General features: G+C 35.2%; 7 protein-coding genes and 1 non-coding gene across 10 annotated transcripts; 5 read left to right on the top strand and 3 right to left on the bottom strand.

Annotated features, from left to right (window-relative positions):
* The first annotated feature begins 36,889 nt into the window (after positions 1-36,889).
* Positions 36,890-127,040, top strand: stai (stathmin). 2 transcript variants are annotated; one of them, XM_081743724.1, is made up of 8 exons: positions 36,890-37,062; positions 41,049-41,110; positions 86,246-86,412; positions 104,363-104,554; positions 108,158-108,298; positions 113,558-113,698; positions 120,131-120,286; positions 125,681-127,040. In XM_081743724.1, exons 2-8 carry the CDS (start codon positions 41,089-41,091, stop codon positions 125,759-125,761), a joined length of 900 nt encoding a protein of 299 aa, XP_081599850.1. In that variant the 5' UTR covers positions 36,890-37,062; positions 41,049-41,088; the 3' UTR covers positions 125,762-127,040. The 2 variants fall into 2 exon arrangements, with proteins under 2 accessions (XP_081599850.1, XP_081599842.1); XM_081743716.1 differs by lacking the exons at positions 36,890-37,062; positions 41,049-41,110 and adding exons at positions 68,509-68,661; positions 69,031-69,102.
* Positions 127,041-184,111: 57,071 nt separating this feature from the next.
* LOC145679096 (uncharacterized) lies at positions 184,112-184,678 on the top strand. Its single transcript, XM_081749690.1, has one exon. It carries the CDS (start codon positions 184,112-184,114, stop codon positions 184,676-184,678), a length of 567 nt encoding a protein of 188 aa, XP_081605816.1.
* A 51,444-nt stretch (positions 184,679-236,122) lies between these two features.
* Positions 236,123-346,241, top strand: NFAT (nuclear factor of activated T cells 3). Of its 2 annotated transcripts, none has more exons than XM_081743686.1 (13): positions 236,123-236,406; positions 276,899-277,003; positions 283,769-283,884; positions 284,370-284,512; positions 291,768-292,068; positions 293,048-293,238; positions 294,723-294,904; positions 298,080-298,264; positions 310,313-310,448; positions 323,491-323,547; positions 325,917-326,057; positions 331,010-332,995; positions 345,289-346,241. In XM_081743686.1, exons 1-13 carry the CDS (start codon positions 236,334-236,336, stop codon positions 345,291-345,293), a joined length of 3,621 nt encoding a protein of 1,206 aa, XP_081599812.1. In that variant the 5' UTR covers positions 236,123-236,333; the 3' UTR covers positions 345,294-346,241. The 2 variants fall into 2 exon arrangements, with proteins under 2 accessions (XP_081599812.1, XP_081599820.1); XM_081743694.1 differs by lacking the exon at positions 236,123-236,406 and adding an exon at positions 236,574-236,594.
* A 20,584-nt stretch (positions 346,242-366,825) lies between these two features.
* On the bottom strand, positions 366,826-410,025 carry LOC145673881 (BTB/POZ domain-containing protein 3). Its single transcript, XM_081743673.1, has 5 exons — positions 409,875-410,025; positions 404,992-405,115; positions 397,991-398,127; positions 395,207-395,411; positions 366,826-375,877 (listed from the first exon to the last, which is right to left on the bottom strand). Exons 2-5 carry the CDS (start codon positions 405,112-405,114, stop codon positions 374,918-374,920), a joined length of 1,425 nt encoding a protein of 474 aa, XP_081599799.1. The 5' UTR covers position 405,115; positions 409,875-410,025; the 3' UTR covers positions 366,826-374,917.
* Positions 410,026-410,385: 360 nt separating this feature from the next.
* PGAP5 (Per1-like protein PGAP5) lies at positions 410,386-464,156 on the top strand. The gene is made up of 10 exons (XM_081743660.1): positions 410,386-410,532; positions 418,850-418,978; positions 420,616-420,758; positions 425,553-425,623; positions 430,673-430,814; positions 432,225-432,391; positions 433,080-433,162; positions 443,573-443,695; positions 449,225-449,365; positions 457,490-464,156. The coding sequence occupies exons 1-10, from the start codon at positions 410,530-410,532 to the stop codon at positions 457,649-457,651; spliced, it is 1,164 nt and encodes a 387-aa protein (XP_081599786.1). The 5' UTR covers positions 410,386-410,529; the 3' UTR covers positions 457,652-464,156.
* Positions 464,157-476,217: 12,061 nt separating this feature from the next.
* On the bottom strand, positions 476,218-504,379 carry LOC145673868 (cytochrome b5-like). Its single transcript, XM_081743648.1, has 4 exons — positions 503,957-504,379; positions 502,392-502,454; positions 492,588-492,746; positions 476,218-479,793 (listed from the first exon to the last, which is right to left on the bottom strand). Exons 2-4 carry the CDS (start codon positions 502,440-502,442, stop codon positions 479,635-479,637), a joined length of 369 nt encoding a protein of 122 aa, XP_081599774.1. The 5' UTR covers positions 502,443-502,454; positions 503,957-504,379; the 3' UTR covers positions 476,218-479,634.
* A 91,006-nt stretch (positions 504,380-595,385) lies between these two features.
* On the top strand, positions 595,386-1,101,932 carry jp (junctophilin). Its single transcript, XM_081743641.1, has 9 exons — positions 595,386-595,750; positions 777,288-777,499; positions 948,619-948,902; positions 958,343-958,510; positions 964,755-965,089; positions 986,206-986,324; positions 997,757-998,604; positions 1,088,965-1,089,165; positions 1,099,649-1,101,932. The coding sequence occupies exons 1-9, from the start codon at positions 595,545-595,547 to the stop codon at positions 1,099,733-1,099,735; spliced, it is 2,460 nt and encodes an 819-aa protein (XP_081599767.1). The 5' UTR covers positions 595,386-595,544; the 3' UTR covers positions 1,099,736-1,101,932.
* TRNAQ-UUG (transfer RNA glutamine (anticodon UUG)) lies at positions 889,261-889,334 on the bottom strand. Its single transcript has one exon. It is a non-coding gene; the product is annotated as a tRNA-Gln (tRNA).
* Positions 1,101,933-1,153,433: the final 51,501 nt, after the last annotated feature.

Here is a 1,153,433-nt window from a genome sequence, read left to right as displayed (position 1 = left end):
GAGAATTGTGGCTTCGGTTTTTACAAATTGTGCATCTCTTTTCAACGATGTTGTAAAAAAACATGGAAGGGGATAAAGTATCAGCAACGGATGCAGCACGTGAATATTTAATTTTATATAAGAACTTGATTGACAGAAAACAGTCCTCATTTCTACCGACGAAAGTTAAAGACCTTCAAACAAAGAATTTTGCTGCAAGATAAGGCTGTGACTTACAACAGGTGAAGGAGTCTGTGTCTTCTTTTTATGGCCATTGCATAACCTATTTAGATCTTTGGAAATCAAATGTAGACAGCTTGAGTCAACTGTCTTGGATAGATTTAAAGAGGGAGCTAAAATGGGAAGAAGTACAAGAAAGTTGGATTCTTTTTAAAGATTGTATTGCGCCTATTTCATTTGACAGTTTGTTTGACGAACTAAGTGTGCTGAACTCATATCTTAAACAGACTGTTTTGTCAGAGTGGACGAACCAGAAGCTTTCATCAGAACAAAGATGGTTAACCAGATTCCAGGACTTGAAGAAAGATGATGTAAATGTTCTTAATCTTAAGATGTTTGTTGAGTTTGTTCTTTGATTGTCGGGAACAAATGCTTCGGTCGAGCGGGCATTTTCAATGATAACTTTTGCAGTGCTGAAAAGTTCGTGATGTCCATTGATTATGTAAAATCAACTTTAGTAATACAGATGAACTGTTCACAAATGTGTACAGAAATGTACGAGAACATTAAAAAAAAAAATCTTGTAATAGCTCTCTCTGGTCTCATCAGAGAAATATGACTGGAAAGAGCTCAAACCGTCTTACTCTATGAACGCTGAAAAAGAGTAGTACAGTGAACATATGAATTAATCTAATATGCATTTCTTTTTCTTTTACTCTGTTCATCAGTTATTGCACCGTTCGTTCTTTAGAATAATTAGCACTAGGAATAATGTCATTGTTTAATAGAATAATGTAAATAAACATAGCAAATAAATTACAAACTACTACTACCATGTGAAAGGTTTGGATTTTAGCTTAATAATAATAATAATAATAATAATAATAATAATAATAATAATAATAATAATAATAATAATAATAATAATAATAATGTTTCATGGCAAAAGAGGGTTCGGAGTTTAATCGATAAGGACGGTGGCTGGGGCACGGGCGGGGGGAGGGTCGGGGGACGCGTCCCCCAAATGTTAGTCAAATGTCTTAAAACATGTGGCACTTATATATATATATATATATACTTTGGCGGAAAGAGAATTTTGATTTTGATTCATCTGAACCCCTCCTGCAGAATTAAAAAGGTAACGACTCCAGTGGCTGAGGAGACTGACTTAAAAATGTCCCTATTTTCACTAACAAAAATATGGTCACCGTAGTCATATCTAACCAAATTTTTTTTTCTAGTTTTGCAAACGGAGATTTCGGATTGATGGGCACGTAGGGATGGGCACGAGCGAGTTCGAGCGAGTTTTTTTTGAAACTCGATTCGACTAGAAACAGATATCTTTGAGCTCGACGCGAGAACTCGGCTCGAGAATTTTCCTCCAACTCATTCGAATTCGGGTCGAGTTTCGAGTCGAGTCGAGCCAAATCCGGTGTGTAGTTTCGAGTAGTCTCTTCAAGTATCTTACATAGACAATATAATTGTTATCAATGATACTACTACTACTAAATTTTATATTATTATTATTATTATTAATTATAACAACACTGTGTATAACCATGACTAATAGGCTGTTTGTATTTAAATACTAAAAAACTAGTTGATTGCTAACCTCGGTAGTCGTGAAGTCTAGGAGTCAAGTAGGGATGCGCACGAGACAAGATTTGTGGCTGTCTCGTCTCGAAAATGTGCTGTAAAAGTGATGACTCGAAAAATGTATATTTTACTATTGGAAGAGACGTGTCTCGACTCGAATTTTGTCAGGAAAATCCTGTCTCGACTCGTCTCGTGCGCATCCCTAGAGTCAAGGACATTTGTTCACGAGCTTCTGAATTTGGGTTGAGGGTCTAGGTTGAGTATTCGAGCTCGAGCCAGTCATTGTTAAAAGTTATAGGACACTGGCCAAATATCTTCAACACTGCTCGGCCCGGGTTTAGAATTGTCAACGACTCGAGCAGCTCGGCTCACAACTCATTCACTATCGAAACGAGCTGAAAAGTGAGCCGAGCCAACAGCTCACCCAACCGAGTCGGCTAGATTCCTCGGCTCAGTGGAGCCGAACCGAGCAGATGTCTCATCCCAACCAAGCCAGCTTGAGCCGATGATTCACCCCAAGCGAGCCGTCTCAAGCCATCAGCTCAGTTGAGCCGAGCCGAGCTGAGCTTGTTATAAAGAATCTCTTGTGGTCTCACTATCGAAACGAGACGGGTCTAGGTCAAAACCCCCACAGCCAAAACCCCCACACTCAAGAAATGTCAAAACACCCACACAAACGGTCATAACCCCCACACAAATGGACAAATCTCCCAAACGCACGAACGGTCAAAACCCCCACAGCCAAAACCCCCACACTCAAGAAATGTCAAAACACCCACACAAACGGTCATAACCCCCACACAAATGGACAAATCTCCCAAATACACGAACGGTCATAACCCCCACAGCCAAAACCCCCACACTGGTAGTCGGTCATAACCTCCAACGGTCATAACTCCCACACAAATGGACAAAACAGCCACACATAGCAACGGTCATAATCCCCACATAAATGGACAAAACTCCCACAAAATCGGACAAATCCCCCACACTCTGAAATGATCGTCATTTCACGTCTTTGTTGCGGCTCTTTATGACGCCCAAGAAGAATAGTTGCAACATCAGTTTAAGTGGAATAAAAAATGTTATTAAAAAGTACAAGGGCAATACATGAGTATGGGGGTTTTGTCAATTTGTGTGGCAGTTGTGACTATTTCTGCATGTGGGAGTTTTGTCCATTTGTGTGGGGGTTTTGTCCATTTATGTGGGGATTGTGACCGTTGCTATGTGTGGCTGTTTTGTCCATTTGTGTGGGAGTTATGACCGTTGGAGGTTATGACCGACTACCAGTGTGGGGGTTTTGGCTGTGGGGGTTATGACCGTTCGTGTATTTGGGAGATTTGTCCATTTGTGTGGGGGTTATGACCGATCGTGTGGGCGTTTTGACATTTCTTGAGTGTGGGGGTTTTGGCTGTGGGGGTTTTGACCGTTCGTGCGTTTGGGAGATTTGTCCATTTGTGTGGGGGTTATGACCGTTTGTGTGGGCGTTTTGACATTTCTTGAGTGTGGGGGTTTTGGCTGTGGGGGTTTTGACCGGTTCCCAACGAAGACGAGATGCGAGCAGTGTCCCCTCTCGTAAGCAATACTAGAAGTATTCTATGCTACTGCTTAGCTTACACTTCACATGGCTTTCGCTTTCCAGTGTAATCAGGCCATGATTTCAAAGCGAGCTAAAACGAGTGAGCCATTTATCAAACTTGACACCAAAAACAGTGAATCGGCTCTGAACTCGACTCGAGAATATTACCTTTGACTCGACTCGAAACTTGACTTGAATTCGATCTCCTCGTTCGAAAGACGGACATTTCAGCTAGGTTAACCAATAAAATACAAACCAGGGACATTCACAGGTGATAGGTTCTGGTGGTCCGGACTCCCCTCCCCCCAAAAAAAATGTTTTTCTGTAAATTTAGTCTAATTTTAGGGTCGATTTTACAAATTTTAAAATTCTTTATCCTCAAATTGAAATTGGACCTCCTCTAGAAAGAAATTGCTGCGTATGAGCCTGATACAAACAGTAGAGGGAAAGTGGGTTGGATTGATTGTAACTACCGTTTTAAGAGTGATTCGTGCAATTAAATAGTGATATTCATTGGCGAAGCTCAATTTAGATGAATCATTTTCTCCGCTGCATCGATCGGCATCAGAGTCGATAAATTTCGAAATAAATTCCAGCGAAAATTTCTATGGGTGCTGAATGCGTATCATTCTTGGAAATATGTGTCAGTGTTAAGAGAAATCAAGCAACAAAAGGTACAATCCGATTGTTAACAGTTAATATTTTTCACTTTAGGAATCTGTTATGAGGATGACAAAATTATTTTATGCACTAAGCATACAAGTTACAAAACACTCGTTACTAATGTGTATTTACTAATAGATGCAAAGTGAACTCAATCATACTAATTTTCCTTTTATATCAAATAATTTTGGATCATACTTAATCCACATGAAACGTATTAACTACATAAAGAGAAACGCTCTGAAAATTATTTGTTGACTATCCAATAATGACAACAAACATTAGTCTTTTCGGGTTCGATTCCCAGTGAGAGGGCATTAAAATTCAAACGCGTTACGTCACGTCTCATATAACCTAAGTACAGCAATGGACTACTAAACTCCAACAAACAACATCAGTAAACATTCATTTTGAAACATAATTGCGAATTTATAAAGAGGTAGGATGAAAGAGGTGTCTCGTCTCGGAAATTATATATCTTTTTCTATTGGAAGAACTCTTGTTTTGTCTCGGAAATGTATCTATTTAAATTGGAAGAACTTTTGTCTCGTCACACTTGTCCATAAGATTAAAAAAAAAAAAAAAAAAAAAAAAAAAAAAAAAAAAAAACTAATTTATTAAAATATCCACAGTGATGAACAGATATGTACATTAATTTCCGTGGTAAGTAAAAGTACCACATCAAACTCTAGTTGCTTAATTGTTTATTCGTATCTATAATAACGTTATCGCTATTATTATTATTATTATTATTATTATTATTATTATTATTATTATTATTATTATTATTATTATTATTATTTTGACTTTTCTTGCCTATCAGTGCACAATGTGAGCACTTGACACTATTTGATATACATGATCACTGTAAGCTTCGGTCTAGAAGACCAGAGAACGGCAGAGGACTCACCGACACCATATCGTCCACCTAAAAGTTATACATGGCTGGCCGTGGTCCTTCATCACGGAAGTTTACTTTTAGACTGAAATTGGTGTTTGTTATGCTACGGTATGTAGAAAAACAAATAGGTGTTAGTGAAATGTTGGCGTGAATAAACCGTGTGTGTCATATTTCACATTGTACGTTTGACGCAACGCAATTACACTTCTCTGGTTAGACTTAATTTATCCAAAATGTTATGCATTAAATCACAACAAAAACACTACATGAAAGACACCGTAATTGAATTATCATTCAGTTAAGGTCGGTTTCGTTTTTCTTTTTAAAGCAAGAATACTTAATTAAGAAGTTGTAATAATTTAAATAGAACGCATGGTATGTTTCTTTTTAGTCATTATGAGTATATATATATACATCGTTAAAAAAACATTCATAGTATATACTAGCACCAAAGTGTTGTGTGCTATCTTTTTACAATACAGTGTATCCGAATTCCAGTCATACGGATCGTCAAATATCCGGAAATAAACACTCCATTAATATTGTTACACACACACACACACACACATGTATATAAAGAGGAAACGAGAGAACGGAAATCCTCGGCAGCACAGGATCGGAATCCATGTTTAAGAGTACAGATTAACGATCAAAACATCCGATTCTCATTAATATTATTTATGATATTCAATTTCTCAGTTTACTTTGCCTCTCTTCAGTAATGAGTTTGCAGAGATGCAGGAAATACATCTCAAGTTTGTATGCGATTTATTTGTTAGAACTAGCGAACGACGCTTTGAGTTAGTGCTGCTAGATTTCGAATAATTCATTATTCGAGTATTAAAATAAATTCAAATTCGTTTCTCGAACAATGATTCGGATGACAAATAATACGGGTAACCAATAATTGTTCGACAAATATTTGAATATTTGAATAATTTTAACAGTACTAGTTCGAACTGGTAGGATATGAATAATGATAATATAGGCCTATATACAAATCAGTACTTTCTTATGTAATGTTAAGTTGTCAAGGATTTCCATCGACTCTACCAGGTAAATAATTAGATTGTTCGTGATAATGTATAATAATAATAATAATAATAATGAGTAGTAATAATAATGAGTAATAATGAAGTTTTATGAGAAGATTCTCTGTGATTGAAAGTGTTATTTTTAACTACTGAAAGATAAAACATAATGAATGCAAACATGTGCTTGTGTAGTAACGAACTTATAAACTTCCTGAGGGCGTGTGCATTCCATGTAAACAAGTTTATTCCTTTTTTTTATTCCTTTGTCTGAGAGTATGAATGCAGGTTAGAAGAAAACCTTGCTAAGATCAACAACAGCTTGGGCCTAGTTGCTCCGCGGATGACAGTTTATCCGTAGGAGTGTGAAAGCCGTTAACAACGGTCACAAAGGTTCCAAATCGGGTGAAGGAACGGTTTAACTTCTGCCTACATTCGTACATATTTGGGAAAGCAAGTTTCATCCCAGTCTACGGCTACGAAATGAATATGTTTTTAAAAAGAGAAATATAAAGGTGGCTACTTCGTTCGAAGAAAATCTCTAGACTCAGCCTTTAGCTGTAAAATTTCCAACTTCTAAGTAGATTACTTTCTGGTGTTCTTTAACCTTTTAGCTTGTTATATACTAGTAATTACTGTTAAAATAAAGATTTATGTTAAAGACCATTTCTTAATTCTTGTAGCATTACACTATACAGGGTGTTTCAAAACAACACCTACAACGTTTGGGATGTGATTCCTGGCCAAGATAAGACAAAAAATATAGACCAACCTGGGTGCACAAATGCTTCCTTCCGGAGTTATAGAAAGGCTGTCGAAAACATGAAAAAAATGGACTTTAAACATCCATAACTCCAAAACTATAGGACCTGTCGTAGTCGGACCAAGGCTTTACTTAGGAACTAATATATGCCCTATCCAAAAATCCATGTTTCAGAATCCTAAGGTACTCGTGCAACAATTTTTATAGAGGGAGTTTGGCTACGGGCATATAATTTGAAGTGCTCTTCAACTACCACTATAAAAATTGTTGCGGAAGTACCTCAGGATTCTGAAACAGATATTTGGATAGGGTACATACTAGTTCCTAAGTAAAGTCTTGATCCGACTACAGTAGGTCCCATAGTTTTGGAGTTAGGGACCTTTAAAGTTCATTTTTCATGTTTTCGACAGCTATAACTCTGAAATGAAGCATTTGTGAACCGAGGTTGGTCTATACTTTGTGTCTTATCTTGGTGTCAGGAATCACCTCCCAAACGTTGTCGGTATTGCTTTGAAACATCCTCTATATTTCTTCCAAATATTTAACACAGACACACACACACATATACAGGGTGGCCCATTTTAATCTTTCCACGGAAATATCTCAAAAACAGTTGAATATAAATGAACCAAACAAAAGCTCAAATAGAAAATACCATGGGGCAAATCGAATGGTGATGTTGCGATGCCAACCATTATCGCCCTTCATAGAGCCCGGGGCCCAACTTTAAAATTTTAAGTGGAAACAGGGGTGAGTGATACCTCGTTCGATAGATCCTTAAAAACTAAAAAGCGTTGTGGCAAGAGATTTTTCATATCGGTCACCGTATTCAAAATAGCCGCTAAGATATGTTGCCTGCATCAGACAAAACGTTCAGTACCACTAATATGAAAACGGTTGAACAGAAATGAACCGAACAAAAACTCAAATAGGAAATATAATGGGGCAAATCGAATGGTATTGTCACGGTGCCCTCCAGGGCTGCCCTTCATGGAGGCCCAGGGCCCAACTTTAAAATTTTAAATGGAAACATGAGGCAAGTGATAACCTTGTTCAACAGATGTTTAAAAACTAAAAAGCGTTGTGGCAAAAGATTTTTCATATCGGTCACTGTAATCAAAATGGCCGCCAAGAAATGGTCCCTGTACCAGTTAAAACGTCCAGTACCCTAATATGAAAACGGTTGAACATAAATGAACCAAACAAAAACTCAAACAGAAAATGTCATGGGGCACATCGATTGGTATTGTCGCGGTGGTTTCCAGGGCCACCCTTCATGGGCGCCCAGGACCCAACTTCAAAATTGTATCTAGAAACAAGGGGTGAGTGATACCTCGTTCGACATATATTTAAAAATTAAATAGCGATATGCAAATGATTGTTCATATGGGTCACTGTTTTCAAAACGACCACCAAGACATGGTACCTGTATCAGACAAAACGTTCAGTATCACTAATATGAAAACGGTTAAAGATAAATGAACCGAACAAAAATTCGAATAGGAAATCACATGGGGTATTTATCATTCCATGACTCGGGAATGTTGCAGCAGAGGAAAAGATGATTAGAGTGAAAGTTCTATAATGGAAAGGAGGAATTAGTTTTTGCAAATTGTATCTATGAAACAAAGTTACCTTAAGCAGTGGCGGCGTAAGGCAAATTGGGGCCCGGGGCCAGTGAAGTAGGTTGGGGCCCCTTTTCAAACAATCGTGATTTATACACTTCTGGTTTTTGACATTCATTTACATAATCATTTGCTCCTCCCCCTTTCCCGTTGATGTGTGTTTAGATCATTATAATCTGGGATATATTAAACAAATGCGGCTGACATTCAGCATCCCTGTCTACTTTTTAAATACTTAGGACCGCCTTCAGGCTGGTATCTACAAATAAAAGTGGACCACGATTACCATTGCACATTTTTCTTTTTTATTCATTTTTAAACAAAGGACACGATAGAAAAAGGATTAGGGATACAAGTGTAACGGAAACTACAACCCACATCAGAAATAACAATCTTAAGGGGACAAACTACTAAATACTTTTCAAAAGCTAAAAATTTTTCTTTTGCCAGTTTTTCGTAAGAGAAAAGTGATAATGAAATGTTACTTACCACAGTAATAGATAATGTTATTCTACACCCGAAAATACGAATCAGAAGAATTTTCAGTATTGCCATCCATAGAAATTACAATGTGACCAGAATTTGAATTACCCAAAAATCTAGGTTGTGGCAGCGACTAGAAAAATGAACTCAACGGCAATTGATGACTTGTCATGCTGTCTGTGTTCCTTGTTAACTACTTTTCAAATAATATTTGTTTTTATTTTGTAATAAAGAGTACAAAATAAATAATTTTTAATAAACAGTAGAATTAAAATACAAATATTGGTGAAAAACCTTTCACATGATGCGACAAATACGTACAGTGTTATCAAAATCTGAAGAGCGGTTGCCAAACTTTAGTAAATTTCAAGCCCCATTGAACATACATATTTCAGGATACCTTGTGGTGAAAAATCAAGTTGTTCTTTAGCTTTTGAGCACACCTTAGTGAACGGATTATATCCTTACAATCCTGAAATAATTCTACGCCATCTAGTCCATTCGGGTAGAACAAAGCCAAATTAGAGCAACATTCTTTTAGCCTTTCCCCGCTCTCATCATCTAGCTGCTGCACAAAGTTGGCCATAGAACACAGGAATCCAAATCTGTCGTTCAGGTCATGCATCTGAGTAAAATGATCATTTGTTGTCTCATCTCATCTAGAATGTCATTGATAGAGCGCTTCACTTCGGCCTGTGCAGTCAGGTTTCATTCTTTGCTTCCCCAAGCATGCATCTCCTTCTACTGTGTGTACCCACAGTTATGTTCCATGCCCAGCAACTTCTTTCAGCTGTGGATATGATTTCCTTGTCCAGCTCAAGTCTCCAGATATTAATGGTGTTAACCAGGCTCTGTAACTGAATAAGAGTTTGATTGAAACTCATATCCTGAGATTGAAGGCATTTTTAGATCCGATCAATATATGACAGATCTGCAGACCAGAAATATAGTAAAGCGATGAAGTTAAATGACTGGATGCTTGCAAGAAGAAGACCAGCATCTCCTGTAGTATCAAGCGTTTCAATCGAAGTGTTACGCAGATCTTCCAACGGATCAATTACTTCATCCAATTGACTAGAAAGCTTCTGCTTTTGATCTCCATCTAGTGTCATTTTCACGTTTCAGACCAATTTTTACGTGATTTTGCAGCACATTCCATCGGTGAGTAGATCTAGAGAATAATACCAACAAACGTTCCATTGCTCCCAACAAAGTCACCGCCAGAACGTTAACGTGCGCAGCATGTAAGCCACAAGGTTCAATGAATTATTGTTACAAGGAACGAAAATGGCCAAATGACTTATATTCCGTATGAAAGTTTGAACTCCAGAATATTGGCCGGCCATTGCGTAGCCTGATTATCACAAGACTGGCCTCTGGAATCTTAATACCAAGCCTATCACATTGAAGTTTCTTCAGTATTTCAGCAGAAATACTCTCAGCAGTCTTTCCTTCTATAGAGATGAAATCAATAAATGCTTCCCGAACTTGAACAGAAACACGTTGTATGTCAACGAATCGAATGATTTGTGACAAGTGTTCCATATGAGAACAATCAGGAGTTGAATTAAATATAATGCTGAAGTATTTTGATTATTTGAACAGTTGTTTTCTTATTGAACATTTTCTTCACTCTAAATTTGTGGGCTGAAATGTAAATTCATACGCGAAAAAACAAGAGCAGAAATGGGGAAACCAGCTAAGCAAAAGGGTTTCACTCGCTGAAAATTCGACTTGTAAAGGACAAAAGAATAAAGACAGAAGGAAAACAAGTGAATCAGCGATAGCGTCTGCACCAAAGAGCTTTTAATTAGGAACAGAATGCTAGTACCCTAATAAACCATTATATACGTTGATCCCTTCTTTCTACCCTTCTCTTAAACTGATATATGAATAAATAAATAAATAAACAGTGATAGTTTAGGAAGCAGGCTAGCAGAGAGGCCCCATTACTTGCATCATAATATCTTAGAATGTAAATAACACAATATACTTTACTTTCATTATATTTTAATCTACACTCAGCTTTTCCTTTAAATTTCTCTGAGGTTATTGAACAAAGTAAAACTTTTATTTTATTCATATTTTAATCCACATACATTTTTTTCCTTTAAATTTCTTTGGGGACTTTTATTTTATTTATTTTTCACCTACATTTAACTTTTTTTTAAAATTTTTTTGGGGGTCCCAAGAAAGTGAAACGTCTGTTTTATTTTTTCGCCTGCATTCAGCCTTTTCCTTTAAAATTCTTTGGAGGGCCCCAAGAGTATGAAACATTTACTTTATTTTTCACCTATATTCAGAGCTTTTTCCTTTAAATTTCTTTGGGAGCCTCCAAGATAATGAAACTTTTATTTTATTTATTTTTAATCTACATTCAGTTTTTCTTTAATTTTTTTTTGGGTCCTCAAGAGAGTGAGGCCCGAAGCTTATAGTTTCTTTAGCTTGTACGGAAATCCAGCACTGATTAGCTTTATTAGACAGATATTTCTGTTGTTTCATCCGTTATTTGGTGTAATATTGATTGACAATTGACATTTAGGGAAGGTGTGGATTATAAACCTTGACGGTCCTTGTACGGCTCATGCTAACAAGGTTCCTTAGTAATTATTTTTTACCTACCGTCGGGGGCCCCCTTAAAGTGGGGCCCGGGGCGGAGGCACCTCTCGCCCCGCCCTTACGCCGTCACTGACCTTAAATGTGTTTTTATAAGAGATAGGTGTCTCTGTAATTTGATAAAGTGTGTAAAAATTTTTGTTAAATGGTACTTCCATTTTGATTGTAGGCAATGATTTGATGCAAAAATGTATCAACTGAAATGCGAAACAAATTTGTCGAACAATGCAATTTTAGAATAATGTGTACAAACGTTGGTTTTGTTCAACAGTCGTCTGCATGATATTGGTTGGGCTCTTTTCCTTCTATGTTTTCTCTCATGTGATAGAATATGAGCTTCACTGAAATGTTGTCCACAGTTACATTCTGAATAACTTTCATCGGTAATCTCAGTTGTGGTCCGCAATAGCGAAACGGTACATACTGATACAGATGCCTCCCAAACATCTTGCACAAATTTCGTTAAATTATCAAGGGCGAAGGGGCGGACAAAATGTTTGCAAGTTCTAAAAAATGTATTACTGAAACCTTTGCTCCTCATTTCAGTTGCTTCTTTTTTCCCATCCAATCACACTTTGCAATACAAATGGGTGTTAAACTTGAATTTTACATTATTTTTATTTATTACAGTACCAGTCACTTGTACACACAAGTGTTTCAGACAAACCATACCTACTGCAAGTAAAAGTAGGGTTCTCATTTGAGATTTTACCATTCATTTCCGCTTCACCCACTTACGGAGGGAGATCGGAAAGATATTTTTTTAAGAATTACATTTCCTCTTTTGCGTTATGTCAATTATACTTCAATAATCTTTTTCTCCGCTTAATTGTTCTCGAGCCGTGGAATGATAAATGCCCTCTGTGATTTCCTATTCGAATTTTTGTTCGGTTCATTTATCTTTAACCGTTTTCATGTTAGTGATACTGGACGTTTTGTCTGATAGGTACCATGTCTTGGTGTTCGTTTTGAAAACGGTGACCCATATGAACAATCTTTTGCATATCGCTACCCTAGTTTCTATATAGAATTTTGAAGTTGGGCCCTGGGCGCCCATGAAGGGTGGCCCTGGTAGCCACCGCTACAATACCAATCGATGTGCCCCATGACATTTTCTATTTGAGTTTTTGTTTGGTTCATTTATGTTCAACCGTTTTCATATTAGGGTACTGGACGTTTTATTTGATACAGGCACCATCTTTTGGCGGCCATCTTGAATACTATGACCGATATGAAAAATCTTTTGTCATAACGCTTTTTAGTTTTTAAGGAACTATCGAACGAAGTATCACTCACCCCTTGTTTGCACTTAAAATTTTAAAGTTGGGCCCCGGGTCCCCACAAAGGGCGGCTCTGGGAGGCATCATGATAACACCAAAGTGCAATAAATTTGAGGTACGTACATATATTACGTTATTCATACATAAAAAATACATTTTCTGTTTGTATAAAGCAAATAATTTTACTCACACTTTCACAAAGTAATATATGTGTGCATGCTTAACTGCATGCATGTGGCTGATTCATGGAATTATCCTTCAGATGTAAATCCCATTTCTTCTACCTGATTTGAGTCCCCCCCCCCCTCTTTGAATTTAATTTTAGTTAACGTCGAAAAGCCCAGTTCACACAAATATGTAATTGAAAATGAACTCGGTGACTGATTGTGCCGGCAAACAGAGAAATGTTTAAAATTTCATTAGCAGCTTCTGAACAGAGGATTATTTTCACTATCTCTTTACAAGCAGGCATTAACAACGTTTCAGCTCTTATGCGTGATTTCTTGATCTTTACGATAAGTTCGGCTATATTACGAAATGAAAATGTAATATTTTTAGTTTTACGTCTCAGGATATGGCCTTAAGACTATAGAAGACAGATGATTAATGTAAGTGAATTATTATGAAATAATTTTTTTAAAAAAAGGAGGAAAATGTAGAAGATAACCAGAGAATTTGCAGGAAATCCATGGACACGACATTATACGTCAAAAATTTTGCGTGCCCGAAGATCAAACTAGACCCTCCCCACCAGTGATGTAAATTTTCCGGAAAATTTTGAAGCGGAAAATTTTCCGATTCATAAAAACATACTCCACTTATCTCTACATCGTTGTTTAGCCGTAAAATGTATTTCTAATAAATATTGTTTGGAAAACGTTTCATGAAGTGATACTCTAATGATTCTTCTTTTCTGCAAAAATGTTTCAAAAACTTCAATGTATTCTTCCCTCAGAATTCACTTTTGATCTCGCAAAATCACGTTTCATTAATTTAATATGCGTAAGACGATGTTTTCTCATAGCTTTAAACACAATAAAATTAAAGCATTTTTTTCTTATTTTCTGTTACAAGAATAATAGTAGTAAGGAACTGGAATTTTATGTTTTATGTAGTTATTTCATTACATAGGCAGGCGTATATGTGAACAAATAGTTGAATTTTCTGTTTTTGAAATAATTCACTAATTCACAAAAGTTTCTGTTTTTGCTTTGTTGTTACATTTTAAACAATGCTATGATATATTTGTATTCTACGAACTCGATTCATATTCCCTGCACTTTACACACACACTCATATATATATATATATATATATATATATATATATATATATATATATATATATATATAGATAGATAGATAGATAGATAGATAGATAGATAGATAGATAGATAGATAGATAGAGAGAGAGAGAGAGAGAGAGAGAGAGAGAGAGAGAGAGAAACACTATATAAGTTTTTACTTGCCAACTCGAAATATTAAAAAAAAATCCGTTTCTCGAAAGCTAATTGGAAAATTATTTGTTGCTGTCTAACTTTCCTCTACAGGAATTCAATTCTATAGCTCAATGCGCTGTTAAATATAGTGGAAAATTTTCCATCAACCATCACTATACACAATATTCAAAATTGTCCTGGTTATGAAAAGTTTTCCCATATGTTTCCACATAGTAATGAAAATTTTTCGGTCCATGAAAATTCTTTTCATTTGTTTCTACAGAGAAATAAAAGTTTCCGATTCATAAAATGTTTTACTTTTTGCTTCAAAATGATGAAAATTTTCCGACTTATAAAAACTTTTTTTTTTTTAATTTTTCCATTCACGACAGAAAATTTTTCGATCATGAAAAATTGTTTCACTTGTTCCTACATAGTGCCGGAAATTTTCTGAGCCATGAAAATTTTAAGACTCTTTAAACGATCTTCCACTTTTTAACAATGGTTGTGATAAATTGTTACTTGAACACCGATATTTGTTTAGAACGGAAAATTTTCCGAAAAAAATATAGGGGAAAATTTTCTGAAATGGAAAATTTTCGCCCTCACATCACTACTCTCCCCCCCCCCCCCACACACACACCAGAAATGAGTGCTCTACCACTGAGCCACCATGTATTCCGTCTATTTTATAACTAGCTTCCTCTACATTTCTCCGTAACATGATGTTGAAGCGGTACTGAATGTTCTTTGTTTATTTTGTTCCAACAACCGATGAATATATTGTACAGTGTATAAAAGGCGGCAGAGAATGAAATACTTTTCAGGAATATGGAACACAGGAACTGGAGTAAAATAATAATAAACAATTACACTGAGAAAAACCCGTTATCTGGGCAGCGGTATATTGTACAAATATACGGAATCCTTATGTTTACTATGGAAATCTGTACGGAGCATACGTTATCCATACGCTACATACGTACTGCCCTTAGATGTTACATAATCTTGCTGCAGGATATTTGACATCAATCTTCGTATATTACATACGTCAGCTATATGTTATATACGTCCATCTGTGTGTGATATCCTGACCACCTATATACAGTTCTTTCTTTCCTAAGGACAGTACTAGGGGTGGCCGATTCCGGAAAACAAATTTTCTGGAATCTGGAAAATTTTGGCCATCCCTAGACAGTGCGTTTATTAGGAACACTTGTACGGAAAGTACATATAAAACGTACATTTTCAGTTAATACATTTGCTGCAAGATATTACATGGGGTTGTACGTTAAGTTCAAAAACTACAGGATTTACGCATGTAACCTACGATTTTATGTATGCCACATACGTTTTTTTCACAATGTACTTTCTCACAATAGTCAAAAGTTCGAATACATCTCTTACGTTGGCGGGGCACACCGGTTGGTAAATACTGATACATAACACACTATAAACTTTTACTGATCTCACGATTGAGTTATTATTATTTGGTTGGAGATAGTGCTGCTTCAAATACCATACCATGCATAGGGACTTTGAAGTAAATAATTTCCATAATATTTTCATTATTATAATAGTTTGTCAAATTTATATGTATACAAATAGTTGTGCCTAATCCTTTAGCCAACTGTACACTATAGGTTAAAATCATGTTTTATCACGTGTTAAAACTTTAATTATTTATCCCGTACTCAGGGGCAGATCCAGAGCGGGTCGATCGGGGCAATTGTCCCCTCCCCAGAGGAGAAAACTTCCTTATTTTATATATAAATAAAACCCTCTGGCTCTAAGTAGCAGTATTACAACCCACCAGAAGTCCGTCCTGGATCCGCCCCTGCCCGAACTCCATACTAGGCTTATATTTTTATGCAGTTATTCAAGGTATTTGTTATACATTACTATCTCGCAGGTAGAGACATCTATTAGCATCAGATAGATAAGTGATAGTGTATGTACTTTCATTTGTTAGCGTGACGCACAAAAAACCTTTGCCATTTATAATAAAAATAATAATCATTGTTTCCCTTGTATGTCGGCAATTAACTTAACAAATCTCTTAAGCACGGTTGTATAACATCTTAGGATTCGTTCTGGGATAGCAGGGGCGGATCCAGGCCGGACTTCTGAGGGGGGGGCGGTCGGTAGTAATACTGCTACTTTTAAGAGCTCCAAACTTTTTATGAATGGGTTTATTTATATATAAAATAAGAAAGTTTCCTCTTCTGGGGGGGGGGCGATCGCCCCGATCGCCCCCCTCTGGATCCGCCCCTGTGGGATAGTAACTCGTACGATTTCTTCGTTCTTTCAGTAAAATAATAATCAACTTCCATTTTAAAACAACATTTTTTCTTCGTTAGTTGTATATTTTTGACAAAGGTTTTGACATAAACTACTCCGAAATTTGGTTGAATACTCAAGTTTTGCTTTAACAATTGAAGAGTCCATGGAGAAGGCCGTGAAAGTTCAGAAGTGATGAAGCAGAAAATAAAATTATAATATTAACAGCCCGTTTCTGTGTATTAACTAAAGTAATTTTTATTCAAATACCTATCTGCACACAAGTACGAATATTGCATCCGTTGTCAACTATCCTGGAATGAAAGTAAATTTGTTCTATCTTATTTTGGTCTCTTTCCTCAATCTTGCTTCTATCATCTTTCCCAGAGCTTCATTGCATGGCTCAAACGTTATGCTTCCATGTTAATGCCATATCTTGCACTCTCCTTTCTTTTTGGAAACCGACACAACGTAGCTGCGTATAACACAGTAAGAACTTCCACAAACGGTTAAACGAATATATTTAGGATCAATTCAATATGTTTTTGGGCATATCTTGTATATCCATGGACCATTGTATGAAATAAAAAATTTTTCTAATATTCTTCTAATACGTATAAAAAGCGCTCTATCTGTTTTGTGACGGGAATTTGATCATTGTATTGTATCACATGACACACATACCTCATTGTATAACACAACGTAGCTACGTATCGGTCTTTTTTTTCTAAATTTCAGTTCCCTATTTAATAGGTGACTAAACTACTGCTTTCTTTGTCAACATTTTTCGATGCTTCGGATAGGGAAATTATCCGGTTCTGGTCTTCATATTTTTCATTTTCTAAGGATATTTTATATCTTCCACCTTAGACATATGCTGAAGTCACTGGTTCATGGGTAAATTTCCCTAAATTTCACTCGGAATATTCTTCATTCAGAAGTTATTGGAAATACTCCTTTCACCGCTTCTTTACCTTCTCCTCACTTGACGTTACCTCGTTAACTGTAGTCTAAGATTATTATCCAATATATATGACGCCTGGTTTCGAGAATGTTTAAACTTAATAATATAAGTTGCTACAAAAAATTATAACATATTAAATATTTTGCTTTAAAATTTTAAACGGAAAACCGTTTCTTAAATTATATGCCAAATATTTTTCACTCGTAAACACACGATTAATTCTGTGGTCGAGCGTAGCGAAGTCGCTATCGCTGTCGCTTTTGGTGCGAGCGGTCCTGGGTTCGATTCCCGTGGAGACACTCGTTCAAAAAGGTAAAAAAAACTCTTTCAGGCCAGCCATCCTGAATAAGATTTTTCTGGGGTTTCTTCATTCACCAGGCAAATGCCGGTGTGGCACCTAAGATAATGGTCCCAGGCCATTTCCTTCCTTCTCCATTCCTTTCTTCCCCATTTCTTCCACCGAAAAACCAGGAATTAGATTTAACGATTAGTTCTACTAGTCTTCTGTGTGTAATGCTATTAGTATCCCATTAGCTTAAACTTCTATTAGTCATTTAATGTTAATCATAATATATTATTCTTGTAGCAGTTTAAAATACTCCGTCGCCATCATATAAGGAGTTTTAAAAAAATCATCAAATTTAAAATGTAAATATTATACATACTATAGATCATGGACTCTTCAGATAAATTTTATATTGCAAAGCCAATCATGAGGATCTTTTTTTATACCAAATCGTAAGTGCTCGTAGTCGTTCCCTTGTTATGCAAGGCATTTGTGCAGTGGTAGTCAAATTCGTCCCAAACTGTTTCGATCATTTCCATTTCTAGATCCACTGCTTCCCCGGCTGCTGTTATGAGTTCCTGATTGCTCGACTACTTTAGTTGGAAGGGGAGGCACATAAATGGAATCTTTTATGAGCTCCCACAAGAAAAATCTCACACAATGAGGTACAACGATCTGGGAGGCCAATTGTTTGGTAAAGAACAATACGACTGTTGTATTCTGGCCAATCTACTCGCCTGATCTAGCATCTATAGACTTCCTTTTATTTCTAAAGTTGAAATATGCTCTGAAAGGTAGCCTTTTCCAATCCATAACAGAGATAATTAAAAAATCACCACGAGAGCTGAAGGCTATTCTAATGGTGAGTTTCATGATGCATTTTAACAGTGAAAGACGTGCTGAGAACGCCGTATTAATAGTGGATGAAACTATTGTGAAGAAGATAAACTGAAGAACTTCCACAAACGGTTAAACGAATATATTTAGGAACAATTCAATTTGTTTTTGGAGATACCTTGTATATCCATGGACCATTGTATGAAATAAAACATTTTTCTGATATTCTTCTAATACGTAAAAAAGCACTCTATCTGTTTTATGATGGGAATTTGATCATTGTATAACAAAACTCACGTGCGTAACGGTAAATGCCATTTGTCGCTGGGTTTCTAGGCAACAATAATAATCACGTAAAATATATAATACAACTAAACGTTGTTTAATTTTTATAAAAATTGCAAACTATCATAGGACAAATTGATGAAGTTGAAAGGAAGAGAGCACCAAGGGCGCCGATCCTAAGGGGTGCTTGCGGGGGGCCCGCCCCCCAAAGCTCATGCGGCCCCCTATTGTATTTATGAATATACAATATTTGGCATAATTTGAATGCAATTTGTCTTAAAATCCCCATATATATACCTTCTGCATCTGAATGGGCCCCCCAAATTTATAGAGAAATTGGCACCCTTGGAGAGCAGCCGAAAGAAAAGAGCAGGGGCATCACTTGGGGAGAACAGAGGAGGCAATTATCATCCTGAGTTTGTGAATCACATGCTTTTTAATTAATTCTACTAGCTGAACCTGCGCTCTCTACACAGCGATCACTTGCATATGAGCATAAATCTCTTTCTCATTCCTCACAACATATGTACATGTTCCTTTACAGACACAAGTGAAAGACGTCTTGATTTTAAAAAGAATCGGCAAGGGGTATCATAAAGGGGAGATTTTTTCGATTATTTTTTTCAATATCTCGCAACGTTTGCAAGATTTGAGCCTACTTCCGGTTGGAGATTCTAATTCATGTATGACCAGAGTTTTCTTTCTTCTTGTATGCAGTATGTAATAAGCAAATACATTACATATACAATTAATTATAATGTCAGTTATATATGGTGTTTTCTTTGGGCAAAACACTCAAAAAATAAAGATTTATCTTAGTCTCGAGAAATGGTTATCCTTCCTTTTTCAATATTATTTAGCCATGGAACAAACGCCTTATGCATATACAACCCCAATATACAACATTGTGGTGTTGGAATGTATAACGCATAGGATGTGATGCTTTAGCTTTTTTTTTTTTTTAATTTCAAAGTACCCTAAAAGTACCCTAAAAGTACCCTTCCAGTGTACCCTTAAAAATGTAATAATGACCATGTTTTTTTTTTTTTTTAATATTCAATTAGAACTGGACATTCTACGCAAAATTTCCACTCGATCAGTGAAAACGTTATCTTTCTAGAGCCTGTAGTTTCCGAGATCTCATTGTCGAAAGGATTGACCACAAACATATAAGCATAGTTTAAAAGAACTCGGAAGATGGAAGCACAACTCACATGCATTGATTTTAGAGAAGGCTTATTAAAATACAAAGGCTTTGAACAATAATTTTATATCATAAACTTTATGAAAAAGATATAGTTAACTAATTTAGACTATTTAAAGTACAAATACTCAAAACGTTTGTCTCTGGTAAACGTGAAATCACACATAACCGTAAATGAAAGATTTAAAAGCGAAAGTTATAGGTTGGAGCTCAGGCGCTTTTAATTGCTAATGTAGCATTTTAATAGATAGGTAGAATAGATACTAATATACTGATAGAAAAAGAAATACTTTTATGTCATTGGACATTCTTGCCCTTCCCTTCTGGTAAAATCTGAAATGGCGCTACTGGAGATAAATACCAACGCTACGGGTCGAACTTACGACCGCATTGTCCTCTAAAATCATAATATCGATAAATGAAATAATTGTAAAAACTAATAAAGTATTTTGATTTGCGTTATCTTATTTGCATGAAACACACGCGAACGCTGAATATACGGCTTCACAGGAAACATTTATGCTTCCTTCGCGCGGAACAAAGCTAATTGTTATCGCTAAAATCATCTACGTATAAGAGTCACGCATTATAAATACTTGAAAACAAAATCTTTTAAGTTCATGCAATTATTTATTGCATACGGGAAACTCCCAGTACACAGGCATTGACCATAATAATGTGAACATCACCTCAAGTTACCTAATTACCTAATTAATTGTCACCCCGAAGTACAAATATTATGCAACACGTTTTTTTATTTATTTTTTTATTTGCGTATTCTAAACAGCGTGTTGGCTCAGTGGTAGAACGTTCACCTCTGGTGCTTGCGGTCCCGGGTTCGATCCCAGCCCCCGCCAAGTGAACTTTGTGGTGGACAAACACCGTGTACGTGGGTTTTCTCGGGTTCTCCCGTTTCCTCCCACTTTCTTCATTCCACCATTTCATTCATTACTCACCATCACCGTCTCCTTTAGCCTAACCGGCATAACCGTGGGACGTAAAACTCAAAGATTTCATTTCATTTCTAAACAGAGTGAACCCTATTCAATACTGCAGCCACCACAAAGCCTACGGACCTATACCTTACATTTCATGTTGAAGCTTATAGACTTTCAAGAAAGCTACCGACAAGAAACTGTCGGTACAATCTGCAATAAAATATCGCTGTAACGAATGCCAGTATAACGAAATGTTCAGAAATGCGGAATTACTTTTAGGTCCCTTCCCACTTCTCTACTTAATGTGTATTAAAGTTACGAATTTCGAACTTCCAGTATAACGAATGAAAGTTTTCTCTTTTTGCCTATGTTTATTTATTCAAAATACAATTAAAATTAATCTTATTTTGTGCTATAAGCATTTTCCCTATTACATTATTTTAATACACAGATGATATGCTAGCGATTATTTTATCCATGTGTTTTATCGGTAGAGCAGGACTGCAATTTAAAAGTAACCAATGAGCATTACTCTATTAAACAAGCTTTGCGTAGTTCGAACACAAGAAGTAACACTATTGGCTAATAACACTATGTACAATGTACTGGTATATGTATATAATACTGTACTAATTTTCTTCTCATCTAACAAATATTAAGTTTCTTTTATGTGTAAATTCCTGTTGAAATAATGTAGATGCTGAAGTGGAGATAACATTAAGTGAGTTCTTGAGAATTTGCTTAATTCAATATATAACAAAATTTGACCATAACAAAACAATTTCGTTATACTGCTACTTCCCTGTACTTGAATTTGACTATATGAAATTCAACGTAATACTTGTATATAGTAGCTTGAACCTTTAAGAGAATATAAGTTCCGAACCACATGCGTTTTAATCTCTAATCCCAACGGGTAGTGTAGGCGCCTGCTACGGTCCCATGTGCACTGAAAGTTTCCCTCTGATTTCAGATCGTGTTTGGAGTGGTCTACTTTTTTTTAGAAAAAGAATTGGTAACATGATTTAGGTGTGGTCGGCAAGGCTGCCATCTTGGATTCTAATATGGTGAGCACGTGTTAAATCCATTCATGCTTATATGGTAATATCTCATTACAAAATTGAGATAAAAACATAATGCTGGGGCCAAATTAAAGATAATTCATGTTTCAAGTGATTTGAATTAAAATCGTTCCTCTATTGAAAATATTTTTAAATATGGATATTACTGTAAAAAAAATAACTTTCACAGTTTCATTATAAGGTACCTGCAGGTATATACGCCAGTGCAGCTAAATACGCCAAGTGTTCAGTGCTTGGACGTTTCCGATGAAATCTGCTAAAATGTGCCTCCAATATGTGCCACGGTCTTGGACAAGTTCGATTTGACGAATACTAAGGGAGACACCGCTGAGATCGCCACTCCATGCAGTGTTGTTTACTTCGGGAAGTTTCCGTGAAAGGACGTTATTATTTCAATAGTGGTAAGAATCCGTTAGTAGTACCGAACTAAATCAGAACATTCACAATTGTTTACAGCAATGTACGCCTTATTTCGTGTCCATCTAGGAACACTTTGTGTTGTAAGTGTAATTTCAGTATTTGTGATTCCATGACTACTGAATCAATACCAAGCATGGTACAGCGAAATACGTCAGGGCTTGTGCAGGACTGACTGCAGAAAACAAAGATGTTTTCATTTGCTCCACATGTTCCATGTAATATCAGTGTAGTTTTTTAAGTCACAGTTTGTTGTCATATGACTGTTTGTTTATCTTCTTATGGACTAAAACTTTTCAGTTTGGAACTTCATTTCAACTTTCGAGATTATCGTTTTTACATTTCATCTTCATCTTGCACTTAAGTTATTCTATTTTTTGCTTCAGCCATGTTGTGTAATATTTGAGTTCCTATAAAAGAGACGATGTAAGCAGTTGCAAGATTTATTACATGTTTCTAATAGTACCCTAGGCTTGGTGTAATTACCTGTACGTGTTGGTAAATACGCCACTTCGTAACACTTTTTTACCTTGGGTATAAAATAGAAGTGAGTTGCATCATTGCTACATTTACTTCTACGCGCGGAAAAGGCTACTCTGCAACGCACAATCTTGTTCTTTGTGTTTCATGAAAATTAAGTCCATAAAAAATACGATACCCTTAACATGGCGTATTTACCTGAACCTACCTTATTCGTTTCTTAACGGATTACTATGAAGTTGTCAGAGATACGGAAAAACACCTTGAAGTAAACGTTATTGAGTAGAATATCAACTTTCAAACGGCACTTATATTATTCCTATATGTTAAAAACTGAGGGACGTTTTCCATTTTATGTAGCCTAAGGTGTTGGATTTTGAGAGCTTATATTGCGCTTAATAAAGTGGCAAGCGGAAGTTCTCTTACAAATAAAGATGAAAAACATTTGGGAAGGTAATTAATATTGTAATACGTTATTTTAGAAATCCTGCGCCTCTTAAGGAAATAGAATTTGGACATTGACTTACAATGACATCATCAATATGGCGGTCAAACGGTAGGGTGCTCTGGTCCCTTGTGTACTGAAAGGTATTCTCTGTTTGACTTCTGTTTCATGTTCCGGGTGGTTTACTTTTTTTCAAAAAAATGATCACATGATTTGGGTGTGGTCTATAAGTGCTCCCTCTTGGATTCCAATATGGCCGCTCTGATGCCCTGTATATTTTCATTTATGTCTATACTTTGTCGCAAAATTTCGCGTTCGACGAAAATTTATCATCTGAACAAAATTGAAGAAAATTAAGTTTATACAAATGTTTTCCGGTTTCGAGATTGAAAGAATATTTATAAACTGAAACTAAAGTTATTTGTTCTTTCCCTTGAGTTTTCCACCTTTTTCTGCGGGAAATTTGACATCGTCTGCAATTAAGACGATAAAAATCTGAAGCTCCGAGTCTATATGACAAGCAAACAAATGTTTGAACACTACAAGAAGTATTTTATGCGATGTGTCCAAAACATACAAAAATACATTACTTAAATATGAAAAATAAATGCCGTACGTTATTTGTGAGGATTCTGGCATAAAGAATCACCTTCTCATTCACAGTTTGTGCAACAGATTCATTCGAGAACCCGAAATAGGCATACAATTTCTCTAAAGCATTTTCTCCATGAACATGGATTTGGCGGCATTATTGCTACCTCGTTGATTTTGGGGATTAAAAGCATGGGTGGCGATTAGGGGGGCAAAGGAAGGCAGTTGCCCCCCACTTTTCTGAAATGGCCTATTAATGTTTATAGTATCAACCAGGGAAATTTGTATATTAACATTGATATACAAATATTCAGATCATGTCTTGCCCCCCCCCCACTTTTAACGTCCAATCGCCGCCACTGATTAAAAGTGTCTAACTCTGCTGTATCCATACTGTCGTTGAAAGTATGCTCTTCTAATATGGAAGTGGAAGATGTGGTCGGAGAAACTAGAACTGTGAACGTCGTTTGGAGACACTTATGATTGAACTGATATCAACGTAACTATTCGAATGTAGTCAACTGTGAACCAAGAGTTCACGCTTGGAATGTTTCAGTGGTGTTTAACATGTCATCAGATCGTTCTGTTCTACCAAATCTTTCGAGAAAGTGTAGTCCACAGTCTTTACCAGCTATCGGTACTGTCTGTTTTGTCCCGACTTTGGAAGTCGTACCACAGCCACTTAACGCATAAATTGCTGGAAGAATGAAAATAGCATACACAGGTAAGAAATTCGTTAATTAGTGGAGTTGAACAGCCCTCACAATCTTATCCGACCCGCACAAAAAACACAACTTCTGACTCCAAGGATTTTCTAACTGTTTTGAAAATAGTACAGCGTGTCTACAAATACATCTGTGCCTGGAGAGGAAACAGTTTTGTGAATGGTTGATTTTACTGTTGCTACATGATGAATTTACACTAGAATCTGGTCATCCGCTCTCCGTGAGCACAATGTAGGAGTGTTTCGTCTTTATTTTCTGCAGTATGAAGGAAGCTGCATTTTTCATGGTCGTCAGTATGAGTATCCCCAAGGTAGATGAGTACATGTTCTGGAATGACAACTGCTGTCTGAACCCAACCGATGAAAAAGTGCTGAAATTTCATCTCATTGCTAAAAGTAGACCAATATTGTTCCATCTTCATTTTCAGTTTTTTAACGCTGATCAAAACCATGACATTTATAACAGCAGTGAAAGACCCGTGGATACAGGGTACTTCGTCTGGAACTGGTTAAAGAAATTTCTTCGTCATTTCGTGGAAAAACTTGGATTTAACAGGCTTTCTCCAGAACCCGTTCTTTATAAGAAAAAAAATTATGTTGGTGTGATTTCTAACTTAAAGAGTCTGTTAATGTCATGTTTCGTGGTTCCCACAATGTTAATACATCGAAAGACAATGGAACTTCCCTTCGCCACGTTCAGTGCGACTTCTGTCTTTTATTTTACTTCCTACACTTGCTTTTCTTAACTAGATTCATTAATGCCTTTGATTTTATTATGACTTGTTCCTGGATGAAATCACTTCATTTGAAACGAGGTTGTATCTTGATCCATCACCTATAGAGTAACGGTGTTTCTTATTTTGAAGTTTTCCCTATTATTTTCATCAAACAAAAATATATTTCCTCTTTTCGGAATGAATTCCACAATGGCAGTAATACGTTTCTAATCTCTTGATTTTGCAGCTCATGAAAATTCATGGTGTAGAGAACATTCGTCTTCGTTCATACAATCACACATTTTGCGCAAAAAGTAAGTATTTTTTTATGCTTAATTATACCTATCATGGTGAGCAACTGCTTCTTCTCTTTGCCTCCATCTCTTCCATGTCCTTTGGCTTGCTTGCTGTAATGCTGCTCCCACCCCTGATCAATTGGAATAGAAATGAATTTGCGAGAAGAGCCTTTCACTGAAAAACCTGCCAGTAACAAAGTCATCGTGTATTGTAGGGAAATGGTTTTGCAACATCAGACAGGCCTCTAGAAACACTACTCCCCACCGGGAATAGTTGATTTTATCAAACGCAAATGACAAGGAGGCTGCTTTGGTCACTGTGTTAACAAACAGCTTCCCTGAATGCACGAGTTAAGTTTCGAAACACTAGATAAAGTTAAGACACCAACTGATACCAGTATTTTTTTTAGTTTTACGTCCCACGATTATGCCAGCTAGGCTAAAGGAGACGGTGAAGATGGGAAATGAATGAAATGGTGGAATGAAGAAAGTGGGAGGGAAAGGGAGAACGTCTGGATTATTTTAATTTCAGAACAGCAATTTAGCAAATAACCTTTTGTTTGTTTTCTGAATACAACACAAAAATTTGTTTCCATGATAATTATTTTATTTATTTTTTAATATCAGTTCTACAAGTAGTCCAATCTTCGACTATAACACTTTCTCGGAAGTTTACTGAGAAGCATTTAAACAATACAATATAGGGGAGGAGAAAGAGACAAAATAAATTGTAGACCTGTTGTAGCAACGAGAAATCAAAATATTCACATGGGAAGAAAATAGTCTTCTGAATGGGGAGCACTTTTGACAATTTTTTTCCTCTGGCAGATTTTTTTTACAATGAAAATAATATATGTTTAAAACAAGTCTTTAAAAATACACATGTTTAAAACAAAATGTTTACAACGTATACAAAATTTGTTTTAAAGAAAATCAATTGTTTAAAACAAGTTTTAATCATTTGTTTTAAACATTTTGTTTTAAACAAAACAACTCTGGTATGTACATTATGTATATGGAAAGGGAAATTGGAGACATTTGAGGGATTTCCTCTGCAGAAACCTCTTTCTGAAGTTCAGCGCCCTCTAAAGAGGCTCCGAGTAAAAGTATAAGCAATTCGTGATTCGATATATTTAATAGTTACGAGGGGAAAATATTTCCCCCGGACTTAACATAAATAGGACACAAATAAGTCATTAGGTAATATAAAAACTTTCATGTACCCTATGCGAGTTTGTTGATCAGCGCCCCCCAGTATACTCCATCCCTTATGCACATTGCTTTCTTGTACTTCTACTCCCAATCTGTGGTATTCTTTTTCCTTCTTCTGCGTAACGTACCTTACAATACATTCTCTCCTGGAATCCTGCAATTTCACAGGAGTGTGTTTAGCAACATGAGGGAGCTGACTAATTGATGCACTTCCCTGTAACGGACCTACATTCCAAGCCTTCCCAAACGCCTTTTACTCTTTCAATAGCATTTCTCGAAAGTGAGTATTGAATTCAGCTTGTTTTTCATCGCGTTGATCATGACAAATCAATTGATCACTTTGTCGAGCAAATGGAAGAAGAATTTGGTTGTCCATTTGACCGTCTCAAAGATGCTTGCCCTTTGATCATCTTTAACATATCCCATACACCTCTTATAGTCCATAACTAACTGAAGCTTGGGACAGTAACCAGATTGATTACGACAGTTCTCAGTGGGACGGAAGATGAATATTTGAGAGTATATAGACTTCCCTTATATTTCTCCAACATATGGAGTCATATCATCTTTCTGAAAAAAAAAAAAAAACGCAATGTCACCCTCTTCAGCTTCAATTGCTGAAACTGAAGTTAGATGGCATCCTGTTTCTCCGAGGGTTCACTGCCTCACGTACGCGAATCCCCCATAACGCTAGTTCATCATAGAGGACAGTTCATCTGAAAAAAGTAGTCCATATGGAACTTATGGCCAAATATTTCAACTCATTTGTCAATCTCAGAACCGGACCATAGGTAACTGTGTGTTGCTCCGGAGTCATTCCACCTAATTTTCCAAGGTACACCTCCTTTTATAAGTATGCCCATTAGCATCTGTACTTTGGAAGACCTTGATTCCAAATCGCGTATCCTTCTTTGGGACATACGTATTATTTGAATGCCAGTCTTCTTTTGAATAAGACAATAACCTCATCTACAGATACACATTCAGTCGGGTGGTATTCTTAGATGAGTTGGTTATTTATCATTTAAAAGGAAAATTTGAATTTCCACAGCTGGTCCTACGTTGAGGAAAGTGTATTTGGACTCTTCGTTTTATCTTTGAATTGCAAACGTCTTAGAATAAAAAAAGAATGTTTTGCACACCATTGTATTATGCTGCCGGGGGGTGTAATGTATTGCTCTCATATTTCAATGATCTTGGGCCTGTTGCGCCTACACGGGCCCATTGACATGTATAACCCGAGGAAGACACACAGTCTCTCTAAGCAGATAGGATCTCATGCTTACTTGGACAACGGCCAGTATTCTTTTAAAAACTCGATGTAAAAGTTTTACTAAACTATTACCAGCATGAAAACATCTGTGGTAAAAAGCAAGAAGAACAAATCACGCAAACATACATTCACCTGAGAGAGCAGTTTACCATCCCAAGTGTTTCCATAAAGGAAGGCACTTGAGGGCTCACGTTATTTTTACGACGCCAATGATCAATCTTCACCCAAGCTGCAGGCTGAACCTGCGTGCTGCTGGCTGAGGGTTGAGCAAACGAATGTGAAAAGAATCATCACTGCCTTCTCCCTTGGACATATGTACTTCAGCATTACCATAATCATCATCCAATATATATTCCCCTTCCTCATCAACATCCAATGCTTAGCCCTCTCCAACATTTTCACCTGTCAGAATCAAATAACGATTCCATTTCCTTTTCGTCTGTGTCAAATCCTACCAGAGCTTCACGAATTTCGAGTTCGGAAAGAGAGTCATAATCGCTTTCGAAAATATATTATCGGATTCTCGAACCAATGAACAAAAGTCTCATTCCCTCTTACAACACCACACACTACCATCCAAAAACCGACAAATTTAACTTTTTCACACATAAAACCATTACAAATATTTCACAAAACAATCATCCAGCACAGTGAGATACTTTTCTTTATGAAGCACATCAGCGTGGGCAAATAAAATATTGAAAAATAAAGGTGGGCGATAAGCTACATGTTCGTTTTCCAATATTTGTGCATGTTTGATAAACCTGAATAAATAATAAACAATGCACACAAAGCTTTCTGTCACCTATTTTGAGAAGAAAGATATAAAAATTCTGCCACTCCGTTTACAAAACACGTAACAACGTTCCAAGGCCAAACATGATATGTTGTCATAACCCCCAACGGTCTCTGTACGGGGAGCAAAAATATATTATTTTTAACATCTCCTAGAAGTGAGAGGAAAAATCACTTTCAAGGAATAACTTAGCTTCTAGGGATAGTTAGTTGATGGAGTCTGTGGTGTAACAGGGTATTTAGGAGGATTTTAAATAATTTTCGTCTACAGTTTTAGCTCATAGTTCAACAGAGGTAACACTGAAGGAATAATCTACCACGAAAACTACCACTATATGGACATTTTAATATGCCCTTCCTAGGAAGAAGTTTTCTATTCCTGTTGTTACTGTAGTACTATAAATATAAAGCGTACCCAGTTTGTCGCTATAAAAAATGCTGATGAATAATCATGTATTATTATTTATTCAGATCTCCATAGAAACAAATCATGGGTTTAATAAAACACTTTAAAACGGCTATATTTCACAACAGTTATTTCAACTCCTCAGTACCAAATTGAATGAAATAATCTCGGCCATGATAGGCATCTTCATCCGAACAATTACTCAATCAAATAAACACATCATGGCTAATGTAACCAAAAGTTTTTTAAAGCATACTCGAAATTTTTAATTTACGATTCTAAAGTCCAAATTGTTTTCATACGCGCAACGGTTATTTATTCAAATTTATAAACGAATATTCCAGGAACTTGCGGTAGTTCCACTCCGAACAAGAAACCTCAGCGCATCTTACTTACTATAACATTAAAGAAACACAATTATATTATTATATATATGTTATTCTATCTAGCTTATATTATTCTTCATTTAAATAAAAATAAAACATATCTTCGAAAATCTATGAATTTTGGTGTTTATTGTTTTCAAGTGCATGATTCAGCTCATAACCTAACGAAATTAATTAGCAAATTTACAAAATCATGGATAATTTATATCCATATTTAAAGATTGTATTACATAGTTTTACGATGAATCATGGTAACAATTTATATTAATTTTCAGTTATGTAACTAATATGTTTAATAAAGACTTTCTGTTTTCAACGCACGCTTATTTATTTAATTTATAAATATCTAAATGTCATATGCTGGAATCTATGCCTGGTTTTCCATGTTTAGTTTTTTATTTTTATTTTTTTTATTTATTTATTTTTTTTTTGTTTTACTGAACAATCAGGAACATCCCTTGTCAGTTTATGACAACAGCACAAAATACAATTTATATTACTCTCTTTTTAAATCATAAAGATTTAAAATAATGAGAGCTCAGCAACACAGGAATGTCCATTCCTTTAAAATGAGAATAACTTACTCACATTGCTTCCAACATAAAGTTATTAGCATCATTCGCCAGAAACAATGGGCGGTATTCAGAGAGAATTCGTTAATCTAAAGTTAGTCACAGACTAGTTAGTAAGCACACTAACTCTTTACTAAGGAAGGAGCACATTTTGGTATTCAGAGTCTACTTTTAGTACAACTAAAATGATAATTTCGGTATGATTAACTTATGGAACCCCAATGCATCGGTGAGTAAAATAAATGTGGCAACTACGGAAAAGTAGATGGAAAAAAAATGATAAGTTTTATGCGTAGTCTGTAAAAATGAAAATACATGAATTACGAAATACAAAATGTTATGTCGCACGCTAAACCACGGGTAAAAGATTAGTCTTTGCTCTAGATTAATTAGTCACATGTGATTAACTTCGTCCAATACTACGTCCTAATCAGAGACTCTGAATACAATTTTGATAACCATCTATTAGTCAACCTCGTAGTAAGGTGTTAATCAGACGTCAAAACGACTCTGCATAAGGCCCAATATGTGCACACTCTCGACAGAAACAATATAGGCACATTCACTTTTGATTATCATTACATTTCTTTCTGTCTCAACTTTACTTATTTTCCAAATTATTATCCCAATTCATATCTCAGTAATACAAGCTTTCAATCTCGTCATCCTTTTAGTATATAAGATTAACACAAAAGTAACACAATTAATAACTAACCTCCCTAGTCTAAAACGCTATACATATACTATACCTAACCTAGCTAACTTAACCTATTTATCATTGATAAAAGAAATCCCGACTCGATTTATTAAAATCTTATCATCCCTTAACAATTAATTCTAGGTTGGAGAACCAGTGCATAGATCCTATGAATCACCCTCGTATACATATCATTAAAGATCAAATAAGAAGATGTGATATTTTCTTAGTTTCATGTTAAAACTCGATTTCATACTGATTAACAACACTTACGTTGAAAACATTCTTGGTCTTGCTAGATAGTATACCGCCTCCAACTTCAACCATGATGATTTCTCATCCTGGAATATAGCCCTTCCGGAAGTATGCCTAAAAGTAATGCAGCCCTAAGCAGGAACTGAACCTGGTACCAGACGCACAAAAGGCAACGGCGCGAACAATTCAACTATTAATTCATTATAAACACCAAACGAGGTAGCTGACATCCAAAAAAGATATCCACATATGGAACACACGTTGAAGGAACAAGGAAAATGATCTAATCTAACGGGTAAGTATCCTACCAAAGATCCTCTTTTTCAAATTACAAGTTTCAATATACGACTTTTTTCTTTTATTTTCTTTCGAATTGAAGTATTATACCGGTTTCGCCTGTCACTGTGGTACACAGGATTTATTATTTTTTTTCGGAGAGGGTTGGATTTATAAAGTGCTTAATCAAATACTTTATCGTAATTCGCTAAACATTTTCACCTAGCTAACATTGTAAGACAAGCTGTCTGAGCAAGAGAATATTTTGTATATTTGGACAATTTATTAAATCAATCCTGACAGTACAACTTTTAAATAAAACATATGTCCGTCAAGTTGGTCCGCACAAATTTCAATTTTGAATGAAAACCTTAACAAAAATTTGTACCCAATATGTACCAATTTGTACCACCAAAATTAGAATTTGTACCCCACCAATTTCAAAAAAATTTAACTTTTGATGGAGGGCCAGCTTGACGTCACAATTTATTTTTCTTTCCAATTCGAAATAAAAGTTCCAAAAATTTGTACCCAATATGTACCAATTTGTACCACCAAAATTAGAATTTGTACCCCCACCAATTTCGAAATTTTGAAGTTTTGGTGGCAAGCTGGACCGCACAATTTGTTTTTCTTTCCAATTCGAACGAAAACGGCACAAAAAAATTTGTACCCAATATATACCAATTTGTACTAAAAAAAATAGAGTTTGTACCCCACCAATTTCGAAAAATTTGAAGTTTTGGTGGCAAGCTGGACCGCAGAATTTATTTTTTTTCCAATTCAAAATAAAACAGTTCCAAAAATTTGTACCCAATATGTACCTTTTTGTACCGCCAAAATTAGAATTTGTACCCCAACCAATTTCGAAAAAATTGAATTTTCGTTGGCAAGCTGGACCGCACAATTTGTTTCTCTTTCCAATTCGAACCAAAACGGCACCAACAATTTGTACTCAATATGTACCAATATGTACGACCAAAATCAGAATTAGAATCCCCACCAATTTCGAAAACTTTGAACTTTTGTTGGCAAGCTGGCCCGCACAATTTACTTTTCGTTCCAATTCTAAGAAAAATAGTACCAAAAATTTATACCCAACATGTACCAATTTGTACCACGAAATTTAGAATTTGTACCCCCACCAATTTAGAAAAATTTGAATTTTTGATGGCGGTTCAGCTGGCCCGGCCAACATATTGTTCTTTCCAATTTGAATCAAAACGGTACCAAAAATTTTCATTGAATATGTATCAATATGTACCACTAAAATTAGAATTTATACCCACCAATTTCGAGAAATTTAAATTTTTGATGGCGGGTCAATCTGGTCGGCACAACTTATATTTCTTTCCAATTCGCATCAAAACGTTACTAAAAATTTGTACCCAATATTTACCGATTTGTACCACAAAAACTAGAATTTGTAACTCATCAATTTCGATAAATTTTAACTTTTGATGGTCACTTAGCTTGAAGTACCACCAAAATTAAATTTATAGCCCCCAATAATTCAGCGAAATTTAAGTTTTCCTTGCCCAGGATAACTTGATGTCAAAACTTGGCTCCCGCGACATATTTGTTTTACAAATTAGAATCTAAATTTTACCAAGAATTTGTGCCAAATATGTACCAATTTGTACTATCAAAATTAGAATTTATACCCCCACCAGTTTCCAAAAAAATAAATTTTCTTTGCGGTTTGGGAGGGCACGCCAATCTTTTTTTTTTTTTTCGCATTCGAATCGAACAAGCACGCATAACTAAATTTCCCCTCAATTCATAAAGCGGTACCAAAAATTTGTGTATATCTTGCATCAGGAAAATCATGTACGAATAAAGATTAGAAATTGTTATTCAACGAACAGCCAATTTGTTACCAAGTCAAATCCTCCAATGCAAGGGTTTGTATAGAATTCAAATAAAAATTGTAACAAAAAAGTGGAAATTGTACCTGCACTAATTCAATAAGTTTGAATTGTTTACTCAAATATGTGGATCAGTTTGATGTCAAGGTAGTCAGCACACTCGAATTTTTTTGTTTTAACTTCGACGTCAGTACTTGCAGTGTGTAAATTGAAGCACTTCGAGGTGGAGGGGAAGTTTGTGTGTGCCTACAATATACTTGTAGAGTACTCTTGCAGACTAAGTGTTAATTTGTCAACGCATTCTAAAAGAAACTTTTACCCGTAGAGATACCCCTGTACGAAATGGAAAAGGTTATGATTTCTCATTCACAGTATTTTTCTCACAAAAGACTTGAGAAATCAATTTATCTAATGCACATAGCGTATAAAGTTGCTTGGGCACTCTCTGTGAGAGCGTCTGCAGGGACGTACGCAAGGGGTGGGTCCTGGGGATCCGGACCCCTTCCGAAATTTCGACTTTTGTGTAAATTTAGTCTAATTTTAGGGGCAATTTTAGTAATTTTAATATAAAATTCCCTCATATTGAATTCGGACCCCTCCCGAAATAAATTCCTGCGTACGCTACTGCCATAAAGTATGGTCATAATTGCAATTTGTGTAATCACTAAAAAAAAAAAAAAAAAACATTAAATTTAAGTTACAAATATGCATAACTGCAATTATTATGAATATTTATTCAAAGTAGTTTACCTTCTAGTTTAAAAAAGCAGTATTGTCCATAAAAGGTAGAACAGATAATTGTTAAAAAGTAGGTACAAGTTGAATAACATAAATTAGTAATACAAGTATATATTTTCAAGTGTAGGGCCTACATGAAAAACTGATGATTTCTTATTTGTTTATAAATTTAATTTTTGTACTTACACATGAAAGTTTGATGTCATAACCAAGTTTCCCCCTTAGAAAGCACAAAGGGAACGAGGTTTCGGGGAATTGTTCAGAGGTACCTGGAAATTCCCCCTTTTCCCCTTACCCCACTGAGTACTTGCAAACGAATTTTTGACTGGTCTCGTTGAACATTTTTCCTCTGGTGCTTATTATTGATGATGATTGAATTTGTACCAATTTCTATCAACAAAATTAGCATTTAGACTCTGTTATCGAAATGGAGATATGAGTGGATGGTGATAACTTCACAGCAAACTGATCCTCTGAACGATTTCCATAATAAAAATTAATATTCTCCATGAACACTGACCTCTGGAGAAAAGAATCACCACCCATAAAATATTTTGGGGTCCTCAATATGTGTACATATTTGACCCTCTGTCCTCCAACCAAGTTGTACAAAAGCCAATGCTATTTATTTAATCTACCGCCTCCCTAACGAATTGTTTTGTCATAATGGTTTCCTTTATTCTTTCTAGCACTGTCGAACGAATACCGCCTGCCAGCTTGATCCACGATGAAAGATTTAAATTTCTCGAAATTGGTAGGGGTACAAATTCTAATTCTGGTGGTACATATTGGTATATATTGAGTACAAATGTTTAGTACCGATTTAATTCGAATTCGTCGAAAGAAAAATAAGTTGTATGAATCAGCTTGACCCGCCATCAAAAATTCAAATTTTTCGAAATTGATGGGGATTCAAATTCTAATTTGGGTGGTACAAATTGGTACATATTTTGTACAAATTTTTGAAACTGTTTTGGTTCGAATTGGAAAGAAAATTAAATCGTACGGGCCAGCTTGACGTCAAGTTGGCCCTGCATCAAAAATTCAAAATTTTCGAAATTGGTGGGGGTAAAAATTCTAATTTAGGTGGTACAAATTGGTACGTATTGGGCACAAATTTTTGGAACTGTTTTGGTTTGAATTGGAAAGAAAAATAATTGTACGGGCCAGCTTGATGTCAAGCTGGCCCTCCATCAAAAATTCAAAATTTTCGAAATTGGTGGGGGCAAAAATTCTAATTTTGGTGGTACAAATTTTTGGTACCGTTTTGGTTTGAATTTGAAATTTGTGCAGGCCAGTTTGACGGACATATAAAACACTGATACCTACGAGTATCTATAGAAAGTAATTTTGTACAAACTGTACTTTTTAAAATCAACTTTTTTCCCTTACAGAATAAATATTCTTATATTTGAAAGTTATATAACTTCACTTTAGTACTGAAGTTTTACCTATATTTAAAGAATGGACAACAAGGACTTTATTTTCCTGGCGAAATAATAGGTACGACTTTCAAAGAAACTCCTATTTTCTTCAATTATGTGTGTGTGAGAAAGTTTTTTTTTCTAGCTTCAGAAGTTAATTCTTTGGGAAGAGGTCAAAGAGCGAACTAAATGTTCAATATTCGAGCATACATTTACATGCATTTTGTCATTTGGTGTACGTAATGCGGTAGGAAATTTTCTTTCAAACTCTGTTGGGTATGACTGCATTTTTCGACTACCGACGACTAGGACTTCTTGAAAATCCTGATTTTATAAATATTTCGGAAGGGCTGAAGCCCCACCAGCTCCTCTTCTATATACGCCACTATCGCCTCCAATCTAATTCCAATCTAATTCCAATCTATCCAAAACACTGATACCTACGAGTATCTATAGAAAGTAATTTTGTACAAACTGTACTTTTTAAAATCAACTTTTTTCCCTTACAGAATAAATATTCTTATATTTGAAAGTTATATAACTTCACTTTAGTACTGAAGTTTTACCTATATTTAAAGAATGGACAACAAGGACTTTATTTTCCTGGCGAAATAATAGGTACGACTTTCAAAGAAACTCCTATTTTCTTCAATTATGTGTGTGTGAGAAAGTTTTTTTTTCTAGCTTCAGAAGTTAATTCTTTGGGAAGAGGTCAAAGAGCGAACTAAATGTTCAATATTCGAGCATACATTTACATGCATTTTGTCATTTGGTGTACGTAATGCGGTAGGAAATTTTCTTTCAAACTCTGTTGGGTATGACTGCATTTTTCGACTACCGACGACTAGGACTTCTTGAAAATCCTGATTTTATAAATATTTCGGAAGGGCTGAAGCCCCACCAGCTCCTCTTCTATATACGCCACTATCGCCTCCAATCTAATTCCAATGTTTATGTACACCCGTAATTAACACGCTAAAACGGAAAATTTTTAATTATTTGGAAACCCTTATTTTCTAAGAATTTCGGGAGGTCCTGAAACTTCATCAGCTACTCCTTTTCGTACGCTACTATCGCCTGTATAATTCTGTTGTTCTCTTACGCCTAATAATCGATAATATGCTGAAACGGAGTTTTCCACTTTGTAAAAGTTTAGCTACTGTATAAAGCAATTTCCACGCTTCTGATCCTCTGGTAATTATTTTCCCGAGCTGGTAACACTAACTTCCCTTTGTCAACATTTCTCCCGCCTGTGATTGCAGCTTCATCCAACCAGGGAACTGCTTACTTCGTTTCGTTCAAATCCTCCAATCGGTTTCTCAGTATCAGAAGAGCTGAGAAATTTCTAATGGTGGATAATATAAATACAAGGTTGTTGTAGTGGCATTAATAAGTTTTGATATTTGAAGCTACATTAAGCTTATAAAGCAGTGAGTCTTGGTAGTATAATCTGAGTGATTCTCTTCAAAATTTGTGACCAGGTTAGTAATGTAGAAGAGTTCTTTTTATAATTATAATGCGAAGAAAGTGAATTCATTACATGGGCATTCTTTTGTTAGTACCGATTTCATACAGTGAACTTCATTTGAATATTTCATGTATATTATTCATTCTCCTATGTTTGTGTAAAATACGAAATTACGTATGAGCTTTGATTTGCTAAGTGATACTTTAAAAGTGTATAAAGATAATGTTTGGAAGCTTACTACATTAAATATAGCTAATGTAACAAGTTTGAACGTGGTCATATTCATACGAATTGAGTAGTATGAAAAAAAAAAAAAAGTTAATAAAGGTAGAATAAACGAAATCTCAATTGTAATGTAAACTCAAATTTCAATACTGGTAACAGTTTATGTAAAGTTTCCAAATTGGTTGCTTGATTTTATAATCTTGATTTGAAACAACTGTAAGAATGTGCTCTCATTTTCAAATTTGATTTAAAAGAAAATGTTTTAGGTCTGCCAACTGTTCGATGAATACTAATAATGCGGTGTTGAATAAAACACAATGATCCTCCCGATCCAGTAACAAGTAATAAATCAATTATGGTAAATAATTAATGGCATGAAAATTAAGAGGATTAGAGAAAAAACACAAATGTGATGATGTCTAGCACTCACATGTTCTTAGTTGGAATCAGGAGCGACATCTAATTTTCAAAATTTTCTTAAACTCTTGGTTATGTGTGCGGTAGATTAAAAGTTCTTGGTTTGTATCCAACTAATGGCCCATATTTATTGGATGTGCGTGATCGAAGCATCGGCTCTTAGCACCATTGTAGTTTCTTTTTATATCACATTTCATTTTTCGTGCATGTTTACAGACGCCACGAAAATTAATTATCCATAAATTAAAGTGGCATATGTTTAGCAGAAGGGGTCCAGCTCTTTCTTCTAAAAAAAAAAAAATTACGAATTGGTAATTTCTGTTCACATTAGGTTAGGTTAGTTTGTTAGTGTTGGGGTGCAGCATAATTTTCCAAAAGATGATAATTTCGCTTATTTCAACTAATATTAGGTTAGCTTAGGTGAGTTTAAGTTGGGTTAAATTAGATTTGGTTACGTCTAAGTACTTGCATCATTTTTTTTTTATAACTTGCTTCTAGACTTTCTGCTAAACATACCCCATTAAAGTTTCCATTGATCATTCCCCTGCAAAACCTTTACAGCGAGCAACATATCGTTACTCCTTTGCTTCAGGTAAAGTTGAAGGGGGCAACACAAGTAGCTTTTTTATTTTCCTTTTGCGAGAATTATCACTTAATGTTTTACGAACTCCTTCGGCTAATTTCCATGAAGCCCCACCACAGTTACTTACGTTACGGTAAACGGACCAGAATCCAATCTAATCGAAACTAAACTTTATGAGCTGGTAGGGGTTAACAGAAGTTATGCCAATTTTTTTCTCATCAGAAGCTTTCCATTTGTAGGAGGAATAAATGAAATGGAAAGTCACCACAAATATGATTCTAAATAATTTTTGGGTATTTAATTTCTCCCCCAAATCACTTGGAGTGACTCTGGCACACTTGATTACGTTTGTAAGTTATTTCTAGTAATCGTTTAAAGCGGGTCACTATAAGTCACAATACCGGCACAGCACCGTAGATGGATTTCAGGGGTGGGATACTAAATACTATCCATAGTTTTTTGGGAAGACGTCACGTAATGGCTTAAAAACTTATATTCTATTAGTTAAAATTCAATTCCATTACAATTTCTGCGTGCTTAATTTATACTAAACCTGAAATGTCGCTAAAGCAGAATAATTTTGCAAATTATAATATGTATTTCTAGGCAGGTTTGTTCCGGCATCCTTTAAATTCACCTACAGGTAATTAACCCAATTTCTCTTTAAGTGAAATTTATCTTCATTTTTCATATTTTATTAGTTACAAAAATTTTGTATAATCACTCAAAATCTACCTTCTGTATCAGAACCCTTTTCGGTATAATGACTGGTCATCGCTAGCTAAAGGTCCTCGTCATACCTGGGTTTTCAAAACTTAAAGTATGTTTTTTTTTTTTTTTTTTTTTTTTTTTTTTTTTTTTTTTAAACCACTAAGTAGGCTTATATAGCTATGGTATTTGTTACATAGAAACTTGATATGCAATACATCCGCAAGCTTGGGGTTTAGTTTTTCAGCCGTTGATTCTTTCATATTTTTAGATACGTATGTCAATTTCAAGCCTGACTTCGATTCGCGTGCAGGCCGTGTGTTCTGTGGTGGATAACAGCTGATTTTTTTTCTTTCTTAATATTGCTTCTTCTTTCCGACTTACCTTTCAATCACTAGTTGTATTTACTATTGCTTTATGTAGTCGTACGTGTGTGATCTCGGTGGGACATATACTTTTCGGTGTTGACTCAGCATTGTGAGACAGTTGGGGAACTGGTAATTAACAAATAGCAAATTCCGATGTTTCCGAAGCATAACTAAAATTTTTAAGACCGGTGTTAGCCGTTCACGCGTTGTTTAGTTCAGGTATGTGCAAGTTGGAACAGGGGGTGAACCATCACAGAGGACTTAAACTGGCGTCGAGGGCTGTATGAGAGACAATGTGTAACATGTTCATAACAATCGAATGACCATATTTAATGGAGAACACCAACATAATAGGAATACAAAAACTGTTATAAATGTAACCAAAATACTTAATAAAGAAAAGAAAAAAATCATTTTAGTGGAGAATTAAGTTCATGTTCCGAACTAGGCTCTGTCCTGTGGTACGCTGTATGTTCCAATTGTGGATGATATTTTGCAAGGGACATCAGTTATCCAGGAAATATGTTAATTTCAGTGTAACATTATGTGAGAAGTATATTTTCAGTAAGGGGTCAGGGGGCCGGATGTGAAAGGGTTCGGTGGGCTGGGACTGGTCCGGAGGCCGGCTGTTGCACATGACTGGTTTAGTTTAAAAATATGCCACCAATTTTTTTGTTTTATTAGGGCATCTGAAATTATTTGGATATCGGATAATCAGGTCCTGAGAGTATTCGAATAACTACTATAGAACTTACTTTTAATTCAGATGGGCATACATCGGTTTCAGTACCACATTGAATGGTAGATTTGTTCCGAAATTAATAAACTTACTGAAAATCCATGTAGACTGTTTGAGTGATTTCATTATTGCTGAGATTTCTTTTCAAATGCTTTTGTACATTTAGAATTCTTGTACAACAGACAAATCATTAAATACTAACTAATTATAACTGACACTCCTATATTACGTGTTAAGCACAGAAGGAAATAATCAAGGGTTACTTAACGCAAATAATAAATAAATGAAGCCAAAGAATGCTATGAATAAAATCTTTAAATATTGTAATAGTTAACCCCACTTGAAGATGCACAAAGTGCGAAACCTTTGAATCCAGAGTAAATTTCAGTAAAAGTTGAGAAAGTTTTGGACTGAAGATAACGTTAATTATATAGATAGAATTAAATAACTACCGCACTTTTTCCATTGGGTTACCTAATATTCCATGTGGTATTCTAACGATTGGTCTTTGGATTGCAATTTTCTCCGATTTCTTATTCTTCTGTGTTTTTAGTAAATGACTGCATTCTGAGTGCAAGTCAAGATTTGCTAATAATGCTATAAAAAGTTCACACAAACTTTTATTAATTTCAACGCAACTATGCAACATAGAAGTTGCTTTAATGAAGTTCCGCAGCGGCGTGACTTTATTTTGTATGTTTCTTTATTTTTATTTATTTTTTTTACTGTAAAATTCATATTTGATTAGATCATAAGTTTATATCCAAAGATAACAATTGTCATTTAAGAAAATAATAAGTACCGGGTTAAATAGCAGCTGTAATAAACGAAGCATGAAGTATAACGGAAGGTACACAATATGCTGTCTGCTCTGCTGCACATGACGTAGTTGGCCACGCCCCTTTCTCTTGTCCCGTCTGAGGAGCTCCACGTTCAAATTGATTTTTCTCTCTTTACAGAGCACGACCTGATAGGTTGTACGAAAGGACGTCTGAAACCATGGCCAACGTGGATTCTGAAGGTAAGCAAACTGGGATTTTTGGAGGTCATTTTAGATATTAAATAATAATACTAATAATTGGTGTGTTCACTAAAATCTGTTTAAAGATTGCCAATCGATGCGTGAGCGCTTCGTCAAAGCAGGTGCGTGTGCTGCGTAGATGCGTATGCGCTTGTCAGAATTGACGTTTTGACAGGGTCAAAATAATGCGTGTTATTAAATGAAAGCAAGAATATATATTTTTTCGCATAGTAAATAGGTATAAATAAAATGGTCAATTTCTCTCGTATGGTAGTATGAAAGAGCATCATACTTATGATATACATAAACTTGAAGCTTACATCTATTGAAGTAAACTTCCTTCAGTGTTTGTTCCTTAAGAGTACTATTTATTGTGTTATTCACGGGCCATATTTTTATTATTTATTTTTTTAAAAAATTAAGAGCTCAGTGTTTGTATTCTCAAAATTTCCGGTGTAGGTTCTCACAATTATGCCCTGTAGCCTATATAAAAAATCATTGAAATTAGCCTGACATTTCTATGTAGGACTGTATTTAAATTTGTTCAATCCGTTTTGCTTTCATGTTAGCTATTAGATATATTTGGATTATATGGAATTGTAAGAAAGAAAATTCTGCATTTTTCCAAAGAAGTGCTTGCCGTACAATATGGGTAGAGAGATTTATATTCACGCATGTTTTTAGTAATTTGAGTGTCCTTTGATTTTTTTTTTTTTTTTTATATTAGCTCTCGGCAGCTGAGAGCACGAAACAGGTTGCTGCAGTTGTCTAGGTTAGTTCATTGAACTGACCGCACTCGTCTCGTCTCTGCACACTATTTGTAGGTTGTTTCTGATGTTCCACACGATGAATGTTTGATTGATGTGATGAGAGTTTAATTTCGTATTGGATGACGACTCTCATTGTGGTTGTTGAAGCATAAGGGATTTATTCATTTTTCTCTGATCTTAAGTGTGGAGCATGCTGTTAGACTTACAGGAATTCGTAGGTGTTGTTCGTTGGGTTCAATCAAACTTAAGTTTATTCTGCCTTATTTGGTTTCCAATAAATTGATAATTATATACAGATTGTTTATGACATTGATACTAAGCTTAAAAACAGTGGAAGAGGTAAAAAGGAATAAAGATGATAGTTACTGTTAGCAAAGTAAAATTTGATAAATATTCAATAAGGCTAACACTGCTCAATGCTAGAACGAGTTATACTGGTTATCCTTTTCTTTCATGTTTGGATGTAATCTAATCTTAAATATATAGTTACAAGTAACATTATCAACATAATGACAAAACATCGTCGTGGATAAGTAAGAAATTACATCTGTGTAACAAAATCACGTTTGTAAGCAGCATTGTTATTAACCAAAGATGCTTCAGTGGTAAAGCGCTCACCTTTGGTGCGATGAGTTCCAGGTTCGATTCCCGGACGCGCGAGTTTATAGTAGACATAATGTCTGTGGACTTTCTCGGGGTTCCCATTCAATCATTTCCTTTTTCTTTGAGCTCAGTCATGGCTAAGCGGTTAGCGTATGCGCCTTTGCTGTGGGAGACAAGAGTTCGGTTTCTGGCAGTGGCTCATGTAGTTCGGATCTCATATTAAGCTGTATGTCTACGTCTGATATAGCCTTGCTGCTGAAAGGTACGCTGAACTCGAAATCAAATCAAATCCTTTATTTCTTGGAAGAAGACTTAAAATGCCACATTTGTTCTCATTGATTCCTCCTTCCTTCGTTTCTTTATAAGATTATATCCTGTTTATAAACGAAGTTCCGATTTAAGGCACACAATTATGACATGTAGGATAAAGTAGACCAATTATAGTTATGTGAATTATCATCGGGTGAAAAGATACAGGACTAGTGTGACACGATATTTGCGACTGTACACGAGAAGTAAGAAATTTTGACAATAGTGATGACTGAAAATTGTCGCACCTCCTCTACAAAAGATTAAACTATTGTTTTCATAATGGATGCCATATTTATGCGGTTCTCCCTCATAGTTCCTTTAGCGTTCTTGTCTTTTGGGAGACCTGAGTCAAATTCTTGACAGGAGCTCGCGTGGTTTTGGTTCTACATTTAACTTATAGCTTGATTGTTGTTATAACTTAGTGGTGCAAAGGGATGGAATACTCCAAAACAATATACTACAAAGCGAACTTGTAGTTATAATTATCAGAGCTGAATATGAGCCATTAATCTCCCCAATCAGGCATAGTCCGTAACAATAGCTATTAACAAGGCTTAAGAGTCTGTTTAGATCACAAAGATTAAAATATATATATATATATAATTGAGGGAGGAAGAGAAAAATTCAGTAGTGCTTCGAAATTTGATTGCAAGAATTTTTGTCTTTTCAATGATTATCAACAGTTCTATCTGCCAAGAAAATAAGAGCTCCTTCATGGCTAGGCAGTTAGCGTACGCGCCTTTGGCGTGCGAGACCCGGGTTCGATTCCCGGCGGGAGCTAATGTTCGGATTCCACGTTAATCAGTAGGTCCACGTCTCATATAGCCTCGCTGCTGAAAGGGATGCTAAACTAAAATCAACTCAAGAAAATAAAAGTATATCTACAAATAGCTATATTGATGCGGATATCCATATCCGCGCAGTATTTCGTTAATATTATTTTACTATAGGTGGGGGGAGGGTGGTATGTGTATATAGTTTAATTCTATGTATACATCCAGGTTATATCGTTGATCAGTTAATCCAGTATTGCTTCTAAAGAATCCCAAATGCAGCAGAAATACGTTGAATTTCGATGTGATAGATTATATTTTCATTAGACCTATGTTATTATTTCCGAGTTGAATCTCTCAAAGAAATTTTATGCAATGTAAGTAACACCTCTGAACTTTTTAATAGGCAGTAGTAATACCGGATTAATATAATTCTTACCTATTTGTAAAATATATCTAAGAGGTTGAGTACTTATTTATCTTGGGGTTTCAGATTACTGATTTTTCTTGCAAAGTAATCCTTTTCGTGATAAAAAGTTTTAATTTTAGTTTTAATATTTTAATTTTATTCGGTTTCAAATCAAATCTTTTCCTTCGCAAAATTTTCCTTTATTATATAATATGATGGACCATTTATCCTTATTTGCCCTTCTAATTTTTAACCTAATTGACAAAATACGCTGAAATTTTTTACAATGCAAATATCAGTAAGGTGACATTTTTTACCATATATTATGATACAACCAGGCTAAAAGTGTTGCCAGCTCATCAAAAAGTTATATTTTTTCAAATGGTACGTCAAATGACTACACATTTCCAATCTACATATTAATTGAAAACTTACAATACTAAACTTGTTATTCAGTGTTGAAAATCAAGCACGCTACAGAATCACAAACATCCAAATGTTGGTAGCCTCTATAGCAATAATAACGCAAGTAACATGGACGGGCTAATGCACATTCAAAGAACTTTTGTGTCGAATACTACGGTCATTATGTGACCTTTGAACAGGTAGGAAGAAAGTTACATGGAATTGAAAATTTGACTTTTTTCAAAGGACTTTATTTCGAAAAATGCTTAGATAATTATCACATCCAATTTCGTAGATGGTTTTCAATACACAGAAATTACTGTTTACAGGAATTTTATATTTCAAACCATTCCAGAGATATGAAAAAATAGTTAAATTTGATATATTGCTTAAAATGGCGTACTAATAAGAACTTCTTAAAACAGTTTTTGATTTACTTTGCTTCTATAACATTACAGCAATCCTTTTTGGTAGGTATAATTACAAGATGTTCTTCAGAACGGTTTGATGTATCAAATTGCTCTAATCTGAATTGCTCTAATCCTTTATCTTTACATATATTGAAAACAATCTATGCATTTGGATAGGTACTTACAGGGTAACAATTAATGAACTATATGAAATAAAACGGAAATTAGTGACAAACTAAGTAGTACACAAACTGTGTTGCACATGTAAGGGTCCCTACAGAGATTCGGATTTAGGTTATGGCATGTTCGATATGTCTGCCATCTCTGGGGATAATGTGACGCAAACGAACAGCAAAATTCTGCATTACCCGCTGAAGTGTCGGAACATCGATGCTGTCGATGACCTAAAGAAAAGTGTAGTAGTTTTCAGCTCGGCAATGGTTTTAGGGTTATTGCTGTAAACCGTGACCTTAACATAGCCCCACAAAAATGAGTCACGTGGGTGCAAGGCCGGATAATATGGCAGCCAAGCGAGTCCCCTTCCAGTGGCCTCTGGGTACCCCAGAGCCAGAAGGCCGTCCCAAAAATACACCTCCAGGAGTCAAATAATCTCATGGTCCGATGGGGTCAAGCTCCGTCTCGCATGAACCACATATTGTCGAAATCAGGGTCACTTTGTATAATGGATATAAAATCATTTTCCAAAACAGTCACGTATCGTGCAGTAGTCACAGTGCCGTCAAAGAATATCGCACTGATTATTCCATGACTGGACATTGCACACCAGAGTATCACCCGTTCAGGGTGGAGAGGCTTCTCCATTGCGAAATGCGGATTCTCAGTCCTCCAAATGCTCCAATTATGTTTATTGACGAACCCATCCAAATGAAAGTGGGCTTCATCACTAAACCAAACTATATTCACATCAAATTCCTGGTCGTCAGTTCTCTGGACAATAATGTTAGCGAAAAACAACCGCTGTTCCATGGCCATGGGGCTTAATAGCTGGTGGGTTTCAATTTTGTATGAGGAGAGATGTAAGTCTTCAACAACAATTTGTCGCAGATTTTCCCGGTTGATTCCCACCTGTTCTGCAGCTCGTCTGATCGATGTCCGTGGTTTGGTTTGAAACATAGCGCGTGTCTTCGAGTTTTCAGGCGTTTTCTCGACCGACGTTGCCGACACTGTCATCACAAACAGCCGTGTTCTCTCAAACTTGCGAATCAAATTCTTGATTGTTAGTACACTTGGACTGTTTGTCTTTAGCTTGTACTCGGTCGCAAACTTCCTTTGTGCCGCAGTCGGACTGTCATTGCTCGTATAAAAGGCCTTCACAAGTGCTATATGCTCCTGCACAATATACCGTGACATTTTCACTTGCAAATGGCCGACATCAACACGTTGCGTGCGCATGGGCATACGAATTCCCATCATACCCTGTAGTCAGCCACGCAGTTTGGACGTCATCACGCGAACAGTTCAGAAATTGACGGTTTTATTTCTGATATAGTTCATTGTCACCCTGTATCTAAGCAGTTCTTCGAAACGGAGGTTTTAAAAAAAGTAAAATTTAATTTTTTGTATGTTTGTTTCTATTCATTCGAAATCTGTTCTGTCATGGCTGTAGTATTGGACCTGAAGTACTTCGGATATGCATCGCCTCATTTGTATTATTACTGTTTCATATATTGGATACCAAAATGTGGAAGTTTGCAATACTAAATAACAAGTGTGGTATTGTATGGTTTCGTTTGACATGTAGATTTGAAATGTGGAATAACCTGACGTAGTGCTATTTAAAAAATATATATATAATTGTTGGTTTGGCACCACTGTTAACCTGGTGGTACCGCAGAGTATGCCAAACAATGTCCCACTGCCGATATTTGCATGGTACACTTCTGCTCATAGAAACCTAGACTTTCTTCCGCAGTTTATAGCATTTGTGTGTTCTTGACTCTATTCAACTGGTTGACTCGAATGAAAAAGTAAAATCGCATGTCATAGATTTACATCCAATTTTGCCCGCTTTTACGACTCTATTCAATAGCGCATGCACAGCTATTCGTTAAAGTAAAGAGAGAGCCGCGGTGGCTCAGTGGTAGAGCGTTCACCTCTGGTGTTTGGGGTCCCGGGTTCGATCCCAACCCCCGCCAAGTAAACTTTGTGGTGGACAAACACCGTGTGCGTGGATTTCCTCGGGGATCTCCCATTTCCTCCTTTCTTCATTCTACCATTTCATTCATTTCTCATAATCATAGTCTCCTTTAGCCTAGCCGGCATAACCGTGGAACATTAAGACTAAAAGATTTCATTTCATTTTTAGGTGTTGAAAGCGAACAACAATTTATCAAAGCGTGACGTTAGTTGTCTGTTCATTAGTTGCTTGTTTATTGCCAACCAGCTTTCCTCAATAAATTTGTCTCGATGTCAACACCACCATGAATTTTCGTATCCTTTTATGAACAGAGTTGTTGATTTTGAAAAAAAAAAGTACAATAATCGTGGTTTTGGTTGGACACAATGTCTTTCATTTGGAAAATTTTGAAAAATGCATACTTTGGTAAGACTTTTGACAATGACTATATATACAGGGGTGCCCACAAGGGGGGGCTATGACGCAAACTGCGTCATTGAAATTTTGAGGGGGGGTTAAAAATCTATATAAATATGTTTGATGGGGGGGGGTAAAATTAATCGAAAAGAAGATTTTTCTCATGGAAGAACACCTACGGATAGACAATTGGGGGGGTGCGTCATGGACATAAGGGGGGGTGGGCACCACTGATATATATATATATATATATATATATATATAATATATATCACTGGATTTTTCAGAATATATAGTTAGTAAAACTTGCGGGACAGAACTCCATCCCAATACACCTGCATTTTTTTCGCGCAAATATATATATATAGGGTGGACAATATATTGAAACACCCTTGTAACAATATATTTAATGAAAACTACGATGTAAATATGGACACGGATATATTGACACCTAGCAATACCACAGGATTGGTAGGGATGTACCGATATATCGGTATTGATATCTTCCACTTTTGGGAGTATCGGTATATGGACACCCGATATTTACCAATACATTTTCCGAACTATTTTCAATTTGTTTAATATTAACAGTGACACACATTTCATCAGTTTCTTTTATACTTAAAGTTGATCTAAATCAGCGTTTCCCAACCTTTTTCAACTTGCGGCACACTACAGGTATAACTTGAATTCTCGCGGCACACTCATATAGATATTATTATTATTATTATTATTATTATTATTATTATTATTATTATTATTTGTAAACATAAACCACCTTGGTATTTTTTTCTATTATTACTGATATATTTTTCACAGACAAGAAGGTTCGATCACTGGTTTCAATCCGTGGTAAATCATTATGCTTATTTTTCATTCTAATTTAAAAATAGAAAACAATTACAATGAAATATAAGACTCGGGTTTATAAAAATACACTTTCTCTTTAGAAAATTGTATCCAACCTTTCACTAAGAAGGAAGATTACTAAATAACGAACGAACAAACAAATCTCTTGTACTTTTAAAACAAAAATTAGGGTAATTTGTATGCAGGTTTGCTTTCTCGAAATGATTGAATAATATTTTAAAATTTCAAGTTACGAAAGTCTGCAACAATAAAGAAGCAATAATGGTGATAACAATTATAACAAATACCTTTTTAACATTAAAAATGTACAGAATAGTAACACAGTATGGAACTTAAAATTGTAGATTCATAGTAGACGCTCAAAGTAATGTGAAACACAAATATACATTTTTCCTCACAAATATAATGTGACACACAATGTCTTGCAATTTGATTGCAATAGAATTAATAATTATGTTTCGATTTCCTCGCGGCACACCAGCGGCCTATTCGCGGCACACCGGTTGGGAAACGCTGATCTAAATTATTATCAGTTGTACAATCGATTTGTTTATGCATATATATTATGCATGTCTAGGCCTTTGATTTGCACTACTCGTACTCAATTGATATTTTTAGTCCCTCGATGCCAAATTAGCGGTGAAGGAAAGTCAAAGGTCCTCACCTAGGATCATGGGCGTCCGTAAGAAAATTTTCTAGGGGGCCCATTCGATTGTTGCTATATTACATATGGTATTTAATATACGTGGTTTGCTATATTAGGTATACATTTTCGTGAGCCAGGGGGTTCCCTCCCTGCTCTCCCCCTTCGGGCCCCTATGGACTTGTAATCCCAAACGAGACAGGTTTCGATTCAGAAGAAAATGCTATGGAAGAAACCCACAAGACGCTCACTGTCATTTTCTCCTATAAAGGTAACCAAGAAGGTCCTGTCGTTTTTTCACCCACCGCCTTTGAACATCGATGACACTTAAGACGTACCTGGAAGATCAAGAATAGTTCCCCTCAGCATCGACCTTCTGCCAACGTTCTGGAAGGCCATGGATTCCATCGCGGTAGAGCTTGGTGGGCCGTGAAGCGAAGAAGGTATCAAGTGCGTTTTGCACCTCTACTAGGGATTTGAACTGCCATCCTCTAAGGTGATTGTCCAAGAAATGGAACAAGCGAAAATCGGGCGGTGCAATGTCCGGGGAGTATAGCGGATACAATAGTGTTTCCCATCCAAGGGTAGGATTGTGTCCCGGGTCATCCTAGCCACGTGGGGCTTAGCGTTGTCCTCTAACAGGAGGACTCCTTTGCGATTCAGAAGTGCTGGCTCTAGTTTTGGCTTTTTCTTAAAACGATTCAACTGCTGACAGTATACAGTTGCGTTGATGCTCTGACCAGCTGGTAGCAGTTCCTGATCCACGATGCCACGAGCAGTCCATCAAACATACAGGAGGACCTTCTTCTGGTGCAGTGCTGGTTTCGGCTGTTTTGCAACCGATTCATGGGATGCTAACCAATCATGATGGCGCCGTGGAGCTTCGTACAGGACCCACTTCTCATCACATGTCAACACCCTGTACAGAAATGCTCCTTCTGACAAGACCTCAAAGAAACACAGATGTCTGCTCGTGCTGCCTTCTGGCCCGTAGTCAGATAACGTGGAACAGATCGACCCAACTTGTAGTGCTTCCAAAGTTGGAGGTGCTGCCGAATGGTTTCTTCACTGATACTGAATTGTAGTCCCAGTTCCTCTCATACCTGGCGTCTGTTCGCCTCAATTGCTGCCCGAAGATCTTCATTTTGTACAGGTCTTCCGGCACATAGTTCGTCTTCCAGTGTTTGGTCACCGTCCTTAAACTTGTTTAAGCACCGCTGCATTGTCCGCGTAGTCACGACACTCTCAACAAGGGCCTCGCATATCTTCTGCCCCGCTGCAGCGGCGTTTGACCCCAGTTTTAACTCTTAGAGCATATACGGCCGTATGAGTGGGTGGGAGGTCCATTCCCACTCTGTCCTTACACAAGTTCACGGTGTAACTGAGCTGCCACAACCAGGTAGTATGTTGGATATGCCTGCACCAATTCGCATTCAACTCAACGGTGTGAGGGACAGTTGAACATAGTTCCACAAAAAGCGACATAACTTCATGGTTACTTTTATACTGACAGGTTAAAAACAATTAGTTCTAAAGTTAATACGTGCATAGTTTTATCGTTTTCGACTTCGCTTAAATAACCCTCTTTTTTTTTTATGGTATAAATAAGACCTGGTTCAGCATGCAAAATTTTGTAAACAACAAAAATTTGTAACGGTAGTATCAGTTTGCATTATATGTATGTAATAGAGACTAGTAAATACAATGTAACTAGCAAAGTACATTATCACTCTAAATATCAGTCACTGACTCTTAGAATTAAGTTTACACTATATAAGTATTTGCTGCTTTTTAGTTTATGTGAGCTGGATTAAATTTAGAGAAAATAATTTCTTGTGTGGAACTTCATATGAAATTCTGCTTTTTGTCTCTATATGACTAATTTTGCCCTTATATCTAATATATCTTATTACAATGTTGATCATTTTATTATTCTGAAAATTCGTGGTAATATATAAGAAATGTGTCCAAAAGTATCGGTATCGGGTATCGGTGAAAAAGTGGTGTCGGTACATCCCTAAGTATTAGTAAGGTTGTCAGCCCAATATAAAGTTGTGTTTTTATTAAGTGACATTACGTCAGATTGTTACATATTCCAAATCTACATGTTAAACGAAAACTTAAAATATCATAATAAATGTATAGTGTTACAAACTAAGGATCAGTCATTCGAATTTGGAAGGCTACTTCAACAGTAATAACTTAAATTAGGCGGATGGGGCAATGCATATCCAAAGTACCTTAGTGTGAAATAACATAATCATACAGTGCTCACCTATGGTGCACTAGGTCTCTAATTCAATCCCAGCTCTCGGCAAATGGGTTTCATAATGAATAGACAGCTGTGTGCATTAGTTTTTTCGGGGTTCTCCTGTTTCCTTCTACTCTCTTCATTACACCATGTCGTTCATTACAATCACCACCCGTCTCTTAATTTTAAGCGAATATATGTGGGTCTTTAAACATTAAAGAAAAGAGCAATGATCATATTATGTATATTGAATAAATAGGGACAAACTTATAAAGGATTGAAAATGTGACTTTTTTTCAAAAGTTTTTATTTCGAAAAAAATCTTAAAATATAATAACCAGTCACATATATACTTTTCAATAGACGTAAAGATAGTGCCATTTACAGCAATTTGGTATCTTAAAACTTCCCGAATATATGAAAAAAACATAGGTAGAGACGATGCTTAAAATTATATATGACCGATTCCATTTCAAATCGTCCAGGCAAACCACAATTGGTCCCCATCATAGTCTCAGATTTCATTTTTTTAATATGGGATTATATGCAATATTATTAGACCCATATTTTTTCTTTTTGCTGAAAAATAAAATCCTTCGATATACAGCCTTCCAAAATGGCTGCCCTCCTCTCGGATTGCTCGAAAAAACTGAAAAACATGTCAAATTAAGTTTTGTTGTAGAGAAACGAGTGTACTTAGTAACATAATCGCAATAGCAGGAAGAGTATAAAGTTGTATGTTTCGGTGGAGGGCCAAAATTCGTCTATTGGTCCAATAGGAATCGCGCAATGTTGCCAACTTTGGTGAAATTTTTGCTAACTTCAAACATTTTTTTTTGTCCTCACGAGCAATACCAACCATCTGCTTCTAGCATCGAAATCTACTCCATAAGGTCTCTTGAAAATGTAAAGGACTTACGTTTCTGATTATTACATCCCACGTTATAGCATGATGAAAAGCTGTAAATTTCATTAAGACGCCATGTTTGTACGCCATTTTCTCAAAAACTCCATCTTTTAAAAATCTGATTTTTTTTCACATGTTCATGCTGCTGCAACCCCTAACATTCGCAATTAATCATTGAAATTTCGAATTTTGTACTTGGAATATAAATATTTCCTATGGGCATTTAGGTCCTATACACAAGGCGATTTGAAAGGGAGTATGAAAATTTTGCGAGATGAATCCTGACATCAAATCCAGTAGAAAAATTCCGTTAAACCTGAGTCGAATTCCGCTTCGTTTTCGAGTTACAGGGTTTCCAACTCGGAACCCCAAATCGGCTCGCGACAATGAAAAATAAAATATACATTTCGCGTTAAATCAGAACTGTGTGTTAAAGTTATGATGAAGTTCAGAAAGTTGATTTGTATCAATATGATAATTTTTTACGTGCGTTGCAATTCGGTTGGCAGTGTTACCAACTTGGTAGAACTTTTATTTATTTCCAAATGACACTACGTGGTTTTTATTTGATATTACTGTGGTGATGTGAGGAAAAGTTCTACCAAGTTGGCAACACTGCCAACCGAATTGCAACGCACGTAGAAATTATTATATTGATACAAATCAACTTCCTGAACTTTATCAAAGCTTTAACACACAGTTTCTGATTTAACGCGAAATATATATTTTCCATTGTCCCGAGCCGATTTTGGGTCCCGAGTTCGAAACCCTATAACTCGAAAACGAAGCGGAATTGGACTCATGTTTATAGGAACTTTTCTACCGGATTTGATGTCAGGATTCATCTCTCAAAATTTTCATAATCCCTTTCAATTCGTCTTGTGAATAGGATCTAAATGCCCATAGGAAATATTTATATTTCAAATACAAAAATCGAAATTTCAATAATTAATTGCGAATGTTAGGGGCTACAGCCACATAAATGGTTAGCGGATATTAAATACTTAGATACTTCTCCAATACATGTAAAAAAAAAAAAAAAAAAAAATCAGATTTTTAAAAGGTGGAGTTTTTGAGAAAATGGCGTGTTAATGAAATTTTCAGCTTTTTATGATGCTATAACGTGGTATGTAATAATCAGAAACGTAAGTCCTTTACATTATCAAGAGACCTTACATTGCGAGTGAATTGCGCAATTCCTATTGCACCAATAGACGAATTTTGGCCCTCCACCGAAACATACAATTTTATACTCTTCCTGCTATTGCGTTTATGTTATAAAGTATACGTTACGTTACTAAGTATATTCTCTACAATAAAATTTTTAATTTGACACGTTTTTCAGTATTTCGAGCAATCCGAGAGCAGGGTAGCCATTTTGGAAGGCTGTGTATCGAATATTTTTTTTTTCAGCAAAAAGAAAAAAATGTGGGTCTAATAATTTTGTATGTAGTTTCTTATTTTAAAAAATAAACTAAATCTGAGACAGTCGTGTGAACCACCCTGGACGTTTTCAAATGGAATCACTCATATAGGAAATTCTAAACATGATTTTGCTTCTATAAGGTAATTTATAGTTTTTGGTAGTTGTTATTACAAGTTCTTCCAGTAACATTAATTTAAGCGAACTTTATCAGTGTTTCCTGTCTCTGGAACGGTTTAAAATATTAAATTGCTATAAACGATGTTATAATATTTGTCCATTGAAAACCATCTACGTGATGGGATATTACTTAACCTGGACACTTTTTCGGAATAGTCTTGAAAATTTTCAGTCCTCTATATTTTTACCTACTTGAAATACTCCATATCGTGATTATACTGTTCGACACTATGAATCTACATTGCCTCTTCTGACACACTTGTGTTATTACCATTGGAGAGGCTTCCAAAATTTGGATTTATGTGATAGTGGTGTAATAAATGTGGTATACGAACACTGTCGTGGTGTTAAACGTAGTTACGTGTAATAAGTACTCTGACGTAGTGCTACTAAAAAAAAAAGAACTTCGGTTGGTACACTGTTAATGTTCTATTGGAGAGCGTTAAGTAATTTCCCCATGTCGATATTTGCAAGGTATTATTATTATTATTATTATTATTATTATTATTATTATTATTATTATTATTATTATTATTATAGTCAACTATAGGCGTTACAAGGTGTTTCAAGATAAACGAATCATGCTGTATTAAAGAAGACAACTTACTTAGGAACCAGAATGCACCTAGTTTTACCTGTTATAAAACCCCGGAGCCGTGGTAGATAAAAAGTCACATTCTTTAGATAAAGAATAATTGGGGATGACTAAATTAGACATAAAGTATATTTAAGCCGAATAAATAATAATAATAATAAAAAAAAACACATTTTGTCTAGTACCAACAAGAAAGTATATTTATGACGAAAGTTTGAGACCTACAAAAACTTCCGACTGTACAAACTCCATTGTGAAAATTGTTCGCGTTCGAAGAAAATCCATACTAGCATATGACAAAATACAGGCATTTTCAGGAAAACTACATTTTGGGCAGATATCTACCCGCCCAATTTCATATTAATTGTGTGAGTGCTGGATCTAAAGTGAATATTGAAAATGTGAAATGCAAGTATTCTCAAATCACGGGATTGAATAATAAGGAAAGCATTGGCTGTGTTGATAATGCTAGAATTTATCAACTGAGAGTGAGTTTTACAGTTATAAGCTTTTATTCAACGAAGCGTGTCTATTCATTTGCTGTGTTGTATTTCCCCGTGCATGCAAAAATTTAATCGATCTTCGCACGGTCTGACTGGGTTATTTTTATAAATACTCATCTGAGTAGTACACGGTACTGAATCAATATTCGAGATACGATAGTGTGTTATTTAGAATCATTCATTTATTGGCACTTAGATATTACCATTAATGTATTTTAGTGGAAACCTGCATAACTTGATAAAATATTTAAAAGAAATAAAGAAGATAGTCTTAAGCATAATCGGTCAATAATTTTGTTGATTTTTAATTACTATTAATAATTAGGAGAGTCGTAAAGATACTCGGTCGAAATTGATTCGTAGGGTTGAGGAAAAATCTGAAACTCCGTAAGCAGGTAGAGTAATAATAATAATAATAATAATAATAATAATAGAATATGGTATGCATAGAATGATCTTATTGTGATTTAATTCACTACAGTGAGTTTATTCATCAGATATGGAAAATTTGTATTCTACGTCATGAGGTTCTATGCAGCGTTTCTATATATCAGCAGCATATATTTCATTGCATTAAACTACAAGGAACGTACAATTGCTTTTGACATAGCAGCAACCAAGTAATTACAAATGTGACACGTGGGATGATTAATGGCTTGTATTACCGGATATTGCATTTCCAGATCTTTGCTTTCGTTGTTAGGGACACTTCAAGCTATATATATATATATATATATATATATATATATATATATATATATATATATATATATATATATATATATATATATATATATATATATATATATATATACCGTGTACACCATTTATAATATCCCACCTTTATAACAGAGGAACCAAGAGAGGGAGAGAAGCGAAACTTTGCACAAAGCAACTATAGGAAGGGGGAAATCCATCCATATATTGGGTAACATAACCAGGTGAATAGTGTTGCTAATCCAATATAAAGTTACGATTTTTTAAATGGAATGGCCTAAATTTAATTTCATAATTCGAATCACCAATGTGAAAACAGACGAAAGAGATGACACTCTCAGATCAGTGTTGCATACTTTTTGAGAAATAACGTTAAACATGTCAAATTTAAACGCCTTTAACACACACAAGGAATGAAGTAGTAACTATTTGGGCATATTAAATTAAATACTGGGAAGAACTCTTTAAGATGACTTCAAGTTCAGAAGGATCAATTAAACAGTGTTGCCAAACAAAAGAGAGAGAAAGTGAGTTTGGAAATATTGCAATAACTTGGAAAAGGTCCCTAGTACAGTATGGTTTAAAATTCATAGAGCAAATCAGTATGTCATAAGAAGCATTGTCACGTTTGAGATCGATAAGTCAAGTACTTACCTAGATATTCGGTACTTTGTAAAAGCTGAGAATTTTGTGCTGTACAAGATAGTAACGCTGTTTCAAAATTCCGTGTTTTTCCTCTGCGTTGGAGTAATGATAAAGTAGTAATTTGTGACAGATGTTATTCTGTGACATGCCGAACTAAGCATACCATTTAAAATAAGAAAACACACTATTTTTTCTGTTTCATGAATTTTGTAATGTATGCTACGAATGATTGTTTCTTGGTCATCATAACATAGATTTCTTTAATTTAATGTCTTTCTCCTGAATATGTTAGAAAAGACAATAAAACATAGATATTAATAGTTGACAACTTTTAATTGAAAATACATAGGCTGAGTTCTGTTAAATGGTAGCAAAATTTTTGAGATCATCCAATATCTATACGTACTGACCAATTTTAGGGGAACATACAGAACTTATTTGAGGAATGTTCTAGATTACTGGTCCCCCTATATTTTTCATAAATAGAAGTATTTGCTTAACTGATAAATGCTCCTTCTTCTTCTTGCTTGCGATGATGTTTCTTTAGTTGCTGTGAACACTATTATTGATTATACTAATAAGAATATGTTAGTTTTTTGGGTTAGAGGGTTTTGCGCTATGTGTGTAGAAATGTTTATTGTTGTCGGGGGGTTAGGGGGGCTTTCCCCCTATGCTTTGAAGAAGTATTTAACATATTGTCAAATAGTGATACTTTAGCTTTTTTTAAATAGTCGAAGGTTGTCCTGGTATACTTTTATAGAAAATTGTTGTCGGGGTGGGTAGGGGGTTAGTGAGATGCGGATCAGTGGTATAGGTGACCCGGAAGATCCAAAAAAGTGTATTATTTTCTTCTGGTCATTTAATAATACAGTTTTTCGGCTTTTCTGGATCATCTATATCACTGACCCGCATCCAGGGAAAGGGGGACCAGTAATCTAGAACCTTGCCCTTATTTGTATTTCATTCACCACGAAATTAGCTACAAATAATTTACAAATTGTTTTTTAAGAAGCTAGTTGCATTTATGGATTTATAGGTGCCGATTCACTTATGAGGTCTCTAACGTAATGGGTAAAAATACAGCACGTACATATATGCCATAAAAGCTATAGTGGAACAAACACCATACAACCTGTGTTAAGTGGTCACAACAAAACGAGAAATGTATCTGATCGGTCAAGAAACGAAGAACCTTTTGGGTCCATGAACGGTTGGACCCGTAGTAAGTTGGCAAGTAAACGAATACAGTGTGAAAAAACATGATCAAACCTGTACTGGATGGTCACAAAAGGGTGGAAGTATTTAACGAAGTCAGGGCAGGGCGAAACTAGTGAAAACTCAAGGTGTCTATAGGGACGAGGCGCGTTAGCAAGGGTGGGTTTCCTTGTAAGCAAAATCGTGTGAACATACTGTGTAAAGAGTATTCCATAGTTCTGCAAATTACATGCGACATCTTAATCCTTAGAGCAGCTTAACTTTCTGTATAACGTCCTACGTTTATGCCATTTAGGCTAAGGGGGACAATGGTTAAGGCAAGTGACTGATGATGGAAGAATTAGTGAGATGAGAATGCGAGAGTACGAGACAACCCCATGGACAGATTGCTATCCACCACAAACTTACTATACCGGAAATCGTATCAGGGACCCCACGCACCAGAGGTAAGCGCTCTACCACTGAGCCACCGTGCCCTTGCAGCTTAACTTTAAGAAGGCATAACAACACAATTTTCCTATTATAATTCAATCAAAACTTTTTGCTTTTTGTACAATGCTTCACAATAATTGAATAGATTTATGATATACTGCAAAATAATATTAGGCCAGTCAATAAAGGATGATTTAGGGTCGAATAAGGAATAAAAATGGAAACCTGGAACAAATTTTATTTTCTTTATATAAGTATCCGTAACATCATACTAATTTTGCACCAGTCTACCACCCCGGATTTAGCCGCCATCTTGGAAAAATGACGCCAAAAATTAGTTTTTTGTACATATCTCGCATGGAAAGCATTTTAGAGCAAAACATGTTATTACAAAAAATAATCTACATTAAATTCTCTACAAGAGACGTTCTCTTCGTTTTTTTTTTTTTTTTTTTTTCTCTAGGATGCATCGTTTAGATGTTATATGCGTGGCAAAAACTCATTTTTCTTTCAGCATCGCTTTATAGCAGAACCTTAACGAAAATTTTCTGATACTATTTTGTTTTAATGATTTTGTTTTGTTTGTTGATATAAAAATATCTTCTGAGTAATTTTCTTTCAGTTTAGTTCTTATTGCTTTTTCAGTTGGCAGTGTATGATTATAATCTTGAAAAATTTCAGTGAATGAAAATTGGCACTTTTTCTTGTTAGCTTCAAGGTAGTTGAAAAGATAAGCCATGGCATCTGAAACATTATCTTTCGGATGACTACGTTTCATTCGAAATCTTCTAGGACATTTTCATGCATGAGGAATGGTATCTGGCTTCACCAGCAACTAAATCATGAATATTGGCAATCCTAATACTAGCTTTTCTGCCCCAGTAGTCATTTCTTCTATCGGCTGCTTCCATAATAGAATCTTTAACTTGAATGGTTTCAACACGATGTACACTTTTACGCTCGCTCACAATTTTTTTTTTTACTCTCTCTCTTTAAAAAATAATCTGATGTACATTGTCTAAAAACAGACAGGCTTCTTGAAAATTAAATCTTAGTACTTCTGACCTAAGGGTTATCGGCGTAGGTGATGAAGTACGTTGTGATAGCAATGCTGTGCTACTTCTTGCTTTTCTGTAAACTTTTCTACTCTTTTCCTGAAGTATAACACTTCTCAGTCCCTTAAGTTGATATTCGTTTCCATCTTTCACTTTAATACTGCAGTCTACTAATGTTTTCAGTACCTTTTCTTTTACTATACATGTATCAAGGAGCAGTTTCTCACAGATGAAACATTTTTCAGCTGGCATCTTAAACATAGATGATCTAATAGACCTGATTACTTATCCTTAGTCACACTTGCAATGAATGAAAAATATATTAATTTATATATAAAAAAAATTACTAAAACAAAATAGTATCAGAAAATTTTCGTTAAGGTTCTGCTACCAAAAGATGGTGAAAAAAGAATGCGTAATTTGCCACGCTTATAACATCTAAACCGTGCATCCTAGAAAAAAAACGTAGAGAACATTTCTTGTAGAGAATCTAATGTAGATTATTTTTTGTAATAACGTGTTTTGCTCTAAAATGCTTTCCATGCGAGATAATTACAAAAAACTAATTTTTGGCGCCATTTTTCCAAGATGGCGGCCAAATCCGGGATGGTAGTGGTGTAAAATTAGTATGTTGTTCCGGACACTTACATAAAGAAAATAAAATTTGTTCCAGCTTTCCACCATTTTTTTCCCTATTCGACCCTTCATTGACTGGCCTATATGTGTCTGAAAAGCGATTATTCTCGGAAAAATACGTACAAACCTCTGCATGGTGGTCACTAAAAACTACAATTTCATATGTTTGAACAGAACGAAGTTGCAAATACAAAAGCTTGTGTCCGTATGGAGGAGGCATGTCAACGACAGTGTGTATTCGCGTAAAGGAAGACAAGGGCGAAAAACGAGCACCAACCTGTGCTACGTGGTCATTATGATGTAACACATTCTTAGATTTCAGCCTAAACAAACGTGGGACTGAGTCCGTAGAAAACAAACACGTCAGTACGTGAAAGTAAAACAGAAAGGCCTATTTTCATTTTGTGTTGACGCAAACTGTTATAAAATGAGAGGGTCTAGCTAAAAGCAGGAGGGTTATTTTAAAAGTCTTGAACATAGCCTATGCACGACCGTTTTAGATGTTTGAGTGGTTTGATCAAGTTCATTTTTAGGTTAGTTGTGGGACAGAGTTTGGGCTTGACGATTGTTTCTGTTTGGTTTGCGTAGCTGTGTTGTGAGAAATTCAGTGGTGAACCCGACTGAGGTTGGGTTACACATAAGCGTTCCTATGTGATAATCGAAACTCAATGTGGAAAGAATCCAACTGAAATTTACAATGCTTTGCGAGAGATTTGTGGAAATAGTGTAGTGGATCATACGGTGCTCAGCTCGTTTAAGCACTACGGACACCCCTGCAACAGACTATACCGTTGAGATTATTGTGAATGACATTTTGAGAGAGGATCGATGAAAACATGTAAGAAAATTGCATATGAGGGCAAAATGTCTGTCACTTCACTTTACAGAATCATTACTGAGAAGATGAAGATGAGATGGGTTCCGCATGATCTGAATAAAGAGCAGAAAGTATATCGCAAAGTAATCGCCGAACAATTACTTCAACTTTATCAAACAGGAGGAAATCAGTTTTTACAAAAGACTATTGCAATTGAAACCTGGATACGAGATTTTGACCCAGAACTGAAGCCTCAGTCGTCACAATAAAACACTCTCCACGCCCGAAGAAATTCCGCCGGCAACACTCAAAGGTTAAACTTTCAATGATCTTCGCGTATGATACGATTGGAGAGATGGCTACAATACAGTGCCACAGGGGACGTCTGTACCAGCCGTATACTACAAGCTGTTTCTGCGAAATGTTTTCCGCCCGAAAATTCGTGAAAGCCAGCATACTGCTCTACAAGTAAGGGCAACACTCGACAAGTATGGATGGGAAATACTTCCCTTTCCCAATATAGTTCTGATTAGAGCCCACCAGACCTTGATTTGTTTCCCACATTGATAGAACCACTGTGGGAAACGCTTTGATTCAATAGATAGTTTTCAGTGAGGTGAGCCGAGTGATCAGACACCTCAACAATGAAGGTGCCCTATCCAGAATACAGAATTTATCAAATGTTGGGAAGCTGTCATAAACAAGTATGGAGATTATATTGAATGTTTGTAAAGGTATTTTGTACAATAAATTATTTACTTCCATAACATCTTTGAGTTTGCAGAACTTTTGAAATGACTGTTGTACAGTATATTGTATAACATATTCGGAACAATCACTAGGACATAACATTGTACGTAAGGGTGCATAGAATTGATTTTAACTCTTCTTTTTGAACAGTAACCTTCTCCGTACATGAAAAGACTAAATGCAAACTATTTTGAGCGCCGAAAATGGAATAAAAAATTGACCAACGCTCGTAGCACCATGTTTTATCTCGGGGTCGTACTCGTAGTACCATGTTTCATCACCACTGATCACACTGTCTAATAACTCTTCGTCGGCTTCCACACAGTCCAGCACTTCACGACTCATTTTCACTCGCAGTTCTTTTTGCTCCTCGGTCAACACCTTGGGGACCAATTTGGCGCACACCTTCCGCATGTTCAATTCTTCAGTCACAATTTTTTGCACTGCATAGTATGTCAAATTAAGTTCTTCGCTGATCTCCGGGAGGGTTGTCCGACAGTCCAGGTTCAGATATTCGCGAACTCGGTCGACGTTTTCATCGGTTTTCGACGTTGACGGCCTCCCAGAGCGTGGTTCGTCATCGACGTCCTCCCGGATTCCCTGAAGGCCTTGTGCCACTCAAAGATCCGAGTACGGGACATCACATCTTCCCCAAAGGCTTCCTTGAGCAGGTCCTGGGTCTCGGTGAACGTCTTTTTTAGTTTGACACAAAACTTGATGGCGTACGTTGGTCAATCTTTGACTCCATTTTCGGCGATCAAAAAACGCGACCGACGACCAAAACGATGTTCGCGCGGACAGCGATGCTTTCTCAACTGCTGCTCGCAGCGCACTGGGCCAAGTTCCGCTTGAAAGAGGAAGGTCCCGCGCACATTTTCCCCTACCCCTCACATTTTTCGAACGTTAGGGAGCCGCGCGGCGGAAAAGTTCCGGTACTTTTCAATCACACCCTGTATATTAAACGACTTTTTCTATGTCCTGTGTGAATTCAATGAAAATTCAGTGAAAAATACGGGACTGAGTTGGGATCCAACACGGGTGTCAGTTTACCGCACTATATGCTAACCACTACGCCATCCAATTCGTTCGTTCCCGGAGACTGCATTCTTCGCACGGAGATAAAATAGGTTTATGGAAAGTATTTAAACCCCTTTGTCCCGCTAGGATGCTTGGATAATGACTTAAAATTCCATCGGAAGTATTACTATTCATTTCAACGACCCTGAAAAGTATGGATTTGGTACTAATATCGGTAGTTTTCGATTATTTTTACATGTCCCCGTTCCCATCCTAACCTCACCCCCATTCCGATGGGGGATGAATCTGGACTCAAACGGTAAGGGAATGTCACTGTTTATCTCAGTGATCCTGAAAACTATTGATTGACATTATCGCTAGTTTTTTTTTTTTATTTTTATTTATTTTTTTTTATTGCCAGTTTGCCTTTCCTCATGTCGATGCGGGATGAATTTAGATTTAAACTACATCTAGTGTGTCACTATTAATATGTGACTTCGAGGGCTATATACTGGACACCAATAGCGGTGGGTTTCGATTTTTTTTTTTTTATACATATAACCCTTTCTTCACTCCTTGGCGAAAATGTGCTTAAGAGGCCTCATCCCGGCGAAATTAAAATACCTCTAATTTTACAGTAATTATGTGATATCTTCAAATAGATAAAAGATAATTGAAATGCGGAACAAGAGCGCCCTAGACAATATTATTTTGTGTGAGGTACCGTTATCACAAGTCACCTAGTGGCTTTCCGTTTCCAGCCGTTTAGAAACGCGAAAATAAATGCCGATTTTAAATAGCCAGAAATCGAAAGCAGATAAGTGGGTCGTGATAACGATATCTCATGTAAAATGGTATTGTCTAGGGCCAGGTCCGTAGCCAGCCCAAAAATTTAGGGGGGGCGGTAGAAGTTAGGGGGGCCTGACCCAATCATATTATACAGGGTGCGGCACGTAAAACCGGCCCGTCCTAATATTCTGGTATATTGTTTTTGGCAACACTTAAATAATCTACCTTCCTACCAAGAGATGGCGTGTCGAGGTCGGGTCGACTTACGTGACCTGCAGCAGTCACGTGCAGCCGCAGCCAGTGAAACTTGTCGAAACCAGTTGAGAAAAAGGCCTCGTTGTTTTAAGCCGGGTGAGTGTCAGTGTGTGATAATGCTGTATTCGATACCCGAGCGTGTTGCCATTGTTGAAGGGTTCATTCTCACTGGATCTTTTGTGGAAACAAAGAATTTGTCTCGGGAGAAATTTCCAGGACGTTCTGTGCCAGCAAAAAGCACCATTCAGGAATTGATTGAAAAATGGCGGCGTACAGGATCGGTTCAAAATGCTCCCAGGAACAGACGACCATCTGTCTGCACACCTGAATTAAAGATGCAGGTGGAGGAGATAATGACAAGAAGTCCTCGAAAGTCAACCAGGAGATTGAGTCAACAGGTTCATGCGAGTGAGAGAAGTTTCAGACGTGTTTTAAGGGAACTGAAGTTAAAACCGTACCAGAGAGGACAATCAGCAAAGGCTTGAGGCCTCCGGTCACCAGACTTGTCCACGTGTGACTTTTACTTATGAGGACTGTTAAAGGAAAGAGTATACGAAACAAATCCACACACAATTGAAGAACTCAAGACCAGGATCCAGGATGTCACCAATAGCATTACAACACAAGAACTGACAAAGGTATATAAGAATCTCCTCAATCGTGCTCACATGTGTGTTGAAGTGGGCGGAGGACACTTTCAGCACCTACTGTGAAGGCTGCTGTGAAGGTGAGTAGTCATATTCAATACATTACATTTCATTTATGTGTTGTAGTTAATCATATTCAATACATTACATTTCATTTTATGTGTTCACTTTACGGGCCGGTTTTACGTGCCGCACCCTGTACTTCATCACCATATTATAGTTCATTTCCAAGCCTACCGTGAAATTTTATGGGGGCCAGCCAAAATTTAGGGGGGGCGGCCCCCTCTTGCCTCCCCGTGGATACGGGCCTGTCTAGGGCGCTCTTGTTCCACATTTCTATTATCTTTTATCTATTTGAAGATAGCACATAATTACTGTAAAATTAGCGGTGTTTTAATTTCGCTGGGATGAAGCCTCTTAACACTTTTGAGACTTCCACTTTTTAAATGTAAATTTTAGACTTTGTCAAGCAGCTGTTGCGTCGAGACTATTTATCGTAGGATATTGGTTCATACCTCGTTTTGTACGGAATGAAGCATTGTTTCCAACTGTACTAATCAAATTTCCCTATTATGTAGCAAAAGCTGGAAATTCCCGTCCAAAGTGGGGGGGAGAAACGAAAATGGGAGAAAAAAGTGTTCTAGTTTATCGCGAATATCTCCCCTCAGGTACACGACACGAACATGCGAATGGTACCAAAAGAAATGCTTCATTGTGAAGAGAATGAGGTACGAAGAATGGTCCGGAGAAAAATAGTCTGTGTTCTAGCCGATTTACCAATTTTCTCCGAAAATACATTTTCAATCCATTTTTATTCAATCAGCTTCAGCATAAAGATTACTCATTGTAGGAACATGAATCGTACCTAGTCTTCTTTGGAATGAATCAGTCTTTCGAACAGTACCACTCGCATGTTGGTACCATGTACCCGAGGAGAGAAAAATTTCCTAAAAGAGAAATTAAAAAAAAAATCCCTGTTTTTAAAAGTTCGGGCTCCTCTGAGCGCCCCCTGTGTGAACGTTCGTATCTCAATCAGGGAAATATGTAGAACCCTGTGATTTGTTATCATTTAGGTGAAAGTGGGGTATTCGTTATACATGGGTAAATACAGGGTTTGTCCGGAAAGTAATAGGACTGATTTTATTCCGCCTGACTGTACTTCGGAGCGTGCGCGCACCGACTGGATCCGGTAGAGGGCGTTCCTAGCTAACGAACGAGCGGCTGGTCAGTTGTCTCCGAGCACACGGAGAGAAAGGACAGGCTTTTTCGCGAGACGTGTTTCTGTGAGTGGTGCAAGCCGAAAATGCAGCGTTCGTTAGAGCAGAGGTACGCGATTAAATTCTGTGTTAAACTCGTTAAATCTGCGACAGAGACGTTTGATATGATAAAGCAGGCTTACCTAGATGATGTTTTAGCAAGAAGTGGTGTGTTTCGGTGGCACAAGGCCTTTTCGGAGGGCCGGGAAGAGATCGCCGATGAAGACCGTGCTGGAAGACCTTCGACTTCGACAAACACCGACAATATGACTCGTGTGCGCGAAGTTTTGAACTCAGACCGTCGACTAAGTATTCGTTTAATTGCCCAGATTTTAAATTTACCAAAAACTGTGGTTCATGAAATTGTGACGGAGCATTTGAACATGCGCAAGGTGTGCGCGAAGATTGTCCCAAAAGTGCTCACTGACGACCAGAAATTGCGGCGAGTGGAATTGTGCCAAGAAAATTTGTACATGTGTGAAAGTGACCCCAATTTTTGAATAACGTAATCACAGGTGACGAATCATGGATCTTTGAGTATGATCCCGAGACAGAGGCAGTCTTCCGAGTGGCACACGCCGGCGTCTCCTCGCCCAAAAAAGGGAAGAATGAGCAAATCCAAAGTGAAAACGATGCTCATTGTCTCTTTTGACATCAAAGGCATCGTCCACCATGAATTTGTTCCTCCTGGACAAACCGTCAACGCCAAGTTTTACGTGGAAGTGCTCAAGAGACTCAAACGAAGGGTCAATCGGGTCCGACCAGACATCGGAGCCGACTGGAAGCTGCACCACGACAACGCCCCGGCTCACACCGCCTTTCTTGTGAACAGCTACCTGACCAAGGCCGGCATCCCAACGCTTCCGCAGCCGCCCTACAGCCCAGATGGGGCCCCCCGGACTTCTTTTTGTTTCCTCGCCTGAAACGCCCGATGAAAGGCAAGCATTTTGAGACGACAGAGGGGGACCAAGTAGCTTGCACCGCGGCTCTCAAGGCTATTCCGGAGAATGACTTCCGTGACGCCTTCAATGTTTGGAAATCGCGCTGGCAGCGCTGCATCGACGCAGAAGGAGCCTATTTTGAAAGTTTTTAAAGAATTGTAACGATTGGCTCAATATTTTTTTTTTTTTTAAATAGACTCAGTCCTATTACTTTCCGGACAAACCCTGCATTTCTTCCGCCCTCAGTTGTAAAGATATGAGATTGATATTTTGTACAGATATTACACACACACTATGTAGTATGTTTTAAGCTATTTTGAGATACAAGCCTTAACGCAAAATGCGCTCAGAGAGGCCCAAACTTTGAAAAAGATATTTTTCTTACAAAATTTCCCGTTGGAGGGAATTTTCTCACAGGTACGTGATATCGATATGGGTGGTACCGTTATTCATTTCAAAGAGAACGAGGTAAGATTTATGATTTTGGGATAAAATACTGTAGATACTTTACTAAACTAATTTTCTAAAAATGTGTAAATAGGGGATACATTTAAAAATTCGATTTTCTTTTGGCACATCCCCATTATCCTAAAATTATGAATTGTACCTAGTTCTCTTCGGAATGATTCAAGCTTTCAAGCAGTACCACTCACATTGTCCCTATCGTGTACCTGATGGGAGAAATTTCCCCAAATAAGAAATTTTTCCTGAAAAAACTTTCTCCAATTTGGACGCTATTTTTTCGCTTCTGGCACACAATAGGGAAATTTGAATAGTACAGTTGGGAACCTTGCATTACAAACACAACGAAATTACCAACCGTGATCCTAGGATAAATAGGGATGTCAGGATTTTCTTTTTTTAAAGGATCTAAAATTTACCATTTTTTCCTTCTTCGATGTTTGTTATATCACTACCCCCAAGGTATCGCACGCGTGACTGCAAAATGCCCATGAAACATGTTCTTTGATGTCTCCAAGCTTGAATGACTGCAGAAAACCCGGTGTGGAAAGCTTTACTAGAGATTTATAAAGCAAATTCCGAAGGTCGACGCCATGGTACAGATTTGTACCAAAAGTCCCCCAAAGGGTTAAAAAAAAAAAAAAAAAAGCTTGAGTCCACTCATATACCATAAATCAAAATCAGTGCAGCGGTCTAGGAGGACCTGAATATCATTGTTAAACTCATTTTTATACATAGATAACTCTTAAGTTTTTTTTTTAAAAAAGTTCGCCTAGTGACTTGGTATTTTCTGCGTTTATGACTTTTTTTTTTAGAAGTTTGTTAATTTTTTTGTTAGATAATCTTAGTGTCATATTTCGTTAACTGGGATAGTTACATTGCTAACAGTAACAATAATAATAACCTTAGCTGATGGGATAAGTACTAAAATTAAAAAGCATTGATGAGTGTACCCTTGGAATCCGAAAGATTCTCGTATATGGTGTCTTCTTGAGTTTGTAAGAGCATGCATTGATGTGTCAAGCTTCCAGTGTGATACTCCTAAAGCGATATCTCAAGAAAGCTACTTATCTTTTGTATACCATATTTTTGTCAGCGAATGATTTTTTCTAACTTCGTTGTACGTATTCTAGCTGTACAGGTTTTGTAGCTGTTTTGAGAGTTAAAAAGTTTGTGAAAAGCTTTATAACAACTGTTAGGTGCCTTCGAATATTTTTCCTTTTCTTTTTTTCTACGAACATAAAATCTTACAATGGATCGCAAGAACTTAGTTGCTTGTAGAGTGTAAGGAACATATGTTAATGTTGTAATCTAGTTTACGTACCACATAATTATCTTATGATGACCGAAACTTCTGAAATGATCTTAAATATTCGAATAAAAGTTAAATAAAATCTTTGTTTTATGTCCAACTTTATACCGGCTAATCTAAAGGAGACTGTGATGATGAGAAATGAATGAAATGGTGGAATGAAAAAAGTGGGAGAAAACGAGAGAACTCCAAGAAAACCCACGCACACTGTGTTTCTTCATTACAAAGCTCACTTGGCTCTAGCTGGGATCGAACCAAGGACCCCATGCACCACAGGTGAGCGTTCTACCCGACAATATATCAGACTGTAAGTACAAACAGTAGGCAGTTCTTAATCAAGAACAAATATTACTAATTAAGCATAACAATCGAATTTACATACCTACATTTAAGGGTATTGATTAAATCTTAAAAAAAAAAAAATATCAAGGACACACCGACAAGAAGATACTTCCTGCGCTAGACAATACTCGCTTGAGATTTAATAGTCTTTTACTTCAACAACCAAATTTTAACGAGAAAAAGTATGTTAATAATTAACATAAGCGAAGCTTCAGAAATTTTCTATTAGGTTTCCACATAAAATGTTTTAATGTAAGTATATACTTGGGAAAAATGAAAATGTTTATTTGCCATAATCCATAAGTTTGTCACCGCCGGAGAATATTACTTGAAACATTATCCTGAGAGTTATGCAGGCATGTGTACCTTCGTAGAGCATCCAAGGATGAATGGCCTGTGACTGTGTATTAAAATCGAAAGAGAAGGGATCCTGACCTGCCTGGCGGCGTTGCCGCTTCTTGTATTGACTGGTCAGTATCGATCTGTCGCCTCCTTCGCCAGCGTTTCTCAGCCGTCGTCATTGTGTGCCGCCTTTGCTCAGGGGTCGGAGGTTCGGAACAGAGCGGAGTGGGTCAGGACACCATGTTGATAGGCTTGGTGAAGAATTCGGTATTGCAGTGCTTCTGCCACTCGTGTCGCGCACCTTTGAGACCAGGTAAACGTAGATTCTGCATGCGATAACAAATGAGTTGCAACTTCCTCGGGGTTGTATTTCAGGGTGGGGCAAACTTTTAATGCAAATTGGCAACCATGTGCTATACTTAAAAAAAAAAAAAAAAAAAAAAAAAATGTAGTAAATGGGTTCGCTGTAATTAAAATGAGAAACTGTGAATGATACTTTTTTGTTTTTAACTTTTTCTTAAATTACTTTAGCATTTATATCACAAGAAATTTTGTTCGCGCTTTAGTTGGAATATAGTAAAATATCGTATGATTGAAAGGCGTGGCGGAAATTTGGAATTAAACGGGATGAGAGATTGTCGTATAGGTGAATCCTGACCCACTCGGCACTTTGATATTTCAGATCGACATAATGCTCCTATGAAGAAGAAGACGAAGGCGAAATCGAAGCAGGGAAAGAAAGTGAAATTTATTAGTAAGTATAATTTAGGAAATCTATATTCGAATTAGGATTTTGTCATAATGATTTTTTTTTTGTGTGTGTGTTTTTTCCCTCCCACATTGCGTGTATTATTCAGGTGGGTGAATGAATTCCGAGAAGTAATGTACTCCCATATTACTTAACACTAGCATGAAAGTTGTACTATACACGGTGCTAAAATCGGTCATGTATTCGACTTCGTCTACTACATACTTCAGTGCTTTAAAATGCACACTTGATCATCCACTATGAATGATATGCACACAGTATGAAGTTAATGAAGTTACGAGTCGTTGCGTTTTGTCGTACTGTATATGGAGAGAGAAGTTAGTTCAGACTAGAGGACATGAACATTCGTTAAACTTCTATAGAAAAGTACTGACTTCTAAAGTAGGCAATATATCAGTCTGAAGATGCAAAAGATAAGATGAGCGGAATGTGAATATCATAATTAAATCGTTGTATGGTGGCTATTTGGGCACATGGGAAAATTGTCACGAGCTGAGCAAAAGCAGCGTCAAAGTATTTGTCTTAGTATCTCAGCGATTGGAAATTAGCTCTCCAGAAACTTTTTTTTTTTTTTTTTTTTAAACGAGCTTTTGACGATTAGGAGCTCATCTACAAAAGGTAAAACTGAAATGCTTTGAAAGAGGAGAATCTGAAATGTGCTAACCTATTGTAAGATTTGACGATTACACAAACTCTTCCGACCTTACACGTGTCAAATATTTCGAAAACATATACGAGTATTGGCATTATAGATAATGAGTGCGTATTCCTTATATAGTGATTCTTTTCTGGTGGTTGTAAATGTTGCTGTTTGTGTGAATAGAACGGGAGTGCCTCGGACTTAAGAAAACTTATTATGACAATTTCTAAAACTAGTTTTCTTGTGTGTCGTACAGATAATGAATTATATAACAATTTGTCAAGCTACTTGTCACATAGTTTTTGTAGGGAATTTCTGTGTTTTGCAGCTGTTCATACTTTGCGCTTAACGTTTGCGTACCTAAGGATAGCGCTCTTTAAATCCTTTTCCAAGTTCTCTTGGCAAAATGTGAAGATCCCTTCAAGTTCCCAATTTGAAGCACTTTTTCGAATTCTGTTGGGGATTTACTTGCATTGTGCATTAGATGAAACTCCTTCACAATGGACGTGATAATTTTCTTTTTCCCCCTACTTACCTTTAACGTTATGTTGATAGGTTGGTAATTACCATTAGGAATTAATTTCTGGGCGGTCGGCATCGAAGGCCATTTAGCCCGTCACGTAAGAAGGATGACGTCGCTCGGCGAGCACACGATCCGATGAAGGGAAGGAAGAAAACTGCCTGGGACCATTATGATAGGTACCATCCCGGCATGTGCCTGGTGTGAATGAAGAAAACTCAGGAAAACCTCACTCAAGATGGCTGGCCTGAAAAAAAATCTTACATCTTTTCGACCGCGTGTCCCCGCCGGGAATTAAACCCGGAGTCGCTCGCTATGAACTACACCACGTGGGGTCACGGTCACGGTAATTACCATAGCCCAGCAACTGAGTCAGGTTGAACGTACGGTCAACTGTAATCAGTTTTTAATTTATGAATTTTAAGAAGGGGGAGATTAAGGCCAATGTTGAAGAAAGGGATCTGTCTCTTGGCAGAAGTAACACATATATACAGGGTGAGTGAAAAGTTAACTGCACACTTTCAATTCAGTTGATAGTTAACAAATACATTGTGCAATATTCACGAATACATACGTGCTATAATAAATAATTTAATGCCCTTCATATGCACACGCCGTATTTTAAAAGTTGTAGCTGCCTGATCTTGATACATTTTTTCCGATGTGTTTCAAAATTTATCGGTCTACCCCACGCTGGATTAGACGTGGTGAATCTGTCAGAAAACCTTTCCATAACTGTTTCGTGTATTCATAATACATTTTCCGTGTATTTACCTTCATGTTGAAAAATAAATTCGCACAGAAACTATTCTCGGGTTACAAAACTACTGTTAATGGAGTTTAATATAGTTAATTTTAGAATCTTTACAAGAAATTCAAGTATGTACATGATCACCTACATCGTTGTCATTATTTCCAAATTTCGTTCTTTGGCTTCAGTTGCTGTCTGTACCAAAAGTGCTCTCCTCTCTGGTCTAATGGATAGCAAAGGCTACCTGGTCCCAAATTCAGTTCTCGGTAGGTGAGCATTAAAAATTGAAACGCATTACGGCGGTTTGCATTCCACCTTAAACTGTAGGTGCACGTTCATATAACCTCGATGTTGAAAACGGACGCTAAGCTTCAACAAACAAATAAACGAAGTTACCTCGTGCTCATCAAATACTTCGCTCGCTCTGTATTTCTATACACTGCATGTAATTGGAACATTCATTTAGGGGCAAGTGGTTTCATTGGGCAGAGCATAGAGTAAATCATAGCTTTAGTCAGTGATCTAGTAACGAACAGTTCGGTGACTAATATGATGAGCTGTCTAAGGCTGGCGATATCAGGTCGGGGTGTAAATCCCGCTGAGGAAATGGATGTCATGTATTGTTTCGCCGTTGATTTCGTTACCGTAATTTTTCTTAATCCTTTCCTTTAGCCTAAAGCAATAGCCTAGGTACGTAAATTCAAATTATTTGCTATCTCTGGTACAGTGTTCATTGTTTGCTTCAAAGGGTTAAGAGTACCTAAACAGGCTTTGTATTTAAAAGTACAATCTCGCCATTCGCGTGCTGGGACTAATGAAAACTGGGGAATTGCGGAATTCGAAACTAGGGTCCCCTGATTGCGAAGTAAGAATGGTGATAGCTAATTAGTGCCCTCTTGATATGTATATCGAACTAAAATACTTGGCTTCTGGTGCAGTTTCATCTATAGTTTGACATCGAGTATGTATGCTGTCCTAAAACTGTTAAATTGACGATATGCTAGAACACAAGCTAACGGTTCGTCAATACTCCTAGTAAAACTAGTATAATCATTACATATTACACAGTGCTGCATATTTCACGTTTCTATTAACTGTTTTAATATTTGAAATTTGTAGGCAGCCATACCGTCAGTAATATACTATCGCTCATCTAGTAAAATCATGTCTCATATATACTGTATTCAAAATATAGATGCGAGTAATCATTGTTTTATCACGCGTGTGTTATTACGAGGATTGATTAGTTTGGTTTGTGCTGAGGAGTAAACTATTTGTCAAAAGTTGACTGATGTAAACGTGGCATAACTGATTTTATAAGATTTATCCTCTTTCGTTTCGTTTCTTTTCTTTTCATAAATATATTTTCATTTGCTCATTCTTGTATTGCTTTTATACCAGTAAGAAAGTGCTGACAGTACAGTATTGAAAAAATAAGAAAAAATATTACGTAAAATAAGATGTCTTGTCAAAACAAGGCGACGATTGTGTGCATATCCTGATTTCTTCAGATTCAACAGTAATGTTACTAAGCATTTTCATTAATACGTTCGACTTTGCTCGTACTACTTGCCCAAGTCGATCTGTAAAGGAGGAAATTAATTTTGAGAAATACTAGGAACAATTAGTATTCTCGTTTACCGCTTGTCTGCAAACTTCCTACTTGCTGGCGATATCTAGCATTGGCAAGAAGCAGTGTAGCTGGCGAGAACTGTTAGCCTTACTGTAAACAAGTAGAAATTAGTGTGATTGAGGGGTCTTGCTATAAGGAATTAAGAAATATCTTAATATTTCCCCCAAATGTTTATGCAGCTCGCGACTTCTATATTTTGAGGTATGGTCCCTACAAAAATTTGCAAAATATCGGAAACCGGTAAAAAAATATCATTGGTTCTAGAGAGGCAATAGCTTGGAAATAATTGTTCATTGATGATTGTTATTTCATCTTTTTCATCTACTTTTCGATGAAGAATTTTTATTCCACGCCAGCGAGCAATTTGCAGTGTTGCTCGTTATAAACTGATTGTAATCTCATTTCATTCTCTCTCTCTCTCTCTCTCTCTCTCTCTCTCTCTCTCTGTGTGTGTGTGTGTGTGTGTGAGAGAGAGAGAGAGAGAGAGAGAGAGAGAGGAAGGAAGGAAGGAAGGAAGATGTTCTGTGATGCTGTAAAATGAGAATATTAGCGAACGCAATGAATTTACGTTTAGTAGACTTCTATATTTCTGATAAAGAATAAGTAGTTCCTAATGCAATACTTTATTTCTACGCAATTCAGTGGTTTCGCAGGATAACTTGGCGTTACGTTTACAATATGCCTGGGTTTTCTTGAGCTTCTCTCGTTTCCTCGCACTCTGTCCATTCCATCTTTTTATTATCATCATCCCTAGACTCGGATTTAATTATACGAGAATTGAAATGGCAATGTAAGAGAGATTAAATATACAATTAAGTACCCATTCAGTGAAGTGACCGAGTTTATAGTTATTTTTTTCTGATCAATAAAAGCAACATTCGTTAATAAGGTTGAAGAAATTGTGCGAAACTCACATTCCCTACAATATGCATAATAGTTGACACAATTAAGATTTGGGAGAAACCACTCAGACAGTGGGGAAATTTCTAAGATAAATTCAAATATTTTCAAACTGTATTTATGAAATACATAAAAAAAAAAATTAGTAACTTAATTACACACTATAAAGACTCTGTAAAGACATAATCATCAATCCTGTAGTAGAGCGTTGCCAACTTTTTTTTTTTAAATGGTACTACATTATTTGTTTGGTATATAAGATGACTGTATAATGGTAAACAAAAATGTCTAATACGTAGCAGTGTTGCAAACTTTAGTTATTCGATAAGCATGATTGTTACAGCTATGAGTCATACATTACAAAATACATGAACAATAACGGCTTATGACTAAAGTAGTTACAAAGACAGTACAAAAACTACAAGAATGATGAACTGACCAGTATGACAAGCAAACATCAGGTATCGCAAGAGAATCTTGGACAGATACCACTGCTTACAGTGTTTATCCGTGTAAGGTAATAGATTTATTAACTTTTAATATCGCACCATTCATTTATAAATACACCATATAGATCAAGGCTGCAGCACTGAGCCTCCAGGAAAACAGTTACTTATATAGCAAGCTAAGGAAGCCATTATTTCAACGCTATTTGTTTCATGTTAATATGTGATAATATCTCGAATGTTTATGGAGATTTCTACTGTTCTCCAGTGTTTTTCCCGAAAGGATAGTATTTGAACACTGATCTGCCATGTTAAAGAAATAAATCTCAATGGGTAATTTGTTCCAAATATATTGATTCTAATACGTATATTTTTAATATTAGCGAGTCTTCGTTTAGCGGGGTACTTCGTCCCTCAGGCTCCCGCGTTTGTTCGGCCTCACGCCTCTTTTTTTTCAGTTTTTGAAACATTAATACCGAATTTCGTGTCTCTAACCTTAAGAAATTTTGAGATATGGCTGTCCCACTTTAACAATTGCAAATCCCTACTTTTTTCTTCCCCTGTAGGAGAAATATCAAATGCTAAAACGTGTCTTTAATTATTTAAATGAAAAGGGTAAATACTAACTTTCATATCTGATTTTAAAAAGGATTTAGAGATAAGTATATCGTGTTAAACAGTTGTATCTATATCATTTTTTTCTTCCTATTTAGGGCAAATAAAAAAAAAACTGGAACACGTGCTAAAATCCTTCCCTAGTGGTACCTTACGTCACAAATCCTATCCACTGTCAATATTTCAAGTTTCTAGCTTAACCAAGAATCAGATTACTAGGTACCGAGAACCGCAGTAACCTATTGTTTCCTTCCTTCCTGTTCCTTTGATATAGAGCACGTCCCTATCGTTGTTCTCTTCAACGTGTATCATCCCATGTCAAGTTTTCGAACAAGATAATTTTCTGCTATTCACCCAATCCAACAACTCTTACCAAAATACCGTTTTCCCTATGTAGATCCTCCTCCACTTCCTTTAGATAGGTCGATGGGGGAAAAGATCCCTGTCGTACGCATTCCAATTGGTTTCCTCTATCGTTTGTTCCCATTTTTAACCCTTCTTGGTTCGACCCAACCCTTAAAGCTTCCACCAACACTTCTCAATTCACTCGAACAATAATAATAGTTTCTAAATTAATAAAAATTATATGCATTTCATTTACTACTTTCTATAAATATTTCACCTATTAATATTAAACCAATACCATATCTTGTACACTTGCCTTCCTAAACCCAAATCCTACTTCTGCACATCCCGCTGGTCTAGTGGCTAGCGCGCACCTTTGCACGGGGTTCCAGGTTCGATTCCTGGGGAAGAGCTCTACACAATTTGAACGCTTGTTTTAGATTCTACCTTAACCTGTAGGTCGACTTCTATATAGCCTTGATGCTGAAAAGGGAATCTTAACTCCAATCCAACCTACCTACCAAAATCCTTTGTCGTCAGGTTCTTCATTTGTTACGCCTCTTCTGTGTTTCAACGATGGTTTTTGCAGCATACGAAATGGGACAGAAGGTCGTGTACCTTTAGGAATTCTGTTTTCTCTACCAACGGTATAATTAGTGGCAGTATAAAGCCTTTTAGCTATTGTGCTGTTTCATACATTTAATTTGTGAAACTGTCAGCGTATTATCTATACCTTTTACTTTTCCATTCATCCCAGATATAACTTTAAACTCATCCCGAAGTTTCGTAGGCGACATAGTGATTTAGTGATATTACGCTCATTTCTAGTGCAAGATAATCCTTGGTTTGATTCTAGGTAGAGTGAGTTCGTGGTGGACAATATCATGTCCATGGTTTTGTTTCCTCCCATATTCCGTCAGCTAATTCCTGATCTTTCTGTTACTCATCTCATTTAGGCTAAAAGTCATAATAGTGCAATATTAAAGATTTCATTTAATTTTCTGAAGTCTCTTTAACCTTTCGTTTTCCGTCTTCGCTTTCTTGTTTTTACTTTAACATCTGACTAAGTTGTCTATTCCTATTTTGTGTATGTAATATAGTTTTCCTAAAACTTGATTCATTGCATTGTCCTCCCACTCTTTTATTTGATGCGCCTAGTATCAAAAGCTGCCAAATCCAGCAAATTGTTATATATCGCTTGTTATGTTTGATCTAAAGGAATTCCATGGAAACAGAATTTTGTTTTAAAAGCTTAATATTTCATACTAAAGAACTAGTTCAAATATGGGACTTCATACGCGTGTATATGGAGCTTCACTGCACGTTTTGCGAGATTACTCGAAACTAAGCGAAATGGATGTCGCGGATTTTGATACTAGGCGCCTTATTTCCTAATGTTATCGTATTCTCCCTACGTTTCCTCTGAATATCGTTAATTGCACTTCGTTGTACTTTCTTCGTAGTTCACTCTCCTAATTCTTCTGTTTTCTCATTTTAATAGGATTTTTCCGTTGCCTGTACGCTTCCCATTGTGGTTCGTCATTAACTTCTTTTGTGTCTTAATCGGTATAGTTTAGTTTCCAGATCATTCTTTCCCTCATTTCCTACAACAGCTCTTCCATTATCCATGGTTTCATAGCAGTTTTCTGTTCACGATACTCTTATTTTTTTGTAGAAAGCTTTAAAATTTTCATCACGGACCGATTTACCTTCATTTTATTTATTTTTCAATGCCCAGATTCGTTTCCTACTTTTCATTGACTACATTTTTCACTTGGATACCCACTTTGGCCAGCAAAAGTTAATGATCAAAATGTCAGCCCCAATGGAAGTCTTCACTCTTTTTTGAGCAACTCGGAAATATTTCCTGAATCATCATTTCCATATAGTTCTTTGTTGGTGGTCTTTTGAACTACTGTCCATTTCATCTGTTGAGACTCATGAGTTCAGGATTAATCGTTGATAATTAACTTTTTTAATAAAGGGTACTTTGTTTTCGTGATATTATTGGAAAGATGTAAATAATTATTATTCGTTACATTTTTGTTTTGACGCTTAGATAGATAATTTTCCAATTAAAAGTTAATTTTGTGTATAGAAATTTATTTCCTCTCTTTTTAATTTCGTGTCCTAACCGTGTTTACATACTTCACTATCTTCCTGTTCATCATCAACATTTTCTATTACTATTATGCATGCACCCTCTTCTCATGTCTATAATTTCTCTCTTTTTTTTTTTTTTTTTTGGTCTACTGGAGTTGTTTGTCTAGGAATGTATTCGTACGTCTGTATCAGTACATGATTCTTTCTGTTTATTTTAGTCGTAATGTCATATCCCCTATCAGCGAATTCTGTATTTGTTACCAAAGTGAAACGGTATAACTAAATTTTACTGTAGTAGGCAGTCCATGTTACTTGATAAAGATGGTGTTTGTCGGGAAAATGCCGAAAATCAGAATTTGAAATTTGTTTGGACTTCCAAACCAGAAATTTCAAATATCTGACACACTACACAAAGTGAAATAAATTCCCTCTTTCTTTCTCTCATATATATATATATATATATATATATATATATATATATATATATATATATAAGGCGTCGGTAAGGTAGCTATTTCCTGTAACTAATCCATATGCACCTGTGATATTGTAGTCTAGTTGGGTTAGACATTTAATATGGATGTCGAAAGAAGAGCTTTTAGTTTCAGGTAGACAATACCAAAAACGTCGTAGGTCCACCTGATTCAGGAATGGGTCAAAGAAGCAAGAAATGGTTATATGATTCGATACGCTGACTACATATTAATCAATTAAATATGCTCATTTTGACGACGGGTCAACTTTTTCTTGAGCTGAGTGAAGTACCATGCTACAGTTTCTTTTAACGAATGTGTAAATATATATAAGCCCCAAACTTCTGTTTAAAAATGAGAAATGCGAAACGTGGTTCTAAAATTTATCGCAGATCTACCTTGTATGTGTGGTATTGTATTAGTCTAGTCGTGTTACAAGGTTCGAAATGTAGTTAGTGACTGAAGATTTTCTTCTTCTGAGATGGAAATACCTCAAAACATCTGTAAGTGTAAGAAAAAGTTACTATAAAGAAAAGAGTATTGAAACATACATATTTGAAATTCATTAGGGAATCCTTAATACTGTAAGGAGTTTGTAAGAAGTGGTTGAGCGTAATTACCAGTTACTCTTACTGGTTGTTTTTATTTATAGTAATTGCATTCTGTACCGCAGGAACTTAGAAATAATAAAAAAAAGCACATTTTGTTTCTTATGAACTCAGCAGCTATAAAGTACAGAATTTAATATTTCTGTGGCTTTGGAAATGCGGCAGTGTTAAAGTATGTACGATAGTTCTTAGTTAATGTTCACCCTGCCCTTTCCTCCTCCTCTTTTTATTACGGTTAGACCTCTCACGGTGCCATCGTAACACTGCAGCATGTTCTATACGGAGGGACTCCCCTTCTGCAGGCCGATGACGTCAATTCTGAGGCAGACATAGCGGCGCCGCCCTACAGATCGATAACGCGTCTGACTTTAGACGCCTTTCCTTGCATTTTTATACTTAAGCTCATGATCGGATTTGTACTATTAGATAATCAGAAAGGATAGAAAATTGTCGAAGTTCATGGACTAAATACCTACTAATTTTAACTTCAAAGTAAGTGAAAGTATTTTCATTGAGTACATATTCTAATTACTAGTGTCGTCGGACTTTTCATAAGTGTATAGAGAGTTGTAAGAGAAGGCCAATGGATTCACAATCTCTTTTATCAGTTTCAATAATAATAATTAAAAAAAGAGATGAAAGTTTCGTATATAAATATGCAATTTAAAGATGCATTAAAGATTTATCGTTAATGATAAAACGAGTGTTCAGGGTCCTGCTTTTTGCAGTTGACTTCGTGATACTCAGATACTATAGAAAGTAATAAATTAGAGAATGTTATATTTGATGAGTCCAGAAACGGTTAATATCTTTTGCTTTGAGCTAAAATTGGAAACTTATAATAAAACAGTAGTATCTTAAACTAAATTATTAATCAATATAAATGAATAACTGCCTCATTGGAGGAGAGTTCGTGATAAGAGCCCTTGTCTGTAAACTTCTGTAAGTTTCTCAGGCCATGTGAGCTTGTGGAAATCCTGTCTGTTTTCTCATGGTTTTCCAATCCCTACATCGTAATATACTTGCACTCATCGCCTCAGTTATCCGAATGTTTGTAATGGAAAGACGTAAAAGATTTAAAGTTCCGTTTACAAAATACTGTTAATCAAAATATTTTAAAAAGTATTTTTTGTTAATTACTACACGTTTTGTGATTATTGTTAATTATTCATCGACTCTTTTGATTATTAACGTACTCTCGAATTATTAATGTACTCTCTTTTGAAGTACTGTTGAGATTTGAAGACAGAAGTTTTGTTAGCATCTTATAGGAAATGCAGACCTAATAAGAAAATTAGAACTAATTTAAACTATACGTTTGTGGGCATTTATATGTTTGTGGTCAATCCTTTCGACATTGTGATCTCGGAAACTACAGTCTCTAGAAAGATGAAGTTTTCACTGATCGATTGCAAATTTTACGTAGATTGTCCAGTTCTAATTGGATATTTAAAAACATGGCCATTATTTCTTTATTACATTTTTACGGGTACATTGGAAGTGTTGAAATTAAAAAAAAAAAAAAACAAACTCTAAAGCATCACATTATACATTCCAACACCACAATTGTATACAGGGGCTGCATACGTCACAGGCGTTTGTTTCATGGCCAAATTATAATGAAAAACTAAGATAGCCATTTCTCCAGTCTAACCGTAAGATAAATCTTTATTTTTTCAGTGTTTTGCCCAATGAACACCATATATAACTGACATTATAATTAATTGTATATGTACCGTAATGAATTTGCTTATTACATACTGCATGCAAGAAAGAAAACACTGGTCATACATAAATTAGAGATTTCAACCGGAAGTAGGCCCAAATCTTGCAAACGGTTGAGATATTGAGAAAAAATAATCGAAAAAATCTCCCTTTTATGATACTCCTTATCGATTTTTTTTTTTTTTCGTGACTTCTTTCACTTGTGTCTGTAAAGGGACATTGTAGAGATGTTGCGAAAAATGAAGAGATTTATGAGCATTGAAATATTCAAAAGCCTAAAAATTTCCCAGGCAGAGAAGTTGTGGATTAGGGGGGGGGGGACTTTTTCCCTCAAGGCTAACATACACTAGCATATTTTCGGTCCGTAAAATGATGTAAATTTCGGTCCGTAAGTTGGCCCATACACCTAGCTTAAAAATAGGCGCGTAAAAGAAGAAAAAGAAGCAGTCATTTTTCGCTCTTCCTCTTGCCTGTTGTTTGAGCACGTGGTCGTTTTCCAGTTTACTCAAGTTGCTTGAACAAGATGGATCTATCTGAGGGCATGGTTTTAAGTGCAGGTGCTATAAACATTGTGTTATTAAGGGTCTTCACTACAGCGAAATTAAACTACCGCTAATTTTAGTTTTTTTCTGTAATATCTTCGAAACAAATAAAAATATTCGAAAAGCAGAAACGTAATGAACTAGACAATGCGATTTTGCATGTGATACCGTTATCACAACTCATCTATCTGCTTTCGATTTGCAACTGTAGATAGATTTAGCATTTTTTTGCGGGTTCTGTATATAGCGGCATACGAAAAACAGATAGGTAAATTGTGGTAAAGGTATCGCATGCGAAATCGCATTGTCTAGTTCACTACGTTTCTGCTTTTCGAATATTTTTTGTTTCGAAGATATTACCGAAAACCTCTAAAATTAGCGGTAGTTTAATTTCGCTGTAGTGAAGACCCTTAAGTAAAAGAATAAAAAGAAAGCATAGAAGAAACAGACTGGGAGCCACGCCGAAGAGGATTAAAAATTCACATTTATCTATATTACGTCCAAGCAGCTCAATCCATTTGGCCTATTTTTGATACAATCTTAGATCATTGTACTTAGTGATCTGAGATCACTAAATATTTATATAAATCGTACTTCGAACGAGGAGGACACAGGACAAGGAAAAAGTTATATTCAATTTTTTACGATGTAGATTGCAAACATTTAAATTTCTAAACAGACACAATGATGATTTTAATACAATCTGAACGAGCTTGATGTGTGGTTTCCTCTTACCTTTCGAAATAAGCCTATTGTTTGGAGCTGCAGCTTACAAAGAATAAGGGAGTGTTCCGTTAGTTGAATAATTGATTTTTTGTTATACAATGTTTTAGACTGTTGACTTTGGTCGTTAAAAAGTGGGCTACTGAATGATAAATTCAATTTAAAGAAAATATGATTTATTAATGGTTGCAGCTTTCTTTTTTTTTTTTTTTCTTTCTTACAAAATTAACGAAGAATATAGTAGTAACAAATAGAATAAATTATCCCCTCACGGGATACCAATTTTTACTACTTTATCCACAGCTCAAAAGCAGGCCAGAAAGGAAAAACAAGACTTATACAACTACCTCCAGCCCCATTCTTTAGAAATAGTTTGATCCTTGTTAGCTCGGTTGTTGTAAGTTGAAGGGATCCTCCCCGCTGCTTCCACCTACCTTTTTTATTTCAAAGTTTATCTTGCCATTTAGTTTTATCTAGTTGTTAAAAATCATTTAAATATTTATTTATTGAAAGGTTGGATGTTAGCGGACTTAGGTAATTTTGTCACCAAAATATTAGCATGTAGGTTATTTCGTCACTTGTAATTTTGTCACCAAAATATTAGCATGCAGGAAATTTTGTCATGGTCATTTTTTCACCTTTGTTGAACTAAGTAGAGACAAAGTAAAGGAGTAAAAAGTAAAGACATCAGGTTCGATAAGTTTAGCGAGCCTATATGAGAAGTAGAACCCGAACCGCATGAGCTCCCGCCTAGAATCGAACAGGACGCCCCGCACCGAGGACGCGTACGCTGACTATAGCCACGGAGGAGCTCTCATAATTTGCGAATTCAGATTAGGAAGTATTGTATTTAAATATCGTTTTCTCTGTGCACTCAAAATTATGAATTTTAATTAGGAAATAATGTCTCGTTTTGTGCATTAGGAAATATTAGTTTAGCCGAAATAGTCGAACCTGTTGCGTGTTAGACACGGAGTACCTCAGGGATCTATTCTTGGTCCGATTCTTTTTATTTATATTAATGACCTTCCATACAACGTCGCTTCACCCTTCGTTAATAGTTATTTATTTGCTGATGATCTCAATATTTGTGTTAACTCGCGACAAAAAGACTCAGTTCAGTCTATATTAAACATCATCTCAGATATTAAAGACTGGTGTACTTCCAACTTGCTTTATATTAACTCTGATAAGATCAAAGACTTGGTGCTTACCTACAATAACAAAAATTCGAATGCAGAACTTAAAAAATATTCCGCTCCTTTTTTGGGGTTTTTAATTGATAATCATTTGAACTGGGACGACCATATCCTTAAGGTGGAATCTAGAGCTAGTAAAGGAGTTTATCTAATACGTAGATTAAGATTGTGCGTAAGTTTAAAGGTTCTTAAAACTGTTTATTATGCGCAAATTCAGTCATTTAAGTTATGGCACTATACTTTGGGGTCATCAGTCCTTCATCAAAGCCTATTGAAAATACAAAAGATATGTGTAAGATTGATGCTCCATCTCCCTAGTCGTGCACACTGTACGCCAAGCTTCGTTAAATTACTAATTATGACAGTACCTGCAGTTTTCATATACCAATGTTTGCTTTACATCAAGGAAAACGATCATATTTACAATGAATTAGGGTACACTCATGAAATTAGGAACAGGAACTGTTTAGGATTATTTAGATATAAATATAGTAAGACTCAAAAGACCTTGTACTATATGTCAGTTAAATTTTATAATTTTCTTCCTATATTTTTAAGAACTTCCATTTCTGGCTTTTAAGAAACAAGTACAGAAATTGCTTATTAATAATTGTATATATAGTGTTGAAGAATTTTTTGAACTCAAAATTGATAGTTAAAATATTTGCGTCTGTTATGCAGTGATCTTTGTTTATATAATGGTATGTTATATGTAACCGTAAAATTTTCAACTTCTATCTATTTCTGACGATTGTAATACATCTGATGTTCTCAGATGTTTCTGCAATAAAATTTCGGGAAAAAAAAAAAAACCTTTCACAATCAGTATTCGTTATCGGAAGCCATATTGCAGACAGGCACAAGTTACTGAAATTTAAATTTTCCTCTTTTTTAAATTATAAACTTTCTTTTAGCGTATGTATTCCACAAAAACACCGAAGAGAGGATTTCTGCTCTGTTATCACGACGCTGAATGTTCCACACAAGCCTGTATCCACGGGGTTCTAGGGAACCGGCCCTCCTAAATTTTTACTGCGCCCCCTAAAATTTTCATGGTAGGCTTGTAAATGAACTATAATATGGTTGGATCGGGCCCCCTGACTTCTACCGCCGCTCCCCCCTCCCCTCACATTTTTTCGGCTGGTTACGGGCCTGGTTCCACATTCCACAACTACCAGCTATGAACTTGTAACGTAAGTTAGTAGTAATCAGCGTTGCCAGTTGCAAAAGGAAAACGTTGCTTGGAAAATCGTACTTTTTATTCTCGTATTTTAACTGAAATTGACATTTTAATTTCGCAATTTGTTGCGTTTTGCTTTATATTTCGCTCAAAATGTCAGTTACCGCATTTTGTCGTGACTTCAAAATACCTATTTCCTAACTTAATTTGATGTAGCTCGTTGAAAAACCAACTCCCAGCTTTATCGGGAAACTTTCGCGATTTCGCAACTTCCTAAAAACTCTTGCCCCAAGGAATGACTAAATACCCAATACGAAAGCAATCAGCTTATCAGTTTGCGAAATTTTAACATGGCTGGAGCGAGTTGACTGGAAAATAACCCATTTTATAAAGATTAATTTTCTTATCTTTGTTTTCCTCAGAATCTAATATAGTGGTGTATTACTGTATGCAGAAGTTTTTGTATTTCTTCAAAACAAGTTAACAATAAGTCCTGTTTTCATTATGATGTAAGGTAAATATTTAAAAGTTGCACTAAATCCCAGTAATTCTACAAATAGTTTTCATACTGATGTTAATGTTAAATGTAACTTAAGGACTACATCTTCAATGAGAATGCACAGTCTTTTTTATAAATTAGGTTAACTTTTCGTCAGCTTCCTTCCTGTTTAAGATAAGATTAGGAAATAGCAGTGTTGCTAACTTACTGCAACTAACGAAAAATCGACCTTTATAAAAAAGGATAGAGCTTTCTTATTGGTAAAGTAGCTCTTAATTTATATCAAAATTAATATTGTTCACCTTATAGCTAATAATCAGTACGTGAAAGTTACTTAAAAAAAGGCAGAGCAGCCGCAAAACTTAACTAGACTGAGTGATACTCTACATATTTTGATTTTTGTGTCAGAAATAAAATGTACTAGAGAATTTTGACAATATCCTATTTAGTATGTATTTTGGATTGTACTTCAACTTTACAAAACTCCGATTTTTTACAGGATTTTAGATTGGAAACACTGTTTACATCTTATATCAGGATGATGATAATGTGGTACAAAACTTTTAGTCAATCCTAACTTACCTGCAAAAAATCACTGCAATTGCGTGAGTAGTAAGTGAATTACGATAGCAAGTATGAATTGTTCATAAGAAAAATGATGCGCAGTCGCCATATTGAAAAGGTGACGTAAATCGAAATGCCCAACAATGCCGAGCCGGCGTTTTCCGAATTTCGATTCTATGGACTTTGAAATATCAGGGAAAAAAAAACCTTGGGCATACCTCCATGCTAGACTATTATCTGATACCTATCTAAGACTACTTCAGACACTTCAGTTAGCGTAGTTTGGAAGCCAAATAACGTAAATTATATTATACAAATTATAATAGTTTATATAGATGTACTATTCTTAATGGCCTTCAATTATAAAATAAAATTGTAAACTAATATGTATTTTCTATTAATAGCAATATAAATTTATAAGAATTTTTATAGTATAAAACATTTTTAAAACGTTTGCTTTCGAAGGGGAGATCCGTAGAACCATTGACTTAAGTAACTTTCTCCTGAACAAAATGTTTGAGAAGTCTGATTTAGAGCTTCCAGGTAACATAATAGTTTCATTGTGTTCAGTAGCTTTAGAATTAATCAAACATTCACTCATACTTGCCACAATTCGAAGTTTTATAATATAATATTCTTTTGGCATTCTTGTTTTAATGTTACCTATAATTTGGAAGTTAAACATACGAGGGTATCTAAAATTCACTTAGTGATTCTCAAATTTTAAACAGTTGTACGCCAGTTATCCCGTCATGGTCAGTATATTTTATAGGCTGGTAGAAATTCTTTGGAGGAAACAGAAACTGTGTCCAGATCATTAGGCGATTTTAAACGTTTTTCGCGTTATTTGAACCAAAAAATATTTCCTGTAATAAATCCATATCTGAGGTCCCTGCACTATTCGATGTTCTATTCTTTCGAGACACGTAAACAGTAATTATTAATTTGATTTTTTGAAATTATTTTTAAATTACTCCAATCCATGGAATTTGGAACTGCATTATCATTTGGTCAAAGTTGTTAATTTAGTCAGAACTTTGACATAAATATGAATGCAATTTGTCTGATCCAGCGATTATACCGGCATGGACTTCCTTCGTGGCTACAGGATTTTATGAATACAACCAAGAGCAAATTCTGTTGGAGTTTCTCTTTAAATCTGGTTCGCCATACGGTTATTTATTATTATTATTATTATTATTATTTAGAAAAAGGTAAATGTGTTTTAATTAATTGTGCCTGATGTAGGTTAGACCTCACATTGACAACTATGCCTAAATTTCATAATCCTATTGTTGACTTGTTCAGGTTTTACTGTGCTAACTGTGTATTAACTATTAATTTTAGTATTGTGTACTCTATCGATATCATATACTATTCATATTCGTCACACTTCGCTTCATACTTACGTTATAACCACAATGGCAAAATTGTAAACATAATTTAGTTTTCTAGGTACATTTTGAGTTTTTTTTTCTTTCTTTTTCAGTTTTACTTCTTTCTACACATATCTGAAAAACATTCTTATGATTACAGTATCAAACAGGACTTACTTCTATATTTCTGGTAGTACATATCTTAGAAAGATTATTGATGTTTTCATTTGGATGGTATGAGTTTTCCAAATTGGATCTAACTAAATAATTTTATTCTTTGTTCTAGCTACAGAGATCAGGTGTCAGGAGAAATCAAAGGGTGGTTTGAGCTATGAGGTGATATTAGCGGAACCTGTGTGCGAAACCCCTCCTAAAAGACCTCCATCACCTTCAAAATGTTTATCAGCGGAAAATATTGAGGAGAAACTTAAAGCTGCTGAAGAAAGGCGACAGGTAGGTAGAATTTCTTACTTGGAAGGAACAAAATACACCTATTCGTTAGGATATGCCTATTCTTTTGATATTATTTTCTCACATTTCTAATAGAATCATAAGCAAAACTAGGTATTGGTCATACGTATCGCATTTGAGGTGAGCGCGTCGTTAAACATGTTCAGCATTTGTAAAAGTCTCCTATTTTTCAAATCTAAATTACGATACCGCAGACAATAGGAACATAATAAGATCTGAAAGTCACTGAAACACCATCAAAATGCTTCTAAATAATTTTACTTCATTAAATTGCCTTCTCTCATTCGAAAATGATTGATCACTTCGTTTAGTAAAAATCATTCTTTTCTCCTTTCATGGTTAAATGTATTATCTAGTTTGCTTTTTTAAATAGATACGTATTGTTTGTTCTTTGTTGCAACCAATTATTCTTTATCATACCTTGAATAGCTAGATTTTTTCTTTGTTCTTCGAAGTCTGTAGAATGCATGTTTCTTCTATGAAAACAGTTTTGCCATTTTCTTGATGTTACTTGCCCCTTTTTTCTTTTCTTCCTTTCTTCATGAATTATCTGCTTACCTTTATAGTTTTAAGTTTCTCATGCAAATGTACTAGTACTTTTCGTAGATCATCCTTCTTTTCTACATTCGATGGCAGGTGCAAATCTTAATTGCACAGAAACTCATTTATTTTGATTTGCATTCCTAATTACGATTTAAGGATAGAGAGCTGGTAGGTGAAAAATTTACGAGCATCTCTTCAAGACAATTCTATTATTGAGTATTCAGTTGAAGTAAATAAATGGTTATTCTAGGTCCGTATTTGAATTTTGAAAAATATACATTGTGATAATGGATAAAACGAAGGTGGCATTGAATGCGCTACTTAGTGAAGAAAATTATATAAAATGACATTCAATAGTAGAGAATTACGAGGAAAACAAATTTTAATTTTTTGAAAACCTATCCACTTCTAATTGTCAGCATTACATGATTGTAGATTACTTAAATGTATGAGAGGAGCTAATTCTTAATTTTCCAAAATTAAGATGCCAAGTACGGAAAAAGCATTGAATATAGGTCACCTCGAAAGTGATGCCTCCTCTTCTGTGAATATTTTATGTGAAGGAGGAAGAATTAGAAGATTCGTGTGAAAATAGGTACTTTTGTCGGGCACATTGTTCTTTGTTTTCAGTTCATTTCTGCAACCGTTCAACCCAGTGTTAAAATCAGCTCTGGAAAAATTTTGTAGATTCTGTTTTGACTTTGCAGACAGTGATATTTGATGCAGTTTACATTCTGGAAATACTGTCCACGAAGATTGTTTAAATAAGGACAGACAAATGGAAATCGGAAGGGATAAATAAATCTGGATAAAAAAGAGAACTAGGTCATTTTAACAGTAACCTGTGCCATTTCCATTTACATGTGGAGACGGGTGTTACTGTTTAAGCACCCTGAGTAATTACTCCCCTTATTGGTACTCATTACCGTAGTCTTAAGTTCTGTTTGGGGCAGGAAAATGTAACATCTTTGATTTTTAAGATGTTGGTATTATTAATTTATTTGGGTTTCCATGTAATAATTCTTTGTTTCATAGTTGTCTGATTGTGAGGGAGGAAGATCTGCTCGGGCTTTCTGAATCAGCTTTGTCTTTACGCCATTGTGTTCAAGTTTGTGTTCTATATGGATTTAATCCCTTACTGAAGCTGCTAATAATTGTTAACGTGTTTGAAGACTGCCACTTACCTGGCTTTTAAATAATTAATTACATAGGGTGCCTTCCATTTCAACTCAGGGAAATAATAATAATAACAACAACAATAATAAATAATACATAAATTTTAAAAAAATGAAATTGTACCATCACCATCTCAGATATTGTTGAAACTTTTTTTTTAATGGCAATTAGACTTTTTTTTGTCGAGAAAGATTTTCCCGCCAAGTAATGGGCCATGAAAGACGAAGTACAATTTATGAATTGTAGAAAATATGGAAAATGGTCAACTTCGGAGCCCCACCGTTCAGCTATGGAGACAGTTATAATTCTTGTTGTGGTAAGTACACTCATGTCCAAAATGATTGTCGCATATCTATAACTGTCTTCTTGTAAGAATATAATTTGATAATGATGTTGTATTATTTTTAATACTGATACTATGTGTATAATCAGGAAATGTATATTTGTGGTAAATTTCATAGGAAAAGAATTATAAATACGAAAATTAGAATGACTAAAATAAAATGTTGCTGAATGGACAAGAAAGTTTTATTTTCGTTTTATTGTTCTTATTTACTGCTTGCCACATACATGTCTTTGCCTATTATTACACCTACTAACATTATAAGAAATACCAGGTGAATTCATTATCAAATTATATTCCTACAACATCCGACAATAATTTTGGACATGAATGTACATAGGGATATAAATAAACTATTTTATTATAGTTTGGTTTGCGCATACGTATCTTTTTGTACATAAATTAACAAAGGAATGTCAGTTTATCTGAAAAGTCGAAGTTTGCGAATTTTTTTGAGCACTTCCGGTTCGAATTTTAAAATTGTTTTCACGGTTGGTAAGACCTAGTTACCTGCTTTCTGAAATTTGTATCGCTTCTGTAACCAACCATTTCGTTACAAAAAATTCGAGGAATTGTCAAATATGCAAAAATCGCCATTTTTGAGCTCAATATTCTCGAAAACCCCATATTTTAAAATTCTGAAATTTTGTCAAATAGTTCAACTTTACATGAATAATAAACATACCAAATAACATTCTCGACCAATGCTTCATGAATTAACTACAGCCTTTTGAAGTTAGTGAAGTTTTGTTAACTTTGATGTCACATTTGATAACACTGGAAACAATAAAAGTGCAACAATTTGATGATGTTTGTGGTTCACTTTCATTAAATAACGAACAGAAAATGTATCTTAGCTGCTTTTTATTTTGATCAAAAAGGCTCTGTAATATTTTAGTAAAATGAACCTCCCCTTACTCCTCAGTTTCCTTAAACCGAAGTAATCTGAGATGGAAATTACGATTATTACGAAACACACAAATTTTAAGTTCACTACTTAAAATGGTCTTAGGAAACAAAATTTCACTGTGTATTTTTTTTCCATGAAGCAATCATTTGCTTGCTTGGTGTCTTCTTCGCTAAAAGCATGTAATCGTGTGCAGATGCTTCAGTAGGTGTTGGTGCACTCACAACTCGTAGCACATTGTTGATAGTCACAAAATATTTATTTTCACTTTTCGTACGCTCTTCTGGAATCCTGTATCCTGCTGAAGGTCCATGCGGAAGCATAAACAGCACTTCAACTTCACGTAATTCATGATTTATTCATAATATTTAGTCTACCCACCACTGGATATCATGTACCTTACCAACTGGCGCTACAGCTCTTTGTAAGCCGTGGCCTCCCTAACAATGTTTCTCCATGCTTTTCTATCCTTGGCGATCTCTCACCATATCTTCACTTTCAATCATTTAGGTCTTCCATTACGTCGTCTATCCACCTTGTCATTGGTCTTCCTTTCCTTCTTACAGAATATATTTGCTCTTCCATTATTTTCCTTTGTATTTTCTCGATTCTGACATTCTCTGTACGTGGCCTAGCCATCTTATTCTTTGAGATTTAAGAAACTTTATAATATCTTCATTTTTTAATATATTGTTTACTTCTTCATTGCTCCTTATCCCCCATATATCGTCTTCTTTCATTGGGCCGTATATCTTGCATATTATTCTTTCGAATCTTCGTAGAGCTTCCTCTTCTGCCTTGTTCATGACAAGTATTTCTGCTCCGTACGTTACGGTTGGCCTGATTAATGTTTTGTAGATAGTAACCTTGGTTTTCCTGTTTGAGTTTGCTTCTGATTAGTTGCATGTTTGCGTAGTAAGCCTTGTTTCCCATGTGTATCCTTTCTCTTATCTTTCCCTCTTTTTTGTTTTGTTCGTTGATTGAAATACCTAAATATTTAAACGAGCTCACTCTTCCGAATTCTTTCCCATGTATAACTATGCTTTTCTTCTTAAATTTCTCTGGTTTCCTAGTGACAGTCATGTATTTTGTTTTGACGTTTGTTTCTAATCCAAGTTTATATGCATCTTCTAATCTTGGATATGTTTCCGTCAGATCTTTTTCTGTTTTAGCCACTATTGCAATATCATCTGCGTATGCGCATATCTAGGTGCTTTTGGTGAAAATTAAGCCTCTTTTGTCTATTTCCTGTACAGCTGCGTGCAATGCTATAATAAAGAGCGTGGTGGATAGCCCGTCTCCTTGCTTGACTCCTTTGTAATACTGAAATTCTCGACTTACAGCATTTCCTATTCTTTCTTTAGCGCTTGTTTGGCGCATTATCATTTGCGTTAAATTAATCAGCTTATTGGGAATGTCCATTTGCTGCATCACTTTAATGATTTGGTTTCTATTTACACTTTCAAAGGCTCTGCGATAGTCAACAAATAGAATTATAAGGTCAAGTCAGTATTCGTAATGTTTTTTCTATAATTTGCTGTAGAACGAATAGCTGATCAGTCGTGCTTCTTCCAGGTCAAAATCCACACTGGTATTCTCCGATTATTGTTTCTGTGTATTTTTTCATTTTGTCAATAATGTTCGTTAATATTTTGTACACCATTCTCAGTAACATTATCGGCCTATAATTGCTGCATTCTGTGCGGTCTCCTTTCTTGTGTATTGGACAGATAATTCCTCCTTGCCAATCCTTAGGCATTCGTTCTTCTTCCCAGATGCGCCTAAAGAGTTCGTGAATTTCTCCCTCCATTGTAACGCCTGCCATCTTCATTAATTCTATTGTTATCTCATCTTCTCCTGGGGTCTTATTGTTCTTCATTTGGTTTAAGATTGTTTCCACTTCTTCATATGTTGGCTGCTTTTCTGTGTGGTCCCTTGTATTCTTCCCTATGTTTGCAGTGGTAGTGAGTTCCAGCTCTTGCGTCTCCTCCTTTCCTAATTGTTCCTGGTAATATTCAGCCCACCTTTCTAGTATGCTATGTGTGTATCCTAATATTTCTCCATTTTTGTCTTTGTAGCCAATTTCTTTGGGTTGATAGCCTTTATTTATCTTTTTGATGGCTGCGTACATCTTACTTGTCTCGTTCTTTTGTTCGCTCAGATTATTTATCTCCATTATCTGCTCCATAATCATGTGTTGTGTTGTGTTCGATATTCTTCTCTTCTCTTTATAGTTATCAACGTTTCCTCTTTCCTTTTGTAGCATTTTCATCCTTGCTTCATTTCTCTTTTATCGCTCTCGCACTCTTCATCGAACCATCTGTTTCTCTTTATAGTCTGTATCTGTTCCCCTATTATTTCTTTAGCCGATTTCTGCAGTTTCTTTAATTTTTCCCCAATGTGTGTGTATTGTTTCTCTTTCCGTTTCCGTCCATCCTTCTATTTCTTGCTTTATACTTTCTTGATATCGTTGTCTATTTTCTGTTTCTTCTGTTTTACCTTTTGTGTTCCACTTTGTTCTACCACGTCTGTTTCCCGTATGTGTTCTTATCTTTTCTCGTAGCTTTACTTTCAGTAGAAAGTGATCGGAATCACAGTTTGGTCCTCTGGAGCTTTTGGCGTCTATTATTGCTGATGCGTGCCTTTGATAGATCGGTGCATGGTCAATTTGGCTGACTGAGTTCCCGCTTGGATTATTCCAGGTTCCTAGATGTATACGTTTATGTGGAAAGCATCTACTTTTTATTATAAATTTCAGTCTGATTGCCAGCTGGCATAACAGATCACCATTAATGTTACTTTCTTCGTGTGTTGTATAATTTCCACTTACTCCTTTTATGCTGTCGTTCTCACCTATCTGGGCATTGAAATCTCCCTATGATTATCTTTGTCGTATTTAGGTGTTCTGTCCAGAGCTTCTAACTTATCGTAGAATTTTTCCTTTTCATAGTCTTCCTTCTCTTCTGTCGGGGCGTGGACTGTTAAAATAGTTATGTTTCTCTATTTACCTTTTAAACTGAGTGAGCTGATTCTTTCGTTGATTGGTTTATATTGTAGGACACTTCCTCTCACTTCTCTTGAAACGATGAATCCTGTTCCGTATTGGCCAGTTCTTTGCTCCGTTCCACAGTAGAATATTGTGAAGTCCTTATCCTCTATTTTTCCCGTGCCTTGCCATCTTATTTCTTGTAAGGTCGCCACTTGTATTCCATACTTCAGTACTTCCTGCGCTACTTCATGCATCTTGCCTGGTCCTAACATACTTTTCACATTCCAGATTGCCAGAATCATGTCCTTATTCAGTTTCGCCGATCCATTTCCTATTGTCCCATCCTTCCGAGGCACACTTTCGGGTTTCTGAACGGTTTTTTTTTTTTTTTTTTTTTTTCGGTGTGAGGTTGTTAGCCTCACGCCCAATCCCCAACCTGGAGGACCGTTTTTTTTTTGTCAGGGTTGTCTTCCCTTAGCCTTTATGGATCCCTCCACGAACTGCAAGGCAGCAGTGCTGGTTTTGGTCCACCCCGGTTGACTCCAGTGCCTATTATATCTAGTAGACGTTCCTGGGGAGGCACCTGGTAGGGGTTCAGCAACCCCTTGCCCGTTGGGCCCAGGGGTCATCATGTAACAAAAGTTTCTTTTTGCAGACTTCTTAAGTCTACACTTTGAATTTGCAGAAGGTCGATTTTGGGGGAAGCATAAAGTTAGTTCATGGTGACCTATTACTGCCATAAAAACTTCGCCATTTTGCGAAAGCCGAAGGTGACTTCGTTGAATACAAGTTACGGGTCGCACACTTTCTCATTCTTGCATATATTTTTTTTCCCTCAAATTGTCGAATTCAGTTCCTGGCAACAAAATAAGAGTAATATCGGGAGTTTGTACTATACTCACGAATTCTTCTGCAGTTTTAATACTGTGTATCTGTTTTTGCCTAAGGTTATGTCGCGTATCACATTCTTTACAATCCCCAATACCGTCGCGGAGACCTTTGTGTGGCCGGTTTCACTGAAAATCCACTGCTTTATTGGACCTGTCTGCATCTCGGACATCTGAAAGCGATATTTAAAGTGGAATGCAACACCATCAGAAATCACTGACACGGTTTAGGAAATTGGAGACACTTATTTTCACGTACTCAAACCTTTTTCTATAACCTATATTTTAGTTTTTCTTGGGAGTATTTTTAGAATCTAGTCTATGGCTATGAGTACATGAGCCGAATCTTGTGTTTTGTCGTCGCTTATTACAGCAAAACTGTCAGTTGTTTCATAATAATATACCACTTCCGTAAAGATAGAACTTTGCTCGTTTTTTCCGGTGATAACTGAATTTCACTTTGCAAAAAAACAGTCCAGTTTTCAGACGAGTCCACATGAAGTAAAATAGAATTTGTACCTTGAAATTTTATACGATACTTTTTGGTAGCAGTTAATTCTCTTTGGATTTTCGTGATGAAGTCATGAATTACAATTCTTACAGTTAAACCAGCAACGTACGGTACGAAAACAGAAAGTGGCACAGTCTTTTAACGAGATCATTCTTTTCCCATATGGCATACGTAACACTTTCATCTTCATCAGGAGCAATAATTAGACTCCACACTTATTCCTTCAACTCCCGAACATTCACCACATTCTTGACAGCTGTCATTTTCTACGGATCATACTACTGAACAAAATAGGTCACTTATGACTACACTTCGGATCGATATGCACTAAAAACCAGTAAAATATGCATGCAAACATGCGCTAAAAATGACGAAAATATGCAAATATGCACTAAAAATTGTAAATATGCACCATTCAAAAGCTAAAGTTAAATGAGGAATTTAACTGTAGAGGAAAAGGGTGTATTACATGAACTAATATACTTGGTGTATAACTATGATGCATTCACGCTACAATACCAGCTATGTAGTTTTCGGTGTTTTCTGGCAAAAACATGCATTTATCAGTCAAAACATTACTGTACATGGAAAATGTTCCTTCTGTGTCACGGATCGTTAAGAGACAGTATTTCAAAGAAGCAGTGTTACTTGCCGATAAATCTGAAATTCGTGCATCGTTGTTCCCAGGAACTTTATTTACATTAGACAAGAATTTTTCGCGTCTATTGACTATGCGTTTCAAAGAAATGCTTGTCCGATTGGTCTTGGTGTCGTCTATTTCGTTATTGAATCAAACTGCTCAAGTGCACTATAAAGTCCTAATCATCGCTCTTCTAATCTCTCTATGATCTTCGAAATTGAACTGCAATGAGTTGTGGTCGCTTTTAATGCTTTTAGCTCCGCAAGTGTCCTAGGCTTCTTGAATACATTTGGTTTCTTTGGGTTTAAACAGCTCAGTCAGTATGTGATAGGCCTACCACATTCAATTACAGTATTTATTTGTGCTACGAATTAATACACACAAAACTTGCAGTGAACAAAAAAGAAAGAAAAAAAACCTACCTACGGTTTGAAAGGCCAAGACAAAAATTAGATGCTATGCCCTTTTCAGCGCTTCTCCCTCTACTGTTGGCTCCCTTTTGAACTATTATGTATATTATGCTCCTTGTTCAATGTCTGTAAACCAGCTAGAAAACGAGTTATTGGTATCTGGAAATTACTATGCAAATTGCACTTCGTTCAAAAAGTCGCACGGTATCTAGGGTCTTATATGGCGGTGGACTAAAGGTTACATACGTAGGGTAACAAGTAAACGAAGTCCTTTGCAGACAACGTAGTTCATATATCTAATCTCTTACAAACTGTCGAAAAATTTTCTAAGTGCTACATTCCGCAACTTGAAAATTTCCGTGAAAATATATATTTTAACATTCGTTCTTCGCAACACAGATTCCGTCTAATCAAGAGAATTTAACCATGTTCTTTCACCTTTAAATTCATGGGACCGTAAAATATTTGTTTTAAAATAAATTTCCGTTTAATAAGAGACCTGTTGAAGACAGTTTCTTACTGTACTAAAAGCCTGTATTCAAAAACCTTATGTTCTTGTTTAAAAGAAAATAATCCCTTTGAAATTACTTTTTCTATCCAATTATGTGTAAATCCTGGAATATTTTCTTCTAGCGTAACATTGTCCGTTTCAAACAGTAATAATTTACAATGTATAATATTGATACTTTAAAATGGAATAAAGTGATTTGAGCGAGATGTGAAGCATGAATGGGAAGAAGGTAAGGTTCGAAAACATAACAGAAGACTTAGTAGGAAAGCTACTTTTCGAAAAACCGAGCTGTGTACCAAAGCAACACAAGCTTATATTTAAATACTCTCATTAACTCCTTAAAAGAAAACTTGGGAACTTATCTCAGAAAGTAACTGCTGTGAGAAGTTTTAGGTTTTGTAAAGCAAATATTTTAATTTAAAGCTCATTCCCAAAGTGTTGACATTTCTTCCCGAAATACATTCTTGAACTGTTTCTTTGGGATGAACTCTATCGAGTATGAAGAAAGAAAGAAGAAGAAAAAAAAAGCCACATCTGGGTTGTTTCACAGTTATTAAACGTGAAACTGCTATGAAAATATAAGAAAGCCAAACAATTGAACGCTGCTGAAGTTTGAGCTTTTGCTGTTGAAAAAAATATCGCCTGAAAACCAAGCTTGCTTACTTTGAAAATATTACTTGTTTAGTATACACTTTGCATAATGTATTTTCTTCTTCATTGTTAATGTCTCTCAACTTCAATCCATTGTTTCAGAAAATAACTTTTAGAAGACTCTTCGGGTTGTAGTGCGACATCTTTGTCTAATTTTTGTCCATCTAAGGAAAAAAATGTGTACCATCAAGTTAACAAAGGAGGGCCATTTAAAACTTGCGGCCACTTCGATTACCTGTAGTGCGACATCTTCAAATCTGAATTTTACCTAGCTCAGAATTTTACCACTTTCTTGTCCATTTTTGTCCACCCCAGAAAAAATTGTACCTTCAAATAAACGAGGGAGGGTCAATTCAAAATTTGGCCACTTAACTAGCTTAGAATTTTCCTTTTTTTTTTTTTCAGATTTTTGTGCCAAGATAGTTTAAATTCGAATTTGAAAATGTCTCAGTACATATGATAAAATTGGTCAAATGACCGTCCCTGGTTTATTTCAATAGTACAGAATTTATTCTTCGTGGTACAAAAATGAACAAAAAATCGGATAAGATTCTGAGCTAGTTAAAATTCAAGTTTGAAGATGTCGTACTACAGGTAATCGATGTGGACAAATTTTGAAATGGTCCTCCCTCGTTTATTTAAATGGTACAAATTTCTTTGTTGGGTGGACAAAAATGGACAAAATTCTGAGCTAGTTAAAACTCTAATTTGAAGATGTCGCACTAACTAAATAGACCCAGATTTTTCTTTTGGTATTCTTATACTGCCACATGACCACACAACAGTAGCAACTACCGAGATGAGTGACGTGGAAATTTTGTTATAGGTGATTTGACATAGTTCCAAAAAGTTGACTTATAAGGAAAGCTGTTGGACGTTAAAAATTATCAATTTGGTCGTCCTTGAAATATGCATTTATATGCAATAACGACATAAACATGCACTAAGCTCTGAAATATGCAAATATATGAACTATAAAACTTGCTTTTTTACCCCAAAACACCTGAAACGAATTTCTGTTTAAAGAGCATGTCAATATCACTGTTTTGTCTCTTGATGAATAAATGTTCACAAAATAACTTAATTGTGATAAATGAATAAATGTTTATTTGCACTAACTACACAACAACTGAAACACTTACAACTCACTGTTATATTGTTTTTTTACGAATTCCGGAGGACCGTCTTGTATGGATCTCTTGGTGCTCAACTTGCTTACACACACACACACAAACTAACTGGTAAAAACAAAACAGAAACGTTATGCAAATATAATGACAATGATACAAACTCACAATAAAAGTCTCTACATTCTCCCCTCTCTTGATTGAACCAAGTCAATCAACTTACACACAATCCACATGATCATTTTTTGGTAAAGGTACAATTTTAGTAATTGGTCTCTTAACAGTCCCTGTCTTACACTTTACACTCACTACTCTCACTAGTCCATCTTTTCCCGGAAACACTTGTTGAATAACACCTAATTTCCATGACAATGGAGGAGTATTGTCTTCTTTGATTAGAACCACATCTCCAATAGAAATATTAGGTTGTTTTGTTGTCCATTTCCTTCTCTGCTGTAGTTCATGTAGATAATCCTGAGACCATCTTTTCCAAAAATGCTGCTTCATCTTCTGAAGATGATTCCATCTTGATAATCGGTTGGTCGGAATGTCCATTAGATCTGGTTCAGGAATGCTCATCAAAGGTTCACCAATAAGGAAATGTCCTGGCGACAAAAATGAAGGATCATCGGGATCATTGGATAGAACGGTGATTGGTCTTGAATTCAAACAGGCTTCTATTTGTGTTATGACTGTGTTGAGTTCTTCAAATGTCAAAATCGTGCAACCTACTATTCTTCTTAAATGAAACTTAAATGACTTCACTGCACTTTCCCAAATGCCTGCAAAATGACTTGCTCTGGGTGGAATGAAATGCCATGTAAATCCTTCTTGCACTGCAACATCTTGAATTGAGTTTTGAAATTGTTGTGAACTGAGTAGTTGTTGAAGCTCCTTAAGTTCTCGCTGAGCTCCAATGAAATTGGTTCCGTTGTCACTATAGATGTTCGAAAATTTGCCTCTTCTGGATACAAATCTTCGAAGAGCTGCTAAAAATGCTTGGCTACTCAAATCACTCACTAACTCCATATGAATCGCTTTGGTTGCTAAGCACACGAATATTGCAACATACGCCTTTGTCACTTTACGAGATCTAGTTCCTTGCTTAATCATTAGGGGACCGGCGAAATCCACCCCTACGTGAATAAAAGCTCGAGCTGGCTGTACTCGTGCTGATGGTAATTGACCCATGAGTTGTTCTGAGGCTGACGCTTTCAATTTAAAACAAACTAGACACTGATGAATGATAGATCGAACGACTTGTTTAGCTCGTGGGATCCAATATTTTTGCCTCAATGATGAAATCAATAACTGCGGTCCAGCATGTAACAATCTTCTATGTTCCGCTTCAATTATCAATTTGGTGAGATGCTCTTTAGGTGGTAAGATGATCTGATGTCGGCTATCATACGGTAAGTCGGAGTTTTTTAGTCGTCCTCCCACTCGTAGCAACTGTTCATTATCTATAAATGGATACAAAGATTTAAGTTCACTTTGGGATGAAACTTGGCCTGATGAAGCTAAGTCCTTGAATTCTTGCGAATAACTGATCTGTTGAATTAACTTAATGCATTGTTGTAAAGTATCACCAATTTCAGTAGTGGAAATAGTTCCTACTTTCTTCTCGTTGTGATTTTTACAATTGTAAATAAAACGACGACACAAACAAATAACTCGCAATAGTTTCCACAATGATGAAAATTTTTCCAGAAAGCTTATGTCACCTTCACAACTAACTAAAGATATGCTCGTTACTTTCCTTTCTTCTGGAACATCTTCGTCTACCACTTCTGATTGTTCGGGCCATGCAGATGATTCAAGCCATGCGGGTCCATGCCACCAAATATCTGCTTCCTTCAACTGTTTCGGATCCATTCCCCGTGTAATAATGTCGGCTGGATTGTCCATTGACGACACATGATGCCAGTGGTTGACTGATGTGATCTCCTGTATCTCTGCAACCCTGTTTGCCACGAACTCCTTCCATCTGGCAGCTGGAGATGATATCCATGCAAGCACTATTTTTGAATCGGTCCAGAAGTAAGTACTATTCACTGAAATGTTTAATATCGGAATTATTTTCCGATACAGCCTGCTCAAAAGTACTGCCGCACAAAGTTCAAGTCTTGGTAACGTTACCTTTTTAATAGGAGCTATTCTCGATTTAGAACCCAAAAGTTTAACAGTAGTTTTGCCTGAAATGTCCACAGTTTTAACATATATGCAACAGCCGTAAGCAAGTTGACTGCTGTCAGCAAACCCATGTATCTCGACATGAACATAATTCTTCAATACTACACATCTATCAATTTGTATTTCGTTAACACTTGGAAGATGATGACACAGGTCTAACCATTGCTGATAGAGCTCTGATGGTATTTGGTCATCCCAATTGATCTTATGGATCCACATTTGTTGTAAGAAAATCTTGAACGGAGTAACTACAGGGCTTATAAGTCCTAAAGGATCAAATATTTTTGCTATGGTCGAAGTCACTTGACGTTTGGTTGGTATGTTGGTCGTGAGACATTCTTTAACTGACTTGTTGGTGATGAGAAGCTTATCTGATGCAGGATTCCACGATAAACCCAATGTTGAAACACCTGACTCGGACTCAAATTCAAACGGTAAGTGAATTTCCCTATGTTCTTCTGGAACTGCTTCCAACAATACTGGCTCGTTCGAACACCATTTTCTTAAAGTAAACCCACCGCTTTGCAATAATTGAATAAGTTCTTTCTGAAGCTTTAACGCCTGTTCAACATTATGGCATCCTGAGCTTACATCATCCATATAAAAATCACGTTCCAATACTGTCGCTGCTTGAGGATATTTACTTCTTTCTTCTTCCGCCAACTTTCGAAGACACGCCGTCGCCAAATATGGTGATGATGCTTCACCATATGTGACCCGCTGCAACTCATAAATCTTGACTGGTTCCACTGATGAATATCTCCACAGAATTCTTTGAAGTCCAATGTCATCTTCATGAACTTTAATCATTCGATACATTGACTGAATATCCGCCGTAAAAGCAATAGGAAAGGTTCGAAATCTCGTGACAATTGAATGTAAATCTTGCTGGATTGTTGGTCCTGTCATAAGTATGTCGTTTAATGAAACCCCCGTTGAAGTCTTTGCAGAAGCGTCGAAAACCACTCTTAGCTTTGTTGTGGTACTGGATGGTTTCAATACTGCATGATGTGGCAGATAACATTTCATACCATTATCTTCATGTTCTTCTTTCACTGGTTTCATATGATCTAATTCTTCATATTCCCTCATAAAGTTACGGTACTGCTCGTTAATTTCTGGACACTGCTGCAACCGTCTTTCTAGCTGGTAAAATCTACGAAGAGCTAAATTATATGATTCTCCTAATGGTTTATGGCTTGGCTTAATTGGCAGACGTACAACGAATCGACCACTGCTATCTCTGGTAGTGTTTTCCTCAAAGTGTCGTTCACATTGCTTTTCTTCTTGAGTCATAACTATTGAATGTATCGTTTCGAGCTCCCAAAATGTCTGTAACTGTCTATCAAGGTTACTTTCTTGCACAAAAAATGACACTTGTGGTATATTAGAATCTCTTGTTGTAGGAACTTTACCCGCCAAAATGTACCCAAATTCAGTCTCTTGTACTACTGGATAATTCCCTGGTCTAGTTAGTTTATGCGATCGCAAAATGTCCAAAAACACTTCCGCGCCTAACAAAATATCAATAGTATCTGGTTGGTGAAAGTTAGGATCTGCATACACTATGTCTGTCGGCAAGTTCCAATCAGTATGATCTATTGGCCTACTTGGAATGTTATCTGTTATTTTGAGCAAAACTAAACAGTTTACATCAATTGCAAATTCACGAATTCTTGATTCTATATGTACATCTACACAATGCTTTGTTTCACTAATCACACTATTAATACCTTGAATTGGAACTCGGTGTTTATTTTTGGGTAGACGCAACCTTTGAACTAAATCTTCAGTTACAAAATTACTTTGACTGGCAGAATCTAATAATACTCTACATGGATGTAATTTACCATTTGCATCTCGTACATTTACTATAGCAGTAGATAACATAACAGTAACATTTGGTTTTCCCTTGAAAATGCAATAAGAACCTTGTGTTATATTTTCCCTATTCGTATTAGAATGACTCGAAAAATTTCTTGATTGTGAATTAGCAACACTGGATTTCTCATCTGCTTTTGACATTACATCATAATGCAGCAAGGTGTTATGCCTTTTGGAACAGCGTTTACAGCCACCTGATCTGCACGTCTTTACTTTACATTCTTTTTTGAGACAGTTGAAACACAATAAATTATCTCGAACATAGTCTTGTCTTTCTTTTGCTTCAGCGTTTAAAAATGCAGGACATTTAAACAACTGATGTATTAGGTTTTGTTTACAAAAGTTACAGAAAGACTGAGTTGTTGTCACGTATGATTTGGTTGTTTTTTCTTTTTGTTTTGGTTCAGCACTCTGTCTATTTTTATCGCCCCTTGACCTTGACACTACTTCCTGCGATGGTGTATTTTTTATAGTTTCAAATGCTTGACACCTACGTTCCAAGAAAGCAAAGAACTCTGATAAGGGAGGGAAAGAATGATCTGTGATTTGTAACTCCCACGCACGCCTAGTGTTACTGTCTAATTGAGAAACGAAATGTTGAACTAACAAAACCTCTTCTAGTGGTGTCTGCAAATCTAAAGCTCGTAAAGCATTCAAGTTACTAGTAGCTGTATTAATAAATTCTCTTAATTCTGATGTAGTTTCCTTTGTGATACATTTAATATGTAACAAATTACGGACATGAGTAGCTGCAATCAAACGCTTATTTTCATACCTGTCTTTCAATAATTGCCATGCAATTTTATAATTAGCTTCTGTAACTTGCAGATTCGCTATTAAATCATACGCCTCCCCCCTCAATGCACTCCTTAGGTAATGGAACTTTTGCAACACTGACACGTTATCGTTATTATGAATCATAACTTTAAAATTGTCTGAAAATGAAAGCCAGTTTTCGTATCGTCCTTCAAATGATGGCAATTCAACACGAGGCAATTGTAATTGATCATTTGACACCTGATTCTCATTTCTCGAGGAATTGTTTGAATGAGATTCCTGGCTACGCTGAATAATACAATCCTCTAGTTGCGCTAATACATCATAGTAACTGGTTTCAAATTCCTCCCTATATGCATCGTCCTCTACTTGTTCGTAATTTATTTCTAACTGTGATTGTACTTCATCGAACTTTTTATACAACTCAATCATTGCAGTCTTACGTACTTTCACCTGACTAATTGTAGTTGTTGAATTAATATTACTTACGTAGTTTTGAATTCTTGTCAGCTGACTTTTGCACACACCACGTTGTTTCACTAACTTGCTTCTGTCTGAGTCCTCCATCTTGAAAAATATTGTAAGTCCACACTAATTAATAAACACAAGTCCACACACAAGTCCACACTGATGAACGTGTTCTCACTTATGTCTATTCACATAGTTTCCAGAAGAATTAATAAACGTCACTGCACACATGAACAGAACTACACAAAGAGCAGTGTAACAATTGTTCACATACACATTCACAGTTTGTATCACACGCTAGTTCACTGTCATCCGGTCGGAGCTGACCAATGTTTTGTCTCTTGATGAATAAATGTTCACAAAATAACTTAATTGTGATAAATGAATAAATGTTTATTTGCACTAACTACACAACAACTGAAACACTTACAACTCACTGTTATATTGTTTTTTTACGAATTCCGGAGGACCGTCTTGTATGGATCTCTTGGTGCTCAACTTGCTTACACACACACACACAAACTAACTGGTAAAAACAAAACAGAAACGTTATGCAAATATAATGACAATGATACAAACTCACAATAAAAGTCTCTACAATCACATCAGGAAAAAAGCATTCAAATGTGCAAAAATCCGAAGTCTACTCATGACAGCTTCAATACAGGCTGCACTTTTGATTTGTTGCAATGCATTAGCAGCTAATTTAAAATTTGCACAATACACACACTTCCCTCGCAGGTTGCGGACTGCCCAATTTGGTCGAATACTATAAAATTTCGAGTGACCCATTCTTATGCTGGGATCATTCTGTTTAAAAAGTCCTTTGATGGAACGCGTAAGAAAACATTTCGATTTTTTTTTAACATTATTGGGACTTTGTCTGGAGCATTCCAAATCATCACTGAGGTAACAGTTCAGGCTTTTTATAGAACATCAGAATTTATTGGTTTCAAGTAAACTTAAAATTATTTCGTAATCGTAATTTCCACCTCAGATTACTTCGGTTTAAGAAAACGGAGAAGCTCATTTCACTACTTCAGAGAGCCTTTTTGACCAAAATAATAAAAAGCAGCCAAGAAAGATCTTTTGTTCTTTATTTAATGAGTGTGAGCCATAAACATCAAATTGTTGCACTTATATTGTTTCCAGTATTGCCAACTGTGATATCAAAGTTAACGAAACTTCGCTAACTTCAAAAGGCTGTAGTTAACGCATAAAGCATTGGTCGAGAATGGTATTTGGCGTGTTTATTATTCATGTAAAGTTGAACCATCTGACGAAATTTTGGAATTTTAAAATATGGTGTTTTCGAGAATATTGAGCCCAAAAATGGCAATTTTTGAAAATTTGACAATTTCTCGAATTTTTGGCGACGAAGCGGTTGGTCACAGAAGCGATACAAATGTTTTTTCGGAAAGCTGGTAACTAGGTCTTAACTAACCGTGAAAACAGAATTTTAAAATTCGAACTGGAAGTGCTCAAAAAAATCTCAAACTTCAACTTTTCAGATAAACTAACGTTCAATTGTTAATTTATGTACCAAAAAATACGCATGCGCAAACCAAACAATAATAAAATATAGTTTGTTTATATCCCTATATACATACCACAACAAGAATTATAACTCTATCTGTCTCCATAGCTGAATGGTGGGGCTCCGAATTTGACCATTTTCCATGTCTTACAATTCATAAATTGTATTTGGCGGGATTTTTTCAACTATCTATCTATCTATCTTTCTATCTATTTATATATATATATATATATATATAATTTTCTTTTCTGGATAGTGATTTATTGAGATAGTGTTACCTATTGGGGTTAGAAAAATGCGAAAGGTATATTCCTGAGCAATGCTTTACCGTGTTTAGTGTATTAAAAATAAATAGTTACTTTAGTTCTTATGTTTCAGTCCTTAGAAGCAAACAAAATGGCAGCATTGGCGGCAAAATTGTCACGAATTGAAGAAGCCTCGAAGAAGAAGGATGAACAAACGACCACCTTTATCTCCCAAACTCGTGAAGCATTGGAGCAGAAGATGGAGACTCATACGGGCAAGCGAGAAGCGTACCTCAGTGATCTGAAAGCTAAACTAAAGGATCATGTACGTTTGTATATATTTTTAAATAGTCAAGTGTTCCATCGGTTTGTGAAATTTATTTGTTGCAATAAAATATCGTGGTTGAATTTTTAATCACAAACACACTTAATGGGTTTGTTCACGGCGGTATTCGTATTCAATACTGTTACCAATTTCGAGGTACTGACTTCATATTTCACATTTGCATTTGTTTGTTTTTTCTTATGTAAGTGGTAATCAGAACAATTAAAAAGAAAGCAACTATAAAGGTTCTACTGATTTCCCATGATGGCGTCAGAATTTGTACACAATTATATGCTATGATTCCCCGGTAACCGCATAACTTAAGTGGCATGAAGATCTAAGTCTTCTCGTCACAGACTTGGAATACCTGGAGAAATTAGGGAATTGCACAAAGCTTTTTTAAAAAAAATGAAAAATCAAGGAATTTTAAGAACTGACTTTCTCTTCCCAGAACTACCTGGCTATTTGATAGGGGGATATTTTATGAAATATATTAGTTAGATTTGCAGAACTTCTTTACCTACACTCACATACGTGTACATGCATAGTAGAGTGTCAAAAAATGCAAGATACGTAATTCGTTTTCTGCTCCATTTTGGAATCTAGTTTTGGTTTCGACCGCGCGCACTACACCTTCACTCTATAATGTGCTGCCGCTTGGGAACTTGTTCAGACATGTGACCTGTCCGGCATGGGATGCGAAGGTGGCGCACTCTTAACGACCGTGAGCAATATAATGTTATTCACGAGCTTTCTGGACAGAGATTGTAGTTAGCAGCTTCCTATTGTCAGAGGGAGCATAAAATAATGCTACTCTTTTTAAATCTTGACGCTTTAGGAATAAGTGATTTTTGTTTATATGACGTTGTGTATGTATTTGGTTACGTGTTGAACTTAAAATCATATTTAGACAAGATGAAAGGAAATGTTATAATAAGAGACCTTATAAGGTTTTAAAATCAAAATTTTGGTACGCTTATCAATCTTTTTAAAGATGGTGACGATAAAGTACAAGGTTTTATATTTATAGGAAACTAAGTGGAAAGACATAAAGTTACCAGAATTTATAGCTATACATTAGGTTGGCCTGGAGAACGAGTGAAAAAAATAGCACGAAGTTTGTCTTCCCTTCTTTTCAATATATAAACAACTCTGTTGTTCCTCCTTTCACATAACAATCAGAATCGAAATTTACAGTTTTATCTGCGTTAGCTTCAGAGTATAATCATGGGATGTTATACTCTGAAGCGTGGTGATTCAGGGTAGATAAATCTGGATTAAATTTGTATTCCGATAGTTACCTGAAAGGTAGAATAATCAAGTTGTTAAAAGAAAGAAACCTCGTTATTTTTTTTCACATGTTCATCAGAAAGACAATATATGACTATATAAAGTCTGGCTACTTTATGGAAGATCTGTGGGTCTTTATCATTACTTTTAGATATCCAAATTATTAATTTCATATTTTACTTGAAGTATTGAAAAAGGCTTCTTACATGTTCGAAATAAAAAGCCGGTGCCCCAAAGTTGGTTACTCAGTGGTCATTACTTTATTTTTGCTGTATACCGCTCCAGCCACTATATATAACGATCTGTGACAGAAGTATTACTAAAAGTAGAAGGGACATTTTAGACTGGATCCTAAATTCGTTGGACATTCACAATAATATATATAATATAAAATTGTGTCTGTGTGTGCTATAAAATACATATTAAACGCTTAATCTTACACCCAATCCAGCTTTCTTTAGTTTAAAATTTAATTATACACAAAATATCGTAATTTCGTGCTCTGCTGTATTGTAAACCAGAAAATCTCGTTATAGTTTAACTTGTCTGTAAAAGAAAAATAGCTCCGAGTATTCTGGAAAACACTCGTTTATGTCAATTATTCTTCTTATGATTTATTTGTTCAGTGCTTTTAGGGAAACAGTTGTAATTCCTAAGACAGTGAACAGGCAAATAAGTCTTTAAGGTGTAGAATTGACAAATGATATACATATCAATACTCAGGGCTCTTTTTTCCTTTGACAAAACAAGGAGCTAAAGAATAATGAGGTGGATCATTAGTGGTATTCTGGCTTACAACATAACACGAGCTCATGACCACATAGTTTCCCTAAGTATTGTGTATAATTAAATTCTAAACCAACGAAGACTGGATTGGTACAATCCGCGGCAAAAAACCTGCAACATGAGCATATAAGTTTATTGTGAAATGACGAAGTCTTTTGCTCCAAAATAAGTGTGCACGGGAGGAGGCCGAGGTTTATCCTGGCGTGATTCGTTCCACTTAGACGTTATGTTCATTCCCTGTGCTATTAGGCGTAGTTTCACAATAAACTTACATCCTCATGTTGCAGGTTTTTTGCCGCGGATTGTACAAGATATTTAATTCTAGGCATACACAAGTTTGGAAACACCTAACCTATGTTTAATTATTACACATGGTTCAGAAACATGTAGGATGAAAGAATTCATTCGAAGAAAGCATGAAAAAAAGTGTCAAGATAGTAGAGTGAAATTGCAGTATGTAATTGTGCACACTAGCAGACAGATGGTTTCCTCGTTGCTTGAATAGAACATATCAATAGTATCAGATGAAAGACCAAGGTGAAAGAAAATTTATTATGCATATAATCAGTGAATTCAAAAGTTCTGTTGAAATATGTAGTATTGTTAATTTTTGTATGTATTGTTCAAGAGTTGGGTTTCTTGAATACGCATGAAAAGAATAGAACTTCACCAGGCTAGTCTTAAATTTCTTCTTAGATGTCATAGAAGGAAGTAAACTTTTGGAGCCGATAATATCCAGAAAGTTGGGCGAGAATTTGTTCAAAGCTATCTGTAATACTCCCTCGATTGAACTTTAGAAAATAAAATGGTTAGTTTCTCGAAGGAAGGGGAAGGGGAAAGTATAGGTATATATCAATAAAAATAGTTACCTCGAGGGTGGAAAGTAATAATGTAGAAGGGATTAGTGTATTGGAATTTTTGATTTTCAGCAGCGTAATGAACATCGGCGTTGCTTCCCTTCCTACAAAGACGTAAGAGGAGTTAAAACTAATTGGTTTCGTGGCGTAGTGCGTTCTGTAAAACATAGGAAAGTAAGATGGATTGAAATTAAAAAAAAAAAAAAAAAAATCCCTTATAATATGGGTTTGGCGATTAATTTATGAATGATTTATAATATGGTTTTGATAATTGGTTCATGAATAATTCGTAAGCAAATTCACATGGCTTCGGCGTGGTTGGTGGTGGTTCTATACTTCATTGCTGGAGTGAATTTTAACTTTATTGTTCAGTGGGTTTTGTTATTAAAATACTGCTGCTATTTCGTTGGAGACAGTAGCATATTTCAACAAGGTGAGTAGTATTTCGTAATTTTTAAATGTGACGCTTTTTATACTTATTCGATATATTGCACGAGCTATAAAAAGTCAGCTTTTTGAGACACACATTAGTGGTTTTTGATAGTGCAAGATATGAAGGAAATTTTATTTCGCTGATAATGCATGCTTGTTTTGTATGTGTTATTTTGTTTATGTTAGTTGTGATGTACCTGTAGTTCTTAAGTTGACACTGACTTTAATACTTTGAAAGATCGAAGGTGTGGAGAGAGTAAAGAAGACACTTGATCAACAAACAGAGGAAATCAGAACGGCTTTGGAAGAAAAACTGAAAACTGCTGCTACACAGAGAGACGAAAACTTGAAGAAGATGCTAGATAGATTACAAAAACATGTAAGTGTTTCATTGATATTTTTTAACAGAGGAGTTGTTTATTTTCCTTGATCTTTATTTTCTTTATGTATATTTTTCATACATAATTTCCATGTATTAGGATTTTTACGGGCAGTTTTAGTGCAAAAGGAGTAAAATTTTCAGTGTTTTGTTGGTTTGAGATTTTAACGGCCTCTATACTAGGAGACCCAAACTCATTTTGAGCCAGAACTTAGTTGCTTCCGTATGCAATTTTAGCTGTTCTTTATACATATTAAATTGATCTGAAATTATAGAGTATGATCTGTTCCTCTTTCGTTATGGATAAATAGTTAATGTATTTTCCTTGTTCATACCTGCGACAGATTCAGAAATGTCAGTAATGGAGTTAAAACAGTAGTAATGGTTAGTGATTCATTAATGAAAATCTTTAGCAGTTATGGCTCATAGGTCATAAACTTCTGAGAACTTTGATTCATTATTATAAAAAGAAAGCAATAATAATAATAGTAATTTAATATTGGAATTAGATAACGAAAGGTGAAACAATGTATAAAATATGAAACTACTAACTTTTATGAACGGCTGTGAAATTTTTAATTAGATACACTGAGATCAATTTATATTCATGATAATGCATACCTAGTAGTTCAAGCTGAGTTTAGAGAACTTATTTTAATGCCTTTCATGAAACCAAACTTGACATAAGTCAAAATACTGCAGACTGGATTCGAAGGCGTTTGCTTCAGAACAGCCTATTTGGTTGGATATAAAATTTGAAATAAATTAGTGCTGGCAGTATTTCTACCAGATATTAATGTGTAATACATGTATGGGTGAAGTTGCTTACCGTGTGGGTGCTTGTGTTTCGAAGAATGTCAATTTCTGTTCGCTGTACTTTCGCACATAATCATTTTTGTTTGTATATTTGGATTAATTTTGCATGGTCTACCATATTCTTTTCCCTAATCTTATTTGTTATAATCCGAGTACGTTTTACTGTATTTGGATGTGTACTAATTAAGAATTTTAAAATTTTCGTTGATTTGATTTTTTTTGAGTTTTGTATTTTGTGTAACTCCTCTGTTATGTGGTATCAGTGAAATATGTGATTAAGAGTCTCTTGCACTTTTGTTCTGCTCTATTTATAAATCTTGAGTGTTCGATACTACATTATAACCAGAAAAGTGTGTACGAATTACATTAAATATTCCTTTAACGTATATGTATATACAGTGTGTTCGGATGAAAATATATCAGTAAGAAATTTGAATAACTTGAGAACCAACAGTGAGGTTCGTCCGGTTTAGTTTTTCGGAAAATGAAATTCTAGAAGTTTATGCCCAGCAGATAATTGAACGCAAAAGGACTTCACACATGCGCATTGCTCGTGAGCAAAATGTCATCCTTTACTGTTCGTCAGAAAGTGGAGTGCTGTTTTTTGTTCTCAGATCACAAGTCCTCTTTAACAGTACAAAGATGATTTACACAACAATACGGACAAAACCCACCAGACCATCATTGCATTGTTAGATGATACAAGCAATTGTGGCTATGTATTGAGGAAGAAAAACTGAGAAACTCATGAATGAAGAAATGGAGACGGTTCGGGAAGCCTTTCAGTTAAGTCCACGCAATTCGATAAAACACGTGAGTACAAAACTGCGAATCCCACATTCGACTGTACATAATAACTGCATAAAAAGACAACAGCATTCAAATACCTCAGTTTAATGACAAGCCTTGCAGATGTGAATTCGCTTTTGAAATGCTAAAGCACATTGATGAGGACAATGTTTCCTTAAAAGAGTAGCTTATTCTGACGAAGCAATCTTCCATAGTTTGGTAAGGTGCATATGGGTGAGAAAAATCCACATCAGTTTGTGGAACATGAGTGCAATAGTCTAAAATTAAACGAGTGATGTGTGTTGACTGAAAATTGTGAAGAGTTAAATTACAGGGGCAACGTACCTTGACAATGTTGGAAAATTATGCTATACTTCGCATACCACAGGAATACATGTTCAAACTAGACAAGACTCCTCCTCATATGCCCGTTGCATGAGAGAAATTCTGGATAACCATTTCCAGAAGATTTGGATTGGAAGGGGAAGTCCCATTTAGTGGCCCTCGAGGTCTCCCGGCTTGGCTTCCCTGGATTTTTTTTCTTTGAAAGCACGTGAAGACACCTTCTAAGACAAAGAATTATCGATGCTTGTGGATTTGTGACACCGTAAGTGTTACAACACCTGAAGGGAGGTTTTAGTACCGCCTTGATATTTCCTGAACAACAAATACACAAGTGTACTGAAGTGAGTTGTGTTTTTTGCTGAATATAAAATACTGTTCTTTCCTTTTTCCGGAAGAAAAGAAAGAAAGAAAAAAAAAAACGGAAGATTCTATCACTATTGGTTCTCTAGTTATTCAAATTTTTATTGTTATATTTTCATCCAGACACACTGTGTGTGTATATATAGTCATGCTACTAATTTTATTTCTTCGTTCATTCTCCCTATCTTACCATTCCATTAAAATTGACTTTTTTAAAAATCAAAATGAATAGCAACCTTGAATTTCCTACTAATATTACTTACATTGATCTGTTTCTACCAAAATATGTAGATTTCAGTTCATGTATATCCAGTAAATGTCCGACAATAATCCATTCCTTCTTTCGTGCAGTTTGCGTAGCTGTTCCCTTCTTCCGGGGCCTGAAGTGAAAAATATTGATTCGTATTTACGGTTTGAATAACAAGCAGCATGAATATTACTATAGGATTTCTCTCATGCCATGAGCATAGTTGTGGACAACTCATCTTCGGTTCGTAGGATGATTGATTGCATACAGACTTTGTAATTTATTATTAAGTATTCTGTCTTTCGGCAGATCTGGGACTTTTTTTTTTTTCTCCAATTTTAGATTGGGCCTGGAAATGTTCTTACTTTTCTCAATCTCAATCCTCTTGTAATTCCCAATATTTTCTTCTTTTAAATCATCAATCAGCTGTGTTCTTCTTCTTTCTATTCCTCGCTCTCCCCTTCCATTTTTCCTTCTATGGCGGTGTGAAGAAGATAATTTCTTCGCAAGATATGTACAATCCAGTTGACCTTTCTACAAACGATGGTGGCTAGAAGTGTCCCCTTCTCTTCTATCCGTTTTAAAACATCTTCATTCAAGCACAACTTCACCCGTTGTCCTATGTACAGGTTTTGAATGAGTCATCTATCGCTCTAGTTGACTGATTTCTTTAAGTATTTTCAGAAGTTTTGTCCAATTGACACGGTCGAAAGCTTTTCGCCAGTCGATGAAGCACAAACACAAAACTCTTCCTTTACATCAAGAATTCATTCTGATATAATTCTCATCAATCCAATAGCATCTCTGGTGCCTTTTCCTTTCCGAAATCTAAATTGATCTTCTAACCTCTCATCTATCTTACTTTCCAGCCGCCTGTTCAGTATGTATGCAATGATCTTTCCAGTATGGGGAAATCAGGTTCTGTGATCGCTGCACTTCTTTGCTTTCTTTACCTTGGCCAATGCAGTCATTGTAACATCAAGAAAATACTTTGGCCATTCTCCACTCAGGTAGATCTTGTTAATAAGAGAATCCAGTACTTTCATTGCGTTGTTTCCTAATCCCTTGAACAAATCTACTGGTATGTCGTAGTCTCCAGTGGTCTTTCTCCTTCGCATGTCTTTGATTGCTTGTACTACTACACTTTTCAATATACTGGGTCCTTTTTCATCATCATCCACCTCTTCCTTTGCTTCGATCGCAATATCTTTGAGGCGGTTCTTCTGATCATACAGATCTTTTATGTATTCCTCCCAAATTCTAAGGATTCTTTGATGGTAAGTGGTTACATTACCATGTTGATCTTCGATGCCGAACGTTCGTATACTTTTGTTAGCTTTCCCTTCTAATTCTTGTGCTTTCTGGTACATCAGATGATATCTGCCGCGCCGTTGAAGTTCCATTATTTCTTCACGTATTTGCTCCATGCACTTTTGTTTGCCTTTGTCCGTTTCTCTTCTCAATTCATTGTTCAGCCTTCTGTATTCATTGATGTCCGTGTTTTTTGTTCTGCGTTCAGTCAAGTATAATCTAAGTGTGCTTCAGCGTCTATTTTCCTGCCATACTATTCGGTATTCTACTGATTCTGGCATTCAGTAAAAAACAGGGTTGGCAATTTGGTTTAAACCTGTTTCACACTAGGTTCTTTTGGTTTAAATAATTTGCTCTATGTATTTATATCGCATATGGACAGAAAAAAGTTTGTTTCGCCGTGGTGTTATTATGCAACAACCGGGTTATGCTGGAAGGGTCACATAAGCTTAAAGCGGAATTCAAACCGCTTCTCGGCTTACATCCGAGAGAAATTGTCCTTTATTTGAACTCGAAGCCGGGAATAATTGGCCACAAATGCGATATGTCTGCCGACTCACTCACGAAGGACTTCTGATAAAAATACGTTGTACTGATCTTTATATACTTGTTAATATAATTGTCAAGAGTTATTTCAGAAGGACAAAAAGATAAACAGTTGCACAAGTGAAACCATTATACAGAATTGCATATGGACAATTTCAAAATACTGCAGAGTACAGAAGACCTAATTTAGTACAGGTTAGTTCACTACGACTTTTATTAGTCCAAGTTAAAGAAATAGAACGACTTAATTTGCATATCAGTAAGAAAAGTGAATACAGATATGAATTATTTGAGTCCACTTTGGCTCTGACCCATTTATACATAATATACCAAAGATACTTACGATTTCAATAAATGCCTCTCGTGGTGTTTGTATGACTCCCCAAAAAGGACGGCATTTCGATGTATTTTATTAATAGTAAACATTATTAAAACGAAACCATATTTAGAATTTCCTTTGATTGCAATTGCATAACAATAACAACAAACTATATATATATATATATATATATATATACCAAAAGGAACATTCACAAACTTATAAAAACCAAAGTTGCTTTTATAGTATAATCTCTTTGAGTAATGATTGGGGAATTTAGGTCTCAATATAATACGAATATACGAAAGTAAAAGGTGATAAGCCACAAATGTGTGTTCATCAAGACTTTACGAACACTTACACATTTACGAACATTTTTTCTTTCTTTTTTTTTCTTTCTTTTCTTTTTAAACCAGCCAACCCTGGTAAAGTTACAACGGAGTAATTACAGAATAAAAGTGCAAGAGCTTGTACTAGTAGCTTTTTTACATAACATGAATGTAAATTTGTACATGTACATGCACAGGAGGATTACTGTCATCAGGTGAGGCAGTCCATGCAAGATAGGATTACTCAGTTGGAAGAACAAATCCAGAAGAAGCTGGAACAAGCAGAAGATCGTCGCAAGCAAGTTGAGATTGAGCAAATCGAAAAGCTTAAAATACATGTAAGTATTTTCATATATTAAGTAAGTAGTTACATTGTCAGCATTGTAGCATCTGTACATAGTTCTGAAACAATAGGATACTATTCGAGCACTAACAGAACAAAAATTGTCAAAGAAATTGTATAGGAAGTATAATAAAGACCGTCTAAATATTCATATTTTACAGTCAAGAAGTATCTGCGAAAGGAAAGTTGCATTGAAACTGTATTTCAAGCAAACTAAATTGTAATAATATTCGCGAATAAACTCTTAACATTGCTTTATAAGGCTGCAGAAAAGTACATCTTTACCAAAACTTAGGAAGGTGATGTTTATATTAAATGTAGGGGCATTCAAGTCAGAAAACTTCTTTCAGAGCTTGCAAGTTGTCGAAAATGTAAAAAAATACAGCTAACACATAGTAGTAGTAATAAATGTTTGCTTTAATCAGATTTATTTTTGTTTAAGTTGTAAAAAGTTCTTACTTAATATGTAGAGACTCGAAAGGTCAGTTTTTTTTTTAGAGATTTTTTTTTAAAAATAAATAATTATTTATTCAACTACCAGTCTGCTTTCCCGGAATAGATTCTAGAATTAACAGACTTACGTACGATATACAATACTCGTGAGTCCCAGGTTCGTTCCGGGGCTAGCTATCTTGATTACTTTCAAATGCATTGGCTATTTGACTGCAAAATTTAGTTACGGAATCTAAGATTACTAGCATTATAAGGGTTGCGAAACCATAACCAGGGCCTAAAAAGTTAAATTTTCGTACATTTGTCCTTAATTTTGTTTGTTTGACTGTTTTAAATTTAAACTTGCTGGCTAGAAAAATACAATAGAACGTTGAACAATAAACAGAAAGTAATTCACCCCAAGAAAGTAAGGGACCCCAAGAACTAATCTCTGTTAGTTCCAGATATTCTTTGAAGAGCCAGACGTAAGTTAACGAAATTAAACATGGGGGCCGCGATGGCTCAGTGTAGAGCGTTCACCTCTTGTGCTTGGGGTCCCTGGTTCGATCCCATCTCGCCCCAAGTGAACTTTGTGGTGGACAAACACGGTGTGCGTGGGTTTCCTAGGGATTCTCTCGTTTCCTCCCACTTTCTTCATTCTATCATTTCATTCATTTCTCATCACCGTCTGCTCTAGCCCAGCCGGCATAATCGTGGGATGTAAAACTGAAATGAAATGAAACGTAAGATTTCATTTCATTTCATTTCAAAATTAAACGTGACCTTATTTTAGATAAATATGTAGTAAATCTAGCACGGTAGGGAAAGTTAATTTATTCACAATACATTTACTTTCTTTGCTGGTTTATTGTTCTAGCAAATGCTTGGAAATAATGTTTTTGAAACCCCCTTGAGTTTTAAATACTTCTATAAATGCAATATTAACACTTGTTTGACCTATGCTTCCAGATAAAATGTATCTTTGTATCTTGAAACCTGTGACTGATTGAGGTATTAGTTTATACATAAACTGAAAATGGTAATCCCGGAATTATACTAACCACTATATTTTCAAAATCTCGATTAAACTTACTATTAATCTTCTGACTAAACTATTTCTGCCTTAGAATATTGTTCTAATATTTCTACAAACCATTTGTTGAAGATTGAGAATTCACCGCACCCATGCTTTGCCTCTTTTGTATCTGATATAACGAATTTTCTTCGATTTTATATTTTTATGTATTTAATTTTCGATGGGAAGAGAAATTTATAGCTAACTTAAGATGCGGGTAGAGAATCTGTTGGTTTCCAGCAGTTTTTCCAAGTTATGTAGCAGGTTAGACACGTTCGGACACATGGATATTTTAAATGGAACTTTTACTACATCGTCTACCGATTCTCGAACCGAGGTAAATCTACTTTTCTACGACGAGTTTAAGCTAGTGCTTTTAAATATTCGTATATTCGTCAGCTTAGATCTCCGAAAGAACTTTTTGTTTCAGCTGACATACATAATCATATTCCGAAGTTCAGTGTTCCTTGAAATCTATATAATGCCTCAGTGTTAGCTTTCCTTTATTTTAAGGAATATTTCGAAGTTCAGTTTGTTTATCACTCTCCCAACATTTGTTACCTAATAGTTCAATTATTGAGTTAGAAGTATTGTTTTTGGTTCGAAATTAGAATGTTCCATCAGCTCATCCCATAAGTAATGTTTTTTCAATCTTCGCTGCAATGACCCCATCTAACGAGCCAATAGTGAAATAGGCGGCATGTGTCATAGCTGTCATATAGGACACTTCATTGTGTAGCAGTGTGTAGAAAAACGGTCTATTTAAATTGTAGTTTGTTTGATCATGGGAATGCCGGAGGTCTACGTAACGACATGTCATGCTGTATGAAATTCACCAGGGACATCCAGCCATCACAGCGGCACAAAACATCAATGCTGTATATGGTCAAGGTACTGTGAATGTTTGGAAGCCTTATCGATAAGCTACGAGAATAGATCTGTGTAGCTGGACAACAATCTCCTGCGAGCATCGATGGAAACAAATCCAATGCAAACTCGAAGTGATCAGCAAACTCCATGTCACCCATTCGACGGTTCAACGTCATCTGCAGGAACTCGGGTACGTGTCGAAATTCGGTAAATGGTGCCCTATGCATTAACGCCTCAGCATAAGCAGTAACGATGGAACATCAGTTTCCTTGCTTACACTTCACAGATGTGAGCCATTTTTGGACAGAATGATGACAGGGAATGAAAAGGGAGTCATTTACCATAACATTACACGTAAACATGAATGGGTACCTAAAGGATTGGGGAGAGAGGATCAGGAGCTTTGCCGTAATAGGACCTCCAATCCTGTTAAGTAATGTTGAGTATTTGGTGGGATATCCGTGGGGTAATTTCATGAGCTCTTTGCACGTAACCGGATAATCAGTGCAGATGCCTCCTGTCAGCAGCTTGAATGCGTATGTATTACAGTGTTGGAGAAACGCTCTGTTCATCCACGGCGATAATGTGCTCCAACAAACTCCAAGAAGGGCCTGTACTAAGATCAAGGAATGTGGCTGGGAGATATCCCCCATCCAGCGTTTTCAATACCAGTTCTTGCACTAAAAGACTACTGTCTTTCGGAGCCTGCAAACCTACCTTTCTGGGAAAACCCTCTAAAACTAGGAATGCAATGGATATACCCGATTGCAATGAAATGAGCTGAGCGAGCTTAAACTACGTAATCATGACTTTTTCCCCATGTTAAGTCTATGGAAGCGTTTTTCGGTGATTATTCCTCGATGGTACATCGGATTTTTGATTTCGACCTATGTTCTCACTCAGCACGACATACTCGATCAGCGTGCTAAGTTTGGTTGAGATCGCCCAAACGGTCTAGGAGGAGTTCGCGGACAACCAAACGGCTAACCCGAGTATAAGAGCTTCGCTTCGCTCAGCTCAACTAGTGACGTACGACGAAGAGTGACAGTTTTGCTTCCAAAATCGGTGACTTCTTTTAGCTGGGGATGCAACAACTGGTTAAAAGGAAGCAATGTATTGTGGAATCCTGTGGAAACTGTTTTCTTAATTAACGGTAGTTTTCTTTTATGAGTTATTGTTCTTTCCTTCACGATGACCGAATGGTAGAGCGTTTTGATGAGAAGGTCGCTAGTTCAGTGCCAGCCCATATGGGCTTGTGGTGGACAGCATCGTGTCTGAGTTTTTCGAAATTTTTTCGTTTGATTCCACATTCACATTCCACGAATTATTTCAGAATCATTTACTTTCAATAATCACCTAAACGTAGGCATAAAACTGAAAAGATCTAATTTTTTATAGATCTTGGGTTGGAAATTTAGGATGTTTTATAATATGAAGAACTTAGTGTTTCCCTTTGTTGTGTCACTTCAACTGTCAACATTTTTCATTCCTCCCTTCCCTGTGTTAGCAGTTATGTTAAATTTATGAAAGTGATAAAGGTCTGTACGGGCTTGGACCAAGCCCACGGGCTGGACTAGAGCCTACAAAGCAGATATCATATCGGGCCTAACTTTGTAAATATACTATACAACGATATTTATTGGACCGTTCTTTTGAGAGAACTTTTAAAGCACAGCTACAAAATTAAACTTCTGATTGCTGTAAATGAAAATACAATTTTGCATTAATTATTAAATTTCTGTAAGTCGGGCTCATTTATCACACGAACTCGGGCCTAAATGACAAAACATATTTCGGGCCCGGGCTAAAAAAAATTCCGGCCCGTGCAGACCTCTAGAAAGTAACATATTCCTATTTTCTGCAGAATGTTATTACAATTTCGAGATGATATATTTCGTGCCGTTACGTCAAACATATAATTGAAGCATGTGACAATAAAATTTTGCACCATCCTCGCTTTGTTCTTTTACAAATTTGTTACGGTTATAACTTGATTCAGCCGCCGACTAATTACACCTAAAATAATAGTGACAACAAAATAATTTTCCGCTTAATGATGATGAGTCTACAAAATGATATGTACATTTCAAAAATATATCTTTGATGCAATATAACTTAACTACAAAATACTTCTGAAAATTGTTCTTAAACACATGGCTACAATGTTGACATTTTGAGTATTTCTATGTTCTTTTCTTGAAATAGATTTTTTTTCTTCGAAATACATTATGCACGAAGTGGTGAATGTAGTTATTTTACCTTTGTTTTAGTATTTGAGTTACTTTAGTATTAAGTTTTCTTTACGTAGTGTTTTATTTGACTAGAGAAGAGGAGAAAATCTTGAATTAATATTAAGTTTTCATGCTGTAATTTTATAATTAAACAACAACAACAACAACAACAAAAAAAAAAAAAAAAAAAAAAAAAAATTGAGTAAGGATACAATTTCTTTGTAATTGGTCGATTCGTAGTAACGAACATACGAATACTGCATGCTTAATCGTAGTTTAATAACGAGTTTGAGGAAAAAATCCTTATCTAGATTTTCAATTGAGAGCTTTCTGAACCAGATATTACCAGTTGTTTCCTTGAAGCCTTCGACTTGTCTGCAAATTGCTTGCACGCTCGTGACATTCTTTAGTGCCAGGTAGGAGGCAGCGCAGCTAGCGACTATTAGCCTCAATATAAACTATTAGGAGTGTGACTTAACAGACTAAGGCGTCTTGGTTTTATGAGCTTACAGGAATATTTTTCCTTTATTGTAAAATACTACGATAGTAAGACTATTCATGGCTTTGGCATGACTGCGATATGTCATATATAGGAGAGACAGGAAAGAGAATGAAAGAAAGGATAAAACAACATGAAGATGATGTTAGGAAGAAAAAAGATACAAATGCCATATACAAACATGTTAAGGAGACGAATCACGCAATTAATTGGGATAAGACGGAAGTATTGGAGATGGAGAAAAGAATGATAATAAGGAAGTGGAAAGAAGCGGATTGGATAAAGAAGGTAGGAAGAGATAAACTGATGAACTGGACAGGGGGCTTACCAATTAATGAATCATGGCAAGGAAGTTTGAATAACATAGAGAGGAAAAAAAAAAAGAAAAAAAATAAATAAATAAAAATAAAAGGCCCTTGTAAGAACCAAAAATAAAGGAAGTGATTAATTGGAAAGTGAACACGAAGACTTATAGGATGGGCTGAAGGCCTCGGCAAATAAGAAAAAAAATAAAATAAAAAGTACAACAATTACTCTATATATGACTGTTAAAAGAATTTAAAATTTTTTATAACAATGAATATATATATGACGGTTAAAGAATTTAAACTCTGTTATAACAACATTTATATATATGTCTGTATTTTCATTAATTTCGATCGTGTCTGAAGAAGGATATGCTAGATATCCGAAACAGTTACAAATTATAATTTAAAATAAGCTTTGGTCAGTGTCTCTTTTGTTAAAAAAAAATACTACGGTGTAAACAATACTGACATTCCTTGTATCCACATTTCTCAAAAATAGTTTATGGATAGAATGTAGTATTATAAATTAACAGTTTCATACGGATAGACAATATGTTGCTTACGTGTATTTAATAATATATACTAACTTTGAGGAAAGATTTGGAAATTATTCAAATACTATTTTGCGTATTTGGAAGAAAGTAGGGAAACTATCTTCCTGTTCCAGATATTCCAAAGTTAATTTCTGAATTTTGAATGTAGAAAATAACCCTATTTAGCTTGATTTTAACGCATTGCTTCGGTAAGCCTGATCTTGATCTACGATTTAGTCGTGGCGTTCTTTCACTTTTCGTGTATTATTCCAAATCCCTGTCTGCTATTTCAGTCTCTCACATTTCAAGTTCACACCAGCTTGAATTTAAAGATCAAGTAAACAAACATCCTAATGTCTTGTAAAAAGTACCGAATTTTATAGTTTTTCTCTTCTTTTCTTGCTTATATTTATTTTATTTATATTTGGCATGGTTCCATATTTTTGTATCAGTTCATTGTGCATGAGTGTTGATTGCAGAATACAGCTAAAATACAAGAAGTGAGGCAGACAGGTGAGAGTCTAGTGAAAGCGCTTGAAGAAAAGGTCGAGAAGGAACTCCAAGAAAAACTGGAAGCAGCAGAGCTAAAACGTGAGCAAGAGATGAAGAAAAAGCTTGAAATATTGAAGAAACACGTAAGTTATTGAATTTGGTTTTGGTACTCGTTACTCCAGCAATTTCTCTCCCTTTACTTCATTTTGATTTTAATTTGGATCACCATGACTAAAACTTCTTTATACCTATTTTGCGAAATAAGGTATGTAATCAATCAGTAAGAAAACTACTACTATATTTAAGGTATTTCAAAGACTTCTAGGCTTCTAAATACATTGTAAGCTTAAGCTAGTAATGAAGGAATTTAGTTATTTAAACTTCTGACAATAATAATGAGGAAGTATCTAGATTTTCGTCAATGTTGCCCAATATGTTATATTAAGCTTTAGTGGCTTTTTATCTAGCAGAGCTTCTATTATCAGCTTGTAATGTATCAGTGATAATTGAAGCTCCGAAATATGACTATACATAATTCTACGTGCCTAATTTTCCAGTTTTTTGGTGTTAAACTAAGGTAGGTAGATTTGAAAACATGCTAAATGGTTTTCCATGGTTAATCCATAAAGGTATATATCTTCATTATATGCAAGATCAGGTATAATCCTCAAGAAAAAAATGCTTTCTCTATATTCTTTTTCTCAATAACTACAGAAGGAATAGATAATTTAAATGTAGTTACTGTATCTGTGGCATGAAATGTACTGTAATTTTCTGTAAATGTAAATGTGAAAAGGGGAGTAAGTATTTTTGTGATCATATTTACCACCTAAGCAATACGCTTTTTATGTATCAAAGCGACAGCATTGCGGATTTGTAACGTGTCATACTACTAATAGGTTAGTTCGATCATATAAAAGTAGTACCGTATATCCTAAGAATAGATTTTTAGATTAGGTGAGTTTGAGATGAACAAGCTTAGTCAACCCTTCCCGCCACCGTTATCCGGATACGCTTGGTTTGCGGAAGACAAATGTCTTCCTACCATTATACCAGTTAATGTTTAAAACTATTTACCATGGGTTCCATTATAATTGCTCATAAACTTCCCGTCATTTCTATAGAGTTGTTAAATATCCTGCCGAGGAGGGATAATGTGGTAAGCCCATTTTACGATGGACGGAAGTCATTTCTGTTATACTTACTAGTTCATTGAGCTTCAGTCTATCGGTAGTGAACCATTTAAGGAAACTTTCTTCTCAGCTGTTAGAAAGCGTCGGAACACCGCCAGATAATAAATCCCACGGTTTGATCACAACATGGTAGTCCAACTCAATCCAGGAGCTTCTTAAGACTAGGAAGAGCAGAGGCGAACTCACTAACACATTCAATTTCCCCATTTGGGAGTGGAACGAACCTGTCCTCCCCATCTTTCAATCTATGCAATTATAATTTCGCAGTTAATTTATTACGTATTCTTCTTACTATTATTATTTACATCGTCATTTTTTGTTTAGCAAGACTTCAAATAAAAATTTTAAAAACTCAATTTCCTAAAGCAGCTATCGAGCCCAAATCTTTACTATACACTTGTTAATTCAACCAATCAGTTAATGCTACTTCTGCTACGTCTATCAGTTTACTCCTCGTGTCAGATAGATAGGAGCTTTCAGATCGTACCAAATGTTCTTCCGCTTGTTTTAGTATTGGCAATGCAAAAGTGATAAATGCTTGTGCGCAGGTCAATTTATCAGCAACCGTTCCTTACCCGCCTATACTTGATTTGAGTCTAATATTACTGTTGACTGATTTCATTTCAGAACCAATAATAATACAATTCATTCCACCTAAACCCTCCTGTTCCTTCTCCTTTTGTCATTGCAAAACGAAAATGTAAGTTCCTGAACTTGCCAGGGAAGAAAACTTTTTGTAAATCGTTCGTGTGAAATCGAAATCTCTACTCCAGTTCTCCCGCACTTGATGGCCCTGAGAAAATATTGGTTCCGTCAGATGGGGTGAATAGAAACACATTTTTGGCTATATGAGAATATAAGTCTGGTAATGTTAAAGATTTCGCTTATCAGATTATTCCAAAAGAAAGGTCTTAATATGCTAATGAATTTCAGTAAACGTCATATTAATTTATCAACTCCACTTTTCTTCACCTTGATTTTTCTTAATGTTTCTATTCACCCCTACCCATGGGGTGAATAGAAACAATTACTTTATTTTCATTGTTGTTTCTTTTATACTATTGGAAAGGTAAAACAGAAACAGCGTATTTGTTGAAACGAACTATTTATTTGATACCTGCAAGATATTAGTTCAATAAGACCAGTATTACATAAGTTACAAACTTATAAAACAATACAATGCACAATATAGGTATAAACGACCATATAGTTTTGATGATATTTGAATAAGATTTAAACCACTGAAATCATCAGGGAAACTTATCATGAGTTGAGTTGATTTTGAGGTTTACGTCCCGTTCAGCAGCGAGGCTATATGAGACGTGGACCTACTGTTTAACGTAGAATCAGAACTACATGAGCTCCCGCCGGGAATCGAACCCGGGTCTCTCACACCAAAGGCGCGTACGCTAACCGCTTAGCCACGAAGGGGCCCGAAAGTTATCATATACTTAAAGCGTGCTGACGAATTCTAATAAAACCCAACAGTTTCGTTCTGAAAATTTCATTGTTTATGTGCTCTCTTATAAAACACTCCCACATATGCATCATGTTCCCATTTTCGCACTTGGGTGCTGAATAGTCCCATCGAGTATTAGCTTCTCATTTTACCACAGCAAAATCACCAGCTTTAGAAAACCATCATCTAGTTCGTGATTGTCTGGAATGTTGTCTTCTGGAGTGTTGTCTTTCTCCTCTTCCGACAATACAAAGGTAGGTTGAGTTTCGTTGTGATTTGATGAAAATGTATCATTTTCAGAAAACAAACCAAAACTCTTACCAGAAACATCTATTCGTACTCTCTTCTTCCCTTATTTAATTTTTTCATCTTCTCTCATGCTCCTGAGAAGATCCATAAGGGAACGGTTTACAGTCTGAGATGACTTTTGCTGTTCTGTTTCTTCTCGTTCATTGTCTTTTCTTGGCAACATCCTCAGTATTTGGTCTCGACAAAGGGGAAAAATTCCACACTTTTCAAATCCAGCCCTGATATTTTCCTCCTTCAGTTTCACACTTTTTTTTCAGAAGACTTGGAAATTTGTTCTTAGAGATGGTTGATACATTCCTATCAGGTCCTTTTTTCTGCTCCTCAAGAATTTTCCACTCCTTGAGGAATTTCAAGAATTTCCCAAGAAGTGTTTCTATTCACCCCACTAATTAAAAATCATAACAATAACCCAGTAAAGTTAAATTTTGATTAAAAGTAATTTACAAAAGGAAAACTTTTACTATGAACGTCAGTAAATGAAACAACAAACTACAAAATAGGCATATGTTCAAATGCAACAAATATGAAAATGTCATACTTACGAAGAAAGTTTAAGGAGCGCTAAAATACCGTGTAAGATTTCAGTAACACATTAATGCTACTGCCGTCTACCTCAGTGTTCCCAACTCAGTAAAACATTTTGTCTCTGCCCTGGACACTTTAGCCGTATAAGACTATGTTAAGAAATTTCAGTTTTCTTGATTAATTTATCGTCCAGATAAATCCAAAACTAATCTGGGAGTTTTGTTTCTATTCACCCCCATGTTTCTATTCACCCCATTTGACGGTTCTGTTTTAGCCACGATTAACCCATACTGAAAATAACTATTTCCTTTTCGCCTTTGAAAAGTATTGATTATTGTTTGCCAAAAACTACTACATTTGAATATCTCCTCACATGAATCAGCGAAGTCAAACAATGCCGGGTTTAGTCAGAGGAAAGATGGGTAACCTTCGTACTGGCTAGATTGTGTTGGAAGTACAGCATCGTGAGGACAACTGGGGAGCAACGTGAAAGGATCTTGTGATCGCATCACGGGGAAATAACGTTCGAAATTAATTTTTGGATGTAGTTACCACGTACCCTCTAACTGGGTTTTATCGTGTTAATTTGATTATATAGTTTCATTTTAGAGGAGGAGCCGAGGGTCAAAATCGGTGGGAAAAAAATCTCACGATCCTGTGGAGTTAGGAAGATGAAACTTGACATTATAAACTCCTCATTAAAAATACATAGACTCGCGTTCTAGCGTTTTTGAAGGTTTCGTTTCGCTTTAAGGGTAAGGGTAGTTTTCTATAATTCCTTTCTTCATATTGAAAATTATGTTTTGATGTGATCGCATCAGTAGGTGAACAGTTTGAAATGAACTTTGGAATAGTTATTACCTACGTTGAGCTGGGTTTTTATTACTTTGATTAAAGGGTGCATCCTAATGGAAGTAGAGGAGGGGTTCAAAATTTCAGCCAAAAATACAGGATCTCATGAATCCGTCAAGTTAGGAAGATGAAACTTGGTATATAAATTCATCATTAAAATTAAGAGGAAACGTCTCCCAGTTTTTGAAAATTTCAGTTTTAAGGGCAGGGAGCATTGTTTAAAATTTATTGCTTCACGTTTAAATCACTTTACCTTTTGTTTGTGATCGCGTCATGAGGAAACTGTTTGAAATGAGTTTTTGAACATAGTACCTACCTCAAGCTTGAATTTTATGTAACAGTTTAAAAGGCTAAGGGAGAAAGCGTTCAAAATTTATGCCAAAAATGTAATATCTCATGGAGTTTTTATTGTTATACTTTCATTGATATGCGTATCGTAAGGGGAAAAAGAGGCTCAAATAATTTCTATGAACCTAATTCTTCTCATGCAAAGAGCGGGAACTTCCCCTAATCTAGAATAAGAAGTAGTATGATTACATTCCCCTTGTTTTCGAAGAATATACTCGCGTATTGGTACAAGCGAATAAGTATTGGCGTATTATATAAACCAAAATTAAGCATCAAGGGGCATATTCAGAGACTATTTTACGTGTAAATAGCATTGTACTAAGCTTTTTGATTAAAACGTGATTATATTTCCATACTGAACAACATTTTGACGGTTATCCACGACTTATATCGAAGAAAGCAAGCCAATTTTTTGCAGGGTTGTCCAAACAGATTAGAAGAAAAGATAGGACTGAATATAAAACAACACTCTCTTACATTACATTTTTCATAATGTATTTGGACATTCCTGCCGAAAAGTCGGGGTTTGCATCTTTCGATTTAAGTCGTAAATATTAACAGCAATTGTAAGCAACTATTTATAAAAGTTCATTGAATTGTAACCATTTGAACTTTTTTTTAGAGTAATCAATTTACTAATAAAATAGTAATTATTTCTCTAGAAGTACTGTGTATTTGATAACAATCTTCACTTCATGGAAATATATGAAATTTAAGAACACAACAACTGTAATGAATTGAGTTGATTAGTATGCACACATTTCGTGAAGCACTCAAATGGACAGTTAAGATACAAATAATTACAATGTTTTAATTTCTTAGTCAATTTATTCGTGTAATGTTTATTACAGGAACGCCGAGTCGAGGTAGTCCGCCAAAACAAGGAACGTTTAGCTCTTCAGACAGATGAACAGACAGCCTCATCTGGGTAGACCGACGACCACTGCCAAAAGTTCCATGGCAACACTGCCAAATTCAAGCTGAAGCTTTGATCTTGTCATGTGCTTTCTCAATTCAATCAGGATTCATTTCTCTAAATCCAGTTCCATGTATCTTGTTGTTCTCAGTGTTTCAAGTTGCTCTTTGTAGTGTGGTTGTCCGGAGTTGTAGGACTCCTGCTCTGCAGACTGCAGTGGCTTTGTATGCAGTTATTGTGATAATGCTTTCTGTAAGAAATTGGTCAAGAGTAATGGCTAAAAAGAAAAAAGAAGAAAATTTCAGTAAATATCACTGGTATTTCGAATGTTTTGTACGGAATATACATGTTTAGGTATTATCTAAATGTGAATGACAAATCATTCTTGCATTTTGGTAGTTTTGTAAGATATTAGCAGTGCTTGAAGGATTTGTAATCTCAAGAAAATATTACGATAAGAGAGTTAAAGAGAAATAATCAGAAAAAAATTAACGCAACTATGTTTGGCAGTGTTAAATGTCTGTTGAGCGACATACAATGATGGCATTGTGCTTGAGTAAATGGGCGTGTTTGTATTTCTGAGCAGGTATATACATATATTTATGAAAACTTGTGTTCATATGCGTACACACACTATAGGGTTCCGGTTGGTACCAGCTAAGCTTTGTTAATATTTTGGAGTGTGCAAACCGTTAGTTGATGCATATTGTATGATAACGCCGTCATACGATGTGGCACCAAATACGCTTCACTAGTTTTTGTTTTTACTTTTGTTGAAGTAATGAATGAAAAGAGTTGCACATGTTTCACCAAATGTAGGAACGTAATGTTAAAAGAAAATTTAAGTGCCATTATGAGAGGCCTCCATCTTGAATAGTTGTAGATAAGTTGTTTCACAAGTTTTTGCCTCTAAATTCTTCGTGCTGTGAATTATGTGATGATATAATTCACAAAAGTTAATCTCTTGTAAGTTGCTGTCTCCCATTGTTGTACAATGTGACCCTTAACCTATCATTCAGAAAGGTCTTAAACCAATCCTTTCCGTGTTCTAGTTGCCTTGGGAATTCTGTCCCTTTCTAATGAGTAAGGGGGAGGTCATTCTCGTGGAGTTGATTTTCTGTGTGTTTTCTTCAAATGTCTATTTTTGCATACTGTTTTGTAATTTTGCCTATTTTTTAAATTTTGGTTTCATTGTGCAAATTCTTGGTATAAAGAAAATGCTTAGTCTAGAAGAAAAGCAGGCAAATGTAGAAATAACGCTAGTTTATAATCAACAAATAAAATATTCCAATACATGTTAAGCGATTTCATTTCCTTCAAAGTATTTCCATATTTTAATACTAGTACTAATACATACACTACTTAAAATATAAACTCGATACAAATTTTATCTTCACGTAAAACTGGGATTCATAGATTTACTTGACATTTGTAATTTTAATGTGTAATTAGAAAGCGTTATACAGTATATAAATTATGAAAATGAATTTCACACATACAGATCTGTAGTTGTTTTTGTTATCGATTACACCATATCTTCATAATTGGTTTACGGTAGTTGAAAGTATCGTCACAGTTAAAATAATTAACTTTTTTTTAACGAATTTAATGTGCTTACCTTTAAGAGTTTACTTCAAAAATAATAAAATCAAACTGCTATTAGAATTACATGTTATTAAACTGTTAGTTTGAGAATATGTTTAACGGAAGATTTTCTGCTTTAAACTAGAAGTAGCGGTGTCATCCTGTCTGGTTAACATTATTTTGGGCGTTCAAATAGTCTGTTTCTAGCTCAATGGATGGCGCCACCATCACCAGTGTTACTATATGGAAAAAGTTATATATAGCGAACAAATAAAGAACTTGTTCAAAACAAACTAAGCAAAGTGAACGTAACAATACCTAAGGATTATTTGTTAACTATATTGGCGATGCTGTTTGGCGGTAACAGTTGTTTATGAAATAATCAATTATTTGATTTTTCTCATTCAGAAGTCAACTAAACTGTGTAGCAAATATCTAGGGATGCACAGTTTACTTGAGAGCATTGTTGGAAGCTGCTCATTGTTGCCAAACAATTATTTTGGATGTTCAAGCAAGTTATTTCTACCTGAACGGATGGCGTCACAGCTACCAATGTTACTAGTCATAAATATAGTTAACAAAAGAAATTCAGTCTAAACCAACTAAGCAAAATGAACATAACCGTACATAGGAAACGGTATTTTGTCTATTTTCCATATTGTTAATTTTGCCATTGTTGGTGACAACAATTATGAAATATTTAACTATTATTCGACTTTTCTCTTTTAGAAGTCAACTAAACCTTGTAGAACTCACTACAAACATACCTAGGAACATAATAAATAGATGGTTGGAATTTTACTTGTGATCATTATTACAAGTAGGTCATTATTGCGAAACTATCAAAATACTAGTAATTTTCTAATGAAAAAAGTTCGAATATTTTAGAGTAACTAGTTGAAGAGTTCACAAAGAGTTTCTAATTTGTATACACTTCTACTAAAGCATATACACTTTTCGTAACAATTATCGAAAAGCCATTGTTGCAAAACGCTAAACCAAACGACATAAAAGTTAAACGGGATATGGTGTATCGCCCATTTTCTCGTAGAAAACTAAATATTTTATTCCTAGTAAATATGTCTAGGGAAGAATTATACACCATTTTGCGTGAGAGCATTGTCGAAAGCTGCTCATTGTTGACAAACTATTTTGAATGTTCAATGGCGTCACAGTCACAAATGCTATTATAGCGGAAAGTTACATAAAAAACAGTCATAGAAATGATGAACAAATAAATAATTCAGCTAAAACAACTCGAAAGGAACATAATAGTACCTAGAGAATGGTATTTGTCAATTTTCCGTATTGTTGATTCTGGCTTTGTTGAAGACTTTTTTTTTTTTTTTTTTTTTTTTTTTAACAGTCAATTCTAAATAGTTTGTTCTCATTCAGAAGTCAACTATACTTTGTAGTAGAACTCACTTCAAAAATACCTAAGGAACTGAATAGATGGAATTCCGGTGTTTTGGTTGTGACCATTGTTACAAGCAGGTCATTGTTGCGAAACGGGATCCAACTCAGATCTAGTTTACAATGAAAAAGGCTCCAGTACTACAGAGCAATGAATTGAGAAGAGTTTCTAATCATTATGCATTTCCCGTAACTATTATCGAAAAACCATTGTCACAAAATAAAGAAAAAGCAAAAAAATGGAACTACGTAAAAACATTCTAACTGGGATGCGAATTTCTCGTAAAAACGGGTGAAGGCTTTCAGTACTATTACCAGTATAGGATCTAAATATATGGGCAGTAGCATATTTAAGGATGCGTGAAAAAAAAAAAAAAACTGTTTCCCTCTTTCCATGTTCATAAAAACACTTGGAATTACACAGATTGTGTGTTTCGAATGACAAGCAGCATGGTCTTGAGTTGGCTTCACGCGGTGTCCAATTGGCTTTGAGCGGTGTTGACAATTCGCGACAAGCAATTCTGCACGCTGACTTCTCGCGCTACCGCGAATCTTGACAATACCAGAGGCGCTTATTAAAAATATTGTATTAGCACATCAACTGCTCACGTTACGAAGTAGAGAAAAAAAAAAAATCGAGCACATGCATGAAAACTACATCTTTCTATGTCAACTGGTTGTCATGATACACCCTTTGAAAGGTTTCCATATAAAACAATTAGTAAAACGAGCGTTGAGTCCCGCGTCAAATTTCCAGTGGATTTTTCTTCAATTTGGAAAAAGAACTCAACTTTTATTACAGGATAATCAGGAGTGTAACCAGCAGGTTGTTCTAGGGGAACATTACTTTCAGGGAAAGGAAAGCTTTTCACACATTAAAAACAGAACAAATGATCTCTTTCGGAATATGAAAGCATTTTAATTTACCATACATACTATATACACATTATATTTTCACGATGCTACCGTATCAAAAGACGGATCTTGACAGTACTAAAGTTGAAAACCGGATTGTAAGAGATGAATCAATAAGCTATTCATAAGAAAACAAATGCTGTTTATAGCAGTCTGTTTATCTGACTGTGAAAATAGTAAAGAAAAAAACTCAAATATCAACTCAGATATTATTATGCAATAATATAGTAGAGAGTTTATACGGTGTGCGCCCGGTTAGGGAAATGAGAATATAAAGCATATGATTAGTTTTGTTTGTTTTAATTAAGTACAGAAATCGTATTTATGATGATCGATTTTTTTTAATTTTCATATTTTATTATAAACATCCCTCATTTGCATTAACTATTAAAAAAGTTTATTAAACATATACCAGACGAACCTCATTTTGGAGTTTGGAAAGACAGGGCCCCGTTTTCCGCCGTGGCTTTGCAATCGAATTATCGTAACCAAAAACAAACTCGAGCATATCGAGTTGCTTAGGAATCAGGCGGATTGCTTTTGTGACACCTACACTAAACCCAAGCGTGTTATTATGAAAACTGATAAGGAAACAAAGGGGCTAGTTGTGTAGGAACGTAACTTCTCTTCTAGCATAAACAGAATTCATCAGTATGTGGGTTGCTTTCTTACGAAGTCAAGCTCGAAGGAATATTTGTTGTGTTTACAATGTTTTTAACTCATGATAATAAATTTACAAGACACAGATTCAGACAATGACGAAATATTAACTGACATAGACGATAGTGAAAGAAGTTGAAGACGAGTGTTTAGCTCTTCCACTGGAAAAGTTAATAGGTAAGTAATTTAGTTGCTATATATACTTCTAGGATGCACAGTCAAAATTCTTGAGTTTGCTGGAATAGAATATTTACAATGTGAAATATGTCAATGTACGTGTCATAATCTCAACTGTAGGAAGAGTGAGAAGGGAAAGGGGAGTCCGCAATCCGGCAACACCGCGCGGAATATCGCGCACCATTGGCTACTGCCCTTGATGCTTTACATCTGAAACACACAGTAAAGCAATATATATATTTATATATATATATTTGGATGTTTCATCTAGTCAGTCACCAGTTTCTCACATACAGAAATTACTATTATATTATGAAGCAATTACATGCAACTAAAGAAGTTTGGCAGAAACAATTTCTTCCTGAGTAAATTACTACGTAAAATGTTCACAATTAGTATTTGAAAACTCACCAAAACTACTGGACTTTGCTCACAACTTTCCAAACTGATGATCCTTTAGGGAGGAATTAGTCACTACTTTGTAATTATCAATATGGCGACTTTCAATGCTTAGGATTCCCAAAGAGTTCACCATCTATGACATTGTGCTACGAATATGTCTTGATGGGTTTTTTAGTTCACTGAATCATCGCTCAGGTAAAGTGAGATATAGTAGCAAAAGATTACAATGACAGTTATCTACGATTAAAAATTCTGTTAATTCATTCACGGTTGATATTTCATTCCTTCATTATTTGGAAACTTAATGTGTGAAATAAGAATAGCAAGTGCTTTATATATATATATATATATATATATATATATATATATATATATATATATATATTGAACATTCCAGCCCATTTTTCCAAAGTGACACAACTGTTTAACGATTCTTCAAGAAAGATGAAAAATAGTTGTAAGTTGGCAACGCATGGCAGTTAATTCTTCCATAGTCCACAACAGATGCAATGTATTCTGGTAATTAATGTATTGTTAACGCATGCTAAGAATATTTCGGACCCAAGTAAAAGCTCTCTGTATGTAATCGAAATCTTGAGCCAAAATTTAAGAGAAAACTTACAACCAATGACAAAATACGTAGAGTACGTGCCACTACTAAAAGAAGTTGCCCAAATAAGGAGGCAGATTGCCAGCTGCTCTGAGTTATTCTGATAAACATAAGGCAAAAAGTGCAAGAGAAAATCAAATAGGTTATCCAGCTATAATCAATGTTTGTTCTATCGAAGAAAATTAAATAGCTAATTTTCATGTGCTCATAGAATAGAATGTGTAGGTTGCTTATTTATTTTCTTATTTCATACGAGTCCAGTTACTATTTGTTCGCACGCTACACAAAGTGAGAAAGTACATGAAGAAATACAACTAATGGGGAAAAGGTATAGGCTGTATCCACGAATTTACTGAATTATTTAATACCCATGGATGAAAAACAAAAATTTTCATACGGATAAATATACACTCTGTTTCAAAAAGAATATACGTATTACGAAGAATTATTTCGTCCAAACTATCGATCACTGCGCCTCGGCTCGGCTATTGGAGAAACGAATACATAGTCTAGTTTATATTAATAGCCACTAGATGTCACTTGCCTTCTGTTTTGCTTGGTTAACAGTCATATGTTTAAAATGGCTACTCCGCAACAGAAATCATTTTGTGTTCTCGAGTTTGCGAAGTGCAATTCCGTGATTACAGTGCAAAGACGTTTCAGGTTGAGGTACCAAATTGATCCTCCGAATGGGTGGAACATTCGCAGATGGTATCGACAGTTTGTAGATACAGAATGTTTATGTAAAGGAAAGAGTTCTGGTCGCCCTCGTGTTCCTGAAGAAAATGTTGCACGAATTCAAACTGCTTTCCAACATAGTCCTTCAAAAGCAACTCGTCGTGCCAGTCAGGAGTTACAAGTCCCGACAACAACAATTTGGCGTGCTTTGAGACGTCGGTTGGTTATGAAGCCGTACACGTTACAGCTGTTACAAGCTCTGCGTCCTGATGACAAACGCAAACGTGTGACGAGATTCTGGATGTTATTGACAATGATAACATTTGCACAGCGCAGTGTTCAGTGATGAAGCGACTTTCCGTGTTAGTGGTCAGGTAAACAAAATGTTCGAATTTGGGGCCTACAGAACCCACATGCAGTCATTGAACATGTACGAGATTCGCCCAAAGTCAATGTGTTTTGTGCGATATCCCGATCATCTGTTTACGGCCCATTCTTCTTTAATGGAAACATGGTTAACAGTCAGCAGTATCTCGCCATGTTACAAAACTCGTTGTTTCCGAGGCTGCACGAAGACAACTTCATTTTTCAACAAGACGGGGCATCCCCTCACTGGAGTCGCCAAGTGCGTGAATATCTGAACGAAACTCTACCGAACGGTTGGATTGGTCGTCAAGGAGCTGGCGACTTAACATGTCACAGCTGGCCTCCACGGTCACCAGATTTCACACCCTGTGACTTCTTCCTGTGGGGCTTCGTTAAAGACAACGTTTATGTACCACCACTCCCACAGAACCTGGAAGAGTTGAAGAACCGGATCCGTACTGCCATAACATCAATGACGCAAGACATGCTTGCCCGAGTATGGGAGGAATTTGAGTATCGATGTGATATTGTTCGTGTCGCTGATGGAGGACATATTGAGCATCTGTAATTTGAATTTTGAACTGTAATTTCAACTTGAGAGGTTCGTAAATATGTGTGTAAAATTTCATATTCGTATGACTTGAAGTTTAATAAATATATGTATTCGATATACGTATATTCTTTTTGAAACAGGGTGTACTTGCTGTTACATATCAGTGCCATCACTCAGTTAATAATATTGTCATTACTTTTGATTTGAGCTGTAATTATGGCTTGGAAAAATAAGTGTTCGGTTCCTCTTAAGAAAAGGGCGAGATTGTTGAGCATTGGTTATTTTGTTCCACGTGAGGGCGGTAGTGTGAGAGTGAGATGAAAAACCCACGTCGGAATGACAGAAATATAATCACATGCTGCAGCAGAAATATTGCGGGAAACAGACGAAATAGCTTTCGTCTTTACTAATCGTTAAACACTTGCGCTCAGTAATACATCAAGTTACGCGGTTTGTTTTTAAAAGCTGCAAAGGTGTACAAAATTCCTTTAGGATATTAAGTTTGTCATCACGGTAGACTTTCACTGAAAAACACACACATGTGCTGTACAAATGCATAAAAGCTACAGATTTCTGAGATGTCAGTAACCGAATCGCTCAACACTAAGTTCAAATTGTGCACCGCGCAATGTACTCTCATGTCCAAAATGATAGTCGCATATCTATAACTGTCTTCTTGTAAGAATATAATTTGATAATGATTTTGCAGGGTACTTTTAATACTGATACTATGTGTACAATCGGGAAATGTATATTTGTGGTAAATTTCATAGGAAAATAATTATCAATACGAAAATTAGAATGAGTAAAACAAAATGTTGCTAAATGAACAAGAAAGTTTCTTTTCGTTTTATTGTTATTTACTGCTCTTCTGACAAAATTTGCCACATACATGTCTTTGCCGATTATACACATGCTAACATTATAAGAAATACCGGGCGAATTCGTTATCAATTATATTCCTACAACAACATATTTATAGACATGCGACAATAATTTTGGATATGAGTGTACATAACAGCAGTAGGCACTTTCTAATTAACGCTTGAAAACTACGATACTTCCCACTTCGCAGTTCATCCACGGCACTTGTTTATATCTCGTTCATAGGGTTCCAGAATATTCACAATTTTACGTTCGAAAACTTTCCCAGTTTGCTCTTCCAAATCATAAAAGCCAACAAGAGATTCATGCACAGTTATTGACTTGACTTATTCTATTTTAACATAACGAACAACCATACTCAGTTTATCGATTTCGTTTATGTACTGAGTTGTATCAAGTAAATAGGAAAAAAACAACTTTTTAAATTTTCTCCACAGTTAATCTTAGTACAGAATTCCGCATTAGGAATATCAATTTATTGTGTACTCTAGGATGTAAGTTTTTTTTTTTTATTTATTTATTGTTAATATGCGCTTTCAGTAGAGGGTCATAAACAGCAATCAGATATCAATAATGCATAAAAATTTATTCTATTGAAATTAGATCCTTTATTATGGCCATGGAAAACAACGCACTCGATTAAAACATTTAAAATGCGTGAGGGTATAATCTTTACCTTGTTTTCTTCCGTTAGTCTATTACAGCTAGTTTATTTTTCGTCCAATTTTCATGTTAAACATGATGTGAAATGAATGGTCGGTGTTTTATTCTTTATTATTATTATTTCCGTAAGACCTTTCCAGTCCCTAATTAAATCATTACACCGGGCATCTGTGAAATTATTATGTTTCGATCGGCAAAGAACCAACATTCATGACAATACACTGCATTTGATATTAAGTAGCAAAGCCAGAACCCATGTATAGATTGTACTGTTTTTTGTTTTCACGCAATAATAATAATCTGAGCTAAAAGGTATTTAACTTTTTTAAAACGTTAAAATTTTTGGCAATTTCTGAATTGTTTGTTCCCGTTCTTGAGCTAATTGGTGTTTCTGAGCACCACTTAAACACTTAGGCTTTGACGAACTGTTTATTTAAAGCATCTAACTGGACTGTTACAACAATCAAGCTAAAACAAATATAGTGACGCAGAAAAAAGATTAAAGTTTACGCCCCCTATGTAAGGATAGATGAATTGCACAATAGAACGCAGGGCTGCGAAATTCGATATTACTGACACTTCCAGCAGAATTTTTCACTCGGCTGTGAAGACTTAAATGGTGACAATCTTATATCTAAATTTCCTTCTAGAAATTACAATTCATAAAAACGAAAAGAATCCAAGTGATGAATGAATCTGCTTTCTTTCACTCAGTAGTGTAACTATAATATTTTTAAGGGAGCATTAAAATTTCGTGGGGGCCATTCATGTTTGACATGCTTTGAAAGACACTGCTATATCTAAGTTGGCCGTGGTTAGGGTTTCCAGGTAAACTGTACAACGAGATACTTTGTATAAATTGATAATTACTTGTATTTTTGGGCAGAAAGTGCTTCTACATAAGCACTATACCAGATATAATGTTAATTTAAAAATAACAAAAGAAGAATGTTTTCAAAATATATAAGATATATACATTATTGTATATTTAGTTGCTATGTAGTTGTTTATATATACCTAACAAACATGTACGATTGCAAGACATTCTGTGTGCATATTCGTTCAAAGAGAATCAACGAATAAAATTGTTTAATACGTATCATCGTTTTGTAATTTCAGTATAAAAGGTGAGAATACTAGTAAATGTAATCACGGAAGATATTTTAAGGTGTGAATAATTATACTACCACTAAAAATCTACTTATATTAGTAGCCGAACCAGGGTTAACGATTACCTTTGGTGAATCGTAAAAATTTTGGTGTACCTCACCCGGGACTTTTGTAAATTCATATCCCGAAGTAAAGTAAGGGTGAATTTACTTCTGTAATAAGGTTAATGACTACGAACTTGACAAGACTTAGAAGTGGTAGAATAATCACAAGAAAAATGAACGGTGAGGCAATGGAGAAAGAAACCAGTGACAGTGATAACGGTGAACAAAGTGCAGCACCAGGAATGACATTAGAAGATCGAATCTTACTAGTCTTACAGCGGCAAGAACAAAGCCGAAAGGACGATATGGAAGCCATGAAACAAAATTTGGTTCAGATGTCCAACGAATCCAGCAGACAATATGAGGAATTAAAGCAGACGATGGAGCAGAAGTCCGAGGAATCCAACAAACAATATCAGGAATTAAGTAGACGACTGGAGCAGAAGTCAGAAGAGACGAAACAATCCATTATCCAGGCGATGAATGACATCACCTCGCAGTTCGACGAAAAGTTAAAAAGAATATCTGAGGATTGCCAGGATAATCACAACCATTTAATCCAAGAAGTCAGTGGTGTAAAAAGGGATTTGGAAGGAATAGAATCTTCTGTACGTCAACAAAAGATCCAGGTCACGGATAATTCCAACAAAATTCGTGCCAATACTCAGTTGAAAGCTACCTTACAAGAGGAAATTAGAATGCTACAGATTAAGGACAACGTATACCCCAACAATAGGGTTAATGATCGTGTGGAGTTTCCTTGTTCCCAAGAGATGACTTCGCCTCCACCCGTAGCCGATCAACGTGGACCTCACATTATCTCATCTGCAAGCAATACATCCGATGAGGACATTATTTTGGAAGAAATTCATCCGAGGAGTACAGATGGGCGGAAAAGAGATGGTGCAACTACACATCACGCCATAGGTAGGAATTGTCACTCAACAAGAACACGGAATGATAAAAGGAAGGTAAAGTTAAGCGTAAAGATGAGTGAAATACGTGCTATGAGTAAGTTCAGTGGTAAATGTAATGAGAATGCTACTTCTTTCCTAGAAAAATTTCAGGACGAGTGCAATATAATGTGTATAGATAGATCACAATATATGAAACTAATCCCTCATTTATTACTCCCACCATGTTCTTTATGGTTTAAAGCAGTACGAGATCACGTTAGTACGTATGAGGAGTTCAAAGCAGCGCTAATCGCAAATTACGAAAATGACTTTTTGCTTGCAAATAGAGATGCCACGATTAGAAACCAACATTTCAATCCTCGTTTGCACAAATCCGTTGTCGAGTTTGTTGTAAATACATACAACGAATTAAAAGTCGTAAATCCATTGCAATCGGAATCTAGAATCATAGCATCAATTCGAAATTTGCTACCGTTTAAGTTACAACAGATCCTGTTTTCTATACAGTGTATGAGTTTTAACCACTTATTAATGCTTGTTCAATGTTATGAAACTCAATACCATGCTCTGAATCAACAAGCAGGAGTAGGTAAAAGTAAAAATAATTCAGATCATTTTGTACCTGTTCGAAATCTAAATATCCGTAGTGTGAACGATACGGAACACAACCTAAACCGAGTAAATTCAAGCAATCAGAACGAGCAAAATAGGCAAAGCTATGTTGGGAATCGACCTAACCTAACCAATCGTGACAATAATTATGTCAGATCACTCAACCGAAGTAGACACAAAAACAATCGAAATACATGGCGAAATTCTAGAAATGCTACAAATCCTATGTATAGACATAATCGTTGTTCAAGAGATGACACTTCGTATCAAAATCAGAATCACGACGCAATACATGTACAAAATAGTACGGAACCTAATCATGATTGTGCAGTACAATGTACTTTATTAGAATCATATGCAAGTACAAATTTAAACTGACTCTAGTTAATGAGGTAAGGGTTAAACCCATACCAGCTATAGATTCTTATGAATATTTATTTTTAAGTTTATGTGTTAATATCAATAATGAAAACAATTCTTATGACTTTGAAGTACAACACATTAAAGGAGTAGTTAAATATTTTATCACATTTGTTTCAACAAATGATAATTTTCAAATGATTTTAATTCTTTCTTGTTAATATGAAGAATTATAGTTCGATTCATTAAAAGCAAAGGTTATTTATAGTATATTTGATTTGTGTTGAAACTTAATTGTCAAAGATTATGTTAAGTATATGGTTCATTATATTAAGCTAATTATCCGACAACTGTCTTCATGCACCATCTTATATGTTACTTGAATAAGATTCTTCTATATTCTGACGCCTAATTAATACAATGCATACTGTAAAATACCATTTAAAGTAATTACTATATAATGCGCCCTTGATCATGGTGACTCATGTTTTAAAATGTAATTGCTTCTTACTATTTTGAATTCGTACCCTTCGTTAATTATATAAATAAGCGACGACGTTTTAATAATAATAAAATATATATATTAATGTAATAAAAGATAAATGATAATGAAATGAAAGATTTATTATAAATATATTTATATGAATGAAAATAAATAATGTTATATACATGCGAGGGTCGATCAAAATGTATAGGACATAATTAATGGAATATTGTTATTATAAACGGACCAGTGGTTCTTAAATATAAAAGTCAAGCTCCCTTGTAACTTTTATATTCAGTCCCATCGTCGAGCGACATTTTATACAACGAGATACTTTGTATAAATTGATAATTACTTGTATTTTTGGGCAGAAAGTGCTTCTACATAAGCACTATACCAGATATAATGTTAATTTAAAAATAACAAAAGAAGAATGTTTTCAAAATATATAAGATATATACATTATTGTATATTTAGTTGCTATGTAGTTGTTTATAGATACCTAACAAACATGTACGATTGCAAGACAGTCTGTGTGCATATTCGTTCAAAGAGAATCAACGAATAAAATTGTTTAATACGTATCATCGTTTTGTAATTTCAGTATAAAAGGTGAGAATACTAGTAAATGTAATCACGGAAGATATTTTAAGGTGTGAATAATTATACTACCACTAAAAATCTACTTATATTAGTAGCCGAACCAGGGTTAACGATTACCTTTGGTGAATCGTTGTAACTGGTGACGGAGTTCCACTATACGTATATAATCAGTTTGTTTTTCTTCAAACCAAATATCAAAATTTCACAAAAAATAAATTGTTGACCTCAAAGTTGAGCAGTTCAGAGAGACCGTAAAATATTGCCTCGTCAAATGTCCGTTCACCGTCAGTCTTGTCCGATTGTCAGTACATTCTGGCATAACTTGGAAATTTGCAACATGGACCAAATTTTACAACACTAAATTTTATTACATATTTTTATGTGTTATTTTAGTCTTGCCTGAAAATTCGAGACAAGATAAGAACCCTTCTAAGTCTCGTGTCAGTTTTTTGCAGATGGCAACAGTTGTCAGTTATTTTGCAATTTGTATTTAACAAATCTCTTTGGACATGGTTGTTTATAATAGGCTAATCCCATATTATTTTACGCTGCACTTCATTAATCGAGTTTCTGGATTGAGATGTCTAATATCGCCGCGTTACTCATATGGAAAGGATATGTGTAGTTAAGAAATGTTCGGGGGGGGGGACTTGTAAACGAGAAATAGTCACATATAGATAGATGTCGCGGAGAACAGATTATGATCATTATCAAATATATTGGTTTTATGTAGAACAAAACTAACTCATAAGGTTTTGTTTCTGCGGCGATAATCCTTCGAGACTTTAATATTATATATCATCATCATAGGAATCCTGCCACTATTGACAGGTTATTTATTACAACCGAGAAGCTTTCATGCATCACGATCGTCAGCTTGCTTCTTTGTCTTTACATGAGATTTTTGTGTTTTAATTTCGCCCACCAACTTTAACCTCTCGTCATTTCCCTATTTTTCCTGCCACCATACACTATGTGATCAAAAGTATCCGGACACCTGGCTGAAAATGACTTAAAAGTTCGTGGCGCCCTCCATCGGTTTCTAACTGGAAAAGTACTGTAGGTATAAACAAACTCTCTACAACATTGGTGTCATAATCTTTCCGTGAGTGATTGTTATTACTTCCATGTTATACTACGTATAACAAGGAAGTATTGTATTATGAACAAAATGCCTAATGTAAATCTAGATACGACCAGATTTTGGCGAAGATCTATCATACCCTATTTACGTCTGTGTGTCTGTATGTATGTACGTTCAGAAAACATTTCGTCAACAATAAATCACGTAAAAGATCACATATACAAACGAGGCACTGCACAACTTTTTAATGGTTGAATTTGTGAAGTGCCTCACATTTAACATGCAATACCTTGCAAATGGTGCAAGCAACCGTAAAACACTACACCAATGAATTTCCGAGAAAATTTTGTATAAATTTGATGTATCACATGCACCTATTCCTATTTGAAAAACCGAAAGTTGAATCCAAGATGGCGGCTGGTGTGGATAACACATGCCAGATAAGCAGTACTTCATCCAATTTGTTTTGCATATGCTCACATTCATGTTCAGTTACATCTAAAGAAACTAAGAGCAATTTTGTGGCCAAGCGTTATAGTAGAGTATGAATTCCAGATATATGAAGGCCCATAAATATGCAAATTACCCTTATGGGCCGCTAAAATTAGTACAATACACCTTGGGCCGGGGAGAACTTTGCATTTAAATCAATTTTAGACGAATCCCGAGGGAACACTTCGCGAATGTACCTTGTAAGTCATTGGTGAAAACATAGTATAGGACACTCAGTATAATATATTGCTCGATTGTAACAAAATTTGCACCACCAGATCTAAATATTGCGTGTTGATCTTAGTGTGAAAATCCTATCACACCGGCCACCGTGAACGAGAGGATGAGCGTAGTGTCTGTGGAGAGCACATGCTGCTAATACCATGAAGATTGTCATTCAACAAGATTAGTACAGTTAAGTGTGGATCATATTGTTTGTCTCCAGTTGCAGGCCAACACCAACGAACCCCTATTATATTTGGTCTAGGAATTAATTCGTGCGGGTGGACAAGAGATGGCGCAACGAACGGAGCGTCCCACAGTTCCGTGTATCCACACATGTGTTGCAAGCCCCTGTCATCGCGTATCGTTCGCAGTATAGGGCAGTGGATTAAAGCGTCAACAACACCAGTTTGTAGTTAAGTGAACATGGCGCAATTTGTGCCTGATAAAGTGTTTTTGCGGGGTGTCCTGCTGCATTACTTTAACATGCAGAAAAGTGCGACTCAAAGTCATCGTATTTTGGTGGAAGTGTATGGTGACCATGCTCTAGCTGAGCGAACGTGTCAGAAGTGGTTTGCACGGTTTAGAAGTGGTGATTTCGGCTTGGCAGACCAAGAGCGAGCTGGACAGCCAAAAAAATTTCAAGACGAAGATTTGACAGCATTGCTCGAGCAGGATTCGTGTCAAACGCAGGAACAACTTGCAGCAGCATTAGGCGTTGATCAAACAACAGTCTCCAAACGCTTGAAAGCCATAGGAATGATTCAAAAGATGTCACATTGGGTTCCACATGAATTGAAAGACAGAGACGTTGAAAGACGAAAAACCATTTGCGAATTGCTGCTTCAACGACAGAGCAGAAAGGGGTTTCTGCATCGAATTATTACGGGTGATGAGAAGTGGATCCATTACGAGAACCCTAAACGAAAAAAGGCCTGGGTGAAACCAGGTGAACCAGGTCCATCACAACCAAAACGAGATATTCACTGTGCAAAGGTTATGCTGTGCATATGGTGGGATATGAAAGGTGTGGTGTACTATGAGCTGCTGCAACCGGGTGAAACTATGAATGGAGAACGTTATCGACGACAATTAATGCGTTTGAAGCAAGCTCTGGCCAGAACACGACCAGAATGGGAGAACAGACATGATAAACTTATTGTTCAACATGATAACGCTCGCCCACATGTCGCAAAACCGGTCAAAACCTATTTAGAAAATGTCGGATGGGAAGTTTTACCCCACCCGCCGTATTCACCAGACGTTGCTCCTTCGGACTACTACTTGTTCGATTGCATGAACAACGATTTGATTGGACAGCGGTTTACTTCTTCAGAATATATCGAAACATGGGTCTCTGACTGGATCGCTTCCAAGGATGAGGACTTCTTTCGCCACGGAATCCGTACATTGCCTGACAGATGGGCGAAAGTGGTGGCTAGCGATGGACAATATTTTTCTTAAGGTATTTATGTATTTTGTGTTTGTACTACAGCTTCAATGTGTGCGTACCAACCGCACGAATTAATTCCTAGACCAAATACAAGTAAGTATCTTTAAAGTTACCGTATACTTAAGCAAAGGTCGTTTTTTGCACTACCTTTCGCATGTCATATTAGTCATCCATCGGTGGTATACACGAGAGACAGTGTTCTTGTACCTGATGTGCTCTCTTCAGTACCTCCGCGACATACCTACGAGTTTCTGGACAGAAGGATAATTCGGGTGCCCTAACTGATGACGATGACCATCAGCATAATCAGTGCCATCATAGTTCACCAAACTCAAAACGCAGTGAGCTCACCACAAAAATAATAATAATAATAATAAAATGATTGTTGAAGATAATCAACAATCCATTGTTTCTTCACGATTACTCCTGTCATCTTCTCATCACCAAGAATGTTTATGTTTGTGTCGGGAGAGATTGCAGTGAGAAGTCAAATGAAGGGTACAGTCTTTCACTGTCTTGCCCTTCGTCAGCTGTTGTCTCATACTTCATGTTGTAGACGTCTTACAAATGTCATTTCTATCCTAGTTCATGGTACATGCACAAAACAGCTTCCGGCAGGTTTCATAAGGATAGTTGACAACGCACAACCCCATTTCATGACCAGATTCAGATTTCTATACCACCTCTCCTGGGAGAGAAACGGATCCTGAATCTAGTTTGGCCCAGTAAAAATCGTCGTCACAACAGTGACTTGCCACGGAAAGAAAAGCAATTTCCAGTACTTAGTGGACCCAAAGCAAAAACAAACGAATAGGAATCACATCGCATGCCCTTTTTCCATGACGAACTCAATTTGCACTAAGAATTCTCATTAAAACAAACAATAAATTAATTTTGCAAAACGTACATGCATAACAAATTGTATTGAGAACTATTTCTAATTTAAGAAAAGTAACATACTGCAATTGAACGTAATGTACTAGATCAACATCAATCATAAACTGTTCAGAATGCTTTGCAAATCTCTTTTAGTTATTACACGAGGTAAGTACCCACATATTTCCACTTACCAGCTTTACACAAAATCAATAAACGCGTACAACAATTTTGGTACGTTTTCAAAATATATTCTGCATTAAGAATAGTTCTCACACGCTACAAGAAATAGGATTTTAGAAATTTTCTTACATAATCCAATCTTAGCTGTACTACCATCTATGATACCGCACCCCTATTTGCAGGCATATGGACAGAAATTTATTTCGGTGAGATCCAAAGTTTCTCCGGGGGGTCCAATTTCAATACGAGAATAAATTATATTAAAATTTGTAAAATTATACTAAATTTACAGAATAGTAGGGAATTTGGGAGATCCGGACCCGCAAGACCCACGCCCTGGATACGTTCTAAGCTACTTGGTAAGTTCAAAATGCTCCCAAATTAGTTTTCTGTTCAGATCTAGAATGTTCTTCGAAATTTCAGACGAATCTATTTTTGCTTCTTCACCTTTAAACTTCGCAGCATCTAACTCGTCTCCTGTTGATAAATTCCAATATTATTATGGAATGAGGCCCGTATTATGCGGCCTAGGAACCAACAGAACATTCATTTCCCGTTATATATGCTTAGTTAGCACAAGATTGTGCTCTGAGTTTTTTTTCTTTTAATATAACCATTGGGGTTCATCATAGCCTACTGCTAAAAATTTAGAAGTTTCTATTCATATTGATAATGGAATAGCCTCTTTGTCTTGGTATAGCAATTACTTTAGTAGTATCATTAATTGTAGTCTTTCTCTAACTCTCTTGTTTCCTTCCACCATACCACGGCACTTAGAAGACAACTTTTGTATAAGTAACTGAATATGACCCGTCTTAACCGAGCTGGTAACACACTTTTCACACTTGGTACGCATGGTTCCGATCAAGATTTTTCGGTGCTGAGGCAAGTTAGGATTATTTACAAAAAGAATTAACGAATTCCAGTTCAGAATGCTAGAAAATAACGGCACATTTAGTAAGAACTCGATTTTATTCATATAAAAATATTTTCCAAAGGAACTGTACTTTCACAATCTCCTGAATAGATTGCCTGCTGCATGATTCTTCGGGCCTTAAAACCTGTTGTGATGATGAACTAAGAAAAACATTAAATAATATTTAATATTTGCACATATCTGACCGATATTTTTACATTTAAAATTCTTGTTTCTATTTCTGCATCAGTGAAAGTTGATTTCTGATTATTCGCTTGGCAAAAGAACGGAAAGATCAAAGAGGCTGGCAAGGTGATTAAAGTTTTGATTGTCTTTGAAGCTTAAAATAGTAATTGAATGCTTGAACTATAAACCAGGGTCCTCAAGCCTTCGAACCAGAAAGCTTTTCGACAAACATGAAATGTGCCCTGAGATACCAAAATAGAATGAAATTTAATCAAGTTATCTGTAAACGTAAACGATTAATGCAAACATTAACTAATCTCCTTACAAGTTAGGTTTGTTTTGTCTTCATGTCTCTTGTATTGTTACACTCACATGTTTGCTGAAAACATATTTAGAGATTGACAGGATGGTGGAGAAGCGTTGATGCTAAAGGAGTTGTAGAGTGGGCGACAATTTTTGCTTCTTCCCTAGTGTAGAGCACGAACTTTGACGCCACGAGAGTATGCATCATAGAAAGAAACTCAAAAGGCGAAGGTGACACAATACAGGAGTTAAAATATGGATTTTAAGATGACAGCTTCACAAGTTTAAACCTAAAGTATTCAATTTGAGGGCCTGATAAACTCTCCCTATGATAATTTAGTTTCTATGGTATCTTTTCTTCTTTTGATAGGTATGGAATACAATAATTGCTTCGGACACGACAATTATAGGACAAATTCGTAGTGCCTAAGCTCACTCTAAAGAAAAGATTTATTACGTATTTTTAAAGCTGAGAAATAAAGAGAGTAGAGAGTACTTTATTAATAATCAACAGAAATAGATAAAAATTCTATACATGTTAATCTATGATTGTTTCGAAAAACTATCGAAAAGATGCTATATGTTCGGCAAATAAAAAAAGTAGCCCGAGTCGTAAGTGGGACAAGTTCCCCCTTGGCTACGGCATTGCATTTGTTTTCCTGCTTATTTACTTCTTCCATATAAGTACTTTCAGCCTTGACTCTTTTTTTTTTCTTACACAACTTATTTGAGGGGATGCGTTCTGTTTGCTCCTCTGCTAGCGACGTCCGTGTTTCAAATTAATCCCTTAGAGTTAACACCCTTCTTTAGTACCGAGACTAAATGAAGAATGAAGTGTGAACCTACAGCTCAGAATGTGATTCGGGCCACGAAGCGAAGCAGGGTACCCTGCGTCGGGGGCGCGTGTGATAACCGTATAGCCAGGAAGGAACCTTGGAAAAGGTAAGATATTTCAACTATGTTAATTACCATTTTAAAACTGTTTAGTTTGATATAAGATGGAAGACGATCAGTGCATGAACTATTGGAAAAATGGTTGAGAAAATCCTTTTATATTACAGATAATAATTTATTTCAACCCATACTCAATGTTACAAGTTATACAACTCATATATATATATATATATATATATATATATATATATATATATATATATATATATATATATATATATATATATATATATATATATATCAATTTATTGACTAAACCAGTGATGAACAACCTACGGTCCCCTGAAAGGATTTGATTTCAAGTCCGGTGAATGAAAAGAATAGGGTTACTAGACGTCCTTTTCTAACCGGATCTCCTGTTTTTCGGGGCCTAAAAATGGTCTGTTTTTTTTTGGGGGGGGGGGCAGGGGTACAGACTACTGCTCCAACTTGTACCATTGTTACCTTTTATAAATTACATTAATCCACTTAAAGTTTTATTTTCCTTCTCTTGGGTCATTTTTTCCTTCTTCCCTTGGGCCACTCCTAAAAAAGGTTTGCCCATCACTTAATTTAAACTATAAAAAATTGAAATTAGAAATGCAGGTAAACTAGATTTATATGAAGATTTCTAAACATTATAGGCTCTATTTGCTAATAGAAGCACTGATGCATGTAATTATGTAAATACTGTACGTTAAAAACCGGAAATTAATGAACTAATTAATGTCTTGTAAGTACAACTCGTTTCGCAACGTTTGTTTGCAATTTGTCTTATATGGATGGATAAAAAAAAAAAAAAAAAACTGTTCCTACTATGTTATCAATTTATTTTACAATCACATTGACTCTTGAACTTACGCGGCATTACGTTCAATACTATTATCACGTGTTGTTCGTTTGGCTGTGATAAATTTATGATTTAACATGTAGAGAGCGTTTTCTTCTCAACTAAGAAATAGCAAACTCATTAGCCTATTATGCAGGAACTAAACCAGTCTTCGTTTTTTTTTTTTTTTTTTCATTTTCCAACATTTAAATATTCCAAGTTTCGAAATTATTCATGTTTCTCCTTTATAATAATAATAATAATAATAATAATAAAGTAAAGAGAAGAAAGAAGATGCTAAGAATTTGTTAAAAATATCATGCGAAAGTACTAATGAATTTAAGTTTTCAAGTTAACATCAAAGATTTTTAATTGGACTTGCCTCAAAGTAACCAACAAAGGAAATCCTCTCCTCAATCCCAATGGAGGTATTAATTTTAATTGGTCCAATATTTTTGTCTTTCTCATCATATTTAATAGTAATCTATATACTAAGAACATTGTGTACAAAGAAATTTTTAGGTATATGAGCGTTATTTATCGCATTTAAACTGGATTTATATTCCAGTTACGATTTAAAAATGGCTGCACTATTTTGTGTCCGCAGACCAGAAGTGCACAAACAAGAGGTTGTGTGTACTCGTTATATATATATATATATTGAACAAACTCCATGGCTCTGGATAAGTAGAGTAACAAATAAAACACAGTTCTGACCAGAGCAAAATGAAATATATTAAAAACTATACTTACAATGTGTTACAGTTTCAAGGACCTAACGTACTCTTCATCAGACACAAACACTCAGACGTTAGGTCCTTGAAACTGTAACACATTGTAAGTATAGTTTTTAATATATTTCATTCTGCTCTGGTCAGAACTGTGTTTTATATATATCGCGAGCGCACAAACTCCATTGCGTTGGTGCCACATTGTGTCAAGCAGTTTTTAGCGTTAATTGAGGGGTGTTTCATTACGAAAGCACCATCAACCATTATATGACAAAATATTACGTTATCCCACATGTGTAGTGTTTCGTTGTAAATTGCAAACAGAATAAATAATGCAAATCAGAGATGAAAACTAATTTTATGTAAGGAAAGAGAAGACTGAAACCAAGACTAACATATTCAGCGAAGGATGTGCGGATGTGCCGTCCATTATACTCGCTCGGAACAAGTTCTGTTAATTTCATCCCACCCCCCAAATGAAACCTTAACTTGGAGGTGAATTAACATAATTATTACGTTTTGTCTCTTTGCTTTTATATTTTTGACAGATACTTTAAAAATAAATGTTATTGGCTCTGTGCTTTATTCAGAGATTCCATACTCTTTAGAAGCTTAGGCATTATCTATTCTTTTAAAGTAATAAATGCTGGTAGCCGAATGGTTCCAAGACAGTTATCTCTTATTGAGCAAATACTTCTTTCGAAATAATTTTAAAAGTTAGACTATAGCTTTTTAAGACATTGGAGGCGAAACGATACATTCCCAGAGCAGTCTTTTGTCTCGTCTTGAATTCTAGAAAGAACGTGTCTTTTCGTTTCTGAGACGAGATAACTTGTCTCGTAAAAATCCCTACAAAAAGTTTCTATCCAAAGACGTAATTAGAATGAGGGAAGGGGAAATTATCTCCGAAGGAAGGAATTCATCCAGGGACCCTTGGATTAGTGTTGTAAATAGAAAAAAAACCGTTCGTATTTTTTCAGAAATGTACGTTTTTTTTAGAAAAAAAAACATCGCCTCTCGTTTTTTTTCTAAATTTCGTTTTTTTTCAAATAGTCATTTGTAATGCATCTTACGTCTATTTAAGTATTAAATATTTGTATGTAGGTATAATCACCGTAAAATGCAACATAAATTAAATGCTAGATACTGATACGCTACAAATATTTTACAATTTACATGAATACCATATCTATTAACAATTCGGGTTTCAGCAGTTTTCATCAATATCAACTAAGAAATAAAAGTAGAAATGAAATTTTGTTTTTTCGTGAAAGCAGGCCTTTAATAAGTACGAAAATAATGTCACGAATAGCAGTGGTGCCCACCCCTCCTCAGGTCCATGACGCACCCCCTGAATTGTCTATCCGTAGGTGTTCTTCCATGAAAAAAACATCTTATCGATTAATTTTTACACCCCCTCAAACATATTTATATAGATTTAGCCCCCCCAAATATTTCAATGACGCAGTTTGCGTCATAGTCTCCCCTTGTGGGCACCCCTGCGAACAGTATAAAATTCAAATAACTTGTCAAAAGATAAAAACTAATACTAATTTGCCTAATAGTATTTTTCTAAATGTCATATATAAATAATTTGTCGACAAGATATATATGATATGCAGAGCCGGCTCTACCATATATGCAACACGTGCATTTGCGTGGAGCGGCAAGTTTGGATGGTCCGGCAAAATCTGTCATAAGTATATTATTGAAATTAAATATTTCTTGTTGGAAACAGACTTCATGATGATGGTAGTTACATTTACTAAGCTGACCTTCTATTTGAATACTACATTCATAAATTATGTTTAGGTTGCATTAGTTCAAGGCCACATGGACAATGCTAAAGCAAATGGTCGAATAAATCCGAGCACAAATTGCTTGATTGTTGCCAAATGCAAGAATTCAACTCTCGAATAGTAGTGAATATCTGTTCCATTTAGTAAGTTATCACAGTTTTGATATGACAACTAGTCGTGTTTTTGTCAGAAACAAGTTCCTTATCATTGAAGATAGAAACAAGTTCTTTAAAAAATGTTAACAGATATAAAAGAGAAATCAAGAAATAAAGATAAAAGAGCTAGTTGCACTGGAATTGCAAACTGATACATTGAGATTGAAGCTCGATAGTGAATTCTATAAAAAGAATTACCATCTTTCTTCTGCAGGTGTGTTTGCTTTATCTTTCACTAACATAATAGATTAATATTTAAAGAAAAAAACAGACACAAGGGGATTGCATTTTTAGTAAGTATTTAAGCCTTTCTGAGTGCAACTGCACTTACCCTCCCCTTCTTGCTGGAGTAGCATAATTAAAATCATGACTTTTAAGATTTATTCTTTCTATAGAAGGGGGAGGCGGCAAATTATGCCATTGCACGGGGCGACAAATTGCCTAGGGCCAGCCCTGATGATATGTATATACAAGACATGAATATAGGATGACACAATTTGAAGTAATGCAGGATGTTTCAAAATTAATATTAGGGTTTTGAAACTTTGTAGTATCTATTACAATTAACTTACAATTATAAATATTATATCAAATGAAAGAGCAACTCAAACAGTTTTGTACTCACGCATGTACGTGCATTGTTTCTTCTGCCTGCCGTTAGAAAGAGCAAGCAGCAAAGATGTAGACTAGAGAGCAGAAAGTTTTTTTGTGCTTTAATAAAGACTGAATCTGTACAGTGCAACGGTCTGTGTGAAGAATATTAAGGAGACGCTTGCAACTACGTCCTTATCGTTTGCAATTGCTACAGGTCTAAAGCCTACAGACTACGGTTTAAGTGCCAATTTCGCAAGTGAAATATTGCTGCATAACAATGAAGATTTTCTTGATCGTGTCGTCTTCAGTGATAAATCGACATTTCACCTAAGAGCTAATGTGAACACTGATAATGTTTGTATCTGGCCGTCAGCAAATTCTCAGGAGATAATACACTTGAAACGAGACTCCCCTAAATTGAAAGTGTTTTGTGCCATATGGCGGGAAGTTTATGGGCCTTTCTCATCTATCGACTAGATGTGTGCCGTGTGACGAATGAATCTCACATTGAACAATTGTAGCAAAGACTGTTTGAGGTGCACTTTTACTTGACGCATTGCTTATAATTGTACGTAAAATGTAATAAGTACTGTACTACGAAGACTTAAAACCCCAAAATTCATTTTGAAACACCCTGCCTCTCACCAACAGTGTTGGAACTAAGATGTAAAAAGGAGAGAAAATGTTCCTTATAAAGTTATTGTTTACAACAACGATATTATTATTAGTCGAGACTATAACTACAACAAAAACACGAATTAGTAGTCAAAAAATGTAATCAAATGTATACTCGGTGGCCCAGGTGGCCAAAGTGGCACACACGGATGTGTCATTTGTTTAATCCACTCCTGTGTGGACACTAATTAAGATATCGGGATATTATTCTTTCAAAATATGGTTAAACTATAGTTTATCATATTAATTTTTTTCTTCTGGTGTCGAATTTCCTTCTCAAATTTCACCCCAGTCAAAAATTCGAGAATTTTCTGATTTCGTATTTCCTTTACTTCTTTTTTCCTTGTAGCTTCCTTCGTAGTAGAAAGACCTCCTTAAGACTTGCTAGGTAGATACCTCGGATGGATACCTAACTGTTGACATCAATTAGACGGGCCTGCGCGCAGTGATGCTAATTAGGGAAATTAAATTTTCCTAAAATTTGGGCAAAAAATTAGAAATGTTTGTTTATAAATCCGTACCTATACGTCCGAGTGCAAGTCAACTTACGCCAATCGAACATTTGTCCTTACGTAACAAACGCAAGTACAGATCGTTACAATGGGGTAATTAGGGAACGCACGAAAAATTCGTATTTAGGTTCTAACCTTTGATTTTCTAGTTTTTCCCTACTTTTCTGTTTACCGTAATATATTTTTGGTAATTAGAAGTTTTGTTCCTTAAATATCGTCATAATACTTGTAGGATATATTAGTGGTGTAGCAATGTTTAATTTAAGATAGTTTACGTCTGTCTGGTAGCAGTGTTACCAGCTACAGAAAATTTTAATTCCAAATTTTAGGAGCAAATTCTGGAAAAAAAATCCCGTTTTATTTCTATTATTTCCTTCTTGTTGGCTACATTCGAACAAATGTAACAATGTCTAACAGCCTCATCCTTAGCCTACACAGCGTACCATAAAAAGTTTCACTAGAATAATTAGGGAAAGTACAGTTGAGGTTTATAATAAACCATGTTCTGTAAATGGTAAGAAAATGGTGAATTTCTGAGGTAGAATGAGATTTTTTTTAAATTTCTTGCTTACTTTGTTATATATCGCCATGATACTTGTAGGATATATTCTTGGGGTACTAAGGTTTATTTTCAGATAGTTTTCGTCCGTCTGATGGCAGTATTTCCAGCCAAAACAATTAATTCCCGCTTTCACGTAAAAAATTCGGAAAATTTCCCTTTTCCCCTCTATTATTACCCTCTTACTGGCTACATTGAAACAAACGTACTACTACCTGAAAGCTTCCTCTTTGCCCTACAGAACGCACCATAAAAAGTTTCAATAGGACAATTAGAGAAGCTGAACCCCGGCATATTTGATTTTTGCTTGTGAGGCGTAAAAAGTGTCAAAATTTCATGTGTATGACAGAATTATTTCTTTCCCTCTTTGGATGGAAGCAAGCGACTTCAGGATTTCACTGTACCTTGTCAACACACCAAAGATTATTTTAGGTGATTTAAACCCATATAGCAGGAGTGGTACTAGATACAAAAAAAAATTAAAATTCGGTTAGGGATATTTTTGTGAATTTTCACCCCTACATTTCCCTCAATAATTTCCCACCCATTGGCAACACTGTAATGCAACTTACACCAAAAAATAGTCACATCCATTTTCTAAAAAACAAGGCCTTAACAATACCAATCGAATGAATGGTTTTTGAGCAATAAGTCACTAACTGGAAATGTAGGAAAACGCCAAAAATGACCTCGGGCCGAAAGGAGTAATCACACAATTTTTGCTAATATATAGGTACAAAGAAACAAAAGATTTGTAAGTTACGAGGGCTTCGACTCAAGTTCTGTTGATTATTTCAATAATCTGCAACGTAAATCAATAAATAATAGTTGCCAGAAAAAAAACAGACATTTGAAAAAAAACATGAAAAAGAACGATGTTTTTTATTGAAAAAAAACTTCACAGAAAAAAAACCGTTTTTTTACAACACTACCTTGGATATCTTCAATTCATTGGATGTACCTTTGGATATCTATCCAGAATTAACAGTTTAATTTTAAAAAATAGTTGTGGGACGTAAAACTAAAAAAATCTAACTTTTTATCTACATTTGTCAAAAATCAAAACATGGCAACGCTAGCATTGTAACTTGTGTGCTTGTGGTATATGTTATATACTATAGGCTCACACTTTCAGTTTTTTGTCCCCTAGTGGACTGCACCCCTATTTTGTATGCCATTCCATCAACATTCAAGAAACCTACATAATGTACCACATAATGCTATAATATTAAGTTAATAATTGTTTCCGTATTCATTGTATTTGTTTAAACTACTGTACATTCATTTAGTTTTACAATTTATTCTTTTTGTTATCTTCTTTCATATATTACTTGTTATATAATTCATTGCTTAAATTGTTGTTTTATAATTAATTATATTTGTATAGATTATCAACTATCTTCAGCCATCTAATCAAGTAATACTTCTAGATCAGTACTAAGGTGAATGTCATACATTCTAATAATAATATATTATATATATATATATATATATATATATATATATAATGGATGGATGGATGGATGTTCCAGCATAACTATGAAACTCCTAAATATATTACTTATAGTTTGGAAAACAGTACTGTCGGGCTTAAAAAAACTAGCATACTTAGAAAGGAGGGGAAAGGGATACATATAAAAATGATCGATAATAATGTCGAATCCATAGTTTTCCATGGGTCCATGAGCTGATTGGTTACAGTTTCGATTCTCTTTAAGTCCAATTTCAGCGTCCCAATGAGAGTAAGACTCCCTAGCACATCTACGGGGAATAAAGGTGAATATATATGAAAATGGTCGATCAAAACTAGTTTTCGGAGTCGTTGAGAGTAATAGCGACACTTCCAATGCCGTTTAAATCCAAATTCATCCCCCCTTTGTACTCATGAGGGGGACGGTATCACGTAAAAATCATTAAATGGTAAGATCTCCTCCGAGGCCAAGCGGTTAGCGTATACGCCTTTGGCGTGGGAGACCCGGGTTCGATTCCCGGCGGGAGCTCATGTGGTTCGGATTCCACGTTAATCAGTAGGTCCACGTCTCATATGGCCTCGCTGCTGAAAGGGACGCTAAACTAAAATCAACTCAACATTAAATGGTAAGGTCAGCTCCAAGTTAGAACTCCTAGGGGAGGAGAGGGGAGACACATACAATTATCGAAAAGGACGAAAATTAGTGTCGAATCCATATATTTCAGGACGCTCAGATAAATAATGACTCTCCCTATTCCGTTTAAGTACGATTTAAGCCCTTATTGGGCCTGGGTGGTGGTGGAAAGATTGAAAAGGTGACATGTAAAATTATCGAAACGACTGATATTAGTAGCGAGTTATTAGTTTTCAGTGTCACTAAATTAATTGGTGATAGTTCTGATGTCGTTTAAATCCAAGTTCATTCCCCAGTTGAAGCAAGACGCCTGAGTACTCTTAAGGGAGTGGGAGGGGCAGACAAAAATGATAAGAATGATAAGAAACGTCCGATATTAGTGTAGAATCCGTAATTTTCAGGATCGTTTAGATAAAGAATGCCATTCCAGATGCCATTTAAGTTGAAGTTCAGCCCCCATTAGTATTTCCGGGGTAAGAAATTGCGACTTGTAAAAATAATTGAAAATGACAGATATTAGTGTCAAATCCATAGTTTTTGAGTGCTGAAATGAATAGTGACGCCGTTTAAGTCCAAGTTCATCCCCATTTACAGAGAATGGTGTGGAGTAGGATGAAAAATAAAATGTAAAAAAAAAAAAAAAAAAAAAAAAAAAAATTTGTATCGAATTCTTAGTTTTCCGGGTCGGGAAAATTCTGCCCCGTTTGAAGTGGTTTCTAGAAGATAGTACCCACTTCAAGCTATTTTTTTAAAATCATATCAATTTGATTAAAGACGTATTCTGTGGGGGTGGAGTGTTTTAATATTTATGCAGAAAGTATAGTATCTTCTGTATTTTTATCATTATACTTTTATTGAAATAAATGATCTAAGGAGGAAATAGATTATTCAGATACTTCCCTCAATACTATTCTTCCTGTGCGAAGAATGGGCATTTCAGCTAGTAATAATAATGATAATTATAGAGGCTGTAGGTCGACACCTTATGTAGTTTTGGTGCTAGAAAGAGATGCTAATTCCAAATGATTGATTGATACTAGTCTCTGTTTTCTATAACACCTACCGTAGATTCTTTTGTTGCGATTACATATATGTATATCTTGGTCTTTCCACAGCAGTTTAATCTGATAATGTGTCTTTTGACAGAAGGAGTGAGTTGGAAGAGGAAAATTTTTCGAAGATCTGCTTAAATTTAGCTCCTTCTTCAGTCTACGCAGGAATACATTAATATTAGCAAACTGAAATTCTTCTCGCTCCAAGTATAAATAATTTGTTTCATTTAAGTGCGTTGTTCATTCTATCTGAAGGTTTCTCCAGATGTATGTCTGTTTATCTCAGATTCTGTAATCATTACAATTATTTGGTTTAAGTCTCGTATTCTACGAATATGGTATATAGTCCTTCAGCACTCAATTATGCTGTGCAGATTTGATCGCAGATTATGTGGGCTTTGTAATGGAGAAATATTTTACTGTACCTACATATATATATATATATATATATATATATATATATATATATATATATAGAGTACACTAATTTTCTTACTATTCCCTCATTTATTTTATACTGTCGAAATTGGAAGTATTTTCTATGCCCTCAATGATTCAACTGTCAGAAATAGTTTCTAACTTTTTTTAAAAAAACTAGGTACAACAGTTTTATCAAATTAAGGAGTATACAACGAGTAACTGCCGAGCAACAGGGGAGATTCATGCATGTCTAATCACCATCGCTCGTCTGTTCCAGTAGCTTGATTTTATAGTAGGGGACTTCGAATGATTTTCCTGTAGTTGAGCCCTGAACTATATGTGGAGGAAAATCCACAAGTAACGAATGATAAATGTATTTTACGTTATTCTGACATATGAAATGAATGACTTTGGGCAGATGATGAAGTTAGGTGGTAATAGAAAGGAAGTTTAGAAGAAAAGATCTTGAGTTTGCAGCAAATAAAACGAGAGTCTTGTCTAGTTGAACATAGTCCCACACCACAATTGATAGAAAGTTAGTTGGAGCAGGTATTCGGTTTGTTCTTTTTTTTTGTATTTGTGGTTGAAGGGGAGGGGAAATCGTTATCTAGCAATGTAGAACCCAAACTGAGTCTTTATACTTTCTTTGTAAGTAGCAGTGTTGGGCAAATTTCAATTGAATTAACAATTAACAATTAATCTGTAAATTTAATTGTTAATTGCAATTAACAATTGAATTAAGTAATGGTTAATTGTTAATTGCAATTGGCCATTAATAATGGAGAATCAATTGCAATTAATCAATTGATTGAAAGTAATCGCAGTGGAAAGTAATTGCAATTGAATTCAGTCATTCAATTGCAATTGAAATTAATTGGCAATTAATTCAATTGCAATTGATTTCCACAGCAATTACTTTCAATTGATTGATCAATTGCAATTGATTTTCACTGATTAATTTTCAACACTGTAGTTCAGAGAGGGCATGGGTCAATGAAAACTTTAGCCACGACCAATTGACTCACCACCCATCGTGGCCCACGACCCACCGTGACCCACTCTCACCCACTATGAACCACTTTCACCTACTGTGACCCACAGACCCACCAAAATCCATTGTCATCAACTCTGACCCATGATTCACGCTCTCTTCTCTACTGACCAAAGACTTTTAAACTTGTAATAAAACAAGCCTACGGAATTATCACTCATCGGAGTTTGAATTCCTACCATCAATCGCTCAAGCACCGCTCTATTACAATAACGGCGGATCTGACCTTTCTAATGTAAATAAAATAAAGAGTTTGTTTGTGTTTGTCTGTCTACCTTTGTGCGGCCTATGGACCAGACGAGTGGACCGGAAGTTTTCAAAATTTGGTCACAGGTAGCTTGGTCTAGGTCCCGGATCAAGAAAAAGAGTTTTATTTATTTATTTATTTATTTATTTTTTTGAATTAGGGGGGTCTCAGGGGGTAGTTTTCGCGGTCGCTGAGATCAATGGTGATACTTTCATTAGCAATGATTTTCAAATTTAGCCACCATTGTATGTGGGCCGGGGGTCACCGGGGGTGGGGAATTGCGAGACATGTAAAAATAATTGAAAATGATCGATATTAGTGTCAAATCCATAGTTTTCGCTGTCGCTGAGATGAATGGTGATACTTCCACAGGCGATGACTTCCAAATACAGCCCCCATCGGCTGCGGGCCAGAGGCGTTGTTTCTTCAAAATTGGAACCAGAGGATCATAGGGGCTTTTACCGTGATGTGTAAAAAGTAGTAGAAAATGACAGATGTTAGGGTCACATTCCTAGTTTTAGCGATATCGGTTGGGGGCCAGAGATTTTTTTCACAATTCGAACCAAGGGGGTCTGAGGGGGCGTTTACCGGGACATGTAAAAGTAGTAGAAAATGACCAATATTTGTGTCGAATCCATATTTATCGGGGTTGCTCAGATGTATAGTGACACCCCCGATAGTGTTTACGTTCAAATTCAGCCCCCATCGGCCTTCCCAATGAAAACACATGTACGTTGTTGGATATACAGATGGTGATCAGAAAAATGGAAACACCTGTAGTTGGCAACACGTCAGATGTATGGGTTGGCACTGGTGTCGTGGCGCCCGCAGCGCCGGACCGCTGGTGGTGGTGTGTTAGGTCGGTCTCCATACTACGTCAGGCGCAGTGAAACAGCAGTGTCCAGTGGCTGCAGCAGACGGAGGTAGTGTAAAATGGAAGACCTCTCAGATTTTCAAAGAGGGCAAATTATTGGTGCGCGGTTATGTGGAGTGAGTGTGACGGCAGTGGCTACTCTGTCAGGTGTGTCACGTGGGACAGTGTCGAAGGTGATGACGGCCTACACAGCACACGGGAAAACCACATCGGGGAAGCGGAACAGTGGGCGGAAGAAGATCATGAGTGACAGGTCACGCCGGGTATTAAAGCGCATTGTCACGCAGAACCGTCGTGCCACTGCGGAGCAAGTGACGGAGGAACTCAATCAGCACCTCCCCCACCCTGTTTCGACAATCACAGTCCGCCGCGAATTACATGACATGAACTTACGGGGTCGTGTTGCACGGGCCAAACCGCTCATCAGGGACCATAACGCTTTCGCACGCCACAAATGGTGCCGCGACCATGCAACTTGGATCGTTGAGGACTGGAAACGTGTAATATGGTCGGATGAGTCATCCGTCACCCTATTCCCAACCACGGGCCGTGTTTATGTGTGTAGAACGCCCAAAGAAGCTTATGATCTGCAGTGTCTCCGCCCAACTGTGAAACATGGCGGCGGCTCGGTGATGCTGTGGGCCACCATATCATAGTTTTCATTGGGACCTGTGGTCACACGTAGCGACGAATCACTGCCAATGATTATATCGCAATTTTAGGAGACCACTTGCATCCTATGGTCCGGATATTGTTCCCGGACAATGACGCTATCTTCCAGGATGATAATACACCCATTCACACAGCTGGCGTTGTTACAGCGTGGTTTGAGGAACATCGGGATGAAGTTCAACACCTCCCCTGGCCCGCCCAATCCCCAGATCTCAACATAATTGAACATCTGTGGTCCGTCTTGGAAACACGACTCTGGCGACGATTTCCACCTCCATCCTCTCTCACAGAACTGCACGAGGAATGGTGTAAAATTCCACTTGCTACCATTCACGACCTCTATGTCTCCATCCAACGTCGCATCAAGGCTGTTCTGAAGGCGAAAGGTGGCCCGACACCATATTAATCTGGTAAGTTGCAATTTCGCTCAGGTGTTTCCATTTTTCTGATCACCATCTGTATATTCACACAAAATATATCCAATTTTAGAAATGTTTCTTAATTGTTCTCCCCTTGTTCAGTTTGTTTACATTGATATTTTATCTGATCCGTGCAAAGACGGGCATAACAGCTAGTACGAAATGGTAAAGTGTTTGTCATGGACCAAATTACAATGAATTCAATTATATAGATAATTATTATAATTATCATTGATAATTATTTCCTTGTTGAATTATAGATACTTTTCAGTGGAAAAAAGAATAAAATTTGAAAGTCCCAAATCAACGTAAAGTAGACCAACGTAAAGGAAAAATGTATACAATTTTTCATATAATTAAGCGTACCGCACAAACTTAAAATTTCCATGTAATTAAGCTAAATTTCCATTTTTGTGTTGTTTTGTGCGTCACCTGAAATGGGTCAATGTTATCCTACAAATATGGCGGAACAAGTTAATGCTGTTCCGTCAGGAACGATTTCGAGGTCGTTTCCTTCACATCGTCTTGTGCGTGTTTTCTACCATTTGTAAGCCTATTTCCACGTTTTGTGAGTCAATGGTAGTGGGTCAAAATGGGCATTCAATGTGGAAAGAAAAATTACCCACTCTCCCACCAGCATCGAATTTCGAGGTTGCTTTTTTCGCATTGTTTAGTGCATGTTTTGTACCGTTTCTACGCATATTTTCACGTTTTGTGCGGCACCGAAAGTGTGTCAAAGAGAACCTACAAGTATGGCAGAAAAAGACATATTCATCCCACTTTCAATGCCCATTTTGACCCACTTCCTCTGATGCACAAAGCGACACAAATCATGCATAAAAAATGTGACGGAAACGACTTCGACATTCGATGGTGACGGAACAGCTATTCCGTTATACTTGTAGGCCATTTTGACCCATTTTCGTTGTCCCACTAAAGTAGAAATAGGAGCACAAAACGGTACAAAACAGGCACTATACGATGCGAAAGAAACGACCTTCAAATTAGATAGTGGCGGAACAATGGCTCTTTTTCCTTACACCTTGATGGACCATTTTGACGCATTTCTGGTGTTGCTCAAAACGTGGAAGTACGCGAACAGAACGGTACAAAATACACACTAAACGATGTGAAGGAAACGTCCCCCAAATTCGTTGGTGGCGGAACAGCATTAACTTGTTTCGTTATATTCATAGGTCCATTTTGACCCATTTCCGATGAGGGACAAAACGTACAAAACAGGCACTAAACGATGCGGAAAAAACGACCCTGAAATTCGATAGTGGCGGAACATGAGACATTTAACTCCCACTTTAAAGGCCCGGTTAACTCACTTCCGGTGACGCACAAGACGAGGAAGTAGGCGCAGAAAACTTAATATATATATATATATATATATATATATATATATATATATATATATATATATATATATATATATATATATATATATAGGCACTAAACGATGCAAAAGAAACGACCTAGAAATTCGATAGTGGCGGAACAGTGGGTCATTTTCGTCACACTTTGGAGGCCCATTTTGACACACTTTCGGTGAAGCACAAAACGTGGAAATAGGAGCATGAAACGGCACGAAACATTCACTAGTCGATGCGAAAGGAAGGACCTCAAAATTCGGTAGTGGCGGAGCAGTGGATCATTTTCGTCTCACCTTCGAGGCCCATTTTGACCGTCTTCCAGTGACGCACAAAACGTCAAAATAGGCGCACAAAAGGGTACGCGATGTGAAATAAACGACCTGAAAATTCGATAGTGGCGGACAAAGGCGCTGATTCTGGGGGCCGAGGGGACCCGTCCCTCCCCAAAGCTCATGTGGGCCCCCGAATTTTATTTATGTATATGCAATAGTTGGCATAATTGGAATTCAATTTGTCTTAAAATCTTCATATATGCCTCTTGCATCTGAATGGGCCCCCCAAAGTTACAGAGAAATCGGCGCCCTTGGTGGCAGAACTCTTGGTCATTTTCGTCCCATCTTGAAAGCCCATTTTGACCCACTTCCGGTGACGCACAAACCGTGAAAATACGCGCTCAAAATGGCAAGAAACTGGCACTAAACGATGCATAAGAAGCGACCTCGAAATTCGTTGGTGACGGAACACTGATTCATTTTCGTCCCACCTTGGGGACTCATTTTAACCCACTTCTCATGATGCACAAAAGGTAGAAGTAGACGCACAAAACGACACAAAACGATGTGAAGGAAACGACCTCAAAATTCATTGGTGGCGGAATAGCAATAACTTGTTCCGCCATATTTGTACCCACTTCCGGTGACGCAGAAAATGTGGGAATAGGCGCATAAAGCGACACAAAAGATGCAAAACAAAGTACCTCGAAATTCGTTGGTGGCGGAACAAGTTAATGACGTCGTGAGCACCAACATAAAGTATATACTGTAGTTCTTACCATCAAGGCTGAGAACTGCACGGTCCAATTTTTTAGCCAAAGTAGAAGCCCAACCGGGATAGTGATGTCAACCGGCTCGGCTCGGTTCAACTGAGCGAACAGCTTGAGCTGGCTTGGTTGGGAAGACCCACCGACTGGGCTCAATTGAGCCGATGGCTTGAACCAGCTTGGTAGGGACGAGTCATCGACTCGGCTCGATTGGAGCCAATGACTCGAATCAGCTCCGTTGAAACGAGTCCATATGCTGGTCCGAGTCAGCTCAACTGAGCCGATGGCTCGAACTGGCTCAGTTGGGCTAATCAAATCAGCTCGGTTCGGCTCGGCTCGTGTGAGCCATCGGCTCGAGCTGGCTCGGTTCGGCTCGATAAGTGAATGAGCTGTGAGCGAGCCGCTTGAGTCGTTGACAACCCTAAACCCGGGTCGAGCAGTGTTGAACACGTTTGGCTGCAGTCCTATAACTTTTAACAATTTTTGGCTTGAGCACGAATACTTGCTCCTCCTGAACTCAAACCTAGAACCTCGTGATCGATGTCCTTGCCTCCTGAAGGTTTCTTGACGAACGAGATCGACAGTCAACTAATTTTTAGTATGCAGATACAAACCGCCTATATTTCATGTTTATACACGGTGTTATAATAATAATAATTAGTTATAGTAGTAGTAGTAGTAGTAGTAGTAGTAGTAGTAGTAGTAATAGTAGTAGTAGTAGTATCATTGATAATTATATTGTCTATGTAGGATACTTGAAGAGAGTAGTACTTGGAACTACACAAAGGATTTAGCTCGAATTGGCTCGTTTTGGCTCGACTCGACTGGAAACTCGATCCGAATTCGAGTCGAGTTGGGGGAAATTTTTCGAGCCGAGTTCTCGAGTCGAGCTCAAACATGTCTGCTTCGAGTCGAGTCAAGTTTTAAAGAAAAGTCGCTCGAACTCGCTCGTGCCCATCCCTATTGTATGCATGACGGACATATAGAATAGGGCGGAGCGAAAAATCACTTTTTTATATATCGAAAACGCAATAGTGCGGAAAAGTTGTCAATTGATGTTGATAAAATACTGAAAAAATTTCGTTTCTGAAATCAAATATCTTCCGGTGGCGAATCGCCAAAAAAGATTTTGTGTCTTTATAGGGTATGCAAACCCGCCGTACACATAACTTTTTTGTGTTTCTATAATAAATGAATAAATTATTACCTATATTTCTTAACGTAAGCAATCTATAAAATTGAAGAAATAATTTCTAGATGATTTAGGCAGATTTGGAACCATAAAATAGCCCATTTTAGCAAAACAAAGTATTGCATATCATATACTGTACTTGTGGTTTCTTATAAGGTTCTAGCATTAAATTAATATGCCGATAAAGTGTTCATTGTTCATTAAATTTTTCCTTCAACACTCTTTTTCCCTTTAAAAATTTTCGTACTGTTTTATAGAATTTCACTTCCTCCCATGAATATGAATTCAATTTGGACTAGTCCAATTGATAGTAGCAGTATTAAAAAGAAACAACGTTAGTATTCGATAACTTTGTTCGAGTGTGGAAGACGATCTTTTCAAGGTAATTTTACAGTGTTAACATTGAGTTTCAGTGTTTACTTCGTTGTGCGTAGTTGGTACGTGTATAAACAGTTTGTTTTTGTATAGTTAATTAAACTTTATGTAATGTGTGTGAGATCTGTATTTTATATCAATATTGGAACTCTAACCATGTCGAATATAAGAACAAGATCAAGAACGACTCACCCCGTGCTTGGACATTCAGCTGAACTTTCCGGTGTGTAGTTGCCCACAAAATTAGATGTAATGAAGCATTATTTTCAATTGGTAGAGATGGAAAAGTGTGAGAAAGGGTATGGTCGATCTGTAAAGAAGTTGGCGAGAGATGTTGCTCAATGTGTGAAATCTGTTTAGGGCAAAGCTTCCATCCCTACTTTGTCGTTAGAACGTGTAGTTGTTTCTACTTGCTTTGCATGGAAAGCATAAGTTTGTTAAATCTGAGAACAAACGAAAGCTTCTGCTAGCTTCCAGAAAAATTTTATATATTTAAACAAGATTACACGAAGTCTTTTGATATATGTTTCTGAACTTTCCATGTGCTCGTGTGAATTAAGAAAGAAAATACCTAGGAAGAAGTGAACATTTCTGCAAGATCAGAGAACAACACGAGTAGCCAGAATAGAGGGAGTTGACAATCATATTCACTAAAAGTAAATCACGAGATACCACCTGGCAACAGTCTTCTTACACATCACAAACGAGTGCATCTAATGAACTCCAGACATCATCTTCTGATGGCGATGAGTCAGGTGTTGATGATTACTTTACAAAACAACAGAATATTAGAGAAAAGAAGCAAGCAGCAACGACATGTCCTTAGACTTCTCAGTATGCTGGCAGACCGATTTCGAACATCTGATCGTGCAACTGCTTTGATAGCAACAGCTACATTGCAATCTTTTGGAATAATTGATCCACAAAATGCTGGCTAGATGACAGACTGCCCAAAAGTCCGGCGGGAAAGGGAAAATATAGGACAAAAGGAAGTGCTAATGGCCAAAGGAAAGGATCTTAGAGGCTTGTACTTTGATGGTCTTAAAGATCAAACTCTATGCAGGAAAGAGACTGGAGGTCGCTGATTTTCAGTAAAGAGATACGCTACTTGTAAAGATGGAGCTAAACACGTGTGGTTAATGAGAACTTCTTCAAGGTACATACCACAAAAGGAGCGGCAATTGGTTCATGAAGTGCGTAATCCAAAATAACTGCTATTTCGCACACCCGGAGAATATATTGCCTTCTATGTTTGACGATGAAAGACTTCACGTCAGAAAAGAGGCATAGAGAAAGATAGTCAACGTAATGGGAGAAGGTAGGAGTGAGAAGAGTAGATATTATGACAGTAGTATCAGTATGAAGACGAAACGAAGACCAGCTAAAGAAGACAATGAGTCACATGTAAAAAAAAAAAATGTATGCTACCAAAGCTCAATTTCAATGCAAACGATCACACAGACCTTATTAATTGGGGATCAATTGAAGTGAGGCATCCTCCAGCGTTGTCTTGTTTTCCAACAAAGAATTTAAATCTACAATAATAACCGTGAACATCCAGTCATAAAAAGAGCTTTAAAATATTCCTGTCACATTACGAGTACAAAACGCTGCGTGAAACTTGTAACAGAAGCATCTGCAGCAGTTTGTGGCAGATATGGTTTTATCAGACTAAAAATACCGATTTGTAAACACAAAAGTAGAAACAAAGGCAAACTATGCTCTGCAAATAACCAAAGATCTAAGCTTCAACATACGTGTATGAATGGTAGAGTGGGCATGAGAGGGACCTGACCGGCACCCACGTCCTCGTCGTGGGTCCTCGGTCGTTTCGCTGAAACAAGCAGAGAGGTGCAGAAAAATATGTATTTTGTATTAAGTAGATTGTTATTTTGATCAAATTGACTAGTGTGTGATCCAAAATGCGCCTAAATCATGCAGAAAACATTTCTTAAATTTTATATATTACTTAACTTAAGAAATGTAGGTTATACTTTTGTTCATTTGCCGTAGAAACGCAAAAGAGTGATGTGTACGGCGGGTTTGCATACCCTATAAAGACACAAAATCTTTTTTGGCGATTCGCCACCCGAAGATATTCGATTTCAGCGACGAAATTTTTACAGTATTTTATCAACATCAATTGACAACTTTTCCGCACTATTGCGTTTTCGATATATAAAAAAGTGATTTTTCGCTCCGCCCTAATATAGAATTCTTTCGAGGGGGATAGAACCATAAACACAATATATTTAAAAAGTAATGAGTTTCACGGCTTTCTTCCCAGGGGGGCGAAGGGATAGTAGTTATCCAGCATTTCTTATAAGTACCTTATTTGAAATATGTAAAATAGTAACAAGTGGACAACACAATATACACACATCTTCTTATCTTCAGTTTTAATTGCTGTTTTCAATTGCAATTAACAATTACAAGTTTCAATTGTCAATTGCATTAACAATTAAATGTTTCAATTGCACCCTTTGCGATTGACAATTAACAATTAAAAGTTTCAAGTGCCTGGTGACCAATTAACAATTAACAATTGACGTAAATTTAATTGCAAATTTTATGATTGAATTCAATTGCAATTGAAATCAATTGTCAAATACAAATTGAAATCAATTGCAATTAATTTTCAGAGCAATTACTTTCAATTGATTGATCAATTGCAATTGATTTCAATTGATTTTGCCCAACACTGGTAAATAGTAGTTTTGGTATTCGCTACCAACTACCAAATATCAATTTCAAATACCAAAACACCTGTACATTTTGGTATTTCAACGAGAATATGGGAACTTCAGTGAAATACTATTCCTGTCATAGCCTACCAAAGAAAAAGATGAAGCGTCTTGGTTGACATTAATTTAGTTTATCAATCCTACATCGAAAAACTAATTATGTAATGAGTATCCGTAAGAAGTAAAATTATTCGAATCTGGCTTATAGTTTAGCTTAGGGTTGCCCGGCGTCCCGAAAATACAGGTATTTCACGGGACGCTTAAATGTCCCGCATTTCAGCGAAGAAGAAAGGAAGGGAATATTATAGTTTGTTTTTTTTCACAGGATTAGATATATAATTATTCTTTTCAGCTTCTGAGTATGGTAATTCAAAAGTTGAAAAAATATATATAATAACTTGCATACATAAAGCATGGATTCACGATTTAACTACTTGGGCATCGAACGAAGCATTTGTTTCATTGGGCCAGGGACAAAAGGTTTTACTGCTCAATCTTGTCGTTATTTTTAGCAGCGTATCTTTCAGACATAATGTTCCGATGAGGCACACTTAGTATTCCAGGGGGGCACTGCTGGTACTATTCTATTTATTATTTTATAAATGTATTATTTTGGTCTCTTCCGGGGGCACTCTCAGAGCTCCAGGGGGCGGTAGTTCCCCCAAAAAACATGTTTGGAAGAAACTGATCATTAGTACTCTGTTTCAATCTCCATCTTGCTTCTGAAATATTTTAATCAATAATCTCTGACCAATATTTTTGGGAATTTTTCGTTGACCATTCAAGAAGAAAAATATATTGTTTTAATTAATAAAACTGTATAGACAACAATAGGTATAGGAAAATGTTGAAATATGTTTTTTAAGTAGAAGCTTATGAGGGAAACATATTTTTTAATTATTTGCGGCAAATTTCTTAATAATAATAATAATAATAATAATAATAATAATAATAATAATAATAATAATAATAATAATAATAATAATAATAATAATAATAATAATAATAATAATAATAATGCTTACCAGGGGGAGAGGGTAAATCATCTGCTTACGTTTGCTTAAGTAGGAGGAGAAGGTCTACTAAAATGACTAAAAATGTGATTATGTAATACTTGAACAAATCTATCTAATGAAAGAAAGTAAATTAGCATATAACACTTATAAGCATTCATTTTAAGCATTTCAAAGATTCTCGAAATCTAGTAGTGTCCCGGATTTTCATTTTTGAAATATGGCAACACTAGTTTAGCTCACATAAACGTAGCAATAACTGCTTTTAATAAATTCTACAATATTATTAGCATTTAACGAAAAAACAGTCATCTTATAAAACATCTTTGAACTTTTGTTTCCTTACCATTTAATTATTGTAGAATTTATTAACAATCAATAGATCTCACTACCTGGAACAGACTGATATGCGTCAGCTTAAAAGCCCATTTGTAGTTTTCGAGAAAATGAAAGAAAAGTGTTATTTTGTAAACTTAAAAATTGTTGAAATTAAACCACGCCATCTGTTAAGGACAGACTGATACTGAATTGGGGATGCGGCACAAGACCTAAACGGCATATCTAAATGGGACAAGATCTAAACGGCACAAGATCTAAATATCATTTGGCAGCACAAGACCTAAACAGGACAAGATCTAAACGGCATAAGATTTAAAGGGCCCAAGATCTAAATATTATTTGATGCCAGAAGACCTAAGCGGGACAAGATCTAAACGGCATAAGACCTAAACGGGACAAGACCTGAACGACACAAGACCTAAAATTTAGGTCTAGTGCCTATATTTTTAGGTCTTATGCCGTTATATCTTGTTTCATTTAGGTCTTATCACTGGCGTCACTAGATTTTTAAATCGGGGGGGATCGGATGGATCAAAATCAAAATCCTATTAACGACAAAAGTTATATATACAAAGTTGTCTTAGTTTCTTTAAATATATTTCACTAAAATCTGGGGGGACGCGTCCCCTCGAACCCCGCTAACGACGCTCGTAGTGTTATGAATGTTACACACTGCAGTAGACTATATCCTCACTAAGCTGTTCATTATGACACTAGCAAAATGGCAGTACCTTATGGTTAATGATATATATATATATATATATATATATATATATATATATATATATATATATATATATATATATATATATATATATATATATATATATATATATATCAAATTGTCATTAAACTCTTAAACTTTAATTTCTGTTTAACTAAAATATCCAAAGATAATGCTCAAAATGTTAAAAATTCTGAATGAAGTAGAAATAAACTATAAGGAGCGAAGAATAATATATAACTTGTACAAAGAACAGAAGATAGCAATTGAGATAGAAGGAGATGGAGGAGAAGCAGCAATTCAAAAAGGGGTTAGATAAGGACGCTCATTGTCACCAATTTTGCTTAATCTCTACATTGAAGAAGCAATAAATGAATCAAGGACACTTACAGCATAGGAATAACTAACTGTTCCTGGGTAGAAACTAAACGCTTTATACTGTTACATTTGTGGACGATATCGTAATGTTGGCAGGAAGTGAGAAAAAGTTGCAACAGTATGCAATAGCTACTTGGCAATACATTAAACATGAAGATTAACAAGAACAAGTTATGAGAGGCACTAGAAAAGAAACAAGAAAAATGAAAATCAAGATAGGAAATAACCTGGTGTAAGACGTACTACCATGAGCAAAATAAATGACGCGTTTCTTTATTCTGATGTTTTTTGAAAATATCTCCATTTTCTTTATATGTTCGAAATTTCGGAAGGTTTCCCCAGCAGGACAGGTTAATAACAAACCCGTTTTTAATATTTGTGTTAGATATTAGCTTAAAATAAATAAATTAGAAGCAAAAAACATTAAATCGACAGAAATCTCGAGAATTACCAACTCTGCTAAAGTGGGAAATTTTCGAGAACGCGAGGGAATTCTGCAGTTCAACACGAAGAGCGACATCTATGTCATTGAGAGAGACGTGGATTAGATCTACAAACGAAACTTTTAACGAAACATTTCTAATGTGTCTTATTACATGCATTATCAGCGAACTCCAAATATATGAATCTATGCTAAGTATTAACGTATAAATAGAGCAAATAGTGGAAATTACCTATGGAAAAAGACGAATTCTTATCACAATCGTAATGAAAAATCGTCTTTACCGTAGAACAGGTTCAGTTCACGTAAGAAAACAAGTAGCTCAGTTAATTACAGCAACTAGTCTCAATGCCGAAGGTATTGGGTTCGAATCCCATGGAAGTGCCGTTGTAATTTTTATTACTCTGGTTATTTTATTTATATTTTATGTGGGAAAAAATCAAATTGTAACATATGTGTAAAACTCGTGACGATACCAAAAAAAAAAAAAAAAAAATGCCGTTCTCGCACTTGCATTAGTGTGTCTAATTTTTGTTTGCAAACAGTTTCGTAATAATTTCCCCTGTGCTCAGTACTCACTACATGCTAACTGGTGCATAACGAATGTTTTCCAGTAAATGTTAATTCTAATTTGGAGAATTTTATAAAGTTTCACAATGTTTCTCGCTTGATAGTCTTCTATCTACTTTTTTGGACACTTTGATAACAGATTTCCCTATTAAATGTTTAATTTCCCCTATATATATTTAATTACAGAAAAGTTTTACATGTATTTGTCTTAAATTGAAATTGTTTTGAATTTACCACATGAGGTAAGTAGCCCGAAGGAGGAGAACTGAAGTAACTGATATTCTACGTAAAAGCAACCTATTGTAGAATGATTATGCATCTTAACTTCAGCACATAATCTTTACGTTGGTCAGACAGAGAAAAACCCTGTTTTTTCCTCTGCTATGACCACTCATCTTAAAGCTCTATATGTAATGATTCGTGTCACATAATTTCGGCTCTCCAAAGACATTTATTATTATTATTATTATTATTATTATTATTATTATTATTATTATTATTATTATTATTATTATTATTATTATTATTATTATTCCTGAATATGTCACCCTTACATAATGTAACTTTAGATATCTTGGTTTAAAGTGCTTTCTTTAGTAATAATTTGAGCAACCATGTAACAAAATTTAAAATGTATGAGGGCGCACGAAGTTTTATTTCCCCCCCCCCTCTCTTTTCAGCACCGTCCCAACAGAAAGTATATAATTTCTGACAAGCAGAGTAGACAAAATGAATAAGAAATATATTTAAAGTAACCTTTCCTCCTTCGTGAATGGGATATCACGTAACATTTTTTATTCTACTGAAGACGACCCTAGGCCGTTATGGTTAGGTAACAAAAGAAATACCTAATATATTTATTGCGCCCTTTGACTGTAATATTACCTCTTCTTTATTTGTTCGAGGCCACCCTACATAACCAAGGGTGACAAAAAGAATAGGAAAAGTGTCTAAAGATTACAAAACACTTTATATTTTGTCAGAAACAAGGCAGTGTATACACAGCATTGCTTTCGTTAACAAGTGTTTCACCGTTGAGTCGCTTATAAAACTAGGCAGAATAAAGTTTTCTAGAGGGATTTGTCCATGATGGTTTTGTGTCGGACTAATAACGATAAGTATAATTATTTACATCACCGTTAAAGAAATAGCAAACTTTCTGAAAGGAACTTACTTAGGAAACATCAGATCCTCCTTCTACTTAATTGCATCTGGCGTTCTGAATGAAAGTTCTATGGGACTATTAGAAAAATATATATTCCCGTTTCCACGCTGATGGTAGAATTTCTTAAGCAGTTATTGAATTACGTTCGAAGCATACGCGTAAATAGCGCCCCCGCAACCCTGTGGCGTGGGGACCGCACAAGCTGCAAGGCCAAAAATATACAGAAAGTACGCAGGGGCGGACCAGGCAAATTTTCACCCGGGCAAAGTGACTTTTTGACGCCCTCCCCTAGTACTAGCCTATATTTTACATTTTATCATAGTGTTTTTAATATTTTAAACCCATTTTTCAAAAAGACATTCATTACCTAGGAAAACTTCACAAAGAATATGGCCCGCTATAAACAATACGAACTCCCCGCCCCCCGCTTGGTCTTGTGGCTAGCACGCCTGCCTTCTGTGGTACCGGATCCAATTCCCGGTGGATTACTGTTGAACGATAAAAGTGGTTCAGATTCCACAATAATTAGTATCCACATCTCCTTTGGCCATTAAGGCATAACCGTGGAACGCTAAACTCAAGCAAACAAACAAACAATACTTACACCCCTGCCACTCTTTATTCTGCATGCCATCTCTCCATTTTTCGATACAGCCCCCTTATTACTATGAAACTCTCTTCTTCCATGGTTTTGTAATTGCCACTACTTTACAAGAATATAAACCAAAAACGTCAGTAGAAAACACGTTCTAAAATTTACTTTTTGAGGCTCGTTTTGACGCCCCTCTTTCTCTGACGCCCCGGGCAGTCGCCCGGCCCTTGGCACGCACCTGAAAGTACGGACGCATAACTAAGGACTGCGGAGGAGAGGTTAACCTTCATATTATGCCACTGGTTTGACGTGTTTGGAATGTTCAGTGACTGATCGGTTAGTGAAATAATTTCGACGGTTACTGATGTTTAAAGTTTAGCTGAGACAAAGTTACCTAACCAAATACATTTGATATCGCGATGTCACAATTTGAATTTTCCTCACCTAAAAAAGATAAAAACAATCAATAGTAATAAAAACCCTTACTCGTACTGGGCTCTAACTAACAACCTAATTCGTACAGACTAGTTGCTCTGACCAACTGAGTTTCGATTTCTTACGCGAAAGAAGTCTGTTATATTACGAGGCATGCTTTTCATTAGCAAAACTGTTCGAAGTAATACGAACATGGCTCAAGAACAGAGACGGAACTGAATTACCACTCGATTGACCTTGAGGCCAAATCACCAAAGGGTAGCTATAAACGTAAGTTCAGCATGCATTTTTGTGGAGTTCTGTTCAGTATTCCTATCTGCCAATCACGCTTGTTTGTAAGAGTATTATTTTACAAACCTAACCTTTCGATAGAGCACAATAGCAAAAGAATAAAAGGAAAGGAATTCTTGCCCTTGTGAACGTTGGATACCACCATGTGCAATAAAACTGTCGCGTCTCCTTGAAGTGATATTTTATCGAAAATAACTCTTTTTCCTTTATATATCCGAAGTTTTTGAGGGTTTCAAAATGAGGAAACGTTACTGACAAACAAGGACGCATTTAGGGGTGGGTACAGGGGGTCCGGACCCCCTCTGAAATCCCAACTTTTCTGTAAATTTAGCCTAATTTTTGGGATTATCTATTAAAATTTTATTATAATTTATCCTAATATTGAAGTCGGGCCCCTTCCGAAATAAATTACTGTATACGTGCCTGCTGACAATTTTCAATATATTCGTTAAATAATAAAGTAAAATAATTAAATTAGGAGCAAAAAGCTTCAACACGGGCTAACTTTTGTCCACTGCCAATATTGTTAGAAGGGATATTAATAGCAAAAACTGCTAGTCAATGCTGAACCTTGAAACTTCACCCCGAACAGCAAGCCTATTATTGAGAACTACATATGAAACATTTTATCAAAACTTATCTAGCTTTTATCTGGCATGAAATTATTATTTACACCAAAATGCACTATCCTAAAATGTGTATCTAAACATTGCTCTACGTATCTACGATGCAGTGAAAATTTTTTATCGAAATATTTGGGCAGGAAACTCTAACAGCCAGCCATTTTATTTAAATCGTAATAAACCCTGTAACCGTGCGTTAACGTGAAGACAAAGCTTGGTCCATTGATAAAGTGTTGGAAGAATGAAAACTCAATGTTCGTAGGTTCGAATCTATCCACTCACGAGAACATTTTATTCTTATGTGTAACGATGAAATAAGAAAGAAAAAATGTATAACCGTTAAGACAAAACTTCAACCAAGTCTGAAGAGAACAATATTAAAATAGTAACACAATGACGTCAACCAAGATTTATTTCATGTAGCGTTTGGACGAAATTACAACTGTCAACAATTGCAGAAGTAAAAACAGGCTGATAGGCGTAATGTAGTCAAGACCTCTGAATGCATTTACTTCCTCAAAACTTCCGTCTCGTCATTGGTATGCCGTTAGTCGTGGTAAAACCTTTCAATTGGAAGTGAAATGACAAACTAAAACAGTTTTAAATCAATAAATGTCTATGTGTAAAAGTAGGAGTCTCTTATCTGTAGTTCTGAGTTCCTTTTACTTTGAAGTGACAAATGAGAGAAGAAAGTATGGTGATCGAAAAAAAATCAAATTTGAGATTTCAACGAATTTACACGTATTATAGCCCCTAATACCGAAAAAGTTATTTTTTGATACATGTCCATCTGTTCGTCCGTCCGTTCGCTACACTTTTCTGTGCACTCGCCTAGAGGACAACCGTTCAACTTATCTGCACCAAATTTTAGTTTAAGATTTTCATAATATTTCCTATAGTTTCTTTTATTTCCCTCCTACTCCCAAAACAAGGGTAGTTTCCTGTACGATGAAAATAGAAAAAATATATTTTCTCATAACTGCCTCTAACGATCTCGTTTTCTTTCTTTTTTTATAAATCAATATTTAATTAGCAACCCTATTTTGTGGTATAAGGCATTTATCTGAGAAAAATCTACAAGGGGTAGTTTATACTTAGGGGTGAGTTTTTTCTCAGTGATTTTCTCAAAATGGACTCAAGTGTTTTCGTTCATATTTCATAAATAAATATTTCATTAATAACTTAACAATATGGCATAAATAACTCGTTTGTCCTAAAAAAATTCGAGGGGTAGTTTATTCTTGGTGGAGTGTTTTGTCTGGGCGATTTTCTCAAAAATGACTCAAAAGAGTTTATTCGTATTACAAAAAATACATATTTCGTTAATAACCGAACAATATGGCAAAACTCGTTTGTCCTGAAAAAAATATACGAGGGGTAGTTTACTCTTGGGGGTGTTTTTCCTCCACGGTTTTCTCTAAAATGAATCAAGCAATTTTGTTTGTACTCAGAAATAAATATTTCATTAAAAACCTAATAATATGGAATAACTCGCTTGCCCTGAAAGAATCCTCAAGAGATAGTTTATTCGGGGAGTTATTTTTCCCTCACGATTTTGTCAAAACTTACCTGGACAATTTTATTGATAATTCATAAATAAATATTTCATTAATAACCCTATATTTTATGAAGTCATTTCTATGAAAAACAATTACGACGGATAAATTATTTTGGGGGTCAAGGTTTTTCCCAACAATTTTCTCGAACGACAGGCGATTTTGTTCAAATTTCGCAAATAAATATTTCATTAATAAGCAAAAGTATATCTTAACTCATTGTTCGAAACAATTCACAAGAGGTAGGTTACTTCTGACGTGTTCTTTTTGAACGACTTTCTCGAAAATGACTCATTTGATTTTTTCGTATTTCATAAACAATTATTGCATTAATTGCTATATTATATGTCTAATGAAAATGTGCTCAAAGTGTGAGTTAGTTTTGTAGTGTGGATTTTCTTCAATCGAAGTTTTTTATTCGATAATCTGACATTCGATGTATTTGAATAATACGATATATATATTTTTTTCGTATTATCCAAATACACACTTCAGTAACAACTGCGGCCTAACACAGTTAAGAAATTGAAATGAAAAAGTTTAGTGCGGTGGCCCTGTAATTGAATATTTTTTGGTAAACACCCTAACTTTTTGTGGTAAACTCAGGCTTTTCTTTTTCGAGCGTCAAAAGAGAGAAGAAAATATGGTGATTGTGAAAATAGTATATCAAATTCAGATTTCAACGGATTTACATACTTCATGGCGTCTACATACCGAAAATGTGATTTTTCGATACCCGTCCTTCCGGTCCGTCCGTTCGGTACACTTTTCTGTGCACTCGCCTAGAGGCCATACCGTTCAACGTATCTACACCAAATTTTAAACTTACGGTTTACATAGTATTCCTACAGGAGATTTTCCCATTTTTTCCTACCACCTAAAATAAGTGTGGTTTACTAACAGCCGAAAATCGAAAAAAGCTATTTTCTCCAAAAGGGTTTTAACAATTTTGTTTATTTTTCATTAATCAATATTTAATTAACAACCCTATATTGCAGTATCAGATATTTCTCTTAGAAAAATTTACGAGGGGTAGTTTATTCTTGGAGGTGACTTTTTCTCGACGATGTTCTGAGAAAGGACACTGGCAAATTTTGTACACACTTCATAAACAAATATTTAACCTTGCAGCATGGTATAAGTCAATTGACCTGTAGTAGCTTATTCTTGGAGTTGAATTTATTTCCAGTGAGTTTCTCAAACACGACCAGTTGGCAACCCTGTATCTCGACAACGAAGCTGAACTCGAAAACTGCAAGAGGGCTATTTGTCTCCTTTTGATGTCACGAATCATCTCCCGAAGTTTGTGGACATCTTTCAGGTTCACCCTTAATGAAGCTTCTTTTCGAAAAGTTAACTATTAACTTTAGACATTGTTTATTTTTTAAAAAATCACAAATGCCGTTATTAATTTTAAGGCAGAGAGCTACTTTTGAGAGAATAGATCTTTAAAAATAATTTTAAAACTTAGACTTTTGTTTTCGAGACATTCCAGACAAGACGAGACATTTTAAAAGCTATCTCGTGTCCAAAACATTTGTTACGTCTACTTTTGGATGTCACAAAGCGCGTCTCGTCTCTTTCTCGAGACATGTCTTATCTCGTGCGCATTCGTCAACAGTTGGGAAGGATTATCTTTCTACTCAAAGCATTGTTTTTATAATGGTTGCATATTTATGATAATTGCCGTCAACATAAATTACAGTTCTTTCAGTTGAATTTATTGTTTATTATTATTATTATTGAAATTAAAATTAAATGGAATATCTAGTTTAACGTTGCACGATTATGCACCTACGCTAAGGGAGAATGATGATGAATGAAATGATGAAATGAAGAAAGTGGGAGGAAAATGGAAAATTCCAAGAACACCCATACCCATGCACACGGTATTTGTCTACCTCAAATTTCACTTGGCGCGAAGTGGAGTCGAGCCACGGACCCCATGAATGCTCTATAATAATAATAATAATAATAATAATAATAATAATAATAATAATAATAATAATAATAATAATAATAATAATAATTGAAGTGAGCTTAACGAGTTTCAAACCGTTCGACTCAACCAATGTTTGGGTGCCTGTTCGTTCGTCTACTCCATGACAACTTTTCATAAAAGACATTTCCTTTTAATGAAACTAGTAAGTGCCTTTTAGCTTTGAGAAGTAACTATGCTTGGAATTTGAAATCTGCAAAATATAAGAGGTAAAATTAACCTAATGGTGCAAGTTTACACTAATGTATACAAAACAATTTTGCAATATCAATTACGTGAATCTTGTTCCATAAAGAAGCCGAAACGCCTACACCGAAGAGCCCTCCGAGATTTGATAATTGTTCACAAGGACTGAAATTGTCATTTGAAGCCAAGACTTTAATATGAAGCCAATAATTTCTTTAAAATAGACGAAAAATTCGAAAGTTATAAGCATTTTCATATTTTTGCCTTTTCCCATAATGGAGCCGTAGCACACTATACTGATGAGCCCCCCCGACTCCAGGATTTGATCATTCTCCATCGGACTGAAATTGCCATTTGGAACGAACACTTTAATATGAAGCCCAACATTTCTTTAAAATAGACGAAAAATTCGAACGTTATAAACATTTTAATATTTTTGCCTTTTCTCATAGGGGGCCCGTATTAGCCTACACTGAAGAGCCCCACAAGATTTGATCCTTGACCACTGGGACTGAAATTCTCATTTGAAACCAAAACTTTAATATGAAGCCAAAAATTAAACTTTTACATCAATTTAAACTGACTGGGTTCCAGTTCACCCCACTATTATGTTTAGTTTAGTTAAGTGGTAATTTGTGACAGCTTCACATCATCAAAAGAATCATTCACTCCCCCCCCCCAGAAGTTTGTGCTGGATCCGCCACTGGATTCAATAGACATTTTTCCTATTCTTTTTAACCTTGTTGGGGCTCCCTCGTACAAATAAAGAAGCGGTAATATTACAATCAAGGGGCGCTATATATTAGGTATTTCTTTAGTTACCTACCCCTAACCGCACAGGGCCATCTTTGGTAAAATAAAAAAATGCTACGTGATATTCCAATCATGAAAGGGGAGAGGATGCTGTAAATATATTTCTTATTCATTTTGACTACCCTGCTTATCAGAAATTACTTTCTGTTGGAAGGGTACTGAAATGAGAGGGGCAAAATAAAACGCCGTACCCCCTCCTACATGGTTGTTCAAATAATTACAAAAGAAAGCACTTTAGACTAAGATATCTAAGATTTAAACTAAGAAACTAAGATATCCTTACATTATGTAAGGATGGCATATTCAGGATTATTATTATTATTATTATTATTATTATTATTATTATTATTATTATTATTATTATTATTATTATTATATCAATGTTTTTGGAGCACCGAAATTTTGTGAGACGAACAATGAAATGTAGAGGTTTAAGATGGGTGGTCATAGGGAGGAAAAACCAGAATTTTTTTCTGTGTGACTCTCTAACGTGAAGATTATGTGCTGATGGCAAGAAGTATCATCATTCTACAATAGGTAGCTTTTACGTAGAATATCAATTACTTGAGTTTTCCTCCTTCGAGCTACTTATCTCATGTGGTAAATTCAAAACAATTTCAATTTAATACAAATACATTGTAAAACTTTTCCGTAATTAAACATCTAGGGAAAATTAAACATTTAATACGGAAATCTGTTATCAAAATATCCAAACAAGTAGATAGAAGACTATCTAGTGAGAAATATTGTGAAACTTTATAAAATTCTCCAAATTAGGATTAACATTTACTGGGAAACAACGCGCCAGCGAGCATTACGTATAGTGAGCAGTGAGCACAGGGGAAATAATTACTAAACTTTTTGCAAACAAAATTAGGGATGACATTTTTTTCTTTTTTTGGTATCGTCATGAATTTTACACATATGTTACAATTTGATTCTTTCCCACATAAAAAATAAATAAAATAACTAACTAACTAACTAACTAACTCTATGGCCTATGGAACCCGGAGGTTCAGTGCCGCGTTCACAAAAGCTCTCCACTGACTTCTATCCTTAGCTAATTGGATCCAGTTTCTACTTTGTATTCCTATCTCTGCGAGATCCATCTTAATATTATCCTCCCATCGGCGCCTAGGTCTTCCTAATGGTCGTTTTCCTATGGGTCTACCAGTCAAGACTTTGAAAGCGTTTCTACTTTCTTCCATTCTAGCTACATGACCTGCCCACCTAAGCCTCCTAGACTTGACGACCCTAACAATGTTGGGTAAACCGTATAAACTATGTAGTTCCTCGTTATGAAGCTTCCGCCATTCCCCATTCTCGTTCCTCTTGGGTCCGAATATTCTTCTCAGGATCCTGTTCTCAAATACTTTCAGTCTATGTTCTTCCCTCAGAGTAAGCGACCATGTTTCGCAACCATACAGAACAACAGGCATGATTATCGTTTTATATATTTTAAGCTTCAAATTCCTCGACAGAATTCGCGATGACAAGAGATTTTGAACCGAATAGTAACACGAATTCCCTGCTTTTAGTCGACATTTAATTTCTTCGTGAATATGATTTTCGTCTGTTAATATTGATCCTAAATATTTGAAAGTATCCACTTTATCAAAAGTATTATTTAATATTTTAACGCCTCCACAATTTGCCGTATTACGGTCCCGACGCACTTCCATGTATTTAGTTTTCTCTGCATTTACTTCTAAACCCATGTCCCTGCAAGCGTTTAATAAGATCTCTGCATTTATTTCTACTGTTCTCCTATCATCCCCTATTAAATTTACATCATCAGCATATGCCATAACCTGGTGAATGCCGTTCAACTCTAGGCCCTGGTTGCTATCTTTGATTTTCCTTATGGCGTATTCCAGAACAAAGTTAAATAATAATGGCGACAACGCATCTCCTTGTTTCAGGCCATTTTCGACGTAGAAGCTCGTGGACAAAAATTTCCCTACCCGGACTTTACTTTGGGATTCACTTAAACATATCTTAATTAATCTAATTAGCTTTCTCGGTATTCCAAGCTCTGTAAGAACGTTGTATAATGTTTCTCTCCTAACCGAGTCGTAAGCCTTTCTAAAATCAATAAATAGTTGATGTATCGGGGTATTGTATTCCCACTTCTTTTCGAGTATTTGGCGAATGGTAAATATTTGGTCGATAGTTGATCGATTTCGTCTAAATCCGCACTGATAATCTCCAATAATTTCATCTGCGTATGGGGTCAATCTTGCTAACAGAATATTTGAAAGGATTTTATAGGATGTTGACAGAAGAGAAATGCCTCCATAATTATTACAGTCAGTTTTGTCGCCTTTCTTGTGAATTGGAACAATGATTGACTCTTTCCACTCTTGTGGCGATTCTTCCTTGTTCCAGATAAGGAGAATGAGTTTGTGTATCTTGTTCCACAATTTTTCGCCTCCAGCTAAAATTAACTCAGCCGGAATTTCATCTACACCCGGAGATTTGTGTTTCTTTAATTTCTTTATAGCGGCTTCCACTTCTATTCGATTGGGTTCTAGAATATACGGTTCTGCGGTGTGTATCTCCTTTTCTCCACGCGCATTAGTTTTTGGCTGCGTGTTCAGCAAATCGTCAAAGAAATCTTTCCATCTATTTAAGAGGCTATCCGTATCAGTGAGAACTGTTCCGTCAGATTTCTTTAATATGTAAGCACGAGGTTGATAGCCTTTCTTAAATTCGCTGATCCCCTTATACATGTCCCGAATATTTTTATTTTTACTATTATCTTCAAGTTCCTTAATTTTAGCTTTCAAAAAATCCCGTTTCTTTGTTCTAAAAGTTTTGGAAGTTTCCCGCCTGATATCTGCAAAATTTTGTGTAGTTATTTCATTCGGATTTTGTAGCCACCGTAATTTTGCCTGTTTTCTCTTCTCTACTAGTTTAATGCATTCTTGGTCGAACCATGGTTTGTTCCTACGTATTTCCGACCATAATAATAAAAACAACGTCACTTCCATCTGGATTCGAACCCGCTACCTTCGGCATACAGACTTGTTGCTTTAGCTAACTGAGCTATTTGCTTCCTTACGTGAACTGACCCTGTTCTACGGTAAAGACGATTTTTCATTACCGTCGCGCTACCAATTCGTCCTTTTCTATAGACAATTTCCACTTTTTGCTCTATCTTTACGTTAATACTTGACATATATTCATATATTTGGAGTTTGCAGATAATGCACGAAATAAGACATATTAGAAATATTTCGTTAAAGGTTTCGTTTGTAGATTTTATCCACATTTCTCTCAGTGACATAGATGTCGCTCTTCGTGTTGAACTGCAGAATTCCCTCGCGTCCTTGAAAATTTCCCACTTTAGCAGAGTTGGTAATTCTCGAGATTTCTGTCGATTTAATGTTTTTTGCTTCTAATTTATTTATTTTAAGCTAATATCTAACACAAATATTAAAAACGAGTTTGTTGTTAACCTGTCCTGCTGGGGAAACCTTCCGAAATTTCGAACATATAAAGAAAACAGATATATTTTCAAAAAAAAAAAAAATCAAAATAAAGAGACGCGTCATTTATTTTGCTCATGGTAGTACAGGAATTCTGTTACATAGACTGTAAAATAACGAGCGATAACATGCAAACAAGATGTAAGATCCAGAACAGCTCAGGCGAAGGAGGCATTTGAAGAAAAACAACGAAACACTTTAATTTAACGTCCCACGCTTATGTCCTTTGGGCTAAAGGAGACAAATGATTAAGGCAAGTGAATGATTATATAAGAATTGGTGGAATAAGAATGTGGAAGGAAACGGGGTACCCGAGAAAACCCACGAGCATACTTGGTCGGGGATCGAACCAGGGACCCTATACTCCAGAGATAAGCGCTTTACCACTAAGCCATCTGCCCACCAAGACATTGAAGAAAAATAGAAATTTTTAACAGAAAACATCAACATAAAATTGAAGAAAAGGCTAATTTATTTGTTTAACAATCACCAGAAACAGCTTAGAGACCATTCTATACTGGATATCTCACAACAACAATAACAATGGAAAGGATTTGGGAAGGTATCGACCAGGGCCTATTTAGTAAGTACCACCCCGGCATTTACCTGATAGGACTGAGGAAAACCCTGGAAAACTCCAGCCAGGATGGTCGGCAGCGGGAATCGAACCCACGACCTCCCGAATGCGAAGCCAACGCTCTCCCACTTGAGCTACTTTGCTCGGGAAAAGCATATCTGTAGACTGTGGTATTGTATGTATTTGAGACATGAACACTAGGAGAAGCAAAACAATACAAAATGTACAAAGAAATGAAAAGTCTGGCCTAAGATAGCGAAGGATGAAAAACTGTGTCAAACAAGTCGAGAGATTGCTGATCTGAGATGATAATGATGATAGCATATCTCAATTCATAGATTACATCGAGCTTAACAAAATTAAATTGCCAAAAATAACTGATAATTCTGCTGAAACAGATTGTTTATAACTATATTTATGTACTGTATATGTAAAAATGCTCTGTTAAATATCAGATTGTGTCTTCTCCGCTAGCAGTGACACAGATACACCTAATAGTTATGAACATACTACCTAAACGTCTCGCAACATACTTAAACGTCTCGTTATATAAAGTCGTTTTTCACCAATATTCATGTATCTTCTCCAAAACTAGAAACCATGGATAAAAATTGATAGAGTAATCAGAATTTTGTAATGTAGGTAGCTAGAATTTCATAATATATATCATTTGGATTATTTCAAATGCAATATACATGTATTGAAAATATGATAACATAACTACATAAACAGTGTAATAAATTATTAGAACCATCTGCAGAATATCACAATTGAACAGAAATTAATATATAACATGAAATATATGTATAAATTTCAAATGGCATTAACAAGAAAGTATAACGGGTCTATCATCTGGGAGGTAGCATCTCAGGCAGAAAGATTCTAGAACGGAACTGATAGTATACATGGCATATCCAGATTTTATTCCATCTGACAATTGATCTCAATAATTACTACATTTTGTGTAAAAGTATGAAATTAGATTCTTTACACTGTATTTTTCTCCAATATTCTGATATCTGAGTTATGCTCTAGAAATAGCGTAAGGGGAGGCGAATTCGGACAGGAGGCGAATCCGGACATTCTAAGGTTTTTGAACGTTTTCTTGAGAAGTAAAATACGGAGCACAACACGAATGTGCCAGCTGAAGCACCGTACCTTCCTTCATATTCAGTGTAGAGTTGAACTCCATGGAAGATAGTGTGACGCAGCAATACGTTGTAGAAAACAAGTCTGAAGGTAAGTAACGCCATAAAATTGACTTTTTCTAATTTCTGAACAGCCTTCCTTAAGGTATTATTAGAACATAATTGAGTTTTTCGAAGTTCAGTTTCGTGTGAGTAAAGAGTCAGACACCACTTCTGGTGATAAATAAAGTTAACAGTGCTTAGGCGGGGCGAATCCGGACAATAAGTGTTAGGTGTGTAATAACTTATTTATTTTGTAATAATTTATGTAAGTTTCATAAAATAAATAGAAATATTATTTAAAAAGTAGTAAACAAGGAAGATAGACAGCATGATAAGTTATCAATTACCGTTGAGTTCATTTTTCTAGTCGCTGCCTTTACCTAGATTTTTGAGTAATTCAAATTCTGGTCATACTGTAATTTCTATGGATGGCAACACTGAAAATTCTTCCGATTCGTATTTTCGGGTGTAGAATAACATTATCTATTATTGTGGTAAGTTACATTTTATTACTTCTTCCCACTTACGAAAAACGAGCAAAAGAAAAATTATTAGTTTTTCAAAAATATTTGGTAGGCTGCCGCCTTAAAGGTTTAAAGTTCCCAAATCTACTTTGCCTGATACAGGAAGAAATCAAACAAGAGCTTTCAATTAGAAAGGCTGGACGTCAAAGTGTTATTAGTGCTGCAGTAGAAAAAAGTACTTGCAGAAAGAATTTCTACTTTACAAAAGAGAGGATTTGACCTTACCCACCACGATATGCAAAAGTTGGCCTTTGATTTTGTTTAAGTACAAAATATTCCGCATCCCTTTAACACAAACAAACGATTAGCTGGTTCTGTATGGTTCTCATTCTTCGTCAAGAGGTACAATATGTCTCTAAGAAAACCACTAGGCCTATCCATTGCAAGGTGCAAAGGTTTAATAAAGAAACTATGATCCGTTTCTATGAGTAGTTGAGAGAAACTTTGACAGAAACATCGTTATGGAATTACCCCAAGTGGATGTATAATGTGGACGAATCGGGCTTGCAGCTCACAAACAGGTCGACAAAACTGCTAGAAAAAGCTGGAGAAAAATCTGTTGTCCAACTAATGCACGGAGAAAGGGAACGTAGCACCAGGGGAACGATTTAACTGTAGATAGTAATTTGCATTTTACAGAAGAAATTCCTAGTGCCTCGACCAAAACAAGTGATTGTGGTAAATGTAGCTTCTGTGGTAAAAATTATTATGCATGTGACTCTCATAAATATGGTTCTTGGATAGAATGCACAAAATGCAAAATATGGTATCATGTAAAATGTGTTATTGGTGGTGTTAATCTAATAATTCGTTCGTATGTGGAAAGTGCAATTAACTTGAACTGTTCATATTTCAACAGCGTTTTCATTGTAAGAAATTACGTAGTATCAAATCTAATGTAGTGTAACCATACTGTGGCTAACTTGTCTGTGTGATTCACGTTTAACTAACAAAAGCCATTAGACTTATCCTTACTTATAAGTCATATGTATTAATAAAACATTGCATTTAATGTGTCTGATGATTTTGAAACCATATTTTGATTTTAAGAATATTTTCTGCTTCGTCCGGATTCGCCTCCCTTTGTGTCCGGATTCACCCACTTCTTTCGCAATTTCCAGCAAAATGGCATCTTCTCTTTTCCTGAATGCCATTATTAAAAGCAACAGGGTAGCACATTATTATCATGTTATATGTAGAGTAAACTCCAAAGAATATTTGACCATAACATAGTCGCTCTCTGCGCTGAATTAAGATCACTACAATACAAAATAGCTGAATTGTCCGGATTCGCCCCCTTTTTCTCTATTTCACTTTTAGATTCTTATCCTGAAATTGATAAAAAATAAAACGAATATTTTAGTTTTACGTCACACGATTCTGCCCTTTACGCAAAATGTGACGAATAATAATTAATGAAATCGAGTGATTGTGATATTAATTTTTTTGTGTTATCGCATCGGGAAACCAAATATGCACACGCTAACTACTAGATCAGCTTGTAGGATTGAAACTAATGATGGAACAAGCACATTTCTAAAATAAATAAATAAATAAATAAATAAAAATATAAAATTGAATTTGGCACGTTGGCACGTTTAAAAGCAAAAGAAAATCCTGCATTTGTGAAATGATCACAAATAAACATCCGTACTGGATATTCCACTATATAATTAGCGTTTAAGAAAGAAAAAAAAAAAGTTCAAACATGAAAAATCTAAGAATCGATATATTTCCATGTGCTGAACAAACAGATATGGGTGATTATAAATCCTCATGTGTAGTCGGTAGCATAGCCAGAATTTTTGTTTGGGAGGGGCCTTAATGTTGTGATATATATATAGTCTTCCAAAAGTACTGCAAAAAAAGTAAAAATCTGTAACTTTGAAAACACTACTTAAATTTTGTACTTTGTTTGTAATGTTTAGTGGAAATATTAAATTTTTTGTTGGCAACAATGATCGGGTGTAAACGTTGACATCATAACCGCAAATCACGTGACAAAGATGGCGTCTACTCAAGAGAAAGCGCAGTGTGTGGCGTGGTTTTGTGAGTTAAAATCTAGTGTTTTGGTGAGAAGAAAATTCCGACAAAAATATCAGAAACAACCACCTGCAGATTCAAGTATCAAGAGATGCTGCGATAAGTTCCTAGCTACCGGAAGTGTCTTGGACTTGCCTCGTAGCGGAAGGTCAACAGCTGGTGTTGATGTGATTCAGTCCGTGCAGGAAAGTGTGTTGCGAAATCCAAAGAAATCGTTGAAACGCAGATTCTTGGAGCTGTGAGTGCCAATGACAACGCTACTCAATATCGTTCGTAAGAAAATAAAGGCAAAGCCTTACAAGTTGACACTTGTACAGGAATTGACGGAAGAAGATTGTGACATAAGAAGTGAGTTTTGTGAAATGATGCTTGCACAGTTGAACAGTGATCCAGGGCTTCTTTCAAAGTTACTTTTCTCAGATGAATCCACGTTTCATATATCTAGTAAGGTAAACCGACACATTTGTAGAATGTGGGGAGTTAAGAATCCACACGAATTTGAGACACATGTTCGAGATTCTCCAAAGTTAAATGTGTGGTGTGCTGTTTCAATGAAACAATGTATTGGACCTTTCTTCTTTGATGAAGACACGGTGGATGGCGCCAACTACCTCGATGTGCTAACAAACTTTCTTATTCCGGAGCTTCGGAAGTTAGGCATCATCAATGGGGTCCACCTACAACAGGATGGAGCCCCTCCGCATTTTCCCCGAGACGTGCGAGAATTCCCTGATAAGCAATTTCCCAACGAATGGATCGGCCGAAGAGAAGTAATCAATTGGCCTGCGAGATTGCCAGATCTCACGCCTTGGTGACTACTGGCTTTGGGGACATGTGAAGACAGAAGTTTACAAGCAAAAACCGAAAGATGTTCAGGACCTCCGGAAGAAGATATGTGATGTGATTGGGAGTATTACGGATGAAGCACGTCGAAATGATATTCTTGGATTCCCGAAAAGACTTCAGCAATGTTTGGACGTAAATGGTGCTCAGCTGGAGGTTTGACGTTGAAAAAAATGCTTGGAAACAAAATTTCAGACTTTCTTACAAGTCCACTAAAGGTTTTGTACAAATACAATAAATGGTTACAAAGTTACAGCTTTTTACTTTTTTGCAGGACTTTTGGAAGACCCTATATATATAGGGGTTGGACAAAAATCTAAAACGTTTGCAAAAATGTGAAAATCATATCTAGTATAGTGTGGGGCCTCCTTTGCATCCAAAACGGCTTGGATCCGACGGTGGAATGGACGTATACAGCTCCTGAATCGTGGTGTGTGGAATTTCGTACCATTGTTCCTGCAAAACATGCTCCAGTTCCTTAAGGGATGCTGGTGGAGGGTAATGAGACCAAACACGCCTTTCTAACTCAGATCAAAATGGCTCAATGATGTTCAGATCTGGTGATTGTGGGACCCAGGGGAGGTGTGATAGCTCCTGGTCATGCTCCTCAAACCATGATTTCACCGTTTATGCAGCGTTACAGGGTGCCAAATCATCTTGGTAGATACTATTACCATCAGCGAACAATATTTCGGCCATGGGTAGAGCCTGGTCCCCCAAAATGGCCTCATACGCCTTAGCATTCATTATTCCATGTAGGGCTATGATGGGACCTGCTGAAAACCACGATATCACTGCCCATACTGTAACAGAACCACCCCCATGATTTACAGTTGGGAACAGACAGTCTGTATCATAGCCTGCGACGGTGTTGTCCACACGTAAACACGACCGGTTGTTGGTAACAATGTGAAGATCGATTCATCGAACCACATTACGTGTTTCCACTGCTCATGAGTCCACGCCTTGTGGTCCTTGCACCACTGGATACGTTTCTTCGCATTTACTGCTGTGACCAGTGGTTTGGCGATAGCGGTCCTGCCATGAATTTTCATTTTATGAAGTTCCCGTAGGACTGTTTTTGATGAAACCGGGTTCAATTGCAATTTTGAAATTGCAATTGTGTATTATTTCGACACCCTAAACACGTCTAACTCAAACAAATCTTCTGAACTGACAGATGAAAATACAGACATTCTTAAAGGGAAAAAATGACATTGGAGAACATTGCATGTCTAGAAACCGTTCAGTGACATATTTTGTTTTGAAATAGAGTACATGAAAGGCAATTGTTGTATGTTCTAAGGAAAACAATTACAAATATCAAAGTACCAAAGTATATTGTCGAAACCCTTTGGGGGGGTTCAGCCCCCAGGGCCCCTCCCTTTCCTACGCCACTGTGTGTAGTTCTCAAGAAAAATTGGTAACCACAAAGTTTCTCTTTTTGTAAATCTAAAAGTGTATGCTATATGATAATCACGCTATCTATTAACATGAAACTGATCCTGAAGTATACACTAATCAAGCTTTTCATTCTTACGCCACAAAGATGACAGTATACGGCAGGGCCGTGCCTTGGGAAGGGGGCGATCGGGGCCACGGCCCCGGGCGCCGAAGTAAGGGGAGCGAAAAATTTGGGAGAAAAAAGGAAAAAAAGATAGGAAAAGTTGCTTGGAATATATGTATGGGGGCGCCGTCTATACTCTCGTCCCGGGCGCTGATTTTCCACGGCACGGCCAGGTATACGGTATGGTTAAAAGAGATATAGGACGAAATTATTACTTTTAAACTTTAAGTTTTGTTTTACTACGATTTGTCCAGGATATGACATATCAACCGATATATCACATTGAGATGTTTTATTACGATTTGTCCACGATAAGACATATCAACCGATATATCACATTGAGATGTTTTACTACGATTTGTCCACGATTAGACATATCAACCGATATATCACATTGAGATGTTTTATTACGATTTGTCCAGGATAAGACATATCAACCGATATATCACATTGAGATTAGGGATGCGCACGAGTCGAGTCGAGTCGAGATTTAAGCCTGTCTCGACTCGACTCGAGAAAATGTTGTCTCGACTCGTGTCTCGACTCGAAAATATGTTGCTGTCTCGACTCGACTCGAATTCGAGTCGAGACGTCTCGAAATTCGAGTCGAGACAAAATATACGAGTTAAAATATACGCACACATCAGCCAGAATATTATGACTACCTACCTAATTGTCAGTATGTCTACCTTTGGCACGGATAACGACGACGAATGCTCTTGGCATGGACGTAATGACCCTTTGTAGGTCGCTGGAGAGAGTTGCCACCACATGTGCACACACAGGTCACCTAATTTCCGTAAATTCCGGGGAGGGGGCGATGTGTTCTGACGTCACGTTCACTCACATCCCAGATGTGTTCGATTGGGTTCAGACCCGGCGAGTTGGGGGGCCAACACATCACTTGGAACGCCTCCCTGTGTTCCTCGAACCACTCCATCACACTCCTGGCCTTGTGACATGGTGCATTATCTTGTCGAAAAATGCCACTACCGTTGGGAAACATGGTCGCCATGAAGGCGTGTACGTAGTCTGCAAGCAGTGTGCGATACGCCTCAGCCGTCATGGTGCTTTACTCGAGTTCCACTAGACACATGGATGCATAAGCATAACCTTGGCTCATATGGTTGAGGGGGGGGCATTCGTGCACACACACACACACACACACACACACACACACACATATATATATATATATATATATATATATATATATATATATATATAATTCTCAACCTTTGCCACCCACTTCTGGATGAAAGTTTCTCCAATTCTTTTTCACACGTATCTATTTTTGGCAGTTCGTTTCCACGTTACTCCACACTGCTTCCTAATTTTGTCACACCACATTGTATTACGACGTTTTCTGGATCGTTTTCGTTCCCTTAGGATGCAGTCAAGGATTACTTTTGTCCACCTATCGTCAGTTCTTCTTGCAATATGACCAGCTCACTGACACTTGAGTCCTTTTATTTTCGCGATGATATCGGTCACTCCTGTCATCTTCCTTATCCATGTATTTCTTTTTCTATCTCTCCGGGTTATTCCAAGCATACATCTCTCTATGCTTCTTTGAGTTGTATATGCTCTCTCCCTTTGGAAGAAAGAGCATAATACATTAACAACTGATCACAGAGTTGTGAATTCAACCAAGCGTAGATTTTAATTCCTACTTTTTGATTGGAAGCAGCAACATATTTCACATTATTGCTTTTGGTATAAAAATCGATTATGAAGTTTGGATTTGCAGTGGCAGCTACATGGCATGAGTGTGAACTGCGATTCTTCTTTTCTTTCATTATTAAGAGACAACAAGTTTTATTTATTGACTAAGATTCACAAGCTGTAATTTGAAGTATATAATATACATTACTCACTTGTGCACGTTAAACTTTTCTTTGTTTCGACAAAAATATATTCACAAATTTCCATTTGGGCAGGTAGTCTTCGACCTTAAATTGTCACTTTTTGAAACCAACCATACATTTGCTTCTAATGTTTTAACCAAATATTTAGTACCGTAGTTTCGAGAAACCCTCTCTGATTTTGGATCACCATTGTGTAGTTGGAGTGTGTGAATGATATAAATACTACTCAGGCAGATATCCAGCCTAACTTTACGTCAGTTTTTGAGGATGAGACCTAAAATTAAGCCTTTGCCTCTATGCTAAAAATTGTTTTAGTCAATAGCCGGAATGCCTTTCCCTAGAATAATTTTGTGGAACACAATGACTCAGATCGAAAAGTTTTAGATTAGTTCTTTATCGTGCTTTAATAGGGTATTAATCTGCTTAAAAATATGATAATAATAAACTTAAAATATTCAAATTTGGAGCGAGACAAGTACAGCACAGGAACTGAATTCGGACAACACACTGACTTACTGAAACGCAGAAATGGTGCATTCCGGCCCATTTTAAGCCCCGCTTAGCCAATCTTTCCCTGATCTTTGCCCAATCCCTCATATTGACCTGAGCTTTAAATGTTGTTAAGGAATTACCTGGAACAATCTATCAGAACAACATCCACATATTCATTTACCCCAGCTCATTAATAGTGTTTCTTTCAGAAAAAATCTCCAAAGAGGGTATTTTAAAAGTAAAGAGGGGAATTATAGTTAAACAAACTTTTCTTGATATCCTGATTTTCCCTGAAAATTTGCCTGAAGCGTATTTTGCACTTGACTGTGTGTGTATAAAGGGGAAAGCCCCGGCTCACCCTCTGAAAGAAATACTGCTGATCAATAATACAAGGAAATCACAATATTAGGAAATCCAAATATTAGCCAGTAAATATCACATTATAATTTTGATTTAATAAGTTAATATTTCACTTACCACTAAATGTAATGATATGGAAACTGGACTTGAACTGTTAATGGAGCCGCAGCCGCCTTCCTCGAAGTGTTGCTTCTGAATCAAATTTGTCGATAATCTGAGAAACGTTCATGTCGTAAGACCTTTCTATGCAAAACACAGCTAAACTACGAAATTTTTCTTGACCCATAATGCTACGAACGTATGTTTTTAGCCGTCTCAGGCACGAAAAGGAACGTTCACTGGTTGCGGAACTGACAGGCACGGTTAGAAAAGTCTTATAAACTTGGTTCAAGTTTGGGAAGCATGCGTAAAGGTTCAATTTTTAAAACAAATTTAGAAGCGATGAAAAATCATTTTCAATCTATCTCTCTGCACACAAATTGGAGAAAACTGTTAACTCTGATGTCAGCTCAACTTTAGGGATTTTGTAGGTGTTGCTGACAATTGTGATACTTTCTGCTGATGGCTTGTGTTGATTCAACACGTCGTGCAGGGAATGAAGAACCTGCATATCATTTTCTTTGAACTTTTATTGCTAATATCTGCTCCCGCAAGATTGTCAATAACGGAATAATACACTTCGCTTCTGTAATATTCAGCTGCTGTCTCACACTCGAAGAAGTATCACCACCATCCAATGCTCATGGTATTCGTCTTCGCGGAACGTTCGGTGCACTGAATCCCATGGTTTCTGTAATTTCTTCTGTTTCTGTCCACAGCGTTTTGAAACTTTTCTCACTCCGTAAGGACTGAAGGCTGCAGATATTGGCTTGCGACAAATTTTTCACAGTAGAAAAATTGGTACGTGTATTCTGTAAGTGCATGGACAGTTGATTTGTGTATTCAAGGACACGTCTCATCAGTTTAAGACGAAACAAAAATTAAAAAATCATGAACATTTCTTAACATTGAATACGCATCTGGACCGTAAATTTGATAGTGCTATTTCCTCTAAGGTTTCAACTACAGGTCCAAAATTTTCTAAAACTGCACGAATAGCTTCCGATTTACAGTTCCATCTAGTGTAGCTCAAAGATTTTAATGTTACCGAATGCTTTAAGTTTTCTCCTTGACGTTGAACATGTTCAAAAATAGCGTGCTTTTTTGACGGCGCTTCTATGAAGGAATGCAACTGCTCAGAACACCAAACATGTTTCGAATCGTAGACAGTTTTCCGCACACCCCTGATCCTCTTTGCAACGCCAGAGTACTGACCACACATAGCGGCTGCATCATCGTAACATTGTCCTCGGATGTTATCTACGCTAAGACCCAGTGATATTAACACATTTGTTAACAGTTTGGACAAACTTTCGCCGTGATTTTTCTGTATTGTAAAGCCCGATAAAACTTTCGTGAACGTTTAATGTTTCATCACAGTATCGCAAAACAGTCGCTTCAAACTTGGAGTTTCATCCATGTTGACACCATATATACCTGCAGTCTTCACATGATCGATTATTTTTCTAAGCACATACTCGCATATTAAATCTAGAAATTGATTTTGGTATTCGGGACTAACGTATCTAAATGTTTTCTCTTTGTTAACATAATACCGAAAAATCACGTCATTGTCTTTGGATCTTAGCGATAAGAGTTCTAGTAAATTCCCTTAGTTTCACTTTCGTTACTTTCCTTATGGTCTCTAAGAGGAACACATTGGCGAGCACAATACAAAATACTATTTAGAAGTGCTTCCAAATATATTCTATTGCCGTTAACTATTTGGTTCGTCTGCAAATCTAATTTACGCGCAACTGATCCGTGCAATAGTGTGCGTTTCGGAATTCCGCAGCCTTAGAAATACAAGTCTTATAAGCGTTACTTGCCTCATGAGTACCGAATTTATCTACGACCTTCTTCCTGTTACGGAAACCCTCCTTAGTAAAAGTGTCTTCAGATTTCGGAATATTTTCGGAGAATGCGCGACAATAAAAGCAAAAAGCACTATCTCGAGAAATGTTATAATCTAACCAACTAAATTGCCTATACCAGTGGTCGAAGTGAGACGGTATGCGGTGGTATGCCATACTGTCTCTGGTTTTTCAGTAATGAGGACATACCGTCTCTGTTTTTTCAGTGATCAAGACAGTATTTAAATAGCCGGTATGTTGAATCAAAATCATAATAAAACATACTGCCTCTGCTCTTTTTCCACTTCGAACACTGGCCTATACCACTTAGATCGGAACTGGCGGCTATTTTTATTGGGGTACGTTTTCAATTGCGGTTGGAAGAGACCTAGACCTACTGCCAGAAATGTCTTTGCCTTTTCACAACCTTTGACTGGATCACGATCTTCTGAAACTTCATCTTGTGACACTGTTTCCAAAGTAATACCGTCATTTGAATTCTTATCTTCTGAGACTTCATCTTCTCACACTGTTTTCACACTAGCACTTGAATTCTTATCTTCTGAAACGCAAGAAGTATATTGTGTAGTCACTATTTCATTATCTCCTCTGGCACTGTCAATATTGCTAAGTCTTACTAAAATATTCCGACAAAGTTCTTTTCTTTCTTTCTTTCTTTCTTTCTCTCTTCCTTCCTTCCTTTCTTTCTTTCTTTCTTTCTTTCTTTTTCTTTTTTCTTTTTTTTTTTGAGCACTGCATATTAGTCACAACTTCCTGTGAAACTTGAGAAATGTTCAAATACCCCAGATAAAATATAAAAAATGAAACCACTATACACCGATACACGTGAAGGCTATATATACGAAAAAAAAACCTTCAAAGGAACTGCTCACTGCCAAGGGTGCCGATTTATTTGTAACTTGGGGGGGGGGCATTCAGAAGTGGGTTTGTATATTCATAACAAAAATACATTTAACAATACAAAATAGACCCCCCTACATATTCAGAAAAATACATGGGGGCCCGGTCCCCTGGCCCCCAGAATCGGCGTCCTTGCCCACTGCAAACACAAACTTCAGAATAAATCAAGTGTATTATTTTTGGTTTGAGTGCCAGGGTGGCTTGTATTTAGGACCACAAGATTTCCGACAAAGAGCCGAGTTCTGAATTTATCTGCTTATCCTTATAAAACACTCCCAGACAACATACCGACCTGTTCTTCCTTTGACCATCAACGAACACCACATCCCCTTTCTCCAGCACGCTCAAAGTTCACTGACCTTTATTAAGATGGATATGGCAAAACATTTATTGCAAGACATTACCAGATATGGTTAAAATCAGAGTTCCATTCCCGTTGTTATTCTAGAACTTTTTTCAGACTTAAAGACAGTTTACAGTCGAACATTTTATAATAATATCAGCATAGATACCGTAAGACAAAATTTTTAATAACTGTCCGTTGCCTAAGAAACAGTCAGAATCAGTAAGGGAGAAGGTATATGAACATCTCTGAATATGAGCATTTTTTTTAAAAAAAAAAGATACATTCAATCAGAATTTTACACTGCCTCTGTGATCCTCCAACCCGAGCTCCCAAAAATGTTCTGAGTAAGTCCTATATTTATTCAAATTACAAGCATTTCTGATGGAACAGAAAAATAAAGAAATCATGACAATACAGTTTATAAATTATTATTACCGTCGTAAAGGAACATGTAATGTCTAAAAACGAAAAAAGCAATAAAGTGAGGTGTGCATCAATTCAGAACACATGCATCGAAAGTGAGTGACAATTACCCAGCTATACTCGCCGCGACCTTATCCTGATAGCCGAGATACGCAACTTCAATTCGGGCGACTCCGCGCATGTTACATAGTTCTTCACGTTACACACGTAAAACATTACTTAGGAGATCAATTCAAAGAGCTAATTGAGTTCAAGTATATAAAAATGTTAATACAGAAACAATATTTAAAATAAAAGGTACTAGATTTATTAGTAACGGGTTATGAAAATGACGTCACGACTCAGAATCGGAAAGAGAGAAGGAAAGAAAAGAGTGAAAAGCCGGTAGCTAAGATGCGAGTCTCTTGCAAGTGTTGCAAGATTATAAACTTGAAAAATCTTATATCAAAATCAGAAGACCAGTAAAATTAGTTAATTGATCAATGTTAGAAATCGTCCACAATGGATAGGAAATGGCTTAATATTTTTATATGATATATAAATTAAATAGAGTTGCTACCCCGTATGAAACTTCTATGCCTGCTGATAAATGAAACAAAAGAGAGAACGGGACTCACATGTAACTTCTGCAATTTTTATGCAGAGAGTAACACTGCTATGCCAAATATCGTCTTCGCGCGCGTGTTAGTGTGGGTAAGTGGGCGTAGTGAAACTGAAACCATGGAGAGTGTTAAGCACAAAATTGAAATCATGAATGAATCCGAATTATCTTCTCAGTATTATCGCAAACATGAGGAAGGGAAAACTTTAAAGTCAAGCAAAGTAAATTGTCAACAATGTGTACTCTCGACTAAGAGAAAAATATGCAGACAAAATTGTTGAAGAAATTGTTAATATGATTGTTGCCGGTTCGCAGCTGGTTTACTCATTGCTAACGTAGAGTTGCTGTGCTTTGAGGAAAAAAGTCGTATTTTTAATTTATTATGTGGGAGGGTGGCTGCTTGTGTGTTTCTGTTTATGATTGACCTTTTCCAGGTAGATATGTGAGAGTAACTTCATTTCTTATCCTTTCTTACCTTAATCAATTGAAATGAATAATCAAAATAGTTTTCATGCTCTCGAGTTTTAATTGTGAGGATTGCAAAGACATCACGTGCGAATTTCCAATACATTTATTACTATTGTCGTGCCTTCATGAATTATTAAAAACAAATAAACCAAGAAACATTTTTCGTTGCAGCAGGAAAAGAACGAGAAATCACCGCACCTCGCATATCAGCTGAGACCCAGAGCAGCGCCAGTTGGAACCCTGGCGAATGAGAACCCAACCAAAGCACACACACACACACACACACATACAAAGGCTTCCCTGTGAAAAGGTTCGCGCGCCAACATGTACTAATGCGCTTGTGATTTGGCTCTCAAGTTAACATTGCGTTTAGTATAGTAGTAGAGAGGCAGTGTCAAAGCTTAAAGTGAGCCGGAACGCTCGGCAGTAAGTTCTGGCAAATCAGCCTGTTGTCAGAATTTAGTTCGTGTACAACAATTGTCACTTTACAAACATTGTGCATTAATTTTTAATAAATATTTTGGTTTCGTCTATGAAACGACTGTTAATATGATCTATCAAACCAGATCTGGAATATGGATCAGGGATTATTTACTTCCATTGTTGACTGCGTTCTCGCAAATCACTGTGGATAAGCATTCTGGTGAGGTGGCTTTCACTGAAGCCACTTTAAGCCCTGGGCAGTGTGTATCCCTAACAAGCAGCATTTTAAAGGTGGAGCATGGCCACGAACTCTGTTCCGATCGCCCATCCTGACTGAGTGACTGAGGTTTAACCTAGTATCTTTTGTCAGGCCAGGGTCGCTGTTTTTTCACTTCCTTGCCCCTCCTTTCTCTTAGCCTCGTTAGTCGACTAAAGACCTTAATACTGTAAAACAAAACATAAAATTAAACAAAATGGTGTTGTATTAGCTTCAGCTCAGTTTATAGATAACACTGGATGACTATCCTAATAAACTTCAGAAATGTGGGGGCAGTTACCTCCCTTGCCCCCCTCTAAGTTACGTCTGTGTATGGCTGCTCACTTGAATTAGTTTCAAGACTGTTTCTGAGTAAGTACTTTCTTCAAAATAATATTAAAAATTATAGAAATATTTTCGAGACATTCGAGTCGAGTCGAGACTTTTACGAGCTGTTTCGACTCGACTCGAAAATTCGAGTCGAGAAATACGTCTGTCTCGACTCGTCTCGAATTTTACAGAGTGTGTCTCGACTCGAATCTCGACTCGAATTCGAGTCGAGTCGAGTCGAGATTCGAGACTTGTCTCGACTCGTGCGCATCCCTAATTGAGATGTTTTACTACGATTTGTCCAGGATGATATATCAACTGATATATCACATTGAGTATTTTACTACGTTTTGTCCAGGATAAGACATATCAACTAATATATCACATTGAGATGCTTCACTACGATTTGTCCAGGATAAGACATATCAACCGATATATCACAGTGAAATGAATACAATGACATGTTTGGAAGTTAATATCACGCGTAGGATTCGAGAAAATCGAGAGAAACGAATTTTAATGGCATTAAAATGTATGTTCGTTGCCAATTTCATCCAATTAATAACTTTTATTCTGCTGGAAAGTTTATTGCTATTATTATCATTTGTGTACTGTATAAGAAAAATATGAACCATTAAGTAGTAAGTCGTTCCTATTGTTTGATATTTCTTCATAGTGATGCACATACCACTTGTAAATAAATAATGAAAGAGAATCAATAATGCATTTAGGAATAGATAATTAGATAAAATGAAGCCAACAGGACTTTGTAAACATAATAATAGTAAGAAACGCAATATGGAAATAGACGCTCATACTTTGAGCGAAAAACGTGTGCGCACGTAACGTTTTAACAAGATTATGAGTGATCATGTAAATGTAAACATAAACTCGTAATTTTTCGTCAGCAAGGTCTTGTCCTCGCTAACATCAGAATTGTTGTGGTGGGTTTATCTTGAGGACGAAGGTCACAAGATTACTGTTGTCATTTTATCAGTTGCAAGTCTCAAATATATATAAATGTAGTACTATTTTACAATCTTTTAAGAAATAGCTGTAACCTACATTTTAACGACAAGTGTTCATAGTTGTACTATGTAGATATCGTAGCCATGTTTTTAATACATGTACCTAGGAACTTTTCCCGAAACTCACGAGAGAATGGACATAATTAATGGTGTGTGCTTTAATGCACTGCATATCGTTTATCTTTCTTGCTTTTAGCGTGAACAACAAATGAGTAAATGAATGTTTCTTTGTAAATCTTGATGGATATGCGTATTTTGCGTGGTGATGCGCTCCGCAAATTTTCGAAGACGTGCGGAATGATGCCTTAGGTTAAATGAATATATCCATACTTAACAGTGACGACACTGCCATCACTGGTAAAATGCTCTCCATGTAATTCCTTTAGGAAGAAATTGTAATCCATCCATCGATTGTAGCAGGGGTATTCTGGATCCAATTATTTTATTATGAATATGTCTAATTTGCATATAATATATACACAATAGTAGAGGCTGATCTTTTAAATCTTAACTGACTTTACAAAGGGTGTATGTAGTGATAGCATATGCAGCATTATATTTGTTTCTGTTACTTTCACTATTTTTCACTTGTCAAGTAACACAATACTCATACAGCCTTACTTGAGAACAATTTGACTTCTTTGCTTTCCAAATCTTAATTTCTGCAATAAAATGTTCTTTCATTGAGTTGTACTTATCAAAATTATCTTCTCTAGGCCCCTATTTCGGCCTTCACTTTGAAGGCACAGTGGCTCAGTGGTAGAGCGCTTACCTCTGGTGCGTGGGATCCCTGGTTCGATCCCCGGCGAGATAAGCTTGTGGTGGGTAACATCTTATCTTGGGTTTTCCCAAGATACTTCTGTTTCCTCCCACTTTTCATTTCACCAATTCTTCCGTTATCATCCACATTCTTTATCATCCGTTTCCATTAGCCTAAAAGGCATAATCGTGAAACGTTATACTAAACATGTTCATTTCATATCTGGCGTTTACATTCTTTAAGAAAAAGTTAAAATAATGTTTATTGTAAAATTGGGTAGTACCATGCCACATTAGTCTCGGAGATAAACGTTGTTGGGTGGTTGTTATATTTGGAGTTTAGCTTCCCATTCAGCATCGAGGTTTATGAGAAGTGGAGTACAACTCAACGTCGAGTCCAAACCACGGGAGAGAAAAGTTGTTAATCATGAACACCTTTATACATAGATTACTACGAAGATAAATTAGAAGTTTATTTGCCTGTTACTCAGCACACCGTACTTTTAAGCTAATTATTTGCATCCTATGATAAAAAATTGTCTTTTTTTGTTACGAAAAATTATAATTTTTTTCTATAACTAAACGGCGTGACAAACATCTTGGCATTTGAAGGCGGCGCTCCAAGTTCCCTTTAAATGCTGCTAGCAAATGAGAGTCCAGCGGTATTGCCACGTTTATTTTGTACACATCCTCGTCTATCCTTTGCCACCTGATCGCGCTGTAGTTCGTCTGCTTAGCCATAGCCACACCCCTTAGCACTCGGCAACGCCGCGTTAGAGATTGCGTTTTATTCGTTTAGCTGAAATGCCAAGATGTTTGTCACAGGCTTTAAATGCCTTTATGATGCATATTAAAATTTATACTCTGGCTTTTGGATCAAATCGACTGTTAGTATGTTTTAAAATAGCAGGCTATTTTATAAGTGACATTGAGTTTCTGGTTGCCGATTTACTTTAGGAGGAGATAGTCGTGATCGTAGCCGGCCGGCCTTTGCATTGTAGGGTTTAGGACAAGGGATCCCTGCGAGGCTATTCGCCAGTTCAGTGACATAATACAAAAAGTAAAAAAGTCAACGACAGGATATGGTCCGTCAAAATATTGTCAAGAACATATAAAATCATTCTCGATTTCAGCCGTCCCTTGTTTACAAATGACAATATTACGGAAAGCTGCTTAATATAAGCAATAATATCTTATGTGCAATCAAGAATAATGAAGTACAGTATAGTACTTGATTTTTAAAAACTTATCTTAAATTCTTACTTTGTTCGCCATTAATTTTGTAAATTAATTGTAAATATTTCCTTCCGAGATGAGTCCTGAATGTGGAACTGTATGAAGCTAGAAACTGAACACTGGTTAATAAATAGTCTCTCTAAAATATTTCCAGTGTTATTGTTCTGCAATCATTTACGTCTGAGATATGCACTCGATACTTGTTCCAAGTTTTAGTTCTTTTTCCAAATCAAACCAACACTCTTTGTGACGCTTGTTGGCTAACGTGCGCATCTTTGATACTGGATTTGATTCTCGGAGGAAAGAGCATTGCAATTTGTATGTTATACAGTTGTTCGGATTCTATTTTAAACGTATTACTGTAGGTTCACGTCTCATATAGATTGATGCTGAAAAGGGGCGCTAAACTTCAACAAACAAACAGCAGCAATCTAACAACAAAACCAGACATTCACCGTCTGCAGGGAACTACTTACAATTATAGCAAACGATCACATGGGTCCAAAAGATGACGAGAGTAGCAGATGTTATCACGGAAATAAAGAAGGCATTGCTATGACAATAGGTCGATCATATAGCAAAAAAATAAACGTGATAGACAAAAACAATCCTTGATTAGCTGCGTATCAAGAGACAAGAAGAAACCTAAGAAATGTTCTTATAGAAAATGGTGTGATAAAATCAAGTATCACTGGAATAACGTGAGAAAAGAATTGTCAAAGATAGATGATTGTGAAGAATTCCAGAAATCTATCGAGGATTGGAATGACATGGTTCACTATGTTGAACATAGTTTGCTTTCAGAATATATTGAGATGCCTGGAGGTGCTCTATACTTTTCAACTTATCATGGATAAAATCAGTCTATTCAGAATTTTGGTCATTTTAATTACCTATTATTTACTATCCTTCACATCTCATTTTTATAGGGTAAATAGATAGATTAGTTGGTTTGAAGAATGATATTCTTTTCAGCACCGAGGCTCTGCGAAAGTAGACCCATAGCTTAATGTGGGATCCAAACAACATGATGTCCTACCGGGAAACGAACTATCTTCCGCGCTAACCATGTGGCACCGAGGAAGTTATATAAGATAAGTGGGAAAATTAGAAATGATTATGAAAATATTAGTCAATATAATTTCATGCTAAACAAATGTCATTTCCCCAGCAAAAGATTTCGCACTTGCGATTTCGTCTTGCTTTCTCCAGTCAGCGTTTGATACACTTAACTAAGCAGGTTGCAGGTTATGGAAGTCGAGAAAGTAACATACAAAAACTTTGCCAATGATATTATCCAAGAAACACAGGGAGATTTACCGTACACTGTGCAAAGGCTTTTTTTAGTACATAAAGTTGGTATCATTTTGAAATAATTTCTCCATTCGGTTGGTAACACTTCTTTTCTAATCTCGTACGAGATTCGCTCGGCAGGTGAATGCTCTGGCTCAACTTCGAAGATTCCTTGGAGCTAAAAAGCGTATATTCATGACTTTCACGGAGTACTTCCCTGATGGGTACTGATCTACTAAATGAATTCAAGGGCAACGAGACTCACTAATAAACGAAAATTCAGATGGAGTAATTAATGGGAATACTTTTACTCGTGGTGTATGTGTTAGTGTTTTTTTTTTTTTTTTTTTAGATGAGCTACTTATAGAATTGTAATCGGTTTGACTATTCAGAATTTTCTAACTTGAGTATTTTAGTGAATAATGCATAATTTGTTTTCCATGTTTCATTTTTAAAAAAATCAGGAATATTACCCTGAATCGCGGAGCTCTGGGTTATTCCCAAGTTCGTCCTATTGAAAACCACCACTGCTCGTTATGATTGTAACTACTTCATTTCTGGTGAAAAGACCAAGGGCACTGTGTAAGGATGAATTGCCTTATAAGAGATACTTTGGAGGGATTAGTTTCTGCAAGGAGAAAGAGAGGAAGAAGTTGTCAGCTTCTGGATGATATAAGTTCGAAAATAAATTCTGATGGATTAAAAACTAACACTAAGAATAAAAATAAATGGAGAAAGACTGGTTTTCTGTACCTGTCAATGTGACAGAACACTGTTAATGATAGTAAGGTTATTGTCATACTTATAATAAAATGCTTAGGATTTGTTGTCTTCATCACGATACATAGAAAAGCCCTTCCTTTGGGAAAAAATTAGATTATTTATGAGTTATATTGATATTTTAAGAAAACATATATATAAATTAATGGTAGTAAAGAATTGTTCCAATTTACAGATTGTGATTGAATGGATATATAGAACGTATCGGAAATGGCAATTTCCTTAAAACACTATTATTATTTCTAGCAGTACAAGTGGAAGAGGAAGAAGTAGAAAATTAGAAACAATTCTACAATTGCTAGGAAACAATAACGTTTGTCCTTGATCAGTCATATTTTTGAATCATACTAAGAGTGTGCCTTACGAATTCATCAATTTTTTGCTAAACACGTTACGTTTCCAGACAGTACAAATCAAGGTTGATACGGCTGATGTCATTTTGTAGAGGTGTTGTTGGTATTTTATCTGTCTATAGTGTGTGCAGTGAAGACAGTCTTCTTAATTCTAAGACCGAGAGAAATTGAATGTTTTTCATGTTCTTATACATTGGAAGTATTAATATTGCAAATGATAAAAAGTTCCTTAATTAAGTAAGGATGAATCCAACCCAGGCCCCGCAACTTGTAAAACCCACTCTTAAGCCATACTCTAAGACATCACTGTTAAGTAAGAAGAAAAAGACTCAATGTGAAGTGTATTTAGCAATTGTACGCACTTACGATTCCAATCTTGTAATAACGACGAAACACTCTGATTTCGGTCATAATAAAGTACTAAAGTGTTATGTAGAAACAATTTGCAGTAGAAATGTATTTTATCATATATAAAATTAGTTTGGCATTTAAATTTCTAATTCCATGCTTATTTGCATTTATTTCATTCTAATTTCATAGCCCTCTCAGTGTCACTGGTTATTCTAGAGATTTGCAAGCGAAAAGTGTTGTAAGTATTTGTTTTGCAACTAAAAGTAAAACAAAGATAATACAGGCAATAAACACAAATTTTAACACAAAAGCATTAAATTTGAAATTTACATGTGTAACAAATGTTATACTTGTAATTATTTCATATTATCACCATGTTTAAAAATAAATAAAAAGCACCTGAGACCGAGTTTTGCACCCTCGGTCTTTAAGTTTCACAAGTTCTTTACGAAGATTGAGTGCCTCATCACGCTCGGCTACTGTCGGTACAAGTATTTCTTGTAGCTAGTGTCCATACAAAGAACGGAGGAAAACTGAATTTCCTCTGTACAGATTTGTGTCAATGGTGGTAGATCTAGGCTTACCTTTTTAGATTTAGAAGCAAAGTTTTCCAAGTGTCATACTCCGATTTGGTTGAAACTCCTGGAGTGAATAAAGGAATCAAAGATAGGATATACGTGTTTTCTTATATCTGCCAACGTGGGGGATTAAGGGGGTAAACACTTCCCTAAAGTGCGAATATAGATAATTTGCTTTGTATATACTTTAACACAAACACATTATTTGCTGAGCAAAACAATATATTCACATTAAAAAATTACATACGAGTTAGTTGGCGAAACTGTAACACGTATGTAGTTTTTTTAACTGTGAATATATTGTTATAGTTTGTTTGTGTTTAAGAAGATAGGACAATATGACACCTTTTAGCAAAACCATAACGAGCAACGCACTCTGGGGATTCGCTAGACACTTTTAAAATTCGTAGAGGAAAAAATAATAAGGGAAAACATTGTAAGAGTAGTCGATACGTCGAACAAATGGCAAATCCCATGAACCCGTTCCAAAACAGCCAAAACCAGCACTACACCAGAAGAAAGTCCTCCTGTGTGTTTGCTGGACTGCTCGCGAGGTCGTGCATCGGGAACTGCTACAAATTGGTCAGAGGATCAATGCAACTGTGTACTATCAGCAGTTGAACCGTATTCAAGAAAAACTCAAAACTCTGGAGCTAGCACTTCTGAATCCTAAAGAGGTCCTCCTGTTACAGGACAACGCTAAGCCCCGTGTGGGCAGAATGATCCGGGACACCATTCTACGCCTTGTATGGGAAACACTATTGCATCCGCCATATTTCTCGGACATTGGAGCGTTGGATTATCACCTGTTTCATTCCTTGGACAATCACCTCAGAGGATGGCAGTTCAAATTCCCAGTAGAGGTGCAAAATGCACTTGATACCTTCTTCGTTTCACGGCCCACCAAGTCTACCGCAATGGAATCCATGTCCTTCCAGAACGTTGGTAGAAGGTCGTCGATGCTGATTGGGACTATTTTTGATCTTCCAGGTACGTCTTAGGTGACATCGGTGTTCGAAGGTGGTGGGTGAAAAAGCGACATTACTTTCTTGGTTACCTTTATACGTTAATTTACACCTACAGATATATATATATATATATATATATATATATATATATATATATATATATATATATATATATATATATATATATATATATATATATAGAGAGAGAGAGAGAGAGAGAGAGAGAGAGAGAGATTTAGATATATAGATATAATTGAAATGTATAGAGTTAGAAACACGTCAAAAATCTATGCTGGCAACAATCAGGGATATTGGTGGTTAATGAACTGTTAATTGGTGGATCTGTTTAATGAACTGTTAGAAAAAGTGAAAGGGCTCATTATATTTTTCTGTTGGCGCGGAATTGCCTTTATCCTCATTGGTTCCCTCCGACCAATGGGAGAGAAGAAAGGGCGTGGCCTTTCACTTTCTCGTGTATATAAGATCTGCTGTCACCTGTCTTTTCTCAGTGTTGGTGTCTGATGAAGAGGACGTTAGGTCCTTGAAACTGTAACACATTGTAAGTATAGTTTTTAATATATTTCATTCTGCTCTGGTCAGAACTGTGTTTTATTTGTTAAGCTACTTATCCAGAGCCATGGAGTTTGTTCTTTATTAGCGATCACTTGCAAATTCAGCTACCATTGCATGCGGACCGGGAGTCAGCGGGGGTGGGGGGGTGGGGGCGGAATACCGAGACATACAAAAGTAATCCAAAATGATCGATTTAGTCTCAGATCCAAATTTTTTGCGGTCGCGGAAATGAGGGTAATACTTCCACAGGCCTTGACTTCCACGCGAAGAATGGGTATATTTAGCTAATATATATATATACTGATCAAAAAAATTAGGGAATCAGATAAAAAGACATGTAAAACTTCTTACGAAAAATGTGAGAACACTGTATCTTGTCCAGTTCAGATTAAAATCATGAAGGCCCAATGTGCAAACGAACCGTTTGGAACATCTCTGCACGTGATCAGTGACGTGGCGCTACCAAATATCATTTTGTAGTGTGGCGCTGCCAACACATTTCAGCTTCAGGATACCTTTGTTCTCATTGTGTTTAGTGCGTCACAAATCTACGTAGTGAAATTGCGCAACAACGTGATTTGCCAGAATTGTTGGCATGGCGAGCTATCGGCAGGTTGGAAGCTGGTCAGTCACAGCGGGAGGTGGCACATGGCATAGGAGTGGCACAAAGTGTGATTTCCCGATTGTGGAATCGATTTCAAACAACTGGAAGTGTTCGAAGAAGACAAGGACAGGACCGTCCAGTAGCAACCAAAGCCAGAGACGATCGTTATCTCTAGTTAACAGCCCGTCGAAACCGGCATCAGAATACAACTCTGCTCCCGCGAGCTTTCCGAACAACAACAGGACGCACAAGATCCACTCAAACGATCCGCAATCGCCTTCGAGAAGGTGGTCTCTACGCACGTAGGCTTATGTTGTGTGTCCCATTAATTGCTTGACACCATGTTGATCGAAGAGCGTAGGCGGAGGAACATCGTGGGAGGGGACGCAATGAATGGGGTAATGTTTTGTTCTCTGACGAGTCTCGATTTAGTGTGGAGCCTGATAATCGACGTGTTTTCATCTGGAGAGAGTGTGGAACACAATCCCATATTTGTGCGAGAAAGATCCCAGTATCATGGTGGTGGACTGATGGTGTGGGCAGGAATCAGCATTGGTGGGGGTACTGAGCCCCACATCATCCGAAATGGCTCTTTGACGGCTCTCAGATATAGGGATGAGATCATGAAAACTCTTGTTCTTCCTTATGCTGGTGCCATTGGTGATTCGTTCCTTTTTATGGATGACAATACTCGTCCTCACAGAGCTCGGTTAATGGATGAGATGCTGGATGCTGAGGGTATCGCTCGGACGAAGTGGCCAGCATGCTCTCCGGATCTCATTCCAATTGAGCATGTCTGGGATATGCTTGGCAGACGAATTGCCGCTAGGCCAGTAAATCCAACAACCATTCCAGAGCTGGAAGTCGCTCTTCTGGATGAGTGGCACAACATCCCCCAAAAACTCATCGATAATCTGATTGAATCCATGCCACGCAGGTGTGCGAGGCTCTGTTGGCTATTCGAATTGATCATATGACATATTAAGGAACAATCAGTGTTGTTGCCTTTCCTGTTTGTGAGCAGTTCGAGAGGTGCACACATAACCGTCTTGTGTCATGAGCCATGTGAACAAGATTTTCCGTGCCCCAACAAGAGTATGTGCCCCATTTTTCTAGTGTATCTTAAAGCATTCCTTCTTGTATGATATATATGAGTCAAACACAAGCTTATTCATACACTATCTTAAGGTCTTGTGTGATATTTCAGCTGAACCCCTAATTTTTTGAGCATTATATACAGTATATATATATATATAGTGGCGGATCCAGGATATGATCAAGCGAGGGGCTAAACCATAGTTTGCAGTTTTATCCAGTGTAAAGCAGAATTGAAGCCCATTTTATGCAGTGTATACTTGAGTGTGAAGGGGGGCCTATAGCCCCCTTGGATCCGCCTCTGGATGGATATATATATATATATATATATATATATATATATATATATATATATATATATATATATATATATATATATATATATATGATCGAAAATGGCATCGAATCCATACTCGCTGAAATGAACAGAAGATGCCGTTTAAATCCACAAATTCATCCCCATCAGTACTATAAGGGAGGGATGGATGGTGACATGTAAAGATAATTGAAAATTATCGATATTAATGTCAAATTCATAGTTTTGGGAATCCACAAGTTCATTGTTGACAGTTTTGGTGCCCTTTGTGTCCAAAATGAAAATATTATCCCCGTGCGAAGAACGGATATTCTGCTAGTCTGTAATAATAACTAACGGAAGTTTCACTTAATATATTTCTCGCTGCTCAAATTTACTCATTTGTGCCGTATATGTGTGTAAAGTAGAATTAAAACCTGTTGCTTTAAGTATTTTTCCGTTAGCGAAATACATTGTTTATACAGTAGGACGTCGATAATCCCAACGTCAAAAATCCGAACGCGGTCCCTAGAAGCTTTTTACATTTTGTCTTAACGCTAGCGATAAACAAACAATAGCGTGCCTATCAACGTTATGTGAAGTCAGTGTTTTTACAAAAGATCATTTGTATGTAATTGTTTATCATGTATTTTTATTTTTATTTTTTCTTAGACATGTAAGTTTTAAGTGTGACTTACAAGAACAGTGTTATTTAGAGTACAAGCAGGTTCTTCAGAAACATTAAATGTAAGTAGCCTTACGTACGGTATTGTAATTACTGTATGTACTGAATAACCACTGTATCGATAGAGGAACATACCGTACAGTATATGTAAGCCTAAATGGCATTTTCTTGGTCATTTTCGAAAATCCTAACAATTTGAAAATCCGAACTACCTGTGGTCCCAATTTGTTCGGATTTTCGACTTCCCACTGTATATGTTGCATACATGTTACAGCAAGTAAGATTACTAGCATCAGTCCAACAAATAGTTTTTAAACTATATTTTCCTGTTTTTGCCAATACATCCGAACAAATTATTTTTTCTAATGATTTCAAAATTTCCGGAATTTTACATAGAACAATGAAGATATCTCTATGAAATATATGTTTGATTTAACATATTAACTAAAATGACTCTGTGATTAACAAAAATGATGATTCTGATAATACCCAAATTTTCCGTTTTTTCCCCAGCTCGGGAAAACCGTAAAAGAACTGGTTTTTTACCCAAAATTTCCGTTTTTTCACAGGCCTTCACAACACTAGTCCGAACACACAGTGCACTGAACACTTCTAACGATGGCGAATGTTAACATCACGACATCGGCAACTACAACTGAAATGAACACGTGACCATCGCCACTAGACCTTGGCATAATGGCAGAGCGTTGCATTGTCTGATGAATCCCGATATCTTCTTCATAATGACGATGTGAGGGTGCGAATATGTCGTGTTCCAAGGGAACAGCTCCTTGACATCTGTACTGCGGGACGGAGACAAACTGGGTGCGGCTTAATTATTATCTGGGGAGCATCCATGTGTCTAGTGGAGCTCGAGCAAGGCACCATGACGGCCGAGGCGTTGGACGCTGCTTGCAGACTACGTACACCCAGGGGTGTAGCCAAGGGGGCCCATCGGGGCCGGGCCCCCCCAAATGTTTTCCTGGCCCTCCCAAATGACCAGCTTTCAAAACATCATAGTAAAATTATCTCGCTTCATTCATTTAAAAGTAACAAATTTTATTGACAATTAATAATTTATGGTAAAATAGTAAGGAAAATTTTTTTCCCATACCGATCGAAAAATAGTATAGTATCTCTTCCTTATACCGATCGAAAAATAGGATACTTTTTTTGTGACAGCAGATTACACAATTTACTGCGATTTATATGCTTTAACAAGTATATTTTTATATGCTTTAACAAGTGTTTTAAAAGACACAGAGGATTGAAAATTTGGTGAGAAACAATATTTTTTTTTCCTTCAATTTGGATTTCATTCGCTCTCTCTTTTATTTCTACTCAGTGTAATAATATATATATATATATATATATATATATATATATATATATATATATATATATATATATATATATATATATATATATAGATAGATAGATAGATAGATAGATAGATAGATAGATAGATAGATATATTTAAGTCCCGAATAATAAATATTTTTGTCAGGAAATCGTAAAGAAATTAAGTGAAATTTTAAAGAAAATTAATCTTGTGTAGATAGGTTCTGTATACAAGGTCTTAAATTTAAAAGTAACCAAGAAAAGTTTTCTTGCTTTTTCACCCACCACCTTCGAACATTGATATGTCATCTAACCTGGAAGATCAAAAATAGTCCCCATCAGCATCGACGACTTTCTGAAAACGTTCTGGGAGGCCATGGAATCCATCGCGGTAGAACTTGGTGGGCCGTGAAACGAAGAAAGTATCAGGTGCATTTTGGACTTTTACTAGGGATTTGAACTGGCGTCCTCTAAGGTGATTGTTCAAAGAATGGAACAGGTGATAATCGGACGGTGCAATACCCGGGGAATATAGTGGTTGCAATATTGTTTCCCATCCAAGGCGGAAAATGGTGTCCTGAGTCATCTTAACCACGTGGGACTTAGCGTTGTCCCGTAAACGAGGACCCATTTGCAATTCAGAAGCGATGGCTCCAGAGTTTTGAGTTTTTGTTGAGCACCAGTGCCGGTCTGGCTAGGTCGGCGATCGCCGAGGGCCCAAAGGGCCCGAGAGCCTTTGGGAGGGCCCGGACACATAGGAAAAACAATATTTAAAACTTAAAAAATAACTTAATTATCAGATGTTTAGAATACAAACACAGAATTAACTACTGATTAGTTTAAAACACAACAACATAGTTTAATGTAATGCCTGAAAACCAGTTTAAAAACAACCAGTACGAGATTTACACATAACAAGCTATAGCTTAAGGCGCCACTCTTGTAGGGGCACCCAAAATATTAATAAAGTAAGTTGGATGTAATGACATTTTTTCCTATCTAACTTTAATTTCCAGTTCACAGTTCATACGGTATCTTCTCTAATAACATTACATAGATACAGTACCGAAAACTATTTATCTGTTATACTATTTCCCTTCGGACATTATAGTTGCCGCACTTTCCTTTGTGACAGTTTTCATAGATTTATTGTTCCTTTCTTTTCGTATTTTTCACAGGTCTTCCTAAAATTCTCTAACATTAACATTGTATTAATTCCCGACACAAACGAGTGAAATAGTTTACTAAACAGTTTTTTTTTAATTCCAAGATATTTTCGTGTGTGTGTTCTCTGCATGTATAACTTCCTTAAAACAGTCATTTAATCACTAGAAAAAAGATTGAAGCGGTAGCTTAGTCTATTATTGGATGTTTACAGTGGGGTGAGCTTGTTGAATCTTCTAAATTCGGTACATTTTTGTCAGTATTGTTAGATATGTCAACAGGCAATTTCGATTGCAAAGCAAAATTTACAGTGCCCCTTCTAGGACAGTGGTGCAAATTCGAAAATTTGTTTCTAGCTGTAGTCATGCTAGACATGTTTTCAATTACTTCTCCTGAGTCCACCTTTCTCCAAAGCTAGTCTTTAGACTATGCAAAGGCCTAGTTGTCGGTAGATGCATTATTAGACGAAATTAGAAGAAAAAGAAGTGACAAAAAATTTTAAAGATTGCATGACAAATGTAAATCCCTAGTTAAAGACATCAAAGCTTATTTTAGGAATGGGGAAATTGATATAGAAGGTGATTTTCCAGGGAAAGAAAAAAATTCCAAGTTGAAGAAAATGCCTTGTGAACAAGTTTCTGACGAGGCTAGAAATTTGTCACATGACCAGAAATACAAAGCACTATACTTGAACATTCTCGATTATGCGGGTAAAAGTACAGAAGAATGGTTTGTACCCAACAAGACTCTACTGCTTGATTGTTTCTGGTTAGACTCAAAAAGGTACGAGGATATAGTTGCAATGGAGGTAGAAGATTTTCCAGATTATTGCTTGCAAACTATTTCTCAATTAGCTAACGTGAATAGAAGTGAGTTGTTGTTAGAACTGAAACAGTTTGAAAGCCAGTATCGTGGGATTTTCGGGAAATTCCCTCAAAAATTTTCCTTTTTCAGATATTTTATTCCCCTAGCTCCTGTCCCCTTACATATAGTAACATAGAAATTATACCTAAGTATACCTTGATTTATATTTAATAAACCCTAAAAGTTTCGTAAAAATCGCTTTGTTCTTTCTAGAGAAATAAATATATTTGTATGTATACTGTGTGCACTGTTTATTGCACCTGATAGTAATGCTTTCAGATCTCCTGAGTTGGGGTAAAAACGATTTGCTTTATTACTACAAACACAGACATAAAAATGAATATTTACAATAGTCAACAACACACTTGTATTGCTCTCTGTAAATTAGAAACGTGTATAAAAATAGAATGTACTTCCAAAGTATATTTTTTTAAACGTACAGTATATGTATATCTTAATACATATATATACAATTCTCCAAGTTTTTTCGTTTTGTTCATGAAATGGTTATCAATATTTGTTATCAAATGTAACAGAATGCAAAAGAAAGAAAGAATGGAATACAGACTCATTGTTGACAACAATGAACTAATGCAGTCTGAATTTTCCACTACGGTATCGTTTCCCCCCTCCCCCGCGCATTTCTTTCTTTCTTGTGTTCTTGACACCTGGTGAGGGAGTTTTGTACATTTTTATATTGACGTGTGGTTTAACACTACTTCACTTTCAAAGTTGTCTTTGCTGCTAAGAGTGCTTTCATGTTTGATCTTAACGGCATTATACCCAGTGGCGAAGGGTGTAATTTTCAAGGGGGTAGGCTCAATGTTCTACTACTACTAATAATAATAGTAATAATAACGATAATGATGATAATAATAATAATAGTAGTAAAATGAAACAGATTAGACATAAATATTTTACTACAGAAATACAAGGAGACGAATTCACATAAATTTAATGCAATTGTAGTTCATCGACAGTACTTATTCGATCCGGATCTCAATTTTCATAATGAAATTGACGTATGTAAATCACAGATGATCTTAATTCGCCATAATGTAATTTAATTGTTTTAATTGGCGTGATCGGGTGGGGAAGATGACTATCACATTATCTGAGCTTCACAAAAAATATATGTTGTTTAGTCTACATGTACTAAAACAAACTCTGCTTGTAAAATGTTGTCTTTAATTATATTGTTCAAAACACATGACAAGCATTCAATCAAGATATTTTGTGTGTCACTTAATTCCCCTTTAAAAACAGAATCAGACTTAAATAATCAGTCTTATATATATTGTACCAATGCATGCAGAACTCTCTTGCCCTCTGTTTGTCCTATTTTCAACACAGGCGTTAGTCTTCTTTCCTTAATAACACATTAATTTCCAAAAGACCACTCACATAGAAGGTTCTTTAATAGGAATTATATTACGTATATTCATATTCTCCACATACTGATATTTTCTCTCATTCACTTTTGCAAATGTAAGAAAAAAATCACTCCATCTCAAAAACACACACTCTTTCTAATGAACTCAACGAGTCTGATTTCGTACAGGTTTGCGCCAACGCAACGGAATAAAGGGGCATTAATTTGCGATAATAGGCGTAGCGCCTTTAGAATTTCTTGTACCAGTTTTTGCGTTGCGTTTGAGTCCGCAAAATTAAGTAAAGTTGGAACGGAATGGAGCCCACGTTATCTTGCTCTTTATTTGTTTGATATATCGAATCAAAATTGAAGGTCTCGAAAGAAACTAGTAGATAGAAACGAAAGTCGATAAGCGCTGAGGCCGGTCTCTTTCGCAGGTTATACGCTGGTGAAGTTAACGTCATTTCCAACACGTTTACTCGCGGGATTTTCTGAGTAGCTTGGCGGTAGTTCTACTGCGCCTGAGACACTGCTCGGTGAGCCTCCCAGCAGTGGTGCCAACCACGATTTCTTTATCGAACCTTTCTTTTTTTTTTCAAGTTAGAAAATATCATGCATTCTGTGCAATAAAATGAATTAATTATAAATTATAATTTCTGAAAGTAGATGGGTAGGCAGGCCTCAGGGCCTCTTACCACCCTTCGCCACTGATTATACCCAACTAAGACCAGAAGTTTAGTTTGTGATCAGTACAATGGCGTCAAGAGGACGGCGTTCGTGTGTTAACTCATCAAATAGTTTTTGTTATGTGTGTGGCCAGTTTGTACTTAAAGGACAGTGTAGATCCATTACGCCATCGGTGAAACAAGCATATTATATATATTTCGGATGTCGTGTGGGAGATCAGGACAAAACTTGGGCACCCAACATAATTTGTGCGTCGTGCTACGTCACTTTACTTGCATGGGCCAAAGGGAAACGGAGGTTCATGAAATTTGCTGTACCAATGGTGTAGAGAGAACCCACCAACCATCTGGATGATTGTTATTTTTGTCTCACAGTAGTTAAGGGACATTCTAAAAAAAAAGCAAATACACAATAAGTTATCCCAACGTTAAATCCGCAATTAGACCTATTCCGCACGGGGATGAACTTCCACTTCCCGAGCCCCCTACCAACTGGGAAGAGATATGGCCAAAAGACTCTGATGATGATCATGACCTTGATGAACCATCGACATCAACATGTACATCCAAGGATCCAACGTTCATCCCTGACTGTGTTCTCGAGCCACATTTCATCCGGCAATGTGAACTTAATGACCTAGTCCGTGATTTGCACCTGACAAAACAAGAGGCGGAACTTCTGGAATCAATTCTCCAGCAGTGGAACTTATTGGATGCAGAAACGAACATATCAGTGTACAGGAAAAGGCATGTTCAATTTTCAAGCTATTTCTCAATGCAAGATAATGTGTGCGTATGTACGGATATAAATGGGTTGATGGCGGAGCTAGGAATTCCTTACGTTCCAGAAGAATGGAGGTTATTTATCGACGCGTCAAAGGTCAGCCTTAAAGCTGTCCTTTTACATAATGGAAATAAAAAACCTTCTATACCACTTGCGCACTCAGTGAAGATTAAGGAATCCTATGACACCATGTCAACTTTGCTAAATCTTATAAATTACAAGCACCATTGTTGGCAAATATCTTGTGATCTCAAGGTAGTTGGTATTTTATTAGGACTGCAGTGCGGTTACACGAAGTACCAATGTTTTTTATGTTTATGGGATAGCCGAGCTGATGACAAACATTATGAAGTGAAGGAATGGGAACCTAGAGTGAATTACGTACCTGGAGAATGCAACGTCAAATACGCTCCTTTGGTAGATCCTAATAAGATATTACTACCGCCACTTCATATCAAGTTAGGACTTATGAAAAACTTTGTCAAAGCCATGGACACATCTAGTGAAGGTTTCAAGTATTTGCGAGATAAGTTCCCTAACCTGAGTGATGCTAAGATTTCAGCGGGAGTGTTTATTGGTCCCCAAATTAGGAAATTAATGCTTGATGATAGCTTTGACAGCAAGTTAAACAGTGCTGAGCTAGCTGCCTGGACAGCATTTAAGTGTGTTGTGCATGACTTTCTGGGAGAGTTACACAGAAATCGTACAGGACATGATACAGAAATACAAAGAGTTGGGTTGTAGGATGTCTTTAAAAATCCACTTTTTGCACTCCCACCTCAGCTTCTTTCCTGCTAACCTAGGTGCTCTCAGCGACGAACAGGGGAAAGATTCCACCAAGATATAATGGCAATGGAGAAAAGGTACCAGGGACGATGGGATCCTTCAATGATGGGGGACTATTGTTGGGGTCTTGTTAGAGAATGCAACATTTCTTACAAAAGAAGGAAGTAGTGTACGTTTTTGTAACCCAATGGAAGTTTCATATATTGTGATAGTTTTGATTGTCTTTTCATGACCTTTTGGTACATTTGTATTATTGTTTATTGTAAATTGTCACACTTGTAAATTATATTGTATTATATTTTATATATGTGTTTGTGGTAATAAAGCAAAACGTTTTACCTCAACTTAAGAGATCTGAAAGCATTACTATAAGGTGCAATAAACAGTACACACAGTATACATGCAAACATATTTATTTCTCTAGAAAGAATAAAGCGATTATTACGAAACTTGGAGGGTTTGTTAAATATGAATCAAAGTATACTTAGGTATAATTTCTATGTTAGTATATGCAAGGGGACAAGATCTTGAGGTGTAAAATAAACGAAAAGGGAAATTTTTGAGGGATTTTCCCGAAAATCCATCTGTTACGGGAAAATCGTACGTGATGGAGAAAAACCGAGTGCATATTCGAATTCAGCGCAAAAAGTTCCTTTAAGAACAGGTATTTCCTTTTATGTAATAAAACCTTTGTTAACTAGTGTTATTGATTACTACTAATAAATGATTACAATATCATAAAGCACATAACTGTAAAATTGAAAATGACTCAGACACACACAGAAATTACAAAGTATCAGGAACATATCAATATATTAATTTTCTTTTCAAAACTTCGCTTGTCACCGCAATTTCATCAATGAATTTATTTTTCTCCAAATGTATAAACAACTCTCTCTCAACATTCAACATCAAAGGAGATAGTAAGTTCGTATCGGTTTTTTACAATTTTCAATTTCGAAATAACTCGTTCACAAGTCACTTGAGTGGATGGAATGATCATTATGTATTTAAACACAGTATATAAATTACTAAATAATCCAGACTGTGACGATAGTTAATAGAGAATGGGAAATGCACATGAGAGACATCTGAAACATTTCCTTTTAGTACCACATTGAGTTTGAGACTTTTTTCCTTTTATCTTCAGATTCTTTTTCAGATGTCACACTTTCATTTGAATCACCATCATTATTTGTAATTCTCACAAATTTACACACTTCTTTCTCTTCTGGTTCTTCAGACTTGTCACTAAAATCTGCACATATTCGAATTCAGCGCAAAAAGTTGCTTTAAGATCAGGTGATTTTTCTCATGTAACAAACAAAAAGTTTAAATTTGTTAACTAGTGTAATTTGCCTGTTTGTATTAATATAAATCTAGAATAAGCTTCACTTTGTTAGTGCATATCAATATTTTCGTCTTTTTACAGTTATATGTGGTCATATAAATGTTGTAATACACGTTAAATATTTGTCATTAGTTCTCATAGAATAAAAAAAGGTTTATAATTATACGGGTTTCGCATAATTTTGCCATATCAACACATTTATCTTTATTTCACTCATAGCCTCATACATCATATAATACAATGCTGAACTGACGCCGAAACCTATATCATGATTTATATCTACGTTATATTGCTGAAGTATGTTTTGCCTTGTCATTTATCGTAACATAGATTTAAAATACTTCAGAAACTTTTTTTTTCATAAACAAACCTTTAATCATTGTTGTAAGTACCGAAGATACGCTGTGAAAAGTTTCTCGATCAAGGGGCCCAGAACCAACTTTAGCCGAGGGCCCGTGATTGTTCCAGACCGGCACTGTTGAGCACAGCTCAACTGCTGCCACTACACAGTTGCGTTGATACTCTGACCAGCTGGTAGCAGTTCCCGAAGTACGATGCACCAAACACACAGAAGGACCTTCTTCTGGTACAGTGCTGGTTTCGGCTGTTTTGAAATCGGTTCATGGGATGCTAACCAATGATGACGGCGCCGTGGAGCTTCGTATAGAACACACTTTTTATCACATGTCAACGCCCTGTCCAGAAATGGCTCCGAAACAGTAAATAAACACAGGCGACTGCCGCGTTTCCTTCTGGCCTGGAGTCAAAATATGTGAGACCCATTAACCAAACTTGTAGTGCTACACAAGTTGATGGATGTGTTGCCGAATGGTTTCTCCACACACTGAATTGTAGTCCCAGTTCCTCTTTGTACATGTGTTGGTCTTCCGGCACGTGATGTTTTCGGGTGTTTCGTCATCGTCCTTAAACTTGTTAAACCATCGCTGCAATGTCCGCGTCGTCATGACACCCTCACCAAAAGCCTGGCATATCTTTTGTCCCGCTACAGCGGCGTTTGATCTCCATTTGAACTCGTTCAGCATACATGCTCTTATGACGCTCTGTGGATGCCCCATGTTCCCTCTGTCTTTACGCAAGTTCACGGTGTGTCTGAATTGCCACAACCAGGTAGTATGTTGGATATACCCACACCAACAACTGACGTTCGCTTTATCTCCACTCGCATTCAACTCACGGTGTGAGGTCGAATTGAACATAGACTTCCACGAAAAGGGACAGAACTTTCTTGGTTACCTTTATAGTTATGCACAAAAATATAACGTTTGGTCCCGGGTAGTAGTTCTTGATTAAGCATAATAAAAACTATCTTGAATATAATTTATGGGTAATAATAATAATAATAATAATAATAATAATAATAATAATAATAATAATAATAATAATAATAATAATAAGCTAAAATAGTGTCTTTAGTTTTCCAGAAGAAAACCAAAATTTTCCTTTCTTTCAGGCCTCAAAAACACTAGCAGGAACACATTTTTTGGCTTTGTACATTGTAGCTGGCCCCCCTTAAAAACGACGCCCCCCCTACACAAACCTCCTGGTCATGCTCCTCAAACCATGATTTCACCGTTTTTGTAGCGTGACAGGGTGCGGAACAATATTTCGGCCCCTGCGTACACCCCTTCATGACGGCCATGTTTCCCATCGGTAGTGGCATTTTTCGACAAGATAATGCACCATGTCGCAAGGCCAGGAGTGTGATGGAGTGGTTCGAGGAACACAGGAGCGAGTTCCAAGTGATGTGCTGGCCCCCAAACTTTCCGGATCTAAACCCAATCAATCACATCTGGGATGGGATTCAACGTGACCTGCGGGTGCATCACCCTCTCCCCGGAATTTACGGGAATTGGATGACCTGTGTGTGCATATGTGGTGCCAACTCTCTCCTGCGATCCACCGAGGGACATTGCAACCATGCCAAGACACGTTGCCGTTGTTATTCGTGCCAAAAGGTGGACATACTAACAATTAGGTAGGTAGTCATAATGGTCTGGCTGATGTGTGTGTATATTTTAACTCGTATATTTTGTCTCGACTCGAATTCGAGTGGAGTCGAGACAGAGACTGTCGAATCGAGACACGAGTCGAGACAGCAACATATTTTCGAGTCGAGACACGAGTCGAAACAACATTTTCTCGAGACGAGTCGAGACAGGCTTAAATCTCGACTCGACTCGTGCGCACCCCTAGTGTAGGGTAATGAGACCGAACACGCCTTTCTAACTCAGACCACAATGGCTAAATGATGTTCAGATCTGGTGATTGTGGAACCCAGGGGATGTGTGATAGCTCCTGGTCATGCTCCTCAAACCATGATTTCACCGTTTTTGTAGCGTGACAGGGTGCCAAATCATCTTGGTAGATGCCATCACCATCGGGGAACAATATTTCGGCCGTGGGTAGAACCTGGTCCCCCAAAATGGCCTCATACGCCTTAGCATTCATCATTCCATGCAGGGTTATGATGGGGCCTGCAGAAAACCGCGATATCACTGCTCATACTGTAACCGAACCACCCCCATGCTTTACAGTTGGGAACAGACAGTCTGTATCATAGGCCTGCGACGGTGTTCTCCACACGTAAACACGACCCGTTGTTGGAAAGAAGGTGAAGGTCGATTCATCGGACCACATTACGTGATTCCACTGCTCATAAGTCCACGGCTTGTGGTCCTTCCACTACTGGATACGCCTCTTCGCATTTACTGCTGTGACCAGGGGTTTGACGATAGCGGCCCTGCCATGAATTTTCATTTTATGAAGTTTCCGTAGCACTGTTTTCGATTAAACCGGGTTCTGTAGGCCGGAATTGAGTTCAGACGTAATTTTTATTGCAGTGGTCTTCTTTTAAGCTGCTACAGTCCGTTTTAATGTTCTCCGGTCCCTATCTGACAAGATTGTCTTTCGACCACTGTTGTGCTTTGCAGACGTCATTTGCCCATGAATTGTGTATGCCCTCGTGACATTGGAGACAGTGCATTTCGATTCCCCCCACAATGTTCGCCACTGTTGTCACTGAAGCTCCAACGAGACGGGCACCAACTATCATGCCTGTTTGAAAGTCTGTGAGGTCGCACACTTTATCGCACCACTTTCACAGGTGAACTGGTTACTGCTGACGGAAGAGGAAGGTCCGCATGACAGATTGAAAACAAAAAACGATCGGCACTCGGAACATGCGTTGTATAGTGGAGGGCCAAACTTACGTGTTCTGTATGAAGTGTTTTTAGATTAGATTTTTTGTCCAACCCCCCCCCCTCTCTCTCTCTCTCTCTCTCTCTCTCTATATATATATATATATATATATATATATATATATATATATATATATATATATATATATATATAATTTTCCCTGCTGTAAGCGGCGCACCGGACCCTTTATTAGTTATTCTGTCTCGTATTTCGGTGACAGCAGTTGTTTCGGTACCGTGAGGAAGTGCAAAGTGCTTGTTTGTAGACTGTGAAAGAAGTACGACATTGCTGTAGTAGAATGCCGTTCGAATACACCCACGCTGAATATGCAGATATGATGTACAGTACGTCTACGGACTTTGTTATGGTAATGCCAAAGGTGCGGTGGAAGAATACCAGTGAAGATTTTCTCGCCGGAGAGTTGCTACTGCACGGCTCTTTACACACGTGTATACTAAACTGTGGGAAACAGGTGAGCTTTCCAGCGTGGAGCTAACTTCTGAACGAGCCTTAAAATACACCCCTGAACAAGAAGGCAAATTTATTCAGGCTGTACATCGAAGTCCACCAGCATTAGCTGACTTTGTAATCAGCTTTCACTTCCACGTACGTATGTACAGTACATGATGTACTGCGAGAAGAAGGGCTTTATCCCTTTCATGTGCAAAGAGTGCAACACCTCCATCCAGGAGACAGTGAACTACGTGTTTATTTCTCACAATGGGTACAGGAACATTCTAATGTTTTGGCATTCATCTTGTTCACCAATTTCATCAGGAATGGGATAACAACACCCGCAACTAGCATCGTTGGAGTGACGAAAATCCTAGGGCAATCATAGGAAGAGAATATCAGGAACGATTTTCTGTAAATGTTTGGGCGGGCTTATCTGTAATCAGATCATTGGTCCCTTTTTTCTGCCCCAGTGTTTGATCAGTGAATATTATTTGCATTTACTGCGCCATGAATTACCAGTATTACTATAAGATGTGACTCTTCAAACTCGGGCGTTCCATATACTGTCCCTGTGGAAGTTGCAGTTAAGTGATTGGACAAAAGATTTGCTGTCAAGCTGTATGTCAATATCTTGACTCTTAAGTTTCATCATTGGTGAATTGGTCACGGAAGACATAGGTAGATTATTCACTGGCCACCCCGCTCCCCAGATCTTATACCTTTGGATTTGGATTTTGAAAACCCACGCACGCGGTGTTTGTCTACCACAAAGTTCAATCGGCACGAGCTGGGATCGAACCAAGGACCCCAAGCACCAGAGGTGAACGCTCTACCAAGGCCCCTAAAATTTTCAAGTTGACCTTACGTACCCCTATATGGGGGGTCTGGGGTGGACCTTTTATAGCTCAAAACTCACGCCCCTTAAAATAATGATGGACGTGTTTTTGCGTTTTCTCATATTCGCAGTCGTTTCGAAAATGAAATGAAATCTTTAAGTTTTACGTCCCACGGTTATGCCGGTTAGGCTAAAGGAGACGGTGATAATGAGAGATGAGTGAAATGGTGGAATGAAGAAAGTGGGAGGAAACGGGAGAACCCCGAGAAAACCCACGAGCACGGTGTTTGTCCACCACAAAGTTCACTTGGCGGGGGCTGGGATCGAACCCTGGACCCCAAGCACCAGAGGTGAACGCTCTACCACTGAGCCACCGCGCCCCCCAACAGTCGTTTCGACGATACACGGGCTGGCAACGGACTTTATGGACACCCTAGGGGAAGAAATTCAAGTTCTAAGAGTCAGTGGTAGATCAAGGATGGGGAATCTGAAGAAACCCTGAGGACTATTTAAAAAAATCAGAGCTCCTTCGTGGCTAAGCGGTTAGCGTACGCGCCTTTAGCGTGGGAGACCCGGGTTCGATTCCCGGTGGGAGCTCATGTGGTTCGGATTCCACGTTAATCAGTAGGTCCACGTCTCATATAGCCTCGCTGCTGAAAGGGACGCTAAACTAAAAAAATCAAATCAATTTCAAAAAATCAATATTTATTCCTTTCCTTGGCCATTTCATTCAGCAGCTAAAGAATAGTTTTATAAGAGATCAGTACAAATCTTACCTCCTGAATATCGACACTGTTGTGATGACTATTGTGCTATAACGTGCATTAATATATGACAAAGATTTACATAAAAATCCAGATGAATTAGAGCTGGACTTACTTTATGAAGGAAAATCTGAATCAAAACAGAAGAGGAGAAGCAAATGATATCTAATACTGTGGTAAATGCATTTCAATACTGCGACAAATTCTATTCTAATATAATAATCCAACTATTTTCTGTCTTACCAGTTTTAACTGCTGTGATGACTAAAAATATACTTATGTGGTACAAAGGTACAGAAGTTGGGAAGAACGATTAAATGACCTCGCTTTAATAACTATTCGTAAAGAAAGAAGTGTTGATGTGGAAGAAGATATAAATATTTTTTTTCTAGAATGAAATTAAGAAGAATGCAGTTAAGTGATTGGTTAAAAGATTTGCTGTCAACTTACCACACTAGCATCAAATTAGTAGATAAAGTAACAAGTTCCCAGTAATGTATTTCAGCACGACGTTCAATTACAAATGTAAGTCAGTGTACTTGTATTATTACAATATTTTTAATATTAGTGTTCTTTTATAGTTAGAATATGAAATGCATATTCTTTAGTAAGGTAAAGCAAGGCATTAAGGACCACGGGGCATTAGGGACCGCGTGATAAATTGTTGTAAAATCCGGCACGAAATGCGAAGCGAAAAGCGCACTAAGCTTATGGACGGTCGGTGATGCTCTTTTGTTTTTGTAAGTCGTATTTGACACACAGATGTCGTACAAACTTCCGAGGTAAGACCGGGAAACGGATTCAGTCAAAACGCGGACGCGCGAAAACGCCACAAAAAGTTCCTACATTGTTGTACGAAGCTACAGAAAAACTTGCTGAAGTTTTGATTTGGAGCAGAAAGTGGAAAGAAGGTAAGTAACCATGAAAACAATCACTGGTAAAATAGTTCGACTAACTATAGTAGTATTAAACAAGTGTTTCTTTATGGAAATCAGTAATGAAATGAGAGGAACTTTGGTAGCATTATTTGAGGGGTTTGTGAGGGGCATGAGAATTTATTTAGAAATATCATATTGCTTGTATGCAAAAAGTAAAAATATTTCCAAGAATGTGAAAACTGTTTCTGTAGAATACGTAGGTGTATGCATTTAGGTAAAACTAAATAAGTTATTAGTAGCATGAGAAATAAATAGTTATGGTCCCTAATACCCCAAATAGTGGTCCTTAAGACCCCAAAGGACAGAAAGGAGCAGTTCTATATTGTAATAGTCGTAATGCGAAATGACGTATGTGTCCCTAAAAGTTAATGGACAGATGTTAAAAATACATGAGTACAAAATATGACAGAAATAGGTTTTTATTTTCATATGTTTTGCACTGCTTTTGCAACTATGCTATGTGGTCCTAATTAACCCCTTTTTCTCTTTCTCGTAGGAAATGGTGCGCCATTACAAAAAAAAGGACCCAGGGAGAAGAAATTACGCCACCCAAGAAGATGCTGCTGCCATGGAACAAGCATTTGATGCTGTAACAAGTGGCAGATTGGGTATCCGAGCAGCAGCACGGACCTACAAGGTGAGTAAAACGTCACTACTACGGAGATTACACACTAAGTGTCCACTAAAAGCGCGTCCTGGAACGGCTACTGCATTAACATCTGAGGAAGAATCACAATTAGAGGAGTGCTTGATTCTATTTGCCGAATGGGGTTTTGGAATGAACAAACAAGAATTGTGTGACGTAGTTCAAGAATATTGTGTGTCGCAAAAAAAAGATGTACCCTTCAAAAACGGAAGACCAGGTCCTGACTGGGTGAATGGGTTTCTTCGCCGTCATCCAAAACTTTCAGTGAGAAAGACTGAACAGTGTGGAAGGAATAGACTGCAAGCAACAAACGAAGACGTCATAAAACATTGGTTCGACTTGCTAGAGAGTACTCTGGATAAATATGGCATTAAAGATTGCCCAGAGTACATTTTCAACTCTGATGAAAGTGGGTTCGTGACTGATCCAAAGAGCAGCCTGATAATTGCCAGAAAAGGGATGAAACAGGTGAATCAAGTTATTGGGGGGAGTGGTCGTGAGCAAATAACTGTCAATGTTTGTGCATCAGCTAGTGGTACTATTCTTCCTCCATACATAATATACAAAAGCAAGCACTTGTATGATAAATGGACCTTGCGAGGGCCTCCTGCAGCGCGATACACAACAAGCCCTAATGGTTGGATGGGGAAGGAGCAATTTATGGATTGGTTTGAGAAATTGTTTTTGCCGTCTACGAGGGATTTATCTCAGAAAACACGAATACTTATTTTTGATGGACACTTGTCACACCTTAGCTATGAACTATCTGTCCTTGCAGTTGAACACAATATCCAATTACTGCGTCTACCTTCTCATTTGACTCATTTATTACAGCCTTTGGACAAAAGTGTGTTTCGTGGTCTGAAGGCGCAATGGCAAAAGAAGTTACGTCTTCACGCTAGAGTCAGCTCCGGACAGGTAAAGAAAATTATGTTTCCCAAGCTCTTAGCAGATGTACTGGAAACAGTTTCACCGCAGAACGTTCGAAGTGGGTTCGCTGCATGTAGGATATATCCATTCAACTCATCAGTGATAACGGAAGTTGAGTACTCCTCTGCTGAACCATATGCTGGGCAAACACCAACCAATAATGCGTCCTCTGTGTTTCCTGTTATGTCGTCTGTTGGAACAAACAATAGTTTGTCTTCAGCCTCACCAGCTTCTGGTCGCTCTTCTCCAAGTGTCAGTGATACATCACAACTCTCCGGCTCCCATAAATTGAAACACTTTTTCTTGTCTGCTTTACAGCAATCTTCAACATCCTTCTCGCCGCCACCAGAAAGATCGCAACGAGTGCGTCGTTTTCGGTATGGTGAAAGTCTGACATCGAATGAGGCACTGCAACGACTACAGGAAGATTCTGCAAAGTGTGGTAAACGTCCCGCGAAACGTGCAAAGGCAAATGTGCACACACCGATGCAAGCAACAACATCTCAGGCATCTCAACAGCAGTATTCAGCAACATCTGAATCATCTCAGCACCGTGAGGATTCCACTCTTGACGTTTGTGGTCTTTGCCATATGCCCGAGGGATCAGACGAGAAATGGGTACAGTGTAACTCCTGTGATACATGGTATCACCTTGAATGTACTGCCTTGACAGGACAGGAGAACCTTGACACTCTAATCTACATATGCGAAGGGTGCCAGTAAGGTGCAGAGTAGCATTATTGCCCTTCGTTTCGTGATGGTCCTTATTCCCCTTACTGGTCCTTGATACCCCATTCGCTGGTCCTTATTACCCCGAGCGTAAGGCTTTTGGGACCTAGTATCATACCTTTCAATAATGTTTATTTTTTACTTTGCATTATATTCCTTCTAGTCTGGGTTGTCTAAAATGTAAACTAGAAAATATATGTTCTAAAATGCACAATGGCTCTGTTTTTTTTAACAGCTCCTGATACTTTTTTCTTCGAAAATATAGATATGGTGGTCCTTATTACCCCGGTTTACCTTATATATATGTGATACGTGTCGTCTATTTGTTTATTCAGTATGTTATTAATTTCCCGCAAACAATACATATATGTGTTTATTTAGTATACTCTTCTTCTGCTTAGTTTGATTCAAATTGTGTTGATAATAGAGAAAAATGCTGTGTATATATATTGTGTAACACTATATATATTGTGTAGTAGTAAATTATACTATATGTAATAAATATATATAGATACATAAACTCATGCTCCTTATCTGGAATAAGGAGGAATTTCCATAAGCGTAAAAGAATCAATAATTGTTCTAATTTACAAGAAAGGCGATGAAATTGATTGTAATAGTTATGAAGGCACCTACCTGCTCTGAACATCCTATAAAATCCTGTTTGATAACATTCTGTTAGCAAGATTGACCTCATACGCAAATCAAATTATTGAAGATTATCAGTGAGATTTTAGGCGAAATTAATCAAATATTTACCACTTGACAAATACTAGAAATGAAATTGGAATAGGCCTACAATACTCTGGTACATCAATTATTTATTGATTTTAGTATGCTCTACGATTTTGTTAGGAAGGAAACATTGTTGAAAATTCTTACAGAATTTATAATACCGAGAAAGCTAGTTAGATCCCAAAATAAAGTCCGAGTAGGAAAATTCCTGTCCACGAGTTTTCAAATAGTGAATGGCCTGAAACAAGGAAACACATTGTCGTCATTATTATTCAACTTTGTTCTCGAGTACGCTATAAGCAAAATCAAAGATAGAAACAATGGCCTAAGCTGAATAGTAAAATGAAATGAAATCTTTGAGTTTTACATCCCACGCCTATGGCGGTTAGGCTAAAGGAGACGGTGATGATGAGAGATGAGTGAAATGGTGGAATGAAGAAAGTGGGAGAAAACGGGAGAACCCCGAGAAAACCCACGAGCACGGTGTTTGTCCACCACAAAGTTCACTTGGCGGGGGCTGGGATCGAACCCGGGACCCCAAGCATCAGAGGTGAACGCTCTACCACTGAGCCACCGCGTTCCCCAAAGCTGAATAGTATTCACCACGTTATGTCGTATACTGATGATGCAAATATAATATAATATGGTAGAAGAAGAATAGAAAGAAATCCAGAGGTCCTATTAAACGCTTGCAGGGACATGGGTTTAGAAGTAAATGAAGAGGAAACTAAATACTGGGAAGTTCAACTGGATCGTAATACAGCAAATTACACTAGTTAACAAATTTAAACTTTTTGTTTGTTACATGAGAAAAATCACCTGATCTTAAAGGAACTTTTTTGCGCTGAATTCGAATATGCACTCGGTTTCTCTCCATCACGTACAGTTTTCCCTAACAGAGGGATTTTCGGGAAATTCCCTCAAAAATTTCCCTTTTTAGATATTTTATTCCCCTAGCTCCTGTCCCCTTACATGTAGTAACATAGAAATTATACCTAAGTATACCTTGATTTATATTTAATAAACCCTAAAAGTTTCGTAAAAATCGCTTTGTTCTTTCTAGAGAAATAAATATATTTGTATGTATACTGTGTGCACTGTTTATTGCACCTGATAGTAATGCTTTCAGATCTCCTGAGTTGGGGTAAAAACGATTTGCTTTATTACTGCAAACACAGACATAAAAATGAATATTTACAATAGTCAACAACACACTTGTATTCCTCTCTGTAAATTAGAAACGTGTATAAAAATAGAATGTACTTCCAACGTATATTTTTGTTAAACGTATAGTATATGTATATCTTAATACATATATATACAATTCTCCAAGTTTTTTCGTTTTGTTCATGAAATGGTTATCAATATTTGTTATCAAATGTAACAGAATGCAAAAGAAAGAAAGAATGGAATACAGACTCGTGCTACGTCACTTTACTTGCATGGGCCAAAGGGAAACCGAGGTTCATGAAATTTGCTGTACCAATGGTGTGAAGAGAACCCACCAACCATCTGGATGATTGTTATTTTTGTCTCACAGTAGTTAAGGGACATTCTAAAAAAAAAAACAAATACACAATAAGTTATCCCAACGTTAAATCCGCAATTAGACCTATTCCGCACGGAGATGAACTTCCACTTCCCGAGCCCCCTACCAACTGGGAAGAGATATGGCCAAAAGACTCTGATGATGATCATGACCTTGATGAACCATCGACATCAACATGTACATCCAAGGATCCAACGTTCATCCCTGACTGTGTTCGCGAGCCACATTTCATCCGGCAATGTGAACTTAATGACCTAGTCCGTGATTTGCACCTGACAAAACAAGAGGCGGAACATCTGGGATCAAGGCTCCAGCAGTGGAACTTATTGGATGCAGAAACGAACATATCAGTGTACAGGAAAAGGCATGTTCAATTTTCAAGCTATTTCTCAATGCAAGATAATGTGTGCGTATGTACGGATATAAATGGGTTGATGGCGGAGCTAGGAATTCCTTACGTTCCAGAAGAATGGAGGTTATTTATCGACGCGTCAAAGGTCAGCCTTAAAGCTGTCCTTTTACATAATGGAAATAAAAAACCTTCTATACCACTTGCGCACTCAGTGAAGATTAAGGAATCCTATGACACCATGTCAACTTTGCTAAATCTTATAAATTACAAGCACCATTGTTGGCAAATATCTTGTGATCTCAAGGTAGTTGGTATTTTATTAGGACTGCAGTGCGGTTACACGAAGTACCAATGTTTTTTATGTTTATGGGATAGCCGAGCTGATGACAAACATTATGAAGTGAAGGAATGGGAACCTAGAGTGAATTACGTACCTGGAGAATGCAACGTCAAATACGCTCCTTTGGTAGATCCTAATAAGATATTACTACCGCCACTTCATATCAAGTTAGGACTTATGAAAAACTTTGTCAAAGCCATGGACACATCTAGTGAAGGTTTCAAGTATTTGCGAGATAAGTTCCCTAACCTGAGTGATGCTAAGATTTCAGCGGGAGTGTTTATTGGTCCCCAAATTAGGAAATTAATGCTTGATGATAGCTTTGACAGCAAGTTAAACAGTGCTGAGCTAGCTGCCTGGACAGCATTTAAGTGTGTTGTGCGCAACTTTCTGGGCAATAATAAAGCTGAGAGTTACACAGAAATCGTACAGGACATGATACAGAAATACAAAGAGTTGGGTTGTAGGATGTCTTTAAAAATCCACTTTTTGCACTCCCACCTCAGCTTCTTTCCTGCTAACCTAGGTGCTCTCAGCGACGAACAGGGGAAAGATTCCACCAAGATATAATGGCAATGGAGAAAAGGTACCATGGACGATGGGATCCTTCGATGATGGGGGACTATCGTTGGGGTCTTGTTAGAGAATGCAACATTTCTTACAAAAGAAGGAAGTAGTGTACGTTTTTGTAACTCAATGGAAGTTTCATATATTGTGATAGTTTTGATTGTCTTTTCATGACCTTTTGGTACATTTGTATTATTGTTTATTGTAAATTGTCACACTTGTAAATTATATTGTATTATATTTTATATATGTGTTTGTGGTAATAAAGCAAAACGTTTTACCTCAACTTAAGAGATCTGAAAGCATTACTATAAGGTGCAATAAACAGTACACACAGTATACATGCAAACATATTTATTTCTCTAGAAAGAATAAAGCGTTTATTACGAAACTTGGAGGGTTTGTTAAATATGAATCAAAGTATACTTAGGTATAATTTCTATGTTAGTATATGCAAGGGGACAAGATCTTGAGGTGTAAAATAAACGAAAAGGGAAATTTTGAGGGATTTTCCCGAAAATCCCTCTGTTACGGGAAAATCGTACGTGATGGAGAAAAACCGAGTGCATATTCGAATTCAGCGCAAAACGTTCCTTTAAGAACAGGTATTTCCTTTTATGTAATAAAACCTTTGTTAACTAGTGTTATTGATGCGTCAAGATACCATATACTACTTTCTACAAAGTGAATGCTTTCAAATATCTAGGATCAGTATTAACAGACAAAACCCATATCTACGAAGAAATTAAATGTCGACTGAAATCAGGGAATTCGTTTTATTATTTAGTTTAAAACCTTTTGTCGTCGCGAACTCTGTCGAGGAATGTGAAGTTTAAAATAAAAACGATAATTATACCTATTGTTCTGCATGGTTATAAAACATGGGGGCTTACTGTGAGGGAAGAACGCAGACTGAGAGTATTTGAAAATAAAATCCTGAGACGAATATTCAGACTCATTAGGAAAGTGAATGGGAAATGGCGGAAACTTCATAATGAGGAAGTGCATAATTTGTACCGTTTACCATTGTTAGGGTCATCAACTCTAGGAGGCTCACGCGGGCAGATTATATACCCAGAATGAATATATATATATATATATATATATATATATATATATATATATATATATATATATATATATATAAAGACTTTAAAAGTTTTGACTGGAAATCCAATCAGAAAAGATAAGGAAGATCTAGGCAAGATGGGACTCACAGTAATAGGAACCGTTCAATGTGGTTTCCATGAGTTTGAACCCATTTTTGCCATCGTCAAACCAGGCATCAAAACAATTTTGTTAAAATTCAAGGGTTTACTTCTTGACCAGTAATTTTAAAGCTATTTTAACTTCATCCAAGTCATTGAATCTGTGAATTTGTGATATCCTAGGTCAGGCATTTATTCCTTCGACAGAGTCATAAGAGACGTTCAATACATCAGGAACATTTTGAACTGTAATGAACTTGTCTCCTCGAATAAAGTCATCAGCACATCTTTGATTTGCATCTGTGACTGATGCTGTCGATTGGCCACTTCGCGGTTTCTCTGCAATTGCTGCTGTTTCTCTGTTTCTAAACTTCTTCATCCAACGCTGCACGTTGCTGACATCCTCTACAGCGTCTCCATAAACTGTTTTCAAGTAATTATGGATTTGTTTAAGTGGATAACCTACTTTTGCCAGAAATTCATTGATGACTCCAGTGGCGGCTTTAGCGGGTACGCCGGCTAGGCACGGGCCTCCCCCAAAATTTTGAAAAATATATAAACGCTAAAAGATACAATAAAGATTAAATATATTTTTCACTATTTATATTAATGGTAGATAATTATTTAACAAATAGCATCAACTACTACTGTAAAAATAATTTCCTACTGTCATTAATCAATCAAATGTATATATGTATCCATTAGCGAGGGAGTGGGCCTACCCAAAATTAAAATCCTAAAGCCGGCCCTGGACGACTCCTTTTAGCTTCAGATTCATGGTTCTAAATAGTCAATCTAAAAAAGAAAAGACTTCATTAGTAGAGTAATGTTGTCTCTATAATATCACGCATAGATAGTTTAGTAACTATATTAGAAACAAAATTATAGCGAGGGAGACATTACTTTTTATTCACCATCTTATATGTATAAATATCCCTAATGCATTGCAGTTTCCTTACAAATAATCCTTTAAAAAATAACAAAAACTATCCTTTACTCCCTTCGCACTTTAATTGAGTAGCACTTCATGTAAAGTTCTTGGGCAAAATATGTTTTTGAAGATTCTTAAAAAAGCTACTTGTACCTTTAACGCTCTCCACTTCTTGGCCTTCTGTTTGTTTGACAAGGAGAAGACAGAGTTTGGTAAATGAACTTCGGGGCCATTTTTTGCAAGGTGATAGTGCACATTTATAGTGTTCATAATACAAACTGGGAGAGCACAATTGCCTAATATAGCGGAGAAAAACCGTCTTAAAATTTTCGATTCGCCACATATGACGTACGTTGATCAAAGTTATCAAGTGATGGTGTGGCAGAATCAGTAGAATCTCTGACTCACGCACGAAGAGTCCCGAGTTTGATTCCTGCTGGAGTCAACTTATTTTTTGTTTTTTACTTCAACTAATAAAGTAGTCACTTGTAGCTACAAGTAAAATGTTACTTCACCATATGTTTATAATGAATTAAAACAAAAGAAATATTCAAATCGGTTGTAAAATCTTTCAATGTTCCTTGTTAACTAGCAACGAAATGTAATCTACCTCGTAAATATATTGATATCACGAGTTATATTATTGTTATCAGTCGTTGTGTAAAAAATTTTCTTGACGCTTCCTGTCTAAATGTGTTCACAGTGTTTGTATTACAAGCACTTCACGGGGATGAGGGGGACATGTCCCCTCCAATCTTGGAACTGAGGGACTGTCCCCCCAATAATCCAATTTGAAATGTGTGTTTTGGGGAGAAATGTGATGATTTGTGTCAGATTACCATAAAGGAAAGTGAGATGAAATTGATATCCTCCAGAATAAGCCTCAAATCTGCCCGCCTCCCAATGTTGAAGACAACTCTGCTCCCCTGATCCTCCACAGTATTGTTTTTCAACTTCATAAATATTTTGAACATAGCTTTAAAAATATGGAAACGGTCTGACCCGTCCTCCCCTTCCAATGTTGGAGACAGATTTTCGCCGCTTATTACAAGGGGAATAAAGGGGAAATCTACTTTGGTTATAGTAACACCCAGTATTACCAAAGGGAATTTCCTTCTCATCCCCCTTGTAATTCTCACACTGTCAACAGATGTAGACACAGAACGTCAAGATTTTTTTTTTTTACACAACAACTGTAATAACAATAATATAACTCGTGATATCAATATATTTACGAAATAAATAACATTTCGTTGCTAGTTAACATGAAACACTGAAAGATTTTACACATGTTTTGCATATTTCTATTGTTGCAATTCGTTATAAACATATGGTGAAGTAACAAAAAACAAAAAAGTTCACTCCAGCGGGAATCGAACCCGGGGCTCTTCGCACGTGAGTCAGAGATTCTACTGATTCTGCCACACCGTCGCTGAATAAATTTGCGCAACGTACATCATATGCAGCGAGTCGAAAATTTTAAAATGTTTTTTCTCTGCTATATTTGGCCATTGCACTCTCCCAGTTTGTAATATGAACACTTTAAATGTGCACTATCATCTTGCAAAAATGGCCCCGACGTTCATTTACTAAAGTCTGCTTCCTCCTTGTGAGTTCGAAACTTGTGCATGATTCGTATGCTGGGGAAGAGAGGGAGGGGAGAGTAGGTCGATCCCACAGTCGAGCTGTGTTGTAATAGTAGATTTGCTATTCTCAGCAGATATGCTTAAACCAAAGGGAAAATATCTATTTCTTCGAGTGTACCATATAAAACATGATTTTGAATAGCAAGAGAAATGGAAGAACGATGAATGTCTTAACAAAGTCATATTTCTTGCTGAATAAGAATGGTAATAATTACGATTTCATACTTGGGTTTTGACTCCAATGATAGGATTCTGATGCCTTATCAATATCTGCTTTGAAGTTGAAAGATTTACAGGAAATCTCTATACTTCTAGCCACACAACACACCACGACACAAACATACCGTCATCAGGAATGAACTACGGATAACCAAAACCGAATCCTGGAATACCTGGGTCCCGGGAAATAATGGATCTGGGTACCTGATTCTCAGTTCTGGAATGGGTACCCAACTCTCTGGAATCGGTTCCAGAAGTGGGTACCGGTATCCAATTTTTACACTGAATTCGGAACTGGTATTTTTGAAATTTGGTAACCCTGATCCAAAATTTTATGGTCGTCCCTAGAATAATAAGAGATGCAGGCCTGGCGTTTCAAATTTTAAAAAGCTGATATCTGAGAAGGATGAATATGAGATCTTCATTGTTATTCCCTCGTAGTTATCGACTGAATCGTTTTTTTTTTTTTTTTTAACGACATATTACTCCCAAGCAAATATTTTGCTTCTTTCTAGTCTGTGTCCATATCCTGCCAAATTATGATGCTAAATGTCTGGCAACTTTTCTGTTGTTGTCGCCAATGTGCCAAGGTACGGTGATAAAACTGTTTTGTTTCCACAAACACCGTACACGTGGGTTTTCTCGTTTCCACCCACTTTCTTCATTCCACCATTTCATCCATTTCTCATAATCACTGTCTCCTTTAGCCTAACCGGCATAATCGTGGGACGTAAAACTTAAAGATTTCATTTTCATTTTGTTTTGTTTTGTTTCCGTGAAGTTGCTTACTGTAGGAGGCAAAGACGAAATATTTGCGCAACTGTTTTGTCACTAGTGTGTGGAGTGCCTTACAGTTTTGCTATACGGCAATCAATGTTAAAACAAGAAAAACGGCCTATTTCTAAGACTTCTGGTTTGAATAGATTGTTAACAGAGCAGATTGGAAATAGTCTTGAGACGTTGTATCTACTTTTTTTTTTTTTTTAATCTTGCTATCTCTTACCGTTTATGTTCTAATATCTACTGACTGATAGATTGACGGCCAAATATAACCTTCTTTAAGAATTCCCGTACTTATGCACAGGGCCGGCCTTAGTTGGTGCGGGGCCCCAGGTTTATAACTACTTTGCACCAAGCTCTGTAGAACCTGTCTATCTATCTCTCTCTCTCTCAATATATATATATATATATTTATTAGGGTGTCCCTTATTTAGGGTAATTTCGTGTTGCGATACGCACACTCGCTAAATGTATTCTATGTGACCGTAAACACACATTAGTGGAATAGCAGCTCCCTACGAGAACGTAACCCGTGCCTACTTGACGACTAAGTCATGCAATGACCTTTCCACATTAAAATGTAATTTAGAATGTCCAACCGTGGTAACGGAGAAACTAAAAGAGACAGGGAAATGAAACTTTGCACGAACCAAGTAGAGAAAGGAGGGCATCTGCCCGCTAATTGACGAATATCACCGGATAGTGTTGCCAACCCAAGAGAAAGTTTTGTTTTTATAAATGGAATGAAATAAATTGAATATCATCATTGGAAGCAACAATGAAAATAAAGACAAAAGAGATTTTAAACGCAGATCAGTGTAGCAAATTTTTTCAAGAAATAACGTGAAACATGTGTTAAATGCAAATGCCGCGACGCACACAGGGACTAACATTTTGTGGACCTTAAATAAAATATTGACAAGAACTGTAAGAACTGTTCACGCTGACTCCAAGTCTAGAAGGGTCCGTTAAATAGTGTTGCCATCAATAGTAGAGAAGTGTTGAATTTGGGAAAGATACAATAACTCGGAAAAGGTCACTAGTGCAGTATGGTTTAAAACCTATAATGCAAGGCGGTAGAGCATAAGGAGCAGGACCGTGGTTATCTTAGATCGATAAGTCACTTTTGACGTCATTATCGCTATCAGCGACCTCGAAAATCAACGAGTACATAAACCCATGAAAATCGTGCTGTTTACATATTTTGACCAGGTTGTTAGGATTCCAACCTACTGTGGAGTGTAGCCATCTTTTACGAACCTTACTTCTCAGCTTTAACAAGATACCGAGTATCTCGGTCAGTACCTGACTTATCGTCCTCACACAACCACAGTACTGCTCCTCGTGCTCTACCGCCCTGCATTATAGGTATTAAACCATACTACACTTGTGACCTTTTCCGAGTTATTTTACCTTTCCCAAACTCAACTGTTCTCTTCTGTTGATGACAACACTATTTAACGGACCCTTCTAGACTTGGAGTAAGCGTAAACAGTTCTTGTCAATATTTAATTTAAGGTCTACAAAACGTTAGTACCTCACTCCCTGTCATGGGCGGAGTTTGGGAAGGGGGGCTCGGGGGCATTGCCCCCCAACTTTTTGAAAAAAAAAATAAAAATGCCACCCATAAAATGGCCACCTACCAAAACTCCGAGACCTACCAAAAAGTCTGCCCCCCACTGCTCCTCCAGCAGACAATTCCTAGCTCCGCCTATGCTCCCTGTGTGCGCCACGGCGTTTGCATTTAACACATGGGATCTGCTTTTACCATCTTTTTTGTCTTTATTTTCATTGTTGCTTCCAATGATGATATCCAATTTAGGTCATTCGATTTACAAAAAAACACAACTTTCTCTTGGGTTGGCAATACTGTTCATCCGGTGATGTTTGCAATACACGGGTAGGTGTACTCCTTCCCATATTTGCTTCGTGCAAAGTTTGATTTCTCCGTTATTATGGTTGGACATTCTAAAACATATTATTATGTGGAAACGTCATTTCATGACTTCGTCGTCAAGTCGGCAAGGGTTAACGTTCTCGTAGGGAGCTGCTATTTCACTAATGTGTGTTTACGGACACATAGAATACATTTAGCGCAGGGATGCAAATAACCACTCACGCACTCGACCGGGGTGAGTGGTTCATCGGAGCGGGCGAGTATTTAATATCATACCGAAGGTAATTAAGTAAATTATTTATATTGTGGGATTTGGGCTAGTAACTTTTTCTTGGGCGAGTAAAATATTGTTTCTTATTGGCATCTCTAATTTAGCGGGTGTGCGTATCGCAACACGAAATTACCTTAAATAAAGGACACCCTAATCCTCAATCAATCAATCAATCAATCAACCAATCAATCAATCAATCAATCAATCAATCAATCAATCAATCAATCAATCAATCTATTGCGGTCTCTGCTGGTCTAGTGGTTATACCCATTTCCCTTTATAACGTTTTTCCATCTACAAAATGTTCTGGTGACAACGCACATCCTGATCATTGCCTATAGCAGCTTATTTTTCAGAGAAATAACTCAAATAGAAATACAAAAAATGAATGATTTTAAAATACATATTTCACCTTTGTGCCTAGTAATTTTTCAAGAAGGTTTTCGAAGTATTTCAAAGTTTTCTTCTCATGAAATGGTGATTAGACGATCACAAATCTTAAGGAACTGATGGAAGATGGATGACATATTTTCCATTGGATTATATCAGTTAGAAGACAAACCTTCAGAAGCAGCCACCTATTCAGTACGCACTAGTATACATTCCGTTTTCCTGTCTTGACTTAAAAAAAAATCGCAGGAGAGGACAAAGTTTGTCCTTAGGCTTTATATTTTAATATAGCTATAATAACAAAAAGAGTATGCAAAGAAATCACACTGAGGCTGATTTATTTGATATCACCTCGGTATTCACGGTAGTATCACATGATATAATGAGTAAGAACGCCAAGAACTTTTACTTAATGTTGTGTTCAAAATAAAAGCGGGTGTGCACTCAGAATAATGATATACATTTTACACAAACTCAAAGAAAACAATATTTTTATGCCAGGGTTGTGTGTAAGGAAATATCTGGAAGTATTAGGGGTGTTAGGGGTGTGCAGAATACTCCCTGGACATAATATCTATTTTTATAACAGAAGTTGTAAAGTAAAAAAAGAAAAAAAAATGAAGAAACTACTGCAGCAATAAATTCAGAAAATATTTGCTTATGATCTTAAACTTAATACAAACTATTCATTTACTTGTTAGGGAGAGACCATACCCTCCCTTGTGGAGTCCATGGATGTATCTGTATTGCAATACGTTGTTGTGTGTACTTGACAACCGAGAGTAGCAGAGCCATCTTAGCGGTACCATAGCCACTTTACCGTGGGCCTCGCGAGGAGAATGGCAGGTATTAATTACATGTATTAGGAGCAAAATTTAGTCATAGAGACCACAACACACTTCTTTGCTCTGAGTACCGTTAAAACGGCACTGGAGAGTAGATTAGACTGGACCTTATGTGGCGTTTACACTTAGTCGATTTGCGTTCGATTCAGTTGAATTGACGTCACTTTCAACTTAATCGACCGTGTAAACGGGACTTCAACTTAATCGCTTGTTGATCGAAGGCGACTAATCGACTGGCAACTGAATTGAAAGACGTTCTATTTTCTGTGGTTGAAATAATTGAACACATCCATCGATCTGATTCGGCCTAGTTGCTTCGATTTAGTGGCAAATGCAGCGAGTCGATTTAGTCGTGCGACTAAATCGACCAAGTGTAAACGCCCCATTAGAGTAGTCGGCACTAGAGCGGTGCCCGATTGGGAGCACTCGGTCCAATCGGCTTAAGGCCGGCCCTGTTTATGCATAGCATAGTTTGGCAGTCTCATAATAATAATAATAATAATAATAATAATAATAATAATAATAATAATAATAATAATAATAATAATAATAAATGTTTAGTTCGATTCTTATGTTCTGTAGAATAAATGAGATGATTGATTAATGAAAGTGAATAAAAATGGGAGAATACGTGAAATGAAAATGCAGGAAGCAGAGGGAGAGCCTCCAGAAATCACAGGACATGCTATTGGTTGGAAAGATGTTGCTTGTAGAGAAATATGTCAGATATTAAGCTGTTCGTCATCGGCCATGGGATGAACACCATTATATTTTCCACTTTCCTCTCTCTCTCTGGAAATCAATTAAATAAATCATACGAAAGTAAATGTGGTTTATGCAAGATACTGATAAATTATAATTATACATTTTTTTTTTTTTTTAATTTCAAAAGGAGCCAAGAATCTCATTTCCAACGGTTGCAATGCCATTGCAAACTTACATATACACAAACCGCCACTATTTAGGCATTTGCTGGACCCAGGTCATAGAACCAGAGAAATTTAGAATTTTAAATTGAAGTACTCGTTATAGATACATTATGAGACAAAAGAAAGGAAATAAAGAGAAAGGCCATGAATAGGATTAAGACGTATTCCGCCTTATGCAGAGTCGATTTGACGCATTATTAGCGTCATTCTAAAGGTCTGACTACTGCAGGAAACATATGTTAGTCGAACTCTTTAGTATGACACTAAGCACGTTACAAAACGACTCTGCATAAGGCCCATTAAATCTAAGCATTGACCATTTAAAAAAAAAAAAAAGATTGTTAATCATTAAGTTAAAACGAAGTTTATCCTAAGTACTTGTTTAAAGTATGTTTCAAAAAATAATTTTTTAAAAGGCTATGCATAAGTATGTTTTCTTATGCTCCGTTAACCACCTACTTAAGAACAATGGTCTCTATTTTGATTTCTGGTGGATATATAGGGTATAAATAAAGTATTTGATGTTAAGCATGCAAGCCGAAGGGAGGAGGGTCACGAAAATGTATTAAATTTCTTAAGATTTTCTTAATACAAATTAAAATACCAAACGTACTATAGCAACCAGGGAGATGCCCCCTAGAAAATTCTCTTCGGGCGACCATGTGTATTAGCCATGAATCTTTAACGATAAGCCGAGACATCCTCTAGACTATCACCAATGTTAACTATAATATTCATTACACATTATGCGGCAAAATACAATATATAGGTCAATGAAAAAGATTAACTATAGTTATCATCATCTACTGTGTGTTACAATATAAAATGTATACGTTTATGAGGATGCTGTACCAATTAATATGATAGTCGGATCGATGTTAGCCTATCTGATTTGTGCCAACAGCAGAAGTATTAGATATTACTTATATCTTTATCTATTACGGAGATACGTATTCAAAATAACTCCGGAATCTTTAGAAAACTACGTTCTGTGGAGTTCGAAACAGGAACTATAATAACATTGCTCTGGTATTTCGTTGAGTACAACGAAGTTACGCCCCTTTCTTATCATACTGCAGCAGAAAAGTGATTGCTAAACTAAGCTTCTATTCGAATCTAACACGATAAGTCAGAAGTGATGGAAGGAAATTAGTGAATCGATAAACAAGTTGTTTGATGATACTGTGTTTGTGACCTAAAATTTTCTTGTCTTTTCTATTCTTCGTATCTTCTTACACATTTGCGTTACGTGTCTTACTTTATTTTTGACCCTGCTTGTCACTTGTTGACGTCAGACCTCTTCGACCAATCGCAATGTTCTGAACTTCAGCCGAATCGAAGGAATGGCGAGAGGGGAAGATGGTGAAGTGTGGACAGGATTACGTCTGTTACGAATTGTGAAAAATTTTATATCAGATTTTTAATAATTTGCTGTTACATTTATTAATGCTTGAAGAAAGTGATTGTTTCCTAAGGACACCGAAATATTATAGAGGCAATGCTTATCAAATATACACCTCAAGGAGGAAAGAAAATCAAAACATTGAACGGGAAGGATCAGAGGACCACCGGTAAGTAAATGTTTTGCTTTTCGTGTGATGGAGAACAAAATGGCGGATCAGTGTAGAAATATTTGGATGTAGTGAATGGTAGAGAGATGTTGATTTGGCTGTTGAATAGAAGTGAAATTTATAATGTGTTGATAGAATCTAAAATGTGTGCTTTCGATGCGTGTTGCAGTGGCAATAAATAGATTTATGTATGTATATCAATTTACTTGCAACTGTTCAACCTGTTATATGTGGGATTAATAAGTGTCTTAAGTCTTGTATAATATAAAGGTGTTGTTTTGAAGTGGAAAGTTTGAGTAAAATTAATTGACCATTGAAAATAAACTTCTCGCAAAGGGCCTAATTATTCAGGCAAGATAGGCCTACCTGTACTAACCAAAGTAATAAGGTAAAAACATGCATCACTGCCATGTAGTCCCCTATAGGACAAGCTGTTCACATATTCGAGCACCGTACATACATTTGTTCCAGGTAATTTAAGCCTCAGTGACTTTCAAATTGCACCTGTCTCGGCGCTTTTGGATTCTTTTTTTAACATATGTCTTCACTTGGTGAGCACTCAGGCTTCTACTTCTCACATATCACTCTGTGCAGGCGTATTCAGTAAAAATGGAAAGTTGGTAATGTAATAAAACCGTAAGACATTTGGAAACGAGTTCAGCTCAAAGCATTATGTTTGTAGTCCTAATTATGAGTGCTGCGGTATTCTCAATCTAGACAGTTATTTACACTACATTCCTACTTACTTAAAAGTGGGAGATCGTGGAGATATACTCACACAGTCTCAACTAATACATTAGTCATGGGTTAAGTTCCAAAGTTGGGCGTCCGTTTCCAGCAAAATTTTTTAAAATTTACAGGGAAGATATGGATGTATTAGTTGAGACTGTGTGAGTATATCTCCCACTTTTAAGTAGGAATGTAGTGTAGGCATTTATTCCGTTCAGGTGTGCTTTAGCGGAGTAGTAATTTTAAATCATTAAAAGATGTGCATTGACTTACGGAGTGTTAAGGGTGTGCTGAACATTGGCAAGGTTCTAGATTACTGGTCCCCCTTCCCATTCAGCAGTAATAAAGATAGAAAACAACGTGCCCTGTGGGGCTCTAACCCGCCTTCACTCGCTAACGCTTGCTCGGCAATACTGTGTAAATTAAATATATAAACTTAAGTACAGAAAGAAACCAACCCAGCTACTAAGCTACATGGGGGACCAGTAATCTAGAACCTTCCCCTGAACATTTTAACAAATTGTCTAAATAATTGTAAAAGCAAAGTCTTTTTGATAGGACTGGGTAGTCATTACTGGTAGTTAATGTAGGTAAACATCAGTGCCCGTTCCAGCTGGTGTCCTTACGCAAACCCAAGAAGTTGCAGTCAATTGATTTTTACAAAATGGTTCCAAACTTCCCAAATCCTAAGCTAACCATCCTGCCCTAATTGATCGTACCCTATACTACGATACCCGTTTAAAGCAGCTATACATATCGATGCATAGCTGGAGCATGTGTTGCAGTTTGCCCGTTAATATTTCGTATAGCATAGCGCAGAGTTTCTCAACCTTTTCCACTGACGTACCACCGTAATTAGTATAGAGAATATCACTGTGCCATATTCAAAGTTATTCTGGGAAAGTATTCGTTTTCCCCAGGAGGAAAATTGCACACATCAACTTACTTTGTAACTAAGTAACGAAATTTTAGTTTTTCTACATGCGTGATATATAAGGGTGTTTCAAAACAATACCGACAACGTTCGGGAGATGATTTATGATACCAAGATAAGAGGAAAAGTATAGACCAACCTGGGTGCACAAATACTTTCTTTTGGAGTTATACGCTGCCACAAACATAAAAAATGAACTTTAAAGGTCCATAGCTCCAAAACTATGGAACCTACCATAGTCGGGTCAAGACTTCACTAATATGTGCGCTATATATATATATATATATATATGTAAGGTGCTCACGCAACAGGTTTTATAGGAGTTTCACTTAGGAAGTAATATGTGCGCTATATATATATATATATATATATATATATATATATATATATATAAAGAAGTTTCAGAATCCTGAGGTATTTGCGCAACAAATTTTATAGAAGGAGTTTGGCTATGGGCATATGAGCATATAATCTGAAGTACTCACCAACTACCTGTATAAAAATTGTTGCGTAAGTGCCGCAGGATTCTGAAACTTGGATATTTGGATAGGGCACATACGAGTTCCTAAGTGAAGTCTTGACCCGAGTACGGTAGATCCCATATTTTTTTTTAGCTATAGACCTTTAAAGTTCATTTTTTCATGTTTTCAGCAGCCTATAACTCCGAAAGAAAAAAATGTGTGCACCCCGGTTGGTCTATAGTTCATTGCTGATTTGAAAAACTGGAGAAGGTATTGGAAGATAAAAGAAGATGCACCAGATTAAGAAAAATGGAGATAGCAGTTTTATTAGACGCGAACCTAAGGAAGAACATAAATGCCGTGTCATTAATACCAGGAGCTGCTGGTAGGCAGAATAGTTAATAATAGTGTATGATTGGTTTGGTGACAATTGACTTCACTTGTTAGTCATCATTATGTGCTATCATAAATTTTATATTTTCGTGTTGGATTGGTCCACTGTCGAATTCTACCGCCTAGCTGATTGTACGTCTCAGGGGCACACTAAGGTAAAAGTTCATGGGGTAGAATGGACAATTATTTTCCGCGAAGGGTAATAGAAGAAAATTTAGTATAAGTAGAAAGAAAAATTATGGTAAGTAGCTAGGAAATCCGTATTCTGTTACTTAATAAATATCAAATTCGTTCTTTAATTGCTAGAAAAAAATGATTAGTTAAGTGGTTATTTAGTATTCCTGTTGCAAGTGATACAAATGACCATTATATTTTTCATTGGCAATGATAAAATCCATTTATGGATAATCGAAGCAAATTACCCATTTTGGGTAAATACCCGGTGAAATAAATATCCAGGTATTTTACTTCCCTAATTGTGACACGAGGTCTGTGTAAGGGCTTGATGTGCAATTCACGTGAGTCACTCCAGTACTGTAAATTCCGTTTTTTCACAGAAGTACATAACTCGAAATGCGCTTCATCTGTTATCTTTATGGAGTGCAACTGTTGTGAATTTTCATGAAGGAGATTACGCATAGTTATGCAGAACTGCTCTCGTGATACGCAACTGCAAGGCTTAATTTCATAAACAATTGGCAGCTTATTTGTTCATGAAATCACGATTTAAAGCATTTTTCGTTCTTTTTTGTTTGGTTTAACCCTTTTAAGTTTTTTCGGTCGTTTTCGACCGATATTGTAGTCTTAAAGATTCGATTGAAAGAGAACTAAAAATGCTATTTAGTTCCGTTTTTTTTTTTTTTTTTATTTTCCAAAAGAGGAGGCATTCATGAAAGCCTTGGAAGGGTCTATACGCTTCCGAGCGTCAGAACATAGGGGCGTATGACATCATCAATTTACAAATTCCCTTTTTTACTGAGGTCTAACTTCAGCATTTTTTGGTGAGCTTCTCTTTAATCCTAGAATCCTAACATTTTCCATAAACAATCAGTGGATCCATTAGTTTTTACGAGAATTTTTCGGATCTCTTTGTCAACACACAAGGGGGGTTCAGAGGGACAAAATGGTAAAAAAAGGGATATTTTTTGACCAAAAATCTCACTTTCGCGATTCTTGCCCCGCTCAGCTACATGATAGGGACATTTGACTGGTACTTTCTGAAAGCCTACTCGATTCTGAAGAGAACGACGTATGAATCATCATCCTACGATAATTAGGGACGTGTCAGGAAATTTTTGAAGTTTGTATAGTATCCTTGGGAAATTTCGCAAATATCCGCAGAAGAGGAAAATATTTTTCCCGCCCTTAGTATTGAAGATAGGAAATTGGTATTTGGCACATGTAATCAGTACCATAAGTAATATTTTTTAAAGTTATTTCCAGATCTCTATGTTAACCCTGGGCCGCGACAGAGGGCTCCAAATCGGGGAAGAAGGGATTTTTTCTGCAAGAATACATATTATCCTCACTTGTAACTCCTTAGGAACGTCCTAGGGACATGCGGGTGATACCATCTAAAAGCCTACTCTATTCTAAAGAGAACGACGCATGTATCATCATCCTACGATAATTAGGGACGTGTCAGGAAATTTTTGAAGTTTGTATAGTATCCTTGGGAAATTTCGGATTCTCAGAAGAAAAAAATATTTTCCCCGTCCTTAGTATTGAAGATGAGAGATTGGTATTTGGCACAAGTAATTAGTACACTACGTAGTATTTTTGAAAGTGATTTCCAGATCTCTATGTTTACCCAGGGCCGCACCAGAGGGTCCCAAAACGGAAAAAAGGGATTTTTCAGCAAAAATCCCTATTTTACTCAATTTTTCCCTCCTTAGGGACTCCGAGGGACATGAGGGTAATACAATCTGGAAGCCTGTTCTATTCTGAAGAGAATGGTGTATCAATTGTGATCCTCCGATAATTAGGGACGTGTCAAGAAATTTTTGAAATTTATATAGGGTATTCTGGGACATTCTGGGAATATTCGCAGAAGAGGAAAATATTTATCCCGTCCTTAGTGTTGAAGATAGGAGTTTGGTATTTGGCACAAGCAATTAGTACACTACGTAGTATTTTTGAAAGTGATTGCTGGATCTCTATGTTTACCCAGGGCCGCGCGAGAGGGCTCCAAACCGGGAAAAAAGGGATTTTTCAGCAAAAATCCCTATTTTCGTCAATTTTTCCCTCCTTAGGGACGTCCAAGGGAAATGCTGGTAATACCATCTGAAAGGCTACTCCATTCTGAACAAAACGACGTATGAACCATAATTTTACGATCATTAGGGACGTGTCATATTTTTTTTTTTTAATTTGTAGGGTGCATTTTAGGGAATTTTTGGGCGTTTTTTTGATGCTCTCTCAACATGGGTAAAAAAATTTTCCGCCCTTACTATTCAAGACAGGAAATTCGAATATGTCACAAGTAATTAGTACACTACGTAATATTTTTCCAAATTTTTGGAGGTTTGTGCGCAGACCCGGTAGAGCCTCAGGGGGCCCCAAACTTTGAAGAAGTTTTTTTTTGGGCAAAAAATCCCGATTTTCCCTCAAATAATTCCCTTCTGGTACATCATAAGGACATGTAAGTGGTACCGTTTGAAAGGCTGTTCCATTCTGAGAAAAACGAGGTATGAACCATGATCCTAGGGTAAATAGGGATGACACTATCGCTGCTTATCTGAGACTCAAGAAAAGCGCCGAAAAAGGCAAGAATTTAAAAGGGTTAAACCAGTTAAAAAAAAAAAAAAAAAAAGCTGGTTTAAACCAGCCAACCCTGAACAGCAGCATTGTGAAATTATTTCTTCCTGTCTTTTGCACTTTCTGTAATTAGGGGATGAAGCTACTGTGGTGGCTCAACCTGAAGTTCACATTGTCAAAAGTAGCGTGTCGTGAATGTGAGCGCTCGCACTTATACCAACGGCAATAATATTTTTTTCTATTCTAGACTCACAGTTTGTTATTCTTTTTACACTTGTGTAATTTTGCACTTTCGTGTGATATAAGTAATCAAAAGGTGCTATAGTGTGGCTAGATGAGTCAGTGAAGTATAATTAGCCCAGGAAAGATATGCTTTGATATCGGACTAATTAAATGAAAGCTGAATTTGTCAGTATTGATATTTAAGACTTTAAAACATACTAAAAATCCTCATCGATCCCACGCCGGCTTCACTCTCAAAGTGGCGTCTAAAGATGGCGGCACGAATTCGTTACTCTCTCACATTTGTTCCTATATCTTGAACAAATATACATTGATTTTCATCTTCTAAACGTTTTTTCACTTCCATTTTCTTAATTCTAAAGTCTACATTCTAACTATAAATAAAGATCTCACATCAGGGGAGGATAAGATTTATTGAGTATTTCGATTAACACTTTCAAAACAGGGTGGCAAAAATGTCACTAATGGTATGACTTTTTCTATGCCAAATATTGTTGGACCATAGTTTAACGTGATGGTATTTTTTTATATCTGCGTGTCGAAATATCCCCTTAAATTTGAGCCCAAAGTAAAAAAATCAAGATTTTTCGACTATCGAATTTTCCTCTTAGTTTTTTTCATTATAACTTCCTTCGTTTTAGAAAGATCTACTTAGGACTTGTCAGACCTTACATATAGACACCTATTTTTTAGACCAATTGGACTAACTCACAATCAGTGTTGCGAAGTAGGGAAATTAAAATTTTCCTATTTTTCGGTCAAAAATTCAAGATTTTCGAAATATATGTTCATAAAACCCTACCTATACGCACAGCTTAAACCAGTCCTTGCTGAACAAAAGCAAGTACAGATCGTTACAATTGGGTAATTAGGGAGCGTACGAAAAATTCGAATTTAGGTTGTAAATCTTGATTTTTCTTACTTTTTTCTTTACGGTAATCTATTTTTTTTTTTTTTTTTTTTTTAATTACAAGCTTCATTTCTTAGATATCGACATGATACTTGCAAGATATATTAGTGGTGTACCAAAGTTTATTTTAAGATAGTTTGCATCTATCTAGGAGCATTGTTTCCAGCCATAGAAAATTAAAGTAATCGAAAGAATCATTGATCTTGTAGGAGCAGATGCCAAATGTAATCATAACTCTTACAATAGCTTCTTTATTGGCGAGCAAATCAGCAGAGTTGGGAGACCTCTGGATGAAATTAGACTCCAAGCCTTCAATACACTCATTGAACATATTGATAGTAATGATGGATGTCTGGTTACTCTGACAAGCAGTTGAAGAAAAATCTTATTCATAGCTATGGAGATGGATTGGTCGTAACAGAAGTCTGACTTCATATAGCCAAGAAGTAATATTCACATTTAGAAGCTATGCTAATAAGTTGTTGCATCAAGCAAGGTAGCGATACACAAATAAAAAAATAAATAAATATTAATTGGAAGAACTTCTTCGAATCGTGCAAAAAGCAGTAGAAATTATTCGAGAAGACATCCGAATTCAACCGTACAGTACTGAATACTATACACCTTTGTACTTTTGCTGGATGAACAAACAATAATTGGAGATGAACTGGTTCCTAAATCCCTTGATTCGTGAAATAACAAAGAAGAAGAACAACGATGACAGTTCAGGGGCTAACTGTTCGGTGATTGCTCAGCTTATCATTTCAGGTTGTCGGCCTAGATCATTTATTTTTCCCTTGAAACTAACGATAGGTGTACACTGCATGAATCTTGACAACTAATAGATATTTTGACTAGTCTTGGAATAAGTGTCCCATACCAAGAGATAAAATGATACGAATATTCAAGAATAAATGCAGAGGAGTCAACAAAAAGTAAGTTCATTGATTCGGTTCGCATTTGACCACAATGGATTTTAATACAAGGATATTTGACTGATACGTTTCATAGTATGGGAGGAATAAAAATATGCACACATCCAGAAGTAGTTGAAAGAACTGAAATTTCCAGTCACTGAAGTTCCCAAATCTGATTGTGGTGTTAGTCTTTGTAAAGAAACAATCAAAGTCTACAGAAAGCCAACTAAGTTAATATGGGAATCAAGAGTTTTATAATTAAGGATGTATTGTCAGGGACATATGACAAACTTACGTTAAAAAGCTAAAGTTTCTTGCCATAAGCACTCATTTCTTAATTGTCTTCAACCCCTCTATAGAGAGGTTTTATGCACATCTTGACAGCAAACTCTCTGCAATTCACTGAATAAGACACGCCTCATTGAAAAACATTCCATTGTTGCTGTCTCGGAACATTCACATTTTGCATTCGGAAGGAGATACTGATGAAATGATCGTGTCGACAGCTATTGATATGTGTGCTACACAACAGTCCGTTGCTATTGTTGGTACAGACACTGATTTCTTGGTAATTATGACAGGACGCTCAAAACCAGAAAATTACCTGTACTTCGTAAAACCAAAATCTACCACAAGAGAAATTAAGTATTACGATTTGGGATAATTAGTATGAAAATGGAGCCTCTTCCTGCTTCAATACCTGCATTACAAGCTTTAACAGGCTGTGACTCAGCATCATTTCTTTTCAAGAAGGGCAAAAAGTCTGCTCCCTAACTGATTCAAACAGATAACGAATCAGTTCAGTCTCTTAACTCCTTTTAATGGTAAAAAATCAATACACTGAACATATAATGGCTACAGGAGGAAAATTCTTGGTGAGACTGGACGGAGGTAAGGAAGGTGAGGACCTTGATTCCCTTCGATACAGATACAGAAAAACACTCTTGGGTGACTGTTGTTGTTATCCACTTTTGATCTTGCGAACCTAGCTCCAAATTCTGCAGCTGCCAGACAACATTCAGTAAGAGCATACTTCAAGTCCGGTTTTGGTTTGCAAATAAGCTCGAACGTACAGAATGGGGTTGGTACGTAAAAAATAAAAAAAAATATATGATTTTAGTATTAACAACTTCTCCAGTGGTGCCTGATGAGCTCTTGAATTAATTTAGTTGTCAATGTAAATTATCTCTTCGTAGTGATCGTTCCAGAAGATGTGCATGTAAAAAAAGGGGGGGGGGAAGGGGGGGCTATCCTGTACTAAATTCTGCAAAAACTGCATTGGGATGACCTACATTAATGCTCAAGAAGTTATTTCTGATGAACCACATGAAGTTGCGCACGATGTCTTATAAACTACACTAGCAGTTCCGTGCAACTATGAACTATTATCTCAAATCATTTCTAATGCAACCTGCGTTATTGTAAATACGTCTATTTATAATAAGTATATCAAAGTCTCTAAAGATTAAAAAAAAAATATACTTGAAATTACAGTTTATTATTTACAACTTTTAGATTATTTATATTTACAAACAAAACAGACGAAAAATAAAAGATTTTTCTTGATAAAAATATCTTTTGAAAATTTATCTTAATTTAATAATTAACATCAAATAACCCGTTTCACTTTGCGTAATTAGGCTTTTAGAAGATGAAAATCGATGTATATTTGTTCAAATTATAGGAACAAATGAGAGAGTAACGAATTCTTGCACCGCCATCTTTAGGCGCCATTTTGAAAGTGAAGCCGGCGTGGGATTGACGGGGACTTTTGGTATGTTTTAAGGTTTAGTTTGAAATACCGATACTGAGAAATTAAACTTTCATTTAATTAGTCCGATACGACTCCTATGTTTTGCTTATCTTTCCTGGAGTAAATGTATAATTTTCAACGGGTTTAAGTACTGTGCTTAAACTTAGATTACTATATGTAATTGCGCCTTAGTGAATAATTATTTTTTTTTCCTAAGTAGCAACACAGCATTTGTTAGCATTATTTACTTTTTATTTTAACTACAAAACATGTCCAATTCTTGGTGGACATGTTTTGGTCAGTATAACGCAAGTAATATTTTCTGTAACATTAAAACTACTTGTGTTTGTAACATTTAGAAATTACATGTCTTTAAATATGGACGTGAGTATATTTAATGACAAAGAGAGTTATTTGGTTTCATCAAACAAAAATGACCGTACCGTACGTAATGTTGACTTAATTTTTTTGAGTGAATATGAGCTTCTAAGTTAATATAACAGTACTGGAAAAATTAAGTGACTTTGAGATTCTACATATATGGTAACACCATTTTTCAAACAAAGTAACATTATAAAACAAAGAAATATGGTTGAAATACGCTTTTCTTGCATTATTAATGGTTCTCATATCTTTCTGTAAATACCATGGTTGACAAAAGCTAATAACAATCCAGGGCTAAAAGGGAAATTAATTTAGGAGAAAATATAAATGAACCTATGTTTTAAAGCAAATGATTATTATTGATCCAAATGTACAGTGAAGTCAACTTGATATTAAGTCTCCTTGGGTAGTGCAAAGTAACTTACCAGAAATACACTAATTAAAGTTTTTAGATCAAAAGCAATTACAGATAAAGTGGGTGGGTGAAGGGAAGAGTTGGAGATCAATGACCTCGTCTATTTCAGCAACAGTGGAAGCCAAGGTAAATATTGGAAATTAAATTAAATGAAACCTATATAGTTCGAATATTTTAAGATTTTCTAAGCTTTATTTTCAGTTTCAGCAAATGATTAATTACCTACAGCATTTAGATATGCTTTCCAAATTGCGTTTTATTTTCCGTCATATTGGTAAATTATGCCAGACTAGCTTGAGTAAAGACTAAATTGTTGCGTTACGTCGTGGAAGTTGAATTGGAACTACTAAAATTGGAACGCCACGGTCTTCCATCCTAAATCGTAAATTTATTCAGCTTATAAAGTCATGAGTAAGTTCATAGTTCTGGAATTTACATAAGATTGCATGTATTGGATATACCGATAGCTTCTAGAAATAGCGGGTGGCACACTATCTTTTTTGAGTTGTATATTTTATGTGCAGTAGAAACTTCAACGAAAGAATCCTGCCCTTGAAATGGAATACTTCTAAATTTAAGCGTTGCTTTAAGAATGCTTACCTCGTGACTTTTTTTCAAGTTCATATAATATTGTAGTACTGTAATCAATAATTATTATTTTCAGCTGTTTTAGTGTTTTATGTTTATTTAGATTGTTTCGTCAGTTTTTACAGTTTTAAAAAATTAATTAGAATATCTTGTATGTGATATAAAACTGCTAACGCCAAGCATTTTATCTGCATCCAGAAAAGTTACATTTGAAAATATTCCGTATTGTTTTATTATGGAAAAGAAAATGTGCGAAAGAAAGAAGGGAAAAGGGAACGAGTTTGCAGAACATGAAGGAAGATAGATAAATTTAGAAAAGGAATGGGTAGAAAAAATTTGGGCAAGTGGGTATCAACATTAAAAAACACAATGCTTAAACAAGACGATTACATATGATATATGATGTAAATGTGGTCCAGTTCACGAAGTTGTGAAGGAATTGTACGAATGAAAGTAACAAAGTAGTAGTATTCAGAAAAAGAAAGAGCAAAAATCACGTTAAAATGCGTGATCGTTTTCATTACACTGTACATAGTTGTTTGTGCTCAAGTGGAGGACTATACGATGGTATATGAAATTCCACCTTTACATTCCATACTTATCATGAATGTAGTCATTGTCTTAATGGTCATTTGACAGCTATAACGTAGATCGTTTACATACCTGTGCGAACAAAAGCATATAAACAACTATTATGGTATTAACGTGATTGTTATTCGATGGAACTTCGATAACGTCTTCCATGATGAACATTTTGATTGAACTTTGGTATGAACTGAAAGTGAAACATTTTTCATCTGTCTGTTTTAAAGCCTGTGCTTAAACTCAGTGTTGTATATTTGAAAACAAGAGCTAAAAGTACGTTTCTAATGTTAATTTCCATTTAGTGAACATATTGCGCTTGAAATTTTTATATCAACAGAAAGTGTTCTTAGACCAGTGAGATTTTTATGAGATAGGCAGATAAGAACAAGTAGAATAGTATTGTTTCAGTTTTGATTAGAGTGAAAATGGACTCTCAATCTTTGTTCAACTTCGTAATTAGTCAGTCGGGCTTTCCAATCTTTCAAGTATATGAAGAATATACGCTTGTGCTACAGCAGATCTAGAAAGATCTGGAAACTGCTAAGTCATCCAGAGGTTTACTCTTAAAGGCATACGAAATTCTATAATATATAGTTAGATTTCTTGGACCTCATCGTGTAATGACCATCTGATCTTTTTTCAAAGAACACGTTTCTTGTGAAACATTCTGTTCAAATTATTAATAAAACAGACGTTTGCGTGGTCCCGCGTAGCGTAGTCGCTAACGCTCTCGCTTTCGCAGCGAGCAGTCCCGGGTTCGATTCCCGGTGGGGTCATTCGGTCGAAAAAGTGTAAAACGGCCCTGAATGAGTCCAGAAATCGAAATCCTAAATCCTAAAATAGACGTTTGCGAATATCAATATTACTTCTGCACTATTATGGAAGTTTTTGGGTGGTTTTCCGGATAGAGTTTTTCGGTTTAGAAACTGTAAATTACTGGCAGATCCTATGCGCAGTCATTGATTAGTACGACCGTTTCTTATATAGTCTCTAGTGAAAGTATGGTCGCAGTTACAGGCTCCTTTTCTCGAAATTTCGTCATTAGTGGGTCGATTTAACCCAATATCGTACAGGTGTTCAAATATTTGGTTTGGTTTCGAAGTTACTGATAAGTAAAATTATCCTCATTTTCTTGCGCTTTCAATTTGAAAGAGCCATGAGGATATTTAGATAAAGTTAGAATTTTCCGCTGAGCAGTACCTCACTCAGTAGATTAATAAAAAGTATATGTAGGCACTGCAATATTAGTTCTGACGAGAGAATATTGAAGTATAAGAACCGTATTTTATTTTTCATTAGCACGTGATATTCGTAGATGCATAACTAGGATGATTTCGTTATGTCGTATTTTTGTCATGACTTTTTTTCTTAGATCAATTTTTACGAAAACTTAATATTTTATTATAATTGCTGGTATCACCATCTGTTTCAGGGTTCGTAGAATAAGAGAATAAATAGTGTTAGATAATCAAATCTGTATTAAAGGAATATTTAAAATCATAACATGTTCCATGCCCAATGGTTTAACCGAATTTTTTTGTTTCTTAAACATCAGCTTCTTACAAAGCATAATTAACTCTCAACTGGTGTAGTGAATTTTTAGTGCATAGTTAGTGACGTGAGGTCCCTGGATCCCCTTATTAATTATTAAAAGGAGCACAATTACTTTTGAAAGACATATTTGTTTTAAATATACATTGTAGCTATAGGACATAATGCACCATAAATATAATAAAGAAATATAGCAATGTGCATGGATATAACATGCTCAAACCAGTCTGGTATAAGTTTTCTAATGCGAATATAGATAGCTTCATATATGGCTACACTGGCACTGATATGCAAATTATAATAAACGAACTCTTCAAAATTATTGTCAATGGAAGGCAAGACATTTACAAATTTGTGAAATTTTTGAAGTATATATTAATTTCGCCAATTTTGCAAAGGTCTGTTCTACCTTACTTCTCACTGCATCACTCACTTTCTGACATGAAATATGTAACATGTAATTAACTTTTTTCCCGTAAATTCAGTATTATACACATTAACATTAGATGGACTACGTTTGTCAAATATATTGAACGAGAAAAAGTGATTATAAAGTTTTCAAAATGCATAAAATATGAACAATGGCAAGATCCTTCATGGCTAAGCGGTTAGCGTACGCGCCTTTGGGAGACCCGGGTTCGATTCCCGGCGGGAGCTCATATGGTTCGGATTCCACGTTGATCAGTAGATCGTCTCATATAGCCTCGCTGCTGAAAGGGACGTTAAAACTCAAAATCAACTCAACGCATGAACGCTGCTGCCCTGGAACAAAATAGTAACACAATTAGTGACGTGTGGTCCCTGGGACTCCACTAACTGTAAGGAAACGTAACAATGACGCTTAGACATCCGAACTCTACAGCTACTTGTAGCCAATTGCGAGCGAGAAAGGTACTGAAAGTGGCACGTATTCAAGATCAGTCGTCTGCTAGAGGGAGAAGAAAAAAAGGTGTTCGGTGTCCGTGGGACCTCACGTCACCAATTAAGGGTTAAGTGATTTAAGCTGAAGCTTAGAATGAGAAAAGAATTAGGACTCCAGGGATCACGTTAATTCAAGTAAGACAAGATTAAGTAACCAGATGAATAATCTCAAAGTTCACCGAAAGTAGAAGATATTGAAAGGATCTATATCTAATCTGCTGTTATTCTCTTGTTCGGTTTGTGAGTGTAAGGAAGTTCTGAAGTAGAGTAGGAAAGGCAGTTTCTGTAGCTTTTCCTCGATACTAAGGATCTATAAAAAGCGAACTTAATATCGTTACAAATTTAAAGATATAGTTGTTTTCATAGGAAGCCAAACTTTCAACATACAAAGGATGTTTGAGAGGTTGCCTGTCCTTTGTAACTGCTTCACTTAAGAAGATATTTATGGAAACAGATGTGTGCTTCTAAAGAAGCAAGCAAATTCAGCTTATATATTTTATTTGTACCTAATGCCGTTTATTAGAAACAAAAGAAAGAAAGAAAGAAAAAAAGATAAAACTGATTGCTATTATAAACATAACCCATTCTATCCTTAAGTCTCAACAGAACAACTTAGAGATCGAAGTGATCATTCGTATTGTAAAGATATGAAATTCTAGTGTAGCTATTTCTGGTTTTCTAAACTAAAGTGTTTGTTAGCTCAAGCAGCATATTATTTTTTTTTCTTTCTTTTGTTGGATCAGCTCGAAGTTTCATGAGAACTTGTTTTTTTTAGCAAAGACCAGCAAGTAAAACAAAGAGAGTGAACGCATCGTAGAAAGAATGTATTCATTAAAGTGTCATATTAGGCATTCATTATGTTCAGTGACCAATTCTATTTGTTTGCTCTGAGATCATCATGCAGTCGGATTATCGATCGGTTGCACATTTCCTTACAGTTGAGTGACATGGGGTGGGATGAACTCGTAGTTCAAGTTAGTGGGTGTCATTGAAGAAATGGGTTTGAACAAACTAACATTTTAAGAAAATCATGTAGGGATTAGAATAACAATGTGTTTTTTTTTAAATAAAAGTAGTTGTAGTTGTTAATAGTTTTGTCTTCATGGAGCCACGCAGTTTAAAGAAATAAGAGGAAAGATTTGGTGGAGAGTGTAGTTCTAATTACGTAATAATAGGAATCAATGCTGTATTCATACATGACATTAATTGATAACAGCGTTAACTTTACAGTGGAAGGTTCACGTCAAGAAACGTATATGATACGAGTCAAGAGGTATGTGCTCTATAGCAATAGACAATGTAGATATCTTCGTCAATTGATAAGGAGGACGGACCGTCTGATAAAGATGATTAAATTTTGATTTGATTTGTGATTTTTGGATAGATTAAGAATTCCAACTCAATTTTTACTATTTCCCCCCTCCTCCCCGTAGAACTTACGGCAGGTAACACCGCCTCTGTTCTGATTCTATCTGAAAGTGATTCCACGAAATATTACAGGTATGCTACTACAGTGTGAATCGATTCGTTTGTCAATAGACCCTGCTTTTCCAACAAAGTACATGGATGCCTATTTGTACGTTTCACGTGGTGCTTCAGGTAGTTCCATGGGTCTTTAATTGTATTTGAAACTAGGAACTTTCAGGTTATATCAGGCCAGGTGCGATAGTGTGCGTAAATGTTTCTGAAGCCATACTGCAGTTGCCGTCTTGGAATGTCCCCTACATATTTATCATGAAGACAGAAATGGCAGCTGCTGTTTATTGAGAATATCCACTTAAATATGCTGGTTCACGTTCATATTCACCTGTATTAGTGAACCCAAGACAGGGTTTGAAAAAAAAAAAAAAACGGGTATTTTTGAAAAAAAAAACACCTGGGCCCAGTGGGTTTTTTGGGTTTAATTGTTTTTTTTTCGGGGTAAATTGTTTTTCTTTTCAAAATATTTCAATGTCTTTGGGTAAAAATGTTAAAATATGATTTACATTTCAAGATTGTCATTGTCACAACTTGCAACAATTTTCTATTCACTGCTGTTTTGAAAACATGGCCGCCATTTTGAAATTTTATATTGGATAGCCGAAAAAAATCTGTACAGCGAATTTAGAATGTCTTGTGCTTCTACCCTCAAAATTTCAACTTAAAAAGTCCGACAATTGCACCCTGTAGCATGGATACCTGCTATTTTGAATAATGGCCGCCATTTTAAAATTTTATGCCGCCAAAATATATACAGCTAATTTAATTTCTCGTGCTTCTACTTTTGAAAATTTTAACTTGAAACACCGATAACTCCCCTTTGTAGCGTGGATATCCACTATTTTGAAAAAAGAAAAAAAAAGAAAGAAAGAAAGAAAGAGCGCCATTTTGTAATTTTACGTTGGTATGCCGGAAAAATATATACAGGAAATTTAGACAGTTTCCAGCTTGTATCCTGAAATTTAAAAGACCAAAAGTTGAACACTGTGTGGTACAGGCACAGAAACGAACAAATATAGATCGAGTCATTCCAGAAGCCTGTGACGTTCGCCAAATATGAATACCAAATAGCTATATTAATTTAAGACATAATTCATCAAAATGTCTTATATGAAATAAATATTTTTCAACGTAAAATAAATGGTTTTATTGTTGAAGTTCACTTTCGATGCTTTGTGCGTTCAATTACGCGAGTCTCCCGAGCACTTGTTGCAAGACGGTTCTCTTCTGAAAATTAATTTAAAACCATTAACAAAGATATGCCTATAATTCATAATTTATTATAGTAAATATTTCAAAATGTCATAAATGAAATTAAATATCTTCCAGCGTAAAATAAATAGTTTTATTGTTGGAGTATTCACTTCCGATGCCTTGTGGGTTCAATTGCGGGAATTTCCTGAACACTTCTTTCACGACGGGTTTTCCTTGAAAATGAAGCTTGCTTTACTGTACATCGAAACTTCCATTAATACTGAAAGTTTGAATTCAGCACTTAAAATAGTAAGCGTTATGTAGTTTTGGGAGCTCCGAGCATTGAGCTTCTTAATTTTGACAAGAATTTTTACGCTATTGCTGGTGTTGATTCTACAGAATGCTTATTTGAAGGGTAGCAACAAACGACGAACTGAACTGTTGTTGGAAAACCAAATTTTACTGAATACTTTTGTTACCATGAAAGGTAAGAAATAATACTAATAGTTTTACTAATGTGTTTACATATTTACTGTTAGTACCGGCACCTATGATCTTGAATCTGTCAACGTATGAGGGATAACGTCCCTCGGCGGCGCCGAGTCAGGAAGCACACTATTCACGGAAAGTATTTTCTAAAATACAAAATTGCTTGTTTTACTTCAAATAGGCTATAAACATAATCCACACATTAATTTGTTCTATAATTATCTCAAGCTGAGTTTTTAAAATTCATTCATTCAATGCATTCAGAACTTTATAAAGGTCTTACGTTGAATGTTGTTGACTACCTTAACATGACAGCATGTAATTCGCCCAAAGAAGGTTCAAAATCTGATAAAAATAACTTTCAATGTGATCACCTTAGTTGTACCAATAATATACTAACAGAAAGGTCAAAAACCCAGGTGGGTTTTAAGTTTTTTTTTTTCTCAGGTGGGTCCAACCCTGTAGTAAGACCCCATACCACCATTTCATAGTAAGATCCCATAACTTTCTCTAGCTTAAAGCACACAAGGAAATTCCTTATTGGGCATTCAATGCATGTGATGCCATACATCATTAATACAGCCAATAGTGAAACTCGCGGACTATAGTGCACGTTTTCGGCAGGTGAGTCAGTACCTGTGTTTTCGTGTCATTAAAGACATGCTGCTGTATGAACTTCCGTGAGATTGGCCTGTTTTGTAATCCTTTTGCGATGTTTTTCGGAAATTGGTTCTGATGCGGTTGTATGCTTACAGGCATATTAAAGCATTCCTTGTTGACACGTTGGACAGTCCGTTTCTCACACCTCTACATTTTTGTTGCCATTCTATCATGTATTTGCGTCGACTTGTCAAGAAGTTGTTTCCAAATCGATTGACACTAACTCCAGTCAACTGCATTCTGCAGTGATCATACATTAGCGGGGTGTTAGTAACCAGTGTTAGTTCTACTTAATTTTGTTGGTTCGTTCGGTGTGGTTACATAGGTCTATATAAGAGCATTCGACTTTTATTTCTTCACTTCTTTTTCTTCAAATGTATAGTAAGTGGAAATTTATGTTAACAAATTGAACGGGGATGTAGGGAAGTCAATTTATGGCATAGTCAGCTTCAGTCGAGTGCGTAGGCATTTTAATTCTTGTATTATTGAGAATAGATATGATTAAGTTTACAGTAAAATAAATCACCGTAAACATTTTAATGCTTTTGAGGCAGCATATTTCTTTCTTAAATGTGAGTTTACTTGCATTTTTTTATAGTCAATATCTTAACTACAACACACGTTTTTGACTAAATGTTCATACTAAATTGTAAACTAATATTCAAAAGTAACAGCGAATTAAAATAACAATTTTAAAAAAAAAATCGATAAACGATTTAGTCGAATATAGCGTCAAAGAGCATATCAGTTACCATTGTAGAGCTTGTTTGATACAATGTATACTCATCCCTTAAATTAGTTTCTCGGACATTAATCGACAGATTTAAGTGTAGTATTGTGTAACGTCAAGAAAATAATATAGGTAACACAAAGATAATCAGTCATTCAAAAATAGTAATAAAGAAAGTTGCAGCAGCTCATATAGAATGGTTAGTAGTCAGTTTTATATAGTGCTAAATGGGGGGAATAAAATATTTATGTTGTTGCAGTTATAATAATAAAGATAATTTCAGTATGAAAGTTGCAGTTATCGAAATCGGAAATCGCAGAATTTGCTGTAATACGTTAAAGCAAATTAATGATCAAAGTCAGGGACAGAGAAAGTTTTGAACGTAGAACATAAGGCTTAGTGACGTAGGTCATGAGAGCTTTTTTTACCCATGATAGTCGCGTTCCACATCCATTTGTTGTTAACCAGTGGCCTTGGCGTACCTAGTGGCCTTGGAAAAGATGTTTTGCAAGTCATACGAAGATAGTATATACTATGTCGGCACTTGGTTATCATTGAGTGTAAAATAGGTGAAGATTGATGTCGGGCTGTGAACAATTCGTGTGTCTATTTTATAATGAGATCTATAAGTGGACTTAAGAAATTGTGATCAATTTAAGATAATTTTGGCACTATGTATATATAAGAATATTCATGAAATATATCAAAGAGCAGTACTGAAGTGGCTTAAAAGTCATTGTTTTTATGTACTTCAAACTGTGATTTTCATAAGAGAGTACTGTAGAACAAGCAGTATATATAAAGAGAGGAATTTAAAATTTTGGTTGCTCCGTTACATAATATTGTATGCTAAATTGCCATAAAAACAATTATGGTACAATCATTAGAAAAATAAAGCGTCCCTTTATATATTTTTGCCAATTGCTTGGGAATGAATTGACCAGTTAAGAGTACAGTTTCGTTTCACGTAAAGAAAATAATATTGTGCAATGCCGACAGTTGCTCTCAAATTGGAGTATTCTTTTCGAAGTTGTTGCCTAAGCAACACGCAGAAGAGGTACACAGTTTCAGTGACGACTGTACGAATATGAATGTATTTTGAACATAATTAAAATTGATAGAAATCTCATCACGTCCCCACTGCTCCCATCCCCAGGTCTCTGTAACATAATTCCAGCTAATCACTATCACAGCATTCACTTTGGAAATACATTATCTGGCTATTATTCTCAGGCACATAGTAGTGACGAATGATTAGTGTCTCTGTCTAGTGAAAAAAGCCACATCAGTAACATTTAAAAACAAGAATAGGGAGATACAAAAAGTTCCGAAAACACATAGCCAGACTTTACAGAAAGTAAATGTACAGTATAATTTAGATTAAAATATAAATATATCTTTGTTATTTCACACACTAAGCTGCAAACGTGTGCCTTGAAGAATTTCTAATGCTCGGAGTGTTCCAAACTAACTTACTTTCCTTCTGGCTACATGACCTGTCCACGTGAAATCCCCAGACCCGATTACCCTAACAATGTTTGATATGCATTTCTTCATTATGAAGTTTTCACTATTCTCCATTCCCGTTTCTCGTGGATACCACTATTCGCCTCAGTATTTTATTCTCAAATCCTTTGTCTCCGTTCTTCTATCAGAGTATGCGACCATGTTTCGTAACCATACAGCACAACAGGCATGATCGTCGAGGTCTATGTTCGATCAAGACTAGTATATGGAACAGTATTTGGGTAACACAACAGTCTGATAGTAGGATCTCAATGACTGCTGGATCATATCTGGTTAAAGGGGCAGTAGTTTAAGAGTACTAATTATTCTCACCCTCCATTCTCAATTTTCAGGAGATTGCGGAAGTCAAAAAGACTTAAATTTCTCTTTGGAATTATTTAATACTTAGCAAACAAATGACGAATTTAATGAAATAATTGTTAAAAAATTGTCTTCAAATCAATTTATAGTGATTCACAGAACTATTCGGCCACATGAAAATTAAATGAAATTACCTTGATTGTATGAAGGAAATAAATTTAATTACTGCTATTCAGTATGTCACATAGTGAATACTCCAATACTCCAAACAAAATATTCCGTGATTCATCTTAGACTGGAGAAATGGTTATTCTTCGTTTTTCATTATAATTTGGTCATGAAACAAACGCCTGAGAGATATACAACTCCTGTATACAACTATGTTGAGTTGGAAAGTATAACCCATAGGATATGATGCTTTACTTTTTAAAAATATCTACACTTCCAGTGTACCCTTTAAAATGTAATAACGGCCTTGCTTTTTTTTTTTTTTTTTAATATTCAGTTAGAACTGGGCAGTCTACATAAAATTTGAAAGAGACCAGTGAAAACGGCATGTTTCTAGCACTTGTGGTTTCCGAGATCTCATTGTCGAAAGGATTGGAAACAACCATATAAACCTAGCATTTTAATATATAGACTAGCTGAACCTGCGCTCTCTACACAGCGCATCATTCACATATGAGCTTGCATCTCCTTGTTATTCCTCACCTCTGTACATGTCCCTTTACAGACACAAGTGAAAGACGTCTTGATAAAAATTGGCAAGAGATACCATAAAGGGGAGATTTTGTCGATTACCTTTTCAATATCTCGCACCGTTTACAAGATTTGAGCCTACTTCCGGTTGGAGTTTTTAATTCATGTATGATCAGCGTTTTCTTTCTTCTTGCATGCAGTATGTAATAAGCAAAAACATTACGCACACAGTTAATTATAATGTCAGTGATATATGGTGTTCATTGGCCAAAACACTCCAAACAATAAAAATTCAACTTACTGTTAGAGTGGAGAAATGGCTATCTTTCGTTTTTCATTATCATTTGGCCATGAAACAAACGCCTGAGAGGTATGCAACCCTTATATACAATTATGTGGTGTTGGAACGTATAGTGTGTAGGATATGGTGCTTTAGTTTTTTCTTTTTTAATTTCAAAACTTCCAGTGTACCCGTAAAATGTAATAAATAAATAATAGCCATGTTTTTTTTTTTTAAATATTCAATTAGAACTGGACAATCTACCAAAATTTGCAATGGATCAGTGAAAACGTCATCTTTCTAGAGCGTGTAGTTTCCGAGATCTTATTGTCGAAAGGATTGGCCACAAACATATAAACGTCAGAAACGAATAGTTTAAAAGAACTCCAAAGAAGGCAGCACAATTAATTTGCATTGATTTTGGAAAAGGTTTATTAAAACACAAAGGCTTTGAACAATAATTTAAAAAAGTAAATTTGATATGAAAAAAGGTCTACTTAAATAATTTATTTAAAGTACACATAGTTTAAAATATTTGTTTCTGTTAAACGTGAAATCACAAATAACCGTAAATCAAAGTTTATAGGTTGGAGCTTAGGCGTTTTTCTTGCTATCGTAGCATTTTAATAGATAGATAATATATATAATATGAGGCAATGTCAAATCGGGCAACGTTGGTGGCGCGTATGTTTGATTTTTATTTTAAAAATATACCTGAAAGAATGGTATTACCAGTCACCCAATATATACAGGCTGGGTAGACAAAAAACGCTGACATTTGTACCCTGCAAATATCGACAGAGGGACATTGTTTGGCATACTCTGTGGTACAACATGTTGTCAGTGTTACCAATCCAACATAAAGTTGTACTTTCTCAAATAGTACTACGTCAAGTTCATAAAAGAGGAACGAAAACTTATAATTCCACACTTGTTATATAGTGTTACGAACTAAGGACGCTAGAACCAATAACACGAGTGAGATGGACAGAGAAATGCATATCCAAAGTACCGTAATCTCTAATACTTCGGTTATCATGTGACATTTTGAACAAGTAGAAACAAAATTGCAAGTAGTTGAATATTTGACTTATTTGAAAGGGCTTTATTAAAAAAAAAAAAAAAAAAAAGTGTTTTGAAAAAGTATCACATCCGATTACGCACATGGTTTCCAATATACATACCGTTCATAATACCATTTACATCAGTTTACTAGCTCAAACCATTCGGGAAATTAAAAAAAAAAAAACTGTAACATTTGATATATTGCTTAAAATGGCGCATTTGCGAGAACTTGTAAATAAAACTTTTTGAAATTTACTTTGCTTCTCAGTACTTTTTGGTACGTGTAATTACACAAGTTCTTAGAATGATATAATTTTAAGCAGTGTGGCTAACACGTAAAGTTTTTTTTAACAATATCTTCAGAACGGTTTGAGATATCAAATTGCTTTTAACGTCATTGTGATCTTCACATCTATTGAAAACCATCTACGTAATTGGATGATTTACTTTTCTAAATAGTTTTTCGAAATAAATGTTTTAGAAAAAAGTCAATTGTTGTTACTTTCTGCGTATTAATTCTAAATCCTTCATATCATGATCATAGTCTTAGACATAAAAAGTATAATTTTGATTGTACATTGTCCCTTGCGTCTCATGTGCGTTATTACTGCTGTGGAGACCACCAAAATTTGGATCTTTCCGATTCTGTAGCGTTCTTAATTGACAACGCTGAGTAATGTAACATTGTAAGATTTCGTTTAATATGTAGATTTGAAATGTGTAGTAATCTGACGTAGTGCTATTTGAAAAAATACAGCTTTATGTTGAATTGGCAGCACTATTACCCTTGTATCACAGAGAACGTCAAATAATGTCCCCCTGCCGATATTTGCATGATTCAGAATTTGAGCGTTTTTTGTTTATTAGTTTAAAAGTTACAAGGGCGTATTAAGATCAGTGGAACTTCATATATATATATATATATATATATATATATATATATATATATATATATATATATATATATATATATAAAGTATTTGGGCGTTAGATATGAGAAAAAGAGAAAGATTGAAAAACGCTCATCTCCGATCTTTTTCTCTCATTTCAATCTTTTCTCTTTTTAGCATACTTTCTTTGTAATTTAAAATCCTACGGTGCACCTAAAGGAAAAAAAAATATTTTCTAATATCTAACGCCAAATTACTTTATAATTTTGATTATAAACGTTACCTACGGAGCTACGTTTGCCTATCAAATAACAAAAGAAATAGTTATTGTTATCCTTTTGAAGGACACAAATAAATGTTTCTTTAGGGCATGCACTGTATTCTGTAATGCCCTTTCTCTCGGCACACCAGTGATCCATCGAGGCATACAGTTTAAAACTGAGTGCTGTAGGTCCGCATCTCATATGACCTCGGTGCTGAAAGGATGTTAAACTGGAAACTAATTAAAATATACTACCTATATGGATCAAGTTATGATTTAGTTTTGTAATGATTGGACTTTTTCTTGGACAATGTAATTTTGGCTGGTATTAGTGTAAGAACGGAGATAGTGAGCAGTGCGTGTTGTTGCACTTAGTGAAAAACAGGACTTCGCTTCTGGATCAGCTAAACATGTTTCGTAACAACACTTACATGAATATGGATTTATGTAAATAGGGTTTCACATGTAACGTCATCAAAGACATATCCTGTTTAGTTGCTGAAACAATTGGATGCACAGCTAGGTCATAATTACACTCGAAACTATTTTTAAGTAATATTCAATTATGAAACTCGTCAATCTATATAATAACTACTGTTTACATGGAGATTATGAATGTCATAATCAATATGTGAACTCTTTTTAAGTATTCAATCTGAAACTTTACTTGAATTAAAACTATAGTACTCGAGTGCTAAAAAATTTAGGAATAGCATGCAAAATCACAGAAGTATATTTTGAGTTACATTTAGCAAATCATGTTCATTACATGGAAATATATCAACACAAATGTTTACGGTGAGCAGCTGAATATAGGAGAATTTACCAGGGTGGGTTGATTTAAATCAGTCTGATTTAAATCAAGATTTAAATCACTTGATTTTTTAAATAAAAATCGTTGATTTAAATCAAATTCCGAAATAAAATAATTTAAAGTGAAAATAAGTAAAACCCCATTTCTGTTCTTTTATTTCGGTTACGAAACTTAATAATCATAATACAATGAGACTCAAATGTACAGTATGTACAGCATAGTATGAAAACAAGTGCCATGCACAGGATTAGGGAAAATCCCGTTTTGAACGGGTAATGAACTGCTTTCTTCTATTCATATCAATGGGTTTGGGTTTTTAAATCGTTAACTATTCTAACGGGGAAATCACCATCGACATTTCAGACGGAAATTCTTTCGCGTGTGCGTCTGCTTGTTCGTTCCCAGATAATAGGGTTTATTTCGAGGGGCCCTATCCCCTCGCCGATTTTTTTAAAAGATCTATAACTTTAGGCGAAATTTATGTATTTTGTGCTTCAAACTAGTTCTAATTTTTTTTAAAAATATGCTACTGCCAAATATCAGTAACTTTTGTGAATAAAAAGTGACATTTTGATAAACGTTGCTATACTTTTCCCTTAATGTTTAACCTTTAAAATTATATTACCTATTTTTATTCTATTAAATATCGAATCTTCATTATTCGATTTAAAAAGTACCAATAAACCTTTTTACTTCGTTTTTTTTAAGACCGAAGACATTGTGGAACATGTTACATATGATTTCACGTCTTTCTGCGTCGAGACATAGTGTGTAATGACATCATAAATTTCAAAAGGTATTTTTTGTTATGCCTATTATTATTTTTTGGAAGGCTTACATTTTGCATTCAAAAGACTGAAATTTTGCACACTCGTTCAGTGCACCCCTTAGTATTTTTAAGATGTTTTCAGATCTCTGCATGAAAACAGGGGGGTCCAGAGGGGAAAATGTATTTAAAAAAAGGATATTTTTAACAAAATAGTTTTTTCCGCGATTCAGATGGAGACATATGAATGGTATCGTTTGAACGGCTATTCTATTCTGAAGAGAATGACGTACGAACCTTGATCCTAGGATAAATAGGAATGAATATTTCTGGAAACTGTTACCTGAGATCCTGTTTTATACGGGAGTCTGGGGTATTTGGGGGATATTATTTTTCGCGGGCTTACTTTTGCACCTAGATCATTGAAATTTTGCACATTTATTCAATGCACCCTTTAGTATTTTTCAGTGTTTCAGATCTCTACCTTAAAACAGGGGCATTGAATAAATGTGCAAAATTTCAATGATCTAGGTGCAAAAGTAAGCCCGCGAAAAATAATATCCCCCAAATACCCCAGACTCCCGTATAAAACAGGATCTCAGGTAACAGTTTCCAGAAATATTCCTATTTATCCTAGGATCAAGGTTCCTAGTTGGTCCAGAGGGGTAAAAAGTAAAAAAGGATATACCAAGAAAATAACTTTTTTCGTGATTTTTCCGCCCCAGACACACGATGAAGACATTTGAATGGTACGATTGAAATTCTTTTTTATTCCAAAGAGAATAATGTACAAATCACGACCCTAGGATAAATAGAGATGTCTAAGGAATATTTTTTTTATTACATGCGGGTTATCTGGGGCATTGTGGGGATGTTATTAGCTCATTGTTAAATATTTTCCCCGCCCTTACTATTCAAGATAGCGAATTTTATACACACATTTAGTACACCCTTTAGTATTTCCCAGTTGATTTTGAGATAAGAGCATTAACACAAGGGAGTCGAGAGGGGATCAAAATTTGAAAAAAAATCAGAAAAATCTCATTTTCTCTCAAAATTTCCCGCTTCAGGGACATGATAGGGAAATGTGAATGTTACCGTTTCAAAGGCTGTTCTATTCTGAAGAGAATGAGGTATGAATCATGATCCTAGGATAAATAGGGATGATGATGTAGCTGCTTGACTGAAAGTCCATAATTTTCCTTTTAAAACAAGCCAAAATTTAAAAGGGTTAAGAAACATTGTTTGGGATTAACAGAGGTTAACAATTGGGGATTAATTCAAAATTCAACCCTAATACTTTCACTTAAATGGCATAATTAGTATTTAATACTAATTCCTAATGCTTTTTCTTCAGTTCGCGACTTATAGTTTACGAGGAGAAAGACTTGATTATATCAAAAAAATCAACAAAAATGATTTTTTTAAAAAAAAATCATGATTTTTTCCCACCCTGGAATTTACTGAATTAAATGTTGACCAAGGTGGCTTCGTTCAAGTAAATTTGATAGGAATAAAATGTAATTTTCAATGGAGCAAACGCATTGAGAGTTTAAAGAACATCATTTGTCGTTTCGAAGTCAACAGGAAATGAACTGAAAATATTTCTAGACAAATTTTGGTCATCGGTGGGGTTTATTTAAATATATTTTTTCATGAAAATAATGAATGTCAAAATACACTGTACGATATTATGAATAGATATCAAGTTCTTATTTTAATACTTTCGTTGATCTATCTATTAAAATGCTACAATAACAATAAAAGCGCCTGATCTCCAACCTCTAACTTTGGATTTCAAACCTTTGACTTACGGTTATTTGTGATTTCATGTTTAACAAAGACAATATTTTAAAGTATGTGTACGTTAAATAAATTATTTAAATGCATCTTTTTTTTTATAAAGTTGTTTTTTAAAGCTATTGTTCAAAGCCTTTGTATTTCAATAAGCCTTTTCCAAAATTAATGCAAATGAATTGTGCTGCCATCTTTGGAGTGCTTTTAAACTATATGTTTGTGGCCAATCCTTTCTACAATGAGATCTCGGAAACTACAGGCTCTAGAAAGGTGACGTTTTCACTGATTGATTGCAAATTTTGCGTAGATTGTCCAGTTCTAATTGAATATTTTTTTTTTAAAAAAAACATGGCCATTATTTCTTTATTACATTTTTACGGGTACACTGGAAATGCTCAAATAAAAAAAAACAAACTAAAGCATCATATCCTACACATTATACATTCCAACACCACATTGTTGTATATACGGGTTGAAAATGTCTCAGGTGTTTATTTCCTGGCCAAATAATACTGAAAAAAGGAAGGATATCCATTTCTCCAGTCTAAGATGAATCTTTATTTTTGGAGTGTTTTGCCCAATGAACACTATATATAACTGACACTATAATTAATTATGTATGTAATGTATTTGCTTATTACATACTGCATGCAAGAAGAAAGAAAACATTGGTCATACATGATTTAGAAACTCCAACAGGAAGTAGGCTTAAATTGTGTAAACGGTGAAAGATATTGAGAAAAAAATCGAAAAAATCTCCCCTTTGTGATACTGCTTGCCGATTTTTATCTTTCTTTCTCGTCTTTCACTTGTGTCTGTAAAGGGACATGTACAGATGTGAGGAATGATGAGATTTATGCTCATATGCGAATGATGCGCTGTGTAGAGAGCGCAGGTTCAGCTAATTGTCTTACAAGAGATATGAAAATATTAGAATTGCGTAATGCGAAAAGGAAGCGAAAGAAAATGAATCGACTAAAATAAGAACAGTAAAAGGTCTCACAGATAAATTGTAAAGTTTGTTATTTTTTGACATATGTATTTAAATATACCAGAGCGCTCATTTCAGAACAGTTCTAAGTAAATATTTTATTTATTATTCTTTCCTTTTGAGGGCAGAATTATTGTTAAAAATACATATATAAATTATATTGTTTTAAAAACAGTTACTTCGTCCAGTGCTTTATTTAACACTAGAATTGGCAGGAATATAGCATACACTTGCTTCAAGGAACTTGGGGTTTGCTGGACCCCACCAGCACGTAACGTATTTTTAATTTTTTTTTTATACCATAAAGTGATAATATAAAACTTCCATTCTTCGTTGCCGATGATTGCTCCATGTATTGTACCAATCTGCGATTGTAACTTGCTACGTATAAACATTGTTAGACAGATCTAAGCCTGAATCAACTGCTAAAGACAATGCTGTGCGAAAGGGATATTATGAAATATGCCCTCAAGAGCGTGACAGAAAAACAGATCTTGCTTCAAGTGCTAGCTTGCTTCAGAAGTAAAATGAAAATTGGGCAGAGGGGGACAAAATTCACGAATTACATGTAGAAAATATACACTACCCACATGGGAATGTGTTTCTGGTATCTATTGAGGGAATAGTATTTCAGAAAACACGAAACGATGAGTCGAATCCCAGCTGTTGTAAATAGGTGTCAACAAAGTGTTGTTGTATTAGTTTATAGCATCCAACAGTTCCAGCATCTCAGACATGAAGTTATTGTTATCGAGCTACATCAGTTCCTTTAATTACTAGACGATCCTGGTTTACATTTCATTGAAAATGGAACTTCAACTCGATAATTAAGGTTCCACAAACAAACTCAAGCCATGATACATAATAATAATAATAATAATAATAATAATAATAATAATAATAATAATAATAATAATAATAATAATAAATTATAGAAGTGTGCATAGTATGCAATGATTTCTTATGTTGTTCTTGTAAATAAGATTTAAAAAATACAAGAGAGTGAGGATTAGATATGATCAAGCTAGTGTGTGTCGTGTTCGGTCCGGAACTCTCTCGTAAGCTGGTTTTCCCCGACAGTGACGTATATTGGCCCCAAACCGGTTCTTAAGTTGTTTGTTGTAGCTAAAGTTGTTGACATTAAATATCGACTTTTTAATGCCTGGGCTTTTGCCTCGCACTGATCAGGCGACACAGTTCAATAAATCTACAGGTTAATTTATTGTAGTTACGTATTTAGGAAACATCATCTTACTATTTTTATTTGTTATTTATTCATTTACAGTGTGAAAGTTAAAGGCTTAAACGGTACCTGGAATACTACAAAACGCTACAAGTAAGATAGAAACTAAACGTTATATATATATATATATATATATATATATATATATATATATATATATATATATATATATATATATATATATATATAACGTTATATGCAATAATAATAATAATGTTCCTAATTGCGTTAAGGACAATATTATAAATTTATAACTGGTGTTTTGATATATTTTAAATATTAGCTAATCCTAAGTCGCATTATCCGCAATATATAAATCAACCGTTCGTTGCCAATTTGTGTGTTATATATATGGGTTACCCAGTATATTCACAATACTATTACACCATCGCTGTATTATTAGTCTTCCTCGGGGAGGGAATGATATTTGAAATTACCAGATCTTTTAGTCAAATTCTCCCACCTAAAATCTACTTAAAATATCCCAACTAGTAATAGTGGTTCCAGATGTTCAGACAAAAGCTTTTAGTAGTGTTTGTCTCGGTTTCAAAATACAACCTCACACTAAAGTGTATCTTTCATTTTTATTGCTTGAAGATTTTCAGGTTAGGAGTGGTTGGTTGTATAGCTGTCCTGAATTCAGTTCTTCGGGGGAATTTGTACTGCATTAACCTATTAGAATGTACGATCACACGTACATTCTCAGAATAACAATTTGTGGAATGCAGAATCGTGTGATACGTATCAAAAAATAAGAATAAAAATAGTCGAATAAAATGTGCACGAATAAATAACATACCTTTATTTTTAAAACAAACTATTATGAAATATTAAATAGTGTTTTCAAAACTTTTTTTCTCAGTATGAGTGTTGTTTGTTCGTTTCATTTTACAGAATATGGGCTGATTAAAAGTATAATTTAAAACAAGCATACTTTTAACTCCGTTTTTTAAGAAATTCTAGCTTTCGTAGATTATGGACAAGTGTGTTCAAATCTCCCCAGTCAGTGAGTTTTTTTTTTTTTTTTTTTGTATTATCAACTATCATGTTTATGTAAAATCGACTGTAGTATGAACCAACTGTTGAATAATTTAGAATTGTCCTCCCTGCTGGTCTAGTGGTTAGTCTTCTTACCTTTGATACATGGGGTCCCGGATTCTATTCCCGTTGAACACACTACTGTCGTTCGGATTTCACCTTCAATACTAGGACCACGTCTTATATGGTTTCGCTGCTGAAAGGGATGTTAAACTGGGACAAACAGCAATTTGTAAATAATTGTTCTCGTTTTCCACACGGGGTAGTATTTCTGGAAATTAGTCTTTTCATGTACTCGGATATATAGTATGTAAATACTGTAAATAACTGATAGTGTGCATATTGTGCTTAGTAATATCTTGATCATTGCGAGGAAGATGAAAATACAATCAGATAAAGCAAGACTATAAATAGCCCAATGTAAAAACAATTGTGTTATATAATATGCAAACTAGTCTTATTAACATATGCTAACGAGTGATGGAACACTGACCGTTTTCAGACAGAAAGGATTCTCATATGACGCTATTATTAGCAACTGTTAGAAATTATGTTTAAGACTGAGTTAGTTGTTTGTACAATGTATATTGCAAGAGATGTAACCTTATGTAACTTACAGTACCAATACAGAAAATAGGAAATTAGTAAATTATATTCCTCTTCTTGTGCAAGAGAAAGAAAAGAGTTCCTCTAATGTATACTCGTAATAATAGTTCAGAAATATCCTGCAATTTTATATTATTTTCCAACTTATTATTTCAAATGTTCAAAGAGTACAAAAGAAACAAAAGTATTGGATTATTTTTGAACGGTGATCGTGCGTGAAATATAGATGTGCTTTGACTTCTGGTAAGTAGGCTCTTTAAGATACAGTTCATGCTTACGGTGAAATAGCGTCATATAATCAATTGTACATAGTAATATAGTTAATCCTACATAATAATTGTATACAATCACTTGAAATCAATGTAGATGTATGGGAAATATGTTCTAAAGTAGTGAAGGATCTCAGGGATTGCAGGAGAACTCAAGGAAAGTAGAAATTGTTTTGTGGAAGCCATAATGTGTTTTAGTCAGTCACCATAGCAACACGTGGAAGGAGCGAGAAATAAGGTCCGCTCCATGAAGAACCTATTATATTTTCAACCAGTGGGTGTCGTAACACGTAAACAGGGGTGACCTTGAGTGAGCTCGTCCAGAGGGCAAGGGACGATGGGAAGTTATCAACTGTTTGTTCCTGACTAGACTGGACGGATCACTTTTGTGGACATGTTTTCTAAGTAGGAGGTGACCCCAGGCGAGAAATTATCGTTTTGTGTCACGTATTTTCTACTGCTATTGTAGCTATTGTACATTATTTTTTTTCAATATACGTACCATTAAATGTAACAGGGATTATTTTGAAAATAAAAAAATAACTTATTTGTAATTTAGTATTTACAAAGAAAACAATTCCAATGTTATATACTTTTTTTCTTTTGTAATGTAACTTCCTCCCTCCTGTGCCAACACGGAATACGGAACCAAGAAGGCAACCTAGCTTGAAATCACGTGGCTGGTCACATGAAGAGATATCGGACATTGGCTTTCTATTCGACCATGTTGCTTCTCTCCAAGAACGTTATAAAAAATGTAAAAACAATCATACATTATAACATCTTTTTCGTAATATATAACGTTGGATCAAATTACTTTTACTGCAAAGTATAAAAATAAGACCCTGTAACAGCGTACAAGACTTAAAGAGAGAGAGAGAGAGAGAGATAAGTACCGGGTATGTATATCGTGTGCTTGAAGACATAGTGGCGTAAACATATTTTTTCTTTTTTTATCGACATGAAAGAGTTGCGTCACGCTTTAGATATTTACCCACTTCCGTGTGAAGCCAAATGATCAAACATGTGTAATTGAGATGTTTATCTATAGCAATACAAGTATCAGAGATTGTACTGGTTGTTACTGTCAATACGAAGTCAAAAAAGATACCTACAGAGACTCACTTTAATATTCGGCCACCACATTGTACTGGCATTTTATCTTATATTATGAACTACAGTAAAGTAGAGTGATAATATTGTTTATGCTATGTGAAACCTCTATATTTTCTGCAACTTTTTACAAAAATTAAATTATAAAATTTTAACTCTTACGTACAAAAAACCGAACATTTCTTCTCAAACACAAAAATTATAATCACTTTTAATATTCGGCCACCACATAATGTGCAACTTTCTTGTCGCTTTCTTCGATGCAAGAAAAAAGTTTTAATACCTAATTGGATACTCTTTATTGTGTACCACCTCCTTCAAGTGATTTTGCATATTTCTAGTTATTTTTGCGGTATATTCAGCGGCAATATTGGCCCATTCTTCTGTTAATCTTCTCTCAAGTTCCTCCGTTGATGTTACTGCCACTTTCCGAACTCCAGGATCGAGTTCATCCCACAAATTTTCAATGGGATTGAGGTCCGGACTTTGTGGTAAAGTTTCAATAGCTATGGGGCAGTTGTACAGAAGCCAGTCACGCACAACATGCGCCTTATGTTTTGGGTCGTTATCGTGATAAAATTTAAAAGTCTCGCTGATTCCAAATTTGTGCGCACTCTTGTGTAAAGTCTCTTTTAGAATGCTAAGGCATTGTTCTTTTGTCATTTTAGCATTTATAAACCTGAGTTCATCCATACCGACAGCAGATATGCACCTCCAAACCATTATGTTACGACCACCATATTTGACTGTTGCTTGTAAATTCAGTTTTCTTAGTTCTTCATTCGCCTTTCGCCACACTATAACCCTGCTATCTGACTTTAAAATGTTGGATTTGCTTTCCTCAGCAAAAATAACGTCTTACCATCATTCTGGTTCCTTTAACACATAGATTTTAGCGAATTGAAGTTGTTTCTATCTGCACACTTTGTTGACACATGGTTTCTTTGTAGCTACATTTCCGTGGTATCCTTCGTTTCTCAGTACTTTCCGAACAGTCTCTGGGTGTACATCCTTTCCACACCCTCGCAACAATTCCGCTGCAATCTTCAGTGCACTTAATTTTGGGTTTTTCTTCACTTTTTTCACAATCACACGTTTGTCTTGTTCATTTAGCTTGCTAGGCCGACCCTTCTGCTTCATGGATTCTATCGTGTCTTCGTTCTTATAACGTCGCAAGATATCACCGACTGTACTTTGTGGTATATTCAAGAGACGGGCAATATACCTATTGAAATCCCCCTTTTATGACGAAAAATGACCAGCTGGCTCTGCTCAAAGATTGTGTTACAACTTTTTCGCCCCATTGGAAGTGTTATACAGCAAAGCCAATACCCATTCACACTTTCTAACACGAAGACGAGAAAAGAGTTGTACATACGACGTTCCTTCCCCCACTCATATCGTTCTGTAAACTGGAGATACAGCAGTAAGATCATCAAGTCACTTTAGTGGCCGAATATTAAAGTGGCATAATATGAAGGCAGTTCGTAGAAACATAGCAGTTAGTGAGGCATAGTATGTATTTACAACTTTTATATATTAGGAAATAGTACACGAGACATGATAGTTGTTCCCTGTCATCGCTGAAAAATCTCTATGTATTTACATTAATGAGTCCTTTGACATAAATGACAACAATGTGGGGTGGCCGAATATTAAAGTGAGTCTCTGTATGTATGATCAATAGGGATAATGAAAGGACAAAATAACGTAATTTTAGGCGCACATGAACAACAATAGAAACGTGTAGACTAGACGCAGTGTTACTGTAAATTGAGTAGTCAGGAATGTTTTTTTTTTTTTTTAAGAATAAAAAAAAACTCTTCAATGAAGGACGATAATACATGAACTATTTGCTGGGAAGACATGTAGTATACTACAGTATAAATGAATTATTAAGAGTAGAGCGATTTTCTAGTAATAAAATACATGTAGGCCTTTATAAGGTGAGTCAAAATTCTCAGGACAACCTTTCTCCGAGACAGAGAGGGATTAGCCATTCAGAGTTTAACCATTAGGGGTAGGAGCCGAGCCCTACAGTTTGATGATATTTTCGATACATACCCGCCATATTGGATTTTTTCAAGTGAAAAGGTGTTAATGTGGAGTATCAAATTACACTCGAAAGTTCCCGTAAATTCATTTATGGAATCAGATTTCGCACATCTATTGACGTTTGAGGTTTACCAGACTTAACATTTAAAAGAAAACTGATGTTGGCCAAAAGTCATTGCACAAAGCTTAAGGCACGCTCCTCGAAATTTTTGTTCGGAGGGGTCGAAGCTTTAGGGGTCCAATACTACAAACCACTACGTTATTCTGCACCCGAAAAGACTATAAGTAGTAGTAAAATACTTCGACCTATATTTTCAGAAGAAAATGATAAAGTAGATTGTTTTTAATAAGAGGAAGAGTACAGATGAGCTGCGAGATCAAATTTTCATTCTAGATTCCCTGTTAAAAAGTACAGTTTTATTCAGAAAGTTAAAAAGTTTTTTTTTTTTTTGGGGGGGGTCCGGACCTGGTAGACCTCCTGGGTGCGCTCCTGTGCATAACTCATACAGAACCTTATCAATTTAATGAAAAAACGTCAGTTGTCTGGGTTGGCAACGAACAGGAGGCGACCGCAGCGCTGGCCTGTTTATGTAGGTATGGAGGCAAACTTCGTATTACCTGAGTAGTAGAACGACAGTGTGCAGGGAACTGAGCAAAAGTTAAAGGCGATATCTCTGATTTACGAAGAAGGCAAGTTGTTGGTGCTCGGTTACATGGTGTGAGCGTGACGAAAATAGCAAGTGCCCTATATGTGTCGCGAGGAACATGTCCAAGGTGATAAACGACCTACAAAATTCACGACAAAAGCACATTTGGGAAGAGGAGTACTTGGAGGAACCCGAGTGACAGGTCTCTCCGAGCGTTAGTCGGGGTTGATGGAATTTTCCCCAGCCCAAAACTACGCAATGGGTTTTGTTAAGTAAAACATAAAGGAAAAAAAAAAAGAAAAAAAGAAAAAGAAAATGTACTTCAAAACTTGGATTGAAATAACCTTAATATGATTATAGTTACTTTCTTCAATAATGTTTCTCAGTACATTTCTAATATTTTTATCAAGAGATCTTCAGAACAGAATACCAATGAAAGAATATTTGGACATGGGTGTCATTAGAAAGGGGGTGTAAATAAAAGAAAAATTTCAATTAAACTTATATAATCTTCCTCGAGTGAAATTTATTTCTTTCATCAAACGTACGGTGCTTTAATACCGCCGAAAAAATACACTTTTTTTTTCCCTTTCAAAATGGCTTTCTGCAGCCCCCTTTATTTCGTTCTCATCGTCAAATCTTCGGCTTCGTAATCATTTTCAGATTGAAAAAAAAAAAGTCACACGCGGCCAGGTCTGCCTTGTAGAGTGGGTGGTCTGCATGCAAAACCTATATTTTTTTATGTCGGCCTCGAAACTCGCCCGTATGAAGCGGCGCGTTGTGGTGGAGACATCAGTTCTGTAAGACCATCTCACGAACCTGAGCCAGTAAATTTGCATAATATTGACCATCCATCATATTCCTTTTAATAGGTAATTAATCAACAAAACACTTTCGCTGTCCCTAAAAAACAGTCGCCATAAGTTTCGAAGCAGACTTTTCCGTCTTGAATTTCTTTGGTGAACTTTATCATTTTTAATCCACTGCATAGACTTTCGTTTTGACTCCGGATTATATTGGCGTATCCAAGTCTCATCTACAGTTACGATTCGAGCGCAAACATCCAGATCTCCAGCTAATCCCAAAGTTGAAAAGATAACCACAATGTATTTAGGCGTAACTTAACTTTCCATTTGGTATTCGTACTGAAAAGTAGAGGAGTGAGAGCATACATTTACATCAACATGTTAATGGTCAACAAAACGAACAGCTTTTTGAATACTTTCTTTTTTTTTAAAAAAAAAAAAGTAAAATACAATCAATATGAAGGTAAAAATTAAAAAATACATCAGTCTTTAGTCAGTTGTTTGTGACAGTAAGTTATTTTACGGAGTAAGTGGAAAATAAGCTTCCAAAGATAATCTAAAGAAAGTAAGAAAAATACATGTAACTTTCGTAACATATCCTTTTTTAGTTTCTACATATGTTCGATGAGATTTTCTGACTTAGTATTTGGATTGAAAAGAGCATCGAATTCAAGCTCGTAGCCCAGAACATTAAGGCAGGGGAAAGGGGCTGAGTTTTTTTTTTTTGGGGGGGGGGTCATAACTTGAGTTCACCTTACATTCGCATGCACCTACCAACAAACAACTGAAAGTTTGAGCAGATGAAGGTGTTCGCCACCCCTTAGTAGCTACGATGCCGATCGAACCTTTTCCGGATTGTTCAAAGAAATGATATCCGTATACGGACGTGTGTCCTATCAATATCGAATATATAGTTAAGTACATTCTTACAGTGCAGATTGTTAAGAAGTTTTTACCCTGTTTGTAAACATAGTTGAAGGATCACTAGTTCATTAAAGACAGTCAAAACTAGGTATGGACTTTCCGTGGTCCATTGTTCAGAATAAATGGCGCAATATCGGGTGAACGCAAATTAAATTTATGTTTGAAAACTTCCTTGTATGTCGTATTGATGTCCTTTTAAAAGTACCATTAATTTGAGCAGTTTGTTTTTGGAGAGAAAGAAATTTTTTTTTCTTTTTACAGTAATTTCGAAAATTATCAGTTTCTCAAGGAAAATCGTTAGGAGAGAAATTGTTTATAAAATTTACACAAAAAAGGTCCTTATACTTCCCCCCGCCCCCGTAAATCAGTCGTTTCGGAGATATAGACTGAGTTATGTCTGAACAGAAATAGCACACGCCAGTGTAATCTTATAAAAATGAATGTTTGTTTATTTATTTGTCTAGTATATGAATTCACACCATTTACTTGACATAGTTTTAAGTAACTTTATTTAAGAGCCGTAATTTGGAATAGACTGTAGTTATTTAAATTTTTATATGCGTATCTTAATGACGGGAAGTTAGATGGGAAGAGCTGGTTTATCTGATACGGGTATATAAAAATGAATGTATATTTGCCCAGTATAGAAACCCACACCGTTTGGTTTACATACTTATAAACAACTATATGGACAAGACCATAGGCTATTTAATATTTTTTGATGTGCACCTTAAGGATTCAAAAGGGGAGGGGGGAGAATAAAATTTACATTACAAATAGAGTATCTTATACGAGCTTCTCATGTTAGGAAGATGAAACTCGATTTGTGAACTCACTTCTAAAAACAAGTGGACATAACACATATGACTTAGTCTTGAAATAATAATAATAATAATTCTGTGTAAGACACCCTTAGTACGGGGAGGGGTGGAAGTGGAGAACGTGTGATGTAAAAATTAGCGAGAACAAAACAATCGATAATAGTGTCGAATCCATAGTTTTCAAGATCGCTGGGGTGAATATTAACCAAGCATTCCACGATATTAACCATGTGAATATCTGGGTTCAGATCGATAACCATTTGCCTGTAGCTATTTGCCTGCAGCATCAAAGGAATTTATATTCAACTTCATTTGTTTCTTGATGTATTCAATTGGATTTACGCAATTATCCACTTTTCCAGTTATTGAGAGAGGTATTACGTTTCCGAACAGTACTCAATACAGGTCATTATTCTTGTTAGTTAGTATGGATGTTTCTAAATTTATATTGGCTACATTGATACGTGTTATTTTCATTCTTTTTTTTTTTTTTTTTTTTTTTCAGGATTGCTGTTACAGAACTTACTATGAAAGGGAGAGATACAGTATATTTCCCTCCCTTTCACAATATTTGTATCAAATGCGTTATAAAACACAGTGACACTGTTCTCAATCACTTCACACCAAACAATTAGTCAATAAATTCTTTTCCCTATTTCAATTACGCACTTCCACAAGTCTGTAATAGCAATCCTGAATTTTAATTTGAATTTTTGAAGTGTTATTTTTTATTGTACAAGTTTTGTTAATATAATTGAACTTATAGAGCAATCTATGACAATTGTTAATCACTGTAACTGAAAAAAATGCCCTTTTTGACATTTTTGAACACCCTGTATGGGGACACTTTCAGAAGGAGAGAGGTAATATTTGGGATTTTTTCATCTCCCACTGTAATAAAGCTGTGCACCAATTTTTACAAAAATCTGAGATGGTCAAGTCTGATGACTTGTTGATTTGACATGGAATGTCCCAGATATTACTGAAACTTGTGCCACCCCCTCCTATTATATGCGAACCTTTGAATCTTCAGCCCCGTTAGAGCTACGTGATAGCACTTCAAAATTCGTGGAAGTAGGTAAGATATGCATATCTTGCGAATGTTATGACAGGTGAATTTCCCCCTGCAAATTATTAACTTTTTATTTCGAACGTTTTTCCGTCTGATGCTTATTTTGCAGTCTCAAGTTAAAAATAACTATTCAGTAATAATTCAGTTCTATATGTTTGAAACGATTTATTCTTTAAAAAAGTGTTAGTTTTTTTTTTTTTTTTGTCTAAACTACAATTTTCCTTGTTAATATTGTCTTTGAAAAATTGATAATTTTCGAGATAATTCCAAGAACTATAATGCCCCCAGAAAAAATAAAAACCTACAGTTCAAGTCAAGGCTATATTTAGCATGTGCTGAAGATATCAAAATAAAGGTCTCCACAAAAATCCAGCTTGCGCGGAATACTTTCAAGCATTTGCTTTTTTTTCTTTTCTTAATTTTACTGGACTATTTTACCTAGAGAAGAGGAGTTATGATTTAGGTTCTATAGAACTACATGTAAGTTTTACATAGATTTGTGAATTTTTTACAACGATGATAGTGTTTTCTTTGATTTCAAGAATAAATAATCAGAATGTAGAAAACTTATAAACAAGTGCTGTTACCATGTTCATAATGTTATCCATTTTCATAACGTGTATAAAAGAGTGAAACTAAAGAATTGTCTCAAGTATTAAGAATTCATTTCTGTTGAGGTAATCTATGATGTAGATAGTTCTTCCATCAGGTATAAAGTACATTTCTTCTGAGTAGTTTATAAGGTTATCTTACCACTCTTTGACTAATGGAGCTGGACAGTAATGGAGGTAGTTGTGCTATATAACCAATTATTGCGTAGGATTTTTTGCTGTTACATCATTTTTTGAAACTGTGTGAGATAAAGGTAAAAAATAGGAGAGCTTTTCCATACATTATATACGATTATTCATTCGCATGAATTTAGTAAGGAACAACGAGAGAGAGATTTTTAAAATTATTATTGTTGTAGAATTCTAGGCATGGAATTTGCTATATTGATTCTTACTTATACCAGTAGACAAACATTGTATTGAGTTGCACGAATTTTACATATTCTACCCTGTATGGATATGTATAAACTTTTAGTGGCGGATATGGGGCTTAGGGAAGATTATTTGTAGCATTAGATAGAGCCAGTAATGTTAATTGTATGAGGGCTTCTTCGATATACATGATACGGAAATCTTATTTACTTGCAGTACTTGAGAAAATCCTGACTGAAGTTAAACAGGTGGCCCAAGCTAGCAGTTTTACTAGTTTACATATAAGCAGGTTATTTCTTTTAGTAACACATTTTCGCTGCTTGAGGACCTCATTTTGTTTCGAAAATGTTGTTGTTAGGTTTGTGAGGTTTAATTTGGTTTGATTGGTGAAATTTGGGTGTATCATGTTTCCACTGTAATGATACGGAGAGAGCAGAGCACTAAGACAACATTAGGCATATCCTTGGAAAAGTCTGTCAGCTACGATCAGCACGTGTGTGTGTATTTATAGCAACGGCTGGAAACATCCTTCCGATCTTACTTCGGCTTAATGAAAGTCATTTGAAAAATGCGCAGTCGTATTGGGGCTAAATGTATTTTTTCTCCCTCTTTGTCATAGAATGGAAGGGCCAACCTTTTGAAGTTGTATAAGTTTTTAAAATTTTGTCGTAATTCTTGGTTTAATAAACTCAACTAGAAACGTCACAAAGAAATAGATCACTAGTCGTATTAAATATTACTATAATAACAGTTTATTTGTAAACAATTCTGAATCTTTCAGTTACAGGTCGCTTACCTCAGATGCGTGAGATCCCTGATTCGATCTCCGGCCAAGTAAGTTTGTGGTATCGTGTCCGTGGGTTTTCTCGGGATACTTCTGTTTCCTTCCACTTTTTCGTTCCACCCAATTCTTCCATCATTCACTTGCTTTAATCATCGTCGCCCTTAGCTTAAAGGGCATAATCGTGGGACGTTAAACTGAAAGATTTCATTTTTCAACTATGAATCGTCTAGTTTGACTAGCACTTCATACTTACAATCTGCAAGAATGTATATCTTTAAGTTTTTTTTTAGTAGAGACCGAGAAGCTTCTACTGGTATATATTACTCAGCTACCCGTCAGCTAAAATGACCGCATAATTTTACATTGTCATTAAAATATTCACTCTTCCCTCATACTTTTCTGTTTTTATGCTGGGAATAATACTGTGAATGACGCTTGATGTACAGCTTGAGTAAGTCTAAGAAATAATCTTTGATGTTATAGGCTCCTAATATTGAATGAATAACCGACATATTTTGCCATCTAATTTCATTTTTACATAATTTCTATCGTGTGAGCTGTAAGTATTTGGATATAATAAATTGTTTCTCAACAAAAGTCATATGCTAATGATATATTATAATATTATTATATTTATTTTATTTAAGGATCTTCCAAAATGGGTATTACGTCAAACGTCCATCCAAGAATTCATCGCAAGGTTCTTAAAACTGCGACTAAGAGAGCTAATGTTCCTCAGAGGTATACTGTAGGTAAGCTAACTTTTATTAAAGTTTAGGTGAAATACTAGTAAGAATATTGACATGATTTAGATATTGTATGAGCTATTAGTCAGTAGTATAATAGAGTTGCTAACATGTCACAATTTTAAAAAAAATGTTGATTCCCTTTTTATATATATTATAATATAGAATTTCTGAAACAGTTTGTAAAAGCATTCTACTGTTTCGTGGGAACGTTGTCTCCAATTAAGTGATCAGTGTTTTTATCAGTTTGTACATTGTAGATAATTGTGAATAGAGGAAAGAGAAATCTATATGGATATTATGATAAAATGTTGGACAGTTGATATAAATCTATAACAATACAGTTATACTAGTATTTGGTGGTCCAAAGCCTGTAAGGATTTTCTTTGTACTGTGACAAACTTACTACCAAAATGCGTTGGGCAAGTCCATATCAATACAGACAGGGGGGGGGGGGGGAGTTGCCTTTATAGTCACAGGTGTTATTGCATGAAACATATGTTAAAATTCAGGACAAAGGAAGAAAGCCGTTTATTATTAAAAAAAAAAAAAGCCCGAGATGTAGGCCACCAAATTGGTGCCTTGTTATCATTTCTCATGTGCGATTTTCGGCAAAATATTAAAATGTTCTATCTCCGGAATGGTTCATATATGGGGGGTGGCATAATTATGTGTTTGCTGTTTCAAAGATTGCGATAAAGGAACTAGCAACATAACTTGAACATGAAATTAATCATTAAGCACATTACTCTCATACCTTTCCTTACGAAAATTTTAAACTCTGTTCTCTATGGCATGGTTCAACAGTGCACTACAAAATCGATACATGCATGGAGACGAAGAGCAGCGTTGTCAAAAGCAGCTTGACAGACCCGTACTGGTAACCGGTGGAACTCTTCTGTGATAGGTTCCCATAGTTCGGCTAAATTGTGTATGTGATATTGATACAGTTTGCCCATTAAGACACTCCATAAGAAAAAAATCAGGTGGTGTTAAGTCGGGAGATCGAGCTGGCCACTCCACAGACCCACATCGACCAATCCAGTGGTTCGAGAATGTTTCATTCAACTACTCTCGCTCTAGTATTGCATAGTGTGGCGGTGCTCCATCTTGCTGCAACCACAAGATATCAATGTCCAGTCGTGCAGACAGTAAAGAATACACAGGTATCTATAAGCAATTTAAGGTAACTTCCTCCAGTAACGGTATCATCGAAAAAGAATGGGCCAATCAACCCATCAATGGGCCACTCAAACCATGACATCTTGTCATGCATACTGATGTTTACATTAAGGTTTTCTTCCTTCAAGTACACGCAATTCTGTCGGTTAACACTTCCTGAAACATGAAATTTAGTCTCGTCTGTCCAAATGATTCGAAATCTGGATTTTCCTTCAACATTCCCCGCCATATTTCTGCAAACTCCAAGCGCCTATCCGGTTCATCGTCGTTAAGATCATTTATCAAACGAGGATGATATGGCTTTAATTTCAGGTCCTTTATTATTATCTGCAGTGTGTGTGTGTGAAATGTTCGAAAATCTAGACACAAGTACGCGTTTGACGTTTCGTCTTCCCAGGGAACAAGTTAAGGACTTCAAACATGCAAGCTCTGTTATCATCAGTATGCATTCCGGGTCCTTCCCGCTCCCTTCGCATGCAAAATACTATCAGTAGCGTCATATATTGTTTATTCTTGCGATTGTTAACACAGAGGGGTTGTTTCCTCCAAACTCGACTCCCATTCTCCGTCTCACCTCCACGTAATTGTTTGTTGCAGAATACAAACGCACACAGCGTATACGCTGTTCCAGAGACAACCGTTCCGCCATCCTGTCTGGCATGCACAATTTCAACATGGGGATGTAGTTGGGGGAAATGTCTTCAGGGAGGTTCTTATTCACCACTGAGAATCTCACACACTGCCAATAGGCTGTCGTAACCCGTGTTTCTTTCCAGCACTGCATTTAGTTTCTTTCGAACTTTTTCTCCTACATCTCCACACACACCTTGCAGCAGTCTCTTTGCATCGTCTATGATTTTCATGGATTCCGGAAGAGGCCGCCCAACAGTCTCTAGCTTTTTAATGCTTGTACGTAGCCAACCAAAATTGCTGTCTATGTATGCGATATCACACGCTACTTTTGAGTCATTAAACAGTTTCTGAGCAATGCCAACTGACACAGCAGACTCCGATGGAAATGAATGAACAACAGGCTTAATTTTTTGAAAATGTTCATTGTAAAAATGTACTGCCTGTATCCAAGTGCCCCATTGCGTTAGCACAGGCTCCGTCTGGCAGTTGATCTCTGTAAACTTGAACACGTTGTGGCGCCTTAACAAACATTTTTTTTCCTGGAAGAAACTAGTTGATTTACTTCGCAGAAGTTGTGTCCCACCTCTGCAGCAACACGCTGAAGAGCATGGGCCATACAGGTGAAATGAATTAAGTGAGGGTAAAAAAACTGTAAGTGCTCTAGCCGCTTTTAACATGTACGCTGCACTGTCTGTATAGAGAACAAGGACTTTTTCTCCCTGAACTCCTCCCGGCCACAACACTTTAAGACCATCGTTTACAAAGCGAGCAATCGTGGAATGATTAGTGCGTTCCAGCAATTTACTCGCAATAAGATAGGATTTAGATGGAGCATCTTCACTTAACTTTCCAGTCACTAAATTTGCTACATAACGTCCCAAAACATCTGTTGTTTCGTCCATAGAAATCCAAATATATGAACTACCTATTTCTGCCCTAATGGTATCTGTAGCTTCCCTATAACAAACTTCGAGATAACACTTTCGAAGAGTGGATTCGTCAGAAATTCGACGCCCACAGTACTTCTCCAGAAAAGCACGGTATTTTGGCACTTGAACTTTGTTCCAAGGAATGTTTGCTGCTATCATTGCTTGGCACAAGTCTGAAAATCTCACTCACTGAAGTATCTTGATGCATTTGTGTCAAGAGTACTTTTTTTTTTTTTTTTGTTTTCAAATTTTTATTTCTTGCATGGAGTACACTTCGTACATGTTGTTCTGAGATTTCATTGAACATTTTTTTTTTTTAAATCACTCACTCGGCACAACACCACTTTACTGTCCGTAGTAAACGCATCATCGATAGTTACTCACGACCGCCGTTTCGCGGATGAAGTTGAGGCAGCCGGAGCCATTTCTAACTTCGACGGTCAATACAGAACACGTGCGTTTTGCAACTGCAATACTAGAGTACTGTCCTCCTGTCATTCAGTTGAACAAGCGAAGTTCTTTGAAAGCTAAGGTTACCTGCTATGTAACCTTAATGCTTATATTGCCATTGTCGCCAGTTTCTTGGAACGAACTCTTGCAGTTAATTCCTGGAAGCACACTAGCATACAGTTTTAACTTGAATTGCAGGATTTGCTTTCATCTTTTTTCCCCGTCCAACCTCCGATAACAATCAAATAGACTTCATTTTAGGAATTTCCTGGTCAGTCGCCTGTCAGGCAGGTGATGTGTCTTCCTCCAGAGTTGAGAATAAAGGGCGCTGCTAATGACCCCGGAGGAATTTCTTATATTTTGTTATCGGCGAAAATTCTGCGAAACATGGTTTGACAAATAAAAAAAAAAAAATCTCTTTCGGTAAAGAAACGAAAAGATAGACATGACAAAATTGAATCTAGATGCAAGCCTTGCACAGTTGGAGAGTTTTTTTTTTTTTTTTTTATTTTAAATTAAAATTTTAGTAAACGCAAAATTTTAAGACAGTTTTATGTAAAAAAAAAAAAAAAAAAGTAGAAACCATAGAAATATGTAATATTGGTCAAAATATGTAAAAATATGTAATATGAAACTTGAGTTGAAGCACCCTACAGGTGTGAATCACAAACATTTTAGGATTTGACGAACCTACATATGAAGGAAAAAATATGTAATTACATACAAATCCGGAAATTAGTGATGATTGCCCTGGAAAGTTACATATACAACATGGGAGGAAAATAAACTCATTAAATCCAACTACGAAACTTCCTTATGTATTCTCAATTAATAATACAGTACGAAACTGTATAATATGTATTATTTTCCTTTCTAGTCACTTTAACTTGTTCTAAGTTGTATCACTAAGTTCTAAGTTATATATATTAGGGTTTCTAGTAAATGATAAGCTTTTTAATTTTGAGACATTTTTATTCATTTCAGATATTCCAAATAAAGTAAAAGAAAAAAAATGAAATAAGTTTAAAATCTACAGTGTTAACCAGAAACAAGACAGAAGAAAGAAAATATTGTATCATTTTAAATATATAACAGTTGAAAAATCAAATGTTTGTCCTCAATACCTTTTTTGTTGCAGTTTTAAATAATCTTTTTCGCTACTTCTTAGAACCACATACAAGAATCACAAAATTCTTCAACAGCTACAATCACAGGCAGAAAAGATGTCTCATTATTTCTGATGATACCTCTAGCCACTTCGAAAATCGTTACCAACATGTTTGAATTGACGAAGTTGCTTGTGCCAGTGGGGTTAGTTACAGTGTTAGTGGTCGTGGGAAGTGGTTGTGAGATGATGCAAGTGCCTGCTGAAGCACCACGCTACAAGATGTAATCTTTTCACCCCAAGCATAGTTGCAGTTCAGAATGCCGAGGATTTTACAAGAGTTGTGAAGTCATACACATACACAGCTATACTGTGCTCCTGTTGCCCAAAGAGGAAGATGAAGAATTCCATCAGCAACAGGAAATAGAAGCATGGTCTGACCAAACTACCTCTATGAAAGAAATTCAGAAGTAACATATCTAGACTGTCAGTGATGCACAAACTTACATTACACGAACCTTAAAGAGCAAGAAATTAGAAATTTCATTTATCCAACCTAAATCTCAAAAACGGCAGAAGAATATCCCTATTCAAACCTACAAAGATGAATGTTCGTGGCCTGTGTATATAGCTGTGACTGGTGGCTTATAGAGGTTGTAAATGTCAGGTGTGACTTAATTGAAATCGTTGTTAAATTTATACTACCATATGGACGTGCTGATATTCATAAATTTCCACCTGCAAGGCAGCAACACCATCACCAGTGCTTATTTCCAATTCGCGATGTTTTAAAGACTGTGGTACTCCAGTTCCTAATGGTTCAACAGGATGGCATCAGTTAATATCAAAGGAAGATACTGATGCAGCCTAAACATTTTTAGTTTATTGAATTGCTAATTTCAGTTCTAATCAGAGTGCACATAAGTGTATGCTTTGGATCTGTAATGTGTTTTTGAACTTGCACATATTTGTGGAAGCTCTGAAAGCTGTATTTGTACTTATCTTTATGCAGAATTAAAATGGCATGTCAAATAAGACTAGATTTTGATTTCATGAGAACAATATGTGAAAATGCGTAAAGGATTTAATGTATGTCAAAATTTTCAGTTGTTTATTAATCATGTTCAACTCAAAATCGGAAGTTCTCTGTATACTCTATGGTGCTGAGCAACAGTAAAAAAATATCAAAATTTTTGGGATTAGCATTTTTGAAATTATATATACAGGATGTTTGAAAAAAATGAACAGGATTTTTCAAAAAGAACGAACTGATTTTATAAGTGCATATGTATTTTTAAAAAATCATGCTAAAAAAATGGGATAAATTGCAAAATACTCACAAAATCTTCAAATTTTAGCTATGGTATTACAAATACTCTGTGTGTCCACCACCAGGAGCACGAACAACATCTAGACGATGGCTAAATTCGTCATAAACTTACACAGTGTTTCTGCGTTTACTGCAGTTATGGCGGCAGATATCTGTTCTTCACTTCTTCTGTGTCACGAGGTAAATGGGTGATGCACACACTTCTTCACATATCCCCACAAGAAAAACTCACATGGGGTTACGCTGGACCGAAATCACTGACTCAGTTTTTGCAAACTGCAGCACACAAACGTCTTCTGTTGAGCGGACGCCATCTTACTTCTAACTGCAAACTGAGAAGACGCATTGACTGACATCTAATGGCGATTTTCTGAAACTAGACCTCGCCCATTCAAACAACACTTGTTTCCTTGATAACACGTCCTATGTCCCGTAATTATTACCATCCAAAATCAGGCCATTCTTTTTGAAACGGTGTATAATATTATTAAAAAGATTCAAGAGGTTCCAGCACAAGAATTTGGACACACATTTCCAAACGGAGGATATCATTTTAATCAGCAAATTACTATCTTTCAAGTAAAACAAAAAGTAACAAAATATCTAGAACCATTCCAGAGATAAAACACTTTAATATTTTGGCAACATTCGCACCTGAGGACTGGTGCTTAAGATATGACATCTTTGATGGTGTATATCTCGGTCCAAGATTTTTTTTTTTTGGACAAAACAAGATAATCTATCGTTGATATCTGAGAATAACTTTCGATATCTGCTAAATTCAATAACATCTAAGATTATCAAGATATTCTTTCTTTACCTGCTTGGGTTGATCTGGACTATTACCTTATAACTTCAAAATGTTGCGATATTAATTTATATGCAGTACGGAATGAACATTGATGTATAAGAAAAAGGTATCCATCAATAATTTTGCTTGTAACATGTTATGAATAATATTTGAGTAATGAACAATTCATTAATTTTTGAAAGCAATGGTCGGACTTTCAGAATGGATTTTTTTTAAAGTAATGGTTATATCATTCATTATTCATTATTTTTTAAATTTTATATAATAATAATGGATAGCTGTTGTGTATACTACTATGAAATGTGGCAATATTACTTTTTCTTCTTTTCAGTATCAGGACGTGAAGATGTATCTGACCCATGTGACAATTCAAATGATTCTGGACTTGGATTTGATTACACGTTGGATTTAGCATCAAGATCTGTTCTTAGATATAGTGATCCGGAGGTAAGAAAAGAGCTACTGGAGGTTTTTGTGTTATTGTTATAGAAATATTCAAACAAATATGTTTGTTGATTGTTAAACATTACCTAAAAATTTTATTGTGAAATGTTAGTAACTTGTAAAATCGATCATCAGTTCACGTGCCTCATGTCTGGAGCCATTAGAACTTGACTCTACGTTTTATGTAATTTGTATTAGAAGTATAATTTTTGAATTTAGTTTTTGTCTGAATTTTTGTGTTTATGTTTTGATATTAAGTTCATTATATGCGTAATAATAATAATAATAATAATAATAATAATAATAATAATAATAATAATAATAATAATAAACGTTAGTCTTCCAGAAATTCTTTGTACAATCGTGCCGAATTTTTGCATTCATTTGGATTAAATTATTTGTAATGTAAGGTGATAAATTGTTAATAGGAAGTTCATTTCTCTATATACAGTATTACAAATATTTAGTTTTAATGATCTGTCATGCAGGAATTCGTTGAAGAATACCACCCAGATTATAAGAGGAAGAAACTTGCTGTTCAGATGGGAGAAGATAGTTTAGACGAAAGCTTCCAGTTCTCATCTCATTTGAGTTTAAAGAAGACAGATATTGAGAAGAAGGCCCCAAGTCAGTAAGTAGCTCCTATTAGTTTTATTCTGGGTGGTGGTAATTTCAAACTGAGTATGCAGTGTCAGTGTAATTATTGTATCTTGGTGAGTACTGAAGTTTACGTTAATGCTCACTAAGTAAATTTGTATCTTACGTATGCGTAGAAGAAAAAGATTTTGTTTACTTACTATTAGCTTTCAAGAAGAAAATGGAAAAATCTGTTTTACTACTACTACTAAGAAATAGCTTTGAAGAAACCAGAAGAGTTTGCTGAGTATGATTTTGATCCTTTTTTCTGTGATACTTCTGTGACTATAGTGTATTCAAATAGTTTTCCTGGGTTGACGCTGCTTGTCACTGAAATGGAGCAAAGTGCATTATATGATCTTTGGGACCCAGAAGTCAATGATGTCAAGATTTTCATTTTAAACACAGAGGTCATGAAACTCGCGGTTTGTATGATTAGTGCTTGTGAGATAATATGGTATGAAATTGTTCCCATATAATATATGACTAAACTTTGCTTTTATGTTTCCACCTCATAAATAGAGCGAAAGAATGGTGCTAAAAATACCTCTGGAATTTCTGGTGATATAGTTCTTAGATAATTTAAACAGTATAGGAGAGACGCGTTATGTCAATAATAATAATAATAATAATATGAAGAAAACTTAGGAAGTGGAAACTTAGTTTTTAACATAATTCCTTGTTACAGTTATACACTTATCTCAGCGTTTAAGTAATGCTTGGAAGGCTTCAGCATAGAAACACTTATCAGAACGTCTGAACCATTCTTGGACAGCCTGCGTCATTCCTTTAACACTGTGAAAATGTTAATCTCCGCGGATTCCTTTTAGATCTATACAGGTGGAAATCCTCTTCAATACCAGTTAAAAGTGGAAAGCTGTGTTAGAACCACTATGCTCTCACTTCTCTAAACAGTAAATGGTCATGAATTATTGTATTTAGTTTTGTAACTAAAAATTCCACCTATTTGCTGTTTCACAATAGGTTATTCGACAATTGTCGATGGTAAGCTGTTGAACGCAGTGAACATTCCTAGGAATATCTGCTAGGGTTCACCACGACCGGGATCGGCAGGAACAAACAGACGTATGATCATCTTTGAAGCACTTCTATACTTCTGTTGAAACACCGAAAGTGCCTTCCAGATATTGTCAAAAAAATTGACCTTACGAATTCCATGTAGGTCTGGTTCATTTTCCCAGACCTAAGCAACATAATACATCAACTGATATTGGATATTTTATATAACGAGAATATATTATTTTTGTAGGTTATGAGTGAAGCGTCCTCGCAGACTTACATATAAAAGTAACATTGATGATACTTGATGAATCTCAATATTTCGTCAGTACATTTTGAATAGTCCTCAGCCAAACATAAAATAGTATTGAAGAAAGGAAAAAAAGGAAGTTTGCATTTCATTTAGTCTTAAGGATTTCTTAAAAAATATTTTTTTTAAAGCAAGTGAAAATACTTCTGTAACTCATTTTACCAGGTGGAAATAGCAATGTAATTTTTTGAGTTCCACCGTATTTGAAGACTGCTTGTACAAGAATGAAAGTTCACTGAAAATACATCTTTAATATGCTTGAAAACACTTATGTTTAAGAAAGCACTAATGTTTCTTTCGAATTTATTTTTCAGTACACTTCAGTTACACCTTTATTTTCTTTCATTATTATTTTAATAGATATAGTATCGTAATCCTTTGAGTGTAAAGCTCACACACAAATTGTCCTAATGGACTTTAATCTTAGATAACATTATTGTTGTGTTTTGTATCTTTTATTTGTTTAAGAAATACTCTTTGTACTTCTTTTGTGATAAGTACATAAATCTTTTTTCTTTTTTTTTTATTTCCTTCACAAATAAGTATATGAAGTGGTTGTGTAAGAAGCTTACCGAATTTTTTTCTGCATTTTCTTTGAGTGTTCTGTCTAATAGACAGGAAAATAATATTGATCGCGTCGGTAAGGGACACATAAGGGAGAACATTTGGGTCAAAATTTGAAAACTCACTTCTGTGGTTAAATCATTCTGAACATTAAAAGAAATTACTCATTTTGCACGCGGATTCAGTGAGTGATTTTTTTGAAAATAAAATGTGTACCCAAGAGCAAGCAATTATACATTCCGAACATCTTTGCTTGGGTACCATTTAATCTGTATTTAAAATTGAAATTGAAGGAATTCGATGCATAGTCTCAAGTTTTTTAAGATTGTAATTTTTTAATTATTCACTTTCATGTATTATGAACAAGGTGTCTACTGATACTGGAAATACTTGAATTATACTGGAATTTAATTTTGATACTGGAAATATACTGGAATTTTGATCCACATACTGGAAAAATGAAACTGGTAATTTGTCTTTTTTTTTTTTTTTTTTGTAATTGTTTTAATAGTTTTAGAAACAATTTTGTATCCATTGAGATTGTAAATTTTTCCAAAGCAAATTTGCATATATTTTGTAATTAGACATTTAAAGCAACGGGTGGAGTGGAGGGCTGTGAGGGGAGTTGAGAGGCCCTTACAAAAAGGTTAAAAAATCATTGTATTTCAAAAAAAAAAAAGGCTAACTAAATTTATTAAAAACAAAATATTCTTTTTATGGTAAAACAATTACAAACCTGAAATCATCAAGAGTGTGATTATTCCTAAAGAACTTTAAAAAATCATTATATTAGGTGTTGGAAATTTGCTGATAATTATACTAAATATACTGGAATCTTGAAAATGAAACTTGATAGAGACCCTGTAAGAATTTTCTCGCGTATGTTTGTGGCAGTTTTATATATCGTTACTCTTCTAGAAGAATTATTTTTGAATATAAATGGGTTGAGAAATACTATTCGAAAACATGCAGTTTATTATAATAAATTTTCAACATATGTAAACAAGCAACAAGTAACAGCAACTAATACGTATATTTTTAAGAAGTCAAACGTTCCAAATTGTTCCCGTAAAGTGAATTTAATTTTAAGTTTGTGTGTTGCATCAATTATCAGTTTTGGCAATGAAAAATAATTATGAAAAGTAGTTATGGAACAACAGTACACAGGGTGTGTATCGGTCACGAAAATCATGAAATCAGAAAACGGTCATGAAAGTCGGGAAAAAGTCACGAAATTTAGCTTTTGGGTCACGATTTTTTTCATCTGTACAAATATAAGTATAGATTGGAAAATTTTGTTTTATAAAACGACAAAATTCACCACCAAAGATGTCTGTGTCGGCTTTAGACGCTACCAAATCGCAAGCAAAGCACGCTTCTATCGCAAGCATGAAAATTCGGCTCAATTCGTACCCAAATTTGCTCTAGAAAATGTTACTAAATTTTATGGTTTGGAAAAGAAAAGGGCACGAGAAAGTCACGAAATTTCATTTTGGGATTTCAGTAGACACCCTGGCTATATAATTTCCATTAATTCTAAGGTATTAATTTCAAATGAAGTTTTCCCAAAACAAGATTAAACATGCCAAAAGTGCTCCTTGTTTGTAAATCCACATCAGCACCCAGTAAGTTCAATTAAAAGAAAAAGAAATAATTTAGGTTCAAATTTAGAAAATAACTAAACCCACTTAATATTGTGTGTATATTTTTACGCAATTTACAGTCTGCATACAAACCCGTTCATCACACACTATTTTTACTTATTTAGACTTTACTTTCTGCAAATGTATGAACACAAACTTAATCCATTATACGAAGCACAAAAGAAAGCTTCTTATACAACCATTGCCTTGATTGATTAGGCAGCTGTCGACGCGTGAATAGCACACTTAATTTCTTGCTAGATGGCAGCACATATCAGAATTCAATAGAATATTTACAGTTTTGCTGTCTCATTTTCCACAGTAACTTTTATTTTTTTCTCAAGAAATGTTACAAAGAGAGTGATCATGAGATTATGACAATCCTTAACTTATCGTGAAAAAGTGGATTCATTAGTGATGACACATGAACAAGAACTGCTAAGAATCCTTGTACTAGCAATATGACACAACGTGCAAGAAGATAGAGGTCTGCACGGGCCGGAATTTTTAGCCCGGACCCGGCAAGACCCGTGAATTTATAATATGAGGTCCGACCCGAGTCAAAATATGTTTTAGCATTTAGGCCCGAGCTCGTGTGATAATCAAATGAGCCCGAAATAAGCCCGAATTACAGAAACTTAATAATCAACGCAAAATTGTATAATTTTATTTACAGCAATTAATGATTTAATTTTGCAGTTGTGTTTTAAAAGTTCTTCAGAAAAAACGGTCCAATAAATATTGTTGTCCAGTATATTTACAAAGTTCGGCCCGAAAAGACCTGAGAAATGTGGTTGTATATTTAAAAAAGTTACTGCCCGAGTCCGACCCGCGGACTCGGCCCAAGCCCGTGCAGACCTCTACAAGACGGTGGTGTCTTTAAGGTGTGTTGAATCCAGTATGAAAAACTTCAGACATCAGTCACGTACACAGCCCATTGCACGAGAGCAGTATAGAGGATAATATAATTTATAGATATAGTGAAATCCATGGCTCGTATGCACTGCAACAAGGCGTTATATTTCGCCTATTTTGGGCCATCTATCCTTCAGAACATTGCTGTCGCCTCAATGTACATAACCGATTACTACACCTTTGAATTCTCTGTGTACTGTTTTTTTGTGAGCCTCCTGTCGCCGCACTTCTATGACTCGTCGTTTTGCCACAATTCCAAGTGGACTTTCATTTCTTCACACTTTCGGATGCAAGTAACTCAGGATAGATGCGGCATTTGACTTCGTGTTACATAGACAGTTTTCCCTGTTTTCGTGTCTAGAATCACCTCTCAAGTGCTGTAAACAACGAGCTGTTACAATCTATATATATATATATATATATATATATATATATATATATATATTTATCAAAATTTAATTTTCATGAAGATTTGAGGAAGAAAGGAGTAAAATCAAACCATTAAAACTGTGGTCATTCCAGTTCATTTCAAATAAAACAGAAAAATAATTCCTCTTAAATCAATGAGCTGAGAAAACAAAAATGGCGCATCTATTCAATATCGTTCAGTGAATTTCAGCGAAACCAGAGAAAAAAAGTAGTAGTCATCTACGAATTAAATGCCGTCCGGAGATACAGTAAAACCTGTAATCTTGGCCTGGTTCGTCTTGAACCTTTTTATTTTCCCATAAGGCATAGGTTGCTTATTACTCTGTAAGTTGACCACCTGTCTATCTTAGAAGTTGGCCGCATTGAAGCAGTGTTTACCCTGTGACGATAATGATAAATTTACCTGCGTATCTTGGCCACGCAAAATACCGTTTTGTTATTTTTCTTAACTCTTTCGTATTCCCAAGGCAGATGTTTTGTAGTTATGTCTGAGGACAAAAAAAGCATGGATTACCACGATTTGTTCTTGAATGTCAATGGCCGGAAGACTATCCTGATAAAGGGGTGGTGAAGGAAGATGTGAATAAGAAAAATCACGTACAAGAATTCAGGAAATGACTGTACGTATTTGTTTTCCCTGTCTCTTTTGGTAAAACCCTTAGCTATAATGGCTCCTTTCATCAGTGGGGAGCTTTAGTAATTCAAGGTGAAAGCTAACCATCTTAATTGTCAACTATTGGCATCTGACGGCTTGCCGAAAGGTAGCGGGGGTTTTAAGATATGAATTCCCTTAAGATTTTCTCAAAACATCTTTTGTTCCGAGGGAAATTTTTGTAGCTCATTAACAAGCAGTAGAGGATACTATACAAGAACTACAAAATTAGAATGTGCATATGTGCCAAAAAGAATAAAAAGAATATGTCTAGAATAAACACCATAATACTCATATTTTTCTATTACCGTATATTGTTATGATTACTCTCAATGGCGTATTTAAGGGGGCTTCCGGGCTTAAGCCCCCGAAATATTATTTAGGCTACTATTTTAAAGTAAATCAAATATCTTACAGAATTTTCACATTTCCAGGAATAAAGGTAGCAAAACCACCTGAAACAAAATAGTAAATACGCCACTGATTACTCTGTATATATATTAAAGGCTGTCGTGCCATTGTTTATTAAAATTTTACGATCAAGTAATACTAGAAATCCTATTCTAAAAATACACTAATCACATCTATTTTCTGTAAGTTGGCCACTTTTCAATGGAACCGATGGTGGCCAACATAGACAGGTTTCACTGTACAATTTGCCATTCAGAATATGGTTCACAGTTCTCTGGGACACTGAATGTGTGGTTATCATGCATTGTATGAGAGAGTTTTCTGGAAGTTCATTTGACGTAATTCCTTTGCCGCATCTGGAATGGCAGTTAGAGGTGTGTGTGTGTGTGTGTGGGGGGGGGGGTGCTGCTTTCTGAATCCTCTTGAAAGCAAATTGTCAGAACTTGGTGATTCTTGTTCTTGTATAATTTGATGTTAACGAGTAATATTTTGCATATCATTTTGCACTCTTAACTTAATAGAGGGAAATATTTGGTTGGTATGATGTGGAGTTAGCGTCCCTTTCAGCACCGATGGATAAGTGTCGTGGCGTATTCCTCCTAAAACCAGTTCAGTTTCGGAGCAATTATACATTGTACATAATTACTTACTATATACTTAATATTATTATACCTAGGTATAATTATATAGTATATAATTAGTTATTTAAAGCAATTATACATAATTACTTTAAAAACCCATTGGGCTCTTTTATTAGAGATTCAGCTTACTAGGAATGCTGCTTGATATGTAAACTGTTGTGGTAATGGAATAAAACATGTTGCCTTGTATGACAGTGACTTTCAACGATCTTTCTTTGCTATTGAGATAGTTACCGTTAAATTATATTTCTCGTGGTTCAAGTATTTTGCTCTGTAGGCTAATGGATTTACGTAATAAAAACATAAAAGAATACTGATTAAATCTGTGAAATGGAAAGTGAAATCTGCCACCTAAAGTACATGAATAGATCACTTAAAATAAATGAACATAGAGTAGCTTATAGGATTACACTGTAATTAATATTCGAATAACTAGGTTCGCTTCTCAATGTCTGTCTAGTGATGAATTGTCTAGTCAAATAGATCTTTATTTTTCTTCATTTTTTAATTCATTTTTATACTTTATTCAAGGTAATATCTCGACTTTCCAAGCATTTTCATTCTCCACATATTTTCTAAGGGGTTTACATAACCTGAGCCTGAAATGTAAACATATGTACCAAATATACATAATTAAATAAAATGTCATCTTGTATCCTCAACAGATTTATTGGTGTCCATCATCTTCCAATTACATTACCAACTTCACTATCTCAAGTAGCGCTGCCAATGAGTAGAAGCCAGCCAAGGCGAAAGACGAATTCATGTGTGGGAGCAACAGTCCTTCCTTCTCGAAGAGGAGGAGTTCAGTCTCTTACGAGCCAACTGACTGCTCAAAGTAGAGATGGTAGAGTACAACTTCAGATACTTTCTCAACCTGAACAACAACACCGTGCACGATACCAAACTGAGGGAAGCAGAGGTGCAGTAAAAGATCGTAGTGGAAATGGCTTTCCCGTTGTTAAGGTATAATTCTTACACAATTTATTTTTGTCTTTGTTACTGCCTTTATAAATGAATTAATGCAACAGATATTGATAAAATATGTAACACTTGATAAAAATCCCGTTATAAAATGAAATTAATAAACTTAATCTCTAGTTTACTGTCCCTCTTGTGACGTACGTAAATGATGGGAATTACACATTGTTAATAATACTTAATTTGGAAGTCGTTCTGGTGCGAGGAGCATACCGAGAGCTGTTAACTCTGTCCACAAAAAACATTCAATTGAAACCAGACGTTCTTCATTTTTACAAAGTTTTCTCGATTAATCCGAATATATGTTTTCATCCTTCGAAACCACTCAAAAAGTGTCCATTCCACATATTTTCGTCAGTGCTATTCACAGCCTCCAAATAAGCAACAATGACATCATCATCAATAGGGTGGATGTGGCAACTATCTTGATTCCGTCGCGGCTCATAAGTCTAAAGTTCTAGTAACACTGTGAGCATTCGCATTGTCATAATGCAACAGCAAATGCCAAAGATCTAGGGAGGCAAACTATTGAGTACCACTCAGCATTCACTATACGCTGATTGTCTCGTGCAATTATCACAACATTTTTCTTCCAAGAGAAAGAAGATGGAATTTTTTTTTTCCTCACCGTTCCTAGCTGTCTTCACTTTCGGTGGTGGTTCTTCATTCTCGAAGCACTACACCTGGGACTGTGAAATTCTAAATTCGAAGAATAGGCAATATTCAGCATTCAGACAGTAATATAGACAATATAGAGAGAAATAGGAAAAATTGCATAAACCTCTCGAAAAGAAATTCAGGATGTTAATTTGTATCAAATCTCTTACTATATGGCATTAAGAAATAGGCATTTTGCGTAACATCCAGTCTCTAGTGATTTTAGTAAAAATGTTATTATTTATGCAATATTACAAAGTAAAACAATTTTCCGTTAATTTTAAAATGTGTTTTAAATATTTTTCAGTTGGTTGGATATAACAAGCCAACAACACTTCAGGTATTTATTGGTACAGATCTGGGAAGAGTTGCCCCACATATGTTCTATCAAGCTTGTAGAGTGAGTGGCAAGAATTCTACTCCGTGCACTGAGAAAAAAATTGAAGGCACTGTAGTTATAGAAGTTGATTTTGAACCAGCGAAGGACATGGTTATCACGTATGTACCTTTATTTATTTATTTAATGATGTACTATGTTACTTAAGAAGAAATATTTTGAAGTCTTGAAGTCTGGATGGTTGTACCAAAGTATTCGGAAAACATCTGTAAGTTATGTAACAACATTTGTAACTTCGTCTCGTTTGAAATATTTTGTAAAAGAATAAAATGATCAGACATTAAGTTTACTTCAATAAACACATTATTTGTATTTTCATTATATAAATTATTTACATGAAATTAAGGAATTATATCTTACAGATCGCGGAACCAATAGGTGAAATAACTGGAACACAAATAACATTCACCCTTTGAGAACTGGGCAGAAGTAATTACGTAGAAGCAGATGTGAAATGTTTTGTTGCTGTACAACGTATTAATGGATAATCTTATTTTCTTTACTGTGACAGTATTTTATTCAAAATATTTAACAGACACACTGAAGAATATCAGAATTAACTTATTTATTTTTGAAATTCTATTTTATGCAGAGCTGGAACAAAATTTAGTATTTTTTTTTGTAATGTTCATGGTAAATTTTTCTGTACCTTAGCATTTTTCTTTACGCATATTTTTAATATATTATTCCCAACTAGCAGCGTTCACCCCGCTTCGCTGCGGTCACCCCGGAACGCAATAAACTTTGTTACTTAGATAATTTTTACTTTTTCGCTTTCAAGTGATATGATAAAAACCATAGAAGATTGCAGTAAATGTTAACATTATATCGCCTGTCATTTATGTTAACCCGCCCCGCTTCGCTGCGGTCACCCCGGAACGCAATAAACTTTGTTACTTAGATAATTTTTACTTTTTCGCTTTCAAGTGATATGATAAAAACCATAGTAGATTGCAGTAAATGTTAACATTATATCGCCTGTCATTTATGTTAACCCGCCGAGTGACACGGTCATGCGGGTTGCATATAAATACGTTTATTTTTACCTATGATGAACTAACAAAGGATTTGTACGTTATGGACACTTGAATGGTCAATTATCTCAAGACACTGGTAATTAAAAATTAAAGTGATATGATAAAAACCATCTAGGGTCCAAATCCTAATAACCCCCCAAAAATGAAAGAAATTGGTTCAGCCGTATTAGCGTGATGAGGGAACAAAGGATTTGTGCGTTCTCTTTTATATATAAGATAACAATAATTTGAAGTTCCCAGAATATCAGTATCAGAGATATATGATAGTCAGCTTTCTATGCCTGCAACAGCAGCACTAGTATTTGGACTCATATCGTCATGAAATCTAACAATTTTGATAATTTTGTCTAATTCTTCGATATCTTTCGTAATTTTATTCTTTTCTGAATTCAAATTTAAATTCAGCGTTCTTTCTAGCTCCTTACTAAGATAACGATTTTAACCTTCCAGGTTTCAACATTTTAATTGAAGCAGTGTGACTTGCATTATATTCTAACTATACTATATACTAACTACTTATATTTATTATACTTATATTTCTTTATTAGGTGTGACTGTGTTGGCATTCTTAAAGAGCGCAATGTGGACGTGGAACATCGATTCCCTGATCAGTCAGCTACAAGAAGCAAAAAGAAGTCTACTCGTTGTCGAATGGTTTTCAGAACTACAATAACAAACGATGATGGAACCACAGAAACACTGCAGACAATCTCTCAGCCAATTGTGTGCAGTAAGTTCAATTATAGACTAAACTACTTGACAAATGTTAATTTAGATCAGTAACTATGCATTGAAACATGTATGCATTATGCATTATGTATTGACTGGCTTTGAAAAAATGCACCAGTCAATGAATATTAGTTTTTGGAAAAGTAAGAAATCGAGTCATTCGAATTAAGTCATTCATTTGAAAACAAAATATGCAGATCTTTACTGCTGCAATGCTGTGCATTTCTGATAACAGTTTTTACACAGAACAGTGGTCAGTGCATTTTTCAACAACATTGATTCAGTTTAGTCAAAGAATGTTAATAAAAGTCGCCAGCTTGTCGCTTGTTCTGGGTCCCCCACTACGTAGCAAACCTACAACTTGTTTCCATTGTTTTATACTTACAACTTCTCTGAGGACTTGTGTCAGTTGAATATTTTATTTTAAAAACACACAGTACGCAAGTCGACACAGTTCTTGGAATTATTTTATTACCAACACACACGTTATTCTCGTAGTCAGTAGTGTGGACAGAACTAGTTATAAAATTCTCTCTGTGAAACAAACTTGATTTCGCTTTCAAGAAACTCTGTAATTGATTTTTGAATGTTCTTCAAAGTAGTAGTTTTTCTTCTAAATTTTCTTATGTTAATCATTTGATGCATTTATTTTATTTACTGCGTTTAATATTTAATTTACTATTAACTGAAATATTTCGATGTTCCCTGACATCTTCCAATAGATAGGGAAACTCACTGGAATTACTATTAGCAGTGAATGCAAATGAGTTTCCTAATCTGCTGAGGAAACTGTACGACAAATTCATTAGATTATTAATTACCTAAAGACGTATAGGAAAATAAGACAAATTGAAAATACATAACCACATTATTTTCTCAGTTCGTACGTATATTCATATATATATATATATATATATATATATTAGCTATTACGCATATTAAAGATAACTTGAAGAAACATACACGAGTCTACAATTCGCACAACTCTATATTTGACGAGAATAGCTTTTTTAATTCACAGTTCAAAATTATACGTCTATTATTGCGACTCACACAATTATATATTATAAACATTTCCTTGAGAACGAATATCATCACCATAGCAACGTACTGACAAAAAATGTATTGATCAATGTACAAATATTACTTATATTATTCTTTCCTTTTTCTATTTTGTGGTTAGTGCTTCTAAATGTAGCACTACTGCCCTGATTACTATTAAATATATAACGAAATATACAACATACAACGGTATCGTTGTAAATACATGATCTTTACTTCTCGCGCTCAGAATCCCTTTTTCCTTATAATTTGTTGTGACATGTGTGATGTTGCGAGGCCATTTTAACTGAGATTCATTTTTATGGAAAACATACCAACAAATCAAACGAAAGCCACTATCCAGAAACTCAAACAAAACAATTGTTCAGTATATTCGTGTTATTTCACTGTGGGTTTGACAGAGGTTTTCTGGCAGTTTCAAAAGCTGGCGGTGCCGTTCACCAGCATGGGCTTTCCGTTAGTATTACCTTAAAGTTATTTCTGTAGTAATTTTATGAGCGATTTCCCTTTTACATAGTACACTACCAGAATCCCAAGTGTATCTAATATTATTAGTTTCAGCTTCCTCCGATGATGATGATAAAAAAAAAGTTCGCATCTTTGAATTTCGGACCAGTCATGTATACAGAATTTGAGGTTTATTACTACAATAATATTTACTAATATCATATTATTAAAGTATTTGAAGATATGTACATCCTTATTCCCACATTTGTTTAATTCCAACTGTGATAATACAGAAGGTTGTTCGCTTTATATCCAACCATTTTTGACGAATACTCACCTTAAGGGTTACCGCGCCACCATCAACGATCATGTACTATTGGACATCCAGGATTGTGGACTATCACACGGCAGCGCAGTTTCCATTGCATCAAACTCCGGCGCAGGACAGGCATGGAAATTCTGTTCCACTCCTACTTGCAAGTTTTCCATAGACGATTCAGGGTGCGCGGGCGGCGATGTTGACGTTTCAACAGTCCAAATGTGCAAAAATCCATTGGACTGGCATCTGGGCTTTTCACAGGAATGTCTTCGAACGGAATGACACGAATTCCTAATTCCTCTGCCATTTTCTGATAAAAACGTAGTGATGTTTTGGCAGTATGACTCGAAGCCTTGTCCATATGAATCAACACCTGGTTTGTGTCCATTCCATACAATTATGGGATGTTTTTCCAATAGATAGGTGTCGGAATGGATTCTTGGAATCTTGCATTCACCTGCATGTTTTTGCTCACCTTGCGTATCATCAACTTACCCTCATTACCCGAATGCTGTAACAACCATAAACCAAAGCTTTAACTGCATTGACGAGCAAAGTTGATGTGCCCCTTGCCGTCAGTGTTATAGAATGTGATCGCCCGAATGTGACCACCAGCAGTGAGATGGAAATAGGATCCATCCATTGTGACAACTTTCTTCCATTTGGAACCCGCCAGGTACTTTTCATACAGTTTCTTGCAATTCGTCTTACATTCGGCAATGTGAGGCGGTAGCAGGTGGTGTACATGGGTCTTCCACACATACTTCAACCTGAGATGCTTGCGAATTATTTTGTTCATAGTTAACGGTGCAAAGTGGAATTTGTGGCCCATATAATGTTGAATTGTATTTCCTACCCGTACATTCCCCGTAGCACTACGAATGTCACTTTGCTTGTAGCCTTTCTCCTAGCGTATCCATGGGTGAATGTTTCGCAAGGGGGAAGCCTGTTGTGTGTAACATGCCACAGTAGCTTTCGCAGTCGTCACCCCGAGTGTTAACCCATTCTCCCGACACTGTTTCACAATGCATACGTATGAAAACTTGGTATGGGAAAGGGCCATTACGTCAACCTCCCTATACCGATTGATTTTCGGCGCCATTTGATAACTCACTACCAATACTTACGTACCTACAAGGTTCGACACAACACTGCTTTCACCAGCAAACCCATACCTCCAGCAAGATACGCCAGGTGACAGCACCGAATCGAAAATGGTCGGATATACAAGGAACAACCTTCTCTATTACTCATATTGAAGTGTATATGTCTGTTTATTGCAATGTAAAATATACTACATTTTGTTGGTTTGATAAATCCTTAGTTTATATCAAATTTCATTTTACAGCACAACCACCAGGTGTTCCAGAAATATGTAAGAAATCCCTCACTTCAAGCCCGTGTATTGGTGGAACGGAGTTATTTATATTGGGAAAAAACTTTCTGAAGGACACCCGAGTAGTTTTCAAACAGACTGATATCGAACCTGTATGGGAAGAACACGTACAGCCCGATAAAGAATACTTACAGCAGGTAAGAATCCAGTTTATTTAACTGTTTTTTAATGTACTGCTACTCTTTGCTGTTCCCACAACAGAAAAATAATCTTATCTTTATATTTATACACTTCGTCACAAAACCTAGACTTCCTTCCGGAAAGTAAGTCCGAAAAAATGACCCAAGATCCTTACGAATTCCTTTCAGGTCTGGATCATTTTTCCTGCATTTTTGCCACAATCGGCGTTGGAAATTGAATGATAATATTGTAGTATGTATATGAAAATTTCGTTGTGCATAAACAAAGTAGCAATAATACAAGGTATGGTAATTTTAAGTCGCAAATTTGATAAATTATTTATGTTTTTAATCTAGAACGATTGAAGTAGGAGAAATATATAACTACAAAAAGTCTACAATGATTAACCATCTGCTTCACGCGATTTGGTAATTGTTTTACTGCATATTCAAATATCTCCAGAAAATACTTCTGTTCGGTTACCTTCTTTGGAGCGAAAACGAAGGAGTAATTTATGAAATCAGCAAGGTGACAGCAAGAATGTTTGAAAACATTCTGCTGTTTTCTGGTATAACATATAATTTATCGGACTCATTTTTTCCGTAGGAAGTTGAGAGAAAACTGGTCTTTGTTTCTAAAATAGTGGAGATTTCAAGAAACAAAGTAAAATCACATTTTCTTGTAATGTCAGTATTTCAAACTAGCAGAAAATAAACCAAACTTTAGGTGCACATAAGGCGAGTTAATTTTCTTTTTCTTTCTTTCTTTTTTTCCAAGCCAGACTCCTAAAACGATTTTTTTTTTTCAGATAAAGACTTTTGGAATTTATTTTCATTAATCTATCAACTCTGGAATTTGTGTCCAAAATAGACATACAAATACGGGAGAAGGATCTTTAAAATGGTGAATCTTTACAAAACATAAAATGATTTGTTTATTACTATCTCTGCTGCGTAAGGTTCGTGGACTTCCCGTGGACAAACACGATGAGCGTGGGTGTTCTAAGAGTTCCCTTATTTTCGTCCAGCTCATATTGACTGTCTATTTCAGCCTCAGTGCATAAGTGTCGGACGTTAAATTAAGAAAAAAATGTTCTATTTTTAAATTACACCCAAGAAAACTATTTTAAGCTAAGTTTCATTGCAGTTATATCTTTTACAAGGCAAGTAAATTTGAATATTTAAGGTGATATGGTACCCCTAACAAGCTTGAAAGTTAGCCCATTTAAAAAGCATAGGAAAGTTTTTCATTAGTTTCTTCTTTATTATTAAGGTTACAAACGTAAAAATTTGAACAAACCTAGGGGAGATACATATCTATGCCCTACTTATCTTAGATTTTGATAAAAACACAGTAATCAAGCTTCCGTCTTTAATTTTAAAAACTTGGCAACGCAGCTGTAACCCTCCCACTAAGAAATTTTCAGCTGGTGCCTGCTTTTATTGAAATGTCAGACTCCTGTGTGGATCTCTCTGTCCGTGCCTAGCGGTTGTCTTTCTGTCTGCGCTTTGTATTGGGTCTTGGGTCGTAGTTGCTTGAAATATGAATGTCAACGGATAATCACTTTGTGAGTGACAGCAGGATGGATAGCCATAGCAATACAAATATCTGCCGTGAAAAGACAACGAAAAGTAAAATATTTCTGCCAACCGAGGAAAAGATATCGTATCGGCTTTTGGCTTCAGAAATATAAGAAAAAAGAAGAAAGAAGCGCTGGAAGGAAGATTATTGTGTTTCATAATTCCATAATTATTTCTTGAGTTTCTGTACAGTGTTTGAATGTTGAATGACAAGAGGATAAATTGAACGGGTATAGATTGGTAGATAGACGTAATATATATAGATAGATATTCATATAAATACAGAAAAAGTATTTTCTAAAAATGATTATAAATTTAAAAATATAAATAGGTTGAAAAAATACATAGGACCTAACACATGAAACTGTAGTTCTTGAAAAGTATGTACATTAGTAAAAAAAAAAAAAAAAAAAAAAACCTTTAGACAGTGGCGTATTTCAAGAGATATTGTGGGAGGTTGTAACCCCTCCCATTGAGTCTTTCATTCCTATAGAAATGGGAAGATTTCATCTTTTATTTTGGATCAGCAACAATCTCTCTGTGTGGAGGAGGGACTTATACGTACGACGATACATCACAATGTTTAGAAAATGTAAATGAGTAGAGAATATACATACCCAGGCAGTGGTCCTCGTCTTCCCCAAGTGCTTGAGCACAATCCCCTCAAGGTTACCACTCTTCCCATTTACCGTTCTCCCCCTAAATTCTCCAATTTTTTAAATGACAATTACTTATTTTAAAATGTTATTCATGCTAAGTTCTTTATTGTTAGTGTTCATTAAAGCATCATTGTCGCTTAATTAAAATTCGGTTGTGCCACTTTCAATGACAAATTATGCCCCCTCCTTGAATAATAATAATAATAATAATAATAATAATAATAATAATAATAATAATAATAATAATAATAATAATAGGCGCAACCTGTGCTCTAAAACCTGACTATGGGAATCTCTGTAATCCAGAGAAGGCTAGAAAATGAAGTTTCGTTGTTTAAAATCTTCCCCAACCCCCTGAAACACCCCTCATATCAACCAAAATTTCGTTACACAGATCCCTGGGCGTAACAAAATATATTGCTTTCTTTGCATTCGGGAATATAATCACTACTCTGAATCCTTCCCCTTTTGTGTTTTGAACAATCCACAAAGTAAAAGTTCCCGGCGTACTTACTGATTAGATGGGAGATTCCCGATTGCAATACGTACATTTCGAGAGTTTCCCAGAGGAAGGTATTGTGTTGCACACTGTACCACACATTTTTTAGGTAAGGACTGTTTTGTGCAAAGAAGGAAGACTACAAACAAATGCATTCCAGTGAATTAACAAAAAAGAGAGACGGAACATCGAGACCTTGATTTGGAATCAAAAGATGTGGGAGGGTGGGACATGTCTATACGGAGATGGACAGTATCTGAGGAAGAAGTCTACATGTGTTCTACGAAACACAATACGAAGGAGATAATAATAATAATAATAATAATATACCCAACCAACGAATACTTTTGGCTACGCTTATGCCTTCAAACATAAATGGCAAACATTCTTACTATGTAATATTTGTGTATATTTAGTCTGTGTGTTTTGGATAACATGATTACATATTCAAACTCTGTCCTTTTGAAATTTATTAAAGATATATACGTATATGCAAGATACAGTGCTAAATGTTTCAGTCTCTCCATGTCTACTACCTCTTTCGACGATCCTAACAAAAGCTGGTTTCTCCTCTGAGTAAAATATGCTTTTTAATTACATGTACGTTGAAAAATAAATAAATAAATAAATAATAATACGAGGCGTGTTTTTTAAGTAAGGTCCGTTTTGCTGTAGACATTAGTAGTTCGCGCGCATACCGCAACGAGCGTGTGCGCCGTGTACCGACATGCCTCGGGAACAACTGTGCTCAGTTTCATCTCTGTAGCTGACCTGTACCGTTGTGTTCTGTGCTTTCACAATGTTTAAGACTATCAAGTCGCCCGCCGCGTGTGAGGTTCGCTCAGTGATACGTTTTTTTGTCAGCAAGAAACCTGTCTTAAACACCGCGTGCGTGGGTTTTCTCGGGGTTCTCCCGTTTCCTCCCACTTTCTTCATTCCACCAGTTCATTCATTACTCATATCACCGTCTCCTTTAGCCTAACCGGCATAACCGTGGGACGTAAAACTCAAAGATTTCATTTCATTTCAGAAACCTGTCTGCTGCAGAAATTCATCGACAGATTTGCGAAGTGTACGGTGATACTGTTATGAGTGCAAGAAAAGTGCGTAAGTGGATACGAGAATTCAAAAATAGCCGTGACAACGTCCATGATGAATACCGCTCCGGTCGCCCTTCTTTGATTACAGACAATTTGGTGGCTTCAGTTGAAGCGAAGGTTCGTGAGAACAGGCACTTCACAATAACATGTCTCTCAAACGAATTTCCTGACGTCAAGATCAGTGCTTTACAAAATCGTCTCTGAACACCTAAAGTTTAGGAAACTGTGCTTCCGTTGGGTCCCGAAACTCCTAACAGAGGACCACCAAAGATATGAGTGTGCGATGAAGTTCTTGACTCGTTATCACGAAGAAGGTGACGGCTTCTTGAGTCAGATCGTAACTGGAGACGAAACATGGGTTTCGCATATCACGCCCGAATCGAAGCAACAGGGCATGGAATGGAGACACACACACTCGTCTGTAAAGGTGAAGGCCAAACAGACTCTGTCCCAGAGCAAAATCAGGTTGAGAGGTATAATAAGTGTTTGAACAAACTTGGCAACTATGTCGAAAAATAGAGTAAAGTATGTACTTTCTGAAAATACATTTACTTTTTTGAAATAACCTTTCGTAATATAAACGATATACTGTACATAATAATATCTTGTTTAATACACTATATGATATCACACAGTATTTAAAATTGATATTACACTTTGAATTTAAAAGTAGAAAACAATGTATATTTATCCAAACTGGATTCAAAACATTCTTCATGAACATAGTCAAAGTGGTTGTCAGCCTCCTCGGATATGTCTCCTTCCGTCTTATTGTGTGTTATAGAAGAAAAATCTCGTCCAGTTCTTTACCAGGAGGTAATGTGCCTAAGATCGATGACACATTCCCGCGCTGGATGGCGATGCTGATACGTTGGAAAAGGAATGCAGTAGCTCGGGGGTCACCAGTTTTGATTGCTATTCGATGACCAACTTCATTAATTAAATTAAATCCTTCGTGACCCCAAGACCCACTGGTTTCTATTGCTACTGTTACAAACCAATATTTGTCCAATAGGTTTGAGTATTTTAGTCTTTTGTCTGATTCTCTGTGAGCGGCGACGAGACCTGCCTGAATTGAAGAATGGGGTAAGTTGGAAGGAGCAAACGTATCGGAACATGTGAAATCCCATACTAGTGCTTTTCCATTTTTCCACGGTACCAAGGTCATGCCATCAGGCCTTTTACCATCAGAGCGGCATCAGAGGTACTTATGTTCAAACGGACCTTACTTATAAAACACGCCTCGTAATACTGAAATTCTAGCTTCGAGCTAATCTAGAAGTGAGACCTATGAGGAGCCTCATCCTTACAGATTTTAAACACCCCCCTAACAAAAAGAAACACACCGTATACGCTCGTCTAATGTCCGAACATTTTTACCCAACATTTCAGGATGCGTACATTACACGGACCTTTCAGTTTGTAAATTTGAATACTGGTATTTGTACCGTGTGTGAAGTAAATAAAAGGTGTTATAGAGCAAACGAAAATACCGCAAATCAATATTGCTATACACAGTACTTAACAACATAGACCTGAATTGTTTGGCAATTTTAGAGAGACAAACATGTGCGACATTCATTTATTAGAAAAATATCTAAAATTAGGGAATGCTAGTGTGAACATTACATGAGTCTATATTTTTTTCCTACTGTACTTCCAGGAAAAGGGGAGGTGCAGACATTACACGTGAGTATACGGTAATTAATAAAATATTGAATAGTCCCGGACATGCAAAATTAAAACGTTCTAGATCTAGACAGGGGCGGACTGCCCCGGGTGAGAAGGCGTGGATTCCCGCCTGGGCCTCTTGAGTCAATAAGAAGAAAAAAAAGGAAAGAATTTTCACATACTATCACTGAAGTAGAATGAATTCTATGCGAATAGATATATATGATAGGACCCTATGATCTGACCCAAGAGAGCTCCTTTCATCGTCGATGAGGCCCGTTGCTTACGGCCATGACCACATGGTTTCTCATAATTTATTTTATCGAGTGCCTGGCTACGCTCTTCTAAGAAGTGCACCAATAACAACATGACTACAATTTAGCAGGCGAAGTTTAATGGCCTATTTTAAAAAGAATGAATCTCAAAGGGCAGAACTGCCATAACGTCATATTTATTAGGTATATTGAATGCAACCGTATGAAATTACTTAACACCTGATTACGAGGCCCTGAAGAGTCGCTGGGGCCCTTCCTAAATTTCCTAAGATAGAAGTCCCTTAAGATGATTATCAATTAATGGTATTATTTGCCTGTTTTGCTTAGTGACGGCTGTTCAGATTTTGGGTCCCCAACAAAAGATTTTGAGCCCTCTTGACAGGAACGTAATTTCAGGAAATTTAAGGGGAGGCAAAGAAAGGGGGTCTGGAGGTGCCACACATCCTCGGCGTTCCAAGGAACAGAGCCTGTGGTCGGGGGTCTAATCCCCCAGAAACTGTCGGATTTACTGGAGTATCGCACATTTGGCAAGAAGGTCCCTTACACTCATTCTGCATTTAAATACTAATGCATTAATCAAACAATGCTATAAGTTATCCGATTGTTTTAAATTCTTTTTTGTATCGTTATTCACATCAAGTCCGATATGTTAAACCAAATATTAAACTTACAAGTCAAGAAAAAACAAAGAATTGAGATTTCCATCAATGTATACGAGCGACGAAGTCATGTGAGTTAATTACTTCTCTTATATTGTATGTAGTTATGTTATTTTTTGTAATTGTAATAATTGTGAAATTGCATAGGTAGTGTAGTGTATACTATATTTTATTGCTACAAAATAGAATTGTTTATTGCGTATCTTAATCCCAATGAATCTCAGCCGCAAACAGCCCAACCCATATATATATATATATATATATATATATATATAAGGCCGGATCCAGGATTTTCTGATAGGTGCACCGGTACATTTTAACTAAATTTGATTTTTTTATTGCCTTTAGGCATCTGTGGTGTGAATGAGGAAACGCACTGGAAAACCTCTGTATCCGGTCTCGAGAACTCACGACTTTTCAAAATCGAAGTAAACGCTTTACTAACTGAACCACGGCCGATTTGTATCGGTGTAATTTGCATTATATAATTAATTTGATTTTTTAGATCAGGAATTTCTCTTATGATGGACACTTGGAAAATTATAGAAACTTGTATCATGCAAAAGAATCATCAGAATCACATGACGGCAGAAAGTTTTGGAAAGTGTTGCTATCAGCTTCTCATTTTAGGTAGTGTATATTTACAACGAGGGGGTCCACCCTCCTTCATCGTAAATATAAACTTGCTAAAATGAGAAGCTAGCAGTGAAAATAACAACACTTTCATAAGGATTCTACACGACATTAGTATCCATCATATTTCAAGTATCCACAATTAAAGAAATTTCTGATCTAAAGCAGCAAGTAAATTATATTCTTAAAATTATAATGATAAAAAGCGACCGAGGCTTAGTTGGTAAGCGTTGGCTTTCATTCGAGAAGTCGTGGGTTCCATTCCTGAGTCCAGACACTGAACATTTCCAGGCAGTTCCTCATTCACACCACAAAAAAGTCAGATATAATTCAAATGTACTGGTAACTTTTGGTGCACCCCCTTCATAAAATTCTGAATCCGGTCATACACACACACACACACACACATCTCTCTCTCTCTCTCTCTCTCTATATATATATATATATATATATATATATATATATATATATATAGAGAGAGAGAGAGAGAGAGAGAGAGAGGGCCCCCCATGATTAATCCCCGCCTGGGTTCTTTATGTCCCAGTCCGCCACTGGATGTAGATAGTGTAGAAGTGGCCATGTGGACAGACAACAAAGAACGAAAGTGATTTAAAAAAAGTAAGGCTCAGGAATTTTGTCCATATGCTATTTAACTTGATCATATTTCCCTAAAAAAAATTATTCATGTAAGTATCTTTCAATTATTTCAGAAGAGAGGGTTTTGACCACGCTTCCAAAGGGTAATTTTGTCCTAGATTGATTCCAACGATATATTTTTTTTTTTTTTCTATAATCTTTCCCAAAGATCACAAACTAACATCTTTCTATGTTATTTTGCGGAAATGGTAAAGTGATATGTGACAACTTCTCTTTCAGGATTTCGAAGAATGAAAAGAAAGAAAAAAAAGAGAGAGGGAGAGAGATGAAAAAAGGTTTTTGTTGTACCGCGGTTTATGAGTCATCTGATCGGAACAACTTGAGCGAGACCGAGAACTAAACTTGTCGCTCGACTCGGGCGGGAAGGAAAAATTATACCGTCGCAGGGAGTTCAGGTCTCACTGTTGCCATATTTTCAGTCAAAGACGGAAGCTTAATTTTTTTTCTTTCTTCCCAAAATCAAAGATAAGTAGGGCGTAGATATATATCTCCTCTAGGTTTGTTTAAATTTTTACGTTTGTAACCTTAATAATAAAGAAGAAACTAATGAAAAACTTTCCTATGTTTTTTAAATGGACTAACTTTCAAGGTTGCTAGGGGTACTAGATCACCTTAAGGTGCAAGAATAATGCTAATGTTTCATTACATTAAAATAATCCTTACGCATTGTAAAGTAATTGTATCCGACGATTTAAGAGAGAGAAGATTCTTGTAACGGCATTTCTTAGTAGAATTTCAGTAGCTTATGTTTATGATATTTACGTTCAGTTCGCACTTAACGATTCTACCTGTCGATAAAAACAAACAAGAAATTTTGCACTTTTGTTTCTCTCTTTTTTAAAGGTAGACCAATGGTAACGTCTATAGTTGCTTTCATACTTAACAGCTACCTTTACTTGTTTAATTGACGTAAACTGATGTATCTATATCATTTTATATTGCACAACTTAACGCAGTGTATATTGCTGTATGTATCCAAAATATAATTTCCAACCCTGGGATCATCCGAACACTGTAACATTCTTTTTCTGCCATGAAATTATCTTATACGATACCGGAATATTGTACTAATCTCATCATAACATGAATTTGCATGGTATATGGAGTAAATCTTTGAAAGTAGCTTCAGAAAAGTTGGAATTGTACACTTCATTCCAGTTCTTCAGCAAGCACTAGCAAGGAAGGAAAAACGCTCAGTGATAAAATAGTCGAACAGTATGTAGCGTGGGAAGTACGAGAATTGTAAAACCCAAGGTCGGTAGTTCGAATCTTCCTAACGACCTGCGGTTTTTAATAGAAAAACAAGCAAAGGAAGAGGATATTAAAAGTTGACAGAAGTCAGAAAAAAATTATAATGATGTAATCTGCACCAAGAAACATGTGCTTCATGCCAAAAGAATCTTCTTCGAACATCAGGAATCAACAAAGTTGACTACTTTGTAGGTTTGATTGCCTTAAGTTGTACCATAACAAGGAAAGCCGTAGCAAGGTGCTGTAGATGGAGTTGTTAACTATTGAGTGAAAAACACACCGAATCACAATGGATGTAACACTTTGTTACAATCTTTCCTTTTTTAGGTTTTCATTGCTACCCCTTTTTTTTATTCCTTTTCTTTTTACTTAAAATCTATTATAAATTTTTAATCTAATCAAAACTGCGCTAAAACCTTCTTTTCATCTTTTAGTCCTCATTCCATATCGATATTTTAATTATTAAATGTGAAAATCGCCGCTGTAATAAAATGAAAGAAAATCTCTCTTATAATATAGAAGAAGAAGAAGGCCGCCAGGCTAACCATCCTCCTTCGATTCCAGTACGGGTATATAAAATTTTCAGTTTAGAACACAGAAATCAAAATAATGAAATAATTTTCTTCGAATCAAGTCTCTAGGGTTCAGTTGGGTAGCAACTGACTCAGGCAAGGAATGACGAGGAGGAAGGTTACAAGGATGTGTGCACAAAAGATGAAAAAAACATTTTTTTATTGCTTTATTTGCTGTTAAACTTGGTGGCTGTGTTTGCTTAATGAAATTACTTTTTTTGTTTGTTATTTGAAAAGTATTACTTACAAGTAGAAAATGCACTTAAATAAAATCATATTGTTCTATAAACAATAATGTAAAAGAATAAGCTTTTAAACGATTGAAATATATTTTAGATTAAACACTTTGAAATATAATATATAATGTATATACAGATTGTTAATGAACTAGACTGACAAACTGTAAGAGGAGATTCCTTATAGAAAAATAAGACAAAAATAAGAGAGAATAAAGACCTGTGGTGAAAAGTGCATAGTTTCAGAGCTAGGGCTATCTAAAATCGTCAAAAAGCAAAATTTCAACACGCGCTATTTCGAATTCGAGAAACCAGAGTGTGGCGGTCTATATCAGAAAAAAAAAAAAAAAAGTCATATATACGCAATCCAAAAATTGCATATTTCATCAATCTAATGGGTGTGCAAGGGATTCTCTACAGGGTATAATTCCGACATGCTCTGATTTTAAGGTAGGTCCACAGTAGGCAAAAAGCAAGTCTTTGACAGCAGTAGACGCGGAATATTTCGGCGGGAAGTCGGCTGCATCCATACATGAGGCATGAATATTTGTTACAATAAAATACAGATTCTTTATTTCATATATATATATATATATATATATATATATATATATATATATAGAATTCGAACTCATGCTAAAATAAGCAGTTCTGTAGAATTCTGTGATGCTAACCACCAAACCACGAAAGAAAGACTTCGGGAGTGCTCCTACTGTGTGTATCTACCTTTCTTGGTGAGCATGTCCTTTTCAAGTTTAAATCGTCCGATATCGTCCAGTATGCTAGGTTTTGATTTTTATCTATATATCACTTACTTATGTACTTTGTAAATTGTTATGATTGTATTCTATATACCAATTATATACTTACTTGGCAGCATCGTGAAGATGATATATTGCTCTTGTAAGACTGCGCATTTTTCTCTGTGTCAGAATGCGCGGGAAAATAATAGTTTCTTCGTAAGCACAGATTCAGGGACCTAAGCATCTAGGTTCAATTTTTAGACTTAGTCTCTAGAAGACAATCTAGGTTTTAGTTACCAGAAGTATGTAATTTACCCTGATGAAATTAATAACAATACTAAAGTCGTTATTTTGCGATAGACACTATGATCAATTTACGGATTGCAGTGATTGTTATAAATTAGTTTTAAATTCATTATTATGTAAAATTTTTACTAGACAAAAGAGAAATCGTCGCCACTCACACACCAAAAGAGGCACATGATAAGCATTTTCGCTACACTTCATCAGAAAAGAGAGGGACGAAACATGAAGAAGTGAAAGGATGTTCAAAGGAACAGAAAAATAGTTGTGACGCATAGGGGCACGTCTTGTCTGTTCTCAGACGGTGCCGTGCACCTGGCCATTTCACAGTCAATTGTATGTTTAATTTTTCTTTCTTTCCTTCCTACTTATTTACTCCCTATCTCAGTGTTTCCCAACCGGTGTGCCGCGGCACACTGGTGTGCCGCGAGGAAATCGAAACAAAATTATTAATTCTATATCAATCAAATTGCAAGACATAGGGAAAAACGTGTATTTGTATTTCAAATTACTATGAATTTACAATTTTATGTTTCATACTGTGTTACTTTTCTGTACATTTTTAATGTTGAAAAAATATTTGTTATCATTGTTATGACCATTACTGCTTCTTTATTGTTGCAGACTATTTCGTAACTTGCAATTTTAAGATATCATTCAATCCTTTCGACAAAACAAACATGCATACAAAATGCCTACATTTGTGTTTTAAAAGTAAAAGAATTTTTTTCGATCGTTCGTTATTTAGTGATCTTCTTTCTTTGTGAAAGGTTGGATACAGTTTTTGAAAAAAGAATTGTATTTTTAAAAACCTGAGAACTATATTTCATTACAATTGTTTTCTATTTTTAAATTAGAATGAAAAATAAGCATAATGATTTACCACGGGGTAAAGCCAGTGATCGGGTTTTTTCCTCTGTGAGAAGAGATCAGTAATCACAGAAAGAAGTTACCACGGTATTTTATATTTACAAATAATAATAATAATAACAATAACATTAATATTATCTATATGAGTGTGCCGCGATAATTCAAGTTACACCTGAAGTGTGCCGCAAATTAAAAAAGGTTGGGAAATGCTGCCCTATCTGATAAAGCGTAGAACGAAAGTGCTTATAATGTACAGGGGTGTGTGAGAGAGATCATGTTTTCTCTATTTTCAGACATGTTTCTTTGTTTCAACTATATAAATTTGAGTGTAATAAACAAGTTTTTCTTTTGTTTTAGACTCATCTCGTATGCGTGGTGCCTCCATATCGTAATACAAACATTAGTGAGCCCGTTACTGTACGGCTGTATGTGACGTCAAGTGGTAAAACAAGTGAAGCACACAACTTCGTTTACACGCCAGTTCAGCCATCAGGTACGGAAAGAAACAGCTTTCATAGCTGTACAGAGTTTGTTGAGTTGCTGGTTAATTTATGAACACAGAACAAGGCATAAGGCAACGAAGAAGTCATAAACATGCCGTATTAAATTTTAAATGATATTGTAACAGAAAAACGTAATTTGTATTTAAAATCAGTTGATTTTTCAAGTTTAAAAGAAAGAGTAAAATTTGTATTGCATTCATTTTTGTAGAATGCTGATACTATAATGTAGAGCTTCTGCACCGTTAATAAACATGATTCAACGTTTGATTTCGACGTAGAGGCTTCCATTGGACCATTAAGCATAATTATGAATCTTAAAACAAATAAATACGTAAATGCATTCTTTCACATAACTTTTGCAGCTGCATTTTACTTACATATTTTAATGTAATTCATATCCGAAAGTAAATCTTAAACTAATAATTCGTTTAAAAATATTGAGGTTTCATTAATAGAATGGTGATATTATGATCGTATTTGTTTCATACTCATTTCGCTATTCTCGACAGATGTTATTATATTATTTGAATATTATTATTTATTGAATTGAATGGCAAATAATTAGAAATGGTACATTTATACAATGTACAATTGTTACAATTATATGAGCATCTTTATAACTGTAAATGATCTGTTTTTTGGAAATACACGTTAATATATTTTTGATTGAAAAAATGAAAGCCTTACAAAATGCCTTTTTCTGCCTTCAGATTTTGTCTGGTCATGCTGTGATTTCCCTTGAATTGCTTACCGAGAAGCTATTTACAGTTCAGCGATAACTGACACAAACTGAATATTAAATATATACATATATTGGGAATAGGAATGACATGTGCAAGTCCGGTTTCAGCTTATTCCTCCGTTCAGATTATGAAAATAGTTAAGCATGACTAGATTGAGAAACCAGTAACTCAACACCAGTGCTTGAAATGAATGAATGGTTGTATGAGTGCATGTGCGAATGAAGATTATGGTGTTAAGTATTGCCAGTCGCTAGCAATATGGTTCTTTATTATTTTAGTATTATGAAAAATCGTAGGTTTCTTCCTTCTTTTAGAAATGGTACGTAGCGCATTACTTAAGAAACTTCCCTTATTATTGTTTACTTTCCTAGATAGTATAATAATGTTTTAAATAAATCAAGTTGTTTAGAAGTAACTCATTGTTGTAACTGATTTAATATTGTAATACTGATATAAGATTAAAGATAATGTTGTTAATATAGTATACTTAACCTACGGTTAATCATTTATGATTGTTGAAAGCAACTCTGATTGTAGCGGTAAACATAGTAAAACATAACGCTGCTGTTGTATTAAATGGATAACTCATTAATGGAGTTTGTGATCGTGATAATTCTGTTGAAAATACGTAAGAACTTATACTACGAGAATTACATGTTAATGGAATGAATAGGTGAATGTTAGAGATAGTGAACTTTAGGATATGCCTGAACAAACGAATCATACAAAAGAATTAACTTCAATCTCTAGCGATGTTCAAGTTGCTTATATTGTGATAATTAAACAGAAAATAGGATAATTAAATCAATAAAAGTTCTACATTAGTTAATTTAACGTTCATCTGGTAGTGATGGTAAAAGATTCGTTGAGAAAGTTCAGTGAAGAATTTAATCTAATTTATGAGGTGGAAAGAGAAATATCGAAACAAATCTTGCGTGACGAGATGTGGGTGAGAAATGAACCATAAGAAACTGGAAGATGAAATGACAGACTGTAAGGATTTCAGTATAACTGATTTAATTACACTCATGTTTAGTAATGAAAATATAACTACTAAAAAACCAGCAATTTCTCTATCTACCAATAACATTTTTCTGACTACAGTAGGATATTCAGAAACAAGTAATATTTATTGCCATTCTATCTATGTTAAAAGCTTCATATGTACTAACTAATCGAGCTTTACTCCTTTATATAAAAATAAGAATAAAATTATAGTCAGCTTATGTATTCTTGTAACATCTTCGCAGCATAGGCAAAGGCACTTGAGATCGTCATGTTTATGTATTAACAGCCAATTCTGTCTTGGGAATCAATGTATTCCAAAATGAATGAAATGTTAACTAAGGTAAAAGTCAGATTTTTTCCTCAATATATTCACTTTTAAAGCTCGTGTTAAGTTTCCGACGATCTGTACAGAATGTACTAACATTTTAAGTTGAAGTAATGCGTTATGAGTTTTGAACAGATTAAGATTAGTATGGGAAAGATAGATAGAATGATAAATTTTTCTCCGTCACGGTTTTTGAATACCAAACTCTAAATTCAAATTAAGTACGTGATAACTTATTTTTAGATCTAACCATACTTGATCATACAATAGTTAAGACTTCTGTGTTTGCTGTGTTGAACTTCGGTACTTTGATGTAACAGCAAGTATTGGCAAAGACTGTTCTTACAATGGAGTGCTGGGAACTTTTTATTTGTATATATATTGTTTATAGTGTTGAACTCTTCAAAGAATCATAAAAAAATAGACAATGCAGTTATTAATATTAAGTACTTGAAATAGTTAAATGAGTAAAGTTTATCTGTACTATGATAAAGTAATAAAATGAAAGATCTCTTATATGTTTGATGCCTAAAAAGAAAAGCAGTACAAGCACATATTTATTATTTACTTTGTGAATATAAGAAGTAACTTTTTTTTATTGGAGTCTACGAAATGATGTGTGATTCCAGTTATTTTGTTCACGAAATTAAATCGTCAATTAATGTTATCAGTGACATATGAGAGACAGTTGCATAATTGGACTTTCGAAGCCGGATAGTTAGCAGTCGGGTCGTTGATGTGCGTAGTGTCATTCAGTGTCCACTCTTAGATCAGTTTTCATGAACCTTAAAATGCGTTAGTGTGAGATAAACAACAAGAATTCAAATTCTTTCTTCGCCAAGAATAAATAGTGTAAGTAAACAGAGAAAGTTTCGATATTAAAACTCATCATTTCGGAAAATTCTATTCCGGAAAATTCATATTAAAAGATAGCTACATTGAGGAATTTCAGTATATAGTTCGATAGCTCTACAGGAGACAAATTATTTATATTAACTTGATTGGAACTTACAATATAAACTAAAATTATATATCATACAAGAAAGATGTGCGTTTGTGGTGTCCGAGAAACTAGTCGCGCCTGAGTCTATGGAACGTGTGGCTGACTATGAAATAGCGCTTGCTATTAGTGATGGAACTGGTCGTCTTTGGGAGATGTTTCCACAAGATTAAAATGTTATCGGAACACAGTGAACATGTGGAAATATATCAGTAGTTGTGCAAACCATCGAATATGAAACTTCGAGATGTAATGTGAGTGTAGATTAAAAATAGTAGCTGTGATTGTTACAAATGCCATTTTTACATTATTTCCGTTTAAAGCTTTGAAAATGAAAGGAATAAAAGATATCACTTAGGCTTTGTAAGTAATAGTTACGTAACGTGTTTTCTGTACCATTAGTATAAGCCAGTAACAGTGAAAAGAAATAACTCTTAAGTTATGAAGAGAAAAAAAAGTGGGGAGTCTATGTTAAAAATAATCCATGTGCACTTAAGAGATTTTTCTGTTCCAATTAGGTATAATACGTAAAAAAAAAGTAGGAATTATTTTATCAGGTATGAGACAAATCACTATCACATGAACACACATACAAAAGTACTATGAAGCTTTCGCATCACTTAATTATATGCAATATATAGTTCAAAAATCGCATCACAATATGTACGTAGTTTGTAGATCCGTGAAGTTCGTGCAAGTGTGAGATTCTTGTTTCCATAATAAGTATACTACATTTTTGCCTCGAACTAAGGCAAGGAAATTTTATAAAATTGTACTTAAAACACTCGTGAAATCTGACAGATCTAATTATTTGTAAGATTTGTAACTACATATGTGTAATATATTTTAATGTTCGGAAACAAAATCAATTTAATAAAATTGAGTGGCTTACGATGCAAATACTGATGTTTGTTTTTTAAAAATTAGTACACATTGTAAGTTTTATCTGTTGTTATACAAGCAACAAGGGAAGAAACCTACGATTACGTCTACATTTTTTTATATATATCAATCAATACTGGCAATTTCATTAATACCAAATGAAAATAAATAAGTAAAAGAAAAATGCTTTTGTTAATGTATTAATAATTGGAATATAATTTCAAATATTGAACAGTGCTGTCAGCCAAGAATGCTGACTCATAATTTTCACTGCAGGACAAATATTTTGATAATTATATGTGCGTGCATGAATTTGCCCTGCAGTGTTTGTATTTTAAGGGGCCGTGTTTCTGTTTTTCTTTTTTTTAATGAGAAAAGAGCTTTGAAATTTTATTAGATATATAAAGTTCATATTGTTTCAGAAGTTAAATTTGAAGTAAATTTTGATCTTATTTAATTTCAATTGGACGTGTTTAACTTGAAACATGGCTCCAGATTGTAATCAGGATTGGCGTAAGATCCGAAGAAAATGAAATTTATCTGAGATAATCTTTTTGCTTACTTAAAACATTTACTGTTGCATCACTTGTGAACTGTTTCTATAACTTATATTTACTATTTCTGCAAGCTAATATCTGAATTATGTTTTGAATACAAACTAGTCTCGTTATTTTGTGTAGGAAGTATTTTTTTTTCTTGAAATAATACAGTAATTACTTAATATATATTTTTTTAATATTTGCTTAATAAATGTAGACTGAATACAAAAGTACGATATGACTATTCATAATATCTTACGCCACTCACTGATAAAACTATGGAAAGCTCATATTAATTGATTTTTGTATGCATTTGTTTCATTTGTTTACCCTTCAGAAGAATAACAGGCTAGCCGAAGACCAGCAGCCTCCTTAACAGTCTTGAGCGCCACTGTCTAGAGAGACAATGCCGCGCGCGGGGCTGCATTCGCTAATTTCAGGTTCTGTCATGGTGATTACAGTATTTTCCTACATCCTTTGCGCCACTTTCAACATTGATAGTTAATCTTACACATATGCCTAATCTTTCGAAGTCTTCTTGGTATGAGAGTCAGAATGGTGACTTTGTGTTTGGATTTTTTTTTTCGGTGTATTAAATATCCTGGTTCTCAGGTTATGTCTGAATCTTTATTGACTTATGGAGGAATTAATTTTATGGTAGTTGGTGTAAAATCTGCTCACAGTAGGTATTGAAAAACGCGTTTCCATCGTTTGTCAGTGATAGCTGTTTTCGCTTTGTTAGCAAGAGTTGTGTTTGTCGTTGTACGAAAGGAAGCTGATTTTTTTCTTAATTATTTGTGGCTTCGTTTCTAATGAAAGGTCTCTTGTGTTTAGATAGTGGAAGAATAAGAAAACCATTTGGTTAGTTTGAGGGCTTTTTAAGGTAAAATTGAGATCCAGAATATTAAATGTACCTTGGTTTAATAGATGAATTTCAGGCTTTGTAATTTCAAGAGATTTCAGGAATCTGCAGTATGCAGCTCTGCTGTATCTGCGTATTATAAAAAAGACTAGGCATATGGTGTAAACATATTTAATATTTAGCATTGCGTTGGCTTCTTTTGTTTTATAGTAAATCTGTTGCAGTTCTAAAAGTTTGCATTCGTAATTTCATTCTATTTGCATCAAAATGGATATAATAGTTTTTTTTTCCTCTTTGGAATAGCAACTACTATTTTTTCCACAATGAAAATACTATTTACGAGATTGCTAAAAAAGGAAGAATTAAAGCAAAAAATTCTTTGTAGTTAGCACTTTCGAGTCTTTACTTTCTTGATAACTGAATACTGTATGCATTTTGCTTATGCTGTTTGCTTTGTTATTTTAGCTGCTGAGTGTCAAGACAGAGAAGAAGAAGCCCTCATAACATTTGTTTCAGTTTTTGTAGGTGTTGGGTGAGACATCCTAATCCTCCAATAAAGACCCACAGAGCAGTGTGTTATGTGTGCGAGGTGTGTGATTTTATGAAGATTCTGAGGATAAAGCCTAATGGCTGGAGAGTTTTGAATTCTCTCTCCAGCTAGTGGGCTGTTAATTTTTCTTTGAACAGAGAGAATCGAACGAAAGGGAAGTTGGCAGCCAATGAACAATTGCCTGAATTCATTCTTATTGCCTTTTTATTTGCATATATGTAGTACACCTGAACACTGCTTAAAGTTCCTTCTCTGTCTTTTTTTTTATTTATTTATTTATTCCTTGAATGTTCCATTTAATTGCACCGCTTTTAATTCCATCTTTTACCTGATCTTTCCCAGCCCTGTATCCTTAAAAGGCTGCTGATTTGCCAACAAAGATAGGAATGTTCGTATCTTTTGAGTGTTTGTGGCTATGAGTGAAAGTACGATTGTTGCACGTGTTCTGTGGGTCAAGCTGCCTGAGCCAGGTTTTGTAAATTATATCAGATAGTAAGATTTGTTTACCCTTCTTCACCTTGCCCTTAACTTTGTTGTTGTGTTGTTGTAAGAACAAATAAATTCAAATTCAAAGTTAAGTAAGTTTGTTATGTTCTTATAAAAGTTAGTATTTACATGTTTTTATATATATATAAAAATTGAATGTTTTATTTCGATACGGCACATCGTATATTTTTTAGCCAGCACTTAAACCTTCTGTTGCTTTTTATAGTAAATAAGCAAATTATACAAGCTCATTGTTGGCTGATGTTCTTGTCAATAAAGTCGGATCGTTTCTTGACGCGAAGTTAATGCCTTATTTTTTCTGTAGTAATTCATGAAATGCATGCTCAGCTCAATTCCAGAATACACTGCTATTCATCATTTCTTGGCTTTATATCTGTAATATTCGTTTTCTTGAAATGAATAGTGATGTGAACTTAGTGATCAACTTGGACTTTTCTTATACTGGTGGCACAGAAGAATTAGTGCGTCCTGTCTGCTTTCGGACTGTTTCATCTCAATAATTTTCAACATTCGTGTGGAATTGTGTTTGGGTTCTTTGGTATAAGTTGGTGAACTTCACTTGCGGTCATAAATGTGAATTTAGTTCAGTGTATTGCTGGAAGTCACCATCAACATTAGATATGCAAGAGTGCCGCGTATGTGTGAATATGACAATTTGAAATTAACTAAATGCCTTAGATATGATATTGAAAGTTATCAATACACCAAACATCTTGTTTCTTGGATGGAAGACAGAACTTATTTACAGAAGAATAACAGCTGATACAGAAAAATAGCAGACGTGTTTATACAATCCTGCAACTGCTAAATATTCAGTATGTTTCTTCTGAGTTTGTGTTCGATTATGCGGTTGGACAGTGGCTGTGTTAAAGAGAAAGTGGAGGAAACATTGTATACTTTTCTGCTGCTTTGAAAGTTATATCGAAAAGATATAAGTGAAAAGTGTAACTTCATTCTTCACAAAGAATTCGATCTTTGAGAGAAATAAGTGAAAAGTGTAACTTCATTCTTCACAAAGAATTCGATCTTTGAGAGAAATAAGTGAAAAGTGTAACTTCATTTTTCACAAAGAATTTGATCTTTGACATGCTTTATAGGTGCGCATTTCAGTTGTTGTCTATTGCGACACACTAAATTATAATTAATGCGCACCATTATGACAGTTTAGTTTCCTAAGCTATGAAAACCAATCTAGATTTGATATTGGATACCGATCTAGTGGTGCTACTGCAATTCGACCACTGTTGTTGAATGTGTGTATATGTGTGTGTGTACTGGTTGAATTAAAAGGAAGATTTAGAGTGAAATATGTGATTGTCACATAGTAGTTAATGCTGTGGTAAGTGTGAGAGGTGTCATTAGCGAAACACGTTATATGAGTGTTATTTTTGGTGCTTAAACTTCGGCATAATAATGCTATCTGAAAATAGAATTCGAAGAAGATATACAGGAAACTGAAAATAATAGGAAGAGGTGTTCAAATTCAATCAAGAATCTTATTTACAAACCATTTTATTAATTCAATACGTCGAACTCTTGTGTTGTGTGTTCACAATAAAGAATAGTAAGAAGATTGAAATTAAGGCAGAAAGATTACGTGAACTTAGCTCCTGGCGATGCCATTGATATTTGTCAATAAAACCGACATCAAGTAAATGAAGTAATGTTCCACAATGTGATTACCGACAAGAAGGCATTTAAGTAGAAAGTAGATAATGTCTTCGTTTTATTAGTGTGTGGTGAGACATGAGTAAGTGACAGAATGTGGTGTTATTTGATTATGAATTTGTAAATTAAACATTTCAACTTTTTTTTTCTTTCTTTCCATAATTCGGTTTTTATATTAATCATTTGGTGAGCAAAAGTGTTTACTTTTCCTTTTGGTTTTGTGGTTTTGTTTAGTGCAAGATTTCGTCTATGTATTTTGGCAGTTCATCCATTATGCTATGAGATTTCAATGGGAAGAAAACGTTAAAAAAATTGAAGTGAGCAGCTTATTGTAAACGAAGAAAAAAGACTTACAGAATATAGTGTGCAATTGATATTAAAGGTGATGCTATAATAATGGAAGAAATTCATAAGAATATGAAAATTACTACATGTATGTCGTAAATTAGAGACTTGGAAATGAAATTTCAATCTATGTTACTTAGACGCCAGATGTTCATGTTGCTGTCGAAGATCGAAACGTGTATTTGCATTCACCTGAATGTTAAGCATGCTGTTGCGGATGCTACTGTAGAGCATGATGCAAAGTTTCTTTCCAAGAATTAGTGACGTGCTTTTCTGAACTGGTCTTTTAGTGTGACATTTGAACAACTTTTGTAGGAATAATGAATCCACAGGAAGTGTTTGAGCATTAACAAGTCAAGGGAAAATATTACAAGATGAAAGGCGCTGTGTATGTGTGTATGTGTGAAATCTTGTATTTGTGAATACGGTTATTTGGAATTTTGTAAGAAGTGCTGTCTTGTTTGTTTGGATTTGTGTGGTTCCCTTGTTTATGTAACGCGTTTAAAGATTGTGACTGTTGTACTGAGTGATAAGTGTGATTTCAATCGTAATCAGTAAATGATTGACCTGGAAATTGAAACTAAGTGAACATAAAAGATAATGAATGAATGAACAATGACAATTCTAGAGATTGATTTTGTAGGGAATTCCGTGTATGAATGTACGTGTGCTTGTAAAGGAATGACTGAATGTATGTCTGCACTGTGCTTTTGAATGAGTGCAATGAATGAATGGATGCGGGAAGAAAATAAATTTCATGATTAGCCATTATTTTGCTTTTGCTTTTCTTACAGTAATACAACACTAAAATTACGCATTTGCAAGAAATGTATAGCGATTTTTTTTTTTCTTTTTGAAAAATCATAGAATATACCCTTTTTGAACAAGATTTAGACCTAATGTTCTGTTTTGCCTTTCGATATACATTCAATACTTTGCTTTCATGATTCAAAATTCGAACAAACACGAAAACCATTCATAGTCCTGCAAAGGCTAAAGCTTTCAGCATTCTTTTTTAAACGTAGTAATTGAAGCTGATCGAAGAGAAATTTATTTATTTATTTATTTATTCTTTCTTGTTGACGTTGTTTTGAATTTCATTGCTTCTATATATTATTCTACTTACTTGTTTCTTTCAAGCTAATTTTAAGTAATCTTATAAGTGATGTAGTTTATAATATAATTGATAAGTAATTAAAAGTAGTTTGCTAACCTTCAATTTAGTAAGCAACTGGAATCTAGAAACTAATTGATTGTGATAATATCTTGTTCATGCAATTTAACCTATATGTATTTGTAGTATATATTAAACATTCTGTTAAAAAGTAAATGCACTCTTCATTTTAGTTGGAAAGTGAAACTTGATAATTTGCTTTTTGTAAGCTTAATGAAGTGTTGAAAGTGTTTACCATTGGTGGAGCATCGTATGTCAAAATTTGTGTTGAAAGGTGTGGTTCAGTTAGTATGAAAAGAGTGGTAGAAGATAGAAGAAGGATGATTTAGCAGAACAAAAGCCAGTCGTTGTTTATAAGCAAGTATTTCACTTGAAGCTTTTGAGAGTTTATATGTTTATTTTACTCTTCCTGAAGAATCGTAGTGTATACAGTTCTTCATTGGTGAAATAGTGTGTAAGGCATTCATTAATGGAATTACATTTCCTTAATTCGTACAACCTTTTCCATTATTGCAAGATTTCACTGGAAATTGTTCTGAAAGAAATATCACCTAGCAAATATGAGAGAATAGAGAGAAATATTAAGCTAGTTTTGATTTTGAAAATTAATTTTAGTTTCCAAAGTTCTATAGAACTTACCGAAATACAGTATGTGAAGAATGTTCTAATGAAGGAACTAAACTCGGCTCTCTAGAACGAAGCCCTGAAAGGGTAAGTCGACCAGCCTATGATGACTAAGTGAAGAGAAGCGTGGAGAGCACATTGCGAGTTTAATGGAAGAAACACGACGTAATTCTCAAAATTGAAAATGACATCTTGATACAGTTAGTTCAAAATATTGTAAAATATGTAACGTGAGATACTCTACAATTGTAAAGTTCAGGATTATGATCTGCTGACAACATTAATGATTTTGATTCATAATTTCGGGATGGTATGATAGTAGAGGCGAAGGATTCGTGCTACAGATCCAGAGGATCAAAATGTGAAAAATCAGTGAAGTTCAAGAAGATGAAAAAGTATTTTAGATTTTCTTTTCATATATAATTGGAGTAACTTTTTTCATATATACAGCTGAATAGTAGAGCATATTAATCAATGAAATGCTTTTAGCAAATAAATCTAGCTCAGTTTTAGAATATTTATGCACCAACATTTGTAAAATTACGAGAAGAATTTCGCAATTTGCATTGGAAGAAAAGTTGTGTAATTTTATACGAATTTTCATTGGAAGACCATAGAGAGAACACGAGTGTTGGCTCAACTTCAGTTCCTTATATTCCAGTTGCAGCAGAGTAGCAGCCATAATTATCACAGCATCGTTCATTCAAAGAAGCAGTACAAAAGTGTTTATACGTGAAGAAAGTTGGAGATATAGCGAGTCAGAGAATAGAATCGAAAGTTAACTATGTTATGTAGGATGTCATGCGTGTTAAAGTAATACAAGAGGATCAATACAAAATGTTTTTCATCAGGTTGATTTCTTAAGATTTATAAAGGTTGTAAAGAGTTTTTTTTAATTATTTTTTTTTTAATAAAAATGGATGAAAAGAAAATAGTTATTATATTGAAACGTCATATTAGGATTATTCTGCCTATCCCAATGGAACACTTCTTAATGGGAGGAACTACTCTTTTTTTGAGACGTGTTAGACAGTAAATATCGTTGGAATAAGACATGAACTTCGTAATCTGGTAAGATTGGTTATAACGAATTTTACTAGTGAAGAGAAGAGAAAAAGCGAGAAATTCATGATTTAAGTTTTAGAAAGTACAGGCATACCAAAATACAATGTAAAAAATATTTAGTGATGGAATAGTTCTCAAATATCTATAGGTGGAAGGCAAGAGATAAGAAGTGCTGAGGAAAATATTGGTTTTTAATATGTTCCTCCTTTCAAATTTGGAAAAAAATAAAAAGTTTCGGAAAGAAGTAGATAGTTTTCCAGTTTCTAGAATACCTATTCTAGAAGACGTATGGTGCATGGATAAAATTCATCTAGTCATCTATGTATCATTAGTAGCTATTTACAGGAGAAAAAAAGAAAAGATGAAAAGTGCTATGATTTAAGTTTGAACGAATTAAATTGTAAAAAGATGAAGGAAGAAAATCTTTCAAGATAGACGAACAATCGATCCGAACTGTTTTGAGTAGATACTAGTGGATTCTGTTGTGGTTATGTGATTAGCACAGTTGAGTAGCAGATGTGAGAAGAGACAAGGAAATAATAGAGATGCTCTAGTGATACGAAGATAGAAGAGTATCGATGTCAGAAGTTCAGGGTTTCGCAAAAGTTTGGAAGATTAATAGTATTTCTTTCCGGATGCCAAGATTCTAAATACAGATGAACAAATATTACAGAGTAGAAAACATTTTTGAACCTATCTGTGAAAGGAAATAGGGTCAATGTATGGCTTCTGATTTGCAGTAAATCAGTTTCACTGGGAGGAAAGAGCATAAAATGTTTTGAAATTAAAGTATTAAGAAATTACATAGAGGACAATGTTACTTCCAAACCGCATTCATTGTCATATATAGAAGAGAGACAAGGTAGGAAATCTTCAGTAATACAGATACAGACACTGATATTCTCTATCAGCAAATTGTTGAAAGGTAGAAGGGGTGAAATAGTGAAAGGCAAAATCTTTTCTTAAGAAGTGACATATTGTGATTATTAATGGAATATATATTTTCATTATTTGATCAGTTAACAATTTATAGTTAATAGCATTGTTCGAGAGTTGCAGTTACTTCTTAACAGAGTGTGAAATAGAACGTAATGTATATAAATAAGTACTATTTAGTTAGTAAGTTTAAAATTAAAACTAGTTTATAAGTAGAATAGTTCTTTTCAGGGTAGTATGTGATACAATACAGTTTATAATACGATACTTCGTTTGCAGTTTTCTAAATGGGAGACACAGTACATGAAAGTGGGGAGAATGTTTCAAAGTGAACAATTAAGGCACCTGGAAGCATAAATGAACAGTGCCCCAGTATGAGAAGTAATTTTATCAGAAAAGAATATATGATTTTCTGAATTTTCTATTAATTTCTTCCTTGTAACTTAAAAAATAAATAGAAGTCAATATATTTGGGTGGGTGGGGTTAACTAAGAGCAATTCGGAATATAAATAAAAAAAAAAAAAAAAAAAATAGAAGTTATTAATACTGGATTCAGAATGCGCAGATCCAGATGCTCTTTTTCGATCATAAAAGTTGAAATTAATTGCAACAAGAAAGGTATCTGCCTGCAATTTTAGAGGTAGCTGGTGTTGGGGGTAAATTGCATTGTAATATTCAATGGTGATGGCAATGGGAAATATTGGTATGCAAACTGGCTCAGGTGGCTGCTTCCCCGTTCTTTTTCAGTCAAATTATTATATGAGTAGTGTCATGTACTTCATTGTTGTTTTATTTGCCTACAGTGACCACTGAGCCCCCGGACAGATGTCTCAAGATGCTTCCCCCGGGAGTCGCTAAACGTAAGTCTGTAATTTCCCTTCTGTTTTATTATTAATTTCTATTATTATTATTTATTAATTTTTAAGCAGTAAATTGAGAACATACGTTTCGTGGATAATTTCCCGGTAGAAGCATAGGTGATTCGGATGCACATTAAGCGGTAGATGTTTGGTTGGCCAGATTCTCCATCTGAACCTTACTCTGTATTGTTACTGGCCGTCTTTTTGTATACGTTGGCTATTTTCATCTCTGACTCGGAGAACAGAGAATTTATGAAACAACTTTAACATAATACTAATTATGTAAAGATAAAGAATGCATCAGAGCAGTTTAGAGATCAAGCCTATGCCTCGATTGCGAGAACACTTTATTTGAAGGCAGTACGTTGGTAATGTAATCGTTATCAGAGCCTGAAATAGAACCGCACAATTTATGTGGGAAGTAAGTTATTTCACTAATGTGTTTTTACTAATATTATTTAATATCTTTCGTCCGAGCAGAGAAATGCTGTGATTTATGATGGTAACAGGTGCGGCAGTTAAACGGGCGATTTTGAAACCTCCACCAGCGATTCAAATTTATTCACAGTGATATAAAAGAAATACATGAATTTACAACGCTTGCAATTTGTGAGGAATATCACGGTACAAAATGTCCATCACTTGAAAATGACATCACGTAGATGGTCCCCATTTTCCTTCACACACATTCCAAGTCTTTTACGGAAGTTAGACATCACATCTTGCAATACTGGCACCGGAATTCGATTAACTTCCTCCCGAATTTGATCCTTTAGTTCCTGAATGGTGTGTAATGGATCATACTGGAAGATCTCAGATTTCAAATGATCCCAAGGGAATAAATCACACGTTGAAAGGTCAGTAGATCTTGGAGGCCAGGGAGATGAGATGACCAGGAAAAATCCGCGAGGTATGGCATGTGGCCCCGTCTTGTTGGAAGAATGTGCTTATAGTTACAGGAGGATCAGCAAGCTGTGGCACTAGGAAATGGTTCAACATGTAAACATAACGTTCTGTATCCACAGTAACAGCATTGCCGCAGTCGTCTTAAAAAAAAAATCCAAATAATACGCTGCTCCTTGCTTGTTAAGAAAGCATGACACACACAAATTGGCCTCATCGCTCATGATCAGATTATCGCACAGGCCTAGATTGTCGTTCATCGAGTTCAGCAAATCCCGACAAAAGCATAGTCTCTTTCGGAGATCGTCCGCATTCAGTTTTTGCACTATCTGTATTTTGTATGTGTGGTATTGCAGTTCCTTGTGCAATATTCGCCGTACACTGCAGTCCGATATGTTAAGGTGCAGGGCATGCTTGCGTGTTAAACGTCTGGGACTTTGGCTGAAGGCTTCTTCCACTCTTGCAACATTTTCTGGTGTGCATACGCGTTTGGTACTTCCACCTTTCTTTCTAACCCGTTTCCTCGAAGTTCAGTACCCACAATTTGATAGCATGCGTCTACGGGACTGGGGCATGACGTGAGATTTTCTATACGCTGCACAGCCACGTAGCTGTCGCCGTTTTTGTAAAACACCTTCCTACCAAAAGCGCGTTGTTCACCGGTTCACCACACCATCTCGACTGAACATCGATACCAAGGTCAATGACAGAGGTTTGTTGTCCAGATGGCACCACTCCCGTTTTCTGATTTCTAATGTAACTTGCTATTTCCAGGGTTGCCAAATCGCCCGTTTCACTGCCACACCTGTTATTTTAGATGGAAATTGCTCCTTTCCATGGTTACTATGTTATTCGAGAGGGTCTCCCATTGGAACATACTATAAAGGCCTTACAGAAATGTTAAAAGATCGGCCATACCAAGCTGAATCACTTGCATGAAGAAAATAACATACTAAATTTGTAGAAATGAATACTTTTAAAGATTACTATAACTATTGTTTTATTATGAAGAAATCTTGCATGTACTTAATTGTATTTGGGCAACGCTGATGGCTTGAAATAACAGTAGAACCTCCCTTTACGCACACCTCCAGAATACGTACTTTTTTCTTTGTTCCAGCAAAAATAAAGCAAGTATGAAAAAGTTGGACCCAATTCCGAACTAGTCATGCAAATCAAATAAGTTGTAGAAGTACAAAATCTTTCCATATTGCTGAAACAACTGAAAATATGAAAATGAACATTGCATTTAAAGCTGATTTTATTGCAGTTTGTGAGAGATGTGTGAAATTTTATACTTACATTTATTATTATATTCGCGTTAAATAAATTCATGCGTTCCAGTAGCCGTAAATATTCCAGATAGATGGTTATTTCAACTATAATTGTAATGCTATCTAAATAACAATGTAAACTTTTTCCCTACTAACTGAATATTAATGTTATATTTCTGATTAATTTTTCAGCTGCAGTAGAAATAAACCAGCAGTTTACAAAGTCTGGGTTTGTTCCTCTCATGTTGAGTTCTGGTAATGGCGTAAAGTCAGTGACAGTTGTGCCGGCTGTGAAGAGTCCTGAACTTGCAGCAGATACTCTTCAAGCTCCACGTACGTACTCAGATATTTAATTATCCTAGTGGTCGTATAAGTGCTTTTTAGGTAGTATCATTATCGTAATAGAAGCCAGATTTTCTCGTATTTGAAATAGCTAGGAACAATCTTCTTTAAAAAAATAAAAAATAAACAATATTTAGTTACTAATAACTGTTAATACAGTTTTCGGCCAGAAGGGAAATTGCCTGATCGTAATTCAGTTTAACGGTGAATTCAAGTAATTTTTTTGTTTATTGCGATTTATTTATTTATTTATTTATTTTGACAACCACGAAACCCTAAAAAATACCACGTATTTTAAACTTCGCTATTGAGATTTAACTAAGAATCTAAACTTATATGTCCCGCTAAATACCTTGCCCATTCCGAGTACCACATCATCCTTCAACAAATTGATAAAACTTTGTGAAAAATTCCAACAATTTTGTAGACATATCCCATATTTAAGGATCAAGGATGCAGTGAAATTAGTTAAGCTATCCGCAGAGTATTGGTTCAATGCATGCACTGATATGCAATTTTTTTTGTGTGAACTCATAGCTACCATCACTGAATGCAGGGAAAGAAACTACAATAAAATCGAAACGAGTGAGAACGAAGAAGGGAAAAAGATTGGAATTACGCGTGTGTAGAAAACGAGTTTACAATTGGATTGATGATCCATCTGCATTTTATGGGTTGGTTACTAACATGATATTCCACTGCACAAGCGAAAAACAAAAAATTATGCACACAGTTGCAGAACATAAGTTTGTTACACATCCTTAGTGGAAAACAAACAGGTTTCTAAGTTTGAATGTTTTTCTTTTTTTATTTAAAAAAAATTGAAATCGTCTAAAAATTTTATTTTAAATATTTTTAAAATCTCATTTTCGATAAGTCGAAATTTCCTGACTAGGAGAATTCCCAGTTTTCTCAAATTTCCTGACAGTTTTCGGTTTTCCAGGTTTGTTGCCACCCTGTGTTCGTAATTTCACAGGTATTCAGTTGGATAAGAATAGGGAATTTGGAAGCTCTTGCAGCAATTGAAACTGGCTCTTTAAATTACTGCACCACAAAGTTGGCCTTGTGATAAGGAGCGTTGTTCTGCTGAAAGGTGCCATTTCCAGTTGGAAATATGGCCGACATGAATGCGTATACGTGATCAGCAAAGACCTTGCTGATAGCTATAAGCCGTCATGGTGCCTTCCACACGCACTACCACGTCTATAGATGAGCCCGTAAAAGTTCCCCAAATCATAGTGGAGCCAGCCACCCCTGACATGTCGTCATCCTGCTGTGTATTTCTTCAGCAGGTGTTCTCCAATAATACACGGATTCTGACCCGGCCTTCAATGTGATAAAGACAGTGATTCATCAAACCATGCAGCATCGTGCCATTGCTGTGAAAAACCTCATGATGAGTTGTGTGGTCAGACACAATGTCCAATGTTAAACATGTGCCACAGTTTGCGCCCTATCCTGTTGTATCAACCTCGACACCTTTGGAAGACAGTAATCACGGCAGCTCGCGAACAGTCAACAAAGTCGCGCTGTTCCCGAGATGCTCGTTCCTGACTGCTTGACCATCACAATTTGGCCCTTATCTGATACATATGCACAAGCATCACACTGACTGACAGTGAGATCCCTGTCACGTCTGGTGAGCAGTTTCACTGTCCCCATGCCTCTTACGTTAGGCAAAGTAGTGTGTGTTCATGGTTAGGTGGTCAGTCTATACATACAAGGTGGACCATTTTATCTTGATACGCCTTTGTAACTTTGAAAGTAATAGATACAAAACTCTGAAATTTCGTATCACGCAAACATCAACAGGGGAACATTGTTTGATATATTCTGCAATACCACCCGATTTACAGTGTTACCAACCAAGCACGAAGTTACATTTTTCAAATAGTAAGTAGTACGTCAGGTTTTTACATATACCAAATCTACTTATTAAACCGCACTCGATATTCAATGTTGCAGACTAACAACACTACAGTATCACAAACACCGAAAAACAACTACATTTTGGAGACTTCTACAGAAATAATGGGGCCAATGAAACGGATGGGATAATGTACACTCATGTCCAAAATTATTGCCGCATATCTATAAATATGTTGTTGTAGGAATATAATTTGATAACGAATTCACCCGGTATTTCTTCTAATGTTAGTATATGTATAATCGGCAAAGACATGCATGCGGCAATTTCATGCCAAAAGAGCAGTAAATAGGAACAATAAAACGAAAATACAACTTTTTTCTCCATTAGGAACATTCTGTTTTACTCATTCTAATTTTCGTATTTATAATTCTTTTCCTATGAAATTTACCACAAATATACATTTCCCGATTATAAACATAGTATCAGTATTAATAGTACCCTGCAAAATCATTATCGTATTTTACCCTTACAAGAAGACAGTTATAGATATGCGACAATCATTTTGGACATGAGTGTACATCCGAAGTATATTATTGTAGAATATTACGGACATCATATGACGTATTTCAAAGCACTAGAAATAAAGTTACAAGAATTGAAAAATTCCAGCTTGTTTTCGAAAGACTTTATTTCAAAAAAGTGTGATGATTTTCAAAACAAATAAAGATTATAATGCAGTTTACAGTAACTTGATATCTCAAACCATACCAGAGATATGAAAAAAAAGGTAAAAATTTCTATATGGCTTAAAATGATGTATTTGTGGGACCTTGTTAAAACAGTTTTTGATTTTCTTTACTTGTGCAGCATTAAGACAATACATTGTGCTAGGTGTAATTACTAGTTTTCGGATTTACGTAATTTTAACCAGTGTTGCAAACTTCCAGAATGGTTTCAGATAGCAGATTGCTGTAAACGGCATTATGATCTATACATCTAAATGGTATATTTATTTAAGCAGATTTTCGAAACGAAGTCTTTTGAAAAAATTCAAGATTTTTCAGTCGTTTGTAACTTTGCTCGAATTCATTCGAAATCTATCGTATAATCATAGTATAAGACATTAACGTGTTTTGTATATACATACAGTGCGCGCGGAAAGTATTAACGTGACACAAGTGAAAGCTAGAACTACAAATAAAAAGACTCCGAACACAACACAAAATAAAATTTAGTCAGTATTTTGTTAACCTTCTTTCTTCTTGCATGCTTTCAGTCATTCTGGAAGACTCAAGGCGACATTTTGGCGGGTAACAAGTGGTGAATTTTCCCAAACCTCCCTGATGGCAGCTTCCAGCAGAGATAATGTAGAGATGTCCGTACCCTGTAAACGTGTCTTTATGATATACAATAGCTTTTCTATGGGGTTTAAGTCTGGATTTTGCCGTCGGAAATCTTCAGAAAACGTGTCACAAGCATCTTTAAGCCAAGATACCACACTTTTGACTCTATGACAAGGGGCTTCATCTTGCATAAAAATGACGCTTCATTTTTTGCAAAGGATGTTTCCAGTGCATCGTTTAATAGCTGAAAATAGACAAACTGATTCATAGTCTGCTTTCTAGGGTGGATAAGTAACTCTCCTACACCACCATAACTGAAGGAACAACGGACCATGATACTGGCATGGTTTTAACAGATGGACAAATGCACTGAAGAAAGGTGTGATCAGCACTATGAGGACAGTACATTTGTTGGCAACCAGTGTTACTAACAAAAAACGTGGCTTCATCAATCCACAACACCTTTATTCAGTCATTAACAGTCCAGGTACCATATTTATTACAGAAAGATAGTCTTTTCTTACGATGATTCTCTGCAAGAAGGAGTTTTCGGCGAGCTCTGTAACTTCGTCGCCCTAAGTCGTTATGAATTTTGTACTGCATTGTCCGAAGGGACACATTCCCAAGCAATGCAGGATTGTTTTAATTTAATTCACTAGCTGTTAAAGAAGGTTGCTTCTTCACCTGCCTTTTCATGATCTTTAGCGTTCTTTGAGACAGTTTCCTAGGTCTAAAAAACTTTGGTCTTGGGCGGGGCATTTTGACTTCTTCTTAGTCCTTAAAACGTTTCACCGAACGTTATACTGTTCTTAGCTTCAAACTCGGTTACCTAGAGATATCTTTGGATTTTTTACCAGCATTAAACAGGGCAGTCACCGCTTCACCTTCATCAGGCTTCAACGCGGAGTAAGGCATCTTATCACAAAGAAATGAGATCACAATACACACATTGCAGCAACGAAATTACACGAAATACCAAGAGCACGTGCACACGTCAAGTAATCCCATCGACCCACCAGAGCAAGTTGAAAGTTGTTACTACACAGAAAAAAAAACACTACAGGTAGGTCTTTCCTGCCAGCGAGCGACAATACTTTCTGCGGTGTCATTAAAGAAATACACGGATGGTGTGTAAAAACGCGAAAAATATTGATGCTAAGCATTAGGCGTCAATACTTTCCGCGCGAGCTGTAGGACCATCTGTCCCTGTTGTTACTACCGTAGAGGCTTTCAAAATTTGTCTGTGATACTGAAGCGTCCTTAGTTTACTACATTGGATAACAAATGTGATATTGTAAGTTTTCATTTGACACTTAGATTTGAAATACATAATAACCTGATATACCCGTAGTGCCATTAAAAAAAATACTAATTTGTCGTAGGTTGACAACACTTAACAGGTTGTCGCAAAGTATGTCGAACAATGTCCTCCAGTTGATATTCGCATAATAGAAAATTAGAGTTTTCTGTTTATTAATTTAAAAGTTACAAGGGCGTATCAAGAAATATGATCCGCCCTATATATATAAAGTTAAGTCTTTTAAAATGTATCCAAAACAGTATGGTATTTTAGTTCATCAGTTGTTAGATTTCCCTTGATTAAATAAATCAGGAATACAGTTAATTTTTAAGTACACATTGAAAATAGTAGTCTTAGGATATGTCCAAATTTTCATTTTGTAACTCAAGGTATTCTTAATTTTAAAAATAAACATTTTGTGTATCCTCAGGTGGAGTGAAAGAAGAACCTATGATGATGTGGTCATCTCAGAGACTGAAGACTGTATTAGTGGAGAACAGACAAGAAGAGGAAAAAGCAACTCTGCCTGCACCGCGGACGTCTGGGAAGAAGGCTATTAGTGTTGATCCCGAACCTGCGCGGCCAATATCGGTTCTTACCAACAGCGATGTCAAAGTAGAGATGGCAGTTAGTTCGCCAGAATCAGTGAAAAGCTCACCAGAGTTGTCTCCTAATAACTCATTTCATACTGTACCAACTTGCCCTGCGACATTGGCAACAATGGGTGTTGCTGAAGAAGTCGATAGCCGACGCGTGCTACAAGAAGATGAGAGTTCAAGGCTTGCAGTTGGACTGCAACGATGCGAGCCCAGTTTAAATCTCCAGGTTAATTCGCACTTAAGTGAAACTGTTTCTGTTACACGGGCAACCACTGTAGGGACACTACCGGAATTGGCGGGCACCCAAGCGCCATCTGCAGCATGTATGGAAGCGACTCTTCGCCAGTTGGTGCAGGAAAATCGAGGTTCATCATTACCTGCACAAAGTGGGCAAAGCGTTGAGAAATTTTTGTCTCGCATTGAAAACCCAACAGGTACAACCGAATCAGGACATCACACATCCCCATCGTTAATCGTAGATTCCAGCAAACCAGATATGTCTTTAAGTTCTCAGCTCTTGACCGAAAATAGTTTAGTAGTTTCAAGGTGTAGCCCTATTATAACCGACTCATCGTCACAAATTGGTAATCATTCATTGTTGGTGGATTCTCCGAGCTCTTCAATTAAAAGTATTGCAACTGTTAGCGAATCACTTCCAGAAGCCCAGATTTCAACTTTGAATTCATGTAAACAATTAATTGATTCTCAACATAATCTTGGGACAAAATGTTCATCAGATACGCAACCTGTATTGAACAAGCAGCAACCATCCGCAGTACTTACTGAAGTAACGCAGCCTACGCTGCTGTCTGTTAACGATGTTCAGTCCAGCATTCAGGCATCTCCCTCCAAAGAAGTTTTGTGTCCTTCAGTATCTCTCGTAGTGAATCAGTTAGTTAGCGAAAATGTACAGTCCTTAGATTTAATCAATACTCAGCCATCACTAATCATCACTCAGTCAACAGCCATGATGACTTCCCAGGAGGCCAAATCCCCTCCACAGGTACAGCAACCCTTCTCTTGCTTGCCAACTTCTCTCATCAGTGTGAACACAATACCTACTTCAAGTCTGACAAACAAAACTGAAATTCCGGCTGCTCCTTGTGGTTCCATACCTATGAAGTCTGTTGTAACAACTGCCCTTCCCTCAACACTTCCTTCTCAGCCTTCGGAACCTTTGCTTCAGTCGAATTCCCCGAGTGTCGTTACAACGTCTGTCCTTGGCGAAGGGTCTCTTCCCAGCTACAAAAGTACATCTACAGAACCATCGTTGGTGAGTGCCGAACAATCACTTGCTACATCTGGTGTGGAAAATAGACTTACTGCTATAGTACCTGATCCCATAAATAAAGCTCATTTAACAGAAACGGTTTCCCATTCTACAGATTCTGCAAACTTTGTTAACTCTTCTCTGAGTTCTGTTGGACTGAACATGAAGACTGAGACTGCACTGAAGGAACAAGCACGAGTCATGGCACGCGTTGTTGACCAAGCTTTAGGAGAAATAGTAGCATCCAAAGGCGAACTGAATGACCCAATGGTGTTGAGTTCGAAAAGGCCAAGTCTTCCCTGCTTTTCACCTGGGAAACTGAGTACTACAGCAGGAGCAGGGAAGCAACTTGTAATGCAGCAGTTAGGAGAGAATAAGATAGCAACAAATTTGTCAGTTCCAAACTTGAACGATGGAGCTGCTAAGAAGACATTGACTGCTGATGGTTGCCCCAAGAAGTGTGAAGAGGGTCTCGTACCTCAAGAACTTGCCCAGATGTCAGAAAACGATCTCCTCAGCTATATTAATCCAAGCTGTTTCGACCAAGGTATGTAATGTAAGCGTCCTGTAAATTTTCGAGGTTTTTTTTTTTACTGTCAGAGCAACCATAGGTTTCGGGCAAAGACCTTGCAGTATATATATTTGAAAGTATAATGACTGAAATACGAAATTTTACAAATATTCTGTGTCCACAATATTTTTAGTCTAAGCTTAACAACACAGTAGGTGTATCTAGGAAATCCTAAAACTTTCACACTGATAAAAACAGCAAAACAAAATTAAAAACAAACAAATGGAAAATATTTGGATGAACATAAAATGGTAACATTAAATAAAAACAATGAAATAAACATATTCTTACAGTAGGAATACTTCTAGTTCTCTGCCTTTGGGTATGGTACCCTGTATTGAGGTGACATTGCCTTTTAGAACTGCCATACTTATTCTTTGTATGAGAAAGGTGCTTGCTCTGTCATCGCCAGAGAACTGCGTGATCCGTCTGCCTATTTCTTTTATAAAGTTAATACCTTCTCTGCCCCACGCACCACTGGATTTAATAGAGATAGTTATAAAATGATATTTATCCGCAAGATTACTGTATTTTCTCCGTTTTTCCGTTTCATTTCGGCTGGCTATATTTCCCGCATGAATCGAAGAAAAGGGGAGATTGGAAGGAGCGAACGTATCTGAACCTGTAAAGTCCCAAATTAGCGCTTTACCTCTCTTCCACGGTAACGGTATTTCTATTGAAGGTACTTTGTAGGAATTGTGATGGGTGATAGATCAAGTACAGTAGCAAACACACTGTTACACTTCTCATCGCAGTGTTTTAGTTCTTCACAATTACAATGACATATTGAGTTCTTCACAATTACCTGAGTCACATATGAACAGTTACCACATTAACAATCTTGAAAGTGATCGCCCAAACTATCAATCATTCGGAGGCAAGAGCTGTTGCATTGTTTTGCAGGATGATTTCGGAGTCCAGCTAAGTAGAACGATTATCCCAACTTACTCAGTGTGCAAAGTAGATATTAAGCATAATATTAGACACTCACAGTTTTATCGTAAGGGTTATAACAAAATATCACACCTCGTGCGTCATAAGTTAAAATAACAATTAACTTCACCAGAAATGGTTATCTTCGTGGCAAACAAGTGTGCTCGTTTCGCTCATGTTCGTACGACCGGGCCCACGTTTCAAGAATAGTAGCCATTAAGTTCAAGAGCGACGTATCTTCACGTTTATATAGCTCTAGGTTCATACGTCATATCTCGTGGTATGTGTGTCAATTAATGTTGCACCTACTTTAAAGCAGTTTTGCATCTCTTTAGATCGTCTAGTAAAATTCTATAAACAGTTGATCGAGCATGTCTGTAATTCCAGTAACGACTGCCACCTATATTCCTCCAAACTTGCATCTGTCAGGGCTTGAGTAGCTTCGGTTTGAAAGGTCACTTGGCATCCTGTCGGTACTCTTTACTTTTGAAATTTTGCTGCTCAGCTGACGATAATTGTGTGTGATAAAATACATTCCTCTAAAGCATGCTTGTGACATTCCCTAATATTCTTACCGCTTCTATTTTGATGTAGGAACGCTGCTTGAATTGACTCACGTCCATTTTCACAACTGTTCTTCTCTCACTGGTTTGCACGCATCATCCTTCGTACTCCTAGACCGTTGGTGCAATCTTGTGGCATCATTAGGAAACAGGATTCATCACGTCAGTGACACATTATCATGACTTAGTAAGTGACCCCCCCCCCCCACACACACACATATATATACACACGCAGATAGATAGATAGAGATGGAAATTGGAAAATATGAATCCTTATGTGGGAATGGAAAAAAGAAATCCTTAAGTGAGAATGGAAAGTGAGATACCAGAAAACAGTGAAAAAATAACCACTAGAACTATAAAAGTATGCTATAAGCTAGGGATGCAAATAAGCAACAAAGTTTTACTAGTCCAAGAAAACAGCTACTCGCCGACATCCTACAATAGAAATCATTTACTTTTGGTATTTTATTAGTGATATTAAAAACTCGCTCGCACCCATGAACCACTCGCCCGCCGGTTGTTTGCATCCCTGCTATAAGCACTTTCGCAAAGCATCAAATAGAAGGGAAAAGTAGGGAGAAAAAAAAATGTGAAGCATAAAGTTAGGTAGGTGCCAGTTGGAATGCAAGGTTCGTGTAATAGTATTAGGTTGAAAGTGAGGGAGGTGAAACTAATGGGACAGGATGAGTCGATAAGAGTGCAGGAAAACGAAAGAATAATAAATGAAAGAATTACATACAAATAATATAGCGGACAAAATAATGAAATAAAAAAAAAAAAAAAAAAAAGTTGACAGGTATGGAATATGGAGTGAGTGTAATAAGGTAGGATATTATAAACAAACTGTTAAGACCAGAGTGGCGGTTCGCGAATAGGATTGTAATGAGGGACATGGAAGAGTGTTGGGAAGGGATTTTGAGATTACTTACTGGGGAAGTGTGCCAAGACACAAGGTAGGACCGTTTGATGTTAGGTTGGGATATATTGAAATAAAATTGTTGCTAAGTTTTTATGGTATATGAGACAAGAGATGTCTTTTCTGAAGTTGGACATCCGCGTATAGGAAAGCGACTACATTGGAGGACCTGGTGGGTTTGACTGAGGACTTCCAGTTTAGGATTGGAGGTCCAGTTCTGGTTGGTCGTGGATCCATATTAGGAAAATGTCTGAATCGAAGCCAGAGGAAAAGTTGAAGTGGTATGAGGGATATTGATTATTCCGGGCGCTACATTAAGTTAGCATTGAGGGAAGTGATGCGGAGCATCTATGGCAGTTCTGTTGATTTCAAGACTGGTTATTCTTAAATGTTGTAATTGTTTATGATTGAGACAAAGTGAGCAATTAGAATTAGTAATTGTGCGCTATGTCAAAGTTTGGGGACGTGTGTTCAGGAAATTTTCAGCTGGCGTGTGATCATGAGTAAATGGAATGTTTGTGTCAGTGGCGGCTAATGTTAGTATTGTTGGGTTGCGCAACGATCAAAGTATTTCAAGAAAAAAAGTATGTTATTAGCAGTAGTAGTAGTAGTAGTAGTAGTAAAGAACAGAAAAAAAAAATTTAATACTTCCATATATAATTAATCTGTTTTTAAAAGTGAAAAACAATCCACCACAGAGTCTCTAATTTATATTGCGTTGCAGCGAGCATACAAGCACCAGATTTCTACAGCGCGGCAATGGGAGCGAATGTTAAAGTCTCCTTTCCTCTATCTCAAAAGTTAAAGGCTCTAGACGTTGCAGTGCTTCTGTAACAACGCGGCACGGTTTCCAGTCAACGAGAAGGTTTTTCGCGCTGAAAAGATTTCTGAATTTTATTTCACTACCAATTACAAATGGAATTTATTTTTTAAATTACGGGACTATCTGAAGTAAACCAATATAATGACAATTATATATATATATATATATAGATAGATAGATAGATAGATAGATACTAGGGTCATTCGGAAAGTAAAGAACGTTTTGCGCTAGCGCGTGCGCGTGTTCCTCCACCCTCGCTGCCGCTGGGTTATTGACCTGGGCATGCTTTAGCCTCAGTCTGGCACCAGCTGCGATCCGCTACGGTCCGTTATTGCTTCGCTGTGCGACTGTAAAATGTGCGATACAATTACTGATCCCGCCAAGTGTGAGGTTCGTAGTGTGATAAGATTTTTGAATGCAAGAAAAGTGCGTCCGATAGAAATTTATAGACAAATCACTGAGGTGTATGGAAATGTAATGAATGAAGCATCAGTTCGTAAGTGGTGCATTATGTTTAATGACGGACGGACGAATGTGCACGATGAGGAATGCTCGGGCCGGCCTTCTGTTGTGACTGACGAACTCAAAGGAAGAATTGAGCGGAAAATTCAAGAGGATAGGCGATCCACTATTGATGGGCTGCACGAATTCTTTCCTGAAATTTCAAGAACTGTGTTGTACGAAATTGTCAGTGGTAAACTTGGTTACAAAAAAATTAGTGCAAGGTGGGTGACTTGACTGTTATCGGAGGAACACAAAACCAAGCGAATGGGAGCCGCATTGACTTTTCTCAGCCATTACCATAAGGATGGCGATGAACTTTTAAATCGTATTGTTACTGGAGATGAGACGTGGATTTCGCACATCACTCCAGAAACAAAGCGCCAATCCATGGAATGGCACCATTCAAATTCTCCGAAAAAGCCGAAAAAAGCCAAACAAATTTTGAGCACCAGAAAGGTTATGGCTACGGTCTTTTGGGATCGTAAGGGTGTTTTGCTCGTTGACTACATGCAGAGAGGTGAGACCATAAATGCAGCTGCCTACTGTCAGACGTTACGTCGACTTCGCCGCGCGATTCAAAACAAAAGGCGCGGATTGCTGACCAGCGGCGTCATCCTCCTCCACGACAATGCCCGTCCTCACTCCGCGACATTGACGACGGACTTACTTCAGCAGTTTAAGTGGGGAGTTTGGGAGCATCCACCCTATAGTCCAGACTTAGCCCCCAGTGACTTCCACCTATTCCCAAAGTTGAAAGACTTTTTGGATGGAAGCCACTACGGCAGTGATGATGAACTTATGGAAGCTGTTAGTAATTGGTTCAACAGTTTGGCGGCAACTGTGTATGCCGAAGGCATAGAAAAACTTGTACCACGGTATGACAAGTGTTTACATTTACACGGCGACTATGTCGAAAAGTAACTCAAGTATCACATAGTATGTAACGCAAATTTCGCCTTTGTATATCAGTTATTAAAGTGTTTATACAAAAACGTTCTTTACTTTCCGAATGACCCTCGTATATCGACAAACTTTAAGAGGTGATTCCTCACATCAAAATAAGAGCAAAAGTTCGTATGGACCTATGGAGAAAAGTGCATAGTTTCAGAGCTAGGGCTGTCCAAAATCGCGAGAAACCCAAATTTCAATAGGCCCTATTTCGAATTGCAGAAACTGTGGATGGTGGTTTTTATCAAAGTAATGGAAGCAACGCGTACACAATCCAAAAATGTATATTTCATCAATTGTCAATAAGTGTAGAGGGTATTTCCTACAAGGTGTAATTCTCAGATATGTTTTCAATAGAATTTTCAGATACGAGGAAATACCCTCTACACTTATTGACGAAGCACTGGATTTATATACCGTGACGAAGCACTGGATTTCAAGAAGGGTCCAAAGTAGACAGGAAGTAAGCCTTGACAACAATGGACATCCAGTGCTTCGGAGGGAAGGCGAAAGTATTAGGAACCGTGAGCTCCATGTTTCTTTGTGTTCGGAATAACGTGTGATGATATGTACTTCGTCACGGTATATTTCACGTTTTCTTCACTTATAAGCGTGAAAGAAAGCACCATGCGTTTTCCCGAGTACGAGAGACCGTGCTGCTGACGATGATTAACACTTCCCACATTTCGCCAAAGAATTCCATATTCACTGCTATCAAGGCTTATCGTTTGCCTACTTTGGACCAATCATGAAGTCAGAGCACATCTCAAAATTCGGTTGATCGCATGTTTGGGAATTTCAACCCGCAGTAAATAGTCTGTACACCCATCGAACATTAATGAAATATGCATTTTTGGATTGCGTATTCGTCACTTCCTTTACGATGATAAGGACTACCATCCACAGTCTCTCAAATTCGAAATAGGGCCAATTAAAATTTGGCTTTTTCGCGATTTTGGACAGCTCTAGCTGTGAAACTATGCACTTTTCGCCATAGGTCCATATGAACTTTTTCTCTTATTTTTATGTGAGGAATCGCCTTTTAAAATTTGTCGGTGTAGTTCATTAACACCTTGTAGTGATCGCAAATTATAAAATAAGAAAGACAACATGTAGTAGAGCAGAAAACAAATGAAAGTAAATGCGCATTTACAAGTTAACTCTCAGCTTATATAGATAATGAAGGCTTCTTGTAAAGTAATTTGTGAACGAAATATCAATAAGTAAAATATAGAATCCCCCCCTGTGTTGATAATATTTCACTATATACATATTTCTTTTATAAAATAAATGTATTTTATGCTCTTGATAACTTTCCACATAAAACTATGATGTGAAACGCCACATTGAATTTCGAACAATGGTCAGGGGTACAGCCACGAGGGTGGTCATCGGGTCCGGGCCTCCCAAAAATTTCAAAACTCGACTAACATTTGTAGACTTTCTTAACGAACTATACTTGTTTAACAGAGTAAGCTAAATATTTTTTTTTACGCCTCATCATATACTCTTTTTTTTTCTTTCTTATAAAAATAATCGTTCTATCATTTTTTTTTCTTAAAATATAGGTGACAGTAATTAAGAATTACTTACCGTCTTTTTGGGTGCAGAATAAGACAGGTTCGATATTACACAGACGTATTGGACCCTCTCAAATACTTTGGACCCTTCCCAACAAACATTTCTGGATGTAGAACTGGTAGTGCTGTTTGTTTTGACGTCCTTCGACTTTTGGCTTTTGTTACATGCTGATCCTATATCTGACGGGTTTCAAAGTTTACTTTCCAGAACGTATGACAATGATAAGCATTGTTTCACCTCATGTGGAAGTATATAGTGTTCATTGTGCATTGCTTACAACCAAGAGGGATGATTTGGAATGTAGTTTTTCTTTTACGTATGTGTGTGTGGTGAATATGTGACATTCACGATTTAGATAACTCTTTTGTATCAGCTGTTTTGGCTTTTGTATCAGTTTTTTTTTTTAATCAGCTTTTTTTTTTTTTTTTTTTTTTTTTTGTTTTATTAGATTTAATTGCATTTTGTGTGCTCTAAATCTATAAATAACCTACAAATTCTGAATGAATTCTGTACCATGACTTTTGTAAGTAACTTTTAAAAAAAAATGCCCAGCTCTTGAAAAAATTCGTTTAAATTCACAGGACATCGTATAGCAGCAATATTGTTTGCACTAGATATACTTCCACAATTTGTTTTAAATTTTCGTGGATAAACTGTGAATAAAGTGTGTTCAATTTACATTTTTCATAACATTAATCTCTTCCACGAACTGTCTTCAGTCTAAGCTGTAGAGGAATTTGGATCACTGTCAGGGTCTGGGTTTGCTAGAATGAAATGTTCGCAGTAATCTAGAAAAAAAGTATTTAGTGAATCTACAAAGCTTCAGAAATTAATATTAACTGTACTATGACGTCAGCAAAAGGAGAAAGGCGTTTTTCCACATCGAAAAGAATTGACATTTTTAAGGAATTGAATGTCCCAAGAAAAGTTATCACTTTGGTTATGCTTTCCATCGAAAAAGACTTGATAAAGCATGTATTAGGCAGATTTGCTCCAATCAGAAAGAGGAGAATGGACTTGCTAATTAAATAGGTGAATAATCGGATAAGATGTTCTGTATTTTTTTATTTTTTTAAAACAATTTTATTTAATTTCACATATCACATAGCATTTGCATCTAAAGTTATGGTGATTAGTCAGTGAATCCAGTTTATATTTTGTATCTCCGATCGTTGGTACTGCAGCACCCAAAATCACAATCCACCGGCCGCCACTGGTTTGTGTATAAGTTAGATATATTGAGACAGGATGATAGAACGTAAATGTTCGGTGATGAAGCGAATAATGGATAGGAAGTGATTTGTAATTTTAAGGTATGATAGAGAGCCTGGAGGTAGGATTGAAGGTTAGTCGAGAAAAATAGATGCGTTCGGTATGATTAGTGATACTGAAACCAGCTGGTCTTCATAGGTAAATATTAAGGAAAAGATAGAATTAAGGAGTTATGGGTGTTCTTACGAGTGGACCATGTTAGTACTAGAATTGGATTTCAGAGAATGGGTAAGGACTTCTTTTAAATATCGTAATGAGTGCGTTTGGGAAATTACTGATTGACTTCGGATCAGGAGTCTGTATGGTTGTGCTCTTACCTGCAGGCTGAATGATAATGGGCTTAGAACGCAGCACTGAAATTGCCCTGCGTTCGGAAAATACTATAACAAGGATCTTGAAAATTCTTCCGCAGAAGATGTGGTGTGATCGAATGGACTGTGTATCCTGCGGTTAGGTTAATATGAAGTCGAAGCATTGCAGTAATACCGATTGTTGATCCAGATTGAAACAATAGTTAGGGTTTCACAGTTAATGTGTACATTTAAGGATATAAATGAGAATGAAACAGTCGCTACTGGAAGGTAGAAAGTGTATGTTGTCTTGTAAATGCTTGAAGATAAAACTAATGTTGAATATAGGATGGATTCTACATCAACGTTGTAGAATTTGCCCTGTATTCTTCATTATGTGTGAAGATTTGTGGAGAATTGAAAAAAAAATCCTTTCAGGTGCCCATACGATAAACAAGATTCATGAATTTTTTGGAGAATGAAGGCAAGGATGATTCTAATGAGGAAATTCAGAATAGACGTTACGGAGGTGATTTTTTGCACTATGAATCATATCTGTTAACAAATTAGTCACCTAATAACAACATTGCGTTTGGCCTGGAAGTTTTGTGATAGTTATTCCAAGAGACATCGCAAGTATTTCACATTGTGAATCCACTATCTCATCAGCGTTCTAGTAAAGTACGGGAATGCATATTTTTGCGTTTGACCCGGTGCCCCTAATACTCCCACAGATTTTCAATTGAATATGTAACCAGGTGTAACAAGGTCCCTGATTGTTCTTGCAGTACGAACGATTTGAGCTATCTGAACACGACATTTGTCACCTTGGAAGATGATAATGTCCACTGCATATTAAACATAAAAGTATTGAGGAGAAAAAACACCTGGTCACTGAGAATGTCCCAGAAAATTTGGTTCATGTTCTCTTTCACCTCTATGACTGGACCACAGTCGTGCACGAAAAACCATCCTCACACTATCTCAGAAACAACTTCCAACGTGAACAACATCCTTTACACACATACTCCAGGTGAAATGCCTTATTGGGCTTTCAGTGAGCTCTGTGCGGTGCATCGGTAAAATACGGACTAAAACGCGACTTGTTGGACCACACTACGTGTTTTCAGTCCCCTACAGTCCATTATACAGTATGTGTTCTTGAGTCCATTAACAAGCTCTATTCATTCGCCGAAGTGAATAAAGTCCTCTTTCGTAGTATTTGGCTCCAAGTCTCACTTGTATGAAGTTCCGTTCGCAATATTCCTTTGAAAATTGATTGAGGCAGGCCTACATTCGCGGAGTGCGACAATTATTGTCTGGTTTAAAAGCTTGAAATTCATTGCTTGTTTTCCTAGGATCTTATTGCGACCATAATTTTGACTCCCGTTTTTCGTTCGAATGACCATTCCTTGGAGACGCTGGACCGTACTCTTTAACACACCAACAAATCGAGCATATTCGTTTGCTGTGCACCAATGGATACTCCAGGTCATAGTGGCCTCTCTTTAGCTGTATATCACCTCTTTGCTTCGACTCATCTTCATGAACTGTTTCCATACAACTAAAGGCACTTTGTATCTAGTTAACTTCAGTAGGTCATTTAGTAGCACCAGCAGTGGTAGGTCATTTAGTCACATATTAGGAATTAGAAAACTGCTTAGGAATAGTTCAATGCTATTTGACCATGGATCCGTATTATAAATTATCTGGAGCTATTCCTTTTACTTGAAGTGGCTATTTTCAAATGTGAACTTACCGATAGTAAACATGAACTGAAACAGTTGGGTTAGGAATTGTGCGCTGGGTTTTTGTGGCATGTATTTTTACGTATTCTTTGTGAGCGCTGAGACTGTAGGTAAACTTAGTATTGAGAAGTAACATCTAGGGGGCTAGGAGATAATGCATAAGTAGTGATTCCTGTATTTTAAGTATGATGGTCAAAATGTGAGATTGGAAGTGTTAGTGGAGAGACTCGTTCTGTGGGGCTTTTTGTACTGGAAACAATAGAGCTTTGTGGGTTGCACGATTTGAGGAGTTAAGGTAGAGGGTAAAATGGAAGTTTTAATATTTGATGGAATAAAATGCAAAATTGTGGTTTTAGTTAGCCCTCAAGCGGAACATAAATTTGGGCTCCATATTGGAATCCAACCCCAGTATAATTCTGGAGTCGTAATTTTGTGTCTGTTCAATTTTTTTCTTCCTGCATATCTGATAAAAGAGATTAAGGAAAATACATGTGCGTTAGTGCTGTGTAATAGCGTTTGTTTTCTGGTAGAAAAATTAGTTTTTTCATATCTGCGTAAGGATTCCTTTATTTAATCATGTATATACAACACAGTTAAAGACAGCAATCGATGAATCAGATTTCATAATTCTTAGCATTTCATTGTTGTGTAAAGTATCTGTGTTGATAGGAAAATGCTGTTGATTAACTGCGCTATATCGTTTTATGAAATATATTAATTAATTTCATTCCAGCTTAGTACATTTTTCAAAATATCGGGAAGTATACCAATTTTACAGCATAGCAATACACAATGTAAAATTATTACTTGAAAAATGTTGCTACTGTTGAGTATTTATAAGCTAACTATATTGATACTTTATATCCTAATTTACTAACCTGTGACATGTTCACATGTTCATATATATATATAAAGCATTAGATATTTCGAATATATAATCGACTATTCTTCTTCATTTGTATATTACATTTTTTCCATGTTCTGAAGAATATTGAGTATATAGTAAATTTGCTCCAAGTCAAGTGATATGAAATCAAAAAGATTTTTAAAGTGTAAGATACAGTTAGTAAATATGGTATCCAAATCATTTTCTAGAAGTTAATGTATCAACACATTAAAAATATATTTAGTGAATACCAAATTTTGGATGGACATAGGGACGTGTCGCAGGTTTGTAAATTAAAATATAAAATAAATAGCATTGTATTATAGGTTCTTTCTATTAGCAACTATTGATACTTATTTTACAGATAATATTAATATAGCGAAATACTGACCATATTGTTCAGTTCAAGATTGTAACGTTCTCACTTTCGCAGCGGTAGATCCGGGTTCGTGGAAGTACGTGTAACGAACCCCTTGTAGACCTCATCCCTCATCTAACGACTAGCGAGCATGTCGCACAAGATTCGGTTAGTTTAACGTCGAGCATCAGATGCATTAAAGTGGTTCAGAACCCATTTTAATCTTTAGGTCTAGTCCTCTGTAGTCTTGCCCCTTATAAAGGACATGAACACAATCGGATCAGTTAAGTTGTAGTTCTATGTATTATATATAATCTTGGTGCTAAAAAAGATTTTAAACATTTTAAACGACGGAAAGCAATAACTAGTTTAGTGTTGCGTTTGAATTTTTATTCAAGATTTTAGCAAATCTGCAGGACAGGAGTTTCCACTAATATTATGTAGTCAGTTGGGTGTTATTTGAGCACAAGAAAAACACACTTCCTTGGGCGCCAATATTGCTGGCTGGGAGTCGAAGTTTAAATTCAGCTCAAGTCAACTATCCTTTTGATTTGCGTGCTTTTGTTAATAATATAACTTTGGTATCGAGTATTCATGCCTCATTTTACAAAACATACAGGTTTATTTATAATTTCACTAGTGGTAAAATATTACCAGACACCATTGCAGACTGCTCCTGACACTTGGTCATCACCGAAAACGTCTTCGGTGGAGTCGGGAGAGTGCAGTGGTGAAACAAGGCGCAGGGAGGCCGGTGGTATTTAGTGATGAGAATCATTTCGGTGTCGGATACTTTGAGAGTCATGTGCATATCCATAGATGATTAAATAAGTGGGAAAATCCAGTGTGTGATCACACGATGCCAGGCAGAAGCTACACCTGGTTTTATTTTATAGAGGGCAATAAGCTTTACATACCACTCGCATATGGTGTTCATTCAGAATAATATGAATAGTCCGTCGTAATTCGTGACATTAGTCATGTCTTCAACCTCGTGTGAACGCTGCGTAAACCCATCTTCCAAAGGATAATGCGCGTCTCTACTCATCGTGCTTTCCACAGTATACATCTATCCTTTCCTGCTAGTTCTCGAGATCGAAACCCTATCGATGTAAAACTGCCGTGACCGGCAACCGAGATACGACATGGCCATCGTTCAGCTACGCCAAAGTTACTGGCCCTCGTAGGTAGTTACATGTGCTTTCTAGATGAATGTATGTTTTTTGAACATCTTATGTTATTCAGAATATCCTACAATAAATGTCGGGCGCGATGTCGAAATTACTGCCACTTACTATCGTCTTCCTTTGTAAAACTTCGGTCCAGATTTGTGAATCGTTACTGGGTGAGCCATACGCTTCCACTAATGTATATGTATTATTGTGTGATATTTAAATGTATGGAAATATATTGTTTCATTTACACAATATATTTTCTCTTTCAGTGTGAACGGTGGATGAGATGACAATGAAGTCAGTATTAAGGATGATCGTCGAAGGAAGAAGTGGGTTTGGTAATTCTATGATGCAAAGAGATCTAATTTGTAATATAATACATTAGCATTTCATTACGTAATTAGCTATAATTTTTCATAAATGTTGAGTAGTGTTGTATGGTTTTTAATAATCCAGCTTGTACTTAACTTATTAGGGGCCAGTAATATTGTTTCTGTTCTGTAATTTGTTAAGATACTTTTTGTTTGCATTTAAAATGTGGTTTCGGTTTATTGTATGATGTTTTGGTATGGTTTACTTTTTGTGATGAAAAGAAATTTTAAAACAGAATAGGTAGAGTAAGTCTTGGCATTACAGTATTGCAAACTTGTAGACTGCAGAACAATTAGTCAACGGTCATTGCTCAAAAAATAAAGGAAGGAAAGCTGATCAAGCTTGTTCACTTTGCGTGGAGATTGCATGCTTTCTGAAGTTAGTCACGTAAGGCAACAAAATAAATAAGATAAAGTAACAATGCAAATGAATGTCGTGCTTGCCTCGTAATCAAGCAGATTTCGCTTTTATAATGGCCAAAGTCATTATTGTGTATACAGATGGTCATTTGACTATTTCTTTTGTACAAAGACTTCAACAGTGAGGAAATCGTGTAATTCCTCTTCAGATTGAATTCAAAAACTGATCTGTAGTTTGAGAGACTTTTTTGTAATTTGTGTGAATTTATGTACATATTATATATATTCATATATATAATCATATATGTTAAGACTTGGAACAACTATTGTAAATAATCTATATTTGTACACAGAATCTGTTTCTCTTTGTCAAAGAGGGACTTTTCAGACTTAAACTGTTGATGGATGTTTCCATCGTATATATATATATATATAAATAAATGTATACTAGTGTGTTCAGATTGTTGTTTACATAAAAGATATTTAGATTACCATTGTTTTGTTATTTAACAACCATGTTTTTATTCAGATAATAAAAGATTTGTGTATAAAATTGACTTTTCAACGAAAAATAACAGATACCTGAAATAAACTAACCATAAATGACACGATTAAAAAGGATGAAATTGCGCGCTTTGGTCAAATTTAATACAGATAGTCAAGTTGTCTAATGCAAGCTCTGCGTAAAGCACAAAAGAAAAGGATATTGGAAGATATTTTTCAGTGAGTTGCCAAGAAGACTTTCCAAGCACCTCTCCTTTCTGTATCTTTACGTGCTGTGTTAAAATAACAATTCTAAAGTTTGCGTTCCACTTGCGCTTGTTGGAAAACTTGTTAGAAACAAAACTAGAGATTCCAATGAGGTTTATTATTTATTTAAAAAGAATGGCATTTATTCTCTTTATATATACATACTGAATACTTTTACAGATTTGCTCATGTGAATTCTGAGGGGAGTATTAATTAAAGAGTTCCGTCAACACGTTTAAATTTTATGCGTCCTTCTCACTTGTAGAAGTGTTCCATTCGGTGAGTAGAAACTTCAAAACGTTATTCAAAGAGCGATCAAGACTATTTTCGTAATAAAATATGCTTTTTCAAAGCGGACAATCTAGAAGCAAACTTCCTTCCCGTAGTCAGTAATATGACGACTGAAACATTTTCTGACAAAATTTTCAGTTCAGCAAGCTTCATATTACAATTCCTGTTTGGAAGGATTTCCAAATTTGAGCTATCATCACATCTATGTAAAGTGCTAAATGGAGATACAGTTGGCTATCTAAATAATGGAGATACTTGTAGTTTGCAGGCTAGTGCTTAGATATATGAGGTGGTAACGCTGAGGATATTGTTGTTAGCAGCTCCTGACTGTTTTTCACGATGTATTATGTAATCGCCTATAATGTCAGGCGGAGTAGAGTGAAAGCGTATGGTGCGGGCAGACGGTGATAAAACACAAGAGTTCGAGAGAGGCCAAATTATGGATGCACGTTGGTTGGCATTAAGTATCTAAGCTGGCCATTGTGTTACAAAGGATATTGTCAGTACAGAACTCGGGCGAAACAATATGCAGCGAAGAGGAATAGTGAACGGAAGAAAAGCCTTTGTTAATTGCCGAACATTGAAGGGATTTTCACGAAGGACTAGAGCAAAATGCGGCAAGTGGCTGCAGAGCTCAATCAGCACGTAGAACAGCCTATTGCGACAATAAGTCCGACGGACTTACATAACCTGAACTTCAGCGATTGGGTTCCAATTTTCCGATCGCCAACGACACTTTATAGCACGAAGACAATGGAGCCGGAAACATGCAAAGTGGACCGCCGATGATTGAAAACGCTAATATGTCTAGTGAGTTGTGTTTCACCTATTTCCAACAACAAATCATGTTATATGACACATCCAAAATTGCTTATGATCCGAACTGTCTCATTGCTACCGTGAAATATGTTGGCGGCTGTGTAATGCTGTGGGCCGAATTTTCTGTAAGTTTGTGATTACGCTCAGAGATTTTGACCATGCGGATCCTTATGATCCAGATGTTTCCGCGGGTCGTGATGGATCAGTGATAGAGCACTCACCTTTAGCGCGCAGGATCCCTGGTTCTATCTAACTAGGTAACAAAATTTTCATAGGGAAAGAGATTTTACGACTAGGGATGACCACATTTTTTCGAAAAATGGCTTTTTCAAAAACGAAAAACGAAAAAATCGAAACAGAAGGACAAAGTTTGGAGATGGAACACGAAGGGACGAAAGGAAACTGAAGAGAAATTTGAAGTTGCGAAAGAACAACATTTCTTTCCCTGCCTGGTTTGATTAAAGTTATAAACAAAAGAAAAGAAACACATCATTACATACAGATAAGCTTTACTCCTGGGCTGAAATTGAATAGTATCTTATTTCGTTGATGCGGCGTGTTCTAATCGTTATAGCTATTTGAGACTGCTTTTAGCTAGCTATCTCGTACTCGCCTTTGCTGATACGGTACATGGTTTCATATTCGCTGTGACTGAATATTTTGGTAACAATAAAAGATGGTTGTTTAGAGAAAGGACACGTGTCCTACGATATCAACGTTTCTGATATGTTTATTGGCCTAGTGGGAGAAGCATTAGTTCGTTATGAGGAATACCCAACTGACGTTCATTATATCAGTTACCAACGCAGAGCTTGTTTCAAACTATATAAGAGAACTGCAAGAAGAAATATTTTCGGGAAGTATTTACAATGGGAAAGTCGAATATATGGGAACATTTCACTCGTGAAAAGGGTGGTGGTTCTTCAAAATGCAATTACTGCCGAAGTATTATCCACAATCGAAATTCAACGACTGGCTTGTGGTACCATTTAAGATCACGACACGTTGGTGTTATACGGGAAACATCAAGACAGCAGTAACTGGAAGAGATTATTGAGGCCGAGGGTGATCCAGAGATGGAGCCACAAAAGAAACAGAGGTAAGTGATTGTACATATCTATTGGAGTCATTTGAATCTTCTACCCCCCTCCCCGAGTGGGGTAGATAAGATTTATTTAGAGGACGCTCGTGTTTAGCATTCTTAGGGTAAAAATGAAAAATAACGTGACACGAACACACTTAGTGGACTATTTATCTTTACACTCTTGTAACTTTTAGAATAATATAAAAAAGGTTGACATTTTGTTACAAACTAAGGATGCTACAGTATCACGAACATCCACAAAGATCCAAATGTTTTAGGCTTCTATAATAGTAAAAAATAATAATATGAACGGGGCTTGCACATCCACAGTACATTAGTGTTACATACTATGATCATGATATGATTTATTTCAAGTAAATAGGTACAAAGTTGTCATCATAGGTATTCTGCCATTATTGGCAAGTCACTTGCCGCAACTGAGAAGCTTCCATGCTCCTTAGTCTTCACGTAAGGGATTGAAAATTTGACTTTTTCTCCGAAAGATTTTATTTCGATAACTGCTTGGATGAATATCATATCCAATAACATAGAAGGTTTTCAACGGATGTAAAGATCATAATGAAGTTTACAGCAATTTGATATCTCAAACTGATCTGGAAATATGATATACATTGGTAAAGTTTGCAACACTGGTTAAAATTATGTCATTGCAAGAATTTATTGTAATTACAAGTACCAAAATCTGTTTCTGTAATGTTATAAAAGCAAAGAGGATCAAGATACATTACAAAGAATCCGCAAATAACGTCATTTTTAGGAGTATCACTATCAGTCTTCACGTATTTCATATCTCCTGAACGATTTGAGATATCAAATTGCTGTAACGGCTACGAGAAGTTTAAGTCTTTAGAGAATCATCTACGCGATTAGACGTTCTGTTTATGCAAGAAATTTTTCGAAAAAAGTCTAATTTTCAATTTCTTGTATTCATTCGAAATAAGCCAAGTATTTCGGGTTTTCACTGTCCGTCTCACTTCTATTCATAGACAGATCCAGGGGGAAAAGGTTATTCACCTCCCTGCAAAAGTCGGTGAGAGAGAAAACAATTTTTCACTACCTTCTTTCCTCACCGTTGAGTTCGTCCTGAATCCGCCTCTGCTTTTATTAATACTATTATCAGGTTTCTGAAGTTTAGATGCTTGTCATATTGCAGCGTCCTTAATTTGCAACACTGAATAACAAATTTGTGTTGTAAGTTTTCGTTTAATATTTAGATTTGAGATACGTAATAACATGGCATAGTGGCGTTAAAAATATTTTATATTATGTTGGCAACACTATTAATTTGTTGGTACTGCAGAGTTTATTAGGCAGAGTTCCCTTGTCGTTATTTGCATCTTAACAAAATTCCAGCCATTTTTATCAATTAGTTTTAAAATTACATGGGCGTATCAAGATAAATGGTCCATCTCAAATTTTTATACTATAAGGTGGAGAAGTTCCATATAATATAAGCCTAATTAATCATTTTTCTTTCTTTAAATGTAAAATCTCAAATGATTGTTGCGTTTCCTTCTTTTAAAGAGACTCAAAATATTTTTCAAGTGAAAAGAAAACATATAAATAGAAGAATTACAATCTAGTTTTTATTTTAAACTTAACACCTTGTAAATGTGTTCCGATGATGAGGAGGATATTGGTTTTAGTTTAGCGTCCTACTCAGGTGTAGAGACGTGAACTCAGCGTAACATGAGATACAAACCACTTGAGCTCCAACCGGGAATCGAACCCGGTCTCCCGAGCCGAAGACGCATACGCTAAACATATAGTCACGAGGGACCTCGAATGGGCCTGCGTAACTAAGGGAGATGCTAATGAGCAAAATAATGGAATTAAGAAATTTAAAGAAAAGGGAAGAACCCGGGAAAGCCCACATGCACGATGTTTATCCAGCAAAAATCTATACAATTAGCGAAGACGCCAAAGAGGGGAAGGGGGTAATTCTTTGATGAAACGCTACGCCCCGACTGCCGCCTACAGACCTATTGTAATGTAGGCTAAACAATATCAGGATTATTTGATAGTCCCAAATTCATATGTGCCTGAGTGGTTGATGGAAGATAAGAGACCCCAAAACACAGTTTCAACATAAATATAAATTAAAAGCTAATTATGAATATTTATTAACATTTATTTGTGAATGAATAAACATTTAAAACATAACTTTGAACACTTCTGGTGTGTTAAAAGCACTTTTTTAATTTTTTATATTTTCTCGGCAACAAAGGTAAGCAAATATTTTTTCCTAATTCTGTACCGAAGCGTCGCTTCTCCCTCAAAACCTATGCCCCTCAGTTGTGTAGAACTATCATTTTCGGTGTACAAAACATAGATCCCCATCACCAAAAGTTTCTGTCCCTCTCTTTGCCCCTTGAAGAAATTAAATCTGACGTCGTCACTGATCTTATACTTAACATTCATTATAATACACGATTTTTTTTCTAATAGTCAACTCAAAGGTTGGTACAGAGATTGCCGTAGTTGCGAGCAGTAGTTTTGAATATTTGATAGCACGAAATAATTATCGACTAGTACTACGGTTTTCAATGTTTTAGTTCATGCCAACATGGCCACATTGAGTAGGGACCAGTGGTTAGACCATGTTTATGAGCAGTGATCCTAGTCCCCAGTCTTCCTGTAGCTTACCACTGATATATGACTCGTCAAATTTTCTTTGATTTAGGAGCTAGTTGTAAAAATCCCCAACTACTGGCAGGTAAAAGTTGGGAATACTAATTTTTAAAAAATAGCTTGGCGCCCGGACTTTTCGTGAAACTACTATATATATATATATATATATATATATATAATATATATAGTGGTGGATGCAAGGGGGGCTATAGCCCCCCTTGACGCTCAGGTATACACTGGACAAAATGGGAAAAATGAAATGAAATATTTAAGTTTTACGTCCCACGATTATGTGGTTAGGCTAAAGGAGACGATGATTATGAGAAATGAATGAAATGGTGGAATGAAGAAAGTGGGAGGAAACGGGAGAACCCCGAGAAAACCCACGAGCACGGTGTTTTTCCACCACAAGGTCCACACGGCGCGAGCTGGGATCGAACCAGGGACCCCAAGCACCGAAGGTGAACGCTCTACCATTGAGTCTTCTACTGCTTTATTTGTTCGATTCCTGTGACTGCTACAATTCCAACTTTCCGGAGAAAAATTTGGATTTTCCATCCATTGCTCCGTAAAGTAATCATTGAAGACTTCGACTTTTCGTCTAATCGGACATCCTCCATGTTGATCAACAAACCATCAGAAATATACTCTACGGGTACTAGTGCCAGTGTTGCACACATCCGGACGTGACTGCGAATCTCTTTAATTTAGGAATGGTCACATTTTTCGGAAAATGGCTTTTTCGAAAACGAAAAATTTTTCGAAAAACGGAAAATTTTTCGAAAAAACGAAAAACCATTTTTTTCGAAAAACGAAGAATTTTTCGAAAAAACGAAACATTTTTCGAAAAATCGAAAAATGAAATTTCCGAAAATCGAAAAACAGATTTTTCGAAAAAGGCCATCCCTTTTTACGACTTTTAGGGAAGAGAGGATGTGATATTCAGAATTTTCATATAAAAACACATTATTTCGCATAGTAATGTGTAATAATTTTAATTGAAAACTCTAGTTTGTAAAGTAATTGTAAAAAACACAGAAGTATATTTCCGGTGAGATCTGATGTAGTTCGGATTCTACGTTGAAATGTAGGTTCTCGTATTGTATAGCCTTGCGCTGAAAAGAACACTAAACTCTATATTTCAAGCAAGCAAGTACATTACAAAAATCTTTGCCTTTAAATTACATTTTAATGAAGACTCGATATCTCAAACAACTCTTATTCTTTTTTACACCTTCAGAAAACTCCCTGCAGCACATACCGAAACTCCCAGCTACCTCTGCTTTTATTAGTTCACAGTAGCTTCTGCTCGTAACAGTTGATCACGATCAATCGAAACTACGATATAATCGAGATGATATTGACAGACAAAGGCAAATATACTAAATTATTATTATTATTATTATTATTATTATTATTATTATTATTATTATTATTATTATTATTAAACATAAAGTGCGGGTGCCGGTTAGATGGAAGATAAAAAAAAACGGAACCTCTTTTAGTTTCTTTCTGAAATGGGTTGCGTTATTACAGGGTTCCTACTGGTCAGGGAAGCTCGGGGAAAAATACTGGAAATCAGGAAAATTTTAACATTAATTGTACACCAATATCAGCTTAGTCAACCATTAATGATCACAATAAGGAACGTTGCTAAGATTTTTATGGGTGGTAAGTGGAATGAACTTATGAACAATTGATTATTATTTGTCTCTTTGGAATAAATGTTCTCATATATACAGGGTGTTAACCTTTACACGACGAAGGGATTTAAATGTCGTAGCCCCCTTTATACGGTGCCATTGAAAGCGTTTTCGTAAGGGTTTATAAACAAGTCCATATCTTCACTCCTATTTATCGAAGAGACATGAAACAAAAAAGTATTTTGTTCACGAATGTGTCTATTTTGTATTTGTTATTTATATATATGTATTTATGGTATTTATATATACGAAATTTTTAATGTTTTATGCGTTATTAGTATTGTTGTAACTGTAAATTTTCTTTTAGGAAAGGAAACAAGTTTCTCCTCCCCCCTCCTCTCCACCAATATACTGATAGGAACAATGTCTTATTTATTCCTTGACTTCCATTATTTGACGTTACAATCCATGTAAAACTTTCCTTCTAAATTCTTTTTTTTTTTTTTTTTTTACCCTGTAGAAAATTAAAAGTGTCGACCAGTGGAAAATGATATTAGTTGGAAACACTGCTCATATGGAGAAGCATGGAACATACAAAGCAACATAAACAATTTTATCTATTCACGTTTGCTGTCTACTATGTAATAAGTGACCTCACTTTAGTCACTTTTGGTTCCGTTTGTCAATGTTTATTTGTGTATAGTGTATAGAGAGTTTGGAACACACATACAACTGTTTCCTTCTCTCAACTTCGATACCTCAAAATATAAACTTGAGTTGCTCACACACACAATCAAAAGAAATCTCCACGTGACAGCAGCAATTCTTTATGAGAAAGCGGTCACAAAGAGAACTTGAAGGAATGAAATAAAGGTGAGGGGGTCACTTTATCTTTGTTGGGTTACAACTAGTGAATCATTTTTGTCACGTGTTTTTTCAATCCTTTTAGAACGCAAAGATGCCAGCAGTGGATAATTTGTTGCCGGATAGCCAGTGCTACATTAGTTATTGGTCTGAATTGTGCTATTGGTCGAAAACGACCAATTAGTCTATTTCCCAAAAATGGCTATTGGTCTAAAACGAAGTTGCTCAGATTTTTATGGGTGGTAAGTGGAATGTATTTATGAACAATTGATTATTATTTGTCTCTGTGGAATAAATGTTCTCATATATACAGGGTGTTAATGAACTATACAGGCAAACTGTAAGAGATGATTCCTTACATCAAAATAAGAGAAAAGTTCATATGGACCTGTGGGGAAAATCCCTAGGTTCATAGTTTCAGAGCTAGGGCTGTCCAAAATCGCGAAAAATCCATTTTTCAATTGGCCCTATTTCGAATTCCAGAAACTGTGGATGGTTGTCCTTGTCAGCGTAAAGGAAATCACGAATACGCAATCCAAAAATGCATATTTCATTAATTTTCAGTGGATGTACAGACTATTTCACACAGGGTGAAATTCCCAGATATGCCATCAACCGAATTTTGAAATATGCTCTGACTTTATTATTGGTCCAAAGTAGGCAAATCATAAGCCTTGATAGCAGTTAACACAGAATCCTTTGAATCGAAAGTGTTAAGGATCGTCAGCAGCACGGTTTCTTGTACTCGGGAAAACGCATGCTACAATGTTTTCTTTCACGCTTATAAGTGATGAAAACGTGAAATATACCGTGACGAAATACATTGCATCACACATTATTCCGAACACAAAAAGACATGGAGCTGCCGGTTCCTAACACTTCCGACTTCCCTCCGAAGCATTGTCCATTGTTGAAAAGGCTTACCTTCTGCCTGCTTTGGACCCTCTTTGAAATCAGGGTATATCTGAAAACTCTATTGAGAATATATCTGAGAATTACACCCTGTGGGGAATACCCTGCATACCTATTGAAAATTTACGAAATATGCACTTTTGGATTGTGTATCTGTGGCTTCCTTTAAACTGATAAGGACCACCATCCAAAGTTTCTGGAATTCGAAATAGGGCCTGTTGAAATTTGGGTTTTTCGCGATTTTGGACAGCCCTAGCTCTGAAACTATGCACTTTTCGCCATAGGTCCATATGAACTTTTTCTCTTATTTGGTCTAGGAATTAATTCGTGCGGTTGGTACGCACACATTGAAGCTGTAGTACAAACACAAAATACATAAATACCTTAAGAAAAATATTGTCCATCGCTAGCCACCACTTTCGCCCATCTGTCAGGCAATGTACGGATTCCGTGGCGAAAAAAGTCCTCATCCTTGGAAGCGATCCAGTCAGAGACCCATGTTTCGATATCTTCTGAAGAAGTAAACCGCTGTCCAATCAAATCGTTGTTCATGCAATCGAACAAGTAGTAGTCCGAAGGAGCAACGTCTGGTGAATACGGCGGGTGGGGTAAAACTTCCCATCCGACATTTTCTAAATAGGTTTTGACCGGTTTTGCGACATGTGGGCGAGCGTTATCATGTTGAACAATAAGTTTATCATGTCTGTTCTTCCATTCTGGTTGTGTTCTGGCCAGAGCTTGCTTCAAACGCATTAATTGTCGTCGATAACGTTCTCCATTCATAGTTTCACCCGGTTGCAGCAGCTCGTAGTACACCACACCTTTCATATCCCACCATATGCACAGCATAACCTTTGCACAGTGAATATCTCGTTTTGGTTGTGATGGACCTGGTTCACCTGGTTTCACCCAGGCCTTTTTTCATTTAGGGTTCTCGTAATGGATCCACTTCTCATCACCCGTAATAATTCGATGCAGAAACCCCTTTCTGCTCTGTCGTTGAAGCAGCAATTCGCAAATGGTTTTTCGTCTTTCAACGTCTCTGTCTTTCAATTCATGTGGAACCCAATGTGACATCTTTTGAATCATTCCCATGGCTTTCAAGCGTTTGGAGACTGTTGTTTGATCAACGCCTAATGCTGCTGCAAGTTGTTCCTGCGTTTGACACGAATCCTGCTCGAGCAATGCTGTCAATTCTTCGTCTTGAAATTTTTTTGGCTGTCCAACTCGCTCTTGGTCTGCCAAGCCGAAATCACCACTTCTAAACCGTGCAAACCACTTCTGACACGTTCGCTCAGCTAGAGCATGGTCACCATACACTTCCACCAAAATACGATGACTTTCAGTCGCACTTTTCTGCATGTTAAAGTAATGCAGTAGGACACCCCGCAAAAACACTTTATCAGGCACAAATTGCGCCATGTTCACTTAACTACAAACTGGTGTTGTTGACGCTTTAATCCACTGCCCTATACTACGAACGATACGCGATGACAGGGATTTGCAACACATGTGTGGATACACGGAACTGTGGGACGCTCCGTTCGTTGCGCCATCTCTTGTCCACCCGCACGAATTAATTCCTAGACCAAATATTTTGATGTGAGGAATCACCTCTTACAGTTTGTCGGTATAGTTCATTAACATCCTGTATATTCACCGTTATTTATTCCTTATTTATAAGTCAATGTCACCCGACACTTGTCAGAAAGTCAAGGAATTTCCTGCCAAAGGTCAGGGAAATAGATTTCTACAGATCAGTAGGAACCGTGTATTAACAGTGTGAAAAATCTGTTCCTCGAATTATTATTATTATTATTTTTTTTTTCGCACTAACTTTTAAAAAATTTATTGTGTGAATAGTGAAAAAAAAAAAAAAAATCGGCAACCCCAATCCGAGCTCACGCCAAGTGGATTTTGTGGAGATAGATTCTCTCTCTCTTTCTCTCTCACGCGCGCGTGTGTGTGTTTTTTCTCTCTCTCTCTCTCTCGAGGTTCTTCTGTTCGTTCCCACGTTCTTCAGTCCACCATTTCGTTCATCATTGCTTGCTTCGGAGCATAATCGTGAGACGTAGAAAGATGTTTCCGACCAATAAAACTATTTCCTAATATGATAATGTGCCAATTAACATTCTTCAAGCTGCTGAGGCGTCGTTTCATAAACATCAGCAAGAACTACACCACCACCTCTTACCCGTTTCATGTGCTGACATTGTTGAACAGCTGTGATTAACTCTGAAGCTGAATTCGAAACCATCATCCTTGTCAACGGCACTGAGGTTGTTACTGCATAAGGAAAGGTATAATATTTTTCTGGAAACTATTCACGACTTATACGCCTATATTTGTTGAAAAATACAGAGTAAATAAGGAAAGAAGAATCCGTCAAAATGTGTAGCTCATGAAGACTTATTTTCAATCAAAATTAATAATTATTTTTGTTTAACATTCATTCATAACTTGTTAAAGCAATCGATTGCTGTTTGGTAAAGAAATAATATATTAATCCAAACAACGCATAATATTCAACCAAAACTTATTAATAAATACTATCGAAATGATCAAATAGCTGATTCAAAATTATCAGCTTGTTAAGATGGTTACTTTATTTTGTTACGATGGATAAGTCCAGCTTACGGCATTTGCTAAAAGATGTTAGTAAATCGTAATGCAGTATATATATGTAATAATATATATACTGTAAATGTGTATTAAGTTCATTTACTGTACTTCAAATATAGTCACTACAAAGCTTATTAGCACAGGTGTAAGTAAATGGGTAAATGTATATTTTTGTTGTAATTATATATATAGAAGTAAATGTGTAATAAGTTCATTTACTGTATTTCAAATATAGTCACCACAAAGCTTATCAGCACAGGTGTTGAACATATTGAGTTTCGTAGTTGATAAATATTGATCTCATATGTAGTTAACTTTTAAAGGAATGTTATAAGATATTGAATTATTCGCAAAGTATGAATAAGAATTGCGTAATATATATATCTCGAGATTTAAAGTCACTTTACACTTTTTTTTTTTTTTTTTTTTACAATACACTTACTTATAACTACTGTTGATTAATTTAGAAGACAGTAAAACACAATTCTTATTCATACTTTGCGAATAATTCAATATCTTATAAAATTCCTTTAAAAGTTAACTACATATGAGATCAATATTTATCAACTACGAAACTCAATATGTTAAACACCTGTGCTGATAAGTTTTGTAGTGACTATATTTGAAATACAGTAAATGAACTTTATTACACATTTACTTCGAAGAAGACAGCATTATATACTGAATTAAACGATAACTCAATTATTGGATAAACTATGAATATATTTACTTCCCATATTGAAATCATCAGTATCACATTTTGACGAAGAAATTATTCATTCTTTCTAATCACTTAAATTAACATTTATGCGCAAGCAAAACAAAATATAGGCCACTTTAACTGCAAAGTAAACACTTATCACCAGAGCCCGGATCTTGTTGACCTAAAATTTTCTAAAAAGTGACCTATAAAATGACACTAAAATTCCTGTAAAATGACCCTAAAATTCACAAAAATTGACCTTAAAATTTGCGATTTTTAAAAACGTTTGTTCCGTTAAACATTGTCATTTTTTTGAATATCTATTAGATTTTAAGTACCATTTTTCACTCGTTTTCAAGAGTTCTGTTTCAGTTAGTTGCAGTCTATTGATCAGTGCATTGTACGACATTGTACGTACTGAAAGCGTCAAATCACTAACGAATTGAAACTATGAAGCACACTTAAAAAATAGAAATTCGCAAGTGTAGACTGTGTACATGAGAATAATAGATAAAAACCCTGTTTAAAATCTTTGTACGTCTTCTAATCCATTTTTAGTTATGCACGTGATCACATCCTTTGTGGTCAATAATCCAAAACCATCTGTTTGACCATCTACCAACCCCCAACTCTCGTCAACCAACTGCAGCTTAGTATTCATTAACTTTTTAGGAATGCAGTTTTCCAACCCAATAGTCAGGAAGCAGGAAAAGAGATAACTTCGTATTTTTCAAATCCGTAAACAATGTTCATTTTAAAATTTCCTTATGTAGAAGAAAAAGACTAAAATGCCCATAAGTGACCTGAAAGTTACCTTAAAATATTAAAAAATGACCTGAAAGTTCAAAACGGAAAAAAGTGACCAAAAATTGACCCTAAAACAATATACTTTTAGAACCTTGAGTTGACGGATAACATTTTTATTTGAAGTTGCCTTGTCCTGTGCGTAACAGAAAAAAGTTGACTTTTCAACAAGATCCGGGCCCTGCTTATCACTATTAATTAGGAATTGAAACCATGCTTTTGTACCGCAAAGAAAAAATAAAATGTTAGGTTATAATTCTCAGAAGAAACTATTGAATAAATAAGGAAATCTCGTAAGAAGTAGCTACTTTGGTTTACGAGGAGCAATCAAAATTTCCCGGAATTCTGTGACAGCTCTTTATTACAACTATATAAGTACACATTTACTTAATCGCCCTCAAAAGTGGCACCTTCGGAACACATATACCCTTGTTCCAACGCTTGTGCGATTAATGGAAACACCGACGAAAGGTCTCGGAAGTTCAGCCGCAGCGTTGGATTTGATCTTGTCTACGTTGGCGAAAAGGAAAAGGCTATTTCTAACTTTGGGAAAGGGCCAAACTCCGATGGTGCTAAACTGCTTTTAAGGCTATCAAGTCTTAAGCAGATCTTCCTCAATTTGCACATGAACGTGACGTTTGTGCGTTGCTCGATCTGTGAATTGTAACAACTGATTACCACATACTCCTGCGTTCAGCTACGTTACTCGTACACTGTTTAAATTGTTCAGACTTGTCAATTTCATAATTAGGCAACCTAAGGACTAGTGTTGTGAAGGTCTGAAAAAAAAAACGGAAATTTTGGGTCAAAACCCAGTTTTTTTACCGTTTTTCCCTGAGCTTGAAAAAAAAAACGGAAAATTTGAGAAAAATTGAAATTTTCGAATATTTTACTACATTATGCTTTTAAAATAAAAAATATGTTATATTTATTAGTTTACAGTTATGTTCCTTGTACTAGAATAGGGAAAATTTGTGTCAACAAATATATGTGCACCATTCCCTTAAAGTTAGCACTGTGATAGACGGCTAGAAAAGATACTAAAATAATATTAATTAAAATAGACACATTTAAATTATCTTAAGCAATCTTATGAAGTTTCCGCTTTACATTAAGGAAGTGTTAAAATAACGAGGCCAGAATCATTTGTTAGTACCGGTATGCTAAAATCATATATATTATGGAGATACGTATCTTACTTGTGCTGTGTAAAATTTCTAAAAATTTTGAACCCATTAAAAAATATTTCGGAAATATCGACAAAAACGGAAAATATAATTTTAAAACTATTTTTTCGCCTGATGTTAAGGTTAGTGTTAAGGGACAAGTTTTGTCGATAGATGTCACTACAGTCTTCGTATCTCTCACATGTATTTTTTACCTTTCACGAAAATTTACAATTTCTTTTATAAATTTCAACCTAGAGACTTCAAATTTTTAGAGAAGGAACTTCATAACCTATTAAAGGGAACAATCCGTGCCGAGATTTTTTATTTAGAATTTTCTTTATTGTTGAAACAGTTCCATTGTTAAAGGTTTGGATATCCATTTCAATAATCAAGCCATTTCAACAATGAAGAAAATTCTAAATAAAAAATCGGCACAGATTGTTCCCTTTAATAGGTTATGAAGTTCTTTCTTTTAAAAATTTGAAGTCTCTAGGTTGAAATTTACAAGAGAAATCGTGAATTTTCGTGAAAGATAAAAAATACATGGAAGAGAGACGAAGACTGTAGTTACATCTAGCGGCATGTAACTTGTCCCTTTAAACCAATCTTAATCTTATTTGTTGTAACATGTCTGCAGCGTATATTCAATGTATTTCGCTAGCATGAAAAGTACTTAAAGCAACAGGTTTTAATTTTACTTTTTAGTTTTCTGTTTTGTGGTAAAAATCCCTCTTTATTATTTTTATATTTTTCGAACAACTTAGAGAGATGATCTTATTTACACATACATATGCACCGTACAAGTGTAAATTTGAGTAGCGAGAAATATATTAAAGAATTTAACATGTGAAACTTCCGTTCGTTATTATTAAATAGTAGCAAAATACCCGTTCTTCGCACCTGGAGAATACGTTTCATTTTGGACATAAAGGGCACCAAAACTGTCAGCAATGAACTGGACCCCAAAAACTATGAATTCGACACTAGTAACAGTCAGTTTCAGTTACATTTACATGTCACCCCCTTTTTAGGAGTACTGATGGGGGCTGAATTTGGTTTTAAACGCCATCGGAAGTGTTACTGTTCATCTCAGCGACCCCCAAAACTGTGGATTCGACACTAATATCTATCATTTTCTATCATTTTTTATATCTCTCCTTCCCCCTCCCGTAAGTTGCGGGCCTGATATTTTATTTAAACGGCTTTGAAAGTGTTACTGTTCATGTCACCGAACCCGAAAACTATGGATTCAACACTACTATTGGTCATCTTCGATCATTATATCTATATCTATATCTATATCTATATCTATATCTATCTATCTATCTATCTATCTATATATATATATATATATATATATATATATATATATACATTCTCTCCCCTTCCCCTAAGATGCAGTGCTGAATTTGGATTTAAGCGGCATCGGAAGTGTCACTGTTCATCTCAGCAACCTCAAAAACTATGGATTTGACACTAATATCGGTTATTTTCAATATATAGCCCCCATTCCTTCCTCCAAGTTGCATCTTCAAAGTGAAATGATAAAAACCACCTAGGCCCGAACCCCATCTATGTTGAAAATTTTATCGAGATCGATCTGTTGGTTCAAAAGTTGTTACAAATATAGTCACTTTCATTTTTATATAATTTGTCACAGTAGAAAACAGTATTTGTTTACATACAAAATTTTGTGCATAGTTTATATAAAAATCTATATTAGAATATTTAGTAATAGTAATTATATGTTTTAGTGCATGAGTATTAGTGAAATTTGCCTATTGCTCTCTTTTTTAAGAAGTAGTTTGGTTAAAATTAACAAAATTTCACCAGATCAAAGTGCATATTAAGAACTCAGTTTCATTCAAGAGCCCTATTTGTTGCAACAGAAACACTTCATGATTGTAGATGTGTATCCAACTGTAAAAGTTCTGTAATTAATGCACAACCACGAACAAACGACCAAAAAGCATATAAAGGAAAGGAGTGCAGACTATTAATTTTCAAGAATAATTACAACAGTTTTATTTTCGATTTTTTTTTTAAATCGCAATATTAAAGTTTCTAAACTTACAGTTTCGCACATTTGAAAAAAAAAAATAGTTCCATTACTAGTAAAATTAACCTAATGCAGTGAAACCTCTGAATAACGGACACCAATGGGACATGAATTTTTGTCCGTTACTGAGAGGCTATAAAAATTTAATTTTTCACAACAGTAATTGTATGCAGTAATATACAGTAAATACATTATGTATGAGCGTAAATACGTAAAATTCAATATGAAAATAGTGTATTTAGTACATATTTGAATTACTGGGAGGGATGAAGGAGAGATTCATTTCTGTTAAATAATATTATTGCTGGGAGATGTGTTAATATATTTTACTGCAAAAATGTGCATGGGAGGGAAAGTGCGGGGGAGTTTTTCATTTATTTAAAATTCTCAGAACCTTCTCAAAAGATGTGTTAGGAACCAACTAACCGGCTAAACTCCTTTGTTTAGTGAAAAGGCATACTTTTTCCTCTACAAGGGTAACAAAACTCATTAGCAAGTGTCCTCTGAGAATCATCAGTCGAAATGTGTGTGTGAGTATGTGTGTGCATTGGCGCGGTATATTCGTTGACGGAATCGATGAAAAGATAAGTTATTGGGAGTGTATATGTTTATTGACCTAAAAGGAAGCCGGAAAAACTCCAACCCAGACTTGTTCCAGTATCATAAGTAAAAGAAAAATGTTGCTTTTCAAAAAAAAAAAAAAAAAAAAAGTACGAAACATTCCTCTTTGAAAATGTTGTTGTAAAATAATCAATGTTTGTTTTGTTACCTATGAAATTGTCGGGAAAGATACAAGGCCCAGAGGAAAAAGGACTAAAGGGAAGGGAAGATCTTTCGCATAGAATTCTTGGTCATACAACTGACCCTGTATGAGTGTTATTGCTTATTGAAGGTTTTCTAGGATTTCCAGAAGAAAACAGTTTATTGCGGGCAGACAAAAAAGAATTTCAAGTTCAGCTGAAGTTGAAGCTGTTCTGTTTGATGGTTCACCAGGTCTAGACTCATAATAGATACACTTGTGGGGAAAATACTTCTCTGTCTACTGTAATATATCGCAGAACCAAGAATAATTCCTGTCTGTTATGAAGAGCTTATTGAAACGTTTGGGGAAAAAACGGACTATCCGCGTCCGTATGTGAGAGTGTCCGTAAAAGGGAGGGTTTTGTTCCGTAAGAGAACATATATTTTTGCTGGGACATAAAAATCTGTCCGTATTGTAGAGGTGTCCGTTAAGGGAGATTTTACTGTACAAAGGTTTTCATTATTTTCCGGAAAGAAACGGGAAAAAACGTTTTTTTTTACCACCGGCTTCAAAATTTCCGGAAATTTTACAACACTACTAAGGACTGTACTGTACACGATTCATTGAGGTTGCATCACATACGCCAAAACTAAACAATATTCTGGGAACTTTTTGACTGCCCCTCGTATATTGCTTCCCTTGCAGATAATTCAGATTATGAAATTGCAAACACAATTGTATTCCCGTTAAACTCAAAATCAACTTAACAATTGTATTCAGAAATCAGTAGAAAAATGCACTTTTCTGTAACATACGATAACGATTAATTTTGGATGTTTCCAAGATCTTTTTGCTTTAAATACTCATATCGAAACAAATGTAAGTGATCGAAGACATGGTTCTGCAACAGAATTTCCATTTTTGCATATGTTATACGTCATATTTAAGCTTACTACGAATTGAATCAAATGTTGAGATTAGCTATGGTAAATTTAAAAGCTGCGATACAACTTAGCCTTCCATGGCAAAATAACTACCCATGATACTAATTGAAGATCCAGACTTTACGTCGAAACCTTGGAATCTACTTCAAACTGCACAATAACTATTGATTTTAAGTTTAATTCGAACCACCACTACCTTGTTTACCTCAACCATCCATATGGGCAACATAGAAATTTTAAAACCTCTCTGTCTTGGGAGAGCTGTTTTATGCTTTGATACGGTCTCTTCTTCGTAACTGCATCTAGATTCTATCCTTGATCATCTTTCTGGTTTTCCTTCTGCCTTTCCCTCTGTCAGCACAGTGATGCCAAACAAGATGACCAAAGATCTGTCGTCCTTCATTAGCTTTCTTTAGTACGTCTTCATTCCTTTTCCTTTCAGTCCATGATATGCGCAGTATTCTGCGCGAACACCAAATTTCAAATGCTTCCAGCTTAGATATTTCAGCTTTTCTGAATGTCCACGTCTCTGATTCGTAAACCGCCACGCTCCATACCAGGGTCTTAATAAATCGTTTACGAACGTCCAACGAGATAGTTGATGTTAGCAGTCCTCTTTTCCGATTGAATGTTTGTTTAGCCTGCGCTATTCTTGAACTTACGTCTTTTTCACTTCTTCTTCCGAAGATATTAGACTTCGTAAATGGGGGGAACATCTTCGATTTTCTCTCCATACGTTTGCCCCGTCCTGTCCTGCTCTTGTGCGCTTTATCACTTTGATTTTCTTATTTATCTTCATTTTGCATGTTTGAAAGTGCTTCCTGCAAGTCCTTTTCGTTAACTCGAACCAGATCCTTTTAATTTGCTATTAAGCCTACTTACTGGTTCTAAAACATGTCTGGACTTGCTTCTCAAGCCAATTGCATCCACATATTCGAATTATGGGTTCTAGATAAACAATTAACTAATGAATGTTAATTTAGATTGAAAATCACTAAAGCATTTTTAAAATCAGCTATCACAATAAGCTGGCATGCGTATTTCTGAGAATTTTTATATTTTTCGCTGAGTATGTTGTATTACCATAGCATTCCAGGGTTCCCACGAAAAAGTGAAGATCAATTTCCCAGACACAAATTTTTGATATAAATTGTTGAATATAACTGGGAAGATAAGGGGGCAAGGTCTATCACATTTTTTTAACGGCCTCCTCCATTCCCATACCCATCCAACACACTCCTTTAATTACCATTTACATATTTGTTATTTTACATTTGCTCAATATGAGTAATTGTATGTACACAAAATTGATCATTTATGTAATAATATATGTATGATACAGTACCACATATCTTGACATTGCAAATTAAATATTTTTTGCTTGAAAAAAACAGTAAAAAGCAATATAACACGTTGTCAACATTGCCAACTCTCTCTGAGACCTTACTATCAGTCCTAAAATGAAGTGAAACGAAATCCCACGGTTATGCCGTCTAGACTAAAGGAGATGGTGATGATGAGAAATGAATGAAATAGTGGGAGGAAACGGGAGAACTCCGAGAAAACCCACGCACACGATGTCTGTCCACTACAAAGCTCACCTGGCGCGAGCTGGGATCGAACCAAGGACCCCATGAACCAGAGGTGAACGCTCTACCACTATGCCACTGTGGCCCAGTCCTAAAATTGCCAACTCTGAGACATGTTAATCTTCACATTTACATTTTAAACATCTACACCTCCACAGAGCATAATTGCATCATGCACCCGCCTCTGTGCTACTAGAGAATTTTCGGTTTGGTCTTCTATAATAAGTGTGTTATTGATTAAGAACCCGCCCTCCACTGAGACATTGCCGTAGGATGATAAACATTTTCACAACATTCCAATCAGAAATTCAATTCTTGTTTCTTGGACATTACCTTTGCAAAGAAATCATCTAACCTGATACTGCCCATCTTCTCTTTGTATTCTCTGAAGTCATGAGACCCTGTCAGTACAGAAAGACATAAATTGACACTTTGCTATCTCAGCTACAAAATCAGATATTCTGTTATGCTCATGCAGAGTTTGTAGGATGCGTTTCATCCTAGTCTGAGAAAGCTTTTTTTTTTTTTTTTTTTTTTTTTTTTTTTTTTTTTTTTTGCCTGGGGTCCAAAGCTGACAGTGCACGTACCGGTTTGTATTTCAAAGGGCTCCTTTCCACAATCTTCTTGATTGTACGCAGCAAAAAGTTTCGACAGTCAAGCCTGAAAGCTAGTTTATCTCATGCTTTCAGTAATTTTTCTATCTTGAAACCGATGTCCAGGAAGATGACAAGTCATACTTCGATTTCTGCTTTTACATGATCAATTATCCCCCTCTCTGTCACACACAAATACACACCACACAGTACCTCACTCCCTCAGCACGAAATAGCAACACAGCATCACTGTCATCATGGGAATGCTGTAACATTGTGGTCCTCTTCACATGTTAATCTGTACACCTGATAGAGAATTAGATTGAAAAGAAGAATGTCATTTAGCACATTTACGTTCCCTGACTTTCCATGACATTTTACGCAAAACGTATGATGTTCTCATTTCGCTGACTTCCTTGATTTTCCAGAATATGGGAACCCTGCATGCAGTGACCCATTAAAGAATCCATAGTCTCACAAGGTGGTCATGTGTATCCATTATTTTTAATTTTACGAAGATATTTGTGCAGCGCAAAAAAGATCTAGATATATTACGTAACGTTAAATGAGAAGTACATGGTGGTCTGCTTGATAATGCTAACATTCAATTAATCGGTATCAGTTAGTATTTTGCAGTAGTGACAATTACACATTCACGGAACTATAATAACAATCATAGCACATCTACACTGTGTGAAAAATCTATTTAACTAGTTTTTAATTCTTCAAAATAATACAAAACTAATACAATATAAAACTAAATAATTACTTCCATATTGTAAGTGGAATAGAAAGCAGTTAAACCTGGGATTGTAGATTTTAATAATAAAGAATCTTAATGAACTCAATAAAATTTATTTACATTCTACACGTTCCATGTATATTGCACACTACACAGTAAAACACAAAACGTAAACAGTAACAATGGTTATTAATATTTATAAATAATATGATTGTAGCTATAAATACTTTGAATGCTATCTAATAATAATAATTACAAAATTACTGAGAATAGCATTATTCATTGCGAACATATCTGTTGTTATCTGTAAAATGAAATCAGAATCCAACATGTTACAGACAGATTAAGTCAACTATTTTGAACTCAGAAATAATTTAATATTTGTACAATTCTTTATCTTTTTTTTTTTTTTTTTTTTTTTTAAATACCTCTAAAAGAAGCATATTTACTGAATCAGTATTGTCAATAGTTTTTAGAAATTTGTTTCTTGAAGTACCTACCGGGTTATCAGATAAAACGTTGCTTATAAATCAATACCGGTTGGAGATGATGAGACAAAAATGACATAGGAAAATGTCACAGGGAGCATCGAACGGAGTGCTCTGTTTGCCCTACAGAGCTCCAGGGAATACTATAACGATACGATCATAATGATGTTATCAATGACCAGAGGCGCAATATCATAATGATGTAATAATATTGTTTTATGAATATGATCAGAGGCGCAATAAGTGAGCAGGAATATATATTGAAAAAAAAAAAAAAAAAAAGTTTGTTGATTAGATTGTCATGGATAGAATAGGTTGTCAAGAAGGTATGGTTGTTATGAAGACAAATATTTTGTGATGTAATGGTTTCAAGGAGTCATCTTTTGGAAATAAAAGGAAGCGTAAGATTTTAATATCTTATAAAAGTGCTGCTATTATTATTTAATAATAATAATATATATAGATATATAAATATTCTCGTTATAATACCCAATATTTTAAATAGTAAGGTTTGTATTTTTAAAACATCATTCAAAAGACTATGAATAAAACAAACAACTTTTGTGTAATAAAGCACGGTTTACGAAAGGGTCATCATTAATTTTTTTAGTTCTTGTGTATTTAGATAAAACATTCAACGAGCCTAAGTCACGAATGACTGGAGACAAACGGGTGAAGCAAAAATGAAATAAAATTTCAAAAGGCGCCATCAAATGGAGCACTCTGCTTACCCTAGACGGTTCCAGATCATGGTGCCCCAGGGACCACTCGAAATTTTAAATGATGAGATATGTAATTTCATACATCACTGAAAGGATCATGGAAAAACAACTTTTGTAGAAAAAATATTTCGTGTGGGATACCTTTATGAAATGGCCACAATTTCATTGTAAACTCTTGCGCAGTCAGATAAAACACACATAAATGGTAGCCATTTTCTAAACAATATTTCACACGAAAAACTTATCCCCGTAAAAGTTGTTAGTTTTGTATAATCACATTATCTATGATGTATCAAATTACGTACCATACCATTTTAAAATTTTCGGGTGGACCCCAGGGCTTCATGATAGGGACCCTGTGGGCCAAGCCGAGCCTCCATTGAATGTGCTTTCTCACATTTCCTATCTCCATTTTTGATTTTATAACCATTGGACGTTTTATCTGAATGTGCAAGAACTTAAAAAATAAATGCCGCTTATTTTATGAAGGTGCCCTAAACGAAAATTTTTTCTATAAAAAGTGTGTACTTTTCTATTGTATTTTAATTATGTTAAAAATTACATACCTCGCTACTTAAATCTTCGGATGACCCCCTGGTCCCATAATACAGGTTCTTAGGTTTGGTTTATTGAGTTTAACGTCCGACGATTATGCCTGGGCGGCTAAGGGAGACGTGGATCTACTGATTATAGTGGAATCCGAACCATTTTTTTTTTTTTTTTGTTCAACTGTAATCACACCGGGAATCCAACCCGGATCCATGCACACCAAAGGCAAGCGTGCTAGTCACTAGGGCAAACGGGGGTCCGATAGGGGGTTCTGTGGAGCAAACAGAGCACTCCATTCGATATCCCTCTGGCATCTTCCTATCTATTTTGTTTCATCGTGTTATCTCCAATGAAAATAATTGCTCCAATATCTTACACGAAAAAAAAAAAAGAGCATGAATATCTACACAAAGATTCACTTACACTTTAGTGTGTTCCAATATCTTATCATACCAGGTAATTACAACTGTCAAATGCACATAAATGTGCAAACTTAGATTAAATCTATTAGTAGAGGAACAATAAGTATTCAAATAACAGGAAATTAATGCACACAACACAGCAAGTACAGTGAAATTTGCACTGATGGCTTCACAGAAATAGGTAATTCACTCTGCAAATTTCATAACACTGTACAGCAGCAATATCCATAATTCACCGAGTAAATCCACACTATTTGTCAAGTATGCGTCGACAATGGAATATAATGACATTACTGAAAACATTACCCTACTCTTACATGTAGAAACTACAAAAGGGGAAGATTTATGTTATATACATATTATTATTTAAACACACAGCGATACAATTATCTATTTAAAAAATCAACAATTTATCAACATTCTTCGAAAATTTCTAAGGTATGTATGGGTCATGAGCAATTTCGACAGGATCTAGAATATCCTCATAAACAAACACTGCCTTATATTATGTTGACGCCGTTCATCATGCCTCAACTCAAAAGAAAGCCACAGAATAGTTAAACAATAACTTAAGATTTAGTTAAAACCTATTATTCTGATTTTTATCTCAGCTAAAAAAAAAAAAAAAAAAATCAATCTTTTTAATACAGTAAATTTCTTTTAGACTTCGTTTTGTTTTTTTTTGTTTTTTTAAAAAAAACTAACTTCTAAGAAATTTCTAAATAAAGCACATCTGAAAAATATTCCATTCAAAGTTACGTATTTCGTTCTATATGAACCGAAATTTCTTTAAATATTCACCTACAGATCACATATTGTTCCGTACATTTAAACCATCCCTTACTTTCAAGAAAGAAAAAAATAAATCATGAACGCATATCAACTGATTTATCCGCTGTATGATACTGGTTTGTAAAATATATGGGAATCTACAATCAAAAGGATTACGTAAATTAAATAATAATAAATCTCTAAGACCAGTACACACCCAAAATAAGGTAAATTATAGAAAAGGGGTCTTATTAAAAGAATGCAATGCTTGAGGCATATATGCAAGTCTATAATGGATTATTTCGTTAACGAGTACTACAAAGTAATGTATTGCTTAGCTGATATGCTAAGAAATGTACTGAGTAGGTTAATGGGTATTGGGTCTTCGAATGGGAACAGAACTTTGGACTATGTGCATCATGGCTAATTACAGTCTATTCTCAGGGAACAATTTATAATAACGTTGTACTTGAACCAAAAGTTGACAAAATTACTTCTGCATAATTAGGTCAACTTACCGAAACTTTTTAAAATTTTATTAAAATTTGTAGCGCATGGGCATCGACGTTATCTCACCATATAGACGCAATAAATAAGTAAAAATCCGTTCTGTATGGTATGCCACATTTAATATCTATTTAGAATCATTAATATTATGTCACTTTTGACTAGAGACGGATTTTTAAGTTGGGAATTATCTAGCCAGAAAATTCTTTTCCTGTAATTAATATTAAGGATATTGGCAGTGCTATGCTTTTTATATATACCCTGGCACATTACTTTCAATGGAATGGAACGTCTTATCTTCCCCGCTTGGTGAATTACTTTCTGTATCTCAATTGCGCTCATTACTTCAGGATTATAAACAGAATTTTAAGTTTAATGTGTGCTTAATATTTCACGATGAATCTGAGAAATATTTTAGCCACAAATAACTTACTCTGACATTCACACGGTGTTATATGTAATACTACAACTACTGGTAAATTTACGACTTAAACTTCCTTAATTCGATAAGCTGTCAGTAAATGCTTATGTATTGAAAGTAGAATTTACTATTATAAACGAAGTGAAGAATTGTTACAACTTCATTTTATCCGACGCACACAGAATCTACTGTTATCTGTGTTTTACATATACCTAAAAAAAAAAAAAAAAAACTGCTTAGACCGAAATAGATTAAGATTCTGATGTGAAAATCAGATCTATTGGAAGAATTTAAAACCCGATACTTGAACCCCACAGAAACACAAGCAGCCACTTCGCACTATTACACGCAGCATATTATGGATTACAATTATCCTATTGAAACAGTGAAGAAATGGTTTGCTGTATCAAAGAACTGGAGGATTTGCGTAATTTTCAGTAAGAGAACTACGGATACATGACTTATTTTCTACAACGAAATATTACTAGTGCTATTATATGTCTTTAAACACTTTCTTCTAAAACCTATGGATGGTTCATACAAATAAGACAAAACCAATATTTCCTTTTATATTCTGAAAGAATTTGTCAGTTTGTGTGAACATACATTCTCGATAAATTTCATTTGAGTGGAGTTCTCGTGTTGAAAAATTCAATTCGCTGCTCCATATCGTTAATTTCATTTTCATTAGTTTGCTCGAAGCTATGCTTCTTAGTAATACTGCACATGTTGTATATAGCTATAGAATGGCACAGAACATTTTAGTTAACACATTCACATAAACGTCATGTTTAATTTTTTCCCTTTATTTTAAAACCGAATAACACTACATTTCTATATTTCAGAAATTCCATTCATATTTCGATAGATTTGCATCTCTTCTGCTATTTCATTAAAGATGAACATTTACTAACAGCTTTTTAAACGAGTTCTTTGACGATCATAATCAAAACGTCGAAATTTAGAAGTATAATTCTTATTATAGAAGTATGTTGTTTTATTGTATGCGCTCGTTATGATGAACATTCATAATTGTTTGCGTGTTAGCGTTTATACTTTCACTACATTCTTGCTCTAAATATACTTAAAAAAATCAAGATACATTACAACTTAAAATCACATCACAAATAAGAAGTTATCTTTACTGGTTGAATTAGCTTTCAGTCGAATGTTACCTATACGTGACCTATATTAATCTTTCCAATGTTGAAATGCTCAATGCTCAAGCAACAGAATTTATCAATTTCATATGCCGTATAATGAGTAGAGCTTTCCTAATTAAAAATATTAACTGCGAAATTTGCGACGTGCGCTCAAACACATCAAATTTAAACTTGCTTGGTAAATGTGAGTAGCAAAGGGCGTCTCAGCCCAGAAATATACATTCAGCAGTAAAAGGGTTAATTTTATGGCAAGAGAAAGTTCACCTAATACTTGAAACAGTTATATTACACCAAACTAAATGATGCAGTAGATGACTTTTTAACACCTAGCATGGTACTTTCAGGTACAGAACATTTCTAGCAAGATGAGAATGAGCTTTTCTTACTAACAGATCAATAATACTGATGAGTATTTCAATTTTCTAAAGTATGAAGAAAATTTAAACACCAGAATTGGAAAAATGAGTACGTTTAAAAATACCTCCGTACAAAGTTTAAAACAATATAATTTGGTATTCGGTATTAGTGAATTAATTTTCTGTTTTTGTGATTTCAATATATCATAAAGTACATAAATAGAAACAATATAAACTTCTGAATAAAAATATAGATGCTATTTTTTCGAAAGTATTTGCGAACAACTTGTGCGCCTTAGGTATATATATATATATATATATATATATATATACATACTACATTTATGTACCGAAGCTAAGGAACTCGGTGATAATGATGGAATGAAGAAACTGTGAGGAAACAGGAAAACCCCAAGAAAACAGATACACACGGCGCTTGTTCACCACAAGCCCACATGGCGGGAGCTGGGATCGAACCGGGTATCCCACGCATGAGAGGTGAACGCTCTACTACTGACGGTACAATTCTGTACCTTAGCAATTCTATGTGTGTTTCGTTACATCACTTAACGAAAGCGATATGAAATGTACCGACTGGGGCATAATTCACGTCAATTATTTTACATCTCACTTGAAGTACGACAGGCTTTTGTCTCTTGAAGTGTACAGAATACAGCAGGCATTAAAATGCGTAAATACAGCGGACTCGCGTTAATTCGAATAAAACTTCTTGAAAGGTATATTGAAATCAATGGTAAAAGATCGTAGGTAAATTGAACTTTTGAACCTGCTGTTTGGATAACCCGGAAGTGATTACAATATAGGAATTTTTAATGTTGGATAGATTACAAATAGCAGAATGCAATTTCAATTGTTTTTCGGTTGTCAAGAGGCAGACTAGGAAGAAAAGTGATACAAAAACAAAATACATCTGATGATGAAGACACGATCGGCGATGAAGTAACTAAACAGTGTGTGTCAACTTCAACCAGATGTTACTAATAACATACTCCACCAAGAAACGCAACTGATTTTCTTAATCGCGTAAAAAGAATCAAATCAAATTAAACGAAGATCACGAACTTCTTTACGTGAGAACAGATAATTAAGATTGTAACTTGTGCATGTGGTAGTGTACTTACGTGTTTTCTCCAATGTACGTGTGGCTTATATACGTCTGAATAGTGTTGTATGTTTACGATTGTACCACGCAAATAATAAGCTCCCTTAAAGGTAAAGTCTACTGCATATTATTATTATTTTTATGTAGATACGTGTAATTTTGTTCGCTTGATTTCAGGTATTTAACAATGCATATTTTTGAATAATTCGAACTTTTTTTTATGTTTTCTTCGACTTCGAATTAAAAAGATTCCGCTGTAAAATTACATTATGATTTGAAAATCTACTGCTAAATTAGAAATGAATAAATTAATCTTTCATACGGGAAACGGTGAATGACACAGAAGTTAGTGGCTTCAATATTTTGTACATATTCAGTACCAGAATTTAATAAATAATGCATCTGAGAAGTGCAACGATAATACACATTTGATCACTAAAATAACAGGTAACAGATCTCTTCATATTTACAGTATTTCAGTGAAAACTACCCGATATTTCTAACCGAATTACAAATTAGAACTACAGACAATAGCAAACAGTTCGAAGTAAACACTCGTCTAGAAAGATCTCTAGTGAATATCTGATGAATTACTTTTCTTTCTTTTAACGCAATGAATCATTGTATTTCGAAGGCTCAGTACTTCTGTCTCGTGCTCTCAGTCGTTGTCAGAGCATTCCTTTAGATTTCAATGTATCGATTATTTTAATTTCCATATGTCTAAGGGAAACTCTTTTGTTCTAACCATGTATATCCACAAGTTTCTTTAAATACATTTCCCATTAATTACTGCGTCATTGAAAATAATTATACAATTTATTTCTGTATTTGCAAATACAGTAAACTTACGACTATCCGCGGCTTTCATTTCCTTTTTCTTCTTAGTTTTCTGCGACAATAAATTACGGTATTAAAAGAAAATATTTCAAAAATTTGGTAATAATTAAAAAAAAAAAAAAAACCTTCAATTATATAAATAAAAGAAGAGGTGTTGGACCACGAAAAAACAGAGCAGTTGACCGATTTCTTTTGAGAAAAAGTAAATCAACCAATTTGTAAGCGTAAAAAATTACTGTTTATTAAGTTATAGTAGTATATATAGGCCTCCTATATAAATAAAAAATGTTCGAAAGCATTTTTGTGTTGATTTGTCTCAGTTTTTTTTTTTTGATATTTTGCAGGCCTTCCGCAAAATGCAGTTATCCGCGGTTGCCGAGCCACTCAATTCCACAGATAATCGTGAGTTTACTGTATTAAAACCAAACATGTTTTCAACGCAGAATAACATTTTCAAGGTCCTTTAGAAGAGTATACAAATAAGTAAGAATAAAAGTATAAATCTAGAATTTACAATCTTTATACAAAATATACCTATCGATAAATTGGTCGTTTACATCGATTTAATATTTGAGCATCTGTATTTGAATTTCACACCAATCAGGTTGAAAACATGTGTAAGGCTTTCAAAATGATTATTGATTTTATTTCCTTAACTTCTGCCGCACAGAACATTTCTACAATCACCACGTAATTTTATGAAACGAGTATTTCCATTTACATGTATATACACAGGAGGAAGATCCAGCAGACAAAGGAAATCACATTTTGAATGTACAGAAAGTGGAAGTTAATAATTTAACTACATGGTTACCCGAATACTCAACTAATATGAGAAAATGATAGCACGAATCAATCCATCACGGATTGAATCTCCTGGCTGCCCTACACAAAAGGTAAACAAGACATTATCACAGATCATACGACGTGTACAAACACCCATTGGATACCAGCCTACTTTATTCAGAACCACCCCAACCCGATATACTTTATTTCGTTGAATGTATACTGGCCTATTAAAGCTTATCTCCATAAGAGAATTATAACTAACTCTGGAGGTGAAATGTGTATATGTTAACCTACTATTGTCATAATCTAACAAGTGAGCATACAGCAGTTCAGTGTAGCCATTTTGTGTGTGATCGGGAGCTACCTGTCGTCCGACACTCGCAAGAGATTCCGTGGAAATATCAGTAACTTGCGTTGGCACCTGAACACCCAGTACACATATATTTCGATCCACCGTAAAAGTTAGTGTACAGTCCAAAATACTTGTATTTACGCAGTGCGGCTCCTGGAGAATATTTCGGTAGCAGTAAAACTTGCTTCCATCTTTGATGGTTCTGCCGGAATCCAGCTGACTACTTTCTTGCTGTGTTGAAGTTGAAGGAGTGGAATGAGACTTGTCACGTGGTTTAGTTTCCTGGCAGAGACCCTCAGGTACAGGCCACTTTCCAGGAGACGAAATGTTCATAAGAACAGCAAAACTCTCCTCTTGTGTGAGCAGGGACGACAACGCCGGACCCTCAGCAAACTGCGGTGCTGACATAGACAAAAACCGAATTTTACCAAGAGCAGCTCCAAGCACAGATCTTTGGTTGTTTCCGTCTTGGTTTAAACTCTTACGCTGGCATTCTTTAACAGCCCATCGTCTTGTAGCCTCGAAAACGTCTAGCTCGGAGTTTACGTTCAAACAACTCTGTTCCAATACTGTTATTAACGTTGACAGCTCCACATCTTCAAAGCTTGCCTCTTTCAATACCTCATCTGTTTTTTGGCAAATTATCTATTAATGATCACAAAAAAGAACAGTATATAAATTAATTACTACTATTTTAAAAGATTATATTTATATGTAGGGTGGACCATTTATCTTGATATGCCCTGTGGTTGTTCAACTAGTGGACAAAAGTACGCTGACATTTTGCACTACGTAAATCTCTGCAGGGACACATTGTGTGCATACTTCGTTATACCACATAGTTAACAGTGTTGCCAACTCAACATAAAATTGTATTATGGCACTACGTCAGGTTATTACGAATTTCAAATACAAATGTGAAAGGAAAATTGATAATACCATACTTACCATGCAGCGTTACAAACTAAGGTCACTACATACAACAAACATCCAAATTTTGTTGTGCTCTACAGCAGTAATAACGAAAATGAAACAGACAGGGTAACGCACATCCAAAGTACTTCGATATCTATAACTATGATCATGTTATGATGGATTTCGAATGAATACGAACAAAGTTACAAGGGATTGAAAATCTGACTTTTGGGTCATTCCATATCAATTCAACACAGTGATTTTACCTCACCATCTCAGATTTTAATGAAATTTGGTACATAGATGCCCTCTAGATAGACTAAGAAAAATATACCAAATTTCAGATTATATATCGACCGGTATTGAAGATAGGACTATGTAAAGTTTGGAAAAATATGCCCAAAAGAGCATGTTCAGTGTATTTTGAAATTAGAATTGCAGCTCTTCTAATTGAGCTAGCGAGCTGGTTGATATGTCATTTTAAGCATTTTTCATGTCCTTTCCTGTAATATACAACATCATATAGACTGATCCAAATTTTTATTTTCAAAATCAAAATCAAAATTTTACTTCAAAATTTTTCAAAACGTACATATTTTAAAATTTTGAAATTAATTCCATAAATAGACAGTATTGTAAAGCACCTGGCAAAATATGAATTTGGGATGATAATGGGTTCATTGTTTAAAAAATTCAAAACTAATACTTATTTTTCAAGAATACTCTGTACGTAGGGTAATAACACAAGAACACTAACTAGGAATGATTCCATACCGGGACAAAGTATCTGGGGAAACTCTATACATCATCTGAAAGCTCTTGCCATGAGAAGTGCGAAACCGTTTTCAAATCACTGGCAAACCCGCAACCTGACTCCATATGGGGCCAGTTTGTTGCTGATAGTCACCCTATGTATGGTATATTTGACAGAAGTAAAAATGAATGTTACGATGCATCACGCGTAAGCCCCTGAGCCCATTATGTTCCTGTTTGGCTCATTGCTAGAACGTGACTCGGGCAAGGGTTTGATAATATCACTTTGCACCCAAATGTAACCATTTCGTCAGTGTTGCCAACGAATTGTAAATACAGTGTGGCTGATGGTTTCTGTACCACTGGATGTATATCCATGAAACCTGGTAAAAACATCATTCGTTACTTGAGAAAATATACTCCGGACATTTTCTTCTCCCAAGGACCCCAGTTTGTCAGTGTTCCCAACCAAGTATAAAAATAAGAAATTGTAAAACAGGTTCCGTACTATGAGACGTTCATACACCAAGCTTGGCAGAAGCAACACACGAACTATAGCAAAAACATGTTGAGTGTAACCGTCTCCCAACCATTGTAAGCTGTCTGTGTTGCCAACACGTGTTAATATCATAATGTTGTAAATGGTGTGAATGCCACTGAGCATTGTTACAGAAGCAGATATATGACAAACGTGACAGAAGCAACATTGGACAATGGAAAATATAGTGTGAGTGTCCCCGTCTCCCAAGCATCCCAGTGTGGCAGTGTTGCCAACGAATGCGAACATTCAAGATTTCCGCACGAAGTCTACCGCATTGGCGGACATAACTGACAATATGGATGCTTGTGGGTTTACTAACATACTACAAACCTAGTATGGATCACAGTCTAATTATACCCGCCAATGCTGTAGTTTGGCTTGTTGCTATAGTTCGTGTGATATTTCTGTCAAGCTTGGTGGATAAACATCTCATCGCACGGAACCTGTTTTAAAATTTCTTATTGTTATACTTGGTTGGCAACACTGACAAACGGGTTCTTGGGAGAGGAATATATCCGAAGTATATTTTCTCTAGTGATGAATTATGTTTATGCCACGTTTCATGGATATACATCCAGTGGTACAGAAACCATCAGCCTTGTTGTATTTACAGCCTTGTTGTATTTACAATTCGTTGGCAACACTGACGAAATGGTTACGTTTGGGTGCAAAGTGATATTATCAAACCCTTGCCCGAGTCACGTTCTAGCAATGAGCCAAACAGGAACATGATGGGCTCAGGGCCTTACGCGTGATGCATTGTAACATTCATTTTTACTTCTGTCGAATATACCATACACAGGGTCACAAACAGCAACAAACTGGCCCCTTATAGGGTCAGGTTGAGGGTTTGCCCGTTATTTGAAAACGGTTTCGTACTTCTCATGACAAGAGCTTTCAGACAATATATAGGTTTCTCCCAGGTAGTTGGTCCCGGTATGGAATCATCCCTAATAAGTTTTACACTTTTGTGAAAATAAAAATGAACACTAATGGGTAAAAGCAAACAATTCAGGACATTGAAGGGCAAAAACCATAATGCTTCCACCGTAACATGCTATACATCAATCGAAAGAGAATGAAGTGTAGTTACATGGTTTGCAGAATTTGTTATGAAATTGTTGTTTATTGTTAAGTAATCAGCTCCTCTGTAACAGAAAGTGTATAAGTGTGCTGTATTGAAATGAAAGGGAAGTGCATAGTTTAGTTATTGTTCCACTGAGCATCTGTGCAATACTTTCACCATTCTTCATAGAAATGTCGTCTATGGAACGTTACCTTCCAGGCCAAAATATAAATTTTCAGCTCTATGTGAGTAGGCATCGCTAGTAGCAGTGAAAATCGAGAAGACCCGTGGTGTTATGTTACGTACGTCACGAAAAAGGGAGTTAAGTTTATCCTGTACAATGAAAAACGCATGGACAACTTTTATTCGTTAAATTATTCAAATTGATCATACCTTCTAACAGTAGGAATTTACCGCAAACGTTTGTGACATCTGGTTAGCCAATAAAGTACGTGACCAACGAACTGAATGCGTGACGTACGTAACAAATACCGTTATGTTACGTACGTCACGGCAAATAATGTCTAGTCATGTCTGATACTAGCCTTCTTTAGCAGTGGAAACAATATATATTAATTGTTTCTGAATCGAGTAGTATTGTTAGTACAAATAGCAGCACTGCATCGACTGCTGCGTGTTCATTAGAGACAGGATTGTCTTAGCTTTGATTTCAGTTATGGTGTGTGTTAAAGTGCACCATTGTCATTTCTTTTCTGTAACTTCCATATATAAATATGGCACCAGTTAGCCCCAGAAGTCCACAACGGAAAACGCTAGAGAAGTTAAGTGAAGAAGAAAAAGCAGCAAATCGTGAGAAAGAAAAGCATAGAATGCAGCAGTACCGAAAGACAATGTCAGCATCGAAGGCAAAAAGCGTCTACAGACAAAAATACGCATGCAGAAGTCCGCAGGGAAAGGAACCGAAAAAAATCTGTCCTATCTGGAGTATGGGCTATCAGAATGCTGCATCGTTAGCATAGCCCTAGAAGAAAACCCAGAGTGGTTAAAAAATAGTGGAGCAGTTTGGCGTGGCACAAAAGAAAACACAACAATGTAGAAGCATCGTAGGACTTACTAAGAAGCAAGGCAAAAGCAACCGTAATTAATTTCTACAAGAGTGACAATATATTCCGAATGCTCCCTGGGAAAAGGATATCGTTTTCATGTACAGCAATGGTGGGGAAAAGGAAAGATGCAAAAGAGACTCATGGTGTTTCACATCAGCGAGACAAATAAGCTTTTCAATACCGAATTTGCAAAAATATACCTATTAGTTAAACTAGTTTCCTAAACCTTCGCCCCAAAGAATGCATTACTGTATCTAAGTGGATCACTTGTCTTGCTTGTCCATACTGTGAGAACATTCAAAAAATGATTGGCGCCAAAGTGAAATGGAACCAGCTACCAATGACAAAGAACGTGCTTGTTGAGGGAAGTGTATGGGATACAGAGAGTGAGATATGTACGAAGAATAAGTGCATGACATGTACGAACGTAAAACATACATCCAAGCTCTGTTGTGTGAACCGGAAGATCTTGAGGAATTGGTTGAAGTTTATCAGTGGGAGAGAGGCATCCTAGAAATTGTTCATTTTCACTGGAGAAACAGTTACTAGTGTATCGGTGTCACATATACAACATAAGAAGACAAAACCAGGAGCTGAGCACCTTCAAAGAAGAAATGAAAATATAGATGAAGTGGTCTTGAAAACAGACTTTGCAGAAAATTACGCAATTAAGCATCAATACAAAGTTATGGCCGCCCTCTGGTAAAACGCAGCCGATCCTACTGTCACTATTTACATCACAGTAGCATACTTCAGCAATGGAGAGCGAAGTTACCTTTTTTTACTGCATGAAGACACAACCAACTACGACTTTCCCTTTGTTATACATTTCATGTACGTGAACTTAACAGCAACTAGAAACAATCAAGTCCGCAAGATACGTTGTTCCTGCTAAAAGGTTTGATGCTGTGATATATGAAACACAAGTCCCGATCTTGAAAAACTCGTACCAATTGCACATTGCAATTTACAGCACCAGTGTAAGTGATACATATTCAGATCGAGATGAACCTGAGAAAAATATTTCCCAAAATGTCAGAGACAAAATGCTTCCCTCCCAAAATGTTGACATCAAAGTTATGTTGCAGTGGTGTATGTAGTCGGACCGAGACTTAAAACATGTGGGACACGTACTGCTGTCGAAAGTGATGGAATGCACCGAGTGAAATACATGCGTGAAAGAGATCAGGGAAAAGACACATTCTTTTGTCATCCACGTGTAGATGACTTTGATTCTGTGGAACGAAATCGCATCCAGAAAGTTCTTCCAAAACCCCGTGAGAAACGAGATCGCTACACTTTTGCCCACGAGTACCTGAAGGACTTGAACATTACTAATTAAAATGCACACTGTACATTTGTATGCACATTTTTAGATTTTTCATACTATGTTGAATTTTGCGATGTCTGCTTCTTCCAAACGACTGTGCGTTATCATCAACAAATATCAGTAACTTATATTTGTTCTGTGGCTTTCCAATCGATCTCTCTTCGAGACTTTCAATTTTGAGTCTCCACTCCACAATTGTTTCTTCTAGTCAAAGTGCAAGCTGTTACGTACGTCACGAAATATGTGCGTACGTCACGCTAGTTATGATTTTTTTGCTAAGATACCGATGCATCGAAAACTCCGGTTACAATGCAGAAATAGCATAGCAGTAGTCACCTATACACGCAATTTTCTTCGAGCATACACATGCAACAGCAGAGCAGAATTTATCGTTTTCTTCTCGATGTCTGACTTCAATGTCCATTTCATTGTGCGTACGTCACGACGTTTTGCACATTTATGCAATTTGTTTTTGGTAATTGATTGATGTGTATTTTATACCACCTTAAAGCTGCATTTCCTATCTGTCCAATAAAAAAGAAGTAAAGCGATATCTTCATTATGAAGGCCGCTACACTCAAAGAAAGTCAGAAAATAAAGTCAACATGTTACGTACGTCACATTGCTTTCACCCTAATCTGAAGAAAGAGTACAGATGATTTCATAGTAAAACTTTTCAATAAGTAATAGGACATGTTTATCACTTGAAATTTGAAAAAGCCACATTTGTTCAGCATACATTACTTTCAAGGAGAACATAACTTCTTCCATCGGGAGTTACAGGATTCACATTTGTCAGAACGTCCACCACAGACATCCACAGAACATCAGCGTTTTTTGGATATGAGAATGATGGAAATGGCCAGGTGGATGAAGGAAAGTTATTTTTACTTCATCAAGTTCTTCAACCAATTTCCTGAATAGACAGCGGTGGCATAACCTGATATATCTTCTAATTGAAGTTTATTTGGGGACTGTGACACTTCCTTTTCCCAACCATGTGAAAAGTGTTCCACCAATAATGTTGATGTAGTTTTGGGAACGAATGCATCATATTGTTGGGTTCCTTTGATAGGCAATGCTTGATCGAAACGACTTTCCAGGAACATTTCAGCTTCAGTATATTTCTCTTGGGTTGAGTAGGCAAAATTTACTTTGGTAATGTTTTCTGCTGCCCACTCAAAACGTTGTCTTCGAGTTTGAATTTGATTGTCATAGGGTCCTTGCAAACTAGCACAAGTTGCCAGTCTCTTTTCTGAACCGCCTACTCCATCGCAAGGCCTTTTTGCATGTGCTATAGCCGAGAAGTACCACCCTCGTTTCACTTTAAAAGTGCCTCATGAAAGCAGAGGTTCAAAAAGTTTTTCTTATTTTTGTATTGCGCGGTAGACCTGTCGGAAAAAAAAAAACTTGTTTGGAAGTTTTTGAAATTTGGATGTCAGAAATGATATGAATCTTTTTTTGAAAGGTGTAAACAGCAACTGTATTGTGCTCCAGGCAATCGGAAACAACTACATGTTTAACATCTTCAACTTTGTTTTCCTGTTTGAAATATAAAACAAAGGATGGATTGTGACCTGTTAGCTTGTCCAGTGGTAGCTCTATGCTTCATCTTGTAGCGCTGTGCTATAATTTTCAGAAAAATCAGATGACAGCAAATTCTGATTCTTTGAGATTTTCTTTTGTATAATTAAGGAAGGTTCCCTTTTGCTTGGAAATGAACTCATGCCTACCGCTAAAGCTGCTTCAATTCGTTTGGTTTGTTTAGGCTTAACGTCCTTAAGTAACAGCGAGGTTATGAAGGATTGGACATATTACTTGAAGTGGGATCTGAACCAGTACTCGGTTTCCACCTGGGAAAAATTTTGTGGGTTCATTGGGCTTCTTAATTACAAGGCAAAAATTAGATTCATCTAACACAAATGATTCCATATATGTGAAAACGTCACTATGAAATTCACGTGACATTTGTGATTACGATTTGTGGCATTTTTGCATTGTTTTTTCTATAAAAACACCTGGTTTAAACCAACCAACCCTGCTGTTGTACCAGTGCTATATGTATACTTTTTACAAACCAGGTTTATTTACAGTAACATTTTTAATTGTGAAACTTGTATTCCCACTTTAACTTGCTTTAAGGTAGTTTTTAAAGTATGAGGTAATAAGTATAGCCACCAGATTACAAATCGGTATGATATGTTTTAGATCCATTACTGTACTCTTCATGTTAGTGTTCAGATTTATTCCCACAAGTTAAAAATAAATAAATAAATAAATAAATGCATTCGTGTATTTTTCAACTAGGTACAGGATATTAATGAAAACTAGTGTTAGTTTCAAATTTTTTTTTTCACAATGAACCCATTATCATCCAAAATTCATATTTTGCCAGGTGCTTTACCATACTGTCTATTCATGGAATTAATTTCAAAATTTTAAAATATGTACTTTTTTGAAAAATTTTTATTTTTATTTTGAAAATAAAAATTTGGATTAGCCTATATGATGTTGTATATCACACGAAAAGGGCATGAAAAATGCTGTAAAATGACACCTTAACCAGCTCACTAGCTCAATTAAGAGAGCTGCAATTCCAATTTCAAAATACATTGACCATGCTATTTTAGGCATTTTTTCCAAACTTTACATAGTCTTGTCTCCAATATCGGTCGATGTTGAAATTTGGTATTTTTCTTAGTCTATATGAATAGTAACCCTAAATTAAACATAACTTTCTTACAAGGCTGTCTGTATTCTTTATTATAAATTAACGAGAAATGTAACAGTTTCGGAAGTATATCACTTCCTTCTTCAGACTACTATTTCAACTGAAATCATAGATAACATAACATAATTTGTTATCTCTACCAATCAAGAATCATCTTTTTCATTAAAATTCAAAATATATGCTTATTGTTGTGACAATTTTAAACTCTTAACAGAAATAATACATTGTTACCCAATCTTTATATTTCTTTTAACATATATTAACTAAATTAAATACTAATTAACTATCTAAATATAGAAATTTTCTACCTAATATTGAATACTAAATTTTCTACCTGAATATTGATTACTAATTAACTACGTGAATATTGAAAAACATATAAATAAAATTTAACCCTATATTGTCCTTATATTCTACTTTTCTTCTTTCTTCTCTTTTCAAAATGTCCTCCCATTCTTCATTAATACTCAAACCACTATTTAAGTTCATAGCTTTAACGTACACTTCTTTTATCCTCTTCGCTTCTTTCCACTTCCTAACCAGTTGTCTCCCTTCATATTCCATTTTCGCTCCTTCCCAGTTTACTTCATGGCCTGTTTCCTCTACGTGCTTGTAAATGGCATTCGTGTCTCTCTTCAATCTTACATCATCTTTATGCTGTTTTAAACGTTCTTGCATTCTCTTCTTGATTTCTCCTATATACACCTTATCACACATCCCACACGGTACTTCATATATCACTCCTTTCTTACATAATTCCGCTGACTTTCTCATCTTCTTTTTCTTGATAATATCCATTATCTTCATTCCTCCTTGCCTGTACGTCTTAATACCTTCTCTCTTAAGAATTCTTCTTATTTTCTCTGATATCACCCCTGCACTTTCAATACCATGCCATCTTTTCTTCTTGTCCTCTTCTTTCTCTTCTTCTTTCTCACTTTTCTTCCTTCTCTTCCTGCTCTTTTTCTTGTCCTTTTCATTGTAACCATTGTCTTTCAATTGTTCCCATAGTCTTTCTATATCTTTCTGCTTTTGATCTTCCTTCGTATTTATCATTTTGATCTTCTCTTCCATATTCCTAATGAAATTCATTTTTGTTCCTTCATCGACATCACTTCTTTTATTGCAGTAAACTTCTGATAGATAGCCTTGTAAGAAAGTTATGTTTAATTTATGTTTAAGATGGACACAAGGCCTTTTTATAAAAATATCTATGAATAGTAACCCTGTACAAAATTTCACGACAATCTGAGATGGTAAGGTAAATTTTGTTCTCAAATTGTGTTGATTTGACCTGGAATGGCTCTTTTTCAAAAGCCTGTATTTCGGTAAATACCTCATCCAATCGCGCATATAGTTTTCAATAGATGTGAAGATTACAATGGCGTTTACAGCAATTTGATATCTCCACCCGTTCTGAAGATATGGTAAAAACGATTAAAGTTTGCAACACTGCTTAAAATTATACAATTCCAAGAGAACTTATAGTAATTACAACTATCAAAAAGTATTGTTGTAATGTTATAGAAGTTCCACAAATACGCCATTTGAAGCAATATATTAAATTTTATAATTTTTTTTATATCTCCCAAATGGTTTAAGATATCAAATTCCTGTAAAGGACATTATGTTTCTTGAGAACCATGTACTGTATCACCAGTTCGGTGTGATACTTACCTAAGAACTTTTTCGAAATAAAGTCCTTTGGAGAAAATCAAAATCTCAATTTCTTATAACTTGTTTCTACTTGTTCCAAATATGTCATATGATGACCGTAGTATTCGAAATTATAATTTGGATGTGCATTACCTCGTCCGTTTCACATGCGTTATTACTTTTGTAGAATTCTCCAAAATTTGGTTGTTTTTTTCTTAAGTTTGTGATACTGTCGCGTCCTTAGTTTGAAGCACTGCACGATAAGTGAGGTATTGTATGTTTCCTTTTTTACATGTATATTTGAAACATGTAATAACTTGACACACTGTCATTTGAAAAAAAAAAATATATAACCTTCTGTTGGGTTGAGTTGAGTTGATTTTAGTTTAGCGTCCCTTTGAGCAGCGAGGCTATATGAAACGTGGACCTACTGATTAACGTGGAATCCGAACCACATGAGTTCCCGCCAGAAATCGAACCCGGGTCTCTCACGTCAAAGGCGCGTACGCTAACCTCTTAGCCACGAGTGAGCTCAACCTTCTGTTAGGTTCCCAACACTAATAACCGTGTGGTATCACAGTGTATGCCAAACAATGTCCCACTGCCGTGTTAAACCCGGTACAAAATTTCAAATTTCAGTGTTTTTGCCTATTACCTTAAAAGTTACAAGAGCATATTAAGATACATATAAATAGCTATCCTATATAAGTGAAGATATTTTGGGAGATGCTAGGAGAGATCATATAAGGCCAAAAAGATTGTATGAACATATGGTCTATTTCCTTTGGTTTCCGAGATAAGAGAGATACCTGTGAAACCAGCTGAGTTTCCGTTAGTTGGGTATAGCACACCTTATAGGTGGTGTAAAGACGACAATTATACCTCATTCGAAAGGACGGTAAGCTTTCCGACGGTGTACAAATTATTGCAAGTATGCCTAAAGAAGAAAGGTAACAGAGAGAAAATTTAAAAATTTCCCTCTAAATGTCTTCCTTTTATTTATTTATTTTTTACAATTATCTCCTGTTCTGAAGTGGAAACTGTCACTAGCACAATAAAATAATCTAGGTGGATACTACACTCTATGCCGAGGACATTCTTAAAGACTCACGTTGTTGGCGTTAACTGTAGTAAAGAAAAAAAATCATATTGTAACTATACGAAGGTAAAACCAATATTGCTTGAGACTTGCGACTGTTTATATCAATGATGTTATTTAATAATAACTTGTAATACAATAATAATTTGTCTAATTGCAATAATAATTAATTTGTAATTACAGTGTCACTGAAATATCATTACAGATACATAAAATACAGAAAACAATGTAAAACAGTTATCCTAAAAAGTTTCGACAGGTGTACACAATCATCAGTTACGTTTGTGAACAGCAGATGGCAGTAAAATACAATATGCAGTTAAATACACCACAAAACAGATTACATTGAATCATTCATCATAGTACATTGGCAGAATTTGTAAAATGACTACTATTTGTACTACAGGGTGAGGCATAAGTCGGTTAACACCCCTGTAGCACACGGACGGCTTGGTGTTCACATTTGGTTCGTGGTGGGTAATGGTTGTTGTTCGGGTGGGTAAGGGACCATATTGCATGACATTGTTGCCATGGCTTCCATCTTGGATGTAACTTTGGATTCTTAAATGGGAAGGGAGCATGTGGAGTATCATTTGACACTAGTTCGATTTCAGGAAAACAGCGGTGCAGTCCATTTTCACCTACCATTATTGGTTAAGAAGTTATTGAGTCACAAAGGGTGAAACTTAAGCATTACAGCATGTTTTTCTCTGTTGTCCCAGGTGATGTAAGATGTCGCTAATAACCCTAGAACGAATCGAGATCGTGGAGAAGAGTGGTGGACGATCTGCCAGGGTGATTGCAGCTGAGTTTAATGTATCCTACCAGGGAAAGAGAACATCTCACACGTTGCAGTGTTCAAGTTGTTGAAGAAATTCCATGAGACGGGCTCGGTGCACAACAAGGATCGATCTGGACGCGCACGGATCGCTACTGCCGACGACAAGGTGACAGATGTGTTGGGCTACTGTTGTGAAAAGCCCAAAACGCAGTTCTCGTCGTGTGGCATCCATACAAGCTGCAACTCCAGCAGAGGTTAAGAGAGGATGGTCCAGAAAGGCGAGTGCAGTTTGCTGAATGGGCCACAGAAAGGTATGAGGAGGACTCCATGTTCCCATAACATATTCTTTTCAGCGATGAAGCATTATTTTTCGTCCACGGAGAGGTCAATAAACAAAATCACAGATACTGGAGTGACACAAACCCAGATTGGCGCCAAGACAGCAAAGCGGTGGGTGGGAAAAGGTGAAGGTGTGGTGTGGAATCTGGGGGACGTGCATTATTGGACCGTACTTCATCCACGGCATCCTGACTGGTGAAAAATATCGTGATCTGCTCGAGGATGATGTGTTCCCTGCTCTTTTAAATAAGGACGGTGATTTCCCATCTTTTTTCCAGCAAGACGAGGCTCCACCTCACTATGCGTTATGTTTACGCCAATGGCTCGATAGACAATTTCCGGGACATTTCATTGGGCGACGGGGACCGATAGAGTGGTCACCACGATATCCAGATCTTATGCCGCTTGACTTCTTCCTCTGCGGCCATCTGAAGAACCTAGTTTATCAAGAATCCATCCGTGATATCCACCATCTGATGCAGTGAACTCTGCAATGTTGTGAAACTGTCGACCCGGACATGCTGTTGCAAGTCCATGCGGTTATGCAGAAGCGCCTTGCAGTGTGTCTTGCTCAAGAAGGACAGCACATGTTGTAAAGCCAAATTTTCACCCTTTGTGACGCAATACCTTCTGAACCAATAACGGTAGGTGAAAATGGACTGCACCACTATTTCCCTGAGATCGAACTCGGTGTCAAATGATAACCCACATGTCCCCCTTCCCATTTAAAAATCCAAAGTTAGATCCAAGATGGAAGCCATGGCAACAATGTGGTCCATTACCCACCCGAACAACATATACCATGAACGCCGTTCGTGTGCTACAGGGGTTTTACTAGACTTATGCCTCACACCCTGTATATTTTACATATCTTAACGTAGCCTGTCATAATGTGGTACCATAAATACTGCAGGTACCCTCAGTTCATTACTACAGACCTCATGCACTCAGACAGCACTACGGAGTCAGCTCTAACATATTATCATCATATTATCCTCCAGTACTTCCTCATCTTATAAGTTCTTGAACTTCATCAGTCTCATATACCCTCCTTCCATTCTATAAATTTAAAGCTCCATGAAAATATATCTGGTTACAGAAAAGTCTACATGGCCTGTCTTACATGGCCTGCCTATCCTCGGATAGGAATGATATGTCGTGTGTAAGAAGAAGTTCTATAGTAGAATGCCGTTTATATTCACACATACTGAGTATAATGATACGCTGTACGTCTATGGATTTTCTGATGGGAGTTGCACAGTTGCGGTAGAGGAATACCACCGAAGATTTCCTAACCAAAGAGTCCCCAATCCATGCACGTTTTCATACGTGTATGATCAACTACATGTGACTGGTGAGCTTCCCAGTGTAAGGGCATCACAGCGGGCTTCACGATAGTCCTGACCAAGAAGCAGAGTTCAACAAGTGTTAGAAGGATTTCGCGTCTGTTTCAACTTCCTCATACGCTTGTGCATGATGTACTTCGAGAGATGGGCTTTATTTATTTTTCTATCTTCAACGCGTGTAGCATCTCCATCCAGAAGACAGTGAAGAATGTGTTGCGTTTTTGTGAATGGGCACAGGCACATACTAAGTTTTGTCATTTTTCTCTTTACTGATGAGATCACTTTCATCCAGAACAGGATTAACAATACCCGCAACGTATATATTGTTGGAGTGACGAAAATCCTAGGGCAACGATAGTATGAAATTATCAACGATTTGCGGTAAATGTGTGGACTGGGATTATGGATGATACGATTATTGGCTCCTTTTTTCTGGCTTAGCGTTCGACCGATGAAGTCGAATTGCACTTCCTACGCGATGACTTACCTGGACTGCTACAGGATATCCCCCTTCAAACTAGTTGTTATTATTATACCAGCATGACAGAGCACCATCTCATGCTACCCACGTTGTATGTCACTTTCTTGATCAAACATTTCTAAATCGCTGGATAGTCGAGGAGAACAAGTTAACCTCATTCACCCGACCTAACATCTATGGATTTTTCCTTGTGGGGTGACTGGACATTCTGTACACACAAAGATTTAACTCAAGAGACGAACTAGTATAGAACACTGTCCAGGCATTCACTACCAACAAGGAGTGCACATTAAACATCAGACAAGCAACAAGACACAACACCATACTGCAAAATGATTGAAAATCGTGATATTTTTCAAAACCTTCTTTTATCACATTGGAAATCCAGACGTTAGGTTTCTGTTTAGTATCTACTGTATCTTCTTTTACTGAATTTGTGTTTGTACACTATCGTAGAAACTGTACGTCCAAATACATTTTCACTATCTTTCAATTTTTGTGCATACCATTTTTTTTACTTTAACATTTTTTGTTGTATTGTAACATTAATAAAATTTCCACGTTATTGTAAATTAATTATTATTGCAATTAAATAAATTATTATTGAATTATAAATTACTGTTAAATAACATTACTTAAATAAACAGTCGCAAGGCCCAAGCAAACTATTTTTGCCGGCGCACGGTTACATTACGATGTTTTTCTCCACTACTGTTCACGCCAACAACGTAAATCTTTTACCAAGATTCTAAGCATAGAGTGCACCTGCCGAGGATTCACCCTGTTTTTTACGTTCCCCTAATAACATTGTTTCCACTCAATAACAGAAGATAATTGTAAAAGGAGAATTTTGAAGGGAATTTTAAAAATTTTTCCTCCTTTAGGCATACTTGCAATAATTTGTACACCGTCGGAAAGCTTACCGTCCTTTCGAATTCGTTACCTTTCGAATGAGATATAATATTCGTCTTTGCACCAACTACAGGAGGTGCTATAGGCAATTAACTGAACTCAGCAGGTTTCAGGGGTACCCCTCCTATCTCGGAACTTTTTGGCCTAGTATGACCTCCTCTAGCACCTCTCAAAATATCTGCACTTCTTCACTGGGTACCCTATATATGTAAATCTAATAAATCTCATTATATCTTATACAGTGTGTTTCAAAACAACACCAACATTTGGGAGGGTATTCCTTACACCAAGATAACACAAAAAGTATAGATCAACCAGGGTACAAAAATTCGTCATTTCGGAATTATAGGCTGCGGAAAACATGAAAAAATGAACTTTAAAGGACCATCACTTCAAAACTATAGGACCTACCGTAGTCGGCTCAAGACTTCACTTTGGAACTAGTGTGCGCCCTATCCAAATATATATGTTTCAGAATCCTGCGGTATTTCCGCAACAATTTTTATTGAGGTAGTTGGTGAGTACTTCAAATTACATGGCCGTAGCCAAGTCCTCTCTATAAAAATTGTTGCTTGAGTACCGCAGGATTCTGAAACATGTATTTTCGGATAGCGCACATATTAGTTCCTAAGTGAAGTCTTGACCAGACTACGATAGGTCCCAGTCGGTATAGTATTTGAGCAATGCCTTTAAAGTTCATGTTCATGTTTTCGGCAGCCTATAACTCTGAAATGACGGATTTCTGCACCCAGGTTGGTCTATAATTTTTGTGTTATCTTGGTGTTAGGGATCACCTCTCAAACGTTGTCGGTGTTGTTTCGAAACACTCTGTATACTTTGAATGTAATGCAAATAAATATCGTAACTAGTAACCATTAGAATTAATCATTCAAGCACCACTGTGTAAATATAATACGAATTATTTTACATTTTCAAAATACTCGGAATATTTTAATTCTAGTTAATCAACAGGAAAACGTTTTTACAAGAAATAAAAATATACACCTCTTAACAAGAAATGAAAATATCCTAAAATGTAAGTTAAGTATTGCTAGATCTATTAAAACTACAATTTGACAACAGAATAAGGAAAAGGAAATAAATGCCAGCGAGTTAAATATCGGTTTCTATTTTCTATTATCAAAAGGCGTTAGTGTAGGTGCAGTAAATTTAGCTCGATTATAAAGTAACCACTAACGTTTCTGAGACATAGGGTATTCAATATTATGAGTGCATTTTAAGAAAAACTTTAGTTCAAATTACCTTATCTTCATCAAGATAAATATGACAATGATTTGTTCCTACATGTTTGAAATTACTGAAATTTATATTTGTATTATAATATGACCTTTCATTATTTAGTCTACCAAAAAAAAAAATCCTGGTAAAACATTGGATTCCATCGTTATTATTTCTGCTTTAGTATAGCACAGAAATACATTGTGGAAGTGTTACTTTGATGAAATATACTTTTATCACAAGCGTACTTGTGCAAAATAAATAAATAAATATTTTTACATTTCTTCACTACAATGGTCAAGATATTTTTCACTACAATGTACATTGTATAATTTCGTACAAATTTCGTTTTAATTTTATGATTACTTAGCTCCATCTGGGTTCTATCTTTATGGGTAAACATACTACTTCCATGCTCTCGTAGTATGCAGATTGAGTAGTCTGCGGTAGACGATTTTGGGATACGCAGGGTAAAGGCGAGGTAGATGCGTTTCTCTAAAGAATGGAGGAGACTAGGATGGTCTAAGTGAGAAGAATCGGAAAGGACATCTTTTCAAAAGTTAACTTTTTCTTTCTTTCTTTCTTCATGGTTCAGTTATTGTGGATAAATTCTGGAGAATATCTTGAGTTGATGAATGCTGATCTTCAAGTTTTTAAGGTAATTTTTAAGGGTAGTGTGGTAAAGCAGATGAGTGTTTCAAAATGAGCAGGAGATAAGATAAGCTATTTATATGATAAGAAAGAATGAAGGTTTTAAAATAAGTCTTGCATGTTGTTGGTTAGTTTGTTGTATATGTTAGCATCAACTTTAAGGCGCTTACTATCGAGACTGACGTCCACGTCTACGATGGTGGCAAAGTGGTTAGAAAATAAACAAATGAATCTAGCGGGCGATTTACTGTTCTCAGTACGACGTCAAGAAATTATTCTTTCAGGATTTCTATAAAAAAGATAAGAACACGATATGGTCTCGAGTATTCTCATTTCTGGGTCCTCGATTTAGTTAATGTTACTTTCGAAAGTGTGGGGTTACATGACAAATGTTTATATTTGAATTCTATCCCACTCCATTGGCGAACTGAAAGTATGCACTAACGAAAATATTTTAACTATCATTAGAGCAGGAACATATTCCAGCATGTGAGGTGTAAGAATATGAATATCGAATAGTTCAGGAAAAGGAAAACATACTGAACAATTCTGAACACATTGAATCTAATTTGGTGATTGTAATTGCAAATCAAAGTAAGCTTTGAACTTCCGTTTAATGGGAAGTTTAGATGAGTGCACAGGAAGCTACACCTAGTATTTACAGTCGTGGGAAAGGTGTGTACTGGAATTTACTCCAAAAGTGTGGATTAGCTTTTGCAGAATTGGTGAAATACATACAATAACACAATAAATTAACAGGAACATTTGAGCAACTTCGGAGGGTCAGAAGATTTTTGAAATAAAAATGAGGCTGCAACAGGCCTCAGTCCGCAGCTCAGTTTTCATTAAAAGTGAAGAGCGGTGTAATAGCAGAAGTAAGAGAGAAAGGTCCATAGCATATGCTGAACCAAGGGTGAGAAAAACCGAGTTTGATCCAGAAATATAGGGAAGTGACTTGTAATATGAGAGAAAAATATGTACGAAGATCTCAACTAAGTTGAAGGAAATAGCGTATAAAACTGTAGTAAGACCAGCAATGATACAAATGCGGTTGACATAGTACAAATATATTAAAAAATAAAAAGGTGCTAAGACCGATAATTTGAGTAAAACAGGAAGACAAAATGAGGAATGAACAAATAAAGGGTAGAGTAAAATAGCAGATCTGAAGGAAAAGTACGAGAGACATGAGAGATGGTTTGGCCGTGTTATGAAAATGAAAGTGAATTACATGGAAACAAAAGTAACGATGACCAAATTGAGAGAAAACAACGGCAAAAACCTAAAAAGAAGGTGATGGATGGTGATATCAGGGATAAGAATCTCCATGTGAAACGCGTGAAAGACAGATCGACCTGAAGGAAGTCTATTTGAAGCAGCAGTACCATAAGAAAATGCAAAAATCTGATACAGGAAGATCTAAGTGCAAAAGAAGGTTATATTATTTTAATTCCATAATCATTTTGGGAAACACTGTTTATATAATTGTAAATTATTCATGAGTCATAGAAGAACTGCCTAACAATGTGGAAAAAAATCTTGATTATTTCAAAGAGTAATTGAAGCTGCTTGACGGGTTTTAAAAAAGTCAATTACAAGTCTCACATGTGAAGCTAAAGTTGTATGGTCGACCGTATATATTAAAAAGTAAATTTTGTACAATAATAGGATAAACAAGATCTATATACACACGTTTACCATACGTTTTGCTCACCATTAACATACTTTAAATATATCTGTGGAAATGCATTTAAGAACACCACGTATACCACGAACTAAAATCACACCACACACATTTTGTGTGTGTAAAGACATACTTAATGTACTGTATAATGTACTTCTATCCCACTACATTGGCGAACTGAAAGTATGCACTAACGAAAATATTCCATCTGCTGTCGCACACACGGGATGTAATTATGTATCCAAATTCGTTGTATATATCAGTTTTTGCCATCGACTGCACGGTAATTCAAGTGACTTCAAGCGCAGCTATGGGGCTGCGAAAGACAGGGTAGTTAATTCGCAGAGTTGATGCTCATATGGATAATGTACACAAAGGAAAACACGGGATTCTTATAGCAGATATGTCTCCCAGTAGCTCGTGACGCACTGCGAGATGCCAGGGCAGAAGGTATGTTCGGGCCAATCTAACTGATAGCACGATGACCTCTACTGTAACTAGAGCCACTGTTGTTCTCAATGTAACGCACAAATATTGAATAATCGATAATAAAGAATACTAAACCGATCTAAGTTCTCGCGTTCTCCCACGATTACTTCAGATAGCTGCCCATCACCAAGAACGTCTTTAGTGGTGTCTGGGAGGGACTGCAGTTTCAAAGCGAATAGAGGACGGTGGTATTGAGCGCTAAGAGTCGTTTCTATCTCGGACACAGTGACGACCATATGTGTGTTTATAAACCTGCAGGTAAGCCCAGTGAGAAAACGAGCGTCACATTCGCCATTCGGGATCACATTTGGCATGCTGATATAGGGAATAAACTACATTTCACTCGTTTCTGAGTTTTCAGGGGAGTGCAACAGTGCGTCATATAATCGTGACGTCGTCATTCTTGTGCTTCTACCGTAATGGAAACTTTGCGGGAGTCCATCTTTCCTCAAGGCAGTGCGTGTCCATATCCATCAGGGTAGGCATTCTTTACTCTGTATACGCCTTCTACTCTTGCCTGCTAGATCCTTGGACTTAAGCCCTACCGAACACTTGCCGGGACACGGTGAAATGATGATTAATTGTCGCGCAATAACACAGAGATCTACAACGAGCGTGGGATACCGTACCCTAGACAGACATTTAATACATGCAACCTACTTATTCCCACAACTATTTCAGTGGTTACACATGCCATAAGGAGATGAGTACTCTATTTGAACACCCCATGTAACACGTTCTGGATGTTCCACACGCGCCATGTTTGGTTTACTACCATTTATTACCTTATTCTTTTATACCAACTTTGAGCCAGACCCTGATTTCCTACTGGATATTTGTCAATGTGTTTCCACCAAATTATACACACACACATATACACATGTGCATTTTTACCTGCAAGCATTTCTCCATTAATACTGGTTCTTCAAATAGTTTGGCAAATTCGTATGCTCTGCAAGCATTCTTTGGATTTAAGTCTTGCCACAAATATTTTGTACATTCCTCGACTAAATGTGGAAGCATGTATTTCTTTGCAGCATAACACAATTCACACGCTTGATCGAACGACTGCAAGTTGATTTTATCTGTATATATATATCTAAAAGAAAAAAGGTCATATTAGTAGAGATAGTAGTAGATTTTACTATTTATATAAAAATAATAATCTAATGTTTTTACTGCAAGATATTTTAATCTTGAGGAGTACGCACAATAACACCAGTTAACTAAGCCACCTGCATAATTTGGCTTGTTTTGTAGAACCTGAATTTTCTAATGCAATGCACATTACTTATTAGTTTATAAGATGACCACCTATCCACCCAACCCTGGAACAATGAAGCAACGTTAGTCCTTCATGCATGCTTCAGCTGTTAATCTTAAATTTACCTATGTATGTTGGACACCTGAACATCCAACAGTACATCTTCTTCATTTCTTCATTTCATCTTCATTTCTTAGAAATCCATGCAAAACATCTTTTACTATTTTGGAAGATCAATGAACTCAAAAGAGAAAGAGAGAAAACTTGTGCATTAAAAGCAACTTCTCCAATTTTACACATTTCCGTGGTAAGTTTATTACTTTTTATACGTTATAGGTGAGCCGCCTATAGCCGTTATAGAGGCCTATGAAGATATACCTTTCGATTCATTTCTTTCTACACTGCACGATTGTTAGTCTAATCGAAATGCGTTTATAGATCGATGTATATCTTTTGTTTTCGTCATATTTTGAAAACACTTACCGTCTGAGAAATTTGCCAGAAATTTAAGACAAATGACGAACCGATACATGTTGAAAAAAAAAAAAAAAAATCCTTACTAGTCAACATTCATTACCATGGGGAAGTTAGACAGCTATCTGTAAATCCAAAACCAAAGGCCACTTTCGGTATTTCGCTATTTAAGAGAGCATGGATGTTTCGAGTATTTCCTTAAACTGTCATCATATTCGCATCTGTCATCATAGGCAAACCAAAAGCAATCAATGAAGAATGTGCCTTAGTGTTCTGTACATAATCAACACACTGAAATTACTCTTATGTCATAGTGCGCAAATAGCTAACTTAGATATGTATTACACGCAATGTTTTGTATTGCAGAAGTAATGTTTATTATTTACAAAATATAAACTAATACGTAGATAATATTTAGATATACATTAGAAATCTATAATAGTTTTTTTCCTCAAAACAAGATTTTTTTTCTGTAGATTGGATAATTTTGAATGGAATCAATGGTGGTCAACACAGACAGATTTTATTCTTTTAGTGACATCTTTAATTTAATGTCCCACGTTTATGCCCTTTTGGTTACAGGAGACGGATAATTAACGACAGTGAATGTTTATTAAAGAATAGGTGGAATGAGAATGTGGTCTGGAATCGAACTAAAAAGAAGGTTAAGATGTAGGGAAGTGACGTCGATTAGAAAATGCTTGTAGCTGCCGACGAAACAGTAATCGGAATTTATCAAAAACTGAACGCATAAGGTGAGGTTCTTTATTACACTTGCAAAATGTGTCAATTGTGAACTTACTACATGTATTGTATAATTACGTGTAACTAGTACCACTTTGAAGTATGGAATCATGTATCTATTCAGATTAAATATCATAGGCAAGCTATTCGATTCAACGATCTAGCTGTCAGCCGTTAGTTGGATGAGTGCTTACTCACTGTAAAGGTGGGTACTCTGTTCTTACGCTGAGCTCCTTCTTGGCTAAGCGGTTAGCATACGCGCCTATGGCGTGGGAGACCCGGGTTCGATTCCCGGCGGAAGCTCATGTGGTTCGGATTCCACGTTAATCAGTAGGTCCACGTCTCATATAGCCTCGCTGCTGAACGGGACGTTAAACTCAAAATCAACTCTGTTCTTACGCTGAGAGATTAGTTTCCAACTCATACATAATTCCTATCACAGAATGCTGAGAAATATCATAAATTACAGTTCATAAACATTACGTTGTCAAAAATAGACTGAACTCAAGTTTTAATTAACTCGGTGTTAGTGTATCTCAATACTTCGGGAACAATTTAACAGTCAGGATCAAGTGGATGTAAAGCATTAATACATCAATTTGTTCAACAGATAAGATATGAATATGAGTACAGCACTTTAGGTAATATTCAACTACGACGTAGGTGAGTATTTAATGCATTTAGATATTTAAACCTTAAAGTTACAAATCTGATATATAAACTAAACGCTACTATTTTCCATAATTAAGCAGCGCTAACCTACATTTATTGCATTAACTCTAGCTTGTCATATAATAATTTAAATATTAATAAGTTTATGTTGTAATTGGGTACCATATCTATAATTTCCCTGAACATTAATTTCAATATTGAGCCGGCATTCCTCCAATATAATTAAATATTGAGAAAATTATTACGGTAACATAATACTACGAAGTTTTCTATTTACTACATGCGTTTACTTCTGTCCATAGTAGTCATTAATATCACTCGATTTCAAATTAATATTTAAAAAAAAAATCTTGAAGTGAACAGACATGTCTATTACAGCCAAGCACCTAATAAAATATAAATTTCTACCTACCGCATACACATCTAATAGCTTTTAGTTTAGGGGTGAAAACGCGTATTATTACAGAAAGTTAGCACTGCAATTCTGCTAAAAACAATAAACCACAACAGAAAATAATCCTTACTCAAGCAAAGCTTTAAAAGCATCTGGCTGCACATCAAGAATAGGAATTGGCTCATTCTTCTCAGCCATTCCACCGAAAAACATTGCTTCGAACACCGGACTTGACATAGCCAAGAACAATTTATGTCCCCTGAATGTCTGAAAAAGAAAATCAAAGCAATCAAGTATTCATTAGCTTTATCAGACAAGAGTCTGCAAATCTCATTACCTTAATTATTGTACAGTATTTTATGTTGTTATATTTTTAGCGACAAAGGAAAAACTGCCATACTACCTAATCACAAGGCATTCATTTAGACAATCGAAAAACAAACAGCTTAAGTTACATACATGCAAAATCTCTAAAATACAGTGCATATACCACAATTCCTCTTGATATAACGTCGGAAATTGTTGATAGCATTAAAAAGAAAACAGATTTTCGGTTGTGAGGAAAAAGAGTTTTTACATAATGGCAAAAAGATCCTACCGCAATGACACCTGTAAATTCACGATGATTTAATTTATACAATGGACTTCGTGGAAGAAAATTCGAAGCAGACACCTAGAACATAGTACAGATATCTAACGTTGAAACAAATAGACATTAATTCATTTTTTGCACTTGTTCTTGTATTGCAATTATTACCAGCCTAAACTTTCGTTTGCAGGAAGGCTGATTCCATTCAAGTCAAAAGTGAGTGCACATTGGGATTTGTAATTTTGCACTCGTTGAAGGACTAAATTCTTTAGACCAACGATACGAGAATAATAATGAATATATATATACAGAGTGGAAGGTAACTCCACCGAGAAACTTTGGGAGGTGATTCCTTATAATGCATTCTGTTAGTTTAAGATTTTCGAGGTTTACTTCATATTTGGATACCAGGATGAAACTTTGCACAAGATATCTACAACTAGATCTTAGTCAAAATCCGTCGAGATACAACTCGTGCCCCCTCCGAGCAGAGGGGGATGGGAAATAGCCTTAGGCGCGCAAAGACTCCATATTAATGCACATCTTTCGGACGATAAAACTACCCATCTACTTATAAGGATGATTGTGATTTTTTTTTTTTTTTTTTTTTTTGTGAAGAAACCAGCTAACGTCTGGTATACATTTTATCCCCTCGAATGCCCCAAAAGAGGAGGGGGAAAGGATTTGAAATTTTCAAAATTTCGGCTTCCTCCACTGTAAGGGAAGGAGAAAAGGCCCCAAAGAGGTTTAAAGCCTAGTTGGGAACTCAAATTCTAGATAACAGTGAAATAACCGGTATTGCAATTATCTTAGCACTCCATCCAGTTTGGGAGGGGATGGGGCAACATTTATTTCTCAACGCCATGTTCGACAACGCCACAATTGAGAGAAATAATTTTCAAAGTATTTTTGTTGATGTTCGAGCTTTCACAGATTTTTATGGAATGTAACTTATTTCGAACTAAAAATGTATTGACAGTGTAATGTTCTCTATTTATAGGTTGTAATTAAAATAATTGACAGTAATTAGACAATTTAACCTTCGGATATCCAAGAGGTTACAAATGTGCCCCGTGCATATGTTTTACTGTATATTTTTATGTCATAGACACCCGAGGTTGAATAGCGTTGTTTACATTGTGGGCCGCACTGTAAGGAAACATATTTCCTCAATAACAATTATGTTGTAATGTGATCTGCTTATTTATGTGACAAAAACTACACTAGGGTACATTTGTACCCCCTTGGGTATCTATGTTACCATATTTGTTTGAAGTATTTTATAGTTGTATTTTGTTATTGTACAGAGCAAAATAAAGAACAGATGATATTATAGCCTATTACAATATATCGTTGCAATATTGCATTCATGTTACAATATTGCAACCTTTCCTGCCACAAAAATATTATTACGAAATTAATACAGTTCTGTAGCGTACAAGCAAATTTCCATTTCGCTAACTATTAAATTTACTCTAAACTATATAACCGCTTTCCGGGGTCTGTCCTCCGTTCTCCTGCCAATGAGTATTTTCAGGAGACCTGGACTTACCTGGACAAGACATTGACGGATATCTCCAAAAAGGGATTACAGGGTTGTTCTCAAATTGCCCGTCGGTCTCAACAACGAGATGAAACATTAGACGCCGAGAGGTTCGGATGTCTCGTCTCGAAAACCTCACGGACGATCAGGCGGTCTTTCAGACCATAACGCACACAAACATTATTCATACATACAACAAAAACACACTGGATTAAATGACACCATGCTTATTGATTAAAATACTATTAAAAAATAACGTATTAGGAAAACAACCACAACACTCAACACTGAATATATATATATATAATTATTTTCACTAATAAAATCACACTTTGCTTTTTCACTACACTATAGCCCTTTATCACTTTTATATATCTGTATGGAGGATTATGATTATGATTCCACTATAGATACTTTTCTCACACGATTAATGCACATGGGGGGATTAGCACTGTGGGGGTAACATCGGGATGATCCCACGAAGTAATATGGTTGCTGTTCCCAAAAAAATCCTTAGAGGTCAACGTTCGTCTTCAGCAAAAGTATGTAGACAGTCATCCAAAATGGAATGAAAATGTTGGAGGGCGCGTTTATAACTGATACGCACTAGTATGTGAACCTGGGACTTCACTGATTGGGGCTAGCCACAACTAGGTCCTTGACTGGCTAATAACGTATGCCCCTAAGCACAACATTATGCTTGATGCCCGATGCAACGTACGTGGTGTCTACTTGGATGTACGGAGTAACACTCATCGAACTCGGAGGTCCGAGATACGAACTGCACTGGTCGCCTGGTCAATGTTGGCAGTTCATTCTCAAAAGCACTCAGGTTAAACCACCTGTATGTACATGCAAATCGAATATAAAAAAGAATTAACGTTAATTTTAGTCCACTGGCCACGACGCACAAGACATTGCGATAACTTGGGTGTGGGAACGTTTAGATAACGAACTGTAAAGCGATGTGGCTGTCATCGTTCTGGCGCTCAGACACCTGGTGTGCTCTGGGTCCAGTATTTCCATAAATGATTGGAAAATACACTTGATTCAGTTCCAAATAACTATAGAAAATAGTTTTTGCATATTAATACGTAAGGAATATATTAATACTGAGAACCTTTGTCGCTCACTAAGATATTCTCACCACAAAGCAACGTTTTAGATATATATATGAGTAAACGATAAAAGACTCCTTTGTCCTGTTGCGTTGAAGAAAGAACTTCTTTGCGTCGCAGAATAAAGTATAAATCGAAAAATAATTACTGTCTTTACGAAATATACAAAGCGTCCACAAAAGATACTTCTATAACCTAGTGACGGTTATAACTAACCTACATTAACAAAACCAGCATAACCTAACAAAGCACAACCCAACATAAATTAACATACCAATATTACCCGATTCCACAAATAAGGATGTTTCTAATTGCGAAAAATTTGTATTGGGGTACACCTGCACCCTGTTGGGAATCCAGAGTAAAAAAAAAAAAAAAAATGTATATCCGAGGGTTAAAAATATTTTTAACATCTTTACTGTTATAAAGTTAAGAGAACAGATTTATTGTAACTTAAAATATGAAAGAAAATAGTCTTGCTTGCTTATATTTGTTTTAGAGATTTTAAATGTTCTTATATTCACTAGCATTCGTTTCATAGTATTACTTATCTTACGGTATGCATTATTTTTCTTTTTAACTTACGATATTATGTCGATATTTTAACACTAAATATATTTGGATACAGTAATTAAAAAATAAAACCTTTAAAAACAAACGCAAAATAGAATAACTAATAGCTTGAAACAATGGAAAAAGGTTATTGTTGCTATATTTATCAAAGTATGCCATTACTAAATCTAAAATAATATTTTAGCCTCCCCCCCCAAAAAATACACTAATGATAACATTTACAGTTATCACTGCTGGATGTAGAATCACACAGTGAAGTGCAAGGACGGTTGTTTCTGTAACAGCTACAGCTTCTTACACACATTGCTTTGCAGTGACAGCAGATCAGTTCAGAGGAGGATTTCGAAACCTCTGGGATCGTTGTCCAGAATGGTTGATATCCACTAGAGGAACTCCTTTTCCATATAAAGGAAATAAATCATGGAATTTTCATTTCATGTTGAAGACACTGTTTACAAATTATTGTCTGCAAAATCACATGCTTCACATGTAGTTTTACTGCATCTGCCGTAAGTGGAATATTTTTCATTGATCTGTTCCTTTTCGTGAACAAAATTCTGCGGCATTCATTTACACTTTTGATGATGCTTGTGGTGTCATATATAAGGATCGTAAACCATTCGATCATTTGGAAATCTTCATCCTGTATTTCCATAGAACTTTTTGACAAGTTATTGAAGACTTGAGTGATATCTGGCATTTTCAACAGAATATTCCAAGCCCTGGTCTTTCCAATTCCATAAAATGCTGACACAGTATCACATCCTGTAAATGCATGGAATAATGGCAATGCATTACGATTATCATCTGAAAGATTTTCCAAGAAAACGCTTAGTGAGAAAATATTCTTGTTCTTGCCAATACCAAACTCAAACCAGAGATCCTGCAAGAATTGTGACTTTGACTGCAAAAGAAGACATTTGAAGAATTCATAGACAAGGTCCGCCTTATGCAGAGTCGTTTTGACGTATGATTAGCGTCATACTAAAGGTCTAACTACTGCAGGAAACATATCAGTCGAACTCATTAGTATGGCACTAATCACGCGTCAGAACGACTCTACATAAGGCCCATTTTTTCGAGCAGTAAAAGATCGACTTCAAAATTTGGAAGACTTGACATTATTTTAGATCGATACCTGAAAGATAGTCCTAAATCAGACGCCAGATCAAAAAGAGGTAGTTGGCAGAAAATGGTTGTGAAGCCTGCAACACCTTTCCTAAAGATGTATAATAAATTTCTCCTCGATGATGACAACAAAACACAACATTTTCATCTTCTTGCCAAAGCATGTTCCAGATTTGAAAAGGACACAAAATACTAATACGGAGTGCTGAAGATCGAGTTGCTTGTTCCGCTAGAACATTCAACAGTGAAAGTTTTGCCCCATGCAATCATGAAGACGCTGTTAGCAGACTTCTGTTGCATGTGAAATTTTATGGAATTGGAAAGGCCAGGGCTTGGAATGTTCGGTTGAAAATGCCAGATATCACCCAAGTCTTCAATAACTTGTCAAGTTCTACGGAAATATAGGATGAAGATTTCCAAATGATTGAATGGTTTACGGTCCTTATATGACACGACAAGCACCACCAAAAGTGTAAATGAATGCTGCAGAATTTTATTCACGAAAACAAACAGATCAATGGAAAATATCTCACCGACAGCAGATATATTAAAACTACATGTGAAACGCGCGATTTTGCAGACAACAATTTGGAAACAATGTCATCAACGCGAAATGGAAATTCCACCATTTACTTCCTTTGGATGGAAAAGGAATTCCTCTAGAGGTCTTCAACCACTCTGGACAACGATCCAAGAGGTTTCGAAAGCCTGCTCTGAATTGATCTGCTGTCACTGCAAAGCAGTGTGTGTAAGAAACTATAGCTGAGAGAGAAACAACCGTCCTTGCATTTCACTGTGTGATTGCAATGGACAATGCACTCAATAAACGCATATACTTGAACAGTTCGGTTTATCGTTTGAAATGATTCTACAACCAGCAGTGATAACTGATAACTGTAAATGTTACCATTAGTGTATTTTTTTTTGGGGGGGGGGGGAGGGAGCTAAAATATTATTTTAGATTTATTAATGGCATACTTTGATGAAAACAGCAACAATAACCTTTTTCCATTGTTTAAAGTGATTAGTTAGTTTTATTTTGCGTTTGTTTTAAATGTTTATTTTTTAATTATTCAAATATATTTAATGATAAAATACCGATATAATATCGTAAGTTAAAAAGAAAAATAATGTATGTCGCAAGATAAGTAACACTATGAAACGAATGCTAGTGAATATCAGAACATTTAAAATCTATGAAGCGGAGATAAGCAAGACTAATTTCTTTCATATTTTAAGTTATTACAATAAATCTGTTTCCTTAATTTTATAACAGTAAAGATGTCAAAAATACTTTTTAAATTGTCTAATTATTGTTCATTATTTTAATTACAACCTACAGAGAACAGTACATTGCAAATGCATTTTTACTGCGTAATAAGTTATATTCCATAAAAATCTGTGAAAGCTTTAACATCACCTAACGGTGTCGGAAAAGCTACCTAACAACTTAGTGATCCAGAAAACAATGGATTCAACAACTGTTATATGTCACCCTCTATGGATCCTAACGGGCTAAACGAGAATTTAAACGGCATCGAAAGCGTCACAATTCATCTCAGGGAACCTGAAAACTTTGCATCGGTATTTAGGTCATTTTAAATTATTTTTACGTTCCCTACTTCCCACGCACCCATAAGCGCGCTAGAATGTATTATTTTCATGGGGGAGAACTTGGATTTAATGGGCATCGGAACTGTCACAAATCAACTTAGGGACCCAAAAACTATGGATTCAACGCTAATATTGCTCGTTTTTGATTATTTTCACATATCACCATTCTCCTTTTCAATGAGGCTTAACTTAAGACTTAAACGGTGTCGGGAGTGTCAATACACAACTCAGTGACCCGACACAGTCGGCCGTTTTCGATCATTTTTGTCATCCCCTCCTACTCCCTCTTAGATGTCTTAGATTTTTCAGATCGTCGGTGCAATGTTTCAAAGAGCAAAATATTATTTATGCCTTTATACACACTTATCCAAAGACACAAAATGTATTTCTTATTAAGCACACACACACACACACGCAATTTCTTTATTATGCATTAACTACATACAAAAATAAATAAAATAAAAATAAATGATAATAGAAAAAAGCTAGCGTTTGAAATACATTAACACACAACAAAAATGCTTCGAATGAGAATACACTGAATTAACTGCGCCACACAAACTTACCATTTGATGTGGTTCCGTGCCAATAACAAATTCACAATCACTCCATTGACCTGTCTCCAATAAGTATTGACCCCTATCGGAAACTTTCTGCTTTGTGACTTGCCAGTCACAGGGGGTTCCCATCCTGAAAAATCAGGTATGCTGTCTAAATATGCTAGATGATAAATATCAAATAAATAAATAATAAATAAATAAATAAATAACTTAAAATTTGTTCCATGCACTTGGTATTGTGACCATGAAATACTTTAAATTTGTGCGTAGCCGAAAGTGATTAGGTAGGTTTGTAGCATTATATGTACAAGTCTATTACCTCATACCTGAAGCTGTCTCGTTAGTCGATGTTTGATATATAACAAAAAACAGTGTCGCAAGAAGTTCAATGATAGAGCATTCGCCAAGCAAAGGACATATCTCACCAATTCAGCAACAATATTTCTATGTGTGCGTTTTTTTAACTTTCTTCCATAAACTTGTATTATGTAAAAATGACATAGTATTTGCAAATACTGTGTGAATAAGGAAAAAAATCTTAAAGCAAAATATTAATAAAATATGAACTGTCTCAACCAAATAATTCACCAATAAGATTGTTTGTTAAGTTAAGGGTTGAGGTTTAACTAACGAGCACAGAAAACTAAGCGTTTCACTATTAGTTATGGGGTAAAGCATCCACCACACAAAAAAGCGTCCGGCTTCGAATCCTGACCGATCGAGGGACCACATTTTTCCTTTTCAACATTACACCATATACACTGAGACTGTGTGAAAATTAATTTATGACCGTCTCTGTCTATTTACTTCTATATTTTCTCCATTATGGAGAATTATTTTACTAAACAAGTGTTGAAAACTAAAACGTAGACTGACAACCCTTGATGAGGCTCCTATTTGTTTGGTGAGATTCGTTTTACTTATAAATCCACTTTTTTTTTTTTTTTTTTTTTTTTTTTTTTTAAATAAGTAAAGAAAATTAAATTTTGCAATGGATATACTTATATGGGCAATACGAATCTTATCAAACAAAATGTAACCTGGTATTTGAACAGTGCCCCATTGTAGATATTTTTTTTTATGTATTTATAAACATTCTCTGAGGTCAGAGTATTCTGGACATTTTACAACGTGTCAAATACTCAGTGAGAGAATACAGTGTTTGCAATACGGACGGTTAGCCCTATGCACTAAGTACGAATGTGTGAGATGAGAGAGTCAGATACGCAAGCGTGTTAGGATCACTTCATCTTGGCAACTAGTACGCGACATCTGCCAATTGCCCACAAGAAGTTTTATTGAATAGAGCTCATTTTCGTTAGCCTGGTTCTAGTCCGCTTATCAGTGAGAGAGCATCCATTGGAGACAATAACTACACGGAACAGAGTGTTTCAGTACAGTAAAACATTAAAAATCAGGGTGGAAGAAGACATAATTTATTAATAGGCAGACTCTCAGTGATTACAGGAAAATCCTCATTGCCACAGAAAGAGGTCAATGTACGAGTAGGTACTGGATTCAACAAAGAAGTAAGTAGGACTACTGTCATTAAGAGATCCATACTGTCTCCAGGAATTCCATAATCTGACAGCCATGATCGTCAGTACGGATGGAGCCCCATAGAGTCTGCTATGCATTCAGATCTCCAACAATCAACAAGCTGAATCAAACTGGATGCAGAAAAAGGCTTCAGTGCGAGGAATATACTCTCACGGACGCTCATCGATATCATCGTTAAACTTTCTCCGTGACTGTACTTTTAGTTCAATATTCTTCAAAGAACATTCAACCAACAGCGAAAGGAAATGATGGATATTTCAAAACTAAATTGTGATTAATTAATGAATTCTTTATCTGTAAAACTGCTATGTAATTCCGTCTTTCAAATCGCTGCCAAGCACTGAAGTCAGCTAGCTTTCACAATTCAACATGTAAGATCATGCATTGACAAATATGATGACAGAAGTGAATTTCAGAGGTTTACGTCTTTACGTATTTCATCATGAGAACAGGAAGTTCTATAACCTCTTCTCGATTCGAGTAACACAACTACTGAGTTTTCCCAAAGTCAGGGTAGTAGTTGCTTCGAAGACCTATCAGGAGGAACACCTTGTTACTAGTGTGGATCATATTGTTCATCTAGACGACATCAATAAGAAAAGGTATGTACTTGTTTCATATTTCTCAATGCCTAGTCATGAGTCAGTGCTTGAGAAGTTTCAAATACACACTACTGATCAAAATTACACACATTAAAAACATTCCCCACATATCATATTCTTTTATTTCAACCGAAAATGAAATGAAAGCTTTGAGTTTTACGTCCCACGGTTATGCCGGTTAGGCTAAAGGAGACGGCGAAGATGAGAAATGAATGAAATGGTGGAATGAAGAAAGTGGGAGGAAACGGGAGAACCCGAGAAAAACCACGCACACAGTGTTTGTCTACCACAAGGTTCACTTGGCGGGGGCTGGGATCGAACCCGAGACCCCAAGCACCAGAGGTGAACGCTCTACCACTGAGCCACCGCGGCCCCCTTTATTTCAGCCGAAATGATTAATCACGAATGTATTGGTGTACAAACTTATCGATGTCTAGATTATTAAGAAAGTTTTGGTTGTTGCTATGACACCTCTTGCATACGTCCAATTCTATGTAGATCATAGATAACTCATAGCATAACTGCAATACAAAAAGTGATAATCAAGTGAGAGAACAAAGCTTGCAATGCAACTGCTTTCAACAGAGAGTTTATTAAAATATTTAGAATGAAAGGCACTGACTGCAGCGATGGTTACGCCGCCTGCAGCTCGATCACTAGTGTGCTTATCATATCTGTAAAATCGTGTAACTAGATAAAAACAAATGACTGTGCAGACTGAAAATGAATTCCTTGCAAGCAAATAAAAAACTGGTAAGTGGCCAGACACAAGTTGTTTCAATCTCTCAAGATGACTACCGGTACTAAAGCTGTTAAGTTTCCACAATAGAAGCGTCATAGGTCGGAAGATTACGGTATAAGCAGACCTTGATTCGTGAGTTAATTACTGTCCACTCACTATCCATCAGTTCGTCTTCCACCACATTATATTTCAGTGAAATAGATAGTGGGTTTGTAATTTCATGGAAATTTTGTTTTTCTTTGAAAGGCCTGTGTCATTAAGATGATAATGAATTTGCTGGCTTAGATTGATGCCAGCATAAACGACGAATGACGATAAGGTGGCGTTAGTTTTAGAGAACCACTACGAACCACTTGTGGAGATTTTGGTTGTTTGCTACACGAGATAGTAACTCGAGATTTTCGTTCTAAGTCGAGACAGATCTCCGGGAAGTTGCGACTATGGGTGCATATGGAACGGTGAGCGGAGTTGGAACGCTCTCTCTGATACGACATATTAGCAGTGAAGAAATTTTATACTACTATGAGCTCTCGCATTCGTCGTTTTTTTAACAGCTGTACAGTCCCTATACTAACCACAGTGATCACCCTTACAATTAACGCAACAAGGCATGGTCGTTACCTGGATTTCGCATCATGACTTTTCTGGTTACAATTCGCGCAATAGAAACAGCAGTTGCATTACATGAGGTCATTTTGTGCTTGAAATGCTGACATTAAAAGCAGTGAAGAGGACTGGGAATGCAGTGGCGTACTTTTAACCGCTAATACCCAGCTTTCGCGAAATCCGAAGGCCTTTAGTACCACTCGAACAGTTAGATTTAGAACTTCTACTTTTTTAATTCTTTAATTACAAGACAATCGAACTAGAGAAATCTCGATACTTATCTTTTCCACATTATTTATTAGTTATTGTTATGCCTCGGTCACATCAGATTTAGGCATTCTAGAAGATGGTGAGCCTGGACCCAAAATTAATGATTTTTCTCTTATCTATAGGGCAATTTTATTTTTAAAATGTATAAATAAAAACAGCATATGGTCGCCGCAGCACCACGCGTGTTCATAGGAACTAGTAATTACTCCCGCAGCAATTCTGTAGGAACACCCTCACCGAAGGATTAGCATGGCGCTAATGTGGCAATAAAAATAAGTGATGCATCAAACAATCATACAGACAACAAAAGCACATGACTCCAAAATACAAACAAAAATAGTAACACAGATAATCCTATTTTAGGTGACCAAGCATCAATTCAGATCTTATGTACTGTTTTTTAATCAGAAAATGCACTCCTAGTACCTAATGAATTATTTCTTATAGATGATGTTGCATTCTTGGACGTAGAGTTAGTTTAGGAAGACGTATAAATACAGGTGGGGGATCTGCCGTAAAAACGTCAGTGCAAAAACAACAAATAACCCGTGTTAAGTGGGAACTAAAAGCAAACTATCTTACTTTTTAGCAAACTAACTTACTTTGCTAGTTATTGGATTGTCACAGCTATTATTGAAAAAAGAAAATTCTTGCAAAGGAAAAGAAACCCTCCCGTTCTCTGTTTACATCACTTCCAGCAATTAAGTCTTGATATGTAATATTTATGTAAATGAATGACGTTATGATTCCCACACGTCTTTTACAGCTTCTGAATATTTTTAATGAGTACATAACAATGAGAATCTTTTAACTTAATATATGATAGGACAAACTTTCACTTCCGAATGTTGACTTCCGTATTTTGAGTGTCGTCTGCTTTGCGGTTATCATCAATGTAAGCTTTTACATCGAAATCATCTTTCAAAGTGAATAAAGTATTATTTAATTTTAACAGATCTATTAATAGACAGTGCATTATTCTCAATCCTCATGTTTTGACGTCAAAACACAAATATCCAGAAACAAATGCAAAGAAAAAGAACAGCTGACTTGGAAATGAGTTTGTAAGAACAGAATTACACACACTAATAATAAATTTTTATACTTACTTCACAGAAACCTGAGATTGTGCACCAAATTAAAACTATGCTATATAGTATATCCTTAACAAAACAAAACCCTTCACAAATAAAACTTCCAGCAGCCCAAAAACAAAACAACCGTCTGAACGTTCAATGACAAGGTCTGCTAAGACTTTAGAAGTCTTGAAGAACAATGAGTTCAGTTGTACACAACACTTACTTTCTCTCCATATGAAGGGACAACTATAGCTCACTGCTTTCCACTTCTATTTCTTGATGACATCAATTATTTCCTCACTGTTGTCTCAGTCTGATTTTCTTATCACGCTTGAATAATTGGTACTTTAAAGAATATTATAAAAAAAACATCTAGAATTATGCTGGATTATACTGTTGTAGTTTTCATCGGTGCTATCATCGTATAAATAATAAGCCAAATAAATTGTGACACTTACTTGGTAGTCAAGTGAATTCCACTACGGCGTAAAATATTTTTAAAATGATTGCAAATTACACCTAAATGATTGCTAATTAGGCAAATTAGGGTGAAAATATTGAAATTTAAACTTTCTCTAAATGGTCATAGTAGTTACATAATGAGAAAATTTGTAATGTAGTGGGAAGCAGAAACTTTTATTATTGTCTGTGTAGTATTATTGCAAGAGGTCGGCTGGTTCACAAAATGGTAAACAATAATTGTAACTGAAATTTGTGTAAGGTGTTTGATTTATACAGAAGTACTTGACATTGTTGTTATATATATTACATAGATATTCAAACTTTAAAAATATATATATATTACTTTTAAGATTCAGAAATATACTGTCCTTGTACTTCAAATTAAATCATTGTTTTGAGTAAACAGCATATTTCGTGCTGCTAGGGATTTTTTTTTTGTATACAACAACCTACCCAAATTTATAGAATTACTTTGAAAGGATCCGTAACATCAGCTGTGTCCGGATAAAGAGCAGTTACTATACAGATGCATAATTATCATAAGTCCGGTAAAAGATACACATCCCAGTGGAAATTATAAAACGACTTCCCCCGTGCAATCATACCTAATAGAAGTGCACAGTAGACATTGTAGTAATGCAATTTTACAAGCTGTCGTCTAATTTTTAAGATAACTTTTTTGGTTTTGAATATTACTATAATATATTCTGTACAGTGATATTTTCTTGGCTTCTGCGAAGATATTCGTGTACAGATTGGTAAGAAACCTAGAAAATGATGTCATAACGATTACTCATGCAAAAGCACACGACAACCTGTGCAGGTGGTCACTACATGTAATAATTTTATCTTGTTCAAGGCAGGGCGAAGCTGGTGGGCGCCAGCAGTGCCTCGAAGCCAACAGGCGCGAAGCGACAGTGGGTATCCGCGTAAAGTAAGATTTTCTTAGAAACTAAAATCTCTACTCATATTAGAACTTATGAGATTTATTCGTGCTTTTGCGTGTTCACTTTGCGTAACATCGGCGAAATTAATCAAATAATCTCACTTCGAGAAATTAATGTTATAAATTCGTCATATTTATTGCACATACGGTAACAGGTCTTTCATTAGAGCATATTCGAAACGAAATGCGTGGAAAGTGTTGACAGAATTACGGAGAGTTTTGACAGTATTTTGCAGCATTTTTATAACCTTTGTTGGTCGTTCAGTAGAAGAGCGCTCACCTCTGGTGCCGCAAGAAATGTCAGTGATCGGTTCTTGGCTATGTGAGTTTGCCGTGAACAACATCGTGTCCGTGTATTTTCTCGGGATTCTTTGTTGCCTCCGGTTCATTCCACGTCAATTCAACCAAAATTTTGAGGAAATTTAACCCACTATCTCAGATTTGGATGAAATTTGGCAGTGCCATAAAACTTTTTATGCTGATTACAAGTGTATAAATGCTATTGCAATAGCGTCAGTGGTTCAGAAGTTATTGCATTTCAAAAATGAGAAGAAAATCTATTTTTAACAGTCGCGACACGATATTTCCCCGTTATGGAAGAACACTAAAATAATTATATTTCGGTTTGTATCAATGCCAGAAACATGATTCTTTCTTTATTCAGATTGTCTTTAAGTTGTTTACCATTAAAAACATGAAAACCTTCCTTAGAGCTGATAGAAAATTTATAAAATCATTTGAAATGTAACATTTTAAGAAAAAAACTAGAACGCCATTTTGTAAAATTCAAAATTCATTTCTCAAAATCCCCATCACGGATTTCAATGAATTTGTTTTTGTTTGAAAGCTTATTACATCTAGTTTCACATATACAAAAATTGTGATAGGCCATCCAAGCACTGAGGTTCAAGGTTCAAGGTATTTTCCTTCCTTCTCTCTGGAAGTTTGGTTCCTGAAAATAATTTTTTAAAAATCGTGAGAAAAAAAACATGTACTCTCTTTTTTCATTTAACATTTTCCATTTTCTTTTTCCACCAAAATTCAAGAAGTTCTTTGTTTTTTTCCATTTCTTTGTCACTTAGTTCCTTTCCATTTACATTAAAGCCTAGCCTCCAAGCTAATATAACCAAATTCCCATCCTTTTTCATGTCATCGTTCCATTTCCATGTTCCCCTTATTTTTATGGTTTCTTCACATTTTAACAATAAGTGTTCTAATGTTTCATCTTCTTTAAAACATAGTTGACATAGTTAAAACATAGTTCGTTCACTTCTTCAAATTTTTTCAATCTTACTCCTGTTTCAAGGCTCCCTGACTTGGCTTTGAAAAGTAAAATGCTCCGTAAATCATTGTCCATATAATTTATTTTCTGATGACGCTTTTTATATGTGTATATTCCTTTCAAACTGCTCTTCTTGACTACTTCTTCATACCACTTTTCCTGTGCCTTCTCTTTAATTGTTTTTTCGGTGATTTTTTTCCCAATTTTTATAATTCTCTTCTCTGTGCCAGCGGGTAGTTTGGTCATATTTTCTTTCTAATTTCGTAACTCTCCTAAACCATTTTGTGTTCTCCCCTTTTCTCATATGTTTAGTGGCTTCATGCACAACTTTTACTAATCTTGTTTCTTCCATAAGTTTTAATCTTCCAAGATATTTTATTTTACTCATAACCTCTCTTTTTTCAAAATCACTCCATCCCATCTCTCCTCTTATTGTTACATTTGCACTTAATTTATTTGCTACTAGGGCAAACCTTCCTATTCGATTTTGTGTTTGTTGTAAAATATTCCTGGTTTTATCCGTTTTAAAGTTATTACTTCATTTGCATATGTTAGCGCCGGTACTGCTACTTGTTTCCATAGTATTCTTGACACCTCATATCTGTTGTATGACCACATTGCTTTATTTTTTATAATTGCTGTATATTTTTGTAGTTTATTTTTTCAGTTTTTTCTCGTGTTCAAGTAAGTATTGTTCTCCTTCTTCAAATGTAATTCCTATAAAATCTATTTTTTCAGTCCTGTTTATTATTATGTTTCCTGCTTGTATATTTTGATCCTCTATGTCTCCACTAAAAACCATGAACTTGCTTTTTTCTTCATTTATTTTTAAACCAATTTCTTCTCCTTTTCTAACTACTGTTTCTAACATTTCCTTAATGTCTTCAATATTATTACTCATCAAAGCTACATCGTCTGCAAAAAGAGTGCCAGGGATTTTTCTTACTTTTTCTTTTCCTTGCAATCTTAATTCTATCCCTCTGTTTGTTTTGATCAATGCTTCTTCCACTTCGTACATGTATATCAGGAATAGAACTGGTGATAGAGAACATCCTTGTTTCAAACCTTTGTTACTGTCTGTCCATTTTGATTTAATGTTTCCCATTTCATATCTGTATTTGTTATCCTCATATAGTTCCTTAAGGAGCATAATAAATTTCTTTGATATTGCTAAGTTTTCCATTACTTTCCATAATATCTTCCTCTTGACTGTATCCTACGCCTTTACAATATCAATAAATGCTACTATGAAATCTTCTTTTCTTTCTCTGCATATTTCTATCAGTTGTGTTACAATGTAGATGTTATCTGTTGTTCTATCAGTCCTGAATCCATTTTGAAACTCGCTTAATATTTTGTTTTTCTATAGCCAGTTCATTAGTCTGTCTCGTAGAATAATTGTGAAGAACTTATATACGCAGCTGGTAATAGCTATTGGTCTATAATTTTTTATGTCATGTTTATCTTTTCCTTTTCCTTTATATATTAGCTTAATCTTTGTTTGCTTCCAACTTGGAGGAATGGTTCTTGATTCAAGTATATTACTCATAATATCCTTTAAACTTTCCAAAGATTTATTATCTAGGTTTATTAACATCTCATTTGACACACACTGAGGAGATATCCCAGCCAGTGTTGCCAACTCAAATATTTCATTTCATTTTTTCAAGTTTGATACTTTGTACGCTGCTTAAATATGGATATTTTGACTTCCAAATTTTGGCACACAAACAAAAAGCTCTTGAAACCTTTGACGCGAAATCATGAAAGTGTCTTCAGTCATATCTGATGTCAGGAATACATCAAATTATTAACTAATAGTTTCCTTCTTACGACTACTGAACCACTGACTCAAGAAAGTTAACATAATCTTCAAAATGAGGTATTAGTAATTGTACTAAAATAGTTAACGTGGAAGTTGTGAAACATTGTTAAAACAAAATACAATTAATGGAAAATGAGGGCGATTCGAAGAGGATTTTCACGTTCAGAGCCGAAGCTATTCTACAATATGAAGACCCTTTAGAAAGGGTGAACTCCAACTAAAAAATGTTAAGGAAGAAACTGTCAGTCAAGCTGGTTAGTCACACAGAACTATTACTTAGTGCAATGAAGACTTCCTATTTGATTGAATTTCAATTCACTCTACAATGTTATTATTACCATACAAAAAATACACTCAAATAGAAATTTTCTAAGCTAATAAAAAATGGTAGGATGGAAAAAGAAAGATTAGTATACACCTTAAAATAATTCCCTTATAATTACTATTAATATTAGTTTAACTGTAATGAAAATAAAAAATGTAAGAAAATGAAAACGTAAAGCAAAAACTGAATGTAAACCATAAGAAAATAATAAATCAAATACACATAATTTAGAAGTGTGGCTTTCAACGTTTTGATATTCGCGAAACAGAAAATAATAAGGAAAAAATTGCGAAATAAACATTTTCCAATAATTTTCATACGATTTAACATATCCACCCCAAAATTGGTATAAGTACTCTTCGGTATCCTAGCAACACGTCTGTGAGCATTACCACTCCTCCAAAGCAATCCAGTTGTCAGGGTTGCCAACCAATTTCAGGGCTGCCTGTCACAGCGTTAGATGTATCTGTGCCACATTTTGCAGTAACCTTATTACATCTATTTTCACTATACACAAATTGTGATGGGCCATCCAAGCACGGAGGAGAAATAGAGAGTTTCGAAAATGTATAGGTGAGAGAAAAAGTACAATAATCTGAACACTAAATGGGCATTAGCGTTTTTAAATGTTAATCAGAATAAGTACCAAAGAAGCAAATATAATAAAGCCTGATAGTATTATAGGCCTACATGTTATGGCACATAAAATAAATATTCGGTTTTGCTGTAATTAGATATTAACATCAGGTGCTTTTTGTAAAGTTTCCCACATTGAAGTAACTACTTGCAGAGACTTTGGAGATAACTGGTATGTTCTGCCAGTAGCAGTTGTTATATCCACTTTACATAAGATGTGAGTAAACGGAACACAACAGGAATCATTTTCAGCCCAATAAAATTAGGGAGATAGACCATGGAGAAGTAGAAAATTTACAGATACATCACCTTCATCACTATTCATTAACTAAAATCTTCATCCAAAGTTGTACGCTTCGCTCCAATCTTAATGGACCAGTTTTTTTTTTTTTTTTTTTTTCAAAACAATGCATTGCACGTGTTCCCGGAATAGTTTCTGCACTCAGAAATCTTTGTTGAAGTCTAGCATGAACAACAGCCATTTCTTCTTTATACACAAAGAAAAACATGGTGTTAATGTTGTTTTCTTCACAGAAATGAAACATAAGGGCACATGTATTTATTTGATTAGATAATGGTCTCTGAAGGCTTGCTTTTGTCACAACCCGGTTAAAAGCCCCACCAATTCCATCCCATGGGGACTTTCCAAGGCTGGTAGCAAAAAAAAAAGACCATTTTGCCACCATACCATGGAAATCACTTGCGTGGAAGTAAAGATTTAAGAAAGAAGGCTTTGTAGTTTTTATGTTGGGCTCCACACTCATCAGTGAAATATTCTACTTTTGTTACGCGAGGGAAATTTTGTTTTAATTGCCAGTTTCTGTGTTTGAAAGACTGTTGGTACGTCATGTTCCGTATCATCTGAAAGAATGCAGTAACTTTTGTGTTGAATAGTCATAATAAGTTGGGGGAATCACATTGAGATACAATAGTTTCCTTAATTCTAACAATAGCTATACTACATTAGAACAGCAGCATAAGACTTTACTTGTTATAGATATACTACCTGATACTCCCTCTGTTATGCGAGATAAGCAATATTTGGAAGATCTTCAAATACATTCACTAACTCTGACTTTCGGAAAGATTTAAAGTGTTGAACCATGTAGTATTTTTTTCTAGTGTCATGGACATTTTCAAAGAAAGAAAGAAAAAGATGAATTTCGCGTTTGTTTAGAAATGACAGCAGAGTGAATATACGAAATTAGTAGTTCAGTAAATAGGGGTAATTGGTCCACACGATTTCGTATATTTGTAATGTCGCACGTAATAATGCAAAGTGTGGGCACAGATACGTCTAACGCTGTGAGAAGCAACCCTGAAATTGGTTGGCAAACCTGATAACTGGGTTGCTTGCGAGAAGTGGTAATGCTTACAGGCGTATATCCAGGACACCGAAGAGTACTTATACCAATATTTTTGGGGAGGGGGTATGTTAAATCGTATGGAAGTTATTGAAAAAAATATTTCTCAATCAGTTGGCAACACTGACTGGGATATTTCCTCAGTACTTGGATGGCCCATCACAATTTTTGTATAGTGAAAATAGATGTAATAAGGTTACTACAAATGTGGCACAGATACATCTAACGCTGTGACAGGCAGCCCTGAAATTGGTTGGCAACCCTGACAACTAGGTTGCTTGGGAGGAGTGGTAATGCTCACAGACGCATTGCTAGGATACCGAAGAGTACCTATACCAATTTTGGATTGGATATGTTAAATCATATGGAAGTTATTGGAAAATGTTTATTTCGCAATCAGTTGGCAACACTGGCTGAGATATCTCCTCAGTGCTCGGATGGCCCATCACAATTTTTGTATATGTGAAACTAGATGTAATAAGCTTTCAAACAAAAACAAATTCATTGCAATGCTTGATGGGGATTTTGAGAAATGCATTTTGAAGTTTACAAAATGGCGTTCTAGTTTTTTTCTCAAAATGTTACCTTTCAAATGACTTTATAAATTTTCTATCAACTCTAGCAAAGTTTTCATGTTTCTGGCATTAATAGGAACCGAAATATGATCGTTTTAGTGTTTTTCCATAACGGGGAAATATCGTGTGGCGACTGTTAAAAATGGATTTTCTTCTCATTTTTGAAATGCAATAACTTCAGAACCACTGACGCTACTGCAATAAAATTTACACACTTGTAATCAGCATGAAAAGTTTTATAACACTACCAAATTTCAGATCTGAGGTAGTGGGTTAAAAGGCTTGGTTGAACTGACGTGGAATGACCTCTCCCGTATTTTGATTTCACCAATTCGTTCATAATCCTGAAATACCTGTCCTTTGGAGAATATTATGGAATCGGTTTATGGAAAGATTTGAATTGTATATATATATATATATATATATATATATATATATATATATATGTATATATTTAAACCCTTTTCCCCCTTGTAATACTCGTCTCAATTAAAGTTTAATTATAAAATCTCTTTCAGTTTTTGTTATAATTTTTGAAGCCCGTATTTTCTTAGGATACACATTTTAATCAAAAGAATGTAATAAAACATTGCTCAGGATAGGTACTAATTATGATCCAAACTTCATTTCAGATGTTTCTCCCGTTTTCCCGTGATATAATCACAAAAAATAGGTGATAAATGAAAATATGTATTTCGAGGTGTAACCACTACCACACATTATTTCATTCACAATTTAAACATAACTTTCTTACAAGGTTGTCTAATTCTTTATTATAAATTAACGAGAAATGTTACAGTTTCGGAAGTATATCACTTCCTTCCTCAGACTACTATTCCCACTGAAATCATAGATAACATAACATAATTTGTTATCTCGACCAATCAAGAATCATTTCTTTTTTCAATTTTTCATTAAAATTCAAAATATATGCCCATTGTTGTGACAATTTTAAACTCTTAACAGAAATAATACATTGTTAATCAATCTTTATATTTCTTTTAACATATATTAACTAAATTAAATACTAATTAACTATCTAAACATTGAAATTTTCTACCTAATATTGAATACTAAATTTTCTACCTGAATATTGATTACTAATTAACAACGTGAATATTGAAAAACATATAAATATTTTTTTTTAACCCTATATTGTTCTTATATTCTACTTTTCTTCTTTCTTCCCTTTTCAAAATATCCTCCCATTCTTCATTAATATTCAAACCACTATTCAAGTTCATAGCTTTAACGTACACTTCTTTTATCCTCTTCGCTTCTTTCCACTTCCTAACCAGTTGTCTCCCTTCATATTCCAATATTTTCGCTCCTTCCTAGTTTACTTCGTGACCTGTTTCTTCTACGTGCTTGTAAATGGCATTCGTGTCGTTAATTTATAATAAAGAATTAGACAGCCTTGTAAGAAAGTTATGTTTAATTTGTGTTTAAGATGGACACAAGGCCTTTTTATAAAAATTATCTCATTAAGTTATTGCTTTCATGACATATGATATCACTCATTTTTAAAGTACGATAACAGATTAAATGAAATATTTCTTTAATTTTTTTTTCCATTCTTGTGTTTTTCAGATGGGTAAAAAGATTCCAAGATATTCTAAATTTGGATTGAGTTCGAGTTACTTTGGAAAACTAATTATTGCCATTCTGGCGCTTTTGATCTACTGTGAATATTTAATATATTACGTGGTTTTAATTCAGGTAAGTTACTGTTTGAGATCTAATTCTCATATAGCCTATATAATTTGATGTAGACTTTTTTCTTTATAAAGTTTAAAATTGTTTTTGCAAATGTGCATTTGAAATTTAACAGTTTTCATACTGTGTATTTGATACTTAGAAGTCACGCTATTGTGTTTTTTAAAATATTGTATACTTCAAGTAATATAATACTTTAAGAGAGCTGAATGATTCAAGAACTACCTAAAGAAAAACTATGATAAGTGTTGGGGAGCTTATAGTAACAAAGAGGAAACAACAGGAAAACTTATGTAAAAGGCCTTATATAACTTGAGATGCCATTTTATGTACAGCTATGGTATCTTTTAATTTTACTATAAATAATTTATTTATTTTGTAAAATGTGAATTAAAGTGCATGTTTAATGTTGTCAAACTCTAAAGCAATTATTATTATTAGCTTAATGTCCGACGATTATGCACCAAGGCTAAGGGAGATTGTGATGATGAGATGTATGAGAACGATGGAACAACGAAGGTGGGAGAAAACAGGAGAACCCCGAGAAAACTCATTGCACGCGGTGTTTGTTCACTATTATTATTATACATAGCCCATTGGCGGGAGCTGAATGAAACCAGGGATCACAGGTGAGCGCTGTACAGTGAGCCACCACGGCCTGTACTTCACTCGTGTGGGTTATGTAATCTGCACTTCGACACAGCAATGAAGATAAAATATGTTGGAAATACTTTCTCTAATCATTAATTTCTCGAGCTCAAAGAAAAGATTCAAGTAAATATACGTAACAGACAAACTAAGAAAAGCATTCACTTGATGTAGAAAAGTGAACTTGCATAACATAATTAATAATTATATTCGAATGCGTCGGATTTCTTGTTTTCCTGCTAGAAAAAATAATGGCATCAGAGAAGGGATAGAAAAACAAGAATACAGAAGTTGGTATTTGACAATTTCTATAACTGATAATTGCGTATTTAGGTAGATGTCTGTTTGTATCCAGGTAGCTGTTTTCTTTCAAATATAGAGAGTTCTTAGTTGGTTCTTTTTTTCTTTTTATTTAACTAATCATCTCAATTGTTACACAGAGCTCCTCCGTGGCTAAGCGGTTGGCGTACGCGCCTTTGGCGTGGAAGACCCGGGTTCGATTCCCGATGGGAGCTCATGTGGTTCGGATTCCACGTTAAAGAGTAGGCCCACGTCTCATATAGCTGCTGAACGGAACGTTAAACTCAAAATCAACTCAACTCAATTGTTACACATTGCTGATCATGTTTAAGTTAAACACAAAAACACACTGAGCAAGGCTATGAGATAATAATATAAAGCACGCAATCACGTAACAGTTTTAACACAATAACTGTGTCTTCATCAGTTTTCCACCCTTTCTGGCTGCTTGGGAGTTGGTCATCTCTTATATACTTCTCGGAGATTGACTTTTAATTAGGCTCCGCCTCTTCATTAAGAAGAAGCACTTGTGTTTTTATGTTATTATCACATAGCCTTGCTCAGTGTGTTGTTGTGTTTTATTTGACAATATGAAAACAAGGCCTGATAGAATAGTTATGTGTAAGTTGTGCAAATTAATTGTATGGTTTATATCATAGCATAAATAAATATTTTTCCCCCTTTATTATAAGTGTTGGTGGCCAAAATTAGATCCGAGTCATGCGGACAAGACAATTCCTGTCAAAGGAGAGTATCGGCCTGTGAAAGCCTTGTTTTTGGCAGACACACACCTTCTTGGTTCAAGAAATGGTCATTGGTTTGATAAACTCAGAAGGTAATAGTACAGTTTTTGTCCTAATAATAAGGTTTGTGTAAAATGCTATAATTCTTACTGAATTATTTGTAGACTCTCATTAGTATAGCATTTTTTTTCAATGACTTCTGTTTTTTGTATTATTATTATTTAACGTCGATTTCATTAGAAGAAGATAATACAAATGATTTTTAGAAGAGGATCATACTAGACAATGTAGTCGGAAAGATCTAAATAATTACCGTGGTTTTTGGACATTTTCGATTCATCGTCCCATCTAAACGGAAGTTCCAGTTCCACAAGTGAATAAACGGCGTTTATTTATTTGTTTTTCAGAATGTCTCCATTGTGTTTTACTTTCTCGTTATGTAGAATAATGCTTTAGTTCGGTCACAGTTCACTTTTAATACTTACAGTTCCAAAAGTCGCGATATGAGAAAAGTACAAATATATGCAATAGTAACATTATGATCTCGCATTGTGTTAGTTGAGTTATAAAGGTAACCAAGAAAGTTCTGTCGCTTTTTGTAGAGGTTTGTGTTCAATTGGCCCTCACACCGTGAGTTGAATGCGAATGGAGATAAGGCGAAGGTCAGTTGTTGGTATGGGTATATCCAACATAATACGAGGTTTTGGCATTTCAGTTACACCGTGAACTAAGAACAGAGTGAACATGGGACCTCCACAGAGCGTCATAAAGATGTGTATGCTGTACGAGTAAAAACAGGTCAAATGCCGCTGCAGCGGGACGGAATATATGCAACGCCATTGGTGAGGGTGTCATGACTACGCGGACAGTGCAGCGGTGGTTTAACAAGTTTAAGGACGGTGACGAAACACTCGAAGGTGCACCACGTGCCGGAAGACCAACACATGTACAACATGAAGATCTTCAGGGAGCAATTAAGGTGGACAGAGGCCAGACATGTGACGAACTGAGACTACAATTCAGTGTGAGTGGAGAAAACATTTGGCAGCACCTCCATCAACTTGGGAAGCACTACAAGTTGGGTCGATGTATCCCATATGATTTGTCTCCGGGCCAGAAGGCAACGCGAACAGACACCTATGTTTCTTTGCTGTCTCGTCTGAGGAAGGAGCCATTTCTGGACAGGGTGTTGACATATGATGAGAAATGGGTCCTGTACGAAGCTCCACGGTACCATCATCATTGGTTAGCATCCCATGAACCGATTCTAGAAAAACCGAAACCAGCACTGCACCAGAAGAAGGACCTCCTGTGTATTTGGTAGACTGCTCGCGACATCGTGCATGGGGAACTGCTACCAGCTGGTCAGAGCATCATTGTAACTGTGTATTGGGTAGCAGTTTGAGCCGTGTTCAAGAAAAACTCAAAACTATGGGGCAAGCACTTCTGAATCGCAAAGGAGTCCTCCTGTTACTGGATAACGGTAAGCCCCACGTGACTAGAATGACTCGGGACTGCATTCTGCAAGTTGGATGGGAAACACTATTGCATCAGCTATACACTCTAGACATTGCACCGTCCATTAATCATCTGTTCCATTCCTTGGACAATCATCTTAGAGGTCACCACTTCAAATCCCTAGTAGAGGTGCAAAATGTACTTGATATCTTCTTCGCTTCACGGCCCACCAAGTTCTACCGCGATGGGATCCATGGCCTGTCAGAGCATTGGCAGAAGGTCGCCGATGCTAATGGGGCCTATTTTTAATCTTCTAGGTGCGTCTTAGGTGACATATCGATGTTTGAAGATGAAGGGTGAAAAATCGACAGAACTTTCTTGGTTGCCTTTATATTTAGCTTCTTCTATCTTTTAGTTGTCCAAGTAGAGTTTCTGTCGCAGCTAAACAGTAAACAGTTTCTACAAAACAGACCGTAATACTTAACACGTACAGTAAGCTAATTATATCTTTCGTAATGGTATTTTGAAAATGGTGAGTAATATTCTTTTGTTTCTGGATTAAATTTGCCCATGTTGGCATTGGTCTTCCATTAGAAATAATTTTCTTCGAATATTTTTCGGATAAACAGTATTTCTAACAAATACACGAGAGAGAGGTTGGAGGTGATGTAAAATGAGAGATCCCTTTCAGTTTCAAGGAGCCCAATTGTTGGTGGTGGTCAATTAGTGCAAGAGTATCTAAGGTAGCCAATGTGTTAGGTGGATCACAAAGAATTGTTTCCAAGGTGATTGACGGCCCACAAAACACATGACAGAACAACTTTTACGAAGAGTAATATCGGCCAGAAGAGAAGCCTCAGTAGCAGAGATCGCTGCCAAGATCAAATGTGGCAGAATTAATTGTAAAACTTAATCAGCACTTGGAAGGCTAATTGCGATAGTCACAGTCCGATGCAAGTTATGGAACTTGAAAATCCGTAGTCAGGTGTTAGTTCTCAAATCCGCCACCAACGCTTAAGCACGAAAAATGACGCCAAATGGACCGTCAATAATTGGAAACGTGTAATATGATGGGATGAATCCTCTTTCACGTTATTTTTCACAACATGTCGTGTTTGTGTATGGCGGAAGCCCATAGAAACTTACGCTCCGAAATATCTCCTGCATGCATGCTGCTCACTCATGACGTGGATGCATACCATACAGTCATAGTTGCAACTCTGATTAACTGTGGTCTGCAATTTTCTAGTGTTTCTTGGGTTTGTGATCACGCTCACGGGACACATTGCTGCCAGTGAGTATTCGATCATTTTAAGTAATCACATGCATCCTGTGATCCAGATGTTTGTGGCGAATGACACAATTTTCCAAGATGTTGCGCCAGTTGATACTGATGGAACTTCTTGGATGGGACATGGTTTTATGAACATCGGGATGAACTGCAACACCACCCTTGACCAACCCAATCTTCAGGGTTCTACATTATTGAACATCGTTGGTCAATTCTGGAGCTCAGACTCCGGAGCAGGTATCCTCTTCCATTCTCATTGACGGAACCGAGTACTCTACTGCATGGAGATAGAATATTATTTCTTTGGAAACTATTCATGGCTCATATAGTTGCATTTCACGAGAAATCAGAGCTGTTCTTCAGATTAACCGTGGTATCACAATGTATTAATCAGGAAAGTACTTTTTCTTCCAATATTTTCATAACGATTCGAATTTTTAAATTTGATCTTGGTAATTGTACAACAACCTAAATTAAATTTCCTGCATTTAAGAATGAACTTCATTGTACAGGCAATGTGAGAAGCATAACAGAATGTTGATTAAATCAGTCATTGACATAAACAAACTAGGTCTTTTAGTTTCAAAGATACCTCCGTTTATATAATCATGTTTATGAAAAAAAAATTGAAAAAAGATTTTTTGTTTTATGCGAGGATCGTTCAAGTCAATCCGGGACTTAAAAAAAAAAGATCATTATTTAATGTGTTAATTGTTCCTAACGACAGATTACACACACTTGCAATTTCACGACAGATTATGCGACGATTGTGCAGGATCAGCTGTTCCACGCGCTGAATATTCTCAAGACTGACTACCGTGTGATACGGTCATCTTTGAAGCGATTACACCATTCAAATGTCTTACTGTGACTGAGTGTCTCATTACCGTACTGAGTCTGAAGTCTTCTGTAAATTTCAGCAGGTTTTATGCCCTTGTTTACTAAAAACTTCATCGCAACACGCTGTTCCACGTAGACGTTCACACTGTTGTCCGCCATCTTGAATAACGGTCTATCCATAAGCGCGGGAAATGAGCGCCGTCTACCAGTAACAGAACTCAGGTGCCAGTTTCTACTGCAGCATTTCCCAACCTTTTTCAACTTGCGGCACACTACAGGTGTAATTTGAATTCTCGCGGCACACCCATATATAAATATATATATTACTATTATTATTGAAAATATAAAATATCGTGGTATTTTTATGTGATTACTGATATCCTTCTTACAAAGAAGACAGCTCGATCACTGATTTTTCCCCATGGTAAATCATTATGCTTATTTTTCATTCTAATTTTAAAATAGAAAACAATTGCAATGAAATATAGGACTTGGGTTTTTAAAAATCCACTTTCTCTTTCGAAAACTGTTTCTAACCTTTAACTAAAAGAGAAGATCACTATATAACGAACAAATAAATAAATATACTTTTAAAACACAAATGTAGGTAATTTGTATGCATGTTTACTTTGTTGAATTTATTGAATGATATGTTAAAATTTCAAGTTACGAAATAGTCTGCAACAATAAAGAAGCAATAATGGTCATGACAATGATAAATACGTTTTTCAACATTAAAAATGTACAGAAAAATAACACAGTATGAAACTTAAAATTGTAGATTTATAGTAGAGGTTCATAGTAATGTGAAATACAAATATACATTTTCCCTATGTCTTGCAACTTGGTTCCTATAAAATTAATAATTTGTTTCGATTTCCTCGCGGCACACCGGTTGGGAAACGCTGTTCTACTGCATACAAAAGCTCCAGCCTAGCGGCTATCTAAACCTGGAAAGAAAAAAATCCCAGATTGAGTTGAACGACCCTTGTATATGCAACATCAATAGCTTAGGAGGTGGGAAAACTCACGAAAAGGATTTGATCGCACATCGATGCTTGAAGAACAGAGATATTACGTATTTCAATAACACAATTTTATACACCAAGATATCATGGATCTACACTCTCCTTGATGATTACAATTCGCTTGTTGCTCAGTTTAAAATTTCAAATGTTAATATCTAGTTTCGATTTCACTGATAACGGATGTGTAAAAATATGTGTGCAAAGTTTTACAGTTGGTAGTAATTTGTAATTTCTTATTTATTTATTTTTTTTTAAATTTTTACTTTCAGGGAATGGCAAATGTATCGTGCATTTCAAACTGCAATGACTCTTCACAGACCCGACGTAGTTTTTGTGTTAGGTAAGTTTTTAGTACGTAATTTATTCGTAAGAGTTTGTTGGTTTCAACCAGTTCTATTTTTCTTCTTTCTTTCTTCATTTGTAGCATGTTGTTTTATTTCAAGATGTAGAGTCAAAACGGCAGATTAGATGAATTCAAAATTTCTACTTGTAAGTTAAAAAATAATAATAATAATAATAATAATAATAAAAAGTTATTCATGTTGGCATATGAAATTCTGCTAATTGTATGTTCTAGTTTGGGAGTATTTTGCAAGAGGCACAACAGTAAATTCTCATGAATCAAACTTAAAAAGAGTTTAATTTAGAGTGTGAATTAATGAGTCTCTTAATGAATAGTCTTATGCACTGGGAAAAGCCTAGCACAAATAGATTTCTCTAACACATACCTGGCAGATACTGATGATGATGAATATTTCAATCCCATGTTTTTGATTGTTGTTCAGATCCAATCCTAATATAGTCTCGATTGGTAGTGAATTATTATTTCAGAAACGAAGTAATGATAGCTAGTAATTCTTTTCTAGTCCTGTAAAAACTATGCGGAACACCCTTTGTTTCGGTGGTGCTAAACTTGAAATAAATACTTTTTCACGTATAGAAATACCAGCTTCCTTCTGCTATAATTTAAATCGAAGTTTGCGAATTTGAATCGAAACGCAAAGTATAGAACTTAAATTATATTCATGATGGCAACGGATATAGATCTTGCGTCATTTATTTTCTGAGTATCGCTGGACAACATCTTTAAAATTACTTAAGATTTTATATTAGGATCTTTGCTGAGGTCGATAATCTAAAACTCGTTGACGTAACGTAAAGCCACATGCAGTGATAAAGCTTTTCCGAGTGCGGATTCCAGAAGTTTCAGAACAAATTTCAGATTTTAGGAAGTAAGAAATATGTCTGTGCCAGCTTTACGTAGTGAGTTCTAATTATGTAAGTGAATCTGTCATCAGCGCATAAGACGAATTCACAGACATGATTGTATAACAGAATGTTCACATCATGATCCAATTGTTTACAAGTAAACTGGTTCCATATTTTCTGATGTTTCGTAAACTTATACCACTAAAATGAAAATTAGATTTGACTCGAAATAAAATCTAAGATTAGGACTAACACGTTTCCGTGTGTTTTCTATGCTTTTCTTTTTAGTTACTCTTAAATACAATATTTCTAAGGATAATTTTCGTGAAAATTATTTATATTTTTAGTTTTTAGTATGATTTATCTTGTTTGTAAATTAAAGAAAACTGTTTCTAAATATTTATTTTGATTTATTTTATTAAACATGTGCACCGTTTGTTTAAAAGCCGGCTTACGATCATACTAGGTGGTAAACTTTTAGTTAATGAGCAACACATAATATTAAGAAGTATGGATTAATATGTTGAAGCGAAGCGTAGATTCGGGGGAAAAACATATGAACCTGCTTCATTGTATGCGACTGTGCATACCACGTCACACTCATTCGATAAAGTTTGCTTGTTCAAGAATCTTGCGGCTCTTCTGCTTGAATATTTCTGTATTTGGGCGTTCTGATCATATTTTTGGGCGATTTGACCGTTTTAAGATTTGTGCGGCCTGTCCTAGACCCGACGTGACGATATTTAGAAAAGTAAATTTCAAATGAATGCATACCGTAAAGATACAGGAGGCATCTAATAAATATATGCAAATTTGGCGTACACAAATAGAAACGAAACTAACATTGGACAATTTCTTTCACAGAGTTTTAATGAAAAGAACAGGACAACGGAAGTCAGCTTTTTATCTTTTTATTGAACATTGTAAAGAAAAATGACTACTGGATTGTTACTTTGGAAAAAAAAAAGGTTACATAAGATTCAAACACCTCTCAAAACGGGCAGTACCGAAACAAAAGATGGTATCAAGAAACGGACATATATATGACTTTATTAGATTTCCAAACTATAACTAACTAACTAACTAACTCTATGGCCTATGGAACCCGGAGGTTCAATGCCGCGTTCACAAAAGCTCTCCACTGACTTCTATCCTTAGCTAACTGCATCCAGTTTCTACTTTGTATTCCAATCTCTGCGAGATCCATCTTAATATTGTCATCCCATCTGCGCCTAGGTCTTCCTAATGGTCGTTTTTCGATTGGTCTTCCAGTCAAGACTTTGAAAGCGTTTCTACTTTCTTCCATTCTAGCTACATGACCTGCCCACCTAAGTCTCCTAGACTTGACGACCCTAACAATGTTGGGTAAACCATATAAATTATGTAGTTCCTCGTTATAAAGTTTCCGCCATCCTCCATTCCCGTTCCTCTTGGGTCCGAATATTCGTCTCAGGATCTTGTTCTCAAATACTTTCAGTCTATGTTCTTCCTTCAGAGTAAGTGACCATGTTTCGCAGCCATACAGAACAACAGGCATGATTATCGTTTTGTATATTTTAAGCTTCAAATTCCTCGACAGAATTCGCGACGACAAGAGATTTTGAACCGAATAGTAACACGAATTCCGTGCTTTTAGTCGACATTTAATTTCTCCGTGAATATGATTTTCCTCTGTTAATATTGATCCTAGATATTTGAAACTATCCACTTTATCAAAAGTATTATTTAATATTTTAACGCATCCATAATTTACTGTATTCCGGTCCCGACGCACTTCCATGTATTTAGTTTTCTCTGCATTTACTTCTAAACCCATGTCCCTGCAAGCGTTTAATAAGATCTCTGCATTTCTTTCTATTGTTTTCCTATCATCTCCTATTAAATTTACGTCATCAGCATATGCCATAACCTAGTGAATACCGTTCAAACTCTAGGCCCTGGTTGCTATATTTGATTTTCCATATAGCGTATTCCAGAACGAAGTTAAATAATAATGGTGACAACGCATCTTGTTTCAGGCCATTTTCGACGTGAAAGCTCGTGGTCAAAAATTTTCCTACCCGGACTTTACTTTGGGATTCATTTAAACATATCTTAATTAATCTAATTAGCTTTCTCGGTATTCCAAGTTCTGTAAGAACGTTGTATAATGTTTCTCTCCTAACCGAGTCGTACGTCTTTCTAAAACCAATAAATAATTGATGTACCGGGGTATTGTATTCCCATTTTTTTTTCGAGTATTTGGCGAATGGTAAAAATTTGGTCGATAGTTGATCGATTTCGTCTAAATCCGCACTGATAATCTCCAATAATTTCATCTGCGTATGGGGTCAGTCTTGCTAATAGAATATTTGAAAGGATTTTATAGGATGTTGAGAGAAGAGAAATGCCTCGATAATTATTACAGTCAGTTGGTCGCCTTTCTTGTGAATTGGAACAGTGATCGATTCTTTCCACTCTTGTGGCAATTCTTCCTTGTTCCATATGAGGAGAATGAGTTTGTGTATCTTGTTCCACAATTTTTCGCCTCCAGCTAAAATTAACTCAGCCGGAATTTCATCTACACCCGGAGATTTGTGTTTCTTTAATTTCTTTATAGCGATTTGTACTTCTATTCGGTTGGGTTCTGGAATATACGGTTCTGCGGTGTGTATCTCCTTTTCTCCACGCACACTAGTTTTTGGTTGCGTGTTAAGCAAATCATCAAAGAAATCTTTCCATCTATTTAAGACGCTATCCTTGTCAGTGAGAAACTACTATGATAGATTTCCAAACTATGGTATGCGTAACTGTCGGAAGTCTTTCAGAGCGATGTCCGTCTATCGACAGGTATCATAGCAAAACGGTAAGAGATATCAAGAATCGGGTTTTTAAAATCAATTGAGCGTCCCAAGAACAGGTTTCATTTCTTGCATTAACCCTCTGTTCAACCAGAAAGTGCTAGAAATCTACCATTTCCGGTTTTAATGTTGATCGTCAACGACAGAAAACAGTAATAGATAGGGACAAGTGTTTTTCTGGAATCGATTTAACGTCGAAAGAAGACATACTATAACCACACATAACCCTCTACCTAAACTGGAAGTGGTTCACATTTACTAGTACTTCCGACTTCCGGTTTCAATATTGATTTCCATAGAGTAAAAACGGTAAGAGATATCTAGAAGCGGTGTTGTGGAATCGATTCAGCATCTTAGGAACAGGTTCCATTTCTTTCAGTAACCTTTTATTGAAACCGGAAGTGGTAGAAATCAACCGTTTTCGGTTTCAACGTTGATAGCTATAGAAAAAGAAATTATCAAATATTGCTACTAAACTGTGCTCTTGAATACATAGATTAAAACTGAAAAATCTCACTTTTTACCCCTAGCTTCTTTCGTATTTTAGTCATTATCCTCACAACATTCCGATCCTCCCTGGAATCATCCTCAACCGCAGACGTGATGCTAGCTGGAATCTATTTTTTTGATTAACAGTATTATAGCACTTTAAAACGTGTAAATGGAAAAATTGGCATCAAGTGTTCTGCCATACACTTCAATGATTTCTATTCACCACTCCTGAGTTTTAGTACAAACAAACTGTTGCATTAACTTCTGTAGTTTCTTAGTGTCCACCGCTGTTGTTGCTTAAACCTGTTTACGGGCTTGCAAAGTAATGGAATAACTGCCATTGAAAAAAAAATGAAATCTTTGAGTTTTACGTCCCACGGTTATGCCGGTTAAGCTAAAGGAGACGGTGAGGATGAGTAATTAATGAAATGGTGGAATGAAGAAAGTGGGAGGAAACGGGAGAACCCCGAGGAAACCCACGCTAACTGCCATTGAGTCTCATTATAAGATCAAGAAAGCAGAAGTGTTGATTGAATTAATTTTTTCCCTTTCCCTGGTAGTGTTGATTCCTCTTATATTTGAAGTTGGGAGCATTATTGTCATTTGTAAAATTATTAGAAAATTAGAGGAATAACTAGTGACATAGTCATAAGTTTGTATCCTTAATATGCCCTATATAAACGTGTTCTTGTTGTCATGTAACTTCCTTAGAAAATACATACATTTATTATTTTATTATTTGGTCTATATACGTATATTTATTATCTGATAAAAGGACTTCCACATGCTTTTAGTTCTTTTCTATTATTTTAAAAAAGAAATAATACTAGATCTAAATTCTTTCGTAGGTGATCTTTTCGATGAAGGTCTTTGGTGCAGTGAAAAGGAATTCACGTACTACGTGAATAGATTTCATAATCTTTTTCATGTTCCAGAGGATACTCAACTTTTTGTAGTGGTGGGCAATCATGATATTGGTTTCCATTACAGGTGAGTAAAATTGTCTTTTCATTTAAAAATACATGAATAAATGTTGGATTAGAGTTTAACGTTCCTTTCAGCAGCGAGGCTACGTACATCTTAACGTTGGATCCGAACTATATGAGTTGTCAGGAATTGAAGCCAGGTCTCCCGCCAGGAATCGAAGCCAGGTCTAGAATAGATAAATGTGTTATATGTATTTCGCAAAGAACACTTAGAATTCATGTCGACAACTTAGATTAGATCCTTTGTTGGAATAAAACTAAAATTTCGCGTGTTTATAATAGATATTCTTCAACGGGAATTATTTCAGAAAGTATTATGAGATTTTTGTTCAATAAGTTAAATGAATAATTTAGATAAAAATCTTTCCCCAAAATAAGTAAGTATTAAGGCTTCTTTTAGCAGTTCAAGATTCGGCACAGACAGAAGAAACCTTAAATATTTAATTATTTTAAGGAATAGTTTCTTGTAAGTTATATATTAAACTAACTTACCAATAATCTCCTCTGAAAACAAACCCTGTTGAAGAAAATTTAACGTAAATAAAATAAAGAGTTTGTTTGTGTGTCTGTCTGTTTGTGTGCGGCCTTGGGACCAGATGAGTGGACTGAGAGTTACCAAAATTTGATCACGGGTACCTTGGTCCAGGCCCCAGATCAAGACGAAGCGTTTTTCTCAAAATTCGAACCAGGGGGACGTTTACCGGGACATGTAAAAGTAGTAGAAAATGACCGATATTAGTGTCGAATTCATAGTTTTCGCGGTCGCGGAGATCAATGGTGAAACTCCGATCGCATTAACTTCCAAATTCACCCTATTCGGCTGCGGGCCGGGGGAACGTAAAAATAATTAAAAATGACCGATATTAGTGTCAAATCCATAGTTTTCACGGTCTCTGAGATCAATGGTGACATTTCCATTAGCGATGACTTTCAAATTCAGCTACCATTGCATGCGGGCCGGGGGTCAGCGGGGGGATACCGAGAGATGTAAAAGTAGGCCAAAATGACCGATATTAGTGTCGAATCCATAGTTTTCGCGATCGCTGAAATGAATGGTGATACTCCCATAGGCGTTGACTTCCAAATACAGCCCCCATGCGAAGAATGGGTATATTCAACTAGTAGATAATATATAAAAATTTGGCTCTCATTAGTTCATTTAAAGTACATAATTAAAGGTAAGTTGTTGACATAAGGAGAATAGATAAATATAAACATTATTTTTAAAAAACTCATTTTTTATTTCATTTCAAAATTTAATTAATTTCCATTTTTGATGGAAGAAACAAATATGGAAGAAAAAACATTATTCTTAAACTTTTAGTATTATAAGAAAGTGTCACGCTCGAAAACAATTTCTGTATCTTATCTTTTTTCTGAAAATTTCTAATAAAAACAATTCTTATATTTTTAGCATTAGTCCATACTTACAAGAACGCTTTTCTTCCGCATTCAATGCACCATCTGTACGCATGGTGACAATTCAAGGTAATCACTTTGTATTAATCAGTAGTATGGCAATGGAAGGAGATGGCTGTTTTCTTTGTCGTCCTGCGGAACTACAGCTGCAGAAAATATCAGGTAAGCAATCTGCTGTGGTTAGTTAAATTTATCTTTAGTATATAATATAATCAACTGAAAATCTGTTATTCCACTAGTAAGTAGGGAAAAAAACTGAGTGGATTATTATTCTGCAGTAACTTTTCTAATAATACAAGGTATGAACATATATTAATATTGATTGAAATAGCTCAATGTGAGAATGAAAGTAATGACACTTGTAAGTTCTAACATATAGGTCACACGAAACACAACTTGCTCTGTTTTAACAAACAGTCGAAACACTCAGCTCTATTATTTTAAATACTAAAAAAGGCTATCTTTAGTCGAGGATTTAACAATTCTGCTTTAGGGGGAATGAGGAGGCGGTGGCTCACATGTGCTGCGAGAGGTCCCTGGTTCGATTCCAGGCCATGTGGGTTTGTGGTGGAAAACATCGTGTCTGTGGACATCCTTGAGGTTCTTCCGTTTCCACCCACATTTTCATTCCAATAGTTCTTTCATTAATTATTTGTCTTTTTCAGTCTAAAACGCATAATCGTACGATGTTAAACTAGAAATTTAATTTCATTTTGAAATACCCTCCTAGTGAGGTTGACCCGTGGAAGGGACGAGTCAGGGACGAAGGCGTGGGACTAGGTTGTATTTTTTAACTTTACAATGTGTTAATATGTCAGAAACATTTCTGATGTTTTCATTTATCTTGCAGGAAGATTGAAATGTACGAAAGGCATTACGAAATGCGAGAAGAACATGGAGCTCTCTCAGTATAGTCGACCTATTGTTCTACAGGTAAGACTTCGTAGAGTGTATGGGCCTATTGATTGGTTATCGAATATTTGACATTCCAGTTTATAAATAGTATTTTGTGTAGTATATATATATATATATATTGCTAACTATTCTCAAATAGAATAATTTGTCATTCGAGTCAAATGGACTTGTAGACTTGTCATATAACAGTTTAATCATGTAATTCTTGTCAGAACTTGACTCTTGTGTTGAAAATGTTCATCCGTAAAACTCGAATACAGCAGCAAAAGTTTAATTTATTTAGTTATAAATATCTTCGTGACAGTGATGTGAAATATACAAATACGCCTTGTTTACTGCAATTACAGAAAGTTATCTATCTTCACATATTAACTTCATGAAATTTGTTGTACTGTAATAGAGTTTTATTTATTGGAGTCACTCTTCTAAATGTGATATTTACCATGCTTTAGGCTTTCTACCTGAAGCTTTGGTAATAAACAGTTTAAATTCGAATAAAATGAAATGAACTCTGGGTATAAGCGTTACTGTGGAATCATTCTGTTGATATTGATAGGGATTCTAGAGTATGAAGAAGTTCTTCGGGGACAAGTTACTGCTGTTCAAGTCAGCTAGACTGTTACTATCAGTCTGTACATAAATGTTTCCTTTTGTTTGTATTGTGTTGACCAGTGACTTTAGAGAAAAACATAACCGGAAGCGTGAGTTACTACATCAACTAATGATAGATTAGGATAACATGGTTAAATATGATTATTAAAAAGAGAAGGCATTACCTTAAAAGGTGCTGAAGCACCTCAAACTTTGGTTTATCAAAATTTATTAAAACATCACAAGTCACAACACAGATTACTGAATCAAAAATTTAATATTTCAGTGATAAACACGAAACTCAAACATAGGTTTCTGAGTGTATTTTTGCTCTTTGAAAGCAGTAAAATTTAATATATTTTGTACTGTGTGCTCGGATGTCATTTAAATAAAACAAGTTCAACGATTTAAAACTACACTGCTTTCTCTTGGTGAGTGTATTTTATTTTACATGTTTTCCTATATGTTTCGTTCGAGTGTAAAATTTCGTGTAAATACATGAATTTATCATATTTCTACACTTGAACGGAAAATACACATTATGCAAATATAAAACGAAGCAATAGATATTGTTTATATCCATCAAATTAGAAAAAGGCAAAGTAATCAATATAACATGATACAAGCAGGCTTTAATAAGCAACAATTTAGTTGTACTTTTCTTAAATGTTTTATTTTTATAAAACTTCTTGAATTTATTTCTTCTGTAACTTGTGGATTGTTTATAAGTTGAGTACTATTAGTGACCAACTGCGACTAATATAAAGGAATTGCACTGAATGTTGTTGGATGAATATATATGATGGAAAAACGAAATTACATCATTTATCTCTCTTTAGAAGCTATAGGGCACGTATTCATAAGTAAAGTGACTTACCTTGTGCCTTCGTATTTGTTAAATTAATTGAATTTTTCTTTCTTCTATGGGAACGTCTTCAGTACCATTTTTATTACAGCACCACCGAATCCTTACCTTTACATCTCCTATTGTAATTGTTTCTTTGTTATTTAAAAGAAAACAAAAACTACAATAGGAGATACAAAGGTAAGGATCCCCGGGAGTCGAACCCGGATCCAAAGGCACATATGCTAACTACTTAGCCACGAGACTTCTCTCAAATATCATATTAGTCATTCTACTATAAGAATAAGCAGAGTTATAAAAAAAAGGGAGGGTATAATAAAAAAAAATTCAAAAAACTTTTTTTTTTGTTTAAACCAGTTTTTTCCCGATTAAATCATTTTTTTTGTTTGTTTGTTTATGTTAAAAACTTGTTTTGAAATGTAGTATTTATATTAGAATACTAAATACAGTTTTTCCGCATAAAGGAGTAATAGACATACCGGCAGTTTTAGGATTCATGAATAAGGGGTACGATAAGCAAACAGGAGAACACGGGAACTATATAAGGAGAACTATATTTGTACAAAATGAAAATCGATTACCCAGTTTCTTACCGTCTTTTATATGTTACAATACCTTTATCAAATGACGCGACTAATGTACAGTTTACTGCAAAAGCAAATCTGATTTTACGTAAGTGCAGCGCCGTAACTTGTGAGGGGGCAGGGGGCAACTCCCCCAGGGAAGCTCCCCGCCGTTCGAGGAGGCCTATTTTAAGACAAAATTTTCTTACTCTATATCAGAGCCCTGCAAACCCAGGCCCGAAGGCTGGATCTATATTCTGTGCCCGGCTCGACCCGACCCGGCCCGGCCCGGCCCTGATTCTCGAAGCGAGCGGAGAACGGGCCGGACCCTAAACTGGCCGGGTGTAACCGGCCTGAGAAAAATCAAGTGTGATAAGTCAAGTCAATCGTTCAATATTCGATGGAAAATGAGAAATGTGTCGTCATAACGTTGCACTGTCTATTTGCCCTTCTCGAATGGGAAAATTGTGTAAAAGGTTACCCAAGGTTTGCTTTCTATATTCCTGTTCTGTCTGTCTATTTGTTATCTATGCTTGCTCTGTCCAGCCATGTTTATTATATAATACAGCTCATGGACGTAAAAGTCTTAGGCCCGTATTTATAAACACTCCTTGAACTGTTCCTTGACTTGACTTCAAGGCTTCCTCGGATAAGTGTTCCTTGAAGTTCAAGGACTACTTGAAAAAAAGTCATATTTATGAACCTTCCTCGACTGTTCCTTATCGAAGGTTGATTTCAAGGCAGACTCAAGGAAAGACGTCATAGAAGTGATGAGGTCATAGCCAACAGCCAATGAGTACTCATACAATAAAAGAAGTACGAAATTCGCATTTTGTAAATTATTCCTTTCAAACTACTATGTTTCCTCAATGATTTGTTGCTTGCAACCTTCCATTCTTGTTTAATATTTTAATCTATTATGTCAGTGCTTGCACTAATAATCAATGTGATACGCCAAAATGAACTAGCAAAAACTTATCAACAATATGTGCATCTACAATTGGAGTTTGGCAGCCCAACCTAATATTTAATTAAGTTAAGAAGAAGCCTAGTAAAACGAACACTGTTATATATTTTAAAAGATTTTTGCCGGCAAAATCAAACTACCGCAAATTTTGTAATTTTTCGTAAATACCTCGAAAATAAGTAACATGTCAATTTTTGATGTTGCAGTCTGGTTTGGTTGTTCAGAGGTTCGTTCTCCGTGCTTTTTTTTTTTTTTTTTTTTTTTCATTCTAAGGTTTTTAAAGACCATATGCAATATGTTTTCCCGTGTTTTCAGTTGTATGTAATATGGTATTACAACTATCAAATTTATTGTGTGTGTTGGAGTAGATAGTTAAACAGGAACTTCCCATGTTCTGTTAGGCTTACTAGATAGGCCTAACTACACATGAACATCCTCACATATAAATAAATTATATATCCGCACTGCTAACAAATCATTATCAAAATATACAGGGTGGACACAGATTCCCTTACCCCTGAAAATAAGTAGTTGAGTTGATTTTGAGTTTAACGTCCCTTTGAGCAGCGAGGCTATATGAGACGTAGATCTACTAATTAACGTGGAATCCGAACCACATGAGCTCCCGCCAGGAATCGAACCCGGGTCTTCCACGCCAAGTGAAAATAAGTAACATAAACCACTAAACCTACGTAAATAACTACACGGAAAGAACTGAATGACATGAACGACAATGCTTTCGAGAAGTTTTACTGAGGTAGGAAACATTAAGTCAAAGAATCAGTCTCTCGACCGTCATTCTCATGACAAAGCCGCCAGGTTCTGAGAGACATTTTGAGGAGCATTTCAGGTGTAACTTGAGTGAAAACTTCTTTCACTGCTTCTGTCAGTTCGAAAGTGGTATCCTAACGTTTTTATGCAACGATGCCCATAATGAACTCCCATAGCGCACTATCACAGATGGTGAGTTCTGGGTTTCTCTCATGTACCCAACAACTTCCAATAACACGTTCTCCAATACTGTAACTGGAAGTATCAGCCATCGTTCACACAATCTGGAACAATGGAAAACCTTACATTTGTATTTATAAAGGAGTAATGGGAAAACTTACATTAGCATTTATCAAGGGGTAACGGGAAAACTTACATCAATATTTATCAAGGAGTAACGGGACTTTCTGGCCACCCTGTAGACTCTACTACTAGACATATACTTTAATACCAAATACGATTTCCAAGAAAATGATGTCAACATACACACATACAAATTATTTAGACAATATAAATGAATACTTATTATAATCCTGCAAGTGTCATAAAAATGAACATGATCATCATCATCATCACAGGTATTCTGCCATTATTGGCAAGTCACTTGCTGCAATTGAGGAACTTCCATGCTACACGGTCTTCCGCTAATTTCTTTATCGTCACGTACGATTTCTCTGCTTTGTTATCATTCATTCATTTTAGTCTTATTCGCCCTCTCCCTTCTATTTTTGCACTATACCCTCTAGGACGTCCATCACGATACAAATCCTTCTGACCTAATATCCCAAACAGTTTCTGTTCCTGTTAATAATATCTAAAATTCTTTCTTTCAACCCCACCATTTCTAATACCCTGTCATTCATTTTCCGCTCGACCCAACTAATTCTCCCGTTCTTCTCCACACTCACACTTCAAAAGCTTGCAGTCATTTTTGATCATTTTTGCGTAATTTCTGTTTCTGTCCCATACAGTACAATACTCCACACGAAGCAGTGTATGAATCTTTTTCTCAACTCTTTATTCATAGTTCCACAAAATAGTATTTTCTTCCTCCTAAATGCTTCTTTCGCCATTCCTATCCTTACTTTTTTTTTCACATTCACATTTCATGTCATTATTAATAATACTACCTAGGTATCGAAAACTAATCACTAGTTCTATTTTCTCACCTTCCACTTCTATATTTGACACCAATCCCTTCGTTCTATATTTGACACCAATCCCTTCGTTCCAATCACCATGGCTTTTGTCTTTCGAACATTTATTTTCATCCCATATTCTTCACAGCCCTCCCTCAAGTTTTCTAACAACTTATTGTTTTCCTCTTCAGATTCTTCTACAGACTCCATATCATCTCCAAACCATATACACCTAATCATTCTATCTCCTACCGAAATGCCGTCTTCATTTTGTAAGGTCTTTTCACTATTTCTTTTAGGTTGATATTAAATAATGTAAGCGATAGACAGCATCCCTATTGAACTCCCCCTCCAATTGAACTCTCCGTTGTCATTTTATCCCCTATTCTAAAACTTACTTGTTGGTTCCTATATAAGTTTATTATGAGTCTTCGATCTTTATTTTCCAACCCAACTTTCTTAAGAATTTAAAACAACAATATTTCCAATTAACGCGGTAATAAACCTTTTCTAGATCAATAAATACCACATACACCTCTTTCCCTTTTTCTATAAATCTTTCACCGATCACCCTTAATAATCAAACTGCATCTCTTGTGCCCTTACCTCTCCTGAACATAATGCACATTAAACACAGTTCTTTTAATCTAAATTTTCATATTGAATTGCGCCGGTACCTACTAACGCAATTAGTACATGTTCCTAATCTCCCAATATGTTTTTTTTTTTTTTTTTTTTTTTTTTTTATATATATATATATAATCTTGGACGGGAAGAACCATGAGGAACGAACTTCTGAAGTACCTAGAAAAGACAAACTTAAGCACCACAATCGCCGTTGCTTGTTTCATGTGTGCAGGATCTTTCGGGCGAGTTCAAATGTACCGTCTACCTAAAAGCTACAGTATCTATTTCAGCATCCCTTGAGGCACAACTTCCAGTGCAATCCTCTCAACCGAAATAATAATAATAATAAAAAAGAGTTAACAAAAATATCACAATTACCCTGACGAAGTGATAGCAAACATCTTACACACGGTGCCTTCCAGTTTCCTAACTTCAAGCAGCCAGAGATCTTGGCAGAACATGACAAAAGTAATAGCCATTATTATTTGAATATATAAAAGGGTGATTCTTTTACAAATTCAGTTAAATAATTCTTGATTGGAACCACATACAGACTTGGTTTATATGTCATTATACAGACTGGAAAAACACTTCGAGCCTTATGCAGAGTCGCTCTGAAGCATGATTAGAATCATACTAAAGAGTTCGACTAACATATGTTTCCTGCAGTAATCAGGCTTTTAGTAAGACGCTAATCAAACGTCAAAACAACTCTGCATAAGGCAGTTCAAGTTTAACTCACGTATTGAGTAGTTGCGGAGGTGACCACGCGCGGCGCCACCGGTCAGTCGTTGAAAATGAAGACTTTCGTTGGTGAGCTCAATGCGTATTTTGGTTTGAAGGAACGAAGTCAACAACGAGTGTACAGCGTAAGTTTCGCATACAATACAGCAAGGAACCACCCAACAGACCAACAGTGTACAAATGGCACCAGACATTTGTTGAAACAGGTTGTTCTGTGCGACACACAACGGCTCCAGGGCGCTCACCCGTGACTGACGATGTGATGGAAGCAGTTTTGTCCACAGTCCTCGGAAATCTATACGATGTGCATTACAAGAAACTAGTATCCCTCAGACCACTGTTTGGCTCCTATGTCGTAGACGTTTGTCCATGAAGTCATACACATTGTCCTTGGTTCAAGCATTGAGTGAAGCGGATAAACATACCCGACATGAAATCTGTGTTACCATGTTTGATCGCATTAATGGTGATGAGTCATTCTTGAACAATGCGGTATACAGTGATGAATCAACTTTTCACCTTTCCGGCCGAGTCAACACACACAATTGTCGTACTTGGGCCACGAAAAATCCACATGCTCACATGGAGCTGGTTCGTGTTTGAGCGCCAAAATGAACGTGTTTTGCGATGTGTCCAGAGCAAAGGTGTATGGACCATTCTTCTTTGCTGAGAGCACCATCGCCTATTTTGATATGCTCCAGAACTTTGTTGTTCCACAGTTAGATGAAGATGACTACGATGGCCGCTTATGGTGGCAACAAGATGGCGCCCCGCCGCACTACCTGATATACATAAGAGAATTTCTTGATCAGCGTTTCCCAGATCAGTGTATAGGTCGTAGTGGATCAATTGCCTGGCCGCCGTGGTCTACAGATTACACGCCACTTGACTTCTTTCTGTGGGGGTTTGTGAAAGATAAAATGTACACCCCTCCCCTACCTGATAATGTTAATGAACTGAAACATCGCATCACAACAGCCATCGCGGACGTTTTCCATGAAATGCTGGCTACTGTTTGGCAGGAAAGCGACTTTGGTTGGGATGTGTCCAGGATGACCGCAGGTGCACACATTGAGCCAAAATGGATTTGTCACAAAAAAAAAAAAAAAAAAAAAAAAACTTGAAATATTTTGCAGTATAATGACATATAAAATAAGTTTGTATGTGGTTCCAATACAGAATTATAACTGATTGAAGTTTTAAACCCTATAAAGTATCACCTTGTATAACAAGTAGTACTGAGCGACAGACTAACTAATCAACTTCCGGGCCAAATCGCTTAACCTCGAAACTCCCAATTTTGAGAGTGCATAGAAATGACAGTGAAATGAAATCTTTCAGTTTAACTTTCCACGATTATACCCTTTAGACTAAGGGAGACGGATAATTAAGGCAAATGAATGATGATAGAAGAATTGGTGGAATGAGAATTTTGGAGGAAACGGGAGCAGGAACACTCCGTACGAACCGTTCCAGGAACACTTAATCGACCCTGGGGTCTGGGTGATTTATTTGATCATTGTGGTTTGTTATTATTATTGTAGCATCGAATTATAAAGAATACAGGAACATGTAACACGATTTGGAATCTGCCTTGCTAATTGAACATTACTACAAATTGCGCTAATCTTAAGAACACGCCAATTCATGGTTTCGGTCTCCGTGGTCTAATGGTAGCGGACCAAATTCTAATTAGTAGGCCAAGGACTTTATCATATGTTCTTTAGGCAATTACGGCTTAAGGCGTATGCATGATGATGGATGAATTGGTGGAATAAAGACAGTGGACGAAAACGGACCACTCCGAAAACTCCCACGCTCACGGTGTTTGTTCACCAGAAAGCTCACATAACACGAGGAGGAATCGATCCGACGACCTCTAGCACCAGATGTGAATGCTTTACCTACTGAGCCACCGTTCCTCTCGTAGATCAAGCATCGGTTCACATTCTACGCAGACCGGCCATAATAACTAGTATTTCTCCGATTTTTTCTGTACTTCGATTGTAAAGTCTGTACCACCAGACGTGTCAACTCTGACGCAAAGTCGTAGCAATTGTAGTAGTAGAAGTAATAGTAGTAGTAGTAATAGTATTAGAAATAATAATAATAATAATAATAATAATAATAATAATAATAATAATAATAATAATAGCAGTAGCAGTAGTAGTAATAATAAGAGTAGTAGTACAGTACTTTACAGTCTTAAATAAAGAATTAGTTTCCCAAACACATTGCGATTAACATAGGCTGACAACATTAGTTTCCGATCCGTCTGTTACAGTGTCTGGGCCGAGTCGACCTGAAAATACGTGTGCCCGATTCGGCCCTATAGCATTTGTGTCCGACCCGGAATGTGCCCGGCCCGGATCGGCCCGCTTACGGCTCGGTGCAGTTTGATATTACTTGAAACGGGCAGGGCCTGGCCGGGCACATTGCGGGCCGAACCGGGCGCACCCGGCCCGTGCAGGGCTCTGTTCTATATACGATACGAACGTGAAATTATAAATGAAGCATCAAACAGACACTACATTACTTAAAGAAAACAGCACACAAAAGGTAAATAAAACAAAAATGAGTCGTGGGCCATTTAAGTAAAAAATATCTACTATTAGGGGCCCTGGAAATAATATGTATTCATATTTATTTATTTATTTATTTATTTCGGAAAAACAACAGGAAAATGCCTAATTACAGTTTTCCCTTATTGTGAAATGTATTTAATACACTTTAAAATACACATATAATAACATACTAATATGACCTCAATTCTATCGTAATACACACTAAAATACACATGGCTTTGAGATCTGTCAATATTATCTCCTTAATTAATTTGTCATGTTTGGAACGGGCCCAGGAGCGTAACTAACGGCCCCGCAGACCTTGCCGTGCGGGAGGGCCCACAGGCTCTTTGTTAAGTTTACATTGATAGTTTGTGTAATAAAATTTACTCGTGGATTTCTCTTGTAGTAGATAGTGTGTTATACTAGTTTTTCTAACAGTTTTATATGTCGTTTTTATAAATTTAATAATACAGTATAATTATCATATAATTTTTGAATTGTACGCGTAGTTTGTGTTACAGCACTAGAAAAAAAAAAAAAAAAAAGATCCCTCTAACGAAGCTAATAATGCCAGTAGTATATGATACGAGTTATTTCATACAATATTTATTTCCGAAAGATGACAGTTTACTTATAATCGAATATTACTCCTAAATTACTGTCCAAAAAGAACGAAAAAAAAAAAAAGTTTATTTAACCATGGTTTAAACAAGTTAATTGAAATCACTCAACCCTGAGAGCTTGTCTTCCAATATGAAGAAAAGAACAATGTAGCAACTCTTTATTAGCTACAGAAAACAACTATCTACTTTACAACAGGATAGTATGGCAGTTATTCTCCATCATATACAATACGTCCTTTTTACCCTTTATCCTTAATACATTTTTAAAAAGAGAGCCTATGTTAATTACTAACAATTGACTGACTGATAAAAGAATAATGCAGTTCTGTGCCCTATTTCCAGACACGTTTCAGCTGATCTTCCTTCGGAATTCTTGTTATATATGGAATCATATATTCGCCAATAAACATGGGTAGTCTGTGCGTAATTTCTTCTGACATTATCTTAAATAAGTTGAACGGTTTGAGACCGTTTACATTAACTTACAGGTAGTAATAGGTTCTTATAAATTACAGAAAACTATTTAAATCTGTCTGTTCGTGACAGATTGACAACAGAGATTGGATTAAGGAAAATTCACCTTTAGTAACAACTTTATAATATGATCAACCCTGAGTAATAAATATTTGGTTGAAAACATAAGAAACAACTTAAATCTTATATATTCAAATCAGGACTATATTTCGTATTTCACATCTATTGTGGATTTCTTTTTCAACGTTATGCAGCGTCTGCTTAAGACAGTAAGGTTACAAGGAATTTTAAAATTTACTGCATCATTTAATCTGTTTGCTACAAAAGAAAGATCACAGGTTTCACTGCTTTTAGTCATAATTGGTTGCCTTAATGTGATAGTAGTAATAATAGTCTATATATAATATTGTTTTTTAGTGATTTCTTTGAAAGTAAGCTGCACGAATTTGATATGCGTGTAGTTCTAGGTATCTAATATCAATGTGTCTATCTAACAGCATTTTCCAATGTATCGAGAGTCGGATGCAGGGTGTTCCGAACCTGACGAGGCTCCTGAAGATGAGAAGTTCCAGAAGTTCAGAGAACGATGGGAATGTCTTTCTAGAGAATCTTCTGATATGGTAAGTATCAGTTAAACTTTATAACCGTGATATACAGAGTGGCGCGGAGCCAACTGATACATTTCAAAGTTGAATATTACGTAGATACGATAGCTTTGACTGGATTGCAGGTAAGGGATGGGAAGCGGATAGGATACCATTTCGTGAGAATATCATAATGTTTATCATAGACATTGTTGGAGCGTTGAATAACGTGTTTTCTATCCGTACTTTTTACGGAACGAAGTCAGTTGTTCAAAGTTGAGACATTTCATTGTTAGCTGACATTGCTCCAAGAGTACATTGTAACTGTTACAGTATTCTTAATTATCATAAGAATACTGTAACAGTTACAGTATTGTTAGAGTATCGCTAATTCAACTCATGCTGACCAATCCGTCCTGCAAATTTTATTTTCCTCCACCTAATATTTTCACCTACAATACTATCACGTGGCCCTATATCGCCAGTATTGCGCCCAATTGGATTACTTCCCTACAGGTGCTCTTCAGTATTTCTTTCCTTCTTCCTTTCCCTATTTGATGAAGCATTTAGTGAAAGGATGTGACAGTTACTCTACCGATCCAGTTAATTGATCAATGACGTATTCGTATATTCTGTAAAGCACATATTCAAATACAATTTTTGGTTTATAGAATGAAGACTGTGTTCTGTTTTTCTTCAAACCACGTATTTTCTTCATTCGCTTCCTAATAGCATCTAGTCTTTCAGCGATAGAAGAAGAAAAATGTACATCTGGGTAACGGAATTGTGTAAAAGACCTTTATTCATCACGACCGCCCACAGCAAGAAGCCATGACACTTACGTTCAAGTTCTATTGTAAAGTTAGACGGTAATTCTAGAGAAATAACCTGAGCAATGTCTCTCGTAGCACAGAAAAATATTCGCAATCACATAATAAATCGAAAGAAAGCTAGAAAGCACGCCAGCACCATAAACGAAACTAAAAGTTCATTAGAACTTCCTAACGTCTTTTAAGAAGAGCAAATAAAATAAGAGGACAACATACAAACACCTATTACCAGCAAATTTTTAAATTTTAGAGTGAGAATTAGGAAAACAGATGATTTTGGAGAAAGAAAGGGAAACATTGCAAGACACATAAGTAAAGGTAGTTGAGTTCGAAAGTTGATACACACAACAAGTGCATCAAAAACCATACATACATACATACACACTTTAGCGTTTTTTTTTTTTTTTTTTTTTTTTTTTTAATGTGCTGACAAATTGTACACAATGAGAAGATAAACACAACTCAATAGCATCTTGCAATGAGCTCTCTCTTGCACTGATTCGATTTAATCAATTAACAGTATTCTCAAAACGATCGCATTATTTTTCATTTATATAGTTTTTGAACGAAAGAGAGCCTTAAACCCGAAAGAGAGAGAGAGAGTTTGACAGGTGACAATACACATCGTGGGAGTCAAATGACATACTGCGATCACAGGAGCTCATGGGTTGCCTCACTGATTAGGGAAGAAAATAATAACCTGAGTGTTGCGAGTGGTTAACTATTGGTGAATAAAAGTGGCAAATATACATGTATCGGGGATTCAACTTCAACATGGAAATCTATTGCATGGCAGGAGAAATTTTTTTCATTATTTCCTTAATTTGGAATATGTGGTTGCATTACCGTGGCCGATCACATTCGCTTAACTTAGTCAAATTTCTGGACGGGAATTGAAGTATAGTAATCCAGCATTGATGGACTGAACATTTCATTTTTTTTGAAACTGGAACTGAAAACTATGATTTAAAAAAAAATATACTGTTGTGATTATGTTTCTTCATTTCATTCTTACGATTCAGTATTCACTCATCTAATTGTTATTAGATTCAGAGAATTATATTTCGATAATAAGGTTCATTCCAATGTTACTTAATAGACATTATTTCTGTTTGTTTGTTCAAATATACAATACGTAGAAAATTTGTGATAGTATAAAACCATTGTGATAGTATAAATACATATTAATATATTGTACGACGAGGTTAATGTTTTGAAAAACAATTACTGTACAAATGGTAATTGGGTAAATGACCTTTGTGTCGTGTACATTTATTTCTAAAAAATGATTTGTTTTTAAATAATTATTTAGATGCACAAGGGCTCGCAATCATACGTTCAAAGACGAGTATTATTTTATTGTTAGGGGATCTCATTCATTTTCTTGTTTTTGTATCGATAGAGTATATACCTAAATTAAAAGAGATAAAACTTACGCTTTTGCTCGAAGTATTTAAACAGAGAAAAGTATTGTTAGAGCAAAATGAACTAAACCGTAACCAGGCAACTTACCAAGAAACATTTACATCTGTATCAAGAAACATGTATCTGTACAAACGCCGTACAGACAGATTTTCATAATTATCAAGTGAAATACTGCGCAAAATTAAACAAGGGAAAAATACAAGGTACCAGCGTTTATAAGTAAATGCTAGCCAAGCTAGTTATTAATCGTTATATATGAATATGTGTGTTCTGATAATTGTGTATATACAACTATATCATGTATATGTAAGTATAGATGATTATGTTTGTTTGACGTTTTATATTATTGGATATTGCTATTATCTTATATCTATATACAATCTTAATAATTATTTATGTAAAGTAGGCAGTTAAAGTTAAATCAGTGCACTGTTTAAACTAAAACTTCACCATCCTTTCATCTTTGATTAAACTAAAGAATAAAGTCATGACTTGCTAGCATTCGAAATCTTCTAATTTTCCTCTTCGTCAATTGTCTATCTCTCTAGCTTAGTTATTTCCTTATTTCCTTCTCATATGGTTGTTAAATAAAATACTATCATCTAATCCAGATAATTTGCTTACTATAGGATTATATGAAAAAGGTAAAATAAAGATATGTATATTTTATTAATATCTGAAATCTCCACCAAAAAGAAAGAAAAAAAATGCGAGACTTGCATGTATGGGATCTACATAGCTACCGTTAAAGAGGCCGTTACCTGTTATGATGTTGACAGGTTTACTCCATTTACGAACTCGGTTGAGATAATGGCTGTAACTATCTATTGCAAAAATTAGAATTAAAATATTTGCTTACATGCATGTGTATGATATACTATAGTTATCTACCGTTATATTTGCCGTTCTCCGTTAATATGTTAGCGGCTTGACTTCATTAACGAAATGGGTTGAGATAATCGTTCTACCCATTTATTGTGAAAAACAGAGTTCAAATTCTCGCTTACGTGTATGGGACATGGGCTGTAGATAGCCACCGTTAAAGTCGCTGTTGTCCGTTTATATGTTAGCGGATTGATGCCATTACCGAACTCAGCCGAGATAATCACTCTAGCTATCTATTGTAAAAACATAAATAAAATATTCGCGTACATATATGGAACATGGGCTATACAGCCATAAATTCTGTCACACACTATTTTGTGAATATATGAAATTTATTAATCTGCTTTTAATATGTTATAACCACATATATTCTTTACAATTGGCACCTATCAAACTTCAAAATGTCCACCATTGGCACGCACACAGGCTTTGAGTCTCTTGGGCCAGTCATCTATTGCAGTACGGAGAGTATCAATCGGAAAATCCGCCACTGCTGCCACCAAGGAACGCTTCAAACTTTTAAGTGAAGGGTCTTTTCTTGCAGACCATGTCTTCTAACACTGCCCACAGTTTGTAGTCCAGAGGGTTTAAATCGGGGCTACCAGAAGGCCACTCAGCACTGGAGATGAAATTTGAAACATTGGCCTCCAACCACTGTTGTGTCATCCTTGCCTTATGAGCTGGCGCAGAATCTTGCTGGAAGGCCCAGTGATCATTGTTAAACATGGTGTCACTCAAGTCCTTCACAATAGGCTCCAGAACAGTTTCCAAATGTACCCTGGCACTTGTTTTTACACCTTGCTCACAAAAGTGAAGTCTGGTGTAGCCTTCATAGCTCACCTCCCACTAAACCATGACTGAGGAGGGGTGATGACCTCTCTGAACCTTAGGAACTCTCCCACGAGCTTCTCGAGAGCTTGGTGCATATATCCTATCATTTTGGCGGTTAAAGCTCTCTTCAATGGTAAAGATTTTCTCGTCGGCAAAGAGGATTTGCCGATGTCCATTGTTGGCATACCGCTGTAGGAGCTGTCTTGCTTCAGTTTCCTCTGCTGCTTCAGCTGTGGTGTCAAGAAATGCTCCGTGCTCCGCCGATAAGCTCTGACCTTCAGGTCTTCAGAAAGTAACCTGGATATTGATCTTGGGGCCATATTGAGCTCCCGTGCCATGATCTGCTTCCGGAGTGGATTTCGCCGCACACGAGCAGCCCTGCTTTAACAGCTGCCACTGTTCTCACACTGCGAGGACGACCATCCCTTCGCCGGCCACGTACACTGCCGGTCTCAGTAAACCGCTGGATTGTGCGGTAAACAAATCTTTTGCTGATTTTCAGAAGTTTCAGCAGTTTGAAAATCTCACTTGCTGAATTTCCACCCTTATGCAAGGCAAACACTGCAACTCTATTTTTGTACTCACTCTATTCCATGCTTAAGCGAAGCAGATCTACCCGTTCTCTTTCCCTGTTCGACATACACTGGCCAGGGCTGACGAGCTAAATTGTACCTTGCCACCTACACAACAGGTTCTACAGTCAAAGCCAAAAGTTTGTGACAATATTTATGGCTAGACTAGGTAAAGTTACCGTTTTCCGTTAATATGTTAACGGAGTTACGCTATTAAAGAACTCGGCCGAGATAATCGTTCTAGCTATTTATTTTTAAAAAATTCAAAAATTCGTTACATACATAGGTTAAAGATAGCCATCGTTAAAATCACCGTTACTCGTTAACAGTTTAATGGATGGACGTCATTAAAGGACTCGGCCGAGATAACGCTTTAGCTGCCTATTGCAAAAAACAGAATTCCAAAATTAGCTTATATGTATTGGATATTTTTTTTATATAAATACCCACCGTCAAAGTCACCATTACCTCTTAAGACGTTAACGGATTGACTCCGTTAACGAATTCAACAGAGATAATCGATGAAGCTATCTATTTGCAAAAAAAAAAAAAAAAAAAAAAAAGTTAAAAATCGATTAAATGTATGAGATATAGATAGCCACCGTTAAAGTCAGCGTTAAGCGTCAAGATGTTAACAGATTGACTTCGTTAACAAACTTAACTGAGGTAATTGATCTAACTATATAGTGCAAAAACGAAAATTCGCTTTTGTTTAAGAGTTATCGTTCGGAGTAACGGACGTAATACTAACAATACAATCTCAAAAGTCCCACGCATGATCCTAATAATTGTTCCTGTCGTGTCCCTGAATGGAATTTTCAGAAACAACATAAAATAATCAATGTTTAGTCGTGCGACTCGAATCGCTATAGGTTTCTTTATGATCAAGTATGCGTATTATTACAGTTGTTATTTTTAAAAGAAAAAAAAAAAACTACATATAATTATTTATTTTAAGAATTATTTTACTATGAGAGAAGTCATGGTACATTTTAACTAAATTTTTCTTTGATGCATTACAGTTGTATGATACATTACAACCCCGAGTTATTGTTACTGGCCATACACATCATGGCTGTTATCAACTACATAGAAAAGATATTCATGAATGGACCATTCCTTCCTTCAGCTGGAGAAATAAGAATAATCCGAGTTTTATGCTGGTAAGTTTTATCTGGTTTTGAGGAAATGTTAATTGAACACTTACTTTTCAAACTGTTTTCCTTGAAGTGTTACCGTTTTTTAAGGAATATGTTGATAATTCAATTATTATTACAAATATTAAGTATTTTGCCTATTGGCTGGTCCTGAGACTAATGAGTTTTATATATACATAAAAGATTTGAGCCTGGGAATGTTTCTTCCACGTTTCTCGATCTTCAGCTTCCTGTTTTAACCCACAATGTTTTCTTCTATTTTTCAAATAATCGCTCAGTTGTGTTCTTCTTTATCCTGCTCCTCGCTTTTCTTTCATCTTTCCTTCTATGATGGTATAAAGAAGACAATTTCTTCTTAAGTTAGATTAATTCAGTTAACATTTATTTATTCTTTCGTCCTTTATTTTTTAAGTAAACTCACCTTCTGTTTAAGGAATGGTATACGTTTTATGTTTTCCGAGAGGGTTTCTCTCTTCCATGGATGTTTTTCTCCTTTTTATACTTTTTATCGTCTAAAGTAGTCTGCCTTCATATATTAAGATAACAAGTGTAGTACTTATATCATGTCTTCCCAGTTGATCCAAGGAAAAATATTTAAAAAAAAATAAAAATCATGGACATTTATTCCTATTTACGAATTAGGAACGACTCATAAATTTTAGTTATTTTAATGTGGAACCTACAATACTAATTTATGTTCATAAGAGATATGAAAACATAGCGTAAATCATATGCTTGATGTTACCCTCTTTCATGTGTTCTGACTTGATTCTTGCTAGCCTTCGCTGCTGCTAAAGAACAGTCCTTTAAATGCCAGGCCTTACATACAATGTAATCATACATTTTTCGTGACTACGAACTCTTTTATTTTCTATGTCCTTGCGGCAACAGGGAGAGGAGGAAATTGGGTGGAGCTAGCCTGTAAGCTATGTGTTGATCGCGCTCTGAATAGAAGTCGCGACTCGGAAGTTGGGATTTTTTCTGCTTCTCGTGAGAGAAAGACTGACTCACTGTTTCAAGAGCGACATACCTTCACTGTGGATTTTGGTGCGACGTTCATACGTATAACAAATTACTGTGAAGGCAAAAATAGAATACTTCATTAATGCACTTTACGATTTCGTAATTTAATAACACATGATGTACTGGTACTTTTTCCTTTAAGCTTTTAAGAAATGAATGGATATTCTTGAATTACATTATACATTTAAGAGCCAATGCAAAGCTAGAAACAAATATGTAAGTGTTGCATTTATAATTCAAATAAACAGCTATAAAATACAAATAATAGAGAATAGCAAAATGTCGAAAAATAAAATTTCAAATTTTACAAAGAAATAAGCAACATAAACACTGATCTTTCTTGTTTTTAGTTGGCGAAAGGTCAGAATTATCGTGGTTTTGAGCTCATTATCAAGTCGTGTAGGGTAAGTTTAACGCGAGGAACACTCACAGAGGCTTAATAAATTCGGTCTCCTCTAGACTTGCGGAACTCAATGCGTATTTTGGAGCTTCCTTGTGGGTATATGATTGGTAAATGCATTTTCGGCATGGGATACAGGGTTCAATTCCCCCGGTAGGAGCACGTGTGATTCAGAGTATATGTTAAACAGTAGGTCTACGTCTTAATGCTGAAAAGATATCGAATGAATGATTTATTTATGCTTTAGAAACGATCGAAGTTGAATGCATACTTGAATTTCAGTACATAATGTAAGTATTATCACGTCCGTAGTTTACAAGTTAATAAGTAAGCGGCTCGGGGGAAGACAATGGTAAGTCACATTTTCTAACTTTCCAGTAAACTAGAAAAGTTTAACCATTACCAGAACTCCTTCGTAGCTAAGCGGCGTGCTTTTGGCGTGGGACTCGGACTCGATTCTTGGCGGGAGCTCATGTGGTTCGGATTCCACGTTAATCAGTACGTCCCGTCATATATCCTCGCTGCTGAAAAAGGACGTTAAAATCAACTCAACTCAATTAACCATTCCCATGCAATTCAATGCAATGACATAACAAACAAATTTTCCCTGCCATCTGCAAGTAAATTTCTGATATTGAACTATTTACATGGTGTTTTTTGGTCCGATCCCAACCCATTCCACCTAATCACTCAATTTCACCGGAAGCGGCTGTTACTATTGTCTTCTCCCGAGTCACTCAATTATTATAATGTACGAGACATGAATGAAGCTAGTTAACTTTTCACTATTACTTAGTTTTTTTTTCTATCCGTTTCCAATTACACTCTTAGTAAGTATATACGTATATTAATGGTTATATAACCGAATTATTTTTACAGAATCGATTAAGAAATTCACGCTCTCGCCTGCGGTGCGAGCGTTCCCGGGTTTGATTCTCGGTGGAAGAGCACAAAAACTTAATTTCACACTCATTCACTTTCATTAATCATTTGTCTCCTTAAACCTAAAGAAAATAGCCGTGGAACGTTAAACTAAAATTACTTTTCATTAAGAAATTCAAACTGAAGAAATAAGGTGAGCAATATCAGTTGTTTTCTACTTCTTGAATTCTTTATGCTGACCAGTGTATTTAACATTAAAAAAGTTCAATAATTATGTATGCAGGATACACTGGATTCATAAATGTGCAGTGCCAAATTCATTGTTATTTTTTTCTGCATATTTGTATCTTGTATCAGAATTTAAAGAATGCGTTCAAAATGAAAAACCACTAGACGTCCGTGTCGAGAGTATTGCAAGTTTTACTGCCAATGCCGATATAACTTCTTCTTATAGAACTCTGGAGCCACCCTTGTCTGTAAGAATTTTCCAGAGCAGTTTCAGCCACTTGTTGTGTGGCCTTTTTCAAGAGGAGAAACGAATCATGTAATGAAATCATCTTGCAATTTTGGTGCAAGGGTTCTAGAAATTGAAAAACCGAGACTAACCTCTTGATAACTAGCTGTTTCTGAAGAAAATTTCTGCAGAATTTCCTTGGTGAAAGTAGTGGAAATTTAACAAATTTTCTGTAGGCCCCAATGAAAGACCACTAGACGTCCGCGTCGAGAGTATTGCAGGTTTTACTACCAATGCCGATATAACTACTCTGGAGTCACCCTTGGTCTGTAAGAATTTTCCAGAGCAGTTTCAGCCACTTGTTGTGTGGCCTTTTTCAAGAGAAGAAACGAATCGTTTAATGAAATCATCTTGCAATTTTGGTGCAAGGGTTCTAGAAATTGAAAAACCGAGACCAACCTCTTGATAACTAGCTGTTTCTGAAGAAAATTTCTGCAGAATTTCCTTGGTGAAAGTAGTGGAAATTTAACAAATTTTCTGTAGGCCCCAATGAAAGACCACTAGACGTCCGCGTCGAGAGTATTGCAGGTTTTACTGCCAATGCCGATATAACTACTCTGGAGTCACCCTTGGTCTGTAAGAATTTTCCAGAGCAGTTTCAGCCACTTGTTGTGTGGCCTTTTTCAAGAGAAGAAACGAATCGTTTAATGAAATCATCTTGCAATTTTGGTGCAAGGGTTCTAGAAATTGAAAAACCGAGACCAACCTCTTGATAACTAGCTGTTTCTGAAGAAAATTTCTGCAGAATTTCCTTGGTGAAAGTAGTGGAAATTTAACAAATTTTCTGTAGGCCTAACTAAAGTGAGTTTTACTTAAGCATTACCTGAAGAACAATATACACTTAACATACTCACTTAAGGGTATACGTTTAAGAAAAATTGGATGGGAGTTTACCATCCCTTTTCAGTAGCGAGGCTATATGAGACATGGGCGTACAGCTTAATATGGGATCCGAACCACTTGAGCTTGAGATCCGAGAAATCGAACCCGGGTCTCCCGCGCCAAAGGCGCATATGCTATCTACATAGCTATGAGGGTGCTCTAAAAAGAGAGAAAGAAAATAAAAAAGAAAATAACTTAATACTATCATTTCTGCATAGGACGTAGACAGTTTGTTGATAAGTATTTCAATATCGTACATTTTGTTCACCATTTCAACGTCACATAAAATATTTTATAATTCTGATCAAAAAGTGTAAATGTACTTGCTTATCATTAATAGAGCGTGATCATGTCTTTTGTGCAAGAACTCTTTTGTGGGGGAATAACAGAGAATGACTTGCTGAGTTGTAGTTTTAAGTAGATGATATGGCTGGCTTCATATGCGGCAGTATTATGCACGTGATACGCATTTGAGGTATTCATTTTGACCTTACCACAACACCCCTCAGTAACTACTTCCAAATTCTCTCATTAGTATTGTTTAACAGGGAATTTCCATCTCCAACCTTATGCGCAACACTCTGCATCTCCAGCGACGAAATTATCAGTAAACCAGATGCAAAGCCTACCCATATTCGACACCAGTCTGGTTTTTCAACATTCCATTAATTATAATTTGAAGAGGGCGAAACAATTAGTTACTAAAATTGAAAGCAGAACACAACCTCGGTTAGTTTATCCGAACACAAAGATACAGTTACACATTCTATAATTCCGGTTATTGCAGTTCTTTCAACGTAGTTAATTATTTACTTCAGTGGACCAACTACCCAGCATTTTATGTTGAGAAACTCTTTTAACTGCAATTTCTATCAGGATCAACAATCTTTAGTACTTCCGAAATGCTAGATTTTCCACCTGCTTGTCCTAAAACACATAGCTTATTACTACGCTAAAAACCTCAGTTACCAGATTCTACGTCTCTCAAAAGCGACTTATATTATAATTCTATCTGCCGTCTGACCTCTAGTGTTAATAATTTATAATGATTCAACTCCTATTCCTCATAAATTATTTTTATTTTTACTATTATTTAGTTTTGTTCATTTTCATTTTTCTGATTGTCAGTTTGTCTAAAAAGGATTGAGCATTTGGAAGTTAAATTGAGAATGCACTTATTGTGGTTTGGAATTAACGTGATAAAACCACTTATGCATCATTTTGCTCGATGACCATCTGTCAATTTTCCGACATCATAAACCCATCGCTATAGAATTTCTGTGATTTCTGGTTAAAAAAATTGTGACATGTGGTTTTCACAGGCCACTTTTGAAACTAACTTAACAGTATTCAGGGAAAAAAAAAGACGGTACTATATCCGGGCTATACGATGACTGCATTAAAACTTCCTAGCCAGATTCTTTCAATTTCTGTTGTCAGCGTGGTATACAATACCTTTTTTGGAGACTAGTTCCGGCCATTTCTTTTTACTTGCTAGTCGCACTTGCGCTAATTGTTGATAGTACAAATCCAAGTCGATCGTTGTACCCGGCAGCAACAGCAGTTCGTGATACCTGATGCTCTTGTAATCCCACCAAACGCACAGCAGAACCTCCCTGGTCGTCATTGTGGGCTTTCTTACAGACTGTGGAGCGTCTCCTCGCTTCGATCACATTTGTTGTACATTGTTGTCTTAAGTTATCCACTTTTCATCACTCGTGATCAACTGCTTGAGAAATGGCTCAAGTTTGTTACGTTTCAGTGGAGATTTGCAGATAAAAATTCGATCGAATAAATATTTTCGATTTAGTTAGGTAATTAGATTTGAATTTAACGCCCCTTTCAGAAGCAATGCTATATGAGATGTGGACCTTTTGCTTGACGTAGTATCCAAATCTTATGAGCTTCCGCTGGGAATCGAACCCGGGTTTCCCACACCAAAAGTACTTCCACATAGCCACGAGGAAGCTCGTAAATGTAAATGTGTTTGAGCCAGATCATTTGGCACCAAACGTCGAGCTTCTTTTTGTAGCCAGTTTTCTCCAAATGGTTTAAGATTGCTTTTGTTGTGGATGCTTAGGTCATTAACGATGTTATGACTGCTTGCGTGCTGGTATTGCTCGACTTTTGCCAGAATATGCCTGTCATTCACTTTTGCTGTGATTGGTCGCCCACTGCGCGGAGCATTTTGGGCATCGAAATTTCCAGAACGAAAGCTACTGAATCATCTTGCAGCTGTTGCTTTTGATAACGTATCTTGCTCATAAACAGCACAAATTTATTCATGGGCCTGCCAGCGTTTGCGCCTTTATCGAAATAAATTGTAAAATGTTACGCAGTTTTGCTGAAAGTTCACAGAGTTTGTATGTTAATTGTAGTTTTCACTTTTAAAAATAATTTTACTATAAACTCAGCCCAACTCATGTACACACTCTTATTTAAACTGTAGTAACTTAACTAATAAATTCTTGTTTATTATTGTTATAGTCATTGACCTCATTACTGGAAAAAGGTTCTTATTTTATTCGTTAAATAAAATTGTTTTATAGGTGTAAAGGCGTGACTATTGAAATGATTTGCTTTATAATAATTATTTTAGGACGTTACTTGTGAGGTGTGACCAAAAGTAATTTCAGTAGCCTTATTTTATAGTATATGCACATACTTTCATTCGATATACTCTGATACTAATAATAGTACATATACTTTGATTCGAAAAGCCAAACAAATAATTCCGAAAAACGAATCAATGTATTAAAATTTATGTGATAAAATATCAATAATACCTAGGGGAAGGCGTTGTACCTTTGAAACAATGTACCTTTGAACACCTGTGCTTTTCTCGAATTCAGAGCTATCTAGGTGCAGTGATTAAAATTCATTGGAATGATTAAATGAAAAAAGGACTACAAACGCGTTTGGCTGTTGTTTACTGAGTGTTGTGTCGAGTAATGTTCCTTTTAATTTTTTCACCCCCAAAACGAAGATTTTTTGTAGTTACCTTTTGAGTTTTGTGCTCTTCGGTTTTCGCAACTTGTGATATTTATTTGTCCAATCTTGGGGTAGAATCATTGGTGAATACAGTAACATTTTTAGTTTTAACTTCTGTTCAATATTTAAGCTAGTGGAGAACTTTTTTTCGTAATGGTGACCCTCTTGTACCTATGAACATTAATGCATCGTGTACCTTTGAACGATAAATAATACTGTTAAAAGCTACACAATGTAAGTAGTTAAAACAATTGATATATTTTATATAGGTTAGATTAGGATATAAAGTTATTAATTATAATTTTAAGTGTTTCTATATATTCACTTATTATATAACATAATGTTAAGAGTTGTATATGCTCAACTTTATTGTTCACAAGTTTTTGTTAGAACTTCTCTTCAATTTTTAATTTAATTAATAAAATTTTAATTCTGGGGAGCTTTTTATAGCTAAACCTTTTATTGCAATTTATGACTGTTAATATTTGTGGCTTCTTTTTATATTATTGCCGCAGAAACATTGTAATTATCACTGTTCAAAGGTACAAGAGGGTCTGTTCAATGGTACATGACCATAATGTACCTGTGAACAAAACGGATTTGTTCTTATTTTATCTTATAAAAGCTATTGTAATTATGTAACACGTTTAAAAATCATCCTCTCTGATAGCAAAGAGATGACACATCAAATGTACGACAAAAATTGGAGAAAAAGTGCTGAATATTAGCACCAAAATTTCGAAGACTCTAAAAGTGTTCACAGGTACAACGCCTTCCCCTATTAACAAAATATTGGCTACTTACCAATGAATCCTCCCTTAAGAAGTGTAAATATTTTTCAAACGTTTCCGGAACACGAATCTGGTCCCGTCCTCAGTGGCAAAGTGAAAAGGATTAAATAGGATAGGAGATAAAAGCTCTAAAACAAGGAATACATACCACCTATATTCACGTATACCTCCTATAATGTACCATACATATCAAACAAGGATACATGTACACCTTTTATATCTCCTACCCGTTTTAATCCTTTTCACCTTGCCGCGGAGGACGGAACCAGCTTCGTGTTCCGAAACGTTTGAAAAATATTTACATTTCCCAAGGGAGGATTCATTAGTAAGTAGCCAATTTTTTCTTAATTTGAATCATCCTCTTATGTGCCCATATAATTTTAATCAATAATACTTCTTTAGATATCATACTTTGAATTCGAGCAGTACTTAATTTCTTGTTTTGGTTTGGAATGTGTATATTGATAATAAAAACAAATCACAGAAAGCACACCTAGAAATTAGATCAAATTAGTAATAAAATTAAATGTTTTAAAGCAAGATAATAATAACTCTTTTCATTGTTGTAACTAGTGCACATTTTAAACTTTCATGTAATTTCATTCTTTAGACTCATATTTCTTTCTTTGTTTTTATATATTTCGTAGGGTGTCTTCTATCCGAACAACTATGCTGTTTCTAAATGTTACATGCCTCAAGAGTCAACAGTGTACCTCATATATTGTATAGGAAGTGCAGCTGTTGCATTTTCCATTTTATTTTCATCGAGGAGATTGTGTCGACCGTCTCGCTATATGAAGAAAAGCTAGGACAATTTGTATGTTATTCATAGTCCTTCGTCTTACAATTTTCAACCTAATGTGTGTTGTAATGTCCCACGTATTGTGAGATAAGGAAAAGGAAAATAGCAGAGTTCTCTTTCCTCGTTGTAATATAAGTTAGAACAGTGTTTGAGAAATTGATTTGGAAGGAATGAGATCTCTGCTTAAGGTAACTGGGAAGTATTGCTGTTCTAGAATCATCAGTTGCTTTGAAAATACATATGATAATATCCACTGTTTGTAAAATTTTCCCAGTGACAATGATAAATTATTTTCATCCATGAAATACTACAAGGACAAGTTATATGTTAACTGGGAAAATGCGACCTAATATTGTGAAATGAAATACGAATAGGAGGATGAGTATTCATAAATTGAAATTCAAGACTTTCTACTTTTTCGAAGGTCACGTGTATTCACGTATTTAGACAGATGTACAAAGTAAGCATCAATATTGTGTATGATCGTATATGATCGTATTGCAGAGAACGTGCCAAAGATACTTGAATACTACAGTTAACGTCTGGAACCGATTTCCATCAGCATAAAAGGTTACACTGTTTCTCATTTTTGTAGGGTTATTATTTTGATGGAAGTTCTCAATATTCCAGAATAACTTCTAACATGCATTGTTGCGACATAACATACACAGTTTTAACCGAACAGTCATCAGGGTTTGGGTTTAATCTCATTTACTGGGGTATAGAAACAGTATATTAACTTTTTTTTTTTTTTTTTTTTTTTTTTTTTTTGAGGGGAGAGAGAGTCGTTGTGTATTGCTGTTGTTTATCAACATATAAGGATTTCACAGTCAGTGGAAGGTCACTTGCCATCAATGTAAGAAGATTTGATACACTGCAAATATTCGGTAGTCGTTTCGTTTTAAAAACTTCTTAATGTCGGGGGTTTAAGAAGGGAGTTGCGTGTGTACTGATATTCTTCTGTATGGCTAAGAGAAAGACAAAAATGTAAACTTACTTATTTAAACATTACAACTTATAAGGATCGACATATTCAGATGAAAAACAGTGTTGACAATCGCAAATTTTCTAGAGCAAAACTTCAACGTAACAATCAGAAGCAAGTATGAAAGTGCAGTCAAATCATAAACGTATGAATTTTTACTTTACTTATTTATTTATTCATTTTTAACTGCGAGTTTTTGAGTGAGAGAATAAAATACTGTAAAGAAAGGGAAGAAAGAGTAAACGAGAAATATTCTAGAGTAAAATAAGGAGATGTGGACTTTTATATGGTTATTGGTATTTTATTGAAAATGGAAAAGTAGTGGTAATAAATTATTGAGATATTCGTCTTAATGTTCAGAGAAGTAGAAATTGAAAGAAATAAAGAAGCAAAGAAAACAATCACTTCAGTTCATTGTAAGTTTTTATTTTTATATTTGTTATTTGATTTCCATTTTTTGTCAACCAAGAGCGAAATGGTATATTCTATATATATATTTTTGTTCCTTTGTGTTAAGTATGTCTGTATTAATAATGCAATTTTGCTCTATAAATCCCTGTCCTGTTATTGCGTATCTCACTCATTTGTAATGCTGAGGATATGAAATTGTGTATTACAAAGAGAAATTTCATTTCGTGTTGATGATAGTTTACAGTGAAATGTGATATATTACCATCATTCACTCTTCATTATCGGTTCCACTGCAGAACGTTAAAGTGGCTTCCACATCCTGCTTGTTATAGGAATTCCATTTCATACGCTTAATATTTTCCCGTCCAATTTTTATATCCTCCATTTATCTTTTAGCAATGTGATATAGATTAAACATAATTTAATGTTGCGTATCTAGTTTCTTTCCGTTTTAGAACTTGAATTTTCGTGAAAGATTTCCTTGGTGATTAAGCATAATTTTAGGTGGTAAATTTAGCATTACCGCTATTCACATTGCTCCAACACACAGCCACTTGTACACACATCATTATAAAACAAACAGTGATATCTATTTAGTAAATCATTTCAAGCCATCTCGAGAGGCACATATCTCATATAAAACCGAAAAAAAAGTTGTATTTCTCGAGGTATCAACATCATTCTGAGGTCAGCTACTAATTTCAAGTTAGATGCAAAGTTAGTAGTTGTGTCAGGATTAACTGTAGAGATACTGTAGAGATTTAATTTAAGTTTCAAAGGGGATTGTTCAAATAGAAATATATTTAAAACTATTTGACAGAATTTCTAGATTTAATTGAACTTAATAATTTGTACATATCTCTAGAATCTTTTCTAAACAATAATGATCTTGAACAAAAATGATCATTTGCAGGAATTTCAGGAAACTTTTCTTGATAAACGAACTATTAGAGATCGAAATGTCTTCTGTTATCCATGGTTCGATCCCAGCTCGCGTCAAGAAAGCTTTGTGATGGACAAATAATGTGTGCGTGGATTTTCTTGGAGTTCTCCCGCTTCTTCCCACTTTTTTCATTCCACTATATACTTCATTTCTCATCATCACTGCCTCCTTTAGCCTAGCTAGCATAATCGTGGGACGTAAAACATAAAAGTTTCATTTCATTTCATTTTCTTCTGTTGTCTAAGCAATCGGAAAATTGTTCCTTCTAACACGGAAAAAGTATTGCGGTTTGTTTTCTTTTCAATAAACATGAGAGAGAGAGAACTCTTTTTTAAATACGTGAGTGGTTTTTATTTATTTATTTTTTAAGCGTTGGCATAAAATAAGTAAGATCGTATGAGATACTGCTGAAAATGCAATACTAATGAAATTTAGACATCCCTTAATATTTATTCTCAACTACCATAGATATTAGAATAGTAATTTGTTCTGTGGGTGTGATAGTCACAATTCTAAGGTAAGGTCATATTTTGTACATTCCAGAACTCCTAAGTATATTTGTTTCTTAAATCTGAGTTTCCTTTTGCGTATCGTTTGATCGTTGTTGATGAGTAACACTATTTTCATATTCCGGTAGAGTCATAATCCATACATCAGGCTAATGTATACTTGCGTACCTCTTTTGTTGTGATCGATAGTGGTTGGAAAATGTTTTTGATTCTCTACTTCTTTTTTCGTAGAGTTTTGATATGCGCTTATATGAGTGTAATTGAATTTATTTATTTTTATTTTTTTTATTTGTTTATTATTATTATTATTATTATTATTATTATTATTATTATTATTATTATTATTATTTGTGGGATTAAAATGGTCACTCACTTATACGATAAATTTAAGTATTGTAAAATATTTGTTGAAAATTTTGTTTTTTATGAAAATGTTTGAGACTAGTTAGCTATCTTATTAGTTTTGGTTAACTGTGGATATTCCTTGGCTGTTTATATAACATATTATACATTTTTTTTTTTTTTTTTTTTTTTTTAGCTGTGTTAATATTCCTCTTCAATAATCAAAAATCATATACGATATAAACAGAGTATCTGCGCTAATTTTTAGAAAAATAATTGTGGAAGTAGACTGATTCAGTAACTTACAGATATTGTGTAAGTGTTTAGAACTTTTTTTTCGAATAGTTTGAAAAATACGAATTCAGATAGAGTGTCGTGTGAATAGAGTTGAACCGATTACAGATTTATGCTGACTTAGCCAATAAAGACAATGAGATTTCGAACTATAAATACATCTTTTAGAATTAAAATGCTGCTACCAATATTACTCGACAGATACATCATCGAATTTTTAAACCATTATTTTTCAGCCTCTCAAACAAACCTATTTAACATGAAACATTTTCGTTATAAATATTGCTTTGCTCAAGATAGAATATGACACTTAAAAAAATTACGAAGGCCTAGTCATAAAAGTTATTTATATGCTGCTTTTTAGAGTACAGTGATTTCACTTATTGGATTTCAGGGAATAATGATTTCAATTAATTATATGGATTTTTTAGACCATGCTTTATCAAGAAATGAAAATATTCTGTTTAATTTATGGAACAATTTTATTATTGTTGCTAAAGTTATTTAAATAATTTATCATATTATATAATTGTACAAATAATTATTTTTTTTTGATTATTCGAATTTTAACAGCACTGAATTTTATAATGATAATGTTCAATCTTACCTTCATCCTGAAAGATGTACAACTAGTTAATTGTGTGTGTGGTTTAGCAATAGAAAAAATAATCGGGTAAACGATCGAATAAGTATTTCAGAATAAATAAATAATAGATTTGGTATGAAGAAAATTTGCTTTTGTTAATCTCAAAATGATGGGAATGTCAGACCAAAAAGAGGAAAAGTGATGAATCAATCATATCTTTCTAGTCTCCGAGATGACATTTATATTTAAGTTCGTTTATCTATATCTGAAAGGTTCTTTTTTTTTCTTTTTTTTCTTTTTAATTTCTATTATGACAATCAATGGAAGAAGGCAATCTGTTAGTGTTTAAATTCTTATGGCTGTATCGTTTTGTTCTTTTCAACATATTCTGTCTTATATTAAGTGGAATATGTATGTCATTTTTTAGTAAATTGGAACACCTGGTAGTAACTTCTAATGACGTGTTAAAATTTATTATGTCCAAGGTTTTATTTCTTCGTAGAATATTTGGTAGTTTTACTCTTTCTATATCGAAGGAAATGTTCCTTTTGTTGGGAACGAAAAAAAAAAAGAACTGTTAAGTGGTATGAATCTTAGTTGCAAATGATTCATTCTTGATTCTGTTGAACTTCTCTAAATCTTAAATCAGATAGCGTGCGTAATGGTACTATTTTTGTATGTAAACAGTATTTAAACACGTGCGTATAAATAGCTATCTTTGTATGGTTGTCCAGCGGAAAACTAACATCATTATTGTTTGACCGTGAAGTACACAGCAAAAAATGAGGTGTTGAAACAACACAAAATGATTACCACTTTAACGTGTTACTTGTGTGTCAATTCAACACCAAGCACATAGCCCGTAGAGCATATCAGAAATACCTCCTTACTGGCTGTGAGTATTTGCATTATTTTATATTGTTTAGGAAATATATTTCGCATTTACAGCAAGTGACTAGTGGAATAACATTCTATGTTTTCTGTAATCGGTCACAATAATATTATTGTAAACCTGTGAATCATCTGACAACATTTACACAGGTAGCAGTGCTTCCATCTGTTTTCTTTATCTATTATTCTTGTGTCTTAGCACGTATGAACAGAAGATGGCAGAAGTGTTGCCTATGTAACTGTTGTCAGACGATTCACAGGTTTACAACAATATTATTGTGATCGATTACAGAAAACATAGAACATTATTCGTTACTTGGCATAAGTGCCAAATATATTTCGCAAAGCTTTGTTCATATTAAACAATAAATACCAATGCAAATTCTCTCAGGTAGTAAGTAGTTATTTCTGATATGCTCGGAAGGCGATGTGCTTGGTGCTGAGTTAATACACAAGTAACACGCTTAAGTGGTAGTCATTTTATGTTGTTTCAACGCCTCATTTTTTACAGTGTATGCACTTGAATTTCAATTATATTGATGTTCATTATAAGATTTTGAGTTGACATAAATGAAATACATAGGACCAATTTGAGAAAAATCAGATATAAATCCTTTCAATTTGTATTATTTTTAAAAATTCTAATTTCTTCCATAAGTAATTTTTAATACAAATTTTAAACAAAATAATAAACATAATTTATAAGCCTTCAATAAGTTTTCCGGATTCTTCGTACGTTAGGAATTAGGTAGTGAGAATATTTATTTATTTAATTCAGATACCATTTAGGTTTTTAAAAACATTTGTTAGACTGAAGTGAACGAATTGTATAATATAGTTGTATTTGTAAAATTTCCCATATATGTCGTGTGTCCTTTCCAAGTATTTACGTTAATTCTATTATTGAAACATCTTTCAGTATAACTAGTGAAAGATGAATGAACTGACCATTGTAAAGAAAACAAACCATATATTAAAGTGCCATAAGGTTTGTCGTTTACGTGCTTTGTGTAGCGAGCGTTAATTAAAATACTTGAGAATTCAGATAGTTTGTAGACCGGTGTTTAAACATTAATTTTGATGTATTAAGAGATTGTAAATATGTGTTCCATATTATACTTAAGTTTAATTAATCAGGGTCAGTAATTGATACTTGTTACTAGTCGTAAACGTTCAAGTTGATGTTTGTTAAAGTAGCACTTAAAAAGGATGTAAATATATGTTTTTCTTTTGGAAATAGATATGCTCATCGTATTTGTGTAAATTTATCTTCGTAGTCTTAAAATTTCGAAACTTGTTTTTAAAAGTTTCGAAGGATTATTTTGTGTGGAATACTCGAGTTTTGTTTTCATTTTGTTAGTTATTTATATTGCAGGGAACAGAAACATACATTGTCTTCCGATAGGTGAATTGTTTTAAATTTATAACTGATAGGTGAATTGTTTTAAATTTGTATGTCCCATTATATTTAGATGAGAAAGCACTTACAAATCAAATTAAAGAAAGAATAATAATAATAAAAAAGATGTTTGAGATGTTTATTCTTGTAAATGAGTGGAAAATTATTTTCTTACTTGCTAATCCATTTGTATATGTGTGTGTACCGTATATAGACAGATTTATTTTTCTTCAAAAATTAACTCAGTTTGACAGGAAATGATGTTAACCTTTTTTCTAAACATAATACAATTTATGAAATTAAGAAGAGTGGAATCTCAAACTGAAACTCAAGCAGTGGCGGCCATTGACCTTGTTGCAACACCAGGCTATTTTTTAAAAAATAATTCTTTTCATTATTTTGAGTTGATTTTGAGTTTAACGTCCCTTTCAGCAGCGAAGCTCTATGAGACGGGAACCTACTGATTAATGTGGAGTCCAAACCGCATGAGCTCCCATCGGAAATCGAACCCGGGTCTCCCACGCCAAAGGCGTGTACGCTAACCGCTTAGCCACGAAGTAGCTCTTGATTATTTTGAGGTATGAGTAATTTCCATAGGTAAAATTTCACATTGAGTGCCCACTGATGTAAAGAACTTGGTATTGGAGCCAACGATAAGTCTGCTTTCCTCTATTTCACGCATTGCAACTCAGCTGAAACACGCCCTCCAACGCGGAGCGAAGTTTCCACGTAATAGTTTTCATACTATATAAATTGCAAAGCACCGAATAGAATTCTCGCTTTATAATCCTGAACAGTGAACACTATTACACTAATGATATTGTTCGAACCTAATCTGTTACAAATAACCAGGAAATTAATGTAAAGATAGGGGGCACCGTGATTTAGTGGTAGAGCGTTCATCTCTGATGCAAAGATTTGCAGGTACGATTTCAGGCTATCTGAGCATATGATGAATAATATTGTAGGTCCAGCCACCAGCGACGCAACTAGCTAGTTGTCGCCCAGGGCAAGAACTCGCCTTACCCCCCCCCCCCCTTACCCCCATGACAAACCAAACGGAAACGCTCCCAGACTAACCAGATATTGGCATCACACAGTAACTTTCCTATTTCATCTTTTCTTCAAGTCGTAAAGCTTGATTTCAAAATTGCAGTACATAATTTAATTTTTAGTAGGAGATAAAACACCAAACTAATTAGTACTTGATTGCTAAATAATCTGAGAGTACCATACTTGACATATTCTTATAGTCTTACCATAATAACTGCGAATCACAATGTTTTTGGAATTATATCGGGATGTGCATATGTGTAGAATGAATCACTAGTTTGTTGCTTTAGAATTGAATATTTAATTATGACAAACAATCAAGCTTTTGTCTCGAGTGTTATACTCGGACATTCTGCAAATCCCTTCAATCGCTGTAAGTTGAATGAAAACAGAAAAGGCTGGAACTTAAATTTAACTTTGTGAGCTTTTTTGGCTGCAAAGGTTTTTACAATGACCTTACAAGATAGCTTTGAAGCTAACTTATGCTCTATAGATATGATTCTAAGTTTGGTGAGTCGTTGTCCTGTTAAATTTCTGAGGTAATATTTTATGATCTTTAGTTTGCTAAAACTGCTTTCCTTGCCTTATAATGAAAATATTTGCCCACGTTGCGCCCCTACTCCGGCTCCTCCCTCTAATTACGTCACTTTCAGCCACATAGGGTTCTTTTGCTTCCTTCTACTGTTCGTCATTCTAACAATTATTTTGTTCTACAATATTGCCAGTATTTAACGTAAAAAAGAAAAGATGTTCAGCAACTGATAGATAACATCAAGCTGAACAAAATAAATTTTTATGTTGTTCGTTGCCAGTAATAATTGACAATAACGTACATGTAAAAAAAAAAAATAAAAAAAAGATAGTATCTATTGTTGTGTTTCTTTTCCTAACGGTGACGCACCTACTTTTAACAGTGATACACATAACTACTCTTAATTAACTTACATTGAGAATAAGAGTTAGGGAATTATTTGCCTTTGTTAATTATGCCACACTGTTTTCCTCTTTAAAGTGTGCTGCATTCTTGAGATTACTTCTTCATTTACCATTTGTCTCCTTTAGCTCCTTAGGGTGACTGTAGGACTTAAGTATTTCATTCAATTTAATTTTATGATAATAATGACTAAGCTCGTAGCGAATTGCTGTGTGGTTGCAGAGTAGTAGTAGGAAAGATAATGAACTTTTATTCCTAATAATATGATGAAAAGCTTTGGCAAGTGTAGTGAGGAATACACAGTATATGTGAAATGAGCAACAAAGGCACCGGAAGGGATATTCACGCGAATTATACAGAGTGCTTTATCAAAGAGAGAATTATAAGCTTCATCAAAGTATTAACATTTTTCTCAAATACTTCATTGTTGGTATCTATAACACAGTAACACAGTACGTATAATAAGCGCTGCTTTTTTAATATGTGCATAATAGAAAAGAAATCAGGATTAAGAAAAGAGACGAGTTATAATAATAATAATAATAATTTATTTCTGTATGAATAAATTAATGCTTTATTTCTGCTAAATTCTTATATATATATATATATGTCATTTTGCTGTGTTAACTTATTCCCTAGCAGCACATTTGGTAGATTAATCCTCGGCATGGTTGGGAAATAGTAATTGCCAAAAATCTTGAAGAATGCGTTGACTCAACATATAAAGTGTATATTGGTCAACCAACAATTGGCCATCATTTATCCAAAAGTTTCGACTTCAAACTCTCAATCACAATGTTACTACTTTCGTAGAGGCTACATTGTAATTTAGTCGGTTGGCAAATTCTGGGCAAAGCGGCCAGTTGCAGCGTTGGTAGTTGACTAGCGTATTGCTTCCCATCGTTGGGCCTACTAACTGTACTGCTAGGGTTATTTTTATATCAATCTTATTTAAGTACGGAACTCGAAAAATTACCATAGCACAAGATATAAAATATATTGTATAATATAATACACGAAAGTATATATTATATGAATTACATAAAAATGCACACGAAATACATAAACAAATTAAAAATTGAATAATATTCGATCAAGAAGGTAATAAAATGATGAAATACTTTCTACAACGAAATTTGAATTAGTAGAGCTCTCCTACTTATCCTAACATACAGAAAATAAATACATTACAATACATCAATTTAAGTTCAAATATTTATTTCTGCTAAACAGCATTACATAAAGGAAAGAATATATATAAATCTTAAAGCAGGACTCGAATAATTATCTTTTGACTTACGGTCGGAGTTAGTGCCTAAAAGTCACTAGATTCTAAAGTCACTATACATTTCGGGCCCAAACAGATATTACTACACAAAAGGCTAGGATGTATTAGTTACAGATGTGAGCAGGTGGAATTTCAATACATTTCATGGGGATGATATCCCATGTCTAGACAGAACTCCAGCACTCTATTGAACATCGAAAAACATTCTCTAGCATAGGTGATGCAATCGCAGCAACCACGACTCTAATCTGGTGTAAAGATCCTAAATGCTCTGGATCTTCACGTTGCATATAGTGAATTTATAAACCCCCTTACAAAAAAGGCTAAGGATATAAGGTCTGGGGAATGAGGAGCCCGCATCCTGAGTGAGCCACGCCCAATCTACCTAATGGGTAAATCTTGATTCAGGTAGATGGCAGAATGGGTATGTATCATCCTGTTGAAACAACAGTATCCATACTCCCCACGGTTACCAACTGTGGCTCCAAAAATCGTTCGAACATGTCGAAGTACATGTTTCCAACAACAGTTTGCTCAACAAAAATGAAGGGCTCGTATATGTTTAATCGGGTCACCCCCAGCCACACATTTACTTTCGGTGTAAACCTTTTCCGACGCCTCCAGTACATTTGGTTGTTCCGCTGTCGAGATCCTACAATTGTGTCTATTCACAGCCCCACAGGTATAAAATGTTGCCTCATCAGTAAACAAGATATGCTGCATCAAATTGTCACATTTCACTGCCTATAAGAAGTCATAATACACAGCTTGTGTATCTGTATAATTCAAACTTGTGTGCAGCTTGAATGTGGTATGCACGTTTGTGCAACTTGTAACGGGGACTTTTCCATACAGTGCTTTGGAAAATGCCAGACTCGATTCTAGGTCTCCCGGTAGATATGGTTAAGCTAGATCTGCCACTGATTGTTGTTCTAAACCAGCATGTATTTTCTAAGTAGCGTTACTCAGCTTTCAATAGGAGGAATACAACGAGATTCAGTAGATATATTCAAAATATCCTATTTATAAAAGCCAAACATCTCTCTGCGTCACGCTGATTCCTAATAGTAAACAGTCACGCTAATAGATACCGCTACCTGCACTATCGCTGCCTCGTGACGCTAAAGGACGTCGCTAGCGTGCAGGCAGTTTGACAAGTTAAAACGATTGTGACGATTTGGTTGCAACTTAATAACTGTATTAAGTTATTTCAAAAAAGGATAAGGGCCGCAGCTGTATTTAGATTTGAGAATTAATATTTTTGAAACCGCATTTTGGTTGATAGGCCAACTAAAATCTAAAAGCTAAATATAAACAATTACAAAGCACGATTTTAACCTATAGTGTACAGTAGGCCAAAAATTTGGGCTCAATAATTTGAAATGATAAAAATAATAATAATAATAATAATAAAAATAAAATAAAATAAAAAGAAGTAAAACAGCGATAATTTATAACTATTGCTGTGTGTTCAAAATTTAGAAATATCCTGTTTGTTCTAGGCTCATGGCTAAAATCAATGCTTGAAATTACTTAAATTCAAGCGTGTAGCTTTAGCTTCATTATTTTTTAATTATTTTAACCTGGAACTTGAGTAATATTTTAACTCGATAGTTAAATAATGATTAGGAAGAAGTTTGCAGAAGATAATGAAAAATTAACTCTAAATCGATTTGCCGAATATTATTATAAATTGTATGTGCTTTGTTCGTGTTATCGGATTAGCTTTGAGGAGTTGTCCCTCTTCCACTTTCAATAATGTAGCACTCGGAGCAAATACCCACCAGCCACCGCTCAAGGAAGAAAGCAACTCAAAATAACATTTTGAACCTCATAAAATGTCTCCATAATTAAAGTACTCATAATAGTACCAAAACATACAAAATAAAATCTGAAAATCATGCGAATTAACCAAATATTTTCGATTTAAAAGTGCTTTACTCAAATCTAATGCTATTAATCAGGTCAAAACAGGAGGAAATATAATGTACCCAAATTATTTTAAATACTCTGTTAATAATGTTATAAATTACGAACAAAATTGTATCGTAGTATTTATGTGCTCTTTCAGTATCAATAAAAAGTCAGTTTGTAAATTTCTGATGGCTATTATTTGGTACAGTACAATTATCCATTACCTTCATCGTAGAAAAGAGAAAACTGATATAATACCATTGCTAGTTTTTAATAACTATTCTTTACTTGAATCAGGATTTTATGTCACGGATGTTTTGTTAGTCATATTGTCTTTGTTCTTACTTGTCTTTAAAAAAAAATAAAAAAAAATAATATGACCTCTGTTGATTACATTTATATGCAAAGTTCAATTCTTTGTTATTCGAATTCACTAATTCTGAGAAAATTATCATAGCTTTCCTTTATTCACACAAGGCTTCGTGCAATTTAGTATTTTGTACAGTTGTTGTTTGGTATTAGTGGCTAGAAGTTAAGACTTAAAATTTTTCATCTGCAATTGATACAGACATATGTAAGAACCACACATTAATAAATGTGCAGTAATTATACGAGGGCTGATCAGTAAAGAATGATCATAAATGAATAAAACGTAATTATCGGTACTAAAATAGTCCCCATTACATGCAATGTACGAGGGCAATCTCAAAAAAAAAAAAAAAAAAAAAAGGTCTTCTATTTTTTGGAGACGTAGAGAAACTTTTAATACGGTTGTTGGCAAAACTGTTGTGGGTGGTGCCTTCTCCGCTACCACATAAGCACGCAGGCGCTTCGATCGGATGCTCAGTCTTGGCTTGGCAGCCATTCGAAATGGAGCTCCCGATGAACGTTACCGCCAACTGCGAAGTTGGCGCAGTTATTCGATTTTTGAACGCAAAAGGTGTTAAATTGGTTGACATTCATCGCCAATTGACGGAAGTGTATGGACAGTCGTGCATGGATGTCAAAAACGTTCGCAAGTGGTGTAGAGAGTTTACAGCCTCACGTCGCCCGTCAAACCGTCGATCTCCTGCAAAAGTTTGGTTGGAACGTCATCTCACACCCACCATACAGTCCGGACTTGGCACCCAGCGATTACCACCTGTTCCCTAAGTTGAAGGAACATTTGTCTGGACGGCGGTTCTGCTCCGATGATGATGAGGTGAAAGATGAGGTTCAACGCTTCCTGAAGGTAATGGCGGCAAGCTGGTATGACATGGGCATTGAACTGCCACAGCGTCTACAAAAATGCATCGACCGAAATGGCGATTATGTAGAAAAAGAAAGCTTTCTTCAACCTTTAAACTGATGTAGCAATTATAGAAAATAAACGGTTCTTTGTATATCTAAAAAATATAGGAGACCCTTTTTTTTTTTGGGGGGGGGGGGATTGCCTTTGTACTTGTCCCAACGTTTTTGCCTGTCATCAAAGTCATACTGGAAGCCATATTTGGACAAATCTTTCAAAATCGTCTCCGTAGCTTTCACCACTGCCCCTGAAGATGCGAAACACCGTTCCCGGAGGTGTTTCTTCGAAGTTGGAAAAAGAAAGAAATCACAAGGGGCTAAATGAGAGCTATATAGAGGATGGGGTACACACGGAACGTTGATCTTTGCAAGATAGTCAACATAATTTCTGTACTGTTCTTCGCGTGTCACTTCCATGTTGTCTTATGCGAAACTGAAACTACATGTGCTTGAACGGCTGCCAAGGTTACATTACTGACGTTATAGCCTTCAAACTTGCTTGATCTATTAGTCACTTCTCCCTCTACAAGACGTGTTTCGTTTTCTGTACCTGCTGTCGCATTCACCTCATAAACACTGATAATCAGTCTATATTGATCAGCCTGTGTGTAATTTTCAGTTAATTTCCAGACTCTCTCCAATCGTATTTTTATTAATACACTTAGTCGCTTTTCTCACTGCGATTTTAGTTTATGGTCAGATTTTTTGGCCACTTGGAAAAAAGAATCCTTTGCATATTCTTACAATATCAGCATTGATGAACATGTTACATGTACTTGCCTTTCAACTCGTTAGAGACTTTGGTATATTAAGACAAATTTAAAATGATTCCTATTACGCAATAGTACTAAATTTTCATTTATTCCTGGTAGTCACTTTGGTTTAACAAAAAGGTGTCAGGATCACGAAAATACGAAAATAATTCTCGTAAGTAAAATCCATATTTTGATCATTTTACTTGGATAACAATCTGAATATTCAAATTATTATGCTTTATCTGCCACTGAGAAAATAGGCGAAGAATAAACACCGAATAAAAAACAAGTAGTTATTACGAAAGTTGTTTATAAAACTCAAGATTAGAAAATATGACAAACAAAAGGTTATAAATGAACGGAAGGTTATAATCTCCCTCTTCATATTAAATTGCGATTGTGGAGGAAGTTGTAAAAATACTTTATTAAAAAGGACAATGTCTCAAACTTCATATGTAGTAAATTCCCATTTTAATGTATGGAAAAGAAAGAGAAAGTATTTGTAGAAGAAATTTGAAAATCCATAAAATTAATGAAGGACAAGGCCCTCAAAATAATTGCTTTTCAGGCTAAGAAAGAAATTCAGGTATATCAAAGAATCTCTCTTTGAAATAAATATTATCTAAAAAGCATGTTAAAAACCTTCCAAAAATTCAGTTGTAGCATTTTTCAAATTGTTGGTTTTCATTGCCATATTGATTAAAGTTTTGGGGCATGAAAACAGAAAGAATAATCCCGAAACTTCAGTGCTTGGAGATAACAGTTAGGTCGTCTTAAATTGCTGAGGAGTAACAATTTATAAATAAACTACCAACAGTTATACCCATTCCCCAAATAAAAATTCAAGTGGTTATTGCATCAGAAGACTGGGAAAAGAATAGGATGTTCAAGTGTAGCTATAGTTCAAGATTACTGTTCTTCTTGAACAGGTAAAACCAAAGTGTGTTGCTTTAGAAGCTTAGCTAGGTTTCTAGAATTCCATGTGTAAAACTAGTTAGATGTATAAATTTAATTAATTACATTTTATTGTTTATTTATTTTTTAATGTTGGGGCGTGTGTCTGAGTGTCGTTTTAGTGTTGTGTGTTCAAATACACATCAAATGAGTATTGAGTAATACTTATATTTATTTAGTTGGGATATATAAGGTTTGGCAATAAAGTTTCAGAATTAATGCTAATAACTTTGTATCTGCTAATAACAGAAAATTGTTCATGAGGTAAAATTAATGCTGTAATATACTTCTTTTGCAGTACATGTGAAAAAAGCATCTTGCCCTTCTAAATATCGGTTATTGGTTTCACATGATTTCCATTGCCATTGGTTATTAAATTGATAGCACCAGGTTTCGTCGCCTGTGATGATGTGAAGCACAGTCCAGCAATGAAGGGTTCGACTCCACGTATTGATCCTGTGTGCAGCTTTCAACTTTTTTGGGCTTCTCGCTCTTCAGTCGAAGAACGAGGCACAAATATTCCTTTTCCCCAGATCTTCTAGGATCTGGCGGATCATTTTGCGGCTGATGTGGATATTATGCGACAGTCTTGATTGCAGCAATACGAACACGCGTCACATTATCCTCTGAACGACTGGTTGGCGGACATCCTTTTCTGGGGTCATAAGAAACGTCTTCACGTTCATCACGAAATCGGACGTACTATTCAAGCATACAACCACGAGATAGGGAGTGCTCGTAGTAAACAGTTCTGATCATCTTCTATATGTCTGCTGTTGATAATCGTAACCTACAGAAAACTTAATGTTTGCCCTTCGTTCCATATAGAAATCCATGACAATGGGAACAAGGTGTCTATGATGACCGATGTTTAGAAGGGCACAGATGCTGTCTTGTCCAATACCTGCCTTGTTCAATGTTCCGTGCACTTCGCGAGAACCATGCAGCAACACTTTACCATTCACTTTAAACCAGCACTCCGTAGTTGATGATTTAAACTTACTGCTTATAATACGACCTTGTGCAGCTATAACTGCAAATTGATTTCCCATAATATTAGAAACATACCACACATTAGTTAACGATAACTTTTTGCACCTACCGCTAACTATTGACAAAACTTATATTGTTCCTTTTCCAACGGCCATAAAAGTTTCTTCACCTACAGCTTTGATGTGAAAAGAAGTTTTAAACCTTTGAAAATCAACGAAGTCCGTTACGGACTATGAAGAGCTAGTTACGTGTTTTGCAGCATTGTTATCAATCCACCAATATCAACGTCATTTGTTTCTTCATACACAAACATGAGGACCACACTTCTAAATGTAATGTTCCTTTGTTCTTTATTGCATTGTTTTTAGCTGATTTCCCGTCAGCAACCCATTGCTTCACCCAATGTTCTTTTTCTTTGCAACAACAAGAAGTATCACTCTTCTTTGACGTTTTTTTTCTTTCTTGAAATTTGGGTTCTTTTCTTGTTTTTGTACCTCTGCCACTAGTGCTTCTTGAGCGATTTTACTGTTGATTTCACTTCTCTATTAAGTTTCGTTCAAATACGAACAGCTAAGTTGTAGGTGCACCAACCTATCTCTGGTCCTCCATGCTAGACAACATTCAGCTAAACTAAAATGATTCAAAGCTACTAGACAAGATTAGTTTTACAAACTAACAAGAGATGTGGTAATGGATTTTCGTCTTTTACTTTTAGTCCGTTGTTTAACTCACTCCACAAACTTTTTAACTGAGCGATATGAATCGGAACATCTTCACCTAATGCCTACTTGAATGCAAAGAAATCAATACAAATCTTAAACAACTGATTCTTGGATGTCGCTTCAAAGCGTTGTTTCATCGCCTCCCGCACACGGTACGCAGTTTCTTTATCCATAATCTTCTAAAACATAACAGCACTTGCAATCATAGATTTGGCGTATCTTTTACTTTACGATATCTGTCACAGTGATCCTTGTACTATTTGATTTCAGATTGTGTTGCATTTTCACTAAGTGGTTCTGACTTCACTAGCTTACCATCAATAACATCCATTCAGCTAATTTAACAAATCACGAATTTTACATTTCCAAATTGGTCAGTCTGTTTCACCAGTCAGTGATGTTATATGCTTCACGAAATCCAGTTTGCTTTCACAGTTGTATGCACTCACACCAATTCTCACTGTTCGTATTTCTTCTAACAGGGAACTAGTACCTGAGCCGTAACATAGAGGTTATTTACTTTTTATGTAGTTCTTTTTTATATAGAGTTACAATAGTAATACGAACAGTATGTAGCTAAAAGAAAACATTTTCTTGCCGTGCAACTTCAGTTAACAAAAGCAGCGTTCTAGACTTTTCCACTATTAAAAGAACACTAAGTAGAGCAAGTAAGGTTAGCTGAGTAACCATAATGGTTACCTACAAAAAAAGGTTCAGACGAAACATTAATCATAAGATATTCAGAACTTCAAACTTTAATTAACCTTTTGACCTTTACAGGTGTTAATGGAATGAAGGTGAGAGGAAGCGGGAGAATCCAAGAAATCCGACGCAATGGTTGTTGTCCATCACAAGGCTCATTTGTCGCGAACTGGGATAGAACGAGGGCCCCATGCAACAGAAGTGAGCGCTCTACCTCCAACCTACTGCACCCTTTCATAGTGACAGGTCAAAACCGGAAAAATCAGTGATTCAATTGGGAGTAGAACCAGGAATCACGCACTCCGAATACGAAATCGCATGCGATAACAGTGCGGCCAACCAGGAGCTCAATACATATATATTTTAATGAGTATCCTGTTTCTTTATAATATTATATACTCGCTGTTACAGGTGGTAAATTTTGAACCCGAAAGGAAGAAGAATACATTACATAACCAATTTGTTGAAATCATATATGCGGTTAAATGAAAGTTTCTGGGAAGTGAGTTTTTAACATGACTGTACAACATTTGTGGTAAATTAAAAGATAAGACATATTATCGGGAATTACGAATGGGATAAACACTGCATATTAGCAGAATCAGTTTTTGATATCATTATACCAAAAGGAGTGTCCTTGAGCGGGCGAACTCCTTGTTTACGCCATTGGTCTACAGTGTGGGTTTATTAGTCCACTTTTTTCTACTACAAAGTTTTAACACTTTTTGTGTAGTGTTTATACATTATTTTGTGTGGCGATTTTTCTTTCTTTTTTTTTCGTTTATATTTTCCACTTCAAATCACTCCAACAATTTTTAAAATATTATAACAAACCAATAAAATTGATTGTGTATTGACTTCTAGTGCTATTACGTTTTGGCTATCCTGTGAAATAATATAGAAAACTACTCATACCTTCCCTCCTTACAACTTCTACAACCAATAACACCATATAGATACAAGTATGCGACTCACAAAACAAACGCACGAACTCATCAAATAGTTTGTAACAACACTTTGCGTAGAAGAATTAATAAAATTGCTAATAAATAAAGTAGAGAAAGTTAGAAAATGGACAAATTAACACTTAACAATCGTTTTCTTTTCTGGTTAATGTATCCTTTAATAATTTGGAGACAAATGGAAATTTTTCAAAAAATATATGTAAAACAAATTCAGAATATTAAATTTTATCCAGCTCTCTCCCCTCTCAGTGGTCTAGTTCCTAGCTGTGTCTTTGGTGCACGTGATCCCGGGTTCTGCTCCCGGTGGAAGAGCACAGAACATTTATTTATTTATTTACTTTTAAATCATTCACTTTCATTAATCACCCGCCTCCTTTAGCATAGAGGACATAAGCGTGTGACTTTAAACTTAAAAACAAAAAAATAAAAAAATAAAATATTTTCGTGAACTTTGATAAGTTTTTTTAACACGGACAAAGCAGCAACTAATATCAAGAATTTAAGCACGCTTCATCAAAGTATTTAGATTTTTCTCAAATACTTCATTGTTGGTATCTATAACACAGTAACACAGTGCGTACAATAAGCGCTGCTTTTTTAACATGTGCATAATAGAAAATAAATCAGGATTAAGAAAAGAGACGAATTATAATAATAATAATTTATTTCTTCATTAATAAATTAATGCTTTATTTCTGCTAAATTCTTATATATGTATGTCATTTTGCTGTGTTACATTATAACTTATTCCCTAGCAGTACATTTGATAGATTAATCATCGGCATGGTTGGGAAATAGTAATTGCCAAAAATGTTGAATAATCCGTTGACTCAACGTATAAAGTATATTGGTCAACCAACAATTAGCCATCATTTATCCAAAAGTTTCGACTTCAAACTCTCAATCACAATGTTACTACTTTCGTAGAGGCTACGTTGTAATTTAGTTGGTTGGCAAATTATGGGCAAAGCGGCCAGTTGCAGCGTTGGTAGTTGACTAGCGTATTGCTTCCCATCGTTGGGCCTGCTAACTCTATTGCTAGGGTTATTTTTATATCAATCTTATTTAAGTACGGAACTCGAAAAACTACCATAGTACAAGATATAAAATATATTGTATAATATAATATACGAAAGTATATTATATGAATTACATAAAAATGCACACGAAATACATAAACAAATTAAAAATTGAATAATATTCGATCAAGAAGATAATGAAATGATGAAATACTTTCTACAACGAAATTTGAATTAGTAGAGCTCTCGTACTTATCCTAACATACAGAAATTAAATACATTACACTACATAAATTTAAGTACAAAAATTTATTTCTGCTAAACAGCATTACATAAAGGAAACAATATATATAAATCTTAAAGCAGGACTCGAATAATTATCTTTTGACTTACTGTCGGAGTTAGTGCCTAAAATACACGCCTACATGTTTTGGTCTTATAATTACTCTATAAAAAGTGCAAAATTACTACAGTATTCAGGCTATCTCCTCAATTATAACAGAAATTGAAGACAACATAAGCAAAGTTTTACAGAGCAGCAGTGTGTGTTTTATAACCACTTACATGGCTTGTAATATAAGCACTGAAGTATAAATTATTTACTCCTCTAATCATGGGCCATTCATGTTAAAGTTCAAAATAAATTGGAAATTTGAACTTTATAACGAATTTATTGCAGTTCGTTTTTAATGCATCCAAAATTTAGAACTGCTGGCACGTTAAAATTGGGAATACTAGCGTTAATAAAAAAAAATTTAAAAAAAGTAGGGACCAGATTCGTTTTTCCAGTTGCCATGGTATCTGGCGCCCAACATATTTCGAGACCTGCTCTAAGGTATTTCTTCTTTTATAGTATCAACCGAGATCGATATACTTATAACTTCTATATATCAAAGTGAATAAGAAGTTTTGATTATGTGTACAACAAAATTGGAAAGTAAGTAACTCAAGTTCAGCATCATTATAGGTATGTTTCCATTTTCAAATTAATGAGAATGAAATGAATCGATAGAGGAAGGAAAAGAATCAAGAACAGAGTATCATAATTCACAATAATTCAAATTCTATTCAGAGAACTACGTACTATTCTGTACATATTATATATGACATTGTTTCTAAGTTTGAAGTATATTTATCATACTACCTAGGTATTATATTTGTGTTAGTGCTGATATTACTTACATATAAATATATTCTAAGAATCAATGCTCATTAAATAACATAAAGAACATAGTTAACTGTCTACCAATCATAAATTTACTACTACATTGTAACTTTAAGTGGAGTATATTATCGACTTTGACTGCCCTTTCGCTTGACTGTCACGAACACGGAATATGCTACAAGTTAACAATATAACATTGGCAGTGTATTTGTAATACTTTAACTCTTATATTCAGCAAATTATTTTGGTTGCACATAACTGGAAGGTTATGAAGTTCTCTTTAAAGAAAAGATGATAAAGAAATAGTAGTTTATCTCGGTTGTTATTATCATTTTTCTGGCGATATACAATACTGTACCCAATGGCGTGTTTACGATTTTGTTTCGGGTGGGCTTTGCTAACTTTAGTCCTGGAAATGTGAAAATTCTGCAAGAATTTACTTTAATATAGTAAATAAAATTTCGGGGGGGGGACTTAAGCCCGGAAGCCTCCCTAAATACGCCACTGACCATACCTTTCCTTGAAGTTTTTTTTCTTTTCTTTTGTTTAGAAGCTATTTTTCTAGCAATGTGTATATATATATTACATTCTGCAAATCTGATTCTTTGCGTTTATCGGACATGTCAAAAGTGTTAAAAGTTGCTATAATAATATATTCAAAGTGAGTACCGGATCTCTTTCCCTAGAGAAAAAAACACTAATTGTTAAAATGTTAGTCAACATAAAGAAAAGAATATGTGAAACGTGCATAAGCATAAAATCAGTAACATTTTCCTTGTGAACACAATCAAGTGTAACATCACGTAAAAAAACGTATATGACCAATAATTGTATAAATAACATAATCAATAATTTATTTATTTTAAACAGTTTGACGAGAGCACTGATTTTAAACATTATTTTGGTAGATTCCGGACATACAAGAATTTACGAAAAGGATAAATGTTCATAAGGAGATAGCATTAGATAGCTCTTAAAACTAATAATAATAGTAATAATAAATAATAAATAAAATAAAATAAAAGAATCATTTCTAGTACAGATAATAATTTGTTAGACTTAAAATTAATTGTGTAGACTTCTCAAAAATAATTTTGTAGGAAGATTAATTTAAAATTTACCGAGCCATATGACAATATTTTCTCTTTACTCTGCGTATAAAAATAATTGTAGCGCATGAATAATCTAGTACATTTGCTTCAGCAGGCAGTTTTTTATCCCAAAATTTAAACATATGTTACACATATTCCATTACGATAAAGTACCACCCGGCGCTTTCTGATATTTTAGATAACACATTGGAAACCCTTCGTTTACTTTTCGAAAATACAATCAACCTTAAACGTTGAATATTAATCGTAATGAATATAATTTGAGCACGTTTAATGTATTTCCCATTTTTATATATTTAACTATATATATTTAGCTATAGTATGGAAACATTCTATTAAAGAAAATTCCAAAATTCTCCCCACTATATATATTTTTTGCCTTCATTTGTAACTTTCTGTCCAATTGAATCCAATGAACGATTGTCCCTTTAGTAAATACTTTTCATGAACATAATATTAATTCTCAGAACTTTGAATGGAAAAATGAATCGTCGAAGTCAGTATTTGCATACGGAAGCGTTATGGAAAAAACGAATCACACATTTTTAAATTAATTATTTTTATACTTAAGAACGGTAACAAAACTAAATTCATATGATGTTTATTTATTTGTTTTTCATATAAAACATGCTTATGCTTAAAAAGGGTGTGTTCCTGTGTTGATTTGAATTCAGCGATTAGATTAGAAGTAAAAAAAAAAAAGTTGGACTTTGCTAGTATGTCTAGCTTCCTTCATAATACTTGCTCAGGTAAAGATAGTATTCTTATTAGTTGCGTCGTGGCTTGTAAATTCGTTGGTGTTCAGGAAGCTCTCCCACGAGATACGGTTCCAATATATGTAATATCGTGTTGTTGTGGGAACTTCTAAATGCTAAAGTTGCGTCTCTACCAGCATATTCTATAAGGATTTCTTCTCCTCCAGGATGCTAGAAAAGTATGAAAAAATCAATTAAAACACAATTTATAACAGGTTACTGAAGGAAATACATTTTAAAGCTAACAACTCAGCTTGTGCTTAAATAACTTGAGCATTTCGTTATATGCTGCCATGCAAAAACGTTATCATCTCCGACTTTCGGAGTTTCGATAAACTAATTTGGATACTGATTGCAGAAGGAAGGAAAAATAAACTATAAAAGTTTACAATTGGAAGTATCAACTCTCAATGTGAAATATGAAAATAACTACGTTGCTACTTTTCGAACCTTTCCGGTAATTTGTTCGCGCTGTGTGACGACTTAATTGTAAACCTCATCTGCACAAGCCATTTTTCATTAAATATTGTTGATGAAGTCCAAAACAGACATCAAACCATTATGTGACATGAATAATATATTTATAATTAGTATTTAGTGCAGAATTCGAAATCGGTATACACGACAGAGCAGCATCTAACTTCGTCGTTCTGTCGAATGTACTGTTAATAATTCAAGAATTGGAAAACCTCATGAAGTTATTTCTGCACCCACAGTGGAGCATAGACTTATTAATCCTTTCATAAACTGTTATTTTTGTACGAGAGTACACAATGCCCTTGAAATATGGTGGCCAGTGATATCTTCGGTGGACATATCTTCGGAAATAAGTATAAATAGAAATAAATCTCTGATCAAAGCGAGCACTTATAATACGATACAGGGTTATTAGTAGGGTTACGAACTTTTGAAAATTGAAATACTGGACATTCTATTGTAGTACGTATACTCTTAAGATTGTGACATTATCGCTCGTCAAAAATGCGAACAACCTAAAAGTGGTTACTTCATATAGAATTGAGTGATTCGGATTTTACTTTAAAAAAAAATAATAATAAAAAAATAAAATAAAATTAAAATGATGATGATGCTGATATTGTATTTTGTATGATGTTCCCTTTCCTTGAGACTACAGGCTATGCTGAATGTATCACTGACTAGAGACACCGAACCTACTGGGCCCGTATGGGCTCGTCATCAACAGTCACTAATACACTCACCAAGCCAATCATCTACGGAAAATAGAACTCAAATCTTGCCCGAAAATGTAAAGATTCCAAAGTCTCTTCCATCTCAACTCACAGTCCGGTATCGAGGCCTGCAGTTCATTATCCACATCCCATCCGGAAATAGGTTGTGAACCACAACTACAGACACAGGACATCGACCTACGAGTGGAGCTGGCAATGAGCACAATGAAGATCTTAATGTTGTCTGTAGAAGCCCCTTCTAAGTAAAAAAAAAAAAAAATTACAAATCCCAAAACAGAATTTTGTCGTGCAACTTAAAAAAAAAATCCAAACTGAGATTTTGATTTAAAACTGATAAAATAAGAAAATTTCGACAGATTCGGTTGTTTCCAACCCCGGTCACACTAAGGAAAAGTCTCTTCCCTTATGAAAAGAAAGATGTTTTCAGTAAGTTTTATTTGACAATATTTATGTAAGTTGATTTGAACAAGAAAATTTTATATAAAAAAGGATCTTTACACATACACGTACTGACATACCCATCTGAATTGAGCTGAAATAAACTAACATTAAAGATTTTCTAACTTTTCAGAGCCGAAACATTATTTACTTTTCCACAGATATTCCTGAAATATTCATATTCATTAATATTCTCGACTTTTCAAACGTTCACATTAGATCGACACAAACGAATGAAAATAACACAATATAAATACACTACACTATTGAAAAAAAACTTCACTACATATGGTTGTGGTTAGCTACATTTTACTTTCTTTCTCTATTCTTTTGGTGCTCAAAATCCTCTGTGCATTGAATTTGTGGCCGGCATAGAGGATTTACGCTTTTCACAACCTCTCTTGAAACTCGGACCCACTGGACAACCTAGCACAGGTAGACACTCATATAACATATTGGCACAACTTAAACCTAAAATCCCTAATCCTAACCTAGCTACACTATACTAACTTAACCTAAGAAAAAGAAAAAAAAGTCATACACATATTTATGAAGCACCATTCTCATTTATGTATTTATGTTCATTTTGCTACCACATTATAACCAAAGACGCAGTGGCTATTTTCTTTAGTGTCGCTCTGAAATTCTGAGTTTTCTTTTAAAAAAAACTAAAATATTTCTACTAGCAATCATTAAAATTGTAATTTTAAAACTCGATGGGTATCAGAATAAAATCACTGAGATTTAACCTATTGACGATAGTTTCCTGTTACCGGTACGCAAAATTCATGTACCCTTGCACTTGACTTTAGCCGTGAATCTGACACTTACTTCCAAAACTACTATAACGTTTAGGATTGTTTAAAAAAAAACAAAAAAAACAAAGAAAAACATCATGCCAAATTATAAATATTTCGAGCAGTACTATGTTTCCGAAAAACTGAACAATTTGGAGGTTGTAGGGAATCCAAACATTTCTTTCTTTTGGGAGAAAATGTGTGGGCTGTACACACATTTTCATGATGTTATGACAATCGCTCTGTGTTGAGATAATCTAGCTTTCTTCCCTCCACCCCACCCCCCAATTGAATGAATTCACGATGTCACATTGTCCAGACCCATATGTGAGAGATGTTGGGGAAAACTTAATGCACAAGAAAACCACACTCGTTTGTTCTGCCACAAGACAATGAATTTAGAAGTTGTCACTATCTGAACTGAATTTCGTTTTACTGGTTTCTACTTACATGGATCCATCCTTCGACGACTGAATAAACTGATATTAAAAAATATTTGTGATGATGGTATGCCACGCAAATCTCCTTTGAGATTTTTTTAACTCGTGGATTCTAAAAATGTTTACAGGTACCAACAACTGCAATGCTGTTCTATGTGGCCATTGAGCGCCACTCAACTTCTTCCAGAACACCAAACTCAAGATTTGATTTCTTCGCCACCGTCTTATTCAGCTTCTCCTACGTTTTCTCGCTGTTCGAGAACGTAAAATTTTCCAATAAGCACATTCCATAAGAGTACCACTGATGCAAGACGAAAAAAACAATTCACAGTTTTAAAAAATACTAGTCACTTTTACAATTTTCTACAGACGACGCACACTGTACGTCTGTGTCCTATAATGGCTGAAGATGTAAGACAAAGAACAATGAGAAGATGATCCCTAATTGGAAGATAATTGTGACGTAACTATCGGATGATAGGCTTCGGTGCTGAGATCAAAGAAAGCCGAAAATCTCTGCCACAGCTGTGATTGCGGATGATCCAATCAAATAATTTACTCCGAAAACAAAGAGATGCACCAAGAAGAAATTATGGCTGACTTTCTTAATTTGGAATTTTAAAGAAAATTTACGAAATTAAAATTTTAGTTTTCTTTTGAAGATTCTCTATGCCGCAATATCTATAAAAATAAATTGAAAACCATTAAAAAAGCTAAAATATACACTTATTTTCTAAAATAATGTTATATTTTTGGCTAAATACGTAAAATATACAAAATATAATTACTAATCATGTATTCTTCATTTAATACTCGTTGAAACGATTTACTTAACTGAAATTACGCAAAATTTGCGACCTACAGTTTCCTACTACGAAATAAAACATGTTTTCCTGACATTCTCAATAAAGTTAAAATTCCCTTTCAATATACAAGGTGTTTCAAAAGCACTGGGCCATGTTACGTTATGCCGAGCATAAGGTAACATCCTCCGGGAGCTTCGGAGAAAAAAAATCTGAACTTATGAGTTCCTCTTAAGTTGATTCTTTTTGTGACTACAAAAATGCTGAAGATTATACAAGACAAAATATTTTTTTTTAATTTGAATAAATTCTCGTTCCTAATCACAACTATACATACACCCTATATAATATGATAATATCCTAACCTAACCTTAACCTATAAACTAAGCTTTTTTTCTTTTTTTTTTCATCCTTCTAATAATTCTTTTCTTTTCTCTTCAGAACAGTGGAACAGTTTCAGATTGTCAAAACTCTGTACTCCTATGTTTTCTACCTTCAGAGTTTGCAATCTCGCTGAATTTCGAGTTAAGGATACAACTTTATACGGTCCAACATAGGTATTCATAAATTTGGCGAATACCTTCTTCGGTATTGACGACACATGGTGAGTTTTCACCATCACCAAAGAACCTTCTGTGATGGTATCTTGTTGTTTCCGCAGCTTTCTTTCCTTCTTCGGTACTACTGCCGGAATAGAGACTACAAATTTCTTGTCTTCTTTTACTTGCACAGTCTCTTTGGGCCAAATGAAGTTTTCTTTGAAGCTCTTGGATGCTGAATACGACAAGAAACGCTCCGCTGGAGTACATCCGAGAGCATCACACCAAGAGTGATTGCACAAATCTTGGGCGGCTTTTAGAAAATTACTCCATTTGGACTGGTTGTCACTGCAATATAGGCGGAGAATGCGATGAAGGTCACGATGTCTGCGTTCGATAATGCCATGAGAGGCCGGATGGTATGGCGTGGTAAGTATATGTTTTATCCGGTGTTTTTGACAAAACTTTCCAGACGCCCGACAAGAACTGCGGACCTTGGTCACTCACCAAATACTTCGGGTATGGTAGCTGATAATAATATCTCTTCTCAAGGACCGCCACAATCTCTCTTGTGTGTGCCGTCCGAAGAGGGAAGAAACACACAAAACGACTGTAGACGTCCAGGATGGACAAGATATATTTATATCCCTGGCTCTTAGGAAGAGGCCCGACCAGATCGAGGCATTGCTTTTCAAAGGAAGAAGACGCCTCAACATGACAGGGCTCCTTTCTAATCACCCTGTAGGAGTACTTGGTTCGTGCACAAAGAAGGCATTCTTGAATATACTTTGTAAAAGTCTCACGCATACCTCTCCAATGGAACATGGCCTTAGCGAACGACAAACATCGCTTCACTCCAAAATGGCCTTTGTTGTGGATTGCCGAAACAATATTTTTCACTGAGCTGGAAGGAATGACCAGCAACCAAACAGAATTTTGAGAATTTCTAACGTAAATCAAATTATTCTCCACACGTACCCTATTATTGTTTTGACACCCTTGCCAAATGGTATGTAATTTTCCACAATACAGATCTTTCCGAAACAATGAATTTTGAATTTGGAGGGTTTGTATCAAAACCGAATGAGGTTCTAACCAAATTGAAATTTTGACTACTCGCTAACTGATCTTGTTCTTTTTGGGGAGTTGAGGAATCCACATCGCAGTCCACACTCTCCCCTAATGAGGGCTGCGATATGCATTTCCCAAACTATTCCCGTTCGATTCCGGTGGCTGAGCCATCGTAGGTACAAATGTCGGATATTGCGGAGGCCAGCCACTGGACATTGCCATGTTCACTCCTGGGGAAGGAGTGGACGTGGGAGTCGCCACTCCCCCTCCAGGAAGTAAATTCGGCCCATATCCCGGATAGGCTTGCGCTCCTGCTGAGTTCATCGCGTTTGGCGCGCATGTCTGAGATGTACCCCGCGGATACCCGTAACTCATCGCTGCTGGTTGGTAGCATTGGTTGTACCCATACGGAGCATTCCGATTTCCATGGTCATCTCTTACCCAATTCGGCCTTCCATTATTGGGCCAAGGTCTTCGTGTCTGAAAGTTTCTTCTTCGACCCCTGTTTCTAGAAAATCGGTCATCTCCTCTTTTCCCATTGGAATGTCCTTCATTCCTCTTTCCTTCGTCTTCCTCCGTCTGAGACGAAGTATCCTTGGCGGGTTGTTTTCCTGACTTTTCGGACTTCTTGACTACTTTTGCCTGACGCACCTGAAAACGTCTAAACTTTTTGTCAGTGACCGGTTCATTTGGCTCCGGATGTCCTTCAATCTCGGCTATTTTGACCATAAGGTGTTGGATATTTTTCGGCTCAACAGCCCGCAGTAACTTGGCATCACCAGCTGGTAAACAGTCCAAGACAATTTCAATGAGTTCGGTTTCATCCGGATGCTGTGCCACCGCATAATACTCCGTTACAATTTTCCAGGCAAAATCTGTCAACCGGTTGTATTTCGGTCGATCATACTTCATCCCCTGGATAAACTTCTTTTGCAATCTTTCCATCCTTGCCGAAAAATAGTGTTCCCTGAATAGACGCACAAAGTCCGCATAACTAATAATGTCTTTGCAAACAGTCTGAAACCACGTCTTGGCTCCAGATGTTAAACAACAAGGTACCAAGGTTAGGCGTTCATGTTCCGATGCCGAAATTACCTTAAACGTTTGTTCTAAATTTTCTAAGAATGATCTAGCCAAACCGTATTCCCCAGAAAATGTAGGCAAATGATTTAGTTCGGAAAGTCTTAAATTTAAAGTTCGCTTACCAAAACATTCCTCGTTCCTACTGGGGTTCACGGGAGAATTGTGGCCAACCACAGGGCTCTTTGCACCCGAATAATTTTGTCCGAAAGTGGAATAATGTTGGTAATTTTGTCCAGAAGTTAAATTGTCTGGCATCGATACCACCGCGCGACCACACATTCCCTCCTGAACTCCAGCAATCGACGGAGTCATGTCTGCTACATTACTAGAGGACACCACATGGGTCAACCGACACATGGTATTTGAAGATCCTGACACCTGAGGTGAACCTAACAATGGATTCGACCTCCTGGACAAAGCCTGACAACCCATTGTCTCAACACAGGATGTATTCGACTTGCTTAAGTTCGACATATGTGAGGGAAATTCAAATGGAAGGACATTTGTGCCGTGAATGCTGGTCGGCTGACAGACAGAGACAGTCACCGTGGAAATAGCACGAGTCTCCCCAACGGAAGAGACTGGTACATCCACTTGGATGTCTGACTCGGTCCCATCAGACTCGATCCCATCACAGACAACAAAGTCTCGTGATCGTTTTCGTCCACACCGTTTGTCTTTTCTTTGGTTTTGGTTCTCTTCCAACGTCTGAATTTTGGCTTCAAGTGCCTGATACGACCTCTGGGTACTTAGTTCGAGATGTGAGAACTCCTTTGTCAAGTCATCACATCGTCGATTCTGCGCCTCAACCGATAACCGGAGACCTTCCTCAACGGCATCTACCCGCGCGTCTATCTTACTCTGATAATTACCAACAGATGTATGCAAATCGCGAACTTCAGACCTAATAGCCTCTACATCTTCGTTTACATGAGCTACCTTCTCATTAATTATTTGCAACATCTCAAAGTTGACATTGTCGAATTTCTGATTCATTGACTGAAAATTATTACTAATATCCTGGAATTTACTATCTACCCTTTCAAATTTTTCATTCAACGTTAAAGTTAAAGCCTGGCTGAAACGTTCCATCATAGCTGCAAAGTCAGTTAACTGTATATTAGAACCGGAAGCTACATTTCCTCGATTTCCTTCCTCTTTGTCAGATTCGTTCGGGCTACCCCGCGTTTCATGTTCACCTTCCTCAGTATCTGTTTCCGATGACTTCGGAAGTGGCAACACTGTAACCTGTTTCGCCATGCAAGGCTTGCATAACCACGGTTCACTACTTTTATTTAATTCTTGGACTTGTTCATCCGACAAGTCATAACATTGGGCATGCACCCATCTGAAGCAACTGTCACAGTATACACTGAAACCGGCGATTTCGTCACTACAACATATATACTCGTTCGGATGACGAGATTCGTTACTGGATCTGCTACCAGCAGACATCTTCACTTTCATTAAATTTGTCTCCCTCAACATCACGCACATACAGATCCAGAAGTGACCATGAATCACTCAATGAGTCGATTGTCATAATGATCCCCATTACAAATACTTTGCTGTGATTGTTTGTTTTTTCTTAGCACTCGCGTAGGATTGAAACAACAGAGATCCTGGATAAGGGTCGCCACTTTTACTTTAAAAAAAATAATAAAATAAAAATAATAAAAAAAATAAAATTAAATTAAAATGATGATGATGCTGATATTGTATTTTGTATGATGTTCCCTTTTCTTGAGACTACAGGCTATGCTGAATGTATCACTGACTAGTGACACCGAACCTACTGGACCCGTATGGGCTCGTCATCAACAGTCACTAATACACTCACCAAGCCAATCATCTACGGAAAATAGAACTCAAATCTTGTCCGAAACTGTAAAGATTCCAAAGTCTCTTCCATCTCAACTCACAGTCCGGTATCCAGGCCTGCAGTTCATTATCCACATCCCATCCGGAAATAGGTTGTGAACCACAACTACAGACACAGGACATCGACCTACGAGTGGAGCTGGCAATGAGCACAATGAAGATCTTAATGTTGTCTGTAGAAGCCCCATCTAAGTAAAAAAAAAATAATCTTACAAATCCCAAAACAGAATTTTGTCGTGCAACTTAAAAAAAAATCCAAACTGAGATTTTGATTTAAAACTGATAAAATAAGAAAAATACGACAGATTCGGTTGTTTCCAACCCCGGTCACACTAAGGAAAAGTCTCTTCTCTTGATTCACAGCTATTTCATTTCCCCAGTAAAATTATTCTGTACGTACTGCTCTTCGCTTTGATCATGCTTCACATAAATATCAAATATAACTGTAACTCAAGATTTCTATTACCTAAAACTACAAGATAATTTTATTCTGTTCTTGAAAAGAAAGATGTTTTCACGGCTAGTAAGTTTTATTTGACAATATTTATGTAAGTTGATTTGAACAAGAAAATTTTATAAAAAAAAGGATCTTTACACATGCATGTACTGACATACCCATCTGAATTGAGCTGAAATAAACTAACATTAAAGATTTTCTAACTTTTCAGAGCCGAAACATTATTTACTTTTCCACAGATATTCCTGAAATATTCATATTCATTAATATTCTCGACTTTTCAAACGTTCACATTAGATCGACACAAACGAATGAAAATAACACAATATAAATACACTACACTATTGAAAAAAAAAACTTCACTACATATGGTTGTGGTTAGCTACATTTTACTTTCTTTCTCTATTCTTTTGGTGCTCAAAATCCTCTGTGCATTGAAATTGTGGCCGGCATAGAGGATTTACGCTTTTCACAACCTCTCTTGAAACTCGGACCCACTGGACAACCTAGCACAGGTAGACACTCATATAACATATTGGCACAACTTAAACCTAAAATCCCTAATCCTAACCTAGCTACACTATACTAACTTAACCTAAGAAAAAGAAAAAAAAAGTCATACACATATTTATGAAGCACCATTCTCATTTATGTATTTATGTTCATTTTGCTACCACATTATAACCAAAGACGCAGTGGCTATTTTCTTTAGTGTCGCTCTGAAATTCTGAGTTTTCTTTAAAAAAGAAACTAAAATATTTCTACAGCAATCATTAAAATTGTAATTTTAAAACTCGATGGGTATCAGAATAAAATCACTGAGATTTAACCTATTGACGATAGTTTCCTGTTACCGGTACGCAAAATTCATGTACCCTTGCACTTGACTTTAGCCGTGAATCTGACACTTACTTCCAAAACTACTATAACGTTTAGGATTGTTTAAAAAAAAACAAAAAAAACAAAGAAAAACATCATGCCAAATTATAAATATTTCGAGCAGTACTATGTTTCCGAAAAACTGAACAATTTGGAGGTTGTAGGGAATCCAAACATTTCTTTCTTTTGGGAGAAAATGTGTGGGCTGTACACACATTTTCATGATGTTATGACAATCGCTCTGTGTTGAGATAATCTAGCTTTCTTCCCTCCACCCCACCCCCCAATTGAATGAATTCACGATGTCACATTGTCCAGACCCATATGTGAGAGATGTTGGGGAAAACTTAATGCACTTAGCACATCATATTGAAAATTTTACACATGCACAAGAAAACCACACTCGTTTGTTCTGCCACAAGACAATGAATTTAGAAGTTGTCACTATCTGAACTGAATTTCGTTTTACTGGTTTCTACTTACATGGATCCATCCTTCGACGACTGAATAAACTGATATTAAAAAATATTTGTGATGATGGTATGCCACGCAAATCTCCTTTGAGATTTTTTTAACTCGTGGATTCTAAAAATGTTTACAGGTACCAACAACTGCAATGCTGTTCTATGTGGCCATTGAGCGCCACTCAACTTCTTCCAGAACACCAAACATCAAGATTTGATTTCTTCGCCACCGTCTTATTCAGCTTCTCCTACGTTTTCTCGCTGTTCGAGAACGTAAAATTTTCCAATAAGCACATTCCATAAGAGTACCACTGATGCAAGACGAAAAAAACAATTCACAGTTTTAAAAAATACTAGTCACTTTTACAATTTTCTACAGACGACGCACACTGTACGTCTGTGTCCTATAATGGCTGAAGATGTAAGACAAAGAACAATGAGAAGATGATCCCTAATTGGAAGATAATTGTGACGTAACTATCGGATGATAGGCTTCGGTGCTGAGATCAAAGAAAGCCGAAAATCTCTGCCACAACTGTGATTGCGGATGATCCAATCAAATAATTTACTCCGAAAACAAAGAGATGCACCAAGAAGAAATTATGGCTGACTTTCTTAATTTGGAATTTTAAAGAAAATTTACGAAATTAAAATTTTAGTTTTCTTGTGAAGATTCTCTATGCCGCAATATCTATAAAAATAAACTGAAAACCTTTTAAAAAGCTAAAATATACACTTATTTTCTTAAATAATGTTATATTTTTGGCTAAATACGTAAAATATACAAAATATAATTACTAATCATGTATTCTTCATTTAATACTCGTTGAAACGATTTACTTAACTGAAATTACGCAAAATTTGCGACCTACAGTTTCCTACTACGAAATAAAACATGTTTTCCTGACATTCTCAATAAAGTTAAAATTCCCTTTCAATATACAAGGTGTTTCAAAAGCATAAGGTAACACGGAGTTCGAATTTAACTTTAGTTACGTTTGAAGCATTCATTAAACTTATTTATTTCAGTTTTGGTTGAGTCAACACATGTAATTTTTGTAGTCTACCATCAATGATACGTCGTATTTAGAACGGAAAAGCAAATATATTTAACAATATAATTGTGGCATGCACAAAATATACTTGAAAAATGAGTCTTAGCAGCTTTGCTGAGGCTGGTGATGTCTCATAACGCCTACATACTTTTACTGGATCTGGATGCTTTATTTAATTGGAAAATGTAGCTGAGGATAAGGCAATGCTAGCTGCGCTCTTGAAAATGTACTTTTGTCGACCTTTATTAGTGTCGATAAGTTCAGTAAATTTTCCTGCCTTCAAATCTTGAGCAAATTCCACGCACGAGAGGTCCTTATCAATGCGAATTATAAGCTCTGCTTTAACCATGTTCATTAACAAATGATTTCTTTCATCATTCCAAAATAATCTGAATAGAACAGAGAATAGGACTAATAAGAGGAAAAAAATACCAGACGCTTAACGTCCGGTAAAATATCGGTCGGTTGGCAACCCTAGTTATTAGTAAGTTCACATCATTCAATCTCAAGACATTTTAGATGGCATCACCTAGTTTTAAGTGAAGGATATCCATATATTGTGAAGTCCTAATCAGCGTTGAAAAAGAAATTTCTCATCAGTAACATCAGTGTTTTACAATCTAACATACCGTGCTAACCTCTGCATCTCCCTCTGCTGAAAAATGGTTCACGGCAAATACACTCAAGTGCTAATGCAGTGTTGACAAGTTTGTAATTATGGGTTTACATCAACAGTTAATACTTACTACTGTTGATTCATACTACTGTATATGAATTACTATGCACATGCGTCTATAAATGGTAAAATTGACTAGAATAAACCAGATCCAGGGACCAGTTTAGGGAAAAACGAAAGAGTTGAGTTGAGTTGATTTTAGTTTAGCGTCCCGTTCAGCAGCGAGGCTATATGAGACGTGGACCTACTGATTAACGTGGAATCCGAACCACATGAGCTCCAGCCGGGAATTGAACCCGGGTCTCCCACGCCATAGGCGCGCACGCTAGGAAAAACGAAAGAAACGATAATGTTTGCAATTTTGCATACTTAGTACTTTCACCAAAGAATAGAACTAATTCTACGATAACATCAATGTTTAACCAAAAAATAAAATAAAATAAAAATAAATAAATAAATAAAATAAAAAATCCAAAGATGAGACATACATATATATCGATTGTTCTTATTGAGCTGAATAAAATGATTATAGTTTTCGAGAAAATGGAGGAAAAAAGAATTATTTAATAATTTGTAAACCTTAAAAAAATGATATACGAGAAGCATTAGACTTACTGAGCCATGAATCTGATTTTTGAAATATACTTTTATTAAGTTCTTTACTAGGAAGATGTTAGTACATAGCATGGTTAATGATGTAAGAGCCTAAAATTATCATTTACTCTCAATTTGTAATTTCTATTTAATTAAAATATTGTCCATATGTAAGATGTACTTTATATCAGTTAATAAATCACATCGACATGACTTGAGGGTAGGTTCTCATGCGCAATTTTCGAGAAAATCAAAAGAGAAAAAGGAATAAGAAATTATTTATTTATGTACTGTAAATGTAGTATAATACACTGTTAACCAACATATTGTATGTATTGCTCTGTCTTTTGCTAAGAATCACCCCCATATATTAATTTTGTCATTATCTGGTAATCAGAAATAAAACATTTATTCCTACGTCAAAAAAATAATCGTTTTCTTAAACTTTTTTCTCCGAATTCCGCTATTCCGTTCCATATCATATCCCATGATTATAGAACTGTATAATAATTTCATTTTAAAAATAAAGAGTCTTAATTATTATTATTATTTTTTAAATATTGGATGGTGAACTTACCTCCGCTAAAAAGTTCGTAATATTATATACTTTGTCAAACAGGATAATCCAACAATCGTGGATATGATCATGCCACGAAACTTCTTCCAGTGTCACCTGAGATTGGCATTGGAAACTTTGTGGAATTGGCAGTGATGTCGCAAACTGAAGTGATTCATTCTGAAAAGACAAAACCTTGTAATAATACAGAATGACCAAATCAAACTTCCTACATTTTAAAGGCTAATAAAATAAAAAAGTATTGCAGATAGAAGGTTGTTTATTTAAAAATAAACAAAAAGGTATTGGAAACAGTTTGTAATTACTTAGTTCTGATTGCAATTACTTTGCTCATTTGTGTATTGAAATGACACAACAATTGATAATACAAGTACAATTATCAATTTTCACTAGTACCCCATAAAACTTTCCACTTTTTGATCAGCTGTAGTTCTGTCAGTGAAGGGATAAGATGAGTGGGGATCATCGTTTTCGCCCTCCACTCTTCTTCCGCTTTCAGTCGTCATTAAGATTTAGTCAGGAGCTTATCGTGCGTACGAAATTGAAATGTCTTTCAAAACCAGCAGTTCTAATATTACAGTGCAGAAGGCTTTCCCTTGAAATTTACTATTCCACGTAATGAAAATGTTCTTGATGCGAAGATAATGTCAATGTCCAATACACTGCAGTCAATCGACAAGATTCGAAGAATGGGTTCAGCGTTGAACAAAAATTATCTGGCCGACCTAAAAGTGCTTGTATGTTCGAGAACATTGAGATTGTGAGAAAATCCGTATTGCAATCCCCAAAACGTTCTGCACGGAAACATGCTACAGGTGTTGGGCTTCCTAGGGAGAGTGTAAGAAAAAAATTCCAAGAATACCTCCCGTAATTGCAAACTGTTTTTAATACCATCTTTTTGAATTTTCAAATAAACAAGTTTCTATATGCAATACTGTTTGTTTTATTAGCGTTTGAAAAGTGGAAAGTTTTATTGAGTTACCTTGTATTATAGACGTACATATTTCCTCGTAATTAACACTGCAATTAATTAAGAATAAATAACAAAATACTATTGTATAATATCTTGTGTTACAGTTTCGTCAGTTATCAGTACCTTCATCAGACAGAGATAAATAAGCCTGTCTGATAAATAAGCCTGACGAAGACAAAAACAACTTGTCGAAACCGCAACATTACTTATTAGTAATTTTTTTTTCTCAGGCTAGGTATATATAGATTCGAATAGTTTACATTAGTGACGGCCAATTTATAACACATTATGGGCAGGACAAAATAAGAACCATACTTGGGGATCATTTTCATTCTTTATCTTTATTCCTTCCCCTTTTCTATTCTGAGCAATAGGTTCACTAAATGTCTGGAAATCATACATTTTCTGAATCTTTGTTCCGTTCTACATATCCTGCTTCTTGTTTCGTACATCTAGGCCAATTAGGGCCTGATCTATGAACAATTGAAACTAGCTCTATGAAATCTGTATTTTTTTTATTTATTTTTTTTTTTCAGGTGCCAAGTGCCAACGGCCTTCACCATGCAGAAAGGGCTTATTCACCAAAGTTAAAAGTGAAATCTCGATTCAGGTGTATTGTGATATTTACCCACACAAGTTCCTTGTTACGCGTGGAGTTAAAAAAGAACAAATCATACATGCCCTTTATTTTTTTTTTATTTTTTAATTAGCAGGCTGCCATTAGACCATCACTGGTTTACAAGACTCAAACTGGTGCTACTGTATAATTAATATTTTGAGCTTATACTACGAGTACTTGTATTGCTGCAGTACTATTTGTCGAAGAATTAGAAAGACATATAAGGCCTTTTTTCTTTTTCTGACCGAACGTGTAAATACGTTCCTGAACAAATAGTGACAATATTTATCAGAAATAATGTATGGCCTTTATCTCTTTTTTTTTAGTTCTGTCATCTTTTCTGTTAGCCGAGCTCTCAGTGTACATACATAATAATATTATTCTGAAAAAAAAATAACCATTGGGGTATACGAGTATCTAAGATTATACTTAGAGACTATTCCTGCATAGAAAATAATATTAATAAATTTTCACTGTTGTTTTTGCACATGGTTTCTCTTAATGGTCTAGGTAAGAGTTAGTTAGATTTCTGTATAGCAGATGGCTGCTAAGTGGTTTCACCATACGAGAACCAGCAGGAAATATGCAAAATGGAGAGGAAGCATTAAAAAATATGATTTCATGGCGTAGCCACTGGCACACAAAGTGTCAAATAAGGTTTCGGTTTTTTAGACGGTAGTGTAATGTGACCAGATGTATGTAATGTATTCTTTTTAAGAATGTTATATTCTTTTGTAGATTCAGATACTCTATACATTTTTTTTCTCGCCATAGAAGTTGCTTTATATTCTTCTTCTGATGCATAAAAATGATTTGACATAAAAATACTCAAAACTCGAAAGTTAATCACATTTATTTATAACAATAAACCATCCCTTTAAGAGAAACGGTGGCTTAATCTTTCATTCTTGCTACCGCATCGAGATTAGGAAGTATTAAATTTGAGCGTTTTTTTTTTTTTGTCTAATTTAACAGACTTTCTAGTTATGAAGATACCAGTGTTTCCATCTTACTGTTGATTTACGTCAATATACTCTTTTTGGTCGAAATATTTCTGGTCACCCTATGTTATTATTATTTATATTTAACCTGAAGTTATTCAGAACTGATTCGGAATTTAATGATTTAGAAATGAAAGACAGATATCACAAAATATACGGTGCACTAGTTCGTTACAAACCACTGATGAAGGCTAGAAGCAATTGGCATACGTGTCTTAATGTACTGATCTCATACCAGAATACAAGATGTGTGTCCTTTGGGCGGTGGATTTTCCCGCTCACGTTTATTTCTCCCGTACGGACACACACGCATATGGTTGTGATTGCCTCTAAATAAACAGGACTCTGAATACCACCACCTTCCATTCGCCTCGCTATTGCAATCTCTGTCGGCAACTCCGAAGGCGAAGGCGATCTCAATGATGAGTAGTTGTCCGGAGAAATCGCACGAGAGGAACGTGGGAACATACATATACATACTTGTCGCTAACACTCGACTATTTGGTGTTTGTGGTCTCACATGGAAGCCACACGATGACTGATTATACTGGGTTGTTGTCGTTGTGTCAGTTATAAATATACGACATTGACTTGATCCCTAGTCTTCCGTTGCAAGCACTGCTATCGGCTAAAGGAATACCACTCGCTTTCTCTCGCTTAGCAACAGCTGAACACTTATTGGCTCAACGCGTGGGTGTGTGAGAGTGTGAGCTTTAGTTCGCATTTTTGCCACGGCTCAAGACATTTTGGCAGCACAATAGTATGGCCCTGGAGATACTTCCATTCCGGTGAGTCGCGGAGGCATTTTCCGGTATCTCGGGCGCACAATACTCAATGAGGCTCATGCCTGCTCGTGCCTACTATCAGGTTTACGATAGCTTAGCCTCTCTATATTCAATAAGGCTGGCACTAGCTCGATTTCGCATCCATTATCCTTATTTGTGCTTCTACTTATTAAGGACGCAGGTTCCCTATTTCCAATAGGAGCTTCCACTTGCTCATGGTTGTGCTTACTTATCGTATTGGGGCTCGAGTAGTGATGGGAAAATACCCGGGAAGATATTTTCGGGAATATTCCCGGGAAGACTCCCCAAAATGGGAATATTCCGGGAATTTATGTACAAACACAAAGAAAATTACATTCTATTACTATATTATGGTTTCAAATTTAAAGTTTTCTTTTATCACAATATATTTATTACTATATTTTTCAGAGGATTCTTTAAAATGTATATTCTGAACGGTATTATGTTATTTTATTAATATTTTATTATATTTAGAGAGTACGCATAAATGTATATTTGCTTAAATATGTTTTATGCTAGTAAATATGTTGAAAAAAAACTTTGGTATAGGAAGTCCACATACTTTTACAACGCTAAACAGTTTAAATTTATATTTAAGTATATATTTTAAAGTTAACCCTACTACTACTGATATTATAAACATATTCAATTTTTAAATATTATAAACAAATTAAGTTGGGTAACTGCTAGAAAACACATATCTCTCCTTTTCCAACATTTGTGCACGTATTTATGTCCACAATATTTGCAAGATGCTGACTTGCCTTTATAATTTTGCACGTAACATTGCCACACACGACCTTTCTTCCTACCCATTTCTCGAAATTTCATGCTTTAATTCACATGTAAGAGAAGTTCGAGTACCTATTCAGAAATTCAAATCAGAGTCAGCATACAAACTGACGTCTATTACTAAAGGTGGTTCGGGGCGTATTGATGGTACTTCATCTCTATTTCTACAGAACTTCTACGTTACTTTACAAACTGGTTCCTTTTCATCATTTGTAACTTAGTAGGTCTACTTTGCTACTTTCTAGTGCAAATGTAAATAGAACCTAAGAAACCATATTATTTAGTTATATAAAATACAGTGAATGAATTTCAATTTTTTAACCTCCAAGTTATTTAAAACCTAGAAGTGAATGATAATAAATTAAAATATAGTAATTAGTCATATGCAAGGACGCCCATCAGGGGAGGCAAGGTGCGGCGCTCGCCCCCTAGAGGAAATTGTACTTCAGAATATCGAAAACTCAATAGAATTTTTACATTAGTTACAGCAAAATTTGAAACTATTTTTGAAACGTCGCTTATACTTGCCCCCTTGGAAACCACAACATGGGCGCCCTTGGTCATATGGTTCTCATAATTTGAAAAAAAAAATAAAGAAATGGAAATAAATTCCTTACCGAGAATTTATATGCTAGGGGGAAAACCCGGAATATTCCCATTTTATATTTTCCTTCCCACTGGGAATATTCCCACTGCCTATTACTAGCCTCGAGTTCTAGCTCCCTATAAACTTATAGGGCTCGTCAGCGTCAGATTTCCAACTAAGCAGACAAGGTAAGCTGATTAGGGCCACAGAACTCAGAGGTCGCACAAGAAAAATCAACATTTGGAACAATTATTTTTTTTTCTAAATTATTATTGTAACGTTTTACACCTTGTTTTGTTTGGTAAACTTCATTATTAGTTTAAATAACAAACCTAAATATTACGTCGAAACGACTTCAGAGTTCACACTCAACACTGATCACCGTAATCTATTAAACTTATGACCCCAAAGACTCCTTTATATACTAAAAAGTAAATGTATTATAAAACAGTCTCTGGCTAGAGCAAAACTGTCAAATATATGCTGGGATGATTTCGTTAGTGGTCAGTTTATTACGGGCTGGATATAGTGAAGAATGAGGGACCTTCAGCCATAAATTATTTTGGGCCTCAAGATGCCTAAATCTGCCACTGGGGCTCGCGCTCAATTATTGAGCCAGGCTCCCGAGTTTAGGTATCCCTGGTGAAATCCTATCTTTGAGTCATGCTTGTCATGGATGATTCACTGACACACCACGGTCACGACTAAGCTAGTGACACTTCTACAGAACGATCACATGATCTCTCGGAGCCTTACTATAGGCCTACTGCCACGCTCGAAGTCATTTACTTTAATCACACACATTAGAGTTTGCTGTCGCCATCCTTGCATTGCAGACAAACTATAATCCACCCAGATTCATACACAGAACCACCTTAGTTGTATTGTATAATGACCTTCAAACTATTAGCATCACGCTCCCTACAAACTTTATGATCAGCATGCCGTCTACTTTGGCTAGTGTGTTGTGACCTTCAAACTAAGATCGGTATGCTCTCTCTCTCTCTCTACACACACACACATTCGGTAGCGCGAATGTCGTTCGAATCAGACGATCCAGGGAAAATACGTTTATTGAACAATAGCATACTCCTTATCATTAACATTTTCATAGTGCACACTATGTTCGTTTATATAAAATTCATTTGGACACTTTTAGCACTTATCCCCATGAAGTCCATGACACTTCCCCAGAAACTATTTTAGCCTACAATTTTTGGGGTCCCTGGCTCGATCCCAAGTGGGCTTTATGTGCATGGCCTTTCTCGGAGTTCTCACTTCCTTCTTTCTACCATTTCGTTCATTCTTCATACCCTCGGAGCATGGTCGTACGATGTTAATTAAAGGAAAATCTTGAATTACTTAATTGTTCTGGCTTGCAATACCCTTACAGGATAGACATTGCTTAAAGTGTGTTTATGTTACATAAATTATAATTTCTATACAAAATATTAGTTGTTAACTGATTTAAATGTTTCAATTATTTTTCTCAAACCTCTAAAATTTTAGTAGCATACTTGGTCCCATGATCCTCTCCCTTCCCATGTGGTCTTCCTTGACATTGACGTCCGCGAAACATGCCACTTTGTACTGAAACCAACATTCTCTTTCAACAAGCACTGTTTAGGGAATATAGTGTTACTTTTTAAATATGATCAAACATGGATAATATTAATAGTCTAGGTGGGGGACAAAGGGTCGTTCTCGCTTCGGCGGCACAGCCACCAGTGCTGCAAATGCCCAGTGAGAAAGAAAATTGAGAATCTTTCACCATCACCCCCTTCAACCTCCTCCCAGAAGTGTCCTGGATCCAATCCTGATAAAATGAGAAAGTACTCAAATCAGAGACTCATGCTAAAATACTAAAACTAATTAACTAAATAGAGAAGTAATGCACTCGATGTAATCTTTGCTATTTCCCTATGAAGTTTCTATGTAATACAGAGTGTACATAAAAGAATATTGGAGCTGTTTCAAAGCTGTTTAATATCTGAACTTTGATTTACAATAACGAATCACAAATAAAGTGAAACCGTAAAGTAGTTTTTCTCTCTACAAGCGCACCGCCAGAATAAGACTGTCGTAACTCAAAATAGATTTTTAATTGTTATCAATTTTTAACGTGTAATAATTGCAATGTGTATGTATTTAAGAAAGACTTTGCAATAATTATTACTATACATATTGAAATAACGTTACAATTTTCAAAAAGAGACGAGATAATGAAGTTCCTTTAGATATAACAAATTTCTTTGGCTTACTTTTAAAATTGACATTTCAGAATTACGACAGTTTTATTCTGGGGATGGATGGATTAGTGCTATTAGTGCTGGATGTTAATACCGTACTTTTTGCCGCGCGGCAAACATTCAACCGTAGGCAAGAACCTTCTGTGCTTTCGAACATCGCCATACTTGTCTTGGCGTTGTCAATCGGAGAGATAGAAACAATCTGCGCGCATACGCACAGGGCTGGTTCTAGACATTCCGTAAGTGTAAGTAGACAATATTTAGGGCCCCCACGTAAATTATAATAAAAGTGTAGAAAGTTGTAACGAACAAAAATTCTTCAAATAATTGTTAAAATTAAAAATTTCTTCAATATCTGTAATTTCCCTGTGAATATTAACAAAAGATAGAGAAATTATATCTAATTGATTGTGGATGAATGCTGAGCAAAGTTCCAATTTTAATAAGCAATAGTATGTTTTTATTAAATAAGCACAAGGCATAACTAAGATATATACCTAAGATGTATTTTGCCAAGTACAATTGAAACGTAAAAGTCAAAACAGAATAAAACTTATGGGCTTTAAGTCTAACACAGATTTGATTTCGACCAAAAAAAGTATGCTCTTGTGCTTCATTAAAAGCATATTTACATAGTTTCTAGTGATATGATTATGGTAATTGGTTTAATTTCTCGATTTCTTTGTTACTGAAAAGTTCATGTTCTAAAGACACTTTTCTGGCTTTCATTTTGGCAAAATTTCTTACTATTACATCCACTGAGTATGCCATTTTTAATGACCATCAAAGCTAGTCCATTTAATTGTTCTTGAGATATAGTTGATTTCAAATAATTCTTTACTAATTTTAGCTGATCTTGTTTAATACACAACAAGTGACAAAAATATGTGTCTTAATTGATATTTAATTCATCTTCGATCCAGTGGCAGAACTTCAAAATCAGGTGTCCCTCACAAAAATTCTTTTCAGGGCCCCTTAGGCCAATAAAACAATTCAGTCCTTTCATCTCTCTTTCCAACATAGACGTTCGAAATCAGGCAATGAGTAACACAATTTAGACACAAGCAGTGGTGCACCCAAGATCTCTCCTTTGGGTCCGAAGGACTATTACCAAATGTTTTAAAATATCGCTCCATCAAAATTTAATTTAATAGGAGAGAATGGATTGATTGTTACACTGTTATAAGACAACGAGCATATGTATACGCTGCTGTGATTGACAGTGAAAGTTTTTTGTATGTGTTACTTATACTGTAATCCTAAGAACCTTTCGAATACAGTTACCATTTCGAGTTATACGCATAGATGCGTGAAAACTGATTGTATTCAAACAAATTTTGAAATACATTAAATTTAACTCAGACCCGTAACCGAAAAGGCCGTATTCATTTAATTTTAATTTAACAATTAAATTACTGCAATCAAGTATAATAAACTTACAGTTTCAAAAGTTTGTCGACTTGCAAATGTTTCGTTAACAGTAATTGGTATTGATAACTCCTACACCTCAATATTTGTTTGTTTATCGCTTTCGAAATTTTGTTCAGAAGTCGAAAAAAAAAATTTTTTAAAGCCTTCGCTAGCTAGTCTCTCATCTTTTTTTTTTTTTTTCAAGTGTCGTAGCTTTCTTTTCCGATAACATGCTCACTTGCTTTTTTTATCATTGGCCATTATTGTTACATGAAAAACAAAGTACTATTGAAAAGTGAAAACACATCATGATATATATATATATATATATATATATATATATATATATATATATATATATATATATATATATATATATATATATATATATATATATATATATATATATAAACGAAACAACTTAGAATAGTGCATTTCATTTACGCTTACCTTTCTCAACCCTTAACTGTTGGTGTACTCTATTTCAGTCTGAAGCACTATGCGAGAACACTGTTTATGTCAAGGCGTAGCACCCTTGAAGACATTTCTTTTTACTATGATAATGACGCCCAATCCATAAACAACACGTGCAGATGACTTCCTTTTGTTTGTTGGTCCATTCCCATTTCAAAGACATATTTGATATTCTCTAGCAAGGTCACGGAAGGGTAGTTAGGAGAGAAATGAAGAATCTATTATATTTGTATTTTGTGTATATGGTGGGATTGTGGAAAGGATATCTCTGTCTTTAGTCGTAGTGCAGTAGTGCTTAATATAACATCTATAGAAAACTAAACCTCCCTACATTTTATCTCGTGTTCGTAAAATGTCCCGTCTTTCCTTTTTAAAAATCTTTCCTAAATCTCCCTGCGTCGCGGGACATTTTCCTCACACTAGCATCACTTGCAAGTGGGCATTAGCACCAATTGATTGCGAGTCCATTTCAATTCTAAAGGCATGTTTTACAATGAACCACTCAAAAATTCGACTATATTGTCCTTTTGATGTATTTTTACTCTATTACAGTCTGTACAATATTTATTTGAAGCTATTTGAAAATTTTTTCATCATAACATTTTTTTCTAATATTCACATTTACAGCTCAAAATTCATTTTCCAGTTTCGAGGTCCTCATCCTATGGCACCTCCTGCGAACGCGTAGTTCGCAGAATTCAAGATCCGGCCCTATATACGCACGACTAGAACTCTCGTCTTTGTTGATACTGGCTGCGAAAGAACACTGTATTCAAGACACAAGATAACAAATTGAAACCACGATATTCTTTTATGTTCATGCTGAATTACGGTACATTAATTATACATTGCAATCAAAATCTGATAGCAAGAGTATTCTCTAAAGAAACTTACTTGGTTTCTATTAGTAGCTGATGCAATTTGAACGCTCATTTCTCCTGTCATGTCATCCAATATCTGTAAAGAGAATCTACTTTGTAGAAGAAACAATTATTTACTTCCAGTCTAAATGCATCATGCTATGCTAAAATACATTTGGAAATGATAAAATGAATTGCACTGTGGTTCCATTAAATAATAATAATAATAATAATAATAATAATAATAATAATAATAATAATAATAATAATAATAATAATAATAATAATAATAATAATAATAATTATTATTATTATTATTATTATTATTATTATTATTATTATTATTATTATTATTATTATTATTATTCTGACTTAAGTAGTAGAAATACTTCCGACTCCGTTGAAGTCCAAATTCAGATTCCATTGCTATCGAGTGCGGTGGGAAGGAGTGACATGTAAAAACAATCGAGAATTACAAATATTAGAGTCCAATCCATCAGACTGACGATGCTATTTACATCCAAATACATCTCCCATGTGCATCTAAGGGGGAAGAGGGAGTTCAAGCACTTTGTATAAATTTATTCTTCCTGTGTGAAGAACGGGCATTATAGCTAGTCTATAATATAGAAAAACGTTGAATTATGTTTACGATTCTTAAAATTATGATCCCTTAAATATGTTTTCACAAGCCGAGCTGAACGATTAGCGTAACCACATCACGACATCCATGTATGGCTATCGTGGCTGATATTTTTAGTCCTAACACGCTTTTATAGGAATTTATAGAAATCTAAGCATATGAACGTAATCTGAATTCCTTCTGAAAATTCCTTTCAATTTCCATCATTAAGATTTAAGTGTAAATGATTAAGAAGTTATACTTTATTAGTTCTAAAAATCAAATTTTAAGGTAATAGATTTAATAATTTTAGTATGAACAGTGGCGAGTTTTGAGGGAAGTCAGATCGGCAGAAGTCAGTTTCATCAGCACAAGGTAAGGGAAGAAAATCCACCCAATTTCACATTCTTTGTATAGGACACTATGTTACTCTTCCGCAGCGATAAAATGCCAACTCTCACTGATATAGCTTACCTCAAGAAGTACCACTAAAAATGAAACATTTAATTTAATGTTCCAAGTTGTACCGTGATTAATACAGTTTGAATATAATACACTAATGATATATTAATAGTATAAAAGAAATAACTAACCAATTAACATCAGACGAAGTAAAATAAGTTAACCATATCAGTTTCAAAAGGGCAAAATTTTTGTAGTCAATTTGATTTTGGATAGTGTCTCTTTCAGCAGCGAGGCTATATAAGACGTGGACCTACAGTTTAACGTGAATTCCGAACCCCATGAGCTTCTGCCGGGAATCGAACCCAAGTCTCTCACGCCAAAGGCGCTTATGCTAACCGCTTAGCCATGAGGGAGCTCTTGTAGGCAATTGAAAATAATAATAATAATAATAATAATAATAATAATAATAATAATAATAATAATAATAATAATAATAATAATAATAATAATAATAATAATAATAATAATAATAAAGTGGAACTTAATGTCTATAAGTTTAAAAATGCACATACTTAATATAGGACGGAGGCCACGTGCTCGATGATATCCTATCGCTTTCTGAAGGCTGGGCTGACGGTCCTCTGTTGAAGATGTAAGCCAAGGAGCATATGTTAATTCACTGTTAAAGTAACGGACACAACAACACTATCTTCTGATTCGTATCAAAGTGACGCAAAAAAGTTTCCATGTCTCTAACCTTTTAGTTCTTCTACTGTAGTTGCATCAGCTTATTTCTTGATTGGACTCTTCAGTTGTTGAAATCTATCGTGTATTAATTTTCACTTCTCATTATCAAATTTGCATAATATCAAGGTTATTTTGTAATTGTTTTGGCGTATATATATATTTGACATTGTTTTCCTTGTAGGAACCAGTCTTATTTGAAAATAATTTATTTCCTTTAAGAAAAATATTTCTTCAGTACACGTGTCACCCACAGGGCAACTAGAACAGGTTCTCCTCCGGTCTCAGATTGTCGTGTAGACAAAAACCATTTGATAGGTTTCTTTAATATTCTTTTTAGAGGTTTCCCTCGTAACCCAATCTGTATACTGAGTTCAAACTGAAAAGTTCTTTGCCCTCCCTTCTGCAACAAGGTCTACTGGTGCGATGCTGCTCATTTATTGCTATCGATTATGGATCGCCAGAAAAAAGACACGGAACACCGTACAAAGCTTTCTCGCTACCACATCTTAATTTTGAGTCATGGTATGCTTCAGCTATTACGGAAACACTTATTTACGAAAATACAATACTGTCAGAAGAAAACTTGCCTCCAAGTGTGAATCACCCCTTATGGATTTGTTCATGAAACATGATTTATACCACCTTTTAGGGCCGTTAATGAAACATTTATCCATGAAATGTAAACCAAATTGATTGAGTCGTTTTCAAATATTCATCCGAAAAGAACTCATCCTAAGAGTAAGCAACATCATATGTATGTTATTAAAAGATGAAAATGACTTATATCGTATTTTAGGGTTTTTAATAAAAATTTATTTATGAAACATGAACAAAATTGAATTAGTCGTTGCTTCAGAAAGTCGTCCCAAAGAAAGTCATTCAGTAGATGGGCGGTACCTGAAACCATTTTGAGAAAAATCGCACTTTTTTCCAGGGCGTCCTGATAGCAAGGACTCAATTTTCCAGTATCGCACGATACGTGAGGTCACCCGTAACGTCCAGCTATGGAAAAACGAACACCCCGAAAACTCGTTCTCTTTTATGACCCCTTTTTGGGGATGTATTCGTTCTCTTTTACGACTCCCTTTTTGGAGTGTATTCGTTCTCTTTTACGACACTTTTTCAACCCTATTTTAACATGGAGCTCCCTCGTGGCTAAGCGGTTAGCATACGCGCCTTTGATTCCCGGCGGGAGCTCATGTGGTTCGGATTCCACGTTAATCAGTAGGTTCACATCTCATATAGCCTCGCTGCTGAACTGGACGTTAAACTCAAAAAAATCAACTCAACCTATTTTAACATAGCAAAACTTACATAAGACTATGAACACATAGCAGAGACTAATGAGGGTGTACTCGTTCTCTTTTACGACCACGTTTCGCAATCCCCCTACGTAAAGTAGCAGAGCTAATAAAAGAATATGGTATATTTTTCAACCCCTATGTAACATAACAGAGCTGACAAAGGAGTGTGACCATCTTTTTAACCTCTATGTAACATAGTAAAAAATACACATAGTAGAGCTTACACAGGAAAGGCTATGGCCCGACATAGCAGATGACCACTTTTTTCAGCCCCTACTGAACATAACAGAGATTACACAAAAGACTATGATAAAATAAATAGGTCATAGAACTCGTTATGCTAATAAAAGAGGACAGCCTATAGCAAATTATCTTACTCCTTAAAACTCGTTCTCTTTTGTAACCCCCTTTTCAACCCTTATTTAACATAGCAAAAAAAAAAAAAAAACACACACATATCGTTCCTTTGTTTGCAAAGTGTCGTATCTAAAAAAAAATCGATGTTTGAGTTAAGACCAGTCCCGGATTCCCCTTTAGAAGCTCTATAATTCTCTTTAATAGCCATATCTAAATTCCTAAATATAACTGTAGAATAAGCAGTTCGATGTTTGTCGTATTTCAATTGTAGAGAATTAAATTTCTCTCGAACTGCCGTAACTCAAGATACAACAGTTTGCAAGAAAAATTAAGGTGAGTTTCTATTGTTCACACAGAGTCGTATCTCAAACGACTTTATATATTTGTTTGTTTGTTTGAGAGTGTGTGTGTTTATGTGTATGTGTGGTGAACGCTCTATCACTAAGCCACTGTGCCCCCTGAGACTACCCCGAAAAGGGAAAGACGTATAGAAGTCATGTCATGTTTGTATGGAGACATTAAACATGCTGTAATCACCATTTGCAGCAATGATATCAGACAGGCGTTTCCTCGTGTTGGCTACCAGATTGGAACACATTGCACTCGGAAATGTTCCCGCAATTTCATCACGTGAGCCTGAAGAAGTTTCTGGACCCGGTCCTGTCGACGTATTTCCCATTCTTGAACCATAGAACTCCAAAGATGTTCTATGGGGTTAATGTCAGATTTGGAGGCCAGTCTATGCAGATCAGTTCACGATTATCATCGAACCATTCGTCGTCTGTCTTGATACATGAACAGCATTATTTTCGTGCATAAAAATGAATTCCTTTGTTCCGAGAAATTTCTTTGAAGGGATGGCAGTAGCATGTTCTCTAATAATTGACTATAGGTGGGACTAATAATTGAATATAAGTCATACTCCCAGGAATAGGCACGAGCTCACCCGAACCCGCAGCTGTCATATAACCCCAAAATTGAGCTGAAATTCGGCCAGAGTGCGAAGTTCGAACTACGTGCTCCAAGTGATATCGTGTTCCAATAATATTAGTCCTCCGTGTTCGAAGGAACGGAATACCTTCTCGTCGGACCAGATGACTAGCTCCCAATATGCTTGGCGAGTATTCACATGCAAGTGAGCCCATTCCAGGCGCCTTGCCTTGTTCTCTTCTGTTAGAATAGTTTTCTTTGCGGGGCGTGCACAGTTGATTCCAGCAGACTTTAGTCGTTGTCTTATTATTTTGTGCGAATGCCCTTATTTTACTGCTTTACCCTTCAAAATAGATCGATGACGCAGGGGCTGATTTCGCACCTCGGTAATAAGGTCTGTAACCTGTTGCACAGACGTTGCTCGCGGCCGTCCACTTCGATGTCTTGACTTAACCCAATTCATATCTGTTTGCTCTGCATAACGATTTAGCCACTTGCGAATTGTTCGAGGACCAAGATCTCGAGCAATGTGCGACAATGCCTCACCATTTGTTGCGCGACCGATAATTTCATCTCGCTGAGCAGCGCTCAGTTCTACAGAGCCTCGATTTCGTGGTATGTTCTTAAATGTCTTGCTGTGAGTAGGCGACAGAAACTTTCTGCACAATGAACTTGACGGGAATGCTGTTTGCAAGGTTAGGCCTATATGTTTGTATTGCAGAAAAGAAATAAGTAAATAAATAATATCACGAAATAAATATATTTTATTTTATTATCTTTATCACATGTCCGCATGCTACTAAGTTTATCTTCATCTGTTAATTTAGTTTAGCAAAAGCAAATTTCGCTGTCTTTTTTAACTTGACGTTTGGTTTATTGTTTGTTTACAGTTATGGAGATACGAAACATAAATGACTCAGTGTCTTATGTTTGTTTCGTTCCACCAAAACACCTTAGGCACCTCTCCAGGATACTTTATTCAGTCTGTAGTATACTTTTTGACTCTCAGTAATCGCATAAATAAATAGTATTGAATGATACGGATATCTGTCAAAAGGGAACGAGTATCGCCATTTCATACCATAAACAAATGCAAAACAATATTAAGGCAGATACACTATTTTCCACACTTATGAATCACTCTTACGGATAGGACTGCTCTCATAATTCCAAACCTCAGAAATTGTAACAGTGAAGGAAAATGTTTTCATAAACATTGGAAACATATCATTTACAAACTTATTTGTATATCGTTATTACCTATTCATATATAGGGTCTCCCACGAAAATCCGACAAACTTCGTATATGAGTTCAGAACCTTAACACAAGAAAAAAACCTGCAACTTTGATGGAAAACGCTTAATTGCGGAGACAGGGATAATAAAAGACATCGGCGCAAATCTGTCTTCAACATTGGGGGGACGGGTAAAACCGTTTCCATATTATATATATATATATGTATATATAAGCGATGTTCCAAATATTTATGAAGTTGAAAAATAATGCTGAGAAGGATCAGGGGAGCAGAATTGTCTTCAGTGGCGTATTTAGGAGGCTATTGGGTTCAAGCTCCCCCCTAAATAAATTTGTTAGTTTTTCGCATTCCACGTACAACAATAATCCTTCTTACCATTTCTAAGAATGTCATTGACTTTCCATTTTTCTTATGCTCTTTGTTCAGAAATAATACTGTATTTGTCAAATTTCATTCTATGTAAGAACTGCGTCGTTTTGTTCTTTCATTTGTCCTTTCTACTTTTCTTTTTCTTGACGTTAATTTCTTTCATTTCGCCTATCATACTTTATCAACCGTTGTCAGTTGTGATTCAAGTCGGCAGTCATCAGTAACACCAAAACTAAGAGGAGTTCATAAGCGAAACTGATGTTCCACACCAACTTGCGCGGATATCAACATGACAGGATTGTGGTTATTATAACAAAGGAAAAATTATATCGGTTAGTTATTTTTAAAAGAAGGAAATGTTTGAATTAAAGAAAATCAAAACGGGGGAATAATTAGCTCGGGAAATTAGGAAGGCCAACAGGATGCTTCCTTTTTCTTGTGTAAATAGAATAAAGGGTTAGATTCACTCCTAAATTTTTGTATCATATCATATAGGATTTATCGGCCTGTAATTCTTGTCATTATAACTTCAACTTATGCATAAATTAAAATATATTTTATTCTCAAACTCAGGTGGGCAATTGCCCACTTCCTTCCTTGTGTTGGACATAGCCCCTCGAAACAAAATCCTAAATACGCCATTCGTTGTCTTCAACATTGGGTGGTGGACAGATTTGAGGCTTATTCTAGAGAAGGGAGATGAAACTCATATTACGGCAGATGAATGTGATTTCTGAGATTAACCTGTTGTAGAGTATATTATATATTAGGCGATGTAGATGAAGTAGTAGTACATATCAGTATTACATATCACTGCCATGAACACATTCTGAAATCTGAATACATGCATATTTATAATTGGTATGTTTCTAATTAGGCATCCACAAAGATCAACGTTAAAATTGTTTTATAATAATATAATAATATAAATAATGACTTCCATAAAACTATGAAGAAAGAATATCAATTACGTATGACGCAACAATATTCTTATTTGAGCAAAATGATGATAATCTCAATAACATTACAGGAATCGTTACAGAAAACTGACGCATGTCATATACTCTTTAGTTAACAGATGTAACCTTAAGATTATGGAGAAAAATATTCCAGCAATTGAGTTCTTTTCTTTGCTTACGAAGCATACTCTCTCAAAAGAAAAATTGGGACACGCGGAAATACGTAGGAACAAACCATGGTTCGAACTAGCAGAGAAGAGAAAACAGGCAAAATTACGTTCGTTACAAAATCCGAATGAAATAACTATACAAAATTTCATAGACATCAGGCGGGAAACTTCCAAAACTTTTAGAACAAAGAAACGCGATTTTTTGAAAGCTAAAATTAAGGAACTCGAAGATAATAGTAAAAATAAAAACATTCGGGACATGTATAAAGGGATCAACGAATTTAAGAAAGGCTATCAACCTCGTGCTTATAAGAAAGCTGATTTAACAGTTCTCACTGATACAGATAGTATTTTAAATAAATGGAAAGATTTCTTTGACGATTTGCTTATCACGCAGCCAAAAACTAATGTGCGGGGTGAAAGGGAGATACACACCGCAGAACCGTATATTCCAGAACCCAACCGAATAGAAGTAGAAATCGCTATAAAGAAATTAAAGAAACACAAATCTCCGGGTGTAGACGAAATTCCGGCTGAGTTAATTTTACCTGGAGGCGAAAAATTGTGAAACAAGATACACAAACCCATCCTCCTTTTCTACAACAAGGAAAAATTGCCACAAGAATGGAAAGAATCAATCATTGTTCCAATCCACAAGAAAGGCGCCAAAACTGACTGTAATAATTATCGAGGCATCTCTCTTCTGTCAACATCCTATAAAATCCTTTCAAATATTCTATTAGCAAGATTGACCCCATACGCAGATTAAATTATTGGAGATTATCAGTGCGGATTGAGACGAAATCGATCAACTATCGACCAAATATTTACCATTCGCCAAATACTCGAAAAGAAGTGGGAATACAGTAGCCCGGTACATCAACTATTTATTGATTTTAGAAAGGCGTACGACTCGGTTAGGAGAGAAATATTGTAGAACATTCTTACAGAATTTGGAATATCGAAAATGCTAATTAAATTAATTAAGGCATGTTTAAATGAATCCCAAAGTAAGGTCCGGGTAGGAAAGTTTTTGTCCACGAGCTGATAAAGTGGATACTTTCAAAAATCTAGGATCAATATTAACAGACGAAAATCATATTCACGAAGAAATTAAATATCGACTAAGAACAGGGAATTCATGTTATTATTCAGTTCAAAATCTCTTGTCGTCGTTAATTCTGTCGAGGAATTTGAAGCTTAAAATATATAAAACGATAATCATGAATGTTATTCTGTATAGTTTCGAAACATGGTGGTTTACTCTGAGGGAAGAACATAGACTGAAAGCATTTGAAAACAAAATTCTCAGACGAATATTCAGATCCAAGAGGAAAGGGGAATGGCGAAAACTTCATAACGAGGAACTACATAAATTATACGGTTTACCAAACATTGTTAGGGTCATCAAGTCTAGGAGGCTTAGGTGGGTAGGACATATAGTCAGGATGGAAGAAAGTATGAACGCTTTCAAAGTGTTAGCGGTAAGACCAATCGGAAAACGACCATTAGGAAGACGTAGGCGCAGATGGGAAGACAATATTAAGATGGATCTCGCAAAAATAGGAATGCAAAGTAGAAACTGGATCCAGTTGGCTAAGGATAGAAGTCAATGGAGAGCTTTTCTGAACGCGACATTGAACTTCCGGGTTCCATAGGCCATAGAGTTGCCTTACGAAGCATGAGTAGATGCCTAGGCTGATACTAGAAATAGATGAAATGCGCATTTACTGAAAAGATGGGTTCTACTGACATCGGGTAGTCTATATACTCTTCGTGTTCTAGGGCCTAGGGGAGAGGAGGAGATAAGATTTCATATCAGGTTACGTCACACACAGTCGCACACCTTCAATTTCATTAAAAATGAAAAAAAAAAAAACAAGAGAAACTAATTTCATCTCACTTTCCTTTGTGGCAGTCGGACACAAATCATCACACTTACCTGCAAAAAGTACTTTTCAAATCGGATTATTGGGAGAGCCTCCAGTTCCAATTTTTTTGGGGGACATGTATCCCCATTTCCCCGTAATTTGTGCCCGTACCTACAGCTGAGACAACTTGCCAGCATGAGGAGAGGGGCATATCCTCTCTCTGGCATTTATTGAAATTTGTGCCCAAGTAGCGGAAGTGGAATTAATACATATTGATGAGACTACTAAACGCACTACAGCACAAAATTCAGTTTGAAATACTACAGAATACGATTCTTTTTAAGAGAAATGGAAAAGCCAAGAGAAATCAATTTCATCTCATATTCCTTTGTGGCAGTCGGACACAAATCATCACACTTATCCCAAAAAGCACTTTTTAAGTCAGATTATTGGGGGGACAGTCCCCCAGGTCCAAGATTGGGGGAACATTTCCCCTCGTCCCCCCGGGATTTGCGCCAGTGGATTTGACAGACTTGTAAGATGGGATACAAAGCCGGTCCTATCCATATCATCTTTCTCGATGTAATAGTAGGTGATTCTATTTGGAAGTAGCAAACAATATATATTCTGGTTACATATTCCGGTTCGTAGTCCTGTATCGTTGCTGTTGAAGCTTATCTACGCTCCAAGGGCCAGGGAAAATGTCCGCGCATGTCCAGTGATTAATGTGGTATAAAGTTGCTGAGATGTGATTAGCAGAAACTACATGGTATTCCAAATAGAATAGAAGATGCTCTTAAAAGAGCTGTTTAGAGATGAATAGATTACTTTTATTATGGTTAGGAGAGGGTATAGAGATATCCATTTGTGATTTTGAGCCCAGAAATAATGAAGTGTAATATTTATTTTACAGTACAGCATTAGTAATTTTATAGTTGCCTAACAAAACTTGTTAAGACATATCTCTTGTGATCATAAATCCATGCTATTATTTCTTTCTTAGCTAAGATCCGGGGAAATAGACAGAAGTAGTAACATTTGAACTTAGGAGTCATTCACTGGTTGGTGAGCAACCGCTTCTTCTGGTTGGATAGTGACTATGATCTCTGATTGGGTATTAGATGGGTCTTTGTAAGAGCTAGATTTCTTGGTGTATTTGCCGGTCAAAATAATAATTTAAACATTTTTGGTAGAACTGTTGATTTTGGATCGTTGAGGACAATTTTTGTCCTGAAATTCCTGAATGCTTCAACTCGATGAGATGATTAAGAACATACACTCCCTCTTGGATTAATTTCTTAACTACTTTAGGATTATGAGAGTGTAGCCGGATAAGAGATACAGTATCAGTTTGGATTGTATTCTAACTATGTTGGTAAAGTTAATGTGCTGTTCCTGAAGCTCTTGTCTGATGACTTCGATCTTCAATTGCATAACCACTCTCTTTGTCACACTTATAAAGCTGTACCTTCTCTTTTTCTTATGTGATTCTTGAGGCGAACAGTCCGGGCATACAATATTGCTATTGTAATCTTAATTTCAAACTCTTCTGGTCTAAAAAAGCTTATAAATTTATGTCTTCTTTCATCCGTTCATAAAGTTAGGAAGATACTACTGGGATCCTCATAATGTCCACAATACAGGACAGGTAGAAAGCAGTAATGTTCATCAATGAAATCGTAAAGATTTTCTCAATCTTGCAGAAAAGGTTCCATTTTGTCGATGGTAGTATGAAAATGCTGATCTTTTACTATTACTTTTTATTCTTGGTCGTAGTCTGATAAAGGAAGTCGAAGTAGTCCTCATTGTAGTATCTTCCTTCTGTTTAGAGTTCTTCCTTGCGTCTCGACAGAATATCTGGTGTAAGGGTTTCTTGATTGGATCCTAGGCCATTGAATTTGTAGTGGGCATAGTGTTTGTAGGTCTTAACATGTAAATTATTCATTGTAGCTTTGGAAAATTCAAGATTACTAATAAAACTCCAACTGACCAAAGCAGTATATATATTTTAAAATTATATATTTGTGTTATAGTTTCGGCTATGTAACATACTCTTCCTCAGACACATTATGAGAGAAATATCCAATTTTGACAGCTTATATACAATCTGGATGCAAGACACTCCCACTTTCTCTTTACAAAACATAAACTTTTAGTTGACTCTAAAAAATAAAATTTTAATTACTCTAAACCTAAGCTTTTAATTGGCTCAAAAAGTAAATTTTTAATTATTGTAGTCACTTTCTCTTTTTGCGCACCTGTTATGAAACTCTCAATAAAATGTTTGTCACTTACACTTTCTATTCGCTATTGCCCATCTGCTGTTCTCTATAGTACACCTGCTCCAACAGCTCGTGTTGATCCTTTTAATTCTTTCTTTCTATTTTGTCTATCATCTTTTCCCATAATTCATGTATTACAAGTCCACTAGGCCAATTCATCAACTTCTCCTCGTACTTCTTAGTCCACTGGGCTTCTTTCCACTTTCTTATCACACTCCTTTTCTCCCTTTCTAATCCTTTTATTCCTTCCCAATCTATATCATGTCCTGTTTCTTTAATGTGTTTATATATTGCGTTGTACTCTCTTTTTAGTCTAGCTTCATCCTTATGTTGTTTTATCCTTTGTTCTAATCTCTTTCCTGTTTCCTTTCTATTCTTCTTTTCAGCATCGGAGGCACTTCATAAGCATAAGGAGCATAAGTATGATGCTAGACTAAAAATAGAGAACAACGCAATATATAAACACATATAAACACAAATATAGACAATTTACAATACTACCATTGACTCAAGAAAATGAAAGTAAGAGCGAAAATATTATGGTGAAACAATTTTGTTAATGTGCAAAGTAGTTCGATAATAGTACGGAGAAATCCCAGAAAACTCATGGACAAGACTGTCTTATTAAGTTTGAGCGTCCTAGTATTAACTTCAGTAGAAAATTTAGATTATTTATACAATGCAATCTTTGCGCTTAACGTTCCACGATTAATTTAGATTATTTATACTTGGAGAAATGTTTTCTCCTAGGTAAAGTTTCTGAGACTCCTCCCTGAATGCGTTCCTTACGACGACCTTACGTATCAGAAATTAGTACTGTACTATCAAATCACCTGCTTCTATATCGTAGATTTTTCTTAAGTATGAAGATTCGCTTCGTAGGCCGGTTGGTGACCCAAGCTTGAGGACGTTAATCAGTGTATTAATTCAGGCTGTAAACAATGCCTATTTACGTGAAGATACTAAATAAACTTACTATGACAACTGCCTCTACTGGGCTTTATAGCTGTATCATACATTACAGCTTTTAAAAGAACGGGGAAACTTGTATGAGTAGTATTGCAAATTAGTATACTATAAAATTGTCTTTAGATATTTGAGTACTGCATATTCTAGTAATTGATTATAAACTAATAGACAAATAGTTTACTTTTCAAAGAAACCTTAAGATCTGTTACGTTTTTTTTTTATTCTTCGTTTTTTTTAGCAACGTCACAGACACTTAAAACACATCTTATCTTTCTCTAAACTATTTCTCTACTGAGCGACGCAGTTTCTCCAAGCCGACAAATGACGTACAAACATGGCGATCATTGTTATAATCGCACGAGTAACAGACCGAAATTCAATCACGAATTTCGACTAGTTAGAACAAACACATGAGCAAAAGAAAATGTTTTCCGTAATTAGCTAGCTTTAAAGTATTTTATAGCGCAATAATAAAAAAAAATCAGTGGAAACGTCTTTCCCAGGGGGAAATTTCAATACACTAAACTAACTAACTAAATAACTCTATGGCCTATGGAACCCGGAGGTTCAGTGCCGCGTTCACAAAAGCTCTCCACTGACTTCTATCCTTAGCTAATTGCATCCAGTTTCTACTTTGTATTCCTATCTCTGCGAGATCCATCTTAATATTGTCCTCCCATCTGCGCCTAGGTCTTCCTAATGGTCGTTTTCCTATGGGTCTACCAGTCAAGACTTTGAAAGCGTTTCTACTTTCTTCCATTCTAGCTACATGACCTGCCCACCTAAGCCTCCTAGACTTGACGACCCTAACAATGTTGGGTAAACCGTATAAACTATGTAGTTCCTCGTTATGAAGCTTCCGCCATTCCCCATTCTCGTTCCTCTTGGGTCCGAATATTCTTCTCAGGATCCGGTTCTCAAATACTTTCAGTCTATGTTCTTCCCTCAGAGTAAGCGACCATGTTTCACAACCATACAGAACAACAGGCATGATTATCGTTTTATATATTTTAAGCTTCAAATTCCTCGACAGAATTCGCGACGACAAGAGATTTTGAACCGAATAGTAACACGAATTCCCTGCTTTTAGTCGACATTTAATTTCTTCGTGAATATGATTTTCGTCTGTTAATATTGATCCTAAATATTTGAAAGTATCCACTTTATCAAAAGTATTATTTAATATTTTAACGCCTCCACAATTTGCCGTATTACGGTCCCGACGCACTTCCATGTATTTAGTTTTCTCTGCATTTACTTCTAAACCCATGTCCCTGCAAGCGTTTAATAAGATCTCTGCATTTATTTCTACTGTTCTCCTATCATCCACTATTAAATTTACATCAGCATATGCCATAACCTGGTGAATGCCGTTCAACTCTAGGCCCTGGTTGCTATCTTTGATTTTCCTTATGGCGTATTCCAGCACAATGTTAAATAATAATGTCGACAACGCATCTCCTTGTTTCAGGCCATTTTCGACGTGGAAGCTCGTGGACAAAAATTTTCCTACCCGGACTTTACTTTGGGATTCACTTAAACATATCTTAATTAATCTAATTAGCTTTCTCGGTATTCCAAATTCTGTAAGAATGTTGTATAATGTTTCTCTCCTAACCGAGTCGTAAGCCTTTCTAAAATCAATAAATAGTTGATGTACCGGGGTATTGTATTCCCACCTCTTTTCGAGTATTTGGCGAATGGTAAATATTTGGTCGATAGTTGATCGATTTCGTCTAAATCCGCACTGATAATCTCCAATAATTTCATCTGCGTATGGGGTCAATCTTGCTAACAGAATATTTGAAAGGATTTTATAGGATGTTGACAGAAGAGAGATGCCTCGATAATTATTACAGTCAGTTTTGTCGCCTTTCTTGTGAATTGGAACAATGATTGATTCTTTCCACTCTTGTGGCAATTCTTCCTTGTTCCAGATAAGGAGAATGAGTTTGTGTATCTTGTTCCACAATTTTTCGCCTCCAGCTAAAATTAACTCAGCCGGAATTTCGTCTACACCCGGAGATTTGTGTTTCTTCAATTTCTTTATAGCGGCTTCCACTTCTATTCGATTGGGTTCTGGAATATACGGTTCTGCGGTGTGTATCTCCTTTTCTCCACGCACATTAGTTTTTGGCTGCGTGTTCAGCAAATCGTCAAAGAAATCTTTCCATCTATTTAAGAGGCTATCCGTATCGGCGAGAACTGTTCCGTCAGATTTCTTTAATATATAAGCACGAGGTTGATAGCCTTTCTTAAATTCGCTGATCCCCTTATACATGTCTCGAATATTTTTATTTTTACTATTATCTTCAAGTTCCTTAATTTTAGCTTTCAAAAAATCCCGTTTCTTTGTTCTAAAAGTTTTGGAAGTTTCCCGCCTGATATCTGCGAAATTTTGTGTAGTTATTTCATTCGGATTTTGTAGCCAGCGTAATTTTGCCTGTTTTCTGTTCTCTGTTAGTTTAATGCATTCTTGGTCGAACCATGGTTTGTTCCTACGTATTTCCGCGTGTCCCAATTTTTCTATTGCTGAACTTTTAATGCTATCTCTAATTTAAATCCTAGTATCCTCAACACTAGTGCACTCCGAGTCTTCTAAAACCGCGAATCTATTCGAAACTTCAATCTGGTATTCCTCTCTTACCTGGCTCTCTTCTAATTTCTTTAAATTAAATCTCTCCGTTTTCGGATATTGAATATTACCTTTATTCAACGATAATCTCTTCCGTATTATCGCTACTACCAGGTAGTGATCAGTGTCACAATCAGCCCCTCTAAACGACCGGACGTCAATTATGCTAGATTGTCTTCTTCTATCTACTAAAACGTGATCAATTTGATTATGTGTTTTTCCGTCTGGTGATGTCCAAGTGTATTTATGAACGTCGCGATGTGGGAATTTTGTACTCTTCACGATTAGGTTTTTGGATGTTGCAAAGTTCACGAGTCTAACACCGTTGTCATTACTTTCCTTATGCAAACTTTCGTTCCATATAATCGGTTTGAAAATATCCTCTCGTCCTACCTTCGCATTGAAATCCCCTAATAGGATCTTCATATGGTATCGCGGGAGTTGGTCAAATATCCGTTCCACTTCTTCGTAAAAACTATCTTTTATATCGTCACCCTTATCTTCAGTTGGAGCATGTACATTTAAAACAATAATATCACACCACCGTCCCTTAAGAGTAATAAAAGAAAGTCTGTCAGTAACAAATTCAACCCGTTTAATTGCTGGTAATATTCGTTTGTGAACGAAAAACCCTGTTCCTAATTGGTGATTTTTATTTCCTTCCCCGTAAAAGAACGTAAAATTTCCGGAATTCTCAGATCCATTTCCTTCCCACCTAACTTCCTGAACTCCTACTAAGTCCATCCTGTATTTCTCTAACTCACTCGTTACCGATTTTAACGCGCCTGCCCTATAAAGACTTCTAATATTCCATGTTCCAAATCTCATGTCCATTTTCTTTTGCTGATGTCGTGCCAAGTTATCAGTCCTTGTCCGAGGCTTTTGTGAATGTTTCTGAACAAGTACCTTTTTTTACAGGATGAGGGTGTTAGCCTTACCCAAGCCCCCAAGCTGGAGGACCACTCCTAGTCGTCTGTCCGCGACTGCTTATTCAGTATATTCGCAGCTAACCTCTATATCTAGAGGCCTTCTCCTCGATCCGCAACCTGAGGACGCGCCATGCCGTGGTGACAGGAACCCACGTTACACGGAATTTCAATACACAGTGTGTGAAATTAATATTGTGCAAATACCCTTATTGATTACGATGGAGATTTTTCCCGGCGGAAATTTTGCAACTCCGGAGGACAAATTTCTCCCGGGTAACCCTCCTGAAATCATCATCCAAATAGAAAAAGGAAAACAAAGGAAACACTACAACTTCAAAATGTGTGGATTTGTTACCGACAAACTAACAAGCAAGGTGTCACACTTCAATTTGCTTGAAACTCCTGGAGTGAATAAAGGAATCAAAAGTAGGACATACGTGTTTTTTATATTGACCAACGTGGGGGATGAAGGGAGTAAGCAACCCCCTAAAGTGCGAACATAGAGCAATATGACACATTTTAGTAAGGCCACAACTAACGACGCACAATGCGGATTTCGTTGAAATTTCTGGAGAGAATAAAGGAATCAAAAATAGGACATATATGTGTGTGTGTGTTTTTTTTTTTTTTTAAATATCGGCCAACGTGGGAAATGAAGGTAATATACACCCCCTTAAGTGCGAACATAGGGTAATAGGACACATTTTAGCAAGGCCATAACTAACAACACACAATGCGGATTTGCTTGAAACTCCTGCAGTAAATGAAGGAATCAAAAGTAGGACATATGTTTTTTTTTCATGTCGGGCCACTACATTTTGAGCCTAATAATGAAAAAATAGTAATTTGTCATTGAAAATTGATTCATTGTTTTTCGGAATATTCTCCTTTATGATCAATACACGTTTGCAATTGTTCGAACCATTTATCAAAGTATTTTTTCCAATCTTCTTGAGATACCTCCATAATATGGTTTTTGAATGCATCAACGCTTTCTTCCGCCAACAAAAATCGTTGTCCACGCAATTTATTCTTGACATTCGGGAACAAGAAAAGGTCATTGGATGTCAAATCAGGACTGTACGGCGGATGATCCATTGTGAGAGCTCGCATTGTCATGATGAAGAATGATCCAACGGCGCTTGTTTGTTTTCCGTATTTGACCGAAGACCTCCGGCAAACAAATTGTTATGTACCATTCAGAGTTGACCGTTCTACATTCCTTTAAGGCACAGTTGCCACATGATCAGTTTTCCCGAAAAAACAGGCGACCATTTGTTTCGATGTGCTTTGAGTGCGAACAACTTTTGTTGGATTTGGTTCATCTTGAAATACCCATACAACCGACTGCTGTTTACTTTCCGGCTCATATGCATATATCCATGATTCGTCACCTGTTACAATCTTATATATGTCTTTTGAAGCACCGCCATTGTATTTATTGAGCTTTTGTGTGCACCAATCGACGCAAGCTTCTTTTTGAGTTTTTGTCAAATTATGTGGAATCCAACGAGAACAAAGCTTTCTTACAGCTAAATGATCATGTAATATTTTATATATGCCGGTGCAATTAATGCCTAGGGTTGCCTCAATCTCATAGTATGTCACATGACGATCTTGCAGTATTAGGTTTTGCACAGCATCAATGTGTCTTGAATAACAATTGATTTTGGACGACCTTCGCAAATTTCGTCAGTGAGCGAATGGCGGCCACGAGTAAAATCGTGATATTAGCGTTTCACAGTGGCAAAGGATGGGGCTTCATCGCCAAATGTGGAAGTAAGTTGATCGATGCACTCTTGTCTTGATAATCCACGTCGAAAATCGTAACAAACCATCGCACGAAAATTTTCAAGAGTTAATTCCACTTTTCTGTAGTCACACAATCTTGAATTACAGTTCACTGTATTCACTCCAGGACTTTCAAGCAATTCTGCATTGTGTGTTGTTAGTTATCGCCTTGTTAAAATTGTCATATTGGTCTATGTTCGCACTTTAGGGGGGTGTTTACCCCATCCCCCACGTTGGTCGATATAAAAAACATGAATGTCCTACTTTTGATTCCTTTATTCACTCCAGAAGCTTCAAGCAATCGGATTGTGACAGTTGGAAAACCTTGCTTGTAAGTATCGTCTTTGATAATGCTGTATGTAAAGTCTAAGAGTTCAGGCCTTAAAAAAATACAACAGTAAAAATTAATATGTTTTTCTTATAGATACTGAAACATTAAATCTTTTATCAACATCAAAGAACTATGCCTAGCCCATGGTGTTCAAGATGTCAATCAACTAAAGTTTCACGTTGTGCATTCGCTGATGCGTAGAAGACCAACCGAATACCACTTGTTTCTACGAACGCAGCAAAAAATAACCGAACATGAAGAATTGAACAATAAGTTTGAGAAATTTGAATTCGTTTTTCTTACTGGATCACAGACCTAAATTCTTGAAAGCCATTCATTTAATAAAGTAAAAATTTCTAACTAAACAAAACATTTGATCTGCACTCCTTTAAAATACAACTTGCTAGTAATCAGAATTTAGAAATGTTTCAGAAAGTAATGAGCGCCCTCAGCCTCTTTGAAAACAGAAAAATACTTCGCATGAATCGTTATTTTGATGTGTTGTGTCGTGATGATAAAAATTCTTCAACCAGTGTTTTATCCAGTCCCCTCGGTTTTGAGGGGAATCTGAAGTTCTAGGGGGGGAGGGGGGCATTAAAAAATGTAGAAAGTAACCATGTACCTTATGCAACGCATATCTTTATATACCGTGTGCAAAGAACCCTATCTTTGTTCTTCACTGCTACACATTAATTTTTAACTATTGAAATGTAAAGCTTCTCCAAATACAATAATTATTACTAATAATATTTTAATCAGATAAAGATCTATATTTATTCAATTATTAAAATATTAAGTCCAATCTAGAAGGTTCCTACCTTTTCATGAAGTAAATATTTAAATGCACATTTTTAATAAACCAATAAATTTTACTTTTTAAGTTGTAAAAGAAGGCAGTGCAATTCTTCTTGGTGATGCTTTATACCAGATTTTTATATTTCTTATATGGAAAAGTTCCAGTTCACGAGGACCTTCCATGGGTATTAACACAAGTGAACTTAAGTGATGTGATGTTAGTTGTCGTCTTAATTTAGTATAAATTCTTGCTTTTTGAGAATGATCTTTCAACTTTGTAGACACCTATAGGACACATACTTAATATGACAGCTAGATGTAGTGTAGGAAAACCGTCTCCAATATCATCCACTTGAAGTTTAGATAAAATATCACTCAACTTAATTTTCTTCTCTGCATACTTCATTAAAATTGAATGACAACCATTATATTCAGTTACGCACTTTTCAAAATTCAAAGAAAAAAAATCACACAAAGATTTGAGTTCTTGTACTGCATTATCCATAGGCATAATGTAATCATAGTTGAACACTCGGGAAGATAAAGAAATCTTGCCAACGGTATCCCTAAATTTTCTATCAAAATTTTCCAGCAACGTTATCACATATGGCCGCACAACTTCATTATGAGTTTATCACTTCATTATGAGTTTATCATAGTCTTCAAAATCTGCCTCCAGAAATACTTACAGACTTTCTCCCATCACTTTTTTGTGATACTTATGAAATGCTTCCAAATAAATCGATGAATCACTCATAATATCCTTCAAACGAGACGTTGCTACTGACACTTTCGTCGGTGAATACGCGACAAAACGTACTAGCGACAAAACGTACCACCGACAAAACGTACCACTTACCCTGAGGGATGCTTGTGAAGGGTTTTCTAAAAACACTTTAAATAATGACAAGCGACAAAACGTACCACTTGCCTGGAGGGCTACTTGCGAAGAGTCTTCCAATCAGCCATCAAATAATGACAGGCGACAAAACGTACCACTTGATAGGACAGCATATAAGTATATATATATATCGGCCAAAATAAGGTTAAAAGTTGAACAGATTGGTGCTGAGAAAAGTACCGATGCAAGACCAAGACTACGACTAAGGCTAAGACTAAGACCATGCCTGCAAGATTCTCGCAACACCAAGACCATACCTGCAAGATTCTCGCCAGACCAAGACCAGCAAGAATCTTGCATATGCAATATTTGAATATTTGCTGATTTCAATCACACTTTATCCAAGCTTTGGACCAGGGACGGATAGGTATTATTAGAGGGGCGCGGGCGCTTTCTTCCACAAGGGCCACCAGCATCTCAATGTCACAAATCAAGTTGCACAGTTTTCTTTCTACAGTAAATCAATAGTATTAACAATTGACAATTAAAACCTGATATTCTTTCATCAGTATATTAATCTGAATTGTTCAAAATATTATATGAAGTTCAAGGAGAACGTATACTATATTACAGAAGTAGTAGATGTTTTAGTGTACTAGTTTTTGATGCTACTGTATCTATCACTTTTGCATTCGAAATATTTTTTAATAAATCTTTTTCAATAGACATCAACATAAATGTTTTCAAATGTTCCTGAGACATGGTGCTCGTTAGCCTATTTTTAATGTATTTCAGTTTATTTCAGTTTTGAAAAATTTCTTTCACATGTTACCTGAGTTACGGGCAAAGTCAATAAAAATTTGTATGCCGAAAACCTGGATAAGTATTACTGCAAAATTTACAATTCTGCAAAATTAAAAAGCAGCACAATAGACAATTTTGCAACTCGATTTGCATTCGATTTCCTTGTAAACAAATGTATTTTCTCCTAATTCTGAATCACTTTCACCATAAGCACAGTCATTTTTTCTCGGTTGTGCTCGTCATCAAGACTGACTTTCAAGGATATCCACGTCCTTCAAAAGTCCAAGATAATACATTTATAGTATCCCTGGAAACTTCTGTACTGAAGTTTTTTCAGAAAATATGTAAGTTTATCGAAAGGCACGTCTGGAAGCTCTGTTACTTGGTTGAAGTGTCTAGGGTCCAAATAATCCATAAAGTACATTGCTTCTTGAATCTTGAAGAAATACTCGAAACTACAATGTCCAATATTGTGTTGAATGCGTCGATGCAGTACCTGGTCATTGGATAGAAGCAGCTTCATCTTCATATTCACAGGAAAATCTTTGTCCATCTCTGAAGGCGAATTGTCGACAGATCAATAAAAAAAAAAGAAAAAGAAAAAGAAAGAAAGAAAGAAAGAAAGAAATCACGTTCTAAGTCTTCAAATTTGTTATTGGCCCATTCTGCAAAGCTTAATGCTGCATTCTTAACGGATTCAAAATCATATCTCTACTCTTTCACTTGGAACAGAGTAGTCTGCACCATCCGATAGGACTACACTAGCAGCATCCTCTATTTGGAGATAGTTTGACAGTGAGGTCGTCACTTGAAATATTTAAGGAACATTTGTGCATTAATTTGAAAAGTTGTTTTGAACTTGAAAAGATCTTTTTTTTATATCATTTCGCTTTACACCTAGCATTTGGTTTGATATTTTCTGTAGAAGCAATTTTCTTAATTATTATGGTCAACTCTATATACAAAGCACTTTTTGGGTTCGAAAAATGACCAAACCTTTTCTGAAAAAGCGTGTGTTTTCTACCATCTTGTTTCCGCAATAACTGTAAGACGCCTTTGTTAACATTTGATCTTCCAAATGTCTATTCGCTGATAAGACTCACGCATAAATATCGCACAGTCATTCAGCAGAACAATGACACAGAATCAATGCAATTTTTTGTCAGATCACATATGACATGATTGAGTATATGAGCGTGACACCACACGTGTAACTGAGTTTCTTAGTGGTTAAGCGGTTAGCGTATGCGCCTTTGTCGTGGGAGACCTGGGTTCGATTCCTGGCGGGAGCTCATGAGCTTCGGATTTCCCGTAAATCAGTATGTCCCGTCTCATATAGCCTCGCTGCTAAAAGGGCCGTTAAACTCAAAATCAACTGAATCACACGTGTAAATGATCATAGGTGAATTGAAAAAATCCGAATATTGTCCTTGCATGTTACTTGAGCAAATCGGTTGAATTTCCAATACACTTCTTAATATCAAGGTTCAACTTCTGCAGAATTTCCAGCAGCAAACCGCAAGGACAATGGTCTGTAGTAGATATGCATTTTACAATGACAACAATACTTTGTTTAACAACCATTTTAACAACATACCGTAAAACAACAGAGCACTAGCCTGAAACTACTATATCTTGAGTAGTGTGTAATAGAACAGAAAATATTGAAGCTTGAGAGACTTCTTTCGAAATATCTTCTCTGGTAAGTGTGTTGATAGCATTCAAAACAATTCACCGTGTTTAGTAAAAATTATGCGACCACTATCCTGCTTACTTCCTCGTATATGACTCTTCTCGGTGACCTTATCTAAATTACTTTTAAGCGGAAGTTCAAATTTGCTTAAGAAAGGAATAATATCCAAAAAGTTTTCATGATCTATAGCTGTGTCTTTCAGTTTATAGGCTGCTACATTTCCTCTGTAAATGAGCCCTCTTTTACCAATGAGTTTCTGCATTTTAACAACTCAATACATTACCTGTCTGTTCTTCTCAACCTTATACTGCCGTTGTTTTACCTGTTCATGAAGAAGTAATTTCTTAACATTATGTTCTCTTTTGTTAGATATGTAAGCATCCACATTGGCCTAATGTATTTTGGAAGACTCGTGTTCTCTTACTCGCTGATAAACGTGTTTAATGTTAAGTTTGTCACGTACAGAACCTTTAAGAGAAGTTTGTTCGATCTGGAGAATAATCTGTGAACACGCTGAAAAAAAAAAATGCTTGAAGTGGTACGTTTTGTCGCGGATTAAATATCCGAAATGTTTTAATTAGTCCAAGACAGGTTGTAATTTATATAAGTGGTACGTTTTGTCGTGGAATAAATATCAGAAATGCTTTAACTAATCCATGACAGGTTGTCATTTATGACAGGTCGTCAAAAGTGGTACGTTTTGTCGCGAAAATTCAAGTGGTACGTTTTGTCGCTGGTACGTTTTGTCGGGACACCTTCGTCGGTAAATAACTTTATTATAAAGAAATATGACACTCCAAGTATTACACCTCAAAAAGCACAAATACACCACATAAGTGGTGCCCTCCCTTATGTCCATGACGCACCCCCCCCCCCAATTGTCTACCCGTAGGTGTTCTTCCATGAAAAAAATCTTCTTTTCGATTAATTTTTACACTCCCTCAAACATATTTATACAGATTTTTTACCCCCCCAAATATTTCAATGACGTACTTTGCGTCATAGCCCCCCCTTGTGGGCACCCCTGCACCACATTAAAACCCGATCAACATACTGTTTTTTTTCTGTCGTTGCTTCGTGCTGATACATATTGCTTAATTTTCAACCTCTCATATAAAAGCAAATTTTGCAGGGAATTTTAGCAAGCGTTTCCTCGAAATGACAAGGGAAGTGAGAAATATAAAAATGGTACCATGAAAAAAATGCGGAATATGAAAAAGGGTATAGACTGAAAACTCGCAAATTGGAAAAACATAAACTGCACGTTACATTTCATATATATGACTACACTTATATCTTCAAAAAATTTTTTTTTGAGAATTCTACAACTTTGGGGGGAAAACACTGCTTTAACTCATAACATGCTGACTGATAAATGATCTTTTCACATAATACGACTCATTGGCAAGCGAGCTTTTGTGTGTGCTAATAGAATTTCGAGTACCTTAAGCCGTGGAGTTGGTTATGATCGTTTAAATAATTAGATTTTCAGAAGTTTTCTGGAAAAATCTCATATCTGTTCTTTTAAGAGAAGAGAAAGAACGTTGAATTTAAAGCAAAATTACGTGAACGAACTATTCTCTTCTTTGTTTTAAAAGTAAAACAGATATATATTACGAACTTAGGGTAAAAGAAAGAGCAAAAAAAATTCTCCTTAAAAGTTGAAATATCTTTATCATTTGACATAAAATTTTAAGGGTTATCATAATATTTGTTAATCTTCTTTACTTCTTTACTAAATTAACTGCAGGATGACTCTTCAACATAAATTTTGCAATAAGGTTTCTCTGCATCAACAACTTTTCTATGATAAATTGCAGCGTCACACACACACACATGCACACACACACACACACACACACACACACACACACATATATATATATATATATATATATATATATATATATATATATATAATATTTAGCACGTGCAATGAACAAGCTAAAAACTGTTACGTCTGAAAGACTGATAATAGTTTTTGTAATTATTTTTCTTGGACAAAAAATTCAGAGGTAATCGATATGTAAAAAGTCGAGTCTTAATGTTGGTTTAGGGTTGAACTTTTACAGGAGAAACTTTGTTAATTAGAGGTATGTATTAAAATCTGGAAATGATAACCGTAATAATTCTTTTGTATATACATGAATTCGTAATATGCTGTATTGAGTGGAGAGATAGCCTCCTCCTACAGACTAAAGTAATTTGTTTGTATAGCAGATTGTAGGAACCTATCAGACATGTTCCAGACTGTAAGATCCAAATAGGATCATGGTTTTGTATATATATCATACATATCAATGTGAATATAAATAATTCTTATCAATAATAAGATTGATTTACTAAATGTGAATGTCAATGCCGTGTGTGATAATTATCATTCCTCCATTATTACCCATCTCAACTTCATCGTCTTCCTTAGCCTCGGTTATATTCATGGAACGTTAAACTAAAGAAAGTAATTGTGAATGTAAACTGGAACATTTTACACTATTTACATTGAATAACATTAACACAGAATTTGAAGTATATAAGTCTAATTAAGATACTAATGTCGATTGTGTGTAAATTCTACATGTGCACTTCGGCACATATTCATCACTGGAATAACCAACAGAAATATCTCAAAATCTGTGTTTTGACATTAACATCAGTACATTGTCTGATTTTACGACATGAACCAATCGGAGTAAAAATATGTAAGAATTATAAAAGACGGAGTTTTCAATCCTGAGAAATCGAATTGGTAAGAGGATAGAGCAATCGGCAGATCTCGTAAAATTGTATAAGGTACCTATGTTAATTCAAAATTGCAAATTTTTAGTTACGTTTATTGGTTATTCCAATGACGATATATTTGGCTTCCTAGTTGCCGATTTATTCATCATATATCATTAAGAAGCTCCTAGGATGCATAATCTGTGTTGCTTTGCTCCCAAATCATATGCAAAGCAATAGTATCAACTTTTAAATATGGTTAATAATAGGAGATCAAAGAATTCAGCAGCGACCAACCAAGAAAAACAAACCACCAAGTTCCTCTTCCGCTTCCAGTATTTCCAAAGCTAAGAATAAAACATGCTCCATCAGTGATCTACGGTGAACCCTGATTACTAACTAAGTACGAACGTTTGTGACGACTAGAACCTGAATTTTATGTAATATCAACTCCTAAAATATGTACATAAATATGCAATAAAAGTGTCTAAAATATGTTTAAAAAATGTAAATTCACAATTAAATACGTACGATAAATATGTGTGTGGTAACGGGTTGGATTTTTGTGGGAGAACATTATTTGAACGCAATGTGGTGTTGCGGATTCCACCTTAAACTGTAGATCTACGTCTCGACCTCCTTGGTGCCTGAAAGAGACGCTAAAAATCAACAAAGCTCAACAAAGAGAATTTATCTAAATAGTTGACTCAAGTGATAGTCTTATGCCTCTTGTAGCATCCGTTATCATTGAAAATAACAGAGAAAGTTCGATTTCAGAAACAATTTATTTTTCAACCTGTTGAGCTGAAATGGAAATGAGATCGTTCTGAATCGATAGATGAGGTACTACGACATTCCTTTTGGTTTACTAATCAGCTTGTGTATCAATTATATGGAATTGTATTTTGGTATAAGCTCTACAATAACTAAAAAGTTAAGAGAGTTATCTTTTTCTAATTCCTATCGGGGTCCTGTAGTTCAGTTGTAGAGCGCTCACTGATATAGGGGGTTCTGGTTCGATTCCAGCTCATGTCAAGTGCGCTTTATGGTGGACAAATACCGTGTGCATAGCTTTTCTCAGAGTTCTCCTGTTTCTTCCCATTTTTTACATTCCACCATTTCATTATTATCACCATTATCGTCTCCTTAAGACTCGGAGCACAATCATAGGATATTAAACTAAAAATCGTAATTCGTGTCTGTGTGAACGAAATACTTTGGAACAATCGTTAACGTTACATTCAAAATCTGACTAGCATTTTTTTTTCAGTAATTAATACCTTCTATAATCTGTGATTACACGTACATGTCAACTGTATCTTTGTCCTTGAATTGAAAACTACATACGCACTTAAATATAAATGCCTTGTTTCATGACGTTCTTTGACAACTTTTTCCAGTCACGCACCTCTCTCCTCCAACACAAATTAGACAATTTTTGTCCCTTGAAAAGCCAACAATATTCAAATTAAAGCCGTTTTTGCCAATATCATAGCCACTTCCTCAACATTTGTGGGTCTGTTATTGTTACCTTGTGATTATTAGAAAATTATCTACTTTCCTTCCTAATTGCTCAAGGAAAAGGACCAGCTGGTTGACAGGAATTTTGTGTAATTATGAATATTTTTGTTACCTTACTCGTATAGAGCTGAAGGATAATCGGCACTATCATTGGAATGCTTCGTGTTGTCTTAAATATATTTCCGCGTTTTCAATTTGCAGCTATTACTCTCATAATCTCCAAAACCATCCTTATCTCGTAAACAATCTCACGTTTTGGGAACTTCTTTCTTATACCGCACTAGGGCCGCGGTGGCTCAGTGGTAGAGTGTTCACCTCTAGTTCATGGGATCCTTGGTTCGATCCCAGCTCGCACCAAGTAAACTTTGTAATGGACAAACACCGTGTGCGTGGGTTTTCTCAAGGTTCTCCTGTTTCCTCACACTTTCTTCATTCCACCATTTAATTCATTTCTCATCATCACCGTCCCCTTTAGCCTAGCCGGCATAATCGTGGGACGTAAAACTTCAAGATTTCATTTCTTATACTATACTCAGAGCGAAATAAGAAACACATTTATATCTATATTAGGAGGAGCACTTGTTGCCTTGTTGCCATGCTGTGAGTGTTTCGCTTAGGCGTTCCTTAACAACATCTCTGAACACGAGATACAAAACGGGTTGTTGTCCCATTTTAGTTACCCTCTGCTTGTAACCACTACCATAATGTTTATGATTGACCTCTCTCTCGCTGACTTTAGCTCTCCGTGACGTAAATTCTCTTCTCAATACAAATCTCTACGTGGTTTTGAAGTGTCAATTCGTTTCTAATTTTGCTCACATATAGTACATACTTTTTTCTACCAGCAAAGAGGTATTCATAAATTAGAATACACCCTGTATGTACAATTGACTATATTGAATAACTTTTATTGATCATTTACTGCGTATCATGCAATGAGAAAAGAATATTTTGAAATTGCGTAGGCGACACTGTAAATAAAATCAATCTTTATAAGTTATAAATTAAACTGATCATATATCATCATCATTTTTTAAAAAAAGTCTCAGCTAGAAAACACGAATTCATCGTGAAACACAAGACCTATTAGTATCTATTTGTGCTAAGCGTTTCAGCCTTTTCTTTTTAATTCGAAGAGCCATTGGGCACATAACCTCTTGACTTATCAACACAAACAGTTTTTGCAGTGCTTTTCTGTTGTAATTGGTGTAAGTTGGAGGCACGCCGTTAACTGATGATTTTTCTTTTTTACGTAATACTCACGCCCTTCTCTTAACCTAAAACGAAAGACTTTGACTTATTTTATCAGCTATCATTGGTCAATTCTCTGACTATACAGTTACTAAATTATTTGTTCATTTGTTGTCATGCCCTTAAAGATATCAGTTTTCTATTTTGGTGTTTTGTTTGTTTGTTTTTCTTAATATTGTAAACATTGATTGCTTCAGATTGTTTTTCTTTCTGATTGAATATCTGTATAAATGTCAGGAGACCTTAGTATTCATTAGGGTGAAGCGAAAAAATCAAATTTTCAAGTATGGAATTCTAATAGGGCTCAAAGGTTGCGTACTTGCATGCTAACCAATGGAAAAAAAACGAAAGAAATCACATTTTATTTTACAATGATTTTGCAGTTCTTCGCCCATTTCTCAACAAAATTTTTCATGAAATGCCCAGAATTCACCACGAGGAGGTGGCTGCAATTCGACTTTCACCCACACCCTACCCTACCATTCTACCAATTAGGGTGTGCTATATTATGTTGATTTAGTCAAGGACGTTACCTTTAAATTCAGATTTTTTTTTTTAAATCGAATTTTGGCATCGTAAGTCTTGAAAGCAAAGTTGTTCTAACGTAGCCATCTCTGTTTTCTTGTTCGCAGACTTTTCCTGCAGAGTCTGTGACAAGTTTGACACATCTTTCAACTTCCTGAGTATGGCATGGAAAATTTAAGAAGTCAAACTCATGACCAGATTTGTCATACATAAGTGATAATATGTCATACGTAAGTTCCTGTCGTCAAGCTTTCGAGCATTGGAGGGGGAGACAGTTTACATTTTCTCCAATCTATCAATGTAGTCCCTGATATTAAAATTTATTGAAGGTGCCATAAAAGTTCTAACAAAGCAATTCAGACAGGACAGTGTGCTCCAGATGTGGTTATAAGAGATCCTGGATCTCTCAGTCACTTTCAATGGCTACATGTGCAAACCTAGTCTTACGGTTGTACGTTTCTCAAACAAATCCTAATAACGAACTCAAAGTGCTTGTAAACTACATTATAAAGACATATGCCCCTGTCTGGTTCGACAAAAAGAGATCAGTCAGTGAAATATGGACCTAAACATATTTTGAAGGTAGGTCAAATAGTTTCAAACAACAAGACATTTACCAAACAATAATAAAAGAATCATCGATCCTGTGATTGAGAGGTCATCCAGAGAATATATTGTTGGGTATGACAGAAGATATCACGTACGAAAATTGGGTTACAGGAGAGTGCTAGAGGCAAGAAATCAAGATCCGAAGGGGAAATCTCTTAGAACTTTTAAGGCACCTTCAATAAATTTTGATGTCAGGGACTACGGTGAGCTAATAGATTGGAGAAAATGTAAGCTGTCTTTCCCTCCAGTACTCGAAAGCTTGACAACAGAAACTTATGTATGACATATTATCACTTATGTATGACAAATCTGGTCATGAGTTTGACTTCTTAAATTTTCCATGCCATACTCAGGAAGTTGAAAGATGTGTCAAACTTGTCACAGAGTCTGTGGGAAAAGTGTGCGGACAGGAAAACAAAGATTGCTACATTAGAGCAACTTTGATCTCAAGACACAATATGCCGAAATTTGATTTTTTTTTAAAATCTGATTTTAAGGCTAAATCCTTGACTAAATCAACATGATTTAGAACACCCTAATTTGTAGGATGGTAGGGTAGGGTTGGGTTGAACTCGAATTGCAGCCACCTCCTCATGGTGAGTTCTGGGCCATTTCATGAAGAAGAAAGCGTTGAGAAATGGGCGAGGAGCTGCAAAATCATTATGAAAATAAAATGTATAAATTCACTCACATTAACAAACATGACCTCACAAAACTAAAATAAAGTACTTAGACGCTATAGAAATAAAAAAAAGTAATCTATATATTTCTTGCGTAAAAATAAATTTTGGTGTTTTTTTTTCATAAATTTTTCAAAATTTAGACCGTTTGCGCGAACGGAAGATCCAAGCTGTGATTTTTTTCGTTATTTTTCCATTGATTAACACGCGAATACACTGAGAAAAATCCGTTCTCCGGACAGCGGTATATTGTACAAATATACGGAATCCTCGTGCTTACTACAGAAATTAGTACGGAGCATATGTTATCCGTTTGCTACATAGGCACTGCCCTTAGATGTTCTTCATGCCGTTGCAGGATGTCTGATATCTAACAGTATTCCTTATATTGCATATATATGTATGTTATCTTCGTCAGATATATGTTATATACGTCCATTTGTATGTGAGATCCTAACCGCCTATATTGTTTCATACGGAAAGTATGTGCAGATGGAATACTTATACAGAAAGTATTATAAAACATGCGTTTTCAGTTATACGTTTGCTGTACGTTAAGTCCAAAAACTACAGGATTTACAAATGTACAATTGTAACAGGATTTTACGTGCTGCACGTACATTTTTTTCTCAGTGTACGAAACTTTTGAGCCCTATTAGAATTCGATACTAGAAAATTTAATTTTTTCGCTTCACCCTAGTATTCATCTCCGTATCAGTGATGCCAAACCGTGGGGAAAATCCCATTTTGTGGGATTTTTGATCTTAATTATTCGGAATGGGATAAAGGCTTGGCTAAAGGAAACTTTTTTTTTACTATATGTACAATTCACGCCTACAAAATTGTCTATGAGCGAGAAGTAGACAAAATAAGTCATGAATAAGTGTCAGTGTTGTCAACTTTTAGTCTGAAATCTTTTCTCTGTTATCGGCAAAGTACATGGTAGCAGGCACGTAGCCAGGACTTCGTGAACGGAGGGGGTCCGTGACATGAAGTACTGTGGTCATCTGGTCATCACACCAGGGGCTCGATCATTCTAAAACTATTTTACTGGAACATATATTGGTTCATTGCGCCAGGATTTCGTAACTGGAGGGGGGAGGGTTGACATGAAATTCTGAAGGCTCAGAAGCTCGATCAATCTAAACTACTTCACTATCAACATATTGTTATTTGGACAATAAAATGAGGATATGTTGGCAATTATTTTAATAAGTTATGAAGAAATCTCGAGTAAAATAATACAAAAACGTACTGAAAAAGATTTTACAATGTTTGCTTTCTTCCTCTGTACATTCAAATATAATAATTTTCCTTTCATTATGACCTCAACTATTATAAAAAGTACATATGAAGGGTAAGGGGGAAAAACAAGGAATGTCCATGTGTGTGCTTTATCGGGTGCTTTGTCCTATCTGTTGGTGACTCTTGGTACTATTTGACTGTATATACCATGCATGCGTAGATGTCGAAATGTCCATGCAAAAAGGGGCAAAAGATTTGCTAACCCTATCCTTTATATGAGGTTTTCAATATTAAAACGCCGTTTTCTCAAAAATCAATTTTTGTGACATTCCTTCTTTTTTTCCCTTACCCTTCATATTCACTATTACAAAAAATACACACTCAATAATGTCTCGTAAAATATTTTACAATATCTGCGTTCCTTCCTCTGTTGAATCTAATGTTAACAGAACTTTCTATCTACATATATATATATATTATTCTGTCAACTACTGTCTGTTCCAAATGACAGGTTAAAGGAGCAGTAGAAAATTGGTTTTTGAAAGAACGTGTTTGATAGTGCAAGGATGCGATAACGAAAAATTATGATAAAAAATGTCCACTCTGTTACACAACGGCACTATGCTTTCGGAAGCTTGAAATCTTCCTGACTAGTAGCAGAATTCTGAGAATTCCGTAACTTTTCTAGAAAGTTCCCTGACTTTTCCAATATATCTCGCTCATCTCGCCACTATGTATTGCAAGTAATACAAATCTCCTCATAAAAAGGAGTAACCAAAACCTTGCTGTAGTTTTTTTTTATTTTTAACACTGATCCTTCTTTTTCTCATTTCATTTTATTTCATCCTTCCTTATTTTTTTTCATTTTTGGTCTCGAAGGGGGGGGGGGTCTGGACCACTCCCCATGGCTACGTGCCTGATTGTAGTGAAGAATAGCTTTACCATATGTGATTTTTGAAAAAAATGAAGCAGCAAGTAATGAAATTTGTGCTCTCGTATTTGAAGAAAGAAGAAAACAAAACAATAAATTAATGAAAGACAGAAAGCAAAATACCAAACGAAAAAATTTTTAAACGTTCCATAAGAAGTGTGTAGAGAACGAAGCTTTTATATTATGTATCATTCGGTCAGCATAAGATGATGGACAAAGGTGTGATGGAGGAGGTTCACTCTATTTCTGACGACGCAACAAAATATACTTGTTCTCAATTATGGAAAATAATATCATAAACCATTTTATAAACGTAGGAGATTGAAATTTATTGATAATTCGCCACCAAATCGAAAATAAAATAACACACATTATACATAGTGATAGTGCTGTTTTATTTCTATATTTTATTATTATTATTATTATTATTATTATTATTATTATTATTATTATTATTATTATTATTATTTCTAATAATAGTACGACGTGCAGGGCTGGATTAACCAATCTGGAGGCCCAGGGCTAGAAAAAATATGTGCCCCCTACTGAAAAGTACAGTAAGAAGGTTAAGGGAATATGTTTCATATTTTTGGTAATACTTTATGATGATGATTATATCGTTGTGATTCTTTTTAGATATCCAGTTGAGATTTTGATCAGAGTGGAGGCCCATATCCACCTGGAGGCCCGGAACTATAACCCCGTAAACCTCCCCCTTAATCCAGCCCTGACGACGTGGGAAAGTCAGATGCAAACCGGGAATTTTTGCCTCTGGAAATGGGATTTTATAGCATTTCAGGCTGGCATCACTGTTCCGTATATGCATATCAAAAGAGCTAAAACTTTGAAACTTTAAAAGTTCCTGCGAGAATTCCACAACACTATTAGCGTTTAACGCAAAGAAGCAGGGACGGCGCCAGAAACGCTTGATGGGGTGGGCTGAAAGAGGCGGACCTAGTTGCTGGGTGGGTGTCCATCACAGCACAGACATTATTACAATACACTAAATCATTTTCTTGACAATAGTAGTTTTGAAACTCTGTATGACGGTTTCGAAAAATACACACTTTAGTGTCACGATGGAGCAGATACCAGCTTTTAAGTCTAGAAGCAAGAAGTTCTGCCTGTATCTTGGAGAGTTTTAAATCCCGTACGAGGTCATTTAGTTCACCCTGAGTTATCAGATGAGGATCCAATGTAGATGTGCTTAGTAGTACTTGGTGCTGAATCTATCCAAAACAAGGGGCGGTAAACACAATAGAAACCTTTTGTATTTGTAATAGTGAAGCACCAGCGGGGTGCCCTGCAGACAATGGGTAGAGAGTATAGTTGTATAGAAATACACTATTGTTTAAATGACATATGATGACAGGTAATGGATGGTGTACTATTGTATGTATAGTAGTGACATAAAAGAGAATAATAAAAGATGTCAAAGTTGAAAAGATAAATGATTTAAAAAAAACCTTGGAAACTTGTTGAACAATGGGAAGCTTGTTATAAAGAATAATAAAAGAGAAACCTCGCAGGTGTATGTAAAGAGAAACCTTGCAGTTGTATGCGTTAAAGAATAATAATTTATGTGTTGAACAATACCGGATTGTTATAAAAAGATTTTTAACCCGGCGGCGGAAACGCGGACGCGGCGCGGGAAGGCGCGGGGGCGCGAACGGAAAATATCCGCGTGCGCGGGCGCGAGCGCGTGACGTCATTTGAAATTTTTATTTAAATATTGGTTTTAAAAAATAGACATGTATAGTTTTGTTAGCGATGGAGAACCGTCAGTTTGTAGAAGACATTGATGTGAAGCATAAGTTAAACGCTGAGAATGAATATCCAGATTCTCCAGATTGTACATTTGATGAACATGAATTAGAAAGATATGAAAACGAAAATATAAAAGTTTATGGAAATGATAGTGAGGCTGGAATAGATAATGAAGTGTATTAATTTTCGCAAGATAATTCAGATTTTGAGGCGGAATCAAATGACGAAGTGGTATCAAATGTGGATACGCCGCCATGTTCACCTGATTTATCAGAATTAAGTTGGAACTGTGAATGTGGTGTTAACTATGTGGATGTGAACTGTGTAAGAGACTGCATTGCGAAATGGAAACCAAATGATTATTTAATATGCTATGCATGTTATTGGGATGATACATGTGAATGGTCGCATGAATGTTTTTATTGTAATGAAGACGTTTTAGACATTCGTGTTTGGTCTGTGTTAGTGAATCCTCGTGTACAGGAGGAATTATTTGATATTTATGCAGAAACACATACAGTTATTACACCAATAACAAGAGATTATTTTAATATTACATTTGGTGAACTATCAGTGGATGTGAATGTACGAAAAGAACTTTTAAGTATTTTTCTTGAAAAAGACAGATCGAACGACTATAGTGAGGTGTGTTAAGAAAACGTACTGTACATAATGTATTTCGAAAATAATTTTTGTGTATCATGTAGTGAAAAACATATTAGTGAAGTTTGTGTTTTAAAAACTATAAGTGCATACTTACGTTTTAATAATAATATTTCTTGTGAACAATGCTTGCTGCATCTTGAACATCAATGTTTATTTCACGATGATATTGGAACTTTTGCTGTAGAATATTTATCCAATGATATAACTTTTATTGATTTATTTGAAGTGTTTGAAGAACACCATAGTGAAATTTCAAGTATAAACTTTATACGCAAAGTGCGTGATTGTTTAAAGAACACTGAATTTGTTGGACAAATTATACCATTTTTCTTAGAACGTAAACATAAAATTTCACCATGTGTTAATGAATACATTATTGACATACAAGGTTTTAAGATTTCAAATAATGAATTTATTATACGTGAATTTTGTTTAACTGCGTGTGATGATACAGTAAATTCGCATTGTTTAATAAAATCACCAGTAGAATACAATATACTTCCATTAGGTTGTCAAAAACAAATTGAATGGTTAACATTAAACTTACATGGATTAACTTGGAATGATAAATGCGGTTATACTGTATCACACATACGTAACCTTATATATCAACTTTGTAAACAAGATGCAACCTTTTATTGTAAAGGTGCAGAAAAAACACTTTGGATTAAAAATATTTTTGCACTAGCTAATGTTATTGATTTGGAAAGTAAACAGTGTCCACCATTAAACACAATGCATGCAAACGTATTTAATGATTATTGTGCTTTTCATGAACAAAATATTAAACTTGAGAAAAAATCAGGATGTGCATTTCGTAATGCACAACAGTTATGTTATTGGTGGAAGTTTCAACGTACTATAACATTAACTAATGCATTTGCAAAGTTGTAAAAAGGATATGATATGTTCTTGTAAATAAAAATACAAGATTTTCAATTGTAAATAAAAAATTTTTATTAAACTAATCTACTTGTTTTTTCTTTTTCATTATATTGGTTACATGATTGAATACAATTTTATCATTTTGTTTAAGATTATTTTTTTGAACAAATTTAAACATTCGTTAAAGCTCTTTTTTCGTACAATATGATGCAGAAAGTACAACACAAATTGTCCACACAAGATTGAATTATCATCTTGATATGCGGAACTATTTGTAAAATATATTTTACAATTTTTATTTAAAAAAGTTTTTATTTCTTTTGGAAATGGTAATGCTAGGCTATCGAAATAGTATCCTCTTTGATTTTCATCAATGAATACACACACCCAATGTGTACCACTTGAAGATGAATTGCTTAAATTTATAATAAGTCCAGCCGGTGGTTGTACAGTTTTTGGTATTCTATCAATAGGATAAATGCCATGCACATTTGCACCAGTAAGTTTATCACGAAGTAACACTTTTATTAAATCATCCGTGTACATAACTTTTGTTTTTTAAATTCACATCACATCACTTCACTTTATACGCGTATATGTTGGAAGACCTAGTGGAGTATATGGAATATTCTCATAAAACGAAATAACATGTTTAAAATATTCATGACAGAGTTTTTTATAACTTTTCCAATAACGATGAATGGTGCTAACGCATAAAAAATACTTTTGACAAACTTCATAGTATGATACCTTGCAACTCTTTGAATAATCAAGCAAAAATATTACAATATACAATGTTTAACACAGATTGTACCAGTAGGACACATGTAATTTATATGCTTAGAAGTGAACAGTTATACTTCTTTTATTAAAATGATACTTTTAAAAAGTATTATCAGTATATATATTTCTATCTTTATCAATTTGAATTAAAGAATCAAACTGGGCGTACACAATACATGTTATAGGTTCAGTTAAATTTTCAGAAAAGGAAACTTTAATATTTACAGGTGCATCACGCACAAGGTCCCACGTACAATCATCTAATGTTGCTGTAGGTGATAGAATAAATGCATAAAGAGTATAGCCGTGTGGATATTCTTCAGGAGTAATAGTATGTGCATCATCTTTATAATATAAACCAGTACCGGAAAACAGAGAATGGTAACTTAGAAGGTACAAATTGTTTTGAAAATCGGGGGTGAGGGGACTGGGAGGAAAAGATTTTGATCCAACTTGTAGCTGCAGTTTGTTAACGTTAAAGTGTTGAAAATGAAATGGATTTAGTTCAGAATTTCCATTAAATGCCGAATTGGAAACAAACCCGATAACAACACCTTTAGGTACGTTACCCAGAAAAATATTATCAAGATTGTATGAATTAACGTTTGCAGGAATAGTATACGATCTTGTTTGCACTCTTGTAAGGGGATATTTTGTTGTTTCATGATTCATATTACTATTGATTTCCATTGCCAAATGAGGTGCAACATCAATGCGACGTATATGTAGAGTAACATCTTCAAGTTTTACTTTATAAGAAGTATTTGCAGGAGATAATAAACAAAAAGCATCTTTACTACGATGTAATTTTATACGAAGACCTACTTTATTTACAAGTGCTCTTGGTAATCCAGCAATATCTGTATACAGGCGACCATACATTTCAAACGATTTACTATTTTTAATATAATTAGCACGTTGTTGAAAACCTACATTAGCATTACGTATGGTATCAAATTGTTTAGCGGTATCTTTATACCACATACCTAATTTCAAATGTGTATCAGAAGCATCACGGGAATAATTTAATAATGTTTCAAGGTACGCACGATAAGGATAAAATCCTGATGAAGAAGTAATTAATTTATCATTTAATGAAATGTCAATTTGACTAAATAATGAATGTAGGAAATTATTTGTTGGTGCTACAACATCGGTGTCAGCTAATGGTGTATCATCAGGTTTTGTAATTTTACAACGTACGTAAAGATAAAGATATGCAGTATGAATAAATTCTCCTGTTTCACCGGGAATAAAAAATTCAATAGGTCCATCAGAACTTAATGTTGAAATTGGACGGTATTCAGCATTAAAGCAAGATTCAATTGCAGTTTGTGTCATTGGAGTACTAAATAAATCGAAATCGTTGGTACAGCATTCCACACTGTTTGAATTAAGTAGTGCCATTATGAAAATATATCTGTAACACGACTTATTTTTCTTTTTACTTTTCTTTTGCTTTTGCTTTTGTTTGTACGTTTACGTTTAGTTGGAGGTCCAAAACGAATAATTGCCGGAGCCTTACGCTTGCGTGGCCGTCTCTTACCACTTCCAGTTAATAACTGACCAACTTTGTTAACAGCTTTTGTCTTTAATGTTTCACCAGCTTGTTTTACACGTGCACGAACAGATTCTTTAAATGGTTTATCTTCTAATACATCACCCGCTACTTGTATTCCCGTTTGTAATGCTTGTCGACCTAAAGTTTTTGCACCTTGTTTAAGAAATGGTAATGCAAAACGAAATAATCCTTGGAAGAAACTACCTATACCATGTCCCCGTTGATATACAGGTCCTGAAAAGTATGGGATACCATGTCCGTATTGTCGTCTAAATTTCATTTTTAAAATATAATTAATTAATTACTTTTTATTAGGAGAGCGCTTAAAATGAAGTGTAACACTTAGTGTCCCAGAACGAAATGGCAAATTTCGTCCTGCATGGTCTTTTAATAGTATTTCAATACTGTTAAATGAAAACTTTGCAAGTGGAAGATAATGAATATCTTGAAATGTTAATGTTTTCACTTTACCGTATTTTACATTTGATATTGTTGCAATACGTAATAAAGGTGCTTTTGTATCACCTAGAAACTGATATTGTATGATATCAGTATAAATAAAAATTTGATGAGGATATCCAATATCAACATATGGTTGTTTAAATCCACGTTTATACAAAACAAGATCTTTATGTTGACGAAGTCCTAATTGCATTGCTAATGTTGCTGATAATAAGGCATATTCAACACGATCACTACAATCTACTTGTACAATATTTGATATAGAAAATTTTATATCTTTTGATATTTTATTTAATTCATCAATGATATGATGTGCAGAGTGATAATATCCACTTACAATTTTACCTTTTTGTGCTTCTTCATTTTTTATTTTATACCACATAACATTTTCTCCATCGTTAACATTATAGCATGTTAAAGGAACATGTAATTCACTTAATCCTACATGCCAATCGGTTTCTGATAATTGAATATTATTTTTTAGTTGATTAATAAAATGTGTTGGACTATTTGTAGGATATACATCAGTACTTGCGTTTGATACAAGTGTAATGTAAAAACTATCATCAATACTTTCAGAAATCATTTTCGTTTAAAGTGAAGTGTTAAGTTTGAAGTTCCAAATTGAAATGGCAATTTTAAACCGTGCTCATCTTTTAAGTTTACTTCAATCGTATTAAAATAAGATTTTACAACTTTAGCATATTGTGGTGTGTGAAACAGAAAACATTTTACATCTCCGTGCTCAATATTATATGCACTAACTTTACGAAGTACTGGTCCAATATTTTCTTGTTGTTTTACAATATCAACACAAACATTAAAAACGTTTGGTATATTATATTCTAAATTGCATGGAAATTTTGCACGTGTTACGGTTGGAATATCTTCATTAATTGGTTTTACAAAAACAGCATCTGTAAACTCTGTTGTATTTTCATTTATAAATCCAAGTAAATGTTGCAATCCGCGTGTCATTCCAATAACACAAAAATCTTTCAATTTTAAAGAATGTCTAATTCCAACTTGATTTTTATTTTTATAATATTTTAACATGCGTAATTCTTCAGGAATCATTTCTAAAATGGATGAAATAGAAGTATAGTATCCTGGTGTAATATCAACATCTACAATTTCAAGTTCATCATTAATGATGGTTTCAATTACATTTTTTTCATTTTTACCAACATTAAAAAAACTAAAAGGAACATTAAGTTGCGTTAAGGCAACATACCATTCTCCATTCTCCTTCACTTAAGTGAATAGGTTGTGCTAACTTTACTATAAATGAAGAAGTTGTATTATTAGTAAAAATTTCACTACTAGCATTTGAAGGAAGAGTAACATAGAAATCATGTTCTATCATTGAACTCATTTTGAAGACTGAACAGAATTTGTTTTAATCCATGAATTCATACTTGATGGATATCCCAACCACTTTACATACATCATATCTTTTTTTCGTTTTAATATTTTCTCAATTAAAATGTTTTGTTTGAATTTACATTTACTTTTTGTAATTCTTCTGTGTAAAATATTCCTTTAATTTCCTCATCATTCCAATCTTTTAATTTATATGTAATAGGATTTGTCGGAATACATTTATCAAAAATAAAAATTTCTTGTGACCATTTTGGTAAATATCCCTTTTCTAATTTATGTTTATATTTACTAACACGCACATAATCACCAGGTTGAAATTTACATGTTAATTTCTTTTTATTCATTTTATCACCGTACAACGTATTCCAAACTTGATCAACATTAGAATGATTTACATTTGCTGGCGTCATTTTAATACTACTATGATACGAATGATTATAATTTTTTACAAATTGATCTAACACATCTATATAACGGTATGTATTTTTAGCCGTAAAATAACGATACAATTTTTCTTTTAATGTTCTTATAAACCGTTCAGCTAATGCACATTTAATTTCTGAATGTACACTATAATGATTAATTTCGTATTCTTTAAATAAACATTTTACATGTTGATTATAAAATTCTGTACCTAAATCCGTTTGTACATTAAACACGGGTAGTTTAAAATTTTTTAAAATTTTTTTGATTGCTTTTGCCATTTCAGGACCTGTTTTTGTTTTTAAGGGAACACAATACGCATACCGTGAAAAAATATCGATACAACATAATATATACTTATAATTTTTGTTATACTTTGCAATATTTTGCATATCTGCTAAATCCATTTGTAATGTTTCATTTGGTGCACTAACATAATATTGTTTACGTTCAAACACTTTACGTGCTGGTGCATATAATGTATATGCATCTTGAGATGCTAACCAATTTTTAATTTTCTTTTTTGATAATTTTGTTTTTCCTTGTAATGTTTTAATACTTGATAAAGAAGCAGGAGTCGTATAATCATAATATAATTTTGACAATTTTCCCATTTTTTATTTACATGTTATATTCTTTCCAGTTTTTAAAAATATTTGTTACTAGTGTTGGACTTTGTGATTTTTTAACTTTGTTATGTGATTTCACTATGGGAGTAGAAATAAATTCACGTGGTACATTAAGATCATCCAATAAATTTTTAAACTCGTGAATGCCTATAGGATTTCTTGAATATTTTCGTGTACGAACAACATCATTTATTAAATCAATAATATTAGAACCTGGTATTATTTTTCCTTGAATACGTACTGTTCCTGATTGTTCCCAATGAATTTTATCAGAACTTGTTAACTGTTTTAATAATAGATCTGTTTTCCTTCGTTGTGTTTTCGGTACTGATTGTAAAATGTCCGATACAAACGGTAAAATAGAATTATTTTTTTCTTCTTCAGATGATGATGTTTGAGGAACATCTTTTTCAATAATAGGTAATGTAATTGGATTTTGTGAAACTGATGAAGTATAATTTAAATATTGTTGTAATGCTTGCTGATACAATTTCCATTTTTCTTCAGTACTAAGATTACGACGTTGTAAAATACTATTCATTTCTTCATCTAAACGCGATTGATGTGAATCTACTGATTTTATATTTGCATGCATTTGTTGCATTGCATTTTCAGGCACTAATATCATTTTACGAAATTCCGACATACTTATGTTCCAAACAAACTACTTGAACTGCACCAAGTAATGGTCCTAAAATTAATGGTAAAAATGCCCCACCTTTTTGCAATAAAATTTTCTTTTTCTTATTAAGTGCTGTACGTTGTGCAGATAAAGCACGCAAGATCTTTTTATGTCTACGTAAACGTTGCTTCTGACGCGAATTCAACGGAATGTTTCCTTTTATTGTGTTTTTAGCAACTTGTGAAATAGTACGTATTAAATCACCAGATGCATGTCGTATAATTTGTTTTCGCTTTGCGCTTTTGCATTTGCACAAAGCACGGAGAGTATCAAAGTGTTGTTTCACCTTCAACATCTTGAACTAAACTAAACGTAAATGATTGAATTACTGTCTTTTACATTTGCATATACATGCAGTGTTTCATTAGGAAAAATATTTGTACGTAATTCTAATGCATCATTTGTTTTTTGAGTTAAGTCAAATAACAAATAAGTGTGAGGTTCACGTGTTACATCTTCGAACACATTCACAACTTGCTTACTATATCGTGGCATAATTTGTCTTGCTAAATATTGTATTTGTAATTTATCACGAGGATTTTTAAATACTATAATATAATGTGCATTTAAACTTATATCACGAGCATGTTTTCCTTTTGGAAATAAATTTTGAACAATAAATATTACTGTTAATTTTTTATGATGTGCATATTTTGTAAATAAGTTTGCAACATCACCATTGGTTTCAGACATTAAGTCATCTAATATTAATAATGAATTTTCTTGTATTTCAAAATTATTCATATCTGGAATTCCTTCTATAAATCGAATTTCTGAACTTGCATCTAAATTTGGTATGACTGCACCATAACACCAAACAATTTCATTAAATTTCATAGTAAACATTTGATCACGTTCATTTAATAATCGATTTACAAAACATGTTTTACCTGCACGTGAAGGACCAGCAATTAAAATGGTTGATGGATGTTGAAACTTTAACATCTTGTATTAAACTGAATGCATACAATAGATACTTTACTTTATATACACTCATTCACACACTCACTCACTCACACAATTAACAACATAAATTAAAAATAAATTAAAAATAAGTTAAACAATAAATATTAAAGCTTGAAATGACTACAATCACAGCTTAGCTGATGTTATGACTATACTTTGGTTTACAATTTATAAGTTTGCACAGCAAACGATGGAATAAATAAATAAATAAATAGTGAAACTCTACTAATGATCTGTTAAAAATAAATAAATAAATAAAAACAATCACTTATAAGCCAAGCTAAAATTATTATTGTACATATCCATGAGGTAAACTTTTTGTCTTTGGTATTGGTTCGTCACTTTGTATATCGTCAATACGTTTACGTTTTTTGTTTACCTCTTGGTGTGTTTTTGTCTCTTTACGTGAAAAGATAGTGAAGCCCTGTTTCCGCACAATGCTATTTGGATTTTCTATAATTCTACAATTAATATTTCCTGTCACTAATCCATAGAAACTCTCAAAGTTTATTCTTTGAGAGGTCCTATCATTTAGTGTAATTCCCCGAATTTTGAAAATATTTCGAAATTCCCCTGCGGCATTTTTAACCCGCATACTATAATTTTTTGGCCCTAAGCCTATAAACGTTACAAACTCCCACCCTTCTTCAATTTCATTAGTGAGATCACCCAAATAGCTTCCAAGCTTCAACGGAGGTTCCCTATCTTTTTTACACGTAAACATAATACTGTCTGTGTCACAATAAATTACGTCTTCAGGTCCTACAGTCACAAGTAAATCATATAATTGTAGCCTGGCCCATGAAGTAATAAAACCAGCAAGGATGACATTGGAAAATTCCAGAGGTACATTTTCAGTTTCCAAGTCTTTATATGTTAGAATAAGATGTTCATCACCAACTGGAATAACACTATGAACCTCATATCTCGGTGTAGCAAGGTACCTATGGAACTCTGTCCCACTATCAATAATTACACACTGTGTCATATCTGTACGCTGTCCCCATTTTCCGTATAAGGAATTGAGGTACAACTTCGCGCATTGTCTAAGTCCAGGGTTCGACCTAATATAATCTTTATTTAATTTTATGCCTTCGTGAGCATAGTAATCGTCAATATACTTATCTTTGTCTTCTTCAGTTTTACACCAAGCAGGATAGCCTGAAGCTTCCTGCTTCATCTGAAGAAACGTATTCACATAGTCCCGGAATAAACTAGGTGAATTCCGATCTTCAGAACCCATGAGTTCAAATTCCCATATTTCATAAATTTTGACGATTTTATAACCGTTTTCAAGAGCACGGTGAAGCTCTGGTGTACAAAAAGTTCCAGTTAATGCACGTTCAGTATCACTATGTGTGCAATTATCAATAGTTTCTCCTTCCATACATAGCCTACAAAGTCCAAATATTAATCGGCTTTGTGCTACATACGGTAAGATGGGAAAAAAGAGTTGTTTAGGAGCCAATACAGTACATTTTACAATCCCATGAATTTTTCCCACATCTGGGAAAACCGGCCCCTTATGCACCTTAGGTGCCCCCACCGGAAGAGGTTTCCTTGCCATTACGTAGGGGTATAACGATGTAATATCATAATAAAGTATGGATTCATCGTCCGCACAATTCACATATGAACGAAATACTTCAGTACGGCCTCCGTTGTAGCAACTCTTAGAAATAAGAAAGTCGGCAGTAGTATCACAATGTTCTTTAAGGAACTTTTGTAAATCTACATCTGTACGTACTTTATTATCCCAAGAGCACTCCCATATTTCATACAAATTCATTTTTAGAATTTCTGTGAAATATTTTCGCCGGATTTCCGTATGTTCGTACCTTTTTTCAAATGTGTTGTACGGACCATGTGCATTATCTATTATGGCATTACGGTTATTTGGAAAACACGTTTTACAGGCATGCCAGTAACATCCCATAAATTCGAACACGGCATTAAGCTCTGCATTGTATCCGTCAACATTATACCTTCCAAAAGATTGTTCTCCGTTTCGTCCAGCATGCTGGATTTCTATACCCAATTGGTGTTCCATATACTTTAGCCATTTCATTGCTTTTTCACTGGTTTTTGTTTTATAATGGTACCCCAAAGGTGGTATAACAGAAATACTTTCTTCTGGAAGATATGATGTACGATATGTCTGCATGGCTAAACTTGCAATCGTAGACGATACTAGAAAACATTGTAATCCACCCGTTTTCTCTTCTATGATATTACTAAATTTAATAACAGCTTCTGTGAGAATTCTCACATCATTTTCACAGTACTCCAACATTTCCTTTTGCAAATTAAATTGCTCTCCCAATTGCACCCGTTCTTGGTGCCATCCCTCCAACCGCTTTCTTTCTTCAGCAGATCGCGATTCAGGATCATAGTACTCTATTCCCGGATATGGTCCTACATAATTTTGGTTCTCTACTGTATTAAACAATAATGGGAAATCTCCCTTCTTTAAATTTTCTGAAAGGCCTAACGTTTTAGGTAATTTTGATAATTTTACACCAACAAACAAATAACTATCTCTAAAAATGATTTTGTTATGAATAGAAATACTAAAAATCTTTTGACCCTGAATTAAAGTTTTTGGAATGATATGCTGAGACTCAATGAGAGATCTCAAACAGAAAATGTTATCAAATCGGCTACCATTATGACTTATGACACATACTTTACTAAATTGGGGTCTATCTAATAAAATATGTGTAATAAATTCATCAATGGTTTTAAAAGAAAACGAGCGGTTACCGTTTTCATCACCACATGTACTGCAGGCTTCATCAATGCCGTTATTCATACATTTATGGCATACATGTCTAGCGCATACCAAGCAAACAACGTGTTCCCGCTCCCCACGCTCATTTTCCGGTTTGAGCATGGTTTCTACGTCATAGACAATATAAAGAAACCTCTTGATATGAGTAGGTTTTACTTTCTTCACATAACATGAGTGACCTTCCTGTACATGTTCGTGACATGTACTGCAAAAGTATTCACCACATGTATGATCAGATTTACGTGATCTTAAATCATAGAGTGCATTACAGTTGATGCAAACTTTCACATATTCACACACATTCTTGCCAATTTTATTACCTTTTAAGTGATTGTCGAAACATTCACCCCTAGTAAAATATCTATTGCATGCATTGCATTTCATTTTATACATCGTAACATCTAGTTTGTGCATATGTTCGCAATATGAACACATTAACTCACACTTATGAAAACGATTCAAACCTTTAAATCCCTTTAAACAATGTAAACAGTACTTTTCTTTTCTTAAAAATGACGTTATAGTACGAATAGGACGAAAATGTCCAATACTTCCCCTTTCATTGTAATAAATATAGATGGGTTTTGCATCCTGCAACTCCGGTCTTTGTACTTGTGTTTTCGGATAACGTACTCTAAATTCACGTTTGCTTTCGGGTACTTTTTCATAAATAATAATTTGATAGTTTGGAGTTAAATGTTCCTGAAACAATTCTACGTCATTAAAATCGCAACCATCTTTAACGCTAACACCTGCCTCAGTACAAAGCTTAATAGCTCTACCTTTTAATGTATCTCTAGTTGGATCTGTTAAATGACTCAAATTTTGATGTGTTTCGGTATGCTTTGCTATACCCCAAGCAATACTTTTAGGTAAACAAAGTTTATCATTATCGGTTCCCGGGAGCTCAACCAAATGTTGTACTAAAAATTCATTTAAAGGTAAATATTTGTTTAGTGTGGAATTATTTTCTCGTGTTCTTCCAGCACCAAACATCGAATTTACTATATGAAATCGAAAGAGGACATGATTACCTAAAAGGAAGTCTTCATTACTATTTAACACTCTAGTAATAGAAGCTAAAACGGATTTAGCAGAAATGTCTTTGCGGCGTCTCCATGGAACATACACTGCTTTCTTATCCTTACTATTGGAGGAATCAATGTACATTCCAACAAAATCATTAGGTCTCGCATTGTTTAGTACATTATCCAATGCGAAGTTCATTAGGTTTTCAATATAGGCCGCAGGATTTCTAATTTCTTCATTTCCCATTGGCCTTACCGCAATTTCATGTCCCACCAAGTTAAACTTAGTGAAACTTTTTCTGCTTTCATGTACTACTTCGAAATTACCTTCCCCTGTATTTTGAACATCTGTATGTCCGCTACGTTCACTTGGAGGAACGTAACCGGAAGTACTAGGTTGTGGAGACCCCATTCCGTAACCACGAGTATCCCGTGAACATTGTACGCTTGATACCTGTACTTCATTATTTACAACATCCACAGGATTTTGTCCGTTTTCACATAACTCGTTTAATAAAGCCTCCACATAATCAGATGTTCCAAACTCATCGGGATTTACTAAAACTGCGGAATTTTGATTTGTTTGTGTACCATCTGCTGCTTCATTTTCTATTTGTTCATTAATAATTTCATCAATTAAATTAAAATCTTCTTCTTGAAGTATGTTTTCCAAGGGTTGACTTTCTTGGTGGACCGAGGTTACGGAATTTTCAACAGATGGCATCACATTATTATGAACCAAAATAAAACGCGATCCATAATTACAAAATTCGGCTACCTCTGCTGCATTCATCCTATCACCTTGTGCACAATTAAAATAATTAAAATGAATGAATTTATCATGTGCCCACTGGTACATGATTTGCTCACGGAAAAATCCGTGTACAAATAACTCAACAATGTCAGCACTAGACATTGCATATTGCAATATAAGTGCTTGATTATCATGGTAAAAATTAAAAAGAGCTGATAACAATGTATCATACCTTTCACTGCCACGAAATCCTTGGCGTTGCTTATCCATAATACGCCACCAGGTCTCCAACACGCGCTCCTTAGTGTGTAAGCCTTCTATAACACCAGCCAGGTAAATTTCATCAATTTCGTTAAACTCGTTTACGTATGATGCACCGAGAAATTCCATCTGTAAAATAGTAAAACAAAAATTAGTTTACATTAAAGTAAATACAACAATATATAAAAATATAGTGTTATTCAGTTAACAATATTATTTAGTTTTTTTCTAAGAAGCTCTACTTATTTTTTCTGTTAATAGAACACTCATAGAGTGTGATCATCATTAAAATTCTGCAAGAACTTCGTTGTTAAAATAGAGTGTGATCATTTTAAAATTCAGCAAAAAGTTCGTTCTTAAAATGGTGTGTAAACATTTTCTAAAATTCTGCAAAAACTTCGTTATTAAAATACAGTGTGAACATTTTAAAATTCTGCAACAACTTTGTTCATAAAATAAAGTGTGAAGCTATTAAAAAACACGTTTTGTGCAATAATAAACAAATTTCGTATGTTTTAAATAAAATATTATTGTAAATATTTAACAGTTTACAAATTTTAAAAATAATAGTTTATATAACTATATTTAATCAAAGTATAAAAACATTATCATTCAAATATGTATAATATATAAATATACTTACGATGATCTTCTAAGTAAATCTGGTATGTATTCTAAACTTGATAAAAATCAGGATTTCTTCCTTACTTCCTTTCTTCTTTTGTTTTTTTCTTCTTATGTTGTTTTCAATTTCAACAACTGTAACAATACAGTTAATATTAATACTCTTCTCTAAATATAATATTTTAATATTTCTTTTATTATATGGTTGTATAAATTTAATCACTAACTAAGTAAATATCGTGTTGAAGGTATGGTTACCAACATTCATATGATAATATTTCCGTACCAACGGGGGTATATATACACAATGCCTAACAAAAAAACAATAAAACCAGTTTAAACCAGTTTAAACACCTGCAGCAAAGCAAACAAAACAAATTCCTAGCATTACTAACAAAGGAATTTTTAAACCCACTAACATAAGGTACAAATTACATCATATTGTGTAATATCACTGTTAGTAATTTAAAACATGTTAAACTACCTGCGTACGACATTACAAAACCAAATGCTTTTGGGTACGAGACTACAAAACAAAAGGCGTTTGGGTACGAGACTACAAAAAACGAAATGTGTTTGGGTACGAGACTACAAACGGTGTTACATTGTATACAAGTAATAGTGTTATACTTCATGTTGATATTACAATTATTTTTGACGGTAATTAAATTATATTTAATGCAAAGTATACGTATACTAAACGTGTACGGTAATTAATAATACATTTTTATGTTTATGTTCGGAACCGTTTGTGTAATACATGTATAATCATGTACACAAATTGTAAATAAACGGTTATGTTTATGTTCGGCAATGTTCGGAAAAGTTCGGTTAAATTCGGAACCATTTGTGTGGTACATTAACCAATATGTACAAAATTGTGGATACATTTTTGTTTGTTCGGCAATGTTCGTAAAACTTCGGTTAAGTTCGTGTTAACTTGTTTAAATTTTTAATTATTAGTGTTTTAAAAATAATGTATACTAGATTAATGCAAAGAAAAACACATTAAAACTCATCCGCCATGTTTGTTTCTTCAAACAACGCCACCTGTACCATAACATTCACATTAGTGTGTATAAGACTGTGCGTGTGTGTACATGTACCATAGCAAGTTACCGAGTGTTGTTTGTTTTTTATAACCGGCAATACCCCGCGCAGTTTCCGGGCGGCAATATTTTACGCGTCCCGCTTCGCGAAAACCTTTTTCCGGGCGCAAATACCGCGCGGCGCGCACCGGTCGCGGTAAAAACGCGCGGGGCGCACCGGTCGCAATAAAAAACGCGCGAAAATGGTATTTATTTTAGTAATATTATTCATTTTACCTATTCATATAAAAATATATCTTTTAATAAACATATTTCCAAAGTTTCAAAAAAATCGACGCCATATTGTTTATGTAAATTCATTAAATTTTTATTTTCAATTTACATTGTTCTAATCTGTATAGTAATGTTCCTTAGGTCCTAACAATTAAGAAAATACCTTTCTTTTGTTTCTACGACCAATAGTTTGCCGTAAAAAGCGAAAAAATAAAAAACTATACTTTTTGAACACCCGGTATATAAAATCGAAAAAAATAAAAATTGTTCAAGTTTATCATGTAGGGTGTCTTTCTATATAGATTTTGACCTGAAAAATTGATTTCTGTTGTCCGTTTTCACCTACGCTCAACCGTTTAGGAGTTACACCCATTTAAAATTATTTTAAAGTTACATTGTTCTAATCTGTATAGTAATGTTCCTTAGGTCCTAATGATTAAGAAAATACCTTTCTTTTGTTTCTACGACCAATAGTTTGCCGTAAAAAGCGAAAAAATAAAAAAATATAGTTTTTGAACACCCGGTATATAAAATCGAAAAAAATAAAAATTGTTCAAGTTTATCATGTAGGGTGTCTTTCTATATAGATTTTGACCTGAAAAATCGATTTCTGTTGTCCATTTTCACCTACGCTCAACCGTTTAGGAGTTACACCCATTTAAAATTATTTCAAAGTTACATTGTTCTAATCTGTATAGTAATGTTCCTTAGGTCCTAACGATTAAGAAAATACCTTTCTTTTGTTTCTACGACCAATAGTTTGCCGTAAAAAGCGAAAAAATAAAAAACTATACTTTTTGAACACCCGGTATATAAAATCGAAAAAAATAAAAATTGTTCAAATTTATCATGTAGGGTGTCTTTCTATATATATTTTGACCTGATAAATCGATTTCTGTAGTCCATTTTATCGTACGATCAACCGTTTACGATTTATGACCATTTAAAATTAATATACGAAAAAATCTTCTTCTTTTTGCATCAACGCCACCTATATAGCAACACATGTCAGTACCATGCATGCTTTTGTGCAGTTAACATCACACCGTATCGGTCTCGTCTTATTTGTACAACCGGCATTCCCTCATACCTTTACCGACAAAAAATATTTTGTCGTTTCCCGTCTTTTTTTCCTGCCATATATTAGTTGTTGGTATGTGCTTCAAACATCAAAGAAAACAATTTATCTTAGGTAAGTATCAACATTTTAACATTTCTATACTTTACATGTGCTTTCCCATACACTATAATGTAGCTTTACATAGACATATCTAATAAATCCATTTCTATTATTTCAAATGGCACACATATTTTTAAAGAAAAAAAATAGTCACTCAAAAGCATTTACATATTCACTTAAAATCTTAATAAACGCGCGCATACGCCAGTGATATCAACAAGCAAATTATTCGTTTTCGTTCATTTCATTCAATTAGTTGGTATTCGTTTTCTCTTGGCTTACACAAACTTCCAGTTTTTGTGTTCCTTCTTTCCTTGTAAATTCCATTCCATTCAGCTAGGAATAAAAAAGGGCCTGAGGCAGCATTCAGGTTAACCCTGTATACCCTCGCACCCCTCTCACGCACACCAATACATGTATGTGTGGTTCCTGCATTTTTCTCTCTCTCTCTCACGCACACTAACGCATATATATATATATGTGTGTGTGTGTGTGTGCTTCCCGCATTTTATGTCTCTGTGTCTTTCACGCACACTAACGCATTTATGCATCATTGCACACATTCTTTCTCTCTCTCTTTCTCTCTCCCTCTCTTGCTCTTTCCTTGAAACTACAAACACAAAATTCCACCGCCACACCTCCCACCTCGGTCCCTAGCCTGCACTCAGCGTTTATGCATGCTTCCAGCATTTCCTCCCTCTCTCTCTCGCTTTGTTATATGTTCCCGTTCATACTTCTATTGGTAGGTAGGTAAATAACCTGTCCGTTCACTATGGTATTCTTCTCGTTTAAAATATCCACAAAATACACAGCATTTTTGGTTTGCGTATTTCAATCTTAAATTTCCCCGTAACAAAATCAAAACAACGGTTATATCTGACATTTATGCAATAAATAAAAGCAAACACAAGTCATTTTAATTCATGTAAATACATTTAAAATCCAAGTTCAATATTTTTTATCATATTTATTTATATAAATGGTAAATTTTAACTTACCTTTTGCTTCCAGTAATTCCAAAATTATTCTCCAAACAACACACTCAGAAAAATACAGAAGTCAATTTTCCACAACGCCAAAAGCACACTATATAATCTGGTCTCATTTCAACTTCCTTATATATACTGGTTAACCTGTCTGTTTTCGCCCTTTCGTTTTTTCACAAAACAAGTACAAAGCTATTCTTTAAAGTTAACAAGAATCTTTTACAGAAAAAGGGCTTTTTCTTTCTTTCTTTTTTCATTCTATTAGGGTACAAAACATTTTTCTGCCTAACAAGTCAGAAAAATCTTTTTTTTTTAAAAAAGAGTTACGTTCAACTCAAAATTACAGGGGGTCTCAACCATCAACAATAAATGTCACATACGTTTTCTCAAATAACTTTCTACATCCTAACAACTTAAAAGATCTTTTTTTTCAACTATTTCAATTCTTTCTTTCTTTTCTAAAAAGAGTTTAAAATCAACCCTTTCCTCAAAAGGACACTACACTTCCCCCTACGCAATTGTATGCCCCGTCTCTCAGTATGAGGCAATGTAATACCTCTCACAAAGTGACACGTAACTATCTCTTTCTTACATTCTCTGTCCTTCAGTATACTGATTGCTATTTCTCCATAGGGTGCAAGTTACATTCCCCAATTAAGCAATGTCTTTTACTCCCCCAGGAAAGTACACTTCGCTCCCCCAACTCCATCACCTTGGAACACACACATACAAGCAGGTGTGTATGTTCCTTTCGTTACTCTTCACCCATCAAAGGGTTCTATCCCTCCTACGCCATTCTTAGCTTACATGACTTTCTCACGTCCTGCTGTTACACTATTTTCTGGCTTCCAACAGTTAAAGTATTCTCCGACATCTATATGTCACGTTTCAGTGACAATATATTCTTTCTTTTAATGACAGAAGGTTCAAATTGTAACAGTGTTACAAAAAGCTTGTCAATTTCAAATTCTAACCTTTTCTTTCATGTTTCCAATCTTTCTAAAAGTCATTTCAGATCTCTCTCTCACCTCCCATGGTTAGACTATTCTCAAACATCTATATGTCACGTTTAAGTGACAATATATTCTTTCTTTTAATGACACAAGGTTCAAATTACGAGACAGTTACAAGAAGCTTCTCAATTTCAAATTCTATCCTTTTCTTTTATGTTTCTCATGTTTCTAAAAGTTATTTGACGTGTCTCTCTGCCTTCCAACAGTTAAAGTATTGTCCAACATCCATATCTCACATTAAATTGACAGCTCCTTCTTTCTTTAATTGACACAATGATAAAATTACGAGACAGCTCCATAAGAAGCATCTCATACGTTTACAAAACATTCCTATTGTAATTACCGCCCCTTGTTTTGGATAGATTCAGCACCAAGTACTACTGTGCTTCCTACACATGTAGGATCATCTTCTTCATTTGGAACTTCAGTAGTTGCCCACAATGTGCACAATCTATTCGAACTCCACAATGTGCAAACACTTCAACTTACACGCTGCCAAATCTAAAACACGTCCAGCTTGGACCGTCACTCAACGCTACTAACAGTCATCTGGCTACGTGAGTCATCAATTTTTTTGTGCATTGTTGCCACATCAAAATATTAAAAAGTGACTTATTTTCCACAGAAAGCATGCATGTATTTGTGCTTGTATTTGAGTATTTATCTATGTGCCGACAATAATACGTCAACGTTAGGTTTTTGAGTTTGGTAAAAGCCTTGCATAATATATTCTTTATTAACTATTAATAGACACAATAGTTTATATCTCTAGACAGAATAATGCGATTCACATGAAATTAACCTTATTTATTAAGTAGACATAAAACTATGTTTTAGTGCAGTTCCCGAATTTATTACAGTAGGAATAGTTTGATTGGAAGTTGCTCCACTATATGTAGCACTCATAATATTCCTGTTTATTATTTTGCCACTTCTCAAAATGGTGAAATTAATGTTGATCGCTTTTACTATACTTCTAAACGATACAACTTTTCTCACACTCTCGGCGTTTCGGCACCAATTTTACAACGGTTCCTTATAATTATTGAGCCATTAAAATACACCAATTACCTTTTACACACGTGGTTTAATAATTATATGAGATGCGTACAGATTATTTACAACACACCTTTTCAAGATGTCTGTTTTATCAACTGAATAATTCTATTTATTATATGTTGTCATGACAAAGACCTCAAGAATTAGATTACATAACAACATTTGAATATCTTTATATATTAACATTATAACCATATTATTTCTTTTTCTTTCTCTTCTTCTAATAACAGAATCAGCCTAGTACGTATTTAAAATACATCATGGCCCAAAATTACAAGCAAATAATAATTTACAAGTGAAATAACAAATCTTTTTTCTTTTTGAGTTTTACGTCCCACGGCTATGCCGGTTAGGCTAAAAGAGACGGTAATGATGAGTAATGAATGAAATGGTAGAAAGAAGAAAGTGGGAGGAAACGGGAGAACCCCGAGAAAACCCACGCACACGGTGTTTGTTCACCACAAAGTTCACTTGGCGGAGGCTGGGATCGAACCCGGGACCCCAAGCACCAGAGGTGAACGCTCTACCACTGAGCAAGTGAAATAACAAGTAAAAATATACAACATACTGTTGTAACATAGCATATTTTTATATAAATATGTTTATTCTCTAGAAAGAATAATGTGATTCTTATGAAACTTAGAGGGCTTACTAAGTATAAATCAAGCTAACATACAATGCAATTTGTGTGTTTATATACCTAAGGGTACCCGAGCTGCAGGTACAAAAATTGTTAAAAAAAGAAAAAAGAAAATTTGAGGGGAAATTTACCGAAAATCCCTCTGTCACGGAGAAACTGAGGGTGATGGAGAAAAACTGATTGCAGATTCGAATTCTACGTGAAAAGTTCTATTAGAATCAAGTATTTTCATTTCTGTGCCAAAATCTTGTTGACGTGTTATTTGGCCATGAAAAACGTCTGAGATATATGCAATCCCTATATACAACCGTGTAGTGTTGGAATGTATAACGCGTAAGATATGATGCTTTAGTTGTTTTTTTAATTTCAACGCTTCCACTGTATCCTAAAAAATGTAATAAAGAAATAATTGCCAAGTTATTTTAATGTTTAATTAGAACTGGACAATCTACGCAAAATTTACAATCGATCGGTGAAAACATGATTTTTCTAGATCCTGTAGTTTCTAAGATCTGGATTGTCGAAAGGATTGACCACATACATATAAACGTCCACAACATATAGTTTAAAAGAACTCGGAAGGTGGAAGCACAATTCACTTGCATTGATTTTAGAGAAGGCTTATTAAAATACAAAGGCTTTGAACAATAATTTTATATCATAAACTTTATGAAAAAGACAGTTAACTAATTTATTTAAAGCACACATACTTAAAATGTTTGTTAAACGTGAAATCACATATAACCGTAAATGAAAGATTTGAAAGCCAAAGTTATAGGTTGGAACTCAGGTGCTTTTAATTGCTATTGTAGCATTTTAATAGATAGATTATATTCCTAGAACAACATATTTATAGACATGCGACAATAATTTTGGAAATGAGTGTACATCCATGGACGCCACAAGGGAGGGTGTGGCCTCTCCCTAACAAGTAATTAATAGTTTGTATTAAGTTTCCGGCATAAGCAAATATTTTCTGAATTTAATGCTGCAGTAGTTTCTTTATTTTTTAACGTTTACAACTTCTGTTGTAAAAATAGATATTATGTCGACGGAGTATTCTGCATACCCCCAACTCCCCTAACACTTACTCAAATTTCCTTACACATACCCTTGGGTTAAAAATATTGCTTCCTCGGAGTTTGTGTAAAATTGCATATCATTATTCTGGATGCACACCCTCTTGTATTTTGAACACCCCACTAAGTAAAAATTCCTAGCGTTCTCACTTTTTATCATGTGATACTAACGCAAATGCTGAGATGGTATTAAAAAAATCAGCCTCAGTGCGACTTCTTTGCATATCCCTTCTCTTATTACGCTATTATAAAAATACAAAACCAGAGGACAAACTTTGCCCTCTCTTGCGAAAAATCTCTTGGATATATTTTTTAAAAATCAGGAAAACCGAATGTACACTAGTCCGTACTGAATAAGTGTCTACTTATGAAGGTTTGTCTTCTAACTCGAATAATCCAATAAAAAATGTATCGTTCCATCTTCCATCAGTTTCTTAAGATTTGTGATCATCTCATCACCATTTCATTTTATCTAAAGTCGATACAGATTTCATGTTGATTATACCTTTCATAAGTAGCTACCTACGATGTTCTCACTAGCGTACATTAGGTTTTCCTGACTTGAATCTTTTCAGGAAGATACAGTTGTTAAGAAATATTTGAACCAACGAATTCATATCAATGTTTCATCGTAACGCCCCTATACTATTCTTGTAGGGTTGTAAATATTTCTAAATTTTCACAAGATATAACTTGTAGGTAGACGGAGCTTGCAACACTGAAAAGCATCATGCTCGCGGGATCGCGAACAGAACTCTGGGTACTGAAGAGAAACATGGCGTAGTTTGAAATAGTAGGTGTACTCGTTCACCGTTAATCATGGCTGAATTGTGATATAAACAAATCATCGGAGTGTCTCTATCAAGTTTGGAATTGCTATGAGTACGAAGAAGATTTTGCACTAGATGGTTAGTCGTGGGTAATGTGGTTTTAGAAGAAAAGGAAGAAAATCTTTAGGCACCTTTTTCTCCTTTGTTCAGCCATGTGACTTGGTTAGTTTGTTTGATTTTCTGGGGTCTTATATAGCGTTTTCGCCGGAGTGTACTATATCACCAGCTATCCATTTATCTTAGTGAATATTTCTCGTTATTCCTTCTGAAGTCTACAGTATGTGTTTTTACAGCAGAAGCCGAGGTTTGACTATGATTAACTAACTCTAAGTCGGAGGCCCCCAACCCACGATACTTCTAACCTAGGAATATGATCGTCGTGTTATCAGACGTATCTTCATCTTAAGTAACTCTCATTAATATCTAGATGGCTAGAGTTCTATCATCGTAGTTTCCATAGTGTTATGAATCTCTTGTTTATCAACGGTGTCCTGACAGTAAGCATGTTGTGCTACTTCATAAGTTTTTATGCCAAAACTTATCAGCTGTTATGTTACTGTTTCCTTTAGTTGCGGAATCATGAGTTTGAATCTCCGCAGTGGACCATCTTGCACCTGTATGCTCGGTGTACTAGTTCTGTCATATTCTTACAAAATAAAAGCGAAGATGAAGCCTTGATCTTGCAATGTAAGTGATCTAGTTGTTTGCCGGGTGGTTGAAATTCACCATACCCAGGGCTCATGTACATATATTTTTATCCATCGTGTATCTTTATGTTGAATCTGTACCTTATGTTCGATATGAATACTGAGCTATCAGAACTTTTATGCAAAGCTGTAATATTATAAATACCATCATGTATAGTCCAGGATGACTTAGTTGGAGCCCACCTGCTTTTTTCTGCCCTGCCAGAATGCACTGTAGTGGGAACTACATCTACTAGAAGATTCAGTGATATGCACCATTGAAGAAGTACGGAATCTCCCGTTCTATTCTTCTAGTTAGTTGATGCTATGCAGCGAGACGAATGAGTGATTTCCTTGTGTGTGTTTAGTGGTCGTTGTTTTTATTTCCCTAAATTTCCAGTTTATCAGTGAAGCTCTCGATTGCAGTGTGTTTTAAGTGTATCCATGTCAAATGTGAAATCAAATCATGCAAATATTCACCAAGGCTAATATGCCAGTGTAAGTAAGCCTTATCTACATGAGCTTACCTTCGTAGTAGGCGTGTCTTAGTGTTGCTCCATTCGCTGGATGCTGAATCCATTCGCTGAAAGTTTTTAGTGTTTTGTGATATGTATTGCGATTGTCCTATTTTAGGTCCTTTACGCAAAATATAAATGCACCTCTAGTGCGGTAAGTTTGGCTAATTAATATAAAGTCAGCAGCATGTTAATGGTTCACACAAATGCAATGCACTGATATTAATATAGGAAACTACTAGCTCACTCATATGTGGTTATTTCAAGCTAGTATGCAGGTCTCAGCAATTTAAAGTTCGTGTTTCCCTCTAGCACAAGTTGGTGCCTCATTTGTCCGCTCGTCTTGTCTTTGGTTTGTTCCTTAGTGGACTTATGTTACTGTGAAAGTTCTTATTGGTCTCACTCAAGTTCTCTCTTCCCATCTCCCAGCAGGGTATCCTAATCACATTTACAAGTTGTTTCTGGTATTGCATACCACGATACGGACTACATGGGTCTCTCTCTCTTATTCCAGTTTAGAATGTTGCTACAAAAGCATTTTGTCAGTCGTCTCTTTGCTAGATCTCCGTGTCTAATCGCTGCGATATATATATATATATATATATATATATATATATATATATATATATATATATATATATATATATATATATATATATATATATATAATTTACAGGAAGTGCCATTAACGCATGATGTCTTTTCAAGTCTATCGAGTTTAATTTGTCCATTTTTATTAAGTAAAAGTGTATACAGTAAGCCTATTGAGTAATTTATTAAATATGTGTCTTGGTCACCCGACTAGTCGTGGTTTGTTACAAATGCGTACGCAAGCTAGTTCTTATAAGTGTACACGAAATGATGATGATTTAATGAATACACTTGTTGTTTATCATTGATTCATTCATGTCTTATATCCACTTTGTCTTATCCATATATTTGTGTATGTATTAATGTTGTTATGTCTCCAACATTTATAAGCATATAGCATTAAGGAGTAAATCAATTTTTTTTATGCAACTGACTGGTATAATGGTGCTCATATGCACACATATATTTTGAGACGTTTTATATTAAGCAGTATTCACATAATAGAAACTTTATCCCCCTGTATCCCAGTCTTTACTATTTGCCTGTTTTTTAATCCAACAAATACTCTTAGAGTGGTTATTCTAACTTCCAGGTTATTAGCAGGTAAGAACCTTTCAACACAAGAAAAGGGCCACTCCCTGGGTACTCGTAGAGTATCTAGGTGGTAGCCTCGCTCAGGTCATTTTTCTTAATCAAGCTTATAAGTAAACATGCAGTGTGTTCCGGGGATAAACTGACAAACTTATCATATGTGTTCAGGGTATGCAAACTTATCGTATGCTTTCAATACCCGAAAAAAATTTCTGCGACTTTGGTCGGAAACGCTTAATTACGGAGAGAGAGCTGATTATAAGTAATTACTAGAATTAGTCGTTCCTCTTACCCTTTTATTATCCCTATCTCTGTAATTAAGCGTTTTCGATTAAAGTTGCAGATTTGTTCTTGTATTGAGGTTCTGAACTCATTTGCGAAGTTCGTCTGCTTTTCCTGGAACACCCTGTACATGGATACGTAATAATGATATACACATAAGTTTGTAAATGATGTGTTTGCAGTGTTTAGTATGACATACAGTATTTCTTTCATTGAAACTTAGAATTTATCTTCATAAACACATTTTATTTTATCTCAAATTACATTTACTCCTGTCAGCAGTTAAAGATCATCATCACCATTATCTAAAAAAAAAAAAAAAAAACTGCATTTTCTGTTGTAAGGATGTGTGATTAAGTAAGAGTGCATTGTTTTATCTCTGCACATTTTTGAAAGTTGAAATTTGTAGATATGTGTTATCAGTGCAACAAAGTTTATTACTGAAACTATATGTAAAAATGCGATTCTACAGAAGAAGCTGCACATCATAACATCAGCCTTAGACAATTTTTACATTACCCTCAACCAAACCTAAGGGTATTTCCACAATCATTGCCAAGAAGATATGACAAAGAATTTTTTCAAGTAATCAAGGATGATTAATGAAAGGGAGTGATTATGAAATTAAATTTTGTGTGCTCTTTCATCGGAAATCGGGCTCGAGAGTATGTACACCACAAGCGCACACGCTAATCACTAGACCAGCACGGGAGAGTGTGATATATATATATACAGGGGTATTACAAAAAATCTAAAACGTTTGCAAAAGAGTGAAAATCATACCTAGTATGGTGTGGGGGCTTCTTTTGCGTCCGAAACAGCTTGGATCCGACGTGGAATGGACGTATACAGCTTCTGAATCGTGGTGTGTGGAATTTTGTACCATTGTTTCTCCAAAACATGTTCCAGTTCCTTAAGGGATGCTGGTGGAGGATAATGAGACCGAACACGCCTTTCTAACTCAGACTACAATGGCTCAATGATGTTCAGATCTGGTGATTGTGGTACCCAGGGGAGGTGTGATAGCTCCTGGTCATGCTCCTCAAATCATGATTTCACAGCTTTTGCAGCGTGACAGGGTGCCAAATCGTCTTGGTAGATGCCATCACCATCAGGGAACAATATTTGGGCCATGGGTAGAACCTGGTCCCCCCAAAATGGCCTCATACGCTTTAGCATTCATCATTCCATGCAGGGCTATGATGAGACCTGCGGAAAACCACGATATCACTGCCCATACTGTAACAGAACCACCCCCATGTTTTACAGTTGGGAGCAGACAGTCTGTATCATAGCCCTGTGACGGTGTTCTCCATATGTAAACACGACCGGTTGTTGGAAACAAGATGAAGGTCTATTCATCGGACCACAGTACGTGTTTCCACTGCTCATGAGTCCACGCCTTTTGGTCCTTGCACCACTGGATACGCCTCTTCGCATTTACTGCTGTGACCAGGGATTTGGCGATAGTGGCCCTGCCATGAATTTTCATTTTATGAAGTTCTCCGTCGCACTGTTTTCGATGAAAGCGGGTTCTGTAGGCCGGAATTGAGTTCAGACGTAATTTTCATTGCAGTGATCTTCTTTTTAGCTGCTACAATCCGTTTTAATGTCCTCCGGTCCCTATCTGACAGGATTGTCTTTTGACCACTGTTGTGCTTTGCAGACGTCGTTTGCCCATGAATTGTGTATGCCCTCGTGACATTGGACACAGTGTCTTTCGATACCCCGACAATATTCGCCACTGTTGCCATGAAGCTCCAACCAGACGGAGACCAATGATCATGCCTCTTTGGAAGTCTGTTAGGTCGCCCATTTTATCACACCACGACACTCACAGGTGAACAAGTTACTGCTGACAGAAGAGGAAGGTCCACATGACACATTGAAAACAAAAAACGATCGGCAACCGCAACATGCGTTGTACAGTGGAGGGCCAAACTTACGTGCCCTGTATGAGGTGTTTTTAGATTTTTTGTTCCTTCCCCTGTATATATATATATGTTCTACAGACTTTAGTGCAAATTAGTTGTAAATCTCTGGCCCCACAAAATGATCCCAATCGGGATCCGCACTACCTAAGGCCGGCCCTGCGGACAAAATTCAAGAGACATAATCATGGGCGCAGCCTAGTACAAGTATGATTATTTTTTCTTCAACTGTCATACACCTAAAATATTATCTGTAATTCTTCACTTTATTGTAATAACATAAAAAAATACTGAAAACCCAACAAAGCACATAAGACTGTTATAGTAATTTCACATTTTGATCTTTGCTGAAAAATTATCAATATTTCAGAATTAAAATAAATAAAAATTTATGTATCATTCAAAATAAAAGACTGCTATATGTTGCCTCATAAGGATGAAAATTTTTAAAAAGTCAAATACATCAGAGTTACTTTTCGTAATCAAAATGAATGGTCTTACAGTAATATGCTGAACGTATTTGACTGTATTAAATGTATATACAATCATATTTGCTTAGTATGTCTGATATTGACAATAGGCACTCCAAGTTGATGGTTTGCTTATGGCAGAAACCATCATTTTAAGGCCTTTTTTCCCCCGAAATACAGGGGTGTACAATTTTTTTAGAAGGTGTACAAAAGTGTGCAAAATTCGTAGATTATTTTTGTCTACTTAAGTCTTCGATATGAACACTCCGTACTCCAACTTGATTGTTGAGTTCGAAACTTTGACGGTAATTTTCTCGAAACACAGAAGTGTACAAAATTATTTTAAAGGTATACAAAATTGTACGAAACTCATATTATTTTTAGCTACCTAAATCTCGAATCTGGTAATTCCGTACTCAAACTTCAACTTGGAGTGCGGAATTTTGATCGCAAATTTCTGGAAACACATGGGTGTACAAATGTTTTTAAAAGATGTACAAAATTGTACAAAATGTGTACAAATTTATGAACATGTTTAATATGTCATTTGCCGATTCCACACTCCAAATTGACGGACCTTTATTAAACGTTTAATATAGTGTTTATATATTTAATTCGATTATATACGTCACGCATTTCTTTACTATTAAAAATTTTGCATAAATATTATTCTTTCAATGCGAAGCCCAGCATTTCAGCCAAAGGGTATTTATATAATTGTTCCCGTTCTATTACACATTCTTGTTTCATTGTTTGGAAAGAACTAAAATACATTTAATTGTTTTTTATTTCTAGCAGTGCTATAAATCTCTGTAATAAAGTTAATCAAACGTTGGCAGTGGTTGTTCAAACCTGAATAAACGTAGATCAAACAACTGATATAAGAAAACATCGAATCAGAGTTGTATGGGAAGGGGCTGGGGCCCAATTTTTAACCCTTCTTTCTCTGTTAGTAAAATTCGTCAAACTTTGAAAATTGTTGATCAAATTTCGATTATCAAAGGATTGGCATCGAAAAATTTCGAATCTGACGTGAAGTGGGGCTAGCGTGTAATTAGCCCCCCTTACTAAATATAGCTTATATTTATATCAGTAACGCTGATGAAACGTTAAAAATTGTTGACCATACCTGATCAAACGATGATCAAACGATTGACATAAGAAAAGATAGAATCGGAGGTGAAGGGGGGGGTAGCGTGTAGTTAGCCCTCCTACTAAAAATAGTTTGTATTTATATTAGTAACGCTGATCAAACGTTAAAAATTGTTGATCATACTTGATCAAACGATTGACATAGGAAAAGATCGAATCGGAGGTAAAGGGTAACTAGTGTGTAGTTAGCCCCCCTTCTAAAAATAGCTTAAATTTATGTTAGTACGCTGATCAAACTTTAAAAATTGTCGATCATACCTGATCAAACGATTGGCATAAGAAAAGATAGAATCGGAGGTGAATGGGCTGGCCCCCCATTTTATAACCCTTGTATCTCTGTTAGTATAGTTGATCAAACGTTGAAAATTGTTGATCAAACCTGATCAAACGATTGGCATCGAAAAATTTCGAATCGGAGGTGAAGGGGGGGATAGCGTGTAGGTAGCCCCCTCTACTAAAAATAGCTTATATTTATGTTAGTAACGCTGATCAAACGTTAAAAATTGTTGATCATACCTGATCAAACTATTTACATTAAGATAATTTTAAATTTAGCTCTAGGGGAAGGGCTAACTGCACGCCGGGATTTATTATAATCAGATGGCAGGATGGACTAGGTGAGTGGAAAGAATAAATAATTTTACAGAATTAGAATCGTGTAATTAGAAACAAATATGAAGGGTACTTTTCTTTTAATGAGAAAATAATTTAAGTATCAAAATTAGTGGAATTAATTTACATCGAAACTTATGTTTATATATGTGAATATTATTTTGCTCCCGAGAAGTCGCGATGATCTACAATTTTGTACGAAGCGGATATTTTTATATAAAAAAGGCTGCATCCTTGTAATTTAGAGTGGTAAAATTATTTGGGATTATGGAAGACGGAGAATAATCCAAAATAGAATCGTAAATTGGTAAAAAGTAGTGGCAGAAAACATAAGATCTTGCGTTGTGTACGTGGGTAATGAAGTTAACATTTCCCACTTTATCATCCATCTTAATTAATAAAGGAACTATCTTACAGTTAATTCTGCTTCAGCTGATTGATTATTATTCTCCAATGAACTAAATTAGATGCCTTTTCCAATAATTGACTGTCAGTATAGCTGTTTTGAATAATTTGATTTAGTTATGTATTATCTATCTATATATATAAAAGAGAACGTACAAAATTTTGTCCGCTCATCACGCTAATACGGCTGAACCAATTTCTTTCATTTTTGGGGGGTTATTAGGATTTGGACCCTAGATGGTTTTTATCATATCACTTTAATTTTTAATTACCAGTGTCTTGAGATAATTGACCATTCAAGTGTCCATAACGTACAAATCCTTTGTTATTAGTTCATCATAGGTAAAAATAAACGTATTTATATGCAACCCGCATGACCGTGTCACTCGGCGGGTTAACATAAATGACAGGCGATATACAGCGGAAAATAGCTTGAATCTTCTGTTTAAAATTTTTTAATTGATTTGCTTATTTTTACAGACACTTTTACAATATGCCAGCACCGGGATGACCGCAGCGAAGCGGGGCGGGTTAACATAAATGACAGGCGATATAATGTTAAGATTTACTGCAATCTTCTATGGTTTTTATCATATCACTTGAAAGCGAAAAAGTAAAAATTATCTAAGTAACAAAGTTTATTGCGTTCCGGGGTGACCGCAGCGAAGCGGGGTGAACGCTGCTAGTTATGAATAATTAATTTGTCTTCATTCTGTCACAAACTCAGATAAGCTAGAGGAAGGGCGTGTCCTAACTTGTTTTGCTTTGAATGTTAGCCCTATCTACCTACATTATTGAAAAATTGAAGTAAAAACCTATTATGGCACATTATTTATTTTGATTCTTCAAATAGTTTAGTTATAATGAGTTACCAAATTGATTGTTTATTGCAGAATAATGATGAGAATTTACGGTGAAGATTCTGAATAATGTAATAACGTCTGAATATATTAAGATATAATTGGTCTACATTAGCGTTTGTGCAATTACTAAAGACAATCTTAGGCAGTTGCAATTAGCTGGAAGTTAATAATAATAGTAACATACCATTTACAGAAACAATTAAATGAAATACGGGGTTGAAGATAAGAATACTTCATTTGCTACCTCGTACTCGATCTGGATGATGTCTATGTGTTGGTCTCTAAATATATGCTGATTTAATCACCCTATTGATATCATTACTAATACCTGCATCATAGGATTAGGTTGGCTAGGTTAGAGAAGGTAGGGTTAGATAGGTTAAAGCATGATTATATTATTATTCTATTATTGTTATTATGCGCTAATATACTGATTTTGTGGCCAGGTCCAATAATATATTATTACTGAATGAATTTGTAGGGCTATAATGAAATGGGCCTTTTAGTATTGCTAATGGAGAGATGTAATCCTCCTTAATAAGGGAATACTGGTTATTCTTTCTGCAAGATAAATATAAATTTAAAATGAATATAATATCACTTACTTAGATAAATGTGAAAATAATGAAATTTATGTATACACGCATGGAAATATGACTTCAAGTCATTGTATCCAATATAAGAATAACAATAATGTTGAATTTACATTTTTAATCCTGCCACTATGACTACATTAATGATAGCATTCCTTACATGGAGCATACGTATGCAATATGAAAAATTATTCGTAAGGATCGAGCATAGAGTGGAATTTATATGCCAGAAATTTAAAGAAAACATTCAGACTAAGTAGTTACGTATTTCTTATCAGTTGTTAACAACTGAGTGAACAAATGCTTAGAATCCTACATGTAACCTGTATTACATTTATCATATAGGCTACGATTTAAATGAACTACTTTGTTACAAAGGACTGCAAGTTAATTTACAATGACTTTGCATACAAGAAATCAAATACTTAATGAATCTTCATCAGCATGTTATATATTATCCAAGTTATTACAATTGTTATTTCAGTAATCCAGTTAACTTTAATAAAAGTTAATTTTTCCAAAATTAATTTATTTATATCAGATAAAAAATATTTATTCATATCTTCTATAATATTGAAGAAGCTATCGGAGGTGTTACTGCTGCAAATTCCTGAATAGTTTACAAAACTTAATCTGGATCTAAAACAATAAATACCGTTGTGCTAGAAAGGATTTTTGTTGTGTTAATATATATTATCTCTGTTATTATGCAACTCTGTTATTATCAGAGTTGCATAAAAATTTAAGAGGGGAAACCGTCTCCAAATATGTTTTCAATCTAAAATGAAGGAATTTTTCAAATCGGACGAGCCGTTTGGGCTGAACACTCTCTATGCACCCAATATTAAACAAATTGCAACGTTGCCATTTACCTGGATCCACAACAAAAGTGAATGAAGTTACTGTTTGAAATTCAGTCTGGCCACCGACACTTTAGCATAAAAGGCAGTGACTTAATTCACTTGTGTTATAGGTCCAGGTAAATAACAACGTTGCATTCTTATTTAACATTGGGCGCATAAAGAGTGTATAGCCCAAACGGCTCGTCCGATTTAATAAATGCCTTCACTTTAGATTGAAAACATCATATTTGATTGGTTTCCCCCTGTTACATTTTGTTGTAACTCTAATAATAACAAAGTTACTCTATGTCAGGGGACTTTTGAGATACCTTATATATATATATATATATATATATATATATATATATATATATATATATATATATATATATATAATGCTCTCTATTCGCTAACTGACAGATTTTTTTTTCAAATTAGTCTGTATTTGGATTTTTTCATAGTAACAAAAGTTAGAAGTAATTATCCCTGTATAATCTGTGATATTCACCAATTTAATTTTATTTATCAAGCATTCGAAAAAAGATGGAAATTGTCGTCCAGCTCCGCCACTAAAATGAAAACAGGTGTTTGGAATTTTAATATTAATTTACATATCAATGATTCATGGTTATGTTGTTCTACAAACAAATTGTATTGTTCGCAGTGAGGGTGCGAGGTTTAAATCCTTCTTGATCAAGATATCATGGAATAATAAACATTTATCATATTAATATATTTAATACCAAAATCACGCTTACTCTACAAGGATATGAAATTAAGTGCTTGATTGTCACCCTGACATTCTGCGAACACGACTGATGATTGGTATTGGCATTTTTTTTTCAAATTATAAAAATATCTGGCACAATGAAACACAATGAAAGATAAGTCATCAATAATGTACACTTGGCTTTCGGAGCTACATGATGCCGACACATAGTTTCGGAGCTACATGATGCCGAAAACGTGGCAAAATGCACTTTAGAGCGCTATATCTTCTCTATTTCGAAAGATAGAGGCAAGGCGGCATGGTCACCTCAAAGGAATGAAACCTGCTCTATTCAAAGATGGGTATGTCGCAATCGTAAAATCAGTGCACAAGGGATTCCCCAAAGGAACGTAGGGACTCCCGGATAAACTGTCAGGTAAAGATACGTCAAAATAGGAGTGAATGGGTAGGTTTCCCACCTGGTAACCATAATTAGTTGTAACCATGTCGAGATCTCAAACAGAGACGAATTGATGGACGCGTCATATTAGGTATGTGTGGTTGCATAACCACCAGGTACTGATGGTGACCAACAATGAAGTTGTGGATATGAAATATGGATGAATACACTTCGGGAGGTGACTCCACAACTGTAAACAAGGAAACAAGTCATGAACAGAGGTCGAAAGAGGCGGCGTGTTCCAGCAGAAACCGAGCAAAAGATAGCCCACACACCGTGGGTAAAGTAGAATATCTCCCGAACGAATTGAGATAGTGACATCAGTCCACAAAATGAGAAAGAAAATCATACTCAAGGGAACTGATGGTGCAAACTGAATGGAGCAGATGGAACTGCGCAATGGGGTCCATACAGGAAGTAGGGGATTCCGCAAACCAGACATGGTAAGGGCAGTGAAAAGTGAAACAGACGTATGTACTATAACATGTTACGTATGGCTTACGTACGAACTGTGGGGTGAGAGCTGGAAAAGTGGGATTCCCCATTGCAGCGTCTCAGGGACCAATTCAAGGGAACACCGCTGGACATGGGTGTTGGTGCAGCGGTTCCGCAACAAGCAGAGTACGCAGACATTGCAGGGCCGAGAATCGCTCTAGGCTCTACCGAGTAGGCAACTGAGGCATGGAAGACATGGACAAAAGTAAGCATGCGTACAGGCAAACATGGACTGTATTTTCAAGGAGGATACACTACAGCTCGTGCTGGTGTCCGTGATGATTAAGTATCACAAAGAATGACACTAAAGGTTTCAGAAGTCTTACAACACTCTTACCTGTGGCAACACTAAATAAGATGCTCAAAATGACGTCCAGCACTCTGAACACAGGCATTCAGACGTCGTCGCACAGACCGGCACACACGTCGAAACGTGTCTGGTTCTTCCCGCAAAGCATCACAAGCGGCTCGGACGCGTCGTTCTAACGTTTGGATATCAGGTACCGGAGTAGCATAAACAATAGTTTTGAGATGCCTCCATAAATAGAAATCCAGAGGGTTTGAATCCGGCGACCGGGCAGGCCATGACATAGGACCGCCACGGCCGATCCACTTGCCCGGGAAAACAGTGTTCAAATAATCACGCACGGCGCGACAGAAATGCGCCGGGGCACCATCGTCCATATACCACATACGTTGTCGTAAGACCAACGGCACATCCTCCAGAAGTGTAGGAAGTATCTCGCGCAAGAAGTTCAAATAGATAGGCCCAGTGAGTCGTTGTGGAAGAACAACTGGTCCAATGAGAGGGTCACCCAGAATCCCTGCCCAAACGTTGATACGAAACTGGTGCTGGTGGCGGGCCTGTACCATTCCATGTGGATTACAGACCACAGATGACTATTATCAAAATTCTGGATACCATCCCTTCCAAATTGGGCTTCATCTGTGAACAAAATGGAGGAGAGAAAACCGACAGTTGTTGCCACAAAATTGAGAACCTGATTACAAAAGTCCAGTCTGGGAGGAAAATCCCCTGGCAACCCGTTGCAAATGATAGGGGTAAAAATTGTTGGTATGAAGGATCGACAACACCCTCTCATGATTGACATTATGCTGACGGGAAATCTCCCTGGAACTTACACTCGGGTCATCGAGCACATGTCGTAAAATACGTTTTTCGGCATGCACAGTACGTTCCTCACGTGGTCTTCCCGTGCCATACATGGGAGGGTGAAACGTTCCGGTCTTAAACAAACGACGCAACAGCGTTGCAAATGTTGTATGATGAGGTTGGCGTCTATTGGGATATCGATCGTTGTATAATCGGGCTGCCTGCCTACACTGAGAAAAATCCATTATCCGGACAGCGGTATATTGTACAAATACAAGGATTCGTTATGTTTACTAAGGAAATCTGTACGGAGCGTACTTTATCCATATGTTACACAGGTATTGCCTTTTACCCGCTTAGATATTACATCATGTCGCTGCAGGATGTCTGACATCTAACAATCTTCTGTATTTTACATACGTATACGTATGTTAAATACTTCAGCTATATGTTATATACGTCCATCTGTGTGTGAGGTCCTGACCTCCTATAGACACCTCTTTCTTGCACCATAGATGACGTCATGAAACAACGGTCGTTTGCTTGCGAGTTGGTTTATAAACGAGGTTGTTTACAAACGGAAAAGAAGAGTGGAAGGAAACAAAAGCCTGGGTAAGTGCAATAGTAAACTATCACTTAAGTTAAATATTCCATTAGTTATATATTCCTTTAGTATAACTTGCTTTAATATAGTACTAAACAAGTAATGTGATTTATGACTACAATTCTTACTATTGTAACTCGTTAATGGTTGAGGAGAAAGGAATGGGTTAATCTGAATTTTGAGAAATCTTTGAATATTAATGTTTTGTAACTTTTTACATTTCAATGTACTCAAAATGAATGTTATGTGTTTATTCATTCCTTTTTATATGTGACGGTTTATTACTTGATGGAGATTTACTACAGGACTGCTTAACATAATTGCTAAGAAACCGTTTTCAGCGCGAACATTTTCTTGTGTAGTGAATGAAGATTTAGGATTTAGATTTCTGGGCTTTCGGCATCAATGACCTTGTTAGCCCGTCACATGTGAGTTATGACGTCCCTCGGTGAGCACACTATCCGGGGAAAGGGAAGGAAGCAAACGGCCTGGGACCTATATGTTGGGTACCACCCGGCATTTGCCTGGTGTGAAATGAGGAAAACCCAAGAAAGCCTCATTCAGGATGGCTGGACTTAAAAGCTTTTGATACTTTTTCGACCGAGTGCCCCTACCGGAATCGAACCTGGGTCCGCTCGTACCGAAGGCGAGAGCGTTAGCAACTACGCTACGCGGAGCCACTTGTGTCTAGAAAATTTATTTTTACTAGGATATTTGCAACAAAATTTATTTCATTTCTTTGTTTATTTTTCTTTTTCTTTTTGTTTTTTAACAATAAAACAAAACATATTTTACAGCCTCACTGAAATTTAAAAACAGCAGTCAGTTCTTTTTGTTTTGTTTTGTTTTGCTTGTTATGTTCTCTAGTTAACTAATGTTTGAGTTACTGAGAATTAAAACATTATTATTATTGTTTCATAATTTTGGAACCAAAAATTAGATGTTTTTATTTTTTTCCTTGTGTTGACGTCATTGTGGCAAGTTGGGGTGTTTGTATCGTACCTTGGCATTAATTTGGTTACTAGCACTTAGTTTCAAGGTCATAAGTTGCAGACCGCTTGAACCAGGTACTACACAGCTTGAAGAGTTAGGAGTGTCAGGCGTTTGACTTGCAGCTTTCGTTACAGCGTCTAAATTGCAGTATTGGATTGCGTCCAGCTTCTATCGCTGGTAAAAAAGTTATATCGCTTTCGTAATATGGTAAGAAATACAATGTAACAGTTAGGTATAGTATATATGACTAGTTTAATCAGTCGGAAATTACTCTGTTTCCTTGTCTTATTCTTTCGATTATGTTTAAGTACTGTGACTTCATAGTATTGTTTCACTATTTCTAGAAGGAATTAAGTATTAACGAAGTAAAGAATAAGCAGAAGCCCACTTTGATTGACGTTTACTATTTCTCATACTTCATTGAGAATGTTTTGATCCCCAATTGCGCAAACTTCTAGTATATGTATGTATGTATGTATTTATGTATATATGTGTGTGATTGATTGATTGATTTTTTGAGTTTTACGTCCCGTTCAGCAGCGAGGCTATATGAGACGTGGACCTACTGATTAACGTGGAATCCGAACCACATGAGCTCCCGCCGGGAATCGAACCCGGGTCTCCCGCGCCAAAGGCGCGCATGCTAACCGCTTAGCCACAAAGGAGCTCTATATATATATATATATATATATATATATATATATATATATATATATATATATATATATATATATATATATATATATATGTGTGTGTGTGTGTGTTTGTTTCTTTTTTTTGTTGTTGTTGTTGCTTACACTGCTTTAGAGATGAGCTCCTTCATGGCTAAGTGGTTAGCGTACGCGCCTTTGGTGTGGGAGACCCGCGTTCGATTCCCGGCGGGAGTGGTTCGGAGTCCATGTTAATCAGTAAGTCCACGTCTCATACAGCCTCGTTGCAGAAAAGGATATTAAAATCAACTCAGCACTGCTTTACAGATGGAGTTGTTTGATTCAGGGTTCGAATGAAGCTTTTTACGGGAAGCAGGCACGTAGCCGAGGGGTGGGTCCAGACCCCCCCTTTGGATCCAGAAATGAAAAATATTAAGGAAAGATGAAACAGATGAATCAGCCTCAAAAATATAAAGCTACAAGAAGCGTTTGGTTACTCTTTCTTACGAGGAGCTTTGTGAGGAGGAAACGGGGGGGATCACGTTGAAATTGGATATTATTGTAACGGAACATTCCGAATTCCATCTAGCTCCATGTTAACCCTATGCAGCGGCGCAAATCTGTCTTCAACATTGAGAGGGACGCGTAAGACAGTTCTCATAATTTTTTTAAAGATGTTCAAAATATTTATGAAGTTGAAAAACAATGCTGCGGAGGATCAGGGGAGCAGAGTTATCTTCAAAATTGTGAGGCGGGCAGATTGAAGGCTTATTCTGGGGTGGGGACATCATTTCATCTTACTTTCCTTTGTGGCAATCGGACACAAATCATCACATTTCTCCCCCCAAAACGCATTTCAAATCGGATTATTGAGGAGAAAGTCCCCCCCACACTTCTAAGATTGGAGGGGACATGTCCTCATCCCCCCGGGATTTGCGCCGGTAACACTATGGACTAAAATGACGATCGATAAACCGGTTCTTTCAGATAGCCTGTCAGTTAGAACTTAAGCAATGCCCAGAATTACCAATAATATGAACCATTTTGAATTTCGCGGCAACACTAATCCATTTTATAGGATGTCTTTACTCCCGAAAGAGATCTCGTTGCTATCCTTGACGGCATTAAACTAAGATAAGAGAAATAGAAAGAAGACGAGAAGAACCGAGTTCGAATGACCTCGGAAGACTATGTCTTTGTTAATACTTTTTTCTATTCTTTTACGCAAGATTTCTTCATAATTCTTTAATTAAAATACTTACTAACATATCCTCATTTTATTGTCCTAACAAATCAATATGGATATGTTGTCAGTAAAATAGTTTAGATTGATCGATCCCCTGGTGTTGTAACCACAGTATTTCAAGTCACGCACCCCCTTCCATTACGAAATCCTGGCTAAACGAACGAATATATGCTACCAGTAAAATAGTTTAGAATGATCGAACCCAAACGAAGCAGGTAATTAACATTAGTACTAGGTATGTGTAGACTAAATGAGGTGATTTGCTTCGTGACCCTTCGAACAATGTACGAAGCGGATGCAAGCAGTTAGTACATGGAGTTAGCTTACCTAAATTTAGATTTCGCTTTCCGAAATCTTAATGGATGTATTAAGTGATTTCGTTACTTACACTCTCAGTCTCTAAATACAAGGATTCAAAACACATTTTCGATTCCAAACTATGACTCTGCTAGACAAAGAAAGCATAGGCCAGTGTATGTTTTACTTCATTTTCATATACGTGCTTGTAGGTTTTCTCGGGGACTTGGTTTCCTCCCACTTTCTCATTCCACCAAATATTCCATAACCATTAACTTGCTTTAATCACCGTCTCCCTTAGCCTAACAGCATAATCGTGGGACATTAAACTCAAAGACTTTATTTTTATTTTCAAGTAATTACTTTTCTCTCCCTTATTTATTTTTAATTTAATTTCTCTTTCAATTTCCCTCTTTTAGGAACATCAACATAATTTGCAATTCTTTCTCATTATAATAACACTATTAAAAGTCCCATATGCAGCTTACCACGTTGTAACCCAGCGGAAACGGATGAACAACGAATATTGTCGAAAATATGTATTGCTTACGGCGGCGTAGCGAGCATTACAAGATTGGGAGGGGGATGAAACTTGAAATTGCCAAGTCTTGGTTTCTTTTTTAAAAAAATGTCAAGTCTTGATTAAAAAAAAATGCCAAGTGTTTCGAAAATCTTACAAACCCTGTGGAAAACTATTACAGGAACCTTATTTTCATATTCGTTCCATTTCATGCCCTGTCTGAGACACGAATAACATCAGCCCTTGTTCCGCTCTCGAGTCCAATTTAACATCTAACCTCAGGATCATTATCATTACCCACGATGCACAACTGTTAATTTGATAACTCATGGCTATGTCAGGTAACCTCCGCCAGCTAATCTTCACGAGAACCTTTAAAGTTACAATCAGTTGTAGAAATGCATTTAAAAACGTAGAATAAGGTAGGATATATTTACTGTTTGTGATGTAGGAGTGCCTAATTTACATATTAAACATTCAATTGAGGGGTTCAGTGAGGACCAGGCTAACCTACATCCAGGTCAAGATTGAGATTTTGACGGAACAGCATACCAATGTCATTAATTGACCTTTGCCTCAACCACTTGTCGGTGTAGCTTGTCCTGAGTTAGGGGCGGATCCAGGGAGGGTCTATCGCCCCCAAGAAGAGGAAACTTTGTGTATTTTAATATAAAATAAAATCCACCCAGAGTTGAATCTCTTAAAAGTAGCGATAGCTTGTAAGTAGTGGCATTACAACCCACCGCCCCCCAGTAGTCCATCCTGGATCCACCCCTGTTGTATACTAAGCCAAACTATGAATATCAGACGTATCCTTTGTAACGTGCTGTTTTCATTTGTTTCCTTTTCTTTCAGAAAGTTAAAATTGTCAGTTAGCCTAGTCTCTCGCTAAACTGTCAATTGTGACAAAACACACCAATAATTGTTGATGCCAACTAAAACATACATATCCAAAGCCTACAAAATATATCACATTATTTAAGTTTTTTTTTAATTGCTTGCAATGTTTTTCTTCGTGCCAAGCATCCGAAAGTCATCTTGAATTCTGACCTTCTCATTTCACTACATTTCTTTGAAGTGTAAAACTGCACAGCTTTTTTTGTATTTTCCTCTCTCTCGCTCTCTTCAGTCCTTCAGTCTCCCCCACTTTGATTTCATGATTTCGCACTCTGATGAAAAGTATTAAACACCAAAACGGAAAAGTACTAAGATCTATTCCAGGCAACCTGATAGGAAACTCCCCTTCCTCCCACCACTCTCCAGTACGGAGGGGAAAAGCAAGCCTTTGACCTTCACAGGGAGGGAAGCTTTTCTAATAAACAGAATCGTGTACACACTAAATTCGTACGTCAATTCGCTCGCACCTGATGGTGAGAAAGCACTGCTGTTTTTACCTGTCAACTCCGAATAACAAACTATTACTGTTTTTAATTTTTGTCTTTAAGAAAAGTATTTTTTACTATTTATGTATTAAAGTGTTGGTTTTAGTCCTATTTATTAAATTGCATTTCTAGAAATAAGAACTAATTCGTTATAAAGTTAATTTCCATAATTGTTTCACTTAAGAATCGGGAGAAAAAGCAAACCAATCCTGTCGACATTTTATCTTTATTTACAATTTCAAGGAAGGTAGTCTTCTGGCTGTCTGAGTATCGAGTGCGCAGACTATCGACCTGTGCAAATATTGTATGAATTTAGCGTGTGTGGTAACTATATTATATATAGTGTCGTGTGAAAGTAGTGCATATTAAATTGTATTTTGTATCCATTATGTTTTGTATAGTTTATATTATCTGAAACAAATTTTAGTGCATATTAAATTGTAAATAATTGCGTATTTAGTGCTTTGTGAAGCGACAATTCATGATGCTTGCAGTAGTTCTGCGATAAAACATGAGCCCGGGACAGCGTTACGAAGTGGTGAGAAGCGTTGCATTTTGAATATCTTCCATGCTTTAAGAGAACAACACCCTAGTTTAACTGTTGAAGAATTCGCCGACATGACTTGGAAACAGACAAATATAGGAAAGGCAACTGTTTGTAGAAGTAGGCGGGAGGCTAAATTTAATGAAAATAAATTAAGAAGTCTCAAAAATACGCGTACAAGTATTTCCCCTCTCGGAAAACTATGACGACTTCACGAAATCGGCAATTCGATCAAAGGTACATGAGGTCTTTTCCCGTAATGAATTGCCAACGTTAAATAAAATTCTGATAGCTATAAATACCGATGATGAACTGCCCTGCTTTTCTCACTCAACTCTCGATAGACTGTTGAAAATAATGAAATTCAAGTATGTATAGCACCCAATAATTGCATTGACCTCCAGACAAGAGTTCTGTGAGAACTAAAAAGTTTTGTTGGGGCCGTGGTGGCTCCGTGGTAGAGCGTTTACCTCTGGGGCATAAGGCCCTGGTTCGATCCCACCTCGTGCTTAGTGGGCTTTGTGGTGGACAAGCACTGTTTCAGATTTTCTCGGAGTTCTCCTGTTTCCTCCTACTTTTTTCTTGCCACTGTTTCATTCATTCTCGTCATCACAGTCTCCTTTAGCCTACCCGGCATAACTGCGATACGTAAAACTCAAAGATTTAATTTCATTTCCAAATTTCTGTTACCCTCCCTCCCCCTCAACGGTCGTCAGGACTGTTGACAACTCCGTTTTTGTTAAAATAGTCAAGTAACAATTCAAAAGTCAATTTCCTCTATTATCAATTGGCTAAACTCAAGGCCAACGAAAGGGTCGGGTGAGGATTGCAACCGCACAAGACGCCAAATTTTAGGGGATTTTAGGGGTGTCAAATTCAGTATGATGGTTAAGCTCCAATATTATAATTTAGCTTGAAACGGCAGACTCAGACATGGGCCTGTTCAAATTACATAGCATCTGTAGTTACTACTTCGTGTCAGGCTTCAATCAATCTGGGATTGTTTTTCTAAGTCCACCATAACAAATTTTCCCCCTTAATAAACTCAGAAGACTTCAATGTTGATGAATCTTGTATGTATGATGCTTTACCGTACATTTATCGCCGCGTATTAATAAACAACAAACAAAATAAGATACTTTGCCACCATCACATCAGGTGTACTTACGAAGAAAAAAACGTAGGAAAATGATTTCATTGAAAAATAATCAATAGAAACCAGGGCATTTGCCTGAGTTGAGGCGCCCGGGGCGAGACGCATTTATTCACTATTATCTGTTTGTATACATATGGTTATTTCTCTTCTGGTTCTTTTTAATGTAAGAACACATGTATATAAGAGAGGAAACAAGAAGTGTATTATTATTATTATTATTATTATTATTATTATTATTATTATTATTATTATTATTATTATTATTATTATTTCAGGTTCTATTGTTATTATCTTAACGCACTGATAATTTACCCATACATATTGCACTTGGTTTCAGATTTTATATTATGAAATTAATGTATCAAAGCAGTAAATACCAATTCAATTACCAACCCTGACATCCCTTGCCAATCCAACATTATGTCATAACCCCGACTGCCAAAAAAGAAGGAAAATAAACAATACAACTGTTCAATAAAATTTCCATTAAAATGACACATGTACTACTTACTCACTAATGCAGGTAAATGTAATTAAGTGTTTTAAAATACGCAGTGTTATTATGAAAGTTGTAATTTATTATTTAGGCCTAGACATATTTAGATACACTCTATACCTCCGTGTGCGGGGGCTGATGGTGAAAGACGGAACACCAACATTCACCTGTACTTGAGCGTGGTGGGGGGAAAAACTTCTTCTTTTTCCTATCCTTTTATGTGAAACAGAGAATAATATATAACCTCTCTTTTAGTAGCCCCTCCAACCACGCGCCCGGGGCACGTGCCTTGCTTGCTCGCCCATAGCTCTGTGAGCTATATAAGTAACATACAATGCGCGCGCATATGTAAACTTGGTGCCAGCTTTGATTCTCGCTGAGAGAGTATACATATAATGTTGGTTCGAATTCCATCAAAACCGTAGGCTCATTTTTGTGTAACCTTGGTAGTGAACAAGACAGTAGACTTCAACAAATATTCCTGTCGGGCCTCGATGGCTCAGTGGTAGAGCGTTCACCTCTGGTGTTTGGGGTCTTTGATTTGATCCCAGCTCGCGCCAAGTAAACTTTGTGGTGGACAAACACCGTGTGAGTGGGTTTTCTCGGGGTTCTCCCGTTTCCTCCCACTTTCTTCATTCCACCATTTCATTCATTATATCATCATCAGCGTCTCCTTTAGCCTAGCCGGTATATCCGTCGCACGTAAAACTCAGATTTCAACAAATATTCCCTTTCCAGCAAGACATTAGGTTAAATTGGAAACAACGATCTAGATCACATACTTCCAACTTCATTATTGATACAACTGTTATATACAGGATGCATCAGAAGTCCCTTGTCATCCTTTCTGAAAACTACAGGGATGTAGTTTCATTGAGTGCGAGATAAGAGATACACATTAGGCCCAGAAGGATACTTTCGGATTACATCACGCGGACGGTCGCCATCTTAGATTCGAAATTGTAATACGGATGATAAGTGGGTAATGTGATACATGGCCATGCACTAAAATGTTCTGAGGATGTCAAATGTGCAATCAGATATCATTTAACTTATTCTGGTGAAATGTTATTGGCAGTGAACCAAGTGAGACTATATGTAGTATGTCATACCCTTCTGTTTTTTTTTTTTCAGTGATAGAGACATACCGTTTCTGTTTTTTTAGTGATCAAGATATACCTTCAGGGAAGAATAAATGCTAAATACCTTTAATAAATCCATTTTTATATATTGACAAAGATTTTATTTCTCATGTAGAAGTAACTTCTAAGTTGACAATACTGACATTTTTTTTTACCTTTTTCTACCTTTTGTTTGTAAAATGAGGTGTTTTCAAAGAAGTTCATTAGTTTATATTTTGATGTGCCGTATTGAATTGTTTCTTTCGTATGTTGGTATGTGTCGTCTTGTCTGAAGTCTTATAAGCGTCGTGGTTTGAGCGTGGGTGGATTTAGGGGATTGCAGTGGGGGCGAATCTTACGGGAGTTTGAAATACCCCTCATTCGAGTGTGTGGTCCAGGAGTTTTCCCGCTGGAAATTGTTAATATTAAAAGTCGGTTTTTGAGCACTTTCGTGTATAATTCTCTGATACAAGGTAAGGGGCTATTTTTTTTTTCCAGAAAGTTGTTCACGATGGATGGATCAGTCTCTCCATTTTTTCTCCGTAACTAAAGAGGCTTTCCAGTGGTTTTCAGACATTATGTAAATAGAAATGCAATCTTGTAGGCTTCACACTTCACTGCATTTGAACATTTAGATAGCCGATATGTCGAGTCAAAATCGTAATAAAACGCACCGCCTCTGATTGTTTCCACCTCGAACACATTTCCCTGTTATAGTCAGGGGTAAAAGCGAGGGGGAACGCGGGAGACACAGTTCCTCACCTCGAAAAACATGTACGGCGTCTCCCAGACCCTAAAATGGTACAATGGGCAAAGATAGGCAGGAGGAACGGCGTGGAGTGATGCCGCTACCTACCGTCCCCCCACCTTTTCAGGTCCACTTTTACCCCTGGTTATAGTATATGTTCCACATGTTCCTACTGAGCAATAAACATTTGCAGAAGCTTCTTCCAATTAATGTGGACATAAAGTAGGATATAGGGTCAAATTCGTGCACAGACGATGGCGATACTTTGTTCTAGATGATAAAAATTATGAATATTTACTGCACAAACCATAGGCTTAACATGTCCACAAAGCTAGAAATTGAACAGCGTTAGGTCCGGTGATCGGGCAGCCATTCAACTGCCTCTCGTCGATCAACTCATGTTTTAGGGAATTGTTCAAGTAGTGACGCACCACGAATCCATAATGAAGAAAGCGCCATGGTGTTGAAAAAACTGCGAGAATCTACCATCCTCGGGCATCGCAGCTCGCAATATCTATCCCTGTACGAGCGTGAGGTATTATTCCGCAGTTAATTTTATGGAATGAAAAAGTGACTGATTAGACGTATTCCTCATTTATCTGCCAACACCATAATTAATTTTCTTTGCGCTGGTCATGTTGGAGGGGTCTTGCACGCGGGGTTGTCAGGTGACCAATTGTGCATGTTCTGCCTATTAACCTTCCCATTTACGTAGAGGTCAGCTTCATCTGAAAAGAGTATTTGCATAAAAATGTTAGAGTTTAACCATAATTACTCGATAACTCGGTCACAAAACTGCACTTGGCGACCAAGATCGTTCTCGTGGAGATGTTGCTTCATTTGCACCTTGTACGGATGCACTTATACACGCGCAGACCCTATAACTCAACCCACATTGCATTAATAAATGACGTGTGCTCCTTTGGGGCCACATCGAGAAGGAAGTCAGCACTGCCGTAGGCGTTGCTTCATCTGTAGCTGTCTACGATCGTCTGCTACGACGTATGTCCACGAGTATGCCCGTCTCCTCAAATTTAGTTAATTACTGTGACACTGCAACATGTAACACAGTCACATTGTGGATGATTCTGTTTGCAATCGGTAACCACTGCACAGGCACTCCTCCCGCCCCACAGTTTGAATATTTCGATACATTCCTCACGTTCTAACGGTATGGTTCTACATCTAGAAGAAAGAGGTAAATACAACGTTCAATTGGCAATAACTTTTCACCAAATTAAGCTCCATGGAATCTGATTGTATATTTGACATACTGAGAAAATTCTAGCCCGTGGCCATATATATATATATATATATCACATTACCCACCAATTTATAACAAACAAATTTAATCCAAAATGGCGGCCATCTGTGTGAGTATTCCCAAACGGCCTAATGTATCATCCATCTCACATTCAATTAAACTACACCCGTGTAGAATTTAGAAAGGAACTTCGTATGATGTATACAGGGTGTTTCGAAAGTCCCCTGACACAGAGTAACTCTGTTATCAGAGTTACAACAAAATGTAAGAGGAAAAACCATTTCTAAATATGTTGTTTTCAATCTAAAGTGAACACTTTTTAAATCGGAGGAGCCGTTTGGGCTGTACTCTTTATGCGTCCAATGTGGAATGAAAATGCAATGTTACCATTTACCTGGACCCACAACATATGTGAATGAAGTTACTGTTTGAAATGGGCCATCGACATGTTAACGTAAAAGACAGTAACTTCATTCACTTATGTTGTGGGTCCAGGTAAATGGCAACGTTGCATTTTCATTTAACATTGGACGCGTAAAGAGTGTACAGCCAAACGACTCATCCGATTTCGAAAATTCCTTCAACTTACATTGGAAACATCATATTTGGAGACGGTTTCCCAATTACATTTTGTTGTAACTCTGATAATAACCGAGTTACTTTATGTCAGGGAACTTTTGAGACACCCTATATATCTTATGGAATATATGTTTGATGTCCCTATAACTGTAGTATAATTTTGTTTAAATTTACAAGTTATTACAAGTAGATTCTGACTTACATGCGTAAGAGTTTGTATGTAACTAACTAATGAATTGTATTTCATGAAATTTACATTGAAATATTTAACACAAAATCTTTTATATTCATGCTTAGTGACTTGGCTTTGGACTGCAACTGATTATTGTACCCCATTATTGCTTGAGAAGAAAACCGATGTCCGAATCTTCATTTGGAGAAACCAAAGTTCTATTGGAATGCTGAGGATTGCAATTATTAATTTCTAGACTTCAAGGTGCGTTAATTATATCTAGGTATATTCTGTGTTTATTGTTATAATTACTATTACTATTATTGGGTTTAGAATCAATCAAGTACTTCGTGATATTTTAGAGGGATCAAGATGGCTGCCAGATAGATAAATATTTGAGCGTCAGGCCCTTATTTCTTTTCAATTTTATATTTAATCAATGTCTATTTTTCCCCCTCATTATTCCACCAAATCGTATTCCAAGATCATCAATTTTCAATACTCATTTGGGACTGTCAGCATACACAGCATAACCGTAGGACGTAAAACAAAGATTTATTTTTATTTTTCGTTTTCATGTCTTTTCTTCATAGCTGTGAAAAATAACGCCTTCAACATCATAAATTTGTATGCTACTTGCCCGCATTCGAGCACAGTAATCAACTATTTGGACATTACGAAGCAAAGCAGGTCTACTTTGCAGTTAGCATAGTTTTGAAAGGATGTGACATAATGATATTGGTGTTGCGATGTTCAGCACCGTAGATAATTAAACAGTGCTAGTAAATAAATTTGTAACAATTGTATTGGTGTTTAGCTTGCATGACCTCTAGACGGGCCATTTTTTTTTTACAACATATTGTTACTTGTACTCTATATGAGGGGCCGCGGTGGCTCAGTGGTAGAGCGTTCACCTCTGGTGCTTGGGGTCCCGGGTTCGATTCCAGTCCCCGCCAAGTGAACTTTGTGGTGGACAAACACCGTGTGTTCTCGGGGTTGTCCCGTTTCCTCCCACTTTCTTCATTCCACCATTTCATTCATTACTCATCATCACCGTCTCCTTTAGCATACCCGGCAAAATCGTGGAACGTAAAACTCAAAGATTTCATTTCATATAAACTTTGGTGCAAAGTAACCCCATAGATGAAGATATTTTGCACCACATACAAAAAAGCATGTTCAACATACTAACATAATGTTTGTCTGCAATGTTTTCTCTCCTGTATTTATACATTTCACTTTTTACACAAAACTGCATGCAGTCTACAAATATTGATGTTGGAATTATGGTACCGGTATCAGTACTTAGTATGAATTATCGATATTTGTAAAGAAAATTATGTATTTTCTGGTACCGAAATAGGAGCCACATTCTGATAGTTTAGCATGACCCACAAAAATGGCAACTGAAAAACACAAAAAATCTCCGTGAACAGATTTGCCTTGGCTGCTCTTTATATCCAAGAATATCTTCTCAACCGTAATCAGTGGAAGATTTACGGGATTTGGGGCTTTCAGGCTGAAGCCCACCCAAATTGCAGGATTTCTTTTTATAAAATCTAATTTAGTCATTCCTATGCGTATGCCCGTCAAGCCCTTCAAAAAGTCTAGTGATTTCTAAATAAACGAAGTATTTCTGTGTGAAGTCCCTCTCAAACTATTCTTCTGAATCCGCCGCTGTTCGTAATTTATTTTCCAACAAGAAATCCATTTCGACATCTATCTAAAGAGGAAATTTTCCTAAAGTTAGACGGGAGGAGGTGCCAGTAGTAAGAATTTCCCATTTAAGGGGTTACGTTGACCCGGTGCAAAGTAACCACGATTTGAGGCTCAAAACAGCCTTCTCCCAGTGTTATTTTTCTATGACTTTACAATGTTTCACCCTTCAGTTTCAACTATTGCTTGGAAGTCCCATCATACACAGTAGAATTCTACGAAACCGACTTAACTTTGACGGAAATTCTTGTAGGTGATATCTTCCAAATTTTGTCTGCATTTACAGTGAGTGCTTTCCATACCTCTACAACAACAAACCCTTCAGGTGATTAGAACTGATGTTAACCGCCAACATTATAGCCAAAATCCAGTTAGATGTTCTATCTTACGGTGGCAGTTGAAACTTTCTCTTTACAGTTCATGGGTTTACCGACGGAAGACTGTGTAACTTTTTTCGTATTTTGTGCGAAGTTAACCCTGAAGTGCAAAGTAACCCCGTCTTAAGGTACTTACAGATTACCTAGGTAGTTAGCAATTTTCACATTCTTTTTTAAGGTGGTAACAGTTGGAGCCAAGGGATGTGCGATATTTCGATCGAACGATTAATATTTTCAAATATCAAACTATCGATATCGAAATTTTTGACCGATATATCGATGTTTTTGATCTTTATCAATTTCTATATTTTCGATTTTTGATATTGCTTATATTTTGATATTTCTGTATTTTTTGATATTTCGAACAAGTTTCAATAGTATTTCAATATCGATTATCTATTTCAAAATTTGGATATCACAAAGCCCTATCGAAACCCCTCCGAAATGAAGTTTTTGTCTATGGCCTGATTAGGGTTGCGCACGGCACGAGACTAGACAGAATTTTTGTTACGAAATTCGAGACGAGACATAGCTCTTCCAATAGAAACAGATACAGATTTCGAGAGGAGACAACTTTCGCGACATCTTTGCGAGAGGTGACAGTCTCAAATCATTTCTCGTGCGCACCCCTAGCCCATATCGTGCGTTATCAAAAAGCATGTTAATGAGAAATAACAACATGTAAATACAATATAGGTAGTTAAAAACATTTTTGTTTTCATTCTTCAGTAATGCATTATTATTAACCTCAGTATTTTATAGTCCATTCTTAATCTTAAGGTGATGTATAATTAAGTTTTGAATTCGGTTAACTTATTTTGTTTCTCAAATTGTTTTAAAAATGTATGTACAAACATGTTTATTTTCATTCTTGAGTGCTTAAAGTCACTATAGTTATTAAACATAGTATTTAATATTGTACTCTTAACGTTAAAATAATATACAGTTAACTTTTGAATTCAGTTAACATTTTTCTTACTGAAATTGCTTTAAAAAAGTATGTAAAAACGTTTTTATTTTCTTTCTTGAGTGCCAAAAGTGATGCACAGTTATTAACATTAGTACTTTATACTCTATTCTTAATTTTAAACTGATAAACAGTGCGTTTCTGAATAAATTATGTCAAGTTATTTGAGTGGCGAACACTGGTAGAAAATTCTGACTACTATTGGAACATTTTGATTTTAAGCTGACGACTACTGGTGCAAGGATTTTAAAATATTAGTTTTCCTTCAACGGCTACTCCTTTTTGAATTCTGACTACATGGTCATTATAGGAAGGATCAGTGAGTCTTTCCAACTATGGTACAGCTCCGACAGATTCACGATACTCAGAGAAGAGACAAAATAGTATGTTTTCAACCTTAAAGTGAGAACCACTGGCGTTTTTACCCTGCTATGCAAAAGTAAGTGGGTACTCCAATGGGGTTCCAATGCGGTACCTAATTTCTGCATTTTAGATATATGGAAATGCATGTGTCTAAAATGTAAAGAACTGATATTTGTTTACTGAAAACTGCAACTCGGTAAGCCTTACGGATACCGAGATATGGGAAAATAAAGAGCGACACGATATGTATGTGGGGCTTGGGGCTTGCATACTTGAAGGTACAATTTGGAAAATGAATTAAAATCTGACTAAGGCTTTCAAGATATTGTCAAATAAAGGGAGGACCATTACAAGTATGAGATTTTCGTGTTAGATGATAAAATTTCCGAAACCGGTCATGGAAAGTTAATAAGCACCAGTAGCAATTCCATCTTCAAGTAATTAGATATTTCTATGGGGTGTTAGAACATCTTACAGTCTACTAAGATTAAATTTTAAAAGCTTTTGAAAATATAACTTGACATTTGTAAAGAGTATTAGAAATATGTAAGTATAAATATGTTTACCTAAAACTTCCAGCCAGTACATCTAACATATAGAGAAACACCGTAAAATAAAAGAGTATGAGATGTTGAAACTTCGGAAAAATTATTGGTCCCAACAAAATTAAATAAGATGGTACTTCTATGGGTTAAGTGAGTACCTCATTACAATTTCGATGGAAAGATTAGTTCTAGGTTTTCTTCAGGCAGTTCCAAAGGTTCATCGAGCTGTGTAAGAGAGTGAAAATTCCCTGTGAATATCTAATATAGTAACCAAAATATAACGAGTCATATGTTTTATGACGTAAAAATAGAGAACTTTTAGGATTTGTACTTCTGGGTCTTTGCTATAAGAAACAAATTCAAAAACCTACTGTATATACCTTAATAGACAATTAAATCAGTGAGGACACAGTAACTTCGTGGTGGGGTGTTTACCTAGTATGTTTTGCAGAAACTACACTGGAGTATTCTCTTAATCCACAGAGATACGATCACACTTAACTGCCCATTTAATTTTAAAATGAAATTAAGGCAAATGAATGTTGATGATAGAATTGATGGAGTGCAAAGGTGGGAGGAAACGGGAGTACCCCGAGAATACCCACGAATACGATGTCGACTATAAACTGACTTGGCCTCGGATCGAACCAGGGACCCAATACACCAAAGGTACGCACTCTACCACTAAGCCACCGTGCCTGCACCCATTTAATTGTCTATTAAGGTATATACGGTAATTTTCTGAAATTTCTTTTTCTTACAGCAAAGACTCAACAGTACAAATCCATGTGGGTCTCCATTTTTACGACGTCATAAAATACATAATTACTTATATCTCGGTTGCTATATTAGATATTGACAAATAATTTTCATTCTTTTTGTACGCTAGGAATTATCACGCTTGGATTTACCCGAAGAAAACTTCGAGCTGAATTAATCTTTCGATCGGAATTGCCCTGACGAGTGTGAGGTACTCACTTCACCCATATAAGTACCATCTTATTTAACTTTTATTAAGATCAAAAGTTGTTTTATGAAATTTCAAGATCTAATACTCTTTTATTTCACGGTGTCTCTCTAGCTGTAAGATGTACTGGCTGGAAGTTTTGGGTAACTCTATTCTCTTTTCTAATACTCTTTACAAATGTCAAATTATATTTTCCAAAGCTTTTAAAACTTAATCTTTTTAGACCCATGATGTTCTAAAACCCCATGGAAATACCCAGTTACTTTAGGATGAAATTGCTACTGGTGCTTATTCAGATTTCATGACCGGTTTCGGAAATTTTACCACCTAACACGAAAACCCCATAACTGTGTGGGTCCTCCCTTTATTTGACAATATCTTGATAGCCATTAGTTATATTTTCATTAATTTTCTAAACTGTACTGTCAAGTATGGAAGCCCCACATACCTATGGTGTTCCTATTTATTTCACCATATTTCGGTAACTGTTAAACGTACCGACTTGCGGTTTCGGTAAACACACACCTGTAACGTTCTTTATAAGTTTATTAAGATATATTTTAGAATGTTTAGAAATGGGAGGTCTGTGAATGCCATAGTACCCGAAAACCCCCATAAGGACGTGTGTGTAGTGTATTGAATTGAAACTACTTTTGAGGTTGTTGTTAGCTCTCAGTAATTACGTTTTCGAAACTGCACAATCTGGTACGCAAACCTCACACTTCCATGGTGTTGTTCTTTATTTTCCCATACCTCGGTATCCATAAGGCTTACCGAGTTGCGGTTTTCTGTACTAAACAGATATCAGTTCTTTACATTTTAGAGACATATATTTCCACATATCTAAAAATGCAGACATTAGGTACCCCATAGTACCTCGAACGCCATTGGGTACCCACTTACTTTTGCATAGTAATACATTTCGAGTTGTTCAGCATCAATAAACACTTTTTTTAATTAATCGTTTTTCTACAAGAAACCCAAAAGTCCATACCTGACTGAACAGATTTTGTCCATTTAATTTTAAAAAATGTTAAATATTTTAAAATGTAACATTTTAAATATTTTTTGGATTTTTGTTTCAGGTATTTCATGCATCAAAACAAAACCAGGATTCTGCATGAAAGACAGCGAAAAGAAGCAGTGTAATTTGTGGCTAAAAGCACGTCCTTTCTGAAGACAGACCCGATTATATTTTCATTCTTTTGTACGAATATGTAACCTTAATAAATATACTGCTCCACAAATTATTTCTTTCTTCCATAAATTAGAATAAATGTATGTCTGTTTAAAGAAAATGTTTGTTAGCGTTAAGTCCTTTCAACTCTTTTTCTCTGTAAATAAGAACATTATACCTTGCAACATTTTTTTTTATCATTGTGCAATTCCGATTGGATAAAGTATCTGCAAGAAGCACTATTATTTCAGACATACATTAATAACTAATGTATTGTTCTGTGAATAAGGCAATTGTATAGTGAACATGTTTTAACATAAAATCTGTAACTCAGCTTTTCAGTAGTCAACTTTATTGAGAATCCGAAGAAAGAAAGAAAAAATGTTGGACTTAACAACGAATTTCAAAATTATTTTTGTTCGAATTCTGGACTAATCCAAATTATCCAGAGAAATCATTTATGTTGCTCTCTACAGATGTATCCTTTATCCAAATCGTATGAAAAGGAGACTTCATACATCGCTATATTTTGTATGAACTATGTTTCGTATTTATTTAATCACTTTGTACCTTTCTCTAGTGTTGACAAGGCCGCAAGTGTCAATCGAATAATTTAGTGTTTCACTCATGTAACCTTGTGACTAACGTACGTCCTGTCGGTATATATATATATATGTTACTGGGTTCGATTAGCGACAAACAATTTTTAGCGTTAAACAAATACAAAAATCTACACGCAATGAGATACGATGATCTTTGCCTCATAGACAATACCAAGCAACTAACGGTACTGAGTGTGGTTGAGTTTACTAGTGGTATTATCTGGCTATAATCAGTGTTCCGAGAGCTATACTTCTTTTTGTACTCTGAATTGCAAACTTTGATATAACCGTTTTAAATTATTGTATATCTATCTATCTAATATATATATATATATATATATATATATATATATATATATATATATATATATATATATATATATATATATATCATATAAAATTGTAAACTAGAAACTTCCGAGTAGTTCTGAGAATCATCGCTCTTTCTTTAAATAATGTATGAGACTATTACACTGCTCGTTACTTAAAATGTTGAACTAAGAAGGATACATCCAGGAAAGTCCAAATTTGCAGAATGTATAGAGCAGGGAAGGATAAATATGTTTGGTCGATGGCTGCACAGCTTCTCATACCTGTGAACTCCGCCAGCTACAGTTGATGAGCTGTGGCATTGGATCGTAAGACGCATGGCTTACCATACCAGAAGAGAACATCCTCTCGATGTCTCGCTGTGTTACAGTCGTTCTGGTTGTCAATGTTGGGTCAGTTCTGCTTCTTTGTCACCACGTTGTCACACAGCGAAAACAGCGGTAAGTTTAACCCTTAACGTACCAAGCCTAAGTCGTCAAAGTTGTTTACCAAGCTGGAGTCTTCTGGAGACCCCAAGTATTATTTTAATTTCTCAACATAGTATTGCAGAGGGTTACTCCAACTATTATTTTTTTGGATGTCTAGAAGCATACTTAAGTTAAATGAACATTGTTGACATCAAATATTATGTATATTTGAGCACTATTCAGTTCTTCATACAATTTTATATTTTTGTGTTCGTAAATCTGAAACACAGGTTTAACAATGAAGTTTTTACATTTTCAAGTGTGTTTTTATTTTTTGTATTTTTTAAAGAAACGAGTCGTTGATCTAATCATGTAATTAATATCTCAAAGGGTTGCAGGATACATATAAAAATTGAGAAGAAATTGATTCTCATGATTGCGGCAGTATCACTAAATATCACTCTCTGGGGTCCCTAGAGTACCCCGCTTGGTATGTTAAGGGTTAAGCATATTCGACACTTACTATTAGATATCGGCTTGGGAACTTTGGCGTAGCTACCCTGTCTCCCTGAAGTTTCATTTTTAATGGCGAGTACTGTGTAGGAATCATCTTGTGAGGGAACACGTTTTCAGCTGACACCATGTTTTTAATTATAGCGTCATTTAAAAAATAACTTATCTGTTAATTAAAATGTGCAGAGAAGTTATTTCTGGAAAGTCCTATTCACGCCTCTTGTGGTAACAACTTCTGCATTTTGGATGAGGATATTATTAAGGAAAAGAATGAGGTAAAGTCGTCTTTATATAGTACACACGGAAAAGAAAGTATTTGACAGTTGACAAATTTTCTTTTGCCAATAGCTCGGGAACAAATGAATTTATTTGGATCTTTTTGTTGTTATTCTTCGAATAGTTATAACTTGACAACCTGCCAAAGTCGGTACTCTAATAGGTTAATTTATTGTTGAGTTTTTAGGAAAACAAATTTTGTCAAATGAAGAATATTTAATTTCGTGACTGTACAAGCAATGGATGATAACGGCTTAATAAATGACTGTACGTAAGTTTGTTTGAGTTTGAACATAGGATTGTACATGGCTGTGCATTTTGCATTATTATTGAAGTGCTGCAACTAAGTTATTGCAAAAGGTATGATAAATTCTTACAGTAATATTGTCACATATTGATTTACTCTGTATGAAAACTAAAATAGTTTAACATATGGTTAACCTCCTTTGTGCCAATAATTTTAAAATTAACGCTTGTGCCACTTTTCAACACTTGGCTTTGCAGTAGCTTTCCAAAGAATTAGCAGGAAGTCCAAACTTACACCCTGCAGGTAAATACATTTCTCTGGACAGTTTCACTGCTCCAAACTAAGATTGAAAAGTGTAGTATTTTATTATTATTGGCACAAAAGATCAACCATATTTTAAGCTATTTTTGTTTCCATACAGAGAAAAACAATATGTGACAACATTACAGTAAGAATGTATCCTGCATTTCTCAGTATGTTGCAGCACTTCAATAATGGTGCACTATACGTACAATCTAGATCCTGAATATGCCCAATCCATATATTACAACAAGGCAATACGTATGCGATACAGGTAAAATCCGTATATTTCATACGGACAATCTATAAGCTACATACATCCAATCCATACATTACATATGGCCAGCCTGTACGCGACATACGTATAATCTATATACTGCATGCACACAGTCTGTAAGCTGCATATGTGCACTCTGTATGGTGCATACGGATATTCTGTATGCTGTATCGGGACAAGCTGTGTGCGACATAAGGAAAATCTGTATAATACATACGTACAATACGTATACTGTATCTAGTCGTACGTACGGGACACAAGTACAATATAGATGCTGCCTCGGGGTTGAACGCAAGAAACACACGTACAGAACGTATATTGCATACTTCTTGAAATTATGCTCCGTCCTGATAGTCAGTGAGTGTCGTCATTATTAACCCACATGCTACATACGATCGTGACGTCACAAAGCTAGATATTACCTCCGTATATACTTGTTACTGCAGATGACGTCACACGAATGACGTCATTGCACTTATGCAGACAGTATGTATAATACATACTTTTTCAGCTATACGTTTGCTGCAGGATGTTATATACGGTTGTACGTTAAGTCCGGAAACTACAGGAATTACGAATGTAACCTACGTTTTTAAGTATGCCACCTACATTTTTTTTCTCAGTGTACCATTTCCATGTGCTTCTCCATACACAAAAATCATCTCGGCCTGTTCCTGATTGGTGTAATGGGCCATTGTCACAACACACTACACTATGAACGTGATTCACAATACACAACGTAATAGTTGCCCACTTCAACTTCACGGCTGACTTTGACAGACAAGGTAGGTATGCTCAATGGTGATGTATTGTTTGTTGGTTGTACACTCAGTGTTTCTTCAGTGCTAACTCCTTGTGCATCGGAATGACCTGGATTGGCAACTTGGGGTCCTCTCGAGGCAAATCAACGAAGTACGTATGTAATTTGGTTTAGCCGTGTGGTAGCTATGGCCCTCTGTTTGTGACCGTGCAATGTTCCCGAAAATAGTAAATGATTTGCTGTCAGCAGCAGTATTCGAATAAACGAGGGGGTGAAGGGGAAATCACCCTCACGTAAAAGCTTATCCCCGGCTTATATAATGAAAATAACATAGTATTCCTGGCAGGAATAAATTAATACCACTGCATTGTTGGTTACCATCAGTACCATCAGTCCATTCCCCTTGAAAACTGTATTGAAAACAATAGTAAAAAATCGAACTTTTGAACCTATGTTTTGGATTATTCGAAGTAAATACTGTTGAAAATTTTTATGTTGGACAGATGTAAACAGAGAAATACAGTTTTAACGTGTTTTAAGTTATCCAGATGCAGCCAATAGAAAGAGTAATACAAAAGATAAATAGAAAATCTATGTAATGATAAAGATGAAAGTGAGTTGGGGAAGAAGTAGAGATAGAGAACGTGTGCCAATCTCATCTTGCTTCAGAATTGGTTGAAAATTTAAGATGAATTATTGATAAAGTCAACCAAATGTTATTAATATCGTATTCCACGCAATACATGAAATTGAAGATTTATTGAACGTACAAAAACAATCAAATTTAAGCAAATGAGGTTTATGACTTCTTAAAAGTGAGAACAGAATATTCAAGTTGTTACTGGTGTTTAATTGTTTGGGCTATTCAATATATATTGTAGTGTTGTACGTAAATATATTTTCCATTGTACACGTAGTTTGAATTATGTGGAGTCAATGTCGATTGTTAGTTATTCGGTCACGCAAATAATAAGCTGCTTTAAAGGTAAAGTCTATACCATATGAATATGTTTTTGATGCACAGTACTTTCTTGTTTGATTTGTTTGTTGTTATATATGTGAAAATGAATGTTGTTGGATAATTCGAATTTTGGATAATTCGAAGTTTTTTCGTGTCTTCTTGGACTTGGAATTAAAAAGAGCTCACTGTATTTATATTTATTTTGAACATTACAGAAAACTATAAAATTAGCGGTAGCTCAATTTTCGCTGTGGTGAAGACCCTTATGCAACCATACATAGCGAATATGACGTGTTCACCATTTCGTCTCTGTTTGAGATCTCGACATGGTACAACTAATTATGGTTACCAGGTGGGAAACCTATTCATTCACGCCTATTTTGACGTATCTTTACCTAACAGTTTATCCGGGTGTCCCTACGCTCCTTTGGGGAATCCCTTGTGCACTGATTCACGATTGCGACATACCCATCTTTGAATAGAGCAGGTTTCGTTCCTTTGAGGTGACCATGCCGCCTTGCCTCTATCTTTCGAAATAGAGGAGATATAGCGCTCTAAAGTGTATTTTGCCACGTTTTCGGCATCGTGTAGCTCCGAAACTATGTGTCCTGGAGAAAAGTGCAAAAGGACACACTTGGAAAATAACTTTTGGAAAATCCAGGCTTGACTGTGTTCATGATGAACAAAAGACAATAAGCGATCAGCAACACCAGGCACGTACGCAAGAATCTATTTCAGAAAAAGTCCAAGTTTTTTGGCGGGTACAAATTCAATATGAAGGTACATTATATTAAGATTTGTAAGTCACCCCTAAAATTAGACTAAATTTACAGGAAAGTCGGGTTTCCGAGGGGGTCTTGCCCCCAGGAATTACCCCTCCGTTCGTCTCTGAGCAACACAATCAGCACATTCATAAATATGGAGACATTATGAAACCTTTCATTGATGTTGTTTATTTTCTGTGCAAACAAGAACAAGCTTTTCGGGGTCATAATGAGAGTATACATTCTTCAAATAGAGGAAATTACGCACAACTGCTAATATGTTCATTATGACTGAAAATATTCAACATGCATTGCTAAAACAAAATTGACGAAAATGCCAAATATAATATCATTACTTCTGTAACTGTTTCGGCAATGTAATATTGCCTTTATAAAGCACGTTATGGAAACTAAATTAGATGATTATGGATTAGCTGGTGTCAGGAACTGTTAAATATTTTTAGAATTTAGAGAAAAGAGACTAGCAAATTTCATACGATTCATACGTGAGCAAAGTCATACTGGTAAAAAATAAAGTGTTATCGGTTCAAACCTAGGTAATCAAGGTTATCTAATGTGTAATTACTATATGCAGCAATTAGTACATTAAGGAAGGTTTTCTTCTCTTAGTTTCAAGAGAAAAACTTGAATCTTTCACCGGTGTGACATCTCTCACGAGTCGCATCTGATACCATTGCTTACCCAAAGTAAAATTTCAGTACACGCCACTGGTAACAACATAATATTTAATCTTTTTTTTTTTTTTTTTTTTTGAAGAACCAGCATGTCACGAATGAATACAGAAAGTTTACTTATTTTAAACACAAGATGTTTCTGAGCTATTTCGTTGTTAAGCGGTTAGCACACCCGCTTTTGGCGTGGAAGAACCAGGTTCGAATCCCAACGGGAGCTCATGTGGTTCGGATTATCTGTTAATCAGTAGGTTTACGTTTCATATAGCCTCGCCCATTTAAAAAAGGATAATATTATAAAAATATTACCCTTTTTCTTAAGTTTAACATTTCAATGTTATGTCCTTTATGCTAAAACAGACAGATGATTCATAAAAGTGAGTGATCATGAAATTAATTTCTTGTGTTCTCCTATCGAAGAGACTCGAACCCGGGACGTACCCACTAAAGGCGCACGCTTTAGCCACTAGAATAAGGGGAAGCACAAGATAGCTATGTTATAAGCAAACAATATGATATCATATAAACTAAAAAAAAAAAAAAACAAAACAAAATAGAAATATCTTTTCAGTGCACTTGGGAACAAAATTACGTAATTTAGAAACCATTTCTGATAAATATTTTATTATAGCAAAGTTAAGAAAATTATGGTTACTTATTTTATTGTAAAATTGTCAACGTACTGTATCTGGAACCATAAATGAATAAATAAATAGAAACAAATTTTATTAGAAAAGTTTTATGCTATTTCGCAGGTTCAAAAATAAATAGTTCGATAATAAGCTAGGAGGTATAGTACCTCAGTAGTAGAATGCTCACCTCCCTGGTGCGAGAGACCCTGGTTTGATCCCAGGCTAGGCGAGGTTGTGCTGGACAACGTTGTGTACGTTTTCTCACGGTTTTTTCATTTCAACCCACATGTTCATTCCACCAATTGCTCAATAAGCATTCACTTTCATTAATCCCTCCTTTAGCCCGAAGAGTGTAATCGTGGGATGTAAAACTAGATATTTCGTTTCATTTCGATACAGCTGTATCTTATATTGAAGCATTTACACCAGTATTATTGCCACTTATTGTGTAGAAATTGAAAAGTACTTATATTTGTAGTGATTATGAAAATAAGTAACGCAATCGATAAATATATTCCGGTTTATATTCGGAAAAGCACGTGTGATAGTAAAACATGCAGGAAGTCCGCAGGAAAAAGAAAATTAGCATGGGTAAACAAACTGAGGTAAGTATCCTGAAGTACTATGTCTGCCATCTAGTGGTTCATTCTGCAACCAAGTTTGAGGTCTGCTTTGGATGAGGTGATATCTAGCGACGATAGGAGAAACTACAAACTGTTGTTATTCCCTCCCCGCTCACCCCGTATTCCTGGTTCGAGGTTTAGATCTTTTCTGGGGCAATGGAGGGGAAAGAGAGTGAGTGTCCGGACTCCGAGGCGAACAGCAACAACCGAGCAGCGTGGAGCTGAGTGGCGTGTTCCTGTGTGTTGTGTGGTGGTGTGGTGGGGGATGGGCGGTGCAGTGTGGTGAGGAACAGCATGCAACAGCAGCAGCAACAGCAGGCACCCGCCAAGACCTTCAATGGCGGCCGATTCGACTTCGATGACGGCGGGACTTACTGTGGCGGCTGGGAAGACGGTAAGGCCCACGGCCATGGCGTCTGCACTGGGCCCAAGGGTCAGGGTGAATACTCGGGCTCTTGGCATTTTGGCTTCGAAGTTTCCGGCGTCTACACTTGGCCCAGGTGAGCAAGAGTTCGATGACCTCTCATGCCATGACCTGACCCCATGTTCCAACCCTTTTGACGCAGTCGATGTTGCGCGCCAACCCTTTACGCAAACCCTCCACGTGAGTCTTTGTAAAGTCTAGTAGAAGTTTCACTTTCAATAAACTTTCTTAGAGGGAAAACAATACAAACTCAAGTGTATTTTTTTCGTAAATTTTAAATGTCCATTATTTCCTGAACGTTTAAATAACTCGGCGTTCCAAATGTCACGGTCGAAACTCAACATCTAAGTAGTCACTACGTTGAAAACAAATACATTTCCTCCAACGAGTCCCATAGACAATCGTGGTGCATGCCCAATGCATGTCGTCGCTTGAAGTAAACTATTGCTCAGGGGATACAAAGTCACGTTTATTGGAACGATTATACGAAGGATATATGCTTGTACAGGAACGATTAATATTTATTGTTCATATATTTTTTTTATCGTACTACATGTTTGAACATAATTGCTTTACCCCTTATGGTTAATGAGAAACTAAAAGGAATTATTTCTATCAAGAAAATAGGTTACGAGATCGGTTTAGGAATGGAATTCTAGTAGTGAGTGTCCCGTTTATACCGTTTCGCGGAGGAATTAGCGAGAGAAAAGCGAGAAATAGAGGCAATGTTTATGATCGATATCAATGGACACGTGCCACCCTCCCCCGATGAGACCATATGACACTTGTTATGATTATGTGAGTATGCGGTTGCCCTTCTGTAGATGAAGGTATGAGGGCAGGAGGGATCAGGCTGTCGCTTTAATTAGCAAGGGGAGACCGAGCGACCAGTGAAAATAGCCGTGAGCTGAGCTCAGCCTGGAAATAGGAAGGACCTGTTTAGTCCCAGCCTGACCCAGACAAAACCGTGCTCCTCTCGAGAACAAAATATTTCGGAGTCTCTGTGTCCAGAATGGATAGACGATAAATCACAAGTGAACGCAAGTGGCATCTACATTTCATCGGTGTTTCTTTTTTAAATTTAATTTCTGCACTGCTCTCCATTAATTTTCTCTTACGTGAAAAAAAATACATAAAAACATTTGTTTATTAATTTTCTAAAGTAAAATTTGAGACTCGTAAGAAAAACAATAAGTACTAATAATTATCTCTGAAACTCTTATTGTCCTAACAAAAAAATCCTAAAATTTCTTGGAATTCATTATATTAACGAAGGAAATTAGATAATATTATTAAATTAATAGTTGCAATCAAAATAGCTTTTATATTACAATCAAATCTGATGGGAAATTTTAAATACTAGAGGGAACATGGATATTGAATAAAAACTCCCATGAGAAAGAAATCTTTCTTTATTTTGTACTTATTGGTTGCTGCTTGTTAATGTAATTACAAGATATTTTTGTATCCATTTCATTGAAACATTGCCAGTGTATATAATAATGGAATATTCATTTGTAGGAAAAGATTGATTTTTACATTAAAACACCAATTTAATTCTTTCTTACTATAGTATATATACATTTTTTAAACCTAGAGAAGTATTAAAAAATGTACGAACTTGATTAAACTTTAAGTCAAATCAAAATTATGCGTTACGTAATAATACATGTAGTTGTTCTTTAAAAATAAAAAAAAAATGAACAAATTTTACTAAACAACACAATAAATTACTATCTAGGATGATAAAGTGTTTAAATTAGAACAGTTTAACTCGTTTACTTTCCATAAAATGTATTGCGATATCGCATTCCCTTTTATGAATAACAAAACACGTTGTATTACGGGAATATAATAAAGCAGACTCTTTTTCTTGGTCATTTAAGGACAGAAATTGCACTAAGTTGCAATTAATTGTGGTTGTATTAGTTTTGTTTTGTTTTGTACCGTATTATATATGCCGAGAGACATCTTAATTATCTAAGTAGTTCTTAATATGCATATTTTAAAAATACTGTGTTTTATTTGAAACATTTAAATTACGAGAAAAATACACATGAAACGTCAAATAGAATAGATTGTAAATCAAAATGTTTATATATTCCATTTTTTGACATTTATTGAAGCTATCACATTTATTTTCCTAATGTGAGGCCTTCCTCTGACTTACCGCTTTAAAATCTGAAACTCTGAAATAATCTTAAGTGGGTAAAAAAAATATCGTCTTATTTTTCTCTTAATTAAAGTATTAAACATATAAACAAAAGGAAATAAACAGTAGCGAGGTTCCTTGTGACTGCGAGACCTTATTTCGATTGTTACTGCTGAAAATATATGCTAATCACACGCTTAAGTGAATACCAGGATTATAACTTAACTAAGACCTGAATTAGTTTCTTTCATTTTTTTAATACCACAGAAAGTAAAATCAAAAAGAAGACCAGGAATGAACCAGAATCCTCTTACGCCTGGAACTCACATTTCTTTTAGCAAAAACTCCAAATTTTAACATTATAATTTAGAATGATTTCGGCTATTCAGGTGTTTTTGTGATATTTGTTGTTTGAAGACTGTAATACTATCGGAACATAAGACTGCAAACAATATATACAATAACAAATACCTTTGACTATAAAATTCTAGTTTGTAATACATTTGCAATCTAATTGCAGAATCTGCCACAAACATTTCCAATGTCTCGGTTTACTTACTTTAAAAGCAATCGATTTCAATTGCGTGCATGGCCCGCGTATAGCTGCAGTCTATTCACCTGTTGCACTGCGTCGGAATCACTAAATGTTATGGACTGAGAAAAAACACACATAAAGAGTAAGCAAAATGTATTTAAAAATCGAAGAATATAACTTAAACCATTTTGTGTGATTAAACTTTCAAAATGCCTATTAATCGTGGAAATGCAAGATACACAGTCCGCCAGATCCTATGTTGGTAGCTCTGTTATGTTGGCATGAATATATATATAATTCCCAGACTTACTTCTAAAGCAAATCAAACTGATCGTTATATACGTGCCTCTTCAACTTTTTGTGCACCTTATATGTTCGTTGTATGTCAGAAGTATTCTCTTATGCTTAACAAAGTTAAATGGTCTTTACTTGATCAGATTTCATTAAAATGTAACGTTATGTATTGGTTAACAACATAAAGTACACAAAAGTAACAAAATGTTTTGTATTATTGGGATAATAATGTTCTATTTGGAACAAAGTTTCATTCGCACAAGATGACGTTCCTCGGTGTTCACGGTATCCGAGGAAAGGGAAGGAAAGAAGCGACCTGGGACCTGTATATTAAGTACCATAGCAGCATTTGCCTGATGTGAATGAGGAAGACCTCACACAGGATGTCCGGCCGACCAGAAAAAGTTTTACACTTTTTCGACAGAATGTCCCCACTAGAAATCAAACCCGGGACCGCTCGCTCTACAGGCGAGAGCATTAGCGACTACGTCACGCGGGGCCACTCATATTTACTCGAATAATGATTTAAAGAACGAAAATTCGAACAATGTAAGAAAAAAATATATTCGAATGATCTTTTGAATAATAGGCTACTATTTTCAATTAGTATTATATTGAAATATTTTCTTTATATGATAATCACTATTATAGAAAACCAACAGTATTTATTTTGAGAAGACCTCATAGGAATCAGATATAATAGTTATGCCAATAAAACTGACCTTGGTGTATGGAGCCCATGGTTCCATCCCAGTCCCCTCCAAGTGGGCTTTGTGATGGAGAAACACCATGTGCGTGGGTCTTCTCGGAGCTCCCTGTTTCCTCTCACTTTCTTCATTCCACCATTATCATTCATCTCATCATAACCGTCTCCCTTAGCCTATAATCGTGGGACATTACACTCAAAAAAGGGTAAAAAAAAAAAAACTTTTCGTTACATTAACATAAGCTAAAATAATTCAATTTAATAAATTCCTTTTAGTGAAAAGAAAACTAGTGGCACAGAAAGAAATTAGTTTCGAAGTTAGCTTCTTCCAAGGCACTTGCGTAAGTTACAAGAATAAATAAATAAATAAATAAATAAAAATAAATTTTAAAAATGGATCTGAAGTCTTTTCGTTAATAATAGTTAATCAAAGCATATTTGCTGCAAAATATTATAATAAAGACATATTCAAGATGATGAAATAAGTAACCTGTAGACGTTTACCGTTTATTTTATTTATTTATTTATTTGCTTATTTATTTCTGAAAATAAATAAAAATAAAATTAAATATATAAATAATAAATAAATAAATAAATAAATAAATAATATATAATAATAAATAAATATAAATAAAAATAAAAGTGATCATTTTTGTGATCCCACCACTGGAAAACGACTGAATCGTTTGAATGAATTTTGGAATACTTAGTTCATATCTCAAACCGGGTTTTTATTTTGCCAGTTGAATTAAAATTCGTATCCTAACGGGAAGCGGGGATGGTTAAAAAATAATGCTAAAAATAGTATATTTCACGAACTTCTAATATTAGAGAGAGATGTAACTTTTTATATAAACTCCTTAATAGAAACAAGTGCACGCATGCCCCAATGCTTTCGAAATTATGTTTCTAAAGGGGGAAGGAATTAAAGTGGCCATTCGAAAGAAGGAAAGGGGTTTAAACTTTTTCGCAAACAATAACGGTTACATAATCTGAAATGCATTTTTGAACATAAATAGCACACATGTCATTTTAATTGAAACACACGTAGTTAAAGGGGAAAGGGAAAGGGAGATTTCAAGTAAGCCTTTCAAACATTTTTCCATAGGGCTCTTCTTCCTGTACGAAGAAGGGCATTTCAGCTAGTCTTTGAATTTGAACTAAATCTTTATAAAGCTTTTAAAGAAAAATCTTCCAAAATTTGAAATGAAATTTCGCTTTAACGTTCCAAGATTATGCACCGAGGCTACGGGAGACAATGATGATGTTAATGAATGAAGTGGAAAGAACGGAGATGAGAGGAAACGAGAGAATCCTGAGAAAATTCAATAGTCAGTGTTTGTGTGTCCACCAGAAAGCCCACTTAGCATGAACTGGGATCGAGCCAGGAATAACACGCAACAGAGGTGAGCGCTCTACCACTAAACCACCACGGACCCCTCCAAAATTTGAAGAAAAGAAAGAAACCTATTAATTATTTTAACACTTATTGGTATATATGTCTCTATTCCAACTTTCTCCATGATAATCTCTTAAATACTGTTCAGTCCCAAACGAAGGATGCTATTTCTTTAGTTCCGCAAATAATAATAATTTATTTTGAAAAATGGTTCACTTTTATTCTTTCATTACTTTCATATTTGAATTAAGGCTACTAAACTGTTTGATATTTTAAAATTATAATACATTTAGAGATATAAGGTTTCTTGCCAGGAGGCATAAACTGAGATAATGCGACAAGTTTGAGTTGTGCCTTATGCTGTTATGTTAGACCGAGGTTATGAAGATCAGATTTACTACTAATATGGGCTCCAAACTGCGTCCTGGGATTGAATTCGGTCCAGTTGGCGAGTGCATAGACTATCGCGCAATATCAACCCTTAACAGTATAGACTGCTTCTCACCAATGTCTAGCCTCCAAGACACGTGGGTTACGGGACAACGTCACTAGTCTGGGCGAGATCATGTAACAAAATCGATTCCAAATGAAAATGTTTGGGAGGCATATTTTTCATTACAAATAGTACAATCAAACTGAAGAATGGTAAATTTGGAGGGAAGAATTGTAATTTAGGAGGATGAATGATAAATTTGGGGGTAAGAATGGTAAATTTGGGGACTAAGGATGTTAAATTTGTGGGTTATGCATGAACTCTTAGGAGACATGGACATTCCTGTTTAGCAGTTAACATCTGTTTAATTGATATCTATTACTTAAAGTGGGATCCAAACAGCAACTCGAATTTACATCCTAGACAAATGCCTTCACTGAGAATCGAACCCGAGACAACGCGAGCAGAAGGACTATGCGTTACTCAATTAACCATAAAGAGGAGTGTGTGTGTGTGGGGGGGGGGAGGTGTCTGTTCCTTACACACAAATCTAACAATTTACAACTTGGATAGGTTAATTAGCTCAACATGCTACTGTATTTTTTGTGAATTTTTTTGTCTTTTACTAAAACTACTACTTCCAGAAATTAAATTGAGGCTAGAAAAAATATTTATAAATATTTGATATGGTCGAATATTTTCCTTCTAACTGTAAAACTACAGTATTTCAATTACTAAGAAAAAAGATATTTTTGTAATAGATTGCTCAACGTTAGTAGTTTCCCCAGCAGAAATTCTCGCCTGTTGGGTGGGCAACCAACATATACTGTAGAGTTTGGCGGAATTGCATATCTTCATTATTTTGTGCACCAATCGTATTGGAACAATCGCAGTTGAGTTGATTTTGAGTTTAACGTCCCATTCAGCAGCGAGGTTATATGAGACGTGGACCTACTGATTAACGTGGAATCCGAACCACATGAGCTCCCGCCAGGAGGAACAATCATAGTGTGCAGCACTGTGCAATACTGTAAAATCACTGTAAAGTTATTACGACTACATATTCATTAAACTATTTAAAATAACTTTTAAAATCAAACCATTTAAGTATTTTTAACATCTCAATCAATTCATTAATTAAACTTCAAAAAACATTTTATCTAATCTGTATATTGCCAAACAAATATTTGTAAAATCGTTATACTTATTTCATCATTCTGTTAAAACAACAAACAATAAACTACTGTTCCTTAAACCATCACGCCACATTTCTTTACATTACACAAGCCTACCAGGTTATATAGCTGAAAACGTCATTGTCCTCTCCTATCAAAATTGTTAAAGCATACTTCTCTAGGTAAATTGTGTTGTGTAATAAAAGCATTCACCATCCAAATATCATCAATATGCTAAATTACAACAATCTATTCATTGCCTCTGGAAAATTTAACAGAATATAAAATCCAATCGTCAAGTTCAGCATTAGTTCCATTGGATCCACGCCAGAAAATTACACAATAATTTCAAATAGTCATCTCATCTATTAAAACAACTACGGCATCATAAAAAAATGCTCATTTCCTATTCTAATAGTAAAATCTCTTATTCCCTCCCCTCTTTTACCTTCCACCCAATGTAGTTGCTATTTTATCATTTTAAAATTATTAAATTGCTTTTATGCATTAAAATATAACTTTACATAATATTAGTTGCATGTAACTTGTCAGTTCTCGTTCCCATTTACATCCCATTGTTTAAATAATTTATTATATTTCACAAATAATCCATAAGTCAATTTTTAAACTAATTAGACTTACATTCCACACCTGCACAATAGTAACATATTTTGGTCTACCTGACTCCGAATTTCCCACTCAATATTTTGATTGAATGAGAATAAATTTACTCAGGTATCGTTTAACAATTTTGAACACACAAATTCAAACGAAAACAACAAAAAACTTATAATTAATGTTTTTTCAGTGGTCTATGAAACTGTACCGAGAAATGATTTTTACTTCATAGATGTCAGGCTCGGAGCAATCTTATTAGGGTTGAAGTCACTAGTTTAGCGTTCATTTTTAAGGTTTATTGGTATAATACTAGCACGCCAAAAAATCAAGAGCTGAAATGTATTACCAGATTCTATAAAAGCCTGGTTTTAAGCCTTTTAGAATATTATCTGATATACTTATGCGGTTAACATATCTGATATACTTATGCGGTCCTAAAAGGAGAAATTATGTGGTTCGGATTCCACGTTAATCAGTAGGTCCACGTCTCATATAGCCTCGCTGCTGAACGGGACGTTAAACTCAAAATCAACTCAACTCAACTAAAAGGAGAAATGAAATAATTATTCTTCCAGTAGTAGAAGCTATGTTTTCACTTACGATAAATCATTAAAGGTCAGTTTTTTTTTCTTTACGTAGAATATGAAACACATAATACAGAGTGGAAATAAGTTTTTAAGTGAAGATTAGATGTTTTTTCAAATTGTTCTGGCTTGAATTGGAATTTAGCACCCTCTTTCAGTACGAACACATATAAGACACGGATTTATAATTTAACATAAGATCTGAACCACACGAGCTCCCACCGCAAATCGAAACCGGATGTGCCGCGTCAAAGACGTGTATGCTAACCGTATTGCCACAAGGGATACTATATCTTTTCAACTTAATTATTATTCAAACTTCAATAACAATTAGAATGACTGATGTTCTTTTATGCGGTTAGTTTATAAACTTTGTCTCAAGATACTTCGAGTCGAGGGCCTGCATTTATATTAAGCTTTTAGGAATAACATCTACATTTTGAAGGGGCCACTTGGCTTAGTGGTAGACTGCTTACCTCTGGTGCATAGACTAACTGAAGTGAACAACATTGTGTTCATGAATTTTCTCGGAGTTCTCCCGTTTCCTCTTACTTTTTCATTCCACCAATTCATCCATTGCTATTCACTTGCTTTAATCATCGTCTCCCTTAGCCTAAAGGACATAATTGTGAGACATTAAACTAAAAGATTTCATTATTTCATTTTATAAATTTTGAAGAAAAAAATAGTAATATACGTATTACAACTATAGCAACAGAAACTCTGGAATCAGTTTAACTCGATGTATGTTTTTGGTACAGAAAATCTTATTATTATTTACATAACAAGATTGAAAAAAAAATTTTTTTTAACATAGTGATGTCTTTCATGGACTGTTATTACTGTCCAAATAACAATAGATACTTTCAATTACTGATGAAGACCCAGTTACCTTACCACAAAAGGTCATTATCTTGAAAAGTAAATCTAAACGAACAAGAGTATAGTAATTACTTAAGTGTTAGGTAGCAAAATTACTTAAGTCGGATATAAAGAGCCATGTTTCAGTTATTTTTACAAATATTATTCAGTAAATTTCTTGTTGTGTTAAGAAAGTAACTTTATCAGTGAACTTATCGAAAGTAGAAAGCAGAGAGAAAATTGTGCAAGCAAAGAATGATGTAACTTGGGTTTTTCGTTTTAAAAGATGTGTTTGGTGCATTACCTTTGGTTGTGGAACGCGGGGCTTTCTATTTGCGGGTGAAGTAGTAAGATGGGCAAAGAGCCAATCGTTCGTCTGTGCCAGCTGCTTCGAACGAAATGCACTCTCCGGGAGGGAACACTTTGCTCAGCAAGAATGCCTCGACTTCAGCTTTGTGTCTGCTGTGCTACAAGAAGACGTTCCCCACCCTTTGCTGTGTGCAGAATAAATCGGTATTGGCACAGCACATTGCATCCAGGAGCAAAATTTTTGCGAATATAAGTTTGAAAAATAGCCATGTTTGCTTTATATATGAAGGAAAAAAACTTCTTATTAGAACGGAAAATGAAAAGAAAAATAGTAGAATCTATGGTGGGAAACACGTAACGTTGTTTATGTGATGGTTATCAACCATGTGCCGTGAAGATCTGTAATGTTGCGTACGATAAGCATACATTTCATCGTTTCAACTTTGAAAGCAAATTAGTAACAATGTCAATTTAATGTTTTATTTCTGGAAGAAGGAAGAAAATAAATTACTACCAATCCCTGGAGAAATTGTTTAAAATCATCAGAATGAGCTATCACTGCATTTTGAGTCTCCTAATTTTTAATTAAAAGTACTTTATGATTAAGATATCAGTCATATTGGCACTGCTGGAAAATAAGCTGTTTTATGGTCATGCTGTTGACACTAAGTAAATTAATATTTCTTTCCAAGAATTGAATGTTTTAAGTCAGTTTGTTCCTAATTCGTTTTACAACGTGCGAGAAGTTAATTTAACTTGCAGAGAAAAATTGAAGACTCTTAATTTTAAAGGTTTTACTTTCTTTACTACTAGCTGTTATGCCCGTTCTTCGCACGGGCCAGATAAAATATCTATGTAAACAAACCGAACAACGAAAGAACAATTAAGAAACATTTCTAATATTGGATCTATTTTATGTAAGCAAGCACTAAAGTTATGCATAGATAAGTTTGAGATTAGGTCTGGCATAACTAAAGAACTAAAGTCTGGCCATTTGACCAAGTCAATTTCTGCTCGCAAGTGCAGATAAACTATACGATTGCAGAACAAAATAATATGAATAACGTCAAACAAAACCTAACAAAATAACTATTAACCAAAGAAACAAAAGATAAATCCCGTTATGGGCATGCTTAAAGAAAATAATTTTCCCCTTGGCCGATGTAGGCTGAATTTGAATGTAAACACTATCAGGAGTGTCACTATACATCTGAGCGACTCTGCTAAATATGGATTCGACACAAATATTGGTAATCTTCTACTACATTTACATGTCCCGGTAAACGTACCCCTGAGATCCCCTTGGTTCGAATTTTGAAAAAAAAAATCTCCTCTGGGTCCCAGCCGATACCGCGAAAGCTATGAATGTGGTATTAATATCTCTCATTTTCTACTACTTTTACATATCCCGGTAAACGTCCTCTGAGACCCCTGGTTCCAATTTTGTAAAAACAACGCCTCTGGCCCCCATCCGACGGGGATTGTATTTGGAAGTCAACGCCTGTAGGAGTATCACCATTCATCTCAGCGACCCCGAAAACTATGGATTTAACACTAATGTTGGTCATTTACGATTATTTTTACATGTATTGGTACCTCCCCCCAAGTGATCCCCGCATAGTACACGGCTGAATTTGAAACTTGGCTCTAATGGAAGTGTAACCATTGGTCTCAATGACCGCGAAAACTATGGATTTGACACTAATATCGGCTATTTTGGATTATTTTTACATGTCTCGAGCCCCTTCTATTATGGTCCCCGTTCCTTAGCTGATGGGGCTAAATTTGAAAGTAAGGGCGATCAAGAGTTTCACCATTGAGCTTAGCGACCCCGGAAACTATGGATTTCACACTAATATCGGTCATGTTCCATTATTTTTACATGTTTCCGTAACACCCTCCCGGAGGTGACCTCTGACCCTCATACAATAGTGGCTGAATTTTAGTCATCGCTAATGAAAGTATCACCATTAATCTCAACGACCGCGAAAACTATGGATTTCACACCAATCTCGGTCATTTTCGATTATTATTATTATTATTTTTTACATGTTTTGGTATCCTCCCTCCGGTGACCCCTGACCCGCAGCCGAATGGGATGAATTTAAAAGTTAATGCGATCGGAATTTCACTATTTATCTCAGCGACCGCGAAAACAATGGATTTCACACTATTGGTAATTTTCTACTACTTTTACATGTCCCGGTAAACGCCCCCCCCCTGAGACACCCCTGGTTCGATTAAAAAAACGCTTAGTCTTGGTCTGGGGCCTTGACCAAGGTACCCGTGACCAGAATTTGGTACTCTCGGTCCAGTCGTCTGATCCTCAGGCTGCATACAGATACACAGACAGACAGACACACATACAAAAACAAACTCTTCATTTTATTTATTTTAGATAGTCTTTCTATATAAAATATTTACTATAGTCTATGCATAGAATGTTTTGAATTTTCAAAAAGTTGCATTTATGCATCGCCGTCAAGGATCTGGCTTAATAGTAGGGGCACGGTGACTCAGTGGTAGAACGCTTACTTCTCGTGTGTGAGGTCCCTGGTTTGATCTCCGGCCAAGTAAGTTTGTATTGGACAACATCGTGTCCGTGGATTTTCTAGGGGTATTTCCGTTTCCTCCCACATTCTCATTACACCAATTGTTCCATTATCATTCACTTGCCTAAAGAGCGTAATCATGGGCCGTTAAACTAAAACGAATTAAAAATTTCATTGAAATGATCATTAAACTCCAACCAACTAATCACCAGTCACAATTAACTAACACTATAAAATACTATTAACACTACTAACACTAGTAATAAACAAATAACTAAATTATATAAGAGTATGCAATTTAGTTTTTGCTATATGATCCAAACATTAAATTTATTTTATTTATGTTTGCGTACTTTTAGGATATAATGTAAAACCGATTAATTATTACGAATTAGCAAATGCCTTCGCGTGTTATTGAGGGCAATATTTTTCGTTCTTTCTTTCGTACCTTTCATGTAAAAGTGTTCTAAACTCGAACTTTGGCAGGAAGTTCAAACGTCCTATATACAGACATCTTTCTTCCATTCTAGGTTAAAAAAAAACCGCTGGAACATGTTTTTAGTTATTTTCAATGAAAAGTCCAAATACCAAATCAATTTCTCTAACCTTAAGGGATTCCGAATTATTGAGTTCTTATTATGATAACTGGAACTCTCATTACCCTTCTTTCATGTCGAACTTCCTAAACTCTTTCCTTAGCGGTACTTTACGTCACAAATACTATGTACTGTCCAACTTTCAAGTTCTGCTGCATTTTGGCCTAGGCATTTATCAATCAATCAGAACTTCTTTCTACATATACAGATCAGTAATAGCAAATATTTAAATTACAAAAATTAAATATAAAAATTGAAACAAACTATATTTCTAAATAAATATATGTTTTACCTTAGTTTGAGATTAAATTTGTTTTTGTAATGTAGGAATAGAATACACATTAAAATGTTTAGAATTTTATCTTGATTCCGGCTATGTTTAATCCAAGCTGTATTTCCTTCAAACATTGCTTATCATTAAGGCTCGGATTTATATGACGTCATATTTTTTATCCTGGCATATTTATATGTATCCAATTAAATATAAACACATTTCTGACTCTTGTGAACACGAAAATAGGTTTTTCATTGGTCATTAAATGCATATTTGAACAATTACTTTAACTATGGTTATATCTGGTCCCAAAGTAATATAAAAGCATATTTCTGGAATATTTTATGCAAATTTCACTTATATTGCACAAAAAATATTTGTCAGTATTGACAACGAAGTTATTTAAAACATTCTTTTAAATCTTTGAAATATTTGGCCTTCTTTAATAAGATTTCAAGGAATCAGTGTGAGGGGCTAAATTGGCTCATCTGGCGTATATCAAATCTTTTTGAAAGGGGAAATCGTTACTTTAGCCTTTGTCTGTCTATTTTTCCTCCTCCCCTGCAGTCTTTTTCGTTCTCTATTTGTGTAAAATATTCCCATTCACATCCGGGGTGACTATATACACTGGAAATGCAGTGGTGCCCCCCCTTATATCTATGACGCACCCCCCCCAATTGTCTATCCGTAGGTGTTCTTCCATGAAAAAATCTTCTTTTCGATTAATTTTACCCCCCCTCATCAAACATATTTATATAGATTTTAACCCCCCCAAATATTTCAATGACGCAGTTTGCGTCATAGCCTCCCCTTGTGGGCACCCCTGGGAAATGAAAGTAGTATAACGAAAATACTGGTGACCCCACATTCAGAATGATCGGAGATATATTCTCAGTAGTGATGAGCGCAAGAGTCTAGATCTTGCAGTATTTGCAAGAGTCTTGCATGCAAGACCAAGACCAAGACCATACCTGCAAGACCAAAACCAAGACCAAGACTCATGCGCAAGAGTCTTGCACAAGTACCGGTACTACTTGAACTAAAAAGGGGGGAAAAGTCATTACATCTTTTACTTGAATTTCTTGGCTTCAGTAAAAATGCATCTGGAGTGATGTGTTCCCAGTAGTTTATGCAATCCATGTGAGTCGATCTGCCTCTGTAGCATATAGGTACAGTATGTCATTTTTTGAATTGGTTGTTCGCGTTTTCTGTAGATATTACTCGTTTTCAAGCCACACAGGATCATCTTGCGCCGTGTGAGCTTTTTTGGTGGACAAACACCGTGTGCGTAGGTTTTCTCGCTGTTTTAAGTTTCCTCCAACTTTCTTCATTACGCTATTTCAGTCATTTCTCATCATCACTCCCTCCCTTAGCCTTGGTGCATAATAGTGGGACGTTAAACTAGTTACTTCATTTAATTTCGAAGCATGTTAGTGGTGTTCTTCCAAAAATAAAGAGAAATGTAGTATTGAACATCGGTAATTGTGTACACACAGATGCCGACTACATGGGTATGGCCTTGGCTCCGAGACTCAAGCATCCGTTGGAAATGTTTAATGTGAGCTCATAAAATTAATATCGAAATAACATTTTCATGACATTGACAAAAACTTGCATGTGCATTTGACCGCAAGTTTGATTTCATGGACGCATGCTTATACGTTGAATAATTGTTTATCAATAAGACTTTTAGCTTCCTTAGGTATACGGCACATCGAAGATTGAGTGATATAACATACTACAACAATAAATCTATATTATAAAATTGAAAATGACTATGTTTGTGACTCCTAATCTTTCGAACTACCCGACCGATCGAAAATGATCGATATTAGAATGGAATCTATAGTTTTGGGGGTGGCTGAGATAAACAGTGACACTTCCGATGCTGTTTAAATCCAAATTCAGTCCCTTAGTTTGGTGGAGGGATATATATATGATCGAAAATGACGAATGTTAGTGTCGAATCCATAGTTTCCGGGGTTGCTAAGGTGAACAGTGATACTTCCGATCCCATTTAAATGTAAAACTGGAATAAAAGGGAAAGTCGTCGTTGCCATAGAAACTACCGTTTCTTAATTTTGAACATACTAGATTCGATTGAAACGAGAAAACTTTTTATCGGACTTCTAAAGAGAATGAAATCAAATAACTAAATACATGACCGTGTTTATTACATCTAGGATTCCCAGTCACGACCCCCTTTTCAGTTTTATTAAAAAAAAATAGAAGAAGAAGATGAAGAAAGGAAAAGGAAAATAGAAGAGGAAAGAGGTAAAGTAAGAAGGTAATAAAGAGGAAACTGTTACTGAATATTTTGAAAAAATATGGTAAAGAAAAGTGAATAATTATCGAATTCCAATAGCTATTGGGTTAATATTTGGTATTAAGGTGATCAAGGGTAGACACATGTTAACCCATACATCCCCGATCTAGATCCATTTAACCCTAACTACCAAATTATCCCGATCTAGATCTGAGATAGATGAGAAAGTTTAATTCTACAGTTTATTCAATATTTCCACTAATATCCAATATTTGAAAAATAAACGACGAAGTTGATGGCATGTTAGAATCGACCACAAAGAAAAAAAAAAAAATCAGAGTATTACATATTCGTAGAAGATTTTGACTCTCACAGTTCTCCCATGCTGATCATTCGTTCAGGCTACTTCAGTCCTTTTTACTTCCTTCATAGAGCCAACTTAAGTTAGTATTAACATTCAATGAGTTTAATTGAGAACTACCATTAATTATAATAAATCACACATATATGTCGAAATAATGGATGCACTTAATACTAAACCTACATTTCACTCACACACACATTCATACAGGACAATGTATACTTCGGGTTGTATTTAGTTAAATTAAACTAACCTAACTACATTACTATATACATTTATTACATTTCAATAAAAGAAAAATTAGTTGGACATAACAGGGAAAAAATTTAATACATGGAAAGAATGTTTCATTAACATGCATAGAAATTCGCTAATTTTATCAAGACCAAATAACACATTTCTCTTCCTATATATATATTAAAAGTTGAATTACATAAAAGAGAATTTGACAAAAAAAAAAAAATGAAAGACAAAAATAAAAAAATTCAAAGATCAATACATTTAGGATTCAATGTAATGAATCTATATATATATATCGTTGCGGAAAAGAAAGAAAAAAAAATATAATCGGTTAATCATCCTTAAAAAAAAAAACACTTTAGTAACATTTTATTAGGTCTCTGTCCCAAGAGGAGACATTTCGACGATTTTATGAGTCTTTGTTCTCACATCGATAATAGCTCCCCCTTTTTTTTTTTTCTTTTCAACTCTCTTTATGCACTGTGGTTTGTGTCCGTGAGAGTATTCAATTGTTTTTGTCTTAACTGTAGACAACTAATTGCTTCATATCACATATATGTATATCTATATTTCTCATTTCGTCACTCGACGCACTTTATCTAAAATTTCAAAGTTTGTCAATATTAAGGAAAACTTATCAAATCCAGTCACAGATATTGGGAACATATTTCCATATTCCAGTATTCGCATTAACTTATTAAACAGATTTTAGTTCGTTGAATTTAAGATCACTAAATTTTTCCCTAGTATAGATCTTGTAGTCAAAAATTCTAGATACTGAATAGTTTGGTGTCCGATCGTAGGGGAAGGATTTGTTCCATGTTTTACTGATGGAAAAAGTCGTTGGAGGGGCGCACTGTTTCGTAGGTTGCTAATTTCACTCGCAAAGTAAATTTGGGTAAGGATTAGGGTTATTCTTATTTATCTTACGACCCGCTACTTGTTTATTCACATGCAGTATTTAACATTATATTCCACTTTAATAGTTACAGAAATTAATAACAACTCAACAAAAAGTAATTTATGACAATTTACGCGGTAACACTATATGTCACAAATAGTTGGTAACGGTCGGGTGTCAAAAACCTATGGCAACCTAAACAAAACCAGGGTAAATACCGAGCCCATTACATACAGACTTATATATATATATATATTCATATTATTCAATACAATAAATTTCACTTTAATATCCATCGTAGTATTTTGTCGACGTTTAAATTCTACATAACCGTTCATATTCGACAAGTATTCATATTTTATAAATGTTTATATTTTATTGGCTCAAAGACAAAACAAAAACCCTGACTATCAAAATTCACCTTTTTCCTTCATAAGGTTGCAACATTATATTTTATATGTATAAACCCGATAATCAATAATCATTTTCAATTTACTAAAGATCCGCGTATATGAAAAAAAAAAAAAAAATGTTGGTGTTATTTAATAAGTTGACATAAGAAGTGGAAAATGCAACAAATAGAGCAGGCACGTAACTTTTAAAACTATGTAAGTACATATATAGATGTATATACAACAAAAAAAAAATCAAGGTTATTCGAAACTAGTGGGCCCAAACTATTAATACATACACACTATATGACCAATCAATAGAAATAAAAACCCGAAATCAGTAATCCATTTGATATAAGTTGTATGATCAATGAATAACAAAGGTCTCTAGGAATCTAAAAGCATAGTGTACCTTCCCGTCAATTTCTCCCGTGGTGGATTGAATATCGCGGAAATGGTCCCGAGATGTGCTGCAATACCTCCACGAATTGCATCCCTCGATGTCTCAGTTAGTACATACGATCGAAATAAGTGATATGGAATATTGTACATTTTCATGAGTTTCAGAAATCGGGGGGGGGGGGCAAGGTTGAAAAATTAAAAAAAAAAAATCTCGAAGTAATGAAGACAGAGAGAGATAGAGAAGAAGGAAGACGAAGAATAGTGGCGCCAAAGACTTAAGTGAGAAATAACTAACGCTACAAAGACAAAAGTCGAATTTCTATCTCGACAAATCCATAGCCAAAATATTCTTAACATGCCAAAAGGGTGGTCTACTCAAATACGTAGACTCAAGGAACGCCCTGCTGCCAAGGATGCAAGTTCTGTGTCCATCAGATCCCAATCCCACAAGAGTTTGGTTGTAAGATTGAAATCCGATCCCCGTATCCGGCCCAAACCAGCAGGTTCCCGGAAATCGTCCGGAAGGTTAGAGAAGGCGCTAATTTAGAATTTCAAGAAAAAAAAAAAATCATCCGACCTCTTGGAAACTAGAAGATTCCAGAATAGTAAGGAAATTAGGGTAATAGCTAAGGTATCCCTAATTAGTGATTTGCCAGAATTAAAAAAAAATTAAATAAATAAACTGAATTTTGGATCGGTGATTTCAATAACCAAAACATCACCGATGGCTACCCAGCGCAGACATGCCACCGTCTGGGACGTCGTTAATTTCCCTCATCTAATTAAGCTAAGAAAAGACATGAAAAATACTTAAGGGGACTAGGGGTCGACGTCCGGGTACGCTAATGACACGAATATTAATTTAGTAGCAGTTAATTTAATCGGATAGTCCGAACTGAGTTATATGAACACTGCACAATAAATAAATAAGGTAAGCGACAAAAAAAAAATCTCTGAGAGGCAATGAATGTTAAAGGTATAAAGGACCGAAACCTGTACTTTTCGATGATCACAGAATATAGCAGTTGGTTTTCTTAATTATCATTTCTGTCGACCTTTAGAAGTAATTCCCATATGATACTACTCTATCTATTGAAAGGCTTAAGATCTGGGGCTGTTATTATGAGGTACATAAATGCAAAGTGACACACAATTCCCAACTATAATTTACTATCCAAGTAGCAAACTCGGTTGGATGAATGCACCGGTGTAGAAGTCTAAACGCGAGAGATATTTTTTTTTTCTCTTCGTAAACACATTCGTATTTTCACTATATAAAATTCACTAGGCCTATCCATTTAACTATAGGGGTCATCATCTCGTTCACATTATATATTATATTATTAACATTTCATTACATTCATTCATTATATACTAATTTTCGCACGAAATAATATTTTATAAACACCCTATTTCGTACATTTTCACGCAGGCCATACACATATTTACATTACGCAGTAATAAATATATATATATATAACTATCACAATCTATCACGCTCAAACCACCACACGATCACATTCATCGAACCACGTACTCTTTATTTCGAAGCACCCAAATTGTATTTACTTTGCAGGTTTAAAAAAAAAATCATACATGTATTTACGGAAAGTTAAATTGTCAACGATTAATCTATTTCTGATTTGTTGATAAAACTGAAGCAACAATGGAATTTTCTACAGCCACGGGAGAGAAAAAGAATTTAATACTACATTTTTAAACAAACAGTAACAGCATATGGGTTTTACTTCTATTAAGAAAATAGGTGTTCTTTATTTCCGCGGATTATTCATTTACTATTGGACCTAGCAAACTGAAATTTTCAGTACAGTAAGATCTCATGCTATCTTATAGGAAGGTATACTCATCCGAACCGAAAACCATGTCCACGGGATGTAATTTGAGAATAAATGGCCAAAATCAAACAATCTAGATCACTAAGTTATGCGATGTCGTATTGTCAACAAACAATTGAGTACCGAAACCGGACGCTGTGGCGCTGTAGTGGAGGCATAATTTACCGTGTACTGAAATGTATACTTGTACTCATTAATCAGAAATTTAATATTTACTCTGGTTTATTTATGTTAGAAAAATGGTACTAAATTAAAGCATATTTATACACTGTCCAAATCGAAAATTCACACACTCACACAAAACTACTAACTACATACACCACTGTTAGTACTATACATAAAGACAACTAACTAAACTAAACATGCACCATTTAGTTACATGCATGTTGACAAAATAAATACTCCCTTCCGATATATACCGTCGGCTCTATTTAATTTAGAGGGGGCAAAATGAGAAAGGTAAACACTAGGTCCAATTGACCTGACCAATTGTTTACATAATGACTACCAAAAGTTGATGCCCGGGGGGCACCTTAACGAGGTTTATGGAGGGACCCTTCCCCTGAAAGGGGAAAAGGCCCTAAAACGAACAATAACTAACCCATTCCCCCGCTAGAACCGGTTCAATTTAGAAAAGGGGATAGGAGCCCTTTTGAACTAACTTAAGCTGCCATTATGATTATTTACAGTACTATTCAACCTACTACATACATGCAATTACGAAATAAATAATAGAAAGTCACATTTACTTAATACACGAACAACATGCACTAACAGGTCGTAATTTCCCTAATCCCTACTTGAGTTTAAAATAAAAAAAAGTAAAGTCACTCTTTCACTGTTGTCTATTCTCGATAGGCAGCAAACATGGCTTCCTAGTAAACAGAAATCCGGAAGTCAGATATTTTCCCCTGGTTTTCAGTTCTTTGAACAAAAATATGGATTTCCTGGCTCCTGATTAATCACACGACGTTTATCTATGCAATTAAGTTAATGTTACCTGGATTTTCCTTAACATGTCAGCTTCTTCCCATCAAAATGTGTCAATCAACGTCACAAGCTACGCCTCTCATCAGCGTCTTCGATTATTCTGATAACATTGCGCCGAAAAAGCCAGAGGTAAGAGAATTCCTCCAATCAGAATGAAAACTTTAGCCGCGGAAATTACAAAGCAAATAGAAATTTGGCAAATCCAGATATAACCGGATCTGAAAGTGACTATGGACTAGTGAGAGGGGGTGAGGGAAAGATTAGGTACCTGGCCAAAATCTACATTGGTCTGAAATTAAGGAAATTTATATCCAATAACGGAACTATGTTCCGGTATGACGTCAGAATGGTAAACCTTGAAACTTTTCAACTTATATATCAGAAAATGGGATTTACACTTAATCAAAATGTAAATAAATATATTATACAGTGGGAATATGGTTACTAACAAAACCTTTGGGTTTATTATATTTAATTCGAAGTAAAGAGAGTAAGTAAATTGTGTAACTAAACCGAAATTGAATTAAAAAAAAAAATTGCTAGGTACAGGGTGCGTAAAAAAAAATTGCCATTACTTTCAACTGTAATGGTATATTACAGTTTTCCCCGGCCCATTAACAAAATTTTGTTAGAATAACAAAATTTTGCTAATTGGGAATACTAACTACTGATGCTTGTTAAATTAACACACTCATTCATCTCATTCAAACATTACCAGTCACACTAGGACAGTATATTATATCTACTTGGGGTATTGCGCGAGTAATTCATTACGTTTATCTTCTGTACAATTGAAAATCTTTAAATTTCGGAAATTGTGAGTTCCGATACTTTCACCTTTGAGATTATGCAAAACAGCGCAGTTTTTTTTTTTTTTTTTCAGTAGTGTTCACATAGCAATAGAACGGACAGAAGTTATAACTGAGAAATCGACAGATACAATTCGTAAGGCTTCAGCCGTCGACTAGTATATCTGATGACATTAGGATGCAGTTTCCCGACGATCACTTCCATTCAATATTGTTCTAGACTCACCGTTACCACGCGCTTGCGAATGGATTGAATTCTGGGGTCGATTTACATTATTGTTACTATTATTGTTATTATTATTGCCCTGACTATTTCCGTTCTCCCTTCTTCCGTACGTCCTGTTAAAATTCCTCCTGGTGTTATCGCCCCTATCCGGGTTCGATGCCATGTTGGTACGGTCATAGGGACGATAACTCCGGCGATTGTTGAACATGGGCCGATTCCTAAATAGTCGCCGGCCATTATTGTTGTTTTCTGAGCCATACCCACTAGGATAACGAGATCCAGCTTGGGTATAACTCAGGAAATCTGTCTGGCAACTTGCCGTTACCTTCGTCTTCATCGGTTTTAGAATTTTTGCCTGTCGGGCGAAGTATCGTTTTGGTGGACCACCAACTTCCTTGCCGCACAAGGCAGCTAAACGTGAGGTGACTTCTCGCACCGTTTGGCACAAGTGGGACGCTATGGCCCGGGACTCATCGGGTGGAAGAGCGTTAACTATAATATCTACAAGTTCAGCCTGAGAGGGATGTTCAGCTATCTGATAATATAGTTCGATAATTTTCCAAGCATAGTCCAAGAGGGACCCATACTTGGAGCGATCATACCGGAGTGATTGTAAGTTTCTCTTTTGGAGCCGTTCGATGTGCTCATTACAATATTCTTCTTTAAAAAGAATCAAAAAATCACTAAACGTCCGGATTTGGTATTTAACCGAAGCAAACCATGCGCCCGAAGCGGCGATCAAACATTTTTCAACTATCTGCAGGCGTTCCCCATCAGTAAGTTTATACATGTCTAAATATTGCTGCAGTCTCCGCAGGAAAACTCGAGGTAACCCGTTAGTAATGTTCCCATCGAAAGTGGGAAAACGTTCGATATCCCGGAGGGAAACTTTAGAGCTCATACTATACGGGGCAGGAAAATAATCCAGTGGAATCAACGCGTTATCCTGAGCAGTTGGGGTTGTCACCGGATTTGCCACCGACGGAGTGGTCACTGAACTGAACGCTCCCATATGACCAAGAGAGGTTTTGTAATTTGTGTTGACCATGTAAGGTTCAAACTTAGGACCCACCACGGTAGTAACCGACGGTCCGGCACATCTCCTTTCCCCTCCTGGCAGCACGCTGTACGATTGTACCATTCCAAAGGTAGAGTGAGCATTTACGCTAGTGACTGTTGTAGTCACAACACTCGACTGCATCGGTACATCAAAATTACTCAACCATGATTTCGAGGTTGGCTGATGCGGGGGGCAATACATTGCTGTGTCCCGTGCATCAGGCAACACTTGACTCTTACCCGGGAGGACGTTACTTCTTTCTGGGAGAATTTTCCCTGGAGAATCGCCATCAGGAAAAGGATAGGAGATATCAGACTTGGCGATTTGCAATTTAGTAATATTCCCCTTAATACTGTCTACTTCGGTTTGAATTCGACTAATTCTTTGGTCAACCGACTCTAGTTTAGATTCTATTGATAGGTCGGATATTACAACATTCAATCTACTTATTTCAGCCTGCTGCTGTTCAACTTTTTGTTCGATGTCACCAAATATTTTGTTTGTACTCTCAAACCTTATATCTATTTCGTTGAATTTCTCATTTGTTTCGTCTCTGAGCTGCTCGGTGGACTGTTGGGCCCGGTATCTAACCTGCTCCAGTTCAGTAGATGTTTGATCTTTCAATTTGCTCATCGAAGAAGCAAAGTCCAAACAGATCTGGTCAATTTTATTGTTTAATACCTCGAATCGAGCGTCGGTCTCTCGTTTCGAGGTATCAAACTTCTCATTTATTTCACGTCTCATTTCTGCATTCTCACGCCTCATTTCTGTATTATTTTGTTCCATGTTAGTGAATCTTTCATTCATATTAGAAAATTTTTCATGCATCATTTCCATCATCTGGCGAATTAATACAGACGCGTCAGACCCTCCAGATGACATTCCTTCCTTCGGGTTTGCCGTCTGATCCCGAGAATCACTTTGATTTCCACTCTTTTCCTCATCGTCGAGGTCAGATATCTCCGCTGGAGATATTTGGCCTCGGTCCTTTTCACAGTCCTCACAATATTTTTCTATTTCGCCGGTTTGAACTTTTTCTGCATTTTCAGCAGTATCGTCCAAATTGGAACAAGCAAAGTGGATCCATTTTAGTCCACAACCGGTACATCTTATAAGTCTCCGCGGGGCGCGAGATCTTTTCTCTTTTTCGTTTAATATGCATTGAGTGCACGTGACATCACACTCGTCCTGTGACACAACAACCTTTTTTGTTGCCATAGTTTTGAGACACTTTACACTTTACAAAAGACAAGATATATATATCAGAAATACACATATACTATAAAATACTTATTCGCTATCCAGACAAGTATTATTCATAAATTAAAGGACTCCCATTCTCTTTCCTTCCTTGAAACCCTTCTAGCGTTTAGTTCTATTTTAGAAAAATTTTGACACTCCTTCTCTTTTTCCCCCTTAGAAAAGGAAACAAAAATGACAAAGTAGCCAACGACTCTACTTGTTTCACTATAAATTTCTCGTATTAATTTCAATGTTGTAATCAATTCAACATGCCTTCAACCTCACTCTTTAACATTCTTAAAAGATTTCAAATCTATCGGTCGCCATTTAAACGGAGATCCGTTGCCATGGGAACAAGCGTTGCCATGACAACCATTCTTGTCGCGGTTCACCAATTCAAACTGATTGGCATGATAACTGGTATTATTCAATTAGCATTTTCAGATCCGTTACCACAGTAAACATGCGTTACCATGGCAACAATCCTGTCACGGTCGCCATTCTAAAACTGGAATAAAAGGGAAAGTCGTCGTTGCCATAGAAACTACCGTTTCTTAATTTTGAACATACTAGATTCGATTGAAACGAGAAAACTTTTTATCGGACTTCTAAAGAGAATGAAATCAAATAACTAAATACATGACCGTGTTTATTACATCTAGGATTCCCAGTCACGACCCCCTTTTCAGTTTTATTAAAAAAAAATAGAAGAAGAAGATGAAGAAAGGAAAAGGAAAATAGAAGAGGAAAGAGGTAAAGTAAGAAGGTAATAAAGAGGAAACTGTTACTGAATATTTTGAAAAAATATGGTAAAGAAAAGTGAATAATTATCGAATTCCAATAGCTATTGGGTTAATATTTGGTATTAAGGTGATCAAGGGTAGACACATGTTAACCCATACATCCCCGATCTAGATCCATTTAACCCTAACTACCAAATTATCCCGATCTAGATCTGAGATAGATGAGAAAGTTTAATTCTACAGTTTATTCAATATTTCCACTAATATCCAATATTTGAAAAATAAACGACGAAGTTGATGGCATGTTAGAATCGACCACAAAGAAAAAAAAAAAATCAGAGTATTACATATTCGTAGAAGATTTTGACTCTCACAGTTCTCCCATGCTGATCATTCGTTCAGGCTACTTCAGTCCTTTTTACTTCCTTCATAGAGCCAACTTAAGTTAGTATTAACATTCAATGAGTTTAATTGAGAACTACCATTAATTATAATAAATCACACATATATGTCGAAATAATGGATGCACTTAATACTAAACCTACATTTCACTCACACACACATTCATACAGGACAATGTATACTTCGGGTTGTATTTAGTTAAATTAAACTAACCTAACTACATTACTATATACATTTATTACATTTCAATAAAAGAAAAATTAGTTGGACATAACAGGGAAAAAATTTAATACATGGAAAGAATGTTTCATTAACATGCATAGAAATTCGCTAATTTTATCAAGACCAAATAACACATTTCTCTTCCTATATATATATTAAAAGTTGAATTACATAAAAGAGAATTTGACAAAAAAAAAAAAATGAAAGACAAAAATAAAAAAATTCAAAGATCAATACATTTAGGATTCAATGTAATGAATCTATATATATATATCGTTGCGGAAAAGAAAGAAAAAAAAATATAATCGGTTAATCATCCTTAAAAAAAAAAACACTTTAGTAACATTTTATTAGGTCTCTGTCCCAAGAGGAGACATTTCGACGATTTTATGAGTCTTTGTTCTCACATCGATAATAGCTCCCCCTTTTTTTTTTTTCTTTTCAACTCTCTTTATGCACTGTGGTTTGTGTCCGTGAGAGTATTCAATTGTTTTTGTCTTAACTGTAGACAACTAATTGCTTCATATCACATATATGTATATCTATATTTCTCATTTCGTCACTCGACGCACTTTATCTAAAATTTCAAAGTTTGTCAATATTAAGGAAAACTTATCAAATCCAGTCACAGATATTGGGAACATATTTCCATATTCCAGTATTCGCATTAACTTATTAAACAGATTTTAGTTCGTTGAATTTAAGATCACTAAATTTTTCCCTAGTATAGATCTTGTAGTCAAAAATTCTAGATACTGAATAGTTTGGTGTCCGATCGTAGGGGAAGGATTTGTTCCATGTTTTACTGATGGAAAAAGTCGTTGGAGGGGCGCACTGTTTCGTAGGTTGCTAATTTCACTCGCAAAGTAAATTTGGGTAAGGATTAGGGTTATTCTTATTTATCTTACGACCCGCTACTTGTTTATTCACATGCAGTATTTAACATTATATTCCACTTTAATAGTTACAGAAATTAATAACAACTCAACAAAAAGTAATTTATGACAATTTACGCGGTAACACTATATGTCACAAATAGTTGGTAACGGTCGGGTGTCAAAAACCTATGGCAACCTAAACAAAACCAGGGTAAATACCGAGCCCATTACATACAGACTTATATATATATATATATTCATATTATTCAATACAATAAATTTCACTTTAATATCCATCGTAGTATTTTGTCGACGTTTAAATTCTACATAACCGTTCATATTCGACAAGTATTCATATTTTATAAATGTTTATATTTTATTGGCTCAAAGACAAAACAAAAACCCTGACTATCAAAATTCACCTTTTTCCTTCATAAGGTTGCAACATTATATTTTATATGTATAAACCCGATAATCAATAATCATTTTCAATTTACTAAAGATCCGCGTATATGAAAAAAAAAAAAAAATGTTGGTGTTATTTAATAAGTTGACATAAGAAGTGGAAAATGCAACAAATAGAGCAGGCACGTAACTTTTAAAACTATGTAAGTACATATATAGATGTATATACAACAAAAAAAAATCAAGGTTATTCGAAACTAGTGGGCCCAAACTATTAATACATACACACTATATGACCAATCAATAGAAATAAAAACCCGAAATCAGTAATCCATTTGATATAAGTTGTATGATCAATGAATAACAAAGGTCTCTAGGAATCTAAAAGCATAGTGTACCTTCCCGTCAATTTCTCCCGTGGTGGATTGAATATCGCGGAAATGGTCCCGAGATGTGCTGCAATACCTCCACGAATTGCATCCCTCGATGTCTCAGTTAGTACATACGATCGAAATAAGTGATATGGAATATTGTACATTTTCATGAGTTTCAGAAATCGGGGGGGGGGGGCAAGGTTGAAAAATTAAAAAAAAAAAATCTCGAAGTAATGAAGACAGAGAGAGATAGAGAAGAAGGAAGACGAAGAATAGTGGCGCCAAAGACTTAAGTGAGAAATAACTAACGCTACAAAGACAAAAGTCGAATTTCTATCTCGACAAATCCATAGCCAAAATATTCTTAACATGCCAAAAGGGTGGTCTACTCAAATACGTAGACTCAAGGAACGCCCTGCTGCCAAGGATGCAAGTTCTGTGTCCATCAGATCCCAATCCCACAAGAGTTTGGTTGTAAGATTGAAATCCGATCCCCGTATCCGGCCCAAACCAGCAGGTTCCCGGAAATCGTCCGGAAGGTTAGAGAAGGCGCTAATTTAGAATTTCAAGAAAAAAAAAAATCATCCGACCTCTTGGAAACTAGAAGATTCCAGAATAGTAAGGAAATTAGGGTAATAGCTAAGGTATCCCTAATTAGTGATTTGCCAGAATTAAAAAAAAATTAAATAAATAAACTGAATTTTGGATCGGTGATTTCAATAACCAAAACATCACCGATGGCTACCCAGCGCAGACATGCCACCGTCTGGGACGTCGTTAATTTCCCTCATCTAATTAAGCTAAGAAAAGACATGAAAAATACTTAAGGGGACTAGGGGTCGACGTCCGGGTACGCTAATGACACGAATATTAATTTAGTAGCAGTTAATTTAATCGGATAGTCCGAACTGAGTTATATGAACACTGCACAATAAATAAATAAGGTAAGCGACAAAAAAAAAATCTCTGAGAGGCAATGAATGTTAAAGGTATAAAGGACCGAAACCTGTACTTTTCGATGATCACAGAATATAGCAGTTGGTTTTCTTAATTATCATTTCTGTCGACCTTTAGAAGTAATTCCCATATGATACTACTCTATCTATTGAAAGGCTTAAGATCTGGGGCTGTTATTATGAGGTACATAAATGCAAAGTGACACACAATTCCCAACTATAATTTACTATCCAAGTAGCAAACTCGGTTGGATGAATGCACCGGTGTAGAAGTCTAAACGCGAGAGATATTTTTTTTTTTTTCTCTTCGTAAACACATTCGTATTTTCACTATATAAAATTCACTAGGCCTATCCATTTAACTATAGGGGTCATCATCTCGTTCACATTATATATTATATTATTAACATTTCATTACATTCATTCATTATATACTAATTTTCGCACGAAATAATATTTTATAAACACCCTATTTCGTACATTTTCACGCAGGCCATACACATATTTACATTACGCAGTAATAAATATATATATATATAACTATCACAATCTATCACGCTCAAACCACCACACGATCACATTCATCGAACCACGTACTCTTTATTTCGAAGCACCCAAATTGTATTTACTTTGCAGGTTTAAAAAAAAAATCATACATGTATTTACGGAAAGTTAAATTGTCAACGATTAATCTATTTCTGATTTGTTGATAAAACTGAAGCAACAATGGAATTTTCTACAGCCACGGGAGAGAAAAAGAATTTAATACTACATTTTTAAACAAACAGTAACAGCATATGGGTTTTACTTCTATTAAGAAAATAGGTGTTCTTTATTTCCGCGGATTATTCATTTACTATTGGACCTAGCAAACTGAAATTTTCAGTACAGTAAGATCTCATGCTATCTTATAGGAAGGTATACTCATCCGAACCGAAAACCATGTCCACGGGATGTAATTTGAGAATAAATGGCCAAAATCAAACAATCTAGATCACTAAGTTATGCGATGTCGTATTGTCAACAAACAATTGAGTACCGAAACCGGACGCTGTGGCGCTGTAGTGGAGGCATAATTTACCGTGTACTGAAATGTATACTTGTACTCATTAATCAGAAATTTAATATTTACTCTGGTTTATTTATGTTAGAAAAATGGTACTAAATTAAAGCATATTTATACACTGTCCAAATCGAAAATTCACACACTCACACAAAACTACTAACTACATACACCACTGTTAGTACTATACATAAAGACAACTAACTAAACTAAACATGCACCATTTAGTTACATGCATGTTGACAAAATAAATACTCCCTTCCGATATATACCGTCGGCTCTATTTAATTTAGAGGGGGCAAAATGAGAAAGGTAAACACTAGGTCCAATTGACCTGACCAATTGTTTACATAATGACTACCAAAAGTTGATGCCCGGGGGGCACCTTAACGAGGTTTATGGAGGGACCCTTCCCCTGAAAGGGGAAAAGGCCCTAAAACGAACAATAACTAACCCATTCCCCCGCTAGAACCGGTTCAATTTAGAAAAGGGGATAGGAGCCCTTTTGAACTAACTTAAGCTGCCATTATGATTATTTACAGTACTATTCAACCTACTACATACATGCAATTACGAAATAAATAATAGAAAGTCACATTTACTTAATACACGAACAACATGCACTAACAGGTCGTAATTTCCCTAATCCCTACTTGAGTTTAAAATAAAAAAAAGTAAAGTCACTCTTTCACTGTTGTCTATTCTCGATAGGCAGCAAACATGGCTTCCTAGTAAACAGAAATCCGGAAGTCAGATATTTTCCCCTGGTTTTCAGTTCTTTGAACAAAAATATGGATTTCCTGGCTCCTGATTAATCACACGACGTTTATCTATGCAATTAAGTTAATGTTACCTGGATTTTCCTTAACATGTCAGCTTCTTCCCATCAAAATGTGTCAATCAACGTCACAAGCTACGCCTCTCATCAGCGTCTTCGATTATTCTGATAACATTGCGCCGAAAAAGCCAGAGGTAAGAGAATTCCTCCAATCAGAATGAAAACTTTAGCCGCGGAAATTACAAAGCAAATAGAAATTTGGCAAATCCAGATATAACCGGATCTGAAAGTGACTATGGACTAGTGAGAGGGGGTGAGGGAAAGATTAGGTACCTGGCCAAAATCTACATTGGTCTGAAATTAAGGAAATTTATATCCAATAACGGAACTATGTTCCGGTATGACGTCAGAATGGTAAACCTTGAAACTTTTCAACTTATATATCAGAAAATGGGATTTACACTTAATCAAAATGTAAATAAATATATTATACAGTGGGAATATGGTTACTAACAAAACCTTTGGGTTTATTATATTTAATTCGAAGTAAAGAGAGTAAGTAAATTGTGTAACTAAACCGAAATTGAATTAAAAAAAAAAATTGCTAGGTACAGGGTGCGTAAAAAAAAATTGCCATTACTTTCAACTGTAATGGTATATTACAAATGCAAATTCAGCACCGCAACTTGGGGGAGGGGGAGGAAGAAGATATATAAAAATTATAGAAAATGACCATTATCAATGTCGAATCCATGGTTTTCGAGATCATCCAGATGGACAGTGACACTTCCGATGCCGTGCCTCGCAACATGGGGGAGGAGGAGATATATAAATTCATTGAAAATAACCGATATTAGTGCCGAATCCATATCTTTTTGGGGTCTCGGAGATGAACAGTGAGACTTCTGATGCCGTTTAAATCAAATTGAGCCCCCGAAACTTGCGGAGGAGGAGGGGAGAGAAATAATCGAAAATGACCGATATCAGAGAGCGTTTAGTAATAGTAAAAACTGACTGACTAACGAAACATATATATATATATATATATATATATATATATATATATATATATATATATATATATATATATATATATATATATATATATATATATATATATATATATATAAATTTAACCCAACGAAGTGGGTAATTGATGCTAGTAATCCATATTTACAAGTGAGAATGATTTTGTACAGTTATTTCTAATTACTTGGAGTTTGATACCGTTATTTTGTATTTCTAATATACTATAGGTCAAACGTATTTATATAAATTGAGTTTACACAAAAGACAGACAGTTGAGTCGTTTTCAGTTTTCACTGAAATTATTCTAAAATACTTAAAGAGGTTTTATTATAATAATTAATTTTTTATTTTTTCTTCTTTTTTGGTCAATATTGCTGAACATATCATCATCATCATAGCTATTCTGCCATTATTGGCAGGTTACTTGCTGCAACTGAGAAGCTTCGATGTACGGCGGTCCTCATCTAGTCTCTTCGTTTTGACGTAGTAATTTTCTGTTTTAATACCTTCCTTCAATTACATTCTCCTTCACTCCCTCCCTCTCTTTCCTTCCACCATATCCTCTAGCGCGTCCCTCACAATACAGTTTCTCCTCACCCAATATCCCAACCAGTTCCTCTTCCTCCTCTTATCTAAAATTCTTCGTTTTTCCCCTACTACTAATATTTCTAACACCTTCTCATTCGTTTTCCGTTCAACACAGCTAATTCTCTCCTTTTTTCCCCTCCAGGCCCACGTTTCGAAAGCCTGTTATTTTTTAATCGCTTTTGTGTAATGTCCATGTTTCTGCCCCATAGAGTACATATTGAAATCAGTAAAACAAAATATCAATATTTAATTAGAAGTTTGTTTGATACAAGGATTAGTTAAACCTTGAAAATGGTTGAAAAGAAAAATATGATGCCTTTAGAGTGTAAAAATAATTTTGCACTTCACAGTATTTCAATAATCTGTGCCATCTTGATTTTCTTTCATGCGTTTCACGGGTAGTCTCTCCAGTTTGGGAAACAGTGGAGTGTTGGATCTGTTAATAAATATATAAAAACATTACGAAACGTTGTTATTTCTCTTATAAGTAGTGAAGCGTGGGCACCCATTAAAAAAAATAAAGGTCATCATCTGCGTTGTACATTATCATCATATTACAAGAAGGTAAAATATATTACATTTAGAATTATATATTGTATTTTCGTTACTATTGAAGCATTGTAGAATTTATTATTCCTTATATCCAGAGTAGCATTTACCTCTGAAAACTATAAGATTTCTTAAAAGCAAGACTTGCAAGACTCTTGCAAGCAAGACCAAGACCAAGACTGGATGTGCAAGACCAAGACCAAGACCAAGACCACCCCGGTCTTGGTCTTGGTCTTGGTCTTGCATTTGCTCATCACTAATCGTCAGAAAAAATGTTCTTTCCGGACCACCTACTGAAATCATCAATGATGCTTATGATAAGACTTGTTTATTTTACCTTTGTACTGAACGTACTAATATTTTTTTCGAGTACGAAGGGTGTTTGACAAACCTGAAAGGGATTTTTCATAGAACCTGGCATCACTGAATTTCAAGATGCCTAAAATCGAGTGCTCTAACAGTGTGAAGTTGCGTGGGTTTTAGCATTTGCCTGGGGGAAGGAAGAGAAGGCTCTCCGATGTAAGTGCATTTGTACATATTTCATTAGTATATTTTTATAGTATTGATTGAAATGTATTTACGAATATATATTATCCAGAGAACATTCGCACCCACTTCTGCAGTCCCAAAGACGCCTTGGTTTTTTCATTATATTTTAGGTCATATTTTGTCATTGTTTAGGCAGGGGTAAAAGTGGATCTGATTAGGTAGGGGGACGCATGACGTCATGCCGTCCCCTGTGCTTATCTTTTTTCCATTGTAATTTTGTTAGAAAGTGGGGGGACGCCAAGGATATTTCCTTGAAGCGGGAGGAAGGCGTCCCTCCGCGTTCCCCCACACTTTTAACCCTGGGCATAAATGAATATATATTTTCAAAGATTTTAGGTCATAGAAATCCAAACCCTGATTATCACCTTCAATTATTCATGTTTATAGTATCAAATGACCTCATATTGGTTGTGACAAAACAAATGAAATGAAATCTCTAACTTGGCGTTCCACTGTTACACCCTTTAGCCTAATGTTGACAGATGATTTAGTGAAAGTAAACGAATATAATATAAATTGTAGAATGATAATGTGAAAGGAAACGGAAGAACATCGAGTAAACACTCACATACACCAAAACTCACAAATCCTGGGATCGAATCAGGGACCTCTCGCACCAGAGATGAGCACTCTACCACTAACCAACAATGATCTCCTCACATTAGTTGTATCTATAACATTCATAATAAGTAAATACCCATAAAATACAGCTTTAGAGGTGAAAGCGTAAATTAAAAAATGCTATAATTTCCGTTAGAAGAGTAAGTCAGGCTTCACAACATGTTATTGTGAGACGGACACGCAGTTAACTTCCATCACGAACAGCAATTTAGAGGTAAACTTTCTGTTTCGTGGTTAGCGTGTTAAAGACAGCTCATGTATGGATATGTTCTGTTTGGAATCATGAAAATATCAAAGTGAGCTCTCCGTAGCTAAAAAGTATTGGATAATACTCTAGAGAGGCACTTCTACTATTCAAATAATAGCTTCCACCTTGATAAAATTTCGATAACAGATGAGTTAAAGTGGATGATATGAAACTTCTTTCATTTGTTGTGGCCTGTTACTTTAATTGTAATTGAAGTTGACAGTTTACATTAGATCAGGTGAAATTCATTTCTGAACCTAAAGAACAAATATTCTTCCACAACAGTATCTTTACCACTAAGAGTAATTTCTTCATGCCTTCAGTCTTATTGTTGGTTCCTGAAAGGAAATAATATAGGAATTACTAATCCTTTGCGGTTTTATATTTCTCGAGTTTATTTTCTTAGATGTCTGAATTAACTTCCTAAATTACAGCATTTGGTATATATCAATTTATTTTTCAAATTTTATACTAAACTACATACTGTAGCTACTTGGTTATCAAAATGTAAACTTGTCAATCTTCGTTTTTATACATTTCTTCTCCTCTATTATTTTTCTGTTCGATATTTGTTGAAGCACATTCTCACCTGTCCAGGTTTACGTGAACATCTCTTCCCTGCCCCTGTTTATTCTTATCACTACACACAGCAAGTCTGTGTTTGTTTCCATCTAGTTTCATAGAAAAGTAAATATTCACCATCCAACCTTTCGTCTTGATGTATAATCTCTTTCTGCTTTCCCTCTTTGCATCTATCGTTAGTAAGTGGTACTATGTGCTTTTTTTCTAACAGCTTTTGAGTCATAGGTGTGTGTTTGATTGGATTATGTCCAGTGTGTAAAGTACATAATCTTTACTTGTGCTCTTCCACAAGCCAAAGAAATCAAGCAACTAACACTCGACATTGGACGAAATCAACGATATAAACCATGTCGAGCGTGACTGAACATCGGACTAATATGAACAAAATCAAATGTCGAGCCCCACTTGACAAAGGACCAGAAAGGGTTAAAATTAGGTAAAGGCTCTTAAAATGCAAAATGGATCTGAGTGAGCAACTGGCGCACATAAAGCAAATTGCGATCAACTAATATTAAGTCTACTGAAGGAATAATTGGCTTCCACTTTCAAGGATACTCTGATTCTTCGTGTCTTGCTCTAAAAATAACTTCATGGAAAAAGTACAGTAGATCATATTGTTATGCTGCGCTAAGGGTACAAATCCGTTTCATAAGCTTTCCCACCTTTTTGAACGATTCGTGCGTTCTCTCTGTTCTATGTATATTTTTTTTAAAATTATTTACTAGTATCAAATTCCGAATCAAACACGGATTGTTACAATGTAATATATAATTAGCTTGATCAAAAAAAAAAAGTATAAACGTAAAAGGCGTATTTAAGATTTTCGACTTAATGAACAGTATCAGTGCATCAAATAAGAATTATGAAGGAAATTAATAATTCAGTCGCCAAGCTACACAAAGAGGTTGCCACAAATAATATTCTCTTGACATAAAATGTTGAAGTAACACACAGAAATGGTGATGCACTTCCCAGTGTTAAATATATCGAACAGTTTTTCGTCCATTCTTCTTCAACGACTAAATTGACCATTAAAAACTTAAATAAGATCCTTTCCCGTAATGATCTCTAACATTATGCAAAATATGGTAAAGATTACTCAAAACATTACTAAAGGGCCTTGTGAAGAAAACGCACAAATGAATAATAAACTTTACTCGTTCCGCTCAATTAAGATATCTGTGAGAGAAAGTTTCGACATGCAACAGATCGTCCGCCTTCGTATTACAGTAATTTGTGTTATAACTACTCGGGAACGAAGCGGAGTGTAGCGGACAAACAGCAAATAGGAGATAGAAAAATGATAATGTTATGTGTCAGATCTTTCTTTTAATTGTAGTGGTACATTTGCAAAATAATAAATAGTAAATTTTCGTCCATATTTCAGGCTCCAGTTTCAGCTCGTACCTTGAAGAAAGAAAGAAAGAAAGAGAGAGAGAGAGAAAAAAAGGATATAGATAAAGAGAGAGATTTCCCTATGTAAACAGTAGCACGTGAAATTTTGAGTAAAATGAGAGGTAGAGAAAACAAAGAACAAGGAGAAGGCAGCGTTGATACAAGACAGTGGTGATAAGCAAAAAAAAAAAAAAAAAAAAAAAAAGTTTTACAGATGCACTACTCGTGAATTCATGACTAATCCGAACACTGCCAACCTTTACCCTCCTTTCCTCTCCTTTCTCTTATCATAAGAGCCCATTTCAACGTCATGCATCATCGAGTTGGAAATGACTGACTTAAACTATCGATTCTCTTAAAATCATTAAACATCATTTGAAGGCTCTCGACTCCCAGCTTCATTTAGTTTGCCCTCATTCGCCGTGTATAGGGAATGGGAATGCAAATAGCACAAGGAGTTTTGAGTATTTACTTAAAAAAAAAAGAAACAATAAAGAAGCATCAGAACATTTAATATTTTCTAAAACTGTTGTTATTTCCTAATGAAAGATCGAAAATGAACCACAAAATGTGTAAATTGTTATAAAACTGTATTGTGTTAATATATTCTTCTGCAATAACTATTCTTGAAGTTTTCTTCAGATTCTGTCTCTTTACATTTGGAATGTCTAATTCCGGAATGTTACATTCGTATTGTCTTTGTTTCCAGTTTTGTTGAAGTGAGCATAACATTTAAAAAAATGTTTAGAAGATTGACAATAGAATATTTTCACACTTTAATTAACATGGCCTCCTTTCCTCCTTATTTTATGTTATGGTCTGTGCAGAAGCTAACTGATCAGATTCAAGCCCCAATCGTGGTTAGGAGCGCACGTTAACTGCAAGCCTGTCTTTATAACCTTGATATTGGATAAGGACATAAAAAATCAGATCAAAATTCCTTATTTCAAGTAATACACACATAAATACAGTAACATTTGGCAACTACAATTTTTGTATTTGTTAACATATTGTTTCGTTTAAACTCATTAGTATTCACTGGTGTGTTATTGGCAGTAGGAAAACAATAGATCATCAAAGTAGAATTTATTTGATATGTAGTATATGAAGACCTTGCGGGTCAAAATATGACAAAGAGTAATTGAAGAGGTCGATCATTTCAAATATGTGGGAAGTATTTTGACGAAAGACGCATACTGCACCAAAGAGATCAGATCGAGAATTGTAATAGCCAAAGAAGCATTCAACATGAGAATGTCACTCTTAACTAGCAGTCTTAATATTGGAATAAGAAAGAAATTGGTCAAATGCTATATATGGACCATTGGACTTTATGGTTCAGAGACTTGGACATTACGGAAGTTAGAGAAGAAATATTTAGGGAGCTTCGAAATGTGGTGTTGGAGGAAGATGGAGAAAACAAAATGGACAGAAAGAATAACAAACGAGGATGTTTTAAACCGGATATGAGAGAAGAAGACGCTTCTAGCCAGTATCCTTCGTAGAAAGGACAATTGGATTGAACACATCTTGCGAAGAAATTGTATTCTTCGTACCGCCATAGAAAGATAGATGAAAGGAAAACGAGAAATAGGAAGAAGAAGAACACAAGTGAGCGATGATTTAAAAAATAGAAGAAAATATTGGAAGTTAAAAGGGGAAGCTGAAAATCGAGAACCATGGAAGAAACATTTCCAGGCCCAAAATTAAAATTTAAGAGAAAAGAAAAAAAATCATTAGACCCAGGACCTGCCAAAAGATAGAATACTTAATAATAATATGAAGACCACAAGAAAGAAAGGCGAAAGGTCAACTTTTCTTCATTTTGAGAAAATGTAAATATAACCTTTGAAACCCAATCTATTTACTTGTTAGTATATAACAGGAACAAAAAAGAAAGGACTTTTGATTGTAAAAAATAACATATGCACTATTTGTCTACAATATTAGGAAATTCTGTTCTTCAAGACATACACATGATATCCATAACCCAATTTTGACCAGAAACTAATATCTTGCCTTTCTTTCCTGTGGTCTTCATATATATAATAGTTGATAAATAGGGCATCATCTTAGAATATGGCGTCATTGCCGGAAATAACATCTGGACAATAGGACGTACATGATTCTCTAAAATGGCGACATAATCACTGGTAGTGAAGCGACTGGTAATCTAAAAAATGAAAGAAATGTTAGCAGTAAATTTTCCTGTTCTTTCCTAACAAATATAGTTTGAGTAAAATTATGAAACGTTAGACGAATTATAAGAAAAGTGAGAAAAGCGTGATGTCGTATTCTAATGAATGTGCATTTAAGATTTTTTTAAATCCTTTGGAGTGGGAGAAATACTTCCATTTGTTTTTGACTGAAAATTCTTTATTATTTTTTTAAAGTCATGTTATGAAAACATGAAACGTAATCATGATTCTAATAGTTAGTGAGCCAATCTTTGGAACTTTGCGTAATATTAGTCATGCATCCGTCATTTTACACACACACACACACACACTTTGCAAATTTTTATTGACATTGCAATGTACTTGTGGACAAAATTTTCCTATACTAACAGGACTGATCAAAAAATACGTGAATAATTTTATTAGAAACAAGGTAGTAAGCTTACATGGAATTTGATTTAATCTCTGTCAAAGTACTGACCTTGGCTAACAATACACTTTATCCCAACGTTGAATCCATGACTGGAAGCATTTCTGGAAGGCTTCTTTTGGAAAAAATGTTTAGCTGCTCTGTCATGGCCCTCTCAGTGTCAACAATGGTGTCAAAACGTTTACCTTTAAGCACGGTTTTAATATTTGAGAAGTGCATTATACTATATCTATAGGGCACAGTGAATGTGGACAGACAGCAGTTTCGGCCAAAAACTTGCTGATCAAAAGCAAGGTGTGGCAGGGCGCGTTTCCTTGGTGAAGAAGGAAGCCATTTGCCCATTTAATTGTCAGTTAAAATGCCTTTCGCGGACATTAACAAGATACCATATCTCTCGAATAGTCATTTGCCTGTTTTAACAAATCATTTGTGCCTCTTTTTGCACATTTTCATATGTTTTTTTACGTCGAATGACTTTTTCGATTATTGCACTCTTCAACCAACTCCTTGCCGATTTTTAATCGCCTAAACCACTCTCGTAACCAGTCTTCAATGTCACCGCTTCATGGCCACACACTGATTTTGACATTTCGTTAGCTTCTTTGGCACTTTTTTTGCAGCTTACAAGGGAACTTTTTTCTGGGGTCACACGAAATATGGAACGTGACTATGATCAATCGATTTCTGTTGGTGAACACGAAAATCCATAGACGGGAAACACCCTCGATCGCAACCGTTCGATACTTATGGGGGGAAGAGTACGGGCATTGCTGAAACAACATGTTGTGGATAATGAGACAAAATATGGCGCGAGTTCGATGAAAATATGCATAAAAATGCAGTTAAACATATACTACGATGTGATATTACATTCGACAATACTCTGACAAGTGAGGGCAGAGGCATACCATGTAACGACAGAGAAGAAAGGCGGATAGCGTGGAGTATAGCGTAGGGGAAAAGTTCCATAGAAGGTATGAACACATACGAGCCGGACTTGAGGGGAATAGCATAGTAATATATCATGGACATGGTCAAGTGCATGGGTGAAGAGTAAAAAGGCAAGGGGCACCTTCCCCCACCTTCCTGAACTGATCTTTTAATGTATAGTGGTGTATTGGAGTTTGCAGTGCATTCACACAGGGGCGTATATTGTTTTCTTATTTTCATATCAGCATCATCATAAACATATGAGAAATAAATGCCTACATGTATATAACAGTCTACTATACACATCGGACGTTACGAGGGGAGGAGGTCCGGACCCTACGGACAATTTCCTCCATAGCTCTCGTTCTTCCATTTCTGCTTCACGCTGTCGTCTACAGGCTGCCTATAGTTTATGATTGATTATTAGACCATGTATTATTACTGTACCATTCCCCCCTGACGTTTTGCTTCTCCGTTTTCTCAATTATATGACCATTTTACTTGCACCCCCTCCTCTGTCGTTATATGTTACGCCTCTGTCCTCACTTGTCAGAGTATTCTCGAGTATAATGTCACATTGTAGTATATGTTGTGCTTCTACGCATATTTTCATCAAACTTGCTCTATATTTCGTCTCATTATCCACAACGTGTTGTGTTGCCAGTGCCCCTACTCCCCCCATAAGTACGGAACGGTTGCGATCGAGGGTTTTTCCACCTTTTGATTTTCGTGTTTACTAACACAAATCAATTGACTATAGTCTCGTTCCACATTTCGTGTGACACCAGAAAATGTTCCCTTGTTAAAACAAAACTCAATGTTGGCGCGCGACAGACACTCTTAACACCTCCTCACTCTTCTGCCTCTGGAAGCCAACTAACAACTCGTTCAAACTCTACACTGACTGTATCAAAGATTTAGGCTACCAAGCTTACTAGGTGAAATGGATACAACATCTATAGATAGCACTGTGCAACTACATTCACCGTACTTTTTGATCACACCTTGTATAAGTATAGTACTCTTACCATTTAATTATTTTAAAATAATTTTAAGTACTACTAGCTGAGCCTGCGCTGTCTACTCAGCGCATCGTTCTGTTATGGCCATGAATCTCCTTCCCACTGTGCACGTCTCCTTACTCACACAAGTAAAGGATATGAAAACTCACAAAGGAAATGAACTGCTATGTATAGATGTTGGAGTAAGTTTGTAGCAAATTTGTAGAAGTAACATGATATCAAACGGAAATATATTTTCTAATAAAGCCATATCTGTCCGAGTACGCCTCATTACGTCTCTTAAAGCCTTTGAAGTTCCCAGCATGCAATAGGTTTTACCATTCAGATTTAAGCAAAGCGCCTGCAATGTCCACCAACCCGCTATGCGTAACTTTTCCACTGGTTGCCTAACACCATAATTTCGGCCTGCAACAATGTTAATCTTATGGGCTTAAAACAGCCCCTAAAATGTTGAATAGAAGACACGGTTTTTGAAAATTTGAATGAGAACTGAACAATCTATATAAGATTTGGAAACGACCAGTGAAAACGACACGTTTCTAGCGCCTATTGTTTTCTCGTTGTCATTCTCGAAAGGATTGGGGACAAACATATAAATCTAGCATTTTAATGTACAGACTAGCTGAAGCTGCGCTTTCTACACAGCGCATCATTCACATATGAGCATGAATCTCCTTGTTATTCCTCACATCTGTACCAAATTTCACAAAATTAAATCCCCACGTTAAGCGGGTTTGCATATCCAGGCTCCTAACTATGAAAACATTTACGCTCAGTCCAACCTCAATCATTTCACGAATTCAACCTGCTTTACGTATGTTATTAGGACATAATATCGATTGTGATTTATTCTAAAAACACTTTTATACATTGCAAAAGCTGTAACGTCCAAATATTTACTGAGAACTCATAGTCGTATCGGAATAAACAAAAGCGAGTATGGAACAATAAACTGCTTTCACAAAAGGAAAAAGAAGATGTGCAAAAGGCCTGCAAAACGGTCGAGTGGTTTGGGTCGATACACTATCAATCACATGTTTGTGAGTTCAAACCCTGTAGTAAGTTGTTTCTTTTTTAAGTATCTTCCTATTTTCACCCGGAGGCTGAAAATATTTCTTTGAGTAACTCATTGAAAACTTCTTTTGTTTCAAATTCGATTAAAACGGAACATTATATGAATTGCGAATCTTAAATCCATAGCTAAAAAAAATGAAGTATACTCACTACTCCATTATCCTCTGATTTGTAACGAAAAACTATTTATAAACAGTGGTGAGTTCAGAAAATTATTCTCGGGGGGAATTTCAATATGCGGGTGGAGGGCAAACATTGGTAGTCCACATTGAGCGCGATCGAATATATGGTCCTGAAGGCGGAAATTTCTTAGCTCGAGAGGGGTCTCAAATTCTCCCTCAGATCACGTCCTGAAAGCATCATTGCTTAAAAGCTTTTCGTAACAAATATAATATTACACTTGTTTCTCGTTCTACATTTAGAATTGGTAAAATCATAACTTATAGAGGATTATAATAAAAGCATAAAAATTACAATACCGATCATGTATAAATTATCCTGTAAGTTACCAACTTTGGGTCAGATTAAAACTCAAATATTTGTTTTCGGATTGCACTTAGAAGTAAGTCCTCTCTATATAATCCTGATTGGAAAGCCATGTTTAACACTAATTAATTAATCAATATCTATACGAATATTTTTTTTATTTTACTATTTTTACTATTCAATATTATATACACTTCATTTCCAAAATCAAAATCTCGAAAATGTATATTGTACGAGTGCAGACTCGCAAATAAATGATTATTTATCATATATATTGGTCTCTATTCGAAATTCTATTTAATCGAATCCGACAAGAACACAGACAGAAACATCGAGAACAGATAAAAAAAAAGAGAGAAAAAGACGTTGTACCCGGCGGGGACTCGAAGTAAGTTCGAATGGTTCTTTACAAGCCGAACGCCTTAGACCACTCGGCTATGGTAACAACTAGAGATTGTAGCAAAGGCTTCAAGTAGTAGTAGTTATTACAGAATAACATTTTTTCTATTGTCTAAAATTTAAACCTAATTTACTTTGATATAATATATCTATTAATTTGTTACATGAACACGTTTTCGTTACTTTGATGAATGATGTATGTTGTTAATATAGATTCTATTACACATTCTTTCGTAAATATTATAGAAAGTATCAGGGTTATTTATGATCTTTTATGGAAATTGACTGGCGCATGCGCAGTACACAGACAGTTCAATTGGAAGGTGAGGAACGAAACGCTAACACGCTGTTAGAATGTTTCCCTCGCAAGCAGTAGTTCCCAACCGAGGGACGGCGGGACGCACTTCGTCCTCCTGGGGTGGCGTGAAGGGTTTACGAAGTCCCTTCGTTGTCTTATTTCTTGAATGATTATACACAATATCCAGTCACATCTTCTACACATTTGGAAGTGATAAATCGTAGTATAAATAAACCGTCCTCCACATACAGTGATTGTTGCTTTTCCAAGATTATAAACTGAAACACTTTTTATTTCAATAGAATATAAAAGTTTCAATGGGAGGGGTTACAACCCCCTCAACCCCCTGGGTCTTCGATATGTCACCGCCTAAACTGTAACTTTTAAGTTAGAATCGAAAAATGGAGACATGTGACCTACTAAATATATTTTTAGTTAATTATACATTTTCATAAATAAAATATCCACAATTACAATGACAGTAAATGCTAAGTAATTATTGTAAATCTTTGTACTTTCATTTTCCCTCTTTCTTCTCAACTGAGCTTGAAAAATATAAAAATGGAAGGTTAAGAACTTCAAATATTACGTATATTTTAGCGTATTACGAAATTATATTTAATAGAATCCGGTAGGATCACAAACAGAAACGTCAAGAAGAGGTAAAATCAAATTGTACTGTGCTGGGATTCGAATTACTCTTAAATGGTGCCTCAGAATCTCTAGCCGGATACCTTAGTCCACTTGGCTAATGTGACAAGTTGAAAGTATAGTAAGCGTGTTTCATGTTCAATCTTCTGTTACAGTATGAAATTTATTTTGTATTCTCTGATGTTTAAGCCTATTTTGGCCTGATGTAATAGTCTGTTGAAATTGTTTTATGTTTACGGTATTCTTTACTTTGACGAATGATGTTAATATAGGTTCTATTACGTATTCGTTCATAAATATTACAGCAATTGTCAGGATTATTTATGATCTTTCATGAAAATTGACTGGTGCATGCACAGTAGAAACAGAAAGATGCACTTTACCGACATTTGTCACACACACCAGAGCGCAAATTTCTAACAGGTTCTCAAAATGCCTCGCTCTAAAGGTTATGGAGAACTGTCTGTTGCTCTGAGAGGAGAAATCATAGGCCGAGCAAAAATGGGACAAACTGTGCCTCAGATTGCTAGAGACCTGGGATGTGACAAGAAAACGGTCAAGAAATGGGTTCAGCGACATGAAGAAGGTGGTGAATGGTTCAGGTCTCGGTCAAGAAGTGGAAGGCCAAAAGTGACAACTTCAGCTCAAGATCAAGCTTTAGTTACAGAAGTAATCAACAGACCTCTATGCCACACGTCAATCCTCTTGGACAAAGCCAGAGAATATAATTGTTCTCACGAAACAATAAGAAGAAGATTATTAGGGTTGGTCTACACTGTTCAAGACCCGCTAGGAAGACTCTCCTGACTGAAACTCACAAGGCCAGACGAATGGAATGGGCACAGAATAACATAACCCAACCTCAGTCATATTGGGACTTAGTCATCTGGACCGACGAGAAGGTTTTCAAGTCTAACCAACAAGGCAGAGTTATATTGTATAGACCGCGCGGAACCAGGTATGCTGAACAAAATATTATCAGAACTTCTTGTTCAGGACGAATATCAGCACACTTTTGGGGATACATGACGGCTGCTGGTCCTGGAGATTTAGTTGCGGTGCCTGGGAGAATGAACAGCAGTGTTTACATTAATATCCTCGAAAATACGTTGTTACCGTCCTTAGAAAGAAACTTCCCCGAACAAAAAGAATATATATTTATGCATGACAACAGTGCTGTTCACACTTCCCGGCAAACACGAGAGTGGCTAAATGAACATCCAGAGTTAATTTGTATTGAGTGGCCCCCTCTATCCCGAGAATTGAACCCAAATGAACATCTGTGGGCCTACATGGTGCAAGAATGGAAAGAGAGACGTGAAGACAGAGACCAAACGTTTCTTCAAAATCATGTTATGGAACTGTGGCAACATTTTCGTGACACACCGTCGTATTGCTCGAGACTTGTATCTAGTATCCTCTCCAGACTTCAAGAAGTTACTGACTCTGGAGGTGACTACACGAAGTACTAGTGTGTTATTTTTTGTGTAAACATTTATTTAAGTTTCATTTATTTATTATATTTTTTTTCAAGAGCAATACTTTCGTTCTTCATTCTTTTTCTTTGCTTGTTTACTTATTAGTTCAGTAAAACGTAAAGGAAGAGTAGTATATCTTCAAAAAGTATTTGTGAATTTACTTTGAACGTTTCTAAGAATACATTTACTTTTTTTCCTTACTCTATATCATGCCCAATATTACTTTCATTTCAGTTAATTAATAACTTTATTTCACATCTCGGATAAAAGTATTATTGTCTTTTTAACGATATTTTTCCTTTTGATTGTGTAATTTCTAGTTTCATTGAATTATCTCAATTCTAATGAATAAATCACATTTTGTTTATTGTCCCTTCCTTAGCTAAGTTCGAATACGAGAACAATTTGGTGTAATATACGTTCTTTATTCTTCATATTGTGCAGTAATGACAATATTAATTATTTTTGATTAGTGAGTCCAGTTGATTAGTGAGAACTTGGACAAACATTAACCTGGTGATTCTTTACGCAATGACAAGCGTAAAATACATTTTAGCAATTCTTTATACTTCATAGCGATGAAACATTCTAACAGTCTGTTAGCGTTTCCTTCCTCGCCTTCCAATTGAACTGTCTGTGTACTGCGCATGCGCCAGTCAATTTCCATAAAAGATCATAAATAACCCTGATACTTTCTATAATATTTACGAAAGAATGTGTAATAGAATCTATATCAACAACATACATCATTCATCAAAGTAACGAAAACGTGTTCATGTAACAAATTAATAGATATATTATATCAAAGTAAATTAGGTTTAAATTTTAGACAATAGAAAAATGTTATTCTGTAATAACTACTACTACTTGAAGCCTTTGCTACAATCTCTAGTTGTTACCATAGCCGAGTGGTCTAAGGCGTTCGGCTTGTAAAGAACCATTCGAACTTACTTCGAGTCCCCGCCGGGTACAACGTCTTTTTCTCTCTTTTTTTTAATCTGTTCTCGATGTTTCTGTCTGTGTTCTTGTCGGATTCGATTAAATAGAATTTCGAATAGAGACCAATATATATGATAAATAATCATTTATTTGCGAGTCTGCACTCGTACAATATACATTTTCGAGATTTTGATTTTGGAAATGAAGTGTATATAATATTGAATAGTAAAAATAGTAAAATAAAAAAATATTCGTATAGATATTGATTAATTAATTAGTGTTAAACATGGCTTTCCAATCAGGATTATATAGAGAGGACTTACTTCTAAGTGCAATCCGAAAACAAATATTTGAGTTTTAATCTGACCCAAAGTTGGTAACTTACAGGATAATTTATACATGATCGGTATTGTAATTTTTATGCTTTTATTATAATCCTCTATAAGTTATGATTTTACCAATTCTAAATGTAGAACGAGAAACAAGTGTAATATTATATTTGTTACGAAAAGCTTTTAAGCAATGATGCTTTCAGGACGTGATCTGAGGGAGAATTTGAGATCCCTCTCGAGCTAAGAAATTTCCGCCTTCAGGACCATATATTCGATCGCGCTCAATGTGGACTACCAATGTTTGCCCTCCACCCGCATATTGAAATTCCCCCCGAGAATAATTTTCTGAAGTCACCACTGTTTATAAATAGTTTTTCGTTACAAATCAGAGGATAATGGAGTAGTGAGTATACTTCATTTTTTTTAGCTATGGATTTAAGATTCGCAATTCATATAATGTTCCGTTTTAATCGAATTTGAAACAAAAGAAGTTTTCAATGAGCTACTCAAAGAAATATTTTCAGCCTCCGGGTGAAAATAGGAAGATACTTAAAAAAGAAACAACTTACTACAGGGTTTGAACTCACAAACATGTGATTGATAGTGTATCGACCCAAACCACTCGACCGTTTTGCAGGCCTTTTGCACATCTTCTTTTTCCTTTTGTGAAAGCAGTTTACTGTTCCATACTCGCTTTTGTTTATTCCGATACGACTATGAGTTCTCAGTAAATATTTGGACGTTACAGCTCTTGCAATGTATAAAAGTGTTTTTAGAATAAATCACAATCGATATTATGTCCTAATAACATACGTAAAGCAGGTTGAATTCGTGAAATGATTGAGGTTGGACTGAGCGTAAATGTTTTCATAGTTGGGAGCCTGGATATGCAAACCCGTTTAACGTGGGGATTTAATTTTGTGAAATTTGGTACATGTCCCTTTACAGACAAAAGTTAAAGACGTCGTGATAAAAATTGGCAAGAGATACCATAAAGGGGAGATTTTGTCGGTTACTTTTTCAATATCTCGCACCGTTTGCAAGATTTGAGCCTACTTCCGGTTGGAGTTTTTAATTTATGTATGATCAGTGTTTTCTTTCTTCTTGCATGCAGTATGTATTAAACACACACAATTAATTATAATGTCAGTGATATATGGTGTTCATTGGGCAAAACACTCCAAACAATAAAGATTCAATTTACTGTTAGAGTGGAGAAATGGCTATCCTTTGTTTTTCATTATCATTTGGCCATGAAACAATCGCCCAAGAGGTATGCAACCCCTGTATACAATTATGTGGTGTTGAAATTTTAATGTGCAGGATATGATGCTTTAGTTTTTTTTCTTTTCCAATTTCAACACTTCCAGTGTACCCGTAAAAATGTAAGAAAGAAATAATAGCCATGTTTTTTAAATATTCAGTTAGAACTGACAATCTACACAAAATTTGCAATCGATCAGTGAAAACGTTATCTTTCTAGAATCTGTAGTTTCCGAGATATCATTGTGGAAAGGATTGGCCATAAACATATAAACGCCCACAAACGTATAGTTTAAAAAACTTCAAAGATGGCAGCACAATTCATTTGCATTGATTTTGGAAAAGGCTTATTAAAATACAAAGGCTTTGAAAAATAGTTTAAAAATATAAACTTTATATGAAAAGAGATCTACTTAAATAATTTATTAAAGTACACATAATTTAAAATATTTGTTTCTGTTAAACGTGAAATCACAAATAACTGTAAATCAAAGGTTTGAAATCAAAGTTCATAGGTTGGAGCTCAGGAGCTTTTGTTGCTATTGTAGCATTTTAATAGATAGATAACAATTGCCGCGTGTATTTCCCTCCTTTCCTCCTCGAAATTCCAAAAATCCTTCGTTAGTAGTATCTTACGTCACAAATTCTATCTATTCACTGTCACTACACACTGTTAAACGGTTTGGCCTGGATGTTGGTCAGTCAGTCAGTCACTTACTCACTCACTCACTCATTCCCTCAATCAGTCAGGACTTCTTTCGTATACATATACATAGATTACGATAAATGAAGCTTGTTAACTTATCATTCATACTTAATTTTTTATACTTGTTTCAAACCTTACTGTCGATAAGTCTGTTTGTTAATGCACAAGTAACCAGATGGTTCTTACACAATCAACTGAGAGTTTCAAAATAAAGAAATGGTTTAAGCAGTGTTGTCAACATAAATTATTTTTCACTTTTTGGTTAACTTGAATTGTTTGTACTAGGTAAAATATGTAAAATTAAGCTAAACAATTTTGTATGTGGAACACATACTGGATATATGATTATGCAACGACAAAATTCCTCGTTATTTTTCCAATAATGTTTGTACCTTACATTTAGTGGTGTACGCAGAATTTCATCAAGGGAGAAGTTAAATCACTCATTCTCATATTTTTCCAGGACAAATGTGATTTTTGTACAAATATATCATAACAGATCTTAATATCATAACAGTTTATTTTCCATAATATCTTACTAAATGGGAATTTAAATCGCGAACCCAGTACTGTGTAGCCCTACACCACTGTTCACATCTAAATTTAATAAGCAATGCCTTCAAACTGAAAAATTACTGGAGACTCCAAAGCCAGGGGTTGATTTTGCTAGATTGGGCGCAAAGCCGGTTTCACTGCAATTGTCGTTGTAACTTCCCTGTTGTAGAGCTCTTCAGCCGCCACTGGAAATAACATCCTTATATTAAATAACATTTATGAGTGAATGTCTAGCCGAGGCTGGTGCCGTGGTACTAAATCCATCTCTGTTGGAAGTTAAATAGTGTGGTGGGGAACGGCTTGTTCTGCAAGGGTTGATCTTGGATGATAGTCTTTGTACACTTAACTAAACCTTGTAGTTCGGAGTCCACGCTAATAGTAGTTTCCACCCTTTATAACTTCGGTATTGCAAAAACTCAAGGAGTGAATGTCTGTCTATGTTGTAATTACATTTGATATTTGTAGTTTGGATGTTTGTATGTTTTTGATACTTTAACTTTCTTAGTTTGCAACTCTGAATAATAACTCTGGTATTGTAAAATTTATCATTTTTCTTTTCCCTTGTTTTTTCATAAGTGAAAGAAGATAATGAAATGCAACTTTCCACAATTATAGATAATATTATTCTACAACAGAAAATATGAACCTGAAGAATTTTCAGTGTTGCCAGAATGACATTTTCCACAAAATTTAGTAACATAATTATTTAATTTTAATAACTACTATATGTTAAAACTATTATGTTTGTTACAAACTAAATACAACTATTATTTAAAAAGTAGTTCACAGGATACCAAAGCAACATGATACATAATCAAACGCAGTTGAGTTCGTTCCTCTAGACGCTGCATTAACTTAGATTTTGGGGAAAATGCTATTCTCGCAACATTGTAATTTCTATGGATGGCAACACTGAAAATTCTTCAGGTTCATCTTTTCTGTTGTAGAATAACATTATCTATGGTTGTGATAAGTTGCATTTCATTATCTTCTTTCACTTATGAAAAACAAAAGAAAATGTTAAATTTTGTATTATTTTTAGTAAGACAGGCTCTTAATTCTCAGTGTAATCCCTTTATCTCAACTCTTTCTGTTGAACCACAGGAGAAAGAAAGTTGAACTTTATCTCTATTCTAGTAGCTTAATAGTTCCGCCTTAGGTAAATGGGCTAGAACCTGCCTTTGGACATAATATTTACATAAGACAATACGCCTATAAACTCTTGCAGTTGACAAAAGGAGATATGGTATCGACGAAAGAAATACCTAACTTTCTTAAACGTTGACACAATTTAACTCCTTTGTGATGAAATTTCAAGCGTGTAAACATGAAAGTAGGCTGTCAGAGAAAAGGAGCGTGCATCTAATATCCGTCTAAGAAACTGAACACCATCTGCTCCCCTCCGATGGCCAGAGAATACTCGTGATACACGAAATCACGAATCGTCTTCCTCTTGCACATATCATATTATACTTCGTGGTTGCATGATTACAAATATGCTATCCTTCACCAACAACTTTACCATAATAATTATTGATTAGGTGATTGAAATTAGGAAATTGATTAAGTCAAGTTAATGTCTATAATTCTAAATCAAGTTAATATGACAAGTTTCCATGGAAAGAGAGGAGGAAGTGTTAAATCTATACTTGGTATACTGTATTGCTATAACTTTGTTCTTTGTGCATAGACATTTTGCATTGATTTTAATTTATTGCAAAACATATCAAGTAGAATTCTTGCAGGTATTTTTATTTTTCAAATCTCCTCACATAAAGTAAGGAGTCCTGACTGACTTATCACTGTGTAGACCAAACTGCTGAAGTTAGAAACTTTAAGTAGGTTTTGTAATATAAAGTACTACTACAGGATGATTTTTGGACATTCGAGAAGTAGAAGGAAAATAGGAGCTGTAATTATCATAATCAGATATCCATATCTCGGAATCCCTTAAGGTTAGAGACATGAAATTAGGTATTTAGACTGTTCATTTACAATAATTTAAAACATTTAAGCGTTTGTTGATATTTGACCTAGAAGGGAAAGGAAAACGACGGGAGTTGTTCATTAAGATGCCTGTATGAGATGTTTGGATTTCGTACAAAATCTCGAGTTCAAGTGAATTCCATATGAAAGGCACGTAAGGAAATATTGCCTGTTTGCTAATTGTCTCTAAACAGATAAAATTAAAATTTTGGTCTAGGCCTTCAAAGTGTTCTAAAACATATAATAGTATGTGGTATGGTGTAGAATAGTAAGAATTTTGTTTTGTTGTGTATAACATACTGTATATATCTAGCCCCTAGACACAATGTTTAATAAGTAATGTTAAATGAATATACATATTTCCTACGTAAATACAGTAGTTTATTTCATACATAAAAAAATCTTGAAGGGTACTGTTTTTTTCTTTATCACAGTCTAAAAACCTCAATCAGTATTTTGCAGCAATTAAGGCGGCTTCGATGTAAGTTAAATTCTAGACTTAAATGCAACTCTAGCTAAGCGTTTCAGTTGATATCGCAATACATATAGATTTTAAGTCTCAGGGCTCCAGGAAACGACTATCTTTTTTGGTTTGTTCATTTGTTTATAATTAAATCAAAAACACAAGGAAAAGTATGTCCACGTTTTACTTTGTAAGAATGAAAGATTTTAACAAATTTCTGAAGGTAAAATCTATAAAGTTTCAGTTTGTGTGCTCGTCCCTTCCTCCGGGAAACAAAAGGATCTGAAGAGCTACTAGATGGATCACCACCATTTTTGGCAGCTATGTAGTAGGGTCAAAAGTTTGGAATCGAATTGGATGACAGAGATGATTCATCCATCTAAAGTAGCAGAAATCAACAATGCCTGGCTTTAACGTTGATTACTAAAGAGGAAAAACAATATTTGATAACGAGAAGTGGTTTCTTCCAATTGTTTAAGCGTCCCAAGAATACATTTCATGCCCATTCTTAACTTTCGATTGAAACTTTAAGTGATAGCCTAGAAATCCGCTAGAACTTCCCATGTCAATATTGATTTCCATAGATTGCAAGTCACGTTTTAAGAACATGTACCATGTCTTATCTCTGTATTCAAACTGGAACTGGTTGAAGTAAACCACTTCCGGTTTTAACGTTGATTACTATAGAGTGTTACGTCGTCTTGATTGTCATAATGCAAAGCTTAATGAATGTCCTCTTAATATGTGGCGTCGTTATAAGGAGAATTAACTTTGAGGTTTACAAAAAATTTATATATATATATATATATATATATATATATATATATATATATATATATATATATATATATATATATATAGATAGATAGATAGATAGATAGATAGATAGATAGATAGATAGATATATGTTTGTATGTGTGTTTCTCTTTTTCTCAGAAACTATGCATAATGATTTACACTCACAATTCGTAACAAGAGTGTCTATCTATCTCCGCACAGTCACCGGACTTTTTTCCTGTCACACACAATATTAAATATATAAACTAGATTTTAAAGGTACTGCGTTTCGAAGAATTAATGTATATAGTCATCATCATCGTCATAGGTATTCTGACATTATTAGCACGTCACTTGCCATAACGAGAATCTTCCATGCTCCACGGTCTTCCACTAACCTCTTTGTCTTCATGTACGATTTTTCTGTTTAGATATGGTCCATCAACTTTAGCCTCTTTCGTTTCCTCCAACTCTTTCCTGCTACAATACCCTCTAGCACATCCCTCATGATACAGTTCCTTCTTAGCCAATGTCCCAACCAGTTTCTCTTCCTCCTCTCAATAAGATCTAAAGCTGTTCTTTTCTCCCCCCACAATTTCTAACACCCTCTCATTGGTTTTCCGTTCGACCCAACAAATTCTCTCCATTCTTCTCCATACCAACATTTAGAAAGCTTCCAGTCGTTTTTAACAATTTTTTCGTAATGTCCAAGTTTCGCTCCCATACAGTGCAGTACTCCATACGAAGCATTTTATGAGTCTTTTTCTCAATTCTTTGTTCAAGATCTCCCAAAATAGACTTTTCTTCTTCCTAAAAGCTTCTTTTGCCATTCATGTCCTTGTTTTCTTTTCACGTTTACACCCCATATTATCACTAATAGTACTACCCAGATATAAAAAAACTAGTCACCTGTTCTATTTTCTTCTCTCCTACTTCTATATTGGACACCTACGGCTTCGTTCCAACCTGACTATGTCTCTCTGCCATTTATTTTCATCCCATATTCTTCAGAGCCCTTTTTCAAGTTTTCTTATAACTTTTTGATTTTCTTTCCAGGTTCCTCAAGAAGCAAATATATATAGTCATGGTCAAAAATTTATTTGAAAACTATTTACTCAAATCCATAGATAGTACATTTTAATACATAGACTTGAAAGAGAAATTTCAAATGAAATTAAAATACACAATTTTGTATGTTGCAATTTTACTTAGGAGTCATGATTTTCAGAAGAGAAGTAGGTTCTTAAATTATTCTTTTGTTTACATAGAATGATACGTTAATATATTGAATACATATCAAGGCGAAAATGAAATGTTTTTCAGTTTTGTGTCCATCGATTATGCCTCATAGGCTAAAAAAAGACAGCAATGATGAGAATAAATTATCTGGTGGAATACAGAAAATGGGGGGAAATGGTAGAAGTTCGAGAACCCCCCATAGATGGTGTTTGTCCATTACAAAGTCCACTTGGCGTGAGCTGGGATCGAATCTGGGATTCTACATGTTTTGATCCTTACAATTAGACAAAGCACCAAATAGCATTGAATAGGTATTAGAAGTCAATATCTATTTTATAAATTTTATAAGCACTGTGTGAAAATATACAACTATGGAATATATAAAGGTAACCAAGAAAGTCCTTGTTGAGTTGAGTTGAATTTGAGTTTAACGTCCCGTTCAGCAGCGAGGCTATATGAGACGTGAACCTACTGATTAACGTGGAATCCTAACCACATGAACTCTGGCCGGGAATCGAACCCGGGTCTCCCACGCCCCAAGAAAGTTCTGTCGCTTTTGTGGAGGCCTGTGTTCAATCGTTTGTTCGATGGCTCTCACATCGTTTGTTCAATGTGATTAGAGACAAGGCAAAAGTCATTTGTTGATGTGGGTATATCCAACATACTACCTGGTTGTGACAGTTCAGTTACACCGTGAACTTGCGTAAGGACAAGTGAACATGGGACCTCCACAAAGCGTCATAAGGGCATGTATGCTCTACGAGTTCAAACTGGTGTCAAACGCCGCTGCAGCGTGGCGGAAGATATGTCATGCCTTTGGTGAGAGTGCCGTGTCTACGCGGACAGTGCAGCGGTGGTTTAACAAATTTACGGACGGTGGCGAAACACTCGAAGATGAACCAGAAGCCGGAAGTCCAACACATGTACAAAATGAAGATCTTCAGGCAGCAATTGAGGCGAACAGTAGCCAGACATGTGAGGAACTGGGATTTTAATTCAGTGTAAGTGGAGAAACCATTGGAAAGCACCTTCATCAGGTTGGAAAGCACTACAAGTTGGGTCGATGGGTACCATATGATTTAACTCCGGGTCAGAAGGCAACGCGAGCAGACACCTGTGTTTCTTTCCTGTCTCGCCTGAGGAAGGAGCCATTTCTGGACAGGGTGTTGACATGTGATGAGAAGTGGATCCTGTATGAAGGCCCATGGCGCCGTCATCATTAGTTAGAATCCCATGAACTGGTTCCAAAACAGCCGAAACCAGCACTGCACCAGAAGAATGTCCTCCTGTATGTTTGGTGAACTGCTCGCGGCATCGTGCATCGGGAACTGCTACCAGCTGGTCAGAACATCAATAGAATTGTGTACTGTCAGCAGTTGAGCCGTGTTCAAGAAAAACTCAAAACTCTGAAGCCAGCACTTCTGAATCGCAAAGGGGTCCTCCTGTTACAGGACAACACTAAGCCCCATGTGGCTAGAGTGACCCGGGAAACTATTCTTTACCTTGGATGGGAAACACTATTGCATCCGCCATACTCCCCGGACATTTCACCGTCCGATTATCACCTGTTTCATTCCTTGGACAATCACCTTAGGGGATACCAGTTCAAATCCCTAGTAGAGGTGCAAAATGCACTTGATACCTTCTTCGCTTCACGGCCCACCAAGTTCTACCGCAATGGAATCCATGACCTTCCAAAACATTGGAAGAAGGTCATCGATGCTGATGGGGACTATTTTTGATCTTCTAGATACGTCTTAGGTGACATATCGATGTTCGAAGGTGGTGGTTGAAAAAACGACAGAATTTTCGTGGTTACCTTTATAAAAAGGTTAATGATGGCACTTTTCCAACGAAGAAACCTCATTTAATACATACAGTACATTTAATTGAGTTGTAGGAATCAAAGGCATTGCTAAACACATGCTAAAAAGTAATAATCCGTGCTGTGCTAATAATTTCTAATACTTTATGCATTAGAAGTATTATCACATATGATATTTTCTAATATATCTGTTACTACTTCCCGTAGCATACTTGTTGATATAAATTGACTTTTTCAATTGAAGGGTAAGAAAATAGAGAGAGGGGAGGAGAAGAGAAGAGAAGAGAAGAGAGAGAGAGAGAGAGAGAGAGAGAGAGAGAGAGTACGTGAACACGTGCCACTTCGCTGGTAGCTTGCTTCTCAAGGTTTTTGCCTTGAAACCATGATTTGGAATATTTGTGTTGTCTAAATAAAATCTCGCTTTAAAGCGCTAGTTGAAAAAAAGAAAGAAAAGAAAAGAAACAAAACAAAAAGAATTTAAAAAATAAAAAAAACTTAGTAGACTGATACGGACGGGGAAATGTTTACAGTTTGGAGTGTAATCAAATTAGAAAGTTTCCTTGATACACCTTTATTTGAAGCCCTAGTTTTCTTCTCTCTTTCTGTGATTTATAAAGTTTTGAATGTTTTTTTGTTTCTTCGTATTGAAATGTAGAATTGTTTATTTAGTTTCGTAGCATCGAGGATTTTCTGGCTATAAATTCTCAGCCTATCCTAAGTTTCAGAAGGGTTTCAGTGTGTTTCGGACATATACTATCGAGGCAAAGCCAGGAAAATTAAAAAAAAAAAAACTGATACTACGTAAATCAATATGACCGAGACCATGCCTTTAGTGTTGCCCGTGAGACGAGACGAGACGAGATAGAATTTTCTGGAAAACATACGAAACGAAATAGAACTCTCTCCCAATGGAAACATATACTTTTTCGAGACGAGACATCACTTTCACTTCAGCTGTCAACACTGTATAGCTTCGAATCTCAACTCATGGTCAACACTACTTTTTTTTTTTTTTTTTATTTCTGGGTTAACAAGTCCACACCTATTCAGGTTTCAATGCCCGGAAAATTCCGAAACGTCGAATTATATAGTCTACAAGATCAGCATAAATATATCTATATACTGTAGGGTATATAGAAAAATGAAAGTGACTACGTTTGTGACTTCGACCAATCTCTTGAACCATCCAACCGATCTCGATAAAATTTCTGACATAGATTAGGTCCGAACCTGGGATGGTTTTCATAATTTTAGTTTGATGGTGCATCTTAGGGGAGGAGAGAGAGAGGGTGACCGACGTTAGTGACTACGTTTTCCATAGTTTTTGGGGTCGCTGAGATGTACAATGACACTTCCGATGCCGTTTAAATCTATATTCACGTTATTATATCCAAAATGAAATGTATTCTCCCCGAGCGATGGACAGGTATTCTGCTAGTAAACAGGCCCGTAGCCAGCTGAAAAATGTAGGGGGGCCCGGTAGAATTTAGGGGGGGGGGCGATCCAACCATAGTATAGTTCATCACCATATTATTGTTCATTTGCAAGCCTACCGTGAAAATTTTAGGGGGTCAGCAAAAATTAAGGGGGGTCGTCCCCCTAGCCCCCCGTGGATACAGGCCTGCCAGTAAATAAATAAAAAAGATTGGCAACTGAACTCAAATTTCGAACCTTATAACCCTGACTATCTGATAAGTATTTTTGCATTCTGTTAATTATAAATTATAATCTTTTGTTTTTCCTAACGTTTCAATTTTCTTATGCTATGGAAAAATAGGCTATCAATGAATTGACTTGCTTTTGCAAACATTTGTCTTAATAAAATCGTTATATATATATTAAGTCCTTTACATTCCAACGTGATTAGTATGCAGCGTTCTTTTCTAATCGATTTGTCGAAGAGTTTAAAAGTTTTATTGATGATTCTAATATTTTAGACATGTTTTCCCTTAAAAATTCCTTTTATCTTCTGAATTTTTCAGCCAAACCCTGTTCTTGAGTTTGTTTAACGAGCTATGTCTTCCTTGCTTTGTCTCATAACTGAAATCGATGAAGATGAAAGTGTGCGCGATCTGCTACGGGTGCGTTCGGTCGCTGAGACGATAAACGTTGCTTAAATGGTGGAAGTTTCTGTGGAGGCAAAGGGAAGGAAAGTCTTCCGCGGCAGAATACGTGCCATGCTACCCCTCAACATCATCTATCCACCTGCCTTCTAGTGCCGTGATGGACTCAACCCATCTCCTTGGCGAGGGTCCAAGTTCGAAATCGGGCACCGCATCAACATAACGTGAGTCAGCCCCTTCAAACTGTTGAACGTTTCGTTGAGGGACAGACCTTGAGCAGGGAGAATTTGAGGGCCAAAGCACTCCGCTGGTTTTTTCAGTTCTACGAAGAAGAAAATCTAATAGGAAGATAATCAAATTTTAATATACTGTTTTATATATAGGAAATATAGGCAAATATTTTATTAAATAGACAATAATATAAATGGATTTATCTTGTTGTTCTGTTGAGTAGTGTTTATTTTCACTTCCCGTTCATTGTAATCTGTTATTACTTGTTTTCATTAGTAAATTAAATAATTTTATTTGACTTTTGAGTTTTAGTGTTCTGCATCTTTACTTGAAACTGAGGGTAAGAAGGAACAAACCTATTTTCAACGTGGGCTCCGAACGTCGACCGGGGCTTGAATTTTATTCAGTTGACGTATGCACATACAATTATGCAGGCTCAACCCTCACAGTATAGTCGTTTCTCACCACACTGTTTTGCCTCGAAGAGAACTCGATTACAAGATCACCTACAAACCTTAGCTTATTTCTCTGTTGCTAAGGCATAAACAGAAATAAACCTATCTTAGCAAAAGTTGTAAAATTACTTCTCGACAGTATTTCAGAATGAAATAATATAACGTCATTAACACATTTGTAACATAAAATATTCAGTAATAATTTTGGCATATTCACTTAAAATTGTGTTATTGAAACCATATTCTAAGATGATTCACTCGAAGCAAACACAAGAATATTTTCGAAATAGATTTAATTTCACTGCATTCAATATCATGACCAAATGAATCAGAAGAGTAATAATTACGAACTATCTACCTATATATCACGGAAATAGCACACCATCTGAAAGAGAGAGAAACCTTGCATGACTAACTGAGGTGCCAGGATACACATGTAGCTCCTATTAGAATTAACCAAATACCATGTGTAAGATACTCGAAACAACTATTTCTGAGCTTCTTTCCGCATGAAATCCGAGAATTAACTGATTTTGCTACGAGCTATACATTAAAAACATCAGCCCTGGCAGTAGATACTTATTTCTTATTGCATAGATTCCAGAAAAAATAGTGTCGTTGGGTTTCCTTGGGGGTTTTCAGCTTCCTTCTTCTGTTTTTACTTTATTATCGTTCATTTTACTTAATATCCTTCTCTTTGAGCATATTTGTGCAGATCCTATCTGAAGGATATTTAATTAAGTTAATTAATTTCATTTTATGCCTCATCACGTTAATAAAGAACGAGGATTTAGAAATTACATTTCTGAGCTTTCGCCATCTATGGCCATGTTAACCCGTTATGTATGAGCGATGACGTTCCGCGGTGATCGCACTATCCAAGGAAAACGAAGGAAGGAAACGCTCTGGGACCTACATATTAAATACCATCCTGGCATTTGCCTGGTATGAATGAGAAAAACCCAGGAAAACCTCACTCAGGATGGTTGCTCTCACAAAGTTTTTTATACTTTTTCGACCAATAGTCCTCACCGGGAATCGAACCGGGACCGCTCGCACCACGTTAATAATCTAACTAATCTCTTGGTATTTCAGTTAGCATTCCTATGAAGCACGAATTTTCCGTTAGGTTGGCTTAGTGAATAGCGTTCATACTTTTATATGGGAGGCCTGATTGCAATTCTAGGTAGATATATAATTTCGATCCCATGTTACATTATGGCAACGTTTCATTTAGTCTCGGTGCTGGAAAGGGACATTGAAAAAAATCCTCAAGACAGTTGTGAATGTAATTTGTATTTGTAAATGTTTTACAAAATTAAAGAGACTCTTAACGCATCTTTGAATAGTTTTTCTTTTATTCGGTTGCTGTTTAACATAGAATAAAAGGTACAGGTCATCGCACTAAACTTTCTCTCTCCGACTTACTCAATTAATTTGTCACGCTGTAGTTGTTACTTTATTGCAATAAATAGCATTTATTTATGAAATATAAGCAAAATTATAATAAGAATTTCTGAAAATTTCGTCCGAAGAAGACTCACTCCTGGAAAATAAACTGTCTGTTATGGGTGTTTTCAGGAGAAAGGAGACATGCCATATTATGGGATTGGCAATATGTGATTTATTATGAAATTTGAACAAAATTGTCAGAGTTACTTCTGAGAATATCATTAATAAAAGCCTATGTCAGAGAGTAAAAACTACTATTCCTAGACTTTTATCCACAAAAATAAATTACACCACGAAATTTAAAAATCATTTATGGACTGCAGTATTTTCTATTAAACCTATATTTCAGATTGTTATTCATTTTAATAAAGCGATGTCAATTGAAATGTTATTGCAAGCCATAAGGATTTTTTTCTCAGTTTCTTATCCATAGAATTCTATTATTGTTTATAGTATTGCATATAAAATACCTGTTCATAGTATAGAATATAAAGCAAACGTTTATAACGAGATTCGCTAAAATCACTCATTAAATAATAATAAGATTTACCACCATCTATGCTCCTCGTCATCTACGAAACTTGATGGGGGGTTCGGTGGCTCAGTGGTAGAGCATTCACCTTTGCTACACGGGGTTCCTAGTTCGATCCCAGATCGCGACAAGTTAACTTTGTGGTTAACAAACACTGTATGCGTGGGTTTTCTTGGGGTTCTCGCGTTTCCTCCCACTTTCTTCATTCCAACATTTCATTCATTTTTCATAATCACGTCTTCTTTAGCCTAGCCGGCATAAATATGGGACGTAAACCAAAGGATTTCATTTCATTTCATTTCACAAAACTTGATGTTCATCTAATTAATACTTCTCTTTTATCCTTTTTCACATGTTTTCTACTCATATTTTCATTTAATTTACTTATTCATTTTTTTTAAAAATTAGTTATTTCCATTCAATAAGTGACCCTACGTGTCGTTGTTTCTGAAATAGTTATACTGTATTGAAGATTAATTGTCGATCTTTTCCAAACCATTATTTCACCAGGTGAGTCTCCTTTTATTACAAAGTTTTAAGAAGTACATGCGTCAATCATTGATATAACCTTACTAAATTCAAATATACATCAATTGGTAACAGAAAACAATTTCCATGGTACGAAATACTCGTAATATAATTTTGGATTGATACATAATTATCTATACACTGATACTAGTGTTTACAAATATATCATTCTTTTTATTTTAAACCAGATAGACCAGGAAAGCCAATTAAATGTTTTTTCGAAATCATTAATCTGATCAACTACAGATTATGAGATTTAATTCGAATATGCAAAATTTGTTTGCAAGTGGTGTCACATATTGTAGAATGTAGAAGCAAGGGGGATATTTTTTTATTTATTTAGAGGTTTTCAATGCCTCATCCTTGTAAAAAGATGCATTATGGCGTACGTTTTTTTAAAGGTTTTTCCAATTCTCTCCATTGCTTGGGGTCGAAATCAGTAAGGAATAAGGAATGTACATTATTGTCCCCCAAGTTTTAAAAATAATGATTCAAGATATCTTTTCGTAAGAATTCATGGATTTTAATAAGATGAAAATGCAATTCCTAGTTTTACGTTTCATACAATGCCCTGCAGGCTAAAGGAGATAGAGGAAGCAGCAGAACCAAGAGAAAATCCACAGACACGATACTGTTCACCATAAACTCGCATGGTCTATGATGTACGAGAGATGAGTACTCTCTATCTGCGCCACCATCCTCCGTCTCGAGTTTTTTTTTTTTTTTTTTAATGAAACTGTGTTTTGTTTACTTTGGGTTAAGTGGCTAGATTAGGTTAGGTCAAGTATTATGAAACATAAGACTAACTCCTTGCTATGTGAGATTAAAATTAGTAAGAGGCAAAGGGAGGGGGAAACCACCCCTTCTTGATAGAAAAATATGATTAACTATTACATTCTTAAGGAATGATCTGCGGGGCCATGGTGGCTCAGGTAAAGCGTTCACCTCTAGTGCGTGTGGTCCCTGGTTCGATTACACCCTGCACCAAGTGAGTTTCGTGTTAGACAAACACTGTATGCAATGGTGTATTTATGATTTTGTTTCGGACGTGGCTTTCCTAATTTTATTACTGGAAATGTGATAACTTTGCAAGATATTTCATTTACTTTAAAACAGTAAATAAACTTTCCGAGGTCTTAAGCCCGGAAGCCCCCTTAAATACGCCATTGACTGTATGTGTGGATTTTCTCGTGGTTCTCGCGTTCTTTCCCACTTCTTTCATTCCACCATTAGGCCTATCATCCATCTCATCATTGTCGTCTCCCTTAGCTTCGGTGCATAATCATGGGAATTAAACTTTAAAACAAAGAAGGAAAAAAATGATCAGGTATTCATGAATCATGACCTGTGATTTTTTTTTTCAAGCCTTCCCAATGGAGCCTTGTTGTTTGGAATTAGACATTAGAAGGGGGTAAAGAGTCAATTAACCTATTCATCAAGATGAAATTGCTCAAGAGTGAGAGATGGATTCACCCTATCCGCTATTGAAAGAATATGTTTCATGGTAAATTTCGGAAAATTCCTCTGATTTTTATGTTTTGTTTGAATTCCTCTAAAAATTAGTTTTAAATTTTAGTGTGTGAGTCTATCGCAGTAACTTATACTAATAAATTTACATTGTTAGTAAATAATACACTGGGATGACTTAAAATTAGTGTATAGATACTATGAAAATATAGTTTAGTTTCCTAGGATAACGTCGAGTTGATAGAAACTTCCAACAAGAGAGTTAATTTTCGTAGTTCGTTAGTTCGATTTTTCCAGTTTTAGATGTATAGAAAAGCAACGTTAATGATGTTGAAAAGCTTCTTGCTCAGCTTTTTATTACTTCTTTTTGTAAATGAACCTTTGATCGAAGGGATAAAAGTAGTGTCCACTAATATCAGATATGGTGTTCTTATATAAAGTATAGGATGTAATTATGTAGAAGAAGGGAAGATAGATCATATAAATATAAAATATATATGTATGACATGTGACTGTCTCCCTAATTGTCTCGTTAGTTGCCTATTCGAAGCAACCCTACGCCGACGCGTAACATAAGCCAGTCCTCTCCTTCCTTGTCTGTCTCTCGTTGTATCCCTGAGAGAGATATATAGGCAGGACCCTCGTCAAAGGCTTCCTAAAGCCCAGTTTGGCACAGTACAGCGTGGTGATGTGGATCGGCTGGCTGGCTGGATGGACATTGAGTTTATTTTTGTGCACACTTCCATGAGCATGATCTGGGCTTCTTTTAATTCATGGAACTTCCGCTAGGTGGTCCACTGTTTTTTCAACTTTAAAGCTTTTCTATTTTTACTCATGTTCTTCATTTCCTCTGCTTCTTCTTTACAAATTGTAGGAATTCGTCGTCTTCTTGTTCTTATTTTATGCGATTACTTTTCATTCTCTTCCTACTTTTTCTCCCCTTTTTAAATAGTGTTTTAACTGCATCCGGTTGTGGAGCTCATCTATACCACTCGTCTTTAGCATTCGCATGTCGTAAGGACAAATTGTGTTCTCAGAAGACATGTACTTATTCAGATAGTTAGGATGTTTGTTTCTGGTATGCATTGTCCGAGTTCGAATCCAGTATTGGCTTCTATAAGAACTTGAGTCAAAAAATCGAGAGCTATAACTTCTTTCTCGCATTTGGGAATGCAAAAAGTAAAAACTGAACTGTTGTATTTACATGTTACTAAGGAAGCATAGTGGCTATGTGATAAAGCACTAATCTCTAGTTTCGTTCCAGACTATGAAATTTTCTGGTAGAGATAATCATATCTGTGGGTTTTCTCGGGCTTCTCCCGTTTTCTCCCACCTTCTTATTCCATGTATTCTGTCATAATCATTCACTTTCATTAATCACCCGTTTCTTTCACCCTAAAGTAGTGGCGGGTCTAACCTCGGTCCCCCAGTTTTCTAAATGACAAAAATAATTTAAGGTATATTTATATATTTCTTCGAATTTTATAGTAAACTCATGATGTACCTATCACAGTCTGGGTTCTGGCTGCCCCCCCCCCTCCTCAATTTTCACCTTCTGGATTATGCCTCTGATTATGCCCGATTTATTTCACCTGGTCTAAAGGCATAATCATCAGACGTAAAACTAGAATTTTCATTTCATTTCAATATGTTACTAAATGTGAATAATTTCATGGGAAGCAATAAATAAATAAAAATAATGTTGCTTGAAGCGATTGTCTAATTAACGTAATTAAATAATTTCTACGTCACTAATGTTGTTCTGAATGACTGGAATTTATTGAATAATAGCAATCATAACTTCAGAATGTAGACTTCTTTTAAAATTTTACAATCCGTTATAGTGTATTATAATTTCGTTGCACAAAACTGATGCTCACGTAGCGAAAGTAAGTGGAAAAATTACCATAGATTTTATTGTGTAAAAATTCATTGATTTTATTGTGTAAAAATGTATTGAAACAATTGAAGCAATTTATGGAAGTGCTAGGTTTTAAAATTTACAACGATTTGGTTTCAACTCAAATACTTGTAGCTTATGCTCATGTGACACCATTTAGAAATGAATTACTTAAAAATAATCACTGATCCATTATCGTACAAATAAAGATGCTATACGTACTAAATATTACCTCGATAACTTTTTCTCTTATAGTATTAATAAGTTAATTTTGTACTTTTGATTCATCTATTCGCATTTGTACATCATTAGTTATCTCTGGCGCGTGGGGTCCCTGGTTCGATCCCAGACCTTGGTGAACAATATCGTATCCTTGGGTTTTCTTGGGTTCTCTCGTTTCCTTCCACTTTCTCATTCCACAAATTCTTCCATTATCATTTACTTGCTTTAATCATCGTCTGTCTCAGCCTAAAGGACATAATTGTGGTCGTTAAACTAGAAGATTTCATTTGTACATCACTAATGGCTATAAAATCTCTTTCGTTTCACAGAATAAAACAATTCCCAGTCTGACCTTTACCGAGAGAAGAGAATAATTGTCTAGTGTTATTTCTTTTATATTTACTATCCTTTTATCTTTTATATTTACTCATCTCTGCTATGTCTGGCATTCACTGAACAACTGCGCAGGCGATTTTTTTTCTCTTCATCATGGGTGTGATATGTTTTATCAGAAAAGTATATTTATTCCATGAGTTTAAACTGTTTTTGTGTTACGTGATTCATTTTGTATCGATTTTTAGCATATGACGTTTCGCAAATTAACAGCACTTTCGCAACATTATTTCCGATTTTGACTTTCCTGTCATTTTCCGAATGTCTGCCTTATTGCCCTGCTGATTTCCTAAGACCCCTTCCTAAATAGGAAATTCGATAAAATTTACCTTTGAGTAGAATACTCAGACAAGACAAGGCAAACTATGAAGTTTCTAGAGATTAGTTAATTAGTAAAAAAATTTCTTTTATAGGAACCATCGACAACAGAAGATATTCAAAAGAAGTTATTGGACTCTTTAGTTGCTAAACAGTTAACATGTATATCTCATGTTGGCAGTATATCTTGTTCGAATTGCACGGTTAAACTGTAGACCCAGTTATGGTGCAGCACACACTGATTGCCTATTGCTACAAATAAGCAACTACAAAAAATAAAGAGCTCACTCTATTTTGAACATATTCTTATAGAAAATTCGAAGTTAAAATCCTAATGATTCTCAAATGCAACTTAATTTTACTGAAACACATGTAAGATTTGAAAAAAGAAATATCCATTCTACAGTATTCGAAAAATGTCAGATGAAAGGGAAAATCATCATCATAGGTATTCTGCCAGTATTGGCAGGTCACTTGCCGCAACCGAGAAGCTTCCATGCTCCACGGTCTTCCGCTAACCTCTTCGTCTTCACGCACGATTTTTAAGTTTTGATATATTCCATGAATTGTATCCTCCTTCGCCCCCTTCTTCTCTTTACTGCCACCATATCCTCTAGACGGTCCCCATGATACAGTTTCTTCTTATCTAATGTCCCAACCAGTTTCTCTTTCTCTTCTCAATAATATCTAAAAGTGTTCTTTTCTCCCCCATCATTTCTAACACTCTCTCATTCGTTTTCCGCTCGACCCAACTAATTCTTTCCATTCTTCTCCACACCTACATTTCTATAGCTTCCAGTCGTTTTTCATCATTTTGCATAGTGTTCAGGTTTCTACCTCATAAGTACAATACTACTCCTCACGAAGTATTTTATGAGTCTTTTTTCTGAACTCTTTAAGATCCCACAATACACTTTCCTTCTTCCTAAAGGCTTCTTTCACCATTTCTCTCCTTGCTTTTATTTCACGCTCACACTTCATATCATCACTAATCACTAAAGGCAAAAAGGAAGGGTTTCATCTTTAAGGAGTGGTTTTTAAGAACTTCAAACCAGAAATGTATTTCAGTTTTAATTCTATAATTATAGAATGTTATCGGAAACACAATAAAAGTTCTAAAATATGAATGGAAGATTGAAATTAAATGTTTTTTATGCAATAACTAGTTATTTTTAAAATTTAGAAAAAAATACACCTGGTTTTGAGATATTTTTATGATATTTTTTAAAAATCACAAACTTGTGGTTCGGGTATTTAACTTCTTTATATTTTAATCTATAGATGAGTTAAAAGTCAAGTTACATAGGAATTTGTAGTGTATCTTTAAGCAATATCAATGTATATATATATATATATATATATATATATATATATATATATATATATATATATATATATATATGTGTGTGTGTGTGTGTGTGTGTGTAAATGACGTCTCTAGTTCTGCAGAAGCTTTGACAAAGTGTCAAGCATGATCATTTCTAAACATTGCACAACTCAGATTTGGTATTTTGAATCTTAACTGAATAAATTACTCTCTTTAAAAGGCCCCAAAGATCCATATTTTTCAGGTCTGGAGATCGCGGTGGGCAGTTACTATGAGAACAGTGAATTATGCATTTGTCAGGAAACTGTAGAGCGAAGCCTTCAAGGACGATTAATCGCAGTGAGGAGAGACACATTGGGAAGAATAATCAAAGCTATATTTAACATGCTCAAGAAATGTACTCAAAAAGTGCTTTTAACCCTCCGCGATAAGACTACTTTTAAGGGAAAATGGCTCAATTTCTTTTTTGTTCCGAAATCCCACACTACAACTTTATTTTAATCATTCTCTGCATTTTCTAAGAATCTGTTCATACGAGGATATGTATCACTCACACACCCCTAGTTTTGTTTCTCATTAACGTAAAATAACGGCTGAACAAAATAATGAGGTGTTGCAATATTTGGATTTTCTATGGATTCTACTTTTTGTGCAGAATGTGATATTCGTTCTATTGACTCACTCTTTGTTCCATCGAAAGATATTGGGTGCTCTTCGTGAGTTTACTCATGCCTCCTAGTATACTGACTGAACGCTTTATCTGCGTCAGTCTTCGATCTCTCATTACGCAGTTTGTCGTGTACACTAAAATCACTGTTCCAATTTTGCCACTGATTGGCTCCCTGTCTTGGTATTTGCGGTTAAATTTCTCTGCTGTTTCTTTCTAACTTCGATTGTCAACCAGGAAATTTATCACTATTTAATCTTGCTTCAGCATCTTCCTTCACTCGCTAGGATGTACACAGTAACCTGAAACGTACAAAAGAAAAAAAATCTATATAACCTGATTTTTGACTCACATTGTAGTTTACTTCTTGCTGATAGCCTATCTGTGAAGCTTAATTTACGTAATTTTGGTATTTATGATGTAGTAGCATCGATTCCCCGCTTCGCTAGACTAAAATAAAATATAAAAATGCACAATTCCTTATCTCATGTGTTTGGTACCGTGAAATATGTTGCTTTTGTTTTCAGTGGAATTGATTTAAACGTAGGGTTGCCAGATTTTCTAAACGAGAAACGGGAACACCAATCTCTGACTATATATAAGGTCAGGATTCCAACTCATTTGGTCAGAATTAATTAATCACCTGTCATTTCCAGGTTACTCTCACAATTTTCCAGTTTATTCTATAATTAATTAACACAAATGAATCTCCACAAGGGATGTATAAAGAATGTGAAAGGTAACATAAGAAGAACTGCCTGGCCCTTAATCCGAATTCCGATTTGTTGTGTTTAATAGATCCTAATTATTGTGCCAATTATGACACACCCTCCTCACATTTATGATCGAAGAGATACTTTTTTCTTCGTTGCGTCATCGCCTGAGTCAGAAACACTACTCTAAAAGAAACACAAATTTAGCATTTAGCAAGAAAAGATACATTTACGCTAAACTCAGAAGACTAACAAAAGGTAAATATCTTGAAAGATTTACGCAGGCTCTCCAAAAGTTTGACAGAAAAAAAAAATCGATATCAAAATTAAACAAGACATACCTTTATGCATTTAACTGCCACTTCTTGTGCTAGAGTAAGTTGTTACGGAATTTTAACCTGAGAATTACTGAAAGTTTTATCAGAGAAAGGAAAACTAATACAAGTATAAATCCAAAATTATTGAATAGGTGCGTAGCAATTTTAGAAATATTTATCCACACCTGGGAAAGTATATTCGATAACTCAGCTCTGTAATTGTTGAAGTGAGATTTCAAATGAAACTTCGAAAATCTTCCGTTTATATGTAAAACATATTAGTTCTTGCGGGTTGAATTTGAAAGAACAAAAACCGGGACAAAGAGGCGTCCTGAAAGCATTTTTCAGGTCAATAAATTCTTTCATTGAAAACCGGGACGTCTGGCAACCCTATTGGAACAGCATCAGAAGTATCAGTGTTCCTCTCAGCGACCCCGAAAACTATAGATTCGATACTAATATCGGTCATTTTCGATCATTATATATACCCTCCCCCAATTGCGTGGCTGAATTTGGATTTAAATGGCGTCGGAAGTGTTATTGTTCATCTCAACAACCACGAAAACTATAGATTCAACACTAATATCGGTCATTTTCGATCATTTTAAAACATCTTCCCCTCCTCTAAATTGCACCGTCAAATTTATGATAAAAACCATCCAAGGTCCTAACCTCATCTATGTTGAAAATTTAATCGAGGTCGGTTGTGTTGTTCAAGAGTTATTAAGTCACAAAGATAGTGACTTTCATTTTCATTTTATAATATACCTTCCCCTTCCCCCTCCCTACGTTGCACTGTCAAAGCGAAATGATGAAAACCATCCCAGGTCTGGACCTCATCTATGTTGAAAAGTTGATTGAGATTGGTCGGGTGGTTCAAGAGTTATTAAGTTTCCCCCCTCCCCTAAGTTCTTCCGTCAAAGTGAAATGATAAAAAAAAACAAACTTTTCAGAGCCGAACGTCATCTATGTTGAAAATCTGATCGAGATCGGTCGGATGGTTCAAGATTTATTAAGTTAAATTTATTTTTCTAACTTCCCCCTCATATTCCCCTAATTTCTACCGTCAAAGTGAATAGATAAAAAGTATCCCAGGCCCGAACTCTATGTATGTAGAAAATTGGATCGAGATCGGTCGGATGGTACAAGAGAGTGAGAGTCACAAACGTAGTCACTTTCGATTTTATAATATAGATTACTTACAGCTTTCTCAGTTGTCTGGTTGTGTGAAACCATTTCAATTAGTGATCCGTGTACCGTAAAGTTATGTATATTGTTAATATTCTCTATAGTTATTTTATAGTCTTCGTTATTCAAGACCATTCTTGTTATTGACGAATACTAGCACAAGTGTCCATTCTTTCACGGAATGAACGGTTTGCAATCTTGAACACAGTAGAGCCGTTTGGGTTGTCTAACTTGAAGGGCTTGCCTCTTAGAATACACATTTGAAAAATTCTAAATAGCCTATGATCTCTACACTACAATTACCTGGAAGTACGCTAAGCCAAGTGTGGACTTTTATAAAGGACAAACAAACAAATAAACATTCAACTTTACGTAACTTTATAAGAAATGTGTCTGTTCCACAACAGCTTGTGTAAAATTATTTCTTCCTTAATGAAACTTGACATGTGTATTCTTTCAGCTTTAATAAATAAACTCATTACTTGAAATCTATGAAGAATAAGTTGAAAGCATATATGAAACATGGTAACAACACAACAAGTTTCTAAGACAGTCTTCATAAGAATTATTCGATTTTGATGCAGTATGGCATATATTGCTTTTAAGGATTTTCAATCGTTCCTGTTGCTAGTCACGTGCGCAGGAGTTTATTTTGGAATGGGTCCAAGGCTTTTGCAGGAGTCCAAACTCAATATGATGATAAATCATATTAACATTTGTACAATTGTCCATAAAATTATTCAAATTTACAGAAAAGGCGGGATTTCTGTTCTCAGGATCCAGCCCCTGCGTACTTTTCTGTCTGCTGTTAAGGGAGAAAATTGATGAAGGGAACGGTAATAAAAGTGTTAACTTAATTTGAACTTGAAAGTTCCCGCTTATATGGTATATGATAAAATATTTTAAGGATAATTCTTTTAATATATATATATATATATATATATATATATATATATATATATATATATATATATATATATATATATATATATATATATATATATATAGATAGATAGATAGATAGATAGATAGATAGATACTTACAAAGTTATCTTAAAATTAGTGGGAACTTCCAAGTTCAAATTAAGTTAACATTTTTATCCCGTTTCCTTCATTCCATTTTGACGCAATATAGCACGTGTATTCTTTTAAGTGTTCCAATCATATAGGTGAAACCAACCAAAGACAAATAGATAAATTCGCCCTTTCTCAAGAAATAATACTATTAGGGTTTGAATTAATACTATTAGTGTTGAAACCGTGTGCTCAATTCTACTGTACACCACAATACTAGTTATATGGAAAGCTACTGGGTGGCAAAAGCTTTAAGGATGTGATAATCTGCTATCGAATATTGAAGAAAAACTGTTTGAACAAAATAACTGTTGTGATATCTTATATAGGTTTTGCTTCATCACTGTGCGTGAGTCACTAAGAAATAACCTTACAAATAAAGTAGCGTTGCCGAGTTATGAGAGACTTACATCCTTTCTATCTGCAATGTCAGTCTTAGGTATGATGACGATATATAATAATAATAATAATAATAATAATAATAATAATAATAATAATAATAATAATAATAATAATAATAATAATAATAATAATAATAATAATAATAATAATAAGTATTCTGCCATTATTAGGAGATCACTTGCTGCAACTGGAAAACTTCCATGCTCCACGGTCTACTGCTAACCTCTTCGTCTTCACGGTCAATTTTTCTGTTTAGATATCGTCCATTAATTGTAGTCTCCTTCGCACCCTCCCTCTCTTTCTTGCCACCATATCCTCTAGCACATCCCTCATGATACAGTTTCTTCTTATCCAATGTCCCAACCAGTTTCTCTTTCTCTTCTTAATAATATCTGAACTTGTTCTTTTCTCCCCGACCATTTCTAACACTCTCATTCGTTTTCCGCTCGACCCACCTAAATTGCTTCATTCTTCTCCACACACACATTTTAGAAGCTTCCACTTGTTTCTCATCATTTTTGCGTAATGTCCATGTTTCTGACCCATACCGTACGCTATATATGAAGACTGAATTTGAACATTATTTTAAGTTTGGTTCACAGATCTACCAAAGTTTTTTCATTCCTTATTTCTTTTGTACTTTAACGCTCAAATAATTATTATATCACGATTAATTTGTATATTATATAGCTCTCATTATTCTGTAGAACAGAAAACATTGAACATAGCGTAGCATTCATCTGCTTGTAAGAAATATTTAAAGGAAAGAAATGTTATATATCAGTTCATGAAACTACAGAATACTATGAGAAAATAAATAATAATTTCATGGGCTGTTTGTAGTTATAGGTAATTTTAGTTAACTAATTATATAGATATGTCAGATGTAATGAAAGAGTCATTTTGATTTTACACCAGATAAATACAAATTTGAATCTGTTAATTTGTAGATTTTTTTTGTTTTTGTTTTCTCTCCTCGGTCATCAAACAAAATAATTATTGAAATCTTCTCCGTGCCAATAAAATTAATTTTTCAATTAATTAATTTCTTAATTTATATATTAATAATTACCTTCAATCAGAAAGTGGTTACATATTAGTTTTTCATTTGCTTTTCATTAAAATGAACGATTTTATTATCACTGTAGATAGGGTCATATGTTGGAGTAGAGCTTATATAAACGTTTGCGACTGTATGAGTAAAAGGTAATAAGTGGGATATTAAAAAATGATAAACTTTAGTGACTTATAAATCTATTATGACACTTTAGCCCACTTCATTGCACACTAGTAATTTATGTACATGTAGTGTACAGTAGTATGTATTATGACACATTAATATATTAGTATTATTGGAAAGGAATTACATAGAGAATAAGTTTTAAAATTTTCTTATTGTTCAATTTATTTTCAGAACTTTGTTCTGGAATCGTATTTGATTTCCGTGACAAATTAATCTATTATAGTTTAGTTCATTACACTTCGGAATCACATTATTATGAAATATTAATCTATCTACATGAAAATGAAACCGATGTTGTCTGTTGCATCATTACGGAAAAACGACATTATAAACTTTTTGAGGTGAATATTTCAATAGTTATAACTTGGCTCAAGCTGTTTTTATATTATAGTAGTAATCCTGGAACTTTCTGTGCCTCTGGGTCCCTGATTCAGGATACATGGTTCTTGACCCAGGGGTACGGAGAGCAATAAACGCTAAATGTTGGCAATGATTACGTTGGCTCATTCTCGTATATTTTTATAAAAGGTGCTGGAAATTGCCAAAACTAAAAGATTGGTATAACAGTATACGACAAGGTCTAAATATGTACCTCTGTAAGTTTAAATGGTCCGATTCATCGAAGATTTTTGACCTATTTCATCCTCTTTGGCCAGTTTTTATCACGTTATTTGGTTATATAATTGAGTATAGGAATCAATCCTTCCATAGGGCACGGGCACATTAACGCACCCCTCTTAAATTCTTGAGGAGTACATTAGCCCATTCCTTAAATTTGGGAATTGCTAAAAAAAAATCTGCAAAAATGTTTTCAGGACTCATATATATATTTATGCAAATTTGTTGGTCCTACTTGTCCCCTTCTATGCGTAAAAATTGCCAAAAATCCAACATTTGGAGATTTTTGAACTGTTATGTCCACTTTGATTAGGCTTTATTACATTATATGGTTATATGGATGAATAGAGGACTCAATTGTCTTTCACAGGACATGGGTGCATTGACACTGAGACATTCAACTTAAATTTCGGAAGGGGTACATTGATCCACCCCGTAATTTGGAAATTGTCAAAAAATAAAATTCGGTTAACGTTATCTAGAACTCGAATATATACTTCTGTAAATTTGAATGGTCCTGCTTGTTCCTTTCTACGGGGAGAAATTGCCAAAAACATACGTATTATCACGTGGTCGGTTATTACTTAATTTATCTCTGAGAGATTATTGTATAACATGGATATATGGAGTACAGAGTTAATTTTCTTAAATATCACATAAACATTATAGTGTAAGCCTGTTAAATTTTGGAAGGATACATAGGATCATCCATTAAATTTGCGAATTGTAAAAAAAATGAAAAGTGCTAATTGTTCTCTAGAACACAAATACATACTTGTGTTAATTTGGTTGGTTCATATCATATCCTTCCATGGATAAAAATATTTCCAAAAACATACGTAAGCACATACCTCTAAAAAAAATTAGGAACCATATTTTGTAAATATGAAATCGGGATGTAATTTTCTTCGTTTTAATAGTCTTAGATGAGATCTTATGAGGTACTTCTATGTATTTGAAAAGGTATGTGTTTCACATGTACTTGGTAATGCGTTGACGTATATTGTATCATGATTTAACAGAAGAATGTTCTGACGCCACATTCGAATACATTTTGTCTTCAAAGCAGACTTATGACAGTGTTTATGAACTTAAACTGTTACGAAATACATGTGAAACACGTAAATTTTCAGTTAGATATGAGCACCTTATAAGACTTCATCTAAGACGATTAAAACAAGAAAAGTACCTCCTAAATTCATACCATGTACCTTTAAATCCCATATTTTCCCGCCTACTTCATTTCCGATTGTTGTAGTTTTGCTGGTGTTGTTTACTGATAATATTATTGTGTAAATTGACATCACACTACAGCACTAAATTCTGCAATATCATTAGCATTTAATGAAAAAAAAATCGTCCAAATATGAGACAGTATATTAATGGATAAATCTTATTGTCTTGAATAAAGATATGTGTGAGTGTAAAAGCTCATATGTAGTTTTCGAAGAAATTAAGAAAAAGCTATTAATTATTTACTGTAAAAATTTATAATGAACGAGAACCATGCTACTTATTGAAGTAAAACCATGTCACTGATACTGTAAAAACAATATACTGTCATTAAGATATTCATTATGACAAAAGTACATAGCATGATTAATGAGATACAGCCTAAATTTATCATTAGCTTTTAAACTTTCATTTCTATTTAATTCATGTATTGTTCAAATATGTGACATATATCATTAGATGGATCACTCCGAGTTGAACAAGATAACATGCTTTAGGATAAATTCTCATGTGGAGTTTTCGAGAAACTAGACGAAAATGAACTTTTCTGGTGTTAAAAAGTCTGTTGTTATAATAATTCAAAGTTTTTCTTTTACTGGAAGAAATTATTTATTTACTTATGTACTTTATTTGTAACAAAATACGCTGTTAAATAGCAGATTGTATTGTTTATCTTTTTCCTTAACGGTGACAACTATACTTCTCTTTGTGTGCATTATAAAGTAAATGAAATTATGGACTTGCGTGTAGTAAGGAGGAAGTTTTATATCAAAGTAAAGTAACTCATACACTTCTAAAAATTTGCGTCAAGATAACTCATTCATATGGAATGTTACATTGAATGGTAACAAATCTTGACCGACCACAAATTTAACAACATTATAATGATATATATGTAAATATTTTTCACCCCATACTGATTCATAATTTTTCATTTTGTAGGTAAGTGTTCTTCAAGTTTCCAGTTGAAATATAATCAATTTTCTTGGATGAAATATGTGAGTACTTTTTCTTTCTTTGGTTGGTGTAGAAACTGTAATCTTCGATGTTTTGGATCTACATCTTGGTGGCATGGTCTGGTGGAACAGCATGATTGCGATATTCAAAACTCACACTTAGCGATCACAAAACTGTCATTTTTGTGGTACAATTTGACAGTAAAAGAGTGTTATGTTGTATTCCATGAGTTTCAATCTAACAACACAACGAAAGTAGTGGTACGGTATCTATCATAACATTATAAAAGCATGAATGTCAATGTTGTTGCAAGATCGCACGATCCACTGAAAAGCTGTACATTGTCAAATAATTAGCGACATTTCTGTTGCATCGTTCATACTAATTATGGTATAAAATCAGTCAATATGATCTACTGAAATCATTTGTCAATGCTGTATTTAGCACAGCGGAAGTTAGAAAACAAATTTAAGTTCCAGTTTCAATTTTTGGAGTAGATTTTAATAGCGTTCTTGATTTCTCCTTAGTAAGCCTGGCACAATTTCCAGATAGTTCCTCAGATACAATCTCAGAGCAATTCTTTATGCTATTTGTATCCCCAGATTGTGTGCTCCTCAATTGTCAGCTATAATCCTTACTTAAACATCAACACCTTTTAAAGTAAGAGAAACAGCAAATATTTTAAATTTTTATCTTTCACGTAGATGTAAGCACATTAAAATTAATTCGATATATTAATATCTGTCAATACATTGGTATGATAACATTATCATGGCAGTATTATTCGACTTTTATGAACAATAAATTAATCAAAATTGCATTTTTAATGCTAAACAGTATTCTCTTCTAAATAGTTGCAGTCAAGCTTAATTTATTTATTAACAAAGCTATTTTACACTAAAAACAAAAATTAAACATGGGAAGAATTTCGGAAGTCGGTCAAGACCTAAATATATCGTCTCAGCATTCATCTGGATTAACTGGGGGAAAACAACTGGAAAAAGATAGGATAACCAGGAGCGGGATTAGTACCCAGAACCTCTTGATTACGAAGCATGTGTGAACATTACTTGCCTTTCCAAGTGCGCTCAATGAACTTGACAATTTTAGTTTTACAGTAATGTTAATATTGTTTACCTAAATGTGTTGATAACTATCAACATCAGAATGTTTCTCTTTTCAAATAAAAAAAAAAAAAAAAAAACAGGTATTGATTTGAAAGCCTATTTTTAAATTGTTTAATTTCGAAATTTATTTAAATACTTTCTTAATTAACTATTTAGTGGTGAAACATATATTTCATATTAATTTACTTTAAATAAGGATTATTATCAAGAATAATATTGCTTAGTGAAAGATTTTAGAACTAATAATTACTAAATAAAGATAGATTACCTGGGCATGTCCATCTAGTAATTCCCATAATGACTTTCAACAACTTGCTATTAAAACAATTAATTTTTCGTATGAATTAAAAAAATACTCATAAATTAATTTTAATAATTTAAAATAAATAATTATTCTGGAGAAAGTGCGTCACAGAATTGGTGGTAGTTTAATATACTAATTCAAAATTCTGTTTGCTTAAGGAGACATTTGTTTTAGATTGAAGTAGTTATGCCGAATTAGACATTCCTTTATATACGTATATATATAAACGTATATATATATATATATATATATATATATATATATATATATATATATATATATATATATATATTTATACGTATATATATATATATTATTTAACGTCAACTACGGTGAGCTGATTTTTAAAGTTATTAGTTGTTTATACCATAATTCTGCCCTTCAAGAAGGTACTTTTTTTTACATCTAATCAATCATGGAATTAGATCAATTCTAATACTATCTAATATTAGTGGGATCTTCTAAGTATTTAAACAGGGTTTTCTTTATTTGCAAGTTTTATGCATATGAAGAATAGTTATTAATATGGATATTTTGTTACTTTGGTAAGTATATATAGTAATATGGAATATGTATATTTTATCATTTTTTTTTTAAAAAAAAGTATTTATTGTAATTTTGAGTTGTTCAACATATTATCAGTTTTTAGTATACATTTATATCAAAATTATTTTTGTCATAATAACATCTTGATGTTGATTTTATCAACTTTCTCATCTTATCTAAAAATACATTAAAAGTGAAAGGGTGATTATTAAGATTGATCATTGCGTTGTGACAATTTGAAGTGATGATTCGAGCAAATCGTAATAAAATTAAAGATAAAGACAACATAATATAAGCACTTTATGTAATTATATGTATAGAGTATAAGAGTGGGTTTCCCGATTCTACAAAAAATTCTCACTTCACTCGTCTAGTATGCTTCCATTTCTGGACCAAAATTCACCCAACTTTTTCATACATAGTATTAGAAACTTAAGGTTGCTCACTAGATGAATAATATGGCACCATGGGTGGAGGGAGATAAGTCAAGCTGGAGGAAGGAAGACACATCAGTAAAAGGGAAATAAATGTGTTCATATAAAAACTTTTGAAATATAGTGTCATCCTCTGTCCCTCGGCCATGAATGGTAATAAAAAAGAAAAAAATCCGAAGGTTTTCAGACATGTACATAGACTTCGTACCGCTTAATGCACTCTGTTCAAGGTCAACTAAGATATGTGTGATTTTACAGTTTTCTCTATGGCTCTATCCAAATATTAATCTTATCGACAGGGTGACCCAATAAAACATCCCACATTTTAAAGCCTAATAGAACCAAAAAAATATTGCAAATAGAAACTTGTTTATTTACAAATATAAAACTGTATTGAAAATAGTTTGTAATTACTCTGTTCTGCTGTATGTTGAAATTACAGAACAGTTGATAATGCTATTATTGTCAATAATATCTCCCATTTTTGATTATATATAGCACTGTCAGTGGAGGAGTGTGGGTCGTCGTTTCTGTTCACGACGACTCTTCTGCTGTTTTCAGTCGTCATTGTGGTTTGGTCAGAAGCTTATCGCGCGTGCACAGTCGAAATGTTTTTCCAAAGCAGCAGTGGTGTGATTACAGTGGAAAGAGATTTTCGCTTAAAGTTTGTTATTTTACGTAATGAAAATATTGCTGATCGAAAGAGTATCTTGCAGTGGGTCAAGAATTTCCAAACAACGGGTTCAGCTTTGAAAAAAAAAATAATCTGGTCGACCTAATGTGCTGGTACACCATAGAGCAGTATTTCCCAAAGTGTGGGTCGCGACTCATTGGTGGGTCGCGAGAAGTTTTCCTTCCAATTATGAAAATTTTATTTTGATGGAGAAACATGTTGTAAAGTACTATTCAGAAAATGAAAATTGGAACCATTTGTTAATGAGTTGTAGGTTAAGTGGTTACTCAAAGCCCTGCCCTATTGTATAGTCAGTAGAGATGCTGGGTTAGGATGGAAAGAAAGTGAGTCAGTCAAAATTTGTCACAGGGAAGGGCATTGCGTCGGAAGTAGTGTTAGCTCTTTCCATGGAAACACTTTAACCATCTATGCGCATGCGTATAATTCCATATAATAAAGTTTTGAAAAATAAATTTACGTTACACTTGCTCTATCATCACCGAATGATATTCTCCTACCAACGTGGCCGCTATGTTCAAAAAATTACATTACAATACGATAAAAAAAAAAAAAACCAACTAAATTTTGCTTTATTAAAATAAGCATCGAGCTTAATTTTGTAACATTCGTGGTCGCTCGGGGTGTTTACAACATTCCAAAATAAATTGCATGTTAATCTTTTATACGGATTGTTATTGAACTAACTGGAATAAATACAGCTGTCTCCTTATATCTCCTGATAGCAAATTTGGAAATTTAATGTTTGTAGAAACAAAATATCTTTAATTTTTAAAATGAGTAGTTCAATATTCTTTATTTTCCTGGAAAAGTCTTGTGGAAAAGTAACATTGAAAACAACAATTATGACTGTTTCTAAACATTTCAAACATTCGTAATCGAAAAAGAAGTGAATCCAGACGATTCCGTAATTTCTGGAATACCCGCAAATTCGGAGACATTGAAAGAAAATTTTGAATACTACTTCCTTGAAGATATGGAAAAATGTAAGCAACAGAAGTGGATTGCAAACCCATTTGTCAGTGGCATTTCAACTTGAATATCAGTCAAGGCTGATGAAAAACTCATCGTCCTATCATAAGATAGCTCACTTCATATGAATTTCAACCCCAAGAAGCTGGCACTGTTTTGGCTGTCCGTTCAGCAAACCTATCCACAACTTTCTACTGAAGCTTTGAAAGTGCTACTTCAATTTAGTTCTTCCTATTTATTTGAAGCTGGGTCTTCAGCAATCGTGGGGAAAAAAGACTAAATACATAAACCGACTGAAAGTGTCCAATTACTTACGGCTGAAAGTAACACGTATCAGCGTGGATATCAATGCAGTTATTAATAAATATAGAAAACAAGTACATGCATCGCATGCGTCTCATGATGAACAGCAGTACAAATATTTTACTATACCATAATTTTTTGTATATCATGTATATTTTTTCCTATTTTTTAGACTAAGAAATAATAAGTTATAGATATGATTTACAAAATTTAATTGCTTTGAAATACACTACCATTACGTAGAATGTGAATGTGTATTTGAATAAAAGTAGGTGGGCCACAGAATACTTTTTTATTATTTAATGTGAGTCGCAATAACAACAAGTTTGAGAACCAGTGCCATAGAGTGTTGAGACTGAGATAGGCTATTTTGCAAACCCCAAAACGTTCTGCAAGGAAGCATACTGTAGCTGTTGGGTTTTCTAGGGAGACTGTAAGAACAGATCAAATTAGAAGAAAGTAATTAAAAACTGTTTTCAATATCATTTTATATTTTTTGAATAAACAATTTTCTGTCTGAATACTTTTTGTTTTATTAACCTTTAAAATATGAGAGGTTACATTCGGTCACCTTGTATAATTCTTAAAGTTATTGATGCTTTTGTCGAGCTTGATACATAGATTCTTAAAGTATTGTGAATCTGTGACGGTTGAAAGCAAACTTAAGAAATTAGCAGTTGTATTAATCGAATAATCTAATTAATTCATATAATGATCTATTCATATAATGTAAATATTGGCCCTTTTTGCCATTGTATTATAGATTGGTTATTTTTCCCTCCGTAGAAGCAAAATTTTTGAAAACACTGAAACGTGTATTCCTTTATTCTTATTTCAGAGTTCATAAATAAACTCAATTTCACATCTCTACTTAAGCAAATCCCCACACTTGGCACCTTGTAGATAAATGAAGTGAAATTTCAATATTAAAGAAAATTGTCCCCTTTCTCCCCTTAGGAGCGAAAGTTTCGAAAACGCTCTAATACGTAATCTGTTTTGTTTTTTATTTGAGAGTTTATATACAGAATTTCACATCTTCAACTTAAGTGAATCCTCATATAGGACCCTTTCTCAATAGAGACAAAGAAATTAGGATATTATAGGAACGACCCCTTTACTTTACCCTGTTAGAAGAGAAAAACAATTATGCATTTCCTCTTTTTTATTTGAGAGTTTATACATCAAATTTTACATCTCCAATTTGAGTGAACCCTCAAACTCCGCACTTAATGAATAAATAAAGGAAAATTTCAGTTTTTCTCCCTTAGGAGTGGAATTTTCAGAAATGCTGAAATACGTGTTTCCTTATTTTTAAATTAAAAGTATATATGCCGAATTTCAGATATCCAACTTAAACGAAACCTCTCATTTGGCTCCTTGTGATTTTTTAAAAGGAATTTTGAGTAATTTATACATGCCCTCTTCCTCTCTTTTGGAATGGAATGTTCGAAAAACGCTGAAACCCTTATTTTTAACGAAGAGTTCATATCCTCAGCTTCATCTCTCTCACGCGCGGAATTTCTGAGATACTCTATTCTTGAGGAAAATTTTTAAGCCCCCTTAGAATGAGCATTTCCAAAAGTACTTCCTTATTCCTTGGTATACGGACAAAATCTCGCGGCCGAAACATCGCCGCCCAAAATCTCGCCGGCCAAAACCTCGCGGGACAAAATCTCGCCGGGCCAAAACCTCGCGTGGCCAAAACCTCGCCGCCCAAAACCTCGCGGGACAAAATCTCGCCGGGCCAAAACCTCGCGTGGCCAAAACCTCGCGGGACAAAATCTCGCTAGGCCAAAACCTCGCGTGGCCAAAACCTCGCCGCCCAAAACCTCGCGTGGCCAAAACCTCGCCGCCCAAAAGCTCGCGGGACAAAATCTCGCCGGGCCAAAACCTCGCCGCCCAAAATCTCGCCGTGCCAAAACCTCGCCGCGAATGAAACTTTTCTTTAAAGTTTACCCAATGTGTTCCTAATATGCAATTCCACATTACAAATAATAATAATAATACTAATAATAATAATAATGATACAAAACATCGTGTGCGTGGGCTTTCTCGGGTTATTCCCGTTTCCTCCCACTTTCTTTATTCGATCATTTCCTTCATCCTGCTCATCTACGTCTCCTTTAACCTATAGGACATAATCAGGGACGTTGTAAAAACTCATATATTGTTTCATATTTTCATAAATATTATTAGATTTTTGTTCAAATTTTAAGTTTTTGGATGTTCCAAAGTTTACGAAACTAACCTCGTTAGTTGTCTTTACTTTCCTTATGCAGACTTTCTTTCCCTATAACCAGTTTATAAACATCCTGTCGCCCTACCTTCACATTGAAATCCTCTAATACAGAAATAGAATTTTCATATGGCATCGCGGGACTTGGTCAAATACCCGTGATACTTCTTCTGAAACAGCGTCTTTTATACCGTCATCCTTATCATCTGTTGGAACATTTACATTTTGGTCAGGCGAGATTTTGGGTATGGCGATATTTTGGGGCGCGAGGTTTTGGCCCGGCGAGATTTTGGCCCGCGAGGTTTTGGGTGGCGAGGTTTTGGCCAGGCGAGGTTTTGGCCCCGCGAGATTTTGGCCCGCGACGTTTTGGGCGGCGAGGTTTTGGTCAGGCGGGGTTTTGGCCCGGCGAGATTTTGTCCCGCGAGGTTTTGGGCGGCGAGGTTTTGGCCAGGCGAGGTTTCGGCCTGGCGATATTTTGGGCCGCGAGGTTTTGGGAGGCGAGGTTTTGGTCCGCGAGGTTGTCGCCGCGAGGTTCTGGCCGCGAGGTTTTGTACCCAAACCACTTTTGTCACAAAAACAGTATTCCCTCCAAATTTCACGTTAATACCTGTAGTAGTATGGCCTGGGATAGGGTGAGTCACCCACTTCTACTCAGGCTCCATATTTGTGCTATGACACAACAAACTTGTGAATATTTTATATTTCCGTTACATGTGCAAACACACACACGCACACACACACACACACACACATACACACACACACACACACACACATATATATATATATATATATATATATATATATATATATATATATATATATATATATATATTTATGTAAATATGAAGCGAGTGTGTGCGTACTTTGTAACACCGTGTTTATGTGTGTCTATGCCGCACGTGAGTATCAGATCCAGTTTGTCTGCCAAAGAGCCTCAAGGCAATAAAGATACAAATCTTTTTCCTGTACTTTTGTTGGATAAACAAAATGCATGCTATTATTTTACAGTCACGTGATGGAAACAATAACAATGAAAATGAAATTGCGTTTCAACGCTGTGAATAAACAAGTCTCGTCTTTGTTGTTTTTCTCTGCTAGGAAATACATGTATTACTTAGCTTAGAACTTATTTTCAAATCACAAGAAATTTATCTTCTAAGATTTGTCTTATCTTTTACAATTCAATATGGCGTATTGCCGTTTTGCATGCTCCGACAAATTTTGAAAATCGAGATTTTGAGAAATTTGGAGATGCTTTGACATAGATTCCTCCCTAAATAAATGTCTAATGGACGATGAACACCAACTTATTTCTCCCGAAAATGACACAGTATTTCTTACAAAAACGAAGTCAGTGGAGACAGCTACTAACATTTGAAGGTGAACTATGAGAAATTTTCATTTTTTTTCTGAAAGTCAACTCCCCCATTCTGTAAACGTCGCCAACACCTAATAACCCACGTGCGGATAAATGTCAATCGTCGATATAGCGACGCGTCGAAGCATTGCCACTAGTGTGCCACTGATGGCAGGCTTTCGTCGAGTCGAAACATATCTAGTGTCGGGGTGTTGAAGTTACCACCGCGTAGCATCGATGACTTCATTTTGGTCCGCTCTCCTTCGATCCGTTGCTGAGAATCATGAAGGGACCAACATGAACTATCGTCAGTCATGTGCATGCGGTTATTCTTATATATTATTTTTTCCTGACGATTTGTTCCTAAAGTGAGCTCAGAAGGTGAAGAGTAACCCCTGCTTCTACATCATGAAGTGAAAAATCTTGATATGAGTGCGTATAATTGTATGAATTTAGATGGCAACTCTCACCGATCATTAGAAAGTGAATATGGGAGAACTATGAAATAAAGTAAATAGACGCGTGTCATTTGGTTTTAAAATTACATGGTGAATGCATTTTATCTCAACCTAAACGGTTATCGTAGAATATACACGGTTAAAGGAGCACTCTGATTAGCCAAATTAAAACGATTTCAGTGATTGACCTCTCTACAAGCGATGTTTCCTTCATCGCCTCCGTGGCGAAGTCGGAAGAACACGCGGCTAACAGTCTTAAGGTTGGTGGTTCGTGTCCACCCCGTTAAACAAATAACGCATATAGGCTATTTAACGTATTTTCGGGGAGTAATTTTGTGGTTCATTGGCATTCCGTCGCGTCACTGCCCTGGTGAGCCGCTGGATGTATAATTTTCAAAACGGAAATGGGACCATCGTGGATTGTCGCTGCGGGGCCGCCAATTTTTGGTAAGATGTCGCTAGCTGTCCATCGGTAGTCCACCGACGCTTGCGGCATGGGGTCGGTATCAACGTTCTTACCTCTTAGGACTGGGTTGGTAACTGAAATATTAAAGAAAATATTTTGACAGAAGTCAAATTTTGACTCAGGTATATTGTGATGGCCAACTACTCTCTTCTGTGATACGTGGAGTTAAAGAAAGGGACAAACCATGCATTTTAAAATTATTATTCGAAGGACATGTTAAACATACTCGCAGGTTGTCATTTGCTTATCACTAGTTTAGGTAAATATGACAGCTATCCGCATTGTATAAAAGTGAACAATTAATTCTAAACAAAATTACATATTGTTGTGATTCTTTTCTTACAAAGAATTAACATAGAGTGTGAGCATTGACAGTAAATGATATATCTCATTTCTTCATAATGTAGTGTTAACATTTTGTGACATTTTGTTGTATTAAAATATTGGTGAATTGAAAAGAAAATATTTTCTTCTCTCGAAAACCTTGCAATATGCGATTGATACGCCGGTTTTCTTTTAAGCCCCGGAATTAGTGTCAAGTTGATTGACATTGTTAAATTCACAACCAGTTTTGAGGCAGTTGATACAAATTGCGCAGGGCAATCAGGTTTCTCCACGCTAAGAAGCTATCTGCATCAGAGATCCACCAGAGAAAGTGAAATGTAGTGACAGGATCTGATCAATGGAGGTTGGTCAGAAGGTGATGTAGACAATTCGCATGCAGGTTGCACGTATGTGCACTACAGACGCTGCAGGGGCCAGCTGCCCGTGCTTACTTTTGAATTCGTGGAAAATGTGCAGGAAGCAATTCTGCAGAAATGACACTTCACAACGTCCGAACTCTCATGATAGTTTCCGTACATCTCCCAATCCGTGCTGCATAAGATCGTCACCCAGCGACGGGAGTTCGCAAGTTGTGTGCACGATGAGTTCTAAAGAACTAACAGTGCAGCAGGGTGCGAAATCGCGGGGGAATTTCCCCCCACCAAAAATTTTATGCTTGCATTTCCCCCCACCAAAATCTGTAGGTGGGGAAGGACAGATGGAAAGCAAATGTCATAAATTAATAAAAATGAAAAAAACTTCATAGTCCCACCTAAATAGTGCTAAAGTAAATCAGTAGCATGTCTATAACTTCCTTATAGGCTATAAGGGGTTTCTATAAGAGAAAAATATTTAGTGCACAGCAGACAAGCGTCTGATACAGGGAGTAATGATAGGGAGTTTGATCAAATAAAGGAGCAGGTAATCCAGGATTTAGTAGACGAAGTGCAAAGAAGGTTTCGTTCAAATGATATGCTAAAATGCTTTTCAGTGTTTGAAAATAAAGATCGTAATAGCATGAGTGGTTTATACGGTAACATAGGGTCTATATAATGAAGTTCAATTATTGGGACTGAATCCTGATACTGCAGTGTCAGAATGGAGGGAGTACAAGTCAAGTTCTAAGTCGGTAAATGATTTTGCAGTTCTTAAAGCCTTAACGAGGAAAGTTAGCTCTGTGCCATTATCAACTGCTCGTGTGAACGTGGATTCAATGTTGTTCATATTATTAAAAGTTCCGAAAGAAATCTATGTTGATGAGTACCTTGCAATCTTTATTGACAATTCAATTCAATGAACCCAAGGGCGGATCCAGGACGGACTTCTGGGAGGGTTGTAATACTGCTACTTAGAGCTACTTTTAAGAGCACCAAATTCTGGGATGGGTTTTATTTATATATAAAATAAGAAAGTTTTATCTTCGGGTCAGGGGGAAATTGTCCCCTGGATCCGCCCCTGAATGGGTCTCTTAAAATTATGGGATGTTGTTACTGCTGCTGATACGTGGGTTTCGTCTGACCATCCCATGTCCAACTCTCGTTACACACGGAAAGAAAGTGAAGAGAAGTCTAATTTAAAAAATTTTCTCTAACGTTATACGTTGTTGGAAACTATATATTAGATCTATAAATCATTCAATACTCGTATTATTGTAGCTCTCCCCACTGGTCTAGTGGCTAGCACGCGCGTACCATTTTTGGTATATGGGGTCCTGGGTTCGATTCCTAGTGGGAGCGCCTCACAAAAATTTGAACGATTACGGTGGTTCGGATTCTACCTTAAACTGTAAGTCCACAACTCATAGCCTCGCTGCTGAAAAGAAATGCTAAACTTAAATCACCAAATCAATCGTATTATTGTGCTTGTGCTTTCATTCTTTAAAGTTTAGCTTCCTATGAATATCCACCAAGGCTAAGGAAGGCGGTCATGATGAGATAGATAATAATGGTGGATTAAGAAAGTGGAACGAAACGGTAGGAACCGATAAAAACTTCATACACAGTGTTTATACACCACAAGCAGAATTTGCTGTGAGTTAGGATCCCATGCACCTGAGGTGAACGCTCTACCACTGAGATAACGCGGCTTTTCGTTGTGCCTTCAAGTATTTGTGTTGAAATCATATGTTATTTATAATAATACATTCTTCCTAATCAGACGATATAGATACATAGTGTTATTTAGACTTATATAGGTGGCCGGATATCTGAGCGACCAAACTGAAACACTAAATACAGTGAAGAAACGTGAATTTCACAAATAATAATAAAAACTATACACTGACTCTACAGTTCATGGGACTCTATGGCTGGTCAGGTGGAGCGTCTAACTTTGTATGTCTAATGCTTGGTTAGCACATCGGTTCTCACGCGCTACTATTTCTGATTTCTAGATCTCACACCACTACTTTCGTGAATGTAGTCCTCCTTATGATGGTAAACACAAGGGGACTGTGCTCCCACGAGAGTCTAACCCTGGACCATACATACCGAATTGTATATTAAATGCAGTAGATAAGTGTAGTAATTTAGGTTAAATGAATAAATACCATTATTAAAGTATTTTAAATAACAACGACGACTACTTTGAACATTTATTATTATTATTATTATTATTATTATTATTATTATTATTATTATTATTATTATTATTATTATTACTAATAGTACATGAATATTTCAACTTTTTGGAGCCCCTACTTCATGTGTGAAGCACAGTAAGGCATTAGTATGGACTGCTGAACTTCTTCCCCCCACCATTTTCAAATTATTTCGCACCCTGCAGTGCAGCATAAGAAGAACCACCTAGCGTCCGATTTGACCTATCTGCTACGTTACCATCTCGAAGCTGCTCCTTGATCACATCGTCACCGAGAGCGAAATCTGGATAACTTATATGACCTCGCCCTACAGTTCTGACCTAGCGCCTAGCGGGTTCCACTTGTCCCTCTATCTGAAGTGATTTCTGGACGAACAACGTTACGATGCGCACCGCAGCTAGAAAGAGGGGGAAAGTTGTTGGAAATAGGTGATGAATTGATTAATTTTTCGCAATTATACCAGTCGTTTATGCTCTATACGTGTTAGACGCCCTATGTTAAGTGAAAAATTAACTTTTACAGTTCAGCAGGCAGTTTGAACGGACCATAAGGGCACACAAAAGTGACACGGAGAACATGTACATTATTGTGTGAGGAAATATAGAACATTTCAAATCAGTTTCCCAACAATGTTGAATTGTTGGTATGATGAGGGAACAGCCTGCAGAACTGTCAACCTCGTTTTTTAATTTAATATAGGACACCCAACTAGTGTGAAGCCCAAATGGCTGGTCCGATTGCAAAATTACACCATTTAAAATTTAAAACCACTTATTACCAACATCGTTTCAATTTCTCGTGTTTAGGCGGCGTCCACATATTACGTAACGCTATTTTTGACCAATTGTTACCCCCTCCCTCCCCCTTGTCACACTGCATAACGCAAGGCGGAACCCCTCACTCCTTTGTTCGTAACAAGTTTTGATTTTTGTTTTTTCACCAATTTTGCTGATTTTGCGGATTATTACAACAAAAAACTATGTTTAATAGTTGAACTTTTCATTACGCGTACAGTATTCTGAATATATTTGAAGTGCTTTTCGTCAACAAATCAAAGTGTTAGAAATTGGTAGTACCGTAATAATATTTTAACTCCAGAAGGTTGTTTACTTAACCAGTTTTAATTCTTCGAAAAGGCATGCTGTCGTTTTCCCAAAGAGATCGCACCCACCTTTTAGGTCACCGATATTGGCAAAGAGAAAATACTGCCGAAAAATACAGGTGAAACATGATCTAAAGAACTAACTAACATCGACCTCATTTTCCAGGATCCAGGATGCTTCGTGTATTTAAAGTTCGCAAAGAAATTCTCTTCCTCGTCGACCACAGGTTTGAAGTGACTTCACACATGAAGGAGCAGGGACATCTTTGAGAACAGAACTTCTTTGGTCTTTGGACTTCAGTTTACCCCTTTTTAAATACTTCTTATCCTAAATCAATGCCAGAATCCAAATAAACTTGATTTTACCAGGAATATTCAAATTCAAAAGCTAAAAAGATCAGTACGAGATGAATATCCAACGAATTAGGTTTTTAATATCTTATTTTGCTCCAAATCGTGGATCGTTCCGTCGTGGAAAATATGCGAATATCCTTACAAGAATAGAATGGGGTAATGATCTAAATCTAAAGTTTTAAATAATATTCTAAGAAATAGCGATACGAGTGGGAACGCTAGGGCGTTTTCAAGCGGTGGTTACGATCACTAACAACTAACTCCAGAATAGCTTTTGCCGTAAATGTAATGCTGCGGTAGCCACAAAACTGAATTTTCTTGTATTGTAATATACGAAGTGTTTATCTTCAAGAGAAATAGGTAAATGGAGAAGAATGTTTTTAAAAAGTTCACTGTATGCCATGAAATTCTATCCATCACAACTATGGAACTCACTAAAGGAATAGTTAACACTTCTGACCAGAGTATATACACTTATTTATTAAAACTAAAATACAGTATAACGGTTACGACAACTTAACGTTATCTTCATCAGACACTAACTGAAAGAGATACAGTGCGTCCCACTAGCTTTCGAACCCGAAAAAAAACGTTATAATTTCCGAACAAATACACATAGGAAAATGAAATTCACAATACACGTACCTTGTTTCATGCTGAATACATGACCGTCACAGCAGGTGCTGAAAGTGTCCTCCCTGGACGTCAAGACATGTTTGTACACGGCGTTCTATATTGTGAAAAGTCCGATTTAGAGTCTCCGGTGTGATCTCATGAATAGCATTCTCAATGTTGTTTCGCAACTATTGCAGTGATCGTGGGTTATTTCTGTAGACATAACCTTTCAGAATACCCCATAATAAGAAATCAGGTGGTCTAAATCCGGGGATCTTGGCGGCCACAATCCTTTGGAGATTATCCTGTTACCAAAATAGGACTCAATTTCTGCCATGGCCACGTTGGAAGTATGGCATGTTGCTCCATCTTGTTGGAAATAACCTCGACGCAGTTCTTGATCGTCCAGCTGATTCACAAATTCACTGAAGATGTGTAAGTAAACTTGTTTGTTTACTGTATCTTCAAAGAGGATAGATCCAATGATACGCTGTCGGGAAATTGCACACCAAACTCCCATCTTCAAGGGATGAAGTAGAATCTCATGGTACACATGCGGATTTTCGGCAGCCCACACCCGAGTATTCTGCGAGTTCACATAACCGAAGAGATGGAACCAAGCTTCATCTGTGAACGAAGTATAGTCTAGGATTCCTGGGTTGCCATGCAACAAAGCTTGCAACCAACGACAATACATCACGCGCTTTTCTCAATCTGTAGTCTTCAACTCCTGGACGACTGTAACGCGATGTGGAAACAGCTTGGCTCTTTTGGCGGCTCTTTGCACAGTTGACTTTGACATCCCTACCTCTTGTGATAATCGACGCAGGCTCTTCTTAGGGGACTGCAAAAGAGGTTGCCGCACATTCTGTACTGTCTCCTGGACATTCGTGGACGCGCGCCTCCATGTCCCGTAAGCAACGTTCCTGTTGTTTCGAACTTGTTCACCAAATGATGTATTGATGATTTCGATGGTCCTTTACGGCATCCAAATTCACGGCAAAATTCACGTTGAACGGTCTGATACGATCCTGATATCCAATATTTTTTAACAACGAAGACGCGTTCCTGTACGGTGTACAGAACCATCCTCACGATGCAGCGACTCGAGCCACACTATCGCACGCACACCACGCCAAGCAGCACTTCCCCTGACGCCACCTATCGTCTTTGTTTTGACGTGTGCGCTTCTGTTCAACCCTTTCTCGTGTTTAGCATGAAACAAGGTACGTGTATTGTGAATTTCATTTTCTTATGTACATTTGTTCGGAAATTATAACTTTTTTTCGGGTTCGAAAGCTAGTGGGACGCACTGTATCTTCAGAACATAGAAATATATACTAAGAGTGAAAGTACTAAGATACATTGCTTGTATAGGAAGCCAGCTGAGTCTTACTTCCTCGGGTGTCATCTGTCGGCCACCTGCCCTGACTTAACTACTCTTCCACCTATGTTTATCTTTTCCAAACATCTGTAATCCACCTGTTGATTATAATTGACCAATTGCCTTAAAAACGTTCTCTTGATCTTCCCTTGATGCCTATTACATATCATTTAAAAGTAACAAAACTATACTAAAACCAACTGATTATAAATATAACAATATAAAATATATATAGAAATAAAAAAATAAAATAAAACAATATATAAAACTATATATACTCTAAGTATAACTATATATAACATTAAAATATAAGTATTAAATTATACATTGGGTGTTCTATAAATGGCGCCCACGAACCAAACAGTATTATTCTACGGGTCAAAATAAAGCGAAAATGGTATATGATGAAATACCCTCCCGGGCCTCCCTCAGCCGTTATGGGAAATCAAAATTTCACTATGTGGCAACGTCGCAGTTAAACTTGGAACCATTTGCATTACTATACGAAATCCATCAAGCAGTTACATCAATTGTTGCGATAATAAGTGGTGTGAGTGTCGATGTTATCGACTTTAACTGTTATCTGGCAAGTATTGATATAATTATTTGATGGATTGGTAGATCTACTCTGTGATTCTTTATATGTGACGTTGGAACACAGTGCACTTCACGTCTCCACAGAAGAACCCTGCTAATCTTGCTCTTTTTCTTCAATTTGTTCTAATAATTTATCCCATAGCTCATGTATTAACAATCCACTTGTCCAGTTCATTAGTTTGTCACTTTTCTTCCTTTATCCTTTGTGCCTCCTTTCATTTCCTTATTATTGGTCTATTCTCCCTCTTTAGACCCTGTACACCTTCCCAATCTATATCATGCCCCGTTTTATTAACATATTTATATTTGCCATTATTTTCTCTTATGTCTCACATCACCCCTATGTTGTATTATTCTCTCCTTAAGTTATTTTCTCTGTTTCCCTGTTGTGATGTATATCATATCACAATCCTTACACTTCCCTTTATACATTACACCTCATCTTCTTCACATCTTTCGTTCGTTCTACTTTTTACTTTCTTACCCACTTCCAGAATTCTTCGTCCTACTTTTCTGTACGTCTTTACACCACCTGTTCTTAGTAAGTTTTTTAGTACTTCTATCTTCTCCTCAATGCTCTCTATCCCGTGCCATTTCTATTTCTCCTCTTCCTTTCTCTCCTTTCTCCTTCCTTTCCTTCTTTCTTCTTCTATTTTGTTCCTCTTTAATTTCTCTTTCTAGTACCCGTTCTTCTCTAGTAGGCTGTGAAACTTCTCTATGTTCCTCTTCTTCGTTATCTATTTCTTCTATTCTCCTCTCCATACTCCTTATGAACTTTCTTTTGGTGCTGTAATCCACATCGCTCCTTTCGTGCAGTAAACCTTTGCCGCACATTCTTTCCTATACCAACTTGTTGTCAATCGACCACCTTCTCTCTCTCAAGTCATGTCCAGGAAGTTTATAATATTGTTGTTCTCCAATTCCATTTCCAGTTTTATTCCTTTCTCATCATCTTCAATCTCCTTTATGAATTTTTGTAGTTGTCTCCTTGTTCTTCTCCATACCCCCAAACGGTCATCCACGTATCAACCAAAACAATATTAGGTTGTTTCCACCTTCTTCTAACACTTTCTGTTCCCATTTGTTCATCACTAGTTCTGAGAACACAGGACTTAATCTTGAACCTATACGCAGTCCTTCCTTAATTTTAACTAGTTTGTTCTCTGTTGTACAGAAACTATTATCCCACATTGCTCTCAAGGCTTTCATTATTTTCTCTTTCTTCCAATCTCTAATTTCCTTCCCTTCCATCTCTTCTTTTATGACTTTCACTACGTAATCCCTCTTTATATTCGGAAACATTAATACTGTAATTAACATTAATACTATACATAATTGCTTTCTCCTTCTTATTCCCTATTTGCTCTAACATTATTTTCACTTCCTCCGTATTCTTCACTCGGTGCCTCTCTTGACCTATCCGTATCTCTTCTGCTATTTTTCTTAATTGTTCTTCTAATGGTTCCAGACAGTTTCCCCTACAATCAAATACTGGCCTTAGCTTAATATCTTCCTTGTAAATGTTCCTTCCAAAGATGAAAGGATTCCCAAAGATTCACAATTAAGAGATTAAGGAGACCACAAGGCACAAGGTCTCCTTGGAGAGGAATAAGGAGACAACTTGAAAAATTCATAAAGAAGATTGGAGATGAAGAGAAAGGAATAAGACTGGAAATGGAATTGGAGAACAACAATATTATAAACTTTCTGCACATAACTACAGCGAAAGAGAGAGAGAGAGAAGGCGGACGATTGACAACATACAGAAGTTTCACAGCCTACTAGAGAAGAACGGGTACTAGAAAGAGAAATTAAAGAGGAACAAAACAGAAGAAGAAAGAAGGAAAGGAAGGAGAAAGGAGAGAAAGGAAGAGGAGAAATAGAAATGGCACGGGATAGAGAGCATTGAGGAGAAGATAGAAGTACTAAAAAACTTACTAAGAACAGGTGGTGTAAAGACGTACAGAAAAGTAGGACGAAGAATTCTGGAAGAGGGCAAGAAAGTGAAAAGTAGGACGAAGGAAATAGGTGAGGAAGATGAAAGTGTAGTGTATAAAATGAAGTGTAAGGATTGTGATATGATATACATCACAACGGGGAAACGGAAAAAAGTTAAGGAGAGAATAAAACAACATAGGAATGATGAGACTTAAAAGAGAAAATAGTGTCATATATAAACATGCTAAAGAAACGGGGGCATGATATAAGTTGAGAGGTGTACAGGGACTCTAGAAAAGGAGAATAGACCAATAATAAGGACATGAAAGTAGGCACAAAGGATAAAGAAAAAAGAAGTGACAAACTAATGAACTGGACAAGTGGATTGTCAATACATGAGCTATAGGATAAATTATTAGAACAAATTGAAGAAAAAGAGCAAGGCTAGCCAGATTTACACGTAATTTATATCCACATTTTTACTATTATATACAATTTAATACTTATAGTTCAATATTATATATAGTTTTATATATTGTTATATTTTATTTTTATTTCTATATGTATTGTTATATTTATAATCAGTTGTATTTAGTATAGTTTTGTTACTTTTAAATTATATCTAATAGGCATCAAGGGAAGCTTAAGAGAAAATTTATAAGGCAATTAGTCAATTATAATAATCAACAAGTGGATTACTGATGTTTATAAAAGATAAACAAAGGTGTATAAGTAATTAAGTCAGGGCAGGTAGCCGACAGATGACACCCGAGGAAGTAAGACTCAGGTGGCTTCCTATACAAGCAATGTATCTTAGTACTTTCACTTTTAGTATATACTATATTTCTATGCTCTGAAGATTTTGTAGTTAGTGTCTGATGAAGATAATCTTAAATTGTCGAAACCGTTATACTGTATTTTAGTTTTAATAAATAACTGTACATACTCTGGTCAGAAGTGTTAATTATTCCTTTAGTGAGTTCGAGTAGTGATGGATAGAGTTTCATGGCAAACAGTGAACTTTTTAAAACATTCTTCTCCATTTACACATTTCTCTTGGAGGTAATGCGGTAGGATGGCAATGGCCTATATATGAGGCCAACTGCACGGATTCGAGCCTCAATTGTGGCTTGTAGCCCATCTTAATAGCACTGCCCTGTCGCGACAAAACGCTGTAACTTTGGCGGAGCAGTTTTGAGAAAAAGAGCCGTAAAGTCGCCACAGACCGGCTAATTTCCTACTTACATCGAAATTCTCTTTGGTATATTTTCAAAAGTATTTGACTCTGCTCAATGCTGGGCCTGGTGAACATAAATATCGGTTTCGGGAAATTCAAAAATGCTTATAGCGACAAAACAAGTAACTCAAGTTACAGCGTTTTGTCGCGACACGGCAGAGCAGATCCCATATCTCATAACCTCGGTGTTGCACAAGGACTCAAAATACAAAATCTAAAGTAGTAATGATAATAACAAAACACCACCTCCCCACCTTAACTACTTTCAGTAATTTGATTTTATTTTGCTCTTTGTTACACTAGGACCGCAGTGGCTCAGTGGTAGAGCGTTCAGCTCTGGTGCATGTGTTCATTGGTTCGATCCCAGCTCGCGTCAAGTGAACTTTGTGGTGGACAATCACCGTGTCTGTGGTTTTCTCAGGGTTATCCCGTTTCCTCCCACTTTCTTCATTCCACCATTCCATTCATTTCTCATGATCACCGTCTCCTTTAGCCTAGCAAGCATAACGTGGGATATAAAACTCAAAGATTTGAGATATTTCTTTGTTTAACCTACGTCTGTTCTTCAAAGAACAATATTTAATTTTTGAGATAACTAGTAATATTTCTGCAGACAATAGTTTTGCGCCGTGGGAAACTCTTTAGAACTGATTCAAGTAATCTAAGCACCGTAAATAGTATTAATCTTAAATAAGTATTTAAGTAAGCTGAACATTTGAGAATTTAACTCTGATGAAAATGTTAGTGGAGGTGTATTATAAGACAGCAAAATCTTTGATTCGAAGTTTGGGATGGTAAATTGCCAATATACATAACACATGAAACTATAAAATATGCTGTAATTGCAAACATTAACTTACATATTTTGTTTGACTTTGAAGGTAATAAAACAGTAAAATGCATTTTCCTCCTCTTATGTGATGTTTTGCGCCCGTTTTCACTTATGTTTCTGTTTTATGGTTTGTGGGTAAAAGCCAAACGCGTTAAATATGCGGATCTTGGCACTGCCTGACCACTATTTCTTTCCCGTTGTAGAAGGAATGTTCATATTTTTCTTCTGGTTCACTAGAGACCACCTGAAGACTCATTTTCTCTTCTTTAAAAAATGCTCAGGGAAATACAAGATATACTTTGCGTATTTCATACTTTTACATTCTTGATATCCGCTTGGTCATACTAAGTGTCTTGATACAGACTGCTAGAGACCTGCACGGGCCGGGCTTGGGCGCGCCGACTCTGTTATTTCGTTGGGCCGGGCCAGACTTGGGCGGGCCAACACTGATTTCTCTTCATGTCGGACCGGGTTGGGACCGATTAATTGCAATTCTTTAATAATTATTGACTTTCGTTAAACGATAATTGGAATAAATCCAAACGTTGAAGAAGTGTGCCCGTGAAAATGTTACAAAGGATGCAATAGCTATTTACAGTTTGTATTGCTTAGCGGCTCCACTATAGAAGATTGCAGCCATTGCTCGGTAAATTGAGCTCTGACTTTGGCCTTTACTGAACCCAAATTATTACAAGAAGGGGTGGGAAAGTTTTGCCTGTCGCTAAACAATATTGTCATCTTCACTTTATGCTAAAAATCAATTAAGTTAGTTTTTGTTCTCTCGATGACAGGCAAAGTTCTAGGAGGCAATGGTACCATTCGGGAGGCAAGCGTAAGGTTGTGAACCAGAGTTTAGAAAATGTTTCTGAGTTAAGTCAAGTTTAATACTGAATTTTGAGAAAGATTGGGGCTCGAGCTAAATTTTTAAAAAATTTATCGGGCCGGGCTCGGGCCGAAAATCTCTAAAACTTTTCGGGCCCGGGCTCGGGCCGAATTTTTCGGCCCGTGCAGGTCTCTACAGGCTGCTGACTTGTTATTTTATAGATTAATATGATGTTCCAGGTTTGTGCTTGTGATCACTTTTTACTTTAGAGCGCCGATACGAAGGAGAAAATTATTATGATTGTGAAAAAATCAACTTCAAGATTTTAACGGATTTACACGTTTCATGTAGACTCCTACAGTTGATTTGTGAATATTTCAGAAATATTTCTCTGACTCCCTAAAATATGGCATAAATAGTGTCTCATGAAAAAAAAAATCACAAGGTCAGCTTAGTCTTCGCGATGAGCCTTCTTCGTACAAAGTTTAGAAAAGAATGTTTGTTATAATTTTTTTTTTTCATATTTTGTACGTAGATAATTTTTCGTAATAATTGTAGTATTACATGTTTCAATTTGAGATATGAGAGAGAGAAATTTTAGTTCACTGGGCCATACCTTTTATTTGATTAGTCTCACTATGTAGTCTTCGTATTTTACTAGCAGGCATCTCTGCTACGAGTGTTATCGAACAGCCAGTATAAAGTATATTTCTCCCACAAGTAACTAATGAATCAATCCGGAGGTTTATCACTGTAGAAGTAAAATAGCCAATCCACTCAAATCAGAGTTGTTTAATTCTAATTGCTTATTACCCCTTTCAGTTTCAATTTTTATTGGCTATTTCTGTTCTTTTATTGTACACATACATTGATGCTTATAACACAAATATGACAAAAACTTTATCTGTTGTGAACAATAGAAATAATAATATCCATTATAAATATAATATTAGGTCAAACTGTTAGTGTATTGTTGAATAGGGTCGTGCGAAAGTGCACCTTGGAGAATACTTAATTGCGATTGTATGAAGCGTTTGGTTAGTGCATAAAGATGTGATTATTTTGACATAATTCCTCCGTTTCAACGTTATACGAGATTCTCCGCCAGCTGAATGCTGTGGGTAAACTTCGAAACTTCCTCGAAGTTAAAAAGCGGGTATTGATGATGTCACAGAGCACTTCCATGATAAGTACTAATTTACGGGAGTACTACAAGTTAAATTGAGACTCTCTACTACATTGTAAACTAAGTTATGACAAAAAGATGCGGGTTTTCTTGCGTTCCGTGAATGATCCGGGATTCCAGGTCGGAGTGTCAGAAGATTCTCGTATGGCTCAAAGTACTGTTGAGTTAATTTTGAGTTTAACGTCCTTTTCAGCAGCGAGGCTATGAGACGAGACCTACTGATTAACGTAGAATCCGAATCACATGGGCTCCCTCAGAGAATCGAACCCGAGTCTCCGACGCCAAAGGCGCGTACGCTAACTCGAAGTACTGTGCCTATGACTATTATAAGTGTAATGGATGCGATTATTGCGAAATCTGAAAACTGGATTGTTTTTGGCAAGTGTGCGTAAATATGCAAGCACCAAAGGCAGAGTGGAAAAGAACAATATAATAATATTTCCGGATGCTATCGGAGTACTTGATTCTACACATGTGGCAATGAAGAAACCTAGTATTTTTTGGAGACGAATACGTTATTAGGAAGGGGGTATACATGGTATGTATTTTGTTTATGTCAAGGCGGAAGTGGACAGGTGTGGTGTGGAAAATATAATCAGATTGACGTGCTGTATGACGTGACTGGCTGGACTTTTTTCTTTTTTAAGAGACCAAGTGTCTGATTTCACTCTTAAACCCAAACAATCTACAAAGACTTGGACAACACGTGATATGCGCTTGTCGTGTTATCTTGATATTGCTGGATTCGAATCATCATCCATCAGCTCTAATAGGTTCGTTCCCATGGTTTCAGTATTACTTTCTTGTATTCCGGTTTTTTCAAATCAGTTTTTTTTGTTTAATTTTCGCTCGAATATTAAAGATTTACTTTTGGATTTGTGTCTTAGTAGTTGGTGTATTTCACTGCACTTGCTTTCAAAACTTCGGCTTTTCTTCGTTTACTTTCTGGTGGCTGTGACTTCGAAAGTATCACTGGAAAATCTTTTATAATATCCACAAATACACTTTAATTGAAACTGTCGTTGCTACTTGCTCCTTGCATGGCGTTTAGGATACTGTGCCATAGGTTAACCACAAGGAAATTACCGCCCGACAAATGACAGAGATGAGAAATCACTACTTTTATTGATACGACTCTCTGCTACGCGCAGACGGAACGTGAGTAAACGTTCATAAATCTGGAGCAGTCTCGACCTGAGTAGTGGCTTGTTTTATTGATACGAAATTGAGGGAGGAGATTACTCCAGCTGTAGTTACTCCGATTCTCGAGCAGGACTTCCCAGGAGTAGTTACTCATTTTTATTGACATCACCCAACATCATTATCAAATGATTGAGTTCTCTATAAATGTAGAAGTGCCATGAACATTGCTGCTTAAAAAAAGGACACAAATATACCTACGGATTTATAGACCTATAAATTTTGTTCGTGAGATTTACAAAGTTTTTTTTTTAAGTATTGGTGGTTCTATTAGATAAATTTAATCCTCATCCAACTAAGAAAATAGGCTGCATTCAGAAATCACAGCACAGTAGATCATATTCAAGTGATGAGGGAACTGTTAGAATGTTCAAATTAGTATGAAATACCCTATGTGGTGCGTTCATTGCTTTTGAAAATGCTTTCGATTCCGTGAAGACCTCAACGGTTATTCACTAAGTGGTTTCGAAGAATTATAGGTAATAAGTGTAAACCTTCTACTGCAAATATCTAAATGTTTCACTGTAGAAAGACTAGAAGAATTGAGAGAGAGATATTTCATGTTGATATTATTTCCAAACTCCAAAACTAAGATTGGAAATTTGTATACTAGGAATCACTTACAAAAATTGGAAAAGACCCATATGGATCACACAGTGATAAAAGTGATGGGTATTATCATGAATTGAAGTGGTAATGGGCCAGATATGTTCCAAGGGGAAATAATGGTCGATGGACAAAAGGAATTCTTAAACTGAATACCAAGAGATAAGGAGAAACTAGGAAACATCTTTGTACATAAAGTGACGTGACAAAATCAAGAAACATTGCCAAGGAATATGGAAATAAATTACCTAAGGTAGATAAAATTTAAAAAAGATTTTGAAGAGCTTCATCCAGCAGTGCATTGATAACGGTTGTCTATAAAATGTGACTGTGAATATACAGGGTGTTTAATAAGTAATGGTCATAAATTAAACCGTAGATAGTACACGCCAAAACTAACAAAAAAGTCTTAGTAAACATGTGTCCGCAAACGCTTCATAACGGAGATAGGGGCTGTCAAAAGTGTGGGAAAATGAAGTTTAGAGACGAATATCTCAAAAAGTATGAATCGGACAGAGGGCGGTCCAATGAATAACTATCGAAGTCAGATCTGCGCTATGCAGAAATGCATGGTTGATAACTCTGCAATGCGCACAAGGGATTCCCCAAAGAAACGGAGGAATTCCCGGAAAATTATCCAAGGAAAAGGGGCTCGAGATAAACATCGAGGGCGAGTCTTTCCACCAGTCGTAAGTCGTGGTACCAGGACGAAAGCTCGAAAAGATACAAAATGGCAGACAATGTTTACGTGCCGTGTGTAGTTGCATAACCAGCAGGAAATGAGAGAGGCAATGGAAGTGTGGTGATGTACGTTGTAAATGGCTCCAGGAAGAATTCCGACAAGTAATGCATACGTACAAGTGTGGCAGCACTTAGGTAAATCAAACGGTATGCAAGGCACTGATGAAGCATTATGTGCTAAGCAGCTAATGTAACTAATATTCGCAATGGGAAAAGCATGCCATCATTCGGGTATGTCGGAGGCGAATCTGAAACATTCCGTATGTATCGAAGATACCTCTCGATAGGCGTGAGCGACTGTGGTACCAGCACATTTCTTTAACCGTGTCAGAGCACATTTACATGCCCGATTCGGACGAAAGTAGATAGGACGTGGGGGTCCTATTGCTTGGCCACCGCGCTCCCCGGACTTAAATTTATTAGATTTCTTTCTCTGGGGCCATGTGAAATCGCGAGTTTATTCTACCCCTGTTGCAACATTAGAAGACCTTCGAGAAAGGGTGGAACACTGTTGCGGACATATTCAACAGGATGCCGACATGTTATCACGAGTACGTGGATCTTTGCGAAGACGGGTACAAGCATGCATTCGTATGAATGAACGACACTTCCAACATTTACTTTAATGATAGAGGTACGTTAATTTCTCACGTATCTCTTCTGTGGTTACACATCAGGGTATTTGCTGTTTACCTTATGATTAATACTGTACACATTACCAACATGACGATTTCTGTTTATTGATATGGACAAACACGACATGTCCATCATTTTTTGCTTGTTGTAACACACGCGTACAACATGCGGAATGTTTCAGATTCGCCTCTCACATACTCGAATGATGGCATGCTTTTCCCATTGCGGATATTAGTTACATTAGCTGCTTAGCACATAATGCTTCATCAGTGCCTTGCATACCGTTTGATTTACCTAAGTGCTGCCACACTTGTACGTATGCATTACTTGTCGGAATTCTTCCTGGAACCATTTACAACGTACATCACCACACTTCCATTGCCTCTCTCATTTCCTGCTGGTTATGCAACTACACACGGCACGTAAACATTGTCCGCCATTTTGTATCTTTTCGAGCTTTCGACCTGGTACCACGACTTATGAATTACTGGTGGATAGACTCGCCCTCCATGTTCATCTCGAGCCCCCTTTACTTGGATAATTTTCCGGGAATCCCTCCGTTTCTTTGGGGAATCTCTTGCGCGCGCATTGCAGTTATCAACCATGCATTTCTGCATAGCGCAGATCTGACTTCGATAGTCATTCATTGAACCGCCTTCTGTCCGATTCATACTTTTTGAGATATTCGTCTCTAGACTTCATTTTCTTACACTTTCGACAGCCCCTATCTCCGTTACGAAGCGTTTGCGGACACATGTTTACTAAGACATTTTTGTTAGTTTTGGCGTGCACTATCTACGGTTTAATTTATGACCATTACTTATTAAACACCCTATATATAATATATACAGATACAGTGCTCGTAAAATATTCTTCTGACTAGGTACCTTAATAAATCCAATTTCATACACAGGTTTACACATTTTGTCCTTAAATTATCTAGGCGCCACACTCCTATTTCCCGTCACTATAGTGACCTGCCATCTTAAGCTTACGTTCAAGTCCTGATGATCCACCCCCACCTCTAAATGACCCTTCTTTATTCGCTAGTGTTTTATAGTCGAACTATTTAGTATTTGAGTCTTATTTTCAACACATCCGAAGAAGGTTATTTTTCTAGAGTTATCTTTTTCTATTGTGTCGTATCTTTAATCTTTGAGCATAACCTTCCCCAAGTCTACAAAACCTCTCCTAGACACACTTCTTTTTCTATATATTTTAAAGAAGTACTTACCGTCTACATCAGGCTCTGATCTCTGGCACATTTTCACATGGAAAAGCCATCTGCTGAGTTCATTATTTATTCTTTCCTCTCGCATTGTGGCTCTTTCATTCGCGTTTTCTCTTTCGTCGTGGTAGTGCCCAAGATATGCTGACATCTCAAATCATTTCTCTTTTTGTTTCAATCTAGGTGTATTCTACGTCAATCTATTTAAAATCTTTCTACAGTTTCTTTTTTCAATTTTAGTTTAGTCTAGTGAGTTAAAATAGCTGCCGATAGTTAAAAAAGTAAAATAGTTACCTGTTCTCTATCTTATACCCTTTTCAAATTTTGAACGCTGTTGCATATTGCATTTGAATGTTTTCAGGCTACTAGTGATGTAGTATATTCTAGAAGTGGGCGAAGTATTACATACACAAGACCAGAAAGGACTTTACAACTTTAAAAACTATTATTGACTTATTCATTTATCTTACAGACATGTTTAGATGTCTTTTTGTAGCAAAATACATCAAGTTTTGATTTACGTAGTACACTAGTAGAGACACAAGCTACCGCAAGCGCTAGCGGCAGTTGTTGTAAAGATGGCTGCCTTTATTGGTCTCGACTGCTAACTGTCTGTTTTGGTTTGAAGAATTAATGTTCGTACAAAGTATAGTAAAGATCCTCTCTCTCTCTCTTCCTATATATATATATATATATATATATATATATATATATATATATATATATATACATACGAGGGGAATTCAAAAAAGTAAAAAACACATTTGAGAAAAGCTGTACTTATTCTAATGATAGAAAACTGAAACATGTCTTATTTTTTATGTAACTTCCCTGGACTTCAATGCACTTGTACCAACTTTTTACAAGTTTTTTCATTCCGTCAGAAAAAAAAGTTTTTCGGTTGCATCTGTAACCAATTTTGAACCGCATCAATGATGGTTTACGTTTAAATTTTTTAATTTCTGGTGATGATGGGTGTTTCCAAACTATACTCGCAGCCTTATTTTCCGGTTCGGATTGATGTACCCAAGTTTCTCAATTGTTGAGGTCGATGGCCTGCCGAATCTTTCATCGTTACATAAAGAAGTTCTTCCCTGTTTGAAAAGCTCTATCCATACGTAGATCTTTCTTCGCAATAAACAGCTGTTACCATACTGTTCTTGCATTCGACGAATAACGTCCGCAGGTTTTACACCTTCCGCATATTAAAAGTAAATCACTGCTCTCATTTCCTCATTGGTGCAGATCGCCAATGGAGCTGCTATATTTAACGGTCTGTTACACTCCAACGACTAATGCAGGAATACGAGCGACACGTTGTCTCGAAGTATTGCCAACTACATTCACTCAGTGCTGGTTACTAACAGTGTTGCCAATCTCTGGAAAGAGAAATTGCAAATGTACCTTTACTTTTTGAATTTCCTCGTGTATATATATATATATATATATATATATATATATATATATACAGGATGGGTCATAAGTCCTTTACCACCTCTTGTAAAATCTGTGTTCGTGGAAAATAGTGAACAATAACCATGTAGTAACATAGTAGGCCGAGGGGGAATTCGGATTGTGATGGTGACCAAGATGGCGACCATCTTGAAAGCCGCCATATTGAATTCGCGTCAAGATTATTAAATGGGAATATGGTCATGCGGCACGTCATTTTAGGCTAGAATTTAAAAACAAACACAATGGTGAAATTGGTTTGTTGATATCTTATTTGTTCAAAAGTTACAGGCATTTCAAATTGCTAATTTTACCTATCACGCATGGCGGAGCACGTGCTGTATGTGATCCCCTTCCCGAGTTACGCACAAGGAAGTCGTTCAACCTAATTGTTCATGACCCTCAAAAGAGTTTCTGGTGAAATATCAGCACAGGCTGCAAATATGCATTTTTCCAGGTGTTCAAGATTCCGGATCTTTTCGGCGTATACCTTTTCCTTCAGATGACCCCACAGATAAAAATCCAAGGGCGTCATATCTGGTGATCGTGCTGGACATTCAATGGGACCAAGGCGCCCAAACCAACCTCCAGGAAATTGTTCATTCAGATAGGTACGGACCTGTAATCCGTAATGAGGAGGGGCACCATCCTGCTAGAAAAAGAGTGGAAATGTGCCGTCCTCGGATAGTATGGAAGGGAGGATGAGATCCCGCAACATATGCAAATACGCAGTGAGGGTACCAGGAATGATGAATGGACCAATTAATGAATTGACCATAGACCACATCACACCATTAATTTGTCTGTACGTACCATTTTGCAAGGGTCAACACACTGAGGAATTGTCGGGGACCAATAGCGACAGTTTTGCTTATTCACTTCCCCAGTGACATAAAAATTGGCCTCATCGGAAAATAAAATTTGTGTGTGGAATGTGGGAGCCGTTTGCAACTGTGCAAGGGCCCAGTCGCAAAATTCCACACGACGATCAGGGTCATCTTGAGATAAATGATGTTGAAGTTGCAATTTGTACGGCTGCCACTTGCTTTTCTATAAGATACGTCTGATGGATGTACGGCTGACACCACATTCCATGGACAGACGACGGGTACTGCGGTGTGGTGATATAGCAAATGATGCCAGCACTGCTAGTGATGTGACTTCATCTGTTTTGGTCGTGGGTCTTCCTCACCTGGGTTTATCTGCTATGGAACCAGTATCTATGAACTTCTGGAAGAGTTGGGCGACACTAACATGGGACACAGGATGTCGATCTGGGTGCCTGGCATTGAATTCAGTTGCTACAGCCCTTGCACTTCTTCCTCCCCACGCCCTGATCAACTCCTTCCTCCCTGCTGTCGTTAGCGGCATAATTATTCACCTGCAACAACAGAAACAGTACGGTAAAATTAGCAATTTGAAATGCCTGTAACTTTTGAATAAATTAAGAGATCAACAAACCAATTTTACTATTGTGTTTGTTTTTAAATTCTAGCCTAAAATGACGTGCCGCATGACCATATTCCCATTTAAAAATCTTGACGTGAATTCAATATGGCGGCTTTCAAGATGGCCGCCATCTTGGTCACCATCACAATCCGAATTCCCCCTTGGCCTACTATGTTACTACATGGTTATTGTTCATTATTTTCCACGAACACGGATTTTACAAGGGGTGGTAAAGGACTTATGACCCATCCTGTATATATATATATATATATATATATATATATATATATATATATATATATATATATATATATATATATATACACGAGGAAATTCAAAAAGTAAAGGCACATTTGCATTTTCTCTTTCCGGGGTTGGCAACACTGTTAGTAACCGGCACTGAATGAGTGTAGTTGGTAACACTTCGAGACAACGTGTCGCTCGAAGGTGTGGTGAGGGACTTATGGCCCACCCTATATATATATATACTTCACCTTACCGCTCTCAAATGATATCCCATTAATTTTTTACCTTCAAGAAAATATACTTTAAATATCAGTAGTTTTTAAATAAATTTTAGTTTACGTGTATACCCATCATCCCTAACAGACCTATTCTCTACAAAGGTACACTACACACTAACACGCGTCCCAGAACCTTCTGCTTGTCCTGAATTGGAATAGAAACAATTCTTTCTTAAAGTGACCACCTAGCACAGTTTCATCTTCTTTTACGATAAATAATTGTTTTGTAGCATATGGCAGACAATATTATCAACCTGTACGCAATTATTTGCAAATTACGGCGAGGAAATAGCAATCCAGAATACATTATTGTATTATTTAAAAGCAGGAAAAAATGATGTGAAAGACTTTTATGAAATCGCTCCTATAGGCTTATTCTTTATCGACATGGAAAATTTCATTATTTTGTTATTAAGGCAGTTTGGAAAAAACAATTTATCTCTATGATTAATGATTCAAGGCGAGGTAACACATATCTCGGAAGTTCCGAATATGTGCTTATTTTCAACTTGCACCAGTATGATAATTAAATTCATTTTGATTCATTCTTTCCGTTGTTTTCGATCTTTTCTTATTGAATCTAATTCACTTCTCCAATTAGATCGATATGACATACATACATACATACATACATACATACATACATACATACATACATATACGTTACTGTATGTTTTGGGGGAAAGTGAGTTTGTGCCTTGCCTTTGAATATGTATATACTAGGTTGTTAAAAAAGAAGGAGCAGATTTGAAATATTTATTTCTAATGAACGACAATACAGTGTCCCTGGATGTAAATAAGAATAACTCGAGGATCAATAGAACAGAGTATGGATTAACTGTTAAACGATTTTTACTACTTCCAAATTATACTATGCATAACTGTCGAAAGTCTTACAGAATGCCTGAACCGCAGTAGCTCAGTAGTAGAGCGTTCACCTCTGGTGCATGGGGTCCTTGATTCGATTCCAGCTCGCGCCAAGTAAATTTTGTGGTGGACAAACACCGTGTTCGTAAGTTTTCTCAGGGTTTTCCCGTTTCCTCCCACTTTCTTCATTTCACTATTTCCTTCATTTCTCATCATCACTGTCTTTTAGCCTAGCCTTCATAAACGTGGGACGTAAAACTTAAAGGTTTCAGATTCTGTAGAATGTCTTTGCTCCGTCTGTCTATCGACAGGTCAGAGCAAAAACAGTAAGAGTTATCGAGATGGGTTTCTTGCAATCGATTCATCGTTCCATCTCCTCCGTTAGCTCTCTATTCAAACCGGAAATGGTTCAAATGAACGATTTCCGGTTTCAACGTTAATCGCCATAGAACAAAAATAATAATATATAGCGACAAGCAGCTTCCTGCAGTCTATTCAGGTGTCAAGTGATCATACCATCATAACTCGGAACACTCTTAAAACTGAAAATGGGTGAAATTTATTAGTACTTCCAGTTTCAATATTCATATTCGTAGAGCAAAAAATTGTAAGTAATATTGAAATGCAGTTTCTTGCAATCGATTTACTTTCCCAAGAGTAGGTATTACCTCCACCTTAACCATCTATTCAATCGGAATTGGTTCAAATTAACTATTTCCGGTTTCAACCTTTATCGTCATACAACAAAAACAGTAGGGGAAAATCAGATAAAACCGGGTAGGTGGATAAAACCGTAAAATGGGTTTTCGGGCTATATTAGTGCTACTATCTGTCGGCCAACGCATGGAATTAGTTGCAAACAGCCGCCATGTCACTCTTAGTTTAAGAGAATACTGAGTAAGTGGCTCCTTTATTGTTGGCTATGTGTTGAAGAATTTGTGTAGAAAAGTTTTGATTTTTCTCCCATCGATAGTATGCTGTTGTTCCTAACCACTCGAAGATTGACTTATGTAAGTATACAATATCTAATAATAACTCTTCGTGCTGTTATTTCATGTCTTGAATCAGGATTTTTGTGCTCTTTGAGAGATGCTAGGCCTGTAGTTCTTAATAATGGCGTAGTAGGATAAAACCGGGACATTAACAGTCTGACAGAACCGGGTAGTACAGTGTAAATCTGAGAAGGTTAGATACAGTGTCTTAACTGTAAAGGATGGGCACACAAAGACTGTAGCAATGTGAACGGATATGATGAAACTTATGTGATTTTTCGTAATTTGTGATTTTTCTACTTAGATTTAACTAAATCGTGACCTAAAGTTATTTTTTCTATGTTATTGGTCTAATATAGTCTAGCCCTCTATATTTTCCATACTTTTTAAGCTCACATATTTTTTCAGTTGTATTGATTCTTACTGTACTGGTTCTTGGCGTAATTACATATTTTTCTTGTAAAAGAAAAGTATTTTATAATTATTTTATATGTACCCGGTTTTGTCCGACCTGGTCCGACGAAACCTGGTTCTTGCATACCCTTAAAAATTATTTTTGCTCCCGAAATTTACCAGCTTTTTCCACTGAAATAAACATTTTTGTGTCAATAAGAAATCTATCTAACATTTGAAAACTAATTCAATCTACACTATCCACATAGATGCTGAAGAACAAGCAAAAAACATTTTGGGTCCCGGTTTTGTCCGACTTTCCCCTAAAGCATAGTGTCTAATAGCTTTTTGATATGGATTCAGAATCAAGGTACAAATTCTATCCTTGAACTTATTAATCTATGGCGACCATCTTATTAATCTATCTCGTAGCTATAGATGTACTACTTCCAGTTTGAATATTGAATTCAGGTAGGTTGAAAGTCTACTGTAGTTTCCCACTGTGAAACGAAGTGTTTTCTTCTAAAAATATAAATCATTAAACCTCAAATAGCATAGTTCTAGTTGGTTTCAACCCATCGTTACTTTTCTTAGCGTGCTGATAGGTTGTGTTAGAGTCAAAAAATCAAAGGTAGACTACAATTATACATTTTTCGCACAAAAGTATGCAAAAGATAACAGTAGTCCGATTAGTACTTCACATATTTCTTGAAAGACAGAGTCGTTGGAAATTTAAAAAAAATCTAAAACAGCATTGTATACTGGTACTATGACCTCACAGTGCCATAGTAAGGAATAATCACGTTTATTGATTCATGAACTTAAATTTGTAGTTAAGAGAAACACTTTATGTATATAAATTCTAATATCATGTTTCGCTGAATCTATCCATATTACTTCCTCGGCCTTTTCCTACAGCATTTGCCGACAATACACCGCGTACTCAGCCTCGAGCGGAAGGGAAACACACGATATATTGTCAACTATGCATTAAGTACGACTAAACAGTGTTATAATAATGGCTGAATTTTCTAGATATAAAATATAATACAAATACACAAATGCATTCATCAACTTAATTGTTAAGTAATTTGGAAGTTCTGTATTTATTTACTAGCAGCGTTCACCCCGCTTCGCTGCGGTCACCCCGGAACGCAATAAACTTTGTTACTTAGATAATTTTTACTTTTTCGCTTTCAAGTGATATGATAAAAACCATAGAAGATTGCAGTAAATCTTAACATTATATCGCCTGTCATTTATGTTAACCCGCCCCGCTTCGCTGCGGTCATCCCGGTGCTGGCATATTGTAAAAGTGTCTGTAAAAATAAGCAAATCAATTAAAAAATTTTAAACAGAAGATTCAAGCTATTTTCCGCTGTATATCGCCTGTCATTTATGTTAACCCGCCGAGTGACACGGTCATGCGGGTTGCATATAAATACGTTTATTTTTACCTATGATGAACTAATAACAAAGGATTTGTACGTTATGGACACCTGAATGGTCAATTATCTCAAGACACTGGTAATTAAAAATTAAAGTGATATGATAAAAACCATCTAGGGTCCAAATCCTAATAACCCCCCAAAAATGAAAGAAATTGGTTCAGCCGTATTAGCGTGATGAGCGGACAAAAAATTGTACGTTCTCTTTTATATATATAGATTTAGCTGTTTGTTTATACTGTTAGAATTATAACCTTCATAATATAAATATTTTACTTTTATTTTAACGGAAGTGATACATTCCAGTGTATTGAGACTATACTAAATACAGTTGCATATCTCATAAATGTTAAATTTTATTTTATTAATTTTAGTTGCATAGGTTTGATATGGAATCTGAAACCACACTCGGTCATGAGTCTAAGGCTTTGTGTACCCTTGTTCCAAAGCTCTAGGACCGCCTATGAATAACAATGTTAATTACGAGACAACATGTGCAGCATTTATTTTCTATTTAATTATAATTATAAGAAACATTACAGGTACGCACATGTTCGTGCTGCAAAAAATGGAAAATTGTATCCTAAGAGGATATGCTTCCTCGTAGAGTTAATTTGATACAAATGAAGACAGGTCAATTTCACAAGCCACACCCAAGCTAAGAGCTGTTGAGGCTTATAAGTTGATCGAAACCAAATGTGTACACTCGATGACGTCAAAGTGTTGTTCTGGCCTATTTCACATTACTTCTTTCTTGCTCCAGTTTCGAAAAATTTAGGAACACCATTTTCAGAATGAATTTTTAATTATATACTTTTTCTTCTTTTTTCTTTAATGTAAAGCTTGTTACTTATGACATGTTCCTAATGAGCCATCCATAATTACGTTAAGGGGTTCAGAGATAAAAAAAAAATTGGTAATTTTAGTACCATATTTCACTATATTCGTGATATGTCAATGAGGAATATTACGCAAGGTTTATATTTGTTCCTATTCTATATATTTTCTGAAGAACTCATATACTTGATATCAGTGTAATATTTATTGAGTTTATCCAACAATGAGCATCTTTAAGTTGAGAAGCGTTTTCTACTGTAAAATCTGTAGAGTTGGACACTTTCATAAGTTAGCTACGGATGCAGGGAAGAAAGATGTTATACCCAATAAACTATGCTTGCACAACCTTGGAAGTTTGCCATTACTATAATTTAGACAGCTTTCTTTTTTTTAAGTAACAAAATAAGTCATCCTTCACTGTTGTAGAATTGAGCCAATTTGTTTTAATATTTGACTGACGATCAAATTTTCAATAAGAAACAGAATTTGGTAGTGAAATCATATTAAAATGGATGTTGCTTGGGCTATATCTCTTGAAATAATTTCAGCATACAGTTTATTTTCTAATATGAAATAGGCCTAGATAACAGTTTTCTATGTCCAGTATTATTAAACTTGCTCCATTATAGTGTTATTTCTTTCGAGGATGTGTGCGGCCTTATCTCCCACTTGCTAACAGATTGAATTGTCTACCCATTGTTGTCTAAGGTAAACCACACGGCGTAGGGACATTGAAGATTAGAGAACTTGACGAATTTTAATACCATATCAGGGTTAAAAGTGAAGGGGAACGCGGGAGGACGTCGTCCCCCCTATTTCCATAAAATATCTATGGCGTCCCCCGATTCCTAAAAAATTACAATAGGCAAAGATAGATAAGGGGACGGCGTGATGTCATACGTCCCGCTACCTTTTCAGATCCACTTTTACCCCTGATTAGTGTTGTATTTGTGATTTTAATACCATTTAGTCAAGCTCTGGACTGTAGGAATTTTTGGCCAATCTGCTTTAGCACCAAGGATTCGAAAAATGTTCTCTATCTGATTTCCGAACACAGAGTAGTTTTTAGTAATTTTACGCCGTTTCTCAAATACACAAGTGATCAAAAAATTGTTCGAGACAACTTACGAACAATATTTTTCGGTGTTGTACACATAGTGAAGGATAAAGCTGAAACATAATGGATAATTTCTACAGTCGTAACAAGATTGTACGAGCAGGGGCATCATTTGGGAAGGGCAATGAGTGGAATTGCCTGCTCCTGAGATTAAGGAACATTTCTTAAAAAAAAAAAAATGAAACGTAAAACTCATGTCGGTGAGCAATCTTGCCTTCCCCTGGCGCAGACCCTAAAATGATGCTGCTGAGCGCGAGAACAGAATGGGTCACTTTGGCAAGCAGACGGACTTCCAACGTAATTACTGTATTTTAGAGACTATAAGACTCACTTTTTCTTCGAAAAATTGCCTTTAGAGTTCAGGTCCGTCTTATACTCGAAAATAATATAAAAATCTCCAGTATTTGATTTAAAATTCGCGCCAGTCTTGGCTATTTATCGGATGCCGCGGGAAACCTACCTCTATCTGGCAACATTGCATTCAACTGGCAGCGGCAATGCACTGATATAACTAGCGTGAGTTGCGGTGATTCACAAGCTTGCTAACACTGTCTCCCTCCCGCCACGCCATCACAAACCCAGAACCACAGACTAGAATATACAGCCCGTAAACTCTGCGAAAAACTGTAAACAAGAACAGCCAAACTGTAATATTTAAAAAAAAAATGCTTAAAAATTAAGGTGTGTCTTATAGTCCGTAGGGTCTTATAGTCTGTGAAATACGGTAGATGATTAGATGTCACGGATGTAACCATTCGGTGTGGAAGATTTCAACCTTCCTAAACACACCTAGGTCTCCTGTTTCTGATGTCATACTGTGTAAAAACATGACAGAACATCCACAGTTCGAAAGCATCCCAGCCGACCTTTCGATTTGTCCTCTAGAGATCGTTGAGCTTCGAAGCGGAACATTGTGAGAAACCTACAATAATCAATCAACACTATCGCCGAGGATTTGTACAGGATGTTATCAGAATTTACTTTTAGCATCATAGCTGTTCGGCACAAGGTGTGAAAATTTGATTTTCATGGCCAAGCAACTCCCCATAAGCTACATATCAGACTTACAAGCGGCGTCTCCTCAAGCGGTGTGTGAAAAGACGCCACTGAACTAAAGAACATTGAAAAGACGTTGTTTGGAGTTATGAATCCATGATATATCGTGTAGCACTCAGATGGAAGAGTGTTGGTTTGGACAACGCCTGTTGAACGGCATCTATAGGCCTGTGTAATAGGATTTGGAGGTTTGGGCATTATTGTGTGGTTCTTTATCTCGTGAAGAGGACTTAGGCTTCTTGCTGTCCCACATCACAAAGTCACGGCAGAAACTTATGAGGACATCCTAACCGCTTTAGCCAGCTCGAAAATGAGTATTGTAATTATCAACATGATAGCATCCGTTCACACTTCACGACAGGTGGTCTGCTCAGAATTCCAAATTAAACGCGATTGAACATATATGGAATGTTCTAGAACTCCGACTTTGCGCCAGATCACAAAGAACCACAACAATACCTGCCCTCATTGCACTTCTTCGCGAAGGATGGGTTGACATTCCCCAGGAAACCTTTTGGCAGTTAATCAGAAGTGTGCTTGAGAGAGTACAGGCTGCCATAAAAGCAAAGGGTAGCCCATACCTATATTAGACACAATTGATGAAGTAGATAAAGGAACAAGATTCGCCTGGAATTTCATGTGAGTGTTCGGATACTTTTGATCACTTCGGCGTTACCTCTGTCAACGTCAGTGAAACATATAAGTAATGAAGAGCAACGCCTTTTGCATTGCCCCGTCAATATGAATGTAATAAATAAATAACGAAAAGCAACACCTTCGGCGTTGTCCCTCACAATATAAGTAGAGCAGTAAATACCAAAGAGGACGCTCATATATCAATGGAAATGTCACAAATCATCTTACCGATCTCAAAAACTGTGGATTTGACACTAAATCTGTCATTTTGGACATGTTATTTTTCAGTCCCTCCAAACTTCCGCTTGGAAAAGATATGGTATCAAGGGTTGCCAACAGTCTTGGGAAGTAACGTAACGCAAGTAACTCGTTACTTGTAACGCGTTACTTTTTAAGTAACGTTTCCTAGTAACGCGTTACATTTTTTCCAAAGTAACTGTAACGGTAACGCGTTACAAATTTTTAAGTAACGTACCTAGTTTGCGTTACTTTTTTCGCGTTACATTTCGGATGAGTAACTACAATATATATATATATATATATATATATATATATATATTGTTTTTTTTGGAAACAAATGTTTCTTTCCTGTAAGTGAATTTCTCAGAATGGAGCAATGGAGCATGAACAATGTAGGTGACCGACAGTCAGTCACGGGCACATAAAGAAACAGATAAGATCATAGTGCAACTTGTTGTTTTTGGAGGATGTGGACAGCCTCAGTCAAATCACGTGTACTGATTGCAAGCACCTGGAACATTTTTTCGTAGATTTTGACAGCTCCAAATTAATACATTCAGTGAGTGAATTAAGAATGCAATGGTACCAGTAGTCCTAGTCTATTTTACTTTGATTGGTGTTCTTTTTATAAAGACGGAGATCGAAAATATTTATCAACAACTAGGGTGCCATAATTAACGATATACAGTAAAGGGTTAATACGAATAAACTGTGTTCTGATGAGCAGGCTACTTCAATTACTAGAAAATAGTTTGTTGATGGTATGTAATATTAGAGTTCTTTGAGATCAGTTTGGGTATCTTAGAGTCGTTGTTTATAGAGTTTGGAACAACTAGCTTTAAAAGGTATGTATAGATTTTAGAGTTATTGGCAAGTTTTGATTCATCCAGAGTTCATGTGTTCTTATTTTATTAGTTGTAGTGTAATGTTTCTCTATATTCTGTATTTTTAATTTTACATAACAACATTGTTATTATTATATAATTAGTTTAGCAGAATAATAATAAGCAACCATTTTTTCTAACGCATAGTTCAAGCTAAAACTCGACTCGAATTCAAGTCGAGTTTTGAGTCGAGTCAAAGGTAATATTCTCGAGTCGAGTTCCGAGCCGATTTACTGTTTTTGGCGTCGAGTTTAGAGTCGAGTCAAGTTTGATAAATGGCTCGCTCGTTTTAACTCGTTTTGAAATCATGGCCTGATTAAACTGGAAAGTGAAAGCCATGAGAAGTGTAAGCTAAGCAGTAATATGGAATACTTTTAGTGTCGCTCACGAGAGGGCACACTGGTCACATCTCGTCTCGTCTCGATAGCGAGATTCCAAGAGATTTTTATAACAAGTTCAGCTCGGCTCGGCTCAACTGAGCTGATGGCTCGAGCCGGCTCGCTTGGAGTGAACCATCGGCTCGAGCTGGCTTGGTTGGGATGAGCCATCTACTCAGTTCGGCTCAACTGAGCCGAGGGCTCTAGCCGACTCGGTTGGGTGAGCTGTTGGCTCCGTGGCACGGCTCACTTCTCGATCGGGTGGATAGTGAAGGAGCTGTAAGCCGAACTGCTCGAGTCGTTGACAATTCTAAACCCGGGCCGAGCAGTTTTGAAGATATTTGGCTCGACCCGAATACTCAACCTAGACCTTCAACCCAAATTCAGAAGCTCGTGAACAATGTCCTTGATTCCTAGACTTCATGACTACCGAGGTTGGCAACCAACTGTTTTTTTAGTATTTAAAAACAAACCGCCTATCTTTCATGTTTATACACAGTGTTTTTATAATAATAATAATAATAATAATAATAATAATAATAATAATAATAATAATAATAATAATAATAATAATAATAATAATAATAATAATAATAATAGAAGTAGTAGTAGTATCACTGATAATAATTATATTGCCTCTGTAAAATACTTGAATAGACTACTGGAAACTGCACACCGGATTTGGCTCAAATCGACTCGAAACTCTACCCGAATTCGAGTCGACTTGGAGGAAATTTTTCGAGCCGAGTTCTCGGGTGGAGCTCAAAGATACTGTTTCTAGTCGAATCGAGTTTTAAAGAAAACTCGCTCAAACTCGCTCGTGCCCATCCCTACGAGTAATGCAGTATGGCATTTTAGTCAATGTTACATTATACGAAAATGTTCATATAGCTGTCAAGTGAGCTGATGGCTCGAGCCGGCTCGCTTGGAGTGAACCATCGGCTCGAGCTGGCTTGGTTGGGATGAGCCATCTACTCAGTTCGGGTCAACTGAGCCGAGGGCTCTAGCCGACTCGGTTGGGTGAGCTGTTGGCTCCGTGGCACGGCTCACTTCTCGATCGGGTGGATAGTGAAGGAGCTGTAAGCCGAGCTGCTCGAGTCGTTGACAATTCTAAACCCGGGCCGAGCAGTTTTGAAGATATTTGGCTCGACCCGAATACTCAACCTAGACCTTCAACCCAAATTCAGAAGCTCGTGAACAATGTCCTTGATTCCTAGACTTCATGACTACCGAGGTTGGCAATCAACTGTTTTTTTAGTATTTAAAAACAAACCGCCTATCTTTCATGTTTATACACAGTGTTTTTATAATAATAATAATAATAATAATAATAATAATAATAATAATAATAATAATAATAGAAGTAGTAGTAGTATCATTGATAATAATTATATTGCCTCTGTAAAATACTTGAATAGACTACTGGAAACTGCACACCGGATTTGGCTCAAATCGACTCGAAACTCTACCCGAATTCGAGTCGACTTGGAGGAAATTTTTCGAGCCGAGTTCTCGGGTGGAGCTCAAAGATACTGTTTCTAGTCGAATCGAGTTTTAAAGAAAACTCGCTCAAACTCGCTCGTGCCCATCCCTACGAGTAATGCAGTATGGCATTTTAGTCAATGTTACATTATATGAAAATGTTCATATAGCTGTCAAGTAAAAAATTGTCGTTGCATTTACACAAAGCGATTCAGAACGCGCAATAATAATAGTGATAATAATAATAATAATAATAATAATAATAATAATAATAATAATAATAATAATAATAATAATAATAATAATAATAATAATAATAATAATAATAATAGCGATAGCAATAGTAGTACGGAAAATTGAAGTAATAAGATTTTCTGACATATTCAAAGTTTCGGACCTAAAAGTAACGCGTTACTTTCGAAGTAAAGTAACAGTTACTTTTTTGGAGCAAGTAACGCGTTAGTAACGCGTTACATTTTAAGAGAAAGTAAAGTAACTTGTAACGCGTTACATTTTTACAAGTAAGTTACCCAACACTGGTTACCAGTACGGTGAAGTGAATTTACAGTACATTGACCTTCTAAAATTTAGCCGAGGAAATTGCCAATCGGGAAATGCCAATCGGGTATTATAAAATAATGAGCTACCGTTTTTCTTTTCTTTTTTTTTGCGTAGAGTGTTCTTTATTTATGTAATTCAGAAAATATGCATGACTGAAGTAAAGTGAACATAGTTGTAAGGCAAGCCGGTTGGAAGGCCGTGGTCCTCTAAAGATTGTTGCATCAGAAGTACGATATTTTATTTATTATAGTTTTCTTTTGGTTGAGGAGCAATCGAGTTTTTATGTGATTTTGTACCTCATGTAAATTAAATTTTTCAGTTTAACGTCCCACGATTATGCCCGTAAGGCTAAGAGAGACGATGATAAAGCAAGTGAATGATAATGGAAGAACTGGTGGAATGAGAATGTAGAAGGAAACGAGGGTATACCTACAGACCCGATGTTGTCCACCACAAATTTACTTGACAGGGAATCAAACCAGGGACCCTATGCACCACAGCTAAGCAGTCTATCACTGAGCCACTTTGCCTCCCTTTTGTACCTTATGTAAAGGTGGAGCTGAAATAAAAAAGTAGTGTTTCTTTCGGAAGGGTTGGCAAGGAGGTATCCCAGAGAGTGGTATTCCCTCTCCTGCAGATTTTTTTTAAAAAGACCAGAAATCAACATGTGTAACAGTTACAAGTTTGTCCTCAAATATAAAAATATCAACCAAATGAGTTTTTCAAAGAATTTCGAGAAGTACCCTTTTTCAAGTTTATTTCTAGGCTATGTGTCAGTGAAAATCTCGCCAAAATATATTGAATGTTTTTTTATAAAATGCAATATTATTTGCAACAGATATTTTCTTTTTTCCAAATCTTAACAATTGCTCAAATCGACAGCGTGGACACATGTGATATAACTACGTCAGAGTTTTTCTGGAGGGCGAGGACAGTATCCATACAAAACCCAGATTGCTGGACTTTAGATACTGTGGCGACTACGGTATTCCGTTTGTTGATGATGTAAGGGTCTTCTTGTCATTCCAGATAATTACTGCGTAGGATGAATGTTTGAGATGGTAATCCTGTTGTAGTACAAAGTTACTGCCCCTTATTCTTGATGGAATTCCATGTCTCACTTAACGTTGCGAAACACGTTTTTGTCCATTATTCCGATAATTTCAACTAAATTATCAATTTCATAATCTGTGAAGCATCCCCAAACAGTGACGCTATCTTCTCTATGTCTTGTTATAGATATTACATGGTCGGGATGAAAGCGCTCTTTGGAACGACGACGCACAAACTTCTAGCATTGAAAGACGAAAAGTTGGAATTTAGATTCGTCGGTCCAGAGTGCCCTCTCCCATTGTTCATTTTTCCAGCCTTTGTTTTATTATTTTGGTCCAAGAGTATCTGTTTGTAATGCTTCCTTCTCCAAGGAATGGTTTGTCTACCGCAATAATATCTCAAAGACCATAGATGTGAAAGCGCTAAGCCACAGTCCTATTTGATACCTATTGGAAATGGCTCTTCCATAGTTCCATTGCTTTTTTTTCCGAAGCGGTTAACGTCTATTCCCTTTGCTTGTTTTTCCAGTGAATTTTTCCTTAAGAGAAGTTGTTATTTATGGATGATCAGTGCTTTTCTATGTAGTATTTACACAACTTAATGACCATCTTTCAAGAGTCCGACACATTACTTTGTCCGATCACTGAACGAGTTTTTTGCAGGGAATGACTCTCTTCTCTCAAAATAAACACTTAAACACGTACTTTGATTCTTAATTTTAACTCCGTATTTCATAGTATTTACATATTCTTCACACTATTCAATTGGTTCATGCGAAGATCGTATTTCAGAGATTTTTGCATCTAATTTTGTCCATATTATGACACGATTGAATAGCGCATACACAATTGTTCGTTGAAGTAAAGAGACAACTACTGACAGGTGTTCATACACACGCTATTCGCTGTTTGTGTAACGATGCATCATGAAACAAAGCATGACGTTAGTTGTCTGTTCATTAGTTATCCGTTTATTGTCATGGAGCTTTGTTCAATACATTTGTCTCAATATCAATAAGACCATGATTTTTTGTATCTTTATATACAATGTTGTTTATTTTCAAAAACGAATACAATAAATATGGTTTTGTATGGACATAGTGTTTTTTATTTGGAAAATTCTGAAAAATCAATAGTATGCTCAAACTTTTGACAATGACTGCATATGAGCGTCTTGGACGAATATAATGGTATGCCACTTTTTTTTAACATTCGAATAAACTGCGAAAGAAGGTTAACCATTCCAACGCAATTCAATGCAATGACACTCACACCAAACAAGATTCACCTGGCACCTGCAAGTACCTTTCCGAAATTAAACTACCTACATATTGTTTTGTGGTTTGATCACAAACCATTCTATCTAATAAATCAATTCAACGGAAGTGGTGCTTATCTTTATCTCCTTAAATTGTATGATCTTGTCTCGTATATAACGTCAACGCTGAAACGGAACGCTAAACTCCAAGTAACAGACAACATAGAATTAATAAGGTAAAGGTAATTTCATGTGACTACTAGCAAAAAATGCCCGTTCTTCACATAAAGAGAATAGATTTATGGAAAAAATTTGAACTCCTTCCCCTCTTAGAATACGCATTTCAATGAAAGTGCAATGAGAAAAATCCGTAAGAATGCTCTATTTTTGGCACACAGCCATTTAGGATGATGAAGTTCCAGCTTTAAGTATGTATGATACTATGTTTCAAAATTCAAATCAAACTGTTCATTTATTTTCCTGTAATGCAATCGAAAACAAGAGATGACGTCGATCTCAGTACATTAGAAATATGTAGAAAATACTCCTTTCGCTTGCCCTCTTAAAACGGGAAGTTTCAAAAACGTTGTGATAATGTGTCCGGTCCGGTTATTTTTAATTACGAATTTATTGGTATATACGGACTTTCATGTTCCTAGCTTGAAAGACTCGTGACATAAGTTTTGACTTCATCATATTTTCATTCGGATATGCCCTCAAATCAAAGTGACATGATAAAAACCGAGCTGTCTTACGCCATCATGGACGGCAACACAAGAGCTCTACCGTTGCACGTCTATACCAATACTTTTACCACATCTGTAGGCTTCACCCTCGTTACATTCAACGCCGCATAGCGGACGATCATCCGATTCTTCTTGAACTCTTAGACCAGACTTCAGCTCTGCCACGTTACGCATATTCACCGTTAGATCATCTTCTTCCTATCCATGTACAGGATCAAGCCACCGCTTACTATAATCCGCGTCGTTGTATATATTGTCGCCATCCATTGCACATAATTTCGTGTATGTGATCCGTTGTTTTCTAACTAACAGGGCTCTAAGAGTCTTATGCAGAGTCGTTTTGACATATGATTAGCATCATACTAAAGTCCTGGCTACTGCAGGAAACATATGTTAGTAGAACTCTTTAGTATGACACTAATTACGCGTCAGAATGACCCCATAAGGCCCTTTGTGTCTAAACCCACTCTGAGTAGCCCTAGAACAGAAGATTAGCACCATCGTCGCAACTAACGTCATACATCCTTGTATTCTGTTACCTGTACTTCATTTCATCATATACTGTATATTACATACGCTTAGGTTACCGTCTTCTGTATGTTTAACAAGATAAATATGTCAATAAGTCCTGATGCCCATCTCCCAATGATACTATCAATAAATGAATGCTCATGGCCCCAGAGAAGGCGTTACCTTCTGCGACCCGCCCATTTTCGGATGGGAATGAAATTGCACTTAAAAAAGTATCTCCAGATAGGTACCAGCTATGTTCCAAAATTCATTTCAAACTGTTCAGCCGTTTTCCTTGATGCGATCACAAACATCTGAGTGCATCCCTTTGAATATAGCGTGGAAATTTCCCCTTTACTCTCTTAAAATAGAAATTTTGAAAAAAAAAATGCGATATGTTTTCGTTTATTTGTAATCAGGAGTTAATGTACCGAGTTTCGTCTTTCTAATCTGGATGACGGGTTAATTGAGAAGCTAAATTTTTCGCATAAATTATGGTCCTTTGCTCTCCGTTAGGATACATATTTTAATCAAATTTCCACAATAAAAACCAACTTGAGGTAGGTGATAGCTATAGTCCAAAATTTATTTCAAACGGTTCGGTTGTTTTCCGGCAAATCCATCACCCACAAGATCAGTTTTATTTTTATATCGAATAAAATGTTGATTACATCAGATAATTCAAATCATTAGTAAGGTACAATTCTGTAACAGTCTGTATTTTCTCATTCATGTAGTACGTAGATAGTTCTCTAGAAGGAAAAGGAATTTTTACCGGGACTTCCCCCATACGATCCCATGCAAGTTGCGAGATTCTTATTTGCTACACTGTTTGAGGCAATAGAGTAAAATGAAAGTTTCCACACCATAAATTTGCTCTTTCGAATGAAAATCCCTGCCGAAGTACTGTGATATATGTCTTTTAAAGCGGCATAAGAGAGAATGTAGACGCGTCAATGACTTAACGTAATATATGGTCAAGTGATATCTCAAATGCAATTTTCCTGCTCTGACAGAATTAATTTTCTCACAAAACCGAGTTTATGAGAACGGAAAAGGTGGCCAGAAAGTGACATAATCAGATTTAATTGAAATGCGTGTCTTCATATCAACTCTTTCTCAATATTCTTCCGAAACCAGGAAGAATTATATTCTTTTTGTACCGAAACGTTTCTACTTATCCCACTTAATTATACTAAATTTCATGGTCTTTAATGTTCTATAAACTGTTTACCTAGGTAAGTATAATATCTACAAGGAAAAATAAATCTTGAATAATTTTTTAACCTGTCAATCAAAATCTCTGTTGCAATAGTTCGCAGAAGCAATAACACTATGTGGTTCAGTTTCTTTTATTTTAGAGAAAGTAATAATGTACGAGGATATTTCAATAAGTAACAGCAGATTTACAGTATTGCACGAGAAAGTATCCCAGGCATTTTAAACTCTTACGAAGCGAATATGCATGCTTAGAGAAATTCTGACACTTTCTAATAGATGGCGTGGATTACTAAATGTCAAAGAGGATTGAAACAAGACTGTGACGTCTTAAGCTTTATACACTGTAGAAAAGCAGTAAAAGTTATCAGATTTTTGTGGTCAGAGGCCGTGAAACCTCATGAGATTCATAGAAATGATATTAACTAAGTACGGAAATAGGTGCTGGCTGGTAGTGATTCATCCAGGTTTCATCCCTTGTGACCATATTGCCAGGATACATCTCCTTTGTTGTTATACTGTGGAAAAAAAAAGACGTGGAAGTTTGCACACATATCTTATGTTCATTATAGAACACCTTCAGGAGCAGTCATGCACACAATATGAGCCACTGTAACAATGAAATGAGCGGATCTGACACTAATACTCAATTCCGCAATATACCGTTTTTTTTCAAATCCTGAAGTCAACACGTCGCACATAACGGGGGTGATTGAACGTCCAGAGTCTTACTCGTCCACGATTAGTAGACACCCACTGTTAAACGCATCTGTCCACAAGTACAGTCTTATCACGCTAATGCAGCTACCACCATACTTTGACACGATATTTCACGATATTCACGATATTTCACAATTTCTGACTAAAAAACAATCTGACAACTACTCGCTACTATACTTTGGTGCAAACAACTAGAGACGCCACTATCTTATTTTGACAGTATTTCCTATTCAGTAGATCATGCCGTCTGTTAGGAACTATCAACACCTCCTCAAAGTATATATCTTCTCTTCGCGTGAGTTTGAAATGTGTGTGGTGCTTCCTTTGTGTAATAATATGAATTTGCTTAAGTTTCTGAAACATCCTTCTTGTGATAACAAATGAACAAGAAATGCGGTTAAAAATATTAAAATAATGAGTTATACTAGAACACTGCATCTTTAACTGACTTGACACAAGAAGTGGAGAAATGAATAATTAGCATCTATTTGGTTTACGGTTCACATTTTTCCAAGTTGCATACATTATAGAATTTCATACAATTGGTATCATTGTATCTATTATGAAGTAGACTTTATATTCGTATTAAAATTTACGGCAGGATACTTCAAAGAATTTTGACAATACAAACCGTAAGAGATTCAGAAATGTCAACAAATAGAAGAGAAAACCGGATCAAAATCCTAAGACGGTTTATTGATTCCATTTGCTTTATCTCTGAGTTTTTGCACTTATATAGTAAGAGAGTAAGTACAGTTCATATAATTATAGTTAACCGTCGGTCTTTCTAACTCTCTTGGGTAATTCACTTTCAGGTTATTCGGCAGTGCTAATTGATTTTGTCACATCATCATTTCTTGTCTCTTGCTACCCAATCAAGAACTGCTTTGTCTATCGATTATTATTTCTTCTTGCAAGATGTCCAGCCCACTACCATTCCACTGCCTTTATTTTCATGATATTATCCGTCACTTCTGTCATTTTCTGATCCATGTGATTCTTCTTCTATCTTTGCGGCTGGTTCCTAAGGTATATCCCTCCATGCTTCGTGGTGTAGTCTGCAGACGGTGAACATCTGATTTTGTTAGCGTCCTCGTCAAAACAGGCAGAATACATTTAATGAAATTTTTACACTTTAGACATATTGACATTTGGCTTTTCAAGATGAAAGCTGTTCTTACCGAATACACTCCATCCTACCTTAATACGTCGGTTAATTTCTTCTTTACTGTTACCATCCATGGATATATTCTCTCTTCCCGATAGATGTAGATACTCACTGCTTCTAATTCCCAATTTTCAACTTTAACCCTTGACTTCCTTGTGAGAATAATTCCTATTTCGTCTTTCGGTAACGAAGTTACTTGTTACTCAAAAATCTTAGTTTTTGCTAATAATGATTCGTTTTATAAAAATAAAAGTTAGAATAATTATTGTGAATTATACTTTGAATAATACGAATTTTAATAGTACTATTTTGTGTACTCGATTTCTAATTTTATCAAATGTTTCATGTATAAATTGTAATGTACGTGACAGAATGTCCATGTTACAAAGCAAACAACAGTGGGTGTAGAGAATAATAAGGAAATCAACCGAATGTAGCAAAAAAATAATTAAAGAATATTAGGAAAATTACAACAGAGAAAATTCTTGAGTGATGTTATATTTGCCAATTCATTTATTCATGACTGATATTGTTTGTCTGATTTAAGTTTAGGATCTTTTTTTAGCGCCGAGGCTATACAACACGTGGATCAACAGTTTCAATTTCAAATTTCAATGCTCTATTACCGTGAAATCAAACCCGGGACTATATGAGCCAAATGCGTGCGCAATAGCCACTAGACCAGCAAGAAGGGCTACGACTGATATTATTATTCATTTATTTCCATTGGACAAACGTCGTGTTTTTGATATTTGCTTTGCCGATAATCATTTTTGCACCCACACTATTGCTTTCATCAAGGTAATAGGTGAGCCATTTCTCTGATAAAACCAATATCGTGTCTTAGGAAATGAACGTTGGAAGAACCCTAGAAAAGAATTTGGCGTTATACCCAAATAAAATATTACTAAATAAACTAAGTAAAATTACATATTAGAGAGAAATTCCAGCATGAGGAACGAATAGAAGGCGTGATAGAAATACAAAGAAGAATAGGATTTATGAAGATAACTCTTATACAAATTCATTGTCTTTTTTGTTATTTCGAAGTTAACGTAATTTTACAGGACCTAGTGTATGTAGGAGATGGACTTACTATTTACCAAGGGGCCGAAAGACGGGTATTTCTATCAGGAACCAGGTTTTCTCATAGAACCAAGTAGTCACGTCTCCTGAACAATCCTAGCATAAATACTTCTCAGTTCACGGCAAGTAGTTTGCTAATAATGATAAAATATTAAGCTCATTTAATGATTATTAATATACATACCGGGTTATTAAAAAGTAGAGGCATTCGTTGACAAAGCGTATTCCGTACTAAACTTTCATGCATATTAGACGACACTTTGAACAAATTTCAATAAAGATGCACCAAGTGCCAGCTCTATTTGGTGATGCTATACTCAGTTTAGAATCACAGGATGCCTCTGCAAGGAGAAATCAACGGGTCAGCCAGAGCTGAACCTTCCACAACCAACCATTTGGACTATCCTACAGGAGAGACTAAAATAAAAACCTTACTGCTTGAAATTGGTGCAAGTCCTCATCATCCAACAGGATGATGCTTATCCCCACTTCCATCGCAATATTCATGGATTTTAAACATGCGGTCGAGAAACTGATGGATCGGTCGTGGTGGGGATGATAAGATATTTCAGTCCTGATCCCCACGCTCATTCGACTTAAACTTTCTTTTTCTTTTTTTTTTTTTTTTTTTTGTATAGGGAGTGGTGAAAGATTATGTGTTTGTGCCTCCCTTACCAGTAGTCCTCACTATTAAGAATATTTATAAATAGATTGATAGGAAAATGTTGCATCGAGTGTGAAAGAAACTTGATTATAGACTCGATATATGCAGTATTAGTAAGGGAAAACATATCGGGCGCTTGCAATGTAATAAAAAAAAATATTTTGGGATTTCCCTATGTTGTTGTAAAATTTCATGACAATATGTCAAATATTATAAATGCATCAAATTCATGAAACAGTTCTAATTATTTGTAATAGCCCTGTATTTGAAGAAATTAATCAAATTGTATATACTATTTTCTGCCGAAACATAGCAATTTTGTCAATAAGCTACAAAAAATGAATTCAAAATTGTTCTTCCTTTCCTTAGTTATGAGGACAATAAACCACAAGATTCAGTTGCTCTTTGAACTTTAGATTATAAGGACCCTTTGTAATAATTTGATGTTTTCATCCTACAGGACAAAACACATAGGGTTACACATGAGATGAGAAAGGATTTTAATGACGAAGTATGAGACGAAACAAGATCTCTTCCAACAGAAACAGAGGCACTCCTGAGACGGGACATCACTTTCACGATAGCTTTTCGAGATGAGCCAACATCAACTCTTGTCTTGTGCGGAATTCTAAAATCGTGTGATATTCTGTTTTCTCGTAGAATGTTGGATATTAGAGAAATTGTCTATAAATGGATGAATATATAATATAATTTAAGCAGGTTTTCTACATGGTCTTTTATTGTAATGCTGATGATTGTGATTTTTAATTTTTTTTTTTTTGGTAAACGTCTAAACAAGAGAATAATAACATGAAGAATCTGGGCCTGACTCTGGTGATTGTGCTTCATTGCAGTGAAGCAACAATACTTGGAGACTAACTTTAGTTGCGGAGACGAGTCCCAGGACAATTGAAGGCAACCGATCTATTTCCAGCCCGTCCTGTCTGCCCAGACTGAGCTCTTATGCCCCCTCTCCTCGTGTTTGTCTTTTTTGCTGTTTGCTGGCGTCCCTTCTCCTCCCCCTCCCAAAGCAATTGAGGTGTCACGCAGCAATTAAAAGTGTCTCTCCACAACAACATCGCTTTTACGATAATTTACTCCCGGCACAATTAATTCTCTCTCTCTCTCTCTCTTTCTCTGTCTCCCCAACAGACGCTCATTTCTTTCTCTCTCTTTTTCACCTCACTCTGTGCTAAGGTCAAAGTATTGATATCAAAGTAAACAGTATATATTTACATAAACTGATACTGATGTCGGAGTACCCAAACGTAACATGCTAATTTGTCTGATCAGGGGTAATTTTTCCACCTACCCTGAGATGTGAGTATGGAGAAGAATGAAGTTGAACGTGTTGAAAGGAAAGGGAATCATGAAATGCAAGAAATAGTAAAGAAAGAAAGAATAGTTTCAAATGTAATTCATAAGAGGGTGGAAAACTAATTGAGACGTTGTCTGAGAAGGAATTGTATCATAAAGGACGTTCTAGAAGGTATTGTGGCAGGAAGAAGAGGGAAAGAGGGAAAAAGGTTACAGTTGATGAAAGATATTAAACTAGAAAATTCCTATGTGAAGACGAAGAGGTTAGCATAAGACCGTTGTACATGGAAGCTTTTCAGCTTGCGGCAAATGACTTGCCAATAATGGCAGAATATTTATGATGATTATTATGATAGTGATACGGAACTTATTTGCACAGGTACTCAATGTAGATGGTTGGTTGATAAGTTGGAAGTTTAATTTCTTCTCAATATAACATGAAACATGTAAGTGTGGTTGGCTTTAAGTTTAAAGTCCCTTGCAGAGCACCGGCGATATATAAAATGTTATCCTATAACTTAATGTGAGATCTGAACGACGTGAGATTCCACCAGGAATTGAACCCAGGTCTTTCGGTGTCAAAGGTACGTACGTTAACCATATAGCCACGAGGGAGCTCGAGATTAAGTCGGTTTGGAACCCAGTTAAACAATAGATGGAACATTCTGTATCAAAAGAAGTCAGAATTTGACTGATAGAAAAAGAGCATCTATTATCGAGACTTAGAAAGTCCATTTTTACGAAGTGTAAACTTGCCATTCTGTAAAGGGAGAGAGTTCTGAACACCAATGTCCCCCTGAATATAGCAATGATCATAGACTGAACGCTTGAAAGAAAAGTCATTAACCTCGTAACAAATAAACAGGAGTTGATACAGCAGTGAAATGTGTTAGAGCATTCACTTCTAGAACACAAGTTCATGTGTTCAAATGTACATAATAGAGAGTTGGTATATGTCGAATAATACCGTACACATGAGTTTGCATGCGATACGAGTATGTCAACCACTTTCGTTTATATCATCGGCCTCTCTGTCTCCTTTAGTGTACTAGTAAATGAGAAATATTGCGAGGTTAAACTTCAGATTTTCGTTTTAGCAAAATAGACACAATAGCAACATGAATTGAGGTAACCGTTTAAATCGTTAGACCTGTTTGAAAAGAGAAGGAGAAAAGAAACAAATAGAACAAGAAAAAAAATTACGTTCTAATAATTTACCATTGACTAAGAGACGAAAACGAACTATACTGTTTCAGTGATCTCTTTTTCGATGTAGTTGAATAATTAAAATACAAAGAGATAGGCATTTCTATTTATATTTAAAAAGTGCTTTGAAGGAATACTCATAAATAATGAAATACAGCTCTTTCTTCAGTTTTAGTTGTCGTACGACGTTTCTTTGGATATGGGCCATACAAGACATTGATACTTCAAAAATTTAAAAACCTTTGATATTCACAATATCCAAGTGCTTATTTCTGATGCGTGAGGTTTCAGATTTCGTATCTAATTAGATGAGCACTGAGATAAATGTGATGTTCATATGTATTACTGAGAGTATCTATTTTCGTTTGTCCTTGATTTTTCCTTTTTTAAAAAAAAAATCAAGGCTATTATATATCGTACAAGTTCAACCAAACTCATCCGATTTTCATGAAATTTGGCATGCTGGTAGACCTTGATCTGGTATACAAGTGTGTCAAATATTCTGTTTAGCAGGCTTTTAGTTTTCAAGTTACGAGTCGTCAAATATTGCTATGAGTATTGACTTAGTTAAATTTTCGCAAATTAGGGAATTAGGAATTAGATTTCTGGGTTTTCTGCATCTATGGCCATGTTAGCCCGTCAGGTATGAAGGATGACGTCCCTCGGAGATCACAATATCCGGGAAAAAGGAAGATTGGAGCTGGGGAAGAAGGAAGCGGCATGGGACCTATACCATCCGGGCATTTGCGTGGTGTGAGTGTGGAAAACCCAAGAAAACCTCACTTAGGATGGCTGGTCTGAAAAAGCTTTTACACTTTTTTGACTGAATGCTCCCACCGGGGATCGAAGCTGGGACCGCTCGCATCAAAGACGAGAGAAATTTTCGCAAGTAATAATAATAATAATAATAATAATAATAATAATAATAATAAATGAAATATTTGCTGTAAAATCAATGAAAAATTACTTTTGCCCATAACTGTGAAACTTACACATGTCTCATAACTTAATGATATATTCCGTTCAAAATAGGGTCCGTTTCTTACTTCTTAATGTCTAAGGCTATAGTGAAGTCTAACATGATTTCACTACACAAATATTCACTTGCACATTTCAATTGTTGACCCTCCGATATTTAAGACAATCTGATATCTCTTAATATTTGAGTGTAAGACCCTTCATTAAAGTTATATAAACAGAGAACCACGACAATAAGCTGGATGATTTTAAGAGTTAGCACCACATCGATCTGAGTTGCACAGATAAACTCATTTATTAAGTAGGGTTTGTTGTTCATTGACAATAAAACGAGGAACATTTTGTAAAAAGAATATTAAATTACTGACATATGCAATTAACGTATCTTCCAGATCGTAGCTAATTAATCTATTTGTGCAGAATATTTTATAGAAATTCCATTAAAATATTTTATAGTTCTAGAAGATTCTTGTTGAAAGATCATGTGAGCATGAATGGATTAATTATGTCAACATTGACAAATATGTTGAACGTGCATGTCATTAATTGCTTTGATCACTAAGTAGAAACAGTTCGTTGATTTATTGTTGTCACTAAAATTGATGAATGGATTCTCTTTTTATGCGATTCTCTTCAATACATTTCTGATCTTCGAATTTCCTCTAAATCCAGCTTTTTTGAGGCGATATATTATGGTGGGGAGCAGCCTGTACTGAGAAGATTGACGCTCTCTCATGGTTGTTTATGCACCCGCCAGAATTCAAACCCCGGTCGTGGTTCCGTGACCATGTTAATAGTAGGTTCCGCGCTTCATAACTTCGGTGTTGACGCAAATCACAAAACTCAAAAGAACTGTCCTCCAATATTAAAAAACTCTTACAGAAGTAATAAGTAATACTTTCCTCTAAGACAGAAGTGAATTTTACATTTAAATAATGTCTAGAAACATTTTGAGAAATGGTATTACACTGAAAATGGCGGCATGTAATTTATCCATTTCAAACGAACACAGTTTTATATCACATGATTTCACTGCGGATAATATGTGCAGCTATAGTTGGTGGAAGGAACTAGTAAATCAAACAGAAAATTCCTGAGACTGTGTGTTGCGTATAGCATGCCCAAGAGATAATATTTAGGACTATCTCGTCTTGTAAAGATGTGAAAGCGCTGTCTCATCTCGAAAAGCATAAGGGAGACACGTGTCTTAGTAGTGCCCTCCTCGCTGTCCTAGTGGCTTGCGCGTGCGCCTTTGGTGTAGGTGGTCCAGAGTTCGATTTCCCGTAGGAGAGCCTTTGGAATTTTAAATGTCTTCGATGTTTGTGTGTTCGGGTCCCTGTCAAGCCTAGTAGTCCTGATCAGTAAAGCGTTTACCTCTGGTGCGTGCGGTTCCTCGTTAGATCCCCGACCAAGTAAGTTTGTAATGTACATCGTTTATGTGGTTTTCTCGGGGCAGTACCGTTTCCTTCCACTTCTTCATTCCACCAATTATTCCATTATCATTCACTTAGTTCAATTATTGTCTCCCTTAGCCTAAAGGGCATAATCGTGGGACATTAAACTGAAAGATTTCATTTCATTTTTTCGAAAAGTATATTTTTCTATTGAAAGAGCCATTTCTCGTCTCATATTTCGTCACGAAAATTCTGCCTCGTCTCGTTTTGAGGGTAATACCGGTACTAGTTCTGGATTACAAATCTACGTTTGTTTCCTGCCTCCCCTTTTCTTTAAATACTGTTGACTGTGAAACAGGTATATTTAAATGAATGAGATTGTAAAGAATCAAGGGTGAAAATGGAATGTATTAAAATGATGTTTGCAAAGCTACTATATATGCTGTGGTGTGACGCGGCGCCATTCCCTACTTGAAGCCAAAATTTATAGTCCACTTGTTCCGAACTCTCTGTCGATGAAAGAGAACTGCTTGATGCCACTTGAAAAAGAAGCGAAGAAGATGAAGTAAGAATTCGGTCGTCAGTGGCAGCAGACACATAAATGAATTAAACCACGAAGATGCAACACGTGACATCACCACCACCTTCGCCGTCAGCAGCAGAGGCATATCTTCTTTCTGCCCACGTGAACGTCCAATTTATCCACGTGCGCCTGCTATAGATTCGCATGCATGTACTACCTACCGACACAGGCACACATTTTTTCAATACTGCGTCATTCCCTCGATATAAAAGCGAGTGGAAATCCTTTTCGGCGAGCCTAAAAACGTAACGCTGATGACGCTTGTTGTTCCTTTCCTCTCTCTCTCTTTCGCTCTCCTGTCTCTAAATGACAAGTTGCTGTTAAGAAAGGAAAGCTGCTGTTTGGATGAATGTGTCTGTCATCCAGGATATTGAAAATTCTCCTTGAGTGGCTTCAAGGAAAACCTTGTCATGTTTTCAACCATTGATCATGCTCAACCTTATGGAATATTACTTTCTTTTATCCACTTCCGTTTGACAAATTGAATATTTTATTGGTGATTTGTGATCCTTGTTTAGAAACTAAATTAGAATGAACAATACTCATATAATCAGTAGAAAAGATTCCTTTGTAACTGATCTTTAAGATTGGTGAGGTTTCAATCCTCTGTATCAATAATACTTCCCTTCTTATGCTGTATTGCGAGAGTACTAAAGATTAATTTTCTATATGTTACTTATTCCAGTTACTCAACTATCATATAATCAGAATTACTTGTAGATATATTGTGATATATATATTCGGCATATCAGAATTTCGATTTAACGTACGACTATGATGTGAAGTGTCTTAAACATATTGGCAATTTCACGTATGGATAAAGACGTTCATTACGTTATCCCAATCTCGAAAACGAAAGAATCCCATTTAAGTGTATGATGATTTTAAAGTATTACTGTTATGCATTAGACGTCCTTGTCTAATATTTAGTACACTTATTTCATATTTGTGGATATTTTAACAAGAAATGTATGTTCGTCATCCAATCTGCATGAATTGTGAAGCTTATTTTATTTTATTACCGTATATTTTTGAATCCAAGACGACCTCTCATTTTTAGACAAAGGAATACAAAATAATCTACAGACCATGCTGGATATATTCTCAGAACTACTATAAAACCACATCAAAAATACAGATACAGACCTCTCTTAGCATTTCCCGTTGGAAGGGTTCACTGAGTCTGTGAACATTCAAAATAAAGTGGTAGGCGAGGAAGAGGGTAAAGTTAAGTTAAATGGAATCTCTGTTCAATAAAGAAAGCTTCCATTGTGTATGTCGCGGAAGTAAGAGAACTCCATACTTTTCGGAACGAAATTGCCATTTTTTAAAATTGAATTCAGAAATACACCATATTTTTTAGTATTACATCCTATTCTGCCTTTTGGTCAGGCCTGTAGCTAGAGGGCGATCAGGGGGCTCAGAACCCGTTGAGACCTTTTCAACCCCCTTGAAACTTTCAGTTGTTCAATATTATGTATGAATGAATGTAAGATGAACTCTCATTAGCTCCTCCAAAAATTATATCGGCTCCTCGTCATAGTGTTCTGGCTACGGACCTGCTTCAGGTTTAAAGATGATTATGAGTAATTAACCATAAACGACACTCATGCCGTGGGTGGGACTCGAACTGCAACAGATTGTATTACAATCGCAAAACTTAATGCTTTAGACCAGCTTGGCTATGTTATTGATGATTTTAATAGTAGGTACTAATAACAGAGAATAATAATTATTCAGTGTTACAATCAAGTTGGCGAAGTCTACATAGCCACTTAGGTTAATGGCGGAATATCATCTTAAGTAAAGGTCCTAGCCGACATTTATACACTCCCTTTCCCATTATTATTATTGTTGTGATGTTGTTAATTGTTAATAATTCCATTGTAATTTAGCCTTATATGTTGTATCTGAAATTTAGTTGAACAAATAATATAAATGTAGAACTGGAAAAGATTCTAGTCCATCTTCGATAGACTAAACTGACACTGGCATTTACTACTTGTAGTAGTTACTTCAATGATGGAAACGGTTTTGTGAATGCTAAAAATGAACTTTATAACGGCGTACGAGATCTATTCAGTAAGAAACCGAATTTTCAAACGCTCAACGAAACTTTTACTTTCGACTTGTCAGTGCCGCGTAATGGTATTCTCTCAAGTATTTTAACTGCAACTGCATCATCCTGCCTTATGTCGTTGTGAAATTGTGAGCATTAGAGTGAAGTTATGCTCCGTACTTGCGTTGATTTTGTGGTACACTATTACGAAAATAAAAATTTTGGAAAAGCAACGTATGTATGCATCAAATTCCGTTTCAAATTGGACAAGATATTTGCAGAAACTTTGAAACAATTGAAGGAAGTGTACGGAGAAGAATATGTGAACCGAACCAGTGTTATGAGATTCTTTCAGCGTTTCAAAGCAATAAGAGCATCCTAGGCAAGACCTGGACGTCTATCAGCACCATATGATAATGTTAACCTTCAGAAAGTGCATCCGATGTTGTACGGGAAAATTGTCGTTTGATCGTAGACCTAAGGAAGTGGAAATATGTAAATGCCTTGTTATGTGATTCTAATTTAAATCTGAACATTAATTGTGTTGCTGAAACTGCTAACAAATGAACAAAAAGTAACACGTGTGGAAATATGTGAAGATCTTTCGAATCACGCAAACAAAGACGATATGTTCTTAAAATGTTCCATAACAAGTGACAAGACTTGGGTCTATGGTTATGGCGTTGAAACAAAGATACGGTTATCCCAATGGATGCGAAAACCTTCACCGATACACATAAAAAAAAGCAAGTCAAAATCACTCCAGCGTTAAAGTGATGCTTACTGTTTTTTAATTCAATATGAGTACATTCCACGTGGTCAAACTATCAATAAAGTGTACTAATTAGAAATGATTAGGCATTTGAGAGATGCTGTTGGGAAGAAGAGGTCGAAAGCTTGTAAATTTGGAACATTGACGCTGCCTCCTGACAATGTTCCTAGCCATTCGGCATCCCTCATTAGCAAGTTTCTGGCAAAGAGCAATAAGACTGTTTCATCCTAATCACTCTACTCGGCTGATTTAATACCTGTGGACTTTTTCTATTTCCAGAGTCGAAATTCACTTTAAAAACTAGCCGTTTCCAATCCATTAAAGAGATAATAAAAAAGTGGGATCCAGAATGCGTTTCTGCAGTGGAACGCGCAAGAAACGATGTGTTAATAGTGAAGGAAACTATTTTAAAGGAGATAGTTTCACAAACGGTAAATATTAATATATTTAGAAAGTTCGATTTCTTTCTGAACAGACCTCGTATGCATAAGAATTCAACGAATAACTATTTTCTTTCTTCTGTAAAATTACCTTTTATAGAACACAAAGATTTTCCTAGTGTAACTTTCACATACCTTATAGTTTGGTAAGTTAGATATTTTGTTGTATATCAAAGTCTTATGGATATTAACTTAGATGTTGTGGATATGACATGGTCATCGTATGGACGTCAGATACGTGTGCTGGATTTATTGGTAGTTTATAACCACAAATACTTACCAAAGAGATATTACTTATAAATGTTTTTAGTACGTTTAATCGCTTCTTATACTGTTATTGCAATTTACAAATGTATGCTTTTTTTTAATGAAGTTAGTAATGCTTATTCACCCCAATTTGTCTGAAACGAATAAAAATATCTACGTTGAGCCATGTTTTGAGAAAGTTTATTAACTAAGTCTAAAAACAAATTCAAGTTTTATATTTTCCTTACTTCTTAAGATAGATTTTTCTTCTTGTTAGCTGAGGAATACACAAAAGAAAAATAAAGAAAAATAAATCAGATTTTATCTTTATTAAACGTCAAGAAATGCCATACACTCATTTCAAGGCCGCGAGAAGAATAGGTAGACATCAGAATCTAAGACATTTTCTATTCAAAAGCATTACCTTGAAGAAGTCCTACATTTTATCAGCTTTATTATTTTCTGAGAATGAGGAAAAAATAGCTATTCATCATTCTGGGAGATCGAAGTCAACCGGGAATGTCAAGCGTCAGAAGAAATGGATTTTTAATTTCTTCTCACTTGTGCTCATCTTTAACAGTTCTATTATATTTTTTTCAAGTTTATTTTTAAATGTATAATTTTAACAAGTAGCAGAGTCACGTGTACACCACGTGAAGGAATTTGGTTTCTATGTTGCGATATATAGTTTCTTAATTAATATTAAAACCGGAAATGATAGGTTGTTATCAATTCTGATTTTAGTAGATCCTTAAAAGGAGGCAAAATGTATTCTTGGGACGCTTAATTGGTATCTGTTACTGGTCTTGTTTTACAGAACCAAGGTTTAAACCGGAAATGGTTATTTTACCATTTTCGGTTTGAAGATCACTTCCGTTAAAAAAAAAAAACTAGGTTCCTAACTTCTGACATGGTACATTCTGGCCAAAATTGATGGTGAATCATCAAGCAGTTCAGATTTTTTGTCTCCTAGGTGAATAGAAACATATTTTTAGTCTTCCAAGCAGATAGGTACACCTCCAAAATCTTTGAAATCTTTGAAGTTTTCCATTCCACAATTATGTCGGCTAGGCTAAAACATACGGTGATGGTGATAAATGAATGAAATAGTGGAATGAAGAAAGTGGAAGGAAACAGGAGAACCTCGAGAAAACCCACGGACACGGTGTTTGTCCATCACAAAGTTCACTTGGCGCAAGCTGGGATTGAACCAAGAACACCATGTACCCCCTCTACCACTGAACCACCGCGGTACCTAGACACACGTACAGACAGAGTGAAAATATGAAGTTTTGTTAACCCAACTCCTTAAAAAGTAGATGTTAAATTTATTAGCTGATACTTACAAGAAAACAAGGACTAAATATGTTAAAAAATAAAGCTTTGAGAACAATATTTGGCCCCAAATAAATTTGGAAAGTTACAGATAATGATGATGATCATCGTAAGTATTCTGCCATTACTAACAAATCACTTGTCACAAGCAAAGAAGCTGCCATGCACCATGGTATTAGCTAATCTATTCGTCTTGATGTTGCGATTTTCTATTTTAAAGCCGCCACCAACTGGTACGGCAACTAGATTGGCACAGTAACTTTGACATTATTATCATTGGTGATCAGAATTACCTTAATAGCTGGGAGTGGAAGGGAACAGGAAACTAGCATTTGGTTTTTCTTTACTATCAGTTTCGTGTCTCAGAAACAGTTACCGATTAGGATATTTGCAAACATACTTCCCAAGGAGTACCACACGGATCACAAACCCAACATATTTAACTGATACTGATTAGTTGATTGATTTGGAGTTGAACGTCTCTTTCCAATATCAAGGCTATATGAGACATATACCTACAGGCTAACTGTGATCTGAACTATTTGAGCTTCCACTGATTATCGAAGTGGACATGACACGTCCATTGTATGGAAGCGTGAACAAGGTGCTAGTCAGGAAACTTAGAGGAAAGAGACTTTTGAGTAGATAAAGAAGAAGATGGACGGATCTTAATAGTGAATAATCCAAGAAGGATTGGCTCTCCACAGGATGCAAACCAATGTCTATGTTTTGTTTCTGTGGCAATGCATCTTCAGGTTCCTCAAGGCATTTTTTTGCTAATAATTTCTAATTAGTAAAAATTAAGTTAAAATATACTAAATTAATAGTTGATGACTTTGATTTTTAAACTTTGCAAAACAATTTCGAAATATTAGCATTCCTTGTGAATGCTATCCTCTGACAATTCACTTCAGTTAGAATTATTAATACCTACTTGTTCAAGATCTACAGTTTTTATGTTATTTTCCTACTGGTATTCTATAAACTCTAAATGCCGCATAGTGTTTCCTGTCAAGGTATTTTAATACTTAACCTCAGACGTCATGATCTAACCTTGGTATCATATTAAAGTTTCTCTGTTAATCTTCAAATACATGTTTTGTAATAATTTTATTAAAAAAAAAACAATTATGAGGTTCTATCTTGACAGTTGCCACCAAATAGAAGCATTCGTGGAGGACAAAAGACAAAATAAGCTTTTTGAAATATTTTCCCTCTTTATTTCTTTAATATTAGTTGTGATGAAAAGATATTTTGTACGGGTTATAGCATCTTTTTACGTAAAAAAATCGACGTATTTAATAACACATGCAGGAGATATGTTGCAAACCATTTTGCCTCATTACTAGTTGATGCATTACTTTATCCTGAAAATAAAAACAAGAAAAAAACTGATGGGAAGCGTTTGTGATTTTGTGCTATTGCTTTTAAACTTATCCTTATGTGTCTGTGTTAATCCAATGATAATATGATTCGAAATCAATGAAATGAATTCTCTAACTTTATATTCCACAGCTGTAGTCTTAGGCTAAAGGTGCCACCTTAGGCTAAATGTGACGAATGATTAATGAAAATAAATGATAACGGGAAATGAAATAATCGGAGGAAACGGAAGAATCCACGAACATGATATTGTTCACCACAAATTCGTGCGGCCGGAGATCCTAGCAGAGACCTCACACCAGAGGTGAGTGCTCCACCACTAAGCCAAAGTGGCTCTTATGTTTCGATTATCTACTGAAGACACCTCTTCAACATATCAATCTAATGTATACGATCATGAGTAAAAGTTAGTACCGTATATATATAGCTGAGTCGATTGCACAAGACCACATTTCGATATCTCTAATCGTTTTTGCTCTACGAAAATCAGTATCGAAATCGGAAGTGATAGTAAATTACAAGCACTTGCGCTTTTGGTACAGTGTTACGGGCTGTGATGTTCTCTTGACACCCTGAATTGGTTGCAGAAAACAACTTGTCGTTATCTGTTACTATTTTTGTTCTATTGCGTTAAACGTTGAAATCGGAAATGATTAATTTGAACAACTTCTGGTTTGAATTGAGGGTTAATGGAGGAGCTGGTGGATGGAGATTGAGACAGAAATCGATTGTAGAAAATCACATCTCGATATTTTTTTTACAGTTTTTGCTCTGTAAAAATCAGTATTGAAACTAGAAGTAATATTTATTTTGAACCACTTCCAGTTTTAGTAGAGTGTTCGGGACAGTCGTGATACGTTGCCTTGAAGCTCTGAATTGTTTGCGAAAAACTGCTTATTTCTATCTGTTACCGTTTTTGCTCTATGGCGATAAACGTTGAAACCGAAAAATAAGTAATTTGAATCACTTCTGACCTGAACAGCGAGTTAATGGAAGAGACGGAACCTATCATTGGAACGCAGAATTGATTGCAGAAAACCCTATTCGATATGCCTTACAGTATTTGCTCTGATACTTGTGGAAAGACGAACGGACAGACAGACAGACAAAGCAGTTTTATAAGACTATCGACATTTACGCATAGCATAGTTTGGAAATTTAGAAACGCCATGGTTAATGAGATACAGCCCAAAGTTAAGATAAACTTTAAAACTTTAATATTTTTTTAACAATGATATAGTATAAAGGTAACACACATGTCAATCTGTAGACTACGTTGAGCTGAACAAAATTACATGTTTGAGATTAAATTTGTATGCCTAATTTTCAAGAAAATAAAAAAAATACTATTTTTTATTGCACTAAAGGTGTGTGTTGTTCTTTGCCAATCATAATTTTTTATTCTGCTGTAGAAGATTCTCTCTCTCTCTCTTGTTGTTTGCCTTAATCTAAGTGAGACATGTATACTCCTAATAGTCACACTACTACTAACACTCACGCTTGCATTACTTGTAATTATATAAGAAAAGTACTTTGCTTAAAAATACTAATAATAGATAATTTTTTAATATTCAACAAATATTTTATGATCTTTGTATGTACACATGTACAATTTCTTCTGTTTTTTGTGTCCGTTAACTGAGTCTTAACTGGGAATTAAACCCTAAACCACATACACAAAGGCAAGTATGCTAAACACTACGCTTTTCTTCAACCTGGATTTATCTTCTTCTTAGTCTTTACATTGGCAGTAGCTTAATATAGATTACGTAATTAACCAGTCACACACGTTTTCATATTGCAAAATGTTGCAGATAAATTTGTTGTTCTTTGATAAATATTAGAATTGATGAAACGTTATTCATCAACATGTATTTGAAGTAATATACAATTCATGCAGTTTAGTCCGTGTTCAATTAATAGTACTGAAACTTAAATTTGTACTAGAACTTCTTATTAGTGTACACATTTTCAACGAACTTAAAAAGTTCGTTACTGAATTCTCTATGTTTGTGTGTCTGTCTGTTTGTCCGTCTGTCTGTTATTTGCGATTTTTTTTAAAATTTTGAACCCTGCATTCGATAGAGCATCAAAAACTACCTGGAAAAGTGATGACATTTTTCGAGCCAGTCTTACCGTTTCCGAGATATTGGCCAAAAATGGCCGATTTCCAGAGATTTAAGGAGCCATATCTCGGGAACCGTAAGTCACAGAGATATCATATTGGTGTTGATCAATATCTAAGTGAATGGTGAACATTTTGGTACCAAATAGTAACCAGTGGCCACTGTCCAACTGGTCACTGGTTTGGCCAGTGGCCAGTTGGCCAATTAATATTGTTACCAGAATGGCCCGCGATATTGACCAAAAATAGTTACTATTTTGGGAGATTTAAGGAGCCATATTTCGGGAACCGTAAGTCACAGAGAGATCATATTGATGTTGATTAATCTCTAAGAGGATGGTGAACATTTTGGTACCAATAGTAACCAGTAGCCACTGATCAACTTGCTTCTGGCCAACTGGCCACCATTCCCCAAATATTGACCAAAAAACGAACTTCGGGAGATTTAAGAAGCCGTAAGTCATGGAGAGATGATATTTTGCGAATTTTTGCGAGAAACAGAAGAAGGTGATTTACATGTAGGAACAATCACTGGTATCCTTTCCGTTCCATCTCTCCATTCTTTTTAAGTTCATTCTGGCAATGCTCTTAGAGCATTCTGAACTGGTTAATTCTTGTAGTCCTTCTTGCAACTGATCTTCAAATACATAGTATTAAGCGAAATGACCTTCATATTTTTGCTGTAAAATTGTGGTAACACACACAATATTTACTTATGCATTTCTAATTCTTTGACTCGTATATACTATAACGTTTTCCCAAGGTTGACTATAAATTTCATAATTTGATCTGAGTTGTCCTTGTCTTGTCGTTTACCAAACATTGTTAGGGCCATCAAATCTATGTGGCTCAGGTAGGCAGGTCATGGAGTCAAAATAAAAGAAAGTAGAAGTGCTGTCGAAGTTTTAAATGGAAAGCAATGGAAAAACGGCTAAAGTAGAAACTGGATCCAGTTAGCTTAGGATAGAAGTCAATGGAGAGCTTTTGTGAACGCGGCATTGAACCTTCGGGTTTCATAGACCATTATCCTCGTCTGTCTTGATGATAACTAGACTGATCTAAACAGTCAGACATGATACGAGCTCAAGTTTTCAAGCCAGAGAAGCCGGAAAACAAATTAAATAAATTAATGTCATTTTTAGAAATGTTTTTTGTGTATAATGTTTTTTTCCCTGACAGGTTTTGGCAATGTTGTTACTTTGTAGAGGCCAGGGTAAAGATTTATAAGCATATAAAACAAAGGTAAATGTTTTATCTACAAGTGTAAGCCAGAAAATAGTGGACTTCATCATATAAACTCGCTATTAGTCCTATGAGTATCGTTAAGCGTGAAAAACTGGTGGAAGCGAAAGGAATTCACCCTGAATAATTCAAAGCTAACACACCATTAGAGAGGAACTCTGCTATGCTGCGCTTTTCCGCGTTCAATAGCAGGTTATATTTCGTAACAACTATGTTGTTTGGATCTACTGGAACTTGCGAGAATATTCTTATATGTAATACATGAATGTTTTAATTGTTTAAAAGTAATGCAACTAATATATTATTTTCTCATTATTGTGGCTATACTTATAATCTTGTCAAGCATTTAACGATGTATATACCTCACTATATATGTTTATCACAAATTACACAAACTTACACTTACAAAATATATATAAAACACATAATTATGATATCATATAGCTCTCCCTGCTGGTCTAGTGGCTACCGCGTGTTCCTTTGGTACACGTGGTCTAAAAATAACTTAATTTCATGTATAATAAAATTTTTGAAACTTAATTTGAAAAAGGAGCGAAGTTACAAAGAATGAATAATTGTAATCACACTTAAGCTTGAAAGAAGTTAAATATTGAGATGCTCCTTCTATAACTTGGAGGCACGGTGGGTTAGTGGTAAAGGGTTCAACCTCTGGCACGTGGGATTCTTGGTTCGATTTTAGCTCACGCCAAGTGGGCTTTCTGGTGGACAAATACTGTTTGTGGGCTACCTCGGGATTCTCCCGTTTCCTCCCACTTTATTCATTCCACTCTTGCATTTATTTATCATTATCACCGTCTTCTTTAACCTACCCAGCATAAGCGTGAGACGTAAAACTGAAAGATTTCATTTGAAAGATTTTCCTTCTATAACTGGGCAGTGATATGCTTTATATGTACTAAACTTTCCTATGCAAAATACACTGAAACATTGGAAATACTTTTGAAAAGTGCAAAATAAAATTCACTCATACCAATAATTAATTAGTTAACAAAATGCAATTTGAATATTCTTGTAGTTTAACGTCCCACGATGCTTAACAGAAAGATATCAATAAACAGTAAAAGCACTGAAATGGAAAATAGCATTAATTTTTAGTATTTAAGAAAATCGTCTATAATTAAGAGAAACTTAAATACTAGTTTAGATTAACGTGAGTTGAAGAGCTAATAAGTACATTGTAAATGAAAGGAGTAATCCGCCATTGTGCTTTGATATAGTGTGATTTCCAATTTCAGTTAGCTGAGGCTCTTTGCAAGGACAGAGGCTTCATTTATAAATAATATATTATAAATTTCAAATATAGAACAATTACATAGTTTATCGAACTTCAGACCCCCCTTGACTGAAAGGAATTTAGATTGGCATACCTCAGCCAAAGGACACACTAATATCAGCGTTCCTTTCCAAGGGACTATGTACTTTTATCATACCTAGTTTTTATCTATTCATGTTTGAGACTCCTGAAAACACGCAAACACGAATATGAATAATTGTGAATAATAATGTTTTATTTTCTTTTAAAAAACAATAATAAACAATACAAATTTTAAATAAGATTCTTCCTGTTTCTGTGCACTCTGGTTTTTACGGTAAAGAAATAATAATAAGTAAAAATAATTATGAGTAGAGTATAGGACAAAAATAAAGAGCTTAAGTCATCTTTCGTTTTAATGACAATTTTGGTCCTTTATTTATGTCCTGTACTTTATGTCTCGTATCCTGTGATTTATACGTACTGTACAAGGTAGACGTACTGACGTATGTCTCGAAACTACGTAAATAGATAATAATTATGTGTTAATGGTCTTGACAGCTTACAAATCTGGAGTGTCCTGTTTCTTTAAAAAAATTAATGGAGGATATTTTTATTTTGAAAATAGTATGCTATTATTAAATGTTTGACAACTAGTTTATGTCTATATATTGTGTTTTCCAAGCATTGACACAAAGGCCAAACTGTGAAATCCGTAAATGTCCAGTTATCAAATTTAAATGCAATTCGTGGGGGCGCAGTGGCTCAGTGGTAGACCGTTCACCTCCGGTGCTTGGGGTCCCTGGTTTGATCCCAGCTTGCGCCGTGTGGACTTTGTGGTGGACAAACACCGTGCTCGTGGACAAACACCGTTTCCTCCCACTTTCTTCATTCCACCATTTCATTCATTTCTCATCATCACCGTCTCCTTTGGCCTAACCGGCCTAAGCGTGGGACGTAAAACTAAAGATTTCATTTCATTTCATTTAAATGCAATTTCTAATTTTACGCTTCATGATTATGCACTTTATGCTAAACGAGTTGGATGATTAATGAAAGTGAATGACTATGTCATAGTTTGTAGAATGAAAATGTGAAAGGAAACACAAGTATAGAGTGTTATCCACTACAAACTCGCATGGCGGGGATCAAACCAGGAATCCCTCACACCAGAGATCAGCGCTTTACCACTAACCCATCATATCTTTATGTCAAAATATTGTTGTCATTTCTATATATTCTTTATATGACTGTTTATATATTCAATATCGAATATCAAAATCTACAATAGTAAAGAAAAAGTGAGTTTTCTCTATTTCATTGTTGTAAGATCACCAAATAATTTTTCTCCTGTAATAGCAATAAATGATTTTGTGATTACGTTAAGTATGTACACTAATTAAATTTTCTTTTTGCTCTAGGTAAGATTTGAAACCTCAACAAGTGAGTAAAGAATCAGTTTGCTCCTAATTCAAGAATGTGAGTAATGTTTTTCTTTCATATACATGATTAATACTTTTATATAAGGGCTGTGTAATCCTGATATGCAAATGGCATATTTTTCCTTGAAGCCCAGTTATTTTTAATGATCTTTAGTGTATCAAAAGTATACTCCTAAAATTATTCTAATTTGTAAATGTTAAATATTACATAAATTTATGTAAACGTTTTGAGTTTAACTCAAATAGAAAACCTAACAAAATTGAATAGCTTAAGTCAGAGCTATTACCAAAATCTCATTCAAATTATTAAAACAGGGCCAGAACTTATTTCATTCTACCAAACGAATACATAAACATCTCAAAACAAAACAAGTAATCAGGGTTTTGTATAGAGAAATATCTTTTATTTGGAAAATTCTGAAAAATCAGCAGAGTGCTTAGACTTTTAACAATGACTGTATATCTGAATGTATGATTTCAAATTAAATACACGTAAATTGTAATTACGATATTATTGAGAATATTTGATAATTGACGTAATGCAATTACGCACAATCCAATTATACACAAATCACAAAATATGTTAAATATAATTTTGACGATGTGTCATATGACACTTACACAAAGAAATTTTAAGTTTGGATCTTTGATTCTACTACAAACTTGATTTAGAAAAATCAAACCAATGAATTCAAGTTAAACGTTTCCAGATTAATTGTATATTTTAATTAGTACAATAAATTGTTTGTACAGTATTTCAACAATATGATGCACTATAGTAATATATGTAGCCAAAATATGCATGCATATGAATACTGCTTGATTTATGCAGGTCAATGCACTGTTATACTGTTAATTTTAAAAGAATGAATATTTAAATAAGTATTTTGCCCAACGGTTAAGAAACAAGGATATCTGAAAGAGTATTTGGTAAAGCATACTTACATATATTGTTCGTCTAAATAATGAGGACAGACTTCTTGTCATCCTTCGCAAAATATCAATATGGAAACAGTATTTAGATAGAAGAATTAACTGTGTAGTCTTGGAATGGAAATGATAATACAAGAAATGCAAAGAATGTATATATTCTCAATTATTCATACTGTATTTACAGAGACTAGTTAAAGCTTTTTTTTTCAAGGAATCTGTTTTTCTAAACAAGCGGTATGGAGTTCATTACTAATGGAATAAGTTAAAGTCTACTGTTTTACTTTTTGATTAAAATGCACACTATAATAATTACATGTTATTAATTCCAAATATTAATACGTAGTAAGCTGCGTCGAAATCATGTCTGAATTGCAGTATTTAAGTACTTGCACAAAATCTATTTAAGTTAGCATTATTATCGGCCTGACGTTTCCTCTTTCACAATATTTGCTTAATGCAGGATCACAAAACACGTTGGAGAGGTTTCTCTTGCGCATTATCTCATGGTACTTAAACAGCCATCTGTGAGCCTTATCTTTTGTGTCATCGGAGCAGATTGGGAACTAATGCTTTAAGTGGCTGACTCTCTGAGAGTTTAATCCTAAGCACGACACTGATAATCACTTTCAAAAAAAAATTCCTGGGATAAGAGCTAATGCTCTCTTCACACCTGTAGCACATTTTGTACGCTAACTTTGTTTTCGCTTTAATTTATTGTAAATTCCTTTTCCTTTCGGAGTAGCTGTAATCACATGTCTTTCATATAGATTACACACGTAGATTTTGTATTCTAATTTCAAATATAATATTTGTATGAACACATGAAAGTATATAAACTTTCTTCAGGTCCACATACACACTATATATATATATATATATATATATATATATATATATATATATATATATATATATATATATATATATATATATATATATATATATATATATATATATATATAAAGAGAGAGAGAGATTTGATTTGATTTGTGAGTTTAGAGTCCCGTTCAGCAGCGAGGTTATATGAAACGTGGACTCACAGTTTAACGTGGGATCCGAACCTCATGAGCTCCCGCCGAGCATCGAATCCGGGTACCCCACGTCAAAGGTGAATATACTAATCGCTTAGCCACGAGGGAACTCAAAAGTGAGAGAGAGAGTTTACCATGTATTTTGATAAGTCCTTGTAACCTTTAAATTAATACGCAAAAAACTAAATTTTTGTACCATGTAAATATCGGTAGCAAAACATTGTTTGGCATACCCTATAATATCACAATGTAAAAAGTGTTGCCAATCCAACATGAACTTGTTTTTTTTTTTTTTTCAAATAGCAATTTCATATTTCAAATCTACATGTTAAACGAGACCTTATAATGTTAGATTTATTATGCAGTATTGCAAATGAAGGACGTTATAGTATGACAAACATCCAAATTTTGTTGGCTTCTAGAGCAGTATTAACGCAAATGAGTCAACGTGACAATGCAGATCCAACTTCTTTTAGTGTCATTTACTATGGTCGTGATATGAAGGATTTCGAATGAATACGAACAAATTTACAAAGGATTGAAAATTTGATTTTTTCAAAAGTCTTTATTTCAAAGGAAACTGCACAGTTAAGTACCTCATCCAGTTACACAGATGGTTTTCAATAGATGTGAAGATTACAATATCGTTTACAGGAATTTGATATCTCAAAGTGTTTTGGACATACGGCAAAAAGTTTGCAACGCTTCTAAAAATATATAATTCCGAGAATTTGTTATGTTTGCACCTATCAAAAAATATTGTTCTTATGTTATAAAAACAAAGTCAACCAAAAATTGATTTTAGAAGTTCCCAAAAATATGCTATTTTAAGCAATATATCATATTTTACTATTTTTCATATCTCCCGAATGGTTTGAGATTTCAAATTGCTGTAAACGGCATTATGTCTATTGAAAACCATCTACGTAATGGGATGTGATACTTATCTAAACACTTTTTCGGAATAAAGTCCTGTAAGAAAATTGCATTTTCACTTCCTTTTTAACTTTGTTTCTACTTATTTGGAATACATCATGTGGTGACTATAGTATTCGACATTAAGGCAATACTACTGACATGTGTAGTACTGTAAGTTTTCATTTTATGTGCATTGTAGATTCAAAAATATGTAATAACCTGATGTAGTGTCATTTGAAAAAATATAACTTCGTGTTGGGTTGGCGACACTGTTAATGTGGTATCACCAAGTATAACAAATAATGTCCCCTTGCCGACATTTGCGTATGTGCTACAAGTACATATATAAGTATCAAAATAATGAGAACACTCTCGTACTGCAATACGTAAACTTCGAAAGTTATTAATTCTAAACAATTCGCTTCTGTTTTAGGACTTATACGTATCGAGTAGTATGAGAAGCCGTGTAATACAGAGTTATGTGTGCAATAAATAAAATGTTAATAATGCAAAATGAAAGATATCTTCACTTGTAAATATAATAAAATTGTGTGTGCGCAGTTAGTTTGAAAAATGTATTCAAGACTACCTGTGTATTAGGTGTATCATGAGCAACAGTGTGATGGCACGCACAGAGCTCGTAACAAGACATGATCAGACATGATCAGTAATGAATGGAAAGATGTCTAGGTGTCAGAAGTATCTCCGAACATTGAAGAAAATTGTCACAAAGAACTGTATGGTTAATGAAGCAAAATTGACTACAAAACTCAATCAACATCTGGAATTACCGATTTCAACGTGTATAGTCATAGTCCGATAAGAGAATATTCGAAGTCGGGTTTAGTATTTTGAAGCCTCCGATCACCGCCATCAAAGCGGTAGCGCAGAAAGGTGGTAATAACAAGTATTATTTATTATTAAGAAACAGTAATACGATCCTATGAGTTATCTTGGTCCTTGTTTTCGACAACAATGTTTATATATGACGGACACTGAAAGAGGTGTATAGCTCGACAGCAATGACTTAGTGTCTGAAGTGCTGAGACTGTAGGAAGTTATAAACTAACACAACCTGTATGGATTGAAATAATGACGGCGTTATTTTCTGTCTCTTACCGTGGTGATGGACATTATTTCTACACAAACGCCTGAAGCGAAATGTGTATTGCTAAATTTAGTATAAACAAGAAATATGTCCATAAAATTATTCACAATGGACATTTCCTTTTTGACCAAAGGTTCCAATTTAAAGACACCATCGTGTAGAATTAGTCTTCAATATACGACATACCAAAACTTTCAGAAAAAAATATTTCTTCGTTACGGAGATACAACACTTCAATTAATGCAAAAAATGAGCTGCTTACGTCAAGCCAACAAAACAAGTTCCTAATACATTTGCTAGTCAATAGAGGTCGCTATTGTCCTATACAAGGCATTAGTCTCACCTTCTCTGCGACAGCTTATATATATAATATAAGGGTGGTCCTTAATTATATGGAGAAACATTTTTTTCGAATTTCTTTGCTCCCAACCCCTAAATTGGTTCCATGTCGGACCAAATTAATCCATAAAAAATGGTCTCAATTGAAGAATATTTAACCGACCCCCAAGCGATCTAAACTTTAGAATGCATTTATAATATTATAGTATACGGCAAAAGTTTGGAATAGACCCTTGTAACTTTGAAACGGCTGAAGGAGAAAGGATCATATTTTGCATAAAGGTAGTGGAGATAGATCCACACATGAAACTTAATAGTACCATAATGGCAGCAATCTTGAAGTCCGCCATTTTAGATTCAGACTCAAAATTTTAAATAGAAATGGGGTCGTGTGACATATCGTTTTAGGGGTATCTTTTTACCACAAATACACATCAGTCTTTATTTTTGAATTATCTCTGATCATATAATAGTCGTTACCTTTATAACAACAGTTTAATATCCTTCAGTATTGTCTTTTCTTATAGTTTACAGAACTATTTTTTAAAGAGGTTCATAAAAGTAACAAGAAAGCAAGTATATATGTTATTATATAATAGCACATTCTGTCCCAATGCACACCAACCTATGTTGAAATAATTACATGAAGTACGTAAAAATACATACTTAATAAAGATTTAAAATAATAATAATAATAATAATAATAATAATAATAATAATAATAATAATAATAATAATAATAATAAAAGCTGAAGGTTGTGAATGACTACTCACATTCTATTACCTGATTAAACCAATTTTTTTATCATGTGGATACTCTTTCCTGTGTTCCCTGACGATCTGCAGTATATATTGTTTTTCTTTCACGTCCTTAGAATGCTCCCGTATTCTTGTATCATTTTCACACCTCTCTCTGCCACATCGTTTAACAACATAATATATATTTTTGAATACCTCCAACCCACGTTGGAAGTTGGCATCTTGTTTCCATGTAGATGGCATGTTTTTAGAAAATTTGTGTCTATAGAAAATCTGCTGAAACGAAGTCCGAGAATTCTTTTGCTTTACAACTGTTGACTTCTGCACTATTTATAGAGTATAGCTTTACTTGGTCTTGTATATCATGTTCTTCTGTACTCTCCGTTACATTAGAAACACTTTTTTTTATCGTCACGTGTTGCAGTATTTCATCATCAAAGAATGCGAATGCTGCAGTTCTTGGTGACAGATACCATAAATAGTTAGCGAATCTTTTCACAGCACAATAACTAATTTCTGGTTCTACTCATATTCGATTAATTTCTGAAAAAAAACTTGTAATCGTAAAACGGAGCTTTCACAGCCATTGGTGCAAGGAACCAAACTTGTTAATAGATTCGGACAAGAGAAATGCATAGTCTCTTGATTCAATTCTTCTCTTTTCTCGTCAGTTCAAATTGATCTTGCAATCCACATATTGCACACCCGGTGGAAGACTGTTGCAAGTAAAAAATACACATTATGGAACATGACTCTTAAAGCTTGTTATTCTATCAAAATCGCTTCCTGGAATACTGGCATTTCTTCCATCTAGGAATTAATTTGTTTAGTTACGATTCTGCGAAAATATCACCAGATAAAGCTTTCTTTTCTCTCTCAATTCTCTTTTGGGCGATGATAACTCAAAATTTCCATTTTTTTGAGTTGTAACACTCTTTCATCAGGGGTGCTATATGTAGCCTTTGCCATCCACCGCGCATGGCTTACAGCTCCAGGAATGCCAAATGAAACTCCTTGTGGAAGGATACCACCTAGGAAGATCATAGTAAGATCAACAAGAGAAACACCATAGAGAAACATCATAGCCTCTACGGTGTTTCTGGCGTATCTTTTGTTGTATAAATTCCAGCATACTGACACGGACATCTTCCGTAACATCACGTAGCTATATCTATTGGAATGGTTGTAATTTGGGCAATATAAAAGTTATTAGTACCATAGTTTTCGTTCAGTTACTTGTAACTTACAATCCTCGATTTACACTTTTGGCTTTTGGACAGATACAGAGGAAGAAACGGCTACAGTGTTATTATGAGATATAGGTCAGCTATTGCCTGGCAGGGGAAAAAGTAAATATGGAAAATCTTTTGAGAATGGTGAGAACGTGGCCTTCATATTCTTGCAGAAACATAAATTGAAACTTATACGTAGTCTATTCTATAAAGGTAACGATAATTGTATATACACAGCGTTTGAATTGTTCATATCTTGTTATAATCTATATAATGTTCCTGGAGGTATGACATACAGACATGTTATACTCCTCTTGTGCAGGAAATTCAATTTCACAACTTTAAAATTGGATACATCTATATGTATATTACAAAACTTGATAAACGTGGTATGTTTTCGTATAAGCTTCTTTAACGCCTTTAAAATTAACAAACAAAAACTGTTGAAATAGAAAAGCACAATCTATCTAGGTAATATCATAAACAGAATAACATACTTTCTTTTCCTTACGGAACTTCCTCGTGACTCTATGCTTAACACACGCATGATGAATGCGAGCCACCTAAGTTAGGCTCCTGGAAGAATCTTATATTGTTCACATGCCAAGTCCACGTCTTACAGTATATAACTTCCAATCAGAAAAAGCTAAACTCCAAACGAACAATTTTTCTTGGACACCATATACTCCAGAATACTTGTATCACAATATTAATGATTAAAAATAATATTATATATATATATATATATATATATATATATATATATATATATATATATATATATATATATATATATATATATATATATATATATATATATATATATATAGTATGGCGCTAAATTCGTTGTACAAAAGCAGAGGAGTGATTCCTGCCAGTAAAACAAACAAAAAAGTCCCAATAAACATAGGGCGAAAACCCCATCGTTTACGTGTTATAGGCTGCTGAAAACATGAAAAAATGAATTTTAAAGGTTCATAGCTCCAAAACTATGGAACCTACCGTAATCGGGTCAAGACTTCACTTAGGAACTAGTATATGCCCTATTCAAAAATGTGTGTTTCAGAATCCTGAGGTGCTTCCACAACAATTTTTATAGAGGAAGTTTGACTACGGGCATATGATATAAAGTACACTCCAACTATCTTCATAAAAATTGTTGCATGAGTACCTTAGGATTCTAAACCATGTACTTTTGGATAGAGCACATACTAGTCCCTAAGAGAAGTCTTGACCCGACTACAGTAGGTCCCAAAGTTTTGGAGCTATGGACCTTTAGAATAAATTTTTCCATGTCTTCGGCAGCGTACAACACGTAAACAATGGTGTTTTTGCCCTATGTTTATTGGAACTTTTTTGTTTGTTTTTCTCTCAGGAATCACTCCTCTGCTTTTGTACAACGAATTTAGCTCCATACTGTATATAATAAAGCAAACCGCTTACAAGTCACTTGGTACTCTCCATTATGCCCCTAAAAAGCCATCCTAACAAATAATACATTGAGAAGAGAGCAACATTGTTTTGAACAAATGATATTAAAAATCTGCTTAACAATATTGTATTTGACCTTAATTATATTTCGGCTCAGAGTTCAACACTTATCAAAAACTGCATTAACTAACTAGAAATAATTACATATATCGAGGTTTTGAATAAAATTTGCAAAATTTGCTTGTCTTTACATACGTCACGCACAAATCAAGAGAATTTAATAACCACTGCATATGTTGATTGAGATCTATCGGTTTTCGCAAAGAATGCTCTTCAATTACAAATGTGTTGCTGCGCATCAATATTACTGTTTAGTAGATATTGCGTTATGGTTTCATCGCATAATGAAAAAGAAAAGCTTAGTCACAAAATCCGATTGAGCAATTGAATTTTCTCACATTTGTGGCAAATCAATACTGTCTGCAACTCTCATGCTGCTCTACTATCTTTGCAACTGTTCAACCTCGTAGTTCATTACATAAATCCTCCGTCATGTGTAAACTGTTTACACCAATAGCTGATTAGTGTGAATATTTACTTACACCTAATTTTTGCATTATAGGATTTATAAAAATCATTAGTCTTTTGAAAAACGTCCTCTACTGCCATGGTACGATTCTAAAATATGCATAATCTGATACTGTAAGTCCATTTCTATGATGATATCATGTTGCTTCTGCTCTACGGCTTATGAATTTGGCACAATTGACTTTTTTCTTATGTTATCAGCAAGCTGGTACTCTGAACCTATGCTCTCTTGAATCTATATTCACTTGTATTTTTTCTTCTTTTTGTGTGCTGTAATTCAAGATTTCCCAACCGGTGTGTTGTGACAATGATTTGTCGTGCAGCTCTATTAGGTATATCGCAAAATTTTTGACTTTAAAGATAAATTTATGTTATCCATATGACCTACCACATATGGTATAAGTATAGGCTTTATACAACACTTTTTTTTTCTAGCACGAATATTTTAACATAAGTTAAAATCAATTATGAGTGTTTTACGAAGTGTGTTGCCAGTCAATGAAGATTGGAAACCTCTGTCTAATTTATGGTGCAGTTTTAAAAGTGCGTTTTATAGATACTTTAACATCATGGTCTTTCTAGACGTTTCCATGCTCTTTCACTTTCATCGACCTGTCATTGAAAGAACGTGTCCTTGATGGAGGATACGTTAGCTAAGTTATAGTGCGTTGACCACTAGTGTGACATGTTCCTGAATCGATCCCCGGCCGCACGAATTTGTGGTGCACTGAATCATGACCGTGGGTAGGTTTTCACGAGGTTTCCCACATCTTCCCACAGTCTCATTCCACCAATTATTCCATAATCATTCATTTTCATTAATCGTTCGTCTCCTTTAGCTTAAAGGACATTATCATGACGCGTAGAACTAGTAATTTTACTTGATTTTTAGTTGATGACACCTTACATGTAAGGATGTTATATTCGCAACAGTATATGTTATTGATTCAAGGGCAGTGCCAAAGCGTATGACCAATACGAATAACAATATAAAGAAAATAATATTGCAATTCATTCACATATAAAGTATTATACACAGTGAATTGTAGATATTTATTTGGTTGTTGTAAATGGGATATAATTTGTTCATATACTTAATGAGCTTTAATCGTTACAATTCAGCAGAAGACAACAGTTACAGGTATTAGTCAAGGTTTCTGACAGTCACCTTGGCAATTTTGAGCTTCGATGATTGATTACTTTAAGGCATATTAAAGAGTTTCTGCATTTAATTTTGACTAACCTTACAATAGATCTCGTGAGTCTTATGCAGAGACGTTCTGACGCATGATTAGTGTCATACTAAAGAGTTCGACTAATATATGTTTCCTGCAGTAGTCAGGCTATTAGTATGATGCTAATGATACGTCAAAACGACTCTGCATAAGGCCCGTATGTTCTCAAATCTAGAATCGCATTGTAAAGACCTATTTATTCTGATTAGTATAAACGTTGTTTCCCTTTTATCTATGCAACCCACATATACGTAAAGTTTTGTGGGTTGTCTATGCGTAAAGGGAAATTTACAAGCAAAAGTTTTTCATTCTTCCGTGATAGTCTGTTACAAAAGGAAACTATCTTAGTCCATGACTAACGCAATTCCTAATAGTTAACATTCGCCCCTCAGCTACGTGTGCTACCTAAGGTCAATATATGGCACAAGCGTTTCGATTTAATTAGTTCAAAATGGGACAAGGGTCGTATCCATATATAGATTTAAACATTAATACTCGTATTTGTATAAACGCAAGTTAATTGATGGCCAACTAAAACAGTTTAATGTAAACACATACAATTTTAATTAAGGATGGTTTTAACCTATACGGAGAACTGAAAGCCTAAGGAGTAACTAATAATAATAATTCAGGATTAGGAACTAGATTTCTGGGCTTCGGGTTCTAAGGCCATGATAACTTCTCATGTATGAAGGATAACGTCCCTCGACGAGCACACTACCCAGGGTACTGGGAAGGAAGAAAGGAATGAGGAGGAAGAAGGGAATGGGGAAGGAAGGGGGTGGCCTGGACCATTATGTTAGTGTTCATCCCGGCATTTGTCTGGTGTAAATGAGGAAAAGCTCACTCAGGATGCTTGGCCTGAAAAAAAAAAAAAAAACTTCTTCAGTTTTTCGATCGAGTGTTCCCATCAACTCCGGATTCTAGTCTTAAAACTAATATTTTACGCTACATACAAAATTAGAGATTTATACGATAAACAAAAAGGCAGGGATGGAGAATGTTGAACAACTCTCGTGTATTTATTTACTGTTATGTAATTTCTCCTTTGAATCATTTATACGAGTACTGCGCTTATAATTCTATTTTGTACCCATCGTTGAACAGTAAAATTAGTTTAACTTTTATGCTTTATTTTGAGATATTTGCGAGAGGTACACACATGAAATCACATAGTTCAAACTAGAGATATCTTTAATATTGTAATGTTTTTCTTGTCTATAGGGTAGAGTAAAAGATGGTACACAGGAGTTTGGACTTTCTCATCACGTTTATTATAAAAGTTATTCTCTTGAATACAATATATTACAAAAAGTACAAGTTTCCTCTAATCTTTGGAGGTTTGTTGGTGAAGTTTAGAGGAGCCCAATAACCATGCGTCTTAGGGCGTATAGAATAGATGCCTCTGAATGACTGGGCGTCTTAGAGAGGTAGAAAGGAGCTCAATGACCAGTCGTCTTAGAGCATATATGAAGGGTAGCTCTCAATGATCAAGTGTCTTAGAGAGTTAATGGTATGATCAACCGAACGAGATTGATGTCTTCTTTGGTGTGCCCTCCTCTTTTATCCTAAAATGTCTGTTACCTTCGTTGATCTCCGTCATTTGCCGACAGTTGGTGATGGTGGACGACGTTTTTCTTCGTTGATGTTTTCTGTATAGTGTCTCTTTACTTTAAGCACGTGGTGTAGAAACACATGGTTACATCCAGCATAGTGTGAAGACACGTGGAACCTTACAGTATAGTTAAATTTCGAGTGAATAAATTTGTGAGTTTCTAAATCGAATACTGATCACCCTACATATCAGAGACGATATATTTAACGTGAGCTATAAGCTCTAACAGCAAGTTAAGTATATTTTTTCTCTTCTGCATGTTATTAGCATCTGTACGACACAAGTTAAAGATTAATTCCGTCACTATCCTATTTAAAACGACATGATGGATGCGTCGACAAACCACTGAATCTAATGGACGCCATCTTTAAAACATCCTAAGATTTATATTAAATTTTCGTTGAAGTTGATAACCAAAATGCTCATGAACGTCATGTAAAGCCATGTGTAGTACAACCATTATTCCGAATCCAGGTTCCAGAAGATTCAGAACAAATTTTGGAATTTAGGAAATAAGAAAGAAATATGTTTGCGCCAGCTTTTCATAATGCTCGGAACACTCGATATGTAAGCAAAGGTATCCTCAGCATAAAGAAAGAATTCATAGGCGTGATTGTATAACAATTCTTTGTATCATTTTACAAATTTCCTTATATACAATTATTTACAAATGTATTCAGTTCCGTATTTTTGACCTTTCCTAAACTTATCTTGTTAAGTGAAAATTAAATTTGATTCAAAAAAATCTAAGATTGGTTCCTTCATACTGTCATGCGAAGGATTGCATATTATTCTGTTAAACACACTCAAGATATCACCTTAAGGGGAATAAGATAGAATTTTACGATTGCTTTCTTTTGCGTCAAAAACTATACATCCTTAGTTGGAATGATTTAGTTAGGTTGATTTCCAAAGTTAACCCCTTACCGCATGCCGTGCCATATATGGCACATCCCCCTTTTTCACTTTAGCTTTAGTGTAATTTATCAAATTCGCCAAATGACTGTTTCATCTGCAGTGTGAGATATTGACGTGTAGGATTTTTGTGAGATATTGACGTGTGGGATAAGAGATTTTGGTGTCATCTGGTATGTTCTTTGTGTGTTGTATTAGGGGGGGGAACGTTGACATATGGTTTTTGTGAAGCAGTGGATTTTTATCAGTGAAAATATTTTTTGGGGGCCAAACATTGTGTGCACTTTTCCAAACAAAAAATATTACGTTCAAGATAAGTACTTTGAGATGTATTTCTAACAATGCGATCTTCATTTTGTATGTTCCTATTGGAGGAATGTGAAAAAAACGTATGTAAAAATATGTCACACCATGCGTTTACAGATACTTTTATGTTCTTGAAGTACGGAAGTGACAACTACTATAGTCGTTCTGCAATTCTGTTACAGCAGTTGATCCAGGGCTTTTTTTTATGATGGACGTTCATCAGTTGCTGTTACAGAACTTCTAATGGTGAAGACAGTGAATTATCAGATTTATCCGAAGATGAGTCAGCACTAGATTCAAGAAATACCAATATTTTATTATCGGATTTGGATGAAGACTTGGTTGCTCCCTCCACTGAGAGGATCGTCATACCCAATTCTGATGATACAATGAATTCAGATGTTGATGATGTTCCTCTCTGTCTCATAAATAATTCTCAGGATAGGAGGTCTACGTCATCGAGCGATTTGAAAAACATCAAGCGGAGACCTAGAAACAAGTCCCAAAAAGATGTAAAATTTCAAGGAATACCTGAAGATTGAAGAAATAAAACAGTTATAAACGCCTATTGAATATTTCAAGTACTTTTTATTGATGAGATTCTTCATTACGCAGTTGAACAGTCAAAGCTATATTCAATGCAAGTTTGTCCAACAAATGACTAAAAATAAACTTGAACAGCTTATTGTATGGTTTTCTACATGTCAATTATTCAACTCGCAGCTACTAGACATTACTGGAACGGAAGACTTGGTCATGATGCGGTAAATGAGGGGATGATTTGTGATCGGTTTGAAGAGATCAAACAATTTATTCACTTCAATGCCAATTCAACTTTTATTCCTGCAGAACTTGCCCATGGCATACTTCATAAGATTAAGCCTTTTCTTGAATAGATACGAGAACATCTGAGAGAAGTCTCCAAAGAAGAATTCTTGGCAGTGGATGAACAAATCACTTCCATAAAGTGTAGATCATCGATGAAACAATATAACGCAAAAAAACCTCATAAATGGGGTTATAAATCGTTTGTTCTGAGTGGAATTTCAGGTTTGAGTTATGATTTCGAAATATTTACTCGAGCTCAAATTAATGTTGTTCCTACTGCATGTCCAGACTTAGGCGATAGTAGTAACGTTGGTGTTTGGTTGACTCAGTCTGTACTTCGAAATATAATTCACAAAATATTCTTCGAAATTGATTTACAAGTGTACCCTTAGAATTGTATCCCTGCGTAGGAAAGTTTACCTTACTGCATAGTGTTCATATATGGCACATACTTATTTCTCGTCGAAATTAAGTGAAAAATCTAAAATTCAAGTTTTAATTCATTTTTCAAGTTCCCATATGAGGATTTTCAATACTGATTATTTTTTTTCGCTAAAAGAAAAAAAATATGTGGAAAGGGGTTAACATACTAAAAGGTTTAATGATCAAAGTAAGAAAAAACGTTTTCCTCATCGTTTCTTTGTAACTTTGGAAAATAAAAACTTCGACTATAATTAACTGTTATAATTTCTTGTTAAAATTGTATATGCTTTTTAATATACCCCAAACAATAAAAAGTATACACTCATGTTTTCCACATTAATGCAATTTATTTATATACAAAACACTCTTTCTGTTAGAACATACAACTGTGAATGGAAAAGTTTCGAAGATGACTAATTTCAAACTATATTATCCTAATCCAATGTCTGAGAAATATTTCACTTAGCTGCCATGTCACCAGAAAACAATACTATCATTAATGTTAGATTCATATTACTGAAAATTTACCCCGCCATCATTTATGGAGACGTTTTCCTGAGGAAAAGGTCTGAATTAAGCACAGTATGACACATTAGGTACTTTTCACAAGATTGAGAGAGACTTAACATTCTTAAATTAAGAATTCAATTTCATCCTTTCTAAGCTTCTAATTATGTTGGCATCTTCTATTCGTTATAAGAATGGTGTGAATCAATTTTTCTTTCCGATTCTAAATCAAGATTATTAGAAAATGTCATGCTTTTTTAATCAATATTAGTAGTTAGACCATGCTGCTGAATCAATAGTTTTACAACAATAGAAACTGTTTCATAATTCATATATTTGTCCATTTCTGCATATTGAACAGTAATGTGCTATTCAGTATCGTGAAAAAACTCTTCCACACTAAATAGAACAATACATTTTCTATTCAGAAACATTTTTGCATCATTAATGCAATTCTCTCTGTCATTTCCCATTGTGCTTGATGAAAGATTTGAAAGCTATCAACAATTTTTATATCTTGTTTCCTTAATTGACATTCGTTTGCAGGTCGCCATACCCATATTGGCCTTTTCAACATACAATGGAATTACTTCAATTAAAGATACAGAACGCCTCCTTGTAGTCTCATTATGTTAACTGCGTTGTAGCCCCATTGTAATAACCTGTTAAATTATTGTCAGCATACAGACAAGCGTACATTCATTTATACTTTTTTCTAGTCTTGGTTTAATGAAAGGGAAACAAAAACTACTAATAAAACTAACCTTTACAAATACCACCTTATAAACGAAGGCACTTAAGTGTAAGATGGGGAGGATTGCGTGCTACAGTGAAATTGAGAGCAATATCGGTTCACTACTAGAAGGGCCACCTTTACCAAATTGGTCTGAATGAAGTAGCCAGACGAAGAGTAGCCAAGTTGCAGTTCTCCAGTAGCCAAGTTGCCAAGTTAGTGGAAATCATAGTGACTGGTACGGCAACTTGGACATTAGTCTCAGGCGTGGTCAGGACTTAAGCTTGAGTTGATTGAGTTGATTTTAGTTTAGCGTCCCTTTCAGCAGCGAGGCTGTATGAGACGTGGACCTACTGATTAACGTGGAATCCGAACCACATGAGCTCCCACCGGGAATCGAACCCGGGTCTCCCACCCCAAAGGCGCGTATGCTAACCGCTTAGCCACGAGGGAGCTCCAGGACTTAAGCGGCTGGGATACTGCGTGGCAGAAGACAACGGGAAACCATCATTATTTTCCCCTAGTTTGCTGACAGCAAAAACAGAACGTATATACAATGGTCTTCCACAGGTCAAAATATTGTTCCGGAGGTAACATGTCCTCCCATTCGGTTCTCCGTGAGGAAATGTCTTGGGAAGAGCTACTGGAAGAGAAAGTAACAATGCTGGAAAGATAGGTAGAGAAAAAAAAGACAAGCAAGAGCAAAAGTTTTAGGATAGGGACATGGAACGTACGTACTATGTTACAGGAAGGAAAATTAGAAAATATTAAAGAAGGAATTAAACAAAATAATCTAGATTTGATAGGAGCTTGTGAACTTAGATGGGAAGGTAATGGGGTTTGAACTGCAAAAAATACTGAATGTTTTACTCAGGTAATAAATTTCTCATGTTACAATAGTGTAGGAATAATTCTTGGTAAGCGTTTAAAAGAGAAGGCAGACAAAGTAGAATTTGTTGATGAAAGAATTATGATATTAAGACTTAAAGGAAAAGCGAAGAATTTAGTGGTGATACATATATACATATCGCGCACAGAACTGAAGAAGTAGATGAAAATTATGACAAAGTAGAAAAATATAGACAGAGAAAAGAAGGTGCATGCGTAATTATAATGGGAGATTTCAATACAGTTGTGGGAGAAAAACAGGAAGGTAGTATCGTAGATAAATATGGTTTAGGCGAAAGAAATGAAAGGGGAGAGGGATTGGTGAATTTATGTAGAGAGAATTCACCACTAATTGGGAACACTTGGTTCGATCAGCACAAGAGAAGATATACTTGGAAATCCTCCATAGACGGCAGAAGATGAACTATATGATATGATTCAGGACAGGTATTAGAATAGCGTGAAGAACACGAAGACCCTTCAGGGACCGACATTTTCTCTGATCATAACCTTGTTCTGGCCGAAGTGAATATTTGCCTGGAAAATATAGGCAGAAGAAAATGTAGGGAACAAAATTTTGAATATTGAGAAGTTGGAAAACTAGGAAGTAAGTAATCTTTTCGACTTTTAAAAAAATCGAAGAAAGAAATTCAAACGAGGAAGGGATAGATGCAGGTAATAGCGGACGGTGAGAGCACATTAAACTTTGCATATAGCTGGCTGCAGAAGTAGTAGTATTTTACAGTAAACACAAAACAGCGAAGAAAATGAGGAAAAGGAAGACGTGGCAAAAGGTTTATACAAAAAATGGCAGAAAGATGTATAGAAAGTTAAATAACGAGTTGTGAAAGGAAACAGACAGAGCAAGAGAATAATTTACAAAATAAAATACGAGAACATAGAAGAATTAGAAATAGTTGGGAAATATGAGTAAATCTACAAGGTGAAATCTATGGCAATTTGGAGGAAAAAGTAGTATTACGAGAGTAGTAGAAAATAAAACTGGAAAGATAGCGAGAGGAGTAGTGGAACCATAGGACGATGAAAAGAATATGTTCAGGATTTATATGAGAGTAGGGATAGACCATGTGGTTTAGATGTTGAAATAGAAAACGAAGTACGCGAGGATGATAAAGTTATTAGTATTCTTCGGAATGAGTTTGAAAAAAGTTATATCCGAGATTAAGAATGCAAGTTCAACCGGGATAGATAATATACCAATTGAATTCATTAACCCTTGCACTACCACTGGGACATATGAGTCCCACAATATATTCTCAGAGGACCAGTGGTAATTTACCGCATGTTATTGCTATGAATCGATGTTCCACTGGTAAAGAGAAGCGTGCTAAGGTTTACAGAATTCTTATTATCAAATTGACATTATCAAATACACAGTAGTGGAAGTGACCGTGGTGATAATGGAACAGATGAAAGTGAAGAACAAGGTGCTAGTGATAAAGCAGTTGTTGCATGTACTGCTATTTGGAAAAGGCTACCGAAACGTAAAATATGTGTAATGATAAATGCGACCCAACTGTTTTTCCGACAATATATGTATCATAATTGAAAATACAAGATGATTATTCATGTCTTTACCACTGGAACATATAGATCCCTCATAAAAATATCAGTGGGATACATATCAGTGTCCTACCCTTCCCACTTCAATAAACGAAACGGTAAAAAAGAATTGTTGCGACTCTACAATGAAATATATGAAACAGGAGGTGGCCAAAAAACTTCATGAAGACGATAATGACACCGATGAGGAAGAAATCGAACCTAGAGAGATGTGGGGATTGTAGAACTACTTATCTCATATTGCATGCAGCAAAACTTTTGCTTCGAATACTCAACAGAAGGTTGTACGGAAGAAGATATGAAAAAATTGAGGAGGAACAGTTCGAATTCATGAGAAGTAAGGCCGCAAGAGATGCAATTGAATTAATAAGGATGATCAGTGAAAGATTTATAGAAAAAGGGAAAGAGGTGTATGTGGTATTTATTAGTCTAGAAAAGGTTTTTGAAGGAAGGGGAGTTCGACAGGAATGTTGTACCTCGCCAACATCATTTAATATCTATATAGAAGAGTTAGTGAAAATGAGCCTGTATAATGAAGACGACATTTCGGTAGGAACTAGAATGATTAGATGAATACGGTTTGCAGATGATATGGCGAAATCTAAACAAAATCAAGAAGAGATTTAAAAAACTTGAGGAAGGGGTGTGAAGAATATGAAATGAAAATAAATGTTACAAAGACAAAAACCATGGTGACTGGAGCGAAGCTCTCGGTGTTAAATACAGAAGTAGAAGGCGAGAAAAAGAGAACAGGTGACTAGTTTTTGATACTTGAATAATTATTATTGATATGAAATGCGAACATGAAGTATGAAATAAGTTAAAAGCAAGGATAGGAATGGCGAAAGAATTCTTTTATGAGGAAGGAAATACTATTTTGTGGGACCTTGAATAAATGGTTCAGAAAAAGACTTATAAAATGCTTCGTGTGGAGTATTTTACTGTATGGATCAGAAACATGCGCATTATGCAGAAATAATGAAAATGACTGGAAGCTTTCGAAATGTGGATGTGCAGAAGAATGGATAGAATTAGAGAAACAGAAAAATTGTATGTGAAGACGAAGAGGTTGATGGAAGTCTGCGGAGAATGAAAGCTTCTCAGTTGCGGTAAGTGACCTGCCAATAATGGTAGAATACCTATGATGGTGATTTATAACATTTAAATTAAATCCAATAAGGACACACATAATCTCCATGTATAAAAGAAGAAGTCCTGACTGATAATCGCCTAGCTCAAACTATTTTAATTTAGATACTTAAAATTTGAACAGTACATATTGATTGTGTTGTGAGTTAACACTAAGGATGTATTCTTGGAAATTTGACGTGCAAGTAGTGAAATGGAATTGCAGTTATCTCAAAAAAAGTCCATATCTTGGAATCCGAGAAGATTACAAACATGACATTTAGTATTTAGATGTTTCATTTAAAATAATTAAACACGTTTCAACATTTTTTTAAATATATGACCAAGAAGAGAAGGGAAAAGGTGATGAAGGTTAAGTAAGATACCCTATCTCGATATTCATTACGTTTAGAAAAAATAATATTTTGATGTTTATATTTTTCATTTAAAATAATTAAACGAGTAATTCAGTGATTTTTAAATTTATTTTACCTGGAAGGAACGAAAAAGGATTGGCGGTGTCTAATATGCTCGTACGTATGAGTATTAATGGGTACTAATGTAAAGTTCTAGCAGTCCCACAGTGGTAGTTTATAGATATAATTTGAAATTTAAAAAAAACTGAATAAATGCTAAAAACATTCTTCCTGTAGAAGGTCTCGAAAACATTTCGAGGAGAATAAATCGGGAGGATGAAACTGTCAACATCAGTGCCGTTGAGCTCCATTCTTTCAGTCCAATTTGTTATTGTTGTAAATTCTAATCCATTTTTAAACTTAAATATTATGTCATAAGAAGGGAAAACGACGTAGATGAGAATTTGTGATGCTCTTCCTGCTCTAGAGATCGTGAGTTCGAATGTCGTGGTCGACCATCCTGAATGCAACTTCTTACTTTTTTTTACTCAGTTCTGCCAAATAAACACACGGACAGAATCCTTGATATAAATGGGGCGTTCAGAGCACAAAGCAATCAAGTAATATTATCAAAGTTCCGAGAAAAAGAGACGTAAAAGTTTGTACGAAACGTATAAATATATGGGGAAGTTCATATTGCTTTTAACATTACAAGAATTATTTACATACCTGGGTATGATTCTTTTAAACTTTGAAAGGAGCTTTAGATACGGATGAAATATTTGCAAAGTGACCAAAAAGTGAACTTGATTTCCTTGAGCACTGAACTCACTATATAGTGTCTGGCCAGGTTTCTTCCAAAATTCCTCATATCTTTTTAAGAATATTGTAATGTCCCACGTGATGCAGTAAACAAACAGTTCTACACGCCAGAGTTTACAAACACCACCACGTGGTTTTGCAAGAGGATTTCACACCAGATTGATCTACAATCACCTGCAGATGACGGACTTCTAGCCCCTCCCACGGAGCAGAAGACGACAACGGAGCAGCAGCGCCACCGCCACCCAAGGAACCCTATAAATTGGATGGACAAAGGCAATTCAGTACCAGTTTTCTGGTGTCCCTCCTATTGTTTGCCACGGAACATTAGGAGTAACCCAACTCCATGCCTCTATTCTGCTACGAGACTACGCCTATCCTATCTCCTGGCTTAGCCTGCTACGGGTCTCTGTCTGGGAATCCTAACCTCAGCCACTTAGCCTGCTTCGGGGCTCTGTTGGCCATTTAACCTTCCCTCTGCTTGCTTCGGAGCATAGGATCCCTAACTCCACTCTGCTTAGCCTGCTTCGGGGCTCTGTAGAGTTTCTGTCTGCGGCCTTACGGTCAAAGACCACCTATTATTAACCTTGTAAATTTGAAGAGATTATTTTGTATAGTATTTTTGTAAAAAAAAACTTTTTTAGTGGAAATTTTATAATAAAAGCCGGTAGTGGGAGTCTATTCCGGACAATCTTTTTATTAACGCTCTACCTATACCTATATGGGACAAAGTTTTACAATATTAATGTTTTACTGTAAACAAAAGATCATTTGGGTGTATCACTAACCTTGTTAATGAATACATATATAAATAAGTTAAATGATAATGAATTTGATGTCTTGTTTATCCGTTGTTTTGGAGAGCTAATTTAGCTAAATAACTTATCATATTTTAAGAGGATGTGGAATTAGGAATTAGGAACTGGTATTTCTGGGCATTCGATATCTATGACCATGTAAGACCCTCACATATGACGACCCTCGGCCTTTACACCAGCGAGATAAATGAGGAAAAAAAGAAAGGAATGAGGAAGGAAGGAAATGACTTGGGATCCTTATGTTAAGTACCATTCCGACATTTGGCAGATGTGAATAAGGTTAACTCAAGAAAATCTCACTCAGGATGATGGGTTTGAAAAGCCTTTTACATCTTTCTGAGTGAGGCCCCGCCGCAAATGAAACATGGTTCCGTTCTCACTTAAGACCATTAGCGACTACGCTACGCAGCTCTACCGGATCATGTGTAGAGTGGTCTTACATTGAATTACTTAATGTCTCGGTTATTCATTTCAGAAGGTTTGTTTTGTGTGTGTAATGAGTATCACGGATTATGAGTGTTGATATTAAACTGAAGTTCTTTTAATGTCGTTGCTATTCCTTAAAAAATAATTTCATAATTTCTTATCAGGTTGTGTCAGATTGCTCACGTATGTAATATAAGGAAGACTGTTAGATGTCAGACATCCTGCTGCGACATGATGTAACATCTAAGCGGAAAAAGGCAGTACTTATGTAGCATGCATATAACGTTATACTCCGTACAGATTTCCGTAGTAAATATAGGATTCCATATATTTGTACAATATACCACTCGCCGGATAACGGATTTTTCTAAGTCTATTGGCTTGTTAAATGGAGTAAATAAAGTGAGTCTCTAGACCAGCGTTTCCCAACCAGTGTGCCGCGAATGGGCCGCTGGTGTGCCGCGAGGAAATGAAAACAAAATAATTAATTATATAGGAACCAAATTACAAGACAGGAAAAATGTGTATTTGTATTTCACATTATTATGAACCTCTACAATGGAAAAAAATACTGTAATTATAATATATTATTGTATACACATTAGGTATATGACTTTTTTCAAATTGAAAAGCCTGGGGTGGCAAACAATGAACATTTGGCTGCAAACGTCAAAAATATCTTTGATTTTGTTTAATTGTGAAAAAAGCTCCCGCACCTACATTGATGTTGTTTTAGCATTAAAAGAAAATTCGTCTACTTACACAGTCAGCATTTGGTACTGAATATTCTATACAGTACATTAGTAAAATGGTTTTAAATTTGTGAATTACTGTTAATGAACTTGCTATTGAGATATTTGTCACTTTTGCAAGTGTTGTGATGCTCTTGCATCACTATCACAGCTCGCTCGGCCACCATATTTGAGCGAGGCACATCCAGCACAGAATGTTCTTTTACCCAGTGAGCGGAAAAACACTTTAAAGCTTTAGGACACTTTAGGTCGGAGATAGCAGAATGCATTCATTGCCTCTGTATAGTGCTGAATTGAAAATCATACCTTTGTCCATCTAGTTGGGATGAAGTCGCAAGTACGTTGTAGCTGATCTCTCCATTTTGGAAGGAGAAAAAAGGCAACCATGCATAGATTGCACGTGAATTCCACCTAGCATTGTTGAGGGAAGGTAGCTTCTGTCAGTTCAACTGAGGCCAATTGTTCTCATTCCGGTAGAAATTACATCCTTCACAAAGTTCAAATAAAAACCCGAAATCATTTCTCCATCCTGGGTTTTGACGTGGTGGTACCTTTCCTGTGCCAGAATAGTTTTCTTGTAAGTCCTCATACCGAGCCAAAACATCTTCAATGAATTGATAGTTGAAGCTGGAAGACCGTGATTTTATTGGGAATACTGAATCCATCCAGTGTCACAGAACCAGGTCAAGAATATGGTGCTGACATCCTATAAACTGAGGCTCATCGAAAAGCATTTGTTTAAAATGTCTCTGGAGTCTAATAACAACACCACTTTTGTGCCCTATATTCAATGCTGTGATGTCAGAAATGATCATTTTAATACTCCTCCACGCATTATACTCATCCAACAAGGTTTGCAGTAAGATATAGATGTTCTCGGCGGATCTGCTTTCACAAACCAAAACTCCAAGGCGAAGACTCCTTTCACAATTCTGCACTTGATAATCTTTTCTTCCTATTCTCGTCCCATCAAAATGCAAGCAGATTTCCTGTTCATGGAAAATTTCTTTAAGCCAGTTCTTCATTGTTTCAGCTTCCTTGATCACTCGACGGAAAATCCCCAATTGTGAAGGTGTGGGTACATTTATTTCTTCCTCAGCCAAGTTCTGAAGAACTTTTGCTGCTTTTCTTGTAGACAGAGACAGTTTAGTAACGAGTTTGGCTGCAAATTTTGTTGCTTGATACTTACGTTTTATAGGGGGAGGCTCTTCTGAAAATTCAGAGTCACTACTGACCTTACCTTCTTTAGTATCACTGATACTTACATGTTGCACTTGGCTTGTACACGGAACAATTGAGCTACTTCACCTTTTTGAAGGATTGATCGTTGATATAGAGGCAATTTTCTCTGTAGTGTATCCGACTCGGCCACCAGATTCAAGTTCTTTCCTTTACAATTCTTTGTCTTCACTGCAAAGCCAGTTTCCTTTTTATTTTGTAATGTCGAAGACACTAGTGAGAGATTTTTCAAATACCTCATTCCTCCTTTTTCTATATTTTACGAAGAATTGTATCAGCTTGGCAACTTTTGCTGAAATTTGCTGCATAGTAAGCAAAGGAAAATTCAGCTTCTCCCAAAGTCTACACAGTTCTTAACAGATTATCTTTATTCTATCCGACTGCCCTTTCAGTTCATCGTACAACTCCAAATATCTACCAACCATGCCTCTGTTTATAGGCATTTTACACATTTCACTCATGTCCGTTTCCATTTCTGGTAATCTGGGACGGCGTTTTCTATGTCGCTAAGTTCTGTGTCCACTTTTTCCAGCTGATTTTGATCTTTTGGTTTTGAATGACATTTTTAATCTAAAAATAAAAGAGATCGCAATTAAAAAGACAATTGAGGGAAGCACTGTTGCAAATACGTATAAAAGCAAAGAATACTTAAGTTTTATCACCGGCAAATCAACCTACTAGGCTCGTAACACCAATAAAACTAATTTGCAAAAGTGTTTAATGTGCATAGTATAAATTAAAATTTGGAAAATAACTTGTATCTATGTTGCTTACTTATAACTTACAACAAAACACAATGTGTTATTTACATAGGAATCTTTGAATTTCTGCGTGCCTCAAGGGTTGATGTGCAGACAAAGATCTGTACATTTTGATTGTAAATATACGATAAATATATTACATTACTACAATTTATATTATACCAATGTCTATTAAACCTTTCCTAGATGCCAGACTTATTTTTAGTATCATGTTTTGCGAATCAAAAATTCTTATCATATATCGTTTTTTTCTTTACTTACCTCGCATATGACAATAGATTAGGTGCGGGACATTTTTCCAACCCCGAACGAAAATAACACCAGAGAAGTAACGTATAGGCAAAAGTTCATTAAATACAACATCAGGAAAACTAAAATTTTGTAAAAAGTTAAAAAGTCATATCCCTAATATACATACATTACTACCACACAGATTGTATTTCGAAAACAGAATTTTATTAATATTTAAAAATTGTGACATATATTAACCATGTTAATAAATTATAAGTTTCAATTCACCCTGTGTTACTTGTCGGTACATTTTTAATGTTCAAAAAAAGTATTTATTATTATTGTTATGATCATTATTGCTTCTTTATTGTTACAGGTTATTTCGTAACTTGACATTTTAAAATATCATTCTACCCTTTCGACAGAGCAAACACTCATACAAATTACCTCCATCTGTTTTAAAAGTACAAGAGATTTGGTTGTTTGTTTGTTATTTAGTGATCTTCCTTAATGAAAGGTTGGATACAGTCTTCAAAAAGAAAGTGTATTTTTAAAAGCCTGAGTCCTATATTTCATTGGAATTGTTTTCTAATTTTGAATTAGAATGAAAAATAAGTATAATGATTTACGATGGGGGAAAACCAGTGATCAAGCTTTTTTCTCTGTGAGAAGGAGGTCAGTTACCACAGAAAAAAATGCAACGGTATTTTCTATTTACTACTACTACTAATAATAATATCTATGAGTGTGCCACGAGAATTCAAGTTACACCCGTAGTGTGCTGCAAGTTGAAAAAGGTTGGGAAACGCTGCTCTAGACTGAAAACATGTATTTCTATACATTCAAAAAATTATCATGATTTTAAAAACTTGTCTTAACCTTTAATTGATAATATAACATACTTTTCTAGTCACTTTTGTTGATTAAAAATTACTTATAAAGAAATGAAAGTAAGCATCTAGTATGTTTGTGTAACAGTACACGTCACTATGAAACTTCAATTTCACTAAACAATTGAGGATCTTACCTGAAATGCTGGGAACATCTGGCCAAATTCATTATCTCAGAACTACCTTTGTCACATCCCCAAGTTTCTCGTATTTTTAATATGGAGAAACAAAACAGTAAAAAATTTAACAATTTCTTATCTTGTATTATTTTATGAACTATTAGTAGAATAAAATTCTCTTGTTGACTTCATTATTTTAAAAAAGAATACTGTGTCTTGTTTAGAATTTTGTTTCGGAGATGCTGACTAAATCCAAAATAGCAATGAACCTGGTTTTAATATAATATTACCTATTACATGTCGAATGAAAAAACAATGTGTAGTTTAAGTTCTTAAGGGAGTAGGGGGTTAGTTCTTAAGGGAGTAGGCCTTTGTAAGAACACCTCTGAATAATTCTCATAATTTCTCCTACGTATCTCAAAATACCACCAGGATGGTTTTTCTGAAAGAAGCCCTGCACGTAATCATGAATTTGGACAGTTTTCTTTCCGTTGAGACAGTACGTTTTTGTATTGTTATGATTCTGAAAAGGGAAAACTATTTTGGAATCATCCTGTTGTTATTTAAAATAGGATTTCTAAAGTATCACATGTCAGCATTGTAATATTAAGTTGGGTGAAGTGAATCGGTCGTTATATTTCCCTCGATTACGCCTCTGAATCAGATCATTTAGGTAGTTGGAGTAAATCCAATGATATAAATTTCAGTTTTTAACTTAGTATAACTAATGAACTCGGTTTGTATGAGGGTTAATGTAGATGAGTTTTTCGTAGCAACTGGTGTCAGGAAAAACAAACAAGAACCCTAGTGGGAAAATGGCTGAGGGAAATCTAATGGTGAGATACCACCACAAACAGCTTAATGGAAGTCGGAAGTGAGTAATTGCTTGTTTGTCATCGAAATCAAACATGCGGATAAAAACAAGTCGTTAAAAGTGCACTGATGAAATCTTTTTTTTTTTTTTTTTCGCTCATCGTTAACTTGAACTACTTTGAACTTCTAAAAAATACAACGAACAGTTTTCAAAATTCTCTGTAACGAATCAACAAACTTTACTTTATGTGCAGGATTTCTGGGTTGGCGGAGTCTTTGGCCTTGCACTTTTAGTACATAGAGTCAAAATGCTGAACGTCATTTTATAGAGTGCATGCCATATACTTTTCGAGTCCTAAATCAAATTAATAAAAAATTAAACTTCCTGGGTTCATTACAATATAAATCGCTTAAAGAGCAATCTTATCAATAAATTTGAAAGTATTCACTTTCGCTCCTCTAATTCTTTATAAATGTTTAGAAAATATATTGTGCGTCAAATTTTCGTTGATCACTTTCAGCATGATTAAGACTAAGATGAGGAACCGTATTTGGGTAAGGATAGGAATATGGAACATTGATAAACATTTAATTTCCACATTCCTATTCCTATCCAAATACAAATACAATTTGGTCTTAATAATGGTCGGAAAAAGGTCAGCAAAAATTTGATGCACAACATACTTTTAAAACGATTATGAAAAAGAAAAAGAAGAAATAGTGAATAAAAGTTAATACTTTTGAGTTTATTGATAAACTTCCTGGGGTTAGAGGTCACAACAGCTGATGTCGTTTTTTTTTTTTTTTTTTTTTTTTTTTAGTTCCATGATGCGTAATTCAGCACTTCCGCGGCTTTTGTTTTTGAATGTGTCTAGAATGAAATTGGCTGTCTCATAATTAGATATATTCACAATTTTTGCTCTTCCAGCGGAAATTGAATGCGAAAAGATGCGGAAGAAAGTCAAATTGATATATTCATATGTTAATATATTAATTGATATATTAGCCGTATATCCTAATGATTAGCACTCGTAGTCTCAAGTTTCATTGCCAGAGGGCATAAAACTTCCTGTTTAGATTAAGCATGGTGAGGTAATCGGAAAGCTACGGTAATTAAGAAGTAGCAAACACCAGATTATATACTCAAACATAGAAGTGTAAACTTGTATTACCGATCATCTGGTTGTTTATACCCTTTATGAGTTGTAATACCAGAGAATTTAATTTATTGAGTACTATTGGTTGACTACTTTTCTTTCTTTCTTTCTATTTTATTTCTTTTCTTTTTTTTCTTTTTTTTTCTTTTTTTTTGTTGCAAAATCCATAACTTAGTTTCTGGCAATAAACAAAACAAACGTTTCAAGCAAATATGGGACCGTTTGGTGTTCAACAATCATTGGCGTTACTGGAGGTGACCATATAACAGGCCTCCTAGAACACTGTTGTCTCTCTGCAATACCGTTGGATCCAGAAGCGGATTTTGGGGGTTGCCAATGGGGCAAGCGCCCCAGGTCCCGCACTTAAAGGGAGACTCCACGTTCTGAGCAGGCTTCTACCAAAAAGTAGATACCAAAGCACATCGTACACACGCACACACACACACACACACACACACACACACATATATATATATATATATATATATATATATATATATATATATATATATATATATATATATATATATATATATATATACATATATATATATTGTAAATAAATTTTGAATTCGCACGCTCGGCCATTTTTATCAGTACTCTGGCTCCGCGGGGTCGTTATTGGCACTAGGCCCTACGCGCGCACCTAACGCCGCCTCTGGTTGGACCGATGAATTTTCCAATTTTCAAAAGTGAGGGACCATGCCTCTTCAAGTTAAATATCTTAGTTACTTCAGTGACAACAATTAAAACAAAATCAACTATAGCTTCATTATTATTTAATGCCGATTAAACGATACAATAAATCATTTCCATAGAAATCAATTCTAAAAATTGTGTTTCTTTACAGTATCTATTTTCTTAAGTTTTCAATGATATAGTTTTAAAAGCATTATCGTACATAGTACAAAATGCCAAAAATTAAAATAAACGGAGTGCCTCTGGATGAGTGTAGCCATTTTCTCATTTATGGAAAGTGTTCAAAACCAAAGAAGACATAAGTATTCTACAATTTAGTAGAAAGGAAGGAAACATCAAAGAAATTTTTGAGGTCATATCCAGGAAATCGTATTTACTACCGCTCACAGGAAATGGTACGCCATCTTCCGTTTCTACAATACAAGAAAAATGTAATAAGCATGATATAACCTTTCTAATGTTAGTAGAAGAGTTTAAAATGACAAAAGCAAAAGGAATTCAAGATAGGTATATCAAGTAATTATTATTCCAAAATGTAAAGTTAAATTCAAAAATACTTGATACCTACCTTGAATACTTGATCTCTCCGCTTGGTATATGTAGTTACTACCACGTAAATGGATGGGACGTCTTTCCACAGGTGCTAGATTACCACCACGTTACCGGACACGTAAGCATTCATGCATACATACATTTGTCAAAAGCGAAAAATAGACCTTTATTGAAAAGTTGCGTTTGCAACCTCGACGTTAGCAGCAACTTTAAAGTATGTAAACATGATTCATCTCTATGTTTCTAAATATTTAAAGGTTAAAGTTGAAGATGAATATCCAGCAAGTGATGCCAGCATATGTCAGGAACGAGCCAGAAAAGGTTTGATATTGACGCTAGAAATGTGCCGCATATCTGTAAACTGAAAAGTATAAGTGACAAATTCTATACTTTCCTTGATGCATTGCGTGCCTATAGTGATCGCGACGACTCTTGAAGTCTGGGCTCTATATGAATCATAGCCTGGGCTCTACACACAAAAAACTAAAACTGCTATTTTGTTTGTCGGCTACTTGACTTATGGAGAAGCACACTACAAAATTTCTCAGTATAAATATAATAAATTACTGACAAATATACTGCTATGGCATCGCTGTTACACTTCAATCCAGTATAACACAAGAAATCAGACATTTATTTAAAAATAAACAATGAGTAATCGATATTATTCTCGATTATTAGCTTCGTGTTTCAACTATATGCCTCCTGTTACACTTGATTTAACAACGATGTCATAGAACATTTGTTACTGATTCGTTGAAATTTTAGTTTAAAGCCTTGCATTGTGTATAAATCAACTGTTAGTATATGGGGAGATCCTGCTTCGAATCCCGAACGGCCACTCTGGCATAACTAGAAGCTTTCCCAGGGTTTTGCTAAGATCACAAGGACAAATACTGACATGATTCCTTTAAATATTTGGGATCCAAGCAAATTGTTTCCCTGGTTTACTATAATTCTAGTGTAAAATGGGAATAACAGCTGCATCTACAACTTTGTTAATAGGCCTACTAAATGCCATAATAGTCATGAGTTTCGTGATTACGCAATATATATATATATATATATATATATATATATATATATATATATATATATATATATATATATATATATATATATATATATGTCCTTCTGATTTTAGCAAATCTCTAATGTAAGTACACACTGCATTTACTCAACATTTAATCTCAAATTAAAATTTAACTTCAGATTTATTCGACGTACGAGGGTAATCTCAAAAGTAAGGTATATTTTGATAGAAATACAAAGAAACGTTTATTCTCAATATCTTTTACTTCGTTTTAAAACTTGTGCATGTATCTAACTTCCTACATAATCCCCATTTCGATCGGTGCATTTTGTAGACGCTGTGGTACAGCTTTTGTTTGCCAATGTCATACCAGCTCGCCACCTATGTTTGAGGAAGCGTTGAATCTCATCTTTCACCTCATCGTCATTGCTGAAGCCTGTTCTGAAGTCAAATGTTCTTTCAAGTTTGAAAACAGGCTAGTCTTTGGTTTGTTCAACCTTATCAATTGTCTCGTTGGTCTTCCGCTCTTTTTTTCGACGTGTATTTCAGTACGACCAGCTATAGACTCGCTACACCACTTCCGGACATTTTTGACATCCACCCATGACTGGCCAAACACTTCCGTCTATTGGTGATGAATTTCTATTAGTTTAACGCCTTTTGCGTTCAGAACCGGAATAACCGCCCGAATTTTGCACTTGGCTGCAGGCCAAGCAGGGTCTCCATCTCTAACGGCTGCCAAGCCAAGACTGGGGTAAGTGCAAACTTGTTTGGAAGTGGGGAAAACAACAAACACAACAGTGTTGCCAACAGTTGCAAGAACAATTTTCCTGCGTTCTCAGCAGTTTGGAGATATTACTTTTAAGATTGTTTTCGTATTTTAGGCCCAAAGAAAACTTTCCTGCGAAAATTTGACTGTGGAAAGTCCAAACCCCAAACTTGAAGGTCAGTTACTCAGTTACTCAGGCAACAAAGATCTGCAAAGGAAAATATTACACATGCGCACTGAGGTAGTCAAGATTTACCTCCATATGAAGTTTGGTCAAAACTAAGTTCTGTAGTTCGTAAATAATAAATATATTCTGTTATTGTAATCTTTTAGAACATCAAATGAAGAATTAAAATTAGTATTCTTTCAGCGAAAGCTAATTTTTATATATGGTGACGCTAGATGGATTAGTAATATACTTGAGTTGAATTGTGATAAAAGAAAGGATCCAATGCTTGGATCAAGAAATCTTCTTTAAGTAGCATTTACAAGTCACTTGAAAGAAATTTTATGTGAAAGCTTCTAAAACAACATATGGGGTCATAAAGACATAAAGAATAGTTTCTCATCATATCTAATTAATTTTTTTTTGACGAACAAGTAAGCTGGATAATTTGTTTTTAGTGGTAAAAGAAAAGCATTAAAAATCGATATCTTAACAAATACCGGAAAATAGTTATTAACGTTGAAGGTAAACGAAAGAAGGAAAGGTTAATACAATTTCCTCTGCCACGGAATACCAAAAATAAAGTCAATAAATTTATCAGAAAAAATGTAATACAAAATTGTCAACAAAACCCGAAAGAAGACATCAATTACAAAATTTACAAGATAGACCATAATCCAAATTTCAAGATGGATTTCACAGAAATAGAAATACAAAATAGAAACTGGATCCAGTTGGCTAAGGATAGAAGTCAGTGGAGAGCTTTTGTGAACGCAGCATTGAATTTCCGGGTTCCATAGCCCACAGAATTAGTTAGTTCAGTCGGTTATACTATTACGTGATCCTACGTAGCTCGGATATTTGATGTTAAATCTTTCATTATACGGAGGCTGATGCTCACGCACGTTTAGATCTAATTGAATTACTCAAATTAGTAACAAGAAAAGTATGTTGAACTCCAATTAAGCATAAATAAAATAAAGAATAGTAGATGTAGCTAACATTCTAGCCTGCTGCTGAAATCTCTTGTTGTTCTAAAATAGTATATAGTCAAGCTAATAGAGATGTTAATTGTATGTGAATGTGACAATTAAATACATGAATGAGACTTATAAAACTCTAAGGCATCGTTACCAGGGAAAGAAAAATCGTACTGAGTAAGGGAGCACCCACGGAGGTGGGTCCACCGGGTCCGGATCCCCCCAAACTCTCCTAATTCAACATACATTTGAATACCTTCTCAATAAAAGTGTACTTGTTTAACAGGAGAATGATTGATGTGGCATGAAAGTTTGATCTTGCACTTCATCTGTACTCTTCTTCTTATAAAAAGCAATCTAGTTCTATCATTTTTTTCTGATATATATAGGTGGACGTATCTTACAATTACTTATCGTTTTTTCGGGTGGAGAATAATATCCTTTCAATACTACATGGACGTAGTGGTTTGTAGTATTGAACCCTTCCCCCTAAAGCTTGGACCCCTCAGAACAAAAATTTCTGGGTGAGCGCCTGTTACTCACCATTAACCTCTATTGGTGAATTCTTCTATCACTGTTTAGACGAGACTGTCAATTTTCACACTTGCCGGTCTTCGAATCCTCTCTTCCTGTTTCAGTGGCCTGATGTAGTGATGTCAGTCTTCCGCCTAATTGCAGAATTGTTTCCTAGTTTTGTTATTTACTCGGCAAAGCCTTACATATCGAGACTTATTTCCTTGTCAGAAGAATATCTCATGTGTGACGAATTCATGAGTATGTATTTTGAACTTCCTTGTTTATCTACAGTTATGTGAATGACCTACAGCGTCAGTAAATTATTGCAATTTATATTCAAAATTAAAAAGCGAATATTTTTCAAATAGTTTTACATGTAGTAAATAAATAATTATTTTCCCTTTGATCATTTTTTTAAAAATCATGTTACAATTCTCTTCATCATACTCATTTCTCCGAAAACAACAACAAATGATATATTATCCTGATACAGTCGAGTCCCTAAAACTCGGCACTCGATAACCTAGCAGTGTGAATAACTCGGTCACACCCTGGCAGGGTGAAGAAACCCCGCGCGCAAACTTGTTCAAGGTCATTATCGGGTAATTTTCTGAGGTCTGTCCTCTCAGGTAAATTACTGTACAGTGTGTATTCATTAATTTTCATTCTCATATTTAGTAAAGGCTCTATGTCTTCATAAAGTACGTACTTTTCCTTTGTTTAAGGGTAATTGGACAGTCTATTCTCTGTTGTATTCTCAACCAACCAATACATACAAGTACAATACTGTATTTTCTGAGGAAACACTCGTACTTATTCTTTTTAACCCCATTCCCGATAACCAGGCATTTTCAAAAACTCGACCATCCTTCGGTCCACATTAGGCCGAGTTTTCGGGACTCTACTGTATTTGAGTATATCTGAATGAGAAATATTCTATAAGAAGAAAGTGTTAGCCGTTTTTTTTCTTATTTGTAGAGGAAGAAACATTAGAAGTTAAAATATCAGTTGTTTACGCAGGCTTGTAATATTCCCGTCCATAGTATTGAACATCTACCGCTGCATGTCTGGTATAAGAAAAATATTTTCCACTTCTTTTGGCTTTCTTTTAAATATCTTCTTTTAACAATTGGAATGTGCTAAAAGGAAAGAAAACTCTGAAACAGCGAAAGCCTGTTTGTTTGGAGGAGCTTTTTACTATTTTAATAATTCCTTGACAGGAAAATGTCTTTTTCGCTGTTTACTCCAGGAGCGCTGTTGGATAATTTATTAACGAGATTTATTTCTCCTCTTAAGTTATTTAAACAGTCTTCGGTCTAGACAACACGGAAACTAGTAAACACGTAACAGCCTTTTATTCAAGCGCAGTTCCTTCGCTTTTCTTACTGCAACACATTCATCGTAAATTTCTAGATGAAGTCGTCTTGATAGATTCTTTTTCTCTCATTTAATTCATTGTAGAAGTGTTTTTGTAAGTTTTTATATCTTTCATAGGCGAACATACAGGGTGTGCCGGGACTGAATATGCATAGCTACGCTAATGAAATGGATTCTGTCCGTTTAGACTTCCGAACTATGGTATGCATAAGTATCGGAAGTATATAATTGATATGTCCTTCCGTCTGTCGACATGTATCAGACCGAAACGGTGAGAGATATTAAATGTTCTCTCTTTAGCAATCGATATAGCATCCCAAGAATAGGTTCTATCTCCTCCGTTAATTAGTTATTCAAACCGGAAATGGTTGAATGTACCACTTATGGTTTCAACGTTTATCGTCGTAGTCCAAAATTGATAATAGGTAGCGGTAAGCTTTTCCTTGCAATTCATTCAGCGTCTCAAAAAAACGTATAGTCGCCATCCGCAATACTCTGCCAAAACTAGAATTGAAATTTACTACTACTTCCGGTTTCGATACTGGTTTCCATAGAGCAAAAACAGTAAAAATAAATAGAGAAGCAATTGACCCAGCATTCCAAGAATAAATTTTGTAGCTTAGGCTAACCTTTTTTTTAAAACCGAATGTAGCAGAAACCGAGCATTTTTGGTTTAAATATTTATTTTGGTATGCTTTTTTAAAAGTTTTTTAACGTTTTTTAGTTTTACGTCCCACGGTTATGCCGATTAGGCTAAAGGAGACGGTGATGATTAGAAATGAGTGAAATTGTGGAATGAAGAAAGTAGGAGGAAACGGGAGAACCCCGAGAAATCCCACGCACACGGCGTTTGTCCACTACATGGTTCACTTGGCGCGGGCTAGGGTCGCACCAGGGACCCCAAGCACCAGAGGTGAACGCTCTGCCATTGAGCCACCACGGCCCCAATCTACGTTCGATTATAACATTGATCACATAATGGATAAAACGGAAATAGTTAGCCATAAGTTCATTTTTGTTATAGTTTTAGTACCAAGAATATGTTTCATCTCTGATTTTATTCTTTTTACTGCAATCAAATGTGATAAACATCAACTACTACTTCCGGTCTTAATGTTAATCCCTAAAAAGCGAACACGGTAAGAGACAGCGAATAATGGCTATTTGATATGAATTCAGCGTCCGATGAACAGAATCTTTCTTTGATCCTATTCCTCTATTGTAACCAGTAGTTACATATGTATTACATCAAGCTTGAGTATTGAATTCGCATAGTTTGGTAATCTAATGTAGCATCACATTGTAAAAGGAAATTCACTTGTTTCCTTTGTTCAATTGTCAAAATTCTAAAAAAAAAAATTATCTGTAATCCTTCATTTCACTTAAATAGCATTTTAACTGAGTTTCATATACTTAAAACACAGTAAATTGAGCAAGCACGAATGTTATAATAAGAAGGTAGATGGGCTTTAATTGCCTTGGTGCACATCCATATGAAAAGTTCTTTTTTTATTACCCTAGTGTACCCCATATGAAAAGTTCTGGCTACCTATGAACTCTTTCTTCCCCAGTAATAACAAAGAATGTGATTTCTATTCCAATATGTATAGTTATAGAATTCTTATTGTATGTACTTCGCTGCAGAATGTTCATCGTATGTTTACCGTATTTTGAAATACCAAAATGTGGACACTTGTGTTTAAAATGCTCTCTGCTCCATAACTGACTTATTTGCTATGGAAAGCATATACTAAGCACAATAATAAGAAATCAAACCATGTCGTTACTAAATTTAACTAGTTAAATATTAAAATTTGACAATATGTTTACAAAAGCACTAGCATGTGGATGGAAAGCAAAGCATGTAGATGGAAATTTTACTCTCAAAATGAAGATGTAAGATAAACTTAGTTCATCTTTTAAATGTCATTTTGACTGTCAGAAATTTTCAGGATTTTTAAAATTTGGAAAACCGGATCATGGAATAATTAAGGACTGACTTAATGCCAGTAAAATATTATATAAATACTAGCCTTCGCCAAGCTGGGACTTCGCTTACAGACCCCAACATTTGCTCGGTCTTCGGCTTCACACATCTCATACCCAATATCTATGATTTTAAAGGATTTCAAGATATGACTATCTTGTCATAATAATTGCAATTCCCACCTCCCAGACTATTTTCTTCCTTTCTAAGGGAAATATCAAGAAACGCTAGAACATGTCTTTAATTATTTTAAATTATAAGCCTAAATAACAATTTCCATCTCTAACATTAACGGATTTCAAGATATGGTCATCATATTTTATCAATTCCAAACCGCACTCTTTTATTCTATCCGACTTTTTCTTCCCTTGTAGGAGAAATAACAAAAACGCTGAAACACATCTTTAATTAAGTGAAAAAACTATACCAGGATTTAGATCCCTAACTTTAACGAATTCAAAATATGATCATCCACTTTTATTACAATTGTAATCCCACTCTCTTTTCTTCCCTTCTAGGGCAAATATCAAGAAAACGCTGAAACACATGTCTGATCTTTGCAGATGCCCAGATATGGCCATTTTTAAGATAATAATTGCCACTGCTCCCTTTCCCCCTCAAATTTTCAAAAATCCTTCCATAATGGGACCTTACGTCGCAACCAAGTTTCTAGATTAAGCGATTTGTCTTGGGTGTTGCTCAGTTAATTACTAACTCAGGTCTTTTACTTTTATATATAAGGATAAACTCTGATATAGACGGTAAATAGGACGACGTGATTGCGTGTGTAGGATAGAGGATATGTATATTCTAATATTACAATCCTAGAAGTCCTACTTGCTTGATTTTAATAAAGATCAATGATTATTTTCGAGTAAGTAAAGCTACGTACATATCATTTTATTATAGGCAACAAACATTCCTTTGCTACTGTGCAGGTTGCATAGAAGTCAAGGAATTTCATTGAGTTTAAATGGGAGATATGGATAACAACCATTAAAGTGAGCGTTACCCGTCAAGTTGGTAATGGATTGAGTTCATTAATGAACTCGGCCAAAATAATCACTCTAGCTGTCCATTACAAAAAAAGTCAAGAATTTGCTTTCGTTTCAGAGTTATCGTGTAAAGTAACGAAAGGGCGGACGTATGAACAGTACAATCTAGTAAAGGCCAACTGCGTGATCCTAATAAATGAAATATACACTGATAAGGTGGTACAGAATTCATAATAACAGTAAATATATGATGGTATCGTCACTGTAACTATCAGACAAAAAACACGAGATAATTTACAATAGTAATTTCCAACTGGACAATGCACGACGTAGATGCACGTTTCTACAAATAAAGGAAATAACTGAGAGAAACACACTGTTTAACGGAATGGAGGGGGCGTGAGGTCGGCGAATGCGATAAGTAAATTTTTGCAGTGTACGCACAATCATATATATCTACAAGTAACATTTTTACAAAACTATCGACTGTACTTTCGAAGTTATTGTTTCTATCACCATTGTTCTTTCTCAAAATCAGTTTCTCTGCTTGCTTCTTTGTTTCTCCGTATAGTTTACTCAAAAGAAGAACAGTAAACAGTAACGTCAAATACAGTCACGTAACTGCAGTTTTCATTAAATTTATTACTGCTTTGTCAATGACAGGAGTGTGTAATTGGAACAGAACATTCTCCCAGGACGTTATTTAATACCTATCTAGAACTGATAGTGAAGTACAGCCTGTATAATGAAGCTGGTATTTCGATAAGACGTGGAATAATTAGGTGTATACGGTTTGTAGATGATATGGCCCTTGTTACAGAAATCTGAAAAGAAAATTAATCAGATGTTAGAAAGCTTAAGAATATGAGATGAAAATAAATGTTAGCAAGACAAAAGCCAAGATGATCGGAACGAAGTGGTCAGTGTCAAATAAAGAAGAAGGGAATTAATATAACTAGTTTGCGATACTTTTGTAGTGTTATTAGTAACAACATGAAGTGCAAATGTGAAATGAAAACAAGGATAGGAATGGCGTAAGAAGCATTTAAGACGAAGGAAAGTATTTTGTGGATCCTCAAATAAGAATTTTAGAAATGAAATGAAAATGAAATTTTTCAGTTTAACGTCCTATAATTATGTCCTTGGAGCTAAGGAAGATGATGATTAAAGCAAATGAAGGATGATGGAGGAATTGGTGGAATGAGAAAGTGGGAGGAAACGGGAGTACTCCAAGAAAACCCATGAACACGATGTTGTCCACCACAAACTTACTTACCAGAGAATTGAACCAGGGACGCCCAGAGGTAAGCGTTCTACCACTGAGCCACTGTGCCCCCGAATAAGAGTTTAGAAAAAGACCCATAAAATACTTCGTGTGGAGTGTTGTACTATACGGCACAGAAATATAGACATTATGCAAAAGCGATTTTAAAAAAACTGGAAGCTTTCGAAATGTGGATGCTGAGAAGAATGGTGAAAATTAGCTCGGTCAAACGTAAACCAATGAAGGAGTTGGAAATAGTAGGTGGAAAAGAACAATTTTAGATCCAATACAAAAGAGGAAGAGAAACTGATAGAGGATATGGTGGCAGGAAAGAGATAAGTGGCGAAGGAGACTAGAGTTGATGGACGGTATTGAAACAAAAACCGTACGTGAAATCAAAAAGATGAGCTGAATAGCATCTCAGTTGCGGCAGTTAACCTATCATTAACGGAAGAATACCTTTAATGATGAATATATATTTTATTTGCATTTGTAATAAATTACGTACACAAAATTAAAACGTTTTTCAATCAAGACTAAATTAAGTGGTAGAGAACACTGCACTCAAAAACCAGAAACAACCACAATGGGAGTCGATGTGCTTACTATGCATCACTTAACTTAAAAAGATGCCAAGCAGGCTATATACCTTCTTAAGCTCTTAGTGCGGGAGTTTAATTTTAGTTTTATGTAGTACTCATGCACTCTATATACTATAGACTACTTCCTTTGAGAACTAAGATAAAACTTTTACGTATGGCAATCACATATGTACTGTTTTGTGATGTTTCAAACTGGAAACGTGGATGAATGTAAGCTTAGTGTATGTTAAAACTCTTTCCTCTCCAAAAGAGCAGAACAATATTTAATGCGCACTATATGACAATTGATTTTTTAATCATTACTGGTGCTGTCTCACGTGTCGCGAATTTGCGTGATGTGTCCCTCAGCAAGGAAATCCCCTATCGTGGTTTCTATGTGAGTTGTACACATGGAAGAGATGGGGAAAAGATCCACATATGATTCATATTAATATCTATGAGTGTGCATGTGTCACACTCAAACAGATGTATGTGAGGTTTTGATTGCCCCGACAATAACAGTAACAACTCACGAGGTAACGTCCTGTGACTTGCTTGCATGTCTACGTATGTAGGCTATATATAATCATACACAACATATCCACATGGTTTGTAGGGGCGTTTGTGTAACCTATTCTTCCAATGCTCGAACAAGTAGACTAATATCTATATTGATACACGCTAGCAGATAGCTGCTCAATAATAATAATTTACATTAGGTTTCTACGTGTTTATTGAATTTCTCTGTAGCCAGCAAGGTCAGTCACTCGCTTTCGAGCGTCCTTTAATTATTCATTTGTGGTATTGATGGCGTTTTGTTGCCAATTCAGCTCTTAATTCACAGAGCTTTCGGTAAATGCTTTCTATCGTTATAAATTTCTCTTGTAATATAATATTTTTTGTATCGTATGGTTGTTGCTTTAAAAATTATATGGCGCTTGTTACTGAATGCAAATTCTAGGGACTATCGTTCACCTTGGTAGATAGGGTCCCGGGTTCGATTTCCAGTGGGAGAGCATTGAACACATTACAGTTGTTCGGATTGTTCCTTAAACTGAAGGCCCATGTCTCATATAGCCTCGATGCGGGAAATGGATGATAAATGTCAACAAATAACAAAAATAACAAGCAAATTCTCGATATTTACATGGTATCGTTAAACAGGTGGTTAGTCATTTGAATAAAGAGATTGCGAACTCAAGTTTACAACACCAGAAATATTTGCACAAAAAAAAAAATGCCCTGACTAGGTATTCTCAACACGTTCCAATTTGTCTGTCGTATGTCTTTTTAGACTTTAGTGGGAACGTTCATAAGTGCCATTCCTTCAAATTTTACTTATCTTACCCATACACAGGACTCTATCTTTCCCTTTTATACTTTAACCAGTGCTGTTTTGTCCTCAAATATTTTCCTGCCCCTCAAATGATATTGAACAACCTGTGTAATGAAATATTTCAGTTTAACGTCCCACGATTATGTCCTTTAGATTAAGGGAGACGGATGATTGAGGCAAGTGAATGATGATGGAAAAATTTGTGGAATGAAATGTGGGAGGAAACGGGAGTACTCTGAGAAAACCCACGAACTCGATGTTGTCCATCACAAACTTACTTGGACGGGGTTCGAACCAGGGACCCCATGCACCGGAGGTAAGCTCTCTATCACTGAGCCACCGTGCCCTTCTGACATATAACAAATATCATCTGAAAAAATTGACAAAGCTAGACCTCCTCAAACACAGTAATTCACATTGATAAATAAAATAAGTTAACAGTTTGTTCTCCATCTGAGTTATTCTCGTAAATACAGTGTACTATTTCGAATCAATGAGCAGATTTTTTGTTCATTACATTTCTTTTTTTTTCTTTCTTTTATTTATTTATTTATTAGTTTGCATCCTTATGTAATACTGAAGTTATGAGGACGGAATCTACCATTAACATATCAACACAGGCTTCGAACCACGACCAGGGTTTGGTTCCAGTTTAGTTGGCGGGCTCACAGGCCATCATGCAGACATCAACCTCTCATAGGCTGTTCCTCACAACATTATCTCGCCACTGAGAGTAGGATTATAGGACAGGACTGGTCTCTGCTTTGTTCATTTGTGCTCTTAAAGTTAGCCTATATATGGAAATTGCCGCTTCGCTTCAAGTTTGATAAATATAAAATGGAATCTATGACATCCTACAGTTATACTGTTTAGGATAAAGGAGATGGATGATTAATGAAATTGAATGGTTATGAAGGAACTAGTAGAATGGGAGGAAACGGATGAACCTTGAGAAAATTCCCGGACACAATCTACTAGTATATATTCCTCTTATTAGGAAACATTCTGGCTATCCATTGAGGAATTTCTGTATATAAAAAGAAAATTTTCAAAGTGCTTTTGTACGGAAAGGTTTTGAGCTACGTGAGAATACTTTATAGACACTAAACGCACTAAACGTTTTCTGTACTCTTTTTTCTCAGACGAAGTTGGCAATTCTGTTCTGTGGCAAATGGCAATGGAAAATGTGGAGAGATGGCTTCCGCTGTTCACTTGTATGGATGAGTCCAACATTGACGTGAACGTGTAAACGAACTCGTCGCCTCTTTGCAAGCTCATCGTAGCAAACAGGAAAGGCTAGCCAATGGAAAAATGAAGCTTTTGTTGCGAAAACGTTTCTCTCTGCAATGACAGAACACAAATGTTGCTTTCCTTGTGTTGTCTATGAAGGGTGAAAGAGAAAAGAAAGCATGAAAAAAAATGTATTGAGAGAACGGAAAGCAAAATAAATTAAGCAGGCTTAAAGAAACAAATCACCATCTAATGAAAGGAACACAGAGTACATATAAAATTATGTAGTTTACTCTTTCTTAACGTTAAAAGTTATTTTCTAAATGCGTTATTTAACTTAAATTAGTTTAAACATCTTAAGAAAAGCTTCTAACATGTATAGAATTATACCTGTTGCACTTCTATGCAAGATTTTGTTTACTATTTTCATAACTTTTATAGATTTTTTTTTTTTTTAAGTTTGATACATAGCGCAAGGTACAACAGGTAGTCCCATACCTCTCCTACCGCTTTCATTGACTTCCTGCCTATGACGTCATGTGGAGGTATCGGAGAAGATCTAATCGCTGCTGTTTGCCTGCTGTTACGTTTAGTGAGTTTATACTTTCATTTCCAAATAAACTAATTTATGAAATCACAATTGTAAATGCTAAGATTGAAAATCAGATTGCTAGTAAAGGAGGTAATATAGGCCTAATGTAGGATTTCAGGGCTTCATATCATTGTTGGTTCCACATTCCTAGCTACCTACTTATTAAAATAATTATAAAAACATTATCACTCTCAGTTATTTATAAAAGGTACAAGAAAAAAATAATTTCCTCTTCAAAGTACTATAATTGCATTACCTTTTTTTTTTGAGTAAGGAATATTCCATAAGAAATAATAACAAGAACAATAATAAAACTTGCCACTAAAGTGATCGCAACGACTCGTGAAGCATGGGTTTTACACCAATCAAAGAACTGTTTTGCATTACGTGTTACATCAAAATTTCGGTACAATTCGTGGAGTTGCCTTCCGAACATATACTGGACAAAATGCCAAACAGAAATGCACCTAAATTTCTCAGTTCCCCTATATACCCACACTTCGAAAGCTTTTAGTAGTTCTGACGATTTTCGTAATGTTCAGGTTTCTGCTCCACGTGGCGAAATGCTGGTATTGAAGTAAGAGGTGACAGATAACATCTCTGTCGAACATTCTTTCTGACTTCACTTTCCCTTCTACTCTGAGATTTATTCATTGGTTCCATACATATTCTTTATGAGTGTCTGATTCTTCCATTGCATCCCGACCTTCTGTAGCAGTGTTCATTTCTTTCTTTTTCTTTTTCTTTTTCTTTCTTTCTTTCTTTCTTTCTTTCTTTCTTTTTTTTTGAAATCTGAAAATACTTCAACTTCATTAATGTTTGCTGTTATATCATTTTTGCAGTAGAACTAATTGAAAATATTTGTGTTTATTTCAGTGGGAGTACGTATGAGGGTCAGTGGCAGAACGGCAAACGCCATGGCCTGGGCGTGGAGACTCGGGGGCGATGGTTGTATCGTGGAGAGTGGACCCAGGGTTTCAAGGGGCGCTATGGTGTTCGTCAGTCAGCCACATCGAACGCCAAGTACGAAGGGACGTGGTCGAACGGTCTGCAGGATGGATATGGCTCTGAGACCTATGCTGACGGTGGTAAGTACATGCGTTTCATAATAAGTTTTCTACATGTACCAGGATAAAATAGCTCAAAAATAACATTATTGTACAGTATTTTCATTTCGAATACAAGCAATGTCTCTATCTCGGTATAATTCTGCTAAAGTTTATGTGAAGGATCAGAAAATTCATATATATTGTGACGGTAACCCATCATTTTCGCTTTCTGGAATGTTTAGAAACTTATGTAGCTATAGAACTACTCTTTCTGAATGCTGTTCATTAGAAGATAGGAATTCATATTGAGGCGGAAACGCTGAATCGAGTAAATCTTTTTAATGTTGAATCAAATTTGCTTAGAATAATTGTATGGAATCCCTTGTATAAGAAGGAAGAAAGTGTTCATGTCTTTAGAATTTCTTTTATTATAAAAACAGATTTTTATTTCTTTGACATGCTTCCGATATAATTTACAAAGATTTACTCAACTAAAAGCAAAAAAATTGGAGACAATTGTGATACTTCGAAACGCTATGTGATCATCTCGAATTTTCTACCAAAAGAACTGTTTTAATGCTTATTTTAAAATAACAGTTTCCTTAATAAAAGCAATAGTTTTTATTATTAGTACAGTTTTTACCATAACTTTTATTAAGAATGCTTTACTAAAAACAAGAACTATTTAACTGTTTATTTGAGATGTTCTGTAGTAACACAACGTCGAACATTCTGCCAGAAGAACATTTCATTAACGTCTTCAAATTCGATATTTTTAGTGACTTTGCAGACATTTACTTTAAGTGGCCCCTAGGTCTTACTGTAATCAAACAGGATAATGATTTACAGATACAACTATAGATACTAATTGCCCTCCTAATAGAATAGTAATTTGTGTCTCCATTAATGATATCCTGTCGTCTCAGATTTTCCAATTCCAAGGAGTTCCTCAAGATCTAGCATTATCTCTATTACTGCACTCAGTATGTAGTACTAGCGACGCTACCTGGGATTTCCTTTTTTACCTTTTCGGATGATACTAATCTTTTCATCACAGAACCAAATTTCCTCAACCTCGTTACCAATTTGCGTTCTTATTGGTGATTTAGGGATCACTGATCTAATTGTTAACCCTTCTCTCTGTACCTTGACGCATTTTGACTGCATCCTCTGGTTCACTCTGTCACGGTCTACAAAAGTTACTATACAATTCATTTTCTAAATGAAAATGAAATGAAATCTCTATGTTTTACGTCCCGATTATGCCGGCTAGGTTAAAGGAGAAGATGATGATGAGAATGAATAAAATGGTGGAATGAAGAAAGTGTAAGGAAACGGGAGAACCCCAGAAAATCCGTGCACACAGCATTTGTCCATCACAAAGCTCATTTTGGCTCGAGCTGGGATCGAACCGAGGACCGCATGCACCAGATGTGAACGCTCTACCACTATGCTACCGCGGCCCTAATTTAATTTTTTGTCTCACTTTATATTCCCACCACAAGTTTAATTGACTCAGTATCAATATTCATCATTATCGGAGATTGAATTTCAATAATAAATTCAAGGTTGTGCTATTATAATAAATTCAAGGAAAAACTGCTAACAAATTTCGCAAATGTGAAAGAACTATTCAAGTTGTGAAATACAGTGAGTTCAAAAGTTCTGGCCCATGGGCCAATTCCGTTATGAATAAAGATACCTGTTCGAAAATGAATAGAGAGGAAAATTGTTGAAAATAGATGTTGAATCTAAAATGGTGGAATTTTTTCGATTGCACCAGCCGTTTGTTCTCCACACAGGTAAAATGTTGTATGTTAAATGACAAGGTAACCTACTACTACAGCAAGCTGTTTCCTTGGGCCCATATTCATTCAACAATACAACATTATTGGAAAACAGTCTCAAAGTGTTCTGTGTTCCCTCACACATCAATATTCAGTCCCCATGTTATTGTTGTGTGCGCTTACGTTCTTACGTGTGCCTTGACGTGTGTCCTTACGTGCACTTACGTGTTCCCTTAGATGGAAAATCACGCATTTCCAACAATTTTTCTTTCTTTCCATTCTTTTCATTCCTTTACTCATAACAAAATTGACCCATAGCATCGGACTTTTGATACATAACGTATATTGAATAATTATGTTATATTTTTATAAAAAAAACAGGATGAGACAGAATTTCCATACGAAACAAGACATAGCAGTTTCGATAGAAACATATTTATTTCCGAGACGAGAAAGCCTCGATTCTCGTCTCATCAGCGATCTTATAGAAAACCATCTAAACTTGACTTTTAAAATTAGGTTGAAAGAGAATTAAATATCCTTCCTGATTTATACGCCTACCTGTATTCGCCCGTATCAAATTCGAAAAAAAAAAAAAAAGACTTTCAAACGTGAAAATCCAATAATAAAGTATTCCTTGGTAGTGGTTACACGCGTATAATAACATGTTTTGCATTTCTAGTGCCTTGTTCTAAGCAATGAACCTCTTTCTGTGGAAACTTGTGTTCTTTTATGAAGAGAAGATTGTGTGACTCGTTCTTTATTCCTTATGTTAACTTACGTGTGAGAGTTAATCTAATGTGGAAGTTGGAATCTGTCGTCAGCTTACTTGCTTGTTCAAGTCATGAGAACAATTTTGGAAGTAGTTTTGAAACTGCAATAAAACTTCTTCGGTGCAAGGGAAGAATTTGAAAAAAAAAGTATATTAAAAGAACGAGAGAAATTTACATATTTATTATCAGGTAAGTTCGAGAAGAAGAAAGTGCTGTTTTTCCCTTTCTTTCGACGTTTTTCATTTTCTTGTGGTTTTAATACAGCTTAAGATGTCATCAAATAATTGCGATAAAGACTGTCGTCTTTTCTTCTTTTTTTTCACTGCAGTATTACTTCTAAACTGTAAAGTTACTTAACTTCAACACTTTGCCTACCTGTGAATATTTACATAACGTATTACTATTACGCTTTCACGATTTGATGTTATATTCAGACCGTAAATTTGCTGGTAAGAGAAGCATTGTACTTCATTTATATACTAATGAAGTTCTGCTAATAGAGCATAAAAGTCCTGTCATCTGCTCCGTTATTCCCCCGTTATTTCTTACCTCGTTCAATTTCACATAAAATTCGAAATTTGCAGAACGAACTTTGATTTGATTTGATTTTTGATTTTCAGTTTAACGTCCCTTTCAGCAGCGAGGCTATATGAGACGTGTGCAGAACGAACTATTCGAGATCAGCAGATACGTACGCCAAAGATATAATTGTATGTTTAGAAACGCACACTAAACACTTCCTGTCCTATCATGAAAACAACTTTTCTTCACCCAGCTTGCGCCAAGTGAACTTTGTAGTGGACAAACAACATGTGCGTGGGTTTTCTCGGGGTTCTCCCGTTTCCTCCCACTTCCATCATTCATTTCTCATCAACACCGTCTTCTTTAGCCTAATCGACCTAACCGTGGGACGTAAAACTCAAAAATTTCATTTTCATTTCTTTATCGTTTTATCACTTTCTGAATTTCACCATCTTTGACTTAAGTATCTCCAACTCGCCTTTGTACTTAAGAAAACTGTTTTCCGTGAATAAGCAAACTGCTATCTCATAGGAAAGCACATTATTCTTGTATTCCTTACTAGCTGAAATTTCCGTTCTTCGCATGGTAAGATTGATGATTATGCAAAATCTTTGAAAGTGAAGAAATATGTTAAATATATAACGACGAGGAATGCCTTCGGCATTGCCCTTATCGATTCTCGGGTCAATTATTATGCCCGTTTTTCTCACAGGGAAAATAAAATCAATGAAAAAGAATTTAAAATCATAATAGGTATGCAACCTGGACCACAAGGAAAACAGTTGGGTTGCCTACCTTATTCTTACTACGGTTCACTGAATATATGTTGCTGCATACATTCAGATTCTCCCAATCCCCCGATTCGAAAATTTAAAGATCACCTTCGTACGCAATTAGATATGGTGAAGATCTGCGTACAAGATTTAATTACTTCTTTCTTTGCGAAAATTTGATGACACATACCCACACGGTCTCTCATATATATTAAGATAATGATTTTGCTCGGTTGCATTGTAAATACAAAAACACAATAAATATGATAAGAGAGACAACTAGAGGTTGCCACCTAGACCAAGATGTCAGTTAAATTTCAGTTGCAGTAATGTATATTTTGGACCATGGAGAACACTTTTCAAACATGAATTAATATTGCAATATTCTGAACATTATGTTAAAATATGTTGCAGAATGATTTAATACAGTTGAAAATACAATGCTATTCAGTAGAATATATTCTCATGCGAAACTGTTAATGATTGTGTATATTCTTGAGAAATAAACTCACTAAGTTTCTTGAAATTTGAAGAAATTGAGACCTAGAAACCAACAGATTATTTTACAGTATTGAAAATCAGTAAGCTTAAAGAATAATTCAGTAAAATAGATCCTAAGATAAGCTATTAAAGTAATGTTGTTTATTAGTCAATAAAGAATCCAATATAGTTCGCCTACAAGGCAAACTTTGCAACGTAAGTCTGAACAGACAAGCCTGAAATATATATATAAGAAATATAATTGTTTCTTTCTGTTTCTTCAACATATGCATGTTTCGAGCAAGTACTATATGTCATTTTCTAGATGAAAAACTTTGATTTCTTTTTATGAAAAATTAATCATTACATAGGACTATTCCATCATCCAAAATAATTATTAAAAACAGAAACACGATGTTCTGATTCGAACTGCAAAATGTTTGAATCCTAGTAGTGAGTAGTAATAAAAAACATATATTATCCATGAATTTTCTAAAAGTTATCCTGTTTCTTCCTAATGAGCAATATTTTGTCTGTGATTTACTAAAAGTTCTTCTGTTTCCTTCTAATGAAAAACACGTTGTCCGTGACTTGTCTATAAGTTCCCTGTTTCCTTCCAATGAGCAATATCTTGTTCGTGACTTAGAAAAAGTTTTCGTTTCCTTCCAATGAGCAAAATTTTGTTTGTGACTTACTGAAAGTTCTTCTATTTCCTTCTAATGAAAAATATCTTGTCCGTGATTTGTCTAGAAGTTCCCTGTTTCCTTCCAATGAGCAAAATCTTGTTCGTTACTTAGAAAAGGTTTCGTTTCCTTCCAATGAGCAAAATTTTGTTTGTGACTTACTGAAAGTTCTTCTGTTTCCTTCTAATGAAAAATATCTTGTCCGTGATTTGTCTAGAAGTTCCCTGTTTGCTCCCAATGAACAGTATGTTCTTCGTAACTGTACCAAAAGTGTTTCTGTTTCCTCTCGTTGAGCAATATTTTGTCTCTGACTTCACTTAAAGTTATGTTGTTTCCATCCAACAATAACTTGTTTATGACTTTTTTTAAAAAAAAGTTTTCCCATTTATTTTCACTTACTTATTTCATCAACAACTTCTTATCACTTCCATTAATAATCATTCGTTTTGCAGGACATAATGGCGAAGTCCAAATTAAAGATTTCATTTTCTTTCGTCGTTAGAAATCGAAAAACTCTTCAAGTAACTATTTATTTAACCTATTTTTCTGTATTTATAAATGGTATTTATTGTCCGTTTCACAGAGCATTAGTCTGTCTTATTATAGATTGACACGTTTCAAAGTCCGATATTCCTCTGAAACAATTGGTACCGCATGTAAACGTTAAATCAATAAAAGCTTTTGTTTTATAAATTTATGAAATATCTGAAAGATATCAAGGCTGTACCTGCATAACAAAACATTTCAGGCTGACTGTGCTAGGGCTGGTAGATATCGAATTCCATTTACCAAGTTCAAAGTTGCAAACCACGTAGCAACATTTGGATTTTTCCAATGTTATATAAAAATATGGAAAATATTTTTATGTAACATATACAAAATTTTATGAATAAACCATGTTGAAGCCGTTGAAAAATAATTATTGGTTTATTGGATTCAGTTATCTTCGTGTAAAAACATAATCATTTTCTGTTCTGATTCTTAACCAATGGTTTGCTTGTTTATGAACGGCATTGACATTAGTTTTATTGACATTTTACTGTCAATGACATTCGTGACATTGACAGTAGTTGTATTGACATTTACATAATTTCCGGATCGATGGAAAACAAAGCACCACCACAAAACACAATATAATGAATTACACAATGTAATCTTTCTGATATTGGTCATTGTCGAGTAACTTGTCATCACAGTCTCTGATATCATAAATGACTAAAACTCACGAAAGACAAAGATTTCCTAACTATAGAAGACAAAATATGTTTGCTATCTGATTTTCTAAAAATTTGTGAAATACTTCCCGTAGCAACAAAGTGACACATTTATTTACTTAAATTATGGCGATGATTATTGGTTAGAAATATTCAGTGACTTTGCCGGCTATACATTTTGTAGCTTGTTTCAAATTTTACTGGCCAGACTTTTCAAAGTGATACTACTAGATTGCACTATAAAATATTAACATGATTAAGGGTTCCTGTGTTGATTTATTCAAAATGAACGCCGAGACACGATGGAAATCCTTGAGGTACTCTAAAGTCTAAACCATATTACGTGGGTATATTGAGTTTCAATTATTCACAGCACTACTTGAGAGCATTTCCGCTATAATTCAGGATTCTTAACTTAATTAGGCCAACCAAAATCAATTTATCTTAACAAGCGCTTTCAGCACATCGGTTGGATCGTCATTATTTTCCTGCTGATTACCTCCCTATCTGTTAGTGTGTTTGTGTAGGCAGCCGCGTGTCCTTTGGTAATCGATTGGAGAACCACGACGTGTGTTCCTTGTTTGTTGGAATCCGTCTAGGTGACCTGATATCATCTTTCTCTTTCCTGCTGCTCTGGTGCGCAATATCTTTTGAAACACGACCGCCACCATCGCAGTTATCTCGGCGCTAGTGGAGCAATGGAGCGTGCTGCGAAGAGCAAAGTACACTAACCCCTCTCTCCCTCACCTCACTCGTAGCGAAATGGGAAAACGCAGGATGAAGCCATCCAAGCGTACATATACTCCCCACAGATTGCTTTTGCGCCACTACACGTAACAGAAGGGAGAAGGGGCAGGATTCTCAGATCATAATATATTTGCAATGAAAGCTAAGAACCCTACAGGCTCCATCTCAATAAATTTATTAAAACGTCAGGAGTAGGACGAAAAGACAAACAAGCATGGAAACGAACTTCTCGTATATTTTTCGTTCAGTGGTACCAACCCTAAAGATATGTTTTCTCTGCATGTATCTACAATATTCTTCAGTTTAGATTACAAGTATTGCAGTGAATCTTACTGTTACTATTTGGAAATGATGGACGCCAAAGAGGTGTATATCCTTAGAAACAGTTTACTGTATGACTCCAGTTTAACGAAATGTTTGGAAATGTTGGTATTTTTTCTTCCTTTTTATCACTGAACAAGATTTTGACATAAAGAATCTCGCAGAAAAAAATTCACTACGATGTATAATATGAGATTTTAATATTTTTACACTATGTGTTTTTAGAACAGTAAATCTGAATGATTTTGATTTGCACTTTTAAGGGCTGTTCATTTAAAATGTTTATAAAATTAATATAATGTATTTAACTAAACATAAAGCGCAATTTACTTTAAACAAGTTATTAGATGACAAACCATTGAATCCGACCTACCGTACTATTTAAAAAATGTACACTATCAATATTTTCACCTCCTCAAGACTGAAAAATACCGTATTGAAATCCAGAGTATTGCAGAAGCTCAGCAAAACATGTGGTAGATATTGTGGACATTTTTCGGGAACACGTCGGTAGCATAATTCATAATAACTTAGGAATGTAAAAGCTCTCGGCACTATGGATTCCAAAAAATCTGTCACCAGATCAAAACCGTGGAAAATGAGTGCATCAAGGGAATTAATATCCCATTTTGACCGCAATGTCGACCAATTTCTGTCACGAATAGTACCCATGGACGAAACCTGATTATACCACTACGATATTGAAAAGAAACAACAGTAAATGGAGTGGCGGCACTCAGGTTTTCCTCGCCCCAAGAAGTTCAGGAGACGGAATACTACTGGGAAAGTGTTTACAATATTCTGCTGAGATATGGACAAAGTCATACTCATAGATACCTGCCCAATGGTCAGACATGTAATGCAGAGTATTACTCTGCATTACTCACAAAGCTGAAAGACAAATTGAAAGTGAAACGCTACGGAAAATTAAAAAAAGGAATTCTGTTCCTTCAGGACAATATCACTGTCAATCGAGCACTGAAAAGACAACTAACATTGCCTAATCTATGGTTTCAGAGTGTAGATCATCCTTCTTATTATCCAGAACTAGCTTCATCAGACTATTATTTACTCTTCAAACTCAAATAATACTTGAAAGGATGTCATTTTGGATCTAGCATGCCCCCGTGATTAGTCCTACGGAACAGTGGCAGGTTTTTTAAACTAGTCTGCAAAATTAGAGTATCGTACAGGGAAGTGTATTGAACTTCGGGGGGAATATGTAGAATAAGTATAAAATTTCATCGGTCCACTTTCACTCCTTCTGGATTGGGAACTTTTCAGCAGGTCCTCGTATATATATTAGGGTGGTCCTTATTTTTCGACTTCCGAGTGTTTTGAGTCTCATCCTCTTAAATAGTTCCATATCAGACCAAAGTAAGTCATGAGAAAAATTAGCTTAGTTGAATAATTTAAAATAGTGCCCCAAGCTACCTCAGGTTTTGCATGCATTTGCAGTATGAGGCAAGAGTACCTTATAAGTTTAGAACGGCTAGAGGGAGTAACACAATATCTCAGATAGAGGTAATGGAGGTATTACCGCATCTACTACTGTATAGTATTATCATGGTGGAAGTTTCGCGCCACAACTAAATAAACTCGAAATTTTGAAATGAATCTCCTTTCTTTATTTGAATTGTACATTTTTTTCGATTATATGTTTTCAATATCTCGCACCGTTTGTAAGATTTGAGCCTACTTCCGATTGGAGTTTTCTTTCTTCTTGCATGCAGTATGTAATAAGCAAATACATTACACACACAATTAATTATAATGTCAGTGATATATGGTGTTCATTCGGCAAAACGCTCCAAACAATAAAGATTCATCTTAGACTGGAGAAATGTGTTATCCTTCATTTTTCATCATCATTTTGCCATAAAACAAACGTCTGAGAGATACACAACCTCGGTATACAAATATGTGGTGTTTGGAACGTATAACTCGTAGGATATTGATGCTTTACTTTTTTAAAGTTTCAACACTTCCAGTGTACCCCTAAAAATGTAATAAAGAAATAATGGCCAAGGTTTTTTTAAAAAAATATTCAATTAAAACTGAACAATCTTCACAAAATTTGCAAGCGATTAGTGAAAACGGCATCTTTCCTATGGCTCCATATGGCTTATGATTCCCGAGAATTCACTGTTCAAAGGATTGGTCACAAACATATAAACTTCCACAAACAGATAAGATTTACTTGCATTTTAATATATGGATAATAGATAGATATTTGTAACTAGGATATTTTATGTGGCTGAATACCTTCAGAGAACGAAAATTGTGACTTGACTCAGTTGTGTTTCTTCTTTTGTTACCTTGCATCTCACCGGGTACAGATTTTATCTCCAGGATTTCTTTCCTAGTTTTGAAGTGGTTGGGAGATTCACCCGGCGTCTGTAAACTAGGTATCGCGGAAATCTGTGGAGTAAAGGCGGCTATAGCATGGTGATGACTATTTCACATTCTTTATGTGTGCTCAGCCCTCTGACTATATCATTCCCAATAAGTACCAAATTCAAGAAAATGTGTAGTCTTACCTCTCCACATTATCCGAGGGCCATCTTCGCTTGTTCTGACGTTTTTCATTTAAATTTCTTAATGTTTTCTGAACCTCTCTCGTAACTATGTGGATAGCGTACACGCTTTTAGCGCGGGAGACCCGGGTTCAATTCCCGGCGGAAGAAGTTCCTGTAATTTGAATCCCACATTAGCCTGTAGGTTCAAAGTAGTTTCGCTGCTCAACTGGACTCAAAACTCGAATCCAATCCAATCATGTTTTCTATGTAATATGGCATGCTATGGGTCTATTTTGATTCTAATATATATCGTATGTGTATATAAAACGAAGTCCTGAGAAAATGTTTTGAAGCCAAAAAAGGTGAATTCATGATCAAACGATACATTTAAATATGTAAGCGTTACCTGATGTATTCGATTAAAAAATCAAGATGCCTAGAATAGGAGGGTTTTGTCACAAGTTTGAGAAACTCCTGTGCAGTTTCTGTATATCTAGATCATCTAGAAGGTGGAAAGATATTATAGAACAAGACAGTGGTGAAGTAGGTGCACCAATCCCGACTGAATTGGTTTGGTATAGAATGGGATTAATTGACCTCTTGTTTTTGGGGTGACGAACCCAGATTCCCTAAGGCATCGAGTTAACTTATAGAATTATAAAAGTATTAACTCAAAAGGTGCTAAATTCACATCAATGTTACCTTTTCTCATGTCATTAATGGAATCTGAGGGCGATTCTTTCTAGATATAATCTTATTAGCTTAGATTGTAGGGGAGTGAACAACAACTCAAAAATGGAGAAGCAAGATTGTTTAAAATCTTTCCTAACGATTTTCTTAAAATAAGATTGAACATATCCTTTTCAGACATGAAAATGCCATTTAATTCGGCTGATTTTTTTTTTGAAAAGCTAATTTCTGAAACCCTGGTGATTATCATGAAATGTAATAAATCTATTGTCTTCTGGTCTGAGAAATCGATTTAGCAGAGTCCCCATCCTGGGTTGAAAACCATTCTCGGATGAATTTACGAACAGTCATTTTCACGGAAAGAGATGGAGAAAGGCTGACATTTTTGCCTTTAGATATATTCTTTTTTATGAAATTACGATATCGTTTTCAGGTGCGACAAAGCGTTTTACCAGGTCTCATCTTCGGAAAAAAGTAATTTATCGAAAAAAAATTGTAGAGAAGAAGATACAGATCTCCAGTGAATCCGAGTGCATCGAGATGTCAGATAGTTTTAAATAAAGTATTTTCAATTAACTATATTTATTACCAGACTGCGAACGAGCACTTCAGCAACTAAACAAGTGCCCTGTACAGAGATTTAAATTGAAGGTTTTGTGTTCCGCTGATGCAAGAACATAGAGTTTCTGAGTCATGGCTTCAGCAACGTTGAAGAAAGAGCAATGTCGAAAAAATGCCTTCTGAAACTTTTATAGCCGTGAAGAAAGAAAGAAAGAAAGAAAGAAAGAAAGAAAAAAGAAGGCGAACAAGAATTCCTTTCATTCGTGAGTACGTGCGTTTTACAACATATTTCCTATGTCAAAGATAGGAGAAAAAATTCACACTCAACCCAATCTGCTAAAATACATTTTTTTTTTTTCATGCGCGTTGTGTCTACACCCACACACACACACATACGCACGAAACATTTTCGAAAGAACGATAGAGACCGTCTGTTCTCGTAGTGATATGCGGCGTCGGAATCCGACGCTTGTTTCCATGGACGCATTGCACGTGGTCTCTCTGCTCAAGGGCTAAAACGAGGCGTCTCAGTCGCGCGAGCGTCAAGTCAGTCAGCGTCACGTGGCCTTCTTCGAGAGTGATTTTCTTTTCTTTCTTTTGCTCTCCGTATTCTTTCTCTTATTTCCTGAAAGCCCTTTCAGCTCATAACCAATTTGTTGCTCTTTCGTTTCTCTTCCAGTCTTAGCATTTGAAACACATAACCATATCCTGTTGGATATTTTTAGTAATAATAAAAAAGAATCTCTGGGTAGGCCTATGTATCTCAAGGTAATGAAAAGTTAATTCTAATTTATGTATGCTTTGTATTTCTTAAAGGATCGCTTATATACTGCTTTCAATCTATATATATTCCCCGTCTTATATATATAAGAAGAAGAGGGTTTAAATTAAGAAGAATTGTATCCTAAATGTTATTTGAAACTTCTAAAGGAGTTGTACTATCACGATCAACACAGTTTTATTCCGTGTATACACGGGATACATGTTTTTGTTTTTTATTTCAGGAGAAAATTCTAACGTTATAAAAATAAACTGTAACCTGAGCAGGAGTCGTTCATATGTACTATGATGATACATTATGAATAATAGTTGAAAATTTGAACAAAAGATTAGCAGTTTGCTAAGCAATATGTTATATTATTTAGTCAGTCGACTTTCTTTGTTCAATTGGTTATTGGAAGCAGTTTAACACAGTCTAAATAGTCAAGCTCTTTGAAATCAATAATATAAGGAATCACCATCTCGTTTTATACAAGGAAAAGGTATCTAACATATAGGAGGCTACTATGTTTAAAAGCCTCAAATGTGTAGTTGATGCAGTGCAAAAGTTTTCATAATTTGTACATGGTATCCCCCTTTCCGAAGTCTTCAAACTTTATGCCACACTCAAGCGCTGTCTTTGGATTGGTACTGTACTCCAGCTCTTGAAGGCAATATAGTGTGATGGGGAACGATAATTACTGTCAGGATTGATCTCACGTGATAGTATATGCACCCGACAAGTAATTTGGAACCATTGCTAATAGTAGGTCCTTTGTGTTGCGTTGGGATGGAAAACACAAAAATGCAAACATTTAAGCCATACTCGATAGTCTAATATTGTATATGATTTTGAGGCCATGTGATTCCTGCATTGATTTCAGATATTGACACATTGAATAATTAGTTCTCATTACTTTCTTCATCCTATGCGGACAATTTTTGAATACCATATGAGCTCTAATACTGGCCTTTCGTGCCTCCTTAGGGCTCGCTTTCTACTTTGGGAACCACAGATTAGAATGATACTCTTAGAAAAAGATTGATTTTGAAACACTGTACTGGATACCTCAGTAGTCTGATTTAAAAGACGCGATTCAAAAAAAAAAAAAAAAAAAAAAAAAAAAAAACACTTCAATAATAAATTGGGCTCAATTCCACCTGCAGATAAGAATCTGATTTTCTTTCTTTTCTTTTAAACGTGACGATAGTTTGTTTATTGCACATAACGTAGTAACAAATTCCATTAAAATTTAAAAGGGACAAAACACGAAAATTGTAAATACGTTTGTATTTTATTGTCTCTGGTAATTGTTTTATAAAAATATTCCGCCTCATGCAGAGTCGTTCTCACATTTGATTAGTGCCATACTAAAGAATTCGACTAACATATGTTTCCTGCAGTAGTCAGGTCTTTAGTATGACGCTAATCATACATCAAAACGACTCTGCATAAGACCGTCTCTATACTTGCAGATAGAGATTAACAATTTTATTTGAGAGACAATTGTTAGATAAGATTAATTACTACATGAAAGTTCATTAGAGTCAAGAAATATAGCGGCGGCGTTACCACTACTCATGTGTCAAGGCTTTTTTCGGTGCATCTAAAATGGTAGTTTTCTTAATGGTGTAAAACAGAGTGACAATGACGGGTTAAACTAGCACCAAAGTAGGGGCTGCATTTTCCTTCCGCATGTGGAGAGAAAATTTAGGGACCATTTCATGATGGCTCCTCTATAAAACTTTTGGTTCAGTAAATGAATTTGAATACAAAATAAAATAAATAGATAAATAAACGTGTTCGGCTCCAATGATCTTATCTGAACAATATATATGAAAATTTACATGTCGTCATTGGAATAACAGATATCAATTCAGAAAAGCTTTTCTGTAGATCAAAACTACTGGTTATGTAAAGAAAACAGCAGATTTGATTTATTTTCAAGTATATTGTACTGTGATGTGGAGAAGAGTTGATTTTAGTTTAGCGTGACTTTCAGCAGTGAGGCTATATGAGACGTGGACCTACTGATTCACGTGGAATCCCAACCACATGAGCTCCCGCCGGAAATCGAACCCGGGTCTCCCAGGCCAAAGGCGCGTACCTAACCGCTTAGCCAGGGGGGAGCTCCGTGATGTGGAGAAGAATGGAGAACATTAGTTGGATCGAGCGGAAAACAAATGAGAGAGTGTTAGAAATAGTGAAGGAGAAAAGAACAATTTTAGATGTTATTAAGAAGAACAGAAATTGGTTAGAGTATTGGTTAAGAAGGAACTGTATCATAAGGAACATGTTAGAAGGCATAGTGGCAGAAAAGAGAAGGAGAGGGCGAAGGACCCTACAATTAATAGAAAATATCAAAACAGAAAAAAATCATATGCGAAGACGAAGCATGGAAAATGCGAAAGACCGTGGAGCATGGAAGCTTCTGAGTTACGGCAAGTGATCTGCCAATAATGTATAATACCTGCGATGATGATGGTTACGTTAATATGTAGTCATGTTTCTGCTGGACAGGTCTCTGAACACACGGTCTGTTTGTTAACATAAAAATATTATATGAGACAATAGAGGACAATTTGTATATTGCGTATGCTGCTAGACTGTGCTTAATCTCACGTATTGAAATCATAGATATGAAGGGAGCAATTGTGTACAAGTGAATTATTGGAGTATATATTAGATTTGTGCTGCAAAAAAGACCACCACAACAGAGGATCTAAAAATCATTTTTTTAAAAAAAAAACTTTCCTAATACTCCCTCTGTGCTAAAACGGGAGGCATAAATTTTTTAAAAAAGTTTTTGTTTCTATGGTTTATGCCAGTTAGTCATATGCGTTGTGGAGCATCTGTAATGTCACTGTCATAAATTTTACTGGAATAGTAAGCCCGAACAATTGTAGTTTCCAGCGTAGCGTTGTGTGTACATATGGCAAAGAGAACAATAAAACTGAAACGAATTATTAAGAATGTATAATACTTTCATGGGTATAGTTTGGAAAATATTCTTAAATGTGTACATTCTACACAATATTTCGTGAAAGAGCTAATTGCAAGGGGCAAACTTTAAACCAATGTAAAGGTAATATATTATATGTTAGCAGAATACCCATTCTTCACACGGGGAGAATACGTTCCATTTTGGACATAAAGAGCTCAATTTGGATTTAAACGGCATTGGAATTTTGTCTCAGCGACCCCGAAAACTATGGATTCGATACCAATATAGGTTATTTTTGATTGTTTTTAAATAACCTCCCCTCCCCAATTTGCGGGGCTGAATTTGGAATTAAACGACATTGGAAATATCACTGTTCTTCTGAGTGACCCCGAAAACTATGAATTCGACACTATATCGGTCATTTTCGAACATTTTAAAATATCTTTACTCCTTTCCCTTCCCTAAGTTGCACTGTCAAAGTTAAACAATGAAAAGCCTATTAGGCTCAAATCTCATCTATTTAGCAAATTTGATTGAGATCAGTCGCATGGATCAAGAGTTCTTAAATATATATCTATATATCTATATCTATATATATCTATATATCTATATCTATATATATATATATATCTATATCTATATATATCTATCTATCTATCTATCTATCTATCTATCTATCTATCTATCTATATATATATATATATATATATATATATATATATATATATATATATATATATATATATATATATATATATATATAAATGTATTATTATATTAGTGAAATCTATCTTACAATACTGTCACGATTGTAACTGTCATTTGCACTATCCTCCTGGTGTAATATTGTCATTAGGAAATTGAGAAGTGAATGTGTGCGTTGCTGCAATCAATGTAAAAGGATGAAGGAATATATAATTAATTATGTCACGCTCTTGACACTTGTCATATTATCGTTGAATTTTGAAAAAAGGCAAACGTAAATATCATTGGAGATGAGTAAAATTAACGATAATTTTTGAGGAATATATTAATTACGGAATTTGCATGCTTTCAAAATTAAACGTGGAAGACACTTATGACTTAGGTAATATGTAAATCAAATTAGAATAAATAAAATATACTGTACATTAGAATATATTTATATGGAAATCAGATATGGTAAAGTTTCTCGTCCCAATTGGAAATATTGGTTTGGTCAATTAAAGTTTATGCCCTTTCAACATGAGGGCTATATGAGACGTGGACATACGGTTTAAGGTGGAATCAAAACCACGTCAATTTTTAATGCTCTCTCACCGAGAGTTAAAAACACGGTTCACTTTTACCAAAGACACGCACTCTAGCAACAAGACCAGCGGGTAGGGCTAATTGGAAATCACCAAACAAAGGTACATTTTGTTTTTCGTTTTCGTTTAATGTTGTTGAGGTTGTTTACTTTATCAATGAATACAATTTTATGTTTCAGATACATACGAGGGATGATCAGAAAGCTTACAAAACCTGTACTGAAACGTTTATATATTATTTCATACAACTAATACAGCCAACAGATAGTTTCCATTGGGTAATTTTTTGACATAGCCTGCATATCGATTGAGGCACTTATCGCATCTGGGATAAGTTTGAGGATTCCCTCCTGGTAAAAATCCTGTTTTTGTGTGTTCAGCCACGTTATCACGAGTTGTTTCACCTCCTCGTCTGAATTGAAGCGACGGCTTCCTAGGTACTCCTTCAAGTGCGGGAATAGGTAAACGTCGCTCGGAGTGAGATTCGAGCTGTATGGAGGGTGCTCAATGAAGTCCCAGTGAAACTGTGTTCAAATTAGGAATGACCAAAACCGATTCCTGGTGAAACCGGTTTTCGGGTCTGAACGGATCTAGTTCTAGAAGATCCGGTTCCGGAACCGTTTTTTCGAATACAAGAGTGGAACCGGTTCTGAAAACTGGCACCTTATGGCCATCCCTACGCTAAACAAGAGCTGCTGGCAGGGTGTGAACAGTGTGCTAAATGGAATGGTGGAAGCAACAGGCGGGCGCCCAGGCGGCAGCCGCTTGTCACATTTAGCTAAACAAACTGGGTAACTTGCAAACTCATTGACTAAACAGGCAAACTGGCACTCATTTGGCTAAACACCCACTGGTGGACCATTTTTTTTCTGAGAGCCACAAGCGGGTCTGGGCGGGGAGGGTACAAGTGCGTGTTCCTCTTTGCAGTGTTCTGAAGGTGAACCTTGTGGCTCCTTTACGGGTCATTGGGGCCTTTCGGATTCAGGTCTGGAACCGGTTCCTAAGATCCGTTTCTGGAACCGGGATTTCGGATCCAGGTCTGGATCTGGTTCCTAAGATCCGGTCTGAAACCGGGTTTTCGGATCCACTCCTAGAACCGGTTCCTAAGATCCGGTTCTGGAACAGGGATTTCGGATCCAGGTCTGGAACCGGTTCTGGAACTGGTTCTGAAAACCTGATTTCAAAGAACCGGTTCCGCCGGAACCGAAACTTTGTGGCCATCCCTAGTTCAAATCTGTAGATGCCGTGCTGGGTCTACTGCACTCCTCATCGGAGACGTATTCTCTACCAGCCGCGAACTTTCAACACCATTCTGCAACATGCTGACAAGACGTTACAGTCTCTCCGTAAACATCTACCAGCTGCCGGTGAATTTCAGCCGGGGTTTTATGTTTTGCCCATGGAAATCGCATAACTGAGCGGACGTTTTCGGCAGACCTATTTTCCAAACGAGTCGCCATTTGTGTTTACCTACAACTAGCTCCATAAATGGTGGATGGCTGAAACTCTGCACAGTTGCCAACTTCATGTATTAAAATTATCGCATAATGCTCATTCGTCTATAAAAGACGAAAATCCAGAAATATCGGCCTTGTAATCTTAGTCTCTGATCCTCCCTCGCATATTGTAATATCCCCATGAATATCCCAACCAATCAATAAATCAATCATTGAGATATTTCGTGATTTTCTCCATATTAGGATATCGCCAAAGTTAAAACTAGAATAAGTAAATCATTCTCTTTTATACTTGCAAACAGATCACAGAAAGTTGTGTGAGAAGCTAAAGTTCAAGTGTTACATGTTCATTCAAATAGTCTTTCCAGCAGATATGTAAAAGTTTTCTCTCTGAAACTAAAAACAAAGCTTCGCATCTTTGAAATTATTTAGTGTTTTATCAGTGCATAAACTGTAACAAACAATTTTAACAATTTAGGTTCTTTTCTATTTACAGTAGGAACAATTGTCATATCTGCAAATTTGTGTGAATGGAGTTTTAGTCATTGTCTTTCATTATGATTATGTACTTGTGTAACGAAACCTTAAATTGAGTAAATACTTTCTCCAAGTTGTAACAGAAAACATTTTTGACAGGATTACATGTAAATACTTTATTTTAAAGTTTCAATTGAATGTATGAAGTTACATAGCTTAAAGCTTCACGTGGAAGTTTTGAAAATGTTTGAATTTAGTTAATCAAATAGAAATGTTTTTCAAGTATACAGTAGTATACTATTTTGTCTTCATTCGAACATTCCACATAATCTTTGACAGAACGCAAACATGTAAATCTCTGGCATTGACTCAAAAGCTATCCTTTATGAGTTTTCATGACATTATGCTGTTTCAAGGTACCGAAAATGCAATAAAACAGGGAATACTTACTTCAAAACATTTCCGTGCTTATTAATTTTTACGACATTGTGCAATAATTCTGTTTAAATTACAACAACACAAATGTAGAAAACGACAATAAAGCTTGAGATCATATTCAAGAAGGTCATCTTTATAAGGTTTGACCATTTGTGTCCCAGTAGTTACACGATGAAATCACCTTTTAGACTATTTCCTCACCGTTACTGTGTTTCATACTGATTACACAGTTACACCACATTGAAGCACTGATTGATTACTGCTGCCATCCGCTGTAAAGAAATGCAAGTAGCTCTAATTTAGACAAGTAAAGTAACCGAGGTATATATATATATATATATATATATATATATATATATATATATATATATATATTCTTTTTCCAGAATAATATATATACCAAAAGTTCTTTTTCCAGAATAATATTTTTATCCAAGGTCCCCAAAAGGTTAAAAGTAGTGATACTACTACTACTACTACTACTACTACTACTACTACTACTACTACTAATAATAATAATAATAATAATAATAATAATAATAATAATAATAATAATAATAATGAACTTACCCGAATGACTTTTGTCGATCATTACACCTACAGAAAAAGTGAAGTTATGTTTTCATTTATATTTGTGCGCCCTCTTTTTTATTAATAATTCTATTTATGAATTTTGAGTTTTTCTGTTTTGAATTCATATTTAACACCGAGGTTATGCAGGACAGTGCCTAATATTAAAGTGGGCTCCGAAGCGTGACCGGCTTTAATGCAGTGCAGTTGGCAGATGCGAAGACCAACCTTTACAATTTAGGCTTTCCCCCACCATGATATGTCGCCTCCAAATGGACCACACCACCTATCCCGGCTATTTTTATTTTTAAACGAATTATATAATTTGTGCTATAAAGTTGAACGAACGTATCCTTTTGAACCACGCAAGATACAACTGCCTGATAATAGAACTATTATTTCCTCTGCATTTGAATCAAACTTATTTAGGATAATTCTTCCTGCTGCACTAATGTAGAAGCAACAAATAAGATGTTTCAAGTTGTCGCCGCTAGAAAGCGCTGTTGTCTGCTAAAAGTATATACAGTCGATTAGAAAACACTTCAGAAGGGGGCAGGGGAGACTCTATTTATACATATCTGTATGCTTGCCACGTTTGTAGTTCTCTAGATTTAACAGACGACTTTTGCCAAACAAACATAACATTCTTCTACTGTCTCTCTCCTTCGTGCGCCTATCCTTTGGCCTCATGAAATGGGGCAAGAATACGATTGGGAACGAGCCGAGAGTTGGTGTTTCTTGTGGCTTCCCTTGGCGCATTATTCTTGATACAATGCCGTCATTATGCAGCCACTGCGCCCCCGCGGATAAGATTAGAAACTAACTATTGACGTCATAGGCGTTTCCGGTACTCAAATAAACTAGGGTTCGAGTCCCGTACAACATCACTTTAAATAGGGCCATGTTTCAATGACGTAAGTTCCCGGGCACTAACATTTTCTTATATATATATATATATATATATATATATATATATATATATATATATATATATATTCAATTTATGAAGGATGGTTTCTAAAGATACGCCTTCACTATCCTTTTGGTCATGATTGTTGTTGTTTCTTAGAAAATGCTTTCGCTTGTTATGCAATGCAGTGGAAGAAAACACGTGTGGACTCCATTCTTGTGAGATCAGAATATCTTCATAACGAAGATACTTAGGTAGGTGGAAGGAGAATAATGGAATTTCCGTTAAATTTTCGTTCTTCTTTTTTCCACTCCTCTGAATTGTAATCTTGTAAAAATAGAACGTAGTATTTACTTAGTTATATTTTGCACTCTAAACACAGATAGTATATGCAAGTAAATAACAATGAAATTGTTAGATTTCCTTTGTTTATTGTTGTATTAGACTTCTTATAGGGGGCGCACCTACAGGGGTCCATTAGGTCCGGATCCCCCAAAACTTCCTAATTCAACAAACATTTTTATACTTCCTCAATAAAATTATACTTGTTTAATTGGAACATAATTGATGTAGCATAAAAAATTTATCTTACACATCATCTAAATTCTTTCTCTTATAAAAATATAGTTTATCATTTTTTTCTGAAAATAGAGGTGGTAGTAGTTCACAGTTACTTATCACCTTTTCGGTTGCAGAATTATACCCGTTTAATACTACTGCACAGTGGCGTATTTACGATTTTGTTTCGGGGGGCTTTGCTAACTTTCGGGGGGATTTGCTAAAAATGTGAAAATTCTGCAAGATATTTCACATACTTTACTATAGTAAGTAAGATTTCGGTGGGGGGCTTCAGCCCGAAAGCCCCCCTAAATACGCCACTGCTATTGCATATACGTAATGGCTTGTAGTATTGGACACCCCCAAGAAAAAAATTGTGGGTGCACGCCTAATTACAAACGTAGTTCAAGGAAAATGAAGATTGATAGCTATAGTGTAACAAAGAAAACTGTAATTACTAATTATAACTTTGGACTCTACTGATACAATTTGTTTTACGTACAATGTAAAAAGTTTTGTTTGGGAATACTTCAGAGACGTCAATAGCGTTGCTAGTAAGACTACCAATTTCTCGTATCGTCTTGATTTGTATCTCGAAAGCAGGACAATAAGTACAATTTGAGACGAGTCTAGGAACAATTCTCGTTTAGTTTTCAAGACGAAAAGCGAGACGAGACAAGAAATTTGAGGAGTCTCGTGAGCAACACTAGTTCACCCACGTCTTAGATCCCAGACGCAGCACGTAGCCAGGATTTCGTGATGAGGGGGAGGGGGGGGTCCGTAACATGAAATACTGTGGTCATCGCACCAGGGGCTCGATCATTCTAAACTATTTTATATTGGTTCGTTTAGAGAGGATTTCGCAACGAGGGGGGGGGGAGAGGGCATGAAATTCTGAAGGCCCAGGAGCTCGATCATTCTAAACTACTCTACAATCAACATATATTGGCTTGTTAGGAATATTACAATTTTAATAACAAACTACGAAGAAATCTCGAGTAAAATAATAAAAAAAAGTATTGAAAAAGATTATACAATATTTACGTCCTTCCTCTGTTTATTCAAATATAACCATTTTCCTTTCATTATGACCTCAATTATTATAAAAAGTACGGTACATATCCGCTATTATAAAAAGTACATACTCAATAATGTCTTGTAAAATATTTTACAATATCTGCGTTCCTTTCTCTGTTGAATCAAATATTAACAGAACTTCCTTTCCACATAAACTTTTGTTTTTATTATTCTGTCAACTACTGTTTGTTCCAAATGACAGGTTAAAGGAGCAGTAGAAAATTGTTTTTTGCAATAATATGTTTGATACTGCAAGGATGATATGACGAAAAATTATGATAAAAATATCCACGCTGTTACACAACGGCACTATGCTTTCGAAAGCTTGAAATCTCCCTGACTAGTAGCAGAAATTCTGAGAACTACGTAACTTTTCTAGAAATTTCAAATTCCCTGACTCTTACTGGATATCTCGCTCACCACGCCACCATGTATTGCAAGTAATACAAATCTCCTTATAAGAAAGAGTAACCAAAAGCTTCCTGTAGTTTATTTTTAACGTCGATCCTTCTTTTTCTCATTTCATTTTGTTTCATCCTTCCTTAATTTTTTTTCATTTCTGGTCTCGAAGGGGGAAGGTCCGGACCCCCTGGACCCCGCCTTGGCTACGTGCCTGCTAGACGCTGTTTTAGCGTTACATGATTCATAGTATAAAAACTATACATTGATGAAGTGATTGTACGAACACAATGAAAAGCATTTATCAATATTTAAACATACACAAGTAATTATACAATATACTTCAATATCGTTTAAATGTTGATATATCACACTGTTCGTGCGTATTTCATATCGTCAATGGATTCTAATAGCGGTAGATGAAATTAAGAAAATAAAATCAAGGCATAAAATTGGAGAATATATTTTACAAAACGAGACCAGAAATTTTCGAGACAAAACGAAATAAACGCTTTTGAAAATCGGGACGAAAAAGCAAGAATTCTTCGAGAAACGATGCGCAACGAGACTTTTAACATTTAAGACACGAGGAAATATAATGTTATTATTGGGTTTGTGAATAACATCCAGTTTATCAAAAACTAACCTTGTGTTTCTTTTTATTATTGAATGTATATTCAGAAGCGGCTTGTGAAGGAAGTCACACAGGTAAAAAAAAATTAAGGTTTTATTGCTTGAAACTAAGGGAATAAATATGGTTATCTATATATTAATTGATTCCCATTGAGGACAATCGGTTGAAAAAGTGTGAAAGTTTTTCAGGCCGGTCATCCTGGGTGAGGTTTTCCTGGATTTTCCTTATTCATATCAGGCAAATGCCGGAATGCTATCTGCACATGTTCCAGGCAGCTTCCTTTCTTCACCAGTCTCTTGTTCCTTCCCTTTCCTCGGGTAATGTGATCGCTGAGACACGTCATCTCTCATATGTGACGGATTATGCCGAAAGCCCAAAAATCTAATGCCTAATCCTAACATTGTTATATGCAACAATGAGTACATTAAAAAAGTTTGTTTTCGGTTTCAAACGAAAAACTTATTTTCTTTTATCAGTATAACTTGCCTCACTAGCCGCCTCTGCGTATGTTACACTTTTGTTATATATGAGTGAGTACTTGTTCAAATTAGAGGGTTACAACAACGTAGTCAGAAAGGTGTGTACATACCAATCAGACGGCTGGGATTCACTTCCTGGAGGAATCGGTATTTATTTGTCATTCTATAGCAGTACAATTTTCACTCAGCCTCTGACAAATGAGTAATCTGGAGACGGACATAAGGCTGTCAGAGCTTAGTGCTAAATACGTCTTAGGAGCCTTACCTCAACATTTTATATGCACTGCTATAATTTAATGGTTTAATGTATCAAAAACAAATATGTAGAGTTTATTAAGGAATTTGGTTTGCCAAAAATGTAGAGAGTTAAGAGTAAGGAATAGAATTCGTTTATGGAGGTGTTATTCAAACAGGAACTGGTAAAAATAAGCAATTTGCAGTTTTAACGTTGATCACTGTACAGCAATATCAATTATTCACTCATCTCAATCCTCAGTTCCCTACTAATATCGAAGTGATAGAAATGCACTACAACTTCCAGTTTTAATATTAATCTACATAAAGCAAAAACGATAAGAGATAAAGAGAAGCGGATTTTTTGAAAATCTATTTTACGTTCTAAGAATAGGTCTCTTAACCCTGTATTTAAACAAGTTTTAAACGTTGATCGCTACAGAGTAATAATGGTAATTGATTGTGGAATGCGAATTTCTGCAATCAATTAAGTGTTCCAAGAATATATTCTATCTTCACTCTAATCTCTATACAAAACCGGAAATGATAGAAATCTACACTGAGGAAAAAATGTATGTGGCGTACGAAAAATCGTGTGTTGCATTTGTAAATGTTGTAGTTTTTGGACTTAACGTACAGCAAACGTATAACTGAAAACGCATGTTTTATAATACTTTCCGTATAAGTCTTCCATCTGTACGTACTTTCCGCATAAAACAATATAAATGATCAAGATCTCACATACAAATGGACGTATATAACATATAGCTGACGAAGGTAAAATACATATCTGTATGTAATATAAGGAAGACTGTTAGATATCAGATATACTGCAACAGTATGTCACATCGAAGGGCAGTGTGTATGTCGCATATGGATAACGTATGCTGCATACTGATTTCTGTAGTAAACAAGAGGATTCCGTATATTTGTACAGTGACGAACATTAATAAATGGAGGTTGCAGCCATAAGAAATAATGGCTTCAGCCTCCATTTATTAATGTTCGTGACTGTACAATATACCGCTGTCCAGAGAACGAATTTTTCTCAGCGTACTACCACTTTCGGTTTCAATAATAATTGAGAAAATATCACGCCATATAAACCAAATTCCTTTATGTCACAGTGTTACTGGCTTTAAGTTTCAAACTGTAAAGGAATTGAAGCAATAAATTGGATTGTGTTCGCAGAAATAGAGGAGACTTTAATTCAAAGGAGAAACAATACATAATACAAACGATCTAAAAAGATATGAGACGTGTGTTATATATATATATATATATATATATATATATATATATATATATATATATATAATTGATTTGTATGTACAGGGAATTATTCATCCTTTTTTTCTTCGAAATTAATTTTCTTTGAAATTTGAGGACTTTAGTGATTTGACTTTACTTCTTTCTTCTTCATGCCTAACTCAAATGTCCCTTAATTTATAAAAATTAAATTTTTGTTTTGTATAACGTTAGTATTTATAAATAAAATTTAACTTAAATTGTTTTAAGTTCATAAATAATCCAAATTCATTTAAAATAAAACCAAGGGAAATGAATCTTCAGTTTAGTGTTCCACGATTGTGCCCTTTAGGCTCAAGGAGACGATGATTAAAGCAAGTGAATGATTATGAAGGAATTGGTGGAATGAGAAGGTGGGAGGAAACAAGAGTACCCGAGAATACCCACAAACACGATGTTGTCCACCACAAACCTACTTGGCTGGAAATCGAACCAGGGACTCCACGCACCAGCGGTAAGCGTTCTACCACTGAGCCATCGTGTCTGATTGAAAGAAAAAAGACGTATGCATATTAAAGCCTGTGACAAACATCTTGACATTTCAGCTAAACGAATAAGACGCATGCTCTGACGCGATGTGCCGAGTGCTAAGTGTGTGGCTATGGCTAAGCAGACGAACTACAGCGCGATCTGGTGGCAGAGGATAGACGTGGACGTGTACAAAATAAACGTGGCAATACCGCTGGACTCTCATTTGCTAGCAGCATTTAAAGGGAACTTGGAGTGCCGCCTTCAAATGCCAAGATGTTTGTCACGCCGTTTAAATCATTCGGCTGGAAAACAAAGATGGCGCTAGTACTCAACATCGGTAATGTCATATTGAATGCATTTCTGGAAGGCTTTTTTTTTACCTCATAACATGTAAATGTTACGTTAAAATGTAAAAAAAAGAAAGAAAAAAAGAAAATCGATCACTCAACATGAGAAACATTGAGACTTGTTTAGTCACTGCTTAGGAACGATTAAATTCTCTTATACAAGAACTGCTCAAAAAGTAATACTTCACATGTTTTCGTCAGCTAATATTTAAGGCAGGGCGCAAAATTTCAAAGTCAGACGCACTCGCCAATCCAAAAATGATAGTCTCCAGTATCTCTCACATACAAATTATGAGAGGCCCCTTCCCCACAGCATTTGGTTTGACAAAGAAAAGAGATTACGTCAGGACATAAAATTCTAAAACAAGACAATTTGATTCAGGATAATAATTTTGAATTGCACAATTCACATACATATTAAAAAATATATTACCTTAAGACTTCACGTTGTGAAGACTTCACATTGAGTGTTTTCTCTCATTCAGTGACAATTATTTTCGTGCTAAACCGCACAGCCCTGTGTGTTTAGGCAGAAACCATTCCTACTGAATACTGGTCGCCAACTCTAAATTTCTAGTCGCCAATGGCGACCTGGCTTCCGGAAATTTTGCGCCCTGATTTAAGAGAAGTAAATGGTATTTGCTAAAGAATGGTGTTCTGTGTATTCTCTATACATATTATTTTTCTACATAATGTCCATGCTACGGCCTTACATCACCTTGAAACAAAGGCTTGTAAGTGCCGTCTCTGTACTTGCTTGTGTTCTGTTTCTTTAACCATGTTTTCACAGCACTAACCATACTCTTACTTGTCCTCAAGTATGTTACCACATACTCCAACCTGCATCCATCCACAGAGATAGAAGTATGAAGGGGCGAAATCAGGGCTGTAGGAAGAATTGAGAATTGAGAATACTGGTCGCCAACTCTAAATTTGTAGTCGCCAATGGCGACCTGGCTTCCGGAAATTTTGCGCCCTGATTTAAGAGAAGTAAATGGTATTTGCTAAAGAATGGTGTTCTGTGTATTCTCTATACATATTATTTTTCTACATAATGTCCATGCTACGGCTCTACATCACCTTGAAACAAAGGCTTGTAAGTGCCGTCTCTGTACTTGCTTGTGTTCTGTTTCTTTAACCATGTTTTCACAGCACTAACCATACTCTTACTTGTCCTCAAGTATGTTACCACATACTCTAACCTGCATCCATCCACAGAGATAGAAGTATGAAGGGGCGAAATCAGGGCTGTAGGAAGAATTGAGAGTGCAGTGGTTTCCTACAGTGGTTTTCAGGCTCGTGTGTAGGTGTGCGTTGTCATGTGAAGGATAAAAGCAACATATCCTTCACATTTCTGTCTTTTCTTACTATCCTATAACGTTTCTTCATTGTCTCCAAGGTATGAATTTACTGTTTCACCTTGAGCCAAAAACATGCCCAAACATGTTTCAAAAGACGGTAATGATCACTTTGCTAGCAGAGGCTGTTTTCTAAACTTCTTTCTTGAGGATGGATTGTGTGTGATGTCACTCCATCGACTCCCTCTTTGTGTCTCTGGCTTGCAATGTTGTGCCCACATCTCGTCATCAGTCAGGATACGAGACTAGAAATTTTTATCATCTTTAAAACAGTTAAATTAATCATGTATCGAGTACCTTTGCTTCTTTTAATCCAGGGTGAGGCTTCGAGGAACCACCACCCACATATCTTCAAATAATCCAGTTTGTGGGTAATGTCTATCGTACTCCCATTGCTAACTGCTAGTACTTCTGGTAATTTGGGGGTAGTGCTACGGCGATCGGCACGAATAATTGGATAGGCACGTACCAGCGCGTCTTTGTTGGTTGACGTGGAGAAACGACCAGCATCCAGCAAAAGTCACACAGTTCAATTTCATCCCTTTATCAGGACTTAATCTTCTTAACCCATTGTCCAACGATATTCTTCTACAGTGTAGATACTCCTTAGACAGCACACATTCATCTGTGAATATTTACAATACTTTTGTTCTTGGCAATATAAACAACCCACATTTAATACTTTATATATATATATATATATATATATATATATATATATATATATATATATATATATATATATATATATATATATATATATATATATATATATATATATATAATCTGACGGCATTGTGCAAGCAGTGTTCGTAGTTTTCGTTAAGAAAATTTCTCTCGACTGACAAAATTTTCCCTTTTCTTATCAAATTTTCCCTAGATTGTTGAGCGTTTAATTCCTATGACAGAAGTTAGGTGATAACATTAATTTAGCTATATTAAAGGAAGTGCCTTTTTTTTTTTTTTTTTTTTTTTTTTTACAAAAAATTACACACACAAATACACTTAGCCAAGAATAGGTACAAATTATGCTACTTTGAAAAGACATCTACATTGGTTCATTCTTAAGGAACGAAGAAAGTTCAACATTTATACTGGTCAACAGTGTTGCCACATTTGGTACAATTGTACCAAATTCAGCCCTTTCTGTCATTCATTGGCCCTTGGTACCACGCTGGTATTTTCAGCCCTTTTGTGAAAAAGTTGGTACAATTCTACTCAATTTAGTACCCTTTAACAAATAAGCGAGAATAAGATGCAATACTTTATATTTTAATATTTTATTATAACTTACCGTCTACACGAAGATGATTGATTTGTCCCTCGTTTGAAATATTTTTTCATATATGGCCATAATACCGTTTCGGTTTATTGGTTACTTTGAAATAGAGGCGCGTTTGGTTTCTTTGCAATACATACCGAAGATGATAACTGTTTTCCCTTTTAATTTGCTGCCTCTGTTATATTTCCTACGTGCGAAAAACTTTAATCTACTTCCGCGTTTGTTCGGGGTCATCCTATTTGAATATTTTTTTTTTAAAAAAGAGCACTTTCTTGATTTGGACTTTTGGAAAAGGGGGAAGTATTCTAGAATTTTACCTCTTTTAGTTTTGTGTTATAGAGTCTGTATTACGCTAGTACAAAATAATGAATTTAGCCCTTTTTGTTTCAATGTGGTACTATTTTTCAGCCCACTCCGGAGCTTGCACTGTGGCAACACTGCTGGACACCCAGTTTGCGCGAGAATTTACTTGGAATTTTACGTTTTATCGAATTTTTTTTTCCTTTTTGCTAAATTTATCTACGAACTGTTTATAGATTACGGAAATTTCCATCGAAATACGAGCGCTATGTGCAAGAAAAATGTGGAAATGTACAATGTTCTCCAACTCTCATATTACAACCATTGTTACATCAAAAACACAATAGCTTGTGTATAACGAAAGAAATATGTTGCAACAAATCAGCTCATTGTTCCTTTACTTTAAAAAAAAATAGTTATACCTATTGTATTTTGAAAATCCCTAAAAACAAAATTCAGGATTAATAAAACAAGAATAAAACAAATGGACATGATTTTTGTGTGAGTGTCTATTGTATGAGTGAAGAGAGATGTTTAGATCTATGTTGACATTATTTTATAGGAATAAAAGTTTTTCAAGCAAAAGCTTAGACTATATTGCTTTGTTGAGCAGTTAAAATTAATTCGCGTGCTTTTGTATTATCAACACAAATTGACATTTTCGTCATGCCAAAACACAGTATTGACCATACAAGCAATGTTCCCAATTTGGGGGAAAAGTCCCTAAATCTAGACTTCGAAGATAGGGACCAAAAAGTCATTTTTCTGATTGGCGAGTTTTTTGGTGATATTTAGATCATGTTTTAGCGATTTCAAATCTAGCAACTTTTGTGCTATGAACATACCCTTTTGTAATGAAGCACTTTTTGTTCAAAGCAGTTTTGATACTAGTTTCTTTTTTCTCTGAACAGCGGATGCGACGACGAGTTGAGAATGTATACAAGTTGACCACACCTCCAGAAAGTCACTTTGGTTTTTGATACCAAATGTCCTGTAATGGAGAACTATTCAAAACTTTAATATCTTCTAGCATGTAGTGCTTCGGTTGGGAAGTACTGTACAGCGGGGGACACTTCTAAATGGTACAGCCATATGGAGATTTACGGCTAAGGTGTACCATTTAGAAGTGTCCCCCGCTGTACAAGTAATACAGCATTGTTAATAAGCTATAAAAACGTGAGTTAAAGTGAGTAGGTGTAAGACTTTTCTCTTTGTGGACTTTTAACCTTTTGCATTTATAAAAATCGTATCACATAAGTAGTTTAAAGTGTTAATTGTGTTGAAAGTATTGTGGCTTCAAAATAGAAGTATTAATGGCTGCAGGGCAGGGACGTCATTTAGGGCTCCTGCTCGTTTACCCGAATTTGAAATTTATATACAATGAAAAACAAGATAATCTACTTAAATTGAGAATCTTGGTCTCAACAAAATAAAAAATGAAGCTTCTACTGCAAGGAGGCAACTGCTCAAGGGCGCCGGTCCTGGGGGCCCGGGCCCCCAAAGCTCATGTGGACCCCCTATTGAATATACGATATTTGGCATAATTTTAATGCAATTTGTCTTAAAATCCTCATATATATATACCTTCTGCATCTGAATGCCCCCCCCCCCCAAATTTACAGAGAAATCGGTGCCCTTGCAACTGCTCCCCTTGAATTGAGAGAACATATACAATCAATAGTATAATATTATAGACCAGTGGTTCTCAACCTAATTCCTATCACGACCCCCATTTTTATCACATCCTCTTGCCAGCGATCCCCTTATAATTTCTGGTTTGTAATAAGCTTGTGTAGGATTTTTAATATATCTATTGCGGAGATCTCACGATATCCATCTATTCCTATAACAGTAGAATCCATTTCTTGTATATAGTGTATACAATAATTTCTCTAAAAGTGAATGGATCAAAACCAAATTTCGTCAGTTCATTCATATTACAAATATCGAATCCGATCCATCATACTATTTCAAAATGGAGGCCGTTTGAAAATTTTAAAACTTCATAACTCCTTCAATTTTGGGTCATGATAAAAAATAAAGTGATTTCTAATTTTGGTTTTAAAAAATTTAGACACTTGTTAAAAAAAAGTTATTGAGTATTTCAAATCACTTGATAATGTGCGTCACGAAGATTGAACCGGACATTGCCACATTAGCGAAATCACACCATACTCAGGTATTTCATTAGCTTTCAATTTTAATTGTATTTCAATATACAGGATTTGTTGCATTTGTATTTTTCTGGTATTTCAACATGCAGTTATCATTAGTTTCATATCGTACCCCTTTCATTTAAATTGATTTTTAAACGCTCTGCACCTGTTGAAAATATTTAGTAGACCTATTTTTTGTTGTTCTTAACAATATGTATAGATATGTGCGCACTCGCCTATTTAAGATATCTGCGCACACAGCTTTCTATCTCCTACGGGCCTCATTAGCCATACCTAGACTGTTATATTTCCTTTGTAGTTCTCCATCCTGGCGTGAGACAGATCTTCTGGAACAATACCATGAATCCATCCTACTTGGCTTAGAATCTCTTCTCAACTGCTCTCTTACGGATAACTCATGGGTACAAGTATCTCTTCCAGTGAATCACGGAGGTCTAGGCATTTGTCGAGCCCTTGACTTGGCTACTCCATCTTTCCTTTCTTCCATTTGTAGCTCTATGCCTTTGATCATTTCTCTTCTTCGCCAGGATATTCATCAGTATTCTGAAGCTGAGATTAATGATTGTATCTCCCAGTGCACATCGTGCGGCGGACTCGATCTAGCCTACCTGATCTTGACAAGAGAAGTTTACAATCTTCATGGGACGCTCCCAGATTATCTTTTTCAGTTCTTTACCAATCCTGAGGATAAGGCATGTCTTCTTCCTACTTCTTCCCCTGAAGCAGGTGCCTGGTTATAGGCTATCCCATCTCCATTTCTAGGGCTTCATCTTCTCGACAAAAGTTTTCGAATCGCTTGTGCGTTACGTTTGGGAGCAGATGCCTGCGAACAATACCCGTGCCCTACTTGCGGAAGCTTAGAGCCTATTATGTCATCACAGTGCTGGCAGTTACTCTCGCCACGCCACTGTTAACGACATCATTATGAAAGTCCTCATCTCCTCTGAAACGCCTTCTGTGAGAGAGCTAATGGAATGTAGTTGCTCTGATGGCAAGAGACCTGACGGAATATCGTTGGTGCCTTGCAAACGAAAGAAGGCTTTAATATGTAATTCCACTTGTGCCGATACCCTAGCCCCCTCTAATCTTTCTTCTTCCACAAATGCTGGGACGTTTGCAACTCGCAGAGAATATGAAAAGAGACGAAAATATAACAACCTCTTGGACAAATACCACTTCGTCACCATCGCCATCGAAACTTGTGGCTCCTGGGGTCATAAAAATCTAAATTTCATTAAAGAAGTTGGACACCGCATAACTCTCAACATAGGCGACACCCGAGCTTCGTTGTATCTTATACAAAGAGTAAGTACGACTGTGCAAAGAGGGAACGTAGCAGCAATGCTAGGAACGCTTCCCCGGGGAAAAGCTTTGGACGAAATCTTCCTCCTATAGAGAGTATTTCGACAACAACATTGATTATCAACAATATTTACCTTACTGGGAAACGTACAAGTCGTGGCAAAATGTTCCTAATTGTGCTTTTGATTCGGGCCATACAGTTAGCTGGCAACTTATTTTTGAATACAATCAATCTTACACGTCAACTACTAGTAAAGAAGAGGATGAACTTGAACTTATTGACTACAATGTACCATTGGATTTTGACTCAGTGAAGAAACAACTTACTGACCAAGATTCCAATCTCTGGGATGCTGTGGAAAGTTCAAGATGACTGGCTATGGAAGGTTTAGAGTAGTCGGATGTAAGCAGTGATCGTTCCAAGTGATTTTTATGGACATTAAAAAAGTTAATATTCTGAACATTTGACTTTATTATCCCATAATATTTCTTTTATATGCGAAACAATATAATTTTGTTGTTATTATTGTACCTATGTGCACTCTTGAAGTTAGAAAGTTGTAGAAATATAGAATGCTTTTTACTCTGTAAAATAAAAATATCCCTATCAGAACAAAATTCGAAATAATATTTAAAAATATTTTCCAGTATTAGATTCTAATCATATTATCTCTTCCACTTATCTTCGCGACCCCCATGAATCTCTCTCGAGATCCCCAGCTTGAGAAACCGTGCTATAGACCTTACTAATGAAAACCGCGGAACTCTATTTTGGAGAAAATACGAAGAAAAATACAGAAAACGATGGTAAATAACCTTGAATTCAAAGATTGATTGCCTTCTGCCGTCAAATATACGACCTGAGCATATTATAGGTGTAGCAACATAATCTTGACTTACACTGTGTTGCCAAATCTCTCATATACATTAATCAGGGTTGCAAACTCCACATTAAATTAACTATTTTTTCATCTGTCATTCCTCATTCGTATACAGGAATAAATATCCATTTTTTTCTTATTTTTCTTCGTATTAATTAGAAAGGGATGTAGTTTTGCAACTACATACCAGAGCCACCCCTGCTCTCAATATACGTTAAATGAACTCTTCACCTAATATAAATTTTACAACATATTCCTTGTAACGAATCAAATCGACAACAATAACATATTATCTACATCCACTTCTAATTTAACTGCACGTGCTACAAAAACTTAATCACTTTTTGCTACTCTTTTTCATTCAAACATCTTCCCATTTTTACTATTCAATACATGAAATTACGTTCTTATCTCATCTAACGATTGGAACTTTTTTTCATTACACTTCTTAATAATACACCAAGAAACACTGAAATCTCTCACTTTACTATTTTCAATTCTAACAATTAAATTCCCTCTTTTAGCATCAAGCTCCTCTATTGAGAAATGTGAACCATAACTATGCTCTTCTTATAAGGATGTCTCAAAACAACTGAGTGAGCGTTGAAAGAAAAATGATAAGCACCTTAATCATCAAGGGACTGACCATTTTTCTTGAAGTACTGTCCATTCAATCGAATACAAGTATAGCAGCGTATCTATCATTTTCAGATGTCTTCTGGAATCATTCTTGTGGAATGCTATTTAAGGGCTCCTCACAAGCTGTTGTCAATCTCAAACTTTGTTCCAAGTTAATTGCTTTTCTAAATTAGGAAAGGCTAAAAGTCACATGAGGACAAATCAGAACTATATGAAGGAGGTAAAATTACTATGACACTCAGTTCGTGTGAGTAAGAAATAACCGTATTGGCCGTGTGTAGTCTCTGGTTATCGTGGGGTAACACCGATTGGTGACACACTCATCGTTTATGCTCTAAGCACAAATTCCCTAAGGTTACTTCCTGTCATACCTTGAGTTCTTACTACATTACCTAAATCCCTCTTCTTATTTCCTCTTCTGATCGTCGAGTTCCCTAGTAGATACCTCCTTATTAGAACTCTTCTCTGTCAGTCACATTGGATTGCAACTTCGTGTTAACCAGAGGGGCAATTGTTTTTTTGTTCTCCTCCTCATTTCAATTTTAGAGGATTATTTTATACAGTAACTTTTCCATATAAGAAATTTTTTGTCATAATTATGTCCTCTATGACCTCTCTACTATCATTCTTCGACATCAACATCTTTAACTTTTCTTTTTGAGAATTTGTCAATGTCTTTCTTCTGTCTTGCATAGATTTCTTCCATAAACCGCGCCATTTGTTACGGTACAAATAAATAAACGTTCTATCTTACAAAGCACAAACAGTCTCTATATTATCCAAAAACACGCACAATGTATGCTAAATAAACATTTCACATAATAGATTCTACACTTTGTAGCCTATGAAATCAACAGCAATCAAAGACTATTTACAACAACCTTTAATTTAGCTATACATGTTACAAAAACTTCAACATTTTCATACCCTCACTTTCTCTCGGATAGAGACCTGGGTAGTGGTTCGGATCCAACTTTAAACAATTGGTTCAACCTCATATAAGCTCGTTACTGGAAAGGGAACATTAAACTCAAATCATTCCAATTCAATCTCTACAAACAACATTGAAACAACCCATTAATTACCAATGCACCAGCTTTCTTTAGTCTGTAATTGCTTCTGGTTTCTTATTATTTTCTTCAGTTTCTTCAATTTTAAGTGCAATAACTGGCCTACCAGATCTATATTATTTCTCTAACTTCAACACCATAGCCATTCATCAACAAATTCCACTCTTATCATTGTACCTTTCACAGTGCTACACTAAAACCATAGCCAGATCGTTACCACTTCTCCCATTACTATCTATAATGTGATCAATTTCCCACTTCCGTTTCCAATATTTCTTGATTCTTAACCCTCTATTACCATCTTCACTATCTTCACAAATTTCTCTGAACCGAGATTGTTTTGTTCCATAATATATTTTTTTTTTCAGTTTGTGAAATTTGTTTTCTCTAATGCAAGTATTATTTCTATATTCCTGTTCTTATTCTTGTTTTATTTTTCCCCTCATGTTATTTTTACCACGTTGTTATTCTCTTTGCCAATAGTGTCTCTTAAACTGTTTCAGAGATCACAATGAGAAGAGTTTAATGTTTCAGTTTAAGGTCGCATGATTATGCTTTTTTAGGCTAAGGGAGACGGATGATTATGGAAAGTGAGTGATGATGGAAGAACTGAGAAATGAGATTGGGGAAATAAACGTGAGTAGCCCGAAAAAAAAATCTACGGACAGGAAGGCAGGTTTAACTGTTGAATCTTTTGCCCTGTGCAAGATCAGTCAACAGTTACTTCTCTTAACGGCAGACTAGAGAAATTTAGTGAAGTAAGTTCTCGTTACTTTTCATACTTTGGTTTTCCAATCATCAACACCAGTAATTGATGTAAACCGCTATCAATCAACCACATAACCCAACATTATGCCATTTTCTCAACTAACAACTGATTTCCTCCAACTTGCTATTGCTAGAACTGCTGTCTTAAGACAATTGCTACTATTTGAATCAGTCTCTCAATTGCCTGATGGGTAGCGTGCATACCTTTTATGAATATGGTCCCAGGTTTGATTTTCAGTGGGAGAAGATTGAATGCATGACAGTGATTCTGATTCTGCTTTAAACTATAGTTCCATGTCTCATACAAACTCAGTACTGAAAAGGGGGACACTAAACTCAAACATGCTAAAATCAGTTTGGAGCACTTCCACAAGGGAAACCTTCGCCATGGGATTAAAATACTTGATCACTCTATATCACGTTGTTTCTTCTGGAATTCGAATGGGTTATTTTATGTATTAGTGTATACAGACGAAGAAACAAAAATATCATATTCAAGTTCCAGACGACACGATGAGATATCGTGATAAGAAATGTATACGTGACGATCTCAATTCTCGATGAAGGTGGTGCGTTAACAATTAGCGTGGTGATGCAGACGACTCGATCGCATAGAGCTAATTGCATTAGCTTCCGAAAGCAAGGTGAAATTAACATGAAAACTATCTCAGTGAGGTCACGCTGCTTCGATTCCTGCTTAGTCCAGTCATTTTGACAGGCTTTCCGTAATGATATCAGACAGAAATTACACGTATATGTCCAGCGATCTTATGAATTAATTTAGAAGCGTATTCAAGAATGTCGATAAAGCGCTTTCAGCAGACACATAAGAATTATAATTTCGCTCTTTGCCGAAAACAAATGGCGAAAGAAACAATACAAAATAATTATTTAGATATTTGTTTCGTAAGAGAATAGTTTAATAATTTTCCAGTTTGAATACATGTTAGATAAACGATATTTTGACCTAAACAACTATTAGGAAGATTTGTTCATTTCAAATTTCAGGGATTCAGTTGAAATTAAGAATTGGCCAGTTGAAATTAAGGAGCAATCTGCTCAGTTTTGTATAAGCTATTTTACTTTTACTTTTAACAGAGTACGAGAAGTACCCAGCACATAGCGTCTTAGAGGAATCTTAAGAAACAAACATTAATTCTTATTGTAATATGTTTTTATTTAAATTACCATATTTCTCTTTGGATCAAATTTTGCAATTCATTTTCATTCATGTACTTATATTAAGTTCTGTACATTAATATCATCAAAGTTATTTTCGAATTTTCCTTTTCTCTTACATGTCTGGAAGTAGTGTTACAGTGGTTATCACCAGTAAAACTGTTGAAAGAAAAAATGAAATGAAATCTTTAAGTTTTACGTCCCACGGTTACACCGGTCAGGCTAAAGGAGACAGTGATGATGACAAATGAAGCAAATGGGGAGAACCGGTGGGAGGAAAGGGGAGAACCGCGAGAAAACCCACCTTCTCCTTCAGCCTCGCATATTCATAGACGTAAAACTTAAAGATTTCATTTCATTTTAAAAATCCAAAATTTTGCCGCCCTCTATATTCTGCCGCCCTGTACTCGAGCACAGAATAGTACTTACATAAATACGGGCCTGTATATACCCGTGCGTGAGGGTACGAAATCATAACGGTCGAAATGTAGGAGTGGGGGAGACATCTTTGCACTGCAATGTGCATATAGCAAGTTCACATATTTGAACATACAGAATTGTGTAATTACGTAAGATAAGGGATGCCGTTAACCACTAGTTCACCCAAGAATTACATGTGAAATGTATGCTAGTCACGTGTGAATTACTGCAATTAAATTCTGACAATAATGTTACTTTATTTACTCCACAATATATTTTAAATGGTGGAAAATTTTCTTCAAGAATATTAAGTGGGAGATTCCCCCTCCATCCATCCCAGGATTTCTTATCCTATCCATGAACTGAGCTGGATTTGAGTCCGTGACAAACAATTGCAATCACAAGCCTAGTGCCTTAGATCGAGTGGACATGCCATCCGGCTACGTTATATTTACTACTGACCCTAAGACTAATTTTATTGCTCTTAAAAGCAATGATGTATGTCTTTTCTTCTGTTTATTAAAAAATAGTCTTGTATCATTCTGTTAATTTTTGGCTGATTGTAGAATTAATAAATACGGCATATTACGCTACATACGAGTAATGATTAATACAGTAACCGAAACTAATAAATATTTATTTTCTTATTTCAACACCATTACAGAAGTCCAGCTTTGTTAGAACTGACGGAAGCCCAGTCAACATGTTTCGACCAATGCGTTGTAATCTTGTTTACGCTCACACCTATTTAAACACGGAATCCTATTATGATGCATTATTCTTCGTTAGAGCCGGGCGATCAATTCCCAACTGAGCTGCTTCTTCCGCTGTGCGTATACGAGTCGACTAGTATCTTGCAGTAATGGGATTTATAAGGTTGCATGTCACTAAATTTTTTAGTGCGAATGGAAGAAAGAAAGAAAGAGAGAGAGCAAACTCACGTCATAAATGTGTTTTTGGTACAAGCTTTGTTGGCCTTTCGCCCTGGCAGTCGTTATGAACAGTGGAATCCAAGCTGCGTTGCCACTTAGGTGCTAAAGCGGGGGAGGCTGGGTTGCCATATTTCTGCACGTGGGATCATTCAGTATTGATTGAGACACAACTCGAACTTTTTGGGAGAGAGAAAAAGAGAGAGAGGGAATAGAAAAATAAGATTCGCTGCAGATTACCTTTCGCCTTCCACAACCAATAACATGAAAGTGAACGAACTCCAGAGTGCTAGAGTTTCCAACTTTCAATCTTGGGAGAGGTTACCGCGCAAAAGTTTGTAAAGTTCTTATGTATATCTTCTATTCATACATAGAAAACGGAAAGCACAAAAGTAATTCTCTGTTAAGATAAACAATATAGAGCAATATCACAATTAGATGCATTCATGTCTAGAGGCTTACGAATGTCATATCATGGAAACACGGTGTCTGAGTGGTAGTGCGCTCAATTCTGGTGAAAGGGGCTCCTGCTTGGATCCCAGGCCATGTTTCTGGCAGACGACATCGTATTTGTGGGTTTTCTCGGAGTTCTCCCGTTCCTTTCCATAATCTTATTTCATCAATTATTTTATAATCATTCATCTTTTCAACCATCCGTCTCTTTTTGCCTACGGGATATATCGTGAAATATAAAACTGGAAATTTCATATAATTTCACTTATATTAATATAGCCTATATATAATTCATCAAGAACGCACTTTTTTGCTGTGAGAATTTCGTATATATGGGCGAATCAATGAAGGAAATTGTTGTCCCTACGCCTATACCTTTACCAACCTCCTGTGTCATATTTCTCTTATCATGGCTATGAGCTAGTGTTCTCGATTTTTGACACGGGAGAACTGGTTCGATTTGCGGAGAGAGCTCGATCGGACTAAACGTTAGTTAAACTATGCGGGAGGGCGAGATATGTAGTTGAGCTATGCATCCCAACCCCCTGTAAATTCACTCACCCACTTCCGCCTTGTAGTCTGCAAGGATAGTGTCCTGGCATATATCATATTCAACTTGCAATGAATATCAGTAGTTTTTCACAATTTGGAGATGACATGATGCTCTTCTACACGGTGAAATTAGTCATTTCAGGTCAGTATCAAACAACGTTTTGCTTTCACAATGAGTGTATTTGAAAAGAACACAGTTAGAAGCTTAAAATTTTACACAATTCAATCTACATTTGTATGTAATAATATTAACACATTCTGGACGAGCGGTGGGCTGATGACCAGAAGACGGACAGCAGGCATAGACGTCCGTTTGCTTTACATTTTTATAGCGAGCTTTGTAGTTTCCATACATGTGTTTAAAATAAAAATCAACTTAAGCAAGTCTTTTCCGTGGATTTTGGGAACACATATACAAACCTCTGTCCGCTGGGGAAAAATACGTAGTTCGTCCATAGAGTTAATGTGCTCTTATTAATTTTTGAAGTATGGCAAGACGGTATATAATTTTAGCATATCCCTCATACTTTGAATTTTAGAACATACATAATTTCTCAAGAATACCATAACATATAATTATTTGTTACGGCATTCTTCAGGAAAGTCTCTGAAGGAATACCTAATATTATCACTAATAATCCATCTTAGTATATAAAACAATGTGTGTGTCTATCATCAGTTTTTCTCATAGAAAGGAGACGCCTAGAGCCGCCAAATTTTGTACACAGATAGATCTTCACCTGATCTAATCGCGTAAGAAGCCATTCTTTCCGTTTTCGATTGGGGGATTAGACGTTCTCGAGGTTCAGAATGTATGGAGTATATCAGAAGCCCTCAAGTTAGACAACACGAACTACTCTACTGTGTTGCAGTTTGCCTACTTTTCAGTCCGTGAGAAGAACGCGCACTTCTGCTAGTTTCAAATATATATGTTGATACTTATTGCTTCATTTTGATTTGATTTTCATTTTATTGTTCCTTCAGTAGCAAGGCTTTACGAGACCTGAACCTACAGCCTACGGGAATCGAACCCAGGTCTCTCACTCAATTGCGCATACGCTAACCGCTTAGCCACGACAGAGCTCGATACTTATTGCTAACATTATAACATTTCAAATACAGATATGATTTTTTTTTAAAAAAAATACAATTATTTTGTTATAAAGTTATTTCATTTTATCATCTAAGTTTTTTTTAAAAAAGATTGTTCAGCATTTTGAATGGTTTGGTACTAAATTAATTCGCATGAGAAATTCAGCATGGGGAGCTCTCAACCCCCCTCCCCCGAATTTTTAAAAACATGTTCCACTATAACTTTCTAAAAGTTATTCGGTTTAAATACAATATGACATATATATGTTGTTTGAATCTTTCTCAGGATCCCCATTCCTTGCGGTGGAAAGCAGTTAAGAATGAGAGATGTTTCACAATGATTTCTGTAAAAAAAATAAATAAATAAATAAAAATAAATAAATAAATCGATTTTGATACAATACAATCACATCTATTACTTGGAATTGAAAGGAGAATCGGTCAATAATGAGGAAGTGTACGCAATATACAAATATACGACACAAATATGACACAAATATTTTATATAAATTCTTCGATTTCTACAAAACGTAATTGAGATTAGTCAAAAGGAGGAATTTGAGTGCACTCCATCCTATAAAAGCATAATAATCATAACCTACCCCCCAGGAGTAAAAGTGGGTCTGAAAAGGTAGGGGGACGCATGAGTCACGCCGTCCCTCGTGCCTATCTTTGCCCATTGTAATTTTTATAGAAAGTGGGGTGACGCCACAGATATTTTCTGGAAGTGAGGGGACGACGTCCCCCTGCGTTCCCTGCACTTTTACCCCTGCTTCCCCCATAAAATACCCGATTTTCATGAACTTACTTTATGCGTTTCCTTAAACTTTCCAATGTAACCTATTGCTTTTGCTTGCTATCAATTCGGGCAAGACGGCAAATTCAATCCGACTTCAAGAACATAGGCTATTTTGCCGTAACATTTTCATGACAAGATGCATTTTCTTAAGTTTAAGAGTTTCTTCTGTTTGTTGGAATTGAAATTCATGAATGGTACAGTGATGAAAATCTTCAAACGAAATAACACTAAATAAATAATAAAACGCTTGTTCCTATAATGCAGATAAACACTAGTTAGTTAGCAGGTTTATAACATCTACCGTATAAAAGTACTATTTGGACTAAATCCGTTTGTTCTTATTCCATTCGGAAATGAATAATAGTACATAAATATGAACGGCAGGTGTTTTACATTATTATATGCGTTAATTGATCCTAACGGTTAAGTAAAATCTCGTATACAACTTACGACAGAAGCTCAATTTGATCACTTATTATGATGAAACGTTGACCATTTTGTCCTTAACCTTGATAACTATAGGAGTCAGATCGCGTGGTTGATACACCCTGATACCCCCGTAGTACTGCCAAAAAGTAATCCCGTGCCAATATGTTGCGTGGAAATCAGGCATTAGGGTGTTTCAAAATCGCCTAATTTAGTTGCTAAAACCTGTTCTGGTGAATTTTTCTTTGCATTGTGTGAGGTTAGAGCCACGAGATGTGTTTAATAATCAGAGTTAGAACGGCCAAACGTTAAGCTCACTTACCTACGTTTTCTGGTTTTTGGATCAGCATGCACGTTTCATTTTATGCATCAGAACCTTAATAATAAGTTCAAGAGTACCTAAATCTTTTTTTTAAATCTTCCCAGTATTGCGTTCTACAGATTAAAACTTATTTTAATCTGTTTGCATCAACAACAAGAAATAAAACGAATTTTATAAGGAAACCAATATACACATAAATAAGCAATAAATTTGAAATGGCCATTTTTACTATTTTAACAACAAATAATATGGTATTTTTTTAATGACTTTTAGTAATTTTGGTTACATTATATAAAATATAATTTATCTTTTCAGTCCTGTTATTGTATATTTTTAACCTTACTCTTCCTTCTTTAATGTGTCCATTGTCAAATTAAATAAATTGAAGTGTTGACATCCAGGATTATACATTAGAATTTTTTTCTGCTTATGATTAAAATTTCAGGTTGGTGACAGTTGTCTCCATCTTTCACTATTTAAGAAATCCCGTTGGTTGAGAATTCTATCTGCTTCTTTTAAATCGCGCCTTCTATATAGAAATAAAAGAAATATCATCTTTTAAAAAATGTTTAAGAAAACGACTCCTGATCCTTGACTCAATATCTGCTGTGACCAAGAATAGGATGATTTTAAATTCATGTAGCGTTCCAGCATTTTGTCGTTGGAACGTTGTAAGTTGGACACGTTGTAAGTTTGTGCTCGACAAATTGCTCGCCATGTGCACCGAATGAGAATGGCTGTTAATTGAACGTTCAATTAATGGGATATCGTTTTTTCCTGCTTTTCATCCCTTCTTCAACAATGTAATTAAATCGATCCATGATGGGTACATTCTGTTTCATAGAATTGATGATGATGAAAACAAAAACGATTGGACCTGTTAGAACTTCCCAAAGCCAATCGAAGCTTCGGCTTTCTTGGGCGAATGCCAATGTTCACGATAAGGCCATGGAGTACATGAAGCGAAGCATGATTTAATATCATCCCATCGCACACCCACTAAGCTGCTGATGCCACGATGATAACAGCATAAATCCAGACGACAGGTTGCAAAAGAGTTCACTTGTTTCCGTGTCTAAAATGGTAAATTATTATTCAAAGGGAAAAATGCATTTTAAATGCAATCGTAGTTCTATACTGCATTTTTTTTAAACGAGCATTACTTTCACTCACATTTTATTTTTAACTTCCGTGATTTCGTTAGAAATTTCCTCCTCATTGGGAGAGGTAATTCCTCTAATTCAACGAATATATATATCCCTGATCAGGTGCATCTTTGTTAGAGATATGTATTTACAAAGGAATACTGTAATGAAATAGTTTTTAAATGTTCATTTCTTTATCTACACTGTGTTCACTCTATAATATAGAGCAAATCATTTCATTCGAAAAAATCCACAATGGGTGATTATTCCAGGCGAAGTTTTAAAAAACTATTTTAAAAAAACATTTCAGACAAATTTGTTCATATCTCATAAATATATGAAGTCTGACGGATATGGAAAACATTATTGTGGAAGTTCGTTGGCTATATGTGTTTATCCTTGATCGTATTGTAGACGTACTTACTGTCTCTTCTATTTGATAAGGTTGAAATTTGTCCTCCTCATTTTTTTTTCTATCAGTAGCTCCATTTGCATTTTTACCTATCAGTTAGAGAAGGATCTTGTCTTTTCAAAGATGGCAAATTTATGAACACTATATTACAAAGAAACTGGCGTGTAATTTGTTTTCCTTTGTGGAAATCATACTTTTACACGTCTTTATTTCCTCGTTTTCTGGATTCTATGTAATTCAGTATTTCTGTGCTCATTTCTAAAATTAAAAAAAAAAAAAATTCTTGCGTTTTGTGATCTTGAGTTCTAAATGACGAACAAAGATGAAAGGAAATAAATCTTTAAGTTTTACGTCCCACCGTTGTGCTATGTAGGCTAAAGAAGACGGTGATGATGAGGATGAATGAAATAATGGGATGAAGAAAGTGGTAGGAAACACGAGAACCCCCCCCCAAAAAAACATACGATGTTTGTCCACCACAATACTCATATGGCGTGAGCTGGGAGCAGGGACCCCACACATCAGAGAAGAACACTCTACGCTACTCCCTACATGACGCATAAACATGAAATGTCCCTTACAAAAAATTAAGATCGTCATCGTGGTCTAATGGTAAGAAAGCTGATACATGCCTTAATTAGTAGCGGTATCTGGTTGGAAATAAAGAGAGTTTTTAACTTTAATACAGCCATAAATATCAACGCAAAATACGCACCATTGGTCATGAGTTTATTATTATTATTATTATTATTATTATTATTATTATTATTATTATTATTATTATTATTATTATTAATAATAATAATAATAATAATAATAATAATAATAATACAAGGATAAGGCCCAAGTCTTGCAATATTTCTACAACCCAAACAGCTGGCGCGCCATGATCGATCGTATGTACAAGATCAAACAGGCTCAAGAGGTAGTATAGCAAGCGAGCTATAAGGCCGCCATTTCTTCAGTATCTTCAGTTGCTTTTAGTGGTAGTAAAAATGAGTGCTCAACAACGTCTCACACGTGAACTGTTACTCACTCTATGAGTTTGAACTTGAGCATAATGCTGCGACAGCAACCCAAAACATCTGTCATGCGAAACGGGACTCCTCCTCGTCTGCAGTTTGTAAAAATGTTGAAGAACAGCAAAAGTCCGGCCTCCACAGGGTATCAGATTCTGAATTTATATGACACGCCGTTGAGGAAAATCCATCCAGCAGCACACGACGATTGGCAAACTAACTCGGCATGACCCACTCCACTGTAGTGTGTCACCTTCACAAACTCGGGAAAACCATCACGAGCTGCCGCATTGTACGACATGAGTTGATCCTAGCTTAGGCCCAGGGGAGTGTGAATGTATGCCGATAACTGCTGCAGAATCCGCGTGATATAAGTTCCCTAAAACGGATTGCCACATGTGACGAAAAGTGGGTGTTTTTCCAATATCTGAATGTGCAAAAACAGTGGTTAAGCAAATGACAACTTTCAGAACCGTTCGCCAAACAGGGCTGTTTCGAGCATAAAGTCGTGCTCTGTGTGTTGTAGAACTACGAGTAGATAATTCACTTCGAGTTCGTTCCTAACGATCTTACCGTCAGTACTGACCTTTATTCTGAACAGTTGGAGCGTATGTATGCTACACTACGCTAAAAATATCTTGCATTGGTGAACCGAAAGCAAGCACGTCCTACTGCAACAAGATGACGCAGAACCACACTGCTCAAAAAACACAATAAAAAAATCAGGAACTTGACAATATCAAACTAATGCCACACTCGGCAAATAGTTTTGACCTTGCCCCTTCGGATTACTTCCTGTTACAGCCCGTGGTGGACTTTCTGAAATCACGATGCTTCACTAACCACCAGGAGGAGATAACAGCATTGACTGGCTTCTTTGTCTCTAGGAAGAAGACGTGGTGTCGACATGGGATCGAGAAACTAGCAGGAAGGTGGCTGCAGACAGTCCAATACGATGGGCTATACTTTGAATGCCAATCTGCTTTCATTGTACTGTAATAACCCATGTATATTGTATAACTGAATATTAGAAAACCCTTGTATTATTATTATTATTATTATTATTATTATTATTATTATTATTATTATTATTATTATTATTATTATTATTATTATTATTATTATTATTATTAAAAGTTTGCTCGTTTTACGGAGCATACCGTAATTTTAACAATCCAAAGCTATAATGATTAGATAACCTACGGACTTAACGATAATATCTCTCTATTTCACAAAAAGTGTTTTAAATTGTAGACTATCCTAAGAGAAGAAGAAAAGCTCAATATTCTTAATATTGATATGATTATTGTAACCAAGGATCTTATAAAATAGAGGATCTGCCCTTACTACAAACTCTTGAAGCCATACGTCACAGTGTCACCACCCTTACTCTGCCCACTCCGCCCAATAGGATCGCAATGTTTTGAGCCAACAATCATGGCGGAAACGAAAGTAGCTAATCAGACGATGGCGGAAAAGAGAGTAGCCAATCAGACGTGTCTATGCTCGGTTGTTTTTTGGCTTTATCAATTTAATAGGATGAAGATACATATGGGCAGATCCTCTATTTATAACATCCTTGATTGTAACGCTGAGATTCTAGAAAAATATTAGAGATCTAAGCAGCGGAGTTTTTTTTTATTCTCATTTCATACATATTTCTATTTTAAAACATTTTTACTCTAGATCTTCAATATCTTGATATGATTTTTAATAGCATGTAATTTAAGAAAACACATTCGACGCAGTTTCAATATCCTTTTTATAACAACTCAAGAGTTCAAACATGTCACTTTCATGCAGGCAATATCGAACTCATGTTCGTGTCATTTAAATCTCTAACTATTGGAATCTATTTATAGAATTTGAGCAATATGAGCAATATTGGCTGTTGACATGGATATATATCCGTGAAAAATAAATAACACCTTTTATAGGTGTTAAAGAAAGAAAGTATTATAACGTTATTATTGTGGTACTCTCCAAAAATAAAATAACATCGATGTTAGTGATATGTAACAATACAATATCATATACGTGAATATATCATATATACACAGTATATTATCATATATTGTGTATATGCAGCTGTTCCAACATAACTCTGGAAGAGCTGGAGCAATTTTAACCGAACTTATACACATATTATTTACAACTTGGGAAAGAATATTCCTTCCCAAGGTGGAGATGAGACTCCTGAGCACACTTCGGGTATGATTTAAAAGTGACCAATATTAGTGTGGAATGCATAGTTTTCGTACTCACTGAGAATAGTGGTAATCCAGATGCCGTTGTTCAAGTTCACACCCAAGTTCTGGGGGAAAGATTCACGTGTAAAATAATCGAAAACGACCGAAATTAGTGTTCAATCCACAGTTTTCAGGGTCGCTAAATTAATTGGTAACAGTTCCGACAAGGTCCAAGTTCAGCCCCAGTGGGGATTTGACGATCTACCATCCCTAGGGGATGTGGGAAGGAAAAACGTAAAAAAAAAATTATAAAAATGATCAACATAAGTGATGAATGCATAGTTTATGGGTCATTGAAGTGAATCGTGACACTCCTGATGCCGTTTGAATTAAATTCCAACCCCGATTAGTACCCATGGAAGAAGGAAAATGTGACATCTAAAATAATCGAGAATGAACCCGATATTAGTATAAAATCAACAGTTTATGGGGTCTCTAAGCTAACTAGTGACACTACCAATGCTGTTTAAGTCCAAATTCAGCCGCCAGTGGGAGTAACACCCCCTACTTGATCCAGGAGAATGGGAGGACTGTCATAAAAATGGCTCATAGTAGTGTTGAATACATAGTTTTCGGAATCACTGACGCGAATCGTGACACTCTCAATGGCATTTTTCACCTTCATTCAACTAGGGGAGAAAGGGTGACGATCGAAAAGATCGATATTAGTATCAAATAAATCGTTTTCGGGGTCACTAATAGGTCAATTTGTGATAGTCAAGATGCCGTTTAAGCGAAAGTTCAGCCTTAGTGGGGTAAGACCCCCCTAGCATACATAGAGGGAATGGGAGCACTGACTTATAAAACAATTGAAAACCACCGATTTAGTGTCGAATCCATAGTTTTCTGGGTCGGTCAGATGAATAATGACACTTCTGGTGTCGTTTAAGTCCACGTTTAGCATACATTAGCATCTCTAGCCGGCTAGTAGAGGTAATGGGTAAAATAATCGAAGATAATCGATATTAGTTGTAAATCCATAAATTTCGAAGTTGCTGAGATGAATAGTCACACTCTCAATACCATTGAGGTCCAAATTAAGAAAAAATCCACTGGTAGATATTAATATCTTAGACAGTTATCATTCATATGCCATCACTCATTTTAACCGTAAGTTTATTATTTTTATCACGCCATATTGCAATACTATCACTGCCAGTTGTTAATAAAGATTGTGGTGACAGGCAAACAACGTCAATGGTTTTGCAGCTACTATTTAAATGGGTTAATAACTACTCATATACTGCCAACACTTATTTATGCCAGTTCCCTTCTTTCCTTTGCTCTCCCTATTTTTCACTGTTGTTTTTTAAATCGTAAATATGAGCTCCTACGACATGCATCAGTCAGTTGAGAATGAGTAGTTCCAATAATAGTGTAATTTAAAAAAAAAATCATAAACCAATTATACTTGTTTTCTTGTTACTTAATAAAATTGAATCAAACTTTGCTGCTTAACTGTGACTGAGAACTTGTTTTTTTCTTTATTTTAAAATTGTATTTCCTAATATTGTTTCGGTAAGCCATGACTTGAATAACATAATAGTTTATCGTAAAATAGATGTTCTTTAAAATCAATAGCAGTTTGAAATAAAACCAGGCTTTTTAAGTAAAATTAAACACATATTTAAAGAGAACTAATGCCTTCAAAATAATTTAATAATGATTAAAAATAAATTAGAAATTGTTAGAGAACGAGGTTAGTAATTGTAGATTCACAAAGAAGGAGAATATGAGTTTGTCGAAAATGACAAATTCTAATTGCGGCTTTCAGCACATACATCAGCAAATATTTGTTTTTTGTATAACAAGCCACACATATTATTTTGTAGATAGTTTCAAAATAAATTAAGAAATATAAGTGAAGTTTCATTCGCTTGCCTTAGAATTAAGTGCAAGTATCTCTTCTTTATCGAAACATCTTTAGGAACTCGCTCGTGGCTAAATGATTAACATACACACCTTTGGCATTCGAGATCTGGATTCCATTCTTTGCGGGAGCTCATATGGTTCCGATCCCACGTTAAGCTGAAGGTCCGTGTCTCATATAGCCTTGCTGCTGAAAGGGGCAAACTCAAAATCAAATCGAAACAGCTATATTCAAATTTGGCTATTCATTCCGATGTTACTGAGAAAGTATATTCTTTGATTGGCGTAGGGTTGATTTTTCTTTTTTGCCCATCAGTCTTCTCGTAGTATTTGATATTGTGTCATTTGTACCTATAATTTTCTTTACTAAATGAAATGAATTAATCTCCATAGACATACATACGTAGAAGCATTGAAAGTTTCCACGAATTTATACGCTTCTCCATTTCTAGGAATGCGTAATATAATTTCAGAACCCATGTATGCTATAATGATGAAATTGCAGCCAAGTTAAATAATTTTTAATATATCATGTGCTAATGATATACATCCTTTGACAATAGATGTGTTTTAGAATTCATTCCTGTTATAAATTATACTGTTTTGGGATGCGATCCAGGGTTGTATTTTCGAAGAACCCATTTCCTTAATTAAAGTTTTCTCAACTCTCTTATTTTTTGGAATACCCGTACTTTTACTCTACCTAGGATTGTTTCATATAATTTCCTTTCACATAATCAAACATTTTGCGTTAAATTATTGATTGACTAATTTTGTATTCCCTCTCATGCAACACCGAAATTATAAGCTCTCCCCGCTGGTCTAGTGGCTAGCGCCTGCGCCTTTGGTGTAAGGCAGTCATTTCGAGAGGGCAGGCGGGTAGTTTTTCCCCACCCCCTGAGTTTGAGTAACACATCCTTTTTAAGAATTGTACTACTAATAGGAAACATGAAACTTATGTCGGTGGACATAACGCTACTACTCTGGTGCACATGGCCTCGGGTTCGATTCCCAGTGGGAGAGCACAAATATTCAATTTCAGAATCATTTAGTTCCATTAATCTTCCGTCTCCTTTAGCCTAGAGGGCTTAATCATTGGAAGTTAAACTAAAAAGAAAACTCACTTCATTTTCTTTTACCGAGATTATGAAATATGCCCATCGATTTCGATTTTAATTCAATGTAGTTGTCAGGTATGCAACAGACTGCAATGCAAAATCGCTAATTACAGCACAATCTCTTTTCCATTACGCGATTTTGCTTCTAAGAATATTAAACTAGTGGTGCCATACAGTGTAATAGAAGCTAGATTTTTTTTTAATTTGAGATTTTCATTATTTTAATATTGAAAACTTTAATCATCAACCAATACAAGTTATTTTAAACTCTTTAGGAAAACTAACGCCATGTTCCATGAAAATCTATTGTTTTATTCTATTATGAAAGTTACCCTAAAACATGATTGACGATTTAGTGTTGGAGATGGATTGATCTCTAAATGATATTAACTTCTTATCCCTTATTCATATCAACTGTAACCAACATATATTATTGGAAATGTCAATTTGTGTGGCATGTTTCATATAAATAAAATCATTTCAAAAGGTCTTTCTAAAATGGGTAGAATTCATTCCTTATTTTCCTGACTGATTCAACAACTATGTAAACTATAGATCACATTTTGAATGCATGAAAGAAAACTGTAATATGTCATGAAAATCTGACGTTTTCTAGAGTAAGTTGTTAGTAAGTTTTCTTTCTCAAACATGAAGTGTATTTACCCCTTTGCCTCTTACTAATTTTAACCCCTAACAGTTAAAAAGATAAACATTAAGCCTGAAAAAATACAGTACATAACAATGTTTCATAAGAGGGGAGAAAATTTTACGAAATTGGACATTATATATATATATATATATATATATATATATATATATATATATATATATATATATATATACAGTGGCGTATTTAGGGGAGCTTCCGGGCTTTAGTCCCCCCCCCCCCGAAATCTTACTTACTACAGTAAAGAATATGAAATATCTTGCAGAATTTTCATATTTTCAGGCAAAGCCCCCCGAAACAAAATCGCAAATACGACACTATATATATATATTAGGTGTTCTAAAAATGGGGCCACGGACGACAAAGCACTATTCTTCAGGTCAAAATAAATAAAAAATGTAGATAATTATATTCTATATCCTTTGGGCCCTCGTCTGGAGACGCGAATTGCATAGAGTAGATCTTCCAGTCCTTCAAATAGTTATATCGATTCTTTCCAAAACGTTAAACGTTGACACTTACACTACTTATTAGCGTAACAGTCGTTGTATATGCTTGATGAATTCGACAGTAATGCCTTTGGTTCAAATTTAATCTGCGAGGCTGCCATATAATGAAACTTTTAATGGCCTATAGTGACTGAAGGAGGCTCGAGAGAGGGCTATATACTATTACATAGCATTTTCGCTTTATTGACCTGAAGAGTAGCGTTCTGTTGTCCGTGGGCGTCATTTTTAGAATACCCGATGAATATATATTTATTGCGATATTTTGTGTAGATAGAGACAATGACAGTCCGGAAATCTAACCCTTCACCTATTTTATTTTATAAAAATACAAAAAAGTCTTTGTGTCTATGAAACTTAATGAAATCTTCCTTATGAGCAAAGGTGATGGAAATAATGTTTCATACGGGAACCCTTTCGCTCATGGCAGCCACTGGGGTGTCTTGTAGCGACTTGGGGTCTCGTGGGCTCGGTGGTAGAGCGTTCACCTCTGGTGCTTGGGGTCTCGGGTTCAAACCCTGCTCCCGCCAAGTGAACTTTGTGGTGGACAAACACCGTGTGCGTGGGTTTTCTCGGGGTTCTCCCGTTTCCTCCCACATTCTTCATTCCACCATTTCATTCATCTCTCATCATCACCGTCTCCTTTAGCCTAACTGGCATACCCGTGGGACGTAAAACTCAACAATTTCTTGTAGCGAATTCAGGTTACGGTCCTAGGTGACCTCCTCAAATCATGACAGCCTCATGAGGTGTTGTTTGTGTTGAGGAATCCCTTCACTTCAAGGCAGCCTTCAGGGATTTTAGGATACGTAGAGCCCCTTCGTCCAGTGCGACCTCCAGAACTGTTACAGGTAGGCGATCAGTGGTCAACTGATACCTGCGTATTCTTTGGTTGCTCTTTTATAGGCCCTCTTCTGGTGGCTCGTCCTCTTTCGGTTCCCATCGTATTAATCTTCGTGTCTCCCTGTTCAGTATATAATCCGCTTGTTTGTAAACGTTGGCACCTGTCGTCCATAAACATGTGCTCATGTTGTGATGTGGGGATTCTTACACCCCCACACTGGAAAAAAATAATTTACAAGATTATTTATGAAAGAACACATTTGTAATGAACTGGAGTGAAGTTTCACAAAGATACTGATACACTTGAAAATTACATTATACTGTAAACGCTCTTAAAGTTACTTTAAAACACTATGAAATCACTAAAAACACTTGTTTTGACATATATACAATAAAAATTGTAATAACACTATATTTCTGTTCTGGTTGAGCAGGATCAAATTGTCATTATCATTTCCCGCGGGCAGAAAGCACTATAACTGTATTTAATAAATGTACACCAGTTCACTAATTGTGGGTAATTATTGGTCGAGATTTTTGCTCACTAAGATCGGTGTCAATTTTAATGTCACATTCGGTATTACCAATGCATATATCGCTTAATGGAAACAAAAATGCATAGCACAGTAGAATGTAATAGCAGGTGATCCATATACGTAAGATAAACAGCAACACTAATATCAGTATCACGCATGAGTATCAATATTGCATCACTACGCGTACAACATAACAGTAATAGTAACATTTTTGTTTTTGTGTTACTACTGCGTACACACATTTTCGTTTCCACCAACCATCTCATTATTGTTCCCATTATGCAATATATATGCAACGCACTGCGCAGTACTGTCTCGCAGGCTGCCTATAGAATGGAGTTCGCATTCTTTCTGCGTGTTTTTCCATCTTCGTGCATTGAGATGAATCTGCGTCTCTTTCGCATACGGGCGACGTATGCACCCAAAGCAAAAACACGTACGAATATTTTATGTTTTCGTTTCTTCTTTCTTCCTGCTCCTTACCACCATCTTCGCTCATTTCCGTAGCACATTGTGACAATGTTGTACACGTGATTGGTCCATTTTCGGATGTTCTGCTTTCTTCGCATAGGTGTGATCTACCTCATTGTCTTGCGTCAAGTATTTCGTACATTTAACCTTTTCCGATCTCTCTTCTCGTTCTTGCTATATTCCACGTAATCTCATTTTGACCCCATTTTTATGTCCCTATTTGACCCTTTCAATGTGCTTGTTGGCTGATATAAAAAAATACGTGTCGCTTCTTTTTCGATGCTCTCTATATGTGTGCAATCTAATCACAATCGGCGTGTTACACCGGGGTACCCTGTCTTGAAGAGTTGAAAAAGGAACCTAGTTTACTTTTACTATAATTTTGCCATCACTTCGGAAACTAAACACTGCTATTCATATGTTAATAAAAACTTTTCTCCGTGTACAAGTCACTTTCCTCACATTCCCCTTTCTTCTGACACACTCTGTATATTCGCGATCAGAGTGCGAAAGTATAACAGTCGAAGGTGGCAGGAGGGATAGAAGTGTAATTTTCTTTTAAAAATTTAAAAATAATCTTCGTACTGGAATATTTTGACACTGAGAGTTCACGTATTTGAACATCCTTAGTTATTAAATTATGTAAGGTTAAGGATAGCGTTAACCATTAGTTCACCCATTAATTACATATAAAACACTATAAATTACTGTAATTAATTTACAAACTTCTGACAATAGTGTCACTTCATTAACTCCCTTCCATTTAGTTATTAGTGACTCAATTATGTTTCAAAAAATATTAAGTGGGAATTCCCTGAAACCTCGAGGGTTTCGCACCCTGATCGCTATTTCGAAACTATGGAATCATTTATTTTTCCTACAACAACAATACGAGGGGCGGTGTATCGTTATAATTTTGACGTTAATGTAACTTCTCAATTGTAGGGCTCGTAGTTTTGAGATTGTATCACATTGAAATTGTTTGAATACTTGAGGTTAGGAACGCAAATTGCCCCCTTAACAGACAGTTTGAATTACAAAACCTGAAAACAGGAAGATTAATAAATAATATTACAATGCTACGAATTTAACCTAAACAGAAAAATAAACAGTATTAGCTTTTATGCAGACTGCAAGCAGAAGTAGACGATAAAGTATATTCTAGTTCCTTCGTTGAGCGGATCTTTCATCTGAATTATGAGTTGCAACATTTCAGAGTTGCAACGGACTGCATACAACTAACTTCTTCAAATTTAATATAAATTCTGTACCTTCCCGCCAAAGTTAATTTGGTATATTATGAAGTTTCTGCTCGAACATGCACGTGTATTGTAATCGAATAGAATTCTTGAATGATATTCTCGTAGTGGCATTAGTTAAGAATGAAAATAATCAGTGTCATTTCGTGAGACTTTCGAATATTTACTAACCATGAATATTAGGGTGGTTTAGAGCAATCACTATCTGTTGTAGTGTAGTTTGTTAGGATTCTGCTAGTTTGTAATTCCGTTGAAGGTAGTAAAAAAGTAATGGTGTGTATGAGATAGCTTAGTTATTGGTGAAACGAAATCTCGAGGATCATGAATAAATACCGTAATAATACGAATATGTTCATTATTGACTGTGTAAATGTTCGTCTGAGATTCGAAAGTATCTAGCGGATTTGTCATGCGTAGACCACGAGTTTTATCCGGATTATTGTGTTGTCAGTAAGTCCGTTTAAACATAATGTATTGTCATGTATCGGAATTCCAGAAGACTAGTGCCAGCTTTAATACTATTAAAGTGGACTTAGCGGATTAAAGAGTATAAAGATAGTAATATAAGAATAGTTAAAATATTAATAAATTGGTCAACATTTATTATGTCATAAAAATTCTTCAGTAATTGTAGGACCTCAGTTACATATACGATTTCTAAACTTCTGCAGTATATCAAGTTGTAAATTGTTAGAAAAATTTCTTCTATATTTCATTTTCAAGATCATTCCAATTGTATTTAAGGGGAGCACGATGGCTTAGTAGTAGAACGCTTACCTCTGGTGCGTGAGGTCTCTGATTGGATCCCTGGCCAAGTAAGTTTGTGGTGGACAACATCATGACCGTGGGTTTTCTCGGGATATCCTCCCACATTCACAGTCCATCAATTATTCCATCATCATTCATTTGCCTTAATCATTCATCTCTCTTAGCCTAAAATGCATAATTGTGGGACGTTAAACTGAAAGAAAGATTTCCAATTACTATAAATTAAATTCTGTAATATTAGGATATTAAAAAGTCCAAAGTTGAGACACATGCTAATCCACAGATCTCATTGAGCTGAACAAAATGATATAGGTGTGTGTGTGTGTGTGTGTGTGTGTGTGTGTGTGTGTAAATCTTCATGAGTAGTTTTCGAGAAAAATCTACTTTTTGAGATCTAAAAATTGGTGCTGCATGGTAACCACCCTACCTATTAAGATGAACCTTACATTGAATTATACCCTCATCAACTTTACATGACGACACTAGCAAGACAACACTACTATTGAGTTGATTTTGAGTTTAACGTCCCTTGCAGCAGCGAGGCTATATCAGACGGGACCTACTGATTAACGTGGAATCCGAACCACATGAGTTCCCGCCGGAAATCGAACCCGGGTCTCCCACGACAGAGGCGCGTACGCTAACCACTTAGCTCCAAGACAACACTACACTGTATGATTAATGAGATAGAGCCGAAAATTATGTTCTGGTCTAGAATTTTAATTTTTGATTAACTATAATATTGTGCAAAGGTAAGAGGTGAATCGATAAATTACATCGAGTCAGGCCGGTAGTCATCCTGAAAACGTACGGGGTGGGGGCGGTCGGACTTAGCGGGGGACCGATCCAACCATATTATAGCTCATCACCATTTTATAGCTCATTTGCAATCCTACTGTGCAAATTTTATGGGCTAGGAAAAATTTAGGGAGGCGGACCCCCTAGACTCCCCCGTGGATACAGGTCTGCATCGAATTAAGCAAAATAATATCATCCTGGAGGATATATTCGCGTGCGTCGTTTTAGAGAAAGTTGAATTTCTACAACGTTAAAAATCGTTCATTGCCAACAGTGATAGAGAGCCTTTATTCCGCTGAAGTATATGGTGTATTTGCTTACGTACTAGATGTTAAAATACATAGTGTTAATTAGCACGTTGTTTCTGTTCTTGTTTCTATTCTGCTAATAGTGGCGCAATTCTATTTGTAACATCAACATTGGGTGAAATTAGATCGTATAAGATTATGAACGCCCGCTTGAACCATTTCATCTTTCTATAATACAAAGATTATAAGCTACCGGCTAAGTAAATTGACAATAGTTTTCTTTTATGAGGACCACATAAATAAATTATGGGTACGCGAGCAGTTAATTGAAGGGTATGTGTGTAGGTTAATGGTAACAATCATTTAAAAAACGAGTGAGTTGAGAACAGAAAAACAATAACACATGTGAGCTGTACCTTACAGTTTAGCTCACATAAGCGTTATCACTCTCAACTCGTTTTTTTTTAAAATGAGGTTACCATTGTTCTCGCTCCTTATGCCGTTCAATTGTAAACAATAGTAATGACTTATACAATTCAAAGATGGAAAGGGGGAAACGTTCAAAGATGTGAAATATACCAACCGAAAGATGTGATTGAGTCTGAACCAAGTAATATGGATTAGTATGAAACTTCATGCGTAGTTTTCGAGAAAAACTAATTTTTATAATCCTAAAATTGATTCTATATGATAACTACACTTCACTTATTATGAAACTGATACTGGTTCTAACCACTAATGAAACCTTTCATGATGGTGATAGTAAAACGCCAGTATACAGTATGATTAATGAGAAAATATCCCAAAATTATGATTAAAAATTAAACTTCTTTTTAATTTTTGTTTAAGTACGATATTGTCCAAAGAGAAAACACATACCCATCGATATATCATATCAATGTTTATAAAATTCCATACTTGAGCTAAAGTCCCATCCATGGTATTCGACAAAATGGACAAAAAAGAATTTTATGGCACTAAAAGGTATGTCGTTCATTCCCAATAAAACTGATATTTTTTTAAATTTAACTGAACAGATTCTTTATTTATGCAATGTGTATGTAAATAAAAATTAAGTTTGGTAGCAAATTGTATATTATATACAGAAGAATCCCGATAATCCGAACACGTTTAATCCGAACATCCAGTTAATCCGAACAGGTCCGCGAGAAAAATTTTATTTTATTTTATTTTATTTTATTTATTTACAGTAGAGTTCCGGTAATTTGAACACGGTTAATTCCCGGCGGGAGCTCATGTGGTTCGGATTCCACGTTAATCAGTAGGTCTACGTCTCATATAGCCTCGCTGCTGAACGGGACGTTAAACTCAAAATCAACTCAACTCAACAACCGAACACGTTTAATCCGAACATTCAGTTAATCCGAAGAGGTCCGGGAGGAAAATTTTATTTTATTTTATTTTATTTTATTTACAGTATAGTCATGGTAATCCGAACACTATTAATCCGAACATCTAGTTAATCCGAACAGGTCCGAGAGGAACATTTTATTTTATTTTATTTACTTTTTGCGAAAATACTCAGTTTTAAGAAATTAATAACTAAAAGTATGAAAATGGGTGCATATTTTCGTAGAGGACAAAGTAAACTTTCGTTAAATACAGTTTTTTCTTTAATACCTGTATTTAGACCTTAAGGCACATCACGACAATTCCACAAAGTTTGAAATAGAATACAGTACTTACTGTATAATATTGACACTTATAGATTTAGTATGAGCGAAATACATACTATACGCTATGTATTACAACACAATACCCGTTCACACGCTTCAAACCGCGATCTTACTGTTATTCCGGCTAATCCGAACACAGTTTTTTCATAATTAGTTCGGATTAGCGGGAATTCACTATATATATATATATATATATATATATATATATATATATATATATATATATATATATATATATATATATATATATATATAATTTTCTTTTGACCGGTGACACATATGGCACGTTCAGTGTACAAGGGAATCAAGTCCACTCTGAATCGTTTTGAACATATTTGATCTTTAAGATATCTATCTTAAATTACATTCAGAGTTTAAAAGCTTCATGTCTAGGTGTTGCAAATAGCTCTTATAATGTAAAAGAACTGTGTAAACGTTTCCATGTATTTAAGCATACTGTAGAAATTCTATAACTCTTTTTCTCATAATTGACAGTTGGGCTTGATTCTCCTATGTTCTAAATACTCCTCACACTACTTGGAATTTACATACGGGAACGGTATAGAACTACTGCACGGTACTACTGCACTATAGAAACGGTATAGAACTGTTTCTACTATGCATGTATTTGTAATATTTTCTTCTGGTCCTTTCTTCTTAATTTCTTGCTCACCTACTCTCTATTTTTTTATCTTCCTCTGTCTCTGAGTCACTTTTGTTTCTCAACTTGAGAAAGAAGAGAAAAGGCCATTACTAATTTGCATGTTCTTGTGTCGTTTCATGATGGTACACGGTATAAAAACGACTTATTCTTGTTCTCAGAAGTTGATTCATGAAATAAATTCACTTGTAACGAAATGAAGAATGTTCTGAAACTTGAAAATAGACATTCTACGAAGGCAGCTAAATCATGATAATACAGGCATTTCTGTACACAGCACATTTTTTGTCACTTTCCTTCCTTCTTAACTATGTTGTAATAGAAGAGAACTGATTAAAAGTTTCCTATCAGCACTAAGAGCTGCATACATAATAAAATTAGAAATTTCGCATCCATAATTCATGCTATTTATATTAAATGTGTTGTTGAAACGATGTTTCAAGGTGCTAGCTTCTGTATCTTTATTCTAATGTAAGATAATTTCACACAAAATAGAAAATTTTGTCCTAGTTACTTTTCGTTTTCCAATGTAGAATCATCTACTCATATTTTATGTGAGAAGAACACTACTCCCTTAAATGGTACTGATATAGTCAAATCACTACATAATTTAAATACCTTAATGATCTCATCACGGTTAATGAATGTATTAGATATTGCACCATCATTCAATTTGTACTCGTCAGTCTCATATCCACTTTTTATCTCCTTCAAAAGTATTAAACAAATTAAGACTAGGCTCACAGTTCTGATTTATTGTGTTACTAATTAAGAATACTTTATAGCATATAGCTAATACGAGATGTGGACTTACCGTTATACGTGGAATCCATCTTAATAGGTTCAAATTTCAAGGTTCTTCCACAAGCCCGGAACCTCGTTCACCAAAGGCGCGCGCGCGCTAGCCACTAGACAAGCAGGGAAGCCATTAGAGAATACTTTAGCAAATAATCGATGATCTTATGACGTTATAATAGATTTCAACACTATTTTTTGTCTATTGGAAATACGTATTGATAAAAACTAATGATTTCACGAAATAGAATTTGTGAGAACTGGAAAATTACATAACAAAGCGATATTTGCAGATACTTGAGAAATGTATATACAGACCAACTTGCCAATACACTTTGATTTTTTTAACAACTCCGTAGGAAAACTAGTTGTTTCGTAAAAGGGTATTCTACTAGCAGATTGAAGGTCGTCACACTACATCACAATATAATGGTGTGTGTTTCATGACGACCGCTATCTTGGAATCACTGCGACCTACCATCGCCTCCATCTCGGTATTCTTAAATGGGTTTCTACCAGAGTATAATGGAGTTCTCTGTACGGTTGCACAAGATAGCAAATGCCTATGTTTGGTAGATCGCTGAAGACAAAACAACATTTTCAGTACCTGGTAGTATACTGTGATAAATTGTAACTTGGATGGTAATTTCGTTGGAGAAAGAATTTCGGTTATATAGAGGAACGCTGAAGCAGCAATAGAGAAAATTTTATATTGGAAGTTTAAAGAATTTGGAGTTTAAAGAGAGATTACAAAAGAATATTATTTAGTATATGAAATAGATTTAAAGTTCTTCAGGAAGCTGTATTAGCTCAATAGTAGAGTGTTCTTCTCTAGTGTGTGGGGCCTCTGGTTCGATCCCAGCTCGCGACAAATGAACTTTATGGTGGATAACGTCGTATGCGTGGGTTTATTCGGGGTTCTCCGTTCCTCTTCCACTTTCGACATTCAACTATTATCATCGTCTCCCTTACTCTCGGAGGATAATCGTGGGGCAATAACTAAAAAAAAAGTTTTGTAGGTCAGTTATGACGAAAGTGAACGAGACAAAAAAAAGTAACCCTCGTATTAACCAAGTGAGAGAAAATATGTTTGCTACTGTGGAATAAAAAGCAAATGAAAGCATAGAGTATGTCAGCGTGAATAAGCATAAACCCCGGTTGGAATGTAAAGACGTAAGCGATTTTAATTCTTTAAGAATCCAAGTATATTGTAAACATGAGAAATTTTGAAAGTAGTAAAATAGAAGCTACTCGCAATATCAGGCACACAAATAAAGAATAGCAAAGATTGTGGAAATCGAAGAAATTAGATAAAACAAAAATAATGGATTTTTGAAGGCGTATAAAGGCATAGAAGCATACATAGACATAAAGGCATATATTTATATAAAAGCATAATGAAACTCACAAAAACGTTATCATCTAGATTGAAGGTAGCTCAAGATGGAAACAGTAATGCCCCTGTGATTCCGAAAGCGTATTAGATATATGAATGACCTATTAAATATAAGAAGTGCATAAAGTTCACACCTCAATACCTTGGTTAACTAAGAGTCCTTTCTAGAGATTGCATTTACGTCACCTATTAAAAATTTAAACAACAAATTTCCGAGATCTCTTGTCACTATTTAAACAAATCCACACAGAGAATCTGCTTAATATCATTCACAGAGGAAATTACATACGAGTGGAAACAACAGTAATTTTGCCGGTCTTTTTAAAAATGGTGAACAGACTGCTATAATTATCCAAAAACATAATATATACAACAGACATAATAATATATATAACAAAGACAAAGATTCATATATAACAAAGACATACAGACACATAACAAAGACATAAAGACAAAGACATAATTGAAACTCTTGTCTAACAGCTATACCACGCTTAACTTCGTAATTGGTATGGATTCAGATGTAATAGGACAACTTTACACCATCTGAGTATTAACAAAAAAAAAATAATTAATTAATTAAAATAAATAAACAAATAAACAAATAAATGAATACACGATTAATAAACTTTGAAAGAGCCTTTGATTCGGTTAAAAGAAAGATGGTATATAATATCTTATGAGACTTCGTAAGTTCAAAAAATGAAATAAAATCTCTAACCCTTTAGTGGGCAGTGTTGCTCTCAATTCTATTGCTCTATCCGCACGAGTTATAACTTCAGTGATCATTTATTTGGCATTATTGCTTTCATACAATAATCATATACATGATTTGCGGTTCGTTTCTTTAGATACTTCTAATCTTCGTCTACAGTGGACAGTCAAATTTAGTATTGTAGAAGCTTTATCTCCTGCGTCCCGCGAAAGTTCTTTTTTATTTTTTTTTTATTTGTGGTTTCTTGCTCTGTAAGAAAATATTTCAACGAAACTGTTGGTAATTACTGAGAGTATTCTTATGAAATTTTACCATAATAGACCAATGCTGCTCAGTAGCTACACATAAGACCTATTTTATGGCAATGTTCCTTTCAAATAAACACCCTATATTTTGTAACCAAAGTACAAAAAAACTTTAAAAAATACGAAATTATGATTAGGAAGACATGGTTCAACCATAAAAGCAAAATAAATATTTTAATGGCAATACTATTAAAAAATGAAAATGAAATCTTTGAGTTTTACGTCCCATGCTTATGCCGGTGAGGCTAAAGGAGACGGTGATGAGAAATAAATGAAATGGTGAAATGAAGAAAGTGGGAGGAAACGGGAGAATCCCGAGAAAAAAACCCACACGTACAGTGTTTGTCTACCACAAAGCTCACGTGGCGCGAGCTTGGATCGGATCAATGACTCCATGCACGAGAGATGAACGCTCGATCACAGAACCATCGTGGCCTCTTCGGAAGTTCAACGAAGATTGTAAGTATGTGAAGACATCTCTTACTATAAAGGTAACCAAGAAAGTTCTGTCGCTTTTTTGTGGAGGTCTGTGTTCAAATGGCCCTCATACTGTGAGTTGAATGCGAATGGAGATAAGGCGAAGGTCAGTTGTTGATGTAAGTATGTCTAACATACTACCTGGTTGTGGGTGTTCAGTTACACCGTGAACTTGCATAAGGACACAGTGAACATGGGACCTCCACAGAGCGTCATAAGGGCGTGTATGCTGTACGCGTTCAAACTGGGGTCAAACGCCACTGCAGTGGGGCGAAAGTTATGCCAGGCCTTTGGTGAAGGTATCGTGACTACGCGGAAAGTGCAGCGGTGGTTTAACAAGTTTAAGGACAGTGACGAAACACTCGAAGACTTACCACGTGCCGGAATACCAACGCATTTACAAAATGAAGATCTTCAGGCAGCAATTGAGGCGAACAGTGATCAGACATGTGACGAACTAGGACTACAATTCAGTGTGAGTGGAAAAACCATTCGGCAGCACCTCCATAAACTTGGGAAGCACTACAAGTCTTAGGTCGATAGGTCCCACATGATTTGACTTCGGGCCAGAAGGCAAGGCGAGCAGACACTTGTATTTTTTGCTGTCTCGTCTGAGGAAGGAGCCATTTCTGAACAGGGTGTTGACATGTGATGAGAAGTGGGTTCTGTACGAAGCTCCACGGAGTCATGATTATTAGTTAGCATCCTATGAACCGGTTCGAAAACAGGCGAAACCAGTACTGCACCAGAAGGAAATCCTCATGTGTTTGGTGGACATCTCGCGGCATCGTGTATCGGGAACAGCTACCAGCTGGTTCGGAGCATCAATGCAACTGTGTACTGTCAGCATTTGAGCCGTTTTCAAGAAAAACTCAAAACTCTGGAGCCCGCACTTCTGAATCGCAAAGGGGGTCCTCCTGTTATAGGCCAGTGCTATGCACCACGTGGCTTGGATGACCCGGGACACCATTTTACGTCTTGGATGGGAAACACTATTGCATCCTCCATATTCCCCGGATATTTCACCGTCCGATTATTACCTGTTCCATTCTTTGAAGAATCACCTTAGAAAACACTAGTTCAAATCCCTAGTAGAAGTACAAAATGCAGTTGATATCTTCTTCATGTCACGGTCTACTAAGTTCTACTGCGATGGAATCCATGGCCTTTCAGAACGTTGGCAGAAGGTCGTCGATGCTGACGGGAACTATTTTTGATCTTCTAGACACGTCTTAGGTGACACATCGATATTCAAAAATGGTGGGTGAAAAAGCGACAGAACTTTCTTAATTATCTTTATAAAACAAGTAGTGAGGTACTAATAGGAAGATTGTCTGACTCATACTGAATTTATAAGTGCCGTAAGAACTGTATGCCTAATAGCTACATGATAAGGAATATTAAAAAAATAGGTTAAGACTATCATTTAATCAGATGAAGACAGCTATGGTTAATTGTATTCACATGCTATGAAAAGCTGACAGAAGACGATATAGTATAAGTGGAAACAAAACTTTTTTTCTTTTTTAATTGTGTGCTAGGAAAGTAATCTCAAAGTTAAAGGTGATAGTCTGTGTATGGGAATATCTAATCAACAATAATGATGTACAGGAAGTAAATATAGTTAACTGTGGCGGTAACTAATAATAACTAAGTTAAGGAGAAAACAGAAAGTAGATTAATGGCGGAAAATGCATGTTACTACTCCGAATAAAAAGTACTAACAGTAAATAAATAAGGTAAAAATTTATTTTAAAAATATAATTCTGTCTGTCATTTGAATGATTTAGAATGTTGGTTACCGTCGCGTAGATGAAAACAGAGACAGATATTGTCTAATATAAAGTTCTAAGAAAATATTCAGCATAGAGAGAGAGAGAGAGAGGAACAAACATACGTAGGTTACAATGGCAATATATCGCTGAGAATCGTGTATAATAAAATCAAGGTGTCCAAGAAAGGCAGAACTCATCGTTCACATGTTAAATTTGCACAAGGTTCATAGAGCTTTAGAGAAATCTAGGAGAAAGATATCTTTACTTAAATCGAGAAAAAGGTGGGAGAATAAAGTATGAGGTGAAGATACAGGCCGAATTGACTTCGTACGAGACCGAACCCACTGAAGATGTATATTCTCTTTACTGTAATGCGCTTTCTGGTACGTTCTTAAGCCACCACGAAGTTAGTTTATCAGTTAAATACAAATTTTGTCTTCAGAATAATTGAAAGAAAACCTCTGAGTCAAGATTACTTATATTTTTTTTGTGGTATGCTTAGTGTTGATCAAATTACTATAATTTTCGGATATAGTTGTATTTGTTTTCCGCAAATTCGAATTCTAATATCGATATTGATAGTACAATTTTGTTACTTACATCTAGAAGACGGAATGAGGTATTATGTATTTCGTTATCAGGAACTGAGTATGATTGAAACTCAATTGAGGAAAACTCTGAATATTCATAGCTCCAGTACCATTGATGTCCAATTGCTTTAAGGGTAATTGTTTGTTGATTAATTTTGTCTATTAGGTATACAAATCAAAGAGATGGAAGTCCAATGATTAAGGTAATGGCTAGAGTGTTGGTTCGAATTGTTGCTATTACTTGTCTTAATAGGTTACGGTTGATATAGGTTTGATAGTGAGGTCATTGAAAAATATTATCTGTTCAATGATGGGTGAAATTGCAGGTTGAAGTTCTTGTTCGTTTCAGGTGGACATTTCTTTAATGAAGGAGATTTATTTGTTATATTTGGGGCTTAAAGTAAATACCCTTATCTGCCTTTTTAGAAATGTGTTAACAGAAGCAGTTCAGTGTAACTGTGTTTTGCTGGTGGAAGAATTGATATGACTCTAACATGAGGTTTGTTGATCTGAAAATACAATTGGACGTGGACTGGCAAGGGCTTCTCAGATAATGAATATAAGGCCTAATATTGTTACAAAGAATAAGAATGATCCTTCGCTTAACACCATATTTCATAGGGTGAAGATAATCTGTATAGCATCATGTTATTCCTCTTAAATAGGGTTTCCATATTTCGAATATAAGCGGGACACCGTATGAAATTTATTTGCGCACTTACTTCTTGGTGAAATATCAGAATTAATTAAATAATAGCATAGAATAAATACTCTATGATTGTAAGTCAACTCTTACCAAAAGTGAGTGCCAGAGAGTAGATTATACTTTTCAGTTGAGTATCGATGACTAATAAAGGCAGGATTTTAAAATATCGTATGAAAGGACATTTGGAGCTCCAAAGAATTCCTGGCGGAACATATTATGTAAATCCGGGACTGTCTCGGTTTAGTTCTACTAATAAGCCTAAAACATGTTGAGGAATAATGTACTATTTACTCACATAAACACTGTTTAAAGTGAATTTTTAATTATATTGGGTTGATTCTATTACTAAACAAAGAAAATTAATGAATAATTTCCACCATAATAACAAATACAGCTACTATACCCAATACGTAAATAAAATGTGCTACTACACAGTATGTGACGTGTAGAACAAGGTCTAGTGATGAACTTGCTAGTACGTGTATTACGCCTCTGAGTCCTTCGGCGCTGAATGAGAAAATAAAGCCAGTGTTCATAAAGTTAAAGGTAATAAGTAATTTGACCTCCATGTAAAGTTGCAATTCATCTAAAGACCTTAATTCCTGTGAGTATGCTAATAATTAAAGATGGAACTGTAAAATTTGCATGAGTGTCCTTAGCTATATCTGATGCAAGAGTCGGTTCAAGATTGAAATGTATCATTTACTTAAAAACAACAATATCTACAGCGTTATGTGAGTTTCAACATGTTGAGATGGAATCTAACTGGTATTCAATCTCCCGGTTTTATTGTTTTCTTTTGTTCTTATGGGGTGTTCATGTATCAAGTATGTTTATCGATGAGCACATTTCCGGTGAAAGATATTAAATGAAATATAGTTTAGATACCATGCCATTCAACCAGTACTGTAACTTTCTCGATATTTCCCATTGCCAGAAGATAAAAGTTATCGATTTGAGTATTTTCATTTAGTATTTTTAAGTTGTACGTATATATTTTCCTTTCAAAATCAATACCCTAGCCATTTTCTCTTTACGTTCTCAATTATAACATTAATCTTGACGTCTTTTTCTTTTTAAAATGAATAAAGAGGTATACTAATTGTATTGTATTCGTCTCTAAAGTTGTTTTCCTTTTAACGTGAAAGAAAAAATCGAGAAGATGAATTGATTGTATTCGGTTTTGCTGTCCCACCATGAACAAAGATAACTCTGTTTTAGTGTTATAGCAAATCCTTGCTGAGAAGTATTGCGTTAGAGATTTTTTCCACGTGGACAAAAGAGAATCGGCAACCTTGTAATGTCGGCTGGCAGAAGACCCACTTGGCAAGTTAAAAAGGGGCACCGCATCGCTCGAGTCATCGACTCAAACGCAAATACCAGGCCATCACAATAACACAAATACCGTCTGACACAATAGCTACCAGTAGAACCTTCACACAAGAGTTTTTCATTTGTGTTGCTTAGAAGCTTATTTCTTTTTACATATATTAATGCACGTAGCCTTGACAACTGTTCAGAGAATTAACGTGTATAGATTTACTTCTGTTTAATACTTTGACTGCAAGAGAAGACAATCGCATAGAATAACTTTGCTATATTAAGAAAAAAAGGATGCAGAGATTTCTTTTATTGCCAGTCAGAAGCGCCTACGAGAAGAAAATATTCGGGGAGCTCAGTCTCTGCAAAGTTTTATCACATTCGGCTAATTTCTCCAAATATAAATGTTTCTAATGTTTCATGGATAATGGTCATTTCTCAAAACTTAGCCCATAAAATACTTTGTACAAATAATACAATAACAACACTGAAACTTTGATGAATAGGTGCTAATTCCACTTACTGATAACATTGGGAGCTAGACTCTTGTGTTTGCAGTGCCAGTTCCAATAATATATTTTAAGTTTTATATCAACAATTCAAAATGTGTGTAATATTAGTGTTCTTCTTGGTATAACATATCAGAACTTAGTATTTAATGTTATTACTGGCAAATAGAATGAAATGTTGGTGTCCTTTACAGAAGATTTGTTCATCCTCGCGAAGGTGGTCCTCTCGAGGGTATCCTCACCCTCAAATTCTCACGCCCACAATGGATCGAGGGCGAGGAGAAATTCCCAACACGAGGGCGAGGGCGAATGAGGGCGATGGACAACTCCCTTCGCGAGGGCGAGAACAAGTTTCGGCAACGATGGCGAGGATGCACGGGGGCGAGGAGAAATTCCAACACGAGGGCGAGGGCGAACAAGGACGATGGACAACTCCCTTCGCGAGGGCGAGGGCCAACTGCCACTGCAAAGGCGAGGGTACGCGTGGGCGAGGACTAGTTCCAGCAAGAAGGCGAGGTCAAGCGAGGGCGATGGACAATTCTCTTTGCGAGGGCGAGGACCAACTGACACTGCGAGGGCGAGGGTGCGCGAGGGCAAGTTCGAACTTCCATTGCGATGGTGAGGATGCTCGAGGGCGAGGAACAATTTCCTTCTCGAGTACCAGGGCACACGAGGGAGAAGGACAAGCTTCCTTAATAACAACTATTTTGATTTTTCTGTTTGACCATTTTTGAGGAAGGTAACATTTAAAATAACATCTCCCATGTCCCCTAGATGAAAAGTTGATGTCATAGCAAGATCATAGATAGGTCATATTCTTCTTTTCATTCAATTGCAGTAGACAATTTCTTTTGTGTACTTCTACATAATTATTAAAAATAATAATGCAAATGAATATAATATTTGCATCTTTCTAATGAAAATTCCCGGAATGAAATAGCGCTACATTTAGAAGCGAGTGTACCTCATTGTTGCCCTGCCTGTGCTAGAGACTTTTTAGATAAAAAAAAAAGTCTACACTGTCATGTTTAAAGAGTGCTGGTAGACAGACTCAAGTCATCCGGCAGTAAATGACATAATCTTAAGAGCGCTGATATCTGTACAAACACAACCAGTGAGAGAACCAACAGAATGCAGTAGATCAGATGGAAGAAGACTTGATGGAATGAATTTGGTTCATAGATGGCTATTTTGCACTGGGCTTGCACTCACTTCTCTCAACTGGGATCGCGTTCACTCAGGCTCGGGCTCATTTCTTTCAACTGGGCTTGTCCTCGGGCTCAATTCCCTCAATTCGGCTCGCGCTCATTTATTTCATTGACGCTCGCGCTTAATTATTAAATGAATAGTTTGTATTAAGTTTCTGATTCAATAGTTTGTATTAAGTTTCTAGAAACAAGCAATGTGTTCTGAAGTTGATTGAGCAGTAGTTTATTTCTTCACGTTTCCAACTTCTGTTGTAAAAATAGATATTAAGTGATATGCTCCGTCCATGAACACCCGGATGGTATAGCCTCAGTGTGATTCCTTTGTGTTTTTTCTCTTCTCCCTCACTCAAAACCAAGTTTTATATGCTCAAAGACACACACACATATATATACACAGACATACACATGCATATATTGCCCGATATATATGCAAGTTAGTTGGGACCCTGGGGTGCCTCAATAGTGTTTCCAATCGGGCCCCGCACTTTCTAAGTACGTTAAATTACCTTTTCTTCCCCTTACTTTGAAGCAAGAAAGCTTTAATTTTTAACTATATGACTTCCCTGAGGAACAGCCTTTACTTTTAATTATGTGTTTGAAGACATATTGTCCTGCTAAAATATATTAAATATGAAATTTTCTTAATTAATTCTTATGCAGTAGTAATAAAGTTCGGTTGGACACATGTTCTTATCTTTATTATTATTATCATTATTGGGCAATAGACAATATTTCCTACTCACCAACCAACACGCATTTCTTGCAAAAGTTGTCAGAACAAACCTTCAATTTACGGTACCCGAAGAAAAGCTTTTATCTGCAGCTATAACACTTCCAGATAATCCAGGGCTAGATTCACGATGGGCTCCTGGGGGGAGGGGGCAGTGAAAGGTTTCTCCATGATCTGAAGCTGCCGCAGAGCAAACGACACTTCGTTCTGTGCTGACGCAGATATTTCTTTGAATTTAGTAGAGGCATCTTCCTCATCACCGTACTAAAAATTGAAACTAACTTCTACACACAAAAGTAACATTAAAAGATGGGTCAATGATTTTTGCACATAAGAAATATATACCACATATTACGAAGGATTGCTGGAATCGTAAACGAAATTCACCAAACTAATTTCGTGCAAATAAATAACTCAATCTTTTACGTAAATCTTATATATTATCTCCTTATGTGTTAATAATTATAAGAAACAATATGTTGAAAACACTACCACTTTTAAAATTTGCACTACGAGACAAGACGAGATATTTTTCGAATCTCGTGAGCAACACTAGTTCACCCAAATCATAAGTCTCAAACACTATTTTAGTGCTAAATGATCCGTACGTAAAACCTACAAATTGATAAAAGTAATTGTACGATAACAATGAAGAGCATTTATAAACGTTTAAAGATACTCAAATCATTACACAATATACTCCAATAATAAATACGATTTAAATGTTGTTAGATTACACCCTTCTTACATCTCTCGTGACGCAGAAGGATTCTGAGAACTTCTAGATAAGGAAATACATTTTGTACGTAAATTTACAGAACGAGACGAGAAGTGAGTCGTCAAGATTCGAGACAATAAAGAAGTTTCGAAGAATTGAGACGAGACGAGACTTCTATAAAATTTACGAGACGAGATGATAAACCTTATTTCTCGTCTCGTCTCGTCTCAATAGCAACACTAGTTTGCACCGAAAGATGTAAAGGAAACTCTATTCAAATTTTATCTGAACATATTCATGGTAATATTAAGCGTGGAGTAGTCAATGATTTGTTCCATTTTAGGTAATCCGGAGTAAGTTATACAATGGTATGTTTAGTTTTCTTTGTTTAGGACTTATGCTAAGGAAATAATTCATCAAATAGGCTGGAAAATTGAGGATCTGATCCTCTCGAGAGAGGTCCTCGTAAGGGCTTCCTCACCCTCAAATAACCTCGCCCTCAATGATATGAGGGCGAGGGAGAGCAAGGCCCACGGACAGCTCCCTTGGCGAGGACGACGGCCAACTACCTTTGCAAGGGCGAGAGTACGCGAGGGCAAGGACGAGTTTTCAGCACGAGGGTGAAAGCGAGCGAGGGCGATGGACAACTCACATCGCGAGGGCGAGAGCCGACTGCCACTGCGAGGGCGAGGGTGTGTGAGGGGGAGGAGAAGTTTCCAGTATGAGGGCGAGGGCGAGCGAGGGCGATGGACAGTTCTCAACCTTTCTGGCACTTTGAATGATTTAACTGAATTTACTGGTAAATAATTTTCCAATCTTAATCATAAATGAAAGCGTCTCAGTCTGCGTGTCACGCTAATCCTAGTAATAAAGCCATGCTAATAGATGTCTCTACCTGCGCTCTCGGGTGTTAAATTGTGAGGGCAATTTGCCAACTTAAAACTACGAATTTTCTTAAAGCGCATTATACAAGATGTTTTGTTTCGTTGTGTTTATTACCAAACCTTTTTTATGTTATAACATTTTTAAGGAACTTCCTCGTGGCTAAGTGGTTAGTGTTCGATTTCAGGTGACAGCTTTTGTAGTTCGTTTCCAACGTTAAGCTGTAAGTTCATGTTTCACATAGCCTTGGTACTCAAAGGGACACTGGACTCCAAATCCAAATAGCATGTATTTTTATAGACATGAACTATAGTGCGTCCAGTAAGAGAACGTCTCTGACAGCTCGCAGTGTCATTGCCACTACTCGCGTGTCAAGGTTTTTTTTTTTCGGTGCAACTGTAGTGGCAATTTAATTAATGGTATAAGACAGAGTGATCGTGGTTGGTAACACTGGTATCAAAGTAGGGGCTGCAATGTCCCACCGCATGTGGTAAGAAACGTCAGAGACCATCTCTTGTTGGCCGGGCTATAGCCTATAACTAAATAACAAATTCAGAAAACCACATTTTCCATAATTTCGTTCAAAGTTCTTTGTAAAAATACCGCTAATGAGTCTTGAGGCTTAATATTGTCTGAGTGAATTTTCAAACAAACAAAAATTGTGGCACTATGACAAATAAACAGACACAAAAATTTGTATAATACCTTTACTTTCATGAGTTAATTATCATGTGGAATTAGATCTCGTCGTTGGTTTCTGAGTTTCTATCTCAAGAAAACAAAGTAATATTATTTATTGTGACTGGCACAATTACTTTTACATGTTGGATACGACCTTGGTGAATATTGGCAGTCAAAAATATTGAGGTCTACTTCCAACAGGGCCGAGCAAATTGCTACACTGTAAAGCGAACTATGGCATTATTTTAAGAGATGTTTTCAAATGTCGCAAAGTGCCGGTTTAACTGGCCTCCGATAATGTGAGATTTCTCCCGATTTCTTCCTTTAGAGTATCTTAAAGGATATCTTTACAAAACTAAACCAAGAGAGAAAACATACGCGTTTTATTTAGTGATTTCTTACAAAAAACTTGTGAAAAGTTCAATTCTCAGAAGTATCGTTGCCCCCTAGCAAAATATCGTTGTTACGCCAGTGGAAAAGATGACAGGATATGTGGTTCCTTGAATTTATTATTATCATAACATAAATATAGTCCAATGTTTTTTACTCATTCCATAAAAGTATTTTTATAGTGCATAAGACATTTCAAATATAATCAGAACAAATGAGTTTATTTTTTTTGGAACACTGTACTAACTTTAGTATTAATAAATCTCTTGGGGTAGCTGATTCCACTCCTCACGAAGAGCAGTACAGAGCTCCTGGCGTGTCCTGGGAGGCGGCTTGCGGGTTGCAACACGTCTTCCTAATGCGTCCCACGCATGTTCAATTGGGTTGAAGTCCGATGAACGCGCTGGTCACTCGATACGTTGGATGTCTTCCCGAGGTATTTTTCCACCAATTTGGCCCTATGGGGACGGTCATTGTCATCCAGGAGCAGAAACTGTGGGCCCACTGCGCTCCTGAAAAGCCGCACATGGGCATGCAGAACCTCGTCTCTGTATCTCTGACCATTGATAGACCCAGCATCAAAGATTTGCAGGTCAGCACGACCATTCATCATAATGCCTGCCCAGACCAGTACTCCACTACCACCATATCGATGCCGTTCCAAAATATTCGTGGGATGTAAGCGAGTTCCCTGTTCGCGCCAGATCAGAGTGCGATGGGAATCACTCTGGGAACTGTATCGCGATTCATCAGTGAACAGTACGCGGCTCCATTCGTTGGGGGTCACTGGTGATATTCCCGACACCACTGTAAACGGCTCTTTTGTGTGCCTGCGTCAGTGGAACACATATTGCTGGTTGTCGGGCATACAGACCACTGGCACGCAGTCTCCGGTACACAGTTTGGCGTGACACTCGCACCCCTGAGGCGGCTGCAAGCTCCGCTGACAGTCGTCTTGCAGGCAGGTTCCGGTTCCGACGCGCAGTTATGGTTAAGTAGCGGTCCTGTTGTGCAGTTGTAACCCGTGGGCGTCCAACACCGGGCCTACGGTGGCATTCTGCGTTGTCGCAAAACTGATTTCACAACCTAGACACGACACTTTGTAGCACATTGATGGCTGTCTGTGTATTACCTTTTTCCAAGCGCCCAATGATTTGATCTTTGGTAACCGCACCCAACTGTAGTCTTTGTGCCATATTTCATTAATATCTTGCTACATTCAACTCAGCAGTACCTTCCGCTCACTATAACACTGCACTCACTGTACACACTGAAGGCACCTTTTTTGCATCCAAGCACTAGTTTTCGATATTATCCCATAGGGGGCCTGGCGAACGTTTCCCAAAGCCGGTTCAATGCTCCTCACAAGCAATACACACCACCCACCAAAACTCCTCTGCTCGCGATGACCTTCCCGCCTTTTACATGCAACTTCTTGCATCATGCTTAAGTTTTGGACACGTGTGTATTAAAAATGTAAATACATATTATTTAAAAAAAATTGGAACTATCAGGAATGTTTATAATAGCACATATATATATTAGTTATTTGAACTTTTATAATCTTTATCTTATTAGACTTCCAAACTATGCTATGTATAAGTGTCAGAAGTTTATAGAACGGCTTTGACCGTCCATCCGTCTGTCTACAGATATTTACCCTATACTCAAACCGAAACTGCTTCATATTGCCATTTCCGGTTTCAACATCTATCGCCATAGAACGAAAACAGTAATAGATAACAAGAATCAGTTTTTTGCGAAGAGTCTCAAGGTAATCTACCTTGACGACCCCGAACACTACCAAAACCAGAAGTTGTTAAAATTTACTATTACTACTACAGGTTTCAATACTGATTTTCATAGAGCAAAAACAATAAAAGGTATCTATTAAGATATAGTTTTTTTGCAATTGATTGATTATCCCAAGAATAGATTTCATATACCCCGTTAACCATCTATTCAATCCGGAAGTGGTTAAAATAAACCATTTCCTGTTTCAACATTTATCTCCATAGAACAAAATGGTATTAGATTGGAACAAGTGGTTTCCTGCAATCAATTCATGTGTGTCAAGAAAACATATCGTCATAACTCACTTTACAGAAACCGAAAGTGGTTATAAGTTCCGGTTTCAATGCTGATTTCCGTATAGCAAGAAAAAAAAACTGTAAGAGATATCGTGATGATTTTTTTTTACAATTGACCCTGCTTTCCAAGAGTAGGTCTCATCTCCTATCTTAACTCTCTATTGAATCCAGAAATTGTTAAAATTTCCGGTTTTAATATTCAGTGCAATAGAATAAAAATGTTAATAGACAGCGACAAGCGTTCTTCTGCAATCGATTCATGGTCTCAAGAGAACATACCATCACAACCCAGAACCCTCTACGGAAAACTGTAAGAGATATCGTGATGATTTTTTTTACAATCGACCCAGCTTTCCAAGAGTAGGTCTCATATTCTACAACCTCCATCCTTCGTCTCTAATCAGTGTAGCTTTTGTTTACTAAGTGGCAGCAGTTAAGTTACAGTGCCTGAACAAATAAGACGTAAGACGAGTTTCTGATATTGCCCGGAGACATGGAATTTTCGGTTGACGAGCGACGGGCAATTGTGAAATTTCTCCCCGCAGCTGGACGTTGTGCAGTAGATATTCATCGCCAATTGGAGGGTGTGTGTGTGTGTGTGGTGATAGTGTTCTTGCAGAAAACACTGTTAGGAAGTTCGCGCGTGAGTTCAAGGAAGGGCCAACGAATGTGAAAGATGAACAGAAGTCTGGACGTTCAAAAAATGCATCAATTGACAGTAACATTGCCTGTGTTGAAAATTTCATCACCAAAGATAGGCTTGTCATAATGCAGGAGGTTCCTGATACACTTGGACATATCAATAGTAACAGTAGATAAATAATTACAAACGAACTGGACCTAAGGAAATTTCTTCTCGTTGTGTTCCACGAATGCCTAATGCTTAATGACGATCAAAAAGAGACAAGCATTCGGTCAAGTGTTGCAAATTTGACAGCTTCAGAAGAAAGGGGCGCAATTTTTTTGAAAATGTTATGACAATGGATGAATTACAGATTCCATTATTCAACTCAGAAACAAAAAAAAAAAAAAAGCAGTTGATGTAGTGAAAATACACAGATTCACCCCCAGCCTCCCAAAATTCGTCAGATGGCATCCAATGAGAAAGTGCTGTACGCTATCTCCTGGGATTTACAGAGAATAATATTGTCTTACCCTCTTCAGAAAGGTTATACAATTACGAGCGAATATTTCTGTACACTGTAGAATAGGGAAGTTTTGCCAAAATTGACTGAGAAGGGACCACAAATGGCAAATAGCAATTTCATCCTCCATATGGACATTGCACCGCCATGCCGTGGTAGTGCTATGACCTCATTCTTAGCTGACTACGGTATTGAACTTCTGCCATACCCGTCCTACTCATCAGATTTAGCCCTGAGTGACTTCTAGTTGTTCCCAAAACTCAAGGATTGTTTCGTGGGCGTCATTTGGTCAGTAGACCAACCCTGGGAAGTGTTTGAAACATATTGCCAAAGATGTCTATGCCATACGCTACACAAAAAGGATGTAACAATGACAACTGTGTATCAATAAAGAGGAAGAATTTGTTGAGATAATAGATACATATTAGTTCCCTTATTTCCTTGTTCTTGGAAATTAGAACGAAACGGCAACTTGTAAAAACATAGCGTTCTGTTTTAATTTTGAAATAATCAAGAAAAAACTTTGTCAAGTGTTTTGTAGAACATATAGAGGCCTTATAATAGTAGGCTCATTTAATAAATTGGTTTTTGATTGGAGTAGAGTCTAGCGTCCGTCTCAGCAGCGAAACTATATGAGATGTGGGCTTACATCTTAACTTGGGATCCGAATCATATTTGCTCCCACCAGGAGTATAACCGGCATCAAAGACGCATACTCTAACCATATGGTTACGAGGAAGATCTTGAATTATTGGAGTTTAACGTCTCTTTTGTGCAATGATGCTATTATGACAGTGGATTTATTGCTTTAAATGGGACTTGAACTTTACCCAGGTTTTTAATCGGAAGTTAAGTGGTCTTGCCGAGAATCGAATTCAGATCCATGTCCACAGAGCCATGAAAGCCACTGAGCCACGAAATGGTACTTATAATAACAGCTTGGTTGGTTTAACATTGCTTTAATCACTAAGGCTATATGAGACGTGAGCCTACAGCTTAATCTGAACCGCACCACATGAGCTTCCACCGACCCGCGTTTCGAGCTCCTTCGTGGCTAAGCAGTTAGCGTACGCGCCTTTGGCGTAGGAGAGCCGGGTTCGATTCCCGGCGAGAGCTCATGTGATTCGGATTCCACGTTAATCAGCAGGTACCGTCTCATATAGCCTCGCTGCTGAAAGGGACGATAACTCAACTCAACCAACCCGCGCAACAGGAGCGTACGCTAATAATATAACAACGAGAGACCTCTTATAATAATAGAGTTACAGAAGGTAGAAGAGCACATAGATTAAAACTTGCAAGGGTATTTTGTTGTTGTTGTTGTTGTACACCTTGAGATTTAAAATTTCTTTCTTTTTATCCCTGTGAACCTACGTGTGTGTTAGTTCTTTTTACGAATCCATCCATGAGTACAATGGTCCATATTGTTCACGAATTTCCACATATTCGAATTTTTTACTTTTCTCTTTGAATATAAAAGAAAAAGATCTTTACCACCGCCAGAAAGTAAAATAAGTAAGATAGCCCCTCTCATTGAAGAGCGACACGGAATGGATGTCGTCACTGAAAATTGTGCCGCAGTAGTTGGCTCCGTCCCAATCCTGCAGTGAGCGCCCTATTCCAGTATCCCCAATACGGATTTGGACCTTCAAACCATTGTCAACAACTAAGGCAAAAAAAAAGAAAAAGAAAAAAGTTATTTTCCTCTCATCGTCAAAACAATACAATTTATATGACACTAAACACAAGCACTGTGTTTAAATATATCAAATTTCGATTGTTTGTTCAAAACAAAACAAAAAAAAAAAACATAACAAATGTAGAGTAAATAAAGTTTCTTCTTGAAAGAATAACAGCACTAAATGAGTTTATTATTATTATTATTATTATTATTATTATTATTATTATTATTATTATTATTATTATTATTATTATTATTATTATTATAATACAATCCTGTTAGAGCCCTCATGGCTAAATAGTTACTATTTGTACCTTACGTACGGGAGACTTGAACTCTGTTCCGAGTGAAAATACATTGTTGTTGGTGCCCTTGTTTCTAAACCACATGGAGAGGGGAAGGAACAAGCAGGTTATTTGTTTTCAGAAATAAAAATGGTTACATGCAAACAAGAGCATCCGTAGCGTACTTGATAATTTTGCGGGTATATTACACATGGATGCATGACTAGTTTTGCAGGCATACTACATGTGGATGGATCTCTATAAGTTTTGCAAGGATACTACACGTGGATGCATGACTACACGTGAACTGTCAACACTTACTTATTTCATTCTCCTATCTCATCTCCTTCTTTCCATTGGCCAATATATTTCTCTCAGCTATTTTTTTAATTGTAAGAGTTCACTCCTATGTCATACATTACCCAGTTGAAAATGACTGTACATAAATCCACGTTTCCTATATGAAATAGAGACACTGAAAAGATAAATTAAATTGCAATATAATAAAGAACCCTCGAGAAGTCGCGCTGAAAAAGTAACGCGAGTAGTCGCGCGCGGTCAAAAGGACCGCAAGAACATAATGTGTTGCAAATATCGTTTTAAACATTTTTCTTGTATTAGAAACGTAATTTTGTACATTTTCCGATTAAGAGGGAATAACATTTTTATTATTATAATAAGTTTTACAGTAATAACTATTAGAGAAACCTACAATTAGATATGTCCTTTTTTATTTCTCATTTGGAATAAAATGTTTTTTTTTTGTTACATATTTCTTTAGATAGATAGCTATGCACTGGTTTTATTGAAAATTCTAAATCTGATGACGATCTTTTATTTTATTTATTTACTAGCAGCGTTCACCCCGCTTCGCTGCGGTCACCCCGGAACGCAATAAACTTTGTTACTTAGATAATTTTTACTTTTTCGCTTTCAAGTGATATGATAAAAACCATAGAAGATTGCAGTAAATGTTAACATTATATCGCCTGTCATTTATGTTAACCCGCCCCGCTTCGCTGCGGTCACCCCGGAAGTTTTCGCTTTCAAGTGATATGATAAAAACCATAGTAGATTGCAGTAAATGTTAACATTATATCGCCTGTCATTTATGTTAACCCGCCGAGTGACACGGTCATGCGGGTTGCATATAAATACGTTTATTTTTACCTATGATGAACTAACAAAGGATTTGTACGTTATGGACACTTGAATGGTCAATTATCTCAAGACACTGGTAATTAAAAATTAAAGTGATATGATAAAAACCATCTAGGGTCCAAATCCTAATAACCCCCCAAAAATAAAAGAAATTGGTTCAGCCGTATTAGCGTGATGAGGGAACAAAGGATTTGTGCGTTCTCTTTTATATAATAGATTTTTTTCTTTGTCAACTCTGGTTCGTCTAAAATTAGAAATGCAATAGTAAATTAGTTAAAAATATACTATATAAACATAACACTAAAACAAAGCTTCACCGCGCATTTTACATTGAATTAGAGCTCACTCGTAGCTAAGCGGTTAGCATACACGCCTTTGGCGTGGGACTTCCGGCTTCGATTCCCGGTGGGACCTCATGTGGTTCGGATTCTTCGTTAAGCAGTAGGTCCACGTCTTACATAGCCTTGATGCTGAAAAGGGCGCTAAATTGAAATCAAATCAAAATTACATGGAATTATTTTACGTTCTTATTATTTTGAAACTTCACCTACACAGCACTCCATTGAATTATTTTAGGTTATTTACAAATTTACACTGTTCTACACTTCGTCGTCGCTGGTCATTTCTGGGTTTAAGATCTTCAGATTCGCTCGTAGACTCCTCACTTCACCTTTCCTGTTCACTCACTTATATATATATATATATATATATATATATATATATATATATATATATATATATATATATATATATATATATATACTTGTTATGATCTTCCTCAGACAAAGCTCTGTCGACCTCTCTTCCGTCCATTAAAATAATATTTATGTTCATAAAGCTTAAAACATCTCCAAAGCAAAGGTCACGTGCAGAGCGAAACACTGAGAAAAAACATTACACGGTTAGTCGCGCGCGGTGGAAAGCACCGCAGAATCACTAAATAATCACTAGTAGTTAAACTAAACAACGGATAACGGAGTGATTGAGCAGGAATGATCGGGAAGGTGAGGGGGAAGATTACCTAGACGGAGAAGTCTGTCGGACAAACAGAATGGACACACGATCGAAAATAATTTTCCTGCGGTGTTTTTGACCGCGGCGCGACTACTGGAGGGTAAAGAAACTAATTTGTCATGCTTCCTGATTCAACTTCTTCAAAGGAGAGAAGTTACGTAAATGTTGTACATACTGATATTATCTGTTGCAGCACGGTATCTCAGTGGTAGAGCGTTTACCTCTGATGCATAGGATCTGTGGTTCGATCCACGGCCACGGAAGTTTGTGCTGGACAACATCGTGTCTGTGTGTTTTCTCAGTATTTTCTTTTCCTCCCACATTATCATTCCACCAATGCTTTCATCATCAATCAGTTTCGCATAATCATAGTCTCTTTTAGCCTCAAGGGCATAATCTTGGGATGTTAAACTGAATTATTTCATTTCATTTCTGTCTATTATGATAAGTTACTGACGTTTCCCTTCTATACCTAATATATCATAAGTAGAGGAACATCTTTTTGATATGCATGTCATAAAGATGTATCAAAAATATGGAGCCTACCCACTTCACATGTACATATTTATTTATCCCTAAATATTTGAAATGAATCATTCAATATTAGTAGAGATTCCGTTGACGTAAGGGTAATGTAGTTCTTTGTACGTTACCGAAAACCATAATAAAAGATAGTTCATTCATTTTAAGTTAATAATAAAAGATCAGCCTGGAATAAGTACAGACTGGAGACTCCTGTTGGCAAAGAAATATACACAGTGATATTCAAGGGCAGTTACAAAAGTTAATGTTGTGTAATATTACTCTAACATTCATGTAAAAGTAGAGGAACAAGTTTGTAAAGATTTTGTTTACCGAAACTTCTTTATATATTTACTCTGTTGGTACGTACGGGACACTAAAAAAAATCAAGAACTACTTGATAGATCACTATCAAATTTGTTCATGACGTAGAGTCAAAATCAAGGTTCGCTTTTAAAGACGATATTGACACTGGAAGTGCTAGAAATCAACCATTTCTGGTTTTAACGTTAATTACTATAAAGCAAAAATGATAGCAATTGATTAAGAGGCCTCATCCCGGCGAAATTAAAATACCGCTAATTTTAGAGTAATTATGTGATATCTTCTAGATAAAGGATAATTGAAATGTGGAACAAGAGCGCCCTAGACAATATTATTTTGCATGATGTACCGTTATCACAAGTAACCTAGTGGCTTTCCGTTTTCAGCCGCTTAGAAACGCGAAAATAAATGCCGATTTTCAAAATGGCTCGAAATCGAAAGCAGATAAGTGAATCGTGATAACGGTATCTCATGTAAAATAATATTGTGTAGGGCGCTCTTGTTCCACATTTCGATTATCTTTTATCTATTTGAAGATATCACATACTGTAAAATTAGCGGTATTTTAATTTCGCCGGGATAAGGCCTCTTAAGGGTCCTAAAGATACATTCCATACTCATTCTTAATTCTCTATTTAAACCAGAACTGATAGATATCTATTAGAACTTTTAAAGTTACAATAATCTACAGAGAGCAAAAACAATAAGAGACATCAAAGAGCGATATTTTCTAATCAATTCAGCGTTCTAAGAATAAATATCATATTTTCTCTTACCTACAGTCAAATCTAAAGATGCAGAAAGCAACCACTTCTGGTTTCAACGTTAATCGAATAGAATAAAAACCGTAATAGGCAGCGAGAAGCGGTTTTCTGTAATCAATTAAACGTTCCATGAATATATTTCATCTCCACTCTAGTCTCTGTGCTTAAACTGGAAGTAATGGAAGTATATTACCACTTCCAGTTTCAATATTAATTTGAGAAAATATCACACCATACAAACCAAACTGATTCAAGTTGTGTACATGTGACATTGCTACTAGTTTCTCTTCTCATCTTTTTAGAGAATGTTATAAAATAAAGGAGGGTACAGTCGAAAAGTTTCTAGATTTTATCTGTGAACACTAATAATTGAATTTAGCTGTCATCTACAGAATTTGTGTTCAACAATGTTCTCTATATTATTTCATGTTTTGTCATTTCATATTTTAATTTTAATGCTTCTTATACATGAAAAATAATGCTTTCTTTTTCAATTTAAAACACACTCTCGTTTCTCTAAGGAAGGTAATTTCAAATGCATTCTTGAACATTCAAAAGAACAATGCTTTTCATGTGAAAAAATTTTGTGATGAATTTGATTGTTGATGCCTCAACACAAGTAACCATGAAATCATTGTTTAAAAGTTTGTGATTTGAAATAGTCTGAAGTACAGTATTTTTATTTGACTTACTGCCTCTTACATATCGGTAAACTCAGAACAGAACTTGTAATATGCTGTTAAAATATTCTAAGCAATATTTTTTTTAAATATTTAATCCGTTATAATATGGTCTCGGATTTGATTTCTGATAGATGTGCAGATGTTTTGGTGTTTACCCAGTTTCACGAGATAAATTTGTAGTTTTTTGAATTATAGAAAGCCTGAAATAATGTATGGGAGACGTTGTGTGCTGGACAAACATTACTAAAAAGTCGTGTGACTTATTTTGGCCCTTCATAAACTGTAAAGCCAGCAAGAAAATATTTTAGATATATTATTATTATTATAGTGCGAAAATTGTAGTTTAATAAAGCTTATCATGCCTTTCAGCAGCGAGGCTGAGTGAGACGAGGACTTACAGCTTAACGTAGGACCCGAACCACATAAGATGCCGACCGATTCAATTTCAAATCGTCCAGACAAAACAAAATTGGTCCCCATCATAGACTCAGATTTCATTCATTTTTTATATATGGCACCGTTAAACCCGGGTCCCCTGCACCAAAGACGAGTACTAAAAATAATGATGGTATTATACACATAATGACTTATATTCTAATATTTCCAGTTGCGTTTCATAGTAATTTTACTTATCGTCATACCATTCGCCTAACTTGATTATTTATTTATTTATTTATTTATTATTTATGTGAAAGTTAACGTCCACTGTAACATAAAGGCTACAGTTTAACATTAAATGAAAACCGCATGATTCCCATCGAGGGTCAAACCAGGTTCTTACCATACTTAAGGCAAAAGCAGTAACTCGCATGAAGAAGTTCTCCACCTTTTAAGAATTACATCATAAACAACTTTAGTTTTATTATCTTAATAATTTCTGTAGAATTTTTTTTATGAATTTTGGTGTCTCAAAGCAGTAAAATTTAATATTCACTAGCGTGAAGTTTCCTCTAGCACATTTGTCTACTTATAATACGGCTATATGTAAATATTCCGTACACACGATTGTTAGATTAACTGAATAGAACTGGAAATTGTTTTCCGCTAAGTAAGAGAGTAAACGGAAGTGAATGCGTTAGTAGCGTTAAATTCAAGAACAAAGCAAGGCGCTAGTCCATACTCCTCAGTCTCTCTCACTCACAACGAAAACAAACATATACATATGAAAGGTTAATTGGAAGATCAACAACAACTATTGTTAACTCTATGCGCTCTGGGGTATTAGGTTCACAGCTTGGATAATACATACTGCAGTGTTGTCGGAGGGAATAAACAGCTCTATTGATTTTGCTCATGTTGATATTGTAGTTTCCTTTCTCAAATGTTAAATGTTCGTAAACAATATGTATTTAAATAAATAAACGACAAATATGCCAGTGCGTCACGCTAATTTCCAATAGTAAACAGTCACTAGCTGTGCTGTCTGTCTGACCCCAATAGATTTGCTAGCTTGCAGGTAATTTGTAGATTTAAAATTTTTGGGACGATTTAATTGGAATTTGAAAACTCCATTATTTCAATTTAATTATTATTTCAAAATAAGACAAAGGCCATAACCATCTTTAAATTTAAGCATTAATATTTATGTATTTCTCTAGTAATATGAGGGAGGATCAGAAACTAGTTACAAAGCCTATATTTTTTGAGTTTCATCTGTTATAAAGGAATGAGGAGTATGCGATAATTTTAATACATGGAGTTGGCAACTGTGCAAAGTTTCAGCCATCCACCACCTATGGCGCTAGTTGTATGTAAACATAAATGGCGATCCGTTTGGAAAACTGGTCTCGCGAAGAAGTCAGCTCAATTATTCGATTTCTGTGGGCGAAACATATAACCGCGGCTGAAATTCACCGGCAGCTGGTAGAAGTTCATATGGAGACCCGTAATGTCTCGTCAACATGTCGCAGAATGGAGTCGAAAGTTTATGGCTGGTAGAAACAACGTCACCCACGAGGAGCGCAGTGGACGACTTAGCACGGCATCACAGATTTGAACACAGCTGGGATATAATCGACCACCCTCCCTACAGCCCGTACCTCGCTCCATGCGACTTTCACCTGTTCCCGCACTTGAAGGAGAACCTAGGAGGCAGTCGCTTCGTTTCAGACGAGGAAGTGAAACACTTCGTGATAAGTGGCTGAATATGCAAGGTCAGGATTTTTCACCAGGAGGAAATCTTCAAACTTATCCCACGATGCGACAAGCGCCTCAACCGATATGAAGACTGAAAAATAACGTAATGTATGTACTACCTGTTGGCTGTATTGGTTGTATTAAATAATATATATATGTTTCACTGCAGGCTCTGTAACCTTACTTTCCTATGACTCCTCGTATATTGTGACAATTTAGTTTTGCAGCTTAAACTGTATAGTTTCAATTTAATTATTTAAGAATAGATAGTGGTTATACTGAACATCACTATGGCTTACTACTTACTATTAAGACAAGAGCCGTAGGCATACTTAGATTTGAACACTAATATTTGTGTAACTGCAAGTTAGTTGATCGGCAATGAACAAATGGTAAATATAAACACTTATGGCTCTTAATTAGGCACCATTTTAACCTATAGTGTACCACAGGTCAAATCTCTGTCGGAACAACTACAGTAGTTTGAATAAACATTTTTTTTTGTGTGTGTTTCTCGTGAACCTTTATTGATTACAGACAAGATAAACTTACTAAGTTAAACAGCAGTTTTGGTGAGGCTATGTGGTTTCTCGCTTTGGTGTTCAATGGACATTTGACGTAAAAACAGATATAATCCTTAGAAACTACAAATTTTAGAGCTACATCCTTAGGAAGTGCCAGTTCAATCAAGTTATTTTCATGTAGCAGTGTTACCAACGTTTAACTTTTAAAATTATACACAATGTCAAATTTGCCAATCCATGAATTTTAGCAGTTTGGCAACTGTTCACATAAATGCCATCTTTTAACATTATCTATAGTAGATGTAGTTATGCAAGCTGTATCGAAATATATTATTGTTACAGATATTATTTTCTAACTTGTCCTTTAAAATATGTACTTATCTGTTCTTTAATCATATTTTAGAAGTTCCAAAACATTATTTATTTCATCCTTCTCGTACTTTTAGTCATCCTAAATTATCTAATTAAAATTAGTCTGATGAATAAATGTCTTTTGAAAATAAAACATCTATGAAGAACAGTAACATTATACAATTTGTATTTACAGGATATTAATAATGAGTAACAAGACTTTTAGGAATGATCCAAAAAAATGGATCAAAAGATTGCGATCTTGACCAATAATTAGTTTTTGGATCAGGGGACACAAATTTTTAAATGGCCCCTAAATCGAGTTTTAGTATTTTCTACGGAATAAGCACATTATACTGAGATAACTGATAGTTTGGGTTCGGCTACACTACATGTAGTTCTTCAGATGTAAGGCCTACAAGAAATTTTTTGATTGAAATATATTGGATATTTTGATCCAAAAATCTTCTAGTGTCTCGGCAAACTGTGCATGCTAGATTAAAGTGCCTATCATGCACTGAAAATCAGACGCGATTGTGTGTTATCTTTTATTTTTAGGCCTATAGTCTATTTGAAAATTATAATTCATTCTAGTTATTGAGAACGTGAATCTAAAATTTGTCTTAATCATATTACCATAATCCAAATTAGTTTAGCACAATGATAACTATGTCCTTATGTTGACTTGCTTAACGTCTTTCTTTTTTTCTTTTTAGGTAAGTATGAAGTACTACGATCTCGGAAGTTTGCTATTTTATAATGGATATATGTAAGTAGAAAAGTAAACAAATACTATGATTTTTAATAATTATATTACAAGTATTTCTAAGACCAAAACGACTTCAATTAAGTTATTATATCTTTCCAAACATACTGATGTCGCAAATTCATTCGAAATTTCTTCCATTTTAAGTATCCTCCAGGTAACAATTTTTTGTGTAAATATTGTTATTAATCGCAGAGCTACACTACTCCTGGCCAGTAATGCTCATACAAGTCTACCGATTTGTTTTTAACCACATGCGTAGTAATGGTGTTATGAAGCAATATATCTTGAAAACAAAAATGATTTTTTTCAGTTTTATGTCTCACGGTTATGCCGGCTAGGCTAAAGGAGACGGTGAAGATGAGAAATGAATGGAGTGGTGGAATGAAGAAAGTGGGAAGAAAAGGAGGAACCCCGAGAAAACCCACGCACAGAAAGTTCACTTGGCGCGAGCTAAGATTGAACCAAGGACTACATGCACCAGAGGTGAACGCTCTACCACTGAATCACCGCGGCCTATACCTTAAAGAGAAATATGGAGTGGGGACAAAAGATGATAACTATAGTGGAGGTGGGGACATAATGAACTCCTTAAGGTTAAAATTGAAGTAGCAGCGTTGCTATGAATGGAAAGTCGATGATTTTGCAGTACAATATTCTTTATTCTTTCTCCTACAAATTTAAGTAGGTGTAAGACGTGAAAATTTTACCGAACAAGTTGTAAGTACAAATAAACTGTACTATTGTGAATGACCGTTTTACCCCAACCCCCTGGTTAAAATAGCCCCATCCTTGAAAGATATACATATTAACCAAAACTATGTTCTGTTTCGATAAGAAAATGCTAGTTTCCTTATTCATTGAAAATGTTAATGAAACAATTAGTTGTACAACTATAAAACAATGAGCGGAAAACTATAAAAACGAAAATAATACTAAAATGAAACTAATGAAAAAGAAAACACAAAGTGGAAAAGAGAGGCTATCAAAAAATTTCGCAACTAGGTCTCTAACATGCCAACAGATGACAAAACAGGGACACACGCTCGATCACAGGGAGCACTGACCTTCATACTATTCACATGGTAATATGGTACCCTGCTCAGTTCGACATGGAGTATTTTGATCTCCTGTGCAATTTTAAGGGACTATTTTGCCCCAATCCCGATATAACTTTCAAAAACCCTTTATCTGCTATCCACCATCTTTCACAAGGAAATCATGCATGGTTGTTTGATGACCAAACCTTTCTCACTATCTATATGTGTACCATGTTTTATTCAAGTAATTACTTTTTTCTGCAACAGGTAGAATATTCACTACATCCCTTATATCGACGTACCATGAAAATGGTTTTCTCCGCTTATTTCACACGCTATTGAAGGTAGCGACGTCTCCCTTTCTCAACACTAACTACGGCTTGTGCAGTAGTACCAAGCGTCTGTCACCAGAGGAACACCGCTATATACCGGGGTGACCATCTTGCCTCGGGAGTCAGTATGCCCCCAGTTCCCCTACATATTGTTAAAACAAGTTGGTAGAGATATGCGTGGATCAGTGACCAAGAATACTGTAAGTTTGCAGTTAAAAGCACTAGTTACACTGGGAGTTCCATATATACTGTATATGGTGTTTATCTTTAAAAAAAAAGTATAAGAAAAATTTACTTGATTTTTTTTTTCAAGGTGTTGTAGTCCCTTTGATTACATCACTTGTTTAATCGTACATGGTGTATGCGTTTTTCACATCCTCAGTTACATTGAAATTTCTAATTTTTATTATTTTTATAGTAAGGAGACTAGAGTAGTACTAAGTGACAGCACCGCTATAATATAAACGTTCCAATATGCATCTTCAGAGCATGTATGTTTCGAATCTCTAAAACGTAGATAAAACACCTGCTATAGACGGAAGGCAAGCTAAGTACGGCCCAAACTCCAATATACTACAAAAATGCTGTAAATATTCTAAAGTATTGCCGTTCCAACATAACGTACAATTCTCTTGATATTTTTCTACAGGAACGTTTATTTTTTTTCAATAGTTTTAAAGAAAATATGATACTAAAGGGACAGAGGATGAGAATCATGTCTTGTCCGCAGTCATAAAAGTGAACTCTAACTTTTATACTTAAGAAACTTTCTCGTTTCATTCGTTCGCGAAAGTTCATTAAATTGACTAGAAAAATGTTTATGGCCAAAGCGTATGAGAACCAAGTTTTAAGCGTCCGCGGCCAGCGCTAGTAGAACACAGGTTAAAGAAGAAACTTCAGTTTTCTACAGTGTCATGAAACTTGATTACAACCGAGTTTTGAACGATTTTTGGAGCTGAAGAACAGCACGCACAGACAAAAGTCTAAAAGAAGATTTTGTACTAAACGACGTATATTCTTTCCAGTAGCTTCGTTGTTACATTAAAAAAACAGTTACTTTTACCAGTTGTTAGCTTTTAAGATGGCATCTTATGTTTCCCGAATACCAGTGCGAAACAACAATGGAGAATAAATCAACCTGGTGTTAAGTTGATGACTGATTAAAAGATAAATAAGAAAGCAATATCATCCACTAAGATAGATCTCGGTAATCCAACCCATATACAGGATGTTTCAAAACAACAGCGACGACGTTTGGGAAGAGATTCCTGGCACTAAGATAAGACGAAAAGTATAGACCAACCTGGGTGCACAAATGCTTCCTTTCGGAGTTATAGATGCCGAAAACATGAAACAAATGAACTTTAAGGGTCCATAGCTCTAATACTATCGGACTTACCTTAGTCGGGTCAAGACTTCACTTAGGAATTAGTATGTGTCCTATCCAAATATTCATGTTTCAGAATCCTGCAGTACTTCCGCAACAATTTTTGTAGAGGGAGTTAGTGAGTACTTCAAATTATATGCCCGTAGCCTAACTGCCTCCATAAAAATTGTTGCGAGAGCACCGTAGGATTCCGAAACATGTATTTTTGAGTAGTATACATATTAGTTCCTAAGTGAAGTCCTGACCTGACAACGATAGATCCCATAGTAATGGAGTTATGGGCCTTTAAACCTCGTTTTTTCATGTTTTCGGAAGCCTATAACTCCGAAAGGAAGCATTTGTGCACGCCAGTTGGTCTATACTTTTCGTCTTATCTCGGTGTTTGAATGACCACCCAAACGTTGTCGCTGTTGTTTTGAAACACCCTGTATTTCTGATTATAGAGCGGACTTTGTTGAACTATAATCAATACTGTTAAATTTTTACTTAGTCTTAGAATTATTATTATTATTATTATTTTTTTGGCTCTACTCATTTCCATAAATTATAGTAAAAATGTTTTGACTATGACCAAAGTCTGGTTTCAATTTGTTACACGATTGTTTCCGTAATCAGAGCTGGAGTCGAAGGTATACACCGTATACTCTCTGCTTAATCTGGGGACGCGGTGGCTCAGTGGTATAGCGTTCACCTCCGGTGCTTGGGGTCTCTGGTTCGATCCCAGCTCGCGCCGTGTGGACTTTGTGGTGGACAAACACCGTGCTCGTGGGTTCTCTCGGGGTTCTCCCGTTTCCTCCCACTTTCTTCAATCCACCATTTCATTCATTTCTTATAATCACCGTCTCCTTTAGCTTGACCGACATAACCGTGGGACGTTAAACTCAAAGATTTCATTTCATTTTTTCTCTGCTTAATCTTAATCATTAGAGTATACCTTCTGCCTCATAGCGTATAGCACTTTTGTTTCGTTCATATTTGTTTACATATTTACTTAATCGGGCCGTTTCTTCAATGGTGAAGTGATTATTTTACTATTTCTACCCCATTCGTAGCCAGTGTTCAAGTATGTATCGAACATGCGGAAAGAAATTCGTTCTTTCTCACTATTCTGGGATCATAAAAGAGATTAGGTAAATAGGATTAAAGTTTACAGTTTCTTTCAGCATCGAGGCTACATGAGACGTGGAGCTACAGCTTAACCTGGAATCCAAACCATTGAGTTTCCGTAGGAAATCGAACCTGGGTCTTTCGCCGAAGGCACATACGCTAACCATATAGCCACGATGAATCACAAAAGAGAGGGAGGGAGAGAAAGCAAATTGGAAGATTACGTGAACTCAGTCTCTGTTCAAGTTCGTGTTGTGATCAGTGAATATCAGTACCAATACTTTGCTTAACTGTGATATTCGTATTTTCACCCTGCTCTTCACTACGATTTTCTTAATTTCTTCTGGTGCATGATTTTCTCCATTCCTTCTCACAGTGGATTGGTTCCTTTTGCGTATTCACACTCATTTATGATTTATCTAAGAAGCATTACCAAGATAATGACTATAAAACAGCATCGCAGTCTTTACAGTGTAATAGAATTATTATTACTGTAAAGGAACCGATTGGCATCGATTGTCGAACCAATGTCCCGGCAAAACATCGCCCCAGACAGCGAAGGAGGAAGCTTCAACATTTCATCAGTTACATAAGCCATTCCATTTGGTCTGAAAATTCTTATTACATAAGCTTATGTAACTCGATTGAAATATAATAGTCTGGAAACATTTTCCTTTCCTATCCACGTGCAGTCAAAATAACACAACTTTTCTATAAGTTATCTCTTTCTTAATTCCATTCTAAAGTTTCCCCACTATCAGCATTAAAAAGGACAATCGCTTTGAGAAGCACCCTACGTCGTGCCGTCGTGACACCCACAGAATAATCTTGTAAATAATTAAGCCTCAGAGGTCAAGGGGTCATCAATGGTTAATCTCTATGATCGTTCGTCAAACGGACTTTTGCTTTGAATCCGTTATTCTTCGTAGATTGTCTTTAGAGAGACGATATTGGTAACCATTGCCTGTCGCTGCTTGTGGCTTCGGATGAAGATCACCCTACTTTTCTGGTAGAGAGCCCATCATCGAACCAGCTGTCCAAGGGGCAAAAAATCCTGAAAGTCTCGCCACTGGTTAACAGAGAAGCACAGTCGTCTGGAAGTGAAGCTGAACAAAGACATTTTGTTCTTAAAGAGAGTAACCCTGATGTCCCGAGATACAGGCCTGGCTTTGCAACATTTGCACCTTGATCTCTACGGCGGAGTTTTTTTTTTTTTATTATTTGAGAGGTGATTCGTGTCACATCGTATTGGTTTCTAGAGCAGATAGAGCGACGCCGTAACCCTACAGGTAACATGCAATCATTGTAATCCTTCACTATCACACAACCCAATGTTTCTCTATCTTCTGGATACTCTCTAAATTTAACTGTTGAGTATCATTTCCATGTTCATATTAAACTTACTTATACCCTATATATATATATCTATTCCACACATACACCATTCTGAGTTGTGCGCTTTATTTATTTTACTGGCTACATCTTCGGTGGGATAGAGAACTGGTTCCCTAACTCTTGCTAATCGGTCACAAAATCTCTGTTTTGAGTATAGTTAAATGTTGTAGATGCTGGTCTCTCACTTTAACCTAGTCCTAAAAATAGCTAAAATGCATGTGTTTTAACTTTTTTTTAAAAAAAATGCCTTTTCTATTATTATATATGTATTTTATGCCAATCATAGATGTTGATAAAACAGCGTATACCCTATGAAAACTTTTAGAACTACAGCACTTACTATAATTATGAGAAGAGCAGAAGTACTGTAAACTTACAAAATTTGTTATATTGTATTACTGAATATTATCTTGTTTCTTTGAAATATCATTTCAGTAGTATATTTATAATGTGTATTTTTAATTTGCGCCTCACACAAGAATACAAACCTCTGCAAATTTGATAGAAATCTGAAAGCATCCTAGTGAAAAACAAATACCATACATAGGTTTGCTTTTCGATATCCTATTCATTACTTCCAATTCTTCATTTTACCAAACACTTAACGATCTTTCATTTGTATTCATTATCTCCCCATTAACCTACAACGTGACAGATGCAAGGCTAAAAACAACATTGTGTTTTATATTCTTTCTGGTAATCCGAAATTCTAGATACGGTTTATGGTGATTTTATAGTTAACATCAGAAGAAATAGTATCTGTCAAAAGGAATTGTTTTAGTCAATAGGAATTGTATCTTGATAATCATATTGAATATTATTTCTGGTGAAATCTCCACCTTTTTGAAAAATCTAAGATTCTTGGTTGGTTGGATTAGTAATTTGTGTCCCTCTCAGCACCAAGACTGTATGAGACAAAGGCCTACAGTTTAAGGAGAAATCCGAATCACCGTAATGTGCTCAAAGCTCAAGGCTTTCCCATCTAGAATCGATCTCGGAACCGCGAGCTAGGGAGGACAAATAAAATTTATTAATATAAACAGTATTCTGATTTTAATGGTTTATATTTTAATTGAAAATTATATTTTGAAATTTGAGTATGCTGTCGTTATAATATTTTAGTATCGAACTATTCGCCGTAAAAATTGTTCGGTCGTTTGATACATAAAATCCCAATCAGATTTGATTTACCAATTCGAACATTTGCAATTTAAAAGATGATCATCTTAGACTACTTTTACACGCTCTGAAACAATGTAAATATTACAACATACGAGATAGAGCCGTTTCATTTACATAATTTTCACTTTTTATTAAAGTTAAATGTTCTGTTGCATACGTAGGCCCAATTTCAATTAAATTGTGTTGGCCAGCGCCAGAGAATTTCAGTTTTTTTATTTTCCCTGTGATGTTATGCAACCAAATTAACCGCAAGGTCAGTTGGGCTGCAGCATATTACAGTAAAATAAGAATTTATGCAGATTTAGATTGTAAGTTTTGTTTAATTGATTGACTATGGTTTGATGAGATCGTCAGCACTGTTTAGTTTGTCTTCGTCTCAGTGCTAAGCTTGAATTCAGGTTTTGCACTTACCTAGCACAACCACTGGGATAATAAGCAAAGAAAACATGAGGAAAAGTAACAGATTACCTCCCCTATATTTATAAAAAGGAAGCAAGATAACCTGAAACATTTTTGAGAAAATATTTCGATAAACTTTATCCTATCCATAAACTACCACTTCAAGTTTTTTCATGAAAAATCATTAGCGCCATGTTGTAGGATTGTGTATGGAATATTTAAAATCGTCTGAGCTGTTTTTCTTTTAACCATTGGAAAAAATACTCCAGAAGTAATCTTTCTGGCTTTTTCTAAGAAAAGAAACTGATGTGTATTTTAGGATTGAAAGTAAAATATTTTCGACCGAAAATATGAACAAAATTGCCTGAACCGATTTTGAGAAAACTTATCGGAGGAAACCTACCTCCACCAATAAATCGCCTCTTCTGGAGTTTTACTAAAAAGAAAAAAATCTTTCAGAGCTGAGGGTTTTCAAATGAAATATTGATTTATGAATTATGTTAAAAATTAAATCGTTACAGGTTTTTCGAGAAAATCACAGCTTTTGGTTTCTTGCGAGTTCAGTGCGTGTTGTGGCATTGTTTATAATACGTTTACCAAATCCTTGAAAATGAAAAGAAAAGAAGCTTAGTTCAAGAGCTAAATTCACAATAATTATTAAGTTAATTAATATAATGGTTCATTTAAGGTTTTCCATGAAACGAGGTAGACTTAATTACTACTCAAAATTAGTTTACTTTAATGTAAGACAGCAGCGATGTCTAATAATTTGATATTCCGGTTGTCATGGCGATGCGACCGAAAATGAAAACGTTGTTTTAATTAGCATTGAAGTCTTGAATAATAAGATGGAATTTACAACTCACTGTCTTAATTCTAGTGATTACATTATATAGAGAGCAATGTTATTTCGTTACAATGTTGACAGAGATTATAAATGATAATTTTGTTTACGAACAAAAGTTTTTAGTTTCTAGAAGAAGGCAATAGTAGGTGTGAGGTTGAATACAATTATCCATTGGTATTTTTGAGTGATGATGAATCAATACTACCAGGTAACCAAGAAAGTTCGTGCGGTTTCACTACAAAAAAGAAAAGTTCCAAAAAATGCGTTTACCGTACGTTTATTCTGCAAAATATCCACCATCTGTTTCTACAACCTTCTCCCATCGTTTTACAACCCTGTAGACGCCATTTTTGAAGAAATCTTTGTGTTGGGACTCAAAAAACTGCGCCACCGCGTTTTCAACCTCTTCTTGAGTTTTGAATTGTCGATTGCGCATACAAAAAAGATGGTAATCTGATGGAGCAATGTCTAGTGAATACGCTGGATGTGGCAGAAGTTTCCATCCAAGAGAAAAAATCAACTCTGAGTCATCTTTGCTGTATGAATTCTAGCGCTGTCTTGGTGGAAAATAACACCCTTTCTATTCACTAGTGCAGGTTTTTTTTTTTTTTTTTTTTTTTTTTTGCAAGCTGTTCGGCTACTCTTTGCAATTGTGCTGAGTATACGTCTTTGGTTATGGTCTTAATACTTTTCAAGAACTCATAATGCACAATCCCAGCAGTAGTCCACCATACATACAGCTTCATCTTCCGCTGATAAAGAGCAGGTTTTGCACTTAAAGGCATGGAGTCATTTGACGATAGCCAATGGTACAAGCGTTTTTTGTTATCGTACGTTACCGACTTCTCATCACACGTCAAAATCCGGTCCAAAATTGGACAGTTGTTGTTACTAGTCAGCAAGGAAGAGCAAATGTTCAGTCGTTGGAGACGGTTCGCAGCAGTCAGCACGTGAGGGACCCACTTACTCAGTTTCTACGATTTTCCTAGCTCATGCAAGTGTACACGAATGGTTTCATTGCTTACTCCAAATCGTTGATCGAGTTCTTGACACGTTTGACTTGAATTCTCTTCAATTGCTGCCTTGAATTGTTCCAAATCGAGAGATTTTGGTCTGCCCGATCGAGGTTTGTCTTCAAGTGTCTCATCGCCGGTCGAAAAGGTCTGAAACCACTTTAGAGCTGTCCGTTCACTAATTGTACCTGCTTCAAACGCTGCACATAGTTTTCTTGCTGCTTCCGCACCTTTTGTGCCCAACTTGAATTCATATAGTAAATAATCCCTGATTACTGCGTTCGACACAGACATGGTTCACTGCGAATACTTGATCTCGAACTGTTGAATGCGACCTGTTATCTACGTTAGCCGACATGCCAATGACTCAGCTTTCAGAAAGTGTCACATACAGGTACCCTGGCGGCAGAAATGATTACTACCCCACGACAAATAGGAGAAGGTGTAAAAACTGCATGAACTTTCTTGGTTGCCTAGTAATAACGGTAGTAGGTAGCGCTATCGAAGCTCAAATGAAATGGTCTCCTATGCTACTGAATAAGTGTGATTTTGAGAAAAGACAATAGACTATCAAATGTACTGGCATAGATTAACGTACGTGTAGTGGTAAGAATTAGCGAGAAAATTTATGGAAAATATATAAGACTTATATTCATTTTTAAAATAAGAACTATTTTGTAATAACAATGAAAGAAGTAAACATTCTTCAAAAACACATTTATTTTTTAAATTTATATAGAATTCCCTATTTTTCAATGTAATTTTCTTGCCGATTTACACGTTTATCGTAACGGAAAACTAATTTTTGGATAGCCTCCTCATACAACTCTGCCACCTGTGATAATTGCTAGTTAATCACTTCTCAGATACACATTTAAACAAAATTACTCTTCAAATTTGTGGGAATTTCAATGACAATTTGAAAATTGCGAATCTCCTGTTTTCGTGAGTTTTGGTTTTAACAACCTGCACAAACCTAGTATTACAGATGGCCGAGCAGAGCGCAATTCGTTATGGATGTTTTCTCGGTCTTCCTTGAAGGGTGGGAGCTCGTGTGGTTACGATCCGACGTAAGTTAGAGGTCCACGTGACTTATAACCGCACTGCTGAAAGGGGCGCTAAACTTTAATCAATCAACAAACCAGAAACTTGCTTCTGGATATCTCTGAGAGTATAATAGTTGTTCTGAATATGTGCAAGTATTTCGGAGTACAGTGTCTTAATGTTTGATTTCTTTTGAAATATTTGCATATGTATTTATGTAATACACATGTTTTGGAGTTTTATTACACAAATTTTAAGTCGTCAACATATTCTTCCTTTAAATTTGACCTGTAGTGACGACAAATAGTAAAGTTGGTGACCCAATAGATAAACTAATATCGTAATTTTAACTGAGGAACCAATTCTCTATAGCAATGTGTTGTAAATAGAGACACGCTTATGCAATTTCTTTTCCTAAAATAATATGGAATCAGTAAATACAATTAATTCTTACTTAAAGACAAGAATCTACTCCTCAAGTTACAGCAAATATCTTTAACTATACATTAATTATACCGATGGCTAAGAAATCAAATCCAAAGAGATATGAGGATTATAGAACTATTAGTCTCATATCTCATGCAGCAAAAATTTTGCTTCGAATTCTGAACAGAAGGTTATATGGAAAAGCAAATGAAAGAGTTGAGGAGAAATAGTTCGGTTTCAGGAGAGGTAAGGGCACAACAGATACAATTGGATTATTAAGGGTGATCGGTGACAGGTTTATAGAAAAAGTGGAAGAGGGGTATGTTGTATTTATTGATCTAGAAAAGGCTTTTGACCGCGAGAACTGGAAATTACTGTTGGAAATTCTGAAGAAGGTTGGGTTTTAATAAAAAGATCGAAGACTCATAAGAAACTTATATATGAACCAACAAGTAAGTGTTAGAATGGCGTAGGAAATGACAGAGGAGAGTGCAATTGGAAGGGGAGTTCGACAGGGAATGCCGTCTCTCGCCTACATTATTTAATATCTATGTAGAGGAGATAGTGAGTAAGAGCCTACAAAATGAAGACAGGATTTCAGTAGAAGGTAGCATGATTAGGTGTATACGGTTTGCAGATGATATGGTGCTTGTTGCAGAATATGAAAGGAAAATCAGTAAGATGTAAGAAAACTTGAGGAAGGGGTGTGAGGAATATAGGATGAAAATAAATGTTAGAAAGACAAAATCCTTGGTGATTGGAACGAAGGGGTCGGTGTCAAATATAGAAGTAAAAGGGGAGAAACTAGAACACGTGACTAGTTTTCGATACCTGGGTAGTATTGCTAGTAATGATATGAAATGTGAACATGAAATAAAAGCAATGGCGAAAGAAGCCTTTAGGAGGAAGAAAATGTTATTTTGTGGGACCTTGAGTAAAGAGTTGAGTAAAAGACTCAAAAAATGCTTTTCGTAGAGTGTTGTATTGTATGGGTCAGAAATATGTACATTACGCAAAAAGACGAAAAAACGACTGGAAGATTTCTAAATGTGGGTGTGGAAAAGAATGGAGAGAATTAGATGGGTCAAGCGGAAAATGGATGAGAGGGTGTTAGAAATATTGAGGGAAAAGCGCAATTTTAAATATTATTAAGAAGAGGAAGAGAAACTGGTTGGAGCATTGGCTAAGAAGGAACTGTACCATGAAGTACGTGCTAGAGGGCATGGTGGCAGGAAAACGAGGGAGGGGGCAAAGGAAACTACAATTACTGGACAATATCAAAACATAAAAGTCGTACCTGAAGACGAAGAGCTTAGCGGAAGACCGTGCAGCATGGAAGCTTCTCAGTTGCAACAAATAACCTGCCAATAATGGCAGAATATCTATAGTGATGATGATGATATATTAACACATGAGTAACGGTTTCTTCGTTTCAAAGGTACGGACAAAAGTAATGACATATGAGGTTACTATGTTTGAAGTCTTAATTCGTGGTGAAGAGTAGAGGAAGTTAAGAAACAAAAATTTGAAAGAAACGCAACTATTTTTTATTTCATTTTTCTTTCTTTATAAAATATGTAAATAAAGCTTATAAAAGAGTTGAAAATCTCTCTCTGTGCTTTCTTTTGAACGGAAGGAAATCTTTCTCTTGTCATGGATCAAAGGAAGAAGCCGAAAGTTCTTAACAAGGAATGAGAAAAAGACCTGGGGCAACGAAAGTGTAGAATGGTGCAACAGGTACCACTGCTATATAAGTCCCTGCATTGCCAAGGTCAAGTGTTCTGAAGCAAATGAAGGAATCCAGTCAAGAACGAATAAGATTTCGTTGTTGGAGAGAAGGATGGAGGGAGTTGCAAATAAAAACCACTACAGTATAGCTAGATAGTTTGCTGCAGTGCGTCATAAGAAAATAGAGCCCCAAATTTTCCTTCCTATAATATCATGAATATTTTAAGTCTTCTACTCTAAAGCGGAGACGTGCTATAATACGGTAAGGAGATTGCAGAAAGAAATCTATATTCAAAAACACAAGAATTACGCATACTTTCTTACTCCTTTTCTTGTATGATGTAGAAATTTACAACTGCAGAGATATTCTACGTATATTTCGATTGTGTTTCTTAGCATTCATATGTATAAGAAACGCATAGTGCATCGAAAGAAAATCGACGTACGAATGTCTTGTTTCGTGTAGTAATAAGGGGCCTTACTTCTTTTAGTAATGGCTACATTTACATTGAAATCAATAACCAATACCCTGCAATCCATTGAAAATAAGTGTGTAAATTTTTCAACGCGTGCAAATGTAAAAGGTCATATAAAGTGTCCGCGGTTTTTGGTACATATTTGAACAAAAAATTTCTTTATTGAAAATCATTTTTAATCAAGTACATATTGACCTTTATTATCTACGACCTTTTGCCATTTTTCGGCTAGCTTCATAATTCCATCAGTGTAGAACTTTTGTGGTTTACCGTCGAAAAACTTGGCCAAGTGATTTTCAGCGACGCTTCGGTCGGCCAATTTTTTACCATCAAGAAAGTTTTGCAGAGACCGAAACAACAGTAGTCAGATAATGCAAGGTCCGGGCTATACGGTGAATGCATCAAAACTTCCCAACCAAGTTCCGTCAATGTGTTCCAAGTTATCAGAGATGTATGTGGCCGCGCATTGTCATGATGGAACACAACTCCCTTTTGTTGGCCAATTATGGTCGCTTATTCTGGATTGCTTCGTTCAAACGGTCGAGTTGTGCACAGTACAAGACCTAATTGATGATGCAATTTAATGTCTACTAGTATTAAAGGGCATGACAAAATAAAACTAATTTATACACAGAAACGTATGCTCTAATTCCCCATATAGTTCATTTTGATAATGTTTAATTTGTCATATCTCATTGATTTGTGATACATGTATTATATTTCGAATTATGATTTAAATATGAATGTGCTTTTATATATACTGTCCCGTGCACAGAAATTTGTCAAGGGAGTTCAAGCACACAACTTCATTTCCTCTTAGGACAATTGTGATTTCTGTGTATATATACCTTAATATAGTAAATGTTTATGGAGTTAAACCCCTAGAACCTCTTTTGCGTACATAATAATAATTTTACTTTACTTTAATTTTACTTTATATATATAATAATAATTTTACTTTATAATATGCACTGTGTAGTTGTATTACTGTAGAATAATATGTAAAGTAAAATTATTATTCTGTTTTAAGCAATAGATTAAGTTGCATCAGATTCCAGTTATTTTGTACTCGTTTCTTTCTTAATAGAGTATTTTCTTGGTATATTAAAAATCGTGTATGCAATACGAGAAATAGTACAATGCAAATATAACTTCAGGCATTCATATAATAACAAATAACTTGCGTTCAAAACGATTTTTCTTTTCACATTGTAAAACTACGATAGACTTTCAAATTATGTGAATTCAATAATGAAACCGGAAGAAGTGGATCTATAACTTCCGGTTGAATTAAAGGGATAAAGTCAGACATGGCAACTGGTTTTTGAACGTTGAATCCATATCAAAATAATTTATCACTATTTCGTACAAGTATTACTATATAAGAATCAATGTAGTTACGCAAAGATGTGATGGTTTCTATCGCTTCCGATTTCAGTAGAAGAATAAGGACTGAAGTAAGATTTATTTTTTGGATTCTGTATATATGATGCATTAAAAGCGAAACCAGTCAATTTTGAAAAATGTTGTAGCTTCACCGTCTTCTGTTTTGCTCGTGGTTTGGTGTGTTATGAAGTGTCAAGAGAGGTTTGAAATGCAAAGTGTCAGATGCTAATGGTTCACCATTTCCAAGATACTGTAGAGGGCATTGAACACGTGTAAAATTCTCCAAACAGGCATATAATAAAATATTTGTAGTTACAGTTTGGAAAATGTAAGGAACATGAAATGTTGTGACAGTACACATAGTAATACATGGGAACATAAAAAAAATAAGAAACCAATATCACCAATGTTTTCATCACAATGGCGGGTCAAAGGTAAAGGTCATTCACGCAAAAGTGACCTAAGTTTTGTCATGTTTGTGCAGTAGAAGGGAAAAGAACCATTAACCTTCATTTTGTGATAGACAAACTTGGACCGTCCTCAGAACATCGGTGTATATTTCAGCTGGTGGTATGTTACCCCTTTCTGTGAATGGATGTTATTGTAAGTCAATGTTGTCAATATCGGCCATATTGCAAAAAGGTCTGGAGAAAAGTTGTTCAGCATGTGGGAAAATAACCTGCTGTGGTATGTCTTCTTGCACAACAAATATGATATGGTGGTTCACAGTATTGTTCGAGTTATCAAAGATGCAATATGCCTGTGTTCAGATAATGAAAAAACATACGTAGTCGAATAATACATTTAATATAGATGTCTATGACTACAACCCATATGTTCAGTCTAAAAGACATATTATTATACCAATAGGTGATTGACATGCAAAATTAATGCTTACATAACCTGGAACATAAAAGTATGTGTATCATCAGTAATTCCTTGGAACACACTACCACTGCTGTCTACACATTCCAGAAGAAAGTCCTACATTTTTTAAAACAACATCTGCCGCACATACAGAAAGTTGTGTACTTCACAGATGGCGCCGCTGGCCAGTATAAGAACAAAAAAACTCATCAGCCTATTGCACCATAAGGAAGACTTCAACCTGGAAGCAGAAGGGCACTTCTTTGCCATTGCACATGGGAAGGAGCCATGTGATGGTGTTGGTGGGGGTGTGAAGAGGCTAAGGCATCATTACAACTCGTGGTTGATCCCATTCAGATAGCTCAGGAGATATTCAAATTTTGTGAGGAGAACATCCGTAGCATGCAGTTCATTTATGTGTCCTGCATGGAGATAGACGAACAAAGAGTACAGCTTCAGAACAGTTATGCTTCCGCGTTGGCTGTGAAGAACACTAGACAACGCCACTGTCTCATTCCGACAGGCAGTAACCAGTTACAGATTCAGCGTGTTTACAACAGCAGGGAGTTCACATTTGTTCAAGTATCCAAATATTCCTCGACTGGCGTAACGGCCACAGAACATCTGAAGGTTGGTGATAATGTGGCCTGTATTTACGACTCCAAATGGTGGCTAGGTGTTATTCAGAAGCATTCAGAGGAACACTCAGATTACTATATCAAGTTTTCTCGCCTCTCGGTCCAGCAACCACATTCTTTCTGTCCAATAATGACTGTGTCTGGGTTCCCTATATCCTACATCCTCACACTTTTGTTACCACTGCAATAGGTAGAGTTCACAATACCAGTACTGACCTGTGTATTGCACTCACACGGAATTGGTAGCAGATTTCTACCACTTCTATAAAGGTAACCAAGAAAGTTCTGTTACTTTTTCACCCATCACATTCGAACATCGATATGTCACCTAAGACGTACCTGAAAGATCAAAAATAGTATCCGTCAGCATCGACAACCTTCTGCCAACGTTCTGCAAGGCCATGAATTCCATCGCGGTAGAATTTGGTGGCCGTGAAGCCAAGAATTTTTCAGTGTATTTTGCACCTCTACTAGGGATTTGAACTGGCGTCCTCTAAGGTGATCGTTCAAGAAATTGAACAGGTGATAATCGGACGGGGCATTATCCGGGAAATATGGCGGATGCAATGATGTTTCCCATCCAAGGCGTAGAATGGTGTCCCGAGTCATCCTAACCACGTGGGGCTTAGCGTTTTCCTTTAACAGGAGGAGCCCTTTGCGATTCAGAAGTGCTGGCTCCAGAGTTTTGAGTCTTGAAAGCGGCTCAACTGCTAACAGTTGTATTAATGCTCTGATCAGCTGGTAGCATTTCCCGATGCACGATGCCGCAAGCAGCCCACCAAACACACAGGAGGAATTTCTTCTGGTGTAGTACTGGTTTCGCCTGTTTTCGAACCAGTTCTTGGTATGCTAACCAATGATGAAGATGCCGTGGAGCTTCGTACAGGACTCACTTCTCATCACATGTCAAGACGAAACAGCAAAAAAACATAGGTGTCTGCTCGCCTTGCCTTCTGGTCAGGAGTCAAATCATATGGTATCCATCGACCCAACTTGTAGTACTTTCCAAGTTGATGGAGGTGCTGCCAAATGGTTTCTCCACTCACACTGAATAGTCCCAATTTCTCGCATGTCTGGCCACTGTTCGCCTTAATTGCTGCATGAAGACCTTCATTTTGTACATGTGTTGGTCTTCCGGCACGTGGTGCGTCTTCAAATGTTCCGTCACCGTCCTTAAACTTGTTAAAACACAACTGTCCATGTAGCCACGACAGGTACCTCACCGAAGGCCTGGCATATCGTCCGCTCCGCCGCAGCGGCGTTTGACCCCTTTTTGAACTCGTACAGCATACACGCCCTTATGACGCTGTATGGAGGTTCCATGTTCCCTCTGTCCTCTGTCCTGTTCACGGTATAACTGAACTGCCACAACCAGGTAGTATGTTGGATATATCCACATTAACAACTGACCTTCGCCTTATCTCCATTCGTATTCAATTCAGGATGTGAGGGCCAATTGAACACAGACCTCCAGAGAAAGCGACAGGACTTTCTTCGTTGCCTTAATAATATATAGTGAGATAAGGCATTAAGATAGTGAGATAAGATCAATATTAAAATCGGAATTGGTAGCATATTCCTATCACTTCTGGTATTAGTAGTGAGAGAGTAGAAATAGAATCTATTCTTGTGGTGTTGAATCAATACTTTAAAATGATACTCTCTATTACTGTTCTTCCAGTATGACGATCAATGTTGAAATTGGAAATCGTAGATTTTCGCCAGTTCCTATCTAAATATAACGGTCGAGATGAAACTTTTTCTTGACACACTGAATCCATATCAAAAAGTCACATCTCTCGCTGTCTGTCACTACACTTTCCTTTATGAAGAGCAATACTGAAACCAGAAATGAAAGTGCATTTATACCACTCTAGTTTAGTAATTTGTTCTTGGAAGCAGAATTGGTTCCAAAAAATTGCTTCCCACTATTCTTTATTGTTTTTGCTCTGATACCTGTTAACAGACATACAGATCAACGAATAAACATGGCCATTTTACAAGACTTCTTTTATTTGGATATAGTAGTTTGAAAACACATTTCTATCATTCACAAGCTATGTATCTATTGGTTCGGAATTGCTGCGACCAATGACATCAATTTTCCATTCTTTGGGAGTTCGTACAAAACAGATTTTAAAAATATAATATCGAATAACACCCTCCTAATGCATCAAAATTGCAGGACATGGAATTCAATCCTGGCGAAGCAATCACCCGCACAGAGTGAGCCGAAAGTAATTCTTTACGTATGTTACAAATTTGGGTATTAGTGGAACTGAAGTGAACAGAGTTAATAAGAGAACATTTTTATGTTGTCTAAGGAGACTATAGACAACATTTTGCTACAGTGTATCATTTTTATAGCAGATTCGCTTCCAGGTATGATGTGAAATTCTCCGCTGTATTGCACCTGTTACAAAAAAACTTCCACGCAATATCATTGGACTGGGTGGAGGAGGCTTGTTAAACCTTGCAGCGAATTTCCTTTGTGAATGTTTCTCATTAATTTACTTATGTAAGGACCTTTATGAGCTCCAGTCCGTTCCTCCGTTCGTCTATGGTATACGATGACTCATCGGCCATGGATCCTATTATATGTGGAAACAATAAAATAGCATACAACAGTTAGATTATTATCTGCAAAGAAACACGTACAGAATAAGCGCTTATACCTCACATACGAAGGCATAATGGAACTTTCGATTCACCCTGTACAACCTTAATTCTCAATGAAGTAACTAACTATTGTTGAACATTTGTGGAAATATTCATTATTCTCAACGCATCTGTCGCAGTTAGTTCAGTGATAGCGAAACTATCAGGTTAACTGAAAATTGTAATTCGAGTCTCTACCAGTCCACGAAGCTTATGTTATTAAATGTGTTTCACACATTGAATAATGACAAATCTTTCTCAAAATATTGTTTCAGAAAACAACATGAGCATGTTTTTTGTGTGTGAAGCCTGTATGCACCCCGTCTCGCCTCCTCTTTGCTATAGCCGTGTGAATTCCACTAAGGTTACGGAGGGGAAAAATAGTCTGTAGCAGGCAAGGAAGCAAACAAACCCCGGCCGGCGATATTGCTATTCTTGTAGTTGGAGTGTTACGGGAGAACGTCTGATGTCATCCATTTGCTGGCTGGACGGTTGCTACTTTTCCCACTAAGCAAAATAACCAAGCGGTGAACTCAATGGACAACACTTTCCTTTATTTCTTTTTCTCATGAATTCGGGGGCGTACGACTGGACACGTGTTTCACATAAGTAACCGCAACACTTAAAGAAAAATGTACCTCCCATTTACTATTTTGGTAACGAAATATTTCTCAGAAAAACACACTCAAGCACCGTCACGCGTTCACAAATACTTAGTTTCTCAGCAACTTCTTGTATGACTTGTCCCATTGTGGGTTGCTAAGAAGCAGTGTCTCTTGATGACGTATTTATGTGAAGAGAGGAGGATGTTTTGTAGTTGACTCAAAAGGTTCGACTATTATTATATACGTTAGTTATGTGTTTTCCAGGACAAAGTTAACATGCGTCAATAACTTTCAATGAAAACTGTTTCGAATACATTTTTTTGCAACATTACTGCTAGTTTCAAATGTAGGTAGTTGTGGTAGAGGGTTATTTAATTGATTTGGATGATTGGTTTGATTGAAATTTCTTTGTAACACCGGAGCTATATGAGAAGTAGATGTATAACTTAACCTTTAAACGCTCATTGACGCAACTGCTGCATCGAGGCTTGAAACCTCAATAGCTTAATATTAAGCTAGGAAAATATTTTTGGTATTAATGTGTTTCTGGAGAATGAAGCTTTTCGCCGATATACATTTTATCTATGGGGTACCACGGCCGAGGAGGAGGTTAAAGTTCGTGTTTTTTTATCTTACGTAAGATTTTTTGGGAACCATTCCCACATGGAGTATACTCATCTAAATTGGTATGTGAAGTAATGAAATAGTCCAATACATGGTAATACCGTGTATGTGTACTTGTTGCTTATATTGGGGAGTAGAGGAGCAAAGATGGCTAATTTTTCAAGTCTTAGTTTTTTTTTTTTTTTTACGTAAATTACATTTATTTTCAGGACGGTTCCACGTAAGACAAGATTTCTTTTCACTGAATTATCTCTCTTTGTATCTCAGCAATGGCTACTATTTTTAATATTGTTATCAGAAGTGTGTTTCCTATATTAGCATCTTTTTGTCAGCATAGGGGGACTGCAAGGGTTGCCAGGGCCTCCAAATTCTATTTTTTTATTTTTTTAGGACTTTTTGTTTCTTCCTCTTCTTCTTCTACGACTAGGGCAAGAATTGCAGAAACGTTACCTCGTTGGAATCTGTGTTCCATGAGATTTCCAACGATGTATCAATCATGACTCTGTGGTAATTAGAGGGCACCCCCCAACGTGAGTCAACGATTTCGTTCAAATCCCTGGCGGGAGTACAAAGGTTAACTTTTGATCCAAACCAAATGAACTTCCACTGGAAGTCAGATCTTGGTTTTCCGTACCCAATACACGTATGATGACCATATAGGTATGATAGAACTCAACCGGACCAACCTAACTGGACCAACTCATCCGATTTTCACCAAATTTGGCATGGTGAGTAAACATTCGAAATATTACGATGTGAGTAAACAATCTCAAATTATAGGTCATCAAATTTATAGTTTACACTTATTTTTTTATTAAGTCCAAATCTCAGTTTTGATGGTCAATAGGTCCAGGAAGAAACGTCCGGACAACATAATAATTCATATGTTCAATTATATAATAAAGGTCTACCACCGTTTCAAATATGATCAAGTGAGGAGGTGAGGTCCTTTGATTCTCTAATTATTGGCCATGAAAATTGAGATTCGACAAAGTGAAATTTTCGATATATACGCAATGAATGTAACTCATCTGGTGTTAACCAATCTTCATATGGTGTCTATATCAGTCCAAATTTTCGTGAAAGGATTAGTAATCCAAATGTTCCCTTGCCGAGGATCCTATTTTTATCTTTAAGATAGCAATGATTGAATTTTTAAAGTAATGTACTGAGATGTTGAACAGCTAATGTAACTTTAAAAAAAATATGTGAGTGACAATCAGGAATTTTTCGAAAATGAGAAATCTTTTCAAGTGATATTCATGCAAATGTATTTTCAAAAGAGCTTGGTTCTCGAGTTACTTATAACTGAAGTTCGAGTTTGGGCTTATTTAGGTCCAAACCCCAAGTTAGATTGCAAATAATTAAAGAACGAAAATCTGTACACCACAATATTTAATACACATATTCAGCTTGCTAAAGTCTACAAAAATTTCAAATTTGGTGAAGAAGAGACCTTGTTTCCCGAGTAATTAACCACCAAATTTCATGCTTGCACTTAACAAACCTGCTAAGGGAACTAGATGCAGTGTGTATTAATAAGCAATATTTTCTGCTACTACTGATAATAATGGACGATTTTTTTTTTCCGCTAGAGAAATTCACTAGAGAAATTTCTTTCTTAACATCTCACAGCTATGCCCTTTAGGCCGAAGGATATGGATGGATGATGAAAGTAATTGATTGTAAAATTACATTTTTGTGCTCTCTCATCGGGAATCGAATCCAGGATCATAGGCACCAAAGTCGTCCGAGCTAGTTTCTAGACCAGCAGGGAAGGCTGGGGAAATTTAATAGTGAATAACTTAGAACTTATCTCTTCATGGTTTCTGATAGACGTGTTTACGCTTTGAAATAAAATAGATGCATTCATAAAGAAAGCAGCTCTTTTGAAAACACATTTGCATGAATATCACTTGAAAAGATTTCTCATTTTCGAAAAATTCCTGATTGTCGCTCACATATTTTTTTAAAAGTTCCATTCGCTGTTCAACATCTCAGTACATTACTTTAAAAAATCAATCATTGCTATCTTAAAGATAAAAATAGGATCCTCGGCAAGGGAACATTTGGATTACTAATCCTTTCATTGAAAATTTGGACTGATATAGACTCACTTTTCACAATCTGATTTGAGCAGAAAAGTTTTGAAATTCTTAGTGATTTAAATTAAGTTACAGATTAAACTAGTAGCACTACACTCCAGAGATGAGTTTCCCTGCCGATCTTACACTTGAACATTAATCTTTTAATACCACCCTTTCCTTATATTTTACGTTTACTTAACAATATAAACAAAAGTGGTTGTTCGTTAGCATTGCACATATTGGCTCGTATAACACAAATATTAACAACAGTCATAAACCCAACTTATTAAAACAGAATCTAAGGGAAAGTGTACTTGAGTTTAGAAAATGTAATCACTATACGGTAGGAATTATGTGAAAGAATTGAATGTAGTAACGTATTAACTAAAGCGATAAAAACCAGAAGAAGCAATGAATTCTTCCTCCCATTCCCTTCGTTCTCAATGAATACTTCATTACTTTGTAGTTTTTTTTCGTGTTTAGAAGATCGTTAAGCACCATTCTCAGGTATTTACGACGTGTACATTATAGAAACGTTAGTTTATGCCTCATAAAAAATGAGAATTTCTTTTGTTTGCCTTCTGCAAACTGCCTATCGTGATGAAACAAGATATTTTCGTTTACAAAAACGAGCCTATCTTTTAAAAATATATGTAGTTAGTCTGGTTATCATTATTCTTCATAGTTACTATTCAATACTTGCTAAGTCATTTACAATCAAAGCAACTCTGACAACTATATATATGTATATATCAATGGATTTAAATCTTTCGATACTCGTGGACTGGCAAAAGACAAGGAGAAACATTGGAAACCGAGAAGGCAGAAGTCACCATATTCCTTTTAAATGTTTAATTTTGTGTTTATTATGGTCGATTCGTGTATCAATGTTGGACATAGAGATAATCAATGTCCAGCCAGTTCCTGTATATTTTATCGTAATTTCGCAGATATCAGAGAAAGTAATTTCACGTAAATAATGTCCCTTGGCTTAACAGTCACCAGCGCCGTAACTTAGATTTTTTCTGGAGGGGCAAGCATTAATACGCATATTTGGGCCCCCTAGAAATATTCGTTTTTCTAATTCTTGGGCCTCCTCTTTCCATCTTTCTCTTACTCTTTGTGGGCCCCCCGGAGCCTGTAGACCCTTCTGCACGCCTCTGGGCCTATTCCATACATGATAAATTAATCAAGGGCACAATATTGACAAATCTCAAAGCCATATGAATAAATATTATTTCTAGGGCCTCTAATAGTAGACATTCTTTTACTGAAATGGGCCCACGACCCATTTTTGTTTTATTTACCCTTTGTGTACTGTTTTGTTTATGTAATGTAGTGAACTTGTTTCATGCTTCATTTAAAATTTTATGTTCGTATCATAAATCGAGTAAGAAAATTTTGTCTTAAAATGGGCCCCCTTGAACGGCGGGGAGCTTCCCTAGGGGCAGTTGGCCCCTGCCCCCCATATGTTACGGCCCTGACAGTCACTATCATTCCGTTGGAAGTATCGTCACTTTCAGTATGCAGTTAGGTAGAATTTATAATAATAATAATAATAATAATAATAATAATAATAATAATAATAATAATAATAATAATAATAATAATAATAATAATAATAATAATAATAATAATACAGTAGACTCACGACTACCCGTCTTAGTTCTAAAAAAGGGAAGGAAGAAGAAACTCTGTAATAAAATTAGGAATAATTTTTTAAACGATCAAGTCGACTTATAACGTTTTCTTAAAATCAAAACTTTGCCAAGGAAAGTAATCATGCATCAAGGACTTTTTGAAAAACCAAAAACTATAACCTAATTTTCGAGTCTTTTAGGTCTACCTTTTCACATTTGTGTAATCATTTATCAGTTAACTGTAACTGACTAACTAACTCTATGGCCTATGATACCCAGAGGTCCAATGCCGGTTCACAAAAGCTCTCCATTGACTACTGTCCTTAGCCAATTGGATCCGATTTCTATTTTTTGCGTCGAAACAATTCCTATTTCTGCGAGATCCATATTAATATTGTCCTCCCATCTGCACCTAGGTCTTCCTAATGGTCATTTTCCGATTGGTCTTCCAGTTAAGACTTTGATACTTTCTTCTATTCTGGCTACATGACCTGCCCATCTGAGTCTCTTAGATTTGATGACTACGAATGTTTGGTAAACGATATAAATTATGAAGTTGCTCGTTAATGAAGTTTCTCCCATTTCCCATTCCCGTTCCTTTTGAGTCCGAATATTCGTCTCAGGGTTTTATTCTCAAATGCCTTCAGTCTACATTCTTCCCTTAAAGTAAGCGACCATGTTTCACAACCAAACAGCACAACAGGCATGATTATTGTTTTATATATTTTAAGCTTCTAATTCCTCGACAGAATAATATGATTCCCTGCTTTCAATCGACATTTAATTTCTTTGTGGATATGATTTTGGTCTGTTAATATTGATCCTAGATATTTGAGAGTATCCATTTATCGAATCAAGTAAATAACTGTAACATAAGTTTAATTATTTATTTAAGAATTAAACCTAACTTTATGTTAATGTTTTTTTTTTTTTACTTTAAAGTCGTATGTATGTAAAGTGTACATCATTTTAAGTTTCCTGCAATTAAGTTAGACATTATAAAATTTGTCTTAAAATGTATATAATATTTTTAATCTTGGACTTCCTTTTTTGTAATAAATATGTAAAACGTACATTAGAGCACATAATAAACATTAATAATGTACTTTCCTACATTAAAGAGGTCGGAAAATATGAATAAAAGCTTTGGTGTTGGTATAAAAGGTGTTTTTAGTGATATAAGTGGGGCAGGAAGTGAGTAATCGTAGAACTCCGACCTATTCAATACTTGCCTTTTACTTTCGAAAGATTTAAAACCAAGGATTTTTTGTTATCGGACTTTTTCTTTTGCCATACTAGGCTAGATAGTCAATGGTTTACTGTCATAATAATATAATCTAGTGATGGCAATTTATATTGTACTTCGGGCCAGAACAAACTAAAAATCATACTTAAGGGTCATTTTCCATTTTTCTTGCTGCTCCTCCTTGAGATAACGGTTCACTGAGTGTGTGTTAAGTCATACATTTCCTGAACCTGTATTCTATTCAGTGTATTCTGTTTTATGTTTCTTGTATCATAGCCTAACCTATGATCAATTGGAAGTACAGTAGAGCGTCGATTATCCGAACGTCGGTCAACCGAACGACCGCTTAACCGAACTGTGTACTCGCTCGCACCTGTTACTCTCCCACCCTACCGTCCATCATCCCCCTCACTCCCAAACCAAGTTTCCCACAGTAGTCGCCGCACTGAGCCACCGCTGGCGGAACATTGCTTCTAATGGGGCCTTCATAAGGCGCTGCTGACCGGCCAAGCCGCCAGTCGTTGTGTTTCAACAATCAGCACACTTCTGTCGGTTTGGCACTGGCTGTTGAAGTACAGTACAGTACAGTACAGTTCGGTTATCCGAACAAACCAGTTTTCCGAACACCCATGTCCCCCAATTACTTCGAATTATCGACGCTCTACTGTAACTATGAAATCTGCCTGGTACTAACTCTTACCTTGTATTATAGAATGGTCTTGGTAATCCAAAGGTATACAAAAGTATTAAAAGGTAACCAAAATGTAATGAAAATACTTTCACAGTTGTAAGTCAAGTCTCAATACATTATAATGGCCAGTCACTCTTCTTGTTACGCACGGAATTTAAGAAGGAACAAATCACAATTTTAAAAAAATGAATCTTATTTGCGAGTAGAGTGAAACATTCGCTGTCCGGTTCTGATCCATAGGCAGCCATTTGCCTGTCACTGATTTACGAGTAATTTAATTTCATTAAATTAATTGCATTTAATTTAAAAGTGCTAAGAATAGCGTCAGCCAGGTATGGTATTGTAATACACAAAGATAATATAACAAATTTATGTTCAAAAACATGTATGAAATACTGTATGTAATTCAATATTAAATACAGTAACCATACATAAGTGCAATTATAAAATATCATAGTAATAAAAAGTCGTATTTAATTTAATTCTACAATATTATTAGTATTTAATGAAAAAATAAATATCCAAAGATCATATATATATAACAAAATGATATATGCCAGTGTAAAACGCCATAAGTAGTTTTTGAGGGGACCGTCTGATTTAGTGACCAGAACATTTTCTTGGCCACCGCCGAAACTATAACGGGCACCAACTTCAAATTTGGTGAAAATTTACCACTCAATATCACCAATATATCCACTAAGTTTCATTGTGATATCACAACATTTACCACATTTATCACATATCAAAAAATGCTTAAAATTTTGGTACAACTTGACCACCACTGAAACTATAACGGCCACTAATTTCAAATATTCACAAAATATATCACTCAATTTTGCCAGCATATCCAACATATCCACAAAGTTTCATTGAGATATCGCAATTTTTACTATCATAGTTGGTTTCCGTCATAGTTTCGACGGTGATCAAGTTACAGCAAAAATTTAAATGGTTTTTGATATGGAAATATAGTAAATATTGTGATGTCTCAATGAAATGTGGTGGATATATTTTCGCGAATTTTGAAGTTGGTTTTCATTGTAGTTTCCGCGGTGGCCAAGTTATACCAAAATTTTAAATATTTTTTATATAGGTACATAGTAAATATAGTGATATGTCAATGAAACTCGGTGGATATATTTGCGATATTTTCGAAAAATTTAAAGTTGGTGGCCGTGTGGCTTTATCAATGATTCCCTTTCCCCCTTATTAATTGATATTCTAATAACATTAATAATTATAAAAATAATGGTCCAATACAATACTATTATTTTAATATGGCAGTAGTTCTTGCCTTTCCTGGGATATAACTTAATATCATGCATGTGTATTTATAAGACGGATTGCAAAATATTTTAGTGTAGAAACGCCCAGTCAGATTGGTGCAGCTTTAAAACAGTTTACGTAAGAATTTAGATTATTTTATAATTCAAACTGAATTAAATAATTAGATGTTAGTTATTTTTTATTGTTCATAGATCTTCAGACACGTATGTCCACAATGAATATAAGCATTCATCTTGTTCTTTTTTCTTTAGTAGTTTTATGCAGGTGTAAGCGTAGGTTTAACTGAGCCATTCATAAAAAAAAAAAAAAAAAAATGGAAACGTTTCAATGCGGTCTTATGCTCTACACATTCAGCACGTATAATGTTCTCCTAGACTGTTATTGCTTTAAAATAAAAAAAATTTTGTTTGCTCTGTAACTATATATACAATATTGGGCATGAATACGTACGTGATATGATGCAGCAGCACCAAGTATCTCGTTGCTGCAAATCATCCATGATAGGAGCTTTGGAAGGTAGGGGGCTCATAAACACCTCCACCTTTGGCCGTGACGCCACTGGTACTTGGACTGAGATCCGGGTGGGAAGGTTGCCAGTTCCGCATCTTCTCTCTCTTCTTCTCTTCGTCGCTTCTTCTTCTTCTTTTTCTGGTTACACAGAGAGGAAAAAAATAAGGATGAAATAGCAGCGGAGGTGAGGAGGCCACAGAATTCTCGCTTACTGTTGATTCTGTAAGCGAACATTAGAAATCAGAAAATAGGAATATGTACCATATATACGAATTCAAGTTCGTGAGGAGGTAGCTCTTTTTTTTTCTTTACAGAAATGGTTTTAAAAATCAGAGAGAAACCGAAGACTATTAGAGCAAGGAAAAGTGCCCCCAAAGAGAACGAAAAGCATTCCTATCCCCTATATAATAAAAGTGAAATGACAGCCCTTTTTATTTTATTTTTTTATTTATCACACAGAATTGGATGTTGTCCAATTGTTCTTGTTATGGTTTAACAATAAAAAAGGTTCCCACAATCATGATTCATTTTTATAAGTTTTCATATCTATTACCAATAGTAAAAAGTCATACTGCATTTCACAAAGAGGGCTTGGGGAAACATAATGGTATGTCACATTTTCTAAATTTCGAATAAAGTGTGAAAGAAGGATTTAGGATTGAAATTTCTATGCATTCAGCATCTATAGCCATTTAGCCCGTCACATTTGAGGGAATGACGTCACTCAGCGAGCACACTGTCCGGGGAAAGGGAAGGAAGAAAGGATTGGGGAAAGAAGGAAGCGGCCTGGGACCTATAAGTTAGGTACCACTCCGGCATTTGCCTGGTGTGAATGAGGAAAACCCAGGAAAACCTCATTCATGTTGGCTGCCCTGCAAAAAAGGTTACACTTTATCGACCGAGTGCCCCCACCGGGAATCGAACCCAGGACCGCTCGCACCAAAGGCGAGAGCGTTAGCAACTACGCTACGGGGGGCACAAGTGTGAAAGAAGGTTCAACATTCCCATGCAATTCAATGGAATGATTCATAAAAATAGCTTTCCTTACAGGTGCAGGTGCAGGTGCATTTCCTACCTACATACTTTTCTATGGTTCAATCCCAACTTGTTCCATATAATAACTCAATTTCAATGGAAGTGGCGCTTATTATCAAGTTCACCCGAGTTGCTTATATATATATAAATATATATCGGTTGTTCTAAAAATGGCGCCCACGGTCCACAAAGCACTATTCTAAGGTCAAATTAAAGCAAAAATGGTGTTACACCCTTCGGAGCCTCCTTCAGCCGCTATAAACTGAAAATTTGACTATGTGGCAACGTTGCAGATTAACTTGGAACCTTTATCATTATTCTACGAATTCATCAAGCAGTTACATTGATTGCTACACTAATAAGTGATGCTGCTAGTGTCAATCTATGTCGACTTTAACTGCCATCTGGAAAGAATTGATGTGACTATTTGATGGATTGGTAGAACTACTCTATAGTTCTTTATCTGCGATGTTGCCACATAGTGCAATTCGCGTCTCCAGACGAGGACCCGAAAAATATACAAATATATACATTTTTTGCTTTATTTTTACTTCTAAAATAATGCTCTGTGGTCCGTGGGCTCCATTTTAGAACACCCGATATCTATCTATCTATCTATCTATCTATCTATCTATCTACCTACCTATCTATCTATCTATCTAATATACACAGGGTGTTTCAAAACAACACCGACAACGTTTCGGAGGTGATTCCTGACACCAAGATAAGACAAAAAGTATAGACCAACTTGGGTGCACAAATGCTTCCTTTCTGAGTTATAGGCTGCCGAAATCACGAAAATTGAACTTTAAAGGTCCATAGCTCCAAAATTATGGGACCTACCGAAGTCGGGTCAAGACTTCACTTAAGAACTAGCATGTGCTCTATCCAAATATCCATGTCTCAGAATCCTGCGGTACTTGCGCAACAGTTTTTATAGAGGGAGTTTGGCTACTGGCATTTCATTAGAAGTACTCACCAACTACCTCTATAAAACTGGTTGTGGAAGTACCGCAGGTATACGGTATATATTGAGAATGTTGACATTTTTAATTTCGATGATGTGATTTACTTCACTTAGGGAATATTATTTTCACTTGTTGAATGTACCTTTATATTCGGAGATGTAATTTTTCACTTGATAATATTGTAACTTTTACTTGGGAATGTAACTTATCACCTGAAAGTGTACTTCTACTAGAAAAATTTTGAAATCTTTTACTTGATAGATGTTATAACTTTTTTGCTTTCTGGTGTAGTTTTACACTTGGGAAAATGTTATTAATTTTCACTTGGGGATGTTGTAAATTTTCATTTGCCAATATTGTAACTTTGTGCTTTGGGGGGGGGGGGTACGGTACTTTTCTTAGTAGAATGTTGAAAATTTTCACATGAAAGATGTTATCACTTTCCAGTTACTAGTTAGCTTTACATTTGAGGAATGAACATTTATCAAGGAGGAGGATGCAAGTTTTTACTTGTAGGATGATATGGTGTTTTACTAGAGAGTGTTGCAAGTTGTAACTTGATGAATGTCGAAATCTTTCAAATGAAGTTAAGCATTTTCACTTGGATATGTTACAAATTTTCCCTTAGTGGTATTAAACATATTGCATTATTATTATTATTATTATTATTATTTGAAAGTGTTGTAATTTTTAACTTCAGAATGATCTAATTTTCCGCTTGAGAATGTACTTTATTGGAAGAACGTTGAAGTTTTCACTTGGGAGTTATTATAACTTTTTAGGTATTCATATAGCTTCATTTGGAGTTTGGTGTAATTTTACACAAAAGTATGGTACAATTTTTCACTTGAAGTGCATTGTGCCTTTACTAACGGATGTTCTAAGCTTTCACGTGGGAAATGTAGTAACTTTTCAATTTGAAATATGCAGCTTTAAATATGGAAGATGTTGCAAATTTTCATTTCTGGACATTATATCGTTTCGTTAAAAGATGCGTTATTATTTGTGTAATAGCTTCATGCATTGCCGTTTGCAGTGTCTTCATGAAAATATGTACATCTGTGTAATTAACTCATCGATTATTTGCATACTTTTGGTGCTCATTTGTTCTACGTTCGGTTAGGAATGGAGTCACAAATTTTCGATATTAAATCACTACCGTGAGAAAATTGAAGAACTATTTCAATAAAGGATTGAAAACTCTAGTCTGAAATTGAGAAATAGCGATGACGGGACATATATACTGACCATATATACTTAGGTATATATATTTATATATCATACAATTAAAAAATCATTTTACTAAGATTACCGAGACTGGTCTCACTCTATTTATTTTATTATTTTTAGTCGTCATGGTAGCACATCTAAAATTTCATATTTTAACGTCTGTCATCGACATTGGAAAATATTTAAAAGTAGAAGATCGAAATTAGCTGTTCAAACAACTTACGATCAACAGAGATGTCCAAGAAATGTTTTTTTTTAGTTCTCAGTCAAAAGTTCTCTTCTTACATGATTGGCAACAAATGATAGAATGTAATATTTATTCTGAGTCTCTGTTGTTGGGATAACGCATTCGTTACTTAAAATCGTTTCTTTGATAAAAAAAAAAAAATGTATCTAGTTTCCACTACAACAGATTAATATTCTTACTGTACAACCATGTTGCAACAGCTTGAACGGCTGCCCATCATTTAGATTATCAGAATTCTTTTCCGTAAACAGGGTTGCAGAAAATATATTTTTCGTCTTTTTAACGCCTTGCTTGAAGCCTCTATATCAAACATACACTGTAAACAATTACGGTTGCATTTACTGACCGATTACCATCAATTCTTGCTACCAACTGGTTACCCTAAATTTTACGGTATTAGTGTTAAAGTTATGGTAATAGGGCATAAATAAGGCATTTTTATGGCCCATAACCATAACTTTTATGGTAATACCGTAAATTTTAGAGTAATCGTTTGGCAGCCAGTATTTACGTTAATCGGTCAGTAAATGTGACCGTATAATTTTTACAGTGTACTATCCACCAATAGGAGGAAAGGACCATTAAAGAGAAAGGTGAATGTTAAGTTTGTGGAACATTATGTATTTTTTAATCTCAGATTGCTTGTTTAATAATTCCTTACCTTCATGGATGTTGTAGAACGAACCATGAAACATGAACATGAATCACAAATGAGGATTTAGGAATTTAGAATTTAGATTTCTGGGCTTTCGGCATCTAAGGCCATTTAGCCCGTCACGTATGAGGGGTGATATCCCTCGGCGACCACACTATCCGGGGAAAGGGAAGGAAGGAGATGGCCTGGGGCCTATAAGTTAGGTACCACCCCGGCATTTGCCTGCTCTGAATGAGGCAAATGCCGGGAACTAAATGATAATCATAAATATAATCCTTTTGTTGTTTTCCTGCTCAAAATTAAAATTTCTTAACTCATTCTTACTATTAGATTATCATGTGAATATTTTAATCAAACTTCAGAGGAACTAACAACGTGTATGAAATAGGCTGCACTGTAGTTTAGCCTTCCAAAATTCCGTAGGTTCGATTGAAAGACACGCAATTGTATGATGGAAGTATTGTGTACATGAATTTTATCGCGGTTTTATCAGACATTTTCTTCTATTTTGTCATACAACAGCGTTTTCATCAACATTCTCTTTCATTCATAATCCGTTTTCTTTAGACTGAAAGATAATATCATGAAACATCAAGCTAAATAGTTTTCTATTTAATTTTCCTTTCCTTTTTCCATTACGATACATGTTGAGTTCCAATATCTTACACATTTTTAACATTATAGCTTGTTAGAGGCAAATTTAGTTGCACTCGCAGTCATTTTTGTGTATAGTTATTTTCTACGTTGTGAGTATACTTATCGTGGTCTAAATTATTTTTTATGTATAAGTATGTGTAAGTATGTATAATTTGTAAGTATGTGTGTTACTTTTAGAAGCATGGTTTTACTTTTAGAATTGCGTGAGGTACTATTACGGTTGTGTTGTCACTTTTAGTGGTATGTATCACTATAGGAGAAATCAAACAACAATAGATACAATGGACGGTATTCAGAGAGAATTCGTTAATCGAGTGTTAGTCACAGTCTAGTTAGTAGCATACTAACTCTTTGCTAAGAAAGGTGCACTTTTTGGTATTCAGAGTCTACTTTGAGTGCAATTGAAAAGGTTTTTTGGGTATGATTAGCTGGTATAATCACAATGCATCGGGTAAGAAAAATAAATGTGGCAACTACGGAAAAGTAGATCAGCGCATGCGTAGTCTGTAAAAATGAAAACAAATGAAATACGAAATACGAAATGTGTCGCACGCTAAACCGTGGGTAAAAGATTAGCCTCTCCTTTAGATTAATTAGTCACATGTGATTAACTTCGTCAAATACTACGTCCTAATCAGAGACTCTGAATACAATTTTGATAACCCTCCGTTAGTCAACCCTGTAGTATGGCGTTAATCAGACGTCAAAACGACTCTGCATAAGGTCCAATATGTTACTCAACAGTATGTATTTTTTGCACATATAGTAAAGAGTGTCCCATAAAGAACGCAACTTTTGAAATGCTCGCCATTTCTGTTCTAGTAAGTTGGCAACATTTAACGTTACATGATTTCCAATTTATTTATTTATTTATTTAACACACACCTATTACAGAGCCAATTGCTCCAGTTACAGCAGGTGAATACAAATTCAATATACAATTGTGAAATTGCTAAATAATCTATTAGATTAAAATAAATATAAGAAAAAAATAGAAAAAAAGAAAAAGTCTAAAATAGCAACATTCATGCAGGCTATTTTTTTTCTTTTTTGAATGCAAAAACATAATCATTACATTACATAAGCAGGGTTCAAAAACAGTTGAATCAATTTTATATACTTTTCCAAAGACATCGTAAAATCCATGATTATTCCAGATTTTATAATATCATTATGTTTCTTACAAAGTCTCACAAGTGGTGAATTTTTATGGGAGGTTGTTTTAGATTTAGGTATAACAAATGGTAATCGTACTCCTAAAGATCTACAGGTACTAAATTTTAACATTTCCAGAAAATCTTGATTAACTATAATACCATTAATAATTTTAAATAGAAAAACATGATGCATTATTTCCCTCCTTTTCACCAGAGACGTACAATTAAATTCCCTTAAGATAACATTATAGTTCACTTTCATATCATACGCAGAGATTTTGAATTTCTTGTAGCATAAATGCCTTAAAAACCTCTTTTGTATTGATTCGATTTTCCTTATTTGATTATCATAACAGGGGGACCATACTAATGAAGCGCACTCTAATTTACTTCTAACTAATGAATTAAATAATTTAACTAACATTTCTACGTTATTTAATTCCTTTGAATTTCTAATTATGAATCCTAAAGCTTTATAGGATTCATTAACAATTCTATCAATATGTAAATTAAATTTTAATTTTGTATCTAAAGTAACACCCAAATCCTTAATTTGTGTTAATCTTTGTAATATTTCGTTGTAAATTTTATAATTATATTGAGCTAGTTCACTCTGTCGTGAAAAAGTAATAACAGAACATTTTTTACGTTAAATTATTATCAATACTCCATTTGTAACAACTGTCAAGATTCTTTTGTAATTTCTTTCCGTCTTCCATATTATTTATTGCCCGAAATAGTTTTAAGTCATCCGCGTACAACAGACATTTGGAATATTTTATAACGCCAGGCAAATCATTAATAAGCAAAAGGAAAAAGAGTGGACCCAGTTTAGATCCTTGAGGTATTCCTGAATGAATCACGTATCTATCTGAACATAGCCCATTATAAGTAACAAACTGTACACGTTCTCTTAAATAGGATTTAATTAGAGTTAATAACGCTTTTGATAAGCTCAAATTTGCTAATTTGTTAAGCAATATGTTGTGATCTAATTTGTCAAATGCCTTCGCAAAGTCGGTATATATTACATCAATAGAACAACCGTTTCTGTTCGAGGAGTCCAAAATAAACTGCGTAAGGTTAGTTAGATTCGTAGTAGTGGATCTCCCCGGTACGAAACCATGTTGACACTCTACTATGTATGATTTTACATGATTAAATATCTTACTGTACAATATGTGTTCAAATATTTTAGATGGCATCGATATTAATGAAATAGGCCTATAGTTTGTAATATCTTTTGGATTCCTAGATTTATAAATCGGAGTCACTTTACTAATTTTCCAACATTCAGGAAAACACCCAGTAACCAAAATGAGATTATAAATATAGCAAAGAGGAGTTACCAAAACATCTACACAACCCTTAAAAATATAAGATGGTATATTATCTGGACCACTAGATCTTGTTGATCGAGTTTTCTTTATTGCTTCCTTACATTCTTCCTCACTCACTTTTTTTATAACCAGGCAATGAGGTATTAAACGTATATTCGAGGTGCTCCATTCGTAGAATGAAGACCTTTCATCATACACACTATGAAAATATTGAGCGAAACCGTCAACAATATTTTTATTTGTTTTTAATAACTCACCCTTATATAACATAGTAGATGGATTTTGTAAACATCTTTTCTTATTTTTTATGAAACTCCAGAAGTGTTTTGTGTCTCTACTAATATTATTCCCCATATTTTGAATATATAAAGAATAAGCTTTTTAAATCATCGTCTTTGATTTCCTGCGCAGGTTTAAAAACCTTTCCAAGTTATACTGTGAGTGTTGTTTACGTTTCCTATAATATTCTTTATGTTTCAAAAGACTTATAATCTCAGAAGTAAACCAAACCGGGTACAAATTCTTTTTATGGCTTTTCACTTTCGGTACATGTCTATCGATATAATTAAACATTATTTCATAAAAATATTTTATTGTACCATTTGGTTCTCTATAAGTGTATAATTGACAATAACTTTCTTTTTGCAAATCTTTATAAAAATTATAAAAATCTGCTTTTCTATAATTGTATTTTAACATATTATCATTCATTTTAACCCGCCTCATATTTTTAATTTGTAAATCAAGCTGTAATGGTGGATGTAATATATCAGCAAATACCATAGAATTATCGCTTGTATATACATTACATGATTCACTCATATTTGTTAAAACCAGATCAAGAGTTTTATCATCTTTGTTTTTTACATCATTTATAGAGCGAAGATCATGTAATGCCAAGAAATTTGAGAGGGTTTTACATATTGAATCCCCGAGTAATAAGATATAACTTGAATCTATTATAGTTGTAATATTAAAATCACCAACAATTAATATTCTACAGGCTGTTAAAGTATCTACTATTTCATTAACCCTGGCAAAGAACGAGCTATATATCTCAATTTTGGATTTCGGCGGGAAATACACACAAATTATTAAAAGCCGAATTGTACCAATATTTGCCTTAATACATACGGTTTGAACATCTTTAATATTTACATGAAACTCTGTAACAGAGAAAGACTTTTTATCGCTATCATTGACCCACCACCCTTCCTGCAGCTCCGATCGTTCCTAAACACCAAATATCTGTTGTCAATAATTTCTGCATCATATACATTTTCAGATAACCAGGTTTCCGTTAGCATGATTACACTGTAATTTGAGGAAAGAATACTCGTATATATTTCGTCTGTTTTGGTATTCAGACCTCTTACATTCTGATAATAAACTGAAATTATGTTATTACACACCATTTTAAGATAAGTTTCTAACTTCATCAATAGATTTTAACGTATACACATATGTATCATTTTCTTTCTTCCTCAGAGCTCCTCCGTGGCTAAGCGGTTAGCGTACGCGCCTTTGGCGTGGGAGGCCCGGGTTCGATTCCCGGCGGGAGCTCATGTGGTTCGGATTCCACGTTAATCAGTAGGTCCACGTCTCATATAGCCTCGCTGCTGAACGGGACGTTAAACCCAAAATCAACTCAACTCTTTCTTCCTCAGTTTTATATTTCCTGCCCAATCAACCCAAACAAATGCAAAGTTTTTTTTCTTTCTTAATTTTCCTAGCTTCAGAAAATACAATTCTTCTATTTAATGAAAGACTCGGATTAATATACACGGGTCCACCAACGGTATAACCTAAATCCTTACAGTTTAAGTTACGCTTAACTTTACGTTTTTGTATAACCATGTCTTTATCCACTCTCCTTATAAATTTCACAACAATTCCGGGAATAGGTTGATTTGTTTTCAGTTTGTGACATGTATCTATCGCACTATTATTAATTTCCATCCCAAGCACATGCCCCACTGATTCAACAATCGTAAATGTGTTTTCATTCGGCTGTTCTGGAATACCATGAATTTCCAGAGAGTTTCTTCTACTGTACTGGTCCAGATCATCCAATTGTGTATTTAATTTATCAATTTGCTTTTGCAAACGCAAGTTCTCATTACGAAGATCGTGAATTGTTTCCATACATTTTTTTAGAGATTCATTCTCATTTTTTAAGAGTTTGGAATTTTCATCAAGTTTTTCATGGGCTAAATCCAACGATTTACCTAATTGACTTTCTACATTTTATTTGATATTTTAAGTGTGTTTACTTCTTCCCTAATAGATAGGAATAACTCATAAATTTCTTTTGAAGATGAACAGTTATTGATATCTTGGGTTGAATCACCACTCATACTTTTACGCCTTACCTTACTACAACCCTCACACCTCCGCTTTTTATCGGAAGTTCGTAAAAACTTAATATCCTCTTCATTAAGATCCACACAAGCACCATGAAAGATTTTTCTACAGTCAATACCCTGGATTATTTTTTATTGATGTCCAACCTGGCAATTGCCTTTGAACACCTTTCGCAAAGAGTCATGATTTCTTATGTAAACTTAAACGGAGTGAATATGCCCCCACACTTTACAGGTGACTTTGATGTTAAGGTTATTCTTGATTATCGTTCACATATAATTCTAGAAGAATTAGTGTCCACCCCTGCTACTAGAATTTCCTTTCGGCCAGTATCTGGCAGCACTGATACATATTCGTATAATTCACAAGGAGGTGGGTTTGCAATCCTGACAATTGATGACTTGTTTACCTTCTTACAACATAGATACGAATATCAGAAATTACGATCTTTTGTATATTTTAAGAATGCAAATACGTAAGGAATATATTGTTAAAAAGTCTACAGTACTTACAAATCCATAAATCAATATTTATATCCGTCAACTGTCACATTAACACACGAAATTTACTAAAATTGTGGGAGCACACAATCACCTCCACCTACACTAGCCCATCGTTGCCAACGTTGCATGATATTCAATGTCTTAATTGTTGTCCAATTGTTGTCTTAATGGTTAATAGTCACGGAGCGCAGAATAGAGCATGGTTGTCATGTTTTCTGTATGGGTAGGAAAATCAGATGACGACCGTCGCTATTCTGCGCTGCGTGACTACTAACCACTAAGACAACAGATGAAAACCACGTAACGTTCAGTGCTGCCAACTTACTAGAACAAAAATGGCAAGCATTTCAAAAGCTGCGTACTTTATAGGATACCCTATACATAAATATATATAATATATTCCATTAGCATAAACACTATCAAGTGCATCAGACTGGCAACGAACGATGTGCTTTTTAACGCATAAAAACAGTTTTTCTCGATCTTCTCGAAAGCTACACATAACAATTTGGTCTCAAACGTGTAATTTTCATACCTTGCACAATATTGTGGTTAAACGAAATTTAACTTTTAAAAACTTATAATAATTTTGGATCACAGGTTATTAGCCATACTATCATATCTATTGTCATTCTGTTATTGTCATAATGAAAAGTTTGGTGTATACTTCAGGATTAGTTTCATCCTAATGAGTGGTGAAGTTATCGCATGACATCAATTACTATGTACACAAAAAATTAGTTTTTTTTTTTCAATTTTCTCGAAAGCTACGTATGAGGATTTTCATACATCCATACCAATTTGTTGAGCTCAATAATGTGGATTTTAGGAAGTAAAAATGGAAATCAATATTTTAATTTCAATGAAATCTTTATTTCGCGCACGTGGATTTCTTAGTTTTTTTTTCTATCCACTTGTTAAATTGTCCAGACAAGCTGGAAAAGAATAGCCTTATGTCTACATATGCAAATTATGTTGTTTGTCTTTATTGTAGAACTTCCGTGTCATGTAAAATTATATATGCAATAAATTGTAACAGACTGTAAAAACTTCCTACTTACTTATACTGATGAACGTATTTCTCTCAAACTCGCATTTTTTTACACACTTCGAGATTTTGAATTTGAGACATCACAGATAGAACTTTTCCATGTTTCAGTACTATCTCTTCCGTGGTATATAAACGGAGGACTTTCAATTTGGTGTCTATTATAGTCACCCGTAATTAGCAGACGAACACCTTAACCTTTCAGAGATTAACAGTCAAGTCCGCAACGCTAACTCTGAACTGGGCCTATCACATGAGAAGTAATAATCTCAGTAACCATCTATCCTTACTGGATAAGTAGTGAACCCAGTGGACTTCGCGTCTAGTCTCATTTATCGGCCTACAAAGACGAGCTATTTCCAGGTTTATAAAAGGTGTCATCTACATTATCAACAGCAGGTTAGTGAGAGAGGAATATCTTCCTTACATACATAAATTTACTACTCTACATTGAACACTCTAGATTTCTTACATGTCCGGTGAGATGCTATTAAAGTCAAATATAAACATACTTCTGTGTCAAGCAATTCATTTCTGTGAAAAGACTAAGATTACCAATACGAGATGAGTAGATGATGGAGAATAAGTACCTGCTTATGGCACTGTGTAAAATCATGTAAAAAGAAGAAAAACAATTGGTAGATAATGTGTTTTGAATATATTGAGTTATAAAATATATTGGTTTTTATGTCTACATTTTATATATACGTTATAATTTACATCAGTTTATGTGGAAATTCAAAATGGTATTAAAATGCATGTCTGGTATTAGGTAATTGGTGTTAAGTTATTTGGTACTCCTTATTTATATATAATAAAGTTTAGGTGTCGTTAGGCCTAAAAAATAAGCCTACTCATATAAGTAGATGCTACACATAAGAAACATCTAAGAGCTGTAACTCAAGAAATTGATACGTCTAACAGTAAAGTACGTGTATCTTTATCGCACAGAATATTGTAATATTTAAACTTTACTTTCATCCCTACAACAATGTAATTAGGGCATGTTGTCAATTGTAACTATCAATTGGATATGTGACATATTTGAACTTTCTTAATTTAAAAGTTAATAATATTATCGAATTTAGATGTTTAATAATGCTTTTTTTTTAAATTATACTGGGATATAGTATACGTAAGACCGTCTGAGTTCCAGAAGAAGCTGGACGCTCATACTTTTAGGGATTATTCATTGAGTATCTACGAACTTAGAAAGGGGGTAACAAACCCACTTTTATTTACTTATCCACTGATACGAAAATAAAAAAGAACGTACCTATTTGCCCTTGTACTTTATATGCTATAGCGCATTACATTATATGCAACAAGGATTTTGGTCTGCATCATGATATAAATTTAAAAATATTTAACATTTTTCGAATCGAAATCAACAAAATTTATTCTAGAAAGTAAAAATAGAATGTTAAGCACATATAATGAAGACAACGCAGTGATTTAATTTGGTAACGTATAAATATATAATATGAAGTATCCTCGCGCACGGAAGACAGGGGGTTCTCATGTATACTATTACCTTATACTGACTTTTGTTCTATATTGCATTTTTTTATTTTCGCTGAGACCACCAAGTTCTAATCGTAAAACAAACTTGGAAATGAAAAACGTCGCTGCTGTGTTTAATGTTATTATTTGGACTCCAAAGAGAAGTAACAGTGATGTGCGTAATATTTACTACTATTACTGAAATGACGGCATTTAAATAACACAAGTACATTCATGGTTAACACATATCTTAGAGTTTGTAGTATCTAAGCAAATAGTATATGAAATGTGCTTGTTTGCTATGTTAGAAAGCTCAATTTTATGTAGTAGATCATATTACTAAACTCAAATCGCTAATTACCTGAAATACCACAACCAATTTCGAAAGCAACAGTCGAAATTGACATCGTCAATTACGGTTCTACAATTCTGTCTACATTATATTTGTTTTCGTATTAGCTTTTTATATCGTATGACTCATTTAATGTTCGAAATAATATAAAATAGACGTAGAAAATATTTAGAAACAATGATTTTATTCAATGCACCAAAATTGTGAAAATATTTGTAATGCCCCACGTTTCGTGATGGCATTACAAAACTCCTAGATGGCAGTATGATTATTCAACATGTTTTATCTGTTTATAATAATAATGACTAAATTATGTTCTTAATTTTAATCTAAAATTTCAACGTAATCTCAAAACTACATAAATTCTATGTATTGACGAAAAGTGCACAAATCTGCACCCGAAAATTTTAGCACAAAAGAAGAAAATAAATAAGACCGAAAAAGGTAGATGTTCTAGAGTTTTCGACAATCAACAAACAAATATAAAGAAGCAGTTTTAATTTGCAATATCGAAGCAGAATATTGAATTGTTTAAAGTAATTATTTGTGAATTTTAGACAATCAATTGGAATAAGTAAGTTTCAAACAAAAAGTAAAACTGAAAAGTATTTATATTTTGATGTCGGTTATGTTATTATTAAAGTGAAATGGCATTTGAAGGTATGGAACACTAATAAGTGAACCCGCTCCGGGTTCTCGTCAGCAATATTCCGATGATCAGCTAATCAAAATTCTCAGTAAACAAATCTATTATCTATGTATGTGGTATCGGATGACGTAACATTTGGAAGTATCTGCTGTTTTAACAGACATCTATTGGTATTCTACCAGGATATGCTGCATATATTTTGTAATATCATACTTATTAGAAAACCATAGGATGTGCTTGAGCGTGCTGTTGATTAAAATTTAGTGACATGGGCGTATATCATCAGGTATGTTTAGTTACGAATAATGTGGAAAAAGTAAAATGAAAGATACTCAAAGAATTAATTAGATTTTTATTAGTAATGTCGACGAGAATGTATGAGGGTAAAATACTACATGTTTTAATAAATATAATTATAAAGATAAATACAAATATAATGAGACAAAGTTATGAATAAAGAATAATGAAATACGTCTACGAACTACTATTCTATTCTATTCTATTCTATTCTATTCATCTCCCTTGGAGATTTTATATTTAAAAAGTCACAGCACTAAGGCCAAGTTGACTGCTTCACTAGAATTGTTTTAATTTTTTTGTTGTTTATGTAATTGTAGAAGATGGCCCGTTCCAAAATGGACGAATTGGCCTGTTTCAAATATTTCTGTTTCCACACTAGTTTGTGATTTAAAAAGGAAGGCAGAAGCGTAGAACATACAAAAAATTATGTAAAACACTATAAAAATTGTAATACACTAAATTATGTCCAAAATTGAAATTGTTGTTAAAAATTAAATTGAAATAATTGAAGAGCATGACACTCTTTTGTGTAGAACATTCTACGCCATCTTGCCAACCAACTACTATTCATAAACCTGATTAGATATTAAGCAGTGTTGCTAATTAAACTCAATCAACGCACAATAATAACACATAAACAAAATAGGCAGCCATGGAATAAAACAAATATGCTAGCATATATCTAGATCCATAACTACATTTAAATATACTATAGTTACTGAAAGTAAAATAAAACGATACCATAGGATGAAGATAGTCCCAGGCATATCATGAATGGAAGACAGGATGGATCATTGAAAAAAAATGGGAAATAAGAATAATATGTAAATTACAGATAATAAGTTTGAATGTGAATTTATACATGTATTATGTATATTCTGCGTTAATTTGTCAGACCTGTCTGTAATAATAATTTGAATTGTTTTTGGTCATATTAATCTTATTATTGTATCAAGATTTTTTTCAGCTTTTTATGTTCGATTCCTTGGATACAGACTCTCCCCATTCCGCATCTGGAAGCGTTTGTTTGTGTTTTCTTGCTTGGGATATCATCCTAAGCTGGCGACTCGGGCCGTTCACGTTGACTTCGTGAGTGCTTCACGCAGTGTGACGTGTTCTATTCTTTTCCGTTGCATGTTATATATACTTACCCCACTCTTCGTCTTCTGCTGCTTTGAAGGAAGTCCACTGATAATGATTATAGAAGATGCATCTAAAGATGATCATGTGACTACAACGCAGTGGTGGTGACGAATGAGAGGAGCGTGTCATATTTTTATTGACGGGGTGAAATAAAGAAATTCGATTAAGATCAAAAGTAGTGGGCACTTTTTGAGGATGAGTGGTGAAGTTTATGGATACTAGGGAAATCGTTCATTGTTACCCATTATAATCAGTTGGGTCCTCTGCTTGATTTTACCATGAGTTATAAGTTTATGTGAACACACAGAATCGCGTCCAATTCTATTAGTCGACCACCTACCAAATATCTGGTATGACCCCTTTTGCTCGCAGGTAAGGAGAAATGCAGTTAGGCATGAAAGTAATGATACCTCGTAGGTGGCTGGAGGTATGCAAGGAGTCGATGAACTCGACAACCAAATGTGTTCAATTGGGTAAGTCATTGCAGTAATTGAAATTCACCACTGTGCTCTTCGAACCAATGCAGCACAACGTTATGTCCTTCTGATAAGGAGTGTTGTCCTGCTGAAAGCTACTATCCCTAGATGGAAATATGGTAGACATGAAATGGTGTAAGACCTGTCGATAGCTAGGAGCCGTCATGGTGCCGTCCATAGGCACTAATGGGCCCATGGATGACGGTGTGAAAGTTTCCCAAATCAAAATAGAACTACCAGCAGTCTGTCGTCATCCTACTGTGCGTATCTCGAGCAACTATTCCCCTGAAAGACGGCAGATTCTGGCTCGGTTATCAATGTGGCGATTGCAATATCGTGATTCATCGGATTATGCATTGTTGTATCATTATTCTGAGGTCTCATGATGATGGACATGTGGCCATGCCAGTTGTTATTGATGATGCCATGCGGTAAACATTGGTATACGTGTGGAACGTTGGCTGCGGAGGACCATACCTAACAGTGCATCGTGAACTGTGTGCTTAGACACACCTGTGTTTTGCCCACTACGCCCTATTCTGTTGTACTAATCTCAACAGTCCACTTCCATCTTTAATGGGGTGTGGCCGCTCCATATCATGTGGTTTGTTGCTGGTTTCACCGTCCCATCCCCATCTTTGGAATAACCACGGTAGCTAGCGAAAACCTGACAAGTCGTGCTATTTCGGAGATGCTCATATAATGTGGCCCCTATCAAACTCCGGTATACCGCAATGTTCCCACTTCCCCAGAAGAATCACAGTGACTGATCGAAAGAATTTCGCATCACATCTGACGAACTGTCCTGCTGCCTTTATTTAGGTCCTGTAATCAATTTTTACTCCTAATTTCCTTAACTTGAAAACATTACATGCTTGTGGAATGCAATAGGATCTAACTTTTTCGTTAGAGGCGCCACATAAAGATCTCAAACCAGTTGTACAAGTCTTCCACCTATTCTTAATTAACTGGCACTACCTACATATAAACTTATATAATTTCTAAATATACTTGTAACAACTTAGTTAATCCTATAAGACAAGCTAGAGCAAAAATCATGTGCTATTATCATGGGGTTTACGTATCGGTATCAAATTTGAGAACTCCAGTTTGAAAACGCATGAAATATTAGTTACAAGGTTTGAATCTTAGAAACAAACAAACAGAAAGAAAACCTAATAAAAGCATTGTATTATGTTCTAAATTAATGTTATATAATTAAATGTTGTATTATTATTCTTTAGAATAAAGAATAGATGATAAATGTAAATAACGGATCATTATGACGAAATCACAGTCACATTATAGGAAGCAAACAAGAAGGAAATTAAAGATATGCTATTTTTATGCCAGTGGCGGATCCAGGGGGGCGATCGCCTCCCCCCAGGAGAGGAAAGCTTTTTATTTTATATATAAATAAAACCCATCCCAGAGTTTGGAACTCTTAAAAGTGGCTCTAACTAGCAGTATCTGTGGGCGTAATACTGCTACAATCCACCTTGCCCCAGAAGTCCGTCCTGAATCCGCCCCTGGTTTATGCCCAGATTCAACGCCTTAAATAAATTTTGTTTAATATTAAGACTATTTCTCTTCTTTTCGGCATCTATGGCCCGTCACGTATGAGGGATGACGACCTCGGCGAGCACACTATCCGGGGAAACGGAAAAAAGGAAGTGACCTGGGACCTATAAGTTAGGTACCAACCTGGCACTTGCCTGGTGTGAATGAGGAAAACCTCATTCAGGATGACCGGCCTGAAAAAGCTTTTTACACTTTTTCGACCGAGTGCCCCCACCGGGAATCGAACCCGGGACCGCTCGCACCGAAGGCGAGAGCGTTAGCAACTACGTTACGTGGGGCCACTATTAAATATTAATAATCGGTTCTCTATTGCCAATTGAAAAATAATTGAATTGTTAAAATACTGACCGCTATGTTGTTCAAGATCTTTTTAAGCTTTACAATGGAAGTATATTAAAATAATCAAATCGTACAACACAACTTTCTACTGAAACACGCTACTTACTATATTAAATATAAATAAATACACAGGGAAAAAACTGTCGTAATTTCTCTGTAATATATGGCAGAAATCCCCTTAGTAACAAATATAGACATACCATGGTATTCATCTTAAAGAGAAGCAGTGCTTGCAATAAGCGAAATTGAATTACGAATATCCATATATATATATATATATATATATATATATATATATATATATATATCCTTTTTAAAAATTACTATATTTTCTCTGATGTTGATGATACAGTCTATAAATCCCCTGTCAGTAATAAAGCTTAAATCCCTACGTTGCAAGCAATGACATTTCAAACACATATACGTGTTCGCTTGAAGAGAATACATTTTAAATGAATGGGACGTCATAAATAAAATATCGTGATATTCTGTTGTGGACAAGGACAGTATTTTTAAGAGATACTTTTTTTAACTCCTGTATCTGATGTTCTATAGACAATGAGTGTTTGCTTATTAAGATGAGTAGATAATGTTCTTTTCTGTATACTTTTTGAACTGTTTTATACATATGCTGTGTAGTCTACCACAAAAGCAAATGCCATATTTTATGTGTAGATTGTGTGTAAAATATGTACGAATATGTTATTGTATAGAACCACGTTGACATTCACTTATCTTCATGTATGCATTGTTTTCCGTTATTTCTTCCTTGTCTCTCTAAGACCTTTCGCATAGTGAAAGCTACCGGTACTCGTATATCAAATCACACTCATTTTAGTTATAAAGTTATTTATTCTTCTTCTTTAGAACTCTCTCCTGGGTAAACAGGTAGAGTACAGCCTTTGGCATGGAAGATCCGGGTTCTATTTACCGGCGGGAGCTCATGTGGTTCGGATTCCACGTTAAGCTGTAGGTCCAAGTCTCATGTAGCCTCCCTGCTGAAAGGGACGCTAAATTAATAATCAAATCAAATCAAATTATTATTATTTAAAAGATAGGTATGATTATAAAAGTTGTGACTATACTAGAACTGTAACATCAAGTATTTGCGTCTACATACAGTAATATTTGAGACATATTTACAATTTACTTCTATTTTAATTTAGAGAACGTGGTTCCTGTAGTTCAGCAATACAGCTTCCCCATGGATATATAGTTAGCATACCCAGATTCGTTTCCCGATTGGCTAGCGTACGCACTTTGGGTGCGGTAGACTCGGATTCGACTTTCGGTGGGAGTTTACGTGGTTCGGACCCCACCTTAAACTGTTTCATATAGCTTCGATGCAGAACGGGATGCTAAACGCCCAATAACCAACTAACCATTCCGATGGAAGTTCACATGATTTTAATCCCACGTTATAATCTGTGTAGTATAGTCGAGCAGTCTGAAGAATTAGCTGATAATCGTGACGCGAACCCATCGGGAGTTCGAGTTCCTTTTTTGAACTGTCCTCAATGTTTGTGTGTTCGTGTTCCTGTTCGATTAAATTACATAAATCTTAGAATCGAGATGAATTAAGAGATAATTAAGTAGAAAGAATCCCGGTTGGAACGAACTTTAATTTTTTTTAAAAAAAAGGTAGAAGTCCCAGCCCGTATAAGTGTGTAGTGGAGAACATAGCGTCTGTGGGTTTTTTCAGGGTTCTTCTTTTTCCTCCCTTGTTCTTGTTTCACATATACTTCAATAATCTATCCGTTTCATTTAGCCTAAAAGCATAATTGTAGGACGTAAAACTAAACAATATCATTTACTGTTTTCTTTTTGAGTTTACAATATATTATTTTAAAATTTTACTGTAAGTCAACTTTTTTTTTTTTTAAGAAAAAGTATCCGATTAAAGCATATATTTATAATCATAGGTATTCTGCCAGTATTGGCAGCTCACTTGCTGCTACAGAGAAGCTTCCATGCTCCACGGTCTTTCGCTAATCTCTTTATCTTCACTTGCGATTTCTCTGTTTTGATATTGTCCCTTAATTGTAGTCACTTTCGTCCTTTCCCTCTGTTTCCTGCCACCATACCCTTTAGCACGTCTCTCATGATACAGTTCTTTCGTAGCCACTGTCCCAACCAGTTTTTCTTCCTCTCCTTAATATCTAAAATTGTTCTTTTCTCCCTACTATCTCATTCGTTTTCCGTTGGACCCAGGTAATTCTCTCCATTCTTCTCCACACCCACATTTCGAAAACTTCCAGTTGTTTTTCATCATTTTTACGTAATGCCATTGAAAGTATTTACGTAGGTTGCTATATATATTTCTGGCCTAGGCAACACTAAGTGTTGCCAGGTGCAATCTGACATTTCCATTGGAAAGTTTGACATTTTGTAGCATAAATGTACTCAGAACTTTTTGACTTACGACAATTTTTTTTTCTTTTACAGGTACTTGAAGAAATCAACTTGGCAAAAAAATGGAATTAACTCGTGAACATTTTCGTGCGATCATTTTTCACAACTTTCGACGTGGATTATCACGACAAGAGTGCATCGATGAACTTAAATCTTTGTATGGCGACGAAGCACCATCCTATAGCACTGTGAAAAACTGGTACAACGAATTCAATCGTGGCCGACGCTCGCTCAAAGACGAATTCCGTGAAGGTCGTCCAAAAACAGCCGTTGTGCCAGAAAACATCGATGCCGTACGTGAACTGATAATGCAAGACCGTCATGTGACTTACCGTGAGATAGAGGCATGCCTAGGCATTTCTTCCACCAGCATACATTCGATATTGCATGAACACCTGGCCGTAAAAAAGGTTTGTTCTCGTTGGATCCCGCACAATTTGACAATCGCTCAAAAGAAAGCTCGTGTGGATTGGTGTAAAGAAATGCTGAAAAAATACGATCGCGGTGCTTCAAAAGACGTTTATAAGATCGTCACAGGTGACGAATCATGGATCTATGCGTATGAGCCCGAAACAAAACAGCAATCGACCGTGTGGGTCTTCCAAGACGAGCCAAATCCAACGAAAGTTGTTCGTGGAAGAAGCACTTCGAAGCAAATGGTCGCCTGTTTCTTCGGCATAACTGGTCATGTGGCGACTGTTCCGCTTGAGCAACGTAGGACGGTCAATTCTGAGTGGTACACCACCATTTGTTTGCCTGAAGTCTTCGGAGAAATTCGAAAAATGAACAAGAGAAGACGAATCATTGTGCACCATGACAATGCGAGCTCTCACACATCGGCTCAAACCAGCGCATTTTTGACCGGCCAAAACGTCGAAGTGATGGGTCATCCGCCGTACAGCCCTGACTTGGCACCCAATGACTTCTTTTTATTCCCACACATCAAGAAAAAAATGCGTGGTCAACGATTTTCGTCGCCAGAAAATGCTGTTGAAGCATTCAAAAACCATGTTTTGGAGGTGTCTCAATCGGAGTGGAAAAAGTGCTTCGAAAATTGGTTTGAGCGCATGCAAAAGTGTATAAATCTTGATGGAGAATATTTTGAAAAACAATAAAACCATTTTCGTTGATAAATATTCGTATTTTCATTATTAGGCCAGAAATATATAGAGCAGCCCTCGTATATTGATATTTATATTAATCGTCTTCAAAAATTAGAAGTTGGATAAACTAGAATTGAAATGAAATATTTACTTTTAGTCACCCACTATCCTTCTATATAGGTTCAAAGATTCAATTTTTAAAAGTGACAAGAAATTATTACAAAATTATTAGCAGAATGAACATGTGGGAAGAAAAAATGAAAATATACTCAATAAAATCGTTTATTCACGTTCGTTCGTTGTGTTTGTTGGTCACTTTGCACGAGCTAAAATCTAATTCGTGACCCTATGTAAACCACTGGTTCCTCTCTAGTGGTTTCTGAAATTGTGGTCCAGCAATTTTCGTTAGGGTAAGGAACAAATTACGTTGCATGGATTAAATCTGAAATTTTCTACCCTCGTTTAATGACCGGAGGCTACCATATTTTAGTTCAAATTGATCAAAGCTTTGAATTTTTTTCCCGGCCGCCAATGCTTTCAGTTTTATTTTCTGTCTCTCTTCTTTTGAACTTGGGGTCGTCTGTCTCAGCAGACCAGGTAAGTAACTTTGTGTTGTGTTGAGGGCGGTTGGGTCCTTCTCCTTCCTTCCCCCATAGAGATGCTGCCTGAGGCTGATGGACTGACTCCACGTGGCTGAAAGCGTGAGCGTTATCGATCGAACCCGGAACCACGTTTCTACTCCAGCTTTAAAGGGGAAACCACGTTCCTAATTTGAACGTTCATTCAATCATGTCAGTCACAATATGCTGTTAAATCAGTTCTACTATTACTTTAGCGTAACATCAGTGAAGCAGTTTTTGAAAAGCATGTCAACTATCTAGAATTGACTTTAATCTGTATAGGATGAGCGGAAAATAACCAAACCCATTACTGTTATAATGAAATAGTGTGGTCTGGTCGTTTTTTCCCTTTCTTATTTTTGTATAGTATAAGAACCTTTGGACTATTAATGATAACATACACAACAGAAACAAGTGAAGTATGATATCCTTAAGATGAAGATGTTCATTCCCTTCTCATCGACCGATTTCAATCCTAAGCAATAGGAACAATACTTAAACCTGAAACCAAACATAAACCATTTCATTTTTTAAAAAAAAAATCTAAATATTTTTGTTGCAATACGTACCCTGAAACATATTCTTAAAGAAGGGAATGAATTCACCACCTTATTCTAGATCAATTTTAACCCCAAACAATAGACCGTATTGGGAAACCTCAATGAAAACGAACACATGTTATGTTTTAATGAAAATCGGACATTTTTTTACCAAATTTAGGAAAACTTCTCTCCAAGTCAGTGGTGAAATTAATTATCTTTTTCTTGATAGATTTCAATCTCAAGCATTGGGATCATTAGAATGCTTACACACAGAAAAAAGCGTATGTGGTGTACGTAAAAACATACGTTGTATGCGTAAATCCTGCAATTTTTGGACTTAAAGTACGATTATATATAACATCCTGCACCAAACTTATAACTGAAAACATATGTTTTATAATATTTTCCGTATAAGTGTTCCATCTATACCAAGGATGTTATAAAATAGAGGATCTGCCCATATGTATCTTCATGCTATTAAATGAAGGAGGCCAAAAAAGCAATCGAGCATCGGCATGTCTGATTGGTTACTCTCGTTTCCGCCATCGTCTGATTGGCTACTTTCGTTTCCGCCATGATTGTTGGCTCAAAACATTGCGATCCTATTGGGCGGAGTGGACAGAGTAGGGGTGGTGAAACTGTGACGTATGGCTTCAAGATTTTGTTGTAAGGGCAGATCCTCTATTTTATAAGGTCTTTGATCTATACGTACTTCCCGTGATTGTATGTAGGCGGTGAGGATCTCATGTAAAGATGGACGTAAATAACATATAGCTGACGTAACATAGGTATACTTGTGTAATATACGGAAGACTGTTACATGTTAGACGTTCTGCAGCTGCATGACGTAATATTTAAGCCGAAAAAAGGGAGTACATACGTAGCATATGGATAATGTACAAATTTCCGTAGAAACATGTGGATTCCGTATATTTGTACAATATACCGCTGTCCGGATAATGAATTTTTTTCAGTGTAAAAGAAAATATGTGCTGTTTTTTTAAAATCAAAATTGAATAATTTTATTCATGAAAATTACAATGAAACCTTGCTTTGTTATTACCTTAAGTATACAGTATATGCAAATTGCAAATTGAGTGAATCCATTCCCCTTATTCCAAGCAACAGAATAGGGGCCGCGGTGGCTCAGTTGTAGAGCGTTCACCTCTGGTGCTAGGGGTCTCGGGTTCAAACCCAGCTCCCGCCAAGTGAACTTTGTGGTGGACAAACACCGTCTGCGTGGGTTTTCTCGGGGTTCTCCCGTTTCCTTCCACTTTCTTCATTCCACCATTTTCATTCATCTCTCATCATCACCGTCTCCTTTAGCCTAACCGGCATAACCGTGGGACGTAAAACTCAAAAATTTCATTTCATTTTTCCAAGCAATAGAACTATTTGGAAAACTTCAATGAAAGCTTATACAAGCTAAGTTCAATTAAAGCCATGTTTCTCTACAAATTATTACCATTTAATGGGGAAAAATGGCCAGACATCAGTCATATACAAATCAACAGATATTAAACTGAACAAAATTGTACTAGTATATGTGAGTATAAAATCTCATGCGTTGTTTTCGAAATCTTATAAATCTAAAAATTCATGCTGAACGAAAACCACACCACCTATTAACGGTAGAATCATACTGAAATACAATTTCATAAAGCTTTTCATTATGACACTAGCAAGATGGCAGTACATAATATGTTTAATAAGATAGATCCCGAAATATGACTAACTGTTAAATTTTATTTTCTATTTAAGATAAGACATGTATCAGTCTTACAGATTACTTATAGCTACATTTATATACATATATATATATATATATATATATATATATATATATATATATATATATATATATATATATATATATATATATATATATATATACAGTACAACCCCTCAAATCCGAACTAATTGGGGCTGAAGCCTGTTCGGATTTAGGGGGGTTTGGATTACCCGGGAAATAATATTACGTAGTTATTTCGTCACTGAATTGGCGGTATAACAACGACTGAGGTTAGACAGGGTGGCCCAGTGGTCGAAAGGGCAGTGACCTTGACTGGTGGGTGTACACTCATGTCCAAAATGATTGTCGCATATCTATAACTGTCTTCTTGTAAGAATATAATTAGATAATGATTTTTAATAAGCATTAAGTCTAAAAATGTTAAAACCTTAAAAAAAACTAAATTTGTGTGATTAAATATTTTTTTCATTTTCCAGCTGTAGTTATTTTTTTTCTCCTGAGAACGTGTTCGGATTTGCCGGGTTTTCGGATTTCCGGGGTTCGGATTTGAGGAGTTGTACTGTATATATATATAGGGATATATATATAGGGATATATATATATATATATATATAAAAGTGAGGGGGAACGCGGGAGACGCAATCTCCCTATCTCCAAAAACTATGTACGCCGTTCCCCCAGTTATTAAAAAAATTGCGATGGGCAAAGATAGACAGGGGGCGGCGTGACGTCATGCCGTTACCTACCGTCCCCCTACCTTTTCAGATCCACTTTTACCCCTGTATATATATATATATATATATATATATATATATATATATATATATATATATATATATATATATATATATATATATATATATATATATATATATATACACCAATACTCAGCTAAATATCAAATCACGACTTCTTCTAACAATGGTACAGAACAATAGTACATCTTCTAACAATGATGTCCTATAGAAATATGACTTTAAATTAATTCGGATTCACGAGCTAACTTAATAAAGTAGTGGGTTCCGAAAAAAGCAAGTATATTTTCTGGATAGTGACAAAATGGAGCTTGAGACTCCTAAGTATTTGGTACGTTTAAAACCAAAAGAAAATCCCGTATTCATGAAACCATCGCAAAGTAAGTATTGGATATTCAAAAATATCACTACGTAAAATAACATTAAACGAAAAACACATCCAAAGATGAAATATGTAACAATCGATAGACTTGATTGAACTGAGCAAAAAGATATGGGTGAATGTAAATCCTCATGCGGTGTTTTCGAGAAAATCGATAAGGTAAGTTACTTTCTTGTAAACCTGAAAATGTATTTTGTAAGGATATCATACTACTTATTAAGCCAAAACTGATCCTGAAATATACACTAATCAAGCATTTCGTTATAACATGAAGAAGGAGACAGTATACAGTATGTTTAATAAGAAATAGCCCTCGATTGTGATCAACTCTTTAACTTTTAATTTTTATTTAACTATAATATTGTCCAAAGATAAGATGACTATATATCATTCCATAAATTCTCATGCGTACTATCCGGAAATTTCGAGAGAAACAAATTTTTATGGCGTTAAAATTACGTCCTCCTTTGCCAATCTGGTGCAGTAAATAGCTTTTACCTTCCTGGAAGTTCTTTTTTGTTATCAATTTATGCACTGTGTAAGAAAAATATGAACTATTTAATAGCAGTATGTGACTATTGTTTGCTTTCCCCTAACGCACAATTACTGGTAAATTTTACGGAAATATTGTTGGATAGACAAACCCATAAACCAATATTGTGTGGGATGGTAGAAACTCGCTTATGTTAGCTTCAACTATAGTGAAAGTGAAATACTTACTACCATTTAATTAGTTTTCATGTCTTGATTTAATACCTTAGTATTCTGTCAGCTGTCGGTGACTTTCCGCCCCCCCCCCCTCCTTCTCCATCTTTATTTGACTTCTATGGTCATTTTCTATCCGGCTTCAAAAAAAAGGAGAAGGTTTTCATTCAACACATTTCTGGTTGAATTGGGGTTTTAGCGTCCCGATCAGCAGCGAGGTTATATCACACGAGGTACTAGAATTTGACGTCGGATTTCAATGACATGTGCTCCCGGCAGGAATCGAACCTGGGTCTCTAGCGCCCAAAGCGTGTGCGCCAACTTATATGGGGTGAAATCTTGTCATATTTATATATATGTTCAGAGTATGTTAACGTATAATTTCGACACAGGTGCACCAATTTTGGTCAACGTTTTGTGTGTATGTGAAAGAGTATACTTGCCCAGTGGTCTCATATGAATTTAATCAAGATATGATTATAGTCTTCGGAGGTACTCCATGAAGCATCCCAACGGGTCCTGTGAAATCGGTTAATGTTTTGTTAAAATAATTTTTATTGGAGATCAACTAATTCTCCAGCTTGCTATATAGTCCATACTAACACTATATAAACAAATGCCATCTTTATTTGTTCCTGGGTAAGACGTTGTACAGTAAAACTAGTTCATTTGGCCCGCGACCTTCCTTTTATATGTGGAATATCTGCCTATTTTGGTGTCAGTTTTGTAAAACCTACATTTAACATAAAATATGTATTAATTATTTTTTCTGTAACTTAGCCACCTCGTACCTTAGAACTTGGCCATATTGAAGCAATATGAGTCCTATGTTGTTAACATTAAATTTACTTCTGTATGATGAACACCTCAACATCCTGCAGTATACGTGATTATTTTCATTTCTCAGAAAACCCTGAAGAACATATTTGCTGTTCTGTTTTAGAGTCTACTGTAGAAAAGGCAAAAACTTGTCCATTGAGAGTAATTCTCCGAAAATACTTCCGAGGAAGAGGTGGTAAAACTTTTTTTTAAATGTTTGTCATGGAGCATATGAAGAGGTGGACACCATTTGGTCTTTACAGTTATATTTTACATTGGAAGATATTTGTAGTCTACTTCAAATGTATTTATTGTGAATGTCTTTTGTTTTCATCAAGTGTTGAAAGTCTTTGCCTTCTAAGGTGCTTGAAAGAAATTTGTTATACTAACTAGAAGTGCTCGCTATTCGCTCGCACTGAATGGTAGGAAACGTAGTGCACACTAAGGCTGTTTGAGATATCTATCTCACAGGCGACATACTTCTCTATTTACAGTTCTTAAACCATACATATTATGCATATATATATATATATATATATATATATATATATATATATATATATATATATATATATATATATATATGATGAAGAGAGAGAAGGTCTCCTCACAGCATTTAATTACAGACGAATTTTAAAATATGACAAGCCAATGACATCGACGTGTATACATCTCAAACAAACAATTCAGCTTTGTATATTAGACGACAAGCCCATTCATCTTGAAAAGTGATGGAAAAGATTACGATACAAGTTTTTGATGGTCAACATTCATTAATAGGGTCAACATTAATTAACATTTACGTATTCATAGTTAAATAACCAAGGAATTTTTTGAGTATTTCGCTACTTAAGACAGAGAATGTTTCGATTTCGACTATTTCATTAATATTGGCGATATAATGTGCAGCTATTGCAATAGGCTAAAGAAATGACACAGTCAATAAAAAATGTGTCGTAGCATTTCCACATAAGCTCGTATAAGCAATTGCTCTCATCTCCCGCGCCATATAGCCTATATATATATATATATATATATATATATATATATATATATATATATATAGGGGCGGATCCAGGATATGATCAAGGGAGGGGCTAAACCATATTTTGCCGTTTTATCCAGTATAAAACAGGATTGAAACCCATTTTATCCAGTGTATATCTGAGCGTCAAGGGGGGGCTATAGCCCCTATAGCCCCTCCCTTGGATCCGCCACTGTATATATATATATATATTACAAAAATACATTTTTCTCTAAGTTGGAGAACTGTCTTAGTAAATTTTCAATGGAACTAATGGAAGCCAAAATAGACAGATTTACGTTTATTTCCAATTGTTTACACCGAAACTAAACACGAAAGACCTGTTTTCTCTTGAACGTTTTCATGTCCTTGGTAATGAAATTTTTATGTACAGCAGAGGAATAATTACAGCATTACAAATATTTTGTACGTGAAACCGCCAAAGTGAATACATAGACTTTTATGAATTTGATAATTGATTGTATCATAAATGTAGGAGTTTTTCCAAGTCACGACCAATGTGTAACTGATTAGAAGAACAACAGCGAAAAAAAAAAAAGTACTTTGTCTGTGATACCATCAGCTAAAATGTGTGAAGATTACAAGGTCTGTTTTGACATATCAGGAATAAATACAAACCCTGGAGACGGCAAATACTTGAATATTACAAACTCTATGCCCTATGAAATCCCAATATTTAATGCGCATTTACAAAAGCTCTCCATTCATTTCTGTCTTTAGCCAACTGTACGCCCCATCGAAGACGAATAACACAGCCACATACAACACAAAAATAAATAAAAGTTCTGTGCACCAGTTCCCAGGGTATGAATTCATGTATTTTGTTACACAGAATCCAAATTTCGAAACCCCAGGAAGATGGATCGTGTCAATTTTTTGTTATGGGCGAAACACTTGCACGATTTTGGATAGGAAGAATACACGTAATACAGCTATTAAAAAAAGTTCTGTGCAGCAGACTCCAGGGTATAGATTCGAAGCATTTTGCTACACAGAATACAAATTTCGAAACCCCAGGAAGATGGATCGTGTCAATTTTTTTTGTTATGGGCGAAACACTTGCACGATTTTGGATAGGAAGAATACACGTAATACAGCTATATATAAAAAAAAAAGTTCTGTGCAGCAGATTCCAGGGTATGGTTTCGAAGCATTTTGCTACACAGAATACAAATTTCGAAATCCGAGGACGGTTGACCATGTCAGATCCCTTTTATGAGCGAAAAACTTACGGAATTTGGATAGGGAGGATACACGTAACACAGCAATACAGAAAAACAGAAGTTTTGTTCAACGGTCTTCAGGCAAGGGCGCAGATTTTTCTGTAAATTTGGGGAGGGGGGCATTCAGATGCAGAAGGTATATATATGAAGATTTTAAGACAAATTGCACTCAAATTATGCCAAATATTGTATATTCACAAATACAATAGGGGAACCCGGGCCCCCTCGGCCCCCCAGGATCGGCGCCCTTGTCTTCAGGATATAGATTCGATATATTTTGTTACATAAAATTCAAATTTCGAAATCCTAGGACGATTGACAGTGTCAATTTTGTTTTATGAGCGAAAAACACATGTCCTTCCTATCCAAAATCGCTCAAGTTTTTCGCACACAACAACAAGTTGACACTATCAATCGTCCTGAGGTTTCGAAATTTGGATTCCGTACAACAAAATACTTCGAATACCCTGGTGTCCGGTGCACAGAAGTTTTATTATTATTATTGTTATTAGTACTAGTAATAGTAGTATTAATAGTAGTAGTAGTTTTTTGTGGCTATGTAATTAATGGAAGTAAATAATTAGGAAATAACTGGTGAAATGAGAATATGGTTAAACAATTATAGAATTTCGAAAAAAACCACGGGCACTGTAAACTCATATGACCTGAGAACGAGCCAGGAAGCTCTCACACCAGAGACGAGCAGTCTATTACTGAGCCGTAATGTGCTTCTATAAAAAATATGGTCTACATATCTGGGGCTGAGAAGTAAAGTAGTATAAGTCATAAAATATTAATTTCACAGGAGAAGCGCAAAAGTGTTTCCAAGACAATATTTTGTTGAATTGCGTCGATTGTTTATTGACAGAAAGATTGTTCACTTCCTGAGTTCCAGTTGTCCATATCTCAAAACATTCCTAGTGTCCCTCGTACTAATGTAAATAAAGAAAAATATGAGAACTCATTTTCGGCCAGAAAGTGACTTGGCATAGTTTAGTGACTTGGCCTTAGATATATCAAACCGTACTCACTGTAAAAACTTATGTTATTCAGAAATTATATTGTAGTAAGTAGTCTAGGCTGTGTCGTGTTTTAGATTTTTTTTTTAAATAAAAGCGTATTCATAAAAGTACAAGAAAAGAAATAGTAATTGAGAGAGAGGAAAGTGTTACTAAAATATATTTCCTATTTTTTTGTTTCAGTGGGTATACGCTATAATTTTGAAAACGGTCGAGTCGAGAGTATACCTACTAAAAAAATTTAGTATTTCGTCACTGTTCTCATTCAAATTAAAATTAAATGAGTTATTTTGGCAATGCTAATGAAAATTCAGTATATGTATGTATCTACAGCTTATCAAGTCACATCAACTTAACTTATTACTTTTAATTAAATAATTTTGTATGCTGAACGTAAAGTTTTTATCTGCAGAGTTGGTGCTACTGACCCATCGAATTCATTCGGATTTAACCGGAAACCTTCCTATAACACACAGTGTTGTCGTGGGTTCAGGATGGGTAGTCATTTCTCTCTTTCTCCCCATTTCCGCGCTACCATGGAAACAGGAACTCTGTCCGTTCAGGTAAAGAAAGACCCAAACCTTTCGGCACAATGAGTTCTCGGAAACGATGATTCGACATCCAAGGAGAGACGAGAATAAGAAGAAAAACTGTTGAATTTATATTGAGTTCTCGATTCTCGGAAACACATGCAATAACTGTTCAATATTTTATACATTTTTCCATTATGTGTACCTTATTACTTTTAATTAAAATCATTAATAAGCAGGCATCTGGAACTAGTAGAATTGCCCATTCTATGCACGGGAAAATCAGTATTATATTGAAACCATACAAATCGATGGTTGCAGGAAGGACCCCAGTCACATTTTTCTGAAATTTAGTTTATAAACTTTTCCAATTCTCTAGAACAGTGGTTCTCAACCGATATGTCGCGATATACTGGTGTGTCACATAGTCTCCTAAGGTGTGTCACGAAATTTTAGACTTTAAAAATCATGAAAAATTTAATCATGTCCCGATATCCTGGAAGTTCAGTAAAGTGTGTCGTCAGTCAAAAAAGATTGAGAACCACTGCTCTAGAAGTATACGCAACTTTGTATATAGAAAGGACAGGTGTTGAAGGTATTACAACGGTGTAAATGTAACATTAAACTATAGATTAAGGGCAAGAACGACCTGTAATCATGGATTTATTTTCTCTACGCTACTTTAAATAATAATAATAATAATAATAATAATAATAATAATAATAATAATAATAATAATAATAATAATAATAATAATAAAGCCCGCAGTGTCTAAGCCCTTTTGAAAACAGACTGTGGAGAAAATGAATCAAATAGTGTCCTACGCGTATTGAAAACGCGTTAATTCTCAAAATAATGTATTAATATTTAAAAACTCTTCTTCTTGTTAAACACTTTACAAAACAAAGTTATGAGATATTTTACAAACACAGCTAGGACACGATTAGAGAACAATGTGATAACTACTTTTGTGTATATTGTGTACAGTATGTTTAGAAATTCGGTGACGAAATTCCAGAAGGCAATTCATTATATCAAATGAAAGGATAAACTCTAATAAACATAGGTTGAGGAACACATACTTTTAGTTATAAACCGCCAAAAATGCGAAATACAGGGTATTTATGAAATATACCGACAAATTGTAAGGAATAATACTTCACATCAAAATAAAGGGGAAAATTCATATGGATTGTGGGGAATAGTGCCTAGTTTCAGAGCTATGGCCATCCAAAATCGTGGAATAGGTACATTTCAACACATGGTATTTTCAATTCCAGAAACCGTATAATTGCAGTGCATATCCGCGTAGAGGAAAGTTACACATTCGTCATCCAAAAATGCATATTTCAACAATATGGAATGGGTGCGTAAGGGATTCCCCACAGGACACAATTCCCAGGCATATTTCCATCAGAATTATCAGATATACTCTGATTTTAAGGTATCTTCAAAGTAAGCAAACGGTCAGCCTTGACAGAGTGAACACGGAATGTTTCAGTAGAAAGTTGGAAAGTTAGAGACCATCAGCACCACGGTACCTCGTGTTCGGAACAAAGCGTGCTGCATTTTTTTTTTCTCACATTTATATGTTTAAGAAACGTGAAATGCGCCGTGATAAAAATACATCGCAACACAAGTAATTCCGAACACGAGCAACCGGCATCTGAAATCCTCATAAAATAATAACGAGATTATCAAATAATAACGATAATAATAGCTGTGCTGCCATGAGATGTCAGTGTGCCAGCAATTAGGCGAAGAGCCGAAAACTGAGGGATACAATTAGTAAGGTTTAATGAATGCAACATCGAAAATTTGAATATTATAAAAAAAAAAAACTTCCCCTTTTGGGAACGGAATTTTCGAAAATGTTGAAATATGTTTTTCGTTCATTTTAAATGAAGTTTATACATTGAAACTCTCACGTCCAACTTAAGCGAATCCTCACATCGGACACTTTCCGAATAGTGAAATAGAAAATTCTATAATAGAATATTATAGAAATATTATAGAAATTAATATTTCTACGAATATTATAGAAATTAATCCCCTTTCCATTTTAGAAAGGGGATGTTAAAAACACTAAACACATATTCCATGATTTTTAATGAGTTTTTACATAAGTATATCGAACCTCATACCTCTAACTTAATCGTATCATCATATTGAGCATTTTCTGAATTAAAAAAAAAAATCAGAAATTGGGATATAGAAATTGTCCCGCTATCCCTTTTTAGGGGGCACGGTGACTTAGTGGTAGAGCTCATACCTTAATATCCGTTTCAAGCAATACTGTGAAACGTAGAATTATTGAAATATTCTTGAAGTTAAAAGATCAGGTAATTGAAAAGGTAATAAATCTGCATTTTTTGCCCCGTAGTGTGATGATTACAAGGATATATCTCAGTGTCATTTAATAGTGTACTGTCGGTTCGTAAAAATGAAAAGAGATTAATGGAAGAAAAATTGTTTTCAAAAACTTTAGAGACATCATCCTAAAGTTCTGTTGATCAGTATCTTTTTTTATTGAAAATCATTTGTCTTGGGACAGAATTGTAGGAATATGTACTGATGGAGATCCAGCATTGTTAGGTTCATGGTCCGAATTTAGAAAGCTAACAAAGGATAGAAATTATCAATTCGCTCTGCTTAATTCACAGGCAAGCCTTAGCTGCAAAAACTTTACCAGAAAACCTGAAGTAGGCATTATCATTGACTATTAAAGTTGTTAATTTTGTAAAGTCAAGTGTTCTGAAAACATCTCTTTTAGGCTTTGTGTGACGATCTCAATGCTTAAGATAAAACTTTACTTTTCCGAGCCGAAGTTCCTTGGTTGTCGAAAAATAATGTATTAAGTAACTGTACGAACTTAAGTTGAAATATTTGTCCTAGGTGTAGGAAAAGATGAACTTTATACTTCTTTTACTGATGACATTTATATTTTGTCTTTCATATATTATTGACTTTCTTGAAATATTAAATAATCTCAGTCTCAAACTTCAAGGTAGAAACATGAAAACATACTTATCTTTATCAAACTCATTTCCGAATATCAAGAAACTTGTGAACGAAAACCAGTGTCAACCATTAGCGGTTCATCAGGTGAGGCATGTGAGGCCTGGCCTCACCTATATTTTTGAAAAAAACTAAATTAACTTTTTGCCATAAATTTCAAATTAAGTCATCTTTTATGTGTAATTTTTGAAATAGAACATTTTAAAAATTATTTATTGTATAACACGAAACAGACTTCTTAAAATTCATTTACTCAAGTATAGAAAATGTTTGTAAAATATTACAGAATTTAATAGAAATTAAAGGCAAAAGCGACAATTTATATTCTTTGGCATGATACTTTCAGTTTCAAAAATTCCAATCCTGTATTGAGGCCTGAAACAGATCTGGCCTCCTCAGCAGCGAAGCACTGTTAACAATGCAAAACCCCTCTTGCACTCTGAAAGGGGTGAGGGGTCAACCAATGTTCTGTGTTTCAGAGGAGGCCAGTTGAAAATGGGCCTGCCTACGCGCACTGCGCATGCTTGAACCAGAGAGTGATACTTGCCGTACTCTTCGCTGTTTCTCATACAAGAGCATGCAGGGTAGCAAATTGAATAAATTTAAACGTAAACGTTGATTATATAGAAGTAACCTATTACATATGCTATTTCCTTCACATTAGCATTTTAAACTTTTAGAATGTTTTACTGAGGAAGTATAATATTTCTTTTGAAGGGAATTATCTGTTTTTCAAAATATATAGTGGTCTATACTTAATTTGTAGTAAACATGCTAAAAACATTGACGAAAAAAAACTATAACAATTAAGGCAACACTGTGAAACACTTTTGTAGTAGAAGCGCGAAAGGCGACAGATAGATCGGGTGTAATATCGTGATTTTCTGCATGTTTTACCTTGTTTTCAAGCGATATTGTACGTTTCTTTAAATAAAAGGTGTGGGGTATTTTTTTGTAAGTTTGTGACAGTGTGTTAGAACATTGGACTTGTGCTGATTTAATGTGTACATGACCGAGGACATTGGATCGTATGATCACACTATATACAACACAAAAGGATCGTCGCATTGATCTTTTGTACGAGTAAGGTTAAGTTCGTGCTTACGCATAACTTATTTCTGTGTGTTTAGTATATATGTTTTCTCTATTTTCCGTATAGGATATAGATTTTTTGTACGTAAGGGAGGTAGCAACAGTGATCACTGGCGCAAATCCCGAGGGGATGAGGGGAACATGTTCCCCCAATCTTGGATCTGGGGGAATGTTCCCCAAGTAATCCGATTTGAAACGTGTTTTTGGAAGGAGAAATGTGATGACTTATTTCTGACTGCCACAAAGGAAAGTGGAATGAAATTGATGCCCCCCAGTTAAGCCCGAAATCTGCCCACCTCTCAATATTAAAGACAACTCTGCTCCCCTGATCCTTCACAGTATTGTTTTTCAACTTCATAAATGTTTTGAACATCGCTTAAAAAAAGAGCATGGGAGGAACGGTCTTACCCGTCCCCCCAATTTGAAGAGAGATTTGCGCCTATGACAGTGATTCAACGGTGAAGAAAAAAATATTCTAACCTGACGATCGTTATCTTAAAAGCAATGTTATTTTTGTAACAAAATATAAGGAGATACAGATTAACGAATACCACTGCGTTTTCTGTAGATATAATATTGACAGTGGCGTCAATAACGCCTCTACAACGTGGGAAACCTCGACTTTATGTCCTCCTAAAGTGATTGGTTTCATACTGTGCTTACTAGCATCCCGAAAGTCAGAGAAAATCCTGCAACAAGGGGGAGAAGAGTCAGTTTCATCGCCAATGAACACTACGACCCGGTTTTTTGTGCCTCACCTATTTATTTAGCCGCGAGCCGCCTCTAGTGTCAACTCAAGGAAAACTACTGAGTTTTTCTTCTGCCCTTACTTGATAAGTTCTTGAATTCCATCTTATACACTGAAAGATTGAATTGAATTCATTATTGATGGTTTTGTAAAAAAAAAAAAATGATTTTCGTAATTATTTAGTCTTTAATAAAGTAGAAATCTTGAATACGTATAGGAAAGACAAAATGTCCAGTATGTAACGTTTTGAAGTTTGCTAAAACTGAAGTATAAGCTTATTACAAGTTGGGTTTTATTCATAATTTCACGTTTTATATTTATCATAGCTTGCGCCCCTTGCTCGCTTTTCACGCCCCCCAGTTTGAGAACCACTGTTCTAAAACAAGAGATTGGATAAATAACAATAAATTTTACATGTTTGAAAATGGCAACTACCGCATCCAATGTAGCTGACTGAAATCACTCTAGTATTTTTCTTTATTTGACAAAGAGGTCGATTGATTGTTTAGGAAAATATTTCAATGTTAGAATTTTTGTGTTTGATCAAAACATAATTGGTGCATTCATATAGTACGTGATAATAAAGCCTACAAAATTTGTACTATATTCTTAAGTATGTGAAAAAGTTAACTCTTTTACATTATTTACAATATCACTAATTTTACATTATTTATATTATTTGTTAAGAGTTATTTACATCTGGGCATGAATCTTTTAAGCTCTGTAACGAGCTTCTAAAAATAGAATAGGTCCAAACGATTAAAAGTGGACTTGTGCACTGAAAGCATATTTTACCCCCGCTATTTTTAGGAGTGATGTTTTCTGTATGAAAATGTTATTAAATTTCTTTCCTTGTTCTTTCTTTAATAAAAAAATAATATTAAGTCTAAACAATAATGAACATACACAGGATCGCAAACAATGGAGAGTCCAGTTCTAATCTGTCGCTAGATAGCTAATAGTAAAGAAGACCATAACACTCTTTATATTTAGTGACAGTGAAATGATTTTGGTATTATTTTGAGCTCTTAAAATGATCTATAATTACAATGTAAAAACATGTAATAGTAATTTATAATTACTGGAATATTCATACCTAAATCTTAAGCGAATCCCTACCTTAAGTACTTACTGAGTAAAAACAAATTGAAAATTGGGACTTTGAATATTATAGAGCGATTCGAAAACGCTGAAACACCTATTCAATTAATTTTAATCATAAGTTTGTATGCCGAGTTTCATTTCCACTACTTCAGAGATTTGTGAAATACTATTTGTGAAATAACTAGTTCTTTATGCTTTCAAGACAAAACGAATTTTTTTCTGTCCAAATTTCACGTTTCTAGCTATAATAGGATAGCTTGGATGTCGATGAATTAGTAAGCCTGCCATATTTTTTCATGAGAATACGGGACATCTTGAACCCACACACACACACAACTTTCTAGCACAATACATATTTTTGGAAACATTTTCATTGCATTATTTGAATTGGATACAAGGAAGTAGGCCTAGCGAACAATTCGTTCTCAGGAAATTTTATGCTTCTGGAGAACTCGTATGAATGTTTTGCATTTACACATGAGTTTTCTTTTCATTTGAATATGCTATATTATTTAAGAATGTAGGAGACGAAACAAAATTATGCACCTACAAGTCCTAAATAGATACAATAATGTGGTTTTGTTCTGGCACAGTTGAACTTAACATCTTATTTTTTTTATGCCCTATAAAAAAATACTTCCGTTTAGACATTCTTGTTGACACAAAACTGGAACATTTCACTTGTATTATTAATAACAGCTTAGCTCGTGCACTTGATCGAAGATCGCAGAACCCCTTCACTACAAATAGACAACTGCAACTCTGCGTTGCAAGCCTACTAGCTAGCTCACTATGAAATCGGAAAGAGTGGTGTGATAATTTGCACCAAGCTGTTTATGTTACAGCTTATTGTTCATTCACTAATAACAAGTTTGCCAACCAATAACAGAATTTTGATTTTTTTTACTTTTCGATAAGCTGATATTGAAAGCAGAAATGGGACGGGACTAAAATACGGAACATTAGCCTGTCCCGACTAAATTTACGGGGACTCGGGACATTTGGGTCCAAAATCGAAACTGTCCCGTTTTCTACGGGATGTAGAGCAGGTTTATTAATTAGTCACTCTTATTATTTTATGTAATAGTATTGGTTACAATATATTCTAGTTGAATAATGGAAAATTACAATAATGAGTCTTGATATGGAGTCCGGAAGATTTCTCATTGGAACTTAAGGTAAGTCCGGTAGAGATGGACCCCCTGGGTGGAATGTTGTGTTCATACAGGCAAGGCATTCTTAGAATTGTCAGAGACGTGCCTATATTATAACATGCATGGAAAAATGTAGGAGATCTCCAAATCCGACACACATACCCCGAGCCGGAAAATTGAAAAAGGGCTTCGTACGCAATCAGATCTGATGAAGATTTATCTATACACAAAATCTATTGGTTCTAGATGACTCTTTTCTGTGCAAAACGTTGATAACGTACACACCACACATTATATTATTATTATTATTATTATTATTATTATTATTATTATTATTATTATTATTATTATTATTATTATTATTATTATTATTAAAGATTAATTCATGTACCTGAAAGTTACATCAAAATTGTGAATTCGCTCTTTATTTTTTCATATCCTAAAGAGCACGAAAAAGTATGTGCATCTAACACATCTTGACCTAAGACATCATTGCAAATCATGCACTGAAATACTTCTGTAAGATTGTTTTTGTCAGGAATTCCTTTAGATATTAAGAGAGTAATTGCGGGTGAAACATGACTTGCTTTTCTCATTAAAGAAAGGCATGTCTTTCTTGCATACAACGGAAATCTAGTTAAGTTGTAAAGAGAAAGTCATAATTAAGAGAGCCTTGTGAGTGTATTTATTAGATGCTTTTGGCAACCGTCCTGTAACTACATAAGAAAAGTGTTGTCTTGAGCTTTTCACCCAGGCAATGCATACAATGGCTTTTAATACTGTACATGCATGACGATATAGAAGAGAAGCAGGTGGTGGGTTAGAGCTGACAAAGCCATGCATCCACGAGAACTACTTCGCACAGCTGTTGCAGAAGAATGGAACATAAAAGAAACACGAACCAAGACCTCTGTGGAATCCTTAATTTCTCGTCCTCACCGAATTTCAAAACAAAAGCACTGCGGAAATGCGAAAACGCTTCGCTCCGTGGTTTTATATTTAACCTTCTTTCCACAGACACAACATTTTTGTCTAATATTGCTGTCTTCTGCATTCTGCTACCTCAAATGAACGTTTCATTTCCACTGCAGTACTATTACCTGGAGCATTAACGAAGGGAATGTTTATATTTAAGAAATATTTAAAACTTTTAATAAATATAATTAATTAGCATCAATCACCCGCTTCGATGGGTTAATTTTTTAAAAAAATTAGTAATATGTTCCGTTAGTAGTCACTTTTTACTATTACTGAAGTGCTCTCTGATTGGATTTAAACGGAATCGGAAGTGTCACTGTTCATCTCAGAGACCCCGCAAACTATGGAATCGACACTAATATCGGTCATTTTCGATTTTTTTATTTATCTCCCACCTCCCTTAAGTTGTGGGGTTGAATTTTTATTTAAACGGCATTGGAAGCATCACTGTTTGTCTCAGCAATCCCGAAGACTATGGATTCGACACTAATATCGGTCGTTTTCGATCATTTTTATATACTTCCCCACCTCCCCTCCCCTAAGTTGCATCGTCAAAGTGAAATGGTAAAGAAAAAAGTTATTCAAGAGTTATTAAATCACAAACATAATCACTTTCATTTCTATAGATTTCACATGTTTGACTATCTAGCTGTAAATGAGTATGCAAACCAAGTGAAAAGAAGTTAGCTTACTTCATGATCATGGGCGCCCGAAGGGGAGGGCAGGGTGGGTTCCGGGTCCCCCTCTGGCTCACGAAAATGTATACGTAATATAGCAAACCACGTATATTACATACCAAAAATATCAGACATAATATAGCAACCATGAAGATGCCTCCCTCTAGAAAATTTTCTTCTGGCGCCCCTGTTCATGATAGATTCTCTGGTTCAATCACTCGATCTATTACATACACATCAAGGGATTGAACCAGTGGATTTTCTAATCATTATATACTAAGCATGGCCTCATACTTCATTTTACTGCATTTGCTGGCTATTTGCTGCCGGTTACTATTAGCAATATCGTAATAGTAATTTTTATTAGCTCATAAATTTACATTGTGAGTACTGAAAAACTGAAATTCCATTACAATTTGTATCACATAGAAACTATATAGCTGCAATGTACATTTCACAGAGACTCGAAGCATATAGCAGAAAATATTTATTTGCAAACATAGTCGCATCTTTAATTCTTGATATTTCTTTGGAAATATTTTGGTGAGTTCTTCTTCATTTATTGCTTAAATTTTTATTTCAATTTCTCCGCATCAGCAAACCTCAATCTCTAAATGTTTCAGTTACAGCATTGGACCGAACAGCAGAATGCCGTATATTCAAGCTTCTATCTAGAATCAAATTGCGCTGATTATCCTATTTCTACAAAACTGTTCATGTAATTTTGAAGAATGGCAAATGATTGACTCTAACGCTACTAGACATGCTGCTTGTATTTACAAGGATAAGTCATAAGTGTTGTAATATTCTCGTACACAACATATCTGTATTTATTCCAGTACAATGAAAACAAGTTAACTTTCAATGTGTAGTCTCTAGTGTGGGATTGTCTACCTTTCTACCAGTTCCTCGATTTCACGTCTTGTCCTTAGAGGCAAAGAAGTCAATTCACTGCTGTTTGCACCTCCTGCTAGTTGATGAAACGGGATTTCAGGAAATACGCCATGGACCGAAACAAGCAGCAATCCGAAGGGATAAGGTCAGAACTATATTACGGATGTAACATCAATTCGACGCAAAGAAGTTCCTGTATTTTTGTTGCACTTTTCGAGCTGAATGTGGTTTTGCGTTATCCTATTCCAGCAGGGCGCGCCTAAGGTTTACCAATGCATAATATTTTTCTAGTAGTGTAGCATACATCCGCTTCGACTATTCGAAAAAGTTGGCATTGATGGTACGACCATTAGAACCAAATTCAAAGTGAATTACCCCCTCGTAGTTACACAGAACTTACTTTATGATCGAAACCTGTTATATAGAGAGGCCCTTGCTCAACCACTATTTCTGCACATTCGGATTTCGGAAAAACAGCCACTTTCCGTCACATATCACAATCAGTTTCAGGAAACGCACATTACGCGGATCTTCCAGCAGTTGTAGGCACAAATCTACTCTTCTCTGAGTCTGAGCTAGGGTCAACTCATGTAGAAAATGCGACAACTCCTGATGGTTTTCCCGAGTCCATGAAGGTGACGTACTACAGTACTTTGGAACATGCCGAGTTGCTTCGACAATTGTTGAGTGCTAATGAATCGATTTTTTCAATGACGTCATAATCTATTACCCTCAAGCGGCTGGACCTCGGATGATCTTCGACATTTTTACAACCTGCACGAAATTTCTGGAAGCAACGAGTTGCTGTGCTGTGTTCTCTGCACCTTCCCATTTGGCATGGCAAATGTTTGGGTTATTTTCGCAGCGTTAGCTCGAATTCGAATTCAGACAGTAACATTTCTCGTATGAGATGTTATTAAGCACACCTCGTGCACGTCACTAAAACTGACAGAAGTTACTGCCGGAGTAGGGACCTCCGTGTTAAATAATCTGTTTGCCACATTGCCTCTTGAGCAAGTTTGACTTTGTACCTACGGTCGATAACGTATACAAGCGAATGCTGCTTCGGCTGTGGAAGTATTGCAAGAGTTACGAGTTATCTTTATAGAAGGATGCACTACTTACGTGTTAATGTCAACCTATGTACACTGAATATCTGATGTATAGAATTAGGTACTGCATATAATAATAATAATAATAATAATAATAATAATAATAATAATAATAATTATTATTATTATTATTATTATTATTATTATTATTATTATTATTATTATTATTATTATTATTATTATTATTATTATTATTATTATTATTATTATTATTATTATTATTAATCATAAACATCTAGAGTTCTCATCACACATGAAAGCCTTGTGTGTATTTAAAGAAGAATGTATTTAGTTATTTGTTTGACGAAATTCCAGGTTTCAGACAGTCTGTGGTACTAATTTTCATTATATTCGTTAGGAATCGACAGGAACAATGGGAAAAGAAATGGGGAAAAAATCAGTCAGGGGAGGACCTATACTTAAAAATATAATCTTGCCTGGTGAAACTGAGAAAAACCTTAGAAAAATCTTAAACAGGATATTCGGCCACCGGATTCGAACTCGGAGACCGCCTGATGGTGAAACAAGAACACTATTAGCCTTCCCCGGTTTGGGTCCTATTCTAAATTTTAAAGCGAGCTACTCTTGACTTTACCTCCAGAACTGTACTAACATTTTTTTAAAAAATTAAATTGAGTGATTTTATGTTTTTAGGTGCAAAAAAGGCAAACTAATTGGATCTCAAATTTGGGATGACTCATTTTGGGTATTGTATACCCTGGCAATCTATCGTCAGGATTTTAATGAACTTAGCTGTAATCCCGAAATTTATTTATTAATATTAATTGTTGACTATCATCTATGTACCATCGTTACCACAGAAATAGTTATACATTATTTACGAATATTTGTTATTCAATGAATTAACTTCTATAGTAACTCTTTATTTTGATTTAATATTTTGAAACATCAAGGATTAAGTTTCTTCGGTGATTGCTGTGTTCTAAAAATTTTATAAGAAAATTACGTTTTCACTTATGTCATGAAAAAAAGAGAAGTTAATCAAATATGAAGAGAATTTAAAAGCAGAGAATCAACTTTGCGTTTGACAGAACATTTGATCGATTAAAGGGTCATGTGCTTGAACTATTCGAAAACAATCAGAGTGAAAACATGGATTCAGAAGAAACAGGTTTGCCTAAATGTAGAACATGATGTAGATTATTTTGAATCAGATGTGTGTAGAAGTTTCATAGATCTTTGTGATTCTGTTGGTTGAGTTAAAAAGAATAGATAGAATAAGTGTTTATATAGGTAGAATCCGAAAGTGATTTATTTCCCTAAATATTCTTTAAGGGGGGATGTACGGCTTTTGGTGTTGTCGAATTCTAGTGGCTATATTCTACTTTGGTTTCACGGTACGCATCCAAGTTTTAGTCTAAAACGCTTTATATCCATAGACTTCGTCATCTTGTGTATCCCCTTCTGCTCTTTTAAGTCTCCTTTTCTTAATTTTTGCTTCCTTTAAGAGCTCATTTATTGACATCTCAGCTTTGACTAGTTTATTCCCATCCGTATACTTTAAATTTTTCACTGTGAAATTTGCCGGCGTTATTCCTACTTGTTCCAGTACATTAGTTCGCGATGAATAACCATTGTTGAAACACAAAGCAGCATCATACACTACTCAGGGGTAAAAGTGCGGGGGAACGCGGGAGAACAACGTCTCCCCACCTCGAAAAAATATGTACGGCGTGCCCCCAGTTTCTAAAAAATTACAATGACCAAAGATAGGCAGGGGGTACGATATGACGTCATGCCGCTACCTACCGTCCCCTTACCTTTTCAGATGCGCTTTTACCCCAGATCACCACTATTTGTAGAACTTTTGAACCTGCGAAAGCCGTTTTGGGGCAGCTTTGCCACATCAAGGAATTAAAGATTCCATTTGGATTATATGTTTCACTATGTAGACATTTTTCTAGAAATTTTGGGCCTGCAGGTAGTCTAAAAGTTGGCTTTTTCGTGTTCATCACTGCAGCTGGTATTAAGTGCCTGAGACTATACACTTCTCCAGTTTCTTATCCTCTGTTTTAGCCACACTATGACTCTTTGCCCTTTGGACACAACATGTGCATAGGATTTTCGTCAATTGAAGACATGGAAAAATATAGCGCCCACTGTCTCTTTCATACTTTGTAGATCATTTACATTCTCTTATTGCCTTGCCTCAATTTCCTTGTTTGTTAGTGAACTCACACGTGAACTCAATGTGCGGCTTTATGTATTACATAATATTAATTACTCCTAATGGCAAAATATATATTAATAATGATGAAACATTTCGCAGACAAACCTGCCTACAGTAAAGAATAAAAAAAATACACAGTTGGGTAATGTAGATAAAAACATTCAATGTTCAATGTTGAAATATGACGTACGAGTATATCAAAAAGAAACGGAAAAATTTTAACACATATCTGCATATTAATAATGTTTTGAGAAGGTTTCCGATGACACACACACTTCAAACTTACAGGAAATATTCTACAGGGATCATGTATTAACAAAACGTGTAAATCAAAAAATCGAAAATTTTGACCCAAAAGGCGTACATCCCTCCTTAAGTTACAGTATCCTTCCTGTGTTCATAATTGAAATAAATATTATTTCTGGGAAATTATAAGTAATATCTCTTACATTCTCAATGCTTCCCAACCTTTTTTTTTCACTGACGACATACTACTGATCGTCCATGATATTGTCACATGCACTAGTTATGTTAGATTAGGTTAATATTGAGCATTATTGCTGCTGTGTCAGGCATTGAGGTCCGCTCGTAACTTGTTATTAAAGACTTCATGGTAAAAGTAAAATGTATGAAGACTATTTACAATCACACCTTTATAAGATTGTAATGTTAGTACCTGCGTACGTACGTTACTCCACACTAATTTTTAACGAGTGCGAATTTATTTATTTATTTTTAAATATCAAATAATACTTTCGATAAAGTGGATATTTTCAAATATCTAAATGTTAGGATTAACATTAACAGACCGAAACCATATCCACGAAGAAATTAAATGTCAACTAAAAGCAGGAAATTCGTGTGGCAAATTCTGTTGAGGAATTAAAAAAAAAAAAAAGATAAGAGGAGGAATGTCAAAAACTTCATAACGACGAATTACATAGTTTATACCGTTTACCAAACAGTTAGAGTCATCAAATCTAGGAAGCTCAGGTGGGTAGGTTATGTAGCCAGAATGGAAAAAAGTAGGAACGCTTTCAAATTTTTAATGGAAATTAAATCAGAAAATGACCATTAGGAAGACCCAAGCGAAGATGGGAGGACAATATAAAGATGGAACTTGCAGAGATGGGAATTCAAAGTGGATCCAGTTAGCTAGGAACAGAAGTCAATGGAAACCTTTTGTGAAAGCGGGATTGAACCTCCGGATTCCATAGAGTTAATTTTCTTTTAAAATATATAGCTGGAGCGATTATCTGGACCGACTTTGTTAATAGAGACAATGTGTTAACTTCTTCATGATTGACAGTGACTGTAACGATGGTTATCTATATCGCACACGTGAAAATAGATGGAAAAGTAAAATATCATTGTTTGGGGTTAAAACTGTTTCTGAGGTTAACAGATTTTTTTTAAATTCAAAAATATTGATGAGGTTAAAACCTCATATACTTGAAATATGAAAGGGTATATAGTACTAACCACTTCAACCATCAGATTAATTCATAAATGTGTTTCGCGTGATCTCTTTACCGGTCGTAGCCACACTTAAAGACCTTCTGAATAACATACAATTTATTTTTTAAATTCTAAAATTCAGCGACACAGCACTGGCTAACGACACCCCATTTTCTGGCAGTTGGGAAACCCCATTTTCAAATGAAATCACTTACGATCGCAAGCATGGTTTTAAATGAAGGTTTTTGTATTATACAGTCGCAGTTGCTTATCACTAAGTTATGTGTTTATTCTGTACTGTAGATATTCATTACGGCAACTCGAGATTTGACACCTAGCTCTGTTCATGATCAGGCACCATCTGATTATTTCACTATCATGATTACAACAGCAACTACTGCTATTATTATTATTATTATTATTATTATTATTATTATTATTATTATTATTATTATTATTATTATTGTAATGTATTTATTTGCTTCGACTTCTGTATTACCGTAACTATAGAGAAAAACTATAGGCCTATACTTTGCGTGTGAAATAATTTGTATTTGAATCAAATACACAGAAATCAGTGTTTGCTTCAGAAATAATTTGTTTCGAGATGTTTTTACTTTACTACACAGAGGCATTATTTCTTAACTAGCTATTTGAAGGAATATGAAATTATCGATAAATTTACTTGACGTAAGGAAGGTTAGAAAATGGTTTAACTTGAATATTCAAAACATGTTTGCTTAAAATATTTATGTCAGCAAACTTAGGTTTGATTCCGGAGGGCTTCCCGTGGAACAGGGCTACTTTGTACTATTCATGAAGAAAAATATTCTTTACTATAAGTGTGGATGGGGGGGGGAAGAAGTAAAGATGGTACCCGTCTGATTTTTTTTCTTTTTCTTTTTTTTTATATAGTTTAAGACAGATTCAACAATTTTCAATCTGGCTCAGATATCAGAATTTTTCCTCCTCCCATAATCCCGGATACTCATATGCACGTTTGTATTCTTTACAGTTTTGATGTATTTCGTTTTCGTGGAGAGAATAGAACAGATTGGCATTAATAAATTAGTGAAGGACAAGTGAATACAGAAGACTTAATTTCTTCTTATCTGGATGCAAATCACGTATAAAGTATGGTAAAGACCTAAGTATCTTCAAAATAATTTATAGCATAAGATGCACATGTAGTTTTTTCTCACTTTTTCTTTCTTTAGAAGCATGAAAGGAAAGAAAAAGTTGCTTATACGAGATGCCGCGTCATTTTCTTAACGAGGCAGATCGCGTGAGGCAGTGGTAACAAAGTTTCTAGTGGACTACTCTAGGCAAATTGGCCTTTTATGAAAGGGAAACTTAAATCGAACACTGACACTAATTGCACAGAAATTGTGTTTTTACTCTTACAAATAACCACCCATAAGGAAAAGAAATCATATTGCGGTTGTTCTATTGGCTGAAGTCTCATGATTATAAACATACGAATTGATTCGTTGCCAGTACGTAAATTCTTTGTAAATCGATAGTACTAGTAGAACACCAAGTGATTTATTTTAAAGCAAACTCAGTGTTTTAATTCTACTTGAAATTGTGTTAGGACACGATGGCTTAATGGTAGAGCGCTCACCTCTGTTTCGAGGATCACCAGAAATTCACTCACCTACATTGCGAGTTCGACTTCAGACCACGTTAAATTGTATCCGGGAGTTTTCTCGAGGTTTTCCCACGTTTTCACTACGCCTATTCTTTTATAATTATTCACTCCCACTAGTCATCCTTCTCCTGAAGCATAAAGGGATAACCATGAAACATTATTGATTTTTATAGTTAAAATTATGTGTAAATGGTATTTTTACTCGGCGGCATTTTGTAACTTTTATACTTGGTCGTTACAATACGATACTATATTAGGTCGACCTACTGTTTAAAGTCATATTTAAATTTAAAGCTAAAACTACACCCGCAGATTGAGCCTGGGAACACTGCATTGAAAGCAAGCTCCGTAGCCACTTGGCCGCGATACCATTCTATGAATATACAAGTGAGTTTGCTCTTTACTGTAGATGTTTTTTAAAATATAAAAAAGAAAGAAAGATACATTTTCTCTCTCTTCTTGCAGAGTGAATGTAAAAACGATCGATAGTAATTCTGATTTCTATTACGTGTTATGTTCTCTCGGTAGTTTTTTATTGATCATGATGCGTACTATTGGAAGTAGTTCCGAACAACTACGCACTCCAGCAGTAACTGTTTCACAAACACCATCAGAGGAGCGATTCTGTGTGTTACTAGAACTTCACAAGAACATACATAATCTGCATGTACACTCATGTCCAAAATGATTGTCGCATATCTATAACTGGCTTCTTGTAAGAATAGAATTTGATAATGATTTTGTAGAGTACTTTTAATACTGATACTATGTCTATAATCGGGAAATGTATATTTGTAGTAAATTTTATAGGAAAAGAATGATAAAGACGAAATTAGAACGAGTAAAACAAAATGTTGCTAAATGGACAAGTGAATTTTATTTTCGTTTTATTGCTCTTATTTACTGCTCTTTTGATATGAAATTTGCCACATACATGTCTTTGCCAATTATACACATACTAACATTACAAGAAATACCAGGAGAATTCGTTATCAAATTATATTCCTACAACAACATATTTATAGACATGCGACAATAATTTTGGACATGAGTGTACATATAGCGAAGATTCCGTTTTCCCCCTGCAATTTTCTGTCCTGTTAGTTTTACAAAGCAAAAAGTGTAATATTACTATTGGGTTTAGCACGTGTTGGTCATTATGATAAATAGAAGAACAGATCTGTAGATCAAGCCCGGGAACACTCTCAATTACAGCAAGTAGCTTAGCCTCTTGGCTGCGATGATACCCGGTTGAGGCCTGAATACATAATATTAGGCTTCGGGGCTTTCCTCGTCGTGGCGATTCCTTCATTTTGCGTTTCATGGATTTCGTCCGCATGTGGTCCTAAATGTCGGCGTAACATACCCATTCGTAGCACATTTAATGGATAATTCCAGAATGATGGGCATGATTTCTTTTCTGTGAATTTCAAAAAAAGATGTTGCATATGGAACTTTCAGTGATGATATTTTGTGTCACTTATAAACATTATAATGACAGACAGATTTATACATTTTATCTAAATTTCCAAGCAAGCAACTTTAAAGATGAAATGAAAGCAGTTTCAGAATATTAAAATAATTCGTAATTTCAAACATATGCAGAAATATTCGAATACCCCTAGAATATCCACTAACTTTCGAAATATGCTTTTACATATGAGCACATGCATTTTTTTTAAAAAAAATCTAGACCCTAATTACAATGAAAGAGAGAATGAGATTTTTGTTTATATTTAAAAAAAAACTTTACGGAACAACTTGATCAAAGATAGGGTAGGTAAATGAACGAAAATGAAGTAAAACATACGTCAGCCTGCGCTTCTTTGTCTAGTACACTTGTTTTCAACAATCGAAAGATAAGAAAAAAGTATAGTATAAACAAATGTGAATAATGTACCAGTTTTTGCTTTCCTTAGCAGCCATACTGTTTGAAACTAAAATTGCAATTTTTGCAGGCTTGGATTGTCGTTACTACCATAAGCAACGAAATTACTTGATTTACCATCGGAATCTATCGAGAGCAATGGAGGAAATGGCCCACCCATTCTATTCAAGCGGTTTAGGTTCTACAAAGGAATTTTTGTATTTTGACAATACAGGTTTAGCGTCCGTCACATGTTTAAGGATATCGACACCTTATTTACCAAAATTTATCAGGCGTATGAAAATATAGGAAAACTCAAAGTTGAACACATACATATTGGATTAAATTAATTTGAGACTAACACCTGTACTTAGCACCAAGGCTGTATGAGACAGAATCTACTGTTTACAGTGGGACCCGGGACACTGCTCAGGTTTATATCCGAGACAAATATCCCTCATGTAATTTGGATCTCACGTTAAGCTATGGACACTAACTCATATAATCTCAATGCTGAAAAGGAACACTAAACTCCAAATCTGGCAACCAATTGAACCCGATTTCCTTAATATTAGCCTTGGTTATATCTAACCTATTGTATTTTTCTAGCACCAAAGCTAATAAGGTGCAAACATAGTGTTTGACGTGGAACCCAAACTATCTACATGTACTTACACTTAAGGTTGAACACGGATCTCTCTCTTCCTCTCCCTCTCAGAAGACGAGAACGCTAACCATTTATGTAGGAAGAACTACACGAATTTGAATGTATACGACACAACAATTCAAGATGTCTCATCTCGAAAATGTGCCATGAAACTGATATTTCATCTCGAGAAGTTATATATTTCTATAAGAAGAGCTGTCTCATCTCGCCTTGTGGGTAACCCTAGTGCTGCAGGGCGATGAATACAAGCCAAGGGAAGGAATAGTAAAGAGCAATACGACGGCTAACTTCTATGTACAAATTTAAAGTTTCTTCTGTTCGGTAGATGTCTCGTTAGATTCAAGGAAGAAAGCCGTCCAATGTATACTGCAGTCATGATTAAGGCCAGGGTCTCCCGATTATCTGTCTTGGTTTATCATATGTCTCTATTTGCAAAATAATAATATAGGTAGCTTTATTTTGAATGTTGCGAACAACTCTTGGATAAAAATACAGCATTTTGTAAATATACGAGAACCCGGTACAATGTGTTCAAAAGTATAATAATAATAATAATAATAATAATAATAATAATAATAATAATAATAATAATAATAATAATAATAATAATAATAATAATAATAATAATACAATTGTCAGTTGAGCAAGTGAATGCAATTATCAGAATGTTAAAATATACAAATGTCTTAAATTCAAAATGGTTTTAAAATCAAGATTCAAATGAAAATACCCAATACCCTAAGGTATCTTCTTCAAAAACAACTCTTTATTTAATAACTTTTTATTTAAAGAACATTATTCAAGCTTTAACTAAAGTTTCATTCCCACAAAGCTAAAACATACCACTTTATTGACATTGGTTGAAACATACCTGAGATAAATAAAAAATAATATCACAAATTGGCAGATAATTTTTTAAGATTTAGATTTCTGGACTTTTGGCATCTATGCTAATTTAGCCCGTCACGTATGAGGGATGACGTCCCTCGACAAGCACACTATCCGGAGAAAGGAAGGAAGGAAGCGGCCTGGGACCTGTAAGTTAGGTACCACCCCGGCATTTGTTTGGTGTTGTACCACACTTTTTTTGACCGAGTGCTCCCACCGAGTACCGAAAGCGAGAGCGTTAGCGACTACGCTACGCAGGCCCACTCAGATAATTTCTTGTCATAAAGTTAATAGGTTCGTTGTGTGCAAGTGTATGCATCGTATGTTCAGTGTAAATTATGAATACGAAGTTATTATTTTATACTTTGGCATGTAACTTTCTGAGAATAGCCATTCTACGTGCAATATGCGAAAGAAGTTTTACAGCAAAAGCAGCTTATTTCGATAGCAAAAATACAACTAGCTAGAATAGTTGTTTCCAATCTTTTTTGACTGGCGATATACTTTACTGAACGCCTACATCAGGACACACTTGTTTGATTTATTATTATTATTATTATGATTTTATTTCATTGATTTTTTATGGTACTTGTACTGATTATAACCCGGGTCCCTAATATGGCCCACCCAACATATCTCTGCAGGCTTACGTTGGTGCTACTAGATGACAATATAAACTATGTCCTCTGAGCCGCGCAAATATGTTTTCGCTTGTCATGAGGACATAGTTTATATTGTCATCTAGTAGCACCAACGTAAATCTGCAGAGATATTGTCTGTGGGCCATATTAGGGACCGGGCCATAATCGGTACAAGTACCATATTTTATTATTTATATTTTATTATTATTATTTATTATTATTATTATTATTATTATTATTATTATTATTATTATTATTATTATTATTATTATTATTATTATAAACCAATAGTGTAATATTACAAATCTGTATAAAGTAGTGACTATGCAGTACGGAGCCTTGCTGCTATAACGCTGAAGGGGGGAGTTGATTGGTACAGTATATCTCAAAATTGATTTAAACTAATTAGTAAATATTTCATAACTGTTCAATTCTAAAATTTCGGAAGACACACTATAAGATGGCGTGACACATCAGTGTGTCGCGACACGCCAATTGAGAATCACTGAGGTAGAATATTCTGCTTTGATTCAAAACTGTTTAAGATCATTTGAGTGCCACTCTCTTCTTTAAAAAAAAGAGAGAGAGAGAAGAAAAGGAAAAGAAAAAACAGCTTACGATTAGCCGACTTTGTAACTACAAACTATGGGACTCAAATATCATCCTAACATTTATATGATGTTACAAAGCAAAAACAATGGCAAAGCATCAGTCAGGTAGACAGATTTTGAAATCGAACTAGGTATATGCAAAAAAAAAAATCTAATTACAATTATTACCTTCTTATAACAGTACTGTTCAAATATCTTCTGAAGATTTTTGTGTTTCCGAAGCTTTTTTTCCCTTCCATTCAATAAGATTCTTAGAATACTCGTAAAAGAAAGAGGAGTGAAAATGTATTCTGTCAAATCTACCTTGTTTTCCAATAAACTGTAGTTAATATGTGAAGATTTTTTTTTTTTCGGTCTAGTGTGTGCGTACGAAGGAAATTGTTCCCCTTCCTTTCTGGGATCTCTGTGGACATTTCAAGGCCTGGTGTGACGTCAACGTTTGTAGTCTCTATTGCTTGCTTTTCTTTGCCTGAAAATTCTCATCACTGTTTAAATGAAACGAAGCAGACCAAATATTTTCACATTGAGTCATGACGCGCTTTCTTTACATTTTTTTTTCTTTATTCAAAGGTTTCTGTGAGGAGGGTTCATTTATTCATTAATAGGTACATTCACAGAATAAGTTATACCGACTTTTTTTTAAACCTATTCTCCTTTTGTACACATGCCCTACACAGTACGAATATACGACAAAGACTTGAAAGGAATGTCCTTAAACAAATAAACAAAAATCCTACAAATTCCGTGTGTAATTTCTTGGATTTTCGTAAAATAGCGTGCTGTATTGTGTGTGCACACGAAACAAAACGAGTATCACATGGAATTTAAGTCTGCAAAACTGCATCAATTGACACTTACTTTTTTTTTGGGGGGGGAGTCATTGATTTTGATGGAGCCAATTAGTATATTTGCTAGACGTCAAAATATAATAATGTAGACAAGTTACATCAAATAATAAGATAGATCTTTTTGGAGTCCTTCCAACGGGATCAATACTGGTTCTCTCGTTTCACAAAGTAACACTTGTTTTCCTTTACACTATATTTTAAAACATCTGAATATTTGATATATATAACTTTTTCTGTGAACTATGTTTGGAAAATATGCAGCAACTGAATATGCAACAAATACATTTACATAGAATAACAAACATTCAAATCATGGAGTAGGAAAGCAACCGGGACGGTCACAATATTGTTTCTCAAAGTACGTTAGTGTCGAGCACTATGATCATGATATTGAGCATTTGAATAATTAGAAACAAAGTACAAGGGAATGATTTGTACTTTTTATTTTATTTTATCTCTCATTTCAATTATTAAATCTAGGTTAATAATTAGTACATATATGATTGAATTATTACTCAAACTAATGATAAATACATTTTTCAACATTAGTTAAAGCATATTTGTTCCAAAATAAACATCGGACAGCTTAACAACAATATCTTTCGGGTCTTTAACGATTTTGAGCAATAAAGTAAAATATGTAGATAATGTTGCTACCACTCCCAAATTTACCGGTATTAGCCATAATTTCCAAGAATTTATATTTATCCAAACTGGATTCAAAACATTCTTCATGAACATAGTCAAAGTGGTTGTCAGCCTCCTAAGATGTCTCTACTTCCGTCTTATTGTTATAGAAGAAAAATCTCGTCCAGTTCTTTACCAGGAGGTAATGTGCCTAAGATCGATGACACATTCTCGCGCTGGATGGCGATGCTGATACGTCGGAAAAGGAATGCAGTAGCTCGGGGATCACCAGTTTTGATTGCTATTCGATGACCAACTTCATTAATGAAATTAGATACTTCGTGACCCCAAGACCCACTGGTTTCTATTGCTACTGTTACAAACCAATATTTGTCCAATAGGTTTGAGTATTTTAGTCTTTTGTCTGATTCTCTGTGAGCGGCGACGAGACCTGCCTGAATTGAAGAATGGGATAAGTTGGAAGGAGCAAACGTATCGGAACATGTGAAATCCCAGACTAGTGCTTTTCCATTTTTCCACGGTACCAAGGTCATGCCATCAGGCCTTTTACCATCAGAGCGGCAACAACCATTTGGTTCTTTCATTGAAGGAACTCCCGCTGAAACGAGGGCTCTACAAATAATGTCGTTTACAATATGATGTCGAGATTATTTTTTTCTTTCTTTTTTTAAAAATGATTTATTTCGATAAACTTTTTAAATAAGTATCACCTTCAATTACGAAGATAGGTTTCAAAAATGAAATGAAATGAAATGTTTCAGTTTTATGTTCTACGACTATGATCCACGTAAAAGCAAATGGATGATTGAGTCAAGTGAATGATGATGGAAGAATTGGTGGAATGAAAATGTGGGAGGAAACTGAAGTACCACGAGAAAACTTACGGACATTATGTTGTCCACCACAAAATTACTTGGCCGGGGATCGAACCAGGGACTCCACTCACCAGAAGTAAGCGCTCTATCTCTGCCCCCCTAAGATGGGTTTCAATAGATGTGAAAATTTAATGCTGTTTGCAGCAATTTGATATATCAAACTGTTCCGAAGATATGATAAATATTTATAATGTTTACAACACTACTTAAAATTATGCGGTTACAAGAATTTGTAATAACAACTACCAAAAACTACTGTATTAGTATAATGCAATAGAAACAAAAGGAAGCAATCATCATTTTAAACATTTCCCACAAACGCGTCATTTTAAGTAGTACAGCAACATCTATGAATTTGTCTCTGAATTACATGCGACAGAACGTTATTCTAGATATGTAGATAAGCTTAGATTTAGTAATTAATGTACTCATTATTCCTTCATATTTTAAAATTAATATTGTTATCTACTAGCATCGATTACCCGCTTCGCTGGATTAAAAAAAATTAAATGCATATCTCCTTATCTCATGTGTTTGGTATCCGTGAAATATGCTGTTTTTGTTTTTAGTGGCATGGATTTAAACGGCATCGGAAGTATCACTGTTCAACTCAGCGACCCCGAAAACTATGGATTCGACACTAATATCGGTCATTTTCGATCATTTTTAAATATCTCACCCCTCTTCCTCCTCTAAGTTGCACCGTCAAAGTGATATGATAAAAACTATCCCAGGTCTGAACCTCATTGATGTTGAACATTTGATCGAGATCGGTCGAGTGGTTCAACTGTTATTAAGTTTTATTTATTTTTATATGTCACCCCTCCTTCCCCTCCCCTAAGTTCTACCGTCAAAGTAAATAAATATAAACACTTCCAGGCCCGAACCTCATCTACGTTGAAAATTTGATAGAGATCGGTCAGGTGGTTCAAGAGATTAAGGGTCACAAATATAGTGACTTTCAATTTTATAATATAAATAATTTATTTCGTAAGTTATTTATGGAAAGTATTAAGTAATCGTGTTTAGTGCAAAATAATCTCTACTATATTTGGATAGAGTCATTAAAAAAGAATAATAATACAACATATAACATTAATATATGATACTAATCAACTGACATTCCACATATAAGCAGTAATACCAAGATTGTATTACAAAATATAAAAAGAACACATGCAATTAGTTTGTTATAAGCAATAACTGTTCTCATTTGGAAGTAATTATCTCATTCTAACTGTATAACTTTCTGTTTAATTTCTGACCGCTATAAATTGTAGTAAACTATAAATATCTGAATGTATATTGTATATTACATGAATAATATAGCTTAATTTATAGGTCAGATACTACAATAGATACTCGTTATACATCAATTATCATTCGATTTGTCTGCAAGGAGCTATATTTGAAAAACGGATTCGAACGAATTAGTGGCACTAGTATTTAGTATAGATTGATGGACTACCTACCTGCACATTTATCCTATATAACATTCATATATAATAATCAATATTGAATTCATATCAATATCGTAATGAATTCTCAATTCTGTTATTGGTTGTCTTTCTCCTATAATATATTATCATATATATATATATATATATATATATATATATATATATATATATATATATATATATATATATATATATACATTAATTTTGCTATTAAGTTTCGACATACTGAATATGCAAATTATTTCTAGTTAATGGCATATAATTTGTTTTTAATTTGTATTCATAATGTAGAACTTCAAGTATTAAATTTTATTTGCGAATTAATGAGAAACAAATTTCACCATAGTAGTTTATAATCAATAATTTATATCACAGGAAAATACTAGATCCTTGCCATAAAATTTTGAAGTATGTTCTAATATGGGAAATGTGTTGCTACGGCAACAGGATCAACAAGTTCTGCCATTGTATAGCACATTCTACGAATGGAGAAGTCAAAATAATAATATAACTCAAAAAATCAAATATACTAGATAATATGAACATTCTTATAATTATTTCAAAACATACATTAATAGATTCACTTTGTTCCTACCTTCACTATCGAATGTCCTAGTTAATTTTCTTTTGAGTAAAAATATGATAGTTCATTGAAAAACAATAGAGCAGAGGCATGTAGATCAAAGTAACATTCGACGAATAGTTACACGTAATTATACATAAATAACAACAAAGAAAGTATTAACAACTGAAACAACCAATAAGCATATAAAAAGTGCATTGCTAAATCTTGATCATTTTATCACATATAAGAACTCCAGAATACCAACGAAGTATGCACCAACAAGTTAATGTTTACCTTTTTGTGTCAGTATATTCTATGACCTTTCTCTATAATCGCTGAAAGTATCGTTGGTAGATATGAGTGAAATTTCAGTTCGAATACAAGCAATACTGAACCTTATGTACTGCTCATTTCTTAATTTATTGATTATATAATTTATGAAGTTAAAATTTCTATCAAATAGTACGTTAACATACCAATAATTAGAATTTATACTAAGTTTATAATTAGTTATTTCATAAATAAAAGGATAGAATTTCAAATGTTGTGCTAACATCACGTCTGTACTAGCGAAAAAAAAACTTGGCGAAACTCATTTTTCTCGAAACTAGTGCTGTTCAAATCAATTTTCGGAAAACCGAAAATGGACTTTTGGAAAAGTCGAAATTTAAAAGAAAATTTTCGGTTTTCAAATTTTATTCGGTTTAAAACAGATTTTCTGTTTCAGTTTTCAAACCCAATTTTCGATTCAAAATTGAAATTCTGTTCTGATTTCTGGTTTTCAAAACCGAACTTCGGTTACAGTTTTCAAAATCGGTTTACGGTTTTGGTTTTCGAAGTCAAACTTAGAGTTTTGGTTTCCTTTCGACAAGGTGCAAATCCGTCGAAAGTGGGTATAATGCACACTCGAAACAATGAAACGAAGTGGGTGTAATGTACAGAAACAGAAATAGTACACTTGAATGTCTGAACGTGTTTAATTTATGCTACAATGTGAGCATATGGCAGTAATGTTCTTCAGCATACAATAATGTTACGTACACAGAGTATGCACGGTATGCGCGTTCCTTGTGTGAAAGTCAAATACAAGTCTCACCTCGTAGAAGTCTCACCTGTAGTGCGCGTGAACTCTAGTTTGAGTCCTGAGGTTGGTTAATTAGAACGTATTGACTACAGATGCCAAACAATATCTACACACAGTGGCGTATTTACGATTTTGTTTCGGGGAGGGCTTTGCTAACTTTCGGGGGAAGGGGGGGCTTTGCCTGAAAATGTGAAAATTCTGCAAGATATTTCATATACTTTACTATAGTAAGTAAAATTTGGAGGGGCTTAAGCCTGGAAGCCCCCTTAAATACGCCACTGTCTACACATGACATGTAAGATCACACTTGCATGAAAAGACACTGTTAGAATATGACCCAAAAAGAAAAGTGTCCAGAAATCTAGTTTGAATTCGGATCGCCTAATCAACAAGATGCTTGATCACATACTTATTCCCAAGGTACCTAAATAACGACTTACTCCCACTCTGCACCGAGCAGTGACAATCCCTTGCCGTTAGACCCTCGTTTTGTTTTGCCATCTACCGTTTGAGACCTATCACCAATACAAGGCCCCGCAACTTAAATGTCATATAATCTTTTTTTTTTTTTTATCTCTAGCATCATCCCCCGTTGAGTATGGGTGCGAATTTTAGAACACCCGATGTAGTCATATCTAGGTATATAATAGAACTCAGTCACTTTATCTGAAAATTCTAATGCTAAGTCAATGATGTGCTAACTAAAGCATGGCCGCTCAAGAAATAATTAGTGTGTATGTATTATATTTCTTTGTTTAGCAAAGAACATTAAACACGGATGACACCTCAAAATATTTTAATGGCCTTCTTACTGTCTCCAAAAAGCAATCCTAAGATTGTTCTATTCTATATGTAAAATATGGCAAAACTAATTTTAAAAAACGTCACCTAGAGTTAGGTTAATGGTTCATTATCCCGTTTCGTGTGTTTTCGCGTGAACTAGGTTGTACGAATATAGAAGGAATAAGTTAGAAACAAGGTTGTTGAAAATATCTGTAGTTATCGCACACTCACGGGCATATTGATATCTTAATACAAAATTACAATTTGATAAATTCGGTTTGCTCGAACAGAATTGAATGGTTTATGCACAGGTTATGCGTAAACGTATTTGTATTACCTGAAACCAAGGTCGCCCATGTTGTGGTTTCCAAAAGCGACATTTCAAATATAGTTTCAAATTTTGCTGTAACTATTTTAAAAATTCTATTGGTTTTTTGATATGCTGAAGTACAATTTCCTCTAGGGGGGCGAGCGCCCCACTTTGTCCCCTTGATGGGCGCCCTTGCCTGAAACATACACTAAAATCGTACTCCCCACTGATCTAATCGCTAGCGTGCGCACCTTATGTGTTCGCAGTTCTACGTTCGTTTCTCGACGGCAATAGCATGCTGCAAGAATGAAAAGAAATTTACCCACTTTGTGTTTCCTTTCGTTCTTTCTATCATTCATTCTGAATACCCGGTAGTTAGTGTTATGCAGTAGTAGAAGTATCTTCAGAGCGGTAACAATCAGAGCCGCAAGCGGTTCAATACACCGGCCTCTGAACGGAAGGGTCCCAGCCCGCACGGAACCACTGTTTGAAGCTCATATTACATGTTATTGGATATCCAATTACTCTGTTATTCATTTTGCGCATGTGACATTTGTACATTTTAACGTTTCACATTACAGCAAACTTGATTTGATTTCTTCCCCCATTGTTAATATGCAAGTGATGAGTAATGTTTAAAAAGTAAAAAGCATTTAAATATTGAAACAACTAGCACAGCTCGCATTGCGCAATATACAATATCCTGCAAATAGTTCCCTTAGATTGGGTCCTGGAACGCAGAATAATAAATGCGTCTTTGAAACGACAGCGAAGCTGATCCTCAATGTATCATAATAAATTATCAGTAGATATATTTCACACTTTATGGTAATACGTCTTGGTTGAAATCGAAATATCTAGTAGACTGACATTTTTTAAAAGATGTTACCCATTTGTGGCTCTCAGAAGGAGAGAGCTAGATCCTCTCGCAAAACCAATCGGGAAACCACGTATTCAAGAGGGCCCATTGTTATGGCTTCTGAGAAGGAGATCAAATTTGAACTGTTATTCTTTAAAATAACTCTTTGATTCGGAAGAAAGGATACAAATACTCTCCTCCACTGTGGCCAATTCGCTGGTTGGGTGGTCCCAAAAATACCCTCCTGCGCCGGAGACCCGAAGAGATTTGTTAGGCGCTGGGTATGTTATATGCAATGCTCAAAGTGAGTCGTATACTCCACTATGGTATGCTCCAACGATTTTTCTTTCCATTAATTTTCATATCAGCATCTTTCATAATGAGAAAAAAATGAAATGAAATCTTTAAGTTTTACGTCCCACGGTTATGCCGGTTAGGCTAAAGGAGACGGTGATGATGAGTAATGAATGAAATGGTGGAATGAAGATAGTGGGAGGAAACGGGAGAACCCCGAGAAAACCCACGACCACGGTGTTTGTCCACCACAAAGTTCACTTGGCAGGGGCTGGGATCGAACCCGGGGCCCCAAGCACCAGAGGTGAACGTCATAATGAGAATGTACATGAAAAAGTTTAAGTTGGACGTACACTTAAAAAAAAATCATATCCAAAATATACGTATAGACTTCCGACGTTGGCCTTTGACTTTTCACGTTTTGAGTACTGTAGAATGTTTCTAAAACTAAGGGAATTGTAATCTTGAAGAAATGAAAACAAAGAGTATACTATCACTCCTAAATTCGAGTCCTTCATTTGCGTGAAAGTCTTTTGTAATGGAGAGACAACCAAACTCGCTAACGCTTGTCGGATTTTGAAACCATATTTATTTCAAAAACTGAAAATCGATTTTCAGATGTTCGATTGTTTTTGTTTTTTTTTTTTTTTTTTTTTAATTCATGAAAATTCATGAAATGTGAACAGCATTACTCGAAAACTAACATCTGGGAATTCAGAGCACAAGGGATCAAGTCCAATTACCAATATTGTTAAAAAAGAGGTACATGGAAAAGTTAATACTGTATTTTTTTTTACATTATAAGGATTATTTACAATATCTGAACATTAATTTTGTAAGCTCTGAAAGCAGCTTCAGATATGGATCTCAAAGATGAAATGTATCCAAAATGTCCAAAGTGGACTTTATTCCCTAGCGCACTGAACAACCAATTGTTTTTTCTAAAGACCTCCCCACTGTGACGGCCAACAATTTTCAGCACTTCAATCATTTGCATTAAACTGGAACTCTTCCGAAAGCAATATTCTTGTTTGAGGCTAAATTAGAAACCAGGTGGAGCACAGAATCTTAATGTTAACCCAACATCATGGAGCTATTCCGTATTATGCGAATTCAAAGAGGACCAACTATATCCAGAAGCCAAAACTAACGGCACTGGGTGACGATATGCTGACCAGACAAGACGCAATTAAAAACCGTTTTAGCATACTGCTTTATTTCGTGGGTTATACTTAATAACATACTTAATAAATATACTTTTAGTTTAATTTAACATTTGAAATATAATTGTTTTTATATAATCTGTTTTTCATTTTTTTTTTCTTTTAGGTACATACCAGGGCCAATGGTTGCGGGGGATGAGACACGGTTATGGCGTGCGTGCCAGTGCCCCGTTCGGCATGGCATCGCACTACAGGCCCGCCAACAAACCCCTACGAGCCTCCCTCACCTCTTTACGAAGCGACGCAGCCGGAGACCTCGTCACAGAAAGGGACCGCAAAGTTGACGATGGTCGAGGAGGGTTCGTGCTCAAGTCGAGGAGTGACGAACCCCCTGCCAGAAGAAGGTCCCTTGTCGAACGATCGTCCAACTTCAAGAAGTCCATTCTCTCGGTAAGTGTATTCACATGCTTTTATTGTTACTCTATAGGCACTCTACCTTAAATTTTGTAAACGAACAAGTTTAGCTAAGTAAATAAATATGATATATCAAATATAATTCATTTTAATGAGTATCAATTATACATGTAATTCATACACGGAGACTTGAACCTACAACTGAACGTGGGATCGACACATGAGCTTCCACCGGGAATCGAACCAGAGCCTCCCGTGTTGAAAGCACATACGCTAGTCATATGGACATGAGGTAGCTCACTTGTACTTTCGAATTACAGATTTGTATTCGGCTATAGGAGCTTCATGTGTTCAAAATATTACTACATTTTGTAAACAATCGCAAAGGATAGGTATTAAAATCTGTTTTTCCATCCTACTCAGATCTTCAGATATGAAAAAAGTTAGCATGAATTATAATTTCTACTCGTGTGTACGTTGCCACATTCTCTGCTGTTTCAAAAATAACAAGACCAAGTCAATCCTATGTTTCCAGCTTTTGCTTACAATACACGTAGTAGAACAGTGTGTTCCATGAATTCATTAATAGTGATTTAATGGCCATAATTAGTATCTAAGTTATTTTTTAACCTGTAAATATGTATTAAACGGATGGACTAATATACACGTTGACTACAATGAATCTTCCTACTACGATTATACGATATGTATATTTCTTAAGGACAAAGACTAAAATCAAAATTAAAAGTTCATTCTCTCAGTCAATTTCTATATAGAGGAGTTCCACAAGTATCCACGATATCATCGCTATTATACATCTTATACTGTATGTCATCGATACTCTACACAAACAAATATATCTAGGACTATATGCTATGACACAGCATGTTGGATCACAGGCAATAACACAAACTACATGATAAATAAATTGGAGAATCAAGCAGTCAAATTTGTCAAATTTATAAAGTGGAGCAAAGAGTGGCAGTTGGAAGTAAACTCTAACAAGTAACAAGTATTAATCATTCATCGTACTCCAAGAGGAACAATTCATGGACAACGTGTAAAACGATCAAAATTGATAACAAATATATCAATACAAAAAGAAACAGTACATACGTAGGCATAATATTGAATAATGAACTAAACCTATACCAACATACACATATTCGAGAATCTAAACTTAAAGTATATTGCATCATTTTACTATTACAACAAATCAAGATTAACAGAGGAAATAAAAAATAAACTATACAAAACTCTAGTACGATCAAATCTAATATACGAATCACCACTAATTGCTATGAGTAACATCAGTTAGCTTGAGAAACCTAGTAACTACAAATATGAAGGCGTGCCAGAAACAAAACGAATGAAGAACCGTACAAAGAAAACCAACTAACTAATTATCTAAAAGAATTTATAAGTAACATCAAACATCAAATTTGCCAGCAGAATAATGGATTCCTCTTTTTTTTTAATGGAACTAGCTGAACCTGCGCTCTCTACACAGCGCATCATTCGCATATGAACATAAATCTCCTTCTCATTCCTCACAACATATGTACATGTCCCTTTACAGACACAAGTGAAAGACGTCTTGATTAAAAAAATCAACAAGGGGTATCATAAAGGGGAGATTTTTTCGATTATTTTTTTCAATATCTCGCACCGTTTACAAGATTTGAGCCTACTTCCGGTTGGAGTTTCTAATTCATGTATGACCAGTGTTTTCTTTCTTCTTGCATGCAGTATGTAATAAGCAAATACATTACATATACAATTAATTATAATGTCAGTTATATATGGTGTTCATTGGGCAAAACACTCAAAAAATAAAGATTTATCTTAAGACTCGAGAAATGGTTATCCTTCCTTTTTCACTATTATTTGGCCATGGAACAAACGCCTGAGACATATACAACCCCAATATACAACAATGTGGTGTTGGAATGTATAACGCATAGGATATGATGCTTTAGTTTTTTTTAATTTCAACGCTTCCAGCGTACCCTAAAAAATGTAATAAAGAAATAATAACCATGTTTTTTAAATATTCAATCAGAATTGGACAATCTACGCAAAATTTCCAATCGATCAGTGAAAACGTCATCTTTCTAGAGCCTGTAGTTTCCGAGATCTCATTCTCGAAAGGATTGGCCACAAACATATAAACATAGTTTAAAAGAACTCGGAAGATGGAAACACAACTCACATGCATTTATTTTAGAGAAGGCTTATTAAAATACCAATTCTTTGAACAATAATTTTATATCATAAACTTTATGAAAAAGATATAGTTAACTAATTTAGACTATTTAAAGTACAAATACTTAAAATATTTGTCTCTGTTAAACGTGAAATTACATATAACCGTAAATGAAAGATTTGAAAACTAAAGTTATAGGTTGGAGCTCAGGCTCTTATAATTGCTATTGTAGCATTTTAATAGACAGATACTTCAGTCTTCTAAGTATGATGAAAAATAACAAAATTCCAAATACTATCACTGCAAAGCACTAATGAATTTTACCAAGTAAGACGTAAACATTTAAAAAATACTAATAATGTTTTTACAAGTGATGATTGAGATTTTCGGCTTATCCTGTTTCCACGGATGCTGAAGACAAACAAAATAAAAAGAACAAATAACAAGAAATAAGTTTTCAACTAAAAGCAGCTACAATGAAGTTTTGCGACATTCTATTCCTAGCAAACCGCATTAAACCACAACAATTTTACTAACCCATAACGCTTCTTTCAACTATCAACCTGTAATACGTGTATATTAATGTATTGCACTCTGGACAAAGTAGTCTAGCCCAGCTAAACGTCCTTCTCTCTCTAGTAGATAAAGATACATATATACCGTTTGAATGCCAAGTATGTAAGTCTAAAATTGAAATTTTCCAGGAAAGAACTTTAAACTTCAACATTTCATGTAAATCGCATTAACAGAATATTATTCAGAAAATAAACTTTATAATTATGTTGTAACCATAAAAGAAATATGATTTTTTCATGAGATATCGAACTTCAAAGTTTCCTTGTGAAAAATTTCCATTTTAACATCCAAGCGGTTTTATATAGTGTTATGTTATAGATCACGGTTTATCCTCTGTATATATATATATATATATATATATATATATATATATATATATATATATATATATATATATATATATATATATATATATATATATATATACAGGCTGTCCAATATACAATGCAACCCGGAGTTTAGGATAGTAGAACTTTTGAACCTGAAGCGATATATAAATAATGGTTATGCTAAAATAAAGCTTTGTTCATGTATATATTTTTAAAGTAGGAAGCAACAATTGAAGTACACTAGAAACCACATAGTGTTGCCAGATGTAGCCGAAAGTGTAAATCTTTTTTTTTTTTTTTTTTTTTTTTTTTTTGCAAAATATGTAAATTGGCTCATAACTCATATGTGTAGATGTTCTGTCGTTAATTTTTAGTTTGCTTAGTTGGAGTAGCTTGGAAACTATAGACCAGAAAAAAGAATTCTTCATTTCCACTGATAACTAATCGGCTGAGGCCTCTATAAGGAGGAACTACGAAAATCGTAGTTTTCATAAATTAACACTCTGAATTGGCAACATTGCTGATGTTTCGGCATCAAAAGGTGTGTAAAGGCTCTGCCTATGTTATGCAATTCCTGAAAACAACGAAAAAGGAACTTTGAAATTACCATGACAAAACTTTTACTTAAATGTACCCGGCAACACTGCTATTCATTTCTATGGGGCTACTTACAGCAAAAGGTATACAAGAACAATTCTCGAACTACACAAGACCTGGTTACGAATATTCGCAGTGCCATTGAGAATATTAACACTTCTACTCTTCGTAAAGTTGCTGCCAACCCCATGGTGAAACGTGTGAACCAGTGTTTGAATCAAAACAGGGAACACTTCCAGCATTTGCTGTAGAGCTGATAACTCATTGCGTGGTAGTAGCAGTGTTCCCAGGTGCATGTAAGTAAAAGTTTTATCATGATAATTTCAAAGTTTGTTTTTCATTGTTTTCAGGAATTGCATAATGTAGACAGATCCTTAACACATCTTTTGATGCACTGAAACATCAGAAAAGTTGCCAATTCACAGTGTTAATTTATAAAAACTACGATGTTCCTAGTTCCTCCTTACAGAGGCCTCACCTGATTAGTTATCGATGGAAATGAAAAATTCTTTTTTCTGGTCTATAGTTTCCAAGCTACTCCAACTAAACAAACTGAAAATTAACAACAGAACATCCATACGTATGGGTTATGAGTCAATTTACATGTTTTGCAAAAAAATTGATTTACACTTTTGGCTACATCTGGCAACACTGTACTTTATAATTGTTTATTTTGTATTTACGTTCTCTGTTAGAAGATAGGCTAACAGGACGAGATTTACATTTTTTAAAGTGAGATTACATTAGTGTGTTCGATGTTCTTCCACCGGGAATTGAACCCTGAACCCCTGTGCATCAAAGGCATACACTAGTCACCAGACAAATGAGGAGGACAAGACATTTATTTCATGAAGTCGACCACACCACGGAAAACACCAGTGTTATCTGAATATTCGGGCTCGTAATGGAAACTTAAAACATGTTCAAACATATCCGAAGTTCGATTCAGTTAATCAAATGTGAACGGATGTAACTTTTTTACGACGTTATTATGAGCCTTAATAGAAATAATAATACGAACGAGTTGTGATAGAATACTTTGACAATAGACGTCTTTGCACTATTGACCCAATATAATTCTACACCCTAAAAGCAATAAGTAATTGTTAAGTTCTGCCAACTATATTCTCAGAAAAAATTGTAGAATTAGACTAGATTGTTTTTATAAGAAAAGAAAGAATACAGATGAAGTGTAAGATTAAATTTTTAGGTTACATTAATCATTTCTGTACTATACAATCATAGTTTTGTTATGAAATTGTACAAATGTATGTCTATTTACGAAGTTTTAAGGGGGCATATAGCACCAAGTAGAAGATAACAGAAGTCAGATAGACGAATTAGGGGAAGAATACAATCCCTTAATTGCAAAATGAAAACTAACTTCTTCTAGTAGTGTTACATACTCCAGTAATGGATGAAATGAACAACAAAATCTTAATTATAGAGACTTACCGGAGGTATCTATGAGATAGTATGTGCATAGGTTGCAATGATGAAACTGTAGACCTTCGGTGACAATAGTACATAGTCTGTAGTGGTACCAAAAATGAGAATGAATTAATACTAGAAATTGACAGGTAGAACTTCACAGTGCATTCCTTGAGTCATCATATATTAAAGTAATGATAAACACAATAATAATTTTAAGTTAAAATTAAGGTATTAAATCCATCAGCAACTATAGCGGACGCATTGATGATTTGTCTGCGAATATATTGTTAGAAAAATTTGAGAATGACTGTAGGTTGATAGTTATAGATATCTGGGTGTCTTACCACATGTTCTTTTGCAACTTAGTTTGATTTGGTTCAGAGCAATTAAGGGTACGTGACTGTAAAAACTCCAAATGCGCTTTAGTGAACAACTTCAAAAATATTTTCATATTAACAAGCAAAGATACTCAAGCTAAAACTAGACACTACAACCCAAACGTGGATATTACAGATTTTATTGCCTCCATATATAATGATTTGATACTACTGAATCAATATCAATCTGATCATAGATAGATTAATTGCGTTCATTCGCATTCGGCTGCCATATAAATTACAAGCATTGTTGTCAGCCCAGAGTGTTGGTTGCAATCATTTACTAATATTAGCTCAGAAATGTGAGAACAATTTGTCGAAGTAGAACAATATTCCGAATCGAATCATCAGAGAACAATAATTTAAAAGCGCAGAATAATTTTCCTCTCTGAAACATTAGTGTAGCTACTAGCGGTAATCTGGTAATTAAAAATTTTAGATTAGAAACTATAAAAGGTTAAATAGAAATTATAATAATAATAATAGCCATGTTAATTCTAAGCTAATAGATTTAATAATTCCTTCATCAATACCAACAACTACCCTAAGCATCGAAATAACAAGACAAATAGATAAGATCACGTCCGTATTGTTCATGAACGAATCTTCTCACCAGATGTTCTGCGATACACTAATCCATCCCAAACCGGTAACGAACTTAACCTAATGGTAAATTCTACTTGAGAATGTGGGATACATACACAACTTTTAACATCCCACAGGCTATGAACTTGAGTTATCGAACTTTGAATGAAAAACTGTACCATGAAAAAATGGTTGTAAGTAATTTTGATCATCATCTTTGATTAGGCTTTATGATTTCAGGAAATATATGTGTTATAAACTGATAGTTCTTTGTTTTACTAACTCGATATTTACTTTAATTCATTGAATATACTTAATCTAATGTTAATTTTATGTCATTCTTGTCATTATTACCTTTAACGTTTCTGCAACATCTTCATCATCATGGTCTAAGCGTTATCTTCTAATCTCAACTTATTGTATTTCCATCGTGTTCTAAAACATTTAGAGTTCGTTTCACTTTAAAAGTTTTAAGTTAATTGTGATTAACATTCTAACTTGGGCATCTGAACGTATGCTTTTGCTTTTCATAACAAATATCACGCTGATTTCTATGTTTCCATAGTTATTTAAACGAATTAATAATATGGTATCCCGTAACGTTATGTATTAGGAAGTAGTATATAATCTATAGCCTATTTGCTCTATTTAAATTTATGATCTATTTTTTCTTATATCAATATTCAAAAAAGAGCAGAATTAAAAGGGTGACAGAAATATTAGTAATATAATATAAATAAAAATATAGAAAATAAAAATTGGAGAGAATATTTATTATGTAACGTTTATTTTGTAAATATTATTATATAGGCAAATACTTTGTACTTGAATATGTTTTTCGTACTCAAGCTGAATGTATTTAAACAATGTTAAGTCAAAATAATTCCAATTCGTGTACAAGATTCGGTTAATACGTAAGGACAAATGCAATCATTGTAATACTGTATAGAACATACAATATTATGTTATGTTACGTAAAAGTTACGTACGATCTAGGATTCTTCGTAAAGTTTATACTTTGAACGTAAAACTATAACAGTAATTACAACTATTTACAATTTCATTAATTCACGAAACATTACAGAACTGTAATCAATAATTTTGCCTGGCCATAAATACCTGATTATAAATGCCAAATAATTTATTTAAAAATAATGAAAGAAACATTAAATAATCGTTTATTTAGTTGTTGGTACATTTATATTAATGTTATAGTTATACTAATATATATCAACAGATCAGATCAGACAGATAATTGGTATAATGTATTTGTTATATTCTTCTCCAATGATTCAATTAACACAAGAAAAAGTTTTTGTAGAAACAAGGAGAATGGGAGAGTATTTGAATATTATTGATTTTTATATGATTATTCGGAACTATTTTTACGAACTGAGAAAATATAACGTGAAATTTTATATATAATCTCAATAAGGATAATACATACACTATCCATTTGTGAGATGACATGGAAATAAAACTTATCCTATTAAATAGATTGATGAGCTATTGTACAAAAAGTTACAGATGTAAATCATAGTTTCAACTATTTACTAATATTAGCTGAGAACTGTGAGAATAATTTGTCGAAGTAGAACAAAATTCCGAATCGGATCATTTAGGGAACAATAATTTAAAAGGACAGAATAATTTCAACCAAGAAGTAAATCCCATGTTTTAATAACCTAATATTTTTGCCGCTTCTAACTTAAGTAAACACAGAAGAATGGTGTTTGAGAATCTACCGTTTACGGGATTTAGTATATATCATTGTAAAGTATTTATATTTGGTGCTATTGGATTTTTGACCTTCAAAGAAGTCAAAGTGAAAAAAAGAAACGATTTCTTATTATTATGATACATATCTACATCCTAATATAGGTGATATTTCGAAACATAATTTTGGTTTCTTTATCAAAATTAGAATTCATGTTGAGGAAACTGTTTTTGAAATGAAATTAAGTAGTTAGGGAGGAAGGAATTATTGAATTTTTATTAAATAAAACTATAAACTTACTGTAGACTGTTTTAAATTATTTCTTGTTTTTGATACAAAGTAAGTAAGCTAGAGGTTAATAATATTTGGAAGTGAATGATAATGAAATGACGAAAATAGAAGGAAGCGGGAGAACTCCGAGAAAACCCACGAAACTGACGGGTTTTGTTTATCATAAAATCATACGACTGAAGAGCGAACCAAAGACTTTCCGCACCAAATGTAAATGCCTCACCATTGAGGTTACTATTCCCCTCTGTAATACTCAAGATTAATCGATATCAATAATTTTTATTTTGTTTTGTATATGCGTATGAGAAGAACAAACAAATCCCAGTCCTAAGATATGACAAATAAAACAAGGTGTGCCCCTCGTGTTATTACGCATAATATATATTGTCTTAATGTTTGTTATAATAGTAATAATAATATGATTTCTTACAGATTATTAGTATCAATTATTACTGTAATTTATAAGAATATATACGCACATTTTATGTATATATTAATTGAATAATCCAGAGTTTGAAACTGTTGAAATTGCTATATCTCAACTTTAAAATTGAAGATCCCGTTAATGTTCATTATTCTAGTCAAATAGTTCTTACGCAAACATCTGTGGATCTTCAATGTTTTTAAACAACTCCAGTAAATACCTAAAATTCTACATGGTTCAAACTTAAGGTAGATGTAATGGTTCGACTATCACCAATAGATGTCACCACGTTTCTTATGTAGTTTGTAGGAACTAATATTGTTCCAAAATAATTCAATCGAAATCATGAATGGGTATTCAAGTTTTGTCCAAAGATAAATTAAATCAGTTATCAGATAATAATCTAAGCAATTTGTATAATATAGTTATAGCTATAGTTCCTTTCGTTGCTGAGAGTACTTAATTTTACTCTTCAAATACAAATAATGAAAAAAAAACAATATATTTAAAATAAATTGCATAGATTATTCTCTGATTTGTCTTTGGACAAAATTTGAACGTTCATCTTTAAGTTAATAGAATTATTTTGAAACATTGTTGCTCTCTACAAAATACTTCGGAAAGATAGCGGGCACGTGCTGCCATCTATTGATTATAGCGCTCGTTTAAAGTGACCTTCAGTACTCAGTTCCGGAAATGAATCCTTCATTTTTCCTGAAGTCCCCAATTATACATATATAATGGTATTTTATACTTGTGAATCACATCAATTAGATTTGGTTTCTAATTCCTAAGAAAGAAAAAATCGTAATAAAGAAGTAAACAAATGAGAAACAATGATATAATACTTCATCAATCTCGTATTCTACATATCGAGCGATTATTGGCTTTCGTTTCTTTTTCCATATGTAGTAATCCATTTCTTGTTAATGTTTGGCAGGGTCTGAAGATCCGGAAACAACGCAGTACGGGAGACCTTGAGAAGCGAGGGACTTCCGCTAGCATCCGCTCCACAGGCAGCAGTGCATCATGGGTGAGCACGGAGTCATCGCAGTCAGCCATAGGCGGCTCAATCCATACGGACTCGAACGCTTCCTTCGTCGTAGAGGTAGGTAAAGGCTCCGCATCGATGCAACAGGTGGCCCATCAGCTCACTTTCTGATCTAGTCTATAGACTCACGAGTTTTCAAACAGGTGGAACGATTGTCAGTACAGAGAATCTTCTTTGATTTATAATTTTATTGTTTTATGGTAACTTTCCTCTTTTGCTTTCCAATAATAGACCAAGAAGGAAAAATGAATATAATTCATATTTATTTATTTATTTATTTATTTTATACTACCAACAAGTCCTTAACTTTCTAAATAAAATCTTTGAAATCTTTAAGTTTTACGTCCCACGAATATGCCGGTTAGGCTAAAGGAGACAGTGATGATAAGAAATGAGTGAAATATTAGAATGAAGAAAGTGAGAGGAAACGGGAGAACCCCGAGAGAACCCACGCACACGGTGTTTGTCCACCACAAAATTCACTTGGCGTAAGCTGGGTCGAACCAAGGACCCCATGCAACAGTGGTGAACGCTCTACCATTGAGCCATCGCGGCCCCACTTTCTAAATAAGTATCGTAAAATATGTATTATGAAAAACGCAACAAAATGATCAAACAGACAAAGTGACTACAAACAAAAAGAGGAAGCATATGAATAACCAAATAAAGGTATGAAAATATGACGATAGCTAGATATAAATACTTTTTTTTTCACACTAGAAGATTAAACCCATTATATTCCAAAATGATAACAAATGTGAGTAAACGAGCTTTCACTATTCGACACTACACGCATATTTGTGTATTTGTCTATTCCAAAATAATTATAAAATTTATTCGATGTTAATGAAATATGGCGCATATTTTCTTTGACGTTTTCATAATAGGCCTAACTATTGCTTGAAATTGGTCAAAAATGGGACGTAAAATAATGGATAAATTAAATCGTATCATATACATAATGTAGTAAGAAAACAAGTTCCCACGATTACTTCTATGAAAATTATTTGATTTGGGTTAAATATAGAATGTACAGTATTTTCTATGATCATTCTAAATCATCTTCATTCCTTGAGATTTTAAATCTGTCAAAAATAAAGAAGTGAATCAGTCTTCTCATCATCTTAAAATGTATGTTCTACAATAAATTTCCTTAAAAAGAGCCAATATTTATAAAAGAAGACATATTTTTTTTTCTAAGTTGCAGAATTACTTCTGTTGCTTAGAATTGAAATCCGTGAAGAGAAAGGGGATGAATTCCTCCAGCTTAGGAAAGTATACTTCATTTTCATTTATTTTGTGTATGGCATTACTAGTTTCAAATATCGTTGTGAATCTGCTTAGTTTAACATTTCATGCTTATGCTCTGGAGCCTAAGGGAGATGGATATGAATTTCAAGTTAATGATTGTATTAGATCTGGTGAAATGAGAATGTTCTAAAAAAAACGGAAAAATCCTGAGAAAACTCGTAGTCACAATGTTAATCATTACAAATTCAAGTGGCCTGAGATCAAACCAGAGATTTCTCGCATTAGATTTAAGAAGTCTACCATTGAGCAACTATGTCCCTATAAGTCTATTTAAACTTTAATGAACTATTACCATCAAATAAAAAAAATGAAAGAACATCAAAATGACGTACCATCTATACCAACATTTCATAAGTTAAGTCCTTTGCTTCAAAATATTAGACAACTTTATTCCCTAACTAACTTTTTATTTGACAACGTATTTCAGCGAAAGTTCCATGAATTTTGTTTTCTTTCTTTTTGTCCTCACTTATAAAGAAAATGTGTCACGATCTAGAAATACATGATACTACAGTGAATTTCATATTTAAACTTTTTACTGATTTTTTTCTGTACATTTCTGAATCAAAAAAATGAAGGGAGAAGTAAATTGACGTAATAGTATTTACAGATATATTATTCATTTGAGATAGTATTTCATAATGTCTCATATAATATTGATGACAAAATGATATATATTTAAAACGATGTTTCATATGTGAAAAATATGAAAAAAAAATGTATTCAGTTTAGTAATCTGATTAGATTTTGTTTCTGCTCGAATATTAAAAATAAAATTACTGCAATACTGCTGACGAGCTTGTAATTTATGTAATGTGATTAGGTCATTTTAACAGTGTTGTAAACTATGTTCCTATTTTTCGTACTCGGAAGCGAGATAGTGTGATGTGGTCTATACTGTGAGAGTTTTTTTTTTTTTCATGAGAGTCTATGTACTCGCTAACTCAAATCGCTGTCGTTGTTCGGAACCCACGTTAATAGTAGGTCCTGATCTTCATAACCTTGGTGGTGCAGGAGAACGTAAACAAAAATTCAAATAATATTTCACACCTCAGAACAACTTGAGGTACCAAATTCGTGTAAACAACATTATTTTTGGTATCTATAGGATACTTGCTAATGTAATAAGATAACTTTCACTAAATCCCCTATCTGCCTCAGTGTTATAAATCTCCAGAAATACATTCATTATGATCAAAGAGGCAATAGTCTTGATAAAAGATTACCAAGAAAGAAGTAACTAATGTAGAGAATTTATATTGATAAAATGTATACACTTAGGTATGAAATCGTAAAAAGCTCTTGTCGATGCTCCCTTCGTTTTTTGAAAATATTTTTACAAGAAAGAGTTATTTATTTATTTATTAAAGTAAAGTATTTCCTTCTTATGAAATGAGTTACGCGTTTCTGATTTAGTTCTGATTTAGTTGTCAAATATTACACCAAGATATTTTACGGGTTATATAGGTGTGTCTTGAAAGGTAAGATATAGATTAAGTGGAATTCTTTACATCTTGCTTCTCTTCTTTAGTGGTACAAAACTCATGGCCTGAGTTTTAGATGGATTGATCTCTAGATCTGCCTCATCCAACGAAAGTATTGATGGCACTTTGTGTATAAATATTTAGTCGGCGTGTATTTTCTTCGTGACAAGAAGTTCGGTTTTGCGTGTTCTCTGCACATTTGTAAAGGTTATTTGATTAGAAAAATCGACACCAAACAGAATTTATAACAAAGGAGATAAAACAGGTCCTTGAGGTACTCCAGGTTGTAAAAGTGAAAGAAAAAAGAGTGTTTGACATTAACTTAGGTAAGAAGAAGTAAGGATGTTAAAAATGAATGAATTTAAAAATGAGTCTAAGTGACTGGAAGGTCTTTTTAATTTAAGAAATAACACAGTATGATCAAAAGCGTTTTCTAAATCATATGAAACAAGATATGATGGTGAAGTTGACCATTACGGTCTGAAATGTAAGAAAGTGTAGTATTTTCACTAAGATTCGTTCACGTATATTACTGAAGCAAGAAGTTTACTAATAGGAAATAAGAAGATATAGCGTATGAGAATCATATTATAGTTTTAGAAACATAACCGTTTTAACAAATAAAACTAACATTTATGTTAGATATAGTGCACATAGAGCACATTATTACATGAAATACTAACCTGCTTAACCTCCGAACTAGACGATCATAAGACAATACGTTTACATTCAGCGATGTTAGATTCTTTGAATATATATATATTATTGATTTTGTTTTCTCTTCAATGTGTGTTTCTCTTATTCGTTTTTGTGTTATCTTATTTTTATACAACAAAAATTTTTCTAGTTCCAACTATGAAGAGAAAAAAAGACAAGTAAAATTTAATCATGTCTGTGTGTTTTTTATTTATTTTTTTAATTGATGCAGTAGTGCAAGTGTAAATTGGTGTAAAACCTACGTGCTATATAACTTTCGTAAAGTGTTATTTTATTTTATTTTTCCAAGAAGAAACTTAGTTTATTCTGACAATGTAATAATTCAATTAGTTGTCGGACCCACATTCTACAATCTCTGTTGATGTACAGCGGGCATTTGTTAGAAATACAAACATCATTTTGTTTGGTGCAATTTAAACAAGTTGTATTTCGTAATTTCGGGGCACTTTACGTACTATAGCTTGTAATAAATATTTTCAATATTTTTTTATTGTAACGTATAGAATTTGTGCAGAGAACGAATGTGAAGACTACGGATACAAGCCGAAGTAAAATTATAGGCTTTCTCTGCTATCTTTGTTTGATGCAATATTTCGTATATTTGCAAAGGCGGAAATTATGTTTCGAGTAATTGATAAGTGCAAACAATGGTTTATTTTTAGATAAGACTTATGGACTGTTCAGTTGTAAATAAGGTTAATTTATTTCATTTCCATACAATCTGTGAATTCATAGCTTCAACGAATGATACAAAATGTTTAAAAGCAATTGACAATACTGCTAAGAGAGTGACTTCTACTTTTTAAAGATTAATTCCTGTTCACAGTATCCTAGCTCGGTACTCATATACGAAGTAATTTCCATTCTTGGTCTTCATACAGGAAGAAATGATTAAAGATACTGTTCTATGTTATAGAAGAGGTAATTATGTAACAATAATTTAAGCTGTTTTAACCTGTAAATTTGACATTTGTTTTAGTTGGTCGCTTGTTATAGTTTTATTCCTGTATGGAGTATCGAATTTTGAGCTTTTGTTAACCTAGAGCTCATTTGGAAGTTTATTTGAATATTATTGGTAGTTTTAATTGATATATTAGTGCAAGTCCGGATTTAATTAAAGACTTTATTTAGTCTTGTATAAATGATGTTGCTCCAAGCTCGTACTATGCTATTGATAGATCAAGCTATATGAAAGGAATCTGAGAAACAGTAACTTTATCTACAGAGCTCGATCAGAAGTATTTGGTGTGTATATGTCTTGAAAATAGTGAAAGAAGGATCCTTTGTCCTGAGGGTATGTGAAGTTTCATTTATTGACAATCAAAGCATAACTTGTATGAACCAGAAAAAGCTTTCTTCTTAGTGTCTTACTTTTTAAAGTGTTCCAATTTTTCATTATGTTTGCGGATATTATTAAGTTTATTTTTATTTATTGTTTGTTTCACAGAAATGAATATATAGCATGGGAAAGAGCTTTAAAGTAGTCGTAGCGGAAGCTAAAGTAAACTTCTCCTCATCCCTTGACATTTTTGTCGAGGTGCACGACTCACAAGAGAAAAAAGCAAAGATAAAAATTGATACAAATAGTACAAAACCATAGAACTCCTATCAAATGTTCGTAATCAGGGAAGGCCTTAGGCAATTTGCCGCTCCGTTTTCTTAAAAACCGTGATTTTAAATACGTTATCCTCCATAATTATAGTAGCATTAATGAAAACATAAAATTCGCCGAATAATAATAATAATAATAATAATAATAATAATAATAATAATAATAATAATAATAATAATAATAATAATAATAATAATAATAATAAATAGGAGGAGGAGTTGTAGATGGGTGAGAATTATAAAGTTACAGTGTGTGTGTGTGTGTGTGTGTGTGTGTGTGTGTGTGTGTGTGTGTGTGTGTGTGTGTGTGTGTGTGTGTGTGTGTGTGTGTGTGTGTGTGTACGTTAGTAATTAACTTTGAACTTTGAACAAATATGTAATTTAGACAATACATTTTTCATATATTTAGGTCTGTATTCTTTATGCTAGTTTTTTGCAGTTCTCCAAATCTTGCTGGCCCGTGCAAATGCACGTGTTACAAATACAGCAGAATCGGCCTTGCTCGTGGTAGTGTTATTATAGTCACAGTGATAAAATAAAAAAATGAGACCACAAATTCATGTCTTGGCGAGAATTGGAAAGCCATAATAGTACACCGACGAAAGTCCTTTTTTTTTGGTATCTTCCGAAGTTCAGCCGTCACGTTGGTTTTGATGTGTTCTACGATCACGAAACGAGCATCTGTGCTGTTTTCCTTGAAGCAAGGGGGGCACAGTGGCTCAGTGGTAGAGCGTTCACCTCCCTGCTTGAGTCCCTGGTTCGATCCCAGCTCGGGCCGTATGGACTTTGTGGTGGACAAACACTGTGCTCGTGGGTTTTCTCAGGGTTCTCCCGTTTCCTCCCACTTTCTTCATTCCACCATTTTCATTCATTTCTCATAATCACCGCCTCCTTTAGCCTAACCGGCGTAACTGTGGGACGTAAAACTCAAAGATTTCATTTCATTTCCTTAAAGCACTGACACCGTAAACTGATTTTAAGGCTACCAAAGCAGATTTCCCCAATTTGCACAGGAACTCGATGTTTGTGCATTGTTTGAACCGCGACATTGCACTAACTGTTCACCACATACTCCTTCGTTTAGCTATACAACTCGTAAATTGACTGTTGTAATCTGTTCACACTTGTCATATTCATAATATAGTTCTTTACTAACAGTATATTTGCGTCCTTTGTAGGATGAACAAATGGATGCAAATGTGACAGAGACCTATATGGGAGAGTGGAAGAACGACAAGAGGAGTGGTTTTGGCATCAGTGAGAGATCCGATGGCTTGCGATACGAGGGCGAATGGTTCAACAACAAGAAATACGGGTATGGCGTAACGACATTAAAGGACGGCACAAAGGAAGAGGGAAAATACAAAAACAACGTTCTCATTACTTCCCAAAAGAAAAAGCACCTTTTCCTTATTCGCTCAGCTAAGTTCAGGGAGCGGATAGATGCAGCAGTGAACGCAGCACAGCGAGCTTCAAAGATAGCGTTACAGAAAGCCGATATCGCCATTTCCAGGTGAGCTGTATTTCTTTCGTAAGATACATTTTCTATATAAAAATAACTTTTATATTTCTCTTGAAGTAGGTATTTAAATATATACGGTAGGAATGAGAATTTTACACATACAGGTAAGAAGAAAGAAATTAACGGGAACACAATAAGAAATACACTCAGTATTCTTTAAAGACATACTAGAACATTTGTATTTTATTCATATGTGTCTAGTATATATTCCACTACATAAATAGTAAAGTTAACACATATAACCTTTACATCATTAAAAAAAAATGGTACCCTTTGCTCGAAAAAGCTTGGTTAAGCGTTCGTTCTACGTTACAAGAGTTAGCTACAGAATATCTTAGTGAAATATAGATATATGAGACTGTGTATCTAAACACTAAAAACTCCAATATTTAAATAACTGTTTCTTCTATTTATTCATTTTCAATTCCTTACACTTATGTTTTCTAAAATAGGGATAAAGTTGTATTACTACAGTGCTACCGTAATGACTTTATATCTGAGGACGTTTGGTTGTCATTTGTAGTGGCGTAGATTTTAGCCTTCTCATTCAACCTTGCTAACTGTGCGGTTCATTTGCTACTCATAGTAAATGTAGGAATAGTTCAGAAATTTTTGGGCTCACTCATTTTGACAATGCAGTAAAATATATACTATTAATAGTTTTTTGACCATTTCGACGGTTGCTACTGTGGTAGCTGAGTTGTCTAAGTTTTATTTACTGCAACAAGTTTGAAACTGTTCAATTAATTTTATGAGTTATATTATTGTTCAAAAGTCGCATATCTTTTCATTAGGATCTACTACTAATCAGAGGAAAGTAATGTGCTGTTGTTGGTTTACATAGACTAAAAGGCTACCAACAATACAGATCCGTCGTTAACTTTTAAAAGAAAACGGAATTAAAATTGTGCATCTGTTTGTAGTACATAAATGGATTTAAGAGTTTCTTTTCCTTTAAACCTGCACATGACCATTACATTTTTCTTCTTTCTTTCTTACAATTTTATTATTTCTTCCTTCTGTTAATTGTATATTTATTTTCACCTTCTGTATCTCTCATAAATTCTTCAGGGGAATCATTGTTAGTTGTCTTTCTACTCTCTTTACGATGCCTGAGTTGTCTTTAAGTTCACTTTTAGTGCTAAGGGTTTTATTTCTATTCCAGACCATGTGAGTTTATGGCGTACATCGTGTACATGAGTTTTATCAATTTTTCCCATTCGTCAAATCAATTTCTCAACTACATCAACTCTTCCATCATTGTTTCACTTGTATTTATAGTAAGTTTCTTTAGCTTATTGTGCATAGCACGAAATGTTAAATAAAATATTTAATTTTATTTTTTATCTTTCCTCTTTAAGATCATTTCTAACCAAATGAATAAAATCCATTAAACGTGGATTCAAAAATGTTCTTTAGGGAAGGATAATCTAGTTTAAAAAACATACATATTAACGATGGATAAATTTCAACAAAACTAAATCATATTCAAGTGTCATATATAGGGTCATATCCATATATATTGCATCATATCCAAATATTCAAATGAACTCGCTCATGGCTATATGGTTAACTTACGCGTCATTATCGCGGAAAACTCGAGTTCGATTCCCATGGGAAGCTCATGTGATTCAGATCCCACGTTAAGTCGGAGGCCCATTTCTCATTATTATTAAACAGAACCCTCGTTGCTGAACAGGACGCTAAACTTTAATCAATCAATCAACCAAATATCCAAACATTTGCGTTCTTTTAGAAGCAGATATCTAAATTGTCTTAAAATTGCTGAAACTATTCAGATATTAAAGAAAAAGTGCATTATCACATACCAATAAATAAATAAATAAATAAATAAAATCATTGAACATTGCATGAGGTAACAACTTATGATGGTTGAAATCCAAAGAGTGAAAAATGCTGGACCGACAATCAAACTGTCCCATACATCACATAATAAGTGACCATGAACTTTAAAGATAATTTAATTAGTCGTACATAATATAGATATAAAACCCAGGCATGTTCAAAATCAAAGCTGTTTAAATATATTTGAAAATGATTGATGCCTTTGTTCGTTTGCTTGTAGGACATTATTAGATTTAAGTAAAGTATCTTACCATTTCACATTATACTTGTGTATTTACAGAGAAATCAATATATATATAGCGTACTCGTGTAAATTCGAACAAACTTTTATTTCCCTTGTAAACTGAATTGAAAACAATGAGAACAAATCGTGTGTAAATAGAACTTTTGAATCTTCCGTTTGGATAATTCGAAGTAATATAATACAAGAATTTTTAGTGTTGGACATATCGTCAACATAAGAATCCAGTTTCAGCTAATTTTCAGTTATCCAGAAACAGCTATAGGGAAGAGTGACATCAAAACACAATCTATTTGATGATGAAGAGAAGATAAAGACGAGATCGGCGATAAAGTAAAGAAACAGCGTGAGCCAACCTAATCTGAAGCTTCCGAAATGGTTGAAAATTTTAAAATCTACTACGTGTAAACCAAATAACTAATAAATAAATGACATTGAAAATTTTGTTGATTGTGAAAAAGAAATCAAATCAAACGAAGATCATGAAGTTCTTTAAGTGAGAACAGATAATTAAAGTTCTTACTCGTGTATGTGGTTTTGCGTGTTAACTCACTGAATGTGGTGTTGTACTTAAGTACGTTTTCCATAGTGTGACTTACTTTGCGTGTGAGAAAATGTCGTTTGTTTACGATATTTGTCACTCAAATGATATGCTTTCTTAGCGGTAAAGTCTATATTATTATTATTATTATTATTATTATTATTATTATTATTATTATTATTATTATTATTATTATTATTATTATTATTATTATTATTATTATTTTATTATTATTATTATTATTATTTCATTGTAGATACAGTAGTTTTGTTCGCTTGTTTTTAGATATTAACAATGTATATTTCTGGATTATTCAAAGTATTTTCTTGTACTCTTGGGCTTCCGTTGTCCTACTCAAAAAGATTCCGTTGTAGGTATTATATACATGTAATTTAGAAATAGAAAATAAATGAACAAACACTCTTAAAATATTCATGGGAGTTCCACAGAAAGCATAACTGGATTCTTCTTTTTCTAATTATGTAAATGATTTATTTGACTAACAGCAGTCCACTACAATGTATGCCGACGATAAGCCGATGACATACTAATTTCAATACAACGCAATGAAAAATAACAGGTGCTAGATAAATCTGTTACTTGATTGTCTTATAATAAATTTTTAAGTGAATTATATTGAAACGTAATCGCTACTAAACACAAAATTAAACTTAAAAATTATACTATGTTATCATCATAGGTATTCTGCCTTTATTGGCAGGTCACTTGCCGCAGCTGAGAAGCTTCCATGCTCCACGGTCCTCCGCTAACCTTTTCGTCTTCGCGTATGATCTTTCTGTTTTAATATCATCCATTAATTGTAGTCTCCTTTGCCCCCTCCCTCTCTTTCCCGCCACCATACCCTCTAGAACAAATTATACTATGTAGTTTCATATTATTAAAATTATAAATATATTATAACATATTGTGCATAGATTTTCACTTTCATTTATCATGTGGCATTTATTATGAGATATTCCTTTCAGAGGACAAACCGTATTGAAATGAAAATAGAAAGCTATAAGAACAATCAGATGAATGCAGAGAGAAAATATTGATCTTTAAAAAATAATCATCATAATCTCCCAGTATATAATAAAATGTCTTGTGCCTACGTATGTAAAAGAAGTATCTATGAAACGTATAACTCAGAATACTGTTAACTTGTGTAAAACAAAGCTTAAGAAAGAAATATATGGTTTCCATCAAAACTTATCAAACATTTTAGCATGAATAGATTACATGAATAAGATTTACTATAGCTTTCAAATTCTGTTAATCCATTAAAATAATGTAGGCGCATGAGAGAATGATTCAAATTAACAAAAATTGGTTATTTACCAATATATCCTCCCGTGAAAAACTATATATTCTCCAAAGATATCGGAACAACAAGATAGTTCCGTTTCAGTGGTAAAGTAACAAAGATAAAAATTGATGAGAGAATTATGGTATGGAAAAAGGAAAACATATCACCAAATAAATGTAACGTGAGGGATGAATACTAAAAACAACAAGCAGAGCACAGTGGACGAAAGAATACCACTGTGACAAACAACATAGACACGCGTTTCTTTCAACTCAGCTCGTTCTTTCTTTCGATAATATATTATATACAAAAATATATTATATTTTTAATAATACCATAATTCTCTCACCCATTTTTATTCTTGTTACCTTATGGAATTAGCTCGTTGTTCCAATAGGTCTGGAGAATATTTAGTTTTCCCACGGAAGAATATATTGGTAAGTAACCAATTTTTTGTTGATTAACTGTTAATTCATATTTAACCAAAAAGAAAGAGAAAGAATAGAGGACAGTGATAGCCATGTATAGAAATAGAAATTAATTTTTGTTACTTACCGAATCTTTAGAAAAGAAATTTACACTCCATGAAGTTTAAAATAAAAAATTCCGTTACTATAGAAGTTTATTTATTGTTGTGAATTATGTCTTTGGAATATTTTCTCTTACATTGTAGTAAAGTATTGTAGTTTCTACCAAAAATTAGAAAAAATATATTGTTAATAAAATCGTATGTCCTTAGACAATAATTTTTCTGCTCCCCTTCCTCCTTATTTTTGCATATTATTTAAATATGAATATCCTAGTTAAATATAACTTCTTTACACTATTATAGTCCATTTTTAATATTATTCGAGATTAATTCAATCATAGTGCCGGAAAATTGCTGAATGATAAATATATTAATATTAAATTGACTGTAACAGTACCCAGCGTTAAGACTCAAATAAGCGTTAGTTTATTAATGTTTTGCGCTTATATATATTTATAATGAAAAACTATAGGAATAGTACTTTATAAGAATTTAACAAGTAATAATTAAACTAAAGATGTTGAGTCCCTGAGTGAAAACTGAAGCATTGTGAGGAAGAAACAGGAAAATATATTTTTCCTCTGACGTTTAGAAATGAATCGTTCCTATTTCTCTTTGCTAGCCAGAAGTGATTTGAGGTTGCCTGTTTTGGGAATTGAAATATACTATTTTTTATTAGCTGAAGAAAACAAAGATAAAACGATATGTCTCGCAAAAGGACAATACTGGAAGTTATTTCAAAAAGCAAAATACAAATTTAAAGAAGAAATAAGTAACTGTTTCATATAGATTGTGAAGGTAAAAAAGATCGAAAAAATCCAGTTACAACAAAATTATATTGTCGGTTATGTAAATCGTATGCTAAGTATAGAAAGTGTGTGTGTATATAATACTTTATGAATGAGATGGCTACTGAGAAATGGCTGTAGAAGGTGGAAAACAACGAAGAAGAGTTGTGTGTTATGTAAATGAATATTAAATTTAAAAAAAAAAAAAAACAGTTGCTAGAAAAACTTTGCAATTTGGTAACTTGAATCGTGTATTTAAGCAGTACTTGGATAATTACGTAGAATTGAAATCACACTCTAGTCTTGAATATAAAATTTTGTGATCTAGTAGTCACCTACGAATAACCTTTGTAAAAATTAGTTTATAGTGCAATATTTAATACATTCTTCTTTTGCACTGATTAAATGTTATATTCTTCTTTGCATTTTATAATTATTGCATTCCTGCAAATCTGCACACATTCATAATCATACTGCTTCAGGTAGCTGCCGCCTTTACCTATATCTACTCGTATGTGTGTGTGTGCACATATAAACAATGAATTTAAAAATGACTGTAATACCATTATCAAAATTCATTTTTTAATAGTTATAGCATGAAAATACTTACTCTTATAACAATATCCTAATCCGAATGTTCCAACAGAAGTGTTGGGCATTTTTTACGCTTGTAGTATGTTGTGTCACTCGAGACGGAGATAATAAATACACATTAAACTACGAAAGAGGAAAGAAAGAAAAATGATCAATAATTCTAGAAAAAAGCTATCCAAGAAAAACAAGAAATAACATTGGCTACTATTTGTTATTTTTCGTCTTTATTTGCTCACAAAATAAACCTGCAGATATGAAATTAAATTATTCATAGCAGTAAATCGTTTATTATGTAACAATAAAGCGCTGAAAGCCGATTGGACATAATCATATATTCCATTATATAGATATTGTATCAAATTTAAGATGAACACATTGCTTTAAAGAAAATAAGTGTAAAACACTTACGGAAACATTCATATAGTCAGTATCAATTTTGGATAAGAATACCGGATAAAATTCACTTATCACCCTCATCTTTACCGACATAAAAGTTTGAGGACTGCTACATGGCAAAACTAAAACTCTTGAAAAAACATATTGATTTACATGCAAGTATTCTTGGCATTTTAACATAGTGTTAAATCACTTTTAGGAGACCAAAATAAGTGAGCGTATACCGTTTTGATCTCTATGTATCAAAGTTTGTTGCTTCTCTTTGGTAGTATTGCAGTGATAAGTCAAGATCGTTCTCTTTTTATATAGAAACTCTATAGAATCATCTATCTGTATAAATAATTGAATGAACAAATATTAACAAGTGAGTAATGGAAATTATTCTAATATTTTATCTATGTAATGTCATTATAAGTTTTATCACAACTTCTATCATGTAGTCATTTCAAAATTTCATCTTAGAAAATGTAAATACTTGTACAATGTGAAAAGCAAAGGGAAGTAAGATGAAAAGTTAACTTTTTTTCATCCTGGGAAAATTGAATTTTACATTTTGAAACCATATCCTATTTAGTATACAGAAGGAACAATAAAATATTGACTGTAAATAACGTATGCATTATTTATATATAATATTAAGATAAGAGATTCTATTCCTCAAGGCGTACATATTGATATCCATAACTTATTTTCGTCCAAAAAGTAATATTTCATCATCTTTCTTTCCTATGATATTCATCGATGATGAGAAAGTATGATATTTATATCTAATCGGTATAAAACAAATGCAACAAAATATAGCAGACGATGTTCAGGCAAATAATTCGAGAGCAATATAGCTGAAGTAATAATACGTTAATAAAGAATGTCAAAAGTTTTAAAGGTATTTTGTAATCGGTATTAGATATTTTAATTGATTTCGACATTAATTAGTATCTTGTAATCATCCTTAGAGATGGATACAATATCTAGTAAGATATGGAAATTACTTAAGATCATGAAAATTCAAAGAATGAAAAAGTGTGACGGAACATCATTGTAAAGAAAATGATCAATTTGTTTATTTATCTAACTCAATCGTCATAGGTGTTATGATTAATAAAATATTTAGTTTAGTATGTTAATTGTTTTTAGATTATATTATTATACTGGAAAACTGTATTTTAAGCTGTTAGAATTAAGCATAAGTTTTTTTTTTTAAGAAGTTAAGTAAAGAGGAATGAGAGAGGAGTTATTGTTATTAATGTTAAAGTTGAATAAGAGAATGTAAAGATAGGATGAGGAAGTTGGGTTAGCACTGCGCCCCATATTTTGGAAAAAAATAAGAAAGAATTGTTAGTTTATATTTTGTAGTGGGATTAGTTTTGGAGTTGTGGTGATGGATGCTGTTTGTAGTTGTTTGAGTTAAAAGAATGGTGTGTGTGTGTGATGCATAGAGACTTAAATTTTTTTTTAGGTTTTATTTAATGTGCAATGGTTACAGTTATGTATTTTTAGAATTTGAATAGAATGTTTTTACTGCGTTTTAATTGTAGCTTATACCCGCCCTCAACTTTTATTTTATTAGTGATTTTATGGTTGAGTGAGAATAATAAATGGCTGATAAATTGTAAAAGTCTTGCCGCTCTGTTTTTTTTTTTTTTTTTTTTTTTCTATTTTAGAGAAATTAGCAATGAATTTAATGAAAGGCTTGGAACATTTGATTGAAAGGTTAAAAAACATCCGAGCAGTAAAATACACATTTAATAGCACGTTGAATGTAAACATGTGCGGCAAAACTAATCTTGAACTTAGATTAAAAGAGTATCATATGCTCATGTAAGTCTCAATTGCTACCATATTTAAAATTTGGTTTAAAAAAAAAAAAAAAGTTTAAGCTTTTTAGTTTTGGTCTTCATGCGTAAATAGTTTATAAAGTATGGCATTTCCTTTAGTGCATTTTATTCATTAATATCATAACGCTATATATATTCCCTATTATTTGCATCAATTTTTTGGTGGCCGGAAGATTAAATATCCCTCTACAAATTCACCATTAATTACAGGCTAATATGCTTGTAGCATCTGTATAAAACACAAAATGTCTGCTGTATCAAATACCTGCTTTTGCCACATATGCAAATTTGACAATAAACAGTATGCACACAACATGCAATGTACCAAATTAAACAGACTATTACAAAGGTACCTTTCATTACAAACGCGTTGTCCATATCTTCTTGCATTACTATATAAAACACACTTTGAAACCTTCATTACTACTTCCATTTAAGTCCACGGTCACGCTACACAAGACGACACAGTGTCAAATTCTGTAATGTGTTTCATGACATCCTATCGGGAATTAAACCTGGGATTAGTGCACCAAAGGTACACACCCTAGTTATTCAACAAACAAACTGACCACGCCATTTCAAAGAAACAGGCGTACAGAAAAAAAAAAAAGTAATTCAAAACACTAAACACTATATTTGTGTACAGTCAAACGGATGTTATCCTGTAGCAAAAACCTATATATTTATCTTAAATACTAACATCCATACTCTTACAAAAAATAATAACATTACTTTAGCTTTCTCCCAACCAACATGGTCCCAATAACGTTAAAATCAAATTCATTCGTTACTAAACAAATAAAGTTATGTTCTTAAAGTATAAAAATGCCCATTGACAATGTCACGGGTACGCACAGTAGTTACAATCAACATGCTATTACATGTGCCTTTTACTACTCGCATGCTTTTTTACCTTTCAATCAAAAGTTCCAACCTTCAACACCCTTCAAATTCATTGCTAATTTCCCTGAAATAGCAAGCAAGAAAAGTAAAGCGACAAAACTTTCATAATTTGTCATCCATTTATTATTCTCACTCAACCTTGAAATTTTTAGTTTCCTTTTCACCCCCTGATTATAGCTAAGTTTGGGTAAACATTAATTCATTAACTAATATACAGCAAATTGTAATTTCTCAACACCATTCCTTACCCAAACAACTATTAAATTTCAAAAAAAAAAAAAAAAAAAAAAAAAAAAATCAACAAATGCTTTTATGTTACACAGGTCTTAACCCTCTAGTACAAAAAAAATTCTAGAAAAAAAACACTAAAACCCATCAAAATAAAATCAAAAATGTATATAAAAACACACATCTGATGCTAACCTACTGGACATATAGTTCAGAATACGTTAACTTTGTAACCACTAATAAAATAAAAATTAAGGGCGAGTATAAGCTACAATTAAAACGCAGTAAAGACATTCTTTTAAAATTATGAAAATACATGACTGTAACCATTGCAAATTAAATGAAACCTTAAAAAATTTAAGTCACTATGCATACTACCACATAACACGGTTTAAATGGCTCAGCACACTAAATCAACTCTCCAAATTATAATACCTACAAAAAAAATGGTGTTCAAAAGTTAAGCTAAACGTATGTTATTGCAAATAATATTACTTGTATCCTTTTTAGTCGCATACGTTAAGGACAACTGTTAAATAAAAAAATCACTTCCAAAAAATTTTTTTCTTCAAGTTTAAGCTATATAGCAAGGAAGATCTTACCATTTCAATAATATCATACAATACAGTGTGAATTCATAAGTTGTTCCCTTTTCTAATAATAGATATTCCATTTATTCAAACAAAAATACCGTATTCAAAACAAAAAGCGAAACATATACAATTTCAACATAACATAACATGCACTTATTTCTCAGCGTTCACTTTACGGTGCATCAGGAAAAATTATAAACCTACCAACCCTTTCCGTACAACTTCAGCACGCCATAATATTGATTGGTTTATACTTTATTACAAAAAATAGCGCAAGTAAAAAATGATAACAACTAATTGAAAGAATGTAAAAAATACTACTATATTCTTCTATTTTGCAAAAGTTTATGCCTTAATCCTGTTTAAATTGTAACATTAATTCACGAAAAAACTTAATAACAGCTAACACTGCATCTTTAATTCTGTAAAATAAAAATAAAAAAACGCAGTTCTTTCGCTCCCCTAACTTTTCTGTGTTACACACATACTAATCTACCACTCTTACAGAGCTGTCGTGAACGCGGTATGCTAATAAAATACAAATACGCAAGAGACAAACTGCAAAGTTATAGAAACAAAAATAAAAAAATACACAAAAATTATACAATATTCTAAAAATCATTAAACAAAAAAAAAAAAAAAAAAAAAAAGACGCACAATACCAGCTGCTGAGTTGCACACGGCAATGTCGTTACTCATAATCAGTACTTTCTGCTTCTAAAATCGCAACAAGGCAATCATATAAAAAAAATTAAAAAAAAAAAAACGCTCACATCAAAAAAGTACAGGTTCCAAATATATACTTACCCTCGTTCTATCGGTTCTATCGTAACATGAGTGGGGATGAACAGTAGACGGTTTTGGGATGTTAGTTAAGTGTGACCCATTAACTTGGTTATTTGGGGTAACATTGTTAATCTGGCGAGAGAAAGGCTGCGAGGTGGCAGCAGGTGCGGCTGGGATGGAGGAATGTAACCAAAAATTAGTAAGATACTTACAAGTAAACCTTACGTTTGGGTGAATCGAGTTGCTGACTGAGACACATATGAGAAAGTAGTACTAAATGTGGTCAGTATTTCAGTGAAGTTATAGCTGCGAAGCTCCAGGGGTTTAGGAGATACAGCTACCAGAACATCACATGGAAGTACAGAATAGTCCTCATACAGTTGGAGGTAAAAGCTCTGTAAGACCTCTTGTAACGACAAAAGGTGAATAACAAATATATGGGTACAAATTAGGACTAGGGGGAAGTCATATACTAAGGGTATACCTGACGGCGGCCATCTTGAAATCCGCCATTTTGAATTAAGGTTAAGTTTTTAAAATAGGAATAGGGTCATGTGATACATCATTTAAGGCGCAAATTTAATCAGAAGAACAATGGTAGCGTTAATTTTGATTTACGCGCAATTGGTAAAAAGTTACAGGGAAATTAAATATTGTTGCAGCATATGTATTAGTCCTTTACCCCACCTTGTAAATTTTGTGTTAATGATAATAATTAAATAAAAATCAGGTGGATAAATACTAGGTCTATGTTAAGAGTTGCCTTGATGGCGGCCCTGTTCAAATCCGCCATTTTGAATCAGACAAAAGTTTTAAATAGCGAGCGAGAAATAGATGTGAACAGGATACAAGAAAAACAACGAAATGGCGTGTAAGTACAGCATCAAAAAACTAACATTGTAACGCCACCATTGTATTTCTGATTAACTTCTAGCCCGAAATCATCTATTGCATTATGTATTCCCATTTAATTTTGTGCTGGTTAATGATAAAGCAAAAATGGTTAAACCGTTGGATTTATGGAAAAATTTGCTACTAATAAGGTGTCGCTGTCATGCGTTTTGTTTAAAACTTTTGTCTGATTCAAAATGGTGGATTTGAACATGGCCGCCATCAAGGCAACTCTTACCATAGACCTAATATTTATCCACCTGATTTTTATTTAATTATTATCATTAACAAAATTTACAAGGTGGGGTAAAGGACTAATACATATGCTGCAACAATATTTAATTTCCCTGTAACTTTTTACCAATTGCGCGTAAATCAAAATTAACGCCACCATTGTTCTTCTGATTAAATTTGCGTCTTAAATCATATATCACATGACTCTATTTCTATTTTAAAAACTTAACCTTAATTCAAAATGGCGGATTTCAAGATGGCCACCGTCAGGTATACCCTTAATATATGACTTCCCCCTAGTCCTAATATGTACCCATATATTTGTTATTCACTTTTTGTCGTTACAAGAGGTCTTACAGAGCTTTTACCTCCAACTGTATGAAGACTATTCTGTACTTCCATGTGATATTCTGGTAGCTGTATCTCCTAAACCCCTGGAGCTTCGCACCTACAACTTCACTGAAATACTGACCACATTTAGTACTACTTTCTCGTATATGTCTCAGTCAGCAACTCGATTCACCCAAACGTAAGGTTTACTTGTTAGTAACAGACTGCATTTTGGTGATGTTTATACCTAATCTCTGTGATTGAACTGCACTACGCGTTAACGGCATACGGAATCATTTAACCAAACAACAAACATTTATGAAGATAATAAATTTATAAAAATAATTGCACTGAGAAAACCATCTGCCTTCACCAAGAAAGTGAAAAAAAATAGAACCTGGTATAAAAAGATGTAAAATTAAGTTAAAAAAGAATTTGAGCTTTAGCATGTTGCCGGAGAGCCAAAATAAATAAAAATGATTAATAAGTATGATTAATAAAATATTTAGTCCATTGCCAGCTTACTTTTTTATTATATTACAAAACTTATTAATTTAAGTCTAAGTGCTTAAACTATGTTTTTTTGTCATTAAAAATTTTACTAATTTATATTACCGTTGTCCCTTAGGACAAGTTATTATTTAAAAAAAACATATTAATAATTCCTCTTAATTACACTTTCAAGGATTTTTCTTATAATTACACTTAAACACCAACACTTTGTAAAAAATTAACATATCCATTTTTCCGGTTTTTTTTTTTTTTTTTTTTTTTTTCATAAGATCTTTATTTCTTCTAACACAGTTAATATAGACATTGGATTGTCAAAAACACAACAGAAGTTATGATGCAGTTCATGTGGCCTCAGTGGCTGAGCACCGAACTCAAGAGTAGGAATATGTGATTGGTTACTAAGCTAATTGGTTAGCATAGTAGTTAATACCCGTACAGTAAACCGGAAAACCGTGTCCGATTCCTGATCCAGCCACCCTTTTCAAATCTGAATTTTTGTCAAATTTCTAGTTATAGAGGATATGATGTAAAATAAAGCGACCGATTCTTCTACTTCTATACCATTTAAAATTAATTTTAATTAATGACTTTTCTTTTTGGGATTTAATTCACTTTTGCCCGACAATGAACATCCTTATCTTTAAAAAATATGTAGTAATATTGATCATCCTGAAAGAAGAGTAGATCTCTCCCTCTCTCAGGCTTTATTCTTAACTTCTGTTTATGCTCCTGATAAATGGCTTTATATTTGAAGTATCATTTATTTATTCCTGACTTACGTATACCTTTTAATGTATAATGTTTACTCTTTAGAAATCATGTTTACTTTTTCTTACCTTACTTTTCTTCTTTAACATCTTCAAACAGTAATAACAAGCAACCCTATGGCCTATGAAACTCGAAGGTCCAATACCGCATTCGCAAAAGCTTTCTATCGACTTCTGTTCTTAGCCAACTGAATTCAATTTCTACTCCGTACTCCTATTTTCGGAAAATCCATTTTAATATTGTCCTCTCATTTGAATAGTCTTTCTGCCGATTGGATTTCCAATTAAAATTTTGGAAGCGTTCCTATTTTCTTCGATGCTGACTACAAGACCTACGCATCTGAGCTTCCTAGACTTAATAACCCTACGTTATAAATTATGCGGTTCCTTGTTTTGAAGTTTCTACCATTCCTTATCCCCGTCCCACTTGGATCTAAACCTTAGAATTTTGTTCTCAAATACTTTTAGTCTGCGTTCTTCCTTCAAAATAAGCGACCATATTTCGCAACCATACAGCACAACGATTACAATTATTGTTTTATATAATTTAAGCTTCAAATTCTTCGACAGAATTTGCGAAGACAAAAGAGTTTGGACTGAATAATAACGCGAATTCCCTGTTTTCGGTCGACAATTTCTTCTTGTTGGTCTGTTAATGTTGATCCTAGATATTTGAAAGTATGCCTTTGTCGAAAGTATCACTTTTAATTTAACGTGTATTCATAATCTGCAGTATTATGGTCATGACGAATTTCCATGTTCTTATCAAAATATTGCGAGCGGTGATTATATTCAATGAGAAAAAGCGGAAAGGCTATTACTCACCGCAAAAAATATGTAGCAGAATATTCTTCTACATGCAACAGGTAGCGCTGTCGCAAGATGCTACTTCCTTCATCAGCCTGTGATGGACTTCAAAAATGATTTTTAAAAAAAAGGATGGTTAAAAAATGGTTAAAAGGTTAGGATATGTAAAAAACAAATCTTCTGTCAAACATTAAAACACACGGGAATAGAAACACCTCTGGATTTACTTCTATACTCATGTCCCTAGAGGTATTTAATAAAGCCTTTGCATTTTTCTTGTTGTCCTTATATCATCTCCTATCTGTTTGATATTATCTGCATAAGTTATAAACTGTTGAGCGCTGTTCAGCTCTAGGCCCTGGTTCTTGTGTTTAATCTTCCTTATAGCTTATTATAAAACAAAATTGAATATTATTATTATTATTACTATTATTATTATTATTATTATTATTATTATTATTATTATTATTATTATTATTAATAATAATAATAATAATAATAATAATAATAATAATAATAATAATAATAATAATGTTAAATAATGACAATTCATGACAATAATATATAATAAACTCAATATATGAAGGAGTATTTTATGGCGTGTTTGTTGCAAATTCGTCAATCATATCTTACTAGCCTAGTTACTGGGAAATGTTAAAATTTATGGAACGAAATCAAGACTTGTTGTTGAATCTTGCGACATGGATGATCGCAACAAAATCTTAAATCCCCCAGTGAATGAAAAAGCGTATTGACTTAGAAGTTGGTTGCAGTAATTGGAAAGAATATTCGTAATGAAGTTTCTAAATTAACAAATAATCCCTGAATGTTATTTTCTAATATTACTCTGTACAAAACACTTTAGAAAAAATTCTCATTTCACCATTTTGATATATTGTATTGTATTTATTTTCGTCCTTTCTTCATACATACTAGATTACAGTGCATCTGAAGTGGACACGTCATTTATGGTCATATTCAAAAGTAAAATAAACAGTAGTAAGGTAAATTACATGGAGTGTACAAATAATCATAGCTTACAATTTTGCTGATATCATAGTTAAAAAATAAAATTAAAGTAGAATAAGTAATTATTGTTTTTAGTGTATAAGAAGTCCTTGCAGATTTCCTTAATGCTAAGACAAGTACTGAACTTGATATAATTACATATTACTATTATAAAAATAACTTAATTTCATTATTATTCGCAATTCATATATTCCTCTACCGAATAGTAGTGTTGTAATAAGCATTTCTGAAGTTCTTTCCCGAATTTAACAAGAAAGTCCTGAACAGTTACATTACATTTTTGGAAAGCTTATTGTAATGCATAGTATCAGCTTATTTACATCTTTTCTCATATAAGGCTCTTCATTAGATTTTTTATTTCTTGTGTCATAATTATGCTGTTCTACTAGTTTCAAGACACCTGCTAGGTTCCTCTTTACAAATAACAGTAAATTTAAAACACACAAGCAACGTACTGGAAGTATATGAAGTTTTTTAAAGATTACTTTAAGGTCATCTTTTGGCTTAGAGGTTGACATCATTCTTACTATTCTTTTTTGTATTGTAAAAATGCTTTGTATCCATTTCCCCAAAATATAATGCCATGTATTAAATTAGGCGGGAATAATCCAGAACAAATTGCTTTTAGAGTAGAATCTTTCAATATATTTTTAAGTATCTTTATTGTAAAATAAATATAATTTAATTTTTTGCTAAGCTTAGTTATATGTTCATCCCAGCAAAGGTTTCCATTTATACAAATTCCTTATAACTAAATCAGTTTCACATAATCTATTTCCTTATTTTCAATTATAATATTTATAAGCTATATGTTTGTTGTTACAGGTGAAGAAAGTTGATTGCTTTTGTCTTTTCGGTGCTTCAGTTTATTTTCTTGAATGCAGTGGGATCAGTTAGACATGCTCTTTCTTGTACTTCCTTCAATCATCATTAATTTTCTCTTTTACTATAATATTAATGTCGTCTGCTACTTCTGCTTGTGAAATATTACTCGGTAGATCGTTAATCTAAATCAAATTTAGTAACGGCACTAATACTGATCCTTGTGTCATCCCACATGTTATTGTTTCTCCGATATGTGCTGTATAGTTAAGCTAGTTTCTCAGTTAATGTATGTTATTTCTACTATTTGTTGTCGATTTTCTAGATACAATTTAAACCATTTGGATGCAACGCTTTTCATTCTGTAACTTTGTAATTTTAAAGTAAGATCTTCGTGTGACACTACCTCGAATGCTTTTGAAAGATGGAGGAAAACGCCTATACATTTCTCCCTCTTATATAAAGTTTCACGTAAAGTTTCCCATTTATGTATGACATATTTATAAGGGAACATAGGGGATCAATAGTATCTTTAATGCTTTTCTTTTTAATAGTTGGCGATATGCCTTCTATGCCAGCTGATTACTTATCTTACATTCTCTTTATTATTTTTATTATTTCTGTACTAGTAATGGGGTGTAAATATATTGTATTGGTAGACATTTTTGAAGGTATTTTCTGATTTAGCATTGCTATTCGCTTATTATACATTTTGATAACTTGTTGTAATGATTATTAAGTAGATCAGCTTTAACATGTTTGTCATTTATCTTTTATGATGTCTTTTATCATGTTAACATTTTTAACCCACAAACGCTCCTTGTGCCAACAGTGACCCACTTTATTTTTCACTACGTTACATGGGCTATATCATTCAGTTAGCCAAATCCCCGTTGTTCCACTTCAGGCACACTACCCGTTCTCTTGTTGTAGGAATTTCGTTCAGTTTTCTTCTCAGGTTTTCGATGTAACACGGTATTGTTCAGGCAGTTGCTAAAGAATAAAACTGGTCTTGGGCGTTTGTGGGTTAATTATGTTGAATTTACCGTCAACATTACAAGTATTTACAGTTAACTCGTTCTGTATTAATTTCCACAGCGCCTTCGACTTATTATCTGACTTTTTAATAGCTGTCAGTGTCAGTGTATAGCTGCTTTCGGAACTTCTTTATATATGTTGTTGTACCTTTTGTAAAATGTCTCTCTATGTGGAGATAGGTTTCCTTGTTTTTTAGCCATACTAAGAAGTCTATTTTTTTTTTCATTCCCTTTTCTGATTCCTTTTGTTACCCAAAGTTTTGATTTTTTAAAAGTGAAATTACACATTTTACAGTACGAAATACTAAATTAAAATATAATGTTATGGTATCAAGAAAGCAATTAAAGACTTTATTAACCTTGTACATGTAGATCTCATTCCAGTTTTCTTTACTGAGAAAGTAATTAAAATGCTGTATATTTTCGTACTTAAATTTTCTTTTGTAAGTTATGTTAGTAACACTTGTATTGCAATATTTAGTATTAGGAATTATATGAATATCAAGCACTTGGAAAAAATGGTATGAAAAACCAGTGCAAGAGACTTCTACTGTGTTGTGGTTAAGATGTTTGCTTATTGTGAACTAATCGATTGCACTTTTGTAGTATTTTGTTATGTGTGTGGAAAGGGAACTTTAACAATTGCCTCCATGTTAAATAAGTCGAAAAATGTTCTACTTCGTTTTTTAACGGCTTAGAGAAATCTATGTTCATATCTCTAACAATTACAACGTATTCTAGATTTTATAATTTATTATAGTGTCGATGTTATTTATAAAGATTTTTATGTCACTGTCAGGAGTTCTATATACACACATACAATTACAAGGTTATAATCTACAATTTCTAGTACGCAACTTTCAAAATGTTTGTCTACATTTAAGTATTGAAATCTAGTATATTCTTTCGTTTTTAGACTCATTTTTAGACTCGTTTTTAGACTCGCTAACTCTGTATATATAATTTGAAACTAGTAATTTCATAGTACAAAATTTCTTTTAGATCTTGCCTATAGTGATTTGATATCAGGGGTGCTCACAGGCGGGTTTAAAAGAGCAGGTTGCTCTCATGATTTTTTTTTTTTTTTTTTTTTTTTGGTAGGAACAATTTTTCATGAAAATTCACAATTAAACTTTAATTATACCGTAGTGATAATATTACGAACACTAACTGTGAAGAAGAACTTAGTATAAATAACATTTTAAAATAAATAATCGTCAAATGTTTTCTCTTGTAAATGAAAGGACAAAATTATGACTGAATCTGCAATCGGATATTGACTGATTCTGTTTAAAAAGAAGGGACATACGCTATTAAGCAGCTTTTTATGTATTTGACATAGGAATCAGTATAGGAACTCATTTGGGGGGGGGGGAGCGAGAGAGGGACATCTTCTCTGCTACTTGAGCACAAGCATGTGGGGAATGGGCGCCGCTGCGGTTTTTAGATTTTGTATCCGTTTCAAATTATAGTACTAAGTATGTATTTGCAATTTCACATTCAAATTCTTGTATTTTAATGAAATTTCGCCAAACTCAATCCAAGTGGAGGTGCTTCTCCTTTGGAGCTCTTTTAAAGTATAAAAATTAAGAAATCTACCACGTTTTCTAGCAGGGCACTTTGTGGTATCTTTAATTTTTTCTTTTTTATTAACTACACACATAAGAAGGGGAAGGTCTCTATTTTCAATATTACCAAACAGAACCATCGTTTTTGTATGTTTTGTGAAGTTGGTGTCAGGAGTACTCACAAGAAGGTTTAGGGTACAGATTACGCCCATGAGAATATTTGGAGGGACACAGGTTTTGCACTGAAAATGATACGATCAAATTGGAGAATTATAATTTTGAGTTAGATAAAAGATATATTTGGGGACCAGAATGATAAATTTATGGCTCAGAAAGGTAATTTTGGAGGAGAATGATAAATTTAGGAAGGTTATGCCCAAGCTCTTAAGGAGAATGAATACTCCTGTTTGAGATGATGATAAAGAATTTAATTTACTATCTATTTTGCGGAGTCATAAAAATTGTACAAGGATTATCTTTCACCTGTTTTAGGTCATTGAGATCGACTTATATGGTTGATTCCTCGATATTTGAAATACCATGTTCAGATAAATCGCATATAACTTTAATTTCTGAACTATCCATTGCATTTTCTGCTCATTATAAACCTCTAAACTACCTAGATTCGAAATAGAATAAGATAGTTATGTACTTACCAAAAAAATGCACATATACTTTTCATTCTTTTTTAAGTATTTTTTTTTTGATTCACTATTACTTTGCCTTACAGTATAGAATACGAAAAAGTTGAATGTAGAATGTTGTTAATCTTTTACAAATGACTAATAAAACAGACTACCACAAAACTACTCTTTAACGCTTCAGTTTAAACTGAATTGGTGTTGCTTGGCTACTGAAGATTTCATTGTTGATTAGCATTTGCACTGTTTCAATTTATCAAGTCTTCTTTATTGCCGGTAGTAAAGATTAGCATTATGCAGGCTTTCTCAACCAATTCATATCATGACCCCCTTTTGTCACATCCTCTTACCAGCGACTCCATAAGTACAGGTAATTTCCGGTTTGTAATAAGCTTTTTGATTAAATAAGTTTTTAAAAAAATATGTAAGAGTTTCTAATAAATTATATTTCATAGTAAGTATGATAATAAAAATAGAGTCAATGCCCATTGAAATAAAAATTTCAAAATATAGCCAATATATTTTTCCGCTACATTTATGTTTTCCATTTTTCTTCTCAACCCCCATGTATTCCTCTCGCGACCTCCTAGGCTGAGAAGCCTTGGTATTGTGTATCTATTATTAATGATATAATGCAACAATTGATGTAATGCAACGCTATTTGTAGCGCATGTTCAATTATATTTTATTACAGTTTGCAACAGCAAATGATACACACGTAAAGAAGTTATCTGTGATATATATATATATATATATATATATATATATATATATATATATATATATATATATATATATATATATATATATATATGTGTGTGTGTGTGTGTGTGTGTGTGTGTGTGTGTGTTATTGTTCATTAATAAACAGTGGCTAAGTGTGGCATCATAAACACGGTATATTTAAGGTGATCTAACAATAATGTTAAATTATTATGAACCTAATAAGATAATAAGAAATCTAAAATTAAGAAATTAAAGTCTTGCTTTGTACCTAGTATTTATATGAATTAAAAGAGAAAATAAAATATAACATATATAATATCTCATTTTACATCCATATTACATGTGAAAGAGAAAATAAAATATCACATATATAATATCTCATTTTACATTCATACAGTATTACATGTGAAAGAGAAAATAAAATATCACATATATAATATCTCATTTTACATTCATATTACATGTAAAAGAGAAAATAAAATATCACATATATAATATCTCATTTTGAATTACCACAAAATATTTAACGATCTATTTTATGGAAGTAAAATCCAATGGAAGCAAAATTACACACAGTCTAGCAAAACTATATCTAATATAACTGAGGTTAGAACATTTTTAAATGTCTCTTCATTCAGTGTAACCATACAAATGATTCGAGTATTCTAAAGCTTTTAAGAAATTTCATATTGATAATATAATACTCTTGCACCGAAATTTCTTTACTGCACTTTCAGGAAATTACAAGACAAAATTGTAGTTTTTGTGGTCCTGGACGAAAATTTCATTGAAAAAATTTCCAAACCTGAAGACGACCCTTCACATTTGTATATAGATACACGATTCTTCTGGTGTTTTACTTCACTATTTGAATAACATACTCTACTTGAGTTTGAATTATATATAGAGTCTCTGAAGAAAGATCTATACCAGTGATGCAACCCGGCTACTACTGTCACCAGAAACCTTAACAAATTTACGTAGAATTTTAATTCACAAAAAATAACAGCATAATGATTGAAATTGAAATACAACAGCGCAGATCAGGTCTCATTGTATTCTTGGCCACTATAAACAAGGTGTAAAAGAATGCTAATAAATGTGAATCTGAATGAATATATTTTGGTATTGTAGGACGGCGACAGCACGTGGAAAGGCTGAACATGCAGACATAGCAGCTCTACATGCAAGAGAAGACTCGGATATAGCAAGAATCACTGCCAAGCAGTTTGCACCAGACTTCCATCAGCCTGGTAAGTGTGTTATGTGTGTGTGTTTATACATATATGTTTACATACTAATACCAACAGCACCATTATCATCATTGGAGTAATGAAATGTACGAAACGTACATTCACTTTCGCAATAATCAAACGTAAACTATAAGAAAACACCAGATATACTCTTCCAAATGACATGATCGCATGGCATAGATAGATATGCTGTCCACGAATCTCACGTAAATTAAAAATACAGTTTAAACTAGTTTTTTTTAATAAAAAAAATAATACAATACAAGATTCTAAAAATGGACTGATTTTATTTTTCTTAATATTCTACTTATGTGCACATTTTATTTCAAAATGCCAGACTATAGAACTTTTAATATCATTTATCTACGTACGTACTTTTTGATTATTATTGGACACCACTGCTGCTCAAAGAAAAATAAATCTTAGACATTTTAAAAAGTATTTTTAAGGGCATAGGACTTAATAAGGAGTGTGATAGGGAAAAGCGTAAATGGAGGAAGATTTAATTGATGGGTGGTACTAACGGATTCATTACGAATGAAATTAAAATTAATTGTGCGGAACATCATTGCTAGCCTGCAATATAATTTTCGCAAGCAGCTTTTTAGCATAAAATTGTTTTTTCTACCTATTACTGTAGAACTGAGTGAAATTTGTTTCTAATACCACGGAGTTTATATCTAAATAGAGAGACCATTACATCTCTATGTAATGTCAAAGTGGGGCAATAAAGTATGATGAATAGAAATTTTATAAGTGAACACTCCACCATATCGGTCTATGGAAATTAATGTAACTCTTGTGTTAAAACGCTGAGAATACTGTCCATACAGGTGGAATAAGTAAGCCTCAAATGGGACGGCCAACGCTCGACTAATATTAGGAGATTTTATAGGCTGAGCTAGTACTGACGAAGATACGGTAAAGTCTTATAACAGTCCTAGCAGCATAGATAGCTAGACTAACGGTAGAGTAACCAACTAACAAAGTTGATCTTGTGTTGTAATTGATCACTTTGCGGATCAATTGTCAACCAATTAAATTGCCTTATGAAAGAAGTAAAATAACTATTGGATTTGTTAGGACGAAACTGATGGATTAATGGCGGTAAATTATTGGTTGGCCAACATATTTTTTCGTCTTAATTTTTAAGGAGTTTGGTTTTCCAAAACCTTTTTCTATGTTTACTCTGTCTATTCGTCCGTCCGGGAAACAAAAAAATATAAATAAATGAATAAATAAATTAAAATAAAATAAAATAAAATAAAAATAAATTCTCAAGATCTACTTGACGAATCACCGTCAATTCATCCAGGATGTAGAGGGCCAATAGTTAAGTGCCATGAGCATCATAGATGTGCTCACCTTATTTCTCTGTGGGGCCATGAGCACCATATATGATGCTCATGTTTGATATCACAAATTACTAAAATATACAGGTTCTTAAGCATCATATATGATGCTCATTGTCACAAATTACTGTGAGACCATGAGCATCACATATAGTGCTCGACTCCCATTGGTACATTTTCGGGAGAAACAAAATATCGCGACAAAAATGTGATATATAATTATCCATAATCGAGCCAAAGGTAAGAAGAAATTTATGGCTTCCTGGGACCAGTACCCTCAAATCACTTTGGTAGTCAACCTGTTAATGGGAGTCGTATTGAAATCAGAAGTGGTAGAAATCAACCATTTCCGGCTTTAACACTGATCATTATAGAGCTAAAATGGTAATATACAGCGAGAATATGTTGCCTGGAATCGATTAAGCGTCCCAAAAATACACCATCTGGCCCGTTTAACTCTATTAAAACCGAAAGTGATAGAAATCTACTACCGGCTTCAATATTGATTTTCAGAGAGTATAAACGACCACATATAGCGAGAAGCTGCTTTTTTGGAATCCACTTAACGTTCTTAAAATAAGTACCATTGTTCCTATTCACCCTCTATACAAACCGGAAGTGGCAGGAATCAACCAGTTTCAGTTTTAACGTTGATCACTATAGATAAAAATGGTAATAGATAGCAAGAAGCTGTTTGCTGGAAGCAATTAAGTGTCCCAAGAATATATTCCGTCTCCATCCTTAACTCTCTACTAAAACCGGAAGAATAGAAATCCATTACAACCTCCGGTTTCAATATTGATCTACATAGAACAAATATGATAACAGATAGCAAGAAGGTTTTTAAAATCGATTTAGCGTTCTAAGAATAGATACCATTTTCTCTCTTAACTCTCTATCCAAGCTGGAAGTGTCAGAAATCAACCACTTCCGGTTTTAACGTTGATCGCTGTAGAATAAACGGTAAAGGTAGAGAGAAGCTATTTTCTATAATCAATTAAGTGTCCCAAGAATATATTTAATCTCCACTCCAATCTATACTAAAACCGGAAGTAGTGGAATCTACTACCACTTCCGGTTTCAATATTAAATAAGAAAATATCACGCCATACAAACCAAACTCCTTCATTTGGTGTATATTTGAAACTGATACTTGCCGTAGTTACCAATTTTTAACAATACCATCGTAGGGCATACCAAGTATGCTGCTAGGGAAGGTATAGAGATGAAAATAAAAGATTGCAATGCAAGGGAACTTAAACGACTTGAGTGTACTTAGCAAGCAATCTGCTTTCCACTGTATCTGACATTACTAAATTATATTCATAATTTGAACGTTTGTTAATTAGTCAGTTATCTCCACTCTATGAATATATTTTTTAAAAATATTTTTTTGCTAAGTTGCTAATTTATTGCATTCTCTGTTTTCACTCTTTGTCGTTATTCTGCATTACTTTATTCTTGTTTTTGCATGTCTTTTAGAATTTCATATTAGTTACTGTTTATTTTTCATTAGAAAATTACCACTACCCTTCTATGTTTGTGCAATCTTATATTAAAGGACCAAGCTAATACTACTCTTATTACTTTTTTTTTGAGTAAACAATATACAAATGAAAAACAAAAATACTGCAGTTCAAAATAGATTTGTGTACGTGCAAATTTCGAGGATGTTTCTGAGTCCAACGCTCCTTTTCAGAGCGCCCTTCATCTGTAACCATTTCGTTTCCCTTCTTTAGAGTTAAAAAGATGTCTTGTTCATCCTTCATACACTGTTTAAAGTTAGATGTCTACTTGTAAACTTTGCAATTGCGTAATTTGTATTTTCAATAAGTTTCGCCCCACCTAGTAATTCTGTTTTCCTTTATAGGTTAAGTTATTTCTAAAAGATAATGACGATGTATATAATATTTCCTTTTTGGACCATCCTCGATCACAAATAGGTGCGCTCTTTATCTAACTATTTTAACGTTTATTGAACAAATTTCAATTTCGTATATTGTAGTCCTCTTCTATATATTCAAATTAATTTCTCGTAACTTAAAAAAATGGAAATTAATAGTAGAAAGGCACGGGTGGAGAGTAGAAAGGCAAGGGAGCAACGCCCCCCACCTTCCTGAACTGATCTTTCAATGTATAGTGGTGTATTGGACTTTCTCTGCCTTGCTCCCCACACTGTCAGCATTCAAATGCGGTCCGTCGTCCTTGCCATCATTGTCACCATTATCATAACCATTGTCGATCCACTGTTGGATGAAGGTCTCCCCAATACTTCTCCACAACCATTTATCGTGGGCAATCGATTATGTTGCACTACATTTATTTCTACCCTATATTTTTAGTCATACTTCTCGATCATTCTTATTCATGTTGAACGTATACTTCCAACCGGACACGTAGCAAGTCAGGATTTTAGGGGCGGAATCTAGCAATGGTGAGGGGATACACAGACAGTATCACGTGCGACAGACATATGAAAATGAATGCCTACATGTATACAACAAAATATACACATCGAACGTTACGAGGGGTGTGGGTCCCGACCTTACCGACAATCCCCTCCATAGCTCTTTTTCTTCCATTTCTACTTCACGGTATTGTCTACAGGCTGTCTATAGTTTGTGATTGATTACTTGACCATGTATTATTACTGTACCATTTCTCTGACGTCTTGCTTCTCCGTTTTCCTCAATTATATGAGTATTTTTACTTGCGCTTACCCGCCCCCTCCTCTGTCGTGACGTGCTACGCCTCTGCCCTCATTTATCAGAGTATTGTCGAATGTAATGTCACATTGTAGTAGGCCTATATGTTTAATGTGCTTCTATGCATATTTTCATCGAACTCGCTCCATATTTCGTCTCATTATAAACAACGTGTTGTGTTGCCAGTGCCCTTACTCCCCCCCCCCCCATAAGTACGGAACGGTTGCAATCGAGGGTTTTTCCTGTCTATGGATTTTCTTGTTCACTAACACAAATCGATTGACCATAGTCTCGTTTCACATTTCGTATGACACCAGAACAAGGTCCCTTGTAAGTTTCAAGTATATGTCAAATATTCAATTATTAAAGCAATAATTCACTCTACATGATTTTTCTTTCTTTCTGTACTCTTCCAAAGTTAGGTCCAAGCCAATTTACATGTACCTATCAATTAATAATTCCTCCGATATAATGAACTTTGACTTCTTATGGTGTCCAGACGTTTATTTAGGATTGTTTAAAATGATTTTTCATTTATTTATTTATTTATTTACGTATTTTTAGGTGCGGATGGACTTCTGTTAATTTCATACATAAACCTATGCATCATTGAAAATAACTAGAAGTCTGAGCGAAATATAAATACATTTAACGAATAGTTATTTGTTTTCCTAACAAAATATTCCATTCCTATTGATTCAAATTTAATAATAATTTTAGGAATGTATCCCAGTTGAGAAATCCCCGATCATTTTGAATACAACTCGGAATGCATTGTTAAAATTAAATTATTTACAGTGAAGTATATTATTACGAAGTAAAATAATGTAAAATTATCATTCGTATTATTTCCTTTCGTATTTGAATAAACTTCGATAAACGCATAATGCAAACAGAAAGAAAAACTTTATATAGTGATGCAGGCAAAATAGTGAATAAGAGCGCATACCTCTGATGTGAAGATTCCCTGGTTCAGACCTTATCAACCGTCCTTCTTAGCTTATAGGACATGACTGCAAACTTTGAATTTCATCTACATAATCCTCAATACAAGTTGGAAGAAATATTGAATCCATTAAGCACACGCCGTTTCCAATCAACGGTTAACTCTAGTTTAAAAAAAAAAGAAAAAAGAAAAAGAAAAGAAAAAAGAAAAAGAAAAAAGAAAAACTTAAAATACAATCCTATAAAATATCTTTATTTTGTTTCTCCATGTTTTGTGTATAGTTATGGTATGTGTTGATGGAGAGAGTTTCAGATTTAGGAGATAAGCAATTTCATACTGAAACAATAACAACACTAACAAAATGGAAAGAAAAATTTGGAAGGAAGTCTGTCAGAATATATACAGTAATCGTATCATGCTGGTGTTCGTTTAATAAAACTAAATAAAATGCTGGAAGACATCAGTTAGGATAGCCGGCTTCAGGATTTGAACCCAAGACCTCCAGGTTATTTAGTACCAACGATAACCGTTCACTTACTCTCTTGTTAGTAAATCCAGGTTATCTCAAGTAAATCAAAGCAAAATATTTTTCATTTTTTAAAAATAATTTTAATTTCTAAACTTTTACATGCTTCATTTATGTTTACGTCCAGAAACAGTAACAATAAATATATTCCTCAACGATATACTACATTGAAAATAATAATAAAGAGGAATCGTGTATTCTTAAGCTTATATTTGAAATTGTAATTTATTTTCAACACAGAAATATTTTTTTGTAATTTCAGTTGCACGAATATTATGTACTTAGTACCGTATCGTAAAAGTAAAATCTGCATGGATAATTTAGAGTATAAATAGTGGTAACTCTAGTACTATACCCACATATTAGTATTTCCCTTGAATTAAGCACGTAAATTGCACTTCATTGTTGCTATTTGTTCTGTTAGTAAATATGCATGAGACATTTTTTACCAAAAGAAAAAGGAATGTTTAGTTTCCTGGTGGTGTGTATTTAGATTAGATGCTATTTAATCATTTATGTGCTGAATAAATCTGTAAAGAAAAGGTAAGTATTGAAGGCGCCATTCAGCAACTTTTTATGGACAAGATAAAGCAAAACAATTAATTTATATTTATATAAATATAATACACGAATTGCAATGTATAAAAAATATTTTTGCCCACTTAGTTTTAATCCGCATATATTTGTTCATTGTTGTTTTTTTTTTTTTTTTTTTTTTTTTTTTTTTTTTTTTTTGTTTCAATCTTCTGTATAGTATAAATTTAACATACATAGAAGAAATAAAATGTCAATATGGAAACCAGAAAGATTTCTAATACGGGAGTTTCCTAGGAAGTGTGGAATAGTTGGTCACTTTAGGGAAAATACACGTAATTTGGATCCTCGTTAAATTATAAATCTACATTACATATAACCTCTGTGGTGAAACGGAATATTACACTCCAAACGAACAAAAATAAAGCAATCTTACAAAGTAACAGGACAATATAGCAAAGTACAATATTAAGTACAAAGCAATTACTTTTTTAAATGAGGATCGCCAAACTTCTAGAACTTGGTGAGTATTAATCGGCTGTGAATCTATAGGAATTAAATATCGTTAAAAATTTTCAGAGACAAAAAGTTGAATAGTAGTCCCACGAAAATGTTAGAATACCAATGAATCGTGGGAAAACCATAGCAAAGGCTTAGAATAGCAATGAATCATGGCAAAGGCTTAGAATAGCAAATGCTAGAATAGCAATGAATCATGGGAAAACCATGGCAATTTATCTTGTAGTTTATAAATTAAAAGGGGAAAATCCTGATACTGATTTCAGAAGATAAAATTAGCATAGTAGACCACACAATTGGCAATCAGGTAACTGATCTAGGAATATCATTGAGGCCATAAGAAGAGGCAGAAGTATATATAATACATTGAATTTTTAAAGCAACTAATATTCTATGAATGATAATTTATTTGCCTCTTATAAGTCCATGATCCTTTAAAGTTTCTCATTACTTCTTTAAATTTACTTTAGTTATAGTCACATTTTTATAAAGAGTATTCTTATAAAGTTTGGCTACTACATGTATTCTTGTCATCTGTCAGTATCTACCGCCTTGTGCCTTCTGAGTACTCATAATAATAGAGAGTATCTTTAATCTTCTAAATTTCACATATATATTTCTTTGAACGATCCTTCAATAAATAATTAATCCTTCGTTTCTCATTTCAGAATACACTTTTCTCTAACGCTATATTTGATTAATGTTTTAATAGTCGTCAGAATTCTGAATGTTAACAGTAGTTTAATAGCACTCAACAAAAATAAATTGTAAACTTATATGTTTGTTTCAAGAATTTTAAATACTTGACTTCTCTTTTATGTGGAGAAGTATTTACCTCCATTACCCGTTGAAATAACGGGTCATTTTAATGTTATAAAGCCGCTATTTTTCATATGATTCCTTTTATATTCGTAACTTTATAAAACAAGTTCTGTTTTGTACATAAACTTATCATTTATATTTGTTATGACATTTACGTAAGACTGAATTCACTAAAGTATTCATTTTTAAAAAAATTAAGTAAAAATAAAACTAAATCTATTTTGCATGTTTAAAAATCTTTCATAATTTACGTAATATGAAATCCACTAAATTTATTTTTACGAAACAAACTGCTTTAAAGTAAAACTAAGTTTTTTATATATTTAAATTTCATATTTATAAATCTTACCTACTTTCCATGATATTAAATCCACTAAATTCACTTTATGAAGCAAATTATATTAAAGAATTGTCTAAAAGAAATAATCGAAATGAAAACATTAAAATGTCTTTCATTTTCAATTAAGAGAGAGAGAGAAAAATGCTTCTCCGTATAAATCAATTAAAAAAAGATAGTGCGGATATTTAACAACCTCAATTGTCAAGATCATATATCAATTATGTATTGATTCATATATATCGTGAACATTTATATTTGTAAACAATCATTAATGTAGACTCCTGAAGCAACATAGGTATTCGCTTCATACATTATCAATCATCTCATAATGGATGGCCGATTTTGAACAGATTTTTACTTGACGTAAAAGTAGAATAGGTGTGATTGGCTCATTGTATACCAAATCTGTAATAAAATTGGTCAATTCGTTATAAAGTTACTGACAAACGCTAACCACTACATCTGTGCATGCATTGTGGTCTTGTATCCCGTCTATGCATTTTCTTTAAAATTCCTAATTCCCTTACTTACAAATTTTTATCAGTCTTTTATACTCCTCCAAATTCAATTTCCTGCACAGTATATTTTTTTATTCTATTGACCCCCCTTTCTCCTTTATTCTATATTCACTTTTATTCCAATTTAAAGATGAAAAACTTCTCGTTTCTCTCAAATCTGACTTCCTCGCGTTAGCTCTTCTTTTTAATTATTATAAGCTTGTATGTATGACTGGACTTGAGTGTTATCAGTTCAAGTTGTTATGAATAAACAACCTTTGAATATTTAGTTTTAAAAAAAAATATTGAGTATTTCCACAATGCTGCACTGCTATTTTTCAAACCTACGTTCTATAAATTAATTTATGAGCTATATAAAGATTTAGTTATGTTTACGTTTACTTTCACAAGCATTGAACAAATAGCCAGATAAAAGAAACATAATTAAATATATTGGTTCTAACATTCTAAAAGAATTGTGAATAAACACACACACAAACTCTAAACAGGTCGTCAAGTTTAATCTGCAAATATTTGTTCCGCAGAACGGGATTCAATATATTTCTCTGGATATTTTAAAATGAAGTTACTTATCGCGTATGCTGTTTTGATTTGAAAAGATAGTAATATAACAAATGTGAAATACATTCTTGTAAATATACATTGTTTCACGCCTTTCCGTATACGTACTCATACTCATACAAAAGCTTCATAAAATGATAGATTATCATCCACAGTCTTCATTCATAAAATCATTCACTAATTAGATTCTCTCTAAATCGGTGAAATCGTGTAATATTTCTTTGTTTTTCTACAGTCATATTTTTTTCTTTCGTAAAAAATAATATTCTTATAATTTCTTATCTCTAGCACAGTTTTAAATCAAATATAGAATAGGATAGATATGAGAAAGCATAGTTTTATTTAGATATGTATCGGAAATAATTATTTCTTGCCTATATTCTACTTCCCTTAAGGTCTTCTCTTAAGTAATATATATCTGCCGATTACCAGTTCGGTTAACTTATAATCTTGAAGGAAATTCACTTATTATCCAGCGCTGATTCTTTAGTTCACTCTTCAGGCTCCGGTTTTGTCCTGTAAGCATAAGAAGACGTCCAGCTGAAATCTGACCGCTGACTTTCCAACTTTTCTTTTAGGTCTATTTGGGCAGTTCTCGTTAGGTGGTCAGTATGGAGGTTGTGAGCAAGGTTCGAAGGTGAGACAGTTGCACGATCACGCGAGTGATTCACGTGTTAATTGTGTGACTCTCTGTTTTTTACATACAGATTAAGGTCCACTGAAAAAAAAAGTACCTTGTTCTTATTTTTTCCTCTTTGAAGAAAATATACTTTCCACCACCGTGTTTTTGGTGGCATTTTTATTTCATTTTTTAAAATTTTTCTCCTGCAAAATATGTAAGAGAAGTTTTTCAGCATTTTGTCTTTTGAACGGAAATAAACAATTACACGTTTCGCCATTTTAATCCGTCTACCTGCCTGTTTTGTGAAGACAACAATTAAAATTTATGACGTTTACGCACCGTTTTCCTTACCTCCTGACCCTAATATTACAAAGTTAACTGTGCGTGTGAAGTTTTGTGCGTGTGTTTTCCATCTGCTGTGTGTTCCCAAAATAACTTTTTGACATCGAAAATATGTGAAACAAAAACAATGTTCGCAAAGTCCCTGTAAATATTTTGAAGATTCTGTCAGCATTCTATTAGCAGAATGAGCTTTCAAAAATAAATTATTCCGAATTTCTGGATAGATATAGAAAATGTTTATGTCACAAGAAACGTCAAATAAAAATCAACTTTAAATTTTAAAGTTAAACTAATTTGTCATTGCAATAAGGTCATCAAAACATTTCAATAAGAAACACATTTCACGTAAAAATATTTTTTAAACTTGTGATAAGTTTTCTGAATATATCTTTTTAACTAAATTTGGTAATCCGATTATGTAAGGTTACAATAAACACTTGTAAAAACTTAGGGTCAGGAGAAGGAATTACCTCGTCAGATATTTCAGAAGTTACCTCCACCTACATATGATAGCTTAATACCGGATTTACATTGTTCTATAAGATAGAATAGCTATACTTAACGGGTATTGGGAGAAAAATTTAAATTAAATAAGTAATTGAAAAGACTCCTCAATAATTTACAAAGATAGACCTATATTTAATTTTAGGTTCTTGGAAAAATCTTTTTATGATTGGCATCATATTCAAAGAAGGTAGAACTCTCTTTCAAAACGATACACTGCCTTTAATGAGAAGAAAAAAAAAGATAAGGGCAATTATGTACAAGATGGATATAGTTTGAATTCAGAAAAAGACGGAGAATTTTAAAAATTAAAAGCATAAAGAAAAACTCACTTTTTTTTCTTGAAATGTGAAAGTATATTATTTTGCAAAAGAATGTAAACTTACGGACTTAGTAAGTGTGTATTATCACATTTTGATTAAAAATTGTCACTTATACTATACCATCATGTGAACGTTGCAATTCATATCAGAAAAGTTTACATTAATAATACTTAATTTACATATATGAAGAAATAGATACAGAAGTAATTCTTGCAAATTTTCATCTAATTAGCTTCAAGCTCTTTGAGGACTTGTTGAGAAGAATAGCCGATGCATGAACACTCAAACACATTCATATATACATCTATATATTCGTCATTTTTTACGCTGTTTACATTAATGTATATACATTTTTCCTTATTTTCACTAAGTTTTAGGTTTAAGTTGAACAGAAAAAGTAAACATGATTTCTTATAAAATAAATTGCTTAGGATTTTCAGAAACATTAGAAATAAATTACAAACACGGAGTTTGACTTCTTCCCTAAATTATTTCAATGGTACAATGATTCACACAGGAAATGGGAATGATGAAAAATCTAGCACCACACACATATATATATATATATATATATATATATATATATATATATATATATATATATATATATAGAGAGAGAGAGAGAGAGAGAGAGTTCATAAACTATAGTTGTATTATTGAACTAGTGAACTATTTCAATTTATGATTAATTATTTTAACAAATTGTATTCTTTTCAACTAATTGATGTAATATATTACTTACCTATAATCACTTATAAGATTTCACTGACACTTTTGCGTAAATTAACAATTTAAAAATATTTGCTTTACTTTTGCAGGAATAGAAACGCTAAGAGCGCAACTTGCCGCAAGAGGAGGAGTGACGGATATCTCTAAATTGGGTCCCATAAAACCACGTGATGAATCATCACCGAACAACCGCTCGAAATCAATGTATGTGCCCCCAGCAAAACAAGAATCAGAACTCACACCTAATAAGGTTGAGCCCCCACAACCCGCTCCCCCTGATAATACAGCGGCCCCGCCACCCTCTATTCCTCAAATTGTTACCAATTCTGAGCCTGTGTCACAGCCTTATATGAACAAGATTGGGCCAGATATACCAAATAGACTGCCCACAGTGCCCTCTCAAAGCTTCCGTGAGCGTTCAGCTGCCCCTGAATCTGAACCACCTCAAAGAGGTACTACTCCAGCACCAGCGCTTCGGCGAGGTTCCAAAATAAACACTAGTGAACATCCTGGCTATAGTTTCCAGCAAGCAATGAGTGACCATTTCGATCATTATCAGCGACCACCAAGTAGAGAGAGCTCAATGGACAGATATTCACGCGCAGCTAGATTGTCTCGGCAACCTTCTGAAAACCCCACAATGTCTCGAGCAGCGTCAAGGCAACGAACCCCAGGGTTCTCGACAGAGCCGGAAGAACTACCAGGATTAAGAAAAAGAGGAACCACTCCAGCGGTCAATGAACCGTCAGCTGTGCCTACGGGAAATGGATCTGTGGTGGGAGACACAGGTGGATATACAGTTCCTGCTTCTCCGTTTGAGGAGGTGATTATCCGACAGAAGGGCTTAGGGCAGGATATCCTCCCTTCACCTGGAGCTCCTAAGCGAACTGAGTCTCTGTACATCAACCCAGGGAAGAGACGGGAGGCTCCACCAAAGGTACGTTCAAACAGCTTTCCCTGAGACTAACAGTATGATCGCTGTTACTAACTATGCCTTTTCGTAGATTATCCTGATAACGAGAGACGTCTGTCGTAGTTTTGAAGAATCTTAAAATTATCCTTTGAAGTTTCTCAAGTTGTTTAGAATGATATATTTAAATCCGCTTGAGAATATTGAATTTTTCTCTTCTTTTAAGTGTATTTGCATGCTTATATTGTTAGTGTGTGCGTGTGTGGGTGTGTGTTATTTTATAAATACACCTCAAATGCTTGCTGCTTTTCAAAAGTGATTAGTTTTTCCCCCTTTATTTAAATTGTTTCATTGCAGCAAACATGGCGTTGCATATATGGATGTCTTTGTATGTTATAATATGAATGTATAGGTGTATGTTTATTGTCGTCTGTTACTGTTACCGTGTGTTCCCATAAGTGAAAATAAAATAAAAAATGCCTATATAGATTGTTGAAAGAAATATCGTTTTGTAAGATACTGATGGCGTAAAGGTAATAATATTTAATTAACTACTTAGCTGTAAGATGTTAATTCTAATGGAAAGGAAAAGAAATTCGCTATGCGTTCCGAAACGAAACTAATGGTTAATTATTAATTTTTGTTTTGTAATGTAAATGTAAATCCATAATCGATACTGAGTAAGGAAAACCTTAGAAGAAGAAGCCACGCACTTCTTTGTCAGTTACGGACTGTAGTGTTTCTGTGATGTAGTTTTGTTTTGCAGGACAAGGCAGGTGCCAATGCAAATAGAGTATTAGTCAAAGAAACAAGATGCCAAATTGAAATAAGTAGCTATTGATGTATAGGAAGCAACTCTTTATTCTGATTATTATAGTACTGAAAATTCCAGTTTACAAAAATTTAGTTATTATGACTGTCGGTAAAAAATAAGAAAGATATTATTGTATATGAATTACATTGAATACAAAGAAAGGGACCAAATGTCAGGTTTGACAGCATTATGCGGCGATTATATTAACGTATCTATTTCTTTACAAACAAGTCTTTAAACATTTCATAGCATAAACTGCACTGTATACCTTAGGATAGTCAGATATAAACCTATGCACCTTTTAATTAGTATTTGAAAGAAAAACATTTCTTACCTTATTTTACTGAACTACAAGAATACGTAGCATTAATACGAAAGTTTATGTAGAAAAAAAGTATTATTATTATTATTATTATTATTATTATTATTATTATTATTATTATTATTATTATTATTATTATTATTATTTAATCTTCCATTGGTTGCTTACAAAAATACATTCCCTACTTTTAAGTTTAGTCTAATGACAACGGAAAAGAAAAAATAAACGGATAAAAATAGAGTGCTTCATCGAACTGATTTATTTATTTAAATTTTATGCTCTATTATTTTTTTTTCCATACTGTACTTTTGCCGACATTTTGATTTCAATCCATCATACAGAAAATGTCAAACTTATTAAAATCAATTTTGAAATTACAGTATTCGTATAAAGAACATTATTACATCCTTTCATAAACTGAAGAGTATCATATCATAAGTGATATATTACTTAGGAAAAAATAAAGTTAATGGTTTGTTCCAATATTAAATCCACATTTATTTTATTGCGTGCGTTTCACCAGTAAATAGACACTGTCTGGTTATAAATCACCCAGGAGAGTAGTTATGAGTTCGCTATGAATGATTCTATCCTGATTGAAGCATCTACAGTGATAGAATATACTACCTCATTTTCCGTACTTCTTGATCTGGGATCTGGCTTCAGATTCTTTTATGTTTAAACTAAATTTACAATTGTACCCCGTCACGATATTCATTTCGTACATATTCATACACCGGATTCATTTCGTACCGTTTTAGAAGTAGAACAAACCAAGATACTTATACAAGTGATAATATTCAGGACCTGTACTTGTTGATACCTTCTATGGAATATATTTAGAGAATTTATCAATATTTAAGGAATTTAACGTTCTAATAATCCTTTGTTGGATATAACATTATATGGATTTAATGTATTTCTTTTGTCATTTTCTTACGAAATGAAGTTAATATTATATTTATCGGAACTTCATCTTTGAAGAATATAAAACGTATAGTAGCGAAATGATTACCGTACAGAAGGAAATTAACATAATGTAAACTTCCGAAAATAAGAACACATTCGCATATAGGAATTCTAACCAAAATTGTATTTAGTGGCTTTGCTTATTTCGTTAATCTGTAATCCATCTTAATTTTAACTTATCTTTTTCGTATTAAAGTAAAGTCGAAAACTGTAAGTTACTTTATAACAAAATCTCAACACCTCTTTATATATATATATATATATATATATATATATATATTTTATTTCTGGTAAGTGATTGGATAATAACACATTTTCTCAGATATCCATAGAGAGATGTACTTTAGTAATGATGCTTTTTTTTATGTTTTTACAAATTAACTTATGCAAAACATCAAAAATCAGAATAGAAAGAATTGTAATTGGTTTAAAACATTGCAGCAATATAAATGAAAAATTTCTCGCGATAAAAAGCCAAGAACATATATGATTTTATAAGCAAGTTATCATGACGAAGGAATTATAAACTTTATTTATAGAAATAAACTAAATTATTCAATTCTTCTTCTTCTTCTTGATTGATAATCTGTCAGCTACAATATGACTTCTTTAAATTTTATACGAAGTACATTTTTGTTCAACATTGATTCACTTCTTTTAAAAGCTGGAACTAGTCAGAAAACAAAAATAAGTCATTTATTTAACAATAAAGGATATGTCAGAGATAAATTTTCCTTTAAGAAAAAAATAAGAAAGAAAGTAAGATCGAATTAATTGCACAAAAATGTTTGATAAAATGATCTCAAGTTTACATTAAATACAACGTAAGACTTCAGTTTTTGTTAAATTGAAAATTTATAACGTAGTTATTTCGTGAATTTCTTTCCACTCTACAATATATGAAACACTTGAATAGCCCATGCCTTAAGTAAGTTTTAGAAATAAAAGTAATAATTTCATGAAAGGACTGTTTTCTAACTTTGTAATGCTGCATAATATCATTAGAAAAGTATTTTTCCGTAATGATGTATTTTATTTACCATTTGCATTAAAGAAGAGATGTACTTTTGAATATTTTGATATTTAACTTCTTTCTGTCATCTATGCACTAAAAGCACTTTGAATACTTAGTTTTCGACTATTTATATCTTATATTTGTATCTTTATTTTGTTATTTAACTCTTTGATACAAAGAGCTATAATGATCAAAGATTTTAATGTTGAAAAGAGTTCAGAAGATAATGCAGAAAAAACAGATTATATTTTTCAATGTATTTTACTGTTTCTCTGTTAGTATTTTCTTACGTATTAGACATTTTTATCACAATAGGAAACTTTTCTTTATATTTTCTGCAGACTGGGAAATATAATTTTATTCTTTGACGAGAATGAAAAGTGGATTTATTATTTTACTTTTAAGAATTATATTGCTGTAACTATACCTCGATAAGAACATAATACGTTTTAAACAATAATTCTAGTTTTGTGAAGTAATGTTAAAACTACTGAGACAAGTGATCTAAATTCATACAAAAGAATGCATATATTTATTTAAAACTTTCTTAGATATTTTCATGTGATAAAGAATGACACAGAGTCAAGTTAAATGAAAGAAAACGAAACGCACACTACAAAGGCCATTGAAAAAATGTACATTGTATTTTTAATGTAATGATACTAAGAATATAAAATAGGTGTAAAAAGATCTTTCAAGTATTAATGTAACAAAAGTATGCATATAGTATATATTTATGGTAAACTATACTGTATCATTGTTGTAGAAAATATTCTAGAGTATTAATTACGTGATGAAAGAAAATTAACTGTGATAAAATAAGATTACAGTATTAATTCAAATATTTCCAGTTTAATGATTCATAAGGAAGAAATGAATTACATGTTACATTTAGCATTTTCATACTTATGCATGTTGATCCAATTTCTAGTGTAAAATTTGAATTTTTAAACGTTAAATTAAAAAGAAATAATTGTGTAATGAAAGGCAGATTATTAAATGAAAACATGTATTTAAAATATAAATTAAAGTAAATGAAAGTGATACATAGTTTTAAGTTAGGTATATTGCAAGCAAGACTTCTCGAGTAAATGGGGTACAGAATATATAACATTTTATGGGGAGTGCAATATACATAGCGTAGACAAAAGTACTGATATTAACATCGATGAGTATTAGAAGCAAGAAAACTAAAGATAACGTATATTTGTCAGGCTCAGTATAATTCATAAGAAGTAAGGAGTTTTTATTAGGAAGTATTTACTTTATGCAGCTCACCTATGGCACCAGTGACCACTCATCAATGGCAACACACATATCAAGCGAAATCTCTGCCAGTGATCGTTGAAGGCAGTATCAGTGAAGCAAAACAATGTTGAATGTCATTACAACAGAATTTTGGTTCAATCTGGACCACTGAACATGATCCAGGAGGTTGAGGTCGTAGCTATCAATTAGCCATTCATTCGATATATGAACTCTGGAACATGTTTCTAAAACCACATTTGAATAGTTTGTGGTATTAACACTTCATCATGTATGCTACAATCACACTATTCTAGACATTAGAGTAACAATAAACCACTGTCTAAGAGGGCAGCTAGATCTTTTGTCTAAAATAGGTATAGGATATAGAATTTAAAAACAATTTGAAGGAGCATCAAAAATAAAGAACACCTACTTCACACTAATAGACAAGCATTTACTGTAGCAAAATACTATTCAAAGGGAAACTCCGAAGACCTTAAACGACTTAAAATCGAAACAAAGTAAGACGTAAGAACTGTACAGTTAAAAGTAGTGAATGTTTCTGTTTCGGAGATTCCATGACATGAAACTGATTATTTTAAAATTTGTCTGAGTTTATAGTCACTAAACTGTGCTCTTAAGTACATAGTTTAAGATTTTGAGTTTTTAGTCTGAGTTTGATTTAAAACAAACTATTGTGCCAAAATTACAGAAAGAATTCAAATTTCGTAAAAAGGATTAACAGTAATGTGAAAACAATTACAAATGTGCAACTGAAACAAAATTGTTTTCGATAAAATAAAGCCCGTCTCCGATTTTCCGTACAATAGTAAAAGAACAAACAACAAACATTCGATACAGAAGAACGAAGATTACAAGATGATACACATTTAGCGTCAATAGCAAGAAACACAGCACCAAGCACACCTAGAAGTCTAACAGTTGTGGAAACTGAAGAAGAGAACGATTTGGTACTAAATGTCAGAAGTAAGTTCTTCCAGGAAGAATGATAATATTGGTGGTGATGATTTTTTTTTTTTTTTTTTTTTTTTTTTTTTTGAAATGGTAATGAGGATCAGTATACCTTGTTCTTTCTTTCCTTTTCTGGATTTATATTGCCACGAGTGTAGTGCGGATCGATATACCTAGCTCTTACGTTTTCCCTGGATTTATACCGCTATGATAGAATGGTAGTGGGAACCAACATATACATTTCTTTCTTTCTTTTTCTGCATTTATACTGCTACGATAAAATGATAATGGGGATCGATATACTTAGCTCTTTTTTTCATTTATACTGTTAAATTAAAATGGCAGCGGAGACCGATATACCTAATTCTTTTTCTATTTATTTGATTTTATACAGTCTACGATGAAATATGTATCTTTTAAGTTAATATTTTCTGTACACATTGAAAACATACAAAGTTTTATCAATTTGATTAATGATCTATAAGACGTAGAGGGAAGCCTGATCTTTAGTAGGTAATCATCTAAATTTATACTTAAACAAAGCAGGAATTTTGTGTTCGACTTGAGGAAAATTCTATTTTCATTATTATATTTATTCATTTCTGTCATGTTTTAATACAAATACTACTTGTAGAGATTAATTACGTGTAATGAGATAATTATATTCATCCCTGATAGAAATTTTTGTAAACTAACTAATTTGTGTACTTGCCTTTGAGAATTATGTTTATCGGTACTTATCTTGTATTACCTGACCAGCGAACGAGTGCGGGCGACCGATTTTGTAACTAAAACGCAAGCACCAATGTTTCTAACCGGATTACTTGTAATTAATTTATCACAGTTCTTTTTGTTCTGTTCGTAATATACCATTTCACGCATATGTTCAAGTTAAGACAAACACAGTCTCAAAAGTTATGGAAGTTATTTCCAGAACATTTTAAGTGGCCCAAAAAATAGTAAATACATCCTTCATATTAATTTGGCAATAACTTGCGAATAAACTAACCTCAGTGTTGTACAAAGAAACACTAAAACCCTCGTAGCATTCGAGTATAAGGAATTTCTACTTCTCCTCTTAACAAAAGCTTGAAATTCATCTTTGTGAATCAAAGTTATACATTTGGAAACTGCGCTTCCATTGTTTAAAGCCAGTTCTACTGTGTAGTTTTGGGACAAGATGTTTTCTAAATTGTGACCAAGTCAGACCATGTGAACTCCGATCGATTGTCTAAGCAGTCTTGACTGACAAAATTCTTTTACATTGAGATCATATTCGAATGTGCTGCAAAGTCCGGTGAGAAATTGATAATTTTCACCGCCACACTCCTAACCTCTTCAGAAAGTCTTGGATCCGCCCCTCATTGAGATGGTAAAGATAATTATCTCTGATGTCTAGCCTGTCATTAACATAGTTTGGTAATAAAGAAATTTCAGTATTTCTGACACATTTTGAAAACTTTATTTAAAGAAATATAGCCAATGTTGCAGTGGGTTCTGAGGGGGAGCGATTAAAGTTTAAAGTGGGGTTTCTGACAATTGAAGGTTCCTTATAACCAATGAAATTCAGAGAAGAAAACTGAATTACGTATTTAAAAAAAGAAAACATGCAAAATATATATTTCAGGGTAATTCTTACAGCTATTACGTTATTATAAGATTAATGCTGCTTCTGAAACTGATTAGAGTGAATATGTATTTGAATAACAAAACTACTTGCATAAGTTTTTCAAAGTATCAAGTTTAAGAAGAACGAAGTTTGTCTTCCACTGTTATCTCGTTGCTAAAAAATACCGGTGATGAAATAGTTGGCCGGAAATTACGCGGCCGCTTCTTACATCACTTCATGAAGAAGATAAGTGCCAATATTAGGCACCTAAGTTCAGTATTTAAAAAAAAAAAAAAAAAAAAAAAAATGCGCCACCCAACCTCTCGCAACCACACATAGCAATTTTAATACTTACTAGTTAGACTTGAAATAAAAATATAATTAGTTAAAGACGATCGCCCTTGTCTTTGAATTTCATAACAATACAGGGCTTTTCAGATAAAGGTGAGGAGGGAAGGCCGGGTTTTATTAAACAAGACCGTACATCTGATATGTTTGACCTATAGGCAACTTGTGTTTACAAGCTAAACTCAGTCCTCTGAAGTCAATCGACAAATGATTATGTATTACAGACACAAAGATAACACTAGGCTCCCAAGTTTCAAAATTATATTGTATGTGAATACAGTTAGTAGAATTAATTCTTTGTCATCTGAGAGCTAGAATCTGAGAGAAATTCAGAGGAAGTTCAAGGGGAATTTCTATCCTCATAAATAAAAGTTGTGAACTTATTATATACTAAAACAATGGTACTTAAGCTTACATTAACCATACGCTGATGTTTTATCAATACTTCTATTACAAATTTATCGAAGGGCTGGATTTCGATAATAGTGAAAGTGAAGGATTATAAAATTAATTTTTGGGCTCTCACTGGAAATCGAACCCAGAACCACGCACAGCAAAGACACATGAGCTAGCCAATAGACTAATGGAGAGGACTTCCACAGTTTTCGAGTGGAAACATACCGGAATTCTTCTCTAGCCAAAACTCAATATTATTTATTTGTCAGCCGATAAACATATACTTAAACACAAGCATCGTGAGCCTTAACCTTAACTTGATTTAAACTTAGTTACAAGGTATTGCGCAAGTCTCTAAGCTATCAAACCTATATTCATCTTCTTGTCGTTGACATCGTCATCCCTGAGTTTTACAGGCTGCTCCTGTTTTATAATGAAATCAAATAAAACGTAATTAATTTTTAATACAATCTCCTTAATACACCGTAGAAACTCACTAAATTGTCAACTAAGCTATGTTGTTTTTAAACTGCTAATTTTCATGCATATGTCTTTATACACAATACATATGCATTACTGCAGGAATGGTTCACCATTCCTGCACTCAATAACAACTATATAACACATGGCGTTCTTTATTAAGCGCAAACAGATTAGGTTACGTATAACATCTAAAGTGCAACTTTTAAAAACTTTTGGATACACTGCAGAGTGACACTGTCCGCTCCCCTGTACCACCGCGCTTGCCATGAAACTGATGTAAAGCACAACAGCAGCGCCCTCCACCAAAATCCGCACTAATATCCTGGTCAGATAATAGGTACTGTTATTATGATGTTTGAAACAAATACCATACATTTACCGTAATATATATATATATATATATATATATTTTTTTTTTACTTAATGGTAACATTTCATGTAAATTTAAGATCTTGAGTACAATAAGTTTCAAACTACGAAGTATTTCAGATTACTAGCTAAGACAAAATATAATATTAATAATGATTTATTTCTTAATAGACAGAATTCTTTAAAATCTGTGTTTTGAATAGTTTGTCTCGATAAAATTGGATCATAAACTGGTGTTACTTTCTTTTAATCTCCAAACTATAGTGGTGAAATGTAATGAAGATAGATCGGTGCATAGGAATGATTGTCGTTCGTTATTACATGATATAGTCCTGACTGTAGTATTGCTAGTACATAGGTGTATTGATTCCTAAATAGCAAATGTATTGTAACAATATATAGAACAAGAGAAAGTATTTATTTTTTATGTAAATAAGGTCAAATATTAGCCCTCCTCACTGGTCTAACGTCACTGTGCGTACTTTTGATACACAAAGTCCCAGTTTTAATTCCCGATAGGAAAACATCGAGTGCACTACAATCGTTCAGATTTCACTTTAACTGTAGGTCTCATCTTATATATCCTCGCTACTGATACAGGACGTAAATACCAGCCAATCAATCAGATTCATATACTGTGATTTTTAATTTTATATTGCTTCAAAAGTTACAGTGGAACAGCTTTCCAATACATATATTTTAATTTTATTTGATTTTTAATTTCTCAAAATGGTTACCCATTGTCCAGCATTGTGTGCAAATTACGTTGATTGCAATAATAACGAAATTTTAGTCAAATGCCACTTCTGTACATGATATACTCCAGCCAATAATATCCATATGAAAAATTAAAAACTACGAGGTTTGTTTCTTAATAAGTGTTTATTCTTTAAAAGTGATTTTGAAACTTATTACTGGTATGATTGATAATAAATTAATAGTGTAAATTGTGCTCAAATAACGTATGAGAGCAAAGCAGTGTATTATGACAGTTGAAAAAATATATTAATTATAACCTGTGACGTGTATCCGTATCTGTTTATGTATATCTACATATCAGTATAAGATAGATATGATAGTTTTGAACAGAAACACACTGAACAAAGGCATTTAATTTTCAAGACTGAAGTCTTGTCATCAGAATGTAAAAAAGTAGTTAAATAAAAAAGTACTGAATAAACAGAATATGATCATATGTAGAATCAGCCATCTTGAATATAGTGCTAGAGTGTTACGAAGAAAGAACATGTATAACAGTTCAAAGTGTTAATAGGTATCAACAGAGAACAATGTCGAGAGGGAGAGAAGGACGACCCGCAGAAAATTAGCATAGTGGAGCCTTAATGTGATTAGTGAATAATGTCGAAGTAACAAGATATGAACAGCAAAGTGGAAAAGCGGTCATGAAAATGAGGACATTGTAAGGAAAGGAAGTTGGGTAAAACGAAAGAAAATAAGCAAATAGATAATAATAATTTATTTATTTATTGATGAAAGTGTCACCACAGCCAAAGCCTTAATTTGGTCACATAAAAGGAAAAATACATAAATAAACAAGCCATGAAAAGTATATTACACAAAATTTAGACATATGCAAGAAACAACTTAAAGTATTAATTTATAAAACGAAAAAGCCATGTTAATTTTAACAATACAATATACTGTGCTTGCTACAATTATCCAGAAAGAAGGAAGAAAAAATACATTATACTTTGACATACTGATTTAAATTACAAAAGTTGTTTTTAATAACATTTTTTTTTTCTTTTACTCATTATTGAGGAAAAGAAGATACAGTTAAAACCTTCAACTGATAACATTATAATAGTAAAAATATATACGACTAGAAAAAGTAATGGAAGTTATATTCTACAAACATAAGAAACATGAAAAAATTGTAAAATAATAATTAGTAAAACAAAAACTTTACGTAGAAATTGACAACACAATATACAGTGGACTCTTTTAATTCGAAGTCCAAGGGGACACGAAAAAATTTCGAATTATCCAAAATTCGAATTATCCAACAACATTCATTTTCACATATATAACAACAAACAAACCAAAGTATTGTGCATCAAAAACATATTCATATGGTGTAGACTTTACCATTAAAGCAGCTTATTATTTGCGTGATCGATAAGGCATACTAACAAACGACATTGATTCCACATAATTCAAACTACGTGTACAATGGAAAATATATTTACATACAACACTACAACATACATTGAATAGCCCAAACAATTAAACACCAGTAACAATTTGAATATTCTGTTCTCACTTTTAAGAAGTCGTAAACCTCATTTGCTTAAATTTGATTGTTTTTTACGGTCAATAAATCTTGAATTTCATGTATTGCGTGGAATACGATATTAATAACATTTGGTTGACTTTATTAATAATTCATCTTAAATTTTCAACCAATTCTGAAACAAGATGAGATTGGCACACGTTCTCAATCTTTACTTCTTCCCCAACTCACCTTCATCTTTATCATTACATAGATTTTCTATTTATCCTTTGTATTATTCTTTCCTGTGGCTGCATCTGGATAACTGAAAATACGTTAAAACTGTATTTCTCTGTTCAAATCTGTCCAAAATTAAAAATTTTCAACTGTATTTACTTCGAATTATCCAAAACATAGGTTCAAAAGTTCGATTTATCCATGATTTTTTACTATTGTTTTCAATACAGTTTTCAAGGGGAATGGACTTCTGTTCGAATTATCCAATATTTCGAATTATCCAAGTTCGAATTAACGAGACTTCACTGTACTACGTGTATATAGAATCGCCCTGAAAATGACTTATTCATTAGTAATACTCGTGAAATATTGGTTTTTAATTTGAAGAAATTGATTATTAAAAATATTAAGTATTAAAGGTTTCTTGTTAACCGTTTAAATACTTTTGTATATTGGACTACCAACCAAATTATAGTTACAGGAAAAAAGACGAAAATTTCTAGGGTTTTAAGATGAAGCTCTGATGTACAAAAAATCGATTAGATCAATCTTACTATGAATTTTGCTGTGAATAAATTTGATCTGCTGTAAATTTCTTCATTCAACGAGTGATAGTAAATTAACTTTCAAAAAAGTAGAATCATTTGTTAAGGTATTAAATTTAAATTTAGATCGAAGCCAATCCAAAACCAAAATCTAAATAGCTTCAATAGCTTGAGAGATCGAGATCAAATTTCTATTTCATATCAAAGCAGCATATTTCAAGTGGGATCTAACACAAGCACAATATAGAACTTTACAGGTTAAAAGATCTTTAGTCTCTTGCAATCCATTTGATAAGACCCAAGTTCCTTCTGGTCTTGACAAAATATTATCAACATGTTCATTAAACAGTAATTTATTATCCATAACAATACCAATATCTTTGGTAGTTGAAACCACTTCAATTTTATGATCATTTATTTTGTACTGATAAGCTAATACATTCGTTCTACTCGAATATAACACTGTTTTAGTTTTATTCATATTCAGAGATAATAAATTGTTTTCAGACCATTCAAAGATTAAGTTAGTATCTGCTTGTATATTAAATGATTCTGATAATTTTGACTATTAGAAAAAATCTTAAGTCCATCAGCGTATAAAAGAAAAGGACAATTCAAAGAATTACCAATATCATTCACATACATAATAAATAACAACGGACCCAAATTATATCCTTGTGGGATACCAAAAGAAATACTATACAAAAATAATTTACAACCCATATACCGAACCACAATTTTATGATCAAAGAGATAAGAGGCAAACCAAAGTATTAAAGACTTAGGAATATTAAAAAGACAAAACTTTTTTAGATGAACATGATGGGAAATGTTATCAAAAGCCTTAGCGGAATCAAAGTAGATAGTGTCCGTTTGACCTTTATTAATAAACTAAAGAAGTAACAAAAGTTAAAAATCTATTTAAACTCAATTCAGTTGATTTATCCTTTACAAAGCCTTATTTTTCAGAGACAATAAGATGATGAACCGAGTTGTATAAGTATTTAAAAATGAGTTGACCAAAAAACTTAGGTATAATGTCAAGTAAAGAAACACTGGTCTATAAACTGTTATATGTAGTCTTTCAATCACTTTTAGGAATTGGAGTTACAGTTACCACTTTGCACACACTTGAATAAATATGAGATGCTAAACTTCAGTTAAAGAAGGATGTCAAAATTGGAGCAATTAATTCAGAGATGCCTTTAACTGTAAAAATCTTATACAATCCATATCTACAGAAGCTTTAATATTTAAACCTTTTATAACCTCAACTACCTGTTCAATAGTAACACATAATACATCACTACAAACCTGATTAACCATATCATCACTTTGATTTGAATCATTCTTATGATAAACAGCTTCGAACTGCTTAGCCATAAATTCGGTTAATAGTTGCGGGTAAGGTACAATTTCATCGTTAACCAACACCGCCTTCTTCCTTTCCTTAATATTATTTTAACTTATTCTTAGTAAATTTTTAGGATTAATTTTAGACTATTTTTAATTTAACTGAAATAATTATTTTTTTAAAAAAGAAATTACTTTTTTAAAATTTATACGACATCTAAAAAAACATCATAATCATGTGCCAATTGAATACTTTTATATTTCTTATGATCATTCATTCTCTTGTTAAGTAATCTAATTAGAGTACCAGAACATCATATTTGATATTTAGAATTTATTTTAACTGCTATTGGAACATTCTTATTAATCGTATGAACTGTAACATTGTTATTAACCTTTTGCACAACGAGATTAATATCTTTATTCAACAAAATTGCCTCTCCTTGTATTTCTTTATGTAATGAAAGATAGTCACCTTTATGCTATAAGAAGCTTTGATCTCTCGAAGTCTTTTGTATTCTAGATGTACATTTAACAGAGATAGCAATAGGATCATGATATTAATCGGGAGGGACCATAGGTAGAACATTTTTACTAGATACGTATGTATTGTGTAGGATTAGATCAAGACTTGAAACCGTACTGTAATATGACTCGAGGCTATAAACATACAATCTACATTTAACTTTGTGTCATCCAAAAATTTGAATTAAATTCTTGTTTTGGAATTTCAATAATAATTCATATCATCAGAAAAATTTATATTAATTCAGTTAACTTTAGATATGTTAAAATCACCAATAATCACTACGTCACAATACGGCTTTATAAAGGATTAATCAATTGAATTGGGTTTAAATAGATTTTTAACTTTTGTTACTTCTATGGTTTCTAATAAAGGTCAAATAGACACTATCTACTTTGATTTTGCTAAGATTTGATAAGATTTTCCCATCATGTTCATCTCAAAAGCTTTGTCTTTTTAATATTCCTAAGTCTTTACTATTTGGTTTGCCTCTTATCTGTTTGGTCGTAAAATTGTGGTTCGGTATATGGGTTGTAAATCATCTGTGTATAGTATTTCTTCTGGTGTCTCACAAGAATCTAATTTGGGTCCATTGTTATTCATTACGTATGTGAATAATATTCACTTTGGAAGCAATAAAATTCTAATCATTCATAAAATTTATAACAGAGTCCAAGAGAATATGTTGGATGAAAATAACAACATGAAATCAATAAGTTATCTCCATTCATTATTTCCATTCCGATCTAAACACATTCGGTCTCAATTTCTAAATCAAATCTCCCTTGACAACTTATATTTCTTTTAACACAAGTAAAACATCACTTCCACGGCTACACTGCTGAGAAAAATAATATCTATAAGAGTGAAAACACTTACATATCAAGATTTAGCGTCCCGTTCAGCAGTAAGGTTATATGAGACATGGGCCTACAGCTTAACGTAGGATTTGAACCATATGAGCGCCCGCCGGGATCTGAACCTAGGTCTTTCAGGCCAAAAGTGCGTATACGTTATCCACATAGCCATGAGGGAGTTCTTTTACAAGAATCAACTGGTTCTAAACTGAAAGAACGGTGTTGGGAATAGGATTTGGGACACAAGCCATATATAAAGTTTGGGTTGTAACCGGGGAAGAAATGAAAGTTCTTGCTGTATTTCATTATAATTTAATCTATTTACAAGAAACGTAATATCCATTAACAGGACATTATTTTTACTAAGAAAAGGAAAGAAAGAATTTAGGTTGATGTAATTAGTAATTTCGTAAATGTAACTGAATTTTATAAAAGTAAGTAGAATGTGAATCAAAAGTCTTCGTCTGCTTTTGAGTTTCTACGTATATTAGTGTCAATGAGGAGAAATTTCTGAGATTTTTAGATTTTAGTTCACTTAATTGCTCTTTTTGTGAGTAAAGTGACGATGGACGATCTGTATAGAACATTATATGTATATACGATATACATATAATATACATACGTATGATATACATCGTATGTATATCGGATGTTCTGAAAATGACGCCCACGGGCTATTCTATAAGTCAAAATAAATCGAAAAATATATACAATTGTATACCTTACGAGCACGTTTGGAGATTGAGTTGCATTATGTGGCAGCGTTGCAGATAAAGAACCATAGAGTAGATTTTCCAATCCATCTAATAGTACATCAATTCTTTCTAGACAGTTAATGCCGATAGACGTTGACACTACCACCAAATATAAACATAACAATCGATATAAATTTTGTAGAGCAATGTTAATGGTTCCACGTTAACCTACGAAGTTGCCACATTGTGAAATATTTTTTTATTCCTTATAGCGGCTAAAGGGTATAACATTATATAGCATTTTTGCTTTGTTTTGACTTGTAGAGTAGCACTCTGTTGTCCGTGGACGCGATTTTTAGAGCACCCGATATATATATATATATATATATATATATATATATATATGTAGATAGATAAATATAAAAGCAAAAGTAAAGAATAGAAATAAGTATCAGAGAAGCCTCCAGATGGGTGCTATGTTGGAATGCAGGATTAAGTGAAAATGGAAAACTGTAACTATTATTTTGGTAGATGAAATTCAGAAATTTAGATGTAAAAGTTGTTTTATATTTAATACCTGTTTGTTTTTCCAACACTCCATTGCGAAATTAACAAAAAATTGACTACTTACTAATGAATCCTCCCTTGAAAAATTTAAACATTTTGATGTTTCGGAACTCTCAGCTGGTTCCTTCCTCAGTGGCAAGGTAAAAAAGGATTAAAACCGAACTTTTTACCTTGCCACTGAGGAAGGAACCAGCTGAGAGTTCCGAAACGTCAAAATTTTTTAATTTTTCAAGGGATGATTAATTTTAAGTAGCCAATTTTTTTGTTAATTTTGAATATCCCCCCATGCGCCCATGCAATTATACTCCATTGCGAAGTTAATACAGTATTACCTTCGGAACTTGCATACCTTGGACTTGGAACAATTGATTCCGAACGAAAAATGCAAGTAAATTCTGTCCCGGAATCCGAACTCTACTTTAGAAAACCAATGCTCAGTACGTTGTTGGGGTGTGCTTGTGCGCCTGTTTCTCCAGCGCTAGAGCTACCCATGCGCTTTGTTGTTCAGTTTGTTGGCGGAAGATGTAGTGAAAGAATCTCGTGTTATTTGTGCTGCTATTTTTAAAAGTTTAATTTTATTAATTTACTATTTGATTCAATTATTATTATTGTTTGTTAATATTTTACTTTAAAATCCACTGAATTTACCGTTAGAGTAAGTTTAAAATTCGAATTCGTGGATCCTAGTCAGTTTCTGGTCAGTTTCTATTATTTCAAAAGGAAAAAATTGTCTTGGAACCTAAACAAGGTTCCTGAAACATATTGAGATTCCAAGGCATCACTGTATATGCTTTCCACCATTCTCGTAGTTGTGACTCTTACAACCTTACCTATCTCTTTAAATGTACACACTACCCAATATTTTAAATTGGCAAAACTCTAATTCCTCTTTCGATTCGCATCAACCACCACTGATCCCATTGCAGTGCCCAAACTCTCCATCTACCTGTTCTAGAACACAACCATTGCAACACTATATCTGACCACATCTTGTGCATAAATATCATCAAAATCCTTTCATGTCCCTCAGAAAAAAAGATGAAAACATAGATTATCATCCTCTCCTTCCTGTTCTCAACTGTCCACATCCCTACCTCATTATACTTACATAATTTATCATACACCTACTTCTATCTTGCCAATTTCATTTATTTTCTTTAATTTCCCTTTCTTTGTTCTTTAACCGCTCACTATTACTAGACTTTCAAACTATGCTATGCTATTATTAGACTTTCAAACTATACTGTATTATGCATATTTGAAAGTCTGATAATAGTGAGGGGTTAAAGAAAAAAGAGAAATTAAAGAAAAGAAAAGAAATGTCAAGGATAGAAATAGGTGTATGATAAATGAAGTAAGTATAGTGAGGTAGTGCATTGTGGACAGTTAAGACCAGGGAGAAGGTAATAATCTATCTTTCCTTCTTTTTCTGAGGGACTTGGAAGGATTTTGATGTATATGCATATGTATTGGAACTCTTATAGAACGATTATGTCCATCTATTGAGAGGTATCAGAGCAAAAATGGCCCGAGATATCAAGTAACGTATTTTTAGGAATCGCTTTAATGCCCTAAAAGGAGTTTTCATTTTATCCGTTAACCCTCTATTAGCACCGAAATTGATAGAAATTAACCATTTGCGGTTTCAACTTAATCGACATAGAACAAAAGCCGGAACAGGCAGCGTCAAGCAATTTGTTGGAATCGATCCAGAATATCTTCACATTTAATTCTCTACTTAAACAGTAAGTGGAAGGAATTTACTACAACTTCCGGCTTCAATATTGATCTCGTAGACCAAGAGCAGTAAGAGATAGCAACAACCAGTTTCTTGGAATTGATTCAACGTCCTAGCAATAGATTTCATACACTCCGTTAATCCTCTTAACAAACCAGAAGTGGAAGAAATTAACCATTTCCGGTTTTAACGTTGACCACCATAAAGCAAAAACAGTAAATAAAAGTCAGAATTGATTCTGGAATCGATTCTGGAATAGTTTTCGGGAATCGATTCAACGTTCCAAGAATATGTTCCATTTCCTGCATTGTCTCTCTTTTCAAACTGGAAGTAATAGAAATTAATTATTTTCGGTTTCAATGTTGTTAGCCATAGAACAAATATGGTAATAGATAGGGATAAGCTGTTTTTTTAATCGATTCAACGTATAAATAAAATATACCATCTTCACTCGTATCTCTCAACTAAAACCGGAAGTTATAGAAATTTACTAGTACTTCTAGTTTGAATATTGATCTTCACAGTAAAGTATAGTGAATAAGGATTTGTTATGGATTCAGCATCCGAGGAGCAAGTTCTATGATCTTATCCCCTTATTCCAACCAGAAGCTATAGCTGTACTACTTCCAGTTTGAGTTTTGAATTTGCATTGTTTTGAAGTCTGCCTTGGTTTCACACTGTAAAACGAAAATGAAATGATTTTTTTTTAGTTTTACGTCCCACGGTTATGCCGGCTAGGCTAAAGGAGACGGTGATGATGAAAAATGAATGAAGAATGTGTGAGGAAACGGGAGAACCCCGAGGAAACCCACGCACACAGTGTTTGTCCACCACAAAGTTCACTTGGCCGGAGCAGGGTTTGAACCCAGGACCCCATGAACGCTCTACCACTGAGCCACCGCACCCCGCTGTAAAACGAAACTCACTTGTTTCACACAAATTTCTTATTCTTTATTACCTCCCATTATTTCAATCATTGTTTTTATTGTTCTTCACAATTTATGTTCTCTATTAATTCCTCTATTTTAACTTATATTTTTCAAATCTTATTTTCTATGTTATAGGTATATAAACTTTTGTCTTCATTCATTATTCCTTTTCTCTTCTGTACTCTTACCGGTTCTCCCGTCTTCAGAATGGATTGGAGGAGAACATTCCCTATCGAGGCATTTCTCCGATCGTATTCCACCTAGGTTACCAGTGTTTTCGCAGGACATCTTTCGCCCCCTGCTTTTGAAAGTTCTCCCGGAAGAAATATTTTGAAATCAACACTACCTGCCCATTAATTTTAACTTCCTTCACCAAATTTTCTACTCCGAGTAGGAACTTAAGCAAAGTGTGGGTCCTGGGAGTCCAGACTCCCTCAAAACCCCGACTTTTCTGTAAATTTAGTATAATTTTAGGGATGATTTTACAACTTTTAATATAAATTATTCTTACGTTGAATTTGAACGTCTCCAAAAATTTTGGACCCCTTCCAAAATAAATTCCTATATACGTGCCTGACTCTCAGAATGTGATGATTATCAAGTGACCCTGCATTCCAGCATGACCTCCATCGGAACGCTTCTCAGTGACCTTTATAATCTTTAATTTTTATTATCTCACTACTTTCTCCTTCTACTGACGAAGTATTTAGCGAAAGTATCCTTATGGTTTTTTTTTTCCATTATTGTGTGCAATTATAATTTTACTATTTATTGGTAATTTATTTTACATTACCGCTTCGGGATTCATTTGTTTATGCAAGTATTGTGTTCAGAAATACAATAAAAGTTTCTGTCTGGTGTAAAATGTACAGTTATAATGAATATCAGTGGAAACTATGTGCTTGCCATGTATATGTCTATACGAATAGGAACATTCTGTCAATATTATATCGTTCTGTTCTATTTATATATTTGTTTATTTATTTATTTGCTGAAATTATTTCTTTGACTGTAAATAATGCATTTTCCCGTTTGCTTTTACTTTTATAATATATATATATATATATATACGCCACCAAAACAATGAAAACCCGCATCTACGTTGCTTGCTTCTGAATTTCTTTTAAAGCTGTGTGTTTTCTGTCTTTATTTATTAAAGTTTACAAGGAATTGTTGTCTTAAATATGTTATGATTGTTGAATTATTCAGTTATATTTTTGTATACTTTTTATATGAGCATTCGAAACAGCTTAATCTTAATTTTTATTCAATTGTTTTTTTTTCTCTACAAAAGTTTTATTTTCTCTCTTTTCGATCTATGTGTTAATCAGCTTCATCATTTTAAAATTTTATTTTCTGCATATAGTAGTTACTTAGGTGGTTTTACGTCGATTAGGACAGAATAAACATTATATATTATTATTTTACGGAGTATTTAAAATACATACTGTACCTCAGGAAAGCTGTGGGTTGTACCAAAAGAGAAGCCTCGCAACATCGATAGTTGCTTGCGACATATAGTAAAAATAATTATCATTCATAGATATGAGAAGATTCATGGATCTGATCGTGCAATTTTTGCTGCTAAATTTCACAAAATGTAAATGTTCACTACTTTTATCCAGTATATTCCTTAAAAATATAACATTTGATTTATAGTATAGGTGGCTTTTTTTTATGCAAATTGATTTTTTAAAGGCGTCTGCTTTGAAAAACATAGTATAAATAATATTATGATCGCTTCTAAAACTACTAGTGACATTCAAAACAAATTATCACAAGAAAGAAAGAGGGGAAAGAAAAGAAAGTGAAAAAGACTAATCGAAGAAAATAATGGATGAAAATCATCAACTGAGGCTTAATTTACCCATGTTGTATACTTCCCAAACGTACACATTAGATTTCTCTTGATTTTCCTGGTAAGACTCTCTAAACATTTCCTTGCACTTCCTGCAAAAATTCCTTACACTGATACTAGAACCTGCAAAAATTAGCATTTCGTGTAGTGAAGCAAATATGTAGGAATTAAGCTGAAACTTTTTGCAAGTTTCGCTCTTTGCGATAAGAAATTCGAAAACTTATTTTTACATTTTAGTACTTTGTTTAGAAAAAATTCTGTTTCTCCACCTGTTTTGTCAATAATGTTTATCTTTTTTGCTAAAACAAAACCAAATACTTTAGTAGTTTTGTGAAAGGATCAATATTTTAGCACATTATGAAAGTTATTTGCATTTCATTTTGCGAAAGAAGTACAGCCTACAACCTGGGAATATACCGGAATTAGAAAAAAGTTTTACCGCTCCTTTTTCTACAATTTATTGCAATCAGGTTAAAAATTACGTAATGTTGCTTCTATTTTACTATTTAGCCTCATGCAGCGATAAGTAAAAGCTTATTTGGAATTTGTTTAAAACATCACTTTCAAATAATGAATAAACCATTTTTGATATTTAAAGAAAAATCGATTTACTTCGTTTTATAATATTCTAATGAAATTTATCTCGGTTTCTTGTTGTTTATACATTTTAATTCTTTTTTAACTCGTGAAACTTTGAGATCTAAAATAACCTGTTCTTCTTTCGTTTCATAGTATGTCACAACCATTGAATTGAAGCAAAAATTGCATGATGTACAGTAGATATGACTCTTTTCATATAAGCAGACATCATTTAAAAATATATAAATTTAATTTAAAATGATAGCGAGAGGTTTAAAACGAAATAAACCTACAAGAACCATAAAATATTAAGGTATATTATGATTGAATTGTAAATATCAAATCATTTAATAAAATATAATTCCCTCTGCATACGGCTATATTGTTAAATATCAGTTACTAAATTTTTTAACACTAAAAAATTAAAAGTGAAGAGCCTTAAGTACAATATAGGTTGATTTTTATGTAAAAATTATATATACATATATATGTGTGAGAATATTATGTTGTGCTTTATGACTATAGTAAGCAATTAATTTATAAATATTGTAACTGTTTATGACTATATAGCCTATATACTGTTAGATTATTTCATTACATTTTGTGTATTTTGTGCCTTGATTGGTCAATTGTGTTATTACGAAATTATTGAAATTTGTATAATGTATCATTAAATTTACTGATAAATTCAGAGATTACTTTTTAATGCAAATTTATATTTAGTTTATATTGTAAATATAACTATCATCAATTGACATTATGCAACTAGACAAGAGCAACATTGGTGCCTGTCAAGGCATGGCAGGCACGACTTGAAATTAACAAAATATTCTTACAATTTTTTTTTAATTGTGATATTACAATAATAAGAGTAACATATGCTAGTACATAAGTTGAATTCAACACTTTGAAATCGTGTTGTGAATGGTCTCTGCGTATTCCTAATGTTAATTATACCATATAACACCACCTTGAAAGCGCTGCAAGCGCCGAATAATAAAATTTATGACTAACAAAATATATTATGATAACTATGTTGCTGAAAAAAAAAAAGTAAGATTATTTATTTTCGTTAACAATCTCTAAGAGAGAGATGAAACTTAAGGCAGGTAATAAAATAGAAGCTCGTTTGAACTTATTTCCTAAAGTTGTTCAGTCATTTTAGACACTTCAATGGGCTCAATATATTTTCTAAATGTTTAGACGGCCATCTAACGTTCCTCCTTTCTTTGAACATATTCTGGAAATATATCAAGTAATTATTTGTCATGTACCTGTTGAAGTAAGAACAAGATGTTCATTAAAAAGTTTGTGTGTGCAGTGATTTTATGTTCAGTCATACTAATTACATAGTTTGCTTAGCTGGAAAGGTTTTTAAATTTCCGGATGATGCCCAGAGTGCCCAAGTTTGAAATGCATTCTATGGATCCACGTGAAAGCTAAACTTATCTATGGGCTTAAATATTAAATTACCTATAATTAATTATATACCATTTGAACTAACAGCAACTAAGTACAACAAATCTATGTTATAAAATTGAAAGTGAATATATTTGTAACACTTATTCTCTTGAATCACCCGACCGATCTCGATCAAATTTTCAACATAGATGTGGTTCGGGTCTGGGATGGTTTTAATTATTTTACTTTGACGGTGCAATGTAGAAGGGGAAGGGGGAGGAGAGACATTTAAAAGTGATCGAAAATGACCGATATTAGGGTCAAATCCATAGTTTTCGGGGTCGCTGTAGTAATAGTAAAAAGTGACTGACTAACGGAATATCTTACCATTTTTTCTTAATTTAACCCAGCGAAGCAGGTAATAGATGCTAGTACATTATAAATATATGTTGTACTTAGTTGCTGTTAGTTATTCTTAATGTTTATATTTTGCTTTTAACAAAAAGTTAGATTTAAATTGTTTTCATTGTTGCGTCTGTATTATCGCGCAGCAACAACACTGTATTCATTTAATAATTTTACAGAGGTGAGGAAGAAATTAGTTTCGAGCGAAATGGAACTATACAATGAGTTCTCTGTTTTGAAATTTGTATTAACATTTGATAGGAAGGGTAGTAACATATGCTGTAAATTATGGAGTGCGTGTTTCGAGACAGCAGATGCACCAAACGTTTTCAAAGTAATGCAGTATACAATTAGTATTCTAGTTAGTACAGTTAGTAATACACATGTCGAACGAATATTTAATATAATAAAACCTTTACAGTCAGACGATAAAAATAGAATATCAATAGAACTTGTGATGACGGAAATTTGTGTTCATTTGAATTTGAAAATGACCTGTCAATTTTTCCACAATATAATTCTGGAAATAGGACTCTTCTTCGCCAACGAAGAGCTATAAAATGAAAAAAAAAGGAGAGAAAAATAATAAGGAAGGCATCTATAATGCTTTGTGTTATTTTTATTTAGTTTGGTTAGTACATAGTAACGGTAGCATTAGTAGTTAGTAATAGTGGTTATAAGGATAGAAGTTACATAGGTATTAACATGTAAAAATTCTTGATTTTTCAAACTTTAGTCTCCATTTACATAAATGGTATTGGTATCCGGGCTTGCCTTTCTTCAATCTGGCAATCCTGTGGTGGCGTAAAAGGCTTTTGTTTATTGTTTATTGCATGGAAAAAAATCACACAAAATTAGTATTTTAGTAAAGAAGAAAAGTGGCTGCTGTAATTTTTCCTTTCATGCAAGGACAGTGCCGTTGGCATTATACAGCTAGCAAAGCTTATTTGTATATGTATAAGTCGTTTAGTAAAAAGCACTATTACTGAGAATGAAAGTACAGTGAGCAGAAGAGTTTAGTACGCCAGAGACAAAATGGATACAGCGAAGTATGTCAAACCATTGAGTGAAGAAATTAATTTACCGATATGTAAATGCAAAATTTGGGATCTCTTAGATTGCCACGGGTGAGCGGTTACAACAAATAATAAGTAATTAAAATTGAACTGCGAGAACCTAACGTTAGTGAAACTGAATTTACAAGTAAGTTACTAAAATCTACACAAATCGTTATAATTTTACTTAGTGGACGAGCAGAAAGCGTTTGATAATGTAAAATGGAACAAAATGGTTAAGATTCTGATGGAATCAGAAATAAACCATAAGAAATGAAGAATAATATATATAATCTGGATGGATAAAGTGTCAAATGAAAGATTTTTTTAGAAACTAAAGGAGTATATTGAAGACTATTTCTTAAAGATGAGTTAGGATGATTAGACACATTACGAAACATGAAGGAATCATGCTATTAGCTATGGAGAAAATGACAGAAAATAAAATACACCGAGGAAGACTGCGATTGAAATATATGGACCAAATCTATACGAGAATGACAAAACATGATATGTACATTTGTATGGGCAAGCAAATTACAATCTTATGAATTAAATTTTAAATATTTTCATATCATTGGTGAAAACGAAATATAGAAACTCGTTGTATTAGAAATTTGTGTAGGGAAACACGGCCTACGATATGTAGGAAACCTTGAAGCAACAACTTGAAGCAAAGTCCAAGGATAAATTGCTTACAATAGTGCAAAATTTGCTTTTATTTGGACAGTTGGCGACGTTTCAACTTATGTAGCTATGAGTAAATTAAATAGCGAACTAAAAGTGAATTGTTAGTGTGTACAACGTTGCACATTTTGCCAAGTGCTTTTGAATACTTTTGCGTTCAGTGGGATACAACCATGAAGCGTTGGACAAGCTAACACAAATTTATATGTTAGAAAGAAATATTGCAGAAAGTGTAGACAACAGTAAATATAAGCAAGAAGCATTAGTGGTAAAGGCAGATAAACAGAAACAGGACGCAAAGTGAAGTTTAAATACAAGAAAGTAAAGAAAAGATAACAGCAGCAATCACTGCAAGTAAAAAAAAAAAGAAAAGAAAAAAAGAAAAAAGAGAAATAAAGAAAAAATCGTTGGGGATCAATCAATGGAAATAGTGTGTAGTTAACGGAGCACCGACACAAATCGAACTTGTGAAATGGAAAACAGAACACAAACATGTATGACACTAATGTTCATCAGTGTGCGCAGCGACAACAGAAAATGATGAGTCAACGTATGGATAACATTGCTACAACGCATATGACAATTTGTCAATATTATTTCACGGATTTTGAAAGGTTTGATATCTGTGTGGCATTCAGGGAAGGAAATGTTAAGTGGAACTGGAAAGGACACAATTCAAGTTCTGTAAAGACATTTCACATAAATTTTACAAGGTGTTACTAAGAGGCATCTGTTATGTCCCCATCAAATAAAGGTCAAGGAGTTTTTGTATCAGTGTTAAGTTAGAGAGGACGCAAGTAAGGCATACACTTTTTGGAAAGCGCATACTTATCTTTTGTTAGAAGAGAAATGTCAAAGTGGGGAAATGATTATGACGGATACGTATGTGTTTAAAGAATTATTATTTAAAAAAAAAAAAAAAAAAAAAAAAGTACGTAATATTCTTTAAAGACATTGCATAAAATTTCGGTACGACTACATCATTAGGTAAGAAACGGAAGCTTAAGAAGTGTTGTGAATTGTACTGGCTTCGCAAAAATAGCGAGACATGCAATAAAGGAAATATTTAGATTCAAGTTTGCCTCCAGCAATTTGAGCAGAATTAGTTATTACTGCAATATACACTCTAAGCTGGGCAAGGAAGTCTCCAACTGATGATTAAGGTATCAAGAGCAAAGCATCTGTGCGTTGTTGGATCTAGATATTGTGTACATGTTCCAGTTCAGAAAAAATGAAAAATGAGCAAGAAGACAATCAAAAAATTTTTTGTAGAGAAATGACGGAGATGGATAGGTGGTGAAAGAAATTTAGTGAAAGAAGACTGCAAAGTCATATTATCGAGATATGAAACTTTTCATAGAAAATCTGTTGATTGTGAAGAATTCGTGGATTAGGTGCTGTGTAAGCTTGAATATCAAATGAAATCCAAAGAGACACTTCAGAAGGTGGAGAAAAGGAGTATGAAAGTGATATGAAAGTGATAGTGAAACTAAACAGTGTTCGTCTTCTTCAACTGGAATGCTGCAGCGATAAGATTGGCACAGAAACGGGAATTTCATCATAGGGCAAAACACACATTCAAAACATTTTTTTATTCGTAATAAAATGACCGATGTAAATTTAGGGTTCTGATTAACACTTACAGAGCAAGCAACAAATTGCTGATGTAATGACCAGTATGATTCTGTGCAATCAGATGGGAATGCCGTAAATCGATATTTTATTAGTTCTTTCGGTTTTTAAAAATAAAATTCAACAAGGGAAAGTTTTGAAGTTGGGACAAAATATTTTTGTTTGCAATTATAATTCCCTGTTCAGTCATAATAATAATATATAGTTTAGGTTCGTAAGCTGACACCTATTCTGGTAAGACACACACACACACACACACACATATATATATCTTTACAGTCCAGTCTATTCTAATATATATAATTTAATTACAAACAAAACAAGTTTTAATTTATTATAATTTTGTACTATTTATAATTTATCCATAATATTACGAAATTCTTTGCTTAATGATAGGCGTAATAAAGTATGTATCTTCATTGCACGAAGCACCTATAGCAATTACATAATCTTTAAATAAAATCTATACGTACATAAAACGACTGTTTTACAGATGCATAATCTCTTCTGTAACCGGTAAACGAATTCTCAGAGATTCTGTATATTGTAATAACGAAATTGTTTGAGACATTGTTAAAGAATACACGACTGTGAATAATGAAAGAACATCTATATATTATATAATTGTATAGTTATAAAAATCTGACGAAGACATTTCATTATTTTAAAAGATCCATTAAAAAAGGTAAGCATATATGTCCTCGAGAAGTCTTACTTTTCAAAACGTAGAAGACTGACACTCATGTTAGGAGTTGCGAGATCAATTGTCAATTGGAACGAATAAAGAAGTGTGATGTGTACAATGTTTGAAGTAGATTAGAAAGGAAGTAGAGGAATCAGGTAATTCCTATTTTCTTTGCAATGTTACTCTTAAACAAAGAAAGAAAGAAAGAAAGAAAGAAACTTTGAAGTGCAAATTAAGTATTAAAATATAAAACAAAGATTGCTGCTTTCCCACTACAAGACTGCAATTCTTAGTGGTCTGGAAGGTTCTAAGGTTCATTACCATGAGAGATAGTAACGGCATGGTTTTTCTAAGTACAACAAAGCTGCAGTTTTCTGATAACTTCAGAATAAAATTCTTTTCCCCTACATTTTCAAACATTACTTCACAGTTTTCAATAAAGTTACGGTTTAGAGGAATTACTAACAAGCAAGCTATTTCTTATTTGCTGGAAAGTCATGAAAACAGTCTCAAATCTAAGAAGCCAAGATGGGGGAAAAGTTGAAAGCTATATTCCTACAATTTGACTATGACCAGTAAAGTACACAGAATTTAATCAAGGAACTTCATCAAGTTCCCAAATCACGACGTTTCACGTATTTATTTACATTTCTTAATATGGTAAATGTTTAGTTTTGCATTACATCTTGCTCAATGGGCAATTAAAACCCGGAAACTTCCCTTTCATACATACGCCACTGGCTATGACAACCCTTGATGCGTAATCAATAGTGTTATTGGCATGAAATAGAGACCCTTTCGTGATGATTCTCTTTCTGGTTTTCTTGATGGATTCTTTGAGTTTGATCTCAAGTGAAACATGAAAGGACCCCGCACTTTTCTTATGGAAAGTGGCTTTCGGTTAATGTTGTTGAAACTTCGCTGGTTAATAGTTCTTAACATGTGGATCAAAAGTCTCAATGGGCACAAAGACCGAAATCCACTCCTTCCCCCAAAAAACCGCCTCCAAAGAGCTGGGGGAGATTGAACTGATTTCAGCATGTAAAACAATTTGTTGTTTTAATCAACTCAACAAGGACCCCAAACAACCGCATGTTAGACTATCAAGCTACCCCACTTGACACCGCCCTTTGCCCCCCACATCCCCCCCCCCCGCGAATTACCTTACGGATTTTCCATATTACTGTAGTTTATAGTTGCGCGTATGTGTTGAAATACCTACAGTTTTGGTCTCACCGACGATATAATGGGTTTCACGTATCGCTGATTACGAATCTGAGGTGAGAGTTCTAGAATTCAAGATGGAGGATCAATATGGCGGATCAAAAACACGAAACTCCTGAATGTAGCCACAAATAGCTGTTTACTAGGGTATTTTGGGTCGTTGGTTACGAATCTGAGGTCAAAATTCTTGAATTCAAGATTTCAGATACAATATGGTGGATAAAAACGTCGAAGCCACAAATCGTAGTAGACTAGAGTGGTTTTAGATCGCTGTTTAAGTACGCAACATTCCTTGATACTTCAGCCACCATGTAGAATTATTCTGCACCCTTGCCCTTTACCAAAACCCACCACAGATATCTTAATGCTGAACGGTGTTAAAATAATTCATCAATTATCTGTTCATTATTTTCATCATTTCGGTTTGCAGCATCTAATATGGTACTTAGCAATGAGTCATCGGGATATCTAATATTCTGTAAATGTCGTGCATGGCCTAAATACCACAAGACACTTGCAACATGTGCATATGTACCTAATTTACGAGAACCGCTTTTGACATATACAGTAGTAACCTTGAATAACATTTTGATCATAATCCTGGTCATTGTGTTAGTAGACAGAGGATACCGCGATGCAATTCCTTTACTGGAATATTTAGGAATTGATTATAGAATGCCCGCACTCCTACTACCACGTGAAAGACAACTATCAACAGAAGATGCGAATACTTCTCGACTAGTTACTAAAAGTCGATGGATAGTCGAAGCAAGAAACGGGCATCTAAGATCTGTTTTTAAGTTTCTAGCACAAACGTTGAATCTGCAACATGCAAAGAAACTGAATAGTTTCTATCGCATAGCTGGAGCTATTTTGAACAGATACCATCCCGTTATTTTCATGCAAGATGCAACCATTGAATTAGCTAGAGAAATGAGAAATAGGTCAATCATGCCGAACGTTGTTAAAGCAAGAGTGGAGGTAGATAATCTTATTAGAAGGAACGTTCAATTGGTACCGCTGAATGATCAAAGCCTAATTGATTTCTCTGTACTAAACTTAAACTACTTACGAGATTTCATTGTAGGCACATATCAAATAGATCTCTCATCCTCTTACGTCCAAGATAAACTAATGCGAGATAAGGATGAGCAATTCCAGCTTGACGAAAACGTAACTGAACCGGGATTCCTGCGCATACGTCTCTACTCAAGGTTCCGCAATGCAACTAAGCATCAAGTTTTCATAGCATATGTAGCCAATGATGAAGATGACCAGAATTATGATCAAAATGTTATTCAAGGTTACTACTGTACATGTCAAAGCGGTGCTCGTACATTAGGTACATGTGCGCACGTTGCAAGTGCCTTGTGGTATTTAGGCCATGCACGACATTTACAGAATATGAGATATCCCGATGACTCATTGCTAAGTACCCGAAATGATGAAAATAATGAACAGATAATTGATGAATTATTTTAACACCGTTCAGCATTAAGATATCTATGGTGGGTTTTGGTAAAGGGCAAGAGTGCAGAATAATTCTACATGGTGGCTGAAGTATCAAGGAATGTTGCGTACTTAAACAGCGATCTAAAAACACTCTAGTCTACTACGATTTGTGTCTTCGACGTTTTTATCCACCATATTGGATCTGCAATCTTAAATTCAAGAATTTTGACCTCAGATTCGAAACCAACGACCCAAAATACCCTAGTAAACAGCTATTTGTGGCTACATTCAGGAGTTTCGTGTTTTTGATCCGCCATATTGATCCTCCATCTTGAATTCTAGAACTCTCATCTCAGATTCGTAATCAGCGATACGTGAAACCCATTATATCGTCGGTGAGACCAAAACTGTAGGTATTTCAACACATACGCGCAACTATAAACTACAGTAATATGGAACATCCGTAAGGTAATTCGCGGAGGGGGGGGGGCAAAGGGCGGTGTCAAGTGGGGTAGCTTGATAGTCTAACATGCGGTTGTTTGGGGTCCTTGTTGAGTTGATTAAAACAACAAATTGTTTTACATGCTGAAATCAGTTCAATCCCCCCCCCCAGCTCTTTGGAGGCGGTTTTTGGGGGGAAGGAGTGGATTTCGGTCTTTGTGCCCATTGAGACTTTTGATCCACATGTTAAGAACTATCAACCAGCGAAGTTTCAACAACATTAGCCGAAAGCCACTTTCCATAAGAAAAGTGCGGGGTCCTTTACCTCTAATAGGTTCATAATTGCGAAAATATCCATCAATAAAACGATTTTCGCACTATACGCGAAATTCTAATACTAAGGTAAGGATGATTATCTTATTAAGTTTCAAGAGGGTACTGAACAGTTATTTCCATCAGCAATGGGAAAATTAAATGATATTTTTAAATCAGGGCTACCAGTATAACTGTTAAGAGCTTGGGGGCCTCAAGACTCTCCCTGTTGTCTTATATGATTGCCTATGATCATTTATGTTTGCAGATGATATAACCACCATCGCCTTCTTTGAAACTGGAAAGAACGCTTCCACTCCATGAACTTTGCTTATACTCGATTGAAAATGATCACACTTACGACTCACCGAGTTGTAAATCGAGCTCCAAATATGAGTAAATCCAAACTGAAAATCTTACTCGTTATATCTGCTCAAGGGAGGCACTAATGGATTCTATAACGACATCGCCTTATCCATGCTATGCATCTCCTTGAGAATGTGAGAACTCGCTGTTATGATATTTGTAGAGCTCGAGGTTTTGATCTGTAGTGAAACACCGTCTTAATCGTCCATCATTAGGCGTTGCACATCTTTTGTATGTGGTGAATATGATAGTCTCCTGATTGCGATTGTTCCCAATCTTTAGCTGTCAATTTTATCATTAGGACAAATGAAGGATCATTTGTTTCTGTAGTTATTTTCACCTAAAGATAACAATAAGATTGAGCAGTAGAACCTTTTATCTTTGGTCCAATGAAACGAATGCTTCATTCAATGTCAAAGTAATCTATATATATAAAAGAGAACGCACAAAATCCTTTGTCCGCTCATCACGCTAATACGGCTGAACCGATTTCTTTCATTTTTGGGGGGTTGTTAGGATTTGGACCCTAGATGGTTTTTATCATATCACTTTAATTTTCAATTAGCAGTGTCTTGAGATAATTGACCAATCAGGTGTTCATACGTACAAAAAATCCTTTGTCCGCTCATCACGCTAATACGGCTGAACCGATTTCTTTCATTTTTGGGGGGTTGTTAGGATTTGGACCCTAGATGGTTTTTATCATATCACTTTAATTTTCAATTACCAGTGTCTTGAGATAATTGACCATTCAGGTGTCCATACGTACAAATCCTTTGTTATTAGTTCATCATAGGTATAAAAATAAACGTACTTATATGCAACCCGCATGACCCTGTGACTCGGCGGGTTAACATAAATGACAGGCGCTATAAATCACTTGAAAGCGAAAAAGTAAAAATTATCTAAGTAACAAAGTTTATTGCGTTCCGGGATGACCGCAGCGAAGCGGGGCGGGTTGGGGTGACCGCAGCGAAGCGGGGCGGGTTAACATAAATGACAGGCGATATAATGTTAACATTAGTGCAATCTTCTATGGTTTTTATCATATCACTTGAAAGCGAAAAAGTAAAAATTATCTAAGTAACAAAGTTTATTGCGTTCCGGGGTGACCGCAGCGAAGCGGGGTGAACGCTGCTAGTTAAATCATGAATTTAATTAAATCCATGTTTTATGAATTCAAGTTTCTTTTTTAAACTTTTGAATTGCCATACTCAGAAGTTAAGAGAATAATTATATACTAAAACTGTGAAAAAAGCAAACTATAATATTTCCTTCCTTTCTTCTTCGCTGAAATCCGGGACATTTAAGCGTTCCGAGAAATATTTTCGGGACGCCGGGACGCAGATCTCGAGTCCATGACGGTCCCTGATTTTCCGGGACGAATGACAACCTTGTCTATACGTTTTGTTTAGTTTGTAAATTCTCTACGGTTTACCGAGATAATAAAACACATTTTATCGGGAAAATGATAGTTAACAAATCAAAAGCAGGAATTTAACTGTCCCAAGAATAAAACCTTGCAGCACCCCAATTTTAATATTTAATATGGACGAAAATTAATTATATTTTCTTTCCAATTTAAAGTAGTTCATGTCCATTTTTGTTAGATTTCTTACAAGTTGTATGCCCGTCACTGTTAGGAATGTGTGTGTCACCGTTAGGAGAACATGTCAACAATAGCTATAATCTGGTAGTTAATAATGTATTTTATACAGATACATTATACAAAAAACACAATATTTTCTAGCACAATAAAAATTTCAAATTAGTATTGGCAACGAACAGCGTTGTCTTTAGGTCGTTAAAATTCGTTTATCTCGATTTCCTCGAAAACTACGCATTAAAATGTGTCATCAAGCAACTCACAAGGGAACATCTTATATTGATAGTAGCTTTGCCCAATCAAACAATGTGCAATCAATAGAGGAGTGAAGAAAAGTGAGAAATCTGAAGTTTTACGGGCCGACACCCAGAAACACAGGAGATACAGAGGAAAAAAGAATCTAGCATCATGTGAAGATAGCAATGCAAAAGATACACTGACAAAGAAAGAACTTCAAAATGATTAAAGTAATCAAAATGACATTTACACAACAGTATAGTAAGCAAACATTGTACTCACAGACATGTTCAATAACATCATGTGTAAAACAGTGTTGCCAACTGAGCACAAAATGAAGTTTTGTTAAATGGTACGAAACACAAACTATAACATGTAGAAAATCTAATTATGAAGTCATGATGTATAATGTTGCCAACGTTTGAAGATAGGCCTATATGAATTCCTATATGAATCTCAGATGTAGAAGAGAACATACAGTACACAATTCAAACCAGTTAAAATCAAAATATGAGACCACAAACAAGAATATAATCACTGAAGTACGAAAATAAGGGACGAAGCACACTGTCGAAGTATGTTTGTCCAAGTGGAAAATCAGAATAGTATCAAACACAACACACAAAACTGAAATGATGCAACTTTTGGATTGATTAGCAGGCTCACTTTTCTGATGCACGTAATACTGTATCACCTCACACATTATTGGTAGTCAATTTTTCAGTGTTGCTGTTGATAAAGTGCTCCGCAGTGTGTTGGTACTCTATGTACTCTTCTACATCCGAGACTCATGTATAGGAATTCATATAGGTCTATGTTCAAATGTTGGCAACACTGTACATCATGACTTCACAGGTATGGTTCTACTCATAAATTTTAGATTTTCTACATGTTATGATTTGTGTTCCGTGCCATTTAGCAAAACTTCATTTTGTGCTCAGTTGGGTATTACACATGATGTTATTGAGCATGCCTGTGAGTACAATGTTTGCTTACTATACTGTTGTGTAAATGACATTTTGATTACTTTAATCATTTTGAAATTCTTTCTGGGTCAGTGTATCTTTTGCATTACTATCTTCACATGATTCTACATCCTTCTTTCCTCTGTATCTGCTGTGTTTCTGGGTATCGGCCCGTAAAACTTTAGATTTCTCACTTTTCTTCACTCCTCTATTGATTGCACATTGTTTAATTGGGCAACGCTACTATCAATCTAAGATGTTTCCTTGTCAGTTTGTTTAGCTCGATATAACTTATTATATCTTTGGATAATATCATAGTTATACAGAAATTAAAGTTTAAGAGACTATAATATTGAGCTGTATCGCATTAACCTATGTACTATTATCTTGCTAAAGTCGTAACGAAAAGTTTGTTGAGGGTTTACTTCAACATTAATTTCATTTTAATATGTAGCATAATTTCGAACAGCATTAAATTTTAGGTTTACAAAAAGAAATTGTTTTCTCTAGTTTCACTAAAACTGCGCATGAGGATTTGCACTCACCCATATCATTTTATTAAGCTCAATGAGAACTATCGATTCCTATATGTCTCGTCTTTGGGCATTTTTTCTTTAAAAGCTAATAATATGGTAAAATTTAAACCACCTCTCCGCAGTTGCTGCAGGGACGTCATTTGGGCTTCCAGTGAGGGGCAATTGCCTCCGCCTGAGTTTGGTATTTGTATACATTTTAATCCATAAGATAATAATGTATCAATGAAAAACCTGAAAATCTGTTGTTCTCCCTCTTCCAAAATCATTATCCAATTCTTTGTAATTTCCTTCCATTTTTATTCCAGTGACTTTTTCTTTTCACTGTCAGCTATTTTAGGTTTGAATTGGACTGGATTTGAGTTTAGCATCTCTTTGAGCAGCGAGGTTGTATGAGACTTGAACCTATAGCTTAACGTGAGATCCGAACCACAAGAATTCTCACCGGGAATCTACACTAGGTTTCCCATACTGCCATTTTAGGCATAACGACGATTAGGCGAAATGAGAATTCTTATCCAAATCTTATCATCATTTATCGGGCCGCGGTGACTCAGTGGTAGTGTTCACTTCTGGTGTGTGCGATTCCTGGTTCGATCCCAGCTCGCACCAAGTGGACTTTGTTGTGGACAAACGCCGTGTGCGTGGGTTTGTTGGGGTTCCCCCGTTTTATCCCACTTTATTCATTTCACCATTGCATTCGTTTCTCATTATCCACCGTCTTCTTTAGCCTAGCCGGCATAATCATGGAACATAAAACTTAAAGATTTCATTTCATTTTCTTATCATTTATCAGTAAGAACTGTATGAGATAATAGATTAGGCAAAACTATGCGACACGTTTGGAAAGATACTTAAGGAGTCTCTTCTTGCTTGAGTCTTCTGGCAGAACGTAGTTAAGTGGGGGGGATCAATAAACAAAATAACGGTGGATTGGCCCACCGGGCAACCTAGCAAATTCCCAGAGTGCTCTGCCCCTTTGTCGTACCCTGAAAAATTTATATAAGTAAAAAAAGAAAAAGAAAAAGAAAAATCCTGAAAATTTACTTATTTTTTTTTTCTGGAATACACAAAATAATTCTCGTATCTTGTGCATCTTTGTTGGTTCAGTAGGGTCTAATGACTTTTCAAGATGCGTATAAGGTTAGCTGTCTTCTGTAATCAAATATCAAACTGAAACAGCACTTTTGTTTGAAGTATTGGACTTCCAAACTGTTATGCATAAGTATCGGAAGTCTTATAGAGTGGATATGTCTGTCTGTCGACAGGTATCTTGGTAAAAGATATCGAGGTGCGGTTTTTTACAATCGATTCAGCGTCCGAGGAATACAGGTTCCATCTCATCTGTTCCCTCTATATTCAAACCGGAAGTAGTTCAAATTAGTCGTTTCGGTTTTAACGTTTATTGCCATCGAACGAAAACGGTAGCTGTTTATTTTTAACGATTCAGCGTCTCAAGACAAAGTACCATAATTATTTCGAACACACTATCAAAACCGAAAGTGCTTCAAATTTAATATTCTTCGGTTTAACTATTGATATCCACAGACCAACAGCAGTAAGAGATATCGAGATACGGTTTTCTCCATTTGATTAACTGTCCCAAGAATGAGTTCTATCTTCATTAATTCTCCATTCAAAGCAGAAGTGGTTCCAATGAGCTATAGAATAAAAATGGTAAGAAACAGCGGCAAGAGGTTTCCTCCAATTGATTCCATGTCTCAAAAGAGCGTATCGTCACAGCCCGCAACATTCTACGAAAACTGGAAGTGGTTGAATTTTACTACTGCTTTTGCTTTCAATACTAATTTTCATAAAACAAAAACGGTAAGAGATATCGAGATACGGATTTTTGGCAATTGATTCAGCGTCCCGAGAATAGGTACCATCTCCTCCATTAACCCTCTAATTAAACCGGAAGTAGTTCAAATTGACAATTTGCGGTTTCAACATATATCGCCAGAGAACAAAAATGGTATTAGAGAGCGACAAGCGTTCTCTGCAAATTACTCAGGGTCTCAATAGAACATACTGTAAAGTTTGTTCGAGAGGTACCGGGATCGATGCCCGGTACTTCCACCATGTAAAGTTTTCTTGTCTATAGGGTAGAGCAAAAGATGGGATATGGGAGTTTGGGAGAACAAAAACAATAAGGCATGGCAAGCAATGGTTTTTTTGATATGTATTAAGCGTTTGAGAAACAGGTTTATCTTTGATTTTATCAATTCATTGCAATCAGTAGTTACAGATGTAATACTTCAAGTTCGAGTATTAAATTCCCATAGTTTGTAAGTCTATTATAGTTTCACACTGTGAAGCGAAACTCATTTGTCTTTATTTCAAAAGTAATATTGTAATTAAAATATATATGAGATGCCCATAGCAACAGCTATCTATAAATGACATTAATATTGATAACCCCTCTTCGACCATTTCGTATTGCGCCCTTCCAGTATTTCTACAACTACCATTTTCATAGTGCCTTCCAATGTTTGTGCCACCGCCCTCTTCATGAGTCAGTCCACCCCTGGCAAAGTAGTTAGTTCCTTTCCCTATTGTTTACAAAGATAGATGGAAATCTAGAAATTAAAGGGCTGGAGTAAGATAATAGGTTGAGAACTAGGACTAGTGAAATTATATACGAAATTATTGAGTAATTAAGGCTTGTTAGCCTAACAAATTCATTTGCACAGAGACGCTTTCACTCCTAGAGGAGATACGGTGACTCATTTGCGAAGGGGGTCTGGTTCGATTCCAGCTTATCTAGGTTTGTGGTGAACCACGTCGTATTTGTGGATTTTCTCTCGTTTCGTCCTACATTTTCATTCTACCAATTCTTCAATTATCGTTCATTTGTGTGTATTATCCGTTTTCTTTAGCTCAAAATGACATATTCGTGCAACATTAAACTAAAAGAGTCATTTTTTGTTTCCCTTTGATTTCTTGTAGTATGAAAATGATAGATCCTTATTTAAAGAAATATCATTTTTCTTCTTACATAGCACTTGTGAGTAGACCTGAATAAATAAGAAAGAAAATGGCAATATCTGAAGTAGAGTTTCCTTGTGATCATTTCCTAAAATCATTCTGCCCAAATCGGGATTCGAACTCGGGTTTTGAAAGAAGTTTAGTCTAATCACTTGTCTGAAAGGGTCACGCTGTTTTGAAATAATCTGAAATCAATGGTTTAATTGTAGGATTACTGACAAGAAGATATGTCCTTTTAGAATATATTGTATTATTGAATTATATCTAATACTCGTAGTGAGCAATCTGTACCGATTTGGCACCGGTGTTTATAGTTGATTCTTAAATTTTAAATGATGAGTTTTATTCCATTAAATTTAAGCATGGGATACTTTTCTGCGTAATCTTATCACTATCAGTTCCTGATATAAGATATATATATATATAGCTTTGTACCCAGTAACCTGTCATATGAAAATTTTCGACTTTGAACTACAAACTAATTTGTATACAGGAAATGTGTGAGTAAATAATTGCATAACGTAACCTATATACGATATGCTTTGGAACTAGTGACTGCAAACCACTAGTTCATGCAGAAGAGTCATTTTCGCGAGGGGGAGACGAGGTAACTTCCTAGCATTCAATGTGGTCTCAAGATACGGAATACAGATTTAACAACAAAGCAGAATAGCATAGTGTAATATATTATTAATAAATATGTATAAAGAATAATACACGTATATGTTTTCAACAATTTATATAGCCTTCACATGATCTGTTGTGCTTTTGTTGGTACAGCATTTAAAACTATCTGCATTTCCATAAATGTCAAATAAGGCGTACTTAATTTATTTTACAATTTACATAAATTTCTCACAAGGGTGAACTTCCTGTAAAGGCTCCTTGTTTTGCATGAGATAGTCATCAAATTATGAGCAAGAGTTATGAAAATATATTTTCACTTGAGCACTGCTTTTAATGTTTCCAAATTAAGGAGACTTATTTTCTTCAGTCCAATATAGGCCTAGGAGCCGTCCACATATTACGTAACGCTATTTTTGACCCATTTTTACCTCCTCCCTCCCCCTTGTCACACTTCGTAACGTAAGACCGAACATCCCCCCTTCGTTACGTAACACTTTTTGATTTGTGTTTTTCCACCAATTTTGCAGATTTTGGGGGTTATTACAATAAAAAATATATTTTTAATGGTAGAACCTTTTATTACAAAATGCTTGTATTCTGAATATATTTGTAGCATTTTTTTTTTCGCCAACAAATCAAAGTATTAGTACGGTAATAATATTTTAACCTCATAAGGTTGTTTCATTGACCAGTCTTAATTCTTGCAAATCGCATACTATCGTTTTCCCAAGGAGATCCCATCCTTTTAGGTCACGATGATTGGCAAGAAGGAAATACTGCCGAAAGATGCAAGTGAAATAGGATCTAAAGAACCGACATTGACTTTTTTTTTATCGGGATTCAGGATGATTCGTGTATTTGAAGTTCGCCAGTGTCGACGATGCAAAGGAGTTCGCTTCCTCGTCAACCACAGATTCAAAGTGGCTGCATACGTGAAGGACCAGGTACATCTCGTTTGTAAACAACTTTCGAGCATCTTCTTTGGACTTAGGACTTTAGTTTGCTCCTTTTCAAATTCTTTTTGTCCTGAATTAGTGACAGAATGCGAATAAACACAATTTCTCCAGAAATAATCAAATCCAAAATAAAAAGATGCAGTATGAGATGAATATCCGACAAATTAGGTTTTTATATCTTATTTTGCTCCGCAAATCGTGGGTCGTTCCGTCGCAGAAAATATTATTTCGCGAAAAAGTGTTTACTCTGTTTCGCATGCGAAACCCCTCAGAAAAATAGAATGGGTAATGATTCAAATCAAAAGGGTTCAAATAATATTCTCAGAAATAGTGATATGAGTGGGAACGCGAGTGCATTTTCAAGCGATGGTTGCGATCACTAAAAACTAACTTCAGAAAAGTGTGTGCCGTGCTGCGAAAGCCACAAAAACTGAGTATTATTGTAATACACGTAAGATTCGTTACCAGTCACGCTGGTGTGTAGTAGCGTCTCGAATTCCTTCTGCATGATTCAATTTATATAGGCTATAGTTCGCTATTCTCCAAAGCAATAGAAATATTTATTTATTTATTTATAAAAAAAGAAAAGAACTGGATAAACATATTTGTTTAAAAAATTGTATATTCTATAACAAAAAATAAAAACTACAGCAAAAAAAAAAAAAACATGCGTTACGTAACGAAGACGTAGACCCCCTCTTCCTCACTTGTCACACTTCGTAACGCAAGGCCCAATCCCCTCCCCCTGGAAGTTCAGTAAAGTGTGTCGTCAGTCAAAAAAGGTTGAGAACCATTGCCTTAGACTAGTGATGCAGTGCATTGTAGAAACGAGCGATCTTCTCTTTCACTAATTCCAACCCCAAACTATAGAAGTAAGGTCCAATCTTCAACAAAACATACACAACATTCTACAATAATGTGAGTGTTTTTAATAATAATAATAAAATTGGGAAGAATGCACTCTAATTATTGGCCCACTTCAACCCCAAGCAATTGAGACGATTGAAAATCCTCTGAGAAGATTACGCCATTTCCAACCAAAATCAATTTTTACGAAAGCTATCATAGAACATTTTTTAAAAATAATATTGGGGGGAGAGGGTAATTGGAATGGAATCCTCATATTTGACTGTCTTCAACTCTAAGCAGTGGAGATTATGTGAAAACCTCAAGAAACGCATATACCATACAGGCCCGTAGCCAGCCCGAAAAAGTAGGGGGAACCCGGCTGAAGTTAGGGGGGTCCGATCCAACCATATGAGAGTTCTCATCACCATATTATAGTTCTTTTGCAAGCCTACTGTAAAAATTTTAGGGGGACAGCAAAAATTTAGGGGGGCGGCCCCCTAGACCCCCTGGATACGGGCCTGATACCATATTGTGTTAAAATCAAACAATATTTACGAAAGTCATCTTTGAACACATTTTTCAAATCCAAGTGGGAAGAGGGGAGGGGAAGTTCATTCTCTTGTTCTCAATTGATTTTAAATCCAAGTAGTAGGAATGATTGTGAAGTGTCACTTTCCATGAAAGTTTATATTATTTATAAAGATATCTGGGATCATATATATATATATATATATATATATATATATATATATATATATATATATATATATATATATATATATATATATATATATATATATATATATATATATATATATAAATATATAATCGAGAAGGATGGTAATCAACACAGTATAAGGGGGCTATACCGCTCATTCTTGACACATTTTAAGCCCAAGCCCATAGGGAATTACGGGAAAGAGTCGAAGAAAAAATATAAAATATTAGACTATATCAAAATCGATTGAGTTTTACAAAAGTTATCGTCGAACCTTAAAAAAAAATCGCATGTAGGATAAAACTATTACTTTATTCTTTACTTATTTAAACTCTACGTAGAGAGGATGATTGGGAAGGATTAGAAAAAATGTAGGACATGTCACGAAAATTATCGTGAAACTTTGTTTAATTGGGGGAGGACAATATTTACGAAAGTCATCTTTGAACACATTTTTCAAATCCAAGTGGGAAGAGGGGAGGGGAAGTTCATTCTCTTGTTCTCAATTGATTTTAAATCCAAGTAGTAGGAATGATTGTGAAGTGTCACTTTCCATGAAAGTTCCTGAAATCATCCTGAATCATCATTTAAGATGGCTGAATTTACCACTTATTTTGACTGATTTTAATTCTAAGCACTGGAAATTACGGAAAAGAGTAAAAGACATAATACCCTATTGTATCAAAACCGAATGAATTTTAAACAAGATATTGTAGAACTCTAAAAGAAATTGGAGAAAGATCGTAAATCCATTACTGTATTATTTAATGATTTTAACTGCGCGCAGAGGAGATAATTGGAAAGGCACGAAGAAAATGTACAACATATTAACCAAAATCGAACACTTTATAAATGAAAATTATCGTGAAACATATTTTTTAAAATTGTGATTAGGGACTAAATTTACCTTTTCGTTCTTGACGGATTTTAATTCCCAGCTGTGAGGATAGTCATAGTACCATAAAGAAACTATATACTGAATTATGTAATAATTGAATTATTTTCATGTGGCTTAATTGTAAAATTGTGTTGCACGTGATGTTCAAGCCTACATGGCGATAGATTTTACCCCTGTATTCTTAATGGATCGCAACCCCAATAGGGTTGTTTCTGCAAATTGAGGGAAGGGACATACCAAGATTCATTGATAAGCTGTACTAGAATTATCATGGAACAGATAAACGGACAGACAGCCAGCAACAGAAAAATAATAATTAAATATACAGTAGATCATTTTGCAAAATGTTCTTCAGACATGGGATGAAATATTGGGAATCAAGAGGAAGATATACTTTCCGAAATTTTCTAGTTTATACGCACACAAAGGTAATTTCAGTTTTTCAATTCTGTCCATTCCCAACTTATTTCAGTTTCACTAGTTTATACAGATGGGGAAAGGGGATGGTATTTTAAGGGTAATGTTCACAAATTACCTGTAAAACATACATTTCTCGTACAAAATGGTGTTTCCGATGCATAATTAATAATAAGCTTTAAAAAATTGGGAGTGGTAGGGGTATATGGATAAATCACGTTGGCTCAGTGATCGAAAATGTAGTTTTACTGTAAGTGGTCCCTACTTCGATCTTAAATGAGCTTCTGGTCTACAACATATTGTCTGCATTTTCGTACCAAAGCTCTTCTGTGGTTAATAATCAGCATTCTTTTGTCTCGGCCCCGAGCTCGATCTGATAGGGGTACCCGGCGGGAGCTCATGTGGCTCGGATTCCACATTAATCAATAGGTCCACGTCTCATATAGCCTCACTGCTGAACGGGACGTTCAACTCAAAATCAACTCAACTCAACCGATGGGAGTACAAGTGCTTAGTGTTGACCATGAGATGAGAAATCCCGGAACTTCAGAACAGACGTACATTTCCAAATTCGAGATTAGATTAGAGACATGAAATTCTCGTCCCAAAAACGGGACTAAACGGGGCGAAAAATTTCTCGAATCTCATTGGCAACAGCAATTGGTCCAAGTTTTAGATCTCAAACACTTTTAGGAGTACGATGGTTCAGTGGTAGAATGTTTACATCTGGTGCGTGGGGTTTCTAGTCCGATTCCTAGCCAATTAAGTTCGTAGTGGACAAAATCGTGTCCGTGGGTTTTCTCGAATACTCCCGTTTCTAGGGATGCGAACGAGGCGAGACGAGACAGAATTTTCTTGACAAAAATCGAGTCGAGACAGCTCTTTCAATAGAAAAATATACGTTTTTCGAGTTGAGACGTCACTTTTACAGCACATTTTCGAGACGAGATAGCCTCAAGTCTTGTCTTGTGCGCATTCCTCCCTGTTTCCTCCCAAATTCTCATTCCACTGATTTTTCCATTATCATCCACTTGCCTTAATCAACCCGGCTCCCTTAGCTAAAGGGCATTAAAGCTTCAACTGAAATATTTCATTTTTCCATCACTTTTAGTGTTACGTGATTCACAGTGTAAAAACTATAAGTTGACAAAAGATTATACGAACATAATGAAGAGCATTTATCAGGGTTTGATGATACCCAAGGCGTTGCAGAATATACTCCAATAATGAATATGGTTTAAATGTTGTTATATGACACTCTTCGTGGACCTCTCGTAGGGCGGAAGGGTTATGATCACTTTTAGACAAAATTAAGAAAAAAAATCAGGACATAATTTTACAAAACAAGAGAGACGCCAAGCGCTTTTTGAGAATCGAAATGAGACCAGAAAGAATTCTTCAAGAATTGAGACTAGACAATAGTTCTACAAAAATTTACGAGATGAGACGAGGAAACCTTATGTCTCGTTTCGTCTCGTCTCGTGAGCAACAGTATAACCTACATGTGGTTGAAATTCTACGTTAAGCTGTAGGCTCAAGTCTCAAGCAGCTTTGGTGCTGAAAATAGAAGTAAAACTCCAAATAGTATAAATTGTTATACTTTATCTTCTTCCGCCAAATCTTTTATTATCGTTTAGTTACATTTAATCAACACGGTTTTCTTTTAACCTAAAGAGCATAATCAAAGGGTATTAAAATAAAGAACTCATGTAATTATGTCATTACCATGTGCACCAAAAGTATCTCTTCACTTAGTCCAGCCATCTTGTGTTACCCCCTTCACTTAAAAATAATCTGCAAAATATGCAAAATTAAATATTGTATTAGTAGTATATGTAGTTTCAAACTGGCACATATTCAATGACTTTTTGTTATTTGATTTATGAAGTTGACTTGTTTTTATAAACATGACTACGTATAATCGTAGCTAGTTAATATTTCGCTCCGTACAAGGCCAACTTAACAAAACAAACTAAGAGCAAAAAGCATTATGTAACATTATTAATGTTGTCTCGCCAGCTGCCCGAGAAAACAAAATGAAAGAAGTCTGAATGCATATGTACAGCAAGCATACTTACCGTATAGCTCTGAGAAAGCATTCTGCTAATTAACCCCGACATTGGGCATTTACTTGTTTACTATGTTAATGATAATAATCTTTAAGTTTCATAAGGGAATTTTTTTCAATGGACAATTTTAGAACATTTATGAGAAGTACGGGTTGCTCTAAATGAATAAGCGTTGTTATTTTACTTCTACTTTCGAGAGACGAACATATAGATATCCTTAAAAAATAAATAAATAAATAAATAAAATAAAATTTAAAAAATCCGAAATTTCAACGGATTTAAATGTTTCATGGCCTCTACACACCGAAAACAATATTTTTAAATGTCCATCAGTCTACTCGTCCATTCGTCTCGATATTAATGCACACTCCTAGAGGCAATAGTTAGCGGCGCAACTAGGCTAGTTGTCGCCTGGGGCAAGAACTCGCCCAGCGCCCTTTCCCCGACCAACCAAACCAAAACGCTCCCCGACTATACATGATATTGGCATCTCACAGCCATTCTCCTATTCCATTTTTACTTCAAGTGATAAAGCTTGATTTCAAAATTGCAGTACATCATTTAATTTTCAGTACCAAATAAAACAACGAACTAATTGGTATTTGATTGCCAAATAATCTGAGAGCAGCATGCTTGACATATTCTTATACGGGGCCCGGTGGCTCAGTGGTAGAGCGTTCACCTGAGGTGATTGGGGTCCCTGGTTCGATCCCAGCTCGCGCCGTGTGGATTTTGTGGTGGACAAACACCGTGCTCGTGGGTTTTCTCGGGGTTCTCCCACTTTCTTCAATCCACCGTTTCATTCATTTCTCATAATCACCGTCTCCTTTAGCCTAGCCGGCATAATAGTGGGACGTAAAACTCAAAGATTTCATTTCATTTCATATTCTTATAGTCTTATCATTAAGGCCCGGATTTTTATGTAGTCCAAAGTACCGAAATATGTACATAAATATGTAGCAAAAATCAATGAAATATGTAAGAAATATGTTAAAAATATGAAAATATGTAAAAATATTTTTTCGTGTTTATTTTGTGTCTGTGCTATTTTCTTAGCTAATTAATATACTGTAACATATTTATGTAATAAAAGCTTAACAAGTGTAAATAACTTCCTACAGATACGTACAAATTTTCAGAAGAAACAAATGAAAATATGTATAAAGAAGTTAAAAAATCACATTATTGAACATATAAACACAAAAAAAATATTTATTTAAACAAAAGGCACTTACTTTTGGAACGAACAATGAACCACTAAATAATTTTACGCAATGGAAAAACTTTGTCACTAACTTGTCACTGATACGTTCAAATTTTCACTAAGAACAAATAAAATTGTCTCGTGGAGAAATGAAAATCACATTATTGAATATCAAAAGAGAAAAAAATATTTAAAATAACGAGCGCTTACTTTCGGAGCACCCCATGAACCACTAAGTATTTTATATGATGGTATTCGAAAAAATCTCTAACTTGCCACAGATACTTCAAGCTTTTACTAGTAACAAATGAAATTGTCTCAGAAAAAAATGAAAACCACATTATTGTATATGATGAAAAAAATCTTAGAAAAAAAAGCGCTTACTTTGCTGATGCTCAATGAACCACTACATACTTTTCCAATTGTTCAGGAGCTAAAGAGAGTCGTTGGTCAGTCAGGATCCCTTTATAGGCTGAGAAAGACCTTTCCACGTCGCAGGAAGTGACAGGCGCGAACTTCAGCAAATGACATTTTCCAGGACTGGTTTCCTCAGGTGCCTCCGTTTCTTCTCCATCCAATATCCTGCATGCAGTCCTCAATGTTAGGTATCCTGGATTTCTCTTCAAAACTGACTGGAACTTTCGGGTAATTTTCGCACCTGTTTCTCCCTGCACAATGTTGAGTTTCTTGTGTTTCCGTAGAGGTTGCACATACAAAAAAAGGTGAGAAAGCCAGCCAACTGTATGCGTTTTAGTTTGTTTTGTCGGCACTCATCAGAGTGGCGTCTGCTTGCAAAGGCGATAAGCACAAAAATCCTTATATTGTTTTCTTTATTTATATATAAGAAAACAGATTTTTTTTTCAGGATTGGAAGCGGTAACTGACGACTTTTTTTTTTTTTTTTTGCATATTGTAGAGTGTACGATTTGGTTTAACCCAGCTTTCCCTCAATGCAAATCGGTTGAACAAAGTGAGAGAAAAAAATACAGATATTTAAATAAAGTACTTTTTGTGTTATTATTACATATATAGGCCTATTTTTATTTGCGTATTATTTAAAGAAAATTAGCGAAAAGGAGCCAGAAAACTGAATTTATTTAAAAATATGTACAGTAGACGGAAAATATGTAACAGACTTCAAAATATGTAAAAATATGTAACGTGATTTTGGTTTATATGGCTTCTTACTTCGTAATTTGCGAACATTTCATATTTTCACCAGCGTACATACAAAGAAAAAAATATGTAAAAACATAAAAATCCGGGCCTTACTTATCATGATAACTGCAAATCGAAATCTTTTTGGAATTATATCGGGTTGTGCATATGTGTAGAATGAATCAACAGTCAAGCTGTTGTCTCGGGTATTATACTCGGACATTTTACAAATCTCTTAAATCGATGTAAGTTAAATGAAACCACAAAATGTTGAAACTAAAACTTAACTTTGCGGGCTCTTATGGCTACAAAGGTTTTAACAATTTCCTCAATGGACAACTTTGAAGCTAACTTATACCCTATAGATATGATACTAAGGTTGGTGAGTCGTTGTTGTCCTATTAAGTTTCTGAGGTAATTTTTTATGATCTTTAGTTTGCTAAAACTCCTTTCCTTGCCTTATAGTGAAAATAAATATTTGCCCAGTTTTGCGCCCCCTCCCCAATCCGACGTCCGGGACACAATCTCTTAGTTACGTCACTGGCCATAGTTTAGTGAAGAGTGAATATCAAAATATGTTTTTTGGTATTTACTCGAGCGATTTTGATCATATTTCATTAATAACACTACCATCATCATAGATATTCAGCCATTATTGGCATGTCACTTGCCTCAAAGTAAGAAGCTTCCATTCACTACGATAATCAACTAACCTCTTCTTGTTCTTCACGTACGATTTTTTTTTTTTTTAACGCAGTCGATCAACTGAAGCGTCTTTCGCTCCACTTCTTTTCCTACCACCCTATCACGCCTTTCATGAGACGGTTCTTTTCAGCCAATATCTAACCAGTTTCTCTTTTCAATTACATCTAAAATTATTATTTTCTCCGCTGCTATTCCTAGCACTTCCCCATTCAGTTCCTGTTCGATCCAGCTGTTTTTCGATTCTTCTTCCCACCCACATTCTAAACGCCTTCAGTCCTTTTTCGTCGCTTTTACAGTGTTCATGTTTCTGCTTCATAGAGTCAAATTCTTCAGGTGAAACATATTGGTCTTTTTTCTGAACTCTTTATTCAGAGATCCACAAAACAAACTTTTCTTCTTCCTAAATACTTCTTCCAGCATTTATGTTCTTTTTCTTTCATGTTTTCACTTTATGTTTTCACTAATAATACAACCAAGGTATTGTTAGTACTCACTTGTTCTACTTTCTTTCGACTTCTTGAGCAGCTGTTCTCCTGGAAGACGACGGATGTGATGAAGGCAGCATCGTGATTTATCGAACCAAGTAACGTTATACATTGCTCAGCGGTCGAATGACGATAGACACGTGTCCACTCCAATCGTGATCGACGATGCTGTTAGTTAACATTGGTACATCTGTAGGACGTTGATTCTGGAGGCCTATATCTGTGTATGGTAAACTGTGTGCTCAGACGCACTCGTGTTTCGTCCACTGTTAAAATCTGCTGTCAATTGAGCCACCGTTTGCGTCCTATCCTCTTTTACAACCTCAATAGTGTATGACATTCGACATCTTTAATGAAATGTGGATTCCCACGCAGGGGCGTCATTTAGGAAGGGCAGGAGGGGGCAATTGCCCCCCTAGAGTTTGAAGAATACATATACTTTAACCGATTGTCTACTAATATACTAGTACAAAACATGAAAATTTTATGTCCGTGGTGCTCTTGCCCCCCCTCAAGCGAAGTCTGAAATGACGCCCCTGGCCCCACGTCTTGTGGTTTGGTGCTGGTTTCACCGTCCTTTCCCCTCCTTTGGAAGATACAATACGAGCTGTTTACAGAATGGTCGTTCCCAGCCTTCTGGCCATCACAATCTGGTCCCTATCAAACTCCGGTTCCCATAAGCATCACGTTGACTGAGAGTGAGATCCCCATCTCCGTCTGGCGAACGGTTGTGAATTATGTATGGTGACTTTTACGTTAGCCCGACGATTTCAGGTAGCTGATGGTCATAATGTTTTGCGTGGTCAGTGTAATAATAATAATAATAATAATAATAATAATAATAATAATAATAATAATAATAATAATAATAATAATAATAATAATAATAATAAAGGCACAGTTAAATTTGTTGAAGATAACTGAATTTCGTAAATGTTTTATGTTTCAATACTTCAACTTAATCCCTCTGGTATCAAGAAGATTAATGTGAGCTATGGTCTGACAATGAGAAATAAAATAACACAAGCATATTACTAATATTTGTACGGGAGACCCAAATTTTATTTCAGATCACTCAGTGACTTTTTTTTTTCTACATAGTATCTTACTCTAATAATGAGTGAAAAGAAAACTAAGGATTGGAAAGAATCGAGTTTGCTTCCAGATTGGGCCAAAAGACGGTTGATTGGACAACGTATTCTTTTTGCGACAATTCTTCAATTTTGTTGTTGCCCAATTATTACATGATATGCTAATCAGCATCAAGTCTAATGAGACAAGAAACTACAGTGTGTCCTTGAAAATAAGACCTGTATATTCAAAAGACACATCAGGGTTTACTTTCGGAGAATATCTTTTTTTTTTTTTTTTCATGTTTAACAATATACATTTATTAATTTGTTATCGTTGAAAGGTTTATAACAATATTAATTTTCTGTATTTAAAATTATAAGCATTAGTAACCTGTAGATAAAAAATACAACCTTCTAGTAGCTGCACATAGAAAAAAGTAACTAAGTTATTATGCAGTAATTCGTTTCGAGCCCAGCAGCTACTTGGGGATATTTTTGGAGGGCTTAGGCCTTATATGACGAGCAATCTAAAAAATTATGCTAGGTTTTATTTTCTGACTAAGTTTTATTTTCAGTGAGACACGGTACAGTTAATTGTCCGAATAACACACATATAAATATATACTCTTACCGACATTTGAACCCGGGTCTACCGAACAAAGACAAAAACTCAGTAGTACTAGTATGAATAATAGGTGTAGTAAGTCTTAGATTAGAGTTTTGTCCATGCGTATTCACAATTCAACCATCTTAAATGCTGTATAGTTTCAAAGAAGAATAAAACGCCCAACCATTCCAAATAAAGAACATCAGTCACGGGACGTTATGTCACGGTTTCTGAGTTACTAAATGCCCCAGGCAAGCACTAAACAGCATGTTAACTTGGTCCAACGACTAGCGTACGCCAGCTGTTCCAAGGATTATATTGTTTTTATTAATGTTTCAAACAAAGAAGACATTACCTTTATTTACTTCGTAGTTATGGGTAGTCATGGGTAGATAGTTGTCTCTTGAAAAACGAGAAAAGTCCATTTAAATTAAAATTTAGTGATTTTAACTCATACTAATTTTCGACTTACTGTTTATAGAGTTTGTGGAGTAATAAATTAGACATATGTTCGTATGTCCTTTCTTTTTGCCCAAGATTGCTTAGGAAATACCTGTTTGTAACCATATTAATTACCTAAGAAATACGTAGTAGCCATCTCAACAACATTTAGTTTTTACCATTTGCCTTGTTCCGTGTTTATTCTGCTTCTATACCAGTGGTTCTTAACCTTTTTTGATTCACGATACTCTTTACTGTACGTCCAAAACATCAAGATACGCTTGTTTAATATTTTTATTATAAATATTAAATAATAATAATAATAATAATACTAAAATTAAAATAATAATAATAATAATAATAATAATAATAATAATAATAATAATAATATCTATCATAATAGTAAAACCAATTAGTTTCTATGATGACTCTATATAGCACTGAACATCATTGCTACCGCTGGAGGTGTTGACTGGTATAGTCTGTCTCGCTTTTAACTAATTTTTCACTAAATTCTTCATGATTTTTAAATTCTAAAATTTTGCGACACACCTTAGGGGACTGCGTGACACACCAGTGTGTCACGACACATCGGTTCAGAACCATTGTTCTATACTATTCAATATAATTAACACTGTTTTCTGGAAGACATCAGCTTAATGACGGTATTCTTCAGTATTACCGTAGTTCCCCCTAATAAGTAACAGTTCTGACAATGGGTAACAATTCGCTTTAATGCACGGCAAGACCTGTCACTAAGGATTTTCTTCCGACCAGTAAATTATTCATTGCAGCTTTGGAAAATACAAGATTGCTAATAAAACTCAAACTGGGCGAAACAGTAAGTATATGATATGGGAGAATAGTGTATGTATGATTGATGAAAAATTGGTGAAGATTAAAGAGGGGCTAAGCATAGGTTCGAGACAGGGCCCGGTACTAGCAGAGATTGTAATGAACAGGTGGGAACAGAAAGTAAAAGAAGAAGGAGGACAAAATCTTATAATATTTTATAGATATGTAGATATGGAATATGGAAAGGAACTAAGAGACAGTTGGAGAAATTTGTTAAAATAATTGAGGACGAAGAAAAAGGGATTAGGCTAGAAATGGAAATAGAAGAAGCGAGGAAAATCAATTTCATGGACATGACTATAGAGAAAATAGAAGAAAAATTTGAGGCGAAGTTGTACAGGAAAGAATGCGATGCCGGGATATACTGCCACAAGAGGAGTGACGCAGACAGGGGGACTAGGAAGAATTTTATACAGAACATGAGAAAGAGGATAGAAATGATAGATAGGGAGGAAGAAAGAAAGAAGACATAGAAATACTGTGCCAGTTATTAAGGGGAAACGGATACAGAAGATAAGATTTAAAAGAAAGAAAAAGAGGAAGAAGCATAGAAAGAAGGAAAAATATGGTTTCGTATTGAAAGTTTAGGCGGGAAAATGAGGTCTTGAAGAACCTGTTGAAGAAGGAAGGGATTAAAACTTACAGGAAAGGAGAAAAGAGGATAGTAGACTTAGTGAGAGAGAAAAGAAAGAAGAAAAAGGAGATAAGATCAGAAGAGGAAGGAGTAGTGTACCTGGTTAATTGTAAAGAGTTCGATATGAAATACATAGGTGAAACGGGAAATAAATTAGAACAAAGGATAAAACAACATAAGGACGATGCCAGACTAAAAAGGAAGAACAACACAATATACAAATACATTAAAGAAACAGGACATGAGATAGATTGGAAAGGGGTAAAAGAATTAGAAAGGGAAAAAAGGAGTGTAATAAGAAAATGGAAATAAGCCCAGTGGATTAAGAAATATGGGAAGGAGAAGTTGATGATTTGGTCTAATGGACTTGTGATACATGAGTAATTGGAAAAGATGATAGACAAAATAGATAGAGTTAAAAGGATTAACACGAGCTATTAGGACAGGTGTACGACGGAGAACAACAGGTGGACAATAGTGAACAGAAAGTGTAAGTGGCAACACCTAATTAAGAGTTTAGTTCTTACAAATGTCATAACAGGTGGGCAAAAAGAGAAAGTGACAACTCTTCAAAATTTACTTTTTAGAACCAATTAAAAGTTTACGTTTTGTAAAGAGAAAGTGGGCTTGTCTTGCATTCAGATTTATATAAGCTATTAAAATAATTCTCTCATAATGTGTACGAGGAAGGTTATGTTACATAGCCGAAACTGTAACACAAATATATACTCTTAAAATATATATACTGCTTTGGTCAGTTGGAGTTTTATTAGCATTCTTCCTACCACTGTTCCTCTTTCCAGACATGAGATTTGTAGGCTTATATCACTTTGGGCACTGTTACTCGCGACACACCCCAAGAAACTTGCCAATTTTTCCACGCTCGCATCATATACCTGAACACTAATTTTTCCCCCTTTGGAAATCAAAGAAGTCGTCTATTTTACACTACAACTGTCTGCTCAGTTCACTGCCATTCTACTGCTTCTGACGTAATACTTAGTTTGTCCTAACACACCACCATCAACAGCCCGGCGCTGTGGCCGCCGTCTGACCTTTGCCAACCCATACTTTTGACGTATTGCCAACTTCAAGTGATTCTCACTAAATTTACTAATTTCCACTAAATTCAAAAGAATCTTTATATGTCTCATGTTTGTACCTTTTTTCGTTATACACTGATGTTATTATTATTATTATTACTTTTCTACGGTCTAGTGGCTAGCGTACACACACCTTTGGTACACTGCGTCCCGGATTCGATTTCCGGTGAGAGGTCGTTCAAATCCCACCTTGTGGTTGTTTAAATCCCATCTTAAATGTAGCTTTACGTCTTACATAACATCAGTGCTTGAAAAAGGAGCTAAACATAAACAAACATTATTATTATTATTATTATTATTATTATTATTATTATTATTATTATTATTATTATTATTATTATTATTATTATTATTATTATTATTATTATTATTAGCGTATGCTTCCACATGTTACACGCACTACATTTTTTATCCCTTTCTCTCCCATAAGTCTCTTAAACCCCCCTTATCTCTTCTTAAGGGATACATTTCGAAAAATCTCGTATCATGTACAACTTAATGGGCAAGAAAAACATTTGTGCAAAATTTTAAGGTTAGTCTATGCCTAATTGTTTGAAAGATCTGGTGAAGGCAAAAAGAGCATTCAAGTCCCTTTATTCCCCCATAGGAGCTTCATTTTGCATGCCTAAGGAGAACGTTTATATATACAAAATTTGAAGATTCTACATCTAATAATTTCAGAGATTGGCAAACGGCAAACAATTATTTAAACTGTATCCTCATCCTCCCGCAGAAAATCCCGTCTTATCTACATCTTTAAGTGCAAGAAGGACATTTATACAAAATGTCATGATTCTACATTCATTCGTTTTGGAGACCTGATAAACGGCTGAAAAATATTGAAACTTCATTATCCCCCCTTACGTCTTATCTAAAAATGCCGTCTTATCTACAGCCAGGAGTCCAAGGAGAATATTTATACAAAAAATTCAAGATTCCACGTTTAATCGTTTTAAAATCATGACGAACGGTCAAAAAAGTATATGGGAAAGGCAACAAACAAAATTCTACAACGATAGAAAATCTATTTAATTATGAATAAAAGGTAGAATATATATATATATATATATATATATATATATATATATATATATATATATATATATATATATATATATATATATATATATATATATATATATATATATATATATATAATATGCTTTATTAAGATGGATCACTAGGTGTTTTCGGTGCTATACTAAATAATGCTGCTTGAATAGTGCGGCGTTGCCAGATAGTGTCGAGTATTTACTGATGCCAGATAATAAAGGGAGTAATCATGGAATTCTGCTTGGATACTTACAAGAGAAATTCGTTTTCGACCCTTATCGCAATCTCGCTTCTCGAATTGTAACGCTAGAATCCAGGAATTTTCTTATTGTGACTACTACAGTAAACGTACGAATTTGGCAACAACGCATTATGGCGTTCTGCGTAAGTTTCGTCTCAAAATCTATTTCCTTAAATGTAAATAATATTTAAATAAAATATGAAACATAACACGAAAGACGGTCAAACAATATATTTATTTCGTAATAAGATCGTTACTTTAAAATACTTTACACATATAAATAAACATTTCATAAAACGAAGCACTTCTAGTAAGATCTAACAGTAAGTGCCATCTTGTGTGCTCATTGTAAAACGAATCAAATATTTTCTTTTATTAGTTTAATTTCTCGATATCAGGAGACAGAACCAAATGAATGTGTCTTGTGCTCTAGCTGAAACATTACTCTATCTTAAAGTACAATATCTATAATATTTAACGTTCATTGCGCAGTAGTTAAGGGAATAAGCTAAAACATGTACTGACTTCCGGGTAGTGATCCACCTTCAAATCGTACAAAAAGTAAAAAAATAAAATAAATAGTAGTAAAAAGTTAATAAAATAGTTCTGTTTTCAAGAAAATTACTTTTAAAAAAAAAAAGAAATTCTATCTGTGCCTGACTAAAAAGAAAATTATACTGAGCGCTCTCATATAGAATCAATATATAAATTCTTCAATTTTCATGTAATATTACCTAGGTATTAAATATTATATTATAATCAAACAATTGTGTATGACAGCACCCCTGATACTTCTTTCCCATTCAATCATGCATAAATAGAATTTCTTAAAAGTAATTTTCTCGAAAACAGATTTCTTTTTACGTTTTAGTTTATCTACGATTTGTTTTATTTTAAGTGTTTTTTGGAAGGCATGTTTTCTATTTTTTTCTTTCTTTTTTTTTTAGTATTTAATTTCAGCCAACGAGACCAATTTACGCTAGAATCAGAATAATCAACAGTAATAATAAGTATATGGGAAAGAACTTGGGAGGAAATCAGCCAGTGTTTAAAAATACTGTAGGCCTACTATCCTTGTATTCGCGTGGTAGCAGGATAGCTGTCCCTGGATTGAAACTCAGGACCTCCTGATTGCAAACCAGGAACGCTAGCCATCAACCTACGCTCGCTCGTTAGATTCTTCCGTTCTGTATGTTTTTAAAGTAAAATTAAGTTTTTTCTGAAATCAGAAAATAGGATAAAACGAGTAGATGTATATCCCAAGAAAACTCACGTATCTACATACGCTCATTGCATGGAGCGAGGATCGACCATGCATCCCTGCGATTCAAAAGTAGGCCGTTTAGCATTGAACTATATCAGGAAAACTTGAACAACTGTGCATATTTATACTGCTAGATTCAGCTACGGTAGACAATCAAACAATTTGATGCTATGCACTTCCGAGGTCTTTAGACTTGGATGCAATTCTCATCAAATTGGCACGTTTTGCACCTTTTAGTCGAAATTCCCTTTCAAGTAACCAACCTACATGTTGACAACAAAATGTCCGACGAGGTGTCGAAAGTAAACGGCAAACTGAGGTCATGAGTGAAGAAATAATTAATTAGTGTCGTCCTAACTGCCGAAGAACAATGCTTCGCAGTCACTGATGTTTTTTGAAGCACCTTCTGGATGCAGGTGGACAGACTCGAGAAGAGACAAGACAGTTGATTGAGCAGAATATGCCACGTGGTTTGGCCCGGGATCTTGGCTTCTGGATGGAATGTTTTTGAGCATGAGCTACTTGCTTGCTGCTATAACCAGCGCTGAGAACGTCCGGGGCCGCGTGGGCAACGACGACTGACTGGCTTTTTGTTGACGGAGGAGTAGTTGCAGCGATGTTCTACCAGGAGGAGGAGGAAGAAGAGGATGTGCTCTTCAGCCCTGCTCTTATGGCCAGAAGGGCCAGCGAGAGCTGGATCCCCACTCCGCCACCCGTCCTTGACGTGAGTAACACACAAGTCATGTGACTTCTTCTACTACACGTGATTGGTCAACATCTTTAGGTCCAAAAATCGAGATATACAATCGAGAAACAGTTTTTTAAAATAGTACCATTTCGAATTCGGAGCAACCTTAATTTTAATTAAGTATAATTTGATTACATTCTTCGTTGTTGTTGCTGTTGTTAGGTTGGGCGGATGTTGTGCGTGTTGCATAATTCCAGGAGAATGCCGGTGCTTCCAAAATGGAACAGAAAGAATCCAATAAAGTGTTCCATGCTCATGCTATACTTTTTTGATTTTGGTGTACCAGGTCATTCACAATAATGTTTTTCATCTTTCGTTACTTTTCTTTCCATCTTTGTGAACGCTCCTAGTTGAAATTATTTCTCGTTGATGTTTCATCGGCTTTTACAAAGAAACTGATGCTTTTCCTGAGTATTTGCTAGGAATTTGTTTCTCGAGGAAGTTTTAGACATAGGCCTACGGAAGATTTAGAGAAATTGTGTTCTGTGTTTCTTATAAACCAAAACTGTTGATCACTAAATACATTTGAAAACAAATTCTTGGCCTTGTTCTCCGAATCGAATTAAAATTAAACCTTTAGTTTGGAACTGCACTGTTATGACCATTAGAGTCAGGGGTAAAAATGGATCTGAAAAGATGGGGGGACAGATGACGTCACGCCATCCCCCCTTGCCTATCTCTACCTATTGTAATTTTTTAGGAAGTGAAGGAACGCCATAGATTTTTGAAAGTGGAGGAACGACGTCCTCCTGCGTTCCCCCTCACTTTTAACCCCCCCCCCTGATTAGAGTGATAAATACAAGTGCATCGTAATTAAATAGTAGTTGAGATAATGATAAATCAAGAATAAACCGGGAGGGAAGCTATGAAATATCTTTTAACATAAACAGCATATTTACATTACAAAAATTATAAGAGACGCACGTTGATAGAGAGAAGTGAAGAGAAGTGAAGATTCGACTTCTGATTGTGAGTCACCGGATGAGCTAAGTGCGCGCACAAATGTTCGGAAACGACTCGGCGGGCTACGTCGTAGCCCGGCCACGTGATTTGTCAATAGTGCTTCTCGAGCCAAATCGTATTATGTTTTTCCTTTAATTTCAATGTATGCCGATCTAGGTAAACTTTGTCAGGAATATGCTTTTAGTAAGGATGAAAAATAATAGTGCCTGATCAAAAATCACTCAAAATTACAAAAGTGCCAAATTTAATATTCGTTAACGTTTAAATTACTGTCTATTTCATAAGTATAATTGCAAAAAGCAAGACACAGTGTAGATTGCACATGGCGGAAACATCAATGAAAAAAGACTGTAGCCTTTAATGTAGTGGACAAGAGTTTGCTGCTTACGTGTGTTATCTACATTAATTCGATATTTTTCTTCGTAGCATAGAGCCAAAAACAATACAAATTAAATTCTAAGATTTTTTAAAGGAAAAGTATTATGAATCACTGCCAAAATGTTGTATGACATCACTGGTAAATAATTACAATCCAATGTAAATGAGAAATACTGTTGATAAAATAAAAATGATCAATGTTAATCATTGTTATAATTTAAAAACAAGCAAGTGGTGACAATTGTCAGTGATTTGTTGTAAATCTTGCTCTGTGTTATACCTACCAGTAGGCCCGTAGCCAGCCCAAACATATAGCGGGAGCCGGTAGAAGTTAGGGAGGGCCCGATCAAACATATAGTGCATCACCATATTATAGTTCATTCGCAAGCCTACCGTGAACATTTTAGGGGCTAGTAAAAATTTAGAAGGCGGACGGCCCCCCATGGCGTGCGTGTCGGCCATTCATGATAAAAGTACTTCTGTGTTGGTATGAACTTGTCAGTTGTAGCTCTTGATAGCCACGGCCTTTAGACTCAGCCGTCTAGAGTGACAAGACGTCCCGTTTTTGATGATTTTTTAAATGTCATAGTGCATCCCGAGAAAAAATAAAAACGGACCGCAAAATGTCTTTTTGTTATGTGTCTCATTTTTGGCTGGTAATTACGTGTTGTCAAACCCCATAGTTGCGTCTTTGTTTCGAAAGATTTTAAAATTTTGTAAAATAGTTTCATATTTTTCGAACAAATGGCTCCGTACTAAAACTTCATGTTTCGATATTATATAACTTTCTGTGGGTAGATTATCGAAGGTTACTTCTTCTTCATTGTCATGAATGAGGACCTTAGCTAAGCGAATTGTCTAATTATGACAATTTACCGAATGATCCGTTTCTTTATTTTATAAATCTGGTGACCCTTAGTATTGCGTATGAGGCGAGCAATGTCTCATCTTGAAAACAAAACGAGCGTCGAGACTAGAAATACATTTTAAAATTTGAGACGTAACGAGAAATTCCTTGAGTCTCGTGGGCAATACTAGTTCACCCAAGTCTTAGATTTCAAATGTTGCTTTAGCGTTACATGATTTATGCAGAGCTGCCAACTTTTCAAATCTACTCACCCGTACATTCAAAGCTTGAGTCCACCAAATTTAATTTCGTTAAATTAGAACTTTATTTCAGTTAAACACATCCAGGTATGTTTTTTTTTTAATCTATGTTTAGTAATATTTGTTAGAGAAACAAAATAAGGTTAATTTGAAACTGTAATTTAGCACTTTTCAGTACATCAGGATTATTTTTTACATAAGAATAAAATTCTTTGCAGGTCATGTGAAAGTTCATTTTTACCATTAGTTCAGATTTCAGTCAATTTTTAGACATACACCGCCTTATGCAGAGTCGTTTTGACGTATGATTAACGTCATTCTAAAGATCTGACTACCGCAGGAAACACATGTTAGTCGGTCTCTTTAGGATGACGCTAACAATGAGTCAAAACGTCTCTGCATAAGGCCCACAGTTTCTTGCATCAGTCCAAGCATTTCACATCATACTAAACACTCTTTCACAAAATGCATTGCTTGTAGGTATTGATAATTGTTGCTTTTCACCAAGAAAAGAAAACCAGTGACAAAATTATTAGTCACCCGTACATTTTGAATAGCAACCCGTACACCCGTATCTGAGTTGTTGAACCCGTACAGTTGGTAGCCATGGATTCATGGTATCAAAACTATAAATTGATTAAGTGATTGTACGAACACAAGGAAGAGCATTTATCAAAGTCTAAAGATACGCTAGTAATTACAGATTATACTCTAGTAAGAAATTTGGCTTAAATGTTGTTATACTACACCCTCCGTGAACCTCTCGTGAAGCGGAAGGATTCTAATAACTTCTAGATGAAATTAAGAAAAATAAATCAGGGCATAAATTTTGTACATAAAAGCGAGACGAGATTAGAATATTTTCCGAGAATCGGGACAACACGAGAAGCAATTTTTTCGAGACGAGACGAGACGAGACGAGACAAGGCTTGTACAAAGTCTATGAGGGAAAATCATATTTTTCGTCTTGTGGGTAGCACTAGTCATATTACGATTGTTTTATGTTGCCCAGAAAATAAAATGTACGATTTGTGTGTGTGTGTCTGTTTATAAAAATAGTAGTATAAATAAAAAATATATGAACATTGATCAAAATTTTACATGAAAAAGCCGAAGTATCACAATTGATTGGCAAAATAAAAAGTAATATCTCGAGATTCATAACATTAGTACATGGGGAGCTATAGCATTAAAATTGTAATTCTTGTTCTTCCATTTGAAAGATGTAAAAACAAAATAGGTGTGTTACTGCCTCATACCTGCTATCAGACTTTTTAGAAGGTCTGAAGTGCTAACATTATTCTAGCAAGTGTAAACAGATGTTTACGTGATTTCCTGTATCTATTCAAAACTCTTAGCAAAAGTTGAATTGTAAGTTATTTTTGTGAACGAATGTGCTGACGCGGAAGATCTTATTTAGCGGATGTTATTACAAAAGCTCCTACATCTCCTTTTCCAACTCCCCCTCATGTGTTCTAATTTCTTACTAGCCCATCAAAAAGATATGTTTCAAAAATAACTTCGTATTATGTATGTTCAGACTAGATTAATTGATAGATGCAACTCATACAACAACTTTTTTTTTTTTTTTTTGCATTTTTTTTAAATGTACGAACTGCAATTTGGAGTCTGGGTCATTTAGGTCAAGACTTTTTGTGGGTTATCCGGGTCTGGGTCTAGCTGAAATATTAGCTCTGCAGAATTGTTACAGAGTTTTGTAGTTGATTAAAGATTACTATTCTACTTTAAACATTCACTATTTTGATTTCTGGAATGACATTTCTTAATCAATGTTCCATTTCTCGATAATTTCAAATATAATTTGATATTTGTTTGTCTTCCCATACTGAAAAGTAATACAGTAGTTTATGAACATGGACTATCCAAACATATCTAGTAAAACCCTGTTTCGGGTCAGCGACATCTTTTATTTGCTAAACGACAAGATTTACAGTTTCGCTCGTACTCTTACACGTATTCCGCATATGTATGATGATGTTTCGTCACCTCTGGGACATACCAGGTTTGATTGAATCATTCAAGATAATGAATCTGTCCGGGTTACTCCAGGTCATGGGTTTCTCCGGGTTACAGTTCTATATGTATGCATGGAATAGCATTATCGAAACAAATGAGTTTTGTTTCATACTTGTGAAACTACGGCAGACTTTCAAACTGGGAATTCAATACTGAATGTGGAGATGGAATATTTCCTTGAGAGACTGAACCTATTGAGAAATAACCGGTTGTCGCTATTCATTATTCTTTTTTGTTACTTGGTGATAAACTTTGAAACCGGAAATTGTTGATATCTACCACTTCCGGTTTAAATAGAGGGCTAACAAAGAAGTCTTGGTACGCTGAATTGATTCAAAAAACAAAGAGAAACATAGAGAGTTTTTGCTCTATGGAGATCAATATTGAAACTAGAAGTAGTAAGTATATATCATTTATGGATTCAGTAGAGTGATACGGGTGAAGAGAATAATACATTTTTTTGGAATACTGAATCGATTGAAAAAAAAACTGCTTATCTCTATTTATTACCGTTTTCGTTCTATGGCGATGAACATTGAAACCAGTTTATTTCTACTACTTCTGGTTTGAATAGAGGATTAACACTGAAGGTTGAACCTACTGCAACGCATTTTATCTTTTTTGTCAATTGATTTTACTATTTGTCTGATTTAACAAAGGGAAAATGGGAACATCTTAATCTCTGTGCTAACATCGACAGAGGCAGAGCACTTGATTTTAGGTCGACCGCATATTGACAGAAGGTCGAAGCAGAAGGAGACAGGAGAGGAAGCGAAGAGAGAGGCTTACTGTCTCAGTCACAGTGTTGGATAGACTTTTGTCTAGCACTGCTCGGCTTTATTGCACTGCTCGCAGTACTGAACTTTGGGTCGGCTGTCCTTCCTCTGGTCAATGTGCAGCAGACCTTAGATTTCCATACTATGTTATGCATAAGTATTGAAAATCTTATAGAATGCCTACATCTGATTCCTGTCGACAGATAGACAGATGGATGGACGGAGAAACTTAGCCGTTATAAGACTTCCACGTTAATATGGAGACTGGGGTGTTAAAATTTTTCGTCTGTCAAAACCAGATAAATGGTAATAGCAACTGAGGAAAAAAAACTGCATTACAGTTTTCGAAGAACGAAAATAAGTGAGGAGAAATATTATCATTGACTAAACCTGCAAGAAGTCCGACAAATAAAATAAATTAAACATTTTTCACTATCGTAAAATATCTATGTTTATAACGTACACGTGTCATGTGTCTATTGGTAGCTTGTTGCGTGTTTAAAGGGGGAGTATTGGATTGACACATTTATTCTTTATCTCCATGAACTACTTTTTCCTCTCCAATCAGTTAAAAATAATAAACGAAAGAAGAAAAAAAACTACGAAGACATTTTATGAAGAATAAGCACACAGCGTTGCGTAGAATGTAGTACAAGTATGAATAGATAAAATCTAAATTTGAAGGATGTTTTACACCAACGTATAAATATCGTTTATGTAATTCTCGTGTCTAGCCAAACTAATTTTTGAAATAGAAGTTTAACAGTTCTGGATAAAAGATTCCTACATTGTTTCTATATGTCAAGTCTAATGTTTAGTTGACGATAGTGCGTTAAATTAAGAGAAATGATAAATAGCATTATTTGATGGGTCACTCCAGGTATGTCTACATAGCCAAGAGGGGGTCTATGTACCCAGATCCCCCGAAAACTAAGGAGGAACGAAAAATTTGGACTTCATAGCAAATAGGAATTTATGAAGTCCCCGAAATGAAACTTCTGGCAGCAGCTCTGGTCAGAGGTTTGGTTCCAACAGCTATCGTGGCTGAAATTATGAAAGATCACTTCTTTGTCCAGTCTTTCGATGTTATACAAAATCCGTAAGCCCTCCTTGATGGATGGATGATTTAACCATGAAGCAAAATAAGCACGTGCTTAGGGCATCATGGGAAAGAGGGAACATAGAAAAAAAAACGAATTTAACGTGCTTCATGGGTCATATGGTGCAATACTGCAAGTAATGCAGATGAATCAGGATCCGCAAAGAGGGCCCCACATAGTACCGGAAATTTCGCCCCTCCCCCCGCGAGAATATTTGAAAGGACCCCCTCTATTTTCAATACTTTTTTAATAATACATTTTAATTAAATATTCCTAGTGTTCTATTTGTTTTGGAAAAGAGATTGAAATACTTATGTTCTACAAGAAATCCTTCCTCCTCAATTTCATCTCCGCAAACTCTTGTATAAGATCTCTCTTTTCAATGCTCGAAGCCCTCTCATGGTTGATTATCAACATTTCCAAGTCACTCATTCTCTCCTGTGTTATTGAAACCTTAAGTAGCTCTTGATCCTCTTTAAGATTTGAGAATGACCTTTCAGGGAAGCCACAGTCACGGGTAAAGTCAGGAATAAAACAAAAGTGGTCAGAACTTCAGGATAGCTTGGAACAATAGTATTAAACTTGACGTATAGTAATACCGCCAATTCAAGAACAGTGTTGATTTTTGAAATATGGTTTTTAAGTCCAGTGCAAAGAGCAATTATTTCCAATGGTAGCCATGGGCCAATGTTTTGCTTGTACTTCTTTTAGTAGTTTTTCAGCCTTAACTAAAATTTCTTCGCGTGAAAAGTTCACACGTACTATCGGGAATATGATTGAAAATTCATTAAGAATAGCCTGTAACGATGTAAAACCGTTCTCTATTTCATTCTGCGCGATATCTAGAAGTCTGTTGTAAAAATTAACTCTGAAGCAAACCTCTGTGTCCGAAAATCGATGATGATCTACCCGTTCATCGAAGTGTTTTTTTTAACTTTGGGTTGCCATTTTTTTTCTAAGTACATAGGATTGATTTTCCACTTCGCAGCAGCAGCTATGGCCTCTTGTTGATGGTTTGATGGTATTCTTCACTCATTTTCCTCAATTTCTTTCGGCTGTCTTCAAGAGTGCGTAAAGCTTTCACAAGGTCAATTTATTTTGGAGAAGTTGCGATGCAATGTTAAGTTGTGAAAATATTTTTGACAGCACCACAGTCAGAAACACAAAATCGGAGGAACCCATAACTTTCACCAATCACTCTGCCTCTGATACCAGAGCTTTCTTACTTGTCAGTGAAAGTTTTCGGAGAGTTTTAATTACATCAGCATACCTCAACCTGATAGCTACAATAGACTTATACCGTGAGGCCCATCTGATTGGATTAAGCTTTTTCAATGCGACATCTGATTCTCCTGTCAATGATGACAGAATATCCCACCTATTTATACTTTGGTTAAAAAATATGTGCAAATCCTGGAGCGTTGTGAAGTAACTGGCAACTTCCTTTACACTTTTGACGGCATCATTAATGATAAAGTTTAGGTTATGTACCGCGCACTGAATATACATACCTTGTCCCTCAATTTCTTGAAGTCTCTTCTGAACACTTGAGTAAGCACCACATCACAGCAGCGCCATCATATCCTTTCCCTCTGCATCTTTTCACATACAATCCCAATTTCTCCAAATGACTTAACACTAGAGCTGCAAGTTTGGATGCAGTTGGATTTCTTACATATAAAAATCCTAAAACACTTCTTCAATCTCGACCTGTCTAGAAACTTCATTTTCTAAATTATCGTTTACTTCTGTAAAATTTACATAGCGAATAATAGAACTCATTTGATGTTTTTTTGATAAATTTTGAATCATATCAGTGATTGATGAGAAAAATAGCACTCTTTTAATTTCCTTCAACAAATTAGCTTCTAAGTTTGAACACAGGCAATGGAAGATTTGATTTTGAATATACTTAATCTGGCCTTTGAGCAGACTAGTTAGTGAGTAAGTAAGAGACATCTTATGCGTTGTTGTCAGTCCTGGTTGCTCATTACTTGGTTCAAGTAAGTAAACTATTGTGAAAATATTCTTTTTCAAATGTTTTAAAAATTAGTAGCTACAGCCATGGTGCATGTGAACCTTTGAAAGCTCTTGGTCCCCTTAGGGTTCGGGTCCCCCCGCACGGCGGGGTTTTGCGGTTCATAGATCCGGCACTGAACCCACATTAAAAGATTATATATATATATATATATATATATATATATATATATATATATATATATATATATATATATATATATATATATGCTAATAAAATCAGGGCAAACTTTGAAATATGTGAAATTTCCATGTCTTCTGTAAGCATCAGTGGAAAACGCACAGGGTACTCCGTTTAAAATATAAGTCCTTGGTAGAAGTAAAAATAATTATCATGACATAGGTAACGATTGGTAATAGTAATGATTGAGGATCTGATAAAGATTTTGCAATAAAAAAAAAACAAAAAGAAAGAAAAAGAAAACTTTTAAAACATAAATGAAGTGGAAATATACAAAAATAAACATTATTTTTCTAACTTACTATACGTTAATTCAGGGGTGTAGCCAAGGGAGGACCCATCGGGGCCGCCCCCCCCCCAAATGGTTTTCTGGCCCCCCAAATGACCAACTTTTAAAACATCATAGTAAAATTATCTTGCTTCATTCATTTAAAAGTAGTAAAGTTTGTTGACAATTAATAATTTATGGTAAAATAGTAAGGAGGAATATTGTTTTTTTTTTCATACCGATCGAAAAATAGTATAGTATCTCTTCCTTATACCGATTGAAAAATAGGATACTTTTCTTGTGACAGCAGATTACACAATTTACTGCGATTTATATTTGACAGTTTGAAGACAAACGTTTTAACAAGGTACTACAAATACAGCCATAAAACAAAGGTATTAAACTGATTTGTAAGTACAGTATATTTTTATATGCTTTAACAAGTGTTTTAAAAGACATAGAGGATGGAAAATTGGGCGAGAAACAATGTTTTTATTCAATTTGGATTTCATTCGCTCTCTCTTTTATTTCTACTCAGTGTAATAAAACAATTATGTTTTTTAGTCACGAATAATAAATATTTTTGTCAGGAAACCGTAAAGAAATTAAGTGAAATTTCAAAGAAAATCAATCTTGTGTAGATAGGTTCTTTATACAAGGTCTTAAATTGAAATATAAAGGTAACCAAGAAAAGTTTTGTTGCTTTTTCACCCACTACCTTCGAACATTGATACGTCACCTAACCTGGAAGATCAAAAATAGTCCCCAACAGAATCGACGACCTTCTGAAAACGTTCTGGAAAGCCATGGAATCCATCGCGGTAGAACTTGGTAGGCCGTGAAACGAAGAAAGTATCAGGTGCATTTTGGACTTTTACTAGGGATTTGAACTGGCGTCCTCTAAGGTGATTGTTCAAAGAATGGAACAGGTGATAATCGGACGGTGCAATACCCGGGAATATAGTGGTTGCAATATTGTTTCCCATCCAAGGCGGAAAATGGTGTCCTGAGTCATCTTAACGTTGTCCCGTAAACGAGGACCCATTTGCAATTCAGAAGCGATGGCGCCAGAGTTTTGAGTTTTTGTTGAGCACAGCTCAACTGCTGACACTACACAGTTGCATTGATACTCTGACCAGCTGGTAGCAGTTCCCGATGCACGATGCACCAAACACACAGAAGGACCTTATTCTAGTACAGTGCTGGTTTCGGCTGTTTTGAAATCGGTTCATGGGATGCTAACCAATGATGACGGCGCCGTGGAGCTTCGTATAGGACACACTTTTTATCACATGTCAACGCCCTGTCCAGAAATGGCTCCGAAACAGTAAATAAACACAGGCGACTGCCGCGTTGCCTTCTGGCCCGGAGCGAGACCCATTGACCCAACTTGTAGTGCTTCACAAGTTGATGGATGTGCTGCCGAATGGTTTCTCGAATATGTGAGACCCATTGACCCAACTTGCAGTGCTTCACAAGTTGATGGATTGCTGCCGAATGGTTTCTCCACACACTGAATTGTAGTCCCAGTTCCTCTTTATACATGTGTTGGTCTTCTGGCACGTGGTGGTTTCGGGTGTTTCGTCATCGTCCTTAAACTTGTTAAACCATCGCTGCAATGTCCGCGTCGTCACGACACCCTCACCAAAGGCCAGGTATATCGTCTGTCCCGCTACAGTGGCGTTTGACCTCCATTTGAACTCGTTCAGCATACATGCTCTTATGACGCTCTGTGGATGCCCCATGTTCCCCCTGTCTTTACGCAAGTTCACGGTGTGTCTGAATTGCCACAACCAGGTAGTATGTTGGATAGACCCACACCAACAACTGACGTTCGCCTTATCTCCACTCGCATTCAACTCACGGTGTGAGGTCCAATTGAACACAGACTTCCACGAAAAGGGACAGAACCTTCTCGGTTACCTTTATAGTTATGCACAAAAGTATAGCGTTTGGTCCCGGGCAGTAGTTCTTGATTAAGCATAATAAAAACTATCTTGAATATAATTTATGGATAATAATAATAATAATAATAATAATAATAATAATAATAATAATAATAATAATAATAATAATAATAATAATAATAATAAGCTAAAGTAGTGTTTCTAGTTTTCCAGAAGAAAACCAAAATTTTCCTTTCTTTCAGACCTCAAAAACACTAGCAGCAACACTTTTTTTGGCTTTGTACATTGTAGCTGCCCCCCCCTCAAAAACGACGGGCCCCCCTACACAAACCTGCTGGCTACACCCCTGCGTTAATTTCAATGAATAAAATTCTATTTAGTGGTTTATTTATTGTTTACATTTTGAGTTGCATCCCTCCCTACCTATGTATGGTTGAGAACAAAACTCTTTTAAGTGCTTAAAGCTTCTATCGGTTAATCCGGTTCTGGGAAGCGCGCGTGCCTTTGGTCGATTCGATCCCGATGTAAGATCATCAAACACAGTACTTTAAATTCACATTAACTGTGGTCTTGCCCTGTAGACCACCCGATGCGTAGGGGTTCGTGGTGCGATTTCCGGTCAAGTAATTTTATGATGGTCAACATCGTGTCCGTGGGTTTTCTCGAGGTACTTCCATTTCCTCCCAAATTCTCATTCCACCAATTCTTCCATCATCAAACACTTTCTTTAATCATTATCTCCTTTGTCTAACAGGCATAATCCTGGGTGTTTAACTGAAATATTTAATTTATCTTTCATTTTATATGTAAATTATATGCTGCATGAAAGAACTTTTGAAACCCAAAATGTTTTACTATTGTTTTAGAAATAGTTGAATTTTCGTGCCAAGAACTAAATCAAGATTTTCTGTAGACCTTTTAATTCAATTTGCAGTTCATTGATATCTTCCTTTTTTCATAACGAGTGTCTCATGTAAAGGGAAACATGTGCTACTCACATTTAACAGATAACTGGAGATATCTGAAATGTTGCCAATTCTTTACATGTGCCAAATATTGTTCCTGAAGAGAGAAATAAAAAAAAAGCTAGAATGTTTATATACTATGAACCTGACGTAATATGTGATCGGCGTTAAGCACAAAAGTATGGTATCGCTACTTCATTTGAAAAGCTATCAGCTATCTGTAATCTGTAGTGCAGGATGTCTCAGAAGCTTGCTGCAGCACTTGGTATTCAGAATCAGATATTATTGTCACAAAATTGATCTTACCATTTTTTTTAACAATCCAGGATTAATAAAAGGCAACATTCGCATCTTTTTTTTTTTTAATGAAATGTTTAATACTCTATGTCCTTTACTCTAAAGATGGCGGATGATTACCAGTAATAAAAGCGAATGATTGCGTCACAATTAGTGAAATCAGAACTTGGGAGGAAACAGGGGAGCCCTGAGAAAAGCCACTAACAATGTGTTGTGCATCACAAACTCACAGGCCGTGAGATCAAACCCAGTGGCGGCACTAGGCTCGTAATATTAGGGGAACAAGAAGGGAGGCAAGAAAAATTTGGGGGAATCGAGGCAACAACACTTGTTTTGCTTTGAATATTATTACTATCGATTGTAATTATTATTATTATTATTATTATTATTATTATTATTATTATTATTATTATTATTATTATTATTATTATTATTATTATTATTCAGTTTAACATAGAAAAATGAGGGCAAAGGAGGGGCGAAAAAAATATAGCGCCGCCACTGATCAAGCCAGAGACTCCTCGCACCAGAGGTGAGTACTCTACTACAGTCACCGAGGCCCCAATTCGGTCTTGTATTCACATTTGTATATTATTAACAGTTATACAGTACGTGAACAAGTGCAGAAAATTTCTTAACAATTGTGAGCACAGAATACAAATTACACTGAGAAAAAAGACGAATATTGTGTAGGTAAAAACGTATGTTACATGCGTAAATCCTGTAGTTTTTTGGACTTAAGGTACGAATACAACCCTATTTACCATCCTACAGCAAACGTATAACTTAAAACGTTTTATACTAACTTTCCGTACAAGTGTTCTGAAGGTAAAGCTTCTGTGCGGAGGACAGAACTGTATATAGGCTGTCAGGATCTCACATATAGGTGAACGTATACATTGGCACAAATCCTGGGGATAAGGGGGGCATGTCACCCAATCTTGGAACTGGGGAGACTGTCCCCCCCAATAATCCGGTTTAAAATGTGTTTTTTTTTTGGGGGGGGGAGAAATGTGGTGATTTGTGTCCGACTACCACAAAGCAAAGTGAGATGAAATTGATGTCCCTCCAGAATAAGCCTCGAATCTGCCCGCCTCCCAGTATGGAAGACAACTCTGCTCCCCTGATACCCTACATCATTGTTTTTCAACTTCATAAACATTTTGAACGTCGCTTAAAAAAAAATTAAAAAAAGATTAAGGGAACTGTCTTACCCGTGCCCCCAATGTTGAAGATAGATTTGCGTCATTGAACGTATATAACACTTTAGCTGAGGTATGTAACGTAATTATACGTATGTATCGTAATATACGGAAGACTGTTAGATGTCAGACATCCTGGAGCGGGTTAAATTAACATCTAAACGAAACAAAGGCAGTACGCATGTAGCATATGGATAACGTACGCTCCATACAGATTTCCGTAGTAAACATAAAAATCCGTATATTTTTACAATATACCGCGGTTCCAGTGGCGTAACTAAAGGTTTGAGGGCCTCCCCGCAGACAGCGTGGATTGGGGCCCCTTCTTTACCTCCCATTTCACGATTAGGGCGCAACCTGATAGTTTGAGGCCCTTCGCAATGCAGGGTCTGCGGTTCCCTTATTTACGCCCCTGCACTGTTCGGACAACAGTGAAACCATTGAAACACATCAATTGATATACGTACTTTGTTGTGGAGAAAAAGAAGTTTTTTAGTTTTATTTCAATCCAAGAAGCAAAGCACTGATATTTGCAGCAATGTCATTGAAATTTCGCTGGTGTGTGTATGTGCGGGGGGGAGGGGGTTGAGATTCTTCACTCATATAAGACTTTCGCGCTCTTTATTAATATGTGCTGAGTAGTTTCAGAGAAAACCGTTCGGAAAGAACTTCTCTCTTTTGAATATCTTCAGAGGAAACGGCTTGCGTTATATCATAGGATTGTTAATGATATATGAACAAAATGGCCTGAGCAGGTTTTGATAAAACCGTCTGAAAAAACCCACCCAACAGTAGAACACCTCTTGTGTGATTTCCAGAAGAAATAGTTTCAGGAGTTATGAAATATGAGCACAATCGATCGAACAGTTTTTGAGAAGCTACTCCGAATATAAGTCATTCCCAAAAGTAAGCTAACCCTTGTGAACTTTTTCAGAAGAAGCGGCTTATGGCACTTTATGGCGTTCCTGTTTTTTCTCTTTTAGTTTAACGTCCCAACGATTATGCACCAAGACTAGGAGAGACGATGATGATGAGATGGATGATAATGGTGGAGCGAAGAAAGTGGTAGGAAACGGTAGAACTAGAGATGCAAAAAAGCCGGCTTGTTTGAATCGATGGTTTTTTTCACATAAAAAGCCGGCTTTTTTGGGAAAAAAACGAGAATTTTGGAAATTTTGGCTTTTTTCAACTTCATGATTTTTCTATCTAAATAGCTTTCTTATAGTATATTCTATAGTTAGATAAAAATTCCATGACCTGAATGTGATATTTCGCTCTGAAATTCACCATCAAGATGGATGGAGCACATGTTTTACGAATTAAAGCTAACATGAAGAATGTAGTATTTGAGGGTAATTTTAGAGGCTATTTAACTTTATTTTAACTTTTGAGTTATCGACATCTTTTTTTCTTCTCTAGTTTGTCATTCGTGTTTCATTTCTAAGAGCTTTTAGTACTCTAGCTTCTAGCGCAAAAGTTAAACTTGCCCGTTTTTCTATTTATCCGTCAAAGCGTACGTTTTTCAATATATCCGTCAAACCGTACTTCCACATTTCTGTTATACTGTAGCTGTGAAGTGATTTAGCTATAATTTTCCGGACACAACCTTGAATACCAGTTTATACAAATAATCAGTAGCGGATTTAGAAAAGTACTTTAGGAGGGTTTTTTTCTGATTGTTTCGTTTCCTAAAAAGTCCTAATTTTATTTGGGAAGTGCTTGAAGTTTATGAGTACAGGCATAACTAATATTTCGTTTCGTTTATATGTTTAGCAATAATCTTCCGGATACAACTTTAAAAATCATTTTATACTGAGAATCAGTGGCGGATTTAGAAAAGTATTTTGGGAGGGTTTCTTACTAATGTTTAGTTTTTTTAAACATTCGTAATTTTTATTTGACGGGAGCTTAAAGTTTATGAGTAAAGGCATAACTAATAGATATTTCGTTTGTTGCAGACATTCCGTAACTTTGGGGAACGGGCTTCAGTCCGAAAGACCGTCCCCCTAACCTTCGCAAAACCGTCACTGCTGGTAATTAGTAATAATAACGATTTAAAAACAATAAAAAAGGAAGTCGCCCAACTCACAGTACACGCACTATTTCTACATTCACAGATGGAATGAAGAACAGCTTTGTCAGAATGGTCGAATGTTGGTTGAATCCCGGACTTCCCGATAGAAGCGCAAAAGCTAATCACTCAGTCATGTTTGTTGTGCAGTTGTATTTAGCTTAACTTAAATATATTCCGTAGTGTTTTTTTTTGGGGGGGGGAGTTCCGTAATGATATGTTGAATCCCTCTTGTTAAAAATTCAGAAAACTTGAGGATTGGGTAAACTGTGATGGTGGTTCTATACAACTTAACTGTAGAATTTCAAGAATATACAGAACCAAAAGCTCTAGATGTGGAGCCTTTAAGTGTATCATATAAATCTAAGTATTTCTCTTATGTTTTATTTTAATTTTATTTTGTTTCAAAAAGAGGGTTTGGAATATTTTGAAGTAAAAATACTACATACTATTTTGCTAGTTATTTGTGTATTCTTTAAAAAGAAGTGTTTACTTTTAGGGTTGGCTGATTTACACCAACTTTTTTTTTTTAATAACTGGTTTAAACCACAAAAATAAAAAAGAATGAAAAATATGCGAATCGTGTGAACTTCATGGTAACGTTTCCAGATATCAAACCACCTGCAATTGTTTTATTTCCCTTTCACCTTTTAATCAAGGTGTCCCATGTTCAATTCTCGGTCGAACCACAATCCTTCTTTCATGCGTAACCCAAGTAGCGGTTCGGATGTCAGTTTAAGCGAAAGTCTTCTCCTTGATAACCTCGGTATTTCGTAAGGATGTTAAGACTAAATATACGAAACAAACCAAATTGTATATTTCTACATGCCTAAATGCGTGTTGTTTTATAAAGAAGCCAATATTGCTTAAATATATTGATAGAAATTGGCAAAATTTATCGATTGCCTACGTAGCTTCCAACATTAGCTTGGATTGGACTTTCAATGATATCTACGTACTAAATTTGTAATTTAATACCTCAGTTTTAGCGTACTGATTATGGTACGTTGACCTTTAAATTTTACATGCAAAGCAATAACAGGATTTTTCCCGTTATTGTCTTACATTTCAAGTAATGACGGGATTTTCCCAATGGCTAGGGCGGGAGATTCTCAACTTAAGAAATTTACTGACCGCACTTCTTTAAGCTTATGGGAGTTCTTCCGGCATAACCCCGCTGTTGCATAATAACATCAAGGCGAAACAAACTTAGGCTATTTCTGTGAATATGTAATATAAATAATACATAAAGCAAAAAATCTAAGTCAAAAAAGCCAGGTTTAAACCAAAAAAGCCTGTTTTAAACATCCCCAAAAAACGGGTTTTTGGCATATTCAAAAACAGCCACGGTTCTTGCCAACTCTGCTTACTTTTGTATATAGGAGGTTAAAAAATTCTTATTATATACATTGGTTAATCCTGTGGAATTCATAATGTAAATATGTTGAAGAAAAATTGTTTGAAATATTTTTTTCGAAATTCATAGTTTATTTTCGATGTTTTATATTATTATCAGCATCAACCACTAATTAAATGATTTTTTGTGTTATAGAGAAGCGATACAAAGTCTGTTTTATCAATTTAAAGCAGTATTTTGAAAAAAGCCCAAAATTTCCGAAGCAAAAAAGCAAAGCAGAAAAAACCGAGTTTTTTTCCAAAAAAGCCGGTTTTTTTCCGAGCCCTTGCATCTCTAGGTAGAACTCCGAGAAAACCCATGTGCACGGTGTTTGTCCGCCACAAAGGTTACTTGGTGCGGACTGGGATCGAACCAGGAATCCCATTCACCAGAATTGAGTCTCTACCGATCCAGCAGCAGCCCCCATTATGCCGTTGTTAATATATATATATATATATATATATATATATATATATATATATATATATATATATATATATATATATATATATATATATATATATATATTTACCTGTATTTGATATGAATAAAATTACCTAGGATTTCTTTAGTTTACCGACTGAAAAAATCTCACTTCTAAGAGTAAACTACCTCTTTTGGAATTTTTAAAGAAAAATGGCTGTTATTACATTACAGGGTAATTAATATTAACATATTTATTTATGACATATGATCAAAATTGCCTACTCCGTGTTCAAGAAAATCGTCCGGAAAATCTCAGCCCAAGAGTAGTGCCATGCCATAGGGAGTAAGCGAGCGGGGTGAGTGCCCTGGGCCCGCCTGAAGTTAGGGGGACCCCGATCCAACCATATCATAGTTCATCACCATAATATAGTTCATTTGCAAGCCTACCGTGAAAATTTTAGGAGGCCAGCAAAAATTTAGGGAATCCCCTAGATCCACCTGGATACGGGCCTGGCTCAGGCGTTTTTACTTGAAATGCGAATGGCGGATGGTTTGTTTTGTTTTTTGCTTTAAAGGGTTCTTTAAATTCCATGTCATAAATATTACAGTAAAAATAACAACGAATATATCGTTCAGAATCATATATGCAGTATATGTCTTACATGAAAAATTATTCATTTTAATTTTATATATTTTACTAAATACAAAGAATTGAAGAAATGGAAAATAATTATTGTTGCTAGTATTGCTCAACCTTTTTTTTCAGTTCCAATTTAGGTCCATGTTTCATGTAGCCTCAATCGATTCTGTAACAAATCATTCGGTAACATATGCAATTGTAATTTGAAATGAATGCAAAAACTAAAACTTAAAAAAAAAAAGTACAGGCGCACATTCTACACACATCAGACGAACCCCCAAAAAATTAATCATTCTTCCACCGGAAAAAAGCAGTAAAGAGAACCACAAAAAATAAGTTCCTACACTAATTTGCATTTCAAATACCTAAGAGGCTACTTGGTAGCCTGTACTACGTTCTTTTTAACCAAGGGTCTGTCGAACCGGTCATTGAGCTCCCTTTTTTCCCAGCATACTTTGCGGTCGGCGACGTCATGAGGAAGTATCGTTCAAGAGAACAATTAGAACGATGCATTGTTTATAGCAGGGTTTCATGGGGTTTGCGAAGATAAGCGGAACAGATAAATATAATTAGAATCTAATTCTGGAAAATATTTTTAACTATTATTTTGAATTTTGTTCTAATAGACATATTGTTAATTTTTACATACTGTTAAGAAAACCAAAAATAGGCCTACTAAACATTTTCAACAGGTGCAGAGTTGTTTAAAAACCAATTTGAATGAAAGAGGTAGGAATGAAACTAATGAGAACTGCACATTGAAATATCAGAAAAATACAAACATGCAACAAAATGTGTATATTGAAGTACAATTAAAATTCAAAGTTAATGAGATACCTGAGCCTCGTGTGTGTTCAATTTTCGTGACGCATATTATCAATCATTTAAGATACTCAATAACTTTTTTAAAGAGCTCTCTAAGTTCTTTTAACCAAAATTAGAAATCACTTTATTTTTATCATATGACCCAAAAAATTAAAGGAATTATAAAGTTTTAAATTTTCAAGGGGCCTCCATTTTGAAACAGTATGACGCATCGGATTTGATATTTGTAATATGAATGAAGTGACCAAGTTTGGTTTAATCTATTCGATTTTAGGGAAGTTATTTTATTCACTATATACAAGAAATGGATTCTACTATTATAGAAGTAGATGGATATCGTGAGATCTCCGTAATAGGTATATTAAAAATCCCATACAAGCTTGTTACAAACCAGAAATTATAAGGTTATGTTGGCAAGATTATGTGATAAATGGGGGCTTTGATAGCAATTAGGTTGAGAACCACTGGTTTAAAGCATTGGTAAAGGCCATCTTAATTGTGCTGTAGTTCATTGTAAAAAAATATTTTTTAAAAAATATTTAAGAAAAAACCGAAGAACTTCAACGAACGTGGGTCTCGTTGTAAGCGCAAAGATAATTTTAATGTAAATAATGTTCGCGGGTGTTGTACTTACTTTTTAACAGGGATTTAAGAAAATGCGCTTCAAGGTTTCCCGCGATTTTTTTCCAATCTGATCTGTTCTGTTTATTATTGACACCAAACAGGGATGGAGAAATAAATAAACCAAGCACTAGTCAAATTGAAAAAAAAAAAAACAAAAAAAAAACAGATGTATACAGGTAACAACTTATTTGATGTTTTACTAGTTGTAGCGTGGCCCGCTGTAAACTATAGAACCTGTGCTACAATCGTTAATGCTCAAATCTAAATATGTTTACGACCCTTTTCCTAATAAACAGCTAAGTACTTTGATCTGTTGTTGTCACTGTTTATTTTGAAATAATTAAACTGAAATATAGTGTAGGTTGCAAATATAGGCCAGACAAATTAGGTTGAAAAGGAGGTGATCAGTGGAACTACGAGTCTACTAACATAGTGAAACTAACATAAACTTGTAGTTAGGAACAAGCTGGCTTTTCTGTAAGCATGTTCAGATTGGACTTAGAAACAATACTGAAAACGACCCGCTCGGGAGAGTAATGTTCCCGGAAGTACGTGTTTTTTTCGCACGCTACTCCAGCCAGCTGTTTTAAGTTTGTCACAGAATTTATATCATGGGGTCAAGGTGGAACAAAACGAGCCCTGAGGGACTTCTAACCCGTCCCTACTACAACTACTATTATTTATCTGTACAAAACTAAGAAAATCACTTTTTTGAGTATTATTTTCATCTTATTTTAATAAAAAAAAGTTATGAAAATTTTAAAAAATAAAAAAAACTTCTTGGGCCGGGTTTGAACCCACGCCGAAAACGAGTTCCGTTACTAGCAGCTAGTGCTAGCACGCTTGGCCAAGAAGGCCGACAGCACCAAGCGTTTGATTTCTGGTATGTGAATGCTACGTGGCAAGAAATGGATAAAGCCAACCAATCAGAATCGTGTATTTCGTTCATAGTTTCGGGACCATTACTCTCCTGAGCTAGTTCTTACTGAAAAACTCCATTGATGTCATGGTGGGGAACAGCCGCCATTTTGACAAACAAAAGTTAGATGTTTGAGGATTTTCAGCAATTTTCGATGTTTACGCGAAAACCATGCGAGATATGAAAAAAATGTTACTGAGCCTTATATATATATATATATATATATATATATATATATATATATATATATATATATATATATATATATATATATATATATATATATATATATATAAAGCGTTAAATTTCCAGTTCAGTGATCTATTTCTTCTCTATTTCTGGTATTGATTCTTCTTCACTCACTACCCTTGTTAAGTGTTCAAAACCGTTCTCATCAAAAGTGATTGTTTCTACCTTCTCAGATTCCATTCTTTCATAAAGTAAATAGTCTTCATCTAACATGTTTCCTCCTTCAATTGACGTTTTCGGCATCCCAATCCTTTGCGGTGAAAACATGCAGTACAACAGTTCAAGTCTGCTTTTATGAAACTGCTCCTTAAATAGCCACCTGTTTAACGTTTACATGCTACTAAAGAGGTTTTCGAATGTTGGTGATTTCAATGTCGGGACTGGAGCCAAAGAAGTCTAATTTTCTTTCTTTCAATTTTTTTCTACCTACTTTTTTTTTTTTCAATTTGTAGCACACTGCTCAGCAATAGTTGCACCTAATGAAATATACTAAGTAGATATTGATGGGTTGGAAATGACTACTGTTATACAAAAGAAATTATACTATTCACACGATAAAGAAGTATTATAAGCAGGGTTAGTATCGTGAGTTAATAGGAAAAGGGAAGAGAAAAGTACTAGAATAAAGAGCAAAATATATTATATTTTGGAAACTGCAATTTTATCTAATTCAAAACAACTTATATAAACAACATATCAATATTACGAAGGAAAAACATAAAGCATTTTAACATGAAATATTTCTAAGTTGTAAAATATAAGCGGTTTTGGGGATATAATCACTTAATGGATGCTTAAACTTCTTTACACTTCCACAAAGGCCTGTAGGGCAAACTTTGTAAATATTGCACATACGACTAAGTATACTTCTTTTTCTAAGCTTTGCTGTTTCAAGATTTAATGACAGTTGTCACTTACAGAGTTAAGTCTTCTTGAATGCAAGAACGAAATTTCAAATAGGAATGGGGTAATGTCGCATGTCAAAAAACACCAGCGTGAGATCAGAATCCAAATGTGTAATTCATTTCTTGATTTCTTTTTGTATGGTTTGCACTTATGAATATGAGTCATGGAAGTTTGAAAGTCACCTATCAACGGCACGCTACAGCATGTATTCTATGAGGACCATCGCGTCTAATTCACTTCGATAGTAACCATATCCATCCCGACTACATACGCAACAGAATGTCCAGTGAAATGTGGTCACACGCGTGCTGAACGTGGTCCTGTAGGTGCCTTATATTGAGGAGTTTCAGAACATACACCATCTGTTTCAGATAGCCCTCAGATTAAAATCAAGGACTGTGAGGTCAGGTCATTTGGACGGCCATTTCATGAGACTATAGCGATTAATCCACTTCTCTGGGAGCTGTACATTAAGTCATTGACCTGCATCACAACGCGGAGATATCCCATTCTGTTGAAAATAAGATGAAAACTACCCGTCTGAGTTCAGAAGAAAATGTAAGTTCCTGCGAGATACTGTTACTGTTAGCGCTTTAATGTAGTGTCGATGAAAAATGAACAATTGATGTAAGTCTCCCATATGCCACACCATACCATTTGCAGGTATATGTTCCATACTTGGATCAACCCACTTCTTCAGACCATTGTAACATCAGTACCAACAATTACCACACCAGTACTAGCCATTCAAACAGAAATAGACCTCGTCGCTGAACATTAGAAGAAGAATGCCGTTCGTGTTGGTTCGCGACCCACGTGTACCGAACTCTATCCGTCGATCTAGGTCATCTTTATTTATTTCATATTGCGTTTATAGCTTAAAAGGATGTCTGCGAGTGATACGCTATATCCAGACGTTGGAGCACTTGCTGATGCCACTTAGCAGTGAGCGGCGACGAGTACTGCTTTACGAAGTCTTCACAGCTGATCGTAGAATCGTTGTCTCTGTATTCCCCTACTATCCCTAGTGGAAATTTTCCTAAGTGATTTAAGCAACATGATAGAGTTATTAGTGAAATATCTATCTATTAAAATGCTAAAGTACCAATAGAGAGCGACCGAGCTCTAACCTATAACCTTAGCTTTCAAACCTTTGATTTACGGTTATTTGTGATTTCACGTTTATAACAAAGACAATTATTTTTAAAAGAGTGTATTTTAAATAAATTACGTAAAGAAATATTTTTCAGAAAATTTTTATCCTTTTAAATTAATGTTCGAAGGCCTTTGCCTCTAATAAGCCTTCTCCGAAATAAATGCAAATGAATTGTGCTGCCATCTTTGGAGCTCTTTTAAAGTACGCGTATATGTATGTGGCCAATCCTTTCGACAATGAGATCTCGGAAACTACAGGCTCTAGAAAGATGACGTTTTCACTGATCGATTGCAAATTTCATGTAGATTGTCCAGTTCTAATTGAATATTTAAAAAGCATGGACACTATTTCTTTATTACATTTTTACGTGTACATTGGAAGTGTTGAAATTAAAAAAATAAATAAAGCATCACATCCTAAGCATTATACATTCCAACACCACACTGTTGTATATAGGGGTTGTATATGTCTCAGTCGTTTGTTTCATGGCCAAATAATAATGGAAAAGGAAGGATAAGAACTTCTCCAGTCTAAGATGAACCTTTTTTTTTGGGGGGGGGGAGTATTTAGCCCAATGAACACCATATATAATTGACATTATAATTAATTGTGTATGTAATGTATTTGCTTATTACATACTGCATGCAAGAAGAAATAAAGCACTGGTCATACATGAATTAGAAACTCCAACCGGAAGCTGGCTCAAATCTTGGAAACGATGCGAGATATTGAAAAAATAATCGAAAAAAGTCTCCCTTTTATGATACCCCTAGGCTTTTTTTAATCAATACGTCTTTCACTTGTGTCTGTAAGGGGACATTTACAGATGTTGTAAGGAATGATAAGGAGATTTATGCTCATATGCGAATGATGCGCTGTGTAGAGAGCGCAGGTTCAGCTAGTTTATTTATAAAATCTGAACTAAATCACCTGAGTTGTTTTCAAGAATATCGTCCAAAAAGAGCGTCAGCCCCAAAGGCCCCAAGAATAAAATATCCCTTCTGAATATTTTCATAAGAAGTGATTTACGAAGTATGATTGTGTTATGTATTAAGATAATATTGATGTATGAAATATAAATAAAACAACCTAAGTCTTTGAGAAATTTGTTTGAAAAGAAATCACAGTTAAGAGTAAGATATCGCTTGTGGATTTTTTCAGGACAAATGAATTATGCCGTATTGTTAGGCTATTAATTACTTATTCATTTATGAAATGTAAACAAAATCACCTGAGTAGTTTTTGAGAAAATCGTTCGAAAACACATAACCCCTAAGAGTAAACTTTCTTGATTTTTCACGAAAAAATAATTTTCATGACAGTATAGATGTAATATTGATGTATGAAATATAAACAAAATCGTTAGGGCCGTTTTAGGTAAATCGCTATTTTTATATTCTTAAGTAAATTACCCTTATTTGTGAGAAAAATTTCGCACCTCTCCCCTAAAGAAGCTCCTAAACACCTTAAGTTTCAAATGTAGCTCTGATACATTGAACCAACGGCGACGACTTTCCAAAATTTATGTGGGCGCATATCGATGGCGAGTCGTTTTATATTTTTTCAGGGGACTGTCAATATTTTGTGATTGATTTCTTTTTAGTTAAAATATTTTATGTACACTGTCATGAAGGGCTCTGCTATGATAAAGTAAAATATACCTGTACTGTAAGGATAAGTTGGGGTTACCCTAGCTCAGTCGGTAACACGGCTGAATCAAACGCAAGAGAAACGGGTTTAAAACTGAGCCCCAGGTTAAGGATAGCTTACTGTAATGAATATTCTCAACATATGTAATAGTAACATTAAGCGTATAATTTAAACAATTTACATGATGCACAATGATTGCAAGAGGCAATGATATTATCAATACGTTACTGAAACAAAATACCACATTCTTACAAATTAAAATTAAAAAGTCTTCATAAAAGCAAAAATTTGTAATGATACTGCAGAAAGAACATGCAAGGATTTTATTATAGATATAAACTGCAAAATGATTTAGTTGCCTTTGCACAAACGCATTTGAAACAAACAATTATGTTTTAGAGGTTAGAAATTTTAACTTCCATCTCAATATTTTAATTGCTTATTATTTTTTGATAATAGCAAGTGAGAAATATTTATTTTATTTTGTTTCTATCAACCTAAAAATCTTGTGGATGCATGGCACCCAAAAGATTATTTGTGTGGGTACTGGAGCTCCGGAGCACCCACGTAGGCGGCGCGCATGCGTTGAACGATATTTTCTCTAGGCGATTGAAGACATTTACATCAGACATAACGGACAGACGGACGAATAGATGAACATACAACCAAAAATACGTGTTTCGTTATGTAAGGAACATGAAAAGTATAAACCGGTTGAAACCTAGAATTGAATATTTTGTTTCACAATCACCCTACCTTCTCCTCTATCGTCGCTCAAAAGTAAAAATTAACGAAGGGTTGAACAGTTGCAAGTAATATTGGATGTTTTAAAAGAAAATACAAGATTAAAAGAAAAATGTTAGAAGGAGTTGATATATATATATATATATATATAGAGAGAGAGAGAGAGAGAGAGAGAGAGAGTGAGGCGGATCAAAGGGGAGGCTATAGGGGCTATAGCCCCCCTTGACACTCAGATATACCCAGGATAAAATGGGTTTCAATACTGCTTTTCACTGGATAAAATGGGCTTCAAACCCTCTTTACACTGGATAAAGCTTCAAACTATGGTTTAGCTCCTCCCGTAATCATATCCTGGATACGCCACTGTATATATATATATATATAATATATATATATATATATATATATATATATGTGTGTGTGTGTGTTGTGATAGAAGAACAAAGAAGCAAAGCGAAAGCGTAAGATTCAATTGATAGACGATGTTAAAAAAGAATAAACTTTTCATTAAGACACAGAAATTAGAAAAATGCATAAAGTGGATGGAGATTTGTCAGTGACATGCCAACGATGGTAGAATATACTTACAAAGATGGTTAAAATGTTCGTTAAGTTATCAACAGCTCCTTCAATTCTATTTTTTAGTTGAACACTACAAATTCAAATAACCTTTACATGCTTCTTTTACTAATAATAAAATAAAATCTCGGTCCATTATTGACTCTACCTATAAGTCATTAGAATATAGTGATTTGCTATTTGGTCATAAATCCATTAGTGTATTGATTTCAGCTTTACAAAAAAACGTTCTATAATCAATTTACTTTGTAACAAAAATAAAGATTGATAGTTTTCTTCGTAGCATTTCATTTTCCTGCTAGATATTACTTACAATTAAGTGCTCACCAGAGTAATAGAAGTTAACACATTCTCCAATCTACAATACAGTCTGCGGGCCCCATTTCGTAATGGTTGGCGCAAAATCAGCGGATTCAACTCAATGCAAATAACGCAATAAGTAATTATAACTACAATAACAAGAATCGTAAAGTAAAACACAAATTTTGCATTGCGTTAACGCAAAGCGCTACGAAATGATGCCCCGAAATTCTCAGATAGCCCCAAAATGGCTGCTATGTCATTGTTCTTAACTTCGATCTACTCACTCCGCCTACAGAAACCGATCCACAGAGGGGAAACCTGCTTGGTTGTCATCCCGTGCCTCGCTAGTATACTGTTACGGAGGAACCTACGTGGGCGCGCAAGCAGTTATACGTTTCTCTCTGCTGGCAGACGACTGTGGTTTCCCAGGAGTTGCTACATCATCAGTGTTTACGAAAGCGAGAGGGATTGCGTTCTAAGCTTTAACGGCTGCCTTAGTACGTATTCAAGTTTGCAAAAATATAGAGAAACTACTACCAAGAAAAGAAGATAATAAACTGTAATCGTATTATTTTAAATTAATTTATACGTGTTATATTAACTTCCTTTATTAACGTTGCAGGGCTAGCGCCGGTAGCTTCGGTTGCCCATAAAATACGCCACTGTTTTATTTTACATCCCACGATGGTAACTTATCCAGGATAAATATTGTTAAAAAATTCAATGATGATATTCTCAGTTACACTGGTAGGCGGAACTCAATACCATGACTGACAGAACAAGTGGTTAATGGCGAACTTCGACATTTTTTTCTTTTTTACTTTTAGTATCTAAAAAATCAGAAATTTATACATTGGAAGAGTTTATAAGCGACGTGACAATGACGTAAAACGCTACTGATGATTAGAACTATGTCAAGAAAGATCTTTACTGCATCTTAGTTACTGTAAGCTTGGTTAAAAAAAATAATAAAAATAAAAAATGGAAACAACGTAAGAACTGATAAATAACATTATTTTAATGTGAATGTCTGCCAACGCTAAATTGTGAGAAAAAAGGTTATATAGTGGATACCATTGTCATTCGATCTTAATACTATGAATTTTGCCATAAGGTAATTTTGAAATTGCAGTGAAGGGAACGAAAAAGAAACCAGGATCTGCAGTAGAAGGTAATTACTGGAACGGGTTTCTTTAGAGCTTGACATGTTGAAGAGAATTGGGGGGAAAAAAAGTGGAGCAACGTTTGTCTGTTGAGAATGACAGTGGACTGGTGGATTACGTTTTGCATTAAGTTAAACGTTTTCCCATTAGTTCCGTACCTTATATTTATTTTGTGCAATACAATTGCTTCAACGAATTGTAGGTTAAAAGTAAATTTGAAATAATAATAATAATAATAATAATAATAATAATAATAATAAAGATCCATATTTGCAGACCTTCAAGGAAAAGTGGTTCTATCGTTGTTTCCTTTCCAGGTGTGCGAATACACGTCACACTTACCGTCTTTCAACACCCAAACCTTAACAACAACATAACGACATATACGTATATGAGGATGATATCACATCCTTTATTCATTTCAAGTATTCCACTTGTGAATGCATCAACACTTTTCACTTATTCTGTTTTATTACGTTTCTTCCTAGGTTTACCCATCAAATTTAACTTAAAAAAAAGTATTGTATTAACTGACGCATATCGGTATGTCGAATCCTCGTTTTACGCACTTTGTTCTCAGACCTTTTGCTTATATCAATGTATAATATTCCTCTCTTATCATTTACGTGAATTAAACTTGACTTGAGTTGATTTTGAGTTTAACGTCCCTTTCAGCAGCGACGCTACATGAGACGGCACCTACTGATTAACGTGGAATCCGAACCACATGAGCTCCCGTCGGGAAACGAACCTGGGTCTCTCACGCCAAGGGCGCGTACGCTAACCGCTTAGCCACGAAGGAACTCGTGAATTAAACTTTAGTTTTTCAAAATTAAACAAAATGCTACCGATACGTTAATAAAATTGAAATGAGTATGAAAACTCTTGGACTGTATGTAGAATATGTGTATACACGTACGTGTGTGTGTGTGTGTGTTAGCTATGTAACATACTCTCTATAATTGTTTGTTTTGGCATTGATTGAGAATGTTGTTTTGCCCTTGGGGATACGCTTCTTCTCTCTCTCTCTGTCTCTCTCTCTCTCTCTCTCTCTCTGTCTCTCTCTCTCTCTCTCTCTCTCTCTCTGTCTGTGTGTGTGTGTGTGTGTGTGTGTACGTACGTACGTGCCTTGAAAAGTACGCAATTCTTTAAATGTATAGAGATGGGAAACTGTTTTAGAAGGAGTTATTTGGACAATTGTTGAATTTCCCGAAGGTCACTCTATCCTCATCCACTATGCGTAGGCAAAACAAAACATTGTACAGTCACAGTGTGCAGAATTTTGTCCAATAATAATTGAATGAAAAGTTCATTTACCGTAACTTGGTTTATGTTACATCCTTCGTATTTATGGCAAGGAAAAATATTTTTTTGTTAAATAAGGAAAGCAAAACGCATCAAGATGTTAAATTTCATTTATAAATACTTTCACGCTTATTACGTTTGATTCTCCTTATTCCCTTAAATATGTACGGACACGACATTGCATTTCCTGTTCTAACATAGCTCAGGAAAATGTTGATGGCATATTAAGAGAATTTACGGGAGCTTATCTCCTCATGAACCATCATCTGTTTCCCGTAAATCCTCTTAATACGCCTTCAACTGTCTTTTTAAAACGTTTTTCTCTTCGTTAAATTACACTTATTATCAATTTTTTTAGCAAATTATTTAGTTGATATTTGCTTAAAATCTTTGATTTTTTCTCATCTCTGCCTAAAATTTAGATGTCATACTGTGAGTCATAATGTGCGGTACTAAATACTGAGTCTTGAAGTTGACTATAGCTTTAGAAAGATGATTTGGACAAGGCATATGAAACAATGGTACGGACTTGCATCGCTGTAAAAATTTAAGAAATCACGAAAAAAAAAACTGTCTCGATTTTAACTAATTATTATAACATTCTTCTTGACTTTTAAATTCTAAAATTTCGCGACACAGGAATGTAATATAAAGATAGAAACAATAAATTAAAATCCTCAAGTCCACGAAAAACAAGCAGAAAGGTTTAGGAATGTTCATCGACGGTGAGAATGTTGAATCAGTTATATTTTAGAATTTAAACAGCACGATGTCCTATAGAAAAGTTAAAGCTAGTATAACACAGACTTTGATTCTTTTATACTGTAGTATAAAGAAGCCAAATTATTTACAGATAGTAACAAAAAAAAAGTGAATATCGTTTCACAGTCTGGTGTAGCTACATCTAATAACTTCTGGTTACAATAGAGGGATAAGATCAAGGAAAGAACTCGTTTCTCGGACGCTGACTCCATATCGAAACAAGTGACTACTTGCTGTCTCTTATTGATTTTACTCTATGGAGATAAATATTTCAGAGCGAAAATGATTTTATTGGTGCCTGCCACTTCGGCTACATTAGAGCAGTGGTTCTCAACCTATGTGTCGCGACACTCTGGAGAGTCCCCTAAGGTGTGTCGCGAAATTTTAGAATTTGAAAATCATGAACAATTTAATAATAATTAGTTAAAATCGAGACAAACTGTACCAGTCAACACCTCCAGCGGTAGCAATAATGTTCAATGCTATATAGAGTCATTATAAAAACTAACTGGTTTCACTGTTATAATAAACATTATTATTATTTATAATATCAAACAAGTACGTTCTACGCGTTTAGTAAAGTGTGTCTAGGTCAAAAAAGGTTAAGAACCACTGCATTAGAGGAATGAAGTCAGAAATAAAACATTCTTTCATTACATATAAAACTGCTTTACGCTATCTACTACAGTTTATTTTTTATTCACTGTAGCAATCAATGTTGAGATAGGAAATTGTAGATGCCTACTACTTCCAATTTGAATAGAGAGATAGAAGCCCAAATAATGCCTATTTGAGTCGAAAAGCCTTATCTCGTTATCTCACACCGTTTTATCTCTACTACGATCAAAGTTGAAACTGGAAATGGTTAACTTCTACCACATCTGGTTTGAATAGAGGTTTAAAGGAGTACACGGAACCTATTGTTGGTACACTGAATCGATTTCAGGAAGCCACTTATCGCTATCTCTGTACCGATTTTGCTCTATGGAAGACAACATTGAGACCGGAAGTAGTACGACATTTCTATCAGTTTCGATTTTAGTAGAGATGTGGGTGCAAATGTTATATTTTCCTGAGACGCTAAATTGATTACAGGAAACCACTTCTTGCTCTCTTACTCTTTTTATTCCCTGGTGATTAACGTTACAAAACTGGAAGTTGTTAATTTGTAACACACCCGGTTTGACTAGAGAATTAATGAAGTAGATTGAACCTATTGTTGGGACTGTGAATTGATTTTAAAAAATCCATGTTCCTGTCTCTTATCATTTTTGCTCTATGAAGATCAATATTCAAACCGGGAGTAGTAGTAAATTTCTACCACTTCCATTTTAAGGAGATAATACATTTTCTTCAGACGCCGTATCCATTCCGAAAAAACAATATCCGTTACTGTTTTAATTCCATGGTGATCAACGCTGAAACCGGAAAAAGATTATTTTCTACCACTTCCGGTTTTAATAGAACGTTATTATATGTCATGGAACCTATTCTTAGGATGCTGAATCGATTGTAAAAAGCCGCTTTACTTCTCTATACTTCTTATTGCTTTGTCTGACACCTGTGAACAGACAGACAGTTGAACGGACATAGTCGTTCTATGAGACTTCTGATAGTTATGCACAGCGTAGTTTAGAAATCTAATAAACAAACACTTTTCAGTCTTTCATAAATCAAATAAATTTATTGAATTTTCTAGGCGGGTTACTGTACTGGAGTAGAAATTCTAACAGAAAAATTTCTAAATTAAAAACGTCACTTAGCTTGTTAACACTATTGGATCTCTTATGAGAATTCAGTGAAGCAAATTTTACAGAATGACGTTGGGGCGGGGAGGGGGATAGATTTCAAACTCCTTAGATTATAAACAAAGTGGCTCGATTATTGAGAAGGAATCAATTGGAGAAATCTAAAATTACATTCTGTAAGTAGTGGTGAAAGTTGTTTGAATTTCGTGATGGCAAGACGCACTTAAAGCCCTGCAAATAACTATTCTGCCAAGAACTTCAGCCAAATTATGCAGTGAGGTGCCATGGACATTTATTTCAATTGAAAGTTAGCAAGGACATTCTTCCGTTTTTCTTTAAGGCAACATTGAACTCAGTGGTTGTGGTAGGTTATGATAAATAAAAGTCAAGCCTATTCTAAGTTTGTACTCCGCAAAGGGAATCGAATAACAGAAAGAATCCTTCCAAACAATAATATATTCCCAATCTCTACTTAACTATCAGCTATTTTGGTTAGCATAACATACATGATAATTGGGATAGGGGTGTTGAGTGGACTCGAGTGGCGGTGATAGATTGAGGCTTAGCGTCCGTTTCAGCAGTGAGACCACGTAAGACTTGGGCCTAGACCTTAAGATGGGATCCAAACCACATGAGCTCCCACTGGAAATTGAAGCCGGGTCTTTCCCGCCGAAGACACGTACGCTAATCACATAACCCCGAGGAAGCTCGAATAGACTCGGGTGTTTTCGGACCAATTATTATGATTTGTGCTCTCTATGATTTTTCTTAGTCATTCTTGGTGAATATATGTATCGTCCTGAGTTACATGCCATTGTCGCTTTGTTTTATTATTATTATTGTAAAGAGGCAGAATGGCTTAGTGGTAGAACATTACTTCTTGTGGAAAGTGTGGTTTGATCCCAGTTCATGTGATCTTGAGGTTGAAAACATTGTGCCCGTTGGTTTTCTCAAGCTTCTCCCATTTTATTTTCCATTATTTTTCCAATTGTTCTGCCATTTAGTTTCGTTCAGTAATCGTTTTCTTTAGCCTACAAAGCAGATTAAGACGTTAAGCTAAATATGTTATGATGTCTCTTCAGATAAGTATTATACAGAGGATACCATACAAGCTGAGTATTAAGCTCAAATATTCCTATAATTAACTAACCCATAAATTTAACGCTACGGATTTAAAACAAGAAAAAACGTAACTATGTTTTGTCAATTCAATATAGACAATATTGTTATTATTACAGTATTATCCTACTTTTCTAAGATCGCTCCTTATATTATTGTTAGCGAAAAATTATGGGATCCTTATAGCTCAACAGCTATATTAATGATCATTGGTGTCAGCAACACTTAAAGTTTGAGAGAGACAGACTACAGAGGGGACTGGGGTGTACGAAATACCCCTCAGGAAAGGAGGGACTGGGGCATATGAAATATCCTCAGTAAAGCAGGAGTTCCGGGAATTTTCCCCCGGAAAATAAAAAAAAATAGTCTTCGTACATTGTATTTTAAAGCATTTTTGGCGTTAAAAGCAAAATAAGTTTTTGTGTGTGTTTTATTTTACCTTTGATAGTTTTTTTTTTTTTTTGGTTTGGAAAATGTGGTGCTAAAAAAAACACATAAGGCCTTATGCAGAGTCGTTTTGTCGTATGATTAGCGTTATACTAACAGCCTGACTACTGCAGGAAACATATGTTAGTCGAACTCTTTAGTATGGCACTAATAATGCGTCAGAACGACTCTGCATAAGGCCCATAGAGTCTACACATTTTACAGTTTGTTTGTTTATTCAAACAGTAAAATTCAACCTTGTTTTATGATTTTAGTTAAACTTAAATGACACCAAATATATGTCAAAAATAAAACAATGACAAAATATAGTGTAAAGTGGATACTCAGAAACAATAAAGTTTTGAAAAACAGATTTTGGGCCTAGAAGCCTACAACTAATGTAAATGAGGCTCAATATATAGTTCAAAATTACTTGAAAATAATAATAATAATAATAATAATAATAATAATAATAATCACCATTATTATTATTATTATTATTATTATTATTATTATTATTATTATTATTATTATTATTATTATTATTATTATTATTATTAGCTAAACTAAACTCGCTTGCTGCTCGCTATTTAAACAGAAACAGTTCGTTATTTTACAATTTACTCCACCTTCACGTTCATAGGGTCAAAAACTGACAGCCTTTTTTCACAATTGGAAACACATTTTTGTGCTACTTTTTTCATATCCTGTTTGTCTAACATTGTTTTGTGAAAATAGCAAACTCTTACGTGTTTGAACCTTTTTTGGGTCATAGTTGACCGAAGGTACTTGAAATATTGGGGAGACGAAAACAGTTTTACAAATATTGGGAGTGAGACGTCCCTGCTGTCCCCGGTGGAATTGACGCCCGTGTTAATGATTATACCCTTATATACTCTCCCCGCTCCCGAATATGGTGTAGCAATAGTTATAGTGAGTTGATTTATGGCGTACACGCTATTGATGTGTTCCTTGATGTGGTTTGTCGATAGTGTTTGGCCTTTCCTTCATCCTAGCAAGGGGCATCAAACCAAAACATTATTGGAATGGATTATACCTAGGTAGACATGAATCAACGAAGATCATAGATATGGAGTCAGGTTTTACCCTCAGTCAGTAGTCGGGCAAAGACATTCGGAGCACTAGCGTTAATGGATCAAAACTGCAATGGATGCTTCAATTTGTTCTTTCTGATCACTGCTCAGACATTTTGGCGCTTACAATGCTGAAAGCTTGTGTATGTCCAGTATAGCCAACACGCTCTCGAGAAATATTTAATATCTGGGCTTTTTTTCTAATATTCGCCTGTCCTTAGGGTTAAGTTCATGGATACCATCACATGCTGCCGGATCGTTGAAGGACGCCCATTGTGGGGAACATTTTCAAAAATGAAATGCAGATTAATTGCATCATATATGACATAATTATCTAGTTAAATGTAGTAGAAAGTATAGTACTCACGCCGAGTCGTGAAGCTTGGGCTCTAAACATATCATAGAAATATTTTACTTGAGCTCCGATACATCGGAAAACTTCGGTACAATTCGTAGAGCCGCTTCCCGAGCACACACTTGGGGAAACGTCAAACAGCTGAAATTCACCAACAATGTTGCCAAACTTTGAAGACATAGTAAATGAGTATTTAAAAAAAAAAAAGAACAATAATAACATTGCACAACAATAACCACTTTAACAATTATACTAAAACGGTAACAATAGCACGAATAGTAACAACGAAAATATAAGCAACGACAACAAAAAACAGTTAACAGGACGGAACTTGGCGCCAATCCGACAACACTCTACTCTTGGGAGATGTCTTCTCTGTAGCGCGAGAGACGACATTGACAAAATTTGATGGGTGAAGTGGACAACCGGAACACACCCTTGCGTTCTATTGGGTGGTGAACAGGCCAGCAAAAATTTAGGGGGGGGGGCTAGACCCCCCTGGATACGGGTCGGGTGGTGAAATCGGTAGATCTAGGTTAAACTTCACGACTCGGCGCGAATACTATAGTATTAAAGACACGTGAATCTTCAGTTACTTCTGGGAATTATACAATATTGTGACTGTAGTTCGGGAAGCCTTTTCCCAGAAAATGACAATGTATAATGGAATGAAGTTGTGATTTTCCTCCACAAACCTCATATCATGACTGGTTTGAAAACGAAATCGTAACCCTGTTATTCAAAAGCTAAGTATTGGACTACTGAGTCAAAATATCTCGATTCGTTATGTTTGTGCGAAGAGGTCCATATGATTATCGAATTACAGTTTTTAATAAACTTATACTTTCGTCACCTATATATGGAGAAAATGGTTTCTGGATATATATCAATCTTAAATGAAAGCGTATATAATTACAGGCCGAATGTTCAGCGTATCGAAATCAAATTTCGAATTTAAGGCTTTTATGAAATTGCTAAGAGAGAAGAGCAGTATGGAGGATAGTTCTAGGATATTGACTAGAGGATGAAAATTGAAATTTTCCTCGTATTTTATAAATAAATGTTTCATTAAATTATTATCTTGTAAGACACAATTTATTTTTCTCAGAAGAGTCGAAAAAGAGTAATTTATTGGTGGTGTGAATTTAGTTTGAATGATTTTTTCTCAAAAATTATTTTAATTATTTTGTGCATACGTATTTTATGAATAAACCTTTCTCCAATAACTTTACCATATGATATTACTTGATGATTCAATTTCAAAAATTGAGCTTATTTTGAATCCCTTTATATTGTTATAGAATTGAACGTATTTGGGCTGCTAAGCCAAAATTTTTGCTGTGCTAATCCAGAACTCAATAATCAATTCCAGTTGAGCAAGAAACTTAATAGTGGCTGTATCTATTACTTAAAGATTAGTTTTTCCCCCTTTTTAGTACTCTTTTCAATTCAAGAAAATGTTTATTGAAATGTACTAAAATATCTAATTCTAATATAGTTTTTAGTATCATGTAAATTTGAGGAGAATTAGATTCTATGTCAAAGGAAACTATATCCCAATTTATCGATTCATTTATTGATAAAAAAAAATCCCTTTGCTGACAACTGTACTAAATAAGGTGATAGTGATCTTCTTACTCGGAGCCAAGATTAAGTAATCATATCTCAATTTGGTCGCGAAAAAACTTATCTTTTTGATTGCAGGGTCACAAATGGATCTTGGATGATGATGACTCTTACATAATGCATATTTTGCCACTTGGGAACATTTCTTTGCATTACTTACTGTTTTGTGCAGATTAACAAATTAATGCAGTCAAAAAACGGTTGTTTGAGCAGCCGCCAGCAATGTACAACAATTATCATCTGCAGTTGTTTGAAATGCTGTTATCTAACTGTCTCGAACGAGTTTTGGCCAATTTACATGTGTGTTCGTGTGTTTCTTTCTCTCAGAACATCCCGTCACCGTCTGTGCTCCAAAGAAAGAAGAGCCTTCCAGATGTGCAGGTTCTTCCCAAGGCTACTGAGCCCATGTCTCGAGAGGAGGTGTCCGTGTTGAGTTCTGCCAGGCGAGAGGAAGTTCGTCGGATGCAGGAGGAGGCTGAGAGGCTACGTGCCAACCCTTTGCTCTACCTTGTCAGCCCCAATGTTAAGGTAACTCATTACCAACACCTTTCAAAACAACGTGAGGAAGCGTTTGCATCAAAGGTGTTGGATGCAGTTGCAAGATTAACCTGCACTTCTCTCTCGTAGTAGACTAGATCAACCGCTTCATCCATGGATTTCCATCATGGCGTTGTATTCTTTGCATCTTCAACCATATTTCCTATACTTTATAATGTTATAAATACACAGAGTGTGCGGAAAACTTCGAAGAGCATCACCTTAAATGAAATAAAGAAATATTTACAGTACAATTTTCGGAAAGTTCAAAATTAATGAATGTACTAACGACATTTAAATGCCAAAAGAATGTCAGCTATATAGAGAGCCTATCCTCGTCAAATCCTTTAAAAAAAAAAGTATCAAGAAAATGATTTGTAAAATGAAATGGAATACCGCCTAATTTTTTATCCGTAAAATACTGCTAAATCAGTTTCTCAATCTTCAGAGGTCTAAAGTTTAGATCTTTCAATAGATCAGGAGACACTTGATGCCTTTCAAAAAGAAAAATAGTAAAGCTTTCTTGATACTTCTGTCTTAGTGAAATACTTCTTCTGCAACAAATTAAACTGAAATCTCTTTCATTACTCAACTGTTTCTTCTCACCAGTCAAGCAGTTCGCTAAGAGAAGCGTGCTGTGGGATAACTGTGGGATATATATATATATATATATATATATATATATATATATATATATATATATATATATATATATATATATTCATCTCTTTGAAAGTCTGTTCGATAACATTTTGTCACGTCATGCCGTGTTTAATCGTTACATTTTTCGGCTCATATTAAAAAATCTGCGCTTCACTGATGCTCCAAAGTTTTCCGTCTTCGAATCATTTTCGTTATGTCTTTATTATATCTAAACGCTTTCGTAGTTTTCATACTGAAAATATGCTTTATTATAGTCAAGTGTGGTTTTATAGACATTATAGAATTACTAGATTTACTTTCCTAGAATGACTAACATATCGTAATATCGTGAACCTTTTAGTTTTAGTCCATAGTAGTTCATAGTTTATTGCTTGTTTTAGTTTATAGTGTGTTACACGTGATAAGTTTTTACTAAAATTACGAATACCCACTTTCAAATATTCCACTATTATGTTAAATTACAATAGTATCTAAAAATGCAAAATATTATTAAAATGACCTTCACATCTAATAACCAAGTATAATGAATAGAGCAACCCAAAAGCATAAAAAGCATAGCTAATAGCAATTTACACATATGGTTGGTACCTTAAACATGGCTGTGGTTGTATAAGGGTCCAGAAGAAACTAATTTTAGAAAATAAAGCATAATTTAAAATATACAGCACAATTCTTGGAAAATTCTGATTAACTGCAAGTTTACAAATACTTTACATATTTTACAAATATTTTTTAAAACCAATATTTATAATGCAAAATCATTGAGAACAATGCAACAATGAAAAGCTTATTTTTACTTCTGTAAACTTCTTTTCGGTATAATCCTTTGATGTGAAGAAAAGAAAAGAGGAGAAGAAGAAAACTTTCCGCTAACAATGAATAGTACAGAAAAACTCCACACATTGTTATCTGTACCTCTTAAACTTGAGCACTTTCTGTACTTTTTGGAGACATCTTTTACTTTCCCTTTCTGTATATATGCACCTCTAAGGCGCATACAAGTTATAGAAAAAAAAATGACTCGAGTAAAGCATATCTCTTTACAGTGGGGCTGCGGTGCATCAGTGGTAGAGCGTTCACCTCTGGTGTTTGAGGTCTCGGGTTCGATCTCAGCCCCCGCCAAGTGAACTTTGTGGTGGACAAACACCGTGTGCGTGGGTTTCCTCGGGGTTCTCCCGTTTCCTCCCACTTTATTCATTCCACCATTTCATTCATTACTCATCATCACCTTCTCCTGTATCCTAACCGGCATAACCGTGGGACGTAAAACTCAAGCAGCCATCTCTTTACTCTTTAAGTAGAAAGTTCATTAAATATGAAAGAAACTGATTGCATAAAATATTAACAAATAGATCAATATATTTAGAATATTTAATGTATAGTAAATATTATATACGTACATTATACACGATTAATATGTAAAACAATGATTGTAATTAAGAATAAAGCATAATAAAGCATAATTTTAAAAAAATAAAGCATAATTAAACAAAAATAAAGCATAATTAAACAAAAATAAGGCATAATGTGGGTTGCTCTAATAATGAATGAGTAGCTCTTCACATGTTACGTTTGATTGTAATTTAACATCAATATTAAGACAGTATGTTTGTCAAGAATTCGTTATAATTTTATTAGAAAAGCTTACAGTATATGTAGGCTAAGAAGTGACTGTGTGTCAATATTTTAAGACGTAAAACATAAAGATGGGTCAAAAAGTTGCAGCCTAAATTCTGTACTGGTAAGTGCATCTATTGGTTAGTGTGTTATAGCATTTTGTTTGATCTTTTGAATTTTTTTATGTGAATTTATGTGAAATTCTTCGTGTGATTGTTCCAATGTTACTTTATTAAGTTGACCAAAGTTGACCATAATTGCACTTTACCTAAAACTTTTTTAAAAATATTTATTCCATGCATTTTGTGATATTTGTATTTGTACGCCTACCAAGTTCTTTGATAATTAACATTCTCGTATAGACCCTAATAATACCTATAAATTGACAAACACACACACATGATTTTATATATATATATATATATATATATATATATATATATATATATATATATATATATATATATATATATATATATATATATATAATTAATCTTGAATATTTTTATTTAGTTTATTCTTTATCAGTTTATATAGTTACTGATATAATTGCATGTGGAAAAATTATCGCGCTACTTTAGGAATGCATAAAAATATTTTTTTAGTGATCACTGAGTAGAGAAAAGTTACGTTTCGTCAGTTAAAACTTGTTAGCAATTATCTTCAAGTATGTTGAGAAATAGATACGGTGAATGTATGTTATTAAACCCTTTGCAGTTGTTTCACAAAAGCATACATATTGCAAACTCTATTTGACCACGATTTCTTGGTCGTTGGTATTATATAAAATATGAACTTTATATAGTTAAATCCAGTACCAGAAATATTTTGCTTTTGGCATATTGTTATAACTAGATCATGGGCGCCCAAAGGAGTAGTAGGTCAGTGTAGATGTAGACCATTGCTTTCCTCTTTTTGTGAGGTTTGCTGGCTAATCTTGAAATCCTTTCATATGATACGAGCAGAAATTAAATTAGAATTCTTTTGTACGTACATTAAAATTGAATTAGAGCCTTATCATTAAACCTTGGTTACGTTTTTATCTTCTAAATTCTCATATAACACATTGAGAAATCTTTACATTACACATCCATGCACAAGCTAAAGATTTTATTTATTTGTATGTTTATTTATTTATTTGGTAAAATTCTTCTGGTGCTCATGAACTAAATGATTACACAATTCTATATCATATTGTAATGAGCTTGACATCGGGTTACGCCAATTGAGTATATTAAACATAAATCCTATCTTAAAGGAAAGTACGTAAGTTCTTATAGTTTAGAAAATTATTGAGTTGGGTTGATTTTGTTTAACGTCTCTTTCAGCAGCGAGGCTATATGAGACGTGGACCTACTGATTAACGTGGAATCCAAACAACATGAGCTCCCGCCGGGAATCGAACCCGGGTTTCCCACGCCAGAGGCGCATACACTAACCGCTTAGCCACGAAGGAGCTCATTTAGAAAATTATTTTTTTACTAACAATATTATACCAATTATTTTGAATTGAAACGACAGGTAATTTTCTTTAAACCGGTTGAATCTGTAATTATGTAATATACATATGCATTCCAGCACATTTATTGGATAATGCTATACTTGCCGTTGGCTACTATTTAGTCATTCGGAAAAGTTATGAAGCTTGGGAAATGAAAACATTTCTTTCTCTTTCTCTTTTATTTGTTTAAAAATGGTAACTATGAACCTAAAATAGGAACTATAGTATGATAATCTTGAGTTCATCTCTAGAAGAGGTTTCTGATCTTAAAGCAAGCATTTGATCAAAGAGCACAAAAGTTCATTATAGAATTTCCGCGAAACGCTTAACTGTACAAGTTCGGCTGATGGCAGTCACTATACACGTACATAATTAAATAACCTGCTGCTACATCATTCCTTCGGGAAACGAAATTATGAAACAGTTCGTTTAACTAGCGCGACGAGTGTCCTGTTATTTAGAATATGACGTCACATTAGCAAATTAGACAAGGTTAGAGTAAGCAGACTTTTTTTGTTTTTCTAAGACTTCAAAGCACAATGGATGGACTACTGCCCTATTATTAGCCACGAGACGAATAGCCTTCATTTGGCACTGTTTTCATCAGAGTAAGGATAAACATAGTATGTTTTTTTTCTTTATTTGTTATATATCCAAACATTATTCTTCTAATTCTTTCTTCCCGGAAGATTCTTTTCTGTATATCGCTATCTTACAAATTCCTCTCATTTTTTACCGTTGAGTACTTCTAGTTAAATATAATGTTTAACTTTGCCTTCTCTGTATTGTGTTTAAAATTGGAAATTGGCATCTAATGCCAGTCAGTGACGTCACTTTTGGCATAAGTAAATGAAAGACTTCTCTTTTAGAGAAGCTTGGGAGTATTTCAGACAAACACTAGTTAATATATACTTTCAATCAAAGGCGTAATAAAAGATAGGAATGTTTCTTCGTATGGACTCTATATAATAAGTGTAGGACATTTAAACATGAATGAAAAAACATGATAACATTCATCCCCTTTGTAGATCTATCCTGTTATTAATTCATCGTTAATTAACAAGGAGCAATACTTTTTAAGGATAATCTATCCTAAATAAATATAGAATAATAAATCCTGATTTTAGTAGTACTGAGAAATAAAAATAGCTTCTGTAGAGGTAATACATAATGTATTTTTAAGTTTATGCTGCATTCCTAATTTGTAAGTTAATGGAGGTGAGGAAATATAAAAATGTTTGATGATAAAGTAGTCGACATAAAGTAATGAAGTAGCAGAACGCAGGGATAGCTATAAAATTCTGCACAGACAATATTGGTCAGTCACGGAACCTTTATAATTTCACTAGATACAATTGGTTATCTTTCCCTTTCAGAGTCATTTCCGTAGAACCATTCTAATAGGTCTAGGAAGTTTCGGTGTAGGATAATTCGGGTATACAGAAAATTCAATATACGGAAAACCCGGTGTGGAGAAACTTAAATGTAAGGTGGATTCGGTGTAATACATATTGCATATTACCGCTTACGATAACTTATAAAACTTCATATTGTGAAAACAAAAACGGCATAAAATGCACCGAATAAAATGTTATTATGTATTTCAAGAGAAGAAATTTTCTTTTTACATTCGATCCGATATCTCTTACATGTCTTTTGTGGAAGATTACTATAATTTGTTTTCATCACACAATCAAACTGACACTTTTTTTTTTTAAGAAATAAAACTATCACAACTATAAGTTCAGAGAATAGTTATAGAAACATAATTCATAGAAATAACTAGAAACACCTTGCATACAGTACATTGTAGAACATATATACATATGTAAGATGCAAAAATATATTAATCAAAAAGTCTTAGTGAAATGGCAATATAAAATGAGAAGGTTTTATCAGATAATATTTGCAGAAATAGTGTTGAGATAATAATAGGAACAAAGGCTAAAACAATAAAAAAATAACAGGTTCAGTAAAATATTTACTACGTCCTAAGCGCGATATTCAGAATTAGGCCTATTTGTTAAAATGACAAATTGTAGGCCACTTCTCTCAGATATTGAACAACGTTCCCATTTTCAAAATTGGTTGCAAGAGACTGCAATCTGAAAGTGGTGCATTTGTATTTCTTCTTACTATTATGGGAATTACCTATATGTAACTGCTCAATTTGGAAGGTCGCTAACGCCTACTTCATTTGTAGGACATCCAGCAATCTTCATATTTGTGGATGGCTGTCGCCAATGTGAGCGTCGAAACCCCTGCAATTTTCAATATTACTCCTCCAGTAACCTATATTTATTTTTGGAAGTAAAAATTCTAGAAGGCACATTCCAAAACAGTATAAAAACATAAGTTTCAAATTAAATGTGATGGAAACGATGGTCACTTCACTAAATCACGCGGACGAACATCGGAAACCTAATTTCTTGTTATGTAAAGGTCATGAAATATTAAAATCCGTCGAGATCTTGAATTCAAATTATTTCACCATCACATTAAAAAAAATCCTTATAGCAGACAGTAAAAGTACGTTCTACACAAAGTTTGAACTTAAAACTAACACTGCTTTATCCTCAAAGTTAACTTTCTAATGGTTCCTACGGTTTGGGTACAAAACCTCGCGGCCAGAACCTCGCGGCGACAACCTCGCGGACCAAAACCTCGCCTGGCCAAAACCTCGCCTCCCAAAACCTCGCGGCCCAAAATCTCGCCAGGCCGAAACCTCGCCTGGCCAAAACCTCGCCTCCCAAAACCTCGCGGCCCAAAATCTCGCCAGGCCGAAACCTCGCCTGGCCAAAACCTCGCCGCCCAAAACCTCGCGGGACAAAATCTCGCCGGGCCAAAACCCCGCCTGGCCAAAACCTCGCCGCCCAAAACGTCGCGGGACCAAAACCTCGCGGGCCAAAATCTCGCCGGGCCAAAACCTCGCCGCCCAAAATATCGCCATACCCAAAATCTCGCCTGACCAAAATGTAAATGTTCCAACAGATGATAAGGATGACGGTATAAAAGACGCTGTTTCAGAAGAAGTATCACGGGTATTTGACCAAGTCCCGCGATACCATATGAAAATTCTATTTCTGTATTAGAGGATTACAATGTGAAGGTAGGGCGACAGGATGTTTTTAAACTGGTTATAGGGAAAGAAAATCTGCATAAGGAAAGTAATGACAACTAACGAGGTTAGTTTCGTGAACTTTGGAACATCCAAAAACTTAAAATTTTAACAAAAATCTAATAATATTTATGAAAATATGAAACAATATATGAGTTTTTACGACGTCCCTTGATTATGTCCTATAGGTTAAAGGAGACGTAGATGACAAGGATGAAGGAAATGATCGAATAAAGAAAGTGGGAGGAAACGGGAATAACCCGAGAAAGCCCGATGTTTTGTATATTATTATTATTATTATTATTATTATTATTATTATTATTATTATTATTATTATTATTATTATTATTATTATTATTATTATTATTTGTAATGTGGAATTGAATATTAGGAAACACATTGGGTTAATTTTAAAGAAAAGTTTCATTCGCGGCGAGGTTTTGGCCTGGCGAGATTTTGGCCCGCGAGGTTTTGGGCGGCGAGGTTTTGGCCACGCGAGGTTTTGGGCGGCGCGGTTTTGGGCGGCGAGGTTTTGGCCACGCGAGGTTTTGGCCTGGCGAGATTTTGTCCCGCGAGGTTTTGGGCGGCGAGGTTTTGTCCACGCGAGGTTTTGGCCCGGCGAGATTTTGTCCCGCGAGGTTTTGGGCGGCGAGGTTTTGGCCACGCGAGGTTTTGGCCCGGCGAGATTTTGTCCCGCGAGGTTTTGGCCGGCGAGATTCTGGGCGGCGATGTTTCGGCCGCGAGATTTTGTCCGTATACCGGTTCCTACGATCTACTACAATGAATCTTTCTTTACACCTAGCATTCCCCATACCAAGCTCTCCGTACACCAAATTTTCCGTGTTGTGGTTTCCTCCTCCTAATCTGTTACGGCTCTCTAAGGGTATCAATTCACAATGTAAACCACAATCAAATTACTAACTTCCATCAAATTTATGGGTAATTATATTCTCAATGAAAACTGCTAGTCATCTCAGGGTAGATAAATATTTATTTAGATAATAAGTAAGTCAAAAAGTGATTCGATGAAAAATTATTTTAAGGCAAATAAAAAAAAATACGGGACTCCTTCATTTCAGAGCCCTATCCCTTAAGTCGGAAGATCATCACTTAGACCTACAGACTCCTACAAATTTCTTAGTCAGACTCCATCGATCCGTCATTCCCTCACAGTTTCATCTGACGCCTACCTCTATCAGGAAAGCCTGACTACAACTTTCCTTCCAAAATATAAGAGATATTGTTGTCAATGGACATCACTTAGCCCAATGACTGATTCTCTAAAGAGAAGACCATCACTTAGGTTTTTCTCTGGCCTAGTTTAAAAAAAAATCTAATAAAAAAAAAACTTAAAGAGTTTTCTGCCTCTGAGGTTAAAAAAATATATATATAACCTACTTCTCACTAGAAGATAACGGGAATCACTTATCCCAATAAGCTATCATTTAAGCTTATAAACCTGACTAGCTAATTGTCCTCAACTTGGTCATCACTCAGACCGAAGGAAATCGCTTATTCCTTGCTCTGACCATCACTTAGGCCAGTCCCTATTATTTCATTTAATATCAGAAAATTCTAATGCCATCACTTAGGCTCCAGAGAAATCATTTATTCTCTGTCATCGGTCATCATTCAGACCGTTCCCTACAAGATAGGAAAGAAAAAAAAATGAGGCAGGACCTTAATAACGAAGAGTGGCTCTAACAGCCATAGTCACCCAGCAGTATATCCTATGCGGCGAGAGGCTTCCTTTTATATGGTCGATGACCCTTCCCCTTTTAGTTTGCTTAACTTTATTTTCGCTTAAAAATCCGCAAAAAAGTTTAAAAAAAACGAGCAACCGTCGCTAGCCTCTGGAAAATTCCATCAATCACTATAAGAAATCTATATAAAAAAAACTTGAACGTAGAGTTCGTTAAATATAGCTGAAAAGAAAAATCCAAGCAGGAATACATAGCTTGAGCAGATATACACACACATACAAATAAGCAATATCCAATATGAAATTATAAATATATATAACACATAATACGATATATGTAATTAAATATATGTCTGGCCAGACTTACCTTAATCAATAACAACACTATTTACACTTGTACACTAATTATTTATTCACAAAATAAACACAGTAAGGGCGAACCCTCGTCCTTACATCCGTGAACCTAATTTTCTTACACCAAATTTTCCTACACCTAATTTTCCTGTTCCCCATTCTAATATATTTTAAACTTAAATTTAAATGATCCTAAAACTTATTGTCTCACACCTGATGGTTGATACATTCAATTTCTCAAAAAGACATGCTTCAGGAAAACAAAAAGACATGCTTCAGGAAAACAAAAAGAACACGACTTCAGTACAGAACTAAGCTACTACAGAATTATGAAACCAGTGATCAAATTGATATACCTATAGTTAATGAAGGTGCTAAAAATCACACCAATTGTAAAAAATATTAGAAATAAGCTCAAAATGTAACTTCAATCATGATTACTTGTTTCCGTAATATTAACTCTATTCCTCTAAATTAAGACACAAATTCCACTTCATGCTAGCAAAACAATCACAATGTGTCCGTAGCATTATTTTTAAAGTTTCCGGAATTAAAATATCAAATTATAAACAATATAGACGAGTTTTACTGTAATGTTTTTCAATAAAATTGAAATGGGTAATGTATGTGTACATTGCTGTTAGATTACTGATCAGCATAAAACGAGAAACATAGTAAGTATTATATTTTAAAATAGCGAAGTTACGAATTAATGAATTATTATTTATTTTAATATCAAATTATAATTCTCCGTGGCTGTGGTGACTCAGTGGTAGAGCGTTCACCTCTGGTGCTTGATGTCCTTGGTTCGATCCCAGCTCGCGCCAAGTGGCCTTTGTTCTGGGCTGGACAAACACGGTGTGTATGGGTTTCCTCGGGGTTCTACCATTTCCTCCCACTTTCTTCATTCCACCATTTCATTCATTTCTCATCATCACCGTCTCCTTTAGCCTAACCGGCATAATCGTAAGACGTAAAACAAAGATTTCATTTCATTTTTAATTCTTCGTGTTAACACTTGATTGTAATTTAAAATGACGTTCATGTAGTCTGCATTTGTCATTTTAAATGAAGAAGTTTTAAGTGTTCGTGTATACAACTCCTAAACCAAATTGTTAGTTATAAATGTCAAGGTCATATCCAGCATCAGGTGATCTCACTTCACTGCTAAATATAAAAAGAGCTTCACATCTTTATGTAACTGTTTTTCTTTAACAACCTACTTTATCTGATTCCAGTCACTTGGATATATTCTTATAAACTGTTATTTGATTTTTAAAACTACTTCTTAGTTCATTATTGCCTACTGTATTCAACTTACCAATCTAAGTAGAATCTGTTTGTTTAATATTTCCCCATTGTACATGTCCTTCTTTTGGAGTTACCCAATAATTTGTCGTCGTTTACATAGTAGCTGAATAGTAAACCATTCTTGTTCCACAATACTGTAGTGCCAGTTCTGATGCATATGATGGATAGAATTGTCAGAAGCAATAAAAAAAAGTTTTCTCTGTTTCAGGATTGGTTCTCTCGGCAGCAGCTGATGATGCTCGTACTTTTCATCAACATCTCGTTGGCCATCATGTTCTTCAAGCTGCTCACATAGCTTCGCGGGACCAAAGCTAAAGGAAGGGAGACTCCGGTACTGTTTCTGCTGTGCTGTGCCGTGGTGCAGCATTTTTTGAGGTGCCTCTGATACCTCTCTGGACACAGCCAAAATGTCGACAGGAAAACAAACCTTTACTGTCATCATGGTGAACAACAACAACAAAAAAGTTTTTTTTTTCTAAGGTAGTCTTGTGTCACTAATATCAGTACCTCTCTCTATTAGTCTTTTGTGTTAACTACAAGTTACATACATTGCCTTCCATTCCGTGAATGGTGGAAGCGAAAATTGTTGAGTCGAAGCAGGGCCTTTGATTTTGAGGCTCTTGGTTTTTGTGTTCAGGATGTTTTTTGTTGCGAATGATGGAAGACAATTTGATGATTTTTTTGCTCTTTTTTTCTTGGGAAAAAGAGTTTATCAGTCAATGAGTATATATATATATATTGGACTGGTTTACATCTTGTTTGGCGTGTTTTTTGGGTCAACTCCAAGAAAAAAAATGTTTTTGAGAAAAATGGACAAAATACATTCTTACAAATAAGAAAGGAAGACAACAAATGTTGAAATACATAAAAAAATACAGGAGTTGATGGCAACGAACACAGATGGATGGGTATTATTAGGTAAGGGTTAAGTGAACCGGTTTTCTGTTGACACTTGTTTATACATATATACATACACACACGCATTATATATATCTAAAAATATATATTTCCCATAAGTGCTAGTTCGAGATTTCGTAAATTGTTAACTTGTCATGTTGAGATAATAATTTAAAACAAAAACATATATATATACATATATCAGAAGCCAGTTTCACTTTTTTTTTCTTATAGAGAAATCGTAACTATGAAGAGTACATTGAGGGGGCGGAGAGAGCTGTACTGCTGTGTGCCTTTTTCTTCTGTGTGTATTGGAAGTAATCATATATATAGAGTATTTTAAAAGAGAAATCAAGCCTTTTTCTAATACTACACAAAATATGTAATTTATGATGTTAATGCTTTATAAATATTTAATGAAAAAAAGAAAAAAACAAGGGAAAATAATCGATTGAAGTTCTTGTACATTGCTGTAAGACAGCCTGCAATGAATTTTGCAGTTTTTTTTTTCGCAGAATGGTGAATCATTCTGCTTTTGGTTAAATGAAAGAAAAATAACAGAAAAACAAGCCGTCCTCCATTAAAAAACAATTTTTATTTTTAATCCTTGGATTTTTCCAAGTCTCAGTCCCACGTCTATCTTGTGTGGTGTTCCCCCACGCCTGGTTTGCGCAGGTTAGGTTGGTAGGACTGTTTGTGAGATGACTGGTAAACCTGGTCAATTGTAGATGATGTCAAACTTACACACAAACACGCCTATATTAAATTTTATCTTATTTTTTATGTTTTGTTCCCAAAACTAGTCACGTTTCAAGTTCCGCTTTTAGCCCCTCCCCCTGTACCTTCAGAAAAAAGTTCCGGTGTTTAGTTTCGTCCCTTACGCAAGGATCTTTACGATGGCTACCAGGATAGAGAGGGAAAAAAAGCTATATTATTAAAAAAGAATCTGGCAACATTATTATAAAAAAATATTGTATAATAAGTATTTGGCAACCTTGAAAACAAAGAAATACATCTTGAAAAGGCGGGAAGTCGTCTTGAGATCCGAGCGGTTGTTTATGTCCTTATGTTGTATAGCGAATTTGTAGTGTTTATTTTGTTTCGTTTGTACAAAATTAACATGTTGGCAAAGAGCTCCAAAAGAACGTCACTCAGGTAGGCTTAGCTTGTTTACTTTGTAAGAAAAGATAAAAACGGCAAAGCACAAATTTATATATGTAGAGAGAGAGAGATAGAGGTTAGATGTTGTTTCGCAGCTCTTTGCCATATTGACACTCTTGTGGGACTGTTCGCCTCAGTTGTGTTGCACGATAAAGCGGTTCCGACTTGTTTTGAAACATAAGTTGAGTTCAGCATGGAAAAATAATAAGGTTCAGAAACGCATTATGCTAATTTTTAATTGTTTCTTTCGTGGAACTCCTCATGCGGGAAGGTTTGGATTGTGTGGATCGAGAGAGCAGGGAGAATGTTCTAAGTGGAAGAGGAATATCAGTGTTGCACATCCAATACACATTCTGTTGTTGGTTGTCAGCACTCTTATTCATTCTAGGCAATTGTGTCAAGGTGCTAATGAATTAAAACAGTATGTTTATATGCTTATGTGTTTCATTTATTTATGACCATCCTTGTACACTGAAACGACTGTGAGACATTATTAAGTGTAAGTATCCATTTAATAGTTTCATTTATCTGTTATTAACACTTAAGTTGATCTTGCACTTTCAATACTATAGAAGTATAGATTTTACTCTGCTGCCACTTTACGTCTTCAACAATATAGTAATGACTTTACACAGACTTTACGCATACATGAATAATGCATGTTTCCTCGCCTCGTTGTTTTTGATGGATTTGGATCAGAATACCTGGAGCTGCATTATTCTTTGTTATGATTTTATTAATATTAATCTCACAAGTCAGTAATGACAGCATTGTTTTAAAGATGGTAATTAATGACGTAGTATTGACAATATTATCGAACTATAGTCAAAGATGCCAAAACCCATCCAGATACTAAGATAAGATCTCTGTGATGATAAATTTATTGTTTATGTTTCTATAATAAGAGTTCATGTACAGCTTATCAAAAAATTATCTTAAACTTTTTAAAAAATTCTTTAAAGCTATTCGATCTAGTATTATTGGCAACCATAATGTTGTTTCATGTTTTGATTTGTTCTCAGTAAATTTAAATGTGAAAATAGCGATATTTTTGTTTTAATTGTGTTATAACAAATATAATATGACAAAACGGTCAAAAATGTATACACACATCAAGAAAGTTTTGATTTAATTTGATCTGAGTTTAGTGTCCTTTTCAGCAGCCCAACGTGGAATCCTAACCATATGAACCCACACCGGGAATCGAAGCCGGGTCTCCCTAGCGATAGGCATGCACGGTAATCATATAGCCAAGAGGGAACTTACATATCAAGAAAGAAAACCTGTATTAACGTTTTAGTACCAAACGTATACAAATATACTAAGGATGAACACAAGTCATGTTTATGTTTTATAAGTACAAAAGGTGCTAAAACTGAGAACCAACTACTGAGTCTACAGAATCATCTAAGAACGGATAACTACTGCATAACTGACATTACTCAAAGTTGCTACTGGGATTACTGCGCATACAATTTAATATTTTTCGAAGTTTATCTGCATAACTGGTTTTCTGCATACACTACACAATTTAGGATCTCATTATAGGTAGGTAAAAATCGAGAAGAGGATAAGAATAATGTGGGGCAAGCCGCAATTCTGCATTGTGGTCGTCTTCATTCGACGCATGCACCAATTGTAAAATGAAAACTTGCTTGTTTGAGAATGTGTTGTATGCTTGTACTGCAAATTCCTTTTCACGTACAAATGTATAGTCGGATTTGTAACGAGCTGTAAAATATTCGAACACCATAGTTTGAGAAGCATGAACTGTTGCTGAATGAAGCTTATCAGATTGTTTCTTCTGCACATCACACATTGTAATATCAGCGAATACGAGCACTTGTTAGGTGTGTTAGAGACTCAGTTGCATATTCAAGCTTTCATCATAATTGTACTTCAACAACATTCTCAAATTTACCGTACCACTTTACAATGTTTTTGTACTGCTAAAACGGAAATTGTGTTTATACCATTGTCATTTTGTACAATGAACGGATGGTGACAGCTGTTCATTAACTCTATTTATGGAGTGATCATCATAGTCATAACGTTGCTATCGTTATTCATTTTTATTTCGATTAGTAACATATGGATGACATGTAAGTGTTGCGCCCCTTTAAAATGCTATTGCGTCAGCAATCCATGCCAAGAAAATAACTGTTGTTTCCGCATTATATGATATTGATCACTCTATATCTCCTACACTACTTTCAAATGAAAACGTATCCATTCCTGGATATAAACGTGTTTCAGTGCGATGAAAGGATCGACTACAATAGATCTGAACTTAGTATCTTGTAAGCAAAACAGGAGGATCGTAAGTATTTTATTTTCGGCCAGTTAATATATAGATAATATGAATTGTTTTAGAGGAACACTCTTAAGGGCAACATATTCTTTACCTCCGTCTATAGCTAAATTAACATGTTACCTGTGTCCTGTATGTTTTCTTTTAGGTGATATTTCGTCCACACGCATCTCTGTTTCGAGCCAAACTGGCTGTAGTGGAGAAAACAATATAACAATGTGTGAAATAATGGAAAACAACAACAACAACAACAACAATTACTACTACTACTACTACTACTACTACTACTACTACTACTAATAATAATAATAATAATAATAATAATAATAATAATAATAATAATAATAATAATAATAATAATAATAATAATGCCGATAAAAGAAATTGAATTTAGGGCCGCTACTTTAATGCAGAGAAATATATATTTCCTAACTACACTAAAGATATATGAACAAAATAAAATTAATTTTTGTTACTTTACACTATCTCACAAAATTTAAGGAGATATTTAACGTTCTTAGTTTGCTTGAGAATTCTATTATTATTTTTGCTTATCAAACTTAATTTCAATGTTACAAGAAAGGCGAATTAGAATTGCTATAAAATCTTCAATACAGTTAATTCAAACGTAGTAGTATCTCATTTTATTTCTAGATAATAATAAAAAATGGAAATGTGAATTCTGCACGCAATTTTTATTTAACATTTCTAATTTTACAAAATTTCTAAAGAACAAGCTATTTGGCTTATCAAGAAAATTAATAATTTAGTTATGCTCTTGGCTATCAGTACATGAGATAAGTTTATTCATTAGTCTAAAAATAAATTCATTCATAGTTGCTGATACAGTAGAATACTTGCTACTTTCTTACGGATGGTTTCACTAAGCAATTTCATATACATCACTGAATAGCAGTCTTGTAAATTATTGTTTCTTTTTTCCCTAGTTTATTGACTATACAACTCATATGACTCCTTTTATTGTTTTATAAGATTAATTTAGTTGTATTAAAGAAAGTATCAATTACATTTGTTTTGTTCATTTTCTTTCTGCTTCCATTATTGTTTACTTTTTCCTTCATTTTCTTTACAAAACAAAAAAATACACCCAGGTAACAATGAGTGTAAATTATGCTACTTTGAACACACACACACAAACACTATTGCTATTGTATTGGTTTATTTCTGAAGAACAAAGGAAAATTTAAGCATTTATGTATACCTATATTAATCAAGCAGACAGCGCCAGCATTTCCCTGGATTTTCATCGTAAAAATCCCTTTTTCCCTATCTGCTAAATTTGCCTACGAAATTTCCCTAAAACTACGAACACTGCTCATAAGACACATCAAACTTTATTTCAAAACAAATTTGTACAGGCTTAGAAGGAGACAGAAAGCAATCAATCTAACCAAAAATTATATGAAAAGAGTTAATTTTCTATTAACCAAAGCAGTTGATTGATATTTAGTAGTGTTCCACTCCTCTGCAAACGAAATGACTTGAATCAAATTGTACTGATATTTATTTACCATGCAGCAACCTAAATCTTCTTTACAATAAGATTTCATGTAAATTTGTCAAGAATCAAATAACCAAAGCATGTTTTGTCAGAAAATGTTGTACCTAACCTATCAAGACTCGACGGAAAACATCGTTCCGTGCACTAGGGATATGACTAATTATCTCATATTAATAGTAGTGGAAACTTAAAAGAAAAAAATCTAATCGGCCACAATCATTTTACCACATGACTTAGTGAACTCCACATAAATTTTGCTGTGAACAAGAAATGTGATGCAACTTCTCTCAATATTGACATTGATTTTAGGCCAACCAAAATTCTACAGTATCAAGAATTATCACTTCTAAAACAAATAAACAGTTCTGGATGCAATTCCGATAAATGGCTATGATCTGCAATCAGGAACATTTCGATATTTGACCAGTAATTTGCAGTTTAAGGTTCAAATTTATGTAATTTTCCACTTGTAATTGAGGAAAGAAGCAATTAAAACCAAATTTATACACTGGTGACAATATTCAAAAACACTAACATTTATCAAAACGATGGCTACAACTTCTTTATCAAAACGATGGCTACAACTTCGTAGCCATTACAAATTCCACTCATCTTCCTTCCACGTCAACTTCCTTTAATCTCGCTACCAGTTCTCTTCTTCTGAGCTCTTCGATATACGCTACATCTTGATTACCTGAAGTTCATGGTATCATATACTCAACTCATATGTTAAATATATAGAAATCGAAAGTGTTCGAGATTATAAAAATAATCCGATCACATTTCATTAAACATCTGAGAATTATGTAATTTTTAAAATAAATATTTAATTAAATTAAATCGAATTAAAATGTAATCAGGCTCAAATAACCTAATTTCTGTAATCTGAATATATTACTCGAGAGAGAATATATATATACAGGGTGTTTAATAAGTAATGGTCATAAATTAAACCGTAGATAGTACACGCCAAAACTAACAAAAAAGTCTTAGTAAACATGTGTCTGCAAACGCTTCGTAACGGAGATAGGGGCTGTCGAAAGTGTGGGAAAATGAAATTTAGAGACGAATATCTCAAAAAGTATGAATCGGACAGAGGGCGGTCCAATGAATGACTATCGAAGTCAGACCTGCGCTATGCAGAAATGCATGGTTGATAACTCTGCAATGCGCACGCAAGGGATTTCCCAAAGAAACGGAGGGATTCCCGGAAAATTGTCCAAGGAAATGGGGCTCGAGATGAACATCGGGGGCGAGTCTATCCACCAGAAATTCATAAGTCGTGGTACCAGGTCGAAAATTCGAAAAGATACAAAATGGCGGACAATGTTTACGTGCCGTGTGTGGTTGCATAACCAGCAGGAAATGAGTCAATCGAAGTGTGGTGATGTACGTTGTAAAATGGCTCCATGAAGAATTCCGACAACTAATGCATACGTACAAGTGTAGCAGCACTTAGGTAAATCAAACGGTATGCAAGGCACTGATGAAGCATTATGTGCTAAGCAGTTAACGAATATCCGCAAACTGGATTGCAATCGGAGCTTCGAAGAACGGAACCTAGGATTTGGAAAATCTGGGATCAGAACCACTGCATTCAGTGGGCTCTTCAGCGGATTTGAACCCGCAGCAGAGGTGAGCTCACCGTCTTTTGCAACCCTGATTCAGTATTTCCAGCTGGCTTGCATGTTCCACCAGTGTTCCTTTCGGACATTCCATTCATTTTCGCGCATCGTTTGTTTTACCTTGGTATTGGTACAGTAAAGGGCTACTCTGTACATGTGCATTCGTCTTAGGAATGTACTCTCAAGTAGTTCACAACAGGTACCACCACCTTTCTTCGATTGCCACTCTCATTTACTGCTGGTTGTGCAACCACACACGCCACGTAAACATTGCCTGCCATTTTGTATCTTTTCGAGCTTCCGACCTGGTACCACGACTTATGAATTCCTGGTGGATAGACTCGCCCTCGATGTTCATCTCGAGCCCCATTTTCTTGGACAATTTTCCGGGAATCCCTCCAATTCTTTGGGGAATCCCTTGCGTGCGCATTGCAGAGTTATCAACCATGCATTTCTGCATAGCGCAGGTCTGACTTCGATAGTCATTCATTGGACCGCCCTCTGTCCGATTCATACTTTTTGAGATATTCGTCTCTAAATTTCATTTTCCCACACTTTCAACAGCCCCTATCTCCGTTACGAAGCGTTTGTGGACACATGTTTATTAAGACTTTTTTGTTAGTTTTGAAGTGTACTATCTACGGTTTAATTTATAACCATTACTTACTAAACAACCTCCATATATATAGTATAAAATGAATAGCCTAAAAGATATGGCTACACCATCTAGAAAAGGGAATCGGTAAGTTTTTAGATTACTTAATAGTATGTTCGTCGGTACTTTACCAAATAAAATAGAAAAGAACACCTAGAACGAATACTTGAAGAATTCTTTTTTCTTCACATATTGTTTTTAAATGATGCACATCCAATTTTGACACTGATGTCGATTTAATCAGGTCTTGACATATTATCAACTTTAAATACGAAAATAACTACTCGTAGATATGTAAAAAGATACTAAGTATTTTTCCTACTTTTCAGCATGGAAAATTTATGGGAATAAATTATGCGTTTACACTGTCTTTGTGTTGTTAATTTTTAAACCTGTTTTTAATTTCACTCCAAGGTTAGTCTAATACTCTTTGTTCTTAAGCCAAGGATCTTTTATATACAAATAGAATGATATATAAATATTTATTTATATCCTTGATTTGTGCAACTTTTTGAAATCCAAAATAATTCGTTGTGCAAGTATTCCTTCGCCAAATGCTCAGAAACAACTGTCATATTAGTGTCTTCGTCTCCTATTTGTTTTGAAATGTAGGTTTTTATTACACCTATGTGAAATCTATTATATTTAAATATTGCATCATATCAACTGATTTTATATCTGCGTCTCGAAATTAATTCTTATTATATTTCTCTACATCGATGGAAAGTTTTATCTGATTTTCAATAACTGTGCACTACAAAGTAGATTAGAAATTAGTCAAACAGATTTATTTTTACATACTTATTTTCTCAACTAAATTGGTAAAAGATAAAGACTTGGTAGCATTGATGAATCAAGGACGGCCCAGAGGAAATCACTACCGAGGACTCAAAATTTCTTCCTGGAAGAGTGCCATATATTTTCTTTTTTATATTCTACAAGTCGATTTGTTTTATAAAACATTATACGAAAAAGAATACATTTCCATCCTCCGTGCTTACTCCGTGCCAAGTTAGATACATTGTTATATACGTATAACGTCCGTAGCGTCTGCTTCCTACAAGATTTTGTTTTACGCCCGTTCTTTGTTTAGCGAAACAAAATAGTATTCTTTAATATATTCATTTCCAATTGGCCAATGAATGAGATAAAAAAATATTTTTACAATCAGAAAAATGAACAGAAACATGTAAAGCAAAGGAAAGGAGAAGTAGAAGAATGGAATAAACAGCTGTTGATGGTGAGCAAATACACTAGAATCTTGCTAATCTGGCCCTGAGTAGTCCGCCCTCTCAGTAAACCGGCGCACATCCAACCAAAACACGCGCACAATGAATTATCGTGCGCATGCGCAACAATACTTAGTTAAACAATGCTTTATATACTGTACGTATTCGAAATTGTAATGTTCTTTACAGTTCGGAATCATGTCTTCTAAGAGGAAACACGTCACGCTAGACCTTAAGCAGAAACTTGAAATTCTAGAGAAGTTAAATCGAGGTTCTTCGCAGAAAGCCATTGCTGCTGAGTTCAATGTTGGACGAGCAACTATTTATGATATCAAAAAGAAAGAAAATGTCATTCGACAGTACTCAACACAAATGAATAGCGAGTTGGGAAAACAGAAGGTTATGCGAAAGAGTGAGAATGAAGAACTGGACGTAGCTGTTTATAGATGGTTCATACAACAACGCAGTAAAATAAATCAAATAAATATCAGACAATCAATAATCCGGCACTTCCACTAATCCGGCACTCCCGCCAATCCGGCTCCCATATGTACCATGAATGGCCGGATTAGTGAGAGTCTAGTGTATAATCATTGATCCGCGAGTAGTATCCCTGCAAAACATCGACAACTGGTAATTTTAGGAGCAGGGTTTACATTCGAGAAAGGATCAGATAACAGGGAGCAAATGAGGGAAAATAGTAGGGTAGGGAATGGAATAAAACAAGTATATATATTTTGTAGTGTTCGAATATTCATGCATGCACGAGAAGCGTGTCTACTGGACCATCGACGACTACGTTACCACCGTTTTTTACCAATGCCGGGTTTCATATCTGGTATTTTTTACTCTGTGTGTGGTTTGTTCAGAATGGGAACAGACAAAACAGTGACGTTGCAGAGCATCTAGTAGAAAATAGTTGCTTTAAAATTTCTACACATTTCGATGTAAATAGAACAATCTAAAAGACTGTTACCACCGATTAGACAATAAAACAGCAGATTAAGTATGGTTACTTTCAAACACTAATTCAGGAGAATGGATGAAGATGTTCTTGACTTTAACATCCAAAATTAAACATGTGTTAACACAACGCTTCTGAATCTCAACTTCACTAAGAGAATTAAAAAAAAAAAAAAAAACTATTAAAAAAGCAAAGCAATATTAACCAACTTCAATAGAAGCGCGAGCTCCCTCGTGGATATATGGTTAGTGTACGACTCTTCAGCGCAGGAAACTCAGTTTCACCGGATGGGAGCTCACGGAGTTCGGATCCCACGTTCAGCGCTAGGTCCACGTCTCACATAGCCTCGCTGCAGGAAAGGATGCTAAACTCAAGTCCAATCTAATTCTGTTCAACAGAAGCGCTAAAAAATAGATAATAATAATAATAATAAACCACTTAAAATCAGAAAATAATTCATTACTATCATCTATAAAAGTTTTGAATTTGTGCCAAGCCAAACTAATTAGTGCCTAAAATAGAATTAGTTTGAGTGGTAATTTTATGGGGCATTCATTTATTTGGTTTGACATAGACTTCAAATTTATGGGAAAAATGAAATCTTTGAGTTTTACGTCCCACGATTATGCCGGTTATGCTAAAGGAGACGGTGATGATGAGTAATGAATGAAATGGTGGAATGAAGAAACTGGGAGAAAACGGGAGATCCCCGAGAAAACATACGCACACGGTGTTTGTCCACCACAAAGTTGACTTGGCGGGGGCTGGGATCGAACTCAAGCACCAGAGGTAAACGCTCTACCGCTGAGCCACCGCGGCCCCAGCAAATTTATATATACCGTATATAGATATAGGTATAGATAGATAGATAGATAGATAGATAGATAATAGTAAAGAATTATTTTCTGATTTTATGCGGTTTATTTACTATTGTTGTAGTTATTTGCTTTTTAGCTCTTCTATTGAAGTCGGTTAATATTATTTAAAAGAAAAGTTTTTATTTTCTGCTTTTTAGTGCGTTTTTGAAGTCGGTTAATTTTCTTTTAAGTGTATTTAATTTTTCTATTTCTTCGTTTCTCCAGTATTTTAGTTACTACACCAAAGGTAAAACACCAACTTCCAATAAAATGAGTCGATCTACGAAAGGTGCGTAACGTCCTTGTTGTCCATAATGTATACCGTAAATGCATTCAAAACTTGAGATCGCTTGGGGCATAATATAATATTATTCAATTAAGCTACTTTTCCTCATGATTTACATTGGTCTCAAATGAAACCATTTTAGAGGGTGACTTAAAAAACTCAGAGCTCGAAAACTAAGGATCATCCTAACATACGAGAATCACCCTCGTATATAAACGGGTCAAATTAAGAATCTGCTTGTTTTTCTTTTTTTCTTTCTTTCTTTCTTCTTTTTTAAGTTGGTTAAAGAATGGCACATAATTATATAGTGTTAGCTTCATCATGAACATGTTTATTTTCTTTTTTAAAATACAAATTCGTTGATAAAACACTTGAATAAGTAAACAAAAGAAATTATGAATAATTTTTCACTTACTACGTAAAAGCGACAGTTTTACGAATACCACAAATGCAAACTGCAAAGTTTTTACAATGTAAGTGGGTTTTTTGTAAGATTTTTTTCTCAAATGAAATTTAATTCATTTCATTAACACGGACATTTCAATAAGTAGAAGGCAAAAAATCATAAATCATATATATAATTACTCTATAAACGGGAGCAAGCTCTAGACAACGAAAACTTGATTTACTTCAAAATTATTCTCTGACCTACCTCCCAACAACAATTACATATTTTCCCAGGATGAAAGTGAATCCAAATAATACTGTCTAAAAAATATCAGTAAAATCATTGATCGTTGATCATACAAAAATAAGTGCCGGTATTCCAGACCTACACTAAGAGAAGACGTCTTCAATGTTAGTTCTACAGTTTATTTGTTTATTTATTTTTTCAAAGTAAAGTATTGAGAATCCTACATATTTTCTCTAAAAACCTTACCAAATTCCTTTTCCAAACCAATTTCACACGGAAAATCCACAGAAAGTTAAGTGAATGAACTATGTTAGGTAACATGACACAGGTAACTACGTGTTAATTTGGTTTAGTAACATATTTTTTTTCTATTGTATTCTATGCTTAGTATTACAAATCTCGCCCAAATACGAAGAGACTAAGACCTTTACGAAGATACTATGTGTCTGGTGGGGAGGATTGCGTACTACAGTAAGTAAGTCGACAATAGCTCACTACCAGAAAGACCACCTCTACCGAATTGGTCTAAATGGAGTAGCCAGAAAAAGAGTGTTCTGAGAGAAGGCAGCAGTTCTCCAGTAGCCAAGTTGGAGAAATCATAGTGATTGCTACGGCAACTTGGACAGGCGTGGTCAGAGTGACTTTAACGGTTGGGATATTGCAAGGTGGATAGTAATATGAAACCACCAATCTACTTGTTCCTAGTTTGCAGACAACAGAAGGAAAATATCTGCACAATGGTCTTTTGCAGGTAAAAATATAGTTCCAGAGGTAAAATATCGCCCCATTCGGATCTCCAGGAATGAGATGTTTTCGGAAGGACTATTGGACGAAAGAGTAACAGTGTGGGGAAGATAGCTAGAGAAAAGAGGACAAGCAAGTGCAAAAGGATTAGGAAAGAAATATGGAATGTATATACGTACCATATTATGGAGAGGGGAATTAGAAATTCTTAAAGAAGCAATGAAACAAATTAATCTAGACTTGGTAGAATTTGTGAAGTTTGATGGGAAGGTAATGGAGAGTTGCGTAGCGTAAAATGTTTCACTCAGGTAATGAAAAAGCTGGTCATAATGATGTGGGAATAATTCTTGGTAAAAGAGAAAATAATGAAAGTAGAATTTGTTGATGATAGAGTTATGATCTTAAGACTTAAACAAGCAAGCAAACAAACAAACAAACAAAAACATTTAGTGGCGATACAGACAGACCACTTCGCATACAACTCAGGACCTTGGAGGAGAAAGGGCGAACCCGAAAAATCGATTTTTTCCCCTCGCAGCGGATAGGTCTGGTCAACACATAGATACCGTATTTTGTCCTGCTTCGCCCTTAGTTTTCTCACAGTTGCAAGATAAATAAAGGCTCGCCCTATCTGTCTTAGTGTACTTGCAAAACTTCCACCTTGATTTCCCAACACCCCGATTTCAAGATTCGCCCTTTCTCCTTCAAGGTCCTGAATTGAAGAAGTGGAGAAAAATTATGTGAAAATAGAAGAAATTATAGACAGAGAAAAGAGAGAAAAGAGACAAATAAGTTGCATGCATAATTGTAATGAGAGATTTTAATACAGTTGTAGGAGAAGAACACAAAGGTAGAGTCGTAGGCAGATACGGTTTAGGCGAAAGAAATTAAAAGGAAGAGGGGCCCGCCAATTTCTGTAGTCAGAATTCACTAACAATTGGGAACATTTGGTTCAATCAGCACGACATATATATATATATATATATATATATATATATATATATATATATATATATATATATATATATATATATATATATATATATATACGAGGGTGGGTTGATAAGTTCTCAGCCTCACCAAGAAGACAAGTATATAGGAAGCGAAGCTTGGTGTTTTTATTCAACATATTCTCCTTGCAGTGCAATGCACTTTTCACATCGCTGCTGCAGTGCTTGCAGGCCAGACAAATGGAAGTCTAATGAATGCTTTGCAAGCCAAGCCTCTGTTTTAGAAATGACGTCATCGTGGCCATTGAAATGCGTTCCCTTTAAAAACATTTTCAATTTAGGAAAGAGATAAAAGTCTGATGGAGCCAAATCAGACGAATAAGGTGAACGTTCCTGTATTTGAAACCGTAGGTCCTCCAGTTTTTGCAATGTCAGACGTGCTTTGTGTGAGGGCGCATTGTCCTGGAGGAAGATTACCCCTTTCGACAGCTTTCCACGTCTCTTCTCCTTTAGTGCTGCTTTCTGTTTGTCCAGAAAAGATGTATAATAAGTTGCATTGGTGGTTTCACCCGATTTCAGATAATCCAACAATAGAATTCCTTCACAATCCCAGAAGACTGTACCAAGGACATTAGCAGAGGAGCGCTGTGTCCTAGACTTCTTCGGACGTGGAGAACCGCTTTGGCGTCATTCCGTCGGTTGCTGTTTTGTCGTGGGATCGTAGAAATATAACCTGGTTCCGTTCACTGTTACCAGCCGTTGCAAAAAGTTGGCCTTATCCGCTTGAAATTGGGACAGAACTGTCTTACTTGCCTCCACCCGTACACGCTTCTGATCTGCGTTCAAAAGTTTCGGAATCCATTTTGCTGCGACCTTCCTCATACTCAAGTCTTCATGGATAGCGTTCCACACCCGTTCATGACTAATGCCCAATGTGTCCTCTATCTGTTTGAGCGGGATTCGGCGATTGTAGAGAATCATCCGGTGAATGGCATCAATCATCTCGGAAGAGGCCACTGAAATTTGTCTGCCACACCTTGGATCATCGTTCAGATCAAACTGCCCACTTTGAAGTTCGCTGCGCATTTTTTCACAGTGGCATACGATGGTGCCTTGTCCCCCAATGTCGTGACAAGATCGTTGTGTGTCTCCTTCGCCGAGAGTTTCTTTAGGAAGAGGTACTTGATGAATGCACGGTATTCAAATTTACTAATTTCTGGGACGTGGGCTGACATCCTCAATTTGGACCTGAAAAAAACAAATTTAAAATTGGTTTAGTCAAACCAAATTTTGCACACGTATATAACCTTTTATATCTAGCTTTGTTTGAACTTATCAACCTACCCTCGTATATATATAAGGAAGTAAGAGAAGTAAGGAAAAGGAAGTAAGAAATATTTTCTTTTAAAAATTTGAATAAAAGTACACAAACGAAGAAGGGATAGGTACAGGTAGTAACAGACGGTAAGAGGATATTAAACTCTGCATACAGCAGACTGTAGTAGAAGTAGGTTGCCGCGAACACAAACTGCTAAGAAACCATACGTTACAAAACAGCTGTTCCAGAAAATGAAGGATAGGGGGGCGTGGAAACAGGTTGGTACAGAAAAACAGAAAGATATACAAGAAGTGGGAAAAGAACAAGGGAAGAGTTTACAACAGAAAAATTGAGGACATAAAAGAATTAGAAAAAGTTGGAATATATGAGGAAATGTATGTACAAGGAGGCAAAGTCTGTGGAACTTCGGAGGGGAAAAAAGCGGTAATTTCAATGGCAGTAGAAAATAAGAATACATATAAGGTAGTCAGCGAAAGAAATGTAGTCTTAGAAAGATGGAAAGAATATGTTGAGGACTTGTATGAGAGTAGGGATAAATTGTATAATGTTGATGCTAAAGTAAAAAATAAAGTACGCAAGATTATGATAAAGGGTTTAGTGTTTTTCGGGATGAGTTTGGAAAAGCTATAGAATGAAATAGAGAGGCAACCGGGATAGATAATATACTAACCGAATTCATTAAGAATATGAAAGAGAAGTGCAAAAAAAAGAACTGTTCCGGCTCTTCAATGAAACATATGAAACAGGAGAGCGATCAAAAGATTTCCGGAAGACAATCATGATATCGATGGCTAAGAAGTCGAACCCAGAGAGATATGAGGAATATAGAACTATTACTCTCATATCGCATGTCGCAAAAATTATGCTTCGAATACTAAACAGAAGGTTGTATGGAAGAACAGATGAAAAATTGAGGAGGAACAGTCCAGATTAGGAGAGTTAAGGGCACAGGAGATGCAATTGGATTATTAAGGGTATTCAGTGGAAGGTTTATAAAAAGGGAGGAAAGATCTGAATGTTATATTTATTGATCTAGAAAAGGCTTTTCTCAGCGTGAACTGGAAATTGTTGTTAGGAGTTCTAAAGAAGGTTGTATTGGAATGTAAAGATCGAAGACTTATAAGATTAAGATTAGGATTAGGAATTAGATTTCTGCTCTTTCGGCATTTATGGACATGTTAGCTCGTCACGTATGAGAAATGATCTCCCTCGGCGATCACTCTATCCGAGGAAAGGGAATGAAGAAAGGATTGTTAATATTATTGAGCTCCTGCTTAAGATATCAAACTCGTATCGAGTATGCCAAAAATATTTTTTCCTCAGAGCCAATTCGTTGATTACACATCACTCACTTGCTTCTGGCCAGTCATAGTCATTCATAATGTGTGTGTGTTGTGTCTATGTTCACGCATAGCTTCAACATACGTGTACTAATTTTGAATATACTTCTTTTAGTTTCAACGAATATACATTCTTTCAGGTTTCATATAAATTTTTATCAAAATATGATGATAGTTTTTGGAATAAAACCATGAAACTTCCCAATTTATTGTTATTACTCCCCAATATTAATGTTAATACCGTGTGTGTCCTCAAGTATAATTCCGTAACCTGTAGACTATCTTAATAAAATATATATTTGGTTACGCATGTTTCGTAGTTCGATCCATTTTATAAGAAGTTAGTGTCCTACCTTTTGTTTAGGTAGGTATCTAAGTTACTAGGGTAACAAAAAAGTGGAAAAATGAAATATATAGTAATTAAAAAATAAAAAGACTTCTGAAACGCACTAAAAAGCAGAAAATAGAAACTAAGAAGAAAAAAACAAATATTAGCCTTCAACAAAAACGCTTAAAAGCAGAAAATAATGATAAAGCTCGAAAAACCAGAACATAATTTGCTATTATCTATTTTAAAAAATAGTGTGTTAAATCAAAGAAATTAAAAATTGCCATCCAAACTAATTTTATACTAGATACTAATTTGTTTGAACTGTCACAGACTTCAATATTTTTTTATTGATACAGTAATAATAATTAATTATTTTCTGAGTTCTAAGTCCTTTATTATTATTATTATTTTCTGCATTTTAGCGTTCTTGCTATTTATTGCTTTTTAACGCTATTGTTAAAAGTTTTTCAAAAGTTTCAGTAACAAATTTACTGAAAAATCATGTACATGTACCCTAAAGTTAAACATAGAGTTTCTGCAAAGTACGTTCTTTGAACATATAGTCCAGTCAATGCAGATGGTGTAAAGGACATGGTTGGGAACAGAATTTTTGACTTCAGAGCTGAGTTTGGAGTAGTTAGGAGGAAAACATACTAAAAGTCCCCGGATCTACGAGGTGAGCTGGGGACAGGAGGGGCGGGGGAAGATAACTTTTTTCGGGTTTTCGCTTATATCTCGAAAACGGTGCATCTTAGCGAAAAAGTTTTTGTGTTCAAAAAGAAAGTTGAGAAAATTTCCTACAAGATTGTTTCTATTCCTTTTTTTCCCTATTCCTAATAGTTTTCGAGATATACGCTTGCGAAAATTGCAAATTTTTAGAAATCGCTTTTTCCCCTTCACTTTTATAGACAAACTTTGCATTTTAGCACCTCATCCCTTAACTTCAGCCAAGTCCTCAGGAAAAAAAAATCGTAGACTAAATGACGTGAAATGGTTAATATTACTCGATTACAGTACTGTTAATTTTGAGTATCGTAATAAAAAAAAAAAGTAAAAAAGAATGGGAAACTACAGAGAAAAGTGAATGAAATGCTCATTATTGATTTAGCTTTATTAACCGAGTTGAAAGAACAGCAGCTTTCATTGTTTGTAAAAGAAATTACCCGAAAAAAAAAAAGTATTGTTGGAAGGATGGAGCTCCTTCGTACGAGCTGTTCACGTACGAGAAGTAGCCCTTACTACATTTTTTTAAAATTTCTTTATGTTTTTCGAATCCAACTTTTTTTCTTCAAAATAATTAATAAGAAACGAAATACAGATTTTGAATTTAGACTTGAATGTATGACTAATGTGAAGTTGTCCACAATCCAATTTAATTTTCTACATACCCGTTTACATTTCTCGAAACAAACTTTTTTTTTCTTCCAAAAAATCAATAACAAACGATCAGCTTGAGTTTAGTAGAAGCTGACAAAGTATTCTACGGGTACCGTTAGGTACTATAATTAATATAGAAAGTAATGGTCTGTGTTGGCAGCGGGTTGGGTTAGGTCATTAGGGTTTGATGACCTTGTTACGTGTATTGGGGAAAGTTGTTATATTTCTGTTTTTAGTTGTGCTGACATGGAAAGGTCATGTGTTCTTTTTCGAGTTTGTATACGTGTCTGTAGAGACTTTATACTGGGTATTTTTAAAAATAATAATAATGGAAATTTGAATTAAATCTGTTGATACGTCATTTTGAGAGAATAAAAGATTACACGAACAATATGTGAGAGAGAATAAAAGATTACTCGAGCAATATGTGAGAGAGAATAAAAGATTACACGAACAATATGTGAGAGAGAATAAAAGATTACACGAACAATATGTGGAGAGAGAATAAAAGATGTGTAAAAGTTTATGTGATACGCACTGGGATCGAACCCGGGACCTTATCATTGGAGCTGAATACTGTATTGTACTGTGAATAAACCTGGTACCCTTAGCACAAGAGATGAACGTTGCATTGTACGAGGATTGAATATGGGACCCTTAACACCAGAGATGAACGTTGCATTGTACGGGGATTGAATATGGGACCCTTAGCACCAGAGATGAATGCTGTATTGTACGGGGATTGAATATGGGACCCTTAGCAACAGAGGTGAACGTTGCATTGTACGGGGATTGAATATGGGACCCTTAGCAACAGAGATGAATGCTGTATTGTACGGGGACTGAACCCGGGACCCCAAGCACCGGCGGTGTATATTGTATTGTACTGAGAATTATTGCAATTCTCACATGTAAATTGGCGAGAAAAAAAACATATGAGAAATACGAAGTGTGTGTATGTATGATTGAATGGATTATTTATTCATCGTTTTATTGATTTGTTTATTTATTATAGTTAACTTTGTGTTTACAGCCAAGTTTGAAATACGGAGCGAGTGAATTGTTCTTCCGTCTCTGAGAGAAGGCTGTCTTAGAATGAACAGCGTTTTATTTTTGTAAATTCCATTATTTCCGGGTCGTTGCCTTACACGCTTTCTCCTTGCTTACGTTAGAACTATGACTTGTGACACGCATGTATAGAGTGTCAATGCACTTTCTAATTTTATTTCCGCTTGTACTGGAATAACCTTAGACACTTTCTCTCTTGACCATGAGAAACTGTCTGGCGACATACTGAAATATTTTAACATTAACGATGTTTGTCACTGCGATACTTATCTGCAGTGATGAAGAAGACAGATAGAAATTTTATGTTTCTTCCCCCTTTAGAAGATGTATTTTTGTGGCAATATCTGATTTTTGGCAGAATATCTAATATCTGATGAACATGTAAGCATTTTTCCTTAATTAGATGAAAACCGTACATAGCCTGTCCTGAATGTTGATCGATCGATACCCTGTCTGAATGAGATTTCTCCAGCGGTTGACGAACTTGAAAATAAGAAATTTTTAGATTTTTCGCTGTGGCAATGAATGAATAAACGATGTTAGCGGACATGATGACTTTATTTATTTATTTATAATTAATGAAATCGGGTTGAAAACCCGGTGAAAACATGATGCTTGGGGGAGGGACATAATGAAATCCTTATATATATATATATAGTATTGAAATAAAGTTTGTTATTATTGTTTTTACACAGTTCCATAGTGTGTGTGTGTGTGTTGATCTTTTGTGTGTTGAACTTTTTTGCGAGTGATTTAACAGAACGAACTCTGATTTTTTAAGGTGAGAACTTTTTAAATGCCATGTATTATTCACTTAATTATAATGAAAGTTTTTTTTGAATAATTATTGAAATACTACACGATTTGCTTCTGAGAAACATTATCCGGGAAATAAACCTACGACCATTTTTGTAATCATGCAAGAGGGACATTATTATTATTATTATTATTATTATTATTATTATTATTATTATTATTATTATTATTATTATTATTATTATTTTACGGATCGTATGTTATACTCTGAACAAATTTATTTGTGAACGTTTTAAAATCGGTGTTATTTGCATTTTTTCATGCTTGGTACACAAGCTAATATCAACTACGCTGTAAACTTGTAAAATAAATCGTTTGTTACACAAACTCGTTTTTAAAAATATTTTATTGGGTCGTGTTATTTTATTTTATTGGGTCGTTTGCTAAGCAAACTCAGAACACTTGTAGTGTGAACCTACAAATAAAAGGCCTAAAGACGGACCATTTACTTGTAGAGTTTTATTTGCTTAATTATAGGATGCTTAATTACAATATGTTTGATTCATTTGTTACGATTTTTTAACTGTTATACCGATCACTTTAAATTAGTTATACCTAATATATATATGTACGTTGTACAGATGGGACTTGAACTGTTTAAGTAAGCTCATTTGCCAATAGATGGCATACTACTACGCTTTGGTAATACAACTGATAATCTTTTTAGGAACGCAAATGTTTGAACTAAGACTAGTATTTGCAGAAAGAAAGAAATGTTTTAGTCTTGGGGGCAGCGCTTTTCCCCAACATTATTGTGTTTTAATAGTAAATATTACTGAATGTTAGCCACATAGCGCAAACAATAGCTTTAATGCCAAGAAAGAAAATTTTACGGAACCCCCTAAATACATTGGTTATTGAACACTGTCTTTTGACTTGAAAACTTGTTGTATATCCGCGAAGCAAAAGGAAATGATGTACTCCTATTTGTACCATGTCCCTCAATGAGGGGGCTTTTGCCTGCCAGATAGATTGCTTAGATTTTAACAGTATTGTATTACAAGGAAGCAAAATGAAATGATGTACTCCTATTTGTAGTATATTTTTACAAGTAACGGGAGCCCTTCCCCATTAGTTACGGGTTCCTCTAGATTTTAGCAGTATTGTATTACAATGAAGCGAATTGAAATTATGTATGAGTATTCCTAACATGCTCCTATAACTGACGGGGGGCTTTTGCCTGTCAGATAGATTGCCTAGATTTTAACAGTATTATCTTATAGCAAAAAGAGAATTATGTACGACTATTTGTAGCATGTTCCTTAATGAAGGGGCATTTGCCTCTCAGATAGACCAACATAGATTTTAGCAGTATTGTATTACAAGGAAGCAAAATGAAATTATGTAGTCCTATTTGTAGCATGTTCCTCAATGAAGGGGCTTTTGTCTCTTAGATAGACCAACATAGATTTAAACAGTATTGTATTACAAGGAAGCAAAATGAAATTATGTAGTCCTATTTGTACCATGTCCCTCAATGAGGGGGTTTTGCCTGTTAGATAGATTGCCTAGATTTACCAGTATTATAGCAAAAGAGAATTACGTACGACTATTATAGCAAAAGAGAATTACGTACGAGTATTGTAACACATAGCTATAACTGGCGGGGGCATTTTCCTTAGTTATAGGTGCCCCTAGATTTAAACAGTATTGTATTACAAGGAAATTATGTAGTCCTATTTGTAGTATAACAGTATAACTGGCGGGTCCCTTTCCCATTAGTCACAGGCTTACTTAGAAAGAAAAAAAAATGACATTTCAATTTTTGAGTCCCACGGTTATGCCGGTTAGGCTAAAGGAGACGGTGATTATTTTTGGTTCGTTTCTTATTTTTATATTCTCCTAATAAATTAGTCGGAGCAAATTGTATTTTCGAACTTGCAAAATAAATCGTTTGCTGTGCAAACTCGTTGTTAAAAATAAGGTGTTAAAAGTATATAGTAAGTGGGAGGAAACGGGAGAACCCTCCGAGAAAAAAAACCCATGGACACGGCGTTTGTCCACCACAAACTTACTTAGCCTGGTATTTAACCCGGGACCCCAAACACCAAAGGTGAACGCTTTACCACCGAGCCACCGCGGCCCCCAGGCTTACTTAGATTTAAACAGTATTATATTATAGCAAAAAGAGAATTATGTGGGGCTGTTTTTTTACCGGTTCCCCATTAGTTAGTTCTTACAATTGTGGGTTTTTCTGAATAGGTAATAACATAATGATGATAATTATGTTCAACTGAAGGGCCATATGTGTTGGTGGGTCCCCCTTAGGGATTTGTAATATAATGAACGTTTGGTGGTTTACTGATAGAAGAAGAATTAGCTATGCCCTCACAAACTATGTTTTATTAACAGAACACAACTGCGAGAAGGGTACTTATTTAATGCTATCAGTAGTATTTAATGGCTAAAAAGAAATATATATATATCATACTTTACCTTTAAAATATAAATATATATTCAGGACTAATAACAAATACGTCAACACAGCGCACGGGTTAAACTAAACTAAAGTTAATTTAAAAGTTCTCCGACAGATGTCACTGTTAGTGGTGGGAGGGGGAGAACACTTGATAGAACATGATATAACATGTATTTGATGTGTACGATTATCATTTTTTCTTACGTCGGCGTGCGTTAAAGATCACAGAGAAAGCTTTCCTGATTATTAAACCTATTTTAATAGTATTAAATAAAGTATACAGGATTACCACTATATTTATTGAGACCTGTTTTATTACAGATATTGAAGCTGTGCTAAGCGTTGTGGTGCTAGCAATTAATTAAAAGTACCGAATATCCCAGCTGAGATTTCTTCTTTTTCTTTTTGTGGATTGCGAACGGAGAACTAAGCCTTGAAAGGTATGTATTTTTATGGTTATTATTATGATTTTTTTAAAAAAAAGAAATTATATAGTTTTTAATTGTACTTGATTTGTATTTAACCAATATTAATGAACAAAGAGAGACTCTCTCTCTCTCTTTCTCTCTCTCTCTCTCTCTCTCTCTCTCTGTGTGTGTGTGTGTGTGTGGATATTTTTAATAGAATAGTTTATAATTCAATATAGGTGAATATATTTACTGATTTTTCATAAAGTAACTTGATTGATTTCTATTTACATATTACTAATTAACTAAAGGTGATTAATTTTTTCTTTTATATGATATTATCATGTGAGCGTTGCTTAAAAGATGTATTTATTTGATCTTTTATTAAAGTGGTGTTGATTACTCAAAATAGTTTTTCTTTGTTTTTTATTTTAGATGGATTTCTTCTGCCCAACTGAAGAATTTAACATGATTGATGAGATCTACCTGCAAGAGGTTTTGCGCGGTCTCAACGAGTACCCTAGGGTTTTTAGTACGTGGAAAGCCATTATGGAATTAAGCAGACTTGGCCATAGGGGATCGGTGAGATGTGAAGCCTTATTGCGGACCCTTCGTGTCTTTGAAGGTAATGATACACTAATTCTCCAGCACTGTGTAAGCAGTGCTGACGTACTGGATTTGTTTGTGTACGGTTTTTTCCGTAGTAAAGAATCATATGAATTGGCTCTAGATAAAGTTATGTATTTATTAGCTTGTGGGGAAGGTCAGGTAGATAGGATAAATGATACAGAGTTATCTGAGTTTTTTTGATTTTGGCTCGCGATTTGTTTTGGAACCATGCTTAATCCCATCTGAAAATAATAATAATGCCATAGTCATGACCCCTCAAGAAACTCATAACTTGAGTTCTAATAATTTATATTTGTTATCAAATGAAGATTTAGCTTTCCTAAATGATAAAGCAGATGGGATTGGCAATTTAAATTCCGTTGAAGTACCAATTGAAGAAGAAATGAGGAGATTGGTTGAAAATGAGGACAATGCTGTGGTTATACCCACGCAACAGGTACAGGGAGAAAATCCTGTATACAATACAACTCAATATTGTGTACAGGATAATCATGACTATGGGAACCAATTGATTTTTTCTCCTCAGCCTGGACCGTCATCTGCTAGTGTCCCACCAATGGTTGGACATGGCAACATAAATAAGAATAGTGCAAGTAGTACTACTGGTAGTCATAATAGTGGTAGTACAAGTGGTAGTAGTAGTGATAATAATAATGGCGGGGATAATCAAAGAAATAGTAATTTCGAAGTTGTAAGACAAAGCAGACAAAGGTTTCGTAAGTTTCATCTTACGGGCCATGAAATTGTCGTCAGACCTGTGGGTGATGAAAGGAATATTAATAACCCAGAGGCCTATATCGAGAGTTTAATCGATTTTGCATTGGAACATGTGATCTCCAATGCACGCCCCATGGACTACATTGGTTTATACGTTGAAAGTAGTAATAGTACTAATAACAAACCAGTGTATGTGCAGTTTAGAAGAAAGGACAATTTCACTGCTAGAACAGTCCTCACTTCAATCGAACGAGTACTAAATTCGAATGAAGTGTTCCTTTTAGGGGAAGAAGTATTGTTTCGATTCCATATAGCAGAGAATTTGCACGGACAAGGAAGACCTAATGCAATGAGTGCTGTCCGAAAATACTGCAAATACCAAGATTACTTGGAAAAGCGATTAATTCGCATTGAAAATAAGAATATGTACTGCCTCCCCATGGCCATAATATATGGAATAACAAAACATACCGCAAGTAGTAAAGTTTTGTATCATTTAAAAACAAGAGATTATAATAAGTGGCTTTTTAAAGCAGAAGTTCTCTGCGAAATGGCAGGAGTTAACGTTCAAAGTAAGCAAGGTTGTGACATCTCTGATCTGGACCTCTTTCAAGCATATTTGAAAGGGGAATATCAAATCGTTGTTTATGAGGAGGTTGAAAAGAATAATCGGGAATATATAGTACTTTACCCGGGAGAACACGCAGAAAATAAGATTTTTATCCTATATCAAAGAGGTAACACTATTGGTCATTTCGAACCCATTCGTAATATTACAAGTTTTCTTAGCAAACGGAAGTATTGTTATTATTGTTTGGAAGGTTATGATGAAAGGTCACGTGCACACAAGTGTAAAACTCGTTGTACTTTTTGCGAACATACTCACGAACGGGACGATACTGCAAACAGAATTAAATGTAATGCATGCAATAGAGAGTTTGCTGAGGGTATTTGTTTTGACAGCCATCTGACATGTAATAAAGCGACTAAATCCGTATGTGATAATGTAAAGCTCTGCATTGATTGTGGTATCATCTTTGATAAGAGGGGGCGAAAATCTGAACACATGTGTGGTGAACATTTTTGTTCAACATGCCGCGCGTATGTTGATACAAATCATACATGTTTTGTTCAGAAACAGCAACCTGTTCATACGAAAAGGTTTATGTACATTACCTATGATGTAGAGACGATGTTGAAGGCGCCGAATGAGCGCGGTGAAAGGGAACATGAAGTTGTATTGGTGTGTTGTCATCATGTATGTCACGTCTGTATACGAAAAGGTATCGATGAGCCTTGTAAAACGTGCGGTGACAATATTGGAAATCGTTCGTTTTCTTTTAAGACAATGACGGATTTTATTAACCACGTGTTAGTAGAACGTCCTGTCTTTCAGAAAATCCTGGCGATCGCTCATAACGCATCGAGATACGATGGTCTCTTCTGTCTTAGAACTCTAATAGATGACCAGCATATTGTACCTAGTGTTCTTATTCAGGGTCAAAAGATTTTTAATATTAACATAGGTAACCGTATCTTTTTCGCGACTTTTTCCTCTATATTGGTGCTAAATTATCCAAATTACCGAAAACGTTAGGCCTTAGTCAAAATTTAAAGAAGGGAGATTTCCCATATTTGTTTAATACTGAAGAAAATCAAAATTATGTCGGTCCCTACCCTCCGCTTAAGTACTATGACCCTGAGGGACGAAGCACAGAAGAAAGAAAACAATTGGAAGCCTGGCACCAAGAACGTGCGGAAAGTGGCGAGGAGTTTAACCTGCAGAAGGATATGTTGGCTTATTGTAAAAATGATGTTAGAATTCTAACAGAAGCGGTCATCAAATTTAGCGATATTATTGAAGAGAAAACGGAGGGTTTGCAATGTTTCATAACATCATCAACCATTGCAAGTCTTGCAATGCGTACATATCGTACCTTGCACTTACCGGAAAATACTATTACTATCATTCCCGCGTTGGGATTTCATCATAAGACCAAGTATAGTACAAAAGCTATGCAATGGCTTATGTATATGGAAGACCAATTAGGGATAGAAATCCAGCATGCTAGGAGAGGCGGGGAAAAGTATATTGGTAGGTACAAGGTCGATGGATGGCACGAAGGACTCAACGCTGCCTTCGAGTATTACGGATGTTTTTTCCATGCCTGCCGCCATTGTTTTCCCTTTAACCGTGACGCGGTTTTGCACGATGCACAAGACTCGTACAATACGATGGAAAAACGCTATGAGCAAACCATGCGCCGCCGTAAGTACCTGAAAAGTATAGGTGTAAACCTATATGAAATATGGGAATGTTCTTGGGATAATAAGATAAAGACGGACAAGGAAGTGCAAAAGTTTGTTAAAGAACGCTGTACTAATCTACCTGATTTTCTTATTCCTAAGAACTGTTACAACGGTGGTCGCACGGAGGTCTTTCGTTCTTACGTCAATTGTACGAGTGATGAGCGTATATCTTATGCCGATGTAACTAGCCTTTACCCATGGGTAATGGCACGTAAACCTATGCCGGTTAAATCACCTAAGATTCACACGGGACCGGACTTTCCAGATGTGGAAAGTATTCACGGTGTAGTCAAATGCACAATTGTCCCTGCAAAGGACCTCTATTTTCCGATCTTACCATACGTTGCGGGAGGTCGATTACTTTCGGCCTTTGCCGCACATGTATGGAAGAAGAAAACACTAATGAATGTACTCATAGTGATGCTGAGTGTGCTCTCACAGGAACATTTTGCACTCCAGAGTTACACCTTGCTCTTAAAAAAGGTTACAAAATAATCGATATACATGAGATATGGGAATTTGAACTCTTAGATCCTGAAGAGGGGAATTCAGGTGGACTGTTCGGGAGCTATGTGAATTCCTTCCTTCAGATGAAGCAGGAAGCCTCTGGTTTTCCTGCTTACTGTACCACTGAAGAAGACAAACATAAATATATCGAAGAATTTTATGCCCATGAAGGCATACGATTAAATTATGATAATATTAGGACGAACCCTGGATTGAGGCAATGTGCGAAACTATACCTCAATTCATTGTATGGAAAGTGGGGGCAGCGCACAGATATGTCACAGAGTATAATTGTTAGTGATGAGGTTACATTTCTTAGGTATTTAACTACGGCAAGGTATGAAATTCAAAGTGTGGTACCAATTGATGATGACCATCTCATTGTCACATACAGAGACATTGAAAACGAAAACGTTCCGTTAGCGTTTTCTAATGTGATACTAGCCGCATTTATTACTTCGTGGGCTAGAGTTAGACTTTACGAACTACTGACGACTGTAGGACCTGACAGAGCAATCTACTGTGACACTGACAGTATCATGTATCTACAGAAAAAAGATGAGGAACCCTTGTTACCGCTCGGAAACTATTTGGGTGATCTTACAAATGAAATTCCTGAAGGTTGGGAGTTTACAACCTTTATAGGTCTTGGCTGTAAAAACTACGCAATGCGGCTAACAAATGCCCAAGGGGATGTTCGCGATATATTCAAAATTAGGGGGATAACACTAAACGATAAAACCTCTCAAAAAATTAACTTTGAGAGTTTCTATAAATTAGTGTCTGGACAATTAGAGTCCACAGTAATAGAAAACCCAAACAGTATCGTTCGTAGACCGGGGTTCCGTATCTTTAGCTGTAGGGAGACAAAGACACACCGTGAGGTCAACAAAAAACGAAAACGTATTGACGAACCTGACGTAACTGACGATGAACCAGTACAAAAACGTGCAAGTGTACCTTACGGTTATAGACCCACGAATGAATGAATGTGAGTTGTATGAATGTCTCTTTTTAAACCGGCTCGTATACTCGTTCTTAAAAATATTTAATTTATTCCTAATTTATTTTAATTTATTCATAATTTATTTTTTTTCATTTTAAGCTTTAATCTTATATCCCAGTGATTTTTTTAATGGTTCGTATGCCAGAGCAGCTACGCTGTAAACTTGTAAATAATTCGTTTGCTGTGCAATTTTAGTTGGTACGCTTCTTGTAGAAGCTCATTTTATTTAAATTTTCGTTTCGAAATTCAAGCTTTAATCTTATATCCCAGTGATTTTTTTATCCGTTTCATTAGTATGTATACTCCGAACAATCAACGATTGTGAAAATATTAAAATTCACATGTTGAAAAATATGTGAATGTATGAGTGTGAGTGTGTATATAAAGCAGAGTCTCTATTGTATGCATTCATTTGATTACAAGATGTTAAAGTTTCAACATCCCTCTACTATTTTAATTGCTGGTCCTTCAAGGGCTGGTAAAACTTGTTTTGTAAATCGTTTACTTAATGAATGTGATCAAATGTTTAGTATAAAATTTAATGATATTGTTTGGTGTTATGGTGCAGTAATACCAAAATTAGATGCAAATGCAAAAATACGTTTTGTAGAGGGAATACCTGACATGAATAATTTTGAAATTAAAGAAAATTCATTATTAATACTTGATGATTTAATGTCGGAAACTAATGGCGATGTTGCTAATTTATTTACAAAGTATGCACATCATAAAAAGTTAACTGTAATATTTATTATTCAAAATTTATTTCCAAAAGGAAAACATGCACGTGATATTAGTTTAAATGCACATTATATTATAGTATTTAAAAATCCACGTGATAAATTACAAATACAATATTTAGCAAGGCAAATTATGCCTCGGTATAGTAAAGAAGTCGTGAGTGTGTTCGAAGAAGTAACACGGGAGCCTCACACTTATTTATTATTTGACTTGACACAAAAAACAAACGATGCATTGCGAATACGTACAAATATTTTTCCGAATGAAATCATGCATGTGTACGCTAACGTAAAAGACATGCATACAGAAATTTTTGTTTAGTCGGCATCAAGATGTTGAAGGTGAAACAACACTACAGCACGCTCCGTGCTCTGTGCAAATGCAAAAATGCAAAACGAAAACAAATTTTACAAAATGCTTCAGGGGATTTAATAAGAACAATATCTCAAGTAGCTAAAAACACAATAAAAGGAAACATTCCTTTAAATTCTCGTCAGAAGCAACGTTTACGTAGACATAAAAAGATCTTACGTGCTCTATCTCAGCAGCGTACTGCATTAAATAAAAAGAAGAAGTTGTTACTACAAAAAGGTGGTGCGCTTTTACCGTTAATCTTGGGACCACTTCTTGCAGCAGTAGGAAGTAGTATTTTCAGTCGTTAAATATGTCAGAGTTACGTAAAATGATTTTAGTTCCTGAAAATGCTGTACATGAAATTCAATCAAATCTTAAATCCATAGATTCACATCAGTCACGTTTAGATGAAGAAATGAATAATATCTTAAAACGCCGTAATCTTAGTGTACAACAAAAGTGGAAATTATATCAACAAGCTTTGCATCGTTATTTACAGTATACATCTTCTTCTTCACATAAGTCTATTACTTTACCTATCATTCAAGAAGAAGAAGAAGAAAAATTATCATCAAGTTCCAAACAAGATAGCAATACTTCTATTTTACCATTTGTATCAGACATTTTACAATCAGTACCGAAAACACTTCGTAGGAAAACAGATCTATTATTAAAACAGTTGACAAGTTCTGATAAAATTCAGTGGGATAAGTCTGGCATTGTACGTATTCAAGGAAAAACAATACCAGGTTCAAATATTATAAATTTAGTAAATGATGTTGTTCGTACAAGAAAATATTCAAGAAATCCTTTAGGTATTCATGAATTTAAAAATTTATTAGAAGATCTTAATGTTCCTAAAGAATTTATTGGTACACCTATTAGCACACCAGCATCAAAAGTAAATAGTAGTAGTAGTAGTAGACAACGTATTCGTAAAGTAAGAAAATCTACTAGTCCTGCAGTAGTTGCTAATTTATTTAAACAGTGGAAAGAATATAGTATGTAAAAATGACAAAATTATCAAAAATATATTATGATTATTCAAATCCTGATTCTTTATCAAGTATACAAACATTACAACGCAAAACAAAGTTATCTAAAAAGAAAATTAAAAATTGGTTAGCTTCTCAAGATGCTTATACATTACATGCACCAGCTCGTAAAGTTTTTGAACGTAAAAAGTATTATGTTAGTGCACCAAATGAAACATTACAAATGGATTTAGCAGATATGCAAAATATTGCAAAGTATAATAATAATTATAAATATATATTATGTTGTATTGATATTTTTTCACGTTACGCATATTGTGTTCCGTTAAAAACAAAGAAAGGCCCTGAAATGGTAAAAGCAATAACAAAAATTTTTAAAAATTTCAAGTTACCCGTGTTTAACGTACAAACAGATTTAGGCGGTGAATTTTATAATCGTCATGTAAAACAATTGTTTAAAGAATATGAAATTAATCATTATAGTGTTCATTCCGAAATTAAATGCGCGTTAGCAGAACGTTTTATACGTACATTAAAAGAAAGATTGTATCGTTATTTTACTGCAAAGAATACTTATCGTTATATTAATGTATTAGATCAAATTGTAAAAAATTATAATCATTCATACCATTCAAGTATTAAAATGGCACCTGCACAAGTAAATGATTCCAATGTGAATCAAGTGTGGGAAACATTATACGGAAATAAAAATAATAAAAAGAATATAACATGTAAATTTAATGAGGGTGATTATGTGCGTGTTAGTAAGTATAAACATGTATTAGAAAAAGGATATTTACCTAAATGGTCACAAGAAATATTTATTGTTGACAAATGTATTAAGTCAGATCCTGTCACTTACAAATTAAAAGATTGGAACGGTGAAGAAATTAAAGGAATATTTTATGCACAAGAATTACAAAAAGTAATTATAAATTCAAAGAAAACATATCTCATTGAAAAAGTATTAAAACGTAAAAAAGGGTGGATGTATGTAAAATGGTTAGGATATCCATCAAGTATGAATTCGTGGATTAGATCAGATTCTATTCAGTCTGCAAAATGAATTCGAACTTTACACACGACTTTTACGTTACTCTTCCTTCAAATGCAAGTAGCAATCTTTTTGAGAATAATACTACATCATCATTTCGAGTTAAATTGGCACAACCTATTGATTTAAGTGATGGGGAATGGGGTGTTGCATTAACACAAATTAATATTCCGTGGAGTTTTTACAATGTTGGTGAAAATGAAGAAATTATAATTACTAGTGTTATCGATGATAAAGTTGAACGCTACCATGTTCCAATAACACCGGGATATTATTCATCAATTGAATCAATTCTACAATTAATTCCTGAAAATGTTCGTATGTTACACTATTTACAAAATAAAAATCAAGTTGTTATTAAACATTCTTTAAAATTAGAAGATCAATGTATGATTGGTGTTACACCGGGTTTACAACAGATTTTTGGATTTATTAATGAAAATACGCTTGATGTTAAAAATGTTATATACACAAAAGTTAAAAATGTTGATTTAATATTAGCACGTGGAAAATTTCCATGTGATTTAGATTATAATATTCCTAATACAATTAATGTTTGCATTGATATTGTAAAACAACAACAAAATATAGGTCCATTAGTTCGAAAACTTAGTGTATATAATGTACAACACGGTCATGTAAAATCTTTTGTATTTCACACACCACATTATGTTAAAGTTGAAAAGAAATATTTTGATACAATAGAAGTAAACTTAAAAGATGAACACGGGTTAAAATTACCATTTCGTTTTGGAACTTCAAACCTAACACTTCACTTTAAACGAAAATGATTTCTGAAAGTATTGATGATAGTTTTTACATTACATTAGTTTCAAATGCTAGTGCTGATGTATATCCTACAAATAGTCCAACACATTTTATTAATCAATTAAAAAATAATATTCGTTTATCAGAATCCGATTGGTATGTAGGATTAAGTGAAGTACATATTCCATTAACATGTTATAATGTTACCGCGGGTGAAAACGTTATATGGTACAAATTTAAAAATGCAGAACCTATGAAAAGTAAAATTCTTGTTGGATATTATCCATCCATTCATCATTTACTAGAAGAATTAAACGCAATATCGAGTTTTATAAGATTTAGTTTTTCAAATGTTGTACATGTTGAATGTGATGAACATGTAGAATCAGTTACATTGTCGCCTACATTAGCTTTACAATTAGGTTTTTCTGAAAAATCAGATCTTGTAAAAGAATCTCATGGATTCAAACAACCATACATAGATATCGGATATCCACATCAAATTTTTATTTATACAGATATTATACAATATCAATTTTTAGGTGATACAAAAGCACCATTATTACGTATAGCAACAATCTCTGATATTAAATATGGAAAAGTTCAAACAATTACATTTGAAGATATTCATTATATGCCACTTGCAAAATTTTGTTTTAATACAATTGAAATACTATTAAAAGATCATGCAGGGCGAAATTTGCCATTTCGTTCTGGGACACTGACCGTAACACTACATTTTAAACGCTCTCCGGCATCTTCTAAATAATAATAATAATAATAAAAATGAGAGCAAGACGTGTTACTTATCATCGTGGGCGCGGAATACCATATTTTTCAGGACCTGTATATCAAAGGGGACATGGTATAGGTAGTTTCTTTAAAGGATTATTTCGTTTTGCTTTACCATTTCTTAAACAAGGTGCAAAAACTGTAGGACGTCAAGCATTACAAACCGGTATGCAAGTTGCGGGTGATGTATTAGAAAATCGACCATTTAAAGAATCGGTTCGTGCACGTGTAAAAGAAGCTGGTAATAGTTTAAAGACAAAAGCAATTAATAAAGTTGGGCAGTTGCTAACTGGTAACGGCAAGAGACGGTCACGCAAGAGGAAAGCTCCTGCAATTGTAAAGTTTGGACCACCAACAAAACGTAAACATATACAGGACATCTTTTCATAATGGCGTTCCTAAATTCAAATAGTTTTGAATGTTGTACCAATGAATTTGATTTCTTTTCTATACCAATGACACAAACAGCTATTGAAGCAACTACAAATGCTGAATATCGTCCTATTTCCACATTAACCTCAGAAGGACCTATTGAATTTGTTATTCCGGGAGAAACAGGTGAATTTATTCATCCTGCATATCTATATCTTTATGTACGTTGTAAAATTACTAAAGCTGATGGTACAACTTTAGCTGACGATGATGTTGTCGCACCCGTAAATAATTTCTTACATTCTTTATTTAGTCAAATTGATATTTCGTTAAATGATAAATTAATTAGTTCTTCATCAGGATCTTATCCTTATCGTGCATACATTGAAACATTATTAAATTATTCTCATGATGCTTCTCAAACACATTTAGCATGTGCCATGTGGCATAAAGATACTGCAAAAAATTTTAATAAATTAGATAATACAAATGCTGGTTTTCAAAAACGTGCTAATATGGTGAAAAATAGTAAATCTTTTGAAATGTATGGACGTCTTCATACGGATATTGTAAGTTTAGATCGTATACTTCCTAACAAAGTAAGTTTGCATGTAAAACTACATCGTAGTAAAGATAATTTTTGCTTAATGTCTGCTGAAAATACAAGTTATAAAGTTGCACTTGAGGAAATTATTCTTCATGTACGTCGTATTGATGTAGCTGCAGATTTAGCTATGCAATTAAATACACGAATGGGTTCGGAAACAGCCAAGTTACCTCTGACGAGAGTGGAAACAAGATCTTATACTATACCTGCACAAGTAAAGTCTTACAGCCTTGATAATCTTTTCCTGGGTAATGTTCCTAAAGGCCTGATTATTGGTTTCATCTCCAACACAGCCTTCAATGGGAAATCACATCTTAATCCCTTTGAATTTCGAAACTTTAACGTTAACAAACTGCAATTACAAGTCGGTTCAAAATCATTTCCTCCCAACCCCCTCACACCCGATTTTAATAATAATTTATACCTTCTAAGTTACTATACTTTGATTTCAGGTACTGGTATATATTATCAAAATTATTCACATACTGTTACTCTTGATGAGTATCCAAACGGATATGCTCTGTATGCATTTATTCTATCTCCAACAGGAACTTTAGATGATAACACGTGGGATGTAGTACGCGATTCCCCTGTAAATTTAAAAGTATCATTTTCAGAAACTTTAACTGAACCTGTTACATGCATTGTGTACGCACAATTCGATTCTTTAGCACAAATAGACAAAGACAGAAATATTTATACTGATAACACCTTCTAATTTATTTAGTTGAGTACAATGCGGGTTGTTGTTCACTTCTCGGCGTATCATGATAACGAAGATGAGTTTATTATAAAAGAGCTAGCCATTGTAAATCCTGACGTTCCCTTTTTTCAAAATTGGGTTTTTAAACCACCATTTCCTTTAAATAACTTATCTGAGCCAATCATAAGCACAAACAAATATCTAGGTGAGAATGTGTATGGCATTACCTGGCACGAAGGGGATGTAGAATATTCACATCTTAAGGAAATTCTTCAAACATATTGTTCAAATACTACAACCACATACACATACGGAATAAATAGAAAGTGTTTTCTTCAAGAAATTCTTCAAAGAGAAGTTACAAATTTGGAAGAAATAAACTGTCCAAAGTATACTGCATTAAGTTTTCACGTTCATCGGTGTGCACATAATAAGCATCGTTTCGGACAATATAGATGTACTGTTCATGAAGCATTACTGTATAGTGAATATGTGAAAGTGTATGATTATGTGTTACATGTGAATAACAGTGATAATTACATACCTACTACAATTAAAAATAATCTTTATCATGTATAGTGATGAATTATTAAAAGTGTTACTAACTGATAAAGTGACTGGTGCAAGTGTTACTGGAATTTACCCTATTGACAAACTTCCTGTAACGGTAAAACCTCCTGCAGCACTTGTAATTAATCTTGATACATCTGATTCTGCTGGTTCCCACTGGGTTGCAGTGTACATCAATAAGAAAAAACATGGGTACTACTTTGATAGTCTTGCTATGGACATTCCCAAGGAAATAAAAAACTTTTTGTCGAAAAATACTAAAATGTACTTTACAAATATTCAACAATATCAACATGATAATTCTGTGTTATGTGGTTATTTTGTCTTATATTTTCTGCATCATATTATTCGCACTCAATCATTTGAAAAGTGTTTAAAATTGTTTAACAAGAAAATTTTGAAAAAGAATGATACTATTGTTTATAAACATGTAAACAAATTTTTAAAAAGAAAACACAAATAATTTTTTTAAAATTTTTTTTATTTATTTTTTTTAAATTTACATTTTTAATTTACAATAAAATTTTTTTTAAAACTTACACCCATGCATTTTATTTACAATTCCTCATTACAATCTTGATAATGAATTAGTTAATGCTGTTGATCTTTCATATTTCCACCAATAATTCAACTGTTGTGCATTACGATATGCACATCCTGATTTCTTTACACTACTTGTGTGAAAAGAACAATATTCATTAAATGTATTTCCACATAATTCATTTAATGAAGGACAATGTTTTGTTTCTAAATCAATGACATTATCTAATGCAAATATTCTTTTAATCCAAAGAGATTTCTCTAAACCTTTACAATAAAAGGTTGAATTCTTTGCGCATAATTGATATACAAGGTTTCGTATGCATGATACAGTATATCCAGTTTTGCTATTCCATTTCAATCCATGCAAATTTAATGTTAACCAGTCAATTTGTTTTTGACATCCTAGTGATAATAAATTATATTCAACTGGTGATTTTACCAAGCAATGGAAATTTACTGTATCATCGCATGCAGTTAAACAAAACTCACGAATAATAAATTCGTTATCAGACATTTTAAAACCTTGAATATCGATAATATACTGATTTACACATGGTGAAATTTCATTTGTATGAAAAATAAAAAACGGAATTATCTGTCCAACAAATTCTGTATTTTGTAAAAGATCACAAGTTTTTTGCATAAAGCATCGAAATGAGATTTCACTATGTTCTTGTTCAAACACTTCAAAGAGTTCACTAAGAGTTTTGTCAAGAGATAAATACTTCACTGCAAATGATCCAGTATTATAAAAATGTCTACATTCATGAGGAAGATGTAACTTGCATTCCACGCATTCCATTGGATTATTGTTGTGTAAGTATACTTTTATAGTTTTTATTACACAGTTCACATTAATGTTTTCACCATTACATAACACACATGAAACACTAGCACTATTCGAATACATTTTTTTCAATCTGAAATATTCGCTTTCCGTTTGTCTTTTCTTATGAAGATCTCTAGTAATTCCGGTAAATAGTCTGTATCACTTAATAATTCCACATAGGCGTCATAAAATTTTTCTCTTGTTAATAGTCCGATAATATGCGTGTTTGCGTACAAATAAAACACATCATCTTCAACACTAGGACTTGCTATAATACTCCAAGCACGGATTTCCAATAATTCTGGACGCGTCGTCATACAATCATGATCAAAATCATGGTTAGATCCTGTCGTACACCCATCACATATTAGTGTTTCATTAAAATTCCATTTTTCAATAGCCTTCTTTATACATTCGCGATCCACTTTTTCACTATTACAACAACAATCTAAAGCCCAAAATCGTGATGTTCTTGATAATACAATTGGAGATGATGGCGGTGTTGGTGAAACTGTTAGCGCTGGTGAATCTATTGCATCAAAATCAAATTCTTCATCTGACGATGATTCGTATATTTCTGTTTCAGCATCAGATATTGCTTCAATATTGCTATTGCAAAGATCCTTCTTCTCATACGACTGCATGATGTATCTTTATATATTTTGTCTCTTATAACCTGTATTTAAAGTATTTTCATAACCGCAAGGTAATCACGTGTTCGGCATTCCCAACACTAAAGTTATTTTTATTAGTTTGTCCCCAATTTGTGATGCTTATCTCCCACGTCCGCAATCTTCCTTTTGTTCACCTACCGCGGCGCCAAAGTTATTTCTATCAGTCTGGCGGTATTCTGTAATGTTTACCAAACGTGTCAACGGTCTTCCTTTATATTAAAATTCAAGTTTTAGCAAGCACACATCATCACTCCTACCCAACCGGGTTTCCAAAAGCGCGGGAAAAGTTCAGTTCATGTCTTAAGTTCATCAGCAACAGACGTACGGAAACCACGCTCTGTATATGTACCATCATAGTGTATCATACCGTACACGAAGTTTTACCACGCTCTGTATATGTACCGGCATTACATATCATACCAAAGTATACATATTTTATACACGACGTCTTTCAGATTATTACCAACGAGTAATATTTTACATATTACGAATGAGTAAAAAGTCACGCATGAATAAATATTTCCCTCCCATCATACAGTATACACCGCCGGTGCTAAGGGTCCCGGGTTCGATCCCAGTGCGTATCACACATTATAAGTGTTCTGAGCTTCTTATTTTTAACAAATAAAACAATTTCCTACCACTTTATGAGATTTCATAGAAATCGAACCGTTAAATATATTAGGAGAATATCTTTTTATTCTCTCTCACATATTGTTCGTGTAATCTTTTATTCTCTCTCACATATTGCTCGTGTAATCTTTTATTCTCTCAAAATGACGTATCAACAGATTTAATTCAAATTTCCATTATTATTATTTTTTAAAAATACCCAGTATAAAGTCTCTACAGACACGTATACAAACTCGAAAAAGAACACATGACCTTTCCATGTCAGCACAACTAAAAACAGAAATATAACAACTTTCCCCAATACACGTAACAAGGTCATCAAACCCTAATGACCTAACCCAACCCGCTGCCAACACAGACCATTACTTTCTATATTAATTATAGTATCTAACGGTACCCGTAGAATACTTTGTCAGCTTCTACTGAGTTTGGAGTAGAAATTTGAAAATAGGACTAGTGTGAAGTTTGCCATAATCCAACTTACTTCTTTAAATATGTGTTTTTCGGAACAAATTACTTTTTCTTCTGTAGGGAATTAGAAAGATATGTGGCGGAAAGCGCGACAGAATTTTGGAACATGCTTGAAAAGAAAGAAGAAGTTGGTGTTTGTTTATAACATATTGTACCGAATTGAAGATCGGAGATTTGATGATGTGGAGGCCATAGTTAACGAAGTTTAGATCCCAATTGAAGAATTGTTAATTGTGTAGTAGGTATTTGATTTATTAAGTGTGCAAGAGATTAATGTGTAAATGATGGCATCTTAGTGGATAGATTTATTATATGAGTTCATATGAGATTATGATAATAAGGATAGCTGGAAAACGAAGACTAGTTAAGTTGGACTTATTTGCTTGGTGAGGTGTAATTAAGGTTGAGTCAAGTCTGTGTTGGTTTATGAAAGGTAGTACTGCCCAAGTAACTAATAGAACCCACGTTGAATACAGTAAAGTTTCTGTATTTGACAACACGGAATTTACTAATAACTTTACTTACAATTGGCGACGAGCTGGTTTTTGCATGGAAGATGGCGGAGTCTAAACATATACAATTTTTTGAACCTTTGAATCCAGAAGAGACAGATGTTGAAACATACTTTGAAAGATTTGAACAGTATTGTCTTGCTAATGATGTACCAGAAGCCAAGAAAGTTTGTATTATTATATCCGTTATGGGAAATGCAGTTTATAAAACATTAAAGGAACTAGCAGCACCCAAACGAGTACCGGAGCTTGATTTTCAGCAAATAAAGGATCTATTGATGAAACAGTATCACACAGCAACTAATTACATAGTTGAAAGATACAAATTTCATTCTATGAAGCAAGAAATAGGCCAAACTGCACAGGATTACATTTTCAATTTAAAAAAGCAGGCAAACCGCTGCAATTTTGGCGTATTTCGAGAAGATGCTATAAGAGACCAGATAGTCTGCGGTGTTGTTAGTGAATCTGCTCGAAAAAAGCTGTTGTCTACACCTGACTTGACCATGTCCATAGCTATTGATATAATTAATCAATTCGAGTTACTGGAGAAAGAAGCTTCTGTATTTTACAGACAAGAAAATCGGTTAGATCAGCTGCATAACAAAATAACATCGTATAATAGTTATAAAAGGAATAGTGCACGGCAGTTTCCTAAATGTAAATCGTGTGGACGATGTCATAAGTGGAAGCAGTGTCCAGCCAAAGGAGCGAAGTGCAGGAATTGTGGACGATTTAACCATTTTGCTGTATGTTGTGATAATAAATTCCCATCCCACACTGACATTGCAAAACGAGTAGATGAATTCCCACAAACGGATCACATTTCACAGAACGAACAACAAGCATCTACATCCAAGGATTATGAGCATGCTTTAGATAATTTGTTTACTTGCTCTGGCCGTGATGATTATGTATTGAACCCAGTAGAAGAATTTCATCTAAATGGCTTCACAATAGAAACGGGACAAAAAGAAGAGCCAGTGCTATCAGAGCAAGAGCTTTTTTCAGATTCGATTAACGAACACACAGTTAATCAGACAAATAAAGAAGATAACAGGGAGCAATTGGATGTATTAAATTGTAATGGAGTAAATTTAACCTTTACAACAGAAACGGAACTGCAATATTCTGTGATATCAATTTTAACATATGCGCAATTGCTTAATACAATAAAATTGCAATCAATTCCTATAGAAACGGTGCAATGGGGTAGACGTACTCTTACTTTATTTGCAAAATTAGACACACCAGTGATAGCAGATGGAATTAAGTACCATGGTGAATTCAAAGTATGCCAAGAATTTTTGGATCACAGTATTATAGGATGTGACTGGTTGTATACTTTTAATAAGGAGATGTCCATGGTAAATCATAGTACGTCATGTGATCTTACTGTTTCGACAGAAGATAGCTTTCACTCTGCTTCGCGAAAGTGGATGAAGGGTTCTAAACAAAGTCGGCAATCAATCCCAGTAGTACAGATGGAAAGAAAAGAGAAACGTAAATGGAGAAATGACAAGACTACTAACCAAGTTGCTGTAAAGGGTGAACAGATTAGAAATGACTTAATTTTGGAATACAGAAGAGAACACTTTTCTTAGAGGATGAAGGAGATTTAGCGAGAGTAACGAAGGATCAATTTATGAGATGGAAGACTATGGTAACCGGATAACTACTTTCGGAAACATATTAAAAGATTGAAAGTAGGTGTAGAAACACTATTGGAAATGAAATTCAGAATATAACAAAAAGAAGAAGAAGGGGGAATGTTGTAGGGAATTAGAAAGATATGTGGCGGAAAGCGCGACAGAATTTTGGAACATGCTTGAAAAGAAAGAAGAAGTTGGTGTTTGTTTATAACATATTGTACCGAATTGAAGATCGGAGATTTGATGATGTGGAGGCCATAGTTAACGAAGTTTAGATCCCAATTGAAGAATTGTTAATTGTGTAGTAGGTATTTGATTTATTAAGTGTGCAAGAGATTAATGTGTAAATGATGGCATCTTAGTGGATAGATTTATTATATGAGTTCATATGAGATTATGATAATAAGGATAGCTGGAAAACGAAGACTAGTTAAGTTGGACTTATTTGCTTGGTGAGGTGTAATTAAGGTTGAGTCAAGTCTGTGTTGGTTTATGAAAGGTAGTACTGCCCAAGTAACTAATAGAACCCACGTTGAATACAGTAAAGTTTCTGTATTTGACAACACGGAATTTACTAATAACTTTACTTACATCTTCAAAGTAACCAATAACAAACAATTGGGTCTTCAATCGAAATTTGAAAGTGAAGCCAGTGTAAAGTTTGTCCCAGATTTCTTTTGTAAATATCTCTTTATGTTTTACGAACGAATTTTTCTTCAAAGCAATCAATAATATACGAAAACAAACGATTATCTTAGATTTTTATTCGAAATTTTAAAGCTGGGGCAAAATGATCATTTGGTTCCCAACTTTATTTTGCAGATATCTTTACATTTTCCGAAACAAACAATTTTTTTCTTCAAAACGATCAAAAACAAACAAAAAACAAGCAATTGGCTTAAGTTTTGAATTAAAATTTCGAAGTGGGGGCCAGTGTGAAGTTGCCTCCTCACAACTTTATTTTGCAAATATCTCTTTATATTTCTCCAAACAAATGATTCTCTTCGTCGAAGCAATCGATAACAAAAGAAAAACAAGCAAATGGGTTGGGTTTAAAATCGAATTTTTTTTAAAGTGGGATTCCCAGAGTGACGTCCTCAAAACTTTACTTTGCAAATATCTCTACATTTTCGAAACAAACGTTTTTTACCTTAAAACAATCAATAGCAAACGAAAAACAGACGATTTTCTTGCGTTTTGAATCAAAATTTGGAAATAGAAGGCGCGTATGATGTTGACTCCCCGAACTTTGTTTCGTAAATATCTCCGTGCATACCAGCCCATTTCGTGCATTGGATTGTCTCTAGATTTATACGAGTATATACATACTCGTATAAACATACATACACCCATGAACTCGTATATACATACACCCATGAACTCCGCTGTAACTTGGACTGTAAAACAGGCTTTAAATTTGAAATAAAATGTACTTCACTTGCAACTTTAAACTATTATGCACTTCCCTTGCAGTTTACTCCTCCTTTTCCCTATTCTTTCTTGGCCTAGAAGCTAATATGTGAGCCCTCTGAGCTGAATCTCTAGTCCTGAGTTCTTTTCTCGAGTGGTATTTAGCCTCGGGTAAAAAAAATAAATAAAAAAAATCCAGGCAGTGACTCGGACTCTACTTTAAAGAAGAACCTTGTTTCATATAATCTCAGTGCTGAAAAGAGACATCTAACTCCAATCAATAATACATCAATCCACTCCCAAAATTCGAACTCTGCTCTCCTGGGATCCTGTAAATATTAGCACTGTGTTTGTTAACAATATTTACTGCCTTTTCCACCAACCTCGACAGCATTATTGAACTCGTTGACTCTAGGTACAATATTCTCGTTATAATTATACTAAGAATAAAGTAAACATGTCATTGAACTTTTGGTTATATTGTAAACAAATGAATTGTATGCATTGACCTTCCTAATGGCTTTTCAACAAATAGCAAGCAGTTTTTCTCTTGATGTTGAACTAAAGCCGGGCTCATATCTGTTTCATTAGTCATTTAAGAATATACGTATGTATCGACTGTACCAAACAGAAAATTCGTGCAATTTGCTTGGAGAGTTCTTAGATAACACAGATATTCTCTATAATACCTTACTAATAATGGTCCCATTTAATCACTGGGCCTCATCAATCAAGAAAGCGATGTTGATCACAAACAACACACATGTTACGTCAGAAGGTCATGCACCAAGGTCTTCAGCACCAGCTTACAGTAAAGCAGCGTGTGTTTTCTTCGCAATAAACAAAGTGCCCTTGAAGGCCATGCAACACGAATCCATGAACTTGAAGGAAAGGACGATGGCACTACGCATACATTATGAACCACTTGCTGTTATTTCGTTCTCTCTTTAACGTTCCTTTGTTTGAAATCATTCGCGGTGCGATTTGTATTGTTAATGAATGTCATTATTCTATTTTAGTTCATGTACGTACTTTATGCTGACTCGATGCATCGTTACTTTCATTGTCCTGGACTTTTCTTCTTTCCTAGCAAGAAGTAATAACATTACCTACATCTATCTACCTACATTCTATATTATTACTAGCAGTGGCGGTTTTATCGGGTAGGCCGGGTAGGCCGGGTAGGCACGGGCCTACCCAAAAATTTTGAAAAATATAAACGCTAAAAGATACAATAAAGAGTAAATATATTTTCCACTATTTATATTAATGGTAGATAATTATTTGACAAATAGCATCAACTACAGTACTACCGTAAAAGTAATTTCCTACTGTCATTAATCAAGCAAAAGTGTATATGTATCCATAAGCGAGGGAGCGGGCCTACCCAAAATTAAAATCCTAAAACCGACCCTGATTAAGTTATTAGCATTTAACGAAAAAAAAATGCCAAAAAACGAGACATGTCCAGTGGCGTAAGCAAAATTTTGTCAAGGGGTTCAAATTCCCAAATTCATTGCATTTCAAGTGTTTGTATACATATCTCATAATATGGTAAATGCTAAATTTCAGCATAGTATTTTGAACAAGGGGTGTTGAAACCTGTAACCCTCCTTGTGTACATACACTATACGCCATTACATATACTAATCGAGAGATCTCATCGAGCTGAATGAAACGAACTATAGGCCTAAATCCACATTCATAGTTTTCAAAAAAAAAAAAAAAAAAAAAAAACTATTCCATTATTATTATTATTAAAAGTAATATGAATCTAACGGTTACGAGTATCTACGTAACTATTACAGCCCTTTTATGAACACATTTATAGCAGCTGTGTTGCATGCGTGAAAAGTTGCACTCTTTTGAATTACGCACGTAACGGCATGCAGAACGATAACAGTGTTGCTAGCCTTGTTTAGCAGGCCGCCAGCGCAAAAAAGAAGAAAAAAGAAGAGCTTCCTAGATAGTTTATTGTCAGATTTTATTCTTCTGAGAATGATAACTTAAAACTATCAATGGTGTTTTCTCTTTTTACTTTTTGAAGAGAATAGATAACACAATTCCAAAATATGTGTTGATGATTTCAAAATTTCCGTAGGGGGAATTTCAATGCACTCACTAGGGATGATTCCATACCGGGACCAAGTACCTTTAGGAAACCTATATATCATCTGAAAGCTCTTGCCATGAGAAGTACGAAACCGTTTTCAAATCACGGGTAAACCCGCAACTTGACCCTATAAGGGTCCGCTTTGTTGGTGTTTGTAACCCTATGTATGACATATTCGACCGAATAGAAATGAATGTTAAGATGTATCATGCGTAAGCGCCTGAGTGCATCATGTTCGTTTTCGGCTCATTGCTAGAACGTGATTTGGGCAAGGGTTTGATAATATCACTTTTCACATTGACGTACCCATTTGATCAGTGTTGCCAACGAACTGTAAATACAATGTGGAAGATGGTTTCTGTTCCACTGGATGTATATCCATGAAACGTGGCATAAATATCGTTAGTCATTGGAGAAAATATACTGTGGACGTATTCCTCTCTCAGGTACTCCAGTTTGTCAGTGTTGCCAATCAATTTTTGTAAAAATGAGAAGTTGTAAAACAGATTCCGTACAATGAGACGTTTATACACCAATCTTGGAAGAAACATAACACGACTCTATAGCAAAAAGACCTTGAGTATTACCGTCTCCCAACCATCTTAGGTGTTCAGTGTTTTCAACCATTCTAAAATACATATTCTCGAAAGGTTGCCTCACCATGTCGTAATGAAGCTCCTATGACCAGATGCATCGGCGCAAATCTGTCTTCAACATTGGGGGGGACGGATAAGACCGTTCCCATCCGTTCCCATATATATATATATATATATATATATATATATATATATATATATATATATATATATATATGTGTGTGTGTGTGTGTGTGTGTGTGTGTATGTATAGGCGATGTTCAAATATTTATGAAGTTGAAAAACAATGCTGTGAAGGATCAAGAGAGCAGAATTGTCTTCAGTGGCATATTTAGGAGGCTATCGGACTCAAGCTACCCCCGAAATAAATTTGTTAGTTTTTCGTATTCCACGTATAACAATAATCCTTCTTACCATTTCTAAGAATGTCATTGATTTTCCATTTTCTTATCCTCTTTGTTCAGAAATAATACTGTATTTGTCAAATTTCATTCCATGTAAGAACTGAGTCATTTTGTCCTTTCTTTCGTCCTTTCTACTTTTCTGTTTCTTTTCCTTGACGTTACTTTCTTTCATTTCGCCTATCATACTTTATCGACCGTTGTCAGTTGTGATTCAAGTCGGCCGTCATCAGTTACACCAAAACTAAGAGGAGTTGATAAGCGAAACTGGCGTTCCACACCAACTTGCGCGGATATCAACATGACAGGACTTTAGTTATTATAACAAAGGAAAAAATTATATCGTTTAGTTATTTTTAAAAGAAGGAAATCTTTGAATTAAAGAAAATCAAAACGGGGGAATAATTAGCCCGGGAAATTAGGAAGACCAAGAGGATGCTTCCTTTTTCTTGTATGAATAAAATAAAGGGTTGGATTCACTCCTAAATTTTTGTATCATATCATATAGGATTTATCAGACTGCAATTCTTGTCATTATAACTTCAAGTTATGCATAAATTAAAATATATTTAATTCTCAAACTCAGGTGGGCAATTGCCCACTTCCTTCATTTTATTGGGCATAGCCCCTCGAAACAAAATCCTAAATACGCCATTGGTTATCTTCAACATTGGGAGGTGGGCAGATTTGAGGCTTATTCTAGAGAAGGGAGATGAAACTCATATTACGGTAGATGAATCTGATCAACTGTTGTAGAGTATATTATATATTAGACGATGTAGATGAAGTAGTAGTACATATCGGTATCACAAGTCACTGCCGTGAACACATTCTGATATCTGAATACATGCATATTTATAATTGGTATGTTTCTAATTAGGCATCCACAAAGATCCACGTTAAAATTGTTTTATAGTAATACTAGCAGCGTTCACCCCGCTTCGCTGCGGTCACCCCGGAACGCAATAAACGTTGTTACTTAGATAATTTTTACTTTTTCGCTTTCAAGTGATATGATAAAAACCATAGAAGATTGCATTAAATGTTAACATTATATCGCCTGTCATTTATGTTAACCCGCCCCGCTTCGCTGCGGTCACCCCGGAACGCAATAAACTTTGTTACTTAGATAATTTTTACTTCTTCGCTTTCAAGTGATTGCAGTAAATGTTAACATTATAGCGCCTGTCATTTATGTTAACCCGCCGAGTGACACGGTCATGCGGGTTGCATATAAATACGTTTATTTTTACCTATGATGATCTAACAAAGGATTTGTACGTTATGGACACTTGAATGGTCAATTATCTCAAGACACTGGTAATTAAAAATTAAAGTGATATGATAAAAACCATCTAGGGTCCAAATCCTAATAACCCCCCAAAAATAAAAGAAATTGGTTCAGCCGTATTAGCGTGATGAGGGAACAAAGGATTTGTACGTTCTCTTTTATATATATAGACTAGCAGCGTTCACCCCGCTTCGCTGCGGTCACCCCGGAACGCAATAAACGTTGTTACTTAGATAATTTTTACTTTTTCGCTTTCAAGTGATATGATAAAAACCATAGAAGATTGCATTAAATGTTAACATTATATCGCCTGTCATTTATGTTAACCCGCCCCGCTTCGCTGCGGTCACCCCGGAACGCAATAAACTTTGTTACTTAGATAATTTTTACTTTTTCGCTTTCAAGTGATTGCAGTAAATGTTAACATTATAGCGCCTGTCATTTATGTTAACCCGCCGAGTGACACGGTCATGCGGGTTGCATATAAATACGTTTATTTTTACCTATGATGATCTAACAAAGGATTTGTACGTTATGGACACTTGAATGGTCAATTATCTCAAGACACTGGTAATTAAAAATTAAAGTGATATGATAAAAACCATCTAGGGTCCAAATCCTAATAACCCCCCAAAAATAAAAGAAATTGGTTCAGCCGTATTAGCGTGATGAGGGAACAAAGGATTTGTACGTTCTCTTTTATATATATAGATAATAATATAAATAATGACTTCCCCAAAACTATGAAGAAAGAATATCAATTATGTATGACGCAACAATACTCTTTGAGCAAAATGATGATAATCTCAATAACATTACAGGAATCGTTACAGAAATCTGACGCATGTCATATACTCTTTAGTTAACAGATGTAATCTTAAGATTATGGAGAAAAAAAAATTCCAGCAATTGAATTATATTCTTTGCTTACGAAGGATCCTCTCTGAAAAGAAAATTTGGGACACGCGGAAATACGTAGGAACAAATCATGATTCGAACTAGCAGAGAAGAGGAAACATGCAAAATTACGTTGGCTACAAAATCCGAATAACTACACAAAATTTTGTAGACATCAAGCGGGAAACTTCCAAAATTCTTAGAACAACGCGATTTTTTGAAAGGTAAAATTTAGGGACTTGAAGATTATAGTAAAAATAAAAGCAATCGGGACATGTATAAAGGGATCAACAAATTTAAGAAAGGCTATCAACCTCGTGCTTATGTTAAAAAAAAAGCTGATGGAACAGTTCTCAGTGATACAGATAGCATTTTAAATAGATGGAAAGATTTCTTTGACGATTTGCTTAACACGCAGCCAAAAACTAATGCGTGGAGAAAGGGAGATACACATTGCAGAACCGTATGTTCCAGAACTCAACCAAATAGAAGTAGAGATCGCTATAAATAAATTAAAGAAACATAAATCTTCGGGTAAACGAAATTCCGGCTGAGTTAATTTTAGCTGGAGGCGAAAAATTGTGGAACAAGATACACAAACTCATTCTCCTTATCTACAACAAGGAAGAATTGCCACAAGAGTAGAAAGAATCAATCATTGTCCCAATCCACAAGAAAGACGACAAAACTGATTGTAATAATTATCGAGGCATTTCTCTTCTGTCAAAATCCATTAAAACCCTTTCAAACATTCTATTTGCAAGATTGATCCCATACGCAGATGAAACTATTGGAGATTATCATTGTGAATTTAGACGAAATCGATCAGCTATCGACTAAATATTTACCATTCGCCAAATACTCGAAAAGATGTGGGAATACAGTAGCCCGGTACATCAACTATTTATTGATTTTAGAAAGGCTTACGACTCGGTTAGGAGAGAAACATTATACAACGTTTTCACAGAATTTGGAATACCGAAAAAGCTAATCGGATCAATTATGGCATGTTTAAATGGATCCCAAATAAAGTTCGGGTAGGAAAACTTTTGTCCACGAGCTTTCACGTCGAGAATGGCCTGAAACAAGGAGGTGCGTTGTCGCCATTATTATTCAACTTTGTCCTGGAATACGCTATAAGGAAAATCAAAGATAACAACCAGGGCCTAGAGCTGAACGGTGTTCACCAGGTTATGCGTACGTCGATGACGTAAATTTAATAAGGTATGATAGGAGAACAATAGAAATAAATGTAGAGGTCTTATTAAACGCTTGCAGGGACAAGGGTTTAGAAGTAAATGCAGAGAAAACTAAATATATGGAAGTGCGTCGGGACCGTAATACGGCAAATTATGAATGCGTTAAAATATTAAATACTACTTTTGATAAAGAGGATACTTTCAAATATCTAGGATCAATATTAACAGACGAAAATCATATTCACGAAGAAATTAAATGTCGACTAAATACAGGGAATTCGTGTTATTATTCAGTTCAAAATCTCTTGTCGCCAATTCTGTCGAGGAATTTGAAGTTTAAAATATATAATACGATAATCATATCTGTTGTTCTGTATGCTTGCGAAACATGGTCGCTTACTCTGAGGGAAGAGCATAGACTGAAATTATTTGAGAACAAGATCCTGAGACGAATAATCGGACCCAAGAGGAACGGGAATAGCGGAAACTTCATAACAAGGAACTACATAAATTATACGGCTTACCAAACATTGTTTGGGTCAATCAAGTCTAGGAGGCTTAGGTGGGCAGGACATATAGCCAGGATAGAAGAAAGTGGGAATGCTTTCAAAGTGTTAGCGGTAAGACCAATCGGAAAACGACCATTAGGAAGACCTAGGCGCACATGGAAAGACAATATTAAGATGGATCTCGCAAAAATAGGAATACAAAATAGAAACTGGATCCAGTTGGCTAAGGATAGAAGTCAGTGGAGAGCTTTTGTGAACGCGGCATTGAACCTCCAGGTTCCATAGGCTATAAAGTTAGTTAGCTTACGAAGCATGAGTAGATGCCTAGGCTGATACTACAAATAGATGAAATGCGCATTTACTGAAAAGATGGGTTCTACTGACATTGGACAGTCTATATATTCTTCGTGTGCTAGGGCCTAGGGGAGAGGAGGAGATAAGATTTCATATCAGGTTACGTCACGCACAGTCGCACGCCTTCATTTTCATTAAAAATGTAAAAGCCAAGAGAAACAAATTTCATCTCACTTTCCTTTGTGGCAGTCGGATACAAATCATCACACTTATCTGCAAAAAGCACTTTTCAAATCGGATTATTGGGAGAGCCTCCAGTTCCAATGTTGGGGGGACGTCTCCCCATTTCCCCGGAATTTGTGCCCGTACCTACAGCTGAGACAACTTTCCAGCATGAGGAGAGGGGCATATCCTCCTCTGGCATTTATTGTAATTTGTGCCCAAGTAGCGGAATTGGAATTGAGACTACTAAACGCACTACAGCACGAAGTTCAGTTTGAAATACTACAGAATACCATTCTTTTTAAAAAGCCAAGATAAATCAATTTCTTCTTACATTCCTTTGTGGCAGTTGGACACAAATCATAACACTTATCCCAAAAAGCACTTTTTAAGTCAGATTATTGGGGGGACAGTCCCCCCCAGGTCCAAGATTGGGAGGACATGTCTCCCTCGTCCCCCCGGAATTTGCGCCAGTGACCAGATGTATGCATGACTCATCCTACCCTTTCTTTCTGCAAGAGCTCCTAAGCAGTACCGTTCGTTGCTGCATGGTCAACAGTCATGTTCCATGATATATGTTCAGCCACATGTTCATATTATTAGACAATATAAAAATATCGCCAAGATCGTATACTGCTATTTGAAGAATGTTCATATTGAAAACGTTAGCAATACTGACAGATAGGTGCTTGGGGAATGGTACCAACCACAGTATGTTTCCTGTTGTGTCGAATGTTGTTTATTTCAAGTTTTGTCTCTATGCATGCAATGGTCAGGCAACCTTTCGAGAAAATGTATTTTAGAATAGTTGGAAACACTGACACTATCAATGCTTATGGGTTTACACTAACTTACTACAAACTAGTATGGGTTGCAGTCTAATTATGTCCGCCAGTGCTGTCGACTTCATATGAAAATCTTGCATGTTCGCATTGGTTGGCAACACTGCCAAATTGGAGTCTTGCGAGACGGGGACATTCATTCAAACTATGTTTTCCATTGCCCAATACTGCATCTGTCACATTTGTTCTATATTCGTTCAATGGCACACCATTTGCAACATTATGATGTTTACACTTGGTTGGCAACACTGACAACCTAAGATGGTTGGAAGACGGTAATACTCAAGGTCTTTCTACTATAGTGTCGTGTGATGTTTCTACCAAGCTTGGCGTATAAACGTTTCATTGTACGGAACCTGTTTTATAACTTCTCATTTTTACAAAAAATGGTTGGCAACACTGACAAACTGGAGTACTTGGGAGAGGAATACGTCCACAGTATATTTTCTGCAACGACTAACGATATTTATGCCATGTTTCATGGATATACATCCAGTTAGACAGAAATCATCTTCCACATTGTATTTACAGTTCGTTGGCAACACTGATCAAATGGGTACGTCAGGGTGAAAAGTGACATCAAACCCTTGCGCAAATCACGTTCTAGCAATGAGCCAAAAAAGAACATGATGGCCTCAGGCGCTTACGCGTGATACATCTAAACATTCATTTTTACTCTGTCAAATATGCCATACATAGGGCCACAGAAACCAACAAAGCGGACCCTTATAGCAGCGTTTCCCAACCGGTGTGCCGCGGCACACTGGTGTGCCGTGAATTGGCCACTGGTGTGCCGCGAGGAATCGAAACAAAATTATTAATTTTATAGCAATCAAATTGCAAAACGTAGGGAAAAATGTATATTTGTGTTTCACATTACTATGAAACTCTACTATGAATCTACAATTTTAAGTTTCATACCGGGTTACTATTCTGTACATTTCTAATGTTGAAAAAAGTATTTGTTATCATTGTTCTGACCATTATTGCTTCTTTATTGTTGCAGACTATTTCGTAACTTGAAAATTTAAAATATCATTCAATCCTTTCGACAAATTACCTACATTTGTGTTTTAAAAGTAAAAGAGATTTGTTTGTTCGTTCGTTATTTAGTGATCTTCCTTCTTAGTAGTAGGCTGGATCCAGTTTTTTAAAAAGAAAGCGTATTTTTAAAAACCTGAGTCCAATATTTCATTGCAATTTTCTGTTTTTAAATTAGAATGAAAAATAAGCATAACGATTTACCACGGGGGGGGGGGGGCAGTGCCAGAGCTTTCTTTTCTGTGAGAAGGAGATCAATAATCATAGAAAAAAATACCACTGTGTTTCATATTTACAAATAATAATATCTATAAGTGTGCCGCGAGAATCCAAGTAACACCCGTAGTGTGCCGCAAGTTGAAAAAGGTTGGGAAACGCTGCCTTATAGGGTCAAGTTGTGGGTTTGCCCGTGATTTGAAAACGGTTTCGTACTTCTCATGGCAAGAGCTTTCAGACGATATATAGGTCTCCTAAAGGTGCTTGGTCCCGGTATGGAATTATCCCTAGTCAGTGAAAAAGGCACTGCAAAAATACTGGTAATTCACTAGGGTGGGTCGTTTTGCCACTTTTTTTTCGGAACGAAGTGCAATACCTGGCAAAAGTGGCCCACCCACATGGACATTACAGGTTTAGTTTTTTTTTCAATTCGGATAATATCTTCTGTGAGAACTATTGTCTCAAAGTTTCATAATTTCACTGAAAATTACAAAAAATACCAAAATTATTCATTATTTTTAGTTATGTTAAAGCAAACATTTTTTGATTTACACATGCCAGATGCTATGAAACCTGACATTCATGTCACAAAATGCCACTTATATGCCTCTGCTGTGGGATAGGGGTTCCTCTTCTGGGGCCGGAAAAGGGGGCAAATTCAGTACAATTAAGCGTTTCTACACCTATTTTTGTCCTTCGTCTGGTGGTTCATAGCGTAGCAGAGCATTGTTATTTTAAACCATGACATTCCCACCCCTCCAGCTCACAACATCACAAAATCACATCGCTCTTCTCCAGTCCCGATCTGTCTAACTCAGCGTCGCAGTCAGGAACGAATCGGATACGCTTCGAATTGGGTGCCATTTCTCAAGTGCTATATTTTGTTACTGTTGCCTTCAGCTTATATGAATTGGCCGTTACAGATAATAGTTTGCTAACCACTATTTTCACAACAAATACATCATTTCCTTCTTGATCAAAGAGGTCCCAGAATTGGTCGCATCGGGTCAGTTGATTTAGCAGTAATAAAACAAATGATGAAAAGCGCTTAACGTTCGTGTAAAAGGCCATGAGTTTCCTTTCTCAATCATCTGCTTCATATGACAGCCAAAATTTTAGTGACAATGAAGCACACCTTGAAGACAAAGCAGAGGATAGCTCTTCTGAGGAAGAAACCAAACCCAGAAACGGAACATCTAAACCGAAGCTAGATTTGACTGAAACTGTTATGATTGCTCAGAGATACAATTTAAGCGAGAGGGCTGGGCACATATACCATCAACTGTACTTCAGGCAGCTTTAAGGGCTGAAATTATAACATCTCAACAATATAGCGACTAGAGATGCAAGGGCTCGGAAAAAAACCGGCTTTTTTGGAAAAAAACTCGGTTTTTTCTGCTTCGCTTTTTTGCTTGGGAAATTTTGGGCTTTTTTGAAAATTCTGCTTTAAATTGACAAACCAGATTTTGTTTCGCTTTTCTACAACACAAAAAGTCATTTAATTAGTGGTTGATGTCGATAATAATATAAAACCTCGAAAATAAACCATGAATTTCGAAAAGATATTTCAAACAGTTTTACTTCTCAACATATTTACATTAGGAATTACAAAGGATTAATCAATGTATATAATAAGATTTTTTTAACCTCCTACATACAAAAGTAAACAGGGTTGGCAAAGAACCATGGTTGTTTTTGAAAATGCCAAAAACACGATTTTTGGGGGGAGTTTAAACTAGGCTTTTTTGGTTTAAACCAGGTTTTTTTGGGTTTAGATATTTTGCTTTATGTATTTATATTACATATTGACAGAAATAAGTTTGTTTCGCCTTGGTGTTATTATGCAACAACGGGGCTATGCTGGAAGAAGTCACATAAGCTTAAAGAAGTCCGGTCAGTAAATTTCTTAAATTGAGAAACTCCCGCCCTAGCCATCGGGAAAATCCCGTCATTACTCTAAATGTAAAACAATAACGGAAAAATCCTGTTATTGCTTTGCATGTAAAATTTAAAGGTCAACGTATCATAATCAGAACGCTAAAACTGAAGTATTAAACTACAAATTTAGTACGTACATATCATTGAAAGTACAATCCAAGCTAATGTTGGAAGCTACGTAGGCAATCGATAAATTTTGTCAATTTATATCAGTATATTCAGTGGTGCCCACCCCCTCATGTCCATGACGCACTCCCCCTCAATTGTCTATCCGTAGGTGTTCTTCCATGAAAAAAAATTTCGATTAATTTTTACACCCCCTCAAACATATTTATATAGATTTTTAACCCCCCCAAATATTTCAAGACGCAGTTTGCGTCATAGCCCCCCCCCCCTTGTGGGCACCCCTGGTATATTTAAGCAACCTTGACTTCTTTATAAAACAACAGGCATTCAGGCATGCAGAAATATACAATTTAGTTTCGTTTCGTATGTTCAGGCTTAACATCCTTACGTAATACCGAGGTTATCAAGGAGAAGACTTTCGCTTAAAGTTACATCCGAACCGCTACTTTGTTTACGCATGAAAGAAGCGTTGTGGTTCGGCCGAGAATTGAACATGGGACACCTTGATTAAAAGGTGAAAAGGAAA

This window comes from Thermobia domestica, chromosome 2, assembly GCF_964235325.1.
Source record: "Thermobia domestica chromosome 2, izTheDome1.hap1.1, whole genome shotgun sequence".
Lineage (NCBI taxonomy): Eukaryota > Metazoa > Arthropoda > Insecta > Zygentoma > Lepismatidae > Thermobia > Thermobia domestica.
This window is presented reverse-complemented; position numbering and strand designations above follow the sequence as displayed.

Excerpts from the sequence above, each read along its gene's own strand:
- stai (XM_081743716.1), top strand. The coding sequence starts at position 68,589 with ATGTTGATAGGCTTGGTGAAGAATTCGGTATTGCAGTGCTTCTGCCAC. Across the intron at positions 86,413-104,362 it reads CTGCTGAAGAAAGGCGACAG|TCCTTAGAAGCAAACAAAAT; the intron begins GTAGGTAGAATT and ends CTTATGTTTCAG. Across the intron at positions 104,555-108,157 it reads AAGCTAAACTAAAGGATCAT|ATCGAAGGTGTGGAGAGAGT; the intron begins GTACGTTTGTAT and ends ATACTTTGAAAG.
- LOC145679096 (XM_081749690.1), top strand. The coding sequence starts at position 184,112 with ATGACAACGCTACTCAATATCGTTCGTAAGAAAATAAAGGCAAAGCCT.
- NFAT (XM_081743686.1), top strand. The coding sequence starts at position 236,334 with ATGCTTATCAAATATACACCTCAAGGAGGAAAGAAAATCAAAACATTG. Across the intron at positions 236,407-276,898 it reads GAAGGATCAGAGGACCACCG|GATCTTCCAAAATGGGTATT; the intron begins GTAAGTAAATGT and ends ATTTTATTTAAG. Across the intron at positions 277,004-283,768 it reads TCCTCAGAGGTATACTGTAG|TATCAGGACGTGAAGATGTA; the intron begins GTAAGCTAACTT and ends TCTTCTTTTCAG.
- LOC145673881 (XM_081743673.1), bottom strand. The coding sequence starts at position 405,114 with ATGGGAACCCCCTGTGACTGGCAAGTCACAAAGCAGAAAGTTTCCGAT. Across the intron at positions 398,128-404,991 it reads GCACGGAACCACATCAAATG|ACATTCAGGGGACATAAATT; the intron begins GTAAGTTTGTGT and ends TTTCTTTTTCAG. Across the intron at positions 395,412-397,990 it reads GCTTTTAAAGCTTTGCTTGA|ATATATATATACAGATAAAA; the intron begins GTAAGGATTATT and ends TTTTTCTTTTAG.
- PGAP5 (XM_081743660.1), top strand. Across the intron at positions 430,815-432,224 it reads GATATTGGTTTCCATTACAG|CATTAGTCCATACTTACAAG; the intron begins GTGAGTAAAATT and ends TTATATTTTTAG. Across the intron at positions 433,163-443,572 it reads GTCGACCTATTGTTCTACAG|CATTTTCCAATGTATCGAGA; the intron begins GTAAGACTTCGT and ends TCTATCTAACAG.
- LOC145673868 (XM_081743648.1), bottom strand. The coding sequence starts at position 502,442 with ATGACAGGAGAAATGAGCGTTCAAATTGCATCAGCTACTAATAGAAAC. Across the intron at positions 492,747-502,391 it reads CAGCTACTAATAGAAACCAA|AATGAATCACTTCAGTTTGC; the intron begins GTAAGTTTCTTT and ends TTGTCTTTTCAG. Across the intron at positions 479,794-492,587 it reads TTACGAACTTTTTAGCGGAG|CATCCTGGAGGAGAAGAAAT; the intron begins GTAAGTTCACCA and ends ATACTTTTCTAG.
- jp (XM_081743641.1), top strand. The coding sequence starts at position 595,545 with ATGCAACAGCAGCAGCAACAGCAGGCACCCGCCAAGACCTTCAATGGC. Across the intron at positions 948,903-958,342 it reads TCAAGAAGTCCATTCTCTCG|GGTCTGAAGATCCGGAAACA; the intron begins GTAAGTGTATTC and ends AATGTTTGGCAG. Across the intron at positions 1,089,166-1,099,648 it reads TTGTCAGCCCCAATGTTAAG|GATTGGTTCTCTCGGCAGCA; the intron begins GTAACTCATTAC and ends TCTCTGTTTCAG.